This window comes from Sarcophilus harrisii, chromosome 5, assembly GCF_902635505.1.
Source record: "Sarcophilus harrisii chromosome 5, mSarHar1.11, whole genome shotgun sequence".
Classification (NCBI taxonomy): domain Eukaryota; kingdom Metazoa; phylum Chordata; class Mammalia; order Dasyuromorphia; family Dasyuridae; genus Sarcophilus; species Sarcophilus harrisii.
In genome coordinates, this window is record NC_045430.1 from 281426943 (window position 1) to 282488771 (window position 1061829).

At 37.0% G+C, this 1061829-nt stretch overlaps 1 protein-coding gene and 1 long non-coding RNA gene across 7 annotated transcripts; both read left to right on the forward strand.

Annotated features, from left to right (window-relative positions):
- Positions 1 to 20941: 20941 nt before the first annotated feature.
- Positions 20942 to 138840, forward strand: LOC116419630. Of its 2 annotated transcripts, none has more exons than XR_004229888.1 (4): positions 20942 to 21083; positions 91302 to 91396; positions 135032 to 135197; positions 138679 to 138840. It is a non-coding gene; the product is annotated as an uncharacterized LOC116419630 (long non-coding RNA). The 2 variants fall into 2 exon arrangements; XR_004229889.1 differs by lacking the exon at positions 20942 to 21083 and adding an exon at positions 43208 to 43341.
- A 139410-nt stretch (positions 138841 to 278250) lies between these two features.
- On the forward strand, positions 278251 to 965630 carry DGKB (diacylglycerol kinase beta). 5 transcript variants are annotated; one of them, XM_031940700.1, is made up of 26 exons: positions 278251 to 278405; positions 367015 to 367262; positions 457357 to 457433; positions 472325 to 472345; positions 483088 to 483241; positions 501518 to 501658; positions 510224 to 510273; positions 515830 to 515904; positions 520772 to 520891; positions 536771 to 536888; positions 541326 to 541414; positions 541771 to 541887; positions 572475 to 572573; positions 596966 to 596998; positions 602602 to 602718; positions 609335 to 609408; positions 614720 to 614794; positions 622353 to 622438; positions 624685 to 624774; positions 627950 to 628110; positions 695475 to 695539; positions 812206 to 812296; positions 823535 to 823730; positions 941566 to 941686; positions 944389 to 944449; positions 963534 to 965630. In XM_031940700.1, the coding sequence occupies exons 2-26, from the start codon at positions 367193 to 367195 to the stop codon at positions 963639 to 963641; spliced, it is 2409 nt and encodes an 802-aa protein (XP_031796560.1). In that variant the 5' UTR covers positions 278251 to 278405; positions 367015 to 367192; the 3' UTR covers positions 963642 to 965630. The 5 variants fall into 5 exon arrangements, with proteins under 5 accessions (XP_031796560.1, XP_031796562.1, XP_031796561.1 ...); XM_031940702.1 differs by lacking the exon at positions 572475 to 572573; XM_031940701.1 differs by lacking the exon at positions 472325 to 472345.
- Positions 965631 to 1061829: the final 96199 nt, after the last annotated feature.

Genomic DNA, 1061829 nt, shown 5'->3' on the forward strand with positions numbered 1-1061829 from the left:
GAAATAGAGGTAAAATGGACGGAGGAAAAAGAGAAAGACAGGCAGAGAGAGAGAGAGAGAGAGAGAGAGAGAGAGAGAGAATATGAGAATCTCTGAATCCCAAAAGCCTAGTCTAGTAAACTCCAAATTCCCAGACTGGTCATATCCAACAATATGTTTCTTATTGTCTAGTTTAGTTTATTTACTCTGCGTCAAGGGCAACACTCTTTCAATATCCTCTGGAATCATGCTTGATCATAAAGTTGATCAGAGTTTTTTTTTTTATTTTTTCAAAGTTGTTTTTTCAATGTTGATATTATAATAGAAATTATTTTCTTGGGCCTTTTCATTTCACTCTGCTTTAGTTCATGTATATCTCCACAAATCTCTGTGAAATTTTATATATATATTTTAATTTGAGTGTAATAGTACCCCTCTCATTCATATTCCATAACTTATTTAGCCATTCACCACTGTAGTTTTCATATTGTTTCATTTAGCTGCCCCAAAACAAGCAAAATCTATTATTTCTCTTGACTGTTTTCCCTATGTTTCTACTACTCTCTCCCTTTCTCCTTTGATTCTGTCTACGCTCAAAAATGTTTACTTTTTGACAACTTTTTCCCCCATCTGTCCTTTTATCACTCCCCCTTATGCTTCCCCTCTTAATTTCTTGTAAAATAAGATAGACTTCTATACACAATTAAGTATATGTTATTTCCTCTTTGAGACAATTTTGATAAGAGTAAGGTTCAAGCACTCACCATTTTCCCCTAGATTGTAAAAGCTCTTCCTTTTACACCTTTTTATTAGATAATTTATCCCATTCTATCTCTCCCTTTCTCCTACTGCGAGTGAATTGTTCTTTCTGACCTCTTAATTTAATTTTTTAGTTATCATCCCTTCATATTCAATTCATACCTATGCCACTTTGCGTATGTATATTCCTTCTAACTGTCTTAATAATGGTAAAGATCTTAGAAGTTACATATATTATCTTCTGATGTAGAAATAACAACATATCATATTTGAATTGTTTTTCTCTGGCTTCTTACAAAATTTTCTTCTAGACTTGGGACCTCTGGATTATAACTGTGATATCCCTGGGGTTTTCATTTAGTAATTTTTCTTCTGGGGTAACTGGTGAGTCCTTTCAATGTGCATTTTATTCTCTCTCTCTCTCTCTCTCTCCCCCCTCTCTGTTTCTCTTTCTCTCCTTGATTATGGCTTCTGAGTAGTTAATAATTCTGAAATTATTTCTCCTGGGCCTATTTTTTTCATGTCAATTGATTTTCCAATGAGATATTTCACATTTTTTTTTCTATTTTTCATTCATTTGATTTAATGTTATTAATTTGATATCTCATAAAGTCCATTAGCTTTGGCTTCCTCAATGTTAAGTTTTAATAAATTATTTTCTTCTCTAAGTCTTTACCTCCTTTTCCATTTCTATAATACTATTTTTTTAGTTCTTTTCTTCAATGAAGTTTTGTTCATTTTTCTTCTGTTTGGGTAATGCTTTTAAAGAAATTCTTCTGTTCAATAAAATTTTGTATATCTTCTATTTTAAAAGTGTTATTTTCTTCAGTAATCTTGTGCTTCCTTTCCCAAATTATTAACTATTTTTTCATGGTTTTCATTACTATAATCTCTTTATTCTGTTTTCCTCTCTACTTCTCTTATTTAATTTTAAAAATCTTTTTCAGCTCTTCCTGGAGTTCTTTTTGGGCCTGAAACTAATTTACATTTTTCTTTGAGGCTTTAGACATAGCAATTTTGACTTTGTTGTCCTTTTCTGAGTTTGTGTTTTGATATTCCCTATCATAGTAGTAACTTTTTATTCCCTTCTTTTTTCCCTTTTATTATACATCAGCTATAACCTTGATAAACTCTTTTGAACTAGACTCTGTCAGGCTCTTTCTCACCCCACCAATTGTGAGCCCCTTTAGTGCACCAACTATCTTTTTTTTTTTTCATATTTATATCCAGGAATTTGGTAAGACACTTGGCATTTAATAAATGTTTAATGACTGACTGAATGACATTTAAGAAGTATAGACTACATATATGTACACAGAGGTATGTCTGCATATGTATATATACACACATATATACATATATTACACATGTATACAAACACACATATACATATACATATTTTTCCTAGGCATGATAGAATTGTGGAATGGAAACTAAAAGAGAAGTATCTCAGAATCTTCAGTTCTTCTTTTTCTGTTTTGTGAAAGTAGCAACAGTTATTTTTATATCCCAATTGATGAGTGCACAGGTTTCTTCTCTCTCAAATCATGACTCTTATGATTGACTGTCCTTACAGTAGAGACACAAAAATAGCTTTGGGAAGCAATGTCACCCACATGGCAGCAAAGAAGCTTGGCTCTGTAAGATTTGATGATTCAAAAGAACACAAAGTCGTTTTGAAATGTCAGGTGAAAAAGCCATCCTTCTAAATAGACTGTCTTGGGCTTTGCTGCCATTTTTCCATTCCTAAAGTGGACTATCTAAGCAGGATCAGGATCAGGGAAGGAGTGAAACAAAGAGGAGAATCTGGAAGTGTTGTCAGAAGTGAAAAAAAAATCTGTCAGTCAAAGTAACTTCCTTGAATCCAAGTGACTCAGAGCCCCAGGACCAATTTCACCAGTGGGAAAGTCACCATGGAGGTGACATTTCTCTCTTTCCTATCCTCAGAAACATCTTATTGGTCCTTGATTTTTGGGATTTAAAGAAATTAACAAGAAGCAATTTCACTATGATTTGTCTTTTCATTTGTTTATCAAATGATTGAGTTACTACCTTCTGCTTTCTCTTCATATGCTGTTCCCTCTAACATAAGAAGCAGCTCCACACATAGAACCACGGAAGTATTAGTCCAATTACTTTTAAATAAAAGACAAATTGTAAATAGTTCCAAGAGCAGATATCATAAGTATATTGTTCAGAAAGCTTTTGTTTTAAGCTTGAAACTGATTTTTGATTTGGAATTGAGAGGATAAAATGGAAGCAGATGGTTGGGCTGGGTAAGAAGGAGGCAAAGGGAGGGGAGGCCAGGATGGAGAGAAGGTAAGAGTATCGGACTTTTCAAAAGGAAAACAGGAATTGCCTGAGCCAGCACCAGCTCTGTGCTCTTTTCCACTCTCCCTCTATCCCAGATTCAACCATACTCTCCCTACCCCTACTTCAGATTTCCTCAAATCAATAATCCCCCAAATCAGGACATTGCCATTTTTGGAGAGAATTGTCCAGACCAATCCTGGATCTTGTCTAGCCCATTGGGAGACTGACAGAAAAGGGACAGAGAACCCTTCCTCTTGGCCTTTCAGACTGTTCCATTGAAGAATCAACCAGCTCTCTTTCCTACATTGATGCTGCCATCTATTGGAAACCTGAAGAAAAGATTTTAAGCAAACAAGCAAAGAATATTTGTTCTGTTAATTTGTGGCTTTCAGATGAAAAGAAAAATACTTTCACTGAGTGAAGAGTTCTAATGAGAATGAAAAAGAAATAATTAAATCTATTATAATATTAGACTTTTTCCTCCTTTTTTATTAAAACATTTTAACTTTCAAAAGATACGCATGAATAATTTTTCAACATTAACCCTTGCGAAACTTTGTGTTCCAATCCCCCCTTTCTTTCCATCCCCTCCCTTAGATAGCAAGTAATCCAATATAATAACATTAGACATTAAGAGTTTATCAAGACTTATACATGGAAAAATTGGAACAAGAGGTTTGGCAATTGTTAATGCTGTAAAGTTACCCATGTATATATCCTGTAAATAAAAGGCTATTAAATAAAAAAAATAAAAAGACTTATACATGGTCAGCCCCCTCCTAATTCTCAGGGAACACATCTTCTGCGTTTCAATGCTAACATTTTTGATTCTTAAAAAAATGGGCTGTTTATAACTGTTATTGAAAACATAACTACAGAACCTGTCTAAGCCATCTTCATCATAGAAGAGAAAATACAGTATCCTGTAATCCAAACTGACAATTTTCCATTGTGGGGCAAGAGACGAAAATAAATAAATAAATAAAAGGTAAATCGATGTTAGTTTAAAATATTATTTTTTTTCAAAAACAAGCTTCTCTGGATCTTTTGATTGCTCCTCTGTGGACTTCATAACAAAGAAGGACAAAGAGTTATTAAGGGGATTGCAATGGAGCCCATCTGTAAATAATTTTCATTTCTCTCTTTCTCTCTCTCTCTTTTTTTTTTCTTATTTGATTCAGTCCTCGAAGAATATATAGAGGATCTTAAGTGTCTCCCATATAGACGGCATGGATCTCTGCCTGGCTGATGACAGACTATTTCATGAATGTTGTTAGTACCATAATGGATAGAACATAGTATTTCAAAATCTTCCTTAGACCCTTATTAGTTATGACTCTGGGCATTTAACCTCTGCCAGCTGGAGCTTCCTCATCTGTAAAATGGAGATAATATAATAATAAAATCTACCAAATAGAAAAGTTTTAAGTAACAAATGAGATAACATATGTAAAGCCCTTAAAAGTTCCTGAGAAATTGTAAAGGGCTGAAACTTTTGAGTTCATGCACTGAGGACAATACTCTATTAGCATTTGCTTGGAAAATGGCCCTTCCCACCATTCAATGCTGGCTCCATTGGTTGATGTATAGAGAGATGGGGAGGAGGAATAAAAGGGGGGGAGTAGGACAAGTGAGGTGACTCCGGGTGGTCACCAGAGATGAAGAAAGAGGAGAATCCTATGTCCACTCTCTCTCCTCTCGCTTCAACAAAGAATAAAGATTAAGGACTTTTGCTTATCCTGACTGTGGCTGATTCTAAAGTAAACAGAGTGCTAACATGGTCTTCACAAGAAATGCTTGTAAATATCATATTATTAGTATCAGAAAGGGCCATTTGGCCTGTATGTGCCCCATGCCCATGTATAGTAATGGTTACCTGGCACAGAGTATAGTTCCAGACAATTCTGGATAAATCAACGTGTCAAATATTCATATGCCTTATGGGAAATTCTCCCCTGGTGTGGGGAGCAAGCCTCAAGACAATGGCATGACAATTCTACAGTATTAGGACTGCTCTCATACAGATAGTAAGATGGAAATTGATGATGAGCTTAAAATATGGAAGAGTGAGTCCAAGTTAGCACAATGGGCATTACATTTATTCTCCTCCACACTGACCAAATTCAGTCCAATTCACTCAATAGAGAGATGACTAGGCTTACTGTACCACCGCAGCCTGGAGGGCCCACCTCTGGCCCATGCTCTCCCAATCTAGAGAAGGCTTGTTGACTATGTTGTGTATGATAACCAATCTTGCTGAATTCTGTGAAATATTTGGACTCTGAAACTCAGAAATACCAAGGGTTTAAGTATTTTGTTTGTAATTCTTTAAACTTTTATCAAAATGCTTCATTTTAGGTCAATAATACTTTGTCCTATATGCCACCTCCTCCCACAAAGCCATCATATAGGTTCATAGATATTTTATACATATATGTATCATGCATGTTTACTCTTTTTATTAATTGTCCCTCCCACTGTCTTCCTCTGGTAAACAAATAAAAATAACAAGAAAGTCATTATACTAGAACAAAACAAATTTTCATATTGCCTATGTGTGAAAAATAATATCTTAATTTATTTCAGATCATTCACCTTTCTAACAGCAAGTCAGCATCATCCTTGTCATCCCTCATCTTCCCTCTTTTGAACTCTAACAATAGCTAATTTAAAATTTGTCTCTGTGATTGGTCAAGAAAGGCTCCACCAAACGGCATCCCAGATTTAGAAATTAAAGTACAGTGTGAAGAGCATTGTGGTAAGTACTGAGGGCTTGGAGAGTGGGGAAGAGGGAAGTTGTGATGGAAATATTGCCTGCCCTCACTTATGGTATAGACCAATAAATTCTTCATACTGGTGAAGATACAGAGTAGTGGTGGTGTTAGTAGTAGTAGTAGTAGTAGCAGCAGCAGCAGCAGCAGCAGCTGGAGTAGTAGTAGTAGTTAGTAGTAGTAATTGTAGTAGTAGTAGTGATTATTATTATTATTAGTCGTAGTAGTAGTAGCAGTGGTAACATTAGTAGTAGTAGTAGTAGTTAGTGATAATAGTAGCAATAGTAGTAGTATTAGTAGTAGTGTAGTAGTAGTAGTAGTAGAAATAGTAGTAATGGTGGTGGAGGAGATAGTTGTGGCAGTAGTTGCAGGGGGAGGAAGAAGAAAGGAAGGAAGAGAAGAAGAAGGAAAAGAAAGAGAAGAAAGAGGAGGAAGAGGAAGAGGAGGAAAAGGAGAAGTTGTAACAGTAACAATAATGCCTAACATTTATAATGGTGTTTTAAAGTTTACAAAGTACTCTCTCTGTATCTAGAAACAGACCCAATTCTAGTTATTGAAACATCGTCTGCTCTCTCAGGGACATATCTGGCTGGATGTGACTCCTGACTTGATTTCTGCTTGTTTTTAAAACACAAATTTAGAACTGATATTTTTTCATGAGGCTGCAAAAATGCAACATGACTTGGGAAGGCAAAAAAGGCAATGCTCAGTGTGACCACCAGATGGAGAAGTGACTCCATATAAGTCAGTGACCTTTAGCTGGCAGGAGAGACCAGCTGGGGAAATGGTACAGCAGGGGACCATGCAGAGAGAGGATGGTTGAGGCAGGCCAGGTTGGGGATTTCAGAATGGCTGTTCTTCCACACCCCAGCTGAGGGATCCATTCTCTTCAGAAAGCAGACATAAACTTCCAAGGATACCTGCCTGCACTGCCAAGTGTCAGGGCAGAGTGCCTCAGGTATGATCAGTACCTGGGCCACCATCTTCTTTTCCACCCAGTCCCCAAAATCCTGGCTTCAGAGGTCTTAAATCCCAGGATCACAGCATTGGAAATTAAAATTTAGAGAGGTGGCAACTAAGTGATACAGGTTCTGTTGTACTAGGTACGGAGTTCAAATTCTGCCCCAGAAACATCTGTGTGATGCTGGACAAATTATTCTGCTCTATGTTCCTCAGTTTCCTTAACTATAAAATGGGGGTAATAATAGTACCTATCTCCCAGACACATCATGAGGATCACATGAGACAATATTAACTTTTCAAATATTACTATTTCTTTTACTACTATTACTTCTCAAATATTACTATTTCAAATATTTGAATATTTACTTTTCAAATTTAAAACCTCTTCCAAGTACTAGCTACAAATAGAGATGGAAGAAATCACTGAAATCATCACACCTAAACCCCCTGTTTTAAAGATGAAGCAACTGAAGCTGAGGGAATTGCACTTCATCTCCCAATGTCACACAGTAAATATTGGAGGAAATATTTAGAGATTTGGTGGGATATATTTGAATATTTGAAATTTCACTTGAATAAATTAAGGAATTAGATCTCTCCAGTTCATAGAATTCTATTTCCAATGGACTTCACCTACACTCAAATACTGCCATTTTAGGGAAGGCAAAGCATTTTCTGGAAGGAGATTTACCAGTGGTGTTCAGTTTCCCGACCATGATTCTAGTGATGGAGGTATGGATAAGGGCATCCAGTTTCCACAAGAAGTGCAGTGGTTAGAGCGCTGGTCTTGAAGCCATGAAGGTCTCATTCAAGTCCTACTTGTGACAAATGTTGAATATATGATAGTGAGAAAGCCATTTAATTTATTTAGGCAAGTTTTTAGGCATCTAAGACTATGAGAAAGTTAAAGCCCATGAGAAAGTAGAGGATTTTGTTTAGGAACTCTCATCCCTTATACCTGAATCAGAGATTAAGCTCCCATAGCTATGATTATTTCATGTGTGTGTCATCTCTGCTGATAGGACATAAGTACCCTGAGGTCAGAGATCGTTGCATTTTTGCCTTTATGTTACAGAATCATTGCTAGAGAGCCGGGTGACCTTGCAGACATCTGCTCCACCATTCTGATCTTCCATAGATGAACACAGCCAAGGGAGGTTGTGGCCACGTGACGAGGATTTGTTTGAAGCAGGTTTCAGAGTCAGGTCTTCTTAATTCCTCTCTGTATCCCCAACACAATGTCTGGAACAGCCTGTCAGCCACAGTTACTCATCGGCTGCCTGGTGATTGGCTGGCGGAGATAGCCAAGGACCTTCTCTGGAGAGAAAACAAAGACCGAAACGCAACAATCTCTGACCTCAGGGTCCTTTGTTTTCTTTCATTTCTTGACATGACATATTTTCTCTTTTAAAACATTAATCAGAATTTAAACCCAAAAAACTGATTTTCAAATGAACAGAAGAAACATAGAAAATTATTTATGAAACCCTCAAACTCCATTGCACACTGCTTGCTTTGTTGATTTATTTTTGTAAAAGAAAAAAAGAAAAAAAAAGGACATGATCAATCTTCCATGCTATTTGCAAGCCTACTTCTCTATTCTTCTTTCTGAAATTGTTTCTATTCCCTTAAAAACTTGCAATCTCTCTTTCTGATTGTCTCTCTGTCTCTGTCTATAATTTTCTTTCTCTCTGTCTCTTTTTGACTCTGTCTCTGTTTGCCTCTTTCTCCATCTCTTCCTCTGTTTCTTTCTCTTTCTCTCTCTCTGCCTCTCTCCGTCTGTCTTGGTCTGCTTCTTTCTCTGTCTCTCTGTCTTTTTTTCTCAGTCTCTGTCTTTGTTTCTCTCTGTTTTTCTCTCTCTCTCTCTCTGATTCCTTTCCATCTTTTTTTTCCTCTTTGATTCTCGCTGTCTCTTTCTCTGTCTTTGTGTCTCTTTCTGTCTGCTTTTGTATCTGTGTTTCTGTCCTTGTCTCTCTGTGTCTGTGTCTGCCTGTTTCTCTCTCTCTCTCTCTCTCTCTCTCTCTCTCTCTCTCTCTCTCTCTCTCTCTCTCTCTCTCTCTCCTCTCTCTCTCACACACACACACACACACACACATACACACACCAGTATTGAAAGTGCTTTTCCACTACATTCCCCAGAATTAACCGAGAAAAAAGGCAACACCCTAATCTTTTCCTCCAAATTTGTATATTAATATGATGTAATAAAAATAGTTTAATACTATCCATTGTGGAAGCAAGCTTGCAACACACCTCCACACTCACCAGCATGCCCCCACATAATGCTATACACCCAACCCTATGCTCACCCATTCACTTATTCCCCAAGCCCACTATATACATACATCACACATAAAAAAGATAGATACACACATATACTCATGTATGTGAGTATAGTGATATATGTGTATGTATAATCATACATGTATGTGTACATATACATACATGTACATATGTGTCTTGATAGATAACATGAAAGACAGAGAGAGATAGACAGAGACACAGAGACACAGAGAGAAAAAACAAGTAGTGGTTTACTGGTTTCAGTATCACAAGATCCAATTTTAAGTTCTACCTCTGACACAAACTGGGCATGTGAAATTGGGAAAATCATCTAATTTTAAGTGGTTTAGTGTAGGAAATTCTCTAAAACTATAAATTGTAGGGAAAGTACTAATCATCATTGATGGACTTTCATAAATAGAATATCAATGAAAGTATAATTCTCTCTCTCTCTCTGTCTCTCTCTCTCCCCACTCATATACATATGTGAAATAATTGACATAAATATTAACTATTTTTATTTTTGAGAGGGAATGAGGTAGAGCAGACATTATGATGAATCCCTTTTTTGTAGACAAGAGAAGCTGAGTTGGAATTCTACATTGTGAGGTTTACAATTTGACCAGGAAAAAATTGCTCAAAGTCTTTAATGCTCAGGATGAATTTGCAAAATGGAGAAGATAATACTCCATCTCCATCATGAATTATTACAAGTCTCAAATGACATAATAAAAAGGAACATTTAGAGAACAATTAAAAGTTTCCAAAATGCCTTTTCTGTTACTTTATTTGATCCCCATTTAAAATGATGTGTATCAAGCCCATGCAAGCCTGAAAATTCTGTGGCAGTCCCAGCTCTTTTCATTTGGGCTCAAGATCAGGCTCCATTTCTCACCTGCTTCTTTACCAAATTGATACCATTTTATAGTAGTGGATCTGACATAGAGTATGTGACCTGTCAGTCATTCAGATAAGTTGGGCAATAACATTAACTTACAATGTCTGTATTTGTTTTTGTTTTGCTTTGTTTTTCTAAAATAAGGTTTAAAATGCAGCTTTGACAATGACTTGAATTCATATGAGCTCTATATCCTCACCTCCTTAACATTTACCTAAGTCTAAGTAATACAAACATGAAACAAGGGATAGAGCAATGAATTAATTCCAATATATCCAAGAGCTGGGATGTATTTTGATGATGATATTATTATTATATTATAATTAATATTATTAATTATTTCCAATTAGGAACAACAAAATCCATTCTCAGAAAAATAAGAATCAAAATGGAAAAAAAAAATCAGTCCAGACATAATGGTCTGATACCGTCTTTTCTGGGTCTGAATCACTTATTTTTCATCAAGACCAGTCATGAAGAACCTTAGTTCCCCCTCATGCTGTGCCCTTGTCTTTATCATTATCATTAGATCCCATCTGCTAAGAGTAATTTGGTCCTGACTCTGAACCATGACTACCTGGCTTCCCAGGAAAATTCTCTCATTCTGCTCCCAAATTAGGCACTAAAAGTCTGGTGATTTAGTAGTTTGTCCTGAGTCATGCAGTGAGTCAGCATTGCAAACAGATTTCCGGAGCCCAGTCTGGGGGGTTAAGCCTGACATAATCATGCCTGCTTTTCACTTCGCTCTCTGCTTATCTGATCTTCTATATCCTCCTTCAGGGAAAAAAATAACCAGGTTGGTAATACCATCGGTACATATGGAGGCTGAAGCCGTGCTGTCAGTGAACCAGTGTGCACACAAATCCTTCCAGACTGAACAAATAAATAGGGACGATCTTCTTAATGGCTTTACTCTGTAGCATCATTCTATTACATGTTGTAAATACAAATATAAACATGAAAAGAGTCCTTGACCCCAAGGAGCTTATAGTCTAATGGTGGGAGAGGGGACAGCATGAAAGCAAATAGGTACATATATGGAATATATATAAAATAACCTCAGACAGAAATGTTCTAGTGGACATGAGTTGGGTCCAGCAGGAAGCTAAGGATTCCAAGAAGGGGGAAAAAGTAAAGGAAAGAAGAGGGAAGAGAAAGTGAATAAGCATTTATATAGCTCTTACTATGTGCCAGGCACTGTGCTAAACAGTTTACCATTAGTTCAATAATTCACAATCATTACATTTTATCTTCACAATAATCCTTGGAGATAGGTACAATTATCATCTCCATTTAGTAAGTGGCTGTAGGTCAGATTTTAATTCAGTTTGTTTCTGACTTCAGGTCTTCCTCTCTATGTACTTCCAAAAGACAAAGGTGCAGAGAGACTTGGTGAAGGGACATTATAGTTGGTGAACAAAGGCATGGAGATGAGAGATAGATCAGTGCATGTGAAGGCCAGCAGGTACGTCACATACCTGGGTCTTCCACTATGTGGAAGGGAAAAGGTTAGAGGAAGGCTGGAAGGAACAGTTTGTGAAGATCTTCCAATATCAAACAATTAGGTCCTAGAAAGAATAAAGTATCAGTGGAGTTTATTGAGGATGTGGAGGAGGTAAAATTATTGGATTTAAATTTTTGAAAATGACTTTGGCAGCAATGTTGAGGATCAATTACAGAAGCAGAAAGCTAATTGAGAAGCTATTTTTCAGGTACAACAAAAATGGCACAATAAAGGTAGGGACTCACCAGAGCTCTCCCCCCACACATCTCCAAATACCTTTAAATAGTGAATCTAAAGAAATTATTTGTGTGGCAGAATACAAACAAAAAAAGGGACTGAAACAAATTTCCAGTCTAGCAACTTAGAAGGTCAGCAGAAAAGGTATGCTGCTCCAAGGTGAGAGAGGAGCACAATCCAGTGCAAGCTCCACCAGGACAGACCAGGCCAATGGGAATAGGGCCCCAACTGTATCAGAGGCAGAGACACAAGTTTTCAGACCTCTTACTTCTTTTTTTTTATTATTTTATTTTATTTTATTTTCAGACATCTTACTTCACAAATAGTAAGGTAATCAGGCAAGTCTGAAGAAGATTTATAGGGGTCCATTTGCTGGCACCAGGGACAGGACTCTGTTGCATTGCTTCTACTTGAATCTAGGTCATAGTGTCCCAGTGTGAGGAGGAGCCCTAGGGCAGTAGGGTTTGTAGCTAGAGGGAACAGGCATCCTGCTCATAGTTTGGGTTAAAATGAGTATTTGTAGTGTCTCACAATCACAGTACAGAAGAGAAGTAAGCATATCTCTCCTTCCTTTGGAAGAGGTAAAAACTTACAGGTTTCCAGAATCTCCTCTGCAAACAGCTGCCTGAAACTTGGGAGAGTATCTTTTATCTTTGGGAAGCAGAGACTCTCTTTAGCATACAGTTAAAAGTCAAGAAGTAAGCTAAAAATGAGCAAATAGTAGGGAAAAAACATATTGTACAGAATTACTGTGGTGACAAGGAGAATCAACATATACATGAATAAAACAATAAAATCAAAATTCTGGCATCCAAAGCCTCAAAGAAAAATATGAATTGGTTTCAGGTCATGAAAGAGTTCAAGAGGATTGTAGAAATCAAGTAAGAGGGGTAGAGAAAAGACTGGAAAGAGAAATAGAGTAATGCAAGAGAACCATGAATAAAGGGTTAACATCTGGCTAAAGAAGACACAAAAAATGCTAAAGAAAATAACACCTTAAAAATGGAATAGGCCAAATGATAAAAGAAGTAAAAAATATCCCATCTAGAGAAGAATTCCTTGAAAAGCAGAATTGCACAAATGTAAAAGGACATACAGAAATTCACTGAGGAGAAGTATCCTTAAAAAATAGAATTACCCAAATGCAAAAGAGGGTACAAAAGGTAACTGAAGAAAATAATTTCTTAAAAGTTAACATTAGGCAAGTGGAAGTTAATAACTTTATGAGTTATTGAGAAACAACCAAGTAAAATCAAAAGAATGAAAAAAAGAAGAAAATGTGAATTATGTCATTGGAAAAAATGACTTGGAAAATAAATCCAAAAAAGACAATTTAAGAATTATTGGACTATCTGAAAGTCATGATAAAAAGAGTCTAGATATCATCTTTCAAAAATTTTTCAAAATAATATAAAAATGGATACATGATTTGGGCATGAAAGATGATACCATAAAAATTTTGGAGAACAAGGGATAATTTACCTATTAGATATTTGAAGAAGGGAGAAATTTATGACCAAAGAATAACTAGAGGAGATCATTAAAGGCAAAATGGATAACTGATTAAATTCTGGAATCACACCTCTTAGATTGGCCAAGATGACAGGAAAGGATAATCATAAATCTTCCAAGGTATTGTGAAGACTGGGACTTTAATCCATTGTGGGTGGAGTTGTGAAATTATCCAACCATTCTGCAGAGCAATCTGGAACTATGTTCAAAAGTGTATCATACTGTGTATACCCTTTGATCCAGCAGTGCCATTACTGGAACTGTACCCCAAGGAAATCACAAAGACCCAAATGTGCCAAAAATATTTGCAGCAGTTTTTTTTAGTATTAGCAAAGAATTAGAAACAGAGTGGATGCCCATCAATTGGGAAATTGCTGATCAAGTTGTGATACATGAAAGTAATATAATATTATTGCCCTAAAAATGATATACAACATGATGATCATAGAAAGGCCTAGAAAGATTTACATGAATTGATGCTGAGTCATACAAGCAGAACTAGGAATACATTTTACACAATAACAGCAAGAATGTGTGATGATCACCCCTAAAAGACTTGGTTCTTTTCAGTAGTTCAGTGATCCAAAGCAATTCCAATAGACTTTGGACAGGAAATACCATCTGTATCCAGAAAAAGAACTGAGGAGACTGAATGTAAATCAACACATACTATGTTCACTTCTTTTTTCTGTTTTTTTAAACATCTCTTCCATTTTTTCTTTTGCTTTTACCTTCCACCATAATTCATAAAACAATGTGTTAAAAAATCTAAAAAAACATGCATAAGGTAATAGAATGGAATAGAGAAAAAAGGATGAAGGAAAATAGTTGATAATCATAATCATTGCTGTGAAAAAAATTAGAATAAGTTTCTCTTATAAAAACTTTGTTTCTCAAAAACATAGAATATGGATAAAAAGATGAGAACAAAAGGCATTAATCAATGAATAAAAGGTCAAAATGTAATAACGAGCAGTTTTCAGACAAAATAGTAAAAAAAAAAGCCACTTATAACCTACCTATAATTATATAAACTACTCTAAATTTCTATTAATAAAAAATTATTTACTACTACTACTTCATATTTGTCAGACTGGGCTAGTATGACAAAAGAAAAATGATTAATCTTCAGAAGGGTATGGGAAAATTAAGACATTAATGTGCAATTGGTAAAGTTGTATACTGATTCAACTATTCTGGAAAGCAATTTGGAATTAATCCAAAAGGACTAGTAAACCTTGCATACAATTTGAACAATCAATATACATAGTAGGTCTATATTCCAAAGACATGTAAACCAAGAAAAACTATCTGAGTGCCCAAAAATATTTACTGCACTAGTTGTGGCAAAGAATTGGAATTTGAGGGAATGTACATCAATTGGGGAATGGTTCAATAAGGTGTTATATACAATTGTAATAGTAACCTATAGTTCTTTAAGAAATAATGCCCAGCATGATCTCAGAGGGAAAAAAAATGGAATGCTGCATAAACTGATGCAAAGTGAAATGAGCAGAATCAGAAGATGTTGTACACAGAATAATATTGTATAATGATCTATTATGGATGTCTTAGCCATTTTCAGCAATACAATGATCCAAGACACTTCTATAGGACATATAAAACGTGCAATCCACCTCCAATAAAAGAACTTGTGGAGCCTGAATGCAGATTAAAGGTTCTTTTCCTTTACTTTCTTTATTTGGGGTGTGGGTGGGTGGAGGTATGTGTTTCTTTCTCACAGGCATGACTTACATGGAAATGTATTTCTCGTGACAATAGATATATAATCTATGTGAAATTGCTTGTCTTCTCAATGAGGGGGAGAGTAGAAGAAAAGGGGGAGGGAGAAAATTTGGAACTCAAAATTTGAAAAAAAGCTATCTATAATTGGAAGAAATAAAATATTAAATGATTTATAAAAAGAAATTATGGGTAGGATAGTTTGAGAAAAACCTGTGAATACTTTTATGAACTGATACAAAGTATAGTGAACAGAATCAGAAAAAAAAATCACTGTACCCAAAATAGCAATATTGTAACCATGATCAATTGGGAAAGACTTAGCTACTCTGATCAATGCAATGATTTAAGACTAACTTAATTTAATAGAGAGAACTAATAAATTATGAGTACACTTTGAAGCATTTTCTAAACTTTATTTTGCTTTACTGTAGATATATGTATATTCTTTTGCAACATGGCTGATATGGAAATATGTTTTCATTACTTCATATACATAATGAATATTTTTTTTCTTCTGAGTGATAAGGTTGAAACAAAGGGGAGAGAGAAAATTTGGAATTCTAAATTTCCAAATATATGAGTATATATTGCTTTTTGCATAAATGGAAAATATTTAAAGAAATGAATAAAAATAGAAAAAATGGGAAAAGGCTATTGTCACAATGAGAGGTGATGAAGGCCTCTGATAGAGAGGTGTCTATGACTGGAGGGAAGAGACATGCAAATAGGAAACACTAGGACCCAAATGTCCATGGGAAGGAACAAAGTAATTAATTTATACAGTCAGGGGATGATTGAGCAACAAGTATTTTTTTAGGAAGTAAAGGTTTATTTGATGTGAGATAGAAGAAAAAGTTCATATTCTGCTGAAAAATATTTGCTTCATATTTTCCTTGGATGCTTCTGTGACTGAAGGCATCATGTGTGGCCCATTTTATCTGACATGTTCCTTTCTCTTTGCACTGGAGCTCCAGGGTTAGTAGCAATTTATAGGTCATCAGTGATGATTAAAGAATGTCCCAGAGAAAATATTGTAATTAGCTAGCATTTTGCAAATACTATCCAGGAGTTATGAATTACCCTTTGATCATATATGTTCTCTATTCTCTATCATCATTCTCCACCTTTAAGTTGATTTTTTTCTAGAATATATGTTTATTTTTGAAATTATATGTCTCAGGCTTCTGGGAGAAATATTTTTGTACTAAATTTTACCGAATTGCCTTAGTTAATAACCTATTCTTAAAATTTCATTTAGCTACCGGTTGATATATAATGGAACTCACTAATGGGGACTCCTGAAAATTTCTTAAAATTACCTGTAGAATTTTGAGAGTGAAAACAGCCATTGTCATTTAACTTAAACATCTAGTCCATTTAGATTAGAGAAATTATACAGAAGAGGTGCCTCACACACACACACACACACACACACACACACACACACACACACACAGAGAATCCTGGATGCATCATTTAGCAGAAGCCTTGAATAGCTTTTAAAAATTAATGCATTAAAAAAAGCAACCTCAGAGTGTTTTAAGGTAGTCATTCAATTTATATTGAGTCACTCATCTTCTTTTTTAATTCTCTTTGGGTATTTTACCAAAACTGAAATGGAATATCTAAGGCAATAGACCATTGAGGCAGATGGACTAGAAAGTAAATGTTTTTCAATTTTTACGTTATTTTATCCCAAAATTCATGTATTGAATAGAATATCTATACTAATTAAATCAGAAGCCTTGCCAGCTCATTCAACTTCCAGAGCCAAAAGAGATAATGGCTGTTGGATTTCCATGATGGAAGTGATTCAGACCCAAGAAGTTCCTTGCCCATATTCTGTCTAGACAGGTTCTCAGAGGTGAATGTTTAGCTTTTTATTTAAATAAATACACTAGGAAATGAGGAAGGAATGAATTATTCAGCAATCATTTTTCATGCATGAACTGCAATCTTCTATTTTTCATTCATATTACCATGCATTTGAAATTATAATATTAAATCCACATGGTAGGACCATTGGTTCATGTCCATTTTTTTCTTATTTTCTTTTATGTAAAAAAAAAATCAACAGTTTCTAAACATTAAAAGTCAAAACATATAGCAAAGTCATATTAAGGGTATACACACATATAAGATTTTATAGTATTGGAGATATGATGAGGAAAACTTGGATTGAAATCCAGCTTCCAAAACATCATAGCTGGGAATTAATCTATCCAATCCCAAGTTTCCTCATCTGTAAAATGGTCACAGTAAAACAGTTATAATAATGTTTTAATTCTCCTCACTTTGGAGGATTCTTGTGAGACTCAAATGAGATAGTGTGTAAAATACTTCTCGAACTTTAAAGGCTATTTCTAGATATGTCATATTATCAAAGGCAAAGAGAAAAAAAAAAAAAAAAAAAAAGAGTGAGTGCTGGTCTTGGAGTAAGGGAGACCTGAATTACCATTCAGCTTCAGAAAATGACTGCTATTCTGGGCAAGTCACTGAAACTATGCTTGCCTCTCCAGCTACAAAACAGTAATAGCACCTACTTCTCATGTTTGGTTTGAGAATCAAATGAGACATTATTTATAATATATAAATATATGTGTATATATATATATATATACATATATATATATATATTTATAAAATACTTAGCCCAGTATACAGGCACATAGAACCTGTCATGTGAATGTTAGCTATTGTTATTGTTGTTATGAACTAAACAAGGATATTGAGGCCAGATAACCTAAGTTAAATCCCACCTTTGCCTCTTGCAACCATTGTGACTTACTTTTTTTAATAATAGCTTTTTATTTTCAAAATTTTCAACATTCACTCTTGCAAAATCTTGTGGTCCAATTTTTTTTTCTCCCTCCCTTCCCCTGACCTCCTCCCCTAGATGGTAAGTAATCCAATATATATTAAATATGCACAATTCTCCTATACACATTTCCACAATTATCATACTGCACAAAAAACATCATATCCCAAGGGAGAAAAATGAGAAAGAAAACAAAAAGTAAGCAAAGAATAAAAAAAGATGAAAATAGTACGTTGTGATTCAAATTCAGTTTCCACAGTTCTTTCTCTGGGTTCTAGTGATTCTCTCCATCACAAGTCTATTGGCCTGAATCACCTCATTGTGACCATCTGAATTGGTCATCACTTAATCTTGTTGTTGCCATGTACAGTGTTCTCTTGGTTCTACTCACTTCACTCAGCATCAGTTCATGTAAGTCTCCCAGACCTCTCTGAAATCCTCCTACTGATAATTTCTTATAGAACAATAATTCCATAACATCTATATATCATAATTCATTTAATTATTCTCCCATGTGATGGGATCCACATACTTTCCAGTTCCTTGCCACTCTAAAAAGGGCTGCTATAAACATTTTTACACATGTGGATCCTTTTCACTTCTTTATGATCTTTTTGGGATACAGACATTGCTGGATCAAATGATATGCAGTTTGATAGCCTTTTGGGCATAGTTCCAAATTCATTGTAACTTTCTTAAATCCGTTTATCTTCTCTCTTCCTCAGTTTCCTGAAATGTAAGACTAATAGATAAGCTGAAGGTCATAATCAATTCTAATCCTCTAACACCAATAATAATGACATTAATAAAATAATGATGTACTAGTTACCTTAAAATAACAATAACAAATAGCATTTATATGTAATTTTATTGATTTCAAAGTGACTGGCTTATTTGTCTCTGGATCTTCACAAAATTCCCCTTTGCTCCCTCTCGCTCTTGGAGGCTTTCCCCTCAACCCCAGCAGACATTTCACTATGAGATATGCCATCAACCACTGACCTCCTTCTCTATTTGGTGAGCTATTTCCTCACCCTTCCATCTGAGGAATTGTCAGACTCTTCTCGTCTGCTCCTGGCCACAAAATTCCCTACCCTGCTTCCACATGAATCCCTAGTTGCCTTGTTTTTTGTCTTCATTCTCCTTTATGCAGTTTTCTCCCATCAATGTGTGGGCAGGGCAAGGACTATTATTATGCTTTCTTAGGTTTGTATTTCCAGTCCTTAGCAGGAACCTGTGACATAGCAAGCACTCCATAAGTGTTTCTGACAATTATGTCACAACTGTGAGAGGCAGGGGCCATTATTATGTACCTTGTAAATGTGAGGGAACTATTTAGAGCCTTGTCCAGGGTCACCGAGATGGGGAAGTTCTGGGGCAGCATTGAAACTCAGGTCTTTCTGATCCCATGACCTGTACCCTATCCACTAGGCCACCTAATTGTCATTTATAGATACATTGAGTAGAATGTAAAGTCTTTGAGAGCAGGAATTGTAGTTTTCTTGTTTTTTAGATTTGTATCCTAAGACATACCATGGAAACTGACTGTCTAATCATTCAATAGGTGCTACTTAAATTGATTTGATCTGTGAAACAAAGATGCTTGGGAAGAAGCCCAACACCACTGAGTAAGGGTTAGCTCTAACCACTGATACTTTTATAACACAGAGTTTGGGAGTTGGATGATTTGCTCTGAGGAATATCTGTATTAATATAAAAATAAGGTGCATGGTACTAGGATTCTGCAATTTAATCAATGAATTTTTCTTCCCCTGCTATCATTTCAGTATTCATTAACCAGCTTCCCCAATAATTTATTGGTTCACAGCTATACCCAGAACACTGGGAAATGAGTATGGACCACAACATAACATTTATACTCTTTATGTTATTGTTTGCTTGCATTTTTGTTTTTTCTTCTCAGGTTATTTTTACCTTCTTTCTAAATCCGATCTTTCTTGTGCAACAAGATAACTGTATAAATATATATATATATACATATATTGCATTTAACATATACTTTAACATATTTAACATGTATGGGACTACCTGCCATCTAGGGGAGGGGATGGAGGGAAGAAGGAGAAAAGTTGTAACAATAGTTTTTGCAAGGGTCAATGTTGAAAAATTACCCATGGGTATGTTTTGTATATAAAAAGCAATAATAAAAAAATAATAATCTATTGGTTGAGACATGTAAGTCTTGGAACCAGCTGTCAGAACTTTTTTGCCCCTCCACCTAGAGGCAACTGGATCCCACAGCAGATAAAGCCAAGACGACCTGAGTTCAAAACCAGTCTCAGACACTTATCTCTGCCTCAATTCCCATACCTTGAGAAGTGTAATAATAATAATATCAATCCCCCAAGTTCTTGTTATGATCAAATGAGAGTTGTTTAAAGTACCTGACACATGTTGCTGACTCCATTTAACTTTTCTTGGCAAAGAAACTGGAAAAGTTTGTCATCTCCATATCTATTTCTTTTTACAGATGAAGAAATTGAGGCATTTAGAATGGTTAAGTGATTTATCGAGGATCACAGCTAGGAGGTCACACAAATCCGTTACTAGTTTTGGACTTTGATCTTGCTGACTCTGCTCCATCTATAGTACCACCTGGCTGGCTGCCACATAGCAGGTGCTTAAGAAATACTTGTTTCCTTTCTTTTTTTACACTCTGGATCCTCATAAGTCTCCATAGAGTTTCAGTACTCAGAAATGCCAACAACTATAAAGGTGTTTGAAGCTCTCAAGGTAAAAGGTTCATGATTTATCTTAGCATTTTTTCTTATTGAGATATAACTAACCCACAGAGCCAAAAAGAAAAAAAAATAAATTGCTCCCAGCTGACTTCCTTTGATAAAGTAATAGATGAAGCAGGAGTCAGGAGACCCAGTCAATCACTCTTTCTCTGCCCCTGACATACACCATGACCCTGAGGAAACGATTTAACCTCCATCCTGGAGTTTCCTATTATTTAGAGGAGTAATGATACCAGATTCGTGCTCAGGAGCTTGAGTGGAAAAATGGAAAATGTAAAGTCTTTTGAGAATCTGGGGGAAAAAGGACCTTGATGAGCCATTAAAAAGGCTCTGAGAGGATAATAAAGCCAGGTTCGTGTCTCTGGAGGTATAAACTTCCTCTAATTTCCCTCAGGTGGCTCCAATCATCTTTTTAATAAGCATCATGATACTGCTTTCACCTCAAAGAAGAGGTATGGGGATGCAGCTCCATCCTTCCTTGGCAGAAATGGGGGACCATGGAGGATTAAGAGAGCACATGCTATATCCAACTTCACTGGTAAGTGCCTTACTTTGAAGGATGCACCATCATTTTTTATTCAAGAGTTACTCTTTGGATGGAGAGATAGAAGAGGGAAATGCTGGGAAATGGATGTGATGTAAATACAAAAGATGTCAGCAGTAGAATGAAAATGAACAATTCTAGCCTTGATCCCAAGCCCTCCTGTCTCTGACATGACTTTACTATCCCTTTATTCATTCTCTGCTGCCACATGCAGATGCATCTTGGGTTTCTCTCTAATGGATCTTCTCAAAGTTTCCATAACATATAAACATCCCTACTACTAGAAACACAACACAACACACAACAGCAACAAAACTTTATTTGTCCTTCTTATATCCATTTCTGTCTCTCTGTGTCTGTCACATATTCAGAGCTAGTCATTTAACTCTCGGGCTAATGTTCTTACTATGCCACAGTGTTTCTCATCTTTAAAATGTGATTTATATTCATTGGACTTGAGAATTGAATGACACAAGAAAAAAGACAATAAAATTATTTTGAAGCAAATGATAGAACACACATAGAAGAATAGCTAGACGACTTGGTAGATAGACCACTGAGACTAGAGCCAGGAAGACCTGAGTTCAAATCTAGCCTTACTAGCTGAGCAAGTCAATTAACCTCTATTTGCCTTAATGTACTGGAGATGGAAATGGCAAAACATTCCAGTATCCTTGAAGAGAAAACCCCACAGACAGTGACAATCCATGGGGTCACAAAGAATTGGATATGACTGAGTGATAGAAAAATAACAATAGAACAAATATGTAAACCAGGAAAATATGTGTGTGCTTTATTGATGTCTGAGTATTATCTCTTTTATTAGAGGAGTCCCCCAGATGTTCATAGGGACTATTTGTGTCTGACTTGAGTCACAGCATTTCTTTGCTTGATCAGCCACAGTTGGACACTCAGTAATTCAGCTCTAAAAATGATGTCATTTTGGTACTTTTCAAGAACAAAATGCTATCAAAAAAAAAAAAAATCAGTTAATGACCTGAGAGCTAATGAATTTCAGAAACCAGAAAGAGTAATATTCTCAAATCTTGGGCCTCCTTGGTCTAAACAAAAGCGCTCAATTTCAGGGTGATTTTTTGCCATTTCAAATGAGATGGCAAACAATTTTTTTTCAAATGAGAAGCAGCATGCTGTAGAAACCAGGGTGCCAGGGGTTTAGGGTTAATATATATATATATATATATATATATATATATATATATATATATATATATATATCATTTCAGAGGCATCTTTGTTATAGAGTCTGGAGAAGTAACTGTCACAGTTAAGTGTATATTGGCAATAACAAATGTATATATATACGAGAGGGAAGCAGGATAAAATCCATAAACTTTTTCCTCTCCTAGTAATCCACCATTCCTTTGCATAGACCAATCAAGCAAAACAAAGTGTAAATGTATGTGTGTATGTATATATAATCTTCCTAAAAATTATTTTCAGGTCTTTTTTTTTTTGAGAGAGGAGAACTTTCAAATCCCACCTAAAGTCATGTAACAAAGACAATAATTAACATTCACCTTAGATCCATGAGTCGGATAAAGCTTAAACTAAGGGACCCAAGAGACAGAAGGAAGGAACAAAATAGTGGATGTGGCTCTATCCTGGAAATATATTCTCCTCTAAAAGCAGTATGGCATATAGGAAGAGCTTGACAGTCAATGACTTAGAACTGACTAAGGAAAGCTGTGTCTCATCAATCTGTTGAATTTATTAAGTGCCTAGAATGGCCAGGAAGTATGATAGAAATTAGACTTAGAAACAGAGAGGTGAGCCTATCTGTCTTTAAGGAGCTTATATTCTACCAGGGAGACAATACAAACATATTGAGGAATACAAAAGAAAGGCAGCCTTAGAAGGGCAGTCTTTGTTGACAACTAAGAGTGAAACAAACAAACAAAAAAATAAATAAATAAAACAAGACAAAAAATAATTCCCATTAAAAATGAGGCATTCGATTTGAATTTTAAAAGAAACCATAACTTTTGACATATTTGCCCATATGACTATGGCATATGGACACAAGAAGAACATTTAACACACTATATAAAGGTACAGACATAGGAGATGAGGTATTCATGAAGAATAGCAAAGAATGATTGGACTACAGAAAGAATAGAAGGTAGTAATATGTAATAAGACTAGAGAAGAAGATTAGGACCATGTTAGGAAAGACTTAAATGTCAAAGACAATTTATTTTTTATCTTTGTATTAATAGGTAACCAGTAGAATTTATTGAATAAAGGTAAGAGTGTAGTATGACCTTTGTTTTTAATGAAATCATCCTTCAGATTCTGGGAAGGGTGGATTGGTGTCTGGGGAGATTTGAGTTAGGAAGGCCAAATAAAAAGTTGTATAATAGATTGTGTAATCTGTAATAAAGGCTTGAACTAAGGTGACAGCTATGTAAGTAAAGATTAGGGAACAGATGAACTTTCTATATAAGTAGAGATACACAAGTAAGGTGCAACTAGAAATGAAATGATTTGGCCATATTGGAGAGAACTTTTTTCTCCTATGAGATTGTAGATATTGCCAAAGGAGCTGTTTAACAGAACTATTACCATCTTCTGTAAGGAATAAGCTTGTTAACCATAACATAGCCAATAAATGATAGTGACCTGAATATCAGCTGGAGCAAAAATGCAACAATTAATAAAAATAATTAGAAAGTAAAACCTGTGTGCAGATTGGGTGGAGTTGGGGGTTATTAGGAGAGAGTAGATTTGAAATAACAGCATTGTAATATCACCACAACACAGTGACAGCTCTGTAGGTCATGTATATTTCTGAATATTTTAGGAGAAACATTTTGGTTCGACTTTTTAATGCTAGGCAATTTCATTAATGCTTTGACTTTGAATCAAACATTTCATCTAACTAACTAGTGGAAATAAGCACTATGGCATAGGCTTGAGCTATAGTTTGCTGAACATTCTAAGCCATAAAGTATCTGGAACATAGTGTTTTTTATCTTAGCTCTATGGGTGAAATGAAATTCTAAGTGAAAGAAATACAAAGAGATTCATAAAAAGATTTGTCAACTTTAAAATAAAGCTTAACTGTCACTTTTTATTTTAATATTTTCCTCTGTTGATCATAATGAGACAAATTCATGTTTAACTATTTGATGAATCACAGCCAATCTATGAGAACAATTTTCCAGGCCCTCACAGACTTTCATTTCACAGAAGTTAATTGCCATATTATGTGGATGAATATTGGCTAGCTCAAATGTGATTTGAATATTTGAAATATAATCGACTCTGATGTGCTTGTGGAACAGTATAAGAACCAAATTAATATGCAAAAGAAGGCAAAATTCTTCCATGTGATGACTTTTGTATATCCAAGACCTCCTATTATATCTATAAATAACACTATTGACCTATTTTTATTTGTTAAATTTGTTTTTAATTTATGGAATGAGACCAGCATTTCCCTAACATAATACAATAAAAAGAAGATTATATGTGAAATTATAATGTATTATGTACAATTTGCTATTCTTTTGAAATATAAAACAAAATTATCATGTAATATTTTTTCTTTTTTTTTTTTACTTCCATCCCACTTCATCCTAAAATGTCTGTTTAGATACAAAAAGGTTTATATATAGATATATAAACATATTCTATTTAAACTTTTATTTAACAGTTCTTTCTCTGTGTGTAGACAGATCTTTCTTCATATTTTCTTTATAGTTAATTTGCATATTTATAATAGTCAAAATAATTTATTACCTCAAAATTTTTCTCAAGAATATTGCTATTACCTCATTTTGCTCTTTATTTTCTGCAGTTTTTGCATTTTTTAAAATTATTGAGCTCATCATTTCTTCAAATACATTAGAATTCCATATAATTATATATCACAGTTTGTTCAGCCATTCCCTAGTTGAGGGACATCCCTGCAACTTCTAATTCCTTGCCCTCACAAAGAGAACTGCTTTAAACATTTTAAAACATATAGATTATTTTTATTTTTCCTTTATTGTGATGTTCTTCTTTTTCTTCAATATAATTGGTTCTCTCTGATAGCAGGTTTCTTGGGGAGTTTTCTGGAGGCAGCCTTAGTTTCGGTTTAGAGTAATAATCACTCCAACTACAGCCAGCTGATAAAATCCAAACGTTTATTTCTTATCTCTTTCCTTGGGCCCAGTTAGCTTTCTTCGAGGCCTCTCTCTCTGCTTGGTTCCAAGAACTCTTGCAGCTTGTCCTTTGCCTCTGCCTTCTTCAGCCTCCAGCCAGCACAAAGGTGGAAGATGGAAGATGGAAGATGGAATAAATCTGACTCTGCCTCTGAGAGTGGGCTTGTGGGCTTCTGTGTCTCCTAGAATGCTCTTTGATCCTGAGAGTTTTTTGCTTATATGTTGTTCACTGAGTACACACCAATCATTATATCACTGGAAAACCATTATTTGTTGATGATTAAATCAATGCTAAACTAGATTTAAACATTGTCTCCTCAATTCCACTTAGTACCTTGGTTCAAGTTCTGGCCCATAACATCTCCTCTTAGGATCAGATCAATCATACTGAACCATGCTAAATTAGATAATTATTGTCTCTATCAACTCTTATAAGTCAACACTTTGTAAGGATTCCAACAGTTTATTATCTTCAGGAATAGACTAATGAGCAGTATTGCTGCATCAAAAGGTATATAGGTAGTTTAAGAACTCTTTGATTATAGTTCCATATTGCTCTCCAAAATGGTTGGATCAGTTCACAATTTTACCAAAAATGAAATAATGTCTAGATTTTTCCACATCCTTCCAACATTTGTCATTTTCCCCTTCTGTCATTTTAGCTGATCTGGTGGTGTAAAATGATATCTCAATATTGTTTTAATTTTCATTTTCCTAATTAATCATGACTTAGAGCATTCTTTCATATGATCATTTTTCTATTTTTCATTATTATTCACTTCAAATTATGTTACTGATATTAGGCAGGCAAAATCAAACATAAAAATCAGCTTTTGTTTTGAGAGCTTATATTTTACTGGAAGATAGAATAACTACCATAAGTATGTTCCAGATGTTCTAAAGAGTAGGATCAATCAATTAGGACATACAGAAAGATTTCAGCCAGAAGCTCCTGAAATGGATCTCAAAATTAGCTAGGAATTAAAAGACGTGGAAATGAAGAGGGGGAGTACAATATAAACTATGGAAAGGAAAATAGATTTGCAAGGAACAGGCAAGTTCAGGCATTTGGCAGGAATGCAGAATGAGTGAAAGGTATGGGTTTGCTGTATCTAAGAATATTATTTTGCGACATATTGTGATGATCATTCAGTGCTTGACTGAAGAGGAAGAAGAGGATGTATTTTCAATTTTGAAGCCATAGGGGTTAATGCAATCTTTGGGGACAGGTCAATGATAAATTTCTATTTCAAGGAGATCATTCTGGGAGCTGTGAACAAAATAGACTCGACATAGGTTCACAGGGTGCTGTTAAAAATCCAGGGCAAAGGTAATGGGGGCCTTAACTTACATAGGGTTGCATTGATAGAGAGGACAGGTAATTTGGATCAGATAAATATCAATAGAATTCAGATAAATTTTCTATAAGTTTTCCTATCTTAGGACAGGAGCTTAACAGGATTATCAGTCTCAAATTAAAGGTATTTGACTCTTGTTTGTTTTATGATGGGGGAGACCTGAACTATGTTACAGACACTAAGAAAGGAGTCATTTAAAGGAAGAAGGATTATAGAAAGAAATGTTAGAGAATGATTGAGAAAAAGTTTTATATTTAATTAGGATTATATGAGATCAGTGCTACAAATATATGCATCATGGTTGGCAAGAAGAATTGGGGATAAAGTAGAGGGGATTTGATGTTTAAAATGGATAAAGGAGGAAGCTCACAATGTATATACAAAGTTTTCTCAGGAAAATAGGAAGCAAACCATTTTCTCCTCCTATATTTTAATAGGGAATAAACAAGGTGGAAAAGATTATCCACAAAAGGTGAGGACTCAGCTGAAGAAGGAAACATAAAATTGCCATAAAAACAATGAATGTTGTCATTAACCTTTGAATAGAGGATTTAGCAGCACATAAATGGGAGTGAATAATCATTAGTGGGAGTAAGGCAGGATGGGATGTGGATAAAACAGTGATGGGAGAAAGAGAGGAGCAATAAAGAACATATAATCCAGGCATATAATTGAACTGGTTATTCATGGGATCAAGGAGCAGGGAAGGCATGGAAAAATAACCCAGACAAGGGGCAATAAGTAGAGGAAAAGTTAAAAGAAAGGGACATGAATAAGTATTAATATAATACTTACTGTGTGCTATACTCTGCACCTTGCACTTTTTTCTTTTTTTTTTAATTTACATGTACTTTGATCCCAAAACAACTCTGTAAGTTATTTAACTAACTTGCAGAGTTTTACTTTAAAATTAACTAAGGCAAATAGAAGTTAAGTGATTTATCACACATCAAGTATGTTACTGAGGCCTGATTAGAACTCTCAGACCACTACACCATCAATTTCCTCAGTAAAAGAGTAAAGGAAGTAGGAGTGTGGTAAGACTGAAAAAAATATTTTAATGAGAATAAAATAGTGGGAGAGGTGGAAGAATGAGAATTCAGATTATAGAAGAACTTGAGAGTTCAGTATCATGATGGTAACACAGCTATGGGTGAGATGCTCTCCAAAGTCTGATCAAACCTTTGGGTGCCGGGGTAGAAGGAAGACATAGATGGATGGTAGGCAGTGAAGAAGCTAACAAGATGGGAGACATGAGTCTTTGCAAGGAAAAGTGTTATGGGCTAGAACTCTGAACTTCTTACAAGGTACTAACTAAGTGGAATTGATGAGACAGTGGTTATCTAGTTTAGTATGGTTCAGTATGATTGATTTAATTTTATAACAAATAATAGTTTCCTAGTGATATAATGATTGGTTTATACTCTATGTAGAGCATATAAGCTGGGAGCCTCAGCTAGGTTGAGTCACAGATTGGGAGAGGCAGAGAAGACAAAGGATTGGAGGCAGGAGCTTAAGCTCTCAGAACCAAGGGGAGAAATTCAATTTGATCTTCGATCTTCCTGGGGACTGGCCTGGCCTCCTGCACTTTCCCCACTAAGACCAAGGCCAGACTGAAAAGCTCACCAGAAAGCTGCCCAACATCAGGCGAGGGAATAAGAAAGGATTTGGACTTTAACCCCTGGCTACTCTTCTGGTGATTACTCTGACTTAAAGGAAGGCTGCCTCAAAGACCCCCAAGAAACTGAACCTGAGAATCTTACATTTTGGTACCAGATTCTGGCTTGCAAGGAAAGAACTTGAGTAGTAAGGAATCTGGCTTCTCATTCTGCCTCTGCTAATTATTTGAGTGATGACATATCCGTGTTATGGTTTCTGTCTTTGTAAAATGAAAGGGCTGTTCTAAATGAGCTCCAATGTACCTTCCATATCTAAATCTGTGATACTCTAATTTTATGCACATTGAAATCCTTGTTATGAAGGCAGAGCATTAAGGTGGGGACTAAATAGGTGGGAAAAGAAGTGAATCCAGAAGATGAAAAGTCAGAGGTCATAAACAGATCCCAAGAACCCTAAATTATTAACAACTTTATGAAAATTATTTCAAACCATTAATAATAGAAGAGAGATCTCAGATTGCAAAGGCAAGAAAAATATTGCTTAAACCTTGAAATTATGGAAAAATGGCATTTTCCACCACTTGACAGCATAAATTTAAGGCAAACACAGGTCTTCAATGTTAATGTTAATCGCTTTTGCCAAATAACTGAGTCTTCAAAACATCTAGCAACAGAGTTGTGTGACCAGCATCCAGTGTTGTTCACTCCTTCAGGATAGAGAGAACATTAGAAAGTCCTTGTTGAGATACAGAAGGCTTAATGAATTCTTGTTTTGGAAATCAAGGAGAACAAAAACCATCTGTCTCCCAGGTGACCCCACTTTGTGTACATAATGGCTGCCTGAATATTTGATCAATGATCAGATGTATTTTTTGAAAAATTATTTATCACAGATTTCAGTATGAATCTATGTTCCTCTGGACATTTTGAAGACTTTAAAAATTTTTTGGTCTTATGTTGTAGATAAAGTTGCATTTAAAGAAAACTGATAATAATTCTGAAGGCCCAACACTACTTGGTAGCATAGCATTGAACAGCTCAACTATGTTCCACTCTGTCAAATTACAATTGAAACCATTTGACATATTATTTCTCAAATATATAACCAGGCCCCTGTCCAGTTGTCATTGTTTTCTCTAAGGTTTTAAACTGGACAAAGACGTGTGACTTCATTATTCCTTATTGAAAATGGTTTGATTCTCTCTTGATTGATCATGTCACAATTAGCCAAGCCATTACTGACTTGGGTTATAAATGTCCTTTGACCAAATGGCTGCTGAGAGTTTTGTGTTAAATTTCTGGATGATCCAATACTCTTCTCTCCTGTTACCAGCTTGGATTAATATTTTCCTCAGACACTGCTCACTGTTTATATCATCTTCCAATAAGATTGTATCTCTCTTTATGTATGTAATTTTATGTCTCACAGATGTGTGAAATTTTATTTTGGACCATGGAAAGTGGGAGATTTGATGAATGCACTACTTCACAGCTGCCCATTTCTTTAGTCCTGGGACATCCAGGCCTGTGATTTAGTTTTCTTTGAGAAAAGAGTAAAAGCAAAATATAGACCTGATCTCTTAATATCTGCTTAGTCCATTTAGGATGGATTTAACCACTCAACATTCTATACTCCATATCCTTGCCATATGAAAATTGTGAGTCAAACATAATTTCATTTTAATTCTCCTTAGATTTCATGCCATCATCCAACATAAAATGTCTCTTATGAAATTCATCTTTTCCCTATTAAAAACAATTCCTGTTCTACATCCAAATTTTCTGATTTATTTTCATGATATCACTGTCCCTCTATCAATCAGGCAAAATCAGATAAAATCATTTTTGACAAATCCTACTCCCCCATTCAAAATATTTGCTAAGTCTTGTTATTATACTAGTTAATAAATATGTTCCTCCATTTTCATTATTGAAAGCAAAGCAAAACACAGAACTCCTACAACAGAAGGGATGTTTGAAGCTATCTTTTCAAACACATGACTAAACAACTATTCACATATGCACACATGTACAGACACAAACATTTAAAAAACTTGAAGAAAAATGGGAAAACATTTCCTACTAAGAAAGTTCATGTATTATTGAATAATTTTAATTGGTAAGAAGGTTTCCTTTCATTGAGTTAAAATCTGCCTCTGTGACTTCCAATCACTGATCCTGGGAGATAGTTAGATGGTGTGCTGCCTGTAACTTCAAGTCAGAAAGACCTGAGCTCCCATCAGACCTCATTGCCATAAGAGTTATTACTATGGCCAAATCACTTAATCTTTTTTTCCCTTGGCTAGGAGTGAGAATAATATAGCACTTACCTACTGACTCAGATAAAATAACACACACACACATACATATATATATATATATATATATATATATATATATATATATATATATATATATATAATACTTTGAAAACCTTAAAAGACTATATAAATTTTAATACCTACAAAAACTGTTAGCTTGGGTTGACTTCATGGGATAATTTAAAATTTACCTTTCTTGCACATGGAAAACTTTTAATGGTAAAAGAATATTGCCATACGCCACATAATCTTTTTTTCTTCGGGGACCCAGTCCCTTTAATCTAGCCTCAGACACTATGATTGCAAGTTCTATACCAAACTGGTTGCCCTACATCACAACCATTGCTGCTAATTGGACTCCTTCCAAAAGGAGTCCCAGTATGATCAAGGAACAGAGAAAGATGTCACTTCACTAATCCCATAGTTGTTCCTCTCTAGATGTAGCTCAAGTCTATATGAGCTTCCTTGGTTTCTATTTTATCCCTTTGATACACATTGAACTTGTGATTTACCAAGGCTCCAAGATGATTAATTTTACATGGATTATCATCTAGTTATGCTTCTGTTCTCTCACTCTTGTGACATTATGTTTTAACTTCAAGCCCCATGGCATTAGCTGACCACTTTTGGATTAATGATTCCATCCATTCATTGTGGATAAAAATGAAGAGGTCAAACATCATCTGATTCCATTTCCCTGTCTTCCATGAAAACTTTTAAATTCACTGAAATGAAAGGATATCACCATTCTCCAAAATCATAGTACTTAATGTTTACATAGCAAACATGGATTTTAATTACAATTTACCTTGTGATCCCACTTATGTGATTGTCCTGTAGATTTTTCATAATATTCATAATATCATTTATTTCCCTACTTGTACGACAATCTATTTTACGATGTGTTTTCTGTGAAATTTAGCACAATAGAACAATAACTTATGTTATCATGTAAAATATATTTGCATTATTAATCACAGTTCTGAAAGAAGAAACATCAAAAGGGGGAAAAAAAAGTTCATTAAAGAAAAAAAAAAGTATGCTTCATTTTGCATTTAGAGTATACCAGTTCATTAAATGAATTGAGACAGTATTTTCTTTTGTGAGTAATTTGTACTTGTCTTAGATCATTGTGTAGAAGAGTTGAGTCAATCATACCTAATTATTACACAATGTTGCTGAAACTGTGTACAATGTTTTTTTTTCTGGTTCTTCTCATTATACTTTATCAGTTCATACAAGTCTTCCCATATTTTTTTCTGAAATTTCTCTCTTAATCATTTCTTATTGCACAATAGTATTTCATTATATCTATATACCACAACTTATTCAATTATTCCCAAATTGATGTGCATCCAAAGTGATGTGCATCACTTATGTGATGATCAACTTGTACTTGATTCTTCTATGGTGGATCAAGGCAATTCCAATGGACTTGGGATGAAAAGTACCATCTGTATGCAAAAAGAGAATTAATTATGAAGACTGAATATGTATTGAAGCATAGTGTTTTCACTTTTTGTTTGTTTGTTTTATTTTTCATTGTATTTTCCCTTTCAGTCTGATCTTTCTTGCAAAACATGACAAATATGAAAATATATGTAAAAGAATTGCACATATTTAACCTACATCAGATCACTTGCTTTCTTGGGCGAGGGGCAGGTAAGGGAGGGAGGGAGAAAAATTTGGAATACAAGTACTTTCAGAAATGAATGTTGAAAACTATTTTTACATGGAGTTGGAAAAATAAAATACTTTTGAAAATTAAAAAGAATGCTATAGCATTTGGAGAATATCTGTTTAGTATTGTTATGTATTTTCTATATTATCTTTTTAGCAAGATGTAGTTTTTTTCTCCATCTTTTTAAATTGTCTATTTTTGCTTTTGTTTTTTTTCTGAGATCAGAATTGCTACCTCTGTTTATTTTTTCCTTTCTTCTTGTTGTTATTTTTTTTATCTGTTTTCTTCAACTGAAGCATAATAAATTCTTTTCCAGCCAATTATCTTACTCTATCTATGAGTTTCTGCCTTAAGTATGTTTCTTGTAAACAACATATTATAGGATTTTGGTTTCTGATCAACTCTCCTATCCACGTTTGTTGATGGAAAATACATCCTATTCATGTTCACACGTATGATTACTAACTTTATATTTCTCTTATCCTATTTTTTTTCCTTTTGCTTGTCCTCTCTCACTTTTTACCCTTTCCCTCCTTTATAGTTTTTTTGCTTCTGTATACCAGTTTCTGCAGTCTGCTGTCCCTTCTGTCAGTCCCCACCACCACTCTTTAAATAATATCCTCCTCTCCACTTCCCTGTCAGGTCAGATAGATTTCTGCATTCAAATCATTGTGTATATTATTGCCTCTTTGAGTCAATGCTGATGAAAGTAAGGTTCAAGAAATGTTTATCACACTCCCTCCCACCTTTCTTTTCATTGTAATAGTTTTTTTCACACCTCTTCATGTGAAATACTTTACCCATTTTCTCAGTCCCTTTTTTCTGTACCCAGTGTACACTTTCTCACACTTTAATGTTTTTCTTAATGACATTATCTCAGATTCACCTTATACTTGTACTGTGTTTGTGTGTGCGCGCATGTGTGCGTATGTGTTCCTTCTAGCTGTGTTAGTACTGGTAAATTTTTTAATGGTATAATTTTTACAAATTACAAACATCATCTTCCCATGTAGGAATGTAAATAATTCAGCTCCATTGTATCTCTTGTGTTTTATTTTCCCCTTTTAGGCTCCTTTTGGGTCTTGATATTAAATATGTAGTTATTGTTATTCAGTTCTGGTCTTTTTATAAAAGTTTGAATCCTTTTATTTTATTGCATGACTTTTTTCTCCTCTTGTCTCTTGAAGTATTATGGTTTATTTCATTTGGTAGGTGATTTTTGGTTTTAGCCCTAGTTCCTTTGTCTTGCAGACTTTCATATTCAATGATTGTTTATTGTTGGCTACTTGCAGTATTTTTCCCTTGACCTAATAGTTTTGTAATTTGTCCTCTGGGCAAATTATAAATAATTTATAATGTCCCTTGATTTTTTTTAATTTTGGGATTTCTTTCCTAAGGTGATTGTTGTATTCTTTCAATGCCTATTTTTCCCTTTGGTTCCAGAATATTAGGACATTTTTTTTCTTGATAATTTCTTGAAAGATGCTGTCCAGGTGTTCCTTTTGATTATGACTCTCAAGTACTCAAAGGATCCTAGGACTGTCTTTCCTAGATAGATTTTCCCCCCAATGCAGTATTTGATTTTTCTTCCTCTTGAATTTGCTTGATTGTTATCTCATAGAGCCACTAGCTTCCACTGATTCAATCCTAGCTTTTAAGGAACTGCTCTTCAAATTAGCTTGTGTGTTTTTTTTTTCCCATTGGGTCAATTTTACTTTTTAAACAATTATTTTCTTTTTCAAAGTTGTTGACTCTTTTTAAAAGTCATAATTATCTTCCAAATCTCTCATTTCCCCCCATTTTTCCTCTACTTTTCTGTGTGATTTCAAGCTCCTTTTTCAACTCTTCCATAAGTTGTTTCTGGGCTTGAGAATCACTTCCCACTTTTCTTTGTGTATTTGCCCATAAAAAATTAGCATTTTTTGTCATTTTCTAAATTTGTGTCTTGATCTTCCCTGTCACCATAATAACGTTTTAGGGTCAGATTATTTTCTTGGTTTTTTACTTGCTTTCTTTAGCCTTTTTCCTCTTTTAAATTTGAGTTCTGATTATTATACCAAAGGGACACAATTTCAGATTTCTTGTGCTGGGAACTATAGGCTTTGGCTCTTTATTTGCACTAATGTTACCCTAAGGACTGTGAGGGGCCCATTGAGAGAGAGCTAGTGCTACTGGAGGCCAGAGGCTATAGAAGTGCCAGGATTCTAATGCTGGCATCTACTGTGTGCTGAAGCTGGTGGGGTTTTCCTTCAGTTTCCCAGGGGCAATAATGAAACATTCCTGGCAACTGCCTATTTTTTCCAGGGTTATGCTGAAATTCATGGTGCATCTAAAAACGAAATTCTACTTATTCCTCTCCCTATCTTTGCTAATGCACATGGCTTGGGGGCCTGGCAGTGATATTTTCCTGCTCCAAAGCAATGCAAATCAGGATCTCCCACTATTTTGCTGAAGTGGGGCTTGCTGCTATCTTGCTGAACTTGCCTAGACTATGCTCTCCTCTCTTGCTGCTCTTACTTTTTTTTAACTGGTTCTGTTGTTCCAGGATTTGTTTTGGGACTCGATTTTGTGGTTGCTCAAGGAGACAACTTTGGTTAGCCAATGGGGTATAACCAACATTCTGGGATCCTGACCGATTCTCCTGACAAAGGTCTGGGGACAAAATGTTTCCTATCTACCTGTCATCTCTCATTATGTGATAGAACCATTTTAATTTTCAGTCACATGACTTTGCCTTCCTTTGATCTAATTCTCCTCTATTCTTCCTCCTTATTGTTTTTAGTCTACTCCCCATTATGTAGTTCTCCATTATTTCCAGATGAATCTCCATTTCGAAGTTTTGGGGGTCCAGAACAAACTATTATCCATGGCCAAATTTATATGATCGACCTGTTTATGGCATTGCACTGACAAACACAGTGCCAGGGAAGCAGGAAAAATAATACGTTCATTTTGCAAATGAAAAGTGTTCTAAGGCTTCTTAGGCAGGATCTGTTAGTTTGGCCCAGAGCACAATCGCCACCAAATATCCAACACTGGCTTAAACTAAAGAGAAATAATAGGGTTAGAACACAAGCTCTCAGCTTGTGAAAAGGGAGATGTATCTTTTCTAATAATTTAAGAAATAACTTGTGACATCTGATCTCTGGAGACCAGGATGCATTGTCCTTGGAAGGTAATGACCATACTCCAGTACTCTTAAAAGTATTTAACATGAGATTTATAGTTTAATCTGGACTAATTACACTGAGAAAGCAGAATTAGAAAAAAAGGAGGAGGTTTTTTTGTTTGAAGTCCTTTGTTTTCTTCTCCCCAGCCCTGTGAGAGGGACAGCATACATAGGTCTGTCCTTTGGCTAGAACAGGACACCCTTTAGAAGGGAAGTATATGAATGAAATACCATGAGAGTAAAATGAGAGAGTCTGTACCAGCTCCCTGATTCTGCTTCTTCTCACAAGACCTTGTTGAATTAAAGAAACAGATAACAGCACAAAAAAGACTATGTCCAGGGCCTTTTCCCAAAGAAAAGGGAAAAAAAGGTCTCCTCAGAGCATACCTGGGGCCCAATATCCTTTCTTGATAAAATCAGCCTAAAGAAGATACTCTCAGAGAGGGGTGATATCCTCTCATAATGCATCAAAATAAGCATTTATAGCTGAGGAAGAAGATCCAAAATGATATACATGCAGGCCCTGACTGGTGAATCCCTTGGTTATTCTCACAGTAATTTTGGGCACTAATTCCTTCAAATAGAAGATGTCTCCCCATTGAATTAATTGATAAACAATCTTTGGAGAGACCATTTCTGGTCCAAGAATGATCAGGTGTTTGCTTGTCTACATGACATTAGTAACCTTGCTTCATCTACCACGAACATGCACCTGTGTCATTTAACCCCATCTTCCTAACAACTTTGTGAGAGAAGTGTCATAAGCAATATTAGCACCAATTTATAAAAGGGAAATCAGAGAGGCTTATCTTGGGTTACACAGCAAGTCTTAGAGGGAATATTTGAATCCAGCCTGTTCTTGATTCCAGGTTGAGCATCCATTAGGCCCAAATACAGAGCTCCTAGAAAGGGGCAAAGTCATTTCTTTCAGGGTACAAGAGGTAGGGATGCTACTGTTTTCTTAGGTGCACATGACAATCATTGGATGGGAGATCATGCTACAAAAGAGTTCAGACTTTAATGTCATTAAACAAAGATCCTTTGGACCATTTTCATATATATGTATAGATATAGTCTTTCTTTTAAGTTTTAAACTTATGTACAAAATTACAAAATGGAAAAAAGAAAAAATCTCCATATCCAGATCACAACATAAAAGAAGATTCAACATAAAACAATAAATTTCCATTTCTGAAAATCTATATAATAAATCCTACATATTGTTTTCAAGGAAAATGAGATTTTCTGTGCTTCCTTCTAGTTTTTATTTTGTTCTCTGCTGTGTCCATTGGCACATTCTATGCACAGCTCATTCTGCTATGTCATGATGCATGCTGGGACCCAGAAGGTGGACAGATACGAAGGGCAAGCCTCCTAGGTCAGAGGGTTTTCTCTGGTACTACAGCTCATGATCTTTCACCAATATTTTCTGACTCCTCCCTAAATTTAAGGTTTTAAGAAGAAACAGCCAATAGGAAGGTCAGGCCTTAAGGGCAAAGAGGACCTCCAGAGTGAGAAGCATTGCAGGCATTGGGGGATCTTCAAGGGTAAAGAGGTTTCTGTGACATAGTAGAAAGTTCCATAGGGATTTGTCCCTGTCATTCCTGACAGTCAACTTTAGTGCTTCCCTACTCCCTCAAGAATAAAAAAAAAATCCATCAAGTGGCTTTTAGAGTTCTTCCCAATGTGGTTCCTACATTTCTAATCTTCTTATCATTGGCTCCCTTTCACATAGTGTGCACTCCAGCAGCAACAGCCATCTTTCTCATATTCAGTCTCTCAACTCTGGGCTTTTGGACAGATATCCTCCAAACCTGGAATGCTCTTTCCTCCTCTCAACCTCCTGACTCCCTTCAAATCTTGGTACAAATCCCATAGCTACACAAAACTTTCCCTCATTCCCCCCCCCCCCCCCCCCCCCCCGCCATCCCCAACTAGCAGTGCTTTCTCTTTGAGACTACGTTCCATTTAAAAGATATGACTTCCCTGGACAAATAATTATTTGCCTGTTATCTCCTACATTAGAATGTGACTACCTTCCCTTCATTTCTCCCCTCCCCAGAGAGCAGAATTATTTTTGCTTCCCTTTCATAATATCACAGTAAGATAGTTAATTCACTATGCAGACTTTGAAAGAAAATTGAGTTTTCTTTCATTAATTTCAAATTTATTTCCTCTAATAACTTTCATTGGAGTCATTTTCATGAAACTTTTATGTCTTCTCCCTGAAAAAAATCTCCAAAATATCTTAGTGTTCTCTGGGGACAAGACCTCTGGTGGCTTTTCTGACATTTCCTTAATAACATGTAAGATCTCTAACTAAAATCATATAATTTTTGAAGGGTTTTTGCAAGTGGTAAATAGATGCTCATACTCTATGAACTGTATCTTGAGTAGAAAGTGTATTGAGCTAATTTGGTTTTATTTTACTATCATATTTCAAGGTTTATTTTACTTTTATATTTCAAGTACAACAATATTTCAATTCAAGCTAAATTATTTTTCAATATTCCTTCAGAATCATCAAGGCAATAACTGATTAGATTTTGGTAACTGAGTTTAGCTAATTCATCTGTTTTGGTTTATGAAAGAAGATAAGATATTTATTTATGTTTCCAAATGGGGATGGCCGCAACAAGAAGATCCTAGAATCTTCTCTCCCAAATTTCAAAGTGTCTTGTCTTTTTAGTAAGACTTGAATATTTTAGAGAGCTCTGACTTTGCTTGTGGCTAAGTTTTCTCTACCAGCATAGATGATAGTCCTTCTATGACTGAGTTAGCTACCTTCAAGAATTTCTACAGCTGAAAAACCAACCCCTGCTACAGGCAGCCTGGGGAAAACTCTCTGAATTCGGAGGCTGAACTTCAGATAAGAAATATGTATCCCATTAGCAAGTCTGCATCTGAAACTGTGCCAGCTTGGTAGATAGTGCTGAAGGAAATGAATTGCCCGGACTAATTTGTGAGGAGCCCAGAGCTGCCCTGATCCCATGAGAGGAGGGATCTATTGGTAACAGTGCACAGCCGAGGGCATGATTTATAAGTACTTTTAATCAAAGGACTGAAAGAATGACAAAGCAAGAAAGACCAATGAAGCTAAGGGAGCAAAAACTCCCAAATGGACATTGTGGTGCTTTTATGCAAGATGATATGAAAAACAAAATTAATATCTTTTGTTTGAAATTAGCTATTCTATAGAAAGCCACCTGTTTTGTATGACTTGATGTCTCACTAATATTCCTTTACTATTACTCTAAATCTTTTCCTCCACAAGTCACTAAACTGTCAGAAAATCTGCCATTAAAGTTACTTCCTTGGGTTATTATTTCCTGTGATAGGAAAATAAAGATTTAAACCTTTTAAGCTATCGACTCTGGACACAACTTTCCCATCTTGGAATTTTGGACTTGCTAGCACACACACGTATTCCTGATGTGCTTATTTGCCAATTCTAGGCCTTTTATTTTGTCGTTAATGTTCAACTATTGTTTTTGTGTTAGAACATCTGAGTTCAAAGCTTGGCTTGTCCCCCATGCTTCTCAGAGGGATGTGTGGACCATGATCACTGTATATGCAAACAGAATGGTCAGGTGAGTCAATAAAAAAGACCGTGGCAGATTCATGCTCTCTGAAGTATAGATTCATTTAAATCTCTGAGTATTGATTAAGTCATTTGGGAAGAAATGTATTCTTTATTGGGAAGAAGTCTGTTTAATTTTTATCTTTTTGTCAACAGGTTGCATGGCACAAAAATATGCCCTTAATAAAAGTTTATTTGAATAAATGCCTACTAAGGGCTAAGTTCTGAGGACACACAGAACTAAAATGATACTTCCACTGAACGCATGAAGCATAATTAGTCTCTTCATGTTTTTGATATATCAGAAATGTAAAAAAGAGTAAATTCATAACCTTTAGTCCTGGAATGACTAGGCATGTGGGACAGGAGACTGGGATAAAGTTAGCAAACAGGAGTTGAGACTCATGAAAGAAAGAACTATCTAACTTTTAGTATTCATCAGAAAGAAAATGAATGGATCTCTTTAAGAGTTCAGAAAAGCACTCCTTATTGGTGGTCTTCACATTAAACTTGAATGACCCCTTACTGTTATGTTGTAGTGAAAACTCTTAGACTTTTGGACTATCTGGCATGCAATGTCTCTTCTAGTACATCAAAATAGTTTTCCTTGGTGATTTCTTGTTATGATTTCATGGTGATAAACATGTTATCTAGACTCTTTTTTTAGCATGATTTTCATGTAGTCCAATTATTCTGAGATTATCTCTCCTGGAACTATTTTCTAGATCACTTGTTTTTCCAATGAAGTATTTTATATTTTATTCTATATTCTGTATTTATTCATAAGAAGCAAGAAGAAGAGGGAAGCCTTAGGGAACACCTAGTCCAAAACTCCTCATTTCCCCCTATTTACTATCATAGATGTAAAGAAGGGAGCATTCTCCTGGGGCATCTAGTTCACCTACTTCTCCCCAAACCCCTATCCATTTCCAGGCAATGAAACATATTTAGAGGAAAGAGAAAAATGAGTAGCTCAAAATCACTAAGCTATTGTAATTCCAAACATAGAACATTTCCTAGTATACAAATATAAGCACCAGCAAGTCCCTGACAGTCATGGATTTCCTTGGTTCCAAAGTGTCTCTGCTATTGAATCCATCTCTGAGGAGTGGGGCTGTTTAAAGTGAGTTTCAATGAGTGACAATGAGCTGTTTATGGTCTCGAATATAGAGTGACTGATAATTATTATGCCATATTTGCTAGGAGATCAAAAAAGGTACAGTCTCTGTCCTGAAGGATATATTTCTGAAGGTTCAATATATTTAAACAACATGTATGATGAATACAGTTAGTATAAACTAGCTATGATATCATAAGACATCATGGAGCCAAGGAAAGTTCGAGATGGGGGTAGATATCCCCTACCATTTTGTTGTTCATGCAGTTATGTCCAATTTTTCTATGATGTTATGGACTACAGTATTTTGGATCCCTGGATTTTTCTTGGCAGAGACACTGGAATGGTTTGCCCTTTCCTTCTCCAGCAGATCTTCTTGTGTCAGAACTGTCCACTGTGACTTGTCTTTCTGAGTGAATCTGCACGGCATAACTTAAGAATTTCATTGAACTATGTAAGCACCTCCTCAGCATAAGACAATGATCCAGAAGGAGCACACTATGCACCTCAGAAAACCAGGCCATTGTGAGGACTCACAGAATGGATCTGTTATCTCTGAGTCTTTCCCTGAGCAGAAGGCAAAAAAAGGGGGCCAACCTCTTGCTCTTGCATGCTAAATGCCTCTGCTTCCTTCCTGGAATCATCCCATCTTTTCACTTCCATGATCATCCTCCACTAGAATCTCTCCAATTTATCAGTGTCCTCTCTAAAGTCTGGTGTCTGAGACTTTACAGACTTTACAATGAGACTGTCTTCACTTAGCTGCTAAGTTGTGAATAGAGATGAGAGGCCTGCAGCCAACTTGAGATTGGTTTTAGGAAATAAGGTTGGTCTTAGAATGAGGAATGGTCTTGCTGTTAGGCAATATAAAAATATTTCTATAACCCAGCACTTACTGACACATAGGAACTTAATTGATATTGATTGGATATTGATTGCACTATGATGATGAAAGTGACACCACAAGTTAGTCAAGTAAGTTGTCATTTTGTTTTTCCTTTGTTATGAAGCAGCAAATTATAATTCGTCCTTAGGCACTTATTATCTGTGTTAATTGGGCAAATTATTTGACCTGTCTTTGCTTTGATTTTTACCTCTAAATCTATGAAGTCCTCCTTTATCTTTTTTTTGGGGGGTAATATTCACCACAGAGGAAGGTGGAGAAGTTGTCCTATTCACACAACTATCAATTAAGCTCTTCCATACAAATGTAAAAATCATAGTTATGAATGTCTATTTAAAAATAATTCTTGTGGTTATCATTGTTGAAATAATCATTGAGAAGTGTGTAGGATTCTATAAAAATATGATGTGTTTTTTAAAAAAAAAACTCCCGAGCCAAGGTTCCTGCTGAGTCAATTTGGTTGCAGATGAAGCTAAAAATTTCTCCTGTGGCTCAAAGGGGAAAATAATATTAATTAATAATGAACTGTGATATCAAATTAAGAGGAAAGTGGGTAATTCCCCAGAAGATTCCTTTACAGCTAGGAATTGAACAAGATGTCCCTGGGGATCCAGTCCAGTTGAGAGATTGTGATTTTGAAGGTGGAAGTAACAAGAATAATGATCTAAGCATTAGTAGAAAGAGGTGAAATCTCACAGCTCTCAGAGGTATCCCATCTCAAGCAATGGAGGGCATTCATTTCATACTCATAACATTGTGTCATCCATGGGCTAGTAGAAAGATGACTGCACTTGGAATCAGGAAACCTGTGACATCACCTTGGGGGCCTTAGAGAAATCTCTGTGCCTCATTTTCCAAATAAGTATTGTAGTTGCAGTAGCCATTTCATAGGCTAATTGAAATTACATCACAGTTATTATAAATCTGAGAGTGACAGAAATATGAGGTGGTTATTATTATCACCATTGTCATCATTCTCATGATCTAGTGACACAGTGAATAGAGGACTCGGCCTGGAATCAGGAAAATCTGAATTTAAATCCATCCTCAGGTACTCACTAGCTCAGATGCTGGAGGAAAGTCATTTAAACTCTGTCTGCCTCAGTTTCCTCAAATATAAAGTGAGGGAAATAATTGACCCTAAATTTGTCTATGAAAATAATTATAAAGTGCTTTATACATCTTAAAACATTTTAGCAATACTATCTGTCATAGCCATCATCATGGCCATCACCATCTTCAATGTGTGTGTGTGTGTGTGTATTCTATCCTAAAACTGAAATGACTGCTAAAAATTTTGATTCTGAGAGGATCTGTCAAATCTACCTTGTCTGAGTACGCACATGCGCGCGCACACACACACACATACACACAGAGAAATTATTTACATAGAACTTTGTTAAGAATTACTCAAAGGATGAGAGAGACCTTAGCTTTATAGGAGAGCCCCCCACAATCAGATATGGGAATATATCACTCTGGGTCAGCAGCAGTGACTTCTGTATGAGCCTCTAAATGTTTCTGGCTCACTGTTTCTTTATCTAAGAAATGTGGATTTCACTTTCAAGGGTCCCCTTCTCAGTCTACAATGTTAGGATGATGTGAACTAGACTATCACAAGACAACTGAGTCACAGAATCTGAATTCAGAGGATCAAAGACTAAGGTTATCAAGACCATTCATAGGTCATCTAATCCAACCCTTATTACTTACCCCCAGAGACCATAAAGCCTGTTTTTGAAGGCCCCCAGGGCAGAGGTACCTCCTGCCATTGAAGCATCCACCCATCCTTGACCATTCCACTTTGGGGGTAGCTCTATTTTCAGGGGATAGTTCTTTACATCACAACAAATTTTAATCGTTCAGCCACTGTTCCTTATTTGCCCACTAAGGTCAAACAGAAGAAGTCAAATCCCTCTTTCATTGACCATCTTTGTAATATTTGAAGACAGTCATAGCATCCTCCTCTTTAGCAGTCATCCAGCCTCCTGCCCTTACATTTTCTCCAAGCTAAATGGCCCAGCTTCCTTCCTGGGATCATCTCACCTTTTCACTTCCATGATCATCCTCCACTAGAATCTCTCCAATTTATCAGTGTCCTTTCTAAAGTCTGGTGTCTGAGACTTACAGGGAGCTCTAAGTATGACCTAATAAGGGCAAAGGATAGTAGGATTCTGAACATCATAGGCTTCCTAAGGTACTGAAGTTCCCATTCTTTCTTTCAGCTTTTATAACACCCTGTTGAGAATACATTATACTGAAGTGCCCAGATCTTTCCCAAATATCTTTTCCCTACCAAAGTCATGCCTTCCCTTCATGTACTGGTGAAAAAAGGTGGGTTTTTCTTCTTTCCTTTGTTTTTGTCTGTTTGGAGGCTTTTTTGGAAAACAATTAGGATGAAGTGACTTAGCTAGGAACATATGTCTTATAACATTAAGTGTCTGAGATCAAATTTGAACTTAGACCCTCCTGGCTCCATGGGCCAGTGTTCTATCCATGGTGCCGCTTAGATGGCCCTCTCCCTTCTTTTAATCCAAGTATATGATTTTACTTTATTTTATTACATTTATGTGAATCCTAGGTCAGATGGATAATCTATCCCAGGTTTGAGTGCTCTTTTCAGAGATATGATTTAAATATCTTCTTTAGAAATTCAGTGATGTTTTTCTTTATTAAAATAAATTAATATGTTCTAGCTACTCTTTTATGCTGCTAGTCATGTTGATTCAAACATATACACTCCTAGAGTCACACTGGTAAAATGGATGTTGTTGACTGCATAAGAGTTTCATAACATGATGATGGTCCCATCTATGCATCAACCATTCATGCCCTGGCTTCCACAGTCATACTAGATTAGGGAGTAAGATTACTTTCTAAATTAATGAGAAAAATATGTTTTTATATTTTTTTCTCCCCATGTAATCTCTACACTAAACACTTTTAAATATGTTTTAAAAATGAATGTATAAATTTAAAAAAATGTGCGATCATAGAAAATCTCGAGATTAGCAAGGGGTTATTGAGGAATGGGTATTAGTATTATACCTAGGAGCAATGTCAGTACTACAAGTTAGTAGTATGAGGCTGACCACATTTACATTAAAGTGGGTAATCTACTGACAGGTTGAAAGTTCTTTACAGAATGGAATAAATTGTCTTGCTTCTCAGTGTCAAAAGAAGAGATAGGAAATGCAACAAAAGGCTTTGTGAGAATGGATCTTTATCTACATTTTTCTTGAATGGCTTTCAGCTCCACACCCCCTTTTCTGGGTCAGAAACTCAATGCTTGGTGCATTAACATTGGCCAGAGGTATCATTATGTGAGGGAATGAGAAATGTTAAAATCACAGTAACAACCCAAAGAAGCTATTGAAAAACATCCAGGATGAACTTTTTGGTCTGGGGTATGGGAAAAGGGTGTTACCAAGGAGACACCATAGAGACCAATAAGATAAGTGGCTTTGGTGTGAGAGAGCATAAGGTAGAAAACTGGACCAGAAGCTTGCAGCATCCCGAATTGATGAAGAACAATATTTTCCCTCTGAAATTTCAGTGTGACTACTAGCCTACTGAGGGAGTAGGGAGAGCTATTGTAAAATGCAACTCCTGGATGTCCTCTCTTCCATTTTAACCACATACATAACTACAACCACTAGCTCAACCAGAATATCTTTACAACAGATTGTAAATATAAAGAAGATGGCAAGCAAGATATCAAGTTGGTTTATGGAAGGGCTAATTTAAGACACTGCCTAACATCTGGAGATGAGTTTTGTCTCAGATTTAAAATGAAAGCTGTACATTTTTGCTCACAGATGAGTGTCCACATTATTATAACAAATAAATTGGCTTTACCACTCCCTCATTCTACAGTTTCAGGAGAAAATGTTTCACAAATGATCATTTTATAGAGAGGATGTGGAAACAGAGTTCTGTAATAATTCTGTAATAACAAACAATTCTTTATTATATAGAGATGGATATGCTTTCTGTCCTCTTTTTTAATAGACTAAATCAAGCAATTAGATTATTGTGACAAATCTCATAAATTCATTACCCTATTGTTGAATATGGAGTCAGATTTCTCATAAGTGACATGGTGTATTAGATCTACCCTTTCATCATCTTTTTCAGAAAATTCTTTGATCAATTAACTTTATTCAGAATATTTAAGTGGCATATTAATATGCCATCCCAATGTCAAGTCATTTGTAAGCATCAATTACTCTATTACTGTCTAACTTTTTAAATAATACACATTGACATGAGTTTCAGAATCAAGTTCTAGTTTCACTTCCTTCCCTTTGAGTTATAAATAATATGCCCAAGATTTCAGCCTAGATTGTGAGATACCATTTCATGGCTTGAAGTTTTCCCTCCCAAGCTTTCATTTGTGCCAATGTATAAATCAGCACAAGTACATATTGACTCACAGATCAGCCTCACTGATATATCTCTGTTAGAACATGAACATCTTTGACAAGGAATGACAATGCTTTAAAAAAAAAGATTTTATAACCAATGTCAGCCATTGTATTGAAAAGAAATATAATCTGGCTCTAGCTTTCTAAATAATCTGTTATCTTTTTCAAGAGTGAAAAATAGCAATGGAAAAAAAAAACACTACCAGCCTAGAAACTGGGACTTTGAAGGTCTTTTCATTAGGTAATTTTGAGGCCATGGACAGGTTTCTTCCAAAAACCAACAAATAATTAATATTTATGTTAGGTACTGTCCCAGGTGCTGATATACAGAAAACAAAAGGAAACAATCTGTGCTGTCAACTTTCTTATGTTCTCTGGGAGTAGCAAGGATATTATGTATATCCTAGTCTTTACCCAACATTTATGGAATGGAATTAAAAATGGATCTCAATTGAGAAGGTCAGCACATCTTGATCCACCCAGGGGAGGTCCAAGAAGACTGAAAACTAACCAAAATTAATGTGCTTCTCTGGAAAAAAAAAAAAAAAAAACTTTCCTCTAGTCTTCCTATGGGTATTTCACAGCTTATTAGCATTTCCATCATAAGAGCAGATGGGAGGAGAGCAGGATGATGGCCTTTGAATTAGTTCTGCTTTTCCTGGGTCTTAGAAAAGAGTGTATGAAAGAAAGAAAAGTCACATCTACTGCAAAGATTTCATTTGCTGTTCCCAGTCTTTCCTTCAATCAATACAAGTAACAGAAAGCTCAATCAAGAAAGACAAAATATGTCCCTTCCTTGTCTGCTTGATCATCATGTGATGTGTCATCAGTACCCAACAAGGTTAGGAAAGATAGACAGGAAAATCTTGAGCAGGAGGAAAAGCAAAAAGTAAACAAAGGGAATTCAGTACTTTCTATGCTCAATTCTATTATGCAAAAACCCCACCAATTTCTCAAGGGCAACCTGAAAATATCTTAAAATCCAGTGCACTTCCCAGGAGGATATTGTTGTGGTAGATGAATTTCTGGCAACAGGGCAGAGAGAAGAGATACATATGCCTGAAATTATGCTGCTCTCCTAAGAGACTCTGCTTTACAATATTTTTTTTGGCAAAGGCAGTATTTTTCATGCCAACAATGAGACTGTTATTCCATTGTGTTTCATCATATAAACTTTGGGTTTTCTCCTTAAAACCACGAAAAGCACTAATAAGGTAGGATGGGCACATTTCCCTGACTTTATGCATTCACTTCAATTTAGACTACCCCTTATAGTCAGCATTCTACTACAGTGGGGGAAGGGCTATAACCACAAGAAAGCCTGGGAAACTCAAAGTTAAAGAATGATCATTTTCTTGGGCACTTTTTTTTGTCTCTCTGGTTTTGCCAAAGCCCCCATTGACTGACTGAGTTCTTCCACTAGAAGTCTGGCTCATCAGGATCTGAGCTATATTCTAGAAGCTGAACCTACAATGACAAACAAATCTGCCTGACATCTACAGAGAAAAGGTATGAGGTACAGCTATAGAAAGAAAAAATCCATCTTTGGTTTCTGGGATACTAAAGCTTAAACAATGATACAATCTCCTCCAATCTCCTAAATGAATTTGCTTTTCAATTCAATGAGGTCCAATTCACCAGTCATGGATTAAGTGCTCACAATTTATAAATCAAGAGATATTATAATTTAATAGAAAAAAGAGCAGCTTGAAAGTATGAATTAGGAATATTTAAACTCAAACTGTATCTTTGAAGCAGGCTGGCTATGTACTATTCCATACATCACATGTCTTCACTCAGTGAAGAACTTCCAATTATAATTTGGACACATTTGCTAATGGTATATGTAGAAGAAGATGTCATATTAGGAGATCCCTACATTTATGAATCACAGGTCTGGATTCTCTTTAAATATGTCAGATGCTGATGGGTAGAGGTATTAAGGCAATTATTTCAGCCCTAGATGTGGCAACAGTATTGAAAAAAAGTGATAGCTTCTGTATGACAGAGATTATAATATTTAAATTCAAGATTCTCTCTACACAGCATTTTCATAATATTTAATGAATAGATTTCCAATTTACTCAGCTCACCATAAAGATGGGGAGTCTTTGGGAAATCTTTCCAATTATAGCTATGCTGAGTTTTAGGAAAATCTTGAAATGTCCCCACTTATATATAATCTGTGAAAGACATACTTTTATCCATATTGATGGGAGCAGTACAACTTGCTAAACTATACTCGGTCTGTTTCCCTGAACATTCCATTACATTGACATATATCCCTTGGAAGAAACTCCTTAGATAAATGATCCTATTGCCTTAAATAAAAACAGATATGATGGAAGATGATGTTGATTTTCTGGAGTCTAAGTTGAACTGAATTGAGATGGCAGTTGTTAGAATGACTTAAATGACTGCTTGTGTTTAGAATATTTGGAAGAAGGAAAAATTCTTTCCTCAAGAATGGCTGGACACATAGATATCCCTAATTGCCAATTAAATTCTCAGCTCTTGAAAAAAGTTGTTGAAAACACTCACCCTGGTATTTTAGAGGGTAGTGGCTGAAAGTTGCCTAAGGTATACTGATCAAAAGATGTTAAGAATTTTCATTACATGAAGAAATGATGGAAATGATTTTAAAAAGCTTGGGGAAATTTGGATGAACTGATGCTCACTGAAGTGAGAAGAACCAGGTGAAGAATTTATACAATGACAGTGATATTGTAAAGTTCAACAATTTCAAAAGACTAAGGAACTCTGGTCAACACAGTTGCCAAAATAAATCCAAAATTTCATAATTAATATGTTGTCCACATATAGAGAGCTGACAAATCCATACAGGTTCATTTATATGTTCTTCTTCTTCTTCTTCTTTTTTGCCCAAACATGACTAATGTGGAAATCTGTTTTACTTGATTCTACATATTTATAATGATTATTTTTTCCTTGATGCCTTAGGGCTTGGAAAGAAGAGAATTCAGAATCAAAAATGAAATGGCAATGAATTTAAAGTGAACATTATACATGACTTTGGAAACAATATGTACAGGTAGAAGCCAATATAGACAAACAGCAAGGGTGGGTCAATATGTTGTGAGACTTTGCAATTATGATGGCAATAAGTTTTTTTCTTCCAACATAAAGAAATTCTGAAAAACTGAACACATTAATAATGTATTTGAGGGAATAATGTCCCTGGAAATCTTCAAGCCAGGGATGCATTATTGTGTACAAGAGATGTCATAAAAACATATATGCTTCATGATCTAAAGGTATGGGTCTGAAGAACTTCTAAGAATCCTCCCAATTCTAAGAGTCTATGACTCCAACATAACAATTAGAAACCTGTGATTCATTTCCCCCATTTGGTGAGACTCCTGAATAAAATGGACACATTTCTCTCCCATTTTTGTCTCTAGTCTGCCTAGAGCTTACTACTCTCATACATTTAATCACTAGGATTAGTTTGAGAACTAATGCTCTATTGAGTTTGGCAGCTTCAATTAAAACTCCCTGAGTTGTATTAATAAAAGGATGATGCCCCCAGGAGATAGACAGAAATGTATCACATCATTAAATTAGACTTACTCTAGCCTTCAAACTTGTCTGAGTAATGTCTGAGAATTGGCCACTTAGTTTAGGGAAAGGGGCAAAAGCCTACTCATCCCAAAAAGGAGAGCCACGGATCTATCAACCCTCTTAAGAAAAGGAAGATATGCAGAGTACTATGACTTATAGGGTCTTGGAAGGAAAAAGAGAGAGCTGGAATGATGATGGATCTCAATTTTGTCATCCTTTTGAATTTACAGATTCTTATGCTCAACACAAACCTGTGAGGCATTTATTGTCCATTTGTAGTGGCTAGTATTTTTGTACCTATTTTCTACCAAAAATGAGCTCCAGCCAGGTGAAATGTGAGACAACGTGAGACAAAGAAATGAAAAGAAATTCCCAATGAGGTTATGCTGTTCTCCTTCTATGTCCAATGCTTTTGGCCCTTCAGCATATTTGCCCCATCTCAGTTATTGGACTGACTTGACAGAGGATTGTGCTATTTGATGAACCTATTCAATTCAGTGAGTATGTATTAAGTCACCACTATTTTTGAGGCACTAGGAATATGAAATAAGATGGAGAACCAATATGTCCATGGATCAGTAAATGAGATCACTTGGGAAGTAAGAAAGAATTCCCTCAGAAGAATCTTGAGCTACTGATGCTAAGAGACGGTGCTGAATAAAGACCTTATTCTGATTTGTAGGTACAAGGAGGGCTAAAGCTTAGAATATAGACTTAAGAGATGGTTAACTTTAAAAAGCTAGATTAAGTAATAACAAATTAATTCTGGAAAACCAAATGTTGCTTAGTGATCTTAAAGAGTACTTAAAGGGTCCTTAAATACATTAGTGAGCTAGAGGATTTGCTAAGAACCATGCTAAATTAGGCAACTGACATCACTTTGTAAGGATTCCAAAAGTGATCAATCCATAGAACACTAGACTTGATGTTAGGAAAGACTAAATTCAAATCTTCCTTAAGTATTTATTTGCTGTGTGATGCTGGACAAGTCAGGTGACCTCTCCATAGCTCAATTTCCTTATTTCTAAAATAAGATAGTCAGACTCTATTATCTGTAAGAATTTTTTGTTTTCTCTTGGGTTTTTGTTGTTGTTGTTTGTTTGTTTGCTTTTTGTTGTTTTTTTTGTCATACTGTGCCACCTTTTTTGCTTTTTTAATATAGAGAGCAAAGAAAATTGAAATAATATGATAAAAATTTTATTTCATATTTGTAATACAAATACAAAATTGTATTTTTCCCTAGTTAAACTATATGTCCACCTAAAGGAGAAATTAGAGTAAATTAAAGTAAAATTGTTTTTTTTTTCTCACTTGATAATCTGGTCCTTGTAGTACATTAAGCTAAGTTTTTTTGGTATTTTTCCTAGAATAATGAAAGATAATTGAGCAATGAAATGAAAATCAGATATTCACTTTAGGAAGAAAATTCTGAGAGTTATTTCCATGAGAAATTAAAGAGAAAGGGAATTGAAAAAAGATGAGACCAATACAAGACCTTGGCATACTTCAGGTGAGAGATAATGAGAGTCTAAAGCTGAGAATTCTAATGAAAGAGTAGATAGATACATGCATGAAAAGAAGGCTTTAAATGTGAGATATGTTATAAAAGTAGAATGAGAAGATATTAAATGATTGAATATTTGGTAAGAAGGGGAGAAAAATAGTGGAGATTGACTGAAAAAAATCCCATGTGAACTTTTGAGAAATTCATGTCTTATCAATCTTAAAAGAAAAAAAAAATGTTCCTTTGACATAAGGAATGAGGACTCTTGATATATTTCATCACAAAATGCACAGACAATCTCCTGATCTAGAGAAGCAGTCCTGAATTTTTTATTATGTCTCTGAATTCTAATCTACATGGTGAGACTGTGAAGTTCATTTGATGTCAACTACAGAGACTTTCCCAAAAGGAATTGTTCTAAGTGGGATTTATACACAGCTGCCAAAATCACCTTTATTGATAAGGAAAATTACTGATACCAAAGACCTGGTACTCCCAGGATTTAATGACTTTGACGAACTGAGCAAATAAAAATATTTCATTCCTCATTTCAGAAATCACAGGGTTGTGGGGGAAGGGTAATAACTATATTATTATTTAGTTCAATCCTATGATGTCAATTAATTTTGCTATTCCAGGATAAAGTCTTAAGTTCAGGAAGAACTACATTGAGGTCATATGTGTCCCTCCAACTGACTGACAACAACTGACACATTCACTTTACCTCCAAATGACTTAGGACAAAGCTTCTTAAACTGTGAATCAGTTTCTTTAATGGAATTGCATTATCAAATATGGGTGGTCACACAATTATGACTTATAAACAAATGTTTGATTTATAGATCAATTTTACATATCTCTATACCTAGGATCATATAAACATTTCTGGGGTAAAAAGAGGTCACGAGAGGAAAGAGTTTAAGACTACCCGACCTGGGCAATTATCTAAGTCTCTGAGTTGCAGAGTAAGTGCCAATATTCATTAGTAAAGGTAGTTTCTTGCCTAGAGTTATTTATAGCTATGAAATCAGAGGTCTAGGCTGAAAAAATCTTGTTAATTTGGAAGGACTGTGGTGCAGTAGGAAGAGTTAAAGTCCTTAGCTTAAAATGTCAGTTCTATTCCCTACTACTTAAGGGATGTTGGATATTTTCTTCTAGGGCTCAGTTGGATAAATACACATGTATATGGGTTCTTAAAGATGCCATTTATATATACACATATATGTCTGCATATGCAATAAACATTTTATTGTGTATGTGTATATATATACATCCATTTATTTACACTTGGACTCTCCTTATGATTTTATGACTATGTAGGGTTCCTTCACAGAATTGGAAACTCTTTCAACAAATGTATAACTGTCCTTGTAACTGAGAGAGAGTTGGGGACATTCAAAGACTTGTTCATGGTCACACAATCAGCATCTTTAAGAGGAAGAAGTGAAGCCCAGGTGTCCTGATTCTAAAGCAAACACTCTCTCCACAACATCATGATCTTATTCTAAGAAGAAGAATAACACTCAAGTTCATGTTTTCTAGCACAGTCTAATTGACAAATTCATTTGTCTCTTTTTGCGTCAGCCCTAAGGTGGCCTTAGGCATATTATCTGGAGTTTGGTTGATTCTGCTCTATTTTCTAAAAGAGATCATCTGAAATATTTACCATTTGCAGACTTTCAGTTTAATTTTCATCAGCCAATTAAAACCTAGTCTTTGGTTAGAAGTCACTTAGAGTTTTAGGAGCTTTGGAAGGTAATAGCACCAAACTGATATGTGGAAGGTAGATTGGTTTTATCTTTAGACAACACTGAGTACAATGGAAAATCTAAGATCTGGGAGGGGCCTGGAGAAAACAAAATCTGGGTTGTTCCTTCCAGAACTGAGGGTGCCCTCAGATCTACTATGAACTTTTTATCTACACTCAAAAACTAGACATATCTTGCTTTTTCTGCATCCTTTTCCCTGGTGAGTAGAAATTATTTTGATATCTGTACTGTAATTTGTTGGACAAGAATTATAAGTAGGCAGAAGAGGTTCATGATTTCAGGTATTCCCTAATTCCCATGCCAAGATAGGCATCTGCCACTTGATCTGTATTTCTGAAATTTTAATAACTAATGAAAAATCCCCAAGGATTTATGGAAATAGGGAATTGGAAGAAGGGAAGCAATAAATAACAGAGGTCAGATAACAAAGAAATCCTCTAAGATTGCTAACATATAGCTTAAATTTGCCTTAATTTTTATCTGATGTGTGGGAAAACTTTTTAGGCACTAGAGATGCTAATGAAAAATAAATGAACAAATAAATATCCAATCTCATAGAGTCTATATACTGTCAGGGCAGTGAAAGGATATACAACATGGAAAGAAAATAGCACATTAATTTGTCACATTATGAAATAGTTTAAAAAATGTCATTTGTGATTTTATTATGTATCCTTGTAAATTTCCAAATGAAAGAACTCTACCCTGGACTTCACTTCTCTATGAGACCTCCAACTGGAACAAAAACTTGTGGACAGAGGGTTTACTTTTCTACTTGTGTCCCAGTAATTAAATTAATGCTTTGCACATAATAAATACTTAGTAAATATTTCTTTCTTTCTTTATTTATAGATCCCTGATTAGCTTCTAAGAAAAATACCAAAAATGAACTGATATGGATTGAGGGAATCTCAGTTTGCATGTGCTGACCATAGGAGAAATATCTGAGGGCAGGCAAACTACTTCATTATTTCCCCTAATTTAATAGATATAAACAATTATGTGGTGCTACACTTGGAGTCAATAAGATTTGAGTTTAAATCTTACTTTTGATACTTTATAACTCTGTGACTAGTCAAATCTCTTTAATATGTATGTGTTTATATATATATATATATATATTTACATATACAATAAACACATATGTTGTGTTAATTATTACATATAATTATTAATTATGTCATTATATATAATGTATTATATATGTAATATATGTCAAATCATGTTAATATATATTTCCATATTAGCTACATTTCAAAAAAAAGAAAAATAAAGTGAGAAAATTTGCTTTGATTTGCACTCAGTGTTCTTTAGTTCTCTCTGTGGAGGTAGATAACATTTTTTTTCTATAATGAGTCCTTTGCAATTGTCTTGGATTATTGCATTGATAAGAGTATCTAAGTGCTTCATAGTTGATTATCATCATGACTTCTGATTCTTTTCTCTTCGTTTTATATCAGTTCATATAGTCGTACCATGTTCTTTTCTGAAGCAATCTCCTTGGTCATTTCTTACAGCACAATAGTACTCCATCATATTCATAAATTACAATTTCTTCAGTCATTCCTCAGTTAATGAGCATCCTCTCAATTTCCAATTTTGTCATATAAATATCTATTTTTTTTACAGATCTATCATTTTCCTTTTTCTTTAGCCTCTTTGGGATGTAGCTGTAGTAGGGGTATTTTTAGGTCAACGTATTTGCAGTGTTATATAGTCTTTTGGGCATTGGTATTTGTACCCCAAATAGTTGTACCAGTTCACGAATCTACCAACAATTAATTTCTGTACCTATCTATTTCTCATGTATTCCAGCAGTTCTCATTTCTTATAGGTGTGAGTGGTTTTAAATTGTTTTAATTTGCATTTCTCTAATCAAGAGGGATTTAGAACATGTTAAATAAATATATAAATTATATAATATATAAAACATATATATAACTCATTTCTTTTTCTGAAAACTGCTTATTTATATCTTTTGTCAATTTATCAATTGGAAAATAGCTATTGTTTCTATAAACTTGACTCAGTTCTACATTCAGTACATATTTAAGAAATAAAACTTTATCATATAAGCTTGCTGCAAAATTATTTCATTTTCTATAATATCATAATTTCCCTGCTTATATCTTCTTAATCTATTTTTGTTTTTACTTTATCTTAGATGAGTGTCATCCCTGCTGTTTTTACTTGAATTGAAGAATAGTAACTGTTCTAGCCCTTTTTATTTTTTAACTCTGTGTGTATCTTTGTTTCAAGTATGCCTCTTATAAACAACATATTGCTGGGTTTTACTTTCTAATCCATTCTGCTATCTGTTTTCATTTAAGTTGAATTCATCTCAATTCACTTTGGCAGTTATGATTAATAACTATTTCCCTTCATCCCATTTTCTTTTTTCTTCCTCTCTTTCTATTTATGTCCTGCCCACCCTCAAAAATCTATTGTATTTCTAAATTACTGCTTCCCTTAATCTGGCCTCCCTTTTAACACTTACCTCTTTCTTTTCCCCTTTTTTCCTGTGATTTCCCTATTGGGTAAAATATTTTTTATACCCAACTGGGCTATCTATTTGTTTTTGAATATGTTTATATATTTTCTACACTCTTTAAACCTGTTCTGATAAGAGTGAGGTTAAAGCATGGCCTGCCATTTCTCCTATTTTCCTCTTCATTGTCAAAGCTTTTCCTTTCATTCCTGTTTTAAATGCACAAAAAATTCTCTCTCTTTTCTTCTCCTAGTGTGTGTCTCTTTTTCACTGCATTTTTTTGAGATTATTCCAGATAAACAATTCATATCCATGTCTTTTATCTATGGAAACTCCTTTTAACTGCTTTAACAATTATAATATTTTTCTTTGTAATTCTGTTCATTTTTATCATGGCTCTCTTAAATTGCATCTTTCTTGTGTCACATTTTTTTTAAATCCATTTTTCATGTTTATCATCTGTTAATTTTTTTCTATTATTTTGACTTTATTTGCTTCTTGATTTCTCATGGGGCTATTAGCTTTCACTTACATAATTCTAACTTTCAAGTAATTATTTTCTACAATGAGCTTTTTTACCTTTTTAAATATATATATATATATATATATATATATATAATTTACTTTTTGAGGGATTCTTTTCTTAAATGAATTTTTATTCCTCTTTTTTTTCCCATTTGACTAATTTTGCTTTTTAAGGAGTTATTTTCAGAGGATTTTTATGCCTTTTTCCATTTGGTCTATTATGTTGTCATTGTTGTTGTTATTTTAATATGTTGTCTTCCTTAGCATTTATTAATTATCTATTGTCAAGCTATTAATTCTCTTTTCATAATTTTCTTGCTTTATTCTCACTTCTTTCCCCAATTTTTTCTCTACCACTCATATCTTTCTTTAACTCTTTCTGGAATTCTTTTGAACTTTGCTCCAGTTATTATTATTATTATTATTATTATTATTATTATTATTATTGGTAAACCTCCAACTCAGTGTCATAAAGTTCTACTGACCTTTTAAGGTTTTTTTAGGGCGAAAAGTGACCTCACCTCACCTTACCTCAACATTTTGGTGGCTCTGCCACTCTAAAATATGATTTGAGGCCTTATTTAAAGTTGTATGGAGGCAAATGTAAGTAGAGTTCTTCTGGGTGGCTGCCTCTAATGTGGCATCTTGATCTTGCCTCTGGAAAAACCTCTCAAGTACCTTTATATTCAGTTTCCTCATCTGCAAAATGATAAAATTCTTAAAACTATCTCAAAGATTATTTTATTGGGATCACATCGTATTACTTTATTTTAAAGCATAAGACTGAGTTCAATAATAATAGAAATGATAGTACCAGCAAATAATAAATATCCAGGCATTAAGAATTGAATTCAAATATCATCTCTGATACTTCTTTGCTATGTAACTAGAGACAATTCCCTTCACTCTGGTATTGTGGTGATGCTTTGAAAACTTCTACCGAATTACAGAGAGGTTATTTTGGTTATAAACTGATTATGCACAGGCATCGGAAAACTAAAATCTTATGGTTTACAAAAGCTTATCATTTTTTTATCCAAGAGAAGAATCTTTATTACTTTAGCAGAAATAGTTATATAGCTATCCTTGCCTATCCCAAAAGCAGGTCCCAAATAAGATAATACATCCCAGATTATCTGTTTGATGTTTTGTTTTTGTTTTTGTTTTTTCAAACAGTGCATGGAAAGAACATTTTGAAATAAGGTATGATTGTGAATACATTTCAGAAGGAATGGGAGGGAAAAAGGATTAAAATATCTCATGTGAAAAACAGATCCACTTAAAAAAATAAATTCATTAAAGCAATTTGAAAGTTCAGTCCTGCACTTTGAAGGAAGAAAAATTAAGATAAATGATTTACTGCTAAACAAGGAAGGATAAGTGAGGGAATTAAAGGAGTGAGAAGAAGCCTGTGAGAAAAGATCAGAACAAAAAATTAAAAATAAAAAAAAAACAGAGTAGTATCAGACACAGAAAAGAGATGACTACACTCATTTGTTTGAAAGCAATCTGGAGAGGAAACTAATTAAAATAAAATTGTTCAGCTTTTTCACATTACATTTATTTCCATGGTAATGGTCACAGACATCACACAGGTTGTAAGAAGATGGTTAAGGAGGCTTCTGAGAAATCATAGCTTTGACATTTTGCGGGTCATTTTTACAGAATCACAAAAATTCTAGGTCAGAATCAACTTTGCAGACTATCAAGTACTTCACAGGTCTGAGCAAGGGTCTTCTCTGCTACTTCCCCAACATGTGACCATCCCGCTGTAGTAGGGGGCTGCTTCAGCATTTCTGTCTCAATAAAGTTTCAATATGGGAGAATTTAATCTTCCTTTAAAACTGCCTGACATTTAAGAATACCAAGAGAATCAATTAAAAAGTGTGAAAGAAGGTGGTACAGATGTATCAGATCTCAATCTGTATCATAAAATATTAAGTTGATATTGGCTTAGAAACAGAGTTGTAGATCAGTGAGATAATTTAGATATATAATACCTTCTGGTAAACAGTAGAATTGTGTTTGATAACCTTAAAGATCCAAAATTTGTGGGACAAAATTCACTATTTGGCAAAAACTGGGTAAACTAGAACAAACATAGCAGAAAGTAGGCATAGTCCAGTATCTCAAATCCTATACCAAGATAAAGTCAAAATAGGTATATGATTTAGACATAAACAATGATACCAAAAGCAAATTAGAGGAGTTTAACCATCAGATCTAGGGATAAGAGAATAATTTAGGACCAAATGAGAGATAAAGAGAATTACAAAAAGTAAAATGCATAGTGTTGATTATTAAATAAAACATATTTTACATAATCAAAACCAATATATACTAAATTTGAAGTAAAACAGAATACATACTTTATAGTATCCCTGATAGAAGTCTCTTTTCTCAAATATATAGAGAAGAGCCTAACATTTATAAGAATATAAGTAATCCTCTAATTGATAAATGGTTAAAGGATATGAAGAGGCATTTTTTATGCAAAGAAACGAAAGCGATCTATATTCACATGAAAAAATACTCTAAATCACTATTGACTAGAGAAATGAAAATTAAAACAAATCTATCACACTTATTAGTGTTATTAGTTAACTAATATGACAGAAAAGAAAGCTGATAACTGTTAGTGGAGATGTGTAAAAATCAGGACGTTAATGTGCCACTGGTGGAATTGTAAATGAATCCAACCATTCTGAAGAATAATTTGGAACTATACCTAAAGGGCTATCAAACTGGGGATACCCTTTGATCTAATAATAACTCTAGTAGGTCTATATCCCAGAGATAAAAAGAGATGGTTAGATCTGTTTATACAAAAATATTTATAGCATCTCTTTTTGTGGTGGCTAAAGATACTGGAACTGGAAATCAAAGATATGCCTCTTATTTGGGAGATGACTGAACTAATTGATGGTAAAGGAATATCATTGTGTTATAAGAAATGATGAGTATAATGATACAAAGATACAATTCTGGAAAGAATTACATGAACTGCAGAGTAAAGTGAGCAGAACCAGCAGGATGCTGTACACCATAACAACAATATTGGATAATGAAGAACTGTGAATAATTTAGCTATTCTCAGCAATACAATGAGCCAAGACAATCTCAAAAGATGTGATAACAAATGCTACCCACACAGAGAGAAATAATTGATGGAATCTGAATACTGACCAAAGCATACTCTTTTTTCACTTTTATTTCTTCCGCCCTCCCTCTGTCCCTCCCTTTCCTCCCTTCCTTCCCTTCCTCCTTCCCAATGCATGTAAAAAAGGCTATTTTCTAATGACAAATGTTGGAGGGGATGTGAGAAAATTGGTTCACTACTACATTGTGGGGAATTGTGAACTGATCCAACCATTCTGGAGAGCAGTTTGGAGCTATGATCAAAGGACTATCAAACTGTGCTCACTGTTTGATCCAGCAGTGTTTTTACTGGGCTTATATCCCAAAGATCTGAAAGAAGGGAAAGGGACCCACATGTGCAAAAATGTTTGTGGCAGCCCTTTTTATAGTAGCAAGAAACTGGAAACTGAGTGGATGCCCATCAGTTGGAGAATGGCTGAATAAGTTATGGTGTATGAATGTTATGAATTATTATCGTTCTATAAGAAACGATTAGGAGGACGATTTCCAAGGGGCCTGAAGAGACTTACATGAACTAATGCTAAGTGAAATGAGCAGAACCAGGAAATAATTATACATGGCAACAACAAGATTATATGATGATCACTTTTCATGGATGTGACACTTTCCAACAATGAGATTATTGAGATCAGTACCAGTGATCTTGTGATGAAGAGAGCCATCTACTCCCTGAGAACTGAGTGCAGATCACAACATAGCATTTTAACTCTTTTTGTTGTTAATTTGATTGAATTTTATTTTCTTTCTCATTTTTTCCTTTTTGATCTTATTTTTCTTGTGCAGCAAGATAATTGTGCAAATATGCCTACATTCGATTTACACATGCATGCATATATATATATATATATATATATATACATATATATATATATATATAATCATCTTTAACATATATTGGATTACTTGCCATCTAGAGGAAGGAGTGGAGGAAAAAGGGGAGAAATTGGATCACAAGGTTTTGCAGGGGTCAATATTGAAAAATTATCCTTGCCAATGTCTTGGAAAAAAAAAAAACCTTCAATAAAAAAGTCTATCTTCTTTCTTTTCTTTTCTTTCCTTTCCTTTTCCTTTTCCTTTTTCTTTTTTTTCCTTTCCCTTTTCTTTCTTACTCTTTTCTTTTCTTCTCTTTCCTTTTCCTTCCTTTTCTTTCTTTCCATCATTTTTTTTTTACAAAATGACCAATAGGGAAATACTTTACATGATTGCATATGCATAACCATATCACACTGTTTACTGTCTCAGAGAAACAAGAAGGAAGAAAAATAATTTGGAACTCAAAGTTTTGTTTGAATGTTATTTTTACATGTAATTCCAAAAAGTACGTTGCAACTCAGATTTTCAAAAATGAGAAATGTTTCATATCCTAAGTCAATAGGATTTTTTTTTAAGATGGAAAGGATCTTAGAAACTATCCTATCTTCATTTTGTCAATAAAGTAACTGATGCTTAAAGAGAATATCTTTTTTTCAAAAACTAATGGAGTTTTTTTAAAATAGTACATAATATAATATCTTATTTTCCCCAATATGTCAAAACATTTTAAAAACTTTTTTTTAATTTGAGTTTTGCCTTACCCTCACTCCCTAAAATAATAAGCTCTACACACACACACACACACACACACCTGTCTGTCTTTCGACCTATCTATATATGTATATATAGAAAAGTCAACCTATTAGATTTGAGGTGGTACTTCACAGAGTTGCTTTCATTTGCATTATGCATTATTTTGCAGGTAGCAAATAGAATGCAGGGATTTAAAAGACTTCTGAGTTTTGGGTTTTATGCCCGGGAATTAACTTTAACTCCTAATATTATGTAGACAATTTCTCCAGATTGATAGGTGAATTTGGATTCTGGGTTCTTGGAACTGTGTGCTGTTTCTCTTGATACTAGTTTGAGTCATTACTCCACAAAAAAGGCTCTCACCACTAGCAAATAGTTGTTGTTGTCATGCCAGAGCTCCAGAAGTTGTGTAGAGATAGGAATTGTTTTATTTTTGACTATTGGCATTTTCCATCAGCTCTGAAATTACTGTTTGTTGATCATTGAATATGTGATAAACAGGCAATATGAAATCAGTGAATTTTTAAGTGAGTTTGTTATTTGTTATCACACTCTTTCCCTACATGTGTAAAATTGTTATGTTTGAAGCACATGAAGGTGAGTTGGTAAATGTTTAATAATATCATTATTGTTTTAAGATTAGACAATCAACAAAATGATACCTCAGGCTGCTTTGTAGCAGTTGCCCATTTCTGAGGGCTAAAGGCTCACAGAGAAAATTTAAACTATCAGTTCTTGAGTTAACATGAGCTGCCTCCAGGAGACCACTTCCAATATTGGTCATTCAGGCTCCAGAAATTCTGTTTGCTTTGTTAATGTGTTGAGTCCCAGAGCAGATTTTGTTGAAGCTAAAAAAAAAAAAAAATCAAACAACAAAACTTGGCTCCCATGGGAGATATGGAAAACCCTTACCACCAGTCAAAGGCCATCTTCCAAGTTCTGATCCTTCAGCAGCATAAACTCTTAGTGGAGGGTTTTGAAAGTCAGACTCCCTTCCTCTGTCTCCTTTCTCTTTGTCCCTCCTCAATACAGCAGATTTAAAAATGAGAAAGAATGACTCTTCCTAGATCATTCTGTCTACCTATATATACATCAAGCATTAATTCCTGTCTCTTGTTTTACATATCCTTTACATTTCTAAACATGAAAACAATAGCACTACCACAACCCTTTTCAAGATTTTAACACATTTTAATTTTTAAAATAAATTCATTATAGAGAATGTTTGGGAGAGGAGGGGGCTAGCCTTGTATTTTTCGCATTTACAAAAGCCTTGAGTTATTTTAAATGGGGTATCCTTTACTAACTTTTCTTGCAGGATTTTGTTTGCAATATATAGCAATACTCATGGTTTCTATAAATTTACTTTATATACTATAGTTTGCTAAAATTTTTAATTGTTTCAACTAACTTTTAAGTTGAGTCTTTGGGATTTTCCAAGTATATTATTATATCATCTACAAAGAGATAAAATTTGATTCTCTTGTTTCCTGTTCTGATTACTTCTATTTCTTTTTTTTTCTCATTATCATTGCTAGGATTTCCAGTACAATATTAAATACTATTGTTGACAGTGGACATCTGTGTTTAACATCTGATCTTACTGGGAAGAATTTTAGCTTATTATTAAGCTTTCTAGCCTATTACATGCAGTGCTTGCAGATGGTTTTAGATGTTTTTGTTTGTTTGTTTGTTTGTTTACCAATTTAAGAAAAAAAATACACCTATACTTACCAAATTTTAAAATAGAAATGTGTTATAATTTATCAAAATTCTTTTCTCATTGATATAAATATTGATATTGATATAAAATGAATTTTAAGAATTTTTATTATTGATATGATCAATTATGTTAAAAGTTTTTCTTATGTTAAACCATTCCTGTATTATTGATATAAACCTCACTTTACTAAAATGTATATACTTTGTAAGATATAATTATAATGTTTATATTAGTAAGTTATCTAGAATTTTGGCATTCATATTCATTAATGAAATTGGTCTATAATTTTCTTTCTCTGTTTTTACTCTTCCTGATTTTGGTCTAAATATCATATTTAGTTTCATAAAAGAAGTTTCATAGAATCCTTTATTTTCTTATTATTCCAAATAATTTAATATTCATATTAATCTTTAAATGTTTGATCAAATTAATTTCTAAATCTGACAGATCCTGGTGTTGTTGTTGTTTATTCCTCTGAGGGAGCTCATTTATGAACTGTTCAATTTGTTTTCCTAAAATATTCCTTTTAGACATTCTTTTTCCTCCTCTTCTAATCTAGACAATTATATTTTTGTAAATATTATTTCATTTCACTTAAGTTGTTAAATTTATTGCCTAAATACAATTAGGCAAAACAGTTTCTTATAATTGCTTTAATTTCATTTCCATTATTAATATATCCATCATATTTAATGCTAATATTTAGGTTTTCTTCTCTATTTAAATCAAATTAACTTGTAGTTTATTGTTTTTTATAAACAAACGGTTTTTATTTATAACTTTAATCAGTTTTTATACTCAGTTTTATTAAGTTCAGCTTTAATTTTTAGGATTTACACTGTAATGTTTGAAGATTTTTAGTTTGCTTTTTTCCAGTTTTTTTTTTTTAATGTATGTCCATTTCATTGGTCTGCTCTTTCTCTATTATATTGATGTAACCATTAAGAGGTATGAAATTTTCTTTGATTGTTTTTGCTCTATCCTATAGATTTTGATATACTGTTTCTTTATTGACATTCTCTTTAATGATATGATTGTTTCTATGATTTGTTCTTTAACCCACTCATGCTTGAAGATTATGCTGTTCAATCTCAAATTAGTTTTTAGTTTATGTTCCCTTATTGAATATAAATTTGTTGCATATGATCTGAAAATGATACTTTTAATTTTTCTGCTTTTAATTATAAAATTGGTATTGCTAATATATGGTCAATCTTTGTAGATACCATGGACAACTGAGAAAAAGATACATTACTCTATTATCCTATTTATTTCTCTCTAGTTAGTTATCATATCAAGCTATTTAAAATTTCACTTATTTTTTTTTCCTTTTTTGTTAGATTTAGTTCTGAAATGGGAAGATTAACCTGTTTTCTCCACTGTAGTACTATTCCTCCTATCTCTATTTGTAGTTCATTTAAGTTTTTTTTTTGTTTGTTTGTTTGTTTTAATACAGATGCTATAGTATTTTGTGTATTTTTGGATCAGTATTGATATTGTTTTCATTGACTTTGGTACCTTTTATCAAAATGTTATTATAACGTTAAAAAGAGTCTCTCACAATTAACTTAAGCAAGAATAGAACTAAAACATTTTAAAGGTGAAGGAGACCATGGGACTCATTTAACCCTCCCTCCCACAATGCTACTATCTATTCCCCAATTTAAAAGAAACTAATGTTGAGGTGAATTATAAAGCAATGTGTATTAAAATAAACTTACTACAATGCCAAAAAAAAAATTCTTTCATTACCCATGGCTTTCAGATAGTGCAATTATTTTTATATTTTCTTTTCTTGATCTGTTCTCCAGCTCTGTTGTTTTTCTTTATAGATGTTTCATATTTTGTCATATTTTTTTCACTCTCTATATTTTGTTTTGTTATTTCTTCATTTCTTATAGTTTTAATGGCTTCCCCTGACCCAATTATAATTTTCAAAGAATTATTTTCTTCTTTAAGCTCTGTCTCCAAGGGTTCTAATAAAGACCTCATTTCCAAAATACATAGAGAATTGTCTCAAATTTATAAGAATTCAAGCCATTCTCCAATTGATAAATGGTCAAAGAATGTAAAAGGAAATTTTTAGATGAAAAAATTAAAGCCATTTCTACTAAGAAGAAAAAAAATACTCTAAGTTACTATAGATTAAAGAAATTAAAATTAAGACAACTCTGTCTTAGATCTGTAGGTACCACTACACACATCTCAGATTGGCTAAAATGACAGGAAAAGATCATAACAGATATTGGAAGGGATGTGGGACAACTGGAATACTAATGCATTGTTGGAGTTGTGAACCAATCCAACCATTCTGGAGACTAAATTAGAACTATTCCCAAAGGGATATCAAATTCTCCTGACCTTTTGATCCATCACCATTTGTGCTGGATCTGTATTCCAAAGCAATTATAAAAAAGGGGAAAAGTCCCACATATGCAAAAAAAAAAATTATAGCAGCCCTTTTTGTAGTGGCAAGAAATTGTAAACTGAGTGGATGCTCAACAGTTGGAGAATGGCTGAATAAGTAATGGTATATGAATGCTATGAAATGTTATTGTTCTGTAAGTAATGATAAGCAAGATGATTTCAGAAAGGCCCGGAGAGACTTACACTGATGCTAAATGAAGTGAGTGGAACCAAGAGAACATTGTACACTAGCCAATAAGATTATATTATGATCAATTCTGATGGACTTGGCTCTTTTCAGCAATGAAGAGATTCAGACCAATCCCAATAGACTTGGAATGGAGAGAGCCATCTCTACCCAAAAAGAGGACTTTGGGAACTAACTGTTGATCACAACATAGCATTTTCACCTTTTTTGTTGCTTGCTTGATTTTTTTTTTCCTTTCTCATTTTTTCACATTTTGATCTGATTTTTCTTGGGGAACACAATAAATGTGAAAATATGTATGAAAGAATTGCATATATTTAACATACATTGAGTTACTTGCTGTCTAGGAAATGGAGTAGGAGAAGGAGGAGAAAATTTTGGAAGCAGGTTTTGTAAGGGTAAATGTTGAAAACTATCTCTGCATGTATTTTGAAAATAAAAACTTAAAAAAGAAACTAATGCTGAGGGCAATAGGTAGTTAAAAAGTCATTAGTTAGTGGCAGAGTCTAGTTAGTAATGAAGGTTCTCTGATTCTCAGTTCATGGATCATTCTCCATCCCAGTTCATTCTTCCTATATCTTTCAATGCAGTGTTAAGATAAAAATACACAAAAATCTCCAGAGCTTCTGTCCCTATGGTTTCACTTTTTGGCTCCTTATTGTGGGCTTTTGAATAAAATCAACAATCTAATATTGGAGACAGATGTGAAAGCTGGTCATGATTTATGAGCAGTGAATGACAACCTGACAATAATATCACATTTCTTGATGGCAAAACCTTCTAAAATTCTGCCTCTAACAATGGAAAAATGACATCATGGTATTTTTAGAAAGAATGTTTCATCACCCGCCAAAGATCCAAGTGACAGACACGAGAATTGATCTGATATGCAAAATGAAATTCCATAAAATGTTACGCATTTACTCGGGCATTTTAGCTCAAAAATCTAAGCTGCTTTTCTTTAAACTTTTATCAAATGCATCTTCATTAAAGAGCTAAATTCAATCAATCATCAAATTTGTATTGAGCTCCTATTATGTATCATGCTATTGTCAAAACACTGTGAATACGACCTAAATGAAAAAGAATCTTCAGGGAGATTACATTTTTATCAGGGGAAAAAAACTCAAAGAGTTAAAAATATAATATAGGCAAAGGACGTACAATGTAAGTTGGGGGGCGATGTTGGGGAAGAACATGAGCATTTGTAGGGATTGTGAAAAGTCTCATGGAAGAGAACTGTTTAGACTAATCTTTATAAAACAGTGTTAAGGATGGTCTTCATTCAATAAATGATCAATGGGACCCTGTTAAAACTCACATTAAGAGGAGATGGAGGATCATCTGAGAAGTAGCAATTAGGATCGTGTAGCTGCGTTGTAGAGTGCAAAAAAGGAAAGTAATATACAAAGACATCTTCAAAAGCTGATGGTAGCCAGAATGTGAAGGACTCTGCATGTCATATAGAACAATATGTTTGGATGCGAGGAGCAAGAAGGACCCACTTTAGAAGTAACTTGAAGTTCAGAAGATCTGAGTTCAAATTACATATCGGACACATACTATGTAATGCTGGGTAGGTCACTGAACCTCTCTCAGGATGTTTCCTTGTTTGTAAAATGGAATAATAAAAACAACTAACTCATAGGATTGTTCTGAGAATCAAGTAAAATAACATGTGTGCAGTGCTTTGCAAAACATAAAGCACCATATAAAGATTTTTTTTTCTCCCTGAGGCAATTCCCTGACTTGCCCAGGGTCACACAGCTAGGACATGTTAAGTGTCTGAGACTAGATTTGAACTCAGGTCATCCTGACTTCATGGCTGCTGCTCTATCCATTGCACCACCTAGCTGCCCCTATATAAAGATTAGGGGAAAATCTCTTTGAAGAATAAGAATTGTGTGAGATGAGGCAAGGATGCAATGAGGGCTATTTCAATAGTTCAAGCAAGAGGTGATGGAGATTTGCCCAAGGTTAATGCTTGTGTGAATGGGGAGAAAACCAGGAATGAGGAAAGTTATGGAATTAGAATTGATTTAAGTGGAAAATGATTGAATATGGAAAGTCAGGTTGAGATTGACTGTGAAGTTTTGAACCTGGATGAAAGGGAGAATGGTGGTGCCTTTGACAGAAATAGGCAAAATTAGAAGAGGGGTAGATTTGGAAAGAGGGAAAGACAATGAATACTACTTGGGACATTTTGAAGTTATGCTTTCATTTACAAATGTTAAACTACTATGTGATAATTTAAAATTGGAGATCAGGGTAAAGAGACAAAGAATTATTATACTGTATAGAAAATGGAGTTATCTCCATAGAGGTGAAAAAATGAATCCACAAGAGCTAAAGAAACCTCTAAATGGGAGAGACCTCAGAGCTGAAAAAGATCACAGATCATCTACTCTGAATCCCCAATTTTACAGAAGAGGAAACTAAATTCCACTTTCCTCATTCTACATACATTATCAACTTTAAAATGAAAACTGAATATAGCCATGATTAATAATGGAAGTTCTTTTTCTCACTAGAAGATGAAAAATCTCTGGCAGCAAAATTAATTAGTTCTGGAGAGTCTTTGATAATGCAGTATATGTTCTAGTGTCCTGGAATAGATTCAAGTGACTGGATATTCTTATCCAAAGGAGCTGCTATTTATTGGATCCCAGACGATTTGAGCTCATATGAGGGATTTTTCAGAGACATATGCTTGCAAAATAAAAAAAGAAGAAGAGGAAGAGGAAGAGGAAGGAAGCGGAAGAGGGAGGAAGAGGAAGAGGAAGGAAGAGGAAGAGGAAGAAATCTTTTAGAAAAAAAAAAGATGGTAGTGAATGATGGAGGGAAAGTCAAGACAGCAGAAGTTCAGGACCTTCTTAAGTAAATTTATTCTTAATATAGTTCATTATCTGGAGTCTACTAGGTGATTCATCCTGGAACAACTAAATCCAGAAGATGGGAGAACAGAAATACAACTATGATGGGGAAAACCAAAACTCTGTTCCAAGTTACCAACCTTTAAAGTGATATAAGTATTCACTCTTCTATAGAATAGAAATCATTGGAGTTAGGACCTTGTACCCTAAACAATCGGGCAAAATAAGAATCTATTAGATGGCATTCTCCCACACTTATCACTAGTATAATTCAAATAACTGAGATTCTGCTACATAATCACTAAATTAGCAACGATTTTTTAAAAAGCCATTATTTGGAAGGACTGACATCCTTATGCTCTATTGGTGGAGATACAGATTGATAAAACTGTTCTAAAAAGAAATTTGAAACTATACCTGTAAATTCACTAAACTGTTTATATCCTTTTATCTAATTAAGACCAATAGGCATTTATACCAAAAAAGCCAAAGAAAAAAGAATCATGTATAGTAAAGAATATGCACAGCCTTTTTTTTTTTTTTTTTTTTTTTTTTTTTGGTGTAGAAAATAACTACATGGAAACAACGTGGGTACTTTATTAGAGGTAAAGTTGGAGAATTACTGAACATATTGGCATATGAATCTAGTGGAATATCACTGTTCCATAAAAAATGATGATTTGTAAATTCAGAGAAATCCAAGAAAACTAGTGTGGATTAATACAGGGTGAAAATGAAGAAAATATGATGATCATAATGAAACAGGAGAAGTAGATAACTTTGAAAGAGTGTAGAGTTCTAAGCAATACAATGCCCATTCACAGCTTCAAGAGAGTGATAATAAAGCAGAGCAATTCCCTTTTGTTAGCAAGAAGTGTTCCATGCAGGGTCCAGAATCTCATTTCATATATGTTATTCTCCTTAGTGCATTTAAATGCCTTTTTGTATATTATTATTGGATTCACAATATACACAATTACTTTAAAATGAACAGCTTTTAGATTTTATAATAACAAGACATAGGAAAAGTGAAATAATTTTTTAAAATAACTACAAATATATAAAATGTTTTATAATCTACCAAGTTACCTTGCAAACATATTATTGCAAGTACAAAACATTATAAAGATTTTAGAATGACCAGTAAATAGAAGCATATTCATTGGTTATGGTTGGATTATCCCAATATGATAAAATATTGATATTGTCTAAATTAATTTATGAAACTAATGCTATAAAATTATATAGTTAATAGAATTGCTTTATAGCATTAAATAAAATAATAAAATTGATGTGAAAAATAAATGGTCTAGATTTAAAGAGAAATAAGTTACAGTTTGAAAGCTGTTTGTCATAATATAGTAATTATTTATGAACTCAATTTTGATGTTGATTTCTTTTATTTGAACAGATGCATATATTTAGCTCAACACTAGATCAACACAGTTTTACATCTGGTCCCGTGTTGCATTTATATTTGCAATTTACTTTGAAAGAAGAATCAAATGAAAATGCTTGCTCACGCAAATATATGTGGCAGAAAATTGTAGAATTTCAAAAGAATCTTGCTGAGATGGAAATTCATTCTTTTAACTGTTTAGTCACTGAACCAATCAACAACAACAACAACAAAAAAAAAAACTAACTCATATTAAATATTTATTTACTGGTTAATGACAAGGTTTACATTGAATTAAAAATGAATTATAATTTCAATTGCATATTTTTGCTTTATATAACAATATGCATATGCAAATTAACCTTTGCAAAGAAAGATACTCTTCAGACATTAACATGCAGAATGCAAATGAGGGTACGAGCATGTTCCTGACCATCCACTGGGAACTGGTTTGCATTCAAGTGTCAAAAACATAGGGTGGTTTGGAAGCAACTTGTTTATGGATTGAGAAATTTCAGTGAGTAAGAAGCATTCAGAATCTGATATAATTACATCAAGAGCACAAATCATTATGTATGATCACATTATCATAGGGGTTTCAAATCACTGCAGAAATAAATCTATAACTTCAAATATACAATGCATATTATCAGAGGAAAATATAGACCTATATATATATATATATATATATATATATATATAGAGAGAGAGAGAGAGAGAGAGAGAGAGGCAGGTATATATGTATGTGCACATATAGAGAGACACAATATATAAGCCATGTGCTTATATGTATATGTACCTATATTTTACCATATATGATAGACATACATACTTTATGTAACATGTATAATGTATACATAGAAACATGCAAATATTCTATAATATGCATGCTTTATATAGTATACTGTATACTATATGCTATATATAGTATATATGCTATGCTGTAATGTTCAGACTAGCATTCTGGAGGTCCTCAGAACCAGCCCAAGTCCTTGGTCTTAGTGGAGAAGTGATGAAGTCATGACAGCCACCATGAGGCTGATCAAAGATGGAATGAATGTTTTCCAGCCCTTAAATACCCTATTCCAATTATGCCATTATAGCATACTGAATATGTGTGAACTAGAGAACCATGACATCACTATATTAAGTACTAAGTGTATATGTGAACTAGGAACTAGTCATTCATGCAGGTCCTACTGAGACACCTTGTTTAAGTATATCCAGAATTCCTGGCTCTCATTATGGAGAAGTGCATGACAGCACAGCACAGCACACACATGAGGCTGACTCAAAGATAGTATATCATATGTATATGTGATACACTATATATAATACCCTATACATAATATATGCATATATAGTATACTGAATGTGTGATAATTTAGTAGTTATACTGTTTATGATATCACTATATATATAGTACTATATGTATATATGATACTAGACAACTATACATTATATAGCATGTTCCTACTGAGTTGTAACAATTTATGATTTGCATGTGTGTGTGTGTTATGACTGTACATCAAATGGATGGCCTCTACACTATGATACATTAAAGAATTTTCATCCGCACACTGACACAGTTGTCTCACACACACATAGAGTTTAGACAAATAGTAAGTAGTATCTGAGTATATATGTGATATCATATATAGTAATTATATAATACATATATGTAATATATTATTGTGGATAATTTGGTAGTTATTTACTGTTTATATATATATATATATATATATATATATATATATATATAGACACATATACAATTATATAGCATGTGTCCTATGTGTGTTGTATCAATTTATGAAACTTGCATGTGTGTGTGTGTGTGTGTGTGTACACATAAATGGATGGGTCTAACATAATTTGGTACCATTAAAGAATTTTTCATCCGTCCCCTTGAATAGTTGTCTCAAACCCTCAAGGAGTTTATGAACAAATAGGTAAGAAGTTCTGGAGAAAATGGTCTCATGTTCTTTGCTGCTGTTCTAACTTTTATGCTGTAGTAGAAAACACCATTTTAACTTAAATTTTCCCACTACCTGATTTCAATATCATTTCCACACAAGACAACATTTTCAATGGAATTCAAACCATTTCTGGCAAATTTACTTTTAGTTTTGGTATCTTTGATTTCATTTCTTATAAGGGTATGGATAAATAATGGTGGGAGCACTCAATTAGTTTATCTTAGTTTTCTTTTGTATCCTTAATCCCCTTTGAAATACTTTGCTGAACTTGATGGAAGGCAATGGTTAATTCAACCCTGGGGGAATGTCACTATTTGGCTTAGTGACTAGCTCATAGTAATCCCTGCATAAGTATATTGACAGACTAAATATTTGATGGATAATATTCATTTCCATATTATATTTATTCATGGCATATTTTCCCAAGGCCACCTTTGAAGGCTGGCCCCCATCACATTTCATAGGAAAGGTATACTATCTTTCTCTCATACTAATGAGTTTTTAGGTTCCCATCCCTGCTGTGACCATTTTAAAGCAGAAGATACCGATAATTGTGTCTGTCATATCTCCCGACATTAAAATATGGAACGGCATCTCTTTTTTAATTTCAAAGGACCAAATGGCAAAAATAAAGCCGGAAAGGTTTTCCAGATGCCTGCATTATTTAAGTAATAGATTCCAGAATTTCCTATTGAATTTCAGTGTCTATGGAGGCATCATAAACTCCTTAGCCTTGTCAGCTTCACAGTATTTCTTCCCACTGATGGGTTCCTCACTATTCCTTGCCCTCACTTGGAGACAGAATAGCAGCTAGACTCCCACGGGAATCTCCTCAAGAATGTGGTGAAGGAAAACTCATGGATATTTGAGGGCCTCTCTCCAGAGTTTGAGCTTTTCATCTTTTCTTTGATTTCTCATTCTGTGCTTTGGAGCAGCATTTCAGAAAGTGAAATCTGATTTCTCTATCTGGCTAGACAGATCTCATTATCCCACTCCTGATCAAACGAGCCCATCATTTCTTACTGTCCACTGGTTCCTGTTGCCAGTCTCCACATTTACCCAAGAAAAGCATGAAAAGATGTGCAGCCATTTCTACTCAGATGTGAAACTGGTGACATTTGGTGACCTCTCTATCCTGCCAGAAGTGATCTTTTCATCAGCTCCATTCACATTCCTGAGAAGTTATTATTCACAGAGTCACTGAATGTTAGAATAAGTCATGACTGCAAGCCCATTTCAGCCAAGAACCTTGTTGGACAAATGGAGGAACCAGACTGCAGAGGAGGTGACTCGTCCACCTAGAGAATAGCACATCGAGCTCAGCTGCTAGGCCAGGGCTCCTGACTTTGAGGTTATCTTGTTGTATGTAGTTGCTGTGCTTAGGTCGGAAAAATACATCTCTCTCTCTTTTTTTTTTCTTTCCTTCATTTATTCTTTCTATTCACATTGTTTTATGAATCATGTTTGGAGAGAAAAATTAGAATAAAAAGGAAAAGCCATGGGAGAGAAAAAAAAAAAGAAAAGAAAAGGAAGTGAACATATCATGTGTTGATTTGCAATCAGTCTACATAATTCTTTTTCTGGATGCGTTTGATATTTTCTATCCAAAGTCTATTGGGATTGCCCTGGATCACTGAAACACTGGGAAATACAAAGTCTTTCATAATTGATCATCACACAATCTTATTGTCACTATGTAGAATGTATTCCTTGGTTCTGCTTGTTTCACTCAGTTCATGTGAATCTTTCAGGGCTTTTCTGAAACCAGCTTATAGAACAATAATATTTCATTACCTTCATACACCACATCTTGTTCAACCATTCCCCAATTGTTGAGCATCTGCTTATTCTTTGCCACCACATAAAGAGTAGTGGTCCTTTTTCCTCCTTTATGATTTCTTTGGGTTACTGATTCAGTAATGGCACTGCTAGGTCAAAGGGTATGCATAGTTTGATAATCCTTTGGACATAGTTCCAAATTGCTCTCCAAAATAGTTGCATTATTGCACAACTGCACTGACAATGCATTAGTGTCCTAGTTTTCTCACATCCCCTCCAACATTTATCATTTTTTTCCTGTCATCTTAGCCAATCTAAGAGGTATGAGGTAGCATCTCAGAGTTGTCTTACTTTGCATTTCTGTTATCAATAGTGATTTAGAATATTTTTCATATGGCTATAAATAACTTTAATTTTGTCATCTAAAAAAATTATATCCTTTGACCATTTATCAATTGAGGAATGACTTGTATTTTTATAAATTTGATACAGTTCATTATATATTTTTGGAAATAAAACTTTTTCCCCCAAAAACACTGGTTGTAAAGATTTTTTTCTCAGTTTTGCACATCCCTTGTAATCTTGTTTCTGTTGGTTTTGTTTGTGCAAAAACTTTCTAATTTGATGTAGTCAAAGTCGTTCATTTTGTTTTTCATGATATTTTCTAGTTCTTCTTTGGTCATGAATTCCTCTCTTCTCCAAAGATCCAATAAATAAATCATCCCTTACTCTCCTTATATGCTTATGGTATCACCTTCTATGCCCAAATCACATACCGATTTTGACCTGATTTTGCTATGGGGTATGAGATGAAGGTCTATGCTTATTTTCCAGTTTTCCACGTAATTTTTTTTGTTGTAAAATAATGAGTTCTTATCCCAGAAGCTGGAGTTTGTGGGTTTATCAAATACTAGATTATTATGGGCTTTGATTATTGTATCAAAAAAGTTATTTCTTTCATTCAAATGACATTCAAATCATTGGAATTTCTCTTTGAAGAAAATCCAGAGGATCTGTTAGCATAGAGGTCCTACTGAGCAGTGAGTCTTGATTATGTTAAACCATTAATGCAATCAATGAGCACTCTGCTGGGAAACATTGGAGGCAGAGGACTATATTTGAACCCTAGGTATGAGCCTAGCCTACCATACCTGGCCTCCATTCCGCATGCAATTATATATATATATATGACTGGCACAGGGTCACATAGCTAGTAAACCCTTGAGGTGAGATTTGAATTTAAGTATTTCTGACTCTAGACCCGATACTATATTTACTATGCCAAAACAGAGAACTATGCAATTATATAATGATATATAATGATACCTAGTAATTACATAGCATTTTAAGGTTTAAACCATGCTTGCAAATGTTGGATCCTCACAGCAATCTTGGAAGGTAGATAGTATTTTTATTCCCATTTTGTTGATGAGGAAGCTGAGAATAAGTGAAGTTAAATGACTGGTTCAGGGTCACACAGCTACTAAGTGTCTGAGGCAGGATTTGAGCCCAGTACTTCCTACCTTGAGGTCCAGTGCTCCAGACACTCAGCTTCCTTTGTTTCACTGAGAAAAGATTCTTCCCACTGATCCTGTAAGCCCTCCTACTCCAGCCATGACATATCACCTTCCCTCCCCCTTCAGTCTGGCTGTTCCCATGTCGTATCATTAGAAGAAAAAAGCAAAGAGATGCTCAGGCCCCTCTAACATGACCTCCCTTTAGGTCTGGCCTTTAGTTTAAAGTCTCTCCTGAATATGGCAAAGAGAAATTGGAGGCTGGGATGGTAATTTTGGTTTTGTACTCAGGACAGGCTGGAGAATTGAGACAATTGTACAGATAATCCAAACAATTCAAATTTATAAAAAAAAAAAGAAAACTTTGCCATGTTCCATGTGATTTTACGTGTGCAGACAAGCCTATGATTACAAAGGCCTCAAGTGCAGGGGCATGGCTACATAAGAGCCAGAATGACCTTTTGTGGACTGGCCACAAGTCCTAACCTCCCAAACAAAGGATGTTCTCTTTCTTAAAAGAAAATTCAGAATTCTAAGCATGTAAAATATTATTTACTATTTTGTGGGAAATGTTTCCACAAATTAGAAACTGTGGGAAATCAGTCATTGTGCTAAATTGGCCTGGGAAAATGTCTTCATTTTAAAACTTCATTTAAAACTCTAAGTGTGTAGCAGGAGCCTAAAATGACAGCATGTATGCTCACTAATCCCATGTCAGAAATCATGGGAGCAGTCTGAGCTGAGACAGCCAGCCCCATCTCATCATTTGAAACATGGGCCGATCAAAATTATCGTTTGATTATATGGAAATTGCTTATTCCTCTTTATAAAAGCAAAACATTGATTAAATCCTCACCAGCTCATCAACACAGGTTGGCTTTGAGGTATTAGTCAATTCCCTTTGTTTTACTTGCTGAGTTTCCCTGATTGATCAAAGCTCAAAAACCTAACTTAGATCTCTTTGTAACAGAACTACCTGAAGTCCAATCTGGTTCTCTTTTAACGGAACTTCTCATATGATTGTTTAAATCCCTGGAAATGGATGAGGAGATCAAAGGAGAGAGGGCAGAAAGAGGAGAGAGGAAGGTATAGAGCTGAATGCTCTGGGGGCCTTCCTTCCAAAGAAAGCTCAAGCAGTCAGGCCAGGAAGAGGAGAACATGGAGGGAATGGCATCTAGTGAGTGGAGAAAACAATGTTGAGAGCCAAAATTCTAGAGAGGGTGACTATTGAATGTAGTAGTCACAAATCCCCAGCAACCTCCCAGAGAACAGGTTCTGGAGAGTTTGCAAAGATCTGGGGCAGGGAGTGGTCTCCACCTGTACTTGGCTGGGGCAGATGGGGCCTTCTCACCAAATCCCCCTAACCTTTAGCAGGGAGGCAGTGGAAGTCCAAGAGGTTGCAGCTGCCCAAGATCATCCTGGTAAGTTAGTGAACTAGGATTTGAACTCATCTCCACTGAATCCATGGCTGAATGTTGTCGACTACGCCATGCTGCTTCTCAGTCAAAATGACTCCAGCCTAGAGCTCCCGGCTGATGCCAGGCAGCTTGGAATTCTTGTATGTTGGGCTCCCTGTCTTTCAGGGTCTTTTTTTTTAAACTCTAGGTCCCCTGATTTAGTCGTTATTGAAAATCGGCAGTAGAGTGTGTTTCCTGTTTCAGGAGTTAGGTGTTCTCTTTACTGAAATGTCTGGCTGCCTCAGAGCTTTAGTAGACAGATGGCAGTAACTACGGCGGAAAGCACTGAGCTCCCAAGGTTTAACCTTCCAGGGATGACATGAAATACATCCATATATACTTAGAGGAAAACCACACTGATGGGGTGTGGCTTGGAGAAGGGATTTTGATTGTGATCTATTCTTGGCAGATAGTCAGGCTTTTGTGTATCTCTCTCCTCCCTCTCCTGCTTCAAACCACAGAAGCCATCCTGTCAGCAGCCTCCGGGCCAGCCTGCCTCTAAACACTTCAGCATGGCTGTGAGACTGAGCCCCTGAAAGCAGCTCATGATCTCCCCACCTTTGCTTCCTCTGATTCTAGGTTTTGTCACTAAGGAAGTTCCACTCAGAAACCTGGGCCAGTATATCCCCCAAATCAGTTGGGTTCAGACAAATGGACAAACACAATCTACAAGTGATTCAATTTTTTAAAAAAGCTGTTCTCCACTTATGTATTCCTTCCCAGGTGATCAACACTCCATCAAAGAGGTCTCTTCTCTCCTTATTAGTTTTTCTAAAAGAAATTCAATTAAGTTGTCGATGGCAAGATAGGAGCCTTCATTGAAAGGATGATGAGCACTTTGCCACAAAATAAAATGCAATTTCTTTTTACATACACATAGTAATGCACACACATGAACATACACATGTGTTTATGTGTTGTGTGTGTATAAAGTGTCTTTGTAGCTTTGGTGCTGCTCTCCTTCAGACCTGAGGCTCTATAATAAATCCCTGCCCTGTTCCATCCAGCACAGCATTAGCATCACACATGGAATATATTTACCCAGAGAGGCAGACAGGATTATGTCAGATCCAGAGGAGAAAATCAATCCAGTTCCAAGTCTGCACTTAGTGTATGATTCATCTTTTCATGACTAAGGATTAAGGACGGCCTTGGTGTTCTTTCTCCCAGAACCCAATAAGATGACTGTTTTCTTTCACCTCAGTCCAGCATCCTATTTCCTCTTGCTGATGAGCATCACTGTGACTGCTAACTAATGTTCTAGGCCTTTGAGGGGATCCCTGAGAGAATGGACTGCTCCATGTTTATGACAGCATATGAGCATCTTCAAGCAACAGAGATTAGAATCACAGAGAACATAGGGAATCCTTCTCCTTTATAGGGTTCCATCTGCTTTAATATACTCAGAATAGTTGGAAACCATGTCCCTTGAATTCTTCAGTTGTATTATTAATCGTAGTTGATGGCCTATTTTAAAAAGCCCTAAAGAGACTTTTTGAAGAGCAGAATCACTATTGTAAGGGACTTAAAATCAATAACAGTTATGGGAAAAGATATTTGTTATACTTAAACCAAGAAAGAAATGTAAAATGTTCGATAGAGTTTTGTGATTAAATTTTAAAATATAATAAAGGGAATTGAAATATAGAATTCTGGTGCTGCAGAGACTATAAGTCATATCTAATCCCAATTTCTGTCCATTATTATAGTATCCCCATTTTGAAAGGCCTTTACATGAAAATCATGCAGATTCAATCTATCTAATTACAAAAACATTGATCAAATATCCATTCTATACAAAACAGAGTGCTCAGGACTACGGATACAAAGAAATGGAAGCACATTCAGCAAAAATGAGGAGGGATCAATGATAAAAGATATTAAGAAACAGCAAATTAAAACAAGTAAGAATCATGAGCTATAACTCTTGAACTCTGGGCTTCCCAAGCTCAGGCTTTGCCCCAATTTAAAAAGTCATTTTTGGGTCTTTGTGTAATTTTTTTTCCCTCTTCCCCACTTCACAACCAAATTACTCATCTCAGAATAATGCTCCCATTTAAATAATGTATTAAATTATATATATGCAGAGAGCCCCCATGGCCTGTGTAAGCACTGAAAATAATAATTTCTTCTGGATTTAAGACATTCACTTTTTTATTTACCCACAAATTAAAATAAAGGACCCATTTTTGTCAATGTTAAACAAACATTTTATATGACATTTGGCATTTGATTATTATGCTACAGGAAACATTAGAAATCACTCAATTTAAAAAATATCTATGTACTTAACTGAAAATGTATTATCTATGCATAGAGGATAAAATCAAAGATGAATCTATAAAAATAGTTCATTTTTGTTTAGTAAAATAAATATAGCATTGTAGTTAAAATATTAAAAAAAAAACTTGTAAAAAGATATTGCTGATGGGTGAAAAGTAGATCTAAGACAGAATTTTATCGCATATAAAAAATAAGAAGTTCCAAATTGTCACTCAAATATAAAAGGTCATATCACCAAAAGAAATGAAAGCAAAATAGAAGAGGGTACATTTAATGATTTTTTAAACAATTGAATAAAAAATCATATGCTTAAAAAGAAAGAATTTTGATGATACAAAAAACTAAGAATGTAATTTACAGATTGGCTGCCAATTTCTACTGAAAGAAGAAAGTTCCTTCTCACTGGGAGTTCTTTATACCAAAGTAACCAATGTGTAACTAAAAGATAAAAATGTAAAAAGCTCATGTGTGCATCCATTTATTGTCTTTTGACAATGGAAACTGATAAATGAGCAAGGAAAAAAAATCTGTACCTCAAATGTCTCCGATGAAATATAATATCCAAAGGATGTATGAAACTAACAGAAATGTAATAATAAGAACCATTCCTAATAGGGAGTTTATTGAATGGCATAAATGTATTTTCCCCAAAGACTGAAAAATTCTAAAAAGTCATGAAAGAATGCTCAAAATAATTCACAATAAAATTAATGAAAATGAAAACAGCCCTGAGGCTTTATCTCACTGTCAAAATTGAAAACTTGACAGAAGACTTACATAATATTAGAAAGGATGCAGGCAGATTGATAATATTAAGAGTCTATTGATGGAGTTGTAAATTGTTTTTAGTAATCTTTAAAATAATTTGAAATCATTTAAGAAAAGTCATTCAATTGTTCATATCCCTTGACTCAAAACTCGCCCTGCTACACATATAACCTGAAAGAGGTCAAGATAAAATGAAATGTCCACTATATAACTGAATATTTATAACAACGCTTTGTGATAACAAAAGTTCTACAAATAAAATTTGAAAAATGAAGAAACAGCATGATGATATTGGAACAGTGCCAGAAGAAACAGAGAATAATGATATTAATAATGATAGCAAGCATTTACATAGCACCTACTCTGTCTCATGGACTGTGCTAAGTATTTTACAAATATTACCTCACTTGATTTTCACAACAATTCTGAGAGTTATGTGCATTTAATAGATCAGAAAACTGAGGCATACTTAAGTTTAAGTGATTTCACTAAGGTCACATAGGTGGTAAGTATCTGAGGCTGGTTATGAACTCAGGTCTTCCTGACCTCAGCCAGTGTTCTGTCTATTATATTATTTATAGCATGAAAAATAAGGGACAACTTGAAAAAATTGGTCCAAACCAGATTGAGGGTAATTATGGGGTCTCAAACCCATTGGGGAGTCAGAAAGATGCCTATCCCAAACATGTAAAGACTTTTGCTGGTGGAAGGGGCAGAATGAGAATAATTTGTTCCATTGGCCATGAAGGCAGGTGAAGCGGGTGCTCTGGAGCCCCAAATTGTCAGTTTGGTGAGACACCAAAGACATCAACTTATCAATGGCATCCTGAGCCATCACCATTCATCTCAACTCTGTTGTGCCACTGGAAACTGATAATTCTGGAAGGGAGAGTGATACCAGTGACTTTGTGCAACCCTGCCTCACTTAAATCCAATTTACACATAATCAAAAGACGTCATCCATTCTTCTTTACCATTTCTATGGATCTCAAACTCCTGTGTCAACAGGCAGGTGATGCAACAAGTGTGGGTATATTGGGAGCTGCAGTTACAACCCTGCACACAGCAGCCCTGGCTATAGTCTTCTCATTGAAAGCAATACTAGGATTCAGCAGCCTCCCTGGAAGTCTGGACTTTTAAAGATGTTCTGCTTACCACCCAATATGAAGTAGAGGCTAGAAAAGGTGCTCTAAAATTGTCTACTTCCTTAACCCTGATCTGAACATCAATTTATTTGCTTAGTTGTGTGAAAAGTAATATATTTTTAAAGATAATACAATTCAATAGGAACTGAAGTTTTGACAGCATTTAGTTTTATTTATCTGTATGAGGAAATACCCCAGAAGATACTTCAGTATTCTGATACTGATACACACACACACACACACACAGAGAAAAACAGGCTCTTTTACATGTAGAATTAAGTCCAAATACAATAATGAATAGTATCCTAGTGTAAATGATTTTTAATGATGAAAATAAAACAATTCCTAATTCCATAATTGATAGATGACAAATGAATCATGCACAGATAATATTATTAGAAGACTCTTGAATGACAGCATTTTAATTCCAGGACTATGATACCTCCATTTCTCTAAGATGGCCGTCATTTCAGGAAATATTGATGAAATCTGAAGCAGCCTTTCCCAAGAGGTGGGACATCTAGGCTGCTGTTCTGATCTGGTCAAGTAGAAATTTGGCAATTTTCAGAAAGTCACACAATTTCTAAGATCTTCTGTATCTTCTTCTATAAAATGGTAAATCCATGACTTATTAAACAGTTTTTTGGCAACTGTTTATAATGTATAAAGTTTGAAAAAAAATAAATCTTGTAGCCAAAAAAGCAAGATCTTCTTCCAGAACTGGCATTATATATTTTCTTATCACAAAGCAGTTGTAGTTGTCTAACATTATAAAAATATGTAGAAAACAAAGAGACAGAGTCAGATCAAATCATATTGTATTTTTTTTTTTTACTGAATAAGACATTTTGGTAAAAGTCATGTATAAAGGAAATATACTGGGAAATACATACTTATATAACAAATCATACTTATCATACTTATCTAACTTATCATACTTATATAACAAAATGAGATTGGAAGCATTAACCTCTACTTAATCTTCTTGTCTAATGCAAAGCTTCCATTTAAGCAATGTCAAATTTAAATATAGAAAATACTGCATAAAGGCTAAAACATATCCATTAAAATGTTTTAGATGAGGGAATTGCTTTCATCCAAGTTAAAATGCTATTTGATAGATCAAAGAATCAAAGAGTTTTTAAACTGAAGATTTTCATTCCTCTAATACAAAGGGTGATTGTTGTACATGAAACTACAAATGTATGCACAATTTGCTATTCCTTTCAAATAGACAACAAAATATCGTGTAAATTTCTTTTTTTTTTTTATTCCCTCTCCACTTTTAGAGATGGCTAACATTAGTCACATATAGGTATGCCTGTATATATGTATTGCATACACACACCCAATATTTATTTATTCTTTTATTTATTCATATATATATATATAATATATATATATATATATTCAGCTTGGAGAGGATATCAGTGATCAGTCCAGCACTCTGCACCCTACATTTACTTTGTCATTCTCACAACCTGTCTGTCTCATCTCCTTACAATCATAGTGTGTTAAAATGCCAATGTTTGCTATGAGAGGCATGAAATGACAGATTCAAGTTTCTGTTTTACTAAGAAGTGAGTGATAACTCAGAATTCATTAAGAATCCTTCATCCCATTGTCCTATTTCTCATCTGTTGATCTTCCTTTTAAGCTATGCTATTTCTAAGATGACTTCATGTATGCATATGTATGCATCTATGTATCTACACACACATCTAGATATACATATACATTTGAATCCATCACACCAACAAACTTTTGAAATTTTGATTTTTATAAACTTTATTCAAGAAATTTTATCTAATTATTGTTTTACAAAAAGTATATGAAAATATCCTAGACTTAAAAAATCAAAAACAAACAAACCAAATCAAACTGTGAGTCACTGTCCATGGTGCTATGTGATTAGTAAAAATTTTGGAATTTTTCCTTTTCTGAGATTTTACCCCTTTCCTTGCATCTAACTGTAATATTGCCATAGTATTGATAAAAATGATTGTATTTATACTAAAATAATATATATATATATATATATTATTTTAGTATAAATACAATCATTTTATATATATATATATATATAATATTTTATATATTTTATATATATATATAGCATTTTGAGTGCTAAATGCTTTGAGTATACACACATATGTGTACATAATCACTTGAAAGAGTTTTATTGATATAATCTCATTTAATACTGTTTTAATGGTGATCATCACTATGGTGATAAATTGTTCTTGTCTTGCTACAGACCAAGCATGTCCACTTTTTCTGAAGACTTTGTCCTAGGGCTAGATAATCTATTTTTGACTGAAATAGCTAGAAAAATTAGCCACTTTGTTAGTGTTATTTAGGGTCTCTTTTCTGTTTTTTTCCATAAGTCTTATTTCACAATTTCAAGTACATTCTAATGTCTGTATGATCACAATGATGAGGTTGTTTCCCCCAAAAGACAATCATGCTCTATGTATTTTTGTTATCTTGTGAATCTTTTGTTAAGTACTTCTATTAATCTGTTTTTTAGCTAATAATTATTTTATCTTAAATCTGTTAACTTAACCCTTTTATTTATTTTTCCTAGATTATAATAAATGTGGAGACTCGAGGTGCTTGATCTTTGATAGTCTTTGAGGTCCCTTTCAATTTTAGGGTTAAATGCTGTTAAGTCAATCAAAAACATAGAAAGCATCCCACATTCTTATTTGTTCAGATTAGCTGTTTATCCCAGTACAAACCTGTAGAAAACTTTGCAATGGGGAACATATGCACTCTATAGAATTACGATGTAGGGAATTATTGCATCTTCTTTGAGTTCACTTTTGAACTTTCCAAAGGAACTTAGGAGTGGAACTTTACAGTTATGTTGCACAGATATGAACAAAGTATTCTTTTATTGTGGAGAAAATGTGCAATTCACAATCAAGTTCCCTAAGCACAAATTCTGTGCTCTGTCCTTATCTTCCAGATGTAATTCATTGTCATGTCAGCAAAATCCTCCCTCCCTCATCATTGTTGTTAATGGTGCCACTAATCCCTCCTGTCACTCAGATGCCTAGCATTATTTTATTCTCAATTCTTCATCCTTCCTTATCCACCATCTCTGATCAATTTGTGTTATCTTGTCCCTTCTACATCAACAGTATCTCTGGTACCTGTCTCCTCTTCACTTACAATGCGTGAGTATATTGTCAGAAGGATCTGTCTTTAAGATATCTTAAAGGAACAAATTGTGTGAAATCATTCAAGGATTATTTTTATCCAAAAGGAAAAGAAAATAAAGATAACAATATGAAAAAAAAAATCAATGTAAAATTATAGTATCTGTTTTTTTAAAAAACTATTTGTATTTAAAATAATGTTACAGATGGGAGAAAATATTTATTATAAATTTATTACAAAACATGTTTTCTTATAACTTTATTTACAAATTAATTAAATTCACAAATAAATTTTCTTTTAAGATATTGGGTTTTGTTTTGTTGTTTACACTGAAACACACATTCATGAGATATTCTGGCATTTTGTTAGGGTCACAAATATAGTACATTTTGTTTGGAGGAGTGCTTTTATCTTCATCCATAGCTGTAGCAATTTTCACATTATCTTTTAGAAAATATGTAGTAAATTCCTGAATCAATTTTATAGTGATGACAAAAGGCTAATGCTTGAATTTCAAAGTTGTTTATATGTTATCTTGCTGTTGATGAGGGGCTGATTTAGAACATTGTAAAAAATTGTATGGATCATTGATTACTTGCTGCTTTCACTGAATAGTGCTTTGTCATTTGCTCATGAGCATCTCTTATCTTCTTGCTGTAAAACAGAAAGGGTTCATGTCTGTGGCAATCTGACAATCTGCATAGAGGGGTCTTCTAATTGTTATCAAACTTAATCTCTTGCACTTACTCTATGGGAGTCATAGTCGCTGTTGAGTTGAAATCTTGAATTTTATACAATAGCTTTTAGATCTTGCTTATTTTATGAAGTTTTCTGTGGTTCAGATGAATAACTATTCTATTCCTTTTGTTTTATAATTCTAAAGGAATGGTCCAGGGATATAAAATTGAGGCAGCTTACATTGTATTTATTGTGGAATAAAATTGCTTCAGGAACCTCAACACTATGTCTATAAGGACAATGGCATCCCTAATTCAAGTATTGCCTATTCACTAGTAAGATAAGTTATTTAGGAAGTTTTTTTTTTAATTGTTTGCCAGCAACCAAAATTTCAAGCCATATTTGCTTGATGACATATATTGAATATATTTACATTGTGTCTTGCAATATAACAATTGCCCATCAAATATTGTTTTCATAAGGGATAAATGGCTTCACATTATTTTCAATTAAATAACTATCTCATTATGATAACAAACCTGCAAATTTGAACATTGAATAAGCCAAAAGCAAAAAAAAAATTAAAGTAGTAGAAACTACATACTGTTAGGAACTTTCCTTCTGAGAATTGCCATGAATACCATGTCAGCTGGTAGGATGTACCCAGGAGGTAAAGAGAAGTTTGGCCCCTGAGGCAGGGGGTTGTGTCTTAAAGGTGTTTCTTTCAGATGGCAAGGAGTGTGTCCTCTTTTCTTAGGATGCAGCACTAACTCCAGGTGTCTCCCTTCTGTGGATCCACGTAGGCAGTGCTGAGTGGGTTAGGCACAGGGTAATCCCAGAGGAGATTCAGAGACATACATACACTTGTTCTTGATTCCTGCTAACTCCTGCTGGGATTACCAATAAAGAAAGGCTGTTTGGCACCTTAACAATGGCTCCTCTTCATGTGTATCTGGGAAAGATTGCTATGTATGGCCCTGGCAATGAGTAGTCTCAGTGGGAGGTTACAACATGCAAAGATATAATTTTACCTTATAAATACACTTAACAATGTTATAAATATTCGAAAATTCTATTTATGATCAGAAGAGAAAAGACTAATATAACACATGATCAACAGAAGTAAATGTAAGATCATTTAATGTTAGGAAATTTATAAAGTTTTAAAGTAAAGGCAGCTTTACACCTAACTATTCCAGGTAGAACCACATGTATTATTTCTTCTGTCATTTGAAAATAAAAAGCCTTAAAATGTTAAAAAAAAATGTTGATACTAAATATATATATATATATATATATATATATATATATATATATATATATATAAAAGTTAGAAAACATGATGGACGGATACCTAAACCTTTCTTTTGATTTTCAAGTTTCTTTAAAGAGAATCAAAATATGCATTTCATAATTCCAAGTGCTCCTCCTTTTTCTCCTAGATGAGTGCAATAGACTCCTAAGTGGTCATCTTTGATTGAATTTCTACTGTTTTCCTATTATTATTCACAAGGCTGATAAAACACTTATTAAAGGATATGCCTAATGATGTCACTCCCCTACTCAAGAAGTTTCAGTGACCCCAAATTTCCTGTAGGAGAAGATATGCTTTACTCTTTTTTTCTTTTTTTTTACAATGAAAGCTTAACATAATCCAACTCCAATTTCTCTTGCCAGGGCGTCTTTCACAATGCTCTCCCTTGTTTATTTCCCTATCTTCTAATAAAATTACCAAATTATTGTTCTCTGCATGTTTCATTCTATTAACTTCATGCTTTTTTCAGAGGCTGTGCCCTATAAAAGAGAGGCTGCCTTCCTTTCCTCCATCTCACACAATCCTAATTCCTTTCAAGAATCACATGGCTGAAAAATCACCTCAATCTGAATCTTCTTCTGGTCTCCCCAGTTGTAAGCTCTTGATGCTCTCCTGGTGTAACTAAAAACTTACTTCCTCTATCTTTTTCCTTATCTCTGTGCACAGAATCATCGCCTCCACCCAGACTAGTGTCCAAGATCCAGGAGGGAAAGAATGCATTGTACTTTGGTACAATGCACGATCTGCATGTATAATTCACAGCCTCCTGAGGCATGGCAGGAACTTTCCAAATTGAAGTAGAATTATGTTTCTGCTCCATTGGCCTTCTTTCCAGACATTTCTTATACCCTGCTCTTTCCAGTCTCTAAACTCTTTCCTATTACTCATACCTTTGTCTAATTTGGAATGCACTGCCCTCTCTGTCTGTTGAAGTCTCTTCTGAACTTCAGTAATGAGATTTCAAGGTGGTCCCAGTGGAGAGAGCTCTGAATTTAGTATCAGGAAGAGCAAAGTGTGAATCCTGCCTCAGGCACATACTAGTTGTATAAGCCTGGGCATCATTTCTTCATCAGTAAAGTAGGGATAATAATAGTGTATACTTAACAGTTGTAGAGAGAAGGATATATATAAAAAAAAAAAAAAAAAAAAAAAAAACACATGTGGAAGGCCTGGTGTGCCTTAAAATGAAATATAAATGTTAGTCTATGTGGTGATAATAGCAAGAGATTTTTCAATTTATCCTCAATATAGTATTTGTATTTCTCTCCAATTCTATGAGATAGAACCTTTTTGCTCACATTTATAAATAAGTTTTATTGACTTTTTTCTTTTTATATATCCTAAATGTCTCTTTATCTTCCTTCCCTTCTTTCTCTCAGAGAGCTATTTCTAACAACAAAGAGAATGTTTTAAAGAAAAAAAAAAAGGGGAAGGGGGAATTCATGATCAGTAAAAACACTAATGGTACATACCCATGGATTTCTCCATCACCATCACCTTTCCAAAGTGATGCTGGGCAGAGGGTAGTTTTCATATCTTTGTGTGTGTGTGCTCTGACTTTTCTTTTGCTGTCTCTCTGTCTTTATCTCTCTATCTCTGAACCTCAGTCTTTGTGTTACTCTCTGTCCTCTGCTCCTCTGTCTGCCTGTTCTTGGTCTTGTTCTTGCTTCTGTCTCTCTGGGTGATTCTCTGTCTCTGTCTCTATCCTCTGTCTCTCATACTCTCTCACTATCTCAGTCTCTTTCTCTCTCTGTTTCTCTGTGTCTCATTGTCTTTCTCTGTTTTTTTCAGTCCTCTCTCTCTGTCTCTTTGTCTCTCTGTCCCTGTCTCCACCTCTATCTCTTTGTGTGTATCTCTCTCTTTCTCTTTCTCTCCATCACTCTCACTTTCACTCTCTTAGTCTATTTCTTTTTCTGTGTCTTTGTGTCTGTCTGCCTCTGTCTCTTTCTGTGTGTCTGTTTCTTTCTCTGTGTGTGTCTCTCTCATTCCTCTCCTCCCTTCCTTTTTTTCTCCCTCCCTCCTTGTTTTTGGCTACTCAGCTCTCTTTGTTTTGTCATGATAATTCCTTCATTTTACTTTATCCTAGTCATTATCACCATATCTATTGGTTTCTTAACTCTGCTTATTGTAGTTTGCTTCAGTTCATTTTTCCATGCTTCAGTTCATTTTTCCATGCTTCTCTCTATTAATTCTATTCATCATTTCACACAGAACAGTTATGTTCTATTTTATCCATGAACCACAATTTTTAAAACATTCCCCAATCTAGAGCATCTACTTGGTTTCCAGTTTTTGATATGTTTGGGGATAGATACAGAGATATAGTTATAGACATAGATATATAACTAGGAAAATAAATGCCACCATTGATAAAGTGCTATAATTGATTTTTTAAGACATGAGTTCAAATCATTAATCAGAAACTACTAGTTGTATGATCCTGAGCAAGGCACTTAACCACTGTCTGCTTAAGTTTCCTTATAAGAAAAAAAAGTGAAGACAATAATAGTATCCACCTCCTAGGGTTGTTATGATAATCAAATGTGATAATATGTTTAAAATACTTTCAAACTCTTAAAACACTATGTACATTGGTACTGATAGTAGTAGTCATAGGATATTTATATGGATATTGCAGAATTTGGGGGTAAAGGGATATAAATATTTTCCATAGATATTTATATAATTCTAAACTCCTTCAAAAAAAAAGCTAGATAAATCTACAACTCCACTAATAATAGATTAACCCGCTCATCTTTCCATAACTTCTCCAATTTTGACTATTTTTATCTTTGTCATTAGTGCCAGTTTGCTGGGTGGGAAATGAAGCTCAGTGATGTTTACATTAACATTTCTCTCTTATTAGTTATCTGGAAAGACTCATGTGGTTTTTAAGAGTTTGCAAATGTTCTTTTGAAAACATTATTTCACAATATTTGTTGATGAAAAGACTTTGATTATATTGGTAACTACATCTATATTTATGTATAATTAAATATAGACATAGAAATGTTATTTGTCTATATATATCAAATATTAAACCATTATCTGAGATATATATGTATTCATTAATATGTATAGATATGTATGTTTGCATTGTGTGAGTGTATATTGTATGATTTTCTCTTCTTATATATTAGTCTTCTGCAGAAGTTTTTGATTTTATATAGTCAAAATTAATCAATTTAAGCCTTGTAATTGGCTTTATCTCTTATTTGGATTAAAGCTCAATATTATCCCATTTTTCTGATTTGGAAACTGAGGCTCAGGGATATTGTCATTTGCCTTCCATCACAGAATTTGTGGCAGAGGTATGATCTGAACTCAGGGTGTCAGTTTGGGTACCTTTTCCTGAAAGTTGTTTTTACTCCCTCTCTCTTCCAGGTGAAGGGGACCTTCCTGGCTTAAAATTTTTCTCCTTCCTTTTTCAGACCCTCTTCTTTGTTTTTTCCTCTTGCTCTTTTATATCACAATTATTTGGCTCTTTATCCATTTTCCTACCTTAGAGATTGTAGTGAGCAAGATCTTATATTTCTTTTTTACCAAATTGTAGATATTTGCTTAATAGCTTTTTTTGAAATGTTTTGAAGTTGAAAGCATAATCAAATAGGAAGTAGGGGTAGATTGAGGAGTGATATCACCTGAAGATGAATTAAGAACTGCTGAGATAGAAAAGAAAGGCTGGGTCATAGAAGGGAAAAAACAAATGAGAGTGAGAGGCAGAAGATTAAGATCAAAGGATGAATGTTTCAGATAGAAAACATATTTTTTTATTCTTTTGCCATTTTCTTTGGGATCTTTCACAACAGAGTTGTTCTGTCTTTCTCATCCTAACAATCCACTTACTAAGTGGGTGAAACAAACTATATGACAAATGATTGGACTTCTGACTTTGTCCCAGTGTCCTTGACACCAGCTTATCTCTATTCTGTTTCTTGATTTCTACCTGACATTCCCCTATTTTGCTATTACCTTCCAACCTTCCCATTTGAGTTTGAATGGCTATATAATGAGTCACTTACCATGAAATCTTCTTTCAATTAATTCTGTTCCAAGAAGAGAGAAGTGAAATAAAGCAACAAAGAAGCTCTAGAAGTCTGGTACTCACAAGAAATTACTAAGCTTCCCCATAGGACCTATTTGTTGCCTCTAGGGGACCATTCACAATCGTTTTACACACATTTGCCTTCCTCCAGGGAAAAAGGTACCAGAAATTATTACATGGGATGTTTCAGACCATTTATAGTGATGACCAAGTTCTTTTTTTTTTTCAGCTAGGAAAATAAATGGCCTGACTTGGTAAGAAAAATGTTCCTTCTGTTACCTCACAGAGGGAAGCATTTTTAAATCCTTTGTCAAGAGGGTCAGAAACTTCCTCCCTGGAGCTGACTATTTTTATTCCTGTTTAGACCAATTCCTTTCAACAAATGAGAGGGTATTGGATTTGGACTTGGGGAAAGTGGATTTGAATCCCTGTCCTGCCATTTCCACTCTGGATATCATGGGGAAAGCACTTCACTTCCCATAAATCTCAGTGGCCTCATTTCAAAGGTGGGCCTGGACTAAATAGACTCAAAGGTTCCCTCCAGGTCAAAGTTGGCAATCCAATATACTGCTGATATTCTCTTCTTTGTGTAGGAGGTGACATATTTCAATCAGCCCTCACATCTTTGTTCCCAGTCTAGGGAAAACTCTGTGGCAAGTGTGATCCCAGAAGTTAGTCTATTTTGGGGAGGGGGGAGGTGATTGTTAATTGTACTGGTTTTCCTCCTAAAAGGAGATACTGAGTAAATTGCAGAGCTTGTACCATCCTTTTGACTTAGAAGACCAAATTGTTGGTATTATTAAAAAAAATACTACAGATCCTTTAAAATCATTATATTAAATAGGAAGAAAAGTTTCCATTTCATTCTGTAGAGCAGTGTTGTTGAGGTCAAACAGAAATGAGGTCAATAATCCTACATACAGATGCTGATGGGCTACTGATTGAGAAAAATATTATCTATTTTTTTATTTTGCCAAATATTTTCCAATTTTAATTTGGTTAGGGCCATACTTCGGAGTTTTATGGGCTACACATGGCCATGGACCATTGTTTGATATCCCTGCTTTGGAATAAAACACTCCATTGAATAAAGGTTGTCATTCAAAAAGACAGATCCCAATATACATATATTCACTATGTATATTGCACTTTTCAATCTAGTCTCAAAAATTCCTGAGCTTTCTGGATGGGTTTAAGATCATTTTTTAAAGCTTAATCACATAGAAATAATCAAATGAATAAATAGGGCAGTTTTCTAGACTACACTGCCCAGTTACATGGATAGCATAGAGTTCATATATAAAAATGTTAGAGACAAAAATAATAACAATAGCAATACACTGAAGACTGATAGTGATTTGGTTCAAGAACTTAAAAGGAGGGAAATACATTGGATTACCTGGACAATTAGAAAAAATAATTCAAATGAGGCAATAGTATATAGAGGGTAGGGAACTAATCTCACATCCAGGAATAACTGGGTTGAAATATTTTGACTCATTGGCTCTCTGACACTGGGCACATCAGTGAATTATTCTATGCTCCACACAATCTGAGATCACATATTACAGAGAACATAAACTATTGTACACTAGGGTTATTCTAAGGCTACAGACAAACTGTAGGAGGGAGTTTTCACCCCAGCCCAAGCATTTCCTTAAATTATTAAAATTACATTTTCCCCTTTTCTCCTTCCAATTTTCTGAAGCCTCTTCCTAAAAGAGATATCCATTTAAAACTCTGTGATATATTTTGCAATACTAATGTCCCCTACTATCTGAAACTGCAACATACTCAAAGAACAATGGAAAAGTAAGCATGACCAAAATATTGCCAAAGATGTATTGAAAAGGAAAAGGAGACAAGTATTCTTTAATACAAAACTGAAATGAATCTGTGCTTATTAGTTGGGAAAGTCCCTCCATCAAGACAGGTAGAAACTATTCACGTCTGCTCATTCTGTATTACTCTTTTCTATATACTTCATCTGCCCATGAGGATCCACCTGACATGATGGAGGCCTCCCAGTCTCCTGACATTGTGAATAAACACTGACTATCCAGTTTTTCCTTGATCTTGCTACCGGCCACCAGTCCTCCCTTTTTCTTCCTACTTTCTCATGCTTTTCTATTCCTGTTGTGTGGAGGTACTCATTGGTTGTGTGTTAGAGCCTATTTATACCCACAATGCTCTTCTTCAGCCCCCTGTGTGTCATATACATTTTTAATTATTTAGAGGGAAAGAAGTTCCATATCTCTGCCAAGTTGCAACACCCATAAAATTTTAGTATTGAAAACATGAGTTTTTGCTTTCATGATAAGTTTGGGGATAGTAAAAAAAATCTATTGTAATTTCCCAAAAGTAATTTGATCTTTTTTCCTTTCTCCTTTCCAAATCTGGGCCCAGTTCCTGGTTCATTTTCATTATCTACAAAGGATGACATCAAAACTATATGAGTTGAAACAAAAGGCATTGGTCAAATTGTGTGTTATAACCACTGGACAATTTATGTGTGCTCCCCTTTTATATTTCCATAGAGTCAAGATAAAATGAGGCAAGCTTTTAGCCAATTTGATTGAACCCCTGTGGTACACGTATAAGGATGTTGTCAAGCATCACACAGGACAGAAAGGTATGTAGTTATAATTATCATTTTTGAGGGAACACCAACATGAAAGAGATTGCAGAGGATTTGCAGACCTTTGCTATTCTGACCTGCTTCAAGAGTTATCCCATACTCCTCTATCCCTCTCCTCCCCACAACAACATTATGCTGCAGCTGTCAATTTATCTAAACAAGGATTTGCAAAGACAAGTTTGACAGGGAGTATTTTTCATTTGGGATCATAATGAAATTTAAGATCAGATATTGGATTGTATTCTTCTTTTCATCACCAACACCTGGAAAAATTCCCTAGCACATAAGTGGTGCCATGGGTGATTGATTGTCAGATATCTGATTTTTTTAGAATGTCAAATTAATGAATGAATGACCCTAGAATCTCTGAACTTCCTTCAAAATGTGATATTATATAATCTCAAAATTATGTAATGTTATCATAATTACATATCATGTAATTATATATTATAATATTATAGATTCTTATGATGTAGCATTACACATATACACAGTGGATTTTTGTCATATATATAAACACACATATACAAATATACATCAATATAACTCCTTAATATTCATCTTATAAAAATGGCATTTGATCAATGAAGAAATTTTCCCAGAAGTTTAGAATGAGATCTTTCATAATTTACTAGAAGAAAAGGGAACTATACAAAAATAGCAATGTCTGTTGGCCCTGTGGGTAGAACATTGTACTTAGAAATCAGGAAGTCCTGCATGAAGATCCAACCTTTGAAACTCAACAGCTATGTGGCCCTAAACAAAACACTTAACCTTTTTGTGACCAAAGTTCCTCATATATAAAATAGAGATCATATTAACACCCGCCTCCCAAGATTGTATGAAATAATATTTAAAGGATTTAATAAACATTTAAGTGTGACTTAAATGCCAACTATTTTATTGTAGGTATTTTCTGTGAAGGATCTGACTTGTAGCTTTTAATCCATCTGAAATTTCCCTACCTATTCCATTATTTCCTATGAATTTTGTTTAAGTTCACCATAGAAAACATATTTAGGGACCTTGCCAAAATTTGAGGAGGGGGAATACGTTGAGTCATGGCAGTATTATGCTTCATAGTCTATTCTATCAATTCCCTTGAATCTGGGGGAAATGTCCTAGAATCTAGTAACTATTAAAAATAATCTTTTACCTTCTAAACCAGTTCCTTCTGTTCCTTTTGGCACAATTTATATAATATAGGGAACTATTTCTAATAAAGCAGTAAATTCTTATTTACTCAGACTTTGGGAAATCATCAAATTATTATAATCCTTGAAGCATTGCATGCTCCACACCTCAAAGTAAGACCTTATTTTCCTAAAAAAGTTTGACATTATTGCCAGGAAGCAAAAGGTCCCCTTTTTCACTAATAAGGTATGATTTTAATGTCTTCAAATGCTCAGTATTTCCACAAATCAATGAAACTATATATAATTGTCTCTGCTCTCACTTATGGGATGACATCTGGCCCCATCTCTTCCATCTCATTCATATATATATATAATATATCCTTCCAAGTGTACTAAAACTATTCCATTTATTGCTCTGGTCTAACCAATGGGAAAGCATTTTTTCTGGTCCACTCATGGCACATTGTAATATAAATGTTGGATTTTCTGCTCAAATTGAAAGGAAAGAGTAATTAACACAACCCAAATTGAACCTCTTTGATCCAACCTAGAAAACTGTCATTTTGTGGATAAGAATCTTCTCAGTCTTGTCCCATGTGGTTCTGCCTTTTACTTATTGTGAGGGATGTACCCACGCTGACACAGGCAAGTGACTGCTTCTACGTAACTCACCCTCCAGCTCCTGCCCACTCACTTTTCTGTTCAGGTTCCTGTCGTTCTTGTCAAAGGAAACTCTGCAGGGGAGTCCCAAAGCGGGGGAAGGAAACATTAGAATGTGAAGTTAGAATAGAGCTCCTGGAACTTTATTAGAAAATGGGAATGAATTAGTATTTATTTTTCCTTGTAACTCATTCAAAGTAAAAGTTGCTTCATTTCTCCCTTTTTATCAGGGTTCTTCCATTTTCACCTTTCAATCAATTAGTAATCATTTGTTAAAAAGGCACTATGTGTCGAGCATTCCATCTTAAGTAGCCAACATGAGAAAAGAAAAGAGAAAGGGTTTCAATGATGAACATGTCTTAAGAAGCTTTCATCCCATTGGAGGAGATATCACATTTACATTTCATTCTGTGCAGAATAAACATAAACAGAATGAATATAAAATAAATACTGAGGAGTCAAACACAAAGTATTGGGGAGAAAAGGACTTTTGCATTGGAGGATCCAGAAAGATTATCCATAGAAAGGGCTGTTTGAGCTGTATCCTAATCACTTTCCATCATTTGATTCTTCTTACTTTGATTCATTTTTTTGTCTTCCTTTTGCACAGATGTTCTGAATCTGTAGGTAAATATACACATAATGTCTCTGACTTTAATGGGTAGCACAATTTTGTATTGAAGCAAAATATAGAAGAAAAAGAATTAATTTTGTCAATAGACAGCTGGAAAAAGCCTTTTATTCATACAAGCTCAGAGGATTTCATGATGGCATCGAGTTTGACCCATACTTGAAAGAGGATTCTCTTCAGAATTCCAATAAAGACACCCACATCTTGCTTCATAGTTGTCAGTTATAAGGAATTCATAATTTCCCAAGATAGTCCAATGCACTTTGAAAAGGGGATTATTAGGAACGTTTTCCATACATTGAGTAAAAATCTACCTCTCTGCACATTCCAACTCCTGAAGCCAAGCAGGACCAGCCTATTCCCTCAAGACAGCTTTTCAAGTATTTGAAAATAGCTATCCAAAAGTGTTAACTGTCTATACCCACTGTTGCTGAGTTTTTTATTTGTAAGACTTGCCTGGTACCTTCCATTAATCCTTATATAATATGATACTGAGTGCCTTAATCATAGTTGTCATCCTCTGCTTTCTTTAGGTTATTGAGGATATTTATACTATATTTTGTCCAGAAAGAAACACAATTCTCTGATTGTCATCTTCCCAAGTGAAAGAGTATAGACCAATGACCTTTTTCCTGTGCCTCCTCTGAGCAGCAGTGTGACATTGTGGTTTACAATGTGCGCCTCAGAGAAATTCTAGGTTCAATTTTTTTTCTTTGATAATGGGTCTGACTTCAGTGACTTTTTCAGTCTGGTTAAGTCATTTCTCTTTTTCTGCTGGAAGCAGTCCATGACTATGCTGCAACATTTTCAGTGCTAGAGGGAGCATCCACAGCTTGAGTTCTCTTTTCCAATGGAATCACTGTTCTGGACAAGAACTAAATCAAAAGAATTAGAAACTCAAAGCCCTTTAACTAAGCAACTCAATATTTTCTTTGCTCATTTATAATATAGAAATAAGGTTACCTTTTTTGTGGTCATAATCCATTAAAATATCCAAAACTTTCTAGCTGATTACAGTAGTGAAGCTAAATTTTGGAAAACCCAAATTGTTGCCATTTTCAATTCCCATCTTAATTGATGTGGTCCAATGTTCTTACCAGCCAACAGCTTTTGTATCACTACTGCCACCTGGTATGTTTGATAATTGTCCCAGATTTATGTCACCATCACATTTGATAAGCAGCCATTATTATAGTAAAGGAATAAAGTAAAACATGGATTTAACTAATATAATAATTTTTGTTATTAAATCATGTACATTGTATATATGTCCAAATTCCCAAAATTCATAAAAAATGTCTGAAATCATTGAAAAATTCTCAAGAGAAAGTATCCTGTGATCCCTATGAAGAATGCTAGATCAAGTTCCAACATCTTGCCCTGATATTCATCATTCTTTATGAGCTATCACTACCTTTCCTTTTTAGTTTTTCTTCCCTTGTATGCTTTCAAAGATTCAAGCCTCTCACTGTCCTTTGTCTAAGTTGTAGATTCTTTAGAGTCTAGTTTTTCTACCTTCTATCTCTCAGCTGGTGGAAAATCAGCCAGATCCCCTGCTACTTTCTCAGATACAAGTAGTGCCAACTTCTTTTACTTTCTGCCAGAACTCTGGAGTTGGCATAAAACATACTAGAAACCTTATATCTTTGTGTTTTGTTTTTTAAGTTTAGTGGATAATGTCTTCTTTCAGGCTGGGCCTGGGTATTATTCCATCTTCAACATCAGTTATCTTTCTTCAGTTTTATCATTTATCTTTTCCCCACCTCATGTAAGAATTGATTCTTCTTGATTTGCAAATATTGTCACAATCATACCTCTTATATATGGTGATCATAAGTATTTTTTCTCTGAAACCTCTCAATTTATATTCTTACTGTGCTTTTTATGTTACTCATTGAAAAGTTTCCAATCCAGTTCCTTCCTTTTATTCAAAATAGTTGATTCAGGTTTATACCAAGCTGAGTGGGAATATCTCAAGAGATTCTTCCTAAACAAGGCCAGCAGCATTATCTTATTCTCAGCTTCTTTGACTGTTGGGATGTGTGGGTATGTATGGGAAGCATTTTGTGGTTGTGAGAGACAAGAATAGAGCCTGAGAAAGAAAACTGGATCAATGATGAATCAATAATTGTTCTTTTATTCATAATTAATGTATCTAAGATGCCCTTCAATCATAGGTCCCTGAAAGCTACCCAGGTTCAAGGCGTACTTTGGAATGATATCCACTGCTGGTTAGCAGTGAATCTTTGAATTCAAAGCAAAATAAGTCACAAGAAATCAACAAAATAACAAAATGAATGAGAAGAATATTCCTGTATAACTAGAAGGGGTTAAAGGGTACACTCTTTTCATTCCCCCCCAACTGTTTGTCTCTTCATCCTTGTTGATGATATTCAATAAATGTGAAATGAGTGGATTGAGATCCTAAAGAAGAAAGATTATCCTTTAAATAGTTAGATCACCAATTCTGAAGGACGTGACTCTCTTCAACAATGAGATGATTCAAACCAGTTCCAATTATTCAGTGATGAAGAGAGCCATCTACACCCAGAGAGAGGATGGTGGGAACTGAGTGTGGTTTAAAACATAGCATTTTCACTCTTTTTGTTTTTGTTTGCTTGCATTTTATTTTGCTTCTCTTTTTTTTCCTTGTGTGGCATAATAATTGGATTTAAAAAATAGTTACATCACTCTATATACTTATAACTTTCAAGCCTGATGGAACCCAATCAAATATACAAGCATGTTTAATAAGAAAAAGTAGCTATAGTTTCATGGGAACTTCTAAGGCACAATATTAAAATAGTGATGTTTTTGGTCAAAATATATTTGCATATATCATCCACCGGTCAGATTATAAATTTCATCTTAGAATAGTGGCTCAAGAACCTCTGAAACACTTGAGACCAATTTCCTGGCGCCATCTTTCACCGCCTAGTCTGAATCTGGAGTCAAGCCACAGATATTAAGGAGTTGGAGGAAGATTTTCAATGTGTTATTAATAAAAATGCCAGCCTCCTCATAGCTAAACCAGACCATATTTACAAAAGCCATTGGGTTCTCTTCCTTGCTGTTTAAGTTGTGTTTTCTTTCAATCCTGAAGAGCAGTATGTGGCTTCTTTTTTGTGATCTAGTCTTCAGCCTGGGTAATTTAGAAAAATTCATAAAGAATCATCATTAATCAATTAAATATGTTCATGAGCAAAGTTTATGAATTATTCATGTGGAATCCCATGTATGAGCTCTGTTGATAAATAATCATGAAGAGATCTGGAATTTGTTAATGATTAATGAATATTTATTCAAGGCTTGGTCCTCCACTATGCTTCACTATTCCATTAAAAACAAAACAAAGCAATAATGACAAAATAACTTTGCTCATTATTGCCCCATCTTCAACTCAGGAGGTCATGATACTTCTGAGACCAGCAAATGTCTTAGTGTGGTTTCTAATGAGAAGAAAATCTGCAAACTAAATGAAGTAAGAAAAAAAAAAGTCCAAGTGATTGATGCAATCTGCTCCCATTTTGACTGATGTAGGCAATAATGCCTTCTGATTTTGGACTTCCTACTTATGACAGGAAGATTGCTGTGTGGGGCTTGCTCTAGCACAGTAGACATGATAATGTGCTAAGTGTCAACCAAGTTTTGGGAAGCTGATTTTTTGTAAGAAGTTCTCACCATGTGCTAAAGGCAGTGTTAGCTCTGATCCTTTTAAGGAGCCTTCTGGCTGTGATCAAACATTTCCTCACTAGGTGGGATGAGGATTTAGATGAGCTCACACCTTGGAGCCTTAGCCTGTCACCACCTGTCATTTTCTAGGAGAAGGGCAATTAGAAAAATTTCATTTTAGGAGCTCTTTGTAGGTTTAGAAGGCTTTGCAATCATTAATGGGTTAATCCCCCTTTGAGATAGATTCTCAGCTGACTTTTTCCAATGAGGTCAAACTTAAAGTTTTTTTTTCCAAATCTGCTCTATAGCTAGCTAGAATAATAGAAATAACAAGGATCAGTCCTGGAGGAAAATGGTCAAAATTGGTTGACTCTTGGCTGACCCCCATGCATCTCATCTTTCTGGGATCCTTTCCTTTCTTTCAATCTCCTTATCTCCAAACACAAAATTGGAAAATCCTTCAGTAGTAATTAAGTACAAATTTGTCCCTGAATTTAATCCATACTATAAGATCCTTGAGAAGTAAACTCTCAGATCATGCCAAGCTGGAAAGGCTTTTGGTACCAATTCTTGATGGTTCATGTGACTATGGTCCAAGGTCAGGCAACTTGGGAAATGTGAATCCTTAAGGTGGACGTAATGTGATAAAGGCTGGGATCCCACTTCTTCAGAAAGTCTGCTTATAAAGGAAGGATGGGTCCTGGGGCCCATGCAAGTTTGAAATTGTGTCCTTGCAATAAGGAATTTTATTAGAGCTAAAGGTAAAGAACAGGATCTCTATTCTCATTGAACTCCACACACCATAAACAGATCTTCCTGAAACAAATTACCCCAGCTGAGATTGCCACTACACACACACACACACACACACGCGCATGCGCGCACACACACACACACTCTGTGTGTGTGTGTGTATATATATATATATATAGTCTTGCCCCATTATAATATTAAATCTTTAATATGTTACTTTTTGTCTTTGTCTAACACTTAATATTTTACCTATAGTATAATTAGCATTTTCTCATTTTTTTTTTATTTATTCACTTATTCATTCATATGTGCATGCATATTCACCTGCTCAATCTTTGAGGTGAACAGATAGACGTTATTTTTTTCTTATTCACATGATTTTTCTTCCTTCCCCCCAATATTAAAAGAGATTTTAATCCGACTCTCTTTGTGGGGGGAGGGTCACATGGGTAGGCTCCAGACAAGGAGGCAGAATTCCTTCCCTTCTAAGCTATGAACCAAGTTCTTCAAAGCACAACATTTTCCCAAGTGTCTGTTTCCCTGAATCAGGATTAAGTTGAACCAATGAATCTGCTGAAAACGGACAATGCAGTTGCTAAAAGTTGAAGGCTACAAAGTGAGATATTACACCTGATGAGGTCAGATCCTATTCACAAGAATATTCCCCTCTCTCCCTACCCCTTCCTCATCCTTTTCCCCCTTTTTCTCCTCCTCCTTCCCTCTCACTCCTTCCACTCCATTTCTTTATCCCCACATCTCTTTCCTTATTCCTCCCCTTCTATCTCCTCTCACCAGTAAATTACTCTAACTAGCAATCCCAAGCTATTTTCCCTCCTATAATAAGGCTTCCCTCTCTCAGAGTACAGATAATGTGTCCTGCATATGTTGCCCTCAGTGCATCAGAAGGGTATTACGCTTTTTGGGCCAGCTGAGCAGGAAGATAAGCTTATTTGCTATAATGAGAATCTTTCCTGACATTACCAAGATTAGGAAAGGTGATAGGAAGACCAAAAGAAAATTGAAAGTCAGTCAAAAGTTTTCTAAAAACTTGAGAAAATTATGTCTTTACTAATTTGTTTGATGGAATGATTTGAACTTCCTCAGGAATAGACTTCATTTGCTTAATCTGCTCCTGGAAGGAGGTATGTTAATATATTTTTATATCTCATAATTGCTACGAGCTACTTCTTTTCTCCCAAAAAAATTCTGATATAAAAGCAAAATTACTCCTTCAGTCACATGGAGATGCAGAAGGGAAGCACCTCCATGGCATGAATGAAATAAATTTCCATTTCAGAAGGAAATCACAATTCCAGCCTGACAGATCATAGATGAGGGTAACTTTAGAACAAGATCATTTATTTAATAATCATTTGTAAAATGCCTGCTTTGTGCCTAGTGTTTTGATAACAGAAAGCTGCAAAGTCAGTCACTACAGAGGTTGCATTTACATGGTAAGTGAGGGTAGTGAAGGAAGAAACATGAATGAGCAATAATAAGCTACCATTTATGTGGCATCTCAAGGTTTGTCAGACTCTTTATAAATAGGATTGCATTGGGACTGCAGGGAAAACCTGGAAGCAGGTGCAATTATTTTGTCCGCTTTATATATGAGGAGACTAAGGCTGAAACATATGTCACAATCATTGTCACCTAGCAAGCAAGGCTGAGAGAATGAAGGGCTTCCTGATTACATTGAGTTCCATTTTCTAGCTGTTTGGGACATCTAGCTGCTCTGTAAGTACAAGTAAATTTACAAAATATAAAATTCAAAGTAACATGTACTGGAAAGTGACTAGCAACTAGAAAAATCTGGGAAAACCTTGTATATTAATATAAATAGATAGATGTATGGATGGATAGATGGATATAGACATAAATGGAAAAGTCTATAACAAAATATGAACAGTTAAAATGGTAGTAGATAGAGTGATGGGCCTGAAATCAAGAAGATTTATCTTCCTAATTTCAAATCGAGGTTCAGGTACTTACTAACTATATGACTCTGGACAAACCACTTAATCTCATTTGCCTCGGTTTCCTCATTTGTAAAATAATCTGTAGAAAAACAGTATCTTTGCCAAAATGGTGTTATGAAAAGTTAGATATGACCAACACCCCCCAACAAAACAAAACAAAAAAACTAAACAATAATAAAGCAATTATAAATACATGTGGTTCTATTAAATCAAAACTATTTTAGTGACCAAGCCTGGTCTCAAAGAAGACAAGAATGTGTCTCTCTCTCTTTTTTGGTAGGTAATCACGGAGGGAGACATCTCGCATCTGATTCAGTTGAAGCATCCCTTAAGTTTGTTGATGTGTGTGTGTGTTTTAAAGGAAGACTTCCTGATGGGTGAGAGGGAGAAATATATGGGGAAATAAAGGTTATATTAAAACCCAAAGGGATAGGGACTGTACCTGGGGTTTCCTTAGGATAGAAGAATTGCCCAAGAAGCCATTTATTCCATTGCTGCAATCAGCATCTCAGAATGGTTTTTATATTTTATAATCTTAGTGTCCAAGATCAGAGAATGTTAAGTGATTGGACTGAGTTAGGGTCTCCTAACCACTCTGTGACAGGGCTAGAACTGAGGTCATTCTGACTTGGACTCGAGGAATACCTTTTCTCAAAAATATATACATACACATACCTATGCCTGCTAATACACATGAACACCTACCCCTTACTTTAATAAACACACACACACACACACATATACACACATACACACACACACACACACACACACTACACTGATCTACTCAAATAGATTTGTTCAATTCATTTTATCAAATAGATTTTTTTTGTGGTTTCATCATTTTCAGTCAGGTTTGACTCTTGATGTCATTGTGGTTTTATGGTTTTGCATTGTGGTGGCATCTTGATGATGCCATTTATGGTTTTGCCATTTCCTTATTCAACATATTTTACTAATGAGGAAACTGAGGTAAATGGGGATCAAAGGGCTTTTCCAGGGACACACAGCTAGTAGCTGGAATTGAATGCAGGTCTTCCTGATTCCAGGCCTACTGCTTAATTCAAGGTACCAACTAGCCACCAAAAGTAGCTCATTTAAGTAATGGCAAATGATAAAGGAATGTAGAATAAAATTAAAAATACTATGAAAGCGACTTTTATGTCAGCTTTTACATGACTGCAACAAACTCCCTTTGTCTTTCTTTGTATTTTTTTTTATACCAACAACATAAATGTGGTGATTAGTTATAAAAGAGTTTTTCTTTTTGCTTGAACAAGAAGTCAGCTGTTCAAAAAAAAAAAAAAAAGAAAGATGCTTTTCTGGGAGGTAATGGCCCCAGGGTCTATTGGTGTCTCTGCCAATAGGAGAAGTCACTTAATCCCTCCTCTCCTTTGTTTTCTTATCTATCAATTGAGAGGATTGAGCTAGATGGTCTCTAAGGCTTCCGGCTTTCTCCCTTCTTCATTTGCAGAAAGATTATAATGGATGAGATAGTCTCCAAAGTCTCTTGCAGCCTTGTCATTCTGTGATTGTCTATGGATAATTTACTTTCTCTTAAATGTTTCATTTATTTCTGACCAGTGGGATCTTGAATTATTACATCTAAAAACCAGAGAAAAGTCCTTATGTGGAAAGATTGATAGTAAGAATTGAGCTGAATCGTTAAAATCTCCATCTCCATCTTTCTAGCAAACATAGTGAGGGAATATGGGAATTTTCTATAAAAATGGATAATTGGAGGCTGGATGGGGGGGGGGAGGTGGAAGCAAAGGAAGAGAGTCAATTAATGAATACTGAAAAGTGTATGTATCAACGTTTTGTTATTTGGTTGTTTTTCAATTGAGTCCAATACTTGTACCTCATATGAGATTTTCTTGAGAAAAACATTGGAAGGTTTGTCATTTCTTTCTCCAGCTCATGTTATAGATGAAGAAATTGAGATAAACAGGGTTTAAAAGACTTACCCAAAGTCACACAGAAAGTAAGTGTCTGAGGCCAGATTTGAATTCACAAAGAGACATTTTTGTATCTCCAAGTATGGCACTCTGTTTGCATGGACATTTTAGGAGATCTTTAACTCAATAAATACATACAAATCAACCAAATTAAAAAAAAATACAAAATGATTAAAATTACTTTTGTGAGACCTGCTGATGGACAAATCTCTTTGTGAGGTGGTGTGCTTTGTTATAATAAAGATTAAATTTGGAATCAAAGGACTTAGCTTCAAATTCCACCTCTGGTGATTGTTATTCCTGTGCTCTTAAGTGAGTTCTCAAACTCAGTTTCCCATTTGAAAAAAAGGAGATTAAATTGGGAGGCCTCTGAAGAAAGTCCTAGATCTTGTTCTTTGATCTCAAGATCTGTGAGAGAATCCTGGCTCTGCCATTTAGTAAGACTGATTGGGAGTAAACCCCATCACTACCCTAAGCCTCAGCTAGTTGGAGTTGGAAGCTTAAATAATTCAATAATCCTTTCCAGTTCTAAATTTGAGCTCTTTTGATGCTATTAGCATATAATTCTTAATAGCATCCCTGAAGCTAAGAGGCAATATTGTGTGATAAATAGAGAGAGAGCCTCAGAACCCAGAAGAAATACATTAAGTCCCAGACATTGAGGAGTTCTATGACCCTAATCTATTTGAAGAACATGTAAACAGCTCAGGCAGTTTTCTAAGAGTATAAACTGAGTAGCAGCCAGCAATTACCTATGATGATACAATATGTTAATACATGCCTGGATCATGCATACATACATACATAAAATATCCACATATATGCCTACATGTTTATACTCACCATGTACCTACATCTGCATTTATACATATACACATATAAATTAAAAAAAAAAAACATTTAAAATGAATACTATCCAGGTGAAGGAATTCCTTACCAGGAGTTCTACATCAGTTAAACAAAAAAATCAAACAAAAAAGCTAATAATCCTGAGATTACAAATGAAGAGAGACCCAATGATTTTGGTGGTCAAGTATTCATTGCCTTCACTTGATCTGACTCATTAGCCTTTTTTTATATGGAGGGTACACCTTGGGTCCTGCTGTGCAGTACCAAACTCTCAATTGATCTATGGGCTTAGAAAAGTGTCCACCCTCCTATGAGAAAGATGTCATTTTCAAATTCAGGTGGAGGTACTGATGAGAATCTACCACCTCTCTTCAGTCCCACCAGTATTGGGGTCCATTTAACCAGGACCTAGTGTTCCTGCTGAATTGGGAGTAGGAAAAGAGAATTTTCACATTCTTGGTAGACACCTAGAAGAGAATCTGATCATCATGATGAGCCTGGCAAAGCAGGATGATTTCTCCCAGTTCCTGCTTTTCTTTCTAATGGGTTGGATGAGGATACCAGATATTGGGCAGGATATTAGTAGGAGCTTGATGTATCCCATCTTCACTTTTTTTATGTAATTGTCATAAATAACATCATCATTGTGCATATGAAAATAAAGGAATAAGGAATATACTCAGTTTTTTTTTTTTTATACAAACAATTTGAGTCACCCATTTTGATAGAGAATATAGTGATAAGGTTTAGATTTAAGGAACCAAAATGAAATTAGGGTTTCTGGTGGCCAGGGAGTTAAATGATAAGGTCTAGTGGCAGGTTTGGGGTTCAGGGAACCAATTGGAGAGGTTGGTCTCCCCTGTAACCCCTTGGGATTTGGCGCAAAGGTAGGGAGTTTTGGGGACTCCCTTCTGGTGGCACAGAGGTTCTCTGTAAAGGAATTTGCAGACCAGAAGAAAACCTAGATTGATAAAAGAGGTTTATTATGGGAATTGGAAGTAAGGTTAAAAATCCTGTTGGAGAGGCATAAAGTCTGGTTAAGGAAATATTTGAGGATAAAGAGAAGTTGGCACTGGAAAGAGTATTCCAGTGGACAGAGGACCTTGACGTGCCAAGCATGGAGCTTGGCATGGAGTTATTTGGAACCTCTGCAAGGAGAGGGTTTTAGTTTGGCTCTTTTTATAATGAGAGATTAGTTGGTGGGGGCCCATGGGTGAAGTCCCAAGTTGTCTCCACCTTGGATTTCAGCTTGAGCTAGAATTTGAATTGAATTCAATGAGTTTCAGGATGACCCATGTAGATAACAAGGGTGAAACTATTTGTCCTTCCAGGCAAAGTCCCTCACTGAGGCAGAGTTGAAGGAGATTTTCTCCAAGGATTTTCAGAGTTTCAGGGTCCCCTCTTCAATACTACAAAAGGAAAAATATTCTCTGGTTATAAATGGTAAAAAAATTTAAAGCACCTGGAGCATCTTGGGAAGTGCTCCACTAGGGCATTTGCTGTATCCAAAAATAACTTTTGAAATGCTACCATAAAAAGCAAACTCCCACCACAGTGTTTTCTTAAGTATAACTTTATATCATTTCCATTGACTCTCTCACATGCCTGCATATATGTATTGCTATATGTATGTGTATATTTGCATGTTTATAGATCTTCCAGATATGAAGCTATCACTAGGGATTTTGAGCTCCTCCTATATATCAGGTCTTATAACAGGTGCAGGAATTAATATAAATAGTGAGCTTATCCCCTACCTTGACATTTTATTAGAAGATATGTAGTAAATTCAGTAACAAGTAAACAAAGGCTAGATATTAAATATATTCACAGTTATTGGGATAAGGAGACAATAACAACTGTGGGATCAGCAAAGACTTCCTGAAGATTGAACTTAAATTGAATCTTAATGGCAGTCAGGGATTCCAGGAAATGTGAAAAGGAGCCAGGATAGTGTCCCAGCAATGATGGAATTTAGAATTCATAAGGAGAACTGAAGGGAAAAAACAACCTGCAAAGATATTTGGAGTCAGACAGAGAGGGTCTCTGAATGTCATACAGGAATCTATCATTAGCCACCAACGGTTCTTGAATATAGGAGTGGTGCTATATATAATACAGGAATCTCTCTCTCTCTCTTTCTCTCTCTCTCTCTCTCTCTCTCTCTCTCTCTCTCTCTCTCTCTCACACACACACACACACACACACACCTCTCTCTCTCTCTCTCACACACACACACACACACCCCTCTCTCTCTCTCTCTCTCACACACACACACACACACACACACACACACACAAACAAGCAGAAAGCATAGTAGATACAACTAATTCTTAAGTCAGGAAGACCCAAATTCTTGAGATACTTGATGCTGGCCAATTCATTTAATCTCTCTGCCTCAAGTTTCTTCATCTATATAAATACATAAATAGGGGATGGGAAGGAAGCATAAAATAACCTTAAAATATACCCCATAGTGTCAAAGTCCCATTGTGTTCTGACTTCTAAAAGCCATTTGGTTGGCTTTTTTTTTTTCTTCAAGATTAGTATATTTTGCATCCATTCTCCAAAAGTACAAACTCGTGGAAATTGAGTAGATTTTAAGAAGGGCCTCTTATGAATTTTCCTAGCTAGTTTTGCATGGAAAAATGTTATTAACTATTTAAAAAATGCCATTTTGATGATATTGCAAGTAGTATCTGTGCCATCTAATTTTGTGTATGGCAACATTTGTGCATTATTTAATATATTATATCGAATACATTGCATTTAATTTTCCCAATGGAAAAATGGCTTCTTGGAATGAAGTTATCCACATCCAGAAGCTAAACTAACACTTTTAGACCACAAATTGACATTATCTTAATAACTAAAAGTTATGGAATGGAAGGAAAACTTCATGATGCAATGGAAAACATATTGGTCTTGATATCAAGAAAATAATATTGACTTATATTGGTATATCAAAGACTTATTAATCTCAGATTCTTTTGAAAAGCTTGGAGTACTGAGACAATGGACCATGAAGTTTTGTGACAGTATTTATATTAAACAACCAAACCCTTATAGATAATGGCAAGATAAAATGACCAGAAATCCTGAATGAGTGATCTAGATTGATTCAGGGGAGATGTAAAGGGAACTGTACTTGTTCTCTTCAGGAACACAGAACATGAGGGAAAGATGCCAAGAGGCTAACTTAGGCTTCATTGTGAATGGGAAGTAACATATTTTATATATATATAAAATCTTCCTACTGCAGAATGGGTCACTTGAAAAGATGGTTGCTTCTTGCCTTAGAAGTCTTCTAGGAAAAACTGAAATAATGTTTGATTAGTAAATCAGAGGAGGGGATTCTGGTATTGATAAGGAATGGGTTAGCTGAGCACTGTTGGTCCTTCTAACTTGGTGATTCAATGATACTTAGATGTAATTTTCTGCCCTCTAAGTGACAACTAGATAGGTATAGGTCAATACTTTAAGATTTGGTTTAATTAAATTTCATATATTTCAATACACTGATATTTTAAATAGGAATTTATAAAAGAATATGGAAAAAAGAATGTCTCAGAATTTTTTTTGTTATTTATTTACTGACATGTGACTTACTTCAGAGAATTTCAGGAAATTCCTCTCTAATTCACAGAAATGCTCTCCTCTCATCAGATTGGCTTTTAGGACTGTAGATCAAGAGCACCTTTCCTTTAGTACTACTTTTCCCATGAAGCCTTTTTTCCTCATTCTAAAGAAACATGAGCTGTAACTTCTGAGAAGCAATGATGTACAGTAAAACAAGAATTGGATTTCATACAACATATGTGAGTCTCGACTACTGATTGCTATGTTTCCTTAGGAAATTGTTTACTACTCTGGTAAAATAATCCATTTGGATTGTCTTCTAAAATCCATCCCAATTCCAAATTGTATGATAATCTCCTCCCCTACCTCTATCCTAGCTGTGAAGACAAATTGGCCACACCAAAACGATCAAATATTCAGAATGTGAACAGAAAATAGAGACCTATAGATAGATTGATGTAGAAACTTACATCCTTCAAGACTCCACTTCAATTTCAAGGTAAAACCACATGTGAAGCCTTGTTTGGATAAAATTAAAAGCAGTTTACAAGTATCAAAAAAAGAAAAAGAAAACATAAAAAGGACCAATTCCTGGGGAGATAAATTGAAATGTATAAGCACCCCAACAGAGTAATTACTAGGAGATTTTGCCATTGTAATTAGTCTAATCTTTTGATGATTCAAAAAAAAATAATCTCCTAAACAGTTATTTCCACTGCATTCTCTATCAATAGACGCCAACGTATGGCCATTAAAGACAGGACAAATGGAGGTGTTTTACAATTGTCTAGTAATGATACTTCTTGTACCATTTTTAAAAAAAAAATATATTTGTTTTCACTCCTACTCAGGAACACAAAGTTTTCTTAAAGAATACATGATTTTAGGGTGCACTTCCAAAGTTCTCAGTGCTTTAAAGGTCATTGTAACTAATGGCTGCAGTATTTCCTTCCTGTAGCTGCTCTCTTATAGGGTGTCTTTATGAAGAAAAAGATGGACGTATTTGATTGTATATGCTCTCATGTGTAAGCAATCATGGACATATGCTGAGTAGAAGTGATTTTAAGTTCACATTCTAATCAGAAAGTTATATAAAAAGATAGAAAATTCTGAAGTGATCTGAGTTATTTGCAAAGGAGCCTATTTTATTTCTCTGCAATTCATTAAACATTGGTTAATATTACATGTTGTGAGGTAGGCATTGATGCTACCACAAAGAAAATTTAAAAATCCTTGCCTTCAGAAAGTGGATGGTCTCTTGGGATTAAACCAACTTATCAAAGCATAAATGGGAAGAACTCAGACACTAGACTCAAGCTTCAAATATTGCCTTGGTCCCTAAGTACCCCTTTGATCTTGTGCATGTAAATGCACTTAACTCTATCTAGCTCAATGCTACCTTATGTGTAAAATTAAGGAATTGGACTCAATCAATCCCATGTTTCATTTCTGCTCTTGATCTATGATCCTCTCTGATTGATAAACCAAAAGGTGTTTTCCATTTTTGCTTTTAAAATCTATATCTATCATGTGTCTTAAACAGGCTTAATTAAGGCTGACTTCTCTCATGAAGAGAAGGTTAAAGGAATCCAGGAAACTCCTGATCACTCCCCACACTCATCCAGCTAACAAAAATTTTCCCTCAATTTAAAAGATACAACCACTGGAAATACTAGTTGATAAGAAAAGGTCATTTAAATTAAAAAAAAATAAGAAGAAAGTATATGTAAGAAGTTAACCAGTCTTGATTAATAAAATCTAGGGAAAATATTAAAGACAATAGAAATATTTGGGAAGTTTGACAAGAGCTGGGACTCATTTCAACAAAATGGTCAACCATGATTCCAGAAGATATAAAATAAAATCTGTTACCCACTCACTACAAGAGAAGGGATGAAATCATAATGTGAAAGAAGAAAAGAAGACATAAATTCTTAGACATACCCAATGTGTGAATTTATTTTCCTTGTTTTTGCATACATTTACATACGGACATATATATGTATATATACATATACATACAGATATACATATACATAAATACATATATGTGTGTATGTGTTTGTGTGTGTATATATGTACACATATATATGTATATATACATATATACATATATATATATATATATATATATATAAAATCTTTCCCCAGAAGGAGGGGCAAAAATAAAGAGAGCCTGACTGTCATGGTGCTGGTTTTAGTGGAGAGAAGCAGATAGGCCTGAGAAAGCTTCTAACTGTTAAAACAATATTTGACAACTGATTGGATATGAAGAGTAGGGGAAAATGAAGAATCTAAGAATCAATTGTTTTTCTTTATTTTAATACATTTTGGTTATGTTTATTGTGATTATGGTATATGATTATGATTCATATGATTATGAATCATGTTGGGAGAGAAAATTCAGAACAAAAGGAAAAATCATGGGAAAGAAAAAAGACAGTTAAAAAAAGTAAATATAGCAGTTGTTGATTTACATTCAGTCTCCATAATTCCTTTTATGAATGCAGATGCTATTTTCTATCCAAAGTTTATTGGGATTGCCTTGGATGACCGAAGCACTGATAAGAAGCAAGTCTTTCATAGTTTATCATTGCACATAGTTGCATGTTTAATATATTTCTGGTTTTGCTTATTTCACTCAGCATAAGTTCATATAAATCTCTTCAGGCCTTTCTAAAATCAGCTTGTTCATCATTTTTGTGGAACAATAATATTCCAGCCTTATTCAATTCAGTCATTCCTCAACTGATGAGCATATATTAATTTTCCAATTCTTTGATATCACAAAAAGAGCTCCTACAAACTTTTTTTTCTATATGTGGATCTTTTTCCCTCCTTTGTGATTTCCTTGGGATATAGACCCAGTAGCTGCACTTCTTGCTCAAAGGATATGGACAGTTTGGTAGTCCTTTGGGCATAGTTCCAAATTGTTCTCCAGAATGGTTAGATCATTTCACAACTCCTCCAACAGTGAATTAACGTCCTAGTTTTTTTCCCACATCCCCTCCAACATTCATCATTATTTTTTTCCTTTCTTCTCAACCAATCTGAGAGGTATGATGTGGTACCTCAGAATTGTTTTAATTTGCATTTCTCAAATGAATAGTGATTTAAAGCATTTTTTTCCATATGACTATAAATGGCTTTAATTTTGTAATCTGAAAATTGTCTATTTATATCTTTTGCCCATTTATGATTTGGGAAATGACTTGTATTCTTATAAATTTGATGCAGTTCTTTATATATTTTAGAAATGAGACCTTTATCAAAAATACTGGCTGCATTTTTTTCCCCTCATCTTTGTGTTTCTCTTTCAATCTTGTTTCTATTGGTTTTGTCGGTGCAAGAACTTTTTAATTTAGTGGAATCAAAGCTTATCAGTTTCCCTTTTATAATGTTGTTTAGTTCTTCTTTGGTCAAAAATCCCACCATTTTTCAGATACTTTACCTGATAGGTAAATTACCCCCTTGCTATCCTAATTTGCTTATGGTATCACTCCTTATGCTCAATTCATGTATCCATTTTGACCTTATTTTGGTATGGGGTCTGAGATGGAGATGTATACTGAGTTACTGACATTTTTTTCCTAGTTTCCCCAGAAATTTTTGTCAAATACTGAGTTCTTATTCCAGAAGCTGAAGTTGGGGGGCGGGGGTTAACACATACTAGATTACTATAAGTATTGATTATTGTGTCATGTTTATCTAACCTATTCCACTGATTCAACATTTTCTTTCTTACTGAGTATGAAATGATTTTGATGACTGCTACTTATAATATAATTTGAGGTCTGATACTGCTAAGGCACTATCCTTTTTATTTTTTCATTAATTACCTTGAAATTCTTGAACTTTTGTTTTTCCAGATGAATTTTGTTATTAGTTCTATAAAATTATTTTTGGCAGGTTCATTGGTATTACACTAAACAAGAAGAACAATTTAGGTACAATTGTCATTTTGAATATATTAGCTTGACATAACCATGAGCAATTGATATTTTCCCAATTGTTTAGATCTGTCTTTATTTGTATGAGAAGTGTTTTGTAATTGTGTTCACATAGTTTGTTTTGGCAGGTAAACACCCAAATATTTTATTTTGTCTACAGTTATTTAAAATGAAATTTCTCTTTCTATCTCCTGCTGTTGCACTTTATCAGTAATATACAGAAATGCGGATGATTTGTGAAGGTTTATTTTATGTCCTACATGCTTAGACCTGCATCCTATTATAAACAATAAACAATTTGGTAAAAATACGCAAAATCTCACTGAAGAAAATAATCTAAAAACATAATTGGAAAAGAGATACAAAATCTCATTAAAGAAAATAATTTCTTAAAAGTTAGAATTGGGAAGTAGAAGTTAATGACTTCACAAGAAATCAAGGAAAGATTTAAAATGTACAAAAATTAAAAAAAGAAATAGAAGAAAACATGAAACATCTTATTAGGGAAAAACTGACCTGAAAAAAAGATTGAGATTGAGAAGAGATAATTTTAAAATTATTAGACCATTTGAAAGTCAAAATCACTAACTGAAAGAGCCTAAACAGCATATTTCAATATTTCATCAAGTGAAATTGCCTGTTGTCTTAGATTCAGAGGGAAAAATAGAAAAGAAAAGAATTGACCAATTAACTAGTGAACGAAATTGAAAATTAAAACTCCCAGAAATATTATAATCAAATTCCATAGTTCCCCAATTAAGGAAAAAAAAATATTACAAGTAGCAAGAAAGAAACAATTCAGATATCTTAGAACCACAAGCAGAATCACACAAAATTTTACAGCTTTCATTTTAAAGAAACAGAAGGACAAAAGAAGTAGAATTCTAACAAGGGATAAACTATTCAGAAAAAAAAAAAAGAATATAATCTTTCAGGAAGAAAAATGAATGTTTAATGAAATAGGGAACAAAGGGAACAAGATCATCCTTGGCCTCTTTGTTGTTAAATTAAAAATCAATTTACTTAAAATATTGAGTAAATAATATATTATTATATATTATGTGAATAAATAGGCACCTAGAAAGGAAATGGGGAAAATATTGTTGTCAGTGCTTTTTTAACCTAATTCTCTGCTCCAAGAGTACTGTAAAAATGATTTTGTCCACTAGTTTCAATTGTGTCTGACTTTTCCTGACCCCATTTGAGGTTTTTTTTTTTTTAATTTTCCTTTGTTTTTATTTTTTAAATGTATTTCTTTAAAACATAAATGCAAAATAAGAAAAAAAAATACAAAAAGAAAGACAGAGAAAGGGGAAAAATACATTCTCATATTCCTAGCAGAATATTAGGGGGGATTCAAAATATGTAACAATAAATTTCCATTTCAAAAAAAACATATATACTAATAGAAGACATTGTATTCATAACTGCTTGCTTTTCTTTGCTTCCTTTTAAACTTTTTTTTTTTTGTTCTCTAATCTGCACTTTTTTTTTTTTAACTTTACTGCTTTATTCCCTTTTCTTCCTTGTACCTCCCCTGTTGGAATCTTTACAAACTGTTAAGCCATTAGATTTGATAGAGACAATAATTATCTAATTTAGCATGGTTCAATATGATTGATTTGATCTTAGAAGGAGATATTTTGGGCCAGAACTTGAAACAAGGTATACATAAGTCCATCAATATGGGAGGCATTACACATAATTACATAAAATACATAAGCACATAGCACTCCCCCAAGAAAGATAGAGTTAAGCATGGGTAAATTTATGTAAATTTATGTGGGAGGGTATGTATGAGATTGATGGTGTATACACACACACATATATCTATACACATTCATAAACATAAACACATACAAACACACCCATGTAAGCACATGCATGTACAGATATACATACATCTAAAGCACTATTAAAATGGCTGACACATAATATAGATTTCTCTCTTGATTGAATCTTTTTAACATTTGACTTTATCTGGGATCACTGATTACTACCCCTATTTTTTTTTTCTAGTAAATTCTTCTACTGATCATTGTTATTGAATTTGTGCACATTCCTTATTTCCTATTCCTGCTAACTCTCCTACTTTACTTCTATCCATCAATCTGCCTTGCATTACTTAACTTCCTCCCTGCCCCCATCATGTATATCTCCCTTATTTTCTCTCCCACCTTTTCCCTCGCTCTTTATTTCATTCCCATTAATCTGGGCTCCTTATGCCACTCCCATTAATCTGCACAACCTTTTATACTTCACCTTATCCCATTTACTTCCCCTTTATTTCTTTATAGATTTTGGAGGGTGTTATACCATTCTTATATATAGATATGTTTGTCTATATGTTGTTTTCTTTAATCCATTGTTAGTGGTTTTTTCTTGCTCTCACACCTCATTTGTATACCCATAATTATCATTCTCAGCTTTACATCAATATTTCTTTTGGAATACCCAATTATTTCAGAGTCTGATTCTTTTTGTACAGCAAAATAACGGTTTGGTCATGTATACTTATTGTGTATCTAATTTATATTTTAATATATTTAACATCTACTGGTCATCCTGCCATCTGGGGGAGGGGGAGGGGGGAAAGAGGGGAAAAATTGGAACAAGAGGTTTGGCAATTGTCAATGCTGTAAAGTTACCCATTCATATAACCTGTAAATAAAAGGCTATTAAAAAAATGAATACCCAATTACTAATGTCAAATTTAGACATATAATAATTTATATAAAGCCTAAACAGTGTGTTCTTATGGAATCCCTTGAAATTAGTCTTTGATGTTGGCTCTTATATGTTAATTTTTTTATTGAGTTCAGTTTTGTTTGAGAAAAAGTCCTAAAAATCTGACGTATCCATTTTTATTCAATATTATACTTAATTTTGCTGGATAAAATATTTCTGGTTAAAACCCTAGTTGTTTTTTGTTTGTTTGTTTTGTTTTGTTTTGTTGTTGTTGTTGTTTAATAGTTGATATATAGCATTCCAGGGATGGCATTCTTTTATTGAAGCTGCTGATTAATCCTGTGTAATTCTAATTGTACAATCAACATATATGGTTTTGTTGCTTTTAAAATTTTATTTTGGGCATGGAGAATTAAAAATTTTGCAATTATATTTCTACATGTTTTCCTTGTAGCATCTCTTTAAGATTCTGATTGGTGAAGTTTTGTCTAATTCTACTTTCCTTTCTTGTTCTATCACTTCAAGACAATCTTCTTTAGTTATTTCTTCTACTATTGGGTCATGATTTTTTATTTTTGGTCATAGCTTTCAGGTAGTCCACTTTAATTTTTTCTTTTCTTGATCTGTTCTCCAGATATGTTGTTTTTCTTTTCTTTCTTAAATAATAGCTTTTTATTTTTCAAAATACATGCAAAGATAGTTGTCAGCATTCGGCTTGCAAAATCTTGTATTCCAATTTTTTCTTCCTCCCTCAATCCCATTCCAATAGACAACAAGTAATGCAATATAGGTGAAAAATGTGCAATTATTCTAAACATAAATTGCACAGTTACAGTGCTGTAGAAGAAAAATCAAGATCTGTTGTTTTTCTTATGTTTCACATTTTCTTCTATTTTTTTATTCTTTATATTTTGTTTTATTATTTCTTGGTCTCTTACAATTTCACTAGCTTCCCTTTGCCCAATTTTAATTTTGAAAGACATTTTCTTCTTTAGAATTCTAGATCTCCTTTTCTAGTTGATTGACTTTTCAAGATGTTATTGGGATCTCTTTTTGGATTGTTCTCATTTTTTCCCCTCCATCTTTCTCAATTGATTTAAAGTCTGTTTTGAATTCTGTAAATTCTTTTTGGGCAAGTAACCACTTACTTTGGGCTAGGAAATAATATATATATATATAATTTTTTACTTCACTACACTCTTCTGATGATGAATCCTGATTTTTCCTAATCCCATAGTAACTTTCTGTGATTAAGTTTTCTGCTTTGCTTGCGCTTTTGTTTTTTTGTTGCAAAAATGTTGGTGTGTTTTGTTATTTTTTTTTCCTTCAACTCCTTTTATTAGTGAGGAATTGAGACAAAGAAAATTGAATAATTTCCTCAAGATCACACAGCTCTTCAGTATCTGAGGCTTTAAATGTCTGAATTCAAAAAATAAGTCTTTCTGACTTCAGGCTCAGCACCCTATCCATTGTCACCTTGATTGCTAAAGATGGTTTTCCTTAATATCTTCCTTCTTTGCCATAGCTCTCTCTTCAGTGATTAATAGTAAATTCTACATTCAAAACACCTGGTACACCCAGAATGCTCCAAAAAGACTTATTTGCTCATCATTTTTCCAGGGGAGAAGAATTGCTATAGGAACAGAAATTCTGTGTTATTATTTTCCAATAGCCAGGACATATGGAAGCTTCCAAGAAGACTTGTTGGACTGTTGGTGAGCTTCCATGTTTAGGTGAGCCCTATGATCAAACATACTTCATTTTACTGGTATTGGGAACACTTGCAGTTTGTGACATATTTGCCTTTGGGGGGGTGGTATTTGTCATTTTCATCTGTCTAGGATATTTTTTTCCCTGAGGAGAAGCATGTTGCTAGAGGAGTAGAGACTTTTCAAACTGTTCTCTATAGCTTGTGGCAAAGATAAGACAATCTCTATCCCCAAAAGTTCTCCGTTAGGCTGTCTCTTAAAAAACAGAGACAAATTTGGCTGACACAGTGTCAAAAAAAATGGGATTCTTTTGGTAATCGAACCTGGCCCCAATATAAAGTATCAGAAAAAAAAATGACCTTCAATGAATCTCTAACTTGTGTCATTCTTTCTTCCCCTAGCTACTTGATAATTTGTAAGTGGTGAACTTCATCTCATCAGAACCGTTTTCATGCAATATCACAAAAACATGAAGGGCATTTTCTATAATATGTCTAAAGGCTATAAGACAAATTAGGTATTAGGTAATAATATGTTGGTATTGTGTCATTTAGGAAGGATGGATTTGATTGCATCAGTCATTCCATATTTACACTCATTTTTATTGCTTAGCCAATGACTTCAGGGCTGTTTTGGCAAAAAAGAGAGAAGGCATAATCAACATAAAAATCATTAGTCATTTTTTTAGAAAAAAAATAGTAGGATACCTTCTAATTAATTCATCTTGAATTTATAAGATTAATATGTCAAGCACTGTTCTAAGTTCTGGAAATTCTAAAACAAATTCTTCAGTCTGTCATTTTTGAACTAACAACTTCATTAAGGAGAATATAAATGCATATTCCCACATGCACACACATGCATACAATACAGAAAATCCAAACATAAAATGTTTGATCTATTTCATTATAAATCTATCCCCCCCCATTGGATTATATTTAGTTTTGCTGGATAGGCTTTTTTTTTTTAATTCTAGAGCAATGGTTAGTACCTTGATGCAACTGATAGGAAGAGATGTAATGAAAGTTTGAACAAGGGTTTTATTGTAAATGTGAGTGGAGAAAAATGGATTAGAGATAATGTAAAGAAACCAATGATGATATTGAACAATTGACTGTTTATGGGGCATAAGTGAAAGTGAGAAGTCAACTTTGGATCACACCAAATTAGAAAACCTGGTAGCATCATGAAATAATAAGTAATTTTAGAGAACTGTGTTAGAATCAAAATAATGAGGTTAATTTTGAAAGTGTTACATTTGGGATGAATATAAGGCAGTCAGTTTAAAATTTTCAATGGACACTTAATGTGCAAATGGCTTACAAAAGTGAATTTAGAGCTGAAAAGGTTTATCATTTTTCATTATTATTATTTTCAGAAAGATAATAATTAAACCCATTCTGTTGTACTTAGTTTTAAAACAATCTTTTCATTTGTAACTCTTAGATCTACTTATGTACTCATACTATATAAAATGAGTTTTCTTTAATATAGGAAAAAAACACACTTGAAAGGGCACTGTGAGACTTAATTGATTAAAAAATAGATGACCTGTAACATCTCTTTTCTCCAGGACTTCTCAAGGTAACTTTTTTTTTCTATTGTCTTAAATAAGCATTTCACTTCCACATTAGCATCCTGAGTGCCTTATCAGCATGTGTGCCCTCAGTGAGCTAAAACAGATGACTTGGGAGGGGCCAGAAGCATTTGAGCAAGATGTAGTAAGAAAAGAAGGAAGATGGTGAGAGTTCAATCAGTGTTTTCCAATAATTACTGCAGGATGATCCTGAGAAAGCTTTTCCTTGAACTTGGTCAGTGTTTTGCTCTGAGATTATGAATGCTGACAAATAGAAATAGAAAGAGAATAAACACTGATTACATAAATAATATAACAAATTATTCAGTAATCCTTGTATATTCAAAACAGACTTACCACATGCTGAAGAAATCCCTTTATTTACAAAGTGTGGACCATCTAAATCACCTCTGTCTTTCTGTTTTCAAAGTTCTTTTATAGCCCAAGTATTTATTCACTGCTTAATAAATTACAAATTATTCCTATGCATTGGATATTATTTGCTTCAATGAATATGAGAAAATGTCTAGAAAATTGTGTTGTTTTTTTTTTATTTTTCATGAGTCATTTTAGGAAGACACTAATTTGTCAGATAGTGCACATCCATTTACAGCTGGTTTCCCCAGATACCTGACCAAAAAAAAAAATGAATTAAAAACTTGAGCATAAAAGCTCTCTTATTTCACATTTGTATTCCTATTACCTGCCACCATGCCTTAAATATTGGATTTCCAAAATAAAATTCAACCATGATCTCATTGTTATAAAAACTGCCAATCATGAGACAGATCACAACTATCTAATATCAACCCATTCTGGCTTCCTTTCTTCATTTCATGCCATAAGTCTGCCACAGTCATGCCATCATACTTGTTTCAGTGCCACAGGGGTTGCACCTAATGTGCCAATACCTTTCTTTAGATTTCATGGAATGTTTTGAATTCAATTTTACAAATAAGAAAATTGAGGTACACATATGGTTTGCTCTTTTCCTGCTGATATTTTCCCTGGTCTTTTTGAATAATTCCTCATTCACAATGCAATGTGAAGATTATTATCCTTTCTAAATTCTAATTTTGTATGATTTCACATATATAATTTGTAATATCGATGGTAGTTTCTGAAGGTCCTCCAAATGGATCCTGGTTTCAGCAAAATAATCACCACAAGAATAGTCAGGAATGAAGTCCAAAGTCTTTATTATCTCCTTCACAGTCTATCTCCTTTTCCTGAGGCTGGATTAGCTTTCTGGGAGACCTCCAGATGGGTCTTGGTCTTAGTGGAGAAGTGAAGGAGACAGGACAGCCATGACAAGGGTCTGTATCTTGGAGTCTGTCTTCTGTCCTCCATCTTCCAGTCCTCTGTCTTCTCTGTTCATCTCCCAGTCTCTCCTCCCTCCCAGATCTCTTAACTCTTACATACTCTATTATAGGTTTCAGTCTTATAATAGGTGTCAACTTATAGAACTATACTAAGTACATATAAACTAGAGAATCATTATCTCAATTCCACTGAGTTAACACCTTGTTGTAAGATTACTTGTTTCAAGTACACTTGACCCTCTACAATAATTGATATCATTTTGCTTGCCATCCCAATGGGTAGAGAAGGTGTAGAAGGGAGGGAGATAATTTTGAATCCAAAATTTAAAAAGAAAAGAATGTCATTGAGAGAAACAAATGAGGAAACTGATGAGGAAACAGAGGTATTCAGATGTTAAATGGCTTGCCTTTTCTCTTCCAATATCCTCATTAGTCTTCAGGACTGCTGAATAATCCTTTGTTCACAAGGTGACATGGAGGTTGCTATATATTTTTTTAAATAAAATAAATTTTATTTATTTTTTAATAAAATAATTTTAAATAAATTTATTGTTTATTTGAAATATCCTTTTCTTTTTTTTTTAATTGGCTCTTACATTTTGTAAACTTGATTGACTTTCCTCTGTGTTTGAAAAATGAGGTCCTATCAGAAAAACTTACTTCAAAATTAATTTTACAAATACTATTGCTAACTATATTTCCTGCCATATATTCCATTAACTCTCTCCTTTCACCCTGATCCTCCTCAAAAGTTGTTTGCTACTGACCACTCCCTCCTCCAATATACCCATTCTTTTATCATCTATTCTACTTCTTCCCATTCCATTTTTGCTTTGTTGCAGAATAAGATAGATTTCTATACTCATATTAAGTGTGTATGTTTCCTTTTTGAGCTGGTTTTGAGGAGACTAAAGTTCACTCCCTTCCCTTCACTTTCCCCTTTTCCTCTCCACTTTAAAAACTTTTTCTTGCCTCTTTCTTATGGCAGATACTATTTTTAACATTCCACTTCAACCTTTCCCTTTTTCCTACTACATTCCTCTCATCTTTTTATTTCATCATTCTTAAAGCTATTCTTCCTTTATATTTAATTTACACCTGTGCGCTCTGTCAAGGAATATGTATATTCCTTGAAACTTCCATAATAATGAGAAAGTTCTAATGAATTACAAGAATCATTCTCCGTGTAGGAATGTAAACAAATTAATTTTATATAGTTCCTTATTATATCACTCTCCTGATTGCCTCCTTATGCTGTTCCTGAGCCCTACATTTGAAAATCAGATTTTCCATTGAGTTCTGGTCCTTTCACCACAAAGGTTGAAAATCCTCTATTTCATTGAATTTTTGCATTTTCCCCTATAGGATTATATTCAGTTTTGCCAGGTACATGATTCTAGCTCCATTGCTCTCTAATATATCATATCCCAAGCTTTCCATTCCTTTAATGTAGAAGCTACAAATGTTGTGTTGTCCTGAATTGTTATAGAATTGTTGCTTTCTGGATGCTTGAAAATTATCTTTAACTGGGGGTTCCAGAATTTGGCCATCGTTTCTGCAAGTTTTCATTTTGGAATATATTTCAGGAGGTGATTGGTGGATTATTTAAATTTCTATTTTATTCTTTGGTTCTAGAAATTAGGACAATTTCCTCAAAAATTTCTTGAGAAATGAAGTCCAGGAACTTTTTTTTAAAATAAATTTTAGGTACTAATAATTTTTAAATTATCTCTCCTGCATCTATTTTCAGGTTGTTGCTTTGCCTGATTTTTCCCATTTTTAAATTTTGCTTTATTGTATCTTCATTTATCATAAAGTCATTCATTTCCATTCATTCAACTCTATTTTCTTCTAATCTACTAATTCTAATTGTTTGACATGATGAGCTTATGTATCTTCTTTCCCAATTGACCAGTATTGCTTTCTATGGCATTTTCCTCCTCATTAGTTTTTTGTATTTCCTTTTGTATCACTCTCAATTTTTTCCTATTTTTTCCTCTCTCTCTTTCACTTTATTTTAAAAATCCATTTTGAGCTTATCCATATCCATATCCACACCCTGAGTCTGATTCTTATTATTTTGGAAGCTTTGGATGGAGGAACTTTGATTTGTTATCACCTTCTGAGTGTGTCACCATAATAACAATGATCAGAATTTTTTTGTTGTTTTCTGCTCATTTTCCTAATCCAATACTCTGCTTTTAATTCTTTGTAGAATAGGGCTATGCTTCCAGGTGGGGGCAACACTTTTCCAAGCTTCAGGAATTTTGTGCAGCTGTTTTTAGAGATCCTTCTAGGGACCTGACCACAAGCACTCTTTTCTACTCTGGAGTTGTTAGGAGTTTCCCCACCCATTTTAACTGTAAGATCTACTGTGCTAAAGCAACATAGTGCTGTTTTGCTGATGCTGGAGCCCAGGCTAAGGCCAGGGATCCATTGATTTGGCCTGCACTGGGATTGTGTGCTGGACTCCCACTCTGGTTCCACAGAACTTTTCTGTTGACCTTCCAAGTCATGTAGCATGCTTAATTTTGTCAGATATGTGATTCTTATTTGAAGTTTTAGCTCCTTTACCTTTTTGAATATCAAGTTCTCTGACCTTTGATCTTTTAATATTTCAGCTGCTAAATTCTGTGTAATATTGATTGTGGTTCCCTGATATTTATTTGAATTGTTGTTTCCTGGTCACTTGCAGATTTTTTCCTTGATCTGATAGTTCTAAGATTTTGCTATAATGTTCATTGATGTTTTTTTTTGGAGGGGTGGGAATGGGGAGGGAATCTTTTTTGCTGAGGCGTTCAATGGATTCTTTCAATGTTTGTTTTTCCCTGTGGTTCCAAGATATCATGGCAGTTTTCCTTGATAATTTCTTGTAAGAAGGTTCTGATAAAAGCCTCACTTCTAAAATTTATAGGGAATTGACTCAAATTTATAAGAATACAAGTCATTCTACAATTGATAAGTGGTTAAAGCATATGAACAGACATTTTTCAGATGATGAAATTAAGCCATCTATGGTCATATAAAAATGCTCTGAATCACTATTGGTCAGAGAAATGTGAATTAAGATAACTCTGAGGTACCACTATACACCTCTCAGATTGGCTAAGATGACAGGAAAAAAATAGTGATCAGTGTTGGAGGGGATGTGGGAAAACTGGAACATTAATACATTGTTGGTGGATTTGTGAAATAACTGAACCATTCTGGAGAGCAATATGGAACTATTTCCAAAGGATATGTACATCAGACTGTACATATCCTTTGATCCAGCAGTGTCTTTACTTATATCCAAAAGAGATCATAAAAAAGGAAAAGGACTCACATGTGCAAACAATATTTATAGCAGCCCTTTTTATAATGACAAGGAATTAGAAACTGAGTGGATGTCCATCAGTTGGGGAATGTCTGAAGAAGCTGTGGTTTATGAATGTTAGAATGCTCTATAAGAAACAATATACAGGATGATTTCACAGAGGCCTGGAGAGACTTACATGAACTGATGCTAAGTGAAATGAGCAGAACTAAGAGAACATTATATACAGCAAAAGCAAGATTATACAATCATCAGTTCTGATGGACATGGCTCCTTTCAGCAATGAGGAGATTGAAGTCAGTTCCAATGATCTTGTGACAGAGACAAACATTCATATCCAGAGCAAGAACTGTGGGGATTGAGTGTGGATCACAACATAGTATTTTTACTTTTTTTGTTGTTGTTCACTTGCATTTTGTTTCCTTTATCATTTTTTTTTCTTTTTGATTTGATTTTTTTCTTGTGCAGCATGATAATTGTAGAAATATGTATAGAAGAATTGCACATGTTTAATATATATTGGATTACTTGCTGTCTAGGGGAGGGAGTGGGAGGAAAAGGAGGTTGAAAAAAAATTGGAAAATAATGTTTTGCAAGGGTGAATGTTGTAAACTATATGTGCATATATTTTGAAAATAAAAAGCTTTATTAAAATATTATTTCTTGAAGATGTTGTATAGATCTTCCTTTTGATTATGACTTTCAGTCATATGACTGAAATGATTTTGACGTTGACTCTCCTTTATCTGTTTTCTAAGTCAGTTTATTATTGTCTAATTTTTTTCATTCTTTTTTATTTGTTTAATTATCTTTTATGTTTCATAGTGTTATTAGTTTCCACTTGCCCAATTCTAACTTTTAAGAAGAAATTTTCCTCAATTAGCTTTTGTACTTTCCTTCCTATTTGGTCAATTATATTTTTAAGCAGTTTTTTTCAAACTTGTCTATTCTTTTTTCAAAAAAAAATTCTCTTCTATTATTCTCATTCCTTTTTCCAGTTTTTCTTCTACCTCTCTTTTATAATTTTTTAAGGTTTTTTGGTAGCTCTTCCATGAGTTCTTTCTGGGGTTGAGAATAACTCCCATTGAAAATCAGAAACTTTATGAGCAAAATTACAGACCACTTTTCACACAAATTAAGTCTGATCTAACCAATTGGAAAAATATTAAATGCTCTTGGATAGGGCGAGCAAATATAATAAAGATGACAATATTACCTAAACTAATCTATTTATTTAGCACTATACCAGACTCCCAAAAAACTATTTTAATGACCTAGAAAAAATAACAACAAAGTTCATATGGAAAACAAAAGGTCAAGAATTTCAAGGGAATTAATGAAAAAAAATCAAATGATGGTGGCTTAGCTGTACCAGATCTAAAACTATACTATAGAGCAGCAGTTACCAAAACTATTTGGTATTGGCTAAGGAATAGATTAGTTGATCAGTGGAATAGATTAGGTTCAAGGGATAAAACAGTCAACAAATATACAACCTAGTCTTTGACAAACCCAAAGATCCCAGCTTTTGGGATAAGAACTTACTGTTTGATAAAAATTGCTGGGAAAATTGAGAAACTAATATGGCAGAAACTAGGCATTGATCCATACTTAACGCCGTACACCAAGATAAGGTCAAAATGGGTTCATGACCTAGGCATAAAGAATGAAATTATTAATAAATTAGAGGAACATAGGATAGTTTACCTCTCAGACCTGTGGAAGGGAAGGTTTTATGACTAAAGAGAACTAGAGATCATTACTGATCACAAAATAGAAAATTTCGATTATACCAAACTGAAAAGTTTTTGTACAAACAAAACTAATGCAGACAAGATTAGAAGGAAGCAATAAACTGGGAAAATATTTTTACAGTCAAAGGTTCTGATAAAGGCCTCATTTCCAAAATATATAGAGAATTAACTCTAATTTATAAAAAATCAAGCCATTCTCCAATTGAAAATGGTCAAAGGATATGAACAGACAATTCTCAGATGAAGAAATTGAAACTATTTCTAGTCATATGAAAAGATGCTCCAAGTCATTATTAATCAGAGAAATGCAAATTAAGACAACTCTAAGATACCACTACACACCTGTCAGATTGGCTAAGATGACAGGAAAAAATAATGATGATTGTTGGAGGGGATGTGGGAAAACTGGGACATTGATTCATTGTTGGTGGAGTTGTGAACGAATCCAACCATTTTGGAGCGTAGTTTGGAACTATGCTCAAAAAGTTATCAAACTGTGCATACCCTTTGATCCAGCAGTGTTACTACTGGGATTATATCCCAAAGAGATTATAAAGAAGGGAAAGGGACCTGTATGTGCACGAATGTTTGTGGCAGCCCTTTTTGTAGTGGCTAGAAACTGGAAACTGAAGAGGAGATTATTATATACTTCAACAACAATACTAGATGATGACCAGTCCTGATAGATCAGGCCATCCTCAGCAACGAGATCAACCAAATCATTTCTAATGGAGCAGTAATGAACTGAGCTAGCTATACCCAGAAAAAGAACTCTGGGAGATGACTAAAAACCATTACATTGAATTCCCAGTCCCTATATTTATGCACACCCGCATCTTTGATTTCCTTCACAAGCTAATTGTACAATAATTCAGAGTCTGATTCTTTTTGTACAGCAAAATAATGTTTTGGTCATGTATACTTATTGTGTATCTAAGTTATATTTTAATATATTTAACATCTACTGGTCATCCTGCCATTTAGGGGAGGGGGTGGGGGGGGTAAGAGGTGAAAAATTGGAACAAGAGGTTTGGCAATTGTTAATGCTGTAAAGTTACCCATGTATATATCCTGTAAATTAAAGGCTATTAAATTAAAAAAAAAAAAAAAGAGAGAATAACTCCCATTTTTCTTTGTAGTCTTACCCATAAGTATTTTTACATTGATATCCTCTTTTTAATTTGTCTCTTGACCTTCCATTTCATGATCAGAATCTTCTTGTTATTGTGCTCATTTTTTTTTTTTTTGGCCTTTTCTCTTTCTTTTGTCTTTGAGCATTGCCCCTGGGGTGGAAGGGATACTTCCTCAGGCTTCTTACATCTGTGGCTACAGGTTTACCTAGTGTTGCACTGATATTGTTCTAAGACTCCAGAAAGAATTCATGTCTGATATTTCTATGTTGCCATTGCTAGAGGCCAAGGGGGTCCCACAGCTTACATCAAGCTAAACTGGGGTGCTAGTGCTGGTGGCCCATGGGGTGTTTTTGCATATCTTTGAGATACACTGAAGTCCATGGTAGTCTGGCTGCTGAAATTTGCCCATTTATCCTGGGCTTCCCTGAAGCAAGTAGCAGGGACCTAACATTGGCTATGCCGAAGCTTGTGACAGTTCTCAGAACTGAAGTCTGTCAGGTCTTCCACCTATGCTGAGGCATGTAGGAGTTCCTAGTGCTGTTGCTCACCTGCCCCACAATACCAGTACTGAGAATCTACCACTGGTTTACTGAGGTAGGGGCTTGCTGCTGGCTTGCTGGGATGCTTCATATTCAGGATTGTGCTTCCCTTTTATGCAAGTGTGATAGATCTTTCCTGTTGATATACCAAGTTTCTTGGGCTCAAAGATTGTTTCACCCCATCTTTTTGTTGGTTCTCTATTCCAGGGTTGGTCTGGGGGCACTATGTTATGATTGTTTGGAGATTGTTGTGGGAGACTTACTATGATTTAATGCTTACTCCATCATCTTGACTCCTAAAGCCTCCTTCTACTTCTTTATCTCTAACTCTAGCAGTGAAAAGGATTATGTGGGTTCTCAATATAAATATGATTCTCAAAACTTTGTTTTTATTTTAGTCATCAATAGTTTCAAATGAGGATCTGGGAGATATTGATGGCTGAGTGATAAGCCTGTGATTGGCCCCTGGATCAGCAGAGAGGCAGTGTTACACCATTGCCTCTCCTGGTACATGTTCACAAAACCTACTTTTTCTAAAGGGGAAGAGTTGCTATTTTTCCAATTTTGAATTCATTCCAACAATTGGTTAGAAAAACAATAATATCAAATCTGTTACAAATAATATGATTCTTTTAAAAATTAATCTTGTAGAACGCATATGTGTGTGTGTGTGGAATGATGAAGCAGTGGGAGAGTAAGTGATTTTTCCCAACTGACAAAGATAATAAGATTAAGGGGAAGAATTTTAATCCAGTTTCTTTAATTCTAAACCTAATGCTGTCTTCGCTGTACCATGATCATGAACTTCCCTAGTGTATATGTGTATGAAAGAGACAATGAGAGAGAGAGAGAAACTTTAATCTATCTATTAATATTAGATTTAGAATTTCATGACTCTCTAGAGATAATTGTAAATAACCTGACAAATCTATAACCTCTCAACCCCTTATGAATTGTTTGCATAGAGAAGCAAGGCTATGAGCAGCTACTAATGATGAAATGAGGCAAGATGGCTATATAGAGGCATCCCTATGTACTTTACTTCAGCTCTAGATAATTTGTAAAGCCATTTCTTTAAGTGCTGTTTCTACTGATAATAAAAATTGATGTTCATATCACATTTTAAGGTTTGCTAAGCACTTTATGTACAGTGTTTCATTTGCTACTCATGCTTTATCCCTAGAATTAAGCACTCTAACTAATATCATTTCCATTATGCCAAGAAAGGCAGAGGATCAGCAGTGTTAAATAACTGGCCCATTATCACCATTTTATAAGAATCATAGACAGGATTTAGCCAGTCATTTCTTGCTCTAAATCCAGGAACATGGCAGGAGGAGTTTTGGGTTTTAATTTCCTAGACAAGAATATGGAGTTTTTTGTTGTTGTTACTTTATTTATCAACAACTGAGATTTGATGGTATTCCAGGTATCTTTTCTTTGACCAAACCAATGACTAATTATTGCAAAGTCACTGTATGTAACAAAGAAATAGTACTCTATTCAGAGCAAAACCTTCCATGTTCTTGATGCCTTTGGAAACTATCCTAGAGCTTGAGGACTGAACACCAAGAAGCCTATGATAGTTCTATGCTTGATTTTGGTTTTTCCTAATCATTCATTTTCTTAAAAGTCACCTCTCAGATGAGGTCTTCAGAAGAGGGTCAATAATTGGTGGTCTGACATGCATTACCAATACATATGAAATCTGAATTTATTTCTTCAATCTTCATATCACCTTCATGCTGCAACATATTTTTCCATACTATGTTCAGTATTAAAAAAAATCGACTGAAAATTCCAGCATGTGGAATGAGAATGTTCCTTTTCAAAAACACATTTAGTCATAAATGCTATTTTGGGGACATGTCAAAACCATTATTTCATGTCACAAAGTATTACCATGAATGTTCTAGGATTCAAGCGTACTAGACTAAATAATCTCAGTCATAAGCTTTGCGTGAGCTCTAGCTCTGTGAGCAAAGCCCTAATTTCTCTAATCTGTTTTTTTTTCTGCCCATCATAGACAAAAAGCAAATAACTCTGCCATCTTTCATCTGAACAGCCCTTACATGCACCAAGGTGTCACTATTACATATGGTTCTGAACTTTGTGTGAGTGCCTGTGAAGTGATCTCTTTTGGATGTATTCCTTGGAAAATTCCCAGATCTGGGTGAACATTTGGAAGAGGAATCTGTTTTAGAAAGAAGTGTCATCAGCTCTCATCACCTCAGATGTACAGTCTCACATGGATTCTAATTCATTTATCTTTGACAAGCAAGCCAATCTTGTGTTCCCCTTCTATATGATTCAGCTCTAGTTTGAGCCAATAGAAACCACACAAGCAAACAGACACAGAGAAAGACTGAGACAGAGACAGAGAAAAGGAAGAGGAGGAGGGGGGAGAGGGAAAGAAATAGAGAGAAGAATAAAAAGAAGGAGGAGGAGGAGGAAAATATCTTTCTTCAATCACAAAACAATTATCGTTCAGTCATTTTAGTTAATTCTTTGAGATTGTATTTGGGCTTTCCTTAATAACAATATTGAAGTAGTTTCCTATTTATTTCTCCAGTTCATTTTATAGGTGAGGAAACTGAAACAAATAGGAATAAATGATTTTCCAGGGTCACACAAGTAAATGCAGGGTAGATTTGAACTCAGTTTTTCCTAATCCTCAGTCTGGTGTTCCAGCTACTGCAGCCTTGACAAATCCATAGTCATAGCCAAAAAAAAAAATTCCAATTGCCTACAGATGGTTTCCCCAAAGCCCTTCAATACAGACAGTTGGCTATAGGAAAATGAAACTCCAGAGGATGTGAATGTCTTTTAGAAAGATGTGTTAACTCTTATATCTATAATCAAAAAGTGTGTCCACAGTGGGGATGAGGAGCACATTTTGTTATAATTCAAATGTTTTGGTCATTTATGACTGGGGCTTTTCTTGGCAAAGATACTGTAGTGGTTTGCCACTTTCTTCTCCTGCTTGTTTTAGAGATGTGAAAACCAAGGCAATAGGAGTAAGTGGTTTGCCCAGGCTTACATAGCTCACTCTCTGAGGCCAGATTTGAACTCAGAAAGTGGAACTCCAGGCCTGACACTCTATTCTCTGTACCATCAGCTGCCTGTGAACAACTATAGGTAGACAAATGATGTTTCCTTAGTTCTCACTATCTTTGAGTTGTCTCTGGAACATCCTTTGGGGCATCCCAAATTGGAAGTCTTTGAAGGGATGTGACAGGAAATGAGGCATAGTCGTGGAGGAGATGGGCTTTTGTGTAGAACAGCTTTTTCTTAAATAAAAGCTTTTTTTTTATTTTCTAAATATATACAAAGATAGTTTTCAACATTCACCCTTGCAAAATGTTGTGTTCTAAATTTTTCTCTCTCCCTTCCCTACGGCGCTTACCCCCCTCCCTGGACATCAAGTTAATCTATCTTACACATGAGCAATTCTTCTATACATATTTCCACAATTATCATGTTACATAAGAAAAATCAGATTAAAAAGAAAAAAAAAGGGAAAAACAACAAAAACAAGCAAATAACAAAAAAAGGTGCAAATAATCTATTCTGATCCACATTTGGTTTCCCCCCTCCCCAGTCCTCTCTCTGGATGCAGATGCCTCCCTCCATCTCAAGTGTATTGGAATTGGCTTGAATCATCTCCTTGTTTTCAAAAAGCTATGATGGAACAGCTTTTCAACAATTCCAACTGCTGAACTTTTGTTATCCCAAAGTGCATTGGATTGCTCTAGGAGATGGTGGGTTCCCTTTCCCTGGAAGTAGTTAAGGAGAATATAAAAGACAATTTATTTGTCTGGTATGTTTTGTGGGAATTTGTTTCTGATAGGGGTTCAACCAGATGGAGTCCCTTATTTCATCCTTTCCAATTCTGAGGCTCTGGAATACTGTGATTATTGATAAATCTTCCAGGTCTTAGAAAGTATTTTATTTTTGGAAACTATCAAAAAGTCATCCCCTCATTAAAGCTCTGAACAAGAGGAAGGCTCAATGACACTATTGTTGGTTTGTTTCTAGGTTAAGATTTTCTTTTTTTTTCCTTCTTTTTTTTCAAATGAGGATTATTTATTATTGTAAGAAGAATGGCTCCTGGAATGGTTTGTCATCATGACTATACATACATTCACACACAGAGACACACAGAAACATGTGTAGTACACATGCACAAAAAAGTGAGCAAGGAGCTCACAGGCCTGTTCTGTACATTTACTTGCAAATTCATAAATCTCTGTGTGACACATCAGTAGTGTCTCTGAAAGTTCACAGAAGAAATAGTCAGAGATGATATTCATATTGAAACTGGGATCATGATTTCTTTTAATGGACAGATAAAATGTAATACATGTAAATTGAGAAAATCTATTTTTCTCTTCATCTCCCACACCCCCTCACTCTGAATATCAATTGAGCATCACACTGGTGATTTTGCCAGAACAAAAATGGGGAAATATTTTGTAGCATAATTTATAACAGATGGAAGAATCAAGAATTGTAAGCTTTTCATTTTGGTCTTGAAAAGAAAATTAGTTATTCCTAAGTCTTGGTATCAGAAACATTGGTGCAGAATTTCTACTTTCCTTCCTTTCTTTTTTCTTTTCCTTTTTTAGAACACACCAGAATTAATTGTTTTATTGTTAATTTATATTCATTTTGGGATTGGAGTACCCCTTTAATGCTGCATCATGAATTCTCTAGCTCATTGCAATGTAAACATTTTAAAACCCATCTCCTATATAAGGACTTTCTTGAATCCTTGATCATAAACCCTTTCTCTCCCCTGGAGTTATATTGTATCTGTGTTGTTGTCACTCAGCTGTATATATGCTTTACCATTTTGTAGAATATAAATTCTCTGAAGTCAAGAAGACAATTTCTGTCTTTTTAAAACTTGAGTCCAACACAATATCTGCAATTAATCAGCACTTGATAAATGGGTGCTGGCCACAATTTCTGGCTCATTGAGAGAAATTTAATTTTCACTTAAAAGCTGGTGCTTTTCTGCAATCACATCTAAGGTCTATAGAAATTCAAAGTTTACAGATTTAGTGAACTGAAACCTTTGGGATTCCTTTTGCATATCTTTGTTTTCCTCATGATGCTGATGTTTTGTGGCATTTGCAGTATGTGCTTTTGGATGGGGTGCTATACGAGCATGGATCTGAGGATCAGGACAGCAGAATTAGATCCTGGTTCTTATATCCACTGATTGTTCTGAAGCCCAGTTTATATATCTGAACAATATGCAAAGTACTTGAACTATCACAGGGTTGTTGAGAGAAAAGTCATTTGTAAAACTTAAGGTGTTATAATTTAGGGAATCATGATGATGATAGGAATGGTGATAATGGCCATGGCAATGGAAGCCATAATGATGGGGATAGTGATGCTGCTGGCGGTGATTACAATGGCAACAATGATGATAATAGTTGTGATGTGACCAGTAGGGAATAGGTATTGATTTGTAATTCTACAGAGAAAAGTCACATCTTGTACCATTTGGTCCCTTGTTTTCTACAAACCAGAAGGTCATAATGCTTAAATATGTAAATTATATATATATATATAAAACACTTTGCAAACTTCAACATACTATTAAAATAATTATAACGGCTGTTGTAATTGTTGCTTTTGATTGTTGTGATAGTTGTGGTTATAGCTGGGTGGTTTCATTCCTTGAACCTTCCAGCTGTACTACTGCTGAGTTCATACAATATTTATAGAGTAATTCAGGTATGTTCTGAGAATTTTTAACAACCAGCTCTCTAGAATGGGTACACAAGTTAACATTCAATCTGTATTAACACTTTCTCCATTATTTTTTTTAATTCTAGAAATCAACAAAATAATGAATGTAACTTTAGTCTTATCAATTGCTGATTTGAGGTGCTAATTCTTCCCCTGAAAATTTAACAATCTCTGTTTTTATAAACAAGTAACAACATGTCTCCATTTATACCATGCAGAAAGGAACACTTTCTTAAATATTTAATCAGTTTATTGTCCAGTTAAAGAGTGTTGCAATAACTTTGGACATGAGGTGGAACCACAATTATTCTACTAGCCAAATGGCCTATTGACAATGTTTGATATTCCTAAATGTTGTAGTGTTATTGCCAGCATTTGTTGAAGAATATATTATAAGCACATAAAGGTGTGTACATATGTATATGTGTATGTTTTACCCTCTCAGATGACCAAAACATAGAAAATCGCTCATTTCTGCTTTCAGATCTTCATCTCACATTTTGTGATTAGAATGTCATATAGACAATAAAATTCAACTCAAGAATGGCTTCAGTTAATGGGAGCAGGAGCTTTTATAAAATATCACTATTGCTCTGTCTTCACCAATGGCTCCCAGTTTTAGAAGCCTCTTTTAGAGAAAGAATAACATAGAATAACAAAGCAGAAGTTGTTTCAAAGATAAAAAAAAATAGGGGGTGTTGAGATTCCATATCTCCACGACAGGTCTTCCCTACTTACTCCAATCTCTCATTCTTCCCTCTTAACCTTTAATGATTCCATGAGGTAGTTGGTCCTTTAGGACTCCCAACATGATGTAGATGGTGGTGATGGTGAAGATAGTGATAATGCATACATCCTATTGGCTCAATGAACATGGCTCAATGAAGACGGCTTTCCATGGAGAGAAGCAACACCATCAATACAGTCACCTAGTCCATAGGAGACCATGACAATCATAAGTGACTGATTCCAACATTCTTTTATGCTCCTTCCAGGAAGAGATATCAATGCTGCTTATATCTCATTTGGTACCAATGATTTCCTTTCCTGAGAGGAAATTTAAAGCATATATGTCTATACAATTGGCATGAAACAAAAGAATAAAGAGACCCAAAGAAAGCCTTTCTACAGATATATTTTAGTGTCCTGGATCTTGCTGGACTACTAAGAAATTAAACAACATGCCCAGGGTCACACAGTTAGTATGAAGTTGAACACAGATCTCCTTGACTTCATAGTGGCTGTGAATCCCTTACTATGACAGGCCAAATAAATGGAAGCCAGGGGGAATGTTATGGATCAAAGCTGATAAAGGGGATTTCATCCTATTCCTGTTGAGAAGATAGGTATAAACTGGACAATAATACAATAATGTAGCTTTCCATTCAAATGAGAGCTGTGAATGGCTCAGTGTCTACATGATCTCCAACTGAGTACTCTAGGGATTTATATTTGTCTCTTGCAATTTATTTTTAAAAATGTTTTGAATAAAAGTGTATATTGTATGTGCATCAAATTTACATATAATAACAAGTTTGGACATACAGGCAATTCAATGCATTGCTGAGTAAAGCTTTTAAAGGGTCTTAATGGACAAGAAAATTGAGCTAAATTCATATAAAGGAAATTCAGTAGGGAATAAATGGACATTCTTATATGTGACTACAAAAAAAAAATCACAAACATTAGCTATATGTGGCCTGGCTAGATGGCAGGTGTTCTAAAAATGATTTGGGGGTTCTGGAAGACTGCAACTTCCATAAGATTTAGAACTATAACTCAAACAGTCAAGAACTATAACTCACCTAGTCAAACCCCAAAAAATCTGGGCTCACTTTGGGCACAATAAGAGCATTTAATTTTGTCAGACTTCAGCAGCATATTGTGTTTAGTTCTGTAAGATTGGGATTCATAAATTCAAGAGTATCAGAAGGAAGAGTAACTTGAAGATCCAGGGCCCAACTTAGGATGATTACTAAAAGGAACTGAGTTTACTTGCCTTGGAGAAAAGAAAAGTGATGATAACTACCTTCAAATATTTGAAGGCAGACATATGAAAGAGGAATCAAAGTTATACTGGTTGTTTCTGGAGGATAGAACTAGTAGTATTGAATAAAAATTGCAAAGAGACATATTTAACCTTAATATTGGGGGGGGGATCCAAACAATATGCTCTGCTCAGAAGGGGAACAAGTCATCTCCAAAAGTCAGGGGTTCCCTCTTGTTGGAGGTCTTCAAACAATGGATGGGTGGGCGCATCATATTTGTATGTTATAGTCAGGATTCCTTCATGGATGAGCAGAATTCAATGTCTATTCAAGTTTCTACCAACTCTCAAATTCACTGATTCTCTTTGTCAAGTTGTAAGGGACATATATATTATGTACATATGCATTACACATACATGCGTATATGTGTGTATATACATATATATACTTATGCATGCACATAGATTTGTTTGAATGTATGCATTTTCTCTTTCATTCTACAGATATAGAAAGTGAGACAAAGTAAAGTAGAATTGAATTACCTGAGCATACAACTGGCCTTTGACAGACATCAAAAGAGATAGCAGAGCAGCTAATTTTGTCTTTCATTTTCCCAGACAATTTTGTAAACAAGTTTATTTCCACCAAATTTTAATTAGTTTCTTTTCTTGATTTCATTTTCTAAACCTAGTGAAATAGTCTTATTTACCATCATCCATAAATTTCTAATTCCAACTGTGCTACCTTCTGCCTCTATGTCTAAACCTATTATAAAACTAATGGCTAGGGTGATTGATGGTGTTTTGAGAGCAGATTTCATTCCACAGCATTCCATTGACACCCTCAAGGACCAAAGTCAGGTTCTGATCTGGTTAATAGTTGTGCTGTAATCTCCCCTGGGGACAGAGAAAAATTCAGAACATGGTGCATAATAGCTACACTGCTTTTCTCTTTATGAGAGACAATCAAGAGACAAAATTGTCAAATAACGAATTGCTTTTTTTAGATTCTCTTTCTCATAGAGGGAATCTCGATTTCCTTGGAATATTATTTAATGACTCCTTTTTCCAACTCATTCCCCCAAGACATAACTTTATCTTCAGGAATGTTAAGATGAATCAGCAGTACATTGAAAGTTCACCAGTCCTGAAATTCTTCTTTTGTTTTTGGTATTGATTCCTTACTCATAGTTAAATTATATCTTTCCTTTTTTGTTTCTTTGTTTTGAATTTTATTTTATTTCACACTGCCTTCTCTAACCGATTTGAACTAGCTCTTCAGGCACTCCTGATCAGCAAAAGAGGATCAGCATTTTTTTTTTTGGATTGTTCTTCTTGGGACAGCATATGATTTTTCTGTAGGCTAAATATATGCTTTAAAAAAATAATTTCTATCATTAGTGGACAAAACAGTAACAGAGAAAAGAAGAAGAATTTTACTGATATAACTCCTTAGTTAAAAATAGAAAAAAATGAAATATTTTATGTTAAATGATAAATTCACTTTGCTCTTAGTCTGGATTTTCTGATCATTCTTTTCTTCATCCTACATAGTTTTTCATCTAGTACTTCTGTTTGGCAAAATGGCAATTTCTATCAAATTAGCTCTTGTTTCTCTAGAGTTGGGGAAGACATTATAACTGGGTATAAGTTTTTATTTGGATCTTCTGTTCCTGGTGTCACAGTCATTTCTATTGGGTTTCACCCTTGCCATAGGAAGATATGCTTTAGATGCCCAGAGGGAGAAAGAAAGAGTTTTCCTGGCTCTGTCATGAGAGATATCAATGATCCATTGACCAACGATGAAGTTTTTTCTGTGGTTTGTTTTCTTCAAGGCAGGATAAAATAATATCTATATTTATCAAGATTTATTAACAATCACTACCAAATGGGTATCTTCCTTTTATGAGAAAACTCTGCCACTGCAAGAATCCTGGTTCAAGGTTCTGTTCCTTTGTTATGGAAATGATCTCTTCCATTCCCCCAAATATGTAATTAATAATCTTTTCTTTTGTATAGGGAAGGAAATCTTTTTCTTCATTTATTATGTCTGTGCTTTTATAGAATGTTATTAAACAAATGATGAGGAAAGGAGCAGCGAGGTGGTCAAGTGGATAGAGACCCAGCCCTGAATTCAGGAGGACCTGAGTTTAAATCTAGCCTCAAACACTTAACACTTCCTAGCTATGTGACCCTGGGCAAGTCATTTAACCCCAATTGCCTCAGGAAAATAAAAAGGAAAAAAAAAAGGAAAAAAAGAAGAAAAAAGAAAGTAAAAAAAATAAAAGAAAAACCACCAACAGAGCAACACTACCATTAAAAAAGAGCAAAAATGAGAGATAATGGGTTTAGTTTTAATTTCAAAAATCAAACTATAAATTTCAATGATCCATGTGACTCTAGAATTCATATGAATAAATAAATCAGCTTCCTCTCAGTAAAGAGGTGATGTATTGTGGATTTATAATCTTGCATGCACTCTTTATGTTGCTTGTTTTTACTTAACCAATATTTATTTATTCTATCCTTTTTTTCAATGTGGCCAGGATATGGCACAAAATATATTATATTAAACATAAAGTATTTCAAGTTAAATCTTTTAGAATTTTGTTCAAAATGTTTTCTTTAAAATAATCTAGTAACAACTATTCAAACCCTCCATTTGTTTCTAGGATAAAGGAGTAGAGAAGGATGGAGAAAGGAAGAGAGTAGAAGACACTAGGAAAACAGCACATCCTATTATTTTAAAAATCCTAGCCTTCTACATTTTCTGCTTTTATGTGCTTTTTATATTGGATCTTTTAAAGAGGTTTGAACAGCTTCTATTTCACCACAATGGTAAGTCATAAATTCTTGATGAAATGAGTAGAGTTAAAAGACCATAAACATGAATACCTGGTGATTTCACTGACAAGATTCATTAGTGAGTTCTTTCTTATGATAGAATATTCTAGGCCATAAAGTGAAACACAGTGATGGATTGGTTTCTTTTCTCTGCTGGGGAGCTTCCTTAATTTGAAAAGTCTTAAAGATTTTGTAGTCAATCATTAACTTTCACTGAAAAAAACTGAGTTTTTTTTCTTAGATTCACTTTCCATGATGCTAGATAATCACTACCTCACCAACTTGCAGTTTGTTACTTATTTGATGGAAATAGAATATGACATTGTGAGAAACAGTTCCAAGAAAAATACTGGACTCTATGGCACTGATTTTTAATGCCATGACTCCATTTTCATTAATGCTCCAATGGTGTTTTTTTTCCCCTTTTAAAAAACCTTTATAATGATCTGCATCTACTGTTGTTTTGGGTTTTTTTAATCTTCTTATTTATGACATCAATTTTCCTGGGAACAGTTTTCATTGTTTTTGTATCCATTATTCCTATTTTCAATCTCTACTCCCTCACAGTAACAGATGTACTCCTAAGAAGTTTCTGTCTAAATTGAACCTTTTTGGTAAATTGAATCATGTTTACCCATTAGATTAGATTCTATTTTTATTCTGCCTTCTTAATTGACAATTTAACTTATGAGTCTTTGGTTTTTAGATAATATTACTCTATTTCTTTATTGATTTGTTCAGAAGCTATCAGTAAACACTGTCTTATAGGCATGGTGTGATTGTCAGGGCTCCTTCTGACTTGAGTAATGTAACTAATCAGTTTTGAATTTACTGCCTTGTTCACTTTTAATTTCCACATAGCACATTTTAAAATAAGATCATAAAGGAGAAATGAAGGGAGGAACCATAGTCATGTGGTGACTCATATCAAGATGAATGATTATAAAAACAGAGAAATATGCTTCTATTTGGATGATGAGTACCTGGATTAATAATTGACATTTAAATTTTTAATTTTAGTTATAAAAGCAACAAATTAGTTGATAGTGACTTATATAGAGTGCAGGTCCTGGAGTTGGGAAAACCTAAGTTCAAATTCCACTCCAGACATTTACTAGCTATTTGATTCTGAGCAAATTACTTAATCTCTATCTGCTTCAGGTTCCTTATCTGTAAGATGGGAAAAATAGTAGCACTTAGCTCCTAAGATTGTTAGGTAATTAAATATTTGTATTGAGATAGTATTGAGACTGGTAAAGAGCTTTACAAACCTAACTGTTATTACTAATATTGTTAATGATGATAGCGATAGTTGTGGTAGTGGCAAAGTAGAATATGAGTTTTTTGTAAACTTTAGGGACTTAGCGTATTGCAAGCTCAATGCTTACTACACTGCCTGGCAAATAGTTGTTTTTATACTTTGTTTTGAAAGAGGAACATCATATCACAGGCTTTGTGTTTACTTGTATATGAATTATATTTAAGTGGAAGCAGAATTGCACAAAGTTGTTGGTCTTAGTCTCTCTTTCAGAATAATTAAAGTTGCAAGAAAAAATTCAGGACAACTGGCAATGGCTCAAGATACCATTTTGTCATCTGAACAAGATCCACGTGTTTCATAGCACTTGCTCCAGCAGCCTTTAGAACTGTTGGAACAAAATGTTCTCATTCCCCCATTGTGTTAGGGTATTTCATAAATGTTTGTTGGTTGAGTTTTTATTATTACAGGATGTCATCCCTACTGGAAATGTATTGGTCATCCATGTCAATCCTTCAGTGGAGCTTTGATCTCTTTAATGAGGCTATTCCTTTGATTAAAGCAAATTGCAAGCTCTCTGTTCAGATCCATGTATTAAATTTACCTACAAGTTCCAGAAAATATAACACAAGGTGCTCACCTAATGTATATATCTATAGATCTCTTAGTATAGCATGACTCTCAACAGAATCTGTATATTATCCAGAAAATATTTATCTTTTATTATTGCTACTTGAATAGCCTTATTTTTCTTTCTCTTTCAATAATTAATCTTTCTAATACAATTCGTCAGGGTGGTTCTTTGTTATTGTTGCTATAGTATGCCTATTCTCCTCTTGCATCTCTCTACTAGTTTTTTTTTGGGGGGGGGGCTATTTAAGTTTAATTATTTGGAAGATAGTATATTCCATTTCTTGCATCCATGTACCTCAACTAAAATAATATTGATGCTAAATCTGATATTTCAGGGAGTCATCAAAAATAGCATTGACTTCTCCCCAAACTAATCTTACCTGAGGTAGCCTTCTCTGATCCTGGTTCACTGTCTAGATCTGCTCACTAGAGGTTTTTGGTACCAGCCAGAATCCTGATCATCGGTGAGGAGTGAAGGGGTAGAACTCATAAAGATGATCAAATAGGAATCCATGTATTCGAAATTTTCTCAGCCTTATATATCCTAATATACTTACATAGCTATAGCACACTGTGCATGCACTAACTATAGGATACTGCATATGTGGGACCACATAAAGAACCTGCTATTGTGTGCAGATGTTTCCTTGCCACTTTAGTATAACTCTGCTTTAATTACTACACAGTTTGTCATGCCCCCTGACTTCTCAGGAAGGCTGAGATGCCCCTAGGGGGAATGGGGAGCCAAAATAGACACATTAGCAGGGTTCTTTTTACTGGACTAAAGGGTCTTATACATCATCCAGGGTTCCCCACTATCTGTAGCCCTCTACACTTCACCTAACAATGGACATTGTCAAGATGATGTTTTAATGATTTATTTAGGAAAACCTCTGGTAGTTCAGGGCTGAAGAATTACCCTCTGGAAGTGGGTCATGTAAAGGAAAACAGCATTTATTGTATTCTTCCCTGTGCTCTCCATGCTAAGTATCCTCCACAATGGTATGTGTTAGAATCTTCTACCTAAGAGATATTAGGAAAGTCACTTAGCTTCTTTCTGCTTCAGTTCCCTCATCAATGAAATGGAAGTAATAATAAACCAACCTCCCATCATTGGAGAAGATAAAATGAACTAATATTGATAAAGCATTTTGCAAAATTCAAAGGACTATATAAATGGCAACTTGTTATTGTTTATTGCTTGATGTTGTGGCGATGATTGTAAAATATACGGACTACAATGCCATATTTGGCTGGGTTTAGAATCAGGAAGAAGGTCCTTCACAAACCACTTCTCATACATTCTAACTATATCACTCTAGACACAGGCTTATTTTGAAGACAGTAAATGGAAGAACAGGAACCAACCTAAATTGATAAGGGAAGTTTCCTCACTATAAGCTATCCCTCTGGAATAAATCTCACTGAAGAAAAACACCATTGGGTGAGATCTCACTTAGATCCTTCTGTTTCCTGACTTTGTCACCTGGTTTGTTGCAATATTTCCCGACAAATCATACCTCCAAAAGCTTTGGACAGATTCTCCTCTTTCATAATCTACTCTCCTCCCCTTGTCTTGTCTAGAGATTGGAGTCCAAAATTGAGCAGAAGTCAGACTAAAGAGAGGACGGAAGTGAGCTTCTGTGAGTTGTCTTCTGGATAAGGGTCCAATATATATGAAAGTCCTCAAGGAACAAGTGTGGAATTAATCTCTATGACCCTCTTTGTGAGTAAAAATACAAAGGCATATAAGATTTTCAGGCATTTATTTTTAATCTAATACTTTAATCTATCCTTTGTCATCTCAAAAAAAGTATTCTATTCAATTATTTTTATTCATTTTCAGTTATACACCAAAAATCTTAATTTGTTTGTTTTTGTTTTTTGTTTACTGGAACATGTCATTATTCCTCTCCTCAGAACACTGGAACTTTCTTCTCTCTTTTCTGAGAGTCACTGAATAATAGAATCTTAAAGCTCGGTGGGTTTTTGACATTATGTCTTAAGAGTCACAACCTCAGTCTTTAACTCCTTGTCAAGATCACTGGGCTTCTGATCAAAGACCCCAGACACATTTATTTCAGTGTGGGTCAGAGGCAAAGAGCTAGTTTTGCTTTTTAGCTCTGTCACTCAGCACCTGGATTAAGGTGTGGGGGCTGGTCCCTTTAATGATCAGAACCTTAGCTCCTTATCTGTTGAATGAGAGATCTAGATTGGGTCACTACTGAGGAATTATTCTGTTCTGATTCTATGATACCAGGATCCAGTTATCAGCTATTATCAAATGTAGGTTCTTCCTCATATTCATCCTTCATTTACTTTGTTCTTGATGAAACAGTGAGGTGGAGTAAAGAGAGAGCTTCTATTGGAGTAAGCAAAAAGTAGATTCTATTGTGTTCTCAGCCACATCCTGGAAGGGTGACTCTGAGCAAGTCATTTAATTTCTCAGTGTCTCAGGTAAGTTTTTAAGACACTCAGTTTGCAGAAAACACACCAGCATGCATTGGCAAAACAAGTATCCTCATCCTTTCTATAAATTCCCTACATTCATAAAATCATAGATAGAATAAAATAAAATTATTCTAAGGACATGTTGATTTAATTCTCAGTTAACAGTCTTGTTTTTGTTTCCTTCCCCTTTTTCTCCTTCTCTCCTTTCTTCTCTTTCTCCTTCCTTTTCTCCCTCTTCCCTCATTTATTTCTTCCTTCCTTCCTCCCTCCCTCCCTCCCTCCCTCCCTTCCTTCCTTCCTTCTGTGAGGGATGTAGAAGACCATTACCCAAAATGACTACTCAAAGATCATGCAGTAGAAAGCAGAAAAGTTGTTTATTAAAAACCTCTGAAGATGAGCTGTCCTATCACGAGATAAGAAAGAGAAAGCTCATGGTAGAAGGGCTAAAGAAATAGTAAAGATACATAGCTTTTATACAAGAGATAACATCACAAGTAAGAGATTATTGAGAAGGGGAGGGAGAAGCATCTAGTTGGTTGTTGCTATTCGGTGAGATTGGAATGGAAGTTTTCTATTTCCCCAAAATCTCCTGATTTCTAGGAAATAAAATCAGGCCTTCAAGCTTAATCAAGCAGATAGTAATCAAGCTAATAGACTAAATATTGATAGATGCCAAATACTGATAAATGTCATCAGCTCAGGTTGAGTAAATATGTTTATAGCTGGTCAAGGCTCAAGTAAATATGGGCCTGCGCATATTATACAGGTCATAGGGGAAACATAGAAATAATGAAAATAAAACAAAGAAAAAGAATTCATACATTCCTGTAAGTTCACCATATCTCTCTGTTCCACACACTTCCTTCCTTCATTCCTTCCTTCTTTCTTTCCTTCCTTCCTTCCTTTCTTCCTTCTTTCCTTCCTTCCTTCTTTTCCTCCTTTTCTTTCTTTTTCTCTTTTCATTTTGTTTTCTCTTCCTTCTCTTTCTCCTTCTCATTCTTCTCCTTCTTTATCCTTGGTAGGTAGTAGTTCATCATCAACTAATAGCCTAACCATATCTATCCATCTACAAATACTATTTTCCCTCCAGAAAGCAATTAGTGTCATTGACTTTCACACTGACCCTATGAATGATAATTGTGTATATTAAACATAAAGCACAAATGGGTTCCTTTCATAATAATGATCCATAGTTTTTAGCCCTGTCCAATAAAAACAGATATATTGTTTCCAGTCTCAGCAATTTAAACAGATGATGGGGCAACCATTTTGGTCATAGTCAACAGAAGTACTTTGGTGTATAAGTCCTATGGTGTGACAATATGGTCTGTATTCTGATTTGCCTCAATTGCTGAGAAAGTTAAAGTCCTTGGACCAGCTATGATTCAGCCTGGTTGCCTTTAGCATATAAATAGACCGGCATCCTTTAAATAAATCCACCAATTCAAAGAAATTGCATGGTTTAGTGAACCCCAAAGTGAACTCAGTTAGCTTTAGCATTTTAGCTTTTATCTGTTAAACCATTTTAATGGGGATTTCATTTTCCTTAACCACAGTGGCCCTTGTACCACAATAAAGAAACCAACCAGGTTGAGGAAAAGTAACAGTTGAAAATAAGAGCCTTAAGTGTTCCCTGATCTCCCTAGCAATGATTGCCTGAAATTGGCACATAAAAGAAAGTCAAGTCAAGCAAGTCTTCCCCGCTAGTGTGGGGATGTAAGAATTTTAGGAACTCATGGTGTTTGCTTGACACTGGTAAAGTAAAGTCTCACCTCATTTGGCTCATTTTAAAGGAAGATAGTTGCCCACTGCCACTACCTTTTATATAGATGAGAAATTTAGACCTAAAGATACTATTGCTCACAGCACTCCAGTTATTATTTATCAGAGCAGGGATTAAGGACTAGTTCACAACCTGGAGGGGAGAAACCCTAATAAATCCTTTGTTTCTATCTCTCACTGCATAGATGCTCAAATTCATGGATGAGCAGCATTTATCAGACCATTAATTATTATTTCCATAAGAAGAAAGCTCAAGGCAAAGAATTTAGATGACAGTTGAATGGTACAGACAGACCTAAGAAGAAGGGGGATGTGGTATTAGAAAGTTGGGAGAGAGTGGGAGACCCTGGCACTTTGATTAGCTGAAGTACATTTTGTAAACTCAATTTAATTCAGCAAACACACGTTATGCCCGTTCTGTACCTGGCACTATGTTAAGTACAAGAAATAAAGACAAAAATAAACAAGCTTGACAGCCAGGAAGCTGCATTGTACTGGCTAGAATGTTTTGAGAACAAATGAGGGAGAAGTCATGGAGAAGTATGGGCAATGATTTCTAACCCTGTAAGAGCTGACTCTAAGAATAATATCATGTACTCTGCCAGTTTTTAAAAATCTGTAGAATTTGGAAGAAAATGCATTTCTCTTTTACATGGTCTGTGAGAACAGAATCAGGAGCCATGGATGGAATTTGGAGCCATGAAGATTTCAGCAGGACAGAATTTCAAACTTCCTAATGACCAGAGTGATGCAATGGATGAATATGACTGCCTCAGGAAGTAGGTTTCCAGTCACGAAGGCCTCACCTCCTGCAAGGAGGCAGTTTGAGCTAGATGCTCTCTAAGATCCTTTCCCAATCAGAGTTTGACTCTGAACTTTTTTTATGTTTGATTTCACAAGGTGACTTGGAGGGAAATCTAGTCTCAAAGGCCATCTTATAAGGCTTAACACTGAATATTATTTGTTTGAGTTGAATATTCCTTAAGTATAACTCCATCATCTTCAGGTAATATTCAATAAGAGTCTATTGAATAAATGATAAGAAGAATGCACATTGTCTCAGACTCAGTTATTAATATCTTCCCTAGGGCTAACCTCTTTCTATATATGCTGCCTTCAACAACTTTATCATATTGGAGGCTTTTCATTTATTGATATAGTTTAGTCATTTAGTTGGTCACTTAAAAGAGTCTATTCTTGGAACCAAGTCAAGAGATAATCTGGAGCTCCTTCTGTATTATCTTGAGATGCCCACAATGCTAAACATTTTAAAACTGCCAGTGAACCTTGTGTCAGATCGGGACACTATTTGTCAGATTCTTTAAAATGAAATTAAATTATAATTAGATAATTTAATTACATTAGATTGACTCTAATGTTTCTTCTATCCCTAATTCTATACTGCTGTGATTTCCTGACTAATCGTATTGCTCATCATCATTCGCTTCAAACTGATTTTCATAAAAGCATCTTAACCACAACATGCCAAAAACTAAATTTCCCATTTTTCTAAATGTTGTCAAGGGTACTACCATTCTCTGAAGCCTTGGGGTTTATTATTGAAGTATCCTCCTCAATTTTCACCACCGCCCCTCTTTCTACTTCTTCATATAGAAATGGTTGCCAAGACTGGATTTTACCTTTGTGACATCACAAAATACACTCCCTTCTCCCCTCCAACCCTTCCATTTTCCTACTGCAGGCCTAGTTCAATAGCCTCCAGGTAGCCTGCTCTCCCAAAATGTCTTCCCACTTCAGCCCTCACCCTACTCAGCTATCAAAATGATTTTCTATAGCAGAGGTCTTATGAAGCCACAGTCCTGTTCACTAAGCTCTAGTGACTCCCTATCACATTCAGGATCAAATATGGAATCCTTTGCTTGTCATTCAAAGCACTTCACGATACAGCCCATCTCCCATATGCACATATTTTTATTCTTCTTATTTTCTGATACTTACTTATAGTTACATTTATTACATATTCTTAGCTCCTTAAGGGAATGAAAGGGTTCATCTTTGACTTTACATCCCCAGGATATAAATTTCCAGTAGGAGTATCCTGTAATTGTTTTTCTATGTTTAATATTCATTCAATTAAGTTGCAGATATTAATGCAATATAATTTGGCAGGATGTCATTTCATATTTGTTGTAACTATTTAATGTTATAATTGATTTCTCTTTGTCTGAATTTACTTTTAAATCTATCTTTTCTTTTTAAATTTCTCTTTCTTTGAGAGCTCATTTATTCCTTGATCATTTCTTTTTTCTCAGATTGTGTTCTTTAAATTCTCTAAATCTTTTCAGCTTAATTGGAGTATTTCATGTATTTTTGTGGAACATATTCAACTATTTAATTTAAGCTGTAAAATTTATTTTCATATTTCCCTGAACATACTCATCCATTTCATTTAAGTTGTAGACTTTATTGGCAAAAATTTAGACTCTATTTGATAAAAGAGTTTCCAGTCACACAATTTTTAAGTTTTAAAAAATTTTCTTTTTCCATTTTGAAAATATCACTTTGGAGTTTCTGTTTTTAAAATTCAATCAGATAGAGATTTATCTACTTTTAAAAAAAAAAGTGAGATAGAGAGTTATCTATTTTTTTTAAACAGTGAACTTTCAAGTTCACATAATAATTTGATGTTTCTTTTAATTTTATTTATATATTTAATCTTTATGAATTTTACATTATTTTTGTGTCAATATTTTAATTTTCCCCAATTAAATGAAAAGCAATATTTTAACATTTGTTTTTAAAATTGTGAGTTCCATATTCTCCCCTTTTCAGTGCTCCATTGAGAAGGACCATGTAAAGTTGTGTAAAACATTTTCATATAAGTCATGTTGCAAATTAAAACATATCTCTCCCCCCCAAAAAAGCAATAAAAAGTATGCTTCACTCTGTATTCATACATAAGTATTTCTTTCTCTGAGAGCATGGATAGGATTTTTCATCAAAACTCTTTCAGAATTGTGATGGATTATTATACTGATGTGAATAGCAAAGTCATTTACAGCTGATCATTTCAGAATATTATTATTACTTTATACACAATACATTTCACTCCACTTTGAGTTCATAGATGACTTTCCATTTTTTTAATGATAGCATTCCTTTTAGTCACTTCCCAAGAATAATAGTATTGCATCATAATTACATAGTCCAGTTTATTCAGCCATTCCCCAATTGAGGGCATTCCTTGAACATCCAGTTTTTTTTTTTTTTGTTTTTTTTTTGTTTGTTTGTTTATTTGTTTGTTTTGTTTTTTCTTTCCTTTTTTTTTTTTTTTTTTTTTTTTTTTTTTTTTTTTTTTTTGCCCTGAGAAGAAAGCTGCTATCAAAATTTTTGTACATAATAGATCTTTTTTTTCCCCTTTTTTTTGTTTAAATCTCTTTTGGGATTCAGGGCTTGCAGTGGAATTGTGAGGTCAAAAATATGCATAGTTCTATAACCCTTTGGGTATAGATCGTATCATTTTATAATTTTTCAATTTGGAAATAGCGTTTTTTGATAAATTTAACTCAGTTCCCTATACATTCGAGAAATGAGGCCTTCATCAGAGAAACTTGCTACATTTTTTTTTCTTTATCACTATTGTTAATTGTATCCCTCTGTTTTACTCTTTCCTTTGACCCTGCCCCTTCTCAAAAGTATTTTGCTTCTTATTAGCTTCTTCTCCAATGGCCCTTTCTTCTATCATTTTCTTCTCTTGTAGCATTCTCTTCCCCTCCTACTTTCCTCAGGTTAAGATAGATTTGTATGCCCATATTAACTGTGTATGTTATTTCTTCCTTGAGCCAATCCTGATAAGAGTAAGCTTGACTGATTCACCCTACCTTCCTCCTCCCCCCCTCCACTGTGAAAACTTTTTCTTGCTTATGGTAGATAATATGTTATTCTACCTCTTTCTTTCCTTCTCTCCTACTAAATTCTTCTCTTACTTCTTGATTTTATTTTTTAGTTACTTTGCTTTCTGTCTATATATATTCCTAACTGCATTATAATGAGAAAGTTCTTATGATTTATATGTGCCTTCTGCACATGTAGGAATGTAAACAGATAAATCTTCTTAAATCCCTTATGATTTTATTTTTTCTGATTAGCTTCTTATGCTTCTCCTGAGTCTGGTACTTGAAAATCAAGTTTCCTATTTAGCTCTGGTATTTTCATCTTAAATGCTTGAAAATTCTCTATTTTATTGAATATCCGTCTTTTCCCCTTAAAGATTATGTTCAGTTTTGCTGGGTAAATGATTTTTTGGCTTTAATCCTAGCTTCATTGCTCTCCATTGTTAAATCTTGTTTTATTCTAACCACTATACTTGAGTTGTTTCTTTCTGGATGTTTGCTGGATTTTTTTCTTTAACGTTGGAGTTCCAGAATTTGATGATGATATTCCTGGGAGTTTTCATCTTGAGATCTCTTTCAGGAGGTGATTGATGTATTCTTTACATTTTTATTTTAATCTAATTGTAGAAAAGCATGGCAGTTTTCCTTGATCTTTACTTGAAAGATGTCCAGGCTCTTTTATTTATCATGGTTTTCAGGCAGACCAATAATTTTAAAATTATCTCTTGGATCTATTTTCCAGGTTAGTTATGTTTTCAATGAGATATTTTACTTTTTCTCCTATTTCTCATTTTTTGGCATTTTGCTTTATTGTATTTTGATTTCTCACAAAGTCAATTAACTTTCATTTTCTTAGTTCTGTTCAGGAATTATTTTCTTCAGTGAGCTTTTGTATCTCATTTCCTAAGTGGGAAATTTTGCTTTTTTAAGGCATTCTTTTTATCATTAGTTTTTTAAACTAATCACTCTCATTTCTCTTCATTTTTTTCCTTTACCTTCTTAGTTGATTTTCAAAATCGCTTTTGAGCTCTTCCTTGGCCTGAGCCCAATGCTTGTCTTTCTTGGAGACTTTAGATATAGAAACTTTGACTTTGTTTTCATCTTATGAATGTATATTTTGATCTTCCTTGTCAACCATAGTAACTATGTATGGTTAGAATTTTTTTCTGTTGCTTACTCAGTTCTCCAGCCTTTTATTTAGCTTTTAACTTTTTGTTAAAAGTAGGAGTCTGTTTCCAGGGTGGAGGGTATAATGTCCCAAGCTTCAAGAGTTTTGCGCAACAGTTTTCAGACATTCTGCACTGCAACCCAGACCTGAATATGGGCAAAAAATACTGCCAGTATAGATGCCTTTGTCTGAGTATCTGTGCACCTTCAATCCCCACTTGTGAGCTGAGACCTTCATAAATTGTTGCTGTCATTTGTAGTAATTAATGCTGCTGTCCCACTGTCATTGCCCTAGTCACTGTCACTGTGGTTTTGCTGCTGCTTTCAAAATGCTGCTTTCTCCACTGCTGATTCAGTGGCTCCCAAAGCCCTATTCTGGGAGCTGGGCCATCCAACCTGATGCACAAATCCTAGTGCATCAAACTTTTCCTGATGAATTGTCTCCATAGTGGAGACTCCAGGGCCAGAGCTGTTCTGGTAAGGCCTGTGGGCTTGTGCTCCAGACCCAATATGATGTAATAGACTCATCCCACCAAACTTCCAAGCCATTTTCATCTGGAAAATTGTTCAAATATGTCTTTTTGTGAGCTCTGACATTCTAAAATTTGTTTATTCATTTATAGGTGTTTGTAGGGTTCTGGAGGAGAACTCTGTTATATCCTCACTTTCACTCCGCTATCTTGGCTTCATCTAACTCTAGGTTAATATTAAATTTGAGTTTTAAATTTATTTTTCATTATTATTATTGATCATGTTGATTATACATTTTATGCACAATTCGTTATTTTTTTTTCTCTTTTGTTTATGAAGGTGTTAAGAAACATAAATTTTCTGCTAAGGGTCGCTGGCTATTGTGCAAGTATTTTATTTTTTTCCCATTAATGTCATCTTCAATAAAGTTATCATTTCTTTAATCTTTGTTTGATATAATCAGTCTCTGAGATTGTCATTTAGTGTATTAATTTCTAATCCATTTTTCAATAGTTCTTTAATAAGTAAATTATAATGCATTTATTACTTATTATAATGCAATTAATTCTGTTTTAAACATTTATTTGAAGTTTTATGCCCTAATAAATTATTACTATGTGGATAAATCATTAAAAACTAATTTATATAGACGTATGTTTTTTCTTATTTCTAACCAATAATATAATTCTATCAATGTGCTTTCTATATTTTGCATGCACTTTATGCTTACTTGTTTTTCTTAGATTTGTCTAGATTAAAAATGGGTGCACTGTACTATCTATTGTTCCCTTTTTAGTCTCTTACTTGTATTTTGATATTTCTTGCCTTATGGATCCATTATTTTTTGCATATTCCATTTTAGTTTTCAGTGAGGTTTTATGCTTCTTATTCCAGATTGTTAATTCCTTTCCATACCTCTTCTCCATAACTGTCATTTTCCCCCAATTCTTTTCTATAATAGTTTTATTTCGTATAAAATATCATTTTAAAGCTTTTTTTTAAAAAAATAATTGATCTTATGACTAAGATGTGTGTTACTTGGAAACTTTCCATCTAGTTGATCTGGGACCATGCTCCTATTTTAGGTTTGTGTCAGGCATATATGGCAACATAATATTTCAATGTCTTTTTAAATTTATATTTTCACTTATTCTTCCCAGTATTACTTCTTAATTTAGGATTTGATCTTAGGGCTACTTCTGTGCTCATTTGTCAAAACTGTCATGGATTTATTTACTTCTGACCTTTCTTATCTGCAGTCCTGCTGTTATATTCTCTAGATAATGAGTGCTATGCTCTGTAAGGATCACAGAGGCACCTGAGTTAGAGATTTGTAAACTCTTAGAGAATTCTATGATATCCTTTACTCTTATTCTCTGATGAAAATAAGATCTGCTTTATACCTTTCTGGTCTCTGCAGTCTTCTGAGAACAATTAGCACATAGGAAAGACAGTTTAATGCTTTCTTCTGTGTAGAGCTCCACTACCTTGTGCTGGCCCCAGCTAGCTAGACAACTACACATTTAACCTAATAAAACCATCTTTTTTTACCTCTACTTTAACCCTGGGGCTTGAGTTAATCATTCCTCTTTGGAGTCTGGATTATGATACTGCTGTTTTAGCCCTGTTTGAAGCCTATTATCTGAGTCTATTATTCCAGTTGATCCTTGTTCCATAATTCTTGCTCTGGGCATGTAGTTGTGGGTCAGATTTGTGATCTGAGGAAAGAGGAGGTTCTATGGATTTTGTTTTTAGACTACTCCATCACTAGTCAGTCTAGCGTTCTTAGATCTTTGTTAGAGTAATTGTAGTGGGAGCTGAGCTGGGCTGCATCCCCTTCTCTGATCTCTTGGCTATTTCTCCAAGTCCTTTGGTTTATAAAAGGCACTAATGTGCTTTAGCAAGTATAGGACTTAGGGGAAAGGCACGAAGAAGAGAAATTGCACAAGGATGAAGTTCCCAGGGACTAACCAGGTAGAAAAGATTCTACTTTCCCATCTTCTTTTAAGGTGATCAAGAAAGTTCATTCTCCTCTTTATGTTTTCCTCTTCCTACCAGCTACATGGACATATACAATCTAGCCACTAGTAGTACAATGATGTTGGGTAGAAGGCCTGTGATTAGGGGAAGGGAAAAAAAGGAAAAGTAGCTTAGAAACTTTGAGAATGTCTTCTTCTCCATTTCTGGACTGTAAAGGGATAACATTTTCACCCTTTCAATTCCCTTTTCCAGAAATCAATGAGCAAATCAACTACATTACAGACCTCTTATACCTTAGTAACTGGACATTAAACCATTCTCTCAACCAAGGCACAACTTTGAAGGTAAGACCCAGAGTTAAGTCATCACTTCCCATAAATCAAACTCTCCTTCAATACAGGATTTGTATGGGGCCTCTTGAAAATCAAGAGCAAAAGATTACTTTCTTCATTTACATCTAGATCAAGACCTGCTCCTTGTCTCATTTCCTGACATGAAATGGGGCCTCTCCCTTAGCAAAGAACCCGTGGGCAGGAAAGTCGGTGGAAACACATGGAGTCAGCTCTAGAAAGAGAATACGATTTTCAAGGGGAATTCAAGGGTTTTTCCAAATCACTGCTTCCTTGTCCAGAGAGCTGGTTTCCCTCCTCGATTTTACTCCTATTCAAGGGAAACCTCAGGAAAGCCTATGAATAGAGGCTCAAATAGAATGAAACACGGTAGGCTCCAACACAAGTGCCCCCGAATTTCCCTTGCCAGGGGATCATTGTCTGAATGAAGCGGGGGTTGTAAGTGCTTGTTATTCAGTAATCACCAGGCAAAGGGCTGCCCGTGCTATTAGCAGCAAATAGAAGCAAATAGCTAGAGCCTGAGCAGCCACTACCTGGGCACCAAACAGAGGGGGCTGGTCATAATTGGGCACACAGTGCTCTCTGCCATTCCCGGTGCCATTGTCAGAAAACTCCCACAGAAGTGAAGGAGGATGACGAGGGAAAGTTTGACTCCCGCACCTGGTAGGATGTGGTCTGTGTCAAGTTTGTGTGCACACTGATGGGCATGTGAGTTACACGCTCTGGGAAATTTCGGTATATGGAGAACAAGCCCTCCAATGTACAGAGTTGACCAAGTTGTAGCAGATAGGGAGAGACCTGGAAAAGGTAACCCAGGGAATGTCATTCTCCATTTCTAGCCCTGGATATGATTCCCCAGCTTCAAGCTTTATATGTTAATGGATTTTAGACTTCTCTGTAGGTGGCAACTCCCTTGCCTGAGAGGGAATTGCAATAATAGCTGACATTTATGTAATAACACTTTAAGGTTGGCGACATACTTTACATATGCAGTGGGTGGGGTGCTACCCAGGCTGTAGATACGTCCTCCCTGGGTGATGACAGCTGCAGAGGTGGATGGATGCTTTAAGGAAAGGTCTCGGATGGGGCACACCTGGCTCTCTGCAACCTGACCTTCCCTTGGGGGTGGAGGAAGGGGGAGGAAGAGGCCTGGAAGTCTAGAAACAGAAGGCTCTAGCTCCTTGAGCAGCCACAGTCCCTGTAGGGCAGCCAACACCTGTGCTAACCTTTAACATAATCTGTGAGTTCCTGCCCAGACATCACATCAGGGACAACTGTGCTTGTATATGAGGAAGGAGTGTGTATATGTGTGGTTGTTTTTTTTTTTTTTTGGAGGGGGGGAAGAGAGAGAGACAGACAGACAGACAGACAGACAGATGGAATCAGAGACAGAGACAGAGAGAGGGGGGGAGAGAGTGAGGGATGGAATAAAGGATAGACAGAGAGATAGAGAGAGAAACTTGGACTCTGGGCCTCCCATTTCCTTGTTCTTTTTGTCTACATCACTACACTTGATGAATCTCTGGACCTGCAATGCAGTTCCTAAATCTCAGAATGGATTACAAGCCAGGAACCAGGGGTCTACATAAAGTTTTAGTTATAAGCTGGGACAATTGTGGCAAGATGACAATTTCTATGACATTGTGACTCAGACCACAGCTATGAAGAGGGGTAAAAGGTCAGTAATGGAGATCCATTAGAGCAAGTATTTTCAAGCCTGAAGTTTGGACCTGGGGTTGAATGGGAATATATAATTTGTGTTTCTTCTGAGCAACTCCCTAATCAAATTAAACTATTTTCTACAATAATTGAAGTTGAACAGAAACTTTATTGAACAACCATGAAGATTAGGAATGAGTATGAAAACAGTTGAGGCTATATCCTGGGCCCCTGCTCTTTTCTTTATGTTTTCAACTGATTATCACAACAGGTTTCATAGGCTCAGTTTTTGTTTCTCTGTCCCCAAAGTGCCTGAAAAAAATAAATACAAAAAGACCCTCAACAAATTCTTGGTGGTTAATTGTGTCTGTATGTATTTGTGTGCATATACACATATACACACATTTATACATATGCACACCAAACACAAATGGAAAACAAAACTACACATTTGTCAGAATCTAATGAGACTTAATAAAAGGGACTGGTGTTTTGAATGGGTGACAATAGTCTTCTGGATGGATTCTACCAATATCAGGCAACTTGGCCAATGTCCATACAGACTTTTAATGACTATAACTGCATTGTCTCATTTGAGTTTCATAAAAATAATGTGAGGCAGGAGCCACATGAAATATCTTATTGTTACACAAGAACTGAGGCAAGAGAAAAAAATTATCTTCCTTGTAGTTCCATTGTATGTGTTTCTGTGTGTATTTGTGTGTGTGTGTATAGAGACAGATAGACAAGATATAAACAGAACAAAACATAGATTACTTAAAAAACACTCTTACTACTATCATCAGCACTACCTACAAAACTACTACTACTACTACTATTACCACCATTATTACTGCCACCACCACCACCACCACCACCACTACTACTACTACTGTTACTACTGTTACTATTTACTACTAGTACTACTACTATTGTTATTACTACTATTACTACTACTACTACTATCACTACGACTAATACTACTACTACTGTTACTATTACTATTACTACTACTACTACTATTACTATGACTATTACTACTACTACTATTATTACTACAACTACAACTACTACTATGGCTATGACTATTACTTCTCCTCCTCCTCATAACTCTGTTAAACATTTACACACATTACTGAAGCTGTTATTTTTTGGTATATATTAGTATACCTGAATTTATTCACAGAGATAATTACACATTTTTAGAGGCAGGAACTTTAGTGAACTTCTTGTCCAGACTATGCATTAATATATATATATATATATATATATATATATATATATATATATATCTCCACACTTCATCCTATAATACAAATGTTCTTTATCCCCCCCTCTGAAGTTGTCTGCCAAGGGTGAACTCTGCCTTCCTGCTCATCTCACTGCCTTCCTGGAAAGGTTTGCTCATTAAAAAAGGTTTTCCTATAATCAGTCTACATTTGCCTTCTCTTTAGCTTTTATACATGGCTTCTGGGTTTGCCCCTAGGAACAAAGAAGCTAATCCCTCTGCTGCATAATAATCCTTCAAATACTAAAAAACAAAAAAAAAATACTCTGTTTGCCCAAGTACCCTTGGCTTTTAGGCAATGTTCCAGCACTTCATTGTGCTACATTACTAGTCCCCATGGTACATATCTGTGGTATGAAACTTTGGGGCCTAATTAATAAAAGCCATGTTTATTTGTTTTCTTTGGTATAAAAAAGAAATATTCTTACATATTATGAGCACTCCCACTTAGGGAGTGCAATGGATAAAGTGCCGGATGGAGAATCAGTAGGACCTGAGTTCAAATTCAGCCTCAGACCCTTAATACCTGTATGATCCTAGACAAGTCACTTCATCCTATTTGCCTCAGTTCCCTCATCTGTAAAATGAGTTATAGAAGAAAATGACAACCACTCCAGCATCTTTGCAAAGGAACCCCTACATGGGAACATGTAGTGTTGGACACAATCAAAGTGGAAATGACTTGGTGACTGAAAAGCTTCCTCAGCCTCCTCCCATTCCCCTAGTGAAGATGAAAGTCTTCCACTGCTCACAGGACATACAAGCAGAGTTCTTTCTCTGCTTCAGGCCCAGAGAAGACTGACCATTAATCAAACCTCTCTCTTCCTTAGGTGAACTTGAATTGAGTCTATCTTCATTTTGACATGAGTTAAGAATCTAAAAAGCAGGAAATAATTATAGAATGACAAAAAACAAACACCAGGAAACATCATTAATGAAAATCTTGCACAGATAGTAAGAAGCCATACAAGCTAAAGGTTGCTAAAGCCCTGAGGGGTAGACAGGCAAGTCACATCAGATGATCACTGTGTTAAAGAACAGCTTCAGTATCTTGCCCGAATTTCAAAGTTGGCAGCTTTTAGTCAGCATCTGAATTCAGATCTTGTAGCTCCAAATCAAATCCTAGAATGAAATAGCCTCTCATCACTGTATTTTTACTTGGAAATCACTGTAAGGCAAAGGGAGCTCTTATCTCAGACACACAGACTGCACAAATGTTCCAATAATGGATTTCCAGTTGACCTCAGTCATGCTCATCTCCTTTCCAGTTCCCAGTGGGAACTCTAAGGACCTCAGCTTTATGACATTTGAGTCTTCTATCCTTGCCCTCTGCTATAGTCTCTCTTACTTCTGGCAGGTGATGAAGGGCTCTCTCTAATTCTTGCATTCACCAAGGGCCTGAAATCAGAGGCCAGCAGATTCTTCTTCCCTTTTTCAATCGTCCTGTTTCTTTGCAGTACTTGGCCCAGCACAACACTCACTACACACGAGGCATTTAATTAAATTTCCTTGTATTGCATTAAGCTGAGGTCAGGACGTAACTGGAAGGCATCTCACCAGAGAATCGACAAGAATTTTCTTTCTCAGTCTTCTCCTCCCTTTGATTCGTGTCCATACTCTTCCTTCCCATAGCCATCTCCTTCTCCCCTCCTCCTTCCCCCTCCTCACAGACATACCCTATGCAATGAAGGGGAAGGATAAGCAGAAGGTAGCAAGATTGAATTAGAACATCAGTAGGACTGTCACAGATCATTCCAATCAAATGAGGAAACTGAGCTTTGTGAGATAGACAGGCCAAGTCATGTTACCATCCTTTGTCAGAGAGCTTTGAGCCACCATGTGAACATGCTCCTTGAAAGGAAATTGATAATCACAGTGCTACATGAAGCAAAACATTATTTTTTTCTTTTTAATTTATTTTTGAGAATAGAGAGCATTCTAATTATGTCCTGGTGCCCACTCCAGAAACCTCTCCCTTCTTCTTGTGTCCCACTACAGCCATACTCACAGATGTAGGAAAGAAAATCTTGTGTAAGATGGAATCAAATGAAAGTTTGTATATGGATCTTTGGGGAAGCATCCTAATAGCTCACCAATTGATGGTGACTAGTCCTTTCAGCAGAGCACATTATGATTATTTCCTCTCAGATAAATCTAGCATGACTTTATGGCACAGAACAGCTCCTAAGTGCTGGAAGGTGTGAAGGCCAGATGCAGCCTGGCAGAGCTTTATAGTGCCCTTGTGCAGCTGCTCAGCCTCAGAATGATGGGATGTGTCAAGGCTTCAGAAATGCAGACATATAAATCTCGACACCAAATGGATGCCTGGGTAAGGGCTCCTGAGGATGTGGGAGGAATACCATAATCCATCTGGAAAAGAAAGTGGAAGAGGTGGGAGCATCTAGGAAAGTATCTCTGTAAGGTGGGGAAGAAAATCTATGAAGGGAAACAGGAAGAAAAGATTCAGAGATATTTTCTGCAAGCCAGTGGCAGGGATACAGGAACATGAGAAATTCATTAATACCTAGAAAAGCTCACAAGAAGATGGTGCTCACACTGGCCTCCATGGTCATTGAAGGGGGGCTCAGTGCTTCAGGAGCCTCAGAGAAGTTTGAAGTCTTATAATTACCTATTCAATTCCTCAGGCATTTTAATCCCCTTCTACACGACAACTTCTGTTCTATGTCAGAGGTACATGGAGACAAGTATATAATCGTTTCTGCTTTCAAGAAGCTTCAGTCCTTCTAGGGTGGACAATGTGTGCAAGGAAGTGACCATAAAACATCAATAACTAAGGCACAGCAATGAAGCCTAAAAATAGATTCAACACTGTGGGGAAGATGGGGGTTATTCAGGAATCATCTCAGATAGGGAGGAAAAGTTGAGTTGTGGATGATGAAAAGGAAGGATCCAAAGAAGTTGAAGGAAATGGGGGCGTTTGAGATGGGAAACACTAGAGGAAAAGCTGAAGCAGAAGATGGAAATGGTTGAAGGAGTCCTAGCAGCATCCTTTGATGAGAAGAGGTGTGGATAAAAAAAGAGGGCTAGGACAACAGAACAGAAAGGTGGCTGTCATCCTGAGGCTGGTGTTAAAGGGAGTCTGAAAAGGTTAAATCTGATCTTCGAGACCACAGAAGAATCCTAGGACTAAAGGAGGTGATGGCTTTATTTTTCTTTCCTCCTGTATATTATTGAAAAAAAAAAAAAAAAAAAAAAAAAAAAAACATGAAAAGGGCAATATAAATGCATAGTTTGCTACCAGTGACATCAAACACAGACACTCCTCTTTGGCCCTTTGAAGGATGGGGCTAGTCAATCCACTGACTAATGAATATGCTAATAGGGAATACCCCAAAGGCTCTCAGCCTATTGATGCAATTAAGGGAAATGACCAGTAGGTGGTGGGAAGGAGCAATTTCCAAGTCTGCTCAGAACTCTGTGAGAAGATGGGCTGGAAAAAAGAGAGAGCTGTCCAGCAGCTTCTGTTGTGGTGAATCATTTTCAGGCATTTTACAATGTGGGGAAAATCCCGAACCAGAGCTCCATTTACTTGATTAGCTGTCTTCATCGTCAGTCTGGACCACCGTTTGGCCAGCCAGTACTACCATTTCCTCTAATCAGCCAGTCAGTCAATGACCTTTGATTAAGCATTCCCAGACTACTCCCATAAGGGTCAATCCTGATGTCAGACAACAGGGCTTCTTTCCCAGATCCTGAAGTCAGAGAATTTCTTTTCCTGGAGGAAAGGCATCTGAATTTCAGTGACTCAGAACAGAGGATTAAGGATGAGGAAGCAGGTCAGTACAAAGACAGAGAATTAGCCCAAACACTTAGCAGCAGCAGGGATTCAGCACCCCACCCTTCACTCTCCCCATCTCCAAGGCAACCCAGGCAGCACCATTCAGCCGCCTGTTATCCATCCTTTTTGGCACAGTCTCGTAGATGTTCACTGTAACCAGATTGCACCTGGAGATAAAAAAGAAAAACAAAGGAAAACAAAACTGTTGGGGGAGGAGGTATCCTGGGATGCCACCCCCTCAACCTAGTTCTGGAAGATCACCTTGTAAGTCTTTGTGCTTGGCCCTTTGTTTCTTCTTTCCTGCTGACATAAGGGCTGGATGCCCCTATCCTTGGGAAGTTTTTGTGCATATGAACATAGGGATGTTGGCAAGTGTATATTTAAATGTATATCTATATCCGACTCCACATTCATATCTAGATATGCACACATATATACATATACATATACACGCATATATTTGTATTGTGAATAGATGGATGGATAGAAAGATACATGATAGATGGATAGATGAGTGGATAAATCAATGGATAGATATATAGATGACAGAAGGATAGATAGATGATGGATAGATGTATGGATGAATAAATATGTGGATAGATAGATGGATAAATAAACAGATGATAAATAGATAGATTGAGATATTAAACACAAAGTCTTCCATAGTATTTATAGCATGTTCTTCCAATGAGGATAGTTTGAAAAGAAATAGCAAATGTTTAAATTATTTTTTACTTCTATTTCTCCTCTCACCTGACAGGTGGAATTTTCATCCCACCAGGTAAATGCCACTGTTCAGGGTAAACGGTTCACATTAGCTGAAAAAGGAAACAAGCTATACATGTCATTTACAGAAGAAGAAACTAAGCCTTGCTAATCTGGGAAGGGATTTGTCTAGATGTTGTCTAGTTCTCTTTTACAGCTAGAAAGCACTTTAGAGTCATTTGAGTTCCTTTGATATTCTTGACCTTTTGTTCTTCCAAATTAATTTTGTGATTATTTTTTCCAGCTCTGGAAAATTTTTTTTTGTTAATGTAATTGGGATGACAGTGGATCTATAGATTAATTTTGGTAAAATTGTCATTTTTATTATACTGGCCATTCCCACCAATGAAGAATTAATATTCCTCCATTTACTTAAACCTAATTTTATGTGCAAAGTTTTTATGGTTTTGTTTATATAATCCTAGTTTATTTTCATAAGTATATTCCCAGATGCTTTATACTGTATAGAGTTATTTTAAATAGGGTACCTTTGGCAATCTCTGCTCAATCCTGTTGGTGATATATAAGAATGCTGATGATTTATATGGGTTTCCTTTATATCTTTCTACTTTGGGGATAGTATCATTTATTTCAATTAACTGTTCAATTAAATATTTAGGCTTCATCAATTATCATATTATTTGTAAAAAAAAGTAATAATTTTATTATCTCATTCCCTATTCTGATTCCTTCTAATTATTTTTCTTCTTGTATTGCCACTGTTAAGATTTCCAGTAGAATATTAAATAATACTGGTGACAGTGAGCATCCTTGATCTTACTAGGAAATCTTGCAGTTCATCTTCATTACAAATAATGCTTGCTAATGGTTTTAGGTAAATGTTTCTCATCAATTTAAGGGAAAAAAAATTCTTTTTGGCCTCTGCTTTTAAGTGATTTTTTAATAGAAATGAGTGTTATACTTTATTAATTTTTTCTGCATGTATCGATATTATATATTTTTGGATATTTTATTATTGACATAATCAATTACTCTAATAGTTTTCCTTATGTTAAACCACCCTTACCTTCCTGGTATGAATCCCTCTAACATAAACTCTTTGTATTATAGTGTAATCTTTAGCAACTGTTTTATATAAGATTTTGTATCCATGTCCATTAATGAAATTGGGCTATAATTTTCTTCCTCCATTTTTTCTTCTTTTAGTTTAGGTATTAGCATTATATTTGTTTCATAAAAGGAGTTTGGTAGGACTCGTTTCTCTATTATTCCAATAATTTATTTAGTATTAGAATTAGTTGGTCTTTTAATGATTGATAATATTCACTCGTAAATCCATCTGGTCATGATGCTTTATTTTTTTTCTTAGAAAGCTCATCTATATAGTCTATTCATTTTTTTTAAACACTACCATAGAGATATTTTAATTTTCTCTTTTTGCTAATCTGGACAGTTTATATTTTTTAAAATACTCTTCCATTTCATTTAAGTTGTTACATTTATTGGCATATAGTTGTGCAAAATAACTTCTTACTACTGCTATGATTTCAACTTCTTTACTGTCCTATTTATCCTTTTCGTTTTTCATACTAGTAATTTTATTTTCTTCTCTCATTTTACAAAAATCATATTAATCAATGCTTTATTTCCTTTTTTATGTTTTTCATAATACCAACTCCTACTTTTGTTTATTAATTCAATTAATCACTTACATTCAATTTTAATCATTTCGTCTTTCATTTTTAAAATTTCCAAATTATTCATTAATTAGGTATTTTTGATTTGTTCTTTTTCTGTTCTTTTATATTTTGTAAGCAGTTTATTGGTCTGCTTTTTTAAAAAAATCAATCTTAGCATCTATAGATACAAAATTTCCTGATTGCTGTTTTTTTTTCTCTTTCAAATGAATTGTGGTATGTTGTTTCATTATTGTCATTTTCTTTAATGAAATTATTGATCAATTCTATTATTTGTTCTTTAACTCATTCATTCTTTTTTATTTTATTTTTTTTCTTTTAAATAATAAGTTTTTATTTTTAAAATACATGCAAAGATAGTTTTCAACATTTACTCTTGAAAAACCTTGTGTTTCAAATTTTTCTCTTCCCCCCACTCCCTCTCCTAGACAGCAAGTAATCCAAAGTATGTTACATATGTGCAATTCTTCTATTCATATTTTCTGGACAATTTTTTAAAATAACTTTTTTATTGACAGAACCCATGCCAGGGTAATTTTTTACAACATTATCCCTTGTACTCACTTCTGCTCCGATTTTTCCCCTCCCCCAAATGGCAAGTAGTCCTATACATGTTAAATAGGTCACGGTATATCCTAGATACAATATAGATGTGCAGAACCTAACAGTTCTCTTGTTGCACAGGGAGAATTGGATTCAAAAAGTAGAAATAACCCGGGGAGATAAACAAAAAATGCACATTCATTTCCCAGTGTTCTTTCTTTGAATGTAGCTGCTTCTGTCCATCATTGATCAAATGAAACTGTAACCCATTCATTCTTTAAGATTATGCTGTTTAGTTTCCAATTATTGTTTTTTCCCTCTATGTTATCATGGTATATTAAATATATTTTATTGCATTGTGGTATATAAAGAAAGCATTTACTTTGTGTTTTTAACTATAACATTTTTGTGCCCTAACATATGCTCATTCCTTATAAAGGTACCATATATCACTTGGTGGGGGGGAAAGATGTTTTCCTTTCTATATCTATTCAACTCTCTCTATTCCATCTAGTTTATCCAAAATTCTATTTACTTTCTTAAATTGTTGTTTTTGTTTTTGTTGTTGTTGTTGTTTTGGTTTTTTTTTTTTTTTGGTTGTTGTTAATTTGTCTAGTTCTGAGAAGGGAAGTTTAAAGCCCCTCACTATTATGATATTATTGTCTATTTCCATCTACAATTCATTTAACTTTTCTTTAAAAAAAAAATTAGATGCTATGGTATTTGGTGCATCTAAGTTTATTTTCATCATTGTTTCATTTCTCTATTACATTTTCTCATGATGTGATTTCCCTAATTATCCCTTTAAATTAAATCTGTTTTAGCTTTTTACTTTTTCTACTATGATGATTGGTAATCCTATATTGGTTGGGATAGAATACACTCTATTCTAGCCCATTATTTTAACTCTTTGTGTATCCATCATTTTTAAATGTATTTCTTATAAGTAGAACATTGCCACATTCTGTTTTTTAAGTCTGTTTCTATTTGGATGCATTCACCACATTCATTTCCAAGTTATAATTGCTATTTGTATATTTCCCTCCACTTTACTTTTCTTCATTATAGACGTCAGGCTCTTATTTTTAGCCTTTCCCTCTCAGAGTTTACTTTTAACCATTACCTGTCTATTTCACATTCCTTTAAAAAAATCTCCCTTATTTTCTCCTTTTCTTCTTACTCCACCTTTCTAAATCTTAATGTATGTACTCTTCTCTCTCACCACCTCTTATTCTTCTCTCTCATCTTTTTAAAAAAATTTAGAATACTCATATATCTTACAAGATATATATGTTGTTCCTTCTTTACCTCATATCTCATGAGAATAGGGTTTCAACATTACCAGCCCTTTTCCCCAAATCTATTCCTCTGTAATAGTACTTCCTCTTATGCATTATCTGTTTGAAATAATTCCTTTTTTACCCTTTTCTACAAGACTTCCTTTTTAGAATTATATCATTCTCAGTTCTTCCCCAATTTTTCTTTCAAACTACTCAGTTACTACTAACCATCCTAATAGTTTACATTTCTATATAAAATAGTTTGTTCTTATTGAATCAACTGTAATTGTTCTTTAATGTTTACCTTATATTTCTCCTGAATATTGTATGTCAAATATATTATTAAATTTGCTCTTTTTGCAACAAAATCCCGAGTTTGTCAATTCATTGAATAACCATTTGTTGTTGTTGTTTTTGTTGTTGTTGTTCAGGATTATACACAAGCCCATTTATTTTGCTCTTCAATTTATGATGTTTCAAGACCTGTGGTGTTTTAGTGTGGCAGATACTTGGGCTTGTGTGATTCTAATTGTGACTCCATAATATTGAAATATATATATATATATATATATATATATATATATATATATATATATACATATATATATATATATATTATTTGATTTTTAAAGTCTTTTATCTTTGAATTTTAAAGATCCAATATCTTTTCCTAAGCAGATGATCATTTGATGTTACTCTTTGGAGAAAGAAAGCCCCTTTTTGTTTCAATATCCTCCTCTGAAGATGAACTCTAGTATTTTTTTTTCTAGTCACAATAGCTTATTATTGGGTTCTTTCTCCTTTGCCTGAATATTTTAACTTCATCTTATTTTAGCATTTTGTTCTTTATCCTTTGCTTGCTCATTTTTGCTTTTTTTTTGTTTGTTTTCATTTTAGTAGCTTGTTGTAATCATCTCTGGACCTAGAATGTAGTATTCAGGAACCACATCTTGGTGTATAGCTAGGTTTGGTATCATTCTGTACCAGAAAGTTCATCAATCTTCTCCTACTCCAATGCTTGAACTCCCACCCTGTTTGTGAGGTAATTAATTAGCCTAAGGGCTTGTTGTTTGTTGTTTCTGGAGAGAAAGCTTGGGGGTGTTTACAAATAACTAACGCTGAACTTATGTTGGTTCATTCCTTGGGTCTTCTCCAGATGTCCCAAGAGGACCACTGCTCTGCCCCAACTCTTATTTATTTTTGCTATTCTTGTTCACCTTAAAGTGTTATTTTGTTTTGGTCATAAAATATATTTAATCTGGAGAGCTTAGAAATGTTTATCTACTCTGCCACCTTCCCTGATTTTCCAACCCCCCCCCCATCACTTTATTTTTAAAAGGATATACATAGAAAAGGCAAAGCTTTATGCCAAAGGATGAATTGCTTGGAGGACCCCAGCTCTTACAAATTTTTCCAACTCTCTCATCCTGATCTTTTTTAGTTCTAACATGTGGGGCTTTCTTTACTTTGTTTCTGTGTAACACTTAACCTCACAATCAGAGCATAGAAAAAGGTAAGCACATACTTCATAGAGACACTGCTTAGGGCCTTAAAATGCCCACATAGCTGAATGCAAGGTTTTTTTTTTTTTCCCAAAAGAATAAAAACCTTGCTTGTGAAAAAGATTTAATGAGAACTGTCTACTTTATAGATAGCAGGGGAAATTATCTGATCAATAACCAACAAACTAATTTAGTTTAAAGTGAAGTAGCAACATAGAAATTACTGGGGAGAGGGAAATTCCAAGCTCTATACTAACACATTCATCAAAAAATCTTCTATAGATTTAAAATAGAATATGCTTAAATGACCCTCAAATAAAAAAGCATAACTTCCTGGGATGATAAAAACTGACAAGAGAGAGAAGTTGAAGCTATCTTACTCCCACTTTCCTTTTCATTTCTTTGTTTATCAAGAAGGATGGTTGGAAAGGAGTGAATAAAACAAGATAATATGAAATTAGTATCAAAATTCACAAAGGGGCTTTCCTTCATTCATGAGTTTGTCCCCAGAGCCAAATCAATTAACATGGGGCAGAGCTGTTACTGAAGGAAAAGATGGGTGTGATTGATGAGCTAATAGTAGTATATTTGTAAGCTCATGGATGATAAGAGAATTACTGTTGGTCTAAAAAATAGCAAACCTGTTTTTGTTAAATAAAAGAAAAAATAGAATCTCCACATTATGGTAGAGTAAGTTTCACTTGGAAAAATTTAAAATTTTATTAATAAATATGTGATTAATGAATGGTCAAAATCAGAACAGTGATTGAAGAAGTATGAAGTAAATCAAATGTGCAGGTACTAGAGAATAAGGGAGTGCATCAAAATTGGGAGAATTTATGTGAGACATTTATCATGCCATTTATTGTATTATATTAAAAGTTATATTGTTATATTATTGCAACATATTAAAAGTTGCCAGTTATTGCTGTGAAATGGCTCATAGGTTAAATCAAATATGATTAAGCAATTTGTTTTAAGCAAGATGGCCTTAAAGGTGGAGGGAAAGGGAGAATAAAAGTAAGGATGGGATCTAGAAAATTGAGGAAACATTAGGGTGGGTCCCAGTCAAGAATAAACTATCATGTTCATCTACATGACCAGCTACACAGGGAGATAGGAGGATTTTATTATCAGTGTGGACATCTCTGGAAAGTATACTGCCAAGGTAAGAGAACAGCATTTAAGACTTCACAATTTGCCGTGAGTAATGGTTTACATATGGATAGTGTGGTGCTGGCTGATGGAGGATTTATGTTTCCTTGTTAATTGTTAGGCCAAAATTAGAACAAGAAGCAGAAAATCAATCTGTATATTATTGTATCTCAGCTTTGGAGGCTGCATTTAGTACACAATCATTTTCAAACAAAAAAAAAATCATTCATCAATACTCCCTCCACTTTATGAAGAACTCATACATGGCAAGAGCTCAAAAGATGGTTAGAAAAAGCAATGCAAAAAAACTCTCAAGCTCTTTCTCTAAAACTTTAGAATTGATTGTATTACATGGGAGACATTGGCACAGGATGGTGTGCCCTCATCAGAGAAGATGCTGTGCTCTACGAGCAAAGAAGAATTGAATTAACTCAGAAGAACTATGATATGTGCAAAGTTAAAGAAGCTATCCTGAATGTCCATAGGGACTATTTGCAAATGATCTGTTGTAACTTGATTCTAACATATTTATGTGGTGATTAAAGTTTTGACAAAGGAGGCAGGAAGAACTGGTTAAAGTTTTTGTTCCACATCGATGATGACAAAGTCAGAATGGCTTCAACTAGAAAAAATGTTACCACCTTACATGGATATGATCTTTTTTTTCTTTCATCTCCTCCTCCTCCTTTTTTTCTTCTTCCTCCTCTTCTTCTTCCTCTTCTTTTTTTTTCTGGTAGTTGTTAATCTAATAAATGAATGGAATGCTTTCAGGGAAAAAAATAGTAAACCATAGGAAAAACCCCATCATTCTCTGGAAATTTGGAAAGATGTAAATCATAGAGTCATAGCACAGAATATAAAAATACCTGGTTATATAGTGGTATTCAAACAGTGAATTGTTGCACATCAACTTTGAAAGCAGTCTCTAGGGCTATTCTTCTATGCTGAGTTCTCAGCCTTGTGGTATTTAACAATTCAGTGATGAGTTTTTTACAGGCAGAGAGGTCATTTTTTATCAAATATGCAAATTATCCAGACCTGAGATATCTAGATACAAAACTAGACAGTGAAGTCAGGATTTAAAGGTTATCTTGCTGGGGTAGAACACTGGGTGGGCTAATGAGATAAATTTAAATAGAGGTAATTTTAAAGTTGGGTTCAGAAAATTGATTCCATAAATCTAAGGTAATAAAGTGAGTTAACAAAAGTTTATCTTTAAAAAAAATTAAACATTTCTTAGGGACTAAAATATTAATCCAGTGGGAGCCAAAAAAAAAAAAAAAAAAAAAAAGGTCAAAGCATCTATGATTAGAGAAGTGATATTTCCATTAATTGCAGAACCCATTCAGAATCTAGAAGGATGGTCAAGATAACAAGTGAAGTATCACCATGTAAAACTTCCCTCAAAAAATCTCCAAAAAGTGACTGTGGAAAATAACAAATTGAATTGAGAACAGGAAAGCCAACAAAAATCAGAGCGAGTTCTACCCCCAAGGCAGCTTAGAAGGACAGAGATATAGGTCAACAGACAGTGAGATACAAGCTGGCCAGGAGCAGAGTTATGGATTATGACAGAATTAACAACTGGCTGCCAGTTTTGAAAATGACAGCTACAATAGCAGAAACATTTAATGCAATTAACCCACAAAGATGGTGAGGCAAATGAATACCTCTTCAGAAAGAGATTCTTAAGGACTCCTGTGCCAGCAATGGGGGGGGGGGAGAGAGAATGCTGTGATCTGGAAGCTCTGTAGTTGATTACATCATTCCTGTCACAATCCAGGGTAGATAAGAGGGGTCATAATCATGAGGAAGTAGGGACCTCACTTCAATGAGAACCAGAAGAGAGGGGAAAAGGGAGACAATAACCAGGCTTATTCTTGAACACACCCACTTGGAAACAACAAAATCTGGTCATCTACCCAAGAGGTGAGGTAAGGCAAATATTAATATGAACTTCAAAGACAGTACGGAGGTGGTAAAATAAGCAAACAATAACAATAAAACTGCTTATGAAAAGCTTCTATAATAATAGAGAATAAAAAACATAAACTCAAGACACAAAGTCAGAAGAAAACTGGAACTTTAAAACACCTAAAAAGTTTCAGAAAAAAAAAACAGATTGAACAGAAGTCCAATAAATGTTCCTAAAATAACTCAAGAAAGGAAAAAATATATATATTTTAAAAATAAGAATGGTAGAAACATTAAAAAAAATGAAAGTGGTATAAGAAAATAAAGAAATAATAATTAACAGATGATTAAAAGAGCCACCAAAATACTGAAAAAAATAAATTTTTAAAAAAGCAGAACTTATCAAATGGAAAAAGAGGTACAAAATCTCCCTGAAAAAATTACTCCTTAATAATTATAATGGATCAAGTGTAAACTAAAGACTCTATAAGACATCAAGAAACAATAAAACAAAGTCAAAAGGATGGGGAACATAGAAGAAAATGTAAAAATAAATATTTTACCGAAAAAAATGACCGATTGAGGAGAAAGAATTTAAGAATTATTGGATTACCTGAAAGCCATGATTTAAACAAACAAACAAACAAACAAACAAACTTTATAATTCAAGAAATTGTAAGGGAAAACTGCCCAAATAATTTAGAATTGAAGTACAAAGTAAAAATTGAAAGAAAATACCAGGCATCTTCTTAAAGTAATCTCCAAATGAAAATATCCATGAGTTCCCAGGTAAAAGAGAAAATGCAATAAGCAACCAGAAAAAAAAGAATCATTCAAATACCATGAAGTCACAGTCAGGATCACACAAGGTTTAGTAGCTACCAATATAAAGGAGCAAACATTTTGCCTTATGATGTTCTGAAAGACAAGCTTATGGTGCAATGTATAAAGGATTGTACCCAGAGTGAGCAAGACTCATCTTCAAGAATTCAAATCTGACCTCAAAAACTTACCAGTTGTGTAATCCTGGGCAAGTCATTTAACCCTATTTGCCTCAGTTATCATAACTGTAAAGCTAGTTGGTGAAAGAAATTCAACCTTTTCTAATTGCTTTTTCTAATTCCCTTTGCTGGGAAAACTCCAAATAGAGTCACAAAGACTCAGGAATAATAGAAGCGAATGGCATATTCTTTCATCTAATGTCTTCAGTAAGTGAAAAACAAGTAGGTAGCACAATCAATGTGTGAAACCTGGAGTCAGAAAAACAGAAGTTCACCTACTATCTGAGGACTGCTACAAAAGATGAGTTAGCAGTCATGAGCAAAAGCTACAGGCCTATCAGAGGTCCTACCTGTTCCTTCTTGGCAAGGCAGGTCTCCTGGTGCAAGCCAGGCACCTCCATTGCTAAGATTCAAAAAAAAAAAAAAAAAAAACTGAGTCCCTTCCTCCATCTGGGACTCAGTTTCTTCAAATGGAATGGGCAAGGCATAACACATGGCATGACAAGTAATACAAGAGAGAATCAGACTCCATCAGATTTTCTAAGATTGAAATATTTATTACTGGAGAACAATTTTGAATATATTTACATAAAAGAGCCATTAATTAAGTGTTAATTATATGCAAGGTATATAGCATACATATGGATAAATTAATTATTGGGAATACAAAGAAAGGCAGAAACAGTCCAAGAATTCAAGAACCTCCCCATATAATGGAAAAGAAAAAAAAATACATTAACAACAAAGTATGTGAGAAATATAGCAGGTAAATGGAAGGTCATCTCGGGGTTGAGGAACAGCAGTAAGGTTGTAAGCATTGCAATGAAGCAAATTTATACTTGATGCAATAATAGAAGCCATCAAGAAAATAAAACAAAAGAAAAATAGTCTTTTTTTTAAGACAATCAGGACTAAGTGATTTGACCAGAGTCACACAGCTAAGAAGTGTTATGTCTGAGGATGGATTTGAACTCAGATCCTCCTGAATTCAGGATTAGCCCTTCATCCACTGTACCATTTAGCTGCCCCTGTCAAATATAAACTTGAGTGGATTCTTTTTAAAATATGTCTTTTCATATTCAACAAAATTTGAAAGGATAGCTGAAGGGAAAGTTTCTTTGGTAATGGGCATAAACAATGATGACAAATGTCACCGACCTTTTGATTAAAACCTTCTTGAAGTGAAACCCACTATGTCCTAAGAAAGATTCTTCCATGGGTCCCCTATTCTGCATCGTTCTGTTTACATAGCCAATAGAACATGTGCTATTTGCTGCCAGTATAAATATTTAGGTTCATAAATTGTAGGAGTGCTTCAGCAAATGGGATAAATCGCACCCAGGTACCAGACAGTATGAGAGAAGCCTATAAATTCCTAATTCCCAAACATTTGGAGTCACAAGAAAAATAGAGCCCTTATTTTTTTTCTGTGCCCAGCTTCTGTGAACCTGTTTTCTCATGGGTAAAGAGAAAAAAAAATGAGGATTAAAAGAAAAAAATCTGTTTTGTCTCCTTCATGAGGTTACTGAGCAATATGGCAGTGTCTGAACACAAGTGACATGTCATCATCTAGGGTAGTGCTCTCCTAATATCAGTCATTAATATATTAAGAGAAAGAACCCACCAGTAAAAACAACCTCTTGAACTTATTTTAGGCTTCTGCTTTTGCAGACAATCCACATGAGCTGTGAATAACCGTAAAATCCTGTCAAATGAATTTCCTGGCTAAAGATAGCCCTGACATTCACTAGCAAAACGAGTTGATCTTTACACTCTTCTTTCCCCTCTCCCTTAAAGTGACCTCAAATATATAGTATAGTATAGACTATACTATACATTTTCAGGTAAACCAAGATAGCTACTTTTCTGTGAAAGGATACCCTCCTATTCTAGGGGGCAATATATCTCCATTGTGGGGACTAGGGAGCTGCCTCATGAGAAATTGGTCTTTGTAGGTTCTTAAAGATGAGATTATTGAGTCACAGACTCCACCATCTACTTCATCATGCCTTGAAGGACTGATAAATATTCCAGGCATATGACTGGGAGATTCCAAGGATCTCCTCTGTCCATCATTTAATTTGTCATCCAACCTCCCACTACTTGGAATGTCACTCAGTCCTTGGCCAAATGGATTTGTCACAATTGATTGAAGCAAAAGGGTTTTTCATGATGAGGAAGTAGTTGGATTGGAAATTTAGGAGACTGAAGAAATATGTGAAGACTAGACAGGATCTCAAATATAGGAGAAGCTTATTTGGCTGGCTAGGAAGAATAAAGAAGCTGCTGAGAATTGGAGGATCCTAATTTCTATGTAAAAGTAACATAAAGATAGAAAGAGCTCAGGAAGCAGTGGGGGAAGCCTCAGGCCTATCACAGACTGTCTCTAAGCTGCTACTTATCTTCTTTGGCCTGTTTGCTTATCTTTACAAGGAGAGGGTTAGAACAGATAATCCCCAAGATTCCCTGAGAATCAGCAGAAAGTCTTGATTCCAAATATGGCATCTTGTTGTTGTTGTTGTTATTTCAGTCTCTCTCTCTCTCTCTCTCTCTCTCTCTCTCTCTCTCTCACACACACACACACACACACACACACACACACACTTCATTATAAGTTCAATAAGAGCAGATGCTATATTTCGTCACTTCTTTCTCTCTCTCCCCAACACAGCCCCACACAGAGATAGACGTCAGCAGACATATTGATGACTCAGTGATTTGGACAAGTGTACCACAGATGCAGGTCTCAGAGACTCCATTCCTCATTGTTCTGTATTGTTTGTAGAATCATTTTTAGAGGGTAGGATGCTTAGAGATGATCTTGCACTAGTCTAACAGGTAATAGACCTAATATGACATAGGATACATTTCATCATTGGACTTTGGGGCATCTTTCCAGGTCACCCTCAGATTCCTGAACCAGAGATCCTTTGGCTACTTTCCTTAACTAGCCACTGATTTAACAACAAGTGATTCTTATTCTTCAAAAAGAAAGGACATTTGCAAGTATTGAGGGTTTTTGTTTGTTTGTTTTAACAACTGAGTTAAAAGAAACCAGGGCAGGTTTTGCTTACTGGGAAAGGCCTCTGAACTGCCTTTGTGTTGTCAACATAGCGGGCTGAACAAATGGTTTAGCTCAGAGCCTCCTGTCACTGCAGCTGAACAGACCATTTCTCGTGATATGTTTTCCCAAGACATCTTTATTACATCCCAACAGCTCTAGGAGAAGAGTATTGCCCACACCTGTTCTGTCAGGGCCGACAGTAAGGCACCGACTTTCAGTGACTGAACCGAGTACCATAGAAACTTCCTGAGAACAGGAGCTGGGCTTTTTCTTTCTGTTGTGTCCCTGATGGCTAGATCTTGATAGATATTTGTCTGACTAGCTAAGGTCTTGTACATGGTAGGTTCTTGGTAGATATTTGTCTGATTTGCACACAAATTATTAAGAACTGAAAATTAATACTCTCAGAAGAATGGAGCCAAAGCAATTTAAAGGGTTCAGATCTTTTGGAAGAGAAGAAATCACTGATTCTTTTTGGCTACCCCTCCCTTGGCACACATTAATTCAATTAGATTCAATTCTATTGACTCCTATCCAATTTATTGAAAAGTGAAAACTGAAGCAATGTTCTCATTGAATGTTCTGATGGGCATTGGACTAAAATATTATAATCTCAGCCTTTAAGGAGTTTGTCTTCTTAAAAGGATGACATCTCTAAATACAAGTAAGCATTGGGGGACAAAAATGAATGATCACTAATATTTGGGGGAATCGGGAATAAATTGTCTTTGAAAGTGATCTCTGACATCTCAAATGGAGTTTTTTTTTTTTGCTTTACTTTATTTTTTTAATTAACAAAAATTTCTCTTCTTTTCCTCTTTCTCTCATTCTCCTGTAGGGCAAGGGAGAGGGGAGAGGAAAAAATAGAACAACAAATGTTGTGGCAATGTATTGCTATACTAATCATGCTTAATAAGTAATGTCCCATTCACCACCTGGAGTCATTTCCTTCTTAGCCCAATGATGGGATGCCAAGTTTCTTTTCTGGTTCTCTGGAATCCTGCTTGATCACTGCATAAGTCAGCATTTCTTAGCTCTTTTGATGCTGTTTGTCTTCACCCTTTGTTTTTGTTTACATTATTCTCCTGGTTCTGCTCACTTCATTCTACTACCATCCATATAGGTCCTCCCAGGAACCTGTGAAGTTGTCTTTCTTGATTTCTATTAGCACAGTTGTATTCCAGTGCATTTATACAGATAATTTTCCCAATGCCCATTGATGTGTAACCCCCTTTAGTTTGCAATTTTTTACAACCACAAAAAGTGACATTCTCTAGATTGATAGCCTTCCACTTAAAATCTGAGCCATCCCTGCACATCACAACCAGCAGGTGAAGCTGTTCTCTATGTCTCAGGGGGAAAAAAAATGGACCCCTTTGTATTATCCACACGTACTCTGTAAGTCCCCAGTTTCATTCAATTATTTGCATGGTCCCTGTTACCAGAAGGCCCTCAAGTCAACACCTTTGCTCTGTTTGCTGAATTTCTGTCTTTCCATGCAGCCTTCTCTCATTCTCCTAGTTGCTAATGAGCTGTCTCCCCTTGCACCTCCCATAGTATTTTCTGTGCTTCTTTCCACCAACATAAGTGTGTACTGTTTGCTCTGTGGATGTGCGTGCACATGCGCATGAGCCCCTACATGACATATGCCATATCCTGAGGTCAAGGAACTTGCAAAGATCTTGTTCCATGATTTATGCTCAGATGCACATTTTCAATTCCAGAATAGAAAGAGACTGATTCTTGAGGATGCCATCAGCTAAGTTCTTTGACAGACATTAGGGATTGTCTCTGATCAAGCTTTGCTTCTTAGCACTCAGAGAATACTTAATAAATGCTGAGGGAATTAAATATTGAAAAGCATGTTGGTGCCTGGGCTGTCTGACCTTAAAGAACTGTGAGGTGACTGTCATTAATGTGTCTAGTCAAAAAGCATTTATTTGGTGTCTATCAGTTCATATGCTTTTCTAGAAATGGAAAGAGGTAGCTTTTCACTCCAGATCCCTAGTGTGGGGTATTCTAGAGCAGGCCCAGCTTTGGGGGAAAAAAATATCCAATCCTTACCTGGGTGACAGTCTTGAGTATTTAGTTTTATCCTTATCCAATGAAGAGGTTGGATCTGATAGTGTCTGAGATAAGTTGTGATTTTCATTCTCTGATCTTATATATGAGTTGGAATCCTATTTCAATCTCTGATGAGTTGTATTCCTCTAGATAAGATGCTCAAATTCTCTCTAGCTCAGTTTCTTTATCTGTAAGATGGGAATGACATTGCCTATAGTAATTATCTTGTTGTGATGCTCAAATGAGGTAAGGGATAAATACACTTTATAAACAGACTTTATACATTTTAAGCTATTATGTAAATGAAAGTCACTGTCCTCATTGTCACTATATTCCTCCACTTCCCCCTCATCCTCATGGAAATGTACAGATAATAAATGAAAAAAAAATAGAAGGAAGATAATGTTTCGTTCTAGACAGGCTAATGTTTAACTACACTTAATAAACCATTTTTAAAGCTGTCTCTCGACACCCTATCAATTGAACTCAGAGAAAACTGCAAAGATATTCTGCCCTGTCTGCATCCCTTTTCTTATGCAGCTTCCCACAAATTTGAGTCATGAAAGAGCAAAATTAGAAATAAATTGTGAGTCTGTTGACAAAATAATGATCAGGGCCCCAATAAAACATGTTTAAGAAGCAAAGCCAGTCCCATCACAAAATGTTCTTTCTAATGCATTCATCAGCCTCCACCTTTCAATTATTCAGCTTCCTACCTCCTAAGACTAGTGCCAGCTTCTTTCTGCAATCTAAACCCAGAGGGAAGGCCCTTGCTGATACTTAGCTAGCTGGAGCATAGGGTGTCAGGCACATGTTACATACATGTGGAAGCACATGCTGAAGGTAACTGAATGGGCTGCCCTATAGACTGCACTAGAATGCAGAAAGAGCTGAAGCTTCTTTCATAGCTGCAACAAACCTGAAAGGGCTCAGATTTTGCAGCTCTCATCCTTATGATCTCCACCAGTGCTCAAGGAAGCTAACAGTGTAAGCATGCCATGCCTAATTTACAGAAGAGGATACAGAAGGCCAGTGAGAATATCCTTTCCCTTAGTCCCAAGTGCTTAAAGGTAGAAGGGACATTGGGGTTGAGATAGTCTAGTGGCTCCTTTTATAGATCAGGGCCCTAATACACAGAATGACCAGCAGTCATGTTTAAAGAAAGATAGAACCTAGAGCCTGCAAAGGCCATCAAAGATTCGCTATTCCAACTTCATGATTTCATAAATGAGATATATGAAAAGAGGAAAGTGGATATGTCCAGAGACATTCAGACGCAAAAAGCAGAACTGCACATTTGATTATTTTGCTATCATACCATGAAGTATTTAATAAGGGTTACTAAGTACCAATTTCTGAAGGCAAAAAGGAAAAAAAAATGAAATTGTTCTTGCCCTCAAATGGGTTTATAGTCTACTATGAAAGAGAAACAGAAACAGATTCAACTAAATGAAAAGCAATCAAATGGACAAGGGAAAAGAGGGAGGGAGGAGGCAGTTATGAAGCACCTACTAAATGCCTGGCACTGTGCTATTTTGTTTTGGTTTATTTTTATAAAAAAAAAATAATAATGTGGAAAACCCTATGAAGGGAATTAGAAATTCCAAGAAGAAAAAGGAGAAAGGGGAGAATGTTATAAATATGGGAGGCAAGCGTTGAAGTAAACCAAGAAAGGTACAAAGAACATGACATTCATGGCTCTCCAATAAGGCTTCTCTCCGAAAGATCTTTTTGCTAACAGAGATCTAGAAGACAGGAAAATCAAACTCTAGAGATTTGAAAGAACACCTTGCCTTGTACACAGGGGACTGAAATGATCATTTATTCTTTCATCATATTCTGCTATTATGTGCCATACATATGCCATAATGTATTCATTGAGTTCCCAATTGCTCGATGTTTGTATTTTTATAATTTTTGGAATCACAAGTTACTCTGATATAAATAACTCTTAAACACATAATTTTGAACAAAAATCATGGGAGCTTATGAATCAACAAGAGAGAAAATACAGAGAAAGGAAAAAAAAGGTTATAAGGCAGAACCTTTGGGGACAAAATTAAGAAGATGGTAATGGATGATGATTCATACAAAGAAACTGAGGAGGTAGTCATATAGGTAAGAGTTATAATAGAAAAAAGCTGTGCTGAAAAAGCAAAGAAAATCATAACATCCAGATGGAAACCATTGCCAGTAAACAAAAGGTTCAGCTGAGTGAGGAGGACAAGAGTCATATTGCAAAGGTCTGAGAAATGAACAGGAGTGGAAGTGGGAGCAAGAGGCATAATGAGCCTCTTCTATAGAGTTGGCTACAAAGAGTGAGAGACAGGGTGATACTTCCATTTGTCTATCCCTATGTACTTAGGGAATACATCCTTCCTTTGCCTTCAGGTATGAAATATCCCCTATTATTTGGGAGGGGGGGGAGATAAGGACAAAGGGATTATTCCTAAGAGGTGAATGGTGTTGAGAGAACTATAGATCCAGAAAAGAAAAAAAATATATAAGAGCCCATAAAGCAAAACCTTTCTTTTTTTTCAGATGAACAAAATGAATTCTGGAGTTGGGAAGTGACTTACTCAATGTCTTTCAGGTACCATGTATCAAAGGCAGAAATTGATCCCAGGGTTTCTGACTCCAGAAAATGTCTTTTCTATCGTACAACACTATTTCCTACTGTCATTAATCTCATTGTTTTATATGTTACTGATGATAATAAGCTATCCCCTCACCTCCAGGAAGATCTGAGTTTCTCCTGCTAGAAGATCTGAACCTCCTTTCATTCCAGGGAACCCCCATATTCCTGTTCCCTACCATTTTCTTGGTACCCAGATATTAATCTCTTCATTGGGCCAAAGATTTGAAAATGGTGGTCTGCTTATTAGCCCCATTTCCATGATATCCTGAGTAGAAAGCACTCAGGGCTCTTGGAAAAAGGAAATTCCCCACCTGGACTTCCTTAAACCATGGTAGAGGGAACTGGGAATTTTCCCTGGAGGGAGCAATGGTTGAGCCTCATCACTCCTTGGCAACCATTTCTTCAGCAGTAGTTATTGATCTTTCTTAAATGTGGCCATGTTCAGGGTCCTTTGAATGAGTTTGCCTTGACCAGGGTACTGCGCATGGAATAGAATGAATCCACACACATGTCCATTCACTTTTAGTTCTTCCATCTGTGGCTAAATTGAACACATTTCAAATGGATGATGTGCTTACATACATGAAATCATGGAACCATCAGCATAGTAAACTATTATTCTTATCAACAGTTCAAAAGGGGAGAAACAGACAAAGATTCTAGTGGCCAGAAAACCAATTCTACTGGTAATTTGATATGGAGAACCATACTAATCTAGCGGGAAAGAGGCAATGGGGAAATTATGGACTGTATTGATGGAGAGCAGAACTGAACTAGGGCATTTTATTGAAGATAGATATATTAAAACACACATTCCCATTGGTGTCTGTTAATGGATTTCAGTTGTAACATATATTTATTCTATATTTAGGAGCAGTGCTATTTGTGATTCATTCAATCTTTTAAATTATTCATCTGTATTTTTTCTCAGAGACCAAAGCAGCACTATTGTTTTCACACAATGGCATATATAAGCATTAAAGAGCAAACAAATCATGGCACGCATTTCATATTTGACCACTCTGCCTACCATTCTGCTGAAGCACACCATCTGGATGCCTGACCAGGGGCTTGCAGCCTTCAGTCGCCAGCCCTCCATAATAAGCGTAGAAAGCCTGAAAATAGGAAATATTTTCCTCCCTCTCTGTTCTTCCCTTGACCACCGCCAACACTGCATCTGTTAGAAGACACTACTTCTCCTTTTAACATAGTGATTGTTGTGTTGCCTGGATGCTTTCCCTCTCCAACCTCCAGAACTCTGTTGCTTTTTCTCATTATCATGTCTACATCCAACTTCTAGTTGATAGAGTCATGGGAACACAAAGTCATTTGAAAGCTCACTTGATGCAGCCTGGCAAATGACTCTGAAAAGCGAGAAGGCTGTGGAAAGCCTAACTAGATCATGATGTTTTCATTGATCTATCTCCTTCAGTATCAATCCTGGAGCCTTTTTATCCCCATCTTAATTTCTCCATATGTGAAAGATGGCAACGTCTATGGAAATTAAGCATGCATGATTCTAATATTGTCTTCTGGAATGAATTTCCCCCAGCAATCTTTATGTCCTGGGACACACACTTTTCTCCAGCTATTTCACAATCTAAAGCAATTAACTACTTTTCTTCTAACACTAACTCAGGTTCCTTTTCTTAGGCCCAATCCAAATCTCTTCATCAATTTCTGCCATCATGCACACATAATTTATACTGACAGAATCTTAGGGTTGGAAGGAACCTCAGAGAATAGCATACTCCTAGTCCATGCTTTCCAGTTTCTTCAACCAATATCATGAAGTTTGACTCTTGAGAATTGTGTTTTCAATTGTGGAAAGTTTTATAGTTAAAAATGGTATTAGATTTAGAGTTAGGCAACTTGAATTCTAGCCTATGGATTGGCTGATTTCTGTCTGGTTGACCTCATTGTACTAATTTTCAAAAAAAAAAAGATTTTGGATTGAATTGTCTTTGAAGTCCTTTTCTTTTTTTTTTTTTATTTAATAGCCTTTTATTTACAGGATATATACATGGGTAACTTTACAGCATTAACAATTGCCAAACCTCTTGTTCCAATTTTTCACCTCTTACCCCCCCACCCCCTCCCCTAGATGGCAGGATGACCAGTAGATGTTAAATATATTAAAATATAATTTAGATACGCAATAAGTATACATGACCAAAACGTTATTTTGCTGTACAAAAAGAATCAGACTCTGAAATATTGTACAATTAGCTTGTGAAGGAAATCAAAAATGCAGGTGTGCATAAATATAGGGATTGGGAATTCAATGTAATGGTTCTTAGTCATCTCCCAGAGTTCTTTTTCTGGGCATACCTAGTTCAGTTCATTACTGCTCCATTAGAAATGATTTCGTTGATCTCATTGCTGAGGATGGCCTGGTCCATCATAACTGGTCATCATATAGTATTGTTGTTGAAGTATATAATGATCTCCTGGTCCTGCTCATTTCACTCAGCATCAGTTTGCGTAAGTCTCTCCCGGCCTTTCTGAAATCATCCTGTTGGTCATTTCTTACAGAACAGTAATATTCCATAATATTCATATACCACAATTTATTCAGCCATTCTCCAACTGATGGACATCCATTCAGTTTCCAGTTTCTAGCCACTACAAAAAGGGCTGCCACAAACATTCGTGCACATACAGGTCCCTTTCCCTTCTTTATAATCTCTTTGGGATATAATCCCAGTAGTAACACTGATGGATCAAAGGGTATGCACAGTTTGATAACTTTTTGAGCATAGTTCCAAACTACTCTCCAAAATGGTTGGATTCGTTCACAACTCCACCAACAATGCATCAATGTCCCAGTTTTCCCGCATCCCTCCAACAATCATCATTATTTTTTCCTGTCATCTTAGCCAATCTGACAGGTGTGTAGTGGTATCTTAGAGTTGTCTTAATTTGCATTTCTCTGATTAATAATGACTTGGAGCATCTTTTCATATGACTAGAAATAGTTTCAATTTCTTCATCTGAGAATTGTCTGTTCATATCCTTTGACCATTTTCAATTGGAGAATGGCTTGATTTTTTATAAATTAGAGTTAATTCTCTATATATTTTGGAAATGAGGCCTTTATCAGAACCTTTGACTGTAAAAATATTTTCCCAGTTTATTGCTTCCCTTCTAATCTTGTCTGCATTAGTTTTGTTTGTACAAAAACTTTTCAGTTTGGTATAATCGAAATTTTGTATTTTGTGATCAGTAATGATCTCTAGTTCTGCTTTGGTCATAAAGACCTTCCCCTTTTGAAGTCCTTTTCATTCCTACATCTACGACACTATGCGGTGTTCTCTGAGGCCCTTTTTAAATCCAAATCTATATGATGCTTCTGCAATTGGAAACTTCTAAGTATTTTAAAAACTATTTGACCCATAATATCTGATTTTTGTTGTTGTTGTTTGTTTTATTTGGTTTGTTTATGGCTTTTGCACATGTATAAGCATTTTGTCATAAATGAGTTGAAAGGAATATATACTTGGAAGAAAAATAATTTTTAATTATTTTTCCAGAAAGCATATACTAACTTTTAAATCAAAATAAACTAATATCATGAAATCTTTCTCCTTTTGACCCAGTGATGTTTTGAATCTGTTGTGTTTTAAATGCAAAAATATTTTTAATTTATTTTTAGGAACACAGAATCTCATTATTGATCAATATGTTCATTTGAATGAAGCACTTAGCACAGGTTGGCTAATTCAACCAGCCGGTAAATACCATCTTCCACTCCCCAATCAATAATTCATTAACAAAGACATCAAACTCAGTACGCAGCTCTTCTAAAGGGTAGATCAAGAATTACCTATTTGTAAACATGTCATTCTCTTAGGTGGATAAGTTTAACCTGTTCAATTGAAATTAGATTTATTCTCCCATTCAAATATTCCATTATTGTTTCATAATTGAAAACCATTTTTCATGTAAAGGTTATTGCTTTGCTTTTATTTTTAAATTGCTTTCCCATTTTATCTTTATTATTTCAAGTGACAGCATAAAATGCCAACATATAAAATCATTGTTTTCTCCAAGTTTACTTGGCATCCTACTATTAATGTTAGCATTGCCTTAAATTGTAGTATTCATTGTAGACATTTTCTATCTTTTTCCTCTTTCTTTAAACCCTTACCTATGGCAAAACCAATTATCCAAGAAGATTATTCTTTTGTGGTTGTTTTTATCAGTGGTTATTGTCAATTGCCTTGTCATGGTACTATCATATATTTTCCATGCTCTAGTGCCTATTTCATTTGGAGTAGTCTCTTCCTGAAACAAAACTAGGTGATCAGATACACAATTCAAATATATTATACAAGACATCCTAATTACACTCATTTATCCAGGTTCTCTTTGATGAAAGCGGGGCTATGGTGAAAAGAACAATGCATTAGGAATAATTAAATGCATAGTTCAAAAACTGCCATTCCTGCTTATTAACTGTAGGACCTTGGACAAGCCAGTTCAGCTCTGTTGACCTCAGTTACCGCCTCTGTAAAAATGAGAGGGTTGGATTAGCTGACCATTTAATTCCATTCTAGCTCTAAATCTGTAACTCTGTAATATATTTTGGGATATAGATCACAATTATATACATTTTCACTCAAAAATTTTCTGAGTGGATGAACCAAATCAGTTCCAATAGAGCAGTAATGAATTGAACCAGCTACACCCAGCGAAAGAACTCTGGGAGATGACTATGAACCACTACATAGAATTCCCAATCCCTCTCTTTTTATCCACCTGCATTTTTTATTTCCTTCACAGGTTAATTATACCCTATTTAATTATACACTATTACAATGTCCAATTCCTTTTGTACAGGAAAATAACTGTTTGGACATGTATACATATATTGTATTTAACTTATACGTTAACATATTTTACATGTATTGGTTAACCTGCCATCTTGGGGAGGGGGTGGGAGGAAGGAGGAGAAAAATTGGAACAAAAGGTTTTGCAATTGTCAATGCTGAAAAATTACCCATGCATATATCTTGTAAATAAAAAGCTATAGTTAAAAAAAAAAAAAGAATTTATAGGGAAAAAAAATTCCTAGTACACAGGTGAAACTCACTAACCCTGTACTCACTTTTCTAGGAGCTCACTCACTGATTTTAACCCCCATACACAACTCTTAGCAAACTTTTAAATTTGACTCCATTTTCAGAGCCATCTTCTCATTCTCTCTCCAGCATTGAAGTCACTCTTTCCACAAGTGTTAGTTGCCATTGGCCATCCCGTTTTTTTTGTGAGCAGCTCATTTGTCCATACATAAAACATTGCCCCTCTAATCAGGAAACCCTGCGTTCAGATCTGAACTGAGATGAATACTAGCTGTGTTTCCCTAAATAAATCATTTAATATGTTTGCCTCAGTTCCCTCATCTGTAAAATAGAGATAATAATAGCACATATCTCCCATTATTGTTGTGAAGAACAAATGAGATAACAATCATAAAACACTTAACATGGTTTCTGGCACATAGTAAATGTTTTATAAATTTAGTCATTATTGTTGTTATTATTGTGGTTATTTCTAAGCAAAACTTGTCTTTCATTCTCTACTGCAATACATCAGCCCTATGTCTGGGTTCTGATGCTGTTAAATAGGAACATGCCTTGCAACCTTTTCTTTCCTGATTATCCTCTTGTTCTCCTAGGCTCGTGATCTGGACCAGTATAGGATCCTGAGGATTATTCAAATTATAATCAAAGAGACTCAACTGTTGTGGGGCATGCATTTCCCCAAAACACAGAGAAGTTTAGTACAGATAATGGGGTTCATGTCTTATTGTTAACTATGCCATTTTCTCCTCACTTAAAATGAGCAAGATGAAGAGAAAGGAAACAGGCAGATCTGAATTTGGAGGAGTCTATGATGTCTTGGGTAGAGGCAGGTGAGAATGTGCCAGCCCAGATATGGCTACCAATGTTTCAGTTGTAAAAACTCTGGATGATAAATAGGAGAAGACTACATGACTTGGTTAGCTGGGAATTGACTCTAGATATCTCTTGAATAATTATAAAAGTGGATTGTAATGTCCAGACTAGCTCTCTGGAGGACCTCAGGATCAACCCGAGTCTTTGGTGTTAGTGGAGGAGTGAAGAAGGCAGGAGGGCCACCACGAGGCTGGGCAAAGATGGAGCCCAGAGTCTGGAATCTAGAATCTGGCATCTTCTCTTCTGTCTGTGGCTGAGAGTTATGGCTGAGAGAGTCTTCTGTGTCTGAGACTACCTTAAATACCTCAGTACAATTACATCACTACAACACACTGAGTGTGTGCAACCATTACATCACCAGAGAGAACCATCATATCACATTGAGTAGGTGCTTAACTATAAGGACCATGCTCGCCTTGATTCAAGTATACCTTTTCAGAGTTCTGGCCCTCTACATGGATGGAAAATTCTGAATAATGGCTCTGCAAAACAAAAGCCTCCAAATTCAATTAACAGAAAAGAAAGTTAAAATTGGAGTGAAGGGGCAAGTTACACTGAACCCATAGACCTGATTGAGTACATTAAAATTAAAACTAAAAGTGATAAGACCCGATAATAGACTAATAAAAAGTTCCATGAATTGGTGTATTCCCAACCAGAAAGCTTCAGAATTAACAATTCAAAATCACAGCCATAATCCCAATCCAATAAAGAAGACAAGGGCCTAAGGTACAGGTAAACAATCCCAAAGAATTTCTAGTGATTAGTTTCATTCTATTCTTAGAACATCACAGGCTAATGAATGTAGAGGTCATTGACTCCAACTCCCCATTTTCCAGGTGAGGAAATTGAGGCTGAGGCAAGTTAAATAACTTGCCCAATGTCACAAGAATGACAGAGCCAGAATATGTTCATCTTACTCCCTTAATTTGGTGCTAAATGCATATGGGGTTGCTATCTTTTGTTATAGAAAACAAAAAGATCATTTTAACACAACTAAGAGTTCCCAATAAACACCCAAATTCCCACACTATTAACTATGTGCATGTGTATATGTGTGTACAGTCATATATATATTTACACATTATATACAAATACTGAATATATTTGCGTGCATGTATATATATAATCATATATGCAAATGTATGTGTATATATACACATATCATGTCTATACATATCTATATAGATATCTATATAAATATATACAACTACATATTCATATACATTTGAGTATATGTATATATATATATATATATACTGAAAACAGTTAAGCTAAGGTACTGTTTGCTACCAGAAATGAATCATATTTACTATGAATGAACAAGTACATAAGTTGATTGATAAATGAGTGAATTGATTTAATCATTTGGTCCAAACATCATCCAAACCCAAAGTACATACAGTGGGATTCTTGGATTCAAATATGATCTCCTCCAACTATTAATATTTTAATATATATTTTTTTGTATTTCAAGGACATAAAAAAACAAAAATTTGTTATATATTATGCAAGTTTATGATGAAATAATTAATTCCTTTGAATCTCAATTTCATGTTTATTTGTTTTAAAGAACTTATAAGAGTTGGACATGGTAGTACACATCTCTAATTCCTTTTCTTAGGAAGGCTGGGAAAGGTGGATTGGTTGAACTTAGGAGTCCTATGTTATAGTAAACTGAAATGACTGGGTATTCAATCTAGGTCTGGAAGTGATATGATTAGTCCACAGCAACAAAATTCCTAAGACTTCCATCAGAGAATTGATTTGGACCAAAAATTAGGAAATAAAGCAGATAAAAGTTCTCAGAACAATCAAGAATGGGACTGAATCTGTTCAAGTCTTTTTACTTTTACTTTTACTTCCAGTGTAGGTGAGATAGGGAAATCAAATCAGTTTAACTCCTGAAACTCAAGTGCCCTTTGGCTGTGGACTAAACACTGAAGAAACACAATGTAAACTTTCCAATTTTCTTCATCAAGTAGGATCCATTAAGATTTAATTGGAGGACAGGATATCCTGGTTCAAATGCCCATGGACACAAATATTAAAATGTTAATAGAGCCACCAATCAAGACCAGAAATGTTTAGTGGATCCTGCCTTGGTTGCTTTACAATGTGGATAGATTTGTTTCAAAAGTGACTCCTCAGATGGGAGTTTTAAGAAATTCAATAAGCAGTGGCTTTTTCTCCCCTAAATTATACTATCCCAATCTTTTATGTCACCACCCCAGGCCTTTCTTTTCTCTGAAACTTTGCTTTGACATTAAATAGGTCTAGAAAAATTTCTTTTGGTCTACAGTGTTGTTATGGTTCTGGACTCACCTACATAAAGCCTAGTGTATGGCCAATTAATGAAAATAACTAGTTAGGGTCCTCAGAAGTGAAGTCTAATGTGAATTATTATGTGACCCAATAAGCTAACCTTATAGCCTTTAACAGGCTGGATATGTAATAAGTCGGTTTGATTGGTACCTAGAGAATCCTATCAGATGCTGGTAATGGACTGAAAGAAAGAAGTTATCTAGTTCAGTGATCTCATTTTCATATTAATAAAATCAAGTCTAGAGCCCATAGGACTTGGGTAAGGTCACACATACCTAGCAGAAGAATCTTGCTGCAGGTGGAGGATGGAAACTTACATCTCCTGACTCTGGCTCATTGCACTTTCTATTACTCCATCACAGTCTTTCTTCAGATGAGATATTTATCAGTTTTCCTTTATAGAATCACATTTTCCATATTAAGAACAAGTTTTATCAATAAATGATTTCAGTATGATATTGGGAATAGCATGTTTGCTATATACCACTGAAGGTTGTCATAAGGATCAAATGAGATAATATATAGCATGTGCTTTGCAAACATTAGTGAGCTAGAGAAATATATGATTATCAAACATTTTAGTTTTTTGAAATTCTCTTCTGATTTCTCAAGCAAGTTTTCATATGTATAAAGTTTAAATATAGCTTAGCACAGTTTTTCAAAAAATTTCCATTAAAGTCACAGAGAATTATCAGCAATTTGCAGTGCTTAATTCAAGTCTTAGCATAGTTGGAAACTCCCCAAGGGAAGAGAGAACCATAGAAGAGAGAACTAGGGAGCAAGATAGAATTTAGAGGAAATGGTGGAATTTGGTCAAACTGGTCATTTTCATAACTTTATGCTTTTTTTGGATAAAATAACCAAAGATCAGTCACAGCCACAAATTATTCCAATATTTCTACTATTCAGAGCTGGCTTTTTATGAGGTTGGCACGTTTAATTGATTGGTTGATCTATGGAAGAGTTTTGATATTTGAGCAAGGCAGTCACTTTAGAGTGTTCATCATGCAGAAGATTCCAGAGAAGGAAGATGGACTATCCCATCTCAACCAATGGGAATGGAAGGAAGAAAAGATGGAGTTGGTGTTTCCCTCTTTGTGGAGCACTCAGCAATTCCAAGACTCAGAATAATTGCTCTTCAGAGATGTTTTGAAACAATGTCTTTGTCATTTTTAGCTCTCTGAAAAGTGTTATATAAACAACATAGCACTATCTTATTCCTAGAGAGCGTAACTCAGCTCACGTGGATGGTGTTTTCTCCCTCTTCTCTTCCCCAATTAACATGCATATTGGCACATTGAATTATTTGTCAAGTAGGCTAGTGTCTGAAATATTTAACTGGAATATAATATCCAAACAGAGTGGATCAGGGATAAGGGGGAGCCGGATTCAGGAAGGTCCGAGTTCCAGTCCATTCTCTCATACAATCTTCAAAGACTTACTTCAGTTCTTTATAAGGAGGCAACTCTTCCAGCCCACAATTTACAAAACAGTTCATCATGGGGCTTTCCCTACATCAAAGAAATTATAGGTCTGGCCACTCGACCTACTCAAAAATAGGGAAAAATAGCCATTGAAGCTTTTCATTCATAATTTCTATTCATGGTAAGACCAATTATACCCATCTTAATAAGCACGCTTTGAGCTATTTGGTTCTAGTGACACTGATATGCAAAATAGTCCAGCTTTAGAAAGACACAAAACTTGTGGTGAACTAGTTGAACCCTATTCAAAGCTTATAGGTAGCCTGAAAGCAAGCAGAATGATGGATTTGGAATTAGGAACAGCTGGATGTGAACCTGAGAAAGTCACTCAAACTCTACCTCAATAATCTCATCTACTAAATGGGAATAATATTGTGACACTAGTTCACTGCATTATTGTGAAGATAAAATAGGTAATATTTATAAAGAGCTTTGCAAAACTTAAAGGACTTTATATTTTTAATTAATTTACTTATTTAGTTATCTTTAATACACATTATTTTATGTTTAAAGAACTTTATAAATGATAACATTTAGTATCATCAAAACTTATTATCTCTATAAAGCACTTCGCACATCTTTATTTTCCATATTCTATTTGGTTTGGACATATTTCTCAATTACCTGTGCATTGGGTGACAAGGTTTTAAAATTAGTGAATGAGCACTAGGCATCTGCTTAAGTCTGGAAATTAAGAAAAATAACAGATAGAAATGTGATCCCTGATCTCAAGTGGGCTTTCAGCAGACGCATAATAAATCCAACGAAGTGAAAGGATAGAATACTCTTCGCTGGCATACAGATGCCAGCGAAAAGGGAAAATAATGGAATGGATTTTGCCAAGAAACTATCTATTATATGAATATATATGTGAAAGGGGAGGAAAGTTATACAAAATGTATTCTAGGGTATTGGATAGAATCCAGATATTGAAGTCAGGAAAACCTGTGTTTAAATCCTGTTTCAGACAGGTACATGCTGTGTGAACCTGGGTTAGTCATTTAACTTATCTATACTTTATTCTCTTTATCTATAAAATTGTATAACAACACTGACTTGCCAGGATTGTTCTGAGGATCAAATGAGATAACATTTATAAAGTGATTTGCAAGTCATAAAATACTACAAAAATTAGAGATGGACATGCAGGAAATTAAACAGGAGGCTGAAGGTGGCAGAGGGAGGGAGAGGTCATATTTTGCATATTTTTATACCAAAAGGATGAGGACCTGGTAGAGGGGCTTTGAGATGTAGAAGGCACTGGTCAAAATAAGGAAGGATGCCCTCAAGTTAGGTCCCAAGAACAGGTAGATAGCAAACACCTTCATGGATGGCTAGATATCGGACAGGACAAGAAGGCCAAAGAGTAAAACAGAAATGAAGATTAGCTAATGGATACAAATGTCTTGGGATTCAATAGTAAAATGGAAGCTGCTAAATGTTCTATAAGGTCTCAGGTATATATTTGTGTTAGAGTAGATGAAGAAGTGGCCTTTCTTGTTTAGACTTGTCATATATCTAGACAGGAGTTGGATCTGAAATGAGGGTGGCCAAAGCCAGTGAAAGGTGGCATGTAAACGCAGAGAATGCCAGATCATTAGTCCCTTTCCTTGCAGTCTGATAAGACTCATACACTTTCCAATCCTCCATGCTCCATTTATAATGGCCCATTGGGGGCTCATCTGAGTAGTCATCCCTGAAGTTGCACCCATGAATAGTTTGGTCATTATCAGAAGAGAAATGTGAATATCTGTAGAACTTTTATTTTCAGCTTTTTGGGTTAGAGCCCTTTAGTGAGAGCCTGATGTGTGAACATTTTGCATCAGGATTCTACAAGAAGGTATCTACACCACAGCATGGTCACCAAAACCCCACAAAGATTTAACAAAGAAATAAAACAAAATCCATGGCTTGAAGAGACTGCAGTGAACAAAAGTGAAGCACTCGAGAAAAACAAATAGTACCTGGCAACCCCTGGAACACCATCAAATACTTGAATGGAGAAATACACAGCTGGTCCAGGATGCCAAGATGGTGGTGCACATTTGAGCCTTTGCATTTTACTTCCTACTGTAATAAGTGACGCCAGTTAATTCTAATGAGATGCTCAAGAGGGAATACACTCAAGAATCACGACTGATGTTTTCCTTAGACAAATTGCTGGGCTGATTGTCATGAAGTATAATGATGTCACCGTCTCTATGACAACATTATGACAAGGACTAGTCACTTTAGTGTTCAAAAGAATTGTCATCTGGAGATTCTGAATTGAAAAAGCAGCACAAATGAAGACCTCTACTTTCTTCCCCCAGCTGGGTCCTTGGTTGGAGGCACATACTGACCCAGAAACTGAGGTACATTTCTTACTACACACACAAAAGAGGCTTCTGGGATGTTTTGTCAATGCAGGCTTTCATTTTGGAGTCGATCAGAAAAGGAAGGTGAGTAGTAACCTGACAGAGTGGCAGAGTTTTTGGTGAAGGGGTGAGTAGCATCCCATTTAGCTGGAAAATCAAGGCGTGTTTGACCAAAAATCACCCAAAAGGATATCAACTCTGGGATCTCTATAAAACTTTTGATGATAAATAGCATTTAGAGTATGACCTTTTCCTATTTTGACTTCCTGCAATAATTGAGCCAGTTCCTTCCACTGCATTGTTTTTTTTTTAATTAAACTCAAAGTACCGAGGTTCTTTTTCTTCATCTTTAAATTTAAAAGATGACAATTCTAATATTTCAATTCCCCAAGCAAGTCGTGAGTGACATAGTTTATTTTAATCAAGAACCTTTGAGTACACCAAAAAAACATGTCAAGTTAAAAGTAAAATTAAAATCCTTTGGTCACCCTGTACTTCATATCTGTCTTCCCTCACCCTTCTCCATCCCTCCTTCCTTTCTATTTCTCCTGTGTCCTCATTTTTTCTCTTTGTTCCCACCCCTTTCCTCAAGCTTCTTTCAATCTCAGTATATTACTCAAAAAGATAGTAGAGTGGTTTTCCATAAATTCATTCTAATCATATCACACCCTTCTCAGTAGCTGCCCTTTGACTCCAGATCTCAGTAGCTGCCCTTTGACTCCAGAATCAAATATAAGTTTATCTGTTTAGCTTTGAACTTCCTTCAGAGCATTTTTCCAACCTATCAAGCATCACTACATTTTATTTCCCCTCTTTCAGTTTATGATTAGACCAAATTGACCTTCCCATTGTTTCTTCCCCAAGACCTTTTCACTAACAATTGTCCAAAGCTTGAATGTGTTCATCTTCCCACTTTCACCCCTCATAGAATCCCACTTTTTCTTCAAGAACGCCTTTCCTGTGAAGGCTTTATTGCTTCCCCCAAATGCTAATGTCCTTCCTCCCAACCTTCTTTTTTTATGTAATTCCTTGGCATGTATTTGCACTTACACTTTTTTTTTTTTTTTTTTTTTGCCAATTTAGTCCTTTATTTTCCCCCATTAGAAGATAAGCTCTTTGCCAACAGGAAGACTTTTATTTGCTGTCTTTCCATCCCCTGTAGACATCACAATGCCAAGCTGTATAGTAGGTACTTAAGAACCTAAGATTTTGTAGCTGTTCAATAGTGTCTGACCCCATTTTGGGCTCTTGACAAAAATATTAGAGGGGTTTGCCATTTCCTTCTCCAGTTCATGTTACAGATGAGGAAACTGAGGTAAACTGGATGAAGTGACATGCCCAGGGTCACACAACTTGTAAATGTATGAGGATAGATCTGAATCCAAAGAACTCTTCTTCATTCCAGACCCGGCACTCTTATCTACTGCTCCACCTAGCTGCTCAAACATATAGTTGTTAATTGAATGATTATCTTCAACTCTCTCCTCTCTTTTCCCCCTTCTGTGTCTATAGTCAAGAAACAAACTTAGTACTAGAAACTTCAGGAAGGCCAATTAGTCATCAAACACACTAAGAATTTGGCTGTACATTTTTGCCAATCTTTAGATAATTTAAATTGAATTGTCTCCTTGTTTTAGTGGCATAGAGCTCAGTGTCACATTTGTGACATTTGCTGTTTAGAAATATGTAGCTCTGCATGATGACATGGAACTGTAGACAGATGGCATTTTTCCCAGCCATGTTTGTGTTTCTCTTCAATCTCAGCCAAATATGAAACACTTTAAAGGCATTCCTCCCATATTGGGCTTGGCTGACAGACAACAAAACCTTGATTAGAGAGATATTGCCCCCCTTCCTCTTTCATTCTCTTTCTGATTTTTTCTTTATCTCTCCTCTTCCCTCTCTTCCTTCCCCCTCCTTACACACACACACACACACACACACACCTTTCTCTCAGTTTTTACCTAAACTCCTTCCCTTTTCCTTTTTCAGTCAGAACAGTGAGAGCCTTCTCAGGCTGGCTACAGTCACTAGAATGTTCTGTCTATTGCAATGTATTGTCTTTATCAGATGGATGTTATTAAAAGATGACTTTTATGAGAAGAATTTTATTTCAGGATCTCAAAGCTGAGACAATCTCTACTTTGAAAAACTTATCCTTCTGGGTAATTTAACTGGGATTGTTTTTTTTCCACCTTACTGCTCCTAGCCATCCTGCCACCCCCACACCTTATTTCCTTAGATGATTTACAGGAAAAGAAAACAATTCATCTGTACTTAACTTTGGGCTTCTGGTCTCCAACAGTTCTTCTAGAAATAATGATCAATGATTATATTCAATGAACAGGTTAGGGAATGAAGAAACATTTCTGTTCAATAAAATAACCCCCTAATATGTCAGCAACAAGTTGCTGAATCAAAAGATCAGAAGAGCAAAAACTTTAGTGTTGAGCTAGGTGGATTTGGGGGAAAAGAAGAGTCCTACTTTCTTGTCTTAATAATAGCTTGTTTTTAGAAATTTTCTTTTCTATGAAATACTTTTAAAAATTCTGTCTTGGAATAGAAAATGATTGATTCTGAAACAAAGATTTCAGAGACTTAAAACTTTTCTGGCTCCTTTTTCATACAAAACTACCATTAAAAATCCTTCGACCTGAGGTTGACTTTAATGCCTTACTCTCCTTCAATATAATTAATTTTATTGTTTTTTAATGGTGTGGAAATTTAGATGTCTCCCCCTTACCAAAAAAAAAGTAATAATAATATTGCTGTATCAACTTTATTTTAGAGGTCTTGAGAAAGTAAACAATGTGAAGAATCATTTCCCAAAGGAAGCTAAAATGACCCACCTCAATGGAATTAGAAAGAATTTCATTGCTAAAACAGAACTGAGTATATAATATCTGTGAAAAAAGATCTCAGAAAAAATAGAGCTTGAGTGATATGTAATGAATGTCATCTATATCTTTGACCAAATTTGAGACCATTGTTGTTTAATCTTATTCAATTTTATTTGTTTACAAAGACTTAGAATCAAAACAATATCAGTATTAACTTTTCTTTCTTTTTAGTTTTAGAAAAGTTTTTTTTTTTCTTTGAATGTTTGTTTATCTGGCTCATGAAAAGATGAAAAAAAAGTTATCATGTATGAATTTAAGATAAAAGGACAAGCAACAATTTCATGTTTTGAAAGTCATGGATTTATTCCCATTTGACAACTAAAACATCATCAAATTCATTTTCTTGCTGAATAAATCTTACATATTGGAATCCTGCTAAATATAAAATTCAAGCACATATTATTATTCTCTTTTTGAAAATTATTTTTTTCTTTAATGAAGAATTTTATTTATTGCATCAGATCACTACCAATATTCTCTCTCTCCAATGCAGTCATCTATGCAGGAATAAAACTTAATAATATAAATAAACAATAAAGCAAAATGATTGCAATGACTGATGTGTTTTATAATATTCTATCTTTGAAGGTAATCCAACAATTCCCTTCTGAGAGCAAAGTAATCTGATCCATCATTAGCCATTTTGAACCAATATTGATTATTACATTTGGATTTCATTGTCTTTTAATGTTTGGTTAATTTACATTACCACAGACATTTCATATATTGTTCTTCTTTGCCTCTCCTCATTTCCCATTGATTCTTATCAATTCTCCCATGTTTCTCTAATTTTTTTTTTACCTAGTCTATATGAACTCTGTAGATCATTATAATAGACAATTTTTCTCAGATCTAATTCCCATATATCCTATTTGAGAGTTCTAGAAGTTCTAGAGTTTGAATGCTCTTAGGTTTGAAGCCCCCTCGGTATGTTTATCCATGGAATTATTAGTAAAAAATCAATTTAATCAACTATGTTTAAGTAGCTTTTAAAAAGAGGTATTTTATACAAGCCATTCTCCAGTTGATAAATGGTCAAAGGATATGAACAGACAATCTTCAAATGAAGAAATTAAAAACCATTTCTAGTCATATAAAAAAAAAACTCTAATTCACTATTGATCAGAAAAATGCAAATTAAGACAATTCTGAAATAACACTATATACCTCTCAGATTGGCTAAGATGATAAGAAAAGATAATGATGAATGTTGGAGGGGATGTGGGAAAATTGGAACACTAATACATTGTTGGTGGAATTGTGAATGGATCCAACCATTTGGGAAAGCAATTTGGAACTATGCACAAAAAGCCATCAAACTGCATACTCTGACACAGCATTGTCTCTACTGGGTCTATATTTCAAAAAGATTATAAAGAAGGGAAAAGGCCTCATGTTTGGGGAAAAAAAAAATGTTTAGCAGTCCTTTTTGTACTGGCAAGGAACTGAAATCTGAGTGGATGCCCATCAGTTGGGGAATGACTGAATAATGTATGATATATGAATGTGATAGAATATTATTGTTTTATAAGAAATGATTAGCAGGATGATTTTGGAGAGGCATGGAGAGGCTTACAGGAACTGATGCTGAGTGAAGATAGAACAAAGAGAACATGACACACAGAAACAAGAAGATTATGGGATGATCAACTTAGTTCTTTTCAACCATGAGGTGATTCAGGACAATTTCAATAGACATGTGATGGAGAGAGCCATCTGCACCCAGAGAGAAGACTATAAGGACTGCATGTGGATCACAATATATTTGCACCTTTTTTATTCTTGTTTGTTTGCTTTTTTTTTTTCTTCCTCCCCCCCTTTCTGATCTGATTTTTCTCCTGCAGCACTTAAATGTAGAAATAGATATAGAAGAATTTCACATGTTTAAAATTGCTGTCAAGGGGAGGAGGTGGGAGGAAAGGAGAGAAAAAAATTGGGAACATAAAGTTTTGTTGGGGTGAATGTTGAAAACTATCTTTGCATATATATTTGAAAATAAGAAGCTGTTATTTAAAAAAAAATAAAATAAAATGAGGATAATAAAAAGAGTATTTTGGAAAGAGAAATTATAGGACATACCGCCCTCCTAAAAAAACTATTTGTGACAAACTGTCCTAAGTCCAAGTGGAAATGGGCTCAAACTTGGGGAATACATGTGATAAAAAGGCAAATCATAGATCTTGGCTGCTAGAAGTCTTTTTATCAATTTAGGGGATGCTCAAGAAGTTCCACTCAGACATGGTGACTTTCTGTCCTTGCATCTGTTGCAGATGCTGCCACATTGAATCAGGAATATGGTTATATGGAAATATAGAAGGAGAATCAATATCTTCTTACTTACTCACAGCTTGTAATAACTTCCCCAGGCCAAAAACGGAAGTGGTGAGGGAGGAAACCTTCCTTGCTGGGTGATTCAGCCTCAGGCTTGTTCTAGAAAGCTATATGTATACTGCAATTTCTAAAATTAGTTCCCTCTAAACTTGTTTAATAATTTAGAGATGACCCATGGGAAATAGTCATATTTCCTTGGCCTATCCAAACAATATAATTAGGCAACATTATTCAAAGGTCTTTACGCATTCAAATGCTAATGAGCTATTGAAGAAATGGCCTCACCCAGTAAGGGCAGCAATCCCTAATTGAACTATGGTTTTGACTCCACCCTTATATTTATATTCATGACTCCTTTTCTGTAACATTCACACACATAATTTGTGGCTTCGTTGTCTATACCTTACAACAAATCTAAACCCACCTTTCTATAGTGTCCACCCATCATTGCTAATTCCAGAAATAACAAGAATGTATCCAATCCTTCTTCCTGTGAAAGACCTTCAAGTGTCTAAAGACAACTATGACTCTTTTATACACCTCTTCCTTTCACCAAAGTCTTTATTGTCTGGGTTAAACAGACCTAGTTTCTTCAGCTGATCATAAAATGAAATGGTCCCTTGGTCCATCATCATCCTCCATTTTGCTTTGTTTGTTCCCCAGCTTTGTCACACCTCTTTTTTAAATGGCACCCTCAGAACTGAAATTAGCTTTCTTAATGTTGTTCTGCTGGGACAGAATGAAGTCAGAACAAAGTTTGTAGGATGCCTCCTATATTCTCAGTGCTATTCCTGTTTTACAGCAAAAAAATTTTCTTGACTGAAATCTCATGATAATTTTTTTGAACTAGAAGGTTATTTAATCTCTAAATTATTTTGAGATGATTTGGGAAGTATAACTGCTCATGCTTCCCATATATTTTTTTTAATAAATTTTTGTTACTAACTTTTATTCTTACATTGTGTTCCTGTCATAAGAGTCCCAAATCATTGTAAAGATTAAAGGGAAGCACCTTTTAATTTCTCTTCTTTAGGCCCAACTGTGGACAAGCAGTCTTCATCATTTAGTCTGAGTTATTTTGGTTTTATTGTTAATCTTTCTACTCCCTTTGTAATCATTTTATATATTTTTCTCCTGGTTGTATTCATTTCACTTGAAATGTTTTCAGAGAAGGTTTTGCCCAAATTCCCTGTATTTAGCATATCCATTTTCTACCATGAAGAAAATTTCCATTAAAGTTTAGGCCTCTTCCCATATATATGATGCCTGCCAGTCCTGCATGTGTGAAATAAGGTTTGTAATCCCAGGACTGATCAGAATTTACATCTATTTTGTATTATTTGTCATGTCTTATTACTTGTAGCTTAACATTGTGACCAGACAAGATCCCTTTCTAGTTAATTCTTTATCTCCATCTCTGAGTTTTATTCCTTTTTGACCAATTCAATAGCCAGATTCTCCAAGCCTAAATCCAAATAATTGACTAATGTATGCAATGGTCTGTGATTAAGGGAAAATTTCTGAGACTGATTGTCTGTCACTGGATAGTAGTGGTTACTCTCATGGTGAGTGTGTGTGTGTGTGTGTGTGTGTGTGTGTGTGTGTGTTTGTCTTCTCAAGTAATACTGGAATTCCTCAGCTAACTTTTGAGAATTAACTTCTCAAATAGAGATAAAGCAAGTGGAAAAAAAATTATATATAAAAGCTAATGTTTTGTCATATTTTATATAGTAGCTATATATGGTATAGCCAGGGATAATGTCCAAAAGGCACATGAGTACTTACTTCTTTCCTTCTTTTTTTGAAATAGTTTTTAATATATTTATTATATAATATATATTATATATTCATTATTATATATAAATATATAATATTACATATTATATATATTTATATAGTTTTGCTTTTATATAACCTGCATTTCTCCTTTTATCTGTTCCCCCTTTTCCCTTGAGAGAAACCATCCCACATAACCAAAAAAATAAATAAATAATTAAATGAAAAATATAATAACTGGTTAGTGCATTAAAATAGATCTGAAAATATTGATTCTCTTTTCACTTAGAATTGCTTCAACTTTACTAAGGAGAAAGATATAGTAGTTTTTGACATCTTTTCTTTAGTGCCATGCTTGTTTCTTTTAACTTTGCAACATTTATTATTGATTTTTTTGGACATTGTGTTTCATTTGCATTATTGTAGGCCTTGTTTATTTTCCTTTTTCTGATTCCATTTAAGTATGTACAAAACAACAAAAAATTTTCTAACATCTCTGCAGTCATATGGCTTATTTCTGACAATGCATCATGTAGTTCATTTGTTTGAGATTTTCCTCAGTTGACTGGCACCTAGTTTGTTGTCAATTTTTGATGTCACTTGATGAGTGGCTAACAGTATTTTGGCACATAGGGTAACTTTCTCTTGATCAATGATGTGACATGTGCTTAAGAGTGAGACTTCTGAGTTAAAGGACACAAAAATATTAGACACCAGATATGTATAAATTTCAGGGTGTTTTCCTTTATGCTTTTATTATTTTTAATGATTTGACAGAAGTCTATCATATATCTGTTTTTCTTTTTTTTTTAATTATAGCTTTTTATTTACAAATATATGCATAGATAATTTTTCAGCATTGACAGTTGCAAATCCTTTTGTTCCAACTTTTTCCCTCCTTCCCACCACCCCTTCCCCCAGATGGCAGGTTGATCAATACATGTTAAATATATTAAAGTATAAGTTAAATACAATATATGTATACATGTCCAAGCAGTTATTTTGCTGTATAAAAAGAGTTGGACTTTAAATAGTGTACAATTAGCCTGTGAAGGAGATAAAAAATATAGGCAGACAAAAATAGAGGGATTACCATATAGCTATTAAGAGTTTAAAATATATTTTTTAATTAAGATCTTTGTTCATATCTTTGGACTAATTATTTAATAGAAAATTAGAAAATAATTTTTTACCTGTCCATGTTTTGAATAATTTTTTTCTGCTATCTTCTCTTCATTCTCTTTCTCTTTATTTTATTAAAGCTTTTTTTAAATTAAAAAAAAAAACATATACATAGATAATTTCCATTTTTTTTTCAAATTTTTCAAATTTACTCTTGCAAAACCTTGTGTTCCAATTTTTTCTCCCTCCTTTCCCCCCATCCCTTCCCTTAGAGAGCAAGTAATGCAATATCACTTGAACACATGCAATTCTATTCATACTTCCACAAATATCATGTTGCACAAGAAAAATCAGATCAAAAAGGAAAATTTTAAAAAGAAAACAAAATGCAAGTAAACATCATTTGAAAAAAGCAAAAATAGTATATTGTGGTCCACACTCAGTCCCCACAGTCCTTTCTCTGATTTAACATGGGTCTCTCCATCAAAAGACTATTGAGACTGGCCTGAATAACTTCCTTGCTGAAAAGAGCCAAATCCATCAGAATTGATTGTCACTTGATTTTGCTGTTATCATGTACAATGTTTTCCTGATTCTACTTACTCAGCATCAGTTCATGTAAGTCTCTCCTGGTCTTTCTGAAATCATTCTGCTGAACATGTATTATTAACATTAATATTCCATAGCATTCATATACCATAATTTAGTCAATCATTATCCAACTGATGGACATCCAATCAGTTTCCAGTTCCTTGTCACCACAAAAAGGGCTGTTACAAACACTTTTCTATATGTAGATCCTTTTCTCTTTTTAATGATATCTTTGGGATACAGACCCAGTAGAGACACTGATGGATCAAAGGATATGCACAGTTTGATTGTCCTTTGGGCAGAGTTCCAAATAGCTCTCCAGAATAGTTGGATCAATTTATAACTTCATCACAATGTATTAGTGTTCCACTTTTCCCACATTCTCTCCAATATTTATCATTATATTTTCCTATCATCTTAGCCAATCTGAGAGGTTTGCAGTGGTATCTCAGAATTGTCTTAATTTTCATTTGATTGGTATGGCAACAGATTAGTAGATTAATTTAGAGATAATTTCCATTTTATTGTATTATCTCAGGGTATCTATGAGTGCCAGATATTCTTTCAATTGATTAGATCTGACTTTATTTGTGTGGAAAGTGTTTTGTAATTGTGGTCATGTAGTTCTTGATTTTGTCTTGCCAGGTAGACTTCCAAGCATTTTATATTATCTACAGAAATTTTAAATGAAATTTCCATTTGTGTCTGTTGCTTCTGGATTTTGTTTGGTAACATAGAAATGCTGATGATTTCTGTGGATTTATTTTGTATCCTGAAACTTTGCTAAAGTTGTGAATTGTTTCTAGTAGTTTTTTAGTTGGTTCTCTAGGATTCTTTATGCATCCCATCATATCATCTATAAAGAGCCATAATTTGATTTCCTTATTACCTACTCTAATTCCTTTGATTTATTTTTTTTCTTTTATAAAGCTTAAATTTCTATTACAATATTGAATGGTAATGGTGATAGTGGGCAATCTTGTTTCACCCTTGATCTTATTGGAAATGGTTTTAGTTTATCCCATTACATATGATGCTTAATAATGGTTTTAAATACATATTACTGATTATTTTAAGAAAAACTCCAATTCTTCCTATACTCTCTAGTGTTTTTAATAAGAATGGAAGCTGGACTTTGTCAAATGCTTTTTCTGCATTTATTGAGATAATCATACAATTTGTCAGTTTGGTTATATAACATATAAGGTAGATATACATATATAGTGATATAGTGAATTATACTAATTATACTAATAGTTTTCCCAATATTGTACCATCCCTGGTATAAATCCTACTTGGCCATGGTGTGTTATCCTGATGATAACTTACTTTGATATCTTTTTTTTAAATAGCTTTTTATTTACAAGTTATACGTATGGGTAATTTTACACCATTGACAATTGCCAAACCTTTTGTTCCAATTTTTCCCCTCCTGCCCCTCACCCCTTCCCCTAGATGGCAGGATGACCAGTAGATGTTAAATATATTAGAGTATAAATTAGATACACAATAAGTATACATGACCAAACCGTTATTTTGCTATACAAAAAGAATCGGACTCTGAAATATTGTACAATTAGCCTGTGAAGGAAATCCAAAATGCAGGCAGACAAGAATATAGGGATTAGGAATTCAATGTAATGGTTCTTAGTCATCTCCCAGAGTTCTTTTTCTGGGCATAGCTGGTTCAGTTCATTACTGCTCCATTGGAACTGATTTGGTTCATCTCATTGCTGAAGATGGCCAGGTCCATCAGAATTGATCATATAGTATGGTTGTTGAAGTATGTAATGATCTCCTGGCCCTGCTCATTTCATTCAGCATCAGTTCGTGTAAGTCTCTCCAGGCCTTTGTAATATCTTTAACGATATTTTATTTAAGATTTTTCCATCAATATTCATTAGTGAAATCAGCCTGTAACTTCCTCTGTTTTGACCTTACCTGGCCACTAAATCTGTGTCATTAAAGGAATCCTTCTATATATATTTCCAGAATTAATCATGCTGCAAAAGAAAAATCAGACCAAAAAGGAACAAATAAAGAAAAAAAGCAAGCAAACAACTAAAAATGAAAATATTATGTTGTGATCCAGTCAATGGCCACAGTCCTTGCTCTGAGTGCAGATGATCCTCTTCATCCCAAGACCATTGGGCCTGGCCTGAATCATCTGATTGTTGAAAAGAGCCACATCCATCAGAATTTATCATTGTATAATCTTGCTGTTCCTGTGTACCTGTTCTCTTGATTCTGCTCACTTCACTCAGCATCAGTTCATATAAGTCTCTCCAGGCCTCTCTGAAATCAACCTGCTGATCATTTCTTATAGAACAATAATATTCCATAACATCCATATACTATAATTTGTTCAGCTGCTAACTGGTAGGCATCCATTCAATTTCCAGTTTCCAGTTCCTTGCCATTACAAAAAGGTAACACAAACATTTTTGTACATCTGAGTCCCTTTCCCTAAGGAGTGATTTTCTTCAAATAATTTGTGTTTTCTTTTCCATACCTCTCATTTGCTTTCCCCATTTTACTTCTAAGTCTCTTTTAAGATCCTTTTTGAATTATTCCAAGAGAGTCTTATGAAATGATGATCAATTTATATCACTCTTTGAAACTTCATCTAGGATGTTTTTCCTTTCATGTGCTCAGGGGTTGAGATCTGTTCTCCTCTGTCTCTATAAATATTATTTATAACCACAGCTCTTTTTTTTTTTTTTTTTTTTTTTTTTGTATTTTTACTCAGTTTTTAAAGGTTGAGATCCTCTCAGGGAAAAGGGAAGATTGCCCCAAGCTTCCTCTACAGGCAACAGCAGCTTCATGCTGCCCTGAGGCTGCTGCTAGTGGCTTTCTTCCTGTGCTTGGTGGACATAGCCAAGTCTTGCATTATGCTGACATTCAGAGACTCACTCTACCTTTTGTAGCTGCCTTGGAGGCCTCACAGCTAGGCTGCTGATCCTGCTTCTGAATCAGGATGGAGTAGTCAATGCAGCTGTATTTTGGCTGAGTGTCCTGATAGATTTCTCCACTTCACCATGTGTCCCTCCACTGTTCTTTTGAGAACTGATTATTCATTCCCTTTGACCATTTATCAATGAGGAAATTACCTTTATTTATACATTATTGTTGTTGTTGTTGAGTTGTATAGGAACTTTTATGACCCCATTTGTGATTGTCTTGACAAAAATGATGGAGTGCTTTATCAATTCCTTCTTCAGCTCATTGTACAGATGAGGATGTTGGCAGACAGTATTAAGTGACTTTTTTTTTTTTTTTTTTTTTGCCATTAACCTTGTCAGGGGATCATCACATCTTAACCACTGCTCTATAGGAGATTAGATTCAAATCTCATCACATATTTACTAACTGTGTGACCTAAGGTGGAGTCACTTAGGATCACTCTGCTTTCTCCTCTAACAAAGCACCTGCTTCAGTGGGTGGTTCTGAGATAATAAATGGAAAGCACTTGTAAATTTTAAAGTGCCACACACATGCTAGCTGTTACTGTGACTTAGGTGGCAGCTGGATGACTCAGCACAGAGAATTCTGTGTCTGGACTCAGGAAAAGATGAATTCAAATTCAGCTTCAGTCATATATTAGCTGTGATTTGGGCAAGTTTCTTAATCTTGTTCACTTCAGTTTCCTGAGCTGGAGAGGGAGATGATCCATCACCCCAGGGACTTTGCCAAGATTAACACCATTGAGGCAACAGTCAGACATGGCTAAAATGATTCAACAATAACATGACGAGCAGGAAGGACCTGTCATTATAAAATGGAAATACCATATAGACAGGTCTGTAAATAGAAGCTATATGCAAAGTAAATATAAACATAAAGGGGTGAGAGAAAAAACCCTCCCTACTGAAAGGGACCAGACAGAAACCTATAATAGATAATTAATTTAACTGAGCCTTGAAGTGAGCTCAGAGAGATACCAAGTTGGAGGGCACCAGGACAAAAGAAGGACTTCCAAGTCTGGGACACTAGAATGGTGCCAGTGAACCCATTACTTCAAAATCATGCAATGTAAATGGGCAGAGTGCTGGATTCTTTCTGACTTTTTCCCTTTGATAAGCATAAATTCTCCTTCCTTGAGATTCTTATTTGCTAGAAACAAGTCTGAGCTGCACAGAACAGTAGAGGAATAATCCCCACCCCCCAAAGTCTGGCTCTCTGCTTATTTCAACTCTTACTGAATCCATCCACTTACAGAACACTGGTTTACTTTTTTTCTTTTCTTGTGAAAAGACTTTGCCTAAAGTGAAACCTTGAGGCAGGAAGTGGGGTTTGAGGAGAGAAGTGCTGGTAATTTCCTTCCTTTCAATCTGGCTTTGAATCTTCACTGGATAATTAGGGCAATAATGGAAATGTACCATCCAAGCATGTATTTCTCATTCCCCCTCTTTTTTCCCCCATGCACATTCACACACACACACACAACACACACACACACACACACACACACACACACACACAGGATACTAGAAAATGTAAGACCCAGGGAAAAGACCCATTCTCTTCCTCATCCCTAGTCTCCCATCGCCTTTTTGTCAGGTAAATTTTAGTTATTATTAACAAGAACATCCATTAATCACAACTGAGGTTTGCCCTCATCCCATCTATCTAAAATACCATTAAAAAAAAAATACATGAGTTTTCCTGAGACCTCATCAATGAGAAACTTTGAACTATCAAAAGACTCCCAAATGAAGGGAGTCACTATGTGGCTCGTTCTTATACAACGTATTTATCGATGACTTAAATGAGGTTACGATGGTGAAATTTCCAAATGCCACCAAGATGGAAGAGAAAGATAGTGACAATCCAAATTCAGTAAGATGCTAAGTCTGAATGATTTCAAACCAACAGGATGAATGGTCACCAATATAAATATAAAGTCTTAGCTGCTCATGATTTAAAAAGATGACAATGAGAAAAATAAGGGGAAAGTCGATCAATAGCAAATCTTATTAGAAAAAGACTGCTTATTAGCTATTAATATGAACATGGATGTGACAACAATGGTTGAATTCAGATCCTTTCTCAAATATCATTAGCCATGTGCTCCCAGGAATTATATTTAACCTTCTTTTTCCTAAGTTCCCCCCTTTATAAAATGTGAATAATTATTGGACTTACCTCATAGGGTTCTTTTAAAGATCAAATGAAAAAATATTTGAAAAACATTTCTTTTTCAAATCTTAAAACTCTAAATAAATGTTAGCTGATATAATTAATAATTATTATCTCACAATAATAATTATTATGTGAAATTATTTTGATTTCTCTTGACATGTATTTAACTCTCTATATAAGTAAATATGTGTATATATATGCATATATATATTAAGAAATAAAATAAGAAAACTGAAACAAATTTAAAAAAATAAAGAATTTCAGCTGCGTATCCTCTAGTTAGTCAACATTATTCAAATCATCAAAGTTAAAGACATTCATCAAAGTTAAAATTATGTGTGTTTTTCAGTCCCACCCCACTCTTCAGGACCCTATTTGGAATTTTCTTAAAAAAAGAAACACACTAGGATAATTTACCATTTTCTTCTTTAACTCATTTATAGATGTGTGAAACTAAGGGAAGCAGGGTTAAATGACTTTCCCAGGATCATACAGCTAGTAAGTTTCTGAGGACAGATTTGAACCCAGTAAGAGAAGTCTTCCTAACTCCAGGCTCATTGCCTTAGCCATTGGACTACCTGATAAGCTGCCTTGTTATATCTAAGTCTTAAAGACAGAGACTTTCAATTTTGTCTTTATAGCTTTAAAATATTATCAGGTATATAGCAAACATTTAATAAATACTCATTGAATGAGTAAACACAAATGTGTTACACATTCTTTATTCCATATCACTTCTTAAGTTGCTTCAAGTTTTCAACTAATCCTTGTTTCTTTCAGACAATATTTGAAGTTTGTCAGTCCATTATGCAATCAAGGCAGACTTCCTTTGTTTCCAGTGTTTTACTTGTTTTAATTGATACAGTGGATGGAGTGCTAGGTCTTGATTCAGGAAGATGTGAGTTCAAATTTTGCTTCGCTATCCGTGTGACTCTGAAAAACTCAGTTTGTCTCAATTTCCTCATCTATTAAATGAGAATAATAATAGCACCTATCTTCCAGGGTGGTTGTGAGTGGCTTAAAGGCATGAATTTATTTATTTTTGTATTTATTTGTTTATTTTGCTCTTGTACTCAGACAGATTTAACCACAGGACATTGAACATGTGTTATATAAATATTTGTTAATATGTAATATATATAAATATTTGTTAAATGTAATTGTTGAAGAAGACTGAAACTGGGTTTAAACCCAAATCTATTACTCCTCTGACCTTGAGCGAATAATTTTATCCTTCTGACTTGAATTCTTCATTTACTTAGAGGGGGGGGTGGAAGTTCTTTGTGGACATTAATTTAATTAATAATAAGGCCTTGATTCAAATATTAACCATCATATTAAAAAGTTATATAATCCTGAGGAGATAATTTCTCTTTTCTGAGTATGATTTCCTTTATCTGCAAAGTAAGGGATTTGGTCTGGAGATCTTCCTATGACCCTGGGGAACATAAATATTCACACTGAAAAAAAAAAAGAAAGGAGGCAATCAATGCTCATTATCCAGCTTGTAGTTATAGAGAGCAGTTGACTGTATGCTCTCTGAATTTCTCTACCTCTGCGGGGAGCATGAGTGTTTGCTGGAAACAGTTTGGACTTTCAGTCAGCAAGGAGGTGGGCTTAGAATTGAATGGTTGGGGGACAATGACCTGGATGTTCTCTTAATGACTGAAATGATTCTTAATAACTCAAAGTAAAGGACTGTCTTTAACTACCCATATTCTCCTGGTGATGTTGCATAATCTTAAGAATATTCCTATGAATACTAACACTAATGAAGATTAATCTGGGGTCAAGAACTGTGAATTGTCTGCTAGTTAGAAGCAAGTCTCTAATATTCAGAGATGGATTTTCCAATTGGGATAATCCATCTTCTTTCTTCTTTTTCTGTTCTACTTGACTTTGTTCAGTAGTTCCCACTGGACACTGATCAAAGACAATGAAAAGTGATGAAAGTCCAATCTGCTTTGCTTCCTCTAGAGTCTCCTAATTGAACTATTGTCTAAATGGATGATTAATGAAAGTGAGTGCCAGAGAGAAAGATACTGCAGATCTCTTTAGTCTATTCCTGGGTCCATGGTAAATCATGGAAAAAAGAAAACTAAAGTAGATTCCAATTGGTAAACCATTTTTCCTGTTTATATTGACTGTTTGAATAAAGAAAATGAAGGAAATAGCTAAAGATCTAAAATTATGATTATGTCATCTAATTAATAGAAGCAGAAAATTTTGTTTTAAAGAATGATTTTTAAAAATCTGATGTTGCCTAAACTTTCAACAGGATTGCTAAGACCTCCTTCTCTGAGTAATAAATTCTCTTTATCATCTCATCTCTTCTCATCCTCCTATTACCTCTTGGGAATAACTAATATTGTTTTCCCTTAAATATGCCATGTCCACTTTTAACTTTCTTAATTTGTTCCTTCTGAGAACACAGAGCTTTGAAGAATGATTAACCTATATCATCCTTCCCACTCTTACTTTAAGAACCAAGTCTTCTACCATCAATCAGTGATTGCTCCTTGAAATCCCATGCCATTTGATTCTAGCAGTCCCTCCTAATCCCTATAACTGTCATTTATTTTTCTCCAGGCTACTGTCTCACCTTTCTCATAATTTAGGCTCCTATCATGTTGCCCATTTCTCTCTTCCTTTCAATGCTTTCCAAGTTGACAACTTTGATTTCTCATTTGGCCGTCATTCTTTTCCATCGTTAAGAGTTGTCTTTGGCAAATTTTTAAAGCTTTTTTTTTTCTTTTTCAACACCAAACTGCCTCAACTTCTGAACTTTTAAAAATCAAAATTAGAAAGCAAACATCTCAGGGCTTCTGCTCTGTTGGCACTAGGCAAATGGATGTTGTTAGCAAGCCTTCCTTTGAACTCATCACCACTACTGTTGTTTATTTCTATCCTTCATAATTAATGTTCCCCAATCTCAATAACACCAAATGCACATTTTAATCACTTCATTCTTTATTTGCTTATTGACTGCCTGACATGGAATTCACACCCACTCAGAACAAGGGACAGAAATCACGAGTGAGTGATGTTTCCACAGGAGAAAATAAGTCATTACTCTCCCTAAAGACAAGGAGAAAATCATATGGAAGTTGTGAATCATTCCTTTAGTTGGAAATGACTCATCAACATCACTCTAAAAGAAAACTCAGGAGAAAATTACTACCTTCTGGAAAAGCTTGTCAAGGAAAGGCCAAGAGTTTTGTTACTCCTTACAACTAAACATCATTGACTTCAAATAATACAGGTAAAGTTTCTCCAATCTTACCCGACACCGGATGAAGTCATCATGGGCATAAAAGTGATATAGACAAACATCTGACCCTGTCCCTAGCCTCTCTAGGTTTGGGGAGTCAGTATGGCAGAGTACAAAGAATCCTGCCCTTGGAATCAGGAAGAGTTGGAGACCAATCCTAGAGTATATCCTTGATTGTGTGGCTCATATTAAATCACTTATCCTTTCTTTTCCTCATCTCTAAAATCCAGATAATGAAGATAGCTGTTCATAAGATTTTTTGTGTGAATCAAATAAAATAATGTATTTAAAATGCTTTGCAATCTTTACAGCATGATATGTCATTATTTTCATCATTATTATAATTGTATTTGTGAGACAACATTGACAAATGTACAATATCTCTAAACCATTTAAAATAACATTTGAGTTTTAGAATTATTCCTGTGGGTGATCGATAATGTAAATGACCAAAATTTACGTTTAAAAATGTACAATATTAAATTTTCCTTAAGGTGCTTGTGATGAAGAGAGGGAGGGCATAGAATGAGTTTCAGGGATAAGATAGAGATTGAACAAAATAAAATGGGATATCTCATTTATGGAATGCTATGTCAGGCTGTGTCAGGAGGTAGAAAAATGAATAAGGAGGGAAAAATAGGGACTCACTTGTATTGGAAAGATGCTTTGGGAGTGAATTCCAGGGATGGTTGGAGGTGAGAAGGGGTGATTTGTTTGCATTTGGAATACTTTATGAAGTAAAGAAGATGAAAGCTGCATTTGCTTAGGAGGGAAGGTGACAATGCATGCCAATTATGAGGGATAGGAAATGATAGGAGCTTGTTATATTATCTTTAATGCAGAGCATTGTTTATCTTGCTAAATTTTCTATAGAATTTTTAAAACCCCCTAGCATTTACTAGGTATAATAATAGATAATAGTGGTGCTTGGACATCTCCATCCCTTGACATTATATTCAGACTATTATCCCTGCTTCCTTTTAAGCAAAATCTTGTGTTGACTACCTGGAACTACCCCAAGGCTTCCATTGGACAGAATTTACCTTTTCTTGCCAGGTCTAGATTAGCTTCTCACAACCATTTTTTTTTTCCATCCTAGCATTGCCCAGATGTCTGTAAATACTCCTCTCCTTTCTAGTACCCATTAGTCATCCAGGAAGGCAACAAGCATCGGTTAAAGATTTGCTGTCTATTTTCTTCTGGCATTATGATACAAAGTCCTTATTTTCTTATTAATAGCATAGGCTCTGACAAATAGTAAGCATTTCATACATGTCTATCTTTCTGTCCAATCATCCATCCATCCATCCATCCATCCATCTATACTTCTATGTATCTATGTATCTATCTAATTTGAACCTTTTTTTTAAAAAAATGTGATTTAGGTGCTGCTATTACCTCATTTCTTTATATGGAAAGAGAAGTACAGCAAATTGCTCAGAATCAGACATCCAGTATGTTCCTGAGACCAGAATTGTACCCAAGTTAGAATCTAACTCTGTCTGGTCCTCTGCCATTGTACCACCAGACTTTTTTCTCATACCAGCCCTGTATTAGTTCTATTATAACTATTATAATTATTTATATATTATAATATATAATATAAAAATATAAATTGTCTCTACAGATGAAGAAACTAAGACTTAGTTCTGAAATGACATGGTTAGGGTCATCATGCGTGTGAAGTGTGGGGTCAGATCCACTGCACCAAAAACAATTTTTCCTTTCTACCAAACATTGGCCAACTGGTCGTTCTTTTTTTTTCTTTTAAAATCTTATGATGCATTATTTCTATGACTTGTTTAACCATTGTAATATGTAACAGTCTCCTTTCTCAGAAATAGTTCTTCACTATTACTTTGTAGTAAAAGGCTGATCTCTCACTCTCAATCTCTTTCCTCTGGAACATTTTATCCTATATAGTTTCTATTCCCAGTAGGGTGCCTCATTAAATTGGTCCCTGAGACTTCTGCCTTCTATGCAGATGTGCCTATTTGATGTTGTTCAATGCTACTGATTCATTAGCTTTTTGGGCTGTATCTTTCTCATGACATTATCATATCTTTCTTAAAGGTAGTTATTCATTCATACATACAGGTATTCTTTGAAAACTCAATGTCCTTAACTGAATCCTTAACTGACATTGAAATCTCTAACAAGTGAGTGCCCATTCATTCCTGACATTCTCTTTGCTACTAGTTTCCTCCAAAAATCTATTTCTTCAAACATTGTTCCTTTAGACAGTAGTTACTTATTATTTTGAAGTGTTCCATATTTTAATAATCCTCAAATGGATGGCACATAAGTTTTATGAATTATTTGTGTATTATTTAATTTCTTGGAGGCATTCTAGGTGAGCAATTCCAAACTGTAAGTGATCCAGAATTCTTCTTGATATCACCCCTGACAAGTCACAATGTCACCTCTGGCAAGGAGTTTGGGGAAACGATGACTTCCCAAAGTAGTTTATTTCACTCTTAGAAAGTTATTATGATCAGAAAAATCTAAGGTCTTTACCTCTGTCTGAGGTCATCCCTAAGGCCTCATTGTACCATTTTATAAAACTTATCCACTTGAAACCAGTTCTGTCTTCTGGACTTTAACCAGATAAGTTGAATACTCTTTCCTTTTTGTAACAGTCAGTTGTTGCTGCTTTCCTCAAATCCTCTTGTATTTACTTTTCCATTTACAAGTATCTCTCATGAAAACTTAAGCTCCTTGAGGACAAAGTATTTTTTCATTTCCTTGATCAAAAAAAAAAAAAAGTTTTTTATAAAGTATTCACATTCACATAAGAGTCAACCCAGCAGAATTCTTCTAACTTTTCCCCTCAAACTACTTTAAAATAACTCCTCAAATCAGAGTAGAAAGTAGCAGAACCAAGAAAAGGTCAGTGAGAGTTTTTTCCAATCTAAGACAATGGAAAAGGTTAGTAGGAGAAGTCTGTGATACTAATGTAAGGGCCATCCCAAAACATGGCAGCACCACCAGCAGTGAGCCACGGCAATGGCAGTGAAAATGCCAGTTGCAGCAATTTTTTTTATAACTCTTGGCCAAGAGATTACAAGTGGGTCACAAAACTGATCAGAAAGAGATTACAGGGGATGTTTTGTTGGCATTAGGTGCAGTTGGCACTGACTGGCATCTATTGTTCATATGAAGTTCTGGGTAACAGCTCCACAGTGGAAAGCAACACTTGTGGTCAATCATTCCTGTGATCAGGGGTTCTGGACACAGTGCCAAAATAGAGGATGACAGTAAAATTTGTGACTGCAGTAAAACAAGACAACTGGACATAGTTTTAGGGCCAAGAGAAATGTTAGTGTTTGTGGCTACAGGAAAAATGCCAGATTTCAGACCCAGAGAGTAATGACTCTATATAATACCACATCATAACACTTTAAAAGAAGCACTGGAAATTGATTTTTTTAATTTTGTAATTAAACTTTAAATAAATAAGTACATATGAAAGTCAAAAGAAAAATGCTCAAAAGTGTGCAAGTGGGAGCCAATGCTGTTATGAGACATTAAAAAACAAAATCAAACAAAAACAATGATCAGTTCTTATGGACATGACTCTTCTCAACAATGAGGTGATTTAAGACTAGTTATTCTGATCTTATGATGAAGAAAACCACCTGCACCTAAAGAGAGGACAATAAACTGAATGTAGACCACAACATAGTATTTTCACTTTTTTTGTTGTTGTTTGTTTGCATTTTCTTTTCTTTCTCATTTTTTTTCCTTTTGGATATGATTTTTTGGTGTTCTTCAGTTCGGTTTTCTTGGGTCTCTGGGAGCAGCCTTCGTTTCACTTCAGTAATCATCACAAGAATAGCCAGGTATTAAAGTCCAAATTTTATTTTATTTTATCATCTCCTTCCTGGGACTGGGCAGCTTTCTGGAGAGCCTTTCAGACTGGGCTTGGTCTCAGTGGGGGAAGTGCAAGAGGCCAGGCCAACCACCAGGAGCCTGACTGAAGGTGAAATGAATTTCTGTTTCCTTAGCTCCAAGAGCTTCTAGTGCACTTGTCTTCTCTAGCTCTTTCTGAATCTCTCTGAATGAATTCTGGCTGAGGCTCTTACCTTATATGCTCTACACTGAGTAAAAACCAATTATTATATCACTAGGAAACCATTATTTGCTGCAAGATTAAATCAGTCATACTGAACTTAGAGAACATCATGCTAAACTAGATAACCATTGTCTCATCAATTCTACTTAGTACCTTGTTTCAAGTTCAGAGTTCTGGACCATAACAATTTTTCTTTTGCAGCATGATATTTGTAGAAATATGTATAGAAGAATTGAACATCTTTAACATATATTGGACAACTTGCCAACTGGGGAAGTTGGTGGAGAAAAGTAAGGGAAAAATTAGAATAAAGGATTTTGTAGGGATAAGTTCAAAAATTATCCAAGTGTATATTTTGAAAATAAAAAAGATTTAATTAAAAAGAAAATTATTCTGATAATATGAAGACAGATTGGAAAAAGGAAAGGATAATATCAGTAAAAAAAAAAATAAGACAATATTTGAGATAGGTAAAAGAACTTTTAAAAAAGCTTTTTATTTCTAAAACATATGCACAGATAATTTTTCTACATTGACCCTTGCATAGACTTGTGTTTCAGATTTTCTCCTCATTTTTCTCCATCCCTTTCCTTAAATGGCAAGCAACCCGATATATGTTATACATGTTAAAATATATGTTAAATCCAATATGTGTAAACATATTTATACAGTTCTCTTCTTGCACAAGAAAAATAAGGTAAAAAAAAGAAAGAAAATGAGTAAGAAAATAAAATGCAACTGAACAACATCAAAAAAAAAAAATGAGAATGTTATGATGTGATCCACATTCAGTTCCCTCAGTTCTCTTTCTGGGTACAGATGGCTCTCTTCATCACAAAATCATTGGAAGTGGCATCAATCATCTCACTGTTGGAAAGAGTCACATTCATCAGAATTGATCATTGTTTAATATCGATGTTGCCATGTACAATCACCTCCTGGTTCTACTCATTTCACTTTCCTTTAGTTCATGTAAGTCTCCCCAGTCCTCTCTAAAATCATCTTGATCATTTCTTATAGAACAATAATATTTCATAACATTCATATGCCACAATTTGTTCAGCCATTCCCCAACTGATGGGCATCCACTCAGTTTCCAGTTTCCATTCTTCATTGATAAATGTCCAAAGGATATGAACAGACAATTTTCAGATGAAGAAATTAAAACCATTTCTAATTATATGAAAAGATGCTTTAAATCAGTATTGATCAGAGAAATTCAAATTAAGACAACTCTGAGACACCACTACACACCTCTCAGATTGGCTAAGATGACAGGAAAAGATACTACCAAATGTTGGAGGGCATGTGGGAAAACTGAGATACTAGTACATTGTTGGTGGAATTGTGAATGGATCCAGCCATGGATCCAGAATGGATGCATTCTGGAGAGCAATTTGGAATTATGCTCAAAAAAGTTATCAAACTGTGCATACCCTTTGGCCCAGCAGTGTTTCTACTGGGGATGTATCCCAAAGAGATTTTAAAGAAGGGAAAGGGACCTGTGTGTGCAAAAAATATTTGTGGCAACCTTTTTCATAGTGGCTACAAACTGGGACTTTTTTTTACAAGTAGTAGTTATAGGTACAGAGAGAAGGGACGGATACAAGAGATATTATTGAGTTAGAACAGATAGATGGATCAGTGGATAGAACACTAAGCCTGGAGTCAGAAATACCTGAACTCAAATCTGACTTCAGACATGTACTAGCTGTGTGATCCTGGGCAAGTAATTCCATCTCTATTTACCTTAATCCACTACAGAAGAAAATGACAATCCATTTCAATATTTGGCTAAGAAAACATAATGTATAGTTTGGTTCAGGGGGTCACAAAGGATTGACACAACTTGAGCAATAACAACAGGAGGAGAATGGACTCTTAGTCCGAAATTCTTAGTCAGAAAGGAGAGGTAAGGAAGAGCAAGGTTATGTTTCAAGAAAAAAAAAAGAAAAAGAAAAAGAAAACTTGCTGCTGCCACTCTTAAAAACAGTGGAATCTGACAGAAAATCAATCTTTTGGAGGGGGGATTATTACAGGATCAGGTTTTCACATGTTGATTTTAATGTATCAGATAGATGTGTGCTAGTTAATTGAAGATTTGATTATAAAATGTAGGGTGGAATTCCAGGAACAGAAATTTGACATTTAGAAGCCATCTACAAACGAAAGTAATAATTGAAGTTGTGGTGAGCAGTGTTGGAAAGGGGAGGGGGGGAGCAAGATAGAGACAAAATCTCAGGAAACACTATAATTTACTGTTGGAGAGAATATAAAGGAAGCAGCTCAAGAGGAAGAAATAAAAATTAGAGATATGAAGTAAACTAGCAGACTGTGTTGTCCCTGAAGATAAAGGAAGAGAGAATATCTGGAAGGAGGAAGTGTCAACAGTGTCAAATGTTATAGGGATTAGAAAAAAAAGAAAGAATTGAAAGAAGACCATTAGATTTGATGAAAAAGAAGTCATTTGCAGCTTTTGAGAAAGTAGCTTCTGCACAGTGGTAAATTCAGGAAGTGGATTATAACATACAATGTATTTGTGATGTGATTGAGTGCTAAGGAAGTGAGGACATCAACTACTTTTTCAAAATGTCTGCCAATGAAGGGGAATGGTGAAATGAGATGAGCTAGAAAGAACTTTTTTTTGTTTATTTTTTTTAGAATAGTTAATATTGAAGTCTAAATACAAATGGAAATAGGGCATTTAAAACTTATTAAAGATTGGTTATAAATGTGTAACTTTCTTATGACACCTACTTATACGTGTATATAAGCTACTGAAAAGAATAAACCCATGTCCATATTTGTATAACAGGAAGTTTGAGGGAGCTGCAGTCTGTGGACTAAGGCATCCAATAGGTTGAGTAGATTGGACTGGGATATCCAAAAGAGCTGGGTATACATTTTAAACTCCCTCTATCCAAAATGCAGATTTCAGATCTTCTTCAGATCTTCTCATTATTACACAAAGGTGTTTAATGAATGCTATCTAATTTATGTACACTAAATTGAAATGAGTAAAAATAACAATAATACAACAAAAAAAGAAGAGTTTCCCAGATAAAAACTCTCAGGAATATTATAACCAAATTCCAGAACTCCTAGGGAAAAAAAAAAAAACTTATTGAAAGCTTCCAAAAAGAAACAAATCAAATACAATGCAGTCACAATCAGGATCACACAAGATTTAGTGATTTCCATGATAAATAAGCAGAGGGCTTGGAATATGATGTTCCAGATGTAAAAGAAACTAGTATCACAATCAAAAAAATAACAAAATGGAATGCAATATTTCAGGAAAAGAAGTAAAAATTTAATGAAATAGAAGACTTTGAAGCATTCCTTATGAAAAGATCAGAGCTGAATAGAAAATGTGACATTCAAGCACAAAGTTGAAGAGAAGATAAAATCACAAAGAATAACCATAAGGGACTCAAAAGAGAAAAAAAACTATCTATTCACATTCCTGTATAGGAAGATAACGTCTAAATTCTAAGCATTTTTCTTCTAACTATACTTCTAAGTATTTTTATTATTATTACTAGCTTTAAGAATCTGTGTTGTTTTCTCTTATAAAGGAGGCATGCAAGGAAGGGCTTTTTTTATAGTAGACAAGGAAATGGTGGGGAAAATGTTGGCAGACAGTGTTTAAACTTCATTCTTATCAGAATTAGTTTAAATAGGCAAGACTATATTTGGTCAATTTATGTTATGTCATATAATACATAAATATATTAAAGATTAGATTAGATTATAGATTACAGATACCTATCTTGCCCAAAAAGAAAATAAGGCAGAAAAAGCATAAGAGATTTAGAGGGGGAGGAGCGGATAAAAATAAATGATATAAAGACAGAAAATTATCAGGACCAAAACAGACATTTGTTGAGGAATGGAATAAAACAGAAACAGAAAAGTATAAACACAAGAAAATTAGATATAGGGAAATACAATTAGTAATCATAATTGTGAGTGTGAGTGGGATGAGCTAACATAAAAAGCAGAAGCAGATAGCAGAATGGATTGGAAACCAGAATCCAACAATATGTTATTTACCAAAAACATACTTAAAACAGAAAGACACAAACAGAGTTAAAATAAAGGATGTAGAAAAATCTATTACATCTCAGTTGATCTTAAACAAAGCCAAAGCAAAAAAAAAAAAAGACCTAATTAAAAGAGGTAATTAAGGAATTTGAATTATAATTAAAGGCACCATTGAAAACAGAATAATATCAAAAATTTTACAGAAAGTTTGGAACTCATTTCTCAAATATATAAGAACTGAGACAAATTTTTAAAATTAAAATCATTTCCCATACTTATAAATGGTCAAAGAATATGAATAGGCAATTTTGAGAAGGATCTAAGCTATCTGTACTCATATAAAAAATGTCCTACATTAGTATTGATTAGATCTTGTGTAACTTTTTTTTCTGAGAACATGAAAATGTGCTTGCAGTAATCTTATGAAATGCCAGGAAAGCATAAAGAAGTTAGAAGAGCACTCTGGTGCATTTATTAATGAGTATCCTTTATTGCAGGTCTATGTTTAGTAAAGAAATCTGGCCAGTTCCTTGAGTGAATGTAGTCCTCCTAAAGGACTGAGCAAATATTCCCATTGGTGGGTCTTTCAAGATGTAGCATCCTGTAGCTGAGAGGCTATTTCATCTCAAGAGTCAAATATCAAATGAGAATACTTAGTGTAGTACCTTCTTCATTCTCAGCCTATAAAAACTCAGGAAGTACTATATCCTCAAGACTGAAAATCTGTGACTTTGGGTTCTTCCAGCCAAGGAATTTAGATGTTGGTGCTTCCTCGGAGTAGTGATAATGTTTATTGTATGCTGTTTGCTTGTTTGGTATAATGTCTTAATTGTTAATGGGTAGCCACTGTGTTTGGTAATTTTGTATGACTTTTATGCTATGTTTCCTCTTATGTCTTATTTGAATCAAGATTCTGAGCAGTAATAAACTTATACCCAGCTCCTTTTTTAAAAAAATGGATGTTAAAAGTAAATAATGATCTTTTTAAAAAGCAAAAATCTTTTTAAAAAGCAAACATTTAGCTGTTTGTGGAATGGAACTGAATCCTCTGGGTACCTGATGACAGATATTTCCTTCTACAAGTCTTCAATTTTGTGTGCTAAATATCTTTAGGTTTTGATCCTGATCCTCCAATGTCTTCTAATCAATTCTGGAGGGGATCCAGCTTTTCTAAGCTTTTCCTAAGTGTGATGCCTAGAACTGGACGATAATTAGGATGTAGCCTAATCAAAGCAGGCTGTCCACAGCTGTGTCCCTCAATGGTTTCGGACCCCAGGACTTTTTGTAGTCTTAGTCTAATTTAGCTTCCTTGGCTGTCATGTCACATTGCTGACACAAAAAACTTTTTACTACAGCTAAAATTCCCTACATTTTCTTTTCAGATGAATCCAATTAAATGTCTCATTCCTTAATTTAGAGGTTTTTTAATAAAAAAAAAAATACCTAGGTAGGAGACATTGCATGTGTTCCTATTTAGTTTTCATCTCATTAAATTGATTCCAATGCTCAGGCCTGTGGAGACCTATATTTCAACCTTGGTTCAGTAACCAATGTGTTAGCTTTCCTTCCAAAGCTTGTATCATCCAAAAATGAACCATTCTTCCATTGTCTCCTTCCTCTACTTCTTCTGAACCCTTTTGAAATCCATGCTCCCAAAATCTCAGCTCTCTGTCCAGGTGGTTTTTTTATTCAAGATTGTGGTGAATTCTTGTACTTTCAGTGTTTCTTCCTCCTTGTGCAGGATATCAATTACTCTACATTTTGAAAAAGGAAAGTATTTTTGTCTGAAGTCACAAATTGCTCAGCTGCTCTGCTTTGGCCAGAGGGACAGTTCTACAGATGTCCAGTTAGTGAGGCTCTCCACACTCTAATATCAGGGGCTGATGAGGTCATTCATTAGATATTCAACAAATATTTTTAGGTAGCTACTGAGCACTGACAATTGTTTTTGGTCCTGGAAGACATCCCCAGTGTGTGGACAGCATACTTGATGTGTTCAGAGCAGCCATTTTGAGTTCTAAAAGATGTGTTTGTGGTTTAGCACCAAATGATGAGATTGCTGTAAATGTCAAATGTTGGAGTTTGGTCATGTAAAGAATTCACAATTTCCCTTTGGCAAAAGGTAGGTTTATTTTGGAGAAGACACAGGAGTGGTGAATGTGAAATAGACATGGGAGAGCATATAGTTAGCAAGGAAACAGGTTTTAACAATGATGGAAAAGACAAGTTCCCTAGTCAAACTCACAATTAACCATGAGAAAGAATATACTCCAAGAGGTGAGAGCCTGCCTTAATCAGCAGGTTAATTCTATAGAGGAGTTTAAAACCTTAAAAAACTTAAGTGAGGTATAAGAGGAAAAAGACCTAGGGGCATGATGGGAGAATGAGAGGAAAGACACCATGAGGCTGGTGAAGGGGTGAGGAGAAAGACACCATGAAGCAGAATGCTGCCAGGTCAGACTGATGAAAGGGATTCAGTAAAGTTAGCATAAGTAATGGACATATTTGTAGGGCAATTTAAGCACAGGGATTTGACTTAAGTGGGATTTCTGAGTGGAGGTAGAGCTACCCATTACCTCCAGAGAGGGTAGAACTGATCCCCATTAGGATCCTTCCCTGCTTGCTTCAGATAGTGTAATTTTATCTACATTTAAGGCTCTCCCTGTATACCCCACCTAGTAACTCAGGATCTCATCACACTCACTCCCCTGCCTTAGTTTCTAGAAATTTTTGTTTTCCCTCTCTTATAGCACTTTCGTGAAAAAGACAACTGACCATCAAAGGAAGACAGCAGTGGGTTTGGAATCCTTCCTCTTATATTTATGTTATGACACTGTAAGTCATTTGACTCCTTTCACCTTCCTCAAGTAGTAAAAAGGTAAATAGGTAAAGTCTTGCCTTCCAGGGTTTTTGAGATGATATAATGTCATAATAACTAGCAATTATATAGTCTTTAAAGATGGTGAAGCATTTTATACATATTACATTGTGAGTCTCACAAACTGTCTTCTGGGAAGTAAGTGCTATTTGCTAATACCAAACTTTACTAATGAAAAAACTGAAACAGATAGAAGGGAAGTGAATTCCCCAAAGTCACACAGTTAGTAAATGTCTGAAGTTATACTTAAGTCCAATCTTCTTGACTCTAAGTCCAGTATCAATTTGCCAACTACACTCACTGAAGACCCAATTGGAGTTGAAGATTTTACCTTTTGTTTTACAGTTTAAATTCGTTGGTCTTGGAATCTATTTGGCAGGTTGTGGTGGGCAAACTCCAATTAAATGAAGACCCGATTGTGCCCATGCTTAAAGAGGAAATAATTTTTTTCTTTTTTCTAACCAGGAACAATTTAAGCTCAATAACAAACACCCTGCCACCACTACTACCAAAAGATCATTTGGTTCAATTAGTCCTTAAAAAAAATTAAATCTTGCCTTCCTCAATAAAATCACTTAAATTCTTTGAGCATCAGTTTTTTCACAGATAAAATGCAGATTATAATGGTTTTTCTTTTTACTTTTTTTTTTTTTTGAGGGGGGTTGTTGGGGAAACTCAGAAGGAAATAAAGATAGCAAAGAATGGGGAACCTTTTCAAACAACCTTTTTAAGTTCTGAGAATGGGTTGCATATTTTGAGTGCTTTGCATACCTCCAAGAGCAACAATTTTAAAAGCTTGTCTATAAATAGTGCCTAAAAATTTACAAATCCCTTTTCTCAGGCCGGTGGTGTGACAAAGAAGCTAGAGATGCTTTAATCCCCATTTTACTGATGAGGAAGATTAGGAAAGGTGGAAATTATGACAAGCTCATATGTCTGGCAAGTAGCAGGGCGAGAATCAAATCTAGATCTATACCAACTTCTAGTTTATCCCTCTCACTTCTATCTCCCTGACTCTCTCAGTTCCTTCTCATCTGGCTTATTCCTAGCCCATTTACTCCTTTCCCTCAGGGCTTGGCCTACAGATTTTAGTCTGCCCTTTATTATATGGATGAAAGAGTGAATGTGAGCTGCTTTTATGGCAGAATGTGACCCCAGATTGATTGTGTCACTCCAAACCATAAAGTAGCCTTTGAATTTGATTTCTAATGTCTTCTTTGTACTTTCAAGTTTCTGCTTTATTGGTCATCACAACCTAAAGGACTAGAGAAATCTTTCAGACATATACCTCATTAAGCAATGTTACATGAAGCTAATCAGTGGTATTCTGAATTCTCTGAAAAGATGACCTGACAGGTTTACACCTGGGATGTCATGGATATGCTCTTAAGCCACATATCAAAATTCTGACTAGAATCTTCCAATATGCACAGGACTGCATCTCTGATGGATCTAAGGAGGATTTCTTTTTTTAAAGTCATCCATACAAATGGTGTGTGTGTGTGTGTGTGTATGTGTGTGTGTGTGTGTGTTGTGTGTATGTGTTTAAAGATATATAAAGGAGACTGGAAGAAAATAATATTTTCCTTTTATTTCTATAGTCTATTCTATTAGAATTATTGTGTATGAATGTATATATATGATGAGGTCCTGAATGTTGCATGTGATGGACAGGGAGTAACTGAAGTATTGATAAAATTATTCCCTGGGGCAGGTAGAAAGAAGGCTCTGATAATCAAGATCAGTTTACTTCCTTTTCTGATCCTTTATGGAGGTAATCCAATCAGAAATCCAAGTTACAACCAGTCCCTGAAGCTAAATTTTCCCTGTAAACAGTTTATGGTGGGTGACCCTCCTTTGCATCATTCTCTGCCATATTATTCTGCCTCTTGGTGTCTTTCACCTTATCCCTACCCTATGCCATGTGATGTCTCTCTTAAATACTTTATGCTTCTCAACCCCACTTCTCCTCAACTCTTTTAGAGTGCTAAATCCCTTTCAAGATTTAATCTGCTAGCTAAGGGCATGTCCCAACCTTGTGGGATGTCCCCTTCCTACTGAGTGATTGTGAGTTCCCCTAAGGAACTTGTCTTTCATATGCTCTCCCACTCTATTTCATATTTATTATTCCTGGAATTTTATACCTTTTCTTTTAGCTGTAATCTCTTTCAAAATAAACCTACTATTTGCCAAAGATAATGGCCAGTGTGAATTCTTTATTTGATCAAAGCCCAAAATTTGGTATTTCTCCTAAAGTGTACCATTTGGTGCCACATCATTTGCCATATCAGCCACATCATATATATTAATGTATCATTCTAACTTACATATGCAAGAGTATGGTCTATTTACATTTGTGATAAAAACTCCATGCGAGTAGGGATCCCATCTTAATTACATCAGAGAAGACCAGTACCTTTGGTGAGAGGGTTGTTAGGCTTATGTGTCTTACTCGCTTCCCTTGTCATGAAGAAGCTATTATCAGATAATTTTATTATCATATAACTCCCAGGCCATCTAGGAAGGAACTGTTTTTAAGCTTTTTAATTAATTAATTTATTTAATATTTTTCCCAATTACATTCAAAGCCAATTTTTACATTTGTTTTTAAGATTTTAGGGGTTCTAAGTGCTCTCCTTTATTCCTACCCACAATTAAGAAACCATTTTTGAAGTTATGTAAAACATTTCCATAAAAGTTGTGAAAGAAAACATAAATTTCCTACCCAAATGAAAATAAAAATCCTGAAGAAAAATTAAATTAAAAATATAGAGACAAAGAGAAATAGAGAATACTATCTATATTCAGACATAATCAGTTCCTTTTTCTTGTATGGATAGGATTTTTCATTAGAAGTATTCAGGGTAGTCGTAGATGATTGAACAATTGAGAATAACAAAATCATTTACATGGTTACAATGGTCATCCCAGAACATTGCTATTATTTTGTATAAAACACATTTCACTTTGTTAATGGAGGACTTTCTAGGTGTTTTTTTTTTTTTTTTCCCTGAGAATATCCTGCTCATCATTTCCCAGAGAACAATAAAATTCTATCTGAGAAACTTGCTTTGAAATTTTTTTTTTTTTACAATTGATATTGCTAATTGTATTTTCCTTCATTTATTCTCTCATTTCACCCTGTTGCTTCTCAAAAGTGTTTTGCTACTTACTGGTTACTCCCTTCCCCAATAGGGCCTTTCTTTTGTCATGCTCTCCCCTTCCCATATTTCATTCCCCTTCTATTTTCCTGCAAAGGAAGATATTTCTATACCCCTACTGAGTATGTATGTTTTTTTCTATTTGAACCAATTCTGATGAGGGTATGGTTCACTCACTCAGCCTCTCCTTTTCCTCTTCTACTCCACTGTAAAAACATTCTTTTTGCCTATATTTTTATGGCAGATAATTTGCACCATTCCACTTCTCCCTTTCTGTTTCTCCCAATACATTCTTCTCTCAGCCCTTAATATCATAATTTTTTAAAAAAAGGTCCTTTCATATTCAGCTCACAACCATGCCCTCTCTCTATAATAATGAGAGCATTCTAATGAGATACAAGTTATCATCCTCCCATGTAGGAATTTAAACAGACAAATCTTATTAAGTCCTGTATGATATCACTTTCCTGGTTACTTCCTTATATTTCTCCAGAGTCCTATATTTGAAAATCAAATTTCCCATTCAATTTTGGTCTTTCCATTATAAATGTTTTGAAAATCCTGTTTCATTGAATGACCATCTTTTCCTCTGAAGGATTATATTCAGTTTTGCTAGGGAGATGATTCTGGATTATAATCCTATCTCCACTGCTCTTTGGAATATCATATTTCAAGCTTTCTTATTTTAATGTAGAAGTTGTTCAATTTTGTTTTATCTTGATTGTGGTTCCACTATAATTAATTTGTTTCTTTCTGGATGGTTGCAATATTTTCTCCTTGACTTGAGAGTTCCAAAATTTGGCTATAATTTTCCTGAGAGTTTTTTTTTTTTTTTTTTTTTGGGGGGGGGGATCTCTTTCAAAAGGTGATGGGTAGATTCTTTCAATTTCTATTTTATCCTCTGGTTCTAAAATATCAAAGCAGTTTTCCTTGATAATTTCTTGAAAGATGATGTCCAGGATCTTCTTTTTTCTCTTTCCTCATGATATTCAGGTAGACCAATAATTTTAAAAATATCTCTTTTGGATGTATTCTCCAGGTCAGTTGTTTTTCCAAGGAGATGTTTGACATTGTTTTCTATTTTCTCATTTTTTTTTTGCTTACTTGTATCTTAATTTCTCATAAAGTCATTACTTTCCATTTGCTCCATTCTCTTTTTAAAGGAATTATTTTCCTCAGTGAGCTATTCTATCTCCTTTTCCAACTGAACAATTTTGCTTTTAAAGGCATTCTTCTCCTCATTAGCTTTCTATATTTCCTTTTGTACTTCTCTCAGTTCTTTCCTCTATCTCTCTTACTTGATTTTCAAAGTCCCTTTTAAACTTTTCTTTTGAACTCAATTCTTATTTTTCCTGTAGGTTTTGGATGTAGGAGTTTTAACTTTGTTATCACCTTCTGAGTGTGTGTTTTGATTCTCCTTGTCACCATAACATCTTTCAATTATCAGAAACTATTTTTTTTTTCTGTTCATTTTACTAGCCTAATTACTCTGCTATTAAATCTTTATCTCACCACAAGCACTCTGTTCTGCCCTGGAGCCTTTAGGAGTGCCCTGCCCCACTGTGGCTATAAGATTTAGAGTGCAGGCCAGGAAAGGACTAGGGATGCTCTGGGACTGCATACCAGACTTCTACCTTATTGCCAAAGACCTTTCCACTGACCTTCTGAGTCCTCTCTGGTGACCCCAGGCTGAGAGGTCCAGAATTCTCCAGTACTGCTGTTTATCCAGAAGTCCCACCTTACTGATGCAGGGGTCCATCAGGAGCTGGGCTGGGGCCAGACCTACACTGAATTGTGCATTGAGATCCATTCTGGTTGCTCGTGCCTTTTCTGCTGACCTTCCAGGTCCTCTTTGATGTCTTGTGGCTGAGAGGTTTGGAAGTCACCAGTACTGCCCCTGATTCAAGGACTGAACATTTCATCCCACTCCTGACTCCTTTCTCTTAAGTTCCTGCCTTTACTTCTCTGATCTCACTGAAAGGTAAAGATTTGCCTATGATGAAAATTTTCACTAAGTCCTTTTCAGGTCTAAACTCACTATGAAGTATTGTCTTTCTCTCCCTCTAAGGGCCTCCCTTCTGATGGCACCATTCTTCTTATTCTAACTAACTCTGGTGGTTTACCCTATGAGTCAATGGCTTTCTCCTATCTCATAGACTATTCCCTTTCTCCTGATTAATTGTGAGTTCTCTTGGGGAACTTGGCTTTTTTTTTCCCCTTTTCTAATTATATGCTCTCCCAAATATATTTCATATTTACAGTTTCTTGTATCTATTGTACCTTTCATTTTGTTCGTAACCCCTTCCCATAAATTAATCTCTTTTGTCAAAGAGAATGGCCAATGTGAATGGGTTTATTTTGTACTAGGTATTACTATTCCAGCTACATTGGATTCATATGGAGATCAGGAAAAGATTCTAGGAAAGAGTGATAATCAAGGGTTGTTGTTATAGAATATATAAGACTGCAAAAGGAAGAATACATTTGGGCTGAAATTTTATTAACACTATAAAGTATCATTTGAGTAAAAGTATAAAAATGGGAAAGTGATAGACAAAACCATTTTCCTACTTAATCATATCCTATGGTTCCTTATTTTCTGTATGATAAAATTGAAAAAATTCCTTATTTTTTTTTTAAGTTCTTCATATTCTTGCCCCAACCTATCCTTCCAGGCTTCATTGGCCATTCCTCTTCTACCAACAATCTTTGATCCTTTTTCTCTGACTCTCAAGCATGACTTTCCATCCTTTCTGTTTCTGTCTTTGCATTAGATGTTTACTATATCTGGAATGTATTTGCTCTTTACCTCCACTTCATAGAATCTTTCTTTTCCTTCAAGACATAACTAAAGCACAATATTTAACATGTAGTCTTTCCTGATCTCATTCATCATAATTTGGACATAAGTAATAGGATTGTTAATTATTATCAACATTAATAAAATCCCAAGTTTTAAAAATCAACATAGCAGGGAGTTGAAGGATGGATGAAAGGGAGCAAAGCCTGAAGATAGGGAAATTATGAAAAATTCAAATTGTTCTTCCAAAAAAAGTTAAAATCTACTAGAAGCAGATTTTGGTACTTATTAAAAATAAAAAGAAACTAATCATTCTAACAAAGTAAATAAGGCTAATTTATACACTAATGGATTCCCTTTTTTCTTGAGGTCTTCAAATTGAGGTTATCAGATGGACATTTGTCAGGGAGAGAGGTGCAGAGCTATTAATTCAAGTTCTTTTGATTAGATGGTAACTCTTTTCTTTTGCCTCCAACACTGATTATTCACAACAGTGCCTCAGGGCTCAGCTAGAATGAGGACTGCTCTGGGCCCATAGTGGGTGCTCCCTAGACACTGCTGAAGATAATGACTCACAAGTGTTCTATCTAGCGACTACAACTTATTTCTCTCATGTATTTTTCTATTTCACTCAATTTAGGAAAGCCTGTCTAAACACAACAGAGTTGTTCCAGATTATCAGAAGGTCAGGGATGTAAGAATAAACATCTTTGATAAGTTAAACTGGATAATTTATGGGGAAGAAAACTATAGCCAGAGAAAATGGAATGTAGGAGGCATAAATTAAAAGGTTCATAATAGAATTGTTTTTGTTCCATTTCTATATACAGAGGTTTGTTTTACAAGTAAAGTTATAAATGACATAGAATAGCTTTGATGTTATTAACTTCTTAGTTACCCAAACAGACCATATAGTGTTCAGGCCTTATGCCTAACAAACTGAAATCATAGGTAGGGAGTTAATAGGAAATTCAAAGGAAAAATAATTAAATGGGGTTAAGATAAAGCCTTCTAGGATATGGCTGTAGCAATGAGAGGCAATAATGGAGAGTGGAAGAAGTACCTGACTTAGACTCCAATGAGTTAGGTCTGAGTTCTGGCTCTGCTATATAATAGCTAGGAAATCTTTTAACTCCATGAGAACTAGTTTTTTATATGCAAAAATGGTCTATTAGCCTTTGATTGTGTACCTAGCAAGGTCATTGCAAGGAAAATGCTTTCTAAAATATTTCTTTCTATCTTTAATGCTTAGTATATAATAGATGTTTAATACATGCTTGTCAAGTAATTGATGATGATCCAAACCAGTTGAGGTATGATCATATAAATATAAGATCTTAGTTGAGTTATTTTCTGTGTTTTGTACTCTATTTATAAATTTATGAAGATAAATTACATAACTTCTAAGTTCTCTTCCAGTTCTGCATCTTCTGATACTATTAGTAGTTCTTGTGATCCTCTTATTACATATTTCAAAAAGGCTATCCAGTTGACACAGTGGATAGACAACCAGTCCTGAAGTCAGGAGTACCTGAGTTAAAATCTGGTCTCAGAAACTTGCTAGCTGTGTTACTCTCATCAAGTCTCTTAATCCTTTTGCCTCATTTCTTCATCTTTAAAATTAAGTGGAGAAGGAAATAACAAACCTATCCAGTATCTTTGCCAAGAATTATGTGGATTTTGAGCTTATTCTCTTCCCATCTAAGGAAGAAGCCAATCAGACATCGGACATAATCAAGTTCCAGACTACCACATTTGAATAGATTGAAGAAAGGAATTTTTTTTTTTTATCATTCTCTACTGTCCATCCCTCCAACCCCTGGATATCATTTTTTTTTTCAAATACTATCTTTTAATTTTAAAAATATATGCAAAGATAGTTTTTAGCATTTACCCTTGCAAAACTTTGTGTTCCACATTTTTTTGCTTTTCTTTCCTCCCATCCTCTTCCCCAAGACAGCAAGTAATCCAATATAGGGTAAACATTTGCAATTCCTCTAAATATATTTACACAATTATCATGCTGCACAAGAAAAATCAGATCACAAAGGGATCAAAAAATGAGAAAGAAAACAAAAGGCAAGCAAATAACAACAAAAAGGTGTTGTCTCTCTCTCTCTCTATCTTTCGCACATGCACGTGTGTATGTGTGTCTGTGTGTGTGTGTGTGAGAGAGAGAGAGAGAGAGAGAGAGAGAAAGAGAAAGAGAGAGATAACTCCTGTTAGTCTATTAAACTCCTCTACAGATTTAAGCCATAATTCAATGTCATACTCAGGCCTCATGACACATTACTTTAATGGATTCTTCCAATCCTTGGCAATTCTATTACTCTCCCAAATCTATTTCACATTTCTTTACCACTCCTGGTATCTATTTTACCCCTTCATTTTGTCTGTAATCTTTTCCCTAATAAATGTCCCTTTTGGCAAAGTGAATGTTCATTGTGAATTTGTCATATGTTTATTTTGAACTAGAAAGTACTACCCTGACCACATCAAGAAGCCTCCAAGTGGGTTCATGGACAGTTGGATATGACTGAAAAGTCTCAACAAGGAGAAGCCCTACTCTTACCCTATCACTCAATCTAGAATGACATTTATGGATAAAATTGAATTATCTATTTCAAAGCAATTCACCCTTGGCAGGATATAATTTAGTGCCTAATAATTGCCCAAAAAAACCCCATTGATTTGTAACTGTCTTTCTATTATATTTGATAGAATCAGTTTAAATATTGGGATCAATCTAAACTCATTTCAGCAAAGAACCTTAAATTCAGAACCCATCTAATCCAATTCTCTCATTTTACCAATAAAAAAAAAAAAAAACTGAAAGCAAAGTAGATAAATGACTTAGAGTCTTTGGCACATTAGAAAAATATAAGCTTGAGAACCAAAGGATTTTGAGAAGAGGGAAAAGGAGAGGATAAAGGAAAAGGAAAGATTACAAGAAGGAAAGGAATGAAAAAGGAAAGGTAAGAGAAAGGAAGGGGAAAGGGGAAAAAGGAAGAAGCATTTATTTATTTTAGCACCTATTTGTTTATTTATTTTTTTTTAATTTTTTTTTATTTAGCACCTATTTATTAAGCACCTATTATGTGCTTAGTACTATCCTAAGTACTTTACAAATATCATCTCATCCTCATGACAACCCTGTAAACCAACATATTGACATTAATAAGCTGGGAAATGTCCTGATCAAGATAGAATATCCAAGTGAAGTTCATGGTAGACAAAGATGGGTTCAAGGAAGTGAAATGTTTAGATTTGCAAAGAAAAAGGCTCTAGGAACACAGCTATTTTCAAGTATCCTCGTATGGAAGAAGACTCAAGAACAGATGCCTAAATAGTGGGTGGAAGTTTCAAAGATGGAAATTGAAGTTTTGTGTTAGGAAAAGTCCCTAACATTGAATGTTCTAGCCAAAAGTAGAATGAGTAATGAGTTCATGTTTTCTAGCAAATGTCAAATGATTACTTCTGGTATTTATTTTGTAGTGTCAATTCCCTTTAGGGAGGGAATGATCACATAGGTATCTTCCTCTGCTAATTTCTCTGATTTTGTCTTGCATGTGGGTGAATTTTTCTCCTCTGCAACGCCATGAGAATGTATTTAACCTACACTTTCATTTTATCCAATAAAGAGAAATCAGATCCAGTTCCTGCTTCCACTAAAATCTCCACTTTGCCCCTCTCAATACTTTTCTCCAAAGTCAAATTGCCTTAAATAAAAGAAATAACTCCTCTTGCTCTTCATCCAGAATAGTTGAGAGTGTGTCCCCACTTCTTCTTAATCTTTTGCCTCCCCTTTTCCCACTAGAGAAACTTCATCCTCTGACTTCCTCTTAACCAAACAAACAAATACAGGAGTCCCCATAAAGCTTCTATTAAATTATGTAGACCAAGGACTTTATTCCATGGGATATAGTCAACTGTTCTTTCTTCCCAAATTCTAATTCTCTGATTTCTTTTCCACCATTAGCCCCTTAGATCCTTCTTTCTTTTGTGAGTCTTCCTCATGTATTCTTTCAACTCCGCATCAAATTTCTTTTTAAACTAGGAACCTTATCTTAACTGAGACAAATGAGAAAATAGATTTCATTATTTAGACTATTTTTGAAAATTACACTTATTTACCTTTTGTATGATAGTCCTCTTTGGAGCACTTGCAAATTAAATTCTTTACTCACAATTATTTTACTTTGCAAGAATTACTCAAATGTTTCATTTTGTTGACCATGATCATTGTTCATTGTTGATCAGACTTAGACTGGCAGGATGCTTAATTTAGAGAATATGTTGTTTCATATGTCTTATACTGTTGTGAATTTTTATATGCCCTTTTTGAATTTATATTATGCTTTCTCCTGGAAGTAGAATTATCCTGGGCTCATTCATACTGATCTGCCCTCAAATTGAAAGTCTTCCTTCTTGCTGCTTGCAAAATGGATTGTTTGGCACCGAAGTTCTGAAATTTTGAGACTACATGTCTTAAAGTTTCTTGATGGATGATCTGTGGAACTATCAGTCATGTACATGGCCTTTCATACTTATTTTTATAATTTGGGGGAAATTTTATTGTGTTAAAGTCATTAGACTTTTAATCTCTCACACACATATCTATTATTCTTCAATTATCTCTGCAATCTGTTCTTCAAAGTCAATTGTCATGACTTGTAGACCATAGATTATTTCAAAGTTATGGTCTTCCGTTTCTCTTCTGCTGAGTTTTCTTCCTTTTCCTGTATTTTTTTCATTTCTAGAGTTTTCAGAACATCTATTGCTTACAGTATCAATCTGTCAAACATTTTGTTTATCTTGTTTTTGTTTTTGTTTTTTTTGTTTTGTTTTTTACATTTGAGAGTTGATTCCTGACCTAAATCACATTCAATATCTTTTGAAATTTTTGTTTCATTCTATGATCTTTGGGGAATCCATGGGCTTTACAAGCATGCTCTCTCTTCCATTAAAGGTTCTTTATTTGCATTCCATTAATATATAATCTTTATTGATTTTTGTTTCACATATGCATATAGACACACGCACATATGTGTTAAGGACCATGCCTAAGTGAAGAGGCAGGTCAATTCTCCAAAAGCCTCCATGGCTATGAATCATAAGACTTGAAAGAGTTACAAAGCAGTCTTTGCAAATGTTTCTTATGGATTGGGAATGAAATAAATTGGAGGCAGAGGGAAGAGAAGAGAGGTCAGAGAACAGCAAGTGCCTCTCAGTCTCCTTGTATCATCATGAATCTCTCAAATGAAGAGATCCATTCTACAGTCTGAGTTAGACCTACAGCAGCCACTGACAGTTGGTTCCTGTATCATAACATATATGTATCTATGCATTAATATGAAGATAAATATCTCTATATACATGCATGAAAATATGTATTGATATAAATGTAAATATTTCTATATATACATATATTTATATATGTATACATATTTATATTTATACATATACACATAAGCATATACACATGTGAATGTGTATTTATAGTTTTCATTTTCCCTTCTGTCTTTTGAGTCTATCTATTGGTTTATCTGCTAAGTTGATAGCTTTATTCATGACCTTTCTCAAATTTTTATTTTATTTTATTTTATAAACTTTTGTTTTTTTAGTATTTTTCTTCTCTAACAAATACATTATGCCAGCTTCTTTCCTCACTACTTGAATGATTCCTCTTTGTCTGCCAAGGCAACTACTTTTTTTTTTTTTTTTTTAATTCTGCAGAAACCTAGGAAGGTGATCATCCTCAGCCTGATTAGTATGGATTTATTTAAGCACCCACATGGGTCCTTGTTCTGTGAAATTTCCTCTATCACAAGGGCCTTTAATATCCGGTGTCCTTTCCTTTTAAACTTCTGCACAGAAATCCATTCTTTTCTATTTTGCTCTATGCTTGGGAATCATTCTTTATCCCACAGTCCTTTAGTCTGAGTCACAGTTGTAGCTCTTCCTCCTAGGGAATGAGCCAGATAAACATGTTTCACCTCTTTCTGGAGGAAAGGGCTTCCAGTGAAGTTGTTGACATGAAGAAATAGTGTCATGGTGTTTAATCTCCAGCCTGAAGGTCATTTTCTTATCCTAGTAGGGGGCAGATGGACAAGGTAAGGGAGAGCTTGCAGAATTTCAAAATCAATTCTATTTTCTCTCATAAACCCACCATTAGAGATTTGGAACATTTAAGACTCTTTTGAAGCCATTTGATTATGTGAAATATGGCAAAACTCACTATTTTACTGAATATGTACCATCGGGGCATTCTTTTTGGAAAGGATCACACTTCTTTCCACCATCCCAACCCTGGTTTTGTTTAGCTTTAAACAAAAAACCAGCCAAGTTTAAACTTTGTTAAAGGTCATTTGGTTTTTTTCAGCAAACACTTATCCATCACCTGCTATGTGTCAAGTATTGTACTCTATAGAGGCTGAAAATACAAAGATAAAAATGTCATCTCTCCTGTCCTCAGGAATAGGAGGGAACATAATAAAATCTGGGTAGTTGGGTGGTGCCGTGGCTAGAGCAGGAAGACCTGAATTCCAATCCTGCTGTAAACTATGCGACACTGGGTGAATTATTCAAGTCTATTTCCTTCAGGTTCCTCACGTAAAAAATGACCTGGAGGATGAAATGTCAGACTGTTCCAAATGGACTCACAGAGAGCTGTACATGACCGAAAGAACAAAACAACAACAATAATAACAATAGCAAAAATAACTATACTACAAAATATAAGCTGACCTAAGGAGAAATTCAATTCAATTTAAAAGTTTTGCTTATAAGCTAAACACTTGGAATAGAAAGATTTTTTTTTTTTTTGATATCCATGCTTTCAAGAAATTTACTATCTGTTGACTTGTTCTGCAATGTGATTAGAGATAGGAAATAGAGAGATGATACAGATGATAGAGACAGATTTCAAGCTATCCACATAGATATTTAGATAGTACTATATGGGGGGATTGTAGGCATGAAACGGTACACACAGTGTCAAATCTGATCATTTTCTTTTAATTTTAATAATTATTTTTTTCCCCTTTCTCTTTTGCTCTTTGGCATGGGAGATGATTCTTTGGGTACACTAGGTGGAAATATTATTAAAATTTTAAAAAAATTGTTATATGTCTCTAGATCCAATGCATTTATAGCTGTACTTACAAACATGTAAATATGAAATCTAAATGCATACAAGTAGATATATATGCATATATTTAAACATGCATGTATACTTATATACGTATATATGTGTATGTAAGGAGCAATCTAAATGTTTAGTCATTTACTATGCCCTACTCTTTGTAATACCATGGACCATAGCTATTTGGTGTCTGAGTTTAGATTCAAACTCAATGTTTTCTGACTCCAAGCTCAATGATGTTATCCATCAAGCAGCCTTGCTATATCCATGTATATTTATGTGTATCTATAAATGTAACACTAATGTATTACAAGTCCATCTCTGGTTCTTGCTACTTGACAGGTAACAAGTTCTGTGAACCCCAATTTCCCCACCTTTACAATGAGAACTTGAATTAAATATCCATTGAGGTCTTTTTCAACCCTGTTTTTCTGATGTTATGATCCTCTAAATAATGTTTTTCCAATTATTAAGCATGCACTAATATTTTAAATAGTCAAAATGCATCTGTGTTGCTATTAGTGATAGCTAAGGAAATAAACATTTCCACTGAACTCCATCCCAACATGAAGTATTTATTTTTCAAACATGAGATTTTGTTTTTAGTTTACAGGGAGAGGAAATTGTTGAAACAGTTCAAGAGAAAAAGCAGACCATATCGTCCTTTAATGTTTAATCATTCAAACCCAACACGAGCAGTCTCATCCAAACTGGGGCAAAATTGGACATTCAGAGTTACTTCAAGAGCTAGGGAGCAATAAACAATAGAGTGGGAAGAGGGATAGAAAGAAGAAGATGGAACCCAGGGGTTTACTTGTGTTGGTTGTGACCTGGGATCTGCTCATTTACCCTGCAATGGATGGGGCGGGTGACTCATGTAGAAGGCTTTGCTGGTTCTCCGGGATTAGTAAATGCAATAAAAGCACAAAATTACTGTAATTTGGAGCACGCCTCTATGACACAGCTCTGCCTTTTTGTTTGCTTTTCCCTGGGGCAATGAAGGTTACAGTCCTATTAATAGAAGATGATACAATAAGAGGGAACATTGTCTGTCACTAGCTTCAGAAAATCAGGGACACTTTATGATTGCAGAGTCCTTTGCTTTAGATAAGTAAATGTATATGTGTTTTTGCAGCTCAAGGAGATGGGGACTCAATTACTAATAGAACTCTGAGTTATCAGACATCCTACTTAAATTTGCTGTATTTTCCATTGCCTTCCTTTTGGGTACCCCCCCCCTTTTAAAATGTTTATTTCTTTGTATGTTTGGATGAAAGCGAGGAAGTGATCCAGGACTATGAATTCGTCTCTGTACTGAATATTCAGTTGTAGGCAATTTGTTCTTCTGATGAAGATCAGGACCTTGTGCATAATTGAGGTATAGCGATCTCCACCAATACTAAGACATGAAAGAACCTGACAGTGGTTACTCCTTCAAGCTCTTGTAACTTGAAAATCAATAATTTTCTAAATAATCAAATGCTAAAAATAAATAAATAAATAAACAAAATAACAAAAACACAATCTGAAAGGGTTATGAAAATGTGTCCTGATTTTTTCTCAATTTGATGTGGTATCAATTTAAGCTCTAATTTGTCATATTTCATCTCACATGACATTTAGGGGAACATTTGAATTTAAAGATCCTTACAAATCATTGAATCCAAACATGCATCCTACATGAGAATCTTTTCTTCAGTGTTCCCTCTGTGGACCTGTTGATCACCCCCTTTGCCAGGGGATTTGGACTCTATGGACACAGCCTGCTCTTTTGTTTTAAGTCCTTCCTCCTATTATTGCTGGCTGTGTCCTCTAGCCAAACTGAAGTCTCTCTTAGCTGCTAGGACACATGAGGACACCTATTATATCTATATTAACTTGACTTGTCTCCAATCTAAATTCTCCCAGTTCCTTCAGGCTGTGTGGATGCCCTGAATGATTTCAGGTCCCTTACCTGCTCCTAATGAGGGCTGGAGTTAGAATAATACACCCTTCTCTCCAGATAAAGTGCTTTATGCAGCCCAAAACTTATCTTACTTCGGAAATTTGGACTCTTGGCCTCTTAAAACCCTCATAACTCTCCCCCCAAAAAATATTATCTAGGCATGCCATATCCCCCATTACACATATGTAGTTTTTTTTTTTTTTTAACTATATTCCTGAAACTGGGACATTGATGCATTGTTGGTGGAGTTGTGAACGAATCCAACCATTTTGGAGAGTAGTTTGGAACTATGCTCAAAAAGTTATCAAACTGTGCATACCCTTTGATCCAGCAGTGTTACTACTGGGATTATATCCCAAAGAGATTATAAAGAAGGGAAAGGGACCTGTATGTGCATGAATGTTTGTGGCAGCCCTTTTTGTAGTAGCTGGAAACTGGAAACTGAATGGATGTCCATCAGTTGGAGAATGGCTGAATAAATTGTGGTATATGAATATTATGGAATATTACTGTTCTGTAAGAAATGACCAACAGGATGATTCCAGAAAGGCCTGGAGAGACTTACACGAACTGATGCTGAGTGAAATGAGCAGAACCAGGAGATCATTATATACTTCAACAACAATACTAGATGATGACCAATTCTGATGGACCTGGCCATCCTCAGCAATGAGATCAACCAAATCCTTTCCAATGGAGCAGTAATGAACTGAACCAGCTACGCCCAGAGAAAGAACTCTGGGAGATGACTAAAAACCATTACATTGAATTCCCAATCCCTATATTTATGCCCACCTGCATTTTTTATTTCCTTCACAAGCTAATTGTACAATATTTCAGAGTCTGATTCTTTTTGTACAGCAAAATAACGGTTTGGTCATGTATACTTATTGTGTATCTAATTTATATTTTAATGTACTTAACATCTACTGGTCATCCTGCCATCTGGGGGAGAGGGTGGGGGGTAAGAGGTGAAAAATTGGAACAAGAGGTTTGGCAATTGTTAATGCTGTAAAGTTACCCATGCATATATCCTGTAAATAAAAGGCTATAATTAAAAAAAACCATTAAAAAAAGTATATTCCTGACTGTTCATTTCTATCTTATTAGAGGTGACCTAATGTTCTAGCTGTCCAAGATTACATTGCAAATCTTAGCTTGCCATTAAGTGTGGGAGCTAGTCCTTCCAAGTTTGTGTCATCTGCCAATTTGATAAGCACATAATTCATGGCTTTATCCAAGTCACTGACAAAAATGGTAAATGTCCCAGCCTCTTCTTGTTTCCTTTGGCAAGATTAAATGATGAAGCCAACGCAATGCAATGTGATCCATCCTAATCCAACAAGTAGTTATTTAGTGCCTGCTACACATGAAGTACTGCTGAAATTTCAGGAGCACAGAAACAAAAAAAGATAAAAAGAAAAACAAATTACCTGTGCTCCAGAGGAAGCACATAGTATAAGGAGAAAGGCCTATAATTGGTGGCTTGAGTAAGGAAAAGAAGAGGGGAAAGAGGCTGAAAATAAAGGGAGGAAGAGAGTTGTTGCTGGAAGAGATGGTGTAAGAATTGAGCCCTCACTCTCTAAATATGAGATTCTAAGAGACAGAGGTAAAGGAGTTTATTTCAGGCCAAAGGGGCAGCTTGTGCAATGGTAAGGAAAGAAAGAGAGATCAATCAGTCTGATTTTTCTTGTGTAGCATGATAATTGTGGAAATATGGATAGAAGATTTGTACACATTTATCATGTATTGTATTATTTGCCATATAGGGGATAGGATGGGAGCCATGGAAGGAAAAAAAAAAAAACAAAAAAAAACTTGGAACACAAGGTTTTTAAGGGGGAATGTTAAAATCTATCTATACATATATTTTAAAAATTTTTAAAAGCTTTTAGGATAACATAAAATAAAAAAGAAAGAGGTCTATTAGGAAAAAAAATAAGTTTGGGGAACTTCATATAATAAATGGAACATAGGAATACATCAGTTACCTAAATGACTATTTAGTCAATGAATAAACATTCATTAAGCACCTATTATATGTGAGCCATTGTGCTAGTTGATGAGGAAACAAAAAGAGCCAAAAAATTGTTCCCTGCCCTCAAGGAGCTCACAATATAATAGAGGAAATACTAAGCAAAACATTTGAATACAAGGTATAAAAATAGGAATAAATAAATATGTAAATAGGAATAAATATTTTTTGGGAGGGATGCATTAAAATGATAAGGAATTGAGAAAGATTTTCTTGCAGAAAGGGGGATTTTATTTGATTACTGGGAATTTAAAGAAAGCCAGGAAAGCAAGTAGGTGAAGAAGAGGAAGGAGAATATTCAGGGAATGGAGAAGCATTCAGAAAAGTTGCCTGAATTTAGAAGATATAGGGTCAAGTTCATGGAGGCCACTGTCATTATTTAACGAACCCCAGGTTCCCTGTATTCTTGATGTGATATATCTGATATATGGAAATGTGTATATATGTATGCACTTGCATGTGTGTGAGTATATATTTCTTGTGATTTATGCAATCCCACATTCCCGGAAGAATTATTCTTGTTATTCAGTCATCTCCAATTCTTTGTAACCCCATGGACGGTATTCTTAGCAAAAATACTGGAGGATCCGTTATTTTTTTCTCCAGTGAATAAAGGCAAATGGGGGTTGTGACTTGCCTGAGATCACACAGATACTAAGTGTCTGAGGCTGATTTTAACTCAGGTATTCCTGAGTCCTGCTTCACCATTTTATCCACTGAGCCATCTAGTTGCCAGTAAGAATTATAGTTGAACATAGACAAAAGAACAATGGAGAGATATTGAATAGTCATGAACAGGCTGTAACCCAAAAGAACTGAGAATTACAAATGAATGTCTTACAATTCCATACCATAAGCACAGCAATATGAAATGTCCAATGAAACACTATTTCTTATTGTCTTTGGACAGACCATTAAACCAATACCACCAATTCTTGTCTTTTTTTCTGCAAGTACAGCCTGGAGCCAAGCTTCCATTTTCTGCAACTTCTTTCCACCTTCAGATTTATTTAATGGGAAAAAAGAGAAAAGTCCACAAAGGTTCATTTGAGTCTTCCATGAGTAGCAGCAGTTGGTGTGTCAGCAGTCTATGATATCATAGACTAGGAATAAGAAAGGCAATTTCAATTTTTCCCTTAGACACTGTTACCCTGGACAAGTCATTTAGTCTCAAATTTTTCATCTGTAATCTGAAGATAATAGCAACTCTCTTAGGATGAATGTGAATATCAAATGTGCATATCTTCTGGACTTTTAAAAGATATACAAATACCAGTTGATAATAATAAACCTTGGAAGAAAGACTTTACATTCAGAGTGCCAGAAAACCAATGCAATGTTTATAGATGAGCACAAACCATTAACTTCTTATTCTCTTTTTTCTGCCTCTCTGTTTCCATTACCATCAGGGTACATTGCACTGGGGATTATGTTCTATTTCCTTTCCTTCATATGTATTCATGTCCAAAGAACTCAGGCATAAGGGACCAGCCAAATAGCAATGGTTCTATGGAGTTTGTTGCTGATAACATACCTGAAGCATTTCTTTGTCTTTGTATAGCCTGTCAAAGAGTACACTCTGTCGGGTTAACCTTTGAGAGCCAAAGGTCATCCTGTTCCAACATTAAACATCAAAATAGGACTAATACTATAGATATCAGGTGAGATATCTTATCTGACTTTCTTCTGGGACCCATTTTGGGTTTTTAAGAGAGTAAATGATTGTGGAGTTAGGAAGCTCAGTCTCTCAATAGGAAAGATAAAATAGAAATAACCTTTGACATGTTGTTAGTAGACATTCTCCTATCAAGTAATTTATTGAGACCTCATAAATCCATAAGTAAAGAAATTGAGCTCTCTCAGAGGTGTTTCCTGGGAGAGACAGGTACTGGATAAAATTATCTTAACTCTGCTGTATATGTTTCCATAACAATGGGACCCAATGATATTACTTCTGGGACACACATTCTATAAGAATGTCAGGGAAGCTGACCAGGTCTCACTAATGAATAATGTTAAAAACTCATACTAACCTGATATTTTGCAGTTAATAAGATTTCTTCCCCATAGTAGCTCTGAGAGATCAAAAGAAATGAATCTTTCCTAGCAGAAGTCAAGGGCACTAAAGAAAATATAACAATTTTAAAATGAAATCTTGAAAAATAACTCAGAAGGAAAAAAAAAATCTTATGTTGTCTTATTTATATTTGAAAACCAGATAATGACAGTTATACATGTGACTAGTAAGAAAAATCCCAACTGGATTATGGAGACACAGCCTTGTTGATTATAAGAAAACTAGTTGTGTTTTACCTAGTCACCAGGCAATCATTCAGCACCTGAACTAAACTCTGCAGATGCAGAGTCCAAAATGTGAGGACCTCTCCCCTTGAGGAGTTTCAATAGTCCTGAGGTAAAATAATTTTGAGGTAAAATAATTTTAAGGAAAACCTGTATGATTTAATTCAACAAATACTGAATGCCTACTGTGTGCAAGGGCTGTTCTCCTTGAATCACTATGCAAAGATAAATCCAAGGAGTTAACACTAAAAGTTTGGTTTCTTTTTTTTTTTTTTTTTTTTTCTATTCTGTCAAATCAATTTTAAAAGATGCTTTGGTTTGAGGCCTACAAAATTGATTTGACAGAATAGAAAAAAAGAAAAGGAAAGAAACCAACTCATTGAAAAACAACACATTTCAAAGTTTAATTGGTCAAATACAGAAGGAAAGCAAAACACTGGGGTGGAGGAAAAGACGGAAAGGAAAGATAAAAGTAAAAATGGGGAAAATAAGATGGTGTGAAATATGGTTAGCAAATTTAATTGTGAAAGTGAATGAAGTGAATTCTTACATAAAATGGAAGTGGATAGCAGGCTGGAACAAAAGCCAGAATCCTACAATTTATTGTTTAAAAGAAACACATTTAAAGCACAGTAATATATACAGAGTAAAGGTAAAGGCTGTCACAGAATCTATTATTCTTCAGCTGAAGTAAATTTTTTTAAAAAAGCAGGGATAGCAATAATGATCTCAGATCAAGCAAAAAAAATAGATCTAATTAAAAGAAATAGGAAGGAAAATACAGTTTGCTAAAGGATACCTTAGATAATGAAGTAATAAGAGTACTACACACATATGCTTCAAGTGATATGACAACCAAATTCATAAGAAAAGAAGTTAAGAAAGCAGCAAGAAGAATTATATAGCAAAACTATACTAGTGGGGAGTCTCAACCTTGCTCACTCAGAACTAGATAAATCAAACCACAAAATAAATATGAAGAGAAGTTAAATAGGTAAATAGAATTTTTGAAAAGCTAGGCATGATAGACATTTGGAAAAAAATAAATGGAGACAGAAAGGAATATACTTTTTTCTCAATGGTACATGGAACCTAGATAATAATTGACTATGTATTACAGCATAAAAACCTCAAAATCAAATTCAGAAAGGAAGAACGAGTCAATGGATCTTTTTTTCAGATCATGATACAATAAAAATTTTGTGTAATAAAAAGCCAGGGAAAAATATACCAAAAATAATTGGAAGCTAAATTATCTAATCCTCAAGAATGAATGGATAAAACAACAAATCACATAAAGAGTTGATAATTTCATCCAAGAAATTATCAATAATAAGACAACATATGAAAATTTAGGGAATACAGACAAAACATTTATTAGGGGAAGTTTCATTTTTCTAGATGCTTGCTTGCATAAAATAGAGAAAGAAAATATCAATAAATTGAGCATGCGGGTAAAAAAGCTAGGGAAAAAATTACTCCCCCCAATTGAATACTGAATTTGAAATTCTGAAAATAAAAGAGAATAATAAAATTGAAATTAAGAAAACTATTGAATTAATAAAAAAGCAAGATTTGGTTTTATGAAAAAAAAACAACAAAATAGATAAACATTTAGTTAATTTGATTAGAAAAAAAGGAAAGAAAATCTAATTGTCATTATCAAAAATGAAAATGGTGAACCTTCAACCAAGGAAGAAGAAATCAGAACAATAATTAGGAATTATTTTGCCCAACTGTATACCAATAAATCTGATAACCTATATGAAGTGCATGAATATCTACAAAAATATAGATTGCCCAGATTAACAGTGGAGAATATAAATTACTTAAATAGTCCCATTAAAAAAGGAAGAAAGAAATTGAACAAGCTAATAAGCAGCTCCATAAGAAAAAAAAAATCTCCAGGGTCAGATGGATTTACAAGTGAATTCTACCAAACATTAAAAAAATCTAGCAAACTTTTAATATTATGCAAACTTCTTGGAAAAACAGGGAAAAATACAGTCCTACTAAATTCCTTTTATGACACCACTATAGTGCTGATACCTAAATGAGATGGGCTCACAAAAGAGAAAGAAAATTATAGACCAATTTTCCTAATGAATATTGATGCAAAAATCTTTTTTTTTATTAAACGTTTTTTATTTACAAGACATATGCATAGATAATTTTTCAGCATTGATCCTTGCAAAATCTTCTCTTCCAACTTTTTCCTTCCTTCCCCCTGCGCCCTCCCCTAGATGGCAGGTAGACCAATACATGTTAAATATGTTAAAGTATATGTTAAATCCAATATATGTATACATATTTATACCAGATTTAGAAAGTAGGTAAAAATAACCTGTGAAGGAAAACAAAAATGATGCAAAAGTCTTAAATAAAATATTAGCAAAGAGATTATAGCCAGTTATTACCAGGATAATACACCATGACAAAGTAGGATTTATATTAGGCATTCAGGGCTAGTTCAGTATTAGGAAAACTATTAGCATAATTGACTATATCAAGAATCAAACTATCATATAATTATCACAGAATAGGCAGAAAAAGCATCTGACAAAATCCAACACCCATTCTTATTAAAAAAAAAAAAAACCTTAAAATAGAATTTTCCTTAAAATGATCAGTAATATCTATTCAAAACTATCAGCAAGCATCATATGTGATGGTGATGAACTAGAATCATTCTCAATAAGGTCAAGGGGGATACAAAGTTATCCACTGTCACCGTTACTATTTAGTATTGTATTAGAAATGTTAGCTTTAGTTATAAGAAAAAAAAAGAAATTAAATAAATTAGACTAGGTAACAAGGAAACCAAATAATTATCACTCTTTGCAGATTATATGGTGGTATACTTAGAGAATCCTAAAGAATTAACTAAAAACTATCAGAACAATTTACACCTTTAGCAAAGTTGCAGGATACAAAATAAATCCCCATATATCATCAGCATTTTTATATGTTACCAGCAGAGTTCAGCAGCAAGAGATACTATGTGAAATTCTGTTTAAAATAATTGTAGATGTTCAAATCTGGCCTCAGACACTTAACACTTCCTAGCTGTGTGACCCTGGGCAAGTCACTTAACCCAAATTACCTCAGCAAAATAGACAAACAAACAAACACATAAATAAATGCATGAATGAATGAATAACTAAATAAATGAAATAAAAAATAATTGTAGATAATATAAAATATTTTGGGATGCTACCTGCCAAGGTACCAAGGTGTCTGTTCAGGACAAAATCAGGAACTATAGAAACACAATTACAAAACACTTTCCATATGAATCAAATCATATCTAATCAGTTGGGAAAATTGCTCTTGAATAAGTCAAACTAATATAATATAAAGATAATACTACCTAAATTAATATACTTATTCAGTGCACATCAATCAAACTCCCAAGAAATCATTTTAAAAAGATAGAAATAAAATACAAAATTCATCTGGAAGAACAAAAGGGCAAGAATTGGAACGGAATTAATGGAAAAAAATGTAAATGAAGTTGACTTTTCTATACTAGATCCGAAACTATGTTATAAAGCACTAGCATCAAGACCACTTGGTACTGGCTAAGAAATGGAATAATTGATCAGTGGAGTAGGTTATTTTCACAAGACACAATATTCAATGGCTATAGTAACCTAGTGTTTGATAAATTGATAGAACCCAGCTTCTGGGATAAAAAGGTACTATTTGATAAAAAAAAAAAATATATATATATATATATATATGCCTGGGAAAATTGAAATGAATATGGCAGAAACTAGGCATTGACTTATACCTGATAACTGATACTAAGATAAGGCCAAAATGGCCTTTATTTAGACATAATGATATTTTTAGCAAAATAGAAGAACAAAGGATGGTCTACCACTCAGATCTGTGAAGAAGGAGGGAATTTGTGAAGAAAGAAAAACTAGAATACATTATGGAATGTCAAATGAATAATTTTGATTATATTAAGTTAAAAAGGCTTTGTTTGTACAAAATGTAGACAAAATTAGAAGGGAAGCGATAGACTGGGGAAAAATCTACATTGGAGGATTTTAATAGTGGTCTCATTTCAAAAATATATGGACTCCAGATATATGACTCAAATTTATAAGAATTCAAACTATTCTCCAATTGATAAATGGTGAAAGAATATGAACAGATAATTTGCAAATAAAGAAATTTAAATTATTTCTAATCATGAAAAAAATGCTCTAAACTACTATAGATTATAGAGATGCAAATTAAGATAACTATGAGGTACCACTATACACCTCTCAGATTGGCTAAAATGACAGGAAAAGATAATGATGAAGATTGGAGGAAATGTGGGAAAACTAGGGGGACTAATACATTGCTGGTGGAGTTGTGAACTGATCCGACAATTCTGAGACCAATTTGAGACTATGACCAAAAAGGCTATCAAACTGCTTACCATCTTTTTCCTGCAGTGTCTTTCCCAGGCCTGTATCCCAAAGAAATCATAAAAAAGAAAAAAAAAAAAAGACCCACAAGTACAACAATTTTTGTAGTGTTAAGAAACTGGATATTGACCCATCATCAGTTGGAGAATAGCTAAATGAGTTGTGGCGTATGAATATTATGGAATATCATTGTTCTATAAGAAATGATTAGTAGGATGATTTCAAAGAGGCTTAGAGAGACTTACATGAACTGATGCTAAGTGAACTGAAGTGAACATTGTACACAACAGCAGTATTATTATACAATGATCAGTCATGATGGATGTAGCTTTTTTCAACCATGAGGTGATTCTGGCCAGTTCCAATTTTGTCTTGTGATTAAGCGAGCTATCTGCATGAAAGAATGGACTGTGAAGACTGAATGTGGATTACTACATAATCTTTTCACCCTTTTTGTTATTGTTTGCTTTTTGTTTTCTTCTATTTTCTTTCCTTTTTATCTTATTTTTCTTATGCAAAATTGTAATTATGGAAATATGAATGGAAGAATTGCACATGTTTAGTATATATTAGATTACCTGCTGTCTAAGGAAGGGAGTGATGGAAGAAAGAGATAAAAAATCAGAACATGGGGTCTTGCAGAAGTGAATGTTGAAAACTGTGCGTATATTTTTAAAATAAACAGATAAAAATCCCATAAATTGGTGTTATTCTTAAAAGTAAGACACTAGAATTAGGAACCAAAAAAGGTAAAGGAAGGAGAGACCAGAAATGCTGTTTTTAAGAAGAGAGGGATGTTAAACTGAGATGAAAAGGAAGCACTGAAAAGTCAAAGATAGATGAGGAGGGATAGCAGTAATTCAAGGAGGATTAATGTAAATGGATAGTAGAATATGTGGAGATAGATTGAACAGGGTAGGCATAGGAGGAGGGGATTGTTACAAATGATGTAAAACCCAACAGTTATATGTTTTAGGAATATCACTTATGTAGCTGATTATAGGAAAGACTGGATAACACATTAAGGAGACCTCAATGCACAGAGGAGACGATTCACTTTTTAAACTTACCTATTGTAACACAAATTTATGAATTGTTTAATAATAATAATGGCATTTCTTATATACAACAATTTATTATAATTTGTTTATTATAATTACAACAGTTTTAAACCTTTTATAAATATGGTTTTTTTGATGCTCACCATGACTCTATGAAGTAGGTAGTATTATTAGTGTTATTTTTTATCTCAATTTTAGATTTTGTTATTTAACTTATGTTATGTTTAAAATATTATTTTTCCATTTAATAGTATCTTATTTTTCTCAAATGACATGGAAAGGTAATTTTCAATGTTCATTTTTATAAGATTTTGAGTTCCACAATTCTTCTTCCTCTCCTTCCCCAAGGCAGCAAGCAATCTGCTCTTAGTTATACATGTACAATCATGCTAAACATATTTCCATATTACTCAAAACATTCATTTTGTTAACTTCCATGCTATATGCTTCATGACTGTTGAGCTTGTAGCCTACTAAACAGGCAAAATTTTTTTTGATTGTAGTTTTTATTTGTGATCAGATCAAATAATGCATAAAAAGTACTCTGAAAACTAGCATAAAGGACAGTGATTGTTACTTCCTTCCATTTTATACTGCTGCTACCACTGCTATTGAGTTATTCCAGTCTTCATATGATTCTTCATTACCTCATTATGGAGTGATGGACTTGGTAGATACTGGACTATTTTGTCATTTCCTTCTCCAGTTCATTTTAAAGATGAAAAACTGATGCAAGGATTAAGTGACTTGCTTAGGGTGACACAGCTAATAAATGTATAAGATAAATTTTGAAATCAGAAAGATGAGTCTTCCTGATTCTGAGATTAGTGCTCATTTGATAGCGGACAACATTTGGCCATAGTCCCTTATTTTGAGAGAGAAAGAGAGAAAGAGAGAGAGAGAGAGAAAGAGAGAGAGGGAGAGAGAGAGAGAGAGAGAGAGAGAGAGAGAGAGAGAGAGAGAGAGAGAGAGAGAGAGAGAGAGAGAGAGAGACAGAGAGACAGAGACAGAGAGAGAGACAGAGAGAGAGAAAGAAAGAGAGAGAGAGAGATGAATGGATAGGATCTTTCCTCATTTATTCCACTAGGCAAAAGTTAGTCATTGTATATCTACAGTATCAGGCTTCTTGGTTGTTGTTTTTCATTTACTTAATTGTAGTTATTTTATGTATTTCATTATTTGCTTACTTCATTCTGCCCCAATCCATACACAATTTTGCAGCTTCATATTTATAAGAATTTTAATAATTCTTTATGTTACTGCATATATATATATACCACAAATTTTCTAGAACTCCCTAATCAATTAGTATTCAGTCTATTTTCAATTCTGTTTATTTTTACTATTATGAATATTTAATACAATGCTATACAATTGTTATATAATGTTATATATACATATGCAATATAAACAATTGTTATACAATTTTGTCATACAATGTCATACAATGCTCTTCTTATTTTCACTCCCTTGATGGATATGGGTAGCTGTGGGATGACTAGAACAATTGGTCAAATTAATTTACTGCTCTCCTAACAGTATATTAATGCATTCATTCTTCTACAGCTCCTCCAACATTGACAGTTACAGTTAATGACAGTATAAGTTAATGTTAACTACTAATATTACTAATTAGTAATTAGTAATATTAGTAATAATTAATTATAGTATATATAGTATATATATATATTATATTATATATATAATATATATATTATATATAATATATATATTATTTATATATATATAATATATTATATATATATAATATATAGTATATATAGTATAGTATTATAGTATACTATTATATATATACTATATATAGTTATATAGTATATAGTTATTACTATATACTATATATAGAATATAATATGTTATTATTATTATATAATATATACTATATTACTATAATATATTATTACTTTATTACTAATTACTAATATTACTAATTATTCACTCTTTGCCTTGCTTGATCAAAGAGGACTGGCAAGTCTGCTTTATTAATTAAAGAAAACATAAGTCCTTATTTTTTCTTTCAAAACATAGATTAGAAGTGTAGCCATTGATCAGAGAATAATACTTGTGTTGTTAATCTAGTGTTAAAGAACTTTGTCAGTAAGTAGTGCCAAAAATAAGCCATATTACATAAATGTTGAAATTGGACATGATGGGAAAATATCAACAATAATAGGTTAATCAACATGATAAGGCTAAGATGGTACACAAATCATTGACAGACAAATTTGGGGGATTTTTTTCTGTTAATATTTTAAACAAAAAATGAGCAAGGAATCAGAAAGGTAACAATTACTCTCAGGACCTGATTATCTCTCAATATAGAAATCTTTTATCAGGGGATGGAATTTCATTTCATATTGGGGAAAATTCATTTGAGTTGATATTTTATATTTCTGAAATATGCTCTAAAGATAATTTGAGAGGATGAGACATAATGGAAGGAGATACAAAGGGGGAAAGAGTAATTTGTATAATTCTCGAAGAGGGAGAAAAGCTTCTGACCTCACATTAAAAATATAATTAAAGAAAAATATCACCCTACAATTTCTTAAGGAAAAAAACAAACAAACAAAAAGACTTCTCAACTCAAAGTCTGTTTAGTAATCTTTCAGTTATTTCAGTCAAGTTTGAAGCCTCAAAGGCCATCAAGGAAAAGAGAAACAAGATTTATTCTTCAAGGCTTATAAGTCTATACTCTGAGAATGTGTTGAAGGGACAGAGATAGTGAATTAAGCTCAATGTCAAGAAAAATTCTTCAAAATGGGATCTGTCTAGAAGGGAAAAGGAGGCTGCATTGCCAGTGTGGCTTCTCTCTAGTTGGAAGACTTTAGATTGAAAAATGAATAATAACACAAGAAGAAGGTGGTCCAGGGGACTCTTGTGCAAATCCATTTTGAATGATATACCTTCCAAGATGGCTCCCCACTTAAAGATTTGGTCATTTCATGAGATTTCCTGTTTTACATTTTAGGAAACTATTCATCATTCTTCACTTATCTCTATCCTCAGCTAAGTTTTGTGGCTGCTGCTGTTGTTGCTTTGTTTGTTTTCCCCTCTAAGAATAAATATACAAAAAACATAGGAACCAAGGCAGTGGTGTTATTTAAATGATGAGCAATTAGGAACGTCATTCTATGGGTATCAATCTAATTTGTTTTACAAATAACTATTCTAATTTATTCATTTTAAAATATATTTATTGATATCTTTGATTTATATTCCATATATCTCACTCAAAATTCCTTCATTTCTTTATTCATCAAAAGATAGCATATTTGATTAAGATTTTTCTAAGAAAACAAAAAAAATATAAGGAAAAATTCATCAAGGCTCATCAATACATCAAAAAAATGACATTATTTTTAACATTCTAAATGAATGAATACTCCAGCTCTTACTTTAACAAAAAAAAAATGTCAGAGGTCTTTTCATATATCTTCTTTACTGAAAACTTTGTCTTTGTAAATTTATAACTTTTTTTATTGCTGTGCTAATTTACAACTCCAACACCATATAGCACATCTGCCTTTTCGTCATCCCTCCACATTGACTATTTCTATTCCAAAACTGTAGCAATATTCTGAGTATACAGTGATAGCCAAGAATAATTATGATTGGCATTTCTTTTATTATTCATGATTTGTTATATTTTTCACATTTGTTAATACTTTGCAGTTCTTTTTGTTTTCTTTCATTAAAAAAACTGTTAAATATTTCCAATAATATGTAAAAATGGTCACTTTTTAAAATTTCAGTTTTAAATTCCCTCTCTCCCATCTGCCCCTTGACCTCCTTGAGAAGACAAATGATTTGATATTAATTATATATGTGAGTCATGCAAAACATATTTCTGAATTGCCAAAAAAAAAAAAAAGACAAGAAAAATAAGGAACATTTGAAAGTCTGTTTTAATCTGTACTTTGTTTGCATTTGATACCTACAGCAACCCTGACAAGAAGGCACTATATTCATTTTATAGTTGAGGAAACTGAGGCAGACAGAATCTAAGAGTCAAACAGTATCTGAAGCCAAATTTGAAGTCATGGTTTTCTGATTCCAGATCCAGAACTTTACTCACTATGGAACCTAAATATCTTCCTCTTAAGGGAAAAACTTGGCAACTGACAAGATCTTGAAAGTCTTCACAAAGAGCATGCTCAAACTCTATCTTAGAAGAAAGAAAGAAAACTGAGAAATTCAGCCAGTCAACTAGCATTTTAAGCATATTTTTAAGTGCTAGGCACTGAGATGAGGTGGAAGTGAAGGGGAAGTATTTTTTAAGGCATATAGTAGCAGCTTAGCAAAAGCATGGAATGGGGAGATGGGTATCTTGGGTAAGAAACTAGTCATTTTGGGTGGATTATGAAATAATAAAATGAAAGGCAGAAATGCATATATAACAAATAGTTTATGTTTTATCATAGAAGCAACAGGACAGGGAGAATTTACAAGTGGATTCTACCAAATATTTAAGAAACAATCTTAATAGTATATAAGCTATGAGATAGACACTGAGAAACAGATAATCAAGGAGGAATAAAATGGAGAATACAATTAGTAATTATAATTGTGGGAAGAAAAACTTTTAAAATAAGTATTTGTGATTAAAGGCTTTATTTCTCAAATATATAGAGAATGAGTCAAATTTATTTAAAAAAAACAAAAAAACCAAGAATCATACTTCAACTGATAAAAGATTAAAGAACATGAAGAGGCAGTTTTAGAATAAAAAACACTGATCATCACATAAAATTGCTCTAGATCACTATTGATTTAAAAATTCAAATTAAAACAATTCTGAGGCATCACCCTTCACTTATAAGCTGGGTAATATGACAGAAAAGGAAAATGAAAGATGTTGGAAGGGATGGGAAAACTGAGACACTAATGCATTGTTGATGAGATTGTGAACTGATTCAACTATTCTGTAGAGCTATTTGAGCTATGACCAAAAGGCTATGAAGCTATCTATATATATGCTTTGACTCAGCAATTCTACTACTAGGTCTGTATCCCAAAGAGATAAAAATCAAAAAGGAGAAAAAGGACCTATATGTATGAAGACATTAATAGTATCTCTTTTAATGAGGGCAAAGAATTGGAAATTGAGATGTCCATCAACTTGGGAATGGCTGAGTTATGGTATATAATTGTGAAGAGATACAATTGTGCTATCATAATAAGAGCAAGATGCTCTCAGAAAAAAAAAACATAGAAAAATGTTCATGAACTAATGCAAAATAATGTGAACAGATCTAGAAGACTGGTGTATAAAGTAATAGCAATACTATTCTCAGAAATACATTAATCTAAGGCAATTACAAAGGACTTATGGTGAAAAATGCTATCCATCTCCAGGAAAAAAAAAATGGAGTTGAATGGAAATCAAAGCATACTTTAATATAGATATAGATAGATATTATTGTGTATATGGGAAATGTTGTTTGTGTTTTCTTTCACAACATGATTAATATGGAAATATGTTTTGTATAACTATACATGTATATCCTCTATCAAAGTGTTCACCTTCTTATGGGAGTGAAGGAGAGAGGAAAAAAAATGGAACTCAAAATTTAAAAGTATAAATGTTAAAAATTGTTTTTACATGTAATTGGGGAAAGAATAAAATATGAAATTAAAAATATATATATATATTTAGCATGGTACCTGACACACAACAGATATTATAACTGATTATTATCTTACTTTTTATTATTTCCCCATAATCATTTGTTATTTATTTTATATTTATTCTATATTTGGAGATTTCCACTTCCTCTTCTACAATGTGATGTTTTCTCCTTTAGATTAAAAGTTGTTTTATTTTGTATTTGTATCCACAATACCAAATATATTCTATTCTGGTAAGTAGTGAATACATAATAAATAGTTTGGTTGATGGGTTATATTTATGGCTTCAAAAGTAAAATAACTGAGAGGTGAAGTCCCTTAATAGTAAAGGCTTAAAAGTATTCTCATTGTACTAAATAGCATTGATTCAGCATATCTATAGTCTTAACATAAAGCTGTCTGAAAATGAAATATTCTCATGAAGGAGGGCTTGACAGATTGACAGCAAAGATCATATAGAGGAAAATGCAAAATTTTACTGAGGCAATCAGGGGAAATGACCATCTTTCTGAAATGGGACTGTCTCTGAGCCCCTGAAAACACTGACAGAGACTGCAGAAGCTTGGATGCACCTTTCTCTTCCAGGGATGACTAGAAAAGTGGGAATGCAGTCAAGAAAACGTATTCATATCCAGTCTTAGACACTTAGCTCATTCCCTTATATTGTCCTCAGTGTAATCCCCAAGTAAATGGGGATAATAATCTTACCTACCCTACAAGGTTATTGTAAGGATCAAAAGAGATGTTATTTGTAAAGTGTTTATCACAGTGCTGGAGCATAGTAAGTACTAAATAAATGCTTCCTTCCTTCTTTGCTTTCTTATTTTCCTCATTTCCATCTTTCACTCCTCTTTTCCATTTTCCCTCATTCTTTCTTTCTTCCCTTTCCTTCCTTCCTTCCTTCCTTGCTTGCTTCCTTCTTTCCTTTTTTCCCTTCCTTTCTTCTTTCCTCCCTTCCTTCTTCCTCTCTTCATGAGTTCTCTAGACAGTATCCCTTTACTGTTCCTTGGAACTCAGCATTGTCTTTGTCTGTTAAGTACAACAGTTGCTATAGACCAGGCAGAGATTTCTCCTTCAGTGTATCTTTGGATGATTGGCTCACTGTTGTAGCTATAGCCTTTTGCCTACCTGGAAGAACTAGTCAGATAATATCTTAGATAGACAGATAGATAGAAATTAACTAGATACTAATCTAACCCCTAGACTTGAGATTACACACACACACACACACACACACACACACATGAATGATATACACATGTACATATATGCACATACATATATACATACACACAAACTATATATATTATATATCAAAGATTGGCTCAAATGCCGTGTGTGAATATATATAAGATCTAAGGTTTAATCACTTTTTTCTTTCTTTTTTTATTAAAGTTTTTTTTTTCAAAACATATGGATGGATAATTTTTCAACATTGACCCTTGCATAGCTTCATGTTTCAAATTTTTTTCTTTTTCTCCCCAACTCCATTCCCTAGATAGCAAATAATCCACTATATGTTATACATGTTAAAATATGTGCTAAATCCAATATGTGTAAATATATTTATACAATTATCTTGCTTCACAAGAAAAAATAAGATCAAAAAGGAAAGAAAATGAATAAGAAAACAAAATGCAAACAAAAAAACTACAAAAAGAGTGAGAATGCTATGCTGTGGTCCACACTCAGTTCTCACAGTCATCTCTCTGGGTGTAGATGGCTCTCCTCATCACAAGATCATTGGAACTGACCTCAGTTATCTCATTGTTGGAAAGAGTCACATCCATCAGAATTGATCATCATATAATCTTGCTGTTGCTGTATACAATGAACTCCTGGTTCTGCTTATTTCACTTAGCATCAGTTCATGAAAGTCTCTAAAGTAATCTTGGTCATCATTTCTTATAGAACAATAATATTCCATAACTTTCATATACCACAATTTATTCAGCCATTCCCCAGCTGATGGGCATCCACTCATTTTCCAGTTTCTTTCCACTACACAAAAAGCTGCCACAAACATTTTTCCCTTTTTTAAGATCTCTTTGGGATATAAGTCCAGTAGAAACATTGCTGGGTCAAAAAGTATGCACAGTTTGAGCATAGTTCCAAATTGCTCTCCAGAATGGCTGGATCTGTTCACAGTTCCACCAACAATGTATCAGTGTCCCAGTTTTCCCACATCCCTTCCAACATTCATCATTATCTTTTCCTCTGATTTTGGCCAATCTGAAAGATGTGTAACGGTATCTCAAAGTTGTCTTAAATTGGCATTTCTCTGATCAATAGTATTAATCACGTTTTTTTAATGCTTGAGTTTCAGTTAGCATTTTTTTTTGAAAAAGCCAGTTTTCTAAGAGCCCTGAATTATAAAGAAAAACACTAGACTAATGTATAGCAAGTACTTCTGATAGGTTACAGAGGACTCCAAATTATCAATAGTGGGTTTTACACAGTAGTTTTAAAGGAAATGTAGTTTCATTAACAAGCCAGAAGAAATAGGAATGTGGGTAGGGGGAAAATGTACATTTTAGTAAGAGATTCCCATGTCACTAAATATTCCAAAGTGTAGGCTTAAAGTCAATTAAATACATGACAACCTGGGGATCAAAACCCCATGAAGAGTATAATTGAAAGGGCTGCCCCTCCCCAGGCTTCAGAGCAAGTGTGCTATGAGTGTTCACGGGTCCCATTTAAAGTAGGACACAAGGTAATTAATTTGCCATTGCACTTCTGAGAGGTAGAATAGCCTTTTCCAATAGACCTTAGAGTACAGAGCTTAATTTTAGACCCAAAATTAAACCATCCAAAAACCTTGTTCTTTGGAAATGTGCAGAATTTCCATGCCATAGTCATGAGAACTGACATTTTCAAAATATTGTTTGAGCTATAGAAATAACCCCAAAGATTCTGAATCTATCTCCCTTGCTTTTATCCAAGGATTAAAAAAAAAAATAAATTTCAACTGAGTTTGTTTTGAAAAGACCTATAAATATTGACTGGCGGGAAGAGATAAAAGCAAGGAGAAAAAAGCATCTGTCTAGAGTTCACCCTTCTAACCTCACTAAAACTAGCATGTTCCCTCCCCAGAATCTAGTTAGTTGGATATGTAGTTTTGGATATAAAACTCAGGGATTGAACAGTTTTTCATGTTATTCATGAGCCCCAACCTATTTGCATATATTCAATGATTATAATCAAATGGGCTTGTTTAGTTTTTAAAAAAGAAATATTTATTGAGGTGATATGCTAAGTAGTTGGATAAACATCTTTCCCAATTCTTTTCTGCTGCTTGTTCAAAAAACAAACATGTTCCATACTTTCTCAGGTCCTTACAAAGTCTAAAGGAAAATGGGACCAAGCATAGAGCACATGTGACAGAAGGGAGTTAAAATTCAGCTCCTGGAAGTCTTAGCTAGATATTATTTTCTCTTCTTTGTGGGGCCATCATGAAGCCCCATCTGATACATTAAATAAGCTTTCTTCAAAGTTCTTCATAAAGCCTTGAAATTTCCTTTTGTTGGCATCATTAGTTTGTCATCTGCTTCCATTTTAGCCCCTGCTGCCAGTCACTTGTGTTCTAGGACACTGGAAATATATCAATGAGAAATCTGACTTCCAGCCATCCCATGATACTCTATATTTTATGATATAGGACATCCTATGACCCAGGTCAAAGGAAGGGATGGAAAAAGGAAGAAGGAGTCTCTCAAGTTATTCCTTCTCAGGAGTTTAGGTGGAAAGTCTTCTGTAAGCGAGACAGCCAGATACTGATATTTTGAACTCCAGATCGACTTCCTTCTTTATACAAGAAATTGAAAGTGTCACTGAATTTTTTTAGTCAATTCCAAAACACTTACAACATGTCATCATAACTGAAATAATTCTATTCCTTCCAAATTTTATTCTATATTATTTACACTTAGTTTAATACCTTTATATTATTCATCGTTTCAATAGAGATGTTCTCAGCTACTAATTTAGGGATCACATCTAACACATTAATAGAATTTAACCATGGTCCATTACTTGTACATAAATTGTTTTTCAGAAAATCTGAGAGATCACAATGTCAGGTATGATGATTTCCATTTAGAAGACCTGCCTCTCCTCTAAAACTTTCTTTCATCTTTTCCAACATAGCCTATTACTACTCTTCTAATTTCTAATATGTTGTGCCTTCCTGTCCTCATCCATGGAAAAACATAGGTCTCCTTAGTTTCCATCACATGTGATGTGCTATCTCCTGACTCCTTGAATTTGCACTGGCTCCCCAGTGATCAGCACCTTTCCTCATCACCTACTTCTTTCGAATCCTTCAAGACAGTTCAATCCAACCTTCTCCAGGAGTGCTTTCCCACCTCCACATTCTTCCCTAAAGTTATTGTTTTCCCTCTTAGGTTCTCTTCCTCTTTCACTAGATATAGCTTGAATGTACAGAGTCATTTTCATGTTACTTCCCCTACTAAAATGTGGGCTTCATGAAAATGTTTGTTTTGTTTTGATTTTTGTTTATTTGTCTTTCTTTTCTTTTCTTTGTCTTTTCCTATCACATTGTGACACAGTTTAAAAAAAAAGTTTATTGACTGATCTGTCTAAAATCTCCTATCTGGTAAAAATCTAGGGCAGAATTTGAACTCACATCTTGCTGACTTTTAAAATTATGCCACTTTTAAAATTATGACTTAAACTTAAGTAAAAGGATCTGGCCATCATTCTTGATCACCCATTTCTAGCAGTAAGATCCCACCCACTCCAGACTGATTCTTCTTTAGTGAAGCCTAAATCAATTGGTTTCTATATGGTTGTTTAATGAGCCAAAAGAAATACAGGGAACTTTTCATTCTGATCAAGACTATATTCAGAGTCTGTCTTCTAGGGCATCAATGTCAAAAAGTAAAATACATTTCAACCTCACACAGTTAAAGGTATCAGAACTTCCCCAAACAGAGCTACGGCTGTTATCTAGGTCATCTTTGCTTGTCCATCACAGGATTATTTGTGGATTGGATGAAAGCAGGCTTTGGGATAGATTGGGGGGAGAGTAGTTAAGGCCTGCACTGTAATTAGCAAAGGCTGTGAATTAAGCAGGGGCAGTATATCTTCCTTGATTGATACTGATATATTGTAGCATCATATCTTTGACAACCAAAAGATGAGATTGTCTGAAGAAATTGTGGTCAACCATCAGTTTCACATTAATCTGGGCAAATGAAACCTTAATTCATTTGTTTAAACTAGATGATTAATTTGATCACCTAATTTTGAAAAGAGTTAGGATTTCATTGTTTCCTGAGCTATATTGTGAACTTCCCTTTTCTCAGATGCTACTTACCGAATATGGTTACATTATGAATAATGATGAGGTTGTAAGTATTGTTCAGTGGGCTATAGACCTTACAGTTCTGGACAGATGGTGAGTGTGCTTTCCTTTGCAGGTAATTTGCAATGCAAATTACTTTATGTTACACCGACTTTCTGATTCACACATATGAAACCACTTAGTTATAATTGCCACTATGAAGACATATCTCTTGGGAAAAGAAAAAAAAGCATAGAATCATATTATAAGTTATTGTAAAATATAATATTGGTCTAAGGTTCTTTTTTGATGTAGAGAGAAACAAGAAACAAACACATTCAATCATTTCCTATATCTTTATCACAAAGCTCCATTTTAATTTTTTTTTTTTGCCTTCTCCATTTATTGGTCTTGCTTCAGGCTAATCAATTTGATTCATGCTCACCTATAAACTGATATCATTATATGGTTAAGATATATTTTCATATTTACCTACAAGAAGAAATCCAGGGGGGTTGTCACAGAAATAATACTCAGTGTGTCTCTCTATTTAACAGGGGTTATTCCTGTTTCCACAAAAGATCCCAAATTCCAGAATCAAGGAACAATATCTCTAGATCAGAGTCACTTTAGAATCAGTCACTGGTATAAGACAACAGACAGCATTACAAAGAGGCTATAAATGGAATTCTATCCACAGTCAATTAAAAAGAAAAATTGCTCTGAGGGAGTTTTACCTATGAAATTTTCCCATAGCATGGACCCTTTGGAGTTTAGCAATCTTTATTTTTTATGTTGTTTATTTAACTTTCAACATTCATTTTTATAAGACTTTAAATCCCAATTTTTTTCCCTATTTCACCCTTCCCAAGACATCAAGCAAACTGATATAACATATTCAATCATTTCAAATATATATATATATATATATTTTTTTTTTACTAATCTTTATCATCTGACATTACCAAACTGGTCTTCCTCCTATTCCTTCAACTTGGCATTTCATTTCCCACCTCCACATCTTTGTATAGCCTAGCCCTTAAATGGGTTCTCTACTCATCTGCATTTTTAGAATCCCTACATTCCTTTAAGTCTCCATTATTTGCCATTCTCCAAATAAAAGTTGCATGATCCCCATGTTGGTTCGTTTCTGCTGAAACTGGTTTGCAGTTTCCATCTGTGAAAGGGAACATATCCTCCATGTTCCTTCCTGACTCTCCAAATCATTCCTTTGCTGCCATGACTCAGCAGTCTCTCCTCCTTTGAGCTTCATTAAATCCAGCTGCATCACCCCATTAAAATCCAGAGATTGGTTTTCAAGCAGAGATGAGGCTATCCATCTAACATCTCATATATACCTATACACACACACATAGCCCCATATACCTATATGTCTAGATGTAGGCAAATGCAAACATGTACTATATTATAATATGTTTATATATACTTATACCTAAACACATACATTTGTGTACATGTAAACACATACTCATGTCTGTTTGCAACATATATAATTATATCATAGGGGAGACATATAGTACATGTACATATTCTCAGATTACACATATAATATAGCCACACAATGCATATAAGCTATATTAAGTATATAATGATATATGAGATGCATATGTCTATATCTAGTATATTATACATGAATATATGGTATACGTGGATGCGTGTATATTTGTGTGCATTCACACACATAAGCATGGCAGGGAGAATGGATGGCAGTAGATAAAGCTGTGATCATGGAATCAGAATGTTATGTTCTTTTTCAAAAATAATGATTATGCACCTACTGTGTGTTAGGCTCCATTCCAGACATTGACAATAGACATGAAGACAGAACTAATCAGTCCCTACCATCTAGGAGCACATATATCCTTTTGGAGAAAATAAAAGGCATAAAAATAAGTAACTACATCTAGTTATATTCGTAGGAATTTGCAAAGAGAGGGCAGGAGTTCAACATGAAGGAGAGTTTGCCAATAAAAGAACAAGGGATCTCAGAGCACAAGGGAAAGGTGCATGTTTCTGGAGGAGGGGAATGCTCTAGGAACTCTGGAATCGCAAGGCTGGAGCAGAAAGGTAGGAGGGAGAAAGAAGCCTAGGGCAGAGAAAGGAGCTGTAGCCCAGGCAACCCCTAAAAGTGGAGCATGAGGACTCCAAGGGGAGAAGTAGGGCATTTCTGAATGCTCCTCACAGAAACAAAAAAGTGGTGCTGATTCACTGATTTGAACTTGGGTTTAAATCCTAACTTTGTCATACTCTGGCTGAGTGAATGTAGATAATCCATGTAGGCTTTGCCTGCTGCTGACATCTCTCTAAGCCAGTTAGGTATAGATCATTATTCATAAAGACTTCAAGTCCAGAAGTCCTGTTCTAGTGATAAATTTCAGGAAAGAGAGTGTGGGGAGTTCAAATCTAGCCTCAGACTGTTTACTAGCTATATGACTGTGGGCAAATCAAATTAACTCTGCTTGCCTCAATTTTCTCATTTGTAAGAGAAGGAAATGGTAAGTCATTCCAAAGTATTTGCCAAGAGAACCTTAAAATGGGGTAGTGAAGAATTGAACAGGACTAAAAAATGGCTGAATAGCACTAATCAAAATATCTATATGTATATGTAGACATATAGGTCAATGTCTATGCTCTCCCCTGGCTATGGTGTAGCAGGAAATGTAAGAATATATATTAATTGACTGACTGCTTTAGTCTGAGGCTAAGGAGAGGAGGTGGACAGAGTCCAGGTGCTGATTCCACGTACTTTATTGTCCTCCCCTGTCTGGATTAGCTTCCTTTGAGGCTCAACTCCAGTGCACCCACAGCCTATGTCTTCAACGATGCCAGAGTCTAGTTAAATTAGTAATTAAGGTCAGATTGCCCTTATCATCCTGCCTTTGCTGGAAGCTTTTCTGGACACCCACCTCTAATCATTAGTGCTGCTTCCTCTGAAAGAACTCAAAGGAGATTCATAAAATGGGCAGTTCCCTAAAGTTATTTTGAAGGGAGAAAAATGTAAAATTACCTCTCTTAGTATTTAGTCAACTCCAGATCATCGTGAGGATTCAGTGCCTCTGTTCATAAAGAATCTTGTGTTTCTTATGCTAACTGGACTTGGTTCTTATTCAAAAGATTATACACCAAAGGGAAACTTTTGGAAATGATGAAACATGGTCCTAATTATTCAAAATGAGGCTCTGAGGCAATGTAATGTTTATGTTATTTAGAGAAGAAAACAATCAAATTCGAACCTCAAGAGAAATGATATTCCTGGAATCTTTGGCTGTGTTTTGGGCTTTAGGAGATCCCATACTTTATATTCTGGAGACTATTCACACACTAAACTTCCCCAGACAGAATTATGGAGTCTATCATTATCACTATGTTCTATGAAATACTATCCCATAAAAACCATCCCTTCCCTGCCATCATGACCAAAGCAAAGAAGAAATAAACCCTTTTCCCTTTCAGTTTCATAACCTTTAAGTGTGCTGAACTTCCATTCCAATAGAATATAAACTCTTTAAGGGCCAAAACTATTTGGTTCTGGTCTTTGTATACCCAGCATGTGACAAAATCTCCAGAAAAATGCTTTTTCTCTCAGATGAATGCAATTCTCTGATTACTTTTAAAGGTTATCCCAAATGTTTATTTTCACAGGTTTTTACTAATATAAAAATTAAACAAATTTTTTTAGTATTTCAATATTAAAAAAACAAGTTCATAATAAATCAATTATGATAATGAAGTAATTTGATAGTTGAGGTAACTGAGGCTATATGAAATTAAATGGCCTTTCTCAGTCCAAATGGCTAGTAACTGTCAGAGACAAAATTCAAATTCATTTATCTCATTTAGGCTTACATTTTATTGGGCCAGACTCAGTCTCAATATTAAAAAAAAAAAAAAATCAGACATTAGGGAGAGAAATGGAAATAGCATCATTTATCCTGTTCTCCCAGTAGGGTCTACTTGCTAAGAAGTGAAACTCAAGAAATTTCCCATAGGAAAAAAATACCACAAATCAGGGACTCTTTCTCTTTCTCTTGAATATTTTTTTTTTCAAATGACTTTGACTTTCACAGGGGATACAGAGCAACAAAAGCAATGATCATCCATGGAAGAAGGCAAATGCACAATTGCCAACTGTGGATTTCATTTGTGGTATCAGTATTACTATTAACTATGTGGACTATAGTAGTGCAGTGAGAAACCAGTGGAAACTTACACCTCTGAAAGTGACTTCTCACTGTGATTGTCATGGGCCATCTTTTTGCAAAATGGCTCCCTTTTTTTTTAAATTTGTGATATGATTCCTTTAACAAAGCAAACATTGAAGAATTTTTGAATTATAATGAAAATATTTGACAGGATAGTCTGAACACTGGAAACCTTGGTATGATTCTGTCTGATAAATCTTGAATTTTCCCTTGGTATCGATAGACAAAGTCTGAATATGGACCAATGGCCTTATTGTAGTCATTTTCCAGGGAAAAAGCAATTGTGACCTCACTAATACTGGGGCTGGGGATAGGGTAGATGGTTCACCTTTGCCCATACTGCTGCTAATACACTAAGAGAGCGTAAGACCATCTCGGTGCCTTTCAGGCCACTGACAAAAAGGCATATCAGAGAATTCAAATCTTCTTCATCCTTGGACCAATCTAGATTTGGTGACATTGGGAGCAGACCATGATCTTGTAGCTGAATATCCTCTGAGTAATGCAAATCACAGTTCTTTACATATGAGTATATTTTCTTTTATTTGAACTCCAGCCACTTATGGAAAATTAATTGGCTACATTAAAAATCTGTTAGCTATCAAGCACGATCGATAGAGGGTAGGAGGCTCATTAGTTTGAAGGCTCATGAATCATTGCAGCATCACTGGCTAACTGCAGTGGGTGATTCTGGAAGAAGCTTCCCTTTATTCTTGAATTTCTCATGCCTGAATGGATATTCATTCAGAAAGAAGCATTTACAACAAAGTCCATCTTCATAGCAAGCCACTATCGGGGGGCAGAAACCATGTGGAACATCAAGCATAGACAGATTGAATTTGGTTAAAATGCATAAAATTGGTTTTCTTGTAAATCTATAATCAAAAGTCCAGCATAGCATTCAGCCACTTCTTCCTATGCTCCTTGTCAAACCACACCTGGTGCATTATTGGGGGGCATTTTTTGTGTCTCATTTTAGGATGGGTATTAAAACCTTAGAGAGAATCCAGAGGAAATCAGTTGAGATGAGGAAGGACTTTATGTCTATGTAGCATATGCTAACTCAGAAAGCTGGGCATGTGTGGCTTGAAGAAGTTGAGATTTAAGGAGGATAGGCCATTTGGCTTCAAGTATAACTAGCTTATCTTCCTTTCTACTAACCAATCAATATTGGGTAAGACATGAGAGCTAAAAAGCAATGCTCGCCACCCCACCCCCAAAAAAAAAGCAAACACACATACACAAAATAAGAAAGAAGAAAGGAAAGAAGAGGAGAGAAAAGAAGGGAGGGAAGAAAGGAAAGGACAAGTGAATATAAGTAGATAAAGTTTGTTTAGTTGGAAGAGCACAAGCAGGTGTGGGAGCAGGAAAGGCTTCATGTGCAAGGTGTTGCTTGGGTTTCATCTTGAGGAAAAATGATTCTTTGAGCTGGAAGAAAAGAGAAAATGAAATCTAGGTATGTGATCTGGTGAGTGCAAAAGCTGGGGGATGGCAGATGAAGTGCCAGGTATAAGGAAGAGTATAGATGGCAGTTTGGCGGCTTTCTAGGGTATTTTAAGGGGAGCCATATATAATGATCTTGGAAGGATGGGTTGGGACTAAGTTATAAAGGTCTTGAAAAACCAAAGGAATTTTTTTTTTCCTCCAGGGAGCCACTAGATATTATTTAGTGAATGAGCTAAATGGTCAGTTCTGTAGTTAAGGGAAATCATATTAATCATGCCTATTTTCAATTATTGCTTTGACATTATGTCTTATAAATGTGGCATTGTCAATGGCTACCTGCTAAATACTTTTACCTACCCTTGTATTTTATGATTCTTCAAGTCAGCTGCAGTTAGCCTGGTTTCCACATCTTCACAATAAAGGTGTGTGTGTGTGTGTGTGTGTGTGTGAGGGAGCAGATGAGGTTCTTTTAGTTCCAAATCTGGAATCCCAGAACATCGTATCCTTTCCTGATTCACAGCCAACTCTCATCACCGTAAAAGTGTTAATGTTAAAAATATTACTGCATTGGTGACAGCAGGTGACTTGAGATCATTCAGAACATGGTACACTTTCCCAAAGGTAATACAGACTGATTTTCTCTTCCTGTTCAAATCTGAAGGCAGCATTTTGTTGACCTGTGGCATCTGTCCAGGATATAATGGATTAACATAAATGGTCCATTCAGCTATATATAGCAATCTCAGAAATAGGGGAGGAAAATCTTTTATTCATTTTTAGTATTAATAACTAAGCTTATTTCTTTTTTAAAGTTTTTTTTTTATTTTCAGAACATATGCATAGATGGTTTTCAATATTCACTCATGCAAAACCTTGTGTTCCAATTTTTTTTCTCTCTCACTTCCTTCTTTAGCAAATAATCCAATTTATGTTAAACATGTGCAGTTCTTCTATACATATTTTCACAATTATCATGACATACAAGAAAAATCAGATCAAAAAGGGAAAAAAATAGAAAGAAAATAAAATTCAAGCAAACAATTAAAAAATAAAAATCCTGTGGTGTGATCCATTCCTCTCTCTGGGTACAGATGCTTTCTTCATCCCAAAATCATTGGAAGTGGCATCAGTCATCTCATTGTTGGAAAGAATCACATTCATCAGAATCGATGGACATATAATATTGATGTTGCCGTGTACAATGATCTCCTGGTTCTGCTCATTTCTGCTCATTTCACTCAGCATCAGTTCCTGTAAGTCTCCTTTCCAGGCCTTTCTGAAATCATCCTCCTGATCATTTCTTACAGAACAATAACATTCCACACCATTCATATACCATAATTTATTCAGCCATTCTCCAACTGATGGGCATCCACTCATTTCCCACTTCCTTGCCACTACAAAAAGGGCTGCCACAAACATTTTTGGACATGTGGGTTCCTTTCCCTCCTTTATGACCTTTTTGGGATACAGGCCCAGTAGAGACACTCTTGCATCAAAGGGTATATCATTTGACAGCTCTTTGGGAGTAGTTCAATATTGCTCTCCAGAATGATTGAATCCTTTCACAATTCCACCAACAATGTATTGCTGTCCCAGTTTTCCTACATTCCCTCTAACATTTAATCATTATCTTTTTCTGTCATTGTCAATTTATTTCCTTTGAAGGATTATGACTCTCATTTGGGAGACTAGGACATTTCCTAGGGCTTGATGTCTGTGACAATCCTGAATGTGGGGCAGAGTTGACACCCCAGAAAGATAGGTGATTCCACTTGGGATCTATAGGGGCATCCTCCATGATCCTGGCTAAGAAGTCAGTATTTAAAATATTTTGTGATTCCTTGGAAAATTGTAAGCTTTAGTATAGGCTATCTTTTCTTTACATTACAAATGCAAATGAAGAGCTGCTACCCAGGTCTTAATAAGAACTTTGCTAAATTAAATATTCCTTCTTTAAGCAGTTTGCTAAACTACTTTGCATGAATGGTTGTAGGTGAAGGCAGTGGTGGGGGTGAGGTGGGAGGGAGCTGAAATTTTATGCAAGTTCATTCTTTCCTTTGAGAGGAGGCCAAAACAAATGAAGAGTGAGTAGATGGGGAGCACTGTTCTCCTGCACTTAGAGGCAGCTGGTGATTTCAGCTCATTCTACTTCCTTTGGTCATAGGTGGTCATCTGAAAATCTGTGTCAAGAAGAACTGATAAGGAGTCATGCTCACTGATGTTATTTCCCTTTGACATATTATGACATGTTTTTCCTCTGCAAAATCAGGATCTATGTCTTTAGGACATAGCTTGTTGGCAGATCCAATACTTGGGGTGTGCTGAGGGTGAGTAACACTCTTGATGATCTCTCAACATTGTCCATTGCCAATGTTTTAAAGCCATAAATTAAACAGATGAGGATGAGCCTGAACTAAAAAGGTCAGAAATTCATGTTTTCAAGAAGCAGATTCCTAGCCATTTTTTCTAAGCAGAAAATGCTCCAATCCATGAGTCCTCAGGTCTGTTTCCTCCACTGCAAACAATCATATTAATTTTTTTTTTAAATCTCCAACTGGGGAATCACAGTAGCTCAGTTGGAATCTGTTAGGGGCCCATTGTGGCCTGGTTGAATTTTAGCAGTTACTTCTCCTCGATAGACCTCAGTCACTTCTCATCGGTGAAACAAAGTGCTTGCCCAGACGGCCTCTAAGGTCCCTTCCAGTTCCTATTACAACCCCCAAAGGCCAAGCATCTTTCTCTGCTTCATCCATTGTTGGATCATAATGCAATATTACATATCAGGATGAAAACAGAGCTAAGACCTAGCCCCACACTCTCAAAGAGTTTTAAATAAAAGGGAAAAATAAGAAAGCTAAGCAAATAATTATTATCCAATGCATCACTCAATGAATATTTATTTATTAATAAAAATTATTTTATAATATATTTAAAATATTTATTAAGCACATATTACTACATTGCTAAACTGTGAAGATACAAGGGGAAAAAAAACAAATAAGCAAGTGAAAACAAAACAAAGCAAACAAACAACAACAACAACAACAACAACAATAGCAAACCACACTGTCTCCCTAATATCCAGATGGGAAGAAAACATGGAAATAACTATGCATGTATAAGCTCAGGGGATCAAAGACAGCATCATGGCCAACCATGATTACCATAATGTAACCAATTCTCCGTTTAAAAATAGCTCTATAGTACCTATCAAATAAAATTCATCCTTTATAACATTGTTTTTTCCCCTTTTCTGCTCTACTCTTTGCTTTAGCCAAACCACTTTACTTGCTTTCCCTCAAGCACTTCCAATGCCTCCCCCATCTGTTTGTTCTAACTCACAATCATACCCAAATGCCATCCCCCTTTTTTCTCTCCATCTATTGAAACTGTGTAGATGACCCTTTATCCTTGAAATCCCTCTCCAGGAAGCAAAGTTTGCTCTAAACTCACATAATATTTTGTACCTTTCTTGATCTCTTTAGTTATAAGACAAAATGTCAAACATAATAATACAGGGAGTCAATTCAATTTAAATAATACTAGGAAGAACATTTGGCAAAGTGGACCACCCAGCATAGCACATGCTTTGAAACTTGAATACTTTAGTAGCAAAATTGAAAAATAAGTTTAAAAAATAAGTAAATTAGTCATCAAGAAAATAGGTGGTTTGCAGGGTTCGGAATTCACAGAATGACAGAATATTTGAATGTGAAGGGCAGGGCCTTAATCCATGAGGAAACCATGCTATTGATGTACCTTTTCCATCTTTTCCAGGAAGTAGGTCTCAGCCTCTGCTGGAAAATTTCTAAGGCAGTTCACTTCAGTTTGCTGTGGTTCTTATTAGGAATATATCTGTCTGCTGTCCACTTGATTTTTTTTAATTTTTTTGTTCTTCCTGATGTTAGGCCTAATTATTTTTTCTTTTTTAAAAAATTTCCACTCTTGTGCCTGGTTCTTCTCTCTAGGACCAAGTAGAAGAAGTTCATCCTGCTTCAATATTGCATCTTTTTAATTATAAAAGCTATAATGTCCCTGCTGCCTGTGTCCCATAACCTTCTGTCTTCCAGGCCAAATGTCTCCAATTTCTTTATACAATGCAAGAATACTAGATTGAACTCAAAGGACTGGATTCAAATCCAGGTTCAGAAACTTGCTCTCTGGGGTTCTTTGCCATTTCACATGCCTTTCTTGAGTTTATTTTTCTGCTTCAGTCAGTGTATCCTAATTCCACAGAAGGTAACTTCCCCCTCCAGATTAAGAATTCTCATCCATCTTAATTGCTGCCTGGCCGACATTCAGGTGAATAATTTCTCTTTCAAATGGGCCACCTAGAAATAGAACTCAACGCACTACATCAGCTGTGGTCTGAACAGATTACAGAAGGGATGTACATTGTGTCTGTTTATCCCTATATAGGTGGTTTCTACCTCTTTGTATCATTACCATCAAGTCCATTGGATCCTATACCCAAATACAGGCTTATTTCCTTTTTTTTTTTCCTCTATATCTTCAAGAAGTAGCATATTGTAAGTAACATAGAACTGACCTCAAAGCAAAGGAGACCTAGGTTTAGGCCTTGCTTCTTACTGACATTTATTACCCAACCTTCTTGGTAAGTAAATGACCTTCTTATTGCTTTAAGCAACTAAGATCCAAAGTTGAGAAGAAGGTAGAGACTTTCCTGGAGAAACAGGATTTCCTCACAGAGGACTTTCCTGTGTCCATAGAATCACAGGCTCAGTTTTTACCCCATTTTTTTGTCACCAGTAACTGGCCCCTGATGGTTACCAAAGAGCTATTCAATTGAATGAGGACTTTTGAGGGGCAGAAATCAGGTAAAATCCTCTTTCGCTTTCTGAAATGAAAACTATGAAGGAAGGACATTGAAAATGATAAGAGAAAGGTAGAAAATGTTAGTTAAGACATAAAGTATTCTTACTGCTCAGAACTACAGATACCTAGGAGACCATTTAATCTAACCCCCTTACTTAGTCTTAAGCCTAGAGTTTGATTAGTATCAAAAGTAGATATGTTTAACCTAATTAAGATAAATGACCATTAATTGGGTTAATGGAAAGCTTCATTATCATGATTCAACATGCTAATCCCAGCCAGAGAAAGGACCACTAAGGACGGATCTGAGGCTCCATATGCTTGAATAATGTTTTGAAGGAAGTTTATTGTGTGTTGCTGAACTAAGAAAATGAGATGGGCTTTTCATTCCATCCTTATTATTTTTGTCATCATATCATCACCATAGCCACCCTCATTATTACCATAGTCTTTAAACCTGTTGCTAAACAGGCCTTTTAACTAGGTTGCACATTTACTAGTTCCTAAAAGAATCCTTGATGAGGAATTCTGTTTAAATATGTGATATTTCACAAATATGAAAGCTTTGATTAATTGAATTGACAGTACTCTGTTAATGATCAGAGACCCCTCTGGGGGGAATATATATATATATATATATATATATATATATATATATATATATATATAATTTGTTGTTGTTGTTGTTCTAATGCTAGGTGACTGGATTTCTCTTGCACATTTCCATAGCATTTTACAAATTTCAAAGCATTTTAAATGCATTCTCATCTGAGACTTGCTCCAAGCAGGAAGGGTAAGTGCTACAGGACCCCAACTAACATGTCCATTTTGTAGAGTGGACTGAGGGCTCAGAAGGGCTCAGGACCTTGCCTGAAGCTCCACGGGGTCATACTCAGCATCATCTGCACCCAGAGAAGAGATTATATCTTGGGGTGGGTGGGAGTGGTCAACTAGATCAAAAGACACAGATCATTTGGGAAGTATGAAAACTAAGAAAAGACCTGAAGGTGTGACAATTAAGAAAAGTGGGCAGAGGGCAGCATCAGCTGGTAGGAAACTGGAAGCTGATTGCATCAAGAGTTAGAGGACTTAGAGGGAAGCAAGCTGAGGCAGCAATTATGGAAGCTAGAGTTTAGCTAAGAAAGCTGAGAGATGAGGACGATAGCCTGAGGGCATCAGTAGGTCTAGTGAAGTGTTTTATTTTTGGTTTGGATGGAGAGACTCAGGCCTACTTGGAGGCAGCAGGGAAGGAAACCACAGATAAGAAAGGTCAGAGATTGGGGAGAGGGATGACTCAGGATGTAATTTGCTGCAGAAGAAAGAATGAATTCATGACAAAAAAAAATGGCTCATAGGAGAGGTGGAAATTGATTCCGGAGAGGAGCTGTAGCATTGGTCCATCAGCCTCTAAGAGAGCAGGGGCAGAGTAGGGGGGCATGAACACTAGCTCCCGTGGCCTTCAGAAGAGATGAGAAGTCAGAAAAGCTTGCTGATTGCCCCCAGTTGTTATTTCCCTTCCCTCATCCTTGTTTCTTTGGATTTATTTTTTGTGTATCTTGACTCAACTTGAGGGCATGGTTTGCCTCCCCAGGAAACCGTAGGTCCCCTTGAGGATGGGCATTAGTTCTCATTTTGTGATTATCTCCTTGGCACCTAGCACCGCTGATTGATTGCTATAAAGTGGGCACTCAAAGGACTGCTATCCAAGCCTTTATTCTCCTCTTGCCTGGCTTCTGTGTTTAGAGCACGGCAGCCTGGGTGTAGGTGTTTGCTTTTCAAACCCCACACTCATGAGAGGGTGGATGGAAACTCGGCTCCCAAGGAGGCCCAGCCTGTTACAGGGTTGAGAAATAGGCTGTTGCTGATGGAATGGAGGATGCCTCAGCTGCAATGCAATTGTTGGATTTCACAACCAGCAGTTTGTGAAAACTCCACTGGGTGCTCAGGTGGCAACTGCTCATTCAGCCTGCTACTTGGCAGGATCTGTATACTTCCTGTCTGGGTAGTACCTGTCACTACTGTGGGTTCTACTGACAAAATCTTCAAGAGGTCAGCTCTGGCCTGGGATGGGACACTGGAGGATGCTGCCAGGGCAGGGCGGTAAAGGATTTTACAAATTCAGATGAAAGGAAGGAAAACATAGATTATTTTCCAACGTAAGTAATAGGGAAAGTCTAATGACCATTAAGACAGAGGCAGTTTTACTCTGAAGACTTTAGTGTGAATCTTGATTATATTAGTGAGAAGCAACATGGGTTAGTGGATGGGACATATGATATGGAGTGTAGAAGACCTGTCTCTGATATGTCTTAATTGGCAAGTGAATTAACCTCTCTGTGCTCCACTTTGCTTATATGTAAAATGGGAAGATTTGACTCAGTGAGCCCTAACGTTCCTCTAGTTTTACATCAATAATCTAATAGTACATCCTTCCTGTAGTGGACCTTGATACCTTTGGTTGCTCAAATTTATTTGCAATTTTAAATGCTCTGGAGAAGTCTGAGGTGGATGAAAGATGCTCTGTTTAAAGAAGGCTTCATCAATGAGGCTCAATGGGTGGTGGCTCGAGGTGGGGGGAAGGGAGAGAGATGAGAACAAGGGAGGAAAATGAAAAGAGGGAATGAAGAAAATGCAATGGAGAATGCTTTGTAATGATGGAAGAAAACTCAAGAGAAAGTCCTTGCTGAAGGTTATTGGAAAGTAAGATTTTGATGAATGAGGGGTGGACAGATAGAATGTCAAGCAAAGAGAGGAATATTTGCTTTGGTTGAGGGGATGGGAAGAATAGAGAGAAAGGTTTTATTTATTGGAAATTGAAATAATAAAAGAAACCAAGAAATCAATGAAAAAGACAAGGAGTTCCCAGATTTCACTGGGGAGCTGAGTTCGGATGCAAAGTCAAAGTCTTTACCATATTAAACACTAAGAGTGAATCATGTGGAAAGCCTGGGTTGAAATAGGCTCCCAGACACATTGTCTCTGTGACTATGGACAAATCACCTGACTTCCATGAGCTTCGCTTCTTCGACTTTAAAAAGACAATGGTAATATTAGGGTGTTGTGAGAATCAAATGAAATAATATTTATTAAAAGATAAAATCACTTAGCACAGTGTCAAGCAAGGAGTTGGTGCTCTAAAAATGCTGACTCCCATGTCTTTCACTTTTCCAGTCTATTATGCAGATTTCTGCTACATCAGTATTTCTAAATCTCTCCTTTGATTACGAATGGCTCCCTATTGTCCAGAAAATCAATGCTAGGTTCTCACCTTGGCATTCAAAATCATTGTGGATATGGCTCCAATTTGATTTTTATTTTATTTTATTTTATTTTATTTTACAATTCCCTTTCCATGTTTGAATAAAAGGAGGGTATCAGACCAATCATCTTTGAATCCTCCTGCCTGGACCTAATCTCATCCAGGCTGCAGTGATTGATCATTCCAAGTATCTGTCTTACTGCATCAACCATGTGGTTCCCCTTTCAGTAGGATTCTATCCTTATTCCCTTGGTTTCCTCCCACTAGTCTTGCCTCAAGCAGGTATCGCTGCCTCTAGAAATCCTTTTCATCCTTCAAGGCCAAGTTCAGATGGCATTTCTTTTCATGACGTTTCATCTAAGTCTTCCCTCATTCTACTGCCACTCCCCAACTCCTCAAAAGAGGGTGATCTTGCATTCCCAGTTTTTTATAGTATTTTTCTGGCTCTCCCTTTTGCCAAAATAAATGCTCTCAAACGTTATTCAGTGAGCAATTCAGGCTCCCTATTTCTCCTTAATTAGTCCCACCTCTTATAATTGCCTTGTATTTCTATATTTTATTTTTAAATTTTTGTTTGTAGATAAAATATCCCCAAAGAGGGGGGAAAATAAAGTCTTTGGGAACATGGAAACTTCCATTTTGCCTTTGGAGGCACAGTGCTTGGCAATTAACAGGGACTGAAATAGTACGTGTTGATAGATTTCAGGGGAGTATGTAAACTTAGATGGGGAAAAATATCATATTTTTATTTTCACTGACTTTGTACTGAAATTTACATTTTTTAATTATTAAAAAATAATTTTGAGAAGGACTCCAGAGGCTTCCCTAGACTGTCAGAAGAGTGCACATCACACACACACACACACACACACACACACACACACGGTGAGAATCTTGGTATATTAAAATGCCTTCCATTTATAGATGAGGAAATTGTTGCCACAGATGGGAAGTGACTGTCCCAGCTCTCGGGGACTGAGTATGCTGGCTGGTGCTAGGGGTGGAGTCAGGGAGATCTGTGTTAGAATCTTGCTTCAGGCATTCATTAGCTATGTTATCTTGAGAAATTCACAGGACTCTTATTTCACTCTCTTATGGAAAATGAGGGTGATAATAGCACTTGCATGAGCTTTTCTATGAGAATCAAATGATCAAAAATCAGTAACAGTCTCTGCAAACTTTAAAGTACTATATAAATAATGGCAATTAATATTAGTGCTGATCAGTATTGTCATTATTAATGAAAACAATGATAATTGCTCAGGGTCACAGAGAAAACTAACTGTACAGTTAGAATTTGAAGCAAGGGACTTTAAATCCAAGTCCCTTTCCCCATGTCCTAAAAATATACTTTGCCCATCCAGCCCAGTGTGTGTGTGGGGGGAGGGGGTTGGAGGAGAGGGGGAAAGTGAGATAGTCACTGAGGAAAGGCAAAGGAGAGCACAGGGACAGCAGGATTTTTGCATAAAAACCAACCAAAGGATTATATCAGAGCAGCTTCCAGGCCCATAAGCACAATGTCAAGGGACAAGAGGGCAGAGACGAGTCGCTATCTGTATCAGGGGGAGTAACAATTCTGGTGGAACCACAGATTTATTGAAATAGCAAAAGCTGTGGAAATAATTTGTGGTTCTTTATTCCCCTGACTATACTTGCAAATGGATCAACCTTTCTTCTCTGATATAAAACATCATTACATCACAGGCTCTCTATCCTGTCATAACAAGGATAAATTCTGCCCTCATCTTCTTGATGTCAACCATGCTGATGTCAAACAAGTTGCGTGTCAGTATTTTATGGAAATAGTCAACCTCAAAAGCAATTTTTAGATTTGTCATTCAGGGCAGATGTCGTCACTAAATTCAGGTCAGGCCAATGGAGGAAAAGCGTAACTGATTTTTAAAAAATACCTTTGACAATTCCTTACCTTTAAACTAAAGTGTGAGACTCATTACTGTGTTTCAAGTAACCACAAAATGAGGCTCACATACTGATTGTTCTCCAAGTTTCTGACAATCTTATCAACAGAGAAATTGAAATCATGTATGTGTGGCCCTAGAATCAGAGGCTAGTAGCAGAATTAATCAACCAACATTAAGCACCTACTGTACAACATATTTGCACAGTGGCTGGCACATTTATGAAGTAAATATTGACTGACTGAATGAAGAATAATATTCCTTTTACCCATGTAATATAAAGGTCAATACTTATGATTGTATATTCTAATCAAACATGCATTTATTAAACAACTTCTAGGCACAAAGTACTAGGGATTCAAAGACAAACAGATGAGGTGTGGGATTGAACCTTGACAATATATTACAACTTCAGCCAGTATGTCTAGGTGTCTCAAAAAAAAAATTTGTAGGCTTAGACCATCTCCAAAAAAAGAGGCAAAGATTTTATTATGCTGTTGGCAACAGGTTAAGTTCCAAAGGGGGATTTAATGATTAACAAAGGGAAAAATAAGTTTGAAGTTCCCCAACAGAACTCTAAATTAACAATGGGAAAAATGCCATAGCAAGGGAAAGACCCCATAAGGGAGACTATGTTCCTAATGAACCTGAAATTTTAATGCTTAGTAAATGGGATAAGTTCCCCCCAATAAGTTAATAATTACCAAGGGGAAGATGCCATAAGACAGGCAAAGTTCCTAAGAAACATACCATTGTGATGCTTACTAAATGGATTAAATTCCTAAAGAAGAGCTAGTGAAGTGGGGCACCCGTAAATTCATTTATAGGAGAAAAATCACTTTGTGGCTGATATCTATAAGTTGGCCTTCTGGTTGGATACATCAACTGTGGGGATCATAATAATTTTGTCAATGCAAAGAATTCAAGGATCCATTGCAACAAAAATCTATTTAAGGACAAGAAAGGGATCCACTGAAGGACAAGAGAATCCTGTCAATGCTCCTCCCTGTTTGTCTCGGGAAGAAACGGTAGAATTCAACTACCGCCCATTGTAACAAAGGACCACTTAAATTCTGCTTAAATTCAGCAAAAAGCCTCCTCCAGTCAATGTCCCTCCTTTTAGCCCTCTTAGCTACCAAAGACCTGGGCTCTTTTTCTGTGTTCTTATTCACCCATCAAAACCAAACGGACAAAATAGTCCTTTCCCTTGAAGAGCTTACATTCAACTTGATCAGGGATTAAGCAATTTAGATAATTTCATATAACTTAGAAAATTGTATTAAATTAAATAGGTGATCTGTATGAGATAAATTGATGAAATGTTGTTTGGTTGCATAGTGGATAGTTTTAATTTTATACCTGAACTAGAAAAAACTGAATTCAAAGCTTATCTCAGACACAGACACACACACACACACATTTCCTAAGGAAATATATGCATGGAGATCACTTGGATTTAAGAATTTCTGCCCTAGAGTGTCTACCTAGATTCCAGTAGCCACCCTGATTCTCAACTTTTGGGTAAAAAGATTGAGTTTTCTGGGCTGAAATCTATGACAGATATAGTAGAATTCACCATGTTCAAAGCCTATCTGGCTTTTCGAGAGTCTGTGCTCCATCATTACAGACTTCATTCATGGATCACATCCATGCAATGATGAGACCTTAAAGTAAAACTTCATTGAAAGGGTCTCATGACACAACAGCAGTGCTCCTGCTTCAAATAAAAAGATCTAAATTAGTTGAAATCACATTCTGCTTGGAGAGGGTGGATCTCATACCACCTTTTATGGTTCTCCTCACTGAAATCCTCAGCATGTCTGTGTATAATTTTATTATTCAATTGTTTCAGTCACATCCAGAACTTCATGATAATGTGTTTGTTTTTGGCAGAGATACTGGAATGGTTTGGGATTTCCTTTTCCCGCTCATTTTACAGATGAGAAAACTGATGTAAAAAAGATTATGAGACTTGCCCAGGGTCATAGCTTAAAAGTATCTGAAGCTGGATTTTACCTCAGTCTTCCTATTCCAGGCCCAATGTTGTATCTGTTAAGCCATCTTGCTGCCTGTGGAGAAATAAAGTTATATAATGGGACTTTAAATTGACTAGGGAACCTCAATTTTAAGATAGTTGATTAATGTTTGTATTGGAACCCCACTGAACATATAGTAAGATAAGATTCACACACACACACACACACACACACACACACACACACACACACATCTTTCATCAGTTTAAAATCCAAATTCCATTTTTATATAAAACAAAGGTTTAATTGAAGAAGCAACCTCTAGAAATGGCTTTCCAAACTACCTAACCAGGCAAAATATACACAGATGGCTAATTTTATTCCAACAAAGTTAATGATAATGGATTTTGTTATTAAATCTTCTCCATCATATAGCAGCTGTCTCTTCATTAAAACATATTTTAAATTCCCAATAATCTAATAACATTCTTTTGATGTGTAATTGAGGTGTTACCAGCCATGTCAGGATATCTTTGGTCTCGAAGTTTTCATTCAGGGTGTCTGCTGCTCACAGATCTCTAGCCTCAGAAAATATTTTCATTTATTGGCAATAGATGATAGCAAAAATAATGAATGACCCAATGTAAGTCAAGTGAAGACATTTATTAAATGCTCACCTCAGGTCCATCATTGGGCTAACCCTGGAGATAAATAGATATTTAGATAAATAGATAGATGGAAGGAAGGAAGGAACGAATGAACAAAGATGAGAAGGAGGGATGAAGAAAGGGAGGGAAGAAAGGAGGAAGAAAGGAAGGGGGAAAAAGAAGAGAAGGAAGGGAGAGAGTGAGGGAAGAAACAGCACTCTTCCCACTCTTTAGCACTCACATTTTAGATGAATATTATTGATGGCATTTTTGGTGGGTGGAAGGGGAATCTACCTCAGGGAAGAAAAAGTACCCTACCACAATTGCTGTAGTTTCTCTGTCTCTGTCTCTGTGTTTTTGTCTCTCTGTCTCTCTCTCCCTTTCTCTCTCTCTCTCTCTCTCTCTCTCTCTCTCTATATATATATATATATATATATATATATATATATATTTCTCTCTCTGTGTTTTTCTTTTTCTCTCCCTCCTTCCTCCCCCACCCCCCCACCCCCCCACTACACTACACTACACTAGCTTTATTCAATTACTAGCTTTGGAAAAGGAGAAAAGTCAGGTCATGAGACAGTGCCAGTCTTCAAGAGCTCTGCTCCCGCTTGCTGTCAGGTAGGCCTCCCAGGACCTCAAATGATTCAATATTATGACGACACTAAATATGACCTCATAGACGGAGCTTAAACTCTCTCTGATCAGTGATATTCTGTCTGGACTAATATCTGTGTGGTGGCCACACTTCCCTCTTCTAACCTCACTTCATCACTTGAAACCTCAGCTACAACATTTGTACAAGGGCACAAATCCCATTAGTGCTTGTCCTTTCCTTACTGGCCATGCTACCCACTCCATAATCTCTTCCTTTTTAACCGCTCACCTTTTTTTGCTGTCCTCACCCACCAGCATGTCTGCTGCATTATTAACAAACTTTTTCATCAAATCTTTGTCATTTATCCTGATTTCTCTCTTTTGATAGTCACCGAGATATGATACAACACCGTCCCATTGAGAGCATCTCACTGGGCAACTTTTTTTTTTTTTAATACTGCTTACTTTTTTTCACTCATATCACTCAAATCATGGGTCACAGTAGGTAAAAGCTCTAATTTCTTGCTCCCTTTTTCTGCTTCCAGACTCTCTGTCTCCTATCATCATGAATTAAAACAATCCTCTTTGAAGGTCATTAATGCTATCCAAATTTCACTCAATCTAGATGCTGGCCACTGTTGCCTACTGATCCCAGGATGTTTTCATTCTTATGTCTGTGGGTAGAGAAGGAAAGGAATGATGCTGGTTATGTGTCTGGTACCCAATGGATAATCAAGAAAGAATACTGATTTCCCTTTGCTTCTTGCTTATAATTTAAGTAATTTCAGGCAACTAGATGGTGCAGTGGGTAGAGTGCTGGATGTTGAAATCAGGAACAATTGAGTTCAAATTTGAACTCAAAAACTAACTAGATGTTCATCCCTGGGCAAGTCTCAGTTTCCTTAATTGTAAAATACAAATAATGTCATTTTTATGCTAGGGCTATTATGAGGATCAAATAAGATAATTTTTATAAAGACATGGAACAGTGCTTGACATGTAGTAGAGGTTTAATAAATACATATTTCCTTCTGTTCCTCTTATTTATCCCTGAAAAATATTAAGAGAGTAGATCCTCACTTTAAATATTGGAAGGGATGTGGGAAAATTGGGACATTAATGCATTGTTACTGGATTTGTGAACTGATACAACCATTCTGGAGAACAATTTGTAACTATGCCCAAGGACTGTCAAACTCTACCTATCTTTTGATCCAGCAGTGCCTCTATTGAGTCTGATTCCCAAAGAAAAAACAAAATAAATAAATAAATAAAATAAAAAAATAAAGAAGGGGAAAGGATCCACATGTACAAAAATGTTTGTAGCAGCTCTTTCTTGTAGTGGCAGGGAACTGAAAATAGGAGTGTGAGTGGAAGAAAATAATCAGTTAGAAAATGGTAGAATGAGTTATGGTGTATGAGTATAATGAGATATTATTATTCTCTAAGAAATAATAAACAGACTGATTTCAGAAGAGCCTGGGAAGACTTATATGGACTGATGTTGAGTAAAGTGAGCAGAAAACTTTATACACAATAACAAAGAGATTGTGTGATAATCAACTGTGATCAACTTGGCTCTTTTCAACAATGAGGTTATTCAAAGTATTTTCAATAGACTTGAAATGGAAAGTGCCATCTGTAATCACAGACAGAATTATGGAGATTGGAGAGAGAAAAAGAAGGAGAGGGAGAGAGAGAAGACAAAGAGAGAGAAAGGGAGAAGGAAAGGTAGAGAGAGAAGGAGAGGGAAAGGGAAAAGGAGGCGAGGGAGAGGGAGAGGGTGAGAAAAAGGGAGAAAGAGAGAGAGAGGGAAAAGGAGAGGTGTTCTTGGGCTCCTGAAGCGGCTTTGCCCTGCCTTCCCTGGAACAGATGAAGGCAACTTTCCCTTTTGATCCTTTCATTATAATTCCCTGCATCTTACTCCTTCCCTCAGGAAGCCAGATTCATGAGTTGTGGATTTGATGGATTGTTACCCCTCCATTTTCTCCACTAATTTAAGGTGGACAAATTGAGAATGTGAAATTTGGAGTTTAGGATCAATAGTTTAAATTCAATTAATCTTTGCTGAATATCAATCAAAGAATATTCCAGGTACTAGATATACAATGATGAACAAAATGGTCCCTACATCCAAAGAATTAACATTCTACTATCCAATATGCAATAAAATAATAAGGAAGCAGAATTCTAACCTTCCTAGTTTTATCCCTCTCCTAATGTGACTATACTTCAAAAAAGAAAAACCCTGAGGAAGCAGAGGAAATGTTATCAATCAAAAATACTGCCCTTGTGTGGGAATTTTCCTGATTCCTAAATATGTACTGTTGTAGATTTTAACTAAGTCCACTTTGCTCCAGGTTTACAGATTTTTCTCAATGTTTACTTAAAATTAATGGATGTGTGTATTTATATGTTAGTTGCAAACATTGTAAATATCATTTAAAAATCCAACTTAAGAAATTTCAGAATGAGCTTATTTGGAAAGATAATGTGGTTTAAATTACTTCTTTATGTGGATATATGAAATGTATTAAGTATGGAATTGTTGCTTCTGCAAAGTTCCTGCACTGGACTTAAACATTCTCCCTCTCCCTCACCAGTGTTGCCTTTAAGAATTGCCCTCATAATCACGAAGCCAAATCAAATGATGCCTTCAGAGGGGCTCCACATACAGGATTAGCTGTGGAAGCTCTTGAAAGATGTGTCATCTTTTGTTTAGAATCTCAGGGCAGTACTATTAAAAGGAGGAACATGAGCTCTCTGTAATTGGATTAAAGAGCAGCTACAAATTTTCCAGTGTTTAATGGGCTTCTGGAGCAGACTGTTCTCTGCACAATCTCATCTCTGCCAAAATAATGCCCAAGAATTGAAAGGGTGCTTTACAATAGGAAATAGTCATTCACGGGGGATGCTAGGTTCCATCAAATTCTCTAAACCTGTAGCTCCTTAGTATATTGGGTCAGTTTTTCATAGGGTGTTTGCCTTTATCTAGAAATGTTGTCTTAGAGCTGGCAACAGTCTCCAAAACCTTCTAACCCTCCCTTCCACACACTTATCCATCTTCCCCTCTACACACATAAAACTTGACAGATGTAGAAATCAAGGGTCGGGGAGTTTCTGTGACTTCATAAAAGTTATGCATGGAGAAAGCTTTAGAGTTGGAAACTGACCTCAAATCATCTGACTCATCAGTAACTTTGCCACTGCATCATGCTCTACATTTATTTTCCAGATTTCTATCTGAGAAGGGAACATCTGACTTTGCTAGCAATAGATCGACAAAGACATGACTTGATCGCCACCAAAGAATGTGACTCCTGGCAAGTTGTAATGTTCTTAGAACTCAGCTTCCTCATTTATAAAACCAAGTTAGACCCCAGTTGGGGATCAAGGCCTCTGATACCTTTAAAATCCCATCATTCCTTGAGTCTGTCAGCTATCTGGCTGGCTGGCTGGCTTTCTTTATGATTTGCTGGTTTTATCAGTGAATTAATTGGCCATACCTCAAGAGCATTTTTCTCTAAACTAATAGATTGAAAAAAAAATGTATGACAAGAATTTGAATGGACAACTTGAGGATTTTCAATCTTCTCTGGTGTGGAGCAAAAACATCACTAAGAGAAAGTAAGAAAAATTCAAAGACCCAGCAGTTCAAGGAAAGAGTGATCATTTTTCTCAAAAAGGACAGACCCAAGAAGCATCCTTTAAATAATACTGCTGTACATCCATCCAACTGTGAACTTGGCAATATTCTTCCCTGATATCTCAACTCTGATACTGCTTTCTTCACACACACACACACACACACACACACACACACACACCCCTTTCTGCTCTCTCTAATAAAGCTTTGTTTTTGCCAGAAGAATCTAAATTTCATATTTGATAATCCAAGGTAGAGAAATTTGACCCCTGCACCATTAACAATGTTTGGGATTTTTAATGAAGGTCTCCAAGAGAGATCTAGTAAATCATTCTCATGATTTATCATAACCCAAAGTTGCATTCAATCTACAGTTATTAAATATTTATTATATGCCAGACAGTGAGCTAAGTTATAAGGATACCGGCAAAAAAAAAAAAAAAAAAAAGAAGAGAACTATGTTTTGCAAAGCTTAAAGCCAAATGTAAATTCTACTTACTGTTATTGTTAAAAAAAAAAAAAAAAATGACAATTAAATTGCCCCAGGAGATTATTTCCTAAACAATTTCCTCCAAGTGGGCCACACCTTTCATTCTCCTCCCACATACATGGAACCATTTCCTTTTTCTCCTTCTCTCCATCATCTTATGGAGTTAGTAAGAGAAACGTGTTTCTTTGAATAACAATAAGAGACTAGCTCTCAAACTTTTTTTTTAAGCTTTTTATTTTCAAAATATATGCAGAGATAATTTTCAACATTCACCTTTGCAAAATTTTGTGTTCCAAATTTTTCCCTCCCTTCTCCCACCGCCTCCTCTAGACCAGCAAGTAATCCTTATGTTAAACATGTGCAATTCTTCTCTATATATTACCACAATTATCATGCTGCAGGAAAAAAAAAAAAATCAGATCAAAAAGGGAAAAAAATGAGAAAGTAAACAAAATGCAAGCAAACAACAAAAAAGTGAAAATACGATGTTATGATCCACATTCAGTCCCCAAAATCTCTGAATAGGTACAGATGTCTCTCTCCTCAACTCAAGATCATTGGAAATGACTGAATCACCTCACAGTTGAAAAGAGCCATGTCCTTCAGAATTGATTATCATATAATCTTGTTGTTGCAGTGTATATTGTTTTCCTGATTCTACTCATTTACTTAGCATAAGTGCATGTAAGTCTCTCCAAGTCTTTCTGAAATCATCCTGCTGATTATTTATTATAGAGCAATAATATCCCATAACATTCATATACCATAATTTATTCAACCACTCTCCAACTGATGAGTATCCACTCAGTTTCCCATTTCTGACATTTCAAAAGGGGCTACTACAAACATTTTTGTACATGTGGGTCCTTTTCCTTTTTTTTATGATCTCTTTGAGATACAGGTCCAGTAGAAACACTGATGGATCAAAAAGTAGGCACAATTTGAAAGGTCTTTGGGCACAGTTCCAAATTGCTCTCCAGAACAACATTCTGGCATTTACAATATTGAACACCTTATGAAAAAAAAGTTTTTGTTTATGTGAGTTATATTCATGAGTGTTCTAGAGACAGTTCAAACTGGCTCAAGAGATGATTATTAATTTTCTTTTCAGTTTAGAAATTCACATGATACAAATTTGGACTTGATTTATATTTTGTTCATTGTTAAGACTTAAGAAAGTGATGGAGAGAATGTAAATGTTATAAAACTAAACTTTAAAATGTTTTATATAAAAAAGTAAAAGGAAAAAAAAGAGGGGAAAACTCAATTTAAGCATTTTACTTCGTGAAGGGGAAGAAGGCATAAATATAAATAAGTACATGTGGGATGAATGCAAAATAGGAACTCGCAGTTGAGAGGACCAGGAAAGTCTTTGTGAAGAAAGCAATATTTAAGTTGACACTTAAAAAGAACTAGGAATTTTAAGAAATGAGTTTGAGATCTACTCAGCTTTTTATCCCCCTAAAGATCTTTGCATTTGTGGGAGTCAATTCCAGTGGCATAAAAGGCATAAAAGGTTATTACTTTTATTACTCAGGTATTTCATTGACTACCTATATTTGAACTATTTGCGTCTCTCTGGATTACTAACAAATATATATTCCTTGATGGAGGTTTAAGAACTATCATTAACAAAGGATCATAACACAAAGCCCTGCCATCCTGAATAACTGTCTTTTTAGTCTGAGGCAGGGGCAATCTAGGTGTCCAGAGTAGATTATTTTCCCAAATACATACAAAGTTTTCAACATTCACCTTTCCAAATGTTCCAATTTTTCCTGTGTTCCAATTTTTTTCTCCCCTTCTCTTCCCTCCCCCTTCCCCAAGATAGAAAACAATCTGATATAGATTAAATATATGCAATCCTAAACATTTTTACATATCCATCAAACTATACAAGAAAAATAGATCAAAAGGGGGAAAAAGAGAAAAAAAAACAAATAATAACAATAACAAAAGGTAAACATATTATATTTTGGTCCACATTCAGTCTCCATAGTTCTCTTTCTGGCTAGTGATGGCACTTTCTTTCACAAGTCTATTGGAATGGTCTTGAATTTTCTCACTGTTGAAAAGAGCTATGTCTATCACAATTGATCATCATATAATCTTGTTGTTGTGTACAGTGTTTTTCTGGAATCAACCTGCTCATCATTTCTTATAAAACAATGATGTTCCATTATATTCATATACCATAACTTATTCAGTCACTCTCCAAGTAATAAACTGGTGGAATCCTCCTCTTCCCCTTCCCCCTCCCCAACTTCTAGTTCCTTGTCACTACAAAAAAGACTGCTACAAACATTTTTTGCATGTGCGGGTCCTTTTCTCTATTTTATATGGATCATCATTTCTTAAAGGTTTTGGAAACAGACAAAATAGGCATGATCTACAAAGCTGGAAAAGAGTACAGTGTTTGCTGGGTAATGGAAAATCTAGGCATTTTAGGATTAGCACAGCTAAAGCTGGGAACACTCATTCTCAGGTTGGGAAAGGAAAAGCTTGTTTTGTGTATGAGAGGAGAGAAGCACAGAAACCAAGAAAGCTCATTCCTTAAATCATGTGGTGTTGAGATCTGCATCAACAGTAGAAATGCCCCATACATAAAAGGACATCTCTTTGAAATGTTGAAAAAAAAAAAGGTAAGGAAAGGTATTATTAAAAGAAATGAATGAATGAATTATAGAGATCCAGACTGTGAACTATCTCTTGAACCCCCTAAGCAAGAGGATATTATATGGATTACATCACAACCAAGACCCTCTTACAGCCTGCATTTGGGAGTAAAGCTTTTATCCTAGAACAGAATGTACATATATGTAATTGAAGTCACTTCTGTCTCTTCTTTCCCATAAGAAAGAGTAAAGGAATATGGTTCACCAATGTCACCACGGAAACCAAACAGATAATGCAAGGACACATAAGCTGAAATGATCTTCCCTCAAGTCAGCTGCCTCTTGTCTTGGAATCTTGGGACCATATACCATGTTGGTATTTGGGTTATCCTCTGCTTTGGATTTTGATGAGACAATTCATTTTAAGTAAGCTAATAAATATTGGGCAATCAATCGGCTAATTTGGTGTTGTTTAGCGGTGGACAGGGTTTGCTTATCATAGACATGTCAAGGAAGATATGGTTAAACCCCTGAAGTCACTTTTTCCATGCATATTCCTAGAGTCACTTGGTGCTCTGTCCTTCTTATAGTTTTCCAATGAAAACCTGATTCCACAACTGAAACAAAATATGGTCATCATGGAATGTTAGTGAAAGGGAATCAGGAAGGATTAATGGTGTGGGTCCTAAACAAGATTGAAAGGAATCAACTGTTTAACTTAGAGAAAACCCAAAGAAGATCTACCCTTGGATCATTTATATGAGAGATAAAAATCTCTCGGATTATTATGTAAAATTTGGCATTCCTGGTGTGACCATTAGACAGTTGAAGGAGTTAAAATCAAGATGATGAAACAAATTGCAACAAGGAACGATTACACTTGTCATTTGGAGAAGCTAGAGTAACGGTGCTGACAAAGGTGATTTTGAGTCAGTCAGCCTTGGCTTTTCTTACATATCCTCCTTAATGACATGATTTTTAAAAAAAGAAAAAAAAATCCTAAATGATGCAGCCTAGGATTGCAATATCTTCCATCTAATCTGGATTAGTTGAAAGACACTTTCCTTCTATGTGATACTGTAGAAGAGAAGCACTCATCAGGATAGAGAAAATCAATGCTATGTAATCACAGAATCTATTAGATGCAAAGAATCTCAGAGACTGACTAGCCTAAGCCTGCATCTAACTGAGCATGTCCTGGAAGATCCTGGAGATGGCCAAGAAAATCTTCAGCCTTTGCTTTAAGAAATAAACATTTTGACTGAGAGGTGAGCTTTCATGGCAGCACATTCTATTCTTTAGGTATAAATGGTGGATAGACCTTTTCTTCCCTTATTTCCCCCATTATATTGAGTTAATCTATCTATCTATCTCTCATCTTTCTACCTATCTCTGTGGCTCCACCCATTATTCCTAGTTTTGTCCTCTGGGGACAAGTTAAAAAAAATATCTATCTCCTCTCCTCATGTCCATTTTCAGATAATAGAAGGCAGGTATCAAGCGTCTTACAAGTGTTTGTTTCTTTTTAGATTCTTTAAGGGATGCTCAGAAGTTATAATTAGGATTAAGTGACTTGCCCAGGTCGCGTTGCTGGTAAGTATTGCCAGTCTGGCGTCAGATCTAAGGTCTCCCTCACTTCAGCACCTGGACTCTATCCATGGTGCCATCTAGCTGCTCCACCTATATCCTTTCTATGATGTCGATCTCTGAGAATTGTGGGAATGTTGTGAATCAACAGACAAACCCTTAATGACTCAAAGGCAGATTTGCAGAATTAACTGAAGCACTTATTCACTTGGAATGTTGGGAAGAGAGAGTCTACTGAAAGTGGAAAGTCCAACATTACCTTAGAGAGGGCACCGGCATGAGTTAGGACAGTCACACCCCACCTTGGCCATTTCCTTAGCTACCTGAGGCCAGGCCAGACTCTTCAACTACTCACTTTCCCAATCCATGAACTGAGAGGAAGGGGGTAGACTCGGTGTCTTTCCTATCTCTAAATCTGATTCTGTCTTGTGAAAACAGCTGTGCTTCTGTTAATGAAATCAGGGAGCATTCATGGGCAAACTAAGGGCCTGCTGTGTAGACTAGGGACAGGGACGACACAGTTACCCCCACTCAACATTCTGCCTGATTTTCAGCTTCTGGAATTGCTGAGATGAAGTGATGCAGTACTCAGTGTTTAGGACCTTCAGTTTCCTCCTCGGAAAACTGGTGTTTGCACTAGGTAAGCTCTTGGCTTGCTTCTAGCACTAACTCAGTGAGGCCGGGGGGCTTCTCTGGTGACATTTACAATCCAATGACAGCTCTAAGGATGGAAGGGCTTCGGAGGACAGCTAGATCTCCCCTCATTTTAGGCAGAGAAGCTGAAACCTAGGGAAGGGACTCAACTTAGCTCTAGGGACTTGTATCTTCCTGCAAGCAAGCTTCCCCTCCCCCCCCCCCACTCCCTTTGACCCTTTCACTGAGAAGAGTGAAGGATTTGGAGTCCAGAAGACCCGGTTTCAAATCCAGCCTTTTCCACAGAAGGAAGAGAGCTTCAGAGAGCCGGAAGCTTTCCAGCCTCAGTTTGCCCATCTGTAAAAGAAGGCGCCTTGGACAAAGGGGCCTCTCCCGAGCCTTCTGGGTCTCCCTGATGACCCCGTGGCCCAGACGCTGGTCTGGACGGCGCAGGTGCAGCAGCTGGGATCAGTGCTGGCCAAAGATAGCCGGGTGAGAACGACAGAAAGGAGGGAGGGAAGGGGAGGAGACAAGCACCTGACTGGAGGCTGGAGAAGAGCTGCTCGCGGATGCGAAGGACCTGCAAACTTTGGGTTGCTGCGTGGGGAGGCCGCGGGAGCTGAGCCTTTCCCTCCGCAGGGCAGGAAGTAGCCGAGGCGGCTGCCTGGTCCCCAGTGCCGCCGGACAGAGGCGGAGGCCGCCGAGCGGGCAGGACTATTTGCAGCAGCCTTCTCCCCCCTCCCGTCCGTCCCCCTCGTCCCCCCCGCAGCGGGCGCACAGGCTCACACACGCAGGCCCGCGCGCACACACATCCACACACACGTACACACACACACACGCGCGCACACACGCGCACTCACGCGCCCTCCGGCAGCCGCGCATCCCCGGAGCTCTCCATCTCCGCGCCGCCAGTGCTCGCCGACCCCGCCGGGCGCCAGCAGCCTCCCAGCCGGGGACAACAGGTACGGCGCGTCCCCCGTCCCCTCCCGCCGCGGGCTCCGGCCCATCTCCGCCCCCCCCTCCCCGCGGCCGGAGCTCCCCTCGCTGCCTCCCTGGCGCGGGGGAAGCCTGCGCCGGCCGCGGGGGCGGAGGGGGGGACTCCCGAGAAGCCGCCCGCCTCGGGGCGGGGGCCAGGGGGCAGCGAGTGGCTGCCGGGGCTGAGAGTGGCCGGCGACGGGAGCCAGCCCCAAGTCCGCTCGCCCGCTGCCCCCGGGCTCCCGGGCATCCGGGAGCTGGGTGCGGGGAGAGCAGCCTTCCTTCTCCTCCGAGTTCCCGAGCCCCCGCTTCTGGGCTACGTGGGTGGCCGGGCTGGGGGAGCCGGCACCTCCGGCTGAGGGAGCTGGGTTTGCCCGGGTCCTTGTGGCGACTGGGCCCCTGTGGTCCTCTGGGGGAACAGGCTCGCCGTCTCCGGGAGAGCCCGGGTCTCAGCCGGCGCTTGCATCACACTGCAGTGAACTGGGCTCAGCCAGAACCGATCCTGGGCTCGCCCTGGGCTGGGGGAGGCGCTTGGGAGAAAGTTGGAAGTGAGCGGGGACTGGGGGCCAAGCCTTTAGTTCTCCTTTCCCCGGGCTCCGAAGGACAGTAGCGTACTTCGGGAGCCGCCAGCGTCGGTCCGGGGCCCCCGCCGTCCCCTGCGGTTCGGCACTCGGGGGGTGAGGGAGGCAGAGTCCAGGGACAGCTCCCACTGGCACTTGCCCTGCTGAGTCTGAGGGCTTCGCAAAGTTCCCGGGGAGCCGCCAGCCCGATAAGCAAGTTACCTCCCCAGAGGAAAGCCCAGAGCAGCTGGCCCCGTTGGCAGTGCCCACAGACCAGGGAGTCCGAGGCCATTTACCATCCTTCTCCTCATTGGGGAGATGCCTCACGTTCATTCATTGATCCGTCTCCGAGTAACAGACGTGGATGGATGTGTCCCGGGGACCCTCCCTGCTGAGGGGGCCAAGACAACTTTCTCTTTCCTTGGAGATGAGATTGAGTTTCCTCAGAATTTTGCTACAGCCTCATCCCCTGTTTGTGACACTGAAGTAAAGCTCATAAAACAGCTTTTCACTAGATGCTTGGCAACTTGTGGAATTAAGGTGCTTTGAGATTGATAACGGAGACTAGAACAAACCAACCCTTTGCCCCTCCCTCCTCATCCCAGGAACTGCTAATTCCATGACAGAGGTGAGAACAGGGCAGGAACAGGGAGGGGAGGAACCTTTCCTTAAAAAATAAAATGTTTAGTCCCCGGAGGAAAATGCTTGCACAATGCACAGGTTCCTCTCTAGAAGGGGAGGAGGGAGTAAGTCTTTTCAGATGCTCTCTTCAAATCCTCTTTCCTACTCATTGTTTTTCACTGTGCCATATTCTTCCCCATGTTGAGATGGGGAGGAAGAAAATCCCTGAAAAGCAGGGGAGCCACAGATTGCCTGAAACAAACATGAACAGGTTAGAGAAATCTTCGTCACACTGTGCAGGTGAAAGAATTGGAAGAAAGAATCTGTTCCTTTACTCCCACAGAAAAGCTGTGAAAAATGCATATCACTGGGCACTTTAATGATGGAAGGGGTGGAATTTTAAGGTAGTCTTTGATGCTTTTGACACAGTGGTTTGAAAGTGAAGGGTAAGGGAGTTCAAAAGTATAGGAACTGGCTTTTAGACAAGGCAAGGTAATTTTGAAATTTTGCATGATGAAAGAAAACACATTTCTCCTCCTCCTCTGTAGCATGTACTTTGGCTCAAAATTCCCTGTTCCTGTCACCTGTGAGCTTTCTCTCCCTTTGTTTGAGAAGAGACAAGAAACAAACAGTGAATTCAGAAAGCCATTAAAAGTGGCTTTTTTGGCCAAATTCCATCTTTTTCTTGATCTTTAAGAAAAACCCGGCTTTGATTTATCTTGTTGACTTAAAACCTAAAGGGTGTAGCAGATGTCCAGAGGTGTCCAGATCCCTGTTCAGCTGATGAACTTTGCTTCCCCAGACACAAAAGGCAGCTGCAAAGCTTTAGGATTGTCTGCTTAACATATTCTGCTCAGTATTCTTGGTTTTATTCTTCCTTGTAAAGATTAGGAGCCTCTAAGTCTAAGGAAACTGATTTGTTCAGTTCTGGGGAAAATAGCCAGAGCTCGGCAGTAATTTTGGTGTGACACAGTGGTAGCTGAAGCATTTCAGAAAAGAAGAAAGGGACAAGGGGAACAGCTGGGGGAAGGCACAGAGGACAGCAGCAGGTGGGCAGAACAGTGAAGACATTGCCTCCATGCTCTGGCAGGGCCCACTGCATGGGGATAGGGTGGCCCACTGCAGAGAGGACAGATGGGGATAAGCTCCAAAGTGTTCTAAAGTGAGTCATTTGGAGGGAGGAAGGACAGGAACAAAATACTCATGCCTCTTTAAACTACCTAAGTGGGTACACCATTAAACCAACCACAGGTATCCTTTAGGAAGCACAAAATAACCATTGTGAAAATTATTTTGGGAGCAAAACGATGGTCATCTGAGGATCATTAATTTAAAACAGATAAATACCTCATCACCAGGTTTTACCTCTTCATCTTAATAGTGGAGGAAACTGAGGACCAGAGACTGAATGAACTTGCTCAAGATCACTTTAGCTAGAGGTTCACAGAGGTGGGGCTTAAAGTCATGTCTTCTGACTCTGGAACACTCCTCTTCCCAGCATCCCACCCTAGCCAAGCCTTTCATTTTCCTGTCACTGAAAAGGATTTTCTTGGACTGTGTCAGATTGGAAGAACCCCAATGTAGAGACCAGATAACCTTGCATGCTACCCAAAAGTAGAAACCCAACCCTATAGTCCATGACAGCACTGTCATGTTTTAATGGGTTTGAGAAGGAAAACAAATAGCCATGTATGGAAATCTGTTTGGGATCCCTCATTGTTGATTCTGCTCACTTCTAATATATGTAATGTGAGGAAATGCTATCTTAGTCTTAAATTCTACCTATGTTCTTACTATTGAATATTATCAATATATCATGTTATTCATTTGGTCATTCCCCAGGAACTTACTGAGTACCTGCTGTTTTCAAGGTACTAGGAAAACAAACAAAATGAAATATAATAAAAACAGCTCTTGCTGTTACATTATATTCAATAAAAACATGGATCTATGTAAATACATTCAACAATCTTAGAAGATTCCAGATCAGTCGTCATAAAGGAACTGGTGTTGAACTTGAGGAAAAATGGGGAATTCTAAGAGGAAAGGTGGGGAGAGAAGAGAGTCCCAGGCACAGAATATAGCTTGTGTAACAAGAGAAAAATGGGAGCTTATAAGGCCCATTTGTAGAACAGTGAGACCACTTTGGACAAAATGCAAAGGCCTGGAAGAGGATCAGGGAGATCCAGAAGAGTTACACATGCAAACTTTAAGGTCACACAGGTTGAAAGTGACAGAGACAGGATTTGAATCCTGTTCTTCTAATGAAAGTCCATCTTCTCTTCACTATGCCAGGCTAATGTGAGGAATTTTCAACTTGGAAATGTAAGTTGGATCGTGAAGGATATTAAATAACAAAGAAGAATTTATATTTATATTTTAGTAGTGAATGGGAGCTATAGAAAATTCATGAGTAGGAGAGTGATACTACTTGTGATTCAGGAATTTTCATTACTATGCAAAGAGTGGATAGCAGAAGAAAATGGAGGTATTAAGAAGATATTTTTTCGTGGGTAATTTTGTTAGTAGGCACACCATTTCTGTGGAACACAACTCCTCTGCTGCATGGCCTTTAAGAGCTACTTTAGCCCAAGAATTCATTGGTTCTGCTGCAAACTCTCCATTTGAAACATGCCTAGGACATCCCCTCAGGCCCTGTTCATTGAAGTGCCGTTCTCCTAATATCTCTGTTGTGTGAGTACTGACAACTCCATGTGTGGATGATGTGATGACCATTTCATAGGAGTTGATGCCAGTGTCAGAATTCAAGACTGCACATTGTAAGACTAATCTAGGAGCTGCCTATCCCAAGGTGCCTGAACCCAAAGTCCAAGGATAGGGATGGAATCCAGCTGTGTCTCCTTGGGCAAATCACTTAAATGCTTCTCTGTCTTATTTTCCTCATTTGTAAAATCACAGTTTTTAACTTCGGTCCATGAGTCTTTATATCAATATAGATTTAAATATGTGACATTTCAGTATCATTGATTTCTTATATAGTTATAATTGCATGTATTTAAATGCTGTATGCATCAAAACATTGAATTTATGCATATTAGTTATTCTAGAAAGGGCTCTATATGCTTGATTCATCTGTCAAAGGGGTCTGTCCTACAACAAGGGTTAAGAATCCTTCTCTAAAATCTCTTTTAGCTCTAGACCAGCAATCATTTTATCTCTTTGGACTCAGTTTCCTTATCTGCAAAATCAGGACATTGAACTGAAAGATCTCTAAGGGCCCTTCTGTGTCTAAATCTGTGATCCTAGTTATGGAATCTCTTTCTTTATCCCTTTCCTTCTTTCTCCCCTCAAGCACTCTGTGTTCTGCTTTCTCTATGAGCCTGATACTTGGAAAAAGAACTGAAAAAAGTAGTTGAAAATTGAAAAAAAAAAATCAGATTGCTGAAATAAGGTGTTCCAGTCAAGGATTTTATATTTTATGAGTGAGTGAGGAGAATGGGAAAAGCTGTTTCTCTCTTCTGGACATTCAGAGATTCCTGCTGTTACTAGTATAATTAGGTAGATATTGGTTAAGGCTGATGGGTGGGTAGATTAGGTTTATACTTTTAGGTAACATCCATCTGATCTCTTTACTGGGATTCTTCCTACTCAGAGTTCACAAATGAACCAGAGATGGACATCTAGGTTTCTTCAGATCTTGCCTGAGAAGTGATTCATATATTAGCCTTAGAAATACCTGAAAGGAAAAAAAAAGGGGGGACCAAGAAAAAAAATGTTTCAATTATGAACAAAGCAGAACCTGAAGAGGAAAAGAAGCAAACAAAAGAAAACTTGTAAGGGATCAGTGAGAATGAGATGCAATCAAATTCTGTACAACCCCAGTCTAGATAAATGACTTCATAGATCAAAGGACTGTCACATAGATCCTGTAAAATGGGAGAACGTAACACTGATGCCTAATGATGCAAAATGTGCTTTGGGGGTGACTAGTTAGGATTTTTGTACAGTCACCCCCAATAATCTCTCTGGATGCACAAGGACACTTACACCAAACAGAGGATGACTAAGAACAGTCAATGTTGTCTTTCCCTTTGGGAAGAAAGAAATACCAATAATTTCAAAAGGCAGTGAGCCCACATCCTGAGCAATCCCTCCAGTTGAACTAGCTGAAATTCATTGTTCATCTTGATATGTCACAATTATATATCTGGTAAGCTGTTCCTACTCTAACCCAGTTTCCTCATTGCTAAAGTGGGGAGGTTGGACAAGATGAACTGCCTCTAAGGTGTCTTCTGGTTTAACATCTATGAGCCTACTTGGTCCTTCTAAGTTTCTGGGTTGAAGAGCACCAAAAGGACTATTTTAAATCAGTGAAGGATGGATAGTATCTCTTATCAAATACTGAAATGGTCTATCATATTTTTTTCCTTCTTGGACTCAGAGAACAGATCTTCAAGCACTGGATAGAAGCAGCAGAAGACAATATTAAGATTTGAACTCAGGGAAATTTTCCTAACAATTGGAAAGACCACAAAATACAATAGTCTACCCATTGAAATGACTGTACCCTGTTGTTGATGATTTTGGGGGGAGAAATTGCATGGAGATGTTTATTTACTGAAGATACTAGAAAGGAATCCTGTCCACATATGAATGGATTGGATTAGATGCCACTATTCTTTCCACTGCTAGTCCTGTGTTTCTTTTTAGAGAATTGCCAAAAAGAAAGAAAGAAGAGAAGGAAGAGGAGAAGGAGGAGGAGGAGGAAGAAGAGGAAGAGGAAGAGGAAGAGAAAAGGAGGAAAAACAGAAGAATTAGAAGAACCAGAATAATTAGAAGAACTAAAAGAATTAAAGGAACTAGAATTAGAAAAAGGAACAAGAGGAGAAGGAAAATAAGAATCTCATTTGGTTTTAATATAAATAATATCCAAATTGGGTTAATAAGATTTGATCTGACTTCTTCAATTATTTAATATCTCAAGAACTGTGGTCAGTCCTGACGTTTCATTGACACAGTTGACAAGATAATGAGGGTATTTGAAACCATGCCATATTCTGAGCAACTGAAAAAAGTGGAACATTTGGCCTAGTTAAAGCTCAGTGTCATCTAATAATCAACAAATATTGGAAGGTTCCTCTTCCAGTGGAGATACATTGGGGTTCCTTACATCTTTGAGATTGATGATGTGCAAACCAAAAATGTCAAGAACCTCAAAGCTGTTATTCTACATCCCTAAGATAAATAATTTTCTAAATACAACTATTTCCACTGACTTCTTGTTGTGAGAAAGGCAGAAAGTTGTTGTTGCTGTTGTTGTTTAAATTCTCAGAGTGATAAAGGATCTATGCTGATAGACCCAACATTGCAACATGAATAATTAAACAGATATTAGTGCTCATAGAAAACTTAGGGAATTCCTGATACAATGAGCCCTTACTCAATTTTGAATTGCTTTTAGTCTGTTTCTCCTTTGTACAGCTGGAGGAAAATGAACAATCTCTCCTTCTTGGTATGAACATTGAGGTCCCAAGTTGTAGTATGGCATAGAATGAAACCGAATTTGGAGACAACAGAATTGATAAAGATGAGGAACTTGACCCCCCATATCACCATTGAGAGCCTGCTGAATTCTTCATTGAGCAGACAAGCAATATGATAACAAATTCTTGTTTACAAAATGCTTTTCCCCCATTCAATCCATTTATTTGGAAATTGACTGAACAGTTAGTTTGCTATGTCCTGAAAACATCACACTGGGACAACATCTAGGGTATTGCCTTCAATAATCCATATTTGAAGGAATCAATTTAAAGAATATTTGTTAAAGACTTACTATTTGGCAGCTTCTTTACTAGTCATATACAGGCAAAACTAAAAGTATTTGCCCTCATGGATCTTACATTTTAACTGAAGAAAATAAAATAAATACAGGCAATTTGCAGGGACAGTAACTTTCAGCTGAGAAGCCAGGGGCATTTGGATGGATTCTGGAAAGTTTCTATGCTTTCTCAAGCAGAGAGAGCTCCATGATATTACAGCGCGCATGGGGAAGTGAGTATCGGACAGTTATGTTGGCTTGAACCATATGTGAAGTCAAGAAATATGACCCAAGTCTCAAAATGTAAGTGGGAACCAAATAGTGAAGCAATTGAAATGCCAAGCTTGGGAGTTTGAATTTTATCTTACAGAGAATAGAAAGCCATTGAAAATAATCAAATAGGGTGGTAAAATGATGAGATCCATGTTAGAAATTTCAATTGAGCAGTGACATGGAGGATCCTTTAGGGAAAGGTGAGGTTTGAGCCAAGAAACCAATTAGGAGGCTATTGTATTAATCTCAGTGAGAGGTGATGAGAACCTGAGCTAGAAGAGGAATTTTGCATAGAAAGAAAGGATCAGATGGGAGTGAGAGATTTTGTGAAGGCAGAATTATCAATAATTACTACCTGACAAGAAATTTAGAAAGGAAGGATCTTAACAAGCTGGAAAGCATGGATCTGAAGAGGGGCAAGAGGATAATGAGTGGCCTGGAAACTGTGCTATTTATTGGTTAGAGGAATATGGTTAACCTAAAGGGCAGAATTTGGTCATGATTTTTGTTTGTCTCACAAGTGGTTAGGTTAGTATCTGGCACATCACAGACACAATAAATGCTTGCTGGATGAATCAGTGAATAAATGAATCACTTTGATGCAATTCAGGTAACATGTCTCTCCATTTTAAAAGATCCTTGAACAACAGCTGCTAATCACAAACCAATATTCAAAGTCAACCTTTGAGGAGACCTTGTTCTTTCTAATTCCATGGTACTATGCAGCATGCTCAGTTCGGGAAGTCAGTCATCTTATTGTCATTTTAGAATAACTCACTTCCCCTGAAGCATGATTCAGTCCCCACCTCCTACATGAGACCTTTCTGTAGCTTTCCAGGTCTGAGTAATTTCTCCTTCTTGAGATTGCATATAGTTTGTTTTATTTTGTTTCTCTATGTTTGTTATACCTCCTTCCCAACCTCAGGAAAAGGTAAGTTTTAAATTTAGGGATTTATGCAGGGAAGAATGCCATTTCTCAAAAGAACACTAAATGCATGCTGAGTGAGGGTCAAATAATTGTGACTTATCTCAACCTGGGAATCTACATATTCACTCCCAAGGGACAGAATGAGGTCCTTAATAAATGATTTAAATAGCTACCTGCTTCAGATTGGAAAGAGGAAAGAATAAAATAGTATAAGAAAAAGGGATTATAGAAAAAGATCGAAATAATTGAGAAAATTACCAGTGATTGTGATGAGAATGGGTAAGCAAGTATAAACATTGAGACAAATAGGGTTTTGCCAGATATCAAGTTTTTTTTTTTTTTTAAGCTAACTCAGATACAATAGTCTGTCCAGAGGCCTTAAATTAGGTTGGTGCTTAATATTTATTTGTTAATACAGCAAAGGGCCAGGACATCTCAAGTCATGTTTCTGTATGGACATCTTGCAATTTAGTTGCCACTAAATAGCTGAAACCATGGATGGTGATATGGCAAAAATACTAAGTTCCCGAATCAGCATTCTCAGTTCCTATGATAAAGTAGGTTCTGCTGAGCAGGCATGTGTACTATAAACATTAGGGAACAGTGTTGTCTGCAGGAGTGCAGGACTGGAGCAAATGGAGCTTCATGTAGCAGACCAGTGGTCTTCTCAGATAGCATCCTAGGGAGTGATGGAAGGCTGATGATCACTCCTATTTCTCCAGTGTTCCAAAATGTTGTCTTCACCCCAACCCTAAGAAGTAGTTTGGATCAATATAATATTCAGTATAGTTTGAGAGCTTATTTTTTTGGGGGGGGTGGGGGTCTGTTCTGTCATGATTGTAGGAATCTTCTGTTGTATGAATGTCTTCCATTGATCCAAATTAACAGCTGCTCTCCAATGTCTGATCTTAGAGAGCTGTCCAAGAGATCCAGTGAACTGATATGGCAAAAACAGGGCCCTGATTCCAGGGCCCTGGATCTTAATCAAGGTCAGCCAACAGGGCCAATTTCCTACTTTGATTATACAACAAATAATGAAAATGACTCGAAGAAAGTTTAACCAAAATAAGAATAGAGTTTTAAATAGCTTTAACATTTAAAAAGCCACATGGACATATAATGTATATCTATATATTCATATTCAACATATACACAATATACACAAATCTATAGAATATGTATATGTGTGTGTTTGTGTATATGTATATACACACATACATACAGTGTCCCAAAAGTCCTTGTGAAAAGTTGATACAATCTTAATCAAAATTGCACTAAGATTTTTGGGACATGATCTATTTTTTTCAATCCTTGCAATAACCCTGTGAGATAGGTTCTATTAACTCTTTTAGCAATAGGGAGATTAAAATTTAGAGAGGTTAAGTGACTTGCCAAGTGAAACAGCAAATTAATTCCAAGGTGAGAGTAAGGTATGGGATTTGATGTGCAGTGTCCTGACTTCAGGTCCAACATTCAATCAAGTATGTAATTAATGCAGACTTTCATGTGTGCTGGTCTGGAAAGATTCTTAGACCGGGGAATCTGAAGACCTCACACTATATCATCTTTCTGCTCCTTAAGATCAGTGTGACTTTGGAGAAATCACCTTGTGCAATAAATTAGAGGTGTCAAATGAACTGATTGTCAATGTCCTTTCCGTCTTTAATATTCTGAGAGCCTATGACTCTGCCAGCTTCTTAAGTTCTGGGAAAAGTACGTTGGTATAATGAGAGCAGCAATGATGTCGTGTTTTTCAAATGTGTAATTATAATAAAATAGTAAGGAAGATTGGATCCAAGCATAAGATAATGATTCACCCTGAGATGGTGAATCCTTGCTGACAACAAGGAAATGGATTTGGTTTCCATTGTTCTGAGGCCATATAAGGTAGCTCAATTCTGCCAATCAGTTGAGGGCTGAGTGTAAGACGCAGCAGTCCTGTAACCAGAACTTTGAAGAAGAAACTTGGAATAGTATATAGACGGCTGATCATAGAGACCCGAGTTTTAGCCATGGCTCTGAAAACTTTGAAACATGGTTGCCACAGGCAAATTATTTAGCCTTCTGGAACTTCCTTTATATATACTTAGTTGTGGTAATTACTATAGTCCCCTGTATCACAGAATTGAGACAAGAGTGAAGTAGTATAATATCTTAAAGTTCTCTGAAAATATAAATTTCCCCACCAAAAAATCCATTATTCTTTTTAATTTAGTAGTAAAGGTTGAACTGTGAGAACACTAAGGACTCTGGTCCAGAGATCTTTTTGGCAAATAGCAATTGTTAAGAAATAGCAAGACCAGGGTGCTTTGTGCTATTAATGAGTAAACTCGTCAGATTTAAATCTCAAGTATATCTGACACGTTTGAAAACCCTTCCTTGTTCTGGGAATTATACTTTCAGAAAGAACAACCAAGTCCAGTCTATTTCCATAAGTTTATCAGACTCTAGACTGTCCATTAATTCTTTCATGAATCAGTGATTAAGGGTACATTCAATGAGTAGCCAACTCCTAATTATCTAAAGTAATGGGCTTAGGGAAATGAAATAAATGAAAGCCACAAATGATCTTCCAAGACCTCCATATCCTCTAATAATCATTTGATTTTCATCTTCCCCTCTCATTTGCCTTCAAATTTTTATATGATAGAGATGAAGAATATTTAAGACATCTATGGCTAAAGAGCAAGCTGCTTTGGAGCTCCTTTGCCTTTCCTTGAAAATCAGCATGAGGGAGTGGGTGATTTGTTGGGAATGTAGAGAGGATGCTCTTGTCAAAAAGTATCTTTGACTAGATAGCATCTGCTCTAACCCTAATCCTAACCCTAACCCCTAAATTCTGGAGGAGATTGTGGTTCTGGTATGGAATGAATTAGAGGATGTCTGAAGTCTCTCTGTGTTTCTCTGACTATCTTTAGATGATGCAATAATAAGAGTTTGCATTTATATAACACTGTGGGTTCCAAAGTACACATTTCATCCTCATAGCTATGATTGTATGTAGCTGCAATTCTCATTTTACAGATGGAATTAAACAGAGAAGTGACTTGCCCACAGTCACATAGCTAGTGAATGCCTAAAACATGATTTGAACTCAAGTCTTCTAGAGTTTACTGCTCTATCCATTGCACCATATCTGTTCTGCAGATAGGCTAATTAGCCCTGCCAAATTTGCTTTTTGAGTATTATTTTTTTTACCCATTAATCAGGTATTTTTTAACAGGCCCATGAGGAATATGCCGTGTGGAATACCTTATACGGAATTTTTGCTTCTTTTTTTCATCTCTTCTTTTAGATTCACTTCTTGGCAGTGGCTAATTGAACAAGATAAGTAATAGAACTGTAATAAAAAAATGCTAATTGTCATTTTCTATATTTATTCCTATAAGATTCTTGAAAGAAGAAGGAAATAACCACCAGCAATTTACCTTGAAAATGATGTTTCTGTATTTAAAGCATCCACTGCTTGGATAACTAGATACACTTATTTGAAGGGAAAAAAAAACACAAGTTCTCACATGACAAGAAAAAAGTATGAGTCATCTAATTCCTTTTAAATCCTCTAACTAAGAAGGGTAGGAGAAAGAGAAAAGAAGAACCATGAGTGGGCCCTGCAGGATTTCTGACCTGTAAGCAGAACTCTCAGGGGGAATGGCAAGTTTGGGAATTTATTCAGTGACTTGTACTGCTGAGATGAATCCCAGCATTCAAGAAAGTACTTCTTGGAGTGTTTACAATAAAATCCTCCTTTCTGTTTCTTTGATGACAGCAGAAAGAAGCCAGGAGACTGTCTTCCTATATTCTTCCTAGGAAAAATATTTAAGAGAGGCTGATGGGTCCCCATGAATCAATTTATAGTTGGCATGAGGAAAATCTTTCACAAACATAATAGCTTGGACTCCTGAGTGTATTTTCACATATAATAACTTAATTGCCATCATTGACTCCATCTCACCTGAGTGTTGATACAATCCAATTCAATTAAATAAGCATTTAGTAAGCGTTCACTTTGTCCCATATGGTAGAGGAGATATAGAGCGAATAGAGCAATAGAATTATGAAGAATTGTGTTCAAGCCTCATTTCGGACACATGACTACTGTGATCCTGACAAGTCACTTAAATCAGACACTTAAATTCTCAGGACACTTGACTGACTTTATTAGATTTTAAGTAAGAAAGAAGCTGCCAATCTGTATCTATAACAGAATTTTGCTCATCCAGTATTTCCCTACATTAATGAAACTATATGTTTACTCCTTGTACCTATCCCTTACTAGGCTTTGGTATACGATGGCAAAAACACAACAGTCCCTATTGTACTTACAAGTAACAAAAAAAATCACCTTGACTCATCGACCTGTGCTTTAGTTACAGATAAGTAAATAGAAGCTTACTTTTAAATAAATGCCAGGTAATTTCAAGAGGGAGAACAATCAACAACTGTTAACATCATGAAAAGTATTATATAGGTAATGACAATTGAATTCTACACTGAAGCTAAGGATCCTGTGAAGCAGAAGTGAGGAGGGAATAAATTCCAGGTATAGAGTACAATCTTGTCAAGACACAGAGACAAAAAGTAAAATATTATGTATTAGGACATCATTATGAAAAAAAATGGAGGAACAGTGCTATTAATATCTTTTTAACCCTTTGTATTTGTTTCATTTTTAAGTCCTGGAGAGCTGCTATATGAATTAGAGAATGGATAAATGAGCTTATTAGGAAACTCCTAATGAAAAAGAACTGCTTTGGCATTCATGAACAAGAACCTTTTCCTCCTCCTCCTTCTGTGCTCCCTGCAAAAATTATCTTGTCAAATATGTTCTCCTGGCACCTGGCCCAGTTGCACACCCCCATCCCCACCCCCACCTCCTTGCCTTTATTCCCTATGGTGCCCTGATCTCTCATGTTAACAATGAACAACAGATGATTCCCTCCTCAAAAAAATTTGGAGATTAAGGTGAGAAATGTAGCCCCCTTGAACAAAGCTCCAGGGTGATTGAGATGTGCCTTCATTCTGTGAAAAAAAATCCCACCCCCAAAACCCCTCCCCACACACAAACAGACTTTATTCCCTTCCCTTGATGCTGCAGCTTGTCTTGTGCTCCTGCCCAGCAGATTCAGAGGATGACACAGATGTCCGGACTTAATGTTGCTTAGTAACTCTTCCTGCCTGTCATTCAGGCCAATGGTGAGCACATGGGTGACCACATAGACAGCATGCAATTTCCTGAGCTCCTCCAAAATTAATGAAATAAAGGAAGAGCATACAAGTGGATGAGGTATTTTGCCATCTTACTGTTTTTAAGCAGAAGTTTGATGATTATTATGGTGACTTGAGAATCACAGGAACAAAATTCTGTGATTGCTCTATCTCCTAAGTCAGACCTTTCTTCCCTAGGTAAACAGAGGCTTGCAGACGCTCTTGACCTTAAAGTAAAAAAAAAAAAAAAATCATAGGGCCAATTCAAGAGTGGAAGTGCTGTCCGAGGTGCTGATCTCTAAATGCTGCCTGAATTTGATAAACTGAAGTAAAGGGAGTTTGTTGAACCTCTCTGGATCTCATACCTTATGTTTAATAAGGATTTTCAATTGGATATAAAATTGCCTTCAAGCTATTTAGACTCCTTTCTTCTTCCAACCATTTCAGTCTCTTAAAATGTCCTATCTCTATAAGTTTGAATTGTAGGAAGATGGTAAATTAAAGTCTTCAAACTACCCCATATTTTTAATTCTCATTGTTTAATACAGAGCCTAACACATAGTAAGTGTTTAGTAAATGCTTAATATTGGTTTACTGATCACTATTTTCATAGTGAAAATAGCAAGGGCCATGGATTCTTTTAGATCAAATGAGTAAGAAGTTGAAAAAAGACAGTTTGACAAATCTTCATATTTGATATATATGCAGCTATACAATCATCACTCTTTTGCATGGCTCTTGTGTGTACTAAGGGAATTTTTTCAGTTTCTTTTTTAGTTGCATGAATCAGAATCACTCACATACTGTAGTCTCTAGGATCATAATTTTCCTGTTTTATTAAGTGGGAATAAAATACTTTAGCACTTTCCCAGGGACATTATAAGAATCAAATAAATTTATATAAGGTTATTTATGAATTTAGAGAACTATGTGAATACAATGTCAGACATTAGCATACTATTATTATTTTATTATCATATGATTTTTATCAACCTTTCAGTGGAATTCATAAGTTGTCTTATGTAAATCACCATCTTATCATTTTTATGTTAGATAATATTCAGATTAATGAAAAAGTTAATAAAATAATTGATTTTGTTTTTGAATTAAAAAAATTAGAACACAAACATAACCACTATGTTCAGTGAAATTATCCTTGACACAACTCCAATAAGAGGAAGGTTAATAGAAACCATATATAACTCTTTTTCCCCTGTGATTTTGATCTCGGATGCTACAACTTTTTGATATAAAATATATACAGTAATTTTGAATATTTGGTGTGACAGCATCTATTTTGAAATGCTGTTCCTAAGTTTCTATAAACCAGTGTTCTACTTGACAGTTAGTTCCAGAAGAATAGTAGGGTCCAATTATAACATTTCCTGATTCTATGATACATTTGGACTTTGAGAGGGATAGAAACACTTTGTAATTTTAATGGATGTGTACAAAGCCTATTTTTCTTATTTGACAGAAAATGATTTAAAGATTTGAGTCTTAAAAATAAATTGAATTATTAAATGCTAATAGAGACCTTAGGGGTCAGCTAGTCCAATCCCTTCATTTTTCCAGATAAGGAAGTAATTTACTCAGTTATATATAGCTGTTACTTGGCAAGAACTGGATTGGAACACAGGAATCCCAGCATCTTCTCCAGTGTACTTTCAGTGTCTTCTATTCCTAATATCAGAACATTAAGCTATTTTTGGTTTCTTGATATAAAAGAGTTTGTGCCAATAGAAGCAGCAACTCTGTGTTATATGTGACTTGGAGAGTGGTAAGGCTATTTGGCAAAAAAAAAATAAAAATGAGAGTCCTAAAAAAGAGTTTAAGCTTGCTCAGTGGCACGTACAGAACATGACATGCTTTATGTGTAGACATGGATTTGAATCCTAACTCTTTCTCAGGACACTCATGACCCAGAGCAATATTTTTCCCTTCCTTGGATGTTATTTTTTCCCCATCTGTATGATGTCTCAATGATCTTTATGGGCTTTTTTTTTAGCTTAAAGGCCAACAATTATCAATAATTACCTCATTCAGTGACCATAGCCATGTCAGACAAAGTCTCCAGATGTCACCCAAATCATTCATTATTTTCCAGTGCCTCAAGCTTTGTTCAAATATTATGGCCTATAAATGCTCTACATCCCATTCTTGTATCATCATCTCTATTCTGTGTATGCAAACAATGCCAAAAGAGGAAAAATAAATTTCCATTTTAATATAATCAATGACATTTTAGAAAGTAGTTCCCTCATGGAGATTCAGCTACAACAGTGTCCTAGCTGCCATTTCCCAAGTGTTGATCTGGCAAGTATCTGTAGCTTTCAAAATCCTTGAAGGAGGTTGTCTAGGTAGCAGCATCATGGAGATTCTCATGTCTCTTTATCTACATCATCTCTTTTGAGAAATAGTTTAGCAATGACCTAAAAAAAAAATATTTACTCAATGTTTTTCCTGGATTCTAGAACTGTGTCAGGGCTCATTATGAGTTCATTTTTAAAATAGAATTCAGAAGTACTACCTCATAAGGGAAAAAAAAATCCTGGAAAATGAAAGAGTTATAAAAGCAGATTATTAACAAGTCACATTGGAATTCAAAAATAGGTGATTTCTATTAATATATTTCTTGGTCCTTTGGAAAATACAGAAATAACCAGGTGAATTTCTGGCTATAACTTACCTGTACCAAATATTGCTGAAAGAGCCGTGAATAAATAACTTTGGGAAAATTTAAATTTCTATGTTATATAACACAGGGTCATGTCAGAGAGTCTGGACATTAAGTAGGTTTCCTTTCCTATTTTTTTTTTAATTCTCCATCTCTTGATATTATTAAGCCAAAATGTTATTTGTATTAGAAGAGTCTAAAGACTCTTTGCCATCATTATTTGGGGATGTCATTTTAGGATTAATATTTGAGAATATTTAAATCTAATGGCTCTGGAGAGGGAATAATTGGTAAGAGTATAGATGATAAGAAGTGATTACTGATTCAATATCCTATAGAAAGAGAAGAAGAGTAGTCAATGCTTTAAACAGGATTAATTTTAGGAAGAAGACTAGAAACACCTTTACTTTTGTGATCAGAGGGAAGGAGAAGGGATAAGAAGCAGCTTTAAAGGGCTCATAGTGAGTGGCCTCTGTCATTTGAGACAAAGAGAAAGCTAAGCTATCTGAAAGCAAAAAAGAGTGGGAACAGTCGCTGTCAGAAATGAGATGACAAGCAAGTAAGGATAGAGTAGACTGATTGTCACAAGCGTCCAATTGACATTATGGAATACAAATACACATATAAATGAAGCACAGATAAAACCCTTAGAATAATAATTGATTCAGATGAAAAATAAGAAGTAGTTTCATCATTATCAGATTAGTATTTCTATACCTGGTTCTGAAGGATATTCTAAAAACTGTTGGATTGTTTGCTGAAATCTAGCTACTGTATCTAATGGTATTAAGAGATTATCAAAAGTTAAAAGTCTAGAAGCCCAATTAAAAAAAGATAAGTTTGGGTTAACATAATGCTATTCTTAGCAAACACAGACCACAATTCTCTTCTCTGAAAGATTATTTTCATACAGGTGATCCCAAAAGTCATTTTAAACTTCTCTGCACTATTTTTTTTTTGGTACAGCACATATTTTGTCCAAAATCAACATCAAGCTTGATGGTTTGTAATTCTCTCTGGTTGGTAATTTTCAAACATTTTTCCTGTTCTTCAACTCATCTGTTTAATAAACATATCCACATATAGTCAAGTAGCAACTTCTTTTTAAGGCTAATATCATAATATGGGATATTAGTACTATTTTCTGACTCTGCCCATTGTATTACTTTTACTAAGTCTTTATTATGTGCCATCACTGGGAGAGTATGTGTGTGTGTGTATGTGTGTGTGTGTGTGTGTGTGTGTGTGAGAGAGAGAGAGAGAGAGAGACACTCTTCTACAGGATAAGACATTGTACATTGTACTCTGTGTGTGAAGGAGTAGAATGCACATATGTGTAAATTCACATAAAAAGTATTCTTTTATTGTCTGAACATTGAATTTCTTCCTTACAAATAATGCTTTTCCCTTATACACATGCTCTGGAAACCTTCCTGCTAAGAATACAGTCCCACACATACCCAAAAGAAAATAAATCAAATAAATATTCATGTCTCTTTATTTTTTTTTTATTTCTTCAAGTTAGCATTCACTTTCTTTTCAAAATAAAACTTCCAGAAAGATCATCTTCCTTACCACCCACTATTCCCTAACCTATTACCGTCAGGCTTTTGACTCTGCTGAAAGAACTCCCATCAAATCCTACCGATAACTACCAAAAGAAAGCCTATTTTTTACTCAGTCTTCCACCTTGCACCCTTCAGCACTTAACTACAATCCTTTCCTATTCCCTTTTGTATTGTGGCACATCCTTGCTTCTGAATCTCTTTGAATGTTTCTTGCCTTTCACCCCTGTTCTCTCTCCTCTCTCTTTAATGATGGCATTTAGCAAGATACTGTGCTCTGGTACTCATCTCATCTGTACTCTCTCTCCTTTGACCCAAATGCTCCAAGTCTCATGCCTATGTAGATGATTCACACAATTAAATCTTCAGTCCTAACTGTTCACAAGCTCCAGGATAGCCTTGAAGTTACATGATTTGTCAATGTATTTTTTTTTTTTTTGATGTATAAAGATCTTATTCTGTGCCAATGAATCATTCCACTTGGATGTTCATGTAGTAACTAAAATCCAACATGTTCAATAGGAAAATCATCTTCTCAAGCAATTCTTTTTCCAGGTAGAAACTCAGTAATCCTTCTCCACCACATAATTCTGAATATTCGCCGAATCCTGATGATTTTGCCACTTTTATCTTTGTCCATGTAACAACCTTCATTCCATTCCCATTGTCACCCTTGAAGTCCATACCCATGTTTCCTTTTGCCTACAATGACCGTAACCTTGCAAGTAGACCAAGAAGGGCTCTGTTTTAGGGGAAGACTGGCTGCAGATGTTAAGCTTGAAGAAACAGGCCTGGAAGCAGTTGCAAACAAACTGATCATTTATTTTATTTTCCATCGCAATAGTTCCAGCAAATCAATCCTCTTAATAGGGTTGCTGTGAAGTTCAAATGAAATAGAAAACATATGAAAAGCTTTATTGAAATCTAAATTACTATAGCAATGTAAGTACTTACTATTTTTATCATTATCATCATCTTCACCAGCTGGGCCACTGTTGGGTAGTGAGCTATCCCACATATTCTGTATTTTTTTTGAAAGTTTCAAAGGTGTTTCTTGCTTATATTGTAAACACATTTTAACCACATGGTGATGAATTTATTCTTTTATCTAAAACTGTAAAGCAAATAAGATTCCATTCCATGAGGGGGAAGGAGAGTGGAATCAACTACAAATCAATAGGAAATGCTAGATTAAAAACCTTTGAGGATTTGCCAACAATCAATATCATAGGACTTCGTGGATTTTTAAATGTTGAATCTGGGTGTAATCCAACAATTTGGAAACCCATAATCTATCAGACTTTCTTTGGAGAAGAACTGATTACAATGTTTGTAGTGCCTGAAAAGTCAATAGCTCTTTTCCAAAGGGAAGGTTTATTGGTAGTAGATTAGACAGCCTGCTAGAGATTCCTTCTTCTTTTTGTCCCAGGATAATAACATGACTCAGAAAGAAAGTAAAAGGAAATACTGGCTTTGGATTTGAGGATTCAACATTGTCCATTGTTCTGAAAGTGGCAGAGACAGTGTTTCCAAGATTGCCTAGGAGAATGCCTGTAAATTGATGGGGATGGGAATGAGGACATGAGTAAAAAAATGGACCAGAGTCGATACATCTCTTGACATAGAATTAAGGAAGTCAAGGTTAAAATCTTGCCTCAAATGCTTGCTGTGTGACCCTTGCATGTCCTTTAGTCTCTCAGTCTCAGTTTCCTGATATGTAAAATAAGGGGAATGATTGCACTTATCTCTCAGAGCTATTGTAAGGATGAGATAAACAATAGAGAAGTCATTCATCAAGTCTTCACTCATCCATTGATGCTGGGTATTGTATTATTATATTAAGGGGATATAAATATAAGCACAAAATGGTATTTTTTCCTCAAGGAGGGAAGACAGTGCAAGAAAAAGCTGAAATATGAGTGAAGAGATCCCTTGTGGATGTTGGAATTGAGAACTCATCCAGAAAGTCAGGGATTGTGCTGGGGTAAAAATGAACTTAACTAGATGGATACTTTAGACAATGGAGGGAGTAGAGATGAATTCTCTAATCAAAATTTTACCAAATTGGTAAAAATAAAAAAAAAGGTATTTTGGTTTTCCCATTAAATGGCAGAATGGATAAAGTACAGTCCTCATTATTCTAAGAGCTATTCACAGAGAAGCTGATTCTGAATATCTATGCCATGGGTCTCTGAAGCCCTGAATCACTAAATGAATTCGGTTCTTATCCCTTTCCAAGGAAATACTCAGTTCCCCTTTTGTATATGGAAGCATCAAGATTGTAGCTTTTTTTAGCTCAGCATAAGGAGCTCTCTACTCCCATAATCAGGACCTCTTGAGATCCTGAGCTACATTGTAGTTATGTTTATGTATTATATAGTAAATGCTCAGTACTTGTGGATCATACATTTTTGTTTCATTGAAATCCTTTTATTTGTTCATTTGAAAAAATTAAAGGGAAAGGAGGTTAAATATTTCCATCACACTCTTTCTCTCTCTCTCTCTCTCTCTCTCTCTCTTAATGTTGATATCTAGTGTTGTTGCATGACTATGAAACATGAAACTGTGTAGTCTTTGAGTTACTGAAAGTTGGTCAGCCAATAGGCAGTGCTGAAACATTTGGCAAACAAATAGTCTTTAGCATATTGCCAATGGCTTATGTGTGCATGCATTTAGTGAAATACAAGATCTACACAGAGACAGGAAGGCACAGTGATGTATTGGGAGTCTGAAAACCTGATTCCAAATTCTATCTTTGCCATTTACTACTTGTGTGACACTCTCGAGGTTCAGACTCCTCTTGTCTAAAATGAGGAGAGTAGATTAACTGGTCACCATTACTTAGAGCTCTTTCAGCTCTAAGTCTATGATCCTGCATTTTCAAGAGGTGAGTTTGCCATGAGAGATAATAGAAAACCTACATGCTGCTCTGGTATTCATAACAAGTGCTTCGTTGTCAGAGGACTTGGTTCTAGTTAACAGGGTGACATTGTAAAATTCACCTAACCTCTTGAGGTCTCATATTCCTTATTTGTCAAATGATTACAGTTTGTTGACAGCCAATATCCCCACTAATGCTCATTGTTTGATGGTCTTGGGTCCATGTAATTTCAAAAGGACTGCAGAAAGGTCTGCAGAACTCTGGAGAGATCCACTGGTGAAGAGTTATGGGAGAACATGGAAAAGCATGGAAAAGAACTTGGATAGCACGAGCAGAAAGAGGTGAATTTACATTTGTAAGGAGTGCCTATATTTTTAAGATAATGGATTCATTGAAGTGTTACATGTCAGAATAGGTTTTCTTGGGGAGAAATAATGGCATTGGCTCAATCATTCATCAAATAAGTATATAGTCGTTTTTTTCATAGAGCCATATCTTTTGACATCTAAAGAGGCTTTGGAGGTTTTTGAGCCCTTAATATTACAGATAAGGATACTGGATGACTTTACTTTGCACAGATAGTCAGGGACAGAATTTTCAGAAATTGCAATTCCAAATTGAGTTATTTTCCCAGTTTATCATACCACTGCCATTTTACTCATTCCTTTACTCATTTCCTTAATGAAGTTTCAACTTTGGTGATGTTATGTAAAGTACACTAGTTAAATATCTGTGGTTCCAGGCATCATGGGAAAATGTTCAAGAGATGTAAAACCAATGCTAATTTTTCCTCACTTTCACCATTACACTTCTGAATAAAGGAAAAGTGCTAGTTGCCCATGGACAATGTCCCTTTGTTCTAAGTATTGATTGAATTATGACCACATCCTTTAGACCAGTGCTGGATCTGGGATCAATATAAGTACTGTATCATAGAACAAAGAGTCTGGACATTGGTGCCATATTCCAGGAGGCATCCATTTGCCTTCCACCATGGAAATAACCTTCATCACCAAGTTCAGAGGCACAACACCTGACATCTCTTATGGAAACACTCCAAATCTCTGATCTGCTAACAAAGCTCCTTGCAAGGGATTCTAAAGGGTGAAGGGGAAGAGTGTATGGCATGTTATTATGTAGAACAGCAAAGTTATATAACTCAGAGAGTAGAAGAAAAACTCTACTAGGAAATTTGCACTGGGAAGATTCGTACGAGCTATAATCTGTGAGATAATAAATAAATGTGTGTTTTCTGTTAGAGCCAACTAAACATCCCTGAAGTTGCTTAAGTAAATTGTGATTATGATCACTTTTGCATATTAGGGGTCTTGCTTCTGGGCAATTCTGACCTCTTATGATTTATCAACATGGAGCTGGATCATTCCATGACTTCTTAGGGGCTTGCAGTTCATTCTAATGAATTCCCCTAGGACTTATTAAGCTCAAGTAGTTGGTTGTCTGGAGATCTCTGCAAAACAAGACAAACCTGAATCCACTCAAGAGACCTCTTGAGTGAATGTTGATTCACTTTATTGCCACAAGGTTAGTTCATTGTGTCCTAGCTGGAGGAACTGTTTTTCTGGGGAAGTACTGACAGATGAAATAAAGACTTCTTTGGTCTTTTTGATCATCATAAAATATTTAGTATCATAGCTTCTCATTTATTTTGCAACATCCAAGATATTACAAAGGTTTTTGGCACCATGAAGAGAACTTGCAAAAATCATAAATATTTAGAGAGCAGGCGATCACCAGAGTGCAGGTTCTGACAAAATACTGTCTCAATTGTCCAAATAACTAGAAAGAAGAGCTAAATGTTTTATATTTTGGAAGAAAACTGACATCTGCATTGATGTGGTCCATCAGTCTCCTCCAAGTCATGTCAAAATGTAAATACAGATAGTGAATATTAAGGCCAAGTGCCGCACAAAACTGAGTTTTCATTTGGGATTCTGAGCTAGAATGCCAATTATTCATGATCCAGTCCTACCCTGGGTTGGGGACTCTATTGCTTGAATATTCTTTCCTTGCCATGGTTTGTGATGAGAAATATTCCTTTGAAATATGGACCAATAAACTCTTCTTCTGAAGAAAACATTTGTTGAGAATTGGTGGGAAGTCTTCTTTGACTAAAAAATATATATGTTCACCAGGATTCCTTTGGTGGTGAAAAGATAGATTTTTTTGAATACTAATATATTTGTAGACTTTAACAGTATAATATAGCAATGACATTTTAAAAGGTCCTGAATGGGTAAAATATAGAAGGATGATATGACTTAGGAGCCATATGCTAAGACCAAGGAAAATCCATAATGTATTAAACAGGAAAGAATGAAACATGAGACTGGAATTCATTTTAATAGATCAAACAATTTAAATAATAAATAAGTTCTTTCAATGCTTTATAACTCAAAAAACTCAACGTATGGAGGTAATGTGAAAGTGTATGGCTGTTGAGTAAAAATGTTAAAACAAAAATAGGACAAAACACATAATGAAACATTATAAACCAATATCATCAAGGAATTCTTGGACTTGGGAAATGATGAAAATTAAGGCACACAGAGCAGAGGCTAGGAAAAGATGGCAATTGGAATTTGTATGTGGGGAAAAGACAGTTTTGCATAATGTTCAGAGAACTGAATCTGTACTCAGGAGGTGTGAAATTGAGTGCCAATGTTGCCACTTGATAACTCATTGACCCTAACCAAATACCTTTTTTATTCATTCCAACAAACCTTCATTAAAAGGTATATGAAGGAAGGAATAGGCTGGTTCTGATCATCTTCTTAAGTAGTATGAAGAGGAGCTGTCCAGGAGGCAAATTTTGATAGAATATCATAGAAAAGCTTCCTGTACATTGGTTTCCTGAGCAGGAAATGAGCTGCCCCAAGAGGGAAGGAGTTTCTCCTAAACGGAAGTATTCAATCAAAACTTGACTGACCCCTTGATGGGATGTGATAGAGGAGATTCCATTGGGAATGTAAGTTGGACAAGACAGCCACTGAGGTCTTTTCTAATTGTAACATTCATGTGAAGTACCTAGTATCCTCATGGTACTCCAAATACCACATGTTCTTTATCCATTTTAGTTTGTGATTGCTTTCAATGGAGCCAGGTTTTGCAGACCAAGAACTGCTTTTTGTCTCAATACACTTTCTCTTCAGGAGGCATTGTGGGATGCTAGACTGTAGTCAAGAGGTCTGATCTCTACCATATGCTGTCTCTGGGTTCCTGAGAAAGTCAATCACCCTTTCTGAATTTCAGTGCACTCCTCGATTAAAAAAAAATGGTGGGCCTAATGACCACTAAGGTCCCATCTTGCAATGATCGTGTGTGTGTCTATGGACAATCCAGCACATGTGCCTGCCTTGTAAACACAGACACTCAAAGCCATTCTGGAGAATGGGATTTTCTAATGAACAGTGACATACCAGGAGCTCACGCTATATGATTGCTTGGATTCACACACCTTGAACACTTTCAGGGTTCGTCCCAGTTGGGTGCCAGATTAGTGATGGAAGGATCAGTGATTTCAGAATAATTTCTAAAGTAATGGAATCATGCTGTGGTGGAGGCTCTGGTCCCTTAGCTGTTACTGATAACTGACACCTGAGCTCCTCAGGGAAGCTTGTGGGAACTCTTGTTCTACAGATTCCCCCCCTGGCAATATCAGCAATGACAGTTTAGAATGGTGTTTCTTCCTCCTTCTTATGGAAAATGCTTCAGAATTTATGTGTCTGTGTGACAGATGCCATCTATGGTTTTTCCAATAAGGCTAATCATCATTCTCTAAGGAATCCCAGCCTTCAAACACTGCTTGTCCACTCATTTTTAAGGGGGCTGGGTCTTAACTGTGCTAGCTGGAAATTATTTCAAAACTGGGCTAGTTTTGTCCTCTCTTGTAAAGTTAGGTTTTTCATTTATTTTCTCATAGATTATAGTCTAAGTAGTCACATTGTGTTAATTAAAGGGCAGAGGATTGTTGAATTTTACAGGAGACCTTTTTGTCAGAGCGCCATGTATTCAGCATCATTTTATAGAGACAATATTCAGTGTGTACAGAGTCTCATTTTCTCAGTTGCACAAGTTAAGATTGAGGGGCACACCCCCTAGATTTAAGCTTTGAGTTCTGGAGCTAGTTTTATCCCCTTTTGAGCTTTAGGCATGGATGTACTCCAAATGCATGATTTCCACACATTAAGACAGATGTGTTTTGTGTGTGTGTGTGTGTGTGTGTGTGTGTGTGTGTGAGAGAGAGAGAGAGAGAGAGAGAGAGAGAGAGAGAGAGAGAGAGAGAAGAGAGAGGTGGATTCCCTTGTTTATGTTTATACATATGTATATTGGGGGTCAGATAGGAGGGTATATGTTGATTTGTTGTGTTTTGTGCATTTTTCACCACTGGGAACTGACTCTTTCCTTATGAATTCCTTGATTTCTGCTTAGGAGCTGAAGAGTCCAGGTAACATTAGTTGTTTGGAGGTACAAAGAGGTAGATTTAGGCTTGATGTATATAAGCAGAAGTGGACTGGGCTGCCTCCAGAGGTTGTGGGCTCCTTCTCTTGGGAAACCTTTGAGCACAGGCCTGATGATCACTCATCATGAATATTGTAAAAGGAAACTGATTTAGAGGCAGAGCAGACTTCACAAGCTCTAGTCTTTTCTGATCTGGAAATTCCTGAAGTGCCAATAAATATACAGGAGGAAGAAAGGACATTAAAATAGGTTAAGCTAAAAATAGAGATAACAAGATTCTTTGTCAAATGGGCTTCTAGATTGGGAGCAATAAAAAAATCAAAATTGAAAATTAATGATGCTTTCATAGTAAATATTTGGTCATTCATCACTACTAAATGCAGATGGCTTCCTATACTAACATAAAATGTCAATACAGAATGTCCCAAAAGTCTTTGTGCAGTTGTATGCTTTAATAACTATTGAAGAGAAACAATGATATGATTTTTTTTAGCTATTAAGTGCAGTAGGACTTTTGGGTCACCTGGGATGTATAACAATTATGAACAAAGACTTTATAGATATGGACAAAGTCCTTAGCAGCTATTTTCCTTTTTGTCATGAAGTAGGCAGAGTGTTTGTCTATGCTGTTTATCTTTCCTCTATTGTGTTTCCCTCAAACCAGTTTTATTTGAAGCACATGACATTAAAAAGCATCCTCAAATTAAATATTGAGTCAAGCATTCTTAGTCCCCTTCAACCTTTCAAAACACTTGACAAAATATACAACTGATACCCTCTGAGTATTCTCCATTTATAGAGAGATAATTAATAATAATAATAAAAGAGATAATAATAAAAAGAAGCATTTATTAAATGCCTACACATAATATCTTATTTGACCATCCTAACAACCCTGGAAGTAGATTTTATTATTATTTTCCCCATTTTGGAGTTAAAGAAACTGAGGCTTAAAGAAATATAATGACTTGTTTGGAGACATGACTAGTTAATGTTTGAGGCTGGAGTCAAGCTCCAAGTCCAGGTCTTGATCCCCAGTGCCATCTAGCTGAAATGGCCCTAGGTAAAGAGGCAAACTAGGAAGCAGTTCTTGGATGGGCAGCCATTAGTCCCAAGGATGAATGAACACTCCCAGACTCAATTATCATCCACATCAAAAGGGTTTTCCAGTGATACTTCCCCTTTAACATGATGCCCACATTTTTATCAATTGTGCCATCTCAACTTGGCAAGAGAGTAAAAATTATACAAGCTAATGTTGTTGTCCATATAACACTCTCTCTCCCCCTGAATGGGTGCCCTCTGTCTTTGTCTTTCTCTTTCTCTAGATCTCTTTCTCCATCTCTGTGTCTGTGTGTGTGTGTCTGTTCTGTCTCTGTCTATCTTTGTCTCTCTCCCTCTCCACTCAAAACCTATTTTCCAAGGCAGAGGAGCCTGCGCCATCTTTTGTCACAGCAGGGTCAAATTCTCCAGAGTCCTTAACTTCTCCAATCATCACCATTCTTGTCCTATTTGCCTTTCTTCCTCCATTTAGTAATGACCAATTACACCATGGTAATGAATACCAGTATATTCTAAGTCACATAGACCCTGAGCCAGATCTTCCTTAATTATTCCAGTTGAAGAGAGTTTGAGGAAGGGAAAAACTAAGCCCCACCCTGACTCCCATGTCAATGCTGCTTTTGCTCATGACCCCTGGCTGCTTTTGAGTAGTTGTGATGATCTTCCTGGTGCCCATCTGCCCTGTGTGCCTTTTTTACATGGTATCCTGTATATCTTACATAGGGGAGCCATTCTTGGTCTCCCTTGATTTTGGCATCAAATGTTGAAAGTGATCTCAGACTGGAATAGAGTTGGGTTCCATCTCATTACTCTACTCCCACCTAGATTTTTATAAAATCTCACCAAAATCCTAGATCTTTCAGGTTTAAAAATCATTCTTCCTCATGGTAGCTACTATATGAGGACTTGATGGCAGCCTCTATATTATGTATTTTACCTCATTCCTTTAGCAGAGAGATGGCAGCAAAATGTAATTACTAAGATTGTGCATCACAAAGTTTTGGGAAGTATTTCATCCACTTTATAGACTGATTAAGGCATCCTGGGATTGCCCACCAGATGGGAGACACCTGGTCCCTATGACTTGGATAATGCATTTTTTCCTATTAAAGCTTGTTTGGGGGGTGGGTGGGGGGGAATCTTCTGCTGTCATTGCATAATGGAATGCTTGATTCAGCAGCGATTCCTTGACTGTACTCACCAGGCGACACTATCCCTTTCTAGCAATGCAAAATGGCCCCATTTGAGCCATACTATATTATATACTCTTTCTCTTGTGGTCTCCTCATAGATTATTAGGAATGCAGGAAATTCCCCACTCTTCTGTGATTCCTGAACTTCTTTTCCTACTCAGATGCTCTCCCAGTAACCTCTGACCTTACAGCCCTTTCCTCCTTGAGATTTGAGATGGTAGAGATTGAACATTAGAGAATGCCTTCCAGGTCCTCCCCAATTTAGGGAAAACACCTGGGGCAGTCACCCCATCATTTCCCACTTGAATTTCAGGACTCCCTTATGCCCCTGCAGCAGATAACCTCTCCTTCCTGATGACTCTCCCAACCAACACTCTCCTTGCAGTTACTTTTCTATGTTCTCACCTCCTTTAGAGGGCTAGGACTGTCTCTTCCTTTTCTTGTTTAACAAAGTGCCTGAAACATAAAGTTGTTGTTCAGTAGATTCAGGCACATGCAACTTTTTGTGATTCCATTTGGGTTTTTCTTGCAGTGATCCTGGGGTGGTTTGCCATTTTCTTCTCCAGCTCATTATACAATTGAGGGAATTGAGGCAGACAGAAAAAAAAAAAGTGACTTGCCCACAGTCACCTAGCCAATAGGTATCTGAGGTCAAATTTAAATTCAGGAAGATGAGTCTTCCTGAGTCCAGGCTGGGTTCTGCCCATTGTGCCACCTAACTGCCTCTGAAACATAATAGGTACTTCACGAATATTTAATCAATCACTAAATATTTATTTCACAAATATTTAATGATTGACTACGTTGAGGAGCTTGGCTGTTCTTCTCCAAAGCTGAATCCCACCTGCACATTTTCTTAAGAAAAATTCAATAGGAGAATATCAGAATAGGCTACAGGAGAATTTTTAGCTCAGTAACAAACATACGACTCAATCAAAAATGACTCATATACAATAAAATAAAAATAGAATCATTAACAATAATGCTAAAAGGATAAGACACATTTATTCTTGTAAAGTGGATATTAATCAATACTTACACAGTGAATTCAATGCCCTTAGGTCCTGTGGCAAGATATATAGCATGTTGTTTTGGAATCCAAGAGGCCTGATGTCGAATGGCTCCATCACCGCTTATTGGCTCTGCACTAGAGACAAGTCCTTAATCCCTCTCAGCTTCATTTTCCCTCTCTTAAACACATGGTCATTTATAAATGCAGTTGGGATCCCATGAGGTTATCATATTTCTTCCAAGACAGAAAATAGGGAGAGTATTTTGCAGATCGTATGTACTTTGTCAATGTTCTCATTATCCCCCTTTCTATGGAAAATAGGTCAATTTTGATGGCCTATAGGGAAGGTGCTAAGGTTTAGAAAAGAAGATTAGAATGGATACTGTAAGCATTTATTAAATGCCTATTGTGGCCCAATTGTAAGTTGGATGCTAAGGATAGAAAGACAAAATTGAAACAATCTCTATCCTCGATGAACATCTGGGATGTTCTGGGAAATCTGGGAATCTGGGAAATGCCACATGTGCCTAATAAATAAGAGACTGATGGTGTCAGGTGTTTGCTTCCCATGAAAGTTATTTGTGTCCACACAAATTGTTTAAATTTGACTTGTGGGAGCCAGAGTTGAATGAAATTAATTGAATCTTGCCCATTCCTCTCCTATGGACACAGCAATTCCTGCCCTGATGGGAGCAGGAGAAAGAGCCAAGAGGCTGACCTTTTTCTTCTCCTCTGAAAGAGAGGATATTAGACTAGAATCATATTGTTCATCTAGAGGCACGATTGGTTCAGAACAAAAGCTACATTCCAGGCCACTGTGTATTAAGAGGAGGGGGAAGGGCCCCCGGTTCTCACATCTGCTGGCTCAGCTCCTTCCCCAAACACCAATTACATAAAAGACTATCACCAAATACTGCAGAGCAAGTCAATTCAGTCTCATTTATCCAAGCAGATAGTAAACAAATCAGACATGGCATCCTGATTAGAATGGACCAGAAAATACACAGAATGAATGAGTGCTTTAGATGGGTATGAGATGAGATGGCAACTCAACTGAGAGAGACCTTGATCTCATCCAAAATGGCATTCTCCCAAGGCTCTGGAAAGCCAACTGGAGCTCAGGGGCCTATGGGCCAGCCATGCCTTTGAGAGTTTGGTGGTGGTTTTATTTTGTTATTTCTCTTTTCCGTAGAATTGGTCAGTCTGAAATCACATTTATCTTTCTCTCTCTTGAAGGTCATGAAGAATCTTTCTCTTCTCCAAAGCTCTCCTGACCAACCCACCCCCCTTTATGTTGCCTCAATCATCTCTTAACATGTTGACAATCACCTACCTGCACATTCTCCCTTCAGGCTTGCCTGAAAACTTGACTTATAAATAAATACAATTTAATTAGGTATACCTGCTACAGTGGGCATCGGGGGTAATTTTCTGTAGAAGAGGATTTGAGTCAAGTTTTGAAGGTGCCATAAATGAGAAGGTCACTCTATCAAACCTTAGTATGTAGGGAGGACCATGGCATGTAGGCAGAGAGTAAAGTTGGAGTTAGGCTGTAAAAATCTTTTTGCTCCAAATAGAGAAGTATATGTTTGGTCCTAGAGGCAAAAGGAAGCTACTGAATGTTGCATAGGAACAGGCAGACATGGTCAGAACTATAAATTAGGGAAACCCCTTTAGCAGATATATAGATCATGTCATGGATTAAGAAGATACTTGTGGTATCAGGACCAATCATTATCACTATTATGATAATGTGAGGATGAGATTGATTTCTTCAATAAATCAAATGATTAAAAAGCCATGCCTTCTTTACCAAGTGGAAGCAATCAATCATTCAATCACAATCTTAGGCTTTTGAATGTTGTTGTTAGATCACTATCAGGAACCCCATTTGGAATTTTCTTGGCAGAGATCCTAGAATACTTGGTCATTTACTTTTCCAGCTCATTGTATAGATGAAGAAAACAAGGCAAAGAGGGTTAACTGACTTAACTAGTCACACATCTGTCAAGTGTCTGAGATGATCAAAGTTGAACTCTGGAAAATGAGTCTTCTTGATTCCAAGCCTGGTACTCTACTCCTGTACCCTCTGGATGCTTGCCCAGGCTTTGGTATAAGTATGTGAAAATGTGCAGCACTTCAGTATAAGAAGAGGGACTGAGAACTCTCAGTAAAAGTTGATGGGTCTAGGGGTCAGCTATAAATTACCATGGGAGTCTAGAAGTGAGTCATTTAATATATTAAAACAAGCTCAGAATTCAATAAAACCCCTAAAAGAGAAACCACTTGTTGGGAGGATAGGAAGTGGGGTGAGAAGAAGAGGTGTTGTCTTCGATCTTGCTCCCACCAAAAAATAAAATAAAATAAAACAAACAACAACAACAACAAAACAAACAAACAAAGAACAAAAAACGACCCCATTGGTTTTGCTTTGAATAATGACCTTGGAATTACCAAAGGGCTTGGTGAATTTGGGATTTCCCATTTCCCCCAGCAGCACACTTTTCCTCTTCTTAATCTTCCTACAATTTGACATGAAGATTCATTCAGTCACTACCTGATTCCAGCTTTTAACTGTTCTCCAAAACTGCACAGAGAATGAGGGTTTGAGTGTTATGAAATTCCAAAGGAATTCAGTTACTAATATGAAGGTGTAGGAAATGAAGTAGAAATTGAAAAACATAATGTTAACAATAAAGTTTATATAGTTCTATAGGCATTTAACTGAAGCGTTTGCACAAATAAAAGGAGTAAAATTAGGGAGTTACTTATTCCTTGAGCTCTGATTAAAGGTCTGGGAGCACTTCCATTTCAAACCCATTATTACTATAGATTTGTGGGTTGGGAAAAAAAGAGCTCAAGCTGGAACACACTAAGCTGATGAAAAGGCGTGTGCTCATGTACAATAGCAAAGGAGAAGAAACTCTCGCTTCTGCAGATAAAGAAGATATATTTATATAACAGCTTCCGTGCTTTCCTCATTAGAGCTGCATTTTCAAGAAAGAGTCCTGACACCACTTTACAAATTCCCCAAAAAGAGACATAAACACTTTAAAATGTTAACTACATAATCATAGCAATATCAGAAGTGGGATTTTAAGTGGAATTATAATTATTTTGTTCAAATTAGTTTCACCAAGTGAAATACAGTGTAGTTAAATTTATTTTCTCATAGACTTCTATTTTTAACAATTATCAGGCAATTTAGACTGGATGCCCAACCCAGTCAAGGAATATGACATTTTTTTGCCTCAGTATCCCCAATACAGGGCAGGTAGGTAGTAGAGTGTATACAGCTCCAGGCCCAAAGAAGACCTGAATTCAAATCCAATCTAAGACACTTACTATGTATCTTAAGCTTTTTTTGCCTCAGTTTCTTCATCTCTAAAGTGAGCTGAGAAGGAAATGGTAAGCCACTTCAGTACCTGCTTAGAAAACCCAAATGAGATCACAAAAAGTCAGAAATGACAGAAGAACATCAAATTCCCAGTACACATAGTGCAACTTTAGAAATGCTTCTGTGAATATATATAGAAAGTCAACTGAAATCTAACTACTAAAAGGCAGAATAAAACTAAAGTTCTTCCCTTTTCCCATAAGTATGGCTTAAGTGGATCACATGGGTAATCTGAATACCCTTCATGCTATCTGGCAGAGACATCGCTTTAATTAAAGAGAATTTCCTCAATATGATTTCAATATTGAAATGAGCTAGGAAGAGTTACTAAGGAAGGTAAAACAAAAGGCTACTTTTATCTGATGTTTGGTGACTCGGAGTCTCACAAAAGAGCTGAGCCAGCACCAAAGCTTTCTTACAAAGAAGCTTTGGGAGTGCTCCTTCCACAAAGAGATTCTATAGCAGCTGCAATTTAGTGTACAAACTCATTAGAGAATTGTAATCTTGGCAATCCATTGGAGAAAGCAGCCTAGCTGGTGACAGCTACCATTTGGAAGGCAAGTGGTAAGCAGTAGCTCCAAGTCCTAAATGGGAAACATCCCAAGTGATATGAGTTGCTGTGACTATATGGCTCAAAAGAAATTGTACACATATTTATGGGGAAAGGAGATGGCACTTTTTAAACTTCATTTTTATATTTAATTAAATGTTTAATTTTAGTCAATATATCTTCCAATTTTGGTCTGGTGAAAAGGAATTATCATATGGTGAGAGAGGGGACTAAAACTATGAATAGATGCCACCTAAAGACTGTCTTGAAGAGACTTTGTGTACCTTTCTGGGGGTACACACTTAAGGTGGGGCAGGGTTACAAATATTTTAATATAATTATTTGAAAATTGCTTTAAATTGGGGCAGGGGTATGGAAATCAGCTGACTATAATTGCCTAAAGTACAATGTTCATTATATTTAAATGAAAATCAATTTTTCAAATAAAATTTGTGGAATGAAAGTAACTATGTGTGGTTTAGAAATAAAGTGTTTCATTCATCATTAGAGAGAAAAAAATATTTTTTATTTTAATACTGTTCATAGCATTATCACCTGACTTTTCATGTGTATTTCATTCATGTGTAATCCTAAATCTTGTGTCTAAGACATGAACACATGGATACACCCACACACAGAGCCATTTGATCATTTTTTTACATGTGTATGTATACATGCATATACAAAGATATTTTACTGTGGTACCTGGCACATAATAGGTGCTTGATCAATACTTGTTAACTGGACAGGACCTTTGATTTCATTAATAAGTGGAAAAACGCTACTAAAGAAGACTGGGGATTTATATTCTTGACTTGACAATCCTTTCCTGATCTATATATCTTTAAAGTAGGCCTTGAATCCTGGTAATCTTAATACCTAGCTGACCTCTCTATTATCACTCTATCTCTTTTGCTATTGCATTTTCATTTGAGACTCATTGGCTTTATCAATCTGGAGAGCTCTTCATTGAAAGAGATTTAAGTTAACAAATAGTCTTTGAGATCATTATTATGACTAAAGATTCATCATCTTGCAGCAAATCTGTGACAAGCCTTGATGAATTCAGTTATATTAATCAGAAGGCACCATGTACTGACCCTTAACAAGTCCATTACCCCAGTTATCCATCAGATTTGAAATTTCATTAATCTGGATATTACTTGCAGTGATGTGAATTGTGGTGCATTTTACCAGTCATTCATGCCCCTGACCTTTCCCACAGTCTGTTACAGGGTCCCTCCCAGGCTGCAGTGGCTTTTGTGATGTTGTGATGTCATGGCATGTATACCGACTTATCTCTTAATGTCTTCTTTCACTCTGGATTCTTCTAATGAACTATTTTCATAGATTTGTAGGCATCTTTCCTCATTCATAACATTTCCTGTTGTATTCTAATTACACTCACTATGCACCTCCTATGGCTTTGGCAGTGGTCCTTAAATTCTTTAAGGAATTAAATATTTCTGAGCTTAAAATTTTGAAAAAAAACCAGAAATATATTTTTACATATTTCTTTTTCAATGAAACCTTCTTCAATGGAGAAGACTCCTCCCTTTCATGAGTCAAAATTCATTTATGATTGTTTGAACTATAGACATGAATGATGGAAGACATATCAATTTGAACTACCCTATCATTAGTAAAAAGTGATCAGGCTCAACAACATTGGTATTGTCAAGGTCAAAATCCAAATATGAATAGAGGGAGAAAATGACCTTGTAGATCCCTGGTTCATATCCAGTGCTAAAAGAGGCCAACAAGGCAATGAGGTTCAGAAATGACCATTTCTATCTTTTTGTTTGTGGATAAAATTTTGAGAATTACTTCAAGTCAAGCAATATTTCAGAGCATTGAAAATGAGATTTATATTAGCTAAGAGTTTGACCTACCTCAAGAAGAAACAAACAAGTAGATGGAGAATATATGATGCCCTCAGTCTCTGTCTCTATCTCTGTCTCTGTCTCTCTGTCTCTCTCTGTGTGTGTCTCTCTCTGTCTCTCTGTCTCTGTCTCTCTCTCTGTATCTCTCTGTGTCTCTTTCTCTCTCTCTCTCTCTCACACACACACACACACACACACACACTTAGATAACCTATAGAATGGCTCAAGTCTTTACACACAAATGGACTACACATTAGATTTGTTCATGTACATAAATATATATGTACACATGTAAATAACAATGATAATAATTAATATTTATATAGAACTTACTATATGTCAGAAACTATGCTAAGTGCTTTACAATTATTACATCATTTGAATCTCACAATAATCCTGGGACGTAGCAGCTAATATTATTTCATTTTATGGGTGAGGAAACTGAGGCAAACATATGACTTGGCAGGATCACACAACTTGTAGATGTTTGAAGCTGGAATTAAACTCAGGTCTTCCTGATTTTAAGGATAATGCAGTAGCCACTATGAGATATAAGTGTGTGTGTGTGTGTGTGTGTATGCATGTGTGTACATTTGCATGTGTGTGCATATGTTTTATATATATTTATGTGACATATTGCACCCATATATAAAACATGTATTTGAACACACAAGTAGGTTTATGTATATACATACACACACATTTTCTTTATAGATTGTAAATGGACAAAGGGGTGGATCCAGAATTGAACCTGAGAACAGGATCAATTACTTTTATAAAATGGTGCTATTCTTTTAATGTTCCCTGAATATTATTATATATTTACAATATTAACATTTATATGTAAAACAAAAAGAAAATATGTAAAATGAAGAATGATTTGGCTCAGACACCATGAGGTGGGTACTCTCCAGGCGCAAATTCCTCTGCCTGTGGTGTTTGGAGTAGGACAATGGACAAGAATCAGTTCTGGCCTCGAAGGAGGGTCTTCCATCCAACAAGCCTTTAACAGGCAACAACAGAATTCAAATCACTTTGCTACATACTGATGCTAGACACATACACACACAAAATGAAACCTTTCTTACTCTCAAAAAGTTTACATTAACCTCGAGATTATAGCATTTGTAGTTTAACTACACAATCCATCCAGCAAGGACAGAGAATACTTGATCAAGCTTTGGGAAGTATTCCTTGGAGGAAATGGAACATGAACAGTAGATAGTGCAGGATCTGGAAGCGGGAAGACTTGTTTACCTGAGCTCAAATCCAACACTTATTAGCTGTGTGACCCTGAGCAATTCACTTAACCCTGTTTGCTCAGTTTCTCACCTGTAAAATGAGCAGGAGAAGGAAATGTCAACACTCTCATATCTCTGCCAAGAAAATCCCAAATGAGGAAACAAAGAGTTAGACATTAATGAAATAACTGAACAGGAAGCAGCTGCACAAATTAGGAGTCCAATGTAAGAGACAGTTTTGAAGATTAGCCAAAAAAAGAAATATAGAGTTGTGTAAGCCAAGGCAGGATCTGGGGATAATATGTTTCTGAAGGACTATTGTGATGGAAGCAAAGGGCACAAAGTTGGGAAACCTAGGTTTTTGTCCAAGCTGCTCTCACCTTGTGGCATATATGTTGCTAAGTCAATTAACCTAATTTCCTTTATCTGAACCACAGCTTCCTCATCCATTTAAAAAATGGGGAGGAGGGGGTTATTTTAAAGATTCTTTTAAGTTTAAAGTTCTCAGAAAGATAATTTTTTTCTTCATCCTAAGAATAAAAAAAAAATCAAATCTTGTCAAAATAGCATTATAAAATTCAAAATTTTGTCAACCAGATTTACCAGGTGAGCTCGACGGTGGGACAAAAGTGTTGCTGAAGTTCTTAAGTGGTCTTTTTTCAGTACATATTTTGCTCATTATGTATAACCAATCCTTGATATATTTTTGAAAGGAGATTTGAAGTTACCATATTTGTTTGTATTTTTTCTACAATCTTTTTTTTTCTCTCATTTTTTCCCTTCAATTCTGAAAAGAAATTTTCTCTTTTTCTCTACTATATAACAGAAATTATTTTTTATCATGCCACTCAGAGAAACTGAGGACACTCAGAATTGACCTGTTCAAGATTACATAGCAACCACTGGATATATTCTAGATCTAACAATCTTGTTGCGACATTGTGTATCCTTTTATTTTTGAGCATCTGGTCATAGCCTAACCAATGTGTTTTTTCTAATTTGTTTATGTTATTGGATGTCCTGATTTTTAAAAGAGCAGCAGTAAGATCACATTAATCAGCAGTTCTATTTTTTGCAGTATACAATGTTATATTTTATAATATTATATGGTTATACTGTTCCCATCTATATTTGTAGCAAATAAATTTAAAACTTTTTAACTTCAGAAAGAATTTTTAAAAAGAAGACAGAGATAATAGGAAGGAAAGAAGGAAATAGAAAGCATCAACTTCAATTTAAATTGTTATTAAAAAACAGACTTTTTGACCAAAAAGAATATAAAATTTTAAATGATCCATTATGCTACAAATGTTTTAGATAATAGAAAAAAGAGCTTGACCTTGATTTTTTTTGAAGTTCATATAAATTAGTGTTGGATTTAATTGAGCATCAAAATAAAAATAATTGTGTCAGTTTCAAAAAAGGGGGTTTAATTAAAAAAAATGATTATTTTCCAGATTCCGGGTTGAAAGAGTAGTGAATCAGTATGCACACATTTAACAAGCAAGCTCTGTATTATCTGAGTTATTACCAGAACTAAGAGAAATATTTGTTTCTAAAATAAAATTTTGTTTATATTTTTAAAATTCATTTTCTTCCCATTTTCTCCTTCTGCCTTCTACTGTAAAGCCACTCATATAACATTTAATATTTTTAAAGAAAAAGAATGAAATAAAAGTGATAAACACCTTGCAAAATTCTGGAAAATGTATACAATCTTTCAACCTTGCATCCCAAGGGTGGAGATAGCTCCTCATTGCGTTCTTTGGATCTAGGTTTGTTCTTTGCAATTTTGCAATATAAACTTTTGAGTTTTGAGGCTAATATTTAACTTTTACATTGTTTTTACCACCATTTCATTGTTTTCTTGGTCCTATTGACTTTACTCAGTATCAGCTTATGTAGATTTTTTTTTGTTTCTCTATGTTCATTGTACTCAGACATTTATTACAATACAGTAATATTCCATTAGATCTATGCATCATGATTTTAGCTATTTCATAGCTGATAAACATCAATTTTGTTTTCTATTATTTGCTACCACCAAAAAAGTAATGCTGCTTTTAATGTTCTGGCATAGGCAGAAACTTTATTCCTATTAATAACTTCACATAAATGACACCGCACATGAATGTAATGGAATAGTAATGCACTGTAATAAATAAAGAATAAAATGAACACAGAGAAACATGGAACTGATACAGAATGAAATAAGCAAACCCAAGAATATAATAAACAATGACTCCAATCCAAAAAAAAAAATGTACACTATCTTTTAGTGAATCTTACTAACGATTAAGATGATTCAAAAAAAGAGTAAAAAGAAGACACTGCTATCTTAATCTTTTTCAGAGGTGGCAGATTTAAAAATATTATATGTTAAACATATTTTTAGAAGTTTTCAATATACTGCCAAATTATGCTGATTATTTTTTTTTCTTGAAAAATAGTGTTTTTATAAGGGATGGCCTTCTGGAAGAGGGAGGGGAAGAACAATAGGAGGAAATATAATAATGTAAAAAGCATCAATAAAAATTATTTTCCAAAAAAAATTGAAAGAAAGTTGATTTTCTTAGAGAAGGCATTCCCAAGATCATAACTGAAAGGGTAGGGAACTTTGGATTAGGAAGTCATAGAGAACCATTTGGCTGAGGGGAATGATACAGTAGGCATCAGAGAAGGTGGTCTGAATGATTATAGCTGGGGAATCAGAATCACTGGGATTGGGAAGTTGTGACTTTTTGCTTCTCATCTTCTGCATCGTCCTTCATTTCTGTTGAATTCCAGTTGTTCTTTTGGTGACTTTGTTGAGATTTCCCAATATAAATTAAAAGTGGTAGTCACTGTTGCTGTAATTTTTAATTCTACCAATTATTTCTGCTATACAATCTGCAAATTCTACTTTCAAACTTCTTTTTTCATATCTTCCATAATTTTGGAATATCCAAATATATTTCAATGCTCTCTTGGGAGTATACATATTGGTCTAGCTTATAAGATATTCATTCATTTTTCTTAGACCTACAATGTTTATTGATAGATCTTTGGGCTCATTTAGTTCATCTAGAGTTCATATTCTCTTTTATTATTCAGATCTTCCTGCTTGGTTTATTTATTTATTTATTTATTTTTGTGCTCATGATTTAATGCACATTGATTTCTAAATTATGTTGAGAGAGAAAAATCAGAACAAAAGGGAAGAACCATGGGAGGAAAAAAAAAAAAAAAAACAGAAAGAAGAAGTAAACATAGCATGTGTTGATTTACAATCAGTCTCCATAGTTCTTTTTCGGATGCAGATGACATTTTCTATCCAATGTCTATGGGGATTGCCTTGGGTCACTGAATATTGAGAAGAACCAATATTATTATTAGCTCAACCTACCCATGAGCAATTGATAGTTTTCCATTTGTTTAGATGTGACTTTATTTGTGTGAGAAGTGTTTTGTAATTGTGTTCATATAGTTCTTGGTTTTGTCTTGGCAGTAGATATACAAATATTTTATTTTGTCTACAATTATTTTAAATTGAATTTCTCTTTCTATCTCTTGTTGAGTTGATGGGCTTTGCCAGTAATATATAGGAATGCTGATGATTTGTGTCAGTTTATTTTATATCCTGCAACTTTGCTTAAGTTGTGGATTGTTTTCAGGAATTTTTTTAGATGATTTTATAGGATTTTCAAAGTAAATATTATCTGCAAACGATGATAGTTTCATTTCATTATTGGTTATTCTAATTCCTTTAATTAATTTATTTTTTTATTGCAAAAGCCAACATTTCTAGGACAATTTTGAATAATAGTGCTTGATAGTGGACATTCTTGTTTTTAGCCTGATCTTATTGGGAATGCATCCAACTTCTCTCCATTATAAATAATGTTTGCTGTTGGTTTTAAGTAGATAAGTAGATACTGTATATTATTCTAAGGAAAGTTCCCTTTATGCCTATGCTCTCTAATGTTTTCAATAGGAATGGATGATGTATCTTGTCATAAGCTTTTTCTGCATGTATTGAGATTATGATATAATTACTGCTGTTTTTATTGTTGATATGCTAGATTATGGTAATAACTTTTCTGATATTGAACCAGCCTGGCATTCTTAGTATCAATACCATTTGTTCATAGTATATTGTTCTGCTGATAATTTGCTGTAAACTCTTTGCTACTAATTTACTTAAAATTATTGCATCAATATTCATTACAGAGATTGGTCTGTAATTTTCTTTCTCTGTTTTTTTTTCTTCTTTGTTTAGACATCAGTACCATGTTTTTGTCATAGAAGGAATTTGACAGGACTCCTTCTTTACCTATTTTTCAAAATAGTTTACACAGTATTGACATTTATTGTTCTTTAAATATTTGGCAAAATTCACTTGTGAATCTATTTGACCCTGGAATTTTTTTTTTTTTTTTTACTTAGGAAGTTCTTTAATTTTTTTTTTAATTTCTTTTTCTAAAATGAGACTATTTAAGTGATTTATTTCCTCTTCTGTTAATCTGTGCAATTTATATTTTTTGTTAATATTCCTCCATTTCAATTAGATGAATTGAAATGGAGTTGCTGCAATACAGTTGGGCAAAATAGTTCCTAATTATTGTTTTAATTTGTTTTTCATTGGTAGTAAGTTCACTCTTCATTTTTGATGCTGGTAATATCATTTTTTTTTCTTTTTTTCTAATCAAATTAACCAAAGTTGTATCTGTTGTGTTAAATTTTTTTTCATACAAAAAAAATTCCCAGTTTTATTGATTAGTTCAATAGTTGTCTTTTTTTAAAAATTTATTTATTTAATAGCCTTTTATTTACAGATTACATGCATGGGTAACTTTACAGCATTAACAATTGCCAAACCTCTTGTTCCAATTTTTCACCTCTTACCCCCCACCCCCTCCCCCAGATGGCAGGATGACCAGTGGATGTTAAATATATTAAAATATAAATTAGATACACAATAAGTATACATGATCAAACCGTTATTTTGCTGTACAAAAAGAATCAGATTCTGAAATATTGTACAATTAGCTTGTGAAGGAAATAAAAAAAATGCAGGTGGGCATAAATATAGGGATTGGGAGTTCAATGTAATGGTTTTTAGTCATCACCCAGAGTTCTTTCTCTGGGCGTAGCTGGTTCAGTTCATTACTGCTCCATTGGAAATGATTTGGTTGATCTCGTTGCTGAGGATGGCCAGGTCCATCAGAACTGGTCATCATATAGTATTGTTGTTGAAGTATTCAATAGTTTTCTTAGTTTAATTTTATTGGTCTTACCCCTGAGTTTCAAAATTTCTAGTTCGGTATTTAGTTGAGGATTTTTAATTTGTTCTTTTTCAGCTTTTTTAGTTATATGCCCAATGCATTGATTTCCTTTTTCTCTCTTTTATTCAGATAACTATTTAGAGAGAAAAAATGATCCTAAGAGTTTCTTTGGCTGCATCCCATAGGTTTTGTTACATCTTATTTTTGTCATTCTCTTGGATGAAATTATGGATTGTTTCTGTGAATTGTTACTTGACCTACTCATTCTTTAGAATTAGATCACTTAATTTCCAATTGGTTTTTAGTCTTTCTTTCTCTATTGCCCTTTATTGCATATAATTTTTACTGCATCATGGTCAGAAAAGGAAGCATTTGCTAGTTTTTCCTTTCTGCATTTGTCTGTGAGATTTTTATGCCCTATCACATGGTCAGTTTTTGTGTAGGTTCCATGTACTGCAGAAAAAAAAAAAAAAAGGTATATCCCTTTCTGTCTCTATTCAGTTTTCTAAGATCCTATTAATCTGGCTAGTTTCTTTTTTATTTATCTTGTTTATATTTATTTGATTCTGAAAGGGTAAGATTGAGTTCCTCCACTAATATAATTTTGCTTTTTTTAATATTTCTTCCTGTAACTGGCTTAATATTTTCTCTAGGAATTTGCTTTCTCTACCATTTTGTGCATACACATTTATATCAGTACTTCTTTATTGTCTATGCTACGGTACCTTTTTATGAAGATGTATTTTCCTTTCTTATCTCTTTTAATTAGATTTATTTTTACTTTTTGCTTTTTTTAAGATCATGTCTTTTAACAGATTTTTCTTCTGCCTCAAATCTTTGGTAATTTGTCTTTCTTCTTGTCTTCATGCAAAATAACTGACCAACAATAACTATGTGCCAAGAACAGTTGTACATTTGGGATACAAATATAATTGAAAATAGAGATAGTACTTGCTTTCAAGAAGTTTATAATCTAATGGGGGAATAAATGTTCAAAAGGAAGCTGGCAAGTGGGATTGGGGGAAGGAGAACAGCAAAAGAAATAGTACTGTGCATGGAAGAATATTGAAGAAGTTTGTTAGAAAAGTCACAAAGTAGGGCAAACCATGAGAAAAATGAAATTTTTAAGCTAAGTTCTCTCTTTAAATGGAGGTTTCCAGTGACAGAAGGAGAAGGCAGTGATAAGGCAAAGGACCAAGACTGGGAAGATCTTATGGAATGATGAGGTTATTCAAATAATGAGTTTCTCTAGTCAAGGGGATCAAATCAGGCAGAGAAGTTCCAAGGTAAGAGATGAGGACAATAATATTTGAAAATCCTGGGAAGGGCAGCTGGGCCCCTCTTGTGAAAAATTGTTGAATGTCTAGATAATGAATTTTGATTTTCTCCCAGAAATACATCTTTTGATCAGGGAAGGGAAAAAGTGCTCATTTTTTAGAAGATTGTTTTGGATTTGGAGTCAGAAAAAATGAATTCAAATCCTACCTTTTACTTCCTCTGATTGGATCAGCCACCTCTCTCACACTGTTACCCAAACTATGCAAAAAAGTAGAAAATATATAAAGCACTTTCTTCCCAGGTTCTTGTGAATCATAAATAAGATCATGTACAGAAAGATTTATAGACTTCAAGCCATAAAATGAACTATTATAATTAATTAGTGAATAAGCACTTATTAAGTACTTAACACATGCCAAGCACCATGATGAGTTATAGAGATACAAAGAAAAGCAAAATTATAATAATAATAATCCTTTCTCCCAAGGATTTTACAATTTAGCAATGGATATAACATAGAAATAATTAAATACAAACAATATTTAGCCAAGATAAATTGGAGGTAATGCAGGCACTCAATTAGGATTTAAAAGTATGGGAAAGGTCTCTTGCAAGAAGGAGGATTTTAGTGGGGATGTGAAGAAAATTAGGTCAGCTAAGCAGTGGAAATGATAAGGTAGCACATTTCAGGAATGGTGCACAGAGAAAATGCCTGCAATTAAGAGATAGAGGTTGTGTGTGAGGAACAGCAAGGAAGTTAGTATCCCTGGATCAGAGTTTGTGAAAGTGAATAAGGTGTGAGAAGACTGGAAAGTAGGGAAGCAAGGGCTCTGATTCAAAGGCCTAGGAATGCCAGAGGATTGATTATTTGATCTTAAAGATAATAGGAAACCAATGAAATTTATAAAAGGGAGAAGGGGATATGACATGATCCAACTTATGCTTTAGGAAGTTCATTTAGGAGAGAAAGAAACATTGAAAATGGTGAGATTCACAGTTGAAAGTCTTGATTAATGTAATATGTGTAGTCACTTGAGGTGCATTTTAATTCAACAATCAGTTATTTAGAGCCTGGGAAGACTAGCACTTCTGTTGGAAAGACTTGCCATCCCCTGTCCAGGCCTGTTCATCCACCTTTTTTATCTAACCAGTTATCCAATTCTCTCATATGGTTCCAAGAAATTGTAATATGAACAATGGCTCCATCCTGGTAAAACTATCTCAGCAGGAGATAAACCCAATATGGAAGAGTAAAGCAGGAGGTCAACTGAGATGTCCTCAAACATCTACCAAATACTTCTAAATAATGACTCTAAACAAACTCTAGAATGGCTTAACTCACACACACAAAAAAGAGTGAAACAAGTTTTCAGCCCAAAATAGCTTAGAAGACAGCAAAAAAGGTCTGCTGTATTAATAGGAAGGAGGAATGCAGTCCAGTTAAGGCACTACCAGGACAAATTGGGCCCCAGCAAACCAGAAAGAAGTAGGTCCCAGGACAATTGAATCATTAAATCAGTAAGAGTTTCAAACCTCTCAGCTCATAGATGGTGAAGAGATGGGAGAGTGCATCAGAATATTATATTCTAATCCCTCTTATTTTTTTTTTTTATATAGAAGCTGCTAAACATTGGGTTATCTTGATTGTGTCTCTCTGAAAGTTGAATTATTTCTTTTTGGCTAATTGCAGTATTTTCATCTTGATCTGTGAGGTCTGGAATCTCTTTGCTGATAATGGGGGTAGGACTCATTTTTGCATTGCCTATACTTTGATCTGGGTTGGAGTTTTGGGTCTTGTTGCCAGTGTGAGGAGAAGCAAAGCTTATGGCTCGAGTAAGCAGAAACCTTGGCCACAGTTCCAAGGTTGAAAACAGTATTTGAGGTTGCTCATAAGCCACCAAATAGTGCATAATGCACAGTAGAAGACTAGTAAATATACCTATCCTTATGTCATACTACCTGAAATAAGCCAAAAAATTTGCAAGTCCCCAAAATTGCCTCTGAAAACAGCTGCCCCAAAAACCTAAGGCTTGAGAAAGTGCTCCTTCCACTTGAGAAACAGAACCCCACTTTAGAATAGAATTAAAAGCCATAAAATATATTGAAAACTGTGCAAACAGGGGAAAAAAATTCTGGCCATAAAAAGTCACTATGGGGACAAAGAAAATCAAAATATATACTCAGAAAGACCACAAAGTCAAAATTCCTGAATCCAAAGCTTCCAAAAAAATTAATTGATCTCAGATCATGGAAGAGTTTTAAAAGTATTTTAAAAACTAACCACAAGAGGTTAATATAATGGCCAGCAAAATGAGTGATACAAGAAAAATCACCAAAAAAGTCAACAGTTGATAAAGGAGGCACCAAAAAATATTGATTCAAACCACACCATAAAAAAGGAAGTAGGCCAAATCATAAAAGAGTCACAGAAATCCAATGAATAAAAGAATGTCTTGAAAAGCAAAATTTGTTAAATGGGAAGGAAGATATTTATAAATCATTGAAGAGAATGACTTCTTAAAAAGAATTGGCCAAATAGAAAAGAAGATACAAAAGATCACTTGTGGTGTTCTCTTCTTTTCTAGAATATGATGGTTCTCTGTGAGCAGGTTTCTTGGGAGATTTCTGGAGGCAGCCTTAGTTTCAGTTCCAAGTAATAATCACCTCAAATACAACCAGGAGTTAAAATCCAATCTTTTATTGTCTCTTCCAAAATAGCCCGGTTAGTTTTCTTAGAGGCCTATCTTCTTCCTTGGTTCCAAGAGTTCTTGTCGCTTATCTTTTAACTCTTCCAGCTTCTGCCTCTAATTCAACTCTGACTCCTGGCTTCTCAATCTCCAACTTACCTTTCACTCTGTCAATTTTCTGAACTGACTGACTCCACAGACTTAGCTCCTTTTTATGCTCTTTTAGAGGTATAACCTCAAAGGTTGACTCCTCCTCCAAGAGTGGAATTATGGGAGGTATGAATCTCATTCTTGTGAATCTCATACTGAATTCTGACTGCTTCCATCAATTCCAGTGAGTCAGCACCTTCTTTCAAGTTCTGGCCCATAACAATCACTGAACAAAATACTCCCTTAAACATTAGAATTGGAAAAAAATAGAAGCTAATTGCTTGATGAGATATGAAGAGACAATCAAACAAAACCAAAACAATAAAAAAGGGAAAAAAACTAGCAGAAAATGTGGAATTTCTCATTGGAATAGCAACTGACCAGGAAAATAGATGCAGGAGAGATGATTTGAGAATTATTGAATTACCCAAAAGTTATGATTTAAAAAAAAAAGGCCTAAACATCACTTCTCAAGAAATAGTGATATTCTAGAAACAAAGGGTAAAATAGAAATTAAAAGAAACCCATCAATAACTTCCTGAAAGAGATCCCAGATTGAAAACTCCCTAGAATATTATAGCTGAATTCTAGACCTCATAGAACAAGAAGAAAATGCTGTAAACAGACAAAACGAAGCAATTCAAATATCATGGAGTCACTGTCAGGATAATATAATATTTAGCAGCTTCTATATTAAAAGAAATAAGAGGGCTTGGAATATGATATTTTGGGGAGCAAAGACAGTTAAGATTAAAACCAAAATCAACTACTCAGAAAAACTGAGTATAATTCTTCAGTGGAAAAATGGACATTCAGTGAAAGAGAGGACTTTCAAGCATTTCTGATGAAAAGCCCTGAGCTGAATAGAAAATTGTATTTTGAAATATAAAATGAAAAGAAAGCATAAAAAGTTAAACAGCGGTGAGAAATCATAAAGCATCTGATGAAGTTAAACCATTTATATTTCTACATGGGAAAGTGATATTTATAACTTCTAAAAACATTTTCATTATTAGAGCAGTTAGAAAGAGTTTACATAGTTTATAGCAGAGGTGTGAGTTGAATGTGATAATATGATTATCTAAAAATAAATTTAATTAAGGCATGTGAAAGAAGAATGCACTGAAGGAAAAAGGGAGAAGTAGAATAGGGAAAAAAATGTTTTATATAAGAGTCCTGAAAGAGATTTTACAGTAAAGGGAGAAATGAGGGAAGTAGAGAGGGGGTATGGGAAAATTAAACCAGCAATGTACTAATGGTGAAGTTGTATATGGATTCAACCATTGAGTAGAACAATTAGAAAAATTAACACAATTAGAATTAGCCCAAACAAGTATAAATCCTGCATAGCCTTTGGCTAAGCAATAGCATTATCAGATCTATATATCAAAGTTATAAGAAACAAAACAGAAAAAGGACCTCTGTACCCAAAAAACATTTATAGCATTGTAAGGAATTGGAATTTGAACTGATTTCCATCAATTGGGGAATGACTGAATAAGTTATTATATAGGATTTTTATGGAATACTTTGAATATGCTGTAAGAAATGATGAGCAGGATATTCTCAGAAAAACACTGAGTTACAAGAACTGATGAAAAATGCAAGAAAAGAATTAAGAGAACATTATACACAGTAACAATATTGTATGGTGATCTACTATGAATGAATTAACTATTTTCAGCAATACAATGATCTAAGACAATGCTGTAGAACTTATAGTGAAAGATACTATAAATCTCCAGAGAAAGAATTTGTAGAGCCTGAATGCAGATCAACAATAATTTTTCTTGATTTTTCTTGTCTTTTTGTCTGTCTTCTTTCACAGAATGACTTACATGGAAATGTGTTTTGCAAGATTATACATGTAGTTTCTTGCCTTCTCAAGAGAGGGAGGGAGAGAATTTGGAACTCAAAATTGAAAAATAAAAGAATGTTAAAATTATTTATATGTAATTAAGAAAAGTATTAGGTAAAATTTTTAAAAATCAGCAGACAAGCTAAACCGAATTGAGAGTAACCATCAGACTTCAAGCCCATTACTGAGTTATGGAGATATGTACCACAACCATGTGAAAACTTCAGCCAACCAAATGAATAAAAGAATAAAAATACTTTGTTCCAACAGTTATGAAAAAGGAGGTTCTATGGAGATCTTAGAGCTTGGTCAAACACTGAAGACATCAAAGTTATCCACTGGATCCTGGACCATCGTTGGTCATCTTGCTTTTTGTCTTGCTATTGAACTTCAGTGACTTTGGAAGAAAGAATAAGACTCATCATTTTGTGCAGCTCTCCCTTACTTAAATCTAATTCATGGTCAAGTATAAACATGAACCCAGGAGGCCATTGGGGCTCTTCAAAAATGAAGGATAAAGAGCTACATTCCAGATTAAAGAAAGCTTGGTATGTGAGCAAAGATAGCTTCAGAATAATAAAGATCTGTATTTAAGCCCACCTCCTTACATGTAATAAGTGTGTGTACCTTTGACCTCCCATTTTCTTCAACTTACTCCCTAGTCTAAATAGCAGAGGATTTGCAAATCTTAATTGAAAAGGAAATGTTTCCTCCCTTTACATTATATACCACAATTAGCATATGTTCTTATAACAATGATGATTGTAAAAATAACTGCTACTTCAACAGTAATAATAACATGCCAAACCCTGTGCTAAGCACTTTGAATACAAAGACAAACTGATGTTTATTAGTTATTTTAGCTCCTGAAAGAGGGGGTTATAAATTTTAGGTGTTGTCAGCTGAGCTAAAGATTAGTTTTACTTTGGATTTCTCAAAGAATTTGGAACATTGTGGAGCACAGCATAATAACTAAATAAGCAATTTTCCATTCTGATGAGACGAAAAAGTTTAGAAATGAGTCCAGAATGAATAAGAGAAAGCTTTATTGTTGGAGATGCTTTGTGAGAGGCAGAGGAAGAAGAAGTCTCCAAAAATAGAGGGCAAAATCCACTTGGCAGTTTCAATAAACCTTTGGCAGATTCAGTGCAAAGGCTGCTGCTTGGAAAAGAATCAGAGCAAGTCAAACTCGTCATTAAAGAAAGAAAAGGTAGCAAAGTAGAGCAGGGTCATAGCTGTTCAGATGGGTAAAATTACTCCTGTTGGTTCTACACATCTTGCCTGTGAAAAGAGAAGGGGGACAAACAAAATATGATGTTTTCTACTGCCATGTCAGGCTTTTTCCTCAAAAGCTTTTCCTAACAGTAGATGATCACTCTAATGAATACATGTATATAAGTATGTGAATGTTGTTTGTACATACTAATAGAGAACCATAAAGGTTTAACTACTCCAAAATCGCCTCTTGGCAAATGATCGAAATTGATGTGTATGTTGTTTATCAATGGTTGTTTGAATGAGATCTTTGATAGACAGACCTCTTTCCCAGCAGAAATTGTTTTTGTTTTTGTTGTTGTTGTTGTTTATTTAATCATTTTTCCCGTTCCTTGTATCCAAAGTTCTTAGCACAACACAGAATAGGCACAAAATAAATACTAGGTGACAGGTCGACTTGAATCCATCTTAACACCTTCATTATTTCCCTTCCATACCTCAAAACCTGTCTCTATGCTCATTGTTATCCATTTTCAGTATAAGGTTGCCCCCAAGACTTCAGAACAGTGTCTTGCATAATACAAAACGTTAATAACTACTTGTTAATTGATTTATATATTTCTTCCCATATGTAATCCCCTTTCATCTCTTCTAAAATCTGTCTGTATTAATCATTCCTCTCCCTTCTGACTTATCTACATGTTCACTTTTCTTTTAGTTTCTTTCCCTATGTCTACAAATAGATGCATGTTTTTGTTTTTTTTGTTTTTTTTTTCCCACTCTGTGCCAGAATCTTACATTTTTCATTTACCCTGTTACTTCCTCAGGGGTCATGCTGTATCTCATGCTGTGCTTGCTACTTTATAGAATAAATTCTCCTTGAAAGAAGAAGCTGTGTCCCATTCTTCATATCCCTTTCCCCCAATACAAAGTTCTGGTCCCTGCTTATAGCAGGCACTTAAATATTTACAATCCCTGATTTTATTTTGTTTTTATTTGTTTTGTTTTTTTTTTGCCTTTTCCCTGTTTTAAGACATATTTATAAAATATTCCCATCACTGCATAAGACTAAAAGTATTTTCTTTCTGAAGTTTAGTCAACTATGTATATTCACTAATGGTAAATTAATCCTTATCTTTATTCCAGGATAAAACTGAAACTATTGCATCAATTGATTTTTTTTATTGTTTTTCATATTTTTTCCTAAGGTCATTACTCCATGAATAAAGCTCATTAAGTTCATTGATTGGAGAACATTTTATTCCTGATATCTTTCAATCTGCTCAGTCATCCAGGGCCAATCACCTTTTTCCTTTGTAAGTCATGCTCATTCCCACAGCTTTCTTTGTTCCTTTGGTGTCCCACTGCTCCTTTGGTGTCCCATTACAACCCCACTGCCAATGATCTTTTAATTGACAGATCTAATGGCTTTTTCCTTGATCTTAATTCATTTTTTTTTTTTTTTGAGAAAATGGGGTTAAGTGACTTGCCAAGGGTTATATATAGCAAGTTAGTATTAAATTTCTGAGGTGGGATTTGAACTCTGGTTCTCCTGGCTACAGAGTAGCTGCCCCTTGATCTTTATTCTTTTTCACTTCTTTGAACTCTTTCACCATATCAATTATCCTCTTTCCTGTAATTGTTTATTTTCTCTAGATTTTGATGTAACTACTTTCTCCTTATTCTCCTCATATGAGTCTGAAGGTTCCCTCTTAATCTTTTTTGCTGACCAGATTATGCCTGTTATCTATAAGTTAAACATACCAAAGGGCTTGTCCTGGGTCCTTAAAAAAATCATCTCTATAGTATTTAATTAGGTAATCTCATAAACTCCCATGGATTATAGAAATGCTCCAGGGAAACAAGAAAGCAGTATAAGGAAATTGCTTAGATCCCACCTAATATTTGTTTTAGGTCTAAACAGTTGTTTTTTTTTTGTTTTTTTTGGTGGGGTCTACCCAAATCTTGTATCTTGTCTATGTCTCAGTTATATTGAATGGGTATATTTATTTGCTGATAGACATCTTAAGAGCATAATGAATTATTGTTGATATTTTAAGCAACCTTACTTGGAAGCTATTAGGCAACTAGCATCACAAACCTTTGTTGAACTCTATAATCTAAATCCTATAGGGATTCTAGGAAGCTGATTTTTTTTTAACCTTTTTTTTTGGCCATATTGACAAGAAAGTTGTTTTTAAGTTTGGGGATTTGTTCTCCACTGACCGGATTCAACTCTCCTTTGGTTTAGTGCAGATAATTCTCAAATTCAATCCTAGTGTTTCTTCTAATCTTATTTTCACATCTCCAACTATTAGATTTTGTTTAGTGAATATTCTATATGCATCTTAAAGCCAATTTGTCAATTCATTAGCTTTCCTTATCACCTAAATTTACTTATTTTTGTTAAAGCTGCCATAGTCCCCCTAATTCCCCTGGTTCCCAACAGAGGGGTCATCTTTTCCTTCACTTTTCACTCTCACTTCTCATATCCAATCAGTTGCTAATTCTTCTCAAGTTTACTTTGGTAGCATCTCTCATATAGGCTCCCTTTCTCTTTTCTGATAATTCAGTTCAGTCAAGTTTTTCAAAGACTCACAATTGGACTACTGTCATAACCTTTAGGCTAAGTCTTCTTTCTTTGTCCTCCAACTATCTTTTAAAATGATCTTCCCAAAGGCATCTCTGATTGTCATACCACCTTCTGTCATTACTTTTAGGATCAATAATCTTATTATAATATTCCTATTAAAATATCCATATTCCTAATAGAATTCCACATTCTATTCTTATAGAAAATATTCCTATATTCCAGTTTTATACATTACTCCCCTCTATGAACTCTATGATCTAGTGATACTTCTACTTTTACTATTCTTTGAGCATGTGATATTTTCATACCACTTTTTCTCTGTATTGTGTAACAGCACATTCTCATCTGCTGTGAGTGTCTCCATTACCCTTTGAGTGATTTTCTATTTCAATTCTTCAGCAATTTCAGTGTTGCATGACTTGAAGCCACACAATAATTAGCAAGAAGAATTAGCTAAAATAAGAAGCTATCAGGTGCATTTGTTATTAACACCCATCTGTGAGCTGTTAGAGTAACTAATTCCCCACCTGCTCAAGTGAACCACACTCATTGACTTTTTGTGTTAACTTGTTTGTTGTGAATTATAAAGTGATTTTGGTTATGGTTAATTCTTTCTATTTTTGTTGTGTTTCATGAAGATGTGTGATCGGGGTACATTGTGGCTAGTGATGACTTTGCTGACATGGCCAAATGACAATAATTCATTTATACTAAAACAAACAAAAATGTATGAGTCATTCAAAGCAACCAAGGTACTGTGCTAGGTACTTGATGTCTATTTCATTTTGGTGGTGTTGTCACTCTCATATCTTCATGAGATGAAACAAAAAAATTCAAAGCCAGATGACTCCCAATAAATGGTAATAATAGTTTCCTTTCTATTCCATTATTAGAGTTGATCAGCATGTAAGAATCAGTAAGCCCAATCATGTTCTTCATCCTATATTACCCCGCTCTTGTGACTTCAGCTATAATAGAAGAAAGCCTCTTTCTCTTCCTACAAGATTCACAGCTAAAAAGGAAAACAAAACAAAACAAAATAATAAGGTCCTAGCCCTTTCCCACCCCCAAACAAGAAAAGAATATATGGAGTTAGATAAACATTCCCAAATCTTTATGTTTGACTTTTAAGTCCTTAGAAAAGGTTTGAATGGACATTACTGTGACAAGTTATGTATTGTTAATGAAATAGTTATTTACCTGGGCCTAGTCTTAATCAGTGGCATAATAAATGCTGTGAAACTGACATTCTCCATCAATAGTCGGATTAAAGGAAATTATAATACTCTCTTCCATGATACATGTACTTGGGCAGAAGTTTGGGTAAAGTTTTGGAAAACTGCCTTCCAGTTTAACTAAGGTTGGTATATTCTCACTGTCCAAATAAATAAGGTCTCCTGTTTACATGATTCAAATAGCTGGGGCTATACAGGGATAGTTAAGACATAAACTTAAGCTGGAGCTAAGAATGTTTCTAACCAATTGTTTTTTTTTGTTTTTTTTTTAATAGAAGTCTCCCATAACCAAGAAATTTTCCCCATGTAATGAAGTTGATCAAAGAGTCCTGAATAAGTTTTTTTAGACCATTGTTTAGAAATCTAGACCTGAATGGGTCACTGCTGTCTATATGGAATGGACAGCCTTCATCTACAATAATTTCAGCATCTAAAATAAATTTCAGACCATCAAACCTACCTCCCCACTAAAAACTGGTGGTACAAATGAGAGGTCACAATTAGAGAGCACTTTAAGGCTTGTAAAGCACTTTACACAAATTACTTCATTTGATCTTTACAACAATTAGGCAAGGCAGGTATTATCTACATTTTTCAGAAAGGTAAACTGAGTCTTAGAAATATTAAGAAATATTGGTTTTCTTTACTTACATGAAGAATGGGAAATTTGGCTGGAATGAGCTCTAAAGCCTATTCCTATGATTGTACTGATCATCTCTAAAGACAATGACAAGTCAAATGAAAAGGAACAAAATACATACCTCTCACATATGGGATGGGAACTGGTTTAACTTGCTTCCATGTTTGGTATTATTGTATTAATTACTGTAAAACACACAACAAATATTTTAACCTAGAATATGAATGACCACATCAAAAAAAGAGCTTTTGGAAGCACCTCAAAACTTGGGAAGAAAAATTTAAACAGCTGAATAATAACTAAGAATGGGATTCTGAACACTGATGAAATTGCTATTTTAAATAAGCCATTGTTTATTCACCGTATGAACTTCTAATGGACCTAAACCTGTAATATATTACCTGTCACTAGTTTCTTCCTAATATGTTGTTTGTACAGGAATTATTATATAGTATATAGGAATCCCCCCCTTCTGTTCTGTAGTGTTTGCATTTCTCATTTTAATATTGTCCACTTGAAAAAGCCAATTTTCCTAAGGTTTCCAAAAGAATGAGCTTCAGCATTCAAGTCGACATCTTAATTAGATCCTTGTGGGGATTCCAACCCAACCATATGTTGGATTTATTTTCAAGAAAGGTTCACTTGAAAATCTTAATTTGGGGAAAGTGTGGGCCCTTGGAAGGATAAAAAAGCATATTGAGAGTCTCAACCCCCTCAAATTGTTACCTTGTATGTTTTTAAGTTAATGTTATAATTCTTGAATTTCAGAATTATCATTTTAAAAGCCAGCCTGTTCTTTACTTAGCCACTGATTCCCTTGTCTTGTGCTGCAATCACCAAGCATTTATTTAATATTGATTACTAGAAAATAAATACAGAAATGAAACATTCCTTATCCTCAAGGAGCTGACTTTTCAGTCATTTTCTCTTATGCATCATCTCCATTTTTACCACCAATGAAAACTCATTTTTCTCAACACTGTTAGGTGTACTGTTATTTCTTTTCCCCTCTTCCAAATTCCTTATATATAAAAAATCTTTTCAATGTTCCTTCTTTTTTACATTTTATGCCATAAGTTGGCAAACATTTTTTAAAATATTATTGTTGTTCAGTCATTCAGTCTTGTCTAACTCTTTGTGACCCCATGACCCATAGCATACTAGGCTCTTCTAGCTTCCATTACCTTTCAAAGTCTGTCAAAGTTCATGTTTCTTATTTCTGTGAGGCATGTAGAAGACCCTTACCCAAAATGACTACTCAGAGATCACTCAGTAGAAGGCAGAAAAGTTGTTTATTGAAAACCTCCAGAGGATGAGCCGTCTCATCGCGAGGTAAGAAAGAGAAAGCTCACAGTAGGAGGGCTAAAGAAGTAGTAAAGATACATAACTTTTATACAAGAAATTACATCACAAGTAAGAGAGCATTGAGAAGGGGAGGGGGAGGCATCTAATTGGTTGTTGCTATTTGGGGAGATTGGAATGGAAGGTTTCTGTTTCCCTGAAATCTCCTGATTTCAAGGAAACAGAAAGTCAGGCCTTCAGGCTTAATCAAAACAGACATTGGTCCAGCTAATAGACTAAATATCGATAAATGTCAAATACCAATAAATGTCATCAGTTCAGGTTAAGTAAATACGTTTCTAGCTGGCCAAGGCTAAGTAGATATGAGCCTGCACATATTATACAGGCACGGGGAAACACAGAAATAATGAAAATAAAATACAGAAAAAGAATTCATACATTCCTGTAAGTTCTTCACCTTATCTATTCCCCACATTTCCATGATACTATCTATCCATCACATACTCTGCCTTCCCCTTTTCCTTTTGCCTTCAATCTTTCTTAACATCGGATTCTTTTAATAACGAATCCCATTTTTCCATTATGTGGCTAAGGTCCTTCAGCTTCAGTATTTGACCTTCCAGGGAATAACTTTAATTAATGTAAATACTGACTGATTTGATCCCCTTGTTCTTGAAAGGATTCTTAAAGTCTTCATCATAATTTAAAGTATAAATTCTGAAAGGTGCACCTTTCCTTGGAGTCCAACTCTCCATCAAACATCTGTAGTATAAAAATTATAGCTTTGATGATGTGGACCTTTGTTGGCAAGATGATATTCCTGTTTTTTAATGCTTTTTAAAAGTCCAGATTTGTTCTAGTGTTCCTTACAAGAAACAAGCCTTTTTTAATTTTAATGTCAGTCATTATCTGCCGTGATCTTTGAGTCCAGAAATATATAATTTGACATTGCTTCCATTTTTCTCTCTCTATTTGCCAGGGAGCAATAGGATCAGATGACAAGATCTTAGTGTTTGCTTGTTAAAGTTGATTTTTATATTCTTCTCATTCATCCATGTCAACATGTCAAGAGGCCTCATAATTCCTTGTGGGAATACTTTCTGCCATCAGAATGGTATCATTTATATCCTTGTTGTTGATTGCTGATAATTTTTCCTGGTAAGCTTAATTTCAAGTTTGAGATTTTGAATGATGTGCTCTGCAAATAAATGAAATAGATGACAACATATAGCTTTGTTATACTGCTTTTCCAATCACAAACCTATCATTGTACCATTTTCAGTTCTAATTGTTGCTTCTTGGCCCACTTACACACTACTCCAGAGACAAGTAAAATGATTTCATACTCTCATCGTTTGAAGGGCTTGCCACATTTTGTTGTGATCCACAAAATCAAAGACATTGATATATTCAAGGAAATAGAAGTGGATTTTTTCTTTGGTACTCTCTGGTTTTCTCTATAATCTAGCAAATCTTGGCAATTTGGTCTCTAGTTCCTCTGCCTCTTTGAAAATCAACCTGGTCTTCTGGTAATTCTTAGTTCATACATTGTCAAAACCTATCTGGTAGAATCTTCCACATAATCTTTCTGGTATGCAAAATAATTGCAATTGTTGAACAATTTGAACATTTCTTGGCATTGGCTTTCTTTGGGGTGAGGGATCAGAAATTGATCTTTTCTAATCCAATGAGCACTATTGAATTTTCCAAATTTGTTGGCATATGGAGTGCAACACTTTAACAGAATCTTTTTTTTTTTTAATTTAAGTAGTTCAGCTGAAATTCCCTAACTACCTTTAGGCTTACTATTAGCAATGTTTCCTAAGGAACTTAATTTTATTTTGCACGATGTCTGGCTCTAAATCAGAAACCCACTACAGTAGTTATTGGTAATGTTAATATGTTTCTTGCATGGTTCTTCTATTTCTTGCTACCTTTTCATAATCCTTTCTACTTCTGTTAAGGACCTACCATTTTTGTCTTTTATCATGCCCATATTAGAAATGCTAGAGGAAGGACAACAGACAATAAAACTAAGAACATGGGGACATAGAAGGATTTTTAAAGCCCATTGGAAAGAGAGTTCACATTTTAGCAGAACTGTAACTATGGGATATCTGAAGATAAAAAAAGGATCTACTAAGTAATCACATTCCTATAACATAGAAAGCCATTAAAAATCCATTCAGAAACATTTAAGATCACCCTTTGGGTTAAAAGATGATTAACTTGCTACCCCAAAGTTGATGAAAGGAAATGTGGATAATGATCTTCAAATGGCATGATTCTGGTTTGAAAATCAGGAGATGACTAAGGTTCAGATTAGTGTTGCTGAAGAAATCACTTAACCCAGTTATTTATCTTATATTGTATTAATGGCACTTTTTAAAATAAAATAAAAAAATCTAAATCACGGCCAAGTCAAACTAATTACTTGTTCATATCTTGCATATTTATTGAATACTGTTTCTATTGAATGCTTCTAGGATCTGAAACAGTCAAACATTTCATTGTCTTGATTAAATATTTTTAAAAAGTCTTATATTTGGAGTAGAAGGATCAGTATTCATAATCGCCTGCTTGACCTTGAGCTTCATACATAATAATAATAGTGGCAATTAATAATAATAATAATAGTTTAATTCTACTGTTAAATGTCAGCCTTCCTGGCATCAGTTTATGGACAGGAACAGCATACCTTTCAGCAATATTTCCTCAGAGATATTTATCCAGAAATATGCAGGAGGGCTTCTGTGAGTGAACACAGAAGAATTGTTGTAGTTCTCTCCTTCACCCCCTCAATTCTATCTATAACCATGTTAGTCAAGGTGGAAGCTATATCGATACAGAGTTATGCTTTTTTTCTTTTTTCTCTTTAGACCATGGCTTTCTCAACCTTAAACCTTATAAAATCCCACAGGGTTCTCTGTGGACAGGGATGCAGTAGACTCAGTTCATACTGACTAGTGAGAGGCCATTGTTAAAATTTCAGTGTGAACATCTCAGTGAAGTACAATAATCAAGTTTAATAATGTATCTGGGGTTTTGCATCCATGTATCCCTAGCTCTGTAAAGAAGGAAGAGATCTATCTCTATTTGGTACTTATTACATTGTCTTCACATTTCAAATTATTATAGTTTTTCTACATGTATTATACTGCCATCATATATGTCCTTTCTTATGCAACTTGGTGATGTCACATGTTAATAGAAGTTCTACCATAATTCTCTGTACTTGTCAAATTCATTTCTAATATTAGAGAGTTCATAGATTCTCCTAAACACTATTTCCTCCTGCCTTGGTAGAAGACACAGCTATCTGTACAGAAATAACAGAATACCAAAGTATTAAGTAAAATACTATGAATTCAAGCAAACTATGCAGAAAAAAAAAATCAGTTTTCCAAAACTTGTGATGACATTTAGTTCTACAAAGGTTGCAATTTTTGCAAGCCATAGGCATAGAGTGCCCAATCTTTTTTCTCACCATGGATGTAAGAAATTGCCAGTGATATCTAACATCCCATGAGACATGAATCCTGTAAAAGCTACCCATTACATGAATACACATTTATTGAATGTCTTATGAAGGAAATATCAAGAGATTTGAATGCTGTCACCTTATTCATTAGATTTTCTATGTTTGTGAAGATTTGTCTTTTTTGTTTTTCATTTTGTCCTCATTCCTATAGGCTAGAATTATAATTCTGCAATTGAAGTTTTTCATAGAATTCATTTAATGAAATGCCATCATTTTGTAAATGAGAAAACCAAAACTGAGAGAACAAAAATAATTATCTAAATGTCTCAGAGCTGACTAATGGCAAGGCTGGATTCAGAATAGAAGTCTTCTAATTCCTGGCCATGACTATTTCTTCTTCACAAGATTATATTGGGGTGACATCATTCTATATGACAAAGGGACTTGACCCCTGTAGTCATGATATGACAGTGAGTTGAGATTCTCAAAGGCTGAGGCAGCAGAATAAAAGCCTGCTTTGGCAAACCCTCCCAAATTGAAAAGTTTGGTTGTAGGCTGGACACATCAGGTCCCTGAAAATCAGTTTTGGTAAAATTTGGTAAGTAAGGTTTGGGAACGTAAGTCTTACCAGGCCAGCATAGGAGAAGGACAAGTTCTAATGAAGTTGCCTAAGTAGTCAAGAATTTGAGATCTGCATTTGTGAAGATCACAGCCACAATAGTCGTGGCTTGTGATCCTTGAGTGGTGACGTTGGCAAGAAACCTGAAGAAAATTTTGTCTATAAGAAAAGTGGAAGTCATCTTAAATTTTACCATTGCAATGAGCTGTGTGAAATTATTAAATAGAAAACAATGTCAATGATCCTGACTCTAAAGTCAAAGGAACTGTGAGCTCAAATCTTACTACAGATGAGAATATCTGTATGAGCAAACTTCCTATAGAACCTCAGAGAAGGGCTTCCATATCTTTGGTTTTCAGTTGGTCTGTCAAATCAAGCCAACAAGCATTTATTAAGTACCTATTCTAGGCAAGAGAAGAATTGTGCCTTTAATAGATAGAGGTAGAGGTATAAGTTGATAGATAGATAAACATAGAAATACAGATATAAATATGTAGACATATTAATCTGGGTAGAAAAGAAGAAACTAGCATTAAGGAGGATTGGGAAAGGTTTCTTGCAGAAAGTGGGAATGTGACTGAGCCAAGAAAACCATGAGAAGTAGAGGGAGAGAATTCCAAGCAGAGGGGACAGCTGGTCCAAATGAACCAAGTATGGAGCTGAAGTGTCATGTGTGAATCATCACAAGGGAGGCTAATGTCTCTGGATTGCAGAATGTGTGGAGGGAAATGAGGCACAAGAAGACTAGAAAGCTCAGAAAAATAAAGATTAAATTGAAGATAAGGGAGTAGAGTTTGATGACCTCTGAGGTTATTTTTGAGATAAGAGAAAGCAATAAAATCTCCCAGGGAACATAAGACAGAAACCTTTGTATTTTCTCCCTTGGTTTCTAGAGCAGCTGTTGTTTGGATTCACTATAGGGCTGAGATTGGAATGCATTGGTCGCAGATGGAGAAGCAGCCTCTACTTGTTGCACCTTTTAAAATGTACTCTTTGCCTCATCGTGTTTACTAATTCATATAAATCCTATTTTGTTGGCCAGGATTTGTTCTCTCTTACAGATTTCTACATTATAATTTAGAATTCAACGTTGAGTTTCTATTATGTATTAGGCATTGTTTTTGGAAATGGGAGGATAAGGAATTTTGGAATGATTCAATTCCTTCCCTCCTGGGGATTCTACTCTATTGAGTGGGGAACTGCATTGATGAATATTATATAAGGTGTGATATGATGGAGACCAAAGTGCTCTAGAGAGAAAGTATTCTGGGAAAATAAGAAGAGAGAAACTTTTTAGGAGGTGGATTGACTAAACAAGGTCTAATCTCCCAGAGTTCCTGCTCTGAGCATTGAATAAAGAGGATTCCATAAGGCAGAGGGGAGAGAGAAGCACATTGAGGGAGGGCACATGGTCTCATTAGATTCCTTGAGGTGGCAGAAAACAAGACAGCATGAGATAATGGGGAATAGTCAGTCTGGCTGGAATGAAGACTATATGAAGAAGAATCCCATGCAATCAAGCCCAAAAGGGAGACTAGCCAGACAGGGAAGGGCTTTCTTTGCTAAAGTAAGGAGGATACATTTTATGCTATAAGCAAGAGGGAGCTATTGAAGATTGTGGTGCAGGAGAGAGATTGATGGTTTTTTCTAAACTTTAACAGTTATTTTGGTAGTTCTGAGAAGGATGTACTGGAGATGGTGAAGACTAGAAGTTAAAGAACTGAGATATTTTATACCAATCCAGGTAAGAAGGAACTGAACTTGGGCAGTAACTATTGAAGAGAAAAGGACCAATTTGAGAGATGTTGCTTAGATAAATACAATCTTCTACTAGTTCCTCTATGTAATAATGTTAGGACTTTGTTGGCAGCGTTCTTGAGGAACTGAAATGGCAATTTGCTGAAGATACTTGACCTTTAAGAGCTAACCCCTTCTTATCCCAGTAAGTTCCCCTTAACTCTTTTTGAGTGGTGGCTTCTGGCCTGTATAAGGGAAAAAGCAGGGACTTTGGGGTGCATATGGTTCCATTTGTCAAAGCCCCTAAAGACAAAAGGTAAAACCTTCAATTAAAAAAAAAAAAAAAAAAAAAGAAAGGCATCATCAGGCCAAAGAAATCCTGACCTAAAGATGAGCTGTCCCATTCTCATTAGAAATAAGGTTTGATTATCCACTGTGAAGATCGCGTATTTTAAAATCAGCAGGAGTCAGGAATTCAGGTTAGGGGAAAATCGTCAGTCTTTATTCTCAGTGAAGAAGGATCAGAGGTGGAAGAGAATCGGCGATAGCAATGTGTGCAGCTGAGTCAAGAAGCTAGCTAGATCAGCAGCCACACCACCAGCAGCTAGGAGAATGGAACCCAGGCCCAATCTCTCCCAGCTTCTCTTCCTGTCTCTCTCTCTGCCTCCACCCACCAAAATCGTCATTTCCTATACAACACATCAGGACTTGCACGGAGAGTGGGCAGGGACCATTCTTTATCCAATCATGTATATTTATTAATATAGCCCAATTACTATTTAGCCTCATGTGCTTGGGACCTCAGTGCATCAACTCAAACCTCAGCCCATTACAATCCACAAATACCAGGAGGCAGAACAAGTGAAAAGTGTTTGGGGAAGTGGGAATCCCTGCAGCACTGGGTGTCATGGTTGTCAAAACTTGTACCTGGTCAAAGCCCAAAGGAGTGGCTAGAGAGGCCATCCCCACCCATATCCAGAGTGATTCCTACACATATCCAGACTATTCTGTATTCTGGCTAAGCTGAGTTACTTTCCTTCTTCTCCACTGGTATATGACTTTATCTCCCCATTTTTGGTTTTTGCCATTGTCCACACTCTTATCCATGCTTGAAATTTTTTCTCCTACTTTTCTTTTTTTCCTGATGAAATCTGTCACTCTACCTGCCACTGAACCTCCTTCCCTTCATCTTCCTTCTACTCCCTCCTGCTATTTTCTCTAATGATGAAACCGGCTTTCTCATGCTCTCCTCTTTTAAGCTGTGTTCTGATTCATATGTGTTTCTATTTGATTTCTCAATGAGATCAGGAGCTCTCAGGGTAGGACAAAGTTTATATTTCTCTTCTTACAACCAGCGCCTAGCTACCACATTATAGTCAGCTCTTAATATTTTTGACTGAATGAATAAATGGTATGTAAACTAATATCAGGGTATGCAAATAGAAAAAAACTATTTCTTTAAAATGCTGAACACGATACTCTCAGAAAAACCTAAGACCTTCATGAGCTCACATAAAATGAAATGGACTGTGTAAAAATAACAGTTATACTGAAAAATAATCAACTCTGAATGACTTAGCTATTTTCAGCAAGAGAATGATCCAGAGAACTCTGAAGGACTTATGATGAAAAATGCTGTCCATCCCCAAAGAAAGAATACATTGACATCTAAATGCAGACTTTATTTGAATGCAGATCTGAATCATACTTTTAAAAAAATTCTTATTTTTCATGAGAGATTTCTTGTTGTTATTGTCGTTGTTGTTTGCTCTATGTTTGCTTCCACATCGTGACTATTATGGAAATGTTTTGCATGACAACTCATATATAATCTACATTGAACTGCTTGCGTTCTCAGTGAGGGGGATAGAAAGGAAAGAAGAGAAAGAATCTGGAAATCAAAGTTTCAAAAGTGAAGTTTGAAAATTATAACTGAGGAAAATAAAATAGTAACTAAAGAAAAAAGAATACACCTATTTCTTTAAATGAAATTGTAATCTTAAGGGACAATCATTATTTTAGATTTACCATGGGCTCCATTGCTGCAATCCATAATTTTGACTCTTTAATCACAACCTTCTAACTACGTGACCTCCCCACCCCAGCTCAATAAACACTAATGATTCTCCATCACTCTGTGGTCAGATACTAAATCCACTGGTATTAAAGTCCTTCATAACCTTGCTATTCCCATGCAAACCCTCCCAGTTTCCTTCCCCTCCATCTGTTCTGTCCAGTGATACTGGCCTCATTACTGCTCCAGAAACACAATACTTTATCTCTCTGGTTTCAGCATTCTCTCTCCACATTCTTCCATGCCTGAAAGGCTACCCCTCCCCCTCATCTCCTCAGCCATCTCCCCACTTTTTTCAAGTCACCACTAAGATCCCACTTTCTATAGGAATCCTTTCCCAAGAATTTTTAATTACAGTATCTTCCCTTTCTTTATTATTAATTACTTATCCTCTATATGATCCATTTATACATGTGTGGTTCCTTATCCCCCTGTTAGATTTTAAGGTCCTGGAGGACAGGGATTACCTTTTGCCACTTTTTGAAACCTAGTCTTTCCCACAGTGACCAGCATATAGTAAGCATTAATAAAAGCTTGTTGAGGGACTGATCTCCTGGCCTTTCTCTGTCCATAGCTCACTTCTCCTAAACCTACTTTCCATCCTTATATCTGCCAGTCCCTTCATTCCCACATCATCCTTCTTGCATTCCCCTTCCTTCAAGATATGGACCATTTAGTTAATAATGGCATCAATCAAATTACATGGTAACCTTATTTCTCTTGACCTTCTCCCTTATTCTTCCTTTCCCTATGCTTTTCCAATCGCTTATCACAAATAACTCCCACTATCCACCCTCTTGCTTTTTACTCACCTGATTTTGAACAGGGCTATGGGATTCATGCCACAGGGACTGGGTCCACTACAAATGTGTCATGTAAACCCAGCTGGGCCCTCCTTACTGGATGCCAATCCCTTTACTCTTTCCTAATGTACTCCCTAACACACTCCCCACAGCATCTGTTCCAAACCTTCTCTTCTCTTCTCAGTCCTCCTACGCTATTCACTCCCTCCTCCCTCTCAACAAAAAGACCTTGCCAGATATTCTCTGACAAAAATGAGGGCAGCCATCATGAGCTCCCTCTTCACAGTTCTGTACCTCAAATCCCCTGAGCATTGTCCCTCCATTCTTTTCTCCTTTGAAGCAGTTTCCATGAAGAGGTGGCCCCTCATCAATATGAACTCCATGTTATAGATCTGGAGTGATCTCATCACTTCCAGAAAAGCTTCCCTTCAAATATACCCCTTCTCTCTATAATCTTTTTACAATTTTTATTGATATCTTTTATTTTTATATCACTTTAATTTGGAAATATTCTCATCCTCTTCCCCTACCCAGCATGCCATTCCCTGTAACTGACAATAAAAAGGAGTAGATCAGCAAAATAACAAATACATTAGCTCATGATTACAATGAGTGCAGTGATTCTCTGTCTCTGCCTCTGTCTCCCTGACTCTGTATTTCTGTCTCTCTCTCTCTCCTTGTTCCCCTCCTTCTTTCCCTCCTTCCCTTATTATCTTTCTCTGAATCTCTGTCTTTCTTTCTGTCTATCTCTGATTCTGTCTCTTTATTTCTCTGTCTATGTGTCTATTTCTCTTTCTCTCCTACCTCGGCAAATTGAGTAGAAAGTTCATGTTCTCATCACTTCTCTAAGGGTGAGCCTGGTTATTATAATCAAACAGCTTCATTTTCTATTACCATTTCCATTGTTATAATCATGGGAATATGTTGTTTTTCCTGACTCCTTATTTCACCGTTTCTCAGTTCAGAAATGCACTCCCATGCTCCTTTAAAATGTTCATATTCATTATTTCATTTGCCGTAGCAATATCCCATACATTCACTTGCTACATTGTTTAGCTATTCTCTAATCAATGGGGCATCTGCTGTGTTTCCCCTTTTCTACTTCTACAACAAGTGATGCTATAAATAATGTGCAGAATAATTGGCCCTTCTCTTTGGCTTTGACCTCCTTGACACTTGTCCCCAGCTTGAGAATCTCTTGGGCAAAGACTATGGACATTTTTGTCATGTTTTTCTTAATTCTAACTTGTTGTCTAATTGCTTTGTAATTTATAGCTCTACCAATAATGGTGAATTAACAGCCTTTCTTTCCATTACTCTCCAACATTGTCTGTTCCTATCATCCATGTCACACATGGATGTTCCCTAATTCAGATGTTCCCTAATAAGTAGTGATTCGTTTGACTTTTAGTTCTTTCTGCCACTCCCACCACACACAGAAACCAATCAAAACAAACATACAAACAAAATTATGGTTATTTTCTCTCTCTTTTATCCCCTAGCAGTGAGATCTTAGGATCAAAGCATATAGATGTTTTTCCTTCACATAATTTCACTTTGCTTTGTGGAACAATTGTACCAATTCATATCTCTGCTGCCAGTCAGTGGGTCTATCTTGTTTCCATGTATCTCTACTATTGGCTTTTACTACCTCATGTTTGGGTATCCATTGCTCTATGGAAGGGCAGCTACTTTGTTTTCTAATCTTTCTCAGCACAAAAACTTCTTCTTTGAATATTTTACTGCTTATTTCTCCATGATTTTAAATCTCCAGTTAGCCACTGTCTCGTTTCTTTCCTGCTACCTACAGATATGCACAAATGCCTTTCTTCCAAAAACAAAAACAACTAACATTTGTTACCCTATCCTTCCCTTTACCCTATCCTTCTATCCAACCACTGTCCTCAATCTCCCTGTATTTCACAGCTCATTTCCTTTACAAACCAAAGCAAAGCTATCTATGTGAATTTCCTCCCCATGCTTTGCTACCACTAAATTCTCAACTCTTTTCTTATGATCTCACTCAATTGAAACTTCTCTCTGCAAGTTCCACAGGGATCTCTGTTACCACTAGATCCAATAATCTTTTCTCAGCTCATATCTTCCTTGATTTAGAGATGATTGGATGGCACAGTAGATAGTGTGCTGGCTGTGGAATCAGGAATTCAAACTTGATCTCACTATATTAGCTGTGTGATTCTAGGCAAATCATTTCACCTTTGTTTACCTTAGTTTCCTCATCTAGAAAAACAAGAATAATAATGTCTCCCTCCGAGTATCATGTGAGGATCAAATAAAAATATAGTTTAAAGCAACAGTGCCTGTCCTGGAGTAGGGACTGTCTACATGCTTGTTCCTTGTGCTCACTCCCTTGATTTCTATGCAGCTTTTGATACTGTTGACCATCTTTACCATATCTCTTAACTCTGATCTGTGCTCTCATTTTTCTACTTAAGTTGTCTCTTTGTGATTATAGCAACTCCCATGAGCTCAATTGTTACCTTGAAGCAGGTACTTTCCAACTTTCTGCATGGAGTCCTCAAATTCATCACCACATTTTTGCCTTCCATCAGGTATTTCCATTAGAATGTTTCATTGACATTTCACATGTCCACAGTCCACTTGTTATCTTGTCCTCCAACTTTCTCCTCTTAACCCCTGTCCTTCTGCAGCACATCTATCCTTTCGGATTCCAGTTCACAATCTTACTTTCCTATCAACTTCAATATTTATTGTTGATTGATTGACCCACAGCTCAACTTTCTCGTTCAGCCTCTATAGGCAGTTTCTTTCCAGATCTTGTCTCTATAAAATCTACTTTCTCTACCCTCACTGACATCACCCTAAGTCTGACCCTCATCATCTCTTAACTACACTATTCTAATAACTTTTTAATGTAGCCCCTTATGTGCAGCCTTTATCCTTACCAATCCATCTACTAAATGACTTTCTGAGTGATACTCACAAAGAATTGTCCTGATCATGTCATTTTCTTGCTCAAGAATCTCCAATGACTCCCTATTACCTCCAAAGAAAATACAAATTTATCGTCTGGGCATTAAATTGCTTCAGAATCTCATTACAATTTATCTTTCTGGATTGACTACATATTCTTCCTTCTTACATTGACTATATTCCAGCCACATCAGACTATTTGCTACTTCTGTTGTGTGACATTGTACCTCTTCCATGTCTTTACTGTCTCAAATGATCACTGCTTGATCTCAGAATTCTTTCAACCAAGTAAAACACATCTCAGATCCTCAATGAGTTTTAGAACTAGAAGGGACCCTAGTGTCCAATTAACCCAAACCCATACATATACAGAATTCTTACTTTTATATGCTCAACAAGTGGTTCTGCAAAATCAACTTGAAGATCCTTAATGAGGGGGAGACATCCTAAGATACCCATTTCTCCTAAATCTTGAACTTAAACCTCAATTTGCATTTTACAATGTACACCCATGGCTCTAGACTGTGTCCTCTGGTCTCAAATGTCCCCAAGAACATCAAATGTTGTTGTTTTCTAATTCCTTCAGGGATTAGGATTTCACTCCCTCTCTTCCTCCATCCCCAATTGTTTCACATTTATTTTGCATGATTTCTATACTTAATTATCTCTGACAATGTCCTCATTAGGGTGTATGCTCCTTGTGGATAAGAAATACCTTGTTTCAATTTCTACTTCTTTGAAGGTTGCTTGTCAAGTAGTAAGTGATCAATAAAATCTTTCAAACCCTGAATTCCTAATGTAATCCTATAAGCGAAGGAGGATTGCACATTTGAGATTTTGCATCAGGAGCTTTATAACTGTTTTTACAAGAATTTATATTCTGTCCCTTGTACCACCCCCTCCTCTCCATCACTAAAGCCAAAATAAAACAAAAATATCATCATAAGCCTACATAGTCCAGCAAAACAAGTCTCCCATCGCCATGCCCCCAGATGTCTACTTCTCTATACAGTCTAAGTACATCAGCTCTATGACAGGAGGTGAATGGTCTGGCATGCAATAACATGGTCCTCTGGACTTGCTGTTTCACAATGCATTGACCAGAGCTACTATGACTTTCCCAAGTGTTTTGTTGTGTATACTTGAATTTTTGTGTATAGATGTTCTCCAAGTTGTGCTCACGTTGGATATCTCTCTTTAACATGACGGCTTTTTCAGATACTTAATAATAGTTCTCATCATCCAGCTTTCTCTGTTCCCAGTGGTTTCAGCTGATCAGAATAGGATATCAACTCAAGGCTCTTCACCAGATGGGTTTCTCTTTTTGAGGCACTGTTCAGCTAATCACTGTTCTTCCTAAAAGATGATGCTCTGACTTGACATTTTGCTCCAAGTATGATCTGCCTAGGCCATTCATTTCCAGAACTAATGCCTCTTAATGCAACCAAAATTCACATTTAGTTTCTTACCTGCAATATCACATTGTTTCCTCCCATAGTGCTCTCAGTCTTACAGGATAATTTTTGTGGAAAACCAAACTGTGATGCTTTAAAAGTTTCAAACAACATAGTTTCTGAGTAACTTAATTATTTTCTTAATTAAACCAATAGGTTATCAATAAAAGAATGCTCATTTGGCCATCTCTCATAAAAGACTCATAATCCTAGTGGGGTCAAAATTTATATGTTCTTCATATAGGAGGGTGACAATCAACTAGGAATTATTAAAAGAACCATTATTATTATTAATTATATATTATTATGTATATTATAATGAAGGTCTTGGGGTACATAATTTAAGTCCCTCAAATTTGGTCAAAGATACATCAATATCCATATTGCCCATTTTGATAAAAGGAAGAACCAACCTTTCCACTATCTGTCTCAATGAACACAATGAGCAGGAACATAGCTATTAACCCAAACTTGGAAAATTTTCTTCTATTGTTTCAATAGGTCTTGGCCTGGGTAAATCACCAAGAGAGATTTCCCACATGGTTGTTTTCTGGATGGAAAGACCTCAGTTCAATTATAATAATTACTTATTAAGTATAAGAGAAGCATCCATTTCTCACATAACTAATCATGTTAACAGTCATTTCATATCTTTGTCATTTTCCACTTGGGAAGTTGATTTTGTTTGTAGGAAACTCTTTGTTAAAAAATGACTTATTTATTGAAATAAGATATTCACAACTTTTGACTTTTACAAGATGCTTTGTTCTTTGTTTGATTATTAATGGTAACAGATTGTTACTGGCATAATTTAAATTATTAAATAGCTTTTCTTAAGGCATAAGAGCAATCATTTCCAATCCGAACAATTTGTGATGGAAGAAATCTTAGCTTTTCTCCTGGCCTTTAGGAAATGTTCACATTGAGATCTTGTCTGATTGTTGCAAACCTTCACTGTGAAAGATATATTAGTGTTTTGTGATCTAGAACATTTCTGTGAAATTCCACTAAAGTAGTTACTGAATCTTGCCTTCTTCACTTGCTACTGGTCTTCATATCTGCTTCTTCCTCTGTAAATGTAAGTAAAAATAAAATTTAAAATGAAGGAACTAATGGTGAAGCTTTACAAGGTTTCTCTGATTGAATATTATATCAGGATGTTAATATTGTCATTGCTCTTGATATATTAGTAAGTGAACATCCTCTTTGCATTTATAAATGACACTAAAAAAAAAAAACCTTCTTTCACAGTCTTCCTTCCTCATTTCTGTTTTTCTCTTTTCCTCTTTACAAGAAAATTGACTAGCATCAAATAAAGACATACATACGCACACAATAATACAGCATGTATACATACTCAACATACACACCTACACAATACATGTACTACATTTTTGTGCATATATAACATATACACATACATATATGCATGCACATATATAGATGTATGTACACACAGAAGAGAAAGACAGACAGACAGATGGGTATGTAAATAGTTAGTCAGATAGGTAGATAGATATATGGATGGAGATAGATCAATAGATATGTAGTCATTGTTCAGTCATTCCAGTGTGTCCCATTCTTCATGATCCCATGGACTATCACACACTAATACTGTACATGGGGTTTTCTTGGCAAAAATACATTTCAGTATCCATTTGCTTCTCCAGGGGATTAAGGTAAACAGAAGTTAAATCACTGGTCCAGGATCATACAATTAGTAGGAATTTGAACTCTGGTTTTTGTGATTTCAGACCCAGTTGCTTTATCTACTGAGAGTTATATAGCTGTTAAGTACTTGAGTCTAGATTTGAATTCAAGTCTCTCTAATGCCACAAACAGTGCTTTATTCACTGAACCACTTAAAACACACAAACACTATTGTGTGTATAGATATACACAAATGTATATATATATATATATATATATATATATATATGTCCATGTGTGCATATGTATCCACACATGTATATATCCACACACACACATGTGAAAAAGAGGAGGAAGGGAGGAGAGAGGAATGGAGGAAGGGGATTCCATGGCTCGCATTGTTGATTAGACTGGACTCAGGAAACTCAATTTAGGGGTGAAAGAAGGGACTCTGGTATGAGAAAATGAATGACATTGTATATTAACTTAAAATTTCCAGCATCAGGAAGTACTTCTTGCTAGTGAATTGTGTCCTTTTCCCAGTGATTAATCATTACCCAGGCAGGTTACCTTGCTAGAGAATTGCCTGTCTTTGTCAATCAGTTTGTGATTTATCAGAGACCCAGAGCATCTAGACAGCCAGCATCTGCCTGGTTTTGCCAGGATGTCTCCTTTACAGCCAGAGATGCCATCAGCCTCTTCAGGCATTCTCCTAGCTCCCCCAGGGGGCTGTCTGTTTGATGCCTTTTGACTAGTGACAGCTATGAAGGTCAGGAGGCATTAGTCTTCAATCCCTGTCCCTTTCTGTCTCTGACAAACCATCACAATTTGCTCACAAGGCAAACAGAGAGAAATTCATCCTCTTGCTTTTGCAGAGATCTGATCTGAGGAGCCCCATTGAGGGGGATTCATAGGAACATTCCTATTTCTGTCCACTGGAGGGACAAAGATCTGGCTTTAACTCCGAACTCTGGATTTTTCTGACTTTGGACATCATCAATTCTCTTATTCTTAGTTTTCACTCCTGTTAATTGGGAATAACATATGCTTCTGGGTTGTCCTGTATCTCACACAGCCATGCTTGTTTAAAATTCTTCATTAAAAACACAGCACCAATAAAGTACTCAACTCATAATTTGCATTGTTGCTGCTTCTATTGCTACTTTGATCTACACTTATCATTTTAGCAGTGAAGGGAAGCTTCCTGAAGAGACCATGTCTCTTTCCAATGCAGGAGCTTTTCCATAACTAATAGTCCTACCTTATGACCTGGGATGCTATGCTAACACATCTATGATCATGCATTCAATGTGTTTCAAAATCAGGACTTGAAATTGGGTTTTATCTTCACCACAGCTGGCTCTCTAGCCTATAAAATATCCCTTTCCTCTTCCAGGCACCAGGAACGTTGCTATCATCTAAGCCCCTCCACCCCCATCAAATTACCTTGTATTTCATCTGCACATTTTATATATGAAAACATTGGGTATGTAATTAGTGATCAAAGTAACTCTCTCCCCAAATTATTAGATAGCTTTTTTGAGGACAGTTTTATCTTTGCAACCGCAGTGCCTAACATAGTGCCCACAGAACTGCACTTAATTATAGCTTGCTGCTTGATTAACAAATCTAAGGTATTTGTTGATAAATTAGTAGCTTATACAGGGCATAGAAAGAATTCCCATTGATGGAGGTCTGTGGTATTTTTCTTCTTTTGTATAATCTAGTTCTCTCTGGGAGCAGGTTTCTTGGGGAGGTTTTCTGGAGGCAGCCTTAGTATCAGTTCAGATCAATAATCACCCCAAATGCAGCCAGGTGTTAAAAGTTCAGATCTTTTATTGCTTCCTCCAAAATAGCCTGATTAGTTTTCTTGGTGGCCTATCTCTCTGCTTGGTTCCAAAAACTCCCTCCAAATGTCTCCAAATCCAAAGGTTTGTCCTTCAGCCTCTACCCAGCACAAAGGTGGAAGATGGAATAAATCTGACTCTACCTCCGAGAGTAGGTTTGTGGGCTTCCTCCCAGCATGCTCTTTGGCCCTGAGAGCTTTTTGCTTCTATGAGCTCTCTAAAGGTGTGAACCCAAGCATTGTTTCTATCAGTGCCACTTACTACCTTGTTTCAATTTCTGGCCCAAAACATCTTCTTGTAAGATCAGATCAGTCCTACTGAACCATGCTAAATTAGATAGTTATTGTCTCTATCAATTCTAATGAGTTAACACTTTGTAAGGATTCCAACAGAGGTCTTTGACTGGGGGCTGACTACAACTAAAGTTTGAAATCCAAAGGAAATCGTCTGTTGACTTTTGTGTCTCCAATAGACTTCCCATCTTTTGGCTACCCCCCCCCCCGGTGCCCCAAGTACCAAGCTTGGTAGGTTGCAGCAGGTAGTGAGGTAACTTCCTAAAATTGAAATGAGCTCAATAGGCCTTACCTTCCCTAAATCATATAACCATGATGGATATAGATAGGAGATACCAAGCAAAATTCAGTTTTGTGAAGGATGCTTTTCTATCCTCTCACACATAAGAAGTGTGTGTGTGTGTGTGTGTGTGTGTGTGTGTGTGTGTGAGAGAGAGAGAGAGAGAGAGAGAGAGAGAGAGTCAGAAACAGAAATAAAGAGACAGAGAGAGAGAAAGAGACAAAAAGAGAGAGAAACAGAGAGACAGAAATTATATGCAAAGGATGGATGGCTTCTCCATGTTTTTATGTTTTATGCTTCTGAGAAGTAATATTCAATATGTCATCTAAGTTTGGAATTCATAGAAATTGACATTTCTGGAAGCTCATGGGATATGCTTATGAATACCATGTAATTTTCTACAAACAATGTTTAGGTTCCTGATTCAGGCATGGTGTCTGGGAGATGGAAGGAGGTGAGGGAGATCTAGGGCTTCAGCAGGAGAGAGTGCTAGTGCACTATGGGGACTTGAAATCTCATAACTTAGTCTCATAAATCAGGATTGTTGTTAATATTGACAAGCAAGGAAACTGTGAGGAGACAGATTTAGACTTCAGGAGAAGAGAGGAAGGGGAAAACAAAGAAAATATACAAAAACTTTTCTTTATAACTAGAGCTCTTGAAAAGTAGAAAAGAGCATATTGAGAGATTATGACTGTACCCATCATCCCCATCATCATCATCATCATCATCATTATATTAGCTATATTTGTGTTGTGTTTTCAGAGGACTTTAAAAATATTGTTTTACTTTATCCTGAAAACAATCCTGCTCTATTATTCTTATTTTAAACATGGGGAAATTATGACAGATAGTCTTTAGTGACTTAGCAGTCAACTTTGGACTTCCCAACTCTAGGACATTTCTCTATTCACTTTGTCACCTTTCTGCCTAGAGACCCATCTTCATTTTAGTTCATCAAATAAAGATTGAATAAAGATTTAAGTTCATCCCAGAGGAGATTGCTACTCAGCAATCAGCTGGATCAGCTGACTTCCAAGACTTCCAAGACCTGACTTCCAGACTCTATAATTCAGTGATAAAGCAATAGTCCTTTAAATATTTTACACTAATTCACATATGTGTGTGTAAACGTGTTAAATAATATCAGTCTATACCATTAAGATCAATGAATTCATGTGACCATTTTCTCAGACACATCCGGAGCCTACCTTGCAATGGAGCATTTCTCCCAAGTCTTATCTGACCCATCTTAAATAGTAACTGGTGATAATTCCATAAGATTTAGAGCTGGATTGCACATTAGATATTCTGCTACCTAATTTTACAGATGAAGAAACTGAGCATCAGATAAGAGAAGTAACTTGACCAGATCACACACAGGTTTTGTGGTAGAGATTGCCACTAGTGGCAGTGATCTTTCATGACACCATATGACCAAGTAGTTGTATACCGAGTTCAAGAATCTGAGTTTGAAGAAACTTCAGCCATCAGCTAGAGCATCAATTGTTAAAGTGCATGGTCTCAGGACCCTTCTATACTCTCAACAGTTACCAAGGACTCCCCCACAAAAAAGCTTTTGATGATGTATATCTATCAATTTTATTGTATTAGAAATGAAAATATCTTCATATTATTGTGGAAATTGTTTTGACCTTGCAGAATCCCTCAATGGGTTTCAGGGAGTTTGAAAAGTATTCAGAAAGCATTAAGTCTAGAAAAATGCCATCTTAACCAAGAATCTGCGATCTAGTTTCCCTCAGCAATGATTCCCTGCTCATTTGAAGACTTTAGTGAGTGGAAAATACCTTCTAGGTACAGAGGACAATATGAAAAAAATAGAGGAAACACAATGTGTAGATCAGACTTGGCCCAAGTTCAAAAGGAATAATAAACAGATAACAATAAGACCTAATGTAATGCCTACTTGCAAAAAAAAAAAAGTGAATGAAGGAATAAACTAATGAATAACAAAACAACAAAAGATGTATTATGCATTTCTACAAAAACATTAATCTAAGTGGGGAGACAATGAAAAGCAAACAACCAAAACAAAACAGTAAAAACAGTTCTTGCTTTCAAAGGGATTATATTTTTATGCGTAAATAATATAGGAAAAAATCCTGATTTGGAAATTTACAGAAATGGAAGTGGGGCTATAGGAAAGTAAATTGACAGTTCCTTTCCAGGAAAGTGGTGACGTTGATCTGGTGAAAATCCTTGGCTACAGAACTGGAGAGACTTCAGAGAATTGTGACTGGGACTTTCTTGACACAGTGCTCTAGGAGAAGCAGACACAGGGTAGGAGAGGGATGCCCAGGGGGATTCCCCAGACTTGGCTTCTGACACTTGGGACAAGATGATTATTGAAGAAATGCAAATAAATTGCTTTGTGAGCTCCATCTGGGGTAAAACAAACATTAGTGAAAAGTCAGAAAGTGACTTCATGGGAGCTTTGAGTTTGAGTTAGGATTTAAAGGATCAGAGAATTTAAGAGAGGGTGGAGACATGAGGAGTGTGGTGCAATGGGGATGAAAGCAAAGGGACAGAGAAGGGCCAAAAGAAGATATGTATAAAGAATTACAAAAGGTCTAATTTGGCTAGATTTTCAAGCACTTGAAAGCGAATAATAGGAGACAAACTAAAATAGAATAGTCTTGGATTTTAATAGTCCTTAAATACAAAAAGAGTTTGAATTCTACATAGGAGGTAATCAGAATCCATTATCTGTCAGCTAGTATTTCTTATTGGGCCATATAGAGTACAAAACTCTAAGAAAACAAACAAGCAAAAAGACATTATTGTAGTTGTTATTCAGTCATTTAATCATGTCCAACATTTCATTACCCCATGGATCAAAGTATTCTATTATCCATTGTCTGATCAGGTTTATTTCCAATGTTTCCATGATATTATCTGTCCATCTCATTCTCTAACATCCTTTTCTTCTTCTTCTTCTTCTTCTTCTTCTTCTTCTTTTTTTTTTTTTTTTTTTTTTTTTTTTGCTTTCAATCTTTCTTAACATCAAGGTCTTCCAATAAATTCCATATTCTCATTATGTGGTCAAAGTGTTTAGTTTTAGTTTCAGTAATGGATGTTACAATAAATAACTTAAATTAATTTATTTAATTATAGACTGACTTGAACTCTTTGCTGTCTGAAGGTTCCTCACATCTTCTCCAGAACAATTCCAAAGCATTGATTCTGCAGTGCTCAGCTTCTCTCTCCAACTCTCACGTCATACATTGCTACTAGAAAAACCATAGCTGTCCCTATATGAATCTTTCTTGGCAAAGTGATGTTTCTGCTTTTTAGTATGCTTTTTAGTATTTTTCTGGAACTCCCTTGCTTTCTCCATAATTCAGTGAATTTTGGCAATTTGTTCTCTAGTTTCTCTATATCTTTGAAAACCAGCCTGCTCTTCTGGTAATTCTTGGTTCACATATTGCTGAAGCCTAGCTTTCAGAATCTTTTCTTTTCTTTTCTTTTCTTTTCGCTCAATAGTATTTTATTTTTCCAATTACATGTAGAGTTTTCAACATTCGTTTTTGTAAGATTTTAAGCTCCAATTTTTTTCTCCCTCTCCATTACCTTTCCCTGCTCCAAGACAGCAAGCAATCTGATAAAAAGGTTATAAATTTACAATCATTTTAAATGTATTTCCATATTTGTTCTATTGTAAAAGAAAAGTCAGAACAAAAGGAGAAAAATCACAAGAAAGAAAAAAAAAACAAGCAAAAAAGGTGAAAATAATGTGCTTTGATCTGTATTCAATCTCCATAGATCTCTCTCTGGATGTGGATGGCATTTTCCTTCCCATGTCTACCAGAATTGTCTTGGAACAATATTGTTGAGAAAAGCTATGACTATTATAATTAATCATTGCATAATCTTATTGTTGATTGTACAGTATGTCCTGGTTCTGCTCACTTCAGTTAGCATCAATTTATGTAAGTTTTTGCAGGGTTTTCTGAATCAGCCTGTCAATCGTTTCTTTTTTTTTTTTTTTCCTTCTCTCTCTCTCTCTCTCTCTTTCTCTTTCTCCTTCCCTTTTTTGAGGCAATTGGGGTCAGGTGACTTGCTCAGGGTCACACAGCTAGGGAGTATTAAGTGTCTGAGGCCACATTTGAACTCAGGTCCTTCTGACTGCTCTATCTATTGCACCACCTAGCTGCCTCCATCATTTCTTATAGAAAAACATTATTCCATTACATTCATATACCAGAACTTATTCATTCAGCCATTCCACAGTTGATGGGCATCTACTCAGTTTCCAATCCTTTGTCATATTGCAAAAAAGGGCTGTTACAAATATTTTTGCACATATAGGTTCTTTTCCCTACTTATTATCTCTTGGGGGGAAAAAGTCAGGCATGACACCACTGGATCAAAAGATATGCAGTTAAATAGCTTTTGGGCATAGTGCCAAATTGCTCTCCAGAATGGCTGCTTAGTTCACAACTCCACCAACAGTGTATTAGTATCCTAGTCTTCCCATACCACCTACAACATTTATCATGATCTTTTCCTATCATTTTATTATATTGCAGATTCTTAAGCATAATCTTCCAGCCATGTGAAATAAGCACAGATATTCAATAATTTTCACTTTCCTTGAAATTGTCCTTCTTTAGGTCTGGGACCTAATTGAGCTTTTCCAATCCAATGACCACTGTTGAGTTTTCTGAATTTCCTAGTGTATTTAATGCATCACCTTAACATCATCATGTTTTAAAGCTTTAAAAAGCTCCTCTGGAATTCCCTTACCTTCAATAGCCATGTCATTAGTAATGCTTCTTAAGGTGTCCTTGACTTCAGTCTCCAGGATGTCTGACTCTAGATCAGTAACTACACCATTGTGCTGTTAATATCACTTCTGAGACCTCACATCCTAATCAGGAGAGCATGCAATCACTTGTGTGCTTCCAAGGTGTATATATAAGGTGGGTTGGAGGTGATTTTAGAGGAAGGCTCTAGCATTGAAGAGACTATCTAGCATTAAGGGAAAAGCTTCTTAAAGAAGGTAGAGTTTTAGCTGAGACATCAAGGCAGACAGGTGGCAGAAATTAGGTGTCTGAAAAATTTGCAGGACTGGAGTAAATTAATAAGGAATTAGATATTATTTGTTTTATGAAAAAAATGTATCTTATGAATCTTACCAACTTTGGAAACACTGAGACAAGGAATCCAAATTAACACGACCTTTGAAAAAGTAGCTTATCGCAGTTTGGAACTATGCTCAAAAAGTTATCAAACTGTGCATACCCTTTGATCCAGCAGTGTTACTACTGGGATTATATCCCAAAGAGATTATAAAGAAGGGAAAGGGACCTGTATGTGCACGAATGTTTGTGGCAGCCCTTTTTGTAGTGGCTAGAAACTGGAAACTGAATGGATGTCCATCAGTTGGAGAATGGCTGAATAAATTGTGGTATATGAATATTATGGAATATTACTGTTCTGTAAGAAATGACCAAACAGGATAATTTCAGAAAGGCCTGGAGAGACTTACATGAACTGATGCTGAGTGAAATGAGCAGGACCAGGAGATCATTATATACTTCAACAACAATACTATATGATGACCAGTTCTGATGGACCAGGCCATCCTCAGCAACGAGATCAACCAAATCATTTCCAATGGAGCAGTAATGAACTGAACCAGCTACGCCCAGAGAAAGAACTCTGGGAGATGACTAAAAACCATTACATTGAATTCCCAATCCCTATATTTATGCACACCTGCATTTTTGATTTCCTTCACAAGCTAACGGTACAATATTTCAGAGTCTGATTCTTTTTGTACAGCAAAATAACGTTTTGGTCATGTATACTTATTGTGTATCTAATTTATATTTTAATATATTTAACATCTACTGGTCATCCTGCCATCTAGGGGAGGGGGTGAGGGGGTAAGAGGTGAAAAATTGGAACATTGGAACAAGAGGTTTGGCAATTGTTAATGCTGTAAAGTTACCCATGCATATATCCTGTAAATAAAAGGCTATTAAATAAAAAAAAAAAAAAAAAGAAAAAGTAGCTTATCTATTTGGAATATTTGACTCCAACTAGTTAATTTAGACTTTGTATACAATTTCTCCCCATACTAACAGCTCTAGTCAAATAGTAATATTAATATAATAAATAATTTAATTGAGGGAAAAGTGAAGAATAAAATAATAGAAAATTAATAATCCAAAACAACTGTGCTGTATCTGACCGTTGTGCATTCTAAGAGCAGCTTGAGAAGTTCCTATAAGACTTGAATTCAGTTAGAGATAGGTAGGGTTTAGGGTCTTTTTACACCTAAAGTGGTCTTTTGGATGGTCTCTGGTGCTAATGAATTCAGTGAAAAGGGGCACTAGGCTGCTCAATGTTTACAGCACCAGCCCTGAAGTCAGGAGGACCTGAGTTCAAATGCGGCCTCAGACAATACTTCCTAGCTGTGTGACCCTGGGCAAATCACTTAACCCCAACTGCCTCCACCAAATAATAATAATAATAATAATTCAGTAAAAGACTGAGTTTGTCTCACTGTCATGGCTTACCTGCTCTGATCATATCTGCATGGATACATAGGCTTCCCTTTATGCACACGTAGCCTAAAACCACTGTTTCGCTTCATGATTTCTTCTTTCCCCATTTCTTTGCAGATTTCACTTAGTTTGCCTTGAATTCTATTCATCATCTTTCCATCTTCTGTATGTTTCTCTACTCTGGCTTCCTTTTATACTTTCTGTGATCAGAAACCTAAGAGAATCATCAAATACTCTACCAACACTTTTGGTAGGAACATCCCTCCCTTCTCTGACTTTTTTCACCATGAAAAGGGTTTGAGTGTCCCTCTCCTGGCATTTTGCAGCCACGTTTCTTCTCTGCCCCTTTCACATAGACAAAAGAAGGGAGAGAATTCCATTCAAATCAACTCCTCACCCTGACGAGCTTCTGGCCATCAGACAAAAATGACACACTAGAGCAGATTAAAAATAGAAAGTTATTATTTTTCAGAAATTCTCTAAAGATTGAAATATGAACCCTTATAATCCACCATTCTATTAAGACTTCATTTTTCTCAGCTTTTCCTGCTGGCAAGAGCCCAAACCATCTCTTGATCATGACTTATTTTTCTGATAGATAAAAGATGGGATTAATCCTATTCAATATATTGTTTTAATACTGTGAAATCTCCCTAGGAAAAACTGTGAAGGACCAAAAAGTCAAAGATTAAAAATAAATCTAGAGGAAAGATTCAGACTCCTTCAGACAGAACCAGGAAGATGGAAAAGTGATATGAAAAGGTTCTCTAATGAATTTTTCATCATTCAATCAATCAGCACTAAGAACTTATTTTGTGTCCAACCCTAGCCTGGAACTTGAGAATACAAAGACAGCAGTAAAAGTCTCTACTCTTGAGCAAATGACATACTAAGAGAGAAGGTGATATGTATACACATAGTCATATACAAAACAAACAAAATACCAAGTGCTGTAAGGTAAACTCCCATGGCTCCCACTGTCTACAGGCCAGGTAGGTTACAGTTTACCACTTTCCCAGGTTCTCTGGAATCCTCCAACTCTTGTTGATACTATTCCCTCTATTGTAGGAGGTGGCCCTCATTTAGCCATAAATTAGCTTTCACACAGAAATAATTACTCAAAAAAAAAACAAACATTATTGTCTATATCTTTATAATTATTTGTATATTTATACAAATGTTTTTCCAACATAGGGGAACCATAATCTCTCTACCCTTTTATTCTATAGCAAAAGAGAAGGACTAAAGAGAAGGATTAGGTTCATAGCTTCATTGTCTATCTATAAAGCAGAGCCCCATCCCAAGTCCAAATCCACCTAGTGTTTCCTGGCTTCTCAGTGTTTCCATATTGGCATGGCTGGCTGTACCAGTCTTGCTGCAATTCTGGTCGCAAAATCAACATTGGATTCTCACTCCCAGATCCTATGAGAATCTCTAGTGGCACCTGAAACTGAAAGGATAGACAACACAGGGCAGCAATAAATACCCTCAGGCCCATTTCTCTGAGCCACAAAGGGTGAACAGGCAAAGGAAGTATTCCATCCCCAACTGGTGTGGATTATAGCATTCATCCCATGGGTGAAGTGGGATCTTTGTACTGGAATTGGGAGATAAGTGTTATAGAAAAGAATATCAGAAAGAGAAGGAATGGCTCAGTCTCTCCATTTTAAAGATGTTGGCAACCAATCAATGTAACTCCCTCCATCCATATGGAAGGGAATGTAGGCCTCCATGTTGGGAAATATGGACAAGCTTAAATGATTCTTCAAGGGTGCTTCCATGGTAAAAAGTGGACAACCCAGATGAACATGGGTTACAGTCGTACCTTAAGAGGGAAGAGGGAAGGCCACTAATAGCTGAGGGACCAGGAAAGTGATTTTGCAGATGGATTCTGATTGATTGTCAGAAGTTAACTTTATGTTTGTTAATAATTAACGATATATTATTATGAATGCAGTGAAAGGATGGAAAAGTGGGTTCTGGGAGTTTGGGAAATAAGGACATCCTAGGTAATAAGGACAGCCACTGCAAAGGCAAAGAGATGGAAAATAAAGTATTAGACTCTGGGAGGTAGGAAGAAATCTGGTTGAGAAGAAAGCTCAATGTCCAACAGGAGAGGTTTATATTTCATTCTACATTGATAAGGAGACCCTGGAGTTTCTTGAGCAAAGGAGTAATAGGGACAAATCTGAGCCTTAAGAAAATCTCTTCAGGGATCCTGTGGATGATAGATTAACAGCAGTAGCAAAAGTAAAAATGAAAACAAAAACCTGTTGTGACCCAACATCATAGATCTCTCAACTGAAGCACACTGTGACAGAAAACCTTCTCATCAATCTTTTCAAAGGGATATTACTGTAAAACTTTCAACATTTGATTTACACTTTTATTTGCCTATTAGACATTAGAAATAATTGAAAATTAATTTCAGTACTCTGCAAGTGCTGCAGATATTGAATGTCTGACATAAAGAGGGTTCCCTGCTTCTATTCCATATTTTTCAGGCACGGAGAGAATGTTTTCTTTTTGCTGTTTATTTTGTTTTCAATCTATTTCATATTACTAAATCAGAGGAGTTTACAGAGACCTGAATTTTGTGCTTGTGTTTTTTGTTGTTCAACAAAGAAATGGACATTTCACAAAATTCCTAATAGAAATGGGAGTTCTGCTCTTCTATTGATGGGTTCCTTTATTGGATATGTTGAATACCTTCTGGTGTGGCCCATGTATGATGTTACACTGTGTGTAAGACTTTGGGTTGCCACTACTTTGAAAGACATATGACTGGTCATGGAAGGTGAATGGGATAAACAGTTGGGAATATTTCCTACATATCCTGGGACCAGTTACTGGCTTTCACTGGAGTAAATGTGGCAAAAAAACAGCCATTTGGAATATGGAATAAATGATGTACAAAGAGAGAACAAAGCAGTATTATTTGTGAGATGATAATTAGCATGAGTCAAAGAAACAGTGAACATAGTGAACAGTATTATGTGGAAATAGAAAGGTGAGAAGAACCTACACATTTCTGGGGAGAAGGTGCCCTAATGTGGGTCCAGAATAAAGAGCAGTTACCTGCTATGGGAACTTTGAAAATGTGAGGAGAATCAGTGATGGGAGGAGTAAAGGCAATGATTCCTTTCTTAGTCTTCTGCTGGGAAGATAGATGACCTTTAAATTTTATTCCAACTCAAAAATTAATAAACCAATGCTCTATTCAGACCACCTAGTCAAGATTACAGGAGACCTTACTATTCATGTAGAGGATGTCCCTATACGTGTGACTCCAAGGACAATAAGGCCAAGAGTTGTGATACTTCAATAGGTAGGGAATGGATATTTAATTATTTCTTATTTCCATTCAAGAGAAAATAAAATACAAGGGGCTTAAAGTTTTACATACTCTTGATGGATGGATATTCCTTCTAGAATTCATACTCTAAAGACCTTGTACAACAGAAAGGGACATCTGAGGGAAGTGTTCCTCTGATGGAGATCCTAGCTGTTATCTACATTGGATTAGCATTTATGAATATAATTGTGCTCCACATAGTGTTATCTACTCTTACATATATGTTTTTTTTCATTTTGCATATCATTCATATTAGAAAAAAAAAATCCTTGCAATCCCCAACCTCTCTCTAGTAATGGATTTCTTTGCCAATCCTGCAAATAGGGAGTCCCTGGCACGCATCATTGTTTAAGAATTAATTTTAAGAAGGACATCAGTTCCTCTTATGCAGCCATAAATTTCTAGCAAATGCTTTCAGCACCCATCATTGTTAATTAATACTAATAAGAAAGGACATAATTGTAGCATCATTCATTTTTAATTTAGTGTATTATCTGAAGATAATCCTTTGTCAGAAGTTAACTAATAGTTAAGGATATATTATTATGAATGCAGGGAGAGGATGGAAAGAAAACAAGAAAAATTTGGTTATTGTGATTTGGATGCAATTGGATGCAAATTCCTTTAAAAAGCTCAGTGTGTGTGTGTGTGTGTGTGTGTGTGTGTGTGTGTTTCTGTGTTTTTGTCCCAGCATCTTGCACAGATTGGGGACTTATCAAATGCTTTTTGCACTAAATTCTCAGAAGATATACATACACACACACACACACACACACACATACATGTGTGTATGTGTGAGTAGAATGATAGAATATGTGTTTTTGTGTGAATGTGTTTTTGTCTGTATAATTGTACCTGCCTATCTATTAGACATTAAAAATACTCTTTGGGTATCTATTTGTCTGTTTGTCTGTCTATCTATCCATCTATCTATCATGATATCTATCACCCCAGATTTAGATACCCAAATAGTAATGGTTAGATATAACCAACATGGATGGAGCTCCTAGAATCATAGGGCTAGACCTGGAAAGGACCTTCAAGGTAATTACAACTAACCATTCCATTTTATAGATGAGGAAACTTGAGGTTTCATAAAAGCTTTAACCTTGTGCAAAGATTCTGTCTTACTTTATATCTGACCCATTTCCCTTGAAGTGTTAGGGTTCTAAAAGTGTACAGAAGGCAACTTTTCAGGTGTCTTCATGCTTATATCTCTCTCCTGAGTGAAAAATGAATGTTTTTTTTTTTTTTTTTACACACTTAGAAATATATGGTATGAAAAGTTAATTCACAGGGAGGCAGAATTGGTTTCCTTCATAATCTTATGCATTTTATTCTTTTATAAATTTAGAAACATTGCCCTCATGGCGTTCCTAGGATTCTATAGATTACTGAAGGAGTCCATATATCTATGACTTTTTCCCACACCAAGAGTTCTCTACACTAATGAAATCCCAGACTTGGACATTGCCACTATCATTACTGTTGCAAAAATGATACTAAGAGCAAATTCCTTCCTCCTCACACTTTGAAAGACTTCTCCTGAAAATCAAAGAGCAGGGAATGATGTGAATCCCAAAATCAGCTTATTCTCTCCCTTTTCCAGGAAATGCTAAAATATATATCCTGGGAATTCAGTTTTCCAGCCTGTCTTATTACCATGGTAAATGCAAGCATGATGTGTCCAGATTACCTTGATGAGCATCTTTAAAATAACTATGATGAGAAAAAAAAGGCTTTCCCATATTGCCTTTGTAAGTCTCTTTAAGGCAGTCTCAACATCTCAATATAAATCCTTGTTCTCCCCCTTATTTTCTCTATTTCCCTAAGAAACCCCTGAGATTATATTTCCCCTGTAAAAAATGTGCTTGTGATGAAAAAAAAAAAAAAAAAAATCCTTGCTTAAATCCTTTTCCAGACAAAGCCCACTGTGAGGTATTCTCTCGCTCCTTATAGTGTCTTCCCCTTAATGGTGTTTTTCTCCTTACCATACTTAACTCTGGTTAGTCTGTTTAACTCCTCTATGGATTTAATCTGCCAGTTAATAGTGTACTTATACTTCATGGCATATTTTTTTAATGATTTCTTCCAAACTCCTTTTCTTTGTAACCCAAATTTTTCTCCCAAATCTATTTCATATTTATCACTCCTGGTTTCTATTTTACCTTTTCATTTTATCTGTATCTTTTACCTAAAAATTAAATAGATAAATAGATAGATAGGTGGGGGGAGAGAGAGAGAGAGAGAGAGAGAGAGAGAGAGAGAGAGAGAGAGAGAGAGAAAGTAAATAAGTAAGTAAATAAGTAAAACAAGTCACATTTAGGGAACATTTTAGAGGAAGGAAAGTTCCTTACCTCCATTGGTCTCCTTTGCAATCTATATCATTTCCTATAGTGAGTGGGCTTCTGCTTTCCAGATGAAGACCCACAAAAAAGAACCTAGAATTACCTCCGGCACCTCCAATCATGCTATACTTGTCTCCTCCATCTTTCTCTGGATCTACTTATTTCCAAACACCAGTCATTATCACTTTGATTCCCCTTCTAGGCCATTTCCAAGACAGAAAGATCCCCCAAAGTCAAGGAATTCCTTTGAGTTTATCATTGAGACCTTTTGTAAGATTTATCTCTCTCCATTTTATGAAATCCATTGATAGAATAGTTATCATATCACATCGAAAAGGGCATTAATTCCCACACAGACCTAAAAAGGAGACTTCGGCCTAGTAGAAAGATTTAAGTTACAGGGACATAGATGTAAGGAAACATATACAACATGAGGAAAGATTTACTATCCACTAGCATTGGGCCCAAATGGCATGGACTACCATTCAGGCCAGTGTAGTAGAGGTTAGATCCCTAAAGATCTTAAAAGGGAAGCTGAGTAACAATTTATAAAGTGTCATTGAAGGCATTCCACATATAGTAAGCATTATGTAAATGTTTAATTACCTTATTCATTTCCATCCCCTTTTCCTCATGCTCTAGGGTGTGTTTGTGAGGATATCGAAAAACTAATTTGCAAGTTGTTTAAAGAGGGCAGTAATATCAAAGCCTGAGGGGAAAAAAATCTCAGATTTTTTAATACTCCCCAAAAATGACTGAGAAAATTACCATTAACAGCCATCCCATGTGCCTCCTCTCTCATGTATACAATATCTTTTTGAAGGCCTTTTATGGAGGCATTGAGGAAATCCTTAAGGGCATTGCAAGGAGTGAGCCGAATAGCAATGACTGTCAATAATAAAGGACATCGTTGCCATTTCAAAATAGATTTTAAAAGGCAGACAATATAAGACTCTATTGTATTTATTATTGATTTTTTACAAAATCAACTCATTAGGCCTAAATGCCATCTAGAAATCTTGTCATAGCATGGGATTTCCCATCAAAATGTCAATATCATTCAAAATTTCTTGGAAGACACAATAACTGAAATAGTCTTGTTTAATAATCCAATCCTTTGATAAACATCAAATAATAATAATAATAATGGATAACAGATGAATCATAAAAGAAGGACATATGTACTTACTAAAAGTAAAAAATGGAAGGGATTTCAAACAGAATCCAAGGCAAGGGATGCTTTCTTATGGATGAAGCTAATTGTGTCAAGCCCCAGGACACTGCATTGTCCTAGAATTAATTTGTAATCCCTCAAATCAGTTTAGCAGGTCTATCCACAAAGTAAAAACCAAGGGGATGAAGAATGTCCACTGTGCGGATTTCAATATGGAACTGAATGAGTACCAAATAGAGATTATCCAAAAACAGGAATGATAAATAAAGAAAGACAGTAAACTGAGTCCAGAACTAAAAATGAGGATAATGGGCTGGATTGATTTGGGAAATGGTAAAGCACTTCTGCTATTTCCAAGCTTGTCATAGAAAGAAAGGGTCTTATTCAACTTTATTCAATACATGTACTTTACTAATATTGCTGCATTAAATAAGATCTGGACCACTATGACTGTAAAGACCTGCATATGCACATTACTCAGAGAACAGGAAAATTCATGGTTGGTGTGAGCAGACTAAAACATAGAATCAATGAGGAATTCTTGAGAAGACCTGGAGCTTTGGGTGTTGTTGAAGACAATTATGGAAGGAAAAGAAGGTGGGGTAGATGCTGGAGAGGTGAAGATAAAAGAATCAGAGAGAAAGATTGCTGGATGACTTGAGTGCTCCCCTGGTACACTTGTAATGTTGAGAGAAATAGAAGAAAGCATCTGGAATGTTGAGTAGGATGATGCCCTGTGGAGAATTTGGGGAAAGACAAGATTAAAAATCCCATAGAATGGGCAGGTGTAATGACTGGAATAGCTCTCTGGAGAACCACAGGATCAGCCCCAGTCCTTGGTCTTAATGGAGGAGTGAAGGAGGCAGGAGGGCCACGTGGCTGGTCAAAGATGGAGTCTGGAATCTGGAGTCTTCTCTTGTGTCAGGGGCTAAGAGCTGTGGCTGAGAGAAACCTTTCTGAGTCTGGGATTCCCTTTAAATACCAGTAGGATTTACCTCACTACCTCACATTGAGCATGCATAACATTAGACCATTGTCACCATATTACTCTAAATATATGCCAACTAGATTGATTACATCATTACATTGCATTACATTAAGTATATGCTTAGAGAACCATTATCTCACATTGAATAAGTACTTAACTATTAATCCCTGATGTCCTAGATTTAAGTACACCTTTTCAGAGTTCCTGCCCTCTATAAGCAGGGATGGATGGGTTGTGTTACACTTCTAGGGAGAAATTCCAAGTCAATGGGTTTTAGCATTTGAGTATCTAGGTAAACTTTTTTTTTTACATGCATTGGAGGAAAAAAAAAAAAGAAAGGAAGGAAGGAAGGAAGGAAGGAAGGAAGGAAGGAAGGAAGGAAGGAAGGAAGGAAGGAAGGAAGGAAGGAAGAAAGAAAGAAAGAAAGAAAGAAAGAAAGAAAGAAAGAAAGAAAGAAAGAAAGAAAGAAAGAAAGAAAGAAAGAAAGAAAGAAAGAAAGAAAGAAAGAAAGAAAAGAAACAAATGCTTATTCAGAGTTACATTGCTAGTCAATGCTTGAATCAGGATAGTGTTGAGAGGAAAATCCTTTCTTGACCTTTTGCCATGACTATCAAGAAGAGAACTAAACTAAAAGAGAACAAAGAAACAAAGATCTTATTATTAGCAAGTCAATAAACACATGGAAAAGCTGATCACTAAAGATATAGAGGTAGGGCCAGCTGATAATTTTAATGATGAGATAGACATCAGCAAAAAAAGTTGTACTCCTGTATTTCAGTTCCTCCCCACTATGACAGTTTCCTACTACACACAGATAGGAAGTGTCTTGACTATGTGACAAATATCAAGGGAGGGATCTTCTAACACTGATTGGCAAATAAGTCTGGAAAGTTTGAATCACTGAGTCATCATAACTGTCAATAATAGGATACCAGGTCTTGTTGACTTTAGGTCTAATGCTATCTACTTTGCCACAGTAACAATGAGAATAATAATAATAGTAATAGTAAATATTTATTTAGTGCTTTAGGATTGGAAAAGTAATGTATTTAAAACTTATAGTGCTCCCATTTTATAGATGAGGAAACTGAGATACAAAGAGATGAAGAAATTTTCTAAGGATTCCACAACTTGCAGTGGAAGTGTCTGAGCCTGGGCACTCAAGTCTTGCTGACACCAAGTCCAGAGTTCTATCCCTTATCACTCATCTATCCCTATCATTTAATCTCTTCTTTATTTCCCAAAGAATCCTTGCTGTCATGTGCCTAAGAAGTGGTCATTCATTTAGTTTTCATGCTTGGGAACGGAAAAGACTACAGGTAAAAGGCAAAATGTTTTGTACCCAGGACTAAAAAAAGAACTCAGTCTTCTGGCTGGCCCAGGAGCCAATGGAGGACTCCCCTCTCTTGCCCACCCTCTACTTTTTTTTTTTTCTTTCTTTCTCTAGTGCTTAGGAGAAAACGGGGGATGGGGATGGAAAGGGAGAGGCAGTGGGTGCATGGGTGGGGATAGAAACCCTTTGAACTGCTTTTACTTCCAAGAATTCAGCCAATCTGTGGACCAAAAGAATAATTGCTTGGAATCCTAGAGTGTGACCTTTATTTTGTAAATCTTTCTCATTAGGATGTAAATTGGCTGTCCCTGGTTCAGAGAAGACATCCTAGTATTGGGCGGGGGAAAGGGGGAAGGAGGAGAAGAAGGGAGAGATTTGAGTAAATGCATAAAATTAAATGTAAAAAAATTAAAAAAAAAAAAAAACTAAGAAAGTCATGTTCTTTTTTCTTGTATAAAATGACATTGGAAACAATGGATTTAGAATAAGCAGAAAAAGTCTCATATTTACAAGTATAAATTGGTCCAGTGATACCTTGATTCAAGAATTCTAGGAAATCAAATTTTGTTTTTTAAATGCAGTCAGCTGCATAAAATGAGAAAAATCATGCTTTAAAAAAAAAGCCATAGAGCAAATTAGAGTCCTTGGCAGAGGGCTGACAGAGTCCCTATACACAGTGTAATCTCAAAGCCCAAGGGTAGTGGACAAGCTTCTTGGTTCTCTCCCTTCTGGAGACTCCTTCCTTCCCTTTTCAGGAGATTTCAAAGACTCTAAAGCCCTTCCACTTTTCTATGCTGTGTCTGGCCCCTTCTTTAAGGGGTACACTAGGAAATTATAATATTAATTAACTGTAGACTACTTTCCTTGTGGTCAGTGCCTCATTAGAGTCTTCCCACATCCTCTTTTAAATAGCACACTGTCAGATAATCTTTTTCTCCTTGTTGACTGATCACAGATGGATTCAATTAATCCTTTTGCATTTCAAACCTTTCTTGTTATCATAAATTATGGAAGGAAGCTTTGAATTTGGCCTTGGGGGGAGGAGGGGAAGGAAATTTTGGAGTTCACAGATTTTCCTCTGTTCTTCCTGAGGTCTCTAAACTTAATTCCGCCCTGCTGTCCATCAAATAATATCTCAGTTGCAAGATCCAGACATTCACTTTTAATACTTTAGCTGTTAACACAGCAGATGTTACATTAGCTCTCAATTAATGGTTTTGGGATTATAATAGTTCCTTCCCTCATTTATCAATTAAATTAAATTGGTAAAGCATGTAGTGAGCCTCTACTATATAAGAGGAGGGAAAAAAATGAGACACTTTGCTTTTAAGGGCCTACAGGCATGAGATTTGGGGCAATAAGGCAGCTCCATAATGCATAAAGTGCCAAATATGGAGTTAGTACCCTTCATCTTCCTGTGTTCACATTCGACGTCAGATAATTATTAGTTGTGTGGTCCCTGGGTAAATCACTTAACACTATTGTACCTGAGTTCTCCCCTGTCACCTGACTTGGAGAAGGAAATGACAAACCACTCCAGCATCTCTGCCAAGACAATCTCAAAGAGAATCATGAAGAGTTGGACACATCTGAACAACAATGAAATGAATAAGTTTGGTGACTTAGAGATAGGATAACTCTTACAGGTCATTTAATCCAACTCCCTCAGTTTATTTTCTTTAGTCACACAATGGAAACTAGAAGGTGATCTAAGTTCCTGTGACCCCAGTATTTTTCTTTTTTGGGGGGGGGCAGTTTAATTTGTTTTTAACAATATAACCATTAGACATGGGATTAGGGTTCAAAATTTACCCCATAATGACTGGCTTTGTAAGATTGAGCAAATAATTTACTTCTTTCAGTTTCCTCCTCTGAAAAATGGCTACAAAACTATCCTATATCTCACAAGACTTTTGCTTCTCAAATGAGATATTATTGGAAAAAGTACTTTATGAAATTTCCAATTATAGGTAACAATTATTATATACTAGAGGAATAAAGAAATATCTTTGTAATGCAAAGAACTTTAGTAACTGGAGAAGATTATATTGAGAGATAGAAATAGTTGTTGTTCTACTAATCAGGGAGTGCCATGTGATGGATAGTTTCACATTATCCTTTTTTTTTTTTTTCAGAACTTTGATTCATCCTTAAAGTAAAGGACTTGCATCAGTAAACATCTTGCAGCAACTGATGATATATTTTAATATCTGGAATTTTCATTTGATCATGTGGAACCACTGAAGCTCAGGCTTCAAGCAACCAGCTGTCGTTGAAGTCGCCTGATATGTGACAGAGTTCTTGGAAGCCATTATGACAAACCAGGAGAAGTGGGCTCACCTCAGTCCTTCTGAATTCTCTCAGCTCCAGAAGTATGCTGAATGTAAGTATCCAGGATTTTGATATTTTGAAAATAATCCAATTGAATGGAGACTGTTGGCGTCTATGTGGGCCAGGGGAGGTATGTGGAATTTGGGATTAGAAACCTTGGGTTTGGATTTCTGTTTTTCCCCCAAGTACATTTGTTGACCTTGGGCTAGGCAAGACTCTTGATGGAGTTTCTTCATTTGTAAAATAAGGGATTTGGATTAGATGGTCTTTAAGAGCCCTCAAGGCTCTATTTTTAAGGTGCTGTAATTTCACTTTCCCTGGCATAGAACTTTCAGCCATAAAGGATCAGAGTTCAGTTCATCATCTTTACCCTGCACTGCTTGAGTTCATGGTCCTTCCTTAGTCCCTCTATGAATCCTCTTTATTTGTGATGGTAGCCCTTAAAAAGCAACAACCACAACAACAATCACCACAACCACCACAACAAAAACATTCTATGGATGCGAGTCAACAACTGGTTTTTCTATCATCCCCAACTCTCCCAACATGACTAGCCCAACTTCTTTCATGTCCTTCATACTTTTTTCTGGTATTTAATATGGCAACCTTTAGTGGCTGTCATTCACATCCTCCATTTATTTTGCATCTCATAATAAATAACATCAAAGTTTGGTCCATGAGGGAAAGGGATTCCTTCTGAGAGTCAGAATTTTCATGTATGAACAAAGATAAAACTTCCAATCCACGGAGACATGGGGGAAAAGGACAGGTAGAAAAGGAGTCATTTGACAATTGGGCAATGATTTAGAGATCATTTAATTCAATCTCTTTGTTTTTGTTCAGTTGTTTTAGTTATACACAATTCTTGGTAACCCCATTTGGGATTTCCTTGGCAAAGGTACTGAAATGGTCTACCACATTCTTTTTCGGCTCCTTTTGCAGATGAAAAACTGAGGCAAACAGAGCTAAGTGACTTTCTCAGGGTCACAAAGCTAGTATCTAGGCCAGGTCTGTTTAACCCTAGATCTAGTGCTCCTTCTGTAGGATTAATTCTCTCCACATCAGACTTGGAAAAGGGTACTTTGTTCCCACTTTAACATCATCAGTGAAGAAAACAATATCATCTAGAAAGGAGCTAAGTCCATATTTAGGAAAGTCTGATGTTAAACCTTAAAATCTTGTTCATCACTCTATTTTGTTTAGGTGGTTAGCCTTATAAGGTAACATATTTTTGGGCTAAAACAGTCAAGGATAGATTGAAGCTGTTTCCTGAATGATGAGACTGAGATTAATTATGTTTTGTGGAGAGAGGGGACTACACTTTCTCTCAAAATGCAATTTAATTTCCAGAGACCACAGAGGACCCCATTCCTCTCCCTTCTCCAGAATAAACACAGACATCCTCCTCTCTATTCACTCCATCATCCCTGTACCCTGTCCCAAAATTTACTTGTTCACACAAGTCCCCAACTACAACCCCACCCCAATCAAGGGTCATAAAGTTTCTAGGATAAATGCGGTCATCAGCCTTTCTCCCCTTGGATTCTAACTTCCCTTTATTTCCTCAAAGTGATGGAAATTCTTTTCATTATTGTCTCTTTTTCCCTTCATCCTTCTTCCTTTCCAGTCTGCCTTAGTCCTACATAGTAATTCATCCGTTGTTGAAATGTGACCATTTTCCCTGTAAAGCTTGGGCTGGGACAAAGTAAAAATTCTGGCTCTGTTTTCCTAAAACACTAAGTTTAACAATTGAATTGACTCTGCTGGGACTGAGCCAGTTGTGATCCAGGTTGACCTTTGATATTCTTGTCCAGAGTAAGTTTAACACCTGGACCTACTGTGACACCTAAGAATTCAAAAGGTCTTCTAGAAAAGAAGCCGAAACTTGTATCATAATTTTTGTCCTTTGGAGGTAAGCAGGGTTTGTTACCTCTATGACAACTAGTCACTCAGTTATTTGAAGACAGCTATTAGCTCCCTTTTCACTGTTATGCATACTTCCAAAGCCATTGATTCAAACATTCATCAATCCATCCATTCATTCATGTGGTTAGCCATCTTTTTATCCATTGCATTCATAACATTATTGAAGCGAAGAGAAAATTAAAGTGACAGAGTTTCCTTGGTTACATAGTTCATAGATGAAAGTATAGTAGTGATTTTTAAAAAAATATTTAATTTTATCTATTTCCAGTTTTTTTTTAACCTTTCCCTTACTCATTAAGAAAGGAAGAAAAGCAAAAGCATTGTAATATGTAGAGCCAAGAAAAAGCAAGCTCCTGCATTAGCCATGCTTTTCTTCCCCCCCTCTCTCCCCCCCCAAAAAAAAGGAAGGAAGAAAAGAAAGAAAAAATAATAATAATCTGGGACCCTTAGTTCTTTCTATAGCTGGACAGCCCATTTCATTCTGAAGCCTCTGGAATTGTGTTCAGTTCATTGTGTTGATCAGGTTTTCTAAGTTTTCAGAGTTCTTTGTTCTTGCAGTATTGTTATTGTTGTTATTCTGTAAATTGTTTTGCTGATTCTGTTCACTGTGTTTATAGAAATGTTCATAGGTTTTTCTAAAATCATCCTTTTTCATCATATTCCACAGCAAAATAATATTCCCTTACACATATATTATAACTTTTTAGGTCATGTCCCTAGTGGATAGATGCCCCTCAGTTTCCATTTCTTTGCCAACATGAAATGAGCTACCAAAAATATTTTTTGTATATTTGTGCCATTTTTTTTTTTCTATTTCTTAGCCCTCTTTGGGCACAGAGCTAGTACTGTCGTTACTAAATCACAGGGTATGTACAGTTTGATACCATTCTGTGTAGAGTTTCACATTACTTTTTAAAACTGCTGGATCAGTTTATAGCTCCACCAAATATTTGTCAGTGCACCTATTTTCCTACAAACACTCCAAGATTTGTCATTTTTCTTTGCCATTTTAGCTAATCTGATAAATATTTCTTTTTTGGACTAGACCCACAATGGAACAGAAAGGGAATTGAGTTAGATTCAGAAGCAAGGCACAAGAGGAATCAGGTGCCTATTCAGTTCCCATAATTAGTCATTGCTGGTCCAAATCCCCTCAGTTTTTCTCCCTCCTTCCTACCAAGGACTTTAGAATTAAAAAACCACAGAGAAGTTTAATTTTCTGTCTATATTAGTGATTTAGAACAGTTTTAATGTGATTTTTGATTGCTTGGATTTCTTCCTCAGAAAACTGCCTATTTATATTGACCATCTATCTATTGGGGAATGGCTCTTATTCTTATAAATTTGAATCTGTTCCTGATATATTTGAGAAATGAGGCATTTATCAGAAAAAAACTGGCAGCAAAGAATTATTTTTTCACAGCATTCTATTTCTAGCAGAGATTCTTGATATGCTGGTCTTTATTTTAATTTTTAAATTAATAACCCTATTTTGGTATAAATGATTTCATTTATATTATGTATTTTACTTTATGTATTTAAAAACCAGATTCTGAAAAAGTGTCCATAGGCTTTCCCAGATTGCCAAACGGGTCCAGGAGACACATAAAAGTGAGGAAATTTTAATTTAGAGTAATAGAGCATAATACCCATATTCATCCTCCTCCCCTACACACATGTAATCAATGCTTATTGATTAATGTACCATACCAACACTGCATAATAAACACACTGGCAAATTGGATGATGGAAGTTTTGAGTGCAATCCAAGGAATTATATTGATACTTTATAATAGAGGAAAGGGTGAGGGTGGAAATGAAGTGAGAGAAACATGGGAAAGGATGTTAGATTTCAAAAAAAGAGTAATAAAAACCACAATAGGTGGAGGGAGGATTGGGCATTCCAAGTAAACAGCTGATCAAACATCTGAAGATGGCCTTTGTTGTGATAAAGGCTTTCATATAACAGGAATTTGGAAGAAAAGAAGAGGAATTGATTTGGGGAGTAATTTAAAGAATCAAACTTTTGATAGGTCATTTTGGAATAATGATAACCAGTTTTGAATGATTCCTCAAGTATCATGGATCCTTTACAAGAAAGTTCTTTCTTTCTTTTTTTTTAATATAATCTACAGAGTAAGTTAAGTAGCAGTTGATTAAAAATAATTAATGAGAACATTACCTCATTGGTTCAAACAGAATTCTTCTGGATTAGAGTGTTCGTCGTAATCACTTGATTGGATTCTAGAAAGAAATTTTCTTGGAAGAATTAAATACTTTGCAAGTAATTTCTTCATTCTTTAGTTAATTGGTGGTGGGGGGAGGAGTATCACATTTACAGAATAGAAATTTCTATGGTCTTTTAAGATTGTAGAATGAGCTATAACCTAAGTGGCTATAAAATAGGAAATCATATGTCTCTGGAAATGGATATTAGCATAAATAATGTTCAAATAAAATCTGTGGTACACAGGAAAACTGTATCATTAAGTAGTATTATTAAGATTAATCAGTAAAAGACAAGCTAATGGATTAACTAAGATTGAAGCACAGTGCCTCCTCATTTGTCATTAAGATTACTTCCATTTATTTAATAGCATAATAACAGAGGAAGTATTAGAATGATTCCCCTGAGCAATCTCCTATATACTTAAAGAAGAAAGTCATCCTTGATTGCCATCTCTGCTTACCTTACCATGGCCATTATATCTGAACTTCCCTTGAATTGGGGACTCCAGCTGAGTCTGTCAACATTTTTCCTGAACAATGCAGTTCCGGTGATTATTCCTTAGGTTTATCAGATGCAGTTATGTCTTCCCTGAGCTTTTAAAATCTCGCTCTCAGTAAGGCATTATCCACCATGATTAGCCAGGCTAATGCTGTCAATAATGAGCTCACTATCTTGACTTGGAGATTTTTAACCAACTTCGATGAAATTGAAGGTGGGCTATAAAACATGAGCAAGTGAAAATATCATGCCTAGAATTTAGGGTTATAAGGAACCATTTTATACGTGGAAACTGATATTCTGTTGAGCAATTACTTAGAAAATATAACTAGAACAAAACACCCATTTGCCAAAGACTGACATGTATGCTAGTTCATTATGTTAGTCATTTTCTCTGAGAGTTTTGGTGCTGTAGTGGATGGAGCCTGGTTATGGAAGCAAAATATCTGGGCTCAATACAAATTTGCATATTTATTAGCCAGGTGATTATGAGAAAGATGCTTAACCTGTCTTGGACTCAGAGGTGAACTGGTAATAATAATATAATGCAGAGTCATTATAAGGAAAAAGGCTTTTGTATGTATGCTTTAATACACTTTATAAATGAATTCCTTCCCTTCTTCATTCCCCCATCCCTTTCTTTTCTCTTCTCCATTCTTCTCTCTTCCTTCATTCCTTTCCAAACTTCCTTTTCTCTCTCCCTTCCTTTCCTCCACCCCTTCCTTCTTTCTGGCTCTTTCTGTCTCTCTGTCTGTGTCCATCCCTCTCTGTGTCTGTGTCTGTCTGTCTCTCTCTGTATTTGTATCTCTCTGTATCTGTATCTGTCTCTGTGTTCATGTCCCTCTCTCTGTTCCTGTCCCTATCTCTGTCTCTGTGTCGATGTCTGTCTTTGTCTCTCTCTTTGTCTGTACTCATGCCTGTCTGTGTTCCTTTCTCTGTGTCCATGTTCCGCTCTCTGTCTGTCTCTGCATCTGTGACAGTGTGTGTATCCCTTTGATTTTCCACCTCAAGGTAAACCTTAATTCTCTAAGTCCTGAGATCTAAGAGAGGACATTGATGCCTGAGAACCTTCCCCCCCATATGCTTCCCTTTGTCCTTGTTAGTGAGTATCCAAGCTGAGCGGCTCCAAGAGCCATCCTCTTCTGGCTCTGGTTCCTATTCCTACCTGTTCTTTGTGGGACTCCTTGGTTTTGTCCAAGCTGGTTCCAGCAAGCCTGGCTGACCTTTCTGAAGTAGGGCATGGACATCAGTCTCTCCCGGGCCACTGGCCAGAAACTTTCTTTCCTTTACTATACCAAGAAGAGGCAAAGGAAGTTCCATCTTTCCCCTCCTAGCATGTCCTCTTTTTCCATTGACCAAAATGGTTTCAGTGAGGAGTCTCTATGATGATTCCAAGTGATTCATTATCTACCCATTTGGTGCCATTCAGTAGAGCTTCTTATTTCATTAGCTTAATTGCTAAGTCTAAGTGGGGATTACTTTGGAAAACTACCATGCTAAGGATGGTGGGGGAGCTTCCAGAACTTTCATCACTTTTATATTTTTTATGGCAGTTGGCCCAGCAGGGTGCTGCTGGGGCTAGAGGTAGAGGTAGAAGTGGGTAGCTAGAATCTGTTGTTTTCAAGCTGTACTACTGAGCTCATAGCTGGATCATCCAGCTGGGCAGATATTAAAGAGGGAGAGGGAGGGGGAGAGAGGGAGGGATGAAAGGGTAGAGGTGGAAGGAAAGGGGGAGGGGGAGGAGGAGGGAGAGGAGCAGCCCCAGAGTCTGCTTCCTGTGATCTGGTTAGACAATGATCATCTCAGTCACTGTTTGCTTGTATCATACTGTGTCCTGAGGGCCAATGAACTTAGTCCTCTGACCATGGCCCAAGCCAAATCCTTGGCTTTCCTTCCCATGGAGGCTGGTCCACTTAGGGGATGAGTCACCTGGGCAGTGGCTCTCTTTAGCCAGAGGTCTGGTTCCAGGGGCCCTCACCAGCCAGGCTTCCTGCTTCCACTGCTTTCCTTGCTCAGCTGGGCCTAGCCTGGCCCATAGGTCCCTAGATTGGGATTTTCCTCTCCAAAGATTTCTATCTTATTTAGCTTTGACTCTGACCCAGTACATGGATTCAAAGCCTACTTTATGGAGCCTAGATAGACTATAATGAAACCACCTGATATTTATAAAATACACATGTATTTCCTCTATGGCTCCTAATATCTCTTCTAATACAATTGGAAATACTCCCATTTTACAAATGAGAAAACCGAGCCTCCAAATTTCAGTGATTTGTCAAAAGTATCTCAGTGGCAAGTCCAGGCCCAACTCTCCAGTCCTCAAAGTTCATATTCTTTCTATTTTTGATATCTGAGGGCAGATGAAAGATGAAGTAACTGTGGAAACAAGAGGTTTGGGCTTCCAAGCATTCCGATTTACTAAGCACCGACTGACAATTGCCTAACAAAGAAGGCCCAGATCTCTTCAGTTAAATACTGAGGGAGACAGACTTTGATACCTGAAAAACAACTAATCAAATAAGACCAATTAATTAAAAGGATAATAAAACTCTAGATAATCTAATCTCTAATTGGATGCAATGTTAAGGACTTTCCTAATTGGGAGAGATAGAATGAATAGATGCAATTCTCTGAAGTAAGAAAAAGGTTTCCCTCTCTCTCCCTCCAAGTGGCTGCAAACAGTCAAAGGGACATGGAAACAATAACTGACCAATTAGGACAGGACCTGTTTTCAGATAAGCTGTATGGGTTATTTGAAATGTACCATTGTGAGAACTCTCCTTGCCTCGGTTTTTAAAAGTGATGAGGTCCTTGGTTAGGAGTCTAAGCAGCAGGTAGGGCATATGTGGTTTCCTACTCACACAGGGCTAAGTTCAAAAAAACACAATTCCCACAACTGAATTAAGTTTTCATCCAGGACAGAATTTGGACTAGACCCACAATGGAACAGAAAGGGAATTGAGTTAGATTCAGAAGCAAGGCACAAGAGGAATCAGGTGCCTACTCAGTTCCCATAATTAGTCATTGCTGGTCCAAATCCCCTCAGTTTTTCTCCCTCCTTCCTACCAAGGACTTTAGAATTAAAAAAAAAAAAAATTGTTTCTCAGTTGGAGGAGGCCTTATAAACCGTCTTGTCCAACTTGATCCTTCCCCCTGAAGTGTTGGTACAATTTCTGCTTGAAGCAAGACCCCCATGGAGATAAAGGGCCTTTGTCCCAGAGGCAGTCCATTCATCTTCAGGCCAGCTTTGGCTGTAAGAATGGTTTTACTCACATCAAAGTACTTCACAGTTTCCCTTTCTGTCTCTTCTCTTACTGCTTTGAATGAGTCCATTCAGAAAACACAAATAAAATCAAGAGGCCCTCATCCTCTTCCCAATGACAGCCTTTTGAGTAGCAGGGGAGAACTCTGGGAGCCCTTCCATTTCCACATCATTTCCATCTTTTTCAAGCCATACCCTCTCCCCCATCTAGGTTCTTCAGTGGACCTTCTTGTGGCATGGTCCCAAACAAGAACTTTCCAGTGGCCCTTCTCAGGCCTGTCTGCCATTAGCCAGGCTTTTCCTAAAATCCAGGTCCCCAAAGTAAATGCAGCACTCCACAAGTGGTCTGATCTGTAGCCATCCAACAGTCTTTCATTGTCATCATTCTCATAAATGCAGCCTATGATATCACTATTCTTTTTGTTGTCATGAGATACCATTGAATTATATTGAGTGAGTTTACAAGTCATTAAAATCCCTAGCCTCTAGGACTTGAGGAATGGATATTGCGACTTCCCAAGGAAATAGTTACATTTATTAGGAAAGGAGGAATACCAAGTTTGGGTTGTAGCTCAGATTCTTGTCAACTGTGTGACCCCAGGCAAACTGCTCTCAGCCTCAATTTCCCCATCTTTAAAATGATAGGAATAGCCCATACCTCCCAGAAGCATTGGGAGCAACAGTGAGAGTGTTTGAAAAATACTTAGTGAATCTTAAAACCCTATAGGGAGCAAAGGAAATGAGCCATTAATAAACACCTGCTGTGTTCTAGGGACTGAGCAAAGTGCTTTATACATGTAACCTCATTTGATCCTTCCAGCCACTCCAGGGTATAGTGCCATTTGACAGTTGAGGAAACTGAGGCAGATAATGGTTAAACTATTGAAATGCTAGTTCTCATCACTACCACTATCATACTTCATCTCAGTAGGGTCAGCCTCTGATTTTAGCCTAGATTATTTGTGACCCCTGATTCATCCTCCAGCATATTCACCATCCCTTCCAACTTTGTAAATCACAGAAGCATCCGAACCATGTCTTCATCTGATTCCTTGTCTTCTGGCCGTGGTCCTGACAACGGATCCAGATGAACAGACTCAGTGGTTGATGATTCTGTCCTACGTCTGGCCCCTGATTCTGACTCTTGCCTTCCTAATTTATTTCTGAACCTCTTAGTCTTGCCTTTACCATCCTGCTTTCTGTCTCTTGTTTTCTGTGTAATTAAATGTGTACATGTGATAGATGCACAAGGATAGAGAGTTGTACACTTGTATTTTTTCCTATTCCTCCCTGAGGCAATTAGGGTTAAGTGACATGCTTAGGGTCACACAGCTAGGACTTGTTAAGTGTCTGAGATCAAATTTGAACTCAGGTCCTCCTGACTTCAGGGCTGGTGCTCTACCCACTGCACCACCTAGCTGCCCCTTGTACATTCACATGTAAAGAAATATGCATCTGCACATGCACAATACACAGATGCACACTTCCCTACAAACACACACACACACACACACACACAAACTTTTTAAATTTAGTTTCATCTTCTGGGCTGAGATTTCATCAAGTCTGAGAAAAAACAACTCAGGCCAGATCTGTGCTGCCTCCCCATTCCCTGACTTGGGTTCTGGTCTGCCTTGCTCCCAGAAGAAGTCCACCCTGTGATGTTCCTCCGAAGCTTGTCTGTCCCAGTCTAACGCTGACCTGGGGGGGGGGGGTGGAGATCTTGTAGTTTTTCATTCTTGTAATGGTAAGAGACCTGTTTCTTAGAGCAGGCCCGCCATCACCATAAACAGCCGGGAAATGATATTTCTCCTAAATGGGATTTGCTAAGATATGTCCCCACCTGTCACCTTCACTGATGCTGCTGCAACTTTAAGGCAACAAAACTCTTCCTCATCTGAGCTTCTCCATGATCACCATGGAGATCATTGAATTAGAACTTGTGAGAAACCTAGTCCATCTCTCCAGCCCCTCTTTTTCAATTAAAGAAATGCTCTTGAATCCTGGTGCTAGAATCAGGAACACCTGAATTCAGTTCCAGCTTCAGAATCCAGTTCCAGCTTTATAAGCTGCATGATCCTGGACAAGTTGCTTAAGCACTGCCTGCCTTAGTTTCCCTCATCTATTAAGTGGATATAATAAGAATGTCTATCTCCTAGGGCTGCAGTAAGAACCAAATGAGATATTTGTCAAGCACCTGACACATAGTCAGGGTTATGTAAATATCAGCTGTTGTTACGAAAATGTCCCTGGACAGAGGCAGTGACTTGCCTAAGACCACTCAGAATCAGAGAGTTCACACCCAGCTCATTTTCCTTCAGATTCAATCCTGCTTCCATTCCCTTCACTTGTACCATATTAACAACTTAGAGTCAGAGAGTCTCTGGATATATTTTTTAATCTGTCTCATAGAGGATGAGAGTGAGTCAGTGTGATGTTCATGAATGCCAGTGCTAATCATGAGGTTGCTCTCACCATCCTGTGCTCTGCATGTCCTTCCTAATGCGAGAATTGGATTTATTTTTACTTCCCTAGGCCCAGTCTAATCTCCCCACCCTGAGTCTAATATCCAGGAGGGCTTCCCTAAACAATGGCCACTTTTAACCCTAACCTACATTGTCAAGTTCCCTTTCGAGCCCCAGAAGCTGAACTTTCACTGGGTCTGATCTTCACCTGCCAGGAGCACAATTTTCTAAATAAAGATATTTGGGGGTGAGCACTCCCTGTAACCTCCAAGATCAAGTCCAATGTTGGCTCTTGGGTTTGAGGGCAGGGGATCCAGGTGCAGAGTTTTCACCTTTCTCACTCTCCAATACAGATTCCCTTTTCCCAAGGTCATTGGGTAGGGTGGAACACACTGGCTGGCATCTGGTCATGTTCCTGGAGAGCTTGGAGAGGGTGATCTCCACTGAACTAGAGCTTTGATGGTGCGTGCTTCAATTCTTCTCCAGTAATTAACGCAGGGCTCAGTACTGGGAGGTCCAGCAACCTCCAACTCCAAAAAGGCTTGATCCTCAAACCAATTCAACTTTGATCCCAGCAACTATAGACTGAGTGTGTAAGTACATGTACACACACATGCACGCACCCTCACATACCTACCTTCACACATTAACCCAAGAGAGACCCTTTCTCTAATCAACAAAAAACTGGGAAACTGAAATGTAGAGAGGATTAATACTAATGTGACTCCTTCACCTTCCTGTGGAATGGGAGGACATCACAGATTTTATTCTGGAGTGTGAGGGAACAGAGAGGAAGGATATGGATCCATCATGTCACACTAATCCCAGATTAAAGTCTGTGAACTCTCGGTATACCTTGGGATGCCTCAATGGCCATAAGTACCATTTCTGCACATTTGGCCAAACTTATTTCCCAAGGTTGGGACTTGTGAAATTTTCTTCTTCTCTTCTCACCAGTCTGGCTTCATAGCTATCTGTATGTCCCAGCCCATCTCAAGCCCCACCTCTGGATCAGAGATAATCCTTGGATTATTGATCACCTTCTTTGGCTGATTGGTACTCTGCAGGCTGCTCTGTTTCTTTCTTCTATTGACATGAGCAAATGAGTCCCCTTGTGAATAGCTATATATAATGGCTCTATTGAACTACCGTTCAATTATGCAAAGGTTGTGTGTTTGTGTATATGTGGGGGAAGGGGGTGTTCTTTAGTTGGCAGTCAAATAGCTGATGACCAATAATGTGCAGAGTGACCTTACCTAGTGTAATTGAGTTGGGCTGGTTTGTTTCATTAATTTGATGTTGGTAAAGTCCCTAGGCCTGAAAATTTGAGCAAATCAATTCTCTCTGCACTTCAGTTTCCCAATTTATTTTAAAATGAGAAATGGTTCAAATGATGTCAGCTTTTTTTTTTAATAGATCCAAATCTGTCTGTTATCTTATAACAGGAAAAGCATCATAGATCTGAGAACCAAAATGGACCCCCTTATGACCTTTGAATCTCACCTCCAATTCACAGAAGAGAAAATGGAGGATGAGAAAGGAAAGCTTTAAGTCTTTCAAAGTCTAAAAACTCTTATGATGGTGAATCATTAGTGTGCTATTAATCATGGTAATCTATTTCTGTAATGCTTTCAGCCTGACACTGTGCTTTCCTTACCACTTTGGGAGTCACTTATGTCTCCATTTTATAGAAGAGAAAATAAAGGCTCTGAGTTCAAGTGACTTGTTCAAGAAAAATCTGATTTTTTTCCCCTTTTCATTAACCAAACTGTTCACATGCAAAGGGGACAATATCAATGGTTCTTGGCCCCCTAAAAGTAATAATAGATGATATTTATGTAACATATTCAGATTTGCAAAAAAAAAAAATTCCATCCATTTTCTTGTTAGCTTCACAACAGTAGGAAAATTAATTATGACAACCTTGCAGAGGAGGAAAATGAGAGGTGGTATCTTTGTCCTGTGAGGTATTATTAATAACAGAAACAGGATTTATTGTTTATTTTTAATTCCTATTGACAGCTTTTGTTTTTATATCACTTTCATTTTTTTAATCTCTCCTCCCTCTCCTATATAGTTAGCTAATCTAATAATAAAATAGTAGCAACAAAAAAGAAGGAACCAACCACACTATCAACTGAATATGATAGCATTTATAATTCTTGGGTTCTATAGCTCCCCAAGTCCTCCACTACAAAAACAGGAGATTGGTATATTTTTTCATCCTTTTTATGAAAGAATAAATGAAAAAAATATATTAGTATTAAATTTTAGACACTGTGTTATATAGCATGGCTACACATACAAGAATGAAAAAAATAATTCCTGATCTTGGGGATCTTACCTTCTAATTATTAAAAATATAGAGTATTGTAAAAAGATTCGTTGTTATATGGCATTTCAGATTGTCTTTATTTTTTGTTATTTTTTCCCCATTTGTATTAATGGAATTATTGTATAAGTTGTTTTCTTGCTTCACTATGCACTTATTTCATAAGGTATCTGTTCATAAAAATCTCCCAAAAGTCTCTTGTTACATTCATATATTATGCTTGTAATTTTTCTTCTAAGAACTACTTCTTTATATCCTTTAACCAATTCTCTTTTGGGAAATGTTTCTGGTCTTTGATTTATGTAAGTACTCTACATATCCTGCTTGTTGGAGTTACTTAATTAAAAACTGCTTCCTCCCTAATTGACAGCTTTCTTACTCTATTTGCAAGAAGAGTTTCATAGATCTTACAAAGGGGGATAGGAGGATAGAGACACGAGTCAAAGACACTGGATTTGAGGCATACCTACTTGTTTAGAAATCAAAGGAAACTCACTTGGTAACATACAAGCAAATACTGACTGTCAGATCTCTGAGCAGGAAGGACCATGCATGTAGAACATCCTGTCCTGAATCTGTATCATGTCTCTAAAGAGAACATTAAGCTTCTGCTAGAAGATATCCAATGATATTGTCTGGAGGAATGAGATACATTGAGATATCTCATGATACCTTGACTACTAGATCTTGGTTATTGGGGCAGCTACATGGCCGTTCTTCCAAGTAATTTTGTGCATTCTCAGAGGCCAGGACCTAGCCAGACTAAATGCCTTGGAGCAGATTCTCATATGGCTCCAGGGAAGATGAGCCTAATCAGTCCTACTAATAAAAAGGTTTCAACAACCAGTGCTTGTCCATAGCATGGAACAGATTTTCTATTTCTAGAATAATAAGAAATGTACAAAGAATTTGACAAACCTCCAGAGTGTTTAAATTTATTCTTTTTTCCTGAGTAATTGTGCCACAGTCCCCACAGTGATCTGCTGAAGGTGTTTTGGTCATCAATTCTCTCTGGAAGAGAAAAGAATCAGTCTCTTGAACTCCCACTGCTTATATTTCTTGTTTTTTTTTTTTTTTATTTTTTAATGTCTTTCCATTTTCCTGTTTCTTTTTCTCTATATATGCATCTCTACTTCTCTCTCCTCTCCAACTTCCCCCTCCCTCCTTCCTTCCTTCCCTTTTTTCTCTGTTTAGCTTTTCTTCACTTCCATCTATCCTCCCCTTCCCTTTCCCTCTTCTTTTCTTTTTCTTCTTCTCTATTCTCCCTCTCCCCTTCCTCATTCCACTTGCCATATTCCTCCTATCTTCCTCCCATCTCCTCTCCCTCCTTCATTTCTTCTTTCCTCTCCCCAGTTCTCTGATTCTCTCTTCCTCTTTGTCTGCAACAATCCATTTTCCCTCTTTTCTCATCTTCCTATGTTTCTCTCATTTCTTTCTTTCTAACCCAATATTTCTCTCTCTCCTTGTTTCTCTTTTCCTTTCTGACTCAGTCTCTCTCTGTCTCCCTCATCAAATTGAGGAGCCACCAATGCTTCCCCAGCAGGAAGAATTCTCTTCTCCCTTTAATTAGGGCTTGTACTTCTCAGTTGTCTGTTGTAAATTGCTTTTTATTTTGAAAACAGCATCTGTGAAGAAAAGGGGGCAAACATAAAACTATAGGAAGAAACAAATACACATTTAAAAAAAGACACCGACAGATTCAGAAGCAAAGGCATTTTATGTTCTTGTCTTCTCTGGTCCAGAGGGTCAATTGTGACATCAGATTCTGAGAGGAGGTTAATGACTGCTCAGGCTCCTATAAAATCTGGGCCTTCCTGTAGTCTCAGTGAGCCCCTTCCATAACATGCTCTTTTGGGGCATTTTGGTTATTCAGACGCTTCACTGTATGTTTAGTGCATCCCTCCCTTAATTAGAGACAGTGAGGACAAGGTTTGAAGGCTTTTTGCTTTAGAAAAGGAAATGAGCTAACAGAAGTGGTAGGTGAAATGATGAGGACCCAGAGGATCAAGGGAATTGAAGAGGGTGTTAGGGATATGGATGCCAACTCTACTTCCTTAATTGGCCAGTTCTGTCTCCTGCCTCCCCTGCTTCTCAGGAGAAAAGTACCTGGAAGGTGCCTAGCTCTTTGTGTTTTCATCTCTCCCACAGGCCGGTCCTCTGGATTATTTATGATTTTTTAAATAATTTTATTAAGCCGAAAGTCATCCAATTATTGGGATTTTAATTCAGATGACTTCCAAAATAAAGCTAGCTAAACTATCTTTTAATTATCCATTGATTCTGCAGAAGATTGGATTAAGTTAATAAAGCCATCCTCAAAGTCTGTGCAAGGCTATTTTCTGTGATTACTGGGCCAGATCACTAATCATTTTCCTTATTAACTGGGAATTTTTTTCCTGCTCTATTGCATGGCACCAGATGGTCAAAATCTGTTATTCTGGGATATTGATACCTTTCAGAACTTGAGCCCTGGCTTTGAGATCTCTCAAAATGCCGAGTTCTAAAAAAAAAAAAAAAAAAAAAAAAATGTTGAGCTCAAAGGTAATAGGAATATCAGGCATGTATATCTGAGTGTGAATGATAAAAACTGGCAGATGATGCTTCAGGGTAAAGAAATTGCTGTACAAATTAAATACTTTGCCTTCTTGAGAAACATGTTCAATGAGAATATTCATTTTAATAATAACTAAGGTGTGTGTGAAGATTTTAAGTTTTGTATACCCCTTTACAATTATTATCTTGTCTAATCTTCACAAGGGCTCAAGGACTATTATAGTCATTCTATATATGAGCAAGTAAAGGTAGAATGAAATGACTTGCTTGGGCTGTGTGTCTGTTTCTAGATTTGAATTCAGGTCTTCCTCATTCTTTGTGTGGAATTCACTTCAGCACAAATTTGCATTTGTGGTCTAATCCTGATCCTGTCTAATCTGATCCACAAGCTTTTTCCAGGTTTCAGCCAGGGGGTACATTTTCCAGGAAGCCCACACTCATGGCCTCAGCTCCAAATTAACTTGAATCTCATCTTGGTTTAAGTGCTTCTCCCCAACAACAGCAACATTCACCAGTGTTTTTTCATCTCTTTAAAGTTTTCATCCATACAGGGATTCTTCCCATTTTTACCATATCTTCCCTGTGACACAAGCTTGCTATATGCCTCCATTTTACATATGACTAAACTGAGGCAGAAGTGTTAAGTAGTTGGCTCAAATACACAGCAAAAGTCTAAGATAGAATTTGAATTCAGATTTTCTCAACTATAGGTCCAATGCTCTTACCCACTGTACCACTAGCTGTCTCACTGACTTCTAAGCTATTCCATCCTAGATATTATTGTTGCCCCTTTTCTTCACATCTACAGTGCCCAAAACATAATAGGATCTTAATAAATGCTGTACGGCAGCTAAGGAATCAAGTTCTCCTCATGGGGACCAGGAAGCTTTTTTTTTTCTGAAATAAATTTAAGCAGGCACAATTCTAGATAGGAACTGAAGTTCTCAATAAATATTTGAGCTATTCCCTGTCCTGGATTGCAGCAAGGGGTTAAAAAGATGCTTTGTCCATGAGGGGTGTGAGGAGGCTAACCAGTCTGGGGCTTCATACCCCACTTATTGTATTCTAGGACATCAGCTGCCTCTGAAAGAGCCAGAGTACAGCATCACTGGGCAATAAGCCACATGGGGGTGCCTGGGAACTGGCAGAAGGAAGGGTGGGTTTTAAAGAAATCTTAGGACATCAGCTTCCATTGGGGACTTGTTGCCTATCCCCATAACATTCCCCAATAATCAACGATTAGCTCCTTAACTGCTGCCACATGCTGCTTCCTTGTCATTGTCTGTATTTAATTTCATCCAGGTTCTATTTTCAGGGGGCGGATTGCAGAACAAGCCTCTAGGGAGTTAGGGAAGGAAGCTCAGGATGCAAATGGAATTTTTGATTATATTTGGAAAGTGGTTTCATTTGTAATAACAATAACTGATAACACATGAAATGAAACTCTCAAGGTGCTCAACAACCTTGACTGCTATACCCTGCAGGCATTTATCTTGTGCCCATTTTACAGAAGAGAAAGTAGAAGCTGAGAGCCATCAAATAACTTGCCCTTGGTCATATAGCTACTCAGTGATTGAAATAAGATTTGAATCCAGGTCTGCAAGGTCTTCATTCTTTTTGTCATTCATTGGTTCCTTTTAAAATTGGTAGCAAAGCCCTAAAATCACAAAATTATTGTACTTCAGAACAGCAAGGAACCTTAGAGATGGTTTTGTTAAAGCTCTTTTTATAAATAGAAATATGAAGAGTTGAGGTTTTCCTTTTTCTTTTCTTTTTTTTTTTTTTTTTTGCATTCTCTTTTTTCAAAACATATGCATGGATAATTTTTCAACACTGACCCTTGCAAAACCTTGTGTTCCAAATTTTTCCCCTTCTTCCTCCCATCCCCTCCTCTAGATGGCAAGTAACCTGATATATGTTATACATGTTAAAATATATGTTAAATTCAATATATGTAAACATGTTCATAGAATTATCTTGCTGTATAAGAAAAATCAAACAGGAAAAAAAATGGGGAAAAATTCAAGCAAAATACAACAAAGAGTGAAAATGCTATGTTCTGATCCACACTCAGTTCCCACAGTCCTCTCTCTGGGTGTACATGGCTATCTTGATCATAAGGTCATTGGAACTGTCCTCAATCATCTCTCAATGTTGGAAAGAATCACATCCATCAGAATTTACCATTGTATAATCTTACTGTTGCTGTGTACAATGATCTCCTGATTCTGCTCATTTCATTTAGCATTGGCTCATGCAAGTCTCTAAAATCATCCTGCTGATTATTTCTATAGAACAATAATGTTCCATAACATTCATATGCCATAATTTATTCAGCCATTCTCCAATTCATGGGCATCCACTCAGTTTCCAGTTTCTTGCCACTACAAAAAGATCTGCTACAAACCTTTTTGCACATGTGCATCCCTTTTCTTCCTTGATGATCTCTTTGGAATCCAAACCCCAAACATCGCTGGATCAAAGGGTATGTACAGTTTGATAACTTTTTATGGATAGTTCCAAATTGAGGAGCTGAGATTTTCAATAGCACATGGAAGAAACAGAGCTGAATAGAAACAGATTAGCATCTAGAACCTAGCTCTCCCACATTCTAGTAGTCTGCCTGTTATTTATTCTCTGCTCTCCACTATGTCTTGCACTCCTAACCTCCCATCTTGCTGTCTTCATCCGATGTTCTTTTCTCTTCCTTTTCTTCTGTTCTGCCATGTACAGGAAAAAATATGTAATCAAGGATTTAGGTTCAACACCCACCATGGACATTCACTTTCTATGTGACTTTCAGGGGCTGACCTCCAAATGCTATATAAATATAAATAAGACTATTTTTGCTTATGATTCCACAGTGGTGATGTTTCTCTCCTCTTCCCACAAAATATTCTGGAATAGCCATCAGAGATTGTCTGAGCTCTTCAGCCACTGATCTTTGGACACTTTTCTCCCACTCACTATGGCTATTAATTTGGATTTCTCCCCTTGCAACCTACCAATGTATTTTGAAAAATTTAGGCTCATTGACAAAAGCATCAAATATATGCTGATCATCTCCTATGTGATAAGCACTGAAGGTGGCAAAGAGAGAACAATCTGAGGCTGGTACTATGTCATTCTAGAGAGCTCCTGCCTCTGCAAACACCCACTTTTTAAATTAAAACTTTTATTTTCAAAATATATGCATGCATAATTTTCAACATTTATTCTCGCAAAACCTTGTGTTTTAAATTTTTCCTTCCTTTTCCCCCATCTCCTGCTCTAGATGGCAAATAATCTAATATATGTTAAACATTCAATTCTTCTGTATATATTTTTACAATTATCATGCTGAACAAGAAAAATCAGATCAAAAACGAAAAAATGAGAAAGAAAACAAAATGCAAGCAAAAAAACAATAAAAAGAATGAAAATGCTATGTTGTGATCCACACTTGCTTCCCATAGTCCTCTCTCTGGGTGCAGATGGCTCTTTTTATCACAAGACCATTGGAAGTGGCCTGGATCATCTCATTGTTGAAAAGAACCATGTCCATCAGAATAGATCTTCATATAATTTTGTTACTGTGTAAAATGATCTCTTGGCTCTGCTGATGAGCATCTACTCAGTTTCCAGGTCCTTGTCACTACAAAAACATCTACCACAAGCATTTTTGCACATGTGGGTCCCTTTCTCTCCTTTAAGATCTTTTTGGGATACAGGCCCAGCAGAATCACTGCAGGATCAAAAGGTATATACATTTTGATAGCCTTTTGGTCATAGTTCCAAATTGCTCCCCAGAATGGTTGAATCAGTTCACAACTCCACCAATTAATTTATTAGTGTCCCAGTTTTCCCTCATATATTCATCATGTTCTTTTCCTGCTATCTTAGTCAATCTAAGGGATGTGTAGTAGTGCCTCAGAGTTGTCTTAATTTGAATTTCTCTGATCGATAGTGATGTAAAGGACCTTTTCATATGACTAAAAACGATTTCAATTTTGTCATCTGAAAGTTGCCTGTTCATATCCTTTCATCATTTATTAATTGGAGAAAGGCTTGAATTCTCCAATTTGAGTCAATTCTCTATATATTTTAGAAATGAAGCCTTTATCAGAACCTTTAAGTGTAAAAAAATTTTTTTCCAGTTTAGAGCTTCCTTTCTAATTTTGTCTGCATTAGTTTGTAGAAAAAAATAACTTAAAATAATTAAAAATATCCATTTTGCATTTTGTAATGGACTCTAGTTCCTCTTTGGCTACAAATTCCTTCCTTCTTTACAGAACTGAGTGGTAGACTATGCTTTGTTCTTCTAATTTGCTTATAATATCACTCTTTATGTTTTAATCATGAATGTATTTCAACCTTATCTTGGTATAGAGTGTTAGTATGGCAGAAACTAATTGACTCATACCTAATTTCTAGTTTTCCCAGAAGTTTTTGTCAAATAGTGAGTTCTTATCCCAGAAGCTGGGGTCTTTGTGTTTATGTATTGTGTCCTGTGAACCTTACTTATTCCACTGATTGACTATTTCTTAGCCAGTACCAAATGGTTTTGATGACTGCTACTTCATAATATAGGTCTAGGTCTGGTACAGCTAGATAATCAATGATTTGCATATTTTCATTAATTTCCTTGAAATTCTTCATCTTTTGTTCTTCTAGATGAACTTTATTATTTTTTCTAGCTCTGTAAAATAATTTCTTGGAAGTTTGCTTGGTATGGCACTGAAAAAGTAGATTAGTTTAGGAGTATTGTCATTTTTTTTTATATTAACTTGGCCTACCAATGAGCATTTGATATTTTTCCAATTGATTAGATCTCATTTTACTTCTGTGGAAAGAGTTTTGTAATTGTGTTCATATAGTTCCTGAGTTTACCTTGGCAGGTAGATTCCTAAATGTTTTATATTATCTACAGTTATTTTAAATGGAATTTCTCTTTGTATCTCTTGCTGTTGAACTTTGCTGTTAACGTAGAAATGCTGATGATTTCTGTGGATATATTTTGTATCTTGTCACTTCGCTAAAACTGTGAATTGTTTCGAATAGTTGTTGTTGTTGATTCTCTAAAATTCTCTAAGTATACCATCATTTCATCTGCAAAAAGTGGCAGTTTGGTTCCTCATTAACTCCTTTAATACCTGTAATCATTTTGTCTTCTCTTATTTCTGAAGCTAATACTTCTAATACAATATTGACTAGGAATGAGAACTTGTTTCACCCCTCATCTTAATGGGAATGATTCTATTGCATATGATGCTTTCTGATAGTTTTAAATAGATGCTACTGATCATTTTAAGGAAAAGTCCATTTATTCCTATACTCTCTAGTGTTTTTAATAGGAATAGGTATTGGATTTTGTCAACTGCTTTTTCTACATCTATTCAGATAATCATATGATTTTTGTAAGTTTGGTTATTGATATAGTCAATTATGGTAATAGTTTTCCTAATATTGAACTAGTAATGCATTCCTGATATAAATTCTACTTGAACATGGTTTATTATCCTGGGGATAACATGTTATAATCTCTTTGGTAATATTTTATTTACAATTTTTGCATCAATTTGTATTAGGAAAATTTATGTATAATTTTCTTTCTCTGTTTTGACTCTACTTGTTTAGGTATCAGTGCCACATCTGTGTCATATAAAGGAAATATAGGACTCCTTCTTTCCCTATTTTTTCCAAATTGCTTTCATAGTATTAGAATTAATTGTTCTTTAAATGTTTGGTAGAATTTGCATGCAAATCTACCTGGTCCTGGATATTTTTTTCTTAGGGAGTTGATTAATAACTTCTTCAATTTCTTTTTTCCCCTCTGGCCAATGTATATTTTTGTAAGTATTCCTCCAGTTCACTTAGATTATCATATTTGTTGACTTATAGTTGGACAAAATAACTCCTATTTATTACTCTAATTTCCTTTTCATTGGTGATATCTCTTTTCATTTTTGATACTAACAATTTGATTTTCTTCTTTTTGTTTTCTTATAAAATTAACTAAAGGTTTATCAATTTTGTTGTTTTGTATTAAAAAACAAACAAACTTAGTTTTGTTTATTAGTTCAAGAGTTTTCTTACTTTCAATTTTATTAACCTCGCCTTTTATTTTCAGAATTTCAAATTTGGTATTTAATTATTTTTAACATTTTTTTTCCTAGTTTCTTTAGTTACAAGCCTAATTCATTGATCTTCTCTTTCTCTATTTTCTGCAAGTAAGCATGTAGAGATATAAAACTTCCCTTGAGAATTGCTTTGGCTGCATTCCATACATTTTGGTATGTTGTCTCATTTTTGTCATTCTCTTCAAAGAAATTATGGATTGTATATATGATTTGTTGTTTCACCCATTCATTATTTAGGATTAGATTATTTAGTTTTCAATTAATTTTGGTCTTTTATCCCCCTGGTCTTTTATTGTGTGTAATTTTTATTGCATCATAATCTGAAAAATGCATTTAATATTTATTTCTTTCTGCATTTGATTTTGAGGGTTTTATGCCCTTATATGTGGCCAGTTTTTGTACAAATTCCAGTTATTGCTACAAAAAAGTATATTCTTTCCTTTCTCCATTCAGTTTTCTCCAAAGATCTCTTATCTAACTTTTCTAGAATTCCATTTGCCTCTTTAATTTCTTTCTTATTTGCAGTTTAATTTATTTAGTTCTAGAGAGCAACATTGAGGTTGTCCATTAGTATAGTTTTGTTAATTCTTCTAACAGCACTCTTATCTTTTCCCCTAGGAATTTGGTGCATATATGTTTAATGTGGATATTCCTTTATTATCTAGCAAGATCTGCTTCCATTTTATGGGAGAGTTTGTCCAGTTCACATTCATGGTTAAAATGACCAACTCTGTATTTCCTGCCATCTTGTTTTCTCCAAATTATACTTTTCTCTTTCCTTTCCCTTTTTTCTTCCTCCCCAGTATTTTCTTCTGATTATTATCTTCCTCAAACTGCCCTCCCTTTATACAACCCTTCCCCTTTTCTTTTACTTTCCCCCATTCTACTTCTCTTATCCCTTTTATTAGTCTCTTACTTTTTTTTCCCTTTTACTTTCCTCCTTCACTATAGGGTGAGATAAGTTTCTCTGTGAAGATGAATATGTCTGATAATCTCTCTTTTAGCCAAATCTGATGAGAGTAAGATTCACACAATGTTCATCTCCCTATCTTCTTTCCCTTAAAAGACCTTAATAGGTCTTTTTAGTCTCATTATGAAATGTAATTTACCACATTTTAATTCAATTTTCTTCTTATTCCAGTAGAATCAGCATTTCTGCTTAGTTTTTTTTTTAATGATCACAATAAAGTCAAATTATGCCTGTACCATGTAAGTATATCATAAGAGAGATACAGATCTCAAGAGTTAAACATACATCTTCCCATGTAAGGATATAAGATTTTTAACTTTTAAGAAAAAGTTATTTTTTCTTTTCTTTTTTACCTTTTTATGCTTCTCTTGAGTTGAGACTTTATCATCCACTCTGGTCTTTTTATCAGAAATAAATGAAATTCATCTGTTTCATTGAATGTTCTTCTTTTTCCTGAAAGATGATGTTTAATTCTGCTGGATAGTTGATCCTTGGCTGAAATCCAAGTTTCTTTGACCTCCAGGATATCATATTCTGGGCCCTTCCATCCTTTCAATTGGAAGCAGCTAATTGCAATCCTGCTTGTAGTTTCTCAATATTTGAATTGTTTATTTCTGGCTGCTTGCAATATTTTCTCCTTGATCTCATGATTATGAAATTTAGCTATCGTGATCCTTGGACTTGTCATTTTGGGATCTCTTTCAGGAGATGATTGGTAAATTCTTTCAATGGCTATTTTGCTCTTTCATTCTAGGACATCAGGACAGTTTTCCTTACTGATTTCCTGAAACATGCCTAGTCTCTCTCTCTCTCTCTCAATGATTTTCAGGAAGTCCAATAATTCTAAGATTCTCTCCTAGATGTATTTTCCAGGCCGGATTTTTTCCAGTGAGCTATTTTACATTTTCTTCTATTTTATTTATTTATTTAGGTTTTGTTTGACTATTTGCTGAAGTCTCATTGAGTCATTCACTTCCTTTTGTTTCCTTCTAATTTTTAGTGAATTATTTTTTTTAGTTTTTTTATTTTTAATTTTCCTTTGAATTTGGCCAATTGAACTTCTAAATAAGATGTTTTGTTCATTAGCTTTTTTTTTCCATTTCACGAATTCTGTTTTTCAACTGATTGGTTTCTTTTTTGAAATCTATTTTCTTCAGTTATTTGTTTTTTTTTCCCATTTCATCATATCTATTGGCTGAGGTAATCATATATTATCTATAATGAAAATTTTCTATTTCATTAAATGTATTTTTTGAGTTCACATCAGATAATTTTTGTGTTTCTTTCTCCAAACTTCCTTACAAAGTTCTCATTCCCTTTCCACATTTTTCTTCTAACTCTTTTAAGATCCTTTTTGAATTCTTTCAAAAAAGCTTTGTGAGATGGGGACCAACTCATACCACCCATTTGGACTTCATCTGGAGATGATTTGCCTTTAGGATCCTCAGGGTTTGAAATCAAATTGAGCCATAAAAGCTATGATCAGAGTTATTTTTGGTTTTTTGATCATTTTTTTTTTTAAATATTGAGATTTGCTCTTAGGGAAAAGAGGAGTTTATCCCAAGCTCCCTCTATAAGTGACAATGGACAAGATGGGAATGGCCCTGGACCAGTGCTTCTGACTTCCTTCCTGTGCTGGGTGGATGTGGCCAAGTTGCTCTTTATTCTAGGGTTCAGAGACTTGCTTTTTGCATTTGCATTAGATGTCTCATAGCTATTCTGCTGCTCCATTGGCTTCTAACCAGGACAGAGTAGTTAATGCTGCTGTATTTTGGCTAAGAAGTCTCTAAGTAGATTCCCTAGTGTCACACTGCCCTGGGTTCCTGTACCTTACCTGTACTTGGCCATTCCCCCATGTCTGATTGAAACAGACCTTTTCTGAAATTCTTCCAAAATATCTTCTGCTAAACATTTGTTGTATTTCAAATATTTGCAGATTATATCACTCTAAAACCAGTTCAGAGTCTTGATCCGGTGTTGATCTGAGGGACACCAGGAAGAGCTCAAATAAAAACATGTCTACCCTCTACCATCTTTGCTCTGTCCCCTCCCCCCTCTCCCCCACCAAACACCTTCTCTTTAACTGCAATTGTAACAGTCTGGGCTCAGATCTTCAATCCATCTTTTAAGTGCTGTGTGACAAGGCAAATTACTTCTGCTTTCTTAGATTCAGTTTCCCCATCTGGTAAAATATGGATAAAATTGTTGTTGGTCAGGAACTTAGAATTCTGAGCAGTCATGACTTTGAATAAGTTATTTAAAACTTCTCCTTGTTTAATGCCCTTATCTGTTCAATGGATTTATTCCTTCTGTCTCTCACTGGGTTGTAGCATGTGAACCTCAAAATCTTATAGGATTAAACTTGAAAAAGCACAGCCCTTTCACTACCTACAGGCAGTAACAGGAGGGCCAGAAGGGCTGAGTAGAGCAAGAACTACAGGGTGTGGAGGCCTCCATCTCTGCTGTGGCAGGACAGGTATCCCTTCACTGTTTCCTTTTCTCTCTTTCTGGACAGTGGTGTTGGCTAAGGCATGCACTGGGACAAAGTGAATTGGGATCCACAATCCAACTCCCCTTTCATCTTTTTTTTTTAATCCTATTGTTGGAATGCACCATTTTGAAAAGGAAGGAAATGGTCTCTGTTTCTATGTAGGTGGCTTGGCCCAATGACCCAATTTTCCCCTTTTTTAGAGACATTTTGCTCAGTTTGGGATGGACTCTTTTCCTGCAAGGCCTCTGTAGCAGTATCATCCTTCACTTACTAACCTACTGATGTTACAGCACTTTCTAAGTAGAGATCATGAGATATTCAAGGGAGTCTCTGAACATCATCCATGCTGGATGCTGAGAGACTCCTCCTTGCCTTGGCTTCAGGTACTGGTGTACAGAAAACAACTCAGCAGGTGATAGAGGCTTTTGTGATTTGGTTCCCATTTTCATATTTAACATGGCATACACACTTGTGTATATGTGTGTTGTGTGCCCCGACCACTCTCTCCCTTCCATGTCCTTATCCCATCTAACTGTCCCATTGATTGTGCTGTTTGGAGCCTCTCAGAATTAAGTAACTACATAAAGTGATCTTCTCACTTGAAAGTACCTTTATCCATTTCATTTTTTCTTTTCTTTTTTCTTTCTTTCTTTCTTTTTTTTTTTTTACTTTTCTTTCCATAGTTCTTACCTAAGTTTTTGATAAAATCTCTTTCTCCTAATAATGTCAGTGAATCAAAATAATAAAATAAAATAGGTTGATATGACTAACATTAGTAGTATTTGTTTCAAGAAAAAGGAAAGTAAATGGCTAGCTATGCAGTTAGAGTAAGTGCCAAAATTCCTCAAAATCCTTAAAAATGCAAGATTTTCCTTTGGAGTTTCCAATTCCTTCCTGCTCCACTCTTTTTTAGACCAAAGTGCTTTCCCTTAAGCATCAGGATTGAAACTTGACAGTGCCCCACTGAGACTAATTTGATCATGTCGCCCTTTTTGTTGCTTAATGGTAAGAAATTAAATGATATAATTTCACAGAAGTTTTCAAGAAAAAATATCTGGTATTTCTATTGTTTCTATGATTTGATTCCTCTCTAAAAGGCTCAACACAATGGCTTGTTACAACCTGAATATAACCCTGTGCTAGAAATCCAAACACTCCATGTCCTTGGCCTAACTCTGACTTGCAATAAATTCCCATAATATCTGTTCAAGTCCTTGAATAACTTAATCATGGTGTTTGGGCAGTTGAGCTCAACATATATTTTATTCTAAATGTCAGTTGTCAGAGCTTCATAAATTTTCTCCATTTTTAGATCACTTTGAGTAGACTGCTTAGTTTAATCCTCCTCCTCCCCACCCCCGAAAACAGATCATACACTGTTAGGCCATGTTTATGAGAATTTTTCTTTTTTTTATTTTTAAATGGATTTTAATTGTGAATTGCTGACTGTGGAAGGTGGTGAGGAGAAAAGCAATTGCTGCTGGTGTAAGAATTGTTTGGGAGTGCTTCCCTGTGGCTAAATTTAACCTCCAAGAACATCTACAGTTGTAGGAAGCATATTGAAATCAAAATGAGCCTTTATACTAAGAATAGTGTACATATTGGAGCTTAGAAGAAATAATTGCATGAAAAGAGTGGAGGAAGATTGAAGCCTGAAACATATGACAAGGGAAACTCTAAGAGAAAATGGGAGAATAGCAAACAGAAATGAAATGCTATGATGTGTATAATCCTTTGTCAAAACCATAATTCTTGACGGGGAATTCCAAAAGTCCCAGTGGACTTTGAAGTTTCAAATTGCACAAAGATTTGAAGCACCCTGTAAATATTTTAATGATAATTCTAAAAAGATGGCTAATAACTTGGAGTTAAAAGACTTGACTTTACACTCAACTCCACTACTTCCTAGTCTAGTGAATTTGGTCAAGTGACATAACCTCTCAAATTCCTCACTTGTAAAATGGAATAATGGTAATTATTATGGCAAAAACCACCTTAAAGAATCATTCTGCGGGGAAATGAGACAAAATGTTTAGTCACTTTGCTGCAGTGATAAAGGATCAGGTAACCAGCAGTATTATGCATTTCCTTAGGCAGTCCTAAATAATGGAATACAAATAGAGGCAAAAAAATGTTATCTACCTTCAAGGAGTTTAAATACATATACAATATGGTATAAGGGTGAAGGAGAGTAGCAAAGGGAGTCATGTGAGCTTGTGAGGGAAAAGTCCTGAGAATAGGAAGAAAAGCTGAGACTGGAATGAAGGTTTCAAGGCCTAGGCCGAACCCCAAAATGAAGGTTGTCCCATCTCCTACCACTTGAGAGAAACTCACCAATAAGAGAAGAAGATTATGATGTGGAGGGATATTCCAGGCTAAGAAGGTTGATGAGACATCCTGGAACAATCCAGACAATTATAAGAGGTGCCATGGGTAGAATATAAATATGGTTTATTTTAACTCTCATTATTATTGTTAATGATGAGACCAAAAATAATGACATCATCTTTAGGTGAACAGATGCAGGGTATAAGCATAAACAAGACGAAGGCAGCCTTGATTCTCAATAAAAGGTCTTCCTTGGGAAAGCCCAGGGTGCATCGAGTTTAGGTTTCTGCTCTTGGGTAGATCTGAAGATCAGAGAAATTTTCCCATGAAAATGAATTTATGAAACAAAAGAGGATCCTAGTGGTGCCACCATTTGGGGAAGATTCTTTAATTGAGATCTGAGGTTGAGATCCTGTGGTCTTGCTCTAAGAAATATTACCTGCACCAGTGTGACTTCCAAGAGTGTCTTGTAAGCTCACTTCAAGAACAAGGGGAGCAAAGAAATGTAAAGGACCAGACATTATAAGTAATAAAGTCAATCAGATCCTATCTTTAAGAGCATGGAAGAATATGTTAGGAATGTGAACCAGTCATACTCATCTTTTTTTTTTTTTTTTTAAATCTGGATTTAGCTTCCTTTCTTCCCATGCGGGTAAGATATACCTCCCAGGGTTTTGGGAGATTGAGACTTTTCACAAGACTTCTAGAAGCATTGTTACACTTAAATTCCAGTTTTCCATTTTAAATTCCAGGAAACAGTGAGAAAAAGTGCCAGGAGGAAAGAGTAGGAAATTAAAATGCTCAAGCCATTCTGTAGCACCAAGTCAGAATATATTTTTGTTTAGCTTTCCCTTTGGGATTTTTTCCAGTAGACTTTTAAAAGCAAGTGAAAAATGTGTTGATTGACAAGCACTTAATAAGCACCTAGGTGTGCCAGGACCTGTGTTAAATGGTGACACAGAGAAAAAATTAAAGTGTTCTCTGCCCTCCAAGAGGTGATATTTAATTGGATCACTAAAAGAAAGAGACTGAGGTCAGAGACTTGAGGTACACTAATGATTAGAGGGCAGCATATGAATGTTGATTCACCAAAGAAGTAGGTTCAGATAGAAAAAGATAACTGTTTCACAAAAGCCATAAAGGAAAGAGGGCACATACGAATGTTTGTGGCAGCCCTTTTTGTAGTGGCTAGAAACTGGAAACTGAATGGATGTCCATCAGTTGGAGAATGGCTGAATAAATTGTGGTATATGAATATTATGGAATATTACTATTCTGTAAGAAATGACCAACAGGATGATTTCAGAAAGGCCTGGAGAGACTGACACGAACTGATGCTTAGTGAAATGAGCAGGACCAGGAGATCATTATATACTTCAACAACAATAATATATGACGACCAGTTCTGATGGACCTGGCCATCCTCAGCAATGAGATCAACCAAATCATTTCCAATGGAGCAGTAATGAACTGAACCAGCTATGCTTTTTGTACAGCAAAATAACATTTTGGTCATGTATACTTATTGTGTATCTAATTTATATTTTAATGTACTTAACATCTACTGGTCATCCTGCCATCTGGGGGAGGGGGTGGGGGGTAAGAGGTGAAAAATTGGAACAAGAGGTTTGGCAATTGTTAATGCTGTAAAGTTACCCATGCATATATCCTGTAAATAAAAGGATATTAAATAAAAAATATAAATAAAAAAAAAAGGAAAGAGGGCACATGCAAAAAAGTTAGTCTAGAACATTAAAAGACTCAGAAGTCAAGAATCATCAAAATTTTAAAAAGGGCAAGAGATCTGGCAATTAAGGTATCTTCATTGGAGAGAAGCTTCAGCTGGAAGATGAGCTCGGACACCAGAACATAATTGATTCAGAACAGAGGGGAAAAAAGTAAAGAGAATGACCATGGACAGCTCCTGACATAGAGATCTACTTGATTTATTTCATTTCATTCTATTTAATTTAGCTTTTACAAAGGGATATTTACTTTCAAGAGCATACCAACATCTGAAGTACCACATCATACTATGGCATTCCCATGCTTTTTATTCCCTTCACATCCTAATTAGGTGGATAATTGTAGAATCTTTTCAATTGATCTTCCCACATATAGCTTCTAAATCATGCTTGAATGAAAGAGCACTTAAATCAAAGATGTGCTAAAGTGCAACAAACTGACCTTGGATGTGCATTCATCAGGGACATTGTGAAAGGGGTTCATCCATTTTGTGAGGTGACAGAGTTGACCAACTGGCCAACATGATTTTTTCCAAGTAGACATGATTGTACCAGGCAATAGTTTCTACTCTGCTCAAATAGGATATATCTCCTTATGGAACCAAAGGAACACTAATGCCAAACCAGAAGATACCCACATGGTCTGAACCCATAATTTTTCAGATGGGGAAAGTGTCAGAAAGTTATGGTATCCTCCACAGGGAATTTCTGAGGCAGGATTTGTACCCAAGTCCTCTGACAACTTCAGTCTCATGCAGCCTGCTCGGTGTTCTATTGCCTCCCTTTAGGATACCAAGGGCACGATGACTACAAGTTATTGTTGAAGCTTTGAGTGGGCTCTTGTCTCCCCCATTAAATCATGAATTACTTGAGGGAAGGACTGTTTTTTTTCCCCTCTTTTTTGTATCCCTATTGGCTTTTACATAGTAGACTCTTGATCTATGTTTAGTTAATAGATGACAATAAAATCATGTGTCCAGGATGACAAAGTCAGTTTGCATTAAAGAGAATACTTGAGCCCACATATTCCTGACTCCTTTGCCAATCTGATTCTCAAGAGAACTAGATTTTAATCTCAGCTTTGCCCATTTGCCCATTTACATATCTTCTGGCTAAATCATTTCACATTTCTGTATCTGAGTTTCTTTGACTATAAAATAGAAAGAATTACCATCAAATAATCTATCTCATCAGGTTGTTATTAGGAAATAATTTTGTAAGTAATAAAGTGGTATACAAAGGTGAGTTGTTTTCAGTAATAATAGTTAGAGTAGACTTAATGCTCTGCTATAGCTAGGTAGCACAAAAGATATGGAGTGTGGCCTGGGTCAAGAAGATGAGTTAAAATTCATTTTCAAAAGTTTACTAAATAAATTTTTTTGCAATTTTTAGGGGAATTTTATATCTTTAGAAACTTACTTGCATAAAATTGAGAAAGAGAAGATCAACAAATTGAGCATGCAAGTAAAAGAGCTAGAAAAAAAATTAAAAACCCAAAATTAAATAACAAATTTTAAATTCTGAAAATAAAAGGAAAGATTAATAAAATTGAAAGTAAGAAAACTATTTAAATAAACAAAAGTAAGAGTTGGTTTTATGAAAAAAACTAATAAGATAGATAAATCTTTAGTTAATTTGATCAGAAAAAGGAAAGAAGAAAATCAAATTGTTAATATCAAAAATGAAAAGGGCAAACTTTCTACCAATGAAGAGGAAATTAGAGCAATAACTAGGAGCTATTTTACCCAACTCTGTGTCAATAAATTTGCTAACCTAAGTGAAATGGATGAATATTTACAAAAATATAGATTTCCCAGATTAATAGAGAAGGAAATAAACTACTTAAATAGTCCCATTATAGAAAAACAAATTGAACAATCTGTTAATCAACTCTCTAAGAGAAAAAAAAAAAGTCTCCAGGGCCAGATAGATTTATAAATGAATTCTGCCAAACATTTAAAGAACAATTAATTCCAATAATGTGTAAACTTTGGGCAAAATAGGGGAAAATAAGTCCTATGATATTGCTTTTATCACACAGATACGATGCTGATAACTAAACTAGGAAGAGATAAAGCTGAAAAAGAAAAAATAGAGAGAGAGGGAGAAAAAGAAAATTATAGAGCAAGTTCTCTCATGGATATGGATACAAAAATCTTAACTTGCTGCAATCCCTTTCCTAATATTTTATTTATCACTAGGATAACACACAATGACTGTAATATTCCTTTCTCTAAATTATAACGTTCTCTGGGAGCAGGTTTCTTGGGGGACTTCTGGAGGCAGCCTTGGTTTCAGTTCAAAGTAATAATCACTTTAAATATAGCCAGGAGTTAAAGTCCAGATTTTTCATTTTCTCTTTCCAAGTATTGTCTCCTTCCTTGGGCCTGGTTAGCTTTCTTAGAGACCTATTCTCTCCTTGGTTCCCAGAGCTCTTATCACTAGTCCTTTGCCTCTGCCACCTTCAGCCTCTCTTGCTCCCAATGTCTCCAGCCAGCACAAAGGTGGAAGTTGGAATGAATCTGACTCCTCCTCAAACAATGGGCTTGTCTCTTAGACTTGTGAATATCCTGAACCCAATCCTGGTTGAGGCTCCTAGCTTATATATGTTCTCTTAAAGGTGTGAAAGGTGTGAACTCTAATAAGTACTAAATTCATTAGTGAACTAGAACACTGTTAAGTACCATGCTAAATTAGATAATTATTGTCTCTATCAATTCCAGTGACTTAGCACCTTGTAAGAATTCTAACAAATGACCAAGTAGGATTTATACTGGGAATGCAGGACAGGTTCAATATTAGAAAAACTATTAACATAATTGACTTTATCAATAATCAAACTAACACAAAATCATATGATTATCTTAATAGATGCAGAAAAAGCATTTGACAAAATCCAACACCCATTCCTATTAAAAGCATTAGAGAATATAGGGATAAATGAAGTTTTCCTTAAAATGAAGAGTAGCATCTATTTAAAACAATCAGCAACATCATATATAACGGAAATAAATTAGAACCATTCCTGATAAGATCAGGGGTGAAACATGGTTGCCCACTATCACCGTTACTATTCAATATTGTATTGGAAATATTAGCTTTAACAATAAGAGAAGAAAAAAAGAAATTAAAGGAATTAAAGTAGATAGTGAGGAAACCAAATTATCACTCCACATATGATGTGATGATATATTTAGAGAATCCTAGAAAATCAACTAAAAACTACTAGAAACAATTCAGAACTTTAGCAAAGTTGCAGGATACAAAAAATACATCCATAGAAATCATCAGCATTGCTATATGTTACCAATAAAGTCCAGCAGGAAGGGATATCCAGCAGCAAGGGGTACAAAAAGAAATTCTATTTAAAATTTTTATTCATGATATATTTGGGAATCTATGGGCCAAGACAAAATTAGGAACTATATGAACACAATTACAAAATTTTTTTTCCACACAAATGGAAGTCAGATCTAATCAATTGGAAGACTATGAAGTACTTATGGGTAGGCTGAGCTAATATAATAAAAATCATAATTTTATCTAAATTAATCGTTTTGTTCAATGCCATACCAAACTTCCAAGAAATTATTTTACAGAGCCAGAAAAAAAAGTTAATTTGAAAGAACAATAGGTTAAAATTTTCAAGGGAATAAAATGCAAATGAGTTGGCCTAGCTGTACCAGATCTAAAACTATATTATAAAGCAGTAATCATCAAAACCACTGTACTGGCTAAAAAATAAAACAGTTAATCAGTGGAATAGGTTAGGTTCACAAGACAAAATACTCAACGATTATAGTAATCTAGTGTTTGATAAATGCAAAGATCCCAGCTTCTGGGATAAGAACTCCCTATTTGACAAAAATTGCTGGGCAAATTGGAAATTAGTATGGCAGAAACTAGGCATTGACCCATAGCTAACAGCTTATACCAAGATAAGGTCAAAATGGATTCTTGATTTAAACACAAAGAGTGATACTATAAGCAGATTAGAAGAAGAAATGATAGTCTACCTCTCAGATCTGTAAAGAAGGAAGGAATTTTTGGCCAAAGTATTTGAATACAGTATGGAATGCAAAATGGATAATTTTGATTATATTGCTGAAAAGTTTTTGCAAAGGTGAGTGTTGAAAATTATTTATGCATATGTTTGGAAAATAAAAATTCTTAATAAAAAAAATTTTAAAAAAAAGTGTATCAGCTAAGTGACCTTGAGCAACCCATGTAATATCAATCTGCCTCAGTTTTCTCAACTTTGAAATTCTGATAATAATGGCTTCCTTTTCATAAGGTTGTGATAATGATAAAATTTTTATAAAAAATATTTAGCACAATGCCTGGCATGAAGTAGTACTATATAAATTTGTTGTTGGTAGTTGTAGTGGCAGTGGTAATAGTTGTAGACCACTAGTAATAGTGCTAGTGGTGTGGTGGCAGTGATGGTAGTATTAATAATGGTGGTAATAGTTGTAGTTGTACTGGTTGTGCTGGTGGTGGTAGTAATATTGGTGGTGGTAGCAGTAGTAGTAATCCCTCCTAAATAATGGATAATTGGTTACATTTATAGCAGAGCCCCAATTTGAGTAAATTACCAAGCCAGAATGCTCTTCTGTGATATCCTATTTCAAGACCATAGGGCATAAGAAACAGACAGCTCATCGGCAACCCAGCAATTGGCAAGAAAAAAAGAGATTTGGAAAAGTGACCAGAAAGATCATGAACTATTTGTGTAAAAGAGTCAAAAGCAGAGACATGGGAGGAAAAAGCTGATTGTTACATGTGGAATAAAAAGAGAATTCCCAAAGTCTTATCTATTAGAAATGTATAAACTTGTAGTCAACTCATACTCTTTTGTCTCCTTTTGTTCTTCCCTCTCAGCCAATAATTGCCATCATCTCTGGCATTTGGAGCCCTCTCTCCACTCACATGACTGCTGTGCTGTTTCTGCTCTCATCTTCTCTCATCTGGATTATTACAACAGGCTCCTGATTGGTTTCTCTGTTTTTGGTCTCATTTCTCCATCCTCCTCCACACAACTGTCAAACCATACATCTGAACACTGTTACTCTTCGATGGAAGCTTCCAGGGTTCCCTATTTTCTCTAAAACAAAATGCCAACTCCTTTATTCTGATATCACTCTGCATATACTGGCTCCCTCCAACCTTTTTTCAGTGTTTCTTCATGTCATACTTCTTCTTCCAGTCAAACAATTTGTCATCATTCCTCAGGTCGAATGTTCCATAATCAGTCACAATGCCATTATGTACATCATGACCCATGTCAGGATTCCATTCCCTCCATCATCTCTCCTTATTAGAATCCTCCTTCAAGACTTAGTAGGAGCAAGGTATTTGTAGAAATATGTATAAAAGAATTATACACGTTTAACATATATTGGACCATTTGCCTTATAGATGATGGGATTGAGAAAAGGGAGGGAAAAATTAAAACACAAGGTTTTGTAAGGGTGAGTGTTAAAAATTATCCATGTATATATTTGGAAATAAAAAAGCTTTAATTTAAAAAATACTTAGTAGAAATATTTTCTTTCATGAAGCTTCTCTCATCTCCTCAATTGTACCAATAGTTGGTGCTTTCTCCTTCCTATTTCCTCACACTAAGTGACTCTCCAGATTTTACCATCATGCCTCAAACTGCCTTCTTGCTCTACCGAGACCTTTTCTGGGGCCTCTATTGTTGTATTTGGAAATTCCTCCCAGACCCTCCATTTTGAGGAAGTAACCAGACTGGCCTTCCCTTCATTCATTTCTCCCCAGTAAAATGTAAGCTCCCAGAGAGGAAATATTCTTTCTTTTTACTTCTCTTTGTACAATGCTCAATATGGTTTCTGGTAATACTAAATGCTGCTTAATAATTACTTATGACTTTAACTGCCTATTATACTTGTGTTTGTACCTGCTGTTCTCCCTCCACCACTCTTACCATGTATATAGTAGCTGGCTGAAATTCTGGCTGGTTCTGCTTTTATCTTTGGTGACTTTCTGTGGGAGTCAAAGGTCAGGGGAGAAGATGGGTACTGAGGAAGGAAGCGGTTTGGAATAACTATCATAGAGTGAGTGACAAGTACAGGGAACAATAACTTTAATATAAGACAGAATGAGGTAAATGTCTTAAGAAAGGCACATAAAGTTTGGCAGGGGTTCAGAGATATGACTTGGTTATGGAGATCAGAGAAAGCTTCAGTCACATATTCTATAATTAGTTTCTAATTAGTGGCTCCTGAGACATTTTTGAAATACTCTGTATTTTGGAATTGCTTTTTGTTCCACACATCTGATATAGAGAAGGAAGGTAAGACCTGGAAGACATAGCTAAGAAGCTGGAGTTTTTGCACATGGGCGGGCTCTAGGCAAACATATTAAGTAGGCAAAGTGGGCCTTCATCTTTTTATTCCCTCTCCCACCATAGGCACCATAGTGTACAGACCCCCACTTCAATGCCCTGCTGTGCTGACTCCTCTGGAACAGTGCCTTTGTGTTTCACCCAAGCTGCCCAGGGATCCCCATTAAAGCTTGTTCTTTGGAGATTGGCTCCTACTGCTATCCCCTGCCTACCCAGCTCTCCCTGCTGTCATACCCCTACCCTCACTCTTTTGATTTTTTTTATTTTATCTCTTCAATTCTTCTACTAAGCTAACAATTAGCTCATCTGTTAAATTCTGTTATGCAAATAAGACAGGTTTAGAAAGTGCATAAATTTGAGAGTTGGAAGGGGTTTTGAGATTATCAGGTAGAACCCCCTCATTTTATAGCTGAAGTAAAGGAGGACCGAGAAGCTGTGGTTTGTTCAAGGTCCCACAAGCATTAAATTAGCAGAGTAGAAATCTGGACTTGGGGTCTATTTCTGCTATGTCCTAATACCTGACATAAATCTTCCTTCTGTCCTGGCTAATATACATTGTTAGCAATGATCTTCCAGAGACAGTTCACTCCCTGCTTTTCATTGACCCCATTCACTCAAAGAGGTGACTTAGTGTCTATTTAAGGCTAACTAGATGGAGAAGCTGGTGTCAAGTCAAGCCATTTGGGATACTCTCCGGGGATAGGTTTGAGCTCTATTATATTTTCTTTTATAAAAACAAATATTACTCCATCAATCAATAAACATTTATGAAGCACCTACTGTGTGTCAGGCACTGTGCTAAATGCTGGGGATGTAAAGAGACATAAGGGACAGTCCCTACACTTTGAAAGCTTTCAAGCTGGTGGGGTAGACTATATATTAACAAATATACTCAACACAATCTGTATGAAGGATAAACAGGAAATAATTAGCAGAGGGAAGACACTAGAGTTAAGAAGGATCAGGGAAGATTTATTGAAGAAGTGATATCTTAGTTGGGAATTAAAGCTACTAGACAGAAATTGAAACAGTACATTCCAGGCATGGGGGACAGACAGACAGATAATTGGATAGCATCTTATACTTAGAACAGCAAGGATGACAGTAAGTTACTTATCAATGTCCAATATTTTATATTTGATCCTGGAGATGATGGGGAGGATTAAGATTTATTATAGGTAAGACAGGGTAACATAAACCAAACTTTACTTTAGCAAAATCACTTTGACATCTAAATAGAGGATGGATCATTGGGAGGAGAGACCTGAGGCAATAGACCTAGAAGTAGACTCTTCCAATATTCCAGAAGAAAAAGTAATGATCACTGCACATTTGGCCTATAGCAACTAACAATTAGTTACAAAGTACATTCCTACATCAAGCCTCTGACTTTGATGAGGAGGCTCTGTTGGCAAGAGTGATGATAAAATACTTGACAAATTGATATTCTGTTCTTCAGACTGTCAGGAGAATGACATACTCCTTCAAACATTGTAAGTACTGCTTCACAAGGAAAATAGCTCCAAAAATGAAGAGGAAGAGGAAGAGAGAAAAGCTTCCTGGGGTCAGGAGGTTGAAGGATGGAAGGAAGAACGAGTCACAGAGAAAGAAAGGAGGAGGAGTAATCTGAAGTCATGGAGCTCTGTAACTGCTGTGTCTTTGGAAGATGTTTCTTATATTATAAAGAATGTCACTAAGAATTGATGTGTGTTATCATGAAAGGAACCATCTGATATGGGTAAGAAGAAGAAGAAATGAGTTATTAATGGTTCTTGGTCAGTAAGTACCTACCAAGAGGATCCAAGAGGATGAAAAAATAAAGAAGTATGGTTTATTGCTTGGTTTATGTATCTAAGGATAAAAAGTCTCCTTGCAAATCTGCAATTTATGTGAAGAGAAAAGCTATGCGAAGAAAAATAAAAAGCATTCCTAGGGTGGAACCAAGAAGTAGAGTATCAAGAAATTGTACAGTCAAACTATACCATCCCTGCAACTTCTCCACAAAGTTCTAAAACATGTACCAGGTAAAGTCCCAGCTAGGACAGCAAGAAAAAAAATCAGTTTTTTTTCCCCTAGCTCAGGCTCAATAAAATAGAGAAGTATCTAGACACTGGCAATGTAACATAGTCAAGAATGTCCTCCCTAAACATTTCATCAAGAGAGAGGTTATACATCAATCAAGAAGATGTCCCAAAGCCAGCAAAGAGGTATCTGTGCTTATGCAAGATGCAGGAATGGATGCCATCTGGCAGCTTTGCTGCTCCCTACTCAATTCTAGGCTGACTGAAAAGATGAACTGTCCCTAGCTATGGCATCGCTAATGTAAGAAGCAGTTACGTGTCTAGGCTGTGTACTGAGCTAAGAACAATTTGAGAAGCAAGCAGTAGTTTTATGATAATTCCTCCTCCTTTCCCTACTCCAAATAGAGCAGATTCTTAGTTCCAGCTTTCAACCCAGTGTAATACAGAAAAATACACCAGAGCAGGCATTCAGAGGAAAAGGCATCCTGAAGTTCTGTCTCTCTGAACCTGTAGAGATTCCCTGTGGGATGATAGTGGCCTTGTCCAGCAAGAGTCTACTGTAACCCCAACAAGGTGCAAGTACAGAGGTATGTTACCCAGACTCAAACCGAGGTCAGGAACTTTGAGTATTCATAATAGGGGTCAGTGATAAGAATTTGCCTTAGATGAGACATAATGAAAAGTTGCAGGTTTCCAATATGTGATGTCCCAGATATCCTGGAATCACTTGATAGTCAACACTATCATAGTCAAGAAAGCAGCATCAGGACCCAAAAAGCTATAAGTTCTCAGATATCTGGGAAGAAGGGGGCAAATTAGAAAAAAAAAGGATCTGTTCTCCTCCTGAAAAATATCCCAAAATTAAAACTACTAGAAATATTATATCGACAATTCAGAGGTTCCAGTTTAAAGAAAAAATTCTGCAAGCAACCAAGAGAGAATATGAAGTACTGAGGAGACATACTCAAGATCACAATTGATTTAGGAACCTTCATTGTAAAGAAACAGAGAGCTTGGAATATGTCATTCTGAAGGCAAAAGAGATAGATTTACAAACAAGAAAAATCTGCCCAGGGAAAAACAAACAAACAAACATCTGAGCATAATACAAGGGAACAAATCATTATTTAATTAAATAAAAAGTCTAAGCATGTTCTTTTATTAAAAGACCAGAGCTGCCTAAAACTTCAAATTGCAAATAAAGGTCTTAAGAAAAACATAAAATAAAGAAATTTGATCAAACTCAGGACCAAATACGTGGAGGGAAAAGAAAAAGAAAGTAAAAGAAAGAACACTCTTATAGATCTTCTCAAAGAGGCAAAAACTCTCTTAAAGTCTGTACAGTAGTAATGAACAGGTTTTATTTTTCTCTGTAAGACACAGCTGGACTAAACTTCAAGAGGCAATATTTGAGGCTGACCACATAGTGAAAAAGTCCTGAGGTACTACTATTTCCAAAAGTCATTTGCTAACATGCAGAGGGATGTTCTATGGACCCTAGCCATGTAACAATGGAATCCCAAATCATTGCAACACCAAAGCACTGTTATCATGGAGAAGGAACTAAGAAAGGGAGGCAACAGCATATCCCTATTGGGAATAGTTGAATGTTAACAAAAGTCATTGGTATTTGTAGTATAGTAGTCTTCAAATGTTCCAGTTCCCCTGGTGTGTGCCCCTTCCTCTGCCCCTTGATGTATTTTGTAAATGAGTTTTGAAGTCAAGCGAGGCTCAGGATATAGATCTCTAGAGAGATGGTCCTAAAGTCACAAAAACCTCAGTTCAAATCTGGCTTCTGACAAAGGTTATGTGATCTAAGATAAATCACTTTGTGCATCATTGTTACAGGCAATTCTCTGAAGACTTTTTAAAGAAGATGCAGATCAGAATTATTAGTGGTATTTTTCTTATCTCGGAATACACGATCTATAAAATCACAGGTCCAGTACCCTTGCTTATTGACACATTATGCTTTATCACAATGGATGCTTTCCCACTAACACCTAAAGACTACCTCCCTCCAGTACAAACTACACTCCCAAAGCAACAATTCATGGATACTTGGGAAAATGAAAAGGTAAGTCCTTTGCTACAAGGCAAATACTAACAATAAATACTATGCTCCAGCAGCCTTATTCTCCTGGAAGATCTCTCCACTCCAGTGGCCTCTACTTTTCATTGGTCAGTTCTTCCAGAGAATTCTGTTTTAAAGAAGGATCCAAGCTACCCATGTTGATTCTTTCATTCCTCTTAAGATCCCATTTCTAACTCTCTGAATTTCTTCTCTCTATTCATATCCTCCTGTTTTTGCTTCTTTTTTATGTTTTGTCTTTATCCATTAGAGTGTGATCTCTGTGAAGGAAGGAGATTTTTTTAATTAGGTATTTTTTTCATTAAATGTTTCCCAATTGCATATATAAAAAAATGAACCATCATTTAAAAATAAATTCAAGTTCCAAAATTTCTTCCACTCTCCCACATCATTTCCCTCCTTGAGAAGTCAAAGTGATTTGATATAGATTATACATGTGAAGTCATATAAATATATATCCATATTAGCCATATTGTTAAAATAATGTAAACAAAATTAAACAATAAATATAGAGTTTAAAAAAAAGTTTTCTTCAACTTGCATTCAAAGTTTATCAATTCTCTCCCTGGAAGTGGGTAGCATTTTTCATCATGGGTCACTTCATTATGTGTGAGTTTATATATACGTCTTTCCAGGTTTTTCTGAACCAGTCATTTTTGTTTCTTATAGCACCATTATATTCTCTCATACTCATAGTACAAATTGTTGAGCCATTTCTTGATGAGCATCCCTTTAATCTCCAGTTCTTTGCCACAAAAAATAAGTTGCTATAAATATGCTTATAAAGTAGATCTTTTTTTTATTTTTTTTAAATATAGTGTTAATGATGCTATTGTTGCACAAAGGGTTTACATAATTAGTTCTTTAGACATAGATCCAATTTGTTCTCCAAAATGGATGGTTCAGTGAACAACTCTATCAGCAATGTGTTAGTATTCCAATTTTCCCTCATCCATTGCAATATTTGTCATCTTCCTTTTCTGCCTTCCTAATCAATCTGATAAATATGAGGTAATATTTCAGAATCATTTTAATAGTGATTCAGAGCATTTTATGTGGTTATTGAGAGCTTTGATTTCTTCTTCTGAAAATCACCTGTTCATATCTTTTGATCATTTATCAATTGAGAATCACTTATATAAATTTGACTCAGTTCCCTATATATTTGAGAAATTAGGTCTTTATGAAAGAAACTTGCTGTAAAACATTTTCCTCCTAGGTTCCTCTTTCCTTCTAATTTTGACTACAGTTGTTTTCTTTGTGTAAAACATTTTTAATTTCATGTAATCAAAAGCATCTATTTTACTTCCCAAAATTCTATATCTTCTTTGATCATAAAGTCTTCTTTTATCCATAGATCCAAAAGGTACTTTCTCCCCTCCACCACCACCCATGACCCATGTTTTCCTAATTTTCCTATTTCATCTTTTCTCTAAATTGTTATCCAATTTGACCTTATGTTGTATATTGTGTGATTTTCTGTCTTTGCCTAATTTCTATCAAATGCTTTCTGGTTTTCCAAGATTTTTTCTTTCTTTCTTTTTTTTTTTTTGGTCAAACATTGAGTTGCTGTCTTCAAATCTTAGGTCTTCGTTTTGTTCAAACATTAGATTACTCTGATGATTTACTATTATATATTGTGTGCCAAAACTGATCATTTACTATTATATATTGTGTGCCAAAACCATTCCACTAATCCACCACACTATTTCTTGGTCAATACTAGATTGTTTTAATGACTAATATTTCAGTTGAAATATGGAACTATGAGCCCAGTTTTCTTAATATTATTTTTCATTGATCTCCTTAATTTTCTTAACTTTTTTATTTTTCCAAATGAATTTTGTGAGTTTCTTTCCCCTAACACTGTGAAATAATTATTTCGTAGTTTCATGAGCATTACAGTGAATAAGGAGGGTAGGTAGAATTTTCATTTTTATTATATTGTCTCAGCCTACCTCTGAGCAATTAATATTTCTCCAATTGTTCAGGATCTCTTTATTTGTATGAAAAGTATGTTGTAATTGTGTTCTTATAATCCTCAAAGTTTTTTTTTTTGGGGGGGGGCAGGTAGAATTTCAAATATTCTCTGCAGTTATTTTATTTTATTTTTTGCCCTATTTGAGTTATTTTCTGATTATACATGTACATTCATTATTTTAACATATTTATAAATCATGTTGGGAGTGAAAATCAAAACAAAAAGAAAAAAATGAGAGAAAAAAAAGAAAAGAAAAGAAACAAAACAAAGCATGTGTTGATTTATATTCCATCTGCATAGCTTTCTCTCTGTGGATAGCATTTTCCATCCAAAATTTATTGGCATTGCCTTGGATCACTGAGCCATTGAGAAGAGACAAGTTTTTCATACTTAAACATTGCCCAATCTTGCTATTACTGTGTACAATATATCCCTAGTTCTTTGTTTCACTCAGCATCAGTTCATGTATATCTTCCTAAACCTTTTTTAAAGAACAATAATATTCCATTACTTTCATATGGTTGGTTGTTGTCCTTTGTTTTTGAAGAGGATGAAAGTAATTTCATGGAGTTGAGTTACAGTGGGTTCGACTATAGAACTTATCAAACCAATAGGAATTCGGAATGCTCTTCCAAGGGTAAATAGACCATATGAACATCTGGAGTGGTTTTTCTAACTTTGTATATCTCACTTTTTTTTCTGGGATAATTTAATTCTGTTTAAAGAACAGCACCTTCTCTGAAGGGAGCATGCCATGCATGGCAGTCTTGTGCCAGTATCTCCCATGCAATAAAATTATTCCTAAAGTTCTTAAATGATACCCTTGATATTTATATACCATAAGTTATTCAGTCACTCCCCAAGTGATGGGCATCTCCTCATTTTCCAATTCTTTGCCACCACAAAAAGAGTTGCTACAAACATGTTTGCATATGCGGGTCCTTCCCCATCATTTATGATTGCTTTAGGATACAGACTCAATAGTTTGCACAGTTTGATAATCCTTTAGTTATAATCTGCAATAATTTTAAATGGAAATTGTCTATCTCTTTTTTCTGGTTGTAATGGTAGTATATAGAAATATTTTTGCTAAAGTTATTATTATTTTTTTTCAGCTAGCCTTTTAGTTGATTCTCTGGTGTTCTCTCATATCATACACAAAGGATGATTTTTTTCCCCTCATTGACATTTTTTTTAATTCCTTCTATTTCTTTTTCTCAACTTATTTCCACAGCAAGAATTCCTGGTACAGTATTGAATAATAGTGATTATGATAGATATCCTTGCCTTACTGCTCATCTTAATGAGAATGTTTCAGTTTATCCCCATTACACATTGTTTCTTCTTGGTTTTATATAAATATCCTTTATCATTTAAAAAAAAAAAAGCTTCATTGATTCCTATGTGTGTTGCATTATGTCAAGGGCTTTTTCTATATCTATTGATGGAATATAATATGTGTGTGTGGATACACATATTTGTTATGATTGATTATGCTTATGGTTTTACTAATGTTGAAACAGCCCTGAATTTCTGGTATAAATCTCACTTGGTCCTAATAAATGATCTTGTTCATGCATGTTATATTTTTCTGGTAATATTTTAGTCCAATATTTTTCTTGGCATCACTATTAAGGAAATTTGTCCATAGTATTTTTAATTTCTTTTTGCTCATCCTGAGTTGGGTATCAAAACCTTATTTATGTCTTTAAAAGACTTTGGTAGGACTCCTTTAACTATTTAAAATAGTTTATCTAATATTGGAATTTTATTTTTTCCTTAAATGTTTGGTAGAATTCACTTGTAAATCAGTTTATTCCTGGGGACTTTTTTGTAAAGAGGTCATTGATAATTTGTTTATTTTTTTCTTCCTAAGAAAGACTTATATAAACATTCTATTTCCTTACCTGTTTTTCTGGGATATTTATATTTTTAGAAATTTTCATCCAATTTATTAAGATTGTCAGTTTTAAATAACTGCCATACAGTTAATGATTATTTCCTTTTTGTTGTTCAGTCATGTTAGTTATGTTTTACTCTTCATGAACTTTTGGGGGTTTTCTTAGCAAAAATACTTTGCATGTAAGTGAGATCACATTTGACCTCACAAAGATGAATTTTCCTCAATTCAGACTTGGTACTCTGTCTCCTGTACAAGTTAACTGCTTCAATAGCTCCTTAAAATTACTTTAATATCATTTTAATTATTGATGTATTCATCCATTTTTGTTTTTGATACCAGCAAATCTTTTCTTTAAAAAAAATCAAACTACCTTCAGTTGCATTTTTCATTAATTCCCTTGAAATTTTTGACTTTTTGTTCTTCCAGATGAACTTTGTTATTTTTTTTTTCTTTTTTGGTTTTGTTTTGTAAAGTCATTTTTTGGCAGTTTGATTGAATGGGACTGCATAGGTGGATTTAAGCAGAATTGTCATTTGTATTATATTTACTCAGCCTACCCATGAACTCTTGATAGTCTTCCAGTTGTTTACATCTGACTTTATTTGTGTGGAAAATCTTTTGTAATTGTATTCATATATTTCCTGATTTTGCCTTAGCAGATAGACTTGCAAATATTTTATATTATTTACTTTTATTTTCAAGGGAAATTCTCTTTGTGTCCTTGCTGCTATAATTTGTTGGTAACATATGGAAATGCTGATGATTTTGTGTATTTATTTTGTATCCTGAAACTTTGGTAAAGTTGTTATTTCTTATAGTTTCTTTTATTTGATTCTGTAGGATTCTCTTAGTATACCATTATATCATCTGGAAAAAGTGATAATTTTATTTCCTCCTTACCTATTTTAATTCAATTTCCTTCTCTTATTACAAAGTTAACATTTCTTTCTCTTTTTTTTTTTTGCCAGTAGAGAGAGTGAGAATGCTATGTTATGTTCCACCCTCTGTTCCCATGGTTGTCTCTCTGGGTTTAGATGGTTCTCTTCATTATTGCACAAGTGGAACTGATTTGAGTCATCTCAATGTTGAAGAGATCCATATCCAGCATAATTGATCATCATATAGTCTTGTTGTTGCCATGTATAATGATAATGATCTGGTTCTGCTCATTTCTCTTTGCATCAGTTTATGTAGGTCTCTCCCAGTCTTTCTAAAATTATCCTCTGGTTATTTCTTACAGAACAATAATAATCCATATGAGATAATATTTCTAGTATAATATCGAATAATAATGATGATAGTGGACAACCTTGTTTCACACCTAATCTTATTTGGAATGGTTCTAGTTTATCCCCATTATATATGCTGCTTGTTGATAGTTTTAAATAAATGCTACTGATCATTTTAAGGAAAATTTCATTTATTCCTATGTTCTCTACTGTTTTTAATAGGATAAATGTTGGATTTTGTCAAATGCTTTTTCTGCATCTATTGAGATAATCATTTGATTTCTGCTACTTTGGTTATTGTTATAGTCAATTGTGCTAATAATTTCCCTAATACTGAACCAATCTTGCATTCCTGGTATAAATCCAAGTTACTTGGTCATTGTGTATTATCCTCTTGTAATCTCTTTACTAGTGTTTTATGTAAGATTTTTGCATCAATATTCATTAGGGAAATTAGTCTATATGTTTTGATCTTACTGGGTTTAGATATCAGAACCCTATCTATGTCTTAAAAGGAATATGGTAAGACTCCTTTTTCCTGATTTTTTCAAATAGTTTGCTTAGTATTGAAAATTATAGCTCTTTAAATGTTTATTAGTGCAATAGTTTTCTTTCTTTTTCTTTTTTTTTTTTTTACTTCAGTTGAAGCAAAAGAGATTCTGCTCTAGTCTTTTACCTTTACTTTTTATGTATCACTCTGATTTAAATGTGTTTTTTGTAAACAACATATTGTAGGATTCTGAGTTTTAATTCGGTCTATTATCCATTTTCATTTTATGGGAGAGTTTATCCCATTTATATTTATAATTAAAATTACTAACTGTATTTTCCGCTAGCTTATTTTTTCCAAGTTAGATTTTTCTCTTTTCTTTCCCCTTTCTCTCCTTCCCAGTGGTTAGTTTCTAACCATCACCTCTCTGAATCGACCCTCCTCTTTTACAGCCTCTCCCCCTTTCTTTTTCCCTTTCCCTCCTACTTCCTTAGAGGGTGAGACAAATTTCTGCATCAAACTAAATATGTCTGTTATTTTCACTTTGAGCCAAATCAATGAGATCAAAATTCACAAAATGCTTTTCCCTCCTTCTTTCTTTCCTTTATTATTTTTTTTTGCCTTGCTATATCATGTAATTTACCCTTTTTTATCTCCCCCTTCCTGTTCTTCCAGTACAATCTCATTTCCACCTTTAGTTTCTTCTTCAAATCATCAAAATAAAGTGAAATTATACCTACATTCTCTAAGTATACTCCTAATAAAGATACATTTCTTAATAGTTAAACATATCTTCCCATACAAGGATGTAAACATTTTAACTTTTTGTTTTGTTTTCCTTCCGTTCTCACTTTTAATGCTTCTCTAGTTCAATATTGAAGATCAAATTTCCTATTCAGATCAGGTCTTTTTATAAAAAAATAAATTAAAATCCCAAATTCCATTGAATGTCTATCTTTTTTTCTGAAAAATAATTCTTACTTTTGCTGGATAGTTGATTTTTGGCTACAATACAAGTTTCTTTGCCTTTTGGAAAGATTCCTGGCCCTTTGATCCTTTAAAGTACAAGATGTTAGCTCCTGGGTAATCCTGATTGTGACTCCTCTATCTGTGAATTATTTCTTTGTGACTGCTTGCCATATTTTTCCTTTGATCTGATAATTCTGTAATTACTTTTTTTTTTTTTTTTTTTTTTTTTTTTTTTTTTTTTTTTTTTTTTTTTTTACTTTTATGGTTGAACGATGCTTCTGGGGTGGCACTGTCCAAATCTTTCTCTAAAGCTCTGAGTCTTGGTTTCAGAGCTCAGGGGCCTCTTGTGTTGTCAGGAGATAGCTTTATCTGCTGTTTTCAGGGAACAGTCTGGTTTCTCCAAAGTTTTCCTTCTGAGCTTGGACTCAAAACTACCCCACTGATTTGATCCTCCACTGTGCCAGGACTGGGGGTGTTAGTTGCCAGTTTGCTGTGATTGAGACCATTTCACTGACTTTCCCAGAGTTTATCTGATTTGGCTGAAAACACTTTTCATGCCAATAAGACTCATGTTTGTTGAAGTTTTTTTTTTCCAATTTATCTTAAGCTGGAGAGTTGTTTCATTCCATCCAGAGACTCTCTTCAGAGACCTGTTTTCATGTGGTTTTTAAGGGAAACTTGGAGAGCTCAAGCAGCTTCTGGGTTTTACTCTGCCATCACATTTCCACCCCCAGAAATATCAGTCTGATAATTCTGAAATTTAGTTGTGATATTCCTTGAAGTTTTCATTTTGGGGGGACTCTTTCAGGAGGTCATTGATGAATTTTTTCAATGGCTATTTTATCCTCTGGTTCAGAGTGGTTTTCCTTGATGATTTCTTGAAATATGTTATTCTTTTTTCATTATGATTTTCATGTAGTCCAATTATTCTTAAATTGTCTCTCCTGGATTTATTTTTTGGGTCAGTTGTTTATCCCAGTTGTTTATTTTACATTTTCTTATATATATTTTTTTCCATTTTGGGAGGTTTGACTAATTCTTGATGTCTCAATGAATCATTCACTTTCATTTGTTCATTCCTATTTTTAATATTTTCTTCAATCAGCTTTTTTTAAATCTCTTTTTGTATTTGGACAATTGAACTTTGAAATGATTGTTTTGTTCATTGGATTTTTTTTCCCATTTCACCAATTTTGTTTTTCAAGGAGTTTTCTTTTTCCATTTCACCAGAACACATTGTTAAAGGGCGATTTCTGCAGAAAATTTCTGTTTCCTTTTCTAGAGTTGTCATTTCCTTTTTTCACTTTTTTCCTAACTGTCTTTTCAGATACTTTTTCAATTCTTCCAAGAGAGCCTTTTGAGTTGAAGACCAACTCATACTCACTTTGAGGCTTCATCTGGAGATGTTTTGCCTTTAGTATCCTCAGAGTTTGAGGTCTTTTCTTACCTATCTATGGTCAGAGCTCTTTTTTTGCTTTTTTGCTAATTTTTAAAGGTTGAGGTCTACTCTTAGGGCAAATGGGAGACTGTCTCAAGCTTCATCTACAAGTGGCAGTGACATCATGCTTCTTGGGGCTGGTGCTACTGACTTCCTTCCTATTCTGGATGGGCATGGACAAGTACTGCTTGTTATGCTGGGGTTCAGGAGCTCACTATTTGCCTTCTGTAGTTGCATTGGAGGTCTCAGCTAGTCTGCTAATCCACTGGCTTCTGAACAAGAATAGAGTACGCAATGTTGTTGTATTTTGTCTAAGTGCTTCCCAGTAGATTCTCCCAGCTCACAGAAGCTCTTTTCCTGTGCTACACTGTGCTGGGCTGCCTCTCCCACTGATCCATTGAGGCAAGCCTTTCATGAAGTTGTTCCAAGATATCTTCTGCTTGTAATTTGTTACACTCCACATATATGTGGATTCTGTCACTTTAAAACTGGTTCAGAGTCTATCTGGTATTAATCTGAGGGAAGCCAGAAACAGCTCAAAGACCTGTCAACTATTTGCCATCTTGTTTCTGCCTCCTTCATTTTGTTTTTTAATTGGTGATTTAAAATGTATTATTTTTAAGGTTTTTCTTTGGTTTCATATTCAATTCATCAATGTGTTCTTTATCTTTTATTGACATATGCTTTTAGAGATATAAATTTTATTCTAAGTACTACTTTAACTACTTCCCACAATTTTTGGTGTGCTGTCTTTAATGAATTATTGATTATTTCTTTGATTTGATCATTGACACAATCATTTTTTCAGATGAAATCATTTAGTTTCCGTATAACCTATAATTGGCTCCCATGCTTTTTTATCATATGTAATTTTTATTGCATTATGGTCTTTCAAAAGTACATTTAACACCTTTGCTGTTCTGCATTTGGTTGTGAGCTTTTTATGCCCTATATATGGTCAATTTTTGTGAAGGTGCCATGTACAGTTGAGAAAAGGATAAATACCTCTCTATGAGGAAGCCAACTTATTTTTGCACTGATTTGTACTACCAACAATTAGTAAAGGACCTGACAAGAGCAAAATAAATGTTTGTTGGCATGAAGACTAGAGTTTTCTTGCCTCTCCAGTAGACATTGTGCAAAAAGAACTGTTTTGAACATTGAATTCACATTAAGTTATTTGGATTCCAACCTTAGCACTACACCCTACAACTTTGGGCAAGCTGTTGAATCTATCTGTGTCTTATTTTTCTAATCTTCCAAAGAAAGAAGTAGACTGAAGAAACTCTGAAGTCTTTCATTTCTCTAGGACTGTTGTTTTGCCTCACTATAACCATTATATAAGCTGTTCTTTTTGCTCTACTGTCCTCATTTGGCCTCTTTTGTAAATGTTTTCATCAATGTTTATCTGATTTCCCCACATCTGTCATTCTTTATGGATCAGTATTGTTCTCTTTTATTCATGTAACACAATTTGTTAAGCCACTGACTGGTCACTGGGCATAGTTGTGTCCATGGTGAATTTTACTATTCTTTGTAAGTACTGCCAAATGTTTAGAGGTTCTTTTTCATCTTCCCCAGTCTCCTCTCCACACCTGAACTTCATCTCTTGTCAGCTCCATATTCTTACCTTGTCCAATATACTTTCCAAAAGATGCCAGGATGGGCCAAAAAAATATTTGTTTCTATCCATGGATAACTAAACCAATGCTTTTTTTTTTTCTTTATAGAACATATGGCTTCTTTAGTCTTTTTTGCAATTCAGGTCTGGTTCTGCTTAATGGAAAATTTAATAATTTATCATCTACTTATCTGGCTGGAACAAAAGGCTAGCCTTCCTACCTTTGGCTTTTCATGTGTGTCCCCCCAATGCATACAATAAATAACTAATAAATGTTTGGGTTTTTTTTTTTTTTTTTTTTTTTTTTTTTTTTTTGGTCATTTCAGCTTTCTCTGACTCTCTATGACCTCATTTGTTTTTTTCTTGGCAAAGATATTAGAGTGGTCTGCCATTTCATTTTCCTGATCTTTTTACAGATGAGAAAACTGAGAGTGAAGTAATTTCTCCATGGTCACACAGCTAGTAAGTATCAGAGGCCACATTTGAATTCAGGTCTTCCCCATTCCAGGTTCAGTGCTCTATCTACTGCACCAACTAGTTGAGTAAATAGTTACTGACTGACTTAATAAATGGTTGTGACCTTTGCCTCCATTTCTGATGCCATGACTTTAGAATTTGATAAATCTCTTCCAAGAGCCAAGAAGTGGTAGCAGGGATTCTATATCATACTATATATTTACAGTCACACAATATATTGAAGAAAACAGATAGAGAATACAAGATCTTCCTGTACTTTTTAATTACTGGCCCTCAAAAAGACTGTGATATGTTAGAGTACAGAGCCATCCCAAAGACTAGCTTGAAACAAGATATCTTCCTAGAACATTTCATAATTATGAAGGATTTCCTGAAAGACATCACAATAGACACAGTTTTGTTTGGTTACTCTTATTATTCATATTAAGTGAGTCATAAGAGATATTCATATCTACCAAAATCATTTTCTTTATTTCAAATAGTTTACAGCATATATCTGATTCTGAAAAGATTTTTGGGTTAATAACCCAAGTTTTTCTATTATTTAAGCCAAAGTCAGTTGTAATTTTTTAATGTCATCTGATATTCTAAATATCTAACTCTTTATGACTCTTTTTTCCCAAAGTTTTAACAATATCCAATCATAACTACTGACTACTCTATACAACTTCTATTTCTTGCATTTATTTATAACAAACATTGTTTTCCAACATGCTTTTAATGTTTTGTTTGGTTGGTTGGTTTTTGCAGTTCTTCTGCTTTTTCTCCTTCACCTTGATGTCACTTAGAAATAAGTTCTACTTTTAACCTGATTAAATCATCTTCCATAAAATACTATTTTTCAATAGCATGTTCTGAACTTTGTTCAATGTTCACACTTTTTGGAGGAACATTACTCTGAAGAGTGGAAGTCAAATAACTTTCTTCATTTTTTTTCTTGCTTTTAAAATATATTCATTCTATGTAATGCACCAAGGCCACTGGTTTTGTGATTTCATTTTGCTATTTCATTTGCTCTTCAGAATTTCAGCTTTGCAGAACACTTGCTGAGTGTCTTTGTGTCACCTTCCTTCCATTATGATTTATCACCCCCACATCTTCCTTGATGCAGGTGGCCTTGGAAACAGTTTCTACTGTAGTTCTAAAGGGATCTTTGTCCTTTTCCCACTATTCTAACAAAAGTAGGGAAATAAATTGGTTTAATTGAGTTGGGAATTACGGCAAGGTGTCTGCTCTATTTATTGCCTAGGAATATCAAGAAAGGATAGGAGGGAAGGTTATCTCTAGTAACTTGTTTGACTGTCAGGAGCTCTGAAAAGCAGATAAAGTAAGAAAGTTGAAGTCTTACCTTTCCTTATACTTCTTGGAGTCAATGCATGGATTCTTAAAACATTTTTTTTTTTTCTGAGATACATTTATGGCGATTCTTTTAAATATCCCAGATTCGTAATATTGGTTTTTCTTAGTGTAATAGAAAGAAAGTATAGACCTTCCTTAATCTTTAATCTATACAACATTTCTCATGCATTTTTTTTTCCTGAATGGGGAAGAGGGAAGGGAATGGCATTTGTGTGCTAGGCATTGTGCTAAATCTCAGTTGATCCTCACAACAATCCTAGATATAGATGTTAGTATTTTTCCCTATTTGATAATTGAGGAAACTAAGGCAGGGAGAGGCTAAATGGCTTGCTCAGGATCAGGAAGTTAATAAGCAGTGGAGGGTAGATTTGAACTCAAGGCTTCCTGAGTTCATGGACTCCAGGTCTAGCTCTCTATGCATTATGGCCCCACCTACCTGTCAAGCAAATTGTTATTCAATTCAAAAAATATTTAACAAGCTCCTAATGTGTATTATTCATGTTTGACTGGAGATATAAAGATTTCCAAAATAAGATAAAGTACATTAGTGCTGTCTGGAAGGAACTTCCACTCTAGATACCACCAAAATAGGCTGTGAATGTATAAATGATATATTTTAAATAATTTAACTTTTTAATTACCTAAGTTTGCAAGAGTTTTACTTGGCATAAAAGTGAAAATGCACACTGTTTTCTTCAAAGAGCTTGTAATCAAATGGAGGAACTTTGTTAATTGACAACACATTTTCTCATGAGGAACTTTATTTGGCTACATTTCTGCTCCCATCTTTTCCCTCTGAGATCTGATAAATTACAGGAAGTTGTTTCCTTCCAAGATGAAGAGAAGCAGGGTATTTGCCTTTCCTCTTCCATTTGAAGATGATGGAAGAGATAGTAGTAGTGCATAATGACAAGAATTGTGTTGAGAAAGTCTAGTAGCTATCTTGGCTTTACCCTTCCCCTCTGGGTCTTGGGACAGAGTTTCTTTATCCCATCAGTAATATCAAAGAAATTCTATTTGATTTCATATCAATCCTCTCCCACCTTTATGCATTTTCTTTTCTAGTTAAACTGGCCAGTCAGCATTTTATGTAAATGACATTCAGTGTCTCCATGTCTTTGCAAAAACTGATGTTCCTATCTGAAATATTCCCCACCCTTCCCTTAAATCTCAGCTTTGGCTCCACCTTTTACACATATGAAAATTTTCCTATTGCTCTCAAGGTGTCAATACTTTCTACATGTTACAAGGAATCAATATCATTGTATATAGAACAGGAGTCCTTCACTGTGTTTGTATCATGGAGCCCTTTGGTTATCTGGGAACCCTTTCTCCCAGCAATATTTTTAAATTCATGAAATAAAGTATATAAACATTAATCAAAGTAATGGTATGCCTTTTCCATTCTCTAAGTTTCTAAACCCACTGCAATGTATGTATGAATCTATTGGGAGTAGTTTTCTATGGTTCCCAGATTAAGAGCCTAGGATATGTAATTTATATTGAATCCCATAAGGAGAACTTCAGGAATGCTTCTTAATGAATATATAGATTGTTGTGTTTTTGTTTCTGATTCCATAGTTTGTACTTAATAAATATTTAATTGGATAAAACAGAACTAGATTAACTCTATATAGTCCCTTGGCTTTATGCTTATTTGAGGACAGTCTTTCTTGGGACAGTTCAATAAGAAGAAAAATGTAGCTATACACTACCAAAATTTTTCATTTGTTCTCTAATATGCTGTGTGGGGGATTGTCTCTGTAGGGAATTTAGAGCCCCCCGTCATGGAACCTCTTTCAATGAACTCCAGACATTTCCTGCACCATAAATTAAAAAAAAAAAAAAATAAATAAGAGTGTGGAAACCTTATCTCTCCCTATCACGCATAGTTCCTAATTTCCATACCCCAAGCAGAGCTTTGATATGACCAAGAGAAAAAGAAGAAAACAGATTTAGGTACAAAATGATAAAAGAAAAGAAGTTAAACAGGAAAGAATTCAGGTATCAAAGTTGTTAACAGAATGGATGCTGCCTAAATACTTAAAACCCCATTCTAAGATGTTTCTCTGGGGAGCCAGGCTAATCATTGCTTCTTTCCACTGAACTTTGAGATCTGAAGTTAAGGACCAAACTGGTTCTTTCTATCTGGTTTCATTCATGGGTGAATGCCAAGTGATTCAGACTTGTGAATTCATTAATTTATTTATTCTATAGTTCTAAAATCTCATCTTTTCAAGGTAACCACAATTAATTCTTTCATGCATTGATTTATTACATTCTACCTTCATTCATTCAACTAATATGTCATGGTCAAGAAACGAGCATTTAAATATATTATATAAATTTTAAATTCACTTTGTTTTATACAATTTATATTTTCCAAGATATACTCCATACCCTCTGATCTTCTCCTTAGGAGCGATCTTTTACAAAAAAGAATTTTTAATAAATCATTTAAGTAAAACTAAAACACTCATACCAACCATCTGATTTTGTATGCACTCTCCAAATCCTATAGTGCTCATCTCTACAATGATATTTGAGACAAATATATTATAATCCATTTTCTTTGGGACCAAGTTAACTCATAATTTCTCAATATTCAGTTTCCATTATTTCATTTTAGGAGAATTTCTTAAGACCATTTTATGGATTCGTTAAGCCTTATGGGAGTTACTGAGCATACAAAGATAGTAAGTTAGTACTCTTATTTTCCTGGGATATTTGGCTACCCTTGAGCCATGTACTGTGGGGATTCAGAGAGGTGCATTTCCTGTCACTAGATACTTGCCACCTGGTTGAGGAGAGATGACATAGCCATGTAAAATGTAACATAATTTTCCTTCCATCTTTGTCTGGGAACTGATGATTTCTGACTCAACTATTTGCTTCATAAGCTTAGTATCATCAACACAATCTAATGCTGCCAGCAAAATCAAGTGATAATGTTTGCTATTGGCTACTTTTTCATTATGATTTATCTTTGTTTTGATAATAACTTTTATGTCCTTTGGTGTGCCATGCTACAGACAATATAGAGCTATTCTAGCTCTGTCATGTGCATGTACAAAATCTAGAACAGCTTCTTGGATTGCTTCAATAATTTTCAGTCTCAGTTTTGGTGGTACATAGATGAAAAAATCTCAAAATAATTTATGCACTAGTGAATATTTAATTGCAATTTCTTTTTGAGACATTGGTGTGAGAATTGGTTTCATCTCATCTATAATAGTGTCTTACTTACCTGTACCCTTGTATCCCTATTACTTTTTCCATAGATGAATTGCTGTCTTGTAAAGATGGAATAATTTTTCTATCCACATGTTCCACTGTTCCCAAACTGCTTTGTCATTGTAAGCATATTCCAGTACTGTCAATGCTTCTGCATAGAACCACATCTTCCACAATTGGTCTTTAAAACTTTTTATTATTTCTGTAATTTGTGTTTTATTTCTGTACATGATAAATGTCTTAACAACATTTCTAGAATATTTAGCCTTTCTCAATTCAACCTAATTCTCTTTTAATTCTTTAATGCCTCTTTCTTTTGTTCCTCATTACCATATTGAATGTAACACTGTATAATAGGGGTTGAATCATGTGCAAATGCAATACTTTTAATCTTGCCCTGAATCAACTTCTGTAAATCACTCATCAACTTTATTCTTTTTTTTTCCTTTGTCACATTTTTTTTTTCCTTCTTAGGTATTCCCAAATATGCTTTGCCTTAAAAATGATGTCATAATTACTTTTATGATTGACTTTTCTGCTCTTAGTTTTCTTTTTTTTTTTTTTTAATTCTTTTTCACTTGTTTAGCTGCTGTCTCATGGCTCTCCTTGAATTAGAACTTTCTTTTCCTCTGCAACATTTCCTACTTGTTTATTTTTGAACTGTTTTAGGGTAGTTTTCTTGGATAACAAATCCTTCTCCTGTTTATTCTTGAACCATTTTGTGCTGTTTTTCTTGGGCAATACATTCACCTTTTATTTACTCTTTTAACTGTTTCAGGCCTTCTTCCTGCTCTTTCTTGAACTATTTTATGCTATTTTTTTACAGTCAGCATGTCCCCTTGCTGTTTTTTTCTTCAATTGTTTCATTCCTGTTTTCTCAACTTTTATGTTACTTTTTTCAAACATTTTAGAGCTGAACTTGGATTCATCATTTTTATTTAGAAACTTCTTTGGAGATTTAGAATCAGTGTCCTTTTAATTTTTTCCCCCTCAGGATCTCTTTTCACCCTTGTCTGTGTATTTTTAAAAAAAATTTTGGCTTGCATATTGGCAATTCATGCACATATCACTACTACTTCTTGACGTTTTTCAACTGCACAACCACTATCCTAGTCACAAAGAGCTCTAACTTGAGAACATATTTTGACTGTTCTTCTCATTCATCTCATTCCCCAAAACATAGTTTTGAAGCTCAAGGGCTTTGAAAACCTATGAGTGCTATTAAATGCTAACTGCCAATTCTGTTATAAATATTACTACATACTTGGTGAACATCTAAAAAAATCATGTTTTCTTATGTCAATGATTTGTCCACATCTCTTCCAGTTTTCCCCTGTTAAAATTTCAGCTCTTTGATGGTACACAGAATGTATATATCTTAATACATAATTATTGAATTTAATTTAATCAGCGCTAGTCTTAATTTTCTCATAGTCTTATTCATGATTTCAGAAAGCAAAGGTTATTGATAGAAAATAGATATATTTATTCAAATTGAATAATTATTGGTCTGAACAAGATAATCATTGCATTATATCTGTAATTATGACCAAGGAGTTTTCATGTAAACTTCAGTTTTCAAAAAGAATATTTAATGTTATATAAATAGTATTTCTCCTACTCCCACCTCCACCAAGCTCTCATTTAAATGAAAAAAAAAAAAACCTTTCCCAATGATGAAGCTAGAGGGACTTTTAATTTTTTTATTGCTACAGCAATATAGTGGGAAGTATGTTGGACCTGGCATCATCAAAGACCTTAGATTGTTTCCCCCGGTTGACACTGCTTAGCTGGATGAACATTAGAAAGACATTTAATCTTGAAGTCTTAGTCTTTTCCTCTATTCACAGGAATGATTATCTTTTATGACCTATCTCATAGGACTATCATGGACTTTAAATGAGGAAATGTATAATACATACTAATCAAACAATTCTTATTATATTTAACATTATTTCTGTTTGTACACAATTTAATTAGTAGTTTCATAGGGCAGAGATCTCACTAAAGTAGCTACTCTTTTCACAGGTACGAATCATAACCACTCCTGTCCTCTTCTGCTGTAAGACTCATGATCTTGTGGGCCATATTTCTTGAACAAATCAGGAATATGGGTGTCCACCCAATATCCAGAATACAATATTGAAAAGAAACATTCTTCATTTGGGCTTTTCACCCTGATTAATGAGGTAAAATCCTGACAAAGAGAATTTAAATGATTTTATTATAAATACATCACAGTAGTAACACTTTAGTTGATCACAAGAACAGCAAGGCATTCAAGGTGGTCAAAATTTATAGGCAACTTTTTATAGGTAACAATTCAGATAGAGCCACCTCAGCAGAAGAAATTGGACCTTTGCCTCTCCATTCCTGCCCAACATAGCAGGAACATAACAATTTGCAGAGAGGGCTACAGAAGTCAGAAGTGGGCATAGGTGACATAAAGAGGTAATACAAAAAGCTTCAAACTTGGTTTCTCATTCCCCAACAGAACCTCTGTGCTGACCAACAAGTAGGGCTGAAAAACAATGGGTTGATGAGTCAATATAACTTTCAATATTATCTTGCATCTCTGTGACAATGTCTTTTATGCTGATCCTCTAACCACAAATCTTGATTCACAATAGATTTCAATCTTTTCATATCCATCATGGACCTCTCCATTGTCTTCTGGGGGATCCTTGAATTTATTTCTTTGTTGAATATGGTATTCCATGACTCATAACCATGTAACATCATTAGGGGAAAATATTAATGTTTAAAAATATGGGCTGTTCAGAGGTGATCCCAATGTCAGACCAAGCAAAAGCAAAAATAGATCTGATTAAAAGAGGTAAGAAAAGAAACTATATCTTACTAAAGGGTACCATTCATAATGAAGTAATATCAATACTAACCATATTTGCAACAAGTGGCATAGCATCTAAATCCCTAAAGGAGAAGTTAAGAAGTTAAGAAGTTAAGAGCTATACGAAGAAATAGACAGTAAAACTATAATACTGGGAGAGCTCAACCTTGCTCTCTCAGAACTAGATAAGTCAAGATATATAAGATAAACTAGATAAATAAGAAAGAATTTAAGGATATAAACAGAATTTTAGAAAAGTTAGGTATGATAGACATTTGGAGAAAATTGAATGGAGACAGGAGAATACTTTTTTCTCTGTGGTTCATGGAACCTGTACAATAATTGACCATGTATTAGGACATAAAGATCTCAAAATTACATGCAGAAAGGCAGAAATAGTAAATGCATTTTTTCAGCTCATGATGTAATTAAAAATTACATTCAATAAAAAAAAAACAGGGGAAAATAGACCAAAAATTAATGGGAAACTAAATAATCTAATCTTAAAGAATGAATGGGTGAAACATTTAATCATACACACAATCAATAATTTCATGCAAGAGAATGCCAATAATGAGGCAACATATCAAAATATGTGTGATGCACAACATAATATTTTCACTCTTTCTGTTATTTTTTGCTTGCATTTTTCTTTTCTTCTTCTCAGGTTATTTTTAGCTTCTTTCTAAATCCAACAAAATAACTGTATAAATACGTATACATTGTATTTATTGTATTGTATTTAGCATATACTTTAACATATATGAAACTACCTGCCATCTAGGGGAAAGGGTAGAGTGAAGGAAGGGAAAAGTTAAAACAGAAGTTTTTACAAGGGTCAATGTTGAAAAATCATCCATGCATATGTTTTGTATATAAAAAGCTATGATTAAAAATAAATAATTAATTGATTGATTAAAAAATAATAATTATCTGACCTTGGGAAAAAAACATAGGTGTGATGCAGCCAAAGGAGTAATTAGGGGAAATTTTATATCTCTAGATGGTACTTGCATAAAATAGAGAAAGGGAAGATCAATGAATTGGGTTTGCAATTTAAAAAGCTAGAAAAAGAACAAATTAAAAAACCCCAATTAAAAACCAAATTGGAAATTCTAAAAATTAAAGGGGAGATTAATAAAATTGAAATTAAGAAAACTATTAAATTAATAAGTGAAACTAAGAGTTGGTTTTATGAGAAAAAAAAACAAAATACATAAACCTTTAGTTACTTTAATTAGAAAAAGGAAAGAACAAAATCAAATTGATAGTTTCAAAAATGAAAAGGGACAACTTTCCACTAATAAAAAAGAAATTAGAGCAATAATTAGAAGTTATTTTGCCCAACTTTGTCAATAAATTTGATGATCTAAGTGAAATGGAGGAATACCTTAAAAATATAGATTGCCCAGATTAACAAAAAGAGGAAATAAATTACTTAAATAGTCCCATGTGAAGTCTGAGTTAGCTCCCTGTTAACCTCAGGATCAGCCAGAATCAGGATCAGCAAAAGTCCTTGGTCATTGGGGGAGAAGTAAAGGAGATGGATGGAACTGCCACAAGTTCTCCACCTACTAATCACCCTTCTCCCCATTCTCCTCCAAAGTAACTCTGGTTTGTCTTACTCCATCCCCTAATCCCTCCTACAATTATCTGTATATGCCAAATGATTGACCCAGCACTGAATAGTGAGAAGGGCCATTTTCCAAGCATATGCTAATAGTGTTGTCCAATAGGTAATTAGTCAGAAGTGCTCAGTTGTCTGATTCCAATGCACCTATTCAGAGTTTCAGCCCTTTACAATCCCATTTTTTTTTTTATTATACCTTTTTATTGGCAGAACATATTCATGGGTAATTTTTCAACATTGACCCTGGCAAACACTTCTGTTCACACTTTTTCCTTCCTTCCCTCCACCTCCTCCCCTAGATGGCAGGCAGTCTCATACATGTTAAACATGTTAAAGATATTTTAAATTTAATATATGTGTACATATTTATACAGTTCTCTTGTTGGACAAGAAAAATCAGATTTAGAAAGGTAAAAATAACCTGGGAAGAAAAACAAAAATGCAAGCAGTCCACACTTATTTCCCAGTGTTCTTTTGCTGGGTAGAGATGGTTCTGTTCATCACTGATCAGTTGGAACTGAATTGGATCCTGTCATTGCTGAGGATAGCCACTTCCATCAGAATTGATCCTCAAATAGTATTGCTGTTGAAGTGTATAATGATCTCCTGGTTCTACTCATTAAATAGTACCATTTTAGAAAAAATGAAATAGAACAAGTTATTAATCAGTTCCCTAAGAAAAAATCTCCAGGGCAAGATGGATTTACATGTGAATTCTACCAAATATTTAAAGAACAATTAACTGCAATACTATGAAAACTATATGAAAAACAATAGGGAAAGAAAGACTGCTACCAAATTTCTTTTATGATACAGACATTGCCAGGCACCGATATCCATACCAAAAAGGAGGAAAACAGAAAAAGAAAATTATAGACAAAGTTCCCTAACAAATATTGATGCAAAAATCTTAAATAAAACATTAGCAAAGAAATTATAGAAAGTCATCCCAGGATAACATACCATGACCAAGTAGGATTTATATCAGGAATGCAGGTCTGGTTCAGTGTAAGGAAAACTATTTGCATAATTGACCATATCAAAATAACCAAACTGACAAAAGCCATATGATCATCTCAATAGATGCAGAAAAAGCATTTGATAAAATTCAACATTCATTCCTATTAAAGGCTCCAGTGTGGACTTTTCCTTAAAATGATCAATAAAATAGATCATCAGCAAACATGATATGTAAGCACAAACCAGAATCATTCCCAATAAGATCAGGGGTGAAACAAGGTTGCCTACTATCACCATTACTATTCAATATTGTATTAAAAATGTTAGTAGCTTTGTCAATAAGAGAAAAAAAAAGGAGATTAAAGGAATTAGAGTAGGTAATGAGGAAACCAAATTATCACTCTTTGCAGATGATATAATGATCTTTTTAGAGAACCCTAGAAGATCAACTAAAAACTATTAGAAACAATCCACCACTTTAGCAAAGTTGCAGGATATAAAATAAATCCTCAGAAATCATCAACATGTTTTATATATTGCCAAAAAAAAATCCAGTACCAAGAGATACTAAGAAAAATTCCATTTAAAATAACTGTCAATAATATAAAATATTTGTGAGTCTACCTGCTAAAGGAAAGCCAGTAACTATATGAACACAACTACATAACACTTTCCACACAAATAAAGTCAGTTTTAAACAATTGAAAAATAATTATCGAGTGTTCTTGGATGAGTTAGGCAAATATAATCAAAATGAAAATAAATACTTAAATTGATCTATGTATTTAGTGCCATACTGATCAAACTCCCAATAAATTATTTTATAGATCTAGAAAAATAATAATAACAAAGTTATTCAGGAAGAATAAAAAGTCAAGAATTTCAAGGGAATTAATGAAAAATGCAAATGAATGCGGCCTAGCTATACCAACTCTGAAACTATATTATAAAGTAGAGGTTATCAGAACCATTTGGTACTGGCTAATAAATAGAGTACTCAATCAGTGGAATAGGTTAGGTTTACAGGACAAGATAGTCAATGACTATTGTAATCTAGTGTTTGAAAAACCCAAAGGCCCTAGCTTTTGATATAAGAACTCACTATTTTAGAAAAACTGCTGGGAAAATTAGAAACTAGTATGGCAGAAACTAGGCACTGACCCATACCTAACACCATGTACCAAGATAAGGTCAAAATGGGTTCATGGTCTAGACATAAAGAATGACTTTATAAACAAATTAGAAGAACATAGGATTATTTACCTTTCAGGTCTGTGGAAGAGGAAGGAATTTGTGACCAAAGAATTGGAGCTCATAATTAAACATCAGATAGATAATTTTGATTCTATTAAGTTAAAAAGTTTTTGTTCAAACAAAACTAATGCAGACAAGATTAGAAGGGAAGTAACAAACTGGGAAAACATTTTTATATTTAAAGGTTCTGATAAAGGCCTTGTTTCTAAAATATATAGAGAATTACCTCAAATTTATAAGCATTCAAGCCATTCTCCAATTGATAAATTGATAAATTTGATTGATAAATTGATAAATCACAGGATAAGAATAGACAATTTTCAAATGAAGAAATTGAAATCATTCCTAGTCATATAAAATGATTCTCTAAGCCACTATTGATCAAAGAAATGCAAATTAAGACAACTCTGAGGTACTGCTACACACCTGTCAGATTGACTAAGATGACAGGAAAAGATAATGATGAATGTTGGAGGGGATGTGGAAAAACTGGGACATTAATACTGGAACTGTGAATAGATCCAACCATTCTAGAGAGCATTTTGGAACTATGCCTAAAGAATTATCAAAGTGTTCATACCCTTTCACCCAATTAGGTCTATTTCTATTGGGATTATATCCCAAAGATTTCTTAAAGGGAGAAAGGGACCCACATGTGCAAGAATGTTTGTGGCAGCCCTCTTTGTAGTGGCCAGAAACTGAAACTGAGTGGATGCCCATCAATTGGAGAATGGCTGAATAAGTCATGGTATTTGAATGTGATGGAATATTATCGTTCTGTAAGAAATAATCAGCAGGATGATTTCAGAGAGACCTGGAAAGACTTACAGGAACTGATGCTAACTGAAATGAGCAGAGCCAGATCATTATTTTTGGCAACAGCAAGATTAAAGGATGATCAATTCTGCTGGATATGACTCTCTTCAACAATGAGATGATTCAGATCACTTCCAATGATCTTGTGATGAGGAGAGTCATCTACACCCAGAGGGAAGACTGTGGGAGCTGAGTATGACTCACACCATACCATTTTCACTCTTTTGTTGTTATTTGCTTGCATTTTATTTTTTTCTCATTTTCTTTTCCATTTTGATTTGATTTTTCTTGTGAAGCAAGATAATTGTATAAATATGTATCCATATATTGAATTTAACATATATCACTATCACATTTAACAAATATTGGATTACTTGCCATCTAAGGAAGGGGATGGGAAAAGGGGGGATTTGGAACACAAGTTTTGCAAGGGTTAATGTTGAAAAATTAGTCATGCATATATTTTGAAAATAAAAAGTTTTAATTAAAAAAGCAATTTGGAATTTTGAAAATAAAATGACATTTTAGTCAAAAATACGTCCTTTTATTTTAATGAGATGTTTATTGTCATCAAAAGTAAAACATATTTCCCCTAAAGGCCTCTGACTTTCTTCCCTACTTCTAGTCACTTCCATCTCAAATTCATTGTCTATAGAAAGTATCATTTCCTTTACCTTCATTTCCCATCAGCTGCTCTGCTTGGATTTAACTCTTTGAGCACCATGCCCCTATGCCAGATACTATTTGGTGCTCTATCTTTTTTCTATTTTACTCCATATAATGTCTTTCTCTATTAGAGAATAAGTTTCTTGTACTCAATGACAATCTTATTATTATTATTATTATTATTATTATTATTTGTGTCCTCAGCACTTAGCATTCTGACATATAACAGGAACTTAATAAATGTTTACTGACTACTGACTGTTATATCAAGTCAAAACAAATCTGGATTTTCCATCTAATTGCATACCATGGATCAAACACAAGCCATTGTTCATACTTTTGAGTCTTCTTGAATGGATAATTTGGACAAAATCTTCCAAGTGAATGTAGATACAAAGTAAGAGGATTTGATGCAATCAGTACATTGCCATCTTAAAAAAAAAAAAAAAAAAAGAATCAAAAGAAACTTATTCTCTGCAGGGAATCCCTTTTCTATTTGGACACTGCAATGAGCTTCCTCCATGCTAGAATATCTTTGTAAAAGCAAACACCTTGACAAAGTAGGGCTTCCTGTTTTATTTGTCATTCATTATCGTAACATCATTGAACAATTTGTTTAAACCTTCAAGGAAATGAGTGTGGTTTTGTAAAGTCATAAATGGCTATATCTGCTTGTGCAAAAGAAGCATCTGGCTCTATGGGAGCCTTTGAGATTGCAACGCACTCTGCTTAAACAGGAATTTGTTTGACTTGTTTAAAGAATATGAACAATCAACAAACAATCGCCCTACTGTGAACTTTTATTCTGTATGCTTTTCAGTAATTTCTGTGTGTTCCTTGAATAATGCAATCCACTTTAAATGATCATTGAAGAAACTCTCTGTTTCTTTCTTTTTCTTTATTTTTGCCTTTATCAAAAAGTTCAACTGTGTGTGTCTCACTGTGGATTGGTTTTGAAGCATTTGCATATATTGAAAAGTAGGTCTATGAGCTCAGATACTTTTGTTGGTAACAAAGTCTAATAATAAAAGCTAGTAATTAAAACACTTTAAAGATTTCAAAGTGCTTTATATGTGTTATTCTACAGGGTTTTTGTGAGCATCTGAAGAGATAATTGTTAACAATATCCCCATTTCACAAATAAGGAAACTGAGGTCAAAAAAGGTTGTCACTTGTTCAGGATCACACAGCTAGTGAGTGTCTGAGGCAGGATTTGAACCCAGTTCTTCCTGACTTAAAACTAGCATTCTCTACTCACTTTCTTTTATGTCTTCATTTTCAGAGAACTTGAGAATATCTCCCTTAATGTCCTTGAAATTTAGGCACATACTGTTTTCCACATGCATGTATGTTCACAGTACATACTACACACACATGCACACACAAACACATAAGCACACATGTACACATGCATGCTCACACACACACATTTCTTATCTAATTATTATTTGACTAGACAGCATGGGTCAAGACTTACTATAAATTATAATTTAATAGTACTTCTTAAAACATGCTTATGACTTTCTTCCCTTTTCCTCATCCTCTGTCGATCCAGATTAGCTTCCTTGTTTGGGACTCAGTTTGTTCTGCATCCCTGCCTAGATTTAGATAAATTTCAATGTGATATCTACATTTGCTCCCATTATCTGATGTGCAATTTATGAGGTAACACTTTCTGAGGTTCATTACAAAGGTAAGGTACAAGCACTCAAAGTATTTTTATCAAGATGAAGCTGAAACTTGATGTTTACCTATCATGTATCCTGTGTCAGGAAGAGTGAGGCAGCTGGAGTACAGTGGGAAAAGCTTGAGTCTCATAGGGAAAAGGTCAGTGTGAAAGTCTGGTGCTGACATTTATTATCAGGTCAATATATTACCCTGAACTTCAGTTTCCTTAACTGTTGGATGGGATAAAATATTTGAACCATTAAACTTGGAGGAAAGAAACTACATGTAAGCACAAACACATTTATTAAACATCTCTCATATTATATCTATATCTGTCTTTCTTTATCTGACCATAGTATATTATCTGTAAATCATGGGGCTAGGAACTGATAATAAAAATGCAACAGGCCCTGACTTCAACAAGTGTGTTTTCTGAGAAGTGACAGATGTATGATGTCCTGAAAAGGAAATGGTGGTCAGAGAAATGGTGAATGAATATACAGTAAGGCAATTTAGAAGCAATGGCTATGAAGCATAATATTATATAGTATATATTCTGGGATTAAATTTCCCAGAGAAAGCTGGGAGTGGAAGGATATACTTGGTTGAAAAGTGTAGACATCAAGTTTTACACAACACCCAGAGAGAAGAGAGGCCATAATTTGGAAAGAACATATTCTCTCTACAAGCAAAATCCATTGATCTCAAAGAGAGAATATTTAGAGAAAACTAAATGATAATACAACTCTCAGAAGAACAATATAAATTAAAAATACCAAACATCCAATATGAAATACAAGAACATGATCCATAACTTCAGTATACAAAAAAGCAAAGCACCCATAGAAAGAATCTATATGAAGAGTACTGAGAAGAATGAAAAGATTTACAAGAACAGATGAAATGTGAAGTAAACTGTCAGAAAAATCATATTATCAAAAATTGCAACAATGTAAATGAAAAAAGCAATCACAAATAATCAAAACTAAATATTGTGGATTCATATTATAATAGACTTGCCATCAAGGAAATGAACTTAGAAATGCTTTCCTTCCCAGCTTCTTTATAGAAGTCAGTGCCCAAGAAGGTAGGATGCTGCATATAATATCAGCTTTTATTTTTTAACTTATTGATCAGTTTTGCCGATTTCTATCTCTTCTTTTAATTTTTCTTTTTTAAAAAAATGTTTTTCTAAGGGTAAACTCTGAGAGGTGAGAAAAAGATTTAGAGAAGGAATTCTAGATGATATAAACACAGAAGATTCCAGTAAAATCTATTTTAAAAAACCCTACATGACCTGTTCATATTACATTACAAAACAAATATATATCACCTTTGTTCCCATGATGCTTTTGTCTCACAAAGAAAAGAAAAGAAATCAATTTGTCACCGTAGTTTTAAGATTCTGAGATTCCAATAGTCCCATTGTATCTAAGAGAATTAATGCTAATGGTGTCCACCTGGGCACATCATATATGCTGATGATGAGGGACTGGTCATAGACTCTTAGATGAGATAAAATCTTTGAATACTGAATACCAATCTATAGTAGCACCAAGTCCATGCCTCATTCCAATGGTCAGATTAGTGCCTATGATTCAGATTGTTATATTATTGACGTGGGATAAAATAAAATGCACGTATTGATTTATAAAATAGACTTTACAAATGTTGACATTTTTACAAACACTTTAACATATAACACATCCTTTTCTGCCTATAATTTCTTGTTTTGCATCATTTGTCACTGAGTTTACAAAACTTTTGACAGATATTCTTTATTTTATCATTATAAAAATCCAGATAATTTTTGAAAGTATACTTTCAATGAAAAAAACATTTTATCCAAATATTCCTTAAACTGTAACCCATATATTTTCAGTGATTTACTAAGTCACTGAAACATATCTTAGATAAATTTCTTAATTTTTAAAAATTACACATGGCATGTAAACCCTTATGTAAACTTCAGTATTCCAGTCTTTGCACTAAGTTGCACAGTTCAAGCGTTTTTATTCTTCTTGCTGATAATTAGGAGCTGATTGTAGGTTTGAATGATCTTTTCAGCATTTAGATTCCAGATATGAACAGGAGCTACAATTTCTCTTACAGTCATTGAAGTATACTTTTTTTAAAAGTTACATCTTTGAGATTTCATATATACATTGAATATATATATATATATATATATATATATATATATATATATATGCCTGTAGTGATATTCAGCATTAAAAAGCTTTGTAACTATTTAAAATGATTTGTTTATGCCACTTTTTGTTTTGCTCTGTGCCAGAGAACCAAGTAAAAGTAGGGAAACCACCTTACATCTACAGATATTTACATCCAGTCAAAGTCCTGAATCTGTCTTTTTGCTTTAGCAGCACACACATATCCATTACTGTGACAAAATGAAATCATATCAAACCTAGTTCTTGTTCCAAGTAATTCACTCATCACTATAAGTTGTGACCAGCACAGATCACTTATTTAAGAAGCTGGCTAAGTAAATATGTTGGTTCATAGGTAAATCAATTCATGATTCATTTCCATGAAGCCCTTCCACTATTTCAAAGGCCAATCTTTTCATGACACTGCATCCTCTCTATGTTTATTCATATTTTTTTTCCATAAAAGATTATCCTTAAAGGGGAAAAAAACTGAATGACCTACAGGTGACAATGAGTCACTGGCAGATATACCTTCCAGTGACAATGAGACAACAAGAATCACAGAATGTGAGGAGCAGTAAATTATGGTTCACCTGTGCACACCAACTGTCAGAGGGCAGACTGCCAAATGGACAGGTGTTCTAGTATTTTTCTTCACACACAGTTGGTGTTTAACAAATGTTCAGTAACTGCTGAACATGTATTCCCTTCAATAGTGAGATAATGTTTTAAAAATTAAAAATATGGCATGAGCAGCTTTGGAAGGCATTAGTTTCCTTAGCCCTGGAGATCTGGTGGTCACTGGTGAAATTGTCCCTGGAGACTTTTTTTTTGGGGGGAGCTGAATGTCGATAAGTCCTCTTTTAGCTGTGAGATTCTCAGATTTTTCAAGGAAGAGACCAAACATCTCAATTTTCTCATTGTTCTTCTCTCATAGTCCCATATTGTTTTCCTGCCTTCTTCCCCAACCACCCTACGAAATACTTTGCTGACTTTAGATCATTGTTCCTTCAAGAATATATTGCTCTTCATGTCTAGCCAGTGGGGGTAGCAGTCACTTTATCTCTCTGGTACCAATGACTTGGGAAGATGTCAATTGCTTCAATTTATTTGCTTGTAATTTGTCCTATTCTTTCCCTTCAAATCTCTCTCAGTCATCACAGACCTTACCCTTCCTGGTACCTCTAGATTCCATTTTTTTTGGAGTAAATTTTTTTCTTGTTTGTCCCTTGCAAATGCTAATGCAGTACATCATCATTTCCAGCCAAATATAAACCAATCTTCATGGCATTGCTTTTAATAAATTAATAAACATTTAGTAAGCTCCTACTTGAAGTAGCTGGATGATGCAGCAGGTTGAGTGCAGGGCCTGGAATCAAAAAGATCTGAATTCAAGTTTTCCTTTCTTTTTTTTTTTTGTTTTTTTAAAATTATTATATCTTTTTATTTACAAAACATATGCATGGGTAATTTTTTTCAACATTGACCCTTGCAAAACCTTCCGCTCCAACTTTTCCCCTTCTTTCCCCCCATCCTCTAGATGGCAGATACTCCAATACATGTTAAATATGTTAAATTACATGGTAAATCCAATATATGTGTATACATATATCTGCACAGTTATGTTGCTGCACACACACACAAATCAGATTTAGAAAGAAAAATAAACCTGAGAAGGAAAACAAAAATGCAAACAAGCAATAACAGAAAGAGGGAAAATGCTATGTTGTTGTACACACTTAGTTCCCATAGTCTACTCTCTGAGTGTAGATGGTTCTTTTCATTACTGGACAATTAGAATTGGTTTTAATTATCTCACTATTGAAGAGAGCCATGTTCATGAGATTGGATCATCATATAATCTTGTTGTTGACATGTATAATGATCTCTTGGGTTCTGCTCATTTTACTCATCATCAGTTCATGTAAGTATCTCCAAACCTCTCTGAAATCATCCTGCTGATCATTTCTTAAAGAACAATAATATTCCATAACTTTTATATACCATAATTTAGCTTAGCTATTCTCCAACTTATGGGCATCCACTCAGTTTCCAGTTTCTAATCACTATAAACATTTTGTAACCACTACAGCCACCACACACATTTTTGCACATGTGGGTCCTTTTCCCTTCTTTAAGATGTCTTTGGGATATAAGCCCAGTAGTAGCACTGCTAGGTCAAAGGGTATGCACGGTTTGATAACTTATTGAGCATAGTTCCAAATTGCTCTCCAGAGTTCCACCAACAACGCATCAGTGTCCCAGTTTTTCCACATTCCATCCAAAATTCATCATTATGTTTTCCTGTCATCTTAGCCAATATGACAGGTGTGTAGTGCTATCTCAGAGTGGTCTTAATTTGCATTTCTCTGATCAATAGTGATTTGGAGCACCTTTTCATATGATTAGAAATAGTTTCAATTTCTTGTCTGAAAATTGTCTTTTCATATCCTTTGACCATTTATCAATTTGAGAATGGCTTGATTTCTTTTAAATTTGAATCAGTTCTCTATATATTTTGGAAATGAGGCCTTTATCAGAACCTTTGAATATAAAAAAATGTTTTCCCAGTTTATTGCTTCCCTTCTAATCTTGTCTGCATTAGTTTTGTTTGTACAAAAACTTTTAAACTTAATATAATCAAAATTATCTATTTTGTGATCAATAATGATCTCTAGTTCTTCTTTGGTAACAAATTCTTCCTCTTCCACAGGTCTGAGAGATAAACTATCCTATGTTCTTCTAATTTATTTACAATATCATTCTTTTTGCCTAGATCATGAATTCATTTTGACCTTATCTTGATGTATGATAAGTGTGGATCATTGCTTAATTTCTGACATACTAGTTTCCAATTTTCCCAGCAATTTTTGTCAAATAGTGAATTCTTGTCCCCAAAGTTGGGGTTTTTGGGTTTGTGAAACACTAGATTGCTATAGTTATTGATTATTTTGTCTTGTGAACCTAACCTATTCCACTGATCAATTAATCTATTTCTTAGTCAGTACCAAATGGTTTTGATGACCACTGCTTTATAATATAGTTTTAGATCAGATAGAGCAAGGCCACCTTCATTTGATTTTGTTTTCATTAGTTCCCTTGAAATTCTTGACCTTTTGTTCTTCCAGATGAATTTTGTTATTATTTTTTCTAAGTCATTAAAATAGTTTCTTGGGATTTTGATTGGTATAGAACTAAATAAATAGATTAGTTTAGGTAGTATTGTCATCTTTATTATACTTGCTCAGCCTATCCAACCTATCCAATGCCCTATCCAAGAGCATTTAATATTTTTCCAATTGTTTAGATCTGATTTTATTTGTGTGGATCAAAGTTTTATTTAGGCAGTTACTAAATATGTGATGCTAAGCAATTCCCTTTACCATTTTGCCTCAGTTTCCTCCTCTGAACAATGAGCTGAAGGAAATGGTAAACTGCTCTAGTACCTTTGCCAAGAAAATCCCAAATGAAGACATAAAGAATTGGATGCAACTGAAAAATGCAAAATGACTAAAGAACAAGAACAAAAATTCCCTATCACATGCCAGTCACTGCACTAAGACCTTGGGGACACAAAATGAGGCAAATGACAATTCTTGTCCTCAAGAGTTAAAATGGAGGAGACAACATGCAAACAAATATGTACAAAAAGATTTCTACGTAACAATAAAGAGAAAACCCTGGAATAAAGAGGATTTGGGGAAACCTTTTAATAAGGAAAAAAGGGGGAGATTTTGTTTGGCACTTAAAGAAAGCCGGGGAGCGTAGTCAGAGTAGAGGAAGGAGAGTGTTCCAGGCATGGATGGGCCAGGAAAAAAAAAATCCAAGCTCAAAGATGAAAGGTCAGGATACTAGTGTCACTGACTCATTTCAATGCATCTGGTCTCTGCTTTTGTCCTGTTGATGGAATGGTGAATTTGGAGTCAGAAGAATCTGAGTTCAAATTCTGTTTCAGACACTAACTACTTTTGTGATGCTGGGAAAGTAACTTAATTTCTCTGAACCTTAGTTTCTCCATCTGTAAAATGGTCATTATTAAAGCACCTACCTTCCAGGGTTATTATATGGCTCAAATGAAATAACACATCTAAAGTGCTTTATAAATCTTAAAGTACTATCTAGATGCTAATTATTGTTATTGCTAGCTATTATTTTTTTCTGAGACCTCTTCAGGAGTTAGGTTTCAATTTGGACTTATAACAGGCCCCCAACTGTCTGAAAAGTTAGGCATAGAACTAGAAAGAACTCTGATCAGTGTCAAGAGATTAGATCTATGGAAGCTGAAATATATAGTGCAAAAAAATCTGGGTCAATTCCTTCATTTTATACATTAGAAAATAGACTGAAAGTGATTAAATGACTTGCATAAAGGCACTTAGGGAGCAAGCCACAGGACTGAGATCTGAGTGACAGATGAGAAATATTATAGCATGATTTCTGAAGGAGCCCTGGAAAAAGCCCTGATATGTATGTGGCATTCAGGTCTTTAATTCCCTCTGTCAGATTGTGTTCTCCTATAGTCAGTGCCCCCACCCAATGTTGCTGCATGCTACATATAGTGCATGCATCAACAAGACTTGGGAGAAAGGCTCTTCCAGCATCAGGCAACTTAAAGGTCTCTTCCAACTTTCTCATTTTATCTTTGAGATATTGAGACCAAAAAGCATTAAGTGCTCAAGACCAACAAGGCAGTTGTTGGCACAGATGAAATTTGAATCTCTCCTTCTGATACAAAGTGCAATGTTTCTTCCCTTCTGCCATTTCAAAAAGGTTGTGACTAGAGAAAAAAGGAATTGACATTGGGACATTTTTGAGTTGTTTCAGTCCTGTGTGACTTTCCATGCCTCCATTTGAGGTTTTCTTGGAAGAGATACTAGAGAAGTTTTCCATTTCCTTTTTCAGCTCATTTTACAGATAAAAGAAACTGAGGCAAACAGGATTAAATGACAACTAGGAAGAATCTGGGTGCAGATTTGAACTTACAAAGATGAATCTTCCTAACTCCAGGCCTGGCACTCTGCCTACTGTGCTACTTAGCTGCACCAAAATGATCAAATGTGTTCCTAAATATTGATGGCAGGTTTAATCACAAAGTCGCCTCATCAAGCTCTGATACTATAATTAGGAAAGCTGCCACTCTCATGAGAAAGGACTTCCCCTAATTTCATCACTAAGAAAATAAACATGGTCTCTCTCTCTCTTGTCTCTATCTCTCTAACTCTGTCTATTTCTCTGTCCCCAGTTTCTCAGAAATAACATGTTATACTGAAGTCCTAAAGCTTATTCTCATCTCTTCTCAAAATATAATGAGGCTGCTATGATTTTCCAAATTCCCTATAATAAGGGCTCAGGTCCTTGTCCTGAGGGAGGCAAAGCACAGTTGACAATAGGTGGGGGAGAAGGGGCAGTTCAGACTCAAACAATAGAAATACTCTTAAACCTAAAGGCTTAGTGTTGGAAAAGGGAAAGATAAAGACCCATTATTGGCAAAGCCCAGATTTATCTAAAGGAGAAAGAACCCCTCGAAGACTTAATGAGGCCTTTTAAATAACTTTTTATTTTTAAGATTTCATTTTTTGTCTTATTAAATATTTTATATTTTCCAACTTCATGTAAAAACAATTTTAACATTCTTTTTCTTTCAAGTTTTAAGTTCCAAATTCTCTTCTTTCCCTATCCCCACGCTGAGAAGGCAAGCAAATTGACATAGGTTATAAATGTATAGTTACACAAAACACATTTCCATGCAAGTCATTCTATGAAAGAAAACACAAACAAAAATAAAGAAAAAGTGTCTTTGTTCTGCATTTAGGCTCTACCTATTCTGTCTCTGGAGATGGATAGCACTTTTCATCATAAATCTTACAGAATAGCTTTGATCATTGCATTGCTGAGAATAGCTAAGTTATTTATGATAGACTATTATACAATATTGCTTTTGTTGTGCGCAGTATTCTTCTGGTTCTACTCATTTCAGTTTGCACAGTTCCTATAAGCCTTTCCATGTTTTGTTTTGTTTTCTGAGAGCATAATGCTCATCATTTCTTAAAGCACAATAGTATTCCAACATAAGCACATACAACAACTTATTCAGCACTCACCCACTGATGGGCACCCCTCAATTTCTAATTCTTTGCTACCACTAAAAGAGCTGCTATAAATATTTATGTACAGATACATCATTTTCGTTTTTTTGTTGTTTTATGTTTTTGATCTCTTTGGGATACAGACATAGTAGTGCTTTTGCTTGCTCAAAGTTTTACCGTCCTTTTGACCATATCAACAACTATTTTGAGGAAAGAAATTCTGATCAGAATCAGATAGTCAGATTATCCCAAGCAGAAGTCTGGAAAACCTGACCTTCCTTTAAAACCCAAGATGTGGTTTAACCCTCTTTAGGAGAATGCAAGCCTGGGCCGACTGGGGCAGTGGTTTTGCACAGTTGAGTGACTATGAATCATACCAGAGATTTCTGCCTGCAACACAATCTCACTGTTCATTTCCTATAAACCAAATTACTGAAGATATATTTAGAAACTATTTCATTACACTTGGCATTTCCATTGTATTAAAGGGTAACTAAGCATAAAACACAGTTATGAAAATATTGAGTTGAAAGCTGTGCCCCCTGAGAGTCAGTCCAAAGTCCAAGGAGTCCCCAAATGGCAGGCTGTCAACGATTGCCGGGAAGGAAATCAAAAGAACACAAACCAGCCCATAAAGCAGCAATCTAATCTGAGGATTTATTGGTGGAAGTCCTGGTGACCTCATGCCGAGGGAAGCTGACCAATAAAAGAGAACACAGATTGTTCTGATATAAAAATAGGTATTTTATGGCAAAGGAGAGAAATGTGGAGTTTGCTTCCAGAAGAGAGTCTAGACTCTTTGATGTAGACGTCGGAGTGACATTTGTTTGTTTGACAGAACACAGGAGCTTTTTTTTAATAATTATTTTTCATGGAGTTCTAAGGGAAAAGCATTTTATAAAAATGAATTAATAATGTTGTAACATGATGGAATGGTTGAACATTGTATAAATAAAAATCATAAATAAAGCATAATAAAGGACTAGACTGAAAGTCAGGGATTCTATTCCATTCAATATCCAAGTGCTTCTCAATATTTTTTACTGTGTTAAGCAATGGTGATGCAAATCCAAGAAGAAACCAGTCCCTGCACTCTAGAAGCTCACACTCTATAGGGGGAAGCTATAGTACACATGGCCAAGTAAAATTTAAGAGGTAAAGAGTTTGTGTACCTGGAGAGACATCAGAAGAGGTCTCGCATAAGATGTAGCATCTGAAATGAGCTTTCCTAGAAAGCAGGTATTCCACTGGGCAGAAGAGGAAAGAGGAGAAAACATTGACATAGCACCTACTATGTGCCAGGCTAAGCATTTTCCAGACATGCTGGCATTTATTTATAGCACATAAATCTAGACTGTGATGAGGAAGAGAGGGAAAATAAAACAGCCCCATACAGGGGGCAGAAAGACCCAGCTTCCTGCTGTTGATAAAGAAGGTTTAATGTCTGAAGAATTCATACTGAGTTAAGGGGAGAAAATGGGGTATTGAAGCATTCAGTTTTGCCACTTCAGCATTTGATGATTTCAGGTTTAAAATCAATCAAGTGAACAATAGTTAACATTCATATAACTCTTCCTATATGCTAGGCACTGTGCTAAATATTTGAGCATATGATTCCATTTGATCCTAACAACATCCCTGGGAGTTAGATGCTATTATCCTTCTCATTGTACAAATGGGGAAACTGAGGTAATCAGAAGCTCAGGAATTGCCCAGGGTCTCACAACTGGTGTGTAAGGTTGGACTTGAACTCAAGCCTTCCGATTCCAGGGCTGACATTCTATCTACTGAGTTTTCACCATCTTCTCCTCATCTTTCCTTCTCCTCCTTCTTCCCCTTCTCTTCTTCCTCCTCCTCCCCTTCCTTATGTCTCCTTAGATTGGAGAAGACTTTTGGAAAGGGGTGGGGCTGCATTTCCAATCTTTGTGAGAGTGTCATGTGCAAGAGGGATTCCATTTATTCCATTTATCTCTAAAGGGCTGAACTTGTCAGTGACTAGAAGCTTCAAAGAGTGCCATTGAAACTAGAAATAAGGAACAGACTTTCTCTAAGTCCAAGCAGGGTGGGAGTTGAAGGTTCTGTGTTAGGGGACTCTGGGACCCCCTCCCTTGAGGTTTTCAAGATAAGGATGACAACTACTTTCTGGGGATGTTGGAGAAAGCATTCTTCTTTGGGAATGGCTAACATTAGAGAGCCGCTGAGGTTGTAACCTTCTGTGATTGTGGGCTTCTGAAAGTGAGGGGCACCCAAAGGTTTGGGGGCCAGGGAATGCTATAAGTAAGGTGGGTCTGGCTGCCGTGGGCAAGTGCCAGATTCAGGACCCTCCTTTGTAAATGCTTGCTGAGTAGCTTACCTTTTGGGAGTCTCTGCAGACACTGGGACAAGAAACCACTTTGTTCTAAAGGAAGTTGTTTGAATTCTGAGTGCAGCTGATTATAACACACACATGTTTTAGGTTTTCTAAATGGCATCATGTTTTCTCATTATACTTTTAGAATGTGAGAGACTTTGTTCACTTCCCATTCTTCTCCTGTTTGATGGCGATGTAGTTTAGGCTTGTGTGGATTTGGCAGTGGCCCGACAGAGATCTTGGAGCAGAGGGAGACTGAAAGGTTAGGGGGCTATGCTACCATTCCTGGCACATGGGCATGGGGACGTGGTAGAGCTAGTACCACAGATGGAGTGAGAGGGAGAGAATGAGACTGACAGAAAGAGGCAGAGAGACTGAGAGACACAAGTACAAAGACATAGAAACACAGAGATATAGAAAAACACACAGAAAGATGGAGACATATACAAAGACACACAGAGACAGAGATAAGAGAGAGGAAAAGGGAAGGAGGAAGGAAAGGAGGGAGATGGAAGGGAGGGGAAGGCAGAGAAGAGCAGGGAAGAATACTTTTACAAGACTTGGTCACTGATTGGATATGTCTGTAAATGTAGTGATGCTACAGGAAAAAAAAAAGAGTGGAGTCTGAGGGAAGGAGTTTGAAAGGAAGAAAAGAAAAGCACCTTCATCCATGATGACTTTGAGTTGCCAATGGGAGCTTCTAAAGCAGATGCCCTGTAGGAGTTGGAAGTGTGAGTACAAATCTTAGGAGAAAGGCCAGGATGGAGGATAAAGACTTTGGAATCAGCTGTGTTGAGTTAAGACACGGAAACCTTCAATATTGTGCTATTTCTTTTTTTTTTTTTTTATTTGTATTTAATAGCCTTTTATTTACAGGATATAAACATGGGTAACTTTACAACATTAACAATTGCCAAACCTCTTGTTCCAATTAATATTGTGCTATTTCAAACCCATCAAATCGAATTCTTCTGCCTGCCTTTTAAGGATCTCCATAATCTGTTCAGCTCCCATCATCCTTTCTGCTAATAAGTACTGGATCACTGGGGGCACTACAATGTATATATGAACTTTCCCTAACCCTAACCCTAACCCTCCCCACTGACATCAGGAAGATCTGAGTGCAAATACTGTCTCAGACCTTACTGAGTGAACTTCAGCTTTTGATTGCCTCAGTTTTCTCATGCGTTATAAATGGGGATACTGCTAGCACCCACCTTCCAGGGGCTATTGAGAAACCTTAAGGAGATAATATAGTGGAAGTGCTTGACAAATCTTAACTTGTTCCTGAAATGGTAGGAAGGGTGATAACCAATAATGATGTTGGTGGTTTTCTCTGCCTTCTTTGCCCCATCCTGGTCAGCCTTCTTACTCTGTTCCCTCATCTGACAACAGTTTACATGGAGGCAATTAGAAGTGAACAGAGCCTTTAGTAGGGTCCAATCAGTCAGAGACCAGTAGAGTTGTTGTCATCTTGGACCTGGCTATGATACCTCTCAATCAAACCCATGGTTACATGAGCTTTTCTGGACATTATGTGAAGATACTGACCAATTTGGACATTCTGAAGAATCAGTTAACATTTAAGCATCCTTGCCAAAGAGTAATGTGATGAAAGGATGGAAGCCATGAACCCTGCCAACCAAAACCTCCTCTAATTTGGAGCACAAAATAAGAATGAAAAACAGCTGTTGATACCAGAACAGAAATGACTGAGAATCAATTCTGGGACAAGAATATGATGCCCTTTTGTTCAAACATTTGGTTTCATAATAAAATTTAGATTAAAAATCAGAGACAATAGGCAAATATTAATATGTATGATTTATTGATTAAATTATAAGTGAAGTTCTATTTCAAATTAAATCACTCTGATTTTCTTCTTGATGGCTCAGTAGAATTGATTTAAACTATTATATGATTTTTAAAAAATGACTGATAATGTATGAGCCATCTCTGAAATGAAACTTTAACCTCCCCTTCAGATGGAGGCAACTTGGGACAGATATGCCCCCCCATCAAATAAGACATTGAGAGACTGGAGTAAATTGAGAAGAAAGTGACCAAGAGATGACGTGAAGACCGAGTCTTGTGAGGATCCCCTGATGTCATTTGCTTATTTGAAATGGAGGGAAAAGACTGAAGGGGATTTTGAAACACACACATACGATATCTGAGGGCCCAAATATCACTCAGAACATTTGTTTGCCAGATTAAATATCCTATCCTACTTTTCCTTCACAGAGTGAGGAAAGAAAGACAAACAGAGGTGAAAGGGGAAAAGTAAGAGAGAGGGGGAGATGGAAAGGGAGAGACAGAGAGAGGGAGGGAGACAGACAGAGAGAAGAGGGACAGATAGAGAGAGACAGACATTCACACAGACACAAGCACAGCAATAACAGTCATCAGAAAGAAGTGTCAGACTCAACTTCCTTGGCCCAAGAAGGCAGAACCTGGAACAATGGGCAGAAGATATAAAAATGCAGATTTTCTTCCTCTCCATGTAAGTGAAGATTTCCTAGCTGAGCTGCCACAATATTGGAGACCTGGAGGGAAGGGAACTTTCTTTGGTCCCAAGTCCCTGAGTCCCAGCTTGGTAATCCCAAGGGTAGCAGCATTTACAAAATGATTAAAAGAAAGGCAGTTCTGATTGCATAACTGCTCAGACAAAAATACATATTGCAGAATGATCACTTCCAGTCCTTCAGTCCTTCAAGACAACTGCTGCTCTATTTAATGCATTAATTTGTATCCTGTTTACCTGCTGTGTTGTCATGAAGCTTATGAAAAATTGTAGTGGAGTGAAAATGAATGGATTCAGGACTGGGGAATCTCAGCTGGCTCCCATGGCTGGGCCATCTCTACACACTTGAGATCCTGCCTGCCAGCCGGCTTCCTTCTGGCCATCATTTTACAAAAAGCTCCATTTGATGAGGAGTATTCCTGGGTCTCCAGGAAAACGGTGGAAATTAATGAAATCAGTCATTCATGATTAGACCATTGCCAAGACCATGGTCTTTAGCCAACAGAGGGGGGAAGGAGAGAACAAGCTTTTATTAAGCATTTAAAGGTAACCAGCTTTGATCTGGAGTCAGGAAGATCTGAGTTCAAATTTGCCCTCAAATACTTACTAGGTGTGTGACCATGGGTAATCCAATTAATCTCTGCCTCAGTCCAGTTATAAAATGAGTTTGCTCTATTTCCCAGTATTGTTGTGAAGTTCAAATGAGATGTTTACAATGATCTTAGGGTAGTGTCTGACATATAATAGGGCTTGAGAAATGGTAAAAATCAGAGAGAACTGAATTAGAGAAAACAATAAAGCAGGTGGCTCAGTGGATAGTGTTGGAAGGCAGGAAGGCTCACTTATTTCAACTCTGACCTTGGACTTTTCTTATCTATATTTTCCTGGGTATATCTTTTAGCTCTGTTTGCCTCAGTTTCCTATTTTATAAAATGAACTGGAGAATAAAGTGGCAAACCATGCCAGTATCGTTTCCAGGGAAACCCTGAATGGGGTCACAAAGAGTTGTATGCATCGAAAGCAAGAAAACAACAACACTTCAATATTTAAGTACATTGAGAATGAATTGGTTTTGTGCCAGATCGGGGGATACAAAGCTCAGAATTCAGATCCAAATGAAGTATGTGAGAATTATGGATCGTAGTTTGAAAGAATTTAAAGAAAATCTCTAAAAGTCACAAAAAAACTTTATTTTTAGTCCATAGCTGAAGGGCTAGTCCCTAAAGGAAGTCTACAAAATTAGAAAGAGTTTGGGGAGAGCTTTATACTGAAAGTTTGGGACTTAGCAGGCTAACAGTCTACAAGGTTGTAAATTGCAAAAGAGAGATAAGAAGGAGCCAGGATGTCTTTTCAACTAGGTAAAGAGACAGGATTTTTTTAGGAAGGTCAGTCAGGATGGAATTTTTGCAGAGGACATATAAGAAACAATAGATAAGAGCTTTTATTGCTCCATATTCCTTAGCTATATATGCAGTTTTAAGTAGACCTTTGGCTCTGACCTATCATCTTCCCACTTCTGTCTTTTGGGGACACTAACATAGCACTTATTAATCATATGGATTGAGCACCTATAGACTTTAAGCCTAGTTTCTTTCTTTATTGTTAGAGGCTAAAAGGAGATACTGTTTGTAAACCTTACAGAGATTTGCTGCCTGGGGAGACCACCTCCACAAGTGCTTTTTATAGCTTTTTGTTAACTGAGCAGTTTGTTTTCAAGAGTTATTGTGGCTCAAACAAACTTCATCCATGGCCAGACTCTTGACAAGTCTCAGCATTTAGCTGGGCAGGTGGTCAGACAGCAGGTCAGTCCATCATTGCGGCTGCAACACAAAACCTTCCCAGATTCTTTATCCTCTCATTTTGCTGTCATAGCAATCATTCCTATGACTTTCTGGATTAAAATCCTCCTGTCTGGATGCTTTCCCCCGTGACACATGGTCTTTGGCCCATGGGATCTAAATTACTCATCAGGAATCTTTAAATTTCTATCCTTTAGCATGATGTTTACCACAGAAGAAGTGCTCCTTTTTTTTTTCCTTTTTCTCCATTCATTCATTTAAGATCTTATCACCTCTAAGCCATAATGATGCAGAAAAGGAAAGCTTGGATGCTGGTCCTTTCTCGGCAACAGGCATTGTCAAAATCACTTTGAAGTCTTGGCTTCTACTCTCAAGACAAGACATGATGAATCCCTATGAGATTTATACAAACTGTAATTGTTCTAGGAACTCCATGATGGGAGACAGGAGACAAGGTCATTTCAGGTTGTGTGACTAAGGAAGGTTTTATACACAGTGAGAAATAAGCCTTAACTAGTGGGGTTCAGGATGATGCACATAGCAAAAAGAACAGAATGTGTCAAAGTGAGTGAGCCTTGTTGTATGGCCAGATGCTTAACGGATAAACAAGGTTGATTAAAGAGTCCACCTGGGATGCACGTTCTACTAGTTCATCAGTCCAGATCTTGAGTCTGAATCCATTCTTTACCATTCTCTTGGGGCAAAGAGGAAGTTCATTTCAGATGCTGAATCTAGAGAAAGAGTAGGATGTGGCAGTGGAAATGTTAACTGGGAAATAGAAGACTTGGGGTGATATAAATTACAAGTGGCTAGACATAGAAATTGGAAATTAGCTGAAGACAGCTAAGAGCTAAGGCAAAGAGAAAATGGGAGATTTCCAAGTCAGAGATCCTAAATGATACAAGAGAGGCTAAGAGACACCCACATTTAAAAGACTAGTGGTCCCAGAAAGACTAGCAGGTAGGAGGAAAACCAGGTTATCCATAGCATTATGGAAATGAAGATCAGCAGTTTCAAAAGGAATCTTATAAAATAGATTAAAATGCTATAGAAAGTAGAGGAAGCTGAAAGACTACAGTCAGGAATAGACATTTCCACAGGATATATCCTTTTCATCTAAAGAAATGATTTTCACTTTCTTAAAAAAGATAGTTATTCAGTTAATCAACCTGGAGTTTTTTAAGAAGGGAAAGGCAATCGAGAGATATTTGTATTGTCATTGTGATACATAGAGGGATTTTCTTTGCATTATTTTCAAAATCCAGGTGTGCACATTTCCATAAGCATAGAAATTGTCCTAAAGTGGCTTTTCTTCTTGAACAATAAATCTGCATTTTTATTCTAATCTCTTCAAGACTTTACTAACAATATCACATGGGCAGACCTAGACTCTGATTCATTAAAGCTCAGCCTGGGATTCTGGAGCTGGAGCTTTCTCATTTGCAGCTGGCTATAATTTTCCTAAACCCTCTTGCTCACCTGATGTTTAATCAAAGTTGTTTCCTGTTTGGTAAGCCCCAATTAATTTGTGCTGGGCATAGGTATTAGTGTGGAGTAAATACAAAAGATAAGGTTAACTAATGAGATTTGACCCCAAAGAAGACTTTGGGTTGAAACCCAAATAAGTAAATGATGGTAGTTCAGAAGAGAACCTAAAAGGCTTTTGGTGCATTCAATCCGACTGTAGACAGTACTGACTTCTGAGATTTAACAGTGGAATTTAACTGTGTGGTGTTCCTTCCTGACCTCATTTCAAAATGAAAAAGTCCAGATACAGAGAAAGGGAGTTATGTGGCCAAGGTCACCTTGTTCTTAAACAGCAGAGGTCAGGTTCTTGATCTTTCACCCAGTACTCTTTTTTCAACTTCCTTCCAGTTTTTAATACAATTTTGAATCAGAGAATATATTACTATATTGTGAAGTTTAAAAAAAAAGTCCCCAATTGATAATTGATCAAATAATATGAACAATTTTCAGATGAATTAAGGCCATCTATAGTTATATGGGAAACATACTCTAAATCACAAATGAAGATTAAACCAACTCTGGGTTACCATCTCACACCTATTAGATTGGCTAAGATAACAGGAAAAGATAATGATAAATGTTGAAGGGAATATGGGAAAACTGGGACCCTCATTCATTGTTGGTGGAGTTGTGAATCATCCAATCATTCTGGAGAGCATTTTGGAACTATGCATAGAGTTATAAAAGTACATACCCTTTGATCCAATAGTGCGATTACTGGGTCTGTATCCCAAAAAAAAAAGATTATAAAAGAGGGGAAAGGATTCACAAGTGCAAAAATGTTTGTAGTAGTTCTTTTGGTAGTGGCAAGGAACTGGAAAAAAAAACTGATGGCTGCCCATCAATTGGGGAATGACTGATTAAGTTATGGTATATGAAAGTTATGGAATATTATTGTTCTATAAAAATGATGAACAGTCTGATTTCATAAAGCCCTGGAAAAATTGACATGAACTAATACTGAGCAAAACAATCACAATTCGGAAAACATTGTACATAGCAACAGCAAGATTGTATAATGATCAACTATGACAAACTTGCTTCTCCTCAGCAGTTCAGTGATCCAAAGCAATCCCAATAAACCTTGGGTGGAAAATGTCATCCAAATACAGAGAGAGAACTATGGAGACTGAATGCAAATCAATACATCCTGTGTTCACTTTTTTTTTCTTATTCTTATTTCTTTTATTCTCTCATGATTTTCCCCTTTTGTACTGATTTTTCTCTCCCAACATTATTTACAAAGAAATGTTTTTAAAAATTAATGTGCATATATAACAACAAAAAAATATGTTCTACATGTAACTGGGGAGAACAAATTTCTTAATTAAAAAATAAAATTTTAAAAAGTCAGAAAAATTGTGAGGTATACAAAGTTGAAAAGACAATTTTAATAATTTACTTTTTAAGCTCTTGCCTGCTTGTTCTTGAATGGCTTGTTTGGTTTTGACAAGGAACATAAATCATTTTGATACACAAGAACTTTATGTGGAAGAAAAGGTGGCTTCAGGCTTCTTCTTTTAAGGGAAGGGGGTTCACTGTCTCCACTCTTGGTAGAAAGTTGATCCGTAGCACTTCACAGCACACCTGAAAGGACAAATGGGGATGGTCTGATATCTTCAGGATAATAAAATGATAAGATGAAGGGCACAAAGGAGCCATTCCTTATTATTAGCATAGACCAGAAAAATCACCTCTCAAACATCACCAGGACACCCCAATACAAACATGGTTTAGTTTCAACAATTTTCCAAATAAACTTATTCAGTGATTCTCAGAATTATATGTCTTGTGATAGATGGAAAATGAGACCCCACCTAGTCTAATATTCATTCTATAGATGAGGAAATTGAGACCCAGAGAAATTGTCCCTTGCCGCAGGGTCACTCATGGCAAATTTGGGAGCTAAACTTTGGTCTTCTAGTTTCAAATTCAGTGTTCTCTTCTCTAGAAACCCTCTCCTCCTCCTCCTCTTCCTCCTATTTCCTCCCCAATAGTATTTTATTTTTCCAAAAATATTTAAAGATGGGTTTCAGCATTCTTTTTTGTAAGATTGTATGCTTCATTTTTTCTCCCATCCTTCCTTACCTCTCCTCTCCCCAAGATAGCAAGAAATATGATATAGATTAAATATGTACAATCTTTTCAAACATATTTCCATATTTGTCCTGTTGAACAAGATAAATCAGACCAAAAGGAAAAACAAAACAAAAGAAAAAAAAGTGAAAATAATATGCTTCAATCCAAATTCAGACTCTATAGATCTCTCTCTCTCTGGATGTGGATGGCATTTTCCATCACAAGTTTATTGGAAGTGTTTTGGATCACTGCATTGTTGAGAAGAGCCAAGTCCATCACAGTTGAACATCACATAATATTGTTATTGTGTACAGTGTCCTGCTGGTAGAACCCAGTCTCATAAAGTGTTATTTACAACTTCAAATGGCATCTTGTAACTGAATATGGGAACTCTGATATTATGATTTATCAGTAAATATTTGGTTTATATAGTTTTTTAATTATTTATATACTTATATACATGGGCTCACATACAAATTTCTCAGGTGAAAAGGAATTATGAGTGGGGAAAAAAAATAAACTCTGCTCTAGAAGACTTACTGTCTCAATTTAATTTGATTGAAGTGTTTGAGTGAGTGAGAGGCACTGGTCTAGGAGAGGGGCATACCAAAAAATATGAGGAAAATGATCCCCTATTCCTCCAGAAGATTTTCTCTTAAGGAAATTAGGAAACCAAGAAGTGGGGAGAGAATTGCAGGAAAGAAAAGCTGAGATGATGGAACTAGTTCCTGAAGAAAGCTCCACTAGATTGGCTCAAGGGCATCAATGGAGAGAAAATCTTTGGTCAAAAAGAGGGCCATCTCTTTCTTTGTGACCTGAGCTAAAAAAAAAAAAAAATATCTAGGGAAGACACAGTTATTGAGATTTGGATTGGGGCCAATTAGGATGTTCATGATGAAGGATCTGCTTCTTGATTAATGACCTTTTGGGGCTATTGCATTCTGGGGGACCAGTTACACTAGGGGGGAAAAAGTGGCATTCTATAATTATAGAAACCATTCTTCTGTTGTTGAATCTCCTGATTGGGGAGAGTACTTTGAATCTGAGGTACTATAAGAGTGCTGGGCCAGGAAGTATTCCCAGAGCTTATGGAGAAAAGAATAGGTCATCTCTTCTGTCAATCTCTGATTCCTTTCATTTGTACAGGTATGTTCTACTTTTCATTTCTTTCCAGAATATTAGAACCCTATTTATAAATTCTCCTTAAAAAGGCATATTCTTTGGATAACTCTGCAATGTACTGCCTTTCTGTATATGTCATTCCAATCCATTAGCATGCCTTCTTGAGGAAGATCAAATATTGCATTATTCTAAAAATCTATTTCTTCTTCACCAAGAAACACTAAAGCCCTCCACAGATGCACACTGAAATAAGTGAGTCAGCCCTTTTAGATTATTTGGAAAAGCACAAATGAGAGTTTAAATGCTTCACAGACAAAGAGACTTTAGATTTATCAAGTGTTATATATTTCTGTTCTCTTTTCTCATACTATCCTGCTTCTAATAAGAGAGAGAATAAATCATAAGAGTCAACAGTTATGTAGCAGTGCATAACTCAGCAGCTCCATGAGGGAAATATATATTCTATATCCTCAATGTGTGTTCCTATTTATTTGATAAATGAATAAATTGTACTTTAAAGGGGTGAGGTGACTTGCTCTGTTCGCTGATGGCTGGCCAATGATCAAAGCATGATCTGATCATTGTAGTTTCCCTGACTCCAAGACCATTATGGCCTTCACCATGTTATATTTCTTATCCTAGAACCATATATTTTGTCCATGTGGGTCCTTGCCTCTGTTTCTCATTCTGAAGAGGCCTTACACACAGTTTCATGCTTGGTAGCAAAAAAGGATCGGGAATGATACATCAAAATATTAGAAATGATACAAAGTAGAAAAAAAAAATGGCAAAACAATTATTTAGTTTTTTTTTTTTTTATTACCAATGTTTATACTGGAAAAAAAGTAGGAGGCTAAAGTTAAGAGATTCAGACTTTAGGCGAGGTAGTCGGAAAGATATTTGAGGAAGCTTCTAAGAGTTTTAGGGTTTATGACATTGAATGAAGGAATTAAAATGTATTAATCATTGCTATGTGCATAGCCCTATGCTGATTAATGGGAAGATAGATAACGGGAAGAGGGAGAGACAGTGTTTTCCTTCAAGTATTTCAGATTATAATTGGAAAGACTATGTATATATATATATATATATATATATATATATCACTTTCCTTCAAATAATTTATGTTATAATTGAAGAGACTATACAAATACAAAGACTGGGATAACTGATGAACATGGTTTAAATATGGCAGCATTTCAATGGACAAGAATAACATAATCAATAATGAGTTTCTTTTTTGTGCCCCAAAGGATTTTTTAAATGCACCTTCCTGTTCCCAGCCAATTGTGCTGTTTCTTGCAAATATTCTTAGCTTTTAAATAAAGTAGCATCTTCAAGGTAAACCTTATGCCTGCTAAAATTCTGCCTTGTCTTAAATACATTATCATAAGTTCCCATAGAACTGAATATGACTTTCAAGTCCTATAGAAAAATGTAGCAAGAGATGGCAAGGATCACTAAATTTATGTGGAGGACAAAGATAATATGATTCCAATACTTTTATATTGAGTTTTTTTTTTAAGTCATCTTTCTCTCCTCTCTCCGTTCCTCCTCAGTGGAAACATTATTAAATGTCTTGCCCTAACTGAATCACATAAAGTGATGAGAATAAGAAACTAGTATGTGATAATAAAATGCCACCATGACTTTAGGGACATCCAGTGTATCTATCTATGCACACAGATATGCATGCACTTACTTAAATTTGCTTATACCTCCATACTTTGGTCCATGTATCTATTTGTTCATCCATGCATTTATGCATGGATAAAAATGTTTGCATGCATTCTATTCATGCATTGCAAGCACTGGGCAGGGACTAAACCTCCTCTGCTGACTCCTGCACCTTCAGTCTGGACTCTCCTCCACAGGCAGGGGCTGGTAGTAAGCTATACCAGTTGTTGGTTGGTGATGATCACTGCAATGGGGCTGGGGCTGTAAATCTTGGGATGCAGAACCCCTGTACTGGCCTCCACTCTGTGGTGGAGGGTCTCTCCTCCCAATCTCACCTACTGGGCTTCCTGGCTTTCAGACTCTGGCCATGGAGCCACAGAATGGGGTATTCGAGGTAAAGATCAAGGCTGCCTCTTCCTCTCCACCCCACATGTGACAGGCCATCCATCTAGAGCTTCTTTTGGACCCTGCTGGGCTAACAGACCATTCTAAGCTGAATTGAAGGCAGGGACCTTCTGTAAGAGAAAGTGAGGAAAGACCATACTTCCAGTGCTTTGGGATATCCTAAAGTCCCATTTATGAGAAGAAGCCAGATGCAATTTTAGACAAACTAGAAGCACATTTCTGTAGAGAACTGGCACTCTGAAAAGGTGTACTTAAATTTAGGTCATTAAGTACCTTATAGGTCATTAAGGTACTTATAGTTAAGCATATACTTAGTACTTAGCATGGTGATGTAATGGTTGCCCATGCTCAGTGTGGTATAATGATATAATCATACTGAAGTACTTAAGGGCTGGGGCAACTGAGAACTCTCTCTCAGCCACACCTCTCAGCCACAGACACAAGAGAAGAAGCCAGATCCAGACTCAATCTTTGACCAGCCACGTGGTAGCTCTCCTGCTCCTTCACTCCTCCACTAAGACCAAGGACTCAGGCTGATCCTTAGGTCCTCCAGAGCGCTAGCCTGGACATTACACATTTCAACCAGAAGCTGAAATTTGCATCAAAGAAGGGAATGAATGAGAGCACTAACTCCTAAAAGTATCTGAGCTGGAGGACCAAAGGGACCACTTATCTAAAGGAATGATGGGCAGTAATTGAAATAACTGATCCCTGAGCAGAAAAAAAGAGAAGGAAAGTTGGGAAGGACTATTTTTGCATGAATCCTGCAAGAGATACCGAGTTTCCAGCCTCCCAATTCAATCAACAAATATTTAGTTTCTCTGTTTGGGGCTAATTGCTCAAATTCTTTCTTCATTCTGTTATTGAATTAAAATGTTTGTTTGATGGGCTTGAAACAATAACAACTAACATTTATAGGAACTACTACAATAATAACAATAGCTGATATTTATAGAAACTATTTGAATAATAATAACTAACTTTTATAAAATCTCCTAGAATAATATGAACAACTGATATTTATAGTTATTTTAATACAACTTATAAGTCCTACTAGAATAAGAACATCAATAATAACTGATATTATTTACAGTACCAGTTACAGTAATAACAAATATTTTTTATAGAACATACTAGAATAATATCAGCTACAACGAATATTTATAGTACCTACTGGGATAATAACTAGCTCCTGGAGTAATGAATGTCGCATCTACTAGAATAATATCAACAACAATATTTATAGTGCCTGCTAGAATATTAATATCAACAATAACTAAGATTTTAGAAGCTACTAAAACAATGTCAACAACTAATAATTAATAACTATATAATATATAATAGCTAGTACTATGGTACTTATTGGATAATAAAAATAGGAACTATGAGAATGATAACATCAACAACAACTAATATTTATAGTACCTAATAATAAAAACTAATACTATGATACCTATTGGAATAATAATAACTAATATAGCATCTACTAGAATAATAACAATAATACCAACACCAACTAAGTGCTGGAAGGCAAGTTTTCCCAGCTCTAATATTAACCACAGTACCATCCTGCTTCTCCTGAAGGCTATCATCCATGGAATAAGTGAAAGTAAAATAAAATCGACAACCTTTATTATATGAGTCTAAGAAATGATTTACAAACAGTGTAAGTAAGTCTGTTTAGGTTTCTAGAGAGTTTTGTAGAACAGAGAATCTTAACCTCTCATTTATCCTGGAATTCTTGACATATCTGGTGAAGCTTGTGAACTCTTTAGAATCATATTTTTTAATGAATTCATTAAAATACATAGGGTTATAAAGAAACCAATTCTATATTTTCAAAGAAAGATACATTTTTTTTTCACTGATGTTCATGAACACCCAGAAATTCATCCATGCACTTTGGGTTAAAAACCCTGACCTCAAGAAATCCACTCATTGTTCCATGAAACTTTCTTGAGGTCACTGTTTTTAACCCAGGTATAATCCTACAGGATCTCCCATCTGCCTCTCCCATCCTAGGAAACTGGAAAGACCATTAGTCCTTTCCTTGCTGGAGATCTTGACTTCCCTTCGGGCTGATGCTATTTGTCAGCTGAAATAAATCATCACATACTTCTGATGATGCTTGGGGGAAACATCCTTTCAGTGGGTTTCTGATTAAATGACTAAATTTTTGATGTGTAAGAAAGAGCAACATCCCAGAAACTGGATGTTTTATACTTCAGGAAATCCCTGATGACCCAGTTTCTAAGGGAAAAAGTTCTTACTTTACAGACATCCAGCAGGATTTCTCAATTTGAGTCAGGAGACTTTGGGGACTTGTGATAGACCTGGGAGAATTCCTGCTTTAGATTGCCTCTAGATAAGACTAATAATTCCTCTTCTGCCCTTCCACATCCAGAAGATTTGCTTTGGCAGGAGGGTAAGTGATCTGTCCAATGGTACACAGTCACACAGCTTTGTTGTTGCAATCCGTGACACATCTAGTGTGTAGCAAAGAAATGAGCCTTTATACATGCTTCCAAATCTATGTCGTTTACACTGTAAAATGTTTTAAAATTAATTTCATTGTATTTGAATCCTGTCAAGTGCAAATAGAGCAAAAGCAGAATTATTTTTCATATCCTGATAATTTCCAGTTAAAGGATAGAAATCTAGAAAATTGTCAGCACTAAAAAACATCCTGAAGCTGGGTTTACAATGAATGTATTTCTAACCATGTCAAAGCCATTTATTAAAAGCCTTCAGTGATTTCCTCTTTTCTTCAGGATAAAATGCAAACTTATTGGTGTGTCATTCAAGACCACCTACAAATCTGACTCATTTCTCTTTCTGGGTTTATTTTAAAATTAATCCCCAGCATAGACTTTATTTTCTATCCTAACTGGACTCTTCAGACTGGGTTTCATCTTCCATTGGGTGCATTTGATAAGCTCCTCCCCCAGGCTCGCCACATGTCAAGCTCAGACCAAAGGGAGCCACTTGATGAAAGTTCTCCTGATCTCCATGATTAACACTTTCTTTCCTTAAATTACTTTGCATTTATCTTTCTGCATCTGTGTTGTTCCTTTTGGTCTCCTGGTAAGCTGGAAGCTTTGGTTGTTCTTGTTCAGTCTTGTCCAGTTCTGTGGACCATAGTATTCCAGCACCGTCCATGAGCTTTGCTTAGCAAACACATGAAACTGGTTTGTGATTTCCTTTTCCATTGGCTTAAGTCAAACTTGAGTGACTTGGCCAGGAAATTACTTGGCCTATGACAGTAGCTTAAATGTAGCTCATTCAATTCTCCCAGTTATATCAGCATCCCAACACAGCACCAATACTTTTTGAAGAGTTGGGAAGCCCGTTCCCTACAAGGATTCCCTTTTAGTTTGGAATAGTTCCATTCATGAATATCAGTTCTTACAAAGTGGGTGCTTAAAAAAAATGTTTGCAGGGAACTCCAACAATGTAAAATTATCATTTGAAAACTAGAGGAGAACAGAAGGGTCCTGCAGTCCAGAGGTATCATGGTCCCCATTGTATGGCACTTAAAGCAAGTTAAAATGTAATTAAGAAATATATAACAAAATAAAAATACATGAAAAACCCAGGTCCTATCATATTTTTTAAAGAGTCAGTTTGGGAGTTCTGGAGTCCTTCTGCATGAACACTGACCTGGCTTCTGTTAGAGTTGGAGGCCAGTTGACTGAGTCCCACCCTCTTCTTTTTATTGATGTGGAAACTGAGGTCAGACATGTGGCATGGTGGATTGACCATAAGCTGATAACAGACAGAATTGGAATACTGCTCTTTCCATCCAAATCTCCATCTCTGCCCTTTATTGCTTGTTATCTGATTTATCTTATATGTTTTCTCTCCAGTGAATTGTGATTATTCTATCCTCTCATATTTATATCAGTTCTTGTTTTTAAAGCTGTGGGAATAAACTTTGCATGACTTCACATGGATAATTAATGTCGCAGGGCTTGCCTTCTCCACAAGTGGGGGAAGAGAGAAAAGTGGGGGAAAAAAAGAAAAGAAAGTTCAAAATAAACAAATTAAAATGGTAAAATAACAAAATTGAGAATACAATCCATAAGGCCTTTCATTTTCTCTCTTCTTCACATCTTGACATTTTACTTTATATTAAGACCATTTAAAGAATATTGAAATCAGTTTGTAGCCTATATTTTTGGGATCTCTTACTGTTGATGCCTGAAGGGAGCATTGGGATCTGTGTCCTCTGCTTGAATATAAGCTCCTTAAGGACAGAGATTGATGGGTTTGTTTGTCTCAGTGTTGCTACCAGGATGAACTCTGTTTTGCACATAGTAGTTGCTTAATCAATGTTCACTGATGTTTTTGGGGAGGGGAGAGAGAGGTCACCACAAACAGACCTTTGTATTTCTTGATCTAATCTACTGTAGCATTGATGAATTAAAGAATTATATTAATATATTTTCATTTTATCTACAGATTCTACAAAAAAAATCAAAGATGTCCTGGGAGAATTCCATGGCAATGGCGTGCTAGCAAAATATAATCCTGAGGGGGTAAGGCTACTTTTTTCTTACTTCATTCAGTGTATTATAGTAATATTTAGGGAAGATGGAGCATTCTTGTTGTGTCCTAATTTCCATGCAAATTATGTAAATGTATGTAAATGAAGTAGTCAAGGTCTGGGCTCCTTGGTTTTCTCATATGACCCCTGCCTGGGAAGGAATTTGGAATAAGTGATTACTTATCTAAGTAACCAGGAGTATGACTTTTCTGGCAACCCTACAATATGCCTCCTGGAGGGGATCCATTCTCCTTGGGGGCCCTTTGTTAGCACCCACATGACCCCTTAATCAACTCCATACTTAGCCCCTTTGCTTGGATCCTCATATGGCATGGTATGTCACCTACTCACTTTCCCATCACCTCAATCCCAGAGTTCCAAGCACAGAAATGGGTTGTCCCTGAATAGTGGATTAATGCTGAGTAAAGAACTGGTCAATGATGGGGCTGAAACTAGCTGAGAGCTTGGGGAATGGGAGGGACACAAGAAGAGGAGAATAAATGAAACTGCTTTGTGTCCATGCTTGGTCCGCTGACAAGTTGAGCCAGACACATCTTGCCCCAGCTTCCTTCCAGGCCCAATTCTGCTGTGATCTTTGTTCCATATACCCTCTCCCCATTTCCTTCCTGTATGAAGCGACGTTCCACATCTTCTGTGTGTGTCCTGGGTTGTGTGTTAGTCATAGTGATAAGGTGAAGTCTAGTTTTGGGGTTCCCACGATAGGAACCAAAAATATGATGAGGTTTAGGTTTGGGGGTTCCCTTTCATAGGGAACCAAATGATAAAGTCTAGATTTAGGGAAGCAAAATGAGATTAGGGTTTCTGGTGGTCAGGGAGTTAAATGATAAGGTCTAGTGGCAGGTTTGGGGTTCAGTGAACCAAATAAAGAGGTTTGGCTCCCCGACACCCCCTTGGGATTTGGCACAAGGATAGGGAGTTTTGGAGAACCTCCTTCTAGTGGCACAGAGATTCTCTGTAAAGACATTTACAGACCCAAAAACCTTGATTAATAAAAAAGTTTTATTATAGGGACTGGGAAATAAGGTTAGAAATCCCGAAGGAGAAGCATAAAGTCTCATTAGGGAAATAGTTGAGGGTAAAGAGAAGGTAACACTGGAAGAGAATATTATTCCAGTGGGCAGAGGTTTCCTTGGCATAGCATGGCAGAACCTTGCATGGCATAGCATGGCATGTTTAGAACCTCTGCAAATAGAGGATTTTAGATTGGCTCTTTTATAATAGGAGCTTTGGCTACAAGCTGAAGGGGGCTAGTGGGTGGAGTCTCAAGTTAGTTCATCTACAAGCTGAATTTCACCTTGAGCTGAAATTTGAATAAAATTGAGTTTCTTTAATTAAATAGAGTTGGAATTTGAATCAATCCCACCTAGATCACAGAATGAAACTGTTTGTCTTGTTTCCCCCGGCAGAGTCCCTTCCTGAGGCAGAGTTGAAGATTTTCTCCTTCAAGGATTTTTATAGTTTTGGGGTCCCTTCTTCAACAGGTTGTCTCCTCTCTTAAGAGTGTAATCTCTTGGAGAGCAGCCACTCACTTTACCCTTTATTTGTATTCCTGACATTTAGCACCATTCTCAACACATAAATGCTTGTTAATTGATGGACTCATTGATTTTTTGAAGCGTCCCAACACAGCACCAATACTTTTTGAAGAGTTGGGAAGCCCGTTCCCTACAAGGATTCCCTTTTAGTTTGGAATAGTTCCATTCATGAAAAATTTATTTTGGCATGGAGCCTAAATAGACCTTTCACCTATTGGTCCTGGTTCTGCCCTCTGAGGACAAACGGAATGACTCAGTCCCTATTTTCCCATGAGGGACCTTCAGATGCTTGAGGACCATTCCATCCCTCACCCTATTTTCTCTCCATATTATGCATCATTAGCCCCTTTAACTGAGGCTCCCATTCAGCATACATGCTGGACTGAGGACATTTAGAGAGTGGGGGCTCTTCTCAGAAAGGCCTGTGCCATGGGATGGTGCCTTAGATTAGAATAAGTATTCAGGGCTGCTCATCCCCCTTTGATGTCTACCTGTCATACAACTCTCACCTGTGGCTCCAAGAAGCTGCAGAACACACAATGTGAACCTTCCTTTCTCCCTCCCCAATCTCCTCCCTTCCTCTACCTCTGGTAAAAACTTCAGCAGAGGGACTGAGCCGCATGACCAGTAACTATAGCTCTCAAACCCTTCATTGAGTTAGGGGGACAACTACCCCAACCATGTGAAGATTTCTGCTGGTGGGATGGGAGGATGAGAACAATCTGTTCCAGTGGCCACAAAGGCAGCTAGAGCAGGCGCTGTGGAGTGCTTAGAGCTTGAACAGATATGGAAGATGCCAAGGTCATGCACTGCATCCTGGGGTGTCACCAATTGTTTTGATTTTAGAATGACCAGAAGAAAGAGTGAGCTGTTGACTCTTTTTTTTTTAATAGCTTTTTATTTACAGGTTATATGATGTATGGATAACTTTACAGCATTGACAATTGCCAAACCTCTTGCTCCAATTTTTCCCCTCCTTCTCCTCCCCCCCTCCCCCAGATAGCAGGAGGACCAGTAGATGTTAAATGTATTAAAATATAAATTAGATACACAATAAGTATACATGACCAAAACGTTATTTTGCTGTACAAAAAGAATCGGACTCTGAAATGTTGTACAATTAGCCTATGAAGGAAATCCAAAATGCAGGTGGGTAAAAATATAGGGATTGGGAATTCAATGTAATGGTTTTCAGTCATCTCCCAGAATTCTTTTCTCTGGGCGTAGCTGGTTCAGTTCATTACTGCTCCATTGGAATTGATTTGGTTCATCTCATTGCTGAGGATGGCCCTGTCCATCAGAATTGGTCATGATATAGTATTGTTGTTGAGGTATATAATGATCTGTTGGCCCTGCTCACTTCATTCAGCATCAGTTCATGTCAGTCTCTCCAGGCCTTTCTGAAATCATCCTCTTGCTCATTTCTTAAGAACAATAATATTCCATAATATTCATATACCACAATATATTCAGCCATTCCCCAATTGATGAGCATCCACTCACTTTCCAGTTTCTGGCCACTACAAAGAGGGCTGAGGCTGTTGACTCTTGCAGTTCTGCCTCACTTAAATCCAGTTCACACACAACATAAGACATCACCCTGTGATGTCATCTGGTCTCTTTGCAAATGAAGAATGAACAGCAACAGCAGGTTTTAGGAACTAATGAAGCACTAATGGTCACAGGTTTAGCCCCAGAAAGGTTCTCTTTGGCCAAGTGCTCCCATCCTACAGAGGAGGAAGTTGAAGCCAAGAAAAGTCATGGGATCCCATAGGCAAGAAAGTGACAGACACAGGACTTGACCACAGTCCAGAACTCTGTCCACTACCCCACACTGCCTCTCCTCTGAGAGAAAAGTCAAACAGCGATGATGGTAATAGCTGCCATTCTCTGAGTTTTTTAAGGTTTGCAAAGCACTACACATAGCTTGTCTCATGTGAGCCTCCCCAGTCTTTGAGGGAGATACTGTTATTGTCCCCATCACAAAGATGTGAGATTCAGAGAGATCCATTGAATTGCTCCAGAACACAGAGGATGTTTCAAACTCAAGACTTCATGCCTCCAAGTCAGTATGCCGGTCATGACACCCTCCCTGTGTGGCTTCTTTGTGTGTTTTAATCAGTGTTTTACACTCAAAACTTCTAAGGCCAAATAAAGTTTTTTCTAGCATCTCTTGACTTTATATAATCTACACCTCTATTAGTCTTTAAAAATTATATGGATAATTTGGTGATGACCCCTGAAAAAGGAAACGTTCCTCTTTGTTTCACAAAGATACTGACTCCAACATCTGACTAACCCTTTGCCTGGAAGCTCTGGAGCAATGTGGAATGGAGGGAATTAAGTATCTTTTCTCTCCCCTTCCCTTCTCCACTCCAGCCCCCAAACACTGTCAGACAGTCAGATACTAAAAGCCTTCATCTTCTTCTCCAGATTTCTGAGCCCAGAGAAATCTCTTGAAATATAAGTTGATAAACGATCAGTTGGTCAACAAGCATTAAGTGCCAACTGCTGTGTGAGGCAGAATGCAATCTGCTGTAGGAGAGAGAAGGGAAACGGGAATAATTCCTCAAGGAAAGAGGAGACATAAATCAAATAAATGCATGCAGTATATATGAAAATCAAGAAAAAATATTGGCTTGTTTTGTGTGAGGGTGGAACAGGCGGAGCCAGCCATCATCTCCCCTCTGACCCTATGGGATGCAATTCCCAAGGTGCCAGATGAGACACCACCCAGATAACATAACACTAAGCATGCAGGGGCCACATTGCTGGTTCTGGAGTCAGGAAAGTCTGTGTTAGAATTTGACCTGAGACACTTACTGGATGTATGACCCTGGACAAGTTTCTTAACTCTCCCTACTTCAGTTCATAATTGTCCTTATATCCCTAGGTTTTGAGGATCAAATGAGATAAAATTTGTAAAGTGTTTTGTAAACCTTAGAAGTGTTAAATAAATATTAGGTATTATTATTTTTACTATAAAATTATCTTTTGTTCTCAGTACTAGATTTTTTTTCTCTCTTTCTTCTCCACCCTTTGAGAAATCAAGAAAAGCACTTTCATTTAAGCTACATGAATTCCTGCTTCAGTATGAGAGATAATAGTGATGATTATTAATTGGAGTACTAAGAAAGAGGGATTGAGCAGAGAAGGAAGGGTGTCCTCTCCTGGCCCTTTTACTGCTTCAAACTCTGAATAAAGCCTAGATACCTTTCTTTGTATCCAGCCTTTGGTATTTCTAAGGCCACCAAGTTTCTGGGATATTTCCCACTGATTATTCTGTGGCTCAGATTATGATCAAATAGCATGAGCTTTGCATGTTCTTTCAATTTAGAAAGAGTTCTGATCTTGACTCAGAGATGGACTGTCATCCAAGGAGCGGCTTAGTCAGTCCAAAAAGATTCATTATTATCTGGTGGATCTTGGAGTGATCAGTTATAGCTAAGGCATAGAGAAGTTGCTATCAGCATCAGTGCAAGGAGCACACCCCATGACAAAATCATAATGTGACTTGATATGTGAGGTCAGCACAAGCAAAATGATGGGGAGTCCATTCCCTCACACCCTCCTGTTTACCTCTTAAGACCATGTGTTCTCTTGATTTCTGGGAATTCTTGATTATATCTTATGTACTATAAATTTCAATTTCTCCTTCTATGATCCCCCCATATCCTCCATTAGTTTTGGTTTTCTTTTGAAGTAAAGGATTTAGATTTATTCTTTCTGTTTACAGGTGATTGAGATTGAGAGATCTGTGGAGTCCTTAGTCAGTAATGCCAGTCCAAGAGAGTGATCCTTGGCAAATAAACTTCAGCTACTTCCTGAGGAAACATCTTCCGGATTCGATTCTTGCCCATGGTTTTTGTTAGCAAAAACTCACTTTCTCCTACTCCCTCTCTCCCACTTCCTCTTTGTCTCTTCCTTTTTTCCTTTCCCTTTCTTTTTCCTTCTCCTTCTTCCTTTCTCCCTTCCCATCTCTCTCCTTTTTCTTCTCTTTCCCCCTCTCTCATATACTCCCAACCTTTATCGATGTCAATTTTTATTGTTTTTCTTTGTGAACAACCTAAGAGTTACATTTTTTTTCCTTGATAGTATTTTTTTCTGAATATATGGAAAAATAGTATTCATCATATATTTCCATAAGTCTTTGTGTCCAATGTTTCCCCTCCACTTCCCCAAGATAGAAACAATCTGATATACGTTAAATATGTGCAATACTTTTAAACATATTTCCACATTTATCATGTTGAGCAAGAAAAAAATCTGAACAAAAGGGGAAAAAAACACAAGAAAGAAATGAAGAAACAAAAACAAATAAAAAGGTGAAAATGCTATGTTTCTATTCAGCATTCAGTCTCCATGCATCTTTCTGGATGTGAATGGTTCTTTCCATTCTGCATCTACTGGAATTGTCTTGAACCACTTCATTGTTGAGAAGAACCAGTTGATCATTACATAATCTAGTTGTTATAGTGTGCAATATTCCCCTGGTTCTGTTCACTTCATTCAGAATCAATTCACATATTCTTTCCAAGCTTTTCTGAAATCATCCTGCTCAGAATTTCTAATGGAGCAACAATATTCTATATATTCACATACTATAACTTATTCAAACATTCTCCAACTAATGAGAATTCACTCAACCTGTTCCTGCTACAAAAAGGGCTGCTGTGAACATTTTTGCCTATGTGGGTCCTTTTCCCTCTTTTCTGATCTCTTTGGGATAAGATCTAGTAGTGACACTGTTCAATGAAAGGGTATGCAGTTCGATAGGCTCTTTGGGCATAGCTTTACATTGCTCTCCTGAATGGTTGGATCATTCACAATTCTGTCAACACTGTATTAGTGGCCCAGTGACCCACATCTCCTCCAATATTTATCAACTTTTCTTATCATCATAGCCAATCCTGCCATCTTAGCCAATCTTGCCATCTTAGCCAAGGTGTACAGTGGTACCTCAGGGTTGTCTTAATTTATATTTCTCTAATCAGTAGTGATTTCATGCGAGTAGAAATGACTTTGATTCTTCATGTGAAAATTACCTATTCATGTCCTTTGACATGAATAATCAGTTGAAGAATGACTTGTATTCTTATAAACTTGAGCACGACCCCTTTTAGAATCCTTGGAACTGACATGTAGTTCCAACCATCCAAATTGTCTACTTGTTTGGTTGTTTAGTCACAAGTTGTCTAACTCATAGCCTTTCTGCTGTCCTCTTCTATCTCGGTATTCATTAATGTGCCCTCCATGCTTCTTCTCTGATGCCTTCTTTTCATTGTTCCCTTTAAGCTAATAGAGCAACTGATGTTGTCTTCCTTCTTGGGCTTGTTTCATTTGGGAAAAACAGGGGAAAAAATGTGTTTAGCCCAGTAGTTCCAGTAGCAAGATTGAGCCCAAGGAATGCCATTAAAAGTCAATATCTTGTCCTCCAGCTGCCAGAAGATTCTTGTCTCCCCTAACAACTCAGCTAATTCTCCTATTTGGATTCATACAGGGGAAGCTACTATTGATTTATGAGAAACCTTAAGTCCAAGAAAGCAGCATGGAAATCAGAACTCTACCTTCAGGGACTACTGTCAGTGCCCTGGAAATGCTATTAATGAATATCTTGGTGTTTCTGAAGCTGAAAACCCTTGAGGAATAGAACATGTTCAGAAACCATTGCCCTGTCTGTTGGACACAATTGCAGAACTGCTTTGAGTCAGGCTGAACATCCAGATGGAACATGTTTTTGTTTACAAAGTGACCTCATTGCTATTGCTGATCACTTGTTAAAATGTCCCTTGGGACTCATTACCAATGAAATGATTTATTATACCAGGAGGCTTTCTTGGTCATGGGATAGCAGTTTACAGGCTAATTACCTGATTTGTTGTTTGAGACAAATGTGATGTCAGGCTTTTTAATAATTCAGGAACTCTTCATAAATCTACTGATCGATGGGTGAAATCCATTATGAAAATGTGAAGCAGCTGGAAAATAACAAGTGAGTTGAACTTGGGGAAAATGGTTGCTTCCTAGTCTGAATATCTGAATATCTTCCTTTAAGAAAAGCTCAATGATGTTTAATGTTGAGTTTTCAGATTAATATGTATCTTGGTAAAAGTCAGTGAGAGGTAATTAGGAAATGGTTGAATCCATTGCCCAATGGGTCCAGGTGGGAAGTCTATAGAATCAGTTACATTATCTAGTGAACTCCGTAGGACCCCAGTGACTAGAAAGATGTAATACACCTATGGACAGAGAAATTTTTTTTTTCTGGACCCAGAGATCTATTTCATCACAGAGTTAGTGGGTAAGGATGAATGTTCACGAATGCTCATTGAGTCAAGACAAATGAAGACTACAATGGATATTCATTCTCTCTCTCTCTCTCTCTCTCTCTCTCTCTCTCCATGAATAATTCATTCCTTTTCTTCTGAGAAGACTGTGTATCTGGGAGGGGAGATTTGAGCATACATCTGTACAGATGCCAATCCACCCAAATCCCTCCCAAGTGTTTTGAAAACTCTGCAAAGGACAGCTGCTTTTCTAAGCTGCTTGTTAATCAGTTTTATTATGTATTTTAAAATTCTTTAAGTATCTAGAGAATATTAAAGCATGCTATTGTTCAGAGGAAGTTTTGACCTGCCAGAGACTAGGGAAATACTTTTTTTTTTTTTACTTACTTTGCAAATGTATATATCTATATAAAAGCCAAAAATGTATAACACATTTGACATGGATATACATGTATCTTCTATAAAAAGGAATATAATTATATAATTTTATTTCCTTTATAAATGCTTTCCTCCTTAGCTCATAAAATTTAGAAATTGTTTAAAGGTGAATTGCAGCCCATTTTTAAAATTTCCAGCTGAGAATATTATGAGAAAAAGAAGTGACAAGCATTATTAAAGCATCTATTCTGTTCCAGACATTGTGCTAAATGCTTCACAAATATTTTTTCATATAATCCTCACAACCACCCTGAGAGGGAAGTGCTATTTGTGTTTCTCATATCATACTTGAGGACACTGAGACAAACAGATTAAGTGCTTTGTCCTATGTCACACAAGTAGTAAGTGATGTCAAATTTGAACTCAGATCTTCTTGGCTTCACACCTAATAATTTATTGTATTACCCAACTGTCTTTGTTTGAAACCTAAACATGGACATCAAAGTCGAGGAATCCTTATTTAGTGCCATACCAAGCAAAGTGCCAAGAAATTACTTCACAGAGTTAGAAAAAATAACAAAATTCATCTGGAAAACAAAAGGTCAAGAATTTCAAAAGATCTCCAGAGCCAGATGGATGTAAAAAAGAATTCTATCAAACATTTAAAGAACAATTAATTCTAATATTATGTAAACTATTTGGAAAAAGAGAGAAAGATTGAATTCTGCCTTCTGTGACAAAAATATGACATAGACAACTAAACCTGGAAGGGCCAAAGCAAAGAAAAAATAAATATAAAGCATTCTCCCTAATGAATAGTGATGAAAAAATTTTAAATTAAATTTTAGCAAAGAGATTACAGCAACTTATCAGCAGGATAATATACTATGATCAAGTGGGATTTATACCAGGAATGCAGGGCTGGTTCTATATCAGGAAAACTATTACCATAATTGACCATATAAATAACAAAACCAACAGAAATAATATGATAATTTCAATAGATGAAGAAAAACCTTTTGACAAAACACAACATTCATTCCTATTAAAAACACTAGAGAACACAGGGATAAAAGGAGCTTTCCTTAAAATAATAAACAATATCTATCTAAAATCTGCAGCAAGCATTATTTATAATGGAGAGGAGCTAGATGCATTCCCAATAAGATCAGGGGTGAAACAAGTATGTGCATTATGACCGCTATTGTTCAGAATTATACCAGAAATGCTAACTTTAGCAATAAGAAATGAAAAAAGAAATTAAAATAATTAGAACAGGCCATGAGGAAATAAAATTATCACTTTTTGCAGCTAATATGATGATATACTTACAGAATCTTAGAAAATCATCCAGAAACCTCTGGAAACAATTCACAGCTTTAGCAAGTTGCAGGATATAAAATAAACTCACAAAAATCATCAGCATGTCTATATATTACTGACAAAGCCCATCAGTAAGAGATAGAAAGATAAATTCCATTAAAAATTACTATAAACAAAATAAAATACTTGGGGGTATACCTGTCAAGACAAACCTAAAAACTATATGAACACAATTACAAAACACTTTTCACATAAATAAAACCAGATTTAAACAACTGGGAAAATACCAATTATTCATGTCTAGACTAAGCCAATATAATAAAAACGACAATTCTGACTAAATTGGTCTGCTTGTTCAATGCCATACCAAACTACCAAAACATTATGTGATAGTACTAGAAAAAAAAAATAATAGCAATTCTTCTAGAAAAACAAAAGGTCAAGAATATCAAGGAAATTAATGAAAAAAAGAAAATACAAAGGATGGAGGCTTAGCAGTAGCAAACCTAAAACTGTAATATAAAGCAGCAGTCATCAAAGCCATTTGGTATTGGCTAAAAAATAGAGTGATGGATCAGTGGAGGAGATACATACGACACAATAAACAAGGTCTATAGCAATCTAGTAGTTGATAAGAACACACCATTCAACAAACGGTGCTGGGAAAACTGGAAAATAATGTCAGAAACTTGGCATAGACTTGCATCTCACATGACATACCAAAATAAAGTTAAAAGGGATACATGATTTGGTCATAAAGGCTGATACCATAAACAAATTAACTGAACTAAGGATAATTTACCCATCAGTTCTTTGGAGAAGGAAAGAAGTTATGACCAAAGAAGAACTGGAGAACATTATGAAGGTCAAAATGGACAACTTTGATTACATTAACTAAAAAGTTTTTACACAAACAAAACCAACAGAAATAAGATTAAAAGGGAAGTACAAACTTGGGGAAAAAATCTTTACAGACAGTGTTTCTGATAAAGTTCCCATTTCTAAAATGTATAAAGAACTGTGCCAAATTGATAAGATTACAAGTTTTTCCCCAATTGATAAATGGTCAAAGGATATGAACAGACAATTTTCAGATGACAATATTAAAGACATTTATATATGAATATATATGAAACTTTCATATAATTTCATATAGTTATATGACAAGGTGCACTGAAACATTGATCTGAGAAATACAAGTTAAAACACCTCTGCAGTACCACTACACATCTCTCACATTAGCTAAGATGACAGAAAAAGATAATGATAAATGTTGGAGGGGACTTGGGAAAACTGGGACATTAATGCATTATTGGTAGAATTGTGAATAATCCAACCATTCTAGAGAGCAATCTGGGATTAAGCCCAAAGGGCTATAAAACTGTCCATGCACTTTGATACAGAAGTGATACTAGGTTTATTTCCCAAGAAAATCATAAAAGAGTGAAAAGGACCCACATATGCAGAAAGGTTTGTAGCAGCTCTTTTTATGGTAGCAAAGAATTGAAAAAGGAGTAGATGCCCATCAATTAGGGAATGATTGAACAAACTGTGATATATGAAGGTAATGAAATATTATTGTTCTAAAAAATCATTATCAAGATAATTATAGAAAGGCCTGGAAAGATTTATACAAACTGATGCTGAGCAAAACAAAGTAGAAGCAGGAATACATTGTACACAATAAAAGCAAGAATATGCAATGACCAATTATGAAGGCTTGGTTTTTTCAAGTAGTTAAATGATCCAAAGAAATCCCAATAGACTTTAGACAGGAAATGCCATCTGTATCCAGAAAAAGAACTAAGGAGACTAAATGCAAATCAACACATGCTCTGTTCACTTCTTTTTTTTTTTTTTTCTCTCTCTCTCTCTCTTGTGGTGTTTCCCTTTTGCTCTTATTTTTCTCTCCCAACATGTTTCATAAAGAAATGTGTATTAAAAATAAATAAATTTACTACACATTAAAAAAAGAATTTCAAAGGAATTAATGAAAAAATTCAAATGAAAGTAGACTGACTGTACTAGACCTAAAATTTCATCATAAAGCAGCATTCATCAAAACCTTTTAGTACTAGCTAAGAAATAGAATAGTCGATCAGTGGAATAGGTTAGGTTCACAAGATACAATAGCCAATGACTAATAGTCATCTAGTGTTTGATAAACCCAAAGACTTCAGCTTCTGGGACAATAACTCACTATTTGACAAAAATTACTAGAGAAATTGGAAAACAGTGCAGCAGGAATCAGGTATTGATAAGCACCTAACATTCTATACTAAGATAAGGTCAAAGTAGGTTCATGATTTATACATAAAGAGTGATAAGTTAGGACAATTACTTTATTTTTTTGCTGAGGCAATAGGGGTTAAGTGACTTGCCTAGAGTCACACAGCTAGGAAGTGGTAAGCCTCTGAGAACAGATTTGAATGCAGGTCCTCTTGACTTCAGGGCTGGTGCTCTATCTACTGTGCCACATAACTGCCCCTAGAGAGCATTATCAAATAGAAAATGGATAATTTTGATTATGTTAAGTTAAAAAGGTTTGTAAAAACAAAACCAATGCAGACAAGATTAGAAGGGAAGCAATAAACTGAAAAAATGATATTCTATCCAAGGGATATGATAAAGGCCTCATTTCTAAAACATATAGAGAATCAACTCAAATTTATAAAAATTCAAGCCATTCTCCAATTGATAAAAGATCAAAGGCTATGAACAGACAATTTTAAGATGAATAAATTAAAGCCATTTCTAGTCGTGAAAAAATGCTCTAAATCATTATTGATTAGAGAAATACAAATTAATACAACTCTGAATAAATACTTTACAACTCACAGATTGGCCAAGATGACAGGAAAAGATAATGATGAATGTTGAAGGGGATGGGAAAACCGGGATACTAATACATGGTTGGTGAAGTTGTGAATTGATCCAGTCATTCTGGAGAACAATTTGGTACTATGCACCCAAAGGGCTATCAAAATGTGCATGTCCTCTGATTTATTAGTGTCTTTACTGGGTCTGTATACCAAAGAGAGCATTAAAAAGGTAAAAGGATCCCTATGTGCAAAAATGTTTGAAGCAGCTTTTTTTGTAGTGGCAAGAAACAGGAAAGTAAGTAAATTCCCATCAGTTGGGGAATTGCTGAATAAAGTATGGATGTAAAAATGAATGTAATGGAATATTGTTGTTCTATAAAAAATGAGGAACAGGCTGATTTCAAAGAGGCCTAGAGAGACTTCCATGAATAGAGGCTAATTGAAGAGAGTAGAATCAAGAAAACATTGTACACAGAAACAACAAGGTTATGTGATGATCAAGCATGATGGCACTTTTCAGCAATGAGATGATTCAGGTCAATTCCAACTAACTTTTAATGGATAGGGGCATCTGCATCCAGAGAGAAGACTATGGGGACTGAATGTCGATCCCAACATAGTATTTTTACCTTTTTGTTGTTGTTATTTTTTGCTTTATTATTTTTTCTTTCTCATTTTTCCCTTTTGATCTGATTTGTGTGTGTGTGTGTGTATGTGCAGTATGATACATGTGGAAATATGTTTAGATGAAATGCACATGTTTAACTTATATTGGATTACTTGTTTAATGAAGAAGGAGAATGGGGAGGGAGGGAGAAACAATTGGAACACAAGATTTTGTAAGGATGAATGTTGAAAAATATCTTTACATCTATTTTGAAACATAAAAAGCAATCAATATAAACAATAAAGTTAATAAGTTTAGCTTTTAAAAAGTCAAGCAGTCCAAAGTCACATGACCAGTATGGTCAGTGAATTGACTGGAAGCCACATCCTTCCCTAGGAAAGCTTTTCACACTGCCTTGCAGTATAAATTAAATCAATAAAATTAAAGAAACTTAGTGAATCCAAAGTGTTTTGATGAAGAAGTAACTGATCACACTTCCAGCCTGTTTTGTCATGGTATATACAATAGTCCATGGTTGTAACATAATTTATGATGGTCTGTACAAAGTTTGAGCTTGGAGAAAAGGGGAGAAAAGAGAGAAATGAGGGAAGAGAGAATTAGAGAGAAAACAAGAAAAGGAAAGAATAGGAATAGAGACAGAAAGGGAAAAGGGGTTATAATTAAAAGGTTGGGAAGGAGGAGGGAAGAGAGGGAAGGAGCAGAGGAGATAGTGAGCGAAAGAGGGGGGAGGAAAGGGAAGGAGAAAGAAAGGGGAAGAGGAAGAAGAATGAAAAAGAGGAGTAGGAAATGGGAGGGAGGGAGACACAGAGAAGTGGGAAGAGAAAGGAGAGGGAGATGGCAGGAGCAGAAGAGAGAAGTTCAGAGTGACATTGTAAGCACTGCAATCAATTCTTCCCAAAATAGAAATATGATGGGCTGCAGAGAAAAGGCTCTTCATTATCATTTCTAGTTCAATGTTCTAATACCATCTTGTAAAATAATCTGAAAGACTTACTTTAAAATGTTTAGATTGTTTTAAGGCTATAAAGTGTGTGATGGGGAAACCTTTTCAATTCCTGACTTCTTTTTTTAAAATAAGTAAGACCAATAATGTATTGCTTTGAAATTCTGGATATTTTAAATAAGCCACAATGAAGAAATAGTTACTTTTTCATATTTGCCATTAGCCAGTGGAAGAAGGTCTCACTCACTTGTCGCCTTTCAGGCTCTCCTGGATCTCCTGCCATGCTGTGTTTCTGGCCATGTCCCCATTGCTTCCTTTACATTGGGTGGGTGGTTCTTTCCCCAGGAAGCAATTCACTGTCCCATGAAAACCTTTAACCACTAATATCCTTTTGCTCATCTCTTGCCTATAACACCTCCCCAATCCAATCCAGCTATTTCAGACTGTATTTCTCTTTCAGGATGCTACTTAAAAGTCTTATAGTCAATTAAACTCTGTGGAATTTCCCCAGTAAACACTGTTCCCTCCATCTTTGAGACTCTCATGTTACTCTGTGTTAATTGGGGTCACATTTTATTCAGTTTTATGTCATTTGTGTGTGCATGTGCATACATATATGTATATGTATGTGCAAACACATGTAACTGATTTCTTTTACTAGACAGAAAGCTCTTAAGGGTAGATTTTGCATCTCACTTATTTTTATTTCTCCCTGGGTCAGGAGAAGTAGATGCCTAATAAATATTTGTGGAATCAAATTCATCTCTTTGGATTATAACTTAATTTTAGAGTTCAATCTTCTAAAAATGGATTATTAATGCTATCCATAGATTTTCTTTAAAACTCTCTTTAAAGATAAAACTTCAATAAAACTGTTTTGATCCCAAAACACTATTAATGCATGAAATTAACATGTATGTTTTCTCTTTTCTTCCATGCACCACAGAAACAAGACATTCTTAACCAAGTAAGCCATTTTCCTCTTTTTTTTTGGCAATCATATCTGTTTTGCCCATGATTGATGTGAACAGTGATTTTCTCATGCACGTCATTGAGTTCATCTACATCACCATAAATTTAATGTACGTCAGCAGGGCACCTGCTATCCTGGGTATCTGGTGTTGGAGAGGCTATGCAACTAGAATAAGAAGGTCTCTTCATCTGCATGTTGGACAGTCATTGAACCATACTCTCCTACACTTAAATTTCTCTCTTCCAGAAAACTTGGATTTTAGGGCAACTGTAAAAACTCCATTCTTCTCTCAGGGGTGAGACTTCAGTCCTTTATTAGTTAGACTTTTAAAGGAAAATTGGGCTGTCTTTTCCCGTCTTTTCCCTCTATTTCAGGCCATAAGAAAGCTAAGGAAAGATAAAATATCTGAGTGATAAGAATCTCCTTGACCTTTCTCACTCGCTGAGTTGGTACCAATGAGGGCAGGGAAACATGAGCTGTCTGGTACCCAAGGCGGGAACAGGGAGAGAAACACAGAATGTACTTCTTAGTTGTGTGATGGATGCCGTGGACTTGGCTTTGGGTCACCCAGAAAGATTTTCTACAAGTTCACATACAGTCTTACTCTGGCACCTGGAAAATGAATCAGAATATTGGACATCCAGCATCCTCAGTAGAGAAACTGGATGTTCTCTACAATGGGCCACTGGTTCCGAGGTAATCCAGAATTGAATGGAGTAAGTTGAAAGTGGGGAAAGGCATTTATGATGATATATCTTAAACACACTTGATTGATCGATTAGAATTAGTTTAAGGAAAACTATTGCTCTTAGGAAAGTTCCTTAGGAAATAGCTCTTGCCATTCACAGGACAGGGATACCCACTGGACCTATGATTTCACTGGTGTAGCAAATTTTCAAATGAGGAATCTCCCTCTCCCAAGAAAAGTTAATGTTTTCCCTGCAACTTAAAGACTTATGAGTTATTTAGACAAGTGTTGGGAAAGTAAGTGATTTGTCTCAGGGTGAAGAGCCAACATGTGCCAGCAGCTGGAGTTGGGGTGAGATCTTGCCAACTTCAAAGGCAGATCTGTGTCCTGTTGGGCCATGTCAGTGTTAGGTCAGGCTGGACCATGTAAATTCTAGGTTGGGCCATGTCAATGCTAGGTTATGTCAGTACTAGATCCTGCAAGGCCATGTCAGTTCCTTCTCTTTACTATACATAGAAAACCCCAAATGGCTTCTCATAGAAGAGGAGTTGGCTATCCCACAATAGCATCAAATGCTATTTAAGGTAAACTTTGTGAACATAGGAAAGAGTAAAAACCATGCATACATATTACTGCTTTCTCTGTTCATTTTTTTTTTTTTAAGAAAGGGAGGATACCAATAGTGAATGTGCCCTCCTGTCATTCTATGCACACACATGAATATATAGACATTTCCTTAAATAAACCTTCTTCTGAACATGTTGGTTCTATTTCTCTTCCAAATGGAGTCGGAGTTTTGATGCCATGCTGTGTGGTACATTATTCCCTGACAGAAATAACACTGTGACGTTCAGCTCTTCATAAAGGGATTTCAGAAAATTCCCTTGAGTTTATTTCTTGGAATATTTTCACCTTTGCATATTTAAACAAGAATTTAAAAAGCTTAGTGCATACTTCCAGTAATTAGATTGGGGAACCCCAGTTGTGTCCTGGAATAATCACCACATTTCAGTTGTGCTCAGTACTCCCTTGTTCGGTGTCTGCCACAGGGAACCCCTTCTCTCAGGTGAGCACAGTGGGTATAGCTCATCTGAGCAACTCAACCAAATAACCAGCAGTTGTTTGTCCTAATTAGACTAATATGAATCCATGTCTCCCCTAGAGGGGCTCTGGAGCAGTGTGAGCCTAGTCGAACAAAGACCTTTGGGAGTATTCCTGTATCAAATAGATATCTAAGAAAGGAGAAATCCAGGCCCTCTCACCAAAGCGGTCCATGATGTACCATGACTGGCCTCAGACAGCCTCTCTCACTATTCTACCACCAACCCTCTCAATAAATAAGCATCTATAAAAGATCTCCTATGTAGCTGCCAAAGTAGCTGGAGACACTGAAAATTCAAAGACATAAAATGAAGTTATCTTTTCTCTCATAGAGTTTCTATTTTGTTGAAGGAAGTAATGGATATAGATATAGATAGATATAAATAGAGATGTATCTATAGATATCGCTACATGTGTATTCATAGGACAAAAACACAAAATAGTATAAAAAAGGGAAGTTTCTGGCATCTGAGACAATCAGGAAAAGTGTAGAGGTAAGAAGGGAGACCTAGCAGGGCAAAAGCACAAAGACAGCACATGGAGAAAAAACAAGATCATCATTTGACTAGATGGAAGCTAGAAAGCACATGAATAGAAGGTGGCTCTTGGATTCGGGGAAACTTAAGACTTACTGAGTAGTAGGTAAGCCATTTTGGAGAAAGGAAATTTCCTTATCAACAAAATGGGGTAATAAGAGTACTTACTTCAAATAGGTTGATGCTAGGATCAAATGAGATTATATTGGTGAAGCCCTCTATTCTCTTTATTATAAATTGGCAGAGTTCAGGAGGTAGAATGGCAGTGATGAGTTGGTGAAGATAGAAAGTATCTAAGCTGATAAAGGGTCTTGAAGGTTTTTGCCTTAGGTTCCCGAGTCCCAAGGGAGCCATTGGATTTACTGAGGAAGTGTGTGACATTGGCGATCTATACTTAATGAAAATCACTTTTTAACAGCTGAAAGTGAAATTAGACTACAAAGAGACTAAGTAGGGAGAATCCAATAGAGTCAGTTCAATAGTCCAGGTGAAAAATGATGAACCAGTGGATTCAAGTGGTAGTTATACAAAAAGAAAGCAATGACCAAGTGTAAGAGATGTTGTAGAAGCTGGAAATTAAAAGAAAGAAAATAATCTTATGTGACCGAAAGACAAAAGAGACTAGTCAGGACAGGATCTTGGATTATAGCCACATTTCAGGGGGTAGGTTATGGATGATTATCACTTAGGAAGTTAAGAAGTAGTCAGTCAGTAAGAGAAGCAAGCTAAATTGGTGTAGCTAAAAGGAAAACCTCAAGAAAGAGGAGTCAGGAAAAGAGGGCAGCTGGTACAAGCATCAGACAGCACAAGAATATTGAAGGTGTGGAGGAGATAGTCAATCTGGCCATTAAGAGATCATTGGAAACTTGGCAAAGAGCCATTTTCATTGAATGATGAGGTACCTGAAGCTGGGCTACAAAGGCTTGAGAAGTTAATGAAAAGAGATCTCTGCAGGTAAAGTCAAAACCATAGAAGACTTTTTCTAGGAGTTTCACTGTCATGGAGAATGGCAATAGGATAGTGGATCCTTAAGCTTTCAAAAATGGCTGAGATGAGCATTTTTGAAAGCAAATGAAGAACAAGAGAGAAATTAAAAAGTGTTGGAAGCAGAAAAATGAGCAATCAATCAGTCCAATAAAATGAGAGGTTTTCCTTGACAAAGAAAATAACCTCTTTGTCAAGGACTAGGGAAGAATGAGGAAAGGAGGAGATGTGGGAGATCTGAAGAGAGAAAAGAAGGTCTCCAGGGGCATTGGGCTAGGGGATAGAGGACTAAAAAGATTGCCTTGCTTCAATGATGTTTCAAATGATGTTATACAACATTGATCCATGGTAGGCCCAGGGAGCCCAGATATGGCACCCCCTGGTTCTAGCAAGTAATGGAGTGATGGTTTTGATAGAGAAACATTCTTCTTGATTCAATTTTATCCCTGGAGGTGAAATGAAATTTCTCCTGTTGCCTTAAATCCTGTTGCTAGGAGAAAGAGGTTTAACCAGGGATGAAGATGGTTTAAGAAGTGTACAACATGGAGGTCAACACATGTCTCACTCTGATGGCCTGTCCTTGGAGAATTTCCTATGTGAAAAACACAATATATCTCTTACCCCCTTTCCACATTTGTACAGCAAAGTACCCCATCCTCTGGACAATGAAAGCAAAAGACAAATGCGGTGTGTATTCCTATAGACAACAGTATTGTATTCAAGATCAAGAAAACATGGAGATCATGGAAGCCGACCAATTCTTTTACAGAAAATGAAATGGAAACTCATAGAGAGTAAGGAATATCTCTATTCCCTTGCTTCCTAAGGCAGTGCCTCCTCATGACCAATTTAGTGTCTTTTCCAGCACACTGGACTGCCTCCTTAAATGAAGGAGTGATTTAGCCATAATATGTCAGCCACTCATCATCAAAGATGACAACTATTTTTCCACTGCTCCCCTTATCTGGATGACTGGACAAGTATTTCCTTCATTCTTCTTATAACTCTGCTCACTGTGTACCCGGGGGCAAGGAACGGATGTCAAAATGGAATGCATAAATCAGGATTATTCTACCCTTCATATCACTTTCACTGCACATTTGACATAAACAATTTTAAATCCTCAAAAACAAGTTGAATCCTCTGGGCTACAGAGGATAATTCAGTGCATTGTATAAAGGAAGGAGTGCCTTACTCGTATTGACAACAGTGGTCTCAATACTTCCTGTTTGGAGCTCATCTGAGATCTTGAAAAGGCAATGTTATTAATGATTATGAAGACTGAAAGGCAGACTTCCAACTCATACTGGTCCAACTACAGTTCAAAATTATTTAGAAAAGTGACCGGCTGGCTTTTATACTTTGATCAAGGTCCCACAACTAAGAATATCAAGGGACTGATGACAAGGCATGACCTTGCAGCAATATTGCTGCAAAATTATTTGGGGGAAACAAAGGACTGGAAACAAAGATGGTACCCATTGATTTGGCAATGAAAGAAATGACTAGAGTGAATATTATAACATTCTAAAAATGAAGATTTGACAAATTCAGGGAAATGTGGGAAGATTTGAATGAATTATAGTTTAAGAAAATAAATCCTGTGACAGTGACCCATTCTCTCTAGCACTGACTGAGTTTGTGGTTGATCCTATAGTAGAAACTTACTAAATATTCATTTGATATGTGTCTCTTATTCTACCATAATAAAGCCAAAAATACTATTTTAATCAGCATTTTTTGTATTATTAGTGATCCAAGTTTGTCTTTTATATGGTTGGTTGGGTTGCAATTCATCATATAGCTGCCTTTTCATGACCTTTTACCTAATCTCTTTTAGGGGAAAACATATTCATTCTTTTGCCACCCTTTATCAGGAAAAAAAAAGCCCCATATTTAATTGTCTTTGAGAAAATTCATGGTGGTTAAATGCTGAAGATATATATCACTGTGTACCACTGAACCAGGAAAAACATTTTCAGCTGACAAGTTCATTTTCTAAAACCAATTTAAGGATTGAAATTGTAGAGTTCATACTCTGACATTTAATTTCTTCCAAAAAATCTTCCTGTGTAGCAGCCCTCCAGTGTCCTGTGGATTGCTTTTTTGGCATGTAAAATACTAAGAGATAAGAACCTTTTAAAAATTTTCCCTCTGAATGAGTCAGGAGACATTTTTTCCTCCTCCATGATACCTGGTGATGAGCCTGACTGTTATCCAGGTGCATCCTCTGCCTGCCCTGTCCTAATCATGCCAGCCCTAACTCCAGAGAATGCCCTTACACCCATTTTCAGTGCCTGGAAGCAGAGAGATATGTTAGTGAGAATATCAGAATAACAAGGAAAACAAACCACCTCATAATTCTTTCTTTGTCCTCTGGCCTGACACAGAGTCAGTGCTTATTGAAAACTTCACAGTTAACAGACAGTGTGGTCACTTTTGCTCAGGAACTGCCATCTCCCATATCTAGACTGTCCTTTAAATATGAGAAATTCACTGCCAGACTCCAGTGGTAGGTGTGTAAGTAGCCAATGGGCTTCATGATGGCCCAAATCATGGAGCAAGAATAAGATGTAAAAGAACAAAAGCCTATGATACCCAGAGAAACACAAGCTGAAGCAAAGGGACTCTTAGGGGCAGACTTGGACACTAGTTTCATGAGCTGGGCAGAAGAGAATGGATTGTGATTCACACCACTGGAGGAATTACATATACCAAAGAGATCACTCATCCCCTGATGTCTAGGAGTACATTTATAAAACTAAAGTGGATACTGAATAGCATGTGGTCATTTCGGTTCATGAAGATGATTTCTTCTGTAGTACCATACAGAAATGTGCAAGTAGCAGCCAGAAGTTATTAAAATAAGACTAAACAGATGAGCTTTATTTTAATTCACTTCTAAGCTACTTGGATGGACTGGGAAATGCTGTATAAATGCAAGATATTATGATTTCTCTGGTATTGACAGAGCCATCCACACAAAAAGCTCCAGATGGTTGGACTTAAATAACTGAGAACTCCGGCACGTGATCTGAAATGGGATGGGCTTGGCAGCAGTTCCCAATCACTCCCTACAGCCACTCAGCCCTGCTCAGCCTCTCTTTTGTTGTTTCCCTGAATAACTCATTCACAAGTCTGAGGCTGCTGCTTAGAAAACATATAATAGCAGATTGGACAAAATCTGTCATGTCCTGTTTATATTTTTAAGCCACCATTAGATTCTCAAAACTCAAGCAACTGACAAATTAATCAACTAGTCACATCTGAATCTTTTCACTGACAACCACTGGAAACATCTTCAAATAAGACTTAGATTTTTACAAGCAGTCTTAGAGCTCTATGAGGGCTAGAGAAAGCCCATGTCTCAGGTTCTATCTTCTTTCTGAAGTGAGGACTCCCCTGACCAAATATATGGCTTTGATGAGTTTGGATTTGGGGTATGATGGGACATTGGCTTTGTCCTGTGCCTACAGGGGAAAGGAGGAGATCAAGGCAACATGAGACCACTTGATATAATTGTCATTAAAAAAAGTTCATTGGCCATAGGTGAGCTCTGGTAACTGTGGATGAAAGTACTGAAGTTGGGGGCCTAGCTGCCTGGAAAGATGGTGATACCCCCAACAGAAATATGGAAATTTCAAGGAGTAAAATGAGGGAAAGAAGAAGGAAGAAATGGAAGAAGGAAGAAAATAAATAATTAGAGAAGGAACAAATGTTTTTTTTTTTTTTTTTTACTCTGTGTCAGGCACTGTGATAAATGTCTTTAAATTTTATTTTATTTTATACTCGTGAAATCCTGCAGAATAAAGGAAAGAAGAAGAAAGAAATGAAAGGAGGAAGAAAATAAATAATTAGAGAAGGAAAAAAAATGGTTATTAAGCATTTGCTCTGTGTCAGGCACTGTGATAAATGCCTTTAAATTTTCTTATTTTATACTTGTGAAACCCTGCAAAATAAGTATTATTTTCATTTTATAGTTGAGGAAATTGAAGCAAACAGACTTTGTTGTTGTTATTCTGTGACTTGTTCAGGGCCACAGAGTTTATCAAGTGACTAAGATAAAGTTAGAATTGTGATCTTCCTAATTCTAGAACCAGTGCTCTATCCATTGTGCTGCTAAGCTGCCTTCTGGTATAAAGGATGGTCAGGGAGGGCTAGCATCTCTGACATGAGGGCTTGCTGAATCCTTTTCGGGGCTCTTTATCCACCTTTGATGTCTACTTGGATTCAACTCTCACCTGTGACTCTAAGAAGCTAGAGCATGTGCATCAGCCACCCCCTAGCAAAATCATCTCAGCAAACAGACTAATCCAGGTTGAGAGTACTGATGGGCCTCCAACCTGTCAGTGGGTTAGAGAGATATCCACCTCAAGCATGTGAAGACTGCTCCAGGTGGAAAGGGTTAATGACAACAATGTGGGACTGATGACAGCTTGGTCAGCCATGGAAAAAATGAAGTCATCTACTGCATCCCATGCCTTCTCCATTTGTCTTGACATTGGTCTTGCCATGGGATTTCCCAAAAGGGAAGGTGAGATTGATAACTTTGCACAACTCTATCTCATCTAAGTTCATTTCATTAGTGAATCAAGACATCACCCTATGATATCCCTGGATCTCTTCGAAAATGAAGGACAAACAACAATGACAACATGATGTCTTTCCTGAAACTCTTTCCCCCCTTTTTTACTAGATCATAATTTCCTCAATGACAGGGATCATTTTCCTTGTATTTGTATCCTCATCACCCAGCACAATGCTGGGAATATAGCAGGAACTTAACAAATATTCATTAATTGACTGATTGGTTAACTTGCTGGCCAAGATTATGTTGAAGACCTTTATTTTTATCTCTCTATATATTGCATGCATATCATTTAAAAGAAGATATAATGAGTGAGCAAGGGGATCCAATCATGGACTAACTTTCTATCATCTCATAACTCAAAACCAAAAAGAAAATAAGATCCTGATGTGAAAATCATTTTATCCAGGAGAACAAAATCTTACGTTATAGGTTCTATTTCACCCATGTGTAAAACACATATCAAAATCACCCTGGATTCAATGAATAATAAAACAAATGATGTCTTTTGGTAGACCTTTATTTAATCATGTACAGGAAATGAAGAATAAAACATGGAGAAATATTTTGGGATGTATGAGTTCTAGCCCAGAGTGATTCTCTGTGGATGATCCCCTCCAGATGATCCTTTTGTTGAATGACATGCTGATAATATCAAATCCTGCAAAGTTGGAGGTGTATCTTACAAGTAATTTATGAATTACTGAAGGAATTTGGCTTGAGAATTTACATGAAAAATCAAGCAGATGATGAATGTTTATGCCCAGTTTATGATTTGCATTTGAATGAACAACCTGGAGAATCTGTCCATCAACATGTTTATACTAAGATCTGGTTGAGCCTAGAGTTAAATAAAGAGGAGAGTGATCTACATTATCTTTAGAGAATTGAAAAGTTATTTTAAATGAGTCCAAGCTTCTCAACACTGGTACTTTACTCGTACTTCCATATAGAAGCAAAGAGAGAGCAAAGTCTAAAGAGAAAAAGAGGAGCACTAGGCCTGAACTCAGGTAAATGTAAGCTCAAATCTTGCCTCAAGCACTTTCTCAGGCTATGTGAGCCTGAGCAAGTCATTTCTCTCTTAGTATCCTCATCTGTAAAATGTGATTAATAATTGTATCTACCTCCTAGAGCTGTTGTGAGGATTAGATGGAATACTATTTGAAGAATGTTTTGCAAACATTAAAGTTATATTTATTACTATTAGAATTACTATTACTACTACTACTACTATGATAATGATGATGACTACATCATCCCTACTATTTTATCACTACTGCTACTACTACTTTACTCCTACTACTTTATTATTCCTATTCCACCTACTTAATTCCTACTATTTTATTACTTCTGCCACTACTATTACTTTATTATTACCGTTACTACTACTTTCCTACTGCTACTTTCTACTGCTACTTTGTTATTAATACTACTGCTTTTCTACTACTATTTACTATTACTACAACTGCAATTGCAACTATTGATGTTACTAGGAGGGAAATGGAGAGGTTGCCACAATAAAGTAAGTTATAACTAAAGAAGAATTATCCTCCAAAAAAAAGAAAGAAAGAACAAAGAAATGTAATTTGACTGGCTGGTCATTTGTCAACTGTGAGGTTCGATGTCATCCTTCTATAGCCAGAATATTGACTGATGAGTCAGCTTTCAGGCATTAATTATCGTTTATTCATTTCAGTCTTCTTTAATTTTTCCTGACTCCATTTGGGTTTTTCTTGGCAAACAAACTAGAGTGGTTTGCCATTTCCTCTCCCAGATCATTTTTAACTACCTACTATTATTCATCAGGTACTTTACCTTTGTGCTATTAAGAGAAAGTGTTTCCAGACCTCCAGTTTGGTGGATGGCTCCCCTCCTTAAATTGATGTGAGGATATGTTTGAGAGCAGCACACACTGAGAGCAAATGAATATGTTTTATATCCATTTTGGGGGGAGGGGATTTCCAAATTGATGCTTGGGTTCATTGGAGAGTAATGGAAGAGTTTAATTCTAAGTGATAAATTGATGTGAAGAAGCATGTGTGTTATATAAATGCATAGATGGAACTTTTTTTTTGTGGAAAGAGATTTATGAATATTGTATAAATGTAGATATATGTCTTTGCATATATACATGTCTTTGTATACAAAACTATCAAGTGAGCAATTTGCTCATTGGGATTTGCTTGACTTGTATGGTTTAGGGATTTCAACTATAAAACTATTTTCTCTGAAATACAAGCATCTTTTCCTCAGAGATAAATGATTCCAAACTTAATTGAGTGTAAACATTCTGGACTCTACCTCAAATCCATCACAAACTCATCCATTATTTTAAAACACTCAAAGCCTTCGATAAAAGATGGTATGTCAAAATAGACAGTAAGCCTGGATTAAATGGGAAGGATGGTTTGAAGGGAGGAATATATGGCTGTATTCAGAGATGGCTCAATGACACCCAGAGTAGCCCTGAAAATATCCCTGCTAGGAACACATCTTAGGGAACACAGAGAATGCTGGCCCTGCCCCCTCCTAGAGCTGAGTAACCTTGGGAATTCTGGTTGACCTCTATGAATTTATTTTCTGATCGGTAAAATATAGATGAATATCCATCACTCAGCTGTCTCTTAAGAATCATTGTGGTCAAATGTGAAAATGTGTGTGATGTATTTTGTGAGTCTAAAGTGGGGCTTTGTCATCACCACCCATCACCATCATCACATAAGCTGAACTGAATATTCTGTCATGGATAATTGAGTGTTTCTAATGATAATCCCATTGGGCAGGCTACTAACATTTGAATTCATCTTTTTAAAAAAGAAAATCTTTTCTTCCATTACAGACCATAGATTTTGAAGGTTTCAAGCTGTTCATGAAAACATTCCTGGAGGCCGAACTCCCTGATGATTTCAGTGCTCATCTCTTCACATCTTTTAGCAACCAAGCCCCTCATTCGAGTCCCTTGGTCAAAAGTAAACCTCCCCTCCTCTCCGGGGGTAAGCTCTTATTCCTGATTTTGTTTTCTCTTCTGTCTCTTTCCCTCTCTGTCCTGTCTCTCCTACCCCAAGGAAAGATCAAACTTTGGAATCTGAAAGAACATCGAAGGTTCTGCATGAGGAAAGCAGAATGGGGGATGGTAGTATACAATAGCTTGCCTTCATAATGAGGTATATGGCAGAGACACAAATGATGGTGTGTATGTTTGTGAAATGCCATATTCATATCTGAATACTTTATAATCAGAGGAATGAAAGCCTTAGTTAGATTCTTCATATCTCTGAGAAACTCACAAAGAATTAACTTTTCAATGATTGGTTAATATCTGCTCCTACAGACATTTCTATGGGATGACGTGGAGTGTTGATCTTTCCTAGGACTGAAGTATAGCACAAATATTAGCATAAAAAAATATGCTAAATAAGATTTATTGGAAAATTTAGGAACTAAGTTTTTTTGAAAAAAGAGTCAATATTTCAAATTGTTTTCATTTAGGAAGACATTTTCCTGGGTCATCCCCGGAGTCCATCATTTTTCCTAGGATTGGAGTTTCTGGGTTGCTAGAGATTATTCTGCTTTTGGGGCAGCCTTCACTTCATGAAGAGGCATCTACAGCAGTCATTTCTTAGCAAAGTGATGACTTCTTAAATATTTAAAGAGAGACTTTACCACACATTTGCTTTGTTACATATTAACAATAATCAAAAATTGGATTTTTAAAATTAGAAGTTTGGGTAACCTGGTTGTCTTACAAGTTTAGGAAAATATCAGTAGCAATCCATCCAAAGTCTTTTTAAGCTGCACTGAAATTTTAACAGTGACTGTTCCTTTTTCATAAAGGAATCCAAGTTTTAGCCATAATATATTTAACCATGGTCATTGTTACTGACCACCCCACCTCTACTATAAATGATTAAAAATAGTTATCTGCCACTGAGTGTATGCATCCAAAAGCTTTGATGAAATTCAACAAATATTTCTTTTTTGCTAAGTGCCTGCTGCCATATGATTCACTCCATGACCTTCTTCATCCCAGAAAATGAAGTCTCCATTACAGGTTCCCTTTGAATCCAATAGATGAGCCTTTTTCCTTATCTAGCCAAACAGGGAACCCTAAAGGCAATCCTTGCTCTCTACACAGCATTCCTCCCCTGTCTATGTAATACCTTTCCTCACTAAAATTTAGCTCTTTTACTAACATAGTTTGCTGTTATACATATCCCCAGGGTTGAGCACAGTATCTGGGAAATTATACATGCCTCATAAATTGCCTGTTTAGCTACATGTCTATCTGATACTGAATTAAGTGCTGCTGGGAATTGTAAAACAAAAAATGAAATGATCCCTAACTTCAAAGATCTTATATTCTTTTAGGAATAAATCATGAAATATGCACCCAGAAGGGAAAGTACAGACTCTAAAAGTCTTTTGAAACTTTTGATAGGGAGGGAGGGAGAAAGAACAACTACAGAGATCAGGCGAAGATGATGTGGATGGTGGCCACCAAGGTTGTAACATGGAGGTGGAGGTGAACATTAAGCTTCTGAGGTCTGAGACTGAATTTACTGCACAGAAGGCCAAGCTTATAAACCATTTTGATGGAAGCAGATGAAAAGAGGCAGGAAAAAAGTGGAAGTTACATTCTGGAAGGTTTTAAAGTCCATTACAAATTATCAGTTGTTACATATTATACGAATTAGGGAGCTCTTGGAGATTTTTGACCAGGCAAGTGATGTGATCACAATTGGGTTTAAGGAATGGGAATTTGGGAATGAAGTAGACATTGGCTCCAAGATGGTTTCCAAGATGGAAAATGTTGGAAACTGAGAGGCCAATTCAAGTTAACTGTAGCAGTCCAGGGGTGAAGTGATCAAGTCTGGAAGGAAAGGGGTGGTCATGTGGCTGTGTGTGTGTGTGTGTGTGTGTAAAATACATTCAAGAGATTCTGAGCAGATAGAATGAGGAAAAAAAAAAGACAACTAATAGGATTTACAGAATAGTAAGGGAGAGAGAAGAAAAGAACTCTTTGAAACTTGGGGGATGAGAACTTGGGTGACTGGAAAGATGGAAGAAAATCCATTCCTTACTCTCTTCCCCTGATTCATTTGAACTCTTTCCTCTCTTCTTTTCTTTGTGACCGTTTATTCTAAGTGGCCTGGTTCCTGTTAAATGTTGGTAGCAACTCTCAGAAGCTGTTCTTATCTATGCAAATGGAGGATATCAATCATACCAGATTACATGAGGCTGTTGTGTTTAAAATGCCCCTTTAAAGTTATTTATTTCTTTTATTATTATTATTTTGCTAATCATAAAAGCAACCTGATCTTTTCCCCTCTAACACCCTGGAAATTGAGTTGATCAATAACCTCAATGAAATATTGGAATTTTGATCAAATCAATGTCTCCAGAGGGTGCATAAAGAAACCTGCTTCTTTCCTCACTAGAAAGGTGATGGTGAGGTGACATGTACAGAATGTAGATTGTAGGCTGACCCTAATAGTTTGGTTTCTTGTGTTTATTTGTACTTCTTTGCTATGAGAAAAGATTTGAAGGAGACCAGAAGTGGAAAGGATTTGGGAAAATGACAACATTAAAAAATTCAGTTAAGTGTTTTAATGGATAAAGCACTAAGCCTAAAATCAAGAAGACTCATCTTTCTGAATTCAAGTCTGCCTTCCAACACTTACTAGTTGTGTGACCTTGTCAAGTCACTTAAACCTGTTTGCCTTAATTTCCTCTTCTATAAAATAAACTGGAAGAGAAGGCAAACCATTCCAGTGTCTTTGCCGAGAGAACCCCAAATGGGTTCACAAAAAGTCAGACACAAGTAAGATAACACCACAACAATAATAGCAATGGCAACAATGCAAAAAAAAAAAAAAAAAAAAAAAAAGAAAAGAAATTAAAGAAAATATTAGGAAATCTATTTCCTTTTAACCTCTTCTCACCTCTCACTATACCATTCTGATGACAGAAGTGGGGTGACTGGTAAATGTCAATAAGGATAGAAATGCTTAGTTGAGTAAACAGACTTTGAAGCTGCAACTTGAACATGAACAAAGTATCTTGCTGAAATTTGGGAGGTTCATTACCAAAGTCTGACATCAGGGAATTGATGTGGGGTCTACTATAATTTCTACAATAACCTAGTGAGAAATAGTGCAGCTGTTGTTCTCCTGTGGGCTTGCAGGGGCCCAAGGGAAGAAAACAAGGGTTTGTTATTAACATTTATTTGCTCCTCCCCTCCTACCTTCATTCCTCTGTCTTTCCTGGCATTCATTCATTCCCGAGGAAGTGAACCACTATGAGAGTGAGGTCAGATGCAGCCCAACCCTGTTGGATTCATTCCCCGAAGCTTGCTTTTGTTCTGAGGCCATTGAGTTGGGTCTCAAGGGATTCTGGATAACAAGCATTCTGTAGCATTATCAGCCCAGCAGCCCTGATGAAACCACAGAGCTATGGGGGATTGGAGGAGTGGGCTTTGCATTCCACTCCTTCAGAAAAGCTTTTCTGAATTGGTTTGCCTGTGATAAGTGCAAGAGGTAAAATGGAAATAAGGATAATAATATACGTAGATCATCATTATGGGTACCTACCTACCAATGCACCCATGTGTGCAGGGCAATAATAATTACGGATCCCATACCCACACCTTAAAAGGCAATAATCAATGACTGGAAAAAACTAAGCAGACCAAAACTAGATATAAAGAAAGAGAGGGTAAAGAAACATGGGAAATTGATGCTTGTGGACCAGGTTTTATGTGGAATTGTGGAGGGATGAGACACCCTAGCAGCATTTGGGGTCCCCAGATCAATGTCACAGGTTTTGAAAAATAATTTGCAACCCCATTCTCCAAGTTAAATGGGCAAAAAGGGGTTTATTTTGACACTGAGAATTCTCAGGGGCCTGGATTTCTGATTGGAATAGTAGCAAAGCAGTAAGAGACAGAAGGCAGTTTTATTTAGTCTTCTATAGCCTGGGGCTAAAGCGTAGTCTCCAGATGAATTAAGGGTGGTGAGGTAGGGAGTAATCTCCAAATAAAGCAAGGGTGGAGGGCATTGAATTAAGGAGTAATATGTAGGTGAATTAAGGATAGTGATTACACTGGGAATTTCCTAAAGCTAAAGAGGAAGGGGTAATCTCCAGGTGAATTAAGGGTAGAGGGCGGTGGGTTAGGGAATAGTTAGAAACAGGAGAGTTCTCTGAGCCAGATTCCAAAGCCAGAAGACTCAGGATTTCCTGATCCAGCATGCCTCATCCCCCCTCCCCGAAATGTTCAGGGGATCAAAGCATCCTAATACATCGGAATGTCATACACATTCAAAGGAGCTTGGGTTGCATGGCTCCCTCTTTCCCTTTTTTTTTTTTTTTTTTTCAATTTTTTAAAATAATTTGAATAATTTTCTCCTCATAACAATAGAAAAATAATTGTCATGGATCTTTATAAACATTATTTTAAGACTAAGAAAAAGAGCTTTGGCCTCCTCATTGCTCTTGTTGAATTATTATGGTTTTAGCCTCCTTGAAAACAGTTTCATTTTCACATTATGGAATTAAATAGGTTTTTAGATTTAAATGTTAATGTTAAAGAAGTTTTATAACCCTCTACCATTTTTCAGATAATTTAATAATATTTTATTGTTATCATGAATCTGGTGGGCATTATTTTCAGAGGTAAAGATGGGAGAACTGTGTGTGTGTGTATGTGTGTGTGTGTCTAAGTGAATAGCCCATTCCACAAACCTTTTCAAGTAGTACCTAAAATAGAATCCATTTTTTATCCCTGAAAATTGAATAATAAATGCATTAATTCTGTAATCTCTACCATAGTGCTCCATATATTATATGCAATGTTTCCCATTTCCTTTTCTCTAGCTTTCCTTTTAATATTTTAAAATATGGCTCCTGACCTCATCACCCCATGGATATTGCCCTCTTCAAAGTTACTAATGATCTTTGAATGCCCAAATCCAATGGCTTTTTCTCTGTCCCTATTCTTCTCAATTTCTCTGCAACTTTGATACTATTGATAATCTCTTAATTCTAGTGCTTTCCCTCTGTTAATTATTTCCTAATTATTTTATATTTGATTTGTCAATACATTTTTATTTGTTTTTTGTCACTCCAATTACAATCTAAGCTCCCCTTCCTAGAGAATGGGTATCTATCTTTTGTTTCTTTCCCCTCCTTATTAGTGTTATGATGGAGATAAAGCCTTGGGTTATATTGAAAGGAAACAGGAGACAGGTACAGTCAATGTGTAACCATTAAGGAAAGGGTTATTTCCAGATCATGCTGAGACGGTGCAAGATATCTTTGATGCTCTCCTGCCTTGCAGAATCTAAGAATTTGGAGGGACTTCTGGAAGCCTAGACTAATCCAAGCCAAGACTGCTACTTACACACCTGGAAAATGGCCATCCTGCTTTTGCTCTAAGACTCCCATGTAGGAAGAAGCCATGCCACTTGGAATGACTGTGATTGCTAGGAAAATTCTCGTAACATTGATCATTAATCAACTTTCTACTCCCAGTTCTGACCTCTGGGTCAAGAAGGGACAAACACAAGTTCTTTTCCACATACCTCTTTGGGAGGACATTTCTTACGTTAGTCCCATTATGACCACTCCAAAAGGTAACACTGGAATTCTGACCCTCATCACCAGTAACCTATTTTTTTCTCCTTAACTGTTCACTCTCGAGACTTTTATTCCTATGGATATACTTTTAAAAAGATCTGCTCTCCAACAAATCCAAGTCCACCTGTCCAGTCAACAAGTTATTTAGCAAGCAATCATTAACTATGTTATATATGCAAGTCACCAGATAAAGCACTTGAGATACATGGAAAGGGAAAAACTAGTCCTGCACTCAAGGAGTTCCCAGTCTAATGGAGAAAACCACGTACAAACAACTAACAAGACAGAGATGGGGTAGACTGGTCATAGTTGCAAGTAGAAGGCTCCAAAATGAAGAGTTGGAGATGAGGGAGGTGGCCTGCTGAAGAGGAGGAGAATATTTTAGCTGGGAATTTAGGGAAGCCAGAAGACAGAGAAGATGGGACTGAATATTCCAGATATGGGGGATATCTAGTAAAAAATACCCAGAGTTGGGAGCTGGAATATAGTGGTTGAGGAAGAACCAGAAGTCTGTTGTTGCTACATCAAAGAATATTTAGAGCAAGGATTAATGTATGATGTAAATTAATAATCTTAAAGAATGCCTGGAAAGGGGACCACAACTAGAGCAAACATTTCATTAGACTAATAACAATGACTAAACCTCTAACACTTTCTAAATTAAAAAAAAAAACAAAAACAAAAACAAAAAACAAATAGACTCTCATCAGAGAATCATTTCTGAAATTTTTGACCAGCAGAAGGAAGGGCACAGAAATGTGACCTCATCCCTGTCTTTTTTTGGGGAACAATTGTTAAATACATGCCATTTGGAGATTTGTTTGACACACACTCTTATGTTTTCTGATGACATTTCTCCCTCACATTCCCTTCCTCTTGGTTTGTCATTATGTTACTCTAGTGGATTTTCATCCATCAGCTTTTAATGAGTTTTTCTAAGCATTTTAAAACCCTTTCAGAAGACGATTTAGTTAGAATTACTAAAACCCTTTGAAAATAGTGGGAATAGAGCACTCAGTTACTCTGTCAAGAATTTAATGATTTGAAACATTTTGAAACTACTTTAGAAGAATATTATGTAATATTTTCCATAATGTGGCTGAAGAGGCCAAGCCAGGAGTACTGTTTAGCTCGTCCATCTTCTCACTCTTATATGCTGATGCTCAGATAGGTTTCCCTGACAACAGCCCTGCTATGTGGCTTAATCAAAGTATGGAGAAGGGGAGCTGAGCCAAAATGGCAGAGACTAGACAGATCTTTGAGCTCTTTTGGGGCTTCCCTCAGATAAATACCAGATCAAGCCTCTGAACTGGTTTTGGAGTGATAGAACACACAAATATTTGGAGTATAATAAATTTCTAACAGAAGTAGTTTGGAAGAACTTCAGAAAAAGTCTGTTTCAATGGGCACAGGGGGAAAACAGCCAAGCACAGGAGCAGCTCAGGGCCCCAGGGCGGAGTGGTATCCACCCACAGGGGAAACTGCCAGGAGGCTTTTGGTCAAAATACAGCATCATTAACTACCCTGTCCTGCTTCAGAAACCAGTGGATCAGCAGACTAGCTGTGAGATTTCCAACGCAACTACAAAAGGCAAATAGTAAGCCCCTGTACCTCCCCAGAATAATGAGGAATTTGGTCACGTCCACTCAGCATGGAAAGGAAGCCTGCAGCATTTTTAAAAATGGTTTTTAGGTAGTCCAATAATTCTTAGATTGTTTTTCCTGGATCTATTTTCCAGGTCATTTGTTTTTTCCAATAGGATATTTTACAATTTCTTGTATTTTTTTTTCATTTTTGTTAAGTTTTGTTTGATTGATTCTTGATGTTTTATGGATCATTCACTTCCAGTTGTTCAGTTCTAGTTTTTAGTGAATTATTTTCTTCAGTAAGCTTTTTTTTTTTTTTTTTAAATCTCCTTTTACATTTTGCCAGTTGAACTTTTAAATGAGTTGTTTTATTCATTGGGTTTTTTTCCCATTTCACAAATTCTGTCTTTCAAGAAATTGGTTTCTTTTTCCATTTCACTAAATCTATTTTAAGGAATTTTCTTCAGATAATTTCTGTGTTTTCTTTTCAAAAATCTCATACAAAGTTCTCATATTATTTCCCCATTATTTTCTCCAACTCTTTTTTAAGATCTTTTTTTTTTTTTTTTAAATTCTTCCAACTAAGCCTTGTGAGGTGGACACAAACTCTTTATCACCCTTTGTAAGCAGCATTGTAAGCAGCAAGAAACAATTCAAATATCAAGGAGCCACAATCAGGATTAGCCAGGACCTAGCAGCTTCTACTTTAAAAGATCAAAGGGCCTGGAATATCATACTCTGGAGAGCAATTATGTCAATTCTACAATAAAAACAGACCTGACTCAATTTCCAAAGATACACTTAAGACATATAATTTAATACAACTGGCTTTAGGAAATTATATAAGTGTTAGAAAAAGAAAAAAATAAGAAAGAACAGGAGGGGGAGGTGCCAACTAAACTAGGTGAAAAAGATGAAGAATCAGATAAGAATTCACAGCAGGAGAAATTAGATTATTCCCAATCTCCTGACCCCCCTCCCTCAATTAACCATTTATGGGTGGAAGGAGAAGGAGGAGGGGGGAGAGGCAGAAATACATTCAGCACCACCTATGAAGCAGCTTGTGACAAGATTAGAAAAGGCATTAGTTAAGACAAAAAATGAAGCACAGGATGTATCTGATTTTATAAATGTATGCCCTGTGATTGAAGAGCTTGACTCTTCAGGTCAAAAAAGGAGAAGATGCACTCCTTTTGATTTAGAAAAAAATAGGGATTTGAAAAAGGGTTGCACTTTTTATGGGGCTACATCATCTTATGTTAACATGTTACTAGATAGTTTGGCTTATGAACTCTTAACCCCTAGTGATTGGAAATCCATACTAGGACATGTTTAGAACCTGAACAAAACTTGTTGTGGCTTTTGGAGTATCATGAATTATGTAGGATTCAAGCCATACACAATAGGCAAACAGGAGTTAATGTACAAGTCACTTTTGACCAACTAGCAGGTGAAGGTCAGTATGGAGAGAATTCAGAACAGATTAATTATCCCATAACAGTATATGAGCAAATTTCTAAGGCTACAATAAAAGCTTGGGGTTCCCTCCCTGGACAGAAAGATTGAGGGGAAGTCTTCACAAAAATAGAGCAAGATCCCAATGAACCTTTTGGTGATTTTGTGGGACATTTGCAAACAACTGTCACAAGAACCATTTGAGAAAATGCACCTACAGAAATAATGACCAGATATCTGGCTAAGGAAAATGCCAGTGAGGTTTGCAGAAGAATTATATGGAGTCTACACAAAGTTGCTCCTTTAGAGGAGATCATAAGACTCTGTGCCACAGTGGGCACAAATGTTTATTATATCCAGATTATGATGAACAGGGGAAGACAGGGTCCCTCTTGGCAAGAGTCGTCGATGTTTTCAGTGTGGAAAAGTTGGACATTTGAGAGCCCATTGTAGATATGGAGACAGAATGAAAAGACAGGGTGAGTAGGTAAACAACAAATCATAGACATGATTGATAATTTCATCCACAAGAATGACAATAATGAGACAACATACCAAAATTAATGGAATGCAGCCAAAGTAGTACTTAGAGTAGGTTGTATATCTCAAGATACTTACTTGAATAAAACAGAGAAAGAGAAGATCAATGCAACTAACAAGCTAGAAAAAGAACAAATTAACTTGCTCAATTAAATACAAAATTTGAAATTCTGAAAATAAAAGGGGAGATTAATAGAACTGAAAGTTAAAACAAACTAGATTAGATTCACAAGACATACAAATCATTGATTATAGTAATCTAGTATTTGACAAACCCAAAGACCCCAGTTTATGGGATGAGGATTCACTATTTGACAAAAATTGCTTGGAAAATTGGAAATTAGTGTCACAGAAACTAGGCATTGACCCACACCTAACACCCTATACAAAGATAAGGTCCAAATGAATTCATGATTTTGATAGACATAAAGAGTGATACTATAAGCAAATCAGAAGAACAAAGGACAATCTACCTTTCAGATCTGGGGAGAAGAAATTTGTGGCCAAAGAAGAACTGGACATTGTGGAATGCAAAATGGATAATTTTTATTATATTAAGTTAACATTTTTTTTTGCACCAACAAAACTAATGCAGTCAAGATTAGAAGGAAAGTGATAAAATAGGAAAAAAAATACATCGAAATGTTCTTATAATGGCCTCTTTTCTAAAATGTATAGAGAATTTTCTCAAGTTTATAAGAATACAAGCCATTGTCCAGTTCATAAGTGGTTGAAGGATATGAGCAGATAATTTTCAGAGGAAGAAATTAAAATCATTTCTAGTCATATGAAAAAAAAATGTTCTAAACCACCATAGATCAGAGAAATGCAAAGTAAGACAACTCCGAGATACCAGTACACCCTTCCAAGATTGGCTAAGATGATGGGAAAAGATAATGATGAATGTCAGAGGGGATGTGGGAAAACTGGGACATTAAAGCATTTTTGATGGAGTTGTGAACTGATCCAACCATTCTGGAGTGCATATCCTTTTGATTCAACAGTGTTTCTAGTGTACCTAGAGAGAAAACTGTGGAGACCGAGTTTAGATCACAACATAGTATTTTCACTTTTCCTTGTAATTTGCTTGCATTTTTTCCCCCTTTTTGATCTGATTTTTTTTGTCAATGCATGATAATTTGGGGAATATGTATAGAAGAACTGCACATGTTTAACACATATTGGAGTACTTGCCATCTAGGGGAATGGGTGAGGAGAAAGGAAGGAACAGAATTCAGAACACAAGGTTTTGCAAGGGTGAATATTGAAAATGATCTATATATGTATTTTGGAAATAAGCTTTAATAGAAAATAGATTTTTTCAAAAAAGTATGGAGAAGAGCTTAGGTTGTCAAAGAGCAGGTATGGATGCTAGTGGTTCTTACCAAGATGGCAAGCTTTCAGGACAGGTTTTCCCGTGACCCCCTGACTCCTTAAAAGTGCTCGCTGATTGTCTAGGGATCAGCCAGGCCAAGCCGAAATGAGTCTTGATGTCTAAAGTCTGCCTATCAAGGGATTAGTTTCTTTACAAAGAGCAAGGCCCAGCAGGATTGTGACCTGCATCAGGAATAGCTATCATACACTGATGAAATCTCATATCCCTAAAGCACTAACTCTTCATATGTCTGTGAACATACATATGCCTGTCTTTACACAACATACAAATGTATATATACATATATAAAAACATGTCATTATTACTATCAACTCTTCCAGTATCTGAAGTTTTATTAGGTGGGGACTCTTACAAGAACATCTGGCACCCCGGACACCTCTTATGATTTTAGAGAGTTGCCTGAGACTTTTATGGAGAATGTGATTCACTCAGGATCAATTGTCTAGGAAGTGTCATCTATCCTCATTCTTCTACTCATCCTTCCCCACTTGTAATTTCTAAGCACTATGAAGTTCTTCTAACCAGCAATTATTTAAAATGATTTTTTCTCAGTTCTTAACCTTGACATTTGATTTTTGACCTTATTTTTTTTTAGCTGAAATTGTCCTGTCTATAATTACCAGTGATCTCTAAACAGCCAAATCTAATGGCCTTCTCTCCATTCTGACCCTCATGCCTCCTCTGCAGCTCAAGTCCAAAGTATGAAGGAGCTTATCTTTTGGTTCTCCCTCTACCTTTCTGGCCACTCCTCAGTTTTGTTTACTGAGTCTCTATCTAGGACATGCCCACTAATTCTAGTTTTTCTACCTACTCTTTGTCTGGATCCTCTTCTTCCTCTTCCTGTCTTATTTCACTTGGTGATTTTATCAGCTTTCATAGATTCAATATTAATGATATGCATATGACTCTCTGATTTATTTTTAAAGTCCCACCCTTCTTCTGATCTCTAATTTCACATCTTTAACTGTCTGCTGGATATCACAAACTGGATCTTGTGTAGACTAATTCTGTATATCCAAATCTGAACCCACTCTTCCCCCCAGAACCATTCTCTTTTCTAACTTCCCTATCATATTAGAAGTTACAACTTTCCTTCCAGTCACTTGGGGTTTACAACCTAATTTTATCTTCATCTCCTTATGGCCTCTTATCCTCCATATTCCATTAATTGCCAGGTTATGTTGGTTCTACTTTTCTGTCATCTCTCATTTATAGATATCCCATTCTGTCTTCTGTTTATTCCACTGTCACAATGCAGGCTCTTGTCATTCCATGCCTACATTATATTGTAATAGTCAACTACTTACTCTTCCTGCTTCAAACTTCTCCCCACTCTATTTCATCTTTAATTCTACTTTCCAGTTAATCTTCTTGAAGAAGAAATCTGAAGGTCATTCCTTATCTATCTCTTCCCATTCAGTCTGCTCCTGTGGCTCTGCATTGCCTTTGGAATCCTTATAAATCTTCCACTTGATTAATAAGAGTTCTCCAAAACTTGCACCTTCGTACCTCTGCAGTCTTCCTATAGCCTCCCTTCTTCAGGGCCTCTTAACTGTAGTGCCTTTTCTCTAGGATGATTTCCCATTCATCCCTTCTATATTTTCATTGTACAGAACTATTTTTATGACAGCTTCTGTATTCAGTTGTGAGCTCTCTGAAAACAGCAACTGCCTTTTGCTTTTATTTCAATCCCCACCACTTAGTATGGTACCTGGCACACAGTAGGCACTCAATTAATGATTACCAAATGCAAGGAGATATTCTAGCATCCTCTCTATACTTGGATTTTGTTTTTTTGTCTTTTTTTTTTTTTTTGTATTTGAAAAACATAAGTCATGAATGAAGATCTGAGTTAGGGTTTTGTGGTAATTGATAAAGACACTATGTTTCAATGCTTTTAGGCAAGCTGTGCATTAATTAATTAATAAACAAATTGCTTTTGACAGCATTCAAAATTTTTATTTTTTTTAAGGAAATATGTTCCTTTCCTTAAAATGTTTATAGATTATATACATATACATACAGACACATCCACATATATCTATATATGTGTATGCATACATAAATCCTTGAGCATATATATATATGTAATATATATATATATATATATATATGTATGTATTAGCTTAGTTTCTGTAAAGCCACTTCTGTGATTATCTTCTGATAATAAGCAAAACTTTCTGCCAAGAGAGATAAAATCACCACAGGGACTTCTGGGAGTAAGCAGTAAATTGCCATAACGTTCCAATATTTACCTCTAAATAACCATAAAATATCACCTTATAAGTTATCTTGGAACAGCAGCACTAGCAAAAAAAATGGGGGAAAGGATTTTTAGCCAAAAACGGTTTGTCTCATTAGAGCAAAGGGGGCTTGTTGTCCAGGACAGAAAGTGTCCCAGTATGGTAACAACAAGCCCCTCCTCAGCAAACTAGTGGGAGATTCTGAGCTCCATTGCAATAGAGCTGGGAAACTCCAATCCCAGTACTCATCACATACCTCAGCACAGGCAAGAGATTGAATAGACTCTAGCTCCAAGAACCTTCATGTGCTTCAGTGTAGTAGACAGACAGCCTCCAGTATCCAGATAAGCAAGTGCTTCAATGTAGGAAGACACACAGAAACACCCCACCAGCCTCAGCACTCATTAGACATCAGCACTAGACTCAGTGTCAGGTAATCTGCTGGATCTTATGACCTCCAGCAGTGCCATTCATCTCCCACCCCATTTCCTCAGTATAGTGCCAGAGATGAGTTCTTTGTAGGTTTCAGGGCAACATCAATACAGCACTAGGTAAGCAACAAATACCTGAAGTCTCTGGCACAAGAAGCTTGAATCAGTGCCCCTTCCATGCAGGGAAAAGGACTCAAATTTTAAACAAAAAGGCAAAAAATAACCAAAAAAAGTAATTTGACCATAAAAAAAATTATCATGGTGACAGGAAAGATCAGAACACAAACTCAGAAGAGGACAACAATGTAAAAACACTTTTGGGTAACAAAACTCCAAAGAATTGTGAGAAATGGTTGTAAGTCCATGAAAAACTCACAGAAGAGCTCTAAAAGGAGCTTACAAATTATTTTAAGAGCTAAAGAAGAAAAATTTGGAAATTAAATGAGTGATGCCAGAGAATTATGAGAAAAGTCAACAGTTTGGAAAAGGAAAACAATTGCTTAAAAAGTAGAATTGGAGGGGCAGCTAGATGGGGCAGTAGATAGAGTACTGGCCCAAAAGTCAGGAGGACCTCCATTCAAATCCATCCTCAGACATTTAACACTTCACTGGGCAAGTCATTTAATCCTAATTGCGTTGCTCAAAAAATATATTTAAAAAATCCAGATCTTCTGACTATAGTTCTATTGAAAAGAAATGGATTTCCAAAAAGTTCATGAAATTGGAACGGTGATATAAAAATCCATTGAATAAAACTATTCCTTAATAAGTACATTTGGTCAAATAGAAAAGAAAGTACAAGAGTTGAGGAAAACAGCTTCTTAAAAGTTATAATTGGCAAGTGAAAGGCACTGACTCTATGAGACATCAAGAATCAATAAAGCACATTCAAAGGAATGAAAAAGAAGGAAATGTATAATACCTCATTGAAATAAAAAGTTGACCTGGGAAAGATCCATGAGAAACAATGAAATCATTGAAAGATATAATCAAAAGGAGGATGTGGAAAGTATCTTTCAAGAAAAGATAAAGGAAAACTGTCCTGATGTCTTGGAATCAGAGGACAAATTATGCATTAAAATAATCTACTTATCACCTCAGGGAAGTGAACCCAAAATAAAAACTACAAGGAACATTATAGCCAAATTATAAAACAATCAGGTCAAAAAAATTACATTATGTGGGCAGAAAGAAAGAATTCAAATATTAGGGAGTCACAATCAAGATTACACAGAACTTAGCAGCTGAAACATTAAAGTGTCAGAGGTCATGAAACATGATATTCTGCAAGGCAAAGAAGATAGGAGTACAAACAAGAATCTCTGATGAAATTACACATAACTTTTCAAAGGTAGGAAATAGTCATTTAATGAAATAGAAGGATTTTAACTTCCATAAGAAGATCAGAATTGAACAAAAATAGCCAATCTCCAATATCAAAATCTAAGAGAAGCTTAAAAAGGGGAAAGTGAAAATGAAAACTTTAAGGCATTTAATGGAACTGAACTGCTTACATTCCTATATGGGAAGAAGATACTTGTAATCCTTAAAAATCATTCCACTAATAGTACAATTAGTACAGAATATATAAACAGAGAGTTTGGGTATAAGATGAATTTGAGGGAATGACAATAAAAAATAAATAAGGGATGAGAGAGAACCACAATATATGCAGAAAGAAGGGAGAAGAAGAACTGAGTAAATTATTTCACATGAAGTGAAAAAAACCTATTATAAGGGAGGAGAATATGAGAGGTTGGGTAATAGCATTTAACCTTATAATTGGCTCAAAGAGGAAATGATATACACAATTAGTTGAATATAGACAATGGATAATGAAGTAATATTAGTACCAAACATATAAGCACTTAGTAGTATAACAAGATATAGGGAGCATAATAAAATGCAAAATATATAATTATGATATTAAATTTATAAGCTTTCACAGAAATTAAAAAAAAAACAATATAGCCAAGATTAGAAGCAATGTAGAAAGCTGGGAAAAACCTTTACATATGGCTCTAATAAAGGCCTCATTTCTCAAATATGTAGAGTACTGAATTTATAAGAATATAAGCCATTCCCCAGTTGATAAATGGTCAAAAAATATGAAGAGGTATTTTTCAGATGAAGAAACCAAAGCTACCTATAGGCATTTGAAGTGCTCTAAATAACTTTTGATTCAAGAAATACACATTAAAGCAGCTCTAAGGTACTAACACAACTTCCAAATTGACTAATATGACCAAAAAAAGGGGGATATTGTGGTGTTCTCTTCTTTAAAATATAATGGTTCTCTCTGGGAGCAGGTTTGTTGGGGAGGTTTCTGGAGGCAGCCTTAGTTTCAGTTCCGAGTAATAATCACTCCAAATGCAGCCAGGTGTTAAAAGTTCAGATCTTTTATTGCTTCCTCCAAAATAGCCCAGTTAGTTTTCTTGGTGGCCTATCTCTCCACTTGGTTCCAAGCACTCCCTCCAAATGTCTTCAAATCTAAAGGTTTGTCCTTCAGCATCCAGCCAGCACAAAGGTGGAAAATGGAACGAATCTCTTGTTTCCTTGCCTGGGGCTGGACAGCTTTCTGGAGAGCCTTTCAGACCAGCCTTGGTCTCAGTGGGGGAAGTGCAGGAGGCCAGCCACCATGGTGGTATGAGATAAAGTGAATGAATCTGACTCCACCTCCAAGAGTGGGCTTGTGGGCTTCCTCCCAGAATGCCTCTGTGTCTGTCCCAGAGTACCTCTGGCCCTAAGAGCTTCTTCCTTATATGAACTCTCTAAAGGTGTGAACACAAGCATTGTTTCTATCAATTCCACTTAGTACCTTGTTTCAAGTTCTGGCCCATAGCATCTCCTTGTAAGATCAGATCAATCATACTGAACCATGCTAAATTAGATAATTATTCTCCTTATCAATTCTAATGACTTAACAGCTTGTAAGGATTCTAACGGGATATAATAAATGTTACAGGGGATATGGGGAAAGTGGAACACTAATGCACGGTTGGTGGAGTTGTAAACTGATCTGACCATTGGAACTATGACCAAAGGACAATTACACTGTGTATACACAATAGATCTACTAGACCTGTATCCCAAAGAGATCATAAAAAAGGAAAAGAGCATTTTTGTACAAATATATTAAGTGCAGCCCTTTTTGGGGTGGCAAAATATTGGAAAGCAAAGGAATACCCATCAATTGGAGATTGGCTAAAGGAGTTATGGAATATGAATGTTATTGAATACTATTGGGCAATAAGAAATGATGAACAGACAGATTTTTTTTTTGGGGGGGGGAACAAATAAATAAAACAAAACAGAAATCAACAACAAAAATCTGAAAAGACCTGTATGAATGATTTAAAGTGAAATGAACTGAACATCGAAAACACTGTATATAGTATCAGCAACATTGTGTGATCAATTCTGAATGACTTGGTTCTTCTCAACAACACAATGATCCAAGATAAGTACAAAAGACTCATGAGGGAAAATGATACCACAAGAATGGATGGATTCTGAATGTAGATCAAAGCATGCTTTTTTAACTTTATTTTTTTTCTTTTAATCTGTTTCTTTCATAATTGTGACTAATATGGAAATATATTCTACATGATAGCACATGCATGGCCTATATTAAATTGCTTACCATTTTAGGAAGAGAGAAGCTTAGGGAGGGAAGGAGGGAGAAAAAAGTTAGAACTCAGCATATTGTAAAATGAATTCTAAAAATTGTTTTGCTATATTATTGAGGGAAAATAAAATATGAAAGAAAGAGAGAGAGGAGGGAGGGAGGGGGAGAAAAAGAAAGGGGGGGGGAGAGAGAGAGAGAGAGAGAGAGAGAGAAAAGGGGGGAGGCAAAAATCAGCTTTATTTCAGAGAAGAATCTTAAAATGCTTTGCTAGTCATCCATGTGCTTCTGGAAAGTGACTGGGCCAATAACTATATCTCAACTGGCTTCAGCTGTTTTTAAATTTATTATCTCCCTTGACATAACTATTCTATTGTTGTTACTTTTGTTAACACTGTTAACCTTTTCTTTTTCTCATTTCATCCTATTATGTAGGATTTCTTATACAGACAATTCACAATTTTCCACATCTTCCTTATTTCAGGGGTTCTTTCTGTTCTCTTATTTATTTTCTTCCCAAGACCTTATAAGGAAATTTTTGATTGATATTGTTTCTTTTGTTCTTTGCCATGGCTGAATCTCAGTTTCACTATGTTTGGCTTTTGTTTGGGTGGTTAAGCATATTAAGAATTTCTGATGTGACTTTGTTTTCTGAATTTTTTTTATTTTTTTTTTCATATTGTCATCTTTAATGGAGCAATACTGAATTAAAGCTTTCTGCTGTGTGCTTCTAGCTAGATTCTTCCCTGGTGCCTTTCTGCAGATCTCCACTCTTAATCTGCATTTGTTTTGGTGGTTTTTCAAGATCCTTCTTCTTGTAATCACTAAAGTAACAAAGGTCAGCATATTACTTTTGTGTGCAGGTCCCAGAATGTTTTCATTTTTGTTTTTATTTTTGTTTTTAAATAACTTCTGTCAGAACTTGTGGGAGAATGTGTTCATTCATTAGCAGTAGCTTTTTTTTTCCCTTCAGAATACTGTTTTTGTTTCTTGGTCTGCTAGTAATTTTCATAGCACTAATCTAAAGAAGGGGAAAAAAAAAAACTTTCAAAATTGCCAAGTGTGCCCAGCTCTTTCTCGAAATCACTTGAGATAAGTTTATATTATTCACTCATTTCCTTATTGGTTATAATTTAGCGTGATTATATTTAGTTCTGATTTTTCCTGGCCCAGGGTTCTTTTGGTTGTTCTCCAAATATCGGGGCTCCTCCATTTAATCTCTGATTCTCTTTACTCCAGGCTTTTTGAATCATTAATGAGGTCTTTGCACAGACCAGGCTATTGGATACCATTCTTAATTCTGCATCTGGAAGCACTGAGCATAGAAAAAAAAATCAAAATGGATTTATTTCTTTCCAGGTTTGCGGATGAATAAAGGTGCTGTGACTCCTCCCCACACTTCTCCAGCCAGTTTGCATTTACCACAAGTCATCCAGCTGAAAGATATTGTCTGCTACTTGTCTCTGCTTGAAAGAGGAAGACCTGAAGACAAACTAGAGTGTAAGTTGCCTATTTCATACAATGAGTTGGGAAGGGTAGCATAACGAGGGTGGGTCCATCAGGGCTTTATCACAGGGTGAATGGATTTAGAGAGAGCTGGAACATTCTTCCTCCTTCAGATAGTACAAATCAAGTCAAATCAAATCAATTTATCCATCCCCAGAGCAGTGCCTTGTTATCAAGAATAGCTCGAATCAATAGATACTGTAAAAGTAGCCCTCTTGCGCCAGAATTTGATCTTCTCAAATCTTCCCATTACCTTAGTCCTTAGCAGTGATCTTGTGGTGTCTGGAGGACCCTGGCTCCAAACCACTGGCTTAATATCCAGGGGTCTCTGAGTCTTCAGTAATTTATCTTTTGATGGTCTGAGGACTCACTTGTTCAACCCCATCTCTCCAGTTGTCCTGGAAACCCAGAGTGCCTTAGGCCCCAGGCAACTTTCTTGCAGCTTTTTTTTTTTTTTTCCTTAGTTATGGCCCTGGGACTGGGGACCTGATGGCAAGAGGGAGGTGAATGCACATTTATCATTGTGTCAAATTTGAAACCCCCAAACTTGCTGATGATTACCCCCCCGTGCTGAGGGTAAAGTCCCCTTCTAATGACAGTGGGACTAATTTGAATCCCCTAGGGGGTCAGTTCTGGTCTGGATTCCATTGAGCAGACATCCATGATGAGTGGGGATAAGATCTGTGTGTCCCAGTCCAACTTCCTGGTCACTGGAAGTCTAATCTGCCCTCTAATCTGTTATACAAAGTCAGCCTTCCTTTGGAGGCATCTAGGTTTGGGCTGGAGGGACATCCTCCGGGGTGGCCAATTGGAGCTCATCAATTTCTGATATTCCAGTCAGTCAGTTTCCACCATAAGGAATACTGTTCATCATGTATCATCATCCCTTCTCTCCCTTTGCTGGGAATGTGAGCTGCCTAACAGGTTCACACGCCAACACCTTGTGAGTGCCAGACAAGTGGCATCTCAGTGGGCCAGCGAGGGATGGTGATGGCTTTATTTGCTGCCCTAAAATCCAGACATCCGGGTGACAATTCTGTGGATGGCTGCTCACAGTTTAAACTGTCCCCCATGGGCTGGATCAGATTATTCAGCATTTACAGAGAATCTAAAAGCCTGGAAGGCTAAAGAATCTTGAGGTCAACTGTAGAGAAGGGTTTCCCTCTGCTGGAGAATGAGACTCAGTGCAACACAATATGTACTTGGTCCATCATGGCTGGTGCGTTACTTAGCTTATGGCTCAGAACTAGCTCAGTGCCTCAGTGTATCACTGACCCTAGGATGATGTTCTTTCCTGCCACAAGAAGCAACTCCCCAATATCTGCTAAAGTTGGTACTGAGCTTATCTCCAGATGCCCACGATGTCCTGCCACCAGAGTTTATCCCAGAGTTCCCTGACAGCAGCCACTTCTCTCTGCAGCCAATCTTATGATGTGTCTAGTCCAAGCTGATAGAATGGAATAGAATGGGAGTTTCTTGGGTGAAGCAACCGCTCTCTTTTTGCTTCTGTATCTCTAACGTCCGGCAGGTCCATAATAGGTTTGCCATTTGGGGAAGGTAGATTTGCCCGCTGGTGGATGATCCCTTTAGAAATATAATTTCCCTTTCTCATTTTGGGAAGGGGGTGGGGTTCTATTGTCCCCATTCTCCTCAATTCTCTAGGAAGATTTTCCCCAGGAGGAGTATACGGCTTTTCCTGAGATCTTAATGGCTACGACTCAGTAGCTACACTATGTATTGGGGGAAATTTCATTCACCCTGGTAGCCAAGAGTGAGTCATATAGCTGGACGACTTTATCTTCTTCTTTCCTTGAAGTACTTGGTGTGTGTGTGTGTGTGTGTGTGTGTGTGTGTGTGTGTGTATCTAAGTACATGCTTTGTGCTGAAAAAACAGTCAATCCTCCAGTGCAATACATTTCAACAGAGACTCATCGTCCTTTCCAGTTTTACAAACTCTCTGCCATCTTTCTAAGGGATACTGAGGGATGAGAAAGAGGAATATACTGTGTGCGGAAAGTAGAGAGAGGTAGAATTGGGAAATTGTTTCACATGAAGAAGTGAAAAAACAACCAAACATTATAATTTGTACTTGAAGAAACCATGTGGCACAGTACCCTGGGTTGACTCTAAAGGCCAAGCTAATTCAGACCTTGGCATTTCATTAACAGGGTAAACTCAGACAGATGGTTGCCTGACTCTGGGCTTCTGTTGCCTTTGTGTGGGGCTGGCGGCCACTCAGGTCCCTTTGCATTTTAAATCTTATCATTCCATTTTTTTCCTTACCTTCAGGTCTATTCTTGGCCACCTGGCCAAATGAGGCTTCATTTTTCAATATATTGTTTCCAATTATCTTGTGCTTCTGAATCCCCAGGGACTCAGGACCATTCTTCCTTCACTAGCTTCTTTAGTCTCCTCAAACCTGCTCTCTCCATTTCAATAATACTTTCAACCTACTCTCTTACTATTTCATGGTTCAGCATCATCCTTCTGGTACTTTCCTCTCTGGTTTTCAAAGTGTGACCTGGGAAGTCCTTAAGATAACAGATCCCTCTTTTCAAGGAGTTCATGGACTTAAACTATTTTTGTACTAACACTTAAAATTAAAAAAAAATCTAATGTGGTAAAAAATATCAATATTTAAAAGATACACTCTAGAAAGCAATTTGGGCTCCTCAGTAATATTAAAGAGTATAAAGGGATTCTGTGATTCAAAAGTTTCAGATTCCTGGCTATTTGCCATGTGTTTTTATCTTTTCTATCCCTTCATTTTTTTCATTCCCTCCTTAAATCATCACTGTATTTAAAATATTTTTTTAAACAACTTATTCTACTTCCTTTACCTCCCATGGAGATTTTCATTAGATTTTAAATGACTACTTTAATCTCATCACTTAATGTAATAATGAGTGCCCTCACATAATGGTGACAGACCAATTACTAAGGAAAGGCTTTTTAAAAAATCATTTTGTGGATGTATATTTCCTGCCTACAGATTAATTTTATTCATTAATTCATTTGTTCATTCAACAAGTATTTTTTGAGCATCTACTCTTTCTGAAGAATTATGCTTGGAGCTTTCATCACAGGTTTCTTACAACCTGTGGTGTAGGGACTAAAGTTATCTTTTTTTCTTTTTTTAATAGAAGAGATAAAAGAGGGTAAGAGATATTTAATGAGTTGCCTTGGATCACACAAATAGGAATTAAAATAAAATCTGCACCCAGATCTCCCTGGTTCCAAGTTGAACATTGTATTTAAGCTGTCTATTAGACAATACTTCCTCTCTTAACAACCCCCAAGAACATCCTTATTTCAAATATTCACATATGACTAAGCAGACACACAAATGTTAATGGATACATGAAATGAAAGATTCTGTGGTTGTATTTATTTTCAAGTCTTTCTGAAGTTCAACTCTTGTAGACCAGTTTCCTCCAGTTATGGAGTGTTCTGCTTTGCTTGGTCTGGCTTTATATAGCATTTGGTTCAAGTTTAGAGTTAATCAAAATAGATTCTCCTTTTCCTCGTCTTTTTCCCCCTCTTTATTCTTTCCTCTTTTTCTTCCTCCTCCTTTTCTCTTTTTCTTCATCCTCTTCCCTGTTTTCCTTCTCCTTCGCTTCATCATTAATATCTCCCGCATTTATGACTTCTTACTTTTCCTCCTTTTCAACCCCCAATAAATATTTATATAACAAAAGACTCATAATCACACAATGACAAATCCTTAAATGATGAAATAGTAACTCCATCCTTCATATTGTCCTTGAGATGGGATCAAAACTTGAAACATTAACAATATATGAATTGGGGAGTATGGAACAATTTGTTCACTGCTTCCTGGAGATTTCATCTTTACATCTTATGTATAAACACTGTGTAGCTCACTTAAGGTCCATGGCTTCAGGCAAGACAGCAGGCATAGCTCATTACAATGACATTGGTCATTTTCTTTCTTAAGAAGTCAAAAGTCATCCGCTACTGGGAAACCAGCACCCATTTTAAAGATCTCCTAATGTTTTAATATCATAAGGTTCCTGCCAAAGCTGCAAATATTCATCTCAGACTACTGTTGAGTCCGTTATGCTCAGAAAAAAACATACAAATCTGTGGAAGATCATCTGGGGCTTGAGTTGCTGAACAATTGTGATCATATCTCTTTGTTCTGTGTGATCAGTTGTCATAATGGAGGGCCAGGAGGTAAAAAGGTTGAAATACTATTCTCCCTCTCATTAAAAGATGCAAGGGTCCTCAAACTTTTTAAATAGGGGGCCAGTTCATTGTCCCTCAGACTGTTGGATGGCCGGACTATAGTAAAAACAAAAACTTTGTTTTGTGGGCCTTTAACTAAAGAAACTTCACATCCCTGGGCAAGGGGGTTAAAAGTCCTCAGCTGCTGCATTTGGCCCACAGCCATAGTTTGAGGACTCCTGAGTGATTCAATCCAAATCAACTAGCCCCCCAAAAAGGAAGAAATTAGCCAATACACAGCATCTGTGTCTGCCCACTGCCCGCAAATTGGTACCTGGGAAAATCAGAACAAGGTCATCTCCTCTTATTATAACTTTTTGCAGTTGAGTGAAATTATGGCACTAGTCCAAGATTGCCTGGATGTTTCATTCATATTTCCTAATGGCTACAAGAGTACTTCCTCGCCACCTGTCATCCTACATGAAAGGAAGATCAGAGATGATGGGGTGAGGAAGATGTTCTCACCTTCCCTATATTAGTACCGATAAAATCCACCTGATAAAAACCTTCCCATAAGAGACACTGGAATTCACTGAAGACGATCAGATCTGCAGAAGAGAAAAGTTTTTGATGATTTAGACACTTGGTGGATCACAGTACTCCATCAAATGGCTCTCAATTCAACATCTTTGCTAAAGACTTGAATGAAGGAGTAGATGATATGCTTTCAGAAGATAACAGAGAGGAGAGATCAATATGTTGCATGACAGAATCAAGATCCAAGAAAAATCAGACTTTGAAAGAGCAAGATGAGCCAGTTTCCATCCCTCAGGCATCGCTATTTGCACCTGGAACTGTATCAAGGCTACTTTCAGCGAGCACTCCTAACCACTTAAAATATTTGTCTGCACCTACAAGAAGCAGCTATTTCATTCACTTGTGCAAAAGTCCTCAAATAAATACAAAAGCATGAAGGTGGGAGAGCTACTAGAACCAAGACTCTTTTTACCTATACCCAGGTATAGAAGTGAATATTATAAAAGATGGGGGCAGCTCATACCACCATGAGTTTTTTGAAACTCTACAAAATGCTTTGTTCACAGTAGTCCTGGGAGTTACATAGGGTATATGCCTCCCCCTTGCCCTATTTTATAGATGGCAAAGCTGACCTCAAAGGGAGTAAGTGATTTGTTTAAGATTAATTGACAAGACCTCATAGAAGATATTGGAGGACTAGCGTTTTTGACTCGCTAGGGATGTGTCTTTCCTCTGTGTTTTTGATGTAGATCTGTCTGACAGATTAAATATTGGTGTATATGCAAATATTTGCATGCATCACCTTTATATATACATTCCTTAACTATCTCTCTATATATGTATACAAGTACATACAAACAATACATTCATCATATATACATATACATTTATATACATACATATACATACTCATACATAATTGTATGAGTACATATACACAGATGTATATCCATACATACTCATATGTAATTCCATGTTTGTGCATGCCATCAGAATTATTTTGGGTATGATCTTTTGTGTGGGGATGTGCCCTGTCTTTATGTATATGCTTATAAACAGAGCTGGGAGGGGAGAGATGGAGTGAGCAGAGCAGCAGGTCTGGAGTCAGGAAAACTTTGGCTTCAGATACTTACTAGCTGCATAATCCTGTGCAACTCATTTAACTTGGTTTGCCTCAGTTTCCTCATCTATAAAATGAGCTCGAAAAGGAAATGAAAAAAAAAACACTCTGGTATTTTTGTCAACAAAATCCGAAATGAAATTACGAGTGAGAAATGACTGAAATGATTGAATAGTAGCAACAAGGGAGATGGAGGAAATATTGAAGAAGGTGTATCCACCTAGATGCCATATTGAATATTAAATCAGATGAACTGCATTTTGTGCCTATATTCATAAACAGTTTTTCTCTATGAACATTCCAAAAATATTGAGATAGAATCTCATCCTCTGGGAACTTACTGAGACTATCACTGGAATAACTCCTGAAATAAGCAATATGATGAGTCTTTTGATTATTCTTTACTGGAAAAGTCATCACACATGGTAAGCATCTTTTTTTAATTTAGACAAAGCCCAGTTCAAATGAAAGAAAAAAATGAAAGAATGAATCTTAAAATTCCCAAAATTATATATATATGTGTGTGTGTAAATATATTTATGTATATGTATATATATATACATATACATAGATACATACATATATCTATACCTATATATTTCCTTTGTAGCAAGCATTCATCAGCATTCTCTAGTGAGCCTTCCACCCATCTTTTCCCATTTTCCAATCACTGGATAAAGTTTAGTTAGCAGGTTTTAATGAATAACAAATCCCTTGCTTAACAAATTGTCAAGGAAACTTTGACATCAACTTCTGGGCCCAAGCATCCTGGTATGTGAATTGTGTTGATAAATGTTGCTTTTTCCAGCTATGTTAGCTACACCTTTCCTAACTGACAGGCAAACAAATCATTCAAGTGCTACAGTGAAACCTCCCCAAGGAAAGGCATTTTGTTACTTTTAAGGATGTGAGTTTGTATAAAATACTATTTAAAACTGCTTCCATTAAATTAGGAAGTATGATCAACTATTTGGGAAAATGGCGCCACTTTGCTGATGCAGAGCTATGATTTCATTTGCTAAATTCTTCATCATTTCTAGTCTTTAGAGTACTTGGCCACTGAGAAATTAAGTGATTTGTCAAGGGTCACACAGACTGAATCAGAGACTCTGAGTCAGAGGCTAATTCAGACCGAAATCTCCCTGACTGGTCACTAGCTTGAGCTGCCAGTGACTTGGTTTCACTACCAAGAACAATGTGAAAAATGTCATATGTGGAAATGACAAGAGACATAATAAAAATGAATAATATTCTTCCTGCTCCTATAAATAAATGTACTAGGAAGGCTCAGTTATTTGTATAGTGAATGAATATTGATAATTACATACACCTTTTTATAAGTAGACCAAGATTACTTGAATTTTCCCATATCTATTTTGGATAAATGTCTGTCTGCCTGTCTTTATTCATGAACCCTCCTGTCAATAGATCTGATTGTTTACCAGTCCTCCCATTTATTATGCTAAAACAAATATCCCCACAGTCATAGATTATAAAACACTGCTAGTCCAAGATTTAATTCTCCAGTTGAACTTGGCTTCACCTGCCCACTCCAGACGGGGCCATTTTTATTAGACAAGAGTAAGGTCTTTTGTTTTGAAGTGAACACTTCTGGTTTGATTATCAGTGAATCACCGCAGCTCTGTTTAGAAAATGTTTGCTGAACAACTTCTGAGTTTAACAGTGGTTTTGCAGGGAGGGATGTTTAATGGACTTATGATTTATATTTTAACAGCAGCCATGAAATTTCTGTGATGGGAAATAGTTGCTTGTACTTACTGATTTAATTGAGGCAATTTTGAATAATATTTTATACAAAGTCACAGACTTGAAAGTAACAAAATGAATATCTTTAGGGATGTTTCACTGTAGCACTTCAATGATTTGGGAGTCTGTCAATTAGGAAAGATGTGGATAACTTAGCAGTAAAAGTAAAAATCTAACACAGTCCATACACCAGGGTACTTGGGCCCAGAAGCTGTTCTCAAACCTTCCTTGACAATTTATTAAGCAAGGGATTTGTTAGTTATTCAATTCAGGCAACTAAATCTTATCCAGTGATTGAAAAATAAGAAAAAGGGGGGAGTCTTCTTCTTTTATGCCCCTTTGCCCTCCCTTTTCTTTTATAATGTTTTCTATGTTTCCAGCAATCTCTCTTATAGGTAAGGTAACAGATGCTGTCAGAGGGCAAGGGGCTTGTTCAGATTCAGAACTAATGAGTGTTTCAGATCAGTGTTTCTGACTCCCAGCTCCGTAATCTCTATCCCAAACCATCAGAGGATGCTGGAGAGTAGATTGAATAGAGACCTTTTCTGGAAGGAAAATCACTTCCTCTGCAACCCAACTGTGTGATCCTAGGCAAGAATTTCTCCATATTTGCATCCTAAGACTGCAAGTTGCAGAAAAGATGCTGGTATCAATCAGTGGAGGGAGTGTTTTCAACTGTGACTTCTCCCAACTATAGAATTCTAAGTCTGGTCCCTGCCCTTCACTTTCTTAAAGAACTTCTCCATTGACGAGCAATCGGTAAGCATTCAGAAACTGTGTGCTGGGTCACAGCTTCTTTACTTTTCATTGATTGATTACAATTGCTGTTGCTTCTTCCTTGGCCAGTGAGAGCCACAAAGGGTCTTTCACTGGGAAGGATGAGCAGCTCTTGACTTCGTCTCTTAGATGCTCCCTTCCTACCTAATCTGTCTCCTCTTTTCTTTCAGTCATGTTCCGCCTCTACGACACGGATGGCAATGGCTTCCTGGACAGTTCGGTGATTACATTTTTTTATCCCATCAGATTTTTCCTTGATAATTTCAAAAAGCTTCTTTCTGAAGAGATGGTAATGTATCACTTATGGGTTTAGCCAATGAAAACTAGCTTCTTCTCATTCCCATGTAACCTTGTGTTTCTTGGGTCAAAGGTCCAAGAAAGCAACTATTGGAACTGGCTTATTTTCATGAGACCACAGTGATGAGGAGCTATAGTATTTTCCCACTCTGAGCTCAAAGGAGGGAGGGGGCTGAGTAGGAGGGGAGTCTGTCAATTATGCAACACAAAGAAGATAATGTTTTTTGGGAAGAAGAAAAAAAAACAGACTCCTCGGTTTTAAGAAATAACTAATGTAGAAAATGAAAGCTGCCCCAAGCATCCTAGAAACCTAGATTTAAAGTTGAGAGAGGTCATAGAGTCCACACATTCTCAGTTCTTTCTTTAGCAGAGGAGGAAAAACAAGATGAGTAAATAATTTCCCCAAGGTTATTCTGCTGTAAGTATCTGAAGCAGAATTCAAAGTTGTCTTCTTGATTCCAAGTCTTTGTCTAGGCTTCCAATTTCGTGTTGGGGGGAATACTATATAGATGTATTTTTTGCTTAGATCAGGCTCTAAACTATGGGAGTAAGCTCTAAGTCTGTGTTTTGTAAGCTCCAGTTACTTAAGAGATAAATAAAATATAAATATGAGATAGATAGGCAGATAAATACGTAGAGAGACAGAGAGACAAAGACAGAAAGAAACAGAGATTGGAATACAGAAAAAGATACACACAGAGAGACAAAGAAAAAGAGACAGGGACACACAGAGAGACAGAGAGACAGAAAGAAAGAGAGAGACAGAGAGATAGAGGCAGAGATAGAAACAAAGAGAGATAGAAAAAGAAAGGCAGAGGGAGGAGAGGGAGAGAGAGAAGGAGGGGGGAAGGGGAGTCAGGGATAGGGACAGGGAGAGAGATTAACTTTTTTTCAGGTGATCTCAGCTCCAAACATGTTTAAAATGATTGTTTATTAGGATTATCCTAAAATCGTCCCCAGCATTTGAGCAACCTCAACCTCAATTTGGAGGTTTCTTTGTCCTCTGAGACACCACTTGACTGTTCATTGCAACTTTGATCTAATTTTATCTTTCCTAATTCCTTGATATTATATCCCACCTAATTCCATGAAAGTCTCAAATGTTAATAAAATATTAAGTGTAGGATTATGAAAAGTTTGGAATGTAGACGTCCATTTAAAAAAAAAAATCGACATTTTGATCAATGGAGCATCAGTCAATAAAGCCTACCTCACTCGCAAGTTGGCCCCATCGCTCCCTGTCAATCCCCTTGATGAGCACAGATAGACTTTTACAAGCAATGAAATGAAGTTGGAGACATTTTTGTGTAAGGAAGAAGGATAATAGCACATTAGTGATTCTGGAGAGAGATCAAAGCCATTAAAAAGGGAAAGAGGAGACCTTTGGCTCGGGGAAATGACTATAATTATGAATTGATTGTAATTGTGGAATTTTTTTGATATTTAAGTAGCAGAAAATTTTCCAGTGGTCATCACTCATAAGGTGCCTGGATATCTTAGGGTTTGTGTTTTTCCAGTTGGACTTTGGATCATTGATTTTACAACTCTGGAGGACCTGGGCAATCATGTGATCCGTCCTCTTCCTTTTACAAATGAGGAAACTGAGGCATAGAGAAGGGATGTGATCTGCCCAGGACACATCCATTTCTATTCTATTGGTCAAGTGAGGAATAAGGGCTCCTGAGTTGCTGCCAACAAGCATTTGTTTTCTTGAACATTTCCCTCAAGGATCTCTCCATTGCCCCTGCCCCTCCAGGTCATGAATGAATTACCTGTTGAGCTTTGAAGTTTGTGAATTCTCACAGGCTCTTGCATAGTGTTTTTCTGCATATGTCCAGAAGACAAATCCTGTGGTACTGGGCTAAGGCTTTGCCCTGCCCCATGACAGTCTGCTTGAGGAAAGGAACCCATATCTTATGGAAATATTGAAATCTTGGATCTCTTCTGTGATTATAACAGTGCCCTGCACTTAGGAGCTGCTCAAGCTATACTCGTTGCAATGATCAGAATTGCTCACTTTGCAGATTGTGTCTTTAGTACAATTTGCTTTGTGCTGTGTTTTGCTTGAGTCTTTGTGACTCCAGTGTCCTAAGCAGCTCGCTAAGACCACAAGGTTCAGAGGACATGCTCATCAGTTCTGTGGAGAGAGTTTTTTGTTTTTGTTTTTGTTTTTGTTTTGTTATTTTCATCTGAGAGTTCCCTATATCAATGCAATCCTAGATCCATCTCCTATCTTTTTTTCCCCAGACACATTTATTAGCATCTTGGTCCACAGAGAAACCACAACAAAGAAACTCAGTCTAAGATTTTTGGCTACTTTTTAAAAACAAATAAACTGTTAGCAATAGTTATTGTCAAATTCCAAGAGAGAGTTTGAAAAATGATATGGATAGATTGCATTAGAAAAGGCTTTCTTTAATTCAAAGTGCTGAATCATAGAGAATGGTTTCTGCTTTTAAGTCTCCCACTTGCTCCCTGTCTATCACAGAATCTAAAGGATCTCAGATGGATCTTACTGGCCAATTAGACTAGCTACCTGAAAGATCATGGTCTCTACATATAAAATGGTAACTGGGCATTCCACTTTGGCTTGGAGAATTCCAATAATGGGAAATCCTTTCACTTGGGAGTATATTTAGTCATTCACAAGTGTTTTTGTATTCCTATCTTAGTTCAAAACTTTATATGTCTACCTGCAGCTTCCATTCAGTGATCCTTGATCTACCTTCCAGAGTCAAGCAGAAGTCTCTTCTTCTGTGCTTTGCAGATACCCAAAGATGGTGTTTAACCTTCTCTTCTCAAGATTAACTGGTTATTTCTTCTGTACCTCATATGACATGTATGCAAAGCCTTGCACCATCTGGATCTGTTCTAGATCCATTCCAGTTTATCAATATTTTTCCTGAAATGTGGTACTCAGGATGGAACCTAATTCTGCTGATGCTGGCTGACTGGTCAGTAGTCAATCAATATTTATTAAGTACCTTCTCTGGTCCAAGTATCGGACTTGATTCTGGAGATATAGATACATAAAAAGAAAAATGAGGGACTTATGGAATAATGAGATAAAATAAAACACAAAAGGGAGCTGAAAAGGGGAGAAGATGATGGTGGGAAAGCCAAAAAAAAAACCTTCAAAGTAGTGTAACTCAGTTGGAAATGGAGAAAGCCTGTCCTGAGCATCCTCCTTTGATGAAGACCCCATTTTTCATGAATGGAGAGACAGTGGGTGATACTGAGGTGGAGTCCCAAGGTGATTCCATCTTGCAGAAAGACGAGGTTTTCTTTTTGATGTGCTTCTTTGGCTTTGGGGAGACAACTGGGCCAGAGTACCATGGGAACTTGAAGCTAAAACTTATCCTTCTCTTAATGGAGTTCATATCATATAACCTTGTAACATGTCGGACAAATATTTTTATTCCACTAAATGTCTCGGAGTTAGAAGAAATCCTTCTTCTAACTCTGCCTCCCCACTCATGAAGTTGTGAAGTTGATTTTTTGAACCATAGCATCAGAATTTACATTTATCTCAGCTAAGTTTCATCTTCTATGATTTCTATGATTCAGCACAATATTGTAGCCCAGCAGGTTCTTTCTGAATTTGGACTTTAGTGTCTGTTCTGACAATATGGCAATAGGGCAACTGTCAGATTCTACAGGATTCAGAATTGTTTCTTTTTTAGACACAGTAAAGAGAAACCTTGGCTTGACTACTCCCTGCCCTGTCTAAATATAGAAGAATCAGTCAAAGATACCCATAGCCACTGAATATCCTTGTCCTCCCATTTCTAATAGAGACCCAGCCACAGGTCTAAACATCATCGGGGAGCCATTTAAAGCCGCCTGGCCCTCTCTCAAAGCCACAAACATGGAATGGCAGAGAGAGACTGTCCCCTGGGGTTGTAGCATCTTCTCCTCTGTCAGAGTACCTCTTAGTAGATATCCTTTCTGAAAAGGTACATAACCCAAGCTTATTCTTGAAACTCTTTAGACTCCTCCTTATTGGTCCTATTCATCAAATCCTGTCCATTTCAAATTTAAGATGAGGAAGAGAGAATTTCTTTATTTCATTTCACCATTTTCAAATGATGAAGTGAACAAATTTTGTATGTAATTCAAGAGACTTTAAGTTGGTATTACATACATGGTCAGGATGAGTTGAATCCAAATACTCACCTAAGCCATACGAACTGCCATTCTGGGCAACTCATTTAACCAAAGCAACTCAGAAACTCTCAGTTAAAGCAAAGTTTCCAACTTTTATAAATGGAGGAAGTTTGGGGGAAAGATGGAAGTCTTTTTCCAAAGTCAGGCCAAAACCAGAGAAATATATAATTGAATAAATATTAAAAGAATAAAAAAAAAATTAAATAAAACAAACAAAACAAAAACCATAAACCCACTCTTGGGTCTTTAGACTGAGCCTATCCCATCATCACCGCTCTCTTATATATTATAGAAAGATATCAATAGCTCTCCTTAAAATTAAAAAAAAATACACTTAGTGCTTTTATACCACAGTGACATAAAACACTATCAGGAGGAATTTAGTCTACTACTGCGTGATTTGCATACAAATTTTACTTAATTTAAAAATAATTGCAAAAATTAGTTTTTACTTAAAAAATCTTTCTTATAAAGAATGGATTTCCAGAAAAGGAAAAAATTAGAAGTAGAGGGAGGGAAGCTAGAAATCTGTTAAGATAGAAGTTGTCAATGTCAATTATTAAGAATTTTTCCTTTATGAACATTCCTAATAATTTTTCAATCTCAGGATTATAAAAAACTTCTGCAATCATTAATATATTAGGAAGAGTCTGAAACAGGCAGTAGAAGGTAGTCCTTGGAGTCAAGAAGATATGACATCTTTGATACATACAGCATGTGTGACCCTGGGCACTACTTAATTTCTCCTGGACAGATTTTGATTTCAAAGCATTTTCATTCAAGGGAATTGGCTGAAGTTGAAGTACAAAGTCCAATGTTGGTAATGGCTTAAGTTTGATCCTCAGTCAATCACATAGAAGGCCGGATTACTCCAGTCACTGATAGGAGGGCACAGCACACTTTTTTGAAGGATCCTGCCAAAGTGAAGGCTGGCTCAGTCTCCTTGAAACATTTCCTTCCTCTCAATCCTATACCTATATGTCAAAGCCAGAAGAGAAGTAGAAATTCTCATCTCTTGGAGGTGCTCAGCAGGGCTCAGAAAGCAGGTTTTTTACCTCTTGGCGTGGCATTTACACCCGAGAGGGCCCAGCCCCCCAGTTGTAGCCCTCTGCCCTGGGGAAGGAAAACCCCTTCCTGGGAGATTGGGGAGATTACTATTGGATCTGTTATTTGAAAGCTATTTAACATTCCTGGTATAACATGTCTACACGATGAAACAGGATCAAGACATATAATATTAGAAATTGTTGGGGGTTGGAGGGTTGCACTCAGAAGTCTTTTTCATGTTTTTGTTTTGCTTTCTTGCATCCAGGAGCTGGAAAATATCATCAGCCAGATGATGCACGTGGCCGAGTATCTGGAGTGGGACGTCACTGAGCTCAGTCCGGTAGGTGCCACATTTGCTGGGCTGACCCTCTGGGTACTTTTGTTTGAGAGCAGGCCAGAGCCGAAGCTGGGGACAGGGCTGGGGTGAGCCTCTCTATTAGAAAATCAAACAAAGATAAAACCCCACTCACTGTATACCTGCCATTATTGACTGTTCTACACTGAGCTAACAGGCTGTATGCAAATGTTGTTGTCTATGTATATAATGTATGTGTGTGTGTGTGTGTGTGTGTGTGTGTGCGCGCATGCACACTCCTTTGGGACACCACAAAGCCATGCCTGGAGTAAAGAAGACCAGAATCCCATCTGCCCCAACAATTAGAACTCAGCTGGATTTTCCCCAAGTTTTCAATCTGGCCCTCCATTTTACTATGACCACAAGGGCTCCCACACACCCAAAAGTGCTTGGGGAGAGGCCAGGCTTCCTCCCATGATGCCCTTGTTGGGGTTCAAAGAGACCCCAAAAAGGTTAGGGTTTCTCACTAGTTTCACAAGGTATCTTAAAAGAGTTTGTAGCCTTGGACCCGTCTCCAAGTCAAGAGACAAAGTGTATTATCATTGTAGCTCCAGTTGAAGTTGGCTAAGTTCCAAAAGAATTTAGCAAAGAACTAGGAGCACAATGATAAATTTTTAGGAAAAAAACTGGAAGATCAAGTGCTTCAGGTCACTGATAAGCTAATTTTATGGCTTAGAAGTAGAGTGAGGGAGTGGTTTTAGAAATGGAGTTGAGGAGTACTGAATTCTATTCTCAGAGACTTTGTTATCATAACCAACAGATTGGTATCTGACAGCCAGCTTGGTGGACCTGCAGCCCTCCCAAGGCCAGTGGCCTTTGCGTTGTTGCTGCATTCTCCTTAAGAGTACACTACAGCACCCTGGCAGCTGCAGCCTCAGGGGCTCCCATCTAGCTTTTACGCTGAAATCAGCATCCACAGAAGTTGCTTCTGCCTCCAGAGATTTGGGCCATCCAAAAGCTACTTTCTCAGCTCTTTTGCTGCTGACTTGGTTTACCCCCCATCATAGGAGTTTCCATCTGCTGAAATCCCTCTAGCTCATTTCTAGGCCCCTTCTCATGATCTCAGCTACCTTGTGATGAGGGAGCCTTAAGGCTTACCACTGCTAGAAATTGAGTCTCAGAGAAGCACATGGACTTCCGGGCTGGAGGTGCTCAGATGCCGGTTTAAACCTGCTTTCTTTAATGCTGGAATATTCGCCTCCCCTGAGCCTCTTCACTTTCCTGCCTCCTTGAAGTCTCTGCTAGACCCCTGCTTTGTGCAGGAAACCTTGTCTGGTCCTGCCTTTCATTCCAGTCTGCTTTCTCAGACAATCACCAATCTATCCTATGGATATCATATTTATGCCCCATTGTCTCCAAGTACTTTAGCAAGCTGCCTGGGAAACAATAGGCACTTAACAAATCCTTGTGGTCTTGACTGAATTATTCCTTAGGCAATGCTGCCAGACATAGAACAACAGCATTTACAGCATGTTAGCTCAGGGAGGGGTACAAGAGAATAGCTTTGTCCAGGGGCAACTACCCAGGACAACAGGGTCTTAACCATGGTTGCCCTGAGAGAGCCCCAAGCTAGCCACAACAAATGAATGAACTAATAGGCAGGTAGGTAGGACTATGGCATATGTGATATGAAGAAACATTTATTACCTACTGTGTGATTGGTCTTTTGCTAAGTGTTAATGATAAGAATAAGAAAGTTCCTGCCCTCTAGGAGCTTGCAATCTAAGGAAGACAGTGTACAAGAAGGGAAGGGGTACCTGCCCAGAAGGTACATGAGCAGGGCTATGATGATGATCATGGGAAAGTCAAAAATCATACAGAGCAGCTGTTGGCAAATGAGAAGACAGCTGGGATTTTGAGCCCTCTAAAAATCAAAGAAAGCTTCAGACATCTTAGTTGTGTGATCCTGGCCAAGTCACTGAAATCTGTTTGTCTCAGTTTCCTTATTTATAAAATAAGTTAGAAAAGGAAATGGCAAAACCAAAGAAACAAAGAATTCATGAAACCCAAATTAATTGGCAAAAATGAAAAAAAAAAAAAAGAAAGTTTTTTGTTGGAGAGGAAGACAGTTCTGCTAAGAGACTGACTTCTTTAGTGGCAAAGTCCTGTTAGGGAAATGGAGGCTGACACTGAGAAGAGAAAGCCTTCTCAGCAGGCAGGGTCCTAGCAAGGTGCTTTAGACCCTGTGCAAGGAGTGAGTTTAGAAACTACCCTTTAAAATGAGCCTTAAGGCTTCAGGTTGAAAAAGAAGCCAAGGTTCCCAGGCCTAGATGCTTATCAGTATCCGGCCCAGATCTCCAATTGGAATTAACAACACTTCAAAGGGTGCTTTTTTTTTTTTTAACCAAGATTTCTAATTGAATCAAAGACTCTGACATCCCTGAAAGATAACTTATGGGGGGGGGGGGGGGAGGAAAGGGGAGATGCCAAAAGGGAACACAGTTTCAGAGTGACAATCTTAAAGAGAGCAGTTTCCCTCCCCCCCTTCAAAACCAAGCCAAGCCCCTTGGAGGTGCATATGGCCTGACTGCTACCTCCACCTGCCTTTTCAAGGTATCTTGTGATTCTCCAAAAAGAAGGGGGAGCATAGACATATACCTCACTTCCTGAACCTTACAATTAACAGTTAAGAGAATACAGGAACTCCCTTGCTCAAATCACACCTGACATGTACTTTCTGTGACTGAGGGATGTCATAATTGTCTCAGAGCCTCAGTTGCCTTAACTATAAAATGGGTGTGTATATATATATATATATATATATATATATATATATATATATGCCTTTGAATCTCGTACAAAGGTTGTTGTATGAGTCAAATAAGATAACATTCATAAAGCACATTCAGACTCTGGAAATGTCAATTCTAATTTCATTGTTTTTGTTATGGTTGGCTTGGGAAAAATTCTTTGCTCCCAGGAGCGTTGGGTGTTTCTATGCTAGTTAGAGTCTGGTTTTATAGATGAGGCAGGTAAAGATAAAGATAAAGAACCCAGGCAAGAGCTTCCTCCCCGTTGTTTTTGAAGCGTTCATTTGCTCAACTCCACAGGCTTTCTCCTTTCTCCTCTAGTTCCATTGATCAATGTCCTGCAACAAAGACCCTCGGAGTTTTTTTTTTTCTTTCTGAGGTAGTTGAGGTTAAGTGACTTTTACAGGGTCACATAGAGCTAGGGAATGTTAAGTGTCTGAGGCCAGATTTGAACTCAGGTCCTCCTGACTTCAGGGTTGGTGCTCTATCCACTGCACCAACTAGCTGCCCCTAGGGCAGTCATTTTTATTTCACTTAGAGTTGGACACCAAGAGGTGAAGTGATTCCCATAGAATCCCACAGTCAGTGTGTGTCATAAAAAATGTGGCCTTCAACCCTTCCTGTCTCTGTCTCTGTCTCTGTCTCTGTCTCTCTCTCTCTCTCCATCCTCCACACTGAGAAGAGTTAGAGAGCATGGATGCCCCATTGACACCATCTTGACACCATCAGATTGAACATCTTTTTAGAGATGAATGAAATGATGGCTGGCACTGAGGAAATCTGTCTTGGCCCATCAATAATTAGTTCCCTTCAGTTTTACATTCTCTGGGAATTAGAAGAGAGATCTCACTGATTCCTTGTTCTCCACTGCTTTCTCTGCCAATGCCAACTGGGAGATAATGGGCAAGTCACAAATCCTCCTAGTCCAGGCTTGGATGAGCCCCTAGAGACCTTGAGGAGGAAATGAAGTACTGAGAGAAAGGGTGAAGGTTATTGACCTTAGGCGTCCTCCACCTACTGGAGCTCAGACATTGAGACCAAAGTTCATACTTTCAGGGAAAACCTAGTGTTGGATCCCTGGGATAAATTTCTAGCTGAAATCACGGGAGGGCTTTAGGGACCCAGAACCATTTTCTCAGTTTATTCCATAAGAGTCATTGTCTCTCTCCTGTTTACTCCTTTAAAAAAAAAAATCCTTCTTTTGGAGATTTTTGTTTTAATTGAACAGGGAATCTACTTCTAAATCTGCTTTTGGTAAGATGATAATTTCTTGTCTTTCCCTAAGGCACATCATTTACATTAGCAAAACAGTATGTGTTCTGTGGCTTTGTTTGTTTGTTTGTTTTAGGACTGGCTTAAAATATTCTTAATATTCCCATCTGTTGCATTTGCAAATTTGTCCCTATATTGCAAACAGCTGGTATGGATTGCTTTTTTTTTTTTTTTTTTTTGGACCTTAAACAGAACTGAGCTCTAGTCTAAATCCAAGGGTTGCAAATCCTTTGATGGGTTCAGCCTTTCATTCTTCCAGGATCTGATAGGTGAAACAGTGGCCAGTGGCCCTTTGTTTTCTTGCTCCAGGGATTGTTGGAGAGAACTCTTCAACTCTTTACAACTAAGTTGAAGGATCTAACACTTTTTAGCATATTCTCGAATCAAAAATAATCAGGCAGATGCATCATTCCAGAGTATTGAGATGAAAACAAAACAAAAAACCGCATCGTTGCTGGATTAGTTCATGCTTGAGTACATAGTCATGAAATTTGATCTGTCAGACAATTATTTTCCTTTGGGCCAAATTTCGTACTAATGTTCTCCAAAAAAGGAGGGATTGTGGGAGGAGGCTCATAGATTAGCTGAGTGATCCCGAGTTCCACTTGACTTTGTACACATAGCCTTTCTGAGACGTAGCTCTCTCCAACTCATTGGCCTCTTCCAGCTATAGCCTTCCATAGTTGTGCCCTTCCTGAGACACAGACATCCTCAGTTTTAGACTTCCCTAGAACTAGCTTTCCTTGCCCTTCTGTTGCTTCACTGTGACTCATTCTTTTTCCTGTTTGCCGGTGTTAAATTCTATTTCCTGATCTTCTCTCCTGAAACAGATACTTCATGAAATGATGGAAGAAATCGATTATGACCATGATGGCACCGTCTCTCTGCAGGAGTGGATTCAGGGAGGCATGACGACCATCCCCTTACTGGTGCTCCTTGGCTTGGAGAATGTAAGCTTGCGTCCATGGGTGGGGTATGCTCCTGATGGGCTTGAGAGTGCCTGGCTTTGGGGATCATTGTGTTTGGGTTGAACCTCAAAGAGGGTCCTGTGGGTGGGGGATCCTTGTTTTCAATATCTCAGACTAATCATCTGTTCAGTTTTGTCTTTTTTCCCCCTTTCTCTTCCCAGTATGCTTATGTGCTTATCAATGATGTTTATTTTGTCTGGGTCTCTAGTTGCATCACTATAGGGCGGTTGCTGGAGGTCCCTACTATGAAAATTCTCTATCAGGACAGACTGGTGACTCCTGTCTGGGGAACCGACATCTCAAGCACAGAACTTAGCCTGGGTGTAGGTCTGCCTTGTCAGAAGCAGCAGCCACACTCATCATCACTCTCTAGCTCCAGGCCATGTGTCTACATATTCCTGACACTAACAGCTCACTGTGCCCTATCACTTTAAAGTTTACTTGAAAACTACTGTGTCAAAGGAGAACTCCATCATCTGGCCAATTTCAAATATGAGGAAGGTCATGCTGACGGAGGAAGCAGGATAGGTCAGTGGAGAGAGCACTGGGCCTGGACTCAGGAGAGTCAGGCCTAATATATTTATTAGCTTTGTGATGCTGGGCAAAGCTCTTAGATCTGTGTGCCTCAATCTACTGGAGAAGAAAATGGCAATCCACTCGAGTTTCTTTGTGAAGAAAACCCTGGGGTCCACAGACTCATTCCTATATTCTCAGACTCTGTTGTTCTTCCTTTTCTCCTCCTTCCCTAAAGAATTCCCTTCTCTCCCTCTTTACCACGGGCTTGTGGCTCTCCAGGCCAGCCCTCTGAAAGGTCAGCACTGATAGCCTAATCAAAGTCTGCTGGCCGTACAAAGTCTGTATCCCTCCATGAACCTTCCTGAGCACTTAGCACATCTCCCTCTTCTTTCTCTTCTAACATATCCAATTCTCTCTTCAGAGTCTCTCTGGCAAAACCAGCATCCATTTCTTGTGCCCAGAATGGAATAGGAGGATCTCCCTCAGCTCATTCTGGGGCCTTGTCTCTCCTCCATGCATAATTTTTCTCTCAATTCTCTCACCTTTATCCACGCTTTCAATGATCACTTTTCTGCAGATAACTCCAAAATCTCTACATGTGTCCTTAACCTATCTTGACCTCTAGGTTTGCATCACCATTCCAATTGGAATTCCCCACTGGGAATTCAAGCTCCTCATATCAAAGTAGACCTCCTCTTCCTCCTTCTATCCTGACCCAAACCTCCCAATTTTGGCTGAGACAGCATCCATTGTCAGTCATCTGTTTTCATAGCCTTTCAGTCCACCATGACTTGTCTCTTTCCTTCCCTTTTAGCCATTTACTTGTCAAAATGTGCCAGTTTTCCCCACACAATGTTTCTGTCCTCCATTTTCTTTTCTATGAGTGTCCAGCTCTTGGCAGCACCATTTTTTATGGACTCCTCATTGGTCTCCCCTGCTTCAGCCTGCGTTCCTCCAATAGCCCATGGTACACATGTCTCTTTCACTGCTTCCTCTTAAACCTTCTGTGGCTCCTTATTGCCCCTGGGATCCCAGTCCCAGTCTTGTCATTTAGCCACATTAACAGTCAGGCCCCGACCTTCTTTTCCAGCCTTATCTAATGTCACCCATTAGATGTTGCCCATTCTCTACTTTGCAGTCATGTGGCCCCACTAGCTGTTTCTCAATCCTGAACTGCCATCTCCTTCCTCTGGATATTTGCAAAAGGCATTTCCATAGTATGGAATGGACTCGGCCTTTATTGGTCTTCATATTCCTCCCAGTCTCTGCCTCAGTGGTGTTGTTACTTCCACAACCCCCCCATATCCCAGTTCTCTAGTTCTGTCCCAGAAGACTTTGCCTGCCCTCCTTCTCTGGCACAATCCCCTTCTGGCCAGCTGCGTCCTCCCACCTTCCTTAGGATGAGGGAGGTTCCTTGTATACAGAAACATCAGAGATGTTGAAATGTGCAGCTCCCAGAATGTCTTGGGCATTTCTTTGGCTTCTTGGCTTAGGATTTCTTGCTCAGTCAGGCTCTGGACAGTGAAATGAGTTCTGCAGAAAAGGTTGAATGAATGATTGGCCAACAAAAATATGAATAAACAAATGAGTAAAAAGCACCCATTCAGCACTCACTGAGTGCAAAGCACTGGGCTTACCCATGAGAGGCTGGGACAGGAAGGAAAGCATTTATTAAGTGCCTACTGTGTACTGAGGCCTTCAATAAGTACTTTATAAGTATCTCATTTGACCTGCAAAGTAAATGCTCTTATTACTTCCATTATACAGATGAAAAAAAACTGAGGAAGAGAGTTTAAAATGATTTCCCCAGGTCCAAAGAGATAGGAAGTGAGGCTGGATTTGTACAAGTGTTGTGAGTGTTCATGTGTTTTGGAGGGCCAGAGGGCTCAGACCTACAACTTCTTGGAATGAGATAGTAGGGCTGAGGGTTAGAGAGGAGCGGCCATGCTGGGCGAATTTAAATTTTTTTTTTTAATTTTTTTTTATTTAATAGCCTTTTATTTACAGGATATATACATAGGTAACTTTACAGCATTAACAATTGCCAAACCTCTTGTTCCAATTTTCACCTCTTACCCCCACCCCTCCCTAAATGTCAGGATGACCAGTAGATGTTAAAATATATTAAAATATAACTTAGATACACAATAAGTATACATGACCAAAACATTATTTTGCTGTACAAAAAGAATCAGACTCTGAATTATTGTACAATTAGCTTGTGAAGGAAATCAAAAATGCAGGTGTGCATAAATATAGGGATTAGAATTCAATGTAATGGTTTTAGTCATCTCCCAGAGTTCTTTTTCTGGGTATAGCTAGTTCAGTTCATTACTGCTCCATTAGAAATGATTTGGTTGATCTCGTTGCTGAGGATGGCCTGATCCATCAGAACTGGTCATCATCTAGTATTGTTGTAGAAGTATATAATGATCTCCTGGTCCTGCTCATTTCACTCAGCATCAGTTCGTGTAAGTCTCTCCAGGCCTTTCTGAAATCATCCTGTTGGTCATTTCTTACAGAACAGTAATATTCCATAATTTTCATATACCACAATTTATTCAGCCATTCTCCAACTGATGGACATCCATTCAGTTTCCAGTTTCTAGCCACTACAAAAGGGCTGCCACAAACATTCGTGCACATACAGGTCCCTTTCCCTTCTTTATAATCTCTTTGGGATATAATCCCAGTAGTAACACTACTGGATCAAAGGGTATGCACAGTTTGATAACTTTTGAGCATAGATCCAAACTACTCTCAAAATGGTTGGATTCGTTCACAACTCCACCAACAATGAATCAATGTCCCAGTTTTCCCACATCCCCTCCAACAATCATCATTATTTTTCCTGTCATCTTAGCCAATCTGACAGGTGTGTAGTGGTATCTTAGAGTTGTCTTAATTTGCATTTCTCTGATTAATAATGACTTGGAGCATCTTTTCATATGACTAGAAATAGTTTCAATTTCTTCATCTGAGAATTGTCTGTTCATATCCTTTGACCATTTTCAATTGGAGAATGGCTTGATTTTTTATAAATTAGAGTTAATTCTCTATATATTTTGGAAATGAGGCCTTTATCAGAACCTTTGACTGTAAAAATATTTTCCCAGTTTATTGCTTCCCTTCTAATCTTGTCTGCATTAGTTTTGTTTGTACAAAACTTTTCAGTTTGGTATAATCGAAATTTTCTATTTTGTGATCAGTAATGATCTCTAGTTCTGCTTTGGTCATAAAGACCTTCCCTTCCACAGGTCTGAGAGGTAAACTATCCTATGTTCCTCTAATTTATTAATAATTTCATTCTTTATGCCTAGGTCATGAACCCATTTTGACCTTATCTTGGTGTACGGTGTTAAGTATGGATCAATGCCTAGTTTCTGCCATATTAGTTTCCAATTTTCCCAGCAATTTTTATCAAACAGTAAGTTCTTATCCCAAAAGCTGGGATCTTTGGGTTTGTCAAAGACTAGGTTGCTATATTTGTTGACTGTTTTATCCCTTGAACCTAATCTATTCCACTGATCAACTAATCTATTCCTTAGCCAATACCAAATAGTTTTGGTAACTGCTGCTCTATAATATAGTTTTAGATCTGGTACAGCTAAGCCACCATCATTTGATTTTTTTTTTCATTAATTCCCTTGAAATTCTTGACCTTTTGTTTTTCCATATGAACTTTGTTGTTATTTTTTCTAGGTCATAAAAATAGTTTTTTGGGAGTCTGATTGGTATAGCGCTAAATAAATAGATTAGTTTAGGTAATATTGTCATCTTTATTATATTTGCTCGCCCTATCCAAGAGCATTTAATATTTTTCCAATTGGTTAGATCAGACTTAATTTGTGTGAAAAGTGGTCTGTAATTTTGCTCATAAAGTTTCTGAATTTCCCTTGGCAGATAGATTCCTAAATATTTTATATTATCAGTAGTTACTTTAAATGGAATTTCTCTTTGTAACTCTGACTGTTGGATTTTGTTAGTGATATATAAGAATGCTGATGACTTATGTGGGTTTATTTTATAACCAGCAACTTTGCTAAAGTTGTGGATTATTTCTAATAACTTTTTAGCAGAATCTCTGGGGTTCTCTAAGTATACCATCATGTCATGGAATGGAGAACTGACATCAGCAGGAGAAGAGGAGGGAGGGATGGGGGCATTAGAAAGGTTGGGTTGGGGGATGAGGATCTGGGGATCAGTGGGATCCAGGCAGGCATGAGGCTGGTGCAGAGGATGGCTTCCTACCTCCTGCTGAGCCCATTCTGATGGATACTCCTCAGTCACTGTGACTATTTCACAAGTACAGGGTTCTGTGCACTGCAGATGTACCTTGGAAAGGTACCTCTGGAAGACTGTGAATCATAGTTTGAACATGGATAAGGTTCCCTCTGCACAACCACAAGATAAGAAATGCCTGGATGGTCTTTTTCTGACAAGGATCTGGCCATACTAGCGGAAAACGGATTTGGGATGAGCCAGCAGTTAGATAAACTAATCCAACCCAGGCTCAGAGTCAGGACGGCCAGGACTAGGAAATTAATGAGGCTGTGTGCTAGAACCTTGGTGGACTCCCCCGGTTTTTTCTACTCCTTGACCAGTGCCAGAGCTCCCATTCCCTCACTTACTTTGTATTATACTTTGATTTCTGCCTTAACATTTTCTATGCTGGAGCAAAGCTCTGGTGATTCTGCTAAGTCACAAGCTTGCTTAGGTTGGAGCAGGGGAAAATTGGTTCAAGGAGCTGAGATTGTTTGAACAGGAGCAGACTTCTTGTCAGGAGAAGAAGAAGGCAACTATTTGCCTTCACGTGTTTAAAGAGTCGGAAAGGAGAAGAGAAATGTGAATTCTGTTTTAGGAACAATGAGCAGAAGATAGAATTAGTTTTGACTTTGGGATGAGCTCAATAAAAATGGGAGCTGTCCACAAACAGGAGGTGCTTCCCTGTGTGGGCAATGTCCCTGAATTGGAAGCACCTAATCCGAGGTTGAATGGTCAGGACACCTAGTGGGAAGGCAGCTGGGCTCCTTGCAGGCAAGAGTGATGTGAAAGGGATTCTTGGGGAGCTACAGACTGGCCTTGACAGTTTGGGGAGGTTATTTCCTCTGAAAGTCTCTCATTCTTTGATAAATGAAAATGTGCCCTCCCTGTATGGTCAGATTTCTTTCTTCCCCAGTCTCAAAGTCCATCAATCCAACCTTCATCTTTATTTTCTCCCAATAACAGTAGCCCCCATATCTGTAGCTCTGGCCAGGTAGAAAATGTCTGCTGTCCATTATCTGGAGTCCTGACATGTCAGGAAAGAGTGTGGGAATATTCAGGAAAGAGGCAGGAGACAATGGGTGGCCCTCAAAGACAAAGGAAACTGGCCAAAGTTTGAGATCACTGGGTTCCAAATTGGCAAATGTCCCCGGGCTGATGCTTGTCAAGAAATTACAATCCCCCCTTGCCAGCCATAGTCTCTGTCCTGCAGCAGGGATGCCCTCAGTGACCTTTTCTTCTTTGAGGGTTTCTATGCTACTGTAGCAACTCCTTTGACCTGTGTGGGGTCTGAGCAGCAAATGCATTATTGAATTAATATAAATAACATATATATAATTATGTGTGTATACATATTATATGTATAATTATATATTTGTATGTCTGTAATGATTAATATAAAATATTTTGGTAAAAAGTCCCAAGGCAAAGCTTTAAAAAAGACTAATCTCATGAGACAAAAATAAGCTTTTTGATTTGCTTGTTTAATTTTACATTTGGCATGTCACCTGGCAACATAGTTGTTGGGACCATCAGACTCAGGGAACCAAAAAGCCCAGCTGCCCGCGGAAAAATCTTTATACTGGTGAAATCCCAGAAGCACCTGAGCTTCTGGAAAGTGGAGGAGATGTGACAGTGAGATGGGGCAGAAAGCGGGTATGACCTGTGGTAGAGAAAGAAGGCAAGGGAGACAAACTCAGGCTTGGGTCCGTTTGTTTAGAAAAAGCAAAACAATTGTGAATTTGAGTCTTTGAGTGAGTGAGGTTTTGTGGGGAGAATTTAGCAACCCTCTAAACACACACACACACACACACACACCCCAGCCCTTGGCTTGGTGGAGGGGAAGTTTTGCAAGGCATGTCAGGAAAAACCACAGGGATTGCTGGGACTTTAGCCTGTGTTTTTGGTGGCTCTGGGGAAGCAGCAGCGGGCTCTCCCTGGAGGGCTCCCCTGTGGGCTACACTTGGGTGGTCTTCACAGCTCACATCATGGGACTTTGTCTTGGATTCTCTCTCCCGACAACTTGCTGACAGATACTTCTGAGGAAGGATTTGTGGGAGCTGGCTCAGATGTGGGCTGCGTGGGCCTGTCATGGGTGACTCGCTCTCTGTACTGATGACCCTTCCTCATCATCCTGCTCTGGTGGGGTCCTCGGTGGACAGCGTGGAAGGGATGGAGGCCAGACTGGCTAACTCTGCATCCTGCCTTTGGTGACTCCAGCCAAGGGGCCGCTTCCCAGCTGCTCTCTCCCACATGGCCACTGGGTGGCAGGGCCGCACCATCCATGGGACACAGCTGGGCAAGCTGAGGGAGAAATCTCTTTCCCTGTAGCAGAGTGACACGGGAAAAGTGAATTCTGCCTCCTCCCAAAACTCCAAAGAAAGCCTGCCTGAGGCTTTTCCGGGGTCTCCTTCATTTCCTTGCAACCATGGTGACTACCACTTGGCCATTCAGCCTTTGGCCTCAGAGAGACTCCCAAAGGACCAGAGATATTTAGAGCCTGTGGGCCACAGGAGACCTCTGACATAGGGGCACCCATTCTGGAGAAGTCCTTCTGAAGCTCAGAATTCACCTGGATTAGTTCAGGTCCAGAAACTGTGGCTGATGCAGTGCCAGACACTGCGACAATGAAGAGGCTGCTCCTGGCTGGAAACAATAGGGGCCCATTCATTTTTTCTGAGGGAATTCAAGATGTAAACTGATACATCAATACCTTGTGCCCTGAAAGTTCAAGAAGGGAGCCCTGACAGATGGAGGGAAAGGAGGATGAGGAAGGTCTCATTTAGGAGGCAACTCCTGAGCTTTACTAGAGGGAGAAAGGGATTCTGTAAGGTAGAGGTAAGGAAGGGGGGCATTTTAGGCATGGGGGATAGCCTGGGCAAGGGTCCAGAGAGGGGAGAAGGACTATCATATATTGGGGACAACTGCCACAAAGTTGGACTGGCACAATTAGGGTATGATGAGCAGGGATTTGAAGAAAGGGCTGAGGAAGTGAATGAGTGCCAGACTTTGGTGGCTTTTAAATGCCCATCTGTATATTATGCATTTTATTCTAAAGGAGGAAAGAGTGAAGAGACAGTAAAAGGCATTTTTGTCTAAAATACTTGCCTAAACCTTTTCTAAATGAGAATTTTTCATACTCAATGTGATTTATTTATCTGAATAAATGAATTCAGCAACAAAATCTATGAGATGAAAGGTGGCCCTTGGAACTGGCAAACTCCCTCCTCATCCTACCCTTCTTAGCAAACACGAAAGGTGGATGTTCCATGGTCCCAACTTTCCACTTTATTTTCCATGAAGGTCCAGGGAGGAGACAAATACTCCCTATTTTCACAGTTTTGTCTGTCTCGATTACAAGCAAATTTTGATAAATTTTGTTTATAATTGCAATATAAAAAATAATGTTTATATTGCACTTGCCATGTGGTTTAGTCCTAAGTCTGCCAGAAACACTTTTTAAAAAAATGAATTTAACATTATTCTGAATTAGAGGAACCCAACTTTGGGCTCATTAACTTTTTTTCCCCTTCTGCTAATAACTGCATTTTAATTTTGATTTTCTTTTAAAATCCTCTGTGTTTTGTATTATGCATTTAAAAACATGAGCCTGAGAAATGAAGTGATCGATCAGCTGCCTTAGAGTGTTAAAGGCACTCAGGCCATTCAGCACAAAAGGTTTAGAAGTCTTGTTCTAAATCTAAGGATTTTTAGTTTGGACAGAGAAATATCCCAAATGTCACCTTCTTTCCATGCCCTCAGGCAGCTCTCTAATATCACTCAATTTGAAGAAAGACTTAGAGGAATCTTACAGAAGGAAAAAGTCATATTGTGATAAAATACAGTTCGAGTTTAATATTCCTCAAGCAGAATGATAGTTACTTAATGTTCACCTAAGATAACTCAGTTTCTTCTTTGACCCATCTCCTCTGGAGTAAAATAGTGTCCAGTAGACTAAGTGCTTATATATTTATTATGCTTATATATTTATTATTGCCTTATATATGTACATATTAAGTGTTTATTTCTCAATAACTTTAGCTGAACCTCAAAAAAGTGATTTTTAAAAATATGCTTCCACACTAAACTAAACTGTGACATGTATTGTCTTGTGCTTTCATTCATTCGGCCACTAGGTGGCACAATGGATAGAGCATTGGGTCCAAAGTCAAGAAAACCCATTTTCCTGAATTCAAATTCAAGCTCAAATATTTCTAAGCTGTTGTGATCCTGGGCAAGTCATGTCCCCTCAGTCGCCTGTTGTCGCCTCAGTTTCTTCATCTATAAATTGAACCAGGGAAGGAAATGGCAAACCAGTCTAGTATCTTTGCCAAGAAAACTCTAAATGGGGTCAGAGAGAGTCACAATTGCAAGGACCGAGCCACAGGATCATGCATCCATTTAGGAAGTATTTTCAAGAATCCCTCTGTGTCACGCACCTCATAAAACTTGGGGATTGAAGAGCAAAAATAAAAGTTGAGTACATCAAGGCCCTCCCATTCATCTGAAAACATCATTCAAATAAATGAAGTAGCTGGTGAGAATCTATTCCAAGTGAGCCATGTTCCACAATATTCATACCAATTTCTGAAATCTTCTAGGAAGAATCTTTGCAGAGTCTTCAAGTATGGGGGCAATATTTTCCTCCCTTAGCTATTAGTTGTAGTTATTTTAGATTTTAGCCCCTGAATAATAAAACCTGTTGCCTCCGATTTCATCATGATTGCTTCCTAATTGAAAATTCCCAAAATTCAAAGTAACCAATGAAAGAGAAATTGATCCATAGAATCAGATGTCTAGTGATCTTGGGCGGGGGCAGGGGGAGAGGAGAGATTAAGTTTATGGAATCTGGACCTGTAATGGAATTGACCCAATCCTGTTTTGTTTTTTATAAAAAGTTGGAAAAAAAAACCTTCCAATTCTTCCAGACCTACTCTCTCTTGAGCTCGAACTCCTTCTCCAAAGTCTAGTCCTTTGTCACAGACATAAGGGACCCAGGGGCCATGAGATCCCAGATTTGCGGACTGCAGAGTCAATGTTGTTTACATTTCCTGAAGAGAGTCAGAAGACCTAAGCTCTTTGCTCCTAGTATTGCCTCTGGTGAATCACCCTCTCCTCTGGGTCTCAGGTTTCTCATTTGGAATAATGTAACTCACTGTACATGATTACTTGCCTCCCAAGGCTAATGGGTCAGCTATTCCTTCTAAGTTTTCCCCTCAGTACACGCAGCTGAATCGAAAGTCTTGGTCTCTTCTCAGTATAGAATTATCTGCTTCAGGAAGATTTTGTATTTCTTCTTTATTTTGCATTATTCATATTGAAAGTGAAATGACAGAGATTAAATGCAGAGTAGGAAGTAGTTACTATGTTGATGACAGTTTCTTCTGTTCCTCACAGCAATCCTGTGAGACACACAGACCATACATGAGTCTCTGCAGTTTACAAATGAGAACGCTAAGGATGGTCTGATCAAAGATTCAGAGTCCCATCTTCTCTTCTTCCTGGGGCCCTCAGAGAAAGGAAGTGATTTACCCAGAGTCCCATGGGAAGGACAAGGCACTCTCAGGGTTTAAATCAAGTTCTCTCACCCAATCTCTACCTTCCTTCTACCTTATACAGAGGAACTGATGCAATGATTATAGTAGAGGCAGGTCTTTTGAGCCCAGATCCAAGACTCAGCATCATCACCAGCTCCATCATTTGGACATATAGTTTTGTCAGTTTAATAAATGTCTATTCAATAAATTACTTATTATGTGCCTACTATGTTAAAAACTAAAATTAAAAACATATCAAATTCTTGTGATGAAGAGTCAGCTACACCCCGAGAGGGGACTGTGGGAACTGTGTCTGGATCACAGCATAGCATTTTCACTCTTTTTATTGTTTGCTTGCATTTTGTTTTCTTTCTTTTTTTCCTGCTTGATTTGATTTTTCTTATGCATCAAGATAACTATATAAATATGCATGCATATATTACAGTTTTCATATATCTCTACCATGTTTAACATATATTGGACAACTTGCCATTGGTGGAGGGGGTAGGGGAAGGGGGCATTGGAACACAAAGTTTTGCAAAGGTTAATGTTGAAAAAGTATCCATTCATATGTTTAGGAAATAAAAAGCTTTAATAAAACAAAAAACAAAAATAAAAAGTCCTTATCAAATGACTACTTTGTACCGGGTACTATGCTAATAAACATTGGATTCATTGGTCCATATGAATTTATTCCCCTAATTTGGCAGCAAGCCATGGACTGACTTTTTGTCTTAAGGAGCTGTCCGGGCCACAGAGAGGCAACCTTGCCTAAAGTCACACAGCTAGAAGATAGAATTGGAGCTGAGTTCTTATCGACTCTAAGACTCACTCTCCCCACCAACCTGTCTCTTGCCCAACTCCCTTGTGTAGTGTATGACTAACTAAAGAAGATTATTAGCAAAGAAACAAGATCTGTTCCTCTTTTCTAAGAGAGGATGGACCTTCTGTGCTTTTGTATAAAAAAGGGAGACTTAGGAAAGGGTGGGATTCTTCTCCATATCTAGTGAAGCACCAAAGCAATATTCTGCAACACTGAGTAAGAAGTGTCCCTTTATGGTCGATATACTTACATTATCTAGAAATTGCTGAGATATGTTCATGGAAATATTTTGGCTAGGATGAGGAATGGGGCAGTATTCCAAATTTAGCCATGGATCTATGTCTCCAAAGCCAGGGCTCTTTGTTCTGCTTTGTCATAGTTTTTGTCTCAAAGGAAGGAAGAGGTTGGGGCAAGGTTTTCTAGTAGATTGAACACTGGCTTGAAGAAGAAGTGTTTAAATCCAACTTCAATCATTTATTGCATATGTGTTTCTGAAAAGTTATTTAAATCTTCCCGAGTCTCACTTTCTTCATCTGTAAAATGGGGATAACAATAATGTCTACTTTTCAAAGCAGTTGTAAAGAGCAAATTAGATCATGCATGTGAAAGGTTTTCTAGACTTTTCAATGTTTTTGTGTGTGTTGAGCATTAAATTTGTTGTTCTGATAACTGAATGTGGGAAGCGTCTCTGACAAGCTTTGTAAAGCGCCAGATTTGCCATTGAGATCCAGGGGAGAGGATGATTCACCAAAGGCAACATTAGGAGCAAAGAGGATTTGACAAATATCATTGTGGGGGATATTGCCGAAGTGGGTTTGTAGTTTGGCGGCTCCTGCCACAGGCTGAGGGTTCTGATCGACAGAACTCCCACATTAAGACTTGTTTGTTTTGTTAATGAGGGAAATGCCAGTAAAGGGAGCCATATGTGCCACACTCACCCAGCTGAGATGCAGACTCGTGGAATGGCCGTACGCTTTTCAAAATCCAAGTACAAGCATTATGGGAGAGAGGGACAAGAGTCAGGGATTCTCTGCCACCTTCATTTCATTTTTTAAAAAATTTATTTTTTTTTACAATTCATAAAGTTTCATTTTAACTTCATGTGTACACATATCAGAAAAAAGCCATCTCCTTCCAATAAGTTTTACATTTTTTAAAATGCTTCTTATGGGAGAGATTTTTACCCAGAAATATTGTCAGTGGAAAAAAAAGTATATGGATAGTAATGAAATCTGCTAGGAGCCCTGTTCTCAAAGGCCCTAACAAATACAGGATGGGCTCCAGGAAGCACTGAGGCTGTTGTAGAAGCTTCCAGAGAGACAAGACAAGGACCACATCTGGTCTTCCAGGACTCCCAAATGTTACCTGAAGTACAATTTCTCTTCTGCACTGAAAGAGCCAGTGACCTTTTCCTTAATCACATGGGAATGGGTTTGTTGGTTTGTTTATTGGGGTTTGAGGGATCTCTGGCCGCCAAGGAATTCTGGAATCAATTTTTGTGGCATTAGATGAATGAAGACTGTATTAGGTGATTGAGGGATCTCTCTCTCTCCCCCTTCCTTCCCTACCTCCCTCCTATTTTCTCCCTCCTCCCCTCTCTCTCTCCCTCCTTCTCGTTCTCTCTCCCTCTCTTTTCCTCCTCCCTCTCTGTCTCTCTGTCTGTATTCTTACCTTTTCTTTACTAACCCACCAACAAGACATAAACAAGATGAAATAAAAGTGAATCATTGTTGAGAAGGGGGAAGAAGGTGTTCAAAGATTGACTAAAAATCAAGGAAATAATCTGAAGTACTCACATTTATGAGGAATTTTATGTACAAATGTGATATCATTTGAGGCTCAACCACTCAACAGCATTATTGTCATTATACAGATGAGGATGCTGAGGTTCACATAGATAAAAATGATCTGGCCAGGATCACACAGCTTACTAGAGTCAGACATAAGTTCTGAAGTTGGAGTCCCCTGGCTTTCTGGCATCCCTTCCATGACACTAGATTGTATCTCAATAAGCAAAGTAGTTTTGGATTTGGATTTTGAAGAGCTGGGTTGAAATTCTGGCTTGGCTCCTTCCTCGCAGTCACCCCACTATCTGCCCCTCATTTGCTTTATCTGCAAAATGAGTCATAGATGGCCATACCACAAATTCCCTTCTAGCACTAAATACATGATGGTCTAATTCTAAATCCATGGTGGATGGTGTTTATGTCAACATCTGACTAATTGTCATCAGAAAAGGGGGCATTCAGTAGCTACTGAGAGAAGGCTGGTACCATTTCAGATGAGGCTGCCCAACTCGTAAGCCAGAGTCCAATGGCCATTCTATGTGTATTTTCCAAGACTGTGATTCTCTTCATTGTTCTATGGTGCACATTGGAATAGTTTGCTTGCATGACTCCTATTATTTTAGCCTTAAGTTCTGAAAAGGAAACCCAGCTCTCATCTCCGATGGACCTTCATGAAAGCCTGACATCATTCCTCTCTTTGATTTTCATTTTTGCATATTCTTACTGCAAAAACTCTAAAACTTAATAAGCACATCCTCAGTAATCAGATGATTCAATCTAAGTGAACTGGCTTGGAGTTCATTGGACAATAGATTCAGAGGTGGAAAGGACTATCTAGTCCAATATCTTCATTTTACAAGTGAGGACCTGAGAACCAGAGCACTTATATGACTTATATAAAGTCATGTAGGTAGCAAAAGAAACAGGTAGGATTGGAACCCGGCTTCTCTGGCTCCCCTAACCAGAGATCCTGCCATCATTCCATGCTGCCTCAATGACTGATCTAATGGGTCTCCTGAGAGATTCAAAGGAGATAAATGGATCAGAAGAGCTGTGCCAACTTTTAAAGTAATATACGAAATGTCAACTATCTCTGTGCTAATAAGCAGAATGGTCCCGAGAAAGGCAGGGACAATTTAAAATATTTCCTTTTATGCAGATTTGAACATGTCACATCTTTGGTTTCATTTATAGGAATGGCATTCCCTAATGTTTTAAAAGACATTAAACCCTGCCTTATTATTTGGCAGCTTGGGAAACAAAATATACACACTTTAAGAAATAATTATTTGCTTTTCCAGTTGCTATTGAATCTGGGTTTTAAATGGCTTTCCTAGTCAGTCAGTTGTCATATCTTTTGAGTTCTCTCTCTCCCTATTTTCTCACTCCTCCATCTGCTCCATTTCTCTCCATTTATTTAAATGTCCTTTCCTTCATTCCCTATTTACTTCTTGCCCAAACTATTGGACCTGCCTCCTAATTGGGCTCATGGTTTTTAGATCTCTCTCTCCTATCTTTCTCTGACTAGATGCAAAAATAACCTTATGAAAATATAGCCTATTCATAGCATTCCTCTGCTCAGGTATCACCAGGGGTTCTCCCCTAACTCTAGAAGAAAATGCACATTTCTTCCCTTATTTGAAGCCTTTGGCAGTCTTGCCCTAGATTGTACTTCCCTGTGGCTCTCCGCCATACATGGTACTGTAATGTCGGGGCTAGCTTTCTCTGGAGTCTGGAGTCTGAGCTGGAGCTTGAGTGTATACTCAGTGGAGTCTGCCCATTTCAAATTCTCTCAGCCCTTATATACCTTAGTACAATTACATCCCTACAGCACACTGAGCATGTGCCAACTGTAGAACCATTACATCCCCATACTAAGTACTAAGTATCTGTGAACTAGAGAACCATCATCTCATCAGTCACACTGAGTTAGCACCCTGCTGTAAGTATTTTTGCTTCAAGTATACTTTTCTCAGAGTTCCCCAATATTTGTGGGCCTTTACATGGTACCCCTCAGCTAAATGGACTGACTCGTGGTTCCCTGCCACAGTATTCTCTCTCCCAGAGCCAACCCTGTGTTTGGAATGTACTCCATGTAACCTTATTTGAAAATCAAGGATTTAAAGTTGGAAGGGACTTTTAGAGGTTACCTGTAATCCAGGCCTTTCATTTTGTGGATGGGGAAACTGAGAAAAGAACAGTGATTGGTCCAAGGTAACTATTGTAGTATGTCAGTTGTGAGATTCGTAGCTGAATGTTTCAATTCCAAAACTGATGCTTTTCCTATCAGATCACTTAGAATCGGTTTCCTGGAGAAACTCATTTCACACCCTTTTAGCTTTTAGGGCTCCTAATCTTCTTAAGTTCTCCCATATGTACTTAATTTCTTCACTGGTGTAGCTACCCCATAGAATGTCAGTTCCTTGAGGGCAGGGTTTGTTTTTGCCATTTGTCAGGATCCCCAGAGTCTGGCACTTGAGCATTATGGTACATGATCATTCTTACTGAATTGAATTCAATATGATTGTTTGCTCTTCCCATGGGGAGAGATTTATTCTCATTCTTTCCCACAACATTTCTGAGCTAGATGCCTAGATGGTCCCTGTTTACATCAGGAGCTGGATCATGGCAGAAGGGAGGATAAGCCAGGTGCAGGGTGATCCCTTCCCTTTGTAACTTCCCCCCGGTGAGGTGGTCTGACAGTCCGGACTCACTCGTTCCACTGTGACAGAGCCAACCCACTGCCTGGAAGTAGGCAGATGCGCAGCTCCCCTTTCTGCATGAGATCCGTTTTTCTAAAGCTGAGGTGATCACCAGCGAAGGAGCAGATTGTCTTCTGCCGCTTGCTTCAGTCAGACTCAGAATTTTGTTGGCACTTGTGTATTTTGCTGTTTATCTCATTAAGCGAAGTCTGTTTCTTTCATGCCCCGTACAGAATGTGAAGGATGACGGACAGCACGTTTGGCGACTGAAGCATTTTAACAAGCCAGCCTACTGCAATCTCTGCTTGAACATGCTCATCGGTGTGGGAAAGCAGGGCCTGTGCTGCTCCTGTGAGTAAGGGATAAGTATATAGACAACGGCTTTGCCCCGCTTCCTCAGCCCCAGCTCCCCCTTTCTACCTGGGTGGGTTTGAGCAAGCCTCTGTCAATTCCTCATTAGTACAATAAGGGTCCCCCCAAGGATCCATCCCTGCATCCAAGTTTGCCCTGTCCCAACTCAGCAGGGGTGATGGACGGCCTGGACAATGGAGACCAGGCCAGGGCTGAACCCTCATGTGAGTGTTGGAACATCTGCCTTTGCCTGGAGGAGATGCCAGAAGGTGTTCCTGATGCCCAGCCGACATGTTCCCATGAACCTTCACTCATTCTCCCATTCTACCTCTGGCCCTTCTCAGAACATCACAATGACCGCCACAGTTCCTCATGGTTAGACCTTTCCCAGCTTGGGCGGACTTTCTATATCGTTTTTAACTCCTTGCTGATGTTTACAAGCCATCTTTCTCTTTTTAAAATTTATCTTCTCATTATCATTTGTATAGAATTTTTAAAAATGTAAATACATAAGGGACTAGGAAGACATAGTTATGGGAGAGATAGGATGGCTTCATGGGGAGAATGCTGGCTTTCTCTTTGCTCTTTTGAACTGTTATAAACATTATCTGCAAATAAGGGTCAGCGTGTAGTCAGATGCTTTCTCTTAGGAAGATGTGAAGATGTCATGGGCAGGATCCAAAGAATCAGAATTCATGACTGGGGGAAGTGTGTTAGTTACAAGAGCTTTTGTGTAGCCTTACTTAGGTTTGCCAGAAGTTGAAAAGGAGATGATTTTCCTTCAATATATCAATGATTGTTGCTTTCATCAGCTGGACACATCCTGTACTTGCAACAAGTATAATCCTGTGAGCATTACTGTAGAGGATCTCAGGAGCTGTTGAGATTTTAAAAATTACTATTAATCCTATTTGTAAAAATAGCTAATTGATTTATACATTTAATATTGCTGTTTTTCCTCAATAATCCCACGCATACACAAAAGAGTAGCACCGCTTGCTACAAAGAACTAAAGAAAAACAAAACAAAATTTCACATTGATCATATTTGCAAACACATACCCTGTTCTTTACCCAGACTCCCCCACCTCTTTACCAAGAAGCCAGAAGCAGAGGGCATTGCCTGTTCTTTGAAGTCATGACTAATTGTCACCTTTGTTAAAATTTTGAAGTCTTTTAATAGTTTCCTTTTACATTACTGTGACTGTTGTGTATTATTCTCCTGATTTTATCTTGATTAGAGAGAAAAAGAAATAGAGAGACAGACAGACACACACACACACACACACACACACACACACACACACGGAGTTAGTTTCCACTTTTCTCTTTACATTTCCACTATAACCACATTTATTCTTCCAGTCAGAAATGAGCAGAGTTAGAGGGAGATAAAATGAGCAATAATACATAATAAAAACCCAAACTATTGTGAAAGAGTAATGAGCATGGGTCGATGTGACCTTTAGCAGGAAATTCAGAGGCAGAGATCATTTAGAATTCTGAACTTCATAACCCCAAGTGACCACAGTTCCTTGATACTCTTCAGTCCCACAAATATTAAGTTGAAAGTGTTGGGTACTCACTTGTAGGGAACTTTGTAAAAGGGATTGTGGTTCTGCTGAGAATTATATTAAATGTTCTTTCAGGTCTTTACTATTTTTTACACATCTGCCATAAATATGGCTAAGGTAAAAATAATTCCATAGAACCCAAGTACTGCCATTTTTTTAATTTTCTTCCTTTCCTCCCTCCCTTCATACTTCTTTCTTTTCCTTCCTTCCTTCCTCCCTTCATCCTTATTTTTCTTTCTTTCTCTCTCTCTTCATCTTTCCTTCTCTTCTTTGCCTGCTTCCCTTCCTTCCCTCCCTCTTTCTCTCCTTCCTTCTTCTTGTCTTCTCTATCTCTCCTTCCTCCCTTCTTCCTTTCCTTCCCTTCCTTGCCTTCCTCTTTCTCTCCTTCCTTCTTCTTGTCTTCTCTATCCCTCCTTCCTCCCTCCCTTCTTCCTTTCCTTCCTTCTTTGCTTCTTTTTTTTCTTTTCTTCCTTCTCCATCTCTATATACTATTCCCATGATATAGATGTAGTTGAATAAGATTTAAACCAAGTAAAAATTATTTAATAAAGCACCTCATAGTATTTGTGTGTCAAAGATGGAGAACTGTGGGTCGTATGAGAATATCATGGCATTTGGAGCTGTTTGATCTGACTCAAAAAGAATTTACTCATTAATGACTGAAAGAAGTCTCTAGCAGAGCATTGCAGGATTCCATTCCTGGCCCTCTGCTGTTTCACATTTTCATCAGTAGCTTGGAGATAGATCTCCAGAAGATAGCTTGCTCATCCAATGTTCAGATGACACTAAGCTTGAAGGGAAAGCTAAGATATTAAGTTACTGGGTAGGGGTACAAAAAGATCTTAGCAGCTGAGCATGGTGGGATGAATCTAATAAGATGATTTTTATGAAGAAAAAATATAGTATCTTGCATTTGGGTTCAAGAATTTCTTTATAAGCACTAGACAAGGGAGGCCAAATTAGACAGCAATTTGTCTTCATAGAGTTTTAGTGAATTTTGAGTTCATAATGTGAATCAATGATGTGATGTAATAGTTTAGAAATGACTGAGCTCTCTGGCTGCACCAAGAGAGAAAAGGAGGAGCTGGTAGTACTCTGATAACTTATGGAGTATTGTAATCATTTCTATATGCCATAGTTTAAAGATATAGATAAGTTAGAAAATATAGGGGAAAAAAAAGGTTTTGAGTCCTGGCATCTGAGTATTAGTTAAATAACATGAGGGTGTCAAGTAAGGAGTAGAGAATCTTCAGGGCAGGGGTGGAATGACATAATCACTTCTTTAAATGGCTGTCCTATGGAAGAGAGACCTTATGATGCTTGATCCCAGGGGATAAAATCAGTAATAAGATGTGGCAATTCCAAAGACACAAATTTTAGGCTCAATGATAGGAGAATCTCCCTAAGATTTGAGTTGTCCAAACATGGATGGAAGAGATATGATAGATTACCCTTCCTGAGGATCTTCAAGCAGAGGAGAAGGATGAATATTTGTTGAGTATGTTATAATAGCAATTCCTTTTTGTATTTGGATTCAATTCAATGATTCCTGAGGTTTATAAGATTTGAGATCTGGATGAGAAGTAATTCAATTCCACTCCTCATTTTGTAGAAAAAGAAATTGAGACTCAGGTAGGTATATGGTTTGTCTAAGACCACAGAGGCAGATGTCAGAGGCAGAATCTGAAAACAGCTTTTCTGATCTCAGATTCAGAGCTCTGCTGCAGAGAACATCTGTACAATCTTTGTTTGAAAATGATAATAGACTCACATGAGTAACTTTTTTTGACTGAAATACCTTGAAAATATAAGCAATATGAATTGGAATGATGTTGTTTGCTTAAATATTCTTCCTCACATTAATAATGGAATAAAAGAAATCAGATATAGAATCATACTGTTTGAGGAGGAGGGGGCTTTTGGGACATCTAATTCCATCCTCTCACTATTACATGTGTAGTAGAAAAAGCAGGTTTTCAGTCTAGGGTCTTTGGTTCCAAACTTAGGAGTCTTTTTTTTTTTGTGATATACTGTCTTTCCCTTTTCATTTTAATTCAATTCTCCATCCCTGAAATTTTCATGTATTCAGTATAATTAGACACAGAAGCTTTATTTTATCGCATGGACATACTTGTATCAAGCTAGCTTTCTTTAAGAAGCTAAAGATACAAAGGAATTGGAGATAGTGCTGAGTTATAATCCATCTGATTATTTTCCAGACATTTTCATTCTCTTCACATATGTTTCCTTCAATATTCAGACAAGCTTATCAAACAAAACATGTGGTTTAGCAAAGGCAATATTGTCTGTAGAGATGGGGTTAGGGCTTCTGTTGGCTTGGCCTGAAGCACACCCACTGCTCTCTTGAGGAGGGGTTGGGGTGGAGGGGAAAATAGCCATTTAAGGTTGGAATAAATCAATAAACAGCTTAGCATCAACTTCTGGGGTCTGATTTCCAAGCTGGCCAGCTGCTCCCCTTGCCTATAGTTTGTAAAATGTAGATTTTCTTCTGATGAGCAAATGACACTAAGCCATTTGGCAGTCATCAATTTTTCTTTAATATTTCAGTCATTTGAGAGTTATTGTGAAAAATTTTAGTGAGGACTGATTTAATTAAGCATTTCCTGCTATGCCATGATGGAGTCATCGTGGCTTTTCCCATGCAGAATATTTCCTGTGCTAATTGGCCTTTTGTATCTCATGGCAAAAACCAGTCTCCTTTAGCTTGTCCCTGCTGAGACTGATTGAATTGATTAGACAGCGATGGATATGGAATGAGGAGGCCCTGCTAAGGCCATCCTTTCCCTAGAAAAACATGATCAGGATGAGGAATAATCGGTTTTTATCCATGTGTTTCTTTTCAGTTTGCAAGTACACGGTCCACGAGCGCTGTGTGGCAAGAGCACCTCCTTCCTGCATCAAGACCTACGTGAAGTCCAAAAAGAACACAGATGTAAGTGTTAGGTGGGACTTGGCTTCTTGAAACATGTCTTGTCTCATTCCTGTTCATCTAGTTCCACCCTCCATCACGCACCATTAATAGGTGAATCTCAAAGCTTAGGGTTCATTGTCTCTATCTTGTCCCTATCGTCCCATCCTCCCTTCATGCACCGTTTCTGGGTCAATGACAAGGCAAAGCTTGGCATCTTACGCCTAGCTGTCTTGTTCCTTCCTGGGTCACACACGATTACTGGGTCAGTGGCTCGGTCGGGCTCCCTGTCTCATAACCCCATGTCCATTGTTTCATTCTAGGTCACGTACCGTCACCGGGTCATCATCAACTTATTCTTGCCCCATTGTTCCTTCTAGGTCATGCACCATTACTGGGTTGAAGGCAACTGCCCAACCAAGTGTGACAAGTGTCATAAAAATGTCAAATGTTACCAAGGCCTGACTGGACTTCACTGTGTTTGGTGTCAGATCACAGTGAGTAAAATGAACATTAATCATGAGTGGATTGGGGCCCTGCATTCCCCTGAGCACTGTCAAATTTGGGGGCCAATATGGAGAGGAAAACACTTATTAAAGTATCCCGGGGTATTCCTCAGTGAACATCTAATAGATGAGTAAAGGCAGGTGAAGGACTGAGTGTGGCAAGGCCCCTTAAAGGTCACCTAGTCCAACCCCCTCAGCAAATTGATTCCTGAACAGATTGGAAGTAGGTTGGAGCTGTTGGTGGGGCAGAGCTAGGCCCCAGAGGAGAGTCTTTGAGGAGCTAAAGGCCACTTCTCGATGCAGATGCTAATCAGAACTTGCTTCAAACAAAAGAACACGGCAGCAGCTGGTCTCTCAGCTCACACAGATTTCACCTGACAGTTTTCCAAACGCATTTGAAGCTTTATTGTTGGCAGAAGTCAGTGTAGACAGGCCTTGTTACTGGTGTCACTCCAGTGGCTTCTCTGGACTTGTTGCTTGGTGGGCTGGCATCTGTCCCATGCCTAGGAGAGACTCTGGTTCCATTATTGTCAAGAGAAAACAATAGAGGGCACTGTCTCGGCAAAGTCAACACAGCTAGGCTCTGGGAGCCGTGGGGGTGGGTTCTTAGATGTTTGCTAGACACACAGAGGATAATGAGAATTCATACTATGACATACATTTTAGGATAAAATTAAATGTATTTTAAAGATAAATATATTTTCTTCACACATTTTAAGTTATTACTCAGTACCTAATTATATTTTTACTTGGAATTACTCTCAAACGATTATGAAAAATAGGATTTTTATTATTTTCAACTATGGGTGGTTAAAAGGGAATTTCTAGCACAAAGATACAAACATACTCTTGGTTTCAATATTCAAATAGATTTTGAAAAAGATAGCCACTTTGGAACTTTTTCTTTCTTTCTTTCTTTCTTTCTTTCTTTCTTTCTTTCTTTCTTTCTTTCTTTCTTTCTTTCTTCCTTTCTTCATTCCTTTCTTCCTTCCTTTCTTCCTTCCTTCCTTCCTTCCTTCCTTTCTTTCTTTCTTTCTTTCTTTCTTTCTTTCTTTCTTTCTTTCTTACTTTCTTTCTTTCTTTCTTTCTTTCTTTCTTTCTTTCCTTCCTTCCTTCCTTCCTTCCTTCCTTCCTTCCTTCCTTCTTTCTTTCCTTCTTTCTTTCTTTCCTCCTTCCTTCCTTCCTTCCTTCCTTCCTTCCTTCCTTCCTTCCTTCCTTCCTTCCTTTCTTTCTTTCTTCCTTCCTTCCTTCCTTCCTTCCGGGGTATTCCCCAGATTGGTTCTTTGATTACACCTCTTCTGCATTGTTTATTATAAGAGAAATGAACATGTATATGGAACCCAATGACTTCAGTCCTTCTGGATGCTTGTATATCTATGACAGTACATCCAAAGGAAGAGGAGAAAACAGGAAGGGACCTGGCATGGGAGGGAAAGGCTTACAGTGACCCCTGCCAAAGTGGAGGAGCAAGGTCATGGCAAAAGTGGAATTCTTTCCCTCATAGGAGCCCCTAGACTAAGAAGATAGGAGGGTCCACCTATGTACAAAGGAGCATGAGCATTTTTCCTATCCTGACACAGACTGGCTAGCACCCATCGTACCTCCCAAAGACACACAAGGAATCCAGCTTGAGGCGCAAACAACATATTATGCCAGCTCAGGGGAATCTTCATCCTTGAAACATTTAGGACCTCCTACATGCTCTAGGTCCAGCATTTCTGGAAAATATGGTAACTCAAAAAATCAAGTTCAGGGGACCTCTTAACAGCCCTGAACATTGGTCCTCTCCTTCTTGCCAATCCCCACTCATAGGTGTTCAAAATCTCCACCCCCCCTTCCCTTTAGCATTTTTATCCAGAACTTTGATCTCCTGCTCTATCTTTGGTGTAGACAAACACCCCTCCTCCAAGTCCATAACCCTGAACTAGCTTCCTGACTTGGCCATGGCCCGGACGAAAGGAAGAAAAATTGATCGCTGAAAATTCCCATGAGGAGGAAGAGGAGGCCATTGTGGCCCCAAGATTCATACTAGATTTCATCAGAATCCCACTCATCCCACTTGGGCCTGGTAAGGAACTCCCCTAACAGCATCCTTGAAAAAGTTACCCAGCAAATGCTTGGGGATGGCTAAGAACCATGCTCTGCAGCCTCTTAATCCTCTCTGTGGAGCCAGAAATGTCTGTACTTTGACTCTACTCCTTAATCTTGCCAGAAACTGAGGTTTTATTCAGATATAGAAGTCAATTGTGTAGATAATCATTATGCATTTACAGAAAGGAGCCCTGGTGTTGCAAAGTCACATCCTCTTGTGAGAACTTACTCCACCATTTCATTCTCAACCGCTCATCTCCATTGTCTACAGCCTGTGAGGATATCACTCTGAGGCTGATAATAACTCTCTGGAACTCTTGATAATTACTGACAAATTCCCACCCATTATCCTTTCATGTCAGTGGTCTTGATAGCCCGTCTGTCTTTATATATTTTTTTCTTCAGCCCCTACTGCTCCCATTATTCCCAGCTCCTTTCACATCCCCACAATTGTACCCTAAAACTACCCACTATACTCTATATAATACAAGCTCAAGAGGTAACAAATTTTCCTTCATCCTACATCTTTTTCATCTTCTGTTCCTGGCTGAGACTCGCCTCTTTGTTTTCTCCCTGGCCACCTACTTCAGCATTGGTCCCATTTTTATTCATTACCCAAATTCATTGATTGTGATGTGAGAATTCCTCACAGCTCCCCAGAAACAACAAGGTGGTACAATAAATAAAGCATTGGAATGGGAGTCAGAAAAACCTGAGTTCAAATCCAGACTTAGATACTTACTACTTGGGGGACATTGAGCAAGTCATTTAGCCTATCTTCTTAATTTTAGTCAAGGTAAAAATGGAATTGATAATAGTACCTATCTCCCAGAGTTTTTGTAAGGATTAAATGCGACTTCATTACATAACAGGCACTTAAATAATATTTGTTTCCTATCCTTGTTATCCCCACAAGGGATCATCATTATCATCATCACCACTCCTTGAAGGTTCCATATCAATGACTCAATAAGTATGCTGATAGCTTTTTTTCTACCAGCTTCCAAGACACCCATTTCTTTCCTCAGAGTTCACTGAGGAATCACATTTGTTCTCCCTTCTCTTACACCTGCCCTCCTCCTAGGGAACTTCAGCATACACACTGAAACTCCCTCAAAACTAATTATTTCCCAGATTTTCAGTTTGCTCATTTCCCTTGACCAGATCCTTGACCCCATCTCAGCTGCACACAGAGATAGCCATTTTTCTTGCCCTTTTCATCACGCACAGATGTTCCACTTCTTTATTCACAAACTCTGAAATTTCCTCATCTAGTAGCAATCTGCCTTACCACTTCAACCCTCTTCTTCACAACTGAAATAGTGTAGTCCTGACCGGTTCCTAGTTCCCATCCCTGGTTCTGTTTCACACCAACACCCCTTCATTAGTTATATTCTCCTTCCCTTCCCATTTAGACCTGGTGATTAATTAGTTTTGCTCTCCACAATCCTCTTGAAATGCTTTCCCCCAATCATATTGTGCCCTGTCAAGGCTTAGCCATGGATATCCCCATCATCTACTTGCTTCCCTTGTATTCACCAATGTTGGATGGATCTGGAGAAGTCACATCATGCTGACTAGGTCAGTTAGACACATAATATATGAAATTCAACTGGCCCCTCACTGAAGTAAGACAACTATTTTTCCTCAGACTTCTCATGACTCTCCTTCCTCCCACTCTCTTAGTTAAGAACTCTGTCTCATATTTTACAGAAAAAAAAATAAAGCAGATTTTCAAGAGCTCATTTTTCTCCCTCCCTCTCAGCTCTTATCTCCCAAATGCCTCCTCCTATCTCTACCTTCATTTGATCCATATAATAATGTGCCCCTTTTCTTTACCAAGGAAATCACCTCATCCTATTCCATCCCATTTATTCCCCCAGTAGATCCTCAGAAAATCCTGTTCTTTTATTAATCTTCAACCTCTCCTGGTCTCACTGGTTTCTTCCCTAGTATCTCCAAGCATGCTCATTCTTCCCTATCTTCCAAAAACTCTCCCTTGAAAAGTTTCTAGTTTTCATGCAATATATAATCTTCCTTTTTGGTTACAAGAATAGTGTCGGTAATGGGTATCTTCATTTCCTTTCTTCTTAACTCTATCATCTTGTTTGCTCATCATTCAACCAAAACTGTTTTCTCCAAAGTAACCAAGGACCTTTTAATGACCAGCTCTGATGATCTTTTTTCAGTCCTCATCCTTGATCTTTCTGAAACCTTTGACACTGTTGAATACCCTCTTCTCTTTGATTACCTCTCCCACAGAGTCCCTCAGACTTACAACCAATCCTTACCCTCATTCTTCCTCCACATCCAATCCACTGCCAAGTCCTGGTGATTTTATCTATATACTTTTAAATATACATTCTGTCTTCTCTCCTCTGACACTGTCTTAATCCTAGTTCAAGGTCTCAGCACCTCATTTCTGGACTATTGTAATACACTATGGGTGGGTCAGCCTGCCCTAAGGTTCTCCCCCTCCAGTCCATCCTTGGCTTAACTGTCCCAGTGCTTCTAAAATACAGATCTGATCTCCATACTCCAGGGACTCCCTATTGCTTCCAGGATCAAAACCATCATCCTCTATTGTTCAAAGCTCTTTATAACTTCGCCCTTCCACATCCAAGTTTCTTATAGCTTCTTCCTCCACACAGACTCTCTCATTCAAAGATTCTTCTTCTAACAAGTGCTCCATCTCTAAGACCTGAGCATCTCTCTGGTGGTCTCCTTTCCTGGAATTCTCTTCTGCCTCATTTCTCCCTCCTCCTTTCTATGGATTCCTTCATTTAGCAGAGATAAAATCCCAGGTTCTTAAGAAAGTTTCCTTCTCCCAATCCCCAATAATTCTAGGGCCTTCTCTCTGTTGTTTAACTTCCATCAGAAAATGACTCCATGGATAAAAGACCAAACCTAGAGTTAGGAAAACCTGACTAGAAATCTAGCTTCAGACACTTACCAGCTATGGGATCCTGAGCAAGTTACTTTATCCCTATTTGCCTTGGTTTTCTCAACTGTAAAATGGGAATGACAATAGTACCTGCCTTATAGTTTTTGTTGGAGAGATAAAATGAAATAATCTTTGTAACAAATGTTAAACACAATGCTTGACACATAGGAGGCATTATATAAATGTTTATTCCCCCTTCCCCTGATTCCCTCCCATTCCCACAATCGATCCTTATTTGTACACACCTGTTTATTATTGTCTCTCCTTGTAAGAAGTGAATGAGCAGATATTGTGTTTGGCTTTGTTTGTATTACCTACTCTTAACATAGGGTCTAGTAGATGCTCAATTCTTGTTTATTGACTGATCACATTTGGCCCCTAACATCTTGTGTACTACATCATATCTCAACCTTTCTTGTGTGCTCTCCTTGGATTTCACCCATGATGCATCTCTTCATTGTTTTTTAGTTTATTTGCACATTCTGGGAAGCTTATGATGTCCCTTGCTGGGTCACCTAGATAGAGCATCATGGTATAGTGGGGAAGAGCCCATTAGCTTTCTCTCTAGCCAGACCCCTCACTCCTTGAAGGAAGGCGTAGTGATGTCCCCTCTTCCTCTTCCTCCCAGACCAGGTAAGCCCTCTAGAACAACTTGCTAAAGGACATCCTTTCTTTGTTTCTTTGTTCTCCTGTCAGATATTGGATTAGAAACAGATGTTCGGTTTAAATGAATCTAGATGAATTGCCCTGTAATACCTAAATACAGATTAGACATGCAGGGGGTGTTGTCACTCAATGTGGAAAGTCTCCTTTCAGTTCCATCTCATCCATGCTTACTTACCAAACTTAAGACTCTGATATCAGGTACAATTTACTACATTGTATGTATGTGTGTGTATATATATATATATATATATATATATATATATATATACATATATATATTATATATATACATATAGATAGATAGATATAGATATAGATATGCATATATACAAGGTAATATGTGTGTATATATAATACACATACATAGATACGATCTTGTGTGGGCATATATATAAATATAATACATATATATATATACAAATACTACATTGTGTGAGCACATATATATGCACACACACACACACACACACACACACACATATATATATATATATAGATATATGTTGAAGGTAATATTTTTGGAGGAGACTGGTGGAATGAGTTACTACTTAGGAGGCTAATGTCATATCAGCCACTATAATAAATTGAGCCAACATAGAATCACAGTCTAAGTTTGTTAAGTAAACATGGAAGAGATTGGACTGAAGGCAGACTTTCTGCATTTGGTGACAACACCCCCTGCATGTCTAATCTCTATTTGAATATTATTGAGGTACACACACACACACACACACACACACACACACATTGATGTGATGTATACTGAAGTATGATTTAGGCAGTAAAAATACTTCCTAAGCACAGCATCATCTCAGTGTTAGCCATTTGTGTCCTAGATTGTGTTCTATGAGGCTCAATATCCTTCTCCTTCCTCAAGTATCCCTTGTTCCCTGTTCTCATTTATCTCCACTGAAGTATATGTTCTATGGACCTCAGATTCTGACAACATTTGGCACTATCTGGCCTGTGGTCCGTGACCCCGGGGCCCTAGTCAGGCAGGCAGCCTGTGTCTGCTGCACGAACAATTTGATGTAGACCTTACAGCCCTGAGGTGAAAGGAATCGGATTTGTAGCAGCTCTCTATCTGACTTCAGAACTGCAAAGTTACACTCTTTTTATTAAAATATTGAATTCCACATAGTAATTTTAAAAGGTTAAAATGGCTGCAAAGGAGTTTAAGCTTTGTACAAATGTCAGAATTCTGAGAGCTTGCTGGAATTTGTACAAGATTAGGGAAAAAAGGATTCTCTGCTCTGACAGATATATTTCTTCAGTGCAAGTGACCTGCTTTTTAGGGGAATCATTTTTACTCACCTCTTTTCCTCCTTGCCAGAGTCCCATTAAAAGTTTGTCTTTTATGATTCTCATTTATTACTTTTTTCAGAATCACAGACGCTTCTGCTGGAAATGGCCCTCGATGGCCATCCTGTCCACCTAATGCTCTAAAAGGAGGTCAAATGAGATAATATTCACAGAAAAGTTGGCCAATGTTGAGAAGATACAGAAGGTTAGCTGTTATTATTAGCTATTACTCCCACCATAACACACCAGACAGAGAGTCTTCCAGGCCTTGCTTTAAGACTTGCAAAAATGAAGAACCCAGAAGTTCTTGGGGAAGCCCATTCCACTCTCAGGTGGCCCTCGTGATTAGAAAAGGTTTTTTTTTGTTTGTTTGTTTGTTTTTGTTTTCTTTTTCTTTTTTATTTGTAGTTTATTATTCCTACCTCTGTCCTGAGACAGAGTTCTCAACTAAGAGAGTGGAAGGAAGGAGAGTCATGAGAAGTCTGAGGAAGGATCAAAATGTTTGGAAAACCACTGAGGAAAGTGGGATAGGAAGTTAATTAGAGAGGTATAAAATAGTTGTCTTGCTTCAGTGAAGGGCCAGTTGAAATTTTATATATTATGTGTATAACTGACCTAGTCAGAATGTTGGCTTCTTTGAATCTTCCAGCCATTGTTCCTAGTACTATCTTCTGGGAACAAACAGAACCATTGTATTACCAATGTTACCTCACAGCCAAGCTCTCACTTGAAGATGATTTTCATTTGCACTTTTCATGTCTTGAACATTCTTTGTCTCCCTCTTTTCCCACTTTTTTTCCCAGATAATATAGTCTAAACTCAAAGCCCTCCATGATCCTGGTTTTCTTCCTCTTGATATTCTTCTGCTTATCATTATTCTTCTTCTTTGGGCATGTGATTTGAAACCACTATCTCATCCACTACTTACTCACAAGTTGGGTCCCAAAGAGTAATTATTATGTCCCAAAAGGCTCTAAAGGAAGCCTTGACAGGTTGTGGGGGTATTTTTCTAATTCTACAGCTCTTGTACTCTATTTTCTCTGATTAGCAATTTGCTTTAATTATTTATCTAGATTTACTTGGCTTTTAGAAAGTGATATAGTAAAAAGAGTTGGACAAAAACACATCTCTTCCAGAGACTGGCATACTTACTACTCCTGTACAAAGCCCAGAGAAGACCGGGTTCAGCCATTGAATACCTATGTGACAGAAGGGTAACTTACAGCTCATATCTAAATGGCTTTTACTTCCTATCCATGGGATACTTATGAAGTTCCTCCGGTATGCTGCCTTATTTTTTAATTCATTTCTTTTAAATTTAAAATTTGCATTTAATACTATCTTCAATAATCTAAACCTTCCATATTAACATTGCCACCAATATCTGTGGTATCAGGAGTGATATTAAGATGCTAATGGGAAGATGAGGAGTCCAAAGTTCTTGGTACCCTTTAATGCTCTTAAGTTTCTCATGCAGACAAGTGAGAAAGCAAAAACTGGGGCTAAAGCTGAGGTTCTTATTCACTTCCCAATCAATCTCATGTCCGTGACCTGATTGGGAGTTTCCCACCTATAGTTTCAGTTGAAATCTCTTAATTCTAGAACCATCTTAATATCTTGTAGTCAATCCATAGGCTGTATACCAGGGTTTCCTCAGTCACTTAGGAAAGGCTTCCTGTTATACCTTCACTCTAATTCATACAGGGCTCTTCAAGATCTTCCTCACTTAGTGTAAAATATTTGCTTGTTTTGAATATGTCCTTATTTTATTGACTATAGCATCCTATCATTTCCTTTAGATAGAGTGAGATAATTGATTAAACAACTCAATGACTACCCAAATTTCACTACATGTGATTTTTTTTTTGTCTTACTTTTTATTATAGCTTTTTATTTACAAAACATATGCATGGATAATTTTTCAACACTGAGCCTTGCAAAACCTTCTGTTCCAACTTTTCCCCTCCCTCCCCTAATGTCAGGTAATCCAATACATGTTAAATATGTTAAAGTATATGTTAAATGTAATATATGTATACATACTTATGCAGTTATCTTGCTGCACAAGAAAAATTGGATCTAGAAAGTTAAAAAAAACTGAGAAGGAAAAAAAATCAAGCAAACAATAACAGAAAGAGGGGAAATGTTATGTTGTGGGCTACACTCATTTCACATAGTTCTCTTTCTGGGTGTAGCTGATTCTCTTCATTATTGAACAATTGAAACTAGTTTGAATCATCTCATTGTTGAGGAGAGTCATGCCCATCAGAATTGATCATCATATAGTTTTGTTGTTGCTGTGTACAATGATCTCCTGGTTCTGCTCATTTCACTCGGCATCAGTTCATGTAAATCTCTCCAAGCCTTTCTGAAATCATCCTGTTGATCATTTTTATACAACAATAATATTCCATAACATTCATATCCCACAATTTGTTCAGCCATTCTCCAATTGATGGGCATCCATTCAATTTCCACTTTCTAGCCATTACAAAAAGGGCTGCCATAAACATTTTTGCACAACTACATGTGATCTTAAAACCAACACACGTTTTCCACAATGGTAGTCTTGCATCTTGAAATGTTACAGCTTTCTAAATTTATTGCAAGATGGCATTAGTATGTGTGCCTGCTCCATTGCATTGCAGTGTTTATTCAAACTAAGCCTGTAGTTCATTTACATACCTTAGAACTTACTTAGTCAAAATGTTATCTAACATCGCTTCCCTTATTTTCCATTTGTGCAATATGGTTTTTTAGCTTTAGTTCCAACACTTTGAAATCATCCCTATTAAACTGAATTTGATTCCTCTTTTCCCAATAACCTAGCACATCAAGAACATTTTTGGCTTCTGGTTCTTTCATTACTGCATTAGCTACTCCTCTCAAGTTTATGTTATTAGAAAAGTTGATGAGATTTTCATTGTTACCTTTAAGCCAATAAGAAAAATAAGGCATTCAGGCTCAGCAAAGATCCCAGGCACACCCCACTGTTGACCTTTCTCCAAGTTGATGTCAAACTGTTAATGACTACTGCCTGAGTCTCACCAATCAACCACTTCTGAATCTCTCTAATCAGACCCTTGTCTAGCACGCATTTGCTCATATTTTCCATGAGAAGAGCATGTAATACTTTACCACATCAACATGTCAGAGTGAGAGGCATTTATTAAGTGTCCACTGTGTGTCAGAGACTGTTCCAAGTGATGGGGTTAAAAAAAAGGCCCAAAACACTCTGTTCTCTCAAGGAGCTCCCAGTGCAATGGGGAATATAACACACTGACAGCTATGTACAAACAAGCACTCTAAGGATGCATGAGGGCTTTGTTTTGGTGAGAAGGGCCACCTGTACTGTGAGACAAGAGTGAAGAAAGAGACAGTAGCAGGTCAACCCTGTGTAAGTGTTGTCTTGATCAACCAATTAAATCATTCCAGTCACAAAAAAAAAATATCTGGCATGACCTCTTCTCAATGACATTCTCATTTTGGTGATCATGCTTCCTTTTCCAGATGTTCATTATTCAATTCTAAAAATACCTCATTGAAATTGCCAGGAATCCTAGTCAAGCTCAGTAGCCTATAGTTTGTAGACTCAATTCTCCTCCCACCTCCCCCCAAAAATGTGACATATTCCCTTCTCCAGTCCTGAAGAACCTCTCCTGTTATCCATGATTTTTCAGAAATCACTGGAAGTAACAAGAAACATACTGAATACTTCTTTCAGTAACTGAGCATATAGTTCATTTGGGCAAGGACACTTGAATTCATCGCTAATATCTAAGTCCTGTCATAAAATTTCCTTTCAAATAAAAAATTACAGACTACCAAAATTACAAATGAACTCAACACCCTAGAGTTCAACTCCAATCCAAAAGGAATCTCCATTCTAACATCTCTGACAGGGAGGGATTCAGGAATGATGACAGAGAGTCATACTGTCTGTGCTTGAAGACTTTTGAATAGGAGAGCCAAAACTCCCTTCTGACAAGTGTGCTGATCATTTTTTAGGCCATCAGGTCTAAGCTATAACTAATGTACGATCCCCTCAGGAACAGACTTCACTTCAGGCCAAGGCTCACTTTTTTTTCCCAATTGGACTCAACAGCACATGAGTAAGAGCAAAAGTAGCAGATGACTGGAGACTAGGCAGGACAATTTCTTCAATGGGGTAAGGCGATACAAGGGGCTCAAGAGAGGAGGACAGTGTGGAGCTGAATTGGTTTGCCATGAAATCAAGATGGAAATGGGAGGAAAGTAGAGCCAGGCTGGAGGTGATGGCCTGAGAAATTATTAAAGAGTAGAAAGATTAGAGATCATGGAGGGGATTTAAAGGCTTGGCCTTTGAAGTGAACGGATGTTATCTAAGGCCCTCACTTCCACCATTTGCTTGTGTTCTTGATGTTTATTTTGCATCTATTTATATATGAAATATTTGTTGCCCCTATCCGAATGCAGGTTCCTTGAGAGAAGGCATAGTATTATTTTAAGTTCTAGCCCCAGCATCTGGGAGAGTACCTGGCACAAAGTAGGTGCTTAACAAGTGATTGGTGATTAATTGAAATCACTTCCATCTGAGAAAAGTGCATTTTACTTAAGAAAAAAAAAAGGAATCACTGCACCATATACTCCAAAATTAAGCATAATTGACCTCTTTGCACATCATCTTAGTATTTGCTCTATAATATTCTTTTTTCTCTCTCCCTCTGTTCTTTCCTGGACAAAGGATAGTCTTCTTAGCAGAAAAAAGTGAACATCTGAGCCATTTTTGATCATTGATGATCCTCACTTAGCTCTTCTTGCAGCAACTTTTTCTTCCAGAAAATATCCTATCTAGTTCATATCCTCCTTCATTCTGGGTCTGCTTTAATTTTCTTCTCCTCCCACAATTATGATTTTGTTTTTTATTATTAGTCTTGATGTGTTCTTCCCCCACCACTGTCACTAAGTCATCTCTCGTCCTTTCAGGTCCATATATTTATTATTATATGAAGATTCTGTTGACTTATCTACTGGCTTCCTCTTATCTTTATGAGTTCAGTGCCCAGATCACAGTCTTTCTCTCCTTCCCAACCAGGAGACTTCTCCATATATTTTGAACAAACATCCAACCTTCTAGTCCTTTAGATTTTTTTTTAATTTCCTATGACCTAGTCCCCCATCCTGACTACACAGCGTTGCTTATATATTTTAGATTGCTATCACTCAAAAATGATGGTCTTCTTCCAAGTTTGTGACTTTGAATTCCTTTATCTGATTAAAATTATTCATTCTTCTCTCCCTTTGCCATGCAAGCCCTAAGCCTTTTCATCCTCACCATGAACTCCAATCTTTCTATCCTTTAATTACTTGCCAGGCTATCATCTCTGGCCTGGCTATACTTTTCTGCCTTCTCCATCTTGATTCCATGACAAATCAGCTCAGCTCCACACTATCCTCCTCTCCCAAGTCCCTTCTATTTCCTCACCCTCTTAAAGAAATTGACCTGTCCAGCTCCAATTACCAGCTGCTTTTGCTCTTACTCATATGCTATTGAATGAAATTGGGAAAAAGTAAAATCATGCTATTGGGTTCCATTACAAATTTATGTTCCATAATCTCAATAATAATCTTGTAATCTATTTCTATCTCCCTGTTTAAACTATCTCTCTATCCATACCCATTTTTCTTTTTCCCAATATTTTTATGTCTCCTCAAACCTGCCTATTCCGTTCTGTCAGCAGAGAATCTTACCTTGAATTTCATTGGGAAAAAAAAAAAAGTGTTCTCTTCTTCCTCAACTCATGTCACTGAGATCTCTCTTCTAGTCTATTCTTTATTTCTCTCTCATGTGAAGGGGTGGCTCTTCTCATTGCCAAGGGCCAACAAGCCTAAGTGACTCCATAAGATCTACTCCTCTCCAGCAAATTGTTCCCTCTAGCATTCTTACTTTGTTGTTAAATTTTCATTTCTTCTTGTCTTCCTTCCTGCCTATACCAACCCTTTTATGTTCTCAGCACTCCAAAAAAAAATTCACTTGACCATCTATGGCTGAAAATTATCATTCTCAATCTCTTCTTTCATGATTAAAGACCTTAAGGAGACCATCAATCAGTGCCTCCATTTCCTTTCTTCTTATTGTCATCTTAACTCTTTGCAGTCTGGCTTTGGCCTTCTTAATTTAACAGAAACTATTCTCTCCAAAATTACCATTGTTCCTCTATTGAATAAATCTAATGACCTTTTCTCATTCCTCTGCAGTCTTTGGCAGTTCGATCACTTATTCTTCTCTTTGTGCTCTCTTTTCCCTCAGCTTTTGGGACACTGCTTGCTCCTGGTTGTCCTCCTCCTGATGGGAGTGCTTTTCTCAGTCCCCTTGGCTGGATCTTCATCTTGGTCTTATCCACTAGCCATGAATGTTTTCCAGAGCCTTTTTCTCCTGATATACCACTTTGCTTTAGATATCTCACTGACTCTCATAGTTTCAATTGTCATCACGATGGAAATGATTCTCTGATCTATCCATTTGAATTTTTATTTCCTGATCTTTACTCTTACATCTACAACTGCCTACCTCTCAACTTAGATGTCTTGCAGATATCTTAAACTCAATAAGTCCAAAAACTGAACTCATCAGTTTTTTTTCCAAAAGTCTCCCCCCCCTTTCTAAATTTTCTCTTATTGATAAGAGTAAAACCATCCTCATCGTCTTTCAGGATCCAATCTATTGTCCTTGTTGAAATCATATTCCCTCCATATCCAATCAGTTGTCAAGCCCTCATGATCTCTCAGATTTGCCATTTTCCCTCCTCTGCCACCCCACCACCCAAATGTGAACCCTCATTACTTCTTATTGCAGTAGATGGTAGTGAGTCTGCCTGCCTCCCTTCAGCCTACAAAGGGATTTTCTGCCCGTTTGATCTTGTCACCCCCTTTATTCAACAAACTCCAGGGATCACTTGTTATCTATATGCTTGAATATAAAATCTTGTCTGGTCCCTGCCTTTCCAGGTTTTTTGCACTTTAGTCATGTCCCCAGACTAACAACTCCAACACCTTTCCTGATTCTGGGCATTTTTCTTTCACTGTGCCCCAGCGTTCCCTCCTTCTCCTTATTTCCCAATTTCTTTGTTTTCCATCAAATTTTTTTTTCCTTTTCTTTTGTTTCTGCTCCTCCTTGATGCTGCTAGTACCTTCCTTCTGGTGGTTATTTTTATAGCAAAATTATAAACCTGCATATATGTTTCTATACATATGTGTGCTTGTTGTTATCTACCTCATATATCTGTCTAGAGTATTTGTATGTATTTGTTTACATATTGATCACAGGAGTGGAAGGAGGATTTATTGTTTTTCGTTTCTTTTTTTTTCTTTGTATCCCTGTTTCTTAGCACAATCTCTGACATATACTAGATGCTTAACAAACATTAATTGATTTCACTTTACATCTTTTTATTTATCCAAATATTTTTTCCTTTTTTCTTTCCTTTTTCACTCCAACTCTCCCTAATTCTCCCAGAGTGAAAGTACAAATAGTCATTCATGGGCTGATACCAATACTGATTAGAACAGAAGCTTTGACCTACTCCATTTATATTAGTGCCAGCCTTTGTGCAGATACCCACTGACCATTTAGCTCTTCTTTAGTTTAGCACTCTGACCCTAGGAACAGCAGGGATTTGGGAGCTTACAATCATTCCCAGCTTATTGATCTTCTCAGAAAACTAAGTTTGTAGGTGAGTTCCCCTTCAACCACATAGGATATACATTTTTCTTTTTCTTTTTCATCAGAATTATTTCCCTTAGTGACTAATATTTCTTTGTTCATTGATTCAGATGCATGTTTTTTCCCCCTTGAATCAGTACTGGATTGTTGCCAAACTGGATTCTTCACTTTGACTTATTTTATCCCCTTCTACTTTTTTTTTTAATTTATTGTGATGGAATCTTTAGTAGGCAGTCTACACTTTTAGAAACTACAATAGAATCTGGGTTTGCTTTTTGGCTGCCTATAGAGTTTTCTCTAATGGTCAATCTATCCACCAACCCAATGGATGTGAGTTTGTTAGATATCATTCAAAGTTTCTTAACTTAAAATGAATGATGCAAACTTTGCAACACAAAAATTATGGAACATAGTGTTTCTTAAGTAAGGCTCCTCTAGAAAATTGATAAGAATAGGCCCTAGTTACAGATTTTTAACAAGTCTTTCTCATTCTTTGGTTATGTGTTGTGACTCTTATATTTGGTAGCAGTCAGGGTGGCACTAGAAAGAAATTTGTTGCCCAGATTTTGCAAAGTTACTGAAATCTACTCTTGTCCAATAGCCTAGTTCTTAAATTCTGGTTCTGCTAGTATTTTTTCTTTCACATTCTAAACAAAACTTTTATTTTCCCTATGCTCCCATAGGAAACCCATCAAGTAATATTTAATTTACAGAATTAAAAAAAAAACCATGGAGTATGCTTTGGCAATTTGTGTCTCTTGGACCTGTCCCTAGAGCCACCAGTCTGCTTGTGGGTATTCCTATATTACCCTTATTTCTCCATTAAAGCCATGACAGGCCAGTACTTACTTTATCTCTGAGACTTGGAAAGCAATAGGAGATAGGATGGGCTAAATTCCACCAAGGTATTAGACTGTGTTGGGAGAAAGACAAAGAAAGAGATAGAGACAGAAAGACAGACAAGAGAGAAACATAGAGAGACAGAAACACAGACACAGAGAGACAGAAAGAGATTTAGTAAATACTATCAAATTTAAGAAGTTTCAGGGAAATTTCTAGCTCTTATAAACATGCATTATTCAAAAAGACACCTATAAATTTAGAATCTTTAAAATTCCCTCCAAGAATGTAAAGCATACATCCATTTTGATAAATGCAATGAATTGGATTGATTCTTTGGGGACTTAATCTGTCTCCTAAGGTATTGCGACTTCCCAGCTCCAAATCAAATATGGAAGAAAGGAGGGAAGGAAGAGGAGAGAGGCCTAGAGAAAAGTGTGTCTGCTGAACAGAGAAAGACACTTACTTTCTCTATATATGTAAATGTTGTCTCTTCTAATGGATTGTGAACTCCTTAAGAGCAAAGCGCGATTTTTGTTTTTAAATCCTGAGAACTTTTATAATACTGTTCATAAAATATAAACACTAAAATATATTATTTTTCATTGATGATAATGACAATGATCATCAGCATAATAGCAGCTAATATTTATATAGAGCACCATCATGTGCCAGGCATAGTGCTCAGTATTTTACAAATGTTATCTTATTTTATTCTCACAACAACCCTGGGAGAGAAATGCTGTCATTATCTCTATTTTAGCTGAGAAAAGTGAGGCAAATGACTTTCCTACGGTCACACAAGCAGAAATTATTTAAGTCCAGATTTGAAGCAAGTTTTCCTGATTCTAGGACATTGTTTTCCAGTTGGAGGGTAAAGAGGGAAAAAAAACCCCAAAAAACAAAACTCCCACGGCCTCTTATTACAGAGGGCTCAAAATCCTAGGTATTGCTTTATTTGTCATCCATTAGTAGCTACTTAACTAAGTGTCTACCCTCTACTGCTCCCCTCCCAATCTGGCTGCCTTTTGTTTATTGTCTTCCCCAATTAGATTATAAATTCCTCGAAGGCATTTTTTTTCTTTTTCTAAGCACAACAGTCCAGCATGGTACTAAGTTCTGCCCAAAATTCCCAATCTGGTGAGCTCATGCATAAATTAGTTTCCTTCTTCCTAGATTTAGAATTGCTCTTCAACAATCTTTGAAGTTGGGAGGGCCCATCATAAATCTTGGTTTTGATCCTCCTTGACCAATTGGAAGACTGACGGACATCCCCTTAAAAACTGAACCAAGTTATCTCTTGTTGATACAAATACATTTCATTGATATTTCTTGGTAGTCATCAATCAGTTAACACAATTATCAAAGGTCTCTAATATCCCATTCACTAAGCTAGGCACTTTGGATACAAAGACAAAGTATACTAGATTGTTACATTATAGTATTTATATTCTAAGAGAGGAGAACATAGATAGTATATGGGTATAGTCAAAGTAGATACAAAGTGATTTCTGTATTGGAGGGTAAAGTAAATTACTACCATTTGGCAGAATTGGAAAAAATCAAGCAATCAGCCAACATGTATTAAATATCTACTATAGTCAATTATTTTACTAAGTGCTGCAAGTAATGAAACAATTATTGCTCTAAGGACCATAAGTTCTAATGGAGAAGAAAACAGGGGAAAGATATAGATATAAATACATACATATATAAAAACATGGGTGTGTACATATATGTATATAGGGTATATGGATATGTGTGTATACATGCATGCATGTATATACATGTATGTGTGTATGTATGTATATATATTTATATATATATATATAATGTTAACTTGAATGGATGGACAGAAATCCAGATATATACAAAGGATAAATACAAGGTAATTTGGAAGGGAAGGAACTAGCAAGTGAGGGGATGAGGAAAGGCTTCATGCGCGAGATAGTTAAGCCAGGTCTTAAAGGAAAAGAGAGACTTGATGAAGCAGAGGTAAGGAGCAGGAGCATTCTAGGCACGTGACATAGCAAATACAAGGTCATAGAGATGATTGATAGAAAGATATATGGGCAGCGGGGGGTGGAAAGTATGTAAGAGAGAGAAGTCCAATGTGATTGGACTGAAGAGTACAAAAGGAAAGTGATGTCCAATGAACATAGAAAGATATATTGAAACCAGGTAGGGATTTTAAAGCTACATTGAATTTTTATTTTATCCTAGAAACAATAGGGCATGATGGGAAGAATAGAGCACTTCCATGATCAGATGTGAGTTTAAGGAAAATTCTTTCCAGAGAGAAGGATGTTTTAAATTATGGAAATACTGGAAACAAGGATTCATTTAGAAGAGCATTCTAAGAATCCAAGTGAAAGGTGTTGAGGGTCTGAACTAAGATAGGAACTGTGTGAATGAATAGATGGGAGGAGTCAAAAATGAGAAATATTATGGAGATAAAAACGCAAAGTTTGGGCAGTGATTGGTCTCTGTGTGGAAAGGGAGAGTGATGAATTCAGGAGAGTACACCTTTATCAGCCTGGAGGAATAGAAGGATGTGGGGGCTTTCTTTAGAACAGGGTAAGTTTGAAGATTTTAGAGGAGAAGATGATGAGGTTTTGGAAATGTTTTGCTTCCAATGTCTCCAGATAATTCCTTTTGAAATGTCCAATAAGTAATTGTTGACGAAGGACTGAAACTCAGGGAAGAGACTGGAACAGGACGCATAGTATCCCGAAAGTCTAGTTTACAATGCAATAAGACAGCACATACCCTCCCTTCATTTCCACTTACTCTCTTAGGTCTCTGAAATATAAGTTACCACCTCATCATTCAACAGAAACAACTCTTTCCAAAAATTACCAGCAATTTGCTAAGTGCCAAATCTAGTGGCCTTTTCTCTGTTTTCTTTCTCCTCATACTCTATGAAAACTTTTGATGCTGTCAATCTCCTTCTCCTAAATACTGTCTTATCTTTTAGATATGAGGCCATTTTTCTTTCCTGTTCTCTTTCTATCTATTCAGCCATTCTTTCTCAGTCTCTTTTGTTGCATCTTCATCTGGGTCACAACCACTAACTTGTATGTTCCAGTGGGCTCTTACCTGGGCCCTATTCTCTTCTCCTTTCATGATATTATCAATTCCCATGAATTCAGAGCACATGCTCTCTCTCTCTCTCTCTCTCTCTCTCTCTCTCTCTCTCTCTCTCTCTCTTTCTCTCTTCCTCCTTCCCTCTCTTGCTCTCCCTTTTCCCCTCTTTCCCCCTCCTCTTTTTTTTTCTAATCTCTCCCTTAACATTGGCTGGTTCCTTCCCTATGTGTATCTTCATTTTATTCTGTATTCTCTATATCTCTGTTTCTTTCTTCCTCTCTGTCTCTGTCTTTGATTTTTTTCTGTGTGTATCTCTCTCTGTTTCTCCCTCCACACACACACACACACACACACACACACACACACACACACACCTTTTCCTTTTTCATGTGTGTGGATGTTTCTATATATGATTTTTGCATCATACTTTGTGTGTTGTTTCCTTTATTAGAGTGTGAGTTTGTTAAGAGTAAAGACTTTTATTTTTGTCTTTCTTTGTACTCCCCACCTCATATGATTAACAGAAGGCCTGAGAAATAATTAGGGATTTAAAAAATGCTTATAGACTTTTAGGACTAGATCAACATGTAGAAATTATAATAACAGTAAAATAATTATCCCAGAAAAGAGCTTAAAAAGAGAAACACCTAATGATCATTTTTAAATGAAAATCATAATCTAGTAGGAAAAAAAATCTAATACCACATCTCTTTTTTTCTCCCTATTACTTATTTAATCCTGAATTCTCCCCCATTCACAGATTAGAATGCTAGTTTTCATTTTCTTCTGTGGTGCTTCCAATACCATTTTTCATATTTGAATTATGTTCTTATTTGGAGATAAATTTGGTATACAGTGTGAGTCATTAGTCTAAACCTACTTCCTGCCAGAAAATCACTTTATAGTTTTCCCAGCAATTTTTTATTTGTTTTTTGTTTGTTTTTAGTAAAATAATGAGTTTTTTATCACAGTAGGTAGAGTATTTGGATGTATAAAAAGACTAGGCTATTGTGTGAATTTGTTTGTGTTTGTCATGTGTTCCACTGATCATCCTTTATTTCTTGACTATCAAATCATTCTCCTAATTGTCACTTTGTAATATAATCTGAGATATTGTAAAGTACATACCTCATGTTTCGTATGTTTTCCCCCCACTATTTCTCCTGAGATCCTTGAATTTTGTTTTACAAATGAATTTTGTTATCATTTCTTTCTAATTCTATAAAGTAATTCTTTGGCAGTATGATTTGCATAGCATTGAATAAGTAAATGAAGTCAGGTAGGATTATCATCTTTATAACTGTAGCTCAGTCTACCCAGGGGCACTTATTTTTCTTCAGTCATTTACCTCTATATCAATTTCCATAAAAAGCCTTTTTTAGTTGTATTCTCGTGTATGTATTTATTGCAAGTGGAATTTCCCTTTCTTTTTCTTCTGTCTGTATTCCCTTGATAATATACAGAAATACTTGTAATTTATATGGATTTATTTTGTATTGCCAAGTTTTGCTCAGCTTTAAAATTGTTTCTTTTAATTTTAGTTGACTCTTAAGGGTTTTCTAAGTATATCATCATATTATATATATAAAGGCTATTGTTATGTTTCTTCTTTGCCTATGCTTATTTCTCTACTTTCTTTTGCTTGCCTCATTGCTATAGAGATCATTTCTAGTATTGTTAAAAAAAATGATTGCAGTGAGTATCCATTTTTCAACTACTGATCTTATTAAAAAGCCTTTAGTATATCCCCATTTTGCTATAATGATGTACAATTGTGTTAGCTAAATATCTCTTGCAATATATATATAAATCTAGAGAAAATTCTGGAAAGATGTCAGAGTACATCAGAAAATTCCAAGCTCTTCAGATTTCTCCCATGAACAAAACAAAATAATACATCAGGATGCATGCAAAATAGTTAAAAACAAGAGCTGGGATTGAACTGTGGTCTTCCTGGGAAAATTAGAGAAGATCTAGGAAAGATCTCAGGATGGATATTTAGTCCTTTGAAGTGTAAACACTTCTAGGTTAGTTCCACTGAAACAGCATGCAGCAAGTCATAGGGCTACCTGAGGTAGCCACAGGGATTTTTATCTCCCAGTCAGTGTGGGGAGTGAGATGTCTAAGGTAAGATTGAGAGAACTTCTGCTGATAAATTATGCCAGTTGTGTTGAAATGAGACACAGTCCTGGACTGATGGAACTAGCAATAGTCTAGTGAGTGCAGAAGCAGTGGGGCAGGTACACAACTACCTGAGGACACTTACAGGATGGAAGAATTCTTGGTTTCAGGTCCAGGCCAGAGGGGAGAATTGAAGGAGGATCTGAGGCCAGAAGTTCCATCCCTCACACCCTAAGAGTAGATGTGATTACACTAACAATGTCATAAATAATTGTTTAAGAGACAGGCAAAGATTAAAGAATCCAACCATATAAAGTTATTATGGGATTAGAAAAAATAACTAGTGTTCATCTTCAGATGAATATACAGAAGCAAAAAAACCCCCAAAAAAACAAAAAACAAACTCCCCCAAAGAGTAATTAAATTGTTACATGCCCACCCTGCCAAATGCATAGAAGAACACACAAAAAAAAATTAAATTAAAATGAAATAGATTAAGGGGAAAATAATAATAAAAAAATCAAGACAATTATGAAAAGAAAGTCAACCAACTAGAAAAGAATACAGAACCTTAAGGAAGAAAATGACTCCTTGAAAACTAGAATTAAGCAACCCAACAAAGTTATGAGATCAGAAAATAATAAAACAAAATATAAAGAATTGAAAAAATAAATGTGAGACACCTCTTAAGAAAAACAATTGATCTGCAGAACAAATTAAGAATAAAAAACATGAGAATAATTGAATTACCTGAAAGATCAAAAAAGAAAGAGAAAGAGAGAAACAATTAAAGAAAATTGTCCTGAAGCATTAAAAGTAGAAATAGAAAAAATCCATCAAAAAATACCACCTGAAATAAATTATATGAGCAAAACTTACAGGAACATGATAGCAAATTATAAAACCCCCAAGTCAAGGAAAAGAACAAAGAGGAAAAACAAATTAAATATGGCCGTCACAATTAGAATCCCACAAGACCTAGCAAGGGTGCCATTAAAAGATCTCAATTATTTGAACACTATATATTGAAAAAGCAAAATAACTGGACTTGTGGCTGAAAATACCACACCCAACAAATGTAAGAATAATCCTGAATGAAAAAAAAAAGTTCAACAAATTGCCATACTTTCAGAATTTTGTCCCAAAAGACCTAAATGAACTAAATATACAATTTGACATGTAAGAGCCAAGAGAAATGTAAGGTAACCATAATAGGCTAATTACAAGGGATTCAATAAAAATAAACTGTTAATGTTTTATCCATGAAAATATGAACTATACACCTAAGATTGTTATTAACAATTGGGGAGTTCAAAAGAAACACTGGGATAGAAACATTGGGAAAGAGCATTGGGATAGTTTTTATGTGATTCTAAAAAACAAAACTGTGTAGGAAAAGGAATAAAAAGGTAATTGTGTTATATAAATGAATTGCAAAAGGAAGAAACAGCATAGAGGAATTACATAGCTAAAAAGAGCTGGTAGTTCTGAAACCCTATTCTTATTAGGAATGGGTTAAAGAAGAAAAAATGCATATATATCTGGAAGGTTATAAGTCTTCTAAATTTATAAAGAAATATATGAGGGGAAGAGAATAAGATAAGGGTGGTATAAAAGGGTATGTAGATTAATGAGAATGGGACAAAAAGAAAGGGAAAGGGTTGGGACGAAGGATAAGGAACAGTTCCTTGGAGGGATGGGTAGATTACATAACACCAAAGCAAGGTAACAAATAGTAATAAACCAGAGGAGTCGGCAGAGATAGGAAAAAGGAGACATACACAAACATAATTACAATGATCAGTACTAGATTTTATTAGGAAAAAAAAAGCAAGGGTAACAATCATTGATCTCAGACAAAGTTAAAGCTAAACTGGATTTAATCAAAAGAGAAAAACTGAGGAAATTATACTACATGACAGCTATATTAATATTGTTTTAGAGCATTTAAAATAGATAATATAAGGTTGGAATATTGTTATGGTATAGGAAATAAGTTGGTGGATTTGGGAGGGGAAATTTGGAAAGACTTGGACTTAGGAAAGATAATGTTATCCACCTTCAAACAAACAGGCAAACAAGCATAGGGCAGGCTTACATAAATGTTTATGGATGTACATATGTATAGTGTATGACTACAAATTTATTTGTGTATGTGTGTGTGTGTGTGTGTGTGTGTGTGTGTGTGTGTGTATGTATGTGTTCTACTCTTTTTAATCCAGTTCCCTAGACAGGTTACAGTGATGACTATTCTTTTCTCCCCTTCTTTGTTGTGTTGGCATCCCTCCCCAAGTTATATGAGATTTTTCCCTCCACTCCAATTCTTCCCCTTTTGTTTCATAGTGTATCTCTTTTCTATTCTGTTTCCTTTTATCTTAGTTCATCAAACCATAACAAAATCATTCCTGGGCCCTTTGACCCAGGAATATTTAATGCTGCCTGTTAATATTTTTATCATTAATGTTCTGTGATGATACTTATAGCCATTGGTCTCTCCCTGTTATAATATAAGCACTTCATCCTTATAAAATATCTTCCAATTTTTCATTTAAAAAAGTTTCCTCAGCTTCTCATTACTTCTGTGCCTATATCCTGGCCTTTCATCAGAAATGTGAGGATATCTTCCATTGCATGAAAGATCCAATTGTCCTCCTGTAGGGAAGGAAGTAGTTTGTTTGTTTGTTTTTCTGAGTAAGTAATTCTTAATTATATAAGCTTATATGTTTTGTCTTTTAGAATAGCATATTTTATGCTCTCCAGTCCTTTATGTTGGTAACTGCTAAATTTTGCTTGACCCTTACTCTGGTTCCACAATATCTGAGACATTTCTTTGTGGCCATTTGCATTATTATTATTATTTTTATTTTACCTGGGAGCTAAAGATTTTGACTATGAATGTCATTTGGGTTTTTCTTTTATTTCTTTCAGGAGGTAATTACTGTGTGTCAGTGAGGGGACATATGTGTGTGTGCTTTAATTTTTACAGAGTCCATGTTTTTTATATGATGAGGCAGTTATCTGTTTTGATTTCTTGAAATATGACATCCAAGCCCCTAATTATTTTTCTGTCATTCCTTTCAAGTAGCGTAATGATTACCTTTGGCAATCTTTGAATTGTCTCTCCTTAATTTGTTTGCAATGTTATTTAAAATAAGAAATGCCTGATATTTATTATTTTGTGTTTTTATTTTTTAAATTTTTGTTTCAATATTTCTTGTTTTCTTGTGGAATCATCAACGCCTAATGGATCCATTCCAATTTTGTGGCATTGTTACTCAAGTAAGGTTTTGTAATCTTTATGTTAAACTATTACTTTTCTGAGTGTTTCCTCCAAAAAACCTTAAAGTTTAATTTGGATTATAACTTCTCCATCCCTTTCTTAGGTGTAGAAATCAACAAAACAACAAATTAAACCCATATTCATAGCATTTGCCAATTTCTAAAATTTAAATGCATTGACAATTTCACAATCACCTCTTATAAATCAGTACAATTTGGTTCCAGTACAACCCTGACTTCAATATTCCATGGCTATTTAGTGTTGTGTTGTTCAAAAACTACCAGAGCAGGGTAAGCCAGTAGACTTCAATTTTTCAATAGGTCCCAGTGGTCAGATCAAAGATTTGACCTGATCTCTACCTTCCAGAGTTTTCCAGGGTAGAGAGTTTAATTTGGGACTACGCAAAGCAACTGCAAACTTGACTCTGGATGGCATTTTATTATATAGCAGTTGAGTCCAACTGTTTTTAGCTAGAAAGCTCAGCAGTTACAGAACAACTGTACTTTCAGTGTAGCCTGGTTCTAAGCTCTGAGGTGGCTCCCAATTCCTCCTAGACATTCTAGAATTACTGCTCAATTGTGTTACCCTGAGCTGTCTGCTGGACTCTATGGTGCTGACCTGACCTCAGAGCTTGGTGGGGAATCTGTTCTGTTGCCATACCTGAGAGGCCTCTTAGCCCACCATATCCCCTAGTTTTAGCCCTTCTTACTTTCCTCTGGGTCCAAGTTTGAATTGAGGTTGTTTCTCTTCTGATTCCCTCATCACCATTTACTTGGTCTGCTTTTCTTCTAGGATCTTTTTTTATATTAGTTGTGAGGTGTACTGAATAGTATTACTTCTTAATACTCTACCATTTTGGCTGATCTAATAATCTGATTTTTAAAAAATGAAGAAGGAAAAGATTTAAAAAATAAATGAAAAAGGAGAATTCAAAACAAATGAAATCGAAGAAATGAGAAATTATAAGAATAAATTTTTCCCAATTATATTTCAATAAAACTGGAAAGTAAATCAAATGAATATTTACAAATTAACAGCACAAGAAATAAATTACTTAAAGGACACAGCATTGGAAGAAAAGAAATTGAGCAAGCCATATATGAACCTGAAAAGGAAGAAAAAATAAAAAACCAGGTAAATTTACAATTCAATTCTATGAACTGTTTAAAGAACAATTAATTCCATTACTATGTAAATATTTTATAAAAAATAAGAAGAGAATATATCCTATTGAACTTCTGTGCTATAAAGCTAATCATATCTTAATCAAGATAAGACAGAATAAGTAGATTCTCACCCCTACAAAATACTGACATAAAACATTTAAATAAAATATTACCCTAGAGAGCACAGAAACATATTGACAAGACTATACAGCATGACTGGTTTGGATTTGCAAGAGGAATTCATTCTTGCTTTGATTTTAAGAAAAGAACACCAAAAATAAATTAAAAACAAAAACCAAATGAAACTATGTATATTTTGTTTCTTCCATTAGAATGTTAGCTTCTTAATGGGAAAGACTGTTTTATGCTTTCATTTTTATCTCCAATCCTTAAGACAGTGCCTGACATAGGAAGTACTAAAGAAAGGGTTAGTGATTCATCAACTTATTAATTAAAATCACATATGTATAGCAAATGATGCCAAAAAATCTTTTGAGAAAATACAATTGCCTTTTTTGGTTAAAAATACTAGAATAGATTTGTAGTCAGTATATGCCAAAGAGAAAGAGAGAGAGAGAGAGAGAGAGAGAGAGAGAGAGAGAGAGAGAGAATGTACTTTCCTCTAGCATGATAAGTATTATCTATCTGAAATCGAACCAGCATTATATGAAATAGGGATGAAACAGACACCTTTCCATTAAGATCAGGACATAAAGCAAAGATTTCCATTATCACCACTATTATTTGATATAATGTTAGAAATGTTAGCTATAACAATATAAGAAGAAAAGAAAAGAAATTGAAGGAATAATCATAGAAAAAGAGGAAAAAATATTGCTTTTTGTTGATACATAATTTACTTACAGAATCCAAGAGAGAAAAATAACATTAATTTAAATAAGTTCAGCAAAATAGCAATAAACCCACAAAATTATTAGCATTTCTGCATATTACTAACATCTGAAAGAGAAGAGAGACAGATTCAATATCAAATAAATGTAAAGTGTTTAAAATAATTTTGAGTCTACCTGACATATTACTACAACCACATAATGTTCTTTATGCATTATATAATGCATAATAAATAAAATAATAAAAGAAATAAAGGCACATGTGAACAATTGTAGAGATACAAATTACTCATGGTTTGATCAGTGTAATAAAAAAGATATTGCCTGATGTGTTTTTTTTGTTTATATGTATTAATTTATTCAGCACCATCACAATCAGGATTATATTATAAATATATATATATATATACACACAAGAAAAAAATAAATTTAAAGCTTTAGAAGAAAAAATAATTAATTATATACAATTCAACAAAAAGTCAAGAATCTCAAGGGAAATAATGAAAACAAAAAGTACAGGTAAAGAAAACCTGACCAGGCTGCATCTTAATCTATTTTGAAAAACAATAACCCACCAAGTGATTTGGTGCTGTGTCAAGTACAGAAGTAAATCAGGTGGTGTTGCACCATTCAAACCAAAAAAGGGGGAAAAAAAATAATTTGCTACTGTGTTAATTCCTGGGGAAAGGACTTCTAATTGGCCAAAACCTACTGGGAAAACTAGAAAGCAGTCTGGTAAGAAATTAAGAACAAACCAATATCTCCTTGACAAATGGTTTAGATATAAATGGTGTTGTGCCTAATACAGTAGCTGTGAATAAGATGAGCTCTTCACCAAAAAATGGATTGAGAAGATCAAAGAAGGTTAAAAATAGAATAACTTAAATTTAAAAAATAGCAAAAACAAATTAAATATAGTTAAAAGAGAAGGACAAATAATAAATGGGGGGAAGATCTATAAGCAAATTTTGTTAAGTCTGATATATATGTATGTATGTATGCATGCATGTATCCTTTATTTGGACTCCTTTCTTGCCTCCCTTCTAATTCCTTTTGTGAACAATGCCAAAAATCATTCAAAAATACCTTTTTTTTCTTCCTTTCCTCCCTTACTTTCTCCCTCCCTTCCTTTCTTCTTTCCTTCCTTCCTTCTTTCCTTCCTTTCCTTCTTCTTTCCTTCCTTCATTCTTTTCTCACTCATATGCAAATTGGGGATGGAGAAGAGAAAAAGAAAGGGAAGGGAGGAAAATGATTCTGCTCACTACATTTAACATGATTTATCCTCAATGTTCTGAAATGCTGATTGGATTTTTGTTAGACTTCTATAGGCTTTCAAGTTGTTTTTCTTTGCTATATTGTTATTATTTTATAATTTCTCCTCTGAATCTGCTCACTTCACTCTGCATCAGCTCAATTAAATCTTCCCAGATTTTTTTTCCTCCTGAAAAATTATCCTATTTGTAATGTCTTATAATACAGCAATGTTCCCAATATATCCTTAAGTCATAAGAATCATAGTATTACTGGATCAAATTGTACACCCAGTCTCGTGGCTTTGGAGACAATGTTCTGACTTACTTTCCAGAGGGTTGGACCTAGGTATATTTCCTCCAAACATCTATTTTGCCATAACCTTTCCAACAATTGTCATCCACCCCTTTTCTGTCACATTTGCTGGCAGTCAACAAGTATATAGGAAAATGTTGCTAATTATTAATTAGAGAGGCAAATTAATTCAATTGAGACTCTACTTCATAGTTATTAGAATGCCTTTGATGGCAGATAGTGAGAAGTTTCTCTTTTTTTTTTTCTTTTCTTTTCTTTTTTTTTTTATTTAATAGCCTTTTATTTACAGGATATATACATGGGTAACTTTACAGCATTAACAATTGCCAAACCTCTTGTTCCAATTTTTCACCTCTTACCCCCCCCCCACCCCCTCCCCTAGATGGCAGGATGACCAGTAGATGTTAAATATATTAAAATATAACTTAGATACACAATAAGTATACATGACCAAAACATTATTTTGCTGTACAAAAAGAATCAGACTCTGAATTATTGTACAATTAGCTTGTGAAGGAAATCAAAAATGCAGGTGTGCATAAATATAGGGATTGGGAATTCAATGTAATGTTTTTTAGTCATCTCCCAGAGTTCTTTTTCTGGGCGTAGCTAGTTCAGTTCATTACTGCTCCATTAGAAATGATGAGAAGTTTCTGAGGTCCACATCCTCTTTGTGAGAGGAGACAACATGGACAGTGGGCTGAAGCTTCTGTTTTAGTGATATCAATGTAGAGGAACAGTCTAACACATTCTAGTTCAGCATCAGTTGCACTTGGGAAATTCTGACCTGTAGATCTTGTTATCCCTGAGGGTGATGGATTTCAGGGAAAGGGATAATACAGTTAGGGAAGCATGTGTGTACTACTGTATGTGTGCATCCATGTATGTATGTATATGTGTGTAATATAGAGTGGGGGGGAGATATTTTAATTTGTTTTATCAGTATATCATAGTGGGGTTTTTTTTTGTGTGTGTGTGGAAGGTTCATGTGTTTTCAACACCTTCTTTAATCTTCCCCACCTCTTTCCTCTTGTCAAAGATCAGCAGTGCTTAATACTAAGATTAAAATCATTTTTCATAGATAAGTTTGCTTGCCGCTGAGAAGCAGAGCTGCTAATTATCCCTGAATGTGTGAAGATACGTTTATTTGATGCAACGTGGCCTGGTGTGCATTAATTATGTTACAAGTAGCCTTATGAACAAGGCAGGGAATTATCCTGACAAATGCTGTAGATTGCTGAGTCCCTGAAATCCCCCCCACCCTCATTCTTTCTAATGCCCAGAGTAAATCAACATTCATTAGGCTCCCACTTTCTGTTGCTAAGTAACTGCTGGCCAAGGGAAGTTTGCAGCACAAATGAATAGGGACAGGTCCTCAAGGAAGGGTTATTCTGTTCAACATGGAGAAGTGGTATGGCTCCTCGGCTCTGCCTCTGGTAAGTTGGCTTTTAAGCGGGGGGCCACGGCCGACCACCGCATCTTGCAGACTGAACAGCCAGTTATACACATTATTTTAAAAACAAATGAATCATTTTTTTTAAAATAAAGGAATACCTCATAAGGGGGAAATGAGGCTTGGGGAATGGAGAATGTAGCAGTCTACTGTCTTTCCTCAAAGCTGCACTGAAGCTATGTTCATAAATGTGTGCATTTGGGGTATTTGTTCCCTTCTCTCCATCCATTCAAGGGGAGTCAGTATGGGGACAATGGAAGCATCCATGCCTTTGGAACTGGGGTGGGCTTGGGAAGTCTGGGTCAGCTTCTCTCTGGCCCCTGCTTTCCTATTTTTACAGGAGAGGGGTGGACTAGATGGCCTTCTAATGCCCTCACCAGCTCCACATGTTTGTTTAGAAGAGAAGTTTGGTCCATAACAATGACTGATGTTGATAACTAGCATGCATCATGTAGCAAAAAGTTAGGCAAAATATTACATGTATGTGAACTCATTGGACCCTCATAGCAACCTTGGTTATTAGGTGCTCTCAGTATTCCCATTTTACGGATAGAAAAACTGAGACTCAGAAAGGGTCAGCTGCTTAGCCAGTGTCTAAGGCAGTATTTGAACTCGGGTCTTATTGACCGCAAATGCTACACATGAGAGTAGAGATACTGAAATCTCTTCCATCTTTAGCATCCTCTCTGTTGCTTCACCCCACAGGTTTCAGCTTCCTCATTTGTAAACTGGGGGAGCTGGAGCAGCTAGCTCTTCTATCCCTTGGGAATGCAAGCTCTTAAGTGCCCAGGAGAACTGCTCCCATCCTCAGAGAAGTGGCCAGCCCAGAGCTCCCTGCCAAGGGCCACACCCAGCCTGATGCAGAGGCCATAAACACTCCAGAAAGCTGCATTTTTATCATTGTAATCATCATCTCCTATTTAGATTCTGCTCCCACTGAGCTGAGTCTCTGGGTGCATTTACATATTGAATTGCGAAGTTAGAACTAATGATAGGATCAATTAGGCCACATACTGAGCATTGCAGTTTGGAATGACTTTGAGAAAAAGCAGGAGGGTCAAAAGGAAAAAAAAAAAAAAAAACCAGGCAGCTGAGCCACCAGCACGCAGGTCCACGGCCATTTTGTGACTGTGCTAACAGCACACTCACAAAGGGATGCTGGTAACGGACGAGCCTCTGTGCTTCCTGAAGGAGGCGATTTTCTCAGGGTGAAGAGGGAGACCCCTTTCGAAAAGAGATTTGATGAGCAGAAAGAAGCCAGGCTGGCACACAGAATTATTCTGAGCTGTGTTTTGGTCAAATATCAGAGAGCAAGGATGGTATGAGTCTGTGGCCAAGGGCCGGTCATTCGGGGCGGGCTGAGGGCGGGGGGCTCATTGTTCATCAGGGGCATCCTCAGCCTGGGCGGCCCTGGCTGGCTGGCTCGGTCCCGGTGCCCCCGACTCTGCTTGCCGATGTGTGTTGCAGAATTCTGTATCTGCTCTTTTTTCTCTCTCCCTCCTCCTACAGCTTCATAATAAATGTGCCTCTCACCTCAAACCCGAGTGCGACTGTGGAATCTTGAGGGACCATATCTTACCACCCACAGCAATCTGCCCAGTGGTGCTGGTGAGTGCTTCCTTTTCCTCCTTCTCCTATAACTCTGGCTCCCATGCTGCTGGAGGGAAGATGCTGGAGTTCAGCACCGGCTCCGCATCCAGAGGCGGGGGCCCAGAGCCCAGCCCCAGACCACAGTCCGTTGCTTTTCCTTCCGTTTGACTGCGAACTTGGACCAGGGGACAGGATGGCTGAAGCTGAGTCAGGTCGGATGCCTTAGTTACGCTGCAGTTACCAGAAATGGCTCGGGCAGCACTCTGGTGCATTGTAAATCTCTGACAGACCCGGCTTCCCAGAAGCCTGAAGTGAGCCTTCTGGGCAGTGGAGCCGGAGAAGCGGATCGCCTCCCCCCAAACAAGGCCAAGGTCTCCGCTGCCAGTCAGAGGTGGCTCAGGAGAACGGCACAGGTGCTTGGGAGGGGGAAATACAAGGCCCTTAGTCTAGGTTCTTTTCGAGAGAATGAGGCAATAAATTTTGACCAATAGTGAAGCAATTATTCTGGTCAATGGAAATGAAAGGGCCATTGGTTAGAGAGGCCAGGGCAGCCAGAAAAGAGCGAACCATACGCCGAGAACAGGAAACATAAATCAGAGCCAGCATCTAGCTTAGGGACAAAGGGGCAGAATTCTCCTGTCTGTCTCCATGGATATGATGCCTGACCTTCAATACTCAGTTCGGACACCTCTCTGAGGCAAGTCCCCGGAGCTGAAGCAAATGGTCTGGTCAGTCCAGAGCCAGGAGGGGTGGGTGTGGTAGGCCTTATCTTGGTGCAGCTGCAGGCCTGGAGCCAGCCACCATGACAGTGAGAGACACCGCCTTCTTTTTTTGAGGAAGGCCCAGGAAAAGGCAGCCACACTAGGGAGATTTCTTCTTCCCTGAGCCACACCACACATTCTCAGGAAATGTCTGAGCTCTTGGGACAAGCAGGATTTCTTTCCAGAGACTGGTGGAGGCCCAGCCTCCAGCCTCCAGTCTTGAGTTTCCAATGGCTTTGTTTGAAAGTCTACTACAAATGGGTTAGGAGGGTTTCTTTGTTATTACCTGTTCTCTGTCAGTCATCTTGAAATGTGTCCTTTCCCAATGTTTTCCTATCCCTCATAGTTATAATATTATATATAGAGAGAGATATTATATATGTAGTATTATATATTAGCATACATATCATAGTGTATATATATATATGTATATATATATATATTTATATTATTATGCCTTAAAAAAAAAAAGCCTTTCCTTCTGGAGTATTTGCACCTTTTAGATGTGTTCATAAAGTCTCCATGCCTTATATTTGTTACTTATGCTATCAGCTAAAAATCATATCTATAGCTATAGATGAATGTCAATATATGTGTGTGTTTGTGTGTATCTGTCTGTCTGTCTCTCTCTCTCTCTCTCTTTCTTTCTCTTTCTCTCTCTTTCTCTCTCTCTCTCTCCATATCTCTGTGTATGGGCTTTAATCTTGCCTCAGATATTGAATGACTGAGTTACCCTGAATAAGTTTGTCAAGTGCTACATGCCTCTGTTTCCTGATCTGCATAAGGAGGAACTTGGAGTTCACCACCTCTGAGATCCATTCCAGGTCTAAAACTCTGATGGTCTGGTCCCAGTCTGAAATCTTGATAATGTGACCATACCAGACCTTCTGGTAAGAAGGGGGAGCCCTACCTCCCACCTTTACTCTTTCAATCAGATGGTCTCTTAGACTGGACTTCCTCTCCTGGTGATCCTCCCTTTGGCAAATGCTACCAATCTAAGTTGAAACAAGTGAAACAAGTGCCTTAAAAACAAGCCAGACTTACACATAGCTTATTTCCATTGTGATGAAAATTAGATCCCATCCTCCCAGATGGACCCTGTTGCTCAGTGTCTCTTCCTTCTTCATTTCTGCAGTCCCCAGGCCACTTTTTGCCAACACCATCTTTTATCTTTGTGACATCTCTGACTCTCTTCTTTCTATTCTGGAATTCATTTTGCTGTTTTCTTGACATCAGTTCCTTTTCCCATTGTCTGTGGCTTGAAAATTTGTTCTTTGGTTTATTTTTCTTTGCATAGTTGAAGAATCATGCTGTGGCTTTGCTGCTACCAATATGGGTTGGGAATCCAAGGATAAAAAGCACAACTGCATGGAGCTTGTCATTGAATCTCTGTTTTGGTTTTGTGGTCTCTGTTTGCCACTGATAGATGTCTAGAATGATCTCTTTACTTTGAGAAAATCTTTAATGGCCTTCCTAGCTCTGCTGGTCACCACAGCGGTCTTCAGGGCAGTAACAGTCTCTTCAAGAAGCCTGGAAAGGAAAATAAACCAAAAAAAAACCCAAAAACATTTTCACACTTTTTTTTCTTGGATAAAATGGGGAAAATTGATCAAATCACAATTTTATAATAATCAAAACCACTTTTTTTTCTAAAAAAAAAAAGCATTTTCAGTTACTAAGAATTATAATGTGTCAGGAATCTGAGGAACTTGTATACATTGCAACAGTTCAAGTGGTCTTAATCTGGACTCCAAAAATACAAATATATACTATATGTATTCTTGGAACCTAGGTGATTTGACCAGTTTTCCCCATTTTATCCAAGAAAAAAAAAATAGAAAACATTGTTGGTTTATTTTCCTTTCTAGGCTTCTTGAAAAGACATGGGTGTGTGTGTGTGTAGACATATATACATATACACATACATACAAATGTATATGAATACATATATACACACATATATACATAATATACATACATACATAAGTATTAATTTTATTAACTTTCATTACATTCAAGTTTATTTATAATCCTACATTTTATTTCATAACTTTAAAAACATTTTTTTTCTAAGAAGCGGTCCCTAGGCTACTATAGACCACAAAAAACAAATAATTGAGAATTCCTATTCTAGTGTAAAGGGTATTTCATAGAATCACAGAATCTCTGAGTGGAAGTGCCTTCATGGGCCAAGTAGTCACAAAGGATCATCTCTGACATATCTCTGACCACTGGCTATCCAACTTCTCTTTGAAGACCTTCCAACTCTTCATCCTTCAGTTTGTGCCCAGGTCATTGCCCTTTTTTTTTTCTTTGCTCTCCTCCCTTGCCCATCTTGACTTCATTGGATTGGGAAAAGAGATCAATTCTATGTTGTACTTTTCTCTAGAGTGCCTCGATTCCTTATTTTATCAAATGTAATGTTCTTCCAAATAGGAGCCTCAGAATACACTCAACACAATTTTAAAAACACATACAGTATATAAGCCTAAGGGACCCTTTGTGTTTAAGATAATCTTTTACACTCTTTACTCAATTCATTATCCCACTCAAATAATAAAATAAAACAATGATTTTAAAGTAGTTAGCAAAGTGCTTGGCACACAGTAGTTCTTTTTTTTTTTTTTGCCTCTTTTTTTTTTTATTTAATAGCCTTTTATTTACAGGATATATGCATGGGTAACTTTACAGCATTAACAATTGCCAAACCTCTTGTTCCAATTTTTCACCTTACCCCCCCACCCCCTCCCCTAGATGGCAGGATGACCAGTAGATGTTAAATATATTAAAATATAAATTAGATACACAATAAGTATACATGACCAAAACGTTATTTTGCTGTACAAAAAGAATCAGACTCTGAAATATTGTACAATTAGCTTGTGAAGGAAATCAAAAATGCAGGTGTGCATAAATATAGGGATTGGGAATTCAATGTAATGGTTTTTAGTCATCTCCCAGAGTTCTTTTTCTGGGTATAGCTAGTTCAGTTCATTACTGCTCCATTAGAAATGATTTGGTTGATCTCGTTGCTGAGGATGGCCTGGTCCATCAGAACTGGTCATCATATAGTATTGTTGTTGAAGTATATAATGATCTCCTGGTCCTGCTCATTTCACTCAGCATCAGTTCGTGTAAGTCTCTCCAGGCCTTTCTGAAATCATCCTGTTGGTCATTTCTTACAGAACAGTAATATTCCATAATTTTCATATACCACAATTTATTCAGCCATTCTCCAACTGATGGACATCCATTCAGTTTCCAGTTTCTAGCCACTACAAAAAGGGCTGCCACAAACATTCGTGCACATACAGGTCCCTTTCCCTTCTTTATAATCTCTTTGGGATATAAGCCCAGTAGTAACACTGCTGGATCAAAGGGTATGCACAGTTTGATAACTTTTTGGGCATAATTCCAGATCGTTCTCCAAAATGGTTGGATTCGTTCACAACTCCACCAACAATGCATCAATGTCCCAGTTTTCCCGCATCCCCTCCAACAATCATCATTATTTTTTCCTGTCATCTTAGCCAATCTGACAGGTGTGTAGTGGTATCTTAGAGTTGTCTTAATTTGCATTTCTCTGATTAATAATGACTTGGAGCATCTTTTCATATGACTAAAAATAGTTTCAATTTCTTCATCGGAAAATTGTCTGTTCATATCCTTTGACCATTTTTCAATTGGAGAATGGCTTGATTTTTTATAAATTAGAGTTAATTCTCTATATATTTTGGAAATGAGGCCTTTATCAGAACCTTTGACTGTAAAAATATTTTCCCAGTTTATTGCTTCCCTTCTAATCTTGTCTGCATTAGTTTTGTTTGTACAAAAACTTTTCAGTTTGGTATAATCGAAATTTTCTATTTTGTGATCAGTAATGATCTCTAGTTCTGCTTTGGTCATAAAGACCTTCCCCTTCCACAGGTCTGAGAGATAAACTATCCGGCACACAGTAGTTCTTAATGAATAATGTCCCTTTTTCATTTTCTCCCCCCCCAACCACCACCACTACAGAGGATTTTCCAAACTTTTTTTTTTTAATTGCTCTTCTAATCTTCTATGCCTCCCCATCCTCAGCCACTCAGTTGAAAATGTCACATCATATTTCACTGAAAAAACATTCCAGAAACTCACTGAGACTTCTCTCTTTTCTTCTCCTACTATCTCTACTCCTGTCATTTATGAAGAGGTGGCCCTTCTTCCTGTGAAGGCTAATCTCTCCACAAGAAAAAGTGATTCTATGGCATCATGTTCCCTCTGGCCATTTGTTCTATTCTCCCCACTCTCTCACTTGTTTTTGGCCTCTCCTGATCTATATCTTTCATTTCTAGTTGCTCATTCTCTCAAATTTTCCCCGCTCATCCTTCTTGATCTCTTGGAAGCCTTTGATACAACTGATTTCTTTCTTCTGTTTGATACTCTCTTCTTTCTAGGTTTTCTTGAAACCACTTTCTTTTTTCCTTTTCATCTTCCTATCTACCCAATTCCCTTCTCTCATTGTTCTTTGCTGGATGATCATCAGATCACACCCTTTAATCAAAGGTTTCTCCCATGGTATTATTCTTGATTTTCTTCTCTTCTACCACTATTTCATTTCGTGATTTCATCAGTCTCCATGGAATCAAGTATCACTTTGCAGATACTTTTCAGATCGACTTATCTAGACCTATTTTCTCTAATTGCCTCCAATCTTATATCTTCAACTGTGTATGAGATATCTCTAGTTGGATCTGGAGACATCTTAAAATCTACACTTCCAAAATCAAACTGATATTCCCCCTCCTAAACCTCATCTATTCCTTCTGGACAAGGGAGGAAAAGTAAAGGGCCTCAGTGTCTATATTGTCATAATGTTGGGGAGAAGGTGGCACTTAGGCCATACATTATAAGCTGTTTTCACATGGTAGCTGCCAGTGCTATAAAGACTAATAAAAGTACAAGTAGAAATTTAGATTCCCTCTGTATTATTTTGGGCCTAGTAAGAGAGGAGGTGAACAATATAGAATCTTTTCCTCCCTTGTCCAGTGTCCTCATGAGCATCCCCTTCCTCCCTTTCCCAAATATCACTAAGACTAGAAATGCTAGGAGTATTACTGTTGTTTGTTCTTAGGATATTATCACAAACAAACCTTCCCATAAATTGAGCCTTGGCAGGTAGAATCATCTAATCTGTTAAGCAAGCCCTTGCTGTTTTTAATTTCATTTTTGTGGGGAGGATGTTAGCTGGCATGGTAAATAGAGTACAAAATCAGGATCCTCTTCCTGAGTTCAAATCTAACTGTGATCCTGGGCAAGTTACTTAATCCTGTTTGTCTCAGTATCCTCATCTAGAAAGTGATCTTGAGAAGGAAATAACAAACCACTTCAGTATCTTAGTCAAGAAAACACCATATAAGGCATGAAAACTCAGATATGACTGAACAACTACTTTTGTCAAGGATTACCTTTAATGTTCTGGACCAATTCCTGCTTGTTACCACTATAGTGAATTTCTGGAGGATAATAGCCCTGTTGTGAGTGTGTAGTGAGTTAGGATATCCTTGTGCCAAGGGATATTTTTTCCCTTTTTATCATCAATTGTTTTATGATGTTGAAATACTGAGATCCACAGCCAGTAAATAAGAAAAAAAATTACTCACAAAAAGGGCTGCTATTATCCAGGTCAAGGTTCAGACCTTCAGCAGTCCTTATTTCAGAGCCAGCACTTCCCTCAATCTTAATTTTCCTTCAAAGCTGGTATTCTCATCTCCTTTTTATTACACTCATTTCTTCTACAGTTTAATATTTTTATTGCACTTACATGTGTCTATTCTGGATAGTCTTCGATACTAAATAGTTGCTCTATAGGTAATTTCTATCTCTGAAATACATTCCAAGTTCCATACTCCTAAAAAATTTAGATTCTCTATTTCTGCTGCAATCATTTTTCAGATTGGACTTATCAGTTCTGGGATTTCATGTTGAAGTTATTACTTCATTAAATGTGAGGCAATGTAATACCCTATTGAATGATCCCTTTGACCAGCAAGATGGGATAGAGCATTATAATTAACATAACTTTTGTACCTATTTAACATCATGACTCAATTTTGCGTAGAATAGTGTGTTTCTATAATTATTTTTTGAATTCAACAAAAGAAAAAAAAAAGAGTGAAAGAAGTTTTGTATTGTTTTCATAAGAACAATTCAATGAACAAGGCATGCAGTCAATATTGAAGTATTTGAAACTCTGACTTGTGTGGCAGACATTTGAGGTCTGGAGATTCTCATCGATGATGGGACCAGTCATATCCCATGCTTTGGCAGAAATTTTGCTACAGTCTTAGAATAACTCAATTCCCCCTCAACTAATTTGATAAGCCATAGAAGGAAGTCTTTGAAGGAGAGTTCTGTCTCCTTCATCTTGCTAAGTTTCTGAGAAGATCAAAGAGATAAGGTTTATAGTGTTTCTCAAATCTTAAAGCAATCTATTTGTGCTTCCTAATAGTATTCCATCTCTATTCATTTAGCTCTATTTATCTATATTTCCTCATCTCAACCTAGAGCTCTCTTTGTGCACATATACATTATCTTATATATCCCTGCTTATTTTTACTTCATGTTAAACGCTGCATTATTTTCATAATCCTAAATTAACTACCAAAGTACAAGGGAATCATTCAGTATTCAAAATGAAGATTTCTTAAAGATCATTAAGTCCATTCTTTTCATCTGACAAATGGGAAACCAAGACTCAGACTGGGATAGTCTCCTCCTAAAGACACACAAAGATTGGACAACTTCAAAGTATATTTGCATTTTTTTGAAGAATTGTGGAAGAAAATCAGAGTCTAAGAATATTGTCAAGTTTGTCATAAACAGAAGCTTCTTGGATCTCATCTCTACTCAAGAAATGGGAAAAAATTCTGGGAATACACATCTCTGACAGCTTTGAACTTTGGGCCCATCCTAGACCTATTGGCACAAAGTTCTCACCAATACTAGATATGGCTCTTTCGCAGACATATTTGGCACCCCAGGCACATGCTCTACTGACAAGCCCAAATCAGAGAGAGCTTATTTAGTTGGGTTTGTTTTCCTTCAATGCAATTTTATTTTTGTCACAAACTTTCAGCATCTCACTCTCTAGGTCTTAGAATTTCCCACACTTGGGATCCCTCTTAGCTGCCACGGAGAGAAGGAAATCATGCTACAGATGACAAGCACTTGCATATGATTTCAGCTTTACAAAATGGTTTCCCTAAATTATTTCCCTGTATCTTCACACTGATTCTTTGGAGTAGCCACTGTTTCATCACCCTTTTCCAGATGAAGAAACACAGGCTTGAAGAGATGCTGATATATTTTTTTTTCCTGGGTCACTAAGACAAAAATGGCTATTGTAGACAGCAAAAAAGTGTAGTCTTGCTAACTCCAAGACCAGTGACCATTCTTTTATACCACACGATCTCACAAAAATCATAGACAACTATAATACAATCCCCCTTAATTCATTTTAATAAAATCCTGATTGTTGCTATTTTTTCATCCTTTCCCTTTTGCCAGGCAAGAAAAAGCATTCCAGGTAGCCCCAGGCCCAGCAGACGAGGCATTCAGGCTATTTTCTTGATCATTCCTATGCCTTTTGATCTCATGTAACTTTTTCCCCCTTGGAGAGTATGCTTGAGCACATTGCCAGGATATGTTAATGTTTCATCAATGTCACCACTTACTATTCATTTATTTAATATTCATTATAGATCAATTCATAATTGTCATCACAGTAATGAAATGCAAAAAAAAAAAAGTATCCCAACTCCTCTATACTTTGCAAATCTAACTTACAGAATCCATTCAGAGACACCATTCCTACAAATAGTATGGACAGGATAGTGTTTTAATATTATTACATGTTTTAGAAAATTTCTGGTCCAAAAGGATGCCCAGGATTCTTTCCAGTTACTTCCTTCTGCCTCATATCCCATATTGCTCTGGGAATCCCATGCTGTCCTAACTATCATGGGCTTCCTGGAGCTTTTTTGTTTGTTTGTTTGTTTTTTGTTTTGTTTTTTTGTTTCTTAGCATTTCCTCTTATGTACTATCTTAATGTCACTGAGGCTTTGGGATTGACAGAGGATAATGGAAAATGGCCAGTAATGGGGGCTGGCTGCACTTGGACTGAGTTGTGACAGATAGAAAATGAAAGATCTCAAGACATAGATGAGCTTGACACAAAAAGAATGGGCATCTAGAACAATTCCTCTTTGTTAGGTGGGTTGATGGCATGGAAAGAAATCATATTTGTGAGGACTGGCTTTCATAGAGGGGATATCTTAGATCAAAAAATACTTACTTTAGCAAACAGAAAATTATGTCTAACTCTTCACCCTCTTCCAGCCTGGCCCACAGCAAGATGGAGATTCTTTTAGTCTTTTGGTAAATGTCCCTTTGTTGATATTATTTTTATTATTGTTGTTAAATTTACAATCATGACAGAAGCAAGAACAGCCTGAGGTAGTTTGCAGCACAACCAAGCAATTGATTAGCATTGATCGAGTACCTATTTTGTGTTAGGTACTCTGCAGGGCATTGGGTAATTCAGAGAATGAAAGAAAATAACTAGCCTCCCCAGGAGGAAAGAGATAAACATGGAAAACTATATTTTGCTAAAAAGTTAGTTCGGTACACAATGTGAACAGCTAGGTGGTGCAATGAATAGAGTCCAAGAAGCCTCATATTTCTGAGTTCAACTTTGGCCTTGTACTCTTATTAGGTGTGTGACTGTAACTAAGTCACTTTACCCTGTTTGCCTCAGTTCCCTCATCTGTAAAATGACCTAGAGAAGGAAATGGTAAACCACTCTAGTATCTTTGCCAAGAAAACCCGTAATGAGGTCAAGGATAGTTAGGCACAAACTGAACAACAACAATATTAGACTGGTTATCAAAATTGAACATATAGTTACACATATACATATATCCCCACATATGTATAATATATACATATATATATATATATATATATATAGTATATAGACATTACATCTATATCTTAAAGGAAAAGTTAAATGAATTACAAGGGTGAATAAATATTAAATAATAGGGGATATCAATTTGAACTTTTCAGACCTAGATTAATATCACCAAAAAAGTAAATAGGAAGCAATTTAATGACTTGAATAGAATTTTCATCAGAATAGAATGAAGTATACTTATGCAAAAGTATGTACTTTTGCAGCAATTGGCCATTAATTAAAGTACAAAAATGTTACAAACAAATGCACAAAAACTAAAATGCATTTTTATAGGCCACAATGAAATTAAATTACATAAAGGACAAGTGAAAAAATATGAGTACATATTGGACACTAAACAAAACTATTTAAAAACGGGTGGGTCAAAGGACAAATAATAGAAACGATCAATAATTTCATTAAAGATAATGAGAACAATGAGACAAGAGACCAATGAGAGTCAAAACGGTCCTTGGCGGAAATTTTATATCTAAACATTTTCATCATTAAAAGATAGTGACACATAATTGATAAATTGGGCATGCAACTAAAATAAATAAATGAAACCAAGAGAACAAACAAAAAAAAATCTCCAATAAAACAAAGTTGAAATCCTGAATGTCAAAGAAGAAATTAACAAAAATAAAAGCAAAAACATACATGTTCTGTAAAGAATTTTATCACCTTTTGCATTTGTTTGCCCTAATACACAATATCTCCTTTCAATATTGTGTTACTTGTATAGTTTTTTGTTTCTTTGTTTTTCTAAATTAGTTAATACTTTCTTTGCTAACTTAGATGCTGTATTATTTGGAACATATATATTTAATATTGATGCTACTTTGTTATGTTTGGTTCTTATCAACATGGTGTGGTTTTAATTGTACCTTTTTTTGTGTGTTTTGCATGTTTGGTTTCGCTTTTTCTGATAGGATGGTAAGAAATTCTATTTTTGGGGGGATGCATTTAATGCATGGCAATTCTCCTACCCCCAAACACTCAAAACAAGTCCTCTGTTTGATGTTCAATCTTTCATAACCCTCCCTCTCCTACACTTTTCTTTATACTTTACTCTCCCTCCCACAGTTTAACTTCCTGCTCTGGGCATTTTCTTTGGCTATCCCTTATGTTGAGAATTATTTCCCTCCTCATCCAGACTTCCTGAATTCCCAGCTTCCTTCAGGTCCCAACTAAAATCCTACCTTCTCCAAGAAGTTTTTTCTGTCTACTCCCACCTTATTATTAGTGCCTTGGCCATGTTAATCATTGTCAATTTATTTTGTATATATCTTGATTATATTTAAAGTCGTACATGTTGTCTCTTGCATTAGATGATAAGCTCCTTGATGTCAGGGATTATCTTTGGCCTGCCTTTCTATACTCATTGCTTAGCACAGGGCCTGGAACATAGTAAGGGCTTAAGAAATCTATCAATTGATTGACTAAACACCCATCAGGTTGGTGGGTCCACATCTTTTCTATTTCAAGAGCAGTAAAGTTCCTTCCATTAAAGGCTTCCCCCTCCAACACTTTTCCATTCATTTCCCAAGTGCCAAACACAGTGCCTAGCATATGGTAAGCATTAAATAATTATGCGTTGATTGATTGTATATACTGATGACATTCATTTAAAACAAAACTTTTAAATCTCTTTTAGCATTTTTTGCTTTGCTTTGTTTTGCTTTTGAATCCTCAGATCCTTCTGAGCTTCATTAAGTTTGAAAGATGCTGTTAGTAGCACAGTCCCTTTTTATGATCATCCTGTTTTCTGCTCATGTTTCTATCTTGGTTCATGACTTTTTAAGGTTTAAGTTGCTTGAGGATTCATTAATCAATTACCCTTTTCTTGCCCCTCAGAATTATTTCTGGTTAGATATTCACAATTTCATTAATGAGAATTATTATGCCTACTGATCTTATCTCCTTTATAGAATTTTAATCCTTCAAATCATCCTAATTCTCTCTCTGAAAGCTTGTCTTGAATCAAGACTCTTGCTTGGCTTTTCTTCTTTTAAGGTGAAATGATCACTTGCTTCCCAACTCTCATCCTTTGTACTTTATCAGCCTGTTGTAGTTATTGAGTCATGTCCAAGTCTTCATAACCCAGCGAAATATAGCTGGCTAAGTCCTTCTATCCCTTACCATCTCTCAAAATCTGTGAAAATTCATGTTGTTGTTTCCATGACACCATTCATCTCAAACACTGCCATTTCTTTTCCTTTTGCCTTCAATATTTCCCCAAATTAGAGTCTTTTCAATGGGTTCTTTCTTTTCATTATAAGGACAAAGTATTTAAGCTTCAGCTTTAATATTTGACCTTCAATTGAAGAGTCTGAGTTAATTTATTTAAATATCAACAGATTTGATCTCCTTGCTACGCAAGGGACTCTCAAAAATCTTCTCTAGAAGAACAATCTGAAAACATCATTTCTTCAGTGCTCAGCTTTTCTTGTAGTCCAACTCTCAGTCATATATGACTACTGGAAGAACCATAGCTTTGACTAAATAGACCTGTAATGACAGGAAGGTGATGTTTCCATTTTTTTTTTTTAGTATTTTTCTTTAGTTTTCTTTCCAAGTAACAAGAATCTTTTAATTTCATGGCTACACTCACCATCTGCAGTGATCTTAGAACCCAAGAATATGAAATCTGACATCGCTTCCATTTATTCGCTCACTATTTGTCAGGAAATGATGAAACCATTTGACAAGATAATAGTTGTTTTTTGTTTAAAAATTAAGCTTTTGAATTCTTCCCTTTCACCCTTATCAAGAGTTTTCTAATTCTTCTTCACTTTCTGACTTTAGAGCAGTATCATCTGCATATCTGATATTGTTGATTTCTGTCCTTCCTCTTCCCTCATTTCCACATACAACTTTAATTTGAGCTTTACAATCATTGGCACTTGGCATTTCAGTTGATATTCTCTGCTATAGGTGAAATAAATTAGGTGATAATATATAGACTTATCATATTCCCTTTCAAATCTTCATCAGTTGTTCCATATTTGGTTCTAATGGTTAATTACTGCTTTTTAGCCTGCCTACAGGTTCCTCAGCAGAAAGTAAAATGATCTGAAGCTTTCCTATCTTTGAGAACTTGCCACATTTTGTTGTGATGAAAACAAAGATTTTAATGTTGTCATTGAAGAAAAAAAAGTAGATTTTTGAAAACTCCTTTGCCTTCTCTGTAATCCAGTAAATGTTGGAAACGTGGTCTTTAGTTCTTCTGACTCTTCAAAAGTTAGCCTGATCTTATGGTAATTCTTAGGTCACATATTGCTGAATTCTTTGTCTTTTTTAAAATGATCTTTTCATTAAACCATTAGAATAATTCAAGATATTATTAGTTGTTATGCATTTAACAGAGAAAAAGAATTCTTATATTACCCATGATTTTTACTGGTAAAGTGGTATATCTATTGATCACATTATCCACTTAAAAAGTCATTGTCTTTGTTAATGAAGAGCTCATCTTCAGTCAATTAAACATAACTAGTTTCAAGTTATAGGACTCTGTTCATTTATTTTGTTTTTATTTTTATTTTTTTTAGACCTGCTTACCTCCTAGGATCAAAAACATTTCAGTTAGGTGCAACAGGATGCCATTTCTGATTGAGTGGGGAACTCCATCACATCCTGTATAATTCATTTAAATGGAAGAGATTGTTCAGAACTTAATAGGGATTTTGAGAGCTTGGCAATAAAGGGAAAAAATAGGGACATGATGGTGAGCTGAGCTGGAAAGAATCTGGAGCCCAGAGGAAACCATCGATGAGAGAAAGAGAAAGTAGGGATGAGTTGTGGAAGAGAAGAGAAAGGTAAAAGAGTTCCTTCCAGTAGATATATCAGAGCAGAAGACTTGAGCTGATGCCATCAGTTTTTGTACCCTCTTCCTAGGCTGAGAGGAGAACCAGGAAAAGGTCTGCTCATTCCCTATCTTCCCTTCCCAGGCTCAGTGTATTAATGGACACTGTAACATCCTTTGTTTTTCCGTTGCCCAATTGTTTCTAAGAATTTTAATTCATCCCAACTATGAAGAGCCCAGTTGTTTGTTACTTAGAGAGAAATAGAGATGTGAATTAAGACAAAGAACTGAATCTCTGCCTAAGAATTAGAAATTTATGGTGCTCAGAACTATGGGAAATTTATTCTTAAAATTTGGTCTAATATCAACTCTCTAAAGTGGCAAAGGAGGGAGACCTAGGGAGGCCCAGAAGATTGAAACAATCTAATTATTGTCAAAGGATTTTGCATAGCTGTCTCAGGTCTCAATGTAAAGTCTATATCTGTCTCCTGAATTCATCCATGTTTTTCTTTATGACTGATTGCCCAGTAGCATATTTACCCTGGAAAAGATGTTTCAATCTCTGTTGCCCAAATGATCTATAAAAGGTTTTTTTAATCTGAATTTATGGTAACCCAAGCACTCTGCAGACAGACTTCAGGGAGTCTGTGAACTTGATGAAAAAAAAATCAGGTTTAATTTTACTTGTCTCTAATTGAAATTGGCATTTCATCCAAATGTGAATATAGGCAGCAAGATATGACTTTGAGAAAGGATCTGTAGGGCTCAGAAAACTTCTAGATAGTTTAATGATCAAACGAATAAGCAAGCAATAGCAAAAACACATGAAGAACTTTTCCTCATGTTTCTCCCTTCTCTGCTGCACGTGGCCCAGCTTCAACAGCGCCAAGCCCGGCAACGAAGGGAAATTGAAAATCTGATCTTTCAAGTCATGACAAAAGCATGTGAGAGCTGTACTCTCTTCCCCAATGCTGTCTTCTCGGCTAAAAGTTTTTTTATCAGAGACAAAAATCCCATTTCTGTTATATTTCCACATTATACATATTTTAAATTAGCTTTCTGAAATAGCTAGAGATACCTAGATTGTGCTAAAAAGCATCTATTCCTTGGCATCCATACTTTGAGCCGGACCTATTTAGAATCTGTTAGATAATGAATGCTTGATTTTTGTGAAGTCTAATAAGAGTAGTGAGGAGTTTAAATTAAAGAGTTTAGATTACAGAACTTTCCCTTCCCTCCCTCCCCCGATCCTTGAAATACCTTTCTGAAGTTCACATAACTCACATTTATATCAAGCATTAAACTTTCTTTTTATTGTTAATTTTTTATTAAAGCTTTTTTGTTTTCAAAACATATGCATGGGTAATTTTTAAATATTAACCTTTGCAAAACCTTATGTTCCAATTTTCCCTCCCCTTCTTCCACCCTCTCCCCTATATGGCAATTAATCCAATATATGTTAAACATGGTAGAAATATATGTTAAATCCAATATAACTATTATACTTTCTTGACAACAATTTTGTGAGGCAGGCTGCACCCATTTTTATAGATTTGTAAATCCTAGTGTAGAGAGTTTTGTTGACTTGCTCACTATTCCCTACTTCATAAGAGTCTGAATTGAGGTTTGAACCCAAGTTTCCTGATTCCATATCTAGCTCTCTTTTCACCAAGCCAAACTGTCTCCATATGAGATCTGCAGGTTTTAAGCACAAAGTCAGAGGAACACCTTTCCAATGGAAGATTGTGTTTGGACAGATTCTGATCACAGCCTAGCTTAATTGATGACCCTCTAGAATCTGAAGTTGTGAGACCTGTGCCTATTTCTTCCATCAGGCTGTGTGTCCAAGGTAAAATATGGCTCAGTTACCAGTTGGGGCTGGAAGTTGACCTAGTAGGCTGGCAAGTGACTGTGTCAAACAATACATATTTATTAAGAACCTGATATGTTCTAGGTTCTGTTCTAAGTTCTAGAGATATAAATATGGAAAAAAGAGATAACCCCTATCCTCAGTGATTTTGTACTCTAAAGTATACAAAATTCAAATGGAAGCTGGAAAGGGAAAGGAGCCAGCTACCTAGCAATTACTTACAGAAATTATCCAACATACCTAAATGCATCCATGGATATATATGTGTACGTAATATAAAGCACACCACAGATATGCATTATAAACATTATATATTATTATGCTGAAGATATTGTCATAGAAATAAATATTCTACATAGCATATGACATATTTTTACATACTACAGATATGTGTATGTGCATATATCTATGTGTATATATTTTATAGCCCAGATCTAGGAACTCCTACATATGCTCTTGTGAACGTCCCGACATATCTACACAGGAATGATAATCTGATCCATGGTCCTAGAGAAGCAGGATGTCAAACATTCCTGCAAAACCCCCAAATGTGATGAACCAGACTGTTATAAATGGAGAATGCTTACCATAATAACCAAAAATACAGCAAAGTTAATGTTAATTTGTGGGTCCACAGAGATCCTTTTGTTTTTGGACACTTACTTGCTACCACTTACTTGACAGATGAGCAAAGGGTGACAAAGGTTAAATCACTTCTTACAAGATTTGCACTCAGGACCATTGGATTTTAAATCTAATAATCAAGATAGTGATAATTAGATCTACCATAGATCGCTTTCAGATTAGCAGCATACTCCCTATGGGCTGTTTGGTCTCCTCCTCATGAGCACATTGTCAGACAGGTGTAATTTGTGTCCTCATTTTTTTTTCACATGGAAGCCAAGTGTCCATAGTAAGTATCAGAGTCAGAATTGAACTCATCTCTTCCCTCCTCTGAGCCCACCACCCTTTCTGCTTGGTCACACAATGTCTGTCTATATATACACACTCATTGCAAAATTTTCCAGTTTTGTGTTTGGATTTTAGAAACATTTCCAATGACTAGACTAGACTTGTCCATTTATCTCATTTCTGACCCAGGTTCCAAGCATGGTAAGTCAATGTAATGTTCTATATGTATCTGAAAGCTGCTTGAAACTTTACATGTTGGGTATTTTTTCCTCTTTTTCCATATGGTCTCTAATCTGAATTTATGGCATCATGTATTATGCATTTTTGAAGGAGGATTATGTGCGTAGCCACATGTGCATATTCTACTTAAGGGAAGCAGCCTGTCTCGCTAACCTGGGGTATTTTCAGTGGTTCAGGCTTCTTTCCATTTCCCAAAAATGCAAATAATGCTTTTATCCAATTTCAAGTGTGAAACAGTAAGGCAGATCTGGCTGTCACAAAATGCAGGAAGAGCTGGGCAGATGCCTACGCAGGCCAGGTTAGCAATGACATTTCCCCCCCTTCAATCAGTTGAGTAATGCACGCAAAGGTGAACAACTTTTTAGACCCAAGTATTATTTTGAGTCTGACAATCAATCCAGAGACTCTTTTTTTTTTTTTTTAGAAACATTATAATTTCCCATTTCAATTTGGAGTGGGGGTGAGGAACAGATTCTAAAATTTCTTAGGGGAGAGGAGAAAAGCAGGAAGTTAAAAATCTCTCAGTTGGAAAGACCGCAGTGGTCACTGAGTCCAATTTATAGTTGAAAGGCATCCCCACTCTGACATATCTGATCAACAACCTTCTTATCTTGGCTTGAAGACTTGCACTGAGGGAGAGTAAAGCCCCAGGAAATGATCTTCTGCCACTTTCAGGGTATCCTAATTAGGAGTAAGTTTTCTTCAATAGGAAACTGCAGTCTCCCCCTTTTAATGGTTCCTGTTTCTTTAGCGCTTTATGGTTTGCAAGGTAATTTACCCAGTTTATCTCAGTGGATTATCACTACATTCCTAGCAAATAGTCATTATTATTTTCCCATTGTAGGAAAACTGATACTAATAGAAGGTAAGGTCCTTCTCTAGGCTCACTCAGCTAAGAAGTCCCAGAGAGCTAGATTTCTGTCAATATGATCAAATGGAATCAATCACTACTTGCTTCCCTCCCTCTCTCCCTTCCTTCCTTCCTTCCTTCCTTCCTGTCTTTCTCTCTCTCTCTGTGTGTGTGTGTGTGTGTGTCCTTCTTTCTATGTACTTATCTCCTACTATTTCTCTGAAGTGAAAATCTTGGTACATAGGTGATAAAGGGTAACTTATTAGATGGGGGACTAATCACTTATTCTCTGTTTCCTTCACATTCCTCAGTGGAAAAAAAAGGACGTTAACAGTGCCTCCCTTGCAAGGGATTCTCACTGTTGTGAGAATCAAATGAGTTAATCTTTGTAAAAGGCACTTAGCACACTACCCAAATGGTAGGCTCTGTAGAAAATGTTTCTTCCCTTCCCTTCCTCTTCCTTAGGACTTAGGGAAAACTAGGCTCAAATCTGAATCTTCCCAACCATGTGATTATCTGGCCAATCCTTTAGTCTGTCTGAGCCTCAAGTTTCTCCATGAAATGAATAAAACAATGAAATGGGAATAACAGTACTTGGAAATCTCTCTCCCAGGCTCTTTCTGGGACACAAAGGAGATACTGTATATAAAGTGTTTTCTGGGGTTTAAAGAGCTATTCAAATGCTAATTTTATTAGGATCTGTCTTTCCTTCACTTCCACAGCCCTTGCAGTTAGTCTGCCCTTCCCTATTCTCCTGGAGTAGCAATCTCAGACCCCATGTAGGGCCATAGATACTTTTAGTGTAAAGACAAAGAGAAACTGAGAGACTGAGAAAGAGAGACTGAACAGGTCTAGGTTTAGTGGCTAATCAACAAACACTTTAATCACAAAGACAGGCAAAGGGAGATTTCTCAAGTTCTACTTAAAGTGGCCAAACACTGTAGGCATATGGACACTTTTTTTCCAGACAAAGCACAATCGTCCTGATGACTAGATAAAATATATAATGACTAGCTAAAAAATGGCAGACATTTCCATCCTACATTTGGAAGCTGTCCCTCCATCTCCCCCATCCTCCAACTCCACTGCTTGCATACAGCCCCATGGAGCAGAGCTCCTTACTGGAGCTAAATGGCTTTAAATATACACTCTGCATGCAGATCTCAAGTGATAGTCTCTTAATAGATGTCAGATACACTTTATTGCTACCCTCTTTTATTTCAGTAACATTTTAATTAATTCACACTGATTGAATAAATGTACATTGAGACTTGTTTCCTAATGAGGGCACATTTAGAGGAAAGGTTTTGCATCATTCTGATATCCTGTGGGTAATTATATTCTAATTATATGGTCGGGAAAGAGACTCTATAACTCAGTGCTGATATTGTTCATTGGACCCAATTAATTACAGGCACGTAATGAAAGTTCATGATAAGGTTGACTGACAGTCAGGATAAAATTTTAACTCAATTGAATCCTTGCCTAACGTGAGTGCAGAATTGGACTTTAACCTGGTTAGAAACTGCATGAACATGAGATCAGGGGATATGGAGAGAGAGGGGAGAACGGGGAGGGGATTGGATTATTTATGACCTTCATTACACAATGACTTTTTAAAGGATCTTGAAAGAAAAGAACGTGTAGCCTGGTGCATTAGTCCAACTTATCTGTTCTACCCTTCTCTTTCATCACGGCATGGATAGCGCCCATAGGTTGGAGGGCCATGTACACAGGAGCTCAGCTTCAGGTAGAGAATCATCAAACATCCATGTTAGACATTGGTAACGTCCTCCTTAATTAAGGAGCACTGATTTATGGTAGGTACTTAATCAATGCCTCTTAATGATTTGATTCACATTGAGGGATGAATATGTGGGTAGAACATTTGAAGATCCCCAGTGAATCTCCTCTTCATTTTCTTATCAAGATATGACTCAAGGTTCTTAAAGGTTATACCGAGTCCACACAAGCATTGTGAGGCTGGAAAGGTTCGCACTGAAGACTCACTGACAAACTCTATTCCAGTCCATTTCAAGGAGCATTTGTTGCTTGCCTATTCCATACCAATCAGCAGGTTAAACATCGCCAACGCAAAGACAACAGTGAAATAGACCCTGCCCTCCAAGGAAAGGAAATTCTTCATGGACATGGGAATCACAATTTCTTTTAAAAGTATGTAATTACATTGATCACTGAAGTAAGCAGATAGGTCTTCCATCCCTATTTCCAGGTTAACACCACAACTCTTGAAGGCCATCTTCTAAGTTGGAGAATATCTATAAGCTTTAGAGTCTCAGAGCAATAGAAATAGAAGATATTTTTTCATCAAGTAATTTCCTTTTCTCCATTTTGTATCCTCCTCTCCCAAAAAAACACATCCAGTTGTTTTTCAATTACCTCTGAAGTAACTGAGGTAAATGAGGATTTTCATTTGCCTTTGACTTCAGAATGAGTTCTAATTTGATTTTCGAGGATTATGTTACATTTTGAGCGAAGGAATAAAGACAATTCTGAAGCTGAGCAAAGGAATGCTTGTGTATCCCATATAGCCCCACTGTTCAGCATAGGCAAAAGGGGGACTCACTGCTTAGTTACTGAAATGGAAACATCAGGCTCATTTCTGGTATAACAAAAAGCAAAACAAACCAGTAAAAAAAAACCCTGACTTTTCTGTGTGGATACTTGTCAGTATAATTTTTTATAGGACAGGACAGCAATTAGGGGTATTTATGTTAGTGGGTAACTCATTAGATTTTGACTCCCTTGTAGTCCCCCAATCATTGGCCAATAAACACACGCACACACACACACACACACACACCACACACACACACACACACACACACACACAACTGGAGTTTGAGAGAGAAAAGGCAGAGGAAATCAGCATCCATCCCAAATTTCTTCCTTCCAGCCTAATTTGTTTACATTTTGGCTCTGCATCTTCTGCTTCCGACCTTACCAGGTCTTCATCACATGGATGCAAAATATCCTTCTCAAAAGAAATATTTTATCGTCTTCCTGGCTTGTTTTCTTTTTGAATCACATTTCCCCCCTCCTTTAAAAAGGAGTGTCAAGAGGAAAGCATTGCTGATGGGGCCTTGAGTCCAGGAAGACTGGGCATGTTTAGCCAGGAGAAGACTCCTGGGAGAAAGTGATAGCTGCCTTTAAGTTGTCTAAAAGTTATAAAAGGTTATATGGGAGAGAGATTAGCTTTGGTCTGTTTATTGGCAGAAGCAGGATCTAAGGGCAGGTAAGAGCTACCTGGAGGCCAATTTCAGCTTGATCAGTAAGTGAAAATGAAACAGAACAAACCAGTGAGTTTGCCTAAACCTCCAGAGAGTCAATGGGCTGCTCCATGGGTGGTGGCTTTCTCCTTGGATTTCATCATGCAGAAACCAGGTGAACATTTAGTAGGTATGTTGTAGTGCAGGAGAAAACATCCCTTAGGTGCACAGATTGAGCTGGATGGCTTCTGAGATCCTTTCCAGCTCACACATTCTTTGATTCTGAGCTTCCAGGAATAATAGGTGCAACCCACTGACAGAAAAGAAACAGGTTATTCCCCTGAGGGTTTCTGACATTGTGCCATGATGATCTGGCAATTACTTAAAGTACTCAATACATTGGGTCAATTCCAATATTTTAGCAAAACAAACAAACAAGCCCTGGGTCCTGAACCTAATTAACCCTCTGCATTGATCAAATTAACTGAATAAATATAAGAATTCTACTGTAAAAGGTCAGAGATTCATATACTCAGATACTTAAACAAAATTTCCTTGAGATAATGGGTGTGGGCAAGCCCTTTATTAGTCAGCCACACCTGTGCACTTCCACCCTTTTCTAAATAGTAGGGACACAATTGGATTAATTCAGCAATGGTCTATACCTTGGGTACTGAGTAAGTATGTGATGAAATAATGAAGGAAACAGGATTGAATTTAGTTATTCAGGAAACATTAAAAAAAAAAAAAAAAAACTTCCTAAGGCATAAAATGAATGCCTTGAGAAGCTCTGTATGATGCATGAGAAAAAATTATGCTTCCTTTTTCCAAGAAGTTCACAGTCTGGCATGGCCATCATGGGACATATGTAGTATGAAACTAGGGCATATGAACCATTTATTAATAAAAGAAGCAATTCAAATGGTAGTGCAAGAAATCGTAGACCAAGGAAGCAGATTCAAGTTAATCTCCAATTAGAATTTTAAAGAAACCCTAATCACATAATAATGAAAAAGAAACTGGTTTCTAAAGTCCACAAAGTATAGATTTTTATGTGAGGCAATTGGAGTTGTGACTTGCTTAGGAACACCCAGGTGGCAAATTTTAAATTTCTGAGGCCAGATTTGAACTCAGGTCCTCCTGACTCTTTCCACTGTGTCATCTTAAAAACCCCCTCAAAATACTTTTCATGTAACTCATCATTAGGTCTTATAGCCTTTTGTCATATGAATATGTGAACATGTTCATCATTGATTACATTTTCCAACAGAGGAACCAGGCAGAGACAGAGCAAGTAAGTATGTTTAATCTATCACTAATCAACAGGCATTCATTAAATGTCTACTAGTTGCCAGACTCCTATGAAGCTCAAAACATACAAAGACCAAAGTAAAATAAATAGTTTCTACCCTTAGGAAAGCTCTAGTGTTCTTATCAACTTTTACAGTCCATTGGGTAATTCCCCTTTTTCCCTTCTCCTAAATTCACACCAATTTGCAGAATGCACTAAGCCTGTGTTCTCCTCCCCCCTCTGTTTTAAGTTTAAATAAAGTTTTCTTGATTAAAGAGTCTTCTCAGACTCTTTTATATCCATACCAAGAATCTGTGATTCATTTACTAGAACCCAAGGCAAGAGATCAAGATTCGATTTTTCCCACTGTCTTGGATAGTTGTTTTATACCCCCGTCTCTCTTTTTAATGTCACTACCTTCAAGCAGTTAGGTGGTACAGAAGACAGAGAATTAGTTTTGAAATCTGGAAGATTGGATCAAATCCAGCCTCAAATACTTAGTAACTGCCACTCTGGACAAGTCATTTAACCATATTTACCTCAGTCTCCTCATTTGTAAAATGAACTGGAGAGGAACAGAGCACACTCCTCTGGTATCTTTGGGAGGAAAACCCCAAATGAGTTCATGAAGAGTTGGATTCAACTGAAACAACTTTCTCCTGAAGCACTTGCAGAGATTTCATCATTGGTCTGTGGTTCCATGGAAACTACTTTCTCTTTTTGAAATCACTCCACACTCTTGGGAGAATAATTATGTTCTATAATGCCAGCATTTCTACAATTGTCTCTGGCCATCTTTTTTCCAAATTATCCTACCTTCTGACTCACTGGCCTAGATCTGGAGTTCTCTCTTTTCCCTCAAATTTGGTCTTTCTTTCTTTCTTTCTTTCTTTCTTTCTTTCTTTCTTTCTTTCTTTCTTTCTTTCTTTCTTTCTTTTTTTCGCATTTATTCCATTTTGTCCAGAGGATTAATTCTGATAAATATATTAGAAAGTATAGCCAATTTTTATCTCCTCCAGCTTTTATTTCCTCTAGAAAATAAAACATACAGCTGCCAATTGAAATTGCAAATGATCTAAATGTGAACTCAAAATGGCATGTACAGTTTGTAATTGGCTCTGGAAGAAACATGAGGTCTTAATATATAGCCAGTCCCTGACAGGTCTTCTTAAAAACATTCTAAGAGCTGGAAGTGAAGTCAGAGACTTTCTAATACAGGGGTTCTTCACCTGGGTTCCATAAATCCCACAAAAAAAATGAGAAATTGGATTAGGGGGAAATTACATTTTCCCTCCTATATACACCTCAGCCTAAAGTTTATAATTTCCTTCCAATATTTTAAAACTATCTCAGAATAGGGTCCCGAAGGTTTGACCTGCGTGCTTAAGAGGTCCATTAGTCCTCACATAAAAGTTAAGGAATAAGAGACCCCTTATTTTACAGAGAACAAAATGAAATCAAGAAACGTTCCTTGGCTTTGATCCAAGGTCATGCTGACAGTATCACAAGTAGGATTTGAAACTAAATCCTTAGAAATTGGAGTCCTTACTCTTTCTACAGTAGATACTACTAGCCATTTCCTCTCTTCAACTTTCTTCTCTTCTGTCTTCTCTGTTGGTCAGATATTTGCTCTTTCTGTTTTCCTTTTCCCTGTGGAAGCATCTCTTTACAGTTAAGCCACACTAAAAACAAAGAAAAATATAGACTTTCCAGCCTTTTCCCACAATTTTCTATCATGTCTCCACTGGTAGTAACATTCAAGTCATCTGTTATGTGTATTTTGAAAACCGGTATGGCTGGGGAATTGAAAAGAGACATTGTCCAATTATTAAAATTCACTAAATGTTGAGTTAAATGGGAATGAAGTGGCTACTTTGAAGAGAAATGATTAGTCTAACAATTAAAACTTTGTTAGATTATCCATTAATTAATCCATTGTGGGGAGGGAAAAACTAATACTGAGAATAATTGAATTGGATTGTATCCCTGGGGGCTGTGTGTGTTTCACACCACAGTTAGTCCCTAGAAAGTGAATTTTGGGAAAGCAGTGGCAGTGGGGATGGGAGAGGTGAGGAATGGGGTTTGGGGATTCTGGACCCAGTTTTTGCTGCCACAGCCTGGTTCAAGGGCTCAGTCCAGCTTCCCCCAGGAAGCAGGCCTGGGGAATAAACAAGCACCAAGAAAGTACACTTTGTTTGGAGAAGCTAAGTCTGGTGCTTACGTGTGTGTGTGTGTGTGTGTGTGTGTGTGTGCAGGCCCATGAATGTGCCACTGGGCACAAGGCCAAGGGAAGGTCTTCATTAGGAGCCATAGGAAAATGGAAATGTAAAAGGAAAGAACATATTTGTGTTCACAGTCCTCTAGGGCTATAAATATTTTCCCTTTGAGTTTCTTTTCTTTTTTTTTTTTTAAATTTGAAAACAGTCTTAATATTAACTTCTCTTTTCCAACAGACTCTGCAAACTTCAGGAGTTTCAGTTCCTGAGGTGAGTAAAAATTTCCTAATTGAAAAATTAATAATAAGCAAAAAGAGTTCCTAATTGAAAATATGATGACTCTCACTGTTTAACTAATTATTTTTTGGGGTAAAATAATTTTTAAACTGATTCAGTGGTATCAGAATCATCATTATAATGCCTGCTTTTTTTTTCTCTCTTTCTGCATTTTCCAATCCAAGCATGATCACACACATTACTGGGGCATACAATGATCTTGCAATGTTTTTTCCAGGTTATCAATGAACTATAGCTGAGCCAAATCTGATCACCAAGAACAAATAATACTGCTAATTACTTTACGTAACAGAGATGTTGCTGTCCAAGGTCCCACTGGCTTTTACCTAGACAAACTAATCTAGGGTGGTGGCGGTTGGGGGGGGGGGATTATCCAACTTTATTTATATATCAAGGATTGACCCAAAGCCCAAGTCATCTCATGTTGTGTATGATCCAATTGTAGTTTTTCATTAATAACACGTTAAGTAACCAAAGTTCAATATTCTCTTCCCACTTAGCTAAGAGAAGATGGAATGACATCTCAATCACTAAACTTACAATTTCCCATGGTAATTCATTAAAATTGGACATGGTCATGGGAGAAATACTACCCCATTTGAAAATGGTCACTGAGATCCTGAACTGGTGTTAATTTTCCATGTTTGTCATTTTTTAAATATATATATTACTTTAATCTGGGTCTTCCATTTCTTTGTAACAATATCTTAAGTAGTTAGTGGAGAACCATGTTAGGAAATTCCAAATGGGGTTTTTATGTACATATGTGTGCACATACACACCCAGCCCACATATAATGTCTATGTGTTTATATACATATATGCATTCATATACACACATCTCTGTATTTTCTTTATATGCTTATTTTGATGATAATTGTATTGTGAGAAAATCCTCAAATCCAACGTTCAACACTGTCCTCGTGTGTGAGTACTGATGTATTGATTTTGAAGTCAGTTCATCTACCATCTAACTGTAGAGGGACATCTGGAAGGATGTGGTGATGTACTGGGAGGAAAATTAATCTGCCTTCATGTTACTTTTTTGTTCAGATTATGTGATAACTATTGTATTAAACAGATATTAAATTTCATTGTTAAGCAATACACAAATAATAGGAGGTTAGCTCGCTTTCTTTGATCAACATTATAACTTCAGCAGAAGTTATGTGTCTTTTTATTCACTACATATATCGAGATAGAGTTTTTTTTTCTTATTGTTCAGCAGAGCTGAAAAGGCAAATATCCAAATTGTCTGTAGAGATCTTGAGATTCTCCTTCATAGCTTTGGATCCTGTATCCTAACTAATTCTTATCCCTGTCCCCCATAAGGCAAAATAAAAAATAAATCTTAGTCTATGTGATGCAAATTAAGTCCATATAAATTGGCAGTAACTGGTAAATCATAAAACATCTATAATGTTTTTTTTTTTCCTAATTGGATCCACTATGCTATAAACAGACCTGGTGGTCTTTCTTAATGGAGCACTTTTGTTTTTCCCCCTTTTTTTCTCGGGATCTCTGGGGTGGTGTTTCCCTGTTATATTTCCATAATTCCCAAAGACCAATATTTGAGTTTAATGGTGAAGCTGGGCTTCTGATGAAACCCCAGTTCATGTGTGGACCCACAGACTGCCAAAGTTGCCTCTTGGATTACATCCTGCCTGAATTCCTTCAACTAGAATCAAATCAGAAGCCAGCATGAGAACCCCAAGGATGGGCTGATGTGGGAACTGCGGGACTTGGCTTTTCCTCTGCGCAGGGTCTCCCCCAGTTAGTTCCCTAGTCCTGCCAGCTGATTTGGGAGCTTGCCCCTTACCCCCAGTTCCTTTAGTTCATCTAACAGAGCCACCTTCTCTTTGTTAGTGCTTTACTCTGCCCTTGGCTTCAGTAGTGGAGGTGTTACTAGGGTGGGGTGCCTTGGGCTTTGAGCCAGACACTTAATTTAGAGGGTTTTCAATACACTGACAACCTTTTAGTGGAAAAAACAGTGATAGGAACCTCATGGCCAAAAGGAATTACTTATTAGGAAGTGACTATGGAGTGATATGGACAGCTGTGGCTGCAAAACATGGCTTTGAAGGCTCTGCTTGAGGGCAAGATGAGTCCCCCCATATGCCCTCTTCTACCAGGGTGAGAAATGGGCCAAAAGCTTCTGTTCATGGTGGGCCATGTGCTCTGAAACCCCCTGAAATCTCTGAAAGTGCTGTGACTCAGACTCTGGGGGAAGGTACATGCTGACTTATTCACCACAGTAGAGCCCTTTGCAGTTTCAGGAAGCACGGACAGTGCTTTTCTCCTTTTTCCTTTGCATCTTTTTTAAAGCAGAGATCCCAAAGTGCCAAGGCAGTAATCAGCTATATTTGGGCCAGAGTCCATCCAAATAGGGCTGGCCCTGAGGTGCTGGTCACGTCCAAGTTGGAGAGAATGTTGCTTGTGGGTCTTTATTGACTGCCTGATTGGAAAGATTGTACCATGGATTGTGGCTGGGTACGGCTGTCTGCCTCCAGCCTCCCAAACCCAGTGGGCACTTCTCAGAGCCTTGCTCGGTAGTTTTATAAGAGAGAACATGCTTCTGCAGAACCAGAGGGCCCTTAGCTTTGGTAGTGACCAGGCCCCACTGGACTACAGGTGATAGGCAAGACAAAAGCCTTCACAAACCCCCAGCAAACCAAGAATCTCAGGTACCCTGACGCTGGCAGGCCCCCAGGGAAGGCTGACCTAGAAGCCAGGACAGAGGGGAGCAAGCCCTGATCTATAGCCAGGGCCCATGGAGGATGCTGGGTCTCTGGTCACTTGTTACCCTTCGGGCTTTGAATAAGGGACTACAGTTCCCAGGGCTTCGGTTTTCTTGAGTCAGGAATGAACAGAACGGACAGTGCACCTTCTGAGGCCCTTTCTCAAAAAGCTCAGTGCTCTTTGACCCCCATGGACCCCAGTCCATAACACTGGCTGGTATCAGTGAAGAATATCAAAGACTATAGAGCATTCACAGACATTCTCAGTATATCCTCACCACAGCCTAGTAATGTTGGTGTACCCATTGTCCAGATGATGACGGTAACTAATATTTCTGTCAGTCAGTCAGTCTATATTTATTAAGTAGTAGGTACCAAGTACTGTGCTAAGCGCTGGACATTTAACAACACCAGCAAGCAGAGAGATGCAGCCCCTCAGTCTGGCTAGCATGTAACCCTTCTGCAGTCCCATGGCCTGCTGGGACTTGTCAGCACTCTCAGGGAACATCCCTAAGATCGTCCTGCTGGAGCAAATTGTGTGGCTGCTTTTGCCCATGCATGTATTATCCCACCTCAATTGAGCGGGGGATGCTTACCTCTTGAAGGTGGAGCCCCTAACCCTGCTGCAGTTCCTGTCCCGAGTCAGCCTCAGGGGGTCATTCAATCACCGTCACCCAAGGTGCAAAGGGCCACGACTTTTGGGGAAGTCTCCCTGCTTGGATTCCAGATCTATCTGACACAGTGATCCTGTCAGTCAAGCCTGCCCTGCCCAGACTCGTTCTATCCCAAATGGAACCTATAACCATCGTCATCATGTCCACAATTACCCCTCTAACTTAAGGGACACAGTGCAGCAGGCTTCTCTGGGGTCTCAGGTGACAGGGCAGGCCCTCTTGAGAATGGGCCTGTGGTTTGGGGAGGAGTGAGCCTGCCTGATCCTTCTTAAGGACTTTCTAACACACGAATTGCCTTGACACCTTAAAATATTTAGCCGCCAACTATGCAAACAACACAATTTGGATTAAAAGGCACCCATGAGGTGACGAGATATCCCAGAGAGACCCAGGTAGCCACAAGATGGAGCTGCCCCATGTTGGCACCTTCCTTTTCCTTTTCTTTTGTCTTAAAAGACTTTGCAGAGATTACAAAAACAACCCTAAACCCTTCTGTCATTGCCCAGTACTTTGTGTACGTGATTATCTCACAGTGTCTTGGGACATCTCTTAGATTAGGTTTAATTGACTCTACTTTTCCTGTGAGAAAACACTGTCTCGGGAAGGTGATGGGGAAGGACTTCCTCAAAGTCAGCTAGGAAGCATCTTAGCAAGTGCCAGGCAGCTAGGTGACCCATTGGCAAAAGCACTGGGCCTGGATTCAGGAAGACCAGAATTGAAACCTGGCCTTGCAGGCTTATTGTGGGTTTCAAATGAGAAAATATTGGTGAAGTTTTTAGCAGAGTGCCTATCATATAATAGACACTTAATAAATATTGTGTTTCCTTCCTTCTCGGCCCTATGCTAGGTCACACAAGGAGGTTAAAAAACTGGACTCTGTTTGTACCAAGTTACTGCAACATAGGCCTTGCTTTTTAATTGCTCTTTGTCCTTGTTGACCAGAGTGATGGAAGTCCACCTTTGGACCCATTGACAAAACTGTCCCAATTTTATGTGCCCCTCGGTCCAAAGAGACAACTTGCCTCTTTTTAATACTTGATTATCTTGGGGTTAGAATTGAGGGCAAACATTTGTTAGTTACGCAAAGACAACATTTTCTAGCAGTTCAGCAGCATGGAAACCAAAGCTGAGTCTCTGGAGGAACGAGCCATGACTCGGAGAAGTCTCTAAATCCAAACTTTCAGGGTCCCTGGTCTTTCTACCAACACACACCATCCAAGGAGAAGGCGCAGGGAGCCATTTTGTCCAGGTGTTTGGTCCTTGGCTCCAGTAGTACTGGCTATAGAGCTAGAGCATACTAATGAACTGATGGATGGGTCAACCTTGTCTGCACTCAGGGCCACACTGAGAAATGAGGTTTTTTTTTAACCAGGAGTTTTCAAAATGTCTTCACATGAAGAGGGCAACCAAAGGCAGTGTCCATGTATAATGGAACAGATTACAGGCCACTTTCAGCTAGGGAGCACTGTAGGGCATTGAGCACCAGGCCTGGAGTCAGGAAGACTCATCTTCCTCAGTTGAAATTTGGCCTTAGACCCTTAGTAAGCTGTGTGACTCTGGGCAACTCACTTCACCCTATTTGCCTCCACTTCCTTATCTTAAGAATGAGCTGGAAAAGGAAATGGTAAATTCCAGGATCTTTGCCATGAAAACCGCAAATGGGTCACAGAGAGTTGGTCATGACTATAAGTGAACAACTACAATAAAAGTTCACTTTAATAAATAATTCTGTGGAGCAGAGATTTAGCATTAGAAAAGATCAGAAAGGTCATTTTGTCCAACCCCTGCAGTGCCAAATAAGTATTACATTATCTGGAAGCTGATAAACCCTCCCTGATTAATTCATTTGAAATAGGTAGACCACAAGCTAATTACACTGATAGTTTGTGAGCCACAGCCAATTGGAAATTTCCTATAATTTCTTTTAAGAATCGTGACTGGGCAGATTGTTGAATTTTCTCTCCCCTTTCTTTCCTTTCTTTTTACTAATGGTTTTCCCAAAAATGTATCAATGCTACTTAATAAGTCCTATTCCAATAGAGTCAGGGGAAATCAGCCTGTCTTCAATATGTTAGAAGTTGAATTTCATTTTGAGACATGAAAAACATTTTTAAAAGCAATAATTTTATGAAGATAAGACAGCATATTTATTTCTTTTCTATTAGGATCGCCAAGGAACCGTGAACAAGGATAATGGATCCTCTCAGCAGGCGAACAAAGCTGGAGACAAGAACAAGATGCAGAGGGCCAACTCAGTGACTGTGGATGGCCAAGGCCTACAGGTGGGGCATCCCTTCTGCCTCCAGTCACTACCAACACCATCATCATCATCATCATCAATATCATCACCTCCATCATCACTGCCATCATCATCATATCTTAATTTTGTTCATCCCAATCTTTTAGGGCCATGTATCTTGGCTCATTAGACCATTGATATAAATCCCCAGTTTGGCTCTGGATACTGATCTTGGACCTAGTTAGTAAATGGATCAAAATGTCAATTTTATAGGCGAGTATCAAAATGTTCTTTGTTCAATCTAGCTTCAATATATCTGATGTTGCAACTTCTAGTGGCTGGCAGCCCACTATACTGTGCGGTCATTAGCATGGGGATTCGGTTTATTGATAATTCAGTAGCAACGTGGGAAGAACTGGATTTTTGTATCTTTGTGACAGTAAAAAAAATGTACAAATATTTTTGACAATATAAAAATAGATATTGTTTGGGTTTTGGTGAGTATAAACAAAAGCAGAAGAGATATTTTATTTATATGTATTTAAATTAGTCTATATCATCAGATATCTATCATAAAATATAAAATACTTGCGCTAATATCCATATGCTCCTAAGATAACCCATGGAGGTTACAGAACTCAGTATGACAATTATTGTGGCAAATTGTAGATCACCTCAGTCTCACCTGTGCCAATTAACACTTCTGCTTGGTTCTGCCACTTCCTACATGTGTGACATTGGACAAGCTTTTGGAAAACATGATTCTATTAAGCCTTTGTTTTGTCTTCTCTAAAATGAGGCAGCCAGACTTGATGCTTTCAAAGGTTGCTCCCACCTTTAAGTCTATGGTCATCTAAGTTTCTGTAGCCAAAAAAACCCACTATCTCTAATATTATCTTCATCATCCAAACATTTTGATTTTGTTCATTCCCAAAAGAAATGAGGAAATGATAGAGTACAAGACCTGGAATCAGGAAGATTTGAGCTCAGACCCTTGTTGGCTGTGTGAGCCTGGGCAAGTCATTTAATGTTTATTTACCTCAATTGTAAAATGGAATTAATAACATCACTTGGCTCCCATGGTTATTGTGAGGATCAAATGCCCTTATAGTTAATATAGTACCTGGCTGTACAAATGTTAGCTATTACTTTCATTTTATTTTATTTTTCATGGACACACTACCATCCAGTTAATAATAACAGTACCTAGAATTTGGACAGTAATTTTAGCAAAGCCCAGTGTATGCAATGCAATTGGCGTTCTCAGCATGTTGGATTTCTGTAAACTGGTCTCTAACCTCATAACCTAATTTGTTTGTGATTTACTGGTGTGGACAGAAACACATGAAAGTGTTCATATTGTTTAACTATGAAAGGTCAAAGACGGAAAGAGAAAGGGCCCAGTCTGGCCCCTAGATATTTCCAAAGTCCCAAAAAAGAGAAATCAATTATTTTGCTGTTTTGCTAATAATGGACTTTTTAAAGTAATAAAAATGGTAGTGCTTTATCAAGATTGAGGAAAAAGAACTGCCAGAAAATTAATTTAACCCATAAGCTTTAAAAAAAATACATCACGAGAAAGCATTGAATTGCAGCCGCGTTTGCATATAACTCACTGACAGCAGAGATGTGTGCTGCTTAAAGAAGGTGATTAATCATAGTTAAGAACATTCATCTTACTTCTTTCTAGCTAACCAGCATAATGATCAGGATTATTATTTCTAATTAGAGGAAGTAATAGATCATGTATAACCCTAGTATGAGCCTCATTAATTAACCCAAATCCTAAGGGATTTCACATAGAAGTAGTTGGGTTCTTCATCTTTGTCATCACCAAGAGAGAGGCTTACCCTTAATACCAATGATCCCAGATTATGGACATGGTAACAAGTTGCAAGAATTGATCAAAATGGAAAAGATGCAAATGCCCACGTGGACCTGTATCATGGAAGCATCTCCGTAGAGTATTGTGGTGCCATTTACAGCATGGATACCCCAAAATGGATGTTGGAAAACAAAGCTCTTATTCATATGATTTTAAATTGTAGGAAAGTTTCACCAAGGAGACTTTTGTCTAAGACAACTATGGCTTCCCTGGATAATGTTGTTCTTACCCAAGAATAAGAGTGGATATTCAATGTGTTTCACACAGAACTGTTCTTTACCCTTCCTCAGAGTTGTTCTTCAGACTCTTCTGCTTGATTTGATAGAAAATCATGGGTCTAGTCTATCATTCATGTTCATGCACTTACTTTGACAGTCTAACCATTTAAGGTGAGACGTTCATTTCCTTTCTGCTTCCCATAGCTAAACAGAAGCCATTAGAACTCACCCTTAAAGTTGGACTTCAAGAAGTTTCTTCCATCAGGGTACATCATCATAAAAAGGCATCACTCACCTACCAGGTGCAAAGGAAGGTTTCTACACCATGTTGACAAGCACTGACTTTGCATGAACTTTGGTCCAGAAATTCACAAGACTTCCCTGTTGAAATTACTTATCGCATCGATATTGGTAAAGCAACAGATCAGCTTTGGATCATGATTAATCATGCCCAGTGACTGGGCATACATGACTTATGTTGCAAGCCAGCATATAGTAAGGGCATAATAAATGCTTATTGATTGATTGGGAGCAAGGGTATGCCATTTTCTACTCCACTTTCAATCTGAGTTCATTATCTCCCACCTTTACTGTTTGCCCTCTTGGGAGTAATCAAAGCTGCCAAAGCATCGCTGTGATATATTATGTATGTCTTGCCATGGTGATCCCTTGGGGATCTTCAGGGAATATGTGTCTTTTACATTTATATAATGTTTACCCTTGCTATATCTCATCACAGCTTATGAAAGTGGTCACGAATCCATGCATTCCTGCAAAGGCAGTGGTGTGTCTGGGGAAAAAGACAGCTCCTCCCTCCTCCTTGCCAATATAACATCTCATATGACTTTTTTTTCCTGCTCCCTTAGCCAAATGGGTAATTAGTTCTGTTGACACTTCCTCTTCACACTTCTGGTTCTTTGCTACCATTGCCATAGCCCACTCCAATTTAGGACATATCCACATCTTGCTTTCTCTATTGGAAATAAGTTCTTAACTAGACTCCCTGTTTCCAGGCTCTTCTTCCTTCACTTTATACTTTTGTGATACTATCACATGATTTGCCAAAAAAAAAAACAAAAAAACAAAAAAAAAAACATTGCTTTCCTACTTTTATTATATTATTAGAATACAGTGACTATGTTCCTTGAAGAACTCAACTGAAAACTCTTTAATGTAATTTGAAAGCTCTTCCCCAATCAAACCTGAAATCCTCTTTCCGCTTTTGTCCAGTTACTGCCTTTCACAAACTCCACGTCCCACTCAAGTTGGTCTACGACAGGGATTCTTAACCTCATTTTGTGCAAAGTGGACTAGATCTCTGACTCTCTCATGAAGTCTATAGTCTCCCTTCTCAGAATTAAGCCTGCATTATCACAGAAGACAATTTCATTAAAATACATTTATCAAAATTTATGTATAAAAGATACACTCACACATTTATTAACCCAAGGGTAGAAATCCTAGCTGTAACCATGGAATTGTATATTCTGAGTTGGATGGGGTTTTAACAATTAGCAACTTGTCACTTTCCATGAATTCTTTCTGTTATTGTCTCAATAAATGTGCAGTTTGCCCCGATTAAATTCTCTGGTACTGTCCCCAGTGTCAGGAACCTCATACCAGGATGGTGTGTCCCTTTTCATGGCCAGACAGATAGAACTCTGGTTTACATTGAGCTGGGGTATATGGGAAGATTAGTTCCTCTGATATGGGAGCTGCCAAGCCCTTTTCAGGGCTGCTCATCTACCTTTGGTGTCTATCTGGCACTCATACTTAGTGGCCACATCACTGTAAAACATCTTGGCAGATAGACTAACCTAGATGGAGGATAACTAACAGATCTAAAAAGCCATCAATGGCCTAGGGGATGTCTACCCCAAGCAAGTGAATACTTCCTCTATTGTATGGGTGGTAGAAAAGAGTAATTTGATCCAATGGTCATGAGATGAAACAATGCTGGGGAGTCTTTAGAGCTTGGTTGGATACTGGAAATACCAAGATTCATCCCTTGCATCCCTTGACTTTTGCTTTTCCACTGTACTTTGATGCCTCTAGAACAGAAAGTGAGGCTGATGATTTTGTGCATCTCTACCTCTTTAAGTTCAATTCACTCACAATGTCACAAGACATTATCCGATAATATCATTGTTCTTGTTTTGAAAAAGGACAAACAACATCATTGAGCTAAAATCTTTGTTCTTTTAGCTTTGGCTCATTGGATCCTGCATAATTATGCCCAAGGGGCAGCATGACAGAGAAGATGGGTAATCAGAAGATAACAATTGTGTGATAAAGTATTTGTCCCAGCCTGTTTTCTTAGTGACAAAGTGGAGGTGACAGTAATACATGTAGTATCTACCTCCCAGAGCGGTGTAAAATATCATTCATTGAGCCAAGATAGATACAGCACTTGGCAAGCTGTTTGGCACTACAGAAATGACAAACCGATACAATGACATAGAATTAGTCTAATGTAGTTTACATAGGACAGACTGATAGATATGTTAAGATCTCTAGCATGCTCTTTTAAGTATCCTCCTCCCCTGTTAATTTAGTTTCCTAGGTACTTTTTAAAGACCTTCATAGGAAAAAATTTCCCATGCCCTCTATCCCACATACCCTCTGTGAGACCAGTTCCATGTTCACAAAATATACCCAGGCCCTCAGAGCCAGAAGGAACCTCCACAGCCATGGCATCTAACTCACATCCCAAATTACATTCTCTATATCTATCAGGCAAGACTAGAGAGACCTGTCCTAAAGAACTTTCAATCACCATTAGGATTCAAATATAAAATCTTCTTTTGGTCTTTGAGACTCTCCTCCTCTCTACCTTCTTACCTTTTCAGTCTTCACACCTCCCTTCCCACATTCTGAGATTCAGGCCTGCTGGCCCACCTGATGCTTTTCATCAGAGATTTCCAGCTCCCCTCTCCATACCTTTGCAGAAACATGCCTCATACTAAAAATACACTTCTTCCTCCCCACCACTTCTTGAAATTGTTGACTTCTTTGAAGACTCAGCTCAAACTTGACCACTGGCAGGAGGTTTTCCCGATCCCTCTCACCTCCTGCCCCATTTGAGTTTTTCCATCACTTAATCACTAAGTATTTATTAAGCATCTGCCTGTGACAGGCACTATACTAGGCACTGAGGATGAAGGTATGAAGAATGAAAGTCTTTATCTCCTTATCTATAGGTAACTTTTGATTTCCTTGTCATATTCTCCATTAGAATCCACATTCCTTGAGGGCAGCCACAGTGTTTTTGCCTTTCTTTGTATCCCCAGTGCTTGGCACTTGATAAATGATTGGCTATTTAAGCCCTTCAGTTGTTTGAAGATGCTGTACAGTGACTAAAATTCCTAATGTCTTATGCATTTGGTAAGGTGTGGTGAGTGCCTGGTTGTCATTTTTTTTATCCCCTTAATCCATATCACACTGGCAATATTCAGCAAACAACAGCAGATGTTCTAGACTATATCTTGGGATGAGTTTTTAAATGATTTTTTGAAAAAGTTATCTTAGGGCAAACAAGTTAAAAAAGAATTTCCTGGACACAAAATAGACACTTGTGAACGATGAGATGAGAAGGTGGATGGGTAAAAGTGACTCCCAGAGGGGATCAGAAGTAGCACCATGGAGAGCTCTTGTGGTAAGAACTCAAGGCAAAAACAAGGAAATTCAGTCTAGAGATGAAGGGGACTCAGAGTCCCATCAAGAGAGATGGTGAGAAGAGAAAACACTAACTGAAGAGAAGGATTCTGACAAGGAGAGTGAAAATCAGAGGTTATAACTCTGAAATAGAAAGTTTTATTTCCTCTTCAAAGTCATGGGGAAATTCAGCATTTGGGGATAAGTATGTAGATAAGTCCTCACTTGCTGCCCAGCCCTGCCCAGCCCTTAATCAAGTTTGATCTCCAATCCCCTGCACCCTGACTGTAATGTCCCACTTCTTTGGTGTCCACACCAGGGGCACCATTTTTAGACCCCAGCCCAGTCTTGTATCCCAACTTTGAGACTCCCTTCTTTCCATTTTCATGTATTGATCCTGTGTCCCTTTCTCTGAAGACTTGATCAACACCAGCTAGTGAATTTGGAATCTACGATTCTAGATTTAATCTTGGAAGGAACTTTAGAAGTCATGCCCTAATTTTACAGAAGAAACTGAGACAGAAATAGGATGTGAATCTTCTAACTTCAAATCTGTATTCTTCCTAATGCTCCATAATGATCACTTGCAATCGCAGTTTCACATCAGAGCTTTTGATCTGGAAGTAACCTTGGGGATCTCTTAATCCAAACTTATTATTTTATGGAAACAGAGGTATAACAAAATCAGGTGGCCTGCCCGGGATCAAAGAGGAGGTCAATAGCATAATGACCATGCATCTTAATCAATCAGCTCATTATCCATCATTTTTCAAAGCACAGTTATTAAATTTGTTCATTATCCCCAATCCTGCATCCCATATTTATTAGCCATCGTTCATTTGTTCATCCTCTGCCAGACCAGATCATAAGAACTAATGACTTTGTCTGATTTTTTTCCCTAGATTACTCCAATTCCTGGCACTCACCCATTGTTGGTTTTTGTCAATCCCAAGAGTGGTGGGAAGCAAGGAGAAAGGTTTGTGTTCTTGGTCCTGCTTAGTTTGTGTAATATATATACATTTATCCATATATATGTGTGTATACACATACGCATACATACATATACATACACACACACACACACACATATATATATATATATATATATATATATATATAGAGAGAGAGAGAGAGAGAGAGAGAGAGAGAGAGAGAGAGATGCGCTGAAATAAACACAATAACATAACATGGTGTAACTGGAATTAATGATCTACAATGGAATGTGGCAAGCAAGAGACAGTATATCATAATGGGAAGAAACCTGCCTTCTTAGCTGAAAAGATTTCTGTCATATTCTGACTGTGTCACCCTGAACAAGTCACTTATCAGTGGCCAAGGCACTTCTGAATCTGAAAGTTATGAGAACATAATGGTTTATGTTGGAGAGGGAGTTTTTTCTCCCAGAAGTTCACTGTACTGATGAAATTGCATGCCTCTCCCTAAATTAATGTCCAAGTTGTGATTAACTCATGTTGAAATCTATGGGAGAAGTCCTGATCTGATTTCTTCTCCATTTTTCATAGATATTTTATATCTGGAGATATTTTAATATACTAATGGGGATTTTTATGAACTTTTTTATTGCCTTAGTTCAGGATTTTGTATTTTATATCATGCTATTAAAATAACCCACAAATCATTCATTTTTTTTTGTTTCCAGTGATCCATGCCCACAGAGGCTAGGATCATAATTATGTCACTATGATTCTTCCACTATTAGGCTTAGCAGAGGGATTGTGTTTTTAAGTCTATATAGAGAACATCGATGTACATTTATGTAGAAAATGACATAAAGATATTGGGGCATTTAAGAGGAGAGTTGGCCACATGATAGCTGTTGGCAAGGGTGAACCACTTGGCCCTAGAATCCTACATCTTAGAGGCAGTTTTTCTTCACAACTCACCCCATTTGTTCTATGCTTGCTCTGATTCCACTATTCAGTAAAGAACCAACTCCCTTTCCTTCTGATTTGCAGCCCCCTAGATTCTATCAAAATGTCTCCTTCTATCTAAATGACCCATTTTCCAGGGCTTCATTCACTTTATTTGGATAACTATTGGGAATAAAGTTAAAAGGTTGATATATATATATATATATATATATATATATATACACACATATATACTATACATATATAGGGGTATACACACACATATATACATGCATGCATATACTTATACATGCACACATATATCTATACACACAAGTATTTATGTATATGTTTGACAAATGTACATGTATATAGGGCCTATTTTGAAACAGAGAATAGAATGAACTCATCAAAGTTGATAGCAGACAATCTATAACTTATTCTGTTGAAGAGTTGTCTGAGATTATTATCTTAGAGTGTTGCACTGAGATATTAAGTGATTTATTTAGGATTATGTAGCCAGGAGAGGCAGAGGCAGGACTTGAACTCAGGGTTTCTTGAATATTCATTATATACATATGTGTATGCTAGTGTGTGCGTCTGCACATGCGTTCTACCTGTTTGGAAGATGGCACATTATACAATTATATTGCCTTCTTATGTAGGTTCATCTCTCTGTGTTTTTCTGTCTCCATCTTTCTATAATTCTATTGCCTTTTCATTAGATGATTTATTTGAATAACAAATATTTGATGTTCATTTATGTATATATGTTGATTAGGGATCTATCTATCTATAATCTATATGTGTGTATATCTCCAAGCCAATCCAATCCATCCAATCAACCTTTATTAGGCAACTATCATGTGCTAGACACTTGCTATGTGCTGGGAGTTCAATTAATAAAGTCACAGATCCTCTTTGCCCTCAGGGAGCTCAAAATTTGATTGGAAATAAGAAAGGAACAGTAGGAAGTTTCCTGTATGAGGGCATCTTTTTTTCTCTGGAACTGAAACTAAAAGAATAGTGAATACAAAGTGAAGTGAGCCTCAAAGTGTAGTTTCTGCCTGATATAAAGAAGAAGCATTGAGAGAGTTTGAAATGTAACCTTCCAGCCTTTCAATCAGAATAGAGAGGTTGTTGAAGAGGGTGATTTTCAGTCAAGGTTTGAGTTAGAAGACTGATGAGAAGATTAAAGGTGAAGAGTTTAACTTGGGAGAGGACTCTTGTTTTGTGGAGTTGAAACTAGGCAGAGAAGCAGATACAAAATAGAGAGAGGAAATTATATATATATATATATATATATATATATATATATATGCACATGCAAACATATACACACATTATATATTATTGATAGATATCTTAGCAAGGCCTCATACCAGAAGTGCTAGAATTCCTGCAAAACCCCCTTTTCAGAGCTGCTCATCTACCTTGGTATCCACCTGTTACCCAACTCTCACCTGTGGCTCCAGGAAGTTATAGCATGGGTAGCACCAATATCCTGGCAAAACCCACTCAGCTAGTTGTCATCAACATGATGACGATGATGATGATGACGAAGATGATGATGACTATGATAACAATGGATGATGATGGTGACCATTATTATTAATTAATGAGCTAGTTAAGAGGTTTATTGATTCCTAGACAAATTACTTGTACTGTCCATTTCTTAGCTTGGAAATTTTGTGATTATTATTGTACAGTTGTTTTCTCTTTTTTGAGGGCCTTTGATTTAGCCTGATTTTGAGTGAAATAAGACTAAGACTACATTGATATGGCAATACACCCAAAACTCCCTGTGGATGATAGAAAAGTGAGACAAAGCTATTCCAGCTCATGAGAGAAGGAAATCATGTGAGGGTTCCATTCCTCCCCACTGTCTGAATCCACCTAATTGTCTTATCTTTTCTCTTTTCTGCTCACAAAGATAATGTGAAAGGCTTTCTCAAATTCTGAAAATACTGGGTGTTGAACAATAAAATTAATGTAGTTTTATATGACTGAGAATATTAGAAGCAGATTGTAGAAGTAAGGATGAATATTCCAGCAGTCCTTTGCATGCAGTGATCCAAAGAATGCCATTATCTTGCTTAGCCATAAACAGGTAAATAAACATCTTTTTTTTCAAAATCCCAAATATGCCCCAACTTGTTTTTGTCCTTATTATACTAATTCATTCTTCCCAATTTCAATGCAGTTCACCTAGAATTGTTCAAAGACATTATCTTTGTATTATTATTAGTTTGTATTTAATGTTCTGCCAGATTTACAAAATGAGTGCTGGCAATTGTATAAAATAATTAGAATGAAGTGCCTACCTTTTAGACATACTGAAAGCATTTTCAACAAATTCCAGTAATGTATGAGATGAAATTGATGATGAAGAGAATAAAATCTGTAATTTGTCCTTTTGATGTGTTCATTTTTTTTTCAGTTTGAGCTTCTTATCTTGAAAGCTTTTCATTCCACATAGTTTTGAGATAATGAACACTGGGATGTTCTCCTTATTTTTTTTAAATTTTATAAATTGAAATGATGTCTACAAAGATGTGGATAATAAAGTTTGGTCGATGATAATAAAGCATGATTCTAAAAACAAGTAATATTATTAATAATATTAATATTCTAATAATTATGCATATATCTCTCATAATTTTTATCAATCCAACTAATACTATATTTTATGACAAATATACCAGATGAATTAATGAGAACAGCTGAGTTATTCATATTGTTATTCATGTAATTATTTTCACACACAAAGCACTCTCCTCCATGTCACTTTTCAGAAGTGGAATTTTTTGTTTGTTGTTCTGTTATGTATTTTTGTTCATGTTTGTGATCAGTTTGCCTTTCAGCGTGGCATTGGAAGCATCTTCTCTCATGTTACATAAAATACAGTTTCACATGTCATGAAACAAGGACTTCTTCCTATGAAGCAAAAGTTTCATAGATATGCAAATGAACACCAGAGATGGACATAAAGCAAATGTTTGCCCAATAGACATGGGTACAGATCCTTATTCTGATACTTGTCAATCACTTACTATGATTCCCCTGACTCATCAGTGGTTCTGGCAGCTATGTTTGTGGAAGTATTGTCTGAATTGGGAGGCATTAGCACAGATGAAATCTGGAATCCTTCATAAGAGCATAAATTAAAAACAGAGATCAAATACTTCTCATTCTTTTTTTGGATGAGGAAAAAAAGACCCAGAGAGAGAAAGTTATTTGCTTAAGCTCACACAGGAAATAAGTGGAAGAAATAGAATATGAATCCATATATGTAATTATTTATAGAGCTGCAGTCTACTCCACACATAGGAAAGCAGTGTCCTCAATGCTCAGTAGTAAATATGGAAATTTCATCATGAGGAATCAGGGAAAAAACATTTTTTTTTCAGCAAAAATACTTGTGTTCCTTATTTTGTCCTAATTCTTATTAATAATAATGTGAATCATGTTTGGTAGTTGAGTTATCAATTTATCAGATCTATCGGTAAAGCCAGAGAATGTATGAGAGGGAAATATATTTTTTCCCAACATTCCTGGTCTATGATTTCAAAAATGGAATCGATCTATTCCCTTTATGATATTTTCATTACATTAAGTCTACTATCAAGTAGTTTATAATCACATGTACCACTGGTCAGTCATTCTCCTCAAGAAAGGTGGAGATGATGACAGAACAATCTTAGGTTTATATTTTGCTCAAAGATGAACTCTTATCAGTGAAAAGGATTTGTTGAATCAATTTCACAGTTTTCAGAGCCATGTGTTAGGGATTAATGTCTTTGTCAACAAATACCTTAAAAATAAATTAAAGAAAGAACAGATACTGGAGAAAATGCATGTTTACAAACACACATGAAATGGCAGCAGAATTATGACGACATCCATTTGGATGGAGGCTACTGGCTTCTCTCTGTATGTTAGGTTGACAAAATGTCCATAAGTTTTAGCTTTGCCAAAATTTATTTAGATAAAGCATTTAAACAACTCAATATCTAGGATAAAAACATTTATTCCATCTTCAAGATGAGCTGGCATTAATATATCTTTATGGAGGGGCAGTTTCATTAGCATTTCATTAGCATTTTATGAATATCTGTGTAAATGTTTCCAAATTGAGATCTTTTGCTATCCTTTTATTAGGGAAGGGACTCTCTCTGAACACTTTGTGACCAGGATTTGAACTCCTCTGCTGCAGTTAAAAGGATTTCTTTAAATTTCTTTGCTCTGATATTTTATTACGCACTAATGGAGTATCTTTATTAAAAATATATGACTTCGAATCATACCTAATGACACATCAGAATGTATTGATACAACTGTTTTTAAAAGATAATATTATTGTTCATGTAACTAAATAATTATTTTCCCTCTCTTTGATTTCCTTCTACTTCACAGAATCTACAGAAAATTTCAGTATCTCTTAAATCCTCGCCAGGTTTATAGTCTTGCTACAAATGGACCCATGCCAGGGTAAGTCTGAGGCTAATGTCATTATCATTAATTCATTTAATACTCCCTAATTAAATAAGCAGGCTGATATACCTAGGAATAATGTGATTTGAATGCATCAGCCAGACCACTAGGAAAAAAAGGGGAATATCAACTACCAAAGCCAGATCCCAGCTTCCAAAATGGTCAATATCCTGTTTCCATTGTTTTTTTTTTTTCTCATCTAAATGTGTTAGAGGAAAAGAAGAGCAAAAGAATCAGGGAAGAGAATTCCCTGTCCAAATGAGTAAGCTGAGAAAAGCTGGTGGCAGAGCCAGTCCCTCTCCCCTCTTACAGTTATAAATACTGTCCAGAAGTGTTACAGATTAAGAGCAGTACATCTCACTGAGAAATTATCTCATTTAGCCATAAATCTGCCCATTAAGGTCTTTTGCAATGCTCGCTAATTTAAAAGTGTCCAAATTGCAAAGAATCCCTTGCAATGCTCCCTAACTCAACATATGATTATTACTCGCTGTTATTCACTAACAGGGAGATCTCTCTTTTCAAATATGACTTATTATCCATAAAAGCATTAGGGCAGAGGAGTTGTATAGCTTATGAAGTGGATGTTTCTTTTTCATACAGCTGTCCAGGGGAAGTGAAAACAAAGAATTATGAATTGGGAGCCATTTGATCACTTGCCTCCCCCCCTTTTCCTATTGAATTTTCTCAACAGTCTACCATAAATTTTAGGCATACAGGTGCCAGATATATGGAAGGGGGAGATAATCAAACAAAATTTGCTTATTGAGAGTAATGCATCATGGTGGGCAAAGGGACCTTACCATCAAACACCCTAAGTTCAAATTACAACTTGATATTTACTAGCGGTGAAAAGATGTATTGATTATTACCCTCTTCCCTCCCTCATCTTCCTTATCTGGTCTCTTCACTCTGTGGGTTAAATATTTGTTTAGAAATAGTTTTGATAGAGGTCCCGTTATTTATGTTGGAGATACAGAAGTCAGAGTTCTAGGCAAGGGCATAGGAGAAAGAGGGTCAAGTTGGCAAATAAGTAAATACAAAATGAAAAAGAGACCAATAAATCAAAGTACTAAATACTGAGAGGATCAGAAAAAGCTGTACTTTTTTTTTGGGGGGGGGAGAAAAGGTTGAGATTATTTTAGTTAAAACCTATGAGGATCTAGATTCCAACAGTAGAGGGTAGAGCGAGAAAGATCATGCCAGTGGTGAGGGCACAGCCAAAGCATAGGCAGGGGCACAAGAGTAGGAATGTCAGCTACCAGGAATATCAAGGATGGAAAAAAAGTGCAAAAGGAAAGATAAAATGAAATATGGTTGGCAGGGTCAACCTCAAAGCCACTATGAGAGGAGAAAGATCTTTGGATTTGCCATTAGGGTTCATAGGATCAAGTCTAATGTTCACTTTCTATGTCACCAGCAATTTCTGAATCTCAATCTCCCTTCCCTCAAATTTTCTTTAGGGGTTGTCAGTTTAAATCACTTTGGAAAAGTTTCCAAACCAATATCCCATGATATTACCTCAGTTCTCTTCATGATGAGGTTGTTGTGAAAAAAATATTAAAATTAAGCTAAATATAAAGAGTTCAATAGAAATGTGAATGGTTGTACCTTCATAAAGGATAAATAAAAAGCCAATTACTATTATCTGTTGAGACTCTACTAATCAAATCTAACTTTTCCATTTCCATACCCTCCTCTTCTTTGCATTTGAGGTGTGAATCCCAAAGAAGGAAATGTGTGAGCATCGAATTGCTTCTGATCATATTTATTGGTCTTCCTTTTCATATGTTACTGCAGGGAGAGAGATATGCTCCATCTACTATTTGGTCTTCAAGGCTCTGGTCTCACAATGCCCTGAACGTAGAGCACTGGAGACCCTAATACTAATGATCAGTAAGATTGGTTTTCCCTTCTAGAGATAGAAAGACAAAGCTTTGTAATAAATCAAAAAAGAATAGAAGTCTGGCAAAAGGCAAGAGGGCATGATTTGTGTTTTCCTAGATCCATCAGTCAGTGATCATTCATTAATTGCTTACTACACGCCAGGTATTGTGTCAATCATAAAAGTTATAAGAAGAAAAAAAGAAGCAAAAAAGCTTCTTTGACCTCAAGAAGCTTACAATTTAATGGGTGAGACAAAAAGCAAACCAATAAATATATACAAACAAGTTATTTACAAGATAGATAGGGAAAAAAATTAGAAAAGCAAAGACATTAGAATTCAGTGGGGTTTGAAAGGCTTCCTGTAGGAGGTGGAACTTTAGTTGGAACTGAAAGAAAGCTAAGGTGGTCAGGAGTCTAGGTAGAGGAGGGAGACTGTTCCAAGCTTGAGGGGTAACCAGAGAGAATGAATGTCCAGAGCCAAGAAACAGAGGATTTGTGGGACAGCCAAGAAACTTGTATCACTGGATCAAAAAGTGCACCTTGAGGAATAGGAAAGGTAAAAGGAAGCCAGGTTATGAAAGGATTTGAATGCCAAAAAAGAGCATGCCTTTTTTGGAGGCAATAGGGAGCCAGAGGAGCTTATTGAGTAGGGAGATGACCTTATCAGGTCTGATTTTTGGGAAAATGTCTTTCATGACTGAATGGAGGATGGAGTGAAGGATACATGGGAGAACTGAGGCCTTAGGCCAATCCCCCAGCAGCTCATACAATCATCCAGACAGGAGGAGATGAGAGCCTTGATCTATGTGGAAGGGGCTATATTCTATAGATGTTGTAAAGCTGAAACCTAAAGGCCTTGGCACCATATTGGATAAGGAGCAAGAGAGAGAGAGTGAGGAGTGACTCCTGGGTGTGAGCCTGAGGGGTGATGAAGAAGGATAGTACAGTCTTTAACAATTATTTAGAAGTTTGAAAGAGTGAGTTTTAGGGGGCCAAGATCCTCTTGCTAGATCTCTTCCTTCCCTCCCTTTTCTTTCCCTCTTTGCCCTTTTCTCTGAGCCTTTTCTGTTTCTTCATTTTCTTGAGTTTCTGTCCCTGTGTGGGTGAAGTTTTAATTGACTTAAAAATTAATGTGGAAAAAAATACTTTTCAATTCTAGTTTTCTTTCAGTCTCAGTCATTAAAATATCAGGATCTGGCTTTTCATCATTTCTAATTTTTTAGGCTAGAAAGTATCATTTTCTTCATTTTTCTCTGTATGGCTACTTCTAGATTGAGACCATCTATTACCTTTAATGATTCATGTATCCCTAATCAACATTGTTACTCTTATAGAGCTTTTGTTTTATGTTGGAAATACCTTGGAGAGCATCCATTTCAATCAATGTCTCCATTTCTATTAAAGACAACTTGGGATCAGGGAGGGTAAGACACACAAGAAGTTAGAGCTAGGTCATCTAAACATTGCTCTGGGAACCATTAGTTTAGAGTTATATACTTCTTAGAAAAGTTCCAATATGTATGGCTATCTGAGCACAGGCTCATCTTTGTGAAGTAGGGAGCCACCTTCCCTTCACAAGGGTCCTTGAATAAGTCCTGCTTTGAGATACTGGCTCCCAATGCATGTTGACTATGTATGTACTAACTTCTGAGAGAAGCTTATAGATAGACCTCTCTTCATACAGAAGAAATGACACACACACACAAAAGTATTATGGAATCAGATTTTTCTGATAATTGAGACCAGGTAGCATTTTCATGGAAAGATTGCTTTCCATAATTTTCCATTTAAAAGTGACTGAACTGAAACTCTACAAGTCACATAAAGTACAATTTGCAGCAGTCACAAGGGAAGTCTCCATGGAAGTCTCCCAGCTCTTGGGAGGGTTTGTCCTTTTCCGACAAACTGTACTATCCTTCGGAGGACAGGGACTCGAAAGATACAGAGAGGAGAGCATGTAGATTTTGGGTAGACAGTCTCTGCATTTGAATCCTGACCCAACCATTATCTCTATGACTTGGGGTAAGCCACTTCTGTTCTCTTGGCTTCTGCTTCCTTATCTGTGGACTAACAGGGTTGGATCGGCTTCTTTGAACTCTAGAGTGTTCTGTCTTTGGTGCTGGGACCTCATAAGGGCCCTTGTTCTAAGAAATGCCTTCAGTGACTCAGTCAATGTACTTTCTTCTTGTGGCAACAAATAAAAATCTGTTTATCAAAGAGGCAATGACTGTTACTTAGGCCATATGCCAGGCTTCTAAGGGGCTGATTCCATGAGGTCTGTCGCTGCTCAAACCAAACCACAGGGAACCGTCCTCACCTGCAAACACAGATGGTGCTGAGAATCCCTGGTCTGTGCCATTGGCTCCTTGAGTCTTCAAGACAAAATCCCAGCCTGGTGTGAGGTTTGAAAGAGAACACAAAAATAAGACAGAAACTGAAATTTTGGTAAGAGAGAGATACACACACACACACACACACACACACACACACACAGAGACATACAGAGAGACAGTGACAGAGACAGAGACACACAGAGAAACAGAAAGAAACAGACACAGAAAGAAACACACAGAGACAGACAAAGAGAGATACACAGAGAGACAGTGACAGAGACATTCAGAGAGAGGCAGAGCCTGAGACATACACATATAGAGAGAGACAGAGAGACAGTGACTCAAGACAGATTAGTGGGTGATAGTAGCCACTGAATCTGGTCCTTTTAATTAGAGGGAGCCATCTGTCCCCTTGGATGCTACTGGTCCCCTTCTAGCCACACCCACTATTCCACACCACTTCCCCTATCACACTAATGTCCCACCCTCGTGCTGGGTGCTACCAGTTTTGGCAGGGGTGAGAGAATACCAACAGTGCTCCCAAAGCACAGGCAGCAGTAACTTCTGCATCATCTTTGAAACTGTCCTAAGATCCAAATTGCATCTTTGCATACACTGAATAAAGGCCGATGCATCGATGTATTTTCGAGCTTTCAATGATTCACAAACCAGCTGCAGGCTCAGGTCACAGATTAATGCTCAGAAAAGAAAATGGTTCTTTCACTGTGTTTGGTTCCCAGAAACCTGCTTGACAATTGAGTCTCACACCCTAACACTCGAGGACTTTGACCCTTGACACAAGCAGCAGTTTATTTATTATAAGGTCATGTCTTTTATAAGAATGATTGGATTTAATTATAATTCTGTATGCATTAAATGTATATATACACATATATGTACAAATACACATATATGTATACACATATGAAGAAAGAAACAGAGACAAAGAAAGGGTCAAGACGGGGAAGGAAAGGCAAGGAAAGGAAGGAAGGAGGGAGAACCCCTTTTATGCCCAACCTTCTGCTAATATTGGGGATACTTAATGCTCTCAAGCACTCACATTCTGTAGTGGAGGAGAGATTACATAGAGCAGAATTTAACTACGGGGCACACGACAGAGCCCAGGTGTGCTTTCTATCAAGTGGCAAGTCAGTGCTTTAACTGAACATTTCTTTAATCTTTTAGGGAGGAAACAAAAAACAAAAGCAAAACAAAAATAAATAGATATCCTTGAAAAGAGGGTTTTAGAGATATTAATTTCTCTTTTAAAAACTGCTGTCAAATGAAGATACTGAAGAATCAAATTGAACTAACAGTTCTAATTCCTGAATAACTTTATGGAGATTTATTAAGAAATTAAAAGAAGTATAATCCTTGGTGTATTTCCCTTACACACACACAAACAGACATATCACACTCCACACACCATACACACATGCACACACACATATACATACACACATCATATGCATCACCAGCCAGAATATTGTGTTATACTTCTGTATACTTTCTGTTGGAAGGGTTGCTTGGTCAACAGGAGATTCCTCCCATTCTAGTTCCTCAAACAAAGTCTGTGAGACTATTTGTCATACAGGAACTCTAATTCCTTTGGAGGAGAGGGGAAGGCTGGGATTGGAGAGGTAATGAAGTTGCTTCCACTATGGAGATTGCATAATTATGTGATATTAAAAGAATTATTTGATCAATTTTTAATTTGGAAATATATGTCATTTTTCCCCCAAAAAATTATCGGTACAATACTTTTTGGAGCAGAGCTATTGATAAAACTTTAAGATAGACTGGAATCATGAAAGAATATTGGAACTTGATATGTTTATCATGCAGATGGGTTATCCAGCAGAAAGACTGATAAATAAGTAACTCTGTGACAAGTCAAGTATCTTACAAATGAATCGTTCCAGATTATGTATGTATATACCATGTATCATACTGATCAATGTTACATACGACATAGAGTATATAGATATACATGGGCATGCATATACATACATTCATAAACTCTGTGAAATACATATCTACCTCTACATACATACACATATATTTATTGATATAGATATAAATAGGGGGCAGAGAGAGGCAAAGAATCCATGTCCAAAGCAGACATGTTGAAAACATGTTGCTTTTCTGGTAATGTGGCAGAAGATATTTAAGAGTGGGGAGCACAGTTGAGTCTTCCTGAGATCAGCAGCAGTACAATGTGTTGGGAAGAACATCAGCCCCCATTTTCTGAGATCTAGGTTCCTATTCTGGTTAAAGTATCCTGGGAGCACTAGTGTGGGTGGCAGTCAGAGAAGGCACTTCCATAGTCTTTGTCTGGGAATAGAGGGCAAGCATCTTTTTCTTACCCAGTAGCCCTTTGCTGGTTTTCTCCTGTACCTTATTGTTCCAGATAGTATTGGGATCCAGCCAGCTCACATGTGAACAATAATGGAGAGATCTGGTTATTGGCCATTAAGTGGCAATGTGGTGCTTTAGAAAGAGTTTTGAGTTGGAGCCTAGAAGTAGACATTCACTAGCAGCGACATATTTGTTTGTCGGGGACAGTCTTTGTGAATCGGTAGCAAGGTAAAAGTGAGAAAGTGACAGAGATTTTAGTTAGAATCCCAGAATCTCAGAAGTCAATCAACTCAATCTGGACCAGGCCAAGAGCACTCTCTTATAATCCCACAAGAGCTCATCTATTCTCTTAACAAACACTTGTAGTGCAAAGAGCTCATTGCCAACAAATTTCTTTTTGCAACAGCTTTATATTTTAGGGAGCTCCCTAACCAACCCCTCCACCCACACATCCCAAGCCTAAATTGGCTCTTCATAAACTTCTACTCATGGCTCCTAGTGTTGATCTTTGGGCCAGGCAGCAAATCCAATGCTTGTTCTAGAAGACAGATTTCATCCTTAAGGTTATCTTCTGAACTTCTCTTCTCCAAGCCAAATAGCCTCCTTCTCTAACTACTTCTCACATGATATAGACTCAAATCCTTCAACCAGACTGACTGACTGAGTCAGTCTACTGCTGCTGTTAAGGAAGACCTGTAGCATTTTTTACTATCCATTACAGCAGATAATTGAAAGTTGACCATGTAAAATCATACTTCTTTTCTTTTTCTTTTTCGCAAAAACAAACAAAAATAAATCATTCACTAAATGATATGGAATTAAAATATTGTCCAATCTTCATGTGGGTAAGCCTATATTTCAAAAAAATGCAGTTATGGGATTGTACAAATGAATAAAAGAATAAGATTAATTTATGGGATTGTACAAATGAATAAAAGAATAGGAATTTTAAATTTCAAAATGTTTCTATTTTTCAGGTTAAATTTCTTCCGCGATGTTCCTGACTTCAGGGTCCTGGCGTGTGGTGGAGATGGAACAGTGGGCTGGATTTTGGACTGCATAGGTAATGAAATACAGTGTTTAAGGGAGATGGAGATGTGGTAGCAATCAGGCTGAGGAAATTATTGGCCACAATAGCTCTTGAAAGCCATTTTCCAAGATGTAGAAGGTTCTAATTAGTTGGTGATAGAGAAAATATACTCACTGAAGAAACCACAGATCCTTCAGGTGACGAACAGAAGCTAATTGTATTTCTCAGCATTTCTGCTCAAATTATTTCCTCTTCTTTTCTTAGGGCATTCACTGTTGTTTATCCCTCCAACTTATACATCATCCCATCTGGAATTATTACAATCAGTCATGCAGCAGCTTCTTGATTGACATTGATATCAGAAGCCAATTAGAGTGATGATCATCTCACAAATTTTGACACTTTCCTTACTTTAAAGGGACATTGATTCTCTAAGCAAACACAGCAGGAAGACATTGAGTTTGACTTGTGAAGAGGAGAGTGGGTGGACAGGAGTGTCTCGTCTCTCTTTTTGTAACAGAGCAATGCCCCTATTGGGCAGCTCGTCAAGGCTTCTGGTCTCTCAGAGAAATGGTCCTCAGAGCCCACAGGAAGTGAGAAAAAAATAAGCAAGTAAAATAAAGCAAAAAAATTTGTTAGGCTAGCACATTAAGCCCAAACTCAAAGAATCAGAACTTTTTTCTTGCTCCATGATCATTAAATTCAGATTTAGGCCCAAGTGTGCATTTCTCTATCTTTTCATCTCAGTGATTCTGGATTTTCCTGTTCTTTTGTTTTCTCTGCTGATCTATGAACTCTTTGATGGACACACACCCTTCCATGGTGCCCATTGCAACTCATCCATGTGCTCCAATCCCTTTTACAGATGGTGTCTACTGAACATGCCAGGGGCCTTTCTCTAGATGTTTAGACTGTGGATGGACACATGAGCATTGCTTACACTCATGAATGTAGCCTCTGTGGTGAGGGAGCTATAGGGCATTATTTTTGTGTCACTTTATGACTGGTAGTACATTTTTTGAAATTTCCCATTCAGATATTATGATGAAAGAAGAACATCTGGGTTTTACCCCATATTACGAAGTAAGTGGAGTGTCTGCCATGCAGAACACCCCTCAGGTGCCACATGATTTGACTGAAAGCATCTGTAGTTTTATGGTGATTCCAACCTGTTCTAACTACCTTATCAAGTGAACAGTTGTGCTGCTGGAGATTTCAGGAGGGAAATTCATCTTAGAACAAAGCATCCAATTCCAGAAGCCCTCTCTTGCTCTTCATTCTGGGCCTCTTTGACTCAGACACAAATCACCCCACCTTTGATCAACAGAAGAGGTCACATTGAACCCAAATTTCTTCTCTAGTAAATTATTTTTCTTAAAATGTAATCTGCCAACAGAAAAATATAATAGTACAGAAGAAAATATAGATAAAATAACATTGACCACATTTTCATCTATACTCATTCATCCTCTGGATCTACATCTCTTATATTGGGAAGTTTCCTTCAATGCTACAGATCACAGCCCATATATTCTTGTTACTCTCATCCCTGTTCTACTCAAACTTCCAAAAAGAAGGCTCACCCAACATTCTGTTGGGTCTTTCTCCATTTGTCCTGATATTGCAAGGATAATCGCAGAGTAGAGCAGCCATGGGCCTGTTATCCCTCTTTCTCCACATGTGATCATTTTTTCTCTTCTTCCTATCATCTAGTTCCTTGAGGATATCTGAATGTTCAGGATGCAACTTATGAGCAGTGAGATATCCAAAGAACAACTTCTTGTATACATGTGGAAAATAATTTATAGTAAAAGTAGGTATAATGAGTTAGTTCTGTGAGCCTGGTTTATATCTTGTTCCTTTTATGATTCTTAGAGAGACACCAGACAATAATATCCGATATTTTTGTTCTATGTAATAGAATATATATTAATTCAAGCATTTATTAAATGTCTGCTGTGTGATAGCATGAGGCTAGATCTTAAGCCTCAAGGCTGCAAAATCAAACAAAGAAACAAAACAAAACAACAACAACAACAAAAAAAAACTACAAGAAATTTCTGCCCTGGAAGAATTTACTGTGTTAGTGGAAATGCATATGTATTTTTAGAGTAAATATGTGTGTAAATCTTATGAATTTTTCTTTTACCTATTATTATCTAAAGCCATTACTTCAAACATGCAATTCCCCTGTACAAATAGGGCTGGAATTGCTGATATTGTCCTGTTCTCACTTAATTTTGTATATATATTTGTCTGTTTCCTTTTCCATCCCACAGAGAAGGCAAATATAGCCAAGCATCCTCCAGTTGCGATCCTGCCTCTTGGGACTGGTAATGACCTTGCCAGATGCCTCAGATGGGGAGGAGGTAAATATAAAGAATGAATGAATGAACAAATGACTGCAAGAAAATAGAAATTATTTAGACTAGCCAAGCTAGGCAGATTCATGAAGCCTCCTGTTCAAAATGGATAGGCCAGTAACATGCCAGAATAAGAGATATTAATCTCCCTTCCTCGATTCAAAAATAGAGAATTTCTCTTCAAATTGGCTCACATATGATGTGTGAATGATAAAAATGGACACCAGTGGCATATGGAAGATCCACTTGATAGTGCCTTTCAAGAGTGTATTGAAGGACAAATGATATCGTTGAAGGAAAAAGATATTAAAGCCATTCTACTTAAAATGCCTGTAAGTTAACAATAGGGGTCTGACTCAGGCCAGTCCACTGAGGAGGCTAAATATAGTGGAAGATGAAATATTTACAGGTTATTCAAAAGCTTTAAAAAAAGATTTCCTTAACCATAGTAGGAGGAAGGCATTGAGGACTCCTTGAGTTGATTTCAGTTACCCACTGGAATCTACCTGCCAAGCATCAGAAAGAGTGGCCAGAGCTCCTCATTGTTGTATTGAACTCAAGTGACCAGGGAAGATCCAGGCCAAACCTGAGTCTTTTGTCCTCTGAATCAAACAAATCTCGAAGATGGTCCCCATATGTTTCATGGAAAAATTATCCTAATTTGCATTGGGGAAGAAGATAAATTATTGCCCATGAGCTATAAACCAAGTGAAGAAGGGTCATCATGGAAGTTACACAACAAAATAAAGAGTAGTCTCCACCCCTGGGTGGATGCAGTGGAGAGTTCTTAGTATTTAGTTTGCTTTAGAAATTCATGTGGAGAAGGATGTTACTATGAAAATCATAGAAAGTGATGGTGAAACTTGGGCAGAAAGCCTAGATAAAACATTTATTTTAATTTCAAGTTGAGAATTGTGAGAATAATAGATTTGAATGAGGAATTGTTATAGAACATTTAGCTTGATAATCAAGAGACTAAAGAGAAAACCTATATTCATCATTCCCCAGAAAACCCAACAAACCAATAAATATGCAACAGCTGACTATGGCCATCATGAGCACACATGCATATGTGTTTAAGGGAGAAATATTTTGTTTATGAAAAGAGGCAGGTGGCATTAATATCAAAGGCATGTGACTGTGGCTGTCACTTAGCATTTAAAGCTCTCAGTTGACATCTTCTGGGCGTTTGTTGTAAGGTGGAAGTCATTTTATATGTATATATATATATGTGTGTGTGGATATATATAGATATATCTATATCTATCCATCTATCTGTTTCCTTCTTGTGGAAGTACAGCATTAGGCTTGCATTCAGGAAGGCCTGAGTTTGAAGTCCTCTTCAGGCAATTACTAGCTATGTATCCCTAGATTAGTCATTTACCTTTCTCAGCCTCAGTTTCTTCATCAGAATTATTATGAAAATAAAATGAGATAAAATACATAATTTGTCCTTTGAATCTTGAAGTACTAAACAAATGCTAGATATTATTGTTATCACTAACAATAATATTTCTCAATTCTATGTAAGTCAGTGACAATTTCACACTTTGATATCAAGTCCTAAAGACCAAATGGTCAACCCTTGAGAAGATCATGGAAACCCAAGGACTATTCCCATAACACCCCACTCATTCCCCTCTGATTGGCAGATCTGGCAATGGGCAAATATGCTCTCTCAGTGCCTCTTTCTATAAATACCCTTTCTTATGACTTCTGCTCAGGGAATGCTGGTTTGGAGGATGGTGGGTGGAAGGAAGTCAGCCTGATTTGGAGCTTCTCTTGGACAATTGTGTATTCTTTCCCCTGGAAAGGCACCAATAAAACACAGATAAACCCTGAGGATTTCCATGAAATGCCCTGAGCACATATTCTGTGGCACAGTGCATGGAACACTGGATTTGGGGTCAGGATGTGCTGCATTCAACTTCCATGTCTGACACATTTTTGCCTATATCAAGTGACTGGAGAAGTCACAGAGCTCTCGGAGCATCAGTCAACCTAATTTTCAAGGAGTCCAGAAATCAAGAAATCCTTCACAAAGCCATAGATTTGTGCCCAACATGTTGGGGATACAGAAACAAAAATAAAACAGTTCTTGCCCTAAAGAGACTTCCCTTTTACTATGGAATTCACAGATCAATCAACAGAAGTTTATTAAGCATTCTCCATGCCAGTATCCTGAACCTCTGTCTTCAAGGTTGGGGGAGTCTGCTTATAATCATCTAATGTTCCAATCTTTTTCAGCTATTGTTTTCCTCAGTCATTAGAACCTCCATTCCTACTTCCCAACAGTATCTGTTTAGACTCTCACCCAGACTCTGACTATTCCTTTCCATTATTAATGCCTGCCTAGATTTTGTCTAGCTTTGGGCTATCCGTAATTGTGAATTCTCCAGGCCTCAGTTCTTACCATTTGCCTTTCCTGATTCTATTCTTGTACTGCAGAACAAAGCTGAGAAAAGTCAAAATATTATTCAAGGCATTGGAATTATTGTTATATTACCTACAATCTACAGGTAGGGAATCTGAGGCAGAGAACTGGGCAATGATTTGCTTAAAGTCATATCGCCCTGACACACCAGAACTGGGATTCAAACTCAGTTATTTCCCAGTTCCAGGTCCTCCAGGATACTTGGCTGCCTCTTTCAAAAAGATGGCAGGACTTATATGCCTCTGGTCAGAGAGTCAGAAGTATATTTTCTTGATTCCAAGTCTAAAGTTCCCTCCTCTAGACCTCACTGTTTGCTTAAATTCTACTACTTCCCTTTTAAATAATTTCTCAGCAGTTTAACCATAACCAGTAGAGACAGCCTGAAGAGTCCAGTTATTTGAAGGCTTCATGTTATAAAAGTGTTGGGATAATGTTGGTTGATTTTTAATGAAGAGAAGAAAACACAAGAAGGATCTTCTGAAGCTTCACTTGAATTTTCTTACAATTTTAGAATTTTTATTCTGTAGCTTTTAAGGTCACAAAGATGATTTTATGGGACCAACACAGGTATTAGAGAGCTATTGGTTGATGAAACTCTGTTCTGTCCCCCTAATCCTCAATGCTCTGACCATACCTCCATGGTCCTAGTGTCCTTGAAAGCAAGAGTATGGGCCCTGAACAAAGGCAGGCCCATTTTTGGCATCCCTTTCCCATTTTCTTGAGTTAAGCAATATTTTTTGTCCTTAGGCTATGAAGGGGAGAGTCTGATGAAAATCCTCAGAGACATTGAGAACAGCTCCCAGATCATGTTGGACCGATGGAAGTTTGAGGTCACCCCAAATGATAAAGATGAAAAGGGAGACCCAGTGCCTTACTCGATCATCAATAACTATTTCTCGATTGGTGTGGTAAGTCTTCTCACTAAGGACTGTGGTTGTCTGTGCTAACAGGCCCTCCATGAATTGTTATTGTCGGGAAAATAACAAATTTCACCCACACCTTATGAAATGACTGGTAGTCACTCCTATTAAGGCTCAAGACAAGGTTTATGAGAATAGAAGTTGGTTTTTGTGATCGTAATTTGCATTGAGATCAAGAGTGTTGTATTTGAAAGGAATGATAACCAAATCACTTTCCATATACATTTGCAAATGGACAGAAACACAAGCATTAATTATGCTTATATGTTTATGATTGAGATCATTTTCCTCTCCTGTGGTTGATTTCACTGAATGAGTTTCTTACTGGTTTTTCCCCTTTTTGGAGCTTTCATATTCAAATAAACAAAATAATTTTTAACAAAGACATGAATCAGAATTGCTGGAGAAACAATCATTTTCACAATGGAGAGACTAGAGCTGAAGAAAGGGTGAGAAGGGAAATTATGCTTAATAAATGCACACCTATTATATGTCAGGTATTGTGCTAAGTGTTGGGCATATATTGTTCCTTCAATTCTCACAACAACCTGTGAGTTAGAGACTTTTATTGTTCACATTTCAGAACTGGAGAAACCCTGAAGAGTGTTTGAGATCAGTTTTGCACTTTGGTCTTCCTAACTTCAGACTTGGGGCATAATTCACCATATTAGCCAGCTTCCAAAAGGCAGGCACAAGAGAATGTAATATTTATTGTAAACTAAAACTAAAAATTATTTTATCCATATTGTGTTTGTCTTAATTATAGTCTAGTATCTAGAATGATCTCTGTTTTCATTTTTTTATTTCTCTTTATCTCTTGTTCTTCTACACACTGTAGTGCAGTATAGAGAGTCTGCCTTATTATTAGGATTCAAGCCCCACCACCTGTGTGTAAACCCTATGCTGGCCATGAGAAGGGAGAAAGGAAGAAAAGAAAGAAGGAAGGAAGGAGGGAAAGAAGAAATGAAGGAGGGAGAGAGGGAAAAAAGGAAGAAATGAAGGAAGGAAAGGGAAAAAGGAAGGGAAAAGGGAAGAAAGGAAGGAGAGATTGAAGTAAGGAAAATGGGGGGGAAGTAGCACGAATAAATGGAAGGAAAGAAGGGAAGGAGAAAGAAGAGAGAAAGAGAGGAAGGAGGAAGAGAGGAAGGAAGAAAGCAGGAGAATAAATGAATGAATGAAAGAGAAAGAAAAAGAATGGATGTTTTTAATTGCTAGTTTGGTTAAGAATTCATCTCTATTAATATTTGTCAAAAATAAGTGTTTATTCATATCAGTTTTTATGAGGGGTGATGATGATGATGATGGTGATAAGTAGCATTTATATATTATAATGTAGTCTCTTTTATTTTTAAGTTCAGTTCCATTTGGAAAGCATGCTGTGTGTGTGTGTGTGTGTGTGTGTGTGTGTGTGTGTGTGTATGTGTGTGATTTTGTTGTTCATTGATTTCAGTCATGTCCAACTCTTCATGATTTCATTTGGAGTTTTCTTGGCAAAGATACTGGAGCAGTTTGCCATTTTCTTTTCCAGTTTGGTGAATGATGCTATTCTAAACATGTCTGTTTTTATTATTGTATATGTTATCATCATCATCAACACAAGCCTGTCATCAGTGCTTTTCATTTCAAGACAATATCAACATATGCTAGTTTTCAGCATGCATTGATATACAGACAATACCTAGAGAGCCGTAAAAATCTTCTAGGCATGGGGTGAACCTCCCATAGTAAAATTCTGTAATAAAATAAATGAAAGTCACACAGCAGAGACAGAAATTCCCGGATTGAGTTTTGAGTCATTCAAAGAAGTAGTCTATTGATCAAATCACATTTTTTTTTTTAATTTACCAAAGTAATTAATACCTCATATAAGTACTTCTGGAATGGTTTAATTAACAAATGACTACTTAAAATAATGCTATTTTAAGAAATTTAACTCCTCCATAAAATTTGATCCCTTACTAAACTAAATCTTTCTACCTCCCATTTATTATAAGTGTACCACAAGGTAAGTTTGTAATTCTTGATTCTTTTCTATTTTTAATATATCTTGTACATACATTTCTGGGTTTACCACTGCATATTACATGCTGCCTACTTCAGAATGATTTATATCCCCCCCCACCAAAGTTCCTTGTGCCCTTACTCCAAAGATATTTTCTTCAAGCGAATTATAGCTGTCTACATTTAGAGTATGAGATGTTAAAATGTTTAAGTTTTGTTATGAAAATGGTTTTTATTTAACTTATTTTCCTTAAAGATAGCCAGACTTTGAGAACTAACTCCATTGCATAGCAAATATTAAAAAAGCAAGAGAGCAAGCAAGAAGGAAGGAAAGAAGGAAATAAAGAAGGAAGGGAGGGAGGAAGGAAGGGAGGAAGGAAGGAAGGAAGGAAAGAAGGAAGGAAGACAGGAAGGGAGGGAGGGAGCAAGGAAGGAAGGGAGCAAGGAAAGAAAGAAAGAAAAAGGAAGGCAGGTAAGGAAGGAGGGAAGGAAGGAGGAAGGGAGGAAGGAAGGAAGAAAGAAAGAAAGAAATAAGATAGGAAGGAAGGAAAAGAAAAGAAAAGAAAGAAAGAAAGAAAGAAAGAAAGGCAGCTGGATGGTGTAGTAGATGGAGTGAGTGCCCTAAAGTCAGAAAGACCTGAGTTCAAATCTGGTCTCAGACACTTAATACTTCCTAGCTATGTGACCCTGGAGAAGTCACTTAACCCCAATTGCCTCCATAAAAAATAAAATAAAATAAAAAGAAGGAAGGAAGGGAGGTGGGTGGGTGAATAGCAAAATAGCAAAACAGAAAAAAAAAAATCATTGAAAAATCTGACATTTGTGCAATGTTCCATAACCATGAGCCTCATTCCTACCCTGCCTTTGGGAAACAATATATATATTCTTGAATCTTTCTCTCACTTGAAGGTTCTCTTCTGCTTACTCCTCCTTTCTATGCTCTTTTATCTTTTCTGCTCAAATAATTATGTGAATCCTCATAGGGTCACACTAACATAAGTTTGAGAAATTTCAAAGTTGAATGTAAATGATATTTTTAATGTTTAACATCAAAACCATTCTTTTTTTATTGGTTCCCCAAAATGTGTGTTTAATTTGTAAGAGTGGGATGGAACAAATCTATGACGTCACCTGATCCTAGACAAGGTGAGAACAAGTCTCAATCAGTAAATGACTTAAAATCAAGGGTAAAAAGTCTTGATTGAATTGTTAGCATTGGATGAGGAAATTTAGTCGTTCTCTGAGAGTATTTTATAAAATATCAAAACAATGGGAAACTAAGATTGAACTTTAATGTCAAGAGATATTAAGAGAACTAAGAATGGAGAAAAAGCTGGGAACATCCAGAAATGAGTCAGAAAGACCCGGAATCCCATAAGGAATCCCCAAAAGGAGAAGGTAGGAAAGAGATATGGCAGACAAGGGAGAGTTCAGGGAGAGAATCTGCCTCAAAGACTAGAGCTGCTACCTCCACAAAAATAAAGGGATTTTTTTTTTTTTGCCACTTCATCTCTTGGGGCATTTTTATCCATAAATGCTGTTATATAATCCATCCCTTTATTTTTCTAATGTTTCTGATACAATGAATTTTACCTCAATCATGAAGTGAACAGCATTTAATTAGAGATAGATATAAATGTAAAGTAAGAGAGATGAAATTTCCTAAATGTTCAAAATGTTCCTACTGGGGGCTCAGAGCTATTGTGATTTTACTACTAACAGTTTCATCTAATGTGAATGTGTGAAAGCAGAAGAGACAACCAATGGACCTGAGGGGCCATTGCATTTCTAATATGCTTTAAAATGAGTTAATTATTGTAATGGAATATTTCAAGAAACTAAAGTAGAAACAGGTCTGAAAATTATTCCAGTCCCCCTTCACTTCACATCATTTCCCTTGCTGGAGTAAAATACTATCTATAGACTAGAATTCTTTCCTCATCACTAAATTGCTAAAATGCAACAGCAGACTCCAACCCTTATAAGCCTGGATAAGTGCATTTTATTTTAACTCAACAGTAAATCTATTTCTCTATATCTGTGAATAATTATGTTATTTGCATTTTTATATGTATATTTCAAGCATATTATATATAATATTATATAGCATATAATATTATATATGTATGTATATTTATGTGTATATTAGAAATTAATTGTGCAATTAAAGTATAAAATAATAAGTAAAGTTCAGGAAGGAGGAAATTGGAAAGGAGGAGAAAGAAAAGGAAGGAGAGATGATTATTAAGCATTTGTTATGTGCCTAGCACTGGGATTGGGGCTATAAATTAAAAAAAAAAAAGTAGTGGCTTCCCTCAAGGACTTTACACTCTAATGGATGAGGGTAACACACAAAAGAAATCCAGAAAAGCAGTGGTAGGAATTGGAATTGAGGAATGAAGATGCCTGGTGTTTGAAGTACAGAAATTCAGAATAGATCTGGAGAGGAGCTTGCAGATTGGAAGAGAGGATGGAACAGGCAGCGGGGTATTTTAGGATGAGCAGGAATGGTAGGGCCATCTAGTCCAACCAGGTCCAGATCACAAACCCTTTCTACAACGTTTCCAAACAATAACAACCAGGTCTTTTCTTGAAAGGTTTTGAGGAGTGTGTGTGTGTGTGTGTGTGTGCACGCGCACATACGGGGACATGAATGTGTATGTATGTATGTAGGGGGAAGACAGACAGAGACAAAGAGAGAGACTGAGACAGAGAGAGGGAGAGAGACAGAGGGAGAGAGGGAGGGACAAAGAGAGGAAGGGAGAGAGGGAGGAGAGGAGGGAGGGAAGGAGGAGAGTTTAGTTGATCTTAGAGACGAGGAAGAGCCACTGGAACTCATTCATAGATGGTTGCTGAGTTGGATTGGATTTTGGCCAAACTGTACTGGTATCTGCTTCTCACTTCCATGCCGTCCTCTCTCCCATTTGTTGTTTTCTATAATTTGTCCCCTTTTTGTGACACATTTTCTCTTCACTTTCTGAGATGTTTCTCTTTCTGAATAGAGGCAAAGTGTCCTAAAGCCCACTTGGATCCTTGTGTACTCAAAGAAATTGAATGGCTTTCTCCCTTCCCAATCTCCCAAATCTTGATTTGACCTTTCCTCATGATAGCTGATATTTCTAAAGCAGTATATGATTTACAAATCACTTCATGTGCCCTACAGCAATCTTTTGAGACAAGTATTTCTGTTATTATCCCATTTTACAGATGGAAAACTGAGTCAGTTGCACAGCTAGTGAATTTTGGAAATGGTTTAAGAATTTGCATCATCCTGATTCTGAGTCTTTCTCCATCTGACCAGGTTATTTCCAAGGACCCTTCTGATCCCATTTCCACTTCAATTTTCATTAGGTATCTCATGTTTCTTACTAGATGATAAGCTTGTGTTATTTAGTAGCTAAATGAACCTAGGGTTAGAAAACCTGAGTCTTTCCCTCACTCAGAGACATATTAGCTGTAGAACCACTTTGTATCATTCAGGCTAAAGATCCTTATCAATAAAAGGAGAAAGACAATACCATCCATTTGGATGTTTTGAGGATCAAATGTTTTATAAATAATATAGTATACAATAGCTTATTATAAAACCTAATTATGTATTATAACAATACATTTTAGATTAATATTTATGTGTATTACAAACCTTAAAACTTGTGGAGATTTATTATTATTATTATCATTATTATTGTCATATCCCTGGTTCTGAGCACTTTATCCTATATTTGATAAATGTGTATTAGGTCTTTGTCAAATTAAAAAGTTGAAAGTTCTGACTCTTCTTCATTATGGAGAAATCCCAGTGTAAGAAATCCTATTTCTATGGCAAATTGAAAAAATACAAATTATGATCTGTAACTTAGTTGATAAATAACAAAAAGTAGGCTCTTATTTCCCACAGGGAGGGCAAAAGACTTGATAATTTTATACAGTTAAATCAAAATAAGAAGTGTTTTCTGAACCCAGATCTCCATTCAGTCAGATCAGATGCACAATGAGCATTTATTAAATGTCTACTACATACTAGATGCTTTGCTAGATACTGGAGATATAGAAAAAGTCAAGAGTCCCTGCACTTGAGGAATATTCACAATGGACTCACCTGCATGACTGCAGGTCCAGGACCACTATCTATAAGGACTAGGTCATTATATTTCCTCTTCCTTAGCTCAAAATAGATTTAATAAAAAAAGAAAGAGGCTGAATACCACAAGAGCCAATGGTGCTTGCCCTGCCTAAATGACCCTTTCCTCTGAGGTTGTGGACACTTTACATGGTAGTAACTTCATGTTTTCTGTGTGCAGTGGAGGAGATGTTGGGATTATATGGACAGAATGGGAATTTTAAGAGGTTTTCTATTAGTGCCTTCCCAGAGTCTGGCACAAAACCTATTTTATAGGAGTTTTTCAATCACTATTAACATACTGTAAAATCAAGAGATCATGAATTCATTGCTAGAAGGGAAAGTTGGCTTGAAGAAGGTCATTATATCTAACCTTTCTTCATACAGATCCAGAAACTGAAAACTGGAGAAGTTACATAGCCTGGCTAGGTTCACACAGTTAGTTTTAGTAAATATGATTTGAATTTTGAACTACATATTCCTGACTTTAGCTCTGGCCTTATCTACCACATTACTCTGCCTCTCAATATTTATTCAATTAAATAATATCTTTTCCTCACTTCCAGAATACTGGTATATATTTCAGACCTATCTATGGTGCTTATCTGAATGGTAAACAATACGTGTGTTAATGCAGGAAACTGGTGTTTCCAGGGTCCCAAAGAGTCATCTAGTGAAAACATCTGTCCATTGTAAAAAGTCCAAGCACCCAAAACCACTGCATTGCTTCTATTGGTCATCCTTTGGGAATCAGTGACTTGGGTGCCAAAGGTCTTTTGGGCCAAAATAAGATCCCGAGTATGAGAAGCTGATAGACTCGCACTGTTCTTTTTGTGTTGATTGACTTTTTACACAGCAAACAATGAGTTTAGTCCCTTAGAAGCAATGGATACATAATAATAAAGAATAAAGTATTTTTTAAAAGTCTTTAGCCCTATAATTACTGCTAGGAAAGCCTCTGGGGAGCTTCTGCTCCCAGATACCTCCAGTTCTTTAATTAGCATACCAGAGAATTGTAAAACAAGTGTATAAAGATCTCTATTCTCTCTCATTTTGAATTTCTGTAGGAAAAAGTGATCTGACTGACTTGGGACAGATTGCAACTGTAATGTCATGACATGGTTTCATATATCTTGTAATCAGTTTTTAAAAAATCAGAAAACCTTGTTCCCAATGGCAATGAACATGTTTGCTATGAAGTGAGTGTGTTGACTCAAGTATACGTTAAAGAACAATCAGTCTTCCCCCATTGTCCTCCTGTGCCTATGGCTGTAGCTCTGCAAAAAGATGCTGGACTTGTTCACATCAATAGATATTTGCTCCTAGCTAAACGGTGCTCCTGTGAGACATACAAGTCCCCATGTCAGGCTGCTTCTGTTTTCCCTACATGGAGGATTGATTTTGTAGCAGCTGTTAATCATCCCAGTAAGTTCCAATTTGGACACTCTTCAATAGAGAAGTCAGCACTGTGAGCATACGCAAGGAAAGCCAGGAGAATTGCAAATGCTTCTGGAAATGTCCTCCAGCTTGTGGAAGATGGATCCAGAAACAAATTAGCATCATACACTGTGGAGTACATGGAAGCCAAAGTGGAAAACCAGGCCTGCTGCATGCTGAAGCCTCGAATGACTGGGGAGGCCATCGGGCTCCAATGGGGCTCCCCAGGAAATATTTAGCACAGCCTCTCCAGGCTCACTGACAAAGACAAGTGGACATTTATGCCTTCAGATAGATTATCATCCAAATGCGCTATCAAGGAGAGATTTGCATGATCATGATTTAATATCCTTCAGTGCTAGTCAGTCACTAAAAGCCTGTTATTCTGCCAAGGCAGGGAAAAATATGACTCCTTACTTCTGGCCACCATAAATTTTAACTTGTGGGTCGGGATTTCTCTCCACATCACCTTGATCATCAGTTTTATCTTGGGTGGCAACACTCAGCTTCTTTACTGAAGAACACTACCAAAGGGAATAGGGAGTCCAATCAAGTTTTAATGCTAGTCTTCCTCATAAAGTGGGATATTTGAACTGGCCTCCCATCAATAGGGTCGAACACAATTGGGGGTCAAAGTTGCTCATTCACCATCTTGCTCTCTGATTTTTGATCAGTCTCTTCCAGCCCTCAAGCTCTTTCTTTGTTACAAGTGCTATGTATTTTTAAGTTCTCCCACCTGTCTTATTCCTTAGATCTAAATTTATCTTGACCAGATGGTGACAGTGTTCTAGAAATTATGCTGAGTAAGTTGAGCCTCAGTGCTGATTTATATAATGCAACACCTAGAGACATCCCAGAATCTTCAATACAAACTGTGCATCTAAATGAAGCCTTGGAGCCTTCACTTGAATCACCAAATATAAAGTAGCATCATAGTCCCCGAAGGAGAAAGTTTCCTGGCTTGAAAATCATGTTTGCCAATTGTGACCTTTCTTATCTCCTGACAAGGGGACACACAGAATAATGTTAGCCTTGTGTGTGAGTAAAAGATTTCTCTTGAAAGGGAAGCATCTGTCTGTCTTGATGTTACACTTACTCTCTGGAAGAGGTCATTATCTCCTGGGAAACGCTCACCCTTGAAAGCCAAGTATTCTACCAGGGAAAGATCACTGACTACAGGCTAACATTATCTCTTAGAGGAGGTATGGATTTATGGCCCATACTCCACTATAGCAATGACCCAATTGTTTTTCTTTCACAGTTTTATGGAGAAGATATGCTAGCAGGAATTCGTTGTTCTTTTTGGAAAGAAAATATTCTTCTTATCATCCATTGAGTTAACAGTAACATATTTACCTCCCCACCCCCAAAGTTTTCAAATCAAAATCAAAAACAAAACAAAACAAAAACAAAAGCAATTAGATATTCTCTGAGCTGGTTCCTCCCAATCTCCACCACTCACTAGAAAGACCCTTTCAAGAGAACCAAATAATGCAACAAACCCAAATCTTATTTCCCAATGGCCATATTTAAGTACTGAAAAGTTGATCATATTCTAGAAGATGAACAAGGTGATATTATTGCTGCTGGCTTTCTCTAGCTTAGCTTATATGTTTTTGTTAGAGAGCTCTTTTTAAATTTAATTTAATTTTCACAAGTTAGTCTTACAAATCAGGCTGTCACTTGTAAAAGACAACAGCAGATTTCCCTTATTAATCAGATTGTCCTGGCTTTGAGAAAGTCAGAATGGAATAACCAACCAAGAACCTTTTACAAGATCTGATTTATTTGAGGAATGAATGAATATAATACAATTATGCTCATTTTAAGAAGAAATAATTCTACTTTGAATCATTTCTGGGGTTTTGCAAATGTAATTGTTAACAATTATATTTAAACCAGATTTTTATCTTATTTAAATCTATTAAGCATAGTTAAATACTGATTTGAATACAAGAAGTAGGATTTTTTTCCTTTTCTTTTTGATATTTGTGTCATTTAAGTAGCTGTTTTTTTTTTTTTTTGCCAATTGTCTTGATCACATCTGATCACAGAATTAATTTGAAATATTTATTACAAAGTATAAACAAAAACATAAAATTGTGAGCTAAAGAACTTTTATTTTCTGGATATCAGGAAAAAAACTTTATTTTTTAAAAATTTATTTTATAATAGCTTTTTATTTACAAAACATATGCATGGGTAATTTTTTTTAAAACTGACCCTTGCAAAACCTTCTTTTCCAAATTTTCCTCTCCTTTCTCCCACCCTCTCCCCTAAATAGTAGGTTGTCCAATACATGTTAAATATGTTAAAATATATGTTAAATCCAATATATGTATACAAAGTTATACAGTTATCTTGCTGTATAAGAAAAATCAGATCTAGAAAGAAAAAAAAAGCCTGAGAAGGAAAACAAAAATGCAAGCAAACAATAAAAGAAAGAATGTAAATGCTATGTTGTGGTCCACACTCAGTTCCCATAGTCCTCTCTCTGGGTGTAGCTGGCTCTCTTCATTACTGAACAATTGAAACTGGTTTGAATCTTCTCACTGCTGAAGAGAGCCACATCCATCAAAATTGATCATCATATAGTCTTGTTGCTGTGCATAATGATTTCCTGGTTCTGCTCATTTCACTCAGCACCAGTTCATGTAAGTCTTTCCAGGCCTCTCTAAAATCATCCTTGAAAGGAGTGATTTGCCTCCAGCTTCTGAAAAGCACAATCTTATTCAATATACCAAAAATCACTGGAACAAGCCAGAGTTGAAAGTGATGGAGGAAACACTGGAGAAAGTTCCAAATACAGAAGATACCATATTATTTGAACAAGAAAAAAAAAACCTGAACAATTTGATGATTGCTACAAATTAGGAGAAGAATTCTGCCAGTAGTTCTTCGAGCTTCTCAGAAGCTCAGATTCTCTCAGAATCCTTTCTTTGGACCACCCCAAGAAAAATGGGGACCACAGCACTTTGGGGATGATGTCAAGTTAAAATTTTGTTACAACACATCAGAACAAAAGGTGATAAACTATCATGGTTCAGAATTGGTGAGCCTTCATTTATTAAGTCTGGTGAAAGAATAGTTTCAGCCCTTTACAATCCTGCTGATCTTTTCTTACAGAACAATAATATTTTATAACATTCATGTACCATAACTTATTCAGCCAATTTTCCAACTGATGGGCATCCACTCAGTTTCTAGTTTCTAGCCACTTCAAAAATTGCTGCCACAAACATTTTTGCACATGTGACTTCCTTTAAGATCTCTTTTCCAAGAATTATTTTTACAACATTATCCCTTGCAATCACTTCTGTTCCGATTTTTCCCCTCTCTCCCTCCCTCCACCCCCTCCCCCAGATGGCAAGCAATCCTATACATGTTAAATAGGTTACAGTAGATCTTAGATACAATATATGTGTGCAGAACTGGACAGTTCTCTTGTTGCTCGGGGAGAATTGGATTTAGAAGGTATAAATAACCCAGGAAGAAGAACAAAAATGCAAGCAGTTTACATTCATTTCCTAGTGTTCTTTCTTTGGGTGTAGCTGCTTCTGTCCATCCTTGATCAATTGAAACTGAGCTAGATCTTCTCTTTGTCTTTGTCGAAGAAATCCACTTCCATCAGAATACATCCTCATACAGTAGCATTGTTGAAGTATATAATGATCTCCTGATTCTGCTCATTTCACTCAGCATCAGTTCATGTAAGTCTCGCCAAGCCTCTCTGTATTCAGCCTGCTGGTCGTTTCTTACAGAACAATAATATTCCATAACATTCATATACCACAATTTACTCAACCATTCTCCAATTGATGTGCATCCATTCATTTTCCAGCTTCTGGCCACTACAAACAGGGCTGCCACAAACATTTTGGCACATACAGGTCCCTTTCCCTTCTTTAAGATCTCTTTGGGGTATAAGCCCAGTAGAAACACTGCTGGATCAAAGGGTATGCACAGTTTGATAACTTTTTGAGCATAGTTCCAAATTGCTCTCCAGAATGGCTGGATGTGTTCACAATTCCACCAACAATGTATCAGTGTCCCTGTTTTCCCACATCCCCTCCAACATTCCACTTTATCTTTCCCTGTCATTCTAGCCAATCTGACATGCGTGTAGTGGTATCTCAGAGTTGTCTTAATTTGCATTTCTCTGATCAACAGTGATTTGGAACACTTTCATATGAGTGGTAATAGTTTCAATTTCATCATCTGAAAAATGTCTGTTCATATCCTTTGACCATTTATCAATTGGACAATGGCTTGATTTCTTATAAATTAGAGTCAATTCTCTATATATTTTGGAAATGAGGCCTTTAGCAGAACCTTTGACTATAAAAATGTTTTCCCATTTTATTGTTTCCCTTCTAATCTTGCCTGCATTAGTTTTGTTTGTACAAAAACTTTTCAATTTGATATAATTAAAATTTTCTATTTTGTAGTCAATAGTGATCTCTAGTTCTTCTTTGTTCACAAATTCCTTCCTGTTCCACAGGTCTGAGAGGTAAACTATCCTATGCTCTTCCAATTTATTTATAATCTCATTCTTTATGCCTAGATCATGAACCCATTTTGACCTTATCTTGGTGTACGGTGTTAAGTGTGGGTCAATGCCTAGTTTCTGTCATGCTAATTTCCAATTTTTCCAGTAATTTTTGCCAAATAATGCATTCTTATCTCAAAAACTGGGGTCTTTGGGTTTGTCAAACTCTAAATAATTAAAGTTATTGGCTGTTTTGTCCTTTGAACCTAACCTGTTCCATTGATCAACTAGTCTATTTCTTAGCCAATACCAGATGGTTTTAGTTAGTTTTATTTACTAATTCAATTTTTTTTTACTTTAAATTATATTAATCTCTCCATTTATTTTTAGAATTTAAAGTTTGGTATTTGAGGGGTTTTAATTTGTTCTTTTACTAGCTTTTTTAGTTGCAAGTCCAATTCATTGATCTTCTCTTTCTCTATTTTATGCAAGTAAACCTCCAGAGATATAAAATTTCCCTTTATTACTGCTTTGGCTGCATCCCACAAATTTTGGCATGTTGTCTCATTATTGTTATTCTCTTGGATGAAATTATTAATTGTGTCTATGAGCTGCTGCTTCACCCTTCATTCTTTAGGATGAGATTATTTAGTTTCCAATTACTTTTTGGTCTATTTTCCCCTGGCTTTTTATTGTATGCAATTTTTATTCCATTGTGATCTAAAAAAATGCCTTTACTATTTCTGTCTTTCTGCATTTGGTTTTGAGGTCTTCATGTCCTAATATATGGTCAATTTTTGTGTGGGTTTCATGAACTGCCAAGAATAAAGTGTACTCCTTTTCTATCTCCTTTCAATTTTCTCCAAAGATCTCTCATACTTAACTTTTCTAGTATTCTATTTATCTCTTTAACTTCTTATTTATTTTGTGGTTTGATTTATCTTGTTCTGAGAGAGTGAGGTTGAGATCTCCCACTATTATAGTTTTGCTATCTATTTCTTCTTGAAACTCTTAACTTCTCCTTTAGGAATTTCCATGTCATACCACTTCGTGCATATATATTTTGTATTGATATTGCTTCATTGTCTATGCTACCCTTTAGCAAGAGATAGTTTCCTTTCTTATCTTAATTAGATCAATTTTTGCTTTTTTTTTGATCTGAGATCAAGATGACTACCCCTGCTTTTATTTTTTTTTTAACATTACCTCAAACATGATAGATTCTGCTCCAGCCTTTTACCTTTACTCTGTATGTATCCCTCTGCTTTAAATGTGTTTCTTTTGAACAACATATTCTAGGATTCTGGCTTTTAAAACAGCCTGCTATCCACTTCCTCTTTATGGGAGAGTTCACCTCATTCACATTACGGTTAAAACTACTAATTCTGTATTTCCTACCATTTTATTGTCCCCAGATTATACTTTTCTCTTTCCTTTTCCCCTTTCTCTTTTCCACAGTATTGAGCACCACTTGCCTCAAGCAGCCCTCCTCCTTTAGAGTCCCTCTCCCCTTTTTAAATATCTTCCCTATTATTTCTGTTTCCCCCTTCTACTTACCCTGCCCCTTCCCTTTGTGCTTTTCCCCTTCCTCTTTTGTATAATGTAAGAGAAGTTCCTCTGCAAAATCAAATATGCCTAATATTCTTTCTTTGAGCCAAATCTGATGCGAGTAAGACTCACAGAATGTTGATTCCCATCCCTTCTTTTCCTCAAATATAATAGGTTTCCTTTGCCTCTTCATGAGATGTAGTTTCCCTCATTTTACCTATACTTTTCCCTTTTTTTGGTACAATCCCCTTTCCACCCCTAGTTCCTTTTTTATATTATAACAGTAAAATCAAATTATACATGCACTCTCTATGAATACCCATAACAGAAATACAGTTCTCAAGAGTTCTTTTTACCTTTTTTATGCTTCTCTTGAGTTCTATATTTGGAGGTCAATTTTTTTTTTTTTTTTTTTTTTGTTTAGCACTGGTCTTTTCATCAGAAATAAATGGAATTCATCTATTTCATTGAATGCCCATCTTCTTCCCTGGAAGAAAATACTCAACTTATCAGGGGAGTTTATTTGTGGCTGCTTTCCAAATTCCTTTGCCTTTTGAAATATCAGATTTCAGGCCCTTCGATTCTTTAAGGTGGAAGTTGCTAGATCCTGGGAAAATCCTTATTGTGGCTCCTCAATATTGGAATTTTTTTTTCTGGCTGCTTGTAACATTTTTTCTTTGGTCCAATAGTTCTGAAATTTAGTCATGATATTCCTTGGAGTTTTAATTTTGGGGTCTCTTTCAGGAGGTGTTTGATGAATTCTTTCAATGGTGATATTACCTTCTAATTCTTTGGCAACAGAGTAGTTCTCTTTGATGATTTCCTAAAAAATGGTGTCTAGGCTCTTTTTTCATCATGATTTTCAGGGAGTCCAATAATCCTTAGATTTTCTCTCCTAGATCTATTTTCCTGGTCAGTTGTTTTCCCAATGAGGTATTTTACATTTTTTTTCTATTTTTTCTTTTTTTTTTTTCTTTTTGCTTGATTCTTGATTTCTCATTTCCATTTGTTCAGTTCTGAGTTTTAGTGAATTATTTTCTTCATTTACTTTTTTTTTTACTTCTTTTTGTATTTGTCCAATTGAGTTTTTAAATGAGTTGTTTTGTTCTATGTATTTTTTTTTCATTTCACAAATTCTATTTTTTAAGGAGTTATCTTAATTTTCCATTTCACAAATTCTGTTTTTCAGGGAGTTTTCTTTTTTCATTTTGTCAAATCGATCTTTTTTTATTCAAGTTTTTAATTTACAAAGCATATGCATGGGCAATTTCCCCAACATTAACCCTTGCATAACCTTTTGTTGCAAACTCCCTGCTCCATCTGACAGGTAGTCCAATATATGTTAAATATGTTGAAACACATGTGAGATTCAATACGTGTGTGTGTATACACACACACACACACACACAGAGTTATCTGGATGTGCAAGAAAAATCAGATCAAGAAGGAAGAAAAAAAAACAGAAAAAAAAAATGCAAGCAAATAACAACAGAGAGAGTGAGAATGCTATGTTGTGTTCCACACTCTGTTCCCACATCACTGTATAAGTGGAACTGGTTTGAATCATCTCAGTATTGAAGAGAGCCACATCCGTCAGAGATGACCATCATATAGTCTTCTTGTTGCCCTGTATAATGATCTCCTGGTTCTGCTCATTTCACTTTGAATCAGTTCATTCAGTTCTCTCCAGGCCTCTCTGAAATCATGCTGCTGGTCATTTCTTACAGAATAATAATATTCCATAGCATTCATATACCATAATTTATTCAGCCATTCTGCAATTGATAGGCATCCACTCAGTTTCCAGCTTCTAGCCACTACAAAAAGGGCTGCCACAAACACTTTTGCACATATGGATTCCTTTCCTCTTTTAAGATCTCTTTGGGATAAAATCCCAATAGAAACACTGCTGGGTCAAATGATATGCACAGTTTTATAACTTTTTGAGCATAGTTCCAAACTGTTCTCCAGAATGGTTGGATCCATTCACTGTTCCAACAACAATGTATTAGTGTCCCAGTTTTCCCATATGCCCTCCAACATTCATCATTATCTTTTCCTGTTATCTTAGCTGATCTGACAGGTATGTAGTGATACCTCAGAATTGTCTTAATTTGCTTGTCTCTGATCAGTAGTGTGACAAAACTATCTTTTATATGCCTTTTCCAAAGCTTCTTGCAAAATTTTAATTTCCTTTCCCCATTTTTCTTCCAGCTCTCTTTTAAGATTCTTTTTAACTTCTTCTAGGAGAGCCTTGTGTGGGGATCAATTTATATCACCCTTTGGGGCTTCATCTGAAGACAATTTGCTTTTAGTCTCCTCAGGGTTTGAAATCTGTTCTCTTTTACTAAAAAAACTATCTATAGTCAGTGTTCTCTTTGACTTTTTACTTATTTTTTTTTAAATGTTGGGATCTGCTTTTAGGACAAGGGAGATTTTACAAGTTTCTTTCATAAGCAGTGAAGTGGTGGCAACTGAGCTGACTCACTCTGGGTGCTGGGTGGGCGTGGCCAGGTCCTGTGATAAGTGGCCCTTTGGGATTTACTATTTACCTTTTGTGTTTGTGTTGGATGTTTTTTTTAAACTTCTCTGCTAATCTACTGGCTTACAACCAGGACAGAATGGCCAACACTGCTGTAGAATCCTCCCCCTGTATTCTCCGCCGCATGGAGTCTGCACTGCCTTGCAAAGTTTGCTTTCTGCCCTGGGTCTGCACAGTGTGAACTGGCATCCATGCTCAGCCTGCTTGTGCCTGGCCACCTCCCTCTGTGCCCCACCAAAACAGACCTTTTTTGGTGATCTTCAAAATTATCTTCTACTGGTAATTTGTTGTATTCCCAATATTCATGGATTCTGTCAATCCAGAACTAATTCAGAGGCTGGATTTACTAATTAGCTGAGGGTCATGGGAGAAGATCAGAAAGAAGCATGTGTTCTCTCTACCATCTTGGCTCTGCTTCCAAAAACTTGATTTTTTAAATGCATAGTACATTTTTACGAAGTTGGTCATCAAAAACAGGAAATAATATGTGCCAAAGTACAATTGGTAGATTTTCAATGTTACTAAAAGATGTTTAGACATACAACCTCTCATTCAATGGAGCCTTCCAAAAGGGGCTAGATGCTAACATGGTATGGATGGAAGGTGCCATGCAAGGAAAGGGGAATATAACTCTTCTTTAAGTTTCTGGGAATTCCATGATTTGAGTGATTAGAAGCCCAATTCCCCACCCTGTCCAATTTCAGTATAATTTTTTTTTCAGGGACCATGCCATGATGAATCTTGCAAATCAAGTTAGCCATGAGATTGCTATATATCAGGTTTTAAAGTTACACAGACAAAAATGAAACAGGCTCTGCACTCAACGGGATTACATTCTTTCTAGGAAAAAAAACAACATGTATGAGATAAATACAAATAAATTCAAATTAAGCATAAAGTATTTTGGGAAGGTTTTGGGCATGGAGGGATACAGAAAGGCATTATGTAGGGGGAAACACTTAAACTGAACATGGAAGGAAATTAGAGGAATTTTAAAATGAGAAGAGCACACCCACAAAATCTGTAAGTGTGGCACCTGCTCAGATGCTCTGAGTGGCTATGGGAACTAAGAGATTCTTCCTGAAGACATTATTAATCTGCACCAGAGATCAGAACGGCTCCTTAGGTAAATGAAACTAAATCAGCTGTGTGGTGTGTAATTAACTTACAACTCTATTAGTCCAAGTGCAATATTATTCATTAGACTGGCGAGAAGGCATTCTTTTCTCCAAGAAAATCCCAATTTGCTAAGTAATGATTAACAATTCATCACCATACCTGATTTATATTATCATAACATGATTGTGGTTCATTTCTTTCTTGGGCAGTTTACTCCTCTAGTTCTGAAGGCTGATGTAACTGTGCATTCATCACAGTAGCTTTGCACCCTGTGAACTCCTTAGCATCAAGGATTGTAGACTCCAACTAACTCAAATTGCAGCAAGTTTACTTTCAAATTACACATAAATATGTCAGTCCAATGACCAACCTTGAGATCTAGTCATAATGCCCCATCCATACCTGCTGCTCTCTCTTTTTGGATGAAGTCTCTACCCTTCATCTTTTACAACTCTACTCTAGCATAGATCTACCTTTCCCTTGGTGAAAGATATGGTTTTCTACATCTACCCAATACCATGAGAATTTCTCAAGCCTCTGTCAAAGGCCCTCTTTGTTTTTCTGCCCTCAGTCCTTCCTTTGGAAATCTACTCACTCCCTTGCTTTGACTTGGAAATCTTTCTCCACCACTTTTCTTTTTTCTGTCTACTGGATATGGGCACCTGAATTTACTGCTGACATCCCAAATCCAATATATTCAAAATTGAAATCATTCTCATCCTTGAAAAACCTTTTTGTCCTTTGGATTTCCCTTGCTCTGTTGACAGCCCTACCACCCATTCAGTAAACCAACCTTGTAGTTAAAATTAGGTTCTCCTTCCCCCTTATTTCCCATATCACAACATTTGTCACATTCTGCCAATTTTAGCTTTCAAATATCTCTTGAATCAATTTCCTACTTCCCATTCTTATTACAACTAAGCTTGTTCTGGCCTTGCTATCTTGTAATCCTCCCACTTAGCACTCCCATCATCACCCCCAGTCTCCTAACTGTAAGAACAATTTCTGCCCTCTCTAATCTATCCTTCATATTGCTACCAAATCATCTCAAGTAAAGCCTGGTTTCACTAACACAAAACAGCCCCTGCTATGTATCTTATTGTCTCAGACGTGTCAAGAACAGAGAGATGGCATGATTCACCATGTGGCAGACTAATAGAGACAGCATCTTCCTGACCTTGATATTGTTTCTCTCTCTCATCATACTACACTGGTATAGGTGAAGGGCTTTTCAAATAGACAGTGAATCTCTGATCTGAACCCTATGTCTTAGGACAAAGAAATGGACTGTGCCCTTCAGTCAACTCTTGCCCAACAATCAAGTAGCAATACCCCTACCTGGAATTAAGAGGCCTAGACTTCCAGGACTTTATACTTGCCAGCTTTTTCCTTCTTCCATCTTGTTTCAGGTCCTCTTCTCATCATCCTCTACCCAACTTAGCTGGCATGAATTGCCCTCCTGTCCAAATCCTTTTCTTGCTTCAAGATGAAGCTCAGATGATTTTTTACTCTTATTTTCCTGATGTCCCCATCTTTATCCCAACTGGGTGTCACCTCTTCATCCTCAGAGTTTTCACAGAATTTTGAATATTTCCTTAGCACTTTATTTTTAATGTGGCTTAGTATTATTTGTAAACATACCTGTTCTCTTCTTTTAGATTGCTAGTTTCTTGCACTTAAAGGGTATCTTCTGCCTTAATTCTAATGGACATTATGCTTAGTTCCGATGTGATTGTATCATGAAATTTTCGAGCTACATGGGACCCCCACTGATCATAGTCCAATCCATATACAGAAGAAATCCCCACAATGACACCCCAAAAATTGCTTGTCCAGTTTCTGATTGATGACCTCCATCAAGGAGGCATCCACCACCTCCTTAGACTGACCCTTCCACCTTCAAACATAGTGTAGAAAAACAAAGATGAACTGGAAAGCTTTTGGAAGAGAAAGAGCAGAGATGGGCAAAACCTTTGAGTTCAGCCCATGTAAGAATTGGTTAAAGAATCTAAGATTATTTCATGAAAAGAAAGGGAAACTCAAGGGAAATAAGTATGTAAAGGACTGTCATGTGGTTGCAGGAAAAGACTACTGCTAGGTTTCAAAACGCAGAACCTGGAGTAGTGGGTGGGGGCTATGAAGAGGTTTTTTCTGATCTAATGTTAGGAAACATCAAAACGGCATCTGCAACAACACCTGTCCTTGATTACAGTGGCAGCTATCCCAGAGAGGAATGGGCTACCTCAGGATTCAGAAAGAGATTAAGGATTTAAAGAGAGTCTGCTATGTCTCACAATTGTGCTAAGCTATCAAGGACTTGAAAATCTCATTTGAGACTTGCAACAAGCCTACAGAGTAGGTACTGTTATCCTTATTTAATAGTTTGGGAAAGCAAGTCAAACAGAGGTTAAACTCCTTGCCTAGATTTTCAGAGCTAGCAAGGGGTCAGATTTGAACTTAGGGTTTTTTTTTACTCCAAGCCCAACACTCTTATCTAGCCATCTTTGATGGATTTTCTCCAGGTGGAGATATTTTAAAAAAAGATCAGATGGTCACTTTTGGGGGATATTATGGAAATTTTTGGTGAAGAAAGAGATTAGCTAGGGCAAGGCTTCCGAACTTGTTCTTTTGTGTCATGAACTACTCTGGTGAAGCATAAATTATTAAAAAAATAATAAATAGGGTTATGAAGGAAGCCAATAATATGAAAAAACAGTAAATAGTAATTAATTACTTTGATTAAATTTAATTAAATAGTAAGTAATTAAAATAATAACCCCCCAAAATGTACCAGAGAGATCTCCCATGAACCCTTTTAGCAAGATGATTTTTAGGACTCTCTCTTTCTGAGATCCCATGAGCTCATGTACCCTAGAGCTCAGGTATAAGAGTGTTTCATGAGTGTTGTTGAAGTGATGAAAGTTAGACAACACAGGAAAAGGGCTAGAGTGTAAATTCTGGGTGGTAGAGAGAACCAGCAAACATTGGAAGAGGTGAGTCCTGGTAATTTAGGTCCAGTTTTGCAAGTGCAGGTCTCTATTAGTGAGTGTCTGAGACCTCATGCATGTGCCTAATAGCACTACCTGGGGTGAAGTGATGATCCCCCAAGGAGGGACAGGGGGTGACTCACATAGAAAGGGAATTGTTGTTATGAGCTTGGAACTTTATATTATTGTATGATCTAATCGGAAGTAATTTACGGAAACAGGGCAAATAGGGGCTCAGAATAGGATGAGAAAAATATGTAAAATAGACTTGATCCAAGAAGGATGAGCCCAGACTCCTTGAAAGCAAATATTTATATATGTGTATTTGTATGTCAGTGCCAAGTACAGTGCTTCTAATAGAATAGGTGCTTAATAATACTGTGGATTCTTTGGCTGACAAAAAATAAATAATTGGCCATGCCATTTAAGACACCTCAGTGGTATAATAAAGCACTGAACTTGGAGACAAGACCTGAATTCAAATCCAGCCTCAGACACTTACTAGTTGTGTGACTCTAGGCAAGTGACTTAACCTGATTTGTCTCAGTATCTTGACCTGTAAATTGAGCTGGAGAAGGAAATGGCAAGCTATTTAGTACCTTTGTCCAGGAAAACTCCAGATAGGATCATGACGAGTTGGATATGGCTAAGATGACTGACTACCATACTGAAGGTCCACAGAGCCTTTGTGCTGCCCACATTGTTGAGTGCTTGCAAGACCTGGACAATCTACCAGCTTCATGCCAGGAAACTGAATCACTTCCATTTGACTTGTCTTAGGGATATTCATGTACTTTCTTGAGCTAAACAGCCCCATAATCAAACTATACTGTAGAGACCCCAATTCCATTGGGCTATCATGTGGCTCAAATGCCAAATGTATCTTTGACTACAAGATTAATTTAAAGAGAACTTAAACAGAGCAAGTATGCACATAAAGACAAGGACACTTTCAAGGTCTTTCTGAAGAACTTTAATATCAGTGGTGAGACATTGTTGATGCTGGCACGGTACCACCCAGCATCATCAGAGAAGGTGCTATGTTCAGTGAATAAAGCAGAATTACAGTAGCACAAAAAAATGTGAGATGCAAAAATTTAGAGACATCCCCACTCCAAATGTTCATGTGGACTATTTGTGCCTGACCTGTGGTAGAGCCTTCAGAGCTCATATTGGTCTGATCAGACGTGGTCCACTACACTGGACTTTGATCCGGACATAACAACATCATTTTGGTCCTCTTTGAGAACAAAGGACAGCAACTAGCCAACCAATCACTGCCTTTTAAACAACATCCATTGAAGAAAGAACACTTTGGCTTCTTAACTAAAGGTGGGATCTGTATTTAATGTTGTTTCCCTTTCTCTGAAGTAAACAAGACACATTACTCTACCTATAGTTGATGCATAATAATTTGTTAGCTCAATTCCACAAATTTAACAAATGTTCAATCAACTGTGAGGATGTGCTTCTTTCCCATACTTTTTTTTAGAGCCTCCCAAATGCTGAGCTGGCTCTGTCAATCCATGCAACGACCTTGTCATCCATTTTAAAGATCTTAATTGTGGGTTATCAAATGGTGAATATTGCTAGTAACAAGTGTATGGGTAGGAGGAGATGAAGGACACTTTAAATCTCACTTATGGAAAAGGTGAGTGATTTCAGACTTGAACCCTCAAGGAAAGGGAGTACTTCACATGATAGCCTTGGGAGACTCCCAGGAATTGTTTGAGGGGATCGTTGGGACTACCAGGCAAAGGAGGCAGAAAGAGCTAAGATGAGAAATGACAGCCACCCAGCTGAGTCCAGGGATGTTGATTGGAAGCATAAGCACGACAAGGTTAGGCTTGGGTTTCCATAAAATTTTGCATGCTTTGAGGAATCTGAAAATGTACATTATATCCCCCTCCCCATATTGGTGATGGGAAAAGTGCCAATCATGTTCCACATATAATTATACCTGCAGTGCCAGATGAAAGCCAATGTCTCCAAAGACAATACCTTTGAATGTTTGGTTCTTCAGGTTCTCATTTTCTTCCAAAATAATAATCCAGAGTCAGATCAGGCAGTGAAGATTGTTGGGGTAATTAAACATGCTGTCGAGTGAATTAAGGGAAAAAAAACCCACTTCCATGTGCTGATTCTTGGCAGGAACCCTTCCCAGGACAAGATGTGAAATTCCTGAGCAGTGCTGTGCCTTCTTTTAGAGTAACCCTCTCTGCTTTCCAGGCCCATCACACTGCTGGGTTTTTTTTCCCTTTCTTTCCACCAGTCTTTCGTTTTTTTTTCCTCTTTCTGCTTTCTAGGCGCTCTCCCAAATGTCAGTTCTGCCCCCCCACCCGGCGCACTCCCTCCCACTTCTATTTCTACTGTCAGATGCTAGCTCTTTCCAATGCCAAACTTCTTTTTTTTAATATCTACTTTTTCAGAACATTCTCACATTCCCTCATTGCCATTAGATTAGCAATCAACAAGTATTTATTAAGTGTCTACTGTATGCCAAGCACCACTTTAAGTATTGGGTATACAAAGACAAAAATGAAACAATTCTTGCCTTTCAAAAGTTTATGGTCCACCTTCGTGTTGATCACACACATACACACATATCCTGGTTTTTATACTGAAGCATTCCTGGAAGGCTCTTTTTTACAAATAAGGAAACTGAGAGTCCAAGAGAAGCAGAGAACTGGTCATACTTGGAGACTCCCAACATTAATGAGCATTAGTCATCGATCATTTCCAGGCTCCTTGCACTCCAGGCTTTTGTCTCTTCCTTTCCAAGGTCTCTTTGTGATTCTGTTTCCTATTTATTCCTTCACAAATTTTGAGTTCATCTCTTTCAATTTGCTGCTTTCCACTAGGGCTGGGACCTCCTTTGCTAGTAATATTCACCATTTGATAACCCACAATTAATATCTTTAAAATGGATGATGAGGTCGTTGCATGAATTGCCAGAGCCAGCTCAGCATTTGAGAGGCTCCAAAAGAAAGTGTGGGAGAGAAGCACATCCTCACAGTTGATTGAACATTTGTTAAATTTGTGGATTTGAGCCAAAAAAATTATTATGCATCAACTATAGGTAGAATAATCTATCTTGTTTACTTCAAAGAAGGGGAAACAACATTAAGTACAGATCCCACCTTTAGTTAAGAAGCCAAAGTGTTCTTTCTTCAACCTATGTTGTTTAAAGGCAAAATGATTGGTTGGTTAGTCGTCATCCTTTGTTCTTGAAGAAGACCAAAATGATGTTGTTATATTGGGATCAAAGTCCAGTGTAGCCGACCAGGTCTCATCAGACCAATATGAGCTCTGAACCACAGGTCAGTCACAAATAGTCTTTTTCCATTTTATACTTCTCTCCCTTTAGATAGTTTAAGAGCAAGTGAGCTCAGCTCACATACTGTTTCTTACATAAAATTCATCTGATTCCAGGCATTTTCATTGGTTTTCTCTAATTTTGGAAATGCTCTTCTTCCTCAACTCTGCCTCCTGACTTCCCAAGCTTCCCACCTTCTACAAGGAGCTTTTCCTAATCCCTCTTAATTCTATCTAGCATCATCTCCCTAGTGGTTATTTCCACCTTTAGGGCTCATTTCCAATTTATCCTTTCCATACATGTTTGTCCATAATGGCTTGCATGTTGTCTCCCCCATTCGGCTTGAGGAAAGCCATTTGCTTTTCTTTGCATCTTCAGCACTTTGCACAATGTCTAGCAAGTAGTAGGTGCTTTATGAATGCCGATTGACTGACTGTCTCTAATCTACCTACCTCCTCAACTGCAAGGGACTTCTCTCTCCTTAAGTTATCTTCTATCATATTTTCTAAACATGACCCTTTCCCCTCTCATATTCAACCCTGCATTAGGCGTATTTGCATATATACTCTATTTCCTCCATTAGGCTACAGATTCCTAGGGACCAGAGTATGTGCTGTATCTATCTTCTTAGACATAGCGAGCACAGCCCATCACAGATACTTAATAAATGTGGATTGGGGCAGATTTTGTTGCAGAGTAATAATAGACATTTTTCTTTTGCAGAGAAACCGTTTTGCCACGTGCGGAGCATAGTAAATACTTTCCCTACCAAGGAGAAATGTGAATTTTGAAATAGAGTTTCTCAAAACAAGGGAAGGGAATTCTAAGGACAGAATGTGATGTGGACTCTTGGAAAGTCATACACGGGCCTTTTTGTACACACTTACAAATCACATAAGAACCCCTTGTTACCGAAAAATCAAAACTCATTCTCAAACCTTAAAAAATAAAAATACATTGTGAGCTTTAACAGAGGCATTTGAAAACAAAAATCAATATTGATTCAACAGCCTCTTTACCTCTAGGAGCCACAAGTGGCCATAGGATTTTAAAGGCATCTCCTGAAGAAGTTAAATACACACACACACACACACACACACACTCCACCAGGCAGGTTGAACTCAGGAGCAACATTTGAGGGAAAAAAAGTCCTTAAAGAAGCAAGAGTTCCACAGCAAAGGGAATCATGTAACTTCTTTTGTACTCTGTGGAAAGATTTTTTTTTGTTACACTCTAGAGAGGAGGAGGAGAAGTACCCACTTTTCCCCCATGGATTTTCTGGGGAAATCTCTTTTCTGGAATATAATAAACTGTCTATGCTACAAGCAAGTAATTGGCTGCAAGGGGGGAGGTAAGAGCCTTTGCCTTCCTCCTTTTTGCGTTTTTAGAAACCCTAGATCCTTGGTTTGGACTAATAGAATCTGAAATTTTGAATGTTTGAGAAGCCTGAGTTGTAGAATAAATATGACCCATGGTGGGTTCTCCTAATTTTGAATATTTAGACACACCTTTCACTATGTGGAAATACTTGGTTTATACATTTTGACCTTAGCATACAGTAGTATTTTTTGCTACCTTGACTACTTTTTAAAAATATTGATATCTTTTATTTCCACATCCCCATCATTTCCAAGCACGTCCTCTTTCTTACATGATGGACCATCCTTTATAACAAATTAGCAAAAGCAAGAGGAAAAAGTTCACAGAAAGCAGCTGCATCTGATACAAGAGACAGTGTTCCACATCCATGGCTTTTTCCCTAACCTAAACAGAGAGGGAGAGAGACAGAGACAGAGACAGAGAGACAGTAAAAGAGCTAGAAGGGGAGAAGGGAAGTAAGGCAGGGAGGAAGGAAAAGAGGAAAGGAGAGAAGGACTGAGACATCTGATTTTGTCTCCTCTGTGGCCAAATTTGTTTACCAGATTTCTGACCTGCCCCTGTGGAACGCCAGACATCCCACCCTCATTCCTGGGATCATCAGCTTTTTCCATGACTCTTATCACATTTGCTCTTTGGCTGCAAGGGGTCATTCAGTTGTCCTTTCCTTGCCCATGTGGAATATCCCCCCCCTTCTCTCTCCTGATTCAGGTCCAGTTTCCCCTCTGTCCTCAGCTCTTGTTGTGGCAATTGAATGTTGTACTGAAGAGTGATTTCATTTCATTTTAAAGGACACCACTGTCCCTGAGATATGGAGTGTGGAAATACCTTTCTCACAATCTCACATAATAGATGAGAGGGTTGGGGGTTGGGGGTCAGGGAAGGAAGATGGGACAGAAAAGGAATCAGAAGTAAAACAAAACAAGGGAATTGGGGTGCAATTGGCTGACTGATGAGTTTGGTGGCCTGTGAAAATCTTGTTTAACCTAGAAATCAAGTCCCTGATCTTCCTCTCACTGATTATTAGGTCTCTCTGAATTAGGTATGGCCCATTGTGAAGGAGCTGACTGCATCTCTGCTTGTCAGCAGAATTGGGTCTGATTGTTCACCGACTCCTTGAATGTGAGATTAATGAAATAATTAAAATTTCACTAATGGGTCATTAGTGGTCTCAGCTTTCTGAGACCCTTAGAGATAATTGGGGTCACCCTAGAGCATCACTAAGCTGGGGATAGAATATAACTTCCCCGGTCCAAAAAAATTCAGGAGCACGGCCATTCCCAGAGACTCCCAGATTGCCATTTAATACAGTCTGTCCTCTCTTTCTGAAGGTGATGTCCCACCCGGGGGGGGGGCACGCTTACTTGATCTTTAGCTAGTATCCCAGTTGTATACTGAGGTGTACACTCTGTGTAGTTTTCCCTTTGAGGAAGAGCAATTCTTTCTGGCCTCTGGGAGGGCAGATCTCTTTTCTTCCTTTGCCTTTGTATCTTCAGGGGACATAGCAGATACTAAATCAATGCCTGTGATTGATTTTTGATTGATTCTCTGATTGGTTCTTTGATCAATTGCTATTGTCTATAATTAGCTAATGAATAATTGCTCTTAAAGTACTTATTCTGCATGAGATGCTGGTCTGGGTGATGGTGTTAGAAAGATGCTGCCTGTAAGGACCTTTATGTGGGGACTTGCCTCCAGGACACCTACAGTCCCTGCCTGTTTGAAAATGAAAACAATGGCTTATCCTTCCTTTAGAGCCCCATAAGACCCAGAGCCCAGGTCATAAAACAATCATGCTACATGCTTAGGAAGTGATGATCTCTTCCTATCCAATCTCATAACCTCAGCAGAACTCATTGTCTTTTCTGCCGAACTCTTTCTCCTTGCAATGGTGTCTGTTACTTTGAGGGGCACCCCCATTCTCACTGTTACCCACGGTTCAGGCCCTCAGGGTTATCAGTCTCAGTCATACTCAGTCTTGTCATTAGCACCTTGAATACCTTTCACTTCTCACCATTCACATCTTAGGACCTGAAGTCAAGCCCTTCCCCCGTTATGTTTGGACTGGAACGATAATCATCTAGCTGCTCCTTCCCCAGGCCAGGATATTTTCTGGGCACCTGCAAAATCTTTCACTCAATGAATGTTTGTTAAGTATTTACTAAATGCCAGAAAGTGGTTGTACCAAAAACAAGAAAGAAATAAAGTCCCCACCCTGGGGAGGTGGTTGAAATGCATTGAAGAGAGAGGGGCACCCTCTTCCCATCAGAGGCCTCCAAGGTAGATGTTTCTTTTTTATTATTATTAATTATTATAGCTTTATATTGACAAAACATATGCATGGGTAATTTTTCAACATTGACCCTTGCAGGGTAGATGTTTCTAAAGTACAAATCTAACCATGTCAGCCCTCACCTACTCAGCAATCACCAATAGCTCCCAATTTCCTTCAGGATCAGATGTAAAATGTTTTAATGACATGTAAAGCCCTCACAACCTGCCTTTCCAGTCTTCTGACACATTAAACCCCGCTGTGCATTCTCCTATCCCAGTAAATTAGGATTCTCACAGTTTCTCAGAGATGCCATTCCATCTCCCCACTTTGCACTGGAATGGTCCTCATCCCCTCCTCCACCGAAAGTCCTTGACTTTCAAAGCTCACTTGTGCAAAAGTCCCTGGAACCCACAACCACCCTGACTAGCACAGCGCCTCCCCCTCTAAGATTACTTTTCCTCTCCTCTGAATTTCTGCATCTCCCATGTGTCCAGCTGTTTGCTCAGTATCTCCCCATTAAAATGTGAACTTCTTAGGGGAACAGAGGCTAGGTGGGATAGTTTTTTTCCTTGTTTATTTTTGTATATCCCCAATATTTGGCACAGAATAAGTGCATAATCGTGGTTGTTGACTGACTAATTGACTTGTAGGGAAACCCAGTGATTTTTTATCTTTTACCAATTGTCTTCTAGCCAACAGGGCTATGGTCAATGAATGTGTTCAATAGTTAATGTTCTGTTGACCAAGCTTCCAGTTTATATTCAAAGTAGGACATGCTAAGAGTCCCATGACTTGCTAAGTCAGCCTACAGAAAATGGCTTCATAAGATCTGGATTCAAATCCCACTTTGAGTGTTTTCTGTCCCTGTGACCTTGGGTAAAGCACAGAACTTCTTATGCCTCCTTGTCTTCAGGTTTAAATTAGGTTGTTGACCTAGATGGCCTCTAAGCAACCTTGAGCTCTGGATTCATGACCTTGGGGAATAGAAAATAGTTCAGAGACTATGACACTGCTCAGGTGTATATTTCACATCTAGGTTCAACTAAATGGACCCTGAAGTTCCTGGGAATGCTGAAAGTCGGTATTTTGAAGACCCAGGGGCCATACTTGGCCATATCGAGCCCATGTTTAATGGAGGGCATTGTTCACAGAATTATTGTTCACAGAGTGAAAATAATTCAATGCTAAAACTGTGTCCCAGATGTAGACACCTCTCTTTCCTTTCAAGATCAATTTAGCAATTTATAAAAACCTTTTAGGTGAGGTATAAAACCAAAAGCAAAGAACCATGTTTATCTTTTGAGAGTATTCTGATCTTTTCCTTATGTCTGGGAGTGCCTAGGCAATGGTGTTGTGTGCCATCTGTAGAGAACAGATGAAAATTGTCACCTTGGGTTCTGTGTTATTTGCAGTTAATTTTTTGGGTTCAAATTTAGAACATTTGGTTAATTATAGGACGTGCCTGGTTGCTTCATAAGAGGGGGGGGGGAATTACTGTTAGCTACAAAAATCTCTATTTTGTTAAAGAAAAGTTTCTGCTATGATTTTTTCTGTGAAAGACTTTGCTTTGAGAAATTCTACCATTGCAAAGATGAGTCAACAAGGGGAATGGTGTTATGGTCAGCTCTGTGTAGGTGTTAGACCAAACAGCTGCCATTCCCTTTCCATTTTCCTTGGGGATGCTTCATCCTCCAGCAGGGGGTTCTGCCGCACACATAGCAAGTTCTGGATAAATATTTGGAATGTGGCCACTAAGAAAGCTCATGTGATCCAGCTCTTCATTGAGATGAATCACTTCCAAGAATAAAGGGATGGACTGCGGGGATATTCCTCTGTCAGACCTTGCCAGGAGGGTCACTATATCACACACTCCTGGGCCCTCTAGGAAGAACATTGATAAATTGCAGATGATCCAGTGGAAGCCCACCAGGATGGGTAAAGGTCACAAGTCTATGCCCAGTGAGTCTCAGAGGAAGGATTCGAGGTGTTTATACTGGAGGAAATAATGTGAGAGGTAGAGAGTAGAGGCCACATTTTAGTTTCATCCTTGATGGATTGATGTTTAAAGGAGAAAAATTAAGGAACTTGAAGTCTATGTTTCTGAGTTCAAATTAATAGTGTGGCCACTGCCTCCATGTGGGATCTCAAGCACCCCACATTACGATCGCTGGTCTACTGTTTCCTAATCTGTAGGAAGAAGTCACAGTACAATAGGAACTTCCCAGCTCTGGATCAAGAGAGCCCAACTTCCAGAGAGGGAAAGCTCTCAGCAACATGGCGCAAAAGAAAACTACAAAAAGTAGACTGGATTGTTTGGGGAGAGCTCTTCTCTATTGGTCATCTTTAGGCAGACACTTGGAGTCTACTTCTGAGTATGTTGTGCTGGGTATATTTTACAGGGAGAAGTTGGACTGGATGCCTGAAGAGGTCTCGTTCAGTTCTAAAGTAATCTGTGATTCTGTGAAAGAATGAATTTCCTTGATAATGAAAAAAGCCCTATTTGGTTTCTGAAGGTTCCTGACATTCCCCTTTGTTCCTTTGTGCTCAGGGCCCTCACAAATGAATGAAATTTCTTGTTTCTTTCTTATCTGTTGAGGTAATTTAGAAAATGTTTTTTTCTAAAGTAGCAGCTACATTCCACATCCACAATTTCTGGACATGAAGACCTGAATTCAAACCAACATTTACTAGCTGGGTAAACTTCAGCAAGTCATTAACCTCTTTTATTCCAGTTTCCTCAACTGTAAAATGGGGATAAATGATATACCTATCTCCCAATGATATTGTGAGGATCAAATGAAAAAAATATCTGTAAAGCACCTGCCACAGTACCTTGCCACACAGTAGGAACTCCATAAATTTTACTTATATAAATATTGTTATTTACATTAAATTATAAATATATAAAACAATATGTAAAAACAATAGATTTTTATTTATATTAATATATTTATATATGTGTTAGTGCTGTTTAGCAGGAGCAGCATTAACATTTTTTATAATATTTCCTATGATGGAGAGAATAAAAGGTCATCATGCACAGAAAACTCAGGAATCTTGGCCCAGCAGTAGAATTAGGGCAGAGAGGTGCAGAGGGATGATGGAAGCCCTTAAACAGTCAGTCATCTAGAAGCTGCCTGCTCTGTTCCAGGCATTAAGTGAAACTTTGGGGATCCAGAGAAAGACAAAAAATCACTCTATGCTCTCAGGTAGCTCCAGGCTAAGAAAAAAGATCTTGTGCAAAGAGCAGGATTTGGGGGAGATGTCTCCAAAGCCACTATGTGGGAGATGGATAGTCTGGTGATCTGGTGCTGGAAACCATAAGGAACCCAGGATTATTGCATCAAAGAGTACCTTGTTTCATGGTGAGCAGGGAAAGGCATAAGAAGAAAGGGAAGGTAAAAAAGGGCCCAGGTGATGAAGGGAGAAATGGAGCCTCTGGAGGAGACTGAATAGAAAGATCAGGCATGACCTTTCCAAAGATCTATGTCACATGAGTGGACTTGAGCAGCCATTGCAATAAAGCAAGTGTGCAGCAATTAGGGCCTGCTCCAGAGTGGGCAGGGTCAGAGGGGAGAAAACAGCCGACTTTGATACCTGGGTGAATGCAGGAGATGAGAGAATCCATGATGTTACCCAGGTTTGAGCCTGCATATCCTTGACAGTAAGAGAGAAGAGAAAAAAATGAAGGGTTTGGAGGAAAGATGATGAGCTCAATTTTGAACATATTGAAGTTAACCTGTTTGTGAGACATCCCAGCGAGATGTTTAGGGACTCATGGGAAATCCTGCTTCTATAACTTCCCCCATCCACTCTAAAGGGGTCAAAGTTTCTTTCAGGTCTGGGACCTGTCCCGATTAACCTCCAGTCATTAGGAGAACAGACTCTGGCTTCTGAAAATTAATGAAAGACAGGACAAATCGGACATAAAGAAAGTATCACTTTCTTTCTTTTTTTTTTTATTTAATAGCCTTTTATTTACAGGATATATGCATGGGTAACTTTACAGCATTAACAATTGCCAAACCTCTTGTTCCAATTTTTTACCTCTTACCCCCCCGCCCCCTCCCCTAGATGGCAGGATGACCAGTAGATAAAGTATCACTTTCAAAAACAAGCAAATGTGTTCATTTTGAAAATTTTGACATTAATAACTATTGCATGAGTCAAATGACATTTCCTGTCTTAGGAGGGTTATTGACATTTTAATATAAGGCAGAGACCTTTAATGAGATTTCAATCAAAGACAATATTTGGGTAATGGCACCTGAATGAATAAGTACTAGTCCAAGAGAGGGACTTCAGTCCATTTAGGCCTTTGCTTTCTGAGGAGTTGCTCTGGTCAAAGGTTAATAACATGGGAAAATGACAAATAATCCTTTCTCACTTGGCCCTGCAATTACCATACACTAATTGCAGAAGACAATATTGGAAACTCAGTGAAATTTCATTCAACTACCAGTTCTAAAATTTCCATGGAGATGGAGTACACAACATTAGGCAATCATGATTATTATTAATGCAAAGTAAACCATTTGGGAAACCTTTGAAAATGAACTCCCATCTTGGAATCGTTGGTGAGAGAAACAGTTACAAGAGAAAAGTGAAATGATGTTGAACTTTCCAAAGGAAGGGAAGAAATTGAAGGTCCGAGAGTCTCTTTCCATTTTTTTGGTAGATTTTGCCCTCAATCATCCTGTCTCACGAGACATTTGGCTTACTTGCTCAAAAAGATTTTCCCCCTAAAAGTTTAACAGCACACATGATGCGATGCTTTTACCCACATCGAGTGAGTATTATGCACAGAACTCTTCCAATAACTTCCAGGATTTTCCATCACAGGATGATAAATATTATAATTTGCTTCAGATCTCAAATGGGTATTTCTTCTTCTAGAACTTATCAGAAATGAAACTTCCACAGGAAGAGCCCCGGAATTAATGTCTCCAACACCAGCTCTTCTAACTTATGATACTTCTTCAGTTACAGAATAATTCTGTGACTCAGTTTCCTCTCCTGTTAAATCAATATAACTGCATATCCACTGATTTTCCCAATAAGCTGCTTTCAGAGTCATATGAAATGGGTAGTAGTGAAAGAGAACACTACATTATCCTATAATAGAATGTCATTATCATTACTGTGATTAGTATGATGATTATTATAATTATTGTTGATGATATTAATATCAAGCAAGGTTTAAAACAGAAAGAAGTAGGCTTATCAAAGGCATGTTAATGCCCATGGCTGAGCTCTAGTACAATCCAAATCAAAGATGAATTCCTCCTGAAGTGGTTAGCCTTCCTGATTTATGTTCATGTTTACTCATGACAATATGATGATTTCATTAAGGCAAATAATGTTGCCAAGGCTTCTAAATGAGTTTCATTATCAAATTCAACCTAGCAGTTCACACAGTAAAAAATGAGAGGATTTAAAAAAAAAAAAACCTTTGCATGGTTTTCACTACCCAGTATAGACACTGAACAGAACTGAACAAGAGGAGGATCTCAAAAAGAGACTCATGCAATTGAAATAGTTTGAAGGAGCCCAAATGTCCAGGAAAATAGGACTTTCTTTTGACAATCATGCTTTGGTTGGGTGTGGGTTTGATGTTGTATGGGTTTGAATCGCTGTCCACTCCAAAGCATTCAAGGGGACAATCCTCCAAATAAATGTATAATATGGAAACTGAAGGAAATGCCACCATTGGTGAACTCAACAGAGGCGGGTTAATTGGCCCAAGGAATCCCCCACTTTATCCCTTGTTCATTCACCCTCCAGTGAGCCCTGGAGCATAGGAATTGTTAGGAACACTTCCAGCTCATCCAGAGGCTATGTCCCCATTTTCTGATCTCAGTTTCCTCAAAGGGATTAAACAGGAAAGTGACCAAATACCCTTTGAATCATCCACTAGGCATCATGTGGCAATCCATGCTTCCTGACAACTTTAGTATCCAAAAGAAAGATTCTTCTTCTCCCTCTTCCTTAATGAATTATGTCTTTTTTTGTTAACCTGAGGCTTCTTTATTAGCACAGTGTAATGATAGCATTTTCCTCCTGTTACCACTCTTTGCAGCATTTGTATTATAATGTAGCTACTCTGTAATTACTGTACAGGACAACGACAATACAAATACATTTTCTAGCAGATTCCTTTGTAATTATACTTGAAGTTACTATGTAGTTCAGTGACTAATTACCATGTTACTTGCAATTTTTATATCTCATAGGGCCGCAGTTTAAAAGACAGAAATAATCAGATAATTATGCTTTGATTGTACCATACTCACCCTGTTCTTAAATGTCCTTAAATGGTCAATAATTACCATGTAATTGCAGAGCAATTATGGGAGTGCATTCATAGTGCCATATGTAAGTCAGTGTCAGTGAATGCATCCCCTATGTTTAAGGCTTTCTGACTCAGTCATGGAAGGTCACTTCAGCTCGCACCAGGGCAAACCCACTTTGCCAATGGGAAGCATTGTTTAAAGGTAGGAATAGAAAGAACCATGAGCAAAGAGAGTCTTTTTTTTTTTTAAAGAAATTTAGCGTTTTTTTTTGTAAGGCTGACTTCCAAGACAATCCAAGCCAAGAAACAGTTATTTATCAGCTACTCTGCCCAAGACATTGCGCAGGGTGCTGGGGAGACCGAGACAAAAGCTCTGCCGAAGGAGGGTACGATCGTGGGATCGCCAACCCACCGCTTAGATGGATGAGGATGCTTGGATGGGGAGCGGCTGCTCTTTCCAACTCAGCCATTGTCTCTTAAGAGATACGCCTGCATCCCTTCCCTTGCCAACCTGAGATGGAGTTGATTTTCTTGGTTGCCAATGGTCCCTTTAGAAAGCACACAGTGCAGCCAGTCTTCACACCATAAAAAAAATCCCATCTCACTTCCACATCCCGTGGCGTTCAGTGCCAGAACCTGGCGCCTCAACTAAAGATCTGGGTTAGCACATTTTCTTCTCACTGTTGTTACATGGCAAGAACGATGCTTTCCCACTCATGGAACTAAATAAAGGTTGCCGCTTTAAGAAAAATGGTATTTATATCATTGTAGTTCTCCAGCGAACTATGCCCCCAATATATCACATCATCATTCAGTTGTGTCCAACTCTTGGATTTTAGATCTTTTCTCTCGTTCTTCATTAGAGCTATTAAAATTAGATGTGAGAGGCAGAGATGGATGCCTGAGGCTCAGAGAGGAAGGGGCTAAAAATGTCTGCTGCCCCAATGTAGAAGGAGCTATCCAGAAAGGGACAGGGTTCCCAGGACAGGATGATCCTGAAGCTGAGTGACCTCTTAATAAGGAGAGATGTTTGGTCAGGTGGCCTTAGATCCCTTTCGTGACCCAAGGAAAGCTCCCTTGGAAGATGGTCTAAAGTGGGCTGCCCACGCTAGATACTATGACATCTGATCTAAATTAATTTCACCTGATTTTTGACCTCCTCGAAAGCTAAGGTTCTACTCTTTGTTTTTGTGGTGGTTCCCCTAATAGTGCCTGGCAGGATTGACTCTATCAATTCCTTAGTATATGCTTGTTCAATTGAACTGAAATTGATAATTAAGGTTATTTTAAAATAGTTTTCACTACTCCCTGGCAATTTCTAGCCCAAATCTCTGCTTTTGTGGGCTTTCTCAGGAGAAATTAGGTCTCCCTGTCTTCCTCATTCCCTTGCCAGCCTCTGGTACAGATGCTAAGAAGCAAATTACCCATAGAATTCACTTAAAACTAACTCCCACCTGAGACCTCATCATTTCCTGCATATATTATGGTAACAAAAACCCAATAGGGCTTCCTGCCTCCATTCTCCTCAGTCTCCACTCCATCTTATACACTTCTACCAAAAGCCTTTTCCTCTAGCACAGATCTGATTACACAAGAAATTCCAATGATTCCCCTTTATTGCCTCCAGGATCAAATAGAGCATGCTTTGTTTAGCTTTTAAAGCCTTGAACTACCTAAACTTAAGGTACCTTTTGGTTAGAATTCACTGCAGTCTGAGAGACCCATTACCCATTATGCTACAAGCTTATAGGTTGTCATTTGACTCCACTAAGTACCACTGATCTGGCCAAATTATTCTTGTCCTCATTATTTCTCTTTAACAAAGAACATTGAGGACCTAATGAAGGTCTGACTCTCCCCTAGGGAGAATGGCTTTACATGAAGGAGGTGATTTAGTCTCCTCTGACTGCATTTGTCCTTGGATTGGGATTCATGATTGGACATGAAAATTAAATTGGAAATGAAAGAGATGGCCCAAGGCTCCCCTCCAAACATAGGTAGGCCATATTGTCAGATGGAAGGCAGTAGTACATGGCGACATCCCTGAGCAGATGTCCATTCCCACACGGCTGGGACACAAAGCAGACCCACAAAAGCCAAGCTTTGAATGCTGTGATCACCTCTGGCCCTAATTCCCTCTGCTCAGCCTCATGATCATGTCTTAGCTCTTCTCCCTTCTTGACTTATTCTTCTCAGGGAAGTGATTGGATATTGACCCATGACATGCAAAGCTTACTGGGAGCAGACATCGCCCTGCAAATATTTTTGTGGAACCTTTTGAAGCTGTCAGGTCATAGTGGGGTTTCTTCTTTAAGTGGAATGAATGGATGAATAGATGAGTGAATGAATGACACTATCAGAGAAATAAACTTTTGTGAAAGCATATTTATGTTCCATATATTTATGTGGAATTTGATTCACGTGAATTCTATTTAGGTTAGGCACGGTTGTACACTAAGAAAAAAAAATGAAACTTCCCTGACTTCAAAAATAGCCAAAGCCCCCAGTCATGTCATACTTTAATGGAAAATTTCAAAATCTTTTACTTACATGATATTGTTTGGTACTGACAACAATTCTGTGAGATAGGTATTCTTATTACTCACACTTTTAAGAAGAAGAGAAGAAAGCAATTTTCCCAATATCACTCAGCTCCTAAGCGTCAGAGCCTGGGCTTAGGCCTGGGTCTTCCTGATTTATTAGACTGAGCTTGCATTTCACTAAGGTATGTGACAGACACAGATAAATAAATACAAATAATGTATAAAGTAAATCCAAGCAGTGGTGAACCCCAAGAATTTACGAGGAGAATCGCTTGGTAAAGGAGGCAATACCTGATTTGTAGATTGGAGAAAGTTAGAGATTCTCAAATGTGAACATAAGGAAGAACATTTGAGATATGGAGGAACTAAGTCCAGAGGCAGGAGGCAAGGCCCTGTATGGGCTTCAGCGAATCAATTTCCTTGGATTATAGAGTCTATAAGGGAAAAAGAGGAAAAACAATGCACTGGAAAGGAAAAAAACCGATAAATTATAAACAGATTTGTGTAGACTATTTTCCAAGTAGGAAACCCATTCTATCCATAATCATGTAGGAGAGTGAAGGAGTTCCACATCACTAATAATTAGAGTGATGTAAGTTGAAACAAGAATAAAGTTGCACTACACACGTTATTTTAATGGGAAAAAAGAAGGAAGAAACAAAGAAACTATCAAAGGAAGAGTCAGAAGTGAGGGATAGAAAGAAATAGAAAAGAGGGAGAAAGAAAAAAGAAACCAAGAAAGAGCAAATGACAAATATTGGAGACAGTATGGGAAAGCAGGCACAATGACACATTACTGTTGGAGTTCTCTATTGCTATGGCCATTATGGAAAGAAATTTGGAACTGTGTCCCAAGTAGTGTGTGTGTACATATGTTTGTATCTGTATATCTATCTATATCTATCATCTACCTATGTATATAGACAAATCATAATTATATACTTTTAACAAGCAATACTATTACTATGTCTTTATCCCCTGGAAATTAAAGTAAGATAGAAAGTATTTGTATGTATAAAATCTAGGTTTCTAGAAAACTGAAGGAAGGGATGATGCTGTGGGGATGGGGAAGTCTAGAGAGTGACTTGCACCTGGAATGAAGTTAGCATAGCCTGGGACCCTCCTAAAATGGTGGTCAGGGCCCGGGGCTCATCAATAAGGAGAGAGGGTGGATTTACTTCCAGAGTGGGAAGGCTGATAGAAAGGAGATAAAGAAGTCCAGACAGAGTGCTGTAAGCAAAATTGTTTCCAGCTGTGAAGGTAGTGTTTTGTTTTGTTTTTTGGTGGTCTGGGGCTATGGAAGAGTGGTAGTTGAGAGGAGGGAAAAGTTTGAGTTTTGAAGGATGAGAAATATTTCAGTAGGTAAAAATGAAGAATCTCCTTCTAGTCTTGAGGAAGAATGTATGAGGATTGTTCCAGAGGGAGCAGAACGTGATAGAACCATTCTTTACAAACACCTGTAAACATTTTTAGAGAATTGTTTTTTGCAGTCAAGAGAATAAGGCCAGTGCTGCAGTTGAGTATCCATCTCATGTCTCCTTTATGTGTCATCCCATTTCTCTTTGGAAGGAGACTCCTTATAAAGCAGAATTAACTCAATTCAGCTGCAATAAAGAAGAGGGTACAAATGGAATTGTCCTAGTAATTTTATTATTATAGGGATCTTCCAGCTGAGGAAACTTTTTGGACCAATGCTGCTTGGCACATTTTATGTAACTTGAGTCTTGGGGAGTTGTGTAGAGCTCTAAAAGTTGGGGTGATTTTCAGGAGGCACAAGACCATTTGGGGTAAGAGATAACTTCCATCCAGGTCTTCCTGCCCTTGAGGCCAAAATGCCAAACTGCCTCTCATATATATACAAATATATGTACATATTATACTATATATTAGATATAATATATTAATAAGTATATATAATTATGTATAATATATAATAATAATAACATATGCTATATATGCCAAACTTCCTCTCATATATATTTGTGTGTGTGTGTATGTGTGTGTGTATTCATGGAAAAATAGAAAAATAATCACAGTAGAGAAACCAAATATTAACTTAGAAAAAATATATATATACATGCATATATACTTATAATGCTTATGATTATTAAATAACAATAACTAATACATCAAAAGAGAGAAACTTTAAAAATTTTAAGTGAATATAAACTAAATCCATGGGCTAAAAAAAGCAAGAAAACAACACCCTACACAGCAGAGAATGGGATTGCTATTCAATAAGAGCTGCTGGTAGATCAAAACATATTTTTTTTAACTTTATTTTTGTTGGATTTTTTTGTCTGTGTTTTCTTTCACAACATGACTAATATGGAAATATGTTTTTGCTTGACTGCACATGTATAACCTTTATCAAATTGTTTGCCTTCTCCATGAGTGGGAAGGGGAGGGAGAGTGGGAGATAATTTAGAACTCAAAATTAAAAAAAAAAAAATAAAAGTTCAAAAATTGTTTTTATATGTAATTGAAAAAATATATTTTTTAAAAGAGCCACTGGGAAAATTTTATACTTGAAAGTACAAAAATTATACTTAGAGCCTTACATCCCACTCTATATTTCAGTGAGCATTAAGGACTTCATTAGTTGAAAAAGTTTTCTGTTTAAAACCCACAAAAGAAAAGAGAAAAAAATAAAGAGTGCTATCTTAGTTGTGAAGTAATTCTCATTCAAACTGAAGACATTATTGAAGACAAAATATAGATATATGGATATTTGCACATGCACTTGTATATTATTTCATATTTTGGAAAACTTAGAGAACAGTTATCTTTCTCCTAGAATTTCCTTTCTCTCTCTCTCTCTCTCTCTCTCTCTCTCTCTCTCTCTCTCTCTCTCTCCTTCAGAAAAGTTCCTCCCCAATCTGGAACTAATAAGTGTGTGCTAGTGTGTGAGTGGTTGTATATGTATGTGTTTTGGCAGGAGAATATTTGAGGTTAGTGACTAGTTCATATGAATACAGTAAAAATGACAATATTCTCCAAATTAAATTGTATAATTCAATACTAATCAAAATCCAAGGGGGATTATTTATAGAATTAAACAAATTATGAAAATGTTTATCTGGAAAAAAAGAACCCAGAGAGAACCTGAAAGGGTGCATTCAAAGCAAATTTCTTTCCAGGGGCATCCCAAACTCTGTCCATTTCACTTCCTACCCCTGCCCTTCAGAGAGAGTATAAAGCAATTAACATCAAAGTTGGTCTGTCTCAAACAGAAAGATGAAGAAACAGAACAATGCAATAGAGTGGATGCACCAGACATTCAAACCAATGGATTCAAAAGATTTGTGTCTGATGAAATGTTTGAAGTTAAAAATTGGGGAAATAATTCATTATTTAACAAATGGACTTCAGAAAATTTATTGTCAAAATGATTTGGCAGAAAAGGCATTTGGACCGACATCTTAAGACATATATTGTTCTTAATTCTAGCTAGAGGCATGTCTTAAACATTTTTAATGAATTCTATTAAAAAATGGAATAAAATGCAAATATTTATCTCACTTGTGAAGAGACGTTTCTTTCAATTCAACAAATCAAAAGAATTATTGGGCACAAAATAGATTTGCTGAAGTATCATAAAATAAAAGGGACAAACTTCTGTGGAACTCAAAGAAATATAATAGAAAAAAAGGAAAATAACAGATTGGAAGTATGTTTATGGCAAACATGACAGATTAAAAATTTGGCAACTACAATGTATAAGAAAATGTTAACAAGTCAGTGGTAACTTTTTGTGCACCATGGATAAATGATCTAATGAAAATGAACAGATAATTTGGAAAAGATGAGAAATATGCTTTAAAAAAAATCTCCTTCACATGAGCAGCAGAATTAAGAATTATTTATGAGGCAACACACCTTTGAGGTATCTCTCCCACCCATAAGATTATTGTGAGGGAGGGGAGCAGTATGGTCCTTTTCTAGTGGATAGAATCAAAGGAAATGAGGGAAAGATTAAAAAAAAAAGATAACTCCTTACCAATATGCAACCTATACATTGTTTATGAAAAGTAGAAAACTTCTCTGTTTAAATTAGAAAGAAAACTTACAGTTGTCAGGATGAAGACCCATTTAAACTCTGAAGCCTTTACAAAGCTATGAATTTCAAGCAGAGTTAGAAAATTTGTTGTTTTGGAGGTTTCAAAGTAGGAACCAGTCATATGGAATGTTATCCTTGCAGTTTGACCAGGATATAAAAGATGATTAAAAAAAAAAAAACATCTTTTTCATCCCTATTGTACACAACTTCTTGCAGAGAACCTAAATGTTTATAGCTGGAACTACTCATCTAATAAAGATCAGAGATAGAGACTGATTCAAAATCAGCATTTGTAGCAGGAAGCACTTTCAAAGACCAAGAGATCAGGAAACAGAGAAAAGAAATGACTGATGACTCAAAAGAAGATCAGCCCTGGTAGATTAAAGAGAAGCAGGTCCAGAGAACTGAGCTAAGTGACCTGTTCAGCAGAAATGCAGCACCCAAGAGGAAAGGGTTGGGGGACCTGCCATATTGCTTGTGTCTTCTATGAGAAGAGAATGATTGTTGCTATCCAAGACTTGTGAAACCATAAATTGCCTTTTCCATTTGTATCCTATGGGTGTACCTCAATAAGTTTGTGCTCTCTTCTTCCAATGATCCTTTGTATCCCTGGTGGAAGACCATGACCAAGGTTTATAGGGGTGGAGATTGTCTCATACCTATTGTTCTTACTCTGCTATCATCTTAAGAAACTGCCTTTGGTTTAAGCTAGTCAAATTATTTGTGTACAGGATAGAAATAAGGATTTACTGAGGGATCCATCTTTCCACCTGGACCCAGTATGTGAGACCCTTGAGTATGATTATGAGTTTGGCAGTAGTTTATTTAGGCTACAATGGCAAAAAAAAATCAAAAGCAATGAAAGTCAATGCTATTGGGATTGTGGACATGCTTGCTTACTGTTCTTGGAAGTAGCATCTTTCTGTAGTACAATCTAGTTCTGTGCAGTAAAGTTTATGGAATTAAGCATTACTTTTCACCCAAAAATTCTTCTGTAAAAAATTTGAATGAAAATAGTGTTATAAAAAATAAAAAGAAAGAAAAAAGAACTGTCAAATTATTTTCTTAGCAGCATATTTGAAAAATAAAAACAACGAAACAACAAAAACTGGATGCAATATAAATGTTCATTGTGAAATATTGCATTTTGATTTAATGAGTCTTTTTTTGTAATCAACTAAAATTAGGGTAATTCATAGTCAATTTTGTAACTGACAATATAGTCTGATAAAAAAGAATTATACATAAAAGCTTTCATTTATTTTGGTATTCCTTCAAAACTTATCCTATTGCGTTTGTAGACCATTTAAAAAATTCCCATTATATATATATATATAGATAGATAGATAGATGGATAGATATAGATAGATAGATATAGATATAGATATATCCATTACACACACACACACACACACACACACATACACACACAAACACATACACACATATTTACATATTTGCAGGTAGTTATTACTATCTTCTTGCTCACATGTTTAGGGAGGTAGTGATATCTAATTTAATCTAGTTTAGCCTTTTTTGGAATTTTGACTATTCGACTCTAATGCCATTTCAGTTGTAGAGGGAAGACCTATGGATAGTAAAGTCACTCATGACCTTATACCTGTAAGGACAGCCCCTTCTGTGCTTCGGTAGTCCTGAGGTAGCTGTCACAATCACTAAGATGATTCTCAAAGCTTTTCAACTGGGCAAAATCTCTCCATGATTATGGTCCATTGGCATAGCCTCCAAGAAGCCAATAATAGCTTCCTTCCATGGTGAGATATCAAAATATGACTTTTATGTAGGGAACCAGAGTAGTTGTTAAATGAAATGAACAGTGCAATGAACATATTACATTCATAGGAAATGTTTGTTGGTGATTCCGTAGGCATCTGGTCTAGTGAGAGCAGAAAATATTTGCATTTCGTCACTTGATTTTGACTTAAATCAAAATGTGGTAATTTAATCAGCTTTAAATCTACCAAGAAAAAAAAAACATACAACATATTTTGTGGTTTCAGTGATATTATATGAAGTGCAAATAATCTTGTTAGACATAACGTACACATCAACCCAATAGCCCTGCTGAGATGAGGCCATTTTAAGCCCTTAACTTGGCATACTGGATTTTCTAGGCAGAGTACCAAATATCCAATTATGTATTTTATTTTTAAAGTCACTTTGGAATAAAAAAGGTTATTCTTTAATGTGTACAGTTTCACTTGTGAAAAACTGACCTAAAACTGGGAATCTTTTACCATTAGGCTTTTGTGTGATTCTAATATCCTGATATCATTAAAATTGCCCACAGAAACAGTATAGAAAGAAACTCAGTTATCTCAAACATTGGTAGCATAGAATTTTCTTTTTCTTTTTTTTTTTGGGGGGGGGGTGATAAATACCTTGTTGATGTTTTTGCTGTTTGTTTCCTACTACCATAACTTCCCCATGTATTCTTTCCTCTTCCAACTCAAAGAGCTGACCTATCTCTTGTAATATATACTAAGAATTTTTAAAGAGAATCCTGGGAATTCATGAGATCCTTTTAAAAGGTTCCCAAAATCAAGACTGTCCTCAGAATGATACTAAACTGATTTGATTTCTATAGTAAATATCAATGCATATGACCTATATAAAAGCTCTTAGGACAGGGGTGTTCCTCAATTGTATTCAAGAGTACAAATGGGTCCCAAAACCAGAAAGTTTGAGAATTTCTGAAATAGATTAAAAAAGAAAAAAAAAAGATAATGAGGCAAAACTAACCTGGACTTCAGCCAAGCCTGCCAGTCTGTGCAGTGCTTCACACCCATTGCCTGCCATCTTTACCCAAAAAGGTGGATAGGAGCCCAGTGTCTTCAATGGAATCTGGAATCGAGTCATTTTTCATGTACCCTAAAGCTCTCGTCAATCCCTTTTTGAAATGTCTAATTGTGGTGGAGATAATATAAGAGCCTTGGGATTTGATTCCATAACAATAAGAAATCAAACTTCTTGTTTGTTTGTCCATGCAAGGTTAAGATAATATTTGTTTCTCTCAGGAGTATTTCTAAATGTTTTATTTATTTATTTTCCTCAGAGGATGTGAATTTATTAGTGTAGGGGCTGACCCCTGAGGAATTTCTTCTCTGAAAGAAGAGAGATACCTCTGCAAAATAGCCTTAAAGACCTGTATGGTGCAGCAAGATAACTGTATGAATATGTATACATATATTATATTTAACATATACTTTAACACATTTAACATGCATTGGACTACCTGCCATCTAGGGGAGAGGGTGGGGAAAAGGAGGGGAAAATTTGGAACAGAAGGTTTTTCAAGGTCAATGTTGAAAAATTATCCATGCATATGTCTTGTAAATAAAAAGCTTTAATAAAGAAAAATAGAACTGTATGGGTGGAAGACAAGTTTAAAGGACTTGTCCAAGATCATACAGCCAGTGTATGGCTGGGGTAGAACATGAATCCAAGCTCTAGGACTCCAAGACAGTCTCAAACAACTGTACTCTCTTACCTTTTTCTTTCATTGCATATGTAGAAAACAGATTGAGTAGTAGTGCAATTCCAGCCTAAACAAAAGGCTCCATTTCAAGGTGAAGGGATAATAAATTCATCTAAGGCAGCACCTCCTTATCATGAGAGATACTTATTACTTATTGGACCTCATTACCCTAGGGATAAGTTGTATCTGTCAGGAATGGTCCAGGTATGCTGCTGCCTTCAGCTAAGCAGGGCAATGACCCCATCGTTCTTAAACTTAGAGTTAGTAAATATTTAGTGAGGGTTGACTGGCTTCCAGACACAAGACTAAACATGAACCCTACAAACATGAACAAAACACTACAAAACCAGAACAGTCGCTCGATGCCCTTGATGAACTTCCTTTCTATTGATTTTGTTGCTTTTGTCATCATCGTTGTTGAATTTATTTCAATGTATCCGTTCCCCCTGCTCATAAGTAAGAAATCTGTAATACAAGTGCATGGAAGGGGAACAGAGGTAGTGGGCAACACCCATGATCCGTTAAAGAAAGAGGGAGGTCATTAGAAGAGACAGTATAAACTTAAGAAATAGTTACTAAATCTCATATGAATAATACAAAAACCCTTCCAGCTTGATTCTTAATTATATATAATGCCAAAAAAAAGTATCTGAACCATTTTAATATAGGTGGAAGATAGAATAATAAAGTATAGGTTCTGTCTTAATCACTCTGCTTTATTAAATATTAAGACGCTGTTATTAATAGCACCTGTTATAATGTATGTCATTTTGTGCCTCGAATGAGAATCTCATCTCCTTTCAAGTATTCTTCACAAAAGCTGAGGTGGAATTGCATAATCGTTTTAATTCTGAACATTGTACCCCCCAAAGGCTTTGCTTTCAGCCTTATTCCACTTCAGGCCAGTGGAATCCCTTCAATCAGTCTCACGGATCCTTGCGATGTTTGCTGCAGGTTTGGGGGAGGCATTTCAGGCCATACTAGCAGCCAATCCAGGGAGCGCTACCTCACGTCATTACCATTCAGGAATTGAAAAATATTTGCCACAGCGTGTTAAGGACCTGGAGGGTGAATAGGGGCCAGAGTCAAGGTGAAAGACATGGCTTCAAAGTCTGTCTTTGTACTATTTCCTTGAGTAAATCATTTATCCTTCTGGGACTCAGTTTCCTCATGGAGTTTGACAAGACCTAGGAGATGCTTTCTAGCCTTAAAGCTATTATCTCATGATTCTGTACAACTGTAGCTTTTGTCTATATCCCCAGAGAACCAGATATTTCTACTTATTGTTCTCCTAAAGGACCAACAAAGGGAAAACAAAATCCCGTGTGATTTTTTTTTTCAGAGAGAGAGACAGAGAGATTGAGAGACATCTATTAAAATGCTAGAGTCTTTCCCAGAGTCTAAGCATTTTTGGAACATAGACTGACAGAAACCTTGTCTGTTTTTAGAACGCACTTCATCCTGCTGAAAGGCTCAACATATCAATCTCAGGTCTCTCTCTGAGGACTAGAAAACACTTTTAATTACCAGCATCCTTCTTTGTTATATTTTGACAGGTCACAATCCAGTAAATCCCATAAGGATATGTTGGCTTTTGACACTATACCTTTCTTCAAATCCCAATTGCCTTTGGGTGTGTCCACATGCAAAGGAGTGGGTGGATAAAGCCAGATATTGCTATATAGAAATAGTTATCTCTAGAAAGAAAGATATTTCTATCTCTCTCTGTCTCTCTCTCCATGTCTCTCTGACTATATTTTTCTGTCTCTCTCTACCTCTTGTCTCTGATTCTCTCTGTCTTTTCTTTCTCTTTGTCTCTCTATCTCTGTCTCTCATGCTACTATGAGGCTTCCACCTTTCACTTCAAATCTTTTGTGTTTAATTCCTATCTTTCATCTCCATATGTGATGGGCTTAGTGGTGGGTGCCTAGAAATACATTCTAGAACATTGCCAGGAATCCAAGGAAAGTTTGCTCTGCCATAGTTGTAATCTTCATTCCCTTCCCTTTCACAACATTCTTCCTCTTTTTAAAGTGTTTTCTTCAAGAATATTTAAGTACATCAAGAAGAACCAAAGATAGGATTGTATATGAACCTGGAGCTTCCTTCTGTAACACCATTTCTCTAAATATATAGAAAGATATTTTTAATGTATATTAAAAAAGGATGGTGATTTTCAGTAGGATTTGAAGGATCATTACATAGGTTATTCTGCATGATAAATGAATAGAAGTAACCTTGTACTATGAGTTAGGATACCTGGGCTTTGAGTAAAATATTGTCAATAGATAACAAAAGCCAACTTTTTTCTAACTATTCAATTTCTGATCTGTAAATTGAGAGAGTTAAACAAAATTATATAGTGGCTGGTAAGAGTCAGGACTACATGAATAGCCAAATCTCATCACTTATTCTGTAACTAAACACAAGTACTCCCTCTAAATTTTCTGGATATTATCCTCACTTTTTTTTTATAATATTGAGAGTGTCCGTTATATTCCTAAGTCATAGGAATAATCCTGACTAAAATGAAACCAAAAAAGAGATGATTTTATAAAAGTTTTTTGCTAAGAACTCAATAAAAGTCATCTTGATCAACTTTCCCATTTTAGAGATAAAGAAAGGGCTAAAGAAATGAAGGTTCCATGGGTAATAAGTGGCAGATCTAGGATTTAAACCTGCTTTCTTCCCATTCCCATAGGCCAGATCATCAATGGGTCAAGGAAATAGACTAAATAGACCTTTAGCTCATACATATTGTTAGACATGTTACTACTGCCATTTAAAAATCTATTCCCATAATCCCTTCTTTGGGGGATTTTGTGGAGAAAATTCAGAAATAAGAGTTTAGATTTGTTGTCTGTTCCCTAAAAGACTATAATAGATTTTTAAGACAAAAATCAAAATAAGCAGTAGTTTGCATGTCTGTGCTTTGAGAATTAGATCACAAGGCAAAGAGTGAGACTTTGCCCCCAGCTTCCACTTACTCTTATCCACACCATCCCAGGCAGCTGTCCTCAACAGCCGCGGGCTCTTTTTAAGAAATTACTTTTAAAAAATCCTAATAATCCAGCTTGGAACTAGCTTGTTGATGACAAATCCCTCTAACTGTAAGCATGTTCCTTCAGCTCGGGCTGGACAACTGTTTGGACCTCCACGTCTGGGAAACGTGCCATTGGGCCCCACAGTGGCTGCACATGGTTTCTTGGCTCTCTCCTCTCATGCCATCTGTCCCCTTGGCAGTGTGCCCACACCCAAGTTGGTCAGAACAGTGCCAGCAGGATGGAATATAGATGAGTAGGACGATGCGTACTGGGGGCTAGATAATTGTGATTGAGAAAACCTGCTTTACATGGGCATTTAAGGGGGATAGAAAAGACATTACATTGCTCTAGCAGTGGAATATGGTTTTCCAAGACCCCTGAGGAGAGAGAGACAGTATAGAAAGACCCAGAGTTCTTAGATATTTGCAGAGAAAATGTGTCCAGAGGATACAGAAACAGACGATCCATAATGTCCTTGGAGAAAGTACTAAGATAAAGCCCAGGCCATCATTCAAGCATCAGGGAGAACAAACATTAAATTAGATGAGGTGTTTTTCTGGTTTATTTCACTGTGGATGGGCTGATGAACTACTTTTTTGATGTCCTCACCTGTAGTCACTAGCAGTTAACTCCTGACACCAGGCTTTGTGGAACTTAGGGAGGCTTTTCATCCTGACTAACTTTTTTTTAGAATTTCAGCCCCAAATCCAAGGATACCAAAACCCCTATCATCTATAATTCTTTGGGACTGAGTCAGAACTTGGTACAGTTTGAGACTTTGTATATCTATAGGACAAGGGATTAAGATAATCTCTGAGTTAAAGTCCAGCACCCAATCCCACGACCTCCCCTTCTGAAATCCACAATTTTAGTGTGCTTATATGGACCAGCGAATTCAAGTCAAATCAACAAAGATATCTATCATGTGTTAGACACTGTACTGAATCCTAAATTCTAGGGCAGAATGATCTAGCAAAAGAGCACAATGTTTGAGTTCATGTTTCGAATCCATGCAATTCATTTCTTAGCACAGACATCCACCATGGATAACACTAGACACCCTATGCCCAGAATTTAGTAAAAAGAGAAGAGCAGATCCCATTGCGTCCTTTAAATTAAAAAGGCAAAATTCTCCCTGAAATGGAGGTTCTTCATTCAGATAACAGGCATTTAAGTGCTTACTTGCTATATGGCAAACAACTAACACTCCATCTTTTACAGAAAGCCTCTTCTAAGCTCTCTTCCTTCTTGAACTCAATATGTCCAAAAGAGAACTCATCTTTCCTCCTAAGCCCTCCCCTCACCCCTCCTCGTTTTCCTCTTGCTGTAGGAGATAACACCACCTTCCCAGTCCCTCAGTCTCACAACACAGAAGTCATCCAAACACCTCACTGTCTCTCCCACACCCCCCTCCAATATCCAACATGGTGCCAAAGCCAGCCTATTACACCTCAGTAGGATCTCTTGTCAGCTTTACTCTCAAATATGCCCCCTTCTCTCTTCTAACAGCTCATCATCTCATGCCTAGACTTTTGCAGTAGCTACTGGTGGATCTGCCTGACTCAGATCTCTTCCCAGTCCATCTTCCATGCAACTACTGAAATGATTTTCCTGGAGCAAAGATTTGAACCTGTGACGTCTCTACTCAATAAATTCTCTCTACCGCCTCCAGGATCAAATACAAAAGGTTCTCTTTGGCTTTCTAAGCCCATCACATATCCCCTTACTCCTTTTCCAGTTTTCATATATCTTCCTCCCCAATACATTTTCTTTGACCTAGTGACTCTGACCTCTGGGTGATCCCACAAATAAGACTCTTGTCTCTGGACATTTTCTCTGTCTATCTGCCTTTCATGGAATACTTCCCTTTTCCACTTTGACTAATGACCTTGCTGGTTTCTTTCAAGGCCCAGCTAACAACACAGCCTTCTCCCACCTTCTTTAATTCCAGTGCCTTCCCTCTGCTAAATATTCCCTCTTTATCTTTTACCTAGCTCATTTTGCCTACACATATTTCCATGTTGTTTTCCCCAATAGGATATAAGCTCCTTTGTCTCTTTTTGTATCTCTACAGCTTAGCATAGTCCCTGACGTCTAATGAGTGCTTGAGAAATGTTTGTTGATTCATGCATTTTAGTGACTGTCCTCTCTTAATGTTTTCCCATTCATCCTATATGAGGCTGATTTGTATTGTTGTTTTTTTTTTTTTACTGTCTCCCCCATTAGACTGTAAATTCATTGAATCCAGGGACTCTGTTTTGTCTCTTTTTGTATTTTCAGTGCTTAGCACAGTGGCTGGTACTAGTTTAATAAATATAACTTATTGACTCCATCACTGGAGTTAATGAATGTTTATCCATTGAGCACTGAGAATCAAAATGTAAATATTAAAAAGGTTCCTGCCTCAAGGAGCCTCCATTCTACTGGGGAAAGGCAATAAATAAGAGGCAACTGAAAACCAGCAGTAGAGATCTGGAGGTAAGATGAAGACATGAGAAAGATTGAAGGTACCTGTGAGGTGCATGAAAGAGACAGTCCAAGGAGTCAGGAATTTAGTTTAAGGAGGAATGAAAGTAGTCTTGGACTAGGCCTTAAAATGGAAGTTCTAGGAGGAACCTGCTAATCAAAGGGATGGGACCTGAGATACAAGATATCCTTTGATCTGAATAGTCCAGGAATGGAAGAAGCTTCCAGGTTGAAGAGGTTTCTATGGTATGAGAGAGAAGGTCTTTCCTTGAGATATATGTTTGTGCATCCTGCTATATGATAACATATAAATGACAATCATAGAAAAATAGAAATTTTAAAGAATTAAAATTATCTATCAATGAGAGAACAATGGAGTGGAATCAGAGAGAGAAAAAAAAAGAAAGCAACAGACACACAGAGAGAGACAGAGACAGATAGATACACAGACAGAGAGACAGAGAAAGCAAGTCCAATTTGTGGAGTCCAATCTAATCTGAAACTCCACACATAGAATAAGTTCTGTCATGATTTAGAAGAGAGAAAAGTGGATAAGAGTCCAGTGACAAAAAGAGTATGGAAGCAACAAGACACACTTAATTGACAAGGAACCTTTCATCCCCGGAGAAGACGACAATAAGTAGAAGAGGAGGAAGACTCTGAGAGCTGACAACTGAGTAAAGCCAGATCTGATTTGATCTGACCACATTAAAAGTATTATACTCATTTCTAGACACAGCATTTTATAAATCATGCTGATAAGTTGTCAAAGGAGGGGTTTCCAAAGTAGAGAAGGGCACTGATGCTATGTCATGGAGAAGATCCGTTGGAAAAACCTGAGTGTGTTTTGTTAAGAGTTGAAAAGGATTCTTGGAGCACATAACAGCTATCCCAAGTTTTCATAGGGAAGACCATTTATGCTTATTCTATTCACTTCATACCAAAGGGAAGAACTAGGAATCGTAGGTAGATGTTGCAAGGAGGCAAATATGGATCAGATTTAAGGAATAAAAGTCAGCTCTCTTCAAATTGAATGGGCCGGCTTAATAGGGAGTCAAGGCCTTCCCACTAGAGGCTTTGAAGCAAAGTCCATGTAGCCTCTACAAAAATGGAAGACAGGAGATGTGTAGTTTAGACTGAACTAACAGCCTCTGAGAGGCTTTGACTCTGGGTTTCTGTTGAGTGATTCTGTGAAATGCTTGGAGATCTGCACTTTGTTCACCATTGCTTTAAGACTGATTCAATCACCTTCAAAGGATGATGCCTACAAAATACTTTTTCTTCTTTCTGACCTGAGGAGAGAAGTCATTTGTTACATAAGCATGACATGCTTTGGGACCACAGGTTCTATTCCTGGCAGGGCTGATCCAAGCCTTAAAGAGAGATTAATGAAACTATTTCTAGTCATATGGAAAGATGCTCTAAATCACTATTGATCAGAGAAATGCAAATTAAGACAACTCTGAGGTTGGTTAAGATGAAAGGAAAAGATAATGATGAATGTTGGAGGAAACATGGTAAAATTTAGACACTGATACATTGTTGATGGAGTTGTTGATGGATCCAGCCATTCCAGAGAGCAATTGGAAATAAGCTAAAAAAAGTTATCAAATATGCATATCCTTTGACCCAGCAGTGTTTCTACTGGACTTATATCCCAAAGAGATCTTAAAGGAGGGAAAGGAATCCACATGTGCAAAAATGTTTGTGGCAGCTCATTTTGTAGTGGCCAGAAACTGGAAACTGAGTGGCTGCCCATCAGTTGGAGAATGGCTGAATAACTTATGGTATATGAATGCTATGGAATATTATTGTTCTGTAAGAAATGACCAACAGGATGATTTCAGAAAGGCCTGGAGAGACTTGCAGGAACTGATGCTGAGTGAAATGAGCAGAAACAGGAGATCATTATACAACAAGACTATACAATGATCAGTTCTGATCGACATGGTTTTCTTCAGCAATGAGGATTCAGATCAGTTCCAATTGTTCAGTAATGAAGAGAGTCATCTACACAAGAGAGAGGACTGTGGGAACTGAATGTGGAGCACACCATAGAATTTTCACTTTTTCTGTTGTTGTTTGCTTGCATTTTATTTTGCTTCTCTTTGTAGTATACATATATTGTATTTAATATATATTTCCACCATGTTTAACATATATTGGACTATTGCCATCTTGGGGAGGGTGTGGGAGAAGGGGGGAAAATTAGAACACAGGGTTTTGCCAGGGATAATGTTGAAGAATTGTCCACTGTTTTGAACAACAAAAAGCTTTAATGAGAGAGGGAGAGAGGGAGAGAGAGAGAGAGAGAGAGAGAGAGAGAGAGAGAGAGATTGATTAGTGTCTTCTAGCAAGTCCCATATCTCAAGTCTCAATCAATTATATTTCATTTTCTGGAAATAAAAAAAAGCTAAATTTCGTGCTTTCCTAAGCTAGATTTTTTGTTAAACCAGAATCCTTTGAAATGAAGTGTGCAAATGCTATCTCTTTTGAACAGAGCAGCTTTTCAAATTGTAAACAGGAGGGTTTTTAATAGTGGAGATTAAGAAAAAAGTTAATACAACACCTAATGAGGTAAATGCCATCCAATGGATTATCCTCGACTTGGGTTCAAATCCTGATTCTGCCACTTGCTAGTCATGTGATTCTGGATCAGTCACTCTCTGTTCCTCAAGTTACTCATCTATAAAATGAAGGTGAGGGCATATGAATTCCAGGGTCCTTTTCTACTCTCTTTTTTGTGATCTCATGATGCTAAATTCTAGCGGAAAATTAATCTGCTTCACTTAATGAGCCCTGTTAAGAAGCCAGGCAATGGATATCCATTCAGTGTGTGACGATGTGAACTCCAGCTGACTGTCCTAGCAGCTGTGTGACTTCATTACCATCAGAAAGGCACCCAGCCAAGCCAGCTGGCACCCAATCAGCTTCTTCGCACACGTGGTGGATCCGTTTGTGGGGCTACACAGCAGAATTGCATGAGACCCCCATGAAAAGTTGGGAGTACAAAGTCAAATCTGCATAAAGATTTAATTGAAAGGGCTGATCATTGCTGGGCCCAATACAAGTGAGTTTGTTTTGTTTCTGGGATGATGGCGGATTCAGAGGCGGTATTCATCTCTTCAGGAAGTACAGCCAACACAAAAAATTTGCATTCAGATACCAAACATCACCACACATGATAATTTCTCAGTTTAGAAAACATATTTTTGTGCTGTTTGTTGTCATGCCGGCAACAATACATTTTCATTTTCTCCAACTGATTTCAAAAAGGGCTCTTGAGCTTTGCCAACTGCTGGCTTTCATGTTCTCTGATTTCCAATACCCATGTTAAACACTCAATAGAATGATGATCATTATGTCAGACAGCCAACATGCATTTATAAGCACCTACTATGTGCTAGGCACTCTGTTCAACATTGGCGATAAAGAAAAAAGCAAAAATCTCTTCTCTTCTCAAGGATCTTACATTGAAAGAGAACATATAAATAACTATGGATTTAAAGGTATATATACCGAATAAATAGGAGATCATCTCAGAAGGGAAGATTCTAGCACATGGGGCTGGGGGTGTGTGAGAACTGTGAAGGGCTTCTCTCAGAAGGTAGCTTTTGATCTGAGTCTTGAAGGAGTATTTCAGGCATAGAAGGTAGCAAGTGTGAATGATCAGAGTTGTGAAGTGAGATTTGTGAATGAATGATGGCAAGTAGATGGTTGTTAAGAGATTGTAGGAGGAGAAATAAAGTCTAAAGGAAGAACAAGGGCTTTATAAGTTCAAGGGAGGACTTTGATTCTATAGAGAACAGGCAAGCCTTGGTGTTTGGTATAGAGAAGTAAGACATCATCAGACTTATATTCTAGATAAATCATGTTTCATGGCAGCTTCGTAGCAGATGAATCAGCCTGGGAAGAGTAATGATGTGGAATGACCAGTTGGAAGATGCCTTCAGTAGGGAAGGAGAGATGGGGTAAGAACTTATCCTGGAGTAATATGTATACAAGTGCCCAGCCATCGGGAGGGAGAAATGCCAAGATCTGACAATGGATTGAATGTATTGGGTAGCGAGAAGCATGGGAGCTGGTTCTGATTTTGAAAATCTAGAGGACGGGAGATGGTGATATCCTGAGTTATAATAAGAAAGTTCAGGAAAGGATAAGGTGAGTTCATTTAGGAAATGTTAAAAAGAAGTCTAGGAAATCCAGTACTAGACATCTGAGAGGTTGATGATGAGATTGGACTGGATCTTAGGAAAAAACATTAGAATTGGTTCTAAAGTTGTGGGGATTGTTAACATAGAGAGGGTAACTATGTGGAAAAGAACACCTGAGAGATGATGAGGTCACCAAATATGGAAATATTTGTGCATAGGTGTTTGGGTGTGTGTCTGTGTGTCTTGTATCTGTATTGACCACTTCAATCCTGGAGATGTGGAAAAAAATCACATAAATTGAGAAACAAAAATGTATATTCCTTGAAACCAAGGATTTCTTCATTTTTATTATATCCTGAACCTCTATGATAATATATTGCCACAAGTCAGTCCTTAGTAAGCATTTCTTTAGTTAGATTGAACTGAGATGAAGTTCCTTAAAATAATATTGTTGTTGTTGTTGTTGTTTTATCTGTGTTCCCAATAACAAAGACAGGGTCTAGAACATAGTAGGCATTTAGTATTGATAGGCATTATTGATTCATGGCTTAATTACCAAAACTCTCATCCATTGTGATGGTCAACTCTCTGCAAACTCCAGTGGAAAGTGAACTTCAATAGACAACATGGAATGAGTCCAAAATGAAAACGAAAGGTTTCTTCAGGTAATTTAACACAGTTAAACCATACTACCCAAGACCATTAATATCTATGCTATATTTAATCCCCATATTCCTCTCCCTCTGCAAATAAGAGGAGAGCCATTTTCTAACCTTTCCTTTAGGGCTGAGCTTGGTCATTATGACTGCACTACTCAGCCTTGGCTTTTTTTGGTTTGAATATATACATACATGCACACACATATGTATGTATGTATGTGAGTATATATAATTTTTTTTTTCTGATGTAGCTTAATTCACTCCACATCAGTTCCTAGAAGTCTTTCCGGGCTTCTGAGCATTTGTCACCCTCCTCATTTCTTCCAGCAGCAAAATAGCCTATTATCCTCACACAGGACCATGTGTTTGGCCATCACCCAATCGATGGACATCTGCTTTGTTTCCAGTTCTTTGCTAAGACAAAAGTGCCACTCAGGATACTTTGAGTACATATTTTGGTGGAAAGGGGGGGGGGCTTTCTGTCCTTGACTTTTCTGCAGTAGATTGGAGCATAAATTTTCCGTGAAGCACAACATGCACCTGCATTCCCAAGTAGTTTTTATCTGAATGTTATGTTCAAAGGAGGCTTCAGAATTGTTGGACATGCAGGAGAAAGATACATCCCAGACCCCAGCTGGAGAAGTAGATAAATTTTTTTTCTTCATTTCCTTATCTTCCTTTGTCTTGTTAATAGTTTCTGCAAAATTCTACCCCTCCTCACTTCAAAAATCACAAAAGAAACTGCTAAGGGAGGGGTGTGTGTGGAGGAGATAAACCTGAGAGTTTGACCCACTAACCCACCTATCATCTCCATTTCAAGTTGTATAAACATCATTCTATATTTTGTGGGAAAATTTATGGATCTTTTATCTGTCAGAGATGACATAGGAACAGAATCAGTTCAGGAGGTTAAAAAAGATGCCAGGCAGGAGGTTAAATATTCATTTGAATGTCTCCAATAATGGGCAAATCAGCTGTTTAAAGAAAGCATTATTCCAGTATGTTGTCAACACAGCTATTGATTGGAATTAACCTGCTTCCCAAAGTCACTGATCATTTTGAACAGTTTTCCCTCTTTAATAGGGCCCTCCGTGTGTGTGTATGTGTGTGTGTGTGTGTGTGTGTGGTCAATTTAGAAACAGATCTGCAATTAATCATTTACTGATTGCAATGAATGGTCTGTCAATAATGGCCCCTCCTTCGGTCCAAGGATTATACTGAGCACTCTTCTCCACCTCCACCTAGGGAGCACTTGGTCAAGCTGGGTTTTCTAGAATAGCTCATGAAATGATGTTTCAGAGTAATGCACACTGGTTTTAAAGAGACACCGTGAGTTTCTCAGGAAGACATAAATCATCCTTGGACCCAAACTTTCCTGTTGGTATTCCGATATTTGGACATCTGTTCCAACTCCTTCGATGTGAGATAGACCTCATACGATATAGGAGAACGAATGGAGGGTTTCATTATCTTAAATGTCATAACATTTGTTTGAATTATCACACGTGGATTTTAAATGCTGAAATTGTCATCCTCACTTTTTATTCATTTTACTGTCCTTTCAGAAACGATAAACCAGAAAATCTTTTTTAAAAATTGCATTCATAATTTAGGGGAAACAATTTACAATTGAGGCAACAACAGGGAAATGGTTGCAGATGAGCTATACAATTTGGTAATTCCTTAAAGCATAAATATTTTACTGAAAGAAACATACCCTTTTAAGGCACAAAAGATTTCTTATTCCAGTGACAAGGCACTTAGTGACAAATAATGCATGAACAAGAGGCCTTCTTTGCCCATTAGGAGATGTCTGCAGAGCGGCCTGAAAAATCTCTCATTTATGAAGTTATGAATTCATTGTATTTGGAACTTTCCCATTGTCTGTTTCAGTAAGAAGGCTCTTCCTGGTCTGACTCTTGACTTCTGCTACTTTAATGACGACCTAATGAATAATAAACCAGTCAAATGAAAAAATAAGATTTTTTATTTTGAATTCAATGGATAAAAGTACCAAAATCAAAATCATAAATATGATCACTATCCCCAAATAAACATCACAACCAAAATGCTTGTTGCCTTCATTGATATTTTATATTCTTTCAACGTTAGAAAAACAAACAAACATCAACACACAAGGAAGGACCTCAGTATGTTAAATGGAACCCCTGTGGCCACATTTTAGGAATCAATGTTTGCGGCATTGTGAAATGAAAGTTTTAGATTATAATTTTTGTCAGAGATGGAATGGGAGCATTATAGAACTCTACTGGAGAATGTGGTGCCTTAATATTCAAAGACTTGTTGAAAGGATTTGAGTTAGGCACAACAAGCTCCTCTTGCCATTGGGAATTCAGTTGGGACCAGAGTAGATTACAGAATCCTGAAAAATATGTTGACTAGGAACTACAAATTTCCAGTTTATGGTGGAGCAGAAGGCTGGAATATCATTTGACTTGAATTAAATTATTTAACTATCTCATGGAAGCAAAGGAGTATTTTACAAGTTGGTATTTTATATTTGCATATTTTAAAAATGTAATGGAAGCCTTCCCTCTTCTGGGTGTTTTGCATATTTGATGTCAGATGTTTTGACTAAGGCAGCATTTAGAGCCAGAGTATTTTCTTACTGACTCAGGAAAGGTGATTGCTAGTCCTAGACAACATAAAAGAGATGTCATTATGAAAGGGGGTCAGCAGAGTAGGAAATAATTAATGCCTATTCCAATTCTCACATGTATTAAGTAAAATTCATTCTGATCATTAGAAATATGAAAATTGATTGTTTATTCAATCAGGCTATTTTATAACTTGCCACCAGGTTGAGAACATTTGAAAACTTCCTATTTCTTTCTTCTGCCCTTTTTTATAAGCTGTGTCCCATCCCAGAAATGCTCTCCCTCCTCATCCTACTGGTTTCTATCAAACATAACTCAGGGGCTATAAAAATTGCAAAATGATTTCTCCCAGGATTTAGTTAACTCTCTCTGTCTTAAAGTTCTATCACTTTCCATGAATTGTAGACTGACTTTCCTTCCCTTCCTTCTCTCCACATAGGGTATCATGCTCTGCCCGAAGGAATGTAGATTTTGATTGCTGAAGCCTCCCAAGAAGGCCTAGATATCTTTCATGCTTTAAAGACCAATAAATCCCACTTTGTCTTTATTTGGATCCTGTTTGATTCAGAGTGAACATAAATAATAATCATTATGTTTTGTCCAGAAACTGAGGATCTTTTCCTAATAGATTGATTTTTTTTTTTTTACTTCATAAAAGAGATTATTTTGTGCCTCTTTTCTTTCTTAGGCTTAATCACTAAGTGGGTGTTGCCTCAGTCGACTGAAACCTCCCTAATATCATGGTCCCCTTTGAGAACAAAGGACAAATAACAGTAAAGACCTTAATTTAAAAAGGCTCAGGTCTACATCCAGATGCATCCCCAGTCATTCTGATCTTTATCTAGGACCCAGATGGGTTTGGACAAGAAAGTGAGACTGGTGATCTTCCCTTATTTAAATCCAGTTCATTTGCTTGTCATGGCATCCCCTCCTTGCCATCATGGTGGTCCTCCAAAACAAAGGGCAAACAACAGCAAGAGATAGACTTATTCACAAATGAAATTCTTCCATTCCTTATAATGAAAACTTACTGAGGGCCAAGACTATTATGTTGTCTTATGACTGAATTTTACAGTACCTTGATACAATGAAGGTTTTTAAGATTTTTTCCCCCAAGATAGGAATGAATAGGTGCACAAGATACTCATTTTATGCTGTCCTTTGGTACCTATCCTGGCCACCTCTCCCCCATAGAGAAGAGTTTTCCATCCTAAGACACCTAACATACGCCTGCACAAAGAACTACTTTTTTCTATACTTTTTTCCAAAACTTTATAACAAAAATAGAATCTTACCCATCTCTCTATCTTTTTCTTTTTTAAAGAAGTGTTTGCATGTCTGAATTATTCAAATCAGAGATACCAAAAGGTGGTTCTGTTCCAACAAGTGCATATGAATAGTTTTATGGAAACATTTGCCTACTGCTATTGCTATTCAGTGCAGTTCCCAGGGAGAACATTTACAGTGTTTTGATTTTTTTATTCAACTATACCTACATTTAACTCATTACCTTCCATAATCCTAAAATTTCTGAATCTATATTTTTCATATAGATATATATTTATGTCTCTATATAATATGTAGGTGTTTTATGCTTTGAAAAGTTACTGAATTTGGAGTTAACAAAATTGGATTTGAATTCCAGTTCTTCCAGTTTACCACCATTCTGACCTTGGACAAATTTATTTAACTTCTCTGTACCTCAATTTACCCATCTGTAAAATTTGAGGGTTAGAATGAATTAACTCCACAGTCATTTCCCCTTATAAATGATTGTTTCTCTGAAATGTAACAATACAAAATTGGTTCAAATTAATTACTGGATATTCATTATATTATCAGGGATATTAATTTATAAAGTAATTTATTTTTTTAAAAAATTGATCTCTTATTTACCATGAACTATGCTATAGCTACACTCCAAGGGAAGCCCTTGAGTTCCCTCATAAGTGATTATATTTTATAAGGAGGTCTTATTAGTATCATTGGGAGTTAGTCACAGGAAAATGCCAATAGTTAACTTTGGTGTGGTGTTTTATGTTGCAGAAATTGTCTCATTTCTATTATTTTATTTGAGCTTCACTACAACTAAGGGAGATAGAGTTGGCAGGCAGTGTGATGCAATGGAGAGAGGGAGAGGCTCAGAGTCAGAAAGACTTGAATTTAAGTTTAGCCCCAATCACTTACTGGCTGTGTGTCTCTAGATGAATCCCTTCACCTCTGTTTGCTTTAGTTTTCTCATCTGTAAAATGGGGATAATAACAACCCTAACTCATTCACCCTGGATTATAATGAAGACCAAATGAGATAATACTTGTGAAATATAGTGCTTGACAAATAGTAAACTCTGTGTAAATGTTTCTCCTCCTTCTCCTCTTCCTCCTTTTTCTCCTACATGATGCCTTTCTTCAACTGAGGCAGAGAAAAAATTAAGCAGTATTCCTAAGGTTATACTGATACTAAATGGGGAAGCACAATTTGGAACCATGTTTTTTGAATTCAATCATACCTTTCTGTTGTTCTTTGCTGGTTTCCCTGGGAGAACAACTTGTGATTTCACATTATTGTTATTACTATAATCGTTATTATTATTCACACTTCAACCATGAGACATCAGTGTGGTACCATGGCAAAGTCTTTCAAAGATCTTTATTCCAATATGGAATCTTTTCCCTTTACCACCATTATGGTGAGTCACTAAAGTATCTAAGTCCCTGCAAAAAAGGACACTCTTTACTAAATAACCCCCGGCATCCTCTGCACTATACATCTCCTTGCCCTTTCAACACCCCATAGTACTAAAATAAAGAATTTAAGTGACTTTTCTCATATACAACCAAGTTTTCTCATTTATATAAATCTTAGAGAAAATGCAAATCAGAGAGATGATTTTCTACTTCTTTATCTTCTGCCCTTCTGGTAGAGTCTAGTTGTGGCTGTCTTGCCATCACTGAGCAGTAAAGGTGTCCTGGGAGGAGATGAGTGTTTCAAGATGGAGCCAATCAAAGGCTTGTGGTTGGATACACAGGATCATTAAGAGTCAAGCCACATCCCAAAGATCAAATAATCAAATGATTTCCTTGGGAGAAAACATGACGAATGCCAAGTCAGGCATATTGTCTCTGGGATCAAGATTATAGCTTTCTTTGACTAAGGCACAACTTAATGCATATGACTGGCTTGTGAGTTTATATGTTGTGTCATTAATTTCCCCCAAAATTCCTTCCCAAGAGCTTAGAGATTTATCTGAGGCAGGGATTTAAGGAGTTATTCTTGTTTTCGGATTTTGTGCATCCTAAAGAAATCTGTTTTAGGGAAAACTGTTAATAACAATTTGAATCTACAGACATCTATTAAATAGCTACTGTCTGCCAGGCACTGTCGTAGGCACTAGGGAAATGAATTGAAGCAGCTTCGGCACTCAAGGATTTGATAATATATTGAAGGGCTAGAACCTGCACGTGGAAAAGATAGGCTGCAGTAGAGCAACTGAGGTATCTAAGCCAAAGAAATTTAAAGAGGGAAGAGTTCAGAAGGGGTGATGAGGAAAGGTTCACAGAGGAAGTGGCTTCTGAATTGAGCCTAGAAGGAAGAGAAGGTTTCGGAAAGACAGAGGGAAGTATTAAGTCTCTGAGGGATGACCAGTATGGAAAAAAGAGATATCAGGATTCAGGGCAGAACGAACAAACATCCAATAGACCAATTAGATTGGTACTAGGTTATATGGAGGAGACTGATACGAAATATCTGAAAAGCCAATTTGTGGAGGGGTTTGAATGATAAACTGGAGACTCTTCAATTCATGTTCCCCAAAATAGGAAGATGTTATTATTATCCCTTTATCTTAAACTGCAGTGGACATGTTAAGTGACTTCTGTGTGTCTGAAGCAGTGTCTGAAGCATGATTTGACCTCGGTACTTTAAAATTTCCCTACCAAAGTGGGACCAGCTTTCATGAAATTGAAAATTGTGGATTTAGCTCAGAAGTCCTTGATTGATTAGAATAACTGATTGATTAACTTTGCCTTTCCTGTTTAATGAAGTCCTTCTAAGCCTTTGTGTGCCTGGGAGTCACAGCTCAGTGACAGACAAGGTCCATTCTAACTTCCTGGACTTTGAACACAAATATTTCATGTGATCACACGGGTGCTAAGATGCTTTGGAGCCAAGGTTTTCTATCTTTAGCTCTGGGACAAATTAGTCAATTCAGTATTCTCTTTATTTATGGCAACTTTCTTTTGAAGTTCTGTTACCCCAACAAATGTCAGTTGAAATGGAATGTTTATTTAGCCTTGGGAGTCAAAGATTATTTATATGCTATACTATTCATTCACTTTATTCCATCCGTGAACTTTTATTTCCTCCCATGATCCCCTATTCTTACTCTCCTCCTCTTCCCAGTCTCCTTCTTGTCTCTACCTCTTGAAACCCCACTTTTAGCAGAACCACTCCCAGTGCCTCGATCAGCAGGTGATCTATGTATGTTTGTTGATGTCTTGCTTTCAGCCCAACGGTGCCCATCCCAAGCTGTTTCCTCCACATTGGTTCCCTCCCTTCATCTGAGCCTCTTCTTACTCATGAACATCTCTGCCTTGGATCCCTCCTGGTTGTATTCTTTTGCTATTTGATTCCAAGCCCTTTGTAGGCAGCCAGGCAGTTCATCTTTGTATTTCTATTTCTGAACATAGTTCCTTCCATCTTTGGAGAGACAGGATGGTGTAGTAGGTAGAGCACTGTGTTTAGAGTCAGGACCACCTTGGTGAAGCTCTCCATTCCAGCATCATTATTTGAATTATCCTTCACACCATCGCTTCTCTTTAGCTGCAAAATTAAGGCAGGATTGGGCTGTGTGGCTGCTATGGCCATCTCTTCCTCCAAGGATCCATTAGAATTATTTTTGGGTAGGCAGAGTCCCTAAGAAGGACAGCGGCATTCTGACAAAGGATACAAACTCAATAGCTTGGGAAGATAGCCACTGACACAGTGGGATGACTCCCCTTGCCCCCCACTCTTGCTATCCAGCTCGTTGGTCTTCCTTCTAGTTTTCACAGACAGTGTTTGGTCTTCTACCATCAGCCTTTTGCACATGGGGCCTTCCCTCCTCACCTTTCCTCTTAGAATCCTTCGATCCCTTCAAATCTCAACTCAGAAGCCCCCAAAGCTTTCTCATCTTCCCATTGCACAAATTGTGAAAAGGCTTCAACATGTCTGGATACATAGATCTGCCTATACCCATACAGATACAGCACCCTCCTTCCTTCCCTTCCTTCCTCCCTTCCCCCCCCCCCGCCTGTGTCTTTCTATCTCTGTTTCTCTGTCTCCCCCAAGACGTTATAAGCTTCTTGAGGGCAGTGGCCATTTCCTGCTGTCCTTATGCCCCCAGTGCACACAACCCAGTGGACATGTAAGAAATGCCCGTGGACTGAATGGCTGAGAGACGAGCTCCTCTGAGGCTGAACAGTCTGCAGAGGCAGGGCAGGGTTCATCCACTGAGCTACACAGACCAGGAAGCTGAGGCTTGGAGGCCACAAGTGATGTGTCCAGGCTAGAAAGTACCCGAGTGTGTCCAAAAGTGGTGTCCGAATCTGGTTAGCTCAAGTCTCCAAGCCCAGAACCCTCTCTTCTTTCTTCCACTGTGGTTCCCACAAAATCCACTCCTAAGGCCACTTCCACAGAACTAGAAAAATGAAGGATTGGAATGGGCATCCCTCGAGGAGGAGTTACTGAGAGTGCACCCCCACAACTGTGGTATCAGAGTAGGCAAATGGGGCTACTGGGAGCTTCCACTCACCAAGGTTCCAACTGCAAAATGGATGAAATCCTGGGAAAGGGCCACTGGCTAGCATGACTCTCAGAGGACAGAAACAACAGATTGTCTGTTGGGGTTCCAAAAAACTGTGTAAACCATAGGCTCATTCCAGGGGGACCTGTGCCTCATGCAGACCTCTGAGTGATCAAAGCCAGCAAGGAGCTGGATGAGTCTAACTCCCATGATCCCTGAGAAAATGCCTGAGGCTGAATCCCTGAAGCCAGAAGGGCCTGACCAATGGGCAGTGTGGTCCCACACGGGGACCCTCAGGTAGTCCATGCAAGAGACCATCACCTTTTCCTTTGACTATAAAAAGCAGCTTCCTGTGAGACACTCCCACCCTCCTTGTGGGAGAGTCAGGAGGAATGACCTTCAGAAAGTCAAGGGGCTGTTTTAGCCTCATAAACATGAGCTTTTTGCCCAGGGTGGACATGTTGGGGTTCCAGCAAGCCGGGTCAGAGCCCCCCAGCAGCTTCCTGTCAAAAGTGGGAACTTCTGTACAGGTGATCATTCTTCTTAAATATAATTTGGGGTAAGATTGGATGTTCTAATTCAAACTGTTCTGGGTTTGTGAGGTGCTGGCAAGGCTGTACCTCACAAGATCATGGGATCACAGATTTGGGGGCTGGAAGTTTTATCATCTAGACTGGCCTGCTCATTTTATAGATGAGAAAACTGAGGCCCAAGGATTGTCTCAGAGTTAGGACCAGAATGTGGGGCCTCAGAAACCCAACCCTAGAGCATTGCCTCTGACTTAAGGGTATGCATCTATGCTCCCTAAATTATAGCTGTTCTCTTATTGATGACCCCAGGAACCAAGGCTACTTTGAATTGCCCTTTCTTGTGTGTGTGCATGTGTGTATATGTGTGTAAATTGTTCCTTGTAACAAGCCCAAGGGAAGCTGTAGGACACTGAGCCAGCAGGAGCCTTAGGGATCTGAGAATCCAAGCCCTTCATCGTCCAGTGAAGGAACCGGACCCCGAGGTGCCATCATGTCCATTCTCTTCTGCTTTCTTTTCACCAATAAGCATGTACTGAGCGCATCCAATATGGGTTAGCTATGTTCTCTCACTTGGATAAGTTCCATCGAGTTTCCAATATGTAAAACAAGCTCACCAGTTGGCTATTGTGCTCTTGCTCTTTATTTCTCAGAGACAAGGGAACACAAAGACATAGCCCCCAAAGGCAACCCCTAGTTAAATATACTCCCCACACATATATACTCACTTGTCATGTTTCTGGGCAGGATTCTGGGTAACACATGTCATGTCCACAATCTTATAAATCATTGAGATTTCATTTGTGATGTTCAAATCTTACTCCCTGCTGAATTAATAGGTCCTAGTCTCAAATAATGTGCCATGGAGGAAGCATCTGGGAGAAGAGGGGGGTGATAATTAGCCAGTTTGGGTTCAATAAATACATGCACAGACCATCCATGTTTATTCAATGGAATAGAATGATTCTCCTTATGTAATGGAGCTATTGATCATAGAAAGCTTTGGGTTGAGCACATGTGACTGTATTAATTCTTACAAATGTTTATTCCTAATGGAAAAGAGTGTATGCGTATTTGTATGAGAGACAGAGAAAAATTGAGAGTCGGAGACAGAGGACATAGAGAGGAAGATGGAGAGGAAGAGGGCAAGCTGAATCCTAGTTATTAAGGAGATTTAGCCTTAAGCTTCTTTTCTTCCTAGAAGTTCCCTCTGGGATCCCCCAGGATCACTGCAATATGTGGCCCTCTCCCTCCAACCAATGACTTCAAATGCACTCTGAAGTGACCTTGTGGCGAGCTTTGCCTTGGGTCTTGGGATAGCTAGGCCCAGGCCCAGTCCTTGGCACATGGTTGTACCCCTTAAATATTTATTGATTGATGGGTCGGTTGGTGGAGAACATTGGAGAGAGGGCCAAGAGGAGCGATTCTTGTCCTGATCTCCAACAAGTGGCAGTGTGACCTCTGATATAGTCTTTATCACACAATGTTTATGTCAGGCTAAGCGATTTGAAACAAGGCTCAAGCTAGCAGAGATCTGTGCTTTTAAGGATCTGGAATTATGATCGTGGGGTAATGAAATCAAATAATTACCACTTTTACCCCATCATTTTAAGGGAGTGAATTGATGTAATATCAAGAAACTTGGACTAGTTATAAGCAACATCCTAATCCAACATGTGCTCACTGTATCTTCCTGGGCAAGTCACTTTAGTGTCTCAGATAACTCCCTTTGGTTTACTTACTACCTCCTAAAAGTGCTGCGGGGATGCGTTGGTGGAAGAAAATTTGATTAGTGGAAGTCCCCTTCGACAATTTGATTTTTTTTTGCATCTTCCCCACCATGATAAGATATTTGTTAAGAACTTAGCACAGCTCCTGAGCTGGTAGGCACCATATAAATATTTATTCTCTTCCCTCACACCTGAAAAAGCTAATTCTTCTAGTATTCATTCCTTTAACTTCTACATGATGTTTGTTTGTCTTTTTTTTTCAGATTTCCCTAGTATCCCCTATCACTTTTCCTTGACCAAAATTTTTTCTCAGCATTTTATTATGTTTATATGCACCCAGCCACCAAATCTGCACAATATGTTTCTTTAAAGTAAAAAACAATTTATTTTTTATCTTTGATATATCTAGAATATAGCAAGCACCTAATAAATGTTGTTGTTTTATTTTTTTAAGATTAATTTATATATGTTTAAAGAATTATACGTTAGGTCAGCTAGTTAGTGCAGTGGATAGAGCACCAGCCCTGTAGTCAGGAGGACTTGAATTCAATTCTGGCCTCAGCACAAGGTTTTACAGCCATGAATGTTGAAAATTATATTTGTATGTATATTGAAAAATAAAAATCTATTATTCTAAAAAAATAAAGTTTTACACAACTTATATAATTATATAACACAGCAAAATCGGCAAAGTCCTTTGACCTTTGGCAGATTCAATGCCTGACATATTTGACCTTCCAAGAACTGTCTTCGAACAAACACATGCTGAGTCCTCAGACCCCTTGGGGAATATCTAATGGCAGATTTTGGCCATCAATGACCCATTGCGAGAAGTCTGTCTGTTTTTGTGGAGACATTTCTCAGTTTCCTCACACTGCCCTATTCAGGTAGACACTTCACACACACACACACACACACACACACACACACACACCTGACTGTCCCATTTCTGAGCAACCAGCCTCCTCTCCATTCCCACATTAATTAAAATGGTGAAGTGAAAGTTGTTGATAAATGGGACAAAGGTTCACCCTGATGCTGTTGAAGATAATTTAACCCTTTGGACACTCTATTGCTGGAAAGGACCAAGCACTTGGTGGCTTGACAGGATGCAAGTTAATTTACTCTCGAGATTCCTTCCTTTTGACTACAATGCAATGTAATTTCAACAGCACTGATCACCAGCTTAGATAGAATAACTTAATTAAAATGGCAGAGGAAGTTTATTAGAAGAGAAGAGAAATCCTGAATTGCATCCGGATATTGAGGATAACTCATTTTGTGTTTGTTGTGTATCACTCTACAAACCAATAGCTTTTAGGAGCAGGGTTGCATTTTCCTTTTGTTTAAAGAATAAGCCAGAAATAGAACTAATTCATACCCTTCCTGCCTTTGCAAACTGGACAAAGGATGGTTCTTTATGGTATTTTAAATATGCAATTTAAGTATGCTTTAAAGCCCTATTTCCATCTGCAAAACATATTGGAGACAACTCTTCTTGAGTTACATTTTTCATCTGATTTGTTAATGGTGCACTGTCAGTGAAGAGTATTTTCAAACATTATTCATGACTAAAACAAGCAACTTTCTGATTTGCCTTGAATATTTTCAGGCTAATAAAATTTGTTTATCTTGATTAATTTCATACCTTTCTAAAAACAATAAACATTTCCCACTAATTACATCATGAATTATAAAATCAAGACAGGGATGGGCAAGATGGAATTTTGATCCAGATATCAAATCACAATTTTGCTCCTTCTTCCTTCTGAATGTTGATTCTACAGTCACATCTTCTAGATTGGAACTCTATCTTGGTTCTTGATAGTTCATCATTTTTACTTTGATATCATTCAAGTATTTGATCTATATTAGAAGCAGAAAAAAATCCATTTTAGAGGAAATTTCCAACCATTTCAAATTTGCATGGAAAATCCAGAATCCTTTTGCTAACTGTGGTGGAGCTCATATAATACATGTCAAGCCTATTCGTTGTGTCATATTGATGTCGCATTGTGACAATTCTGTCCATGTTTTTACTACCCTTCCATTTTAGAAAGTATTGTATCATCAGGACCTTGAAGCTGCGCCTCTTTGTGTCAAAGTTCTTTTTTTTGGCAAAGAGGTTGGATATCCCATAAACATCTCATGTTTCTGATTATGTAATTCTTGTCTGCAAGGATCACAGTAGTTTGCCTTCTGTTATTCTAATAAAAAGGAGAAAACAATTTAAGAGTCTGTATGGTCAATTGTTGGTTATCCAGTTAGTTCTTCAAAACTGATTTCTAAAGAACTTAATTCTTTATTTTTAATGATAATTTATTAGATGAAAATTTCCCCATTCCCTACACCTTTATTTTGTTACCTTATATAAAAAAAGAGTGACCCAAAGGTTTCCAAATGTGGCCTTCTGCTTCCTTAGAAAATCCAGTGAATTTTCATTTAACAACCTCTTCAAAATCTTTTAAAAATATGCTTGGCAATGTGTTTGGAAAGCAAGTTCAAATTTTGAAAAGGATGGAAATTAGAGGATTTTTTTTAAAAAAACAAGCAATTTCAGGATTGAAAAATCTGGCTTTTTTTAAATGTTGAAAATGAAGGTGAGCAGAAGTAATCCTGCTTCTTAGGCTGGGTCGTGAACCTTTCCTGTCCAATGTCCAAATGGAGAAGGGTGCCCTGTGACATTTAGAAGCTGAGACTCTGGCTTTTGAATTTATCATTTCTGCATTATAGCAGTATTTAATGTTAGTTTTTTTTCCTTTCTTAGGATGCCTCCATTGCCCACAGATTCCACATTATGAGAGAGAAACACCCGGAGAAGTTCAACAGCCGGTGAGTGCCCAAAGTGGTAGCTAACCGTTGTACAGTGGTGAAGATACTAAGTGCCCCAATGTTTCAGGGAGTTGGCAGATGAAGGAAAAGAACTTGGTCTGTGTCTGTAAATAGAAAACAGTGAAGATTTTCTTCTTAGGTGAATATCTTCCTAACTGAGCAACATTGCTAACCTCTCCTGCTGTGGTTTGGGGGACAACAGGATATTGGGAGGACTGGCAGAATGGAGAAGAGTCAGTATTTTTTGCTGACAGATGCCTCACTTTAAGGAGAAAACTCTGTTATTGATGGGAGCGAGCCACAGTGGGGTTATTTCCTGGACTTGGGGGCTTTAAGAGGAAATTGGTACATTCTCTGATGGTTTACATAGAATACACAGGCTCACTTTCCTCCATCGTTCTCCTTAATCAAGAAGGGAGTACTTTCCCATCCATCCTGGCCATAAAGTAAGGAGTTTACCTCTTGATTTTGCCATCTTGGTTTGCATTACTTCCAGGATCTGATATATTATTTTCTACAAAGTGTGAAATTCTATACCTATGCCTATACCTACATCTATATCTCCAGCTAGAAATACATTTAAATTGCATTAAGATTTTTTGGGACATCTGTTATTTATGCTGCTATTAATGGCTATAGAAAGGGACTCTTTCAGCACAGCTACTACTGTGATTTTACTTTCATGGGCAAATATTAGTTCAGCGTCTGTATTTCCTTTGGAAGACATTTTCATGTGAGACATCCCAGAATCCTTTTTTCCCTACCTGGAGCTGAAATGTCCATGCTTGCTGGTTTTGGGGGCCATCTGGTGTCATTTATTTACAGTAATAGAATATGACTGAGAATCCTCAACCGATCAATCTAGTCAGAAAAACATCATGGTTTTTTGGTGCTGTTTAGTATGAAATTTAAATGAATGAGGTTTAGATGCTTTACCTTTCACTGAAATATTACTCTAAGCTTGGGCTAATAGTTTCCAAGTATCTATGTGAATTTCCCATTGAATTTACCTAGAGGGAAAATTCTAAAGAAAAGAAAGGGAAGCTGTTGTGTCTTCCAACTGGAGGAAATCAAACACAAAGGAATACTTTGAGCTCAATTTTAGATGTGTCATCAGTTTATGGGATGACACAGTGATTTCCTGTTCGTCACAGTAAAATAATCCATAATGTTTAAAAAGTTTTCATTTAGCCACTTAAATCAGGCACATTTGAAAACATTTGCTGAGGATTTCATTTCACATGTCTAATTGCCCATCAAGAAATGAAGTTTGGGCTTGGTAATACACCTCAGCTGTAATGCAGGCATAGGACCCCGCTGTCACTAAAAAGCAGCAGAATTAAGGAGAAGCCAATTTGCTGCAGAGGCAATCTAAGGATGCCAAGGGGCTGAAGGGAGGGAGCTCCATCTTGATATGGTGGTCTGTCCTGAAGGGAAATCTGTGGCACTTTAAGTGGAGGAGGTATAGTGACCAGACTTAGCAAGTCAGATGTGCAAATGTGTAGCAGCAATCCAAACGGAATGGATCAGTGTCCCCTCAGCTGAATCATTTGATTCTCAGACTTGAAGAATTTTAAAGTTAGAAAGGCCCTTAGTGGCCATCCACTAAAACAAATTTCCTACTAAGATCCTTGCAAAAAATGGCTGCTCACCTTGTGTTGAAGACCTCTTAGGCAGGGGAGCCCATTACCTCCCAAGGCACCCATTCCATTGTAGAATACTTCTCATTTTCCAGAAGATTTCCCCAACATTTAACCTCAGTTCATTCATTGCACCTAGTTTTTCCCCTTGGGACCTTAACAAACATTTCTTCTTTATCGTGCCCTTTCCTTTGTCCTATCATGAGTCCTTCTCTTCTCTCCATAAACAATATTCCATGTCAATCCAAATTAATCTAATAAACATTTCATAAGCATAAACTAGAAGCCAAATTTGATTCTAAGCATTGGGGATACAATGAATGAAAATAAAGTCACTGTTCTCAAGAAACTTACAATCTAAACATGTCTGCTTTATTTTTTTTAATCTATCATGAATTTGAGGTTTTCACAAATTCCTGGGTGCTCTCTTCTGGACACTTTCCAGCTAATAAGCTTCCTCTTTCCATCATGGTGCCCAGAACTGAACACATGATCCATCTGAGTCCGATGAGGACAGAGTATAGTGGATCATCGCTTCCTTCTTCCTAGAAGTAACAACCCTTTCAAGGCAACACACTATTCCATGACTTTTGAAGTGAGGGCTGCCTCCTCCCCCCTGCTGACTTGTGCTGAGCCTGTTGCTTACTAAGGCCCTTCAGTTCTTTTTAGAACAAATGCTTTCCATCCAGTGCTCCTCCACTTTGGAGGAAGATTTTCTCCACAAAAGGGAAAGACTTGTTCCTTATTCCTTTTCATCTTGTTAGACTCAGCCTAGTGATCTTTTTTTTTGAAACCTTGACTTTGTCATCCAAAGAGGGGGTGGTTATAGGAGCAGAGAAAAGTGGAAAGATCCATGAAAGTTGTGGATATTGTCTCCCATTCATACTATGTTGACCCTGTATGTATACTTTTTCACATTTCTTCTCATTAGGTTATAAGCTCCTTGAAAGCGAGGACTGTTTTTGCCTCACTTAGCACTCCTACATAGCAAGCTCTTACTTGCTTTTATTTTGCAGACATAAAAATGACAAGCTCTGGCCACACTGTATATGTGGGGTAAGGTTAAGCCCACATCAAAGATAACACTGGTGGAGAACCTCAGTGATGAGGAGGGTCATGGTGTTTTTGATGACAGTAACACAATTGGGTACAAGGATCTTGAAAGAAAGAAAATGAGTTCTCTTTTGAAAAAAATTGAGTTGGAAATGTCTAGAAGACATTAGCTTCCAGATATCTGAGAGGCAGTTGATGATGGTCAACTGCACTCAGTAATATGATTAGGACTGAATAATATAGATCTGAGAATTACTAACATGGAAATTATTGAACCAATAGGAGATCACCATATGAGAAAGTATGCTGGGAAAATAGAAAGGAGTCCAGAGCTACCCTGGGGTGTGGGAGGGTCATTCACCTTGACTAGGTTTGGCCTGGATAAAGACTCATTAAAGGAAACTGAAAAGGAATGATTGAACAAATGGAGGTAGAACTGGGAGAGAACAACATTCTGAAAGTCTAGAAATGGAAGTTTCTAGGAGGAGAGAATAATTGACATTGTCAAAAGGTGCAAAAAGATCAACACAGATGATGACTGAGAAAAAGCTATTATGAATGTCAATTAAAATATCACTGACAATTTAGAGAAAGCAGTTTCAATTAAATGTTAAGGTTGGAAGTAGATTGTCCAGGGTTTACAAGATAATGAGGAGAGAGAAAGTTGAGGCGGTGAAGATAAATAGTTGCTCAAGGACTTTACTTATGAAGGAGTGACGTGGTGTAAGAGATAATAGGTAATAAGTGACTCCCATGGAGGACTATTTTTTGTATTCATTTGTTGATTCATTTATTTACTCATTTTTTAATCATGATTGATTCAGAAGCATGTTTGTAGGGAGTAGGAAAGGAATTAGAAGAAATATAGAAATTAAGATCAAGAGAGATTGAAGTTGAACAGAGCACATTATGCTGGAAAAGACAGAAGAAAGGATCATCTAGTAGGTTTTGCCTTAGTAAAATTAGGGGCCACATGCTGATGCCCAGCATGGGCATTGAAGGAGATTGTATATTATGATGTCTGAAACATATGAAAAGAGGAGAGGAGAAAAGGATCTGTTGGAAAATGGCCTCAGTTTTCATTTTTGTTTTTGTTTTTGTTTTTCAATGAAATATTAGGCAAATACCTCAGTGGAGAGGTGGGGCAGAAGAGAATCATGGGGAGTTTGAAAAGGACGTAAAGATTTATAAAATACATTGTAATAAATGGGACAGTGAAATGCTTAAAAGAATGTAAAGTTCTTTTTACTACAATGAGGCTTTAAATGAGATCATTTAGTTAGAGAATAAATTTGCTGTGGACCCATGTGTTTCTCTCAAATAGCACTGGCATATAGTTTTGGTCCATTTCGGCTGATAGAATATTGCTTAAACAGGTCTTTGGAAAAGAGGGACAGGAAAAAAATCAAAAGTGATGATGTTGACATTTGTTTTGGTTGTGTAGCCAGGGTTAGGTGCTATGAGATCTCCTGAAATGAAGAATAACCCCATAGACATTAGAGTATGTGTAAGAAAGGGCTGGCTATTCTTCCAAGGACACAATTCAGACAGTTTGCACAAGGTCTATAAGACCTAGTGATGACCATTCTTTTCAATTCCCGAGGTGAATCCATTTTCTCCATGGCCCTTTTCCAGTTTTGCTATAGCAGAGGCCAATTAAAGTTTATAAAAAGCCCTGCTAATAATGGGTGCTTCGGATTGGGCCTCTTGTCACAATAAATCATAGGCCATTAATAACAGCTAGGAGCGGGCTCACCTTGAAATTCATCTATATTTTAAAGAACCTGATGTTTCTAGCATTATCTTAAGGAAATTAATTACCAAAATATAGAATTCTGCTCTCTGTGCTTCTTATGACAGAGAGATTGGAAGAAATGGAAAATGGAATGACTTTTCCGGTGCTTAAGAGAACTCCAGTAGAGATAGATTACATGATATTCTAAAAAGAAATTTTAATGTAAATCTAGCTATTAACTGTTTGTAAGAAGCACATGTATGAGTTTTCTTAACTGAGATATTCTTTTACCAATTGGATTTCTGATACTGAGACTTGTAGTATTAACATTTTGGACTCAAAATTCCAAATATGTTTCCACTATGTACTATTACTATCTCTGGGATGATTAAAGATTATTTATTTAGTAAATAACATTTTATTATCATAAAATCATGAACTATTACTTAATATTTAGTCAATATGTTATAAAATAAAATTGTATAGGAATGAATAGAAAGTTTTATCTTTATTTTGCACTTAATTAAAAAAAATCATTTTCACAATTTTTAGATGGAAGAGAGAGTGGCAGAAAGGAAAGAAGGGAGAAAGGAAAGGAAAGGGGAAAGGGAAGGGGAAAGGGAAAAGGAAAAAGAAAGGGAAAGGAAAGGGAAAGGGAGGGGAAAGGGAAAGGGAAAGGGGAAAGGAAAGGGAGGGGAAAGGGAAAAGGAAAGGGGAAGGGAAAGGGGAAGGGAGGAAAAGGAAAGGGAAAGGGAAAGGAAAAGGGAAGGGGAAGGGAAAGGGGAAGGAAAAGGAGAACGGGAAGAGGATTGGGAAGGGGAAGGGGAACGGGAAGGGGGAAGAAAAAAATCCATGAAACTTAATATACTACAATATACAATACTACAGTGATCTTTGCAGTAGGACAAAGTGCAATATGTGTCAGTTGTGTGATACTACAATCAAGAAACACTTTGTAATTTGGAGCTAATTAAGATCACCAGAAATTTCAGGAATAATAGATTTTGAGGCTTCTGTTCTTTGTCTTGCTTACATAATACACGGAGGATCTGTGTCAATTCTGAATGTTTTAATAGGAATAGTAATAAGCTGGAAAGTTTTAGGAACAACTGATGCAGAATGAAATGGACAGAACCAGGAGAGCAATTTATCCTGAAATGGGGATGGTATAAATATAAACTGCCTCTTTCTGAATCAAAACCAATTAACATCCCAATGACACATGCCAAAAGTCCAATGATGAATCATGCTACTAACCTGAAGGGGAATGAACTCAAGATGCAGAATGAGACATGGGTTTCTGGGTATGACTAAAGTTTGATGTGACTTTTGTTGTTGCTAATTGAATAAATACAAAATTAAAGAAATTTAAAAAGTAGAAGAATAAAAAGAGGCATGGTGAATGGTAAATGAACACTTCTGGTTTACCCCTGGATTGGTCCTCAGAAGTTCATCCCAACTTGGAAATTCTGGGAAGAAACTTACATACATGATCTTTCAACTCAATAATAATAATGTACCAGGCATTTATAAAGTGCTTTAAGGTTTTCAGAATCATATTTATGCAATCTCATTTGATCCTAAATATAACCCCGTGAGATAGGTGTTATTATTAACACCTTACAAACAAGGAAATTGAGCGCCCCCCCAAAAAAAAATTTGATCCATTTGTTTAGTGTCACATGCCTACTAAATGTCTGAGACCAGAATTTGAATTCAAACTCCTTGAGTCCAAGCTAAGTGTGTTATCTACTATATCACCAAGCTGTCTCATATTTAGATGAATCCATCCTACGTCAGAGTCTAAGAAATCCCTGCTTTCAAAGAGATGATAATCCACTGGAGTTTTACAAGATGTGCATACTTAATTGCTTGTAAAAAATATAAAAGTCATTTCCAGAAGTAGGAAATCCCCCCCCATCCTAGTCATTTCTTCTACACATTTAATATCCCCAGTCACTTCATATGAATTTAATATCAAACTTCTCTGAATGCCCTCCAGGTAACTAATGATCTTCAAATGTGGTGCTAGAAGCGGGATGGAACAAAGCTCTCCAGATTTCATCTAATGACAGTGGGCACAGCAAGGTTCTCACTTGCTCATTCCTGAAAGGCAGGGCTCCCTTGGTACAGCACCACATCCCATGAACTTTCCTGAAAGACTATTTCACACTGATGACTCCTACTGAGCTCACAAATCACTAAGACACCAAGATCTTGTTCTTACATATTTCCTACATATCATATTTTCAGTCATGTTTTGGGACATTCTTTCTTGATCCCAATATATGTGAGAAGTTTCTTTATCCTTATGAAATTAAATTTAATTCAATTAAGTCTGTTCTTGTGAAGATCTCTTTGGATCCTTATTCTGTCATGCAATGAGTTAGTGACATCTCTCAGCTTGATATCAACTAAATGATAGAAAATGTGGCGACTCTCCCTTTGTCTAAGTCATTGATAAAAATGGTCATTTTTCATGTGACGTGGAAAATTTGGTGCTCAAAGGGGAGAGAATTCACAAATTAATGCAAAATCCAGAACTCTTCCAAAATGTGTGCCATTTCAACAACATGTCTGTTGCTAAATGTTGGATCAGTTTAAAAGAATAGAAATGAAACACTTATATAACTCTTTTCTACATATGTATTATTTCTCATTAAAAAGAAATTTGAAATAGGACATAGCCAACACCACAGGAACCAAGGGAATCAAGGTTCAAGGAGAACACTGAAGCATTAATGACTGTTCTACATCAAGTGCCTCTTCTTGTTCTGAATCTACTAGAAGGTACAAGATCTAGTCTTTTTTACCTCACCTCACCATCTTTCCCAGCACACAATGGGATATTTGATCAAATACTTGGTTAAAATCAAGGGGAACTATATCTGTAACTTGATCTGAACTAATAGCTTGATAATCAGTATAAAATTATTTTTTCTGCTACATGTTCTTCTGGAAATTCTACTGATTTCTATTCTAGCTGTTCATTGTCTGTGACTCTGGGTCAAAGAAATATTTTAGCCTGAGCTACAAAATCTAGCTGGTTGGCTTGTCCTTTGTAGAAGGCATTTTTCCATGTCTCTCTCATTGTCTTTGTGTCTGTTTCAATTTGTCTGTCTTTATCTCTATTTCTTCTGTCTTCTCTGTCTCCGTCTCTTTCTCTCTGACTGTCTGTATATGTCTGTATCTGTCTCTCTCTTGGTATCTCTTTCTATGTCTCTCACCATCTCTCTCTCTCTCTCTCTCTCTCTCTCTCTCTCTCTCTCTCTCTCTCCTTCTCTTTCTTTGTGTCTCTGTCTCTCTGTCTCTTTCTCTCTCTCTCTCTCTCTCTCTCTCTCTCTCTCTCTCTGTGTGTGTGTGTGTGTGTGTGTGTCTGTAATCAGGTAAATCTATCCCATTTAGACCCAAGGTATCTTTTTTAAAAAATTTTCCTCTCACGATCTTCCCTATGCCATTGAGATTCAGCCATCACACCTATCTGTACTTTCATTACCTGAGAATGTGATTCATCTTGACCCAGTGACCTGTGTTCATCAAGGACAGCTAATCTCTTCACAGTAGCTTTTCTCATCTTGGATATCAGTTTCCTGTTATTAATTTTTGCCTATTTCTCTCTGTCCAGAAGTCATTATGATTGTCAGAAAAAGCATAAACCAAAAGACCAGGGTGGACCTTCTCATCCACACTGAAGAACAGTTTCCTCCCTTCTGAGAGCCTCCTTTGCTCCCAAAGTTGAACTCCCCTTGCTCTTCCTTCTCACATGTAACACTCGATTTTTCATCTCTAAGACTCAAAATGACCATTTCTCCTTCCTGATGCCTTTTGGAACCCCTGGCATCCTTCAAAACTCATTTCCCAGTTTTTGTAAGAGATCTGGCTGACTTCTTCTGGCCTTTTTATCCAATGCCTTTTCCCTGGTGATCATTCCATGTATGTTTTAAATTTTCTTGTGAGTAAACATGCTACTGCCTCCTTTAGAACATAAGTTTCTTGAGGGCAGGGATTACTTTGCTTTGTCTTTTTTTTAATCTTCAGTCCTTCACAAATTGCCTTGTATATAGTAAATGATTGAAAATGATCTTTGATGGGTTTTCCCTCAGAATCAAATCATTCTAAGCTTTACCAGCCCTAGTACCATCTGTAAAGAATCATACCATACTGTTGCTTTCTACTTCTGTCATCTTTACTTACTTACCTTACTTTGTTACCTTTGTAATATAAGCTTTTAATATTTAAGTGACTTTCTTGTCTACCCATGACTATTCCCTTCACTTCCTTTCCATTTTCCTTCCTGTTGAGAATTATTTTTACTTTCTAAAAGGGTAAAAGGGTGCAATTATAGTCCTACCTGATCAATGTTAACACAGAAGGTCTAGATTTCTGCCTGAAGCAGTCAATGCACACAAAATATGAACTGAAGTGATAAGAGGGATTTTGTACTTGAGCCACTGTAGGAAAACAGACTGAGCCAAGTTGGAACTATTTTGCTGAAAGAATCAGACACACTACTGGACCATGGCACAATACATCAAGCCACTTCTGAAGTCCATAGACCAGTAGTCCAGCTGTAAAGCTTCAACAACTTCTTGGCCCTGGGAGCTACTTGAGAAGGCACATGCATCCACTGTGAGAAAGTGATTGGGAGTAAGCTTGGTAGAGAGTAGCATTTCCTCCACCATTGATCATGTCATCAGAGAGAATGAACCAGGCTAATACAGTTTCCTAAATGGGAGCTTAGAGACACAGCAAGATATGGATTTTCAGGATTCTACAAAGGTATCAACCCTCAGGGCCAAGCAGAGAGCTACATATAGGGAATACTTGAGGAGAAGCTCAGAACAATTGTGCTGGAATTCCAAATTGCTTAAGGTTACCTGAGATGAGCCAGAATATTACCTCTCTAGAAATCCAAATTTCAAATGGGAATATGGGGAAATAACCTGAAAGGAGAAATAGTATGTCTTTTTTTTTTCCTTGCAGACTTTTGCATACCTTCTTAGCTAAATTCCCCTCTGGGATTTTAGTCAGTTAGGTTCCATCTATTCTTCCTATGAACTCTTTTAAGTTCGGTCTTATGAAATCTGGGCTGTATGGGAAACTGCGGCCAGTTTTTCTTGCCTTCTTTTTTAGAGATAAAAACAAAGAGAACCAAAGAGAGGAAGAGGAGAGAAGATAAACAGAGAAAGACAAAGAATGAGTGGGAAATAGAGAGAGACAGAGAGACAGAAAGAGACAGAGACAGGAGAGAAGAAGCGAGACAGAGAAAGACAGACAATGAGAGAGAGATGGAAAGAGAGACACAAAGAGAGAGAGACAGAGGGAGACATAAAGAGAAATACACCCCCACACACAGAGAGAAAAACAAAGATAGAGAGAAAAAGAACAGTGAGATAGATGGAGGAAGACAAAAAATAGAGTTGGAAAGGGGGGGGGAAGGAGAGATAGAGACAGACAATCACAGATACACAGAGAGACAGAAAGCACTTCAACAGATGACCAGATCAATGAAATCCCCCATGACTCCTTTTCCAGGCTTTCTATTTCTTTCCTGAAGTTAGCTTGTCTTTCTGTGAAAACATTTGCTCTCTTGTAGACTCTGGTGGTGAAATCACTTCTGTTTATTTTTCACTGGTTTTAATCTAGTTTCCCAGTCATTCCTCTTCTCTTTGATTCTTGGATTTCTTCATGTAATGTATATATGTATGTATGTAGTATGTATGTATGTCTATGTACATATCTATGCGTGTGACTTCTTAATATATAATTCACCCCGATCTTTCTTTCATATATATATGTATATATATATATATGTATATATATATACATATATATATATATACATATATATATATACATATATATATATACATATATATAGTTTCTTTTGTATAAAAATGTATCAAAAGTGTAGAAACGTTTCATCTAACTAAATCTCAGAAATAAAACACTGGATCTGAAATCAAGAATATTTGAGTTTAAATTCTGCTGAAGTATCTACACTTAGTCTCTGAATGACTCTAGAAAAGCCACAGAATCTTGGTCTTCCCTAGGTTTTTCATCTATAAAATGGGAATAATAATAATAGTACCTCCTTCTGACCACTGACATGAGAATCAAACAAACTATTATTTGTAAGGCTCTTTGTGAAGCACTATCTGAGCTAATAGACCATACCTTGTCTTGAAATGGCCCAATCCTTGGACATTTTTGTGTAGATGTCCATAGATGTGGTTCTCACTTCTGATTTCTTATTTCATTTTTGTCTTTGTGATCTTGTGGGTGTTAGAGAGCTATTTTTTTCCCTCCATAGTTTCTCTCTTATTGAACATATCTCACTATCTATGTGAACTCTCCTCTACATCTGCATTAATTCTTTCTATGACTATCTTTATGTATACATGTATACACACATGTATATATTATATGTGTGTGCATGTAGATGTATATAAAGAACCTGAAAAGAGAGGGAGTGATAGAGAAGTCAGCAGCATACCCAGGAGAAGTGTAAGGGGTGCAAATGGATAGCCAGTATGCTTTCTTAAAATGGAGGTGCAGAGAGGAACCAATGGAAGGAGGGCGTGCAGGGAAACAGGGACCTTTCGGTGTGTCCAGGCTGCTTTGGAGCTTGGTGGATAATTCTAAAGACTGAAACCAGTATAAGAAAGAAGGGGGGCCTGGGCATTCTATAGGTGAGTTCTTTTCCTGTTAAGTAGCCAGCTCTTGTTTTTAGATTATGGATTATGGGCAGATGATCCATCTTTTGTCTGCTTTCCTATCTGTCTCTCCACATCTACAACATGCTCTAGCTTGTCCCAACCTGCCACAAATCTCCTCAGCTTGTTCCTCAGTGTCAATTCTTGAAGACTTTTCTGTTAAGTGCTAAAGCAGACTTTTCCCCACTTTTTCAATGCATGCAACATTTAGTTTACTTTACAAAAAAAAATGAAATATAAGTCCATCTGTTATTCTCCTCCATATGGGATTAGCCTCACAACTTAGGACATTTGTAGTACTGACAAAATAGGGAAAAACAAACAACTTTATGTCTATAACTGGATTAACTATCACAATCCGGCCCTCTATGGGAGCCATTCTGTAAGCCTTTTAATTCTTTGGATTTAGGCGCTAGCTGTGTGGATAAAGCTTCTAAAGGCACAGAAAATGTAGAAAACATTTTGCACATATCAGTTCTGTAAGTATGGATGTGAAGTGAGATGATTTCCCTTCCAGCCAAGGGGCTGGGGTTAGTGATGGCTTGGACTCCAATCAAAAACTGTCCAGGCTATCTGTTATCTCTGGAGAGTGTGCAAAAGGCTGGATGCAGCGCCAAACCATGTAGGCAGATTTAGCAGATGAAGATGCTGAGATGGAGAGAAGAGCGTCTTCCTTCACCCCAAGTACAATCCGGTGATTACTCCTCATATGGGTCTCAACTGGAGGCCAAGGTCAATACGATGTAATTTTCTTTAAATGATTTCACTCTAATATAGTTCCCCACCCTGAAGTAGGATATTTTATTTCCCATATTAGGTCATGAACCTTTTTATAGGTTTTGAAGTGCACACTGTATGTACTGTGCAAACTTTAATTAATTAAAACTGTACACTTTACTTGGGGGTTATCTTGAAGCAAAAAGATCATCCAAGAAATAGAAGATAAGAAAGATGAATCAAAATATTTATTTATAAGAGTGAGAGAGGGAAGGAGCAGAGTCTTAAGTAATAATGAAGAAATCATTTTATTTTGTTTTTAATGTTAGAATTAGAGACTGAGGAGGGCATCAAATCCAAGGTGTTTCCTAATTACAATAGCCTGACAAGTGCTCATGCCATTTTTAACTGAAGACTTGCAAGGGAGAGCCTAGTGATTCTCTACTTCCATCCATTTTTGGTTTTCCCCTCAGGTTTATTCTATTTTTTTTTTATTTAATAGCCTTTTATTTACAGGATATATGCATGGGTAACTTTACAGCATTAACAATTGCCAAACCTATTGTTCCAATTTTTCACCTCTTACCCCCCCACCCCCTCCCCTAGATGGCAGGATGACCAGTAGATGTTAAATATATTAAAATATAAATTAGATACACAATAAGTATACATGACCAAAACGTTATTTTGCTGTAGAAAAAGAATCAGACTCTGAAATATTGTACAATTAGCTTGTGAAGGAAATCAAAAATGCAGGTGGGCATAAATATAGGGATTGGGAATTCAATGTAATGGTTTTTAGTCATCTCCCAGAGTTCTTTTTCTGGGAATAGCTGGTTCAGTTAGAAATGATTTGGTTGATCTCGTTGCTGAGGATGGCCTGGTCCATCAGAACTGGTCATCATATAGTATTGTTGTTGAAGTATATAATGATCTCCTGGTCCTGCTCATTACTCAGCATCAGTTCGTGTAAGTCTCTCCAGGCCTTTCTGAAATCATCCTGTTGGTCATTTCTTACAGAACAGTAATATTCCATAATATTCATATACCACAATTTATTCAGCCATTCTCCAACTGATGGACATCCATTCAGTTTCCAGTTTTTAGCCACTACAAAAAGGGCTGCCACAAACATTCGTGCACATACAGGTCCCTTTCCCTTCTTTATAATCTCTTTGGGATATAATCCCAGTAGTAACACTGCTGGATCAAAGGGTATGCACAGTTTGATAACTTTTTGAGCATAGTTCCAAACTACTCTCCAAAATGGTTGGATTCGTTCACAACTCCACCAACAATGCATCAATGTCCCAGTTTTCCCGCACCCTCAGGTTTATTCTAAAGCAAGTCCTGTACTTCTTGCCTACCGCTCCTTGATCTGTCCTCTTGGCCAAACAGAGAAAGTTTGATTCCTTCCTGGGAAATCCATTCAAATGCTTGAAGACCACTCTTTCTGAAATCATCGTGGCCCTTTCATGGTAGAAAATGGAGTCAAGAATGGGGTCTTCCAATTTTGATGAAAACGTCCCACTTTTCAAGTAGAAGAAAATGATTGCATATTTTCATCTATATCAAGCAAATCCCTTGAATTTAGTACACTCAGAGAATGTGAAAAGGGGGATTGCATCATGGATTTTGTGCTTAGAATGGGAAGATCTTGTCCCCGACCCTTACCACTGGGTCAGCCTTCTGCCTGCCCTTTCACCTCTCTGGGTCAGTTTCCTCATTTATAAAACCTCTCATAGCCCTTGCAAATCTAGATTTAGGGAACAGAATTTTTGAGCCTTTTAGAATCCTAGAAAGCCCCTCCATTTTAACGTCTGCCTTTGTGCACTCCAAGCCACATAAGGCATTGAGAGCATCTGAAGCTGGTACACAGAACCTCTCTTGAATTTGATTTAGTTGAGTTCTATTTCATGTCTGCATATCATATATGTTTGTGTATTATGTGCATATATACAATATAGGGAGAAGTATATATATACATATACATATATATACTGTATATAGCTGTATATGTTTATATATGTCTATACATATGTATATATGGATATATATGCAGATATACATGTGTGCCTTAAATTATATGTATACATAAACACATAGGCATATGTATATCCATACTTATACTTCACATATATTTATATCAGATAAATATAACATTTTTAGTAATGGCTACTGGTTCCACTCTGTTTTTCTGCAAACTTTGTTGGAAATAGACATGGAAGCAGCTTTCCTCAGAATATCATTTTGTGCAGTTGGATGCTTTGAAGATATCTCTAACTTCCACCAAAAATCACACATGTTCAGCATTAATGTTTCTTCTGACTAGGAAGACTTTTTTCGCTCAGTGATAAGAATCTGAACTATTGAGACATGTATGTACCTCAAAATATATTCATCCCAAAGAGCACAAAGAAAGACCAAATAGATCTTGTTCCTGTCGCCTTGTTATGACATCTATTCTTACTTTTGCATCGATAAACATAATTAACTTAATATTTGTTAGGGAAAGTCCCCCCCTTATTAAACAATGTAAATTATTTTGATTCATTTTATACTTCCCCATTATGTAAAAAAAAATTTTTTCCAAACCACACCTCTCATGTGAAAGTTAAACATTGACAATATTTAATCTGTTTTGAATAACCTCCGGGGAGAACAGACCACCTAATGCAGCATCATGAGATGACAGGTCCTTCTAACTCCAGGGACAGCATGACTTTTCACAAATACAGGTGGTCTAGTTTGGGGGTGCCAAAAGAAAAGGGTGGGTTCTCAGAGAATCTTATTGAGCAGGAGCGAATTTGCTCACCTGACTGATGCCCTAAGATGGTTAATTCTGACTTGCAGTTTCCATTGCCAAGCTCCAAAGGATCAAGTCACACCTTAAAAAGGTGATCTAAAACTCTGCTTTGTAAACTAACTTTTTAAAGTACCTTTTTGTTTATGAACCATGAAATAGATGGTAGATTGAGAGTGATAGTGAAATGATCCTTGAGTCATTCCCATAGTCATCCATCTTCCACACAACTGACAAATTGGCATTTCTCACAGAAAGCATGATTGTGAAATACTTACTTGATATAATAATGATAATAATAATAGCATCTGCATAGTGCTTTAAAATTTGCAAAGCACTTTACAAATATTATTTCATTTAAGCCTCACGACATCCCTGGAAGGTCAGTGCCATTATAGCTAGTAAGGAAACAATCAGAGACGGAGTGAATTGAAGAGAGTCCCAAAACATTTATGTCCAAGGTTGAACTTGAACTCTTTTCTTCATGACTCCAGCTCCACATTTAAGCCATTGAACAGCCCTGCTGTCTGATGAGAAATATTGGGAGACAGAGAAGATAATGCATGTAAAGGAACCATGTCAATATCAAATCAGCACAACTGTATTAAGCCCTCGTTAAGCTGAATACAGATGGATGGAAAGTTGTTTTTTGTCCTTCATTTTCAGAAGAGAAATGTGACATCAGGGAGGTAATGCCTTGACATACAAGTGAATTGGATTGAAGTGAGGAAGGGGTGGACAGGATCCTGTCCCAGACAGAACTGGTGATCCTGTCTACCAGCCTCACTCTGTCCTCTAAAGCTGTCTGGGTCCAGTGGCCAGATATAAGTCAGGATAACTGGAGATGGCCCGGGATGAAGTGGGAGACCTTAGATTAAGATCTTTAACAGATCTCTGTTTGACTGAGGCACCTACTCATTCAATGATTATGGCTAGGTAAGAAATGAGGCAAAAACTCACCTTTCCTATCTAGGAGATATCTAATTTGAGAATTAGAGAAAAACCCAGTGTACTTTCACTAATATACATGTACTGGATGTCTGCAAATGAAGATCCCTACAATTCTACTGTTTCTTTTTTAGAATTAAGTATTTTAGATTTAAAGTTCATTTATATTTTATAAACTAATACTCCAAGCTGCCGGCATTTTCATAAGAAGAAATTCAACCCATCATGAACATTTGAATCTTATTCTCTCCTGTATTTTTATATCATAAGGTGCTATTTTTATAGAATGAAGATAAATTTTCATCAATTCCAACCACACATTATAATTTGTAATTTGTAATTATTTTACTGTCCAAGAAGACAGAATTTTCAAAGTGAATTAGCTCTGTAAATGAGGTTTTTAAAAAAGTGTTTACAAACACTTAAGTTACTAAACTGTTATTAAGAGCCCCTAAGCATTTTAGAAGCATGTATTTACAATTAATAAGTCAATTTCAAGCTGTTCCTTTCTAAACAATTTCCCTAAATCTCTATAAGGTAATAGCATATTCTTATAGCAAAAACCAACAGAACTATTTTTAAATAGATTCATAATTTAAACCTTTCACTACTTTAGAATGGCTTTCTCCTCCAATAAGTCAAAGCAATACTATATTGTTAGAACTGAGAATTTTACATTTGGATAAAGCTACCTAAGGTGACAGAAATATGCTGCCATCAATTTTTGTTGGTATATCTTCATAGTTATTTCTCAGGCTCCCTGATTTTAGGTATCAACTCATTAAAGCAATATGATTCAACAATTATTTAGTGCCTTCTTTGGGCAAAGGAAGGATACTAAGATTAAAAAAAAACATATTCCTTGTTCTGAACTGGTTTACAGTTTGCTGGGAAAAGTGGACATACACTCAAATCACTGTATTAGAAGGTGAGTGTGGCAGTGTAGACTAAACTTTTAAGGAGAAAAAGAGATTTTTAATAAATCAGAGCTTAAGAATAAATAGATTTTATGCATAAAGACAACACATAGGTACCCTGAATGCTTGCAGAGGGATAGCGTTGGGAAAGAGTTGGGAGAGAAGCTTAAAATTAGGGAATGGTTACTAAATAGAGTTTGGCTGAAATATTGCAGAGGAACAGAATCAATGTAAAGTAAGGTGAAATTAGCAGTATTTTCCCTTTGTTACCCTTGCCAAGGAGACTGAGCTTTGAATCAGAAAGAACAGTGAAGTCAATAAAGATTTAAGTGCCAGATACTGTGCCAACTTGTGTTGTTGTTTGTCCTTCATTTTTGAAGGATGTCTTGATGTGCAAAGGAATTGGATGACTATTCTAGGTCACCTGCCTCACTTTCTCTTTCAGAAAAATATGCACCATTCATCCTCCGTAGTCACCACTTCTGAAAAAGATGAGGGAGAAATGTTGTGTCTCATTTCCTTTTCTCCACTTCTGTGATCAACTCTACTATTTTTCATTTAATTTTTAAAGTACTTGTTTATATCTTATAAATATCAGCTCCATGCAAAGCATCCCGATGTTTCTTCCACTTGAGGATGACTACTTTTACTACTGTCTATTATTTTACATCACTTTGCATGTGGCCCATGCCAATGGGGAAAGGTTTCCATGTGGAGCAAATAAACCTTGGCGATGAAGCATCCATTAGTGGGGGATTCTAAGATTTCCATAGGATCACAGACTTCTCAAGGTGGGAGGGTCCTTAAAGACCAGCTAGTACAAATCTAAAGTAACAGATGAAGAAATTGAGATGGGGAGAGGGGAAATATATTGTATGGTATCACATAGCTCATCAGGAGCAAAACCCGGGTTTTCTCATAATAAATTAATCCTGCCTACTTTCTGAATACTGTGACCAGTAGGGCCTAACTCCAAAAGAAAACAGGTAAATGCAGCTGAGCATCAGGATCTCCACAGATTGCATGTGGACTTGAGGGGGACTGGTTCAAGCCCTACATTTGGCACCATTAATTTAGACTGTCCTATATGGTGAAGACATCTTCATACATAATTAAGAGTGCTTTCCAGGTATTAACACTTTAAGAAAAACATCATGAAAGCTAAAAAAAAAAAAGAAAAAGAAAATTGATAAAACTATTTTCCTTCATTAATATCAGGAAGGTATCATTATTGTCTATCAATTGGACAACAAAATAACTAGTCCTATGGAAGAATCCAGATGTGTGGATGAGCCACAAACATCATGTCAACCATGATATTTAGTCAAGTATGCTGTTTAAATTACAGAAGCATTTATAAAGTCCCTAATGTGTACCAGGTCTTGAAGATACAAAGATAAAATATAAATTAGTCTTTATCCTTAAAGAGTTTATGTTCTTTTGGGAAAGTTAGACTGTCCTCAGATAAATACATGGCATATGTCAAACCAGACATACTAAGCACTGTGGTGATCAAGAAGGTCATTGTGAAGAATAAAATGCCTAAGCTAAGTTTTGAAGGAAATATGCATTCTAAAGGGGGCGGAGGAAGGATATATTGAAGAATTAATGGACCGCTTTTATAAAAGCATCAAGATGGGAGATGGAAGGCCAAGGTGAGAGACACCTACAAGTTGAGTTTGTCTTTAACATCATGTATGTGTGAAAAACAATTAGGTAATGAATAAAGCTTGAAACATGAGTGAAAACCTAATTATAGATAAATGTAAATGATAATTTTAGGGCATTGTATTTTATCTTAGAGGTAATAGGGAGCCATAGACAGTGTATTAGTGAAACAGTGATGAGATCAAATGATTCTCATACAATTTCATTTAAATCTGTTACAGCCACAATTCCATTTTCAGTCAAGGTCCATTGTATCCTTCCAAATTACTTCCTCTACCATCATGTCTCAGAAATGGCTCCCCCAGTGTTTTACAGAGTAAACAGGATCCGTCATTTATTCCATGAGAAGGAGGCTTAGTGCCCTGGGCATCTTTTGTCAAGAAACTTTTTAGAGGCAAGATCAAATTGGAATGAATATAGATGTCCTCTAAGGATGTACTGTTTACTTTCCCATGAAAGAACACAAATGTTTATATTGAATAAGTGATTGGTTGGAAATCACTATATCTACAGTTGATAGAAGCTTTAGGATATAGCCATCTTGTTCCAGCAGAAACATCAAAGTGAATTTTCTTTCTCAGCTAGACCAAGTAATTAAAGTCACCAGTGTAGTATGGAGACCAAAAAATGAACATAAATAAGAACTTGGGATATATCAAGAGGCCTAGCTTCCAGAAACCAAATGGAGATATTTCTCATCCCCTAAGTAAACTGCATCTGGAGGAGGGTGCAACTTTCTGGTGCTATGTTTTGGGAAAGTTATGGGTGAGTGGGAGATTGTCAGAGATTGTCAAGTCTACCAGGATGGTGATGGGAGAAGGCAAGTTAATAAGTCAACTAGCACTTTTAAAGTACTTACTATGTGCTAAGTCCTATACTGACCTGCAGAGATACAATGAAAAGAGAAAATAACAACACTGTCCCCATCCTCATACAACTGGCCCCTATTAGGAAAATAAAATAGAGTTCTGAACTTGTGGTCAGGAAAATCTGAGTTCAGCTTCTCACTTGAAGACTTACTTGCTGTGTGACCGTGGGCAAATCATTAAGCTTCAATTCTGAGATTGTAAAAAAGGAAAGTTAGACTCAATGGTTGCTGACCCTTCCAGCTCTCCATCTATGATCTTGTGACATTCTGATGTGGGAGAGAATGTATAAGTAATAGGGTGTATAAGATGCATGCAGGCCAAATGGAAGGTCATTTCAGAAAACAGATGCTAGAATCTGGGAGAGGGAGATTGGGAAAGGGCGCTGCAGAAGACAGGACTTGAGCTGTCTTTTGCCAGAAAGTTAGGGGGATAAAGAAATAGGGGTGAGGGGAGAGAGCAGGGGAAATGCTCTGGAGAGACAATGAGAATGTTGGAATAGTGGGATGATAGAGTCTCAGAGGAAAAGAAGGTACAAGAAGCCAGAAATGCCTTGAAACGCCATGGGACTTTATATTTGATCCTGGTGCTTAATGGAACACGCAGGAGTTCAGGGAATGAGGGAAATTCTAAACAGATATATTTGGAATTAAGAAAAGGGAAAATTTCGTAGTAATTAAGGTTTTGCCAAAATGGAATGGTCTCCTTGAAAATCATGAGCTCCTGTTCATTAGGGGTCTTTAGAGAAAGACCAGATGTGACCCCAATGTTGAGGTGGTGTTTTTTTCATATATAGACTATAGTAAATAACTTGAAATTCCTACTATATTTCTGTGATACTCTAGAGAGCAGAGAACATAATTCAGAATGATCAGGGCTAGGCCTTTACTTCTTTCACAGAGGCTAATTAGTACTTTAGAGGCTAGTCTCCTCTCTCCAGTGATCCATGGCATGGATAATTGGATCTAATTACTAATCGGATCAATGTCACTATTCTTTCTGCTTCTGGAGCACCAAGTAACAGCTCTTCTTCGCATGTGAATCTGTGATAATCCTAATATTATGAGGGTTATTTTTTTTTGTACTGACCATAATTAATTCTAAAACCTAAAATTTCAGCAGCTGATTCACTTACTTATGGTGGGAGTAATGAAAATACACATGAAACAGTGCCTTAGTGGCCATCTGGACTAATGTTCTCTGCTCTATGATTCTGTATGAATAATTTTTTATTGACTTGGGGGGCACTCTCTCCTTGGAAGACAGTTTGTCTTAGTTGTTTAGAGGAACCAATCAATACTGAGGAGGAGACTTCCCAAGGAACTATTGTAGAAGCTTTATTTATCGGAGTCTTTGTCACGTAGCAGTCTCTGGCCCTAGTGGATACAGCCCCAGAAGGTCCCGAATCTGCCATCCAGCTGGCCCCCACCCACATCCCACATTTCTAATTACTCATGTGCTGAACCATCTATAATCAATAGGGAGTATGTATGTGTATGTGTTGGGCTGGGGTGGGGGAGAGGGAAGCAGATTGGAGCTATTAAGCTATATTCAAAGCAACTATGTGCCCCTGGCAAAGAGAAGCTTTATACTCCATAAAACAGATTATTAGAGTGTCTATGAGTCTTCTGGGATTTTTTTTTCTTAACAAGAAACCTCAAGAGGAGGTTAGTATCATAAAAGAGAAATTACTCTTATCTCTAGATAAGATAGAATGAACTAATATTTATAAAGCATTTTACAAATTTAAAATGCTGACTACTAGTACTATTACCATTGCTGCTGCTGCTGCTACTACTGTTATGAATAAGAATATAGTCATCCTCATCATCATAGCACTAGACAATCCAAGAAAAGTTAAGCTCCTCGTCTAAAAAAAAGAAAAGAAACATAAGTAGGAAAGTTAAAATAAGAGCAGGAATCATCCTTCAATGATCCCGTGACCTCCTTAATTCTCTGTCCCCTACAATGATGCATATATGACAGCCCATCTATTTCTGCATCTGTGCATCCTATGTGACTCTTATCCATGCACTTCTAAATATTTATCACAGTGGGTTTATATACACCCTAGAAGCCTTATTCACTTTCATCTCTGTGTTACATAGGTGCCTAGAGAAGTCTGGCTGTCTCTTATTATGGTCCCAAGGCAATTGGGACCCATTTTCTCTTACTCTTACAACTCCTTGATGACATCTTTTACTCATGTTCTTTGGAGTTCATTGGCGATTCCATTTTGCAGTTGCTCACATCACCCCATGCACTTCATCCATCCTCTGGGAAATGTTTGTTTTTAATGACCATGATGCACCATATCTCATCACTGCACAGTAACCATGGTATGACAACAAGAATCCATCTCTCTGGTACAATTTGGGGTTGAGAAGATGGAGCCTTGCTCTCATACAACTATTTCATGGAATCAGTGAAAGAACTGTTGGCCTCCCAATGGCTTTTTAGAATCTCAGAACTTGGAAAGTATTGCTAAGATTTTTGCCCAATTTCTGCCTGCAACTTGATTCTTGTTGCAACACTCCCTTCAATGGGGTCATTCAATCCTTACTGAAATATCTCTAGGGATGAGAACTCACATTCTCCCACTTGCTCTGTTACTTCTTGGAGAGGTCTAATAATTAGGATACTTTCTCTGTAAATTGAATCCAAATTTCCTTCCCTGTTACTTCTCCACATCTGTTCCAGTGATGACCTTGAGGCCAAGGAGCAAATATTGAATGCTTTTTCTGAAAAAGAGCTGAATAAATAATTGAAGACAGGATTATATCCATTCTACCCTCAATACGTGTTCTCCCTGAGAAGCTAAGCATCTTTAGTCCTGGGTTTTTTATGCCAATTCCTTTATACTCATCTCTATATGAGCATATTTTATCGACCATTTTCAAAATGTTTTGTAACTAATTCTGTACTATTTGTCCCAAGTCACTGATCAAGAAAGTTAACATAAATAAGAAAATGTGTCAAAAACTGGCATTTTTGGTATGATATGTATAAAAGATTTATTTTTCCTGGCTTTTAATAATAAAACAGTAAATATCTGATTATTAGTTTATTGTAGGGATTACAATATAACTGAGAGTACATTGGAGTTATTAAGGCAAAAGTGAAATAGTCTCTACCCTCAATGGCCTTATATTGTCTTGAGAGTTATACAACAGAAACACAAACATAACAATGCCAGGCAATTGGAGAAAGGAGAGGACATTCCTCAATCTGGAAGATGGATAGATCAAGGATAATTCAAAGATGGCAAACCCAGGAGCTGGGCAAATGCTGGGGCTATGAGACATAGCTTGCCAGGTTCTTTTTCCTATAAACTTGCATGTGTGAGATCACAGAATACTTACCTGGAATATTAATTTAAGATAAGATAATTTAATCAGTAAGGGTGGGGTTTTGTTTCAAGTATGAGCAAAAACCCGTCACTTTAGATTTTTACACCAAAGGCAAAATAGGCTTGTTATATTAAAAATAATAATAATAATAACAATACAAATTTATCCTTTTGAAAAATAAGGCAGCTTTATCTAATACCAATACATCTGCATTTTGTCAAAATTAATATTCCTCTTAATTTTCAGAAAGCAAAATGAATCCAAATGAACTCTTCTTTGATAATTTCCCTTGATTCTGGAGACCTTATCAGTTTCTTGGTGAATATTTCACCTGTTTCTTTCTCTTTCTCTCTCTCTCTCTCTCTCTCTCTCTCTCTCTCTCTCTCTCTCTCTCTCTCTCTCTCTGTCTCTCTCTTTTCTCTGTCTCTCTCTCTTCCTTCTCTCTCTCCCTCCTTCCCTCTCTCCCTCCCTGTTTCTGTCTCTGTGTGTCTCTGTCTCTGTCTCTCTGTTTCTCTCTCTGTTTCTCTCTCTCTCTCACACACACACACATATACACAGTATTTATTAAGAGGGCAGTTACCTGAAAAAAAAATCTTTCTAAATAAAAATATTAGGAGTTTACCGAGTAGTTATTCTCATGGTTCAGATCATCGAGATTCATATTTCATTGGTAGCCCAGGCTGATCCTCCTGGAATTAGAATATTATTTTCAGTTCTTTGTGTCTTATTTTAAGGTGAGGATGAAATTACAGAGCACAACAGGTATAATGAATATGACAGTGTTGTCATCATGGAACTGGATGCGTTTCTGAGAGTCATTCAGAGTGTTCTATGCACTGAAATGATGTCTCCCTGATAGACTGTAAGTTCCTTGACGACAGAGACTAGATCACTTTAGTTGTCATTCAGCTCCTTACATGGTGTCTAGCATACAGTAGTTACTTAGTTAATGCTTAGTGAATGGCTGATTAATGAGAAAGTTATTTTTCTGTAGAATCCACACCTATTGCCTTAATATTTCTAACTTTTGATTGGAGCTGCTAGAATCTAAGTGAATTAAAGAATGGAAACAGGCAAATAAAGTGAGAATGTAACTTAGAAGAGAAAAGGCTAAAGAAAGTCAAAAAACAAAAATACTTTCAAAGTTGTCCTATGTATGGGGGTTTAGGAAAACAACAACAAATGACCAACAGTGGAAATTATCTGGATGTGAATTATGATCTCAGCTCATATGTTGCCTCCTCCACAAAATCTACCAGGGATTTTAATCCTTTTTGATTCAGGCACTCTCCTGGCAAGTTTAAACTATTCTATCTTGTCTTGGAATGATTTTCAAATGTTTGAGGCATATGGAATTACAATGGAAATCAACTGGAGTTCTGAAAACATATATTCAAAACAAAATAAAACAAAAACAAGCAAACAAAAATACTTGTTAGAGCTTACATCAAGAGCCCTGGACTTAGATCTCATATAGCAATGTGCTTTACATTAGATAAATGCACTTACTGTGTAATATGTATCAGTAGATTCAAATCCATTCTGTCTTATCTTTCTACTGTTATAAACTTTATTAAGGTAGACTGTTGCTTTTCCAAATATTATTTCTCCCTCATCTAGTATTCTCCCTCACCTAGTCATCATGCATTGTACCCTGGGAACAATAAATGTTCACCAAAAATTGTGTTTAACTGTCTAAATAGAATTTCCAATAATAGGGTAACAGACTTTTCACCATTGGGGGCATGAGGCAAGACTGGAAGACCATCTGTCAGGGATACTGACATTCAGAGAAAATAGGAAAAATTACTAGGAAGGTCAATGTCAGTGGTCAATGCTATCATTCTGAGAGTCTATGCTTTTTTATAAACTGAAAGATTCATTTTCACTCATTTTCAACCTTAATTTGACCAACTGACTGTACATTTAACATTTACCCATCTCTCTGCAACTTGATTGAAACCTTCTTGTTTGCCTGGGGGCTAATGTCTTTCTTACTGAGATTATATTTACCAAGCTACTGGACCACAGAGATTAATTCCTCAATGAAGAAAAACTGGACTACTACCTGGGATTCATAAAGACCCCAAGTTTGTCCAATGCATGCATGAATGGTAATCTTAGCTAGCTTACCTATTTTGGCACTGACTGATATCTTAATATGTGTCTAATGTCTTATTCTGTAATGAAAATGACAAGCTCAGGAGACCATGTGGCATCTAGCACACCCTTGGATATTGACTGTTCAACAAATATTGGACTGATTTGTATTTTATCAAACCACTCTCATTAGAATAAAAAACATATAGAGAGATTTTAAAATCATTGAATCTTGCTTCTGGAGAAGACCTCTCAGAATTAGTGGGAGGAGAAAATGACAGAAAGTGATATAAAAAAACTGAGACAGTGATTGAAAGATAACCCAAAACAGAGAGCGAGAAGAGAAATAGAGAGAGAGAGAAGAAGAAGAAGAAGGAGGAGGAGGAGGAGGAGGAGGAGGAGGAGGAGGAATGAATGGTGCAATGTAGCGAGGGAAAGAATGAAGGAGATTCTCTAAGATCTCATAAGTCTTGAAGATTCTATGATTTTGAATTCTCTACTTTTCCTTTCCACCTCTCCTTTCCCTACATTGAAACAAATTTGGAAGTCAATACATGTCAGCATCTACCTTAGTGTGAGATGACTGAGCCCTCTTGTTTACCTAAGGCCTAAGCATGTTTACTTGCAAAGATCATTGTTGTGATATCATGCTTGTAATTAAGAACCATGACATATTTTCTTGGCTTCCAACAATTCAATGATGCATAATTCATATCAGCCAGTGTTTCTTAAGCACCTTAATTGCATGCAAAATTCTGTGCTGGGTTCTAAAAATGTCCAAATGGTGTCTACTTAAGGGCCATACAGAGGATACTGTCCAAGGTAACTAGAAAACAAGTCAATCCTTGTAGCAAGGAAGATCAGAAAAGGTTTCATTACACTGATAAGCAATCAACTGAGGCAGCTAGCCAAGCAGTCCATGGCAGTTAAAGACAATGACAGTCAAGATTCAACAATGCATCATACCACTTTTGATTCAGAAGTGACAAAACACCATCTAGGTCAAGTCAATTCAGTTTGATCCAGGAAAGATTTATTAAGTGCCTACGAGGTGCCAGGCACTATGCTAAAAAGTGAGGATTCCAATAAGAGAAAGGGGGTAAATGATGCCAACTATAATACCTCATAGGAGAATGGCTCCAACCTCTCCTAAAAAGCTCCAGTGTGGGAGGACAACACCACTGAATGAATGTGTTTAGCATTAGAGCCCATGGCTTTGAGGTCACCACGTGTGATTTTTGTGCACTCTTGATTCTCAAATGAGTCCCTCTCCTTCTAATTTCCTTCTTTTTACCAAGGTGGTCTCACTGTTTTTGATAGATTCCTCAGATGGAATGTTTTAATTTTTCATTGACTTAATCAACTCTAAGATTTTTCTTTCTACATTTTGCCACGTTGCTTCTGTAATTCCTGCCCTTGCTTTATCACCTCGTGCCATGCACTGGATTCCTTTACTCACTCCTAAATGCCCTACCCTCTGCCTCCAGTCTCCTGCCTCTTGTATCAATCTATCACTGCCTTTGGCTAGGATCTCACACAGTCCTGCTTTTCCTTTAAATCCTTCACTATCTCCCCCTTGCCTCCATAGTGTTGTCTCAGCTCTTAAGCCTTACACTCAAGGCCTTCCTAGTTTAGCTGTATCCTGCCTGTATTTCCTAACTTCTCCTAAGTCATCTACCTTTAGCCTTGCAGGAAACTAGCCTTGCAGGTTCTAGATACATTGGTCTCCAAATTCATTTGAGGCATTCTGGCTTTCAATATTTATTTTTTTTAATTTGTCATTTTTTTATTTTATTAAAGCATTTTATTTACAAAACATATGCATGGGTAATTTTTCAACACTGACCCTGGAAAAACCTTCTGTTTCAAAATTTCCTTTCCTTCCCCCCACCCCCAACCCTAGAAGGAAGGTAGTCTAATACATATTAAATATGTTAAAATATATGCTAAATCATATATATATATATATATATGTATATATATATACATACATATTTATAGAGTTATCTTGTTCCACAAGAAAATTCAGATCAAAAAGGAAAGAAAAAACTGAGAAAGAAAATAAAACACAAGCAAACAACAACAAAAAGAGTAAAAATGCTATATTGTGGTCCATACTCGGTTCCCACAATCTTCTCTCTGAGTGTAGATGGTTCTCTTCATCACTGAACAATTGGAACCTTTCCCAGTATTTCTTATACTATTGTAACTTCTTTTGCTGAGTTATCAGAGAGTTCTTCTACCCTAAACATGGATCCAATCCCTACCAATCTAAAAAGAAAATTCTCTGAAGATCTTTATTGTGTTGAAAGCTGTACCATATATCCAGTCACCCAGATCTGAAATGGTATTATAGAGCTATCCATGGTTCTTTTATCTTCTGTCCCCAATGCTATCATCTCTCAAGTACTAGACACTTCTGACATCAGTCCCTTTCTCCATACTCAAGTATTTAGCCTAATTAAACGTGTTTTGTTCTTATTGGTTAATCCAATAACTTGGAATTAGAAAGAAGATTATTGCCAAAATTATCATTATCAAATTTCAGTTTTCCAACTGATCTTTCTGGGAGGTAAAGTAGGAAAGAAATGAATACCCCCAACTTATAGATGAGGAAATTGAGACCAAGAAAACAGAAGTAGATTTTCTCTTGCAAAGTTTTCATTTCCTTTCCTTATTTTTCTTCCAGCTCTCTTAGAAGATACTTTTTAATTTCTTCTAGGAGAGCCTTGTGTGGGGACCAGTTTATATTACTCTTTGGGGCTTCATCTGGAGACAATCTGCTTTTAGTCTCCTCAGGGTTTGAAATCTGTTCTTCTCTTTCACTATAAAACCTCTCTATGGTCAAAGTTCTCTTTGCTTTTTTACTCATTTTTTAAAATGTTGAGGTCTAGTTTTAGGGTAGAGGAGGTTTACCAAGCTTCCTCAACAAGTGGCAGCAGCTGTGACTGTGCTAAGTCCATGCTTACTCACTCTTGGTGCTGGGTGGGTATGGCCAGGTCCCTTGAGATTCTGCCTTTTGAGTTTCACTATTTACCATTTGTGTTTGTGTTGAATGTTTTATATCTTCTCTGCTTATCTACTACCCTGCCACTAGGGCACAGTAGCCAACACTGCTGCAGATTTCTGCCCTTAGATGCCCACCGCAGGATTTGCAATGCTGACTTGGTGTCTGTGCTTGGCCGGCTTGCACTTGGCCCACCTCCCTCCATTCCAGATTGAATCAGACCTTTGCTGGTGATCTTCACTTCTGCTGGTAATTTGTTGCATTCCCAATATTTGTCAATTGTGCCATCCAGAACTGATTCAGAGGTTGGATTTGTGAATTAATCTGAGGGTTGTAGGAAAAGATCAGAAAAAATGTATGTTCTCTCTGCCATCTTGTCTCCACTCCCTCCAGAAGTAGATTTTCCAAGATCACATAGGCTGTGAATAAACCCATACCTTCTGATTCTGAATATGTTGCTTTTTCTTTTGAACTATAAAAGAAACCATGCTGAAGCTTCATGAAATAGAATCTACTAAGTTTGGACTTTAGTCTCCTTGGGAAGCATTGTGGCCCCTCTGGTTCCTCTTTTAAGTCCCCCAGTATGTGTTGTCGTACCCTATTAGAATGTAATTTCCTTAAAAGCAGGGACCATTATCCTGCTTTGTTTCTATTGGTATCTCCAGTGCTTAGCACAATGCCTGACACTCAAGAAGTGTAACTTAAATTAAATATGTGAGTCTGTTTTATTAATTTCTTTGGTACTGAAGATCTATCCAGATCTTTATTCTCTGATCCCAAGACTTGTTTTGCTTTTCCTTCACAAACATCTGAACCCAGAGTTTTGGGATGGGACATAGTTGAACTGGGCTAGTGAAAGGCAACTTTCAGCAGAAAGTAGGCTGGACAGCAGGGCTGTAATGGGAAGAAACAGATTCTAGGTTTCCCAACATTTAATGCTTTGCTCTACCTACTTTTGCTCTATTACAAAAGACCTAACCCAGATTATTGTGTCTTTGTCTATAAACTGGAGTAGCTGCCAGAATCACAGTAGTAAATGGACTTACTGACTAGAAAAAATGATGAAAATTGGAAGTGAATTTAATAATTCATTAATCTCCATTTTGAAAGTAGGTGCTTTTAAAATAAAAATAATAGAAGAAAATATTAGGAGAAATTAAATATTAAAACTTTGTACAATGGTGAGAATGAGATTAAGATGAAAAAGAAATGACAGTGTTTATGGAAAATACAACAAATAGCATTTTAATCCAACTTTATAAGGAAGTTGCCAAATTGTTCATCTGAAACCCCAGACAACAGTGGATAGTCGAAGTGTAATTTTCCAAGAAAAAAGAAAGAAAGAAAGAAAGAAAGAAAGAAAGAAAGAAAGAAAGAAAGAAAGAAAGAAAGAAAGAAAGAAAAAAGAAAGAAATGAAGTTATTATTAGTCACTTGGGGTGGGGATCAGCCACTAATAATCAGAGTTGAGATTAAAACAAATTTGAAGTATCCCTCCATTATCATCAAATTCCAATAATGGTTAAAGGCAAAAAAAAAAAATCAGATTGTGTCAGGGGTCTAGGGAAACAGTATATTTATTGATTTCTAATGAAATTGAAAACATATAGAAAATCTTTGGAAATAATTTTGTAATCTACACCTAAAGCTACAAATTATTCCAGGTCATTAAACCAGTGACTCCTTGATGGAAATATAACCTGGAATATTATGGGAAAAATAACCTGTTCAAATAATTTCCTAACATTGTTGTATGATTGCAAAAGTGAAAAAAAAATGAAAAATAAACCTGAAAACAACCCATGTCCCTAACAAGAGCAGAATGGATAAAACAAAACTTGTGATCCATTAATTAATCAAAAAAAAATATTAAAAGTCATCTATGTGCCAGGAATTGTGCCAGACACTAGAGATATAAGCACAAAGTATCAAGGTCAGAAACAATCACCACATTGTTGCATACATATAACATATATAAACAAGTATGTGTATGTATTTGTGTTCCTAATCCATATATATATATATATATATATATATATATGTGTGTGTGTGTGTGTGTGTGTGTGTGTGTGTGTATGTGTGTATGTATATATAAAGAGGTGTGTATTAGTATGGATCCATTCCATTTAAAATGTTCATTAGACAAGACCCAAGACCAAAGCTCAGATCTGGAGTTACATGTATATTTTTTGGAAGGATGGGAAAATCATAAGGATATTTGGACTGTGCAGGAAAGTTTTCTGCTGATGGTAAGTTCAAGATAGAGGGAGACTGAGGGCACATCCTTTTGGAGGAGATAGGGGGATGAACTCAAGGACATGAGAAAGATTGGCCTTGAGATGGAGAACAGTCCCCTCTTTGTGAGAAACCCTACGTAAGAAGAAGGGAATAATATGCCATTAAAGTAAAAATATGATCAATATAGAAAATTCCAAAAAAATGATACTTATTATATAATGCAAACTGGAAAAGGCAGAATCATCAGAACAGACTTCATAATAACAGACCATAGAACAGGAACTTATTTGTGTCTAAAGGCAGCTGTGTGGGAGGGAGAGAGGAATAAGTGAAAAATAGGTAGACAGATAGAGATATATAATAACTTTATTATATAGTTTAAAATAATAGCATTTTATACATAATACATTTCCAGATTCATATACAGTCTTTCTGTTTTGTTATGCTATGTAGGGAAATTCTTATTCTATTCCATAGATTAAAAAGTAAATAAGTAAACAATACAATTCAAATGAATTGAAAGCAGAAAACTGATTGGAACTTACAAGGAATGACAGAAAAGTTTTAATTCTTTAAATACTGAAATTAATTTACAGATAAAATTCAAAAAAGAACTTTGGTTGTGTTGATGTTTAATTTTAATATTTAATAAAACTTTAATAAAATTTATTTTATTTATTTACTATTTAACTATTCAATAAAACATTTAATTTTTTAAATGAAAAAAGTCAGGGCCGTGCCATATTTAAAGGTCTTCTCTGATAACATCTACTGTGATCTAAATTCTAAGAGAATTTAGAGCAGTTATTGAAAGCTTAATGAGCCTTGTATTTGACCATTAAAACATATTTTCCACAGAAATATTCTCCCCCAAAAAAGAATAAGCAACCAAATTTGCATTCTGTTGTTATCCCTCCATGTGCCTTCCTCATAATGTTTCCCCACAACTCGAAAACATGCCCAATGAAGTCATCACAATTTAGCAATTCTTTTTACTATGGATGCCATAGGCAAAGAGCTAAGAAGAACCTTGAACTCTTCAGAAGCCTGGTGCCTCTTGATAACCTTTGGAAGATGTTCAACCCTCAGAGGTACCTAGGGAGGCCTGGGCCTTGGGAGCTATGGCTAATTAACTATGGACAGATGGCAGCATTTCTCTCGGGTGTTTTACACAAACCCCAGCCTGGTGCCAGCAGAGGGCTCCGGTGCCCCTGACCACTAAAGGGGATTCAGGGCATGTTCGAAGTGGGTGGGAGAGTTTTCCTAGAGGAAGCAGAATCCTTGTTAAGTTTAGATTTCATGACGGACCAATGGTCCCTCTTTTGGCCAAGTGGAACTTCACCTGCCTTTGAATGCCCCCAGCCTAGAGGAAATGCCTCAGTCTACACACAGTGCTTATGTGTGAGTTGTATGTGTGTGTGTCTGAGTATGTGTGGGCAGGTCAAAGGCCATCTGTGCACTCAGACAACACCCACTAATTAAAGACCCTAGGATCCCATCTGCTGAACTTCCGCACTTTGAATCTGTGATCCGAAAGGCCTTTTCCTTCAGGCATTCTCCACATTGAGGGGTCTCTCTTGCTCCTAATCACATCCTCACCACTGACACCAGTGCCCATGTATCTACTAGACTGTAACACCCATGTGGAGCTCAGGGTGTGTCTTCAGTTAATGAGATGGTTCTAGCCTGAGCATTGGAGGTAGAAGAAAACAAAAAGGAGACTCAGCAGAGATGAGGGCCCCTGATTTCCCTTCCTTGCTCTTTATGGTTTTCCTTTAAGGGAATTGAATGTCCTTGTAGTGTTTCAAAAACACATGGTTAGTAAATGGTTCCCGACTTCAGGTTTAGGTCAAGATTGGAACATTTAGAAATTACTGTTCTCTGTGGGAGATGTCAGTAAAAGTTTGAACTATTAAATACTGTGCATGTCTTAAATCCTACAATTAACAGCCTTGGTTAGTAATTAAAGACACACATACACACACACACACACACACACACACACACACACACACACACTGTTTACCCATAATTTTTGGTGCTTTGAAATTACCTGTGAGAATCACTTGACTAGTCTAATTTTCATCTTACCTGAAGTTATATATTAAACCATCTTTGAAATGGTCCCTCGTGTAGAAAGGTTTTTTTTTCCTTAAATTATTGATACAAAACATATTTGCTTCTTCCAGTTTAAAAAGCATTTAATTCTGCCATTTGTACTTTATGATCCAACACAATGAATGCTTAATAAAGCGTTGAAGAAACTGTGGGAAGTTAATTTTAATGTGTAATAGTGTGAGGGGGTCTTTTCTCTTTGCTTCCTACAATGAAGCTTATCACAATTTTATTTGCAAAGATGATGGTTATTTAATAAAGTGACAAACTGTCCCACTGATAGGCTACATTAATTTGCTTCCAAAGCTGTTCCTTGTGTTCCATAAGAAGGTGATAATTAGCTTTGCAGATTAGAATGATGCGCTCTCACCACTTGGGTAGATGCTTGTTAAAATATATTTTCCCCTTTAGATAAACTTCAAAATAATTAAAACCTGTAAAAAATATTTCTCCACATGGTCTTGAAAATGAATCCTGCTAAGCTATCACGGTCGCCTTAAGCCAACAGGACTCTTGTAAAGGTTAACATTTGACAAAGACTATGAGGAGTGATTAACTCATCAGCGAAAGCAGGAGGATTAGGCTTTGCTGGAACACCTACAAGCCAACCCCGAGCTCATTCATATCCTGATTTAATTTCTTCCACTGTCATTACTGATTGTACCATTTAATCTTTGATAAGTCGCATGAAATCATCTTGTATGTGTAAATTAACTCCCTCAATTTTCATTGCTGTTGAGAGCACAAAATATCTTCAAGGATACTGCAAGTGATTACATTTCAATATTATCCTTACATTAAACACGAATTAAATGCATTTATAGACGCTACATCTGAGTGCCTGAGAGCACCATATAATAAGAATGTTTTTAATTTGGAACAGTAAAAACACAGTTTATTAAAAAAAATAAACATGGAATGATTTTTTAAAAGGCCGATCCTTTGGTTGCTTTGGGGCTAGCGGGAGCACATTCCCTGTATTTGTTCAGCCATCCTCTAATTCCTAAAGCCTGTCTGCTTTATGTTTGCATAGCTAAGGGCAAATCTTATTTCTTTAGACTCTGACAATAGTGTTTTCTTCTTTTAAGATAGTTCTTAAAATGTGTTTCTTGTTCCAAAAGATGGAATATTCTGCCTGACTTCAGCACCCACAATGCCTGAAAAGTTCCTACTGGATCATCTTAGTAGGATGAAGGGTGCTTTGGTAGATGGGAAACTCAGAGGTGAAGTTCAAGATGAGTTGTGAGAAGTCTCTTCTGTTGTACAAGGTTCCCAGAGAAAGCTGGGGCATCTGTATTATTACAAAGGTGTTCACTAAACTTATATAAAAAAATAAGTTGTGATTATGAAGAGATCACAGAAATTTCACAAGATCATGTTATACCAAATTCACTTCCTTTCTTGCCATGTTGGCATAACACTTGACCACGTGTCCCATTGTGTATTGACCAGGAAGAGATGTGGGCTTCTTAGCTAATCTTAGGTAAGACTAAAGTTATAAGAATTTAGAATTGTGTGATTATTCAGATTCAAAGAATAGTCATTGATCAAACATTACATTTTGTGTATGACACGGGGATCTATGCAGAGCTCTATGCTATTTAATTATGTTTTTATCAATGACTTGGATAAAATCATGGATCATCTGCTCATCAGAATTTGCAAATGACAAAAATTATATATCAGTTGACAAAGTCAGCAACTGCAAAGTTCCTCACAGGGGATCGAATTCATTCAATTCCACATGCAGATTTTAAACAAACGCCTAGTCTAAGGTACAGTCTTAGGTCCTTGAAATAAAAGTAGAGAGATTGCTGAGATGTCATGTTGTATGGGTCAGGTAGCGAGGAAGTGGAAAGTGTTCTATGCTTAGAATCAATACTTATGTTGATGTCTTGCTCCCCCTGTTACTTTGGGCCAATCACTCTACCAAACAGGCACTCTCTCTGTCTCCTAATATGTAAAGCAAGATCAGGGATGGGGTGATTTGATCTTTGACCCTGTGATTCCAAGGAAGTTCCCTTAAAGACAGAAACCATTTGCTGTCTGGTTACATTCTCCTTTTCTGGGCACAGCAGACAATGGGAGTGACAACGAGGGCCATTGGGAAATATCTGATGGTATAATGGGGGAGGCACTGAAGCTAGAATCAGAGGGATCTCAGTTCAAATTCTACCTCTGACTACCTGGCTGTTTGACTCTAGGCAAATCACATGATTTCTCTGAATCTCTCCCTCACTCTAAAGTAGGAGCAATACTAGTAGCACCAAGGCGCAAACTTATGTAATGAATGTGCAACAAGATAATGTCCTAAATGCATGTTTCATGACTTTGGGACATTGTCTAACTGTCTATGAAGATGATGACAATGGCAGTGATGATGATGATGGCAATGGTTCCACCTCTACTTTTGATCATTGCTCATGCTTTTTCACAGAATCAGACTCTGAGAGTTACAAAAGGATGTCAGGGTCTGACTGTGCCATGCATTGGCTGCCCCACACTCCACAGGAGTTGGTGAGAACCTATTCACTCCTCCTCAAGCTTTTCATGACACCTGTGTCTCCTCAGCCTCATATCCATGGCCCTCCCTTTACACTTCATTTTGCCCAAAAGAAACTGAGGCAACTCATTGAGAATTTCCCCTTCTTATCTCACATCACTGAGAAATCAGGTATGGCTCTTTAGATGAGTCTTTGATCTTTCTGTCTCTCTCTCTCTCCACTCCCCCACTCTATTTTTCTCTTTCTATTTGTTTCTTCTGGCTTCTTCTGTGCTTTCCATGATTCCTCTGTCTAAGTGAAAAAAACACTCCCTTAATCTGACCATTCCCACTAACTCTTATCTCATCTGTCTCCTCCCCTTCTTGGTTAAACTTTAAAAATAACATTTACACTAAGGGCTTTTTCTCTTGTTCTTCCTCTATGACTTTTGATCTCTTCATCCAGCTATTCTTGCTCTTTCCAAAATTACCAATAATATCCTAGTTCAGTTGTATCAGACTCTCTGTGACCCCATTTGGGATTTTCTTGTCAAAGATAATGGAGTGATTTGCCATTTCCTTTTCCAGCTCATTTAATAAATTAGGCGATTGAGGCAGCCAGGGCTAAATGACTTACCCAGAGTCATACATAGTGTTTGAGATTGGATTTGAACTCATGAAGATGAGTCTTTCTGATTCCAAGCCTAGTGCTCTGTGCACTATAGCACCTCCTAGCCATCCAATATTCTAGTTATCAAATATGATGGGTTTTTCTGAGATCTCCTTGAATTCTCTGCACAATTTCACTCTGCCCTTCCGCTGCTCCTGATCAGTTCTCCTCTTGCCTCCTTGACTGGGCTCTCTCCCCTCATCTCTGGCTGTTCCTTTCTCACCTCTTTTGCTGATTCTTCAGCCATGATCCATCCAGTTCCTGTAAGTGTCCCCAGAGCTCAGCCTTCACTCCTGCCTCTTTTTACTCTCTCATCTCCTGGGCCATTTTATAGGCTCTTACTAATTCAGTTGCCACTTCCTTGCAAGCACACCTCTTACACCCGAGCTCTCCCAAGCTCCAGTCCGGCAGCAACTTCCTGAACACTGAGATTGACTGTCCTCAACCGATTTAAAACTTAACATGTCCAAAAAATAACTCTGTTTTTTACTTAAAATTGTTCTTTTTCCAAACTCCCCTATTACTTTCAAAGGGACCATCATTCTACCAGTTCCCAAAGTTGCCAACCTTGGTCTAGCCATCCAATCTTGGTTCTCCATTCCCCAGAGGCAGGCTGGGACATGACCAACACCTCTTTGGCTGTGGAGGGTAGGAGTATACACAATATACTTTAAAGCTTAATCTCTATTATTAACATTTTCTCCATTCTTCTCTTAAGTCTAGATAGTCAAGAAAACAATAAACCAAGTCCTGATTCATAATATTTGCTGATTTCTGAGGGATAAATGCTCAGGTTGAATGTTTAACTATGGGCTCTTCCAGGCTTAAAATTGTCTGTATTTATACGTCACTACTTATTTACATATTGTTTCCCCCACTAGAATTTGAACACGTGGAGGGATTATTTTGTCTTTTTTTATATACACAGATTTAGCATAGGAAGCACTATCATCTTACTACTGCAAAAGGAACCAATTAACTTAAAATATTAGAGTAAAAACTTTCTATGTTTCAAAGTCTTTTGAAGTAAGTTAGAAATAATTTACTAATGGAAATGGAAATTGTCAAAGGACTCCAAACTCTTATAAAATAGAAGTTTGCCTGGATTCACTTGGAGTACCCATAGTCTAGGACTTTCAGGAAGGGTCTTTAAGCTTGTTGGTGTGCAATGTCACCTTGAAAGAATTAACCATTTTTATCTGTGGGCGATTTAGGAAAATGGACTTGAAAGATAGGGATTGAAAAGACCTAAAAGAATACTGGCATCTATATTCATGTGACAATTCTTCTAATTATTTCCATGATCAAAATGAGATTCCCAGTCACCCTGAATGACCACATAATTTTGTCTTTTAAATATTAAATGATAGATTCCAAACCAGCTCCATGCTAGATGGCTGCACTGAACTCTCCTTGACATGGGAGTTCTTGGAACCCATGACAAAGATCATTGTTGTGACCAAGTGGTCCAGTCCTGAGTGAGTGAGTGAGTTTTCAGCTGTGCTACTTCCAACTAATGACAGTTTTACAAAGGAAGCTGCTGCTGTCTTTGGAGATGGCATTAGAATGTCATGAGAAATGAATAGTGCCCTCTTGGGGAGCTTGGCCACTTTTATCGGAAAGACGATGGAGGATGCCATGTTGACATGTGTAGAACTGGATATCCGTCCAGGAATACTCACTGCAATATATGTAATATCAGTGGGGTGGGAAAAGGAACACAGCAACTCTTAGTGGCTCTCGTAGCTGGAATGCCTCCTGGAACAGATGGTTTTTGAGGAGTTTTTGAAGGAGAAGAGCAAGGTCCTGATGTATATCAATTAGGAGGCTGTTCCAGGCAGAGGGAGGTGGTTTGGAAAAATTCATGAAGCCTTGAGTGGGCGACTGCTGTAAGCATGAAGAATTTCAAAATAACCTGAGATTTGTTTCTTAGGAAGCAACGAGACAATGTACACAAACACACTTTGGCTGGTAGGGAGAGGGGCATCCAGAAACTAGTTAAGTGTCAGGGTTTAACAACAAACATTGAAAATGGAGGAGGAAAAACAATCCAAGCCAGGCAGTATTTTCACTTAGAGTGTTTGATTATTGTCCACTGGCCAAACACAAAGAGCTCTAATTAGGAGAAGCTGAGGAAAACTAACTTGCTGATTTTGTTTTTCCAAAGAGCAAAGCTGCCCAAAGCATTTCAAAAAGAAAAAAAAAAAGCCAGGATGCAATAATGTCTCGTGACTCCCATTGCTGTAGAACACCCTCCCTTTTTAGAGAGTCATCTCAATGCAACAGATGTTTCTTAGGCAAAAGAATAAAGGGACAGGTGGACAGCCTTTGGGAACCTCACTCACCTTCCCCACGCCTATACTGTGAACACCCAGATCAATTCTGGACCTAATGGAGCAACCTGCAGACCAATTAAGTTAGTATTCTATTGGGACTTATTTCCTTTGGTTATCCTCAAGCTCCCCAGCTTACCGATCCCTCCCCCCTTTCCTCTGTGTCCTCTCTACCTGTCTGCTACTCTCTCACATTATGGGCACAGTCAACCTTTTCAGATGACTAGATTGAGCCCTTTATTCAGTCTTTTACAAGTCACCATTTTGTCATTTTGCCCTTGAATTTATAGCCTCAGAAATCTTAGTCTCAGAAATAGCCAGAAGCTCCTGGCTTCACTGCCCATTGAGGCAGCCCTTGCCATTGGCAATATCTGTTGAATCAGGGAAGCAACATGGTCCTAGATTCTTAGCTTTGTGACATCATGGAAATTAAGTTATAATAGGGTTGATGTTGTTTAGAGTTTTCATAGTCAGAGGCTTATGGAGACTGAATGATTGACCCTCATTGACACAGGAAGTAAACATAAAGATTATGATCTGGCTATAACATCCCCAATCATCAGTCACCAATGTCCCTCTGTTACTTATGGTATTGCCAAATAAACCCTGGATGTACTGCCAGAAAAGCTGACCTATACTAGTTTGAGAGTTCTGGGGGAGAGTTACTGTCTGACAGCAGATAGCAAAGCCTGACCATGTCAGGGAAGGCCCTGAGAGGCTACAAGAATTGTGGAGATGAAAGCTAGGGACCACATCACATTTTCATCTTCCACTACCACAAAAGAGGACTGTTGACCAATTTATTATATCTGTGACTTTAATCAATTAATTTAGAATCTCTGTGACTTAATTTCTTTACCTGTAAAATGGGGATTTATTTCTCAGAGGGATTATGAGGATAAATTGAGATATTAATAATAATGACAGAAACATAATCAAAATTAGTATTTATAAAACCCTTTAATGTGAATATTAATTCATTTTTATCCTCACAATAACATAGGAAGATAGATGCTATTGTTGTCCCCATTTTATAAGTGAGGAAACTAAAACTGACATAGGTGAAATAGCTCATCTGCTTACCATGACTAATTAACAGTCTGGGGCTGAATTTGAACTCCATTCTTCCTGATTCCAGGTCTAGTGCTCTTTCTGCTCAAAATAATGAATTGGAAGAGCACTGCTCACTTAAATGACTATCCAGTCAGTTATTTGTTCTCATTATAATTTCTATGAGGGAGATAATCTAGCTCTCTACAATAGTTTCTCACTTTATAGATCACCAGGGTGCCTCTTTGCCTCATTTTCTCATTTGCTGGGAAAAGTTCTTGCAGCACAAAGTGCTATTGGAGATAGGTCATCTAAGCCCAGCCTGTGTTTCTCTTTGGTCACTCCTCTAGGCCTTGACTCTCTCTTCTTCAGAACAATAGCATTCTGTCTATGTTTTTCCCATTGGCTCCTCTCCCTCCAAACTCTGCCTTGGGGATCTCACCGATTCTAATGCTTTCATTGTGGAAGACATTCTCAATCACAGCATCTCTCCCAAGCTCCAGCCCCACATTGCCAGTCTCGGACCCTTGTGCTACATGGATCGCTCAAACCCACGTAACAGCTCAGATCATTTTCTCCAAGTCTTTTGATTTCAATTCACCCCTTCCCTGTCTTATAGGCTTATCATATTGCCTTGGTGGGGAGTCACCATAGATATCAAGGCTAGAGCTCAGAACCTCTCATTGGATAGATGGGGGAAAAGAGACCAAAAAGGCTCCCCAAGATCACCCAGGCCATCAATGGCAGAACCATTTTCCAGCTCTAGTCTTCTAACTGCAAATCATGAACATCCTACAAGGCACCAACAGCCTTGCACCAGGGAGGTTTCTCTCCTGTGAGTGCCATCCTATCACATAATGATTTCCATTGGTCTTAACTCCTTAAATATATTGTAATTTCCTGTAGTGCATTTTTAAAGTCCTATTCTGTGTGTATACTCCATAGTGACAGATGTGGCTCTCTGCACACAGTATGATTTTTTTTTCTAGAAAGAGACAGAGATAAAGAGAAAGAAAGACACAGAGAGAGAAATAAAGAGACAGAGACAGAGACAGGCAAAGACAGGGAGGGAGGGAGGGAGGGAGAGGAGAGAGAGAGAGAGAGAGAGAGAGAGAGAGAGAGAGAATGAGTGAATGAATGCATCAGAAAGGTTCTACAGCCTTACATCACATGTAGCACTTACTCTCTTGGTTTACAGAGCTCTTGAAGGAGCCACTATGTTCTGAAGTTTTCAAGTTGCTGATTGAGTTCCAGAAATATCTACTGCTTTAGTTGAGAAAGTACAAAAATGATTTCCCATAACTTCGATGGCCCAGTGCCTTCAGTCACAGACTTTCAGGATTAGCCTCGATTGGAAGTCAGCCCAGCTTGAGGATAATTTTACCAATAATCTCTTTCTCAGAACCCGTCTTGTTTTAGATCTAATGATTCAGGGAGCCTCAAAGCTGGACATAGAAGTACCATGGCATGTTACCTGAAGGCAGGTAGTTATTATGGGTTCACAGAGCAATGACCAGGACAACTGTGGGCAGCACTAGGTGGAAGCCACTGCAAGCCCTGGGGTAAGCCCCAGGAATAAGGACTTTCAAGACCTAGGTTAAGGTTCCCTTGCTGTGAGGGCCCAGAATCTCTGAACCTATGTGAGTCTGAGCTTCCTCTTGGTAACAGTGGACATAAGTCTGCCCATGCACTACCTCTCTCACAGTAACTTTGGTGAACTCACTGTCCCTAACTCTCCAACCAGCTTTGTTGATAAGAGCGAGTCATAGGGAAGTCAAGGCCTAATGCTTCACTATGGGTTCTCTTCATGTTCTGGGGCTGAATCTCTCTCCTCTGCTTAGGTCAAAGGAACTTCATGACTAGAGAGAAGCAAGAGGTGATGGTGGGTAGAATCTGGGTTTTTAGGAGTGAATTCAGAGTAAATCTAGGACCTATTACTGATACACAAGTAAATGGTAAAGATGGAAAGCCCATCAAATCAGGCTACATGATTCCAGAGAAAGGCATGTCTTCCTGTCAGTGTCTTGTAGTATGAATGTAGTATGAATCACTGGGGCTTTCACTGGACCTTGGACTTAATAGAAGCTAAAAGCACAAAGTTGTAGCTAAATAAGGCAATGTCATCTTGAACTGCATTCAAAGAGAATGAGGGGCCATGGAGAAAGAGGTGACACTCCATCTCTCCTCTGCCTGATCAAGCCATGTTGGGAGGATCTTCATCCCTAAGTCTTCTCCACAGGATGATTCCTCCTGGTGCATGAGGGACGCATAAGGGCCAGTCATTATGCATCCTAGAGAACAGTGGCAAAGAGAAAACTAAAGACATCCCTCTGCCTCTCCTGGGAGTCTAAAATCGAAAAATAGGAGGTGACTTTCTTTTCCTTTCCTATTGTGATCAGCATATGAATCCCTGATGGGTGGTGACGTGCCCTGCTGCCATTGCCAACTTGAGCCTGCTCTTTGCTGTGCCCCCTTTGCTGGGTTAGGTGTTAGGATAGATAAAAGATGAGCAAAGGAGGGAGGAGGATTCCAACAGAAGGTAATCAGAGTTTGACCTCTAACCTACTGGACTCCTTGACCCAAGTTAATGGGTTGCTGGATGAAAGGCAAAGCTGATCTAGTTTACCCAAGCTATTGGGCAGGGTTTCTCAAGAGCCTCCATAGGAGCTTGGATGCTGTGTAAACACCTTACTCTGAAGGGATAAGCTTGGTGGTGAATGGAACATTTGTTTAGTAGCTGTTTCTTCCAACGCAGAGAGAGTCCAAAGGTCAGGGCGTCTGCTGTTGACAGTTCTCACTTTTCCTCTTGCCTGGCCACTTCTTAACTTCAAAGGCAGTGAGGGCCATGAAGTGGGGAACAGAATTCAAATATGGAGGCACTGAACCCTTCAAGACTGGGGACAAGGGTTTGAAGGAGCAATTATTGGGAAAGTTTTTACAAGAGAGCGTAAGTGGGTCACAAAATTGGTGGTGCTGTGGTAGATTACGTCTAGGACCTATTACTCATACAAAAATTAATGGAAAAATTGGAAGGAGTGCTCTACTTCAAAAGGGTTAATCCCACCAAATCAGACTATGTGATTCCAGAGCAATTCATGTCTCCCTGTCAGAGTCTTGTATAAATGACAAACTGGGAGTTTCAGTTGACCTCAGATTTAATAGAAACTAAAAGCATAAAGTTATAGCAAAATAAGGCAATATTATTCTGAACTGCATTAAAAGAGAATGAGGAGCCATGGATAAAAGGGGTGACACTCCATCTCTCCTCTGCCCTGGTCAAGCCACATTGGAAAGATCTTAGTTACAGAGGAAAAATATTGGAAAATGGAGGTTGTCCAAAGGATGGCCAGAATTGTAAAAAGCCTTGAAGTCATGCTTCAAGCCTTCTGAAGCTTCTTAAAGGCACTGGGGATGGTGGTGATGAAGCTCATCAGCGCTGTTGCCTTCAAGGGTTTAAAGGACTTATGCTTGAAGTCATGCACAAAGTGAGAAGAAACTTCAGTTCCTAGAATTCTGCCTCTCTGCTCCTTGATTTCTTTAATTCTAAAATCAGGGCAACCAAGTCCATGTTCTTGATTTCATAAGATCGTTGATGCCATAGCTCCAGTAAGAGGCCATTTTGATATAAATTCAAAGCATGACTGAAATGTCAGCAATCATGACTTCAAGCATGAGACTTTCTAATTTGAGTATCCAAAGAACATTATAAGGACCCTACTTTTGTTTCCTATGCTGGAGTCTAGATGGTGCTCAAGAAATACGGGTGCCCTAGCCATCCCAGCTCATTATCCCACGGTCCCTGAAGAAGTAGGAAGGTCTCATCTTCTGAGACTGCCTCATTGTAATAGAGGACTGAAAATTATGATAAACAGCAAAAATGGTTATCCCAGGGCTCAACTTGGTAACAGAATTATTTGTCTTAGTGACTTGAGATCCCCCCAAATGAGCCCTAGTGTCGGGCTCGATTCTGCAGGATTTTGAAGGATATCATCAAGGATTACACTTGATACATCTGATTATACTTGAGACTATTTGTGTGACATATAAAAGGTTCTAATTTATGTCTAATTAATCAGTTGTCTCATGTGGCAACAATAGGGGTGACAGTTTTTTTTATTTTAATGTGGAATTCACAAAGATTAAATTTATCTGAATCTGAGGAAATTAGGGGAATGAATGAGAGGGAATCATGAAATCTAATGTAAGAAAGCTTAAGCTCAAAGCTCAAAAACTATTACCTCCATCTCCAACTCAACATCGTTCACACTGTAAATTGGCAAAGGGTTTGATCCTAGCAAAGTCCCACTTCGGAGATTATAGCACTTTCATCTTGATTCTTTTACTTTAAAAAACATATATATTTCATTGCTCTGTGAAGAGTCATTTGCTAAAAGGCTGCCAACTAGCCATTCTCAATTATTCATGGATACATTTAATTTATCTTTGTTATTAACTAGGATTATAATAGTCTCCTGATACCGACATCTTTTGACCAGTGTCTTCAAATAATTTTTGACCAGAGGACCTACTCTGAAGTCAGTGACTTTAGATAATGATGAAGATCACTCAGGGACCAGACTTGGAAATGGAGCCTCCTCTCATTGTTTGTATTTTCATCCAATTAATTCCTGTCTCATGCTCTTATTTTGCTCTTATATCTCAGCACCTTAATGAAATTTTCATGTGACAATTGATTTTATTCTTTTTTCCATGCAGTTTGTGTTCCTCCTTTTTAGAAGTTCTGTTGACATTTACTGCACCTAAAAGTTTTTAATAAGGATTATTTATCTAGCATATTAAGGCTTTCAAAATATTTTCTATAATAGCAACAACAGTGATAATATTAATTGCATTTATGTGGACTTCAAACTGTTTTTCACTGTTTATCACACTCGATCCTCCCAAAAACACTGCGATGTCAAGTGCCATAATTCTCATTTTATAAATGAAGAAATTGAAACCACAACAAATTAAATAACTTGCCCAGGCTCGAGTGGCTGTATGTATTGGAATTGGGCTTCCTGAGTTAGGTATATCTGTCAAGTAGACTATTTTTCATCCAATCATCCCAAGTCAACTGTTTGTTTTTTGTTTTGTGTTTGCTGAGGCAATTGGGGTTAAGTGACTTGCCCAGGGTTACACAACTAGGGAGTGTTAAGTGCCTGAAGCCAGATTTCAACTCAGGACTGATGGAGAAATGCAGACGCCACTTAGCTGCCCCTCCAATTCAACTCTTTACTCACCCTTGCCACCAAATGTAGTCAGTTGTCAAATCTTGTCCCATCATCTCTCACATGTGTCCCCTCTTGATGGCAGCTCCTGTGTCTACTGCACTAATTAATCCAGGCCCCTCGCTCAATCATTACCACTGCTTCCAGTCATACTCTACTTTCTGATCCATCTAGCTACTGATATTCCTCCATCACAGGCCAGACTCCCTCTTTGCTTTGGCCAGTAAAACCCAATGAAAAACATGAAAAGTCCATTGGTTCCTTGTCATTCCCTCCAGGGGGCCCATCCTCAATAGCTGTGAACAGAACTGTTCCCATTGCCTATGATGTACCCCTCCCTATCTTGATGTCACCCAGACAAGAAAGAACAGTCGTGTGTGTGTGTGTGTGTGTGTGTGTGTGTTCTATGCTAAGACTTGCTATTTCCTTCCTACACAACTTATATTTTCATTTTCTGAGTAAACTTTGCCCTGCTTCCACTCCCTTAGAATGTAAGTTTCTTGAAGGCAGAAACTCTGCTTCTCTTAGGGGTTTTGTATTCTTCAGAGCAGTCCGCAGTGCAACGCCCGGAACAGCCGCTTACTGTTCAATATTGAATTGGATTAAAGTCTGGCTCTCTTATCATTCGTTATGCCACGCTGTTTCAAGAGCAGCAAAGGGGGGAAAATGCTACATTGCCCTCCCTCCTACCCATACTTTCATCATCAAGATGGACCTCTTAGAGAAGAGAAAAACCCAAAAAGAAAAGAAAAACACACACATGGAGACAGGCAGAGCCAGAGAGAGATACACAGAGATATGTAGAGACAGAGACAGATGGAGAGAGAGCAAAAGACAGAGAGATAGAGACAGAGAGACAGAAAGACAGACAGATACAGAGACAGAGACAGACAGAGACAGAGAGAAAGCCAGGGACTTACAGAGAGACAGAGATACAGAGACAGAGAGAGACAGACAGACAGAAAAAGAAAGACAAAGAGACAGAGAGATACACAGAGAGCAAGAGAGACAGAGAGAGAGTGTGTGTGTATGTTATGGAAGTTAGCAATTAGAATTACCTTCATTTGGAGCATTTTATTAATTTGACTTAAAAATAAAATTGTACATCCTGTACTTGACACCCAAATGAGGTAGCTTTGTCACAGACCCTGATGCCTGGGAGAAAATCCTGGCTTGATTCAAAACCAGGAAGCAAGTGGGCGATCCTCTAGCCTCAGGGAAGGACCTGAGGAAGATGTTGGAAGAGAAGTTCCAAAGGCCCCTGGAACAATTTACCTCCTTGTAGCAACTTTCCCATGACTGAGCACTTTGTGCTTCATCTGACCTCCTGAAAAAATTAGCTTGTCCATTTGACAAACCTTGACAATTTGTCAACGTCCTGCTTGGAGCAGTGGACAAGTCAATCAATAAACACCTATTATGTGCCAATCCACACGGGGCTATGATGGAGAAATCTAGAAACCATATCGTTGGTGGGAAAGAAGCCCTTCTTCACATAAGACCCCTGGAGCTTGTGGCCAAATCAGAGGGACAGAGGGCACTGAGGGCATGTGAGGGCCGGGCAAAGCCAGTCTTGCAGCATAATAAGATTTGGGGAAGAAAGACACAATGCAGTGCCCACAGCAAACCCAAAGTGGTGCAGTTTGTGGGAAAGAGCTTTGAACTGACCAGGGCAGGAAGGTTTTCTTCTGGGGAGCCAGCACATTCCCCTGGTTGTCAAGGCTCACCTGCCATGATTCACAGGTCTGGACTTCCCACGTAAGCAGGGCTCCTTCTCAAGGGGTGATGGTGTTTTTGTTGCCTTGGCTGGTGTCCTCTTCTTGACATCCCAGTCACAGGCAGTCCCCGGGCAGCCACGCTCCTAAGCACAGCACGATGTCACAAAAGTGGGTTGTGCCTCATAGCGATTTGCTGGACCCCATTTCTCTAGGGGCTTTGTCTCCAGTGCTGTGATCTTGTTATTTACCAGAGTCCTGATTAGTGACAATTCTGCCAGAACAAAATCAGGCACAGTCAGGATGGGTGGGAGGCAGGCCTTGAGCCTAGATCTCCCTGATCTGCCATAACATGGGCATGGGGCTGCTAGGTGACACTTCTAGCACTCTAGGACAAGTCAGAAAATGAAGAAATAAAGGTCTGCCACAGGTGGGCGTGGAAGCCATCCACACAAATGCAGTGGTTCTCACAACCTCTCCCAAGAGAGAAAAGGTGCTGCTTGAGGAGAGCTTCTGGGGTCATCAGGAATCAGCAGGCTATGGGAGAAGAGATGGGCCAGAGGCCCCCGGAGGACGTCAGATCGAGCTGGCGCTCGGTCACCATCTCCTAGCTTCTGATTCCTCTTGAGATTTTTTTTTTCCTTTACCAGCTGCTCTTTCACACTAAAGAGGCTTTAATAAAGCAGGTTTAATATCAGGATGACAAATGTCAGTTCCATCTCTGACCTATGCTCCTTGTGTGATCTTGGACAAGTCATTCAACCATTCAGCTTCCTCCCTTGTAAAACAAGGATAATAACACCTTATTACCTACCTCACAGAGTGATTGGTATAAGGGAATGGGATCCTCAACGTATAATATAAATGTCAGCTGTGATTATTATTATTATTATTATTATTACTATTATAAATGAAAAAAAATGAGCCATTTTCAGAGAGTTTGGGCTGCACAAAGCCCAGATAATAAGGGCTGGCTTTGTTATGATATGATTTTGAACATAAAAATAAATAAATAAAAGGACTTGGAGAATGAGAAAGGTTAGAGGATTTATTCAGGTCACTATATCTTTTTCTTATTACCTGGACTTTAAAATGTGTAAGCTCTAACCTTTTAAAAAGGCCTAGAGAAGGCAATTAGGTGGTACTTAATTATCTGCTTCTTCCAAGGAGATTTCACCGGCCCCAACCCACCATGCACTACCAATGCCCGCCCAGGCCTGCTGGAAGGACCTCCCCTTCCTTCCCTGTGACCTGAGTCTAATTTGAGATAAAATAATGCACCAAATCATGCAGCCATCTATAATTCATGGCCACTTACAAGAATAATTCATTGAAATCTCACCTATGGCACAACCTTTGGCTCTCCAGGAAGCCAGATACATAGTACTCTTCTTTATGGTTTTATCCAAATCATTATGTTAGCCTTCAGGGGTGAGAAGGGGGAGTGGTGAAGAGAGAAGCTGAGGAAGGAGACACAAATTATGTACAATAAACATGAATCCAGAGACTAGCACATAGAGCTTTCATCTAATAAGAGAGTTGTATCCATTTTGTTTTCCTTTTTTTTAAAACATAAAAGAAGGCACATCCACACAATTGGATCTCATCTGCTAAGAGCAAGACCTTCTCTGAAAGTCTTTTGTCATGAAAATGAAAAGAAAAATGGAATAAATCAGCTTTTTTTAAGCTCCTAATACAACTCCATTACAGTCTGCTAAGAAGCCAGGACTTTATCCATCATAATAGCAGACAGATCTTTCCCATTAGAAAATGAATAACATGTGGTCACTCTTCTTAAAATTAAAAATGTATTTTTTTATTTTTTAAAGTTTTTTTATCTTCAAAATATAAACATAGAGAGTTGTCAACATTCACCCTTGCAAGACCTTGTGTTCCAATTTTTTAACTTTCCTTCCCCTCTTCCCCCCCCCCACCCTCAACAGCTAGCTATTGAATATATGTTAAACACGGGCAGTTCTAGACATATTTCCACAATTATGCTGCACAAGAAAAATAAGATCAAAAAGGCAAAAAGATAAGAAAGAAAGTAAAATGCAAGCAAACAATAACAAAAAAGTGAAAATACTATGTTGTGATTCACACTAAGTCCTCCATAGTCCTTTCTCTGGGTACAGATGGCTCTCTCCATCACAAGTCTATGGGAATTGTCCCAGATCTTCTCACTCTAGTAGAATTGATCATCATGTAATCTTGTCGTTGCTCAGTACAATGTTCTCTTGGTTCTACTCCATTTAGCACCAGTTCCCGTAAGTCTCTCCAGGCCTTTCTGAAATCATCCTGTTGATCATTTCTTATAAAACAACAATAATATTAGATAAAATTAAAATGTATTTATTTTTAACATTCAATTTAAAACAGTTTTTGACCTTCAAATTCTCTCTCTTCCTCCCACCCCTCCCCATTGAGAAACAAGTAATATCATATCAATTATATAAATGAGGTCACACAAAATATATTTTCTGTATTAGCTATGTTGCAAAATAATAGTAATAAAGCAAAAAAAAATAAAGTGAAAAAGGGGCTTTCAATCTCTTCTCAGAGTTCATCAGTTCTCTCTGGAAGTCGATAGAGTTTTTCATCATGGACTCTTTGGAACTATCTCGGATCATTGTCATTGAACAGGATGGCCAAGTCATTCACATTTGATAATTATATGATATTGTTCTCGCTTATATGATGTTTTTCTGGTTCTACTCTCTTCGTTTTGCACCAGTTTATATATCTACCCAGGTTTTCCTGAAACCATACCCTGTTTTATTTCTTATAAAATAATATTTCATCAGAATCACATGCCACAATTGTTCAGCCACTCTGCAATTGTTGGACATCCCTTCAATTTCTAATTCTTTGTCACCATGAAAAGAATTACTATAAAAACCTTCTGTACATTTGGTCCTTCTCCTTTTTTTCTGATCTTTTTGCACCACAGCCATAGTCATTGCATTTCTGTGTCAAAGGGTGTTCAGTTTTATAATCCTTTGGGCATAGTTCCATGTCGTTCCCCAGAATGGTTGGTCTAGTCGACAACTCCACCAATAGTGCGTTAGTATCCCCCCCCCCCTTTTTTTTTTTTACTTCCCCTCCAGCATTTGTCATTTTCCTATTCTGTCATGTTAACCAATATGATATATATGAGATGATACCTCGGCATTGTTTTCATTTCCAGTTCTTTAATTATTATCATAATTATCATAAATTATTAAATTTAATTATTGATAGTTTAGGCTATTTTTTCTTCTGAAAACTGCCTCTTCATATCTTCTATTCATTTTTCAAGTGAAGAATAGCCTTTTTTTTGTAGATCTAACTCAGTTTCCTATATATATGAGAAAGGAATCTTTTATCCAGAGAAACTTCTGGAAATCCTCCCTCCCTCAGTTTTCTCATTTCCTTCTAATTTTGTCTGTATTGGGGATTTTTTTTGGTATTTTTTGGTTATTTGGTTATTTTATTTTAAAACCAATACAGACAAATAAATAAATAATTTTGCCAATACAGACAAAATAAATAAATATTTTTATTTTACAAAAAAAAAAAGCATTTTTTAAAATTTCAAGCAACCCAAAATTTCCATTTTGCTTTTTGTGATCTTCTCTATGTCTTATTTGGTCATAAACTCTTCACTTATTCATAGATCTGACAGGTACATTTATCCATGCTTCCCAAATTACAATATTATCCTTTATATTGAAATCATTGATCTATTTTGACCTTTTTATATACATTGTAAGATTTTAGTCTTTGCCTAGTTTCTGCCAAACTATCTACCCATTTTCCCAGTAATTTTTGTCAGATGTGGGGATCTTGCCCCTAAAGCTTATAACATTGGGTTTATCAAACACTAGATGACCCCAATCATCTGTGACTGAGTATTATATATCTAATCTATTCTGCTGATCTGCTTTTCTATTTCATAGCTACCCGTCAGTTGTTTTGACTATTACTGCTCTGTAATACATTCTGAGATTTGGTATCGCTGATGGCGGCTCTCAGAGTCATTTTTCTCTTCCATAAGACTTTGTTATGCTAAAAGAACCTAGCCTAATAACCTTCCACTCTAACCAAGGGATATAATCATCTGATCTGTCCTGGCTGCCTATTCCCTACTTAGAAGGTTGGTTGAGGTGAGGGGATGCTTCGTGTTGTCTTCGGCTCTTTGGTACCTAATGGAGTTTCAAGCACAGGGGAGACAATATTAGCATCTAACATTTATATGGCATTCAAGGCTGGCAAAGCTCTGTGCATATTTATTTTATTTGTTAAAAACTGAAAGGAAAAATCGATGAAGGTTTGCTTACACTGACAGGTGGGAGCAACATCCTGGTGATGCATTCTCATGTATATAAGTTTTCTAGGAGCTAGAACTCTTTGGTTTAGCCAGACATCTGGAAAACCTGTCAGATTTAGGCCGTTGAGCCATCCACTCTCCAGGCTGGGAATGCAGACAGGGCCACATGGCTCTTTCACCCATGATGTTTTTCCACTGGTTTTGTTTACATCTTTCCCCCCACTATCCTCTCCGTGACCACCCCCTAAACCCAGAAAGCATGAGGGAAGGGGATCTTTCCTCCTGTTTTCTCCTCTGTGTCTTTCCATTGGTCAGAGGCCATCCATGAGGCCTATCTTTAAAACACCTTCCTCAGAATCCTCTGAGGCTCAAGGGAGTCACTTCCTCCATGGCATCCCCAGGGTTTCCTTTCCGAGAGTCAGATCCCAGCAGGGGGGAAGGGATTGGGCCCTAGGGGAGTGGCAGGCCAGGCAGGGGGCTGACATGAAAACCGGACAAAGTTAATCATTGAGAATAATTATTTGAGTTGGGTGCTTTATTATTATTATTGTTAATTATTCTTCATTAGAAATTACTTTGAAGACAATTCTCTGCTTTCTCAGAGCTGCCCTTTCAAGATGCAAATTACACAATTACCTTAGCTGAAAACATATTTAGGAGTTATGCAATCAAAGTAATAACGCTGTTAAATAAAGCCCCCACACGCAATCATCACATTGGGTAAGTGAATAATCTCTAATGAGAAACTTAAAAGATTTTGTTTAGCATCTTTTTAAATTCAGTGGGGAGCTTGTGCCCGTGTAGACACAGGACCCTCTAGTGGAACGGTGGGCCCCTCGTGGGCATTCTTCTTGCTTCTGTCTTTTCCTATCCTGAGGGGAAAAAGAAGAACTCACGTTATCTGGGCAGACAAATCTGTACAAAGATTGGTTGCCCCCAAATCACTGGAAAATTATTAAAATTACATTTATTTTACCAGTGGTGATAAGGGACAGACTATATAACTGCCAAGTGACTTAAGATTGTAACATTTTTGTGAAGCACTTGACAGGGGTCATCTGGGGGGGGGGATCCACTGGGGACTTAGAAGCCCCATGCGAGAGATGAGGTGGGCTTGCCACGGCCAGATAGCCAGTAGGTGTGAGAGACAGGGTTCCAGCCCCCATGTCACTGAGCTCCGTGGGCCCATCCTGGCTGAGACTGAGAAGTGCAGGAGAAAGAGTCCTCCTTGGGCATCACAGAGCCCAGCTTTTGATCTCCATGTTGTCACTGGCTCACCACTGACCTGCTTGGACCTCATTGTCCGTCTTCCTCTAGCCTAGGAAGGTCCCTTCCCTAAAGCTCCCTTCAGTCTAGAACTCCTGCAGTGAATCCCTGATGGTTCCATGATGGATTGTTGAAACCTTGTCCTGGGCTACCAACAACACTAAGAATGGCTACCAAGCCTCTTAAGAATAACTTCAAAATGCAAAGAATAGGGAAAAAAAGAGACTTACCAGACTCTTAAGCAGAATATATATATATATATATATATGTATGTGTGTATGCATGTACTCATATATACATATAATCATACACATATATCTATACATAACATATAAATATATAAATGTAGGTGTGTATATATGTACACATACAGATATGTTATAAATATGCATATATATATATATATATACACATAGAGACAAAAGAAGGGATGGTGGCTATCTCTGTCTCTGTCTCTCTGGGTCTCTGTCTCTGTTTATCTATCTCTATCTTGGTCTCTCTTATTTCTCTCCCTCTCTCTCGCTCTGTTTATCTATGTCTCTGTCTCTGTCTCTCTCACTATCTCTTTTTGTCTCTATCTTTCTCAGTTTCTATATGTGTGTCTCTCATTCTCCGTCTCTCTGTGTGTATGTCTCTGTAACACTGTCTCTATTTCTCATGTATATGTCTCTCTGTGTCTCTGACTCTGTCTCTGACTCTCTGTCTCTGTCTCTCTGTCTCTTTCTGTCTCTGTCTCTCTGTATATATATATATCTGCCTCATGTCCCCATCTGAGACCTATGTATATGTATACATGTATAATTTGCTGATGTTGCAGCTATTTCTTGTTAAAACCTGAAAACAAGCAAAAAAGAAAGGAAAACACACCATAACAATTGAGCAAAGTTCATTAAGAAAAGTAAAAGCACTTGTTTTAATTAGTGACTAACTACAGGGAAAAGCCAGGCTTTTAGGACTTCACTCCTGGAGTTTGAACGTCGCTGTTCATTAAGGTCCTCTCTTCGAGCCCCCTATTTAAAGTTCCCATTTGAAAGAAAAATCCATAAAACTGTGGCTGTGCAACTAATAGAAACAAATGTCAGTGCTCTCAGGCTGAAGGGAAGGTGCAGCGAAGTTCATTAATTATGGGGGATAAAGATGCATCCAAGGGGCAGAAAAGTTCCAATTTATCAGAGAGAAGAAAATGAATTAAAAGGAGATTCCTCACATTGAATACAATTAATATTTCTTAATCAGTCCACAAGCATTGCTTAAGTGCTTCCTGTATGCCAGGCCCTGTGCTGAGCCTGGGGGAGACAAAGGAAGCCCCCTCCCTGCCCCTTATCCGGGTTCCAGCTCAATGTGGGAGACAACATGTAAGTCACCAGCTAGGAGACCTTAGAATTCAGGGGTTGAGAAAGGCTCCCGGAGGAGACGGGATATGAAGGAAGCAAGAAGCCAGGAGGTGGGAGAACCTTCCAGGCCTAGGGGACAGCCAGGGAAGGTCGTGGGTGGAGGGGTTCCTGTGAGGACCGGCCAGGAGACTGGATCACACCATGCAAGGGGGGTAGCCAGCTTGGGCATGAAAAGGAAGAAGGCTCATTGGGGAGGAGGGAGTCAGGGTGGGAAGGGACTTAAAGCCCCAGAGGATGCTGAGCCCCTTGCATTTATAGAGGGTGGGGAGGGGGGGAGGGGGAAGGTCCAATCTGGGCTTACTGCCAGTGAGTGGAGAATGGGCCAGAGCTGGGGGCACCTTTGGCAGGGAGACCGGTGATTAGGCAGCTGCCCCAGAACAGGTGGATGAGAGCAGGCCGGGCAGGGGCTGTGTTAGAGAAGAGAATGATGAGGTCTCATGGGAGAGACATCGTGAAGTTAGAACCTTCAGGATTTAGCAGCAGAGGGATGGATGTGGGGGGATAGCGTGGAGACTGGGGAGACCCCCAGCCTGTGAGTGGGAGCACCTCCAAGGATGAGGGTGCCCTGCACATTACTGGGGAGCACAAGACTTCATTTTGGGACAGGGCTGCAGTGCCCACTCTGTGCCAGGCCCTCAGAGGAAGCAGAGTGTGAGGAAGGGTCAGGATCCTCATGGGACTTGGTCTGGAGGAGCTTGAAGCTCAAAACTGCAGAGCCCGGGTACAGGGGTCTGTCCAGTGAGGGTCCAAAAGGGGCAGCGGCCAGACCAGAGGGCTCAAGGAGGCAGCCCTGGATGCCGAGTCAGGGGCCCTGCCTTCGAGTCCCCTCTCCGCCACTAGCTTTGTGCACGTGGGTCACGGAGGCTCAGATCTCCAAGAGGGGAGACAAGTAAATGACGCAGCTCAGAGGGCCAAGCTCCCGGGACACCCAGTGAGGTGCCAAGAACTGGAGGCTGTGAGGTCTCCTGCAAGCTGTGAAGCACCCTGGAAACATCCTGTGATGTTATGGATCATGGGTGCAAAGGCACTGGGGCCCTCAGAGGTCAGCTGGCCAAAGGAGAAGTTCATCTCCCAGGCCCCAGAGATAGGAAAGAGCACAGCTGGAGCTTAGGGCCAGATGGGCCTTTGGGGTGCCATTGTCTCTCTTTTGGGAGGCTCAGACGCACGCCCCATCCCCAAGGTGGCCAAGGAAGCTTCCTCCACCAGGGCCATTAGCTTGGCAGTCAGCAAGTTGGAGGCGGCACCCTAGGGCACAGAGTGCCAGGCCTGGAGTCAGGAAAATTCCCCTTCCCAAGTTCAAATCTGCCTTTAGACAGTCGCTAGCTGTGTGACCCTCGGCAAGTCACTTTACCCTGTTTGCCTTCGTTTTCCTATTTATAAAGTGAGCTTGAGAAAGGTCAAACCACTTCAGTACCTCTGCTAAGAAAACCCCAAATGAGGTCACAGATAGTCAGACATGACTAAAACAGCTCATAATGTAATAGAATAACGTATCCTAAGAAACAGCTAATAATATAATATAATAATATACCCTGAGAGCGCCGAACATCATTCCTAACGGTGCTGCAGAACCAAGCAGAGAAGACCCCCCTTCCCCCCCCCCCCCCCACCCCGCCCCGAGAACCCCCTCAGGGGCCTGGGTTTCATGTCCCTGACTGAACTCTCCACTTCCCATCACCCACTAACCCCGCCCCCACCCCCAGGCTCAGCAAACTCCAGGCCACTCTTGCCTGAGCCAGGAATACCTAGAAAGGGCTTCCTGGGAGCAGGGACTCTTGGTCTGCCATCCTTGAATTTATTTTTTTAAAAACATCTTGAGGACTCTATAGGGAATGTAATTTGTTTCAAAAATATTCATACAGATGATTATTATCAATTATAATATATATGATAACAACCATACATGTCCATATGTATATGTATTCATATAAGTATGTTCTACGGACGTGATTCTGAACAGGAGCCCAAAGGCTTCACCCAGCTGCCCAAGGGTGCTGTGCTACAAACATGGCAGCGCCCTGCTGGGAGGGGGCTAAGGTTTCTCCCAGGGCCCCGAACTGCTCTCTGACCCCTGCTGGCTTCCGCTTACTTAACCGCCACTTCGGCCTGGCTCTTCCTGCCATCTTTTTTGATGTAAACCCCAATTTATTCTCATGAGATCCATTCTCTGCTTAATAAAGGCTGATTTTCCTGTAAGCCATTGAACAGAATGTGCTCTCACAGCTTCCCTGCCATCATGGGCTGAAGCCCCGAGGCAACCACACTGGCTTTTTGAATTTTTAATTTCTGAAAAGTTTTCTCATATTTCCCCTCTTGCTTGAAAGAGTTGCAAAGCAGGGACATAGTAGATTGTATTTCAAAAAAGTGTTTCAGTAAGAGTATCCAAACATTAGTTAGAGTCATAGATTCATGACTAGAAGAAATTAATTGTAGAGATGGGCTAGTCCTCCTTTTCCAGAGCAAGAATACAAGGGGAAGGGAAGGGGAATAATTGCATTTCAGCTCTTGAGAAGTAGAAGGGAGGTTTGAGTCAGGATCTTTTGACTCTCTGGACCAGAGGTCCTCAGATTTTTTAAATAGGGGGCCAGTTCACTGTCCCTCAGACTGTTGGAGGGCCAGACTATAGTAAAAACAAAAACTTTGTTTTGTGGGCCTTTAAATAAAGAAACTTCATAGCCCTGGGTGAAGGGGATAAACGTCCTCAGCTGCTGCATCTGTCCTACTGGCAGTAGTTTAAGGACCCCTGTGTCTGGACTGTACCTATTTCCCATCTTCCTGACTTCTCTGGTTTTCCAGCCACCCGTTCATCAGCGTTCTTAGGAGTCTTGTTCAATGCTGTTACATTTCTTTCTATCCCTGTACTAGTGGATGCTTGCCCTTGAATGCTCCAGCCCTGCCAACCTTCTCAAAGAAAAAAAAGATCCCAACCCATGGCTTTTCCCTTTTCTTGTTCATTGCCCATGTGGTTTCCAGCTTAAGGGAAAGTGTGAATGTCTGGCTCTGGAATTACTAAGACTGAGATTGTGGAGACAGCTTCAGATTCAGTGAAAGGTCAAAGGCCAATGAGTCAAGAGATCAATTAGCTCATTCCATTAAATTATAAGATTGTGTCCTTATACTTTGACCAAGTACAAATGCATCTCAATCAATCAAAGCCTTAAGACTAAGAATAAAAAGTTCCTGAAAACCAGTGATTGGGTAAATGGAAGTGATATTGCTTTGGAAGTATGTGGATCATCTGGGGAAACCTGGTCATAGCCCTTGGCTCTACTTGTACAGACAGACTCAGTTCTGGAGCCAAGAGATGCTAAATCTGAGCCAGAGGAGAGAACAGAGAACTGCCCCTAAAGAGAACTGACTCAGAGGGAAGGAATCTGTTCTTGGTTTCTCTTTGGATCCTCATGAAGTAGAAGGAAAACATTCTACAAAAGAAGTTTTGGTTCAAGAGGCTCAGAACTTCCCCATGATCTCAGGAAGTTTTGGTCCTTGGAGCTATAATATGAAAGGCGCACATATAGGAAGGTCTGCCTGCCTACAAAAAAAGGCCTCCCAGTGACCAAAATATCATTGTTTATGCATAAATTGGGGGGATGCATTTGTGCTATTATTCCTGACAGTCAAGAGTCTTATTTCCCTTTTCCATCAAGGTGGTTGACGAAGCTTTATGAACAAATGTGGAGTTGTAGCTAAATGCCCTTTCTCAATAATCAGTTCAGTGCTTGGGAGGGTCAGAACAAGGCCTGGCTCCTCGTGCTGGGCTTCTTTCCTCTGTTTGGACCTTTGGTCAGGTTCTGTGAAGCCAGACTCCAGAGCTCTTGCCCTCAAGGATCAGGTTCATCATTGACCTGTGCAGCTGCCGTCTAGGAACATGAAATGTGGATCTGGTGCCAGGAGTAAGACTCTTCCTGAAGAATACCTTTAAATCCTCATGTGCACCCCAGCACTCGGCCTGTGAACACAAAGCAGAACCATTGGCTCTTCATGCAGGATCATCATCATGATCAACAAAATACAACTTGAAGAGGTTGTGCTCTAAGATGTGATAGTGAAAGCTCCGGTTTTGGAGTTGATTTCCAAGGGATAGAAAAGGATCTGAGAATAAAAGCTAAGAGGGAAAAAACAGCACTTCTAAAATTTTGGATATAATTTGACCAGGTTCTTACAAAGTGTGTGATGAAGTAGCTCATGAAAATTTTTGTGAAAAATAGAGAAAGAGGTAGAAAGTAGTGTAATGGGTTCTAGAGTAGTTGGCAAGCAAAATAGAGAGAAAAATCACCACTTTTAAAATTTTGGATATAATTTAACCAGAATCTCACAAAGTGTTTGATGAAATAGCTCATAATATTTTTTTGTGAAAAATAAAGAAAGAGAAGAAGGTAGTGCGATGGATTCTAGAGTAGTTTTCAGACAAGATACAAAAAGGAACTAATAACCCAAAACAGTGGGTGGAATTGAAAAGAATGAAAATGAATAGGTATTCATATAACTTTGATACTTGGGTTTGAAAAATCACCTTCATATTTACAAGATGGGGAAGATACACATATTTTAGTATATGTTTATTAATGTTTACTGATGGACTGTTAAGCAGCAATTTGAAAAAAATTGAATGTCATATTAAAAAGTAACAATAGATAAAATATATAACACTTTTAGTTTTGCATGATAGATGGATGAATAGATAGACAGATAGATAGATAGATAAATGAATAAATGGACAGAACTATGTCTAATCTCACTTGATTTTCACATTAATCCTGGGAGGAAGGTATTTTTTTATCCCCCTGTACAGATAAAAAACAGAGGATAAGAAAGTTTAAGTGACTAGCTTACTAACCTGGAATCACAGAACTAGAAAGTGTCTGAGATAGGATTTGGACCCATGTCTTCTTGGGAACAAGTCCTGTGCTGCACCCTCTATGCCCTGTAGCTGCCTGTTAATAGGTGGTTAGTTTAGTATGAGTCCATTATTTAGTCTGTGGCCAGTTCCATCTTTACAAAGAACAACATCAGCCAGAGCGTGTCCCATTTCCACACCTCCCATCCCATCCCTCCTCTTTTCACTGACAGAATTTGCTGAGGAGGAGGGCCGTGCTTCATGACCCACCTTTGTTCTCAGAGTCTGCCCCGTGCCGCTCATCCCCAGCATCTCATTCTATTGAAGCTGCTCTTGGAAGAGGCAGCAGGTACCTTTCCTCTGAGGGACTTTTGGACTTACCAACTTTGCGTCCAAACATCCTTCATATTTAACTGCTTTTACTCTTCTTTCTATTAGAAAACTCACACGGTACAACAAAACAAAAATCCGAGATCAGATTTAATTTGATAAAATAGTATTCTGAATATCACCCCATAATTGTTGGCATTGCTCTCAGGATCCTATGGTTGGGAGGCAGCCAGGGGGCACAGTAAATAGAGCCTTATGCTGACTCATCCTCATGAGTTCAAATTTGGCTTGGGGCACTTACCAGCTGTGTGACCCTGGACAAATAACTTCATCCTGTTTGCCTCAGTTTCCTCATCTGTGAAATAAACTAAAGAAGGAAATGACTAATTCTCCTAGTATCTCTGCCAAGAAAACCCCAGACGGGGTCATGAAGAGTTAGACGTGACTGAAATAACTCAACAATAATTACAACAACACCATAGATCTGAAAACTAAACTGGATGCCGTTGTTCTTTGGGGAGAAAGTATCCCAAAGTGTTAATGAGAGAGTTGGCCCGGAGTATTCTAAAAATGCCTCTTCCTTTTTTTTTTTTTTTTTTTTTGTCTTTGCTGACATGGGGCTCTGCTGATTAGGGACCACGGAGACTTGGAGTCATATTTACCGAGAGGCTGATTACGAGATAATGTCAATGACATACACGGAACGCTCCTCATGGGTCATCGTCGTCTCTCTCCTGCTGTTCCATCAACTCAAAGGCAAAACTGAAACGCTTATTTTCAAAGCAGGAGATATTGATCCGATCACCGGGTTCTATTTCAGTGACCTGAGATCTAATACTGACGATGAGATTATTGCTTTTAGTTTAATGGACCTTTCCAGAGGAGGCCGATGTGTCCGACCCGTGGTGGCTCTCTCGGCCACCAGATAGGCTCGCGTGTGTTAGGCCTCTTATCTCAGGATTATATTTGGACAGAACACAAACAGAGAGGCCCTATTTTTAGCCATCTCTTTCATTCCTGACTCTAAGTATCTGCAGGCAGACTGACTTAGAAACCCATCTATATTCCGTGGTGACCAGACATGTATAAGTGTCCAACTTTCCCCAAAACAACTCCAGATAAAAGAGATGTTTTAAAGAGTTCAAAGGAAAAGTTCCCTTAAAAAAGCTTAAATACCAATATCAAACCTGTTGTAGACAGGACAATATCTAAAAAGAATTATATAAATATTAAATTATATGAATAAAAATTATATAAAAAATAAGACTGACTTTTGCCCTCTGAGGTCCCCTCAGGATTAAATAATCTTGTGCACTATAAAAATGCATTTGCTTTGTTCTCTTTAAATGCTTGTTCTAAATTTGAGCCTCTTAATTGTGATGTTCTCACATTATGATGGTTCATTTTACAGATGGACACACTGAGACTCAGACAGATGTGATGATTGTTCAAGAATGTGCAACCCGTCTGTGCACTGCCAGGTTAGAACCACAGTTCCTAGATCCCATTCCATTATTCTATAAAAAAGAATCTTCTCACTATAAGCAGAAGAGAACAGTAGAGATCTAAGGGGGGAAGAAAGGATCACCAGCAGATTTCCTTCTGAATGACAGCCACATACAAGTATGGTATCCTCCCTGTGGTCTATGTGTTTGACCTGTCATGCTAGTATATTATATTATCATCACTGGGGGAGAAAGTGTGACTGGAGCCAAGAAACCTATGTCTGCACATTTGCAACTCCGTGGCCACACATCTGTACAGATGTGACTCCATGGCCAGGAGAGACTCTAAAGGGAAGTCTCATTTCATACCATTCACTTTGAGTTTCCAGAAGGTTTAAGTAGAAATCCATTCTCTGTAACCTGGCAATAGTAAGAGACATCCTTGAACAATCATCACACATGTCTGAGTCTCAGTGTGTCCGTCTGTAAAATGAACATCACTCATGTCACCCAGTGTTTCACGATACTTCTGACGATATATTGGATCAAATGCAAATGACTCTTTTTTTTTTTTTTTTTATTGAATCAAATTCAACTTCTTTCTTGTCATTCCCTTCACTGTCATTCTGCTATTAGTGTTGACAACTGCTGCCCATTAGGCCATATGGAATTAACCCCTCCTAATTTCTTTCCTGTTGTGGAAATGCATATGTGTGTCTATATAAAAACAGTGGTATACTGGTAAATGTTTAACAACCAGCTCTTCCCTCTCTTACTTCCAAAATGTATGCATAATGCATTGTTAGGTTCAGTTTGTGTTATTCATATTTTCTTCACCATTTTCTTAAGTTTAGAAATCAATTTGACAAAAAATCATCTGGAAGCCTTTGCTTATTATCAGGGTATAAAGTTCAAAGAAAATTTAACAATCAGCTGATGCTCCCTGGTTTGAGTTGACTTTAGTACAGCCCTGCAGTTCACATACAAATATATACAAACTTCCCTTCATACCATTATGCAAATATGTGTGTGGGTATGTGGAGACCAATGTGATTCAAGACCTTTAATGGTGAACCAACGAATTCATTGGCTGTTAGGCAAGTGGTCCCTCCTCAGAGCCCTGAGTGTAAAGGGCTGAGGTTTAAGTTGATGCACTGAGGTCCCAAGTACGTGAGGCTAAATAGTAATTGGACTATACTCTATTAATATACATGATTGGATAAAGAATGGTCCCTGCCCACTCTCTGTGCAAGTCCTGATGTGTTGTATAGGAAATGACGATTTTGGTGGGTGGAGACAGAGAGACAGGAAGAGAAGCTAGGGGAGATTGAGCCTGGGTTCCATACTCCTAGCTGCTGGTTGTGTGGCTGCTGATCTAGCTAGCTTCTTGACTCAGCTGCACACATTGTTATCGCCGATTCTCTTCCATCTCTGATCCTTCTTCACTGAGAATAAAGACTGACGATTTTCCCCTAACCTGAATTCCTGACTCCTGCTGATTTAAAAATACACGGTCTTCACACCTGAGAGTTGAGTCACAGCCTCAGTGGCTGCCCAGTGTGGGTAGGGAAACAGCAATGAATATGCCACTCATGGTACCAAGCATTGGGAGAGCTGGATTTGAATTCAACTTTGGAAACTCAGCCAAGTGCTCATGACTATATCCCTTAAGCCCCAGAATCTCAACTTTTTGTTTTTATTTATCAAATGAGACAATACTACTATTGAAATTATCTATTAGTAGCCTCTCAGGATTGTGCTTGGCAAACTTTGCAGGATGATCTGAAGCCAGAATTTTTATTAGTAGAGCTAGGGTCTTTCATATATATGTATGTATGTATATATGTATATATATATATATATATATATGTATGTATGTATGTATTTATATCTTTTTCTATAGTCAAATTGTATAACTTATTATTCCTCAATTTCTTTCCTTTTCATATTAGTTCTTAAACTTCTCTTACCTGAAATTGTCTTCTCAATCCTGAAGTATTGAAACAAAATGGCTTCCTAGTTGTTTTTTGTTCTTTTTTGACTAGCTAAAATAGTCTTCCTCTGTGGCTTTAGGCTGACTGAACCTCAGATGTCATGCCCCGAGGCCATTTCCAAATTTCCATTTCCTGGTGGGACCCATGGCTTCTTATGTGATGACAGGAACATGGAGTTTCCTTGGCCATGCCCAGTCACTGATGTAGAGCCGTAACTGAGGTAATAGTGGCTCAATAAAATTGGCAACATAGTGTGGTTGAAAGAAGATGCGGGAGTGATTCCCAGTCTGATTTCTATGGCCTTCAGAGAGGAAGAGTGAATTAAGGGGTCCTTTCTGCATCTCAATACTACCTCTTGACTGAATTGATTTAACATGATTTATCTGAATCTCATTCTCCTAACTTGTTCACAGATGACTCAGTTTGCTGGTGTCCAGGGCATCCTGGGATTTTTTTTTTAAGCTAAGGACACAAAAACAGAAAGTCCCTGTGTTTGCTTTTTCTTGGTAAATGATTTCCAAAGTTATGAATACTTTTAAATGAACTGTGTGCAAAGGAGATGTCTTAACTGAGTGATTCATATTCCTTAGAATGTAAGATCCTTGAAGATAGAAATTCTCACGCTTTGTGGCTGTATCGATGATATTTATCATAGTATCTGGCACACAATAAGTGCTTAATAAATTCTGGCTGATTTACTAATTGAAAAAATCATCAGATTTCCAATTTTACAAGCTCCTGTAGATTGTCTCATCTAGTCCCATGATTTTACACATGAAGAAAGCTGAAAGTTAGCATTAATATAGTTGTAGACAGATAAAACATACTCGAATTACTTGTGAAGAAAATAATTATTTCCCCTAAAGCAGATTTTCCTGTTAAGAATCCAAGCATGCCGCCCCATTGCATTTTCTAATAAGTTAAGAAGCTAAGTAGCTCTGTGGTTGTTACTAAGGCTTCCCAAATGTGCTTAAAGACCAATTTTATGAACTACTAAGCAGTAATTGGACAGTTAAATAAAAAATTTATATGTACCTGGATTCATTAGCTCTTGTGTACTAATTACAGGCCAGATGATATTTAAGTGGGGCTGAAATGCCTAAGAGACATGATGCAGTTTTAAACTTCTTAAATGTCATATTTTTTATTAGTTTTCATGCAATTAATATTCCATTGCCTACCTCAAAAGGTAAATAGCATTATTCTTTGTGAGAGGGAGTTGTAAGGAAAAACTTCTCTCACAAAAATCCCAACAACACTGGACCCGTGTGGCAGCCTGTTAGGCAAAGGCTTTCTGAGCAATGACTAAAGTCTCTCATTTGGGGGAAAGAAAGAAGCAAACACTCGCTCTCCAGCCTTTCATTTTAGGCCTTCTGGCACCGGCTTCCAGAGGCACAGCAAGTTTGTGGTGGCCTCTCATACTTAATGAACGGCACCAGATTACTCACTGCTACTAAATGAGAGACTTTTTTTTTTTCCAGTTCAGAAGATCTGAGAAAGATTATAGATGGGAAGAAAAAATCCACAGAAATAACCAATTCTGTGGCTAGCATAGAAATACTCATACTGACATTGTCATTTTGTCCTCATCGTCTGGCTCAGTTGCCAACACTCTTTAATGGATCCATACTTAGTAATTCAGGGGTGGGAGTAAAAAGGCCCTCAAATCCTTGTTTTATCAAAGGCCCCAAATCTTTTTCTATTCACACCGCAGCCCCATCACAGGCTAGATTCAAGGCTTCCTTGGGCTCTTCTGTGTAATGTCATGGAATAACCATAAAGTTTTTCTTTCCTTGAAATGATAGTCTTTTGATTTGCATATACTTTGAAGCATAGGAATTACCAATTGAAAACAACACAATTTCGATTAAATAAATATGTATTTGTTCTCTTGATGAGAATTTGCCAGACCGGCTTCATGTTCTAAGACCTTGTTGGCAACCCATGAAAGTGCTGTTATCTTTTGTGGCCACTAGATCCATCATATTTAGAAACAATGGAAAGGACATTGAACTGAATTTAATTTTCCCTTTTAGGTTAATGGAACTGAGGTGGGTAATACGATTCAGGAAATTGATAAAGGAGATTTGTTGTCCCAAAGACATTTAAAAATATATAAACACAGTGTATCAATATTTCATATATGTGCACATTCTATAAATATGCTCATTCTTTCCCTAGATACTATAATGGCTCCTTTGCAGATCTCATGGATGCCTCAAGTGACTTTTTATGGTCCAGTTAGGAACCCCTAACAATACAGTTTGTAATGGAGACATGGGCAGATATTTAATATCAGGATGGAAAGATGCATTTTAATTCTGTTTGGAAATAGTAACAGCATTCAGAGTGCTCTCTATCTCTATTTTTCTGTGTGTGTGTCTCTCTGTCTCTGTTTCTTTCTCTTTCTGTCTCTCTCCCTCTCCCTCTCTCTCTTCCTTCTCTCTCCTCTTTCGCTCTGTCTCTGTCTCTGTGTGTCTCTCCTCTGTCTCTCTGTCTCTCCTCCTCCTCCTCTCTCTCTCTCTTTCTTTTCTATGTCTCTCAATATATATAGGCTTTTGTTAACTAATAAGCATAATTCACATGTGTATAGTGCTTCATATTTTGGAAAATGCTTTACATCCCTCCTATAAAAGTTGTCTTTTGAGATGAATTGACATGTTTCCCTTCCCTTTCTTCATAATTTTTCCTTTTATTTTCAACCTTTTTCTTTTACTCGTTTTCTTCTTCTTTTTTTCCTGTGCTTCTTTATCTCCAACTTTTTTCTTTTAAATTCACTCTTTCTTTTCTTTTTTGCCCTTTCCCTTGATATATTGGTAATCCATGGCCCAATCATTCTAGAGAGCAGTTGAGAGTTCTGTCTCAAAACATCCTACCTTTCCATACCCTTAGATCTGAAAATAAGCCCTATTAGAGCACATGCCATAAAGAAATAAAAAATGAGAAGAGGAAAAGGTTACATATATTATTGGAATTCTTCTTGTGGTAACAGATAATTATTTAAACCAAGAAAGTATCCCTTGAAGAATAGCTGAGCTAAAATAAATTATGGCACATGAATGCAATGGAAGGTTATTTTGTTGCAAGAAATAATGAAAAGGGAAATTTAAGTGAAACAAAGAAAGTATTGTATGAATTGATGCAAAAGGAAGTAAACATAATTTAAGACAACAATTTATACAGTACAATTATAGAGAAATAAAATTGAGAGATTCAAGGGCACTAATCAAAGCAATGATTAATCACAATTCCAGAAGACGAATGGGTGGAATATGTAACTATGACAGAGATGTGGCTGACTTAGGAGAAGACAGGAAAGACATATTTTAAACATGGCGACTGCAAGATTTGGCTTTCCTTGAAGAGAGTGTTTGTTGTTTGTTTCTTCATTTTGTTTTCTTTTGGTGAATACAGTGGGGAAATTGCAGAAATTAAGAACTGTTAAAGATTTTTTTGTTTCTATTTTATAAAAGTCCAACTCTATTCTCCAACATTAAGATGATAGCTAAATAATCAAGTTTTAGAATAACTGACGCCATTTTAGGAATATTTTAACTTCCTAGAATTTGTCTAAACAAGGACCCTAGTTATCTAGAACAGAATAGGAAAAAAAGGAAAATTTTCAGAAGGAATTCTACATAACCCTTGAGACAGTGACTAAGGTCACCTCCTGTAAGCAAAGTGCTCCACTTTACCCATGTGGTAATTCTTCAGACACTCAAAGAAGATTGTTTGTTTACTCTCCTTCCAAATACTCAGAAAATTGCAAATACCATTTTGAAAGAGGGAAGGAGCATCTTTAGAAAAGCACTGAGAATTAGGGGCAAGTGGATAGCATAGTGGATAGAGTACTAGGCCTAGAGTCGGGAAGATTCATCTTCCCGAGTTAAAAATCTGACTTCAGACTTAGTACCTGTGTGATCCAAGGCAAGTTATTTCATCCTATTTACTTCAGTTTCTATTTGCTTCATCTGCAAAATGAGCCGGAAAAGGAAATGCAGTATTTTTGCGAAGAAAGACCCAAATGGGATCAGCAGAAGTCAGAGATGACTGAAAAGGGATTAAGAAAAAGGAAAATAGGGTGGCTTACGATAATAATAATAATAATAATAAAGACATCAATCTACAATCTTTACCTTAACTTATTCATTTATAAAATGGGGGTAATAAAGACAAATGTCAAAAGGTTGCTGTGAGGATCAGATAAAACAATGTTTGTAGTGTGCTTTGCAGTGAAGTATTAGTCAAAATGTCAGCTATCCTCCTTCCCATCCTCATCCTTATAATCACCATCATCATGACTTGAGATTTTATCTCAATATGTTGACTGGGAGTCTTCCTGAGGGTTCTAGATAATTGAGGTCTTACCATGCTTGTTGATAGAGAGAAAAAATAGACGTGTGTATACATATGCATATATGTGTATATATAATCACAGTATATACACACTTGTACACATGCAGACATATACTGTGTGAATCCACAAATACATGTATATATATATATATGTATCTATGTGCATACATATATATCTGTATTGTGGGTGCATACACACACACACACACACACACACACACACACTGCTATATTATTGCTTAATGTCTTGAGCACAAGAAAGGCAGCATATGATTTTTCCAACATAAAAAGTGGCAGTAGAGAAATTAATAAAAAATATGGTTGGCAAATTAAACACTATAATAGTGATATAAAATCCCTAAGCACAGTAGGGCAATTTTAGGCCATCTTACATTTCCCATAGGCTCTTAAAAAGTTTTTTTTAACATTACTCACCTCATTGATCACTTGAAGTTTCAAGATAATTATCAGGAGACAAGGAAACCTAGGTCTTGAAAGGCTCCCTTGGGAGTCAGCAGCAGTCTTGTTCCCTGAAGCTTTGGTAGCATCTAAGGCATGATAATACCTATTCTTTGAAGCCAGTTACCATTCCATGGAGAACATTGTCTCTAGAAATGAAGGTAATTCAATGGATCGGTTTTCTTCCTTCTGAATCCCAGAATCCAAAGTTTAAGCCAAGGAACTTGAACCCATTGCTATAGAGGTAAAACATCCTGTCCCTGAGTAACTGTGCAGACAAAGCCAAAGGGGGAATTGGAGAGCAAGGGGTTTTATAGTAGCATTAAAAACATTTTAAAACATTTTAATATATCATATATCATGTTAAGTTGTGCTTTGTTGGTTATGTTACATTATGTTCTATTGAGTCATGTCATATTTTTTTTTATTTTGTAATTTTTTTTTCTATCACCTGGGAAGCTCAGGGAATAGCAAGCTAGACTTGGAGCCATAGACATTTTTCTAGGTACTTGACCCTCAGCAACTCACTTGAGTTCTATCTGATTTGTTTTCTTCAAATGAATAGTTTCTGCCTTGAAGGGCTGTGGTAAGGATTAAATGAGCTAATATTTGTAAGGCTGTTAGTACAGTGCCAGACACTTAGTAGGTGCTTAATAAAAACATGTTCCCACACCTACCCTCCCACTCTTTCCACTTTAAATTGTAATATACTGGAAGTGTCTTAAATGCTCCATCTAGGATGGTTGGGAAACTAAATTGTAGGTCATTGATGGAATGTCCCACAAATAAGAGTCTGATGCAACTGAGATTTACAAATATCAATAATACCAAGAATCTAGTCAAATCTTTATGAAATCTGGTCAATAAGGCTGCATCATGAGCAACTTTTCTATAGCACAATAAAGCTTGGTAAGACATGCATTGTCTTGTCTGAGCTTGACAACTCTCTGTTCTATCCATGTGCCCACTTTACAGATTCTGACAAGTGAAATGAGCAGCTCAGCCTCCCATAGCTGTTTAGCTTTGGAGGCAGGATCTCTGTGGTGAATTCAAAATGTACTCTAAATTCGCCAAAGAACAGAACATCCACTCATTATAAATATGTGAGAAAAGGACTGAGACTGGACCCAAGGCTTCATCAGTGCAGGGAATGATCAGAAGAGAAGCCATCTTCCCCTAACATGGCTCAGCCTGTTCTCTGAGGCTTCTGGGGGAACTCTGAGGAGCACTGAGAGCCTCCAAGCCAATCAGTCATCTGAAACAGAAACCTATGTTGCTTGGTTTGAAAGCTTGATCTCTACCCACCTAGATACTGCACCTCTGCATAAAAGGAGAATGAACCATTTCCTCATGGAAGCTTTGAGGAAGGAATTAAAAAATGCATGTTATCTTGAATACTGAGATTCATTAATTTAAATGTAAATGGTCATGGAACAAGTGTGGTTTTTTTCAGTTGTTTTTCGGTCACTTCTGATTCTTTGTGTCTCCAGTTCCTGGCAAAGGTATTGGAGTGATTTTACTATCTCCTTTTCTGGGTTATTTTACAGAGGAGGAAAATGAGGAAATTAGGGTGAAGCTACTTGCCCAAAAGCACACAACTGGTAATGTCTGAGGCAGAATTTGAACTCATGAAGATGAGTCTTCCTAACTTCAGGCCAAGATCTCTGTGCACTATGGGGTTCCCTAGTGGCCCCAGAGGAAAATTGAGTTAGTTTTACTTATGTTAAATATTAATTTTTAAAAATAAAAATAGTTGAAATTTTAAAATATATATCTCTTCATTAGAATAACAATTTTAAATCTCTTTCTTGTGTTACCTCTACCACAAGGTTCTTTCACAGCTCAAATGAGATTATCTATGTACATATGTATACATCTATATGTATAGACCTTTAAATATATGTATGTGTATGTGTGCCTAAAGCTCTTATAAAATTTAAAATGATACCAAATATTAGCATTCATTTTTATCATCATTCTTCTCAATCAGGGCTAGCTCCAAGGAAGGCCAGAAAAGCTTTGGGTCGCTGAGGACAATATTGGCCCCACATGCATAATTCCGAAGGTGTATCATGGAGTAGGGATCTTTTCCTTATTTCTTTTTTTCTTCTTGTTTAAAGGTAATCTGGTGGTTACATTGCAATATTTTCACTTACCAACATTTAGAAATTCTCTCTCTCTGTCTCTTTCTATCTTTTTTTTCTGTCTCTGTCTCTCTCTGTCTCTCTATCTCTGTCTCTAGCTCTCTCTGTCTTTCTGTCTATCTCCATCTCTGTCTGTATCTCTCTCTATCTATCTATCTATCTTCATGTCTTTGAATCTCTGCATCTCTTTGTCTCTGTCTTTGTCTCTATTTCTCTCTGTCACAGACTCTGTCTCTGTCTCTCTGTGTCTACCTCTGTCTCTCGTTGTCTCTCTATTACTGTCTCTTTCTGTATCTCTGTTTCTTTGTCTCTCTCTTGGTATTTCTGTCTCTGTATCTCTGTCTCTTTCTATGTCTCTGTGTCTATATGTCTGTCTCTTTGTCTTTGTCTCTATTTCTCTGTGTTGCAGACTCTCTCTCTCTCTCTCTCTCTCTCTCTCTCTCTCTCTCTCTCTCTTTCTATCTCTGTGTCTTTCTGTCTCTGTATGTCTGTCTCTGTTTCTTTGTGTCTGTCTCTGTCTGTTTCTGTCTCTGTCTTTCTCTTTTTTACCCAAGTAAAAGCAAAGATTTTTTTTTTCTCCATAGATTAGATCGATGCTCAGCCCAGAGCTACAGATGATAAATTCATGGAAATCTCATTCTGTTTCCTGTAATGTCAAGTTCTATATTCTCTGTTATTTGAAATTTGCTTTTTTACTTTAAAAAATTCATAAGAAAATGAATAACAGGGAATATGATTTTTAAAAAGGTTCTCATTAAGCACCTACTGGGGAGCAGGCCCGTGCCTTGCACTGAGTCACCCTCCTTACAAAGAGCTCCCATTGTCCTAGGAATTCAACAAGTGGGTACGGACAGAATAAATGCAAATAAAAACAACAGGACTTAATGAAGATCCAGGTCAGTTTTAGCGCTGCATCTTCACAGCTAAGTGACCTTAGGGTGATTGATCATTTTGAGCCTCAGTGTTCTCATCTGTAAAATAGATGCAAATATTTCTGCTCTATTCCCTATTGACTATATGAGGTCAACCCTGTAATATGTGGAGTATAGATACAGAGTTCAGTTATGCCTTGCATAGGAAGTTGAATATAGAGTTAGAAAGACAGGAATTCAAACCCTGCCTAAGATAGTAACTTAGCTCTGTGACTCAACAAGTCTCCTAACCTGCTTTAGTTTCAGTTAGTCATCAGTAAAATGGGAATAACAATAGCATCCACCATGTGGGGCTATAGCAAGCTTCCAACGTTTATATAAATATATAGCTTTAAGTATATCACAATATAGTGATATAGATAGCTATAAATATGTAGAGAAATATAGATATCTAGATACATATCATTATATCACTTTATAGTGATATATAGATCATATCTAGATAGAAAGATATCACTGTATCACTTTGCAAACCTTAAAGCACCTTAAAAATATGAGTTACTAGCTGCTGTTGTTACTACTACCACAGCTACCACAGCTGCTGCTGCTGCTACATCTCCTCCCTTTTTCTTCCTGCTCTTCTTCTTCCTCTTCCTCCTCCTCTTCCCCCTCACCTCCCTTCTTTTCCTCTCCCTCCTCTTCTCCCTCTTTCCTCTTCTCCACTCCTCCTCTACCTCCTCTCTCCCTCCTTCTCCTGACCAGTGTCTCTCATTCTTCCAGGATTTTTTCTTTTCACTTATCATCAATCAGTTGACTCAAGGAGATGTAAGATACTGTGCTCAACACTGAGCATCTGGAGACTGAAGGATCCAGACCCAGGGCTTATGTTTTCCTCTTTTGTTAGTACTTTTAATCTCCGTTGCTTAGCACCATAAACACGCACCTGGCCACTTGCAAATACTTAATAAAGGCTTACTTTCTTGCTAGCTTAATTGCTATTTAGGATTGAGTTAGGATGGACAATGCAAGCAAAATTTAGAAATTGGGAGAGATGTTGAATTGTTATTAAGTAATGAGGTAATATGAACCATGCCCTTAGATTTATCCTCCATTTTGAGATTAGGTGACTAAATACCGGCATGGGCTGATTAGCACGTTGATGGTCCATTTGTGTCATTGCAGTGGAAGTCATGTGATCAAACTTATACAAGACACCAATGTCCTTACAGTTCACCTCTCAGTATGTTACTGAACTTGCTCTCAATTATTAAGCACAAATCTGTGGATATATATATTTATACACACGCATATGTGTGCATGCACTCAGTGACTCATCCACAAGTAGGTGTTACCCCAAAAGTAGAATCTGCAGTCTGAAACATGACCCCTGGGGGTCTGGAAGCCTGAAGAAGGGCAGGAAAGATGGTAAAATACAATAAATACAAAGCAATCATAAGACTTTCAGAGAAAGGGTCAGTGCGGCTCCAAGCACTTAAATTCCTCCTTTCTTGCAGGCACTCTGCCCAGCTCTGGGAATACAAAAAAGGGCAAAGAAAAACAAAACCCTTCAAAATTCTAATGCTTAACCCTCACTTCTTTTATAGAGAGTTCAAAATAGGCAAGTTTTTTTGTTGTTGTTGTTCCAGACCATGAATGACGCACTATTAAAAAACAAAATCGAGAGGCAAATCCATGTTTTCTCTTCTAGAGCTATTGTTCTTCCAGTTGAAATGACTGTAAACCAACCTGAGCTAAGAGTTTGCTAGTGAAAGTGAAAGAAGCAGAAGAGTCATGGAAATGACAATAAAATGAAGTGAAAACTTTTTAGTCCTATTCTTGTTTCTATTCATCCATTCATTCTTTTATTTGTTAATTCATTTGTTTGCTTATTTATCCATTTATTTAGAAAGCAGAAGGACTTTTTTGGTGGACTTTACCCAGTATAAACTACTGCTTTGAATCTACATTTTCTATTATTGTTTTCTTGTTGTTGTTGTTTTCCTTCTCAATAGCATCTTATTTTTCAAAATACATGTAAAGAAAGCTTTACTATTCATATATATAAGATTTTGAATTTTAGTTTCTTTCTTCCTCCTTCCCTTACTTCCCCCTCCCCAAAACAGCAAGCAATCTGACATAGGATAGACATGTGCAACCATGTTAAACATAAATCCTTATTTGTCATATTATAAAGAAAAATCAGAACAAAAGGGAAAAACCACAAGAAAGAAAAGAACAAAAGAAAAAATAGTGAAAACAGGTCTACTTTGCTCCACATTCCATCTCCATAGTTTCTCCTCTGGATGTGGAAGACATCTTCCTTTTACTGTTGAGAGAAAAGCATATAACCACATATGTATGTGATGGACTTCTAAGTCTTACATAGAGCTCTTTTCCCTTCTTTTATCCAACAGTAGGTTATCATTTTTCATCCAGAGCAGCATGCATGACCTTTTTAATTGCTATGAGGATTCTTCACTTACTTCTAGAACCATCATTAGTTTTATTTATTTATTTATTTTGGAAATGTCATTAATGGGTACATGACTATACTACAGTGCTTTCTTTACATAAGAAATTCCTAAGTACCCAGTGGTTGAGTTAACCTGTGGAAACCAGGTAATACCACAAACTCTACCATCGCCCTTCTTGACTCGCTAGACATTTGATATCCCAATTCCCATAGTTCTTCAGGAGCTTCCTAGTGATGTTTGCCACTTGTATGAACAAATTGTTTATAAGGCAAAGCCAACAGAAAAAGTTAATACTGGACCAAAAAGGAAATCCACCCAATATTTCAAGGTCTTGACCATTGACCTTTGGAAGAGCCATTCATTTCCTGGTTGACAACGAACAACTACTGTATGAGTGAGATGGAATCATGTTTCTATAAGAGCAGCTGCAGGCTCCCTTAGAAATTGAAGGAAAGCAGAGGAGTTGATTGGCTCACTAAAAAGTCTGATATTACAGCCTTTTTTTCCTACTAGTAAAATGGATCCCAATAAAAAACATATATATTGTGGGGAAAATAGAGCAAGACAAGATAAAGAAAATTGAATGCTCATTATTGATCAATTATTCAGATTTGGTTCTGGTTGGCCAGAGAAAAATGTGGTTCAGAATCTAAGCCAAACTCCAAGGAACCTGCCAGCCAATTAGATGAAGAAAAGGAATGGGAAAGTGCTCAACCTCTATGCCAGGGTCTTATTGCTCTTGAGAGAGGGGAGAAACAAAGTTAGCCCACCCCACAGCTGCCAATCTAGACAAATCTATGGGTAGCTGCCAATCTAGACAGGACCATGGAGGGTTCACTTAGTCCAATGCACCTCTTTGATGAAAGAGGTCACTGAATTCTAAGGAGGTTCCATCACTTTCCCAAGCTTGCCCAAGCAGTAAGAGGCAGAACTGAACTTTCTGACTCCATATTCAGAATTCTTCCTTTCTACCATATCATGCAGTCTTAATTCTGAATACCACAACTTTTATTCAGGCTAAGATGCTGGATTTAGATCAAAGGAGCTATAAAATGTGATATCACTTAAACAAATAAAATAAATACACACACACACACACACACACATATATACTACAACTCTCCACCTTCCCCCATCCCCTCTTTTTTCAGTCTCCATTTGCGATTCCACTGATGCAGAAAATGTGAGGTTGATTAGTAAAGTGTCTATCAATTATTAAAGAGTTATGAGGAGGACTGAGAAATTAAAAGGTTAAGTGACTTACTCACCTGGGGTCACACTAGTAGTACAGGAGAATTAGGAGAGGAAGAACATGAAGCTCAGGCTTCCTGACTCAAAAGCAAGCTTTTACCATACTACAGTAGGCTGAGTATCAAAGCAAAAACATGGCCTTTATCATCATGAATGAATGCATATCAGTTATAGTCTTCTCTTAATATTGATTACTTTTTCAGTCTCATAAACACACACACACACACACACACCAGCTTTGATTCCTTCCCATGAGAATCTAAAGTCCTGTCTTGAGTTTGTCTTTCCCCAAGGAGCTTATTTCCCCTCTGCCTCCATTTGACAGCTGAAAACTAGAATTCTTTGAGGAGAGAAAGGAGATTTTCCCTTTTAGACGATGAGCTGGTTAACTCTAATGATGGAGAGGGACCCTAATACCAGTCGTGTGAAATGGTTAAATCCCACCTAATTCTGACTGTTCTGCCGGGAGTTAATGAAGCACTAATCCCCTGAACGTCGCTGAGTAAAGGGAAGCGAGATCTCATGCCAATATGAACCTCATCAGGTGATGGTCTTGTCAGAGCAGCCCGATCCCTGTCACCCAGAGCTGTCATAAACAAGCGGCTGACGAGACAATGACAATAATTAACACAGTGTTAATGGGCGAGAGAGCCTCACAGTGATTTTTCAGCTACAGTGAACTGAATGAATGCCAAGCAGTGCACATGGCTTCCCCTTCCAAGTGGGTTTCGCTTCTATTCACTGAGATGACGTGGTCTCTTTCTGGGTTGCCCAACCCAGATAGTCTTCCTTTGGCCCCCCGGGGGTGACAGATCAGGAAAATCTGGACAGAAAGCAAGGATACCGATATGACCACTGAGGACACCGATAATGGACAGCTTGACTCAGGCTAACACTGATTGCTGGGAGATGATGGCACATTATCCCTGCCCCCTGAAAAGCATTTCACATTGAGATTACAGCTCTCGTTGGGCTGGAGGGGAGCGCGTTGGCATAAGATGCTGGCAGGAGCAAGGACCAATTATTCATAGCAAAAGCTCCTTTGGATTCTGAATTTTGCCACCGGGTGAGATGAGGTCCACCAAAAGATGCCAGTAGTTGATGCTCTCAGCTGGCACTTGGGGTGAGAATACTGAGGAGAAAATAGTCAGCTGAGGCCCCAAGAGAAGGCTAAGGATCCAGGGCATCTGTGTGGAGGGCAGCACCGGCTACTGCTTCTCCTTAAGTGATATCCTCTCCAGAGATGATCATCAGCAGACAGATTTCCATGGACTGTGTTGTCCAGAATACACAGAGAAGGCTTTTCTCCTTGATGTTGCCCTAGTGAATAAGACATTTGTCCTATAAAAGAGACCGTCCTGCAGCCCCATTTCAAGCCTAATAAACCTCATCTTACACAAGGGACAAACTTGGTGTGTCTAGACAGAATTGTGTTGTTTTTTTTTTTAATTTTCATTTGAGTTCAAACCAAAGGAAACAGCCACCCTGTATAAAATCCATTCATGGTAGAAATGTGAGTGAGGAAATCTTTTGATCTCTCTTAAATACTGGAAATAAAATCCATTTGAATGTATTAAATAGTCCCAGTGAAAAGTGGGACTATTTGTACCAGCTTTTCTCAACAGTCTTTCCAGCAATTAGTCTTAGTCTAATGCCATTTCTACACTGGCAAGCCAGAGCACATTTCTTGCCAGAACACTGGAGAAGATGGCGTTCTCATGGCAGCCAGTATCAGATGCCCAAATGTCGGAACGCCGGCTTAGTTTTGCCAGTGTAGAAAGAGCATAAGATGCTGGGGTTACTAGCATCTGGATTAAAGTGGGGACCCGGTGTTTCTCAGGGATCACTGAGAAATGAAAATCCTTGAAAAGCCACAAATTAAGGAGTACAAGACATCGGAAGCCTTTCCATGTTTGAGTCAATGAGAGTAAAGAATGCTGAGATTTGAGTTACAGAGACTGGGCCACTTTGTGGTCTATGTGACCTTAAGTGAATCATTGAATTGTCTGCACCTCCTATATGTCTATGTATAAAACAACTAAGCTCAAAGATCCTTTCCAGCCCTACATATATAGAAAAAGCATGAGTAGAGAAGGTGGACCTGCTATTTTCAGGGAGATCATGAAGATGTCAACCTCCTTAGGGTCACAGTCTAAGCACATTAAAGCATTTTGTGTCATTAGCAGATTTGCAGACACAGATCTCATAATTCTCTGGGATACAAATGCTGGTTTTCATTGTCCATTTCCTCTTTGTAGAGGGCTCCTTCCTTAGAAATCTTTTGAAGACTTTTCCTTGCTTTCCTGCCAAAACCCAGAGTAGATTTCATATGAATCTGGAAATTTGGTCAACGTCACGCTTTCTACATCGATTCAGTCAAAAGCAAAAGCCTGGCACTGATGGAAAGAACTCAGAAATTGCAGTATGGGCCAGAATCAAGAATGCCTTTGTGACATCACTTGTCCTGTCTATTGTGGGGAAGTTAAAGGGAGATGGCAATTTGGAAACTCATTCTCTCAACACTGCTTTGCTTTGCTTGCCGTCCCAGGATCCCCTGTTTTGGATGTTCTCCCATACTGTGTCTCAATTAAAGCACATTCAGCTCTAGGTTTTCTTTTTTCTTTGACCAAAATGAAAGTTGCTTTGTTCGCAGACTAATCAATTTCCCTCTTTACCAAACATGAAGGCTTAGTATAAAAGTAGCTGTTAGTTGCTGAAATTGCAGATCCAAGGCGAAAGTCACTTTTATGATCTTTTATTATGAGCTCCAACTCTTCGCTTTTTCACTTTCATTCCTAAGCCCCTCTTTGGGTTTCCAAAAATAAATTGTTTTAGTTGAAAATTCAATTTTGGGATTTTTACAAAATTTGGATCTAGGCAGGACCATGAGACTGATCTAGTCCAAGATGTTCATTTACAAATGGAAAAACTGAGTCACAAGATAGTTCAGGAACTTGTATAAGGTCAGATAATTTAGTAACAGCTGGGATTCAAATTGAGGCCTCCTGATATCCTTAATGCAGCTCAGTTCAGTTAAGCAGCTATTTAAGGATACATCATGTAACAAGATCTGTTCTAGGCAATGGCAAGGGGGGAGAGAGAGAGAGAGACAGAGAGAGACAGAGAGAGACACAGAGGGGAGGGAGGGAGGGAGGGAAGGAAGGAAGAAAGGAAAGAAGGAAATGGAAAGAAGGAAGGAAGGAAGGAAGGAAGAGAGTGAGGAAGGAAGGAAGAGAAGGGAGAGAGGGAGGAAGGAAGGAAGGGAGAAAGGAATGAATGAATGAATGAACAAAGGAACAAAGGAAGGAGGAAAGAGGAAGAGAGAGTGAGAGGAGGGAGAGAGGGAAGAAAAGAAGGAGGGAAGGAAGGAAGGAGAGAGACAGAGAGAAAGAGAGAGAGACATACCATGAGAGAGAGAGACAAAGAGAAACAGAGGAAGAGACCAAGATAGAGAGACACATACAGAGACAAATAGACAGATAAACATACACTGAGACAGAGACAAAATGACACAGAGACAGAGACAAAGCAACACACACAGAGAGACAGACAGAGAGAGAGACAAAGAGACAGACACTCTGCCCTCAAGGAGCATCCGTTTTCTTGATGGTGGAGGGAAAGTCCATGGCATATTTGTATGTGTATGTATGTGTATGTATGTAACTCAGATCTTCTATTTATGTAACTCTTGTTTCCTTCTCTGCCCCTCCCCATCCCTGCATTTCAGCATAAGGCTGCATGTGACTTTAAGGTTTCTCTAACAGTCTCCAATTATTACTTGTTCCTTGGCTTTGTTGCTATGTCTACTTTAAAATGGGTTAGAGAGTTCATATTATACTCTGTGCAATCTTTCCTCAAGGACCAGAGTTAAATGCTTTGAGCTGTCAAACAACTCTTTCCACTAATGGCTGAGCCCTATAGAACACTAGATACTGGACCCTTGGGTGGAGCCAGTGGTTCAGATTTCCCTTCCCCTGGGCAGTTCATGCCCCTTCTTTTAAACCCTAAATGATTTTTCATATTTCCCATTTACACACACACACACACACACACACACACACACACACATACACACACAGACCCCTCTTTCTCCTATATTTTTGGGGACCCCATTGACATTTGGCTTGTGCCTCGAGTATATCTTCGTCGCGTGCTGCCTGGCTCCCTTTTTCAGTCACCTATGTCCTTCCCCAGCATGTGTACATGTGCCAGATGCCTATTCCCCCCCATCAGTTCAGGAGGTAAAAGGTCTGTGACACTGGCCAGGCATTAGGAGACTCAATGGAACCACAGACTTTGGGATCGAAAAGGATCCTTAGAGATCATGTGATGCCAAATTATTTTACAGAGGAGGAAACTAAGACTCAGAAAGATTCCGGGTTTTCCCTAAGGTCACATAATTTTATTCATTTAAAACACTGAGTTTGTACCTAGGGCATATGGCAATAAATGTCAGACCCCAAACTGTCCCCACTTTCTTAGAACTTACTTCATCTTTGTACCACAAATACACCCAAGTGAAGATTAACTGCATCTTGTCTCTAGCTTTCCAATCTCTAAGCCTTTGGGATACAGTTTGTTTTCTATTGTTCTCTGCTGCCATCTTGGCTTTGGTTAGCAGTCTGAGATAGCCCCTCCATCAATGGAAATATAGAGAAGGGGGACGGAATTCCTTGAAGGCTTTGTAGTTTTGTTGCTTTGTTTAACAGGCCCACATGTCCCCTAAGGATAATTGCACATTAGAGGGCTCACATTTAGGAAACAGGGCTAATCGAGGGCCATTTTAACTGCTGAAGGGTATTTAAAAGCAATGACCCTCTGATCATTCAATAGCCATGAAAAAAAAATACTATGGAGAAAGCTCTGCTTTGGGAAAGGATTAAGGATAAATGAAATGTAGGATTCCCCCTCAAGGACTTTTCATCTAGGAGAGGAGATGCAACAGGAGACACAAAACCAGAACTCCAATCAGCCAGACATAAAAGGACCCCAAACTCCAGCCCATATGATCCTTATCTAAACTGGAATATCCTCAACAATAATCCAACAAGGGGTCAGCCAGTCATAGCTTAAAGAATACAATGAAGTATGTGAACTTAAGAATAATACCATAACTCCCTCTGAGCAGAGGATCTGGGTCACTTCCTTTGCTCTCTGAAATATGGATATTGTGCATAAGGTTCCCTTACAGACCCTTCCAGGTCTTAATCTGTCCTCCTATGAAGTGCAAAGTACCAGGAGGATCCAGAGGAAAGAAGGGTTCAGATGCCCCAGAAACAGGTGCCATTTAAATTGCCTTCAAGGACATAGAGGATGTTCCAGTCAAACTGCAAGAGAGGAAATGGGGCAAAGGACCAGTGGTAAGAAATCCATACTCTTATTTCATTCTCACAGTTGCTCTGTGAGATTAACTGGAGAAAAAAAATGCAGAAGGGAAAACTGAGTCTCCAAACCCTTAAATGTTTGGCTCTAGGACACACAGAAAGTGATAGAATTGGGATTGAAATTCAAATCTTAATGAACCAAGGTCGAATATTCTTCTCCCTGTTGTGTTCCTTTAAATGAAGATAGCAATTCAGTTTAAATGTGGAACCTGCTTTAATCTCTCTATAATTAATTAATATTGATTATTAGATACTTTGCAGAGAACCCATCAACAAATGGGTGTGTATTTGAAATGTTCGGTTCTCAGAGCCTCAGAGCCAGATGGTCCTTGGTGTTTTGTAGTCGGCTTAAAGTATCATCTATGCATTAGAGGCTATTACCAGAGGTTTTACACCAGAAAGAGTGATTCGGGAATCCAAATTTAATGCTGTTTCTGGTGGTAAGCCAAAAAGGTGACATATTGCTCGAAAATACCTCATTGTAGTTATTTAGGCAAATAGCACGGAAGGTCTGGCGTGGACCACGCCGGGAGGTTTACACCCATTGGCCTTTTGGGGGACATCAGCTCCTGGCTTACTTGCATGATGCCCTTCCCCTTGCTTCTCAAATGACTTTATCAGTAATCACACCACCTTGCATTGGGAGAGTGATTGGCAAAGCACTTTCTGAAATGGGATTAGATGATTCTAAGAAGTGGGCGGGTCAACTTTTTAAATTCTCATTGTATAATTGAAGCTCATATGAGTAAAGTGATATGCTCAAGGTCATGTCAAAGTCATTAAAAAAAAAAAAAAAAACTAGAATTTGAATCCAGTTCCTACAATTCCATTTCAATGGCTATTTGTTCCACTCATTGAGGTGAAATCTTAGGTAGCTGATGCAGCCAAGGGAGGATTTCTTCCTTTCACTCTTAAGTGAGAAATGATAGTTCACTTGTACACACTCAAACACTGGCTCATATACACTTAGACACACCCACATTCACATACACGGGCAGGTGTACCCAAAACCGCCCTGACCCTCACAGAGTTACATGTTTAAGGAGAGATACAACATGCAAGAACTAGAGGAGTCCCAAAGAAAGGATGACTTCAGGAAGGAGAGATCACTAGCCAATGGGGGCATTGAGAAAGGCCTGAGCTGTGTGTGTGAGTTAGGGGAGGGGTCCTGAGCTGCTCTTTGATGGATGCTGCACTAGCTACAGAGGAGGAGGAGAGGCTGTCAGAAGCCCAGAATTCTCACTGAGGCATTCTGTGTGCAAGCGTGGGGATGGGCCCAGGGGAGCTCCCGTCTTGTTCTTTCTCATTCTAGCCCTAGAATACTATTGTGAAACACTGTCTCCAAACTCTAAAACTCACCTCTATTCTAAAGGGACAAAAGAAAACCCAAAGCTCTGTGTCCTCTGTGGATCCTTCAGCCTGCTTGACTCTAACAGATGTGCACAGGCAGCGGCCTTAACTACAAGTGAGCAAAGTAGCCTTCTATTGATCTATTGATGCTTCTCAATAGGAAGCCTTGTACTGAGGGCAGCTCTGCAAATGGACAGGCTATAACCTTGAAGCTTAAGGGTATGAAACTGCTGAAAGTTGGACCCGGAGCAGCCACAGGCCTGGGCTGGGAGGGACCCAAGCTCCCAAAGAGCCAATTTCTGCAGGAGCTTTGAGTCACAAGGGGCTTGGAAAATTGAGCATTTTCTGAATAACCAAGTGACTTAGATTTAGAGCTGACTTTTCTTTCCTATGTTCATTGTATCAGCAATCGGCTTGTCTTCGAGCTAGAGACAGAGAGACAGACATGGGCACAAACAGACAGAATGACAGCCACAGGGACAGACAGAGGCAGAGAGAGATACACAGGGAAAGACAGACAATAACAGCCACAGGAACAGAGATGGAGATAGAGACAGGGACCGACAGAGAGAGAGAGAGACAGACACAGGGACAGATAGAGACAGGGACAGACAAAGACAGGGAGACAGACACAGGCAGACGCAGGAACAGCCAGAAACAAAGAGAAAGATACAGAGAGAAACAGAAAGACAGAGAAAGAGGAAAGATATAGGTACAGAAAGAAGAGAGAGTAAGAGACAGAGAAACACACACACACACACAGGCAGAGAAAAAGAGAGAGACAGAGATAGAGACACAGAGACACAGATGCACAGACACAGAGAGAGAGACAGGGAGACAGAAACAGGCAGACACAGGGACAGACAGAAACAGAAAGACAGAGAATGTGGAAAGATACAGGCACAGAGAGAAAGACACAAAGAGAAAGTGAGACACCGAAAAACACACACACACAGCCAGAGAAAGAGAGAGATGCAGAGACAGAGAGAGAGAATGGAGAGAAGTGAGATAAATATACATATTTATCTATGTATAGATATAGTTCTCTCCATATGTAGAGACATAGCTACATCTGCCTTTCTATCTTTCTACTTTTGTCTATCTTTATAATCCTAAAAAGTTTCATCCATTTTAAATGTGAGATGGCATGAGAATGATTATTGATATATCTGTCTATAGATAGACATCTAATTATGCATGCATTTCTATGTGGATGTGTGTGGTACATGTGTATATATCTGCATGTATATGTATGTGTGTACACATGTATATGAAACCATCATTTGGGGCCAACCTATTATTTCACTGGTGAAGGGAACTCCCACTGAGGCAACACATACAATATAAAGCCCTGCCTTCCCTAATGCCCCTAAGGAGATTAAATGATTTATCCATAGCCATTCATCCTACCAGGGTCTGTGAGAAGCAGATCTTGAACCCAGGTCTCCCCACCTTTGCCCAATTCCTCCTCTGCTTCTGCATTGATGCTTAAAGAGTGAACAACATAAGGCGATTATGATGGTATCTAATGTTCTGAATCTGAGTTTTTCTTTAGATAACGCACAGATGATTTGTATGGATTTTCTAGTGGGGCCAGGTGGAGAGAGGGGCTGCAAGGGGACATATTTCATCATTGTATTCATCACCATAAATCAAATTGCCTGGAGGATTTGCCTTTATGTTTTGGAAGACCAAGCTTTTTTATTGACCGTCTTTCATAATTAATAGCATTTACTCTGAATCAAATTAGTCCATAGCTCCTCTCCTAAAGCGTTCATGGAAGATCATTTTTAAAAACTCTAATGACCTTGACAAAAATGAAAGATCAATAATGTGCTGATTAGCAGTCTTGGTCACACTAAGGAACATTCGCCACTCCTTACCGTCCCTGGTACTAGCTCATAGGGAGGTCAAAGGGATTGCTACCTCCTGGAAAGGACATTGCCCATACCTGACTGCGTCCTGCCTGGGTTGATAGATCCAACCATCCCTAGGGATTTTTTGCTCCTTCTTTAATCCATCCATTTGAGGACCTGGTTGTTTATTACAGGACATCCATTCACTACGAAAAAAAGAAAGATCGGTCTTGCTATTCGATTACGCTTTGGTATAATCAATTCATGGGTTAAGAATTATCCATTGATGACAGAAGAGAATAAAATTTAAATGGGATGGCACTTAAAAATGTAATTAAAATGAATGGCAAACAAAAAGAGTTGAAGGGACTCCACATTTTCTCTCTTTGCTTGATTGTTTGTTTCATGTGGTACTGGTTGCAACAATTAGGTAAAACAGACAGGATAGTATATATTAGGTCTGAGAAACTTCAACAGAATTTGGCACTGTTTAGGGAGATCCCCTGGCAACAAAGTCCAACCTTCCCCCTTTAGTTTCCAAATTCTGAGATAAGAGCCTCAGTATAGACAGAACATCTCTGCTTTCAGTGGAAAACCTGAATGGATGCAGCCTTTCTAAAGATACTAGGAAGAATTACTCTAAAATAATGGAATTAAAGAAGAGAGGGAAAAAAAAGTTTGCTTAGTGTAGCCAAGAGGAGAACAGGACAAATGAGCTCCAATTAAGTGAAGGACAATTGAGTTTGACTTAATAGCAAAGCCTTTAATGGTGCTTTGGTTCAGATAAATTTGATTGAGAAAAAACTCCAAAGAAGTTGTTTAAAACTGTCTCTTCAGTCACTTAGAACTGGACAGGACAAAGTTAATCTGCTGAAGAAGAAAATTGGAACCTTGGAAATGGACTAAATTACCTAATTGATCTTCTTTTCCATCACTGATTTTCTGGATACTGCTATGAATTAAATGAAAAAGGTTAATTTTTTGCTATTTAAGATGAAAAGAAATGAAATGAACTTACAAGTGCTTACATTTTTTATTCACTTCCTGGCTGTGTCCACAGGAAAGAAGCATCAGAAAAAGTCTCCCTGTGTTTTGGCCAGGTTATAATAGCCACCAGATACCCCCATATTCATAGATGACCAGCATTTGGCAAGAGCCCAGAAAACCGATAAGCAGTTTGTATCCCCACCTGAAAGCAGAGAGAGATGAGTCTTTTGAAAAATATAAGGTAGGGCAGTTCATTGGGTAGGGCTGGGCCAGTCTGTGAAAAAGGATGGTTAAGGATATTCAAGATATTTGCCTGATCTTCATAAACAATTATGTCTCTTGCCTGAAATCCAATAGGTGTAGATAAGGAAACGGCATGTCTTTTCCTCAATTATTTTCACAGTATTTTCTATTTGAAAATTTAACTTTTAAGAAACAATCTCTGTAAAATATTTCTAACTAGTCAAGTCTGGGAGCCTAGATTGGAGAAGCACTTAGCCTGAAATAATGGTAAATGCTTAGTTCCACATTCATGCACATAACTAATACCCTTGGCCCCACCCAATAGACTGGCTCCTTGGGGTTAATTACCATTTACTTCTTATTCTGAGCCACCCTTGGGCCATTGCTAGTCTGTATCAGGAGGTTGTTACTTGCCATTACAGAAATATTGGATTTACACATGAAATGATATAAATGGCGGGTATTGGGTTCAGGGAGTAAACTATTTTCTGCACCATATTCAAGGTTAAGTCACCTTCTATACCATCTCAAAAGAAGTTACCAGCAAATTGTGTGGGAGGGGATAAGCAGGGCCAGGGCCAAGCTTTCTTCATGACTCAGGACCACGGTAGTGAATTCTCCAAGGTGGATAAAGGCCCCGTTTTGTACTTTCTTTCCTGGGATTCTCTCTGGGCAGAATGGAGTGAGCCTCAAATGTTAACCCACAACTCTGCTATCAGCAGCTTCTAGCTGCGACATGTCACTCAGGGACACCTCGGCCCTAACTTTTCATGATATCTTTTTCTCTTTCCCACACTGACTTCAGGTCCATGGCTTGTCTTTCCCGTCAGCATCAGCATCTCTGTATTTTTTTTCCTTGACCATTTAACCTTTCCCTCTTGTACAATATGACCTCACCAGGCAGGGTCTTCATCTGGTGACATCACCACACCGGGGTTTCCATAAAGCCTATGTGGCAAGTCATTCAATGGATCACATTCTCTTGGCTCCGAGCATTGTAGGAAAATAATTACTGTGCTTGTGCCCTTTACTGACACACATAGACACCACTTACACAGTATTATATACACTTCTGCTTCAGGGACCTCCTGCTCTTTACAATGAATATAGTCAAAATCCAGGGGAAAGTGCTAGACCAGAACAGAGGAGAGGCCGCAGAAAAAAGAGAAAAAAAAAGGCAGATAAACAGATGACAGATAGATTGATAGATAGATAGATGATGGATAGATGAATGAATGGATAGATAGATTGACAGACAGGTGGATGGATGGACAAACAGATGATGGATGGATGCATGAATGGATGAATAGATAGACAGACAGACAGATAGTATAGTATAGTTAGTATAATCACAGCCACCAGAGTTAATATTTTTTCAGTAAAACTCCCCCAGCTTGATGTCAGTTTAGTGTTGTTGAGAAGCCAGTTCATCTCATTGTTCTTTCCATAAATTCATTCTCTTAAATAAGCAAAAATTTAACTGAGAAAAAATAGTCCATTTAATGGATTAAATTGAATATGAAGAAGTTTTACTCTGCCCATCCCATTTTTCTCCATCTTACAAATATCTGGGGTTTTTTTGTTTTTGTTTTTTTAATATTCACTTAATTCCTAATGACTGTCTAAGTGGATCTCTTATACTTAGTGTGTATATATATATATATATATATATATATATATATATATATAAAAGAATATACTGAGAATATATGTAATCATACATTAATGCATGAGTAAATGTCCACATTTGTATGGACGTATTTATTGTTGTTCAGTCATTTTGCAAAATTGTGCAACTCTTCCTGACCCCTTTTGGGGTTTTCTTGGCAAAGATCCTGAAGTAGTTTGCCATTTCCTTCTCCAGCTCATTTTACAAATGAGGAAATTGAGGCAGACAGGTTATGTGAATGGCCCAGGGTCACAGAGTAAGTGTCGGAGGCTGGATTTGACCCAGTCCTCTATCCACTGCACCATCTACCTGTTCTACAAATGTATATACAAACAGATTATCTATGTATATATACATGAACACATGTGTGTATCTATCTATAGACTGGGACATTTGCTGAGTTTCAAGAACATATTTTCCTGACATTGAAACAGAAAATAAAGATTTCTCTATAGAGAGAATTAGTTTCCTTATCTAAGGTGCCATGAATCCAATGGTGGTCTTAGCTACTTCGTGATTTCCTTGGATCAGCTCTGGATAAAGTACTTACAATTTTGGCTTGCTTTTAAATTAGCTCTAGAGACGCGAAAGCAATCATCCAATCAACAGGCATGTGTGGTTGTTGTTGTTTTGTTGTTTGTTTATTTGTTGTTGTTGTTTAAAGGAAAGACCTTGGGCTAAGTTTTAGCAACTCAGACAAGAATGAATTAATTCCCATCTTCCAAGATGTTACAATTGATAAACAGCACATATATCAATGAAACTTACAAAGCAGATGTAATTCAATCACTCAATAGTATTTTGAAGTACCTATTATGTAATAGTCACTCTCCCATTTTAAAACTCATAGTGTGCAATACCCAGAGATTCTTTTGTGGATTAGTGGCCCCATTTCTAATTGTGTGGGAGGTGACAGATCTGGTGGATGGTCCCCACATTTGCTTCTTCAACAATCAAATCAACTGAATCAAAATGAGTCACAGGGCCTACATCCATGATTTAGAAACCTTTTGAAATTCACTGATTTTGGAATTCTCAAATTAGTATATATAAAATTACAACCCAGCCCAGCAGCTTCCCAGGTTACTTAATCTGCCTTGACTTATGGGTAAAAAGTAGAATTCTAATGAACTTCTCTCTGGTCCCCAAGCATCAGGTTACCTTGGGGATCTTAGTGAAGCCCCATTCCCTAACTCTCATTTCCAGGAATAAGTTTCACATTGAATGAATGTTTAGAAGAAATAAATTTGGGGGAAGATGGCTCTAGTCAGGAATGAAAAAGTCCAGGGGTTGGTCATGTAAAGGCAGCAGTAGAGAGTCGGCTATGCTGTTCTTGTCCCAGGGTCTCAGGAGCTTAGCAGGGCCTTTCTTTCACAGTGAAGGTTGCCCAAGGAAGAAGAGAGTCACATCTGCCATTTTTAAGTAGAAAGACATCCTGGAGATGGAGATCTATTTGAATCCAGAAACAGTGTCTCCTTCAGAAACCCTGGCTGTATCATTAGGACAATAATATTAAAACTCTCAATGATTCTCAATGATATTATAACTTGCTGAGAAAATGTATATCTGCTTTGGAGACTTGGAAGTCCCTTCTCTCTACATAGGAAAGCACCGGTCCAGTAGGTATCCTTTCTTCTTTAGCTAAAAGCTATTTGGAAGAAATTTATATGGATAATGAAATAGCGTGCCTCCAGGATGCACGGACCAAGGGTTAAGCCCAAATGGGTCGCTAGGTTTCCGATTTCAAAGACAAAATTGTGACCTGCTCCCATCAAGCATCTAGCTTGCTCACTCTGGAATATCGCGGTCCAGGGAAATGGCGACTGTTGGCCGACTGTTGGCCACCACACGGACCTTGGAGCCCCATTTCCTCCCCAGTGCTTGAGAACCGTTTCCCTTTAAAGTGGGTTGTCATAGCCCCTTAACTTGAACAAGTGTGACTGATGGATGTGGTCCATTTAAATGCACGACCGAAAGCTGAACTAGATAACGAACTTATTATTACTCTCCCAGGATTATAGGTTAGTCCCCAAGGAGCGCAGCAAGCCAGAGAAAATCCATATCTACTGGCTAAACAATAGCCAGAAGGCTGACTGGAGGTATTGATTTACTTTCTAGGCCATTTAGGCCTTAATGGTGGAGAAAAGCTGGAGTGATGTTTACTTTTCTGCCAGGATCGACCAAACAACCAGTCCATTTTTTACAGGTTTTTGATTGATTTCGCTTAGAGGAATTAGAGGTGATTTATTTTTAAGCTGAAAGCAGCTCGTAAATATCGTCCACAGCCCAGGTTCCCTGAGAGGAAATGTTAAGTGGAGATGCTTACAGAGGAAGGCTGTGCTGGGGGCCATGGGGAGCGGCAGGCAGGTGTCAGGCACCTTCTAGACGGAGCACGGGATTATCATCCCGTCCTCCACAGGCAGCTCCTTGGAAAAAGCCCGGCCTCCCTGGGACCCGGCCAGTGAGCCCCGCCGACACTCGACAGGCCCTAGAGGAGAGGACATAATGGCTCTCAGCGCAGGTGCGCAGGGACTGCAGGGTTTGATGGGTGAAAACAGTCATTGATCGCCTAAGTGGCTATCCTCAGCCCCTCACACACAGAGTGGGAGAGCTGACAGAAAGATGAGGCAGATTCTAAATAAATACAGAACAGCCCAAGGCCCTTGGCCTACGGCTCCATCCATATTGGACCCGGTTTAAAAATAAAATGTCACTTGACCATTGAATGTCATCTTGGGATATGGGAAGAGAAGACAACGTGTGAATGTGGATAGTAAAAAAAATAATAATAATAATAAAAAAAAAAGATCGTTTGAAAAGACAGTTGTTAAACACTTCCTAGGAACAAAGCCACTGCAGAAACAGATAGATTAGGCCTCTAAGAATGCACTTCCTAATTGGAGGAGCCAATCCACAGAGGAAGGTCTGCTGCAGGCCACATAGAAGGTCCAGGTAGTCTGATAGCAGCTTGCAGGAGGGTGGTCAGATGTTGGATCCCTAAAGATTCACTGACCGGCTAATGATAACTCTTATAGTTTGGTGGGATCACTGCAGGGCAAATGGTGAGGGATTTCTTCAATCCCCTCATCTAACTCTGACTTCTGCTTTCAGTGGGCTCTTGGATTGGGTCTTCTCTCATTGGCTGGCCCATCCTGCTGGAACAGCAAGTGCCAGGAAGTGATCAGAGACTGTTCAGAGAAAGATGTTTATTTTTTAGATCTCAGTCATGATAGTTGTAGATGACCTAGGATTGTTTCCTGGCTCTCTTGAGATTGGGTGGAAATATGAGATCGGCTTATATTTTCTGGCTTAATACATGCCCTCGTCCTGCTCCTTCACAATAGTTCAGCCTGTGGAAAGAAGGTCAGGATGAGCAAGGAAGAATTAATGTCATATGATCCCTCTATTGAGAGACCCTCCACTGCGACCTGTCCCTAATGAAACCAGGAAGCATAACTGGGGACAAGGATCTTTCAGAAAGGAATCAGCTGTCAGCCAAGAGGCCAAGGGCAGCCCTGCTCCCCCAGCAGCCCAGGCTACATGTGAAGGTGTGAGAGGCCCCTTTCCCTTTATTTTAGAAATTGAAATAGAGAGCCTTGCAGAGAATAAGGATGAGCTGCCCAGGAAGATAAAGTCTCTTTTTTTCCTCCTGAAAGTGAAATGTGGGAAGGAAAGGAAACAACAGCTGGTAGAATCGATTAGCAAAAGCCAGAGCGAAGTAATGAGGAGAATTGCAATATGGCGTCACAGTGGGAGAAGTCTAGTGAGGGAAGCAGGGGGTGAGGCAGACATGCGGATGAAGGCACCCAGCTCTTGGCTTGGAAGCTGGGAAGCTCCCAGGAGCTCCAGGGGACATTTCTGCTAGCTTGAGTTATATCTCTATATCAAGTCTAGGGATTAATGGGAGCCTTTGGAGCACCTGAGAAAGGGCTTCAGTTAGAAGGATCCAGATGGGGCAGAGGTGGCCTTGGGAAGGGGTAGTCAGCAAGCACTTAGGGAAGTGCTCACTGGGTGTCCAGCACAGAAAGGAGATTTTGGGAACCTTTTTCTGTGGCTGCTAAGCTTGGGAGAAATTGGGTGCTCACTATGGCTAGTCTGAGACTGTTCAGGTTAGCAATGTATGCTTAGATAACAGGGGAGACTAGACTTGGAATTGCACAGGAAACTCCTTAAGCAGGAATACCTCCTGCCAGTGCAGGTTGTCACCCTCTCTGCAACTTAGAGATTTACGGATTTGCCTAGAGCAATGGGAGACATCATACCCCTTGGGTGGAAGAGGCAGTCTTAACTGTGGATCTGCCTGACCTCAAGACCAGCGGTCCATCCACTTCAGCATGCTGCCTTTTGGGGCTAGAACTCATATAAAATGCCTGCTCCATCTCATCAGAGTACAAGGGAGTAAGACAGTTATCAGGATTGGCCATACTCAGCACTGGGAGAGCCAGGGAGAGCACTGACAGCTGGGATCTCGTGTAAAAGAGAGGCCTTGAGCCCAGCCATGTTGCTCATGGCTCCATGGATGAGAAGGGAGTGAGAACATCCCATCCTGCCCCTTTGAACCCTGTCCAAAGCACACCCAGGTTGCTTAACTGCAGAGGCAAAGGAAGATCCTAGAAAGTCACTTAGAAAGATGAACTGAGACAAGTTTGTGAAGAGCTTTAAATGGAAAATAATTTGTTCCGGAGGTGATAGGGACCCACTGAAGTTTCTTGAATGAGGAATTTAAGTAGGGAAAAGATGAGCAAATATAAGTGCTCTTGTAGAAGTTAAATCAGACTCAGCAAATTTGGGGGTGTGGAGGATGAAGGAAAGAGAAGAACTGAGGGTGACTTTGGATTTCCCTGGTGCTTACGTGTACCATAGGAACAGAGGAAAGAGAACATGCCATATTCTAGATATGCTAAGTTTGTGATTACTTTGGGCCACCGGGATGTTAAACATTCAAGAGACTCATGGGGACTAAAGTGAATGCACAGAGGTGATCGCTGCACCGTTGGTGTTTCTAAGGATGATGAGAATAAGACTGAGAGATAGAAGGCACTTCTCTCTCCTGATATCCAGAAGCTCTCCTTCTAGGAGCAAGCAGTCTGCCCCAAGAGAGGACGGGAAGCCTTAACCCTTCCCTCCTTCTGGATTTTATGCTTCTCCAGAAAGACTCAGGAGGTGATATCTGCTTGGGGGTTTTGGAATTTTTTTTGGCAGCCATATCACATCACTGACTCATAGTAAGCTGACAGCCAAGGAAAACCTTTGATCTTTTCCATGTCAACTGGTAATTAGCCTCCTATATTTCTGTCGCTAATTTTTAGAACAGAAAATTCTCTTTTCAGTTACAAACCTTTGCAAATGTAGGAATGGATTCTTTGGGTTAAACGTATAATGGTCCTCTCTCTTCTTCTCTCTGAAAGCCTTTTCAGGACGTAACCCAAGATCAGTTTTTTTTTCTTTGTTTTTTTTTTCAGGTCAATGTCTACTTATCTCAGGGTTAGCTAATTAAACACTGTGCCATACACAGAATCAATTCCAAAGAAAGCCAATAACCACTAATAGCTTGTTAGTACACTGCTTATGCTGCCCACCATTGCCATGGTTTCAGGTCTACTTACTAGTTCCCCAAACAAATCCTCCCCCAGAAGCCTCACAACCAATCCAGAGAGGGAATTATTGCATTAGAAGCGAAGATTCAAAGATACACAGTCATCCATCATTCCCCCGGAAAGCAATAAAGCCTCCTCCGATCCCCTCCTTCCTCCTCTCCCCCCCAATCATGAGTGTTCACAGGAACAGAAAAGATCTAGAATGGGGTAAACACATCATCCCATCATTTCTTTACTGAACTTCATGATGGATCACCATCTAATTGGAGTGCTAAAGAGCTGATGCTCCAAGTAGAAAACTGGTTCAACAAATTCAATCTTCTCCTTGCTTTAAGCTTGTACAGGGCTAAGGAAAAGCCTTTCAGGGATTAACCTAAGAGTCAGTTTAAAGGCAAATATTCTGAATTTAACCAAAGCAAAAAAGAAAATGAAGTTTGAGATCCCAACAGCAGATGTGGGAAATGCCTGAAATGATCTCGTGATCATAGTGCCAGGAGAAGCTCTGAAAATTCTGGGGATGACAAGGTTTTTCAAGGGTGAATGTTGAAAATTATCTTTACATGGATTTTGAAAAATGAAAAGCTATTTTAAAAAAGAAATAAAGAAAATTTTTATGAAAAGAAGGGGGCAGATCGCTTGAAGACGCCCAGAGAACTGAGCCCGCATCCACCCACTTCCTCATCATTCCCCACCCTTCCCCACCACATTGGGTCTCATTGTAACTTGCATCTCCTTCATCTTTCCTTTTTTTGTTTCCTATAAAAAAAGGATTAAAAAGAAATAAAATAAAATAAAAGCACAAATTGTTTCTCTTTCACCAGGATGCACAAACACTTTGGATCATTGAGAGACAACTTCTTTGTAGAAATATAAGCATTTCTCAGAAGTTATAATGACCAATAAGGATATTTTAAAAGTACTTTCACCTACTTTTTTTTTTCCAGAGGAAGAGGACCATGCATATAGACTATTCCATCTAATGTCATAATTATTTGAAATGTTGATGAGTTTTGTTAATCTCCCCCTTCTTATTATTCATTATAATGTAAAAATAAAAGTTACCATTAAAAATAATACACACATATGAAGGCATTTTTGTGGACTATTTATTGTTAGTCCACTTTTAGATCACTTTTCTAAAGTGCCTACTATGTTCCCATACAGGGACAGTGTATGACTGAATGGGTAGAAAGCCAGCTTCAACATCAGTAAAGCAGGGTTCTAGTCTGCCATACGCCATCTGGGTAACCTTGGGCTGGTCACTTAGCCACTTAGGGCCCCAGAATTGGGAAGCAAATGCTGCTTCTCCTTGACAGAAGGAAATGACCCTTCTGATGCTTTCCCTACCTGCAGAATTCACATCTTGAGCTCTCCTCTCCTCTCACCTAGGTCATGGCAACAGTCTCCTAACTGCTCTCATTGCTTGAGCTCTGCCCCTGCTCTGGTCCATTCCATTCTCTGATCCAATCTGACTACATGATGCCCTTCTGCAGGAACCTGCAGGACTTCCAGTCATCATTGGTGCAGAGCAAACATGCCTCTGTTTAGCTTTTGATGCTCTGCAGAGCCTGGATCCACCTCATCTTTCAGTATCATTGGATGCTATTCCTTCTCCTATCTATTCTGAGACAGCCTCAATTGGCTGTCTCTGTTCCTTACTCATAAAATTCTACCTCTTGTCTCCATGCTTTTACCCTGACCCATCTCCTAAGCCCAGAATACTCTCTCCTTCCCTTCCTCCCTTCCTCCCTCCCTTCCTCCCTCTCTCCCTCCCTTCTTACCTTCCGTCCTTCCTTCCTTTTTACCTTCCTTCCTTCCTTCCTTCTTTCCTTCCTTCCTTCCTTTATTTATTTATTTCTTCCTTCTTTTCTTTCTTCCTTCTTTGCCTTCTTGCTTCCATCTCATACTTGCACACTGCATCTTCCTTGAAGATGCAGCTCAGGAATAATTCTTCTGCATGGAACTGTTTCTGGTGGCCAGCATCCTTTGCCCACCATCCCAAATATGAAGTTAAAGTTCACTCCTTCACGTGTGTTGATTCATGTTATATTTCTAGTATCCATAATTTCATCTTTCCTATTAGAACCTAAGATTGTTTAATGGAGATGTTACTTCATTCTTTGTACTCTATTGCCTAGCAGTGATGCTGGTCCAGAGTGATGTTTAGAAATACTTTTTTGAGGGAGACCTTACCTACCCAGTGAAATGGCTTCTACCATATCCAAGACAGATCTTGCTCCCAAGAGCAATCTGGGTCTTCATGAGATATATGACTGAGACGTTCCTGAAGGTGGGCATGTTGACAGGAGACCTCCTGGATGAAGGGGCACAAGAAACCTCCAGGAGGCCCTGACCAGTAGCTACACATCCCAGGTCCGCAATTCTGCATCTCTCTTCTTCCTTCCCTAAAACTCATTTTGAAAAAAGCCTTACTTTATGACTACATTTTTTTCACATTCCTTTTATATTTTTAATACTTTTAACCACAGGTTTTTGCTAGTCTATTTATTGCATAGGCAGTTAGGAAGAGGCACTCAAAAGGGGAACATTTCTGGAAGAGTAAGGGAAATATAATGTACAAGTCACTGAATGCCTGCATTGTACTAAGGGCTGGGTATACAAATACAAAAGGAGATAGGACAATCAGTGTCTCGAGGTGTTTAAAACCCATTTGGGTGTCTGATTGTTGAGTGGTTACTTTGGGTGGGCCAAAGTATTTGTGTTCTGGCTCTGGATCTAATTTGTCCCCATATACACAAATGCATTCTCCTTTCCAAAGTTTGGATCCTCGATTTAAATCTAGGAAAGTCTTCCTCACTGAATCATCAAATGAAAGGATGCCAGAGGTTCTGTGACTCCCCAAATGTCGCAACCACTAAATGAGTCCCAAACAGGCCTCTAGGGGCTTGGCTCCTGCCCTGCCTTCCCACACAGCCTCCACCTCTGGTCTAAGGATTTCTTCAAGACTTAAAATCAAGCCAAAACACGTAGGCCTTAAAAAAGGAAAAAAAATGTGCTTTAAATCACAAGACAAATTCAAAAGTTTAACAGGAGAACCATCTCTGCCATTGTTCATATTTCATTTTAAATTAAATCACAGGAATAAAACAATTCTCTCTCTTCTCTGGCTTAAGAGCTTAGCCCATTAGAACTGGAATGACGTTGAGTGATTGCAGAATTAATGAAGCCATTGTTACTGCTCTCTAGGAATTTAGGGATAGATTCAGAACAGGCACTTTTGGTGCCAGTACTTCCTACAACTGAGACACGGGTTGAGCAAGGAACAAAGATTCTAGGTTAACTCACCCTTCCTGTAGGGGGATCTGGCTACTCTGGGGACAAGATCCCAGCAGCTTTTAATGGGGAGGCAGACCAAGTTTCTTGATGTAATTTCAAACTGCAGAGACCCCACCCAGAACCATCCCATTATGTCCCACCCCATTGATGAGACTGGACAAGACCCAAGGTATTCCTGTTTATTGGACCTAGGAAAGAATTCCAAGGGAGTCAGTGAGCACTTGGTCAGGATCTTAACCCTTAAAGAGTTATAGAATCTCATTGCTCCATCACCAGGTCTATTTATCAGGATCCAAAGGCAGTCGGACCTTCCAACTGTTGAAGGTCATGTGATCATAGGCCATGCAAGGATTACATGAAGTACTGAGATGTTTTACCTCCAAAGAAGAGAAGTCTATAGGATAGACAGGAGAGCTGATGGTAAAGACTGATGATCCTTACTCATCATGGCATCAGAACAAGAAGCAGCGAGAGCAAAGTACAGGCAAATTCCAGGTTGTTAGGCAAGTTCTGCCTTCTGATGAGAGCTGTCCCACAAAGGGATGGGCAGCCAGTAGAGGCACGTTGAAAGAAGAGGAGCTCTCTGGGATGCTAGAAGGAGATCCTTACTCAGCTTGGAACTGGCCCCTGAGGTTCCTCATTCAAGAATCCATGCTTTAAATGAAAAAAAATCTATGTAGAGAACTTTGCCCAGCAGAACTCTTATGCCTCTTTTTGGTAAGTCGTGACCTCTCTAGGGATAGTCGCTGTGATGTAGGGCTCACATGATCACATCCTTTATAATGGGCTGAGGCAGAGTGGGACAAGGGAAAGAGAGAAAAGTGTTTTTGTTTGTTTGTTTTGCTTTTCCTTTCCCTATGATTTAATTTGAAATGAATAAATAGCTTTGCCAAATTTGGGGGTTTGCTGACAACATTCTGATCCCAGGAAGATAAGATAGACAGAGAGAGACAGATGGATAGATGGATGGAGAGAGATCTGAATATAGACATGTATATATATATATGTATAGACATGTAAATAGTTATAAAGACATATATATATATATATATATATATATGACATCTCATGTTTCCATCATATTTAAGAACAAGGAAAGAAAAATGGTTATAAAATATAGTAAGATCTGTTTAGATATAGGGGATATCTAAGATATCCAGTAATACCTTAGAGATATTCTAGAAATGAAATAATAAAGATAATCTAGAAATGAAAAATTCTTAAATATATAGAGGATCAACTTTGACAGTTATCCCTTTGCTGAAAAATCATATCTAACACATGAAAAGATTTCCCAGTAAGGAGTGGTGCGACAATGTTTGTGGATAGCTCTTAAGTATTCTTAATCCACAATCTCTTGTCTCTGTCTGTTTCTTCCACTGATCTCCCGATTTGTGCTCACTCCCAGGGCTGCTGGGATGGTCTCAATTGTGTCCTAGTCTCCCAGCTCCATTACTTTCTAGAAAGGGAATGTGAACTCTTAGAGATCAGGGAGCGACTTGGCTTTTGACACAGTGACTGGCTCATTAAAATACTATAAATGCTTTTCATCTTTTTCCTTGGATGGTAACTAGGTAGTACAGAGGACAGAGTGCTATACCGGAGTCAAGAATTCAAGTTCAAATGCAACATCAGATACTAGTCTTAGCTATATGATCCTAAATATGTCACTTCACTTTTGTCTGTCTCAATTTTCTCAACTGTAAAATGGGGGATAAATAATAGCACCTACCCAAAGGCTTCTGTGTGGATAAAATGTAATAATCCATGTAAAGCAAAGTATCTGGAAAAATACATGAACCTCTCCTTCCCTTTATTCACAAACAAATCCCCTAAGAAACATAGTGAATAGGATGCTGGAATTGGACTCAGATTCTTGGCCATACAATGGAAAAGCCAATTAGGCTTCCTTGGCATTAGTTAGCACATCTATAAAATGGGGATAAGCATAGTATCTACATTATAGATTGTAATAAGGAATAGAAGGTTTTGTAAACCACAAAGTCATATGTAAATGTTAGTTGTAATTATTTCCCAAGGCCCCTTTGCTAACCTCCTTATTTCTCAAGAATTTTCAAAACCACCCCCTATCCCCAATTTGTCATCAGTCTACATTTCTAGACATATCTTCACCCTCTTTCAAGACTATAAGCATTAAGAAAGTGGCAGTTGTGTATCAGACATTTTTCAAAATTTTAGGGATACACATAAGTGAGAGGAAAAAAAAACTTCTCTATGTTGTTAAGGAATTTATAATCCAAAGGAGAAAAAACATCAAATAACTGTGTAGAAACAAGTTGGATAGAGAGATGACTGAATAGATGAATGGATGGATGGATGGATGAAAGAGTAATAGATAGATGACCACTACATGATATATTGGAAGTAGATGAAGAAGGAAAGCACTAAAATTAAGGAATACTGGAATGTACTTAACTATTAAGATTAAGGGAGACTTCAAAGGTGAGATTTTTCACTAACATTTAATGTGTGATTAATGGGGGAGAAAAAAATTACATTAACTTTTGACAAAGGAATATGTATTTCAGAGATTAGTAAATTACATATATTTCACCCAACACCTCAAGAAAATTATCCTCTCTATGCTACCTCAATCTCTGTGAGATAGGGGAATTGGACTCATAATTCACCAAAATTTTTACATTGCATTGGTCCCAACAAGTGAAAGTCCAATGCTCCACTAAACTAACCTCAGGGACTCTGCCTTTAGAGGCACTCTCTGAGTATGGCTGCAACATTCACCTAAAATTCTGTGATTTTAGATGCTCATGGCTCAACCTCCTGACTTTACTTCCCTGATTCTCAAATTGGATAACTGGCTATGGAGAGACAGAGGGGGTAGAAGAGAGAGAGACGGAGACAGAGACAAAGAGAGAGAGACAGAGACACAGAGACACAGAAAGACAGAGACAGAGAGACAGAGAGATAGAGAGAGAGAGATTATTAACAAAACAATCTTGGAGGGAAAAAGTTGGACAACAGTCTCCTCTACAATGAATGTGAAGATAAAATATGGATCCACATTGAAGGTGAGCATTAATCCCATCCCAAGTTATTTTTAATACAACATTTTTCTTCAAAAGATTTAATGGGCTTCATCTGACAGCAATTTATTATTCCATTGGGATAGTTTATTTTATAAGAGAAAAGTCAGAGAACTGACGGAGTCAGTCCCCTAATTTATGAAGCAGTCGTACAAAACCTAGTGAGTAGCTGTACTACTTGCCTCCTCTGGATGGGCAGAAGAAGGAAGCAACTATTAATACCAGAAATTGAGCCCCAAGAGGAACTATCTATGCACACACTCAGATCCACAGGGCACATTTGGACCTGTCATTTCCTCAATGTAAAAGAAAAAAAACTCTCAGTGTAGAAATCCCTTCTGTTGATCAGTGTTATCAACAAGAAGTTATTAAACACTCATTCTACCATGTTTAGTCCTGGGGACACAAAGACAACAAAAGCAAGAACAGAAAATGTTTATTAAACTCTGCTAGACACCAGAGAAAGCAATGGACACAAATGAAAAAGTTACTGCTTTCAAGGTAATTACATTCTAAGACAATATAATTTATGTAATAATGCACAAAAGGGATATAAAGCACCATTGTGAGGAAGGGATTGGCAAATGGGATTATCAGGAAAGGGCTCATATAGAAGGACATGGTGCTTGAGCTATACCCAAGAGGAAAAGTGAAGGGAGAATGTGCTCTTGGCTTGAGTCCTATCAATGCAAGGTCAAAAAGGAGATGAAGTGACCAGTATGAGGAGCAGGAAGGAGGCAAGCTTAACTGGACTGTGCTATTTGTGTACATGTAATAAGACTTGAAAAGCTGATAAGACCCAGAATTCAAAGAGCTTTCTTTAAGTGTCAAACAGAAGAATGTATTTGTTCTAGAGGTCACTGGGATTCATTGCTGAAGGAACAGTCATGGCCATTCCTATATTTGGGGGATGCCATTGTCAACTGAAAAAAGGACACAATCAAAGCAGCTTAACATTTTTTTTTTAATTTGTAGTCCTCAGCCTAACTTTCCCAACCTTTCCCCTTCAAATAGCTTTGAAATAATGCCCCAAGTTGAATTCTGGATTGGCAAAGCCAACAAAAGGTCAGAATGAGTATAGAGCCCACATAAATGAAACTTCAGTGATGGGACTAGATGATAGTAACAGAAGCAACAGCAATAGCAGCAGCATCTTTGAGAACATTCAAGGCAGAGACAATAAGGGGACCTGGCAACATAGCAGAAAAAAGTTGGAAGGAGACCTGCTAGCATTAGAAGGAAGACCAGGCATCTTCAGCAATTCCACTTTGGGACCATAGTTCAAAGAGCAAAAGGAATACTTTCAGAAAAAAAAAAGGAATTGAGGGAAAGTATTACTTTTTATCACAAGGTAGGAAAAGCCCTAGGAAGCAATATCAATTGCAATTCTAAGGTATCAAAGCCCCTTTCTGGGTAAGGACCAGAGTGTAAAACTGGAGAGAAGTAAACATATATCTTCCCAGATCACACTACCTTGGAAGCATTCAAAATCCGCAAATCTAGCTGTGAAAACAGCAGGGTACAAAAGTATGAATCTATCTCATAGTGGAAACAGAGCCCAACTTTAACATCAAGTTCAATATTTTTTAAAAGGTGAAAAAAAAATGAACAAGCAAAAAACCAAAGAATCTGACTATAAATCCATATGATGACAGGAAAGATCAATACACAAACTAGAACAAAAAAAATGAATTCCAAAGAACTGTACCTTATCTATCTCTTTAACATGCTTAAAAGTTACTTGTATACTTTCCATATATGAATGTTATCATTATGGGAACAGTTAGTGGAATTTACAGAAAAGAAGGCATGGGAGCAAGTCATGGTTGGATGATATAAATATGGATTATTGAGAAAGAGGTATATCTGGGAAGAAAGAACAAAGGGACCAAGAGAGCAAGAATGGGGTAAATTTTCTCACATAAAAGAGGTGTTTGAGGAAAAGTATGTATCTGTAAAACAGAACAAATATTATATTATATATTTATAAATATATTACATTACCCGAGAGGGAAATAGGAGGGGAAGGGGGAAAGAGGAAGGAGGGAAATGTTGAAAGACAAGGTGGATAAATGGAGGCAATAGAAGCAAGAAGGAGGCAGAAGAAAATAGATAGAGGGAAATGCACAGTTAGTTATCATAACTGTGAATATGAATTGGATGGAATAATGCATAAAACAGAGACAGATAAAAGAGTGGATTAGAAACTAGAATCCAATGACAATATGCCATTTACAAGATGCACATCTGAAACAGACACACAGAGAAAGTTAAAATAGGGGCTGGAGCAGAATCTATTATGTTGTAACTAAAGTAAAAAAGGCAGGAGTAACAAATACGATCTCAGACAAAGCAAAGCTAGATCTAATTAAGAGATAAGCAGGGAAAGTATGTCTTGCTAAAAGGCACAAGAGATAATGAAGTAAAATCAATACTAAAAATATATACACCAAATGGCATAGCATCCAAATTGTAGAAGGAAAAGTTAAATGAATTATAGGGTGATATATACGGTAAAACTATATTATTGAAAAATCTCAACTTTCTTCTATCAGAACTAGATAAATCTAATCAAATAAATTTTAAAAGAAGTTAAAGAAATGATTAAAATATTAGAAAATTAAATATGATGCATCTCTGGAGAAAACTGAATGGCAATAGAAAGTTTATCATTTTCTAAGCTATACATGTAACCTTCATAAAAATTTACCATCGATTATTTCTATGATTTATTCTTTGACCTACTCATTCTTTAATATTAGATCATTTCAATTCCAATGAATTTTTAATCTATGTTAAATATTTGCAAAATACAGAAAAGTAAAAATATTAAAAACATTTTCTTTTCAAACCATAATGGCCTTTTCAGAATTCCCATAATGCAGTAAAGTTGCTTTTAATAAAAGACTATGGAAGTATAGATTAAAAGCTAATTGGAAACTAAATTATCTATTATTTTTAAAAAAGAGAGAGAGGCAAAGAGAGGAGAGGAAAAAAAAAAGACAAAAGCTAAAGATTTCATTAAGAAAATCATAGAGTCCATAATTAGGAAGATGAGAATCCCTCTGTTCTTTACCCTGAGTAATCTATATATGGATTATGTTCAATTTTGGGTAACATATTGTGGCCAGCTCACTTATAAGCCATAGAATATACAGAAGAGTGTGGTCATGTTCTGGAAGAGCTTGAGATTGTGCTAAAAGCCTTGCTTAAGAAATTAGGGAAAAGAAGACAAGACTGATGTGATGGTGCCTTCCAGTTTTTGAAGGGCAGTCATGTGACAGATACAGCTTTTTTCTATGGGACCCCAAAAGTTGGAGCCAGAAATCTTTCTCTTTGCTTTCAATGGGGATGGGAAGAAATTACAAAGAGATTACTTTAGCTCTGGGTTAGGAGAGATTTCCCATGATTAAAGCTGCACTAAATTGGAATGAAGGGCACCCAGATGTGCTTGCCATCCATGTTGTAAAGAAGATTCTGCACAGCATTGAGGAAACTCAACAATGTCCTTATTGTTTAAGATCTTGAAAGGTCCCTAGAAGTCAGAATCCAATCAGAATCCAATATTCCCTTCACCTTTGTCAGTAAACTAGTATCAGCCTCAAAAGTCTGATTGATTTGCTTGGGATTACAGATTTATTAAATGGCACACCCAGGCTAGGAACCTAAGATCTCTAAGTCCCAGAGTTTTTCCTCTGCACCATGTTCTAACAATTTTTTCCAGAGCTATATCTAGTGGGAGGCAGAGAATCTAATCCATGCTCTTACTCCATGGCTAGAATCCTAGGACCATGGGCTAGATTCTCTGAAGAATAGCCTCACTTGGGAAGGACTGTCATTTGGGGTACCTTCCTCTAAGCACACTCTTCTACTCATATTGCTTTTATGGAACTTATCTTAAGTACAAGAAGTCCAGGTAAAGGGGTTCAAGTCCAAATGTAAAGCCTTATGACAAGATTATGGTGTGTCTGAATCTTTGTGACTCCATTTGGGATTTTATTGAAAAGATACGGAAATGATTTGCCATTTCCTTCTCCAGTTTATTTTACAAATAAGGAAACTGAGACAAAGAGAGTGAAGTGACTTATCCAGAGACACACAGCTAGCAAATGTCTGAAGCTAACAGACACTTTGGGCAAAAATGAGTCTTTCTGAAACCTGGCCCTCCCGTCACAAAACCATTTAGCTGCCCAATAATAACATCTCACATTTATGCAGCATTTTAAGGTTTATATAGCATTTTATCTATATCATCTTGGTTGCTGCTCAGAACTCTATGGAGGAAATTCTATTATTATCCCCATTTTCTTGGTGAGAAAGACCCCTTGCTTGTGAATATCTGAGGCAAGGTTTGAACTCAGGTCTCTCTGATTTCATTTCCTACAGTCCTCTCCACCGTGACCTCCAATGTCCCTCCTGGGTGTGACATTCTATAATTACATCCTCCTCTCCTCCGTGATGCATTACAACCCAGCCCATGAGATGGCATTAGGACCATTAAATGTATTCCTTTGTGTGGCGTATTTGCAGATGGTGACCTTCTGTGTGATAATCTTGGTACATTTCCCTCGGATTCCATGTTATTTTGAGGTCTGCTCCTTCACAACTTTTGGTTCCTGAGATTTATGCTCCTCTGCAGTCTGGGCCGATCCTTCATTAGCACCTTGATTTACCATGGGTGCAGATGGTTATTGGAAATAAAAAGTCAGCCATTTCCTCTGATTAAATCTCTCATGGGCGTGAATCTCTTCCCTCGCTATTTCCTTACCATTGCTGATGATTCATTCGAAAGCAGAACAGTGATTATCATAGGATTGTTAAGGCTGAAGTGGAAAGGAAAGTGGGATATTAAGAGAAGTCATAGTAGCTTATTAATATAGATTATGTGCTACAATGAAATGATTTTACTAAGATGATAGATTTATGGATGATGAGGAAAGACAGAAAATTATTCGAGTGTGTCGACAAAGCGTAACCCAAAGACTCTCTGAATCTTTTTGTATGGGTCCTGCTCGGTCTCAACAAGGGGCTCCTCTGCCTTGTCACCTGGGAGTGAGCAGCACAGTGGAACGGCTGCTTCTGGCCCTCCCCTATCAACATTTATTGATAGACCCTCCTTCTGGGTTCTTTTAAACCTACATTTATGAAATAGCTGCTTTGTGGCAGAAAGAGAATTCTGTGAAATGCAAAGACAAAGATAAAACTATCCCTATCTTCCTGAAATTTACATTTACATGGGAGAAATCATATGCATCCTAGCATGTATATGTGTAAGAACTCTGGACATGGGGTAAGGAAGAGCAAAGTCCAAATCCTACCCCAAGTGATTATGGATATAAAATTCAGAAATATTAATAACACATGCTTCATCTATTGTGAGCATCAAACAAGGTGATATATGTACCATTCCTTTCCAAAAATCAAAGGACCATGTATAAAGGAATATTAATACTATTATTATTTATTATTTCCATTTTATAAGTGAGAAAACTGAGTCATTGAAAGGTTAGTGACTTACCTGTGATGGCACAAATAAAAGGATCTGAGGGGGATTTTTGACCTCAGGTCTTGATTATGCTAAATCCTCAAGATTCAAGTGAGCATAGAAGAAGTTGCTTCCTTCCTAACCTGCATTATTATTAATAACATCTATGAATAGACTCAGGAAGAGAAGTTGATGATTTCATTTATTTTATCATCATCATCATTATTATTATTATTAATTTTGCAATGCAATACAGGTTAAGTGATTTTTCTAGGGTCATAGAGCTAGTAAGTGTTAAATGTCTAAGGTCAGATGTGAACTCAGGTCTTCTTGACTTCAGAGGTGATGCTCTATCCACTCTGCCATTTAGCTGTTCCTGATGACTCCATTTTGAAAGAAAAATCCATTTGTAATTTATAAATACAAATTTAACCTTTGCATCTCTATTTAGTATCTATATAATTAGGTAGACTACCTAATGATCTAGATTTCCAAATGTTCTTTAGCAAAACCATTCACTTATGACACTGTTTTCTGAAAGCTGGATTTGTTAGCACTCATCTCCCCAAAAGTCTGAAGAATCCAGAGGGTGAGTCCACCAAATAGCAATACAAACACTCATGGGAGGTGTGGCTGAGGTCCAGCACATTGCCACCTGAGAATGGTGTAGAAAAGAGGTTGAAATAAAAATGTCCTTGAAAAGATGTATTCAGAACAAGGAGCAGGTTGATCACTTGGTGAAAGTGCAGAATATTGTGGATAGTCCCCATCACACTCTGTTCATGTTGACATGATGTCATAAGAGCTAGAGAAAAGGACCAATCTATGTAGTGGACCCCCCTAGGAAAAGTTTACAGGAAGTGAGAACCAATAGCTCTTGGGAGTTGGGAAATGGGAAATTGCAAACAATCAGAAATCTTTATGTTTTCAAAATCTCAGAATTGTCCAATAAACTAAAATCTTATAAGGGCTTAAAATCATTTTCACATGTATTTTCAAGAAAAAAAAAAATCCAACCTGCGTTTTCCTAATGGAAATAACAAATCACTTAGTTAAGAACTTTGCACTTTCATTTTATTTGCAATTCTCTCCTCTTCTCTTTTCCTCTCTTCTACTCCCCTCTCCTCTGCTCTTTCTCTTTCTTTCCCTCTGCATCTGTCTCCCTGCACCTCTCTGTGTCTCTCTTTTTCAAGTGTTATCAATTAAATTAAAGTAACTGATATTTGGGGTGTTTTCCTAAGCTCTGAACTTATGTGATGCACAAAGAAACTTGGATCCAGAAGAGCTAGGCATCCCTCTCTCCTCTCTCCCTAGTCTTCTTTACCTGCTGGGAGGGGTCTTCTTCCTTTCTGTCTACTGTAAAGGAGTGCCTAAAAGTAAGGCATTCCCCCTAAATGATCTGCTTGAAGAAGGAAGCTGATGTTCCTAGAATCACTTTCTACTTGATGCAATTCAGAAAAAAAAATAAATTCTACTAAGGAAGCATTTTTCTGCTAAGGATGGGCTTTGAGGACTTTTGTCATGAGGGGTTTACTTCACTGACTGCCTCAAAGGAAACATATGTCAGTTGTTTACCTGGCAAGAAGAAAGTGATGGAGAGTATGACTGCAACTCTGAGGGAGAAGAATAATGCAGTGAGTCAGGGAATGGGGGATTTACATCAAAATCTAAACTACCTGCAGCACCTTTCTTTAAAAACTGAGTTCCCAAGTTCCCGAGAGATGAATCATCATCTCTTCAGGCTGTAAGACAATTCAGACTTTGGTTCAGGTCAAGACACTACAGGATTTGAAGGATGTGTGGGTACCATCATCTGCATATGTCTAAGACTACATTAATATCTGCATGGGCAGGTGTGTGTTTGTAACTTTGTGTGTGTATGTGTGTGTGACAGTGTGAATCCAGGTGAAAGTGTATGGCAGAAAATGACAGAGAAAAGAGAATGGACTTTGGAATCAAAGAAAAGCTAAGGAAATGTCCTTCTGGTTCCTGTTGACTGTGTGGCCCTGGTCCAATCATATCTTCTTCACTGAATTTACAATTTAAGATTTTATATTGAAGAGAACATATCAACACCTATATATCTATCTATATGTGTATATGTGTGTATACACACATATGTACACATACATGTATGCATACACATATATATACACACACACACATACAGATGTGTATATATGCATCTGTAGAATGTACTTTTTTTCCCCAAATGAAATCACAGATCTAGATCTGTCAACTATGCATCTCTTTATCATTTAATGAAAGTAGATAGCAGGATATATAAGGACAGAAATACAAATAGAAACATAGGGACATATTTCTATGTTCTGTCAGGAAATCCATAAGCATTTTTGAAGTTCCTACAATGTGCCAGAGATTGTTCTTAGTGCAAGGAATACAAAGAATGGCAAAAAGGAAACCCTGAGGATCTCACCATCAAAGGAAGAGATTACATTTAAAAAATTATAAACAAACAAAATACATCCACAATAATTTGGTCCTAGTCTCAAAGGCAATTAAGGAGGATAAAAAAAAAGGAATCACTGTAGAAAATCAGACTAGAGGTGAGAATTGAAAGAAGTCAAGAAGTAGGAGATGAGAAAGGAAATAATCCTGGATGTGGAAATGAAAACATTTGGGAACTGGAAGATGAAGTATCTTGATTAAGAAACAGGAAAGAGGCCAGGATCATTGGTTCACAGAATCCATGGAAGGGAATAAGGAGTAAGAAATTTAGAAAGGTAGGAAGGGGACAGATTATAAATGGTTTTAAAAGCCAACAGAAGACTTTATATTTAAGCCTGAACATGAGATGGAGCAATTGTAGTTTACTGAGTATAAATGTGGGGGTTTTGGAATATCACTTTGACAGCTGAGTAGAAAATGGCCGGAGTGGGAGAAAATGAAGAAGCCATCATGACCCCACCACTCCAGGAACTATTGTAAGAATTGAGACATGAAGTGATAAGGTAAGTATGGCCATATCAGAGGAGAGAAAGTAATGCGTTATATATTTATTTGTTTGTTTGTAGAGTAATTTGTTTTTTAAAAGGTTAAAAAGATAGAAATGACAAGTTTTGTGTGATGAGAGGAAGGGAAAGAAAGAGGAAAGAAAGAAGAGGGGGGGGAGGAAAAGGGGGAGGGGGAGAGAGAATGTGTGGGGTTGTGTGTGGGTGTGTCTGTGTGAGAGAGAAACTGAGACATAGAGACAGAGAAAGACATGCAAATACAGGAAGACAAGAGATAGAGAGTGTCAGAGAGAGACTGTATGTGTATGTATGTGAGAGAGACAGACAAGACAGAAAAGAGACTGAAAGGGGAGTATTTGTTCTAGAGCTGAGTTTATTGGTTTTGGGAATCTCCCTCAGTAGAAACTCCCTTCACGAATACAGATCTGCAACTCCTCAGTAACTCCAATTTTAGAGAGTTAGCTAGAGCCCAGAGAGGCCATAAAACTCACCCCCAATTATATAAGGAGTAATTATTAAAGCCATGACATGGGATCACCACTCCTCTATCCATTAGGATGTGACATTTCTAAATGTTTAAAAGTGAACGATGCCAGACAGTGCCCTCTTAACTAAGACTTCCTGAGCACATGTTCTAGCAGAGCAGTACCCCGTCTTTGAAAATGCACTTGAATCCCTGACTTCATCTATCATGATTGTCAGTGGTGAATTTAACTTCACTAGAGGCAGCTTGATGTAGAGGAGAAAGAGCTGGCCCCAGAGTTAGGCAGATCTCCCCTCTATTCCCAGTTCTGGTACATACTGACTGTGTGACTACAGGGGCAAGTCACCCAAGCTCTTGAGCCCTCCACAGCTTTCTAAGGTAAGGGATTTCAGAAAGGTGCCTAATTACATTGATGGCAGGAGTTTCCTTTGCCAAGACTTCCCTATACCAATGAAAGGCCAAAACTTCTCCTCAGCCCTAGCTTTTTAGTTTTAATCACATAAAAGATTTGTCCAAGAATTGTCCAAAACAATGATTAAAGAAAATTGGTAGGTATCAGTACCTTTTCCCAACCCTACCACCATCAAACTTTTAAGGATATGCATTGAGATTTAAAAAAAGAGAAAACTCGACAAGAGCTACCCCTCCCTTCCACCTTTCATCTTCTTAGTTTACACTTTACCCCATTATTTGTGATCTGTGAAGATCACCACAGCTTCACTTATTTTAAATTACTGATTCCTAATGCACCTTGCTTTTATTCTCTAAAAATAAGTTAATACCAATGAACCTCTTTCTTTCCTTCACATACTCACAAATCTCTTCCAGTATGGTAAAACAATTTATATTTTAATTTTTTTTTGCATTTTATTTTTATTTTTTAAAATGTATATCATTTGAAAAAATAGAATAAGGAAAAAACAGAAAAGAAATACAAAACAAACTAAAACAAAACAAAAGAGAACATTATCATGTATCCAGCAGAATATCAGGGAAGATTCAGAATATATAACAATAAATTACCAAATTAAGAAAGTGCAGGTATATATTTTATGTATATACAACTATATATCTATATGTAGAAGAAATAATATTCATGAGTGTCAATTATTTCTTCCTTGTAACTTGTTCTTTTGTTCTCTGCTGTCTGTGTACTTTATTATTTTATTCTTTTTCCCTTAGCAACCCCTTCCACCATTCCACCATCCACTAGATATACATCTGCATTCATACACACACACACACACACACACACATAAACACACATGTGTGGGTGTATGTATATCTTTCCTATCCCTATTAATTCTTTGTTTCTTCTCCTTAACTTGCCTTGCTATTACTTAACTTCCCCCATCCAAGGATGTCTCCCTTGTTTTCTTCCTCACCTTTTGCTTCCCCATCCTCCCATCCCTCCTCCCTTCCCCCCTTTATTTCTTTATAGATTTTAGAGGGTGACAAATTTGCATTTTAAAAATTCTGTTTATCTAGGAACATCTCTTAAGAAAGGAAGGCGAAAGGGGTTAGATTCCATTTGCCACAGTTCTCAGTGGCTTTATAAAGTAGCTTCATGAGGATAAACACGCACAACACACACACACAGAGTATTGAGGTGAGACTGGTTGAAATTGATCAGAAAATGTTGATATTTAAATCAAAATGAAGAATGACGTCGTCTACCAGACAAATCAGCTCATCAGTGAGTATCTGGGCTATGTTCTAGTCATTGATTTGTATCATGAGGGACATAGATTATTCCCTGAAATCTCATCATCTGCCTTTGCTTTCCTCGGTTGGGGTCGCGATAAATTATATACAACATTCTGAGCAAAATGTAGCTCTTCTAATAGACAGATGCAGATGAGATGGCTTTTTGTATTCAGGTGGAAGCAGGCTCTCTCCAAGACCAGGAAACTCATTTTAATATGGGCTGAAAACAGACATTTGTCTCCTGTTTTTCTCTTTAGCTTTATCTCAGAATTTAATTTCAGCATCTTCATGTGCACATTCACACATGTGTGTAAATATGAACAAACAAATAACAAAATGAATAGAAAGCCAGTCTTAGAGTCAAGAAACCTGGGTTTAAGTCTGGTCTCTGGCATATAGTATAGTTGTTGAATCCTGGGTATGTTTGTGAATTTCTAAGGGGCCAAGACATCTGTGTAGTCAGTGAGACAATAAATTGCAGAAGCACACTGACCTTTGTCAGGTGAAGGCATTTCCACACTGGGAATTCCTTCCAATAGTCAGATCATGAATCTGGATCCCCAGAAAAAAAGAGGTATTTTAAAGGGATATGAGAGATGGCCAGAAGCAAAAAAAAGAGGTATTTTAAAGGGATATGAGAGATGGCCAGAAGCAAAAAAAAAGAGGTATTTTAAAGAGATATGAGAGATGGCCAGAAGCAAAGGATTCCTAAATTTTATCAATACCTCTTAACTTTATAAACCACTCATTCATTTCCTAGCCCCCTTCAAATGAAAACTCCTTTATAACGAAGAAAAGCCAGTTGTGTAACTCAGTAAACAGATACATAACTGATGTGATCTCTTAATGTATTTGATACCCCATAACAGTGTTCTCCCATGGCCCTGCAAAAAACAGAATAGGAACTTTGATTGCTCAGCCAGTCACCTTTTTCTCTAGCTTTTTCCTACCAGTCAAAGTGACAACTGACATTGGTAGAAGGAAGGGTTTCTACTTTGCACAATTCTCTCATTCCTCTTTTTACTTGGTTCTTCCTCATAGTAGCCTTGTGTACAAGGTAAGTGTATCACTAATTATTGGAGAAAATGAGATTTAGAAAGGCCCTCCATATTTAATGTTTACTGTGTTTCTAACTCCAAGATATGAGCTGAGCTGGGACTGCCTGCTTCACTCAGATTCTCAGTACAGCATGCTTTCTTTGTGTACAAGGAGTGTTTGTTCAGACTTGGTATTGATGGAAGTAAGGTCATGGATTTCCTTTAAGCCTTAAGTTACTGATAATGAAAGGCATCCTGGGCTAAAAGGCTTTGGTATTGACATCTCACCTCCCTCATGTTAGTTTGGCCAGGTTAAAGGCATTACTGTCAGGACATTTTTCTTAGAAAACAAAAATACAGCAAGAAACATAAGTTGTTCCAAGTCACGCAAATAATCATTGTCAAAACTTGGCCTCAGATCCTGGTTTTCTGGTTTAAAAGTCCAGCTCCTTTTCCAAACTGGCAGGATGCTCTAATCAGTGAATGATTCAGTCAAATCAGAAAAATAACCTGAAGAAAAAAAAAAGGAAATAAGGAAGACCAGGAAGCTCATGACACTGACCAGAAAAATCAATAGTCCCGTTTAAGTGAGTTGCACTTGGAGCCAGAGTTGCAGGAAAGAAGGAATGGAGAAAAGAAGGAAGGAAGGAAGGAAGGAAGGAAGGAAGGAAGGAAGGAAGGAAAGAAACAAAGAAGGAAGGAAAGAAGAGACATAGGAAGGAAGGGACAGAGGGAGAGATGAAAGAAGGGAGAGAGGAAGGAAGGCAGGGAGGAAAGAAGACAAAACAGAAACAAAAAAGGATAGGAAAGAGATAAAATTACAAGGAAGGAAAGATAGAAAAGAAACAAAAAATAGAAAGAAATTTAAAAAGAAAGAAAGAGAGAAAGAAAAAAGAATGAGAGAAGGAAGGAAGGAGGATGGAAAAGGAAAAACATTGAAAGAAAGAAATATAGATATATAAGAAAAAATTAAAAAGGAAGAAGGAAGGAAAGAAAGATACAAAGAAAGAAAGGATAAAGGAAGGAAGGAAGAAAGAAAGGAAAACAGAAATAAAGATAGATAATAAAAAAAATTTAAAAGAAAGGAGAATGAAAAATAGAAAACAAAAAGAAGAAATTTTTTTTAAAAAAAGAAAGGATGAATGAAGTAGGAGAAGAAAGAAAGAAAGAAAAGGAAGCTTTACATTTTAAAGAACTCGTACTCCATGCAATAGGGATAGAAGTGGGTTTTTCCCTTCCCTAGACATGTCTGAAGATTTTTTCACCAATTTCCCTTCAGAATTCTTTTAACCATTTTATTAGTATGTAAGCTCCTTGCAGTTAGAGGATGTTTCATTCGTCATATTTCCCTCCCTAGCACAAAAAGTGCTTAATAATTGCTTGTTAACTGATAGATACTCCAGTCTTCAAAGTAATGTTGCAAGGGATGGAAAGTGCCATTTAGGTTTCATATCACTCACCACAGCTCTCAATCAAGACCCTGGGAATTGTACAAAAGCTTTGCAATCCTTGAGCCCTTCAGCTCATCTTCCTGCCATCCAAGGACTTTGCACTTTGGTCCAATTTGGCTTGTATAGAGCACTGGCCATGGGGTCATAGACATCTAGGCCCAAGATCTGCTTTTCATCCTTCTGAGGTGAATGAATGACTCAAGGACAGGATCTTAATTGCTTGAGCCTCAGTTACTTCATCTGCAAACCAGGGAAAGTCTGCCTTATAATATACTTTCTAGGGTTGTAGTGACCCTGAATGAGTTAAGGAAAGTGAAACTCTGTAAAACATAAAGGTCTTTAGACACCTTAGCTGACAGTGTGGTTTTAATAGGGCATTTGTGGCACCCAGCAAATAATGAATTATTTAGCATTACTGGGGAATGGGGCCTTTGACATCCAGGTCTAATGCCCCACCTGTGAATATCCCTTGCCTTTTTCTCCTCAGATAAGGGATCTTGCCAACAGGCAACCTCTACCAAACTCTTCCCATCCCTACCCTGTCTCTTCTTGGTGAGATCTCCATTCCCCTGGGAAGCCTCGTCTTCTTGCTCTTTTTTGTCTCCTTTCTTCTCCCCCCAAAATCACTGCCATGAGCTGTCACCCCCAGCTCCTCATAAGTTTTGTCTTCCATCCCTTTAAAGGTCAGATTTTATTATTATGGTAAAAAGTGAAGAAAGCCAACCTGAAACCAGAATAAGCACCACTGTCTCCCTTTTACTTTCAAAATAATACATGTAGGTTCAATTTGCAAAGAAAATCATTGAAAATTGGGAGGAATGGATGAAAGCATTTTAATTCATGGGGCAAAATGTCCTTTTTGTGTTGTAAAAAGTACAAGAAACTTTCCTGATGCCTATAAAAGCCATTAAGGTAAAAAATAATTTGTTTAAAGCATCCATCTCTCTTAAAAACCAAAATAGAATGATATGAAGCACTCTGAGGTTTCAATGGCCCATTTCTGTGTCTCCTTGGGATTTGGGCCGCACATCTTATGATCTAAGCAGGAAGATGCATGCATTTTTGTTTGGCATTTTACTATTTATGAGTTTCTACCTAGAGTTTGTATTCTTTGGTATGAATACAAAATGGCTTCACTACAAATACTTCCATGATGCAAAATCACTGAAGAAATCCATGTGAGCAGAATTCTCTCCTGAAAAAAAATAGGAAATTGTCATCGAGTCACCAAATCACAGACTTTGAGAGTTAAAAAGGACATTGGCAGTCACTAGTGGTGACCTATTTATCAAAAAGGATGCCTGTGACAATACAGCAGACCAGCAGTTTTCCAACTTTGGCTTCCAGTCCCCCATTAGTCCTTTCATCCTCATTGGGAAATCCAGTGCACTTTGGAGGCTGTTTTGGGGTTAAAGAGTTTTCATTTCCATTGAACCTAAAATGGCATCTTTGTAACTTCCTGGCCCAATTCTCATTTTGCCCTTTGGGATCAAACAGAATATTTTAATTATTCTTTCTTTGAACGATATTGGGGAGAGGTATCGCTAGCTTGCAGACACCATATTTCTGTATTTTTTTTCGTCTTTTAAATCCATTATGTGATAGAATGCAGGGGTATTTTTACCACTTAGATAGTATTCTCCTGACTATTTGAGAATTAAATTCTGCCCCTAAATTCAGTCTTCTTCTGTATATGGTAGACAGTTTGGCAAGATAGAGAATTAATGAGAATTTTACTGTGATGAGATTTGTTTTAAATCCCCTTCCCTTTTTTCTGATGTGTGTATGGATGCCAATGAGCACACATATGTCACCTTTGACAAAAAATAGTTTCTTCCCAGAAAATATTGAATCACTTTGAAATCAATAGCTCTCAAAAATACTATTCTACCAGTCCCACAGGTTCTCAAGCTTTGAATCAGTCATCTTTAAATCTTCTCCCTCGTTCAACCCCTCTCAACAGGTCTTATTTATTGTCACTTCAGAGAATCTTCCATTATTGTTTTGTTATCTGCTCACACATTCTCTACCCCAGCTGAAGCCCTCATCATTTCTTGTGAGGACAACCCTAATAACTTCATCATTATTGTTCCTGCCCCAAGTTCCTTCTTTCCAGTCCATCCAGCATGTTAATATTAAAGCGTTATTACTAAAGCACAATGAATTTCTATGCACTTTTAAATGTCACCTCAGATTCAAAAGTTTTCAATGACATCTCTGAGATCTCTCCAAAGTCTTCATTCTGTTCTTTAAACCCTGACCATCAGCTTCTACCTGCTTAAGGAAATATGCCCTAGTACAAGCTCCTTTATTTTACTCTCTGTTGCATCTAAAGGGAACTTCTATCTCTTTCCTTTGAATGTTCCCTCATCTCTTATCTCCTTTCCTTTGCATCAGTGATCCACCATATTCAAATTGCCTCACTCCTCACTCAAACAATTCCAAGCTTCCTTCAAAGCACAAGTTTATTGAAACCACCTCCTATACCTGCATGAGACCTTTCCCAAGCTTCTTGGTTGGGTTTTCTCCTAGAAATTCCTTCTTCTATCTTTCTAAATAAGTTACTTTCAGAATATCCTAGGTTTGGGGCTTAAAAGCAACTTCCAAGATCATCTAGTCTAGTTCTCTTCATTTGTAGAATAGGAAATCAAGGCTCAGAGCATATTGCATTTTCTCTCTAGAATGTAAGTTCCTTAAGGTTCAGAACTATTCAATTGTGTTTCTTTCCTGAGTCTTGTGTTAACAAGGCTTTTAATTGTTGTTGTTCCACCATTATTTAGTCACAATCCTATTTAGGGTTTACTGAAGTAGATTGTCATTTAATTTTCCATGTCATTTTACAAATGAAGAAACTGAGGTAAACATAATTAAGTGATTTGCTTAGGATCACACATCTAGTATGAGCAGAGTGTATAAGCAGTGGGGATATATTTGAGCTCAGGTCTCCCTGATTTCAGGGCTGGCACTCTTCATACCCCAGCCCTTAGCTGCCCAGCTAACAGAGGGTATGGAATAAAACAGAAGCTGCATGAGGGCATGGGCTATATTTTCTTTTGCATCTTCCATTTTATATACTTCTTGTCATAGACAAAAAAACTTAACAAATAATTATTGACTAAAATTGAATGATCACCATTAGAAAAGTTTAGGAAATATGTTGTTGTTATAATGTGTTTTCTAAAGAACTGAAGAGACCATATTCTCTATGGGCAGTGGAGAGTTCCCCTGGAGATCAGTTGGACTTAAAAACAATGGATGCTCCTATAGGCCATTGTCAAAGTTGTTGAATGATAAGATGAGAAGGAAGAACATGGAGAGAAGATGAGGTGAACCTAGGGCTTGCATCTTCTTAGATTCATGAACCATCCTTCACACTCTGCCCCCCACCCAAGTCCAAGCCTATTGCCAATTAGGAAAGCTTTATCTAAGCTACTAAGTAGCATTGTCTCCAGAAATCTCTTGGCAATATCTACAGATGACCAGGATAATGAACACCATGGTCATTGTTGCAAAGTCCCTCAGCAGACACAGCCAGAAAACCCAACTAGATTCTTCAGATACAAATGTGTTAATGAGAGAATCATCCTTGTAAGGATCCTATTGCTGGTATTGAATCTTCAATATTACAAATCTAACTTGGATGATCTGATGTGGTTCTATTTGTTATCCTCCTTCTGCAGGTGCAATTATTTTTTTTATTTTAAGAGTTTTTTTTTTAATTTTAAGAGTTTTCTTTTTGTCTTTTCTTTCTTGTCTTTTGTGTTATTATCTTTTACTTTCTTTTTTTAAACCTTTAATTTCTTTACAATCTTCTACCACCCCTTAGAATAATTAACACCAGCCTCTGGAGCTATAACCCTGAGTTTATAAATCATTGTTTGAATTATCTCTCTGATAGGTGAAAAGCAAGAATCAATTCAGCATACACTTTTTTTTCCCATTTTTTAACATATGATAAAGCATTAAATTTACATTGACCACCTCACATATTATGTTCCTGTATTTATTCAGGGAGCCCAGATGTTAAGAATTTCTGCTTTGGGTTGTTAAATATGTAAGCTAGCCAACTTCTAGAAAAAGGTTGCTTCATTAAGGAATGACTCTTGTAAAATTATTATTTCCTCTAATTCACTGTGCTGTTGGAGGCAGGCACAATCAAAGATTCCTTCTAAGTGTTTATCGAAAAGTCAAAGGGAAAAGTCCAAAAATATAAAAAGATCTGATCTGATTTCCAAATGATGCTACTGACTTAAAACTATGCCACAAAATTGTAATTTCAACAATGATGCAATTGGGCAATTGAGGTATTTCTACATCTTCTCCCATGTCCTTAGTTTTCCAACTGCTTTTTACCAACACTGGACTTCAGGACTAGTTAATTTTCAGTTACTTCTCCATAAGATATACATAAATATTTCTTGCTTCCCCACATATCCCCCCACTTTTTTTTCTGCTTGACTTGAGAATATTCCTTAGAACCCAAAAGACAAAATGCTTAGAATCATCAAAGAAAGAAAAAAAAAAACTGGCCAAGATCTATCTTACCAGTCAGGTTAAATATTTAGTGCTAAAGAGCCTGAGCTACAGAGGACCCATTAGCTGTTATGTTGACAAAGAATGATTTCTCTTCAAAAACGCGAGAAAAAAGAAAGCTCAATAATTTTCCTCATCTGTACTGCTATGTGAGAGAAACAGAAATGACAGTCAGGATGAAAATGCTCTGTACTTGGAAATCGTGCCCTCCATCCTCAGCTGAACACCTGGCAACCAAGTGCTTTGAATATTAAAGACAAATTAGAAGGTTTACAATTAGAGTAGACTAAATACTTTAAAAAATAATAAAGACCTGAGCATTTAGATGTCTCATTTAACCCAGTGTCCCAGGACTTGTGAGCATGAGATCAGCTCTCACACTAGTAGCCACCAGGCCTTCTAAAGCAAAAGTCTCATTACATCTTGGTCTTAAAAATTCATGGCAGCCTAAAACTTTAGGCTCAAATTTTTAGGCCAAGATTATTTATCTCTTTGCCCTGTCAAAAGTGATTACGAATGCACCGGCTCATTTTCAAATGTGCACCATAAAAAAAGAGATGGTATGTATGTTCAAACGTGCTTTTTTGCATTCCTACAATTCAAAGATCGTTTTAGTATAAAAAAAATAAAATTTAACAGCCTTTAATTTGTCATGTGGACTCACATTCTATGTGAGCTTTATCACCTCCATATATTTCTCTAAGTGAAACATAAAAATGGCTGTAACATCTGAAATTTAAAGGAACTTTGGCCCATGGACCATGATGTAAACCAAAATGGCGAATGGGAACTGGGGTGGAATCCTGAGGAGCTGAAGAGAGTGAATGGACTTGTTTGTGAATAGGGGCAACAAACATTTGTTAATCTAATAGAAGTGGGTTTCATTCTAATTGAACCATAAGGAACTTTGACAGTCAAAAGAATGAATTTGGGAACTCAACCATTTTCTGAATGTCAAGATCCTGGCTGCCTTCACTTCTGGGCTGAAAGGGTTAGAAAGCAGCCCCCAGAACCATGCTTGGTACCTATTGTAAATAAAGAGAAAAAGCTGAGCAAAAATAGAGTCCAATGTTCATGATCAATGGGTGGAGTAGGAGAAATGAACCAATCATCAACAAAAAGTGTGGCAAAGGCAAGTTAGGCCTGAGGTGTTAAATGATGCTGCTTCCTGGAAAGTGGGATCCCAGCTAGCAGACCTGCACTTTAGCCATACTTTTAGTCCCTGCCCAAACTGTGGCTTCTGAGCTTATATTGGTCTGATCAGTCACAGTTGGACACAGTAAAACTTGAGTCTGACATAATGATGTCATTTTGGTCCTCTGAGAATGAAGGACGGCAACCAACCCCGAATTTTCAGTTCAATTTAGAGGATGATACTTGCCATGAGAATCTATTTTTTGTTTTATTATATGTAGCCAAATAATGTAGCTATGCTTCAACTTCACTTTGTGCCTAAATATTCTATGATGAGAATTCTACAAAAAGAGGAAGAGATCTATGTGATCTCGGCATAAGCAGCATTTACCAGAGGCCAGAAGATCAAGCAACTTTTCAAAATTATATTTTAATCTAAAAATAAATATCTTCTGAGATATCAAAAGTGCTACACATGATACAGTCCTTCAGGTTAATGATGTTCAATTTGTTTTCCTCACCACAATAATAATTAAGAAATGGGTTGGCATCGAACAACCTTTGAAAATTCTAGTGGGTCCTGAAGATTTAGAGAGCTTACCCACAAAGCTGTTTTAAATTGTTGGGATTTTTTAGGACTTCAAAATCTGTGCAATGTTTTCTGCATGCCATCGTCACATGGGAAGCATTGGTCCCAATGGCATTTGCTGTGACTGAAACAGGGTGCAATTTGTTAATTATGCCCCCTGTGGTTGCTGCCTTTAGTAGACATGTCAATTGTTATATTCTGGAACGTGGCATAGATGTCAGGTTGTATCAGGTCCAAGATACAGATGTCAGGCTTTATAAGTCAGATATCACTAAATGGCATCTTCAGTGTTTGCCAGGAAAATGAGGAAAATTTCTATTCCAATCGTACCTTTGTTCACATGTGTGTCCATGTGCACATATAAATGTGTATGTTATTCAAACTAAATTCAGGATTTCTGATTTGAGTAACAAATGATTTGAAATGGTTTAGCTTTGTCAAAAATGACTTTTATCACACTATGTTTTTTAACCACATGACTAGGCCTTTTAAAAATCCTGTCTTCTTCCATGAAATTACATTTCATTCCCAGGAGTTGAGCTATTTGCATTGTTTTAAAAGACAAGCAGTTAAACTTCTTGCAAAGACATGTGGTTCCATCTGACTTGGTCCTCCTCCATCCTCCTACACAGACGCGGAGGGTGGGGGGGGGACTAGAAAAAATAATTTACAAATAGACCAATTAGAGATAAGAAATGCAAAACCACTGGCTTTGCAGAAAAAAAAATACACCCCTAAAGCAATGTGTCCATTTTTGTTTCTTTTGTGTTTTTCATCGAATCCCATCTAACAAATGTATTAGGTTCTAATTGGAAGCAAAATACTGAACTCTAGCTTTGAGATTCAGATATCTCTGATCCTTCATTGGGAAAAGTGAAACTGCATACTTCTTGTCTCCCTTGTACCCCATAATATCTTAGACTCTAATAACTCTGGAATGGATAGGTTTTTTTCTTCTATGACATCTATCCCTGTCAAATTCCAGGTTTTCAAACCCTTAGCTACTCATCCTCATTTTGAGACAATTCTCTCCCACCCCCATCAAGCTTCTTCCTTTGTTATCTAGAGGAATTGAGGACTGATGATTCCAAAGGAAGAAAAGACAGGGGTGCACTTGAGCCTGTCATATGAAACACATTTCTGTTCTCCCTTTAGGGGCCATCATGCAACTTGACACCAACATTTAAGCTGTGAAAATTATGGGCTCATCCATTTCACACTGGACGTCAAATGTGCCCAAACCTCCCCCATTACTCTTGGCAGAAGACAAGATGGACCCATTTCTTTTCTTTTCTGTCTGTTACTGATTTTCCCTAAGCCTCTTCTCCTTTTTCTGTTTCAGAATGAAGAACAAGTTTTGGTATTTTGAGTTTGGCACCTCGGAGACATTTTCAGCGACCTGCAAGAGGCTGCATGAATCCGTGGAGATCGAAGTAAGGAAAAGAAGTTCTCTTCAAGGGAATTAGGAGCGAGTTTTTATTGACTTTAAGACATCTCCTATGCAAGGAGGGCTCTGGATGAATGAGACTCTGAGCCATACAGAGAACACCAAGCCAGGAGTCTCAAATGTTATTTTTGTCAAACTGCCTTGCTGTGGGGTTGCCCTAAATTTTGGTATGAAATTCATCTTGGTTATTAGTGAAGACTTATTACTGAGTAAGAGGGTAAGAGGTGGAGCATAGCTTCTAAAAATCAATGCATCAGTCACAGTGCCTGATGTGGATAGAAAGATGTAAGCTAAATGAAAGACACTGAAGGGAGGAGGGAAAAATCTTGCAAGATACAAAAAAAGAAAAAAAAAACCTTATTATATCCAGGTCTCAATATTTTATAACCTTTAAAACCCAATTCACTAAAATTGTACTTACTTTCCTGAATAAAGGTTAAAAAATACACTTTTTGCCAATTCATTCCCATTCATTAAGTAGCTTTCCTCGGTGACCAAGGTTGTCATGTTTCCATTACCCATGTAGGAAGTGGAAATGCCAAGAAATAGAGCAAAGTTAGTGAGGGGAAAAAAAGATTTTCAAAAGTCAAGGAGCAAACAAGTCTATAAAAATATATTGGCAGCTTGGGACATGGGCATCTGAGAGGCTATGGATAAAAGGAGATGGCTTACTTATTTGGGAGACTACAAGAAAAAAGGGAGAGGACTTTTTAGAGAATGAGCAAGTTAAAGGCACAGATATGAAATCAGGACTTAGCATCTGATCCATGATCCAATCTTATGAATGTTAAATTTCAATATCTTTTTATTTCATAGTGAAAAGGATAACTGGTTCTTCCTCTTCCACACTTGACCTATTCATAATTAGTAATCAATTTGAGGTGATTGGTTTGGGGGGCCAAGCTATAGCCTGTTCCAAGTAAGACATTTCTTTGGCTGGCTTTAGATGTTCCAGATTTGGGATTTTAATCCATGGAACTAATTCCCAGTAAGGAAACTCACTCCTCTGATACAGATGGGTATCCCCTCTGCAGCTTATGGTCTCAGAGAGTTTCCAGGAGCATTGAGGTGTCAGTGATTTGTCCAGAGTGCCAGTGTCAACACTGATACTCAGGTCTTCCCAACTCCAAGGTGGTGGAACCATTTAAGTATTATGTTAGATTGACTTTAAATAGCTAAATTCTTCTTAGTATGGGTGAATTAGGACTGAATTATTTTACAGAGGGACTGTCAAAGTTAAAGATTTTTGTATTCTCTGATCAGTTAATTTATTTTTACTGCCACATATACTACAATGATGATCTTGCTAGGGGCTCCAGGTATCTCTCTGGAAGAGATGAAGGCCTGGTACTCTTACTCACCTGGAGTCCATCCCTACACAGAAGTTTCTTAGTCTGTGGCCACAAAACTGAGATCAAACCCTCCCTTTGGTCCAAGGACCTGAGTTGCATTGTCCAGCATACTATCTACTAACTATAAATATGATCAAGCCACCTCTTCCAGAAGCCTTAGTTTCCTCATTTGTAAAATGAATGGGAATAAGGATCCTTTCATTATGGTTCCTTCAGGGCCAATATGACAATCAGCTAAAATCTGTGACATGCTATTCACTCTAAGATATAATCATTATCACCACCACCACCATCGTCATCATCACCACTAATAATAAACTGAATTTCAGTCTTTTCTTAATGGGTAGACTTAATGAATGGATTCTAAATAACTTTTTAACTCACTAGCTGACATTTTTATGTTTTATGATATATAATAGGTACTTAATCAATGCATGTTGATTGATTGATGGTTGCTAAGGGGTTTTATATAATTATCTCATTTGATTCTCTCATTTCTGCTCTGCTATGCTATTATTCCTTTTTGACAGAAGAGAAAACTGAGGCTGAAAAATTAAATGTTTTTCTCAGGATCACAAAGCTAGATATACCAATGGAGGTATAAGAACTAAATTTTGACTCTTAAAGAGTCAATTATAATATACCATGATCCAAAGGAAACTTTTATGGAAATAGGAGATTAAATGCTAAGATGTTGCTATTTCATAATACTTGCAGAAAGAACAAAAGCTTCCTTGAGTGAATCTAATAAATATATCTGGGTTTAGCATCTAGACTCTTGACTCTTCTTACATTAGAATGGGATGGTTCCTGATATATACCTTAGAAGAGGACCCAAATATAGAGCTTTTGGGGATGATTTAAAATAGTATTCACAAAATATTAATGCTTGTGAAATTCTTTATATAATGAAAACAGAATCTTGACTGGAAGTGTGATATCTTTCAGCAAAAAAAAAAAAATTGTGGCTACATTGGTGGATTTCTGATTTTACTGATATACGTCTTTTCTGCACTCCTTGACTTCCTCCATATTTCACACTCATCAGATGTCAAAATGTAAGGTCACACTCAGAATTGTAAGGGACCTCCAAGGCCTGACTGGGAAGGCCATTAGTGGTCAGCCACCTCAAACTTTACCTGCAAAGCCTTCCCTTTTTGACACACTTAGCAAATATTCATTCAACCTTTGATTATAGGATTTGATTAGAGATCCCCAATGAATCGAAATGTATGCTATCTTGAGATACCTCTCGTCCTTTGCAATTCTTGATCCTGTTTGGAAAATCTAACCACCTCTAATTTGGCTACTCATTAGAATAATGAATCCTGGTTTTTTTTTTTCTCCTTCAATCCTCTAAATCTATTTTAGCATTTTCTTCTAGAATTAGGGCTCATTGACACAACTCTTGACCAACTGCCATACTTTCTCCCCACCTTCATGAACTTTCACTCTGGTTCCCCAGCAGCTTCCTTTTTTATGGAGTCAGTCAGAGCCATAGACAACACTTGAGCATTTCTCTCCTTCCCCCAATTCTTCCTTCTAGAAGTCTTTTGGAGGAAAATAAAGACCTTCACTCCAAAACTTCAGTCATAGGGAAATCTAGCTAGAGTTAGAAGGAACCTTAGGAGTCAACTAGTCCAACTTTCCTCACCTTATATAAGGAAGTGGAGGTTCAGATAGTTTCAATACATTTCCCAATCACAGCCTGTAAGTAAGGTGGCATTTGAACCCAGGATTTCTTGGCTCCAAATCCCTTGTAGATCTCTCTCAGATCCCTTGTAGAGAGCTGAGCTAAGCTTTTATCCAAGTTTCTGCTTCTAATTCAACATTTCTGAGTAAGTCTGTTGCCCTCAGGATGGTTTTATAATTAAATTAACTTTAAAAACATTCACTTGCATAATGTGTCAACTTAGGTCTCTCTTTGCCATCTGGCCTAAAATGATTGCAAGTACTCCTGAACAATAGAGAACATAAATTAAACTGGACCCTTCATGTTGCATCATGGGATAGTCAAAAGAATGCTATAATCAGAGTCCTGGAGGACTAAGGTTCACATCATGGCTCTCTCACATGTTCTTTAAATGATCTTAGAAAAGCCACTCTTTCTGCTTGAGTTTCTTCAGTTCATCAGTTCAGTCATGAGTTTGTCTTATATAATTCTTCAAGATTGCTACTAATTCTAAATGTCTGAATGCTTGATGAGCAGAGAACTTCCCATGATGGCAGTCACTGGATGAGGAAACCTTCATGGAGGATGCTATCTGATATTTTTCTGGGACTGTTATTTTCCACACTGGGGAGGCCCAGTGGGAAAGAGAACTCTTCTACATGAGAACTTCCATTAAAAAAGAGAAATCTCAATTGTGTCAGTACTGGAGTGTTCATAATGTAGACAAAGGGATGCAGGGGGGAAAGCACTGTATTCCCCACTTCCTCGGCAGCTTGTCCTGCTGTAAATAGACTGGTTCACCAATCCATTGCAGCCTATGAAGAAGTCATAGGACCTGGGATCAAATCCCACCTCTGTTTAAGTGGCCTTGGGCAAGTTGATTTATGAATGGGCCTCTGTTTCTTTTTGTGTAAGTGAAGTACCGTGACCTCTGTGGCCCCTTCTGTAGAGTCACTTTTTATTTCAATTCCATCTCTTCAAAGAAATCAGAAGATGACTATGGCTACTGTGAAATGGGACAAAATTGTAGAGACCTGTGTCACTGTCAGAAATATGCTGAGGGCTCTGAGCTCAGTATTCCAGGTGGGAAAGTAGAGAGCCCTCTTTTTTAAGTGCTCACATTTCAAGTAATTAAATATAGATTGGATATTATTTATATTGCTAGACACTGTAGTAGGCACCTGAAGCTTAAAAAAAACTAATTAAAAGTTGCCTCTGTCCTCAAGGAGATTGTATTCCATTGTGGGAACTGAGCCTGTTGGAGGACTGAAGGAAAACAAGTAGCTTCTTTTTATTTACACTTTCAGTTTCTGTAGGACTTGATTTTTAGAATAGAAAATGACTTTTGGTGGTGAGCACTACAGCTTTTCATAGTGATTGAGAAGAGCTTTAAGATCCATGTGCTGTTAAGCGCTGATCAATAAAAAAGCCAAAAAAAGTTCAGTGGGACAAGTCAATATGATGATAAGACAGTGGATCATGATGGAGTTCCAATTTTATAGCCAGATGATCTGGGTGGGAATACTGCTTGCCACTTGCTACAAATGTAACCTGGACCAAATGATTTTAACTCTTTGAGCCCATTTCCTTATCTCTGAAGAGAGAATAAGGGGTGGACTTGGTGACTTGAAAGATTGTCTCTAGCTCTAAATTTTAGGAAATAAAAACTAATGATTTTTCATTGATAAATTAATCATCTTTAAGAACCTACTGTGGGTCAAACTCTGTCCTAGGTGCTGAAGCATATTGATCTGAATATCCCTTAGATAACTAAAATCATCATGTCCAAAATTAAACTAATTATCATTTTCCCAAACCCTCCCTTTTTCCTAATCCCCCTGTTACTGTTGGGTGTACCACCATCCTCCCAGTTACACAGGCTCCCAACATTGTTTTATCCCATATTCCTTACTTTCTCACCCCCTGAATCCAATCAGTTGTCAAAATCTGCTGATCTCACCTCTGCAGTATCTTTTGAATATGCCCTCTTCTCTCTTTTGACAGTGTCCCCACAGTAATGCAGGCCCTCATCACCTCTTGTTTGGACTATGGCAATAACCCATTGGCTTGTTGGGGGATGTCAACCACTATCCCCCAAAAACATCCACATCCTATTTTGTGCCACTTCCTTCATGCTGTTTTTGGTACTTGTTCCTGTAGCAATAATTTTCAATTATGTTTCTTCCATGAATCCCTTTGATTGATCATTTGCTTGTATTTTAATAGACATATTAAAATTAATTAAAATCAATAGACATATTTCTATTTATTTTAATCATATAAAATATTTGATAATTTACTCTTTTGGTTTGTGCTAGAAATCTTTTTTGAATCAGAATTTGACTCTAGTTTTCACTAGTGAATCAAATATACATCAGGCCAATCCCTTCCTTTCTCTGAATCTGGATCTAGGAGTATTGTCAGGGTTTCTATGAGAAAATATACACTCTAGTCATTAGTTGATGCTTTGACGTTTTACCTAATCAAAGATGACAGTTCCTATTCTCATATCTGGATATTATAGATATCATTTATATTATACTTTATATGTCTTCCTAATTCATAGTCATTATATGAAGTCATGCCCACTGAACATGTGTCCCCTAAGGCTCTATCCTAAATTATTTTCTCTTCTCTCTCAGTGAACTTCTTTCCTCACCTCCAGGCTTGTATCTTCAACAACTTATGCGGCACCGACACTTTGATATCCTGTAGATATTTCAAGCTCAACATGTCCAAAGTTGAGTTTGTGATTCATGCCTCATACACTCCCAAATAAACAAATTTCACCTTTTCTGAACATCTTTAATGCTATGGTGGCCATCCTTCCAGTCAGCCACATTCATAACTTCCACTCAATTCTCTCTTTATCTGGCTCTCTGCTTCTTCCTGTCTGTCTCCTCTTATATTAAATCTATTTCCAAATTTGAGATTTCTACCTTTAGAGCCTACATTTCTCATATGTATCCCTTGTTTCCACTCACACTCACAACTCTATTTTAGAATTTCTCTTTTACCTGAGATTGGGATAACTTCTGCCTAATTTCCCTATCTCCTATCTCCTCATTCCAATTTACCTCTACTTCCCTGCCAGAGTGATTTCCTCAAATTACAGGTGTGACCATATCACTCTCTTAGTAAGCATCAGTGTCTCCCCACTGCTCCATGAATCCAATATGATGCTTTCTGGTTGGTATTCAAAATAATTTCTTATCGATAACCTTGTCTACCCTATCAGAATAGAAACTCCCTGAGGGAAGGGATGTTGTATTTGCTTTTCTTTGTATTTCCAGCCCTTAGTATGGGTCGGGAATGAAGAAAGCAGGTTAAAAAAAAGCATCTTGATTGACTGACTGAATATCAATAATTATAATCTATTATATGTTATGTTTGCATTATAATGACATAACTATTATTTACAAGTGCTTTGCGATCATTTGACTTGAGTTATCTTACTAGACACTTGACACAATTCTTAAGAAACAATCACTGCAGTTCCTATTATTTCTCAAAGATAAAGAAATTCAGGTTCATTGAAGGTTTATTGATTCACCCTCACCCACTCAGCTAAGCTCATCTGGGCTCTAAGCCCAAGTCTGTAGCCTCTGCCTTACCCTATCTAACAGGTGGGGATAACAAGATAACAGCTGGATTGTCCTTGATTGGTGAAGTGAACAAAGAGCTTGAAGGCGCATATTCCCTTTGTAAGACAAAACAAAAACAAAAACAAAAAAACACCTATTCTTGACCCCTGAGTTTCTTAAGGCTCAGTAAATCAGATATGTGACTCCCATTGTTTACACATCCCTCCATCTTCTTCCTGCTGGCTTTGTCAGCAGAATGAGGAAACAAGATTGACAGCTTTAGACTGAACCTATGATGTTCCAGTTCCAACAGCCTTGATCACTTATAGGGAAAAAAAGTATCTCTTTTTCTGGGTATTTGCATAAGTTTTTAGAATTTATTGATTGTCTGTAGTATAGCTTTCCAGCTTTTTGTACCTTTTTACTTATTTTTTTTTCTTAAAAGAAACATAAATCTGAAGAAAGAATGAGAATTTTATTTGGCAGAATATGGAAGTATTTTTCTTTCATCACCTTTGCTTTAGCATAAAGTTTCTTCACTCAAATGGTGGCAGCAATGTCTGGCCTTCATCTAAAAAAAATGTCATGGGATTGTTCCAGACTAATGAACATAACATTAACTGAAAGAGGAAGACAACTTGGGGGCACCAACTAATGGAAACTGACCCTTCATAAAGATTTATGTCTTGAAATGCATAGTCTTCTTTTCGGAGGACTAGTGTTCTTTAAGACTCTCAGGGAATTTCCTTGTTACTCTGAGAATCATTCATTCAGATCTAGGGAAACTTCTTATTACCTCTCTGGGCCACAGTTTTCTCATCTTTAAATCAGGGATTGGATTGATTGACCTCCAAGATCCCTCCCAATCCAGATCTAAGGCCAAATCTGTAGTTGAGGTGAAGCGGAAGCAGAGAAAGTCAGAGTTGAGAGTGTTCCCAGAAATCAAGGACTTTAACCTGAATGATATCTCTGTACAACATTCAGACTTTGAAAATTTCTAGGCAGATGAAACTTTCTGTTTTCTTTTGTTTTAAAGTTGTTTTTTTTAAATTTTCAAAACATATGCATAGAGAGTTTCAACATTCACCCTTGTAGAACTTTGCATTCCAAAATTTTTATACCTCATTTTCCCCTCTCCCTTCCCCTAAACAAACCTTTTGTTTTCTGAGGAATACTATTTCACTCTCATTTGACCCTAAAGGGTAGGACCAGAGTTTTGTTTTCCTTGCATTGAGTTAAAATATGCTCTGTTTTCTAGGGCTCCTTGCACATCACCAGGTTGAAAGGGGAAAATCTCTCCACAATGGTCCATCTTTGTTCATTGTTCTACCTAATAGATCTAAGCAAAAGTCTATTAAAATCTACTGAAGATTAATCTTCAAGTACTTGAAGATGGCTATCAAGTTTCATTTAAGTCTTCTCTTCCAGGGCAAACTCCCCCATTCGCTTTCATTAGCTCCTAAGGAGAATAACCTCCCCCATGCCACTTGCTTTCCTTTGGAACTTCCTGATTGAGAACAATATTCATCTTCTAGATCTGGACAGGGCAGGGACAAGAGAACTATCCCATCTCTTGTGCTGAACACTTACTGCCAACTATGACCTATGACGGCATCAACTTTGCTTGCTACCACCTCGTCTTGTTGGCTCATTTGGAGTCTTGCAGTCCCTTCAAAGCCTCTGAAGGAAGCAGGACACAAAAGGAAGACAACAGATAGTAACAGTGTACAGTCATGTTTCCCAACTGTCACATCCCAATCCGTTAGGACTGTCAAAGAAGTGGGGAGGCTTCTCTTTGTAGAGAATTCCTCTCCAGATGAACAAAAGAAACCCTCTTTTACTAATTCTGAAAGTAACTCATCACAGCAGGGTTCAGAGGCCTAGTCAAATAATTGTCTTGGTATACTGCCTGCTGTGCTCAATATTGAGTGCAAATGGAAGCCAGGCCCCCGAACCATCTTATTTCACAATTCCTCTGTTATTTAAATAATTCGAACTGGTTTGGGGGACGCCAGACCTTTATAAATTAACAGCAGGGAAATACCAAAGGTGTCATATTGCATATTTATCATCTTTTTTGTGTAACACTTAAATATGTATTAAGAAGTGACTGACATAAATTAGGCAGATTTCAGAAGCCACAGGCCGGAGCTTGTCGAGGACCCCCTTCTGCTTGACATTTCATCCTTGTCAAAGATCAAATTATTTTAATTTAGGCTGCAAATTATAAGGAATGAAGACTTCTTTGTGGGAATTCCCTGTGGTAATCTGACTTTTGTTGTTACTGCTGCTTGTCAGTGTGCAAAAGATATAATATGCATGCAAATAAGGTTAAAAAATATGTACTATCTAATTATCCAGCCAGTACATTCCACTTGAAGACAGTGGGAGGCCTGACACACAGTATGTGTTTGATTCTTTGAGGCCTGCAGGGTATTTACACAAGATTACTTTTAATTATGAAATTAATATCTGTTTATCTAGAATGTATAGCAGTAAGTGAGGATACACATGAGGAGAATTTTTTAGTAAAATAAATCATCTTAATTTAATACATAAAAAAGAGGGGAAAATCACTTGGCCTCTGAAAAAGACCTGCAAAGACCTTGCTTTCACCCCTGTTGAAACAAATGGAATGAAAACTTGGCACTTTCTCACTTGTCGATTTACACCACTATGGAGGGGGGTCCACAATGGGTTGGTCTAGCTTCCAGTTTTTGTTTGGGGAGCATGATGGGATTGCTATATTTCTTTTGTAGAGAAAAGAGGAAGGAATGGCCCCACTTGTACAGTAAAGAGATCCCTTTTCTTTCTTCAGGTCTAACTAATAGTTCTTTTTAGAGACACAAATGGAATGTGGTATTTGCATTGCATATCCCTAAGGTGACCTCTCTGATTCTTAACAAAGAGGAATTGCAGAGAAGTTATTTACCAAGTAAAACATTATCTCTTGAAACTAATGTTCCCTCTTGATTTGCATTGAATAAATGGAAAATCATAAGAGAAAGGGGGTCAGAACTCTTTTAATTGCTCCACTCCAGGTACCAAATAAGTGCAAAATAACCAGTTTTGGAAAACAACCGAGCTCTTTGTTGCTCCAATTCCACTACAAGGACATATACAGATTCCTGAAAGGTGGTGTGGAGTAATCAGAAAGGGTGTAAAGACCTGCCTTTGAATTGGGGCTCTTTAGGATGTGAGCAAGTCATTTCCTAACTCTGATTTCAGTTTCTTTGCTGTAAAATCTTGGAGTTAAGCCAAATCATCTGATTTCTAACATCCTTTTCAACCTTACATTTTTTGATCCTTAATTCCACCTGTTTTGCCTTTAGAGGCTCTTTACTTGAGATCTGTAAACATGTTAGATAGAGGGATAAATGGAGGGGTGGATAGATAGATGGATAGACAGAAAGAAGAGCTAATAAAATGAAAGCAAAATTATGTCCATATAATTGGCTTCCTTTGTCAAAGTAGGCATTTGGTTTTCTGCATTTACTAATGTTCTTCTAAGAAGACATCACAGATTTCACCAGCCTATCAAAAAGGGATAGGAACTGTAAAAAGATCAAGACCCTAAATTTTCCTTGCCCCTACTCATTATCGATCCTTGTTCTTTACCTTCTTCAAAGTTCTGGTAATATGTATTTTAGAGCCTTTTTCTTTTCTGCTCAATTAATTCCAAGCTGTCTGAATTTACTTACTTTAGTCATATAGTGTTTTAAAACTATTCTTATATCCTATTCATGACTTCTCCATGTGATTTCTCCTTCATGCTCTTCCCAAACCATTTTCTCCTCCTCCTTACCTTACACCCCCAGGAGAATATGTCCAAATTCAGCCCAACATCACATCTCCAAGCATTGCTCCCTGATATTTCCAGTAAAAGAGCTTCCTTTATCCTTGAAATTATTGTGGCATCGTGTGTGAGTACTTTTTAAAACCCTGAGTACATACCATATTCATTATCTCTGTTTTATTTCTTCTACTAGACAATAAGCTCTTGGAGGTCAAGACCCTTATTTTATTTTATTCATTTTTGTATCTTGTGTTTCAATTAGCCCCATTGGATTTACCACATGTTCAGAAAAAAAAAAAAAAACTATGATGAGTGAATGAGTGAATAAGTAAATGTCTCTTTAATAAGATCATAAGCTCCTTGAAAACTCTGAACCATCCTCCTTTTACTCCCTTCTTCAAATGCTCTGGATACAATAGATCCTTAGCAAATGCTACCCATGGAAACTAGACCATATTGGCCTAAAGGCAGGAAGGTATAATAGCCAGGACACCTAGACACTGGACTTATTATATTAGTAGAGTTAGTAGTCATGATTGAAAGGATGATTGGATAAAGAAAACATACAGGTGGATAGACAGCCAGATTTTAGTAATTTGATTCAAAGAAATTTGTTCTCAAAACTAAAGCGATTCTTTTTAAATTCACAGTTAGGATAATCAGGTGGTCTTGAAAGATTGACTCTGCAATGCAAAATAATGAATGAAAATTGCTTCATGTCAATAATGAAAATGAGATAACCAAAGAAAAATAAACCAACAATAGAGATTGAAAATTTCTGTTTTTTCTCACTTTTCCCTTTGTCACTTTCTCTGATCAGTGTGATGGCGTGCAGCTAGACCTAATAAACATCTCGCTGGAAGGAATTGCTATTTTGAATATTCCCAGCATGCATGGAGGATCCAATCTTTGGGGAGAGACCAAGAAAAGGCGTAGTCATCGTCGAACTGAAAAGAAGGGATCAGACAAGAGAACAACTGTCACTGATGTTAAGGAGCTAAAGTTTGCAAGTCAAGGTAAGTTTTCCAAGCTTCTTCTGAATCAGCATGTAATTTATTAACTCATCTGCATCGCTGGCTTTTCTAATTGAGGAGTTTTTAATGTTCCATAATAAATAACATATTCATGTTCACTTGAATCATCATATTGCCTGAATAACACGCGTGATTATAGAACATTACAACAGACGTTTAAAACACGGTGTAAATTAGATCCAATCATTCATTTATTCTTTCTTTCCATTATTCTTTTCCTGTAAAACAACGGGGGATTATGCTTCTCATCCCCAAAGGAGATCACATTTATGCATGCATTTCTTGGCTAATAAAATGGTGCCTTCTGCTGCTAAGGTGTTCACCATATTTCTTACTCAAAATAATTATCTTAAATTGAATGAATCTCAAGTAAAGAAAAATATTCACCCACTATTTCTGTCGGCACCAGCTCAAATGCCTCACCCCAAGAATCTAGGGCAAACACTGACAAATCTATAATGTGCAAAAGGATAGGGATAGTTATGGGAGAATTTGTTTTTCCTTTCTCCTAATGAGGTAAAACTATGCTATTGCCATCTTATATATTAGAATCTTGAAATATTGCAAATAGACATTAGGGGTGAACTAATGTAAGCTTTCCTGTTGCTGATTCTCTAGGAGTACAAGTAACCAAATATCGAGGTGAAACTTTTATTTTGCACTGAGGAGGATAGAATTTCATCAGAAACACAGGGTTCCTTCCCCGTCCCAATATGGGAAGGATGTTCTTGATAATTGTGGAAATATTTATGGAAGAATTGCATATATTTAAAATACATTGGATATCTTACTATATAAAGAAGTGGTGAGGGGAAGGAAGAGAGAAAAAATGGAGCACAAGTTTTTGCAAGGGTGAATGCTGAAAACTATGCATGTATTTTGAAAATAAAAAGCTGTTTATAAAATGAAAGAATATTCAGAGAGCTCCCAGCTTTATTAATTTCAAAAATTAAGACAAGTATTAAGAGAAGAGTTTTTCTGTTAGTCAACTAGCCACAGCTTTGAGAATGACCTAAAAATGAACATAAAGAGCATTCTCGAAAATAAAATTATTTAGGGTACAAAGGATAGGTTGGGTTGTTGTTGTTGTTGTTTTCTAGTTTAAATATTGCCTTTGAGCCACACCCATTTCTTTACTAAGGACAGCTCTTACTGAGGTATTTCAATCCTGCTTGACTTTTCATGACATTTTTGGAGTTTTCTTGGCAAAATTACTGGAATAGTTATTTCCTTCTCCAGCTTACTTTAAATATGGGGAAATGGAAGCAAATGGTTATGTGACTTGCCCAGGGTCACAGAGCTAGTATTTGTCTGAGACCAGGCTTGAATTCATGATTCCAAGCCCTGTACTCCAAATATGTGCAACCTAGAGACCCAAGAACCATCCTGAGGAGAATTCACTTGCCTCTATGCATGTGTTAATGGCTCTTCAGTCCATGCAGCCAAACTCCTAGCTTTCCTCAGAGCTTGGGGCCTTCTGAGAACAGCTGCCATTCCCCAGATTTATTGCAGGGTTTTGCTTTGCTTTACTTTGATTTTTATAGAAATTTTACATCATAATCATATCCAGAAATATATCCTCATCCCCTTCCTACCCCCCAAAAAAATGAACCTTCCCTTGTGATAAAGAATACAATCCTCAGTCTGGTGAGTGGATCTGATGCTGCCCACGACTTCGTATTTGTATGTGTACACAGCTTTCTACATGTTGTCTCCTCTACTTCATTATGAGTTACTCAAGAACAATGATTGTTCTTGCTTTTTGAGGTTGTTAGCCATTGTCCTTAGCCCAGTGCCTGGCCCATTATAGAAGCTTCAAAATTGTTTGTTGACTGACCCTAAATTGCTCAGATCCTTTTTTAGGAGATCATCCTGACATAAGAGTAGAGGTACCTATTTGGAGAAGAGAACCCCACCCCCAGCTCTAATCCCTTTAATGCCAAGAGAGCAGCTGTACGTGGAGGCTGCCAAGGAGAAATGTGTTTGATTGTTTGTTTATTTGTTTGTTTTCCCATCTCCAAATGGGATGAGAGAGGCTGAAGCAGTCACTGCAAAAGTGTAGGATCAGGGCAGAAATGAAGGAAGACATGTTAATTTTGACAGCACAGGCTATGTGCCGAGCCCTTGGGAAGGACCAGTTGGACCTGTGACTCCACAGTAGTGTGGAAGGTGATGGGTAATAGGAGATAGGGGATGAAAGCAGTATGTACCTATCCTGTTGTCACTGCTATCTGGTTTCTTACTAGACATCGGTATTTTAAATCCAAACACACATTTCTCAAGGACATGGCCAACCTTAAACTCAAGTGAACACTCACTCTGGGTTTTGGAGCTTTATTAATTGTCAGGTTTACATTTGGCATGAAGTTGTAGGTCACTTGCTTGCTTACCTTTGGAAGATCTGCACCTACGCTTGTCTAAAATGATACCTCACCTCCCATCCCATTCTCATTGCCACCAACTGCCAAACATGTTTACTGACAGTAATGCATTCAAGGGCCATCCAATACATCCCAATTTTCAGTCTAAATAACCCCCCCTCTGTGAGGTCATTCACTCCCCATGGTGACTTGTGCAAAATCACTTCAGGCCTAAACCTTTCTTAGTGCTCACAGGGCCTTGCTATGTCTTACTCCAATGTGGTGATGACCTCCTCATCAGTCTCACCACCAGTGCATCCTCCAAAAAACTGCCAAGTGCTTTTAACTAAGACTACAGTCTGTTCCTGTTGCTTTTGAACTTAACAACATAAATTGGTTTCCTGTAGCTTCTAATATAAAATCCAAACTCCTTAGCTTGGAATTTAAAGTCTCTACACTATTTTCTCGATTGACTTCTTGTTTCTTCCCAAGACCTGGTCTAGGTTCTAACTGATCATTCTAAAAATTTCATTCCACCTCCTACCTCCATGCCTTTGCCATGACCCAACACCACACCTTTGTAAAACCCCTCACCACTGACCTGCCGTGCTTTTAATATTACCTAACTCTTAAAATGTTTGTCTTCATTCAAACTTTAACCTAGAAGTTATCTGCTAAAGGAAGCCTTTCCTTTTCCCTTTAGTTGGTAGTAATCTCTCCTTCCTCAGACTGTTCTGTCCAAACTTACCTGTGTCCATTTTGTACATAATAGAATGTAAACCTCTTGGGGGGTAGTCATTGTTACCTTTTTTTTTTTTTTTTAACATTTACATTCCCATTTTGGATTAGACTGCCCAGAGTTTATCACAACTTTAGTCCCAAGGAAGGGGGAGGAAATAATCCTGCACCTCGCTAAGGCTGTCTATCCATTTAATAATTACAATAATCCAAGGAGAAGGAAAGAATTTGTCTCATAAATTGTTCTTGCTCAAATTCAAGTGTTCTCTTTAAATGGGATTGAATCAATAACTCCTCCCACATGATGGGAATACCAAAAGTAGATTTGATCCAGATATTCCTGAAGGAAGTATTCCTCCAGCTAAAAAAAAAAAAATCAAGACAAAATAAAAAATGAAATTATTTTAATCTGACCCAAAAATCTGATGCTGGATTTTCTGCCTCAGAGCTTATTTTTTTGAGTGTATTATTTTTCCCATCAACTAGCATTCATTAAACTCCTACTGTTGCCCCAGAGCTCTTCTAGGCAATTGGGAGTCAAAGACAAAAGTGAACTGTCTTGAGTGGAGGTGGGTACAGCAAACAAAGAAGTCTATATTTGATACTAAAATCAATAGGGAGCCACTGGGGCTTATTGAGTAGGATCAGGACATGATTAGATCTGCACTTTAGGAAAATCACTGTGATAGATTTGAGTTGAGGAGAGTCTTAAAGCAGAGAGACTCAATGCTGGCTTCGATTTCTCACCTAAGCAACAGGAATTATGAGGATAATTCTGTGAACTCTGAAAGGATGAGGGTTAATTAATGTCTTTATAGTTTTATAAACTGAATACTGAATTTTGTTATCACCCAGTGTACTGCTCAATGGCAATTAACGGTTAAGAACATGACACTTTCCAGGCTTGTTGAAGATGGACTTATTCTAAATGTGATAGAAATGGACATTTGTTATCCATTATTACCTATTTTACTCAATGCTTTATGGGTTACTTGGGGTAATTTAGAAGGCAGTGTTCAAAATTGGCTAAATAGAACTACAACATTCATTTTAGAGCTGAAGATGATGCATTTGGCATTCAAACACAGGCAGGCAGAACAATTTCCAAGCATTTAAATTCAGTGATTGAATCAATTAAATTTAGAAGCACAAAAAGAATTACATACTGTATTATTATACCTGGATGCAAAAATGATTCAGAAAAAAGATTATGCCAGTTGGGTTGTCTTGTCCAAAAAAAAAAAAAAAAGTATCTACTGATACTGCATTAAGAACATGGGTTGTTTACAAGCTGCCCCAAATACCTTCCATCACATGATCTTTAAAGGAAACTTTTCCCTTTTGTTTCTCCCCACCTGTGATATTTAAAATAGATCTCCACTGGCAATTATCAATTCATCATATGAATAATAGTATGCTATTAATAAAGGTAGCTGAACATTAAAACCACTGTTTCACTATTGAAGATTGAATCGGTCTACAACTTTGGGTTTCTTCATGTGACTCCTCCCACCTTACCCCCTTTCCTGAAGATTTCCAACAATTTCATTAAAATTGGAAAAAAAAAAACTGAAGAGAATAGGAGCTTAGAGCAGACAAAATATCAGCCTTATCTATAACAATGACAACTCATTTTCAGGATTTAAGATCAAATTGACCTTTATTATTTGAAATTCCATATATAGACTCAGAGATCATTGAAATTCAGAGTGGAAAGGGAATTTAGAGACCACCTAGTCTAGCCTGAAAAAGAATCCTTGCTACAGTGGGCTTGTGGTCATCCAAAGTCTTAGTAGATATCATTTGAAGAGGATGAACCCATTGTTTTTGCAGCTTTCTAATCATTTTGCTCAATTGCTCCAAGTCATTAAGAAGACTTTCTTTGCACTAACCTTAAATATATTTTTTACTTACATACTGTTGAATGCTTGATCTGCTCATTTTGGCGCTTACTGTCCCTTTCAATTGAAGATATAAACTTGATTATCACAGAAAATTCAAGTAGATGTATACTGGGGCCAAATCAGGAGTTCAGGGTAGTTGATTGTTAGATTTTCATTGTAAGCATCCATCAATCTAGATGGCATTGGAGAAAATGTTAACAAAGTAGATTACACAAAAGTAGTCGGTGAATTTATTTATTTTCTTGTTGAAAGGCAGATAGTAACATTTCTGCACCCACTGCTGAATATAGGGTAACAGAAATGGCACAGAAGATAATCAAATAAAAGGGGGAAGAATAGCAGAAGTGGACCTTCCCCCAAAAAAAATAAACATTGAAGACCATATATCTTGATGGGAGCGGGGACCATCCACAAGCTATTTCAGGGATGAAATCATCTGAAAAGAGAGACCAACTTTTTTAACTTTAAATAACCATCATGAGAATGATCTCTGATATCAAGCTTTTTCTTCATGAAAATATGAGAAGGGCTAAAGAACAGAGATTCACAAAAGATTATTTATAGTAGACCACATCTTCATGGTTTTACCACTGACTGATGGATCCTGAGAAGATACAATCCCATTGAGCTTCTTATTTTTTTTTTTAATATGAAGGAGAAAAAGCACAACTTTCCCTTTTGTGGTAGCAAAAATTGGGGAGGGGGAGGGGAAGTAGTTGCCTATCAGTAGTTGCTTTTCAGCTAAATAAGTATTTTGGCCTATAAGAAATGACAGATGGGAGGAATCCAGAGAAACGTGGAACAACATTTAGGAACAATGAAGGATAAAGTTAGTAGAACCATAACAATGATATAAACAAAAATTATAATGCTAAAGAATAATGATTTTGATGGCAACAATACTTGTCAAGGACCAAAAGGAGGTGGTCACGCTCTCCTTGACTTCTCAGGAAGGATGACAACACCAAAGGGAGGTGGGGAGCCAAACCAGACATTGTCAGCAGATTTCCTCTGGGCTGAAGGGTCTTATACCTTACCCAGACTTTCCCCACTATCTGCGACCCTCTACAAATACTTAAAAATACAAAGAAGTCTATATTTGATACTGAAATCAGTAGGGAGCCACTGGGCCTTATTAAGTAGAATCATATAGTACCTACAACATGCCTAAGTACTTTGCAAATACTATCTCGTTCAATTTTACAAGAACCCAGGAATTAATTATTATTGATACTGAGTCAATCAGCGATAAAGTGACTTACCCAGGCACCCAGCTGAAAAGGGACTGAGGCCAGATCGTAACTCAGGTTACTCTAGGCCCAGTGATCCATCTACTACAACACTAAACTACCTGCAAGATATCCAACCAACTATCATAATTATAATGAACAAACATCACCATAGAAGGAAAAAAATGATAAGAAAATGTAACTACCTCCTTTTATTGAATGGGTGGGCTCCTATGATTGTGAAATGTTGAAACTTTATATTAACGGAAAAGAGGAAATCCTTTTGTATTGATAGAAAAAAATCATCCTTAAAGGTCTTCTCCAAGAAAGAATCTCATGAAAAATATAAATAAATATTCTGGTTCAGTGCCCCAATGATAATTAATCTCAAGCATGATTGATATGGAGAATATACATTCCCCATCCCAGATGTTGGCCAATACCATTAAGGAGGTCCTGTGTAAGAGCCAGATGGAGAAGTTACTGCTCCATAATGATGAAATCCTCTGAAATCTTCTGCCTTCATATCATATCAATTTAATTGTCTCAAGGACCAGAGCATTATAAGTTTTCTTCAGGGAGATTTCAGGTAAGAATCCATGAAATAACAGGTGGATGATTTTTTTTTTTTACAAATCTAAAGAGACTATGAACATAAAGAAAATATGGAAACCAATCTCCGAGTATAAAAAGGTGACACTCTAGTTGGGGAAGGTAGACAGGGTATAGTTAGATTCAATAAATGTGCACTGCTTTCATAAGGAAGAAGAGAGTCCTACGTAGAAAGAAGAGTAAGATTTCCTGAAAAGTATAACATCAAAGTTGAGCTTGAAGGAAGCTTGAAATTTCTAAAAGGAGATGTGAAGAAAGGGTCCATGCCAGACAAGAAAGGCAGAGAAGCTGAAAGTGTGATGATGCTAAGTCTAAGGCACTCCAAAGAGGCCAGTTGGCTGGTATAGGAAGTGTGTGAATGGGGAGAATGAGTTATAAGCCTGGTAACACAAGCTAGATTCATATTGGGAAATTATGAGCCGTTTGTATTTTGTCCTAAAGGCAAAGATTGGTTAGCAGGGAACTGGTCTGGTTCGATTATTTTGGTAGCTTTACAAAGTTTTTGTTGAAGGTGGGGAAAGACTGAAAAGGATCCTAGTTAGGAAGCTGTTGTAATGATCTGGGCAAATGGTAACAAGAACCTGAACAAAGATAATAGGTTAATGATTAGAATAATGATTAGACATTGATTGTTAGGAAAGATGTGAAGTAAGTGGAAGACTCATGGTGTGGCGATGGACTGTGTATGGAGAGTATGAAAGAGAAACAAGTCAGAGGGTTTTCAAATGCTCTAAACCTAGGTCACTGGAAAGATAATGATCCCTTTACCAAATGTAGGAAAGGCTGCAGGAGGGGCAGACTCTTTGGATGATAGAGGAACTCAGGAGGAAGATATAAAAATCTTGATGTTTTCTCCAAAGAAGGTATTAAAACCCAAGGGAATTGATGAGATCAACTCCAAAGAGGTGAAGAGATAGAAGAGAGCATCACTGAGTATCCTGGGGACCCCCATAGTCAAGGACAGGATATGAATGACACTTTATTATGTAAACTGGGGCTGCACAGTCAGACAAGTACAAGAAGAACTAAGAGAAAGCATTTTCATATAAATGAAGCAGGAAAGTATATATAGGAGATATAGGAATGGGTAGGTGTGTGTGTGGAAGAAAAAATGGCAAGTGGCTAATTATATAGAAATGATGTTAGAAGAGCCAAAGAAACCAAGTCCAACTGTAGACAAGGACTAAATTGGAGGTAATTTGCCTTCTTCTAATGAATCTGGAAAGTACTCAAGGTGAAATTTCCCAAATGCTTTTCATGCTGAGAAATGCATGCTATATGTTCTGACAATGGTGGGACATTCCTAGAAGTTATCCCTCAAGAGCTCTAGTTTGATTCTGAATGATGTTCTGGAATCTGCCTGAATCCCTACCTCTGCATAAGAAAAGTCTAATCATCATTTGTGTAACTGCTTCTTCCATATCTTGAATGTCAGTTATTATTATTATTTAAAGATGGTTTCAACACAAAATCTTTCAACATTTGCCAGTGACTGTTGAGAGTGGTCATCTTGCCTTCTAATTAGCCATGCTTAGTTTGGGTCAGGACCATTCACAAATGTTTCTGGTAGGTTTTCAACCCAGTGTGTGAACTACATTACAAGTAGTGTGTGAAGTGGGGTCAGAGATCTTGGAGCCAAAGATAGAGATGCAAGGTGAAGAGCTGACTTGTTTAACTACATGGTTAAGGTCATATATTTGAGTCTCAAGATCCCTTCTATTAAGTGTAACTAATGGGACTTTTATGACTGATTTCACAGAGGTGGGGAGGAAGAGGAAAAGGGGGAGGGGGTTGTGTAGAAGTCACTGTTAATGTTTAAGAATTTGAAGAATATGCTGTCATTAGTGATGTGTTAGGATCTTGGTAGACATGAATTACAGATCTCCAAGTTCAATAAGGAGATCCTGATTATGAAGTACAATGAAGAGTATGATCTTTTTTTTTTTTTTTTTGGTTTTGTTTTAAGGATGGTTTGGCCTAAACCTATAATTTCATCAGGATGTTGAATTCCCAGTTTGGAAATTCCCTCTCCCAACATAGAATAGCAATTCTTCTGTGACTTAAAAGTCTTATAATATTTCCTCTTTGCAATAACCAAGATCATATAGAACATATATCCATTAAATAGGACTTCATTCAGTTAATTTATTAAGTGCCTACTATGTTCCAGGCAATTTAAGCACAATGGATGATATTATCTATTACCCTTAGAGTGTTAAAGTCAGTTATTTCTCTTCCTGACTTTGGAACCAGACAACTTTACCTCTTCTTTGAGATAACCAACCCCATAACTTTGACCTGAGCAATCATGATGGACCTGAACCAACCAGTCCAACCAGCAGAGAACACAGCCGTCTTTTTACCATACTACTCATCAGGCACAGGGTGCTCCTTTGAAGTCCCTCCCCTCTTTGGCTCCATAGCTGACCCGCCAAGTGGCTCATAGCCTGCTGGGCCATTTTGACCTGCTCTCTCCTCACTCACAAAGCCAGACCTGGCTTTCCCAGTGACAAAGTGCCAGTTTGTTCATAATATCTGCTGCCTTCCTGCTTTGGGTACATTGTGTATTTTGCAAATTAAGCTGTTTTGTGACCTTTTGAGGCAATACCTGTGAGCTGTTCTATGAAATTGGCTATTTATCAAGTAAGGTTCACTGCAGGAGCTCATGCCTTGCCAGATGTCAGTCACTCAAAATAAGCATAAAAACACTGCATGCACATACTTGACATGTGTATAGGAACCTCAGGAAGCTCTTTCACCAAAGTGCAACTACTTGATGAACAACTCATTGTTATTCTAATTTCCCTATGTGATGGTGTAAAAATCAATCCCATTTTATAGACAAAGGAGTTTTTATGATCACTCTAGTTTCCCTTTCCAGCGCTGAGACGCTGCTTCTTTTTGATGGTGATTCATTAAGAGAATAATTATGGTCTACTTCACACATCCACACAAAGAAAATGTATCTCTCACCAATTGCATTTCCCTTAATGGTTGTTCATTTCATACAGATGTGTTCCAAGATTGATGAAAAGTGTCCAAAAGAAGTCCTCTTCTCTTGAAGTATTGAGACTTGTAGACACTTTTTTTTCAGGTACCATGAGACTTCTGAGTGGTGACATTCTCCTGAGCAATCATTAAAACATTTGGATGGCATGTAGGGGGCACTTCTGGCCAAAGAGTTACAAAACACATTTTCTTCTGTACATTTATAACTTTTGAAAGGAGTAAAAGGTGCTAAATGAATTGTTTAGGATAATTCCATTTTTATTTTTCTTTGCTTAAATGCCTCTTGGAGCTCAACTTTGCATTTTAAGACACACTTTATAATATATCATATCCTAAGAAAGATGAAAAAAGAAAAAAAAAAGAATCATCAGGACTCAGGATATAATTTTAAGAAGCTGAAAATGAGTGAGTATATAGAGAGAGACTACATTTCTAGATCACATTTTGGTAAATACTTTTTTTTTCTTTTTGGGATTAAAATAAATGTATTTTTTAGTATGTGATGTTTTGGTCAAGTAACTGAATTCAGCTTCTTACTCTATCAGTCAAAAAGGAGAGTATTTAGAACAAAAAGGAGAGTATTTAGAACTAATGAGATGCTTGCTATAATCTAGGCCTTATGCTAGGTTTTAGAGATACAAAGGCAATCTCAGCCTTTATTGAGTTTACAATCTGACCAAGGGACAAAATGTGCTTAGATGAATGGATCAAGGAAGATTTAAAGAAATAGTCTGTGGGGAAAGTGAACAGAAGGTAAAGATAGAGAAACAAATGCAAGAGGGCTATGAAGGAAGAAGCTAGCAATTGGGAATGAAGGGAGGCTTCCTTTCACAAGTAATAGTTGAACCATATTTGAAGAGCTGTTAAAGGGCAAAAGGAGAAAGACAGACATCCCAGAAGTGACTGTCATTCAGTGAAAAAACAAAGAGATGACTGTATACAGCCATTTATAATAAACAGTAGAGGTTCAATTTGACTCTGTAGAGTACACAAAGGGAAATTATATATAATAAGGCTAAAAAGGGTAGGTTGAGTCAGGTTGAAAAGGACATTAAATGCCAAACAAAAGAGAATCTGTTTGTTTTTAGAGGTAATGGAAACGTACTGAAATACACTGAGGCTCTCTCCCTCCCCTTTACTACCTCTTGCATTGGGCATAGTTTTATAGTCAAAGAAAGAGCATCATTATTTTTGAAAAGGGTAGATTCACCAATTGCATTTTGCATCTTCCAACTATCCTTGTAGGATCCTGTCCTAAATGTACATTAGATGTTTCTTCTACATATCTTACTCCTATCTATGTTGTTGGATTTTCAGAGACATATTTTATGCATGCAATAGGAGATATTCTTTCCATATACTGGTTGGATTATATGGTTGTTGAGATCTTTAAAGGTCACACCTTTTTTTTATTTATTTATTTTGTGTGGGTTCTTCTGTTTAGAACGAAAGACCAGAAACTGGCTCATTCTTTCAATTCATGTCACTGGCATTTAGCACAGCGACATACAAATGCTTAATAAATGAATTTAATAACACTGCTTTTAGATTTCCTTATTGTTCACCAATTTGTTATTTAACTAGTGATTGTTAAGTCTTATTCTATTCTTACCAGCATAAAACTTGAAAGTATTAATTACAGAATATGATGTTAAACTCTAGTCTCTAGAAAATCTAATGGGAAGTAAGAATTCAATGAATTTTATCCCTAGATAAAACAGAAGTTATAATTACTAGTTGAAAAAATTCAAATGTGAAAAATGCTCAAATATAGTCAGTATTTTAGTATCACAAAGATTTGTGAGAAAATTCTGTTTGTTTTCATGTGAAATGTAGAAATAATAACCATCATATGGAAACAGCTAATTTTTTTGAAATTTTAGATTTTTCTTCATATTTATTTAAATATACACAGAGAGGTTTATATTAATGTATTTTTGGAAATTTTTGTCTCTATAAAAAAGTCATTTTAAATGGTTAAACAAGCTCTTACCTTTTAACTGATAAATCTGTGGTTTTCTTGGATAGAGTATGTGGATTAGTAACAGAAGAGTAATAATAGCAGCAGCAGCAGTAATAATAGTAGTGGTAGTGGTAGTGGTGGTGGTAGTAGTAGTAGTAGTAGTAGTAGCAGCAGCAGCAGCAGCAGCAGCAGTAAATTTCTCTCTTCTGTGACTGAACATTTTCATTTATAAATTATCTTTCTAAGCATTACTTTTCATCCAAATGCCTTTACAAAAGACAGTAATTAGCAAGAAACTGTAACAATTGTTTCCTCTCAGGAGGACAGAAATGAATTTCTTGTTGTTTATTGAAATGGTAATTTAACTTCTTTTGCAAGTCAAAGAACCATTCTGTTACTCTGAGTATCCCAAATAAATAGCTATGAATTAGATGCCATATTTGAAGCATGAAGTTTGCCTCATAGAGAGTAGAAATTCTATAATCTTTTTGCTGGTCTTCATTGAATGAAGATATATTCATTGATAATTTTTCATTTCTTGAACTGTGACCCCTTGGTATAGATCTTTTAGTCAACAGTTTAGATCACAGTATAATCACATCTTTCCATTGAGAAGATCCCAGATGTCTTACTACTTTGAAGTACAGAGCCATCCAGCTGAAAAATGATGAAGTACTGGACTAAGGTGCTGAGAAGGAAGAAGAAAGGATGAATTTATACATAAAAATTGTTATAAATGGAGCAAAAGAATTCATTAAATGTTCTTTAGTAGGTGAAAGATACAAAGGAGTTGAAAATGGGTATTCCTGGGTGATAGTGAGAATGTAGATGTCATTAACAGAAATGAGGAAATTTGCTGGCTGGGTTATTCTAAGTGAGGGATCATCTTCAGATATTCTAAATTTGTGGCAAAATTCTAAAAGATTCCTTAAAGACAAGGCCAGAGACCAAGTACTGGTAGGATAAACTTGGAGTCACAAGAAGATTTAGCTTTTCAAGAAGAAAATTGTTCTGAATACTAAGTCCTGGAGATCCCCACAATTAGGAGGAAGGAGAAATAAGAGGAACTATGTGAGAAAGCAGAAGACCTAGAATGGTATTATGCCAAAGATATTAAGGCTGATAGTATTTAGGTGTCACAGAGAATGAGAATAGAAGTAAACTGTGAAAGGTTTGAGGGAGTTAAGGAAAGGATAAATTGCAAAATAGGAAAACAAGCAAATGTAGACCTTGATTCTGAAAATTAGGCACTAAAAGGGGCAATCTGGTAACAGTGACAGGTATTTAGAGTAAGTATATTTTTATTATTTCATTTTGTTTTGTTTGTATTTAAGATGAAGGAGATCTGTGTACTTATAAAAGTGAAAGGAAAGGGACAAATTGATAGTGATGAGGATGAAGAGGATGTAGGGGAGAACAGGCCACCTTCAAAAGGAGACCCTCTTACTTTCCCAAGTAGTCTCTTCAGACAGTATCCAAGGCTTTAAGGATCTGCTTCCCTAAACTCTAAGCTATAGACTTGACAACAACAAAAATGCACAGAATAAATGTTCTGCATCAGTTTTATTTAACCCTGTAGTCTCTTCTGTTTTGCCTTCTTATCATCCCCTCATTTTCCAAACTACACACTCTGTCACCCATGTACTGGCAACTCCTTGATTATCATGAGAAGATAATTAGGGTACATGCCACATATGAATCACAGGTGCAGAGAATAATGAGGAACTCTCCCTCCTGGTCTATGGTTTTTTTTTTTTTTGCTTTTGCTTTTTATTCTCCTTTTTTTCACCCCTTTCTTTCTCTAGGCACATCCTAAATCCCATCACTTATTTTGAGAACACCAAGGAATCTCTATAGTCTACAGTTGCACTGTTCATATTCATCTCTAGGAACTATATTGTTGTGACAATGCTGGGAGGACATAAATACATGTATAGAATGGAGATAAAGAGAATGTAGATGATTAAAAACCTATATACATACACATATACATACGTGCATATGTATACATATATATATATACATGTATATGTGTATATATATACACACACACATACAAAACTGATGAGAAGAAGACTGAGCTTCACTGTGATTTGAGCAGTTGCAAAGGGCTTTTAGTGACTTTAATGTTATCCCTGAAAAAAGGTCATACTTTATTATTGAATGAATGCAAGGCCATGGAGTTAAGAAGTAAAGTTGACAGTCATCTAAACACCAGTGGAAAGGGATATGTAAAGGTATTACTAATTACTAATTAAATATTATGCAACAGCAATAGCATAAAGGATGTTAGCATTGGAAGATGAGATTGATAGGTTTTATATCTATAGCATAGGATAAGAATCCATATACTCCATGGATATTTGTTTATTATGAAAAATCTAGGGAAATGCACCAACATATTGGGTTTTCCCTTTGGAGGATTTATAGGACGGTATACATGGGTTGGGATTTTCGTGGTTGGAGGACTATTGCATCAATAAAATCCATAGAAGTCTTGAATAAATAATGTGGAAGCTGGACTAGTTTGCTTCTGCTTGGCCCCAGTGGCAGAATAGAAGTAGTGACTGAGGGGGATTAATGCAGGAATTGAAGGGGGAAACCTGGTTCTGAGGAGGATAAAAGAAAACTCATCTATAAGACCCCTTTATGCCAGGTCCAGAACTTGTGATCCTGATGGGAAAGAAAGAAGCCCAAATCACAGGGAGCATGAATGAGAAATGTCAGTGAAGTGGCATAGAGATGTAATTCCTCAAAAGATAAAAAATAAAACCTTGCCCATCAGTCATAGATTCTTCTGTGGCCTTCCCTAGTTCTAAATTCATAACCTATTGTTCATTGATAAATTTATTAAAATAATATTTTATTTTTTCTCAAGTACAAGTTAAAACAGTTTTGTTTTTTTTAAATTTGGGTTCCAAATTTTAACTCTCCCTACAGTTAAGATCTGGTATGGCTAGAATACCTTCCTTCATATTTTTTTTTAATTTATTCTCTTGATATTCTTGAACATTTGTTTTTCTAGATGGATTTTTATTTTACATTTATATTATATATTTTTCTAGCTCCAAATATATTTTGGTAGTTTGCCAGATCACTGAAAAAAAGTAAATTAATTTAATTAGAATTCTCATTTTTTTATGATATTGATTCACCCTATTCATGAGCAATTAATATTTTCTAATTGTTTCTATCTGAATTTATTGTTTGAAAACACAGTATGTAATTGTGTTCATACAGTTCCTGAATTTGTCTCGGCAGGTAGACTTTCAAGTATTTTATATTGTTGACAATTATTTTTAAAGAAATTTCTCTTTCTATTTCTTGCTGCACTTTGTTGGTGATATATATAAATGCTGATGATTTATCTAGGTATATTTTGCATCCTGCAATTTTGCTTAAATTGTTGCTATTTTGTTTTTTTATGAAAGCTTTTTATTTTCAAAATATATGCATGGAGAATTTTTCAACATTGACCCCTGAAGATCCCTGTAGAAAATTATCTCCCTCTTCCTCTCCTACCCCAGATGGCAAGTATTCTAATATATGTTAAACGTGTTAAAATATATACATTAAATCCAATATATGTATACCCATTTATACAATTATCATGCTGCATAAAAATAAATCATATCATAAAGAAAAAAATGATAAAGAAAACAAAATGCCATCAAACAACAACAAAAAGAATGAAAATGCTATGTTGTGATCCACACTCAGTTTCCACAGTTTCTCTCTGGGTGTAGATGATTCTCTTCATCATAAGATCATTGAAACTGTCCTTAATCATCTCATTGTTGAAAGCTTTATCTTGATATGAGATCAGAATTGTTTACCCCTGCTTTATTTTTTTTAATTCAGCTGAAGCATAATAGATGCTGCTCCAGCCTTCTGCCTTTACTCTGAATGTATCCTTCTGCTTTAAATGTGTATGTTCTAAACAACAAATTGTAGGATTCTGATTTTTAATCCAGTCCACTATCTGCTTTCCTTTTATGGGAGAGTTCATCACTTTCATATTCACAGTTAAAAGCACTAATTCTATATTTCTTGCCATCGTGTTTTCCCCAGTTATATTTTTCTCTTTCCTTTCTCACTTTGTATTGTCCCCAGTATTTTTCTTCTGACTACCCCCTCCCTCAAACAGCCCTCCCCCTTTATAACCCCTCTCCCTGTCTTATACTTTTCCCTTTCTACTTCTATTCTCCCATCTATTAGTTTCCCCTTTTCTTTCTCCTTTCCCCTCCTACTTCCTTATATGGTAAGACAAGCTTCTCTATGAAGCCTAACATATACTTTCTTTGAGCCAAATCAGATGAGAAAGATTCACACAATGCTCATCCCCCTCCCTTCTTTCCCTGAAATGTAATTTATCCCATTCTAACTCCATTTTTCTTCTTTCAATAGAATCACCTTTCCTCCTCTACCTTCTTTTTTTTATATCATCACAATAAAATCAAATTATACCTGTGTCCTCTAAGAATACCCATAACAGTAATACAGATCTCAAGAGTTAAGCATAACATCTTCCCATAAAGGGATACAAGCTTTTTAACTTTTAAAAGAAAGTTATGTTTTTCTTTCCTTTTTACCTTTCTGTGTTTCTCTTGTGCTTTCTGCATTTGAAGATCAAATTTTCTATTCAGTTCTGTTTTTTTTTTCATTACAAATAAATTAAATTCACTTGTTTCATTGTATATTCATATTTCCCTGAAAGAAAATGTTCAATTTTTTTCTGGATAGTTGATTCTTGATTGAAATCCAAGTTCCTCTGTGTTTTGGAATATCAGATACCAGGCTTTTCAATCCTTTTAAGTGGAAGGGGTAATCCTGATTATGGCTCCTTGATATCTGAGCTGTTTCTTTCTGGCTACTTGCAATATGATCTCCTTAATTTGAAATTCTGAAATTTATCTACAATGTTCCTTAGAGTTGTCATTTTGAGGTCTCTTTCAGGAAGTGATTAGTGCATTCTTTCAATGGTTATTTTATCCTCTAGTTTTAGAAGATCTGGGCAATTTTCCTTCATGATATTCTGAAAGTTGATGTCTAGGCTCTTTTTTTTTCATCATGGTTTTCGGGAAGTCCAATAATTTTTAGATTGTCTAGATCTCTTTTCTGGGTCAGTTGTTTTTGCTAATGAGGTATTTTACATTCTCTTCTATTTTTTTTATTTTGTGTTTTTTTAAACTGATTCTTAAGTCTCATTGAGTCATTCACTTTAATTTCTTCAATTCTTATTTTTAGTGAATTATTTTCTTCAGTTACCTTTTTTTTAAATCTCCTTTTGTATTTTTTTCCCATTGAACCTTTAAATGAGGTGTTTTCTTTATTGCATTTTTTCCATTTCACAAATTCTGTTTTTCAATATTTTTTTTCCTTTTTATATCTATTTTGCAAGGAGTTATATGCTTTTTCCCCCCATTTCATCAAATCTATATTTAAGTTTTCTTCAGATGATTTCTGTTTTTCCTTATGCAAACTCTCTTGCAAAGATCTCATTTCCTTCCCCATTTTTCTTCTAACTATCTTTTAAAATCCTTTTTGAATTCTTCAAAGATAGTCTTGTGAAATGGAGACAAACACATATTTCCCTTTGGAATTTCATCTGGAGATGATTTGCCTTTAGAATCCTCAGGGTTTGAGGTCTGTTCATCTCTTGCTCCATAAAAGCTATCTAAAATCAGAGTTCATTTTGTTTTTGCTCATTTTGTTGCTCAACAGGTTGAAGCCTATTCTTAGACCAAAGGGGCAATAGCCATTTTAGTTTTTCCCTTGGGCCTGTGCTGCTGACTGACTTTTGATGCTGAATAGTTGTGGCCATGTCACATGTTTTTCTGGAGTTCAGAGGCTCACTATTTGTCTTTTGTATTTGCTTTGGATGTCTTATAGCTAATCTGTTGATTCACTGGCTTGTAACCAGGACAGAGTAGCCTAAAAGCCTTCCAGTAAATTCCACAGTGCAGGAAGGCGCAATACCCTGGCTCCCTGTCACAGCAACCTGGCTGCATCTGCATTCAGTCATTTCTCCTCCTGCCTGATTGAAACAAACCTTTTCCCAAAGTTGTTCCAAAATATCTTCTGCTATAAATGTTTTACACTACAAATATTTGTGGTTTCTTTCACTCAAGAACCAGTTCAGAGATGTGATCTGCTGTTGATCTGAGGGACACGAGGAAAGGCTCAGATAAAGATGTGTCTAGTCTCCACCATCTTGACTCTATCCCAGTTGTTGCTATTTTAACTAGTAGGTATGTTTAAATCCAATTCTCTGGATTTTTCCATCATTTCATATGCAAAAAGTGATACTTTTGTTTCCTAATTGTCTATTCTAATTCTTTTAATTTCTTTGTTTTTTTTTCTTATTGGTATAATAAACGTTTATAGTATTGTATTGACAAATAGTAGTGATAATGAACGTCCTTTCTTCAGCCTTGATTTTATTGGGAAGGCTTCTAGCTTATCCTCATTACAGATAATGCTTGTTGATGGTTTTAGGTAGATATTTCCTTTCATTTTAAGGAAAGCTCCATTTATTCCAAATGTTTTCTAGCATTTTAATAGGAATGCATGCTGCATTTTGTCAATGGCTTTTTTCTGCTTATATTGAGATAATTACATGATTTTTATTGCTTTTATTATTGATGTAGTCATTATGCTGATACTTTTTTTTCTAATATTGAACCAGACCTGTATTCTAGAATAAATCCCACTTGATCATAATACATGATCCTTGTACTCATTGCTAGTATTTTATTTAATATTTTTGCATCAATTTTTACAGCTTTCTTTGTTTCATTCTTCCTGGTTTAGGTATTAAAACCATATTTATATTATACATGGAATTTGGTAGTACTTCTTCACTTTATTTCTAAGAGTTTATATAGTATGGACATTAATTTTCTTTCAGTGTTTGATAAAATTATTCTTGGATTTCACTGGATGAAAAGTATTGAGCCACTTTATCAGCCATCAAAAATGTCATCATCATCATCATGATTTATTTGTGAAATTCTTCGGCAAATTTTGTTGTCCAAGACCTCAGAGAAGATACACAATCTGTCATGTTTTGTGTCAAACTCAGTCAGGCCTCCTGAACTTGCACTGTAATGGTATTTGCCTTAGGTAGTCCAAGGTCACTTCTTCTCCCAAAAGATGTATCTTAAATGGATTTTCATGGTCCAAATGTTTCATATCTTGGAACAATGCCCATTTATAGAACATGGCAGCAATGTAAAAGTAGTAAGATCCCTCTATCTTAATACTTTTGGAAATGAGATGAACAGAACTGAAAAATATAGATTATAGGAGTTAGTTCCTTTCTATACTGCCCTTGCATTAAGAGATGTTATTTATCTTATCTTTTCAAGAAAAGGACAATTCTAATTAAAATGGCTGAGAGAGGAGAGGGAGAAACAGAGAAAGAGAGACAGAGACAGAGACAGAGAATGACTGAATTAAGATATGTCAGTAAAAATCCTAATTGTCTCATTCCAGTGGTTCAATCATTAAAATATCCTTCTGCTTTATGGATTCATGACTGTCAGCTTTATTCTGACCCATTATTTATTTTTCATTATGGTTGAATCACAGGAACTTTGTTTTGTGCACGTTCCATTCCTTTCCTCACCTCCTAATTCTCTCTCTCTAGGGCAATAGTCACTGTCACAAGTTCCTGGGGAGTAACATAAGCAAGAATCAATGAAAAAGCAGTCCTTACTCTAGTAGTCATGTTGTTCTCTTTCAGAGACCAAGTGGACACCATGACCTATTCAGTTCATACCTAATTCTCTTATAATCCTGCTTTCCTTTTGGCAGTATAATGCATGGCCAGTCATCCCTAGGGGTTTTTGTAAGAGGCCACCAGAAAGTAAGTCATTGGAGGGCCCCCAACTGCCTGGCAAATTAATGACATTGTAAAGGGTTGCCTGCTGGGGTGAAAATAAATTGTAAGTCAGGATTGAGAGGCAGGTAATGGGCGCTAGTCAGCCTGCAAAACTCTTTTCCAACTTCAGCTGACCGCATGCCAATAGAAGTGGCAATAACTGTCAGCACATTTTATGGCACTTTCACAATCCCCCAGTGAGAGTGGAAAGGTGGAAAGAGTTGTATGATTTGATTTAAAGTTCCAGGCCAACTGTTTCGATACCACCTCTTTCCAGGCAAAAGGGGTGTCATCATTGATCTTTCGGAGTTCCATTGGATGTTGTTGGAATCCTCAAAATAATTTGTAGTTCATTTAATTAAATCCTCCCACATCAGTGATCTTGGCTTTTTTAGAACTGGTTATATAGATTAGTAAGTAGGATTGGGGAAATTGGACTTTGTCCTAGGTCACTGAATTATTGAGAACACTGACATTATTCTGGGCTGCCACTCCCTGTGGAGTCTTATATATTGGAATAACCTTGATCATCTCTTCCACCATAATCTGTTTAATTAATCTTTAAAAGCTGGATTTGAAGATGCATCTCATGATACATTTTGTGAAGTTTATCCAGATATCAGGTTTTCTAGTTATAGTTCTGAAATTAATCATTGTTCTTATCACTTTTTTTTTTGTTTTGTTTTGTTTTTTTGCTAAGGCAATTGGGGTTAAGTTACTTCCCCAGCGTCACACAGCTAGGCAGTGTTAAGTGTCTACACTTAAGTGTCTACTGCCAGTCTACAAACATTTCCAGCTTTCCTTCATTTTTAAAAGTCTTCACTTAATCCCTTAATCCAGCCTATATCTCCTTTCCATTTCATAGTTATACTACTAGAAAAGTTTATATTCTGCCTCTACTTTCTGGTCTCCTCCTCATTTCCCTATCTCTTGAAAACTGCCTTTTGACCTCATCATTCAACTCAAACAAGTTTCTGCAATCTTCCTGGTAATCTTTTAATTGTAGAATCTGATGACTTTTCTCCATTCTCTTCATTTTTTACCTCTCTACATCATTTGATATTGTTGAACAGCATCTCTTCCAGGATAGCACTACTCCATCAGTTTTGGTGACATTTCCCTTTGTTCTTCTCCAATATGTATGTCTCAATCTCTTTTACTGGATCATAATCCATATTTCACCTCTTAACTGTGATGAACTCCAATGCTTTGTTGTAGGTCGTATTCTCTTTTCTGTACTTTGTCTTAATGACTTCATCAATTCATAATGACTTTAATTATCATTTCTATTTTAAAATCTCACAGATCTTATTGTTTATATCAAATTCTCTCTTATGAGTTTCATTACCATAACACAAGCTGATGTTTATTGGATATGGCTAATGGATGTTCTATAGGTGTTACAAACTCAACATGTCCAAAATATGACATTTTGTTTCCCAACGGCAATCTTCAAGGAGAGACTGGATGACTACTTCTTTGCATATTTTACTGGAAATTACTTTGGGGTTATATGGTTGCTGATGTACATTCCCATTTAAAATTTCTGTTTCTGTGTCTCAACCTGTTCCAATCTCTCCCCTATTCCCAACATCTCAGTTCTTATTAATGGTACCAGCATATTTCAAAGTTGTAACTGGAAAATCAAGTTTCATCTCTTCCTTTTCCATCACAAACTTCCTCATGTCCAATCAGTTCTGAAATCTTAACAATTCTCCCTGTGCAGTATCTGTTGGATTCATCTCCTTTTCCATTTTGAGAAAACCAGCAACTTAGTTCAGGATCTTGCCACCATTTACCATCTGGACTAATGGACTAACTTTCTGATTATTCTACCAGTGTTCAGTCTGTTACTGCTCTTATGCATTCTAAATGAAAATATTTGAATGATGAGTCTGACCATGTCATTCCATTGCTTAGAATGCTTAGAAAGATGCTTAGAAAGATCCAATTCCTTCCTATTTTTATCTGGGGTTAAATACAATTTCTTGTTTGGGAGGATATTTATAGTTTTTCCCAATCCCCAAGACTATATGACCAGGCTTTTTGTATAATATTTTCCTTCATTCTAATCACACAATCTAACTACCATTCCCAATACACTGTTACATGTATTATTCCATGCCTTTGTATAGACTGTCCTCTATAACTTATCCTCTCTATCTGCTCTCATATGGAATCTTTAGATTTGTATTCTTACTTTCCCAGTAACTGATACTTTTCTATCCAGAAAGGACATTTTCTGTGAGTGTACTCTGTTTATTGACTTGACTAAGGACATATTGTTTTGCCCCAATAAAATACAAAATACTTGAGGACATGGACTGTTATATTTTGTGTATCCTGTGCCTATCCTGGAATATGATAGGAGCTTTCTATCTTGACATATAATAGGAGCTTCATAGAATCATATACTTTAAAATATTTAAATGCCTTTTGAATTGAGTGAAATCTCAATTTGAGATACCCCTGTTATATATACTATAGGGATAACTGAGGCATAAAGGAATTATATTTCAATAGGCACAGCACAAGGTGAGGAACATCTCTCACGCAGAGAATTTTGAACACAAGATTAAAAATAAATTTGAATTTTTTATTTATTTTATGTAAAAAAGAATAAAAATAAAAACATAAAAGGAAGACAAAACAAAGCAAAACAAAACAAAAGAGAACATTGTCACATGCCCAGCAAAATATTAGGGAAGACTCATAATATATAAAAATAAATTACCAGTTCAAGAAAGGTTATATAACAGTTGAAAAAATTATATTCATGAGTGTCCATCTTTACTTCCTTGTAGGTTCTTCTTTTATTCTTTGCTATATAGATTTTTTTTTTACTTTATTCATTTTTCCCCTTTTGTCCCCCCCCTTTCCTCAAGTAGGCTATAATTAATCAAGCAAGGATACATTTATGTATACATATATAGGTACACACATATGTACATATTCACACACACATACCTTGTCTCACCTCACATATCTTTTCTATCCCTGCTACCTCTGCTTTAATTCCACTCCCTGAGTTGTGAACGAATCCAACCATTCTGGAGAGCAATCTGGAATTATGCCCAAAAAGTTATCAAACTGCATACCCTTTGATCCAGCAGTGCTATTACTGGGCTTATACCCCAAAGAGATACTAAAGAAGGGAAAGGGACCTGTATGTGCCAATGTTTGTAGTGGCTAGAAAGTGGAAAATGAATAGATGCCCATCAATTGGAGAATGGTTGTGTAAATTGTGGTATATGAATGTTATGGAATATTATTGTTCTGTAAGAAATGACCAGCAGGATGAATACAAAGAGGCTTGGAGAGACTTACATGAATGGATGCTAAGTGAAATGAGCAGAACCAGGAAATAATTATATACTTCAACAATGATACCGTATGAAGATGTATTCTGATGGAAGTGGATTTTTTTGACAAAGAGACCTAACTCAGTTTCAATTGATCAATGATGGACAGAAACAGCTATATCCAAAGAAAGAACACTGGGAAATGAATGTAAACTGTTTGCATTTTTGTTTTTCTTCCCAGGTTATTTTTACCTTCTGAATCCAATTCTCCCTGTGCAACAAGAGAACTGTTTGGTTCTGCACACATATATTGTATCTAGGATATACTGCGACATATTTAACATATATAGGACTGCTTGCCATGTAGGGGAGGGGGTGGAGGGAGAGAGGGGAAAAATCGGAACAGAAGTGAGTGCAAGGGATAATATTGAAAAAAATTACCCTGGCATGGGTTCTGTCAATAAAAAGTTATAATAATAATAATAACAATAATAATAAATTCTACTCCCTGACTTGTCTTGCTATTACTTAACTTCCCCCTACCCATGAATACCTTTCTTGTCTTTTTCCCCAGCCTTTGCTTTCCTCTCCTCTCTTATTTCTTTATAGATTTTGGAGAGTGCTATATACTTCATAGTGTATATATATCCTATTTAACCTATTCCTCAATGGGAGGAGATTTTCCAAATTATGAATCTTCCTACCCCCTCTAATGCCTCTGTGTCTATTCTTCTTTTGAATCTCATTGCATAACATAATTATTATTTTTACCTTAACTCTTCTCCAGTCTTTCCTTTCAGCTACCCAATTGTTGATGTCAATCTTAAACCTATGGTATGCATTCTCTTGTGAAAAACATAAACAATTTGTCTATGTTAAGTTCCTTGAAAGTGGTCTTTAATATTCGTTCTTATATATTAAATTTCCTATTGCGTTTGGGCTTGGTTGAAAAAAAGCACTAAAAAATTACAAGTTCATTTAATATCCTGTTTTTTATTCCATATTGTGAATAATTTTGCTGGATATGATATTTTTGGCCACATGCCTAGTTCTTTTGATTGCTACAGTCTCTTATTGTGGCTGCTAATAAATCCTATACAATTCTCATTGTAGCTCCAGCATATTTGAATTGTTTTTCTCATTGTTCCTTGCAAACATTTTTCTTTGATTTGGGAGTTTCAAAATTTGGCAGTAACATTTCTATGTGTTTTCCACAAAGGATCTCTTTGAAATGGTGATTGGTAAAATTTTTTCTATTTCTACTTTCCCCTAATGTTCTATCACTGCATGACAATTTTCTTGGATTATTTCTTGCCTTGTTGGGTAAAGGTTCTTTTTTTGGCCACAGCTTTCAGATAGTTCAATTATTCTTACCTTTTCCCTCATTAATCTGTTCTCCAGATCTGTTGGTTTTCTTCTAAGATGTTTCACATTCTGTTCTATTTTTTTTACTCTTTATTTTGTTTTGTTGTTTTGTGGTCTCTTATAGCTTCATTGACTTTCCTTTGCCCAATTCTAATTTTCAAATTGTTATTTTCATCTTTAAGACTATATCTTCTTTTCTAGTTAGTAATTTTTCTTTCATGATGTTCTTGTTTTTTTTTTGCATGATTTTAATTTTTTTTAGTTTTTCCTTAATGTCTCTCATTTTGTTTTTAAATTATTTTTTGAGTTTTTCTATAAATTCTCTATGGGCAAGGAACCATTTAACATCACTTTTTTGGAATAGAAGAGGCTTTAAAAAATTTTCACTGTCATCTTCTGAAGATGAACAGTTTTCCCTGTTACCCCAGAAAGTTTCAATGATTGAGTTCTCTGAGAAGTATTAGGTAAACATCTCTAATTGTGGGTTGGGGAGATTGTTCCTCTAGTTTCACTTCAGAACCCCACCTATAAGTACTTGCAGCCATCAGCATCTCTGTCCCACTGCTTTTGTACTCCCATTGAGCTACATACCCTTTTGCCCAGGGCTGTATCTCTGCAGACTGCTGGGCCTGGCATTCTTAATGAGTTGAAGTTCCCTCACACTGTCTGGATTCTGACCCCAGATTCACATGTAGTCAGGGAGGTGAAAGTCATCTGTAGTCCCTGATGAGTCTCCAGCCAAACTCTGCTAGCCCCAGGTCTCCTCGCTTGGCATTTCTCTGAGTTAACCTGGAGGTGTTTTTGCTTCACTTGGGAGCTTTCTTCAGAACTTCTTAGGTTATACCCCTTGTTCTGCTCCAAATATTCTTGGTTTTTCACTAGTTATGTTCATTCTGAGGCACAAATCTGTTCTATTTGTGGGAGAAAATTTACCAATCTATCCTTCCATTTTCCCAGATCTTCCCCATGAAAAAAAAATCCAAGGCAAAAAATGGGGCCAATCATTTAGTCCTATTGGATTCCATCTTTAAGAAAAGATCAGAATAAGAGAAGAACATGAGATGTGGTTTAAAAATAGAATGATTCTAGGTAGTAAGCTAGAGAGAATGTGCTTTAGTAATACACTGAAAATGGGATGGAAGTTTCTGAGTAGAAATGCAAATCTTTCATTGAGAACTGAATTCATTAGATCATTCATTCAAAAGAACTTTATCTAATGCCTCCTAGAGGCCAGACTTTTTGCTAAGCATTAAAAATACAAAAGCAAACTCCTGACCTCAAGGAGCTTACCACATACTAAATTAAGCCTTTGTCATGTGTTTTAGAGAGCTTTTTTTTCTATTCTTTTAAATCCCAGTTGACAAGAAACCATAAAAAAGAAAACATTTCTGTGAAAATTAAAACTACAAGCATATCATTACATATATGAAGTCTCCCCAGTCCTAAAATTCAGTGATCCTGTGACACCTGATTCTTTAATTTAAATATATACTCAATCTGATTCAACACATATGTTAAGTTGCCTAATCTATATGTTTCATAGTGTGATCATTAATAAAGAGAAATATCATTGAATTACAGATTTGGATGAAGAGATCTCTCACTTCATTTTGCAGATAAGGAAACTAAGGTTGATGAAGGTGAAATGAACATAGATAATAAATTCCAGAGACAGAATTGGAACCCAACTGCTCTGACATTATACATCTGATTATGACATTCTACCTGCTCAGCAAAGCCATTCATCTATTTATATCAATATTGATCTATAATCTACTATGTACTTGGCCCAAATTACCAATATGCTCCTTTTAATGAACAATTGCCCAGCAGTTATGTTTCTAATTGGAAGGTATTGGGCAAGCCATTTATCTCCCTCCGACCAGTATGGCATATATAACCAACATAGCTTAAAAGCTATGCATTTAGAATTAGAATATTTTAGTTCCAATTCTTCTCCCACCAGATTTGTGACCTTTCAACAAGACTTCCATTCTGGGCCTCAAGTTTCTCCATCAGCAAAATGAAGGTATTGAATGCTATCATGAATTCTAAACATGTTTTAATGTCATAAACACTTTATAGTATTCCAAGCACAACTCAGGCACATCATTCTATATAGTAGTCTGCCCCAACCCTCCTATTGTCCTTCTTACATTCATGTGAGTTCAATAAAAACAGGGATTACTTTACATTTTGCTCTTATGGCTCCAGCACCTAGCATATTTTTTGCACTGTTATTTTGTTTGATTTTTAAAAAAAATATTTAATAATTTTTTTCCAATTGCATGTAAAAATAATATGTTTTTAAAGTTTGGAATTCCAAATTCTATCATTCTCTCCTCCTCCTCCCTCTTTCTTGGTGATAAGCAATATGTTATGGTTTATAATTTTGCAATCATGTAAAATAATTCTATATTAGTCATTTTGGATGACAGAGAGAGAGACAGAGAGATAAAGAAAGAGACAGAGATAGACAGAGGAACAGAAAAAAGACAGGAAAGAAGGAAGGAAGAAAAAAGGAAGGAAAGAAGGAAAGAAGGAAGAAAAGGAAAAAGAATAAAGAAAGAAAAGGAAAGAAAGAAAACTGTCATGCTTCAGTCTGTATTCAGAAAACTGGAGACATCATTTTTCATTATGAATTCTTTGGGATAATTTTTCATTTTTGAATTGTTGAGAACAGTTAAGTAATTCACATTTCTTCACTGTAAAATATTGCTTTACTTTATACAATGTTGTCCTGGTTCTGTTCACTTCACTTTGTATTAGTTTATATATGTATTTCTGGGTTTTTTTTTCTGAAATTACTGTGCCTGTCATTTCTTATAGCACATTATCCATACAATCATACAGTGTTCTTATTTTTTTTCCTTTTCCGTTTTTCTTTTTACTATTTGCTTTTAAGTAAAATAAATGAAATTCTTCACAATATGAAAAAAATCATATACCACAACTTGTTCACTCATTCCCTAACTGATGGGGATCCCCTTGATTATCAATTCTTATAGAGCTGTTATAAATATCTTTGTGCAAGTATATACCCTCCTCTTCTCTCTCTTTCTCTCTCTCTCTCTCTGTCTTCCTTTCTCACCTCTTTGGAATATAATCTTACCAATGGTTTTACTGGATCAAAGCATATGAAAAATTTTATAATCCTTTGGGCATAATTCCAAATTGGATCAGTTTATAACTCCACCAACAGTGTATACATCCTAATTTTCCCACATTACTTCCAACATTTGTTATTTTCCTTTTTTTGTCATATTAGCCAATCTGATAGGTATGAGGTTGTATCTCATAGTGGCTTTCATTTGCATTTCTTTAATTAATAGTGATTTAGAGAACTTTTTCATATAACTATAGACATTTTTGATTTCTCTGCCTGAACTGCCTGTTCATATGATTTGGCCATTTATCTTTTGGGAAATGACTTTTATTTTTATACATTTTACACTGTTCTCTAATATTTGGAAATGAGGCTTATATCATGCTTGCAATTTTTCTCTCAGTTTTCTGTTTCCATTCTAACTTTGGTTTCATTAGTTTTGTTTATGCAAAATCTTTTTTTTAAATTTTTTTATTCAAAGTTATTTTTTTTTTACATTTCATAATATTCTCTAGATCTTCTTTGGACCTGAAGTCTTCCCTTATCCATAGGTCTAATAGTTAAACTATTCCTTGATTTCTTTATTTGATTATGGTGTCATCTTTTATGTCCAAATCATGTGTCCATTTTGACCTAATCTTGGTATGATGTGTGAGATTTTGGTCTATAACTAGTTTTTATTTGTTTCTTTTCCCATTTTTCCAAGAGGTTTTGTCACTTAAGTTTTTGCTCCAAAAGCTTGTGTCTTTAGATTCATTATACACCAGATTTTTATGATCATTTACCATAATATATGCTCAGTCATCTTTCAGTTGTGTCTGATTCATCATGATCACATTTAGGATTTTCTTGGCAACAATACTGGAGTGATATGCAATTTCTCTCTACAAGTCATTTTATAGATGAAGAACTGCAAACAGGATTAAATGACTTGCCTAGGGTCACAGTCAGCATGTATCTGAGACAAGATTTAATTTGGAAAATTTAGTCTTCCTATCTACACATTTAGCACTTTATTCACTTTATCATCTGGCTGCCCTTTACACCTGATAGGACCTTAACAAATATGTTTGGTTACATTGGAATTATTGATTTAAGTCAATTACTATTTTATTATAGTATCTATACTCAGCTGTGTTCCCTCTTTCCAGCACTTTAGAATCTAGAGAAAAAGGGAGAGGGAAGGCAGATTGATAACTACAATGCAAGTGAGTGGTGTGGGTAGGAGACTAAAGAAGATCCTGTCTATAAGTTGTAGACTAATCAACTTGATGAATGAATTTGAGTAGCTAGATAGCTTAGTGGATATAATGCCAGGTCATGCAAATTCCAATCTGACTTAGCTGTGTGACTCTGGGCAAGTCATTCATCTAAATTTGTTTCAGTTTCCTCATGTTAAATGATCAGAAAAGAAAATGTCAGACCACTTTAATGTCTTTGCCAAGAAAACCCAAATAAGGTCGCAAAAAACCAAATACTAATGAAAATGCCTGAATGACAACAAGGGACTTGATGAATGAACTTCAGGTCAAGTCAAAACAGCTTTTTTCAAGAGTAGCTATCTCCACACTATCTTCCATTCCTTTGTTGACAAAGTATGTTATGTTTTTCAGCATTACCAAGTCACTACAGAATTTCCCCAATGTCTTATCCCAGTGTTTTACAATGGCACAGAGGCTACTTCCATGCTTTGAAGGCTATGGCCAGAAATTGTGAGTATAGCAGGTCCCCGTATGCTTAAAAGATTTCCAATATGACTCTAGAAAGAGTCTGAGAACCAATCTACCTATATATGGAGAGTCTCCTCCCCAAGAAGCTATTTCTTTGGGGAAGGGTCATTTCAACTCTGACAACTCATGAAAACCATGTGCTTAAGTCTTAGTTGAACCATCTATTTCTGCTTGGACAGTGGTGAGTTGCAAAAAGGATAGCAGAGGTTTCCAAGAATTACACAACTTTTAGACTATCAATAAACTTAAACTTGACTGCTCTAAATATGAAGTTCTTCTCCAGTGAATGGTACATGGTCATACCTGTGGAGGAACTGACTCCCATCAGACTTGATATCATCACTCTAAATCAAACCATAAGAAAGGATTCCAAGTTTAAAAGAAAAATGAGTGATTCACAAGGATTCCTGAATAGACAAAGAAAGGCATTAACATAGTTGTTTTCATGAAAAGGGAATTTGATTCTGTAAAGCAAAATATCAACTTGCAATTTTTTTCCAGCAAGGAGACTGTCAACCATACATCAGAATCATTCAAAGTGTTTGAAAGGCAAGGCAGAAATAACATTACTTAGCAACCTTCTGACAATAAACAGACAAGGCATCAAAGAAAGATATGGATTTGACAAAGGAGTTTGAGATCTCACAGTGAGTTTAAACTGAAGAGAAAAGCTCGATGGATGCTGAAATCATTTGGGTGCTCCTGTTCATGCTAGTTGCATGAACCCCTGAGATGCTCTCAAGCCTCCTGCAAAAGTTCTGCCTTCACTCAAAAGAGTTTGTGGTAAGGGACAGGTCAATTCCCCGAGAGCCTCTGCAGCTGTGGGTCATAGAATCTGAAGGAGTTGCGGGGCAAATCAGGAGTTTGCTGATACAGGTGTTACAGACTGGAAATAAGATATATTGGAGGCAGAGGGAAGAGGAGAGAGGTCAGACAATGCAATGGCCTCTCAGTCAGAGAGCAGCAACCACCTCTCAGTCTCCTTGTATCATCCTCTCACAAGAGGAGATCCATTCTGGGTTGGATCGCCTTCATTCTGGGTTGGATCTCCAGTAGTCACTGTTAGGTAGCTCCCATGTTTTCCAACAAGTTTGACCTGACTACCTATATATAAAAGGCCAATTGAACGAAGTATGTATTTTCCCCAGACCATGGAATGAATGTATACTACTTGTCCCTATATGTTGTAAATAACACAAACAGACAAAAGGTTTAGGCCAAAGTTGAATGGGAGGAGGGAAGACTGACTTTCCTTCAAGAAATTAAAAAGATTCCTTAATGACCCCAAACTTCTTCCAGAAACTAATGCCCCCAGATTGTTCAATATTCTACTGCATGAATAAAAGAAGTAGGGAACAACATTCACTGAAGAATTTAAAATGGATTTCATATCAAGGACAGTGGAGGGGGGGTGAATGGAAAAAAAAGGGAGAAGTATTCATTAAGTGCTTAATATGTGCCATGCACTGTACTATTTTACAAATATTATATTATTTGGTTGTAATTGATATGAGTAGACAACACTATTGAGTGAATTAATTTTTAAAAATGTTACTCCAAAGAACAGGAGTAAAATATGTCATCAGAGAAATATATGATAGTAAGAAAAATTGACTGGCTATGCAATAATAGTGAGGGCTGCCTGGTGAACAGACAGAGAAAGTGGTCAAGACCATCAGCATATTCAGTAGACCCTCCTTAGTAGGCAAGCATGGGTTGAATTCAGCATCATTTAGAGAATAGTTCAATGGTTGATTGCCCAAGTTCACTTGTGTATTTGAAATCTCTATTTATTGACTTTTCTATCCATGTAGGTCCTCCAAGCATCACATAAGCTCTTTGATGGCAGGGATAATTTTGTTATTTTCATTTGATTCTATAGTATATAGTAAAATGCATTGTACAAGGTTTATGTTTAATAAATGTTCATTCAACTAAATTTATTCAAATATCTATCTAAAACCTTCTTTCATTCCCTGAGGCTTTTGGATCTGTTTTGTCCAGTGCATATCTCCTTTTTGCCCATCTCCTCAATATTCTTTCCAGATACCGTATTGCTGTGAAATAGTTTACTTTCTCACCTCCCTCTAACCCCAACAACAGTGTTACCATGAGCAAATCCCATTAATTCTTGTTACTGAAAGGAATGTGTTGATGTACTTTTCTATGATTAGAGTCAACATCCCTGTAAATTTTCTGAACCTAAATGTCCTTCAGTGACCAATACTCCCTGCATGTTTGATCCACTTATTAGAACATGAGTGTTTTGAGATCAAGAACACTTTTCTTTTGCTTTTGTATTTGTTTTCAGCCCTTACTGCAATCAGATTGTCACACTGTAAGTGCTTAATAAAAGTTTTTTTTATTTGTTCTTTTTAAATATAAGGCAATGTTTCCATATCAAAATTCTCTGAATAGTTCCATTGACATGAGCTCTGAGATATTGAAATGTGTTTATTCTGGTTATTTGATTGACTTATCTCCCTTTCGATCCAGAAATAACATCAGGATGCTTAAGTGCTAGATGCTGTTTAATAGCCTGTGAAGCCAAGTGATAATTCCAATGGGCTAAAACATTTATTTCTAAAGCCAATGATTCATAAAATGTCACATTTTTATGGCTCTTGAGGGAGTTGTAAATATTGAGATAACCTGGCTTGATCATAGTAAATACAGATTGTTGTCCCATGTTATTTAATTATTTTTTTCTAATCTCTTTGCATTCAATTGGTATTGATGATATTTTTTTTAATTAAGCCAATGGTAATCTCTTCCTAAAGCTCAGAAAGCCATCACCCTAGCATGTCAGGAAAAAATCAGCAGAATAGGTAAAAGGGTCCTCATCATTGTCATTAAGGAAACCCCTGTGTATCCTACTTAGGGTCTCATTTTAAAAACCAACTTCCAATGATTCTCAAATGATGCAAGTGGATAAAAGGGCATCATTTTATCAATGAATACTTAATAGAGAAGTATTTGCAAGGTGATCAGAGACATAGAAAGCCAATTGAAAAGAAAAGAATTATTTTGCTTTCTCAAAAGAAAAGAGAGAAGGCCAGCATCAGGTAAGGCAGCTACATAGGGTACTGGGGGAGCCCATGTATTATAACAAGGTCTCCTAGAAACTCAGCCTACAGAATTTCAAGCAAGTAGCTCTTTGCTGTTTAGTACAAAAATCTATAAGAAACTAGGCTCCCATTAGAAGCTGTCTAAGACCAGCTAGATGTAATGATAGCAGAGGCAAAGAAATCTGACAGCTGAATCCCGGGGTCAGAAACAGCTCTTCCTCCTGAAGGCTGGTAATTTCGACTTGAAGCCAACACAAGAACCTTGTGAGAGAGGAATCAGGCAGCTTACAAATGACTCCTCTGATTGAGCTAGATTTTAGATTTCACTCTGGGAAGTGTGCAAGGATATTTGGACCTCACCCCACTCCATCCTTCCAGTCACTTTAATATAAAAATTCATTTTATACTTTCCATGTAAATAAAGGAACAAATATGAATGAGAAGTACATTGTTTTTTCTTCAGATTTTCTTTTTTTCCTTAGAAAAATTTTGTTTAATTTTTCCCAATTACATGGGAACAGTTTTAGCATTGCCCCCCCAAAATTCTGAGTTCTAAATTATTTCCCTCCTCCTTCCCCTCCCCCTCACTGAGAATGCAAGCAATTTGATATAGATTATATATGTGCAGTCATTTGAAACACATTTTCATGTAAGTCATTTTGTGAAAGAAAGCAGACAAAAATAAAACCCCAAGAAAAATAAGTAAAGAAAACATCTCTTTGATTTGCATTCGGGCTCTACCATTTTTTTTCTACAGGTGGGCATTATCTTTCATCACAAACCCTACAGAATTGCTGAGATAACTAAGTTCATCATACAATATTTCTGTTACTATATACAGTGTTTTCCTGATTCTGTTCATTTCACTTTTCATCAGTTTATTTTAGTTTTGCCAACTTTTCTGAGAGCATCTCAAAGCACATTAGTATTCTCTCACTAGAGAGTGTTATAGAACAATTGGTCCATCTATTTCTCAATTGATGGATACCTGACATCCCCCCAATTTTCTATCCTTTGCCACCTTTAAAATAGCACTTATACATATTTTTGTACACATATGTCCTTTTCTTTTCTTTTTGTTTTCTAACTCTTTGGGATGCAGATCTGGTACTGGTAATTCTTGGTCAAAGGGTATGCGTGGTTTTATAATCCTTTGGGCAGTACTAAATTGCTCTACAGAATGGTTGAATCAATGTATACTTTAATTAATAATATATTAGGGTTTTAATTTTCCCACATCCCCTTCAATATTTGTTATTTTCCTTTTCTGTCATATTACCCAATCTGACAGGTGTGAGGTAGTAACTCCGAGTTGTTTGAATTTGCATTTCTTTCAGAGAAAGTGATTTAGAGTATTTTGATATGACTATAGATAGCTCTTATTGTTTAGTGTAAAAGCTGCCTGTTCATATGCTTTGACTTTTATCAGTTGAAGAATTTGACTCAGTTCTCTATATATTTGAAAACTGAAGTCTTTATCAGAGAAACTCATTGCAAAAACGTTTTCCCCACAATAATGTTTACCAACTATGTATTTTCCTCCATACTATTTTCCCCCATTTATCCTACTCTCCCTTCTTTTACATTTTCTATTTTCCAAAGTGACAAAAATGGCTTCTGATGTTTACCTCCCCCCCCAATTTTCCTCCCTTCTATCAGCTCCCCCACTTCTCTTGTTCCCTTTACCTTTCTTCTTTCCTGCATGGTAACATAAATTTCTACATTCAACTGAATGTGTATTTACTCTTTGAGCCAAGTCTGATGAGAGTAAGGTTCATGTGCTCCCCTACCTATTTCCCCCATTTTATGATGATAGATAATTTATCCCATTTTACTTCTACCTTTCCTCTTCTTCCAGTGAATTCTGCTTTCTCATTCTTTACTTTAATTTGTTTTTAGGTAATCATAAAATTGCGTTCAATTTATACCTCTATTTTCTATCTATGTATACTCCTTCTAACTGCCCTAATAATGGGAAGGGCTTTTTAGGAGTTATAAATAACATTTAATCATGTAGGAATATAAACAATTAAACCTCATCAAATCCCTTATGATGTTTCCTTCCTGTTTACCTTTTCACACTTCTTTCCTATCTTGCATTTGAAGGTCAATTTTTCTATTCAACTCTACTCTTTTTATCAGGAATGCTTTAAAGGCCTTTCTTTTATTGAATGCCCCCCCAAAGATTATTTTCAGTTTTGTCAGGTGATTCTTTGTTGTAATCCCACCTCTCTGGCCCTCTAGAATATTACAAGCCTTTCAGTCATTAAATCATGTGTTATCCTGAATGTGATACAACAATATTGGAATTTTTCTTTTCTTTTTGGCTGCTTGCAGTTTCTTTTTGATTTGGGAGGTATATAATTTGGTTATAATATTCCTGCAAGTTTCATTCTGGAATATATTTTAGGATTAGTGGATTCTTTCAATTTCTAGTTTAAGCTCAGGGCAGTTTTCCTTTATAATTTCTTGAACAATGATGTTTAAGATCTTTTTTCAAATATCTCTCCTGGTCAGTTGTTTTTCCATTGAGATGTTTTATTCTATTTTTTTCATTATTTTGATTTTGCTTAATTGTTTCCTGATGTTTTATAAAGTTATTAGCTTCTACTTTATCAGTTCTAACTTTGAAGTGAGCATTTCTTCAGCTAACCTTTGTACCTACTTTTCCATTTAACCAATTCAATTTTTGAAAGGAGTCTTCTCTTCAGTGAATTTCTATATACCTCTTTTCCATTTGGGCAATTTATTTTCAAGGCATTCTTCATTGAACTTTTGCTCCCTTTTTACCATTTGACCTAGTCTATCTAGGTTTTCCTTTTTTTAAGTGTTATTTTCTTCACAATTTTTTGAGCCTCCTTTACCAAACTATCAAACTTTTTTTCATAATTTTCTTACATCATTATCATTTCTCTTCCCAATTTTTCTTCTACTTTCCTCTTTTATTTTTAAAATCTTTTTTGAGTTCTTCAATTGCCTAAAATCAATTCAAATTTTTCTTTGAGGCTTTGGATGCAAGAATTTTGACTTTACTGTCTTCTGAGTGAGTCACCATAATAACTTTCTATGGCCAGAATTTTTTTCTATTTTTTGATTATTTTCCATCTTTTTTCTTAACTTTTAACTCTACATTAAAGTGGGGCTATGTTTCCCAGCACTGATGTGCACAAGCGTTCTTTTCAATCCTAGAATCCAAGGTCCTTACTTCTCTGTGCTTTAAGTTCAGCTGTACTGCTGCTCCTACTTACACTGTGATTAAGAACCAAAATTGTGACCCAGAGTCAAGTATAGGCAATGCGACAGAATTCTGAGCCTTGTGTCAACAAAGAGATCCCTGTAAATCTTCTTCTGGCCCACTGTCCAATTCTCCTCTGATATGTAGGCTGAGAAGTCTGGAAAATTCCATTGCTACTATTGATTCAGTTTCCCCAAAGCTTCTCCCTGGTTTACTGGAGCCCAGTCTGGGTCTGTTGATATAGCCTCCTCTGGACTGCTCTCCTCTCTCATCCTGGTACAACAGACCGTTCCTGCTGCTCTTCTAAGTTGTCTTAGCCTGGGAAATTATTTTGCAGTCACTCTAGAATTTTAGAGTCATCATTTCAAGATATTTGCAGGGATTTGAGGAGACCTCACGCAAGTCTTCCATTGAATATTGAAGGCTATTAAATAGCCTTCAATAGGCAAGACTGTTGAAATAGTCAAGGTGTGAGAAGATGAGGGTCTGCACTATGGAGAATCTATGTCATAAGACATAAGGGGGCATATTTGCAAGATGTTGCATATGTATAATTAACCAGTCTTGGCGATGAATTGTGGGTGGTGAGAGTGAGGAGTCTAGATTTAGTATTAGGTTGTGAGTTTAAGGGACTGAGAGGATTGAGTTATCTAAGGAAGACAGGAAAAAAGTAATGAGTTCTGTTTGGGACATAATGAGTTTAAAATGTTCACTGGATATCCAGATCAAGATGTCTGAAAAGTAGAGATGTAACTGAAAGTCAACAGAGAGTTTGGGTCGCAATATTTAAATTCTAGGGTGTTCAGCATAGAGATGATAATCCATGGGAGCTTATAAGATCATCAAAAAGGGAAAAAAGTATAGAGAAAGAAGAGAAGGCCTAGGAAAAGCCCCAAGGAACACCTACAGCTAGAACACACACATGAGAATGTGATGCAGAGGAAGATCCTGTAAAAGAAACTGAGGAGCAATGGGAAGAGAAATCAGTGGCTCCAAAAAACCAAGAAAGAAGAACATATTGAAGATGAGAGTGAGCAACAGTGTCAAAGGCCAGAGAGGTCAAAGTGAATAAGGATTCAAAAAAGCCACTGGCAACTAAGAGACTATTGAGAACTTTGGTGAGAAAAGTTTCAGGGGAATATTAAGATCAGGAGCTGGACTGTAAGGGGTAAGAAGTGAGGGAAAGGAGAGAAAGTGGAGGGATCTATCACAGATCACCTTTTTGAGGAATTTAACTACCAAAGAGAGGATAGATCTAGGACCATCATCAGGATGAAAACGTCAAATGAAAGGTTTCTTAGGAGAGGGGAAACAAGGATATGTTTAGAGGAAACAGGGAAAGACTCATTGGACAGAGACAGATGAAAAATAAGTGATAGGGAGATAACAGAGGTATGGAAATAGGGGATGGGTGGTACTGAGGAAATGCTAGGAAGTTTAGTTTACCTAAATTGTAGAATGTGTAAAGGACATTCAGAAAGAACAAAAAATGATGAGACAAATTGCAGACATATTGTGAAGTTTGTATTTGATCATAAAGGGAAGAGAGAGACACTGGAGTTTACTGTGAAGGGAGATGATGATATCCCCACCTGTGCTTTGGGAAAATTGTTTTGATAGCTATCTACCAAATAGAATGGAAGAGAGGAAAGATTTGTAACCTATAGGAGTTTTCCTAAGATGTATCTCAGTGTTAGACTCTAAGCTATATAACTAATCATTTAAAATGATTGAAATAAACTAGTTTAATAAAATAAAATATCTTAAAACTCTGAAACACCACATATTTGCAAGAATTGCCCTCCCCCAGCTTCAGGAATCCCTAAGCTACTTCCACCTGATGAATTCACTTGAATCAAATGTCTTGTCCATGTCTGCCCAATCTGCCACTCTGCTCCCATGCCCAGAAGTGCGTCAGTGTTTACCCAAGGCCAAGGCTGCTGGGGAAGAGGCAATTGACCTTTGAGAACCCCCTACTCCTCCCTCTTGCTCAGGCTCATTTACTTTGAAGTTTGTCAACTAAGAGCGGGTTTCCAAAGTGAGACTCGGTGACTCACCAGCCACAAGGGAGCTTGAGGCAGAGGCCAAGGCCACTACATGGCACCTGGCCAGGTGGGGGCCAAGCTGCTTCTCTGGAGAAAACAGTTCGATGACAAAGGGCTGGAAAAGGCACGGCAGAGTGAGTTCTTGTTTGGTGGCAAGACCAGAGAGTTAATGAAGGTCTGGGCCTAAAGTTTGTGAATCAGTGGTAACTAGAGGATGGCCTAATCACCCCCCAGTATGGTTTCTGAAACCCATGGGCATCTTAAAAGACTTGAAGTAGAAAATGCAAATCACAAATACTGCCCAGATAATGAAGTTTCTAAACTTGGGGGACAGAAATTTCCAAACTCAAGTTTGCTCCCTATGTGCATAGTCTCTGATTCCAATCTGACCATTTATAAAGTGTGGAGAAGTGATCTTGAGTCAAATAACAAAAGCCAGCATGGCCTTTAGAGCTGCTCCCACTCACTTCCCCCTCTGCCCCCCACCACACACACACACACACACACACCAGCCTTCTAGAAAATGGGATTGGACCAGGATATTAACCTGCATAAGATGGCATTAATTTCCTTTCTAATGTTGTATATTTTATTTTATTCATATACAAACATTATTCTGAAAAAAAAAGTCCATGAATTTCACTGTACACCCAGACATGTACATGAAACATTCACAAAAGGTTAAGGAAAACCTCTAGATAATTGCTAAGGTTCCTCCTCCTTTGACCTTCTATAATTCTCTTGTACTCTCTAAACCAATTCTCACCATTGTCCCCCTTACCCAATCTCTGCACTATTGCTCTCAGTGTCCCCTTGTTCCATTTCCCTTAGCCTGACCTATTATCTCCAGTCCTTTGAAATCCAACACAGGTTTCTCTTTCTCCATGATGCTTTTCCAAATGTCTCCTGTCAATAAATCTCCTCGAGAACTAGACTGGAAAATTGATGCAGGAAGGAAGTATAAATAGAGAAGAAAATTAAAGATCACCCGAAATTATTTCAGTAGCTTAAGGAATTCTTTGCATTGAAATTGCAATGACATTGGGTTATTATTTACTAATAGAAGTCATCGTTTTCCTGTATAATGGGAAATCATTGATCTCTTTGTCCAGAGTTGAGCAAGCCATAATGAGAAAAGGGGAGCCAATCTCTTTATGTATGCATAGTGATGAATCACAGAAGATATTCCCTTTCCTAAATCTGAAGCTGAAGATTGGAGGAAGGTGTGAAATATGAAGACTGAGATGACTTTTATTGATGGTTGTTTGGTTGATCCCCTGAGGACAACAGGAAATACCCCTACCTGGTCATTTTTAAACATTTTATCATACACAAGCTTTTGGAAAATCTTAAGGGAGTAAAGCCATTGAGAGTGAGATGAAGTATTAATGAATTTAGAAGCTGTATAATTCCATGATGGATGACTCATAATAGCCATAAATATATCCTGAATCTCAAAAGTAGAAGGCACCTCAGAGGCACCTATTTCAACTTGTAGCTACAAATCTCTTCTTCAATAGTATAGTGAAAGTGACAGTCCAGTCTTTTCTTTAAGTTTTCAAGGAATTGCAAGGCAGACTCCCAAGGTAGCCCAAAGTAGCTTTGGGAAAAGTATAAGTGGGAAGATTCTTGTCTTAATGTCAAGTTGAAATCTGCCTGTGTTCAGCTTGTACCCAAGTTTCCTAGTTCTTCCCTCTAGATTCAGGTTGGTTAAAATGGGGTTTATAGTCTGTGGAGAGATTTAAATAGGGTCCTAAACTTGTATGGGGAAAAAAATACATCTTTCATTCGACATAATTGGTTTCCTTTGTTGTCCTCTCTGTTTAAAAACTTGATTCACAAAAAGCACCAATAGTCTTCACTAATCTTCCAAAAGTATCCATGATAACAAAAAATAATAATACTTATTAGCATTTATACCATATTTTGAGTTTTCAAAAATGCTATATAAATATTATCTATTTTATTTTTATAGCTACCTGGGGAGAGAGGCACTATTATGTCCATTTTACAGATGTGGAAACTGAGGCAGAGGCTAACTGACTTGCCCAGAGTTATATAGCTAGCATGTGTTTGAGGCTAGATTTGAACTCAAGTTTTCATTCCAAGTAGAGCTCTAAACCTGGCTGCCTCACGTCACACTCAAAGAAGAATCCCTGGATTTCAGAACCAAGCAGACTCGCTGAGACCACAAAATCACCCAAACTTTAGAGCTGGAGGTAACCTGGAAGTGATCATCCAGCCCAATCAGTGCTTGTAACAAGATGTGTTTCTCAACCATTCCCAGGAAGTGGTCATCCTACCTTTTGAGAAGACCCCTATGAAGGGAAATGGCCTCACTACCTACCAAGGGTTCCACCTTCTGCTTATTGAATAGAACACTGATTGCAAACAAACTTTTACAAATGCAGAGTCTCTCTCTAACTATGACCCATTCATTGCTCTTACTTCTTCCCTCCAAAGTCTTGTGTTATGACTCTAAAAGAAATTGAATCAGGCTTAAAGAGAACCAGAAGACAATTAAGAGTTAGGAGAAATGATTGTCTGAAAATTCAATGTGGGGGACAAGGATTTAGCAACTACCACACCATCAAAGAACTGAAATAAGAATGAAATACCTAATTAAAGGCCATGTAGAGAAATAGTACGACCTGCCTGCCTTCTTTATAATAAGAAAAGCTGCTACTCTTGACAAGGATAAACCTGAGAAAAATTAAGAAAAAAAAATCATTTTTAATAGATAAGAAGAAGGAATCAGGTATAGTTATTTAGTGATTCTCTCCAGAGAATAATGGATGTCAATATAGTTCTCTTCTTTACATCTAGGTCCAAAATATGGCTGACTATACATTATGCCTACCAGAGAAGGGTTTCTGCCTAGGTCTACAGTGAACTACGAGGCCCCTCAATTTTCTCTGAACTGTGAGATTCTATGATTCTTAGAAGGGAAGGATTATAAATAGCTCCCTTTTTTCATTTTTAAAATTAAAAGACATTTACTCAAAAGTTCTCCGAGAAAAGAAATGAGACACAATGAAGGGAGTTTAGAACGTCATAGTAAGCTAATACACAAATACACCAAAGGAAACTTTGTTCAGAAAAAAGAAAATATTCATAAATTCTCAGAACTGGAAGGGTCTTTAGAATTCTTCCCCTGCAAATGCTTCTGAAATTCACACAGTTATCTCTCCATAGCCACCAAAGCACTCATCATTTCCAAATACAAGGGCCATTTTACTTATCATCCTTCTGGACCCGGGAAAAGTATATGACACTATTGATAGCATCACTGACCTGTGTATTTTATCTACTGTGGGTTTCTAGGATGCTTTGTTTCTTGGTTCTCCTCTGGCCTGACTGACCACTCCTCAGGCTTCAGGAAACATGTCCATATTCTGCTCCTCCCCCCACGAATGTTTCCTGGGGGACTTTCCTGTACCATTTCCTCTTCACACTCTGCTTGATGATCTCATCAGGTCCCATGATTCCAAGTATCTATATTCAAATAACACTTGGATCTATAGCTATCTCTATAGATATACATATGTGATATATATGTATGTGTGTGTATATGTGTAAAACCAAAATCTGTCTTCCCTCCAAAACCCACCCTTTTTGCAAATCTCTCTATTCCTGTTGATGGCATCACTATGCTCCCAGTCACCCAGACTTCATATCATCCTCAACTTTTTCTTCATTCTCACCCCATATTTTCAGTAAGTTGTTAAATCTTTTCACATCATCCCTGGTAAATGTCTCCCTCACTTGTCCCCTTTCTCCAGCCACCCCCTAGCTGGGTACCTCATCACCTCATGTCTAGATTATTCTGAGAGTTTTCTAATTGACCCATCAACACAGAGTCTCTCTCCATTCTGACTCTTCCTCCACTCAACTGCCAAAGCTAGCTCCTCAATATGAGGTCTGACCATGGTGCCTTTCATCTCTACTGAATAAAGTCCACTGACTGAATAAATGTCCAGCATCGAATCCAAAATGTTGTTTGGCCTTTCAGATCTGCCCCTTCCTTTATTCTCTCTTTCCAGTCTCTCTATTCATGTACCTGTTGTACAGTCAGTCTGCCCTTCTCTCACTTGTGCATGGTACCCCAATTCCCAGCTCCACATATTTGCATTGAATGCCTTCCTTCTCACTGCCACCATTCAGAATCCATAGTTTCCTTCTAGTCTTATACATGATTCCTTTCCTCCATCACCATAACTACTAGTGCCCCCCATAATTCCCTGCTTTTTACCTATTTTACATGTAGTGTGTTGTCTTCCCTGATCCTCCCCACCAAAAAAGCTCCCCGAGGAAAGTGATTATTTCACCTTTTTTTTTTTGTATCCCTAGTACCTAGAATAGTGACTGGTTGTAGATGCTCAAAAAATATATTAATTATTTTTTTATATTTCATAATATAAAATATTACTATTTTATGAGAAAATAAAGGCTTAAAATGTAATAGCTCAGTTGTTTTCAATCATATCTAACTCTTCATGACTTTATTTCATGTTTTATTAGCAGAGATACTTTTTGTTCCTTCTTTAGCTCATTTTACAAATAAAGTAACTGAGGCAAACAGAGTTAAGTGACTTGCCTAGGATTACACAGTGAATAAGTGTCTGAGACAGGATTAAAATTGAAGTCTTCCTGATTCCAGGTCTGATTGCAGACATCCATAGCGATGCTCCTGATTTTTGTGGATTTCTACTTACTTGTGGTTAAGAAGTGAAAGTGGGCTTTGAGTTGTGTGTGCTGAAGCTATGATTAGTCAGAGAATAGGGTCTCCCATTTTAGCCTGGATGTGGGGGACACAAAGAGATTAAATTAGGTTAAATGGGTGGGAGAGGCCAAATTACTGCAGACACCAGACTTGAATGACCAGGAGCAGGTTCTGACCATGCGGTGTCTCCCCTGCCCAAGGTCATCGATACCACACCAAGGGCCAGCAAGTTGTGGTCAGAAAGCAGGGCTTACTGGACATCCCAAAACACTGGCCCCACATTGCAGGTTAGTTAAGAAAATTCACCTCACCCTAATCCCTGCCCGTTATCCTCTTAAGCAGCCCAGTTCTGCTGACTCTGTCAGAAGGAGGGTGTTGCTGCCACGTGTGTCACAGCTTGACAACACTCCCAGTGGGTCCCCTGCAGGAGGTGGACTTCTGAGGTTTCACAGTCTGAGTCAGCACTGACGGCAGCGCCTAATTGTGAAGGAAGCCTCAGCGGGAGAGTTTGTGGCTGAGAAGAAGTAACACAAGGGATGTTGGCGTGATAGGAAGCCATGGGAGCTATAGCACAAAAGTCTCAAAAACTGTAAGAGCCTGGCCCCCACGTAGATCCCATCTAAAGGTTGTGAAATCGTAAGCCTTGCAAGGACAATCCAAGGTGCTCAGAACAAGCATTACCTTCTCAGCCCCCTTACATCAGAGCCTTGAAAGAACATGTCCCTGGAACCACCTTGAGCTCTGGCAGTAAAGTTTTTGCTTCATCTTGCCCAGAATGAGATCACCCACAGACAACTTCTAGAACCCCTTAATGTACCATCCTCCTCTTCTAGGATACAAGCCTCACTGTCTTGTATCCTAGGGTGCCTCACTGTCTCACCTGTCTGCATCGGAATCCCCCAAGCTCAACTGGATTGTTGTTGTGGTTGTTGTTGTTGTAGCTGCTGCTGCTGTTCAGTTGTTTCAGTTGGCTCTTTGTTACCACATTTGGAATTTTCTTGCCAAAGATACTGGAATGATTTGGCATTTCCTTCTCCAGTTCCTTTTACAAATAAGAGAACTGAGGCAAACTTAATATTAACTTAACATTACTTAAGTGACTTATTCAGGTCATACAGTTAGTAAGTGTCTGAAACCAGATTTGTTCTTAGAAAGATGTGCTCGATAAACCCTTTATCCATTGATGAGATGAGGAAATTAAATATAACAGATCTAAAATCTTTAGAAGGTCTCAATTTGCCTGAGGCAATAAAATGCCCTATCAGTGATTAAGGCTAGGTAAGAAATGAGGCAGAGAATGGCCTCTTTTATATGTTATTAATATGTAACAAATAAATTATATATACCTATATATATATATGTAAATACATACATATATACATGTGTGTGTATGAAGGGAAAACCTTCAACGTTTCTGACCAAAACAAGAATAATTGAAACTTTTACTTAAAAAGGCCAAGGTCTCCCATTGCATCCAAGGCCATCTCCACGCATCCAGATTTACATATTGCTACTGGATCCAGATGGTCTGGAGACATGGTGAGACTGGTAACTTTCCACAGTGCTCCCTCACCTAAATCCAATTCATTTTCATGCCTTGATGTCACTTCCCTAATGTCATAGCGCTCTTCAAAAATTCAAGACAAATAGCAACAATAACTGAAGGACTAGAGAACTTTCGAAAGAGATGTGTGGATTTGGTTACTAGAGACACATTTATGTACTGAGACCCCAATCCCCTCGCATCTGTAGATATTTACACATATTATGGGAATTTACTGACAGAGAACACCTTGGGGCTCTGGAAATTGAATGGTACAATTCTTAGGATGGGTAATGAATTGTACAATACTTGGGCAAATCAGTTCTATGAGAGGAGACAGTCTGTTGAGTGGACTTGATTCAGGGTCTTTCCAGTCTCTCATCATTGACATGGTGTTAGAGAGCCTCTCGTGCAGAGAAAGACTTGGTCCCTATATTAACAGAAAATCCCACATAATATATCCATTCATGAATTTTCCTTTCCCCAGTAAAAAGAAAGAAACAAAAGAAAAATCTTTATAATTTGCATGTATTTGGAGGAAGAAGAAATACTCTCTCCTTCATATAGAGAAAGCCCCCTGGACTTGGAGTCACAACATTTAGTTCAAATTCTTAATAGCTTTTCTAGGTGATTATGAATGTCACTTCTCATCTTTGGGTCTTAGCTTATCTTCCTTGTCAAATGTAGGGGTTAGACTTGACAGTTTCAAAATCCTTGTGAGTTTTAGCAATCACCCACCTGACTACCAAAAATGCCTATCTCCCCTATCATTTCCTTCTTTCAGAGTATCTTCTACATTCTCCCTACTAGGAAACTCAGAGACTAGAAAAATGGACTTCAAAATCAATAAAGTATTTCTGGACTTCTTAAGGGAGCTCTGCAATTAGATTCTGTTTCTCATAGATGGAATGGGGGGGGGGGATGTTGATCAAAAGATGAACATAATTGTCCAGTGAAAGAGATACCGGAATCGGAGTGTCAAAGAACTTGTCACTTGCTGCCTTGTAACTTTGGCAAAGCACACCGTTCCTCCAGGCCTCAACTTCCTTCTTTAAAAAGTAAGGGTATTGGGTTCATTGATCACTAAGATTTGTTCCTTCTCTACCCTCTTAACTCCTGTAAGACAAGGGAACATTTTAGGAGGTTTTAAAAGGCACAGTAGGTACATTGACCATGATTATCCCTATTATGGTTGACTTTGCCCCATGGAGATATGCATGCACCTGTAATGAGACTATTTTCAGAGATGGATGACATTGCATTTTGAGGAGAGGGTCAGAGTACACTGGTGCATCTAGGAACAGGACAGTGAGCAGAAGGGCTCTGTTCAACAAAGATCGGGAAGTCTCCAAAGCATCAATTGTAAATAGACCATCTTTCAACACATACATTGGAACCCCAAAATGTTTCTGGAATTACTTTAATTGCTTTTTTCATATTCTGTGGTTATCCATTACATAGATATAGGAAGCTTGTGAGTTTATTATTATTTGAAATGTTCCATCCAGCCTGGCCATTTTACTAAAATATAGAATCATCACAACGGCCGGGACTGATGGAACATTTTGGTTTGTTTGTTTTCCTTCATTTTTTTTTAAACTTTGAAACTTTTAACTTTGGTTTAACATTGGGAACTAAGTAAACTATTGTCTTGCAGCAATGGATCAAAATCTAGTTGAGTGTGTGAAATCTTTGTGTTTTGCTCTAGATGACGGCCTCTTAATGCATATACATGCCAAATGAATTTCTCACCAAACAGATACAATTGTTTAAGTAGAATGACACAAACAAAAATGGTATCAGTAACCAAAAGAACCCTGTGCTTCTTCTTTCTTTTGGCTACTAATGTCAACACTGAAAATTCAGACTAATGTAGGCTCATAAATACTGTGAAATATCACATCATATGATATGAGAATTATCATATATATATATATATATATATATGTAAGCATATTAATAGGGGTAAAGTATCTGTACTTTGAAGTCAGAATGAACTGAGTCTAAGTCCTCCCCCAGATACATATTGACTATGAAAATATATATAGTCACATAATCCCTTTAAGATCAGAATGTGTAGAGAAAATACTGCTAGGTATCAGAACTTATAAAAGCATACATATAGTAGATAGAAGGGAGGAAGAAAAAGAGAGACAGAGAAAGAAAAAGAAGTAGAAAGCCACAGACAGACAGAGACAGAGACAAAGACAGAGAAACTTGCCTGTATGTTTTAAACTGGATTCAATCTTTACTCCATCTTTCTTTTTTATGAAATGATATTAATCTTTATTTTCGATCATCCTTTGCAAAATACCCATCTAAGCAACATCATCCCAAAGGCATTCAAGCATGTAAAAGGAAAGTGGGATATGAAAAAAAGGGAAAATGGAAAAGATTTGTGAAAAGTATTTCAACAAACTAGTTTCCCCCATCAAAAAATATAGAGCTATCACACTAATACCATAACATCATAAACCCTGAGGTTTTGGAAAGTGGCAATGATACTAAAGAGAACAATGATAGGGAAAAGTAAAGGAACAGAATGAAGTTATCCAAAGGATTGCTGGACGCAACACAATTGGGAAGCTATGAAGGGACTAATTTGCAAGGTATCTAAAAGAGGAAAAGATACTAAGCTTGGAAAAAAAATCTTCAGTCTCAGTCTGTATAATGAGAGAGAGAGAGAGATTAAACAGTAAATCAAAATGTTCTAAAACCTTACATATGAAGTAGTTTACATCTGATGAAATAACCTGTCATTTTATTCTAAATTACTTTATTCAACCATCATGACAAGAGCATTCATTCTGGTGAGGTAAGATATGTCCATTATCCAAACCATTGTCCTTTGGTCAAATAGCATCAAGCTTCCTGATCCAGATAAATGTTTTTCCATGAGCAACAACATTTTACTGACCTGGCTATAATTTATGGAGCTCAAAGTTGGTATTGGTGATTTTTCCTCCTGAAAACCATGTTTTAAACATGAGGAAGGGAGGTAGATCAGTAACAGGTGGCTGAACTTGAACTCAAGAAAATTCAAGTTCAATTCCAGCCCTTGACACTTACTATGTGACCCTTATTAGGTCATTTAAGTGCTCTCATACTTGTTTTCTTCATCTGTAAAGTGGGAATAGTAATGACATCTATTTCATGCTATTTGGCTTAAATGAGATTATATATAAAGTGCTTTGCAAACCTTAAAGCATCATATAAATGTGAACAATTATGAAACTTTATCTCTTGCTTTCTGAAAGTGAATCATTTCTTTATCTCTCCTACCAAAGTGGGGATGATGAGAATAAAGTTTATAGTGGGATCTGCCCCCATGTTTCTTCGAATATTCCAACTAAAAGCTTTTCTCTTTGGTGTGTTATGCTGAGACTGCTTCCTTAGTAGAATGGACTGTTTTAGAGAGTTCAGGCCATGCCTTTGCCATTATTTTAAAATGGTAATGCTTATCCTTTAAATGATGAGTCTCTTGCCCCATCAAAGGCTCCATTGTCTGCCTGGGATCCTCAGTGAAGGTGCTTTTAGCACCTGATAAATTAGTAATGGAACACAGTTGGTCAGCTTTGAGGCTTTGGGGCCATTATTAAATTGTGGTTTAGTCCTGAAATGTGTATGCTGCATCTACTTCAGTGACAGGTAGCTAGTCGAAAATTGGTCAATAGATTCATTTAACAGGGAAGGACCTTGAGTTCTAGTCTGAAGCTCAAAGAGGGGAAGGGGCTTACCCTTTGACTCCTGGTTAGAGACATGACTATAACACAAACTGAGGGCTCCTGAGAAAGTCTACATCATCATACACCTCTTGGAAATGATGGGGGAAATTAGCTGAGATTAAAGAACCAAATTGGAGAGTCCAAAAGATCTTGAGAACTATTGTCCATGCCTTCTATGACAGTCTGAATAATATCAAAATTCCTGTTTATGAAATCATAGGCTTGCTTGATTATTGTCCATTTTGGTTTCCATAGGACCTGATACTTTCAAAGTAAGCTTTGCCCATTATCTTTATAGATTATCAAACAACCTGGTGAGATTGGGGTTGACTACATTTAACTAATGAACAAATGAGAAAAAGGAAGACAGCTGATCAAGGTCAAACAGAGATTTAGTTAAAGGATCCATGTCTCCTGGCAGAAACAAAAGTCTTCAAACCATACCATGTCACTTCTACATAAATTCTTAAATAGGATAGAAAAGTAGAGTTTAATATAGCAATGTACTTGGCCTGACTCTTGAGCTAAAGATCATCCCAATTATGCACTTCATGATTGTAGACATGACATGAATTGTAGAATTATGGAATTCCCTTGTGGGGGAATCCGCTCACTGATGCTCTACTGAGAAGTAGACGTGATCCAGATTATTCCTTCATGGCCATGGTTCCAATGAATGAGGAATCTGTTTGCAGATAGAAAGAAACCCAATACCCAAAACTCCAAACCTCTACAGTTATTATATGTTGCTGTCAGGTTAACTCTTGCAGTGGAAGCCAATAATTTGGCCTCCAGAGCTCCACTACATTATTTACTATTCATGTGATCTTTGGCCAATTATATTATTTCCTTGAACCTCAGGTTCACCATATGCAAAATAACTGTGTTAGGCTAGATCATTGGCTCTCCAAATGTGGTCCAGAAATACCTGAGATCCTTTCAGGACTCTTGTATGGTTCAAACTATTTTTATAATAACATTAATATTTTAAAATGTCTAAAATGAGGATATTTATTATGCATAAATATAAATAGATAATACCAACATAAATTAAAGCTCTTAGAGGTCCTCAATATTTTTAAGAATGTAAAGTGTTCCTAAGACCAAAAAGTTTGGGAACACTGGTTTAGATTTTTTTGGTATGATCTCTTCAACATCTAAATCTGGGTTTCTGACCTCCCAGGGTTCAAGGTCAGATAGCACACTTGTTGAGAACTCAATTTTACTTCTCTGTAATTGTGAAGTTTTGCCATAAAGATTTACTTTTTATGTAAATCTCTGTTTTATTCAATTTTAGGTGTATGTGAATTTAAATTACGAGTTAAATATTTTTTGGGAGTAAAATAAAAAATAACATCCAGATAACCCCATCCTAAAAGACCAATGAATTGTGCCTAACTAAATGGCTTTAAATGAATGAACTATTATTCTGAGCTGGCTCTTGTATTTTACAAACTTGACCTATCAGGCTCTCAGACTGTCAGCACATGAGGCTGCATTTTGTCAGGATGGATGGGATTCTTGCTGCTAGGGTAGAGTAGAGTCCAACAACTTTGTGGGCCCCGAAAGAATGTTGCTTTGTGTTGCAATGATGGACACCAAGAGGCAATGGATAGAGGTGCTTTATCATCCCTCATTCCTGTCCCAAATGGCCCACGCAAGTGATTCTCAAAATGGCCTTGGGATCTTCCTAGAGGCCCTGCCTTCATAAAAGCTACTTAATCTGCCAATATTCAATTTGCATATGAACATTACTTCCTGGGCATAAGCTCCAAATGACCCAACTCTGACTGTTCTAAGTGGCATTTCCAGCATGGCTGTTTATGGGATGCAAAATGATACAATTGAAGTAGACTTAGTTTTAATTAATGAAGTTTCAGAACAGGGCTGGACAGCTCCTACACAGGTTAACAAAGTGATGGAATTAAGGCAAAGAGAATCCCGTCTCCTCTTCATTTACAATTGTCTCACTGTCTCAAATTGCCTACTCAGATTTTGAAACAAAAGAAACCAATGAGAGGTTTTAAAGGCAGTAGCAGCAGTAGCTCCCCCAGGGTTTTCCATTACTATGCAGAACAGTGCCTGGGCATTGGGAGCTGGGCTCTGGCTTACCTCTCTCATGCATGTGGACAGCTATTTAGATGCAGAACTCGAATCCTACAATTCTTATTCTGTCTGATGTTCCATTGTTTCATGTTTGTTTGCTTGCTTGTTTTGTCTAATTGGATCCACCATCACCAGAGGCTGCTGCCCAGGAGAAGATGGTGAACACCTTTTTTATCTAAAATCCATGAAATATCAAGCCTCTTTGGAATTCTTGGAGAAAAAAGAAAGGATCAAAGAGTTATAGATTGAGAATCGGAAGGTTCCTTGGACATCATGGAGCTTAATTTTATCACTTTATAGATGAGAAAATTAAAACCTAGAGAGGTGAAATCCTTGCCCAGGATCATACAACTAATAATTGGCATAGTCAGGTTTCAAATACAGACATTCTGACTATCAAATATGGAGCATTTTTTTCTGTAAATGACATTGTGTGTATGATATCTGCAGAGAGTTATAAACATATCTTTACCTATGTAACAAGTGAGACTAGAGCAGTGATCGCTGTTGTATAGGGAACTCCCGGATGAGGAAACTCATTAATCCACTGCAGGTTGACATTTTTTCTGTAACCTACACTCTTAGAGGGATTCATAAAGTTTGCCCAAGATCCTACAGCTAATTTCTATCAGTGATGGGACTTTGAAACCAGGGATCTATCTATTTACTATGTATGTTTAATTATGTATATTCGTTTATATAGATATGAACATCTACATCGTATGTATGTGTGTGTGTGTGTGTGTGTGTGTAACTGAAAGGCACAGAGAAGAGATAATGAAAGAAATATCTCAAAAACTTTAAATGGATCTTTTCTAGTGAAATTGTGGAATATTGTGGTCAAGCAAAGCAAAGTATGAGATTGGCAGTGATTGGCTCTGATGAGAATTATTAGGGGGTTCATGCACAACAAGTTCTTTGACTTCACAGATCGCAACCCTCATATGCCTTAGGTGACCATCTTAATGTGCATCTGCATCCCTCCGCAGTATCGATAATGTTGATTTTCTTGAAGCAAAGCCAGGATTGCCCATTAATGGCCACCAAACGTAACTAACCCTGGGCTTGAATCTTCTTCGGCTCAGTAGCACTGGTCATAATTGGCACTTTTTTGGCATCTCCCTGGTGAACCACAAATATTTTCCAGGCCCCCATGAAGATTTTTAGAGGAATACAGTAGAGTATATATAAATAGAGAAAGACAACTTGCAGACCTTGAAAGTCAGCAATACCAGGGTTCCTAGCCACATACTGGTTGTGCAAACTCCCTAGGTAGTTCCTCTTAATTGCCCCCAAGTAGTACGCTCAGAAAATGTAGAGTACATGCCAGTCTGAATTGGTAAGGGATACTTCTTTATCAGGAGTATATTTTTCAATGATAGCACAGGTCTAACCAAATCAAAATATCCATAGGCTAGTCCTAGCAATTATTTTTCTTTAAAAGCAATTAAAATTTGTAATATGTTTCTATTACTTCATTGCATCTCTTTAAAAAAAAAAACTCATATTGGGATAGCAGCCCTATAAAACCCTAGATCCTCTTTTTAAATATAGATTTCTGTGTTACTGTGCTTTCCCAAATTTGTACTTGTGAAATTGATTTTTTGAGCTCATATGAGACTTTACAACTATCCCTATAAATGTCACTATGTTTAATTTAGTACAATATGCTACCCTGTCAATACCATTTGAACTCCTGATTGTCATATTATCTAGGACATCAACTATCTATGTCATCTTACCTTTGGTTTGATGAAGCAGGTTCATAGAATGGGATATAATCAGTTATCAGAAACTCCACTCAGATGGTCACATTCTTTCCCACCCTAGTGAAAAACATACAGCAATATTTCTCAGAAGAGGAAAAGAAGCTCTGGTCATTATTTCAAAGATTTCCAGGTCACTCTCAAGGAATGACAAAGATTGCCCATTCTTTGACTTTGTTTTTTAATCTTTGTTTTATTGGGGCTTTTTTGTGATTGTACATGTACATTATTTTTATACACATTTCTTTATTAATCATGTTGGGGGAGAAAAATTATAACAAAAGGGAAAAACCACAAAAAATAAATAAAACAGAATAAAAGAAAAAAGTGAACATCACATGTGTTGATTTAATTCTCCATAGTTCTCTCTGGATGTACATGGCATTTTCTATCCAAAGTTTATTGGGATTGCCTTGGATCACTGAACTGCTGAGAAGAACCAAGTCCTTCATAGTGGATCATCACAGACTTTTGTTGTCACTGTATTCAATGTATTCCTGGATCTACTTGTTTCACTCAATATCATATACTCTACTTGTTTCACTCAATATCATGTAAATATTTCCAGGCCTTCTAAAATCAACTTGTTCATCATTTTATATAGAATAATAATATTCCATTATTTTCATATCACATAACTGATTCAGCCATTTCCCAATTGATGGACATCTACTTATTTTCCAAATCTTTGCTACCACAAAAACAGCTGCCCCACACATTTTTGCCTACTTCATGATTTCCCTGGAATACAGACCCAGTAATAGTACTGCTGGATCAAAGGGTATACACAGTTTTATGGCCTTTTGGGCCCACTTGGTCATAGTGTCAGATATCCTGCTAATGAGTTATTGTAATCTCTTTGGTAATATTTTATTTATTTTTTTTTGCATCAATAGTCATTAGGGAGATTGATTTATAATTTTCTTTCTCTATTCTGGTTCTTCCTGTTTTAGGTATCAGTACCATATTTGTGTCATAGAAGGAATTTGGCAAAACTCCTTTTCCACCTATTTGTGAAATAGTTTACATAGTATTACAATTAACTGTTATTTAAATATTTGGTGAAATTCAGTTATAAATCCATCTGGCTCTGGAAATTTTTTCTTAGGTGATTCATTGATGTTCAATTTCTTTTCTTTTTTTTTCTAAAATGGGGCTATTTAATTAATGTACTTCCTCTTTTGTTAATTTGGGTAATTTATATTTTTAAAATACCCATCCATTTGAATTAGTTTGTCAGATTTGCTTGCATAAAGTTGGGAAAAATAACTTTTAATTATGGCTTTAATTTCATTTTTATTTGTGATAAACTCACCCTTTTCTTTTTTGATGCTGGTAATTTGATTTTTCTTTCCTTTTTCTAATGAAATTAACCAAAGATTTATCTATTTTCTTGTTGTTTTTCATAAAACCAACTCTTGTTTTTATTAATTAGTTCAATAATTTTCTTAGTTCCAATTTTATTAATCTCTCCTTTAAGTTTCAGAATTTCTAATTTGGTATTAAATTGAGAGTTTTTAATTTGTTCTTTTTCTAGCTTTTTTATTACATGCCCAATTCATTGATCTTTTCTTTCTCTATTTTATTCATATCACTATTTAGAGATAGAAAATTTCCTCTAAGAGTTGTCTTGGCTACATCCCAAAGGTTTTGGTATGTTGTCTCATTATTGTCTTTCTCTTGGTTGAAATTATTTATTGTTTCTATGATTTTTTTTTTATTTCACCCACTCGCTCTTCAGAATTAGATTAGATAAAAGTGCTCAATTTTTCCAAACTTTCTAGTCACTCTCAAGGAATGAAAAAGATCCTTCATCCTCTGCCCCTATGTAGTTTGATCAAATTTGGATGTGTGTTTGCATATGAGTTGGTGTAGGAAATAATCATATTGATCCTTCCTAAAAGATAGATAAAGAGAAATGTAGCAATCTATATAATATATGTGCATGTGTATGTATGTGTATATTTATATCTGCATAGACATATATATATATATATATATATATATATATATAGAGAGAGAGAGAGAGAGAGAGAGAGAGAGAGAGAGAGAGATGGCTAGATAGATAGATAGATAGATAAATGGATGGATGGATGGATTTAAATGACAAACTTTTGTTGACAGGAAAGAAATACTCACTTAGTTAAACTGGAGGATAATACATTTTAGCTGTTTGCATTAGATGGCCACCAAGCCTTTTCAATAATCGAGGAAGCATCAGATAGAAATTGGTACAGTGAAGTGCTGTCATTTCATTTTGAACTTTGGAGACTAAGATGCCCAGGGTGAATTTATGGTACAGTGATATTCAGCATGTCAATATAAGTACTTGAAAGGTCAAATGCACAGAATCCTCTTTACCTGCAACAACAGTGATGACATCACTCATAACCTTTTTAGCAATGACAACAACAACAAAAAAGATTTCCAAAGCCAGCAATCTGTGGCCACTTTTCTAAGGAATCAATAGATGAGCTTCCTTCTCTCCCCAGCTGCAGCCGTGGATCTTGTACATTTTCCCTGGCCTCGCTAATTTTCCCTAAGTTCCAGGAGCTATGGATTTTTGAGATATTTGGCTGAAATTCAAAATGAAAAATCATTTTAAAAAATAGAAGAGCATTTCATTCTTTAAAAACGCTAAAAATATATGATGCAAAATGTCATAGTTTGGCTGTAATAGCAAAATTCTTAGAATCAATCAGTCAAAAATAACTGTGTTATTTAGGCATAATTTGAAGGCATACAAACTGAGAAATAGTGCTTTAAAGCTATCCATGCAGGCTTCATGGCTTCTGGATCTACTGAGAGCTGTTTGTCCTATAAAAAATCACAATCAGGAAAGACCAGGCAAGATTTGTGGGGGAAGGGGGTGTTGAGAGAACCATTCTTGTGAACCACCAACTTAGCCTGCTGGAATAGTTCCACTATTTCGAACTATTTCTCTCACCCCAGCAAGGAAATGAGTATAGAATTCCCACCAAAGAATGGCATTTTGTCCCACAATGAGTAATACTCAGGTAAGTCAGGCAGTTAACCAGCCAGGAAATAAAGCAATTATTAAGTGTTTAGTGTGTATCAGACCCTGGGCTAAGTGCTTAGCACACAAATAGAAAAGGTCTCTCTCTGGAGATCACTTTTTGTCTAAGGTAAATAGCTTGGATAGGAAGCATCAGCTACAAGGTAGAGGGCAGCATCTGGGGTCTGGAGAGTGTGGTGACAGCACATGGCAAGGGCTAGAATTTTTCTATCTTATTGTTAGAAGTTCTGAACTCATTAAAGTAGCATCAGGGAATGTGTCTTCTTCATATTCAGGGCCTGAGCAAGACATGGGCTTCAGCATTGGTGGTGGTTGCCTTATACTTGTTGGGTCTGCCATCAACTCTTTGGGGTCTTAGTTGGAGCAAGGGGAGTAGAATGGATTTCCAATCCCAGTGTGTAGTTCAGGGCATAATTGGTACGGCCCCGAGTCTCCTTATCCGAGCAGAGCTTGGCCATCCTGGGACTCTGATCAGCTATGATCAGATCTATAATGTAACTGTCACAGCCCGTGCCTTTGTAATAATTTTCTTCATAGTGTGTACTTCCTCCCTCCCCCAAGACTGCATCTCAGGCCCAGGTTAGAACATGAAGTGAGTGGAAGTATCCATCCTTTTTCTCAGCCAGCCAACTTATGTCCAATACTTAGTTTGTGTCCCTTTTTCTAAGAAAACCACATGAAAATAAACTCCCTTCAAAGTAACTTGGGATAGCCCGAGATGCTTGGGTGGAGCCAGCAGAATATTGTTTGATAGAGTCGGGAGCATTTTTCTCTATCAAAGTTAGAGAAAATAGGATCTTGGTTTTAGAATTGGAAGGAAAGTCACTTTACATATTTGAGAGGACTTCTCCAAAGTCTCCCAGGTACTGGATAACCGAGTCACTTCTCTAACACCAAGAGCAGAGCTCTTTTCAGTCCACTGGAGATCTGAGTGGGAACCAAGAATGTCCTTTGGACCTGGAGTCCTAGCCATGCAGGTAGACATGCAGGGCTTTCCATCTCCTTTCCCTCACTCTACCTTCCTCTCTTGACCTTCTTCCTGAAATGTAGGGATCTCAAAGTTTATTTAGCAGACATTCTCCTTTTATAGAAGAGGATCCTGAGGTCAGAGATGAATCAGTCAACAAACAATTACTCAGTCTACCACATACAAAGCACTCCACGAGATGCTGGAGAGATGATGAATTTACATTCTATGACAGATATAGTACATGGAAGTATAAATATATATGTGTAATACTGAAGAGATCAGAAAGAAAAATCCTCAAACACTCCTACAAATGACAGTAGGGATGGAATCCAAAGCTTCTGGCTGCCACCCCTTCTTCTTGCCATTCGCTCCCAGGCTCCAGAGAACAAGGCACGAGAGCTCAAAATAACAAAGGAAAAGGTGAGGGTGTTTCCTTTCTTACTTACTGGGAACTTCATGAACTGGGAGTTTGCTACTTAGTCCTGCTTCACTAGGCTGACCCTGAGACTGGTTTTCTCTGATGTCATAGTGCCCAGGGCCATGAAACCTCATCCATGTCAGGTTCCCCTCTGCCATTTGCAAAGCCGCCTACCAAGAGTGCCCACCATGATCCTTTTCCCATTTAATCCTCTCCCTGCCTGTAGAATGGTCCCCTAAGTCCTATCAGGACCCCAGCTGAACAGCAAGGGGATTGAACTCCAGAATAAGGCAAGTAGTCAGTGCTGATAGCACCATGCTGTCAGGAAGCTGATTTGCAGAAGGCAGATGGAGAACTTTAGCTTCTCCACCTATAAAATGAGAATGTTAAAGGCCCTGCCTTCAGGATTGGTGTGAAGTTCAAAGGAGATCGTGTCTAAAGTGTTTGGCAACTCTCTTAACACCACATAATATGAGGTGGTGGCAGCAGTGGTAGCAGTGGTGGCAGTGACAATGGCAAAGGCGGTAGCAGCGATGATAGTGCCATGTTCTTCCCAGCCCTGGCATCGTGCTTCTAAGATTGCTTCCCACTCCAACATTCCCCTTTCTCGGCTCCTTCTTGCCCATGACACTGAATGTTCTGTATATCTTACTAACAGGAAACTAACACTTCCATCCTTAGTCTTTCAGTAACCCACAACTAACCATCTCTCCAGTAATACATATGACTTAATTTCCCAGAGATTCTGAGAAAACTCTACAGAGAATTCTTTTTCTTTAAGGGAAGTCATTATCTGGGAAACCATTCACCACCATTGTAGATGTTTTTCACCCACAACATCCCTCATAAATCAACACCATGGACAGGTCTTCCTTTAGGGGGCGTAGAAGAAGATAGTGAAATGGAAAGTTAGTGAACCATTTGGCACACTTTGAGTCTCGCCACTGTCTTAGGGGCTGCCAACAAAATAAAATGTGAAATGTATCTGGAATTGAACTTGATGGGATCTCAACCTTAGTTATATTTATTTGTTCAGTTAAGAAACATCAGTGAGAGATACGGGAGTCAATAAAAACAGTCCCTTCCCTCAAGGGATTTAAATCTAGTCATGATGATGCCATAATAATAATAATAATAGTAAACCCTTACTTTCAGAGTAGTGAAGTGCTTGGTAAATATTATCTTTCTGGCTCTTCACAACCCTGTGAGATAGGTGCAGTTATTCTCATTTTGCAGATGGGGAAATTTTGAGAGAGATTAAGTGATTTGTCCAAAGATTAAACAGCTAAGTAATAATCTGAGGTGAGACTTTAACTCAGGTCTTCATGTCCCCAAGCTCTCTATTCTATCCATTGTGACAGTAGAGAAAGCTAGTGGCACAATAGATAGGGCACTGGATCTGGCATTATTAGGAAGTTTTGAGTTCAAATCCAGCCTCAGATATTGACTACTTATGAGACCTTGAGCAAATCACTTAATGTTGCACTGTTGTGAATATCGAATGAGGTCATATTTAAAAAGCACTTCTCAAGTGTTTGGTAAATAATAAATGTTATAAAATGCTTATTCTTTCCCTTCCTCTCCCCAGAAACAATTGCAGGCCCTGAAGCTTATACTTAGAAAGATTATCAAAGGTAACAGAGAGAATGAGCTCCTGCTCTGAGTTACAGATGGATATGTGAATACCCAGCATTCCCTGAATACCCATCCTGAGTTGCCAAGCTGACTTAGAGAGTGACCAAGAGACCATCTTTCATTGTCCCTCCTCTTTCCTTTGCCTCATTTTACATTTGTCTGACTTTTATTTACTATGAATATATCACAGTTTGCGAACGTTTTTCTTCACCAAAGGATTTTCTCCTTCTAATTAGCACCAATTCTATTAATGATTCACGGGGTAATTCAGGGCTTGTTTCCATTTTCTCGGGTGTACACAGCACATTCTGCTGAGCATAATTCTTTTATTCTTGTGATTGTTCATAAATTGGTTAATTGGGAAGCTCTTGCATGAAATACTATATTTCTGCTTCGTGCCCATGAGAGCTTCTTCCTAACCATTATTCAGGAAAACTAGTTCCCAGTTATCTGAAAAGCAGATGCACAGGGGGTGAGGAAAGAGGGGAGACCTGGCCTGGATCTGAGTCCTGTCTATACCATGAAATAGCTGGGTGACCTTGATTGCCTCACTTCTATACTCTAGTTTTGTTCCTTCATCTGCAAAATGAGTGCAGTGCTTTTGGAAATTTGTTGGCCTTTCAGAGCTCAAATTCTCTATGATTCTACCCAGGCCAGGGGTATAATAAGGGATTTTCATGCCTGGGGCAAATTTGATGTGTGTTGGTCTTGGGGGGCAAGGGGAAGAGAAGCTACATGGATAGGGAGCAAAGTATTCTTTAATGGTTTTTGCTCCTTCCCAAAACTACCTTATATTTAACTCCTCTGAATATATTTTTCTTTATTTTATATTGATGCTGAATATACTTAGTTATGATACCCCCAAAAGTCTTAATGCACTTTTAGGTTTAAATTATTAATTTTAATCAAACTTAAAACTGCCCTAGGACTTTAGAGACATCTTGGATGTGTCCATGTTTCCTTGATTAGAGTTTAAGGTCTTTATAAGTTCAGATTATTTCACTCTGTTCTTGTATCCCCAACACTTAGTTCAGTGCCTGGTACATGGTAGGTGTTTTATAAATATCATTTGTTGATAGGTTGATAACCACCACACATACAGTTTATACTGTGATGTGGGAGAATGGAGGTCCTGCTTCTGAAAATTTTGCCTATACTTCCATGGATCCTGGGGGAAGAAAGTCCTAGAAATGGGATCATAGCAGTGGGACACAGAGTAGATGAACTTTCTGTTGGTGGTGGCTGGAGGTGGTCCATTAGCTGAGATGGGACTGAGAGAGAGAGGGCAGAGTCATATTGTTAGAGAGAAAGAGTGCACCCTCACAAACAAAAGCATGCCCATCCCCCAAGGTCATTCCCTGGGAATAAAACCACCATTAAAAGGTACTAAAGTTTAATTTTGTTCCAATCAATGAAAAGCATTCATTGAGCACCCACGTTGAAGGCAAATATCATATTTCCCCTCAATTTTGTATTCTCCCAGCTAACCAGTCACAGTTCTCCCAACACAGCTCTTCCATCATGAATTCAAGACTCTCACCATCGTGGTTACCTTTTTGGGGCACTCTTGAGCTTGTTGATGCTCTTTCTGAACTGTGGTAAAGAGAAATAACCCCTCTTGTGGTCTTCTCAGAACAAGAACTGCCCATTAGATTGGACAGATTCTGCTCTGAGTATCTCTCTATTATACTATTAATTATTTGTCTTTCCATAAGGCCTCCCACCTCATCTAAGCCCATCTTTTCTTATCTTTGCCAATTTGTTAGGATAATGACACCACAAGTTGTTTTTATTTAAGTCAATCTTATCAGAATTGCTTTGGAACACTCTGACACATGGCTATTAATAGATTAAAATTATGTTTTGAAGATTGCTTCCTTTATAACCTTTGCCCATTGGCAAATTGCTTCTTTTTTTAATCACTCAATGGGCATTAAAGAAATTCTGATTTTGATGAACACCAAAAAGGAGAACATTTGTTTGTAGAAAGTAGGAATAAAAAGGAAATTCAATATATATCTTGAATTAAAAAATAATAAATTCTGGGTGCTACTACTTTGTCTTGGTTTCCTTCAGAATTTGGGATTTGACATCAGAAAAACATGGATTCAAATCTCCTCTTGGATACTTACTAACTCTATGATCTTGAGCAAGTCACTAACCCCTCGTTATCCTAGTTTTCTCTTATGCAGAATGGATGGGTTGCACTATATGTCTTTTAAGATACATTCTAATTCTAGATAAATGACCCTCGTGTGAATTTTTAATGGTTCAGTGACCTTTTTGTTTCTTTTGTGTGCTTTTCTCTCAGTACTATTAATTGCTATTTCATCCAAATCTGCTTCCCCCAAATAAAAAAAGGAAACCAAATCATTATAGCAAAATCAAGTAAAACAAATGCATACATTTATCATGGTTAAAAAAATCATGTCTCTCTGCTCCTTGGGTCTGTCATCTCTCCATCCAAGAATGGAAAACATGCTGGAGCTTTGGTCCTCTAGAATTCGTGGTTGATAATTGCAAGGATAACAGTCCTTAAGTCTTTCCAAATTCTTTATCTCTACAATGTTGTGATGCTGATATTAATAGATGAATTGTTTTCCTGGTTCTATTCACTTCATTGTACATGTGTTCATACAAGTTTCCACTAATTCTCTGAAATTATCCTTCTGTCATTTTTTATGATGCAATAAGATGCTACTCATTCAAGCAACATAATTGTTCAGTCATTTTCTAGATGGTGCATTGCTCCTTTGTTTTCAATCCTTTGTTACAGCAAAATAGAAATACAAAAAAAAATAAATATTTTAATACAATTTTCATCCTCTTTTGATTATTTTAGGATACCTTCCCAGTAAGGGTGTTGCTGAGTCAAAAGATATAGGCAATTTGGTGAGTCAGACATAATGCCAAATTACTTTCTAGAATAGCTGAACCAATTCACAGCTCCACCAACAGTTTATGAATATGCTTGTTTTCCCAAAGCACTTCTGACATTTGCCATTTTTCTTCTTTTTTACCCACTCTGTCAATCTGATAAGCATGAAGTAAAATCTTGGAGTTGTTTTCATTTAAAATTATCTAATTATTAGTGATTCAGAGCATTTTTCACATACCTATTGATAGTGTAGATGTCTTTTTTAGAAAATTGTCTCTTCAAATAATTTTACTATTTATCAATTAATGAACGCTTGCCACTCCTGGAGTAAGTTTGAGCAACACAGATTTTATAACTATGCTGCTTTCTTAGATGTTCACCATCTTCCCTCAGTCTTTCCTCTCCTCCTCTAACTGGATAGTTTTGATTGTAAAGCTTTCCTTTACAAAACAAACAAACAAACAAACAAACAAAACAAAAACAAAAAAACAAAAACTAAGATTCACAGTTTACTCCAGTTTTCATCTGTGGCTATACTTGGTTTGAATTTTATGAAATGAGATGCTTCTCTTCCACCACCAGCCCTGGTGTTTTTCTCCACTTTTCCAGCTCCTTTTTTTTTTTTTTTTTTTTTTTTTTTGTTGTTGTTGTTGTTGTTGTTGTTTTTGTTTTGTTTTCTTTCATTAGAGTGTAAGCTTTTTTTAGGGCAGAGTGTCTTTTTTTTTTTTCTTATTTATAACCCTGTTACTTAAGACAGTGCCTAGAGCATAATACTCATAATAAATGTTTATTGAAGTAAATTAAATACATTCAAATTAATTCCTTTTATATCTTAGAAATGAGATTTTATTTAGAGAAACTTTTTTTATCCAATAGCCGTTTACCTTATAATTTTAGTTTCACTGCTTTTGTCCATGCGAGAATTTTTTTTTGATTTTGTCAATTTCTTATGATTCTTTGATCCCAAAATTCTTCAGTAGGAAGTTATTTAGAATCCAATTAATTTTTGCCATTTCTTTAAAAATGGTTATTGATTTTTTTTATTACTTTAGAGATGGTAAGTGATATAAAAAGTTCTCTTATTTTCTGCATTGTTAGTGAAGTTTTTTTAACCCTAGTAGATACTCAACCTTTGTAAAGGTGTCATGCACAGATGATAATATTTATATTCATTTCTGTTTCTATTCAGTATTTGCCAGAGATCTGATTTGTAGATTAAGACTTCTTTCTAATTTATTTTTGGTTGGATTTGGTTTGGTATTCAAGAGTTTACTTTGGAATATAGTCATTATGGTTTTGTTATCTATTTCTCTGTGTAAATTAATGATTTTCCTTTAAGTATTAGATGCTATAACATTTGACATGTGTATACGTAATAGATAAATTGAATATGTATATTATATACACTATCAAGCTATATCTACACAGTACTTCACATTATTTTACATTGGAGTTGTCTGAGTGCAAGACTGATAATGATTAGAAAAGTCATATTTTAAGTGCTATATACTGCTTGTTGGTATGATTTCTTATCTATATTTATTTACCCATATCTATAACTATGTATGTTAAAAGATTTTAAAAGATTGGAAAGGAGAAAATATACTGGAGACAGCCTTAGTCAGATTTTATAACTAATAAAACCACTTGACAACTTAAAAAAATACACATAATATCTATACTAATCCATTGTTACTTCTTTGAGGAAAATATATTCTCACTGTCTCATTTCTTTTTATTTTTGCTATTGTTTTCATCTGAGATCACGGTTGATTTTCATGTGTTTTTGAGGTTATTTGAAACAGAATGAATTTTTTTAGCCTTTTAATTGAACTCTGGTTATGTCTTTATGATTCAAAACTTGTTTCTTATAGACAACATGTTGATCCATCAGGCACTCTATTTCATTCGACTATCCACCTCGAAGCTTTCCTTCTATTGGGGCAACTCAAATAGATGTATCTTTATAGCTACAGTCTCATTTCTCCTCCTCCCCCCAATCTCCTTTTCCTCTTTTTTTTTCCATTCCATGAATTGGCTCATTTGCCAAACTCCCTTCTCTTCAATTCTCTTTAGACAGAAACCTAATAAGTAGGCCATTGTTCCTTCTGGCAGGAGGGAGCGCAGGCTTAATCACAGCCTTACAAGAGTTAAATGTGAGCATTTGGGCTGGTGGCAAGCTTGACTAAAAATGAAAAGTTACCGTAATTCTATAGTATTAGAGTGGCCACACTTAGGCCAAGGAATTGCTAAAATTAACCAGAAATGGCTACTTGCCTGACCTTTTAGGAGCTGAACACTCACTCTTGATTATAGTGGTTAAAAGTTCCTGACCCAAATGCCATTATCAGAAATTCAAGCAGCAGGCTCAGCCTTTTTTAACCAAAGAAAGAGATAGACAGAGACAGACAGAGAGACAGAGACAGACAGGAGAATGACACATTGTCTCAAATAGATAACTTTGAATATTTATGAATCTAGGATATGAAAGGTGGACCAAAGGGGACCGAAGGTCACGGAGTCCCTTCTCTTCCAGTAGAGACTAATGTCTCGGGTCCATTGTTTAATTTTCTACTTTTGAGCACAATTTGGATGGAAGCTGCTCACCTGGGAGAACCCAAAGCTTAGTCCCTGATATTGTGGTTCTTGTGAGAAGTTGTAATGATGTATTTTCTGAATTCTAATTTCTGTTTGGAAGTCAGCAAGTGTGCTTTCTATAAATGTAAACCATCTGTTGGCACCTTTGAAAAGACTAGGATTCAGTCCATCCTAACATGAATTATTTATTTTGATGGATTTTTTTGAGCAAACTCAAGGTTGGTTGTTGTTATTTTTTTTTAATCTTTGTTTCTAATCTGCTATAAAGTTTCAAACTCAGGACATGCATAATTGCAAACTTGGAAGAGCAAAAAGGTCCAACAATTTAAAATGTGTTTTGCTTTGTTAATTTTTTTTACTTGAAAAAATGACTGTAAAATATAGAAGCAGGAGATAACATTGGCACATAATGCATTAACTTATAGGTAAAAGAAATAAGAAAATGAAGGAAGTAGCTAAAATTGGGGAACTTCTACCATTTAAAACTTTTGAAGTCACTGGAAAAAAATACTGCAAAATTTGAAGTCAACAAGTATTTATTTATTAAGCATAAACTGTGGACCAGACAGTGTTCTAAGTGCTGAGAATACAAATACTATCAAAAATAAAGTTTTACCCCTATAAGGAGCTTACCTTTTTTTTTTTTTTTGGCTGAGGCAATTGGTGTTAAATGACTTGCCCAGGATCATACAGCCAGAAAGTGTTAAGGCCAGATTTGAACTCAGGTCCTCCTGACTTCAGGGCTGGTGCTCTATCCACTACACCAACTAGTTACCCCGGGGAACTTACTTTCTAATGGGAGGGCAAATGACAAATGAAAGGGAGCTGGATCTCAGGGGTGTGGGGAAGTTAGAGAATGAGTCAAGAGTGTAGCCAGAAAAAGAATGAAGATGTCATTGACCTGGGGTCTTCCTTAACATAGACAAGTGAAACAAGTGAAGAAGCCACTGCATTTGGCCCAAGGACACCTAGGTTTGAGTCCTAGACATAAAAATTCTTACTTGTACAATTTGGACAAGACACTCAATTTATCTGAGCTTCACTATTATAAAATGGGGCAGATGATGCTTATGAAAACATAGCACAATTAACAGCCCCTTCCTCTCTGAAACAAAGCTCCATCTCATTCACATCACTAAGCTAGGAATGGTAATGTTGGCTGTGACAAAACCCATAGGGAAGAGCCTGGTGGGTCTGGATGCTTCAGGAGTCCTAGTCTCATCTTGGATTCTGACTCTACTGGCCTCCATCTCATTAGAACACGGTCAAAGAGAGAAGAAGCATTTCTAGCAAACTTTTTCAGTCTTGTTTTTGAAGTCATTGGAAGGCTATCTTAAGATCCTGAATCACCACTTCTATAAAGGAGTTCATTCTCCAGGCTCTGACTAGTATATGTATCTGTCTTCTTCCCATCCTTTGCCATACCTAAGGCAGGTATGTAGCTCAGTAAATAGAGGATCAAGCCTAGAATGAGGAAGACTTGAGTGCAAATCTTGCCTTACATAAACAAGAGCTGTGATTCTGGGTAGTTATTTAGCCTCTGTTCACTTTGGTTTCCTCTTTGTAATGTAGAGTTAACAACAGCATTTAAGTCCTAGGATTGTTGTGAAGATCAAATGAGAAAATCTTTATAAAGTGCTTAATTCATTCTCTGGTATATAGTGAGCACTATATAAATGTCAGTTATTATTATGGTCATTCTTGTGGCTGCTCCTCATTTAGAGTATTCAAGAAAGGTTTGAACCCATCCTATTTTTTTTCTTTCTCGACAAATGGCAAATGGGGGTGCTTAGAAGGAGAAACTCTAGCCCCAAATGAATTCCTGTGTGTTGGACTTTGTCTCCCTCTGAGGGTGCCTGCTTGTGCTGGCTGCTGATTACATTATGAGCACTAGCAATAGGAGGGGGATTAATATTCAAATATTTTTCATCATTAAAGCAACTTGAATTAGAAATAGTTCTACTATTTTTTCATGGTTTAAAATGAGAATGTTTTTTGTTTGTGAGGCCAAATTCCCACAAAGAATTCCGTGGGAAGCAGGAATGGCTTGGGTTTGACCTCTACAGCTGATAATAAAGAGAAAATTAAAGACAGAAAATTAAAGATTGAGTAAAGACAACCTTTACTCAATCAGGTTGTAGCCACATGACCCCTGGGCACTACACTTCCATGGTCCATCATGAACTGGTGCTCTGCTATCCAGAACTAATCCTTCATCAGCAAAATTAGTACATGTCTTCACTACTGAATCACTGTAATGAGTCCCTCCAACTTCCTCTGCGTTTTCTTTAGAGATTCTGGGAAAGCAACTTTTGCCCCTGACACTTTCCATGTCAAATGAAACATCTACATCCTAGTCATGGTATATAGTGAGTCAAATCACCAGTGCTGATTGTGGACCAGCTTGGTGCCAAGTGGTCTGGGTCAGTCATCGCACTTGGGATGAAAATAAACCTAGAAATATAAAAAGAAATATAATGTAATGTCCAGTCTAGCTCAGTGTAGGATTTCAGTACCAGCCTGAGTCCTTGACTTTAGGAGAGGAATGAAAAGGTGGGATTCACATGGATGGTCAAACATGGAGTCCATTTATTTCAAATTCTCTCAGCCTTATATACCCTAATACATTTACATAACTATAGCACACTGTGCATGCGCTAACTATATACTTACTACACATGTGGGACCACAGAAACAACATGCTATTGTGTAGATGTCTCTTTGCCACTTGGTATAACTCTGCTTTAATAATAACACAGGTTTTCATTGCCCCCTGACTTTTCAAGAAGGGTGAGAGCCTTTAGGGGCCATGAGTCATGACACTCCATGACAGGGGTCATGGAGTGGAACCAGACACCGTCAGCAGGGTTCCTTTTACTGAACTAGGGTTCCCCACTATCTGTGGCTCTCTACAAATTTATCTCTTGTCAATCTGCTTTATGAAGAGTACAAACATAGATAGAGACAATATAATAGCAAGAAGCAAAGTACAGCACCTCCAAGGCTTCCTCAGAAGTCCTTGGCTAATGGATTTGAGGAGACTCAAACACAATGTGGTTTCTATTAACATCCACCCCACCAAGTTGACTTCCAGATATGGACAAGTCATTCTCTCATCTCCCAGAAAACCATGTGTCAGGTAGATTCACTGATGTTCTGATTCTTAATCTACCTTTCTTCTGATCCTTCGGAGTTCACAAAGTCATTCTATCTTTATTACTCCTTCACCTAAGATCAGGAAGTAACAAAAACAGAAGGAACAACAGAATCATTTGATTGTGGGCTCCTTAGTTCACACAAAGGAAGCTAAAGGATCAAAGTCTTTTTTCCCCACCCTGAAGCTTACATTTATTCCCTCAATTGTGTGTGTGTGTGTGTGTGTGTGTGTGTGAATGAGACGCACACACACACACACACACACAGAGAGAGAGAGAGAGAGAGAGAGAGAGAGAGAGAGAGAGAGAGAGAGAGAGAGAAATCAGATTTCTTTATTGGCATGTTTTGTAGGTGCCCTCAATCCTAGCCCCTCTATTGAGTATTTTCATACATTTTCAGCTGCAGAAGCACCAGGTCCCTAATGGGCTGGCAGCTGGCAGGGCTCTACTCTGTGGATTGGGCTCCTGTTGGCTAGTCATCCCTTCAAATTCAATCAATTACAAACAATCAACAATACAGGGATAAAGCAGTCCATTCAAAAGTATTTCTTAAGTACTATATGCCAAGTATTGTACTGGGTCCTCCAAATTCAAAGACAAGATAATTTTAGAAAGCCTTTGACATCAAGACACTCCTATTCCATAAGAAAAAAGAATAAGAAATTAGAGGATTGGACAACATCAATCCAAATAAAGAAACATTTGTTAAACACCTTCAAAGATTTTTTAAAAAATACACAAGATCTTGACTTTGAAAGACTTATATTCTCCTCTGTTTAACCTTTTAAGACTTTGTACGACCTAAATTATTTCCATCTTCAGTCTTCTTGCACATTATTCCCCTTCACATACCCAAGGTATTGAGAATGCCAAAGATTTATGCCATAAACTCCAGAAAAGTCTCCTTTCTCCACTTATCTTCCTCTCTTCCCCTTTATTAAAATGAGATATAGATAAATAAATGAGATAAGATAGATAAACATATACAAATATGTGTACATACACAAGTAATGGAAAGTTATACATACATATAATATAATTCACATGTAGTATCTATGGTACAAACAGAAGTAAGGAGGACAAACACTTGGGGGTATTGGAGGGGAGAAACACTTTTCAGAAGAGCTAGCACCTGAGCTGAACCCTGAAGGAAGAAAAGGATTTTAGCAGGCTCTTAAGGGAGAAGTGTGTTCCAAATTTTAGGATTAATTCACTAAGCCAGTGAACAGAGGTGGATAAAGCAAAATGCAACAAGGGTACAGAGAAGAGGTAAATTTGACTTGAACATACAGTGTATAGAGATGAATTGTGTCAATTCAGTCTGGGAAAGTAGTGGGAGCCAAATCATATAGAGCCATACTGAGGAATGCATGTCTTTTATTCTAGAGGCCATTTTATTCTCAAATGAAGCCCTCAGTCTACATTGGCTATGGGTTTTGGGGAGAGTTCCTTTTTGACTTCCCTTTGAGGTCTAAAGTTCAGGGTTCCTTCATGTTACCAAAACCAGAGTTCTTCTGCCCAAGTCCCCTCCCATCTTAAAACCTTCATCTGTTCATGCATAATGTGCTTTAGAAGTTCTGAAAGTTTATGATTCCTAGGATCCCAAGGAAAGCTACTGCTTTGAAGTGATATCCAGGAAAGGCACATGCTTTACAGATAGCTCTCCTCTCTTTGGAAGGGCAACTCACTCTACTGAGGCAACCAAGGGACACTTCCATGGAAGGGAAGAGAAAAGATAGTCATTATGTTCCCTGGTTATCATTGACTTGGAACTTGGGAAGTCACAATGCAATTTCAGAGCTATGACCTTATTCCTAAGTCACCCATTAAACTGTTCAACTTACCTTCTGAAAACCTATAGCTACTGTGTTTGTGTGTATCAAACCTCCCTTCAAATTGTAATATGATAATTTACGAGCAGCTATCAGATTTTGCTCAAAGAATTTTTTTTCTCTCTCCTTCCTTGCAAGATATATCTTTGATGGGCCTGGGTGGCCTTGCAGGATGGATTCTGGCCTAGATTCCAGAGAGAAATAAGCTCTCTAACTTTCAATTCTTCATCAAACAAACAGTAATCTGAGTCTTAAGCAAAGAAAACTGCCACCTCCCAGATGTGACCTCTTTTGTGAGCAAAAGGAACTAAGCTAAAGCTGGCACTCTTAGAATGACCCACTAGAGTCCTGTGCAGGACAGTATCAGGATAGGTGTCTTCCTCCTCCTCTGCCCTCTCAGGTCTTTCTATTTGCCTCATTTATCCAGCTGAACAGACACTCTGGGGAAGGCTCCTGTAATTCAAAGGAACCTCATCCTCTGCTGGATGAGATCAAGCCTGGTAACCACTAGAGAATTGGCAAAGGGAACAAAAATTATGTCAGCCTGCAGGCAGGTCACTGGCATACTGAATTTAATGAAATCCATTTAAGTTCCTACATTTATCCAGCACTGAGGGCCTGATAAATACAGATTGAAGAATGGAGATGGGCTCCCTGTTTGGCCTTTTTTTATGTAGATATGTCGAATTCTATGAATTAGAGCAATTCTGGGCCTGCAGCAATTTGTCCAATTTTCCTGTGACTACTCAGGTGCTTGGCAAATATTCACTTGCTTAATATTTTATTCTTACTTTTTCATCTTATTGTTGTCAAACTGGAATTTTTAGAAGGTTTACATACATGATGATAAGCTTTGTGGTTTTTATATCTTCTTCATTATGCAGATGACATCACAATACTTCCTCCTTTCCTCCTTTCTTGGGACCACAGCAATGCTCTCTTGAGGCATTGACAGTTGTCCCTAGTCTTTTGGCCCAGGTCAACTGTTTGCCATCCCCTTCCTTTTCTAGCTCAAACCAGTTAAAGAAAAGCATATTCAAATGAGATCTGTCATATTCTGGCCGATCATTTCCAACAATTATTTTCAGCACCAAACCATGGTGGCAGTGATGCCTACTAGAATGAGGGCCAATTTTAATCCAAAAAGCTTGGATTTAAATCTTGTCTCTTACACATCCTAGCTCTGTGATTGTGATTAAATCACGTATCCTCTCACTGATCCAATAAATGTTTCAAAAGTAAAAATTCTAGAGAAGATTGATGAACAGCATGGATGGAGGGCATTTCCACACTAGCATGTCCTTACGTAAATGCAATCACAAGTCAAGATCAAAACAAAAAAGTCAGTCTTTAAATGATTACACTTAGTTTCTTTTGCTAAGACTGATAGTACCATAGATTGACTGCAGGCTCTTGAAAATATTACAAACCCATTATAATTAAAGGGAACTATTTAGGGAAACAGAGATGAATTTGGCCTTTAGTCTTGCAGAAATTTACTTCCTTTCACGGTGGTATAGGGGGAAAAGCATGATCTCAAGTGTCAAAGCACCTCCATTCAAATACAACTTTTGATCATTATTATCCAGGTGAATCTGGGCAGTTAGCTCTCAGACCCCTTACTTTCTTCATTAATCAAATGAGGGCGTTGGACTAGATGAGACTGGATGGCAACATTGTCCCTCTCAGAGTTCTAGGAGAACACATGAAGGAAGATGATTGTTTTTTCATGCTATTGACATGAGCTCTCATCCTGGGGTGCTATTCCAATATTAGCCAGTCCATCAATATGTTATCTCCCCTCTATCACTCATGGAGAACAGGAATGGAAAATGAATGTGATTAGTCGTTGTTGTTTTAAGGAGATTCCCTTAGCAGATAGAGCAGGAAGGGAAGTACAAAAATCTTTCCCCCAGCACCAGATGTCCTGCTTTTACCCCCAGAGCCTTGGGGAGAGTTTGATCAAAATGGAAGTAGCTATTATTAAGTGTTTGCCCCTGTCATGTTCATTCTGCAATGAAACCTAACTGCTGGACATGTTTTTGATAAAGGATAACTTTAGTGAAACTTAGTCTTAGATCAGAAATTCCTAGGCATCTTTGATACTCTGGCCATCTAATTTGGCTATGGACTCCCATCCCCAGAACCAGGACCCCTGCTTCTGGGTTCTCACAAAGTCCTCTACTAAAGGACTTCTTTTTCATTATGCAGATAATATCATGATGCTTCCTTCTCTTCTCCTTTCTTGGGACAATAGCAATGCTCTCTTGAGGGATTGGTCACTTTCCCTTAGTGTTTAGACCCAGGTCAACTGTTTGCCTTTTCTAGATCAAATCAAGTTAAAGAAAAGCATTTTCAAATCAGATCAGTCATATTCTGCCAGATCATGTCCAATAATTATTCTTCAGCACCAAACCATGGTGACAGAGATTCTTAGTAGAATGAGGGTCAATCTGAACCTGAATTTAATCAGACACCAAAGGGTTGCCAAAGAAGTCAGATATTGGTGACAAGGTGCTTCCTCATTCCCCCTCCTTGTACTTTGGAGCTCAGGAAATCATCCTTACCTACTGACCAACAAAAAGGAAATAGAGACTTTCTCCCACTCAGTTTTTGGTATACTCTCCTGATTCCAGCTCAGCAGCCACTCAAAACATCCTTTCCCTGCCCAACCAGTGAAGGAAGCACTTGCTCAAGCTCTGGAAGAGCCTGTTTTGTGTCATCTCCTCTGGAAATAAGGCTCAAAGTCATGTCCATGATCCTCGCTGCCCATAATCCTAGCAAGGGAGAGCATCTCCCTGGGCCTAGAGACTATCTTGTATGGTTGATGTCATCTCTCCCACTCGAAGACAGGGACAAGCCAGCCCCTCTGGGGACTTTGAATACCTACTCTGCTGCCCGACATATAATCAGACTTCCCTGACTGCAGGCCGACCGATTAATGGATTCGGAGCTCGTCCCTTTCTCCCTCTCCCTTTTCCAAAGGAGCTCTGCTGCTGTTCCTCCTATTGGAAATTCTGCGTTCAGTCTCCACACCGGGGCTTGGGGGCTCTCTCGAAATGGTTTTTCATTATTCTGTATACATTTTGTACCTAATTATCTGTATTGTCACCGAATAGACTCTTCTTGAGGGCAGGGATCCGTTCGTTTTCACTTCCTATTCCAAGTATCTAGAACAGCGACTGGAGCCTTTGGGGCACCTACTAAATGCTTGTTCCATGGAAATGAATTTCCTGGAAATGCTTGCACTTGTCTGGCCTCTTTCCCCTCCCCCACCTGAAGTTCCCTTCCTAGCTGGGGGCTCTGTGAATTGAGGATGTGTTGCTTTCTGGACTTTTGACATTAAAGGTTCCAGGAAATTGCCCAGGGGGAAAAACTCCAACCCCGAACCGACCAAACTCCTTTAAACAAAAGATGGGGAAAAGGCCCCGCTTTTCTCTCCCGTATTCACCCATTTCTGCATTTCTTCCTGGAGCTCTCCACCCCGCCGCAGACACTTTTTAATTTTTTTTTTCTTTCGAAATCAGCAGTAACATTTCTAAAGTCGTAAAAACCTGATCTCCTCCCGCACTATTTTTTTTTTTTTAATGCTTTGTACCCTTGCTTGGTTTTATTGCCAAAACAAGGCGCAGAAACAAAAGCTGCTGCACAGATAGGAGAGGAGCAGTTATCCCGGGGATGAATAATAGACAAGTGCATAAACAGAGGCAGGCAGAACGATGCGAAATGACTGCGAGCGAGCAAACGGCCCGAGCCCCGCCGCCGGTGACAGACTTAGCGGCGTGGAGAGCCGGCGTTCATCTCCCTGGAAGATGCGCTCTTGCTGACAAAACAAAATCCTTCTTCCCCGTAATAGAATCAGAGCCTTCGAAGTCTCTTTCTCCTCTTGACAAGTACAGGGAGGGGAAGTGGAGGCTGGGGGGAAGAGAGAGGGAGGGGCAACATAAGCAAGCCCGATTTCAGGCACTTACTGCACTTACCTGTCTATCTGCTAGGAAACAACCACCCACTGACAGGTTGCCTTCCGCCAACCTTCGGGAAGAGCCTACTGTGTGCTGAGCCCCTGGTGAAAGTTTAGGGGAAAGGCAGAATTTAGAGAAGCACTTTCTGTCTGAGGGTGACGGGCGGACAATTGGATTTAGGTCCTGCAGGATTGCGCTGGATTAAACGAACCACTCAAATTCACTTTTGCATTTGGCTACTTTGACTCGGCAGGGAAACACTTTCCATAGATTAGAGCTTCCAATTTTCCTTGATCTCGGGCTAACGTGGGCGTTATCTCTTTGCACTCAAATCAGTGCTTTCATCTATGTGGGTAACTCTTAGTGAAGGATAGCTCCCTCCAGAAGCTGGCTGGCCCCTTTCTCCCCAGCTTCCAGTCTTAGATCCAAACCCTGGGGAGGTGTGTGTGTGTGTGTGTGTGTGTGTGTGCGCGCGCGTGTGTAAGAGAGACAGAGACAAATAGAAGCAGAAACAACAGAGGGAGGAAGGAAAAAAGACAAAGAGATTTTGCAAGTCCATCATTGGTGTTCATCCTTTGCTTTTGAAGAACCAAGAGCTCATGGGCTGATGTGTTGACTTGCAGTTGAAATGGATTGAAGGGAGCTCCCCTTTAGCCAAATTCTCTCTTCCAGAGTCATTGATGAGTCCAGTGTAAGAGAAAATTTAAGGGCTGACGTTGGCTTGGGATGCGGTGGATGACCTTGGTATCTTTGCTGTTTAACCAAGCTCAGAGGCTCCACAGCCCCTGCTTCAGCTGCCTTCAAGGTCATTCGGACAAACTATTCTCATCCATCCATTCCGTGGGGGAGGGCTTCATATGCTTGGGGTAGACACCACCTAACTCACTGATGGGTTTGAGACCTGGCTGTTTCCCTCAATTTGGTTTAGCCAGTCTGCTATAGAGGTTTACCTGAATGTGGCCACTGAACATACTACACCTTTTTAGAACCAATGGTGAGAGTTGGTTAAGGGGGGAGAGGAACACCTGAAAAGGACTTAGCACACCCTCACTCAAGGGCTAGCAGTGCTCCCAGAATACCCCATAGATCCCCAATTAGAGTGTGAATTACTTAAGGAAAAGGTTTGGTTTTTGCCTTTCTTTGCATCCCTAAGACTTAGCACAGTGCTAGGCACTTAAAGTGTATTTATTAAGCTTAATCAATGTTTGATGAATGACTCACTACCCCCAATAGTTTTGGGGTTTGAGTGGTTGCTCCTCTGCTGAAGTCATAATCATTCATTCTATTAGAGTGTGTTTCTGAAGGAAAAGAGTGATCCTGTCCAAGAGGATCCATTCACCATCCCACCACAGAACTCACAGCTCATAGTAGACAATTATCTAAAAAACTGGAAGTTTTTATATAGAAATGTGCTGAGTTTCAAATTTTCTAAATGTGAGCGAACACGTGTGCAGTACAGAAAAGAAATGGCAAAAGGTTCAAGTATTAATAGGGATCTGTACCTTATTGCACCATTGAAAGCCTATGCAGGGAACTGTGTGTGTGTGTGTGTGTTGTGTATGTGTGTGTGCATGTGCGTGTACACACACATATATAGATTACAGGTATAGATATGTATATGTGTATCTAGTATTCTCACCACATGATTGGGCTACTTTCTTTTCCAGCCATATTCTTAAATAATTAAGGCAAATCTTGAATGTAAAGTTTCACTGGCAATATGTTACAGCCTAATTTTGTCTATCCTGATGCTCACTACTTCCCTCAGCCACAATTTTGATCCCTCAAGACCACAGTGTTTGAAGAAGTGTATGTTCAGGAGAATGTTTGTATTGAAAAGTTGAGTCTTCAATCCATGGAGTAGCTTGGAGTTACCTAAATGCAATAAATCCTAGAACTGAGTGAAACAAGGTTGCCCACTATCACCGTTACTATTTAATATTGTATTAGAAACGCTAGCTATAGCAATAAGAGCTGAGAAAGAGATTAAAGGAATAAGAATAGGCAATGAGGAAGCCAAATTATCACTCTTTGCCGATGACATGATGGTATACTTAGAGAACCCCAGAGATTCTGCTAAAAAGTTATTAGAAATAATCCACAACTTTAGCAAAGTTGCTGGTTATAAAATAAACCCACATAAGTCATCAGCATTCTTATATATCACTAACAAAATCCAACAGTCAGAGTTACAAAGAGAAATTCCATTTAAAGTAACTACTGATAATATAAAATATTTAGGAATCTATCTGCCAAGGGAAAATCAGAAACTTTATGAGCAAAATTACAGACCACTTTTCACACAAATTAAGTCTGATCTAACCAATTGGAAAATATTAAATGCTCTTGGATAGGGCGAGCAAATATAATAAAGATGACAATATTACCTAAACTAATCTATTTATTTAGCGCTATACCAATCAGACTCCCAAAAAACTATTTTAATGACCTAGAAAAATAACAACAAAGTTCATATGGAAAAAACAAAAGGTCAAGAATTTCAAGGGAATTAATGAAAAAAAAATCAAATGATGGTGGCTTAGCTGTACCAGATCTAAAACTATACTATAGAGCAGCAGTTACCAAAACTATTTGGTATTGGCTAAGGAATAGATTAGTTGATCAGTGGAATAGATTAGGTTCAAGGGATAAAACAGTCAACAAATATAGCAACCTAGTCTTTGACAAACCCAAAGATCCCAGCTTTTGGGATAAGAACTTACTGTTTGATAAAATTGCTGGGAAAATTGGAAACTAATATGGCAGAAACTAGGCATTGATCCATACTTAACGCCGTACACCAAGATAAGGTCAAAATGGGTTCATGACCTAGGCATAAAGAATGAAATTATTAATAAATTAGAGGAACATAGGATAGTTTACCTCTCAGACCTGTGGAAGGGGAAGGTTTTTATGACCAAAGCAGAACTAGAGATCATTACTGATCACAAAATAGAAAATTTCGATTATACCAAACTGAAAAGTTTTTGTACAAACAAAACTAATGCAGACAAGATTAGAAGGAAGCAATAAACTGGGAAAATATTTTTACAGTCAAAGGTTCTGATAAAGGCCTCATTTCCAAAATATATAGAGAATTAACTCTAATTTATAAAAATCAAGCCATTCTCCAATTGAAAAATGGTCAAAGGATATGAACAGACAATTCTCAGATGAAGAAATTGAAACTATTTCTAGTCATATGAAAAGATGCTCCAAGTCATTATTAATCAGAGAAATGCAAATTAAGACAACTCTAAGATACCACTACACACCTGTCAGATTGGCTAAGATGACAGGAAAAATAATGATGATTGTTGGAGGGATGTGGGAAAACTGGGACACTGATTCATTGTTGGTGGAGTTGTGAACGAATCCAACCATTTTGGAGAGTAGTTTGGAACTATGCTCAAAAAGTTATCAAACTGTGCATACCCTTTGATCCAGCAGTGTTACTACTGGGATTATATCCCAAAGAGATTATAAAGAAGGGAAAGGGACCTGTATGTGCACGAATGTTTGTGGCAGCCCTTTTGTAGTGGCTAGAAACTGGAAACTGAATGGATGTCCATCAGTTGGAGAATGGCTGAATAAATTGTGGTATATGAAAATTATGGAATATTACTGTTCTGTAAGAAATGACCAACAGGATGATTTCAGAAAGGCCTGGAGAGACTTACACGAACTGATGCTAAGTGAAATGAGCAGGACCAGGAGATCATTATATACTTCAACAACAATACTAGATGATGACTAGTCCTGATGGATCAGGCCATCCTCAGCAACAAGATCAACCAAATCATTTCTAATGGAGCAGTAATGAACTGAACTAACTATACCCAGAAAAAGAACTCTGGGAGATGACTAAAAACCATTACATTGAATTCCCAGTCCCTATATTTATGCACACCTGCATCTTTGATTTCCTTCACAAGCTAATTGTACAATAATTCAGAGTCTGATTCTTTTTGTACAGCAAAATAATGTTTTGGTCATGTATACTTATTGTGTATCTAAGTTATATTTTAATATATTTAACATCTACTGGTCATCCTGCCATTTAGGGGAGGGGGGGGGTAAGAGGTGAAAAATTGGAACAAGAGGTTTGGCAATTGTTAATGCTGTAAAGTTACCCATGTATATATCCTGTAAATTAAAGGCTATTAAATAAAAAAAAAAAAAAAAAAAAAAAAAAAAAAAGGAAAGAGGAAGGGGACTGAAACCCACTTGTAAAATTATGTATATGTGTGTTTGTATGTTCACACATGCATGTGTATGTATGTAAATGCACACGTATGTGTGCATATACCTGACACACAAATCATCTGTATAGCAAATATTATACATATACGTGTGTATACATAGATTTACATATATTTATTTAAATGTGTATATATACATATAATCTATAGAAAATATATGTGTCTTTTGAAATAATCAAAATTTACTCTCAGAAAAAAAAAAATTAAGTCCATTAAAAAGAGATTCAAACAGGTAAGCATTATTTGTCCCAGAGAGAAAGGGAGGGGGAACAGGAGAATGTTCTATAACATCTGGGCAGAACTTACCCTACACATTGATTCTTCCAAATTACATATTGCTGTTGCTTTTCAGTATGCCAATTTACTTTGCTCAATAGAAAGGAAGGATTGTCATTAGCTATTCTTTCATCTTAGTTGACAAAAGCCTTGGATAAAAATACATGACAGCATCCTTGTAAATGTGCACAGATATTGACCATTTCTTTCTCTTTTTACCATCTTTTTGGAAAGTAAGGTTAAAAAAAAAAAACTTGTGTTATTAATGACAGAATTACACAATGAAATCTTGTTCTCTTCTTTGTTATTTACTAAACTCTTTCTTCCTCTCCTTTTCATGAGTGCCTGCCTAGTGACCAGGTTACAAGAGAACATGAATGGAATGAATGTATAAACGTACCCCCATAGAAAGGAGTATGAACAATTATGGGTGCAAGTGATTACAGGGTTGGGGTTTGGAGTATGGTAGCTGATCCATATCTGACTCAGTCAATCATGAGTGGGTACAAGTAATATCTAGTGAGGAACATATTTTTTAAATAAGAAAGAAAAAGTCGTGAGATTTGCCTCTTGTCATCATTCATCCTCGGATGTCCCAGAGGGTCAATTTCCACTTTTTCTCATGAGTTGTCTTCTTTAGGCTGCTTTAATTCCCCAGACCCCATCCCCTCAAGTTACTGATTTATATATGGAGAGAGAGAGAGAGAGAGAGAGACACAGAGAGAGACAGAGAGAGAGATAGAGACAGAGACAGACAGAGACAGAGAAACAGAGCGACAGGATATTGTGAATGACAATGGTGGCATAGATGTCAGGACTTGTGGGGCTTTATCTGTGACTTTGAAAATGAATCTTATTTATCAGAAGACAACACTCAGTTTGAGGCATTTTAGAAAGATTATATTTCCCTGCATTTCAAAATGGCAATTAGCCTTAGCCAATCACTATAGTCTTATTGCTAAATATTAAAAAAAAAGAAAAAGAAAAAACATTAATATGAAATAAATAATTAGCACAGAAATCATTTAAACAAGATCAGCTTATGAAGATCAGTGCTTCTTGGGATTAAACATTACATTTGGTGAAACCTGTAGTTTCATCAGTGTATGTATCCCACTGCAGAATCTGGATTCATATATGGATCATTTATAATTGACCATTTTTCAAATTATTCAAGAGTTTCCAAGAACATTGGAAGGGGAAATAACTTTCCTATCAACACACAGCCAAACTGTGTCTGAGGGAAAATGAATCCAGGTCTTTCTGATTCCAGTCCAAGTTCTTCATGAACATCTGGTTTTATCCTGATTCTCACTGTGTGATATTGGGCAAGTCAGTCCAACTCTCAAGGCCTCAGTCTACAGATCTGGACAATGAGTAATTTAAACTAGATGGTCTCTGACTTTCTTTCCCTCTCTAAATCTATCATTCTGTTCTCTGATCCTATGTTCTGTAGATATAATGTGAGTCTACTTCTAGCACTAAATATTTATTATTCGTATTTAGTGTTTATATTATGCTCTAAATTTTGTAAAGTGCTTTATAAAGGTGATTTGGTTTGATGAGAAAATATGTAAATGAAAGTTGATTTGGGACTCTACAAAGCTGAGTCTTGTCGCATGCTTTCATGAAGTTCATTTAGGGGCACTTGATTAGCTGACTGGTCACAAGGCAATAGTGCTTTCTGTCCAAATAGGACTTTTTGTCAAGTTCATGACTGATCTGTCATTTGATGTCAATCTCAGAGGTAATTTTAATATTGTGTTGTTCTGTCTTGGAAAGATCAGGGGTGAGAAGAATGTGGATTTTTTGGAATACTCTGGGGGGAAAAATGTCCTTTGGTTGGTAGAAATTTTGCTGAGCTTTATCCCATATATTTTGGCTATTGATTTCCAAATACTGTTCAGGATACCTACTATACTGAAAAGTTCAGTCCATAAGAGCATTAAGAAGAAGAATTAAATCTGGGTCCATGCTCAATTAATTCAAATGAATTTCAATTCATTGCCTCAAAAAACAAAACAACCAAAAAAAACAACTAAAAACCTTTAACATAACAGACAAAGTGGCTAGTCTTTTTTACCTTTTAAATTTGATTGATCTTTCTAGTCTATTCTGAAAATCTCTAAATGCTTGAAAGGGTGATTGATGAAGAGGATCACTAGTCATGATACTACAGACTATATTTCCTTCATCATTGGACAGATCTGAGATTTCATGCTGGATTGGATTGCCTGACTCCAGTGAATTCAGGTTATTGTTAGGAAAAATGATTTGGACAGCTTGGAATGTGATGATCTGTCTCTTTTGGAGAGTCATTTGGGCAAGGAGGAAGAATACAAGCCACTTAATAAAAATCTTGAAGTGCCGCTGGGTGTTGGAAAGGTTTCTGCAGCTAGGGATGGTTTCAGAAAAAGTTGAGTAGGATTTTATGAACTGATGAAGAAGTTAATGGCATTAGGAGAACAATTCTATAATTACAGCAAATTGCCAAGACAAAGAATTTAGGAATTCTATTCAAGACAATGATCAACCACAATGCCAGAGGACTCAAGGAAAAGCTCACTACCTACCTCTACATAGAGAGATGAACTTGGAAGTCATTTTATTCTGTTTTGTTGTTGTTTGAGGGAAGTATGGCCAATGCAAGACCTATTATATTTTAAAATGCATGTTTATAATAGAGGTAATGTTTTTCAATTTCTCAATTGGGATAAGGAAAGGTGGAAAGGAAGGTAAATTTGAAAATAAAATTAAATGTTGAATTAAAAATAAAGAATGACTACTGAAGATTTGGGAAGAGAAGTTCCAAAATACATATTCAATATTGACAAGATTAAAACCTCTATGTTTCCATAAGAAACATTTTTGTACTCCTTTTATTTTAGTTTATTTGAAAAGTATCATGGAATCCACAACTAAACGCAGGATTCATTATGCCACTTTTTTTTTTTTGCAGAAAAATGACAAGATATTAGTGTTATAATGAGCACACACACACTCACACACACATATGTGTGTGTGTATACACAGAGACACAACTTGGTGCCAGCATCCTAGGTAAGCACTCCAGAAACATTCTTCTGTCATTTAGTCTCATCTCTTATTTGTTCTCGTAAAATTTTATAGCTCCATCGAGCAACCAAATTAGCTCCAGGAAGCTAAGCATTAATAAACTCCTTTCTAAGCATAGAAGGCTAGATTAGCTCTTTCTCAGAGAGGCAAACACAGAGTTCAACAAAGGAAAGAGAACATTTTCAGAAGCCCACATCTAGCCAGTAATGTTTTATCTCCTATATTTACTAATGATGGTATCCAAGATCATATTTCAATACTGGATTATGGTACCCGATTCCTTTCCCAAAAATGCTACTAACAGAAACCTGGAAATGTGTCATGTGGAATTAGAAGAAAATGGGTTCTCTCCCACCTTTGCCCTTGCATCAGAAAAGTCATCATGTTCTGCTGTTAGTTTATTAATCACTCAGTCATAAATGCATGCTTGTCAAGTGCCTACTATGTGCTAGTGCAATCACTTGGCTAGTTTCTTACCAAATCCTTTTGTCCCAAGCTGTTTGGACAGAGAACTGGCAGGAACCCAAGTAACCACTGAGTCAGACCCCTCATTTTATAGATAAGCAAGTAAACTGAAGCTCTGGAAGTGAAGGATCTTGCTTCAGGCCCCAGAGGAGGAGAGGAGGGGACAGTTCTGTGTGACCCCAGTGTCTGTGAATTGCATTTCTCTCATTTGGAAAATTGTGAGAGGAATAACTTAGGAACCAACCTCACAGGGTTGTTTTTGTTTTTATTTTTAATTTTCAGTGGTTTTACTTTTGATTATAATAAATTAGCCAAAGCAGGTTTACAGATTCATTGGTATATGTGATGATGTAATGGTCTTAATTTTCAAATCCAGTTCTTCATTTATACTGGTAAGAGAATATTTGTAAGACTTGTCAGTTTTTTTTATTTTTTATTAAAGTTTTTTTTATTATTTTTCAAAACATATGTGTGGATAATTCTTTAAAATTCGCCCTTGCAAAACCTACATTAGCCCTTGCAAAACTTCTCACAGGCTTTTTAAATGAGATATGTATATAAAGTGCTTTGCAAACCTCAAAACTCTGTATTCAGGACTGACATTAACATTTGCAAAGCACCCGAAGGCCATTGTTTCTTTAGAGTCGCTTAGTCACCCTGGGTAGAAGGTGCTTCTTCTGGGTGAGCCACAACCTCTCGGTCCTCATCTATGAAAGGAACGTGGTCTGGCCGATGTGAGGATCCAATTTGCTCATTGTCATGAGTCTTTCTGGCCAGCCCTCCATACAAATGGTCCCCATTTTACAGATGAAGAAACTGAAGCTCACACAGCCAGTAATGTCAGAAGCAAGACTGGAACCCAAGTTTTCTGCGCCCCCCCCCAAACTATGTGCTGGGTGTGTGATCTCAGACTGCCCCCGATGTATGAATGGCGGCTCTTATGTGCTCCCAGAAGAAGGATGCTTCGGAGAAGAGTCCCAGAAAAGGCACATGATGGGCAAGAGGGATGGGTGGTACTCCCAAAGGACTCCATCCTTTTCTCTGGGCCCTGCAGGTGCTTTCTGCCCCCTCTCTAATAGTTAAGCCATTGCAGGCACCTGAGAGGATCACCTCTGCCCTTCACCCCATCCCAACTTCCGGGAAGGAGGTGAGTGAGGAAGGCAAGGACTGGCCAGGCAGGAGGAGAGAGTAAGTGTGGGAGGCAAGAAAATGCAGCCTGAGTCATTTGTTTTTTTATTGTTGACCGAAAGCATCTTTGTGCCCAAGTCATTTCTGAGACATTTAAAACGGATTGCAGCAATGAAGCTGAAATGTGTGCACGGGCTTTTTCAGCACTTTCAAGCAATTATGACAATTCAGGTGGTTATGTAAATTACTCGATTCTTGTCAAATGACATAATTATGAAATGGTGGGGCAGAAACAGAACAGAATTGCATTGCTTTAAAGTAACTGATGCAATATAATGAGATGGGAGGGGGCTTTCTCCAGTCTGATTAGCATGCCCTTTCTTGGGCTCCCAAAGGGGATTAGAGAAGAATATGACCCCTTTCGGTAATTTCCCCTAGATGTATCAGGAGAAAGTAGAGGGCTCGAGTTCATTGATGAAACAATCCATTTCCTTGGAGCTGACTCCTTCTCTTGTTTGGATTTGATTAAAATCTACATTTCCACAAACAATCCATTCGCACAGGACCGTTTTCAAGGATTTTATCATTATTCCTAACAATTTATTTGGCACTTTTGGATCATGAAAACAGTTTGCAATTCATTTTAATCATGATTCATCATAGCGGCTTAGTTATTCACATTTTCTAGATAGAAACATGCAGAAGCTTGAGAGGAAGGGGAGAGTCACCTAGGGGCAGGAGAGGGAGACTGAGGCTGCTGTAAGCAGTTAACTCATTGGTTCCCACATATCTGAACAGCAGACACAGCATCAGGTAGAGAACTTATAGATATTTTAATTTATTCAAGATAAAAGAGGAGACAGGTGTAGCCCTTTCCCTGAATTTTCAATTGGGTAGAATAGCCACAAATGAACAATTCCAGGATGTGCTTTTTGCACTTTCTCCATATTTTCATCAGGTTTTTGTGGTAGTGGTGTTTTGAATATTGGGGGATTTGGGTTTTTTGTGGTAAAGAAGGGTGATGGAGTGAGCAAAAAAAAATGTTCAGAAAAATGAATGGATGTCCATCAGTTGAGGAATGGTTGAATAAGTAATGGTATATGAATGTAATAGAATATTATTGTTCTTTAAGAAATGACAAGGAGGCTGATTTCAGTAGAGCCTGGAAATACATGAATTGATCTGAAGTAAAATGAGTAGAACCAAGAGAACATTGTGTGCAGCAATAATAAGATTATAAAATGATTAATTCTGACAACAATAAGATGATTCAAGCAATCCCAATAGACTTTGTGAAGGTGGGAGCCATCTGCATCCAGAGAGAGAGAACTGTGGGGCCTGAGTGTGAATCAAAGCATAGTAGTTTCACCATTTTGTTGTTATTCTTGTTTGCTTGTTTTTTTTTCCTTGTCTTTTTTCTTCTTTCACCTTGTGACCTAATTTTTCTTGCAAAGCATGATGAATGCGGAGATATGTTTTAAAATATATTGGATTACTTTCTGTCTGTGGAAGGTGGTGGGTGGGGGAAGGAGAAAAATTTGGAATACGATGTTTTGCAGAGGTGAAAATTTATCTTTGCATGTAGTTGGAAAAATAGAAGCTATTAAAAAAGCCATCCAGACTTGTAATTTGGTGTAGACAACTGCCTTTTCCAAGCAGACTTGTGAGTCATTTTTAATCAATAGTCACGGAAATTTAGAGATTTAGTGGTTTATTCAAGGTTACTGAATCAGTATAAGTCAGAGATGGGACTTGAACCTTGATTCCCAAGCCAGGCCTTTTATCTGCTAGACTGATGGACCCTTTCATTAGTTAGAAATATCCTAAATCTTTCTGCTTTAAAATGGGTTTTGTAAGTATTATTATGGAAAGTAAATTGGACAGCTGATATTCACCATTCCCCTCTTTTTCCCCACCCTTTTTGTCTTTGGAGATTTAATCAACTGCACCTTATTACAATAATTCATTTTCAGATAAAGAACAATATAGTGATCTTTCAGAATCAAATGATCTTCTCTTTACTGCTTTTTAGAGTCCATGTTAAAAAAAAAATGAATAGCTCAGAGCCCCCGGCTGAGAAAATCACCTGCATTTGAGCAGAAATTTGTCCATCTGTTTTAATTTAAATATATATTTAGCTTTATGTCACCTTTAGTATTTGAGGACCCAGTTCCCTAGAAATATTTGCCATAAAGAAATGGATAGAACATATACCAGTGTCTATTAATGAGCAAACACAGGTGATGGAAGAAAAGTTGGGGAAGACCAATCCTCTTCATGGAAGTTACCTGAGTCTTTGAAGTGGTGGGTGAAATCGGTAACTTCAGGCCACATTTTATTTTCTGAGTTGCCAGTAGCCCTCTTTAATCTCTCCTTTCTTTCAAATTTACTTCTTTTTTTCTCCTTCTTCCTATTGCTCTGTGCTATAAATTCCTCCTGCATCAGCTCTTAAGATTTTCTTGTATCTCTAGTTTGTCTTTAAATTTTTTTATGTCTTTTTAAGAACAACACGGTAGCTCAGCTCTTCCGTTTGGCTCAGTCTCAAGTCAAGGCTGATACAGAAGTAGTTCGAATACCAGGACATTAGTCCATTCTCAAACTTCTTTTACACTTTGTTTTTGCTTGTTTTTATGGAAGATCTGAGGAATGTTTTCATGTTCTTTTCCTTGTAATTAAAAGTTTCAAGTTGTTCAAAGAATCTTAGCACTCCCTACCTTAGATTTTTACAAAATGAACCTCCCTTCTTTCATTAGAGAGGTGAAGGACAATGGACATGGATCATGTGTTTAGTCAGTGGCAACAGTATTTATTTAATTGGAATTTTGTTTTCTATATCACAAAGAGGATAAGTGGACACAGGAGGACATTCAGCTATCTGTTAAACATCAGTATGGGAGTTTGGTGTTCTTGAGTCTTTCACTCATGTCCAATCCTTACTGATTCCGTTTGGGGTTTTCCTGGCAGATACTGGAGGAGTTTGCCATTCCTTTTCCAATTCATTTTACAGATGAAGAAATGCAGATAGATAGGGTTAAATGACTTACCTAAAGTCACAGAGCCCATAAGTGTCTGAGGACTGATTTGAATTCAGATCTTTTGACCCCAGATCTGGCAATCTATCCACTATGCTACCTAACTACCCTAGTTGTTGTTATATGTGTGTGTGTGTGTGTGTGTGTGTGTGTGTGTGTGTGTTGTGTGTGTGTGTGAGAGAGAGAGAGAGAGAGAGAGAGAGAGAGAGAGAGAGAGAGAGGTGGGGGGAGGGAGCGAGGGAGAAGAGAAGGAGGAGAATGTGAGGCCTGTAGTTTTCTCAATCAGAAGTCATACCCATGAGGGTCCCTTTCTAACAAAGCTTCCATTCTTGAACCTTTTTGATTAGGGATAACATTCAGGGAATTAGGGACATACAGGTTTGTTTCCCAGCTCAGTGCCAGGGGCAGAATTGGGTAACTGAAAACCATGCTACTCTTTGTACTGCCTAGGTTTTTCCTGATTTCTACAAAGGAGACAATCACCCTCCAGCCTGACTTGGATCCTGATTTATTGTTATGTGGGCAGAAAGAGCTAGTCGTGTTTGGGTGATGGTAATTATGAGCTAAATGTATTGTGGGAAAACTATAAGCATCTGAGTGAGCATAGGTGTATGGGCACACCTTATTAATGTGACCCCAAAGCTGTTGTCAAACCATTCCAATTGGATTTAGCGTCTTATATTAGAGATATGTATTTTTTTTTCAAAAACAGTCCTGAATTAAAACCCCCAATCACAACAGATGACCAGCGAAGCTTCCTACCCTCACCTACAGGGTTAATTTCTCAAATTAATTCCCAGCATGCTACAGTGGGCAGGGTCTGACGTTGCCAGGGATGTCAAGTAACAACTTAGCCTTTGTCCGACAATGCTGTTAGCCTCCTGCTCCACTTCCTCCAAATTGAGGAAATGATCAGTAAGACCAGCTGCAGCTGTTCTTACTCCTTTTGTTGATACACCAATCATTTTCCTTTGCAAGGGAAAAGTAGAGAGAAAGTGATAGAAACAGACAGAAAGAAACCCAGAACAGAGAGAGAGAGAGAGAGAGAGAGAGAGAGAGAGAGAGAGAGAGAGAGAGAGAGAGAGAGAGAGAGAGAGAGAGAGAGAGAGAGAGAGAGAGACAGAGAGAGACAGAGAGACAGAGACAGAGACAAAGAGACAGAGTGCAAAAGGCTTCTGCATTCATTGGAAATGGGGAGCCACAGAATTTATGACATAATAAATCATATCTTCAAATTCAAAAATTTCCTGGGGTATTAAATCTCTGTATTCCTGTGTCTGTCTCTGTGTGAATCTCTGTGTGTGGTATGTGTGTGTGTGTGTGTGTAGATCTGCTTTCCTCTCTCTCTTCCCCTTCCCCTCCTCCTCTCCTTCCCTTTTCCTCCCTTCCTTCCCTCCCTCCATCTTTCTCTCTCCACTTTCCTCTCTCTCTCTACTTAAAAAACCTTCAGACACCCCGAATCCCTCCTGTAGAGTGGGTAGCCCACCAATTGTTCACTCATTTCAATTGTGTCCAACTCTTCATGACCCCATGTGGGGTTTTCTTGACATAAATATTGGGGGAGTTTTGCCATTCCCTTCTCCAGTTTATTTTATAGATGAGGAAACGGAGGCAAATAGTGACTTGCCTAGGATCACACAACTGGCAAGTTTCCTTCCTGAATCTAGGCCCAGCACTCTACCCACTGTGCCATCTAGCTATCCCTACCCAGCATACCTTAACACTTGGTAAATACTCTTAAAATGAAAAATTCTTTCTTAGCTTGAAAGGCAAAATTGCTTCCTGTCAGAAGCCAGAAATGGTGGAACTTGTTTCACCCTGGGTCTCGACCTTGGCTCTGCTTCACATCACCTTGCTCACACTGAAGGTCTCATACTGGGGCCCACTCTCTCCTCGATGAGTTCTCTTCCCTGGCTGCTCCTTCCCACATCCTTTACTGACTCACCACCCATTTCATGTACTCCCATACTGTGCTCATCCTGCACGAATCTGATCTCATCAGTCCCATAAATTCATAATCTCATAAACTCATCAATTTAGAGCTAAAATGGATGTTAGAGATCTTCAAGCCCAATTTCCTTATTGTAGAAATGAAAGATGAGAAAAGTGAAGGCAGGACAGTTAAGTGGGTTGTTCAGGCTCCTATGGCTTATAAGAGTATTTGAATCCACATCTTTTTATGACTTCAAAAAGTACTATCGTATCTCCCCTTGCTTTTCCACATGGATCAGAATTCCAACCCAGGTAAGGATCCTGAGTCCTCCCCGCAATGACCATCATTAAGTATGCAGATTCCCATTTCTACAGTGTAGCCCATGCTTTACTCAGCTGTCAATTTAATCTTCCTAAAGTGCAGGTGTGACCACATCAAGCCCCTCACTACTCAATAAAGTCCAATGGCTCCCTGTCCTCCTCTGGGTTGAAAATAAATCTTCTGTTTTGTGCCAAAGCCCTTCAGAGCTTTCCCCTCCTTCTGTGGCCCTTTTTTGCCTTACTGAGTGTTTCCACTGTCTTTTCCCTGCTTCCTCATCTCAGCCTTTCCTGGCTGCCTTCAAGTCCCAACTAAAATTACATCACGTACAGGAAACTTTTCCCAACCCCTCTAAATTCTAGTGGTTTCCCTCTGTGTGCCCTTTTATTTCCTATGTGCCCTTTATATAATCTGTTTGTATATAGTTGTTTGAATGTCCTCCATTTGATTGTGAGCTCCTTGAAGGCAGGAACTGTCAGGAAGACAAGTCCTATAGTCCTTGGGGAAGCAAGGAAAATAAATGATCTGCTCTTATTGGAGGTATTTCCACTACTGGAATCCTACCTATTTCTGATGGTAAACATTGTCTGATCCCGTGAGTATCCAATCCTCTCTCCCTCCTCCAGCAATGAAGGATTTAGTGACCTATATTTATATTCTGCCCACAAGAGTCTAGAACTTGAAGTCAAGAAGACCTGTCGATTTATAATGCCTATTTCTGTGATCCTGAGCAAGTGACTAAAACTCTCTGACTTCTGGTCTTCTCTTCTATAAAATGGGAGTAATAATATCCCCTCTCTCCTAGGGTAGTTGTGAGGATAAAGGGAGATCATATTTGTAAAGTGCTCTGCAAATTTCAAAGCACTCTAGGATGCAAGTTATTGTGGTTATTATTTTTTTCTGTAAATTCCTCACATGAACAACAGTCTGTTTTAGTCTTAAAAACTGAATAATTTGCTTGTTATGACCCAGTTAAGAAAGGCTCATTGTCTAATTTACTTAGATGATCTTGGAAAAGTCATCTCTTTTTGGGTCACAGTTTTCTCACTGGTGTAAGGAAGGAGAGGGGTGAGCTAGAGGCTTTCTGGAGACTGTTCCAGCTCTTTGACCCAAGGATCTTCTGGTCTCTGGGACCTAGCCTTGTCCTTTCACAAATTTCAACACTTACTGGACGTTCATTGGGTAAGATTGGATTTTCTTCCAACAGAGAATGAATTTTTGGAGGATTCATCCATATGGGTGAGAAGGGAATCTCTACAATATCTCTTCAGTCAGCTTCTTAGAGCAGATGTTTTGTACAGGATGAAATAAATTCCTAGAACATCAGAAGTGCCTTTTGTAAGCTAAATAAAGATACTGAGATGGAGTCCAAAGTGTTTCTGTCACAGGCTGATCACCTGGCATTGTCTTTAGGTGAGAGGATAATTGTTTTCTCAGTCTGATATAGGGTGACCTGAATTACTTGCTTTGAAATGGATCAGGATATTAGATTGTTAGTTCTCTAACCACCTCAGAATTTGCTACCTAGATGGCCAACCCATAATTTTTCCATAGAGAAAATACCCCTTAGAACTGAATCAGACTCTAGTTATGGATTAATCTAAAAATTATTTTAAAAATCATTGCTTTTGTTAAAAAAAAAAAAACAACCTTCCTTTTTCCAGTCCTCACATTAGTTATTTAATGTTCTGCTGTTATCCCCTAATTTTAATATTCTACATGACACTTAAAAATAATATTTTAAGTCATGACAGGGGAGAATATTGATTTTGCTTATATATAACCTCCTTAACATGCACATACCAGATGGGACTTCATATCAGGTCAGAAACTAATGAAGGAATATAGGTTTAAATCTAAAATACAAGAATAGATGAGTAACTGGGAATTACATATTTGTAATAGCGACCCCCCCCTCCAATTCACCCCATTTGTAATAGTTTCTGATATACTTCTGTCTACTGTAGGTGAATTTATCTGTACTCCGTTCACTTCTCTGGTACGCTGTTGGTGTTGGGAAAGGTTATTTATGAGGGGATCAGACCTATTCTCCATCCCCATATCTTGGTTAGCCTGGCAATAATTTGACCTTCAGATGTTTTAAATTAGAGAGGGGAGAGTTTGTCAGTGACTTGAAGGGATAGAGACAAAAGGAAAATTCTAGCTGCTAGAGAGTCTGGTATTTTTACCCCATTAAGAAATTAATTCAAAGTGTAAACTGTCCTCTTCTGCTGAGATTTTTTTTTTATGAAACATGAGCACCTTTTGTAGGTTTTGAACTGGTAGAGTTAAGTGCTCGAGAAGGCTGAAGCTAGAGCTGTTGTGTGTTTGTGTGTGTGTGTGTGTGTGTGTGTGTCTATATGAGTGTGCACATGACACACTGCATAACATACAGATAGATGCAAGCACACAACCATGCACTCGCCCTCCTCCCTTCCTCCTGATCCTCCTCATGAGTGCTCTCATGAGCACTCCTAAATCTGTGCTGCACTGAGCTGCCTTCACAAAATCAGGGACACAAGAATGACTGGTTCTTTGGATCATTCCTTTTTAGTAAGATGAAGACAAAGGACCAATGTGGCTCCACCCATTCCCTTCTGTCCCCAATTTCTTCCACCCATGAACTGGCTTCTTTTACTTCTCCCTCTCCCAAGCATGCCCCCACTCCCATGTCTGAGTGAGAGGGAAGGGTCTCTCGAGACTCCAAGATTGGGAGAACCTGTGCTCTCGATCTGTTAAGAACTTCCAAAGCTATCCCATAACAGAACCCGGCTTGAAACCCAAGTTTTCATTGAACCTCGTCTCCAAATGATGGCTTGAGATCTGTAACTGTGAAGAAACCCATCCTCAGCTTCAAGAGGCAAGACTACAGCTGTGGTTGCTAAGTCACTCAGCTTCATGACATCCCTCTAATAGGGACCCTCAGATCACTGGGCAAGTAGGGTCCAATCAGAAGTCGAGAACTTCTTCATCCATTCTCTCTCTTAAATTCATGGTCTTTAAAAGTGCACTCACCCATCCACCCACCCCTCACTCCCATCCCTGGGCATTTCTTGCTGAGCCTCAAGTGACATCCTTATTTCTAGGATCCTCAAAAGAATCCCAGGGATGGGGGGGGAGATATAACAAGTATAATGAAAGTCATTTCTTCAGATGAGACATGGCTTGCTCAGAATGGCCCAGAGAGTATGTTTTGAGTCAGGATTCGAACCCAGTTCTCTCCTGATGTCACCAGAATAATCCCTCTACTTCAGTCCCCCACCTTGTTAGAACAATAGAAAAATAACAACTGCCTAAAGCACATCGACAGATTTTGTATCCAGGAAAAAAATTTAGAAAAATAACAATAAAAGTTTGTTGTGAATACAGTTGCCCTGCAAAGGCAAACTCTAGTCTAGGTATCCACCTTTAGATTGTATATAGACTCAGGGATTGGAAGTCACCTCCCTAAGAAGAGATTTCTGGGATTGTGAAGAGGGGGTGGCTCCCATCTCTCAGACTCACTGGCAGATTTCCTCTAGACTTTTAGCTTTGGTTGGTCTGGCAAGGAACAAAGAGTTGGCTACATCCCCTCTGTTCCTCAAACTGGTTAATATAGAAACTCCCTTCTTGCTGAAAGAATCAGCCCCTACATTGCAAACCTCAGGGTTCCTTTTGTTGTCATGGTGACAAGGTGGTGAACAAAAGAGTCTTAGGACGTAAGAGCTAGAAAGCACCTTAAACCATCAAGGCCCAAGTCTCTAATATGACAGAAGAGGAAGCTGAGTCCCAGACAGATGGAACATTTTGCTCAAGATCCCACAGCTAAGGTCAGGGTTCCATCCAAATCCAACAGACAAAAGCCAAAAATGATTTCTCAGCTTCATCGTGAATGGGACTGGGTGATTGTAATCTACTCTCCCCCAACACTTTTCTAGCTGATTCTAATAGCAATAGCTAATTACAAGTTGCAATTAATTATAAAAACTAGCCCTTCTACAGCACTTTGTGGTTTGCCAAAAAACTTTACTGATGTCTTCAATGCATCCCTGTGAGATCAGTGCTACCATTATGTCCCTTTCACAGATGAGGAAACTGAATGAAGTGTTCCCTGACTTGGCTAAGAACACACAGCCAGGATTTCTATCAGCAGGCAATGTGGAATGAAGATGTAGAAAGAGTGCTAAATTTGGACATGGTAGGACCTGATTTCCAATGGAGATTGTGCCACTTAATAACAGCATGACCTTGGGCAGCCCCCTGGACTTCAGATTCCTCTTATGGAAAATGAAGGGCTGACCTGGGTGGCCTAGAAGACCCTGTTAGCTTCAAATCTGATTCTGTCCTACTGTGGATAATACCCCACTCAGGAATATTTAAGATTACTGTTTAGGACTTGAACACTAAAATATGCCTCTCACCCCCACCAGTTCAGAACCACTGTCCTGTAGAGAAGATGGGCTGGCTGCTCTTCCTCCTCCTCTTCCTTCTCTTCCTTTTTTTTCTTCCTCCTCTTCCCCTCTTCCTCGTCCTTTTCTTTTCTTCCTCCTTTTCCCCTCTTCCTCTTCTTTTTCCTCCTTCTTTCCCTCTTCCAGCATCCTTCTTCAACAGCACCATCAGGATTGTTAGTTACTGTCCTTGAACAAACAAAAGCAATTTATTAAGTGTCTTATTTGGGGGCCAAGAAAGAGTCAAATGTTTCCCTCACTTCACAGAGGCTGGGCTGCCCCCCCTTGCTTCTGCCCCTGTCCAGCCAGGTGTCTCTTCTCCATGCTAGGCTGTGGGGAGGGTTCTTGGAGCTGCGACCCTCCTCAAAGAGAGGCAGATGTGAGCCATTGAGATGATTCCTCTCGCACCTGGTCCTGGAGGTGTGAACTATGCCAGTTCAGTCCCCCCAACACAGATGTTCATGTTGTCCCAATTTGTCTCTAGCCCATTTTGGGTGCTGCTCAGCTTTGCCACTGCTCACATAAATACTGTAATCCAAAGACCACCCATTTATTAGTGCACCTGCATCTTCAACAGGGCTGCTTCCTCCTTTCATCCTTTTCAATGTCTGTACAACATTAAAAAAGAAGGGGGGAGCGCCAAAACCCCCAAAGCACACAAAGACGTATCCTTGTTAAGGAGAGATGAGTGACTTTCCGTAGTTGTCAGAGCATAAAATAAATTAATAACTAAAGACATTTGGGAAAAAAAGACACAATAGTAAAGTAGTTTGTGGTGTATGTCTGAGGCCCCCAAAAAAGAGATTTGTGATTTTTTTTGCATTGTGGGAGTGAAAGAAGGAGATGAGCACTTACTGTGTGCCAAGGAGCATACTAAGCATTGTGGGGTTCACCAGCCTCTTTTTGCACACACATACACACACACACACACACACACACACACACACTCTGCCTTCTCAGTCTTGACAAACCAACCTATGTCCCAGGGTCCCTCTGCACCCACACAAGTAGTAGAGATTAATAGGGTTCCATCTTTTTTTTTTTTTTTTTTTTTTTGGAAATCACCTGCACACAATATTCCAGACCTGACCTGAAAAGAGGGAGAAGAACAGTCCTATTGTCTCTTTATTTGCCAATATTATGCCACTGTAGAAAAGCCCATTGTAGTTGTTGCCACAGTTATCATCATCACAATCATCCCCTTATCTTGTTCCCTCCACTCCAGCCATTTTTCTCTTCTCCCGTCCTGCTGATGTAGGACTCTTGGACTCTCCGACTGGGCTCTGGTTCAGATTAGTGAACTTTCACCTTTTCTTGCCTAGAATCAAGTCTCCACATGACCTCCAGGCCAATGGAAGTGTGCCCTCTCCCAATCGTTGCCCCCTTAACCTGACTGTGTTCTCTTCCTTCCAATAGAATGTAAGCTCTTTGCTAGCAGGACTGGTTTACTTGCATGGGTGTATTTGTATCTGCAGAACTTAGCCAAAATGTCTGGCACTGAGTAAACATTTAATGACTGATAGAATGAGTGGTACACTTACTAAGGGCTTGCTATGAACCAAGCACTGAAGCTAAACCTGAACAATATTAATACAAAAGTAAAACTACTCCTGCTTCTTTCTGTCTGTCTGTCTGTTTATCTATCTATCCATCTATTCATTTATTCATCTCTCTTATCTATCTATCTACCTATTTATATATTCATCCATCCATCCATTTATATATTCATCCATCCACCCATCCATCCATCCATATCTCTATCCTAGCTAATCTATCTCCCTATCTATCCATCCATCTCTCTATCTATCCTATCTACCTATCTATTTATCTATTTACCCACCCACCCATGCATCCATATCTCTACCTATCTATCTATCTATCTATCTATCTACCTACTTACTTACCTACCTACCTATATGTCCACATTACACAGTAGATTCACAATGAGGTTTCAGCCCACTAGAATCCTCAAGCCTTTTTTTCCCAGACCCATTGCTACTATCATATCAAGACTGGAATATGGGGAAATGACTAGGGTCTGGGTTCAGAGGACCTGGCTGGAAATCCTCCATGTGTGTCAGGGAAAGCCTCAGTATCTTCCTCCATAAAAGGAGCAAGCCTGGCTATCTGTGTTCATGACCATGCCCCTGTTGTCCACCCTCATTCTGCCTATCATACACAGGTGTGCTAGGGGCCAGGCTGCTCCTTAGCGAGCGCCCCAGTGCCTGTCCTGATGTCAGAGCCTGCCTCTTACTCTAACACAGAATGGTTCTCTCCCACAAAAGCACTATATGTAGACACCGTTTAACTTGGCAGAATTCCAAAGTGCAATCATGGCTGATTATCTTCTTCCCTTATTAAGGGATCTGCCTCTTTAGAATTTTTCCAGTTTCATATTTTTCATAAATAGGGTCCACTGGGAGGGCCGATTAACTTAAACCCCAATGTGTGTGTATGTGTGTGTGTGGTTTTCTTATCCAGCTTGTTTTACCCATGAGGAAACTGAGGCAAATAGGGTGAAGTGACTTGCTCAGGGTCATACAGCTAGTAAGTGTCTGAGGCCATATTTTGACCCAAGAAGATGCATTTTCCTGATGAAGCTCAGTGCTCTGTGTTCCCCATAGCTGATCTTGCACTTGTAAGTACAAAAGCCAATATCTGAAGCCACCATCTGAGGTTACATTCAGCTCTTTTTTCTATTATAGCTTTGACCAGAGATCAAGTCTGGATGGCAGTCCCTGCTAAGGAAGGCTTCTCACCAGGGACCCAGAGATGTAGCCTTATTTCCCTTCCTCTTAATTTTGGTCACACCAGACTCCTGAAAATCCCAAGTCCTGCCCTGCCAATTCTCATTGCCATGCATCCCACCCACCTTTCCCATTCCCAGAGTCATCTGCCAGGTGGCTTCCTGTCCCCGTAGCCCAGCTCTCACTCTTCCTCTTAGTAGAGCACTTTGAGATTCTTCTTTAAATGTATCAGCTTGTCCTGTATAACATTTATTTTTGTGCATGTCATCACCCCTATTAGAGTTCAGATTTTCTGGAAGGAAACAAGGGAACTAGGCAACAGACATTTATTAAACACTTCCTGTTTGCTTTGCACAGATTCACATACAAGCAGAAAGAAAGACTGTCCCAGCTCTATAAGAACTAACATCCTAACTGAGGGAGCTAAAAAAAAAGGAGAGGGAAAAGACATGGGTGGGAGGAAGGAGGAAAAGGAAGTCTGGCCAACCTGCATGGCTTCCCAAAATGGATGCCCCACAAGAAAGTCTTCAATGCGAGAAAAGCCCCTGATGTGGCAGAAGGATGTTTTAGGGTGTTAAGACCAAGGGTCTAAGGGACATTCTGGGGTGAAAGGCAACTAAGGAACGACCCAAAATCCAGAGTCAAGGCATCATCGAGAGGAAAAGGAAAGTTAGCTGGTCTGGGCCCCTCCATAAAATCTCACCAATGGGAGAAGTCAGCCAGAGGAGGCAGGGGTACGTCCTGGGGCCCCCCTTCTCCAGAGGGGAAAGATCTGAGGTGCTTCCTAGAAGGTCCAAGGCTCCTGCAAGCAGGGATTATAGGATTTTTCCTCTGGATCATCTGGATCAGTGCTTGTCTATAATCAGCCCTTATCAAGTACTTAAATATCTGATAACCACTGGGTCACAAAGAACAAAAGGCTGGGTCCTAGGTCTCCAAGAATCCAGGTTAACCAGGAGAGGTGATATGCACACAAGGGAACATACAAAACCGACATAAGATCCCTCTAGGGGAAGGCACTCACCATTTCGAGGAACAGAGAAGTTCATGTCAAAGGTGGCTATAGAGCTAAGCCTAAAAGGAAACCAGGGATTCTAAGAACCAGAAGTAGGGAGAGCATGAATTCAAGGCATGGAGGAGAGGGATAGCTAGTGGCTGGGGTGGGGGTGGGATGGCAAAGAGAGTGTCTGATATGAAGAACAGTAAGAAAACCAGCTTGGCTAAAATGGGGTCAGCATGGATAATAAGGCCAAAATAGTGGGTTAATGGCAAGTGGAAAAGAGATTTCAATCCAAGCAAAGATCACTAGACTAATAAAGAGCAAGCAGAGTTTATTTATTGGAATCTCAATGCCTCTTGACCTACCACAGGCTGCCTTAAGCAATCAATCTACTGACCTTCCTTGGGTCCCATTGCTTCAATGTTCAATGAGGGCTTAGAACTAGATGATGTCTGATGCCCTTCCAAGTTTAGATGTTGTATCCTATTATTGAAGAGGACCTGTAGCAGGCTGAAGAAAACCATGTCGTTTGACCAGAGACACATATTAGAGACTTTTTCTTTCAACTCACTTTACCCTGATTGACCAGAAATATGGAATTGGCTAATTTGTCTACTTGTCCCTGCTCTGAGGCTTGGTTTATATAGTGCTTCTCTACTCCTTCTTGAAAAGGGGAGTAATAGGAAGAAAACTGGCTTTTGTATAGCCAGATAAGGGATTTCAAAAAATACATACATCTCATTGGTATTGTCTATGATTAACTCATAAAATGAGCATTGTTTGTTAGGATATACATTTCATTTTTCTCTATATCCTTTCACTTGGAAATTAAAACCCCCCAGAATTACCAAATAATTCATTCTCTGATGCTGTTTCCTCTCTTTCCTCATGTCTCTCTTATCTGACTCTCTTCTCTTTGTCAGCCTCTCTTTCTGGCCATGTCTGTTTTTTCTTCCTCCCTCTCTGGCCACCGATTTTCTTCCCTCCCCCCCTTTTAACTGCTGTTCTTTTTAATACGGGCCCTCCAGCAGAGTATTCCCACATCTGTTGATTTTTCACGTTGTACACATTTGCACCTTTTTCTTAACGTTGCCTGAATCACTTAATTGTCAAAGAGAGAGTTCATTTTAATGTAAATCTTACAGTATTACATGAGTGAATGTATGAAAATAACTTGGAACAGTTTAAATTGGGCAGGATTCTGCCTTCATCATAATATGCTTCTTCAGCATTAAAATAAACTTGCAACACATGCTGAAAAAAGTGTGTAAGAAGTAAGTGCCTTTCACTTGGAGCCTTATCTGGAAGAAATAAGCGATCACTTAATGGGATTCGGGAATCAGGAAATAATCCCAATAACTGACAATGTGATTGTATGATTAGCATCATATAATGGCAGGCTAAGTACCTGGTTAACTTGCTCTCTGCTTTAAAATTAGAAGCTTATTACAAAGTCATTGATGAAGGAATTGTTTAAGATGAACAGAGTTAGAGAATATATTTACCCTACTGTTACAAAGTAGTTCCCAATTTCTTTGGGCCATTTAAATTGACATCGGGAGGTTTGGGGGATGAATTACAACTGTGATTCTGGGAATATCAAGCAGACATGAGTATTCCTTTCTGTTCATGGTGAGGCCAGAGAAGGATCAGGTATGGTGGCCAAAACGCTTGCAAATGCTGGGAGCTCCAGAATGAATGTCACCCAGTCACACTCATGGCCACATCGTTAGGAGCATTCTGTAAATCATGGGCTGGGGGGAAGAGGAAGCCAGATTTTTTTTTTATCAAATGCTACCTTCACCTCATTATGCTCTCAGCCAATTTCTGGATTTCTTTGGCCCTTTATTTGTACAATGAAGAAATTGGGAGAGATGGTCCCCAAGATTCCTCCCAAACTCTTACATTATCTGCTATTATCTCAGCAAGATATTGATTGTAATTCAGTAAGTATTTTTAAGCATCTGTGATGTACCTATCAGTGTGTTAGGCCCAAGGGCACATAAAGGCAAAAAGCAAACAGAAACCAAACACACAAACAAAACAATCTCTGGCTACAAGGGGATCATATTCTAATGGGAAAAGGAGATAAACAATCAGCCTTTATTAAGCATCATTCATATATCAGACCTGGAGCAGCTGCTTGGTATAAGAATGTTAAGCCTAAAATCAGAATAATTCATCTTCCTGTGGTCAAATCTGTTCTCAGACACTGACTAACTATGTGACCCTGGGCAAGTCACTTAATTAACTGTTTGTGCCTTAGTTTCCTTATCTGTAAAATGAGTTGGAAAAGAAATGACAAATCCCCTCAATATCTTTGCCAAGGAAACATGAAATAGAGTCATGAAGAACAGGACAAGACTGAAAAATTGTTTAAAAAATAACAATATCTTAAATACTGGGTTAAGTGCTGAAGATGCAGAGAACAATTTGAAATAATTCATGCTTACAAGCAGCTTTTCTTCCTATCTACATCATATACATGAATAGATACAAGTTGCATCCAGAGTCAACATAAAGAAATTTGGGGGAAAGAATCTTTCCATAACCTAAGAATCAGGAAAAGCTTTGGGTAGGAGAGGGGACTTGAGAAAAGCTTTGAAGGAAGTAAGGAATTCTTATACCACATAGGGTGAGAAGCCTTTGCAAAGCGCCAGAGATGGGAGATAAAAGGGGTCACTCCATAAGTAGGGAAGTTGGAGTAGCCACTAGTCATATAAAGCCAGAGGAAGAGGATCAAGACTGAAGAGTTCTCCCCAGAGAAAGGAGCTATGAAAATGGAGAAACCTGGAAGAAAAAATGAGGAAAAAGCTCTACGGGGCTGGCAGGAAGGAAGATGGGTCTCTCATCCCTTGGTCTTGCAGACTTATCCCCTTGGACACAGCCCATGATGTGGAATTTATTCAAACATGTGATTTGAGATTAATTTGGAGGCTGGGGGCAGCCTTCTCTCAGAATGTGGCAAGAGCATTTTAATGCCAGCTCTGTCAACAATGTAGATAAAATATCGTACCCCAGAACAAGCTTTAAAAAGAAAAGTACCCCTCCATTTGTACTATAAGCACTCAACCAATAAGGGAGGGGCTGCTCCTGGGCACTCTGGAGAAGCAGGTTTTCCATCCTTCCAGCAAGAATCTCCCCTTTGCTTTCTACAAACTCTCTTCCTGTTAGTGGCTGGTGATTCAGTGAAGCTCTTTAAGGGGGAGGGGAGGTGGCAGCTATTGAAGAAGTGAGTTTACTATGATGCTGTCTTGTGATTCAAAACAGAACTGGGCTGTGAGGAGGAAGTGGATCAGCCCTTAGTTCCTCAGGAACCAAATATCCCTGAGTCAGAGTTTCACATATGACATGTGGCTGGACTCCCCAGAAAATCCACAACAACAAATTTCAAAACAAGAATCGATGCCAAGAAAAGAAATTGGATTTATCTACATTTCTTCCCCTAGGGCTGTGTTTTCCTGAAGTTGTCTCTTTCCCTCTCTTTTTCCATTATAAAATTAGAGAAGGGACTCGGGGAAGTATTGATCATTTCTATGTTTAAGGCACGTTTTGTTCTTCTGAGTTTCCTCCAACCTTTCTGGGTTTGGGCTCCCAGAGTCCTTCACTGTTATGTCCTTCACACATACACACACACACACACACACACACACACCCCATTGTGATCACTCCCTTAAAGTTCCTTCCATATCCTTCTTTTAATCACTTCAGAGTCTTTAGCAGGGTATGTTTGTGAAAGGACCTCTGGCTTTGAGAATATCAGAGACATTGTTCCAAATCTCACATCCAACACCTGCTAGCTGTTTAACTATGGGCAATGGTCAATAAACAATCATTTATGAAGAGTTTACTATGTGCCAGGCACTGTATTAGTCACTCAGGATCCAAGAGAAGGTAAAATTTAATCATTTTATGCCACAAGTACCTTCATCACAGAAGGCAGCATAGCATGGCTCAGGAGATTGCATACTGACCCCCAACACCAAGAAGACTTTAGTGTAAGACCTGCCTCTGATGCATGATGGGCGTATGATTGGCTGAGTTATCTGTCTTTCCAGGACTCTAGGCCAGTGGTGTCAAAATGAAATAGAAATAGATCTTTACAACAGCATTATGTCCAACTCTTCATGACCTAATTTGGAGTTTCTTAGCAAAGATACTGAAGTGATTTGCCATTTCCTTCTCCTGCTCTTTTTACAAATAAGGAAGCTGAGGCAGATAAGATTGAGTGATCTATCCAGGGTGACCCAGATAGTAAGAGTCTAAAGCTAGAAATGAATTTAGGTTTTCCTGAATCTAAAATCAGTGGTCTATCCAGTGTACCACCTAGTTGCCCCTGTATGACCTAGTTGCTTTATATTGACTTTGAAAATCACAAATTAGCATTATCTGTTATGTTATATTTTAAGTAACTTGTTAAATATTTCCCAATTATATCATAATCTGGTGGAAGATGGATAATTTTCAGGTAGGTCCAAGTTTGAGACTTATATCTAGGCAAGGCTCTGAGAAAATGAGTGGAAGAGACAGCATTGAGTTGTGTTGGTAAAGGAGCTTGTCCACTGGGAGTTACTCTTATTAATTAAATCTCAGATCTAAAATCAGTTGTTATCTTGGAGAAAGCAGTTTCAACAAAGAGATTGGATTGATAGGATAGTACATTGCAAAGAGTGAAGACAAGAGTAAGGGGTGCAGAAATGCATGCTGGGAGGGGACACAGCTCTTTTAAGAAGTTTATCCATGAGAGGAAGGAGAGACATAGAATGGGAATGTGAAGGAAAGGGCTTCTAAGGAGAAAGGAGCCTTAGGCATTTTTTGTAGACAATGGATATATCATCCTTTTTTGCCATTTCTTTAATGTCAAGCACTATTGATAATAAATTATAGCCTACTGATGGTTGCCATGTGTACCTCTATTACCTTTTGGAGACCCACAATTTCTGATTCTATGATGACTGCAATATCCTATGATCCCAAGTAAGGAGTAATATCTGAAAAAAAAAATTGGGTATTAAAAAAGCTAAGAATATTGTAGAGTTAAGAAGTATCTGGGGATTATGGGAAATATTGTATATTTCCCCAAATTAATACAATTTTCTTCCTTCTGGTCAAATTTTGGCCAGTTTCTTGTTTATCTGCAGCATATATGTTGCTGGATTTAATGGATAGGCTCTCCATCCTACTTTAAGTCATATTTTGGACCCAAAGGATTCTTAATCCTTTAATATTTCCTCATGGGGATTCTTGGATTAATCTCTTTTTTTAACTGGTCATACATCTTTCTAGGAGGCCCTGTAGTCAGACATCTATAAAATTTTGCATTGATCTTGGCTCTGAAAATATAATTGATGAGTGACCAGAATTAATGGAAGGACCTCACCATGTCAACCTGGGCCTTCTCACTATAAAAGAAACCAGAAGGTTCAAGGAGTCACAGCAAAATGGGAGAATGGGGTTCAGAAGACTATATTAAAGCTGTATCTAAAGCAGTGGGTTTGTCCCACATCCAAAACAAATAAAAAATGTCTTCTGTGAATCTTGGTCAAATACTGCAGTGCTGATAATAACCACTTGTACAATGTCATGGATGATGATGATCTTTATTTACATGTCAGGATCTGTGGCAGAAGATGAGGAGACTCAAAAACTGTAAAGAACTCTTTAAGATGTTTCAAATATGATCAGTTCTGACACCCAGTGACTTCAATGCCAAAATGGGCATGGGTCAAAATGATGAAAAATATAGTTCAGGAGTAAAAATGAAAAAAAAAAAAGAAGTGTATATATATATATATATATATATATATATATATATATCAAGAAAAAGCAGAAAGCACTAGATGTTAGCAAAACCTAATAATAACAAGAATAGCAGCAACAATAATAGCTACTATCATTATTATAACAACTACATTTTATATAGTGCCCACTCTATATTAGGCATTGTACAAAGTGCCTTATAAATAGGAAGAAAGGAAAAAGAAAAGAGAAGGGAAAGAAGAATGAATGAAATAAGGAAACTTCAATAAAACTTTCAAAATGCACAAACAAAAACCAAAAAGTTCAGTTAAAGATACAAAAAACTCTAATTTTGTCACTATTGTGTTAAAGTTATCAGGCATTGAAAAGCTTTCTGTGACAGAAGCTCATACTTTCTAAGTTAATCTTCCTCTTTGTTACTTTTTATGTATTCATTGATCAGCCATTTCATAATACTTTTTTAAAAAATTAATTTTTCAAAAAGAACAAGTTAGGCTGAAAATTGTGAAGGGAAATTGAAGATAGCAAATATAAAGAATAAAAAAAGAATCTTCAAGAGTGCCATAACAACCTTCTTTTGCAGGTAATGATGGTAGAGCCATAACTTTTGGACTCTCACATCCCAGGATCCAATGTGTGACATGAGGATGTTGACATGGCACTAGAATAACAAATATGGGAAGAGATACTGTATTAGCCCACATACACAATATGTCCTAGAAAGAATAAAAATTGAGTTTGTTGAGAGGTCAGTCTCAGGATAACTGAAGGAGATGAGGATACCAAGAGCTTGGTAAAGCCCACAAAATAGTCCAAAAGAATGTGGTTGAGAACATCCTAGTAACTAGTGACCTATGTTTCTATTGTTCAGTTTCTTTGAAATATTTGCAGTGATAATCTGTACACACACTGAGGTCATGAAGGTAAAAGGAAATAGATTTTTTTTTGGAAAAGATATTTTCAAACAAGAGTTTATATAATCACACAAATGACTGAATTATCCAGAGAATTCAAAACCTCACTCTGCTTCTTATTTGATGGGGAAACTAGAGGCACAGTGGATAGAGCACTGCCCCAGTCTCAGACACAACACTAATTAGCTGTGTGATCCTGGGCAAGTCAAACCCAAGTGCCTTGCAAAAAAAGGTCGGGCAAGGAAATGGAGAATTTTATTCCACAGAACAAGATACAAACTTAAAGACTTCATTAAAGTCGTGCAGGACACTGAAAAATACAAAGGCAATATTATTGGATGATAGTCATTATCAATATCAAAAAAGGCATAAAGGAAGGAAATTTGTTCAGTAATAGGAATTGCCACTTTCATGGAAGCTGTCCACTGCAGGGTTTAGCTAGAAGAGAGATTAATCTGTCCATCCACAAGGCTTAGGAAATGCCTACTATGTTCCATATACTGACCTAAGCACTAGAAATGCAAATCGAGTCAAAAGATAATCCCTATACTTAAGGATCTAGCAATCTATTGACAGCTAGGCACAAAATGCATAGAGGATAAGATGGAGAAAATTACAGAGGGTAAATTTACAGAGGGAGAGGACTAGCATAAAGAGGACTTGGGAATAACTTCTTTATAAAGCAAAATTTTAGCTGGGACTTGAAGTAAGCTAGGGAAGCTAAGAGATAAAATTAAAGGAATGGGGGAAATTCCAGCCAATACAAAGGTCCAGGATCTAGAGACAAAAGACCTTCCATGAAGAGTGAGCAGAAGGTCAATGTCACTGGATTGCTGAGTCTATGAAGAGGAGTGAAATGTAGGAAGACTGAAAAGGTGGAAAGGTCAGGAAAGGCTTTCAAAGTCATTGAGAAGCCTTGGGGAGGCTCTTTTGGAGATCTGTCTGGGAACAGCACTGAAGGAGAAGAAATGCATGAGTTCTTCTCTACACTAGTAGATAAAGCACTGCTATCAATTAGATCATAATTCTACCAACATTTTGAAGGGAAGTCAAGTGAATTCTGATCACAAAGAGTAAGCCTAGAATCTTAACACTATACAGATTAATTAATTCATAAATCATAGAATAATAGAATGAATAAATAGAACAGACAAAATTTAAGTATTTAACTATTGAAAGACTGAAGATAATTTCCCCCTTTTTTTAAGAGCTTGCCAAAAAGTAGATCTAGAGACTATAATAGTTATGATTTATGCAAATCTTAGTTCTTGAGAACCTGACAAAGTTTGTTCTGCTCTTAGAGAAACTTTGGAGCTAATTTTCCTGGAAACCATTAATTAGTTGGATCATGACCCAGGTAAATAGGTAAACTGAGGGTTAATGGTTTCATATAAGCTTGGAAGAATTTTTTTTTTTACTATAGTGCCCCAGGGGTATTACCAGTGATTTGCATAAAAGCAGAAATGTCATGTTCACCAACACTTCCTGCTAGCAAAGCAGGAGAACCAGCATATTGGTTGAAAGAGTGACTATTCATAAAGTTCTCAACAGTTCAAAGCATTAGTCAATCAATAAAAACCCATTCACCATTTGCTTTATGCTAGTAGCCATTTTAAAACAAAAACAAAATCAGTCTTTGCATTCAAAGGGATCATATTCTAATAGGGAAGCCTACATATAAATGGATCAGACTATACAAAACAAATATAGTTGATGGAAAGTAGCTGTAAAAAGAAATACTCTAGCATCGATGGGAGCCAACAAAAGCTTCATGCAGATAACAGTTGAACAGAATCCCAGAGGGAGCCAGGGATTCTAAAAATGATAATTTAGAATGAATAACTGAGTGTTCCAGAAATGGGGGACAAGCCCTGGTGGAGCATTATGTGTAAGGAACAGCAAGGAAGCTTTTAGGGCTGGACTGTGAAATATATTGTATGGAGGAAAGTTATCACCAAAAGACCTAACAGATAGTTCATAGCAAGATTGCAAAAAGCTTTAAATGTTGAATAGAAAAGTAAACATTTGATCCTAGTGGTACTAAAGAACCATGGATGATATTGAGTAGACAAGGTGATATGGTCGAATGCTTTGGAATATCACTTTAGCAGCTGAATGGGAATTGAATGGTTTAGGGAAAGTACTTTTGGGAAAAAGTCTAATTGGACAATCGTCAAAGTGAAACCTCTTCTTTGAGCTGCATAATCCCTTTCTCTTACATTGTTGATCTATACAAAGAAAAGTCATGACCTACTTTAATGTTTTCTACTAATATTTTCTCATTTGTTACAAGAATTTAGTAACTAAATGGATTGTTATGATCAAAAGAATATAAACCACTAGTTGGGGGCGGGGGAGGGTTGCCTTTTGGAATGTGTCAAGGCCATAGAAAATTTAGCTGAAAATTAGACCCTTTTAAATTTCAAATGATTTGTCCTTCATTTCCCATTTGTATCTATTTTCCCTAGTGATCTGAGAGAAACAAAACAAAACAAAACAAAATGGAGAAGTACATCCATTGAAGAGTTTCTAAATATCTGTTAAGAGTAGGGATCAGTCCAAGCACATTAAGATTCTATTTTCCCCTACAAGTGTTTGCTGCAGATGACCCCCACTGATCTTAAATATATTTCTGTTTCTGTGACTGAATAGAGGTTTTCCGTACAGCATGTTCTAATGGTACTCTGGCCTTTAGCCAACAAGGGACTGAATAAGGCTATTTTTAAAATACAGAAACTGGGAACAGCTGCAGCAATCAAATTTGATAAAAACAGAGAGGAACTTTGCTTTTTTTACAATTTGTCCAAGTTTAGACTTCTTTCATAGAACTGCTTTTGTTCTGTTGGGTGAAGGGGTATAAGACCAAGACAGTGGAGCCCTTTTAAACAAATAACTTTTAAAGGAACACAGCTTAAAGGAATACTTTTTCTGTTCACCAACAAGATCAATGCAATAGTATTTTAAACCGTGAAAAGAATATGTCTCCTATTTATTTTTTAAAGGAGGGAAAGAGATCCCATGATGTCAGTCAGGCTTCCAATAAACCAGAATGGGGGCCTCTCCCCCCCCCACAGTGATTCTGTGAAAGAAGAGATGAAGCTTTGGGGTTCCCAATGATGGAAAGATGGTGTTTGGATGTCCCTTGTGTTCTCAAGAATGGTTAAAGATGAGGGTAATTTGAATGTTCCATTTCTGCTTTTCACATTGCTATTCGTCATGAAAGTTTCCAAACTAAAACAACCGATTAATATCAATGTGGTGCTTTTGTAAAGAGAAAATGACATGGTCTTGAGATTTTCACAGAGACCCTTTTGTCTGCATCTTTCCCAACATGCCTGTGGACAGGGTCTTGTTCTTTTTTTCTTTCTTTCTTTTTCTCTTTCTTTATTATCCCAGCTCCTTGGAAACTCGTCAGTACATGATTAATAAGAATCACGAGGGGAATACAATTGGAGAGGTCTCATATACAGTAGTAAGTAGGTGATGAGTTCCACCTTCTAAATGATTTCATGCAAGGGATGAATTTCTCCACTAACTTCATAAGTGACGTAGGACAAAGGAGATTGTATTTCATATACGCATTTACAAATGACATTAATTTTAAAATTTCATCCAAATAAAACTAGTTATGTCAACATTAATTCTGTTTGGTAACCCAAGATAGTAATAGAATTCCTTTCTGTGACCATATGGCCATGAAAATAAAATTATCCAACGGCTTACAGAAAAGGCCAGAATCCGGACAGAATGTGACAATCCAGGTGTGTTGTCTGAGTGCTGCTTGATTAACCCGATCACTGAAAGCCCATGAAGTAATGGTGTGTATCTGGGAAAAGGCAGGAAAAATGAAAAATGAGGATAGTCAGCTTTTTCCTATGCTGGCCTTTCTTCCAAGGAAAGAGTTGAAGAACCAAAAAAACTGTTCATCATTGAACAACCTGCAGGCAATGAGGGCATCAAGCAGGTCTTCAGTATTTGAGACCATTCTGCTCTTGTCTCTGTTCCTGAAAGCAGTCCTGCATTCCTGCATAATGGGCAAACTGGCCTTGAAGACACCCACTGTTCTGAGCCAGTTCAGAAGCATTCATGGTGGGCAGAGAGCCCTGAGCTCAGCAGGTTTCTAGGGACCCTTGGCAAGGCCCCAGTTTTGAGACTCCTATCCTATATTTTAACTGGCACGAAAGAGTTTCAGCATGATGATTACTGGGCTTTAATTATATTTAGTCGTGTAGGCTCTTCTTTCTAAAGACAAACTGCCCAGAGAGGCAGATTTACCACTGGCCAGCAGTGTTTTTATGCAAATGCTTCTGAGGGAGTGCAATCACCCCTAACATAATAGAGTCTTTCAATCTCTTGCCAGGAGTGTAATATTTATATATTACCAAGATAAATTGGATGTCCAAAAGGATTGCATTATTTGGAGGGGTGGGGGGGTTCTCAATGTAAATCATGTTTCCTAATCACCATGTTTTCCCCTCAGTTTAATTTTCAGCCTTTAAGTTTAAGTTCATAAACAAATTCTGAATGTATTATGGTACTTACCATTTGTTTTGAATACTTCGGTGATGTTGAAATAAAGGGACAGTGTCAACATCTCATTACAAAGCAGGCCATTTCTCAAGTGTTCCTGAGAAATGATGAGAAATGGCCTGACCAATACAGACATTGTCCGCTATATAAAATGAATTTTGGAGCCCATTTTTTTTTCTTCCTTCATTTCTTCCTCCCTCTCTCTTCCCTCCCTTCTTCCCTCCCTTCTTTTCTTTCTTAATTCTTTCCCTAATTCCTTCCTTTCTTTTTCCATTCCTTCCTTCCTTTCTTTCTTCTTTGTTCCTTCCTTCCTTCTATCTCTTTTTATTACCTTTTCTCTGTTTCACTTTCTTCCTTTCTTTTTCTTTCTCCTTCTTCCTTTTCTTCTTTTCTTTTTTCTTTCTCTTTTTCTTTATTAAAATAGTTGTTTCTTTTTGTCTCTTTTCTCTCTTCCTTTTCTTTCTCTTTCTGTTTCTCTTTTCCTTTCTCTTTTTCTCTTCTTCCTCTTTCTAGTTCTTCCTTTCCCTTCCCTTCATTTACCTTCTCTTCCCTTCCTTTCCATTCCATTCCTTTCCCTTCCCTTCCCTTCTCTTCCCTTCCTTCCCTTCCCTTCCTTTTCTTTCTCTTCCCTTTCCTTTTTCCTTTCCCTTTCCCCCTTTTCTCTCTTCCCTCTTTTCATTGCTAGAACTGCTTAAGTGATAGGCAGCCATGGATTGACTATCTCCCTAGTGACTTTATCCCCTCCCCAGGAATGAGGGTGAGGGGCAGATGCCCCTCCACAGGCTATTCAGGAACTGCTGACATCAGCCCCCATTCATGAGAGCTCGCTTTGTGGACTGATGGCGCTAATATGAGGAGACACGTGAGGTAACTGGGTTTATGGAAGAGAGCAGGAGAGGCACGGTGCTGTGAAAACATTCCCACACACTCGAATGGCCCATTCACAGAGGAAACAAGCAAGAGCCTTCAGCCCTTCCACAAAGCTTAATGAACAAACTTGCCCAAGATGCAGAAGCAACAGGATTTGATGCTTCGCATTGCCCTCCCCCCACCAGCTCCTGCCTTATTAATACAGTATCCATGTAAGAGAAGTAGGCATAATGGAATTAGGGTGGAAACAGTTCTCTGCCCCACAACATTCAGAGGACCATCAAGGACGCCTCCCAGCCTTTTCTCTCCAGGAAGGGGACACTGTCGAGGTATTCCATAACCCAGACTAGCCTTGACTACCACTTTGCTTGAATTCTTGGAAGCTAACCCCAGGTCATCTATACTTTACTTAGGGAAGAACTAAACTTCAGTTTGAGGTGAAATGTGGCTGGCCACAACATCGCTGGTACTTTTCCAGATAAATTGTCACCCCCATTCTAATAGAATAGAGGTGACATGCTGCTGATACAATAAATCCTTTCCATGTACATGGGACTTTTCTATCTCATTTGTAGTGGCAACTTTCCATTTGTTATATCTCCCATATTAAGGTATAAATGTGTACATGGTGGGGAGGGGGAGAAAAAGAGATAGAGACAGAGAAAAAGAAATAGAAAATAGAGACATGAACACACAGAGAGACAGAAGAGGAGAGAGACACAGAGAAGCAAAGATGGTTACTTTTCTATTTGTACCCCAAGAGCTTAGTAAATGTTGTATCTATCTGTTCATTGTCTGAATATATGAATAGTCACATCTCATTTATCTGTCAGTCAGGTGACACAGAAATGAAAGGCCTGAGCTGGGTCTTGTGAAAACTTTAGTTTCAAGCCTGTATCAGACATTTATTCGATTCATGGCCTCACAAAGCCATTTAACCTCTTGATCTATTTCCTTATCTGCAAAATAAGGAGAATCACATTTTCCTTCCAGGCTTCTTGTAAAGATCAAATGACTTAAATTGCTAGGTAAATGATAGCTATCTGATGTTATTTTTGTTGTGATGGTTATTATCTGCCACTCTTGTCCTTTTCATAATTATTAAATCTACTTCTGTTGCTTTGTTATGGCTTTAACTAATGACTTTTTCAAAAATCTGGAGTTTATCCTATGAAGCAACAATATATGTATGTTGTTTTTCTGTACTATTTTTTTTGATAGAACTTTCAAAGTATCAATGAATTTTGTAATTCATCAAGGTAGTCACTTATTAAATGAAAAGAATAATATTCCCTCCTCATCTTGCACATCTCTTACCCAGACTTCTAGCAGGGAGATGAATTGGAAGGCTCTTAACAATGGTCGAGACTTCCCCATAACACAGGCAACATTTTCTGGTGAACACAGCGACCTTATTTTAATCCTTGTTTGATCTCATTCATCAACAAAGTTATGTTTGTTGTTAAGTATTTCAAGGTTCCTGGTATGATTTTGATGTGTTCTTGAGAGACACCTGGACAGGAGGAAGCCATTCATATGCTGTTTAGTTTCACAAAATAAAATAGAAATTTTTTATTTATTTTTATTTATTTTATTTTTTATTTTTATTTTATTATTTATTTATTATTTATTTTATTATCAAATTTTAAAATTTGATGATAAGACAGTAGGCACATGGATCAATAGTTATTCGCATTCTTCTGGTTACTTATTGCAGGGATAATGGAGAGAATTAGATTCATTTTTTTCCCCTACAACTTTCATCTCCTCCTCCCTTGCAGATACTCTGGGAATCAGTTCCTCAATTCTTTGAAAACTGGATGTTGCCTTAAGTACAGACCTTCTTGTTATGTACTTGATTTTATCCAGCTACTTTTCCCATATTCATTTTCTATCATTCTATTTCTACTAAGATTGTCAGGTTAGCATTGAATTGTAATGGCATTATTACCTTTAATAACAAATAGAGTTTGTTATACAAATCTTGACATATATTTTTTTTTACATTTTCAATCTATTTCTTACTCTTCACTTCAAATCCTTCAATGCCCTTGAGACAATTGTGCTGGGTTGTCCCTCGCCAAGCTTTCTGTAAACTTTTGTTTTGTTTTGTTTTCACTACTTCTGGCTGTTTTTGAGTCAGTATTACCAGTTATCTTCCACTAGTCTTCTCTATACAATTCTACAAACTAATTTATATTCCATACCAATGCTGTCTTTGCTCTATCTTATCACTTACCAAGGAGATCAGCTGTTTGCTGGACAAAGTGATTTCTAGAACTTGATTTCTTTGTTGTGTTGATTGATTTACATAAGAATTTACTTAGAATATTGCAATAATCTGACATGATATGTATTATTTTCCCCCACTTTTCATTTTCCAGCACTGTCATCTTATTTATGATGCTCCATTTAACGTAGCATCACATGTCTCCTCTCATCTTTAGTAGCAGAATTTTAAATTTGGAAGAAACATTAATGACTATCTAATATTAAAGAAAACCCCCATATTATTTCTAACCTCATGTGAATTTTTATCTTTGCTTTAACAAGCCTGACCATATTGAAGTAGTTAATTTAGACAAGATTCTTACATTAGTAACTAAATATTTCTTATTTGCTGAAGTTGTAGCCATTACTTTGTTTGTGAAGTTATTTGTTGCCCATTATGTACAGTTACTCCCAACTCTCTCCTTGATAAGGAGAGTCTCATCGTCAGTGGGAGTTTTTTTGTGATTTATTTTTATTTCCTTTCATTTTAAATGAATAAACAATAATCTCTCCTTTTCCAATATCAAAAAAAAAAAAGAACTAAATAAAACTTTTACAACAAACATGCATAATAAAGCAAAATAGATTTCACATTTGCCATAGGAATTATCAAATTTTTTTTATTTGAATCCAGGATCTCTCTTTTTCTTTTTTTTTTTCCTTTGGGGGAGGCATATCATGCCTTACCATTAGTTCTCTGGAATTATGGTTGGTCATTGTAATAACTAGCATTCTTAAATTTATCAAAGCTGTTTATCTTTATAATGTTTTATTTTTCTTTGTTTTCCTGAGTCTGCTCACTTCTCTCTCTATCATTTTATACCACTTTGCTTAAGTTAATCTGAAGCCATCCCTTTCATTATTTTTATATCATAATAATATTCCATTTATTCATACACCCAGTTTATCCAGTCATCCTCCAATCGATAGGCAAACCACTTCAAACCATACTCTTCATAATTATCACTTGTGGAAATCTTCCTAACATATGTTGCCACGTATAACAATCTCCTGGTTCTGCTCTTTTCACTCAGCATCAGTTCGTGTAAGTCTCTCCAGGCCTTTCTGAAATCATCCTGCTGGTCATTTCTTACAGAACAATAATATTCCACAACATTCATAGACCATAACTTATTTGGCCATTCTCCAATTGATGGGCATCCGCTAAGTTTCCTCTTCCTTGCCACTACAAAAAGGACTGCCCCAAACATTTGTGTATATGTGGGTCCCTTTCTCCATGGGCAGTTCTTAAAAGAATACACCATGCTGCATAATAGCAGGTGATTGTGGTGAAAACTGGCAAGATCTCTGGGGTTCTCTACTAAAATCTGAATGAGAAAAACCATTTTGAGTTGGAGCAATCAAGAGAAGTTTCACGGAGAAGGTGGCACCTAGATGGGGCTAATCATAACCAAATGATGGGAAAGCACTTTGGAAAAAATAGATTTCCTTTATCTGTACTTTTTGGTTCTCTGGTGGCCAAATCTGGCTAACTGGATGCTTATTCCAAGAGTATGTGACTCTTCAGTAATAGAAATCATGCAGCATGATTATGCCGTGCCCTTTCCTTCTCAGAATGCCAGGCTTCATTCCACAAGATGCTTGTGCCCACACTCAGTCTGGCTCAGGCAGGCCTCCCCTCTTTTGCCTGATTGCATATGGTAGTCTAAAGTAATTTCAGAAGGAGAAATCATCTCAGACTGCCCAACTGACAAAGTTAAGCAATGGCACCAATGAAGAAGTGCTCCTCCTATGGACACTTCTCTAGGGAAGCATCCTAAAGCCTCACAACAGGGATGGAACAATTGAGGCAGGATTACCAAAAAGTAAGAAGCTGTTAATATACTCCTCACATCTAGAAACAGCTGATTTGGGAACTAAGTACAAAGAATAATTAGACAAAGTAAGAGACTTTAAAGAGTCTGCTTCCTTCCCCTGCCTTAGGGCAAGATCAAGGCAAATCTGCTTCCCCAGACTGCCCTGGTTGGCTCTCCCACAAACACAAACCCCAGGAGGAAGCTTCTTAAGCCTTTGCTTGCTGGGTTGCAAAAGATCCACCTCCTTGGGTAGTTCAAGGGAATATTTCCTGCCATGTACCAAGGTGACACTTTGTAACCCTGTCTCTCATCTATATTTACATCCAGTATGTAGCATAGTGCCTGACACATAGTAGGTGCCTCATAAATTCTGCTTCATTGATTCCTTTTCTTGCCCTAAACACAATTATTAGAGGGGCCCACCCTCTGGTTAATGTCAAAATGTCCCTAGTACTGAGACTTTATGTTGAGACTTTTGGATGGAGTGAATAGGAGTATGGAGAGGGACAAGTGGATGGTTGGTAGTACCACCTGTGCCAGTAAGGAAGGATTTAAAATATCAAACAGAAATCGTACTCCCTAGATTGATTTCAATTTCAGGTTCTTGATGTCACTTTCTCCTTCAAATGCATTTCATGGTCCTTGACTGACCATTGCTTTTGCAATCAGAAGATCCGGTTTGAGATCTCCACTTTTCTATCTACTGTCAAAGTGAACTTCAACCTGAAGTGATCCCTTTTCCTCTAGGCCTTGGTGGGCTGATCTGTAAACTCAGAAGATGATACTGGATGATGCTTTTTTTGCTCCAGATCCTAGGTTTCTTTGTGTCTCTGGGGACAATTAGATGCATTCAAGCTTTAAATCACTGCTATAGTTCATTGAAAGAAACTGAGGGACTCTTCAATATGAAGACCTAATTGGTGCCTGGATGAGTGCCAAGGCAGTTGTGCCTTCAGACCCAGGAACATAGTGCTGAGGAGATCCTCCAGGGGGCCACAGTGGGGTAATGGTTTTCCTAATTTCTGAAATTTAACACCCCGGAAATTAAATTTCATTAGGATGACTTATATGATCTGGGGCCCATCTAATTCTGTTCAACAACCATATATTTAAGTCTTACTCTGCAGACTGAGGGTAGGAAGAAAAGATACAGAATGCTTCTGCCCTCCAAAAGCTTTTTGGTTTACTGGGCAGATTGCTATTTTTCCTTCATTCTCAAAGGGGGACAATGGGGAGGTGGCACCATGACATGCAAGTGAATTGGATTTAAGTGAGGGAGGACTGGGCAAGGTCACCTGCCTCACTTCCCTGGAGCCATCTGGGGCCAATGGGTAGATACAGATCAGGACAACTGGAGATGGCCTTTGATGCGATGGGAGACCTTGACCTTTTTAAGATAAGGTTTTCAATAAATAATTAAATAAACTTAGACAGGTAGTCTGTGCTTCAGTGGATAAAGCACCAGCCCTGAAGTCAAGGGGACTCAAGTCCAAATCTGTTGTCAGGCACTGGGTGTGTGATCCTGGGCAAGTCATTTCACTCTATCTGCCTCAGTTTCCTCGTCTTTAAAATAATCTGGAGAAGGAATGGAAAAGCACTCCAATATCTCTGCCAAGAAAACTCCAAATGGGGTCCTGAAAAGTTGGAGACAATTGAAGTGACTCAACAAGCACAGCTAAATGTAAATTTTGAGAGAGAGAGTGAGTGAGTGAGTCCTGGAAGAACCAGGACTATACAGAAAAGCTTTTTGTAGATGGTGGCACATGAGCTGAGCCTTAAAAGAATGGGAGGAATCTAAGAGGTGAACTTGAGGAGGGAGTGGATTCCAGGCCCAGGAGATGGTGGATGAGCAGGAAAGGAAAGGTCAGTGTTTGGGAACATCAAATAGAGCAATGTGGACTAGAGCACAAAGTGCCTGCAGGGCAGTCATGTGGAACAAGTCAGGAAAGGCAGACTGGAGCCAGGCTGAGAGGGGCTTCTGCTGTCATGCTGAGCAGCATAGATTTATAGCCAGTAGGAGCTACTAAAGATTTTTGAAGTGGGGACCGGCACTATCAGAGCTACACTGAACTGGGGAGCTAGACAAAGGATGGATTCTCCCAGGAGTGAAAGAAGGGCTGATGCTTTTCCCAGCTTCACATTCAGGAGGGCCAAGACTGTTTCCCTGTAGATAGAACCTAATCCTTTCTCACAGATTTTGAAGATGTTCCCACAGCACAAAGTCACTGCGCACACTCCCTGCATCTATGGCCAAGTGAGGATTTGTGGCAGGCGATCAAGAGTGAAATCTGTGTAGAGTATATTAATTTGTTATTTGGAAAGGGAAAAAAAAAACAAGATTCTTGGTCACCCAACGAGTGGGAGGGGAGCATGTCCTCCTGCCAGAAGCTTTCAAATGTTCCCTGTGCCTGTCATGTTCTCTGTGTTATTTGACTGAAGAAAGATGGAGAAGTTTAGAACTTTGTAAGCCCCCAAGGAGCTGTCTTCATTATTGCTTATTAACCAGGCTGGGTAATTGATTTCCCTGGCATTTTAGCAGGGAGAAAAACAAAGGCAAATGAAAAGAAAGAAGAAATGAGAAGGAGGGTGTTAGACAGTGGCAATCTGGTGTGGGCGTAGCAGACTCCTGTGTGATTCACGGAACAGTCAGGGCGCGCAGACCAACTGCATCTTGTCTCCAGAGGCTCCGCTCAGCCCCTCCGAGGACCGGCTCCCCGAGCTCACTTCAGCTCGGTGGCAACAAGGCAGGCCTGGCTGCCCCTCTGGCTGGCTTGCTAGGTCTCACATGGGCTCCCATCTGGGGGCCTGACAGCCGCCACGTGGAGTGCTCCGGCTGGCATATCCCTAACAGACACCCATCCTAACAGCCAGCCTATAAAGCGAGGCACATTTGATGCGGGCTACAGCTGAAAGAATATGTTTCCATTCCTTGTCCATCTGTTCTTGGCAGCATAAATTTAAATGAGAGACACAGAACAAGTTTCATGAGAAATAAGCCTAAATCAGTTCTAGAAGAGCTGGGTGGAATCTCCAAACACTCAAGGCAGAGAGGGGGGCACTAAAGGCTGGAGACTTGACAGAACAGTCAGGGAAGAGGGAAGAGGTCATTTCTTTTGTTTGAACTTTAAAGTGAAGGTGGGAGTAGGATCCCACATTATCTGGGGACAGACTCATTTCCAAAGAATTTGTTTTGGGCATATGTCTGCTTTGAAGGCCTTTCACAAATCCCCCAATGTTGACCGCTGCCTACTGAAGCCATCTATTGCTAACAATCAGTTCTTCAAACATCCCACAGTTTGAAAAACTGAGATACTTGTAGGCCATCTACCATGGTCTCTATCTATTGAGAATATAGATATGAGGGTGTCCTTCCATTGCAAAGGGGAGAGACTATAAATATAAAATGTCCTATATTCACTTTCATACACAATTAGTTTTTCTATTAATTTCTTTGGATCAATTTTTTGCTTTGACATAATCAAAAGCTCACTGTGCAGAATGTGGATGGAAATGGCTAAACACACACATACATCAATAAAATGCAAAGGGAAGTAACATGGAATAAGTCAGAAAAGGGAGGCTATAGCAAAGGTGACAAAAGACTTTAAAAAGTCAAGTTAGAGGCAAGAGTGTGACTGTACTTTAGGAAAATGATGTGGCAGCAACTTGAGAACTGATTGGAAAAAAAAAGAAATTGGACTCAAAGAGACTAATGTGTAAATTATTGCTGTAGTCTAGACAATAAGTAATGGGTCCCTGAATTAAGGGAGTGAGTGTGTTAATGGAGAGGAATGAATAAACAGGAGATGTCAGTCAGGCAATAAGCTTAAGTACCTGTTATGTACCAGGCACTGTGCCAAGTGCTAGGGATACAAAAAGTGACAAAAGACATCCCCTAGTCTCAAGGAGTTCCTAGTCTGATGGGAGAGATAACAAGCAAATATATACAAATGAGCTGCAAAAATAGGATTTTAAAAAGGGAAAGCTCTAAAATTGAAAGGGGCTAGAGAAGGCTTTCTGTAGAAGGTGGTATTTTCGTTGTAACTTGAAGGAAGCCAGGGAGTTTAATAGTCAGAATGCAGGAGCCAGAGAACTCCTAGCGTGGCAGACAGCCTGAAAAAAAATGCCTGGAGGGGAGATACAGACACAGCCAGGAGGTCAGAGGATACACAACATGGATGAGTATTTGATGGGGAGTTAATGTGCAAGAAGATTGGAAAGGAAGATGTTTGGGGAGGTAGAATTGACAATGACAACTTATTTTAGAAAGCTTGAAATCTTTACATTTGGAGTTTAGATTAGACAGAAAGCTACTTGCAAATCTAAAATATCCTGATAAGTATTATTAATGTTGTATTATTGCATGGAAAATTCAATAATATTAGAGTTCGAAGAGCAGCTAAATGATTCAGTGGATAGAGTGCCAGGTCTAGAATCTGGAAAACTCATCTTCTTGTTAAAAATCTGGCCTAAGATGCTGAAATAGCAGTGTGACCTTAGCCAATCCACCTCATCCTGTTTACCTCAGTTTCCTTATCTTTAAAATGGCCTAAAGAAGGAAATGAAAAACTACTCTAGTATCTTTGCCAAGAAAGCCCCAAATGGAATCATGAAGAAACAGACACAAGTGACAAAATGAAAGAATAGAGAGTGAGAAGGGATATTAGAGCTTACCCTAATCTCCCTCTCCTAACAATATAGGAATTCAAATGAATTTTGTAAAATTCCATTCATTCATTCAATAAGATTTCACTTAGTCCTCAGTGAAATTACCATTCCTGCCATTCCCTGCTAAAGAAAGTATAATGACTTCCTGTGCTTCTAGGATCAAATACATATTCCTCTGATTGAAATTCAAAAACTTTCGAGACTGATTGTATCATTTCTCAGATTCTACTTTCCATCCAAGTATGCCTATTTTCTGTTTTTCTATGTTTCCCCATTTCCCACCTCCATGACTTTGCACTTCTGTGTTCTATCCCTAGAACATATTCTTTCTTTCTGCTTGCCCACCTTCTAGAATCCCTAGAATTCTTAAAGATTCTGCTCCTCTTATCCATGAGGCTCATCCCTTTCCTCGTTACTATTACCAGTAACTTCCCCAATGGGTATTGGTTGTGTTTTCCTTGTCTGAATTTGCATTTACTTCTCTGTTCATATTCAACTAGGCTAGGGAATGATCACACACACACACACACACACACACACAAAAGGAGAGAGATAGTTATATATATCTATCTATCTCTCTATCCATCTATCTTCCTTATATGTTAGAAGGGTTTGGTCCATAGTAGGAGTTTAATAAATGTTTATTGAATGAATGAATGAATAATCTGTAAATTCTCTGCTGGTACTGATTATCCTGCCAGACATGAAGCATTTTTTTTGGGGGGATATAATATGAAAAGAATTCTGGTGATGATCATAAAGCACTTTGTGAATCTTAAAATGCCAAGAAAAGACCGAAGAAAAGGGAGGAGATCCCTCCTTATTATATACATCAATATTGTTGATTGTCTGAATCCAGACTTCCCAGGCAATACTTCCTGATGATTGGGTTCCCATGAAGGATATCTGAGTTGCTTCTTCTAACAAAGCCCTTTGCTTGGATTCCCTAGCAAAGAAGGCAAGAATTGGGCAATAGCCTATGACTGTCTTAATCCAGGGATTGTTCCAACTGCGGTTGTGCCAGCAGAGCAGGAAGCTGTAAGTCATAGAGGGGCGGGGACAAGGAGCCTGTGATTCTACTTCCAGTTTCTGCTCTGTGACCTTGGATGAGCCCATCATGCTTTCTGGGCCTGAGATTCCTTATCTGTAAAATGAAGAACTTAGAAGAGATAATCTCTAGGAATTAAGCAACAAAAATGGACCTCTCTGATAATGATGTATTTTTTTTATTATTATTATAGCTTTTTATTGACAAAACATATGCATGGGTAATTTTTCAACATTCACCTTTGCAAAACTTCTGTTCCAACTTTTCCCCTTCTTCCCTCATCCCCTTCTCTAGATGGCAGGTAGTCCAGTACATGTTAAATATGTTAAAGTATATGTTAAGTACAATATATGTATACATATTTATACAGTTATCTTGTTGCACAAGAAAGATCAGATTTAGAAAGAAGGTAAAAAATAACCTGAAAAGGAAAGCAAAAAATGCAAGCAAACATTAACAGAAAGAATGGAAATGCTATGTTGTGATCCACACTCAATTCCCAGTGTTCTTTCTCTGGGTGTAGCTGGTTCTGTTCATGCTATGTTGTGATCCACACTCAATTCCCAGTGTTCTTTCTCTGGGTGTAGCTGGTTCTGTTCATCACTGATCAATTGGAACAGGTTTAGATCCTCTCATTGTTGAAGAGAGACATGTCCATCAGAATTGATTCTCATAGAGTATTGTTGTTGAAGTGTATAATGATCTCCTGGTTCTGCTCATTTCACTTAGCAGATAATGATATATTTTATCTTCAATTTTTACTGCTGAAACTCATGACTATTGCTAGATTTTCTAATGCTGGAGATATGCACATATGCTCTACACACATTTACACATCTTAGGAACTCACCTTTCACAAAGTGGGTTTATGTTTGTAAATCCCATTCCTTAGCAAAATCCTGTACAGTGCACACACTGTCACCCCCATTTTATAGATGAGGAAACTGAGGCACAGTGAGATAAAGAAATCACACAATCTCATGAGTGAGTAATTGATAGAGGAACCAAACCCAAGTCCTCTGCCTTGCAGGTGAACACATCACCCACTGGGTCTTCCTGCTACTATTTTGTGATTAATATAGTTTATCAATAAATTCTCCTCCTGATCTACTTTCTTGGCATTATCAAGCTACTTATTGATATCACATGACTCAGAATCAATGATAGATGGAGTCTCCTTGGCTCATGGTCTCAGGTAAACTGGGAGTCATAGAAAAAAAAAGACATTTTCCTGGTCCTCATTTCTTTCCCTTAGCCAGAGAATATTCTTTTAGCTGTAGCCTCCATTTCCATGCCTAAATATGGGTGGATCTGCCTAGGGCAAGCAAGCCAAAGTAGAATCTAATGGCAGGGCTATTTATTTTCTTTCTGTTTCAGATCTGAGTGATCAGCTGTTGGAGGTGGTTGGTCTAGAAGGTGCCATGGAGATGGGACAGATTTACACTGGTCTGAAGAGTGCTGGCCGCCGCCTTGCTCAGTGCTCCTCAGTGGTCATTAGGTAATTCTTATTTCCTTTCTAAGAGTCTATGTCCCCCATCCTCAATGGCCATCCAATATCTGCTAGTGTGGCCCGTCCATCTTGAATGACCCAAGACAAGGGTTGAAGGGAAGTTGGATTCTCTGTAGAAATGGAAACCAACTGTTGACTCAGGGGCAAGAAAGAGGAAGCATGAATCTACCCATGACTGTACCAATCCGTCTTCATCACAGAAGTATCCATTCAATTCTCACCACTGCCCATCTTTCCTTTACTCCTAAAATACCAACAAAGGCAGTGAGAAACAAGCTGTTGATGCCTTGTTGATTGTTTGGCTTGGATTATTTGTATCTCCAGCACATTGCTCAGTACCTGGCAAACAGTGGGCACTTGACAAATGCTTGTTGATTATAATTATTAAGATAAGATGAAATATTAGTAAAGGTTGCTAAAATGTGTTCTATTACTTACTGTTTGTGCGGCTGTAAGTCATTTGATTATCATGGACCTCAGTTTCCCCCTTTGTAAAATGATAGGCCTGAAACTGATGACATATGAGGACTGTTCTAGCTCTATACCTATGATGCTCATAATATTAAGGAGTGCAAGAATTCTAAAGTGATTTTCAAAGATCATGATAGTAAAATATCTATCTTTCTATTGAGAGATATATTTGTTCCTGGAAATAAATGATATTTAATCTGGAACCCCAGACTTAAAAAAATGAAAAATAAAGAGCTGTTTAAAAGCTGGAAGGTTATACATCCCTGACCAGGGCATGACTTCTGACAGAAAACCCAGGCTTCCCCACAAAGGATGAGGGGATAGCTTTAAATAAGCTAATTTCCTGCCAGTTGGAATGTATCATTTCACCCAATGTCAACAAGAAAATTCAAAGCCCAGTTAAATAAGTAGGTAACAGGCAGGAAGTGCCATTCCGTTACAAATGAGTTGTTTTGTAGAAACTGGTTTGTAAGTTAGTTTCTGGGAAGAAGGAAGACCTTGTCCCAGAGAAACATTGTTACCCATGATGCTGAGGTTTCCGACTAGCCACAGAGTCTTTTTGACCCAAGTTTGCTAGAAATTTAAAAAGGTCAGTTCAAAAGGACTTGGGGGTCTTGATTCTCCATTCTCTTCTCCTGCTATTGCTTTCTCCAGAATGTTGCAGATACACAAATATGCCTTTTTTTGTACTGGAATGGAAAGGCCATTCCTTTCCTCAAGGCATTTTGACTACAGTCACCATGGAGTCCTCCAGAAATCAGCCCAAGCCGTATGCCTTTGTCATGGGAGAGGTATCCTGCAGAAGGGCATGTCCAAAAAGCTGTTTTCAACAGACTTGAAATATCCTGATAGATGATCTCTCCCTAAAGAGAAGTGTGTATATATATGTAGGTAGAGGCCAGAACAGGAAGAACTAACAGACACACACATACACACACACACACACACACACACACACACACACTATGTGTGTATATCTGTAGATATAAATATAAATGTGTGCCATGGTTGACATCACTTTTTTTCATTTTTTTTCTTTTTTTTCATTCATTTTTTCAATTTTTTTTCATTTTTATCATTTAATGTGATTTAATTCACCTTACTAACAGAGCAGAAATTATTTTATTCCTGAATATTCTCAGGCTATTTTACTCCTATTATACATGTCTTCAATCACAAATATGTTCATACACATATGCATACATATATATGTTTATATACACATATAATTATGTGCTCATGTGTAAATATATAGGTATAGATATGCAAACATAACTTGAACATTGCCCTGCGCTGATCTGAGATTCCAGCTGACCTCCTAGACTCCTCACACTTTAGAGGCAGCATCTCGTGAGGGAAAGAGTACTAAGAGGCCTGGTTTGGCACTAATTCTGAAGTTTAAGTGTCTGTTTCACCATGTATAGGATGGGTTTTCTCCAGGATTATTGGGAGGATCAAGAATCCCAGTAACATCCCAGTAATTGTTGCTACTTTGTTGCTACCTTGGGTATAAATAAAAACTTAGATGCCATTAAGTCCAAGCCCTTCATTTTAAAAATGAGGAAACTGAGGCCCATAGAAAGGCATGATGTGCCCATAGACAAGTGGCAGTATTCTGTATCCACACTTGCTTCAGTTATTTTATGTTTATTTCTCCTCACCTTCTCCAGAGCCTTGATTTGACTCTTAGCATCCAGGCTCTCACCAAGATGCTCTTCAAATCGACTCTGTTGTCTTGCTTACTTCCCCTACGTGGCATAGAAACTAACCCTGTGATCTTGGTATAAAGAACTCACATATGAGAAAAGTCCTTTCATCAATGCAGATGGATATCTTTTCTTCAATTCTTTCCTTAAAGAACTGCCTCAGGCACTGAAAATAATGCCTTGCATGTCTCCTAGATTAGAAACCACCCTTCTCATCCCTCTACTATTCTACTTGCATCCATAGGAAATGAATTAATCCCCAGGGTCTGGGTTCCTATGTCATAGTCAATTGCTTTCAAGGATCACTGACTAATATGGCAGCCATGGATTGAGCAAGGCATCTCACCTGGTAGCAAGTCCCTTTTCCCCAGCAAAGGAAATTCATGACTTTGAGATCATGAACTTTACTGAGGCAGCTTCCTCTCTGCCTCCCCGCACTTTTTGAGGTCCCATCTTGCCTTTGCCTTTGGCTATTCTTCAATATTATGTTACTAATAAAATGTCTCCTTCTAGGACAAGCAAGTCACTGCCAATGCAGATTGATGGGGAGCCATGGATGCAGACCCCATGTACTGTGAGTACTCATTGTTATCAGTAATTCTTGGAATAACAGCATTGTTTATGGAGTGGGGGGAAGGAGGTTTTTTTGAAGGGTTTTCAGAATAATTGCTCCCTTCATTTGCTCTACTGCCAAATATGAATTGAGTTGTTTAGCCTCTGAAATCTTCCTTGAGTGTCTTTCTGTTAGGTGGAGGTGACCCTGAGTAACTCAAAGCTAAATGGTAAGAGCAAAGATATAATAACTAGGAATTCTGGCCCTCCAAGCAACTTCTATTGGGTAGTATGGGTAGAAATGGGTACAAAGGCAAATAATTCCAGTGAGATATAGTTAAAATAGGAGAGGAATATCTCATGTTTCATCACACCTCAAAGGGGGACTATCCATTAGACTGAGTAATGGGCAGATAGAAAACAAGATATAAATGTTTAAAATCCTTTGATTTTGAGAGAAAATGTGGTGCAATAGAAATGTGACTGTTCTTCAAATCAGAAGCTCTGGGTTTAAATTTCTACTGTATTATTAATTTTTCTACATGGCTTTGAAGAAGTTATTTAGTTTATCTGTGCCTCACTGTCAAGTAAGTGAAGGGCTTTCAGTAGTTCTGAGATCTCTTCTTACTAGGAGTTGTGATTTTGTATCCACGCTTGCTTCCGTTATTTTATTCTTATTTCTCCTTACCTTCTCTAGCAAGTCTTCTTCCTCTCTTCATGAATGGTTAGATGCAGATCACTACTGCCATTATATTAATTTTTATCTATCTTTCTAGAATAAGTGGGGCAATTAACAGACTCTATAAATGTAATGTACCCCACTTTGCCTGTACTTCTTGAGCACTCTTGTACCTTTTGATTTATCTTCCCATTCTGGAGAGGTATACAGGGATGAATTTTCTAAGTCCAGAAAAAAAAATAAATTCTGCATTTCTCCAGCCCATCATCATGATTAACGAAACCTTGAAGTAGCATGATCTCAATGGAACCCTCTGGTGTTCTTACAAGAACATAAGCACTGCCACAGTTCCCAGGTGAATTGAGATGTACTTGAGCTAACATCTAATTTCAGAAAGACTGCTCTGAAACTAATTTAGAGCCAGTCTAAAACTCATTTTTCTTTCCTTGTGGAATATATAAAATGGAAAAACAAGGTATCCTTGGTTTTTTCCTCAAACACTGAAACCTAAGAGTTGTGATCATTTTAAAATACCTCCTCATTTTAAAGCTATCCATCAAGCAGAAGGCTTTGGGACAGAAAAAGGACCAAACTCTAAAAAGGGTCTCATGAATTCAAGTGTTCACAATGATTTTCCCTGAAGTGCTCTTGAATTCTACCTTTCCCAGGCAGACTTCCCGATAAGTGTACCCCACCCCATTCTTTCCAAATCCAGCTCATGGTTGTGGAGTCACTACTGGGGTCCAAAGGGATCATGGAATCCTGTGTCTGCTCTGTACCACAAGGATTAGAGGTCTAGCATTTGAAAGAACTCCAGCAGCCACTGAGTCCCCACTTCACTATTTTATAAATGAGGAAACCAAGGTCCAGAGACATGAAGTACCTTGCTCAGGGAAACAGAACTAATCAGTCTCTGAAGAGGACTTTGGATCCAGGTTCTTCTAGTTTTATATTTAGGGAATGTTTCCTCCTTCATAATTTTATAACCAGAAAAGACCATTCAAGCAAGAATGCAGAAGATTATCTTTAGACTTATAATTACAGTGTGGTAGTGTTGTTTCTCCTTATTCATTAAGTAATTCGTTAAATGAGCACTTTTTGAGTACCAGAGTCAAGTGTTGTGCTGAAAGTGGGGTATCAGAATTTTAAACAATCTCTGACCTCAGTGGGCTTACATTCTACTATGGGGAAATAACATGAATATATGAGAGTAAATACCAAAATATATACCAAACACTGATTAATTTCAAAGGGCATTCATAGCTGATGGATGGGATAATGGAGGCTTTCTTCAGTCTGCCACTTGTCTCCCCAACTTTGACATATAAAGACTTCTCAATCAAGAGATCTTACTTTGGAGTCAAAGGATCTAGCCGCAGACCCTATCGCTAACACTTATTCTTCCTGAAATATTGAGCAAAATACCATCTCATTTTCCTAATCTTTGAAATGAACTTTACCTAGCTGCCCTCTAGTTCATTGACTTCTATCTTTCCTTTGGGGATATAAAGGATTATGAGAAGGAGGAGTCCAAGATTGCTGGTATCTGAAAAGAATCTGAAAGAGGCAGCAAGAATCCAGAAGTCAAAAATAATGGGATTGTAGGGATCCTCCCTACAAGTTTCTTCACTTTCCTGGGTATCATTGGGCTATGTAAACTAAGTGTCAGAGGTGCTCTCCAAGGTACTTCATGAATTCAAGACCTTTGATGTGCTTAGGAAAAAAACTGAGCCCCTAGAGGCTTTGGAAAGGGATGAAAGAGATAATTGCCATTCTCCAGCTGCCCCACATCAAGGGAGCAGGGATTGCTGGTTGACTACACATTTGGACCAATGAGATCACCTCTAGAGCATTTAAAAGCTGTGGCACTTCTCACCACCTTCCCAATTTGCATTTCTTTTGAAGAACAGACATTATTGATATCTTCCTTTTAAAAGGCTTTAATGTCACAAACCCCTTTTTCTATGGTGTCTTCTATTTACAAACAAATCATCAGCCAGAAGTTCATCCACACATCTCTCTCTCTCTAAATGTATATAAAAATGCTTCTATGTAGACTGTAGCTAGATGATTCCCTAAGCAGAGACCATGAATAGTTGAGCAAAAAACAATTCTCATTGTCAACAATCTCATTCTTTTTGATCCAGGATAAGGGTTTCAGCACTGGAAGAATTCTCTTTCTTTGCTGTTGTTTTTTATTCATTTTTTAAATCTTTTTTTTTCTTCTTACAACATACCTATTATTTTAACTTTCTATTTTCATAGTGAATGACTTGAATCTAGCTCTCATGCCCCACACTTAAATCTTCTCTCCAAATCAAACATTCAGAGCTATTTTTCCAAGCCAACTTCATGAAGTTGGATTTGTAGACCCCCTCTTCCTTCTTGTCTTCCACTGGGTACCTTTTATTTATTATTGTATTTCCAAAAATGTGACAACTATCCCCACACACACCCCTGAAAACTATTCTCTAAAGAAGGATAAAATGGTATCATCATCTCTTAAGTCCTGGAAATTACACGTTTCATAATGTAACATAAAATTTCTTTAACTTTCTTAACTGTCATATAGTAATAGTTAATAAATACTAGCTATCATTCGTATTCCAGGAACTGTGCTAAATATTTTCCAATTATTATCTCTCTGCATCTTTATAAGCACCCTGGGAGGTAGGTACTGTTATTATCCCAATTTTACAAATAGGAAACTGAGATAGTAATCATTAAGCTTAGCTGATTCATTCCTGATGTCCAGATAGAGAGTTGTTACCCTTCCCTTTCCAGCTTTTACTTTTGAAGTTAATTTTTAGAGCCCCCTTTAAACTTATTCCAGTTAAATTTCACTGGACAAAATGGGGATTTAACTAACTGAAGTTTTTCTATGGATCCTGATTCTGTCATCCAGTTGTAGTAAGCTATTCTTCCCCGGTCTATAGATTAAGTCCAATCAACAAGCCTTTATTAAGCACTTATTGTTTGCCAGTCACTTTGTTCAATACTGGGGGATACAAAGAAAGGGAAAAACAGACCCTACCCTTAAGGATCACTCCAGTAGAAAAATTTACATTTATAATCTATGTAATCTGTGGACTTTATGTAATATTTACACCTTTAAAATAATGGTGATGAAGAAGAAGATTATGATGGTGATAGAGGTAGCATTACAGAATATTCTAAAATTTCTAGAGTGATTTACAAATATTATCTTGTTTTGAGTCTTGCACTAGCCATGGGAGGAAAGTGCTTTTATTATTTTCCAGATAAGGAAACTGAATCAGAGAGGTAAAGTGATTTTCCTGAATTTATATGTCTAGTATCTGTCTGAGGCAGGATTTGAACTCAGAGCTTCCTAACTCCTTTTTACCAACTAGTTGTCTAGGGTTTTTATAAGTGCATTTTGAATTGAATGTCCCTTGGTTATCACAGATGTTCATGGAATGGTTACAAAAGAACCACTAGAAAAGTAATGTTCTTCTAGATCATTACATCCCACAACCCACTGTTTGGCTTACTTGTGTCAAAATTTGTGAGGACTTTGTATAGGCTGTTAGATATAGAACCTTAGATTCATTCTTGCTGTGACCACACTTTCCAAATAGGTCTTTGCCAAGGTCACATACAGACTGTCCTAGCAAAGCCCCGTGCAGCCGAGCACATTTCCTGCTTTACTATACAATGAAAGCCCTGCACAAAAATCCCACACAACAGATCCCATTACCCAACAGGAGCACAGCAAGACTTCCAAGTTGTCCTTTTTCTTAGCCAAGAGCTATAAGCAAGCAACTTGGGACATCTTTCTAAGTGTCCTTTCTGAGCAGGCTTTCTGAAAAGGTGCATACTTCAGACACTCCTGTGCCTGGCAGTGACCTGCTTGTAACAGATACTATATTAGTAAGGCATATGCTGAACAGAGATGTTTAAGTGGGTTAGCCTCGATGCCATGAAAAATCGGTGGTGGAATTGGAACCATTTCCATCCTACTTTTCCAATTCTGAACCTGCCATAATCCTGTTCCACTTGGGAATTTGAGGGGAAGAGTTCAGTGGAGGCTGAAATATAGCCTTACAGATGGCTTCTGACATGCATGATGGTGAGTTTCGGAGCACAGGTGTAATGTTGGCAGTCAAAATTATTTGAATCAGGACATGGTAACTACAACCAGCCCCTTGACTCCTCTTACCTTCTCATCTAACAGCAAGCTTGGGCCAAGAAGCAAAAGCTATCATGAGGTGAGAAGGTTGTCAGGATTTGTTGGGATGGGTCTTTCAGAACACATGGAGGGACTGCTGGCTTGCCAAGTGAGACGGAGCTAGGGCTGGGGAATGGGAGAGCAAGTGCATGTTCAAGTCCTAGATAGAGTATTGAAAATCAGCTAGGTTATTACTGGTTTCTGCCTGTGCTTTATTCTTTGTATAGATGAGTGTTGCCTTTGTCTTCCTCCTCCATACTATATGTATTTTATAATGAGATTTTCAGATGTAATAAAAGAGAGTACCTTGATAAGAAGTGTCCAAATCACAGATAGATATAATAGGGGAGAGAAAAACAGGCAGTGATGAAAGGAAATACATTGATCTTTGTGCCATATAGAAAGGGTTTGGCTTATTTAACTGTAATGCTGAAAAGACATTCTAAGGTAAGCCTACTGAGAGTTAACAGTAAACCATCCCATTATGATGAGCTCACTTGCCCCACTCTAGCCAGAGGCCATGGAAGATGCTGGGTCCCTTTTCTTGGCAGTAAACTCCTTGTCCGTTTTCATAGGGAACAGTGGTTAGAGAGATGATAACCACCCAAGGGCTTCAAGAGAAATTGAGCATTGTGTACATTTTCTAGGGAGAAAATGAGAGGGAGGCCTAGGACCCAAAATTATTTTTATTATTGTCTTCTTCATCTTTGACCCTTCCATCTCCCTCCTCCCCTCAATTCAGATTTCTACCAATTCTTGTCTTCCATACCTTCAAAAGAATGTCCTTTGTCCTATCTTCAGGGTCTTTTTTCCATGCCTGCTCCAACTTAACATTATATCTTACTAATGTAGCCTCCCAAATCCTTATCTGGCTCCTGGCTTTCATTTTCCCAGCATCTTCCTTCCTCAGAAGCCTTCAACAGCTCCTGTAATTTCCAGTAACATAAAGGTGCTTGAACCTGGTATTCAATGCCCATTATTGACTTAGTGTGAAACTCCCTTTTCTAGGCTTACCCCTTACTGCTCATTCTTCAAGCATTCTCTGTTTCAGCCAAAACATTTTAATTTCTGTCCCATGTGTTTATAGAATTGGAGCTAGAAGAGACTTCCAAGATCCTCTGGTCCACATTACTCATGACGTAATAGAAAAGAAATTATATTTTGTTTTTGTTTTTGTCTTTTTCAGTTCAAGGCCTTATTCTCTCTCTCTCTCTCTCTCTCTCTCTCTCTCATTCAGAGAACAAGATTATAGAAGAATTATGATTAATATCAGAATATTGTTATACTATCCCAGGTGGTCTTCTTGACTCTGAATTCTCTCACTTTCAATCACCTTCCTCACATCTCAGAAAGGGATCTTTCCTAATATATGGAAGGACCATAAACACCAGGAGGCTCCTGGTAGTTCTGAGATCAGAGATAAATGCATCTACTGGAATTGAAATTTCTTCACAACATTGTCCCCACCTACTTCTTCAGACATGTTATATATCACTTTGCTTCACACACTATGATGCATCCAAACTCCCATTTTCATGCTTTCTAATATAAAATATTCTCTTTTTGAAGTGACCACCCTGTATTTCTGGCATGCCATCTCTTTTCTGCCTCAAAAAATCCCTTATTTTCTTCAAGAATTAGCTTGAGTAGCCCCTTTTACATCAATCATTCCCTCTTTCTTTCCACTAATGTCATTTCCCCCAAAACTCCTCTTTACTAATTTTTGTGTATATTGCATCTATGCCTCCACATGTATTTGGGGTCTTCCCAAGTAAAAGTTAAGCCTCTAGGAAGGAGTATTTTTTAAATTTTTAATTTTTTTTATTTTTTTAAATACATGCAAAAATAGTTTTTAACATTCACCCTTGCAAAATTTTGTGTTCCACATTTTTCTCCCTCCTTTCCCCCACCTCACCCCTAGAAGCAAGTGATCCAATATAAGTTAAACATATGTAGTTCTTCTAAATATATATCCACATTTATCATGCTTCACAAGAAAAATATGATCAAAAAGGAAAAAAAAATGAGAAAGAGAAAAAAAAAGCAATAAAACAACAAAAAAGGTGAAAATACTCTGTTGTGATCCACATTCAGTCCCCATGGCACTCTCTCTGGGTACAAATGGCTCTCTCCATCACAAGTCTATTAGAATTTACCTGAATCCCCTCTTTGTTGAAAAGAGCCACATCCATCAGAGTTGATCATCACAAAGAGAGCTGATCACAAAATCTTGTTGTTGTTGTGTACAATGCTCTCCTGATTCAACTCACTTCACTCAGCATCAGTTCATTTAAGTCTCTCCAGACCTCTCTGAAACCATCCTGCTGATTGTTTCTAATAGAGCAATAATATTCCATTACATTCATATACCATAACTTATTCAGCCATCCCCTACTTATGGGTATCCATTCAGTTGAAGAAGGAATTTTTATCTCGCTGTTGTCTTTATACCCTAATCTCCAAGGACAGTGTCTGGTACACAGTAGGTGATTAATAAATAACCTACCCAATGGCCTTTTCATTTTTTTGGTATCTTAGCTTTTTTGTACCTTATAAACTCTGCAATCCAGTGATCTCTTAACTGATGCTCAGACCAACTCACTCCATCTCTTCCTCCTGGCATTTCATCTGGCTAGCCTTCATACTTGGATTCTACTCTCTCCTTGTCTCATTCTCCTGGTTCCCTTCAAGTTTAAGCTAAAATCTCACCTTCTAAACTTTCCTAGCCCCCCCTTATTCCTAATGCCTTCTTTCTGATGCTTATTTCCAATTTCTCTTGTTGGCACAGAATTATTTGCATCTTATTTCCTTCATTTAACTGCGATTTCCTTGGGAACAGGCATTGACTTTTGTCTCCCTTTGTCTCCCTACCACTTAACACAGTGACTAGCACTTAGTAGGTGCTCAATAAATATTTATTAAATAACAGATTGATTGACATCAACTGAGCAAACATATGTAAAATACTTTGTAAATATCAGAGCATTAAAACTAACCCTTTCCTCATCTCCCTTAATCTTAGTTCCTTCCATTTGTGACTATGCCCACTTTATTATTCATCTCTTGTACATACATAGCTGTTTGCATGTTATTACCTCCATTACATTGTGAGATCCTGGAGAGTTATTCTGTCTTTCTTTCTTTGTCCTGCATTTATCATAGTACCTGACACATAGTAGGTGTACAATAAAAGCGATCTGACTTCTGTAACAACAACAATTGCAATATCAACAGTAGTAGTAGTATAATGAAATTGGGGATAGATGCCAGCTCCCCTGCTCTAGAAGGACTGAGCTTTAGTTGTGTGTTATATAATAAGATTTCCTATGACTCTCCTCTATTGGACATAAAGTTTGTCACTTTTTTTTCTAAGGTTTGGCCAAAACACTGTTGAAATGGCCACATTTCCTTTTGACTTTTCAGTATCATTTAGGAAGATTCTTTGTTTGATTGAGGCCCTAATATCGGTTTTGAGTTGTTATATATCTTATATAATTATGAAAAAATGAACTTCATCCCAGCTCATCTCAACAGGGATGGATAGTGCCATGTCCATGGGCTCACCTTTTCCCTGACAGGTCCATTAATTGTAATGAATCTTCAAAGACCCCTGTGTTGAACTGATTAACTTCTAACTTCATAAAACCATTTTTTTAAAAAAAATTCATCCACTTCAGCGTGCAAGAACAAAGCCGAGTTTTGAGAATTGGATAAGAATATTCTCTCCTCATTACAACCTATGTAGCATTGCTAATGTAACACTGACTGACTTGGTAGACACGCTGTTTTTTCAAGAATCTTAAGCTGCTAAAACAACTCAATTTAGAGGGCAGGGAAATTAGAGGCAGATAGAGTTCAGTGCAATCTGTGGGAGAGATTAGAGAATGAAGCGGAGGCAGCTGAGACCCCATCAGCCCAATAATTTTTGCCTTCCATGTCCTGGACTATCATTTTCCCACCAACATGAATTCCTTTCCAAAAGAAAAGACCAATTTTGTTTTCTCCCAATCCTGAATCATAATTTTTGCTTCTCGTTTGCTGAGAAGTAATAAATTCATACAACTAACTCCAGAACATTCTCTCCAAGGACTTCTCCACCATCCTAACCCCAAATTTTAGAAGTTCCTACATTTCCTAGTCATTTTATTTTTTTCTAGAGCAACAAGGAAGAGAGAAGCAGCAGCAAAGGGAACTTAGAGAAAGCTTGAGCATAGATCCTAGCTCCGGACCACGAGGCTGGTCTGCCAGTTCTGCATCCAACCCTCTGCCTTTATGTCCTCCGAGTTCATGGAAAGTGTTTTATTGAGCATTATTTGGTTCATTCCCCAGATACTCAGAACGTTAATTATTTTTGTTTACCTGTGCATAATTTTTCCTAATTTCCCAGCAGTTGTTGTTTTTATAATTGACAATGCAATTTGCTGCATGTGTGCTTTCTGCTTCCAGACAAGGGTGCCGGGATGGAATGCACCCATCTCACCATGATTTCAGGCAGTTGAGAAAAGAATGAGTTGTGACTAATTTCCAATTAATTTGCAGTGGTTACAGGGGAGCCAAACAATTGCACCTACTAATTAAAATGTAAAAGATTCCAGAGTGTCATCTTCAGGTGTCTGTGGAATAGACAATTTCCATTTGAGTTCAAGGCGGGATCTTGAACAAGCTGGAGCCTGACAGCTCTATTAATTTAAAGGCTCCCTGATACCTATTAGTACAAAACATGAAAAAAAAATACCATTAATCATTTATTGTAATTTTGCAGCTCTGTCATTTTCTTACTATGTTAAAAATTATGATGACACCATAATGTTCTCTACTCTACCTAGATGGCAGGGAAACAGATCCCACGACTTAGGAAAGACATCAGAGTGCATTATTAGAGCTTAATTAATGCCAAACTGATTAGATTGGATTGCATTTTGCACAATAATATTTTAAAGATTTTTTTAAACTGTCATGTAAAACCCTACTCCAAACGTTATGTTTACAATTAGACTAATTTATTATTGCCCTTCATTTTTATATACGATGATTTAAATATTTTCACATCAACTTGAATAGTTCCTTTTCTCCCAGCACCTCAGTTCTTAATCACTGGGTTCATTACTTCTATTTCAGAAAACATTTGAGTTGTGAAAGAAGGACCAACAGTGTTTTTATTGGTCACCACTATGTTAGACACACCAAGTCGCACTGGGGCGTGATTTGTCATAACCTTAAAGGACAAACATTTGCTATAAGAAATATAACTGGAACATTACAGCCATAACTATAATTAAGATATAGAATCCTAGCTTTGCCCCCAGGAAAGGAAATTTAGAGCTCAAAGAGCATCCTCCGTGAACGTATTTCATGCTTTGTCTGGCCTCACCTCCAGAGTGACAGCCATGGTGTCCTGATACTTTGACCTGGATCACTTCCTTTTCTTTCAATAAAAACACACCTGAGTCCTGCCCCCATCTTCCCACTACCAGAATGTCCTTTAGTTACATGTTTCTAAGAAGTATTCTCATCTTTTATTAGCCTCCCTACCTCCCTAATGCCATCTACTTCTACTTGTTTCAAGTATCAAAATGGCTAATTTCACCTTTGATTCAGCCTATTAACTAACAGCTCCATACAATTTTTTATGGTGAATTTTATTAGGATCCTTCAAAGTTCCTGTCTCCTCAAATCCCAGAGCCAGGGACTATGATAACCTGTAAATTGTCTAGAGGAGGGTGACCAGAATGAGACCCTGGAAGTCATTCATAAGAAACAGTTAAGGGGCTGGGAGGATAGTTAGCAAGGAAAAGAAAAGTTTTGGAGAAGCTAAGATAGCTATCTTTAAATTTTTCTGAGACATCCTTTGGAGAAAGGATTATAGATTTCTTTTGTCTGGCTCCATGTAATCTAGAAACGGTGCCACATCCCTGGATCTCCCTGATTTTGTGTAATTATTCCCCACAAGGTGGGATGAGGGAGAAGGAACACAGAGTAGGACTTAAGTCCTCTTTTCACTACTCTCTATAATTTGCCCACTACTTTGATTGCATATCTGATTAACGGTACATGACCTTAGGTATAAGTATTCGAGAATACGTCTAATACCATCTGTGCTCTTTAAAGTAAAGTAAAGTGAAGAGTGATTGCCCACAGAGACCATAAGCGCTCTATTGTCCAGTCTGCTCAGAAAAGGTCTTTTGGTTCTCTGACAATAGCAAATTCCCCTTATTTTAACTCCTAGCACCTGTCCAAATGTCTTATACATGGAAGGTGATTAATTAGTGCTCATTTGGATTGTGTTGGATCTTCATGACAATCTTTTGCACTGGATACAAGAAGAATAATAAGCTCCCTTTTAAAGGTAAGAAAACAGGTCAAAGAAATTATATGACTTGCTCTTGGTTATACAATAAGTGGAAGAGACAGAGTTTTAACCCAGCTGCTTCCTCACTCCAGTTCTAAGAACCTTTCCTCTATAGCAGATAATCTTTCAGACATGATATTCAGGTTAATGGAGTAATCATGTAATTGCCAATTATTCAAGAATGGGAGGAATACAATAAAATTTCCTTGGCATTGAAACTGTAATAAACATGATTTAATGTTTAATATGCCATTTTTGAGGATTCAGAAGGCACTGCAGCATTAAGTGGTGTCTTAGGAGTTTCAGAGGAATATTAATTGCCATTTTTTAGTAAATTTGATACATCACAGGTTAATTGAGATTTCTAATTGAGAAAACAACTTTTAATGGATTATAATACAATGATTTAGTCACAGGCGAGAGATTGTTAAAGTAAATGTGTGAATTAATCTATAGGATTAGAGAATGTTGCAGTCAGAGGGCATAGTACATTTCTGATCAAATCCTTTTTTTTGTAGCCAAGGAAACTGATATTCAGAAACAAAGAAAAAAATATTACTCAAATACTGAGTGATAAAACTAGGAGTTGAACCCAAATACTGCAAATATAATATGCCCAACCCCACGAGATGTTAAAAAACTCTCTATGGTATCCAAGCACCCAGAGTTTACCGTACTTTGCAACTAACTTCTATCCACAACGTGACTTAGGCATTAGCTACAAAGAAATAGAACTCCCAACCACAGCTCAAAAATGTATCCATGCAGAAATCCATCATGCTTCCATGAATTCAATGTCCTTTGGAAAGCCATCTCTCTGTTCTTCAAGACTGTGCCTTATTTAACTATCTGTGTCTTCCATTGGCAAGTGAACATCTCAAGTTCCTTTGGAAAGGAAAAAAAATCCTTTTAAAGTCTTATCTCAGTATGATGTTAGATAAAAGATTTTAACATTAAACTTAGAAATTGCAACTGATATGTCAGTTCCAGAAAATAAGGCCTAGAAGTGAAAGGAACTGGCAAGGCACTTGAGCAAATTTTGTGCTGCATTTCCCAGCTTCTTGGCAGTCCTAGGCTTACAAAGTTTAGCATGCACTTTCTATTTAGAGCCATATGGCTCTGCTCCATACCTGGGACCAAAATGGCTCCCAGAGGCCTTTGATTGAGAAGGCCAGCCTATTCTAAAACCAAGATGACCAACTTTAATGACTGGCAACTATTCTGGTGAATGAAACACAAGTGGAAAATGACCTTTTCTATCAGGTTAGATGTGAAAGTTCTTCCGATTGCTATTGATGACAAAGATAAAATCTTAAATTAAAAAAAAAAGGAAGTCCACTTCAATGTATATTACAAGTCTCTCTATAAAAGGTCAATTCCATCCTCTGTGGTGCTGATTTTTTGGTCCTGTCACAAGGCACCAAGAGATTAAGTGATGAAAGTGGATTTGCAGGATGTGTATCCTAGAGCAGTTTGGTCTATTACCCAAATTAAGAATGTTCGTATATATTCTAATTCAGATTTTCACAGATTGAATTCTGCATGACAGTACCTTGGACAGAAATGGGATGCCATATTTTAATTACTTTGATTCTCATTAATCTCTTTTGACCTGTTAGGCATTGACCCACTAGCATGATTTTAATTTGAAATTTGCTACTTTCACTATAGACCTTATATCTCTGGGTTTAATTATTCAGTACTTGAGTATAATTACATGGACATCTGATATTCATGGAGTCCTTTCCATTCCAAAGATTCAGAAAAAAAATAGTCATATTCCACTATTCACATACAGCTAGCTCTGGAGTTAAATAGAATTTAAAGAGTTTAGCAGCATCCATTGGTTGCACATAGCACTTTAGATAAATGAAAAATATTCATCTTAGACTGCCCAGAAAGCTCACCCAGGAATGTCTGTAGTCATTCCTAATTTTAGGTAGGTAGAAATTTGTCTTAAATTATCTTAGATGGGTCAAGTCAAGATGAGTGTAGCTTAAAGTTTGCCACTTACTAGACAATAAATGTTTCTTATTGAGATATTGCATTTAAATGAAATAAATCATGTATAATTCTTAATTTTGCTTCTATGCTGACATAAAGCTACAAAGAATATTCTTCACATCTTAATCCTAGATCTGTGCTGGCTCTCAGTAAATCCCTAAAAAGACTGTAAAAGTTGGGGCACAGAAGAAGGAAATGATTGTGAGGTTCAACTCTCCTTAACAGGAAGGTAGAATGATATATTGGATCTAGGGAAAGAGTTTAAAGGTGAAAGCTAGAGTCTTGCCAGAATACCAGAGAACTTTTTTGAATCGGGAATATGGAAAAATGAACCCAATGTATTAGCTCTAGTTGATTGACTGAGGAAGGGAACATGTCAGGGGCATAGTCATTCCATTTTCAATCTTCACTGAATCATATGCTCTTCCGGTCCATCTTTTCAAAGCTCATGCTCTTCCCTGCTGAGATACTCATGGCTAGAAGCATCTGGGGGTATTGTCATCCCTCCAAAGTGCTTAACATCTGAGCATCTTCCTCCCTTCTTCCATCTCTCTATCTCTGTTTCTCTCTTCTCTGTATCTGTCTCTCTTTGTTTGTCTTGCTCTCTCTGGCTCTCTCTCTCTTTCTCTTCCTGCTCCAGAATAGTCTAAACAAAAGAAAGTCCTTTTCTTGCCCTCTCATACTTGCCCACTGCTCACAGAATATGTATAGCATCAGGATAAATTGCAACATGGTGGGATGCCTTGCACCCCAAAGGCAGAAGTCTAACCATATTCTTAGAGACCTTAGGAGAAGTCATAGGGAGAACAGGCCTGAATGGTGGCCATTGCAACCACTCTATATTTCTTTTAATATAACATATATTTAATCTTTATTTATAACTACTCAAAAATATCAACAGAAAAAAAGAAAGCCAAATTGACAATCATTGCAAATGAAAACTCATGTAACACTATGCTTCTGTGATTCACTAGTTATTAACTAATACAACAGGTGTGTTTATTAATCTTAAAAGGATATCAATGAAAGTAGCTTCAACATTTCATACCCATTCTGTTGATGTTAATGCTCTTTATTTTTCTGGCTGGAGGTGATCCATCTATTGTCCTCTGGATTATACTATCTTCTCTCCATGCCACTAGATATGGAATGAGGAAAACGTGTTCAGATCCAGCCTCAAGCAATTACCTTTTCCTGTCTCAGTTTCCTCAACTTTAAAATGGAGATAATATCTCCAAGGGTTATTATGAGATAATATTGGTAAAGTGTTTTATAAACCTTAAAAATATATGTTAATGTTGGCTATCATCATCATATCAAATTATATACATATTATTGCATGTTATTTGTATTGAAGGAGAGAATGTCAGAAAGCACAGAGGGAGAAGAAATGGAAACCCAGGAAATTACTCAAATGCCAGTGGATTTAGAAGGAATTCAATAAAAAACAAAACATCTAGAACAAATCTCAAAGAAATAATTTTAAAATTACTAGATGTTCAAAATTTCTTTAAAAAATAATCTGACTTCTTTAAGGAAACTGTGTGGGATTATTCCTAAATATGTATTATAAAATGAGGGATGAAATAGATATTGAAAAAATACATAGGGCACCAAGAGGAATGAGTCCGAAATCAATATATCTTAACATATCATTTTCATGTTTCAGGTCTAGACTGACAAAGATATGATCTTAAGAACAGAACAGTAAAGATGAAAAGTGTCACATATTTTAAAAAATGCCAAATTCCCAAAGTTGTTATACAAAAAGAAGAAATGACAGATTTTGAAATATATCAAAAGCCAGGAAATGTAGGCTTCGATTCCAAAAGTCAGTGCAAAGTATTTAGCCAGATACATAGTGAGTACTACATTTATTATTATTATTATTATTATTATTATTATGTTCTAATTGCTTTAAAAATATCAAATAAGGAGCACAGTTTTATTTTCTAAAAGCTCAGTGTTTAGAGTGCTGGGGCTGGAGTCAAGAAGACCTGAGTTCAAATTTGGCCTCAGATACTAGCAACATGACTCTAGGCAAGTTTTCCTTGATTACCGAAGAAGGAAATAGCAAACCACTCTAGTATCTTTGTCAAGAAAACCTCATGGACAGTATTTTCATGTGATCCATGGGATCACAAAAAATTGTACACAATTGAACTATTGAACAATCAATAACACATATCTACAGATTGAAGGAAATGAGTCAATGGAGAAGAAAAGATAGAAAATGTTTGATATGAATGAAAAAAAAAAATGATGGAGCTGGCTCCTAGAGGAATCATGTGGAGAATATGCTCAAAGGCACAGGTGTAAAGTGAAGTCAAAAACTGATGTTGAGTTTCTATTTCCTCCAGAGGAATTGTAAAGCATTATTAGAGATTTGGAACTCACCAAAATTAGAGATTTGGAATACCAAAAGGATGTTTCAAAGTAATGGTATAATCATATCCAGCACAAAGAAAAATGGACATACATGGCAAAATAATAATAATAATAAATAAATAAATAAAAAGAATGGGAGACCTACATATGACCATCACTTACCATGTAGTGAATGCAGGAAGGAGAAATTAACTCTTAAAAATCCCTTTCTTGCCTGTACTCTAAAACTGGCTGCAGGCTTCACTCCATGTGGCCATGATCAGCAGTCCTTGATCACCAATTCCCAGAATTCTGTGTGGTTAATAGCACAATTCATCTAGGAAGAAGTCACGAGTAATCTCCTGGACAATGCTAATCATCTTTTGAGAGTGAAATCTAGGTACATGCTGCTGGCTGTCCTTCAGCTTTTTCATATTAAGAGTGAGGGTTTTTAAGACAGGCAGACTTTCCTTTGGAGCTGTGTTGGAAATGTCAAGTTGAGAGACACTGGTCCTACTCTCAGTTCTGCTACTGCTGTGTGGTCATGCGCCTGCCCTGTCCCATCTCCGAGACTCTATTTGTACAGTACCAAAATGAGATAATAGAATAAGAGTAATCTCTATATCTCTTTCCACCTATCAAATATTGAAACCTGTACTTCTTTTCATGACTCTCAAAGAGTATTTTTGAAATATCTATTCATTCCATTTGTTAAATATGTTTAGTATAAAGTCTAACACACAGTAGGCTTTTAAGAAATGCTAGTTGACTCTTTGACACCCAGACATCCAACTTATTATATAAAGACATATATGTGTAATTTATATATATGTGAGGGGTGTATTTGTGTATGTATGTATATGTGCATACATTTTGTGTATATATACACAAAATACATATACACACACATATGAAGAGAGAGAAAAAAAACTATTCTAAATTTAGATGGGCTGCTTCAGGAGGGGGAGAGTTCTCCTTCGTTAGAGATCTTCAACTAGGGGCTTGGGTATGTGTCTTGGAGAAACATTATTTTTCTGATTAGACTGTCCTTGAGCACCCTTCCCACTCCATTGAATTCAATCTACTATCACAGGGAATATATAATACCAGTCTGGACTGTACTGGACCCAACTAAAGACCCAAAGGCAAAAATAAAATAGCGCTTCTCCTCAATGAGTTTACATTCTACTAAGGGAAGGTTTATGGAATTCGCAAAGCACTTTTTAAGTTATTTACAAACCTAGACCATTGACCTAGTAGTTTCTAAAAGAGACACAGAAAGCCCTTCCCTTTTTCATCACCTGAAGAAAAACCATAGAATAGTTTTCCTTGAGGGCAGGTATGTAATTTTTTTTTAGTATATAACTTTGTATCCCCAGTATCTGGCACAGTGACTTGCACACAGTAGGCATTTAGCAAAAGATGCAGAGTTGGATTAGAAGAAATCATTCTCCTAATCACCAAACACAGCAGTTCTCCTATGTCTCTATCAATAAATCAATTGATACACAAATATTCATTTTTCATAATAGCTTTTTATTTTTCCAAAGAGAGTTTTCAATATTTCATCTTTGAAAAACCTTGTGCTCCATATTTTTTTTCCCTCCCTCCTCCCCTTCCCCATCCCCTAGACAGCAAGCAATTCAATATAAATTAAATATGTGCAAATTTTCCTTAGGTACCTAACATACATCAGCTACTTTCCTGGGTACTAGAGATAAAAAGATAACAACCAAACACAGTTCTTGACCCCTAGCACCTTCCATTCTTTTTGTCACCAGGTGATGCAGATAAGGACATATGGTATCTGTATTTAATAGAATGAAAATATCATCTTGGGAAATAATGAGTACACATATTCAGTGCTTAATAAATGTTTATTGGCTGTGTAAAAGGACATCATAACTAAATAAAAATGTTTGATAAGACACCTGTTTGCAGTGATCTGGGACCCTTTTGTGAGCCCCTCTCACATATCTTTCCCATGCCTTAATGGAGGAGAAAAGAGGTGGAAGGATCTTATTTTGCAAGTTGGCTTACCCAACAATATGTTTTGGGATAATCTAAGACTCAGATCATTAGGGACAGGAAATACTAGCTTGGACCAATTTTTTTTCTTTCAACTAGGGGAGAAGCCCCTTGATTATTTTTAAATGATCTTAGATTTCTTTAGAGCTCCCCAAAGTTACCCTTCTTTTAAGATGTTTCCTACAGTCACAGTCCTACCCCCCCTCCCAGTCCAGGCCCCGTGCCGATTTTAATGATCCCATCCATGTGACACACATCTTTTTGTTTCATTGCTATTAGTGAATGACAAGTGAAGGAGATTCATTTTCACTTGGAAATGTCAGCTATGCACTTTAAGAGATATATTTTTTGCCGTTTTTAATGAGACGGTGTTTCTTTTTGAAAGAAATACTCATTTCTGATGTGGGGAGTGTGCAGGTGACAACTGATATTTAATAAGGGATGGCTCTTGTATCAGGCGCAGCTCGCTAAAGAAAATGTCTCCGATTGCTTTTGAAAAACTCTTGGCGTCACTAGCCCAAAGGCAAGACGTGACCTTTTTATTACATAATGAGAATCATTTATTATCTTACAATGTATCTTAAAGCCACAGACAAAATGCCACTCTGATAATTGCTTTCAATTAGCTGTGAGCATAGCCGAGATTCATAAAATGTCTTCTCTAATTTAGGCTGGAATTAGAGAAAATTGCCTACATAATCTACTCGGAGGTTGTCTCATCTAAGGTGATTCGTGGTTCTATATCAAAGAAAGGGAAGCAGGGAGCTTTAAAACCATCTTCTGGAGGGTTGGGAAACAGGATTTTCAATATTTGACTCTATTCTATTACCGATTAATTAACAAATTAGAAAGCTAGTTCATCATTTTTGACCTTTTCTCCACGTTTGCTTTTGACTCTGTCTTCCAATGATTGTTTTGAAAATGAAGCAAGGTAAACCAAGAGGTTCCTCTTGAAACTTGAGCTTAGGATCATTAAAAAAAAAAAAAAAAAAGACCAGAGAGGATCCGAGGGACAGCTGAATACCCAATAGGCTGTCAGTGCTCTTCCAGGCTTCTGTGACATTAGAGCATCCCCTTCTGCCTGGGCATTTGGCTCAGTCGTGTTTCTATGAGATGCCAAACGGCCAAGTCAGAAGCAACCCACCATCAGAGCTGCCCGGCGTTGCCCTGAGCTCTGCTGTATGTGGTTACAGAAAGCATAATGTTTAAAATATGAACTCGATTAATTTTATGGTTTTTTAAAGTATCCTGTGTAATAAAATGTGTTTTAATGCATTCTCAAATCTTTTCTTTAAAAAAGGTCAGGGCAGTGGGGAGAGTGATGGGGTGGGGGGAAGTTTATGTAATAACAGCGGCTCCAGAGCTGCTGCTATTTGTGGCCATTCAGCCACTCATGAAATATTTGTAACCTTAGCAGAGAATTTCAGACAAAGATGATTGAATCTAGCACTGACTCTGTCTTTATGTGTGTTTATCTGCATTTTCCTCAGATCAAAATTACCCACAAGAACCAAGCCCCGATGCTTATGGGACCCCCACCCAAAACGGGGTTCTTCTGCTCTATCGTCCGGAGGACACGGAACCGCAGCAAGGAGTGAGCCCAGCTGCCCGGGCCTTCGCCACCCAATGGCGGTCCCGCGGGCTCGTGAACATTCACTCTCGAAAGCTTCGACCCGTTTTGTCGTCTGTATACGCTGCCAGCTCTTGGAATTGGTTCTGCAGTGTCTGTGCCTGAGCTAATGTACAATTCTGCTATTAGAACATTTCTTGTCCCAGTTTTAGAGGCATTTTGCATGAAGAAAGCAGATGTTTCCATAAAGTGATATTGCATATATCTGTGGCATGCATTCCCATGGATTTTTATGTCTCTCTCCACGTTCGCTCCCACCCTAACCCTGCCCCCCTTCTGCAGCCCCTGCTTACTAACTTGTGGGAGTCGCCTGTTGTGAAACATGAAAAGGGAACTACCCAAAGAAATCAGTCCTCTCAGTATGACCCCCCCTCTATTATCAAGCCCAGATCAGTGAGACCAGGGTGAGGATGGCACCCTCGGGCTGACTAGAGGCTTAAGTGAGATGATGGATGCAAAGCGCTTTGTAGACCTTTAAACACACTAGTTAAATGTGAGCTATAATGATTATTATTATGGTTAATTATTATTATTGTCTTTTTGGGAACCAAATATCCGATCAATGGTCTTTGACCTTGACTTCTAAGGGGCCTTTAAAATCCCAGGTTTCATTAAACGGTTATCTGTCCTGTCTCACTGCTTGTCCTGTGCTTTCAATCTTCTTCTAAACTCAACTGTGTAGTGTGTGATTGAAAAGAGGGAAATGGATTGTCTAGTAAATCTAGCAGAAGGCAGATACTTCTGGGGAGATGGAAAGCCAAGTTCTTTCTTCCAGAAAGAAAGGAAAGCATTTGATTCAGAACTAAATTTGATGACTGAGAAGAACCCTAAACCTCCCTGCCTCTGAACCCCTGTGAGAGCACCTCATATCACTTATGTAACCAAGAACCAAGTGGACTTTGTAAACCATGTGCCTAATCAACTGCATTTCCCACCAAAGATTTAGTAAGAGAGGCCTGAGAGAAATGGGTTAATGCATAATTAATCAGGCGCTGGGGAGCCAATCCACTCCGGGAAAGTTACAATTCTTTGAATTGCTTTAGTGATGGCTTAAATAACACTAGAAGAGGATAACCTGGCTATTAATTATAATTAAAATGCTTTCTTTTGATAGACAGAGCTCCAGAATCTATAGTCCCGGTTGCAGAAGGGCCTTCTTGGCTTCCTTGTTATTCTTAAATGGATGGATGTCTATTTCGGTTAAGTGCATCTGAGAAAGGAACCCAGAAGTGGTCTCAAGCCTTTTTTTAGTTGGGACTTTTGCTTGTTTCCAATATTAAGGTGATGAGAGCATGGATCATGCATGTCCTTGGTTCTTGCCTCTGGGAGATTTCTTAGAAACATTTAGACCTGATGCTACAGAGCTTTGCATAGCCTATCTATCCCCTGTGGTGACCTGCGGTGTGTCCTAGGACAGTACCCATCCCTAGCTGGTAGAAACTTAAGGGCACAATGGAATGCTTCCCCAAACAGCTAAGGTATTGCTTCATGTTGACCGCCATTTCATCCAAGACTGTTTTGTGTCTTCAAACAAGCTACAAGGAGAAAATGTTTGAAACGCATGATGAGCTCTCTCTCTCTTTCTCTCTCTCTCTCTCTCTCTCTCTCTCTCTCTCTCTCTTCTCTCTCTCTGCATTTAAGTGCTAATGATTTATCAGTGCTATTTTGTATTGATTCAATTCATCGTTGAATAACAAAGAGCATTTAGTCATTTGGTTGAACTCAGTCATCGTGTGCATGGATTTATGGATTCCCAATGACATTGCTTTCATCTCTGTGCTTTGGTTGGAAGCCTAACTCAGCTGAGTGCTACTAGACCCTGGACCTAAGCCACACCCATCTCTTAGGCTGATATTTTGGAAAAGATCCTGTACCCAAGTCCCTTCTCTCAGTATCCTCGAAGCCTCCAAGTCTAATAACAATAAACAAAATGTCTTCATGGGTTCTTGAAAGAGAATGTTGTTTTGTTGTTTTTTTTTCTCCACTGTGTGTGTGTGTGTATAATATATATTTTAAATATATATGTGTATATATATAATATATATGTATATATATATATATATATATATAGAGAGAGAGAGAGAGAGAGAGAGAGAAAGAGAGAGAGAGAGAGAAAGATGGACAGATAGAGAGGCAGACATAGTCCAACACTCCCAAGACCATCATCCTTATAAGTGCTCCTTAGCAGGGCCCCCCAAAATAACTTAGATTAGGAGTTAGCACAGCTATCCAGCTAAAAAGATTTCTCATAAACAGAAAAGAACAAAGTCCTTGTCAGCCTGAGGGTTCCTGATGTGGAAACCGAGCTTACAAAATGATGGTTTCAGGGAATAAATATTTTCACATGAATTGACGAAATGATGTACCATGGGCTGAAGGCCTTTGGTGTCGGGCCATATTTTGAAATTACAACCTTTGCGTTCCCTACAGTATGTGATTATCTCTTCATTACTTTTTACAGAACTCTCTTTTAAATGCCACAAGGATTGGTGAATCATTCTTAATGATGGGTCCAAGGAAAACACTCAGTGGACAACATTAAGGACACTAAACAACATGCAGACAAGGCCTCTATAATGGATATTAATGGCCATAACTAAGGGGCTGAAGCTTTCCTCTAACATGTTGATGGAGCCCCAATTTGTGCTCATCACAACCCCACACTCGATGACTCACTGTTAGTCACCCTACTAATAGTGATCATTTGAAAGTGGGAATCCATTTTGACTTTACAAAAAACTAGAGGTATGTGTGCTCTCTAATCCCTTTCCTTCTGGGGTTGGAAGAAGAATTTTCTTTTCCTTTTTAAAATCTACTTTGTTGGTTTTGAAAGCAAGAAAGGTATTTCTTCCCATGGCTCCTATGTAATGCTAATGAGATGTAATCCTAATCTGAGGAAAGGGCCATTAAACATTTCAGGGGGTCAGTATTTGTTTATGGGACAGACTATGCACCTCCTGAAGTTTCTGAGTTTCTTTGAAATGTCATGGCTGTAGTCAGAGAAAGGTCAAGGGGGAAAGCCAATTTCTGGCCAGTGGTTTCCATTCCATCATCCAATAAACATTAATTAACCACATTTGATATGCCATGAATTCTGCTAAACTCTGAAGATATAATTAATTTTAGAAAAGACAATCCTTACCTTTAATAAGTTTACATTCTAAGGGAGGAGACAACATACAAAAGGATAAAGGAAGGAGTGGTGGCAAGGACACCAGGGGTATCCACCACAGTATGGAAATCAGGCAGGGCAGCAAATGCAAGGTGGAGGGATCTGAGTTCAGTTTCAGCTTTATATAAAATAAGGCATTGGGAGGAATTTGGTTCCCTTTTCTCCAATCAAAAGGTAAAGGATTTGGCAGGAGTCAATCAAGCCTTCAGGTAGCAACATGGTGGTGAGTTTGAAGTGATGAGCTTCCTTTGAGAGGGGCATTTTATTCCATGGAATTGAAACCAGTCAGGGCAGCAAGTAGAAAAAAATTCCAAGCAAGAAGCAGAAAAGAAAGGCCGTTCTCATTTCATCACCACTGTTTCTATGTGTTGACAATGCATGGGAGAGTTCTAAAATGACAGTGATTTGCTATGTATTTACCTTTGAAAAATAATTTTCCAAAAAAGCATGCTGGGTCTCTACTAGGATGCCTTTGGCCTCCTGGTGAAGTCGATGGACCCCTTTCTAGAATAATATCTTAAAATGCATCAAATAAAATACAGAAGATTACATAGTACACAAGATGTTTAAACTATGTAAATTATTTTGAATATTGTGTTCTGAATATTAAATATTATATATTTATGAAAATATGAAAACAAATTAATGGACCTCAGGTTAAGAAGCACTGGATGCTGGAAGAGCTGCTCAATTCTGTGGTGGGGTGGTTGGAAGAGGAACCAATCAGACTGATCCTGTGGTATGACATGGGCCAAAACAAAATGAAAGAGCAGATGCAAATATTTCTGTATGAGGGTCAGGTCAACATTGCCTGAGCCAATGGGGCAGCTGAACCAGTGTGTGGGGTGAGTATGTGCAAGGCATTGGGTCTTGACATAATTATGCAATGATAATTGATAATGATTTCATTGTTTCCATATTTTGTTTTTCTTTATTTTCTTTTAGGATGAGGGAGGTAATTAAAAAACAGAAGGCCACACAAATGTACAAATCTTTAGTCATTTTAAAAAGTCAACTGCTATAGAACAGAGTTAGTTTTGAATGGCCCCATTTTAGGGACATCACAACACAAAGTGGATAATTGGTAATGACCATGTAGGTCCCTTAGAAAGCAATGCTAAGGTATTGAACTATTGTAATGGTGCTGGATGTGCAGGAAATAAAAAAAGAAGACAAGTATTTCATGAAAAACTCAGCTGAGAATTTACAATCCAAGCACCTGCATGGGAACAAAGTTAAAGAAATTTTCATTTATGTTAACTGAAAATATGTCCGATCTTAAATATTGGAAGCCCCTTGAAGAACAAAACTAAAATTAGATGCACAGAAAGCATCATTCTGGCATTCATCTTTTGAAAATAAAGATACTAATGATCCTGCAAAGTATTTTTGATGCCTGTGTTGTAAATCACATTTTGTACATTTTGAGAGGTCTAAAGCAGTTGTTCCACCTTCTTCACTGAATGAGTGACTGATAAAAGGGAGGATGAAAATGGGCTCTTTTGAACTCTTCTAGAGAATGCAAAATGACATGTTGCCTTTACAAATGGCATCCTTCAATCTGACCCTGCCAATATGGTGTGGGTCCCATTTCTAGAGATCCAGGTGTGGTCCTGTGTTATGGTTTGAAGGTTGGATTAAAAACACTGGAGACCCAGTTGTGCCCTGGGTGATATTGATGAGCCAACTTTTCAATGTCATTTTGATCCTTCCCCAGTGACCAGTTTTCATTTACCTCTGGGAATGGAGTTCTCAAGTTTATATAGAAAGTCTAGGGTGGTACAGCAGCATTCCTCATTACCATTGTTGACAAAATTAAGACTGTTTCTAGTGTGTAATTCCCCTACTAAATAAGGATGATTTATGATTGATTTAAAATTCTGAAAGTATATAACAAGTAGTAATGAAGTATACTTCTATACCAATCACTGTGCTGGGCAAGGGAATTATCTGAGGGAAAGAGGCTTTTTTTCCTCAAGAAAAACCTAAACATGTCATGTGTGTATACAAATAAAAACACACACACACACACAAATAATGTCTAAAGCAAAGGGGGGGGAAGAAAATTCAATGAGACAAATGTAAAGTCAAACTTGGGCTCAAATAATCAGCCTCAGGAATTTCATTATGAAATATACTTGATTGGCTCTGAGCTCCAAAGGAGAATGCCAGATCACAAAATGCCGAAGTGTGCTTGAGTTCTGGAGATGTATTAAGAGAGGTATTGCTCCCAGGAATAAGGAGGTGTTGGCACCAGGGATGTCTGGCCTCATAAAACTTTAGTAGGAAGGTTGTCTTTTGTTTGGGCACCACATTTTTAAAAGATCATCAAAAAGCTGGAAAGTGTACAGAAAAGGGTAGCTAGGATAGTGAAAGGCCTTGAGGCAGTATCATATAAGGGATGGTAAAAGGAACTGGGGATTTCTAGCACCAGGAAAGGACTTCTGTCTTCAATATTTGAAAAAGTGATCATGTGAAAGATATATTCAACTTGGTCAGTTTGGCCATTGAAAGCAGAACTAGTAGGGGTGGGAGAAATTTATCTGAAAGCAGGAGAAAATTTGCTAAGAACTGAATCTGCCAAGAAGGGAAACAAGCTTCTTCAAGAATAAAAAGAGGATAGCCATTTGGCTGATGTGCTACATGGAGAATTTGGTCAGGGACAGATTAAACTAACCAGTCACTCAAGTCTTTTCTATGTGTGACAGTTCTATTGCAACAGATAAGGAGATGCTTTAGGGCCCTAGCTTTTTAGTGTTTTGCTTTTTTATGCCAGTGATGGACAATACAAACTCAGATATAGACAAAGCCTGAATTCTTGGTCATTTTTCTGTTTATTTTATTTTCATCTCATTTACAGTCCCCCTAATTCCTTTGAGAAATTCTTTTTTTTTTCTTCCAGAATCTATTTTCTTTCTGACTAGTCTTATCTTTTTGATTAATCATCTATCTAATTGACTGACTTCTAAATATCATATCAAAAATGGAACACGTCCTCCATAGCTAACAATTACTTTAAAAAGAATTTCAGATTCTTGAAAGAAAATACAGAGCAAGAACTAAGGTAAACAAGTAGGGTTTTGCCCCAGAGGCCAGAAATTTGCTGGGTACTGAAATCGCTGGCGTTTTTTCGGCAACTTGGAATGAGGTAATTGTAGTTTACCAGCTCATTAGTAAAGATAATTAGTTAAAATTGGAAGCTGCCCAATGACAGTACTTCCTCCCCTGTCCCCCTCTCACCCTGGGTGAGATACTATTTTTCCCACAATGCCACCACCTTCAGCCCTGACCTCCCAGGATCCCAGGGTCTCTGTCTATATTTAGCCATTTATCTGGCTGTCCCTAGTCATACTTCAGATTCCACCCCATTTATCTTGCTATTCTCCCTGACTGCTGCTGTACCCTCCTGGGTACATTTAACCCTCTCCTCTCTGGAGCCCCTGGCCTTGGACCTGTGCTCCTTAGATAGGTGGATGCTGCTAGACCTCTCTTGACTTGATCATGGTTCCCCTTCCATCTTGATCATCTTTATGACATCCCCCCAGTTGACACTTGAGCCCCATCTTGGAGCTTTGGCATTGTAACCAGATCAATACTGCCATGACTGCTGGAAATGGCCTGATTCACTATCCCTCTACATCAAAATCCTGGCCACCAAGGCTTTAGGTTGTGGTATCTCCACGATGGAGCAGAGGCTCTCCAATTGCAAGGGCTACTTTGATTTTGTTCTTAGAACAGAATAAGCCTTCTATACTGCTTCATTCTATCTCCCACCTCCCACAGGGAATCCACGCCCCCAGCCATGATTCAGCAGGCATTCATCTAGGATCTTACTTATATGCTAAGTGCCGTGCTATGGACCAAGAAGACACAGTCTCTTCTTCAAGAAGAGGTAGTTGATCAGTCATGTGAAAACAAAAGCACACATATAAGGGTTCACCTGTCTCTTCCTAAAGGGCCATTCTCACTCAATGAAACATACTGGCCATGACTGCTAGGGGGCACCATAGTGGATATAGCACTAATCTGGAGCTCAAAAGATCTAAATTTAAATTGTACTTGAGATGCTTCCTAGCTATAGGCTCCTAGGCAAGTTGCTTAATCTTTGTCTCAGTATCTTCTTCTATAAAATGAGGACAAGAGAAGCACCTATCTTGCAATATTTCGATGATTAAATGAGATGACACATGGTGTTTGTAAACTTTGACATACATAAATGGGTAATTGTTCTCTATTATTATAACTAGTCATTATTATTTTCCCAGGGACGAATAAGTCTGGTTATAGTTATAGGAACATAATTCCAAATTTGAGCCTTTTCTGGCACATAAAAACATTTTGAGGGGATGACAAGGCAGATGTGGGAAATGAGATCTGGAATTTTGCATAAAAACCTTGATATTTTCAGGAACTTTATTTGGGGAAAATTTGGGGAAATTTAGGATACCTAAATTTCTAATTGCAAGGAATCTCAGAGGCCATTTAGTTCCTCATTTAACATATGAGGCTGTGGGAGAGAAGGCAGGACCAAGGTCACATGGGCAGAGGTGGTATTGGATCCCAGGTATCCTGACTCTATATCCAGAAGCTATTCCATTATTCCCTCTTCTGCACCTCATCGTGCATGCTGTTAAGAGGGAATTGGGCCAGAAGATGATCCATTGGCTTCCTTTGTCTGGCTGTTGAGGCTAATTTGATTATGACAAGCTTAGAAGGACAGCTCCCCACTAGGTCTGGTGAGAAGGGTGCTGCCTATTCAGTATCAGCCACTAGAAATATTGATCAAATTGCCTGGGACTCTTTCTTGGACGAGGGACATTTATCAGGACATTTATCCTTTGAAAGATCATCCTTCCCCAAAACTAGACTTGGACCACTGCATCCACTGTTTTCACTCCTGTTCACTTGCTGCTGAATAAAGCTAGAGACAATTCGAAAACCCCAGGATGATCCATGACAAGTTTATGCTTCAAATTCTCAACTAGGTCCTCACTGTGTCAGAACATCATATTTACACTTCCCTAATGGATACATTTACTCATTAATCACAGTGGCTTTTTCAAACTTTCTCTTCCTTCCTCAAACTTCTCATGACACCTGTCCCCTTCACCCTCTCAAACAAGAACCTCACTTCAGATTTTACTGAAAAAGACCATTTGCAGAGAGCTTTCCTTTCTTCTCTCCTCCTCCTCCTCATCTCTTACTCAGATGCCTTCTGCCACTAACTCCTTCTTCATCTCTATCTCTCATAATGAAGCAAAACAAACTCATCCACATACAAAAAGAACCTCATTCCATTCCATTGCCTCCTCAATCATCTCTACTCTCTTACTAATTTCCGGTCCTCATCCCACAGTCAACTGGATGCTTTCATAGTGCCTACAAACTTTCCCATATTTCCTCAATTCTCAAAAAAATAAAAAAAGATCACTTCATCCTTACACTCTGTTAACTTCTATTTCTTATTTTTTTTTTACCATTTTTGTTTCAACTTTTTGAGAAGGATGTCTATAAATAGTTCCCTCCACTTCCTTTCCTCTCACTCTCTCAACTATAGTCTTGATTCCAACTTCATCGTTCAACTGAAACTGTTCTCTCCAAAGATACCAATGGTCTCTTAATCACCAAATATAGCGGTATTTTCTCAAATCTTGTTCTCTTCAATCTTTCTGTAGGTTCTGTCATTGTGAGTCTCTTTAGTCTTCATGATATTCTTTTATCCCTAGGTTTTCATGACCTTAATCTCTCCTGACTCTCCTCCCTCCCTAACTGCTCCTTCTCTGTCTCCTTTGCTGGATCTTTAATCATGCCACTCCTACTAACTTTGAATATTGTCAAAAGCTCTGTCCTGGGTCCTCTTCTCCTTAAATATGATTAATTGATTTTATTTTTTTTCTTCAACAGGATTTTATTTTTCCAAATATGTGTAAAGATAGTACAGTTTTCTACATTCATTTTTATAAGATCTTTGTATTACAAATTATTTTTCCCTCCCTCACTTCTTTATTCATCAAAAGAGCAAACAATCTGATATAGATATTATATGTACAAACCTTTTACACATCATCATCATGTTCTGCAAGAAAAAAATGAGACTGAAAGGGAACAAAACACAAGAAATAAAAAGCAAACAAAAAAGGCAAAAATACTATTCTTCAATCTACATTTACTCTCCATAGTTCTCTCTCTTTGAAAGTGTATACCATTATCTATCCCAAGTCTACTGGAATTGTCTTGGATTGACACATTGCTGAGAAGAGATAGTTTGTCATAACTGATCATCAAATAATTTTGTTGTTACTGTGCATAATGCTCTCCTGGTATTGCTCACTTCGCTCAGCATCATATAAGTATTTCTAGGCTTTTCTGAAATTAACCCACTCATCATTTCCTATGGAACAATAATATTCCATTACATTCATATGTCATAACTTAGTCAGACATTTCCCAATTAGTGGGCATCTACTCAATTTCCAATTCCTTGCCACCACAAAAATAGTTTCTACAAACCTTTTTGCACATATGCAAAATTCATATATACACTCTTTTATGATGTTTTTTTGGATATAGACACAATAGTGAAATTGCTGGATCAAAAGATCTACATTTTTGTACCCTTTGGGCACAGTTCCAAATTGCTCCCCAGAATGGTTGGACCATTTTACAATTCCACCAACAATGTAAAAATGCCCCACTTTTCTTATATGCCCACCAGCATTTATCATTCTTTTTTTCCTGTCATCTTAGTCAAGCTGAGAAATGTGAGGTGGTACCTCAGAGTTGTCTTAATTTGAATTTCTCTGATCAATAGTGATTTGGATCATTTTTTTCATAGGACTAGAAATGTCTTTAATTTCTTCATCTGAAAATTGTCTGTTTATACACTTTAACCATTTGTCAGTCAGGGAATTACTTATATTCTTATGAATTTGACTCAGTTCTCTATTTTACAAATGAGGGTTCTATCAGAAAACAAATTATAAAATTATATCCCAACTTTCTGCTTCCCTTCTAACCTTCTAATCTAGACTATATTGCTTTTGTTTGTGCAAATATATATATATATATATATTTTTTTTTTTTTTTTGCAGAGGCAATTGGGGTTAAGTGATTTGCCCAGGGTCACATAGCTAGGAAGTATTAAGTGGCTGAGGCTGGATTTGCACTCAGGATTGGTGCTCTATCCACTGTGCTATCTAGTTTCCCCCAACATTTTTTTAATTTAATGAATCGAAATTATTCATTTTGCATTTCATAATGTTTTCTAGTTCTCCTTTAGCCATAAATCGCTCCCTTCTCCAAAGATGTAATAAGTAGACCAACCCTTGTTCTCTTAATTTGCTTACAGTAGCGTCCTTTATGTCTAAATCAACTCTATACAACTTCATGTGATCTCCTTATTTAACACTTATCATCTTCATGTAGATAACTTTTAGATTTGTTTGCCCACCTTAGAAGATATTTGGAATCTCTCCTGATTCCAAGTCTCACATCTTCAACTGTCTGTTAAATCTATCAACTATTGGATTCCCCATAGACATTTTAAACTCAACAAACCAAAAACAGAATTTGTCATCTTTCCCTCCTTTGTATTTCCCTATTACTGTCAAAGTTACTTTCATCCTCCAAGCCACCTTGGTTCACAGTCAGAACTGAGATATCCTAAATTCCTCCTTTTCTCATGTTTTTCTTTTTCCTTGTTCTTGTCTTGTTCTTGTTGTTCTTCTTGTTGTTCTTGTTGTTCTTGTTCTAGTTCTTGTTCTTCTTGTTCTAGTTCTTGTTCTTCTTGTTCTTGTTGTTGTTATTGTTCTTCTTCTTTCCTTTGAGGGTTTTCACTGGCTCTCATCTATGTCTAAAATGTGCTCTCTTGTCACCCCTATTCCTGACCTTGTCTAGTTTCCTTCACATCTCAATTAAAGTCCTACATTCTGCAAAAAATCTTCCCTGGTCCTCATTCTTAGTGCATTCCCTCTGAGACCATTCACATACATACATACATGTATATATATATATATATATATATATATATATATATATACATGTATGTGCATGTGTGTATACACACTCATAATACTACATATAAACTATCGTGTATATATATATATATATATATATATAACTATATATAATAGAGTATCTGTGTTTGTGTATATTTTTGTTGTTCAGTTTTTAAGTCATGATGCCATCTGGGGTTCTCTTAAAAGAGATCCTGGAGTGGTTGGCCATTTCCTACTCTAGCTCTTTTTATTAATGAGGAAACTGAAACAAACGGGTAAATAACCCTGACTTGCTCAGGGTTACCAAGATACTGTCTGAGGCCACATTTGAACTCAGGACTTCCTAATTCTGGGCCTGGAGCTCTCTTCACTGTGCCCCCTAAGTATGTATATGTACGTGTTTACACATATGTAAACACACACATGCTATCTGCACATAACTGCACATTGTCTTCCCACATTGGACTATGAGTGTTTTGTGAGATTTTCTTTTTGCCTTCCTTCCTATTCCGAATGCTTAACACAGGGTCTAGTACATAGTAATCCCTTAGTAAATGTTCATTAACTGACTGCTTAAAATCAGCCAGCCCACGGAGTCTTCCAGGATGACCCTCAATGTCCCCACTTTTGCAATGAAAGAAGTGAGAGCATTTTCTCAACTCTTCTCTGGGACCCCATTTTTTTTTTTCTTATAAGGCACTGGATAAGTTCCATTTCAGAGACTGCAATGTGAGTCTGGTATGCTAATAAGGCAAAGTAGGAAGGCATTTAAAAAGGGGAGTGCTTGTCAGATGCTAATAGCTGTAAACTGGCTCAAGTGTGAATTACTAGGTGTTTGGGGGAGGGGGGAAATTAAGTACTTTGCAAACATTTTCAAGTGTAAATGGACTTTCTAAACCTGTCTCAGGAGAGATTAGAGTGTTTTGCAGGCAAGAGATAGGTCATCTCCTTAGAGAACCACTATGTTTTAGAGCATATGAGGGTGAGGATGGCCTTAGGGAACAAACACTCCCATTTTTGCCTGAATAGAAGCCCCTTAGAAGGGACTATCCAGCCTTTAAAATTGTAAGGGGGAACATAAAGAAGGACCATCATCTCACAAAGTAGCTCATTCTATTTGGAGACATTCTCGCTGTTTAGAACCTACCCCACCTCCAATTTCAATGCCTAAATTTGGCTACTTGCAATGTCCACACCTCATTAACTGGTTCTTAGCACAGTACCTATCACTAGTACAAGTGCTTAATAAATATGGGTTGACTGGTTGATCATGCTTGGTTTTGCCCAGTGGGACAAGAGTAGTAGGTCTAATGTCTTTTCTCCATAACAATCTTTCAAGTATTTGAACACATTTCTTGTCTTCTCCTCCCCGGGCTTCTCTTCTCCAAGTCAGACAGGCCCAGTTCCTTTGATAAATGGCACCATCAATAGTTCTCACATATTCGTGGTTATTCTACTCTGAACATCCTCCATTTTACTAATGGCCTTTCCAAAATGGGTTTCCTAGAATTGGCTGCCACACATCAGATGGGGTTGGACTTGAACAAAGGATCTCTCAGATGCCTGCCTCAGTCTGGATCTCCTCACTTTGCCCAGTCCACAAGGTCTTAGGAGTTCTGATGTACTCCAGTGCTGGCATGGGTCAGTTTGCCCTTCTCTTGGAATTCTAATAATCTGAGGGGCTAAACATATTCATATCGAAGAGTGTAGACATCTGCTCAATTTAGCCCACTGCTAAACTTTCTAACTCAAGAGATTGCTCAGCCTCCACACTTACAGACTTCTCTCTCTCTCTCTCTCTCTCTTTCTCTCTCTCTCTCTCTCTCTCTCTCTCTCTCTCTCTCTCTCTCTCTCTCTCTCTCTCTCTCTCTCTCTCTTTCTCTCTCTCTCTCTCTCTCACACACACACACACACACACACACACACACACACACCTTTTTTTTCTTTTTTTTAATATGGTTATTCTGGCTTGAGTGATTTTAACTACCATATTGCATTGTTGACTTAGTTACTAAATTTGCCCTCTGACATTTTCTAGAAAAAAGAGCTGAAGATCTTTGGATTTTTACCATGGCATGTCTCCTTTCCCTCCCTGATTTCTGTCAACTACAAACTTCTAGCTGTGCCATCTAACCTATAGTCAAAAGCAAAATAGAACTTAATGAAGGAAAAGACCTGTGGCTCTCCACTAGAGACTTCTTTCTGGGTCTACACCATTGTCATTCTTTAGGTACCATAATATGTCATTTCTGACTCTATATAATCGCCTCTTGCCTAGTCAATGTTTCTACCTTATTCATGGGGATCATTGAATTTCAGAATTGGAAGGGACTCCAGGCTCCACATGGTCTAGCCATAACTGAAAAATGAATTCAAGGCAACACACTTGACAAGTGGGTATCATTAAAGTTAGGATCAAATTCTTGAAGAAAATCGAAGTATTTTTCTGCCAATTCCTCAGGAAACTTAGTGTAGTAGGCTTCTTAAAAGAAATTCAGTTGTTAAAAAGATTTGTTCTTGATGAAGCCATGGTGATCACAGCTTCCCTTTCTACATTTTCACAAACCATTCTTTCAGCAAGTCACTGCTGATTTGTGCCAGAAATGGAAATCAGACTCCCAAGTCACATTTTTGGGTTATTTTTCCTCATTAATATAATTTAATATTTAGGGCTCTTTGCCCAACATTATTACATATTATAATATACAGATTATATACATATAATAAATAGGTACAATACATATATGCATACATATTACAAATCTTGGTTTTAATAAACCAAGAAAACGTACCAGTCAATTCAGCCATTTGGTTGTAAGAGGCATGCCATGAAATAAAGACAGAAGGACTCACTGATGTCTCTGCATTTCCCTGGTATACAATGGCACTCTATCAATTGGTCCACATCACATTTTTTTTTTTCTGCAAGCATTTTTTTCCAGTACAGATTTTAGTTTAATTAAGTATGAAAACAAAACATGAATGCAGACCTAGTGATAATCTTTCACCCAGATCAAAGTCCCACAGCAATAAGTGTGGAGCCCCCATAGGAATTATGGAAAGGTTTACCTTACTAAAGATGTTATTTTTATGACTCATTCTGTAGGAGATAAGACCTTAAAATTATGCAAACTGCTTCAAACATCACATTTTATTCTCACAACCAACCTGAGATAGAAGTCCTATTGTTATCCCCATTTTATAGTAAAAGAAACTGAGGCAGGCAGAGTTAAATAATCCCTCTAGGGTCACACAGCTAGTAATTATCTAGAGCTAGGTTTGAAGAGAGGTATTCCTGACTCCAGCTCAGTGCACTATTTATTATCCTGCCTATTCAATTCCCATTAGGATAAGCAGAGAATCTACTTGACCTGAAGGATAGTTTGTGACCATATCAGCTGGATAATGATGATCATTTGGCTAACAATATATTGACAAAATATTGAACAAATAACTATAGATTTGTTTACAAAAACAGGAGCATTTATTTGTGATATAACAGAAATGAGAGAAAGTTCATTTTTAAGGAGACAGGACTAATAGATTGATATGGATTTTGCAAGAAAAATGGTAGTCTCTACAATGTATTACTGGTGGTTGCAAAATTTTACCTCCTATTGAATATATAGTAAGACACCATTAGTTGGTCACAATTAGATACCACAAGCTCACTCTCCATAGTCCAACAAAACACATATATCCAAACAAGAAATGCAAGCCTCCCAATATTCCGAACTGAATGATACCCAGAGTGTAGTCATAGCCACAACGGATGCCCAGAATCGCTTGAACATAACGTTGACATATAAGAAAATATTTTAATCAATACTTCTATCACTAATATTCATAATCTCCAAACTATATGAAATGAAAAGTCCTCAAAATGTATAGCATGTAGAAAAAACAAAACTATGTGGGACCAGATTGACCTCCATATCTTCTTATCTGCTCCTGGAATCATGTTGAGGATGTTTCAGAAAACCCTGAAAGAATATGCTGATATCTCAACACTTGATTCAACAATGACAACAATAGCAGAAAAATAAATCATGTTCTATATCTGATCAATAGCCCTCCAAGCATTAATCATAAAATAATAATAGCAAGATGATGTTTTCTCTAGTTTTTTTTTTTTCCTCTATGAATGTCATTGAATGAAAAGTGAGAAGAATAATAGTAATGAATTCATAGGGGTGGAGCCAACAATTCACTAATCCAACCCCACTTAATTATGGTACCTGTATCAGGTGAAAACCCATAGCTATTTAGTGAGTTAGTGAGAGATATTGACTAGCGCTAGAGAAAAGCATGGATGTTAATTAGTTGCAGCAGAAAGTTGGTTGAGATAGGTTGAGGAATATGCATGTACTACATACACATATATGTATAGACACATACATGTGTAGATATGTATACATACACCTGTACATGGTATATATGTGTGTATATCTTCATTTCTAAAAGCTAATTGACACACTAGTTAGTATCAACTAATTATCATGGCAAAGGGAAGAAAACTGGTAGGGGTTCATGAGCTATAAGATTTAGTAGTCTTTCTCTGGAAACCCAATTTACCAATGAAAGTAGGATTTGGGAGAGCAAACCTAGAGTAGCCACTACAATGAAAAGTTCACACTCCTATATTGCTTTAAGAGTCAAGTAATATACAGACGTTCTACCTTTTGATTCTCACAATTCTACAGGGTAGTTCCAAAGATATTATTATCTCAATTTTGCAACTGAAATACTCAAGATCGTTGAGCTTCTGTCTTTTTTAAGAGGCTTCCCACTCCATTTCTAGTGCCTCACCTCTGAGATTCCCTCCAGTTCACCCTATACATATGTGTTATTTCAGTAAGTGTTAATATGAACCATCTAAATACACACTCATGTTTGTATACAAGATAATCACCATTCCTGTTCATTCCATCATTCCAAATATTTGTATTCAGCCAAGCAAAGTAATTTACTTATTTTTTGTTTGATTCCTTCCCTCACTTTTCCCTCAATTTCTTTCCCCATTTATAAAATAATTTTCAAATGACAACAGAATTCCAGATATCATCTAATATGTAACATCAACTATAAAGATCACAGAATCTCACATTTGGAAAGGACCTCAGGAAATCCTTTTCATTCAGTCCATACCTTAACAAGAATCTACAATCCAGTAACAACTCATCCAGTCTCTGCTTAAAGATTTCAAATAAGGGGAAAACTACCAATTATAAGTCAATTCATTCTATTTTGGGACACCAATTATAAGCTAAAAGTTGTTTCCTTACATTGAGCAAAATCTACCCCTCTGATTATCTAACTAGAGTACACTGATTCCAGTTGACCCCACTGATCTCTGAAGTCAGTACAAAGTTGAATACCTCTTCTAGAGCTCAGCTTCTTAAATTGGGGTTTGTGATCCAATATGGGGTCTTGTAACTGAATGTGAGGGTTGCAAATTATGAGTTATCATCAATAAATGTTAATTTATATACCTATATATCCATGATCACATAAGAATGTCATGGGCAAAAAGAAGGTCACAATTAGACAAATTTTGAGAAGCTTTGTTCTAGAGAACATCTTTTCCATAGCTGAAGACAATGAAGACAATGAGCCTTCTTTTTTCTCTAGGCTAAAAATCTTTATTTCTCATAGGCAATTTTTCAAGGGTAAAGAAACGCAGATTTTCATCATTCTGGTAGCCTTGCTCTAAACACTAAAATGTGATGTTCAAAATGAGATGAATTACTACAGATGTGATCTGATCTGGACAAAAGACAACAGCTTCATTGCCATTTTTTTAGTTTTAGGCACTGAGCCTTTCAAAGAAGCTTTACTCTCCATCCTCATCCTTGTTATTAACCACATCTCCATTCCTCCTGTTGTCTTAGTGGACTTTATGATCATAGAAATGCCTAAAGGCAGTGACTGGGCAGAGGTGAATCTTGAATAGTTAATTATGGAGAAGCGAGGAAAAGGCTGTTATCCAAAAAGGGTATGATCCTTGAAATTGAGGGGCTGGTTGTGTGTAGAGAGTCATGACTGACTGCTCATTTGAGAGAATGAATGACTGCTAAGACATTGAATGGACTACACCAGCATCCTTGTTATGGTAATCAAAAGAAAAGATGCAACCTGACCCATGGGGTGGCTGGTCTTCTGAAGGAGAATTTATGGATAACTTGAGATAAGAGCACAAAAGAGGAAGGCATGGATGTGTAACCTGCACTGGCAAAGGCCACTTCCATGTGGATGAGATTGAAGGTATCAGATTATGGGAGAATTTGGCAGAAAACAAAGCCTTTTCTTCAAGAATTTGAGAGAAAAGTTACAAAGGAAAAGAAATATGTATTGCTGGAAAATGCTGTAAGATGACAGAGAGCTTTAAATATCAGACCAGGAAGGTGTATTTCATCAAGAACACAACTGAGAACTACAAAATACTTTTGAGCATCAGAGGGACATGGTCACATCTGTGTCTTTGGAAGATTATTTTTCCAGTGAAGAAGTGGATTGGAGTAAATAGAGAACAGGGCCCAATTAAGAAGTTGGTATTCTAGCACAGGTGAGAGTATTTAAGGGACTGAATGAGAATGCTAGGGGTGCTAGGGGTGTTAAGAGTTAAGAGAAAAGGAAATGGATGCAATACGTAGCTTTGACAATACTTTGTAGCTTCATGGAGGAAATGCAACATGAGAATTGAAGATATCTTTCAGATTATAAACAGGTAAGTGTAATATGGTATGGTCAAAGAAAAAAGGGAGGCTCTTTCCTTTAGAACATTGAGTTCAGCCCTTGGAAGCCATAGGCACTACATTTCCTTTCTCCAATGGGATGAGACACCATGGTCTGATTCAGTGGTAAAAACAATGGATTTCAAGTCAGAGTACTTCGTTGCAAATTCAGGCTTTGTTGATTATTGCTCATGTTACTCTGAGCAAGTCACTTCCTTTCCCTTATTTTGCTTTTCAACTTTGACATGAGGGAATTAGCCTTAATGGATCCTTCCAGAACTTTGACCCCTTTTCCATTGCTACTTACTGGAGGTCAATGCGTCTCTGCTTTCATTTACTCTAAGACTTTGCATCATTGTGAGTATAGTCTTCTTTAGGAATAGAGTAATTAAGGGAAGAGAAGCAGAAAAGAGAAAGGAGATAAAAAGAAGAGAGAAGAGGAAGACAGGGAAGGAGAAGGGATAAAAGAGCATTGGGAGGGGAAGAAAAAGAATGAGGGAAGGAGAAGAAAAGAAGAGAAAAGTCAAGAAAGGAAAAGAAAAGAGGACAGTGGCCTTCTCTTATTTAAATTTTGTATCTTCTCCAGAGCTCTAGAGACTCTCATTATTCACTATTTCTTGAATAGATGGTTAGGCTTCTCAAAGGCTGCTTCTCCTGCTTGACTAAAAGCTACCCAAGTCATGTAAACCTCAAAAAACGCACATGTACTGCCCCCAAAAACCACTATCATCCCATCCTCAAACATCTCCTGAAGGTTCAGGGGAATCATCAGGTCCAAATGCCACTCCCACAGGCTGATAGGAGAAAACTCAGGAATGGGATGAATGGCCTTCTTTCATTAAGTCCTACTAAAATAAAGAGAGCATCTTAGATTGCAGGACTGCTGAAAGAAAGAAAAAGTAAAGTGAATTTAACATTTAAAAGCTGCAGATGGGCAAAATCATGTTTGCAAAATGTTGATATACATTGGTAACTTTTCCTCTGCTCTTTAGTAACTCCATGCTGGGAGTTCTATTTTCATATCCGGGAAGAATCCGTTGTGTTTTGGCTTATAATATTTTAGATTACCTTCACATATGTAGCTCTAAATATCTGGCATTTGTCTGAAAGTGGTTATAGCAGAGCGAAGTTTTCCAAAATGGAATACGTGAGTGTGATTTTCCAAAGAGACTTATAGTGATCTAGTGCCTTGTCTCTCCTCTCCTTTTTCCTCCTCTTTTTTATGTTCTGTATGTGTCTGTATCTGTCTGTGACTGTGTCTATATCTGTGTCTACATCTGTCTCCTTTTTCTCTCAATATCTCTCTCTCTCTCTCTCTCTTTCTCTCAATCTCTCTCTCTCTCTTTCTTTCTCTCTCTTTTTTCTCTCTGGGTCTTTTCTGTGTTTCTCTCTCTGTCTCTCTCTGTCTCTCTCTCTCTCTCTCTCTCTCTCTCTCTCCCTCTCTCTGTCTCTCTCTCTTTTTTCTCTCTGGCTCTTCTCTCTCTCTTTCTCTCTCTCTCTTTCTCTCTCTCTCTCTCTCTCTCTCTCTCTCTCTCTTTCTCTCTCTCTCTCTTCCTTTTTTAGTGTCTCTCCCTCATCTGAGAAAAAGATGATTTTTCACTAATGTCTTTTTTAATTCTGAACACTACTAATTTCAGTATTTCAGGACTTATAGGAATAAACAACAAAAAGGCCCCAAAGCATCTTTGTCCTTACTTCAAATAGGGATCCTGAACCTATAGTCTATTAGCATTAATCCTTAACATACATCTAGACCCCCCACACACAAGAATATATACACATATACACATGGCTGTACATATACATAGGTGGTGTATATGCATACACACATATCTGTATATTTATGCATATACATCTGTATATATGCATTTATCCATGTGAATATGTAGATATACTTTAATACAATTTGTATTTTTATATCAAATACAAAAGTGGTTTTCCATTATATAATGTTGCCTTTATTTTAAAAAAAACCCTCTAAATTGCTTTTCATCAATTTCTGGGGGCATATATAGTCCAAAGACAAAATCATTGTTGTTGAATATTATTTCCAATCCCTAATGTAGGATTTGTTGGGGTTGAGAGGAACATTTTTTTATTTTACATTTTTGAAGTTATTTTTTTAAACTCTATCAAGAATTCCCTGAAAAATTTAGGTCAAAATCTATACATACCTTCTAGCAAATATCTGAAATACATAGAACCTTGGTACCAGATCTTTGCATAATCTAACTTGAACATCATACAAGTCTTTCTTAAGCCACACTGCTGCTGACTGACCACGATATCCCAGAAGAGCCATAATAAGGCAACATACAAGATATCACTGTCTCTCCACTCCCTGGATGCTCCCTCAAGCTTTCTTTGTGAAGTCCAATTTTTTCTGAGCTTGTTGGCTGCCATCTTCCACTTCTCACTCAGAAGGAGCTTTCACAGTCCCCAGGGCACCACAGCCTTCTGGGAACAAATATCTTGTGCCATCACATATATGGATGCTTTGTATATCCATATGTAAGACTTTGCATTCATCTCCACTGAATTCAGTCTTGGCTAAATTAAAGCTGATGCTCCAACCTGGTAAAATCTTTTTTTTAATTAAGTTTTTAATTATAAGATTTTTAAATCCAAATTGTCGATTGAGGATAGAGCCGCCCTAGCACAGTATCCTTGCCAATGTTGATGCCAAAGCTTCTTAGGAATGCCTTTGTCCAAATTAATGAAAAAATCCCTTCCTAAGCTCTCTGAGCCACCAGCTCCATGATCTTCTCAATGGAAGATCTCACTTTCTTTTATTTTTTTTCCTGAAGGGATGCTCTACTATGAATTCCTTCATCTCCCTAACTCACACCACAAGTCATCATCATCTTACCACATTTTTCTCTTTCTTTCTTGCCTTCTCTGACACAGAGGTAGCCCTCACTTCTAAAAGTCTTTCTCTTGCCAAAGCCAGTTCCTCACCATGTGTCCATAATTACTCCCTCCCATCTGCTCTAGGAATTTGTCCTCCATCAATTGGCAAACAACCATTTGTTAAGTATCTATCTTGTGCCAGCATTGTGAGAGCCTCTGTATTGAATTTGGATTCAATGAGGTTATATTAGAAGGAAGCCAACAGGTTTTCACAAATGATATTCAAAAATGGACCACCTAAGCAACACTTCACAATGGATTTGAGGACATAAAGAATATAAAATTCTAGTATGCTTTTGGTTTGTTGACTGATAATGAAAATGTGTTTGATTCAATAACACTAAGTGCTCCCCTTTACTGGCTATTGAAACAAAGGATCTTCCATCCATATATCAATGTCATTCAGAATTTCTCAGAAGATGTAACAATAGAAATAACAGCGCCATTATCTTCCAAAAATAATCATCGGGCAAGGCATTAAAGAGTGAGTTGTCCACTCCTCAAAAGTACTCAACCATGTAATGTAGATGATGCAAGAAAAGATCTCTTGTCAATGGTGAAGTTTTTCAGGTGTTTGTGTTTAGATGGCATTGTATTGATTGTGCCTACAACATTACAGAGCCTCTTGAAAGAAATCTCAGAAAAACATTTTTAAGAAAGAAAGAGATCTCAGATAATTCTGAACATTTTCCACATTCATCCAGCAGGAAAGTGTGTAAGAACTATGGCTTTTCCAGATTCCAACTTGTAGCTGTTTAGACATCCTGTAGATCAAGTCCCACAAAAATGTATCTGGGACAATCAGAATAGATGAATGACAAACTATGCTCAGAGTGAAAAAGAGGGATGAAAATGTTCTGGATTAAGATGACAGGAAAAAATAATGATGATTGTTGGAGGGGATGCGGGAAAACTGGGACATTGATGCATTGTTGGTGGAGTTGTGAACGAATCCAACCATTTTGGAGAGTAGTTTGGAATTATGCTCAAAAAGTTATCAAACTGTGCATACCCTTTGATCCAGCAGTGTTACTACTGGGATTATATCCCAAAGAGATTATAAAGAAGGGAAAGGGACCTGTATGTGCACGAATGTTTGTGGCAGCCCTTTTTGTAGTGGCTAGAAACTGGAAACTGAATGGATGTCCATCAGTTGGAGAATGGCTGAATCAATTGTGGTATATGTATATTATGGAATATTACTGTTCTGTAAGAAATGACCAACAGGATGATTTCAGAAAGGCCTGGAGAGACTTACACGAACTGATGCTGAGTGAAATGAGCAGGACCAGGAGATCATTATATACTTCAACAACAATACTATATGATGACCAGTTCTGATGGACCAGGCCATCCTCAGCAACGAGATCAACCAAATCATTTCTAATGGAGCAGGAATGAACTGAACTAGCTATGCCCAGAAAAAGAACTCTGGGAGATGACTAAAAACCATTACATTGAATTCCCAATCCCTATATTTATGCCCACCTGCATTTTTGATTTCCTTCACTAGCTAATTGTACAATATTTCAGAGTCTGATTCTTTTTGTACAGCAAAATAACGTTTTGGTCATGTATACTTATTGTGTATCTAAGTTATATTTTAATATATTTAACATCTACTGGTCATCCTGCCATCTAGGGGAGGGGGTGGGGGGACAAGAGGTGAAAAATTGGAACAAGAGGTTTGGCAATTGTTAATGCTGTATAGTTACCCATGTATATATCCTGTAAATTAAAGGCTATTAAATAAAAAAAAAAAAGAAAAGAAAATGTTCTGGATTGCTTTGGGAAAAAATGCACAATCCTTACAGGTTCCAAGCTTTTCATAGCAGTAAAGACCTGTCTTTCCAAAACAGGCATTTGGCCACTGTTGCTGTATATCCATGAGATGTGGGACTCTCTGCATCTGAAAAACTGAACATGAGCATTACAAAGGGCAAGGAGGGACATGGGGAGGGTATGACCAGCTGTAACATGGAACCAATGGGGAGCTCTGAAGAAGAATTCGAGCCAAAAAGAGTAATCAAACAGCAGTATAATAGAAAGATGAGCTGAGCTGGTCGTGGCTCGAAAATGAGAGGACACATAGGCAGCCAAAAATGCTTCCCTAGGATCCTTAGGACATCAGAAGGAAGTGAGAAAGTGTTCTCATATGTTGGATGAAATTCTGGTGGTGAACTTTGAGGGAAACCATGGACAAGAGATGCACAGAATAGGCAAGCAATAATGGGTTGCAACCTGCATCATGGGAGGGTCCTCTAGGTTGGATGAAAGTCAGATGATTTTCATGAGTTTGCTGGATGTTGTGCTAAGTACTGGGGATAAAACCAATGTGTAGACTCTGACCTCAGGGAGCTAATATTCTATTGGGGGAGGAATACCCATCTCTAAGTCAATAAAAAAGAGTCTAAGTATAAGATAGTTATAAAGGAATCAGGAAGGTTTTCTCCTAGAAGATGGGCTTAAGAATAGGCACCTTGAAGAATATGAGAAAGCAATACATTCTATGCATGGGAGAAGAATAGTACCAAGGAGAGGAAATGGGAGGTGTAGATCCATGTGTGAGGATCAGAAAGGCCAGTTTGTTTGGATTCTGTAGTGCTGGGAAGTGAGTCATATTTCAGGGAATAGAAAGGTAAGTTGGGACAAATTTGTGAAGAGCTTTGAAGGTCAAATAGAGAAGCTAGAGACAATAGAGTTTATCGAAAAGGAGGGTGGTGTTGTCAGATTTATATTCCGGGAAAATCATTTTGGCAGTGATGCAGGAAATGGATTGGAGAGGGGAGAGAGGAAGTAAGGAGCCCCAGTCCAGTAGGAGACAATTGCAGTATTCTAGGTGAAAGGTAATGAGGACCTGAATTAAATTGATACCTTCTCCTTCAATTATTCCTTTTCTCACCAATCCAACATACAATTATCAAGGATCTAGTATGGGGTAAATGTTTTGCTAGAAATTTATATTTTAGGTTTGTGACAAATGTCCTTTTTGATATGAAAGGAAGCAGAGTAACTCCTTTGGACTCAGGCACTGAAATAATGCTTCTGCCAATGAGAAAACTGTCGACTTGAAGAAATAAGAGACCTTAGAGACAAGTTGAAGAGACATTCTGAGAAGAGACAGGCTATCTGTTCAAAAGCAGCAGGAGAGACAGAAACAGAAGGAAATGAGAAAGAAAAATCAATTAATCAATCAGTTAATGAAAATAAATTTATTAAACTTCTAAAATTCAGGCATTGTGCTAGGAAGTGGCTATAGGGAGACAAAAAGGAAAGTCCCTGCCTCAGAGTTGATGTTCTATCCAGAGGTACAGTAGAAATCTTAAAGACCTTAAGACCTTCTGTGTATATGCTTGTATGCACGTGTGTTTGTGTGTGTGTGTGTGTGTGTGTGTGTGTAGATGGCTGGCTGATATCTTTCCTTCTAACAGTCATCATTATGTCAGAGTCAAATTGCAGTGTTTCCAGCTGTGACTGAGTAGACCAATACGAGTTCGGAATGATCTGCCACAGTTCCAGCGCATAGAGTTCATATGAATATTTGGGGTGGATCCCTTAGCTTTATCCATGGCACATTTGTTTTTCAGTTTTGCTTTGCTCATAGAGCACAGCATCTTCTCTGAGGAGAGCACACCATGCTGGTCATCCTGTGATAGAGTCTCCCATTTAATACAATCCGTTCTAAAGTTCTTAAGAGATACCTTGAGAGTATTTTTCCAAAAACCATGTGAGTTTTTGCCCTGTGTGAGTTTGGTAGTATACTTTCCAGGGATGTCCACATTGAATGAGATGGACATATGCATCTCCAGAGCTAGCTCAGTGTTGGGGAGGCTCTGAAGAAAAATGTGGGATAGACAAAGTATTAGACTGACCACCAAACGGAAAGTCTTTGGAGTCATTGTGCGGACCTCATTGTGCCACACCTGGATAAGACCAGAATTGCTTCTATTTAAATCATCTTCAGAAAATTCTGAGGGTCACCTGGCAGAATAAGGTACCAGACACGGAGGTTCTTTCTTGGACTGAATTGCCAAGCACTCAAACTCTACTATAGAAAGCTCATATCTATTGGGTTTGCCAGATTATATGGAGATGGATAGGGGGATAGATAGATACGCCAGTGGACAGATAAGAAGAGAGAGTTATCTATACATATATACATAAATATACATATACAGCATGTATATGTATATATATATATACATGCACACACACATATATGGTGTGTGTATATATATGTATATATATACATATATACATATATACACACACACACACACACACACACAGAGACAGAGAAAGAGAGTGGGAGAGAGGGAGAATATAATATAGTTTGACAATAAAACCACATCTACCTCTGAAGTTCTTTAAGTACTGTACTTTTAGAAGCTGAAACTGATTTTCTGATGCTGTTATTTCAACTCTCATCCATTATATTTCTCTCCAGTAAAATCAACTGAGAATCATTTGATCATCTGGCCTTAAGTAACTTGCAGAGCAGTGTATTTAGGACAGCTTAATACCATAACAAGTATTAGTACAAAACCTTCTCCCCACTACTCCCCCCCAAAAAAGTCTGTCACATCCCATTATGCATAGAGTCCAGGGGAAAGTGGACTCGAGCTTAGAGAGCACATGTGGCAAAGAGCCAATTCCCAAGTCATTTGGGAGTGTTTAATGTCTCCTTTAGGTATGGTAGTTTCTTTGCTGAGCTCCTAGTTGAGCTGTGAATCCCCTTTGTCTTTCCTTGGCTCCCAAAGTAGACACTGCTAATGGCTGATCTGAGAATGCTTCTAAGATACCAAAGGGCGCAAGGGATGCCCAACAGCCTCCAGACCTTTTGAAATTTGCAAAATCCTCCCCAGCAAAAAGATGATGAAAAGAGACTTGGGCTGAATCTGTGGCTAAAAACCCTTCTCCTACCCCCAATCCCAAAGTGCTTCGTTGTAGAGGAGGGAGAACTTAGGTAGAACACACTAATGCCAATGTCTGGAATGACTCCAGTTCTAAACAAGGTTGATATTTTATGGATGAACCCTGGGGTTTAGCCAAGTTTCCTTAGTCTATCTGAACCCTTCTTCCTGGGCAATGTCAGTCCAGTCCCAAGTACTTTTAGCACTTAGTCTAAAGCCTCTGATTGAGATTGATTGATTTGGCATCTGATCATTGACTTTAAGTTGGGTGCGGTTTCTTGATTGATCCACTCAATCACCCTGCCTTTAAATAAGTACATACAAAATAAAGTCAAGGTAAATTTTTTTTGGTAGGGGAGGGGGGTGGTCAAGGGAAGGAGGCGATAGCAGTCAGAAATGGGAATTGATCATATAGATCCATAGGTTTTTTTTGTGTGTGGAAAGAGAGAGAGAATAATAGCTCCTATCTGAACAGCACTTAAAAGTTGGTGAAACATCTCATGTATATTATCTCACCCACAACAGAGTTTGTGGTCAAAATTATGATTAGGCTCATTTAACAGATGACAAAAATGAACCTGAGACTGGTTAAGTGACTTGAGCAGGGTCTCACAGACAATAAGTATTTGAAATGAGATCCCATTCAAGGTCCTCCTGATTCTAAGACTAGTGATCTAACCACTGGGGCATGTCACATATACTGTGTAGTAGAAGCCGCTTCTTCCTTTTCCTGTTATTTTTCTGATTTTTGCAACTGTAGCCAAGAATCATTGTTAATTAAGCATTTCTCCCCTGGATGCCAACTCTGCAGATATCCACATAGTACGGAAAGTCGGGCTAGATACCAAAAATGGGAGGAAAACTACAATGAGAATCTCTGAGACCCCTGAGGGGTAGCCATTGACTCCCATCAGGCTAATACTTGCCTGCGGCTCTTTCTGTTCTCTCCACGGGGAGAACGTCTTCACTTGCTGTGATGGACACAGTCCTCTGAACTCTCCAGAGCCAGGAGTCATGTCTAGCCAGGTCACCACTCATCAAGGCTGCAGCCCTGGGATAGCAGTTTGTACAAGCGGACCCCTAGAGCTACAGGATGAGATGGAGCATCTTATTGGCCCTAAGAAAGAGTGCTGGCTCAGGCCGGTCAGGTGAGCTGTCCCCTCATCCTCACCTCAGCCAAGGCCAGGCCTCCATCTCCATCTCTCATCTTTATCTCTCTTTCTAGCTCTCTGTCTCTCTCTGTGTCTTGCTGTCTCTGCCTTGTCTCTCTCTGACTCTCTCTCCATCTTTGCCTTTCCATCTGCCTGCCTCTCTCCCCATCCCCTAACAAGAGTTCCCCCCAACATCCATGAGACTCTGCGATTTCCCATCAGTCCTAGGTTTTGTTGATTCAACTGTTAAATTAGCCAGCATTGGTCCAATCCCACAATCTGCACTTGATTTGTGTGCCTTTCCTGTTATTTACCAAGTGTCTCCTACTGGGGCATAAATAATTTAGAGTTCAAAGAGAAATCTGCTCCTAAGTGCTAGAAAGCCCCAAATCACGTTTATTTGATTTGCTAATGTTTCCCTAATACAGCACAAAATATGAAACCACTCTCTTTGCCCTCTAATTTTAAACAAAAGAATTCTTACAATACCCACTTGAAGCATGCTTGTGGTAACCTCCAGGGGACGAATATTAAATATACAATGCCTAATGGCCTATCAAACAGACATTTTTCTTAGGCATTATTGCTGGGGGCCACTCTCATTTTCTTAGATAGTATATAAAATGGGCATTAAAAATTCATTATATTAATAAGAACGGAGGAGAGGAGGGCAGGGTGCAAACACTGTCGATGTGGATGGTGCCTTTAGAATTGGGCTGAATAATAGCTGACATGTCAATAGCGCTCCCTAGTTTGAAAAGCACGTTATGAGCGTGATCTTTTTGAGCCTTACAGTTCCTGGTTGATATTATTCCATTTCACAGGTGGGATGATTGAGCATCAGAAAAATGAAATGACCGGCATAGGGCATAAGGATGTCATTGAGTCAGAGCAGGGATGGACCTTAAAATCCATGGAATCTAATTTCTTCATTTTACAACTCAGGAAACTGAGGCCCAGAAGCAATTTTTTTAAGAGGACATACAGATAGCAAGTGGAAGAAGGGTGATTTGTCCACAGATCCTCTGTTTTCGGAGGAAACAAGCTGTCCCACACTACTCAACATGCTCCTTTGGCTATTAGGGTATATAGCAGATAAAACATCTGTGCATCCATCTCCCATGGCTTATTATGATTGTCACATGATTCAGTGGGACAACTACTGTCAATTCTAGGCACATATTGTGAAAATTTTGGTAAGCTACCATGGATGAAAGACTCATAGAGAAAGCAAAAACAAAAGGATATCTAATTAAAAAGAAACAAGTGGAGAAACTGCATTTTGCTTTAAAAAAAAAAAGGTATCAGACAACGAAGTAATATTAAATATATATATATATATATATATATATATATATATATATATATATATATCAAGTTTCTCTGATAAAGGCCATACTTCTTAAATATACAGGGAATGGAAGTGAAATTATAAAAACAAGAGCCATTCTCCAATTGACTAACGTTAGAGGATATGAACATGTTAATTTTCTTCCTTTTTATTATAGCCTTTTATTTACAAGATATATGCATGCATAATTTTTTAGCATTGACAATTGCAAAACCTTTTGTTCCAATTTTTCTCCTCCTTCCCCCCCACCTCCTCCCCCAGATGGCAGGTAGACCAATACATGTTAAATATGCTAAAGTATAGAACATGTCAATTTTCAAAAGAAGAAATCAAAGCTATTTATGTTCTGGTTGCTATTGTTGTTGTTATTCAGTCCTGTCTGACTCTTTTGATTCTATTTGGAGTTTTCATGGCAAAGGTACTGGAATGGTTTGCTATGTGCCCTCTAGCTTATTTTACATATTAAAAAAAAAACTGAGGAAGGCAGGGTTAAATGACTTGTTTAAGATGACACAGCTAGTGAGTATCTAAGGCTGGATTTGAACTCAGATCTTCCTGACTCCAGAACCTGTGACCTATTTACTGTGCTATCTACCTGCTCCAAAAAAAGCTATCTATAATTATATGAAAAAAATTATCTAAGTCATTATAGATTAGAGAAATGCAATTTAAAATAGCTCCACAATACCACCTCCCACCTATCAGAAATAATAAATGCTAGAGAAAATAAGGGGAAAAAATAGGCATGTTAATACATTGTTGGTGGTATTGTAAACTGTTCCAATCATTCTGGAGAACAATTTGAATGTGCCTTAAGGGCAATAGGACTATGCTTACCCTGTGGTCCAGCAATACTACCCCAAAGATATCAAAAGATAAAGACACATATGTACCAAAAAATATTTATAGCATCTCTTTTTGTGGTAGCAAAGAATTGGAAATGGAGGAGATGTCCATCAATTGGGGAATGATTGAACAAGTTGTGGTGTGTGATTGTCATGAGGTATTATTGTGCAATAAGAAATGATGAGGGGAAAGTTTCCAGAGAAACAAAAAAGAAAATGACAAAACCTATATGAACTGATGCAGAGTGAAATGAGAAGAACCAAGTCTAATTTATAAGACAAACCAAAGTATGAACCTGGAAAGAAGAAAAATAACTGTGAAAAAGAATACAGCTTCAAGAATGTCCATAGAAATCTACTCCATCAACAACATCAATGGAATTCCCATATTTGGACCCTATCCTGTCAATACCCAATGTGTTACATGAGTTGGTATCAATACTACTTAAGCAAATGAAAGTGGAAAGTGTGGAAAGATGTGACAAAATATAGACCAAAGAAATCGATACTATAGAAAGCACAGTTTTAAAGATATTTGAGCTTAGATTTTTAAGATGTCAAATAATAGGGAGAGAGCTTCCCAGACACCAAACCCACCATCATCTAGGGCAAAGTTTCTTAAACTGGATTGCAACTCTCCATGAGGTCACATAATTGCTCGTGGGAGTAACAAAATTATGATTTGTTATCAGTAAATCTTTGATTTATATGCCTATTCCATATACCTATATATTTGGGGTTACATAAAAATATTTTGGGTAAAAAGAAGTCATGAGGATTAAAAAATTTGAGAAAACTCTGTCCTAGGGCATCATTTGAAATGCCTGAAAGAAATTACAAATGGAAGGGAACGGACCAAGAGATGGTGAGGTCCTCCAAGTGCTTTGTCCCACAAAAGACATTGAACCAAAGGGTCTGATTCCCAGAACACGATAAGCTTTTACAAAGAACTGTAGTTATTCAAAAGCCCCAAACTATTCACAAGGGAAATACAAAATAAATGAAGATCTCAAGTCCCCAGATTATGAACTGCCATTGGATGGAGAATAACTCATTAAGAGAGGTCAGCAGTGTGCGTGTCTGACAAACTCATTCTGTTCAAATGAGCTCTGATGTTTTCCTATCACCTCTGGGATCAAGTACAAAATCTTCTATTTGACATGCAAAGCCCTTCATAATCCACTCCCTTCCTACTCTTCTAGCCTTCTAGCCTTAATACCATTCTTTTCTTCCTATCCTCTTTGATACAATGACATTGACATTATTGCTAATTCCATGAATAAGATACTCCATCAATTGGCTCTGAGAATTTCCTTTAATTATCTCCCATGCCTAGATGTTTTCCTTTCTCCTCTCTGTTTTCCAGCTTGTCTGATTTCTTTCAAGTTTCATATAAAATCCTGCATTTTATGGGAAGATTTTCTCAATCCTCCTTAATTCTGATGCCTCCCCTACACTATTTTTTAATTATTTATTTGCTTGCTCTTTTCCCCATTAGATTGTGAGTTGTGTGAGTGTTTAACTGTCTTTTGCCACTTTTTGCATCTCTGAAACTTAACACAGTGCCTGAGACATGATTGTTGTTATTTATCTTTCATTTTCAAAGAAGATCATGGCATCACAGGGGAATGTCTTGGCTTGTGCATAGATTGGATTTCAGTGAGGCATCTGGGCAATGTCCTTCAGCCTCACTCTTTCTTCCAGAATCACCAAAGTCCAGTGGCAGGACAAAAGTCAGTGATGGTTTGGAATACAATGGATGTCTTTGTTGTCTTCATCATGTGACCAAGCTTTAAGCATCCCATAGCACCTGTTTCAGTTTCCTTCATGACCATTGGGGGAAAAACATTGTTCTCATCTGCCCATTTCATTGGATGAAGTCTTCACATGTTGAGGTAGACATCTCTCTAACACCCTTGTTATTCTCTTGTTATTCTCAGTCTGATTTAGCTGGTCTGCCAAGAGTGTACTGGGACGTGGCCACTACAAAGGTTTCTTGAAGCTACAGGTGATATTGAATGAAGGTAGACACCAAAGGTGGATGAGCACCCTTGAGAAGTGCTCAGCAAGCCCTCACATCAAAGAAGCTAGTTCTCTCCATATATCTACTATGACATATAGGAGATGCTTAATAAATTCATTGGCTGCTAACTATATGTTATATATATAGATAGATAATTGGATAGATGGATATAGATAGACAAGACAGACACATGCATAGATATAAAATCAAGACAATGTAGATAAAGAGACAAAGACAGAGGAGGATGATCTCTTGGTTAGTCAGTGGAAATAGGCAAGGCATTTGGGGAATGGCTCAAATTTCTTCCCAGAGCCCTAAACAGCTCCCAAGCATTAAAACTCATCTTTTTTTTTTTTTTTTTTTTTTTTTTTTTTTTTTTTGCTGCCCACATTCTCCCAGTGTACTACACAGCTGCAAATCATGGAGCACAACTATCTCAGAAAATAACATTGGTGGGCAAATGGAAGGCAGTTTTTACTTCAGGCAGACTTGAGCTATTTCCAGCTCAAGTACTTAAATGGTACAAAGTAGTAGCCACAATCATCATCATGTAGTAGATGACATGTAGCACTCTAACGTTTACAAAGCATGTACCAGAAATATTATTGTTCTGATTTCATAAATAAGGGAATTGCTATTCCTTGTTGATGTGTGATGAGAAAAGATGGTGCCATGATTGTGCAGTGTGAGTGAGGGATAAGAGATGGTAAGCCCAAAGGCTGCCCTGCTAGTAATGAAGTACTAGACTCCATGAAGTCCTGACTCCAATGTGCTGAGTAACCCCTCTGAGGACCATCTTGGGAAAGACATAGACAATAATCACAGATAATCAGGAGGCAACACTGGAGGAAGTATACACATTGTTGAGAACTTGGAACCAATGACTTAATATCATCTGATTTTCATCCATCCTCATTTAGCAAATATGTATTTTTTATATTGTTGGATTCTCAATGACCACAAAGGCTTAGGAATTCAACTTCTGACACCCTGAATGCTATCCACTCCAGCTGGATCTGCCCAATGAATGATCTGAGAGTCTTTCTGATAGTCTGGGTGTTTCAGTTAAATAGAAGTTAACATTTCTCATCCCACGTGTGCCTTCCATGCTCCTTAATGATGACAGCTGCTCCGAAGATTTGGCAGGTGTACAAATGAAGTTAAAAACATAAGTGTTTATTGCTCAAAAGCTTCAGACACCTACTGTTCCTCTTAGCCAAAAGATAACAATTCCACATTTTATGAGCCATTGTCTTTGTGTTTGTGTCCCCAAGGCTCACCAAAATTCAATAAGTCTATTTTAGTGAAAACCTCCTCACCGCACTCAGCATCTTACCTAAGCACAGTACCCTAAAATAAAAGCAGTCTGATCCATTACTGCAGAGCAAATAGACCCAGGGTGATCACAGACCCATTTCTTTCCAAATGATCTCATTACTATTAATTTCTGTTGCCCTTAGAGGATATTTGGGAAAGCAAGTGTATCAGGAGCGGAATGCAAATGTACAATAAGTAAGTGGAAAATTGGAGTTGGTAAAACCTTTTTTTTCTCCTTTTGATATGCACCCTAACCCAAATGACCCCCCCAGAAGGCAACCTTCAACAATAATAAATGAGAAATAGGCAGACTTCTCCATACATTCTTCTTGAAAGAGGTCATTGGTGTTTGGTGAATAGGACTGAATGGAACTCCAGCAAAATCATCAGAGCCAAGTTAGTTCATATTCTGGGCATTTATCTGTCTGCTTCTTAGAAGGCAGTAGGTATACTTTCCATGGAATGTGTCAGAATAAGAGAAGCTACGGATTAAGACAGGTATGCTTAGATCTTAAGATTTGGTATTCTGAAGCTCCAGATATTATGTCCAACAGAGAACTGATATGATCTCCACCATTTTCCCTTGTTCAATCAGCTTGATTCTTTATTTTCTTTGTGGCATGAACACTCCAACCTTCCATTTTCTTATACTGTTCTCCAAGGAGATGGACTTGTAGGGAGAGATATTGGCTACTCTGTTCTCTGATGAATACTCTCTAATATGGCAAACACTTAACACTAGCGAATAAAAATGGAGAAAACATAGCATCTTTAAAGAGCCACATGTATGTACCAAATAAGAAACATCTCAGGCAGGGATAAGGTGTTGCTGTCAAAATATGAGAAAATGAATTGATCATTCAACAAATATTGATTAATACTTAGCGAACCCCGGGGATTCTACTAAAAAAGCTATTAGAAATAATCGACACCTTTAGCAAAGTTGCAGGATACAAAATAAAACCACATAAGTCATCATCATTCTTATATATCACTAACAAAATCCAACAGTTAGAGTTACAAAGAGAAATTCCATTTAAAGTAACTACCTATAGTATAAAATATTTGGGAATCTATCTGCCAAGGGAAAATCAGGAACTACATGAGCAAAACTACAAAACTCTTTCCACACAAATAAAGTCAGATCTAGCCAATTGGAAAAACATTAAGTGCTCTTGGATAGGGTGAGCAAATATAATAAAGATGACAATACTACTTAAACTAATCTATTTATTTAGTGCTACACCAATCCGACTCCCAAAAAATTAATGACCTAGAAAAAATAACAACAAAATTCATCTGGAAGAACAAAAGGTCGAGACTTTCAAGGAAACTAATGGCAAAAAAATCAAAAGAAGATGGCCTAGCTGTATCAGATCTAAAATTACATTATAAATCAGTGGTTACCAAAACTATTGGCTAAGAAATAGACTAGTTGAGCAGTGGAATAGTTTAGGTTCAAAGGACAAAATAGTCAATAACTTTAATAATCTAGTGTTTGACAAACCCAAAGACCCCAGCTTTTGGGATAAGAACTCACTGTTAGACAAGTTTGACAAGGGACAAGAATTCACTGTTTGACTGCTGGGAAAATTGGAAATTAGTATGGCAGAAACTAGGCACTGACCCACATTTAACACTGTACACCAAGATAAGGTCAAAATGGGTTCATGATCTAGGAATAAAGAATGGGATTATAAATAAATTAGAAGAGCATAGGATAGTTTACCTCTCAGACCTGTGGAGGAGGAAGGAATTTGTGACCAAAGAAGAACTAAAGATCATTATTGATCACAAAATAGAAAATTTTGATCATATCAAATTGAAACATTTTTGTACAAACAAAACTAATGCAGACAAGATTAGAAGGGAAGAAATAAGCTGGGAAAACCTTTTTACAGTCAAAGGTTCTGATAAAGGCCTCATTTCCAAAATATATAGAGAATTGATTCTAATTTATAAGAAATCAAGCCATTCTCCAGTTGATAAATGACCAAAAGATATGAATTGACAATTCTCAGATGAAGAAATTGAAACTTTTTTTAGCCATATGAAAAGATGCTCCAAGTCATTATTAATCAGAGAAATGCAAATTAAGACAACTCTGAGATACCACTACACACCTGTCAGATTGGTTAGAATAACAGAGAAAGATAATGCAGAATGTTGGAGGGGATGTGGGAAAACAGGGACACTGATACATTGTTGATAGAATTGTATCCAGCCATTCTGGATACCGATTTGGAACTATGCTCAAAAAGTTATCATACTGTGTATACTCTTTGATCCAGCAGTGTTACTACTAGGCTTATATCTCAAAAAGATTTTAAAGAAGGGAAAGGGACCTATATGTGCAAGAATGTTTGTGGCAGCCCTCTTTGTAGTGACCAGAAACTGAAAATGAGTGGCTGCCCATCATTTGGAGAACAGCTGAATAAACTGTGGTATATGAATGTTATGGAATATTATTTTTTCTGTAAGAAATGACCAGCAGGATATTTTCAGAAAGGCCTAGAGAGACTTACATGAACTGATGCTGAGTGAAGTGAGCAGAACCAGGAGATCATTATACACTTCAATAACAATGCTATATTATGCTCAATTCTGATGGATGTGGCTCTCTTCAACGAGATCAATCAAATCAGTTCTAATAGTGCAATAATGAATATAACCAGCTACACCCAGTGAAACTCTGGGAAATTAGTGTGAACCACTACATAAAATTTTCAATCCCTCTAATTTGTCACAGGTTAATTGTACATTATTTCAAAGTCCAATTCTTCTTGTGCAGCAAAATAACTGTATGGACATGTATACATATATTGTATTTAACATATACTTTAACATATTTAACATGTTGGTCTACCTACCATCTGGGGAGGGGGTGGGGGGAGGAGGGGAAATTTTTGAACAAAAAGTTTTGCAATTGTCAATGCTGAAAAATCACCCATGCATATATCGTGTAAATAAAAAGCTATTAAAAAAAAATATTGATTAAGCACCTTCTATGTTCCAAGCACATAACTAGCTAAGTGCAGGAAATCAATGAGTTCAATATTATTTTTCTAATAGGGGGTGACTTAGATGATATATTCAGACTAGATAGCAAGCTCCCTATATTTCTCTGCAAGAAAAAGTATATGTTTTGAAGAACAAAAGGGGGAAAATACAGTATTTTTGGAAAGTCCTCTTAAGTCACTCTCATTTTACACATCAAGCAGTACAATCACAAGGTCTAGCATCTACACAGAAGTAGTCAGGGTCTCATACCACCGTAAAGCAGCTTTTCAATGTTCCCTTCCCATCCTGGATTGCCATGTAGCAGGAGAAGTATATTTGAATTCCTCCTCAAGTCTTTACTTAGCTACTAACTGTGATCAAGAAGTTGCTTCCACATCCTGAACTTCCCTTTCCTCATCTGCAAAATGGAGATAATAATGACTGGACAAACTGCCTCATTAATCACTGGGAGAAACCCTTTACCCCACTAGATAAATGATTTTGAATGTAACTCTTAGATACTATTACTTGTTCTCTAGTTTACAAGGCCTTTGCTAACAAATCAATTGAGAAGTAATTATTTTATTTTATTTCATTAAAAACCTTTTACTTGCAAAGCATATGCATGGATAATTTTTCAACATTGCCCCTTGCAAAGCCTTGTTTTCCAAATAATCCAATATATGTTAGACATGTGCAATTCTTTTATATATATATATATCTCCAGTTATCGTGCTGCACAAGAAAAGTCAGATCAAAAAGGAAAAAAAAAAATAAGAAAGAAAATGAAATGCAAGCAAACAACAAAAAGAGTGGAAATGCTATGTTGTGATCCACCCTGAGTTCCCACAGTCCTCTCTCGGAGTAGATGGCTCTCTTCATCACAAGATTATTATAATAGGCCTGAATCATCTACAATAATGACCTAGTTTCACTCATTTCACTTAGCTTCACTTCATATAAGCCTCTAAGCACCTATTATATACCAGGAATTATGTGTTTTGCCCAGAATTCACAGACAAAATGAAACCATCCCAATTTAGCATTCTAGATAAGAGATGGAGTAGGAGAGAAGAAGAAAAAAGAGAAAGTGAAGGAGGAGGAAGAGGAGGAGGAGGAGGAGGAGGAGAAGCTAGGACAGCTAACAGGAAGCATGTCCTTAGTTTGCTGTGGGTGGGAGGGAAAAGGGAACCTCCCTAATGTGGGAAGACAGAACAAAAAGAATTCATCTGGGAGGCTACTTTGGTTAGGGAAAAATTCAAGGCCACTGTCTCAGAGTTATCTATTGAATTGATTACTCTTCTCAAATAGGTGCTAATCTCTGTTGTTTCTGTTGTTGAAAGACTACAAATTTTATCAGTGCCTTTTAAGTAGCTTGTAAATTAAGAGGCCCAGAGCAAAGCCCCAGCTCTTCCACCCTTGTTATATGTGTCCTTCCTTAGAATGATAAAATCAATGAATAACCATCAGTTGGGGAATGGCTGAATAAGTTATGGCATATGAATGGAATGGAATAATATTGTTATATAAGAAATGATGAGCAGGCTGATTTCAGAAAAGCCTGAAATGACTTGTATGAATTGAGTGAAGTGAGCAGAACCAAGAGAATATTGTACATAATAAGAAGATTATGTTATGATCAACTCTGATGGACTTGGCTTTTTTCAACATTGAGGTGATTCAAGTTAATTCCAAAAGATTTCTGATGGAAAGTGTCATCCACATTATTCTATTACATTCATGTACCATAATTTGTTATGTAACCCCAACTGAATGGGTATCTACTCAATTTCCGGTTCCTTGACACTACAAAAAAGAATTGATACAAAACGGTTTTGCACATGTGGATCCTTTTTCCCTTTTTTATTATCTCTTTGGGATACAGGCCCAATAGAGGCACTATTGGATCAAAGGATATGCAGATTGACAGCCCTTTGGGAATTGTAGAGACTGTTGATCAAAGCATAGTATTTTCACCTTTTTTCTTCTTCTTTTCTTGTTTTTTTTTTTTTTTCTTTTTTATGTTTTTGTTCCCTTTTGGTCCCTTCTTCTCATGCAACATGATGGGCATGGAAATATGTTTAGAAGAATTGCACATGTGTAACCTATGTCTGATTGCTTGCTGTCTTAAGGAGGTAGAATGAAGGGAGAGGGAGAAAAAAATGAAATCCAAGGTTTTGCAAAGGTGAATGTTGAAAACTATTTTTGCATGTATTTGGAAAAATAAAATACTATTTTAAAATGGTATAATCAAAGAAAATCTTGACCCTTATAAAACTCAGTTTATTTTTTTTCCATTGAAGGTAGAATTTATGAAAGATATCCAGCATTAATAAGATCCTTCCCTTATTACAATCCTTTGAATCTTGATTCTGCTCTGGTGTTTTTGGTATCCAAATAGGAATAATAACCCACCTGTTATTTAAGTATGTTTTGTATTAGGTATAAAGATGTTTCAATAACTAATATTTGACTAAATGTTAAAGATGAATCATGGACAAACAGGCATGGAAAGTGAGATAACCTTATTTTGCCCGTAACCCTTAATTCTCTCTAAAATAATTGAGTTTATCTTATTACATTACACTCACACTAATCATTGACCAAGTTTAAACATCACAAATGAAATGATTGTTTATGTTTTTTTTTCATGACAATGATACACTGGTGAGACTGTGACAAAGAATACATTATCAATGTGGTGGGTAGGGACAAGAATTACTGAGAAAACTGGAAAACAGTTTAGCAGAAATGAAATTCGAGATCATCAACTTGCATCCTACGCCACAGCAAATTCAGATGGACACATACCTTAAACTGTCAAAGGTTACATGAAAGAGATATTTTGGTCAACTGTGGGGAAAGAGAAACAATATAAAATAGATCATTTCTATTTTATAAAATGAATGACTCTCTGAACAAGATGAAAATGTTAGACTAAGGAGAGAAATCACTATCAGTGTTGGGGAGGAAAAGCTTAGCATTGAATATCTTTGAAAAAGATCTGACATTCAAACCAGGTAGAAAACAAGAACAACTTCCATTGCTCAGTAGAGGGGAAAGTTAATCGATAGTTTTCAAAAGAAAAAAAAAGTCAACTTTGCTTGTTTAAAAAAAATTATCTTTACTTGTTAGCTAGAAGGAGGGCCCAGGGAGCACCTGTCACTAAACAACATATCCTCTACCCCCCTGCCACCGCCAATAGTATTTTATTTTTCCAAATATACCTAAAGATAGTTTTTGATATTAATTTTTGTAAGAATTTGTGTTTCAAATTTTTCTCCCTTCTTCCCTTCCTATCCTCTCTCCAAGACAGCAAGCAATTTGATATGTTAAACATGTACAGTCCTTTTCAATATATTCCCATATTTTTCATGTTCTACATGAAAAATGAGACCAAAAGAGAAAGAACCATGAGAAATAAAAAATACAAACAAACAAAAAAAGTACATATACTACGCTTCAAACCATATTCAATCTTCACAATTCATTCTCAGGATGCAGATGGCATTTTCGATCTCAAGTCTATTGAAACTGACTTGAATCACCACATTGCTGACAAGAGCCAGCCCATCATAGTTAGTCATCATATCATCTTGCTGTTACAGTATACAATGTTCTCTTGGTTCTGCTTAATTCACTCAGGATCAGTTTATGTAAGTTTTTCTAGACTTTACTGAAATCAGCTTCATCATCATTTCTTTTAGAACAATATTATTCCATTACATTCATATAATATAACATATTCAGCCATTCCCCAACTGATGGATATTCGTTCAATTTCCAATTTCTTGCCACCACAAAAAGAGCTGATATAAACATTTTTACCTTGTGGGTCCTTTTCCCTTTTATTATGATCTCTTTGGGATATAGACTCAGGAGTAACACTGCTGGATCACAGGGTATGTAATATTTTAGGAATAATTTTTGGGAATGTTTCAAATTGCTTTCCAGAATGGCTGGATCATTTCATAACTCCACCAACAATGCATTAGTGTCAGTTTTTTTTTCCCATATCCCCTTCAACATTTATCATTATCTTCTCCTATTTTCTTAGTCAATCTGAGAGGTATGAAATGGTACCTCAGAGTTGTATTTTTTGCACTTCTCTAATCAATAGTGATTTAGAGTACTTTTTCGTGTGACTAGAAGTGGCTTTAATTTCTTCATCTGAAAATTATCTATTCATAGCCTTTGACTATTTATCACCTGGGGAATAACTTGCATTCTTATAAATTTGACTCAATCCTCTATATACTTTAAAAATGAGACCTTTATCAGAAACACTAAGTATAAAAATTATTTCCCAGCTTTCTGCTTCCCTTCTAATCTTGGCTGCATTGGTTTTGTTTGTTCAAAATATTTTTAGTTTATTCTAATCCAAATTATCTATTTTGCATTTCATAATTTTCTCTGGTTTTTCTTTGATGATAAATTCCTCCCTTCTCAACAAATCTGAGAGGAGAGGTTATTATCCTTTGCTATACTAATTTGTTTGTAGTATTACCCTTTTGTATTTTATTTTTGTTAAAGCTTTTTAATTTTCAAAACATATGCATGGATAATTTTTCAATATTAACCCTTGCAAAACCTTGTGTTCCAATTTTCCCCACCTTCCTCCCACATCCTCCCCTAGATGGAAACTAATCCAATATATGTAAAACATGGTAAAAATATGTTAAATACAAAATACACATACACACACACATATATAAATGCAATTATCCTGCTGCATAAGAAAAATCAAACCAAAAAGGGAAAAAAAAGAGAAAAAAATAAAATGCAAGCAAACAACAAAGAGTGAAAATGCTATGATGTAATCCACACTCACTTCCCACAGTTTTCTCTCTGGGTGTAGATGGCTCTCTTCATCACAATATCATTGGAATTAGCTTGGATCATCCCTTTGTTGAAAAGAGCCATTTGTATCAGAATTAATCATCACATAATCTTGCTATTGTTGTGTACAGTGATCTCTTGGTTTTATTCACTTCACTTAGCATAAGTGTGTGTAATTCTTTCCAGGTCTCTCTACAATCATCCTGCTGGTCGTTTCTATAATATTCCATAATGTTCATATGCTACAACTTATTCAGCCATTCTCCAACTGACGGGCATCCACTCAGTTTCCAGTTTCTTACCACTACAAAAAGAGCTGCCACAAACATTTTTGCACATGTATATCCCTTTCTCTCCTTTAAGATCTCTTTGGGATATAAGCCGAATAGAAACATTGCTGGATCAAAGAGCATGCATGATTTGAAAGAAACTTTGGACATAGTTCCAAAAATATGGTTGGATCACTTCACAACTCCACCAAGAATGTATTAGTGTTCCAGTTTTCCCACATCCCCTCCAACATTTGTCATTAACTTTTCCTGTCATCTTAGCCAATCTAAAAGTTATGTCGTGATACCTGAGAGTTGTCTTAATTTGTATTTCTCTGATCAATAGTGATTTAGAGCCCCTTTTCATATGACTAGAAATGGTTTTAATCTGATTATTGTTCATATCCTTTGACCATTTATCAGTTGGAGAATGGCTTGAATTCTTATAAATTTGAATCGAATTCTCTATATATTTTAGAAATTAGGCCTTTATCAGAACCTTTGAATGTAAAAATGTTTCCCAGTTTATTGCTTCCTTTCTAATCTTGTCTGCATTAATTTTGCTTGTGCAAAAACTTTTTAACTTAATATGATCAAAATTATCTATTTTGTGTTCAATAATGTATTCCAGTTCTTCTTTAGCCAGAAATTCCTTCCTTCTCCACACATCTGAGAGGTAAACTATCCTAGGTTCTTCTAATTGCTTATATTACTCACTCTATATATAAATCATGAACCTATTTCAACCTTATTTTAGTATATGGTGTTACATGTGGGTCTGTGCTTAATTTCTCTCATACTAGTTTCCAGTTTTCCCAGCAGTTTTTGTCATATAGTGAATTTTTATCCCAAAGCTGGAGTCTTTGGGTTTTTCAAATACTAGATTATGATAGTCACTAATTATTTTGTCCTGTGACAAAATTTACTACTCTATTTCTTAGTTAGTACCAAATGGTTTGGATGACTGCTGCTTTATAATATAGTTTTAGATCTGGCATAGCCAGGCCACCTTCATTTGCATTTTTTCATTAATCCCCTTGAAATTCTTGACCTTTTTTTTTCCAGATGAACTTTATTTTTATTTTTTTTTCTCAATCTGTAAAATAATTTTGTGGAAGTTTGATTGGCATAGCACTGAATAAGTAAATTAATTTAGATAGCATTGTTTTTATTCACTCAGCCTACCCATGAACACTTGATATTTTCCCAATTGATTAGCTCTGACTTTATGTGAAAAGTGTTTTGTAGCTGTGTTCATATAGTAACTGACTTTACCTTCCTTGGCAGGTAGACTCCCAAATATTTTATATTATTTTAAATGGAAATTATCACCCTTTATATCTAAGTCATGAACTCATAGTTTAGAAAGACTAGAGGACAGGCTCTTAATTTTGTTTATGTGATGGACTGGACCTTTTTGACAGTCTGATGAAATCTGTAATTACTTCTTAGAATGACATTTTAAATGCTTAAAATAAAATCCATAGAGTTACAAAAAACTTCTAAGAGTGAAATATGATTATCAAAATATTTTTAACAATAGCTCATGAGTCCCAGGTTAAGGATTTCTGATAAAGAATTATCTTCTTTCAACTTCTGATAAACAGTTGAAAGCTAGGACAAAATATACAAGATAAAACAAAGCATAGAACTTGATTGTGGGAAGTATTCCAATTGGTGTGTTCCTAAATGCATTGAAGTATTAGTTATAGGAGAGAGAACCCAGAGATAATAGTTAAGGTTATAGTTTTATACAATAGTTTTAAGAATAGAGTTTAAAAGGAAAGGATGTATATCAATTAAGGCTCATGGACATAACAGAATATTACTGAAATGAAAAAAACAAATGTGATGTAAACCGATAGAGCATGAAAAGATCTGAATGAACTGATACAGAGTGAAGACGTACAGTTAAGAAATATATATATACACAATGATTGCAACAAGGTAGAAAAAAGTAAACAGTGAACATCCCACACACACCCTAACCCTCATCAAAGTGGGTTGAAAAATCACACACACACACAAACCAACAACAACAAGCCGAAGCATGTGAGTCTAAAGAAGAAAAATGAGAAAACAACCCCAGCCCATCCTTTTTCATAAGTGGGAGAAACAGGTCAGTTATATTCAGATTTTGGCTGGAGGCAGATCTAATAGGATGGAGAGAGCCAATTATTAAATTTTCATATGAATATTTGAACCTCAAAAGTCAGCTAGTGCTAAAAATCAGTCTTTGATTTATAATTGTGTTCATTGTCCAGCCTTAAGAAAGTGAGTAAAATGTTAATAATGCAAATTTAACTTGGACATGTGTTGTGGGCACATCCCCTATCACCACCCCAGGTAGATGTTAAACATTTATCAGCATATTATATTGCACACTCTAGACTCCAGTTTTGCTGACTTTTTTTTTTGCTTTTCATTTCCTTTTTGTCTTTAAAAATATGTTTTATTATATCAAATAGTTCATTGGAAGGAGGATATTGGGGAAAACTGGGTGTTAAAATAAGAAATTAATAAAAATATTTTAAAGAAGTTAAAAATGAGGGAAGAGGGGGAGAACATTGCAAAATTACCAAGAACAATCATAGTTTCAAAGAGTTGACATGAAAAATATCTCAATTCTACTCCTTTGCAGAGTTAGCATGAATACATTCCGTATATAATTTTTCTGGGATTTTTTGTCTTTAAAAATTAACTTATTTTGTGGGATAGTCCTCTGGAAAGGGGAGGGATAGGGTAGGAAATACTTATTATGTTTTAAAAAATCAATACAAATTTTATTAACACACAAAAAAGGAGGTATCATATGGAAAAACAGGAAAGTATGCAAAAAAAAAAAAAAATAGGTGTAATGGTGTTTCCATTCACAGGAAAGGAGCCGGGACACCTATGTCAATTTACAAGCTAGCACCCTTTGTGACCTTTGTCTTTCATATCGTGCTGTAGGCAGAGAAACAGAAGGTGTAGGATATATTTCCCATGCTATGAGTCTGCAGTCAATTTTAACCCTGATACAGAATAATAAGTAGAACTGGGCTCAGTAGGTAGAGTAAGGAATGACCTTGGATTCAAGAGATAGGAATAAGGAACAAAAACTTGAGTTTTCCACCAGTATGCATGTTATGAACAAGGTTTTATTTTACATGTACACGTGTACATGTATTTACATGTACACATGTACATGACAGAAGTGTTATATTGAGGAATATCAGCCATGGATACCTATTCAAAAGACCCTTTTTATCCCAATGAGCCATCATCACCTCTGGAGCTCTTTGCCCTTTGGGATTTCTTCCAATGGAGGCCTATAAAAGGAACCTATTTGGTCAGCTTCCCTTTCAATCAATGGCAGAATAGAGCAGCACAAATATATCCCCGGCTTCATCTCAGAGAAAAAGATGCTGAGGAATGGAAAGATGAAGGTTATGTCTCTATGGGACTGAAATGATGATCATTATTTACTGAACTGATGGATCAATCTTTACCCATATCTGGCCAATTCATTAAAGTGGATTTAGTATTAAAACATATAATGTGTGTATGTATAAATATAGTATGTGATGCTATATCATATACTATATATAGATAATATACATACATATACCTATATATATGTATAACATAACACATATGTGAATGAGAAGGAAAACAACAAAAACAACAACAACCAAAGACCTGAATGATTAATGGTCAACTTCCAGTTTCAGCCTCGTGTAATTAACACCTAAGTCATTTTTGCCAAGTTTGCTGAGTGAATGAGCACTAGAAGGGAGGGAGCCTGAGAATTTTCAGGATGACAGTTACCTTAGGTTGTCTTTCTAATTCCAAAGAACTCATTGATGATGCCACCCACATGGTTATTTATTCCCTGTGCTCAGAAAGTGGTTGGAAACAGAAGACCCAGAAAAGTGACTTAGACTAAGACATACACAGACAGAATTTTTTCTTCTTCTTTTTTAATGAAAACAAAGTGACAAGGTCAAAGAGAACTCTTGTCACTGATGCAGTGTTAGTAGCTTACATGATATAGTTGAAAGAAATTGAATTGATGACTGTATGGTGTGTTACAGGCCTTTCAAAGCAACCAGAGCAAAAGGTTTTGTTTTTGTTTTTGTCCTTTTATTTCTTATTTATTCTAATTAATAATGCACAAGGGTGATCTCAGCAGTTTAGGAGAGTGAGTTCTAATTCTCTCATTTTGCAGCTTCTGGCTAGCAGGATGTTTCTTTGCAGCTTGACTTTTTGTTATCTAAGGAAAAGCAAGATTTTTGGGGGGAGGGGAATGCAATTCGTGCCCCAAACCCTCCCCATCAAAGTTAGTTTAAGAATGGAGTAAAAATAGGGGAACTTCAAATGGAAAATCAGGAGAGCATTCAAAAATGAAAATAAAACAAAGATTTCATGATCTTTCCATTCAACTTACTGCAGAGATGAGCTCAGATTACAGCAGGTCTGCAGCACTATTGGACAGTCTAGGATATAAAAGAAAAATGAAATGAAGGGAAAAACTCAGCTATGGAATATCCTGAAGGGCAAAAAAACCCAGCTTCTGTTATGGCCAGGTTTTTCATTTCATGAGGAAAGTCCACTCAGGAGCTCTCTGTTCCTGCAGAAATTGGAGGCTCCACTTCATTTGTGAGATGAAGGGAATTCTTCAGACAAAGGCGGTCCCAGAGGCCCCTTGTCCCCACCAGCTCAGCTGTTTTCTAAATATGGGATTCTTGGATTATGGCTTGTGAATGCAAAGGATAAAAAATTAAATCAGTTCTAGGGTGTTATATGGAACTTGTCCATGCATCCTAAGCAAATATTCCTGATCCTCTCCCATAGCACCCCTTCCTTTAGGAAGAAATTTTTGCTTAGATTTCTCCTTTATCCCCAACTCACTCACTTGGCATTATACTCTCCAGGAATATGGTTGGCTCCTTCCCAAAGGAAGGCAAGCTCCATGTGGGTATGGGTTATATCAGCTGTTTATGCGTGTATGAGCTAATCTTGGGCTTTGCTCGAGGAAGGCAGTTAACTTCTTTTTAAATTGAATTGACTTTTGAATGAAGATTTTTTTAAAAAGATTTTTTATTTTCAAAACCTATGTATAGATAGTTTTCAACATTCATCCTTGCAAAACTTTGTGTTCCAATTTTTTCTCCCTCCCTTCCCCCTATCCCTTCCCCTAGATGTCAAGTAATCCAATATATGTTAAACATATGCAATTCTTCTATATCTTTTCTCATAATTATGCTACACAAGAAAAAAATAAGATCAAAAAGGAAAACAAAATGAGAAAGAAAATAAAAAACAAGCAAACAACAACAACAATGAAAATACTATGTTGTGATCCTCATTCAGTCCTCACAGTCTCTCTGGAAGCAGACGGCTCTCTCCATCACAAGTATATTGGAATTGACCTGAATCACTTCCCTATTGAAAAGAGCCACATCCATCAGAAGTGATCATCACATTATCTTGTTGTTGCTGTGTATAATGTTCTCTTGGTTCTACTCACTGGATGAAGAAATTTTAAAAGACTGGGAAAATATACTTTTAGGGCTGCCAGTAGGATCCAGTGACCACCATTTAGGTTTGTTGCACTAGATAATATCTGCAGTCATTTCTGGCTAACTTTCATAAAGACAGAAATTATTCATACTCTCTTAAATGGATCATTTCACTGTCAAAGGAAATTCTCCTAAATACTCTCCCTCTGCCAATGGGGATCATCACCTGACTTGCAGTTTACAGTCTTGGAGAATTGCCTACAACCAGAAAGTCTATACAACCTATATATATGAGGCAGGATTTGAATACAAGTGTTTCTGAAATGGATGCCAGCCTGCTTATCCTGTGTACTGCTGCCTCTCCTGATGATTAAGGAAGTTTTGGGGGGTTTTTAGTACTTTTCATCTCAAGGGGTACACAAATGAAGAGTGGGGTTAAGAGATTTCATACTGACTTTGAAGGTCAGTCAATTACACAGAGGCTAAATGTGAAAAAAAATGCTTTAGAAAAATATTCTTCACTTAAGGCTTCACCATGAAGCAGAGAAAGAACTGAACCATATCCCTGTACTTTCCTTGTGGAATATTTGAGTTTTCTCATTCAAATCTGGCTGCTCACCCCTACAGAGATCCTCAAAATTGCGTAAAGGAGATCATGAGCAATCATCTTGGTTAATGAGCTGTCCTAGACAAAAAGAATTAAACTGTTTCTTAGTCCCTGTTCTATGCTTAGGGATAGATAATAGACCTTCTGTCTTCATCCTCCTCGTGATGTAGATGGACATCTTCTCTACAATGTCAAGTCTTAGAGGTTTCCTAGGGCACTGAAAGATTGAGATCCTTACTCAAGGCCATGCTGTACTCATATGTAGCCAATATTATCTACTGCTCTAAAGCCTAGAGGAGGGCTGATATTGGAATTCTGATAAGGCCCCATGCCAAAGGAAAGAAGAGATAGATAAGAAGCTTCCCCATCAGAGACACAAACTTAGCTAAAATGGTCATGATTCCATGGGTCCTAGGTGAAGGGGAGAACATGTCCACTGATTTCAGGAGAGCTCAGAATGTAGAAGAACTAAGAAACAGGAATCATCCCTTTCAATATATTCAGCTCAGTAGTTCCTAAAAAGACATTTTTGCCTCTTGACAGTTTGAAATCATTTGTCATCATGGGAACCAGAAGATATCTTTGTCTTCTCTGAAATAGATAGGTGGCATCCTCAGTCAGGAGATATGTCCAAAAGTATATCCATCCCAAACCCCTAGGAAGTTGACTAGTGATGGTAGTTTATCATATCCCCAAAAGGGTGGAAGCTATAAATATAATGCTAGATAGAGGTATATAACCATGGAGCCCAATATAATTGTTAATCAAAGATTAACTAATCTTTAATGATAGGCACCTAGTACATAGTAGGTGCTTAATTGATGTTTTATGTTTGAGAATGATAATTTGGCAACTTCTCTTGCAGACACAAGTAAACAATTCTTCCATCTTCTCTCAGAGAGCTCCCAGGGACACTGAGAGGTAAAAATGGCTTTTCTGATCCTTCACAAATGGTATGTCAGGATCATGACTTGAATCCAGTTCTTGCTAGCTCCAAGGCTGATGATCCTCCATCTACCACAAACTCATTGCCTCTCATGGAAGGGTAAATATCCATTTTCCATAAATAATATTGCTAGTCATTCAGCTCAAAGGAATACCACACTCTGTCCTGCCTTACCCAACCCCAAAAATACTATATTGCATCTCCCTGCTCATTGACTCAGGTTTAGATAGTTAACAGCTTCTCAGATCAACCTCAGTTGGAGTCCTGAAGAATGGTGAACTTTATTCTTCCCAAAACCTTCCTTTATAGCAGACTCATAACCTCCCAAGTAACTCCATTTTCTATGAGCAACTATGCTTGACTTCCACTTCCAGGAAACTCTGTCCCTTGGAACACCTCCCCACCTCGTTTCAATTCCCTTTCCTGTATTGCCTCTCTCCTCCTTTAGATTGTAATCTCCTTAAGGGTGGGAACTGTCTTTCTTCTTATTATTTGTATCCCCAAAATGTAATACCTGGCACAAATAAGCATCTAATAAATTGAATTAAATTATTTGAATATGGACAACTTTGCTTGGGTTCCTTCTTTAAGAGGGAGGTAATTAACTCTCTGACCCATGAAGCTAGAGTGAGTAACAAATGAAATGTATATTAGATATTACCCATTATCCTTTATGCCCTTGTAGTTTAGAGAGGTGGAGAAGGAAATAGTAAACCTCACCAGAATTTTTGCCAAGAAAACCCCAAATGTGTTCACAAAGAATCAAAAATGACTGAAAAATAAACTGGAGAGCAACATTTAAAAAGTTAAAGTTTTTAGAAATAGGTCAGATATTATGAAACATGCCTGTTAATTTGATATCAAAACTAATACTGGGATACAATGTATCTCAGAATGTCTTTTCAACACACATTACTTTGACATTATTTCCCAAACCGATAAATAAATAGCCAATCTAGAAATCACAAATCAGGACAGGAAATGCTTCCTGATAATGCTGTTTCTAAAGGCTTCCTATTTCTCATTTCTCTATTACTTATTCTAATTCTAGGTCATATAAAATATTTAGAGCTATGTTTTACTTCATCTAATTCTAGCTTTGTAAACAATAGTCAGAGCTCTGACAGCTCCGTAGTTGCAGGTATGTCCTTCACCTGAATTATAGATGGTCAAGTTCATGTGGTACATCTTTTATTTGAACTCGATAATCCTACATTCCTGGTTTTCATGTAGTGGATGTGATCATCAAGGAATGACTTTGGGCTCACCTTCAGGGTATCCTCAGGTGGAAGAGAGTTCTAATCCCACCATAGTTTACTCATTGTCCAATCACATTTACATCAATGCTTCCTGAATCGGTGGTCTTGGTTTTGTGCAGACCCTATGTGCGCTGAAATGAATTGTTTCACTCATCGACCTGGAAAATCAGTCTTGGAGACTTGGTGGGGCCAAAAATGTCATCTTCCTTTTGTCAATTGAGTTCTGGATCTCCCTAAACTTAGCTAAGCTAATTCATAAGCTGACACAAGCTGTCAATGGACCCACTATCAAAATCTTTTCAGTTTGTCAGAACATCCCAGAACTTGCATTCCACTAATAGGACCTTTAAAAATCCAGGGTCAAAGTTGGATTTCATTAATGATATTCCAGGAATATTGAGCCTTTTATTTTAACATTTGCTCTAAAGCATCTTATATACTAGCCCATTTGTTTACCAGTGTAGGTTGGCTTAGCTGACAACATGTGAGGTTGGAGGAGATGTTACAGCTCTTCTTGGAGGAGTTTATTTAGAACTGAATTCTTTAGTTGATTCATAATTATATCTGTATATGGGTAATTGTCTGTGCTCTTTATTTTGCCTATTTTATCAAGGATTTTTACCAGTCAGTCATGCTATCTGAAAACATCTGGCAAGAAGACAGCATAATTAATAGTTACGCTGTAATCACTTTCAGGCTGCCAGTTAAGAACATGACTTTCTTGCCTTTCCAAGAATAAATTTGAGATTTTTAACAAATTTCTCTTTCCCTCTCTCACCTCCCTCCCCCATTAAGAAATGGCTTTTAGTAATAATCAGCAAGCTTTCTTAAACTTTCCCATCCCCACAAAGAAGGAGGACCATGATTTGTTTCCTGCTTGTTCCATCTTGCATTTACCTTCTCCTTTCTATGGCCAGAACACTCGGAAACTGCCCTTCACCTTGACTGAAAGGTGCATATCTATGGGGCAAGGCTGGTGGCTGCTTCTATTATTGTGCCTGAATTGGCTGGAGGCATCAACAAGATATGTTTGGGGTAAAGTGAGAAGTATCATGAAAAAAATTGATTTCATAAAATGACCAATAAGATCATTTCTCTTTTAGCAAATTAACCACAGGAGCTGCTATGGTGAATTTTTTTTTCTTTTCACAAATGAGAAATATCTGTGCCCATTCCCCATACACACACACACACACACACACACACACACATTTGTATGTGTATATATGTGTGTGTATATATATACATATGTCCTAACATTATATATATACATATATCACATCATATATGTGTATATATATATATATATAATATTATATATTTGAAATCTAACAACATTTTAATAAGGCCAACTATGCCCCTGTGTTTATCTGAAATACTGAAAGAGTATACAATTGATATGTACTCCAAGATTTTATTCCCTCTAAAAAAAGATGAGGATTTTAAAGCTTAGATATTTTTTTACTTTAATGGACAATGTGATCTTTAAGAACCAGGCCCAACTAATTCTCAATTGTGAGTGTGTTGGAATGAAATAAATACAAAGAGAAACATCATCTGCTACCCTCAGAAGCTGATATTTAATGAAGGTACCACTGTCTTCTAGCGATCCAGGTTTGCAACCTCAGAGGCATCCATGATTCATCTCTCTCAGCCCACATATCCAAATGATAACTTCCCTCTATCCACTTGAACACCACCCACTCCCAATTCAGATCCTCTCCTTCAGAATATGGCAATCGCTTTCAAATTGTTCTACCTGCCTTTGATCTCTTCCCACTCCAACCCATTCTCTCCTCTCTTCCCAAGATGATTTTCTTAAAGCACAGATGTGCCATTAACATTTCCCTACTCAATAAACTCTGATGACTACCTCTTGCCTTGAGGATAAAATATGAACTCCTTAGCTCATCAGCCCGAATTCTTTATAGACTGACTAATGCCATCTTTCTAAATCTCATTTATATTACCATCTTTATACATTCTGTGCTCCAAGTAAACTGACCACCCAGTTGTTTCTCCTTTCTTTATATTCCCAGTGTATAGAATAGTACTTGGAATACACTAAGTGCTTAATAAGTGCTTATAACAATAAACCATTTCCTCTCTGTTTACCTTTGCCCATATTATAATCAATGTGTAGAATCCTTTGTTTTGTGTAAGGATCAGGTCAAGTGCCAGCTGCCTATAGGAAGTTTTGCCTAAATCTCCAAATTGTTACCAGTCTCTCCCTCCTCAAAATTATCAAGGATATACTTCCTTTTACATACATCTTATACTGCTCATTTATAAATCATTTTTTTAAAGAGATGATTTTTAAAATTTCTTTCCAGGATTAAAAATAGCATAATATGGCTGTTTAATCAGATTGGATAAAATTTGTTTCCATTCCATGGTATTATTCCATTCCATAAAAATTCTGGTGTATTTTTGCTTTTGTTTTCTTTCTGGTTGAATTAAAGAATTCTGTTTATTTTTAATCTTGTAGATTTATTACATTTGTTTTGGTGATTTTATATAATAATAAATGATATAGATCTAGTTCTTTAAAGTTTGCAAAGCACTCTCCATCAGATATGCTCATTTGCCCATTGCTTATTATCAGCAAACACTCTGTTGCCACACTTTACTATCTGTTCTGGTGCTGTCCCTTGACATTTTTTCTCCCAGTGCCTCCTTGCCCCTTGAAATCTTTCTCCTTCTTCCGTTCCTCCATTGTCTTTTTTTTTAATTCATGATTCGTGTGTAAATTGAATTTAAGTGAGGCAGAGTTATACAAAGTCATCAACGTCACTCTCTCTTCCAGAGCTATAACTGTACAGTGTCAGAAGAGAGTCAAGATGACTGGGAGATGACTTGAGATGCAGTGGATGATCTTGCTGTCTTTGACGTCTAAGCAAGCTCTAAGCACTCCACAACACCTGCTTCCCCTGCCTTCATGGTATCTGGAACAAATTGTCTCATCTACCCATTCTACTAAGGGAAGTCTTTCCATGCTTGGGATAGATCACCACCCCCCAACTCATTGTAGAGTTTGAGACTCCTTATTTTCCTTCAACCTGGTTTAGTTCATCTGCCAAACAGTTTACCAGGGTGTACCTGTAAAACCGGCAAAAGGTTCAGCAGCTCTCACTCTAGAGGTACCAGTCTTCCCTGAACACATCCCACACTCTTCCCAAAGACCACCAGTGCCTTTCTTCATTCTATCCAAATATAATCCTTTTTAGTTTTCTCCCAGTTATCATTCTCTTTTTCCTCATGAAATGTTCTTTCCACTTCTCTCCCAATGTGGTGTGGTAGGAATCATTCTGGTTCTGAAGTCAGAGTCTCTGGGGTCAAATCCTGGCTTTGCAGTTTACTATCCATGTGACCTGGGTAAATTGCTCCACTCTGTGATTTTCCTGCCTCTTCTGTAAAATGAGGTCTTTGGACCAGATGGTCCTTGACATCCCTTCTAGTTCTCCATCTACAACCCGAGGATGCCTACTTCTGTCTCTGGTCCCAAAATGTTACTGGCTATAATTGCCTCCTCCCCCAAGCCCATGTCCTCTGCTAGCTCTCTTTTGGAAGTGAGGTTACCTGCCTGGGGAAGTCTTTCTGAGGAGACAACAAGCATGATCTTGCTCATCTTCAGCATCTAGCTCTTCATTCTCTCTGAATCAACTTTTATCAAGATCCCAGTGAGCTCTGTTCCATGTTTTTGATGCTAACATTGAAAAGTTCACTGATGTTCAAAAGCAGATTTCCCATTAGTCTTCCCCATGCTATGGGAAACATGAAGGATTTCTGAGTAAGCACTTCAGTGCTAGGTGGAGGGAGGAGTCCCATGAGTCACTGGTCTATGGGACTCCCAAAGGATGAATCTCCCTGTCTTGTTTCTGGTTTTCATTCTCTCTTGAATTTCTCATTTTAGGAAGTTGACTGAGACTTGCCAGGGTCATATAACACGATATATCAGGACTTGAATAAAGCTCTTTCTGACTTTAAGGTCAGTTCTCTCTGCTCTACACCCAGCTGGTTGCCCTGTAATGCAGGTCCAAGGTCCAATGCTGAACACTGCAAGTAGATGGGAGGTAGTGCTCAGACTCTTCTAAAAGCTTCTCCTGAAGCCTACTTGGCCACCTTGCCTTTCCTTTGTTTCTCCACATTCACTCTCTGCTCTAGGCAAACTGTTTGATTCTCCCTCTTTTGCTGACTCCTGCCTTTTCTCTGGCCATTCTCTAGCTTTGGAATGGATTTCCTCCAGACATCCAAGCATAGGAAAAAAACAAAAACTTTACAAACTACAAGTATAACAAAAAACAGAGGGGAAAAAAGCCTTTTGACAAAGTAAAACACACATTTTCTTTTCTAAACCCCTGCTAACTATAGGCATAGAGGGAACCATTTGTGCCATTAATATGGCAGATTTAAGACTAAATTCAATCTTTACATGCAATGGGGAAATACTGGAAGTAAATAGTATATAGTAAATAGATCTTAAAGTAAGGATGTTCTTTCTCCACACTATTATTATTAAAGTAAGGATGTTCTTTCTCCACACTATTATTTGATATAGTTCTCAAAATAATAGTGATAGAAATAAAATAAAATGATTAAAGACATAAAGAGATTAAAATATCCCTACATGCTAATAATATGAAGGTTTACTTAGAAAAAAACTAGGCATGACTTTCAGGGTAAAAAGGGAAAGGATGTAGGAAGAAATGTATGTGATATAAAACTAAAAAATAATAATAAAGTTCCACTTTTTAAAATCCCAATTACATGCCAGCTCCTTCAGAAATCCTTTGTAGCTCCTTTTTGGTGATAACCTTGGCCCTGTGACTCCATTCTCAGGATACCAATCGCTGTTTCCATCCCCTTATATGAAACTTTCCCTCATGAAAATGTAAGGTCTTTCAGGGCAGGTATTGTCTCTCTCCTTTAAAAACAAATCAAATAACAAACAAACAACATGTATCCTCACAATTCAGCATACAGTAATCCTTTAATAAATGTTGATATAAATGAATTGTTTTCTCTAATGTATCTATCACACACACAGAAAGAGAGAAAGAGACAGACAGACATAGACAGACAAAGAGACAGAGAGAAGATCAGAGACAGAGACAGAGATAAAGAGAGATGACAGAGACAGAGAGGATGAGACATGCAGAGACAGAAAAAGACAGAAAGAGAAACAGAGAGAGAAGAGAAAAGAGAGAAAGTGAAGATCAGAGACAGAGAAAAAAAGAGAAAAAGAAGATGAGAGATGGAGACAGAGACATACAGACAGAGAGAGAGACAAATAGAGAAAGAGAGAGAGCTCCCTCCTTGACTGTAAGCTCTGAGAGGACAGGAGTCATGCTTTATCTAAACTCTGTGTCTGCTGCAACACCTACCCCATGTCTCTGTATACAATAGCTACTTAATAAGTCTTTCTTGTGTGTTATTTTCCATTCTCCTTTCATCTCATTCTCCATTTTTTTCTAAAAGGAAGATCATAGATTTAAATATGATAGGGACCCCAGAAGTGAATTGTTTGGAGCCTCTCATTTTACATATGGAGAAGCTAGGGACCAGCGAGCTCATTAGACTTGACCCAAGATTCCATAACAAAGGAAAAAGCCTAGTTTTTCACCAAGACCATCTGGTTTGAATTTATTTTTATGCTCCTTTACTCTGCTTTGTATTTCCAGTCACTCAACATGACCTGTAGGACTTGGGATTGATGTTTTAAAGAATGTAAGAATTTTTGCTGTTATTTATAGGAGGGGATGGGAGGAGTCATTTACTCAACTAACAAATGTCTAAGCACCTACTATGCGCATGGCACTGGAAACTTAGGTTTCTTACTACCTTTGATTGATACCAGCTCCCTGACAGTGAGTATACGTGTGTATGTGTGTGGCATATGCACATATGTGGATGCCCATGTGTGCTTCCTCCTCTAGCTGATCTGGCATGACTTAGTGGTAATTTATTTTAGCAAAGTAATATTTAGTTTGCTAATTCCTGATGTTCTGCAGAGGCAGTATTGATCGCACACTAGAATGTTAAATCAGCTTTCCTGGGATGGACTGAACTCATGCATGTCATAGTCAGTAAGAGGTTTTATCCTTAATTAAAGAGTTGTAAACTGCAGAGTCAGGGTGCCTTGTTCCTTCTCAGTGAGATCGCATCAAGCTTGTGGCCTCCAGCTCTCCGGCATTCCCAGTCTGGTCAGGAATCCCGTTTGGTTAATTGTTTGGGATTTAGTCTGCCATCCAAAAACATAATTTGTGCTCCCAAAAATCATCCTGAGAAAGAACTGGCTCCAATTTAAATGGTGGGTACTGCTGCCCAAGCCCAAGGAACAGGCAGCCTGATGAGGCGACACAAGCAGAGAGCAACTTTTAAAGTCGTGTTCTAATATTCTGATTCTCTTTTTAAAAACCCATCTTCCCCTGCCCAAGTATTCTGACATCTGCAAGTCTAATTCTGTAGCAACGATTTGAGGAAACATCAAACAAATATCCATCACAACATAACCATAGACTGTGTAGACTTACTCCTTCATTAAACCAGTGCCATTGAAACTTTCTGATTGCCTATTCCATCAGTTTCAAAATAAATTAAAAATAAAACTTTTAAATTTGAGTATTCAACTCCAATACATGTACATTTATTTATTTTTAAATTATATGCATACACGACTTTATTATAAAACATACAAGTACGCAACATATACAAAACATACTAAATCAGAATCTTTAAAGGCTGAGATGGGAATGAAACAAAACATATTTTAATTTATGCTGTGTACCAAGGCAAGCTGGTTTGGGGCCAGGTTGTTGAAGGATTTAAATGTCAAACCATTTCTATTTGTCTTTGAGGAAGGAGAGAGCAACTGCAATGTTAGCTAAGAGGAGAGACAGGGCAGACTTGCATTTGGAGGAGATCGGTTCCGCACCTGCATGCAGAAGGGGAACTGGCATGGGAAGAAGGAAGAACTGACATGTGACACAGGGAGGCTCAAAAAGTCATTGCATCAAGCCAGGGGGGAGGAAATGAGAGCCTGAACTAGAGTGGAAGCTAGTGAGGAGTGAAGACCAATTTGGAAGATGTTGTGGGAGGTCAGATTTGAGTACAGTGGGCAATGGACTACATATTGGGGGGGGAATGGAAAAGTCAGGGATAAAAGCAATTTCTGAGTCTAGGTGACTAGGAGGAGGGTGGTACTCCCATAAGAACAGGGGAATTTGGAAGAAGGGAGAGTTTAATGAAAAAGATCATGTGATCAATAATATGTATAAAAAGTCCTTGGCACAATGGCTGACATAGAGTAGATCATACAAACACACAAACACACATACATATACACGCATATACCTTTGTGTGTGTGTTAGCTTATTTCCTTGACTGAACAGATCCCTTAACCTTTTCAGTTCCAAAGTTCTTCATCTATAAAATGGGGACAATAATAACTAACTTGTCCGGTTCAGACAGGTGCCTGTGGGCAGTGTTTTGCCTCAGTCAGGAAGACCTAGCTTCAAGATCTATGTAGGACACATACCAGTCACGGGTGGCCCCGACACATCCAAAGCTAGATAGAGTTTGGAAAAGAATTGCCCATCTTCATTGCTCCAGGTTATTTCCTCCCCAGAAATCCCCTAGAACAATGAAATCCCAAGTACAGGGAAAGCCGGGTACCTGTCATAAGCTAAAATGAAGGGCATACATAGCAACGTTTTGTAAACTTCAGGAACTCCAACAGCTACCATCATTACTCCACATCCTTAACATAGCCCACTGGTCCACGATCTTAAATTCAGATGAGCTTTGGGAACAAATGCAGAGTAAATTTCTCTGAGCCATTTATCTTAACTCAACCAGTTTATAGATCTTTTCCTGGAGCTCTTAATTATTATTATATGGAAAAAACCCATCCTTGTCCTATTGATAGGAACATCAGCCATGTTGTCTGTTAGATCTGCTTTTGATGCTGTTCTTGTAGAAGGAGAACCTGAGGTCTCTTGAATGCCATTCATTTGTCTGTCAAGGCACAAGGGCAGAAACAACTGGATCTCAAACAGGAGAAATCGATGTGGCTCTGTCTCGTCTGCAATGATCCACGCTTAATGGAGAAACAACTAAAAGGCAAGCCCACTATAATGGAGGGCATGGAGTCAGGAAGCCCAAACTTGGAACCATGCTCCTCCTACATCCTACCTATGTGATCTCACTTGTGTGACCTCACCCATGTGACCCCTATGTGCTTCAGTTCCATCGTCTGGAAAAGGTAGATGACAAATCCTCCATCACAGGGCAGTTGGGAGACTCCAATGAAATATGGCAGACGATGCACTCTGCAAACCTGAGAGCCTCACAAAAATGCCAGCTGTTATTGAGGGAAAGATGGAAGCTGAGAAGGTGGAACTGCTCATTAGAGCTGAGCCAACCTACCCTTTCCATCAGCTGCCACTTTAGTCATTTTTGAGTTCTCTGTTTCCTCTCTGATTTCTCCACATTTTAAAAATGAAAATATTACCTAATGCAGTGCTGGAAAGAAGATTGGATTTGGGAATCAGGAGGACTTGAATTCAAATCTTACCTCAGATTTAGCAGCTGTGTTTCCTGGGCAAGTCATTGTAACTCTCAATTTCTTTCTCAATTTCTTCATCTGTAAAATGGGGAGATTGGATTAAATGGTGTCTATGATCCCTTCCAACCCTAGATATGTAAATCCAATTTTGTGACCCTTAATTTTGAAAGAAGATCAATTTCGCCACAGGATAATGTCTTGATTTACAAGTGAATTGATTGAAGTGAGGCAAAATTGTACAATTTCACCACCTTCATTCTCTCTTCCAGAGTCATTTGAGTCTAGGGACAGGACAAAAGTCAAGATATCTGCTGATGGCCTGTGATGCAGTGGATGACTTTTAAGTTTGACCATGTTTTAAACCACTTTCATAACTCTAGGAGCAAAATGTTCTTCTTCATCCTTTCTGCCAGGAGACATATGCTAGAAATGGACACTCTCTAACTCTCCAATGGATTTTCAACTATATAAGGATCTGAGAGTGTTGTTATGGTGCAAGAGAATTACTTCCCTTTATCATTTATCATTTTCTTTTAAATGTCATATTCCAGTCACCTATAAAACTTTATTTTTTTCAATAACACCTTATTTCATAGTCATGTTTCAATTTCTAGTTCACTATGACCTACAGGTCTTTTTCTGCTTTAATTATCTTACCTTAGTTTGTTTGTGCCTTCTCTTGTTCTTTCCTTGAATCAGTCTTCAGGAATTCTATCCAACATAGCGTCAAGTATCAACCCAATAAATAACAGCACCTGCATGTACACCTATTATTTAAAAGTTTACAAAATGCTTTCTTCCCATCAATCCTATGAGGTAGGTAGTATAGATGGCATTATCCAGTTTATAGAGAACAAACTGAGAAGTTAAGGGAGTTACTCATTGACACACAGCTCTACTGTGCTGAAACACTAACCCAAGTGTCTTGGTCTGAGCCCAGTGTTTTTTCCACTAGACTACAATAACTCCCTTTATGTCCTTCTGCCTTAATTTTAACTCTTGGTTGTCAGACAGTTAGTAAGCATTTATTAAATACTAACTAAATACTAGGAACTCTGCTAAGCAAAAAGAAGACAGCCCCTGCCCTGAAGGAGATTGTATTTTATGATGTTACTAGCCCAACAGAAGCTTTGTCATAAGATGGTGAATTTTTTGACCCCTCTGTAGACCATTTATAAAGGCTCAAAGGCCTTCCCTGAGCCCTTTTGTTAGCAAGCAGCCCCCCTCCCACAAAGAACATGCTGAAATTATCATGAGCCCATGAACCCAATCATCTGTGTCCATGTTGTTTCCCCACCAGTAAAAATGATTATTTTGGGACAGAGACTATTGTGGTTTTGTTAATTTTTTGCCTTTGTGAACTCAGGCCAAGCACAGTGCCTAAAAAAATAAAAATCAATCAACAACCATTTATTAAGAGGCTGACACATGTCAGATTTGGCTTCAAGAATTGGGGACACGAAGACAAGAGTCTCAGTCCCCAAGGGGATCACAGTCTGCCAAGGGGAGATGGATGTATACATGTTATTGTAAATGGAATAATCCTCAAAGAATATAAAAGGGGCTTTGGGAAGAGGGCATTAATGGCTTGGGGAGGAACAGGAGGAAATGGCACATGGATTGTACCATTCTTGAGGGAAATAAGGCACAGTGAGGAAAGGCAGAATTGCAGGGATGGATGGGATCCATGAGTATAAAGGTTGGGAAATGGAAGGTGGTGTGGCCTCTGACAGGGCAATGAGTAAATCACTATAACTGAGAAGAGCAATGGGTGAGGAGCTTGGAAAGATAGGAAGGGACCAGAGGAGAAGGCATTGATCTGGCAAAAAGAGAATTTTATATTTCATACTGGAGATAATGCATAAGAGTGTGTGTGTGTGTGTGTGTGTGTGTGTGTGATTGCATGTGTATATGTTTGTGTGTGTGTGGACAGTTTTGAACATGCTAAGTTTAAAACATCTATAGGATGTCCCATTTGAGATGTTCAAAAGGCAATCACAGATAAAAGACTGGACCCCACAAAGACTGGGATTTGATAAATAAATTACATAATTACCAACAAAGAGGCAATAACCAGTTCTATGGGAGCGAATGAAATCACTAAGCTAAATGCTATGGATGGAGAAGACAAGAAATTTGGCAACTAAGAGATTGTTGATTACTTTGGAGAGAGACATTTCAGATGACTAATAAGGTTGGGAGGCAGATTTCTGAGAGAGGAGAGGGAAGGCAGCAAAGGTGCCTGTTGTAGAGAGGATTGTCTTCTCAAGTTGCTAAATTACAGAAGAGAGATATAGGACAATAGTGAACAAGGATGGATGGATGGATGGATGGATGGAGCAGTTGAAGGGTTATTAAGGAGAAGGGAGGCAGGAACATCTTGGTTGATAGTGAGTAAGTAGCCAATATACAAGAAGAAACTGATATCAGTGGCCAGGGATGGGAAGAAGGGAGTTGATTGGAGAATCAATAAGATGGAATGGGATCAATTGTGCAGATACAGAGATTTCCTTTGGCAAGAAATTGTGTCCCTGGTGAAGTCACTTAACTTTTATTTATCTCAGTATCCTCAAATGTAAAATAAGAATAACAGCCCTCTCTGGGTTGTTGTGAAGATCAAACTAGATAACATTTATAAGGCACTTAGCACAGTGAATGACACACAGCAGGTGCTAAATGAATGTTTTTTTCCCCCATGGAGGGCACATAGAGGGTGCCAACCTGATTCAGCAAACAGTGTTTCCTTATCTGGGAGTTCCCTATTCCAGTGAAATCACAGGACCAGTCCCAATCCTCTGATTAATTTGGTACAGCCCATAGTAGGTGCTTTGTAATGCAATTAATTGAAAAAAAAAGATGAAATTGAATTGAACTGAAATAAATAGACTTACTGAGTTCTTGTTTTGAAAACCTTCAAGGTTTGATTCTTATCAGAAGAACTGTATATTACTTTCAATGAAGACCTTTCCTTCAGTTACAAAAAAAAAAACCAACACTCCAATGACTAACCATTCCACTAACATTTTGAAATGAAAAATGACTAAATTGACTGCTGCAAGGTCTCTGTTAAGTGATATAGTTCATGGCTATATATACCACAAACAGCACCTTTCTGGAAATAGAAATATCGGTCCCATTATGTCCACTTAGTAATACACAAGTTCCCACCTTCCTCTTGCAAATGCATTTTATCTTTGCTGAATATTTCATATGAAATATGTCCTGTGTTACATTAAAAACAATATTTTATTCAGCTGGGTCTGAGTTATTGAGATTTAGGTGGTAAGATGGATAATGTTTGATTTCCATGGAGATGCCGGTTGTAACAACAGAACTAGCTCCCTCCTCATGGACTTCCTTATCTCTTTCCATCTCTCCCAAATAATCATGTTTGACTCCCCATTTCACAATAGTCTTTGCTTGTCATTTTGTTTTATATAATTAATAATATAATTAACAATAATTTTATTAAATTTCTACTATATGCCACCTACTATTGTTAGCCACTGATGATTCAAAGATAAAAGTGAAATAATTCCTGATTCCTGGGATCTTATGTTCCTATGGGATATATCCATATATATACATATACACATATGTGTGTACACATGAACACACATAAATTTCTAGGTCACTGAAGAGGGGCAGAGATTAGAATTTTAGTTATTCAGGAAAGCCTCCATGTAGGAAGTGAGACTTGACAGAGATTTAAAAGACACCAGGAATCATTAAAGGCGCCATTGGCGTGTGGAAGAGATATGAAAAAGGGTATGAGCCCTGAATACAGGTGGGTATTACAGACACATAGAGATGGGAGTTGAAATGTCATAGATGAGCTATAGCAAGAAGGTCAGCTTGGTCAAACCAGACCATGTCTAAAGCGAAATTATGCGGAATAATATTGGAAACATAGACTGGAACCAGGTTTTTAAATGATAAAAATAAGGAGACACTGAGTAGGGAAGTGACATGACCATTCTTTCTTCCTCCTATTTCCACTAATGGTGAGAAGTTCTTTATAATGATGTTTTTTTTTAAATATCATTATACCTTACCTGAGCTAGGTAGTACTGTCTGTCTCTCTTCTTACCTCCCTCTAAATGATCCTGACCAGGATCAGATCAACCTTCCCAAAGCACTGTTTCCCATTCTCACTATCTGGCTCACTGTCTCTATGACCTGTAAACCAAGACCGGATGCTCACATCCAGGAAGCTGCTAAAGTAGTCAAGTCAAGACTCAAACTCTTGTCTCCTAACCTTTTGACTTCCCTACCTTCATATCATTATATATCATTGTCAATATCTTGATTGCAGAAATTTTGATTTGTTTCTCTTTTGCAAGGGGAAAAGCAATCAAGTTCACCTTAGCCCATCGACCCACATTTTAATGGAATCACTTCTCTCCTCCTCCCATTTTCTTTCCTGATTGGCAACTGACTTTCTCACTCATACCCCTCCCTCATCCTGACTCCCCATGGGAGGAAATCAGTGAGATCTGTTTGTTCCACTTGAACTTCAGACTCACTTCTCCATCTCCATCACTTCTCAGATCTTGCCTCTTCATTCCTCCAGCTGAAGAGAGTTGTAGGAAGTCACACTGAAAATGAATGGGAAGCCTCCAAATTATATGCCATCCTTTGTTAATCCCCAAAACCAAGCACCTATCTTATTACTAAACTCTCTGGCCAGCTGTATGTTATCGTTTTTTTTTTTTTGCTACTGTATCTCCAAGCCAAGAACATTAACGCTGGAGCTACCAATGCTTCCTAAATTCTACCAGTACTTTCTCTGTGTACCACACTTGTGTCACTTCCCCTTTTTAGAATTTTGTATCTTTGAGAGCTGAGACCATCTCACTTTTCTGTTTTTATCTTCAGTGACAATCATAGTATTTAATAAATACAAAGTGCTTCAAACATGCCTGTTGCTTGATAGATTCATTAGCTCCCCATTGATTATTAGGCAAAGTGAAGTTATAATTGTTGAATGAATTCTGAATTTTGAGATTCCTGTCCTTAAAAAGCTTATTATTTAATTAGAGCTTCACAAGCCTCTTGAATAAGATAATTATATTAACCAGTGAAGTTTTCTTAGCCATAGCCTTGAGTTAAAGCTAAGGGGAATATCTCTGCCAATGATATGCAATAATTTCAAGAGAGATTTCTATCCTGCCTTCATGGGCTATAAAAAGTGGACCATTTCCTATCAGTCTCAGTTTAGAATATAAGTTCCTTTAGGACAGGGATTGTTACATTTATGTTTCTATGTCCCTAGTATATCACATGATGCCTGATACATGATGCTTAATATTTTTTTTACTCATTAATTACTTGATTGATCGTCACTTGTAGATTAAATAACTCAGAAACCATTTTGACTGAAAGTTGTGAGAAGAGGAACGTTTAGACCACATATTTCTCAGTGATTATTGATATACTAAATTCAAGATTTTCTTCCCAAACAATGAGCTAAGGATGCTTTAGAATTCTTCATTTTCAGCTTCCCTTGTCTAGAACTGAAAAGCCATGTCCCATTTCTCTCCCCAATCAATCTCTCAACATATGTCTGAAGACTTTGGGATGCTAGTCATTGTCAAATTGGATAGATTCTTCAGGGGTACCATGGAAAGAGAACTAGATTTGGACTTCAAGAAATTGTTAATAACTGTTATCTTTTGAAAACTCAAGTCTATTCAGTTAAAATCTGACAGTCCTTGATATTGAGGAAGATTTTAGACTCGTTTATTACTGACCTAAGGCAAATAGGTGGCATATCACAAAGAATTCTCGAATCAGGATGATCTGAGTTCAAATTTAGGCTTAGATGCTTATTAGTTGGTTTACCCTGGACAAGTCTTCTGATACTCTCAATTTCTTTATCTGCAAAATAGAGCTAATCTTACAAGATTACTGGTGAAATATTTATAAAGTGCTTCAAAAACTTGAGTGTTATACACATGCTAGATACATAGATGGTGGATATATATATAGAAATGCTTTCAAAGACAATCAGGTATAATAAAAGTTCCTCGTGCAAATCAAATCAACATGCATTTATTAAGTGCTTATTGTGTACCAACTTTTTTGTTCTTTTTTTGTTTATTAAAATATTTTCTTAATAATAATTTTAAACACACACACATATCTATATAACATACAAATACATATAAATGTGTAGATGTAAATAGAGATTTGCAGCTAGTTGGTACAATAGATAGAATACTGGGCCTGGAGTCGGGAAGACTCATTTTCCTGAGTTTAAATATGACCTCAGACAATTACTAGCTATGTGACCTTGGGTAAGTAACTTAACTCTGTTTGCCTCACCTTCCTCATCTGTAAAATGAACTGGAAAAGGAAATGACAAACCACTTCAGTATCTTTGCCATGAAAACATCAAATGAAGGCATGAAGTGTCAGATATGACTAATCAGCCAGAAGATAAAAAGCTCCCAAAGTCTTTGGAAATAAGTATAAACTGGGAGATTGTATGGGGACAGAAAGGGGTCATTGTTTTCTCAATTCTAGACAAGTCTGACATTTAAGAATACTAGGGTATCCTTAGCTCACTGTTTGGGAAGAAGGTCTTGAAGTTAGCATATGTACAATCACTTAACATCCCAGGTCTCTGATTAAACTATAATAACTGCTATACCTTACAAGATGAGACAAGTTGAAACTAGGAGGGAATATTTCACTCCAGAAACTCTTGGTTTTGTCTGTAAGATCAAGGCTGTTAATATCAAACATGAAAAATCATGTTAATAGGACTCTTTTTGTTATATATACAGGCAAGATGGCTGGTATTGTTATTTTCTCCTGACATAAAGACTTAGGCTATCATATGGCCTAAGAAAGGAAGCAGAACTTTTTAAATGAAAGCAGTCCTCAATATTTGTGAAGCTCTGGCCCAAACAAGGTTACCCTGAATTGGTGACAGCCCTTGGCTCCATTTCCTCCTTTTCAACTTTCTCCGCATCTTCTTTTATCTCTCCACTGAGATTACTCTCTTTAAGTCATTACTAAATCACCAAATTTAATAATCTTTCTTCATCCTCTTCCCAGCCTGCCCGCCCCACTCCAGTAACTCAATTCTCCACCTCTCCTTGTCACTCTTGGCCACCTGCTTCTTTCCAGTGTTCTTTTTTTTTCCCTTTGGGTTTTAAGACCTGATGCTTTGCTGCTTTGGGTCCTCCAGCTCCACTGGATCCATCGTTAGAATCTATCCTTGATCCTCTGCTCTTCCTCTCCTCTTTAGGTATCCCATTCATAACTGCCAGGCTTCAGTAATTCCAAGATGTCTTGGAAATGTCTTGAGCTGTCTTCTGAGCTCCAGATTCATATCTCCAAATGTTTTAAGAATAGATCTATCTTAACTTTAACCTTATATTCAAATTTAACATTCTCCTCCTAACCTGTTATGCCTTGGCCTGAACTTTTACTAAAGCCTGTTATTCATTGTTATTTATCCAGTCTTTCATGTCTGTAACTCTGAATTTATCTGTAACTCTTCCCTTTTCTATATGTGGATGTATTTATAATGTATATACACGTGTGTGTGTGTGTGTGTGTGTGTGTGTGTGTAAACCATGTCCTATCAATGACATCTCTGAGATTATGTAATCAACATAATTCCAAATTGCTTTCTGGAATGGTTGGACCAATTTCCAGATTTACCAAGAGCACATTAATGACCTGTGTTTCCACAGTCCCTTCAACATTGACTATTACCACCTTGTGTCATCTTTGCAACTTATTGGGTATGAGGTAAAGACAGCCATATTTTAATTTGCATTTTTCTTATTTTGAGCGCTCTGGAATATACCTTTTTATTGTTATTAATAGTTTGTAATTCTTCTTTTGAGAACTATTTCATTTTTTAATATATATTCTTTGATCCACAGGGCAATTTTTGGTTGCGTAGATTGGTATGTCTTGAATATCAGACACTTTATCTGAGATATTTGATACATAATTCCCTACCTCAACCACTTCCTTCTTATCTTTTAAATGTTTATTTTTTTATTTAAAAAAGTATTTAAGTTTTGTGTAATTGAAATTATCTAGTTTATCTTTTATGATTCTCTTTAGTTTAGAATTTTTATCCTAGACTGAATGTGAATCATAGCATAGTATTTTCTCCTTTTTGTTGTTGTTTGCTTGATTTTTAAAATATTTCTCATTTTTTTCTTTTCTGATATGATTGTTCTTGTGCAGCATAATAAATGTGAAAATATGAATAGAAGGATTGCACATGTTTTACATACTGGATTACTTGCTGTCTAGGGGAGAGGTATGAAGGGAAAGGAGGGGGAAAAATTGGAACAAAAGGTTTTGTAGTGGTGAATGTGGAAAACTATCTTCGCATGTATTTTGAAAATAAAAAGCTATTATTAAAAAAAAATTACCCAAAGTTTGGCATAGGCCAGGTACTGGATCTGATTTTCTTCATATTTTAAAATGATTTGATCACTAATACTTTGGCAGCCTACCCCCTTTTAGCTTATTGTGTTATATGATTTAAGATGTTTGCCTGACAATAATTTCTGCTAAACCTCTTTCTGGTGTTCACAACAGTGCTGGTCAAATAAACTTTAATAAAGTACTTTGATAAGTACTTTATTAAACACTTTAATTGTTTATGTGATGATTTTAATTATTTCTGATCCAACCTTATCTAATCTGTATCACTAATTTACCTTTTAATTGTATAGCTTTGAAGATTTTTATGTTATAGTATAATTTGAGGTTACAAACATTATTGCTTCTTTACTCCTACTTCTTTTTCCATCATTTCATTTGGGATTCTTGAGCCATTAGGTTTTTATTTGTGTGTTTCCTTGTTTTATTTTCCTCCAAATTAATTTTGTTATGATTTTGTCTAGCTTTATAAAATATCTCCTTGGAAATTTGATAAAAATAGACTATATATACAAATTAATTTATATAATTGTCATTATTATACGGCCATGGATAACTAATGAGCAATGACTAACCTTGTAAACATTTTAAGTTATTCTTCATCTCCTTAAGGAACCTTATATAATTGTACCTATCCAGATATCCCATAATATCTTGATATTCCTTGGTACTTGATTTCCAGATGTGAGGCATTGTGGAGTCATTTTGATTGATTTCCCTTTTTGGTACTTCCTTCTGAATGTTGTTATTGCAACATAGAAATGATGTTGATATTTGTGGTTTGTGTCCTTCTACTTTAATGAATCTATTAATTTTCTCAATTAGCTGCTTTGCTCATTCTCTAGGATTTTGTAATAGTTTCATCATGTCTCAATAGGTATTTTTTTTTCAATGAATCACCCATGCAAGGAGCTTGGTGCTAGAGAAAAAAAGATAGAAGAAAATCCACCCCTTGCCCTCAGGAAGCTTGTACTCTTATTTTTTCAACACTCTCCTGGCTTTCTGCATTGGTTTCCTGTTAAAGCAGAATTGTTGTTCCAAACCCATGGAAAGAGTCGGAAGAATGTGTCTAATTTCTCTTCTCTTGTTGAGAGTAATGGCCAAGGAAATCAACCAATAAGAATATTCCTGGTCCCACCCCACTGTCCCTGTCACTGCCATTTTCCAGCTATGCTGCCTTAGGTGGAAATGGAGGTGGCTCTTGACTGTAGAGACATAACTCAAATGGGATTATCAAGGATTTATTCCAAGATAAGGACATTATGCCATTTCATCAGCAACACAGAAATCACTGAGTTTACCATCTAATTAATCTGAACAACTAATTAAAATTTGAATCTACAAGAACATAAAGACCTGGCAAAATGTCTGGTAGGTTAAAGAAGGGATTCTTTTCATGTATAGCTCAGACAACACTCCCTATTTCCAGATGCTATGATTCTCTTCTTCTTTGTTTTCCATCCTGGCCCATAACCCCAGTCATGGCAATTACTCAGGTGAGATCTTCGCTGTCCTGTGCATCCCCCTGTGTATTCCTCCCGTTCTTCTCCCCTTCCAGCAATGCCCTCCTTTGTGTCCATTGCAGGGAGGGAGGGAAAGCTTGTGTACTTCTTGCCATGAATGCATAGATTACTAACCAAGGCTCACATTGGCCAGAATTCCCTCTATTCTTCTGACATGGAAGCATAGGTTTCCAATGAACATCCTAAACATCCCTAACCTTGTGCTCTATATATGGAGTCTACAAAGACTGGTTTCTTTGGGGGTGTTTCAGCATTCATTGGTTATTTCATCCATGATAGGCTTAAACTAGAATGCAAATGCCTAACATGCCTACCTTGTAACTTTGTTTTTGCTTAATATGTTGGCAGTCTTACAAAATGTTTGTTTTTAATTACTCAAAGGCACCAATCCATATTTAAGACTCCATGGCTGCATTTCTAAAACTCCAGTTGCTTATTAAGCTAGAGTTAGCCATAAAAACATTTTTGGCTGCCCTACAGCTGAGAGAAGAGATTTGTCTAAGTTACACGATTAAAAAATCCATTTAGGCTGTCAACAAGTATGTCAAATATCAGCCCAATATAATTTAGAGATCCAAGGCAATAAAAGGACAATTTCCTCTGGGTCCTTGGAGAGTATGTGCACTCCCAGAGAAGGAGAGGGGATCGGTCGGTTGACATCAACATAGGCAGGCCCATGATCTTTTAAGCAGCAGCTATAGCTGCTGGACCAGTAACTTCCTACTCCCTCTTGTTTCTGGCTTCCTATGGCAGGATCTTGGATTTTATGGTACTTTTTTTTTCCATTTTGAAAATTGTCACATTCAATTTTTTCCCCCCTTAGGCAGGTGGGTAATTCAGTGGATAGAGTACTGAACCTGGAGTCAGGGAGATCGAGTTCAAATCCAGTCTCAAGTACTCCGTACTGTGTGACCCTGAACATATGACTTACCCTCTCTCTGCACCTGTTTCCTCAACTGTAAAAATGTAAATAATGATGGCACTTACCCTTCATAACTGTGTCTTTTTGCTCTCTATTATTACCCCATTAATAAAAGTCAAGGGAAGGATTTGAACCTGAGCTTTCTTGTCTCCAAGCTTAACACTCTATTATGATCTTAATGTCTTAAGAAAGCTATTTATTTATTTTGGGAATTAACTACATGCTCTCTGCATTGTTAGATCTCATTTTCCCTAAAGAGTGACTCATATCATGGCAGTCTTTCCATACCCACCAAAATAACATCAAAAAGTTGGAGCTGGAAGGGGAGATGTTCCTTAAAGGCTATCTTACTTGAAATCCCCATTTTATAGATAAGAAATATAAAGTCTGATGTATCATGATTGGTCCAAGTCAGCCCTTGATATTTTCTAGATTTTATGCCAAGTACTGGATAGGAAATTGAAGAGACAATCTGATCCTTTGGATGGGATTCTAGATCTGTAAGCAGGATGATCAGAGTTCATTTCTTTTCTTTTACATGATTTGATTTTCTATGAATTATTCTTTCATCTTTGTAAATCCTATGCTTATCACAATAGATCCTTAATAAACATCAATTAAATTGAATTGATTGAATTTTTGGACAATATGTGAACCATAAAGGACGGTGATAAATGAATAGTCATAGATAAACCAAGACATTTTAACCTGATTTTTAACATGTATCACCATGTGATTTGGACATTACGGACTTAGATGTTTCAAATCAATATGTTCAAAACAGAATTCATTATCTTTCAAAAACAACAACCCTCCTCTTGTCAAATCTTCCTCATTGCTGTCAAAGATAATCTTCCAGTCACCAAGGTTTGCAACGTTGATGTCAGCTTCAATTTCTCAGTCTGTCTCTGTTTCTGTCTCTGTCTGTCTTTCTGTCTGTGTCTCTGCCTCTCTTTCTGTCTCTGTCCCTCTCTCTGTCTATGTCTGTGTCTTTGTATGTTTCTGTCTCTCTGTGTGTTTCTGTCTCTGTCTCTCAGTCTCTCTTTCACTGTCTCTCTCTGTCTCTGTCTGTTTGTCTTGCTGTCTGTCTCTCTGTCTTGGTCTCTTTCTCTGTGTGTGTGGCTCTGTCTGTCTCTGTCTCTCTGTCTCTATATCTTTCTGTCTCTGTCTCTCTGTCTATCTCCTAGCATATATAATGGGTTGTCAAATCCTGTAATTTCTCAGTGGTATAAGTCCTCCATGTCCCCTTCTCTCCATTCATACAGCCACCATGATCATTTCAGTCCCCATCTCCTATCACCTAAACTACTGCAGGAGCAAAGTGAAGTATCAAGTTTCTTCTATCTCTGACTCATCATTCATTCCCTGGCCAAAGCAATTTACTCAAAGTGAAAGTCAAATCATTCACTCCATGCTCAACCAACTCCAGTGACTCCCTATTATTTCCGGAGCAAATAAATATGAATCTCTTTGTCCAACCTTAAAGCCCTTTCATTTCTAGTCCCTTTCCCTTGTTTCTAAGCTTTTTCCATGCTGGCTTCCTTGGCTCTATGACTGTTAAAAATGGTTACTGACCATTCCTCCCACAGATACTACATGTCCCCCCATGCTTTTGTTGATCATCCCTCCTACTGAAATGTTTCCCCTCTTAGCCTCTGACTTTCAGAGTCCCCACCTTCCTTTCAGACTCAGCTCAAAATCTCCCCCAAAGACCTTTCCTGGTCCTCCTTTAGGAGGCAGTGTCATCTTCTCTGAGATGACCTTCCTGCTCTTCCTTTATCCTTTATGCTCTGATGATATATGTTAGCTCCCTACTAGAAGAACCATGGGGAGTAGGTGCTATTATTATCTCCAATTTAAAGTTGAGAAAATGTGAGGCAAACAGAAATGACTTGCCCAGAATCACACAGCTGAGAAATACATGAGGGCAAATTTGAACTTGGATCTTGACTCTTGGCTGGGTGTTTTTGGCCACTATGCCACATTGCTAGTTAGGGGGAAAGATGGTGAATTTGATTGTAGACATGTTGAGGTAGAGGTTCATTCATCCCTTCACTAATTCTTGTGATACTGTGCTTTATTTATTCAACAATAAAGCACCCTACTGGAATGGAGGAGTAAGCAATTGGAAAGATGGACTGGGCAAGAAAATGCATGTGAGACCCGAGGTCTAGAAACATCAATAGCTTGTAGAGTCGTTCACTCAAAGGTGAGTTGATCCCACAATGATGGATGAACTCATTAATGGTCTATGTGGCAAGATAGGATAGCACAATTTTTTAAAGAGTCTGCAGGAGTGTGAAAAGGAGAGAAGCCAGCAGAAGGGAAAGAACAAGAAGGAGAAGGAGCTGCTAGCGAGGTGGGCAGGGTACCAGGGAGGTTGGCCTGATTTCCCAGGGTGGCACATCTTGTCTGCCTGAGTAAAAATATACATCTAGAAGAAATAAGGGGAAATAGATATTCTGAGCACAGAACAAATCTATTTTTCATTTGAAATTCCTATTTGTGAAGTTATTACTTATTTTAGAGTTATTCAGGCTCAAATGGCTCCCTCCTCTTAGGCTTTTCTCCATTTATAACAGGAGCTTACTAGTATATCTTTCTTGAGAGAATTACAACAGTTGTGGGGATGTAATCGATGGTTACCTTCTAGGGTTCTACATTTTTAACTGGGCTTTTTTTCCCCAGCCCTTTAGAAAAAGAATTGAGAGATCTAAGAGGTTACTGTGTTTCCTAATCCAAATGTACACCAGCTAAAGGAATAGACACAATCTAGATTGACAAACAAGGAAACAGGATACATTGGAAGCCTTTGTATCCTTTCTCCCTCTCCTCACTCTCTCCTAGTTTCCTTGCTGAGCCTTGAGGGAGAAATTCTTAAACAAAGTAAATTTTACCCACTACAAATACATTTTAATGATACAACCTCAATAAAGTTCTCAAGAGTGCTCAACAGTCTTTGCTGGAGAATTGGGGGCAGGTATAGGAGAGCAATAATTCTTTTGCTGTCCTGAACATAGAAAACAAGGATTTTATTGTCTTTCAAGCTTAATATCCTAATCACAGGGCTTGGATTCAAATTATGGAAAACATTAGGTAAATGAAAACCACAAGTGAGAACAAAACAAACTTTTATTAAATAGAGATGAGCTCACATTTCCAGCAGCAGAAACAGCAGTGAAACTGTCTTTATTCAGATGCTGTCTTCTACTTGCCTACTTAAGGTGTTCCTTTTTATTCAGATTTCTTTTGTGTATACAACTAGGGATTCCCATAAGTCTCCAGGGTAATTGTTATATAAGAGGGTTACAGGACTGATGGGTTTAAGCTAGGTTGAGCAAGTATTGATAAGCTTTGTTTGCTGCCTGAATTCAGACAAGAGTTGTAGTCATTGCCAAAAGCAACTAGAGAGACCTTTGTTTCTATGTTTCCTTATAAGCTTCAACAGATTCCTTGTCTCCTAAATCCCCCAAAACACCATTCGTGCTAAGTGAAACCTCAACAGTTATTTTAAGTCAGGTAAAAATCAGACGTTTAGTTGAAACAAAAAAGAATTTTCATACCTTAACTCAAGCAGTAGCAACTAAGGAGTTGGCTGCTGATTATATCCAAGGGACTGAATCACAAAAGAGTTGAAAACCCTTACAAATAAAAGTAAAAAGATTTCAGAGATATCTTTGGAAAAGGGAAAAGCCCATTTAAAAGAATTTATAACTGTTATATATATAACATATATACATATAGCTGTTATAACTCAAGAAAAAATGAACAGAGACCCATCTGAGAGCATCTCAAAAAAAAAAAAAAAGATATTAGCAAATGACAATACAGGGACAAATAAAGCCCAATAAAGTAAAGTTGTTTTTTTTTTTCCTAGTTGTGTCTGACTTTTCACACTCATTTTTTGGCTTCATGTCACTTCCAAAAGAAACTACAAACACTTCCATTTGACTTTAAATCCTTTCCCAGCTTAGCTCGGAGCCTCCTCGGCTGCCCCACAGTATTTTCCTTTTCTTAGTCTATGTTTCTACCAAAGTGATTCCCTGGCTGATCTTCATTTACAACAATCCTCCCTGTGTTTGTGTTTGTGTCCAAATTTTCCTTCCCCCATTCAGATCTCCAGTTCTGCCCCCTACAATGGACTTCACCTGAACACTCAAATGTGGTTTACTATAAATGCCATCCTTCAGTAAAATGACTTCTTGAAGGCAAAATCTCATTCTTGTCTCTATATAGGCAAATCCCAGTATTACATTGAGTTCATGGAACTTGTGCCCAATGCTTGTTAAATGAGCAGGTCACTTACTCCTTTTTTATGTGGGCTAGTTCTGTCACAAATCCCCAAACACCATTTTTAGCTGATTACTTTCTGCACCTTTTGGAATTCTCCCATCACCACTTAGTGCTTCTTTAGACAAAGACCTTGGGGGGGTCTCAGAATATTTAGCCAATCTATTGGATTAGAGATGATCCCTCAGAGAGTGGTGGGAGGACACTGTAGTACAGGCAGCAACAGAGAGCAAAAGTGAGAGTCTGACAGGACTGTGATCTTATGGGTTGTCACCATCACCATCACAACTCACATTCACATGCAATTCTCTACTGTTCATGTAATGTTCATTAAGCACCCAGACCCTAAGAGAAACATTGTGCTAATAGGCATTTTGCATGGAAGTTAGAAGGGGGAACCATTGCCCTAGTGGATCTTACATTTGATTGTGGAGATGTGAGAGGGAAGTGGAGAGAAGCAGCGACAGAGACAGAAGCAGAGAGAGGGGGAGAGAACAGAGAGAAGGATGGACTTTCACACTGGGAGTTTCTCATCCTGATGCAATCCCAAATATAGACCAAAATATTCAATTCAGCATATATTCCATACCTATTCCTCTTCTGTACAAAACACTCTTCTTGGTCCTAAGGAAACAGAAAGCAGTAGTGAAAGGAGCCTCATTCAGATTATATTCTATTTAGTAGGATAACATGTGCATAGATTTTGTCTTTAATTTGTATTGATTGCTTTTCTTTTTATGCCATTTTAATGTCACAATATGAACATCTTCTTCTATTCCTCCCAGAACCATCATCTATAACAAAGAATAAAAGAAAGAAATCAAAGTTCAGCAAAATTAATCAATGTATTCCTCACTCTGCCTTTGAGCAGTATTCTATACCAATGGTCCTCCATCCCTAAGAAGAAGGGAGAGGGGAGTTTTCATATCTCTTCCTTGGGACCAAGCCTAAAAATGGTAATTTGACTCTCCCCTCCAATTTCACTTGTTCTATTGTTCTTTCCATTTCCATGTTAAAGTCATTGTGTAAATAATTTCCCTAGCTTCACTTCCCTTTGCACCATTCTATTGGTCCCATGCTTCTGTGGACTCTTCATATTCATTATTTCTTTTGTTTTCTTTTTAAAGCTCTTTTATTTTGAAAGCATATGCATAGATAGTTTTCAACATTCATTCTTGCAAAACCTTGTTTCAGTTTTTTTTCTCCCCGTCTTCCTTCCATCCCTTCCCTAGATGACAAGTATTCCAATATATGTTAAACATATACATTTCTTCTATACATATTTCCACAATTATCATGCTTCACAAGAAAAATCAGATCAAAAAGGGGAAAAAATGAGAAAAGAAAACAAAATGCAAGCAAACAACAAAAATCAAAATCAAAATACTGTGTTGTGATCCACATTCAGTTCCCATAGTCCTCTCTCTGGGTGCAAATGGCTGTCTCCATCACAAGATCATTGGAAATGGCCTGATATTCATTATTTCTTATAGTCTTGTGATATTTATCGCATCCATGTGCCACAATTTGCTTAGCCATCCTCCGATTGCTGGATGTCTCCTTTCTGTGCCACTGTTTTCTTCCACAAAAGGGTGGAGATGACAATATGAAGTGCCCAGATAAGAAAATTCTCTTGTTGTAGTTTCGGATGCTGATTTCCTTGGCTCATGTCAGAGATAACAAGTTGACAGACCAGGGATACGCTTGCCTTATTGGCAAAGTTGGGTTTAAAATGACTCTAAGCAAGTCCTCAGGCTTGAAGAAAGCTGCTGTGGTTGGGGCACATTCCAGCATCCCGGGAGCTAGTTATCCTTGAGAAAGCAAGCAACTCTATCAGACCTCATGGACAATCCAGGTTTCCATGCAACATGATATGTTGAGGCCCAATTGGTCAGATCACTTTGGAAGAGTCACACAGCTCTGAAGTGTCCAAGGCAGGATTTGAACTGATACCTTTCTCATACCACTACACAAACCTGCTGATAACTCTATATTATTTAAACGATATGTTACTATGAAAAACATAGTTCTGTAACCAACCCTGGTTTCTGTTTTCTATGATCTAACTCTCTGAAGCATGTTGTTAGTTTCTAGGGACTCAATCTTATTTAAAGTTCACAATGCCCCAGTAATTGTTCCAGGACCTTGAACCCCCTCATTTCATAAATGAGGAAACTGAAGTACAGAGATAGTATCTTTCTGTAAGCCTGTGAACTAAGGTCTTCCTCTATCTAAGGTAGGGATTCTTAATCTGTGAACTTGTCCAGTCCTTGTTTTGATATTTTTATATTTCAACATAGCTAGTTTCCTTCATAATATGTGGCATCTATTTGGTGGATAGAATGGGAGTTAGAGCAAGGAAGAACTGGATTTAAATCCTCCTTCAATCATGAACTAGCTGTGTAACCCCAAGAAAGTCACTTATCTTCTTTGTGACTCAGTTTCCCCCTTTGCAAAATGAGCCTCTACAAGGCTATCAAGCCTCCATTCTTTTTCATGGTGTCTTCCTTCTGAGAACATCTTTCTGCTTATTCCAACTAACTCTGGTTATTCTAAGCTCCTCTGTGTGTCTGATCTGCCAGACATCAGGCCTCATGCATATTCCTTTAATGGCTGCTCCCAGACTCCTTTCCTTGGTAACCCTGTGGTTCTTCCAACTCTCATATTTGTATTCCTGGTGCCCAATTTACCTCTTATTTTGTCTGTAACCTCTTCTCCTAAATAATTCATCCTTTTGCAAAGAGAATGGCCATTGTGAATCTGTCACATGTTTATTTTGAAATAGGTATTCCTACTCTGACATCATCACAAGGATCATATTTTATCTTGGTGCAAGGGGAAAAGCAGATATTTGGAGCCAGAGGAGTTGATTCTAATACTGACTCAGTCACTGATTACCTGAGTAAATTTAGCCATTGCCCCTCAAGTCCTCTGCTCCTTAAATGTCAAATGGTCCAGACAACCCCAAAGATTCTTTCCTGTTCTAAATCCATGCTCCTTCCAACCCACTCTACATCTAAAGTGTTTTTGCAAAGCTTGTAGGATTATAAAAACATCACTTATTATTACAATTACCCCTAGTAAACATTTAAAGGTTTACAATTCACTCAGTGGAGAAACAGAGAAGCCCAGATCTATGTTCATCTACTCTTCCTTTGCAACCATAGCAAAAATCATTCCCAGAATCCTTTACTCCAGTTTTCTTTTTTCTAAAAAGAAATTCAGGCAACTTTAATTCTTCCAAAATCACTATTCCACTTTGCAAAGACACTGGCATGAGACTGGAAGAAAGGTGTGACATAAATCTCAATTCTTAAGAAGTATAAATTCTGTGATCACAGAAATTTTAAAAATAGTACAGGGCAGAGACCTTTAAAACATTGAATATTGCTTGCAAATTAATGTTAAATTTTACATAGTCCATATTTATGTGTGAAGAAAATGAAATATTCTGTACTGTAGACAAGTCTTCTGAGATAATGCTACCATGTTATATCAGTGTGAGGTTTCCCAGTGGAGAAATGTTGCTTCATGAATAGTAATGGGAGAGAAATTTGAATGGTATATCATCCTCATAGCCAGCTGGTTCTATGAAATTGTCCCTGAGGACAACACTGTGTACCCTTGTCCACCCAATGGAAACTGCTGCCTTCCCTGGGTGGATCAGCGGAGGGACAAGTCCTGTATTGCACCTGCAAAACGAGGTCAGCAAGATTCTGTGGGTAGAGCTCAGAAGGTGGTGGATGGGTGCATGGATACATGGGTGCTACTATCTTAAGAATAATGTTCCCAACTTCATTTGCAATCTCCTCACACTTCCCTCTGTGCAGAAATCAGAAAGTTCCTAGGTTGGATTTGAGACATTTTAATCATCTGGTTTGACACTGTGGGATTCTCTTTAAAATTTTCCACCTGAAGTCACCAAGGAATAACTATTTATTTATTCTAACCAGTAGTTTGAGAAATAGTCCCCTTTACCAAGGACCCAACAAAGGTTCACCCAACCTTTGCTTAAACATAGGACTTCAGTGACAGAGTACCCCTCTGGCTGAGTCACACAACAGCCAGTCTCAGTACTTACCAAGAGTTTCCTTATTTACATAAAACTGATTTTGTTCTTTCCTATTTGAAAGCTTCCATCTCTTGCTTTCAGTTCTGCCCCTTGTCAATGGGATTCAGTCCAATGAGTCTTTTCTCCAGTCTAAACTACCTCTACTCCTTCTACCAGTTTTCACAGGCCATGATCTCAAGTCTCTTCCCCATCTTGGTTAGGGAACACCCTCTAGCTTTTCATTGACCTTCCTAAAATGGAAGCCATTAGGTGGCTGCAGGGGATAGCTCCAGTCCTTGGAGGCCAGAAGTGAAGACAATACCCCAATTGTGGTCAGAATGTAATATGGGATTTTTGTAACTACTATAAAATCCCCCCCTCCCATCTTTTCCTGCCCATTGACAATTCTTCATAAACAATCCCGAACACCACCACAGTCAGCTTCATTTATCCAACCTCAGCTTGTTCCTGTTGTCCTGGTCTTGCTTTATCAAATGATGGCTGGACTCAAATATATTCCATCATTCCAGGTTTTTGGCTTCCTTTCTAGAAATTCCCTATGTTTCTTACAACCTACTTTTTGCATCCCTGGGAGAACCCATCTGCTAGCCTTTTATTTGTCATTTGTGTCTGTCATGTTTAGTTCAATGTGAATGCTTTTCTCCTTTGATGGTGTATATTTTCTTCCTGCTCAATGCTTCCCCTTGGACCAGTCTGAATATTGTTACCGCCATGATTTTCTTTTGCACATTAATGAGCCATCCGTGAGATTCTCAGAAAAACATCATCAACCTGTTGGTAAATTGTAGCTGAGCCTCAGAGCCTCCCAGTTCACAAAGCCTTCCTAGTAGGATTCTCGGGCTACTTTCCATCAGACACGCTGCTATAAATTCAGGATAATTTGTTATGCATTCCATTCTCGGCAAAAAGTACTGGAGGCAGGAAACTCACTGCTGACCAACAAATGGACACCCACAAAGCCAGCATGAAATCACCCCGATCTAAATCATGCCTTTTCTTTGAATGCAGGCACAGCTCTTTAAAAATCCCAAACCTGCCTGAGATTGCAAACTTTGTGCTCAAGAGACATTATTCCCCATTTAGATAATAGCAACTCTCCCCCAGCACAAATACTCCCCAAAGTAAAAGTCCCCCCCAAAAATCCAAACATCAAGCATCATTTCCAATCTTCAGCAGAATAAGCATGGAGTTATTTATTTTGCCTTTTTAATAAAACATGGTGAATGTCTTCCCTTTTGTTATGAACATCTCTATGTATAAGGGGGTGTACAGCAGTATGTTAATTAAGAAGAATTTATATTTCATCCAATCTCTCAAACTTTGACCAGTAACAGATGAGTCTGGATGAAGTAGTTCATGGAGAACATCAGCCAATAGGAGGGACATTGTCACCTATGCAGCCAAATAGCATGGTCACCTGAGATCATGTCTTGGGTACTTTTAAATACTCATTCGATTAAGGTCTAGTTCAATTTTTAAGTGAAAACAAAATGCCTCCATGATCTATACTCAAAGAAAACCCCACAAAGGGGATAGAATCCTATGATTCTGTTTGAAAGTACGATGAGCAGAATTGTCTCTCCGATCCCCTAACGTACAAGGAGGCTAATAGTTTCCCATTTCAAAACACAGCATGGCTTCCATGATGGTGTCTCTCACTTTAGAGGAATATTGGCAAAAGCTAACGGTGCCCTTTTCGTCTTGCTAGAGTCTAATGAGACTGGTGAGGACAATGAACTTGTTTTAATTATATATTCATATATATATATGTATATATAAAATGTGTGTGTGTGTTTATATATATATATATATACATACATACATATATGCAAATCTATATTTATAGTAAAAACACAAACACAGAGTCATTTTTCTGGGAGAACTAGCCAAGGAGGGGCAGGGGAGGAAGAGAGTAGTGATGTTCAGAGAAGGCTTCATTTACTAAGAGAAAGTAAAATTGTAGGTTGAAAGAAACAAGGATTTTTAAGTGTTGGAAGTCAGTATTCCAGGCATGGAGTCCAGATCCCATGCAAAGGCCCATAGGTGGGAGATGGGATGTTCAGTATGAGACACTGCAGGCTAGCCAGCCGACGTTTTTCCTTAGATTTCACAGATGTATATAGTGTGAATTCATCAAAAGATACCCAGAGAAATTTACTCATAGAACCAAGTAAATTTTAAGTGTTTAAATTTTCTTTATAAATTCAAGTTCATTTGTTGAATATAAATGGAAGTTGAGGAGCCAAACCAGCAAAAAGAAGTGACAGGGGAGTCAAACGTGGAATAGGTTTCATTTTATTGTGAAAATAGCAGAGGTGGGGATTGTAATTTGGTCTCTGTGTGAGGAAGGGATCAGGCTGGGATGGAGAACAGGTTTAGGGATTCTCATAACTGTATTTAATATACTTGTGCTCTGCCCTCCTACAGTTTCCCACAGCTTCTATGAATACTAGAGAAAAGTAATAATGTTTGTCCTTACAGGGTTGAAATGCCCTCTATACCCTTATTTACCTTTTTTCTCCTCAGCTTGTTGATCCTTTACTAAGAGGAGCTTTCTATATGTTATATGGCCATTGAACCCAAATGGCTCCGGAGAAGAAAGCAAGGCACCAGACTTTGCACAGCTCCCCTCATCAAATCAAAATAACTTGCAAGCCAAAACATCACCCTTCTGGTATCATCGTAGAATGAAGGAAAACAACAGAAAAGGTTTAAAAGTTTGGCAAATTGATTCCCCTCTATGTTGTAAATAATTTGTATTGTTAGTTCACCATAGTTCATTGGAATTGGTAGATATTCTAAGAGAATTATCCTGTTCAGAAATAAGCTATTCCCCTTAGTTGTCTTCTCTTTCCCAATTTGCCTGCATTTGAGTCATGGACTTTTCATTATCTCTTTCACCAAAAGTCCAGCATGAATACATTATTTAAAAATTCTTCACTGAATCTTTTATCAGTTAGATCTTGAGGTCTTACGTGTTGAAAATTGTGTGCCTACCTCTATGTTGACACTTTCCAAACATTTTTCCAAACATTTTTCCAAACAGATAGTTTTATCCATCTTCACACCAGGTTCTGAAACTTCTCCCTAAATTTACCAATGATCTTTTGAACCATTCCTCTTCCAAACCCCATCCATCATTTCTGATGATGACACTATCATCCTTCTAGGTCCCCAAGTTCCCAGTTTTGGAATAAACTTTGACTCTTTATTCCTTCTCAGCTATCTCTCTTTCTATTTATGTATCTATCTTTCTATCATCTATCTCTCTATTTACCTATTTACCCATCTTTCTATATCTTCAGATAGATATAAACATATTTTAATATATTGTTTTTATACACCAATGTTTCTCCCATCAATTTCTTTCTCTCCTTCTTCTCAGAAAGCCAATACAAGTAGTAAGTTTACTAGAAGAAAAAAAGAGCTGGGGGGGAAGAGAGAAAAAAGAAAAACATCAGTAAAACCGATCAATATGTTGAAAAAGTTTAGGAAACAATAAGTGAAATTGCTACCCCCCTGGACCTCTCAACTATAGGAAGGAATACGATAGATGTGGATTGTCATTTTTTCCTTAATTTCACAATATTTACTTTGAATTTTTTAGTGATTTGTGCCTTTTCCATTTAAACTGCTTTTGATATACTTTATATTGTTTTCTTGGCTCCTTCTTCACTATGCATCAGATTTCATAAATTGTTCCAGAATTCTCCGTATTCATCACATTTGTCATTTCTTACAGCAAAGTCAAATTTCATTCCATTTATATGCCACATTAGATTTAGCCGTTTTCCAATCTGTGGGCATCTATTTTGTTTCCACTTTTTTGGTAATGCAAAAAGTGCTACTATCACTATTTTGTTTTATATGGGGACTTCTTATATGATCTTCTTGAGGAATTGACCTAGTAGGGGGAGAGCTATGTCAAAAGATATGGACATTTTAGTCCCTTTTTTGCATTACTCCAAATTGTTTTCCAAAGTGATTTACAGTTCAGAGCTCTGATTCACTAGGACACAGTAATGCACCTGTCCATCTTTTTACACACCCTCCAAAATCGACTATTCCCTTCTTCTGTCATTTTTAACACTTCGTTGATTATGAAGTAAACCCTCCAGGATTTGTTGATGATTGTCTTTCATTAGTTATTTGGAGCATTCTTTCTTTGATTGTTAATAGTTCACACTTCTTCTCTGGGGAACTGTGTGCGTTCCTAATCTCTGACCTCTTATCTATTGGGGAATGGCTTTTCATGTCTTGTCGATTTTCCCTTCACATCTCTCACAGTTGTCACATTCTGTTTTCTCACATGATCCTCATCCTAGTTCAGATCCAAATTGCTTCTGTCCATTACTCTTACGATCACCTACTAATTCATCTCCCTGTCTCCAATTACTTCCCTTTTCAATTCATCCTCTATAACCTGCTCACTGATAGTCCTAAATCATGCATTTAGCCATGTCACCTCCCTACCCCCAAATCTCCAATCATTCTTTTTAATCTCTACAATCATATAAACATTTCTAAACCTGGAAATTAGAGTTAACCACAATCTGCCTCCCACTTATCTTTCAAGTCTTAGCTCCTATTTGTCCCTTTCACACATGATCTGTTTCAAACAAACTGGCCTGCAAACTTCCTCAGACTTACCTTCCATTTCCCACTGCCTAGTCTTTGCACAAGTGCCCCTCCTCCTGTCAAGAATGTTCTTTCCTTCAGCACATCCACCTCTTAGAATTCTTCGTGTTCTTCAAACAGCATTCTTGTACCAGTTTCTCTGAATGAGTTCTTGCTGTATTTCCTTATTGGAACTCATTCTCTTGAACTGGTTTGATGTAGCGTAGATAGATATATACTCTGTAATTATGTCCATATTGTGTTTTCTCCCACCCCCAGTAGAACACAGACTCCCAGAGGTCAGAAATAATATCATTCCTATCTTTGTGCCCCCATCACCTGGTGTAGTCTCTTGAATATGCTAGACATTGTTGAGTGAGTTAAATTGAAATTTCACTCTTAAAGTCATTGGAGTTTTTTTCTTTGTTTTTTGTTTTTGCTGAGGCAATTGGGGTTAAGTGACTTGTCCAGGATCACACAAGTCGGAAATGTTAAGTGTCTGAGGTCAGATTTGAACTCAGGTCCTCCTGATTTCTGGGCTGGTGCTCTATACACTGCACCAGTTAGTGGCTCCAAAAAAAGTCATTTTTTTTATTAAAGCACAAGTCCTCCATTAGAATACATACTCCACTAGAAAGCTCATAGACTTTCTTTCTGAGTTATCTGAGGCTACATTTCCAACCTTTGTCATTTTATTGAAAACACCGAGACCAAGAGAAATTGGGACTTGTTTCAGACCACATGGTTACATGTTCATTGGGAAAGTCTCACTCGCTACCCAGTGGATGAATCCCATCCTAATGAGTTAGCCTTTCCTTGCTCTAAAGTAACAAATGGAGTAAATGGGAATCCAATCAAGAACAAGGTCATAGATCCTACTGATAACTAACTACTAACTAACAAAAATCTAGATTAGTTCACCTTAAAAATCAGGTATTTTTCCAGAAAATTCTGGCTGTCTATGTCAAGAAATTCAGACAAGGATCCAATCAGTAAACATGAACTTCCTCAAATAAGAGGACATTTTCAAACAAGAATAGTTGAGGGATCCTGGGCTATATTTAAGTATTCTAAAGCATCTGCTAAATTTAAGAAATAAGGAGGAAACATTGAAATGGAGGACAGAGGTGGTATGGATCATTCTTTATAGCACCATGGAGAGTGACAAATGGGAAGCTAAAGTTAGTAAAGACACACATTCCACATACCTATATCAACCATGCTTCTTTCACCTATAGTAATCATTGAGACCAATGGGAAATCGATTGGAAATGATTCTACCCCTAGGATGAAGTCATGGTGGAATGTTTGTGGAGCTACAGTGGAAAATGTGCTAGGTTCTTAGCTTTGGCTAAATGAATGCATTAGTTCACAGTTCAGAGCTCTGATTCACTAGGCCATAGTCATGCACCTTTTCATCTTTTTTACACACCCTCCATTTAGATTCTGAGACTAATGCCAGACAACGCTGTGGCAGACAGGGTGTGAGGATTTCTGAGTGATATAGATTAAGACCCTTAAGTACATAGTAGTACATAGACTCCCTCTTATGCAGTCATAATTTTAAAGATGGGGAAACTGAGGTCATAAGAGAGAAAAAGAGTTTGTGAGGTCATACAGGCAGTCAATGGACAAGCCAGAATTCTAATTCAGACCCTGTGCTTCAGAGATCTGCTCTGGATCCTTTTGTACACCATTGCAACAAGGCAGATACATCTGAGTCCCTGCCTTCATCTCTGGCTCTACCTTCTGTAATTTCAATGTTTGCTATTTAGTTGGTGACATATTTTTTTAAAATATACTTTCTAAATTTATAGCTAAACACAACTTTTTGTGGAATTATGAATGTATGCGATAAATTCAACAGAAGATGCATATTGGTTTGATGGCATGTGACTTTGCAACATGGATTGAGGTTCCTACTCTCACTTGGCATCTTGAGGATGTACTCATGTAGGTGGGATGGAACTGAGTCTTATACAACTTAGCCTTGGGATTTCCATTAGGATCTCCAAAAAGTGGCCCTTACAAGATCCACTGAGTCATCAGGTGGGATTGGGGGTCATGTGCTGTTTATGTTATGGTAGGAAGATTGTTGATTAAAAAGCCAAAAGATCTTAGTTCCATACCTTCTCCTAATGCTTTCTCCCTGTGTGACACTGAGCTGTCACAGATTAGGAAGCTAATCTTCCTGGTCTCAGTTTTCTCATCTGTATAATGACTAAGTTAGAAGCAAGACCCTCCTGTCCAGCCCTAGATAGAGGGCCCAAGGATATTAGGCAGTGATGGTGGCCAACAAAGGACTTTGATTTAGTGTAGGAAGGGACTTGAGTGTCCATGTGATCCACTCCACAATATGTATGGAGGCTCTTCAGTGCCTTGAGTAAAAGCTCACATTTCTACAGTGCTATAAGGTTTGCAAGGAATTTTACAATACAATCCCCTCAATAACCCAGTGAAGTATTATTCATTTCCCCCAATACAAAGATGTAAAAACTGAGATTCAGAAAATTTGTGGGACCTGCCCTGAAAGTATCTGAGGTGGGACTTGAACATGTCTCCCTGTTTCCAACTCTCAGTTAATGACCCTGACCTGCACTAGAGAATTTACAGAAAGATGTGGTTGAGAATACCATAAGGTGAGAAGAACATAAGGTGATTGCTCTTAGCACTGATAAAGTATATCCTCCCGTAAATGAAATCAGAAACCCAACTAAACTTCCTTAGCTTACACTTGCACATTGATCCCTCGATCCCATCTTTCAACAAGAAAAGGGTATCAAATGTTTCAACAGCAGTGCTGGTACCAGGCAGAGAGTTGGGTATTGGGAAGCGAGTGAGGTGAGTGCTATGAATCATAGTTACATGCAAATGCAAAGACAGCCATGGAGGATGGCAAGGGATCTGTTGGAAATTAAGTAGAAGCTGTTCAGGAAAAGATCACAATTGGAGCATCCTTGCAATGATCAAATAACTTTTTATTTTTTAAAGTCACCCTAGGGGTAGCTAAGTGGCTCAGTGGATAGAGCACCAGCCTTGAAATCAGGAGGACCATAGTTCAAATCTGGTCTCAGATATTTAACATTTCCTAGCTATGTGACCCTGAGCAAGTCACTGAACCCCCAATTACTTCAGCAGAAAATAAATACATAAAAATAAAAAATAAAAAGTGACCCTGATCCAAAGTCTTGACACAGTTCATTTTGCCTGTCCTGTCCCAAGTCCCCTACAACCAATCAGGCTCCAAATCCCATGGTTTCTTCTTCCATAGCTTCTCTTTCAACCCCTTCCTTTCCATGATCACTGCCACCATCCCAGCTCGTCCATCATTATCTCATTCTCAGGCAAAACCTCTTAGTCAGTCTCCAAGCCCCAAGTGGTCCCCTTTCCTGGGTTGTAACCTTAAAACTGCCTCAGTCATTTCCACTTAAAGGGTGGGGTGAAGTTAACGTTCAGAGAAGGTAAAAGGTGACTCAAAGTCACTTCCAGAATGAGGGGGATTATTCCACTCTGAGTGCACAGATCTATCCCTTGTGCCGTGTCCTCACAAAGTAAGAAACTTTGACATAAGTGAATGAATTAAGTACAAGATAAATTTGCCACTTTTCCATAAGCAGACCTCTGCCTTGCACTAAAGAAATATGATTTTTTTAAAAACATCTTGGCTGTGTTCTTTATAAACAGAGACAGTTGTGCCAAATTATATGATTAGTATTGAGAAACAAACACTCTGCTACAGGACATAAGCCACCTTTGGCTCTGTGCACGATTAGTCTTGTATCACTGTCCAGTCTGAAAGCCTTTCATCCAATTCATCAAATCAGAGAGCATGAAGTCAGGATGGCCTCCGGCTGGTCGTCCTTCTTGACGTTCTTTCCTTTCATTTAAAGGCATATCCCTTTCCAACTAATGTTGACTTCTCATGGGCAAATCTGTGCAGCTTTGAGGAGCTTGTCTAGGCAGGCTGGGCTAATTAGCCTCCCTGTGTGTGTATGTATGTGTGTGTACATACACACATGTACACAGGAGCTCACTGACACCCTTCCTTCACCACCAGTGCTTCGGTCACTGAAGATTAGAAACATGAAAAGGAAGATAACTTCCAAGTGCTGATAACATGATATCTATATTGTTTATACATGACTGGAAGAAGGGCTACTTATATGTAACTGGAAGGGAAGTGATGCAATTCCAGCTCTCTTCTTGCACAACTGAGATACTGAAGGTGATGGAAACTCTTGTATTCCCAGCCCAGAGATAAGGGAATGGAGAAGCTGAAGGAAGAAAATGAGAGGCAGATGAAAGGGGACTGAGGAATGTTTCCTCACTCTTTCTTCTCCCATCCCAGCTAGGGGTAAGCAAGTCCTTCCATTGAATACTTTTTCTTGGCAAGGATAATTCATTCCTCTTAGAGAATCTTCCTGGAAACACAGGAAAACAAACAAACAAATAAAGGGGAAGGGTGGAGAGAGCTGGAAATTATCATGTGACAACACTTTTGTGCCCAAAATAACATGGAAAGAGTAGAAAACATGAGCCTAAGGAATAAGTAAATAGCTAGCCCATTTGGCCAGGAATCCAGTTACTCCTTGCCTAGAAAGGTAGCTTGTTCTTGAGTACTTCCAGTCATAATTCATGCTCTTCCCCAGTCCCGGGTGTCACCCTTACCTCATTGCTTGTGGCAGAAGACTGTGCCTTCTGTTTCTCTGGGCAAGCCAAGGCCTTTCTGCCAGGAGTTCTGTTTTGTCTTGTGTTCTGTTCTATCATCCCTCTCTACCACACCACCATTCGCTCCTCATGTGTTCCATTCCCTGAGGAAGAGGAGGATCTCCTTACCATGGCTTCTTGCCAGCACCTCTGCTTGTGCTCTCGACTCCATGTTCCTCCACTTCTCCACTAGGGATATCTATCTTGGGCCATCTCTCACCTCCGATCGTCAATGTCTATCTCCTGGCTTCTTGCATGTTGCTTCCAAATGTGTCCAGATCTCACCTCTGCTTAAAGACAATCACTTAGTTGTGACATCCTAATCATTACCGAATCTCTTTCATTTTTTCAGCCAAACTCTTAGAAAAAGCTGCTTAAGCTCCTTGCTTCCGCTCACTCCCACCACTTCTCCAACCCCAGCCATATAGCTTCCATCCTTACCACTCAGCTGCATCTCTCCTAAGCTCACCCAAGGATCAGAACTGCTTGACATAGTAGCCCTTTTTTGGTCCTCATCAAATTTTACTTCTGTGTAGCTTTGGACACTGTAGACTCCTACTTCTCCAATACTTTCTCCTCCCTCAGCTTCTGTGACATTTTTCTTTTCTCCAGGTTCCTTTGCTGGGTCAGCATCTAGCTCCCATTGCCTGAACAATAGAGTTCATCTAAGGCTCTGTCTTGAATCTTCTCTTCTCTCTCTTTCTCCTTTCCTCCTTCCTCTATCCCTTCTTCCATATCATCAGCTTCCATAAGATTGACTTATTCAGCCTTGAATTTCCTCCTGAATTCTGATCCCTCATCTCTAGCTACATCCTGGAGATTTCTGCCCCTACAGTTCAATGAAATCTCAAACATGACACATTCAGTACAGAAATCTTGATCTTGCCCCCTCGAGCTGCACATTCTCCAGACTTCTCTCTTTATATGGAGAGTACTTTGTAGTCATCCTCACCTCAGCTCTCCCTCACTCCACATGTCTGACCAGGAGTCAAACTCAGCTCTGCTGCTTCCAAATCTCCCTCATCCATCTCTATGCTGATTCACAGACATCCCCCACATTGGTTCCATCCTTCATCACCTCTCAGCTGGATTATTTACCAAGCCTCTCAACTTGTTTCTCAGTTTCTACTCTCTCCCTTCCCCAACTCACCGCCCACACAGACGCCAAAATAATCTTGATAAATCCCATGTGGGATCAAATCACTCCCTTGCTTTCTGGTGGCTCCCTGTTGCTTAGGCTAAAATCCAAATTCCACAGGGTCACCATGAAGCCCTTCACGGTCTGGCTCCAGACTGCTTTTCTAGGCTGATTGTGTTCTAAGATCTAGCCAAACTGGGCTCCTTGCTATCCCAAACCTCTGTGCTCTAATTCCAGCTGGGTGCCAGAGCAGAGAATTGCCTCTGTTCTGAGGATATCCTCCAACCTCATCTGAGCTCTCACAATTCTCAGCTTCCTTCCATTCTTAGACTAAGGGAGTGTTCCTTGCTCTCCAGAGCAGTCTGTGCACTCCCTTGCATTATCTTCTAATTACTCTTCTCTTTGCATGTTACACATTCACTTGGAATTGTTTCTTAAATTTCCATTTAATTTGGAGAGTTTCATTCGCAAACCCTAGCCAAGCAATAATCCCATTGGCGTCACTTAGAACTAAACTCAATAAGGGCAACATAAATGTCCAAGCCAATTCTCTGATCAGATACCACAAACTGGGTTGGACTCCATGGCCATAAGCACTGGAAGTTCAACAGGAGCTTGGGCATAGGTGCAGAGAAGAGCCACAAAGGCAGGAAGGGGCTAGAAATAAGACCATGGGAGGATCTAATAGACAACTGGAATTTACCTGCTGGTTAGAGGTTAAAAGCTGAGAGGAGATGCATTGGTCTAGTCTAATATGCTCATCATAGATTGAGATGTACTCAGGTAGTAAATATCAGAAGAGAAATTTCAACTGACTAGCAGGATTTTGTTCCCACCGTAGGGCACTTAGGTAAACTGTAATTTCTTTATTGGTCTCCTTTTGAGGCCTTGAATCTACATTAAATTTGCTTTTTATTCTAATTACAGACCAATAGTCCAATAAAGTCACTGGGATGTCAATGAGGAAATGAGAAACCCAATATCTTCTGCTCCCTATGTAGGTCACCATGTCCTCCTCCAACTAAGAGGCAAGGGAAGGGGAAGGAACCCATGTCAAAGCCTGAGATCAATGGCAAAGTTACTCCTCCTGTCTCCTTCCCCAACAATTTTCTCCTTCTAGATTTTACTGAGATACTACTCTTGTTCCAACCTCTGGGATGACTATCTTCTCAATTTACTGGATAATTAAATAGATAACTCCTTGGGAAGGCAGGATTGAGTTTTCACAGTGTATCCAGACCTTCTTCACTCTCATTCTAAGTATTTTTTTTTATCCTTGACTTAAGTTTTATGATTATTTTGAACTAAAGCCTATGACTTTGGTTGTTTTCAATTGAAAACAATTGGTAAACTTGGTAAATATACCAAGTAATTTTATCATTGGGATGGGGTGACTTAATGGAGTAGATCAATCTAAACCATTCTCATAAATGGCAGCATGGGGGATTTAAATCAGAGAGAAGAAAGCTGGGGTAGGAGCCAAATCTGCCCCATTATCTAGGCTAGAATTTTCATTTAAAATATTGAAAGTGATTTAATTGGCTCAAATTCATGAATTAAGACTCATACTGTTAACATATCTCGGATACAGGCAGCAGTGGCTCTTCACACTCTTGGCCACTCCAATATATAGTATGTGTTGTATTCTCACTGAGGATCTTTTCCCTGCTATTGATGAGTAAATTTTATTTGGCCTAGCTTTAGTCTTAAAGTGCATCATTTCATACTGATTTTTGAACTTGCTGGAGATCTTAACTGGGAGACCAACCCAAATAAGGCCCTGCCTAAAACTTATGGAACGTCATCCAATAAAATGATGAGAGTGGAGGAGTGGGGAGAAAGTACAAAGAGAGCTTGTGATATCATCTTCTCTGTAGACCTTTAAATAGAGAAGATATTTGAAATAGTATTATAGTGTGGCCATGGGGAGGAGGGGGGATGACCTGCTTGGTATAGATAACTCCCAGAAATACTTTCATTGCTGGGCTAGAATCTGTATCTCCTGACTTCCCATCTAATGCTCATTGAATACGCCATGCTGCCTCCAGAAGGAGACCAATGGGAGTCAGAAAGACAGACCATCATTCCTTCCAACAGGATTTTTTTTTTATTTTCAAAATATATTCATATCTAGTTTTCAACATTTGCCTTTGCAAAACTTTGTCATCCAATTTGTTTCTCCTTCCCTTCCCCCGCCCCTGTCCCTTAGATGTCAAATAATTCAATATATATTAAACACATGCAATTCCTCTATACAAATGTCCACAATTATGCTGCACAAGAAAAATCAGATCGAAAAGTAAAAAAAAAAAAATTTAGAAAGAAAACAAAATCCAAGCAAATAACAAAAAAAGATGAAAATACTATATTGTAGTCCACATTCAGTCTCTGTGGTCCTCTCTCTGGGTGTAGATGGCTTTTTCCATCACAAATCTATTGAAATTAACTTGAATCACCCCATTATTGAAAAAAAAGATCCATGTCCATCAGTTGATCATCGTATAATCTTGTTGTTACTGTGTACAATGTTTTCTCGGTTCTATTCACTTCACTTAGATCAGTTCATGTAAGTCTTTCTATGAACTAATCCTGCTGATCGTTTCTCATAGAATGATAATATTTCATTACATTTACATATCATAACTTAGTCAGCCATTCCTCAACTGATGGGCATCCACTCAGTTTTCAGTTCTTTGCCACTACACAAAGGACTATTACAAACATTTTTGCACATGTGCATCCTTTCCCCTTTTTTATGCTCTCTTTGGGATACAGGCCCAGTAGAGACACTCCTGAATCAAAGATATGCACATTGTATTTTTGTTTTTTTTTTCTTCTCAGGTTATTTTTAACCTTCTTTCTAAATTCAATTTTTTTCTTGTGCAGCAAGATAACTGTATAAATATGTATATGTGTGTGTGTGTGTGTATATATATATATATATATATATATATATATATATAGTATTTAACATATACTTTAACATATTTATGGGACTACCTGAAATCTAGGGGAGAGTGTGGAGGGAAGGAGGGGACAAGTTGAAACAGAAGCTTTTGCAAGCGTCATTGAAAAGTTACCCATGCTTATGTTTTGTATATAAAAAGCTATGATTTTAAAAATGTAAAAAAAAAAGATATGCACAATTTGATAGCCCTTTGGGTATAGTTCCATATTGCTTCCAAGAATGGTTTGATCAGTTCACAACTCCACCAACAATATATTAGTGTCCCAGTTTTCCCGTATCCCTTCCAGCATTCATCATGACCTTTTCCTGTCATCTAGCCAGTCTAAAAGGGGTATAGTGGTACCTCAGAGTTACCTTAATTAGCATCTCTCTGCTCATCAATCAGGATTTCTTAAACATTTTGTTTTCTGACCTCTTTGGTAATTTGTCTATGGAGACCTTTAATAATGTCCCTAAATGCAGAAAATATAATACATTGGATTACAAAGGAAAAAAAATTATACTGAAATAAAGTTATCAGAATTTTTAAAACAAGTCCTCAGGCCCCAGGCTAAGAATTTCTGCCTGAGAACTATTCAGAATTGCAGCCACTTCTTTCCATGGCTTGTTTCAAAAATCTATGTTTAAGGAAAGAACAATAGGTCCCATATATGTGAAAGTATAACTGCACTTTTTGTGGTAGCAAAAACTGGAAACAAAGTGGGTGTTCATCAATTTGGGAATGGCTGAATACATTGTGGTGTTTGAATATAATGGAATTACTAGCAAACTGTGAGAAATGGAGAACGTGAGTGTAATGGGGCTTGAAGTATTTCCAGATTGCCCAACATGGAAGCATCCTACGTCCTGTGATCTCCTTCCTGACGGCGAAACCGCCTCTCTTGATTAGGTATCAAGCTAGAACAGGCTTGTTCTTTAAAAATTGCCAACCTGGTGACAGGAAACAGTCTCTCTTTCTGCGTGCTCTCTCTGTCTCTTCTCCCCCACCCCCCAAGAGTGAGGGTGACATACCATTAACCCACATGTAGCATGGGTGTCATGAACTCAACCAGGAAGAAGGAGAATAGAAGAGGATGGAGTTCTTCTTTCTTCCCCTACCATTTTTATCCCATGGGTCCAAATGGGTTTAGGGTCTCTTTGTTTATTTGTGTCTTCTTAGTTTCAGGTGCAAGCAGCAATCCCCACCTCACCAGGGAACTCAAGCTATGAAACCATGGAGGGAGGACTCCAGGTAGAATGTTTAAGCCAGCCAGCTCAGTAAGGGAGCCTTGAGAATTGAGTGGACTCAAGCCAAAGAGGAGAGGGCTATATCTGATTATAGGACTGAGCTATGAACTTCCTGTAGTATGATGTGCTATAGAATAAATGGATATATTAGTGAGTCTAACGATGAAGTAAATATTCTTTGAGCCTTTAGGCTCACCTGACTTTTAAAGGTTAGAGCCAGAGTACAAGGCACCATCCCCTATAATGGGGTAAACCCATTGATGAGAATTGGGTCCAATTGTAGAACCTAGGGACCCCACCCACAATCCCCTGAAAGGAACCAGAGTATAGTGGAGAAGGCTGGTCTTCAGGTAGTGGGACCACAGATTACTCAGTGTTACATGAGAGTTTTCTTGCCAAAGTAAAAGCAGAGAAATAATTTCTACCTGGATAACAGTGATATATTAGAGGCCCTCGTGGAGGCCATGAGGACTGAGATGGAGGAAGTCTCTACTCAGGAATTGCAGTGAATGTCTCCTCCTTTCTCTTAGCAGAGAAGAGGTGGGCTATAGCTCCAGAAGGAGGCCTGTGTTGTCACATGAGGAGATTGGTCTATTTCCTGTCCTTTGTTGTAAGGGATGAAGGCCTCAGAATTGGCAGCAATATAAGGGGAAAATAGCATCAATCAAATGCTAATGAAGAAAAAGCCCATTCCCCTAGTTAGACCTCCCACTACCTTTCTGCATCCCGTGTGAGTTCAGGGGCTCTTTTTTTCTCCCCGGCTCCTTTCTTTATAGAGTAAAGTGGACAAAGGGGAAATGCTGAGCTTAATGAATGCACGCCTCTCCAGGCTCACATGGGCCAGCTTCCCAAAGGCTCTCCCATGATACATCCTCAAGTATGCACCCCCACACCCGATGCTATCACTATGATCTGGCAACATGGGACCTACCTCACCTGGCAACAGCATCCATAGACCAAGAAATGGAAGCCTTTTTCAGGGTGGAATGCCAGAGTGGCCCTTGGGTGAATGAGCAGCAGCTCCTGGGAGAGTCTGTGTGCCATGACTGACACATGTGTCTGAGGTGCCCAGAAGAAGGGGTGACTCCCTTCCCCATCCCCCTGAGAAGGGCTCACTTCAAGAGGGCTCAGGAAGCCAAGGATGAAACAAGAGCCCCAGGTGTGTGACACAATAGAAATGGAGAGTCATTTTAACATAGTCTAAGAACCAAAGCTGAGGTTTATTTAGAGAGCTGAACAATCAGTCCTCTACAAAGGGGAGGAGAGCTGCTGCGGCTCTTTTGAAGTGTGTGCATGGCCTACCCATAGTCACCCAGCTACCCTTACCATGGTGAGAGAACCCAGGACCAAAGGAGTCTTTGAAATACAAGAGACAGACTGTGTGGCCCAGGCCAGAGAAATCTGCAATCCAAGGTCAACAAATACCAGAGAGGGGCGACCCAGGAGGGCTTCAAAGGGTCAGCACCTATGGGACAACAGTGATGGGCTGCCCTCCCACATAGATATCCATATCCATATATATATATATATATATATATATATATATATATATATATATACACACACATGCGTGTATGTGGTTGAGTGTACAGACACACACACACACACACACACACACACACACACACACACACATGGTAAGCAACATGGTATAACAAGGGGAAGCCTAAGCTCCTACAGTGGACAGTCTGAACGTAACTCCTCCCTTGGAGGTACCTAGCTGCCAGGCTTCCTAGCCAACTCCCCTCCCTTCTCCTTTCCTTCCTTTCCCTTTCCCTCCCTCCCTATTTCTCCATCTCTGTCTCTCCATCTCTTCCTGTCTCTTTCTCTGTTTCCCTGTCTCTTTGTCTCTGTCTTCTTTTCCTCTTTCCTTACTCTCTCCCTTTCCCTCCCCACCTCCTCTGTCTCTCCCTCCCTTCTCTCTTTTCCTTCCTCCCTTCCTCCCACCTTCCTTCTCTCTCTTTTTCTTCCTCTTCCTCTCTTCCTCTTCCTCTTTCTCTTTCCTCTTTCTCCCCTTCCTCATAAAGAATTTGGAGAGAAGGCTGATGGCCACCTAGGCTGAGCACTGTTAATGTCCTAAGTCACTCTTTGTGGCTTTAATAAAGTTCAAGATTTGTTCATGTCTTCAGTATCTTCTCTTCCTTACATGAATCCTCCATTGCCTCCATCACAAACCTGCCCTAGAAGCACTGGCTGCTTTTGCTTTGTTCTCCCTGGGGCAGTGCCTATTTCCCCTATTAGCATCTCAGGGATTGTGATATTAGGGCTCAAGGATGATGATGGTTCCACTATCCTTGAAGGAGAAAGTTTGTTGAAAAGACTTTTGGCAAGTTTTTTTTTTCTATTTTATTTCTGTTTGCTCTCCTCTATCCAGTTTTATCCTTGAATGCCATTGGGATGCTTTACCTTTGCTTATCATGGCAATCGTTCTTTAGACTGATTTCCTCCCCCACTGCTTCTCTCTGCTTTGCTAGATGATACCGCTTGCAATTGTCCATTGTCCTTAGTAATATTTTACAGATGAGTTTTTATGTTGTTAGTGTTGTCTTTGGCAGCCATTGCTCTCTGTTTGGTGACTAAACCAAATATTTGTTGACTAAGGTAATTTGGGGACCCTTTTGGTCTCCTTGTAGAAATGAATTTACATCACCTCTGAATGGAAATCATTATATTCCAAACTGATGTTATTTCTCTATTCCATTTCCCATTTCTGGAGTTCAATAGCTTATTTAAATAATTCAGAGTTAAATTTTCCTAATCCGCCATATTTTTTCCTTGTTATTCTTTCTTATTTATTATAAATACTCATCTTAGATCTGACAAATTGATCAGCTGACTGAATAGAAGCAGGAAAATGAGGGTGAATTCCCATGTCATCAATAGTTTTAAATGGAATTTATAAGTGATATCTATCACATTTATGTTAGGACAGCTAAGTGTTTCAGTGGATACAGTGCTGGGCCTGAAGTCAGGAAGACTCTTATTCCTGAATTCAAATCTGGCTTCAGACACTTATTAGCTATACAAGTGACCCTGCTCAAGTCACTTCACCCTGCTTGCCTCAATTTCCTCACGTGTAAAATGAGCTGGAGAAGAAATTTTAAAGAAGTAGTGGAATGAGATGTGAAGTTCAAAAGATTTGAGTTCAAATCTTGGTTGTGACATTTGGTAGCTGCGATGTAGGTGTTGAGTCCAGGTTGTCCTGTGTCAGAACTTGGGCTTCTGTGTGTTATATCATGTTGCTTAGCATCCGTGTGTGTCTCTGTATACTCAGCTACACACACATAGACATACACAGATTGTCCACTTTGCATGCATGTAAATATAGGACAAATTAATTAGCCTGTCTGAAGGCTAATCGCAAACTCAAAGATAATTTCTTTAAAAGACTTTATAAACCTTGAAGTACAACATAAATATCAGGTTATAAACAGACAAACAGTTTAGGTTGGATTCGTTAAAAGGTCATCTTTAAGACTGTATTCTTCATAGAGAGGACTCTGAAAGTGCCTGGATAACAAAAACAATTTGTTAGGAGCTTTCCACCCTTGCTCAAGCATTGGTGCCTTCTGTCAGAGGTTAGGTAGTGGACCTGGGAGACAGTCAACTTGGATGATAGCCAGATGCTTAATGAAAAATGGGTATACACGAAGCATTGGCCTTGATCTCCATTGATCCTCAGGGCCATAAGAGGACGAAAGAGGCAAGGCTCTGATGCCATTTGAAGTGAGTCCTTAGAGGGAAGAAGAGAAGTTGAAGTTCAAGGCCCTAGAAGGCAGGACAATGTCATTTCCACCCGAGTCAGGTCCAACTGTAGGTTGGTTTCCCAAGCTATTGGAGAGAAAGCCAAGGAGTAGGTGGGAGCTCTGAGAAGGCTTCTATCTATAGAAGTGGATCCCCCTGAGGTACATCTGGCCCATGTGAAGGACACGAGTAGGGCACTGTCTTTCCAGTGTTCAACCCTAGGAAAATCTTGTCTAATTGTGGAGAACTCTAGGAGCTGCGTGCTGCCCAGCAACTAATGCTACTCCCAAGACTTAGGATCTCTTGAGTCCTATACAAGTCTGTCACTGACCATTTCCCAGAATTCAATCAGGTGACACATTTTATCATATTTCTCTCCACAGAATGTCTCAGGTCTTCTTCCTGACCATGACACTTGTCCAGATGGTCACCCACCTGAACTCTCAACTTTTAGATGAATCATTTAAAATCCATCACTTTATTTATTGGTCTTTCCCCTCGCTATAGCCCAGCAGCCCAGAATCCTCTTAAGGCACATGGGACCACAACGTTCTTCCACTCCTACAGCCTCTAGTTACCTCCATCTCTTCTTCAATAATACCTAAACTCAGACTTTTTTTTTTTCATTTGAAGGCTCTCCCAGTCTGACTCTGGCCAGCCTGTCCAGATGTATTTTACATTATCCTCCTTCACACAAGCTGCATAGCTCTAAGCTTAAACTATTTAATTCTGTAAAAATGCTTAACAGAATGCCTGGCATATAATAGGTATTTAATAAATGACTTGTTCCCTTCTAAACTTGCTAACAGTTTGGTTAGTCAGCATTGGGAGATCCCACCAGATGGGGGCTCATGAAAAACATCATTAGAAACTCTTCATTCCCTAAGGGTTATTTCTAGAATCCAAAGGGAAGAAGTGGTTAGTTCCCTTCGTTAGAGCCAACCTACTAGGTTGGAGGTGGAAAATTATCCTGGATGGAGTGTTACACTAATTATGGATTTTAGGACCTGGCTTTGTTTTTTTTTTTCCCCTGGCTTTGTTTTTATGCATTTCTTTCCATCTCCAGCATTTATCACAAGGCCTGGGACCTGGCAAACACTTAGTAAATGCTTATTGACTTACCTGTCCAAGACCACCTAATAACATAACAATTTTTGAGTGTGATGTTGGAGCTATCATGGGAAAAGGACTTTCATTGTGAGTGTTTGGGGGAAATCGATTTCTGAAGGGAGAGAGAAAAATCTCGCCGGCAACACCCAAGTTTACTTGTAGGATTGATGGAATGTAACTGACAAGTTACAATAAGCTTTGGGACTATTTTTTTAACCTGCAATCTGCTTGTGATGGGACGATATTTCTGAGAGGACTTTCTGATTACTAGTTTTCTGGGCCAGGACACACGTGTGCTATTTCCCATAGAAAACTTGAAAAATAATCTCTTTTCATATTATTTGTATGAGATGTTTATTTTTTTAAATGTACTTTTTCAAGCAATGTGTTCATCCTGCTTACCACATGACTGAAGTATCATCTCCTTGGATCATAGATCTAGAGCTGGAAGAAATCTCGGGGGACATCTGTCCTAACTCCCTCATGGTATTTGTGAGACTAATTTTCCAAAAGCTGAGATATGTTGCTTGGTGAAAAGATATCAGAGGAGGGATTCAAAGCCAGGTCCTCATCTTCCAAGTCATAATTCTCCTTGTTTTTTGGTGTTGTCTTTTATGAGAATTTATGAGAAGAGAAGTCTTTCCCCAATTGATAAACGGTCAACAGATAAGAAGAGTTTTCAGGTGGAGAAGGCATATTTATTTATAATCATATGAAGAAGTAGTCTAAATCTCTTTAATTACAGCAATGAAAATTAAATTAGTTCTGATACCACCTCACACCAATCTGGGACAATAATGTACTGTTGTTAGTGTTGTGAATACTATAGAAAAGAATAATTAATGAAGAATCGTGGAGTTCTCCACGCTTAGAGTAACTTTTATAAAATTTCTCCAAATAACGGTCATTGCTCTCTCTTTTTAGACAACTTCAGGGACTCCTTTGGTCAAAGGCCTATAATATTGTCCTTATTTATGGGTCAGAACAGAGTTACTGGATAATGGATCTGGCTGGAAGCACTTGGTCATTCAGAAGGGGCATATGGGTCAGAAACACACACACACATTGGTGACTGCTTCTTTGAGAGGGGCCCTCAGACTTGGGTGACATCAGTTCTCCTTCAATCAGTCTTTTCTATAGGAGCTACAGCTAATGAACTGAGTTTATCTGAGAAAATGAAATAATAATAAAAAATAAGGAAAATCGATTACGTCATTTATTGATCGGTGCCATTTTCAACAAAACAAGGGGCATTTTATTTCCATTCGTCATTAAAAATAATCCATATAACTTGGCTTAAAATTATTGAAGAAAAAAAAGAAAACTCTCCGAAGGCCGCTTTTCTTTTTGCTAATGCCATCTGGTTTCCCAGTGAATCCTTGCAATGACACCGTCCAAGAGGGTCCCAGAGGGGAAAAGCCAAAGGAAGAAATCCCAAGTAAAAGAGGCAACCGGCTCATTTGCAGACCCGGCTCATTGGCATGGAGGGGAAAGTTCTGCCGAGATTCCGGGAAGCCCAACGGGCTGCCCAGGACTCGAAGCTCAGAAAGGACTCTTTCCTGCTTTATTATTATTATTATTATGGAAAGGGTTTTCTTTCCAGTATTTCTCGACCAAAATGTGATTTTAAAAGGGGCAAATCCGTGTTTATTCGGCCCCCCGCGACTGAGATCCTGCCTAACAGAAAATCCCCATTCACAAGAACCGGCATTTGCTGAACTGGTTTTTAAAACCAGTTTTCCAAAGTGCAAACTTGGGGCCGGTGTCGCTGTCCCTCCGCGGGCCTGGCTCCCAAAGGCCACGTTTTCCGCAAAACGGGGTCCTGGGTGGGCGCTCTCCAGAGTCTGCAGGTCCCGGGCGACTTGGGCCCTGGAAAGGGCGCCACCAGAGCCGGCTACCGGGGGGGAAGGAGGGGGGCCGGCTCCCCAGCTCGGGCCAGGAAGGGGAGAGTGCGAAACAACAGCGGATCCCGGGAGGGTTGGAGGGGAACTCTGGGGCCTCTCGGTCTCTGCGA

Bases quoted from the DNA above. Each gene is read 5' to 3' on its own strand.
- DGKB (XM_031940700.1), top strand. From the start codon at position 367,193: ATGACAAACCAGGAGAAGTGGGCTCACCTCAGTCCTTCTGAATTCTCT. The intron at 472,346-483,087 runs GTAAGCCATTTT...CTTCCATTACAG, and splicing joins AACAAGACATTCTTAACCAA to ACCATAGATTTTGAAGGTTT. The intron at 541,888-572,474 runs GTGAGTAAAATG...CTCCTCCTACAG, and splicing joins GTGTTTGGTGTCAGATCACA to CTTCATAATAAATGTGCCTC.